The sequence below is a fragment of the Pleurodeles waltl genome, chromosome 1_1, assembly GCF_031143425.1.
Source record: "Pleurodeles waltl isolate 20211129_DDA chromosome 1_1, aPleWal1.hap1.20221129, whole genome shotgun sequence".
In the NCBI taxonomy this organism is placed as follows: Eukaryota; Metazoa; Chordata; class Amphibia; order Caudata; family Salamandridae; genus Pleurodeles; species Pleurodeles waltl.
In genome coordinates this window covers 839,261,223-840,414,655 of record NC_090436.1, presented here as the reverse complement: position 1 = coordinate 840,414,655, position 1,153,433 = coordinate 839,261,223, and the positions used below count along the sequence as shown (strand labels likewise).

The following is a 1,153,433-nucleotide window of genomic DNA, read 5'->3' as shown; positions in this document are numbered from 1 at the left end:
TTGATTATTCTTTCTTGACAAACCAAATTTAAAATACACACAGAAATTCTACAGTTGTAATTATACATTAAATGTATAAATTACGCACCACCTTTAGATTTATATATCCTTATTTATTCTTTAATTACAAAAGTTAAGGTAAACACATTTAAAACGTATCTTTAATTTATAATTTATGCAACACCTTCAAATTATTATAACTCCCACACCTCCATACACAATGTATTTAACTATGCAACCACACTACTTTATGATGTGAGGAGTTCTCTGCCATGACTGCGGAGTCTCCAGAGCCATAAAGGTACGATTAAATTGTAGTTTGTGAATACCAAACACATAAATAAATAAATAAAATATATAAACGTACGCAAAAGTGTAAGTTTACTTTTGTGGATCAGGTCCACAGTGTGTGTAGGGAAAATGTTAATTATCCTGAAACCATCTGGTCATACTGTTTAGTGCTGTAGATTTAGATGCTCTGCATAATCCTGCCATCTAGTGTTGGGCTTGGATGTTTGCAACTTGTCTTTCTTTCAAGAGATTTGAGTCACAAGACCTTCTATGGTTCCACCCTTGGTCCAGAATGCACAAAGACACAGGCTACACTTCAAATTGTTTTCAGCTCAGTGGGCAAGCAGAGTAAATGGTGAGCAATGCTGAAGACAGAGCATGCTCTGCACTGTAAAGGGAAAGATTGAGAAAAAACCCTCTGTGGTCATCACTGACTTCCAGAGAGGTGAACAATATATGCTAGCAGTTCTTAAACCTGGGTCTGCAACACCTACAGAGGACCTCATTAAGAGTCTGGCAGTCCAAGAACCGCCACACTCGCAGTGACCATTGGACCGCCGCTACTTTGGTGGTCCAACTGCCACATTACAGCACTGGTGGTGAGACCACCGTCCCCACCAGGAACATGGTTCACAGCAGCATGACGGCGGTCTGAGTTGTACTCAGTCAGGACAGCTCTGAACTCAATGCTGCCTGGCTGATTAGAACTCCCCTTACCTCCAGCTTTTCGATGGTCTGACCACCATGGAAAGGCTGGCGGTAAGGGTGTGCTGGGGACCACAGACCGGTGGGAACATTGTAATTGGGCAGGGTGGTTCCACCAGTATGATGGTGGCATCCTCCCTGCGGCATTGGCTGTCGGCTGGTCCAACCACCAATGTCATGATTAGGCCAAGAGCAATAAGCAAATTAAATATGAGCAGATTAATAAAGTGCATGCACATAAAAAAAGCAAAATTAAATGCCAAACATCTAAGATGTTCTGTAAATGTGAAGGAATATCAACTGAAGGCTAAAAATTAGGCTGGCATCCTTACCTTGATTCGGAGAAGCAACACAAGTACAGGAAATGACATCTAGAATGGATGGTATACACTGACAAAAAGAGAGCATGCATGAGAAGCAAAAAAAGACAGTGTTCTGCAAGAGCCTAGCAAATCTCTTCTTCTAAAAAGAAAACTAAATTTTGAAAAGCTGCACTTAAATGTCATTTAACATCTCCTGTGGAGTGTAATATATGAGGTCAAGAATGGTGCCCAGCGGGTCACAAATGTGTTTTTTTTTTTTAGTCAAAGTTTGAGGTTTGGAAGCGATTCTGGGTAAGAGAATCTGGTGAGAGTCATACAAGTCACACCACCCTGGATTCTCCCAGGTGTCTAGGTTTGAAAAATGTGCAGGTTTGCTAGGTTTTGCTAGGGTCCTTTAGGTGTCTGCTGAGCTAGGGCACAACTACCCACATTGAAAGTTTTCAGTGAAAAAAATGTGATATGTTCATGTTGTGGTTTGGGCCCTTTCCTATTGAAGGCTGTTGTATATACACGTTTTGTATGTAATTTGCGCATGCCTCAGCGGGCGCCTTCTGTACGTTTTCACGAGGCTCAATCCTTAACTATTCCAGTCTTTATAAACATTCCCATTTAGAATATGTTGCCTTTCAAAGTGTTGTCGCATTTCGAATATTATGTGTTTAGGTTTAAGTAAAACTTACCTCTAATGATATTAGCATCGGTTAAGGCAGTTTCCTCTGACTCTCCGATGCACCAGTCATGCTTTTTGTAAGCTCTGTTTCTTTCCAACTTAAATAAAGATCTGCACATCAGTTCAGTGACTTTGAAGATTTTTTTATTTGGAAGAAATACTCTTGCAACACAGGCATGAGGCCTACCCACACAAGTGAGGTACAACTTTCATCAGGAGACATGCAAGAATAAAGAACAGCAGAACATCTGGTATTACTAACTATATTTTGCTGCATTTGTACCTTCCAAATGTAAGCCAGTGTATAAGAAAGATGTTTTGAAAAATGCCCTTTGAATCACATGCTAGTACGGATAACCACAAATTCAGAGATGCACAAATAAACACTGCTCCTAAACTATATATCTGGTGTCCATTTCAGAAATGCATAAGTTTTCTTGATGCCCATTATTCACTCTTTATATTTTAGCATATGAATTGCACAATTCATTACACAATTACACAATGAAAGAACACAATGAAAAAACATTGTAAGGTGCAGCTCAGTTGTTGGCCCCAAGTACCTGGAAAACCTACAAACCCTATATGACCCTGCAACCAGAAGAGTCTAGTGGGCGTAATCGTATACTGCTTTTGTAAATTGCCCATTGTTACATGAAATTACAAAATGAAAACGTCAGAAATGGCCATTTTTTCCACTCATTTGCAATATTTGTTTTTATTTCAACAGTTAGTTTCTTTGAGAAAACCTTGAGGGGTCTACACAAATCACCCTTTGCTGAATTCAGAAATTGTATCTACATTTCAGAAATCAATAGCCTTCCAGGTGCACCCATGGGTTTCTCACCGTTTCCACCAAAAACTGGAAGCAGGCTGAAAGCACAATAATTGGGAAACAGAAGCTACCTCTTTGAAAAATGTTAAAACTGAGGTAAACAAATATAGATATTTTGCACCCACCTGGAAGGCTGTGGGCCCACCCCCCGGCAGAAAGACATCACCACATCTGGGGAAGCATATATATCCATCATTAATGCCTCGCCAACATGGATAGCACAGCAGCCCCCCCTCCCAATGCATGCATGCCACAGCACTAAGAAGCCTGCACACTCAACCAATAGTCACCAGCGCTACGCTCCACTGTGCCATTCCCCTCCCCTTGCCCCCCCCCTCTCCCCCTCCCTAAGCTCCTCTGACCCCCCCGCCCTCGACGGGTGGCGATGCGGGCCCCTGTCACCAGTGGCAATAGAACCACATTGAAATTGAACTTATGCGGCGGCAACTTCGGAAGTGATGGGCAGAATAAACATACCGGGTAGTGCACACAAGTTCTTAGGAGTTTTGTTATATATATCGTTCTTAATACGGGAAAGCCAGACGGCAAACTGTAACCAATGACAAATCGTTATTAATGTCTGTATATGCAAGAAATGTATGGCTTTTGTTTTGAAAAATCAATAAAAATATATTTTAAAAAAACAATATCAATATTTTTGATTCAGCTCTGTATGGTCCTAAAAGGTGGAAAGATGGTGACTTTAGCGTGGAAAACATTTTGTTGATGCAATTTTTAAGAACAAAAACAGACACTTTCTTTGTGGAGCACTTCTGTCCCATGTTTTCCCCAAAAACAAAATGTTAGCTATCTCTTATATATTTTGGAAATTAGAACATAAATTTTACAGATACCTTGTGTGTAAGAAAAGTTATGGAGGCCTAAGCACAAACTACCCCAAATAGATAAAACGTCATATAATACCACCATACTAGCCTCACGCCCCTTAAATGAATAAGAATATACTTTCTTCTGACCAAATGTCATCAGAAGTGTCAGAGCAAGTCTGGTTACAGACACAATTAAAAGAGACATAAATGCATAGCCTACAGTGAGCAAGCAGGAAGGGCCATAAAAAGGAATTAAAGGTTTCCTCCGGATAACTTTGAGAACATGTCATCACAAAATGTCAGTGCACATTTTGTTGCGTGCAGTGTCAATGAGAAACAAACAAATAGTTTGAGTGCTCCAAGAAAAAAAATTAAGTCAGGGCTCAGTTGAGGCCTGTTTGCCAGGAGAACATAGTTCTCTGCTTCACCGCATTATTGCTTTAATTGCAAAAGAGTCATGTTAATGGGCAAATATGTCTTATCAAAAAATAGCTACAACACTCTCAAACATGAGTCATCAAATTCCAGCAGAGGTTCAGCATTTTTCACAGGGTAAAATCACTTAATAACTTTAGGATTAGTATGATACCACAAACAACTGATTTATATTGTGAAAGAAATGTTATTACCACGTATGTGTGCTCCTTTTTGTGACCCACAAACACAGGCTTGCACTACAATGAGTTTCAATGGGGACCATTTCTCCAAGTCCTGTAACAACTACTGCAACATGTCCATGCTGGAGTTAGCCAATCAAGTTAGGGGACCCATTGGGGAGTCCTCCGCCCACCAACAAATTCTCCTTGAGGTCAATGTGTGCTCACTTGTCTCCCTTATATTGGTTATTAATTCAATTTCAGAATGAAGGGACCATATCCTAGCATCGTGTAATGGCTGCCACAACATATTTTTCAGGTGTTAGCCAGCCAATCACAATTGATTAGACCCCTTTAAAGTGGCCAATCAGACCATATCTGAACACCACGAGTCCATAATTGCCTATTTCTTAACCCTTTCAAGCCCACCCTGAGCAGCACCTCTTTAAAAACAAATTTCTCAAAAATGACTGAATGTATTTACACCAAATCATAAAAAGCACATTTTACGAGTAAAGTTCTACCTTTTTTGCCAAAATTGGTGTAATTCAGTGCAGACATTATTTTCTGTAGCTGCAATAGAATTTTACTATGAGAGTTAACATGGGAAATCAACATTTTGGGGCCTTCCTTGATTGGTCGGCACACAATTTTCCAGGGAGGAGTAGTGGTGGATGGACTTTTTTATTTCTAAAGCTTCATGCAGATTCTTCACAATGCACAAAGTTATTAGGAAAATAAAATATGTTCCGTTTCCCATCGAAACTCTTACCTAACTATAACTACACAGTGATGACCACCCTGAGTAATTATTATATATATATATACATATATATATAAATATATATAAATATATATACACACACACACACACACACTTACACTTTTTTAAATGGGTTTAACACACTTATTTATATCAATGTTTTTAGGTATGACATTAGCCAAGACCATTTGATTTTTTTAAATATATGTACAACATACTTATTTAAAGGAGTTTTCAGACAGAGTTTCTTATCTGTTGGTGTGTCATTCACATTTTGCTACTGCCCTCTCCAGCATAAAGCATGGTGCAGGGGGTCAGCCTACTTCAACCACTGAATAACTTCACTTTGAGTGATTGCATTTTGCTCTTTCACAAGGAGAACATCTGCACAGAAGCTAGTTCCCTTTTGTGTAAATTGTTTGTCAATGTATTATTTTGATGTTGTGTTTGTGTTTATAGTCAAATGTGACAGCAGTATGCTTTATACCACATGTGAGCACAGGCCTCATTCCAAGCTTTATTACTTCCCTTCTCTTATCAATGCGGTTGTAAATTCATTTTGGAATGTGCTTTGTTTACTGTTTCACTGTTGCTATGTCACAGCATAACAGATTGTATCCATTTGAAACTGTTGTGTATTAAGTTATTGGAAGCTTCAATATTATGCCTGTGAATTCGTAAGCGGACAATGCTTCAGAACACATTTATTCTAGACTCAGTTTCACCAATGTTTCTTTAAAAAAAATCCTTTGCCCCGGAAGAAAAACAGCCTTTATTGTGTTTAATTTGCAGCACTTGTAACACCTTTTTTATTGGCTTTTGTTTTGTTCTGTCTTAATTTCTTTACAGCCTTCTTTCTTGCTTTCCCTCATTCTTTTATCAATTTTTTTATTCATTCTTACTTTCCATTATTTTATTAATTCTTTACTTTTTTCTTTCATTTACCTTTTCTTGCTTTTCTTTCTTTCCTTCCTTCACTCTTGCCTGTCTTCCTTCTTTCTTGCTTCCATTTTTTTGTCTTTGTTATTTTCATTCCTGCTTATTTCTTGTTTTGATTCCTTCTTGCTTTGTGTCTTTCTGTGTGTGCACTATACCACAAGTGAAGGCATAGCTGCATGAGCAATTTGCCCCTACAGTGTCTAAGTCCTTTCTTAGACACTATAAGTGCAGTGTGGCCATAAAAAGTATGTGGGCTGGGAGTTTGTCATTACGAACTCCATAGCTCCATAATAGCTTCACCAAAGACTGGGAAGATTAGTCAAACGTCCCAGCACAATAAACCCACACTGATGTCAGTGTTGGATTTATTGAAAAATGCACCCAGTGGGCATCTTAGAGATGCCCACTTTATTTTAGCCAAACTTCTAGTGCAGGACTGACCAGTCCCTGCCAGCCTGCCACTTCCAGACGAGTTCCTGAACACATGGGGTGAGAGTCTTTGTGCTCTCGGAGGCCAGAAACAAAGCCTGCACTGGGTGGAAGTGCTTCACACCTCCCACTGCCAGGAACTGTAACACCTGGTGGTGAGCCTCAAAGGCTCAGGCATCTTGTTACAGTGCTCCAGGGCACTCCAGCCACTGGAGATGCCCGCCCCCGGACAGAGCCCCACTTTTGGCAGTAAGTGCAGCAGAAAAATTAAGGAAAACAAGGAGTGACCACTTCAGCTGGAACCACCCCTAAGGTATCAAGAGCTAAAGAGACCCCCCTACTTGCAAAGTCCTCCATCTTGGTTTGGAGGACAGGGACTAATATGGTTAGGTCTGTGACCCCCTCCCCAAAGAAAGTGGACAATGGAAGGGTGTAGTCACCCTCAGGGACAGTAGCCATTGACTACTGCCCTCTGACCCCTGTAAGACCCTAATCCAGGATTTAAGGGCTCCCCTGAATTTAGCTCATCAGATTCCTGGTGACATCCAGAAGAAGAAAGAAGAAAAGACGAAGGAATAGCCTGCCCCTTTCACTGCGTCAAATAACGACTCATTTCTCCTTTAGGAAAAGTCTCAAAACCTGGCTCTTCGCTAATTAGATTCTTTGGGTAGCTTGTATTCCTTTTTCCTGTATCTCTGGTCTGACTAGCACTTCAATGCTTTTGCCGGAATGCTCTCTACAAATAACTCAATACAATACAATACAATACAAGGACTGATAAGCCTGTAGTGGATCCTATTTAGTTTTAACGGGAATCAGGAGATAGCTTAGCCTTTAGGCTTGCAGGCCTGTGCCCCCGTCACCTAGTAACTTTTAGCCTACTTAGCCTGCTCGGTTTTAGCACATTTATTTAATTATTTCTTCTGAAATGGCTGCTATGTTTAGCGTTAGAAAGATGTTTTAATTTCACGTTATCAGTGCCACTCTGTGAAGGCGTCACTATCAGCGTCAAAGATAAGTGATATACGTAGGTATTCACATCATGTACTTCCCCACTTCCGTGTGATAATAACATCATGTACCTTTTCAGGGAATTGTTTATATAATTGCCGCCACAAGCATGTCTTCTTATCTACGGTTTTGAACATACCTGCATCAGGGGTCCTACAAGATCAGTATACGCACATCTCATGCAGACAGGGTTATCAGAGGGATTCCTACCACATGCAATCAATGCTATCTATGCTACATGTCACCTTGATGCAGATCCAGCCTTCATGTCCCCACAGTGTCTGAGCCAGAGACCTCATTCCAAGGTAACGAGGATTGGGGGAGCTGTTCTCATGGACATGGTATGGCAGATTAGGTTGAACATACCTAGCTCTCTTTACGTTAGAGAGTAGGTTCATCATGCTAGGGTATTAGGGCCTATGTCATATTTTATGTTATTGCAAAATGGTGAAGGTCTTCGTATTCATGACTCTCGTTTTTACAATTCGGTTTCTTGCATTGTTCATTATCATATTCATTGCAGCCCATGCAATTTATGATAGATTGCAGTCTTGTTAATAAAACCTATTGAAAACGTTACTGCATCTCCTTCCTTGCCTGTGTGTGACTGAGACGTGTTGCTCATGTGAGAAAAGGGTAATCTCCATTAAACCACAACTCCTCTGAGATGTCACTCTCGAGTCCATGCGTGAAGGCTGCCACAAATCACCTCTTACTATTTTGGGTTTTTGGTGAGGTACTGCTTGTGAGCTGGAAGGGTTGGGACGACAGTTGCGACTTGTAGGATAGGCATAGTTGCCTACAAACATAAGTACTGTCATCCTTAAACCAGCAGTCTTGCCCAGAGAAAAAGTCCAAATTACGACAATACACACACATATACAATACAAAATTCACACAGCACAGCACTAATTAACAAAATAGTACGTAAAAAAATATAACACAACCTTGGATATCTCTATTGTTTTTTTCTGCCAAAACTATTGATCCTGAGGCATTGTCCTATGTGGATCACATCTATCTCACTCATGACGACCTCAACATTCATCTTGCCAGGGTCAATCGATTCTTCTGGGATTCGCAGCCCTTGGATACAAATGAAATTTTAGGAAAACTAAAGTAGCCTTTCTCATTGTATTGTTCCTGGGATATGAGCTATCAATCGAGGGCAAGAGCCTGGCCCCTCACTGTTTAGAGAAGTGTGCTCAACTCCAGCCACCAAATACTATTAAGAAACTACAGTCTTTACCAGGTTTCTTCAACTTTGGCAGAACATACATTCCTGACTATGCACAACGCATCAAACCACTTTATGACTTAATACACCAAGATTTTTCTATCAGACACTGGACAGTAGAACACACATGCATCCTTAGAGGATTGCAACAGGACATGCTAGAAGCTAAGCACTTACACACCCGTGTTAACAAAACAAATTTGGTCATCAGAATAATTGCTGGTGCAATTGGGATCACTTTTAGCAAAGGCAGCACAGTACCCATAGCATATGAATCACATTTATATTCCAATGCAGAACAACGCTTAGCCCCCTCAGAAAAAAATCGAACTGCAGTACAGTAGGCTGTCATTAAGGAGAGGTCACTTGCCCAAGGGAAATGCTTTATTGTCATTACCTGGTACCAGCCTTAGAGGCCATCACCAAAGCTAGCGTTCCTAACGCTAAAGCATTACATCCACATTGGATTCAGTGGGAAACCTACCTGATTGCCACCAATGTTGATTACATCTTTGATCCAAAACTTAAAACACAAGAATTCCTCCAATATGAACAGGAATACCCGACACCTCTAGACATCTTGCCGCTTGACAGATACCATACTGCCTTTTACACTGATGGGTCAGCATAACCAGCTGTAGGTACTAAACATCAGTATTCAGCCGCTTGCACAGCTGTGAGCGAGAGATGAAGGATGGTATATTCCACCCTCACAATACCTACACGCAAACCCTTGGGGACTGTACAGCTCAGCTGGCTGAACTGAAAGCCCTTATTCTAGCGCTAGAATGTACGGATCCAAGACAACTCATGTTGATCCACTGTGATTCGTACTACTGTGTCCAGTCTTACAGTGATTATCTTAGTCATTGGCGAATGAACGGGTTCAGCGACTCAAAGGGGAACATCATAAAACACATAACTCTGTGGGGAGGGTGGCTGTATTAGCTACTGAGTGCTTAGTGCCACCAATGTGTAGGAGTACACATTATTGGCAGCACTGGCTGATGAAGCAGTCAAATCTGCAGTAACTACGGCTTCTGTGGCTGCACTCACTCGTTCCCAGACAAGACTGGATAATTCCATTTTGGCTACCTTGAAATCTTCGGCAGAAGGCAAGCCTCTCCTAAAAGCATACTCTACAAAATACTCTTACCACATCATTGAACAGAATGGTGCCTATGCTGCACTTCCTGGGGTTGGCGATCAAGTGATCCCCAACCAAGACCAGAGATTAGAGTTATTCAAAGCAGTGCATGAGGGTATCGCTGATGCACATGCTGGTGCTGGTGTTGCAGTCACAATAACATTCTTACATAAACACTTCTGGTGGCCAGGTCTATACAAACAGTCCAAGCAATATGTCCTTTGCTCTGACATTTGCCAGCAGATAAAGGACTCAAACATCAAACACCCACCGCAGACATCCCTCTTAGTGTCCAGTAGGCTACTACAATGTATGTGCCTGGACCATTGTGGTCCTCTACAACCTGATGGTGCATAAAAATACATCTTAGTCACTGCAGATTCATGTTCTAGATTCCTGTGGGTATGGCCTCAGTGGTTGGCTGGAGTTCAAACTGTTATAAAAGACTTGATCTATATCTGTACATATGTGGTTGCAGCATTCCATTCGGACCAGGGCCCTGCCTTTATCTCTAAGGCAATCAGGGACTAGGTGTTGAACTCCATTACTCCTCACCATACCATCCTGAGGCAGAAATTTGGTTGTGGAGAGGAGGAATTGAGATCTAAAGCAGTCCGTAACAGCTAGAGTATTAGGTTCTGGCTGCCGCTGGCTTCATCACCTATATGAGGCCCAGAGAGCTCTGAATAATCTGCCAAGATGGTCCTTAGGAGGACACACTCCTGATGAGGTTCTCTTTGGGATACCTATGTATTTCCCAGATCTAGATGGCCCTGGTTTGATGGCAGCAGATACCCCTTTTGACATAAATGAACGTCTCACTGTCTTAAGGAGCTTCAGCAATTTTGTGATGATAAATCATCTGCCAGTGCTGCCACTTTAGGAATAAGGGATTTGCCAACAACTTCTACTGGCTGGATCGGGGATCTGGTTTGTGAGAAGATTGCTGTGAAGAAAGAATTCAGCCCATCCTACAGAGCACCGTTCCAAGTCCTGGGAATACAAGGTACCAGAACTGTCATCATACCACCGCTGCCTGGTTCCAAAGTGAACAGATGTGTCTTCATTGACAACATCAAACTACATCATGTGGCCAATCATGCACAGTAGACCCAGCGGTTCCTTGGGTAGCTCCTGGTCCCCTCTCACTACCCAACAGAACATCCTTCTTCAAAGAAGAAAGAACACTTCTGACTACAACAGCATGCACAACAATCCTACTAATGCCTTCTTGAGCATGGGGAGGGCAGAAAATGAGCCTCTGCTGATTCTTGTTGCCACCTCAATGACAACACCTGTTCAAGATGTGCCTGTCTTCTACTTCAGCTCAAAACAAACAGACAATATAGTCTATTAGGAACTCCAGGCGAAGTGGATCCATCTACCAGTAATGCACCAGCTCCTGTGTTGCAGAGTCTGCTTTTGGTTATTTCATCAACTTTGACTTTTCCCCGACTTCATCCACATCTGCAACTGCAACTGAAACTGTTTCAAAGACACGTAAGCTGTACATGTGTCTTAAAAATAACTATCTAATTTATCCATGGAACTATCTGTGGATATTTCTGACATTGCTTGCCTTTCTATTATGGATTGGTTTTGTGACTGTTGCTTTTCTCCATATAATGAAAATGTCACTTACCCAGTGTACATCTGTTCGTGGCATCAGTCGCTGGAGATTCACATGTTCTGCATAGCTCGCCATCTGGTGTTGGGTCGGAGTGTTACAAGTTGTTTTTCTTCGAAGAAGTCTTTCGAGTCACGGGACCGAGTGACTCCTCCTTCTGTCTCCATTGCGCATGGGCGTCGACTCCATCTTCGATTGTTTTCCCCGCAGAGGGTGAGGTAGGAGTTGTGTTGTAGTAATAGTGCCCATGCAATGGAGTGACTAAGTATGTACCTATTTAAGGTGAAAATAATATATACAAATGTACAAAGTTGAAGCTAACTTCCGAACTGCTACAGGCTCCCGGGGAGGCGGGTGGGCACATGTGAATCTCCAGCGACTGATGCCACGAACAGATGTACACTGGGTAAGTGTCATTTTCAGTTCGATGGCATCTGTCGCTGTAGATACACATGTTCTGCATAGACTAGTAAGCAGTTATCTCCCCATAAGCGGTGGCTCAGCCTGTAGGAATGGAAGTGGTCTGAAATAATGTTCTTAACACGGCTTGACCTACTGTGGATTGCTGTGCAGATAGCACGTCTACACAGTAGTGCTTGGTGAACGTGTGTGGCGTAGACCATGCGGCTGCCTTACATATTTCTTGCATTGGGATGTTCCCTAGAAAGGCCATGGTAGCACCTTTTTTTCTGGTTGAGTGTGCCCTTGGTGTAATGGGCAGTTGTCGTTTTGCTTTAAGGTAGCAGATTTGGATGCATTTAACTATCCATCTGGCTATACCTTGTTTTGATATTGGGTTTCCTGCATGAGGTTTTTGGAATGCAATAAATAGTTGTTTAGTCCTTCTGATGTTCTTCGTTCTGTCAATGTAGTACATTAATGCTCTTTTGACATCTAAGGTATGTAGTGCCCTCTCAGCTACGGAATCTGGCTGTGGGAAGAACACTGGTAGTTCCACTGTTTGATTTAGGTGGAACGGTGAAATAACCTTTGGTAAAAATTTAGGATTAGTCCTTAGGACGACTTTATTTTTGTGTAGTTGTATAAAAGGTTCTTGTATTTTAAACGCCTGAATTTCGCTTACTCTTCTTAGAGATGTAATGGCGATGAGAAATGCAACCTTCCAGGTTAGGAACTGTATTTCGCAAGAGTGCATGGGTTCAAAAGGTGGACCCATGAGTCTTGTTAAGACAACATTTAAGTTCCATGAAGGAACAGGTGGTGTTCTTGGTGGTATAATTCTTTTAAGGCCTTCCATGAATGCTTTAATGACTGGTATCCTATATAGGGAAGTTGAATAGGTAGTCTGCAGGTATGCAGATATTGCTGCAAGGTGTATTTTAATGGAAGAGAAGGCTAGGTTAGATTTTTGTAAGTGAAGCAAGTAACCCACTACATCCTTTGGAGTTGCGTGTAAAGGTTGGATCTGATTATGATGGCAGTAGCAAACAAACCTCTTCCATTTACTTGCATAGCAGTGCCTAGTGGACGGCCTTCTGGCTTGCTTTATGACTTCCATACATTCTTGGGTAAGATGTAAGTGTCCGAATTCTAGGATTTCAGGAGCCAGATTGCTAGATTCAGCGATGCTGGATCTGGATGTCTGATGTGTTGGTTGTGTTGTGTTAACAGATCCGGCCTGTTGGGCAATTTGATGTGGGGTACTACTGATAGGTCTAGCAGTGTTGTGTACCAGGGTTGCCTTGCCCAAGTTGGTGCTATTAATATGAGTTTGAGTTTGTTTTGACTCAATTTGTTTACCAGAAAAGGAAGGAGAGGGAGAGGAGGAAAAGCGTAGGCAAATATCCCTGACCAGTTCATCCATAGGGCATTGCCTTGGGACTGCCTGTGTGGGTATCTGGACGCGAAGTTTTGGCATTTTGCGTTCTCTTTTGTTGCAAACAAGTCTATTTGAGGTGTCCCCCAGAGCCTGAAGTAAGTGTTTAGAATTTGGGGGTGAATTTCCCATTCGTGGACCTGTTGGTGATCTCAAGAGAGATTGTCTGCAAGTTGATTCTGGATCCCTGGAATAAACTGTGCTATTAGGCGAATGTGGTTGTGAATTGCCCATCGCCATATCTTTTGTGCCAGCAGGCTCAACTGCGTGGAGTGTGTCCCCCCTTGTTTGTTTAGATAATACATTGTTGTCATGTTGTCTGTTTTGACAAGAATGTATTTGTGAGTTATAATTGGTTGGAAAGCCCTTAATGCTTGAAAAACTGCTAGCATTTCTAGGTGATTGATATGCAGTTTTGTTTGATGTACGTTCCATTGTCCTTGTATGCTGTGTTGATCGAGGTGTGCTCCCCACCCTGTCATGGAAGCATCTGTTATTACGTATTGTGGCACTGGGTCTTGGAAAGGCTGCCCTTTGTTTAAATTTATATTGTTCCACCATAGAAGCGAGAGGTATGTTAGGCGGTCTATCAACCCCAGATCTAGAAGGTGACCCTGTGCTTGTGACCATTGTGATGCTAGGCACTGTTGTAAGGGCCTCATGTGCAGTCTTGCGTTCGGGCAATGGCTATGCATGAGGACATCATGCCTAGGAGTTGTAATATCATCTTTGCTTGTATTGTTTGTGTTGGATACATGCGTTGTATGATCTTGTTGAAATTTTGAATTCTTTGTGGACTTGGAGCGGCTACTCCTTTTGTTGTGTCTATTATGGCTCCCAGGTATTGTTGTACCTTGCACGGTAAAATGTTGGATTTTGCAAAGTTGACGGTGAAACCTAGTTTGTAGAGGGTTTGTATGATTTGATTTGTGTGGTGTAAGCACTTTGTTAGTGAATTGGTTTTGATTAGCCAGTCGTCTAGATACGGGAATACATGTATTTGCTGCCTTCTGATGTGTGCAGCCACTACTGCTAGACATTTGGTAAAGACTCTTGGTGCGGTTGTTAAACCAAAAGGCAATACCTTGAATTGGTAATGTATTCCTTTGAATACGAACCGTAGGTATTTTCTGTGCGATGGATGTATTGGTATATGGAAATACGCGTCTTTGAGGTCTAGGGTTGTCATGTAGTCCTGTAGTTTTAGCAATGGTAACACTTCTTGTAGCGTGACCATGTGAAAGTGGTCTGATTTGATGTAGGTGTTTAGTATTCTGAGGTCTAGGATTGGTCTCAGTGTTTTGTCCTTTTTTGGTATTAAGAAGTACAGTGAATAGACTCCTGTGTTTGTTTGTGTGTTTGGTACCAATTCGATTGCATTCTTTTGCAATAGTGCTTGAACTTCTATTTCCAGAAGTTCGGAATGTTGTTTTGATAAATTCTGTGCTTTTGGTGGTATATTTGGAGGGAATTTTAGGAATTCTATGCAATAACCATGTTGGATAATTGCTAAGACCCAAGTGTCTGTAGTTATTTCCTCCCATGCTTTGTAATAATGACCTATTCTTCCCCCCACTGGTGTTGTGTGGAGGGGGTGAGTGACATCTGAGTCACTGCTTGGTTGTAGGGGTTTTGGGGCTTTGAAATTTTCCTCTATTCCTAGGGAATTGCCCTCCTCTGTATTGACCCCGAAAGCCTCCCCTGTACTGTCCCTGGTAGCTGGACAGTGTTGCCTGCGAGGTGCTGGCTTGTGTGGCCTGACCCCGAAACCCCCCTCTAAAGGGTGTCTTGCGGAAGGTGCTGTAGGTTCCTCTGCTCTGCGGGGAGTAGAGTGCGCCCATGGCTTTAGCAGTGTCAGTGTCTTTTTTTAGTTTTTCGATTGCCGTGTCCACTTCTGGTCCGAACAGTTGTTTTTCGTTGAATGGCATATTAAGCACTGCCTGCTGTATCTCTGGTTTGAACCCAGACGTTCTTAGCCATGCGTGCCTTCTAATGGTCACAGATGTATTAATTGTTCTTGCAGCTGTGTCTGCTGCGTCCATAGAGGACCGTATCTGGTTATTTGATATGTTCTGACCTTCCTCAACCACCTGCTTTGCCCTCTTTTGTAGTTCCTTGGGTAGATGCTCGATGAGGTGTTGCATCTCATCCCAATGGGCTCTGTCATAGCGCGCAAGTAGTGCTTGAGAGTTAGCGATGCGCCACTGGTTTGCAGCTTGTGCTGCGACTCTTTTCCCAGCTGCATCGAACTTGCGGCTCTCTTTATCTGGGGGCGGTGCATCCCCAGATGTGTGGGAGTTGGGTCTTTTCCGAGCTGCTCCTACTACGACGGAATCTGGTGGCAGCTGTGTGGTGATGAAAACAGGGTCTGTAGGAGGTGCCTTATATTTCTTTTCCACCCTTGGCGTTATTGCCCTACTTTTGACCGCCTCCTTGAAGATTTCCTTTGCGTGCCGAAGCATACCTGGCAGCATAGGCAGGCTTTGGTAGGAGCTGTGGGTGGAGGAGAGGGTGTTGAATAAAAAGTCATCCTCGACTTGTTCTGAGTGGAGGTTTACGTTGTGGAATTGTGCCGCTCTAGCCACCACTTGAGAATATGCTGTGCTGTCTTCTGGTGGTGAGGGCTTTGTTGGATATGCCTCCGGACTGTTGTCCGACACTGGGGCGTCATATAAGTCCCAAGCGTCTTGATCCTGGTCACCTTGGCTCATGGTGGTGTGAGCCGGGGAATGTGACGGAGTTTGTGCTGGTGAGACCTTAATTACAGGTGGAGGAGAGGGTGGCGGAGTCACCTTTTTCACCATCTTGGTTTGTGGCGCCTGGTCTGTTTGAAACTCCAGTCTCCTTTTTCTCCTAATAGGGGGAAGGGTGCTTATTTTTCCTGTTCCCTGCTGTAACGAAATGGCTCCCTGTTGCAGTTACCCCCCACTTTTTGCCTGATACTGATGCTGACTTGACTGAGAAGTGTGCTGGGACCCTGCTAACCAGGCCCCAGCACCAGTGTTCCTTCACCTAAAATGTACCATTGTATCCACAATTGGCACACCCTGGCCTTCAGATAAGTCCCTTGTAACTGGTACTACTAGTACCAAGGGCCCTGATGCCAAGGAAGGTCTCTAAGGGCTGCAGCATGTCTTATGCCACCCTAGAGACCCCTCACTCAGCACAGACACACTGCTTACCAGCTTGTGTGTGCTAGTGAGAACAAAATGAGTAAGTCGACATGGCACTCCCCTCAGGGTGCCATGCCAGCCTCTCACTGCCTATGCAGTATAGGTAAGACACCCCTCTAGCAGGCCTTACAGCCCTAAGGCAGGGTGCACTATACCATAGGTGAGGGTACCAGTGCATGAGCACTGTGCCCCTACAGTGTCTAAGCAAAACCTTAGACATTGTAAGTGCAGGGTAGCCATAAGAGTATATGGTCTGGGAGTCTGTTTTACACGAACTCCACAGCACCATAATGGCTACACTGAAAACTGAGAAGTTTGGTATCAAACTTCTGAGCACAATAAATGCACACTGATGCCAGTGTACATTTTATTGTAAAATACACCCCAGAGGGCACCTTAGAGGTGCCCCCTGAAACTTAACCGACTATCTGTGTAGGCTGACTAGTTTTAGCAGCCTGCCACAAACCGAGACATGTTGCTGGCCCCATGGGGAGAGTGCCTTTGTCACTCTGAGGCCAGTAACAAAGCCTGCACTGGGTGGAGATGCTAACACCTCCCCCAGGCAGGAATTGTCACACCTGGCGGTGAGCCTCAAAGGCTCACCTCCTTTGTGCCAACCCAGCAGGACACTCCAGCTTGTGGAGTTGCCCGCCCCCTCCGGCCAGGCCCCACTTTTGGCGGCAAGGCCGGAGAAAATAATGAGAAAAACAAGGAGGAGTCACTGGCCAGTCAGGACAGCCCCTAAGGTGTCCTGAGCTGAAGTGACTCTAACTTTTAGAAATCCTCCATCTTGCAGATGGAGGATTCCCCCAATAGGGTTAGGATTGTGACCCCCTCCCCTTGGGAGGAGGCACAAAGAGGGTGTACCCACCCTCAGGGCTAGTAGCCATTGGCTACTAACCCCCCAGACCTAAACACGCCCTTAAATTTAGTATTTAAGGGCTACCCTGAACCCTAGAAAATCAGATTCCTGCAACTACAAGAAGAAGGACTGCCCAGCTGAAAACCCCTGCAGCGGAAGACCAGAAGACGACAACTGCCTTGGCTCCAGAAACTCACCGGCCTGTCTCCTGCCTTCCAAAGATCCTGCTCCAGCGACGCCTTCCGAAGGGACCAGCGACCTCGACCTCCTCTGAGGACTGCCCCTGCTTCGAAAAGACAAGAAACTCCCGAGGACAGCGGACCTGCTCCAAGAAAGGCTGCAACTTTGTTTCCAGCAGCTTTAAAGAACCCTGCAAGCTCCCCGCAAGAAGCGTGAGACTTGCAACACTGCACCCGGCGACCCCGACTCGGCTGGTGGAGATCCGACACCTCAGGAGGGACCCCAGGACTACTCTGATACTGTGAGTACCAAAACCTGTCCCCCCTGAGCCCCCACAGCGCCGCCTGCAGAGGGAATCCCGAGGCTTCCCCTGACCGCGACTCTTTGAACCTAAAGTCCCGACGCCTGGGAGAGACCCTGCACCCGCAGCCCCCAGGACCTGAAGGACCGGACTTTCACTGGAGAAGTGACCCCCAGGAGTCCCTCTCCCTTGCCCAAGTGGAGGTTTCCCCGAGGAACCCCCCCCTGGCCTGCCTGCAGCGCTGAAGAGATCCCGAGATCTCTCATAGACTAACATTGCGAACCCGACGCTTGTTTCGACACTGCACCCGGCCGCCCCCGCGCTGCTGAGGGTGAAATTTCTGTGTGGACTTGTGTCCCCCCCCGGTGCCCTACAAAACCCCCCTGGCCTGCCCTCCGAAGACGCGGGTACTTACCTGCAAGCAGACCGGAACCGGGGCACCCCCTTCTCTCCATTCTAGCCTATGTGTTTTGGGCACCACTTTGAACTCTGCACCTGACCGGCCCTGAGCTGCTGGTGTGGTGACTTTGGGGTTGCTCTGAACCCCCAACGGTGGGCTACCTTGGACCAAGAACTAAGCCCTGTAAGTGTCTTACTTACCTGGTTAACCTAACAAATACTTACCTCCCCTAGGAACTGTGAAAATTGCACTGTGTCCACTTTTAAAACAGCTATTTGTGAATATCTTGAAAAGTATACATGCAATTTTGATGATTTGAAGTTCCTAAAGTACTTACCTGCAATACCTTTCGAATGAGATATCACATGTAGAATTTGAACCTGTGGTTCTTAAAATAAACTAAGAAAAGATATTTTTCTATAACAAAACCTATTGGCTGGATTTGTCTCTGAGTGTGTGTACCTCATTTATTGTCTATGTGTATGTACAACAAATGCTTAACACTACTCCTTGGATAAGCCTACTGCTCGACCACACTACCACAAAATAGAGCATTAGTATTATCTATTTTTACCACTATTTTACCTCTAAGGGGAACCCTTGGACTCTGTGCATGCTATTCCTTACTTTGAAATAGCACATACAGAGCCAACTTCCTACACCTGCTGTATGAAAATACATTTTTGCGTATGGTCCACTTCGGTGGATTGCAGCTCTTCCTCAAACCTATGCTTTCGCATCTGAGAGGACAGTGATTGCTCCTCTGTATAAGAGCCTGGACCTGGGTCGGTTACGGGTTGTTTCGGCACCGAAACCCTGTCTGTATGTTTCTTCGGCTCCGAGGTGGCTTTTTTCTTTTTTGGAGTCGAAACCTCTCGGCGTCGATCTTCGTCGGTGCTGCTGTCTCGGCGTCGAGCCGTTTCTACACCGCTATCTCGGTGTCGTTGCTTTTCTCCAGCACTTTCTCGATCCAGAGAAGGCTGCGTGCCGGTGTCTCGACCGGAGTCGGACAATCTCTGCACTGTTTGGGCCTTTTTCGGTGCCGATGGTCGGTCACCGAATTTATGGGTGGAGCCATGGCCTGGTGGCAGTGGCGTCCCCTGGGCCTTGTCACTTTTCTCATGTGTTGTTTTCGACGTCTTACTCACGGTTCTTTGATCGTCGAATTCCTCGGAGTCCGATTCGTGGATCGAAAAGGTTTCTTCTTCCTCTTGTTCCTCGAACTCTCGGTGCGCTGTCGGCGTGGACGCCATCTGAAGTCTCCTGGCTCGACGGTCACGGAGTGTCTTTCGGGACCGGAACGCGCGACAGGCCTCGCAAGTCTCCTCACTGTGCTCAGGTGACAGGCACAGGTTACAGACCAAATGTTGGTCTGTATACGGGTATTTGTTGTGGCATTTGGGACAAAAACGGAACGGGGTCCGTTCCATCGGCGTTGTTCTACACGTGGTCGGGCCGACCAGGCCCCGACGGGGGATCGAAAGCTACCCCGAAGGGCACCGGAGCGTGTCGACCTTCGATGCGGTGTTGAATCTAACTATGCCGATCCCGAACGCAACAATACCGACGAAAATCTTCCAAAATTTACTAACTTTCCGTTCCGAAACTCGGAGCGACAGGAACACGTCCGAACCCGATGGCAGAAAGAAAACAAATCGAAGATGGAGTCGACGCCCATGCGCAATGGAGACAGAAGGAGGAGTCACTCGGTCCCGTGACTCGAAAGACTTCTTCGAAGAAAAACAACTTGTAACACTCCGACCCAACACCAGATGGCGAGCTATGCAGAACATGTGTATCTACAGCGACAGATGCCATCGAACATGGTCATTATTTTCCTGAACGCTCTTCTGTTGAGCCTGTGGATGAAATCTTTCCTCACATAAGGTCCGAAGAGACTTGTCGTGTGTGAACATTTCAGCAGTACCAATTCCTGATGGGTTTGTTTGGGATAAAGTTCCATTTGATATATATGGTCCTACTGAGTTCATTCAAATTCCATAGTTAGTCTTGACAGCCTCAGGGTGGTCATCCAACTTTTTGCCTGCCTCCCTCCACTTTTCTGACACAGTTTTTGCTGGTTTTAGGACTCTGCAAACTTTACCAGTGCTAAAGTGCATAGGCTCTACCCAATTGGCATATTTGATCTATTTGGAAGTCCCTAGTAAAGTGTACTACATGGGCCCAGGGCCTGTAGATTGAATGCTGCTAGTGGGTCTGCAGCACTGGTTGTGCAACCCATGTAAGTAGCCCCATAACCATGTTCCAGCCCTCCATTGCAACACCTGTGTATACAGTTTCACTACCACTTCGACTTGCCATTTAAAAGTACTTGATTTAAACTCCCCTTTTTCTACATATGTCACCCCTAAACTAAGCCATAGGGCAGGTTGCTATGTAGGTAAAAGGCAGGACATGCAGGACTTGTGTTTTATATGTCCAGGCAGTGGAAAACTCCTAAATTTGTTTTCCACTACTGTGAGGTATGCTCCTTTCATAGTATAACATTAGGGCTACCCTCATACACTGTTTGAGTGGTTCTGATCAGAAAGGGGTAATCAGGTCATATTTAGTATGGCCAGAATGGTAATAGAAAAATCCTGCTCATTAGTGAAGTTGGATTTTATATTACTATTTTAGAAATGCCATACCTCCACCCTCATAAGAGACCTACACTGGATGCCTATCGACAAGAGAATCTCCTTCAAGCTCTTGACCCACGCCTACAAGGCCCTACACAACACCGAACCAGCCTACCTCAACCACAGACTCTCCTTCTACACTCCCACCAGACAACTCTGCTCCACCGACCAGACCCTCGCCAAGGTCCACCCCATCCGAAAAGCCACAGCCGGAGGTAGACCCTTCTCCCACATCACCACCAAGACCTGGAACACCCTCCCCATCCACCTTATGCAATCTCCCACCCTGTCTCAGTTCAGGAAGGACCTCAAGACCTGGCTCTTCGACTGATCCTCATTACCCCCTCTTTCCTCTCCAGCACCTTGAGACCCTCAAGGGTAAATAGCTGTGCTCTTCAAGCCCTTGATTGATTGATTGAACCAGGTATTTTGTGCAAACAAGAGACAACTGTTGATTTTTAAGATCTAAGACTTTTTAAACTTGCAAAAGTGATATCTCAACTTGTGCTTATTGAATCTTGATCATTTTGACCTTAGGTTTAGAAAAATATAAGATATTTATCTGGTTAAACTGTGTGGTGTATTTTTGCGGTGTTTTCACTGTGTGATTGCATGATATAGTGCACAAATACTTTACACATTCCCATCTAAGTTAAGCCTGGCTGCTCTGTGCCAAGCTACCAGAGGGTGGGCACAGGATAATTTGGATTGTGTGACTGACTGACTAGGATTGTGGTCCCTATTTGGACAAAGGTGAATAGCTCTGCCAACTAGAGATCCCACTTCTAACACGTTTCAAATGTTCAATAACTGATGTAATTACACTTGGTATTGTTTCCGATGACTGGGATGTTGAAACAGTTGATTCCATGCTAGCTGAATTGAAGGGCTATACTCTATTTGAAAGTGATGATGTGTGCACTAACACAAAGAATTATGGGGGGATATTCTGTTATAATAACTGAGGACATTTCTACCTGCACTGTGCAACTAGACACAGATCAGTATTTAATTACACACATTGGGAACACTGTCCAACTCTACCTGTGGGGAGCCAAAAGCATTATTCAGATTCACATATTTTTCTGGGCATGACATTAAGACTGCAGACTCATACTATCACCTTCTAAAATTAGGAAAGATTTGCCAACAAACAAAATTGATTTATTCAGATTCCTTTGTTTCCCGACTTGCAGTTGAAGGATACAAATACTACAAGACACTATGGGCCTGATTCTAACTTTGGAGGACGGTGTTAAACCGTCCCAAAAGTGGCGGATATACCACCTACCGTATTACGAGTCCATTATATCCTATGGAACTCGTAATACGGTAGGTGTTATATCCGCCACTTTTGGGACGGTTTAACACCGTCCTCCAAAGTTAGAATCAGGCCCTATTGATGTAAAGAGTATATGATGAACACAAGATTAGCAAATCCAGGGTAGGGAAGCTTTATTTAGTGTGCGCCTTATTCCTATCCAAATTATCTTTTTTTGAATGACAATACAACAGACATCTTGTCTGGGGTTAGCAAAAATAAAAGAAATGAATGCGCCCAGAATCCCCACACCGGTGAAATTCAATAATTTGTAGTCCTTCCTGAACGTAACAGAGGAAGAAATAGATGCAAAGGTTCAGGCTGGTACCTATAATTCTTCACTTTCCAGTCCCGGCGTGTGGTTATTGTGGCCAGTAGACACAAATGGGCGTCAAGCCTGTTTTATGAATTCCCCAGGGGGTTAAACAATTAGCTGGTCGGACCCTCACTTTGTCTCGGGTCAACACTCAGGTATAGTTACTACATACAGTGTGACTACACTGTGCCCACAAATGGTTGCAGACTAACACCTTAGCAGCAGTTAAAGCTTATCTCTGCCATATACAATGACATCTGGGAGCTTTCTCAAATGGAAGCAGCAGCAGCTGTGTGTTTAAGGCAGATAGATAAAGAAAATTTGGAAAAGGCTTTAGCTGGTGTCGATAATGGCATGAACTCTCTGTCCAACAGGATATACTCCTTTAATAACATACTGTCATCTGCAATTGACATCATTCAGAATGACATGTCATTTTTACACCATGAACAAGGTCAACTGCGTTCCATAATGCCATTGGGATGGACACTACAGATTTTGAAAAATGGCTGCGTTCCATGGAAATACATTAACAGCAGTGATCCGTTTGCTGCTTTTAATTTATCTAGGTAACCACAGACAATGGCTAAAAAGGAAGGGAGCGTCACCATGCTTCATAGAGAAAAGTTAGAAAAGTTGCCTTTCACAGTCACAGAAAGTCCATCAAGAGTATGTCTTGTGCATGGCATTATAAATCTGTCCATTCCCACCTTTTGTTTTTTGAAATGCTTGAAACATCTTGCCATGGGCACATACGAGTGGCTAGGCGATAGCTATATTAAAGAGTTCTGAGTTGCCCTTTGAATATAAATGTCTGAACGATGAAAGAGGTTTTTTTCAGCAGAAGCGAATGTGAGACTACTGTTAGTCATTCAATGATTTGGAAACAGGTGTCCCTTCATGGCCTTTGCAATGCAGGAGTAGCGAAGTTGGCCAGTTTTCTGACGGGTACTCCCGTCCCTTTGATTCGTCCAGCATTTTATAAAATGGAAAGTATGTCGTCCTGAACAAAAAAAGCTTTTGCGGTATGAGACCAGGAATTGCCTACGTAATTTTAGTCTCTAAGATTGTAACGTGTTGCGGACAGGTTTAATTCCACCACACAGAAGAGATAAGAGTAGCAGAAATGTGGCCTCACAATGATACTACTAATGTAAATTATGACAAGCTGAGCAGACTAAAGGCGCTACTGTTCCAAAAACAAGTTTCGCTGACATTGGCTAGAGAGACGTTGCTTTCCAGATAGTAAGATCATCAGCCGAGATACAATCCTTATTAAATACAAACTTCCCCCAAGCACTTTGGAGAGCTGGAATATTCAACGCTTCGAGCACTACAGGGATTGCGCACTTCTTTTAAGGCTGTCAGGACTGGATTAAGGTCCATCTTCCAGACTATCTTCGGAATCATTCCTTCAGCCATCCACTCGTTTCAAGTGTGTTTGGCTCCTTTCCTGTGACTTTGGCATTGATCAGCTCAATACTGCTGCTGCTGTTCCTGATATGCAGTGGTTGTGCCTTCCCAGCTAAGCAGAGTAATGGAGCTACTACCAGCGACCCAGCTGTGCTGTGATCGCATGGTGCAGTTCTTTGGTGCTTCGTTGCTGGAAGAACTGGAGCTTGATTGGTCACTATCATTCCGACCAGTCTTATGGTGTGTGCATCCAGTCTTCCATTGCACCTGGTACCTCTTTGAACATCTACCTTCGGTGTGTCTTGCTGTACTGCCAGTGCCTCCTATGTGCAAAGAACTGTTCATTCACGGTCGTGCCCCAATAGACTGCGGCTGATTCGTGAGGCCACTTACGAGCTGCCCTTGGTGGACTATCTGGCTCCTTTAGGCACTTTGGATGGTGCTGCCCTCACGGGTAATCCTGCGCCTGAAGCTGCTGAGCATTACTGCTCTGTGGATCTGTTTGCCAATCCTGTCATCGATCTAACATCTGACAATGTTGTTTCCATCCTGAAGGCCCTTCCTTTTGATGGCTTCGAAGACATTCTTCAAGATCATGACTACTATTAAGTGAATTTGAAGATTGGCATATTCTAAAGTTTCAAAGTTTTGCCAACATTGTCTTTAACTTTTTGTGTTTGTCATGATCGACATTTGTCTCTTTGTATGTTTTAGCTATTTTTAACACGTTTTAATTGGATTTTAGTTATATTTTAATATGCTTTTAGCTTGTTTTAGTCCAGAGCATTTTAGTTTGGGTTCATTCACTTTCTCTGGTGTCAACAATATGGAGTCATTCTTGTTTCAGCAACGGGGAGTGTGTAGTGGATCTTATTTAGTTTTAATGGGAATCAGGAGATAGCTTAGCCTTTCGGCTTTCAGGCCTGTGCCCCCATCACCTAGTGACTTTTAACCTACTTAGTCTGCTTTGTTTTAGCACATTTATTTATTTTTATAATTAGGAAGACGATTTCACGGTGATAGTGCCACTCTGTGAAGGCGTCACTATCCGCGTCAAAGATAAGTGATATTGAAAATGTCACTTACCCAGTGTACATCTGTTCGTGGCATCAGTCGCAGTAGATTCGCATGTTCTGCAATAGCTCGCCATCTGGTGTTGGGCCGGAGTGTTACAAGTTGTTTTTCTTCGAAGAAGTCTTTCGAGTCACGGGACCGAGTGACTCCTCCTTTTGTCTCCATTGCGCATGGGCGTCGACTCCATCTTCGATTGTTTTTCCCCCGCAGAGGGTGAGGTAGGAGTTGAATTGTAGTAATAGTGCCCATGCAATGGAGTGACTAAGTATGCACTTATTTAAGGTTGAGATGATACATATAGAAATAATTGAAGGTAACTTCCAAACTGCTACAGGCTCCCGGGGAGGCGGGTGGGCACATGCGAATCTACTGCGACTGATGCCACGAACAGATGTACACTGGGTAAGTGACATTTTCAGTTCGATGGCATCTGTCGCTGTAGATACGCATGTTCTGCATAGACTAGTAAGCAGTTATTTCCCCAAAAGCGGTGGATCAGCCTGTAGGAGTGGAAGTAGTCTGAAATAATGTCCTTAATACGGCTTGACCTACTGTGGCTTGTTGTGCGGATAACACGTCTACACAGTAGTGCTTGGTGAATGTGTGAGGCGTAGACCATGTGGCTGCCTTACATATTTCTTGCATTGGGATGTTTCCTAGAAAGGCCATGGTAGCACCTTTCTTTCTGGTTGAGTGTGCCCTTGGTGTAATGGGCAGCTGTCGTTTAGCTTTAAGGTAGCAGATTTGGATGCATTTAACTATCCATCTGGCTATACCTTGTTTTGATATTGGGTTTCCTGCATGAGGTTTTTGAAATGCAATAAAGAGTTGTTTAGTCTTTCTGATGTTTTTTGTTCTGTCAATGTAATACATTAATGCTCTTTTGACATCTAATGTATGTAGTGCCCTTTCAGCTACGGTATCTGGCTGTGGAAAGAACACTGGAAGTTCCACTGTTTGATTTAGATGGAACGGTGAAATAACCTTTGGCAAAAATTTAGGATTGGTCCTTAGGACGACTTTATTTTTGTGTAGTTGTATAAAAGGTTCCTGTATAGTAAACACCTGAATCTCGCTTACTCTTCTCAGGGAAGTAATGGCGATGAGAAATGCCACCTTCCAGGTTAGGAACTGTATGTCGCAGGAGTGCATGGGTTCAAAAGGTGGACCCATAAGTCTAGTTAGGACAACATTTAGGTTCCATGAAGGAACAGGTGGTGTTCTTGGTGGTATAATTCTCCTAAGGCCCTCCATGAATGCTTTAATGACTGGTATTTTATATAGGGAAGTTGAATAGGTAGTCTGCAGGTATGCAGATATTGCTGCAAGGTGAATCTTAATGGAAGAGAAAGCTAGGTTAGATTTTTGTAAGTGAAGCAAGTAACCCACTACATGTTCTGGAGTTGTGTGTAATGGTTGTATTTGATTAATATGGCAGTAGCAAACAAACCTCTTCCATTTACTTGCATAGCAGTGCCTGGTGGATGGCCTTCTTGCTTGTTTTATGACTTCCATACATTCTTGGGTAAGTTGTAAGTGCCCGAATTCTAGGATTTCAGGAGCCAGATTGCTAGATTCAGCGATGCTGGATCTGGGTGTCTGATCTTTTGGTTGTGCTGTGTCAACAGATCTGGCCTGTTGGGCAATTTGATGCAGGGTACCACTGATAGGTCTAGCAGCGTTGTGTACCAGGGTTGCCTTGCCCAAGTTGGTGCTATCAATATGAGTTTGAGTTTGCTTTGACTGAGTTTGTTTACCAGGTAAGGAAGGAGAGGGAGAGGAGGAAAAGCGTAAGCAAATATCCCTGACCAGTTCATCCATAGGGCATTGCCTTGGGATTGTTTGTGTGGGTACCTGGATGCGAAGTTTTGGCATTTTGCGTTCTCCCTTGTCGCAAACAAGTCTATCTGAGGTGTTCCCCAGAGTTTGAAATAAGTGTTCAGAATTTGGGGGTGAATTTCCCATTCGCGGACCTGTTGGTGATCTCGAGAGAGATTGTCTGCGAGTTGATTTTGTATCCCTGGTATAAACTGTGCAATTAGGCGAATTTGGTTGTGAATTGCCCAATGCCAAATTTTTTGTGCTAGCAGGCTTAACTGCGTGGAGTGCGTCCCTCCCTGCTTGTTTAGATAATACATTGTTGTCATGTTGTCTGTTTTGACGAGAATGTATTTGTGAACTATTATTGGTTGGAAAGCTTTTAGTGCTTGAAAAACTGCTAGAAGTTCTAGGTGATTGATATGCAGTTTTGTTTGATGTACGTTCCATTGTCCTTGTATGCTGTGTTGATCGAGGTGTGCTCCCCACCCTGTCATGGAAGCATCTGTTGTTATTACGTATTGTGGCACTGGGTCTTGGAAAGGCCGCCCCTTGTTTAAATTTATGTTGTTCCACCACAGAAGCGAGAGGTAAGTTTGGCGGTCTATTAACACCAGATCTAGAAGGTGACCCTGTGCTTGAGACCACTGTGATGCTAGGCATTGTTGTAAGGGCCTCATGTGCAGTCTTGCGTTTGGGACAATGGCTATGCATGATGACATCATGCCTAGGAGTTGTAATACCATCTTTGCCTGTATCTTTTGTGTTGGATACATGCGTTGTATGATGGTGTTGAAATTTTGAATTCTTTGTGGACTTGGAGTGGCTACTCCCTTTGATGTGTCTATTATGGCTCCCAGGTATTGTTGTACCTTGCGTGGCAGAATTTTGGATTTTGTGAAATTGACGGTGAACCCGAGTTTGAAGAGGGTTTGTATGATCTGATTTGTGTGATTTGAGCACTGTATGAACGAATGGGCCTTGATTAGCCAGTCGTCCAAATATGGGAACACATGTATTTGCTGCCTTCTTATGTGTGCAGCGACTACCGCTAGACATTTGGTAAAGACTCTTGGTGCGGTTGTTAATCCGAAAGGCAGTACCTTGAATTGGTAATGTATTCCTTTGAATACAAACCTTAGGTATTTCCTGTGAGATGGGTGTATTGGTATATGGAAATAAGCATCCTTGAGGTCTAAAGTTGCCATGTAGTCGTGTAGTTTTAGCAATGGCAATACTTCTTGTAGTGTGACCATGTGGAAGTGGTCTGATTTGATGAAAGTGTTCACTACTCTGAGGTCTAGGATTGGTCTCAGCGTTTTGTCCTTCTTTGGTATCAGAAAGTACAGTGAGTAAACTCCTGTGTTTATTTGTGTGTTTGGCACTAATTCGATTGCATTCTTTTGCAATAGTGCCTGCACTTCTATCTCCAGGAGATTGGAATGGTGTGTTGTTAAATTTTGTGCTTTTGGTGGTATGTTTGGAGGGAATTGTAGAAATTCTATGCAATAACCATGTTGGATAATTGCTAGAACCCAAGTGTCTGTAGTGATTTCCTCCCATGCTTTGTAATAATGACCTATTCTTCCCCCCACTGGTGTTGTGTGGAGGGGGTGAGTGACATGTGAGTCATTGTTTAGTAGTAGGGGTTTTGGGGCTTTGAAATCTCCCTCTATTTCTAGGGAATTGCCCTCCTCTATATTGTCCCCGAAAACCTCCTCTATACTGTCCCTGGTAAGTGGACGGTGTTGCTTGTGAGGTGCTGGCTTGTGTGCTTTGACCCCGAAACCCCCCTCGAAAGGGCGTTTTACGGAATGTGCTGTAATTCCCTCTGCTCTGCGGGGAGTAGAGTGCGCCCATGGCTTTGGCAGTGTCCGTATCTTTTTTGAGTTTCTCAATCGCTGTGTCCACTTCCGGACCGAACAGTTCTTTTTCATTAAAAGGCATATTGAGAACTGCTTGTTGAATCTCTGGTTTAAATCCAGACGTTCGGAGCCATGCATGCCGTCTGATAGTTACAGATGTATTAATTGTCCGTGCAGCTGTATCTGCAGCGTCCATGGAGGAACGTATCTGGTTGTTGGAGATGGTCTGTCCCTCCTCAACCACTTGTTTCGCCCTATTTTGGAAGTCCTTGGGCAGATGTTCAATGAGATGTTGCATCTCGTCCCAGTGGGCTCTGTCATAGCGCGCAAGTAGTGCCTGGGAGTTCGCGATGCGCCACTGGTTTGCAGCTTGTGCTGCGACTCTTTTACCAGCTGCATCGAACTTGCGGCTTTCTTTATCTGGGGGTGGTGCATCTCCAGATGTGAGAGAGTTGGCCCTTTTCCTAGCTGCTCCTACAACAACAGAGTCTGGTGGCAGCTGTGTAGTGATGAAAACCGGGTCCGTAGGAGGCGGCTTATACTTCTTTTCCACCCTTGGTGTGATTGCCCTACTTTTGACCGGCTCCTTAAATATGTCTTTTGCGTGCCGGAGCATACCAGGGAGCATAGGCAGGCTTTGGTAGGAGCTGTGGGTGGAGGAGAGTGTGTTGAACAAGAAATCATCCTCGACCTGTTCTGAGTGGAGGCTTACGTTATGAAATTGTGCTGCTCTAGCCACCACCTGAGAGTACGCGGTGCTGTCTTCTGGTGGAGATGGCTTTGTAGGGTAGGCCTCCGGGCTGTTATCTGACACTGGGGCGTCGTATAGGTCCCATGCGTCCTGATCTTGGTCACCCTGGCTCATGGTGGTGTGAGCTGGGGAGTGAGATGGAGTTTGTGCTGGTGAAACGTTAATCACGGGCGGAGGAGAGGGTGGTGGTGTAATTCTTTTAACCACTTTTGGTTGTGGTGCTTGTTCCGTCTGGAACTCCAACCTTCTCTTTCTCCTAATGGGGGGAAGGGTGCTTATTTTTCCTGTCCCCTGCTGAATGAAGATACGCTTTTGCGTATGGTCCACATCAGTTGCTTGTAGCTCTTCCTCAAACCTATGCTTTTGCATTTGGGAGGTTAGCGAGTGCTCTTCTGTATAAGAGCCTGAAGCTGGGTCGCTTGCAGTTTGTTTCGGCGTTGAAACTTTGTCTGCGTGTTTTTTCGGCTCCGAGGTGACTTTTTTCCTTTTCGGGGCCGAAACCTCTCGGCGTCGATCTGTTTCGGTGCCGCTGTCTCGGCGTCGAGCCGTGTCCACACCGGCATCTCGGTGTCGAGGCTTGTCTCCAGCACTTTCTCGGTCCCGAGAAGGCTGCGTGCCGGTGTCTCGACCGGAGTCGGACGATCTCGGCACTGTTTTGGCCTTTTTCGGTGCCGACGGTCGGTCACCGAATTTATGGGTCGAGCCATGGCCTGGTGGCAGTGGCGTCCCCTGGGCCTTGTAAATGTTTCTCTGTGTGGTTTTCGACGTCTTACTCACGGTTTGTGTATCGTCGAATCCTTCGGAGTCTGAGTCTTGGATCGAGAAGGTACCTTCTTCTTCCTGTTCCTCGAACTCCCGTTGGGCTGTCGGTGCGGACGCCATTTGAAGTCTTCTGGCTCGACGGTCTCGGAGTGTTTTTCGGGACCGGAACGCACGACAGGCCTCGCAGGTGTCTTCGCTGTGCTCAGGTGACAGGCACAGGTTGCAGACCAAGTGTTGGTCTGTGTAGGGGTATTTATTGTGGCATTTGGGGCAGAAACGAAACGGGGTCCGTTCCATCGGCGTTCTTCAGCACGCGGTCGGGCCGACCAGGCCCCGACGGAGGATCGAAAAACTACCCCGAAGGGCACCGGAGCTCTTCGATCTTCGATGCGGTGTGGAATCTAAGTACGCCGATCCCGAACGCAACAATACCGACGAAAATCTTCCGAAATTAGCTAATTTTCCGTTCCGAAACTCGGAGCGACAGGAACACGTCCGAACCCGATGGCGGAAAAAAAACAATCGAAGATGGAGTCGACGCCCATGCGCAATGGAGACAAAAGGAGGAGTCACTCGGTCCCGTGACTCGAAAGACTTCTTCGAAGAAAAACAACTTGTAACACTCCGGCCCAACACCAGATGGCGAGCTATTGCAGAACATGCGTATCTACAGCGACAGATGCCATCGAACACATAGGTATTCACATCATGTACTTTGCCACTTATGTGCAACAGTAACATAATGTACCTTTTCAGGGAATTGTTTATATAATTCCGCCCGAAGCATGCCTTCTTATCTATTGTTTGGAAACATACCTGCATCAGGGGTCCTACAAGAACTGTATAAATACATTTCACACAGACAGGGTTATCAGAGGGATTTCTACCAGATGCTTCTTAAAAGCCTCAAGAGGACCAATATCTCCCATGGGCAGTGGACCTGTCCGGAAGGAAACACCAGTAAAGGACTGCAGAACTGCCCCGGATCCACAAGTCCTGCCCACTCTGCACCCAACGCCCAAGGCCTGTGCCCAGGTGGCCCAACTAATTAGCTGGTTCCCAGGTGATTCTGATCTAGTGTCCACCCTGGGTTTCTTCCACCAGAACTGTTTCTGAAAATTGCACTGTCAACTTATAAAACATATTATTGCTATTTATTAAAAAAACATATAACTTGCCAATTTGAAACAAAGTAGTATTGATACATATGTTGGATACTTACTTGCACATGTACTTAACTGCAAACTGAGTCTTGTGGTTCTAGAAATAAAGTAATAAAATATATTTTTGCTATATAAAAACCTATATAAAAACCATTGGCCTGGAGTTAGTCATTGAGTGTATGTTGTTAGATAATCTTCACGCAGAGAGTGGTTGAATCTTCTTTATTTGTAAGTATTCATTCAGTAGGCCAACACATCTGCTCACTCACTGGCAACGACCTGTCTTTCAAGTCATAACATTCTAAAACAGCAGCAACCTTTCCTATTATCTCATCACGTTTTACATGACACAATTACCTTCTAATAACAAGCAGGAATTTAGTTATAGACATAAGTGCTTCATGTATTGCCTGTGTGTGTACAACAAATGCTTTGCACTACCCTCTAATAAGACTAACTGCTCGACCACACTACAACAAAAAAAGAGCATTAGTATTATCTACTTTAGCCTCTGTTAAGCCTCTGGAGAATCCCTGGACTCTGTGCACACTATCTCATTTTGATATAATATATACAGAGCCAGCTTCCTAAAGACATTGTTACTTATAAGGGGTTTCAGCCGCACTTCATCCATTTGTCCGTGGTTTCGGCATTCATATTTTTCGGCAACCCAGTCGACGCGGATCAAGGGGCAATGTGAAACCTCACTACAACAATCATTTGTTGACTTCGCTAGGAGTTATGGCATCTTTAATTTTTTTTTTTACTTTCAGAATTCATTATCCACCTTCCTCATTATGCACCATTAGAAACAAATAGATTATTTACTAATAGGATTAGTTTAGCAGAATGAAGATTTTCTGGATTCACATGCTGTGCAATATTGCATCATTTCGAGATTGGGACCAGAAGTATTGTTCTTTTCCCTTTTGATCTTTTTTCCTTTCAACCAAAAGGTTGGTATAGCCATCCCCTTCTAACCTCGTATGAAGGCTAACATGACTCTCCTTTTTCTAGGCAAGTGGGTGTTTGGGTGTGGTGCCATCCCTGCCACTCTTTAGCATATTTGAAAGGTCTGCACTATCCATCTTGTGATGGTCCCCTTTCTGACTAGCTAACTTGAATTTGCTAATTCAAGGTAGACGAAGAATTGCCCCCTTTCGGAACATGTTTCCTGCAGATAATAAATTACTGCTCATGTGACCTAGTGTGTGGAGGACCATTTTTGCTAGTGTTTTGGTTGTTGGAAAAGGCTAATAATTATATTGCTGAATCATTGTGGAAATGTCAACTGTGGTAGGAAAATGTAGATTTGTTGTCCTGACCACCCTGCCTTTGGGTATATGTAGATTAGGTTACTTTGCTGGGAGTACTTTTTATTGACATACTCTTCTCAGGGATGTGATGGCAATCAAAAATGCCAGCTTCATTGTTAGGAATTTGAGTGCTGCTTCAGTCATGGGCTCAAATGGTGCTCTCATTAGCTGTTATTACCAGGTTAAGATTTCACACTGGCATTGAAATAACCTTCGCAGGCCTCCAAGAATCTTTTGATGACTGGAGTGCTATGGAAGTTCTAACGTTGCCTCTTGTATGTGAAATTAGAGCTAATCAGCATTCCTGGATTGATGCGTATGATAGCCTTTTTTGTTCTGTTAGGCAGCTGATTATGGTTGTGTCCCTGTTGGATTTAGTTATTCTTTCTCTTTTGCAACAGTGGACAGATCTCTCCTACTTTATTGTGCAACATCTGCATGTTTATGGTCTCCTACCCTTCGTCAGGACTTCCACTCATCTTTTAAGTAGTCTCAGGTGCCCAAATTCTAGCTACGTAGAAGCCAAGCTACCAGACTGAGGCTGGCTGGCTTCAGACAAATGCTTCCCGCTTTTATATTGTGATCATCTCCTGCAAGGCAGGAGGATTTTAACCATTGTGCTATGTTTGTCTGGACAGCTGTAAGGCGATCATTAAGGATGGTTGTTTGCATTGATTTTCTAGTGGAACTGATGGAAAAGCCTACTCAAACCTCCGTGACCAGTAAATCAATAGGAAATTCTGTTGGGAAAGGTGAACATGGATTCTTCCCATTTTGTATTTACATGTGCTGCAAACAAGTCTATTTGTGAGTTGCCCTCTTTCTGGCATAACCAGTCTGCTTCAACTTTTTGAACACATCACAGGTATATGGCTATTAATGTTATTTTTCTTTGTACTGACTATTTCCATATTTCTTGTACTACTTTGGATACAGGATCTCATCACTCCTCATTTGTTAAGGTAGAACATTGTTGTTGTGTTGTCTGTTTGTAACTCAATTGTTTTTACTTTATATGTATGTGGAAGGCAATTAATGCCAGGAAGACTGTCCTGAATTCTGGCACATTTGTTCCACTCCTACCTGAGAGTTGCATTGGCTTCTGATGCTGAATTTCCCCTTGTTTGCAGCAGGTAGCTTGTGGAATGCATCTGTTCTGAGACACAGGATGCGACTGCTCTTTAAAATGGCCTGCCTATTGTGTTGTTTACTTCCTTCTACCTTTGTATCTCTAGATATTTGTTTTAATCACTAGATTATTTTAGTCCCCCATGGTCCTTGACCATTGTCAGAAGCCTTTCTTGGATTTGTCTCGTGGAGTCTGGCAAGTGGGATTCATGATGCAATCATACCCAAAGATTTGAGCACAGTTCTCAATGTCAGACTTCCTTTCTGGCACAGACAAGCTGGCTCTGTCAATGCAAAGACACCCTTTTGCGTAGGGAAGGCTGCTGCAGGGGCACCCCAGATTGTTTGCCTTCTGTAACTGAAACCATATTTGTTTACACTAGGACACTACAAACTTTAATCCTGCTACCGAGTGGTCATATGCTTGTGCTTACCCTTCCAAACATGGTAAAATTGGCTGTATACCAATTTGCACATTTAATTTACTTTTAAGTCTCTGACAGAGTACTACATGTCCTCAGGGCCTGTAAATTAAATACTACTAGTGGACTGCAGCATTCGTGCCACCTACTAAAGTAGCACTGTAAAATGTTGCAGGCCTACCACTGCATCCTGTTGTGCGGTTTTAAAACTGCCATTTTAATTTGGCAAAATGTTGAGAGCAGCTCATAGAGAAGGGTGTAGAGTATTTAAAACATACAACATGTGCTCTTAAGATTTTCATGTTTTGACAGCAGAAAAACCTCCAAAGTTGTTTTGTGTGTGGCAATGCTAACCCTCACCAGAATAAAGTAACTACCTTATTACATTTGATAAGAGATAACTTCCGTATAGCAATACCTTGAGTAATACTTATTGCACACATTTGAATTGAAGATTGAACTATTTTTTTATAGGAAAGATTTAGAATTTCTATTTTGTACATACCAATTTTAGAAAGATTGCCTTTTTCTCTCTAAACCAAGTGTGTCTTTCTTCCAGTGTCCCATGACTGTTAATTGCTCTCCTGTGGTGTGATGTGTATTCCTTCTAGACACAGGTTCATGGGTGTAGAGGGAGTGGGTATTCCTGACAAGATGGCTAGAGAGGAGGAATACCCTGGCCCTGATTAAACATTACAAAAACGTGGCTACACACACAAAAAGAAACCCAACACCAGGCCTTTACAGTGTCTGTGTCTTTTTTTTTTAATCTTCAAGCACTGTGCCAACTTAAGGCCCAAAGAGGTCCTACCCATAGAATTGCAAGTTGATATGGTGCTGTTGCACCAGAGGCTTGAAATCGGACATGTGGAGCCAGAAAGGGTGCTGCAAGATGATGGAAGGTTGCACTCTCCTTACAGCATTATGAGCAGCACCTAAGGAACATTTAATGTTGGCGTAAGAGATTGCCTTGCTTCCTGTAGAAGAGTATTGTTGTGGGACGTGCAGCAAGAACCCCTTGTTCCTCCCAATGGGCCCTGCCATAAATACATACTACTGAATTAGTAATCCGGAAATGAGTAACTGGACCTACTGCTACTTGTGTCCATACAGCATCTATGCGCTTACTCTGGTCAGGATGTGAAGTGTCTCCAGTAACTTGGGCTGCTGCTCGATTCAAGCAGTGGCGACCACCAGGTAATAACAACAGACATGGCCCTGACGTACAGTGGGTTTAGGGAGCTGGCTTATATTTTTTCTCAATGTGTGGGGTAATCATGTGACATTTTACAGGCTCTTTAAAAATATAAGAAGCAGATTGTACCACTCCCTGGAGCAATGGGAGGTATTGCACAAAGAGCTCAGTCTTGGAGGGGGGCTCCAGGAGAGTCATCTTCTTCTGGGGCACTGTATAAGTCCATTGGAGCCCTTACTGGGATGTGCTCCAAGTCTGGGTCTGTGGGATTCCACATCTTAGTCCTCCCAAGGGTCAACAGAAATATCATGGCACGCAGGAGCAAAATCTTATGCTGGTGAATATGGGATTAGGTTACTGGTGTTGGAATAAGATTCTGGGGTCCTACGGTGGAGTGCACAGGAGTGGAGGTGAATATGGAAGAGGTGGCGATGATGAGGGTGGATAAGGAGGTTGGGAAGATCAAGAGGGGGTAGAAGGATACCACCTGGGCCATTTGGGAGGGTGATGAACATCCAGTCATTCAGCCTCCTTGGGAGCAGGGATGCATTTCTGAAGTAGAAGCAACTCAGAGGCTGCAATCTTTCCAGTGCATGGATAGATGACTATTCTGTGTCAGACGTCCATCTCCTCCTAAAATCTCTGGAGGCTTGGACATTCCTTGATGTCATGCATGTGAGCCTTCAATGCCGAAGGTGGTTTAAATGCCAACAATACTTTTGGTGCCTAGGTTGACTTTGATAGCAGATGGGGCTGGATCTGCTAGAGAATCATGGGCTTTAGCAGAGTCGATACTCAGCTCCAAGATCTGGCTTCAGGTGCGACCAGTGTCGAAGGGCAGTGGTGCAGGTCAAGATTTCAGTGGCAGTTGTCCGTTTCACTACTCCTGTAGTTTTGTCTTGACGCAGGCACCGAAACCCAACAAGGTAGATGGATCACCCTCAGTGGCATCATCTTCCCCCTCCAAGAAGGATTCTTCACCAAACACCAGTTTTGGGGGGTGGCGTGGTGGTAGGAGCTCTAGTGACTCACCAGTGTCCTGTTCCTGCTCTTCTTCAGCAGCTAGAGGGTGTGCCTCCCCAAAGACATCAGGTGTCTATAAAGTGGATGCAGCAGCTTTCATCATGGTCCAGCACGAGGCATAAAGTTGTACATGTCATGGAGGTTGGCTCAGGGATATATACAGTTGCACTGAGGGCATCTCTTGAAAGGTGTTGATTCTTCCACCTAGAAAATGTTGCCTTTTTCTGAAGGGAGGCCCAGGCACATGGTGGCTCAAAGGGCCCTGAGCAATGGGTGGCCCACATATATGTTGATGAGACAGACTTGCATGCAGGGAGTGGTGCCTTAAAGTTTGTATTCATTACATGGTGGAGGTAAGCAAGCTCAAGACCACAACAGGAACTGACAAGCTTGTCGAGAAAAAGCACATGTTCGAAACAGATGTTGGAGAACAAAATAAAACAATGGAGTAGTTGACCATACACGTCTACCCACAGAGGAGTCACCAAAACGTTGTGACTTAAATGACTTCCTCAAAGAAAAACAAATTGCAGCATACGCGCTCAACACTAGACTGTAGGCGTATGCATGCCATATGTATCTACAGTTACATATCGTGAAAACAGTTAGGCAGGCGAAACCAAACTTTTGTTGACACAAGGTAACGCACCCAGGAATGGGCTTGGTGTTATGTAACAGACTTTCTGCGGACTGCAAGTGGATGAGATTCTTACTAATTGGAACACAGACAAGACAAAAATCTTAATCAACAAGGAAAAGCATATCCTCTTGCAGTCCACCTTTTGGTCTCTTGATTTTTGTGTATGACCTTCTCAGCCACCAGTAGGAAGAGTTTAGGAGTCAAAGTGTACGTCCTGCTCCAGATGGATTGACAGTTTTGTGCCATTGCATCTTCTTGTACATCCCATCTCTGTCATCTTCGACCTCTACTCCCTACAATTATTATGACGGTAGATTGATTTGAATTGCGCCCATTATAGGCTCTTAATTAAGACTTCTGCAACAGCCAATATTTCCCATTAAAAACATCCTACAAACCAGGCTCCTTAGCGATACAAAATCATGCAGCTACAATGGTACTTGGCACTCTTTGCCATTGTCAAGCTAAAATGATTTTGAATAAATTAAGCTGCCGACCTGTGTGTAGCCAGTGGCAATTCATGACATTCTGTTTATCAACCTCTCTTTTCATGGCAAAGCACCTGTATACATGAAGAAGAAACACAACATATACTCCTATTAGGACCTTCTGGTCTGTATCATTTGTCTCCTTGATTATTCCTCATTTTCACGGATAACGATTGGGTGGCTGGGCCCTCTCTGCCCAAGCCACTTAACATCTAGAATCAGTTTCCTCGCAAACTGAAAACCACAACCAATTTCAGAAAATACTTTAAAACGTGGCTGTTTTCTTTGGCATCATACTTACCAACTACTTAGTCAGAACTAGCACCAGGAGACCTCTGGGTGGTAGTACAATATGTAAAACCAGATTATAATTCAATCTGAACAAAGTGATAAATGAGGTCAGGGAAACATTTGGTGAAATATATACAGCACTGCGGCCAAAATCAAAAAGTAATGTAAGAGTCTAAGAAAGCGCGACTGGTGAAGCCCCTTAAACCTTTCCAGAATGGATATTTTAAGTACTAAAATACTATGTACCCTGCAAAGGTGAAAAAAGGATGTATTTCTGTGCAATAGTGAGGCTTGAATCGTGTGGTCTGTGAAGTGGATATACACGCAGGTTTATCTGATGCGGGTGATAAATACATAAAGGGTACTGGGGCTTTTGCAGATTTTTGCTGGAAAAGGAGCACCTTCAAATGATGCGTTTAAGTGGAAAAATTAGTACAATGGTTTACAACAGTTTGGAATTATGACCCCGAGTGCTGCATTGCTTTATTTCAGTATTTTCCCTCCTTCACCTGAGTTTTTTTGCCATTGTATCTGTTTCCCTCACCCAGTGTGTGCTTCTCCTTGTGGAGGAAAATATGTTCTAATGTAGTAAACAGAGTATTATTTTGCTGGAGGCACAGTTTACCTGTGAGCGAAAAGTACAATCTTGCCTTGTTCACAAACTCAGTGTGTCATGTTTTACTCTCCAGAGGTATCGAACCGCCTACTGGCACCACTAAGAAGGGTGACGGTTCAGTCCCCAATTTTTCACCTACAATCAGTGATTTAAGGTTCATTAGTCTAACGAGTTCAAAGAAAAACGAAACAAGAGCACAACTCCCATAACGCGCTAGGCCTTCACACAAAAGTGCAGGAATGTAAACAGCATGCACTGGAAGGCCAGTGTTTTTTCCATATTGCATTTCTGTTTTTGTGAAGACGAAGATCAAAAGGCCAGTTGAAAATAAACCTAGTAATTTAGCAATCGGCAGCTACTATTAACTGTTTATATGGAAAATATTGTCATTGTAGGAGGGGGCTCTGCTTCAGATTGTTAATTCAACGTACAACTTGATTGCCAAGAAATACTGTAGTAAAAAAATATTTTGAGACGGCATAATCTTTATACAAACAATTGCTTTTACTTGTGAAAAAGTAACGAACAAGACTTCGTGAGAGAAATACTGTAAAAGTGGTTAATCATGATTTACTATAGCAGAATACGAACAGGTTTCATGATGCTGGGATTTTGCTCAATACGAGCTTTAACCTTGTGGTGGCAAGTTTCAGAGTGAACTACTTCGACTCATCACGACACGGGGAAAATCATGTGTGCGGGTCATAGAACAAATCCAATGCATCACCTCCATCTTTTGATGCTGGACAACATCGAATATTAGATCTATTCCCCTTAATGGCAAATATTTGCACCACAGGAGAAGAATGTGAAATCTAGTTGTCGGGTCCACAGAGTGCCAGCAGAATGAGTTCATAGTCGCCTTTGCATTTCTCCTCCTGCGTATCAAAAGAAAAATGTAAAATATTGTAAAAGAAATATCCATAATCTACTACAGGCAAGTAAAAAAATAAAAAAAAAAATACTCAAGATTACTGAAAGATGCTATCATAAAGGAAAGCGTAAATGTGTGTTTCTTGTAGTCTGGCACTAGTCATTTCGGCTGCCATGGGAGATTGACTGCCTTGTAAGAAGCATTTGTTGGTCACATAATTCAATATATTTGAAAACCTCCCACAAAGAGCATTTGTATGTCAAATGTAATGAGTGCGCCCCTCTTTCATAGGAACCCTTAGGGAAGGGGCAAGCACATTCCCCTGGGTCAACCCCGAGGCCCCTCCCCCTACCCTCACGACAAAGGTCTGCAGTCAAATACTGCGTACCTCTGCAGAGGAGAATGGTGGGGAGATGGTGTTCCAAAGCTTGACTGACCACCCTCGAATGGTTGGCCAGCGGTACCTGAAGTAAACCCCAAATTGTGTGGATGGGTGCTCGTTTGCTGGTGTTATGAGACACATAGTGGATGAAACATTATTTTATGCATATAACATGGAAAGTTGTCCTGGTCGATGCAAGGTGTACAATTCGTTAGAGTGCGAATTAGATCAGACAGGCACTGTGAGCCCATTTTTTTTTTTTTTTTTTTTTTTTTTTTTAAATATAAAGAAGGCAGCATGCATCTCCTTGGCCACACCAGCATTCGAGGATTACACTTAAATGGTGCAATATGTTTGTCAAGAAGAGGTTAACTATAAGTAGTTTACTAGTAATTTTGATAGTGGACTGCATCCCAACTACAACAATAAACTATTGAAACCTGATTGGAAGGCACTTTTCTTGGTTCCATGCCCAGTTAATTCTCCAATCTCTTCTGTCCCAGGCTCTTGTCAGATGTCACAGATCAGAACAATGTTTAAATATTCAAAGCCAAGAGTTACTTACTGCACTATGAAGACCCACTTATAATTTCTCTAAAGGATAGGTATCAATGCACTTGTAATAAGGTGGGAGGGATATCTGTCATGTTCGTGAATGAGTAGCAGTCTATCAAAGTCTAAATAAGGCCCATTGACTTCTATCTAGTGTGTTACATACCTTAATAGCTTGGTAGAGTGACTTGCCATACATTCGCTTGTAATGAACTTTGATCTCCGTTAAGTCAATCTCAGATCGAGAAACGAGGTTTCTAATCAGTGCTTTGTGGCGGGTTCCGGAGCCCTGTATGAACAAAGAACAAACTATTACAAGAGATCATAGCACAATGATATGCAGCTTTTAACCCATGTTCGGATTACCTATAAACTCCATCCCATACAGGTGCTCACAAAAACCTGGATTAACAATACACCAAAAAACTCCTGACATAAATACATTAATCTCTATGATATACTGAATTCAATAAAGTAAACTATCATTTGAAAAAAGTAGGCCTTTGCCATTTCGTTTTTTTTAAAGTGCATTTAATCTGAGCTCAAATACCTGTACTAAATGTTCCCAACCTTTGTGTGCCTACCTTTCAGCATTTACTTCAAGTAGGTAGTTTTAGAGTGCTTACACCAGGAAATGTCAGCGATTTCACATATTTTAGCAACACAAAAGTATGATTGATGGAGTGCTGAAAGTTATCAACTACTCACACCCAGATCTGGGTTTAATCCATTGTTCTTTTGATCACCACGCCACCCCCATTTGGACCCAGCCTTATGCAAATCAGTCTGGAACAGTCCAGCCTGAACTGCCAGGCCAGGTCCTCCCTGGACCGGAAATAAGCATCCTGGGACTGGTTTCAGGGTATCACCCTTCATCAGCCAGGCTAGCCTGAACGCAGTGGCACAGTGAGCAAGGGATCCACGCCTGGGCATACCCTTGCCACTTAAGGCAACTTTAGCAACACAAAAGGATGAAGGACGGAGTGCTGAAATTTTTCAAGCACTCACCCCCAGTCACAGAGCTTGGTTTAATCCATCATTCTTTTGCTCACCATGCCACCCCAGTTTGGACCCAGCCATATGCAGATCAGTCTTGACCCTGTTCCCCATGGAAACAGTCCTGCCCGAATTGCCAGACTAGCTCCTCCATGGACCAGAAATAAGCATCCTGGGACCGGTTTCAGGATATCACCCTTCATCAGCCAGGCTAGCTTGAATCCAGTGGCATTGTGAGCAAGGTCAAGACTGATTGGCATATGGCTGGGTCCAAACTGGGGTAACGTGGCAAGCAAAATAACAATGGATTAAACCCAGATCTGTGACTGGGGGTGAGTGGTTGAAACGTTTCAACACTCAGTCCATCATTTTATTTTTCTTCTTATTTTGTGATGTGTAAAGAAATGGCTCCCTGTTGCAGTTACCCCCCACTTTTTGCCTGATACTGATGCTGACTTGACTGAGAAGTGTGCTGGGACCCTGCTAACCAGGCCCCAGCACGTGTTCTTTCACCTAAAATGTACCATTGTTTCCACAATTGGCACAACCCTGGCACCCAGGTAAGTCCCTTGTAACTGGTACCCCTGGTACCCAGGGCCCTGATGCCAGGGAAGGTCTCTCAGGGCTGCAGCATGTCTTATGCCACCCTAGGGACCCCTCACTCAGCACAAACACACTGCTTGCCAGCTTGTGTGTGCTGGTGGGGAGAAAATGACTAAGTCGACATGGCATTCCCCTCAGGGTGCCATGCCAACCTCACACTGCCTGTGGCATAGGTAAGTCACCCCTCTAGCAGGCCTTACAGCCCTAAGGCAGGGTGCACTATACCACAGGTGAGGGCATAGGTGCATGAGCACTATGCCCCTACAGTGTCTAAGCAAAACCTTAGACATTGTAAGTGCAGGGTAGCCATAAGAGAATATGGTCTGGGAGTCTGTCAAAAACGAACTCCACAGCTCCATAATGGCTACACTGAATACTGGGAAGTTTAGTATCAAACTTCTCAGAACAATAAACCCACACTGATGCCAGTGTTGGATTTATAAAAAAGGCACACAGAGGGCATCTTAGAGATACCCCCTGTATTTTACCCAATTGTTCAGTGCAGGACTGACTGGTCTGTGCCAGCCTGCTGCTGAGAGACGAGTTTCTGACCCCATGTGGTGAGAGCCTTTGTGCTCTCTGGGGACAGAAACAAAAGCCTGCTCTGGGTGGAGGTGCTTCACACCTCCCCCCTGCAGGAACTGCAACACCTAGCAGTGAGCCTCAAAGGCTCAGGCTTTGTGTTACAATGCCCCAGGGCACTCCAGCTAGTGGAGATACCCGCCCCCTGGACACAGCCCCCACTTTTGGCGGCAAGTCCAGGAGAGATAATGAGAAAAACAAGGAGGAGTCACTGACCAGTCAGGACAGCCCCTAAGGCAACCTGAGCTGAAGTGACTCTGACTTTTAGGAATACTCCATCTTGCAGATGGAGGATCCCCCCCAATAGGGATAGGAATGTGACCCCCTCCCCTTGGGAGGAGGCACAAAGAGGGTGTAGCCACACTCAGGGCTAGTAGCCATTGGCTACTGCCCTCCCTGACCTAAACACACCCCTAAATTCTGTATTTAGGGGCTCCCCTGAACCTAGGAACTCAGATTCCTGCAACTTACAAGAAGAAGAGGACTGCTGAGCTGAAAAACCCCTACAGACGAAGAAGAAAGAAGACACCAACTGCTTTGGCCCCAGTCTTACCGGCCTGTCTCCTACCTTCTAAAGAAACCTGCTCCAGCAACGCTTTCCCCAGGACCAGCGACCTCTGAATCCTCAGAGGACTGCCCTGCATCAAGAAAGACCAAGAAACTCCCGAGAACAGCGGCCCTGTTCAACAAAGACTGCAACTTTGTTCCCAGAGGAGCAGATTTAAAGACCCCTGCAATCCCCGCCAGAAGTGTGAGACTTCCAACACTGCACCCAGCGACCCCGACTCGACTGGTGGAGAAATAATGCTACAGGGAGGACCCCCCGGCGACTCCAAGACTGAGTAACCAAAGTGGTCTCCCCTGAGCCCCCACAGCGACGCCTGCAGAGGGAATCCCGAGGCTCCCCCTGACCGCGACTGTCTGACTCTGAAATCCCAACGCCTGGAGGAGACCCTGCACCCGCAGCCCCCAGGACCGGAACTCCAGTGCAGGAGTGACCCCCAGGAGGCCCTCTCCCTTGCCCAGGTGGTGGCTACCCAGAGGAGCCCCCCCCTTACCTGCCTGCACCGCTGAAGAGACCCCTTGGTCTCTCATTGAAAACCATTACAAACCTGACGCGTGTTTGCACACTGCACCCGGCCGCCCCCGTGCTGCTGTGGGTGTACTTTTTGTGCTGACTTGTGTCCCCCCCGGTGCCCTACAAAACCCCCCTGGTCTGCCCTCCGAAGACGCGGGTACTTACCTGCTGGCAGACTGGAACCGGGGCACCCCCTTCTCCATTGAAGCCTATGCGTTTTGGGCACCACTTTGACCTCTGCACCTGACCGGCCCTGAGCTGCTGGTGTGGTAACTTTGGGGTTGCTCTGAACCCCCAACGGTGGGCTACCTTGGACCCCAATTTGAACCCCATAGGTGGTTTACTTACCTGCAAGAATGAAAATGTCACTTACCCAGTGTACATCTGTTCGTGGCATCAGTCGCTGAGATTCACATGGTATGCATGAGCTCGCCATCTGGTGTTGGGTCGGAGTGTTACAAGTTGTTTTTCTTCGAAGAAGTGTTTTCGAGTCACGGGACCGAGTGACTCCTCCCTCTGTGCTCATTGCGCATGGGCGTCGACTCCATCTTCGATTGTTTTCCCCGCAGAGGGTGAGGTAGGAGTTGTACTATAGTAATAGTGCCCGCGCAATGAAAAATGTAAGTATGTACCTATTAAAGGATTAAATAATATATATACAAATGTACAAAATTGAAGGTAACTTCTGAACTGCTACAGGCTTCCGGGGAGGTGGGTGGGTCCATGTGAATCTCAGCGACTGATGCCACGAACAGATGTACACTGGGTAAGTGACATTTTCAGTTCGATGGCATCTGTCGCTGTAGATACACATGGTATGCATAGACTAGTAAGCAGTTAGTTCCCCATAAGCGGTGGTTTAGCCTGTAGGAGTAGAAGTTGTGTGAAATAGAGTTCTTAATACAGCTTGACCTACTGTAGCTTGTTGTGCGGATAGCACATCTATACAGTAGTGTTTGGTGAATGTGTGAGGCGTAGACCAAGTGGCTGCCTTACATATTTCCTGCATTGGGATGTTTCCTAAAAAGGCCATTGAAGCACCTTTTTTCCTTGTTGAATGTGCCCTGGGAGTAATGGGCAGTTGTCTTTTTGCTTTAAGGTAGCAGATTTGGATGCATTTAACTATCCATCTGGCTATACCTTGTTTTGATATTGGGTTACCTACATGAGGTTTTTGGAATGCAATAAATAGCTGTTTAGTTTTTCTGATGTTTTTTGTTCTATCAATGTAGTACATTAATGCTCTTTTGACATCTAATGTATGTAGTGCTCTTTCAGCCACAGAATCTGGCTGTGGGAAAAAAACTGGTAGTTCTACCGTTTGATTTAGATGGAATGGTGAAATAACTTTTGGATTAGGTCGTAGGACGACCTTATTTTTATGTATTTGTATAAAAGGCTCTTGTGTTGTGAACGCTTGAATTTCACTTACTCTTCTTAGAGATGTAATGGCGATGAGAAAGGCAACTTTCCATGTTAGGAATTGTATTCCGCAAGAGTGCATGGGTTCGAAAGGTGGGCCCATGAGTCTTGTTAGAACCACGTTTAGGTTCCATGAAGGAACAGGTGGTGTTCTTGGTGGTATAATTCTTTTAAGCCCTTCTATAAATGCTTTGATAACTGGTATTTTATACAAGGAAGTTGAATAGGTAGTTTGCAGGTATGCAGATATTGCTGCAAGGTGTATTTTAATAGAAGAGAATGAAAATGTCACTTACCCAGTGTACATCTGTTCGTGGCATTAGTCGCTGCAGATTCACATGTTTGGCACAGTCCGCTGCCTGGTGTTGGGCTCGGAGTATTACAAGTTGTTTTTCTTCGAAGAAGTCTTTTTGGTCACGGGACCGAAGGACTCCTCCCTCCTCGGCTCCATTGCGCATGGGCGTCGACTCCATCTTAGATTGTTTTCCCCGCAGAGGGTGAGGATGGAGTTGCTTGGTATAAATAGTGCCCATGCAATGGAGTGAATATGTATGTACGTTAAGAGTTTCTAATAATTATTTACAAATGTTCAGATGTTTAAGATTTATGATCTACTTCTAAACGGCTACAGGCTTCCCGGGGAGGTGGGAGGGTACATGTGAATCTGCAGCGACTAATGCCACGAACAGATGTACACTGGGTAAGTGACATTTTCAGTTCGATGGCATATGTTGCTGCAGATACACATGTTTGGCATAGACTATAAAGCAGTTACCTCCCCTAAAAGCGGTGGTTTAGCCTGTAGGAGTTGAAGTAGTTTGGAATAATGTTCTTAGTACAGCTTGGCCCACTGTAGCTTGTTGTGCATTTAGTACGTCTACACAGTAGTGTTTAGTAAACGTATGAGGCGTAGACCAGGTTGCAGCCTTACATATTTCGCTCATAGGAATGTTTCCTAGAAAGGCCATTGTAGCACCTTTCTTTCTGGTTGAGTGTGCCTTTGGTGTAATAGGCAATTCTCTTTTGGCTTTAAGATAGCATGTTTGAATGCATCTGACTATCCATCTAGCAATGCCTTGTTTAGAGATTGGATTTCCTATGTGTGGTTTTTGAAAAGCTATGAACAGTTGTTTTGTTTTCCTGATTAGCTTTGTTCTGTCAATGTAATACATTAGTGCTCTTTTGATGTCTAATGTATGTAGTGCCCTTTCAGCCACAGAATTTGGTTGTGGGAAGAACACTGGCAATTCTACTGTTTGATTTAAATGGAATGGTGAGATTACTTTTGGCAGAAATTTTGGATTTGTTCTTAGAACTATTTTATTGTTGTGTATTTGAATAAATGGTTCTTGTATGGTAAATGCCTGTATTTCACTTACTCTTCTGAGGGATGTGATTGCAATGAGAAATGCGACCTTCCAGGTTAGATATTGCATTTCACAGGAATGCATGGGTTCGAAAGGTGGACCCATGAGTCTTGTTAAGACGATGTTAAGATTCCATGAAGGAACTGGTGGTGTTCTTGGTGGTATAATTCTTTTTAGCCCTTCCATGAATGCTTTAATAACTGATATTCTAAATAGAGACGATGAATGAGTAGTTTGTAGGTAAGCAGATATTGCTGCGAGGTGTATTTTTATAGATGAAAAAGCGAGATTTGCTTTTTGCAAATGTAGTAAGAATCCTACTATGTCTTTAGTAGAGGCATGTAATGGTTGAATTTGATTGGCATGGCAGTAGTAAACAAATCTTTTCCACTTAGATGCATAGCAGTGTCTAGTGGAAGGTTTTCTAGCTTGTTTTATGACCTCCATGCATTCTTGTGTGAGGTCTAAGTGTCAGAATTCTAGGATTTCAGGAGCCAAATTGCCAGATTCAATGATGCTGGGTTTGGATGCCTGATCTGTTGTTTGTGTTGTGTTAACAGATCTGGCCTGTTGGGTAGTTTGACATGCGGTACTAGTGAAAGGTCTAGTAGAGTTGTATACCAAGGTTGTCTTGCCCATGTGGGTGCTATCAGTATGAGTTTGAGTTGGTTTTGACTCAACTTGTTTACTAGATATGGAAGGAGAGGGAGAGGGGGGAAAAGCGTACGCAAATATCCCTGACCAACTCATCCATAGAGCATTGCCTTGTGATTCGCGGTGTGGGTACCTGGATGCGAAGTTTTGGCATTTTGAGTTTTCTTTTGTTGCGAACAAATCTATCTGGGGTGTTCCCCAAATTTGAAAGTACTTGTTCAGAACTTGGGGGTGAATTTCCCATTCGTGGACTTGTTGGTGGTCTCGCGAAAGGTTGTCTGCTAGTTGGTTTTGTATTCCTGGAATAAATTGTGCTATTAGGCGAATGTTGTTGTGAATCGCCCACTGCCAAATTTTTTGTGTTAGGAGGCACAATTGTGTTGAGTGTGTTCCTCCTTGTTTGTTTAAATAATACATTGTTGTCATGTTGTCTGTTTTGACAAGAATGTATTTGTGTGTTATTATGGGTTGGAAGGCTTTTAACGCTAGAAATACTGCTAACAGTTCTAGGTAATTGATATGAAATTTTGTTTCGTGTATATCCCATTGTCCTTGAATGCTGTGGTGATTGAGGTGTGCTCCCCACCCTGTCATGGATGCATCTGTTGTTATAACGTATTGAGGCACTGGGTCCTGAAATGTCCGCCCTTTGTTTAAATTTTTGCTGTTCCACCATAGAAGCGAGAGGTATGTTTGGCGGTCTACCAACACCAGATTTTGAAGTTGACCCTGTGCCTGTGACCATTGTGATGCTAGACACTGTTGTAAGGGTCGCATGTGTAGTCTTGCGTTTGGGACAATGGCTATGCATGATGACATCATGCCTAGAAGTTTTAGCACATGTTTTGCTTGTATCTTTTGGTTTGGAAACATAGCACTTATTACCTTGTGGAATGCCTGCACTCTTTGTGGACTTGGAGTGGCAATTCCTTTTGATGTGTTGATGGTTGCTCCTAGATATTGTTGTGTTTGACACGGTTCTAGGTGTGATTTTGTATAGTTGATGGAAAACCCCAGTTTGTGAAGGGTTTGTATGACAAATGTGGTGTCGTTTGCGCATTTTTTTACTGTGTTGGTCTTGATTAGCCAATCGTCTAGGTAAGGGAACACATGTATCTGTTGTCTCCTGATGTGTGCTGCTACTACTGCTAGACATTTTGTGAACACTCTTGGTGCAGTTGTTATTCCGAATGGCAACACCTTGAATTGGTATTGTATTCCTTTGAATACGAACCGTAGGTACTTTCTGTGAGAAGGGTGTATTGGTATATGAAAGTACGCATCCTTTAGGTCTAATGTGGTCATGTAATCTTGCTGTTTGAGCAGTGGAATGATGTCTTGTAGTGTGACCATGTGAAAATGGTCCGATATGATGTAGGTATTTAGTGTCCTGAGATCTAATATTGGTCTTAATGTTTTGCCTTTTTTTTGGAATTAGAAAGTACAGGGAGTAAACTCCTGTGTTTTTTTGTTGTACTGGTACTAACTCTATTGCATCTTTTTGCAGTAGTGCTTGAACTTCTAGTCCTAAAAGTTCTAAATGTTGTGGTGACATTTTGCGTGTTTTGGGGGGGATGTTTGGTGGGAAGTTGTGGAATTCTATGCAATAGCCATGTTGGATTATTGCTAATACCCAATTGTCTGTTGTAATCTGTTGCCAAGTTTGGTAGAATTGGCTTAGTCTTTCCCCCCACTGGTGTTGAGTGAAGGGGTTGCGTGACTTGAAAGTCACTGTTTAGGTGGAGGTGTTTTTGGAGTCTGGAATCTTCCCCTACTCCTTGGGAATTGACCCCCCCCGATATCCCCTGAAACCTCCCCTTTGGAAGGAACCCTGATATGGTGTGGTTCTTGTTTGTTGGCTGGTGGTGTCTGTGGGTTGGCCACGAAACCCCCCTCTAAATGGAGTTTTTCTGAAAGAGCCTCTGCTCTGCGGGGAGTAGAGTGCGCCCATGGCCTTGGCCGTGTCTGTGTCCTTTTTAATTTTTTCAATGGCTGTATCCACTTCAGAGCCAAAAAGTTGTTTCTCGTTGAAGGGCATATTAAGGACAGCCTGCTGGATTTCAGGTTTGAAGCCTGAAGTGCGTAGCCAAGCGTGTCTCCTTATGGTGACAGCAGTGTTGACTGTTCTTGCTGCAGTATCGGCTGCGTCTAGTGAAGAGCGGATTTGATTGTTTGAGATCGTTTGTCCCTCTTCCACTATTTGCTGCACCCTTTTTTGGTATTCCTGGGGAAGATGGTCTACGAGAAGTTGCATCTCGTCCCAGTGTGCGCGGTCATATCTGGCCAGCAGCGCTTGTGAATTTGCGATGCGCCACTGGTTGGCTGCCTGTGATGCTACTCTTTTCCCTGCCGCATCAAATTTTCGGCTTTCTTTGTCCGGAGGTGGGGCGTCGCCAGATGTATGTGAATTTGCTCTCTTGCGAGCTGCCCCTACTACCACGGAGTCAGGTGGTAACTGCGAAGTAATAAACACTGGGTCTGTGGGTGGTGGTTTGTATTTCTTATCCACCCTTGGGGTGATGGCTCTTGATTTTACGGGCTCTTCAAAAATTTGTTTTGCGTGCCGTAACATCCCTGGTAGCATTGGGAGACATTGATATTGGCTGTGTGTAGCCGAGAGGGTGTTAAATAAAAAATCATCCTCTATAGGATCGGAATGCAGTTGGACATTGTGGAATTCTGCTGCCCTAGCCACCAGTTGCGAGTATGAGGTACTGTCCTCTGGCGGTGACGGCTTTGTGGGGTATGACTCGGGATCATTGTCCGGCACTGGGGTGTCATACAGGTCCCAAGCGTCTTGATCCTGATCGTCATGACTTATGGTAGTTTGCGCTGGTGAGTGCATTTGTGGCGGTGTTTGTGCCGGCGATGCCTGTGGTGGAGAGGGCGGAGGCGTGACTTTTTTAACCACTTTGGCTTGTGGTTGTGCGTCATCCTTTGGAAGTCCGATCCTTCTTTTCCTCATGATTGGGGGAAGGGTTGATATCTTCCCTGTGTCGTGCTGGATGTACAGTCTCTTTTGTGTGTAGTCCGATTCTACACTTTGGAGCTCTTGTCCAAATCTGTGCATTTGGCCACTTATTCCTTGTTCCTCTGAGTAGGATGAAGGTGTGGTATTTTTCGGCGCCGAGAGAGAATCTTTTTTCGGTTTCGGCACCGATAGAATTTTTGTTCCTTTCGGCATGCATTCTCGGTGCCGATGTTTTTCGGTGCCGGTATCTTGTTTTTGTCTCTCGGAGCCGCTTTCTTGGCTCCGAGGTTGCTCCATGGCGGTCCCTCGACCGGAGTCGGGTGTCTTCGCTATGGGCGTGCCCTTTTTCGGCGCCTTCGACGGGTCACCTGTTTTATGGGTCGAGCCATGGCCTGTTGGCAGTGGCGTCCCCTGGGCTTTCGGTTTGTTGATGGATTTACTTTTCGACGTCTTACTCACAGTTTGTTGCTGTTGTTCGACGTCGGAGTCTCCGGATTCTGATTCCGGAACCGAGAATGTTTCCTCTTCCTCGTCGAAACGTTGTTTTGTCGACGTGGACGCCATTTGTTGACGCCTGGCTCTTCGGTCCCGGAGTGTTTTTCTGGACCGGAAGGCTCGACAGGCTTCACAGGTATCCTCCTTGTGCTCGGGGGACAAGCACAAGTTACAGACCAAGTGCTGATCTGTATAAGGATACTTACTGTGACATTTTGGGCAGAAACGAAACGGGGTCCGTTCCATCGGCTTCGATGTCGCACGCGGTCGGGCCGACCAGGCCCCGATGGGGGATCGAAACTACCCCAAAGTCTTCCGATAATCGGTGTCGATGTACCTAACTATCCCGATACCGAACGGAACAATACCGACGCTTTCTTCCGAGATTCTGACTAACTTTCCGAACCGAAACACGGAGCGAAAAGGAATACGTCCGAACCCGACAGCGGAAAAAAACAATCTAAGATGGAGTCGACGCCCATGCGCAATGGAGCCGAGGAGGGAGGAGTCCTTCGGTCCCGTGACCAAAAAGACTTCTTCGAAGAAAAACAACTTGTAATACTCCGAGCCCAACACCAGGCAGCGGACTGTGCCAAACATGTGTATCTGCAGCAACATATGCCATCGAACGGCTAGCTTCGCTTTTTGTAAATGGATCAAGTAATTTACTATATGTTTTGGAGTTGCGTCTAGTGGTTGTATCTGATTATGATGGCAGTACCAAACAAATCTTTTCCACTTACTTGGGTAGCAGTGTCTAGTGGATGGCCTTCTGGCCTGCTTTATGACTTCCATACACTCTTGGCTAAGTTGTAAGTGTCCGAATTCTAGGATTTCAGGAGCCAGATTGCTAGATTCAGCGATGCTGGGTCCGGGTGTCTGATCTGTTGGTTGTGTTGCGTTAACAGATCTGGTTTGTTGGGCAGTTTGATGTGTGGTACTACAGACAGATCTAGCAGTGTTGTGTACCAGGGTTGTCTTGCCCAAGTTGGTGCTATTAAAATGAGTTTGAGTTTGTTTTGACTCAATTTGTTTACTAGGTAAGGAAGGAGAGGGAGAGGAGGAAAAGCGTAAGCAAATATTACTGACCAGTTCATCCATAGGGCATTGCCTTGGGATTGCTTGTGTGGGTATCTGGACGCGAAGTTTTGGCATTTTGCGTTCTCTTTTGTTGCAAATAAGTCTATTTGTGGTGTTCCCCAGAGTGTGAAGTAGGTGTTCAGAATCTGTGGGTGGATTTCCCATTCGTGGACTTGCTGGTGATCTCGAGAGAGATTGTCTGCCAGCTGATTCTGGATCCCCGGAATAAACTGTGCTATTAGACCAATTTGATGGTGGATTGCCCACTTCCATATTTTTTGAGCTAACAAGCTTAACTGCGTTGAATGTGTTCCTCCTTGTTTGTTTAGATAATACATCGTTGTCATGTTGTCCGTTTTGACAAGGATGTATTTGTGGGTTACGATTGGTTGGAAAGCTTTTAGTGCTTGAAAAACTGCTAATAATTCTAGATGATTTATATGCAGTTTTGTTTGATGTATGTTCCATTGTCCTCTTATGTTGTGTTGATTGAGATGTGCTCCCCACCCTGTCATGGAAGCATCTGTTGTTATTACGTACTGTGGCACTGGGTCTTGGAAAGGCCGCCCTATGTTTAAATTTATACTGTTCCACCATAGAAGCGAGAGGTAAGTTTGGCGGTTTAGCAACACCAGATCTAGAAGGTGACCCTGTGCTTGAGACCACTGTGAGGCTAGGCACTGTTGTAAGGGCCTCATGTGCAGTCTTGCGTTTGGGACAATGGCTATGCATGAGGACATCATGCCTAGGAGCTGTAGTATTGTTCTTGCTTGTATTGTTTGGTTTGGAGACATGTGTTGAATGACTGTTGAAATTGTGGATCCTTTGTGGAGTTGGCGTTGCTACTCCTTTTGTCGTGTCTATTATGGCTCCTAGATATTGCTGTACTTTGCTTGGCAGAATGTTTGATTTTGCAAAGTTGACGGTGAACCCTAGTTTGTAGAGGGTTTGTATGACTTGATTTGTGTGGTTTGAGCATTGTGTGAGCGAACTGGTTTTGATTAGCCAGTCGTCTAGATACGGGAACACATGTATTTGCTGCCTTCTGATGTGTGCAGCGACTACTGCTAGGCATTTTGTGAATACTCTTGGAGCGGTTGTTAAACCAAAAGGCAATACTTTGAATTGGTAATGTATTCCTTTGAATACAAACCTTAGATATTTCCTGTGTGATTGATGTATTGGTATATGGAAATATGCGTCCTTGAGGTCTAGGGTTGTCATGTAGTTGTGTTTTTTGAGCAATGGTAACACTTCTTGTAGTGTGACCATGTGAAAGTGGTCTGATTTGATGAATGTGTTTACTACTCTGAGGTCTAGAATTGGTCTCAGTGTTTCGTCCTTTTTTGGTATCAAGAAGTACAGTGAATAAACTCCTGTGTTTATTTGTGTGCTTGGTACTAATTCTATTGCATTTTTTTGCAGTAGTGCTTGAACTTCTATCTCTAGAAGCTGTGAATGGTATTTTGATAAATTTTGTGATTTTGGTGGTATGTCTGGAGGGAATTGCAGGAATTCTATGCAATAACCATGTTGGATAATTGCTAGGACCCATGTGTCTGTAGTTATTTTGTCCCATGCTTCGTAATATTGACGTATCCTCCCCCCCACTGGTGTTGTGTGGGAGGGGTGAGTGACGTGTGAGTCACTGCTTGTTGGTAGTGGTTTTGGGGCTTTGAAATCTTCCTCTATTCCTAGGGAATTGCCCCCCTCTATACTGGCCCCGAAAACCTCCCCTGTACTGTCCCTGGTAGGTGGGCGGTGCGGACTGTGAGGTGCTAGCTTGTGTGGCCTGACCCCGAAACCCTCCTCTAAAAGGTGTTTTGCGGAAGGTGTTATAAGATCCTCTGCTCTGCGGGGAGTAGAGTGCGCCCATGGCCTTGGCAGTGTCAGTGTCCTTCTTGAGCTTTTCTATGGCTGTGTCGACCTCCGGACCGAACAGAAGTTTTTCGTTTACTGGCATGTTAAGCACTGCCTGCTGAATTTCTGCCTTGAATCCAGACGTTCTGAGCCATGCGTGCCTACGGATGGTAACCGACGTATTAATGGTCCTTGCGGCCGTGTCTGCTGCATCCATGGAGGAGCGTATTTGATTGTTGGAAATGTTTTGACCCTCCTCAACAACCTGTTTTGCTCTTTTTTGCAGATCTTTTGGGAGATGTTCAATGAGATGCTGCATCTCATCCCAGTGGGCTCTGTCGTATCGCGCTAGCAGCGCTTGTGAATTTGCGATGCGCCACTGGTTTGCTGCTTGGACAGCAACCCTCTTCCCGGCTGCATCGAACTTCCTGCTTTCTTTATCTGGGGGAGGTGCATCCCCAGAAGTGTGTGAATTTGCCCGTTTTCTGGCAGCCCCTACCACCACAGAATCTGGTGGCAACTGAGAGGTGATGAATACAGGGTCCGTAGGAGGCGCCTTATACTTTTTGTCCACCCTAGGCGTCACTGCCCTACTTTTAACTGGCTCCTTGAAAATGTCCTTTGCATGGCGTAGCATGCCTGGGAGCATCGTCAGGCTTTGGTAGGAGCTGTGGGTTGAAGAGAGGGTGTTAAATAAAAAATCATCCTCTACTTGTTCCGAGTGTAGTTCCACATTATGGAATAGTGCTGCTCTAGCCACCACTTGTGAGTAGGCTGTGCTGTCTTCCGGTGGTGATGGCCTAGTTGGGTATGTGTCTGGGCTGTTATCAGACACTGGTGCGTCGTACAAGTCCCACGCATCCTGATCTTGGTCATCGTGGCTCATGGCGGTGTGAGCTGGCGAATGTGACGGGGTGTAAGTTGGCGAAGCAGGAGTTACAGGTGGAGGCGAGGGAGGAGGTGTTACCTTTTGTGCTGTTTGTTGCTGAGGAGTAAACTGAAGTGTTCTCTTTCGTTTGACAGGTGGAAGGGTACTGATCTTCCCAGTCCCCTGCTGAATAAAGATACGCTTTTGCGTGTGATCCACGTCAGTGGATTGCAGTTCTTGTTCAAATCTATGTTTCTTCATTTGTGAAGACATAGAATGCTCTTCAGTATAGGAGTCTGAAACAGGGTCTGATGTCGCTTTTTTCGGCTCCGAAAACCCTGTTGATTGTTTTTTCGGCTCCGAGGTAACCTTCCTCTTTTTCTGGGCCGAAAATTCTTGGCCTCTATGGTCTTCGGCGCCACTGTCTCGGCGTCGATCCGTGTCGACACCGAACTCTCGGTGTCGATGCTTCTGTTTAGCACTCTCTCGGTCCCGAGGAGGCTGCGTGCCGGTGTCTCGACCGAAGTCGGACGATCTCGACACTGAATGGGCCTTTTTCGGTGCCGATTGTTGGTCACCGAGAATTTGGGTGGAGCCATGGCCGGTTGGCAGTGGCGTCCCCTGGGCCTTCTTTCCTTTTTTAAGTTCTGATCTCGACGTCTTACTCACAGTTTTTGTAGAGTCTAGCTCGTCGGAGTCTGAATCCTGGATGGAAAAGGATTCCTCCTGTTCCTCTTCTGTCTCGAACTGTCGACGCTCCTTTGGCGTGGACGCCATCTGCAGTCTCCTCGCTCGACGGTCGCGCAGAGTTTTTCGGGACCGGAACGCCCGACAGGCCTCACAGGATTCTTCGCTGTGCTCGGGTGACAGGCACAGGTTACAGACCGAGTGTAGGTCCGTATAAGGATATTTGTTGTGGCATTCGGGGCAGAATCGAAACGGGGTCCGTTCCATCGGCGTTGTTCTCCACGCGGTCGGGCCGACTAGGCCCCAACGGGGTGCCGAAATCTACCCCGAAGGGCACCGAAGCGCTTCGATGTTCAACGCGTCGTCGTATGTGTCTATCTCGAACCGGATCGCAACGATACCGTCGAAAATCTTCCATTTTCAGCTATCTTTCCGTTCCGAAACCCGGAGCGACAGGAACACGTCCGAACCCGATGGCGGAAAGAAAACAATCGAAGATGGAGTCGACGCCCATGCGCAATGAGCACAGAAGGAGGAGTCACTCGGTCCCGTGACTCGAAAACACTTCTTCGAAGAAAAACAACTTGTAACACTCCGACCCAACACCAGATGGCGAGCTCATGCATACCATGTGTATCTACAGCGACAGATGCCATCGAACCTAACATTACTTTACCTCCCCCAGGAACTGTTGAAAATTGCAGTGTCCACTTTTAAAATAGCTATATGTGTTTTATGTAACAAGTATATATGCTATTGTGATTATTCAAAGTTCCTAAAGTACTTACCTGCAATACCTTTCAAATGAGATATTACATGTAGAATTTGAACCTGTGGTTCTTAAAATAAACTAAGAAAATATATTTTTCTATACAAAAACCTATTGGCTGGAATTGTCTCGGAGTGTGTGTTTCTCATTTATTGCCTGCGTGTATGTACAACAAATGCTTAACACTACTCCTTTAATAAGCCTACTGCTCGACCACACTACCACAAAATAGAGCATTAGTATTATCTCTTTTTGCCACTATCTTACCTCTAAGGGGAACCCTTGGACTCTGTGCATACAGAGCCAACTTCCTACATGATGTTGCCCAGAAATTTCACAAATGCATAACAGTCTTACATAAGCAATTTCCTGGTATGTAAGCGTTAATATATTCAGAGATGAGCATCAGTGAAGAATTAAGAGTTCTGTGGTTTCTTTTCTATCTGCGAGTTAAGTGCCTTTTGTAAAAACACAGTTAGTGCATAAAGCATCAACCACAACAAACACTGGCAAAGTTAATAAGTCTCGCCTCTCAGTGCCATCTGCCAAACTGGTGTACACCAGCAAAATGGATGACAATGCAAATTTATCATCACATTTGCACACACGTGGATCATAATGATATACTGGCAAGTGGAAACAAACATTTAGCAGAAGTATACTGCTGCACATTTGTTTTTAAAGTTAGGACTATTTAAGCAGCAAGTTACAGCTGCCACACTCTCCAAAATATAAAAATAAAATTTAGAAGAAAATAAGAATGTGGCTGGTTGCAACACTGGATGGGGGCAGGGGAGGAGTAATAAAGTGGTTTATTCAATAAAACAGAAAGAAAATTCAAGTATGAGAGAGTGGTGGAGGAAAGCAGTGAGAAAGGACCTCATTCCCAGTTTGGCAGAGGGGATTACTCCGTTACAAATGTAATGGATACCCATCCGCCATATTACAAGTTGCATTATATCCTATGGAACTTGCAATACAGCAGGTGGGATATCCGTTACGTTCGTGACACAGTAATCCCCTCCACCAAACTTGTAATGAGGCCCAACGTTTGGAGGGCTAAAGGAATAACAGCAAAGAGGTAGGAATGCAAGGTGAAAGTTGTACACTGCCGAGGGATCAAGTAGAGATAGGCAGAGAATGGTGGATCGTGTCCTGCAGAGGAAGGAATTTTTTCTCCAGAAATTCTATTTTTAGGTTCCAGCCTGCGAGTGCATGCGCCGAGTGTCTCGTATGCGAGGCACTGTTGTGTTCAGTAAAGGGCTTGGATTCTGATCACCATTTGTTGGTTTGCGTGGCTTTTTTTTTTTTTTTTTTTTTTTTTAACAGCCTCGTAATCCACAGAGGCATGTACAGCATCATTTTTGTTCCTCTGTGTGGAGCAGGGATCAAGCACTAATTGATTTAAATTTAATTAGTGGCCGTCTGCTGCTCCCCACTTCATTGAGGTATTATTTTGTTTTAACTTCCAGTGCCACGCCAACAGGCCGCTTGTGATTGTCCTGCTGGGCATGTTTTTGCCAAACAAAATTGCAATGTTTTATTTTTTAAAGCTAACTTTATTTTGTTAAGTCGTCTTTGTTTGCAGTTTTTTTTGTTTAGTTTTTTTGCTTATGGGTGCTGTTGTCAAAAGATGATAACTTGTTCGAAATATGCGAGACCTATTGCCCTGCAAATGCTTGTTCCAAGTGAAAGGAACTAGAAGCGATTTGTCTGGCTTTGATAGGGTTCTTCTTTCATTTGGTAGGCAAGACAGTACTCATCTGAAAAAGCAATAAGACTGCACAACCCTAAATAAACAAGACTAACACCTTCAAATGTTCCTCAAGATTTCTGGCCTGTGGCCTCTAGATCTCCAGTTTGCATTGCCATCGCTCTCTCCAATTTTAACATTCATGATTCAAGTGAGAAAGCATCTGATACTCTGCCTGCTCTGGCATAACCCCACTCATCCGGATATCCTCTCCAAATTTTTGTAAAGTCATGCCCAGATACAGTGCCTCCTTCAGTCCCTTCTCTTCTCAAGATTACTGGTTCTTCAGCAAACATTGAAATGTCGCCAATAGCAGCTTGCGGAGGGAACTAGTGGGTTTGATGAGAAAAGGTCTAAGACATAGGCTTTGGGGTGCAGGCTTCCAGACAAGTTCTACTTTGAATTATTACTCACATAATTGGAACGCGTTCAGGATTACACGTGAAAGAAAGGAGGTACATTCTGTGAAAGAAATAACATTCACATTTAGATTTTTCAACAGGAAAATTTCTATTTAGCTTCCCTCAGACAGGGTTCAATGGACTGTCTTAAAAACCTTTAAAAAATAATGGAGTAATAATCTAGATGGCGACTCTTTGGTGAATCGTTTTTTAAACTTCGTCAAGAGAACAGGGATGGTAAAACCTTCAACCAAGACTATGTGGCTGGATTAGATCTTTGATCTCCTTACCATATCAGGAGTGCTTTGTTCTCAGAGAATTCAAATGAGATCCACAAGAGGAATGCCAGCTGCTTGAGTGGAAACTTTTTCAGAAATGTGTGGGCAGCTACCTGGGCAACTATTTTGTAATTATGAATCTACCAGACGGTTTTGGTCTTTTGGTTCAAAAGTTCTCTCACCAATGCTCGAATGTGTAAAATAGGATGTTTGCTTAATTATATGACATGTTGGGCATTGTTCTACAGGTCATCCTGTTTTAGCTTAAGTATGCCTCACATGTAAGGACTTAAACGACTAACTAGATGTTAATTATTAACCAGTAATTTCAATACGGAGTCTAATATTCCTTGTTATATTCATTACACTCTCCCTCCATGCTGCGGTTTGAGGCAAACTTGAGGTTGAAACGATTATGATTCATCTTTTAGCTTGTCTAAAACAGGACGAGGAGGGAAAGAGAGGTTTCTAATTGAATCTGTTTGGAGTAGAAGTCTGTGGGGGCAAGTCATGTCTGGGAAGAGGCAGACAGGCCTTGCATGTAATGAAAGAAAAAAGGATAATTGGGCTCAGAGTTGATAGGATTACCAGTAAATAATTTAAACATTGTAGATTGGTGACTGGGCATTACAACCACTTAGAGGATACTTGGTGGGAACCCCACGGACTTTCCTCAGGTAACGCTCACTCGAATGAGGCTATCTGGAGGTTCCTCAAGTTACAGCTTTGTGACAAACCATTTTCTGTACACCAGATGCCTCAAGGATATTTATGGAGAGATTAAATGATTGTACATGTGTAGGTGGGTACACTGCTGACCCTCCAAACATGGTAGTAATTGAGGGAGTGGTCCATCATATTTTCAAATCGGACCGGAGCGGACAACATTCTTAGAAGCAGGCACTTGCCTTGCCTCTTAGTGGTGTTGACTGTCAGGCCAACAAATATGCATAATTCACTCATGCAAGGTCTGCGACTGCTGAAGTTCATCCTTGGGCATAGTTCAGATTGTGAGCAAGCTGAAATAGGGAAAAAGAGGAACAGCAAAAGACACTTTCAGGTTACCAACTGTGGCCAGTTTCATAACACTGCTTACAGAAAGGGGATGGACATTACTGGTGGTAAAAGGCACATAAAAAGCTTTTTGACTTGCCTCAAATTTCAGCTTGACTCTTAAAATCCTTCATTTTCCCTAACATTAATTTGAAGGGAAAAAAAAAACCTTTGTTCTGTTAAACAAAGCCACCTTAAAGATGTACAAACACAAATAAATGAAAATGTGAATGCAATACCTTCATAGCTAAATGGAATCTTTCAGCAAAGTAGGCTGGTTTGGAGTTGGCAACACTCACTGTATGGGAATTGAGAGAGAAAATTGTAATATGTATTAGTAATTCACATCACAATTATGTGTGAACAAATATAGGGACAATGGACAAATTTCATTTAAGACTTTTCATAAGCATGGCCAGTCATAAAAGGCTTGCGTGGTGGTTATTTACAAACATTACTGTCCTTCCAAGTTGTAAAACGCTCAAGGAGCAAAATCGCCAGTAACTGCAGCAATTTTTGAGTGAGCTCTAGCCTCATGTCCAAGTTTCCGAAGAAACTTTTAAATTATGATAAGTACAAAGGTGCACAACATTAATCATGTTGAGCACCGCAATACAATGCTTTCAACTGAAAATGCAACATGTCAAATCTCCTTGCTACACGAGTATGCAGTGTTTATCGGTTACGAATAAGATTACTTACCAAGAGACATTAGGCATTTTTCAATATCGCCCTTAAGTTCTAGATCGATGGCCTTGTTCATATCATTCTTGCTGTATTTGCTGTATTTCTGAAAAACTAAACAGATAACAAATATGCTACAATGTCATTTTTGTACCAATACATTACCAAGACAGAGCAGCCAATTCATCCAAACGGACCTCCCCCTTGTCCAAACTATTTAATAGCATTGTGCTCCCAACCAAAGTAACAGCCGCTCTAAAGGTGCAACCCAAAAGTCCCAAGTCTATAGAACACAAAAATTACAAATTCTTTTGTAAAAGAAATTAGGCACTGCAAATAACCACTTAAGTATCCAGCCTTTGGGAAAAGTTTACTGCTAGGTTTACGCAATCTGAGGTTTAAGCAATCTAGTCAGAACTTAAGTTTCATACCAAACTGAGTGTGATCAAAAGTTGTTTTTTGCCTTAATGAAACATGTTTGTATGCATCTAACAATCCAGCTTGCTAACCCTTGTTTAGAGATAGGATTGCCTTTATGTGGTTGTTGAAAAGCAACGAGAAGTTCTTTTGTTTTTCTAAAATCTTTAGTTCTAGCTATATAGTACAAAAGAGCTCTTGCGATCTAGGGCATGGGTACTCACAAATATTTTTCCAGGGGCCACAAAGTTTGATCTGTGGTGTGACCGAGGGCCGCACTGATGCTAGCAGCGTAGCGATCAAAGGTAGGGGAGGGCTGTGGATTGGGGGGTGGGTGGGGTGGATGGTTGTGGTGTTATGGTGAGTGTAGGTGGCAGCAAGGCATATAGATCTAGTGGCTGAATCACTCAATGTGAAACCGGAAAACATGGCATTAATCCCAGCTTCCCCACTTTACCAAATTGTGTGATCCTAGGCAATTGTTTTATTTCACGTTGCCTTCATTTTCTTCATTATTGTATCTAGGAGGACTTCACAATGCATGACTTCAGGACGTGCGCTGTGCGAACCCTTCTCCTGTGTTTGATTTAATAAACTATGAAGTTGTTCATGTGTAATACCAAATCAGGCCAATCAAAGAGTGCAGATAACGCAATTGCCTCTTAATTCACATTGGCATCGTTATCAAGGTGGGGGTAGGAATGAATGTTTCTGAATTTATGTTTGAAATCTATTGTTCCTAAAAGGAAATACTTCTCCATGCACTGATATAATCTGATGTAGTAAAATGAAATGGACCTTCGTGTAAATGAAATACACTTTAATTTTTAAGAACCTTTATCATAGTTGCAGACATTTGCTGCAAGCTTTATTAAAAATGAAAGTGTTCCTGCAGTTAAGCCGTTCAGGACAAATTCCTTTCTTTATCTTCAATAGTGTTTAAATAAAGTATTGCCTGTTAAGTCGAATAAACAGCAGCCTAGTCCTACTGCTGCCCTGGGGGCCACATGTAAAGGTCAAAGGGCCGCACTTTGAGTATCACTGATCTAGAGTATGAAGAGCTCTTTTGGCAACTGAGTCAGGCTATGGAAAGAAGACCGGCAATTCCACTGTTTGGTTGATGTGAAAAGGAGATACGACTTTTGGGAGAAATTTAGGATTTGTTCAAAGTACAACTTTATGTTTGTGTACTTGGAAAAAAGGTTCCTCAAGAGTAAATTCTAGTATTTCACTAACTCTTCGTGATGAAGTGATAATACGAGGATGGCAACCTTCCATGTTAAAAATTGAATTTGACAAGAGTGCATGGGTTCAAAAGGTGGGCCCATGAGTCTGGTAAGTACGATATTTAGATTCCAAGAAGGGAAAGGTGGTGTTCTAGGTTGTAGGAAGTTGGCTCTGTATGTGCTATTTCAAAGTAAGGAATAGCATGCACAGAGTCCAAGGGTTCCCCTTAGAGGTAAAATAGTGGTAAAAATAGATAATACTAATGCTCTATTTTGTGGTAGTGTGGTCGAGCAGTAGGCTTATCCAAGGAGTAGTGTTAAGCATTTGTTGTACATACACATAGACAATAAATGAGGTACACACACTCAGAGACAAATCCAGCCAATAGGTTTTTATATAGAAAAATATCTTTTCTTAGTTTATTTTAAGAACCACAGGTTCAAATTCTACATGTAATATCTCATTCGAAAGGTATTGCAGGTAAGTACTTTAGGAACTTCAAATCATCAAAATTGCATGTATACTTTTCAAGTTATTCACAAATAGCTGTTTTAAAAGTGGACACTTAGTGCAATTTTCACAGTTCCTAGGGGAGGTAAGTATTTGTTAGGTTAACCAGGTAAGTAAGACACTTACAGGGCTTAGTTCTTGGTCCAAGATAGCCCACCGTTGGGGGTTCAGAGCAACCCCAAAGTCACCACACCAGCAGCTCAGGGCCGGTCAGGTGCAGAGTTCAAAGTGGTGCCCAAAACACATAGGCTAGAATGGAGAGAAGGGGGTGCCCCGGTTCCGGTCTGCTTGCAGGTAAGTACCCGCGTCTTCGGAGGGCAGACCAGGGGGGTTTTGTAGGGCACCGGGGGGGACACAAGCCCACACAGAAATTTCACCCTCAGCAGCGCGGGGGCGGCCGGGTGCAGTGTAGAAACAAGCGTCGGGTTTGTAATGGAAGTCAATGGGAGATCTAGGGATCTCTTCAGCGCTGCAGGCAGGCAAGGGGGGGGTTCCTCGGGGAAACCTCCACTTGGTCAAGGGAGAGGGACTCCTGGGGGTCACTGCTCCAGTGAAAGTCCGGTCCTTCAGGTCCTGGGGGCTGCGGGTGCAGGGTCTCTCCCAGGTGTCGGGACTTAGGATTCAAAGAGTCGCGGTCAGGGGAAGCCTCGGGATTCCCTCTGCAGGCGGCGCTGTGGGGTCAGGGGGGACAGGTTTTGGTACTCACAGTATCAGAGTAGTCCTGGGGTCCCTCCTGAGGTGTTGGATCTCCACCAGCCGAGTCGCGGTCGCCGGGTGCAGTGTTGCAAGTCTCACGCTTCTTGCGGGGAGCTTGCAGGGTTCTTTCAAGGCTGCTGGAAACAAAGTTGCAGCCTTTCTTGGAGCAGGTCCGCTGTCCTCGGGAGTTTCTTGTCTTTTCGAAGCAGGGGCAGTCCTCAGAGGATGTCGAGGTCGCTGGTCCCTTTGGAAGGCGTCGCTGGAGCAGGATCTTTGGAAGGCAGGAGACAGGCCGGTGAGTTTCTGGAGCCAAGGCAGTTGTCGTCTTCTGGTCTTCCTCTGCAGGGGTTTTCAGCTAGGCAGTCCTTCTTCTTGTAGTTGCAGGAATCTAATTTTCTAGGGTTCAGGGTAGCCCTTAAATACTAAATTTAAGGGCGTGTTTAGGTCTGGGGGGTTAGTAGCCAATGGCTACTAGCCCTGAGGGTGGGTACACCCTCTTTGTGCCTCCTCCCAAGGGGAGGGGGTCACAATCCTAACCCTATTGGGGGAATCCTCCATCTGCAAGATGGAGGATTTCTAAAAGTCAGAGTCACCTCAGCTCAGGACACCTTAGGGGCTGTCCTGACTGGCCAGTGACTCCTCCTTGTTTTTCTCATTATTTTCTCCGCCAAAAGTGGGGCCTGGCCGGAGGGGGCGGGCAACTCCACTAGCTGGAGTGTCCTGCTGGGTTGGCACAAAGGAGGTGAGCCTTTGAGGCTCACCGCCAGGTGTGACAATTCCTGCCTGGGGGAGGTGTTAGCATCTCCACCCAGTGCAGGCTTTGTTACTGGCCTCAGAGTGACAAAGGCACTCTCCCCATGGGGCCAGCAACATGTCTCGGTTTGTGGCAGGCTGCTAAAACTAGTCAGCCTACACAGACAGTCGGTTAAGTTTCAGGGGGCACCTCTAAGGTGCCCTCTGGGGTGTATTTTACAATAAAATGTACACTGGCATCAGTGTGCATTTATTGTGCTGAGAAGTTTGATACCAAACTTCCCAGTTTTCAGTGTAGCCATTATGGTGCTGTGGAGTTCGTGTTTGACAAACTCCCAGACCATATACTCTTATGGCTACCCTGCACTTACAATGTCTAAGGTTTTGTTTAGACACTGTAGGGGTACCATGCTCATGCACTGGTACCCTCACCTATGGTATAGTGCACCCTGCCTTAGGGCTGTAAGGCCTGCTAGAGGGGTGTCTTACCTATACTGCCTAGGCAGTGAGAGGCTGGCATGGCACCCTGAGGGGAGTGCCATGTCGACTTACTCGTTTTGTCCTCACTAGCACACACAAGCTGGCAAGCAGTGTGTCTGTGCTGAGTGAGAGGTCTCCCGGGTGGCATAAGACATGCTGCAGCCCTTAGAGACCTTCCTTGGCATCAGGGCCCTTGGTACTAGAAGTACCAGTTACAAGGGACTTATCTGGATGCCAGGGTCTGCCAATTGTGGATACAAAAGTACAGGTTAGGGAAAGAACACTGGTGCTGGGGCCTGGTTAGCAGGCCTCAGCACACTTTCAATTGTAAACATAGCATCAGCAAAGGCAAAAAGTCAGGGGGCAACCATGCCAAGGAGGCATTTCCTTACACAACCCCCCCCCCCAAACGAAAGAGGATGAGACTAACCTTTCCCAAGAGAGTCTTCATTTTCTAAGTGGAAGAACCTGGAAAGGCCATCTGCATTGGCATGGGCAGTCCCAGGTCTGTGTTCCACTATAAAGTCCATTCCCTGTAGGGAGATGGACCACCTCAACAGTTTAGGATTTTCACCTTTCATTTGCATCAGCCATTTGAGAGGTCTGTGGTCAGTTTGAACTAGGAAGTGAGTCCCAAAGAGGTATGGTCTCAGCTTCTTCAGGGACCAAACCACAGCAAAGGCCTCCCTCTCAATGGCACTCCAACGCTGCTCCCTGGGGAGTAACCTCCTGCTAATGAAAGCAACAGGCTGGTCAAGGCCATCATCATTTGTTTGGGACAAAACTGCCCCTATCCCATGTTCAGAGGCATCAGTCTGCACAATGAACTGCTTAGAATAATCTGGAGCTTTGAGAACTGGTGCTGAGCACATTGCTTGTTTCAGGGTGTCAAAGGCCTGTTGGCATTCCACAGTCCAGTTCACTTTCTTGGGCATTGTCTTGGAGGTGAGTTCAGTGAGGGCTGTCACAATGGATCCATATCCCTTCACAAACCTCCTGTAATACCCAGTCAAGCCAAGGAATGCCCTGACTTGAGTCTGGGTTTTTGGAGCTACCCAGTCCAGAATAGTCTGGATCTTGGGTTGGAGTGGCTGAACTTGGCCTCCACCTACAAGGTGGCCCAAGTAAACCACAGTTCCCTGCCCTATCTGGCATTTGGATGCCTTGATAGAGAGGCCTGCAGATTGCAGAGCCTTCAAAACCTTCTTCAGGTGGACCAGGTGATCCTGCCAGGTGGAGCTAAAGACAGCAATATCATCAAGATAAGCTGTGCTAAAGGACTCCAAGCCAGCAAGGACTTGATTCACCAACCTTTGGAAGGTGGCAGGGGCATTCTTTAAACCAAAGGGCATAACAGTAAACTGATAATGCCCATCAGGTGTGGAGAATGCTGTCTTTTCTTTTGCTCCAGGTGCCATTTTTATTTGCCAGTACCCTGCTGTCAAGTCAAAGGTACTTAGAAATTTGGCAGCACCTAATTTATCAATGAGCTCATCAGCTCTTGGAATTGGATGGGCATCTGTCTTGGTGACAGAATTGAGCCCTCTGTAGTCCACACAAAACCTCATCTCTTTCTTTCCATCTTTGGTGTGAGGTTTGGGGACTAAGACCACTGGGCTAGCCCAGGGGCTGTCAGAGCGCTCAATTACTCCCAATTCCAGCATCTTGTGGACTTCCACCTTGATGCTTTCCTTAACATGGTCAGACTGTCTAAAGATTTTGTTTTTGACAGGCATGCTGTCTCCTGTGTCCACATCATGGGTACACAGGTGTGTCTGACCAGGGGTTAAGGAGAAGAGTTCAGGAAACTGTTGTAGGACTCTCCTACAATCAGCTTGCTGTTGGCCAGAGAGGGTGTCTGAGTAGATCACTCCATCTACTGTGCCATCTTTTGGGTCTGATGACAGAAGATCAGGGAGAGGTTCACTCTCTGCCTCCTGATCCTCATCTGTTACCATCAACAGATTCACATCAGCCCTGTCATGGAAGAGCTTAAGGCGGTTCACATGGATCACCCTCTTGGGGCTCCTGCTTGTGCCCAGGTCCACCAGGTAGGTGACCTGACTCTTCCTTTCTAGCACTGGGTAAGGGCCACTCCATTTGTCCTGGAGTGCCCTGGGAGCCACAGGCTCCAGAACCCAGACTTTCTGCCCTGGTTGGAACTCAACCAGTGCAGCCTTTTGGTCATACCAAAACTTCTGGAGCTGTTGGCTGGCCTCAAGGTTTTTGGTTGCCTTTTCCATGTACTCTGCCATTCTAGAGCGAAGGCCAAGTACATAGTCCACTATGTCTTGTTTAGGCTCATGGAGAGGTCTCTCCCAGCCTTCTTTAACAAGGGCAAGTGGTCCCCTTACAGGATGACCAAACAGAAGTTCAAAGGGTGAGAACCCTACTCCCTTCTGTGGTACCTCCCTGTAAGCGAAAAGCAGACATGGCAGGAGGACATCCCATCTCCTTTTGAGTTTTTCTGGGAGCCCCATGATCATGCCCTTTAATGTCTTGTTGAATCTCTCAACTAAGCCATTAGTTTGTGAATGGTAAGGTGTAGTGAATTTATAAGTCACTCCACACTCATTCCACATATGTTTCAGGTATGCTGACATGAAGTTGGTACCTCTGTCAGACACCACCTCCTTAGGAAAACCCACTCTGGTAAAGATACCAATGAGGGCCTTGGCTACTGCAGGGGCAGTAGTCGACCTAAGGGGAATAGCTTCAGGATACCTGGTAGCATGATCCACTACTACCAGGATATACATATTTCCTGAGGCTGTGGGAGGTTCTAGTGGACCAACTATGTCCACACCCACTCTTTCAAAGGGGACCCCCACCACTGGAAGTGGAATGAGGGGGGCCTTTGGGTGCCCACCTGTCTTACCACTGGCTTGACAGGTGGGGCAGGAGAGGCAAAACTCCTTAACCATGTTGGACATATTGGGCCAGTAGAAGTGGTTGACTAGCCTCTCCCACGTCTTGGTTTGTCCCAAATGTCCAGCAAGGGGAATGTCATGGGCCAATGTTAGGATGAACTCTCTGAACAGCTGAGGCACTACCACTCTCCTAGTGGCACCAGGTTTGGGGTCTCTGGCCTCAGTGTACAGGAGTCCATCTTCCCAATAGACCCTATGTGTTCCATTTTTCTTGCCCTTGGACTCTTCAGCAGCTTGCTGCCTAAGGCCTTCAAGAGAGGGACAGGTTTCTTGTCCCTTACACAGCTCCTCCCTTGAGGGTCCCCCTGGGCCTAAGAGCTCAACCTGATAAGGTTCAAGCTCCAAAGGCTCAGTTCCCTCAGAGGGCAGAACTCCTTCCTGAGAAGAGAGGTTCCCTTTCTTTTGCTGTGTTGCAGTTGGTTTCCCAACTGACTTTCCTGTTCTCTTGGTAGGCTGGGCCATTTTTCCAGACTCCAGCTCTACTTTTTCACCCTGTGCCTTGCACTGTGCTCTTGTTTTCACACACACCAGTTCAGGGATACCCAGCATTGCTGCATGGGTTTTTAGTTCTACCTCAGCCCACGCTGAGGACTCCAGGTCATTTCCAAGCAGACAGTCCACTGGGATATTTGAGGAGACCACCACCTGCTTCAGGCCATTGACCCCTACCCATTCTAAAGTAACCATTGCCATGGGATGTACTTTTCTCTGATTGTCAGCGTTGGTGACTGTGTAAGTTTTTCCAGTCAGGTATTGGCCAGGGGAAACCAGTTTCTCTGTCACCATGGTGACACTGGCACCTGTATCCCTCAGGCCCTCTATTCTAGTCCCATTAATTAAGAGTTGTTGTCTGTATTTTTGCATGTTAGGCGGCCAGACAGCTAGTGTGGCTAAATCCACCCCACCCTCAGAAACTAGAGTAGCTTCAGTGTGGACCCTGATTTGCTCTGGGCACACTGTTGATCCCACTTGGAGACTAGCCATACCAGTGTTACCTGGATGGGAGTTTGGAGTGGAACCTTTCTTGGGACAGGCCTTGTCTCCAGTTTGGTGTCCATGCTGTTTACAGCTATGACACCAGGCCTTTTTGGGATCAAAGTTTTTACCCTTGTACCCAGGATTGGTTTGTGAAGAGGCTCTGGGCCCACCCTCCTGTGCAGGTTTTTGGGGGCCTGTAGAAGACTCTTTACTATTTTTAGTTTTGGTTGTCTCATCACCCTTCCCCTGGGGAGTCTTTGTGACCCCTTTCTTTTGGTCACCCCCTGTTGAAGTCTTGGACACCCTTGTCTTGACCCAATGGTCCGCCTTCTTTCCCAATTCTTGGGGAGAAATTGGTCCTAAGTCTACCAGATGCTGATGCAGTTTATCATTGAAACAATTACTTAACAGGTGTTCTTTCACAAATAAATTGTACAGCCCATCATAATTACTTACACCACTGCCTTGAATCCAACCATCTAGTGTTTTCACTGAGTAGTCTACAAAGTCAACCCAGGTCTGGCTCGAGGATTTTTGAGCCCCCCTGAATCTAATCCTATACTCCTCAGTGGAGAATCCAAAGCCCTCAATCAGGGTACCCTTCATGAGGTCATAGGATTCTGCATCTTGTCCAGAGAGTGTGAGGAGTCTATCCCTACACTTTCCTGTGAACATTTCCCAAAGGAGAGCACCCCAGTGAGATTTGTTCACTTTTCTGGTTACACAAGCCCTCTCAAAAGCTGTGAACCATTTGGTGATGTCATCACCATCTTCATATTTAGTTACAATCCCTTTGGGGATTTTCAACATGTCAGGAGAATCTCTGACCCTATTTATGTTGCTGCCACCATTGATGGGTCCTAGGCCCATCTCTTGTCTTTCCCTCTCTATGGCTAGGAGCTGTCTTTCCAAAGCCAATCTTTTGGCCATCCTGGCTAACTGGATGTCCTCTTCACTGGGGTTATCCTCAGTGATTTCAGAGGTGTTGGTCTCTCCTGTGAGGGAACCAGCATCTCTGACTATTATTTTTGGAGTCAGGGTTTGAGGGACCCTGTTCTCCCTAGATAGGACTGGTAGGGGGGAATTTTCCTCCTGGTCACTATCCTCTTCCTCTGAGTTGCCACCCTCAGAGGGGTTGGCCTTTTCAAACTCTGCCAAAAGCTCCTGGAGCTGTATTTTGGTAGGTTTGGGGCCCATTGTTATTTTCTTTATTTTACAGAGTGACCTTAGCTCCCTCATCTTAAGATGGAGGTAAGGTGTGGTGTCGAGTTCCACCACAGTCACATCTGTGCTAGACATTTTGCTTCTAAAAGTTGGAATACTTTTTAAGAATCTACAACTGGTTCTAGAATCTAATTCAAACTTTTACAAACTTTTAAACTCTAAAAGAAATGCTAAACAGGATCTAACACAAGGCCCTAGCAGGTCTTTTAAGAATTTAGAAAACTTTTCAAATTGCAAAAATCAATTTCTAATGACAATTTTGGAATTTGTCGTGTGATCAGGTATTGGCAGAGTAGTCCAGCAAATGCAAAGTCTTGTACCCCACCGCTGATCCACCAATGTAGGAAGTTGGCTCTGTATGTGCTATTTCAAAGTAAGGAATAGCATGCACAGAGTCCAAGGGTTCCCCTTAGAGGTAAAATAGTGGTAAAAATAGATAATACTAATGCTCTATTTTGTGGTAGTGTGGTCGAGCAGTAGGCTTATCCAAGGAGTAGTGTTAAGCATTTGTTGTACATACACATAGACAATAAATGAGGTACACACACTCAGAGACAAATCCAGCCAATAGGTTTTTATATAGAAAAATATCTTTTCTTAGTTTATTTTAAGAACCACAGGTTCAAATTCTACATGTAATATCTCATTCGAAAGGTATTGCAGGTAAGTACTTTAGGAACTTCAAATCATCAAAATTGCATGTATACTTTTCAAGTTATTCACAAATAGCTGTTTTAAAAGTGGACACTTAGTGCAATTTTCACAGTTCCTAGGGGAGGTAAGTATTTGTTAGGTTAACCAGGTAAGTAAGACACTTACAGGGCTTAGTTCTTGGTCCAAGGTAGCCCACCGTTGGGGGTTCAGAGCAACCCCAAAGTCACCACACCAGCAGCTCAGGGCCAGTCAGGTGCAGAGTTCAAAGTGGTGCCCAAAACACATAGGCTAGAATGGAGAGAAGGGGGTGCCCCGGTTCCGGTCTGCTTGCAGGTAAGTACCCGCGTCTTCGGAGGGCAGACCAGGGGGGTTTTGTAGGGCACTGGGGGGGACACAAGCCCACACAGAAATTTCACCCTCAGCAGCGCGGGGGCGGCCGGGTGCAGTGTAGAAACAAGCGTCGGGTTTGTAACGGAAGTCAATGGGAGATCTAGGGATCTCTTCAGCGCTGCAGGCAGGCAAGGGGGGGGTTCCTCGGGGAAACCTCCACTTGGTCAAGGGAGAGGGACTCCTGGGGGTCACTCCTCCAGTGAAAGTCCGGTCCTTCAGGTCCTGGGGGCTGCGGGTGCAGGGTCTCTCCCAGGTGTCGGGACTTAGGATTCAAAGAGTCGCGGTCAGGGGAAGCCTCGGGATTCCCTCTGCAGGCGGCGCTGTGGGGTCAGGGGGGACAGGTTTTGGTACTCACAGTATCAGAGTAGTCCTGGGGTCCCTCCTGAGGTGTTGGATCTCCACCAGCCGAGTCGCGGTCGCCGGGTGCAGTGTTGCAAGTCTCACGCTTCTTGCGGGGAGCTTGCAGGGTTCTTTCAAGGCTGCTGGAAACAAAGTTGCAGCCTTTCTTGGAGCAGGTCCGCTGTCCTCGGGAGTTTCTTGTCTTTTCGAAGCAGGGGCAGTCCTCAGAGGATGTCGAGGTCGCTGGTCCCTTTGGAAGGCGTCGCTGGAGCAGGATCTTTGGAAGGCAGGAGACAGGCCGGTGAGTTTCTGGAGCCAAGGCAGTTGTCGTCTTCTGGTCTTCCTCTGCAGGGGTTTTCAGCTAGGCAGTCCTTCTTCTTGTAGTTGCAGGAATCTAATTTTCTAGGGTTCAGGGTAGCCCTTAAATACTAAATTTAAGGGCGTGTTTAGGTCTGGGGGGTTAGTAGCCAATGGCTACTAGCCCTGAGGGTGGGTACACCCTCTTTGTGCCTCCTCCCAAGGGGAGGGGGTCACAATCCTAACCCTATTGGGGGAATCCTCCATCTGCAAGATGGAGGATTTCTAAAAGTCAGAGTCACCTCAGCTCAGGACACCTTAGGGGCTGTCCTGACTGGCCAGTGACTCCTCCTTGTTTTTCTCATTATTTTCTCCGGCCTTGCCGCCAAAAGTGGGGCCTGGCCGGAGGGGGCGGGCAACTCCACTAGCTGGAGTGTCCTGCTGGGTTGGCACAAAGGAGGTGAGCCTTTGAGGCTCACCGCCAGGTGTGACAATTCCTGCCTGGGGAAGGTGTTAGCATCTCCACCCAGTGCAGGCTTTGTTACTGGCCTCAGAGTGACAAAGGCACTCTCCCCATGGGGCCAGCAACATGTCTCGGTTTGTGGCAGGCTGCTAAAACTAGTCAGCCTACACAGACAGTCGGTTAAGTTTCAGGGGGCACCTCTAAGGTGCCCTCTGGGGTGTATTTTACAATAAAATGTACACTGGCATCAGTGTGCATTTATTGTGCTGAGAAGTTTGATACCAAACTTCCCAGTTTTCAGTGTAGCCATTATGGTGCTGTGGAGTTCGTGTTTGACAAACTCCCAGACCATATACTCTTATGGCTACCCTGCACTTACAATGTCTAAGGTTTTGTTTAGACACTGTAGGGGTACCATGCTCATGCACTGGTACCCTCACCTATGGTATAGTGCACCCTGCCTTAGGGCTGTAAGGCCTGCTAGAGGGGTGTCTTACCTATACTGCCTAGGCAGTGAGAGGCTGGCATGGCACCCTGAGGGGAGTGCCATGTCGACTTACTCGTTTTGTCCTCACTAGCACACACAAGCTGGCAAGCAGTGTGTCTGTGCTGAGTGAGAGGTCTCCCGGGTGGCATAAGACATGCTGCAGCCCTTAGAGACCTTCCTTGGCATCAGGGCCCTTGGTACTAGAAGTACCAGTTACAAGGGACTTATCTGGATGCCAGGGTCTGCCAATTGTGGATACAAAAGTACAGGTTAGGGAAAGAACACTGGTGCTGGGGCCTGGTTAGCAGGCCTCAGCACACTTTCAATTGTAAACATAGCATCAGCAAAGGCAAAAAGTCAGGGGGCAACCATGCCAAGGAGGCATTTCCTTACATAGGTGGAATATTGCATTTTAATCCTTCTGTGAAGGATATACTAACAGGAACTCTCAATAGAGAAGTGTGCTGAATAGTCTAAGTATGCAGATACTACAGTAAGGTGAATTTTGATGGATGAAAAAGCCAAATTAGATTTTTGCAAATGAAGTGCGTAGCATACAATATCTTGTATTGATGCTGTAAGTGGATCAGTGTTTTTAGATTGACAGTAGTAAACAAATCTTTTCCATTTGTTAGCATAGCATTGTCTGGTAGTAGGTTTATGTGACTGCTTAAGCACTTCCATACATTCTGAGGGAAGTTTTAGGTAACCAAATTTGATGACTTCAGGAGCCAAAACGCTAAATTGAGAGCACTGCGGTGTGGGTGCCTGATTTGACTTTTGTTTTGTGTTAACAAATTGGTCTGTTTGGGAGTTAGAATGAGATACTACAGACAAGTCTAGGAGTGTTGTGTACCAATGTTGTCGTGCCCACGTTGATGCTATGAGTATCATGGTGAGAGAAGTCTGACGTGGTTTGTTGACCAGAAAGGGTAGGACTGGTAGAGGGGGGAAAAAGAGTAAGCAAATATCCCTGACCAATTGATCCAAAGATTATTGCCCTTGGATAAGGGATGTGGGTGTATGGATGTTTTTGCATTTTGAGTTTGCTTGTTGCAAATAGGTCTATTTTTGGTGTTCCCCATTTTTGAAAGTACCTTTGAAGGACTTGGAAGTGAATCTCCCATTCGTGTGTTTGTTGTTGATTTCAGCTTAGGAGATCTGCCAGCTGGTTGTGTAATCCTGGAATATATTCTGCTAACAGATTAATGTGACTGTGAATTGCCCATTTTCTTATGGTCTAGGCTAATAGGGACAGTTGAGATGAATGTACCCCGCCTTGTTTTTTGAGGTAATACATGGTCGTCATGTTGTCTGTTTTTATCAGAACAATCTTGTGTTTGAGAAGCGGTTAAAATGCTTTTAGGGCAGGAAACACAGCTAATATTTCTAAATGGTTTATGTGAAATTCTTTCTGATTAGAATCCCATTCCCCTTGAATGGTATGGTTGTCGAGATGGGCTCCACAACCTATTATTGATGCATGTGTTATTGTGGTCTGAGGCACAGGGTCTTGAAATGACCGCCCCTTCATTAGACTGCTGAGATTCCACCATTGAAGGGACATGTGCGTTTGGCGGTCTACCAACACTAGATCTTGCAACTGACTGTGTGCCTGAGACCATTGTTGTGAGAGTAATTTTTGTAAAGGCCTCATGTGGAGTCTTGCATGTGGTACTATTCCTATGCAGGATGCCATCATTCCTTGGATCTTAGAGATGCCCCCTGTATTTTACCCAATTGTTCAGTGCAGGACTGACTGGTCTGTGCCAGCCTGCCTGCTGCTGAGAAGAGTTTCTGACCCCATGTGGTGAGGGCCTTTGTGCTCTCTGAGGACAGAAACAAAAGCCTGCTCTGGGTGGAGGTGCTTCACACCTCCCCCCTGCAGGAACTGTAACACCTAGCAGTGAGCCTCAAAGGCTCAGGCTTCGTGTTACAATGCTCCAGGGCACTCCAGCTAGTGGAGATACCCGCCCCCTGGACACAGCCCCCACTTTTGCCGGCAAGTCCAGGAGAGATAATGAGAAAAACAAGGAGGAGTCACTGGCCAGTCAGGACTGAGCCGAGGTGACTCTGACTTTTAGAAATCCTCCATCTTGCAGAGGGAGGATTCCCCCAATAGGATTAGGGATGTTCCCCCCTCCCCTCAGGGAGGAGACACAAAGAGTGTGTAGCCACCCTCAAGGACAGTAGCCATTGGCTACTGCCCTCCCAGACCTAAACACACCCTTAAATTTAGTATTTAAGGGCTCCCCAGAACCTAGGAAACTAGATTTCTGCAACCTAAGAAGAGGACTATTAAGCTGAAAAACCCTGCAGGAGAAGACGGAGACACCAACTGCTTTGGCCCCAGCTCTACCGGCCTGTCTCCCCACTTCTAAAGACACTGCTCCAGCAACGCTTTCCACAGGGACCAGCGACCTCTGAAGCCTCAGAGGACTGCCCTGCATCTAGAAGGACCAAGAACTCCTGAGGACAGCAGCTCTGTTCACCAAAGACTGCAACTTTGCAACAAAGAAGCAACTTTGAAACAACACGCGTTTCCCGCCGGAAGCGTGAGACTTGGCACTCTGCACCCGACGCCCCCGGCTCGACTTGTGGAGAACAATCACTTCAGGGAGGACTCCCCGGCGACTGCGAGAAGCCAGAGTTGACCCCCCTAAGCCTCCACAGCGACGCCTTCAGAGGGAATCCCGAGGCTCCCCCTGACCGCGACTGCCTGCTTCAAAGACCCAACACCTGGTAAAGGCACAGCATCCGCAGCCCCCAGGACCTGAAGGATCAGACCTCCAGTGCAGGAGCGACCCCCAGGTGGCCCTCTCCCTTGCCCAGGTGGTGGCTACCCCAAGGAGCCCCCCCCCCCTTGCGTGCCTGCATCGCTGAAGGGACCCCTTGGTCTCCCATTGAAAACCCGACCCTTGTTTGCACACTGCACCCAGGCGCCCCTGTGCCGCTGATGGTGTACTTTCTGGCATCAGTGTGGGTTTATTATTCTGAGAAGTTTGATTCTAAACTTCCCAGTATTCAGTGTAGCCATTATGGAGCTGTGGAGTTAGTTTTTGACAGACTCCCAGACTCTTATGGCTACCCTGCACTTACAATGTCTAAGGTTTTGCTTAGACACTGTAGGGGCATAGTGCTCATGCACCTATGCCCACACCTGTGGTATAGTGCACCCTGCCTTAGGGCTGTAAGGCCTGTTAGAGGGGTGACTTACCTATGCCATAGGCAGTGTGAGTTTGGCATGGCACCCTGAGGGGAATGCCATGTTGACTTAGTCATTTTCTCCCCACCAGCACACACAAGCTGGCAAGCAGTGGGTCTGTGCTGAGTGAGGGGTCCCTAGGGTAGCATAAGACATGCTGCAGCCCTTAGAGACCTTCCCTGGCATCAGGGTCCTTGGTACCAGGGGTATCAGTTACAAGGGACTTACCTGGGTGCCAGGGTTGTGCCAATTGTGGAGACAATGGTACATTTTAGGTGAAAGAACACTGGTGCTGGGGCCTGGTTAGCAGGGTCCCAGCACACTTCTCAGTCAAGTCAGCATCAGTATCAGGCAAAAAGTGGGGGGTAATTGCAACAGGGAGCCATTTCGTTACAAAGACCCAAAGATGAAGAATTTTTAAACTCCATTTCTTATTATTTTATTTTTTTACAGTATTATCAAGTTACCCAAACTTGCATGAGTCAGGACAAATACTGAATCTTTTATGGACTCAGAAAAACAACATGGAGACCCTTTCCATTCTAAATGTGTCTGGTCTGATCACTCTTATTTGTTCATTCTCCCTAATGCTGTGAAATTTAATAAGCATGTTATCCATATTAAGAAATCACACAAAATCAAACAAATTTTATCAGGCACTGGCATTGAAAACACTATCTGACACACTATGTGAGCCTCCCACCTCATTTCATGATAGACATACGCTATTTTCTAAATGGATCCAGCATGCAGTAAGCCAGTAATTCATTCCATAATCTCAGACAATTCAAAGCTAAGAGAAAACCTGCTCTCTGGTTTAATGTGGAGCTTTCCTCTGCCTAATTGCAACTCCGTCGCTTGGAAAGGAAGTAGTATTAGGCATTACTTGAAAGAGCATTAATGATTATTTAAAGGCTCTCAGACTATAAACTCAAAGAATAAAGCAGAATGTATAGCAAGATCACTAGTGCCGTGATCATTCAGAAGAAGGTGTTCAAAACTGTACATGAATTATCCTCTATAGAATGCGTCACAGTGAATATTCCTTCATCACAAGATCTCCGCTATGAGCTGAATTATTGTTGAAAAGATCAGGGGTTATCTAGGCAGACATTGATAGGGCAACTTGTGTTTTGGTGGCTTCCTGGATTATTCCTAATGATCTGACTTTAGAGATTTCCACTTTAGGATCAGAAAACCTCTGCCAAAATTAAGCCCCAATTCCTTCTTAACACCACCCTCCCCACCCCCAGTGCTGAGCCCTTTTTTGGCTATTTGCGATAGTTTGTGCTTAGGCCTCCATAAGAGTGTCAACAGAAGGTATCCACAGCAAATGTATGTACTTTTTTTTCACCCAACTTTCTGGGAATTCTAAAATTATCTAGGGGTTGTCAATTTTACTGGAGGGGCCTGAGGAAATAGCCAAAATATTGTTACATTTTTAATTTATTTGGAAAAAGTGTTTGATCAAAGTTTCTTTTTTTCCAGGAACATGCAGAGCTGAATCAAGGAACCTATTTTCTTTTATTAATCACAGTGTTGGTATTTTTCGAAGAGGCAGCCTGGTTTTATTTTTTTTGTGCTTTCAACCTACTACCGGATAATGGTGGTGTAAACAAGTGTGATATAACCATAGATAACCCAGGAAAGCTTAATATTTCTGAAAAGAGGACAAAATTCCAATTTCGGCAAGGGGTCATATGTGCCGATCCGTTACGTTTTTTCCAAAGAAACTGCCGAAATAAATATTGGCAACTGTGTGAAAAAAACAAAAAAAACTAAAAACAAAAAAGAAAAAAGAAAAAAAGCAGCCGTTAGGGACGTTTTCTTCTTTAACTTTTTGTCACAATAGGTGACTTACAAAAGCAAAGTATTGTTACGTTTGCCAGACACTTTTGGTTGTGGGGACATATAGGTTTGTGGTTTCTCCAAGAACCGGAGATACGCAGAGCCAACAAATGAGCTGCACCGTACAATGGTTTTTTCATTGTGTACTACGTATAGACCAATTCATATGGTGAAATATGCAGATTGAAAAATAAGTATCAAGATAACCTATGTATTTCTGAAATGGGCACAAGATATGGAACTTAGGAGCAGTGGTTATTTGTACATCTCTGAATTTGAGGGTACCCTTAAGGGCACATGGTTTAGAGTGTATTTACCAAAATGTCTTCTTTCTTACACAATGGCCTACATTTGGAAGGCACAAATGCAGCAAAACCCAATTGGTAATAAAATATATCCCACTATACTATGCTTCCACATGTGTATAGGCCTAACGCCCACAACAGGAAACGGCCCAAAACACAACACTGGCACATCACAGTTTTCCCAATCAAAACTGACCAGTTTTTTTGCAAATTGAGTAGCTGTGTATTTTGGGTCCTAACTAACTCAGAACATAGGGAAACCTAAAAAAGCTGCACATTTTTAAAAACTAGACCCCTAGGTGAATCCAGGATAGATCTTAAGATGTTTTTTCCTACCCACAAGGCCCTGCAAACCTCAAACTTAACCTGAAATCACACATTTTCTTTACATTTCTGTGAATCTTCCAGAGCTCACAGGAATCCATAAAATTCCTACCACCCAGCATTACCCCACGTGTGCCAATAAAAATGCTGCCCCACTTTTGTGGCTGGCCTAGTGCCCATGACAGGAACAGATCAAATGTACAACAATGGGTGCCTTGCATGGGGACTCCCACTGACCTCTGATTGATCTGTTGTTCCTGCCCCCCAGTGTGGTGCTAAAAGACTGTTTAACTTTAATTAGGGGTGGGTAGGGGGCATGGCTGTTGTCATTCTAGGAAGCCTCCACCCCTCTCTTATGAAAATGATAAAACTGCCCTCATCCGCACCCCAGGCAAGGGGATGGATGTTGGTCTGGGGTGGCAGAAAGCCTCATATGAAAACAATTGTGGCAATCCCCAGGCAGGAGTCCACTGGAAAGAGGTGCCATTAGAAAGGGGTGGTTGAGGTATATATCTTCATCCCCCCCCCCCAGCCCGGGGCACTGATTCAGGGATCATTTTACTTTCACTTTTGTATGAAATAACATCATTGTGCTCCATGCGTTGATCGTCATTTCATACATTTAAAAAAACATAATTCTCAGGCTGCTCTGGAAGCTCTTCCCCAACTTGTGCCTTAACTAGAACACGCGCCCCTGCCATGCACAGTTTTCTCATCAACAATGTTATCGCCAATGTTGCAGTGATATTATCAATGTATCAATGATGTCATGACTGATGTGATATGTGGAGTAATTAGAAGTGCATGGTGAGGGTGTGAGTTATAGTTACCTAAGGACACAAGTTATAGTTTCTTACCCCAGCCAGCTTCATGCATGGTGTGGGAGCCAGCATTGCTCTCACCCAGAGAGAGCAGCTATTCATACTGCCTTCCTTCAGGCGGGAGCAATCTGTTGATGTTTCCCTAGATGCATCAGTGCAGATAGGGAAACAGATCGCACGTCTGCTCCCAGCTGGCGGGAGAATGTTTAAACTCACACCCACTGGGAGCAGACTTTCTCTTTGTTCATGTTTGGTGTCCTGTAATGGCTGCCAGCAATACTTTTCTGAGGTTGCTGGCAGCCAATCAGAGCATTTGCTCCGGCAGGAGTGACTCTTGGAGGTGCAAGACTGCCCAAGGGAAAAAAGCTCTTACGGCTACTCAGAACTCGGTTTTCAAAATTGAGTCGGAGACTGTTGGAGAGACCCTCAAACCCAACCATACAGATTTACAATTACTTTTTAACCTTAATTTCTCAAAAACTGACAGGATGGACACCAAATCATATAAGGCATGCTGGGTGTCCCAGAAGATCTAGACGTCCACACGACGAAAATCCTCCTTTGCCATCTGGGGCTTGTAGTGGCCATGTGAGACTTGGCATGTCACTGGGATGCGCCCGAGGTCTTGACTCGGGGAGAATGGAGAAATGGGATGGACCTATATATGGCAGCAAAGAAGGTCACATAACAGTACAGTGCCAACACAAATTTTACAAGGACTGGGTCTGATGGTGAAGATATTGTTACTTAAACCTCCCAATGGATGTTGCTGCGCCCTCAACATGAACTACCATTCCTATGGGTACCGTGGGGCTGTCCTAGTTTCATCCAGTCCAGCGATGCACCTTGTGGCTACATGTTTGATCCATGCCAGCGGAGGTGTATATTCATGCCTCCTCTAATGTTCTGAATCTGTTTTGCATGCAGGTTCGCACCCTAATGAACAAGTAACTTACCGTTGATAATGATTTATCTGGTAGAGACATATTCTAGTTGCAGATTCCTTACCTTAGAATCCCCCCCCGGCGTCAGACTGGATCCAAAGATTTTTCTTCGAGCAGTACCCTTCGGGCAGTCATGTGGCGTCGGTCAACTCTGCGTGCGTCATTGGCTTCGTGGTCAACGCAATGATGTTGCGGTCGTATATAGGTGCCAACCCGGCACGTGGACGTCACTTTTTCATGACTTTCCACGTCAGTAGTGAGAAGCCAAGAAGAACACTGAGAATGGTGAGCAAGAACTAGGGTCCTGAAAAGGGAATCCCTGTCCCTAGAAAATCAGTTTGCAGAGTGGGGAGGATGGGTGGGTCGGTATGGAATCTGCAACTAGAATATGCCTCCAGATAAATCGCTACCAAAAGTAAGTAACTTGTTCATCTCATAGAGACTTCTAGTTGCAGATTTCCTATCTTAGATTAGATACTCAAGTAATACCATCCACTGTGGTGGGCTGCGAACCAAGATCATACTAGAAAGTCCTGCAGGGCAGTCTCTGCGGACCAGACTGTCCGGGCAGTAATGTTTAATGAACATGTGAAAGGATGCCCACACTGCTGCCTGATATATCCAGGACAGAAACTCTGCGTGCTACCTCTGTGCTGGCAACAATTGCTCTGGTGAAGTGCTTCTTTGTCAAAGCGTAGCACATTTTGATACAGAGCTGTACCCATCTAGAGATGGCTCGCTTCTGCACCGCCTTCCCTTTCTTCGTACCCACATAGCCAAAGAGTTGATCATCCACCCAGAAATCATTAGTACAATGGAGGTAGAACGTCAACACTCTTTTTGAATCTAGACAGTGGAGTCTCCTCTTCATGAGAGGAATGTGGAGGTGTGTAACAAGAAGGCAAAGTGATGGATTGGCCTATGTGAAAAAGCGCAACAACCTTAGGAAGGAAGGAGGCCCTTGTACAGAGCATCATTTTGCCAGGGTGGACAGACAAAAATGGTGGATTGGAAGTAAGAGCTTGAAGCTCACGTACTCTCCGAACAGAGGTGATGGCAACAAGAAAAGCAGTCTTGATTTTAAAGCGCTGCAGGGAACAATTGTGAAGCAGCTCAAAAGGGGCACACATAAGGTAAGTTAGGACCAGGTTCAAGTCCCACGGGGGCATAATGAACGGGGTCGGAGGGAACAAATGGGCGAGTCCCTTAAGGGACCTTCCAACAATGGGAGACGTTAAGGAAGGTTGATGTGGCAATCTAAGAAAGGCTGAAATAGCTGATAAGTAACCTTTAAGAGTGTCCAAAGCAGAGCCCTGCTGGCCCAAAGAAAGAATGAACAAGAGAATCTCAGAAAAAGGCGCAGAAAGGGGATCAATAGACTTGTTGGCACACCATGCCACAATTTTATGCCAACAGGTGTATACTGTTTTGGTGGAACACCTGTCTGCCAGACTAACATCACAGACTTTGGGCTGAAGGTCGAACGCTGTCAACTGCGAACGCTCAATCTACACAAACACACACAAAGGCGGAGACTGGACAGGTTCGGGTGGAGAACCGTCCCCTGCTGCTGTGACAGAAGATCCTCCAAAGGGGCAGTCTGATTGGAGGATCCATAGCCATGCTCAGTGGCTCTGGATACCATAATCTTCATGCCCAGTCTAGACAGAAGTGATATAGGCGGGAAGGCGTAAAGGAGGCCTGAGATCTACTCGAGATTGGAAACTCGAATGTGCAAAACAGCTGACATTGCGTGTTCTCTGTGGAGGTGAACATATCTAACTAAGGCTCTTCCCACTGCTTTAAGAGGCCTTGCGCCACCTCGGGATGGAGATGCCATTCATGATTGACTATGCATAGACAGCTGAGTTAGTCTGCTCTGGAGTTCCGAGAGCCCGCCAGATGTTAAACCACCAGGATTATGCCCTGATGTACCAGCCAGGTCCGGGGGTACAGAGCCCACAACCCCACTCCGCTCATTGCAGTACCACATGGCAGTAGAGTTGTCTGAACACTTGCACCACTTTCCCTGTTAGAGAGGGAACGAATGCTTTCAATGCAAGCTTGATCGCCCAGAGCTCCCAAAGAATTATGTAGAGTTCGGACTCCGCAGGAGACTGAAGACCTCTGATCTATGCCTTTCCCATGTGGCCACCCCATCCCAGGAGTGACACATCTGTCACTACTGTAAGGCCTGGTTGGGGAAGGGAGAGGGATCTGCCCTGGACCAAATTGTGATTTGAAAGCCACCACTACAGGTCTTTCGCAGTTCCCTCCAAGATCTGGACCACGTTGGGGAAATTTCCCCGATGCCGAGCCCCCTGGAACTTCAGGCCTCACTGCAGAGCCTGCATATGCCATTTGGCATGTGCCACCAGCAGGATACAGGAGGCCATGAGGCCCAGCAGCCTCAAAGTTAGTCATTCTCACCAAAACCCAGGATAGAGGCTAAAACATCAGAATCATAGCCTGAATATCGTCAACTCTCTTTTCGGGAGGATAGGGCCGAAACTGCACTGTGTCCAGAACAACTCAGATAAAAAGGAGTGTCTGAGAAGGAATAAGGTGTGACTTTGACATGTTTATAGTGAACCTCAGTGAGTGCAGAAGGTTTGTCGTAGTCTGAAGGTGGGAGATGACTTTCTGGGGCGTGTTCGCATTCAACAGCCAGTTGTCGATGTAGGGGAAGACAAACACCTAACCTGTGCAGATGAGCTCCAACCACCGCCATGACTTTTGTGAACACCTGAGGGGTGCTGGTAAGGCTGGAGGGAAGCACGATAAATTGAAAGTGTTTGTGACATACCACGAATCGCAAGTAGCGCCTGTGGCCAGACAAGACGGGTATTTGGAAGTAAGTGTTCTGAAATTCCATTCTCCTCGGTCCAATAAAGACAGAACCTGAGCCAGAGTGAGCATTTTGAACTACTTCTTGAGGAAGGGATTAAGGTCCTGAAGACCTAGGAAAGGATATAGGCCCTTGTCCTTTTTGGGCACCAAAATGTAGCGGGAATAACAACCACAACCTACTTCTGGCGTAGGGATCCTCTCTTTATGGCTCCCTTAGCCAAAAGAACTCCAACTTCATTACAAAGAACTGCTAGATGATCCCCCCCGGTAAGTGGCCATAAGCTGGCGGCATGGCTGGAGGGGCAGTCTTGAAGGGGCGGGAGTAGCCCCTTTCTGACTATCTGCAAAAACCCACCTGTCCGGTGTGATGGATTCCCAGTGGGACAGGTGATGGTGGATTCTGTCCTCACCTGATTGGAGACAGTGGGATGGACTAGGAGGGTTTGGAGGATGCAGCAGGGGTGGACTGGGCAGATCTCTGGGGACCTCTCCCACAAGCCCCTGGGATTCTGCATCCCGGGCCGCGTAGTGGCAGAGTAGCATGCGCAGCTTAGTAACTGGGAGGGAAAGGTTGCGACAGGGAGCCCCTTCCGTGACCACTGAAGGGGTAAAAAGTAGACTGTGTTGGGTGAGGGGCAGCCGTGAGCCCAAGGGACTGTGCCGTAGGCTGAGACTCCTTTAACTTCTTGAGCGCAGAGTCTGCTTTGTTTCTGAGGAGACGGGTGCCATTGAAGATCATGTCCATGAGAGACTGTTAAGACATCCCCCGAAAAACCAGGTGACCTCAAACAGGAGTGGCGCCTCAAGGCCACAGTAAACGCAACCGATCTGCCCAGTGAGTCAGTCGTGTCCAGCCTATGTTATGTTATAGGTATTTATATAGCGCATTACTGCCCAAGGGCCTCGCAGCGCTCAACAAATCGTGAACTTAGCCACATCCCTCCCATCAGCAACAGCTTTGGAGATGATGGCCCGGACCTCCTCTGGGACCTGCTGCAATACCTGTGCGACCATATCCCATAATGAATGGGTGTAGCATCCCAAAATGCACGTGGTATTCAAGGACTGCAACGCCAGACTGAAGAAGAAACTATTTTCTTCCCAAGTTGAAGAAGTCTTTTTTGTTTTCCTATCCGGGGAGGCGGCTGGGAATGCGCCAGAGGAAAAAGGCGGCTTTCAGGTGTATGGTGTTGGGGCAGGAATTTAGGGTAGTTCAGCGCAGGCCGATGACAGTGGGCGACTGTCCTATTCACAGGAGCCCACGTGCTATGTCTGGACCAGGTACCCAGAAGGACATCCGTGAGGGCTTCGTTGAAGGATAAAAGAGGGTCCAAAGCAGAAGCCACAGGCTGAAACACCTCAGTCCTGACCCCCACTGAAGGAAGCTCAAGGCCTAGGACTTTGGCTACCCTACTGATCACCACAGAATATGACACTGCCTCCACCATAGCCACAGTAAGGGAAGAAAGCATGCCAATACCTGGAAAAGGATCCAGACCACAAGCCTTTCCCAATTCCTGTGTCCAGTCCACGTCTAGGTGGTCAATCTGGTATTCCAGAGGGTCCAGCAACCCCTCTAAACCTTCCCCGTATTCATACCCAAAGTAAAACTGGTCAGAATCCAGCCTGGGTTGGGAAGACCCCATAGAAGTCTGATCTGGTGCTGAGCGACGTTGTTCTGGCTCAACCGTGGATAACGATTGGGTCAACGGCCATTGTAGGCCCAACTGGCGTCTGGACCATAGGCGTCTTTGCCAATGCTGAGGAGGGTCTCGTTGGCACGGATCCGACAATGGACCCATAGTGACCGGAGCCAAAGTCTCTGGCACTGAACCCAAGGGGCTCCTATTCGATCCCCCAGGCCCTAAGATGAAGCGCATGGCCTTGTAAAACTCTTGTAGCTGGGCAGAGGTGGCTCCGGCTCCTAGGAATTCAGGGAGGCGCTGAGCAGACACAGAAGTAGGCTTCGCTGACAGAGGCCTGGAGCGTAATCGCTCTTCCTGCGTCGAATCGGTCGAGTGACGGGTTATCGACTTCTTCCTATGACCAGAGTGTCCAAAAGATTTAGAATGGGACGACAAAGTGATGATGACTCCGCGGGCAGTCTCAAGACCTTCCTCTTGAACAAGACCAGGAGCGATGCAGAGTCAAGCGCCAGGCCACCATGAGCTTCAGGGACAGCTCCCTTGAAGGGAAAAAAAAAGACTAAGGGTAGCTCTTGTTAGGATCTGCATGTGGCGTGGAAAGAAAAGAACAGACATCAGTGCCGAATATATACAACTGTGACATCATCACGGCAACCACAACACCAACAATGAACGTGGAGTCGATCCACGCAACCCGACACTGCTCAAGGGTACTGCTCAAAGAAAAATCTCTGGATCCAGTCAGATGCCTGGGGGAAGTTCTAAGGTAAGGAATCCACAACCAGAAGACTGTATCAGATTTGCAAGTTTGATGAAATTTAAAATGTTAAGAAAACGAAATAAAGCTATTTAAAAAAAAGAAAAACAAAAAGAAAAGAAAAACACCCCACAAAAAGCATGGTCTGCGACCCAATGTCTAGCTTCCTGCCAAATTTGGTTTAATCTACTTAAGCAGTGTTTGGGGTAGTGCTTCTTAAAGAAGTCTTTAGAAAATGCATGAGGATTGTGTGTTTTGGGACTCCCTTTTTTCCCCCTCAGGCCCCAGCTTGATGGATCAGTCTCAAAAGTTTCCACATACAAACTAGACACAAAACAACAAAAAAATCTAAAGTTTTGTGGAGATTCTGTAAGCGGTGGCAAAGTTATTAGCAACACAACATATTAATTTCCAATGAAAATGCTGACCTAACTATAATTATCCAGTGGTGCTTCTCTAATGACAAAAGCTTTAAGAAAAACTTAATTCAACATAATGAAGAAACTAATAATTAACACTGCAAGAACGCAATTAGTAAATTCACTTCCAATGACCATCTTAACAGTATTCTCAATCCACTGTACTGAATAAAATGATTAAAACTGTAAACGGGACTAGTGCAAGAAATGAGAACGCTACAGCCCCTAAAACTTTAGGAAGACTAGGGGCAGCTTTAATTTTACATCCCACAAGAGAAAGCTATGAACCCCAAGCCAGCAAAGGCAAGATTGCAAATGCACTTGGGTAGATGTGAGACCTGCATATTATGTAGTGACTGAAGCCAATCTGCCAGGTAGCGAAGTACAGAAAGCCCCCCTCCCAGTTTTACTGCAAGCTTCAAAACTGAAGTAACTACATTGAATTGAACTGTGCTACACCAAAATAAATTTCATCGCCTTCTGGACAATCCCAACTGTCTAGAGGATGCCAACACAAGCAATTACGAACTACAGATAGAAAATATGGTGGTCACAAATTAAAAAAATATATAATCACAGCCTCCGAATAACTATTGCAAAAACATAGCTGCAATGATGCACGCACGAAACCTGGAGTTAAGAACAATTTAGAATGAGATTCGATAGAAAACATATCTGACAATTTATGCACTGCAATATATGTAAGTCCCACGCAACAAATATATCAAGACATCAAAGAAATGGATCTGTTGGCGTTACTTGAAACCCTAGACAAGTTTGGTTTCACCTTGAAAACTTGAGCAAGAGGGGTGTAGGGAGTGAATCCAAAAAGCATGCGTCTTGTTAGAAAAATGCCATACCACCATTAGACAAATGTTTTGCACGCGATGTAATCAGGAGACCAAGATCACTGCTGAGCATATCTCCTTCAGTTGCATATCTAGGTTTATCCCTAAAATATGTTGGAATCAGACTAATCACATGAGTGATGCCTCCAGGTTAAATCAGAATACATTTTTGACTGATAACGTGTTTGCATATTATTATTCTTGTTGTTAATGGCATCATGATATCATTTGCGTAGTGAGAGTCCAACAATGAAACAGAAGCATACGTTTTGGTGTAGAAACTAAATCAAAACTGTTTCACACTACTGTATCTTTACATAAACCTGCAAAACTATTACAGTAGAGTTAAGTCTGAACTGACATTTCTGATACCTCTACAAAAATCTCCCTTCACCAAGGGTTTTGATGCTGACGTAAGGTATTGTCCCAAGATGTATTTACACAGCCAACTTGTGTCCTGTAACATTGTAAACTAAGTCATGTGGACGGTTGTCCGTAGAGAAGTGCACTAGGGAAAATATGATTTTCTTCTTGGGTTACATCGCAAAATGTATTACAGCATTCAATTAGATCTAAGATGGCAATCACTGACTGATTTCCATAAAAGATAAAAGCATTCTTCAGGGAGTCGACCATATGCACTGAACAACCATAACCACTAAAAAAGGACACACATTAAAGAAATTAGTTTCTGCAGAACTACAACCTACCCGCCCGAAGATGTGGGAAACTTCTTGTAGTGAGAATGTTAATGAACGCGGACACATCTGTTCCTTTTCTCTTCTCTCCAGCTTCGTACAAGGCCTAATAAGAGAAGCAACAATGAATAGTAGGATAAATATCCAGACATTCTTTTAAGCCATATTCATTACCACACCATATTTTATGTAGACAAATGACCAAGACAACTTGTGTTTTAGTTCAGACTTGACCCACATCATATGGCTTTCAACAAACGTTTTTCCATTTCCGGAACTATCAGCACCTGAAGGACTCGGAGGAAAGTGCGTAGTGTGTGCTTATCAACCAAATACAGTACCTGGACCTTTCCAGGTCATGTGCCTACAGATGCTGTAAACATGACTTGGTACATAACTGTATAGAAAAGGTTTAAACAATCTGTTCGCCCAGTCAAAAAGGACAATTCAACATTTTCATTGGGTTACCTGAATTTCAAACGCAGTGCTTCCGAACTGAAAGAAAGCCCTACAATGCAATTCACAAATTTGTCAGGATGTCTAAAAAGTATTGAGATTTCCTAAGAGGCTGCATTTCATTTATTGACAGGGCTTTATGTTCTTGCCGCCACACACCCAACAATGTGGTAAATACAATTGTGAAAGTAAATCAAGGCCAAATTGAATTACTAGATCAGTCTCTCAGATCTGCATTCTCAACATACAATTTGTGTGAGTGTTTGCATGTTAGGTCAGATGTTGTCCGCACTGCTTGGAACCGCTGCACCTGCCGACTCAATTTCTTTTGGCAAAGCCTGTTCAGTACCCCAATCTATGCTAGAGATTCTGAAGCTATGCTAAGTTCTCTAAGTTTGAGGAATATGAGGTGGTTTGCAAAAGAACTAGTCGAAGGAGATAATCCAAGTAGAAATTGAAGAGATGTACACCTGTACTGGGGCACTGCCAGGAAACTTGGAGGCTGAAGAAGAATCTATTAATAGCTTTTATCAGTGGTGAAATGGCTTGTTTTTTGTTTAAAACATAAAATTGTTATTGACATTGTAGCTATGCTTTATAACGTTTCGAAGTGTTTTAAAGAAATATTTTATAGTAGTAACTTTATATTGTAGTCCTAAAACTGTAAAAATCATAACCTGCATACTATTGTGCACAGTATATTCACTGACCCTATATTACTATATCAACACCAATAATACTGTAACATTGATGAGAAGAACACGGGTGTGTGAAGAGAATATAGACTACCAGGTCACTTTGTTAAAGGTGTGGTTTCATGGCAAGCCCTGCCCCCGAAATGTGTCTGGGGTCAGGCGCAGCCCCGCCCACTGAACACACCTAAGAAGTCTGTGTAATATGGGGTGTAAGGATATTGTGATGCAGATTAGTCGTAATTAGAGTTGCCCACCACTATGGTTTTTTTGGAGGGTGGCATTCTTCCAATGATACGAGTCTGGACCTGGGGCAGATATATCTGACCATCACAGAGTAAGGACTGCAAATGTGGCGGTCATCTGGCTCTTCTTCATTTAAGGATGCCTTAAATCTGGCAGAGCCTACAAGTGCGCCAAAGATCCCACCAATGCGTCTGGAAAATTTAACAATAGTGTCATGTGGCTCCAGGTCCCAGGTGTATTTAGGTTTGCAGTTTTCTTGGATTTCCCTTTGGATACATAGCCTTGCCCTCATGGTTAGATGTATTTCTTGTCCAATGCACTATGGTTGGAATTCACTTTCTGTGCCAAGTTTTCATTTCCATAGGCATGCTTAAAAAAGAAAACAGACCTGTAAGAGTTGTCTTTGCATTGCAACAGTGCTTTGTTCTGGACTGCCTCAGGGAAAAGCAAAAAGTATCAGGAGACAGAAGTGTGGCCGGCCTGCTTTGAATATTCTTTACTCCACCATCCCACCATACCCCACTGCATTTTTAGATACCTCACAGAACCCAATGCACAGCAGCGCAATGGGTGACGGCCTGCTGCTTCGCTGTGCTTGAACCAGGCTGAAAAAGGCGTGCTCACAATCTGCCTTTCCTGAGTGTTGGACACAGGCATTCTATACGTTTATATTTTCTACAACTAAGACAATACATGCATATGAACGAAGTCTGGTAGTTCGGACAAAGCTTACCCTTGCATCGTTATCAGCAAGATCATCAGTGACAGGAGCAGATTCGTTCCTTTCACCCTACAGAAGCAAAACATTATACACATTTATAAATCAAAGAAAATCTTGGCAAGGAACTCTTCATTTTATTAACCAGTGAAAAGCTCATTTTAGATGGTTATTTTCCACTACTCTTATGAACACTATCATACACTGCATTAGATTAAATACTGTTATTAAAATTTCTTTGTTATCAAGATAAATGAATTTGCCATTTTGAAAGCAATACTAAAGAGGAAAGAAGAAATAACCAATAACCATTCTGAAGCATGTAGATATCATTCACTGGTTACTGACTGAAAATAATTCAGTTTTTTTTTACCATAGCATCAACTACAAGCAAATCCACTTCCTACATCAACAGGATGTCCACAAATTGTGCTTCAATAGACTACTAGCGGAGTGCTTATTTTTAACAATTTACAGCGTTTACAAAGTTAAATATAAATGAGGAATATCCAATTATCCACAAGCGTTACTTTTATAGCATGCGGCTGGATTAACCAGTGTAATTAAGCGAATTTAAAAACTATTAAACCATTTCCAACTACAACCAATTCATGCACAAGGGCATAAACGAGAAGCTACATAAATTCATAATCTCCTTTTGCCCAATTTAGTTACTAACGAGTACATTTCAATTGTCATCAAAAAATGTTGTACAGGGTTTCTTACTTTCATGAAGCAGTTACAGTTTAATGAATTTTTAAAGCACGTGTAATGAATGTTGTAGGAAATAAGTTTTTAAGGCTGGTCACCCTCACTTTTTCATCCGGTATTAGACCCTAGATTCTTTTTGATTTTAGAACCCTGTGTACCTTTCTCCTGCTAACCAGTAGTAAGTGCCCATGCTCCCTCTTGAAACACAGTCAAATCAGCACATTCCTAATTGGACTTATACTAGGGATCTATAGTGAGCTAAATATACCTAAGTATACCCAGGGACAAAGTTAAAAGTCACTAATGGACTGCAACACCTAGTGTGCCATCCACTACAGCAATTGTACACAATCAAACTGAACCCCTTTGACAGGTCAAAACTATCCTTTCAAATATTAATGTCACCCCTATGGAGGCCGGTTATCCACAAGGCAGGGTGCAATGTATTTAAAAGTAGGGGATAGAAAGTTAATGTTAACACATCTTACAGCGACCAGCATCCCTACAACCCCCTCCCCCCACACTCTGGCAGACCTAGCATTCCACTGTAGAAAACCAGGGTACAGATTTAAATCCTAGTACTATATCTTGGAAATGGGACTAGCTAGAAAAATAAATAACTATTGTTTTTAATAGTTATGAAACATCGAATTCAATAGTGAAGTTGGATTTTAATAATTATTAGGTAAAAGAAACTTTGAGAACATTACCTTTTACTTACCAAAGCTCCTGAAGGCTAGATTTGCATTTGTTCTTCCACTTCTGCAAGCCAGTAATGATTATTTGAATAGTGTCTTGGAAATATTACTGATTATATTGTGCAGCTATTTATGTAAAGCTAGGATTCCGGTTTGTGAGTATCAAGTCCATACAGACTAATCAAAAGAATAGTTGTGCAAAAACCATATGGTCCAAGTTTGTTATAATAAACCAATGGTACTTTGAACTGAGAAAGAACACATTATTGTGGACAATATCTGTAATAGTGATTGGAACTGTGCAGTAGACAGCATTGTACTTTTCTTTCCCCCACGGGTAAGAATCAGCATTATACTGAGCACCTTGTATTGTGATCATTATTACTACAGTGACACATCCGTAAGCTAGGTTGCCTAATCTGGATCCCATCCAGGATTTCCCCCTCACCGTAACCCCCTTAAAACACATCTGCTCATCTGGCCACTCAGAACTTCTATTTTCTTGATACAGAACCTGAGCTGCTGGAAGGTGGGAATATTAAGGGTACTGCTCCAGAGTAACCAATGGCTCCCCAATAGAATTACGAGCCTGTACAATTATGTTCCTCTCAATGTCTTCCTTAGATCATTTGTTTAAAATATACTGACAGCAATGTAAAAATATACGGCTGTGGTGTGGATGGAAACAGCCTAGTTGGACTGTCCAGTAGCTCATCTACAGACAACTGGCAGGTGGTCATGAGACGCCAGTGCACTTTCTACCCATACAGACTTCCAGGAACCCATCTACTCCTATTATATCAGTGACTGTCCCAACACCAGTACCCGTAAGTACCTCCAGAGTGCTTCCGTGGAGCTCTGTCCCATGTCCAGACCTTTCTCACACAAGTGAAATCGCACTTCATGTTCCGCCCCACTGCCTTCCTTGATGCACAGTCAATAATCGCCTTTTTAATTTCTTAAATTAGTGGGGAGACTGCCATGTGGGTGATGAGATTTGGTAATTCAGATGATTGTTTACTACATAACTGGAGAAATTTCAAGGAAGAATTTGAGAAAACTTTTGATAGATGTGCCATCACAAGATCAGCTGGCTAAATTATTGGAACTTAAACAGGGTAACAAAGACCTGGTGCATTATCTCATGTAGTTCAATCGATTAACTGCAGAAACTAATTGGCCTAGAGACAAAAGAGAAGCCCTTTATTATCAAGGGGTAAAGGACAAAATGAAAGATCTCATAGCACAGGCTGATCTGAATATATGATGGAACCACGCATGCCAACAAGGTTGTAACAACGACCACATTGTTACCAAGAATGCCTTTACTGCGCATGCCTTAACAATGATTTTTTGTTGTAAAGCCATGCCTAGTAAAGGCATGTGAGACGGCCTGAATGGTTCTAGCATGCGACTTCCCACCTGCCCTAACACCCAGAAGTACCCCACCCCTCAAACTAAAACAACCCGAACCCTCACCCCTAAAAACTAAAACCCCAACTCCACCCCTAAAACTACTCTGACTCTCCACCCCACCCCTAAAACTAAAACCACAACCCCTCACCCCCCCCATAAAAACTAAAACAACCCCCAACCCTACCCCTAAAACCAAACTGCCCCCATCCCTGCCCCACTTCCCCGACCGCGTCCTCTCCCAATGCGGACTCCCTTTTTCTGTGCCTTAACCACGCATGTGCGTTGTTCAGCCCATGTGTGGTTAAGGCACAGAAAAACTAAGTCATTGTTCACGCAAGCGTGGTTCTGCTAGCGCTGTTCACAAATTTGTTGTTCCAGAGTCGTGCTCTCGGGTGTTTCCCGACTGATCAACATCCGGACACTTGTGAAGACGTCACAGGTCTTACCTTGCACATAGACCACAGTCTGTCATATTGTAAGGGTGACCGAAAAAGACAGTAGACCCACCTTTGTAGTCATGATAGCGAACCAATGGAAATAAGTGGTGTTAGGAGACCACTCACGCAAGAAGAAAAGGATCAGAGACACAAGAATGGCCAGGGCCTGTAATGCAGCAAAAAAGGCCACTATGTACAAAAATTCTGACTCACCAAAAAGACTGTAGGTCCAAGTCAGTACAAAACAGCAAACACACAGGCAGAAATCTCAAGAGACTAACAGGAGAACCCTTTGAGCTTAAACATGTGGCTGTTGACCAATCTATCACAAAAACTCTGCAGAAATCATCTCCACCCCTCTCTCTCCATGCTCAGATATCAGTAGGTATTGCTCTAAGTTGAACATCCCCCATTCAAAAGAAAGGGGAGCCTGAAGCATTAAGAGCTGTGGATGGGACAATGTTCTCTGGTCTGGTAACACATCACACAGTTAATGTGGAATTAACCTGGACCAAGCTTCAGAGACACACAGAGAACTAATAGGTTTTGATATTATAGATGCTTCCCAATTCAGAATTATCATGGGTTTGCCCTAACTAAAGGAGCACAAATCGCGAATCGACTGGGCACGAAAAAAGCTTACAGTTTGTTGTAGAGAGATGTGCCCAAATGTGCTTGGTACCCAGATCTCAAATGTTCAGAACAGACTACCATACACTAAACTGCCAGGGCAGCTGGGCAAGACAACTACCAAAACAGTATAAAGCATTTCAAGATGTGTTTAATGCTCAAAAGCAGAAACCTTAACACCACATAAAGAGTATGACTGCCAAATCGAGCTTATACCTAGTCCTAAAATATCATGCAGGAAAATTTACACTCTGAGTACGAAAATCAACACTTACAAGACTACTTGGAAAAATACTCAAAAAATGTACTTATTAAACTTTAATGTCTCCAGCTGGGACACCACTCTTTTGTGCCCAAAGCAATAGTAAATTGCGCACATGTATTGGTTATAGGGCCTTGAACAATATTTCCACAAATAAACGTTACCCACTGCTGCTCATTCCGGTCCTGCTCAACCAAGTGAGAACAGCAAATTAGATCTTAGAGGTGCATACCACCTGGCACGCATTTGAGCAGGAGATGAACATTGCTATCTGCACCAGCCTTGGCATGTTTGAGTAGAACATAATGCCTTTCAGGTTGTGCAATACCCATGCGCCATTTTAATTCCTGGTGAATGACTTCCTCCATGAATACACAGGTTTGTCTTGGTTTACACTGGCAATATTCTCATTTACTCAACATCCATGGAAGAACACGTGGAACACGTCAAAATCACCTTAAATGCTCTACGCCAAAACAGATTGTTTTGCAAACTGTCTAAATGTGTTTTCACGCTACTGAGGTGGAATTCCTAGGTTTCATGCTTACACCTCAGGACACAAAAATAGCAGAATGTAAAATCCTGGCAATCACTGACTGGCCAAGCCTCCTAAATATCAAGGACATACAACGCTTTCAGTTCTTAGAAAATTTTACCGGAGGTTAATAGAACATTTTTCCTTCAAGGGGAACCCACTGACTAAACTCCTCCACAAGGGTGTACCATTTCAGTGGAGTCAAGAAACTGATCAATCATTACTCAAGCTTAAGAATGCATTTACCACTGCACCAGTCCTGAAACACTCCAACACCGAACAACCATTTATTGTTGAGGTGGATGCCTCTGATACTGCCATAGGTGTCTTTCTACCTCACATAAATGAAGATAAAATCTTTGCTATATTGGTCCACATAGCTCCCAGAAATTTAGTGACAGCAGTAACCAAGACATAATGGGTGTCTGATCTAATAATCCAGAGAGCTATAGCAGTCTTGTGGACACCCAGCAGTCTGCAGGCAGGAGCAAGCCACTTCCTGCGAGGAATTGGCTGAGCAGAACAGACAAATAATAATACAGGGGGCAGATTTACAATAGGGGCATTACAAGCTTGACAGACAGCAGTCCCATCAGATGACCAACTCAGTTTAGTTTTGGAGGTATTGATCTCCAGTCCCCGAGAAAGACAGAACTCCTCAAATCACTTTAGGAGTTTCTGTAGACCACTCGGGTCTTGGAGATCAAGAGTGTCATCCGCAAAAAACAATACATGGACTTTACAGGCACCTATACATGGTGCGTCTGCTTCCACCCTGGGCAAAAAAATAAAAAATAAAGGGAGAATATCATTGATTGACACTGAAAATAAAGTTAAAGCAAGGACGCATTCTTGTTGTACTCTCCTTTGCACTGGGATTTGATCAGTAAGCTGCCCCTGATCACCCCACCTGACACGTGCCTAGGTGTCCTCATGAAGGTGCACTAGTAAGGAAACAATGTGGGGAGGCATTGCCAAGTCAGAAAGAACTTCTGAAAACGCTTTGCGAGGTACTAAGTCAAATGCAGATTTTAAATCCACAAAAGCAACAAAGATTTCCTTTGCCAATTAAGACCATTTTCCAATATAGAAGCAAGAATCTAAAAACGTAATCGGTAGTGGAAATCTTTATACGAAAACCAGCTTGCAGTGGGCTAAGAATGTCATGTTCAGATATACAATCCTGGATCTTTCCCAAGAGACAGTGGCAGAAAATGTTTTGTACACAGTCTAATAAGCTGATAGATCCTTGCCCTGTAACTATAGGTCTATCGCCCTTTTTATGAGTGGTATAACAGCACCCTTCCATGAATTGGGAATTGCTGCTCCGCCCTTATTACATTAGCTATAATAAGGATGCCTCTAGACCAGGCATCTATGCCAGTCAAAAACAAGTCAGCTGGAATTTCGGCCTGGCCAAACACCCTACCACACTTAAGTGTGCCCAATGAGTGAACAACAGAGAGTGAACAGTTGTGAAGTTGGAAAGTTGGCCGTTTGATCAGTAATAGCATGAAGAGCCCAGGTATGCTCATACATCACACTAAGGCAATCAGTGGAGTATAATTAATCCACTCTGATGGGGGAATGCTTGTTTTTACACACAATTCACCATTATTGGGGCCGCGTGCTGCCAAGGCCCAAAATTTTACACTTATCAGATGCAGCTTCATTCAGTGCAGACCACCATTTCTCATCTTGGATGCGCTTGGCTTTACAGCTAGCAGCCTTGTAAGACTTCCTGTCTATTCAACTAAGAGGCAATATCCTTGATTTTGATAGCTTTAAGCAGTAATTTGTTTGAAGCCCGACGGTCCTTATTATACCAAGGATGTTTCCCTTTGAGTCATTTACCACCAAAATTACCACCTACCATGAAACAGGCCACAATGCTTTCAAAACATAGAATGAGATGCAATCAGTTGCGCATTATTGGTTAAGGAGCCCAACTCTAGTTGTGCCAACAAAGATCTCAAAACAGCGTTGACAGAACTTAATATATCAGGCTGGGCTCCTAGTTGATGCCACTTCAAATGTGTTTTGTTGTTGGTCTTACTGATATCAGTTAACGGTATAGTGGGAATGCTAGACATAGACAATTGATTATATAGGCATTAATTTGAACAGAAAGTGGGGTATGATCAATCTCCATCCTCTCAATAACTCATGTCAACAACCAGAGACCACAATCACAAATCAACTAAGTAGTAGTCAATTCTGCTTGTGTGATTGATTTTATTATATGTATGACAGCCCGTAGCAGCTGATTTAGTTCTGCCAGTAAGTGCTCTAAGCCCAAACTCCATAGTCAAGGCTTTCAACTGCACAGCTACTTGCGACCATCTATTGATGGGAATGATGTCTAAGGATGGAACAGACCACATTTGATCCTCCTCATACGTGGAGCCAAGATCGTCCCAGTCTAAAGGCTCGAAAGTGACACTGTATTTGCCTGCTACAATGATTTTGAAATACTGAGGACACTGCCTAAGAAACGCTTCCAACACGAAGAGCGTACCGGGGGACAGGCCCCTTCCCACAACTCCTCTTGCATAAATATTAATAATGATTCCTCTGGACTTCCACCAAAATGATTACTGAATATTGTTTATTACAGTCACCCATTGACTGTCCTGACATATTATTCAGTTTACTGATGCTCTGACCCATGTAGTTAATCCACCGGAGGGTCTACCACTCTTGCTAGGAAGTGCTGGATTATAAAAATTAAGAAAAACAGACCAAAAAAACAGACCCACTGCCCAGGTTTCCTGGAAGAGGAAGATATCATAACCCTCAAACTGATCAAAAGCTGGCAAGGAGGCAGTGTATCTTAAACCTGCCACACTCCCAAGAGGCGAGACGTACCCCATCATTATATGATGCCGGGTGCAATGTAGATGTGATAGTGGCACCATTGGGTGGGCAATTAACTAACTGCTTTTGAAATACCTGGCAAGAGCTGTCAGAGGTAGAAGAACTAATAGACTCAGGGACAGGAGCAGGGAAACACTAATGCCAGAACCAGCTACATCATGCAAAGCAGGAACCAATGGTGAATAAGCTAAAAAGATCTCAGATGATGCACTGAGTCAGTCATTATCATTTAAACCTGATTAACTACCCCCTGGGCAAGGGAGAGGTCCAGCATTATGGTGCATAGAGAACCCAGGGTATTTGAACTGATTACAGAAATGTTCTAGCATCTAAAGCCACCAGGATTATCTACCATACCCTTCTTCCTGAATGTCAACTCAATCATGTCAGAGTGTAGAAAGATCTGGTCTCCTGACTGCTCTAATTATGTCCTCACGGATCACAGAATGACAACCTCTCCTCCTGTGACGTATCCAATGAATTGCCTTGTTTTTAATGGCTTCTCCGCCCTCCCTAGATGCAGCAGGATGTAGCTTGGATACCAGACAATATTGGTAGATTTAGGCCTGTCAGCAACAGAGTCTCCCACACATTTATAGGTACCATTATCCACAGGCTTAAAAGGTTGACAATAGACTCTTGGTTCCTTGACTACACCCGTACCACTGTAACTGGAAACCTGGCAAAGATTCCCTAACCTCCCATCTGCTGGCTATTGGCCAGCACATAGAGCCAGGCTAGCCATCACGTACAGGACACCCAGGATGTGCCGAAACAACAGAATTGACTAGTAGACACTTCTGGTGGCCCACTGGGAGATCAACCCGTAATGGCAGTGGAGACCTCTTTTCCAGCACCCAAACACACTTTACTTCAAACCGGAGTTTTTTTTTTTTTTCTTCGCTTTAACCTGTTCAATGAATAGGTATCCAAAAAATCATAGTGAGCTTTATTATTAATTATCTTGTACATTCATTCTTCAAGAATTCTTCAAAACTCTTAAGACAACTAGAATATTTAATGCTGAAAAGAGATCAAAGTTTGCACTCAACTATATTAATCCAGTATCATAGAGCAAAACAAAAAAATCCTGGAGGGTGATTTATTGCTTTAAGACCAATTCTGTTCAAATCTAACAATTCATGGAGAAATGGTCTTAGATTTTGAACAAATGCTCTTAGTTGAAAGCAATACTGCTTCAGACCGGCCATCAATTCATAGTAAAGTACCACCAAGGGCAGATCCATGAAGGTATGATGTCTCCCAGAAACCTGTGAAACTGGCATTTTTAGCCATCAGTCCTGCAGCCAACAGTCAACCCGAAAAAGCACAAGGAAAAAAACAGAAGTCAAGTCAAAAGAAAAAGAAAAAGAAAAAAATGGACCTGCATAGCAAGAAGAATTAGTCATGGATATATCATCTGTACGTTTAACTCTGTGTGTGCCAAAGTACCGGAGTAACATAACAGGATGTGAGATATTTTTTTTAAGTTCATGAGAACCTTTGATTGAAATATTTTTTCAGCATCATTGAACTAGCAATACAAACACATCATGCCTCCTGTTTTGTATAATACCTTGGATTCGTTTGAAAGGCCTGTGAAAAATAACATGAAACGGTTGAATTTTAAATGCAAGAGTCCTACTGAACCTATCACTCAATGAATGGAGCACTTTATGGTCACTGGTAAATAATTCCAGGATATTGTTACAATATGCTGATAAAGGGAGGCATTAGTGATGATGGATACTGAATACTACGTGGAAAAAGTTACTACTCATGTCAACTACATCAATGTTTATATTCCATTAGATTCAGATCCCATAGAAAAGTTTTAAGTGATCCTGAAGGAGATTCTTCTCAAACAAGTTGACATGGATCAGATCAGCGAACGCATTACGGCTTACCTGTTCACTAAATACCTGAGGAGATGCAAACTGTATGTGCGCCGAAGATACATAAAAATCTTCATGATCCACCATTCAGACCGATTGTTTTAGCATGTGGATCAATCATGAATCCACAGGGTGTTATTTAGATCATTTTCTTCAGCCTTTTGTACAATGGCAAACTTACATTAAGGACACCACAGCTTTTTTTAAACATGATCATGCATTTACCCACACAACATTTTTGATTGGTGGCTATGTACTATTGACGGCAATACATTATATGAGTCCATACCATTATATACGCCCATTCAGTGGAGCTAGCACAACTGGATGTAGTGGAGCGGGCTCTACTGTAACTGGATGAAATTGGAGCCAATAATTTTTAGGTCAAGCCTAAGCGTTTGATCTTGTGTATACTTTTAGTATACCTCTTATGGCTTAAAGGGATTCCATTTGTTGGTTGCAGTGTCCTTTAAAAATTCTTGCTCGCTAATGGTCAGTTCTGCCGTCAAAGCAGTGACTAACTGCTATATTATTCCACTTTGGTTTCTTTATCTGTTGCTGTGACAGACTGTAAGGAAATGCCTCTTTGGCATGGTTATCACCTAACGTTTTGCCTTTGCTGATGCTAAGTTTTGATTGAAAGTGTTCTGGGACCCTGCTAACCAGGCCCCAGCACCAGTGTTCTTTCCCTAAACTGTACCGTTGCTTCCCCAATTGGCACAGCCCTGGCCCTCAGATAAGTTCCTTGTAACTGGTATCCCTGGTACCAAGAGCCCTGATGACAGGTAATGTCTCTAAGGGCTGCAGCATGCCTTATGCCACCCAGGGGACCCCTCACGCCGCACATGCACACTGCCTCATAGCTTGTGTGTGCTGGTGGAGAGAAAATGACTAAGTCGACATGGCACTCCCCTCAGGGTGCCATGCCAACCTCACACTGCCTGTGGCATAGGTAAGTCACCCCTCTAGCAGGCCTTACAGCCGTAAGGCAGGGTGCACTATACCACAGGTGAGGGCATATGCGCATGAGCACTATGCCCCTACAGTGCCTAAGCAAAACCTTAGACATTGTAAGTGCAGGGTAGCCATAAGAGTATATGGTCTGGGAGTTTGTCAAACACGAACTCCATAGTTCCATAATGGCTACACTGAAATAGGGGACGTTTGGTATCAAACTTCTCAGCACAATAAATGCACACGGATGCCAGTGTGCAATTTTTTCTATCATGCACCCAGAGGGCATCTTAGAGATGCCACTTGAATACCAATCCGACTTCTAGTGTGGCACTGACCAGTTTCTGCCAGCCTGCCACAACCAGACGAGTTGCTGGCAACATGGGGAGAGTGCCTTGGTCACTCCGTGTCCAGGAGTGAAGCCTGCACTGGGTGCTTCACACCTCCCCCTGCAGGAACAGCACCCCCTTTGTTACAGCACCCCAGGGCATCCCAGCTAGTGGAGATGCCCGCCCCTCCAGCCACTGCCCCCACTTTTGGTGGCAAGGCTGGAGGAGATAATTAAAACAAAAAAAAACAAGGAGTAATCACCCACCAGTCAGGACAGCCCCTAAGGTGCCCTGAGCTGAGTGACCCCTGCCTTTAGAAATCCTCCATCTTAGTTTTCGAGGATTCCCCCCCAATAGGATTAGGGATGTGCCCTCATCCCCACAGGGAGGAAGCCGAAAGAGGGTGTAGCCACCCTCCAGGACAGTAGCCATTGGCTACTGCCCTCCAGACCTAAACACACCCCTAAATCTAGTATTTAGGGGCACCCCAGATCCCAGGAAATAAGATTCCTGCAACCTGAATAAACAAGAAGGACTGCTGACCTACAAGCCATGCAGAGAAGACAACTGCTTTGGCCCCAGCCCTACCGTCCTGTCTCCGGACTCGAAAACCTACAACCAGTGACGCATCAGACAGGGACCGGCAACCTCTGAAGCCTCAGAGGACTTCCCTGGACTAAAGGACCAAGAAACTCCAGTGAGCAACAGCTCTGCTCAATTTCAACCACAACTCTGCAACTTTAAAGAACTTTACCCTTCCCGCCGGAAGCGTGAGACTTCACACTCTGCACCAGACGCCACCGGCTCAAGATCCAGAGAACCAACACCACAGGGAGGACTCCCCAGGGACTGCAACCATGTGGGTAGCCCGAGCCGACCCCCCTGGACCATCCCCTTGGACCCCCACAGCGATGCCTGCAGAGAGAATCTAGAGGCTATCCCCTGACTGCGACTGCCTGTAACAAGGAACCCGACACCTGGACCAAGCACTGCACCCGCAGGACCTTTAGGAACCGAACCTCAGTGCAGGAGTGAACCCCAGGTGACCCTCTGCCTAGGCCAGGTGGTGTCTGTCCCAAGAAGCCCCCCTCCCCATGCCTGCCTGCACCTGGTGAGTGACCCCCGGATCCTTCCATTGTTTCCTATCTAAAACCCGATGCCTGCTTTGCACACTGCACCCGGCCGCCCCTGTGCCGCTGAGGGTGTGTTTTGTGTGCCTACTTGTGTCCCCCCCCCTGTACTCTCCAAAACCACCTTGGTCTGCCCCCTGAGCACGCGGGTACTTACCTGCTGGCAGACTGGAACTGGAGCACCCCTGTTCTCCATAGGTGCCTATGTGTTTTGGGCACCTCTTTGACCTCTGCACCTGACCGGCCCTGAGCTGCTGGTGTGCTAACTTTAGGTCTACATTGAACCCCCAATGGTGGGCTGCCTATGCCCAGGAACTGAGACTTGTAAGTGTTTTACTTACCTCACAATCTAACCTTTACTTACCTCCCCAGGAACTGTTGACTTTTGCACTATGTCCACTTTTAAAATAGCTTATTGCCATTTTATCAAAGACTGTATATGTTATTGCTCCAATTCAAAGTTCCTAACTTACCTGTGTGGAGTACCCTTGCATTTTATGCATTTACTTCAAATCTTGAACCTGTGGTTCTTAAAATAAACTAAGAAATGATAATTTCTATATAAAACATATTGGCATGGAGTAATTCTGAGTTTGTGCTCCTCATTTATTGCCTGTGTGTGTACAACGATTGCTTAACACAACCCTTTGATAAGCCTACTGCTCAACCACACTACCACAGAATAGAGCATTAGAATGATCTAATTTTGCCACTATCTTACCTCTAAGGGGGAACCCTTGGACTCTGTGCACACTATTTCTTACTTTGAAATAGTATATACAGAGCCAACTTCCTACACAGACTATTTGTGTTACTCTTTTGGTGCTCCCCTTTCACTGTGGATGTTGTAGGCAAATAGCTACCTGCGTTTTAATGCAGCATTCCGTTCCTCCCATCTACTCCTATGTCATTGACATTTCTTTTGCCTTTTTCCAGTGCAGTCCTCGTTTACCTCTCAGGTAAGTTTGCATTGTTCAGCACTCCATCCATCATCCTTTTGTGTTGCTAAAGTTGCTGTAAGTGGGAAGTGAATGCCCAGACGTGGGTCCCTTGCTCACTGTGCCACTTGAGTCAAGCTAGCCTGACTGATGAAGGGTGATACCCTGAAACCAGTCCCAGGATGCTTGTTTCTGGTCCAGGGAGGACCTGGCTTGGCAGTTCAGGCTGGACCGTTGCCATGAGGAACAGGGTCAAAATTGATTTGCCTATGTCTGGGTCCAAACTGGGGTGGTATTGTGAGCAAAAGAACAATGGATTAAACTCAGATCTATGACTGGTGTTCGCATTGTTCAACACTCTGTCCATCATCCTTTTGTGTTGCTAAAGTTTACATATATGTCCATATAGTCTATAATAAATGTGTTTAGTTTTCTCAAATAGGTTGATTGAGCCTGTATTTTAGTAGGTTGTCTAGACCTACACTAAATAAACAATCACTTTTGCAAAATCAAATTTTTATGTATGCATGTATCAAGATCCCACATTTAATGCATTGTTGGGAAAATTAGGGAGCGAAATACTTTAGTTTCCATCAATATTTTTTGTGGGTTTAATGGTATTTTAATATGTCAGGCATGTTGTATCACTACAAGGGAAAATACAGTGCATCACAAAACAATGATATTATACACAAACTCACAAGCATTAAACCCATTTGTACCTTAGCAAGAGCGAGTAGGACTTTTTGAAAATCTCCAGAGGTATCAGATGCAATATCCTTAGCCAACTCCTTTTTAAATGCTGAAATGAAAAGAAATATTGTTATGTGGAATACATACAGGATTAATAAATGTGTGTAAACAATAAAGGCTTCATACGTAATTATTGCATAGGAGCAATTGAAACAGTGTTTTTTTTCTTGTTTTTAACTAGTACACTGACCTCTCTGGGGAATTTGTGCCATTTGGTCTGTAATAAAATTAAATATTTGGGTTTGGACAAAGAAAAGCCGCCAACTTCCCAAAAAGATGCTTGTCTTGTCAAGGACATTTGCATCTCTTTCCTCTGACCCTTCTCTAGATGACAGAGTTGAAAATGTAACCTCAATAAAAGTTGGAAGCAGAGTACACACAAAAAGGCATTTTCAGGTATCCATTTTCTATATTGAAAGAAAGCACCTCAATACTCGATTAGATTAAGAAAAATAGACATTGACGCAGGCAGACTTGGGCAAGCCGATGTATATTAAACTACTGACATAAAACCCTTTCCTTCGTCCAGCTGGTTGGCGACTATTCAGATTTACAATCAGTGTTTTCAGTGGGATTAAGAACTGAATAAATCTATTAGTATGTAGGTTTTCTTTTAACACAATAGGCAAGTGTAGAACACAAGAAGGTGCGGCTCATCTGTTTGTCACAAGTTAAAACGGCAATGCCCTTTTATATTGAGTGTGGTCAGTACTTCCTTCCTGGTGCCTTTTCAACAAGCATTCGTAGGGTCTGCAGAGGTAATTTTAATACATAGCTTTTAGCCACTATTGAGTTTTAACAACGGATTGAAATGTTTTTAGAAAACTTTTTCCTAAAAGCAGTCAAGGTTGTTGTAACTTGGACATTAGTCATCCAATATATGTGTCAGATTGAGGAACTTCAGCCGCAGATTTGTGGCTACATATATTTTTCTTCGGACTGTCTCAAAAAATACAAAGGAGATACAACATCCTGGACTACCATCATTGTCAAAATTCAATAATCAAATAGACAAACTCAGAATACAATTGTAGTGCACTTTTAGACCGGGAAAAGCAGTTTTTTTTTTTTTAAACAACCTAAGAAATAAGAAGCAGAAATGAAAATGTCACTTACCCAGTGTACATCTGTTCGTGGCATCAGTCGCTGGAGATTCACATGTTCTGCATAGCTCGCCATCTGGTGTTGGGTCGGAGTGTTACAAGTTGTTTTTCTTCGAAGAAGTCTTTCGAGTCACGGGACCGAGTGGTGACTCCTTCTGTCTCCATTGCGCATGGGCGTCGACTCCATCTTCGATTGTTTTCCCCGCAGAGGGTGAGGTAGGAGTTGTGTTGTAGTAATAGTGCCCATGCAATGGAGTGACTAAGTATGTACCTATTTAAGGTTAAAATAATATATATACAAATGTACAAAGTTGAAGCTAACTTCCAAACTGCTACAGGCTCCCGGGGAGGTGGGTGGGCACATGTGAATCTCCAGCGACTGATGCCACGAACAGATGTACACTGGGTAAGTGACATTTTCAGTTCGATGGCATCTGTCGCTGTAGATACACATGTTCTGCATAGACTAGTAAGCAGTTATCTCCCCAAAAGCGGTGGCTCAGCCTGTAGGAATGGAAGTGGTTTGAAATAATGTTCTTAACACGGCTTGACCTACTGTGGCTTGCTGTGCGGATAACACGTCTACACAGTAGTGCTTGGTGAACGTGTGTGGCGTAGACCATGTGGCTGCCTTACATATTTCTTGCATTGGGATGTTTCCTAGAAAGGCCATGGTAGCACCTTTTTTCTGGTTGAGTGTGCCCTGGGTGTAATGGGCAGTTGTCGTTTTGCTTTAAGGTAGCATATTTGGATGCATTTAACTATCCATCTGGCTATACCTTGTTTTGATATTGGGTTTCCTGCATGAGGTTTTTGGAATGCAATAAATAGTTGTTTAGTCTTTCTCATGTTTTTCGTTCTGTCAATGTAGTACATTAATGCTCTTTTGACATCTAATGTATGTAGTGCCCTCTCAGCTACGGAATCTGGCTGTGGGAAGAACACTGGTAGTTCCACTGTTTGATTTAGGTGGAACGGTGAAATAACCTTTGGTAAAAATTTAGGATTAGTCCTTAGGACGACTTTATTTTTGTGTAGTTGTATAAAAGGTTCTTGTATTGTAAACGCCTGAATTTCGCTTACTCTTCTTAGAGATGTAATGGCGATGAGAAATGCAACCTTCCAGGTTAGGAACTGTATTTCGCAAGAGTGCATGGGTTCAAAAGGTGGACCCATGAGTCTTGTTAAGACAACATTCAAGTTCCATGAAGGAACAGGTGGTGTTCTTGGTGGTATAATTTTTTTAAGGCCTTTCATGAATGCTTTAATGACTGGTATCCTATATAGGGAAGTTGAATAGGTAGTCTGCAGGTATGCAGATATTGCCGCAAGGTGTATTTTAATGGAAAAGAAGGCTAGGTTAGATTTTTGTAAGTGAAGCAAGTAACCCACTACGTCCTTTGGAGTTGCGTGTAAAGGTTGGATCTGATTATGATGGCAGTAGCAGACAAACCTCTTCCATTTACTTGCATAGCAGTGCCTAGTGGACGGCCTTCTGGCTTGCTTTATGACGTCCATACATTCTTGGGTAAGTTGTAAGTGTCCGAATTCTAGGATTTCAGGAGCCAGATTGCTAGATTCAGCGATGCTGGATCTGGATGTCTGATCTGTTGGTTGTGTTGTGTTAACAGATCCGGCCTGTTGGGCAATTTGATGTGGGGTACTACTGATAGGTCTAGCAGTGTTGTGTACCAGGGTTGCCTTGCCCAAGTTGGTGCTATTAAAATGAGTTTGAGTTTGTTTTGACTCAATTTGTTTACCAGATAAGGAAGGAGAGGGAGAGGAGGAAAAGCGTAGGCAAATATCCCTGACCAGTTCATCCATAGGGCATTGCCTTGGGACTGCCTGTGTGGGTATCTGGATGCGAAGTTTTGTCATTTTGCGTTCTCTCTTGTTGCAAACAAGTCTATTTGAGGTGTTCCCCAGAGTCTGAAGTAAGTGTTTAGAATTTGGGGGTGAATTTCCCATTCGTGGACCTGTTGGTGATCGAGAGAGATTGTCTGCAAGTTGATTCTGGATCCCTGGAATAAACTGCGCTATTAGGCGAATGTGGTTGTGAATTGCCCATCGCCATATCTTCTGTGCTAGAAGGCTCAACTGCGTTGAGTGTGTCCCCCCCCTGTTTGTTTAGATAATACATTGTTGTCATGTTGTCCGTTTTGACAAGAATGTATTTGTGAGTTATAATTGGTTGGAAAGCCCTTAATGCTTGAAAAACTGCTAGCATTTCTAGGTGATTTATATGCAGTTTTGTTTGATGTACGTTCCATTGTCCTTGTATGCTGTGTTGATCGAGGTGTGCTCCCCACCCTGTCATGGAAGCATCTGTTGTTATTACGCATTGTGGCACTGGGTCTTGGAATGGCCGCCCTTTGTTTAAATTTATACTGTTCCACCATAGAAGCGAGAGGTAAGTTTGGCGGTCTATTAACACCAGATCTAGAAGGTGACCCTGTGCTTGTGACCATTGTGATGCTAGGCACTGTTGTAAGGGCCTCATGTGTAGTCTTGCGTTCGGGACAATGGCTATGCATGAAGACATCATGCCTAGGAGTTGTAATATCATCTTTGCTTGTATTGTTTGTGTTGGATACATGCGTTGTATGATCTTGTTGAAATTTTGAATTCTTTGTGGACTTGGAGTGGCTACTCCTTTTGTTGTGTCTATTATGGCTCCCAGGTATTGTTGTACTTTGCACGGCAAAATGGTGGATTTTGCAAAGTTGACGGTGAACCCTAGTTTGTAGAGGGTTTGTATGATTTGATTTGTGTGTTGTAAGCACTTTGTTAGTGAATTGGTTTTGATTAGCCAGTTGTCTAGATACGGGAATACATGTATTTTCTGCCTTCTGATGTGTGCAGCCACTACTGCTAGACATTTTGTAAAGACTCTTGGTGCGGTTGTTAAACCAAAAGGCAATACTTTGAATTGGTAATGTATTCCTTTGAATACGAACCGTAGGAATTTCCTGTGCGACGGATGTATTGGTGTATGGAAATACGCGTCTTTGAGGTCTAAGGTTGTCATGTAGTCCTGTAGTTTTAGCAATGGTAACACTTCTTGTAGCGTGACCATGTGAAAGTGGTCTGATTTGATGTAGGTGTTTAGTATTCTGAGGTCTAGGATTGGTCTCAGTGTTTTGTCCTTTTTTGGTATTAAGAAGTACAGTGAATAGACTCCTGTTTTTGTTTGTGTGTTTGGTACTAATTCGATTGCATTCTTTTGCAATAGTGCTTGAACTTCTATTTCCAGAAGTTCGGAATGTTGTTTTGATAAATTCTGTGCTTTTGGTGGTATGTTTGGAGGGAATTGTAGGAATTCTATGCAATAACCATGTTGGATAATTGCTAAGACCCAAGTGTCTGTAGTTATTTCCTCCCATGATTTGTAATAATGACCTATTCTTCCCCCCACTGGTGTTGTGTGGAGGGGGTGAGTGACATCTGAGTCACTGCTTGGTTGTAGGGGTTTTGGGGCTTTGAAATTTTCCTCTATTCCTAGGGAATTGCCCTCCTCTGTATTGGCCCCGAAAGCCTCCCCTGTACTGTCCCTGGTAGCTGGACGGTGTTGCCTGCGAGGTGCTGGCTTGTGTGGCCTGACCCCGAAACCCCCCTCTAAAGGGTGTCTTGCAGAAGGTGCTGTAGGTTCCTCTGCTCTGCGGGGAGTAGAGTGCGCCCATGGCTTTAGCAGTGTCAGTGTCTTTTTTTAGTTTTTCGATTGCCGTGTCCACTTCTGGTCCGAACAGTTGTTTTTCGTTGAATGGCATATTGAGCACTGCCTGCTGTATCTCTGGTTTGAACCCAGACGTTCTTAGCCATGCGTGCCTTCCAATGGTCACAGATGTATTAATTGTTCTTGCAGCGGTGTCTGCTGCATCCATAGAAGATCGTATCTGGTTATTTGATACGTTCTGTCCTTCCTCAACCACCTGCTTTGCCCTCTTTTGTAATTCCTTGGGAAGATGCTCGATGAGGTGTTGCATCTCATCCCAATGGGCTCGGTCATAGCGCGCAAGTAGTGCTTGAGAGTTAGCGATGCGACTCTTTTTCCAGCTGCATCGAACTTGCGGCTCTCTTTATCTGGGGGTGGTGCATCCCCAGATGTGTGGGAGTTGGCTCTTTTTCGAGCTGCTCCTACTACGACGGAATCCGGTGGCAGCTGTGTGGTGATGAAAACAGGGTCTGTAGGAGGTGCCTTATACTTCTTTTCCACCCTTGGCGTTATTGCCCTACTTTTGACCGGCTCCTTGAATATTTCCTTTGCGTTCCGAAGCATACCTGGCAGCATAGGCAGGCTTTGGTAGGAGCTGTGGGTGGAGGAGAGGGTGTTGAATAAAAAGTCATCCGCGACTTGTTCTGAGTGGAGGTTTACGTTGTGGAATTGTGCTGCTCTAGCCACCACTTGAGAGTATGCTGAGCTGTCTTCTGGTGGTGAGGGCTTTGTTGGATATGCCTCCGGACTGTTGTCCGACACTGGGGCGTCATATAAGTCCCGAGCGTCTTGATCCTGGTCACCTTGGCTCATGGTGGTGTGAGCCGGGGAATGTGACGGAGTTTGCGCTGGTGAGACGTTAATTACAGGTGGAGGAGAGGGTGGCGGAGTCACCTTTTTCACCATTTTTGTTTGTGGCGCCTGGTCTGTTTGAAACTCCAGTCTCCTTTTTCTCCTAATAGGGGGAAGGGTGCTTATTCTTCCCGTTCCCTGCTGTATGAAAATACGTTTTTGCGTTTGGTCCACTTCGGTGGATTGCAGCTCTTCCTCAAACCTATGCTTTCGCATCTGAGAGGACAGTGATTGTTCCTCTGTATAAGAGCCTGGACCTGGGTCGGTTCCGGGTTGTTTCGGCACCGAAACCCTGCCTGTATCTCTTTTCGGCTCAGAGGTGGCTTTTTTCTTTTTTGGAGTCGAAACCTCTCGGCGTCGATCTTCGTCGGTGCCACTGTCTCGGCGTCGAGCCGCTTCTACACCGCTATCTCGGTGTTGTTGCTTTTCTCCAGCACTTTCTCGATCCCGAAAAGGCTGCGTGCCGGTGTCTCGACCGGAGTCGGACGATCTCGGCACTGTTTTGGCCTTTTTCGGTGCCGATGGTCGGTCACCGAATTTATGGGTGGAGCCATGGCCTGGTGGCAGTGGCGTCCCCTGGGCCTTGTCACTTTTCTTCTGTGTTGTTTTCGACGTCTTACTCACGGTTCTTTGATCGTCGAATTCCTCGGAGTCCGATTCGTGGATCGAAAAGGTTCCTTCTTCCTCTTGTTCCTCGAACTCTCGGGGCGCTGTCGGCGTGGACGCCATCTGAAGTCTCCTGGCTCGACGGTCACGGAGTGTCTTTCGGGAACAGAACGCACGACAGGCCTCGCAAGTCTCTTCACTGTGCTCAGGTGACAGGCACAGGTAACAGACCAAATGTTGGTCTGTATACGGGTATTTGTTGTGGCATTTGGGACAAAAACCGAACGGGGTCCGTTCCATCGATGTTGTTCGACACGCGGTCGGGCCGACCAGGCCCCGACGGGGGATCGAAAACTACCCCGAAGGGCACCGGAGCGCGTCGATCTTCGATGCAGTGTTGAATCTAACTACGCCGATCCCGAACGCAACAATACCGACGAAAATCTTCCGATATTAACTAACTTTCCGTTCCGAAACTCGGAGCGACAGGAACACGTCCGAACCCGATGGCGGAAAGAAAGCAATCGAAGATGGAGTCGACGCCCATGCGCAATGGAGACAGAAGGAGGAGTCACTCGGTCCCGTGACTCGAAAGACTTCTTCGAAGAAAAACAACTTGTAACACTCCGACCCAACACCAGATGGCGAGCTATGCAGAACATGTGTATCTACAGCGACAGATGCCATCGAACACACATTTATCATAAAAATAATATTGGGGACTGCAGTAATTTTACCACAGGGCACGTTACAGATCGGATTAGAATTTATAGGTAAAACGTGATCAAAGTAAATATGAAAACCATTACTACATAACAGAACTTGATGTTATTTACAATCCTGGGCAAGTAGAGAAAAAAAATGGTTGCTAAAAGGGCAAATGACTGCAATTGTTTAGTGAAAAGCGGATTTCGGCAGAACACCTATGGCTTAGAGTTTGGTGGACATAATATTTTATGAAAAGGTGGCGATATTCCATCTGATGTATTACAAGTGTGACAGCTACAATGTACTTCTAGTGCAGCCACCACATTTGTGACAGACTACCCAGTCCTCCAAAATCCAAATAAGGACAGAGTTTTATTGGAGTAGTAATGTGTATATAAGAAATAAAGTACACCCTACTGTACATTACAATGATACTGCAAGCCAGTCACCGAGGAGTTGAATAACCATACAGAGGAACAAAGCTTAAGGTTGAGTTCTTTTATAAAGTTACGGAACTCAACTGTGACCTGCAATTTCCTCATCATGCATGGCAGGGGTACGTTATCCCATATAACAATACATGGTCACACCATCATCTTTCCTAAAACACACTTACAAACTTGGCACGTAGCCCTTTCATGTGAAAGAGCATGTTTGCAAACATGAATAAAAATAGAACCTCAAGTGCAAAATCGAAAAAAGGATATTAGAAAGTTCAATACAAGTCAGTATCATATATATATATATATATATATATATATATATATATATATATATATATATATATATCATTGAAGTAGTTTGGCATGTGAAGAAACATTCAGAAAGATTTTAGCTTTTCTAAAATTATCTAAGGAATGCAACAAATAAACATGTTCTCTATGCTTGTCGCTGTAAGCTACAATAATAGTAAAGGAAGAAAAACAACATTTCATTTTTGTTGCTTTGAACAGCTGCTCTGTGGCCTCACTTGCTTTTTCACATCAGCCACTGGCTCTGGCAGCAGACATGGTGATGTCAGAACCAGACTAGAACGTGTTACATTTGAGCTTGGACTCCTTTTCTTTATAGTTGGCTACGGAGTGCGCCACAAGTCGGCAATTATATAAGGAATAAAGTACCCTTTGCTGTACGTTAGAAAAATACTGCAAATAACCGAAGAGTTTGATGGCCATATACGGAACAAGCCCTTTGTAAGATTGTCGCACTCCAAGATGAGTTACAATATCCCAACAGGGGGTTAAGTTGTCAATTATAATACAAGGTCACACCATCACTTGTCCACAAACTATATAAATCATTGGTGTGTTTTTTCACATGAAAGAGAAAAGCATGTTTGCAAACACGAAAAATAAAATTAGGATAACTAGTGCAAAAATAATCAAATAAAGTTGTTAGCAGTTGGATAAAATTCCTTTTTTAAGTGCTGCAGAAACCTGCAGACTAACTTATTTATAATTTCCTAAGGTGTGCAAAAATAAACATGTTTCTACAAATATCTTTCTACTTGACACTGCAGAGTTACATCGGCAACATGCATCACAAGTCACCAATTATAAAGAAATTAGACACACTTGTATACAGGGATTGTACAATCCCATATACTATAGGTAGAGTTGTCAACTACCACACATGGAATGAAATCAAGCGTCATTCACTTGTTCAAATAAATTACTCCTCTGCAATCACCTGCCTGTACTGCAGTGACGGGATAAAAATAGTTTATATTCTAGAAGTATAAAAATCTTTAGAACAAGTGCAGAATAAATGGTTCCTGAATCATGTACTGTTTGGACGGAAACGTCTTCCACATGGTACGAGACATGAACCCCTGCCCATCCAGCTGTACTGTTGTCAGGATCCCCAGTGCTGATTTTTTTGGCACAAGCTAACACTGATCATGCATCTGCATCATGAAATAGGCCTGTCTCACGGACTGCGGTCTTGTTGGACCAGGAGGGGTGCCCAAAGTGCTACCCTAATAGTAGTGTACGGCTATTATCTTCACTAAGATTGATGCAGCATGAGCACAATAGTGGCAGCTTACTGGTAGTGATCATTAGTAGTGATAAGGACCTTTTTACCCTATATCACTGAAGTGAGACCTACAGGCTCACTCACCTTTTTAAAAGTTCAGCTGCTGTATGCTTAACTCATCCGTGGTCAACATTTGGCAAATGTGGAGTGCTCCACAGTGCTAGAGTAGTGACTGCGTGATTGTATGTGTGCCTGGAAAGGACAGTGTAGGACTAGAGCAGTACATGTGAGATTGGTGCATGTGCAGAGCATACGTATGCATGTGGGGAATACAGGACACAAAAGATGCAGTGATGTGCTGTGCATGTGCAATAAAAGCATGTACTAGGGGTATGTGTACTTGAGTGAGGTACAATACTTGAAAGGAAGTGTTGTGCAGCAGACATTTGCCGAGTGTGTGCTAATGGAACGCATGTTTTAAAATAAGCACAACCTGTTTGAATGAAAGAAAGCTTCAGTACTGGACAGTATTCCCAGACAATGTGTGTGCTGAATGTATGTGTGCATCCAAAAGTACAATGCATACAAAATTTGTGCTGGACATTAGGCTTGCTGTGGGTGTACACGGAGTACATATTCTTGCAAGGATGCATTATATAGAAGACCCTGGGTTCCATTTTGAGAAGCCCAGACCTGCCAGGTGAAGGCATGGATAGGAGATGAATCCTGTCCAGACATTTGTTGATTGGTGCATTATTGTGAGCTGTGAGGCACACAATGAAGGAAAGGGGGAAGTTCCTTTGCACTCCAAGAGATTGCTCTTTGGTTCAGTGATGGATAACAAGGAAGGAGCCTAGACACATCTCAGGAAGGGAGATGGGGCTGATAAGGGAATCCGTATGGCTGGTAGCCGGATATTAATCTTTGGATACACATCACTGTGGCTGACATCCAGCTGTGAAATCTGGTCACTCCCATGACTTGTGCTGTCAAATCAAGTCACTTTTGGAGTCATACGTGCTGTGCCAGACAACTTTCATAGGAAAATACAGAGAGAAGTGTCCTCATCAAAAAGAAGCACCACCACAACATAAAACTTCAAAGACTCAGACCCTAAATAACATTTGGAAGAAGACTGAGAAGGGGAGGATGAGTCCCCAAATATTTGTCATATACCAAGGAGCCGGATGAGTGTATGAGAAAGTGAAGCGCTGCAAGATTCATCCTGTGAACAGGACTGGGGGAACAAGGCCTGCTAGTCTCCATGCAGGGTAAGGGCACATCACTCCGGGAAATGAAGACCATCTGCCATGGGGCCTGGAACAGTAGCACCTGGCTGCTTGCCAAGCCCAGAGGAGTGTGTGGGGGGTAAAGAAAAAAAAAAAAAAAAAAGGACCGAGGTCGAGGAGGGAGCCACACTGTGAGGACTCCCTGTGTGAGTATTTGCCTCTGCACTAATTGGTCTGTCGCCCACACTGCCTTGTAGCATTGATCCCGTATGGTACTGAATTTGTATGACCAGGGTGCCAGGACTTGTAAATGCCTAAATGGTGACCCAGTGTGCCAGGAGGTGCTGCAGGGAACAAGTCAAAGACTTTTAGATGTCCTCCTGAGCTGGAGTGAAGATATGACTAGTGGGTCTAGCTGTACCAAAGGATCTTCCCTGACGATGACGCACCCTTGTGAGACTCCATTCTGGAGCTAAAGGGCTGAATTTCCCCTGCAGAGGAGAACTTGACTTACCGCACCTATGAGAGTTGGAAGGTGCTCAGCTCACTGCGAAGTGCTGCCCTGGATAGGGAGCCTCCACCCGCAAGACACTGCCGCGTGTAGCCCTAGCAGCATGACTTCTCCAAGAAGGATCTGGTCTCACAAGTGTCTGTGCTAAGGGCACCTGCTGTAACGCCCAACACTTCCATTCTGCAGGAGCAGATAAGACTTGAACTAGGGCCTGTGGGCCCCAGGGGATTTGCTGCTGAAGGTGCTGCAGCACCACAGATACTTTAGAGTAAATTCCTGAAGAGTCAAAAGGAACTCTTGAGTACACTCTAAATAGTGTGCATTCTTTGGATGAAGCCACCAATAAATGGGGGAAAACCCATACACGTTGCACGAAGGAGGGCGATACAGGTATTTGCCTGACAACTACCAGAGCCCTGAGCTCAAGCGGGATTGTGTTGTATTTCTTTGGATGTGTAGAGTTAGAAATAAAATGCTACTTGTTCTGATAAAAGCAACTATTTAGCTGAATATTGATTTATTGTTGTACTGTTTGCACTTTGAGTTAGGAATAGTGTTTACTGACCTGTATTGACAATCTCAAAGTATTACAGAACAACTATTGTGCTGAAAGAATATCTTGAAATACTCATGCTGAAACAGGACCACATCATAACATAGCTAGACCGGTAGAGGACATTCATAAACACTTAAATCCTCATCTTGGCAGAGGCATGTTTGCACAAAGAGGGATGTCACATTTCAGCCACAATTCATGTTCCACTTTGGCAAGATGGCCAGGGGGGAGGGGACTCATGAGACTAGAACACAAAAAAGCAACCATCTGGTTATTTCAACACTATGTATGTGCCTCTTAAAATAAAAACTTCTGTTGCAGATGTTTATTTTTCTCCCCTCCAGCAAAATGTTCCTGATGGAGAAACCCCTTCGTCTGAATGTATGTACATTTGGCATGTGTCCCCTTTCTAGTGAGATCCTACAAATACTCCCACTCCAGACTTTCTTCCAAATACATTTAAAACTGAGTGGATATTGCAGTATAAAATGTATGCTTCATTTTCAACATCATGGATAATCTATGCATTTTACATTACTAACACTCCTTTCCCGCCACAAGACAAACTGCTGCTAATTTTGTCAATTAAAGAACTAGCAAGAAATTACAACTGTAGATGGCAATATGGAACATAAATTACATTTGAGCAAAAACGGATTGTTAATCCAAAATCTTTAGGACTACTAATATAACAATCCAAATTATGGTTGTATACAACCACTGATTTTATCAGCAAGCATATTATTTTGTGATGCAAGCAATATGTTACAATTCAGAAAGGATAAAATAGTTGGTAGTTCAATAGAAGAGTACAGATTTAAGAAAGACAATTCTGAACACAACCCAATTTATAAGTGTATGCAATCCATGTTATTAAGCCATGGTCGGGAATATTATTCATTTAGCATGTTAGCTACAACACTCTACGATAAGAACCAAAACAATTAATGCTGTGCACGAAATCTGCAAATTATGTGAACAAAACATCTTAACCATACATGAGCAATAACCAAACCCCCCCAAAAAACTATAAATCTTTGCTTTACTGTTAATAACTGAAGTGTGAATCAAATATCAAGTTTAGGTGTCCTTCAATATTGTAATTTTATTTATATAGGCTTACTACCCCTGATGAGGCATCAAAGTGCTTTTCGGCAAGTAACATGCTACTTTGGAACGCAAAATGATTAGTGGTGGATTAGTACAGAGGAATAAGAGTATACTATTAATACAGGGAGGTATGATTTAATTTGAGCAGAGGACATGTGAGTCTGTCAGCTGTCTTGATTAGAATAATGGAGGGGTAGAGGAGGGAAGAATCCTGAAGTGTTAATTGGGAGATTTTAGTAGTAAGATGAGGTTTGGGATGAGTAAAATGAGAGATGGAGGACGGAAGAGTCTGTAGAATGGGACTGGGAGATCATAGTAGTAAAATGGGGTTTGGAATGAGTTAAAGGAGAAAGAAATGAGGGGGAATTTAGTAGTGTTGTTTGGGAGATCATAGAAGACTGAGGTTTGGGGTGAGCCAGAATGGGTAGAGGAGGGAAGAATATAGGAAGGGTTATTTTGGGGATCACAGTAATAGTATGGGTTTGGGATGAGTCAAGAGTGGAGAGAGAGGATATAAGACTGATAGAGGTATAGGGTGATGGTGAGACATGGTAAAGCTTTCAAGAGAGTAGTTTGTTCCACTTGTACAGTAGGTCTAAAGTAATAAATACATGCTTACATAGAAAGGTAATATATGTCTAAGGAACATAATATATTGAGTTCTAAGGTGTATAAACAGCCTTTCAAGAGTTGCACTATTTGAAGTTAATTTGTGTACTTTTACAACATTTTATCTTGCCTCAATATTGAACGTGTAGGTAAAAAGTTAATATGAATATTTATTTATGGCGATAGATAAAAACAGACTCTTAAGCATCTAATCAAACAACTTATATAGAAATTATGCAATAACATTAAGATGTTAAGCATAGAATACACACATACAGTCATACATACACCTATACAGATATATACATTTGACCATAAGTAAAATATACATCTGTAAAAAAAAAAAAAAAAAAAAAAAGAAGAAGGTTTAAGGAATATGCGTATATTTTAAGATCAGGTAGTTATTATACCATTTTGTCCAAAAAAACACATCTAGAGATATATATATATATAAGAAAAAAAAAATTATAAATGTTTACTTACACAGGGATATGCAGTCCATTACTGTTTGAGTGTGTTGGTTATGTTAGGAAAGAGTAGCCTTCTGATAAGATAGTTATCCGTAGATCTTATATCTGGGGGTAATGAACTCCATGGTTTGGCTGCTTGAACAGAGAAAGATGTACCACCTATTGTCTTTTTCCTTTATGGTGCTGTTTTGAGGCGGGGTGCCAATATTTAGCAGCGATTGCTTTGCGGATTTTATTTTGAGATTTTATTCATGATGAAAAGCGGTCCTGTTGCATGTATTGCTGTGTGGGCGATAGAAAGCAGCTTCAAGATGGATCTTCTGGCAACCGGTAACCAATGCATGGGGGATGGGGGATGTGGGATGTGGGCTTGTGGCTTTACATGTAGAAGTAGTTTGGCAGCAGAGTTCTGAATGCAGTGCAGTTTTATAGTAGATGGAGATGATCCATGGTAGAGGCCTTTGGCGTAATCCAGTTTAGATAGTACAAGAGAAACTGTAGCCTGCACCTTGTGAGGGAAGATTTTTCATGGTGATGAAGCTTGATCTTGTTAATTTGTCCACTTGAGCTTTCATTGTTAACTTGGAATCCATCATAATTCCATTGTTTCTTACTTCCTTAGATACTTTAGGGGTGGGCCCAGATCTTCGGGCAAGGGACGGAGTGGGCTATCAATTTTCCCATCGCCACTTGCAAGTATTTCCATTTTGGAAGCATTTCTGAGATGGCTCCATGTCATCCACTGATCAACAGCTCTGAGGCAACTGAATACTTGAGTTTCCAGTTTCTTTGGGGCATTCCAGTTTAAGGAGAATTTGCGTCATCTGCATAGTTGTAGCATGCAAGTTGAAATGCATTTATCATTGTCTGTAAGGACATCATGTAAATGTTGAGAAGCATCGATGAGATGATGAAGCCATGAGGGACACCTGCTTTTGTGAACAATGGAGAATGGATGACTTGTTCTGCTTTGAAGGTAGGATGTGGTCCAGTTGAAACCAGTCCCCTCTATGCCGACTTCGTAGAGTTGTTGTATTAGGGTGTCATGGTCATCTCTGTCAAAGGCAAAGGAGAGGTCCAGGAGAAGTAGTGCAGAAACTACATTGTGGTTTGTGTTTTTAAGATCATCCCAGATGGCAATGAGGACAGATCCAGTGCCCCATTCTGGGTGAAATCCAGTTTGGTAGTCTGAAAGTATGGAGTTATCGTCAATGAATTGTGACATTTGGGAAAAAGCTGCTTCTTCTATCAGTTTGCCTACGAAAAAGGTCCATTTGTAATTTTTGGGGTCATGCAGGTCCAGGTTGGTTTTCTTCAATAATGGGCACATGTATGCCTTTTTAACGTCTTCAGGAAAGATTCCTGTAGTGAAAGAATTATTGATGATGATGATTCCTTTTGATGTGACTGCAGAGGTAGATAAAAGAATGTTCTTGAAGGTGTGTGGTGGACAAGGGTCAGAAGGCAGCAGGAGGACATGCATGCTGTGACAAGATATAGAAATTCACTTAGTGATTTGTTTTTGAAGGAGTGGAGAGGCAGGGTAGGCTTATTGTTGGAGGATTTTTGGAAACTGGCTGGTGGTGATACTTTGTTTTAAATAGGGTTCCAATGTGCTTGCCTTGGTTGTGTAACAATTAGCCAGTTTGTCCATAAATTCTCGAGAAATGGGATGAGCTCTTTTCACGCATTTAGCTTTTCTAAATTTGATGGGAATTTTAGAAAAATTCTCCATTTGCGGGTATAGCATTTTGAATTTTGTCCGAGTAGTACTTTTTTTTTTTTTTTTTTTTAAGATTTTCGGATTGATGTTTGTATATTTTCTTAAGTTGCATAGAGGAATCTGGTCTTGAATGTTTGTTTTCAGCTAGGTTTGTTGCAGCCTTCTGATTTGTTATATCTTTTTCAGTTCTGTATTTCTCCAAGCTGCTTGTTTTCTTTTGTCCTATTTTGTTTTTCTGAGTTGTATTAGAATATCAAAAGCTTCCTGTAGACACCCGTAAATAATTTATTTTGTCTAGATCTGTGTTGGTTGTCAGTTGTGTTTCTAAGTATTCAAAGTTGAGTTTGTTCCATGGTCGAAAGGTGGATGTATGTAAGGTGGTCTTGGGTGTAGTGATTTGTGTTTGATGAGGCATACTGGATTTGTCAAACCAAATGTTTCAGTCGTCAAGAATGCACCAGTTTTGTCTGTTAGAAATGGGGTTTTTAGTTGGCAGTGGTTTGCACACTGTCCAAGCAGGGACCCGCACTCTAGTCAGGGAATCACACAGCTAAGATAACCGCTGCTCACCACCTCTTCGTAGCTTGGCATGAGCAGTCAGTTTACACATTACCTCTGAGATAAGCCTATCTGTGTACACACACACACACACAAACAGTGAAACACTTACAGTGAAACACCACAAAAGTACTCCACACCAGTTTAGAACAATAGCAAACATTTATCTGAGTAAAACAAGACCAAAACAACAACAAAAATGCAATGTTTGCAAGCAAAGATATCACTTTTAAAAGATTAAATGAAATTGTAGTTCCATGAAATCAATGAAGCACTTGACTGAGGCAAAGTACCGGAGATGCGTAAAAAACAATGACTATGCGTGCCGCAGGGGAGATGATGCATCGAAAGAGCCAGAGATACATTGGTTCCTTACTGTCGCAGGGGAGGTGACACATCAGTTCCTTACTACCAGACAGGGAAGGTGATGCATTGGTTGGTTGCTTACTGCAGTGTTGAAGAAAATGGGGTCCAGGAATGAACGATGCATTGGTGATGCCGCATAAGTCAAGCTGTGATGCATTAGTCTCACAGCGATGAAGCAGGTGCTGCTTCGGAGTCAGGGCGGTGATTCACATACTTCAGTGATGCAAAACTCATGGAGCAGTAGTTCTTTTAACGGGCTGTGTTGGAAAGCTGGGGCCTGCACTAAAAACTGATTGTTGCGTCAAGCTGGGTCCACACTATGGTGTAGACAGCAGCGCCGCGTCAAATCCTTCCAGTGATGCATATGGTGCACTATATGAAGGGTTTACTAGTAAATCAAATATGCCAATCATGAATAAACCAATCACTAATACAATTCAGGCACATAGCATTTGCACTTTAGCACTGGCCAGCAGTGGTGAAGTGCCAAGAGTCCTAAAGCCAACTAAAAGAGGTCAGAAAACAATGGGAGGAAAAAGGCAAAAGGTTTAGGGATAACCCTGCGAAAAGAGCCAGGACCAACAGTGTCCATCCATTGTGATTATAATTCTTAAATGTGTAACACATACATTGTTACTTTTGCCCTTGAATTATTATGCATATGGCTGTATTAAGGAAATACTATTTTGAGAACCATAACTTAGCTCATAGCATTACTCATACTCAGCATTACCAAGTCAGTGTCGTCTACCATGGAGAAATCCTATCAATATAGACAGGTTTGGCAAAAGAGGTGTGCAGTGCAAATTAAAAAAAAAAAAATTAAAAAAAAAAAAAAATGGAAATCACTGCCAGCACCAATGCATACTATTAAAAAGCAACAAAAATTGTATGCGCTCATTTCCACTGCATTAATGAATTCCAACATAGTTCCAAATTCGACTGAGGTCTGGAAAAAGTATTGTTTAGTCCCACTGAACATTGCGTGCTGTACCAAAAAAATTTAGAATAGTAAAATCATTGTTTCATATATTTTAATGAAGGGTATATAGTAAGATTTATTAGAACGTGAATACTGTACCTTCTTTGTATACTTTGTTGATTTCCCGCATCTCTTTGTTGTCTCTTGAGACCATGATCTCAATTAAGGTATCTTCATCTGTTCCAAGCCCCTTATTACAAGGTAAGCAGAATGCATTTGATAAATGAACACACTAATACATAAAAATGCAATACAAGTCGTGCACAATTTGTTATTGTATGGGGGTGCATTCCCATTCATTCAGCAAGGAACAAGAGCATAATTGGTACTATAACCATATGTATAATAACGTGCTAGGGATTGAACACTTGCTTGGGGGGTGAGACCAGTTTGTTAACTTACAAGATTATGATCAGTAATGGTAGAACAATCATATGCCAGGAGAATGGGAGAGAGTTTTACTAGCTTTATTTTTAGTGCAGTTTTAAAAGGAAAACAAAGTAGCAAACATTTTGCAGAAAAGCATCATAATTTCATTCTTATGTCATGGTCAAGATGTGGCACAAATGGAACTGTTTCTAGCTACATTTCAGCTCTGAATAAGTTCTTTGAACAAAAAGGTTTCCAGAGGTGCTACTGATCTTGGAGCCCTTGGCTCCACAATACTTTCCTGTTAGCTCTTCTCCATGCAGGCAGCAGCTACAAAATGGTGAAAATATTCATTTTTTGAGCCCCAAGGTCTATTTACCATGGTACTAGGCAACCTCGGCTTTCAGGAGCTGTGAAAATACCATCAGCAGCTCTTCTGGTTTCTGAACACAGATGAGCCAGATAACCAGCATAAAGCAGATCACAGGGGTGAGGATGGCATGAAAGACTGGAGAACAATTTAAGCATCAACACCTGCATGCCCAGTGAACGTTTGTACATTGCTCTGATGCTCTTCTACTGCCAGACTCTTCTGTAAGAGACAAGAAGACCAGCCTGTCAACCTGCGTAGCCACATCTTCTCTCCTTCCTGACAAATGACTGATGGAGCACACCGCAGTTCGGCATTAACTGAATTGGGTTTCAAGGGATATCCATTCTGCAAATTAAAAACTACTGAGGGACATACGGATATATCCATCTTCCAACCACCAACCCTGTAGTTTAGAAACAAAAGAAAATGTGCTCACATAATGTAACGTAGGCTTGTTTATCTCCCTTCACTGAGAGCTGTGGAGTTCACAAAATCGGATTTACGCCTGCATCGATAACACAGCCTACATGCCCCTTACCTGGTGTCCCTATTTTATTTATATAACGAATCATAAAACAAATGACAACTGAGTCATAAAAGACGTAAATAATTTACATTAAAATTCAATTATATATTTTTAAAAAACTTGATTTGTGAATAACTTCTAAACCAAAGACCCATATTCATTCCATGTTTCTGCATATTGAGTAAGGTAGTTTTCAATATGAAACTGGGTGATTAATTTACCTTTGTGGAGCTTTTCAGTTCCTCAGCATCAAAAAGAGCAGGAGTTTTTAACAAAGCCAAAACAACCTCTTCAAGATGACTTGAGAGTGCCTTCTTCAGAGCAGCATCCAGGGGCTGCAAAAACAACAAGGAAACAGTAAGAACTTTACTTATCGCAACCTTGGTACTCCTTTTGTCCTTATAGTATCAAAATTGAAAAAAACATTATCAGTCACAGCAGCACAGTAAACATATCACAATGGATGCCTTGTTCAGTTAGAATCAGGAGTGAGGCCAGGAGTCAGCAGAGGACTGTAAAGTAACCACATACTAGTTAGGGAATGGGGAACGAGCCACAACTGGAGTGTTTTAGACTGAATATCAGTTCCCTTTTTGGGGATAAGTAAAAATAATGTTCGGTGGTTGTGCAGCTTTAACAATTAGTGTGTGATAACGTACTGAGAAGATCTTATTTTGGAAAACGTCATGCTTCACATGATTTCACTATTGTGGGTTACTGGATCCTTGAAAGCTACAATTATTAGTGCTTTTGGATCACCGATGTCTTTAACAGTATTATCCCTCCAAGGTACTAACTAAGGCCCATGAATCAAATATGGCGGCCAAGAGAAAGGTATTCGGCTTGTTTGGTGTGACTGATAAAATTGATGTTATTTCAGTCTTTGACTATCTAAAGAGTACTTCAAAATCTGGTCAACATAATGTAATATTTTTAAGCAGCCACTGAACTCAATCAACATCAGTGCTTTTGCCAACCCTGCATTAATATTAAGTAGATTGACATATGGAGTAATACATTATATTTCTTTTTAAAATCATGTCACCTAATTTGTAAGTATTACTGAATCGAGGAGAAGCTAAAGAAAATGTTTGAGCTATTCCTTTAAAAGGAAAGACTTTTGAAAAAGATGGTCCCTTTCTTTTTGTTTGTCTGTGTGTCAACCTTCGCTTGTTTTAATTCATGTCATGGTAAGATTAGGTTTTGATTATGGATACTCTAGTTGTCTGTGCACAATATTAGAACTGAATACAAACTTAAGCAATCTAGCTGTCCTGATGAAGCAACAGAAATAATTATCTAAAGTTGCAAAACATGTTAGCGTGTCTTGGTCATTTAAAGTTTACATAATTTTTCCTCAGTACTCTTCTTTTGAAATGCTATACTTCGTACAATTTATATTATACAATATCAGTGATTTGCAAAAATGTTTTCGCAGGATTCACATGACAATATTCTTTATGGCCGATTTGTGCTTTGGGGCTCAGGAGAAGCTAGACCTCTGCCTCAGCCATTGGCCTTCTCTCCCCTTAATTCTCTGGCTTGACAATCTCCAATAATACATATTCACTTGCCAGGTATACATGGGCAATCTGGCAAAAGATCAGTACTGCACCATTGTCCAACAGCCAAAAGCAGCTCACAATTCAGACTATGAACTTTCATTTCATGAAACAACTCACAGACTATGTAATCATTTTTGTCCAATTAAATCAATCTTGTCTTCGGTGAGATGATATTTAAAAATGTTCTCTCTGTAAATGCCAGATTTACTTACCTTCCCAGTCAGCGATTGGTAGGCAGCTTTGATTTCTTGGCGCTGTGCATTGTTTCTTTTAGTCAGGATATCAATGATGGTTGCTTCATCAACTCCTGAAAGGCAGAACAACAACATTGAAAATTATTTAGAGTTCTGATTTCGGAAAGCAATAATCTTTCCCTGTAGATTAAAAAACAAGCTTTTGTCATTACAAGCAGAACAAATTCACTTTATGGTACTTCGGGCACTTCAAAAACCTGTCCCCTACACACCTTCACAGGGCCGAATCTGGTTGTAAGTGAGGCCATAATGGAAGCCTTCCTGCGAAAGATGAAACCCGAACAAAGGAACCCCCACTATGCACAACTCTGCATGTTCCCATGTGTGAGCTTGCAAACATCGTAAATAATTCATTACCTTGTAGAAGAATTCTAAATTGCATCCCAAATGGTAAAGGAATGCTTATGAAACGGTTGTGCAAAAGGCAGGGCAAGCACAAATGGTACAGGTACATCAAACTCACCATGAAGGTACACCATATATTTTTTTTATTTTCTCTGTAGTATTCTTGCCTCATTATCAAATAGGTGGTCAGAGTGTATTGTCAAAACACGGTGGCGCTAAACAAATATACAGGCCAAAAATAATGGTCATCCTGGCCAAATACAGCACAAGACACAAACTTTCCAGACCTAATTTTTTTTTTAAAAAGCAAACACCTGATACTATACCAAGGAAGGCTTTTAACCTGTTTATATACTCATGCTGTAAGTGTAGCGGGTCATTTATATAAGTCAGATAAAGGGTTTGTATCAAAAACGTCATGATGTCCATCAGCAACCATGTAAATAACTATAGCTTGTTGCTGTACTGCCTTGAGGGCAAAATATGTATAAATGTGGAGGAGCAGGGTCTCAATTACGAAACAGATGGCACTCCGACCCCGGCACGTAAAAACGTAAACTAGTTTACCCCCTTAACATAGACAGGTGTAATTTGCTAAAGGAGATCATGGTAAACACACGTCTGTGTACTAATACATGACATAATCCTTTACATAAACTTACAAATTGTTTTGGTCACACTGAAGCATTTATAAAAAAATATATAATTAAAAAATTATAATAATAACAACAAATAAAAAACACAATAGTGCAATAGTAGAGGAACATTAAATATGGTTAAGTGCTATCACATGTCAAATGAAAAACAGAAAGACACTATCAGCACATTATCATAATTACAATATTTCTTGGGGGCAAAGCCGACCCAAAGCAGAATTGCCAAGCGTTTAAGGATATGCATTTTTCAGTACTTAGCCTGGTTCCAGAGAATATATTATTTTAGGATTATTCCAAAAAGCGTACCTGGCAGAGTTCAGCAACAGCCTTTTGGTACAAAGTAATTATGAAAGCTCGGACTACTCAATGGAATAAACATAATGGTCCACCTTTATGTTGGTGTTTCAACCCTTAAAATCAGTGTGTGCAGCTGTGGAGGGGTCGTTATCAGGATTGATGTCCTGCAGTTTTAGAGGTATTTGTGGCTAGGTACTAATCCAGGGTACATGGTGTTCAATCTAACCGACAGACATGGAGACTGAATTAGAGGTCCCAGGAAGCGAAGGCATTATAATAGCGGTCCATGTTGCTCTAAGGTCAGCCTCTTTGTGGGTTGATTGAAACCATAGATCACCAGCACACTTGGCGGTGTGCATGGCATGACAGCAGGATTCAACAATTTCACAGCCACCTGCTTAAGGCCACTAGTGTTGGTCAAATGCTTCGGGAGGCAGACATGTTACTGTTCTTGTAACAGAGGGTATGACAGGCATTCAGCAAACATTCTAGAGCAGCTGAGCCTGCCAAGCATTCTTTCTTCACAGTAGGATACAAAAGGGTGTGATAGGTTCTCACTTTGGAGTCTGGCCCCTTTACGGCTTCTGCAAGGATGCAGGCTATTAACCTCTATGTGTAATGTATAAAAGATTGCTATTCAATACCAATCAATGATATATTTTACAGCATCTTGAACAGACTAATAAAACAAAACCCATATTAATAAATATCTACGGCAATCTTTAATGCCAGCCACGACCAAAAGGACTACTCAGTGGGAAAAAAGGGCTGAAGTACAAGCTAGATAAATCAAAATTTAGGAGTCAGCAATTGGGCTCGGCCAGGCTTGAGTGGCTTAGAGCCAGATGCGTAGACTGGAAAACAGCAAAGTAAATGTCAAATATATGTCGGAAGACAGAGGTACTCCCCTTTTGGGTGGGATACGTCCTTTTGGAATACCTCTAGGTACGCCTCCTACTCCAGTATCAAAAGTGAGGAATCAAGATCCTCTCTTACTGAGCAGACAAATCAATTAACGCTGTCCTATTTACTCACTCTAAGAACAGGGAAAATAATTCTCCCTTTCTTACCTCTTGATTTGCAGAAAACAAGTCATCATTTCTCTGGTTCTCTCAAAGGGGGACTATTGCAATGGCTTATACACTGGGGCACACTTAGGCATTCTACAGATCTTCAATGACTCCAAAATGCTGCAGTCCAGCTCCTTATGAACATTAGGAAGTTTCAATCAGTTTTGAATGTGAGAGAAGTTTTACACTTGCTCCCTAAGAATAAGAGAGTGGCTTTTAAAGTTTTCTGCAGTGCATAGAAAAGCGCTCTTCTACTCCGGTCTCTCTTAAAAACAAAACTGCATGGTACATTCCACATAAAAACCTTCACTTAGCCACAGCTAAGAAGCTGATGGATCCAAAAAAAAATCCCCAAATGTTTTAAAGCTTCCTGGGGTGGCAGAAGTATCTCTTATACCACTTGTCGGCTCTGGAATCACATGCCATGGCTTTTGGGGAACCAGCCTAACCTATGGATGGATCTTTAGGAAACATCTTAAAACCTGGCTACTCTTCCCATTGTTTCTCTGAACTAAGTCGGTTTCTTATCCTCCACTTAGATGGCAGCGCCAAGTAGCCTATGGGCATATGTTGCGCTTTACAAACATAATATAATAAAAAAAATATTTATGATTGTATTGTCGGCATAATTCAATGACACGTCGTGAGCTGACACACCGAGCCGTACAGAGATTTTCAGGGCAATAGTTAAGGGTGAAGTAGTCTTAAAAACCAGAGGTTCAAAGTCATAACACGCCATTTTCCTGCTTGGAGGGAACATTTTGTGCAAACATGCAACTGATTTATATTCTATAGTTTTTACATCCACAAAAACATGTATAGGTATACCAAAAAAAAAAAAAAAAAGATAGTGATCATATGAATGTATTAACTCTCCTGTAGCAGATGGACAAGCCATACAAGTTGTTAAAATCAAACTGAGACACTAAAAGTAGTAATGGATTAAATACACGTTAATCTAGCTCAACTCAACTCTTTTGGTGCGCAAAAGCTATTTCCCTGGGTGGCAAACCTCTTAATTGGAGAATTAATCAATTCTACATAGATTTGAGATCTTTTCGTCTAAAAGGCTGAGGAGTTTGTTCCTTCACTGGAGAATATGCACTCTTGAGTCACAAGACAAAGGTCGCTGCCAATGTCAATGACAGGTTTTAATGTGTGATTACTTAAAATCATTGCAAGATTTGCGAGGCTACAAAGTATCATAAAAAGTAGTTTCGTTGAAGGTGTCAAGTGATATAAAAAGAAATGAAGAGTGCTGGCACATGCAGATAAGTGATTCGTGAGCAGTTGCTAGCAGAAGTGAAATTTTTCCAATTTTGTAAGAGTCCGAATGTGAGAGTCCGGAAACAAGTTGTTGGTAAAAATAATCTGTTAAAAATATACGTGTGTGTCTAGTAAAGCACTGGAGGTGATATGAGGTTGGGATAATATTGGTTAAGGGCTTGCACGGGATGGGAGCATCGAATTTGCGATTGAAGAATGGGGGCAAAAATTACATTTACTAGTAGGTGTTAAAATAAAAAAAATAAAAAAACACAAGCATTTGCAATGCAATGAGTCTCCTGCTTGCTCGCGTTCGAGATATTAGCATTGTCAATTCCTAATTGGCCTTTTCTTGCCACAAACTGAAAATGAAAAGTAAAACAGTTGACATAAGCAAGCCAATTCAAAATGCCACAGCCGCCGTGAGCGAGAAGAAGATACACAAAGGAAAAACAAGTTCACTCACAGTCTAACGTAGCAGCAAACATGCAATTATCCATGTAACAGCGTCAGTGGCCAAGGTGGTAACAAAATTGCCCAAAGGAGGAACAAACGTAAAGCACTTACAAATGATAAAGGATTTTTAGAAGGCAAGCCCGTGAACGAATGATAGTGATGGGCATGAGGTGAACGCGGTTAAAGCCCACAGGCAGATAACACGTCAAATCGCTTGAGCACTAAACATAATTTTTTTTTTTTTTTTTTTTTTAAAGCCACAGTAGAACACGATGAGCATGTAGCACCACCGGGCAACAAAGAAGTAGATGTGCAAGGGATTCCCCTTCTACAGTTACACAAATGGCTGTGGGTGGTCCTTTCAAGGGACCTCCAGGTTGGATGAAGTTATTTTATTGGTAGCGGCAGTAGTCTTGCTTGGGATAAAATTTGACTTGGTGCGTATTTGCCCAATACCTGGTTCCGATGAGGCTTAGCTGGATTACACAGCTGTGGTGCAATTACTGTCTAACGTGGGGCCTTGGCTTGGAGCACTTCCATATGCAATTCTTGTGAGCGGTATTGCAATTGTTTATTGCTGATTTGATGCTTGTGTAGCTGATCGTGTTTGTATCTGTTACCCACCACTGTTTGCAAGTTTTCCTTGACTGTGATATGTGGCCTAGAAGTTATTGGCACTTGTGAATATAGTTTTTATTAGGGGCTTCAATGAGTTAGCAGGTTCAGCCACAGCCTGAAAGAAATATTTAGCGAGAGCTGCCATGTTTTCAAGTTTTTGATTAACGAGCCCAAATTCGGACCTAATTAGTGAATTCCTTGTGTAAGGTGGGAGATGGAATAATTTCTTGTAGGCTGCGCACAGTATTGTTTCTAGGTCACTCGTCAACATACCTGGGAAAGACAGCTGTGCGTAATTAACGTCTGGGAGCAGTTTGCCACGAGCCACCCTTCATATTGCATTGATGTTGGGCTGTCGAGGGTAGCATTTGGTTTGCCACGGCATAGGTAACCATCCTTGCTTTGAATTTTTTGACTATGCACTGTAAGTTTGCCTGTTTCACATACCCATACTCCCAGGTAGTTGTAATGACGTGCACACTCTAGCCTCTGTGTCCCCAGCCACAATCTTGTGGATCTCTTCTTTTGGTGTGTGCTGAAGATCACTACCTTTGTTTTAATCCCGTTGGCTACTAACTCATTCCTCAGGTTGTACTTGTTCAGGGCATAGAGGGTTTTGGCAAGCCAATTTTCGTGTGGTCTAGCAGCACTAAGTAGTCTGCATTTTGCAGGAGTTGGATTCTCTTGTCACCAATTCTTAAAGTGAGTAAAGTTGCACCAGATAGGGCTGGGCCCAAATCTGCTTTATGGAGATTAAACAGAAGCGGGGCCAGCACGCAGCCCTGTTTTAGTCCACAATCAGTGTAGATCTTAGTGGTGGCTGTGTCCTCGGTGCACTTAATCTTACCCAGGTCCTGGTGTACAGGGACATAATAGCTCACAGCAGTTTGGGACAAATGTTCTATCTCGCAAGCTTCTGCCACAGGATATTCCACACAACTCCCATGAAAGTGGCTGAGAAGTTGATAAAACAGGCAAAGACTGGGAGAGACCTGCAAGTTGTTGCTTTTTCGGCCAGGTCTGAGATGATGATGATGATGATGATGATGATGATGATGATGTCCACGTGGACCCTCCTGCGTGGAACCCTGCTTGACAGAAGGGGAGTAGACCTTCTAATCCAGCCCATTACACAATCTCCTGGAGCAGGATGGTGGCGAAGGGTTTGATATCAATGTCCAATAAAGCTATTAGGCGATCATTTCTTGGGTCAGTATTCAGGCCCTTCGTATAGATAGGCTTGAGAGGTGATCCCCTTCATGAATCTGGGACATCTTCGAGGAACCTACATTCGGAGTAAACAGAGCCAGCGTCGAGGCCAACTAGTGACCAAGGAAAGCCATTAGGGCCCGGGGCACCATCCTTTCTGATTCTCTTGAATACTTTGCAGATTCACTCAGTGCAGGTTATCCCTTGATTGATTTGTCTCTCCTTTTTTGGTGAATGAATTGGCAGGGCCAAGTTTGTCCTGATGTTCACAGTACAGGGGGGACGGTGTTTCCTCTAGTGTTGGCTCCATTTAATATGGTGTTGAGATATTGCCAGAACTGCTATTGTTTGTTTGCGGTTATTAGGTCAAAGATTTCAGACCACTTTGGATCCTGTTCTTTCCTCCTGTGCTCTCTTACCAGGTGTTTGTGTTTTCTGGCTGCTGATCTAAGCTGCTCCTTTGAGTGATGTATATTCAAAGACTTGCGCGGTCTTTGTTTGGCCCTTAACTGTGGTCTGCTTTTTTTTTTTTTACCTCTGTGATTAGGCATGGCATGTAAGTGGTATTGTTGGATGCAAATGTCATACGTTTCCCTGAAGTTGTGTGCACAGATTGGAAGACAGACTGGCCTGGCGCTCAATTATTGCAGAGTTTTGGGGCCTAATAGGCCATCCGCCACAAACTGATTTCCAAGCGTCAATCTTCTCTTTGGTCACAGCAGACCATTTGATCCTCTGTGCAAGTTTATAATGTTCTTCACCTTTGGTGTTCTCTAGTGGGTGTAGGTGGCGGCGGTGCTGGCTGAAGCATCTAAGCCAACCAGCAGGGTAGTGTGGTCACTCTCATGCCTTTGTATTACCTCAAGGGATGCCCCTTCCCTCCCAAGTGTTGCGAGCAGCCCAACTGTGCTGAAGCTCATACTACAACCCACAAAAGCTCTCTGTAATCAACTCTGTGGATTGCTCAGTGACAACCCGATAGAAGCAACTTCTCCCTGGTTTTAAATCGAGAACTGAACTGCAGTGATGGCTGAAACCAAACATTCAGCCAAACAATGCTTTCAAGCTGTTAACCACAGACTAGTACTTTGTAACCATAACATCATTAAACATTAAAACTAGTCTGATTTGATAATAGCCACTCTTTTTGCTAAGTCTTGAGATTCATTACTCAGTAGACAATGTTTTCAAAGTAACTATTATCCATCTGCTACTGATAAAAAATGCTATACCACAAACCTATGAAACTACTAACCTATATTTGCTACTTTTTCCAATTTTTGTTTTTTATTAAAATACATCATGCATCAGGCACCTTTTCAGAAAGGAGCAAAGTCACTTCACCCGGCTCAAAAAGAGCTAGGGGCACAACAGGATATGGAGACTGCCGTGGTCACCATCTTAGAGGACACTTAATTCAGTCAGTATTGAGTGCCTTAAGGTCCGCTGCAGTCTCATTATTTAATGCAACTCCTCCTCCCACTATACCAGGATGAAGAGCCCCACTCCCCTCCTGGCTGCTGTATAGTCAAAAAGGTACAATAAGAGCCTTATGAAATGGAGTTACTGGGAAGCTCAAACGGTAATAAGAAAAGCTGCCTGCTCACACTACTTTCTCCTGAAGTATTGTATTAGCTGGTGTCCCATTAACAAACAGTACATATAGTTGTTGAAATAAATTTATTTATAAATAGGCTATGGAAACCCGAAGTCAATATTATAAATAACCACACTTTACTGTGCCAAAAGAAATTAAAGCACAATTTCACATTATTTATTTAAAAAAAAAAAAAAAACACACACCACACTCCTGCGCCACAAGAACACTAAAAAATGATAGTTTTTAACCTACTTTTAGTCAACTGTAATTAAATGATCAATTTGTATAGTTCAAATTTGTTAAATGTTTAAGCTGGGAAATAATTACACAAACTTGTACCTGCACCCAAAGTCAGACAAGGGCAATAATGCTTTTCCCCTTAACCACCTCTCTTCATTGTTTGGGAATTAAGCTGGTCCTTGTGCTTTTTTTTTTGGGAAAGGTTATGTTGTAAACAGTCATCCCACTTCCTCTCAAGTACCTGAGGCACGTAAGCTCCCTTCTTTCCATGGATAAAAACGATTAGGAAGGGATGCACTTAATTTCATAGTTCTGCTCTGGTCTACCAATAATAGAACTAATTCCTTCAATGCCAATATCTGTCAAATGCTATACAACCAATCTTGCATATCTGGTAATCTACACGTCTGCCCCAGAGCTTTCTTTGCCCAACACAGTGTTAGTGACAAGTTACCTTTCGTGGGGTATAGCAGGTATGTTTGTCTTTTGGCGAAACCAAGAATAACATATGCTGGGAGTCATGGCATTGTGGTTTGAAGCATCAACTGTGTCAAGAAATTATTTGCACTAGGTTGTAGTTTTCTGCACTGCCACAGTATATGTATTAAAAAGGCTTCACTGTGGCAGTAACCAAGCACTTTCTAGGGTTTCCTTCTTGTGTCTTATTCCAATCTCTTCTCCGACATTTGGCACACGTAACACGCTATTTAACTTAGGTAGGACGGGCATGGAGGCGAGCTGATCCCTCAAGCTGTCTCTGGGCCCGAGGTACAAGCTGAGAGGAGCATGACCCGAGACAAACTGGTAGCGCTGCGGCCTGGTACGAGCCGCAAACAGTACCTGTGTGGTACTTGTGTCCTCCCGAGAACAACCTGGACTCGGAGGCCACCTCTACACAGAATCCCTGCCTCAGGTGCCCTGCAGGCATCGGAGACACGTGACGGCTTCAAACAGCTCTGCTCTGGACCTTCCAGTAGGGCTGACAGTGGAAGGCTGTCTCCGCTGAGTAGGGGCCCGGGATCCAGAGGGCTAATAGCACATTACCGACTGGCAGCGAATCACCTGGGAGGGCCCACCTGGGAGATGTACAACCACAGAGATCCATTTGGCCCCCTCTCGAGCTAGACAGCTAGAGTGAGCCAAATCTCTGGTCTACCCTGCTTAGAGGCACAAATGAACTGTACTCACCAGGGTCAGACCATACCCGGCTGGAGGCCTCAAGGATAACCCTCTGGCAGTCCAAGCTCAGTGCTTGCCTTAGATCACCTAGCTCCAGGGAAGGTCCCGGAGGTCAGACTCTGGAATCGCTGGAGATGCAGCCACTTCTCAGTGTACGGTCGGGCACCAATGGATGGGCCAGCTAGGAGCAACCGGGCCCTACATACCTCAAATGGCGTGGATCCTGCCACCCCCAGCCATGAGCTGAGACACCACCTTCGCCCATCAACTCGCTTTTGCAGTGGGAGGGGCTTAAGCCCACACACAGCAGTGATTCTGCACTCCGCAAAGTCTTCTCTTGATATCTGGTGCTCCCACCACAAAGTGGGGCCCCTGCAACGCGACGGGGTGTTTTGCCGCAGCTTGACAGGGTGAGTTCTACTAGCCACAAAACCAGAGAACCCCACGAGCTGGTGACTACAAAGCAGCAGTTTTGTAGCTGTACATCCAACCGACCATATCAGGCCTCCTCCTTGGTAGAGGCCCTATAGGACTGGAAGTTTTGGCAGACTTAACCCTCTCGACCAGTGCTGCATTGACACTGGGAACTAAGGCCACCGGAAGTGGGAAGAAAGACTGCACGCTTAAAGTCAGACTCATTAATATCCCAACACCTTTTGGATCGGGCCAGCGATAGACAACCAGGAAGCAGATGCCCCAGTGACCCGTCCCTTCTTGGAGACACGCTTTGCTTCTCTACGGATATTCAGATCCTTAAAGATCTCTTCAATAAACCTAAGGAGATCCACCAGGACCACGAGAACCTGGGGGCTAGAGTACCCCCACTAGAGGACCACGAAACAAGCCGCAATGAGGAGATCAAACAGCTGCAGCAAGAACTCATTTGACCCTGGGACCAACAGCTTGATCTGCAAGCTCACGTGGAGACTTAGGAAATCGCTTGAGGCTGTATGTATTAAAGAATACTTTCGGGAGCGGAAGACACTGATGTTGTCCTGTTTGTCACAGAATACTTTTGTTTGATCCTGGAGGCCCCACCAGAGATTGACATTAGGCTTGCCATAGCACAGAATGGATCTAGGAGACCAGACTCTGTTCCACTGGCAGACATATTTGTGTGAGCCCATGATTTCCTGCTGAAGGAACATATCTTCCGTGTAGCAAGAGACCAACACCCAATACAGTTCAAAGGTTAAAAGCTGATGCTTACTAAGATCTAGCTGCTTCTACCCTCCAGAAACGCAGGGCATTCCATCCAGTTAGTTCCCACCTCAGAACGACGCATATCCTATTTGTTGGGGCACCCCTTTTGGATTGTCTTCCACCTGAATGGCAAACTTCATCAACTCTGATCCCTGAATAATACCTGCAGGCTGCTTAGCATTGATGGTGCCCCAACAGGGCTACGGCCCTGACCTGGAGATTATGGCCAAAGAACAGCAGGTGATATTAGAGACGCTCTCCGGAGACTCTGCTGATGCAGAAACGGCTTGAACCCGTCAATGATGCATATTCTTTACCATTTAGGGTGGTTGAACTGGGTGGAGGGCAGGGGGAGGACAACAACCCCTGAGCCACTATACACTCCAACATTTTCCTCACATTTAGGTCCTTGACCATTGACATGGAGTCTAATGGATGATGTTTCACTGGTTGATAATTTTGTTTCCTTTTTTTGTTCGATATGTTTATGGTGGAACTTGCAGACAATTGTCTCATTGTATTAATTCAACATGTCCGTTTCTTGCCTTCCCATATTTCACACCGCAGGACACACAATCGTTTGTCCTTTATTTCAAAGCAACCCTAAAGATAGCTCTCCACTCCATGCACCACAACCTACAGAGCCTTACACTTAATGTGAAGGGTCTTACCAGTCCTGTCAAACGCCGGGCGATATTATCTTACTTGGAACACTATGGAGCACATATCTGCCTGGTCCAAGAAACACGTATAATCACTAGTGACTGGCACAGACTGTGCTAACAGGCCTTTCCACATCAATTCTTCTCATCCAACTCCTCTAAAAAGTGATGATTCTGGTGTCCAGTTCCTTTCGAGGCAAGATAGGCCCTAAACAGGCTGAAATTAGATGTTAATTACTAGCTCTTTCAGTGATTTTGGGCAACTACACTTTCACACTGGGGATTATATACACTCCTAATAAGTAACAGAAACACTTCCTACATCGCACAGTGGCGGAGGTTGTGATTACGTAAAGTTGACAGGTGCTTTTAAATCTCATTTTTAAAAATGGCCTGGACAGATTGGCCCACTGCCAATGACAAACGGATGCCCTCTCGGGAAGGCGCACTCTGATTGGGGCAGATGGATTTTGGGGGCATCTGACTTACTCTACACCCACATACACTCGACTACACATTTTACTCTAACACACTTAAAATATATGCCCGCATAGATCATTTCTTAGGAACCTCAGCTAGGCTTGGCGACATAGCCCGATTCCTTGTCAGACCACCCAGTGGTGTCCCTCACCCTGACTTTTCCACTGATACAGACTCCATCCAGAGTGTGGCGGATGGAAGAAACCCTTCTGTATCGACCGGAGGTCATTAAAACATATTAAAGCGATAGTTTATTTCCTTGCAATAAATGACACAGCAGAAGTTTCTATCTCTACATCGTGGGAAACTCTGAAAGCAGTTATTGGAGACAAATTAATCACTATATCTGCAGCAGACAACAAGCTTTGCAGACATGAGAGAGATCATCTGATCTATCGGGTTCAGGAACTTGTGTATCCTCAAATGACCCAGAGCTGGCTGAAGGTCAATTTCAAGTTCTTCACTGACATTTCGGCAGCCTGCTTAGACCCTCTCCTATCAAACCTCTTTGGCCCAGATCAGGTGGGTATTGTTCCCATCGCCAATGTAGCGATAACACGAAAATAATTAAACACTTAACTGACAAAGCACAGAGTTCAAACCAAGAACAAATGCTCTTGGCTGTAGTAACTGAGAAAGCCTTTGATCAGGTCCTCTGGCCCTACCTAAAGGCTACACTTAAAACACTTCAGACTAGGGGAGAGGTTCTGCTCTTAGGTGCACAGTAATTTTTGCCATCTATTTGCAACCGTTTGGGTGAACAGGCAGACATCAGCCCCATTCTCCATATGTAGAGGGGCTTGCCAGGGGTCTCCCCTCTCACTCATGCTCTTGCGCTCTAAATTGAGTCCTTGGCATAGTGAATATGCACAAACCTGGCATTAAAGGGATCCCTTTTTGGGGGGTATAGAAGGCAGGAGAAGAGCATGACATTAGTGTTTACACACATGGAGGAGCCATCCACTTCTCTCCCAGACTTTTTGAACAAACTAGAGACCTTTGGCCAGGTGGCAGAATTCCAAGTAAATGTGCATAAATCTCAAGCCATCAACCCCCTTCTCGCACACACCTCACGGGCGGCCCATTTCCCCTCCGCCCCAGAGTAGCCATTGTTCAAATTCAGTTAGGGCTCTACTAGCAAAGGGTTTAATTGTGGTGTTTATCACCCAGCGTCGGACTCTATACCTAGATGTTTCAATCTCCAGGATATCAGAATGTTGCTGATGTCGGAGTTGTCTCAGTTCATTTTTACAGAAAAGGTCTCCTGTTTTCTTGAACGCCTTCTGGCATCACATCTCCAATCACTGGTCCTAAATGACAGGTGTGAAGTCAGTTTCCTCACTGGGGGGATTTAAGGAGTGTTGTAGAGGGGACTTCCCCCTATTCTCTACTTTACATAACACTCCCAGCATAACTTGTGACGGGGAAAGAACAGCCTCCATGCTCGGTTTCCTTCAGAGACAGGGAATTTGGCCTATGTAAACCCCCCATGCATGTATATGCATAAAGGCACGAATGGCCCTCTGTTTCCGAAGGAAGCTGTTCTTCTTGAGAATATTTTCATATGCTGGGGAAATTCCCTAACCACGTCTCCCCACCCCACTCCATCTGCCATTCCTTTGCCATCCCCCGACCCGGCTTTTGCATTACATTCTTAGACATAACCCATACACTCCTCATAGAAAATAATCTATTTGTCTCTGCAGTTTGTTTTATACTGTAACTGATACAAGGAGGGCCGGGAATAAATGCAAAATTTGCAGAACACCAGAGTCATTTTTATAGCTATTATAAATCCACTCTACAACAGCACCTCTGTATACCGTGACTGTGATTCACAACTGACCGTGGGTATCAGTATGTTATAGCTAGTTTATTTTGTTAATTTTAAATGTGAAGGCTAACTGGTCTCCTAAACATGTGATTGTGCGGTTAGACTGTTTGAATGGGAATCTTCCATAAAGAAGTACTATTTGTCCTGGCTGTGTCAGAACTCTGTTCAGAAGGGAATGGGCAAGCAGGGGCTACTGGGCCCTACTGTGGTGGATGAGGACTAATACTCCTGATGTCCAAGAACCCAACCTTCTATGGATTCTAAGCAACTGGGCCAAATACCCTTGCTGCAGTGGACTCTCAGTTGTAACTTGGTCAAGCAGTCCACGTCTCCCTCAGGGGTGAGGTGAAGGGGTCAACACAGGCTCACAACTCAACACATGGGACACAGCAGCAGCCAAGCCAAATACACTAACACCAAAAAGTAAAATACAGCATTCACAACTAAACTGTTCTCCTGAGGTCAGGGCCATCGTGTTTCTTATGCAGTTCCCAGAGTCCCACACCATCCTGGCGATAGCAGTTCATTCCCCATAAGCAACATCGAAGGTAAGCCCCACTAATATATAGAGTTAAGGGGGACCCTTAAGAGTCATACTATGTCAGTGTTCCAGTGCCACTACGATATCTCGGAAGTTAATTCCCCCAGTGCTGACCATCCCAAAACCATTTTTCCCCACATCTACAGACTCACAATGACCAGAGTTGCTAAGTGCACCCCTTCCAGTGCCACTGAGCAAGAGGCAGCTGTTTCGGGCGGGTGGGGAGCACTCAGTGGTCAGAGTGTTCCTCGCATGCTGTCACGCCACTGCAGCGACCATGCAGGACAAGTCTCTGGTTCATCCCATGGTGGCAACTTGTGGTGCGAAAATCAAGATGTGAATACTTCTTCCCTGTGTAGGTGCACAGGGGTCCCCACAGTGGCCTCACTCTTCCAGCAAGGAGTTCGACCATGTCAGTTGTCTTGCTGGTCCTGGTGACCCCCACCTGGTGTATAGGGGGGGCACTGTATTCTCACCTCCCACAGGCTCCAGCCCCATCAGCACAATAATCTCCTTGGCAGGGTCCACCCCTTGCCTATAGGTTCACAGATCTGCACCGTACAAGGGTGCCGGCCCTCCCAGAACAACAATCTTCTCATGGGGACCCTCCTGACATACAGGGTTGCCAGCTCCTCAATGCACAAGGGCTCTTGCCCAATCGGTGCAGCAGTGTACGTGCCCCACTTCATGATGGCCTACCCCTGGCACACAAGAGTCATCAACCTTGTTCTGTACACAGTCCATGACCCAATCAGTGAAACAGCTGTCACCCAACACCTCACAAAGGGAATCCATTTGGCAGGGCTCCCCACTGGACCTCGTTTCCTCAAACACTATCCTCACCCTTACATGGAACATGGATCTTGGCAAGCAAGCAGGCAGGCGACTGTTCTTCAGGGCAGGTGGTCTTGGATTCCCTAGATGATGTCGCTCACCCAGCTGAGAGACTAATAGGTGATGTCCCACAGTTCTGGTCACAGACGATCCGCAGACTTTCCCCTCCTCACATAGTCCATCTGGCTACTAGTTAGTTAACAAGTTTTAGGGTCTCAGTCTCCCTTTCTTATAGTCCATTTCCAGAAACCAAATGTGATTTAGGGTCTGGGTCTTTAAGATTTATGGTGGGGGTAACGCTTCTTTTGAAGTGTACATATTTCTCTCTCTTATTTGCTCTTGAAAGTGTGTCTGTCCCATCAGGAGAGACCCCAAAGCTGATTATCTCGTAGCACAGGCCATGGCAGGGACTAGCGTTCACACCTAGATGTCAGCCAGAGAGAAATGGGTATCAAAAAGTTTGCCTCACGTCTCAGCCCCACTCTTTATGATTCTGTTATCAGCCCCATTTCCTTCTTGAGATGTGTCTAGGCCCTTTCCTTGTGACCTCTCTGCAACAAAGAGCAATCTTTGAAGTGTACAGAGGGGAAGCCATTCTGTCCCATCCAGCTTACAGGAATGTAGCAATACACTTATCTGTCTGGGGAGATTCCTCTACCTCCTCTTCTTACGTTTCACTATGCAGTCCTGAGACTCACAAAGTAGAACCCAGGGTCCTCCATGCAGCGTACTACTTGAAGGCACACAAGCATCCAGTACATGTACAAAATCTACACAGGCTGTCCAGTGATGTGCTACCTCAGTATTGTACCACCAACAGGCACACACACACACACACCCAATGCATACATATACCATACAAGCACCTCACAGCATTACATCCTTCTTATATTCTACCACTCTCAAGCACACGTACACCCAATATATGCACTGCATAGTACTGCATTATCCCTATACTGTACCTATCAAAAGCACATCTGCACCTAGCACATGTAAACCGTATATGCGCTGCACAGCACTACAGACCAAACCGATATAGGCCAAAGGTGAGTTAAGCATACAGCAGTAGAATTTAAAAATGAGTGTGCCTGCAGGCTTCACACCAGTTGCATAGGTTAAACAAACCTGTTCACGTCTACTGATCACTACACAGTGTGCTGCCACCCCCGCACTTGTGCTTCATCATTCCTCATGAAGACAGTAGCCTTAAACCAATTTGAGAGTAGCAATTAGGGTGCCTCTCATGGTCCAACAAGGTAACAATCTGCGAGACAGGCCTATATCACAACGCACACACGATCAGTGTGTGTCTATGACAGCAAATCTCAGCATAAGGGATCCAGGGATCAGTGCAGGTGGGACACGAAAGGCCAGGGTGCACATCAATCACTATGCAAAGGACTTCTCCGTCTAAACAGGGGGGATTGGGATGTTTAATCTTTTTGATATGACAGTTTATTTCAAATCCTGGTACTCGGCCATATTGCTCCAACTCCCTCAGCACAGCTGGGATCAAGTTCACTGGGCTTGTCACTGTTACCACTGTATCATCAGCGTAAATTGCCATTAAATGCATGGGCTGACTCATCTCAACCTCATGTATTTTTCTGTTGCTTCAAATGATTCCCCCTAGTGATGCTAATTAAAAATGCAAAAAGCAAGAGGATGAGCAGGCAGCCTTACCCGGTTCCTCTCCCTATCTAATTTGTTCAAAGGAGCAGCTGTTCATTCAAACTCAGTCCTTTACAGCTTCTGGTAACCCAGCTCCTAAACTTAGCCCCTGAACTAAAGGCTTTCATTGTTTCATCTCAAAATGACCAACTTTTTCTGTATCTAGTGAGACAATCACAGACTCTTTCTGGTTCTATGGCTATTGCCTATTAAGCGAAATGATCATTTACTATGGTCAATGTGTTTCCTCCCCAGCACAAAGCTGGACGGATCTCGATCAATTAGGGTTTGAATAACTCTGCTTAGCCTATTTTGCAATAATGAGTTTAGTAAATAAAAGCTCAAGACAGACAGATTTGTATGAGCTTGTTTATTTTCCCTGGTTTACGAAGAATGAAATCAAGGTTTGGGGCATTCATTCAGCAATTGCTCTGTTTTCTGTGAAGAAGTGAAACCAGTGGGTTGATATTGGGGACAGCTGCAGAGAAAAAAAAAAAAAAAAAAACTTTTGTAAAACAAGCAATGGCAAAGCCAATAGGTTTCACCTGCGTAAGATCCATTGTCTTTGTCAATGCTTGTATTACTACTGTTTTAGAGTATAGGGGTGGTTGGTTAACACAGCTAATGGATAGGGAAGGCAGAGCTTCCAAACTTGGAACTGGGGAACCAGATTTGCTTCTTAGTGTTGGCTCAATATCCTGTGATCCGGGGCAAATCCATTGGAGGACGCTATGGGGGAATAGACTGGGTTCTCTGGCAACTTCCAGAGAAGTGACTGGAAACTGGTAAGTGGCTGGCAGCGATCCACATGCAGCCATTAATCATATACAGCCTACTGCTGTCCTGTGAAATTGGATACACACAGTAGGTTGCAGTAAGTGCGCTGTAGAAAAGCATATATCACTGTTGATTCATGCCCACTTTTCATAAATCTTATATCCTGTGAGGAGTGAAAAGCATAAATCTGTCATGCGACTTTACAGGGTAAAAAAAAACAAAAAAAAAACACTGCAGTTTTATCCATATATTTGCTAAATCTTTGCATGAAAAACTTCGGGCTGGAGAACTTTAAGTAACATGAATACTATTGGTATGGAACAGAACTACACACCTGTCAAAGCATTATTTGTTTTTATAATATGTTAAGATGCATGGTGTGCCATATACCACTAAACATTACTATAAAATGTGGGCCCCAGAGGCAAGAAACCCACGTTGTACAATGATCCCAAGTTCACAAGAATCAATAAGTCTTATTTGTGAAACTAAGAACAATAGGAAATAATTTTGCAAACAGGTGAGATTAAGCAAAACATTTTTAAACATTCCTGGCATCAAGATATGGTATGGTTATCAGGCTCTGACGGTGTCAAGGGAAAGAAACTGTTACTGAACAGTTCATAATTCTGATCAATAACGATCTATTACATTCCATTCAATATGGGACAGCATGTCTCCAGACATACCTTTGCTATCACAAAGTGTTAAGCAAAGCCCCGACTATAACCAACATATTAAAGGTAATTTGCTTCAGCAGAGTAATCTTTCATGCGACATAACAGTACACGCATATTCCAGTAACCTGCAAAGAGTGCAATAAATACATGTGTACAAAAACAAGTTTATTTCGAGCAATTTTAGAAAACAATATTTTATTCTTCCTGAATCCGATGGCGAAGACCAAAACACATCTGTGTGCCTCATGCCAGAGTTGCTTGAACTTACAGGTCATGCGTGTTTGTGCACATCATATGAGGCCCATGGCAAATAAAGTTTAACAGACTCGGGCGGTAATCGTATCCCAAGGAAATGGTAGGGATGCCAAGATCCCGGCTCGCTTTTATTTTGCCGCAGGGCTTCACTTGCAGTAATGCTGTCCAAACCTTAAACAACTCCAGTTGCGACACAAAGTTGCACACAATAATTTTGTGAGCATTTCTGCAAACAATGTTTACATTAACCAGAAAATTAAATCCAATTTCTTTGTATATGGAGGTGAAAGACTAGACTTAGAGGAGCATTGAAATATCTAAAAACACTGCCATAGATGCACAATATCCTGAATGTTTTGAGAGCCACGTTGCAGACAAACTCGTTAACTACATTACGGAGCAATGCAAATCCTTTGGTTAACTGCACAGCTACTAAAATGGAGTCGACTGTGTCATCGCACAGTGGTCCAGCAATTATATTGGTGGGGTGACAGGTTAACACGCTGGGGAGAAGACTGCTTATATAAAAAATAGAAGCAATATAAGAAGTGAGGGACACATGGACGGCTTAACATATCGTAATGTTATGTAATTCACACGGTGTACGGCCCCTTCACTCTCGAGACTTTAGCAACTGTTGGAGCACAAGATAAGATCCTGTCACTTTAAAAAGCCAGCCAGCCAGTAACAGTATTTCAAGAATGGCTGCGTTTTCTTTTTTTACTTTCTTGTGTAAAGCAAGTGATTTAGCCGAAGTGCATTTATGGTTAAAAAAATAAATTGGCTAAAATCACTGTATGGGAATCCCTTAAGTTGAAAATGACTCCAGCTTCAGTTTAGAAACAACAAAGCTACACAGGTAACATGCATGCAGTCACCAAACACACACAAAATACAGAGACAAAATCACTCTGCTAGAAAATAATTAACTTGAAAATGACTCAAGCTTTGGTTCAGAAAACAACCGAGCTACACAAATAACATGTGTGCAGTCGTCTAACATGCTTAATCACAAAGAAAAAAGTGGTTCCAAAAGAGAAGGAGTAAAAGTTAAAGGAAGGAGCACTTGCTCCAAACTCCACTCATAAGAAAAAACACACAGGGAAAGATGAACACAATAGGAAATAGCATGCTGCAACGAATAGAAAACAGAGTAAACAAAGTGACAAGCATACAAACAAATGCCAAGTGAAGGCAGACTTTAAACCCCTTTTAAGAATTTTTTTTAAATACAAAAGACTTTGCAAGTTCAGTGCAAGTGCTGTGCAGGCGAAATCTAAAGAGGGCTATGAAACCATGTGAGCTGGGTGATTTATTTGCTTGAGTCTGCATACGGCAGAGGACCTCTTAGGCCACTATGAGCATCTCCATGGCCTCCAACTGTGTGCACGTGAGGTTTGATACGGGGACACTCAATTTCTTCTGTGGACAACTTTTCTAGTGCAGACAAGTCGTAAAACTATTTGAAATGTCCCTGGTTTGTAACTATTCACCTTTGTTTTTAATGGCTGCAATTCTACAGTCAGATATTCTCGCCCTCAGCTTGGAGGCCAGCAGTTTACTCATTTTATTACTAATGTTACAATCTTGTAACTTCATCTGTGAATAATATTTAGCTTTGGGTCGGGCGATTTAACTAATGTCTTGGCAGCTGGGAGTTAGTGCCACATTTTCTGGGAGCCTTTGTGATTGCATATACTTTCAAATTACATGGTATCCGAGTTCTTCTAGTTAGTCTCTTCTCTAATTCAAATGAGCAGCGATTGCGATACAGTTTCCCCAAGTAACTGCTTTTAGTGTTGCAAAGCCTCCTAATCACTGTTTTGTAGAAGAGTGTAGTAATCAATCTAAATGTTTTCTGAAAACGAAGACAAAATTATATTTTGGAAATCATATGCATCTCTTCACAGCACCAGCGTACCTCGTATATATAATACAAACTCAGAACTGCAAATTGCAGTGTTTATTTTCAGGTCAGTGACATGTTTCAGCTACACAGTCTTTCTCTTGTTTCTAGCCCTACGATTATTTTGTCTTATAATCCAATGGATTCTAGGTGTTATACATAGTCTTGATGAGGTCCATGTAAGTAATTAGACTAATACGCATAAGGACCATAAATAAGCAATGATCCAGGTTGAGGTTGTCACCCTACCAACAAGAAGCTTCTATGCCTGGATAACTGCTAAAAATCAAGGGGACACACTTTAAAGCACAGAAAACAAAAGTGAATCAAGTCAACAATCTGGCAAATCTAAACATCCATAGGAAAAAAGTAAATATACAGAACCACCTAATCCCTTGCAAGGGCAAGATGAAACTAGATCCCAGAGCTAACATGTTTGGAATTTCTTCCCTTTATGATTGAACTGTAAAAGCAGCAAACAGTTCTGTTTCATTGCCCAGTTTCCTGACCTGCGAGACCGGACATGTCATTATATACAAGGACAATCTACTCTTATTTTATTAACTATCTCACAAGTCTAAAAAGCCAGGCAGTAAAAACAGGCTTGTCTATGGATTTCAGATTTGTATTATTCTGAATGTAAGTAACATATAAAGGGCAAGTGGACAAAGATTGGTACAATGAAATAAGAGTGCAAGGTAGTTCAAGAAGATAAGCTCTTACGTATCTTAAAAAACAATATTTTAAAGTTTTTGTGACTGATCAAAACATGGCCTTAAAAAAAAGCATAAATTCAAGATGCATTCAAAATTCTTACCTTTAACTTTGATGGCTTTGTCAAGCTCTGCTGCATCTGAAGAAGGATTGAAGCCACTGTGCGCCTGCAAAGTGGGTCCATGCTCCTAGAATGACAGAATTAATTTGAAATCAGGATTATGAAAAATAAAGACAGTGTGAAGGTTTGTAAAGTAACTTCTGCCAGAGCCACTGAAAAAAAACTTTTTTCCTACCAGGAACAAACTACAAAGTCGCATTTTCCAAAATGTCCTCAAATCCACTGCTAGCATATGAAGCATAAAAGCAAAAGTTGTGGTACACACGTTATTTATTCAACAAAGTTATTCAATGATATTAGAAAGGTATCTCGGAACGCTTCCTTTGGACCACAGCAGGCAACGTTATATGCATTTGCTAACAGTGGCGCAAAGAACTTAAAAAGGTCACTTTCTCAAGTAAGGTTCTTCAAGCATGCCCATGTGGTAACTGGCTAACCTATAAAAATAGTTGGCTTTATTGTGATTTGCAATTACCTTTCCAGTCTACATTACCTTTAAGCACCACTGTACTTGCAGTTTCCAAAGCCAGTTGCCTGGGTCGTTGTAGGGAATGCACTACCTAACCATCTAAGGGGTCTCTTTAACTGAGTCAAGACACCTCCCATTTAACTGACTTAAGACTACAAATTGTTTGGGGCAAGACCGTATTTATTCTACTCATTCTCATGAAGTTTTAAGGCCCTCAACTTGCCTTGATCTTCTGGATTACTAAAATTAAGCCTTAAAAAAGTCTGTAGGGTTTAGATGTTCTGGTCATTTTGGATGAAACAAGTTTACATTGTACTACTGTGACTGTTCTAATAAAGGTTCCAATAAAATAAAAACTCCAGAAACTTACATGTGGCAACTGTTTGAACTGTAGGCATGTGCAGTTTATTACTAGATGTGCTTCTGTTCTAAGATCAGTTTGTTTGATGAGCTGTCCATACATTTGTTTCACACCTCACCTGCACAAGCCAACACCCTTAAGCAGCAGACAGTGGGTCTTTCACAGTTTGATACCCCTTACGAAGAATTACCAACTTTGACAGATTGTCAGTATTCTCTCTTCTAAATGTTCCCAAAGTGACAAAATCTCCTACAGCCACTTTATAATTAATGCATGAAAACATGATATACAAAAATAGGATTTAAATGAATGCAGTTGGTAAAAATGAACACTTACTGAAAAGCCACAAGTCCTTTTCTCCTTCATATCCAAAATTTTAGGGTGCCCAATATAAAACACTGGGAAATAGTTGGGGCCCAAAACTGCCACTGAATGATGCAGCGCTGCATTCCTAAGTAAGGTGCTCAGCATCAGGATTATGTTGATGCACCAGAAAATTCCAGTACCAGGTGGTGGTGGTGAAAGGTGAATGGAGCATACTGGGGACCTCATCAGGAGTCTGGCAGTCCATGGACCGCCAGACTCATAGTGGCACTTGAACCGCTGCCAACAGGGTTGGTTCAAACACTATATTATGACTGTGGCGGAGTCGCCACCGTCTGACTGCCGGCCGCACCAGCTTGCCACCAGCCGATGGCCTGGCAGTGCCAGCAGTCTCCGGATTACGACAAGCGTTTCCTCCAGCCTTTGCATGGTGGTCTCACCGCCATGCAAAGGCTGGCAGAAAGAGGGTGCAGGGGGCCCCCTGCACTGCCAATGCAGTTGGCATGGGCAGGGCAGGTGCCCCCATGGACAGCCCTGTCACACTTTTCACTGCCTGAATTACGGGCAGCAAAAAGCATGACCGGTGCTGTGACACCTGACGCACAGCAACACTGCTGCTGGCTCAATTACGAGCCCGCGTCAATGTTGTGGTGTTTCCCGCTGGACCACCGGGCAGAAAGGCAGTTTCCACCCACTGGCCCAGCAGGAAACTCTTAATAGGTACCGCGGAGGACAGCTGCGTATGCAGTCATTCCGACCCAGGACTTTGGTGGGTGGCCTCTGCCGCCTGCCAAAGTCACAAAGAGGGCCTGGATGTATCAAGTACAGGTAGAATAAGGAAGATCCAGTTAGAGACAAACTGGATCATCTGGGACATTGTAGGAGCATATAATGATCATCAGATGGAGAAGGGGCACAGGAGCAATGCACGGTCTCAAACTTCTTGCTTTCTCCATGCACATTTCCTAAGCTCTACTCTGGTGTTTCTTCCAAATCCTTGATAATCAAATAAATCTAGGGTGGATTTAGTGAATGTGGAGCTAATTACAATAAAAGGGCAGACTCTTAAGAATACGCATTCATTTTAAACAGAATGGGTTCAATTCACAAAGGAAAGTATACTTTTGTAAATCTGCTCATGCGTAGATCTACTCCAACACCTAGGCTTAAATCATAACTTCTTGAAAATGAGCAGCAAAGGGTAGATGTACAACTTTGGGGCAGTTTTAAGCATCTCCACCCCCTCAAATGAGGGGATGGAGACTCCTTGAAGAATAAAGTTACTGTAAGTAACTTTCCACCTTTGTAGTGAACTCCATCACCAGAGTTGAGCTATCACTAAAAGCAAAAGTGAATTTTAAAAGTTTATTACTTTAATTTCAAGCAAAATAAACATGTAAAATCATACTAACCTAGGACTACTTAATGAAAAATGTACTGCACACTATGTACGAAATTCAACTTTACATTAAATTATACATTAATTTACATAAATTACTTTAAAAAAAAAAAAAAAGACATTAAAGGTGATATCACAACTATGGTTATTTGTTTTAACTAACGAGAATTTTCGTTGATTATTTTAAACTACTTAGAAATGTTAATTTAAAAAGTATTTGCCAATTGTTACAAAATTGTGAAAACTACATAAATGTTAAAAAAAAGCATAATTAATGTTTTTTTTAAATTTAAATATATATTAAATGTATTATTCATGTTACATTATTTTCTGTAGGGCGTCAGGGGTTATAGCCTGCCTCCATTTATTTCTATGAGTGTTTTGGAGTACCAGTGGCTGGCCATGTGTGGCTCTCGACTTACTCAAGGGGTGATTTTGGGTACATTTAAGACGTTTTCTAAACTATTAAGGATGTAGTAGAATTAGAGCTATATTTTGAGAACAACAATTGTCTTACTCTTATGTGGGTGCGTTTCGTTTTAGCTGGCCCCTCTACATTTCCTACTAAATTATATACTTCAGTTAGCAAATATCTCCACTACAAAGACCGAGCTCTCCTTATAAAACAGACAGAAGAGATGGAGATTTCTGGCAATTGGTTTGTGAATTGCATTTTGTACTACATGAAGTACTACTACAGAAATACTACTTCACATACTCCAAAAAGCTTTTTGTGAATCTAGCCTTATGTTGTTGCAGCTGCTCAAATATGAAGAAAATAAAATTAAAAATGGTGGTTTCCATCATGTATTTAGGAGCGGTTAATTAAAAAATATATATATAATAATAATAAATAATAATATCTAAACATCTTAACAAAAAGAAAAAAACATGCCAAAACCCAAAACTGTAATCCTTTGCACTAAAACATTTTGCTATGCACCAACTCACACATTTATCCATACAGCATTTACAACCTAAAGCAGTGCCGATGGTCAATAAACAGTAAAGTTTTCCTCCGTGAGATCCAACAAATGGCTGAAGGACCTTTGAGTTTGTAGGCAGCTGAACGATCCCCTATTACGTGCAATCCACAACGTCAATCATGACCATGTTAGGTGTAGAGAATCATATCTTTATCATGTGGAAGGAGGTGGTGACTGTCACACAACAGTACTAAAATGGTTTACCTGCAACTAATATAATCCCATCTCAGACACAGGAATGCTCTAGTGCACAGTCAAGGACTTGGAAAATATGCATTGCTTCCATGCCCTAAGATTAAATAAAAGAAGCCATGTTGGAATGGCAGAAGATTTTAATATAAAGGTGACACCATAAACCTCGTCACATAATTTAAGGTTTTTGATAATTTTTTATTTTATATAGGGTCTAGTAAATTTAGGTATTTTTCAAAATATTAAAAAGGTGGTCATTGAGATCCTGAAATGTTCAGATCAGTTTGAGAACTTCCAATTTAAAGAAGAAGATTCAATTTAATTATCTAGCTTCACCCTGGGGTGTGTTGTGGACTTGTTCCTCAGGTTGAGGAGTAAAATTAATGGCAGGGTTGAACAGCCTGTTTCGGTCTTGGTTTTATGCCTTCCACAGTCTATGCAACAGACGAAAACAAATGAACTAGGAGGGATACATGCAACCAATTTAACAATGAAAGAGCCCATACATAATAATGTCAGTTACTATCCACAAATGGTTGATGTGACCTGATTGAAAATGGGAATGTCACATTCAACATGCAACGGCTGAAGAGGGTTGACAGGATAACATCCCCCCTCCCCAAGATAATTTTTGACACAAAGTACGGGTACAGACCAAGCGGTTTTCAGTCCAAAACAGTGCGCTCAAAGGATGGCAGCAATTCAGCATAAAATATTACACCATGGTGAATGACTATCATCAACTTTTACAAAGGTTACTATGATCTGGTCATCATGTGGAAAACAGCACAATGTTCAAATTGTATTTTCTAATTCGAAAGCATACATTATTTTCATGCCCAAGAAAAACTCACAGTGCTCTTTAGGGTGTCTACGTCTTCTTCCTCAAACCTTGCATTTTGGAGAAATCTTTGCATCATCATGATGGAAATAGTTTCTGAAATAAACGTTGCAAAGACTGTTTAAATATAAAACATAATCAATGCGAGTGAAGCATGCCAATAGGGTTGAGACAGACATTTGTAGAGTAAAGGATGTAGCAACACATGTTTCTCTCTCTCCACACGCAACACCATCTCCACTTCCACAACTCAAGCTTACTTTTAGTTTAGTTTAGCTGATGTGTAGCAAGGAGGAGGAACTACCTGGGGAAAAAGGTTACCCGGGTTACCAAAATCAACATTTCAAAAATACCTTTGCGGCCCACCTCTTTGGGTGGGAAGTGGGGAGGCCTAACCCTGAAGTACACAGCCAAAAGATTTTAAAAGTCTATATTGATAAAATACCAAATTGGGAGATTCTGAGCCATGTTACAAGGCATAGAATAAAGGAGCCTATTTCAGCATGTATGGTGGCACTTTGGATGGTTCTATATTATCATGTCAGAAGGAGGAGTAGGCAAGGGCCACAGCCGCACCGCACCACCTGGCAGTTATTGCAAAGTTCCTACATCTAGCCTGGTGCTTGACAAAGATTTAAAACGTGAAGAAGCTATGACCAGAAGTATCCACCACAAATACTATCCATAAAATAGGGATACCGATATATGAGGGCGCAAGTTATCCACAATAACTTAAGCAATCAATGAATAATCACTATTGTGCATTGAGCATGGACAGAATGCAAAGCAAACAAACTACATTCTCAATACAAGACAAAATAGATTTTGTGCCTGGCATCAGGACAGTGATCCATCAAACTTTTTATGATATCTTGAAAAGGAAAAGGTGTGGAAAATGCCTTGGAAGCAAAGAGGGTGATTACTTTGTTCAGTAACGTACGAACCTCCTTGTTTGAGGGGATTCATTTATTGACTAGAGATTTCAAGCTGGTCCACAAAATGGCAAAGGATTTCTACGTGGCCATCAGAGGTGATTCAGGCAGATCAGTGTAGGTAAGAACTGCTATTGAGAAAGCCATATTGGAGGCAAATCTCAAACAAGGTATGAAGGTACAGCCCAACCATAAAGAAGGATAGTATTTGACAAAGTCAAGAATGTAAAATATGTGACAGAAAGACAGCAAGCAGATGTCTAGGGAGCACTCATGGGGTAAAGTTTGGAAAAGCACACATTAAAAAAGGAAAACAGAAACCACTACAGGGAGCTTGAACTAAGCTCTGCTGCTGGCAAATCAACAACTAACGTTTCATCGGTTTAGTAAGCTAAGACAGGGTCCTGAATAGAGCCTGGGGGTTACAAAGCTGATTGAAGGATTGGTCAACAAGAGAAGAGAAGAGACATGCTTGGCAACCCAATAAAACTATTTCAGTACACTAGATCACTCATGAGGGATATGTTTATGAGAGAATCTGTGGTGTGGAATAGGGCACAAGCATCAATTACCTGATTAAGCACTACAAGATCAGCTTGAGAATAGGATGGAGGCTGCCCAATTCAAATGGCAGAAGTCCACAGTTCCAAAACGCTCATCAGGAGCCCCCATGTTACAGCACAGGTTACATGTCTTAAAAAAAAAATCCGACAAGACTTCCCTAGCAATCGTCCGTCACCATTTTCCAAACTACCTTTCAATGATCTATGACTAAAAGGTGGCTACTCCTCTTTGTGCCTTGCAGGAACATAACGTGTGTGTGTGTTAGGATTCCACGATACCAGTGGAATCTACCCTGTGCCTTGCAGGGTTATGCAGGAACATAACGTGTGTGTGTGTTAGGATTCCACGATACCAGTGGAATCTACCCTGTGCCTTGCAGGGTTATGCAGGAACATAACGTGTGTGTGTTAGGATTCCACGAGACCTGTGGAATCTACCCTGAGATCATAAGCAGATGCACCATGTAGCACAAGCCAGTTCCAAGGCACAAGAAGCAATTACTAAGGTAGAGTTGACAAACAACAAACACACATTGGCAACAGTGTATTTCTACCAAAGGACACCAGTCATCATAAGGAGTCCCACTACCAGACTCAGTCTGTGTGTACCTGCCACCCATCCAAATTCATGAACACAGGAGAAATCTATGACAACTGGAGAGGGATATTCATGATCATCCAACACCTGGTCTTTCTTTTAATGTATTCTACTGACAAAACATGTGGTCCAGAGCAAGAAGCAGATAAAGGTCTTGTTTTGCTTTTCACTAATGACTGAGCTGACAAACACCTCTGGAATGCACTTAGTCCAAAGAATACATTTATTATTTCACTACACCAGGTTCCTAAAAGGAGATTAGCACGTTGAAAGCACACGTTTAAAAAAAATAGTCACAACAATGAAATGAAAACATAACAAAATGATTCTCCACTGCAATACATGCAGCAAATGTATCTATATTATTATAATACAAAGCAAATAATGAATTAAAAATGCATCACCACAGGGCCCGTCAGGTGCTTCATCTTTCTCATGCCATCAAGCCGATGACCCCGTTCGACAGAGAAAGAGAGATCCCACCCTCACGGGAAATCTATATCAGGCATCAGACTTCTGAGCCCTAATTGAGGCCACTCCATCTCTCACTGTCGCACTGGATCTTTTTATATCTTAAAAAACCCAAAAGGAGCTTTCTGAAAAAAAAAACCTCCTTTTGCGATTCAAACATTCTGGCTAGTTTAGGTATGCTTTGAAAATAACATGTTGGGATTTGGCCACAATTCCAAGATGTCAAGTCAAAACAAGGCCATTTCCTGCCATCTGAGTACATCCTTATCACCCAAATGCCTTGGTGAGGAAAAAGCACGAAAACAAGACAGAAAGCACAGTTTACAGTGTGGAAAATTACGGGCAGCCTTTAACATGGCAGTGTCTAATGCTACGATGGAGTCAAAAGGCAGAATGAATCTAAGGCTAAACTGAATACAAAATGGAGTCTGTAACTGGTGAACACTGGACAGCTAATTCAGGTGCAAAGTTGTGAAACACAAAGTCAGTGGTCAAAACACATTTCACTACAGGCCTACACCTGGCCATCCTTGGTGGACGCCACCAACCACCCCTTTCAGGAAAGGGACAATATATTCCTTTAAGAATGAGATATCAGTCAGCAATCTTCTCATACGTGTGCGTGACTTGGGTCCAATGGCTGATGATGCATGGATAAATGGACTTTACACAAGTTACATGTGGATATCCATTTGGCATGGATGAGAAACTCTTCTTTCCGTGCTGGAGGCCTCTCGCTTAATGTGTACTTTAAGATTAAATATAGCAGATGGATGAGAGTATAATCATTTAGGATTAGTCAGCAATTATTTTCTACTGGTTCAAACTATGTCACTAACACGAGCCACTCAGGGCACACACCTATTTTGATGGATGAGGTGATAGCTGCCTCTGAAGGAATGCAATGTGCCACTGAGATCCCAAATAAGTGAAAATAAGAAAAGACAAAATTCTCAGATCTTTTGCATAAAAAACCCTCACAAATCCAACAACTGCCTATACCGTTCTGCTACAGTACATCTAAGTACATATAGATATATTTACCTTTGAACAGCACTTCATCCCAGTTTGCTAACTAATGTAAATAGCCGGTGTTCTTATACAACGTTAATGGTACTCTTCTGGTTATCAATGTTTTAACAATGAAATCTGGATTGGCCTTGCCGAGATTCAAACTATGACCTGTATACAGGAGAGGTAAGCAGTGACTCACCACTACCTGCCATGGTTGCAATGATAACAGGGCTATTGGATGGCCCCCAACCACTCCTCCACCACTCTTTCAACATATGGACCAAGTAACAATATCTCATCTTAAAGACCTCCCTGTTGATAGGTCAGGTAAACATATATGTGATAACAGCATTTTCATGGAAACGGTCACAGTACCTTTGCTGAACATGCAAGTGTAACTGCCCCCAATAGCCACTAAACAATACACTCTTAAGCTCAAAGGTCCCTTATGAAATTGCTAATTTAAAGGCATTTTTTCGATCAAAACTTCCCACCATGTAGCACATGCATTAAGACAGCAATAGGAAAAGTGGGATACCAGCAGTGCCTCCTATCATCAACAAGGCAGGAAGATCACCAAACAACCTAAAGGCCTGGGGCAGGGCCCCCACGCCCTGGACCCCACAGGATCCCATTGAGGATACCACTCTAGAAGGTGTCAGTGTCTTTCAGTAATCTACAGATCAAACTCAACTTTACAGTAAAACACAAACCAAAATAAAATATATATATATATATAAAGAAAACAAGTCACAGGAAGAGGAGTACTAACTAGAGCTTCATCCCACGTGTTAAATAACATAACCCCTCATTCTGATATTCCATTGTTAGACAGATCCTCTACAAAGATGTACAAGCCAGCAAATGTGTTAAAGAAATTAGCAACAAAAAGAAAATCCTAGCAGTAGGAGTTTAAAACGTCGCAAGAGGAGTTGGTCTTTACCAGTATTTTAAAGCATTAAGTAGCACTTGCAATGCAGGGGATCTCATGCAAAAATTAATTTAAATTAGTTCTCCCACTAATAACCAGCAGGACATCCTCTCTTGGCTCCAGGCTTCAGAAATGGGGAAATCACAAACAGCTTGCACAGATCAAACAGGTGCACAGATCTTCTCAGCACTGGGTAGTAAGAGGCTAGTTTGGCTCTTCAGCCCATACACTGTCTGGCCCGTGCTGGCATCCATGAAGTCTAATTGGGAGTAAAACTAACTGCTTGAATACGTAGCAGCAGACTGCAAAAGACCTCGGCAGCCTTTAAGTCTAAAGCACCTTACCCACCCTTTCCACTGCAATAAAACAAATAAGAAAAAAAAAAAAAAAAACACAAGCCTGAGGCGAGGCACAACTCTCTTCCCTTCCCTCCAAACATACCCACCCACCTCCACCACAGCCTTATCTGGTTTCCTGGCTGTAACTCCATCATGAATTAAATCATCCGAAGCACCTCATCCTGACACTCGGAAGCATTCCTAAAGGTGGTCCAACTGGCTCCCATCACCAATCTTGGACCAACACTTGCTTGCACTCAATTCTGCATTGCGGCCCTGAACTCACACCATGTAGGCGCTGAAATGAAAGCAACAGCGTACTAAAAAAAAAGCTTGCTTTTAAATGCCCCGCTAGGTGAACTAGTTTTTCTTCACCACTGAGTGCCACCCCCAAAGCAGTGGTCATCTTTGCCACAGTCAATACTGGTAGCCATCTTGATGCATCTTACGAAATCCTAAAATCTTGGACCCAAAAATTCACTTATACCACCTTCAACAAGACAGAGCCACAGTATGAACAGCTCGTCTGATTTTACTCAAGCTTAAGAATTATTAACATCCCTTCATAATTCCACTACTAACTTATTTGATGAAGAAACTTTAAACAAAATCCCAAATAATGTTCTAGTATGGGCATCACTACAAAGGCACAGTTCACCACTAAAACAAGCAACCATTACAGTTTGCATACATGAATCACAATGGTACATCCCAGACAGAAGTAAATACTTTACACTCCTCCAAACAATCTCAAGCACTTATTTACCCTGCATGTTGCGCAAAGTCAGATCAGAAAATGGGTATCATTCTGAGACCTTCAGCTGCATCATCACTCCCAATTCAAATCTAATATGCATGATTGAACTCACAAACCTAATTCATAATGGACTCTTTCATATCTCAAACTTAATCGGGTCTCTGCGAAGAGCGCTTGCTAAAAGAATGAGTAACAATCATCCTTGGCAATGCTTTTCTACAAAGCAATACCAGCCAAGCAATCAATCTACGTGTTTGGTAGTATGCCAAAGTCTGTGGCCTTATAAACTTCGTACCATTCACAACTTAGGAAAAGAGATTACTATGTGCTGATTTCTGCTGTACTTGGATAAGGATAAGGTTAGAATTATGTGGTGGTACTCTTCTTGAGTTTTACAAGGTTCACCAATTAAGTGAAGATTGACTTGACTGATGTGCCCTGAAGAACTCTGTTATAAAACGAAACACGTGTTGTCTAGAACTGTGAAGCTATAAAAAATAAATAAATAAAAAACAAGTATCAATACCAGCGAAGAACTGGGACTACACTTTTGTATCGCTTGAGGGTTTCTGTTTTCATGTATGGATGAATTCCTGCTATAGGACGTTTGATGGTCACCCCATACCTCTAGGAGCACTGAATTACCTTTTGTGGACTAAATCACACCTTGTGAGGCTGTGTGCGTGCAGAGGAGTTTCCTGGCCCTCAGATCTGTAGAGCTGGCTAGCTAGAAAAGGTTCACACTGGATTCTGCCTTTATTTTGTTACTCAACCTCTTGCGCTGGTTTGTCCTAGATAAGCTAAAGTTCGTCCATCTACGCAGGACACTCAGATTTGGAGACCACTACTTTATGGACACAAATATTTTATCATTTGCAGATATGATCTTGGGCAAAGCATGGAACCAGCTATACTAAGCTCAGCCAGCAGTCTGTCAGAGGCAGTGCTGGCGCTTTAGAAGGTTAGCATGTTGAATACCCTTGCAGTGTAGTCTTGATTCCACCTCATGCTTCTCTAATCCACCACCAGGCACTCTATGTTCCTTTATTTCACTGTTCTAGATTTCAGCTTTGTACGGATTTTTTTTGTCTTTCTCTCGCTCCTTCTCCCCTTATGTTTTCACTCTCTAAGTCCTGGTTCAAAATCTGAGGAGGAAAAATAAGTGCACAGAAAATGTGCGCCGGTGGACCCCACCTGCGACCATCGGTTCAAATTAAGCACTATCCAGTAGTTCTTACTGACCATTCTTAACTTTGATATGAGACTAGCAGGCCACAAGACAGAAACAAAAGCTAATAAATAAAACTGCAAGTGATGGTCGAATAAAACATGGTTAGAGACATAGAATAAAAAAGTGCAAAGAAAAAATAAGCAAGCAGCAGATCGAATGAGAATCTGAGAGAATAATGCGGTTAAAGAAAGAAAGATGGAAAGAGGAAAAGAAGCAAGGAAGAACTGGAGCATTAATTCCTGCGGACCTTCCTTAAATGGTCAGGACTTCATGTTACTCAAACTCATGAAGCACAATATGGCTCAAAGTAGGGGCATGTTATTTTTCTGGCTATTGCCTTGGATAAGAAAGCCAAACCCACTGGATAAGTGTGGAAACCAAGTTAGATATGTACAGGACATCTATGATAATATGGATACGTGGTTTTCTTTGAATCTCACAGGATATCTGTGCTGTAACAACATTTAGCGTTTCAGTTTTACTTTCATAGTCTGTCTTGCATTTGTAGTTTTCGGTTTACTTTAGTTTACTTCTGCCTTATGACATTCACTGAAGGCTTCCTGGCCTGAGCAAAGCCCTTTAAGAATGACAGTTTTAGTGAGCGTAAATGAATAACATTGCTGAGATTTGCGCTCTCACACTTCTAACTCAACGTGTTAGAGTCAAGGACATCGAATGCCTTTTGGAGTACGAACGTTTCTCTGCAAAACAAAACTGTTGTGACTCTCTTCCTTCAAAGCTCAAATGTAAAAATATTGGATATCCTAAAAGCGGGGCTGCAGCTGGTGCGGTTTGGTGCGCACTACCATCAAGATATAAAGAAACATTTAAACAAAAGAGAGGCAACAGAAACGTACAAATGTAAAAACTCCATCCAAGATCCTGTTGGTATATTGATGCTTTAATTCAGGTTCTATATCCGGAAACATAAGTGCAGCCAACGCGTTTCTCCTCAACAAGAGGCTTCCTCGCGGCTGCAAACACACAAAAAGACATACACAAATCCACGCAATCGTGCTAAAGGCCCAAACGCCAATAAAACACCATTAAACATTTCCACACTTAAACAACAATCCCTGTACGATTAAAAAAACATTACACTCACAAAATATAGATATCCATACCCCACTCCCTCAAATATATAAACATTGGTCGAGAGACTTCTCCACATTCGTTTAAACAATTATTAAAAACCAAAGGCCCGTACGCATTAAGACGTTTGTTGCCTCGGTCTTTTGTTTTGAAATATTTCAAATGTACGTTCAAGGAGAAGCTGGCCTTTAGAGGTGGGCAACGGAGTGTGGTTACGTAGGGGTGACTTCTGGCAGGGCAACACTGGGTAGGTAGCTTGGCTGTCATTTCATGTTCAGTAAGATCCAAAGAAATACTGAATAAGAGGGAGTAGAGGTTCAGCGGGTGTGTAGCACAACAGACTGGCATCCAACAGAAAGAAGGTGATAATGATCCGCAGCCAGAATACAATGTATGCGTTCTACCATGACGACTGACCCATGAATCCATTATTGATGAATTGCTGTAGTAAAGGATTTGTTGTGCGTGCTTAACACAATGAAGATCTATTTCTTATGAGGGGAAGAGGGGGCATGTATTGTAACACGGGTTAGTGCGAGAAAGGTATGGTCTACAAAGTTAAACCCAGGGATGGGTTTTCAAAAGAGATCATGGCTGTACCAACAGCTAATATCGAGCATAAAAATGTTTTAACAGACCATACGAGAACATCTGGTCCCTCCCTGTGGCAATCAGGTTTGGAATTATGCACTTTCTTTTTAATGTGCCCCAAGTATTGATTTCAGAACACAGTTTTCCTAATATGGTTTCTTAAAGAAAAAAAAAAAAATATTGAATGCTATTTTCTTTAAGGGCGGTCTGCGGATCGCTCAGTCCTACTGAACCCGGTAAGATACAGATTAGTATTATTGTGAGGTGATCGAGTGGACATCTACACTATCCACGCAGAAGAGTGCAGTGTGCATCTCAAATTCGTGCAGGCACGCGGAGGATGAATTCACAGGCTTGTTGTAATAAGGGCTCTTTAGAAACCATCCAGGAGCAAAAGTGAGCTGCTCAGTAGGAATTCACTGGGTACAGTCATACACAGTATCTGTAGGGTCAGCAGTTACTGGAGAGTTGCCCATATGAATACAATAGCTACAAGCAGCCACCATAAATGCCTTACAAATGGTCTACAAAGAGAGGGATCATCTCTGGGCTTGAACTGGAAGCAGGCAGCCATCATAGCTGATCTATGTCACCTCTTCATTAGAGGTGAAAGGTAATGTATGTATGGAGATAGATGTTCAGCCAAAGCGGAGTCACTTTTTGAACAAAATATGCCCTGAAGGGACATCATTAGAGTCTAACTGTAGGAGGCTGGACTGGCTTGTAGTGAGTACCAAGGGGTACTTGCACCTTGCACCAGGCCCAGTTATCCCTTATTAGTGTATAGGGTGTCTAGCAGCTTAGGCTGATAGATAATGGTAGCTTAGCAAAGCAGCTCAGGCTGAACTAGGAGACGTGTGAAGCTACTACAGTACCACTTAGTGTCATATGCACAATATCATAAGAAAACACAATACACAGTTATACTAAAAATAAAGGTACTTTATTTTTATGACAATATGCCAAAGTATCTTAGAGTGTACCCTCAGTGAGAGGATAGGAAATATACACAAGATATATATACACAATAGCAAAAATATGCAGTATAGTCTTAGAAAACAGTGCAAACAATGTATAGTTACAATAGGATGCAATGGGGAAACATAGGGATAGGGGCAACACAAACCATATACTCCAAAAGTGGAATGTGAACCACGAATGGACCCCAAACCTATGTGACCTTGTAGAGGGTCGCTGGGACTATTAGAAAATAGTGAGAGTTAGAAAAATAACCCTCCCCAAGACCCTGAAAAGTGAGTGCAAAGTGCACCAAAGTTCCCCTAAGGACAAAATAGTCGTGTTAGAGGGAGAATGCAAGGAAAACACAAATCAGCAATGCAACAACGATGGATTCCTGTCTGAAGGTACCTGTGGAACAAGGGGACCAAGTCCAAAAGTCACAAGCAGCTCGGAGATGGGCAGATGCCCAAGAAATGCCAGCGGTTGGTGCAAAGAAGCTCTTTCTAGGCTGAAGAACTGTGAATACTGCAGGAACGACAAGGGCTAGAGACTTCCCCTTTGGAGGATGGATCCCCCACGCCTTGGAGAGTCGTGCAGAAGTGTTTTCCCGCCGGATGGACGCCAACAAGCCTTGCTACACGCAAATCGTGCGTTTGGCGTTTTTGGACGCTGCTGGGGCCCAGGAGGGACCAGAAGGTCGCAAATTGGACCTGCAGAGAGAGGGGACGTCGAGCAAGACAAAGAGCCCTCACTGAAGCAGGTAGCACCCGGAGAAGTGCCAGAAACAGGCACTACGAGGATGCGTGAAACGGTGCTCGCCGAAGTTGCACAAAGGAGTCCCACGTCGCCGGAGACCAACTTAGAAAGTCGTGCAATGCAGGTTAGAGTGCTGTGGACCCAGGCTTGGCTGTGCACACAGGATTTCCGCCGGAAGTGCACAGGGGCCGGAGAAGCTTGCAAAGTCGCGGTTCCCAGCAATGCAGCCCAGCGAGGTGAGGCAAGGACTTACCTCCACCAAACTTGGGCTGAAGAGTCACTGGACTGTGGGGGTCACTTGGACGGTGTCGCTGGATTCGAGGGACCTCGCTCGTCGTGCTGAGAGGAGACCCAAGGGACCGGAGATGCAGCTTTTTGGTGCCTGCGGTTGCAGGGGGAAGATTCCGTCGACCCACGGGAGATTTCTTCGGAGCTTCTGGTGCAGAGAGGAGGCAGACTACCCCCACAGCATGCACAAGCAGGAAAACAGTCGAGAAGGCGGCAGGATCAGCGTTACAGAGTTGCAGTAGTCGTCTTTGCTACTATGTTGCAGGTTTGCAGGCTTCCAGCGCGGTCAGCGGTCGATTCCTTATCAGAAGGTGAAGAGGGAGATGCAGAGGAACTCGGCTGAGCTCATGCATTCGTTATCTGAAGTTTCCCCAGAGACAGAGACCCTAAATAGCCAGAAAAGAGGGTTTGGCTACCTAGGAGAGAGGAAAGGCTACTAACACCTGAAGGAGCCTATCACAAGGAGTCTCTGACGTCACCTGGTGGCACTGGCCACTCAGAGCAGTCCAGTGTGCCAGCATCACCTCTGTTTCCAAGATGGCAGAGGTCTGGAGCACACTGGAGGAGCTCTGGACACCTCCCAGGGGAGGTGCAGGTCAGGGGAGTGGTCACTCCCCTTTCCTTTGTCCAGTTTCGCGCCAGAGCAGGGGCTAAGGGGTCCCTGAACCGGTGTAGACTGGCTTATGCAGAATTGGGCACCTCTGTGCCCAACAAAGCATTTCCAGAGGCTGGGGGAGGCTACTCCTCCCCTGCCTTCACACCATTTTCCAAAGGGAGAGGGTGTCACACCCTCTCTCAGAGGAAGTTCTTTGTTCTGCCATCCTGGGCCAGGCCTGGCTGGACCCCAGGAGGGCAGATGCCTGTCTGAGGGGTTGGCAGCAGCAGCAGCTGCAGAGAAACCCCAGGAAGGGCAGTGTGGCAGTACCAGGGTCTGTGCTACAGACCACTGGGATTATGGAATTGTACCAACAATGCCAGGATGGCATAGAGGGGGCAATTCCATGATCATAGACATGTTACATGGCCATATTCGGAGTTACCATGGTGAAGCTACATATAGGTAGTGACCTATATGTAGTGCACGCGTGTAATGGTGTCCCCGCACTCACAAAGTTCAGTGAATTGGCTCTGAACAATGTGGGGGCACCTTGGCTAGTGCTAGGGTGCCCTCACACTAAGTAACTTTGCACCTAACCTTTACCAGGTAAAGGTTAGACATATAGGTGACTTATAAGTTACTTAAGTGCAGTGTAAAATGGCTGTGAAATAACGTGGACGTTATTTCACTCAGGCTGCAGTGGCAGGCCTGTGTAAGAATTGTCAGAGCTCCCTATGGGTGGCAAAAGAAATGCTGCAGCCCATAGGGATCTCCTGGAACCCCAATACCCTGGGTACCTCAGTACCATATACTAGGGGATTATAAGGGTGTTCCAGTAAGCCAATGTAAATTGGTAAAAATGGTCACTAGCCTGTCAGTGACAATTTGGAAAGAAATGAGAGAGCATAACCACTGAGGTTCTGATTAGCAGAGCCTCAGTGAGACAGTTAGTCACTACACAGGTAACACATACAGGCACACTTATGAGCACTGGGGCCCTGGGTTACCAGGGTCCCAGTGACACATACAACTAAAACAACATATATACAGTGAAAAATGGGGGTAACATGCCAGGCAAGATGGTACTTTCCTACACAACCCCCCCCCAAACGAAGGACAATAAGACTAGCCATTACCTGATGAGTCTTCATTGTCTAAGTGGAAATATCTGGAGAGTCCATCTGCATTGGAGTGGCTACTCCCAGGTCTATGTTCCACTGTATAGTCCATTCCCTGTAGGGATATGGACCACCTCAACAATTTAGGATTTTCACCTTTCATTTGTTTTAGCCAAAGTAGAGGTTTGTGGTCTGTCTGAACAATGAAGTGAGTGCCAAACAGGTATGGCCTCAACTTCTTCAGAGCCCAGACCACAGCAAAGGCCTCCCTCTCAATGGCAGACCAACGCTTTTCTCTAGGGGTCAACCTTCTACTAATAAAAGCAACAGGTTGATCCTGGCCCTCAGAATTAAGTTGTGATAGGACTGCCCCTACTCCTAATTCAGATGCATCAGTTTGGACATAGAATTTTTTAGAGTAACAAGGGCTTTTCAGGACAGGTGCAGAGCACATGGCCTGCTTCAGCTCCTCAAAAGCTTTCTGACAGTTTGCTGTCCATAATACCTTTTTAGGCATTTTCTTGGATGTGAGGTCATTAAGAGGGGCTGCAATGGAGCCATAGTTCTTAATGAACCTCCTGTAATACCCAGTGAGGCCTAGGAAGGCTCTCACCTGAGTCTGAGTGGTAGGGGGAATCCAATCAATAATAGTTTGGATTTTCCCCTGAAGTGGTGCAATCTGTTCCCCACCAACAAGGTGTCCCAGATAAACCACTTTACCCTGCCCTATCTGGCACTTTGAAGCCTTGATAGTGAGGCCTGCCTTTTGCAGGGCCTCCAAAACTTTCCAAAGGTGGACCAGGTGATCATCCCAGCTGGAGCTAAAGACAGCTATATCATCCAAATATGCTGCACTGAAAGCTTCCAGCCCTTGCAGGACTGTGTTCACCAACCTCTGAAAAGTGGCAGGTGCATTTTTCAAACCAAAAGGCATTACAGTAAACTGGTAATGTCCTCCAATGGTAGAAAATGCAGTCTTAGGTTTAGCATCTTCTGACATTTTGATCTGCCAATACCCTGCAGTCAAATCAAAAGTGCTTAGATACTTGGCAGATGCCAGTGTATCTATTAGCTCATCTGCCCTGGGTATAGGGTGAGCATCTGTTTTGGTTACCAAGTTGAGACCTCTATAGTCTACACAAAACCTCATTTCCTTCTTTCCATCTTTAGAATTGGGTTTTGGTACCAGTACCACAGGAGAAGCCCATGGACTGTCAGAGTGCTCAACCACTCCTAGTTCCAACATCTTCTGAACTTCTTGCTTTATGCAGTCCCTGACATGGTCAGGCTGCCTATAGATCTTACTTTTGACAGGTAAACTGTCTCCAGTATCTATAGTGTGCTCACACCAAGAAGTGGTGCCTGGCACAATGGAGAAGAGTTCTGAAAATTGTCCTAGGAGATTTATGCAATTATCTTTCTGCTCAGCAGTAAGACAATCAGCCAAAACTACCCCTTCCACAAGAGCATCTTGTTCTGTGGAAGAGAAGAGATCAGGTAGAGGATCACTGTCTTCTTCCTGTCCCTCATCTGTTGCCATGAGCAGGGTGAGATCAGCCCTGTCATAGTAGGGTTTCAGGCGGTTGACATGGAGCACCCTAAGGGGACTCCTGGCAGTGCCTAAGTCAACCAAGTAGGTGACTTCACCCTTCTTTTCAACAATTGTGTGTGGACCACTCCATTTATCTTGGAGTGCTCTTGGGGCCACAGGCTCCAAGACCCACACTTTCTGCCCTGGTTGGTACTGAACCAAAACAGCCTTCTGATCATGCCATTGCCTCTGGAGCTCTTGGCTGGCCTGAAGGTTTTTACTGGCCTTTTTCATGTACTCAGCCATCCTTGATCTGAGGCCAAGTACATAGTCCACAATATCCTGCTTAGGAGCTTTTAAAGGTTGTTCCCAACCCTCCTTTACAAGTGTGAGTGGACCCCTAACAGGGTGTCCAAAAAGAAGTTCAAAGGGGCTGAAGCCCACTCCTTTCTGGGGTACCTCCCTGTAGGCAAAAAGGAGGCATGGTAGAAGGATATCCCATCTCCTGCGGAGTTTTTCAGGGAGTCCCATAATCATGCCTTTGAGAGTTTTATTAAATCTCTCCACCAGTCCATTTGTTTGTGGATGATAGGGTGTTGTGAACTTGTAAGTTACACCACACTCCTTCCACATGGCCTTTAAGTATGCAGACATGAAATTGCTTCCTCTGTCTGATACTACTTCCTTTGGGAAGCCCACCCTGGAAAATATTCCCAGGAGGGCCTTTGCCACTGCAGGAGCTGTAGTGGTCCTTAAAGGAATAGCTTCAGGATATCTTGTGGCATGGTCCACTACCACCAAGATAAACCTATTGCCTGAAGCAGTAGGAGGGTCAAGGGGGCCAACTATGTCAACCCCTACCCTTTCAAAGGGAACCCCAACCACAGGCAGTGGGATAAGGGGTGCCTTTGGAGTGCCACCTGTCTTGCCACTGGCTTGACAGGTTTCACAGGACTTACAAAAATCTTTTGTGTCCTCAGACATCCTAGGCCAATGAAACAGTGGTACCAATCTGTCCCAAGTTTTCATTTGACCCAGGTGCCCAGCTAAGGGAATGTCATGTGCCAGTGTTAGGAGGAACTTTCTGTACTCCTGAGGAATCACTAATCTCCTGGCAGCTCCAGGTTTAGGATCCCTTTGCTCAGTGTACAAGAGGTTGTCCTCCCAGTAAACTCTGTGTGAGTCACTGACATCCCCATTAGCCTGTTTGACAGCTTGCTGTCTGAGACCCTCTAATGTGGGACAGGTTTGCTGTGCCACACTCAGCTCCTCTCTGGCAGGCCCCCCTTCACCCAAAAGCTCAGCAGTGTCTGCTTCCAGCTCCTCTGGTGTAGGTTCTGCACAGGGAGGGAATTCTTCTTCCTCAGAAGTAGAATCCACTGTAGAGGGAGGGATAGTAGGAAGTGGTTTGCTTCTACTAGCCCTAGCTTTAGGGAGCACTTGGTCCATTGTTCCAGGATCCAAGCTTCCCTGTCCTTTTTGCTTTTTGGCCTGAGCCCTTGTCAAAGCAAAAATATGCCCTGGGATGCCCAGCATTGCTGCATGGGCCTCCAACTCCACATCTGACCAAGCTGATGTCTCCAAATCGTTCCCTAATAGACAGTCTACAGGTAAATCTGAAGCTACCACAACTTTCTTTGGACCAGATACCCCCCCCCAGTTGAGATTTACAACAGCCATGGGGTGGCTTTGTGTTATGTTGTGAGCATCGGTTACTTGGTACTGGTGTCCAAGTATGTGTTGTTCAGGGTGCACCAGTTTCTCAATCACCATTGTGACACTGGCACCTGTGTCCCTGTAGGCCTGGACCTCAACACCATTTATTAGGGTTAGTTGCTTGTACTTCTCCAAGTTATGGGGGCAAGCAACCAAAGTGGCTAAGTCAATAGCCCCTTCAGAGACTAAAGTAGCCTCTGTGGTCTCCCTAATCAGACCAACCCCAACTAAATTACCAAAAGTGAGCCCAGCTACTCCCTTGGATTGGCTATTAGTAGGTTTGCTCCCACCACCACTGCTATTAGTAGGGACACTAGGTGTAGCAGTAGGGGTTGTAGTGGTAGGAGCTGTGGTGCCTTTCTTTGGACAACTGGGATCTGTTGTCCAATGGCCTTTTATCTTACATAAATAGCACCATGGTTTCCTTTCCTTGTTCTGATTAGAGGAAGGTTTGGGCCCACCACCCCCACCAGAGTGTTTTTGTGGGCCTGATGAAGACTCATTTTTAGATTTGTCCCCACCCTTGTCAGAAGACTTACCATCCTTCTTTTTGTTGCCATCTTTGTCACCCCCTGTATGAACTTTTCTGTTCACTCTTGTTCTGACCCATTTGTCTGCCTTCTTTCCCAATTCTTGGGGAGAGGTCAGATCAGAGTCCACCAAGTACTGGTGCAACAAATCAGACACACAATTATTAAGAATATGCTCTCTCAGGATTAAGTTATACAGGCTGTCATAATCTGTAACTTTACTGCCATGTAACCACCCCTCCAAGGCCTTCACTGCCTGGTCAATGAAATCAACCCAGTCTTGTGAAGACTCCTTTTTGGTATCTCTGAACTTGATCCTGTACTGTTCAGTGGTTAAGCCATAACCATCCAGGAGTGCATTCTTAAGAACTTGGAAATTGTTAGCATCATTTTCTTTTACAGTAAGGAGCCTATCCCTACCTTTTCCAGTAAATGATAGCCATAGGATAGCAGCCCACTGCCTTTGAGGGACATCCTGTACAGCACAGGCCCTCTCAAGTGCAGCAAACCACTTGTTAATGTCATCCCCCTCCTTGTAAGGGGGAACTATCTTATGCAGATTCCTGGAATCATGCTCTTTTGCAGGATGACTATGGGGAATACTGCTGCTGCCACCATGGGTATCTAAACCCATCTTCTGTCTTTCCCTCTCTATTTCTAAAGACTGTCTATCCAAATCCAGCTGTTGCTTCTTGAGCTTCAGTCTGGTTTGCTCCACTCTCAATCTATTGAGCTCCCTTTCTAACAATCTGTCATCAGGGTGGGTGGGAGGGACATTTCTAGATACAGAGGTATGATGGGAATGAACAGAAGGAGACCTGTCCCTTACAGAGGGCACCCTAACAGCTTGGCTACCAGTATAATGTGAGAGCACATCATCAGTATGATGTGATTCAACCTCTGTACCAACTATGCTAGACTGTCTAGTAATGGGCAGGCTGAGAAGTTTCTTTCCTGAACCTTTTCCTGGGGGAGTCCCTGGATCAGATTGAGAACCATTAGCTACTTTTTCTACAGATTGGGCACTTATGGCCTTATCTTGTACTCTAAGCATATTAATTAACAGTTCTAAAGAAGGATTCTTCCCTACACTCAAACCTCTCTCTATGCAGAGACTCCTTGCTCCTTTCCAGCTAAGGTGATCATATGCAAGTTTGGACAGTTCAACTTTTTGGCCTGTGCCAGACATTTTTTAGAGAGAGTAAAAGTGATAGACAAAGAGAAAAAAGTTTTCCGAACTTTTTGGAAAGACAGAAAAAACTTTTTAAACTTTTTGAAAGTTTAGAAGTACTTTTCAGCACTTAGAAAAGAGTGAAAAGAGGAAATGCAAAACTTTTTGGCTATGTGTATATACACTGACCTTGTTTTGTATATTTTTCTCTTATGAAAAGTACAATGACAAGAGTGGTAAGTAGTCTCAAAGCACTTATCCCACCACTGCACAACCAATGTAGGAGGCTGGACTGGCTTGTAGTGAGTACCAAGGGGTACTTGCACCTTGCACCAGGCCCAGTTATCCCTTATTAGTGTATAGGGTGTCTAGCAGCTTAGGCTGATAGATAATGGTAGCTTAGCAAAGCAGCTCAGGCTGAACTAGGAGACGTGTGAAGCTACTACAGTACCACTTAGTGTCATATGCACAATATCATAAGAAAACACAATACACAGTTATACTAAAAATAAAGGTACTTTATTTTTATGACAATATGCCAAAGTATCTTAGAGTGTACCCTCAGTGAGAGGATAGGAAATATACACAAGATATATATACACAATAGCAAAAATATGCAGTATAGTCTTAGAAAACAGTGCAAACAATGTATAGTTACAATAGGATGCAATGGGGAAACATAGGGATAGGGGCAACACAAACCATATACTCCAAAAGTGGAATGTGAACCACGAATGGACCCCAAACCTATGTGACCTTGTAGAGGGTCGCTGGGACTATTAGAAAATAGTGAGAGTTAGAAAAATAACCCTCCCCAAGACCCTGAAAAGTGAGTGCAAAGTGCACCAAAGTTCCCCTAAGGACAAAATAGTCGTGTTAGAGGGAGAATGCAAGGAAAACACAAATCAGCAATGCAACAACGATGGATTCCTGTCTGAAGGTACCTGTGGAACAAGGGGACCAAGTCCAAAAGTCACAAGCAGCTCGGAGATGGGCAGATGCCCAAGAAATGCCAGCGGTTGGTGCAAAGAAGCTCTTTCTAGGCTGAAGAACTGTGAATACTGCAGGAACGACAAGGGCTAGAGACTTCCCCTTTGGAGGATGGATCCCCCACGCCTTGGAGAGTCGTGCAGAAGTGTTTTCCCGCCGGATGGACGCCAACAAGCCTTGCTACACGCAAATCGTGCGTTTGGCGTTTTTGGACGCTGCTGGGGCCCAGGAGGGACCAGAAGGTCGCAAATTGGACCTGCAGAGAGAGGGGACGTCGAGCAAGACAAAGAGCCCTCACTGAAGCAGGTAGCACCCGGAGAAGTGCCAGAAACAGGCACTACGAGGATGCGTGAAACGGTGCTCGCCGAAGTTGCACAAAGGAGTCCCACGTCGCCGGAGACCAACTTAGAAAGTCGTGCAATGCAGGTTAGAGTGCTGTGGACCCAGGCTTGGCTGTGCACACAGGATTTCCGCCGGAAGTGCACAGGGGCCGGAGAAGCTTGCAAAGTCGCGGTTCCCAGCAATGCAGCCCAGCGAGGTGAGGCAAGGACTTACCTCCACCAAACTTGGGCTGAAGAGTCACTGGACTGTGGGGGTCACTTGGACGGTGTCGCTGGATTCGAGGGACCTCGCTCGTCGTGCTGAGAGGAGACCCAAGGGACCGGAGATGCAGCTTTTTGGTGCCTGCGGTTGCAGGGGGAAGATTCCGTCGACCCACGGGAGATTTCTTCGGAGCTTCTGGTGCAGAGAGGAGGCAGACTACCCCCACAGCATGCACAAGCAGGAAAACAGTCGAGAAGGCGGCAGGATCAGCGTTACAGAGTTGCAGTAGTCGTCTTTGCTACTATGTTGCAGGTTTGCAGGCTTCCAGCGCGGTCAGCGGTCGATTCCTTATCAGAAGGTGAAGAGGGAGATGCAGAGGAACTCGGCTGAGCTCATGCATTCGTTATCTGAAGTTTCCCCAGAGACAGAGACCCTAAATAGCCAGAAAAGAGGGTTTGGCTACCTAGGAGAGAGGAAAGGCTACTAACACCTGAAGGAGCCTATCACAAGGAGTCTCTGACGTCACCTGGTGGCACTGGCCACTCAGAGCAGTCCAGTGTGCCAGCATCACCTCTGTTTCCAAGATGGCAGAGGTCTGGAGCACACTGGAGGAGCTCTGGACACCTCCCAGGGGAGGTGCAGGTCAGGGGAGTGGTCACTCCCCTTTCCTTTGTCCAGTTTCGCGCCAGAGCAGGGGCTAAGGGGTCCCTGAACCGGTGTAGACTGGCTTATGCAGAATTGGGCACCTCTGTGCCCAACAAAGCATTTCCAGAGGCTGGGGGAGGCTACTCCTCCCCTGCCTTCACACCATTTTCCAAAGGGAGAGGGTGTCACGCCCTCTCTCAGAGGAAGTTCTTTGTTCTGCCATCCTGGGCCAGGCCTGGCTGGACCCCAGGAGGGCAGATGCCTGTCTGAGGGGTTGGCAGCAGCAGCAGCTGCAGAGAAACCCCAGGAAGGGCAGTGTGGCAGTACCAGGGTCTGTGCTACAGACCACTGGGATTATGGAATTGTACCAACAATGCCAGGATGGCATAGAGGGGGCAATTCCATGATCATAGACATGTTACATGGCCATATTCGGAGTTACCATGGTGAAGCTACATATAGGTAGTGACCTATATGTAGTGCACGCGTGTAATGGTGTCCCCGCACTCACAAAGTTCAGTGAATTGGCTCTGAACAATGTGGGGGCACCTTGGCTAGTGCTAGGGTGCCCTCACACTAAGTAACTTTGCACCTAACCTTTACCAGGTAAAGGTTAGACATATAGGTGACTTATAAGTTACTTAAGTGCAGTGTAAAATGGCTGTGAAATAACGTGGACGTTATTTCACTCAGGCTGCAGTGGCAGGCCTGTGTAAGAATTGTCAGAGCTCCCTATGGGTGGCAAAAGAAATGCTGCAGCCCATAGGGATCTCCTGGAACCCCAATACCCTGGGTACCTCAGTACCATATACTAGGGGATTATAAGGGTGTTCCAGTAAGCCAATGTAAATTGGTAAAAATGGTCACTAGCCTGTCAGTGACAATTTGGAAAGAAATGAGAGAGCATAACCACTGAGGTTCTGATTAGCAGAGCCTCAGTGAGACAGTTAGTCACTACACAGGTAACACATACAGGCACACTTATGAGCACTGGGGCCCTGGGTTACCAGGGTCCCAGTGACACATACAACTAAAACAACATATATACAGTGAAAAATGGGGGTAACATGCCAGGCAAGATGGTACTTTCCTACACTAACCCAGAGTCATAAGGGGCAAGGAACAGGCAAGCACTGGTTATGGATAGTCAGGAGCCAATCTTATAGTTAGAGTAGAAACAGTGTAAATAAAACCAGTGTGTTCAGTTAGAGCAAATAGGATTTTGCCTGATGCTCATTCAAAAGACATCCACCGCTTTGCTATTGAGAATTTGCACATTACTGACAGTCTTTCCTTGCCATGGTCTAGCTGGGAGTGAAGGGTAAACAGCTCTGCATAGAGGCAGCGCTGATAAATGCCCTGTGGGTGTGATTTAAGAGTGACAGAGGAACATGGGTAATCACTGATTAGTCGCCTTGATAAATGCTTTTCCAAGGTCACCCATAAATGAAAATGGGATAAACCTACAGGCTACTGCTGCAGACTGCAGTCTAAAAAATAAACATGCCTAGCTAAGAATACATATACTTACAATGTATATATAATTGTACGGCAATTGCCTTTATATGGTTCCTTCTACCCCTGACAAGTTATTAAAGAGCTTTGTAGCAAGTGGCATGCTACTTCAAACCCCAAGGTTGGAGGTTATTGAAATGGATATTGAATTATTTATCAATTTTCGCCCAGTTTCTGCAGTGGACCATTTATAAACTGGAACCAGGGGGATTTTTCATACTGATCAAGGTGCTCATTAGGAGTTTGGTAGTCGGCTAGACGACTGCCAATCTCGTGGGGATGAGGTGGCTGTCAACCTGGCTGCCTCATTCCCTGTTGTATCAAGATGTTCCCAAAGGGCTGACCGGCAGGAACATCGTATTATGACGTTCCCGCCAGTTAGCCCCAGGGGAACAGTGCTAAGGTATTGGTCTTGGCTCCCTTAAGGGAGCTGAGGCCAACACCATAGCACACCAGGACCCTTGGAATGCGCACCATGTGCACTGCAGACAGTGCACATTCTGAGATTGCTAGGCAGGGGTGCCGCAGGGATCTGTGTGGTTCCGCCAGCCTTTTCATGGATGGGTCCCCACCATGAAAAGTTTGGTGGAAACTGGAAATATGATCAGCACTGAACTCGGCGCCACCATGGCTGACCAAGATTGACTGCAGTCAGCCCATCGGGAATCATGTTCCCAGTGGTCCAACCACCAGGGTTGCAATATGGCAGTCGGCCCAAGTGTTTGGCAATCCCTTATAACGTCTCTATTAAATTTAGTGCCTGAACTGCTCCAAATACTGTACCATTTTGTCACACTGCTGAGATGAATGTAATCTTCTCTATACAAAACATCAAGTTCTTTGTGCGTTATATAGGCTGGGGTTGACAGTGGGACTGTTAAAAGTCTACATAAAAAAGGTATTCTCCTGAATTTGGATACATTTACTGTTTGTCATGCCTCAAATTGATGCCCCATATAAAGCAACTGGGAAACGTTTGCTCGTATATAGTTTCACAATTTCTCTAATCAGTTTTGTTCCAATTGTATTGGCAGATCTAAAAACCGCATCAGAAGCCCTAATAAATTTTAAGTATGCAGTTTTTAGGTGAGGTCCCCAGTGCCCGTTCCTGTGAGAATAAACTATCCAGATAGCTAAAAATCTTTACCTGCTAAAGCTTTTGGCCTGTGACCTATCCTTCTTTCTTCCCTTGCCACATACTATGGTATAAGTTTTGGTTAAATTAAGCTTTAGATTTCTGCCCTCCATAAAGGATACACAATTATCAATTAAAATCTGAAGGCCATTCACTGTCCTGGATAGCAGTGCTGCATATAATTATATTGGGGTGACACAGGAATCTATTTCTGGTGCGTCTGCATTTAGCCTTTGAAAGAGGGCATTGACCCAGTTAATGTATAGTGAAAACAGGAGCGGGCCAAGACACAGCCCTGCTGGATGTCTTTTGTAACCCTAAACGTAAATAAACCAAGGACTGAACTGAATTGTTTGGATTAAAGTTCCAGGGGTGTGGGATTTAATAAAATATCTACTTGTACAGGGAACAGGTTGCTTCTTAAATTTACTTGTCCTGTAAAAAAAAAAAATCTACTTGTACTTTTGGTACCATGTAGTGTGGCGACAAATTACGGCAGTGGTGTCATTCTGTAAGAGCTCTGATAATAGCCTGGGTAAAAGAGAAACCTCAGTAGGGCTTGAATACTTGATGTTTCAATACCTACTATAGCAATTTTTTATTTTGCTACCTTTGCGCAGATCTAAGTACCTGGTCTAGAGGAAGCAGTAAGCAATAGTTCCAGGGCTGGAATGCCTTGGAGTCTGCAAATCTACTAACTTGGATGTTTTAATGATGTTCACTAGCTGTACTCTAATCTTTCCCCATATTGAAAAAGGTTGGAAATTTACTCCTGACAATAGCAGAAGTAGAAGTTCTTTCAGGCTTGTGGAAACAAAAAAAAAGTGGTTGCAGTCCACGTGAATTTGTAAACGCTCAATAGCTTTTCATATGAGCAAATCTACACATGCATAAGTGCTTGTACTAAAATACAGTTCACAGTTATTTTCTAGGAGTACGGTTTCCTTGTCTAACTGCTGTAAGTTCTTGTGAATTCATGAAAGCCACTAATTCAAAGACATTTAGCATGGGTGCGCTTTTGTGACTTTCTTTACGAATTGGGTCCCTAATTAGGTCTGGCATTGACCAGGACATTTTTGTTTCTATTTCTCTATCTATCTATCTATTGGCTGGCTTTACTAAGAGTAATCACATTCTGCTGTTTCACAAGGAGAATACTGGCACACAAAATAGTTTTTTTTCCCCAATGCCAGGGCCTGTGGCATAACATAACTGGAGGAGGCCCGTCTACTAAGAACCCCCTCCAGATTTCCACAGGGTAAGTGCTGTGCTGAGGGAGTGAGTCCCTTGGAGGGGTCTCCCTGCACCAAGGGGCCTGGTGGAATTTTGGTACACCACTAGTGGCAATGTGTGCTTTTTGAGACTAAAATAGTTTTTTTGTTGTTTTTTTTCCAGTGTTTGATACAATGGTGATGGCCTGGCAGCTCCCACAACAGTAAGGCGTTACAAAAGCCACGTCAAAACAAGACCTGCATTGACGAAACCAAAAAACTCACAACAACTGTTGGATCGGCTGGCTTTGCCAGTGCTGGTTTATCTTCATGCTTCCCATAATCTTGTTGAAAATGGTACAATGATTTTCCATTAGGAATATTTTTGGGAAATACTAGCATGCATTAACACATTTTACTAAAATGCCAATTCAAAGAAATAGCACCTAAAGTTTCATGGTAGCAATAGTTTTTTTTTTTTTTTTTTTTTTTTAAACTACCTGCATTTTTTTCCTGAACATTTTATTTTGAAAGCAAATATTCATCACTCTTGCTTGCAAGCTTCTGCAAACATCTGCATATAGTCAGACAGCATTCTGGAAGAATTAAACTTAGTCTCATATTGTCAAACTTTTCAGATGTGTGTATACTTTAAGTAGTGCAGTGTAACTTTACAAAGTTTTTTTTACAGCACTCACCCTAATAATAAAAGCTTTTCAATAATTAACCATAAATACAAGTTCAAACACCATTAACTTATAGACACCTCAACTGCAGACAGTCTCTTCTCTGTTAACTAGCAGCCGAAGGGTTTGTGCTGCAGGGGGTTGGGCCTACTTGTCCCAAAGACAAAATAAACAAACTTGTTGCCCTTGACCCCAAACAATATGTTTCTGGCGTCGGGCAATAGGAATTCCACATCCCTGAAATCCCACCAAAGTGAGCCTTCCATGCTTCAGGGGCAACTGAAAATGCCAGGGTAAGCATAAAGTTATCTTTAAGGAAAGGGGAATTAACGGTCTTCCAAAGCAAAAGGCAGTCGCTGCCCGCATTCCCTTCTCCCCAGCCTACTCCTGTAGTTCCTTTTTTCAGATGGATAGGGCTAATTTATAATTCCTTCTTAACTCTTGGCTACGGCCCCTATTTCTCAGGCATTTCTGTAGCTTTTTCCTTAACTGAGTGCTAGCACTAGTACAGTAATTATCAAACCAGTCATGGGCTTTGCTGAGTTTACTATGGTACTTTATTGGAACTCTCAATTTGTTTGCAACTGCAGTTACATTTTTATGAAATGCTGTTAGAAGCCTTTCATGATTCACTCCTCATTCAGTGCAGATATCAAAAGCATCCATAATTACACTTTCTAATAGCCCATTTCAGTTTATACCTGCTCATTTCAAGCTGACCCCGTTTTTACCCACTGATTTCATAGTAATTGCTTGTCTTGTAGCCCTCTGTCTTATGACTGATGATATTTAGTGTTAGTTTAAGCACAGAGTGATGACTAAGAACTGAAGGTTCCATCTTAAATGATCTGACCAAATTTAGTTCAGCTACCAAAATCGTGGTCTATAATGGAACATTGTCCATTTTCATGTAATGTAGGGAGCAACACTGTGTTTGGCTCTAGCTGAGTTATCTCCATATTTAGCTTGTACAACATTTTGTTTATAGACTCGCCATATGAGTCGTAAGGAAAATGAGATTGTTCTTTCCCATAACAGTCTGCATAGCCACAGGCTAAACTAACCGGAAATTGGCGTTTCCTCGTATAAAAATCCCAATCCAAACATGCACATAGTAGATTCCTCAAAATAACCTTTTTTTCAGCTCAATGGACAAGTGTGCAAGCTGGTAATAAGGGGAGCTATTAAATTGTTTTCTAATAGTAATAGGGGCTAAATTTGAAATGAGTGTTGCCAAACCTCTTTTTACTCTCCCACAACCCAATGGAGTAGCTGGGGTAAGTATGGAAACCTATCCGTTTAGACAGAAGCCTTCCTTAAAGCAGGTTTCGTGCAAGCAGATTACATGGGCAGTATCTATAACTTTCAGCCAGTCTGGGTTTCCCCATCCTACATAGGCTACATTCCAAGATTTGATTGCCATGTAATCTATGGTTTTGCTTACTTCCCCCAGTCTATCCTTTAAATGGCATTTTGTGTTCTGTTACTCTCTGGCCATACCACAGGTGCCTAGTCTATAGACTCCTCTTGTCAACCCAGTTTATCAAGGTGGGTTAGTGGGGAAAATCTATTTGATGTTATAAAACAATATCATGCAGCTACTCCAGTTTTTGTGGTAGAATAAATGAATAGGAGTTAGGTGTATCCATTTGAAGGGATCATGAGAGTTCACACAGAGGTCAGTGGGGAGAATAGCTAGCCCAAAAGAGAATAAGGATTTTAAGGTTGCACGGATGCAGTTACAAAGAAGATGTTATGATCTATGATATAAGATGTGGGCAATGTGCAGAAATACAATGATAGAGAACAGGGCAAACAGTCATGCGACTTGGAGTTGGCTCTCGAGGAGGCATGCGGAGGATGACAGGCAAGAGGAAGATCATTCGATATAAAAGGAGAGGGAAACAACAGTTTAAAGGAAAGGACAGATTTTATGGAGGGACTTCGGAGTACAAAAGAAGGAGGCTTTCTGATATAGTGTGGTACCTGTGGATAGCAAACTGTAGTATAAATCATAGTACATGAGCTGAAGAATGTATTGTAGCATTTGTATTAGGATTACTACCACCATGTAGGGTGCTGAAGCAAGTATTCACACTGAGCTGCTAAACCATGTGGAGTGTCGTCTTTGGCTGGGTTCCCTCCCGAAATCACTTGGTACCATTATTAGGAGCTACATAATGGAAGAGAAATTTCAACCAAATACTTTGCAGAATCAATGGAAAACAGTCAGCCCCCCATTAAAAAAAAGCAAAGCTGCACAGTAGGATACTTATAAAGCTACCATTCTATAACCTAACTATGTACTTGGGAAACTTCTGGAAAAACTAGTGACTACTGTCTTCCTCACTATATGGGATGAACACAAATGACCAATCTCAAATGGAAAGGTCTCCCTCCAATATGTGTTGTCACTGAAAACCGAAAGCTAACAGAAGAGATGGGCCTGCCACAAAATCTGAACAGTGGACTACTCCATCTTGATCCAGAGATTGATAGATACAGTGTATCTGAGCTGGTAGCCAACTGGTTCATCTCTGCTCTGTAAAATTACACACAAGCAGTGGCCTTGCATCTATTTTGGTCCAGCTAATACTTATCACATATGATTTCACCACACCACACCACTGGCATGCTGTTTGACATCAACGTGGCCACACCACTGAAGCTAATTAAACAGCATAGACTGCCATGCAGTGATCTACATCAATGAGGGATAGCTTGTGTTTTGGCAAGGCCAGGACACTACTACCTGCACAGCCTGTGCTCCAGGGCTATGTAAACATGAATGGGTCAGCTTCTAAAACAAAAAAAGAACACCCAGCTGGTTCTTTGACGATTTAAATCTCAAGATGCAGCACACAATCAGATTATTTTTCCTCACATAATGTTACAGACTATCTCCAGAGATATGCCCTGCTACAGATACAGAACAGTTCAGATATCCTTTGAAACATATGGTTCCTGATCTCTTTGGCATAAAACTGTCCCTTGTTGACAAAACGGTCAATAGGAGCTTCCTTTTTGGAATTGGAAGTGGGCACTCAGGATGTTGCTAGAGATTTTAATAGAAATATGCATTTAAATACTAACCTGTATGAGCGAATTATAGCCCTAAACAAACGCTGCATATTAAACGCTTATTTTGTCTTTTCTAAAGATTGCACATGCGCTTCACAGATGCCAATGTTGGTAAGTCTTTTTTACTACTTACATCTAACATGACAGTTCACATAATTTGTATGACACAAACCTCCTATGCTAACAAAGAAAATATTCTTCTTTCCTGCTTGACCTGCATTAAAGTTTCTAATTTGGTTGACTAATCTTAAAACCTGTTTCTTTATGAATAGGCCAGAATAGAAAAGACAAGATCTGTTTGCGCATAAAAATGTTCTGCCTTTCAGAAACCATGTGGACGAGAACTTTACTGAATGTTTGGAAGTTTTAAAAGTGTAGTCAAATGTATCTTGTTTTTAGAAGGCTCTTTGTTAGAACTTAACACTTCAAGTGCAACTGTCCTTGCCCCATGGAAGGTTTGCTTCCTATTTGGATGGAAGAGGAATTTTATCTGTTAAATTGCTGAAACTTTTGCATCATTGTATAATGTATAAAAAGTGTCTCTGGGAAAGAGAAGATTAGGCACTGGCCCCAGTCATTCGTATGTGCACTCTGAGCCAGGGACAGCCTTAGCAGCTAGACAGACTCTTAGGCACTTGTTCCATTTTTTTTCTGTTTTCAATTTCATTCTTGATAACATTCTGACTCCGATTATTCCGTTACTAAGCTTTCTAGGACTGTTATTGAAAGAGCTCTTCACAAGTTATTTCACTAAACAATTCTTTCTCTTAGAAATTAAACTAGGGATCAGATTTATGAGACAAGCTTACGCTATGTTCTGTTCTGTAATTCGTACTTAACTGATAACAAAAAGAGGTAAACAAGTTATTTAATCAAACTTTAAGCTGTAACTCACACTCTCATTAATGATGACTCCAGAAATTAAATGTAATTAAGAGTTGAAATTATGTATGCGTTTAAAATTTGAAACTTCCACTTCTCACTTATCTCCAAGGTCTGTCACTTTGGGGCCAAAGGGTTGCGGAGAATATTATTTGAGAATCTATAGGTCACTCCATGCTCCCAATGTCGTGGTCACGTTAGAACATATAATAAAGAAAATACAGAGTACCATCACGTCTGTATTTTCCTTCTTTGATGACTGCTCTTTAAGTGCGCAGTGGCCGGATTGCTGTATAGGTGTCCCTTATTCCTGCATCAGACTACTTGGCATTAACTTGCTTTGAAAATGTCAGCATGGTCATTTCTTTGGATGTCCCAGAACACACATCCAATTGACTACAGCAGAGCTATCTTCATAATCTGACACACAATATAATTACTAAAGTTTCACAATGCTGATGGCATGATTATCTTGCAAGCAAATTCCAAAGAAAATCTTATCCTTAAAAAAAGTAAGGTAGTAGTCTTTAAAGTCTGTCGTGCCACCTGCCATTAGGGTTCCAGGAGGATCATGCACACAGATTATAGCTCTCATGATAATGCATGCAGTTCACCAACAGGCAATCTGCCATTACATCAATGTGCACTCTACCGTTTTTTTCAGGTGCCCACATCTCCATTGAGCCATTTATTACAGCAGCATGTTTATTTGCCTTAAGCTGATAATGCATTTCCTAAAGAAATCACACACACTGTTTTTTCAAATATGCACTGTAGAATGCTAATTGAATCAATGTCGCTGGGTTAGGGGGAAAAGGATTTGACCAAATACTGCACAATTTTTTTTTTTTTTTAAAGGACACTTAACAGAAAACACTGTCACGTAACCCTGAGCAAGATTTCTGAAATAAAATGCATCTCTCAATAAATACGACCAGGACGATAATACATTTACTGAAGTATCTCCCTGGAAGACACACAAACAAGATGGGGACAATTTCACGATATCTAGTGTTAAACTAGGAAATAAAATATGTAGAAGTAACATTAACAGCACAGGCCCATCAGAGGAAATCTGAGTGTACACAAATGATGGATTTCCATAGAGGATATGAAGTTCTACAATGCCACAAGGCACTGTCAAAACTACACAACATTTGAGTGCCATCTAAACCAATTAAAATTCAACACACCTATGAAGTAGTAAAGGAAACAAAGTTCTGCAGCTTGTCATCTCAAATCAAATCAAATGTGAACCATCATGAGTTTTCAATTAGAAGTGGACATGGATTAAGAATCTCTCCGTGTTACTCCTTTGAAAAGATTATAGAAATCTTGCGGTGAGCTAAACAACAGCTCACCCGCCAACCCCAACTTGTGCAAACACACATCTTTTTAAAACATCCTTACCTTCTTTTATTTATAACAGCAAGAGATATAACTTATCAGTATGAAGTTTTACAGTTCAATCAGCACTATTTTGCACGTTTGATTTTCCTTAATAAGACAAAAGTGAGACCACTTTTCCCGATACTGCCCTGAAATAACTGCATGTCAGTCAAGTTGATTCCAGTTCTTACTAGTGTTCTATACTTCCAACACAGCAATTGCCCTTATGTTTAGAGAACCAAGCTTCATGGGGTGTGTGGGAAATTGGGTTGCTGGTTGACTGGGTGTGAGCCCTGATCAAGCAACAGCCACAGTCCCTTGCAGGGTTAACCATAAAAAGTCACTGAATTAACCTGTGCTTAACCCTGTAACCGAAGAGAGGCTGAAGGCACAAAGGGATAGTAAGGGCAGGAAAAGGACAATTTTTAAAATTGTAATTAAAAATCCAACTTTACCATTTAAGAGGGCTTATCATTACAATTCCATAGATACCAAGCATGTGATATCAACCTCTATTCAATTATGAATTACATCTTATTTTTAAAAAAAAGAATCCCCAATGTTAACCTAAGGGAGGGTTAAAGTTCACAGCAGTGGAATACAAATTTGGGAGTTTTTCCCTTAGCAGGTCATATAAAATTTTAAAGTACATGTCCAACCTTTTAATTACACAGCACCCTACCTTTTGGGCTACCTAGGGCCTACCTTAGGGGATAATGTATGTAATAAAAGTGGTGTTTAGGTTTTGGCAAGGTTTAAACACCAAGTCGTCATGGCAGTGTGATCCTGCATTCAGGTTGCAATGGCAGGCATGAGACAAGTTTTAAAGGGCTACGTTTGTGGTTGGCACAATAAGGGGTCCAGGGCCACTGGTGCAATTTAAATTTACAGACCCTGGGTATATGGAATACCACTCTACATGGGACTTGCAAGTAGATGAGATATGCAGAGTGGGTATAAGGCAATGTAAACATGTTTTAGGGAGAGAATACAAGCACTTTAGCACTGGTTAGCAGTGGTAAAGTGCATAGTCTTAAGGCCAACAAAAACAAATTCAGCACAAAGTTGACCGTAAAACACAAAACGATTGAAGAAGTCACTGCAAAGAAGGCCATTTTCAACAGGGTGTTGTTTGACAGCCTTCTACCCTGCCATGTTGTCCTCCTCAGTGCTGAAATTTTGGCTGAGATATTTCATCTGCCAATTTTATTTAGTGTAGTTTAATCACTGAATCTGCTCTCCTGTCTCACTGCCTCTCATAACTCCCAGCTCTGAGAGGAAAGTTTAAGCACCAGAATATTTTGCTTTATATATTACCTGCCCTGACCAAGATAAATTTGGTTGTCCGATTTGGGTCTCCCAAGGGCTAAACAAAAGCACCCATACTAATATCCCTAAACTTTATATAATGTTGTAGGGTATAGCAAATTTGCTACAGTTGTCTCAGAAAAATGGGTCTCTGTGTACAAGAAATGAGCAAACCTTAGGTCTACTGAAGGCTTTGCGGCAAAGCCTTAAAGGATTAGAAAGACTGTGGAAGCTCTTATCTAACATTTTCCAATTGGATTATCTGGAGTCAGCTGGTGGTTGAACTTAATTCAATGTCTAGCCTTAAACTGCTGCCGGGAAAACTTCACTAATGGAGAAATGCAGGCAAACAAGTGACTATAGCAAAGCGGACTAGAACAATAAAGGTTTCTTCAGAACGACAAGCTGTATCCCATCAACAAGTGTTTAAAGTGACTATGCATTATAAAGATAAGCCTCTGAACTCCCAAGATCATGAAATGGATTTTCAAGTAAACACGAGACATGTCACGTTGCACTATATTTAGGGGCTAGTGAGGATTTACGAGAAATCCACTGAAGTGGCTGACCACACACACATTGGATTACAACCATTTATATGGCACATAGGCCCTACTTTTATAAACAGCTTGAGAGATCATGCTAACCTATCCCCAGAGAGACAGAATGCTCTAGTCCTTTGTTGGAAGCTGAGGTACCAAAAAGATACATAGCAAGTACTGCCAAATTCATCAGATCATTCCTTTAGGAGACAGATTCTTGTAGATCAGCAGTGGCAATCTGCACACTTTAAAAAAAAAAAAAAAAAGTTTACTCTTTCAATGTGGATGACAGCTATGTTGCAAAGGAAGAGTTAAAAAAAACAAAAAAAAACAAAGTGGCATTCAGAGCGTTATGGTGCATGTAGGTGCCCATAGTAGTTATTTTACAATTAAACCATTAGCAAATGGCCATGTCCAGATGCCTGAACTATAGAAAGACTTCGAACATAACATTAATATGGCCCTGCAAAAATGGCCATGTCCGGATGCCTGAACTATAGAAAGACTTCGAACATAACATTAATATGGCCCTGCAAAGATGATCTGTGAACCATCTCCAACCAGGAACTGCTCACCAGATGCAAGAAAGCATAGACACCATCATTAAGTGATAACGGTGGACACACTTTTTAGAAGAGAAGACTCCATTGCAAAAACTGCTCTCCAGTGGACGCCAGAAGGTAATTGTAAGAGGGGCTGGCCAAAATATTTCTAGACACAAACTGTGGAAACAGAAATGAAGACCCTGAACCAAAGCTGAGGCACCGTACAGAAATGTGCCCAAGACAGACAGAAGTGGAGGTCCACTGTAGGCCTGTGAAAAATCATCAATTTCACCAGCAGAATCGCAGGAATTTTGTAATTCCTCATTACTCCCCTGTAGTGGAGAATTACCAATTAATGCCACCATTCTGCCTGGGGAATTAATCTTCATTGTTTGGTTTTAAAACTGGGCTGGAAGAGGGAGCAGTCTGTCAATGTTTAAAGTTTGATCTGCACTTAGTTTTAAACATAGAGGGACATCTCCCTCTTCTGCCCTTGTTTAGTAACCACTGTATGCATTTGAGGGGGTAGTGCATACCCTCATTGCCATTAAATAATCTCCAGTGATTACTGCAGAGTAAGGGCACCAATGGGTGTGCACTGCACTTGGTATTTGGCAGCGCTATTTCTTAGCGTAAAATACATCACTGCATTCATTTCTGAAGGCATGGCGCATTTTGCGCTAAGAAAATAGTGCCAAACCCCCACTCTGCCCAGTCACAGAATTCTGCAGAGTCTCATGTAATTATAATGTAATTTCGTAGAGTCAAATTCCAACTATCCTAGTCCTATGTTGCTGCCCTACAGGACAGTTGGCATAAAAGGCAGTAAGTAAGAAAGTAAACAAGCATATTCGAAAAAACACATATTCAATTCCCTTCCTAGAACTCCTTAACAGCCACTTCCTGCCTCGTTTCCTCTTATCATGCTCACCTTTCAAATCATCTAAACTTGAGCACTAGCAAAACCAACAGGTGAAAGATTAAATGTAGTAGTATATGACAGGTTTGTCAAAGGCAGCTTATGCCTCACAAAACAAAAGTTTTGACAGACAATGTTGAAGGCAGAATATGCCAGCAGCCACTCCCAAAAAGCAGTAGTTTTGGTTTTTAGAAGAGGGGGAGAGAAGAATTCAAACACTTGTAAAAGTTCCAGTAGCACCAAGTAGAGGCTCACAGGCTTTGCTAAAAATAAGTAAAAATGAAAATGGTTTTGGTATACTTTCATTTAATTACGATGCCAACACTGCCATCACATATAAAAGAAACACATCAGCCATTCTGGATGGTTAAACAGTAAAAAGGTATCCCAAAACCATTGAAATAAAAATGACCATCTGTAGAAGCAGTGTCCATGCAGGTCTTGGCGCACAGTAAGCAGCAGCATAGCAAATTAACAAACTGGCAATAGTGTGTGGAAAGCTGCTAGGCCTGCACAATAAGATTAAACCAAGGCAAAACCAAAAAAGTGTATATATATATATAAATAAATAAATAAATAAATAAATAAATAAATAAATAAAAGGAATAACTGGCCAGTTCTGGGAGTGAAGAGAACTACTTTTTTAAGAGAGTGCATGCACAAAATACCATGACTCACAGCGAATCGAACCAATGGCTTAAGTTAGTGGAGGCTAACCCGCTGGCTCCTTCTGTATGATGCTGAGGGCAGACTGCACTGAAAACCAAGTTCTGTAGATGCAGCATTCGCTCCTTTGAGAACTCCCTCAAGGGAGATTCAATTGCCTTGCCAGGTTATCAATATCTGCTATACACAGCAACTTGCCATCACAAACCTCATTATCTGCCTGATCATTTCCTACTTCAAAGAAGCAACCATTTAAGCTATGTTTGGCCTACATGCATACCAGCATAGTATTACCTATATGCAGTGTACTCTCACCATTTTTTGTTGTTCCACATGCCACCTTTGCAAAAGAGATTTTCCGCCAAAATTTGCAAAAATTACCAGACCATGTTCAGGATTTGCTAGAGTCAAGACACCAGAAAAAAGCCTTGCTGCATCTGAACCTGGAGCCGCACTATGACTTTAAGAAGAGGACTGAACTTTTGTTTCACGCTGTCACGGTTATTCTCTCCCCTCTGCTCTCAATTAGTCATACTGTAACCAGAGCACTTCATACAAGAAAAAAAGTAGAATAAATCTCAAGCCAAGGAACAGTCTCTATTGCCCCCACCGCCATACAGGTTAGTGGAATCTCACACATGAAAGTTAAGGTTTATTTTAAAACAATAACACGATGGACCAAAAGTATAAAATATGGCTGTTGAATGAGAAATCCAAAAAATCTGAAAACTTGTCACACCAGAACTCTTCACACAGTACTAAGGAAGGGAGTACTGTGGCATTGCTCTTTATGTGCAGTTCAACCAAGACGGAATTTCAATACATTTCATGGTGTTATAGAGCATGACGTTCACCAAAAGAAAAAATACCTATACTCCAATTGTTACTGTGGTTCAGTGATTCCAAGCCTATCTCTACTGCTAATCTTTACAGGCGGAATGGAGGATAGATAGATATATATATATATATATATATATATATATTGTCTCCATCTTTTGTTCAAGCCAAATAAGCATAAAGCATGTGAAGATTTCTCTAGCACTATTTAGGATCAGTCAATCTTACTCAATGACTGTGTAACCAAATGATAAGATAAAAAAAACACTATTTTAAGGTCTAACATTCACCAAGAGCTTTTCATTTTATTAAAACGAAATATATACATAACATATTTACTTATAGGGGGCTTTCCGTCAACTGTCTTCATCCATTGGTCTTTTATTGTGTCATTCATGTTTTTTAGGTCGAGCGCACAAGCGATTTGACCTGTTGTAAGTATTGTGGGCTTTTAACCACACCCACCTCACACCTATCACTTTCACTTGTTTGTAGGCTTGCCTTTCAAAGATCCTGTGTGATCATTGGTAGTTGCTTTATGTTTGTCCAGCCCTGAGGCTGTTTTTGTCACCTGTTGCATGGATTATTGTCGAATTTCCGATATGCTTAAGCGTGGGCAAACTACTTTTTTTGTCTCACCTTCGTACTGCATGGCGGCCATGCCGTTCACAGAGCAAACAGGCACAACAGGGTAAATTCGATCAGCGGTAGTGAGGAGCTGGTCATATTGTTCACAGTTACCTAATCAAAGTAATTTCTTGTGGCTCTCCCCTTAAAAGACTTGAAATTGGTAAACACTTTACATAAAACACAAATTCTCAAAGCAAAAGCGATCTCCTGGCACAGCAGGAGAGCAGATACTAGAATATTCACTGTGCTCAGGAAAACTCGACCCATAATGGTTTGCAAGCATTCTTTTTTACAATATTTTTGCCCATAAAACGTAGTCTGTGGTGGTCCTAGGACGGCAATGGGACCACCATAAAAAAGTTCAGTATGACTTGCGCTTTCTGCCCAAGTCATATTTGGGTCCCCACACTATTAGTTATTGCTACTTCGTGTGGTTATGCCCTTTAGGGGCTAACTATACAGTACATGACCATGTTTCTTACAAATTCTATTTTCATTGTGGTGTCCTCAAGGGGCTGTTCTAAGCATTACAGACATATCAACATATGAAAATACTCATGGCACAGAAACTTACCCCATAATGCTTTGCAAGGCAAGGCATTACTTTTACAAAACAATATTGATCATAACTCAGCCTGAGGTGGTCCTAGGCCAAAAGGATCACCTTCAAAACATTGACCAAAATGTGCTCTGTCTACATCATCTCTGGGTCCCCACATTATGTTAGTGGGGACTCCTAACTAATAACCCATCCCACCATACATCTTTTAACCTTTCCCATGGCTATAACTTTTATTTTACAGCAAGGAAACCTTTTGTTTTAGAGGTCTTGTATTAATATAATTGCAGTAGGCCTGCTACCATTAAAACACCCTCTAGGAGCTAATTATATTGTTAAACTGCATTACTTTCTCTTGTTTTTTTCATGGGGTTATGCTTTCTAGGGACTAACAATATGATTACATGACCATGTTTCTTACAAATGATATGTGTGTTACTAAATGGAAGTGCTTTAGCTATATGCAGGGCCACTGGAATTATATGGCAGAATAAGACGAAATTATGAGGCAGGGTTGACCAATTTATCTGCCAAGAAAAGTCCAGTTCTGAATTTACAATGCCAATAGCTCCAACTCAAGCAAATGCTAGACCTACTGCATTGCAAATGCTGGTCTTCTGTCCACTAGCAAACAGCACTGCTGGGTAAAGCAACAGGTCAGCCCACTTCAACCACTGGCTAACTTCACAGTGAGTCATGAGATTCTGATACCCAAGAAGAAAAGCCACACACACAGTGGTTTCCTTAAGAGCCAGATTCTACAATGGCAGTGCGTGCTTTCTGAGACAATAAAGTAGCTTTGAGTTAGGTCTTATTTTTTTTTTTAAAGAATTGTTTAAAGCATCTCCCAAACCATAAACATTTAAATAATTATGACCAGCACAGACAAAGCTAAAGGGCTGGTACAAAAGAGTCTTCTGCATGGTAAACAACGTGCACCCAGGCCCAGAGTACGCAACTGTACTGCTGTCTGGATCCCTAATGCCGATTCTTGTCATACACAAACACAGATCATGTGTGTGCACGATGACAAGGGCACAGTTTGTGGTCATATTGGACCAGAAGTGGTTCCCAAAGCATTACTCTTATAGTAGTGGGAAAGCTATTGCCCTCACCAAGATGTAAGGGGCACAAGTGCAGCTTGGTAACATACTGTGAAGTGAGCAAGTCCTTTTTACTCCATCATTGGAGTAAGGTCTACAGGCTCACTCACATTTTTAAAGATTCGCAAATGTGTGCTCAACTCACCCTTGGCCTACCATCAGGTAGATGTAGACGGCTGCGTAATGCAGGAGTAATGACTACACTGGTTGTATGCGTGCCTTGGAAGGTTACAGTACAGGGTAGTGCTGTGCAGTACAAACATGGTTAGGGCATGTTCTGAGTGCATGTATGCCTGCAAGGAATACATTACATGAGCAATGTAGGGCTGGGCTGGGCAGTGCATGTGCAATAAAAGCATGTGTGCTTGCGAATACATGAAGGGTGAAGTGTTATGCAGCTCGCGTATGTTATGGCATTGTAAGTATCTGCCAACTGCACACCAAGGCACAATACAGAAAGTTACACAACTGTGCACAGAGTACTATGTACTGGATACGTGTGCTCCGGGGAGGCACAATACATGAAGGGGACAGTATGTGTGCGGTATATGTACATTGAGTGCATTTGCACATGCAACAGTACATTACATGGAATACCATGACTTCTATTTTAGGGAGCCCAGGACTGCCTGTTGAAAACATGTGGAAGAGAGGAATCCCCCAGACAGATTTGTGGATTGCTACATTCCTGTGAGATGGGAGAGCTCATAAGGAAGCGGCCTGCATGCATCACAGAACACAATTGGGTGACCAGGGAATCAGAGTAGAGCTGGGAATCCATCCTTTTGATGCACATATCACTGAGGCTGACATCCATGTGTGACCTCGGTCACTCCCATGGCCTGTGTTGTGGGATTATCAGCTTTCAGGGCTGAGGTCGAGCTATTTTTAGTTTGCACTCCACCCTTCTGGCCAGTGGACCAAGAAGAGGTAGTCTGTTCAGTCAGAAACTGAATTAGCAATTAAGATGCCTTTAAATCTTATTCTTGTCACATCTGCTCTGTGTTCAGAGACCGAGGTCAAAAATCAGTTTGTCTTCTTGCAATTCAAATACTTCTCCTTGTGACTGCAGTGTTCCAGGATTTTGTAAAGTGAACTGTCAGATCTATGTGAAATGAAAGGCTTATGGTATCAGGTTTTTCATAACACACAACATTTATATAACTTAGTCAACTTTACAAACATTTCAAAATAGCTGTGCAAGACCAATTTTTTATACTTCTGTGTGATTAAAAAAAGAAGTCAGAACACTTTAACTGGTGATGTGCAAATGATAAATGTTTTCTGACACCTAATTTTCACAGATTATTGTTAATACACTATATATTTTTATCAGTAAAGCTGCAAGTTAGTGGGAAGGTTCTTGGAAATTTACTGTCTCTAAATGACAGTGCACTACCACATCATGCGTTAGTTATATATTTAATAATAAAGGTGAGTGTTTAAACAGAGAAACACTCCTGCCATGATGGGAAAGCGATTAGCAAACTTAAGAGGCAAGTCATGCATGGATTATGTGTACCCTATATGTGGGCTAGATTTATTATACATGGAGCAAATGTTTAGTGTATTTAAATCAAACAAAAGAGGATTTTTTTTATTTCTTTTTTTACACAGCGGAAATGCTGAACTCACATATTTTAAAGTTCACTCATGTGTGGGAATGAAGAAAAAGGAGACTGTAAAATACAATATTTGCCTAGGATCACATAATTTGAGACCTGTTTCCGGGTCAAGAACATTACAGTTATGTCGAGTAGATTATTCAAGCTACTCGATCTGCAGGTCTAGTAACATTTTTATGATTTTTCGAAGCCTGGCTTTGGAGTCTCTTCTGCTGAGATATACAGCCTTTCAAGAGCAACGAAGAGAGAAAATCATGTACACTTGAAAAGAAGCAGTACCCCCAACACAAAACTTCAAAGATCCAGACTGTAAATCACATTTGGTGTCTGGAAATGACCCCAAACTTTGCCTTCTGCCAAGCAGCCAGGAAGCTGTGCATGAAGGGGAAGCTCTACAAGACTTCTGCCTGTGACCAGGACTGGAAGCCAAGGCCTGCTAGTCTCCCTACTGGGATAAGGGACATAAGCCAGGGAAACCAACACCAGCTACCCAGCACACTAGCGCCCACCTGACAAGACCAGTGTGCCTTGTGAGGAAGAGGAAAGCTTTGAAAGTGCAAGATCCAAGAAGGAACCATACCAAGAGGCTATCCTGTGCGAGAATACAGCTGTGCATCAATCGGGTCATTGCCCATGTGTAGGGAGTGTTTCAGGATGCCAGGAGAGGGCCACCATGGACTGAGCTGTGCATCAAGCACCAAGCCCGTATTGCCTTGTATGCTAGAGCGGCCATCGCCGAAGAACTGTGCCATCAAGCATGCCAAGACTCACATGTGTCTTGGTGCCGACCCTATATACTAAGAGGGGACCCACAGTGCTGTGGGGGATTGCCCGGACGAGTCTGGGATTTGTTTGAAAGTACTGCATCGACCCTGTAAGCCAGGAGGGGCTGTTGGTACTTGTCTTCTAAAGTTCAGCCCGTTCCCCAGGAAAAACAGAGGTTGCGACCGGAAGGTCAGGTTTGCGCATTGAGATCTGCCTCTAAATGACAAGGAGGACTTTCGTCAAACGCAGAGGACATTGTGCTATTATCGGGCTCCAGTCGGGACATAAAGATAATTCCTCCACCACCATTTGGGGAAAATAGAAGTTTCTACGAAGCCTAGGAGCATCTCTTATTACTCAGGAAAGCCAGCAGTGCCACTCAGGAGAGAGTCTGCATCTGCTGCTGTTTGTACTGTGAGCAGCCTGATTTTTCTGAACAGAACAAGAACTTGTAGGTCAGGGCACCCGCTGAAACGCTAATTGGTTCGGTGCGGCATGAATTGGTAAGAATTGAAAAGGGCCTGTTGAGACCAAAGGAACTTGCTGCTGAAGGTGCTATGGCACCATAGACACTTCTGATGTATTCCTACGAGTCAAACGGGAACTCTTACATTAGGCCCACTACTAAACATTTCCTGGATGCAGCCACCAGAGAACGGGGAATAACCCCAATCTTGTTGCAAGGATGGTGGGACAGGCATTTGTCTGAAAAACACTAGAGCCCCGACCTGAAGGGGATTTTCTTTTGCTTAGGAATGTCTATGCCTTTGAATGTGTAGAGTTAGAAATAAAATCGTTTTTTTAATACAAAATCAAGTATTTTATTGGACATGGATTTACTGACACTGCCGACTACACTTTAAATAACAAGCTGTGTTCACCAACCTTTATCTACATTTCACCCCCCTTCCCCACACCCACCCCCAAGGGAACCTTGGCCTGCTCTTTCACAGAACCCACTTATAGTCAAGTTCAGAAGACGTACTTGACCTACTTGCTCAGGCTCCATAGTAGGTCGGTCTTCAGGACATTAGGAGTAAGAGGCCTCAACCACCACGGTTGGGACCAGTAGCCCCTGCATTCCCAGGGGCCTCTGAAATTGGTCCTGACAGCTGTCTTCCAAAGCCAGAACTGCTATGCTTATTTTTGTTTTCTATGGGCAGGCATCTTTGACCAGAGCACATTCTGGTATTTCCAACATGTGCCAGGCTAATGCCCGACTATAATTACCACATTGCTCCAGATCATCACATTTCAATCCTGACAGTTTATTAAACAAATACATATGTTCAAGGAGTCACGTGCACTCTGGGATTCGAAGTCACTTTAAATTTCATTTTGACCAAATAGACTCAACTTAGTAAAACAGATATTCTTTCTTTTTCACAAGGAAGATAGCATATTATGCTAATGTGACCGGAGGTACACTGCACTTACTTACAAATATTGGAGAAACAACTGATAAGTACTCTATTCTATAGAAGTTTATTTTTTTATGAATAAAAAACGATAGGAGCTAAAACACATCGCAATAACTGAAACTGAAACTCCCCACCCCAATCCACCACACTCCACTCCAACTCAGCCCACCCTATCCCAGTTCAGTCCACCGCACACCAAGCCACCTCAGACCAATCCTATCCACACTACCCTATCCCAGTTCAGTCCACCCTACTCCACTCCAATCCGTTCAGCTCACTTCAATCCACCCCATCTCCATGCAGTCCACCTCAATTCAATACACTGCAGTCCAATCCACTGCAATCCAATCCAACACGCCCTACCCCAATCCACCCAGCCCTATTACTCCAATCCAAACCACCCAGTCCAATCTACCCCAATCCCGTCCACCTCACCCCATTTCAGCCCACCCCACTCATGCCACCTTAATAGACCCCATTCTACTTCAATCCACCCCGCTACCTAAATCCACTCTAACCCACTCCACACTGCCACTCAATTCTACTCCCCTCTACGCACCTCTAAGACACTCTAAATCGTCCCACTCCAAAAATCCACTCTACAACACCTTACTTCTCCACTCAAACACTCCACTAACCTTTAGCCATGCTAAACAGGAACCACACTGGTGTACAACATGGCAAAACAAAGCCAATAAGTCTTGTGTAGAAGAAACCTATTGGTTTTGCCAACGCTTGTTGAAATAGTGAAATAGGGAGTTGGAATGGGGCATATTCTCCACAGCATACAAGAATAGTTAAGCTATACATTTGGCACTCAAGTGCTTTTGCCTAATCAAACCCTAAACGTGTCGATTTTTTGTACTTCGGGCAAGGACATAGTAGCCAACAAACGCACGCCCCATTTAATACGAAAATGTCATAACACAAAAACGCAGCACGATGCTTAAACGGACTGTCTGAAACACAGGTTTCACATATTTCCAAATCAGTTTTAAAATGGATTGCATCACTGGCCACACCTAATGCACGGGGTCTCTACCGTAACAGGCCCAAGTCCAGTAGCCTGAAAAACCGGTTCCCAGTAGAAGAAATGCCAGCCAGGTTGAAAGGCGTGGCATTTTTCCGCCCATCGAAGCTATGGCCCCCAAACTGGTCTAAACGTGAGGCGGGTAAAGGTTTCCTTCCAGCTATTACTGCGAAGTGCAAATTTAATCAGGCTACAAGAACTATTCCGATGCATTACATGTCCAAACTAGCAAAGGCAAAAAAAAACAGTCGCACTTCCGGCTTACAGATGACGCACCCGTTCCAGAAAGTGTAAACATTACTTTGGCACGGGACACAAAACCGCAAAAATTTAACATTTCCAAATAAGGAACAATGACTGCAATCTAGAGTGAGGCTGGAGGCAGCCCAACCCCCTTCCTTGTAAAGACTGTCTGCAATACCGTGTGACCGTGCACTAACTAATGAGCCCTGTGGCTCAGACCTGGTCTGCTATGCAGTCTTCTCGCCATAAATAATCCCCGAAATCGTGAATAACTTCTTCCGCCCCCTCTATCTGGCAACCGAAACTCCACCCGTTTCAATACTGCAACTAATGAAACGCTTCAGCGCCCCACATTGGAGTAGTAAGCGTTCTATAAAACACAAAACCTAGGGAAAAAAATCGCATTTTCGTACTAATTAAACGCCTCCTCTAAAACCACACGTCCCCGGAGATAAAGCAATGCAGGTACAAGATGTTTCCTGATGGCGGTTTGAAAGCAATCAAGTCGATGGAAACTATCGAGTGTAAGCAAAAAATAAAACTAAAAAAAAAAAAGCTGTAGAAGAGACGACTACAAAGTCTAACCAGGTATCACAAACTAAAGTAACGCACGATAATAAATCTATACCGACACTTACCACTTGCCTTTGCAAGCTGCAAGAAGTTACTGTCGAGGACGTAGAAAGCAAAAGAGCTGCTTTGAGATTTCCTTTTCTATAGTGCAGACGCGAAACCACACCTAGTAACTAAAGTCTACTTTTCTTGCTTCACTGATTGGCTGTAGTTTGCGAAGGGTTAATGAGGAAATGACTCACCCAGCCCACGCACAAAGAATGCTGCTCAGCCCTGTTTGCTAAATCCACTGTTCTGGAATATTCTTTGTTAAATAAGGTTTATGCACCAAGAACTTTATTACAATCGAAAGACAACGTACCGCTGCTGTAAGCAACATATGTAACTATGCAAGAAAGTATCAAATTCATTCTGCTAACAAACAGCAACAGAGGTGTCTGGTAACAAACCGTAGAAGTACATGTAGCAGTGGTTTTTAAACTTTTTTATGCCGTGCCCCCTCCAGTGGGGAACAAATTATCAGCCCCACCTTGGAATTTTTCACAGTAATTCTATTAAGTTGGCAATGTTTGAATATGTCTAGATTTATTTAATCACTGCAATTATGTTCTGTTACTTAAAAAAAAAAACCACAATATATGAATTTCTGCATAAATCACTGTATCTGCATAATACTTATTTTGGCCAGAGCCTGGTGATATCCCCCAACCTCTTGAGGCCCCTTTATGGGCGCCCGCCCCACAATTTGAGGACCCCTGACATATAGTATGTACATAAGTGTACCAGGCGCCGTGGTGTGAGGATCCCACCACAGCCATATTAGATTTTTAATTTAAAAGCCAGTGGAAAGTGCCTCAATTCCATCGCCTGCATTAGGACCCACAGAACCCTTGCTACGCAACTGTAAATACCCCCAAAGCAAATACATTACTTTAAATTATTTTTCGAATTTGTTATCCGAGAACCTGCTAATTTATGATGAGAGCAGTTTGCGAGAATATGTGTATGGTTTTAAAGGAACTGAAAATTTACACAGCGTGTTGTAAAGTTACAGATAATAAGTAGCCTACTTTCAGTGTTACACCTTAAGTCAGACATTGAATATTAACAAATGTCTCTTTAAATTGGCGCCTTTTCCCTAGCTGCGTGCTTAAAATTACTACTGAAAACTGGCGTAAACTTTAAAATTAAGTGGACAAATACAAAATTGTTGCCTAATAAAAACCATAACTGACTTTCCTTGACGCCATTTAGAATTTAAGCAGGAAGGGAAAGGCAACCGAATGACGTTATAACGTATACGTCAAGAGTGACATGTTATGTTATCTGGCATTTTTATAACATGCAGCTGCCATTCATTTTGCTTTGTAGCACTTTTAACTCTCCGGATGGATCATTGGACTATGGCATATATGGGCAGTTGGGTGTGGGTTAAGGTTTAGTCACATCACAGCAAATTTAACACTGCTAGACTGAATGCTCATGTCTAAAGAGTGTATGAGACTCATGTTTAAAGGGTATGTAAAAACATGATAGGTACTTCAGGCAGCATAATTCTACCTAAAATTGTTGAGGTGTCACCTTGGAGCTGCATTACCCTGTGCGTGTTAATTCAGTTTGAATAATATTTGCTTTGTAAAATGAATATTTTGCATTTGCAATGACGATGCTGTGATATGCAGAACTATGTTTTCTTGACACAGCAAATTAACCCTCAGTTTGGCCTCAACTCCATCTTAGATTTGGGAAAAGCCATGTTTTTATTTCCCATTGCCACCACACGAAGCAAAATGTTTACTGATGTTTTCTGTTGACACGCTGTTCTTGGAGAGCTTCAGAGAAAATTCATTAGTTATATTGTTGCTGTTTGTTAGAAATTGAGTCTTTAGTTGTCAGTAGTTTGCACTCTGTCCAAGTAGGAACCCTCACTCTAGTAATGGTAAGGCAGTTTTGCAGCTAAAATAATCCCTGCTCACCCCTTTGGTAGCTAGCCACGAGCAGTCAGGCCTATCTCAAATGTGTAAAGTATTTATACACACAACCAGTAACACACTGAAAACACCACAAAAGTACTCCACACCACTTTAGAAAAATAGTCATTATTTATCTGGTAAAATAAGACCAAAACAACAAATATTCAACACACACAAGCAAAGATATCACTTCTAAAAGATTAAATGTAATTGTAGTTCCTTGAATTCAATGAAGCGATTGACTAAGGCAAAGTACCTGAGGTGCATGTATATGCACCTCAGGTACTTTGCATGTATATATTTGCTGTTTATAGATTGAAGATATTTTATACATGGTCTTAGGTTGTTGTTGCACATTTTGTAAGTAAATTTTGTACTATTCAAACCTTCCTTCACGAACCTTGCAAAAAGCTATAATAAATGTCTTCTTCAGATTAAGAAGTGCATTCCAGAGAGTCTTTTCGACTCCTTTCAGGGTGTATATCTTGGCTCAGTCAAAAGTAAATTACATTATAGAGTGAAAATATGTTTGTCAGGAAGACTAAAGCATCTGCTTCTAAAGACGTGTGTGAAAAGAGTGTTTTTCAAATTCCTGGATGGTGCTGTGCACGTTATGATGAGTTAGCTAGTGAATTTTCACATTCAGCTGGTTTATCAGAAAGCTGGGACGAATGTTTGAATGAAGCAGAACCAGTTGATGTTCTGTCCTGCTTAAGGAAAGTACTGGTTGAAGGGAAGTATCTTTCAGTTCTTGGCAGACAAGGGTGGATACTTTTGTCTGCCTACAGAAAAATGCATGACAAATATAAACAGTTAGAAAAGGTAAATGAGCAGCTGGAAAAGCAGCTTGTGGATTCAAAGAATAATGTTACCATGTTGTCTTGACAAACTAAATTATTACAAGATAAGGCAGCCACGTATCAAACCAGTGCAGAACAAGCTGCGATCAAAATAGCTCAAAACAGATATCGTAAACGTAGAGGAAAGATAAATCAGAAAAAGGATCATTTAGTCATTGCTAATGCTGGTTTGGATTGGTGCCCAGATTCGTCTTGGACAGATAGTGTTTGGACAGGCAGTGAGCCGTCAAACTCTAGTGAAGGGGCGAGTGAAAAAGGTGGGGAACAGGGGACCCTACATGAACAATATGTGGTACGCGCGCAGCCTATTTTTAGACGACAACTGCAACACTCACCACAAGATCCAGCAGGAGCTGCATTACATGCTTTTGAAGATTACACTCAGCAAGAAGTAAATGACATTATGGATTGTTTTAAACAGAGAACAGGGCAGTACCTACTTGCTTGGCTTGTGAGGCTGTTTGAAACCGGTGCTTCCGGTGTTATGTTAGATATTGGTGACTCCCGCAAGTTCTGTACTCTAAGTTTTGATCCAGGAACAGTTCAGGGGTTTTCAAGGGAACCACCAGACTACTTTGTTACAACTGGTTGTTGAGGGATGTAATTTGAAGTACCCCACGGATGCAGAGTGGCCTCCCAAAGAGAAACCCTAGTATACATTACATGATGCAATGCAGAGAATTAAGGAAGAGGCAATGAAATCTGCTATTTACCTGGGCACTGCACACAAATTGTTAGATGGAAAGCTTACTGTGCCAATAAGAAACAAAATAATTCGCCTTGCTCCACCTGCCTATAAGCAAGTAATTATGACTTTATTAATTAACCAGACAGGGCAGGCTTTGAAAGATGTACTACAAGCAGTCAGGGAGTTAGGTGAATTAGGAATTTGGGATAAACCTGAGAGATCCCCAAGGCCTGAGGGTCACAAACGATAACAACCGAGTGTCCAGGAAAGACATGTTCATGGTGCTATGAAAAGATGGTGTCAAAAAAGAACAGATTGATAGGATAGATACCAAAAGCTTGTGGGAAATGTACAGTAAAAGGGGCTTAGATCGAAAGGAAAGCAGCAGAAAGATAAGCAAGCAAGATAACAAGCGTGAAACGCAGAGTCAGTCACAGATATCAAGGGAAGCAAAGGAAAGGGAGAAAAGTATTTCCTCATGAGAGAGTGAGGAAAACCTGGACAGTGACTGGTTAACTTCTGAGAACAGAGAAGGGGGCGAGCCTGCTCGCAAATATGAAAGCATATATCCAGATCACACTTGGGCAAAAGTTGACAGGTTTAAATCAGACTAGGAAACTGGCCAAGCTCTGGTACAATGTTGGGCTCATCGAGATAACAGACCTCAAGTTGATTTAGAAATACCCTTGAAACACAAAAATGGGAAAAACATTCAAGCCTTAGTTGATACTGGAGCGGAGGCCTCTTTGATTTACGGGAACCCTAAGAAGTTTAACTGACCGCATTACACCATCACAGGCTTGGGGAGAAGGCAGACCCCTGCTGTACAAACCACAGTACAAATGAAAATAGGGAGAACAGCAAAAAGAGAATATACTGTGCTGATTGTGCCTTTTTTAGAATACATACTTGGAATTGACATTTTGAAAGGAATGACCATATTTGGATGATGGTTGCTATCAGTTTGGAATAAAAAGATACATTTCAGTGGCTGCCATGAAAGTGGGCTGTTTACAAATTCCCCCAGTGAAGGTGCCCTTGGCAACTAAGATAATTCATTTGAAACAGTACCGCATTCCTGGAGGGCAGGATGAAATAAGTGAAACCATAATGGACATACTTGAGGCTGTTGTAATAGCTCCAACTACTACTGAATGGAACAATCCTCTATGCCCTGAACGCAAACCTGACAGGCGGTAAAGAATGACAGCTGATTACCATGAGCTGAAAAAATATACACCTCCTTTGACAGCCACGGTCCCAGATACCATCAACTTGATTTAACAGATCCCTAAGCATCCAGGGACATGGTACGCCACTATCGATGTCGCTAATGCGTTTTTCTCAATACCATTGGCGTCAGAATGCCAAGATCAATTTTTGTTTTCCCATGGTTGCAGACAATTTAAGATGTTATCTTTACCCATGGGGTACTTACACAGTCCCACTATCTGTCACAGGCTGGTGGCAGAGCCCCTGGATGAAGTGTCTGTCATTCCGGGTGTGCAACTGACCCTTTGCATTGAAGATGTGATGATTCAGGGAGGGACAGAAGAACAGGTGCAGATTCAGTTAGAGAGAGTAGTAGTACTCTTGCAGAGCAAGGGGTGGATGATTAATACAGATAAGACACAAGGACCATCTCAAAATGTGAAGTTTCTAGGCATTCAGTGGAATCAGGGACACAAAGAGGTGTTACACAAGCTAAACAAAAGACTTTTGAGTTTGCCACACCCCGCACTAAGCAGGAGACACAGAAATTCACTGGATTGTTTGGTGTTTGGAGACAGCACATTCCTCATATGAGTCAGATTTTGGCCCCTCTGTACAAAGGGACAAGAAAGAAACATGAGTTTGAATGGGGTGAAGAGAAGCAGCGTGCTTTTGATTTAGCAAAGGAAGCAATTCAACAGGCTTTAGACTTGTGGCCAGTGCAGGATGGAGACATTGAGTTACATGTAACTGTTTAGGGACAATATGCAAATTGGAGTATGTGGCAAAAACAGGGAAGGACGAGGGTGCCCCTGGGGTTTTGGACAAGAAAACGACCCGACTCTGGGGAGCGCTATGCTACTTTTGAAAAACAGCTTTGGCCTGTTATTGGGCTCTAGTGGGTACTGAGCAAATAACACTAGGTCATAATGTAATTCTAAGACCTGAGATACCAATTACGCAGTGGGTGATAAGTTCACCTAAATCTGATCGTATAGGACATGTACAAGAGGCTAGCATGTATATATTTTCTGTTTATAGATTGAAGATTTTTTATACATGGTCTTACGTTGTCGTTGCACATTTTTAAAGTACACTTTTTACTATTCAAACCTTCCTTCACGAACCTTGCAAAAAGCTATAATAAACGTCTTCTTCAGATTAAGAAGTGCATTCCAGAGAATCTTTTCAACTCCTTTCAGTGTGTATATCGTGGCTCAGTCAAAAGTAAAGCAAAACAGTCACGGACTTTGGGGATGTGATGCTTAAAACTCATGCAGCAGTTTTTCTTATGAAGAGCTGTGATGAAATGCTGGGGCCTGTGTTGAAAACTGTTGTTATTACGTAAAGTGTGGACCACACTCTGTTGCGGGCAGCAGCGATGCGTCTAATCCTTACATTGATGCATCAGTTCAAAATGACGCTGTGAGTTGATACATGGATTTTCTTCTTGTAGCACCAAAAACCTCCTTCAGGGGCCCAGACTGGATTTAACACTACTTGACAGGGCTGTCATCAGAGGAGCCTAGGTGCTGCAGATGAAGCCCTTGAAGTCCCTGAGACTTCGTAATAGGAGGCAAGCACAATTCAAGCCTTTGGAGACTCTTAGAAAGCAGGATGTAGAAAGCAAAGTCCAGTCCATTCACTCCCAGGCCAGAAGCAGCAAGCAGCAGGCCAGCACAACAAAACAACTGACATAGTGGCAGCCCCTCCTATAGCACCCAGTTCCTATTCCTGGCAGAATGTCCTCAGTACAGAAGTGTTCTAACTATGTGGGATCAGAGGTCAAGTACTTATACCCATTTCTGTCTTTGAAATAGGCAAACTTCAAAGAGAAGTCTTTGTAGTGCACAAGACCCTGTCTTTCCCTGCCCTGGCCCAAGACACACTCCAGGGGGTTGGAGACCTCTTGTGTAAGGACAGGGACAACCCTATTCAGGTGCAACTGTCAGCTCCTCCCACCACCTTAACTCAGGAAGACCCATCAGGATATGCAGACAGTCACACATCAGCTCCCTTTGTGTGACTGTCCAAAGTGAATTCACAAACAGCTCAAGAGTCATCCTGACCCAGACGTGCATTCCACAGACAGGCAGAGGCACAGAACGATTAAGCAAAAAATGCCCACTTTCTAAAAGTGGCATTTTAAAACTTAAAATTTCAAAACCAACGTCACCAAAAGATGTATCTCTAAATTGTGAGTTCAGAGACCACACACTCCATATCTCTATCTGCTCCGAATGGGAAATTACACTTAAAACATATCTCAAGGCAATCCCCATATTATCCTATGGGAGAGATAAGCCTTGCAGGAGTGAAAAACGAATTTAGCAGTATTTCACTAGCAAGACATGTAAATCACACCAGTACATGTCCTACTTTTTAAATACACTGCACCCTGCCCATAGGTCGGCCTTATGAAACACAAAATTGATTCCTGAGGGATTAAGCAAACAATATCATTTTAAACCAATAAAACATAAGTTAATATTGTCCTATATATAACTTATTTTATTATTTCTACGTACACTCTTTGCAGTATTAACCACTTCCCACTCTAACAACTCCTCTGAAACAATAACCTAAACATCTCAAATAATCTTTAAAAAACATTATATACAATACATCCCCGTTTGCATAATTTATTAGACGGCTGAAATCCACCTTCATTTCAAATATTACTAGTCCGTCTAACCAGGACTAAACCTAATTTCCACAGTCTAATGCTGTTATTTTCACTGTAGACCGGATAGTGGAATCCACTGCTATCCAAATATCAATAAGTAATATGGACTCCTGGTATAATGATGTTGATGCGTTTCGGCCCATTTATTTCTATCTTTGTTTATTTTATTTCTATCTTATCATGTCCCCTGAGATAGAGGCAACACCCTGTATTACGCCTTGTGGGTCACTTTGTGACTGACAGGTGTATTCTTCAAAAAGTTGAAGAGACAGATTTTTACAGCTGCCAGAAATCATGGTTGTTTTATAGTTTCCAACGGAGAAAGAGAGCCACAACATGCTGGCTTGGACTGAGAAAGAGCAAATTCTGAGTTAGATTTTGTTGAATTGTGGCACTTGTATCTGTAAGAATGTATTGGATTGGATGCTTTCCCTCTGCCAGTGATCTGAATTTTTTGTTGTAGGTATCAGCAACATAAGTATTGACAAAGCCTATATGTCTCGACTTTGAAGACCTGTTGGCTTTGCCAAATCTATTTTTGGAGATGCTGTTCAGCATTGGCAGAAGAAGCATGGTAATGCACACTTGTGTATGCAGCATCATGCATATGCGCATATCCGTCATGACACTTAGAGGCCCCGGTGTCCTCATACATGTACATGAATGCTTCATGATCCACTAGCCATTTTGTTTTATTCACCATTCAAAGATGACAGCTGTTATTTGTGAAAAGTTAAATAAAAAACGTAGAAAGTATGCCAAAGTGCCTTTTGTGTACAATTAATGGCCCAGAAGCAAAGTGCAGCTTTTTGCAGGATGCAGAGGGGTGGTGTTAGCTCATCTGACCTTATTTGGTTTCTTATTTTTAATTTATAAGGGGACGTGTTACAGGTTCGATGGACCTTTTGACTGCGCTCAGAGTAAATCCCACTACAAGACTTAATTCCAATACATATCATCAACAAATATCAATCAACAATATCAATAATCTTTAATAAGTCAGTAATCTCATGCACCATGACCCCTTTGGCCATGAATAACCATACCATTATGAAAAAGTTAGAATGTTTATTTCCCTATACTAGCAATGCTAATATCACAACTTAGTCTCAAAATCAAATGGTATACATACAAGAACAACACTGGTTGACCACATCTTCGAAAAAATCTCAATTTAACTAATGCATGGATCACTACGAACTCAAGAGTCACAGTACAGATCAATAGCAAGAACAACTGCGCAATAGAAATAGCATACATCTAGAGTCAGCAACTGAATAACATAATTTATTTATTTATAGCAACCTATTCGAATTTTAGGATTTCCTTTACTAACCCTCTGATTAGAATAGCATGTTTGGACTTCATTCAGTCAACATGAATTTGGAAAACATCTAACTATGGCTCTATCAAAATAGCGGTTGGTACCTAGAAACAAAAGACAAATTACAACAAGTACAATAGCATTTTGTTATACCTCTCCTCAGTATGGATCAGCAAGCTGCAATTATCTTCGTCAGTTGTTCGGTCAGCATCAGACCATGAAAGGGAATGGTTCAGAACCAGGGACTCTAAACCATCTGAACCATTTGGAAAACAATGTCTAAGGGATCAGCATTCAGCATCAGATGGTTAAGCAATAAGGTTAAAGATAGAAATAAAGTTATCAGGAACTGTTCAGCTCCTCAGAAAAAAATAGACAAGCTCCTCTCACGAGGAAATCAAAGTGGGAAAAAGCCTCTCTCAGTGCAGACAAGCGAAGTTAAAATCCCCTAAAACACTTCACACATTGCCATTGGTCAAAGAATCGTGTTATTACTTTAGTCCAATGAAGGTAGAACTTCAAATCTAAGATATAACTAAACTATTTTTCACATGTTGATGATTGGCTCCTCTTCTCCTGTTCCCATTGTCACGTAAATTTTTTGTATCTATCTGTCCGTCTGTCAGTGCAACCATTGTTAGCTCCTGGGAACATCGCTTTCTCATAAACTATACAATGTAACAGTAACTAATACAGCATATTCTAGCAAGCAGTTCTCATGAGAAAAGAACAATCTCTGCTATCGCTTGGTCAACTCAGTGGAAAACAATTCACATATTAATTTCTTCAAGCAAACATTTCTCACAGCACTATCTTAGCAGTACAGTTTAACATGAGGCTGTGCAAACTAGTCCGAAGATCTCGCTAACTTAAGGCCTACAATTTAATAAAGCAAATACATAATATGAAATCATTAAAATAACACACTACTATGTTCATCTAAATATAAGCATATCAATTAGTATTAGTAAGCATTTAATAAGGATACTTTGTGATTACTGATGGCCACTCAAGTGGGCACATTTTCCAAATCGCACATTATTTCCTAAATTAAGTAAAAATCTATGCAGATTCATAATTCAAACACATGAACATTGATTAGTAAAAATTCAGCTTTCACAGTGGGGCCTGAGGGAGCAGTAGATGTGGGGGTGTTTGGGCAGTGAGCAGAAACAGCAGTGGAGAGAGCATCTAATTACCCCGGTGAAAAAAGGGAATGTGGAATGGAAAAGGGCAGGACTAGCCAGGAGGGGTATTGAGGGACAACACAGATAGTGGTGGTGGAGGATGTATTTCATTGGAGAATCAGCACATGAGATAGAGAACAATGAAGCATGTTCACTTATTGCTTAAACAAAAAGAAAACAATTATTTTCCTGAAAGTAAAGCAGTGGAAGGACACACATTATTTAGTCAAAAAGGATGGTAAATACACTTTGAACCAGGGGAGGGGGGCAACACAAGAAGAGGAAGGAAAGTCATTGAAATTAAAGTAGTAGGCAATAGGCTGGCACAAAGCCTGCTGTAAATTTTGGTTTTGTCCACAACTAGTATTCTCTTTAAGCAAGACCTAAAATTAACAAAACAAAATATCTAGGAATCAGAGGGTATCCCTGAAGTTAAAAAACAAACAGGCTCCCTATGCAAAGATGAAGCCACATATATATATTGAGATGCACATGCCATTGAACATGACCTTGTGGAAAAAAAGAAAATCTGCAGGTGCAGAAACCTGAGTTCATGAGAAAGGCTGTTTGACTTTCAAATGTGATAAGAATATACTGTATAACTTTGTTTTTGGCTTAGAAAGGTAAATAATATTTATTCATCTTGTGAGACAAGATGTGAAGTTGAGGATCTAAAGTTTCATAGCCAAGCACATCTGCTCATGCACAGTTAGCATAGACTGGAAAACATAAATATGGTGGCTAAAGATACACTAATATGCATTTTCCAGTTAGACGTTTTCCCTTTCCACTATTTTATTCATGCAACTTAAGCCACTGATGTTCATCATCCGCATCTATTAACTTAGTGGAACATGTCATTTGTTAGGCCTCACCGAAAGACAACTTTTAGCTGTCTATTTGTGAAAGTCCACTTGTGGACCATACCAAATACTTACAACAGGCTTAAAACCCACTCATTGCTTATCATAGGTTGGTTTTATTTTCACTCTCATTGCTCACTTCTTATTAAATGACTAGCCTTCCTCTTTCTGTGTTGGTCCTTCCCCTAAAGCATAGCTTCTTCATCATCATTTTGATTAGTTGACATGTATCCTTCGCTGCTCACTTTTAGGCAACTTTTTTATCCTTTTTGATCATGAGAGTACATGTTTTCTTACTCTCTCTTGTGTGCAGTCTCTCCCTTCAAATTCCTGCCCCCCTTTTCTTCCCTATCACCCGACCTCAACCTTCTCCTTGGTTGCTCCACTACCCCTCATGGTCCTTGAAATTAATGTTTTAATTTAATTTTTATTTTTTGAACGGCACATTCCAAAAAGCACTTTCACATCTCTTCATTGCTCCCTTGCCTTGTCACCTCCCATTGCTTTTGCTCTCCATTTGCTCCTCCATTGCTTCTCCGCCCCTCGCAGGCATTTAATTTAGTAAATATTTTTTAATTTTGTTGGGGGCACAGCAGCTGCCATTTATTCAACTATCTGAAAAGCGCAAACACAATTATTTTTTGTATTTACTGATCTAAGGTGTCATCGGTCATCTTACATCGGTACATAAAAAAACAAAATATTACCATTCACACATTTGCTCACCTACAGACTGACCAGTCATATCATTGCTCCTTTTTGTGGTGGTGATACGAAGTAATAGGTAAACAAGAAAAGACCTGATGACTTTGACAATAGTTGTTACAAACAAACTTTCAAAGAATCATAGTCCTCATGATCATTGTCCTCACTATGGGGGTCATTACATCATTGGCGGTAAAAGCCGCTTACCACCGTGCAGAAGACCGCCAACACACCGCCGCGGCCGTGGAATTCCGCCACGGTAATTATGACCCACAGCTCGGAATCCACCAAAATCCAGACACCCACACAAGTCCGCCACACCAAAGGTCAGTGATAAACTGGCGATAACAAAACCTCCACCGTCACGCCAATAGGAATATGCCCACAATATCACAACCCACGAATCCACTTGGCGGTCTTTCAACCGCGGTATTCCATTGGCGGTACACACTGCTGCGCTCAAAATACACACACATTTACAAAACACATCCACATTGGACAATTCCAAATACACACACCTGATACACATACACACACCACTCCCACACATCCAATACAATATAAAACACACACCCACATCACCCACAAACCCTTACGACCACAATTGCAACTGAAGGCCAGAGAGAGACACCACCAGAAATAACACTAACATTCACAGGCACTCAACACCATCACGCACACAACATCCAAGCACCTCACACAACACACCTCTAAATATCACCCCACACATCACAACACACACCAGCCCACATATCACCCACACCACCCCATGGCCCCGCAAAGACACCCCAGGTTCTCTGAGGAGGAGCTCAGGATCACGGTGGAGGAAATCATCCGGGTAGAGCCACAGCTATTGGGATCACAGGTGCAGCACACCACCATAGCTAGGAAGATGGAGCTATGGCGAAGAATCGTGGAAAGAGTCAACGCAGTGGGACAGCACCCAAGAAGACGGGATGACATCAGGAAGACTCCACATCGCGGTTCAGAGAACTGCCGGCGGACCTCCACCTCCTCCCCCACAACTAACAACATGGGAGGAGCAGGTCTTGGCAATACTGCATCCTGAGGGCCTCGCAAGAGTAGCTGGAGGAATAGACTCTGGTAAGGCAAATCTTTAACTACTTTCACCCCCCCTACCTGCATGCCATCACATACCCACACCCTCGCCCTCACCCACATCACTCCAACTCCTCACAGGTGTCCCAATATCACAAACCACACATCCCAAACCCAAGCCCTGCATGCAACAACAAAGCATGGACACCCATCACCAAAGCATGACCACCGCACATACCCATACACCCCCCTAAACCATCATCACACAAGGTCCTACACAGGAATGCAAGCACTGGGGTACACGGTCACCCACCCATTGCACACCATGGCACACACAGATGCAATAATCATGCCTTTAGACCCCTGCGGACCCCTACCCAACGTCACCGGACAGGAGGGTCCAGATATGTCCACTCCACCCACAGAAGAGGCCCACAGTGATGACAGCAGCTCTGTCCAACTGGGTCAAGATGACCAGCCTGGCTCATCTGGGACCTCGGGACAGTCGGTTCCCCTCACACTGGCACAGGCCACTACAGAGCTTCCCCCCTCTGGAAACACCAGCACAGCACCCACCCAGCGGGCCCATACCTCTGTCCCCAGGACACGTCAATCAGCAGTGTGTCCACCACTACGAGAACCCAGGCTAACCCACCACCCCAATAACACCAGGGACCTGGGGGCAGTGGTAGTGGACACACAGTTCAGGGGACAGAGGCACAGGAACACAGGGGAACTGGGAGGGCTGCTGTGCGACAGGGGGAGGACAGGCCCAGGGAACCCACTCTCCACGAGGCCCTCTCCAACATCATGGGAGCCTACCACCATTCCCAGGAGACAATGGCAGCGGTACTGGCCAAGTTTCAGGACACCCAGTGGCTGCAGGAGGAAAAGTATTTGGGCTTCAGGGACTTGGGAGAGGGTTGGGTGAAATGGGTGGACTTGTTATATGCGTCCCCCCTGGCTAGGGTAAGGACAGGCAGGACAGTATCCGACACCTACCCAATTCACAGGGGCACTAGGCAAGGATGCCCCTTATCGCCACTATTATTTGCACTGGCCATCGAGCCGTTGGCAGCCCAACTGCGAAGGGATGGCAAGGGTAAAGGGATACACTGGGGTCAATCAGAGCATATTGTTTCCCTTTACGCGGATGATATACTTATCTACCTCAGGGACGGAGAGACGGGACTCTCCTGGGCTCTGGATGCTCTGGAGCACTTTGGGACCTTGTCGGGACTGCGTCTCAATAGAGGCAAAACATATGTTTTCCCCATGCTGACGGGTTGCAATCGGCCCGCTTTGTGCCCCGAGGACGTAGGTTGGGTGCCGAGGACATTTAAGTACCTGGGAATACAGGTGTTCCATGAGGTGGGGGACCTCCGTGACGGCAATCTTGGGAGGGCACTCCGCTCCCTACGTGCCTCAGTGAAGTTCTGGTGCTCCTTGAGGTTAACCATAATGGGCAGAGTTGCATTGTCTAAAATGATAGTTCTGCCCCGGTTACTTTATTACTTCGCGAATCTGCTGCTGCTGGTCACTTCGGCGTGGTTCCGCGAACTTAATACACTGATTAGGGAGCTTATATGGGGTGACTCTTTGTAGACCGACAAACCTGGGGGGCCTGGGAGTCCCTGACTTTGAGTTTTATTATTTAGCATCACAATTGCAGTGGATTGCTGCGTGGCTGGGAGGAAGGGGACAATTGGATAGATGCACCGCTCAGGGAGAGATTGGAATGGAACAAATCATTGCACAGATGGTAAATATGAAAAGGACCAAGCAGGCGGACAGTATGATGACGAGCGTAGCAGCAGCATGCTGGAAGAAAAGTAGGGGTAGGACAGCCATACTCCCCGGAGCTACCGCTCTCGGTACTAAGGGAAGGAACAGATGAGAGGAGCCTGGTGGGCTTGGGCCTGGGACCCTGGAAGAAAGCAGGCGTGGGGACAGTTGGGGTGCTGTTCCGAGAGGGGGTGCTGAGGTCTTTTTCGGATCTAACAGAAATGGGAGTCCCAAGGGGACAGTTTCTCCAGTATAGGAAACTAACACACACCCTTAGAGAACACTGGGGAACGATTAATGCAGAACCTCCCACCCACAGAGTACTACACTTACTACTAACGTCTGGTGGGGACTCTCACTTAATTGCTAAATCTACAGGTCCCAAAACGAGGAATCACTGGTTGCAGTGCAGCCCCAGAGAGACAAGTGGGAAAAGACAGTGAGCAGGGAATTAACAGATGCGGAGTGGGGCAGTGCGCTAGCATATCCCCGGACGGTATCCAGAAACACTCGGTTGAGGTATATACAGTACAACTATATACATAGAACATACCTCACCCCACATAGATTGACACAAATCTACGGGGAAACTCCAAAGACATGCCCTAGGTGTGGGAATGTAAGCGCAGACTTCGATCATATGGTGTGGAACTGCCCAGAGCTCCAGAGGGGCTGGGTTGCGGCGCTGGCTGACTTGGCACGAGTGATGGAGGTGGAGCTTGGCCTGTCCCCAGCTACATGCTTACTGGGTTTGGGAGCAGGTATCCCCGAGGGGGCGCTTTCTAGATCTAGCACTTGTTCTCTGTAGGAGGCAGATTACGATGGGCTAGCAATCCCCCAGGTGCCCATCAGCGAGTGAATGGAGACGGGACGTGTCAAGGTGGGCTCGAGCAGAACTACAAGTGTTGAAAAGCGAGGAGGCAAGGGGCATGCGCCAAACCCCCATCGCCCTGGTATGGGAAGAAATACTTCTGAGATGGGACAATTTGACCAGGGAAGGGGAAGTGGTTGAGGAAGGGCCAGAGTGACTAGTAGTGTAGGGCACGGGGCAGTGGGGCGGGCTGGAGAGTACAAAAGAGGGAAGGGGCAGGGAGGGGGAGACAGGGGCCACCTGGGGCAGACAGTGGAGGTGACAGTAAGGCTGAACCCCACGTGATAGGACATAGATAATCTCACCCCCAAAGCACATCTATCTCAGACGGAGGAGACAGGGATAATGATCAGAGGAAGATACTGGCTCGGCCTTAGTGGAGTGAGAGGGGGAAAAAAAGAAAAGAAACAAAGAATAACACCCACCTTGGCAGTAAAGGTCGCCTGTTTGCAATAGCGCCAGCAAGTTTAAATAATAGATAGTATTAGTGAAGACTGTTATGCAGACACACAGGTAATCCAGGTTACAGACAACCACAGGACAGGGATGAATACCCAAGTCACTGAAACAAGCTAGGCACACTGCAATCTTGAAGACACTAAACACTCCTAAGATAAAAAGAAATGTGGTGGGAGCTCTAGAGAATGCAGGAATCCGTTGTATTTTCAAAGATCAATAATGTGCATTAAATGGAAACCTGTTGATGATACCAATGGTATTGCAAATGTACCGCAGTGAAAAGTTAATAAAGATATATTTAATAAAAAACAGTCACACACAAAGGGAGCAGGGGTGAGCTGACACTCACACTTGAATACATCTCAAACCAGCCCGCAACTTCATCAGAACTGCTGCTGTACGACTCATCCTCAATGCAGGTCTTTATATTGCTTGCCTCTCCTCAATAGTGTCAAGAATGGTATTGACGAGAGGAAAGCAATCCAAAGACCTGCTTTGAGGATGAGTCCTACAGCAGCAGTAGATGTAGTGCTCCACATCTGAATCCCTAAACTTTCTCAGGAACCAGGTGGTGCATGACACATCTTTGTCGCAGGACTTCGCATTGGAAGAACCTTCTCGACAGCATCCTCAATGAAGATGCAGTGTTGTAGCTTCCCAGAACCATCCATATCCACACCTACGATTACACTGAGAACTCAGTATCAGATCTATTAGTTACATGGATTCACTCTGCCCAATTTTATTCAGTTTATGATTGATGACAAACCCTTTTCCATTGATATACAGAACAGTTCCTCTCTATCATTGTGAAATAGCAGTGAATTGTTTTATATCTTGTCTACAAGCCTAAGGCTAATTATGCTAATACACATGGATTAAGTCTACTTCTTCGATGAGGAAAAGGTCATACAGTTGCCCCTAGGGTAATGCTCTTTTCACACCAGACTTCGTTAAAGAGAGATGTGAAAGTGGATCAGGCTGTGAAAACACCCAAGCATGAAGCTTCACAAGTAGAAATGAGAGTCAGGGCAACTCCTCTACATTGTCGCATACACTCTTATTGTGATGCAAAGAAGAAGGATGGATCCATGGTTCTGTATACAAACCACATGCTCTCATCCACCTCTACACCTATTGTGATCATTTGGAGCCTGACACTGTGGAAATGGCTTGCGCAATTTTTTAAATTGTATTACAATCAAACCCATATACAGGTGGTGAAAGCTAGTGTTGCCACGCAACACATAAGGGTAATAATACATGAATGCACAGCAAACTTGGACTGAGACCATTTGCACATGCTTTGCCTCATTTCCCTACAAACGTGTGAGCTAGTTGCACAAACACAGTGCAAATGCAATTTGTGCTGGTTTTTTTTTGCACCTAATGTATACACTGCAGTCTAAATGAGTCCCCCAAGCTGTCTTTCCTCAAAGTTTGTAGCAAGTTGCCTTAATGGAATGTGTGATATGAAATTGGACCACAAAATATTGTGTACTCATAGTATCACAGACAAAATATCGAGAGACAGAATGTCGAAAGGTAAGTGCATATAAAGGAAGCATAAATGTACACTTTTTAACTGCATCTGCACACCTTGAAGATATATGTATCATCAAAGTATATGTGTGTAGATTTAAGCATAGAAAAACTGTACATACATACCTTTCAATACTTTGCCCCCTGATATTCTGTATATGATATTAAGGTCCCACAATATTTCCTACGTCCTTAATAGAATTGAAAATTCTTGATGCGAAAGCTAGAATTATTTTTATTCTATTTCAGGACCAGAGGCTCTAATTATGCTCGTTTAAAGCTGTTCAATTACAACTGAAGCAACATTTACAACAGGTTTATAATAAAATTTACGAAACGTATTTTCAGAAGACCAGTCAGCTGCTTTCATAATGTCCTCTAAACGAGATCCTAAAGAGTAAGATTTTGAAGCCATAGCTCTTCTGACAGAGTGAGCACCAAATTGACTGGTATCTATACCTGCTTCCTTCATTAACCATTTCACCCATCTTGAAAGAGTGGCTGAAGATACAGGTTTAAAAGGATTTTGTAAGGAAATTAATAATTTGCCATTAGCAAATTGCATGTATTCATCAGTGGCTACTTCATAATCCTTCAAACATTGAACCACACATCGTTTTGAATTATCCGGGTAAAGAGGATAAGTTACTGGCCTGCAATTAGTTTTTTTTCTTCTGGAAGTGTTGAAAGTAACACCTTCAGGGGAATACACCCTACCAGACAAGTCTAAAGCTTTGACATCTGAAACTCTCTTACAGGAAATTAAACATGGTAACATAGTCAGATTAGCTGAGAGTTGCTTACGAGACAAATATTTATTAGAATGCCATGCGTCTAAAAATTTTAAGACAATGGACAAATCCCATAATACAGAGTACCTGGTTTGAGGAGGATTAGAAAAACAAATATCCCTTAACAATTTGCAGACCAGAGGATGTTCACCTACCGGTTTACCACCAATATGAACATGACCAGCCGAAATAGCTGATCGGAAATTATTAACAGTTCTATATGCCAGACCTGATCCTGCCAATTCAGCTAGAAATTTACAACAAGTTCAACGTCCGACTCCACGGGATTAACACCCCTTCAATCACACCAACTATGCCATCTGCGCAATGCTGAGGAATATCGTTTATGTGAGCCTGATTACCAAGCCTGTTTGATTAACTCTGAAGCCTGTGACGAAAGGCCTGGGGAGTTCCATCTCTCCCGGAAACCAACCAGGCCATCAAAGTCAGTTTCCCTGATAGGATCAGTGGATGTTGATGCCCTTCCGGGCTCAGGAGAAGATCCTGATGAGAAGGAATGAGAAGTGGTCGAGCAAAGGCTAATTGTAGGGCAACTGGAAACCAAGGTTGAGCGCTCCAAAAAGGAGTCACGAAGACAATGTCTACTTTCTGTCTCCGCACCTGAGACAGTACCCTGGCAATCATCAGAAAAGGTGGGAAGGCATAACCCCAAAATAGAGACCAATCTTGAAGGAATGCATCCATCGCCAGAGCAAGAGGATCCGGATGTCAGCTGAAGAAGTTTACTAACTGAGAGTTGAGGCGAGATGCAAACAGGTCCACCTCGCAAGGGCCCCACTCTCTGAGTATCTGAAGAAAAATCACTGGGTTCATTTTCCAATCGCTGGAGTCCTTCAGAAACCTCGAATTCCAGTCTGCTACTGTGTTCTGATCTCCTGGGAGATATTCCGCTAGAAAAACCAGACGATATTTGAGGCAATAGTGCCAGAAATCCTTGGCAATCTCCGCCAATATTCTGGACTTCGTTCCCCCTAACTTGTTGACATACCTCACTGCTGAAATGTTGTCCATCCTCAGTAATATACAGCAGTCTGTCTTCTGAGGGGAAAGACTCTTTATCGCAAAAGATCCTGCCAGAAGTTCCAGACAATTGATGTGAAGAGTCTGTTCCTCCTTCAACCAACAACCCCCAGTGACAAGAGGCCCACAATGAGCTCCCCAACCCCAGCGACTGGCGTCGGATTTGATCACTACTTCTGGGTGATAACCAAAAATTGCTATGCCGTTCCATGCTTCCATGTGCTGGAGCCACCAAAGAATCTCCGATTTGACCTCCGGAGTTAAAGGAATTAGCTCTGAATAATTCAGGCCCCGTTGCAGGTGTCTGATCTTGAGCCTCTGTAAGGCACGGTAGTGAAGTGGGGCTGGAAAGATTGCCTGAATAGAAGAGGCCAAAAGACCCACTATTCTGGCATTATTCCTCAGAGAAATAGTTGGACTGGCTAAAACTGCTCTCAGCTCCCTCTTGATATTGCAAATCTTTTGCGAGGGAAGAATTAACAGAGTATGAACTCTATCACTTGTGTCGGAACCAGTAATGACTTCAGAACATTGATAAGGAAACCCAATTCTTGGAGCAGATTGATAGTCCAGTCTAAATGAGTCAGAAGAGATTGAGGGTCCTGGGCCATCAATAAAATATCGTCCAGGTAAATGATCAAACGAACCCCCTTGGGTCTCAACCATTCCATCACAGGTCTCAACAGTTTTTTGAAGCACCATGGGGCTGACGACAGACCGAAAGGGAGAGTATTGAATTCCAGACAACGCCCCTTCCATAGGAACTGAAGAAATCTTCTGTGTGGGGGAAACACCGGAATCGAGAGATACGCATCCTTTAGGTCCAGACAGATCATCCATTCTCCTTCCAAAATAATATCCCTTAACATGTGAGTCCTTTCTATTTTGAAATGCTTGTACAGGATCTCTTATGTTTAATACTAATTGATGACCCCCACCTTTCTTGTCTACCACAAAGATGGGACTGAGAAATCCTGAAGAATGGAGGACTGAAAAACGTACTGCCCCTTTGTCTAGCAAGGCTTGAACCTCTGTATCTATAAAAGTCTGCTCTGCGTGGGAAAAAATCATAGGAATCAGAGGAGTAAGCTGTGTCGGAGAGTCGATGAACTCCAGATGGAACCCAGCACTGTCTGAAGAATCCAAGGATCTCCAGAAAACTTATTTCCAGTTTTCTAGAAACAAACCCACTCGGCCTACCAGAATCACGTGAGAATGAGGGATAATGCTCACCTGAGTAACTTGCTTCTTGAATTGCTCCCCGCTGACCTCTATGGGGTCCTATGCGGAATCTGGTGCGACCTCCTCTGTAGCGAGTGGGATAGAAGGTGGTGTCCGTCTGGTCTCCATATCCACCACCTCTACTTCTGGGGTAGTAGTTCTGAGGACCTTAGAAAGCACCACGGCCGGACATTCGTCCTCCAAAACGACCGGCCCTGACCAAAAGGCCTTGTCCGAAGACTTTTTCAAGAGACTTTAGTGCCTTGTCCAGGGAAGAGAAGTTGGAGCAAAATTTTGCCAGTTCTTAAATGAAAGTGGGGCCAAAAAGAAGTCTATCAGCCGATGGACCAGCTTCAGAGGAAGATAAATCTGCTAACTTGGGGTCAATGCGCATAAGGACAGATCTTATGCGTTCAGAAGAAATAGCGCAATTAGTATTGCCCATAAGACAAATGGCACGTTGAGCCCATCCAATCAGAACATCGTTATCTATAGGTGAATTGGACTCCTTGGCCAAATAAGCCATATCTAAGATTTTGGTTAAAGGACCCAAAAGATCCAAACGCTTATCTTGGCATAAACGCCAAGACCTGTCCAAACCCTTCTTAGGGTCTTTAGCAAATTTTCTCATGAAAGTGACCATGGTGGGATCAATATCAGGAGTGTCAGTTACTTTGTGCTCCAAATCCGGTCGGGGACACTCCGCTCTGAGGCGAGAGCGTACCTCCTTGTCAAAACTTTTCCTGAGATTGTCGTGAACATACTGTGCAACTTCAGCTGAAGGAATCCAAGAGGAGGATCTCGGATGTACAATCTCGTTTGGATCGAAATTCAGAACTTGCAGAGGAGGGGACTGTTTCTTTGCTTTTTTACTTGGACCTTGATCTTCTGAGTCGTCAGAGTCTATGGAAGAGGAATTTTTGTCTGAGGAAGAGGGGGAATAACCTGTCAGGCCTTTAGAACTGTAATTATGTTCAGCATTTCACCTTTTGCGCAATTTTTTAAATGCATCAGCATGCAGTTCTCCAGAAGGAAACTCATTTACTTCTAATTTCTTTTTTTTAGACTTGGATTTAGTCTTAGTTACCTCAGAAGGAGGTTGTTGCCCATGCAGCCAGCCCTGGGAATGGGCGTAATCAAAAAGCTGCCCTGAAAAGGGTCCTAAGGCTCTCACCAGGGCGTCATTAACAGACTGCTGTACCCTGGTATCAAGGGCTTCCACTAAATTAACTTTAAGTTGATTACCAATATCTTCAGGGTAGTACCCTGCTTTTTGCTCACTCCAGTGAGTCATTGTACCGGTGGAAGTTTAACAGTTAATCCACACAAGGGAGAGTGTAAAGAAAAAATAAAAACCCTGTCAGGCCAGAGAAAAAATAATTATATGTAAGCATATAATTATGCCCAATAAAGTGTGGAGGGAGCAGCCTGGGTTACACTCTAGGCAAAGCCTCTGCTAATTTTACAACCCAATCGTTATTTTATACACGATGGGCATCAGGGAGCACCAAACTGTGTAACCGGGAAATACTGGGCTTTCCCTCCAGCGCTTCGCAGCTACGAGCCGATCTCCCATTCAAAAGAAAAAACGAAAGGATCGGCTCGTAACGCAACACGCGAACGAGGGCATAGACATAGAAAAGGGACTACGCGTGCATCGCGCGCACTATGCTCCCGCTCCCACTCCACCAAATAAGGGCAATAAAAGACAGCAGAAACCGAGTACAGAACACACACTAGAAACACCAAGGTTTAAAATTAAGTGAGCGGAATTGCTTCACTGGGCACTAACGTAAAAAAACAGGCTCTAAACATATCAATCTAACAACTTAGCAAGAAGAAGAAATAAAGGCACTTATCTGCTGCGGAGCAGCAAAGAAAAATAAAGTGACGTTGGGGAACATGAGATTTATGGACTGAGGTTATGACTGTTGATTGGAGCATGTAATACATGTATTAGCATCATGGGATATGTAGTTTTTCACTTTACTGTTAACTGATAGGCTGCTGTGTTTTGGGCAGTAAAGAAGGAGATAGCCTAATCGGAGCCTCCGGTCCTGAAATAGAATTCAGTATAGTGATGATGACAAAAGCCCACATCATTGTGTCATAATAGCAAAAATGTAGCTTGAGAAGGGATACCCAGCACCAGAAATACAAAACTTTATGATTGCATTTTTACACTTGTCTCTCCCTTCCTATCACTGGCCTCACTCCAGACCCATTAACTTGTGTGTGCTGTCTAAACAGTAAGATCATATGACTGCCTGAGAACAGCGAAAACTCTCCAACCATAACATAAACAGTTCTTAACAGCTGCTCCTGAGATTACCTGCTAGCATTCGGTTTCACAAATGTTTCTAAAACTATCTGCTTTTTGTGGTGTCTTGTTGCTTTACGAACTGCTGAAGTTTGGCAAATCGAATTCACATCACAGAATGGGTCGTGACTGCTCAAAACGGTAGATGCAATGTATGAAAGGGCTGTAAAACCCTGTTCGCAAAACAAGTTGGGGAAGCAAATCGAACAAGTAAGAGTTACACTAATTTTGTGGTTCCCTAATAGGGATTCCTTATTTGTGAATATATATATCTACATAACTAAAAGGCTTCCACGTGCCAATTACCAGCAAGTGGAATCATTTAGTAAAAAAGTTGTAATTACATAGAAACACCCAAAAAAGTGTGGCTATTCCCACATACTCGTGCCCTTTGTTCACTGCGCTTCCTTGCCTCCGGAAGATTTCAGGGCATTGTAAGAACAGTGCGAGGTATTTCCCAAAGAGCCTTTTCAAAGTGTTCCGTAGAGATTCTCTTGATTCAGCGTAGTCCACGACTTACAACCACATTTCCTTTCTTAATACACAACAGGAATTAAAACATACCAAGCATGATTTTTATCAGCTGCATATTTCCACAGCTTAATGTGTGGATGGGACACATGTACCCTTGTGTCCTCTCTCTGACACGCAACTTCTTTGTAGGAATCGTAAACATCACCCCTACGTGAACACTGAGATTATTTGTAATGCCCTAACCTGGTCACTGACCTTGTGTCTAGATATCCTGGGAGTTCACAGGATCCCATCCGTCTTGCCTGAGGAAACTTTCTTGACAGTTGCATATTAGGAAAGCCAGTCACATGAGCCTCACCATTTCATATATTTTTAAACTTTAATTGACAAGGCTTGCTTTACTGTTATTTGTGCCAGCGCATATGCTATATACCCCTGAATAGTTACTCCATACCTTACCCGGAGGAAAATGTTATAATACTGGACGGAGATGCACACTTGCAGTATTGGAATGTACCCTTTGCCTTTCAAAGAGCCGTCCCTTGTGCCTGCATCAAAGTGGAGGTGCCCTTCAGTATTTTATCACAACAGAATTCAAGATTGTTGTGTGTTGTACCAGTAGCACTGGAAGAAGTCTTGCAGCAGGCGCTATAGCACCCACAGGTAAACTGTAAATATTTTACCAGGAGAATGAGAAGTAAAAAGGCCTTTCAAGTTTCTTTTTCTTCAAGGATTTGGAAGACAGAGGTTAAATGGAACACAGTGGTAAATCAACTGCTATCAGACCTGTATTTGCTAGCTTCCGTTTACAGCTTCCATTTATATTAAAATGCAATCCAACTGATGCACGAATGCATGATGCACAAATACATGGGACTTAGTGACTCTAAGTGTTATGTGGTATTGTATTGTAGCATTTGTGTATAGCACATTCCTATCCCCAACAAGGCTTCAAAGCATGGTACGGTAAAGCATTTCTAAAATGGTCTGAAAAAAGCTAAGGCACTCTCAGGCATTTTATGATGCACACAGTACCAAAGCCACAGTGACTTTTAGCCATTTAGTACATATTGGCCCTAGCTACGAGTGTAGGTGCTGTTTAACGTAACTGATAAATAACAATACCACGGCGTACGTTATTCATCAAGAGTCATAAATAGGGCCATTTACAAGCTTGTGGGAATAAAAGGCCGATTTTGGTGTTTACCACATCAAAATCCGCATTGTCCGGTAAATACCATACACATTTTCTCATTTACATTTCGCCAGGTTTCGCCAGGTTTGACCTGCTGAAATGTAACAAAGTTTGAGGTGTTTAACATATTCGATAATTATCATATACATTATATATAACTTTTATCTTGTAATTCTGATCCATGTGTAAACATGAGTTTATGAATAGTCAGAATTAAACAACCCACTCTTAATCAGGGACATTGTCTTTTAGAACTGACATCGACAATTTATTTTAGGTATTTAAAATTGAGTGAATGATTCTCCAAACAACTGCAGTATTCTAGACAGAGAACATATTTATTGCAGCGGAAGCATCACAAACCCTATGTGAGAAATTAGGATACTGGTTGAGGAGGGTGAAACCCTTCTCAAGCAGCAACTGCAATCCTTGTCAATGTGAAGTTAAAAGCCAACTCCAAATTAACCTGTGCTCAACCCTCTGGTTGCATGGCACAGAGCAGTCAGGCTTAACTTAGAGGCAATGTGTAAAGTATGTATGCAGTAATAAAGTGATAACACAACACATCCAATTTAGGTCAGCTAACACAGTATCCTGGTTACAAAGAGATGCAGAGTCCTGCATTGAGGATGCTTCACTCAGCAGAGGTGATGCAAGGTCCGGGCGAGAAAAGCCATCTCACTGCAGTGTGTCTGGGGAGCTGCAAAGTGTGATGCAATATCCTTGTGTGGAAATGTGTTGCTTAGCCGCAGTTCTTATAAGCTGTGTTGGGGGAGATGATGTTCTTGAGTGAAGATGTGTCACGCTTCGGTGGAGATTCCAGTGTTGTGCAAGGGGTGATGCAATGTCCTTGTGTGTTGGAAGTCCCTGCAGCAGAGGTGATTTGCTAGTGCTGCACCATGGAGAAGATGCACTGGTTCTACGGAATCCAAAGATGGGTGGCAGAGAAGCTTCAGACCCACTTCCAAGGGTCCAGGACTGGGGTGGCACTACTTGGGTGGGGGAGACTCAGAAATGACCAGGTGCTGGGTTCAAAGTTGGAGCCAGTTCTGTTCATGAGGTTTCTGATCAGGAGGGTAGCCAACTAGCCCATGGAGTCACTCTGGGGTCTTGGATTTAGAGTTACAGATCAAGTCCTTCTCAACCAGGCAAGAGGGTAGCAGGTCAGCACAGTGGGACAGCAGTCCTCCCAGGCAGCAATCCAGCAGAGTGGCAGTCCTTCAAGCAGCATAGCAGTCCTTTCTGGTAGAGTCCACAGGTCCAGAAGTGCACTGAAGTGTTGGGTCTAAGGGTCCAATATGTATATTTGGTACCCACTTTGAAATAGAGGAAGCCTCAAAAGGTTTCTACCACCCTCAGGTGTGAGAGATCCCCTTCCACCCTGTCCTTGTCCTAGCTTCTCTTTTAGAAAGTTGGCATTTTCTTACTTTATCCACTTGATGCCTACTGCCTGTCTTCAATACACGTCTAGGGTGGGGTGACAGCTGGGCTTGTGCATCTCCTCTAGATAGCCACACACAAAGAGAACTGAGGTGTGACTGATGGGCCATCCACAGCCAGATGGGCCATCTTGGGAAGGATGGTAGGGAAGGGCTGACACACCTGAATAAGCAGTGTCCTGTCCCCACACAAAGGGCTGCATACTCCCCTGTAGTTAGTCTGGAGCAAAAAGGAGAAGGGAAGACCTATGTGCACTTCAAAGACCTTTCTTTGAAGTCTCTCCGACTTCAATGGCACAACTGGATATAAGTACTGGGTCTCTGACACCACCAACTCAGTACACTTCTGGACCTGTGGATACTCTGCCAGGAATAAGGACTGCTGTGCTGCTGCAAGGACTGCTCCTCTGCTGGACTACTACTCTAAAAGGAATTGCTGACCTGCTGTACTGACGTGCTGTCTGTCTGTCTCTGCTGCCCTCTTGCCTCAATAAATCAATCAATCAATCAATCAGTATTTGTAAAGCGCGGCTACTCACCCGTGTGGCTCTCAAGGCGCTGGGTTGGGGAGGAGCCTCGTCCAAAGAGCAACATCTTGAGGTTCTTCCTCAAGGTGGTGAGAGATGGGCTTTGTCTGAAGTGCAAGGGGAAGTTGTTCCAGCTGTTTGCTGGAGTGTAGGTGAAAGAGCATCCTCCGGCAGTGGTTTTGCGGATGCGAGGGATGGTGGCCAGGGCCATCTGGGCAGTGCGGAGGGATCTGGCGGGGGTGTGGAAGGAGATGCATTGTTTCAGGTAGGCTGGTCCTGCATTGTGTATGGCCTTGTATGTGTGGGTGAGATGCTTGAAGGTGATTCGCTTCTCGACCAGTAGCCAGTGGAGGGTCCTCAGATGTTGGGAGATGTGTTCCCGGCGAGATAGGTCCAGAATTAGTCTGGCGGCGGCGTTCTGGATGAAATTAAGTTTTTTGATGTTCGTAGTTGAGGTGCCGGCATAGGGTGCGTTGCCGTAGTCGAGCTTGCTAGTGACTAAGGCGTGGGTGACTGTCCTGCGACAATCTGCTGGGATCCATCTGAAGATCTTCCGAAGTTTGTGGAGTGTGTGCCAGCAGGAGCAGGCAACAGAGTTTACTTGGCAGGTCATGGATATGGAGGAGTCGAGCATGATTCCTAAGTCGCGGGCGTGCTCAGTCGGTGCGGGGGGGCGCTGATGGATGTGAGCCACCAGGAGTCATCTCAAGCTGGGGTGGCATTTCCGAAAATGATGAGCTATGTCTTGTCGGAGTTGAGCTTGAGGCAGCTTTCTCTCATCCATGTGGCAACGACTTCCATTCCTGAGTGAAAGTTCCTTTTGGCTGTGTCTGGGTCTTCGGTGAGGAAAATGATGAGTTGTGTGTCATCGGGATATGACACGATGTTCATACCGTGGCTTCTGACGATGGCAGGAAGAGGGGCCATGTATACGCTCAACAGTGTGAGACTCAGTGAGGATACTTGGGGGACACCGCAGTTGATTCCTGTGGGTCTCGACGTGTAGGGCGGGAGTCTGACCCTCTGTGTCCCCCCAGAGAGGAAGTAGTGGATCCATTCCAGAGCTCTTCTGCAGATTCCAATGTCGTGGAGTCTGGTGTGCAGAGTGCTGTGGGAGACGTTGATGAATGCTGCTGATAGGTCAAGGAATATGAGTGCTGCGGTGTGGCCGCAGTCTAGGAGTAATCGGATGTCTGTCGGTGGCTGCCAGGAGTGCTGTCTCTGTGCTGTGATTGCTGCGGAAGACGGACTGGGCGCTGTCCAGGGAGTTGTTGGCCTTGATGAAATTCCGTAGTTGTGCGTTGATTGCTTTCTCTAGTACTTTGGTGGGGTAAGTAGCAACAAGATGGGCTGGAAGTCCTTTAGTTCTGATGGGTCAGCTGAAGGTTTCTTCAGAAGAGGGCATATTTCGGCATGTTTCCAGTCCTCGGGGAAGGTGACTGTGCTAATGGAGCAGTTGATTATGTTACGGAGCTCGGGGCAATGGATGTGATGGCTCTGACCTATATGTGGTGCAGGCAGGGGCCCGAGGGGGCTCCCGGGTGGGTGCTATTCATGATGTAGACTGTTTCCTCTGTGGGGAGCGTGGACCAGCCGTGGATGGTCTGGGTGGGTTCTAAGACGGTGGGTTGGTCACAGGTTACAGTGCCAGGATTTTCCAGGAGGAAGCTGTCGTAGATGTCCTGGATCTTGTGGTGGAAAAAGGAGGCAAGTTTGTCACAGAGGTCCTGTGACGGGGGATGCTGTCGGCTTTGGAGGGGGGATCTGTGAACTCATTGATGACTGAGAAGAGTTCTTGATTTTTCATCGGTGGGCGGCAGTTGCGGCTCTGAATGAATTGAGGTCTTCGCTGGATTGGCTGATCCTCCATTTTTTCTTTAAACGTCTGCTGGTACGCTTTGATTCTTGGAGTTCGGTGGTGAATGAGCTGGCTTTCGTGGGTATGCTTTTGGTCGATGTCAGCCGGAGGGGTGGCTAGAGTGTTGGCGCATTCAGTGATCCATTCGTTGAGACTGCGCGCTGCTGGGTTGGTGTTGTCAGAGGGGGGAGGAAGGGATTTGGCAAGCGATGAGGTGAGTTGCTCGTTGGTGATTTTATTCCATTTCCTGTCGGGGTTGCTGGAGGTGCGGGTGCGGTTGCAGGATGCTGTGATTGTGAAGTGTATGCAGCAGTGGTCGGTCCAGTCTGGGGTGGAGATGGTCTCTATGGTGATCCGGTTGCTTGAGGTGAAGATGGGGTCCAGTGTGTGTCCTGCGATGTGTGTGGTGTGGAGACCAGCTGTCTGAGGCAGAGGGTGGCGAGGTTGTCGAGAAGAGCATTGGTGTGCCGGTAGGTGCTGTCCCTGAGGTGGACATTCAGGTCACCAAAGAGGAAGTAGTCGACTGACAACAGGGCCTGGGGGTAGCGATGTCTACGTTGTCGTCTATGAAAGCTGAGCGGGTGCCAGGGGGCCTGTATACCAGGGTGCCGCGGATGGAGAAGTTGTGGTTGGGGTGGACCAGGGAGTGAAGGTGTTCCATGGTGGTGCAGTGTTCTTCTGTGACGCCTTGTCATGTAGTGAGGCTGGTCCCTCCTTAGGATTCTGTAATCATCGGGAAAGCCAATGGCGATGTCTGGACCCGAGGTGGGGTTGGTCCAGGTCTCACTAAGTAAGGCAATGTCCGGTCGGGTGGTCTCGAACAGGTCCCAGAGTTAGGAAGTGTGTTTGTGGATGTTCAGGAGCAGGCAGTTGATGGGGTTGTGGAGGTTGTGACAGAGAGAAAGAAAAGAAAAGAAAAGGAAATACTTACTTGTGGTGGCCACTGGACCACCAGGGATGAGGTGCAGGGACGAGCCTGCGGGTGGAGGAGGGCCTCAAACTGAAAGTCAGGAGACTCTCAGTTCGTCCCGGCAGAGGCAGAAGTAGCAGCAGCCAGAGGGCCTGGGGAGGACAGTGCAGTTGCCTGAAAAGAAGAACTGGACCTGCACTTCATCTTAAATCCAGGACCCCAGAGTGACTCCAAAGGCTAGTCTGCTGGCCTTCGGATCTGAGCCATAGGGACATAACAGGCACCCTATAACTCCTGGACGAGTATTTAATGAGCTTCTGACCCTCAAGAGCCACATCTCAGGTCCTGTGCCCTGGCAAGTGTGTATTCTGCTCCTGAAAGCAAGCTTTGGGCTCTTTGTGAATGGACCCATTCGGTCTGGAATCTCGCTTTTTGCCTGAAGAGTCAGCACGAGCCACCACAAGTTCATCTCTTTGCAGTGTCTGCAACGCCCAGACAACTGTTTGTCCTCGCAGATGACCGCCAGTGACGGTTTCCTTGCTCCCAGTGAATTTCTTATCCCCCCCCCCAAATAGGACTCCATGCCAAGTTCTTGAGAAGGTAAAATTTCAGCAGGACTTTTCTGGGACTGTATCTGACCCACGCTCCATTGCGGTTGTCCTGAACTTTTGGATTTAACCCAGTCTTGCGTGACCAGATATCCCTAGTTGGCACTTTATGCTTTTAATCTTGAATTTTTGGGGGAAAAGTCGTAACTCAAATTACACTTCTTGAATTTTTGTTGTTTAGGCTCTAAAATTAAAATCTATTTTTCTAACCAGGTGTGGATTTTTTTGTGTGGTGTATTCACTGATTTACTGTTGAATGTGTTGCACAAATACTTTACACATTGCCTCTTAAGTTGAGCCTGACTGCTCTGTGCCAAGCCACCAGAGGGTAAGTACAGGCTAACCTAGGGTGTGTCTGTGGTTTACCCTGACAAGGATTGTGGTTCCTACATGGACAGGACGTATACCTCTGCCAACCAGAAACTCAATTTCTAACACAGGCCTACTAGTAACATGTAATTTAAAGGTCTTGGGCACATCTCGTACCACTTTGCTAGGGACCTACACATAAATCAAACAGTCGAATTGGGTGTAAGCCAATTCTACTGTTTTGAGGAGAGCAAAAGGTCTTTAGCACTAGTTAGCAGTTGTAAAATGTGCAGAGTCCTGTAGGAAGGTAGCCTCTTTCTAGCCTTGTTACCCCCACTTTTGGCCTGTTTGTGAGTATATGTCAGGGTGTTTTTACTGTCTCACTGGGATCCTGCTAGGTAGGGCCCAGTGCTCATAGTGAAAACTCTATGTTGTCAGTATGTCTAATATGTGTCACTGGGATCCTGCTAGCCAGGACCCCAGTGCTGATAGGTTTGTGGCCTATATGTGTTCTCTGTGTGGTGCCTAACTGTATCACTGAGGCTCTGCTAACCAGAACCTCAGTGTTTTTTTTTTTAAATATATTTATTGGTTTTATTTTCCAAAATATGATACAAATTGTACAATTTGCAACCACAGGATGAACCAAAACAATGGCTAATTATCTAAGTCATGTAAAAATTACACCCCCCCCCAATATGCACTTCACGGAACACTTCTAATCTTGCGGTATCAGAACCTCAGTGTTAATGCTCTCTCTGCTTTTAAAATTGTCACTGCAGGCTAGTGACTAATTTTACCAATTCTGATTGGCACACTGGAACACCATATAATTCCCTAGTATATGGTACCTAAGTACCCAGGGTATTGGGGTTCCAGGAGATCCCTATGGGCTGCAGCATTTCTTTTGCCACCCATAGGGAGCTCAGACAATTCTTACACAGGACTGCCACTGCAGCCTGAGTGAAATAACGTCCATATTATTTCACAGCCATTTTACACTGCACTTAAGTAACTTATAAGTCACCTATATGTCTAACTCTCACTCAGTGAAGGTTAGGTGCAAAGTTACTTAGTGTGAGGGCACCCTGGCACTAGCCAAGGTGCCCCCACATTGTTCAGGGCAATTTCCCCGGACTTTGTGAGTGCGGGGACACCATTACACGCGTGCCCTACATATAGGTCAATACCTATATGTAGCGTCACCATGGTAACTCCGAACATGGCCATGTAACATGTCTAGGATCATGGAATTGTCTTTCTCTGCAGCTACCGCTGCTGCCAACCATCAGACAGGTTTCTGCCCCCGCTGGGGCTTGGGCAGCCCAGTCCCAGAAAGGCAGAACAAAGGATTTCCTCTGAGAGAGGGTGTTACACCCTCTCCCTTTGGAAATAGGTGTGAAGGGCCAGAGAGGAGTAGCCTCTTTTGGCCTCTGGAAATGCTTTGAAGGGCATAGATGGTACCCTCCTTGCATAAGCCAGTCTACACCGGTTCAGGGATCCCCCCAGCCCTGCTCTGGCACGAAACTGGACAAAGGAAAGGGGAGTGACCACTCCCCTGACCAGCATCTCCCAGGGGAGGTGCCCAGAGCTCCTCCAGTGTGTCTCAGACCTCTGCCATCTTGGATGCAGAGGTGTGAGGGCACAATGGACAGCTCTGAGTGGCCAATGCCAGCAGGTGACGTCAGAGACCCCTCCTGATAGGTGCTTACCTTTCTCTGTAGCCAGTCCTCCTCTGAGGGCTATTTAGGGTCTCTCCTGTGGGTATCTCACCAGATAACGAATGCAAGAGCTCACCAGAGTTCCTCTGCACTTCCCTCTTTGACTTCTGCCAGGGATCAACCGCTGATTGCTCCAGGACACCTGCATAACCACAAAAAAGTAGCAAGAAGACTACCAGCAACATTGTAGCGCCTCATCCTGCTGGCTTTCTCGACTGTTTCCTGGTGCTGCATGCTCTGAAGGCTGTCTGCCTTCATCCTTCGCTAGAAGCCAAGAAGAAATCTCCGGTGGGTAGACGGAATCTTCCCCTGCCAACGCAGGCACCAAATGTCTACATCACCGGTCCTCTGGGTCCCCTCTCATCCTGACGAGCATGGTCCCTGGAACACAGGAGCTGGGTCCAAGTGTCTTCGACAGTCCAGTGGCCCTTCTGTCCAAATTTGGTGGAGGTAAGTCCTTGCCTCCCCACGCCAGACAGTAATCCTGGGGTCCATTCGTGGTTCACATTCCACTTTTGGAGTATATGGTTTGTGTTGCTCCAGGCCTATTTCTCACTATTGCATTCTATTGTGTTCTACAGTGTTTGCACTACTTTTCTAACTGTTACATACCTGGTTTTGGTTTGTGTATATATATTTTGTGTATATTACTTACCTCCTAAGGGAGTATATCCTCTGAGATACTTTTGGCATATTGTCACTAAAATAAAGTACCTTTATTTTTAGTAACTCTGAGTATTGTGTTTTCTTATGATATGGTGCTAATTGATATAAGTGCTATAGTAGGAGCTTTGCATGTCTCCTAGCTCAGCCTAAGCTGCTCTGCTATAGCTACCTCTATCAGCCTAAGCTGATAGAACACCTCTAATCTACTAATAAGGGATAACTGGACCTGGCAGAAGGTGTAAGTACCACAAGGTACCCACTATAAGCCAGGCCAGCCTCCTAAAAATCCTAAATGGCAGTAAAAGCAAAGTGAGCAAAGCAGGAGGGTTGGTTGAAGGCAAAGCATTACAGGAGGACAACACTAAGGATGCCAGGTCTAAAAAACAAAGTGATGTTTATAGAATAGTATTATGGGTGTAATTTAATCAGGGCAGTAATGTGCAGCACTGTATTTTTTGATTCATCCATTTGTTTTACACATATCTATATTTTTAGGTACATGACAGTAAGGTGATCTGCTCAGGAGAAAACAATGTTTGGTCACAAAACAAAATTGGGATTTGAGCACAGTGTTCCTCCAAAGGTAGCAATAAATTGAAGCTACTAAGCAAATCTCCCTACTATGTTACGTTACCAGTGTTGCAGTAGATATTCATCAAAAGTTTTAGCCTTTTCCTCTAAGTTATTCTTGCCTGTGCATAAGGCACACAAACCATCTGTAACCTGAAACATTTATTATACACTTAATTGCTTATTAGCTTTCTGCTGCTGGTCCTCACATCCTCAATACTCTTAGATACAAACTTGCTAACAATATTTTTTTAGATGTCCTAATTTAGTTTAAGAAGTAGGAAACACATATCACACTCCACATACTTTCAGCAACTACAAAACTAAAAACAAATTAGTTCCTGCGGTCAAATTCTTAATTTAACCGCATTGGTTAAATACCAATTATTATATGATCACAACTTGCCAACTTTAGAATAAATAATATTAAATGCTGATAGGGGTTCACCTATATATTTCTCATAAATCACCCAACTTTGATTAAGTACTGTGAATAGGGGTGATCATAGCGTTTCCTGGGTTGTGAATGGTCAGGCTAGGTTCTAATCTTTTCCCCAATAGCTGCTTGCTTGCTACTAGTCTAAAAAAACGCTGTAGAATTCGCAAGCACCACTGGACAAGAGGCAACCTGTCAAGTTATTTGCTTCGTAAGGGTTCTAATCTATAAGGGCTTTGAATACTGAAGGTGGTTTTGTCCTTAAATAACTATACAAGAACATTTGAAGAGACAAAGGGCGCAAGCTTTGCTAGTTAGCTCTGGCCCATCTCTGCCAATAGGGAGGGAGCAAGCCACAACCTTAAGCCCTGTTCACAGTGACTCAAGGTCCTTTGAAGAGCAGAGCTATATCTGTGTGTTTTCCTCACAAAGATTCTGGGGAACAAAGATATTACAAAAAGAGCTCGGAATGATCCTATGTTATCAACAGAAAGACTCTGGACAAGTGCTGAGCAAGTCTATTGTTATCAGAATCAGATATTTGAGTGTGACCTGGATATGATGAAGACCATTTTCTGGCTGATACAATTGCGTAAGGAAGGCTGAGAGCAGATATATGTATTAAGAAAGTTTCATACCGACATTTGACATTATCTGGTGCACCGATCTCAATGTTTTTTTCATAACAGAGCTCGGAATGAGCATCTGTTTTATGAACAGAACCTTTGAGTGTAATTCGTTATTAAGATAAATTTACATTATTTAATCAAAACATAGTAAAAGCATGTCACACGCTGACTTCACAATGGGTGGCTTTTTTATCTGAGGCTACAGAAACAAACGGCCATAATCTTAACAAAACATTCCAGCCTTAAGTCTTACAGCACTGGTTCAAGGAAGCAAGAATAGCCCATTTACGTGCATGGTGCAAGTGTTATTATATGTTTGTATTTATTTCAGGGGATAACTTTGATGAGGAATTATTAAAAGATACAATATCCCGAGGCCAATGTCTATGGCCCAGTAAATGTTGAGTGTGTAATTGCCCCTATAGTCAAGGGGCTTTGTTCCACAGCACAGTATTCTGTGGGATAGTATTCCATAGTAGTGTATTACTTAGACCATTGTTTCTATTGGATACACAGTATTTTAGAGGGGTATATTCTTCCTGCCACAGTTATGCCTATGACGTTTTTTGAGCATAACAGTATTTTAATGCTCTTTGTGTCATCTGGAATGGTATTTGTGATGACAATTCCTTGAGCCATGGCATACGTCAAGTCAGGCTTATTGCCTGATTAATTAAAATAATTACAATCATAAGAAACAAGTTAATAAAATGATCTCATAAACAGTACACATGTATAATTATTTAAGTTAATGGATAATCAAATCATTCTTAAAACATGTGCAAAAGGATGTGTAATGCTATTTGTATTTAACTACCTATTCCATCTTGACCACTGACTCCGTTTTGTGCTTAGCTTAGCTTCACATGCCATCACATCGGTGGCACAGGTATTTTTCCACACACAGCTTGTTAACATGTTTTCTATTCTATCACTAGGTAAGGGAACACAATATGGGGGATGCAACACTGATAAGAGTGTACAAGGATGATAATGATTATAGCAGAGAATGGTATGGTTCGGTCTTGGAAATACATCTTGGTATCTCTCCAATCTCTTTGCGTGTTTTACAACACTGACCCAGTACAGCCAGTGGTTGAATTTCACAACTTACTCGAAGGGAGGGGGGTTACTAGAACCTTTCTCTTAAGTTTTGTTTAAAGTATATAAGGTGGGAAAGCTTGGCACTGAGGCAGAAGGAACTCATTCCTGAGGGTGGATGCACTGCTCAGGAAAATCAGAGTCTCACTGGGGAATTTCCTCGTGTCTCAGCTGTCCCAGCTTCCATAACTTGACGTTGGCAAAAGACAAGGATGGTGTTGGATTCGATCCCCATGGTGATGCATTTTTAATTCTTAATTATTTAGCTTTACTGTATGCCTGGTGCCTGTATATATATATATATATATATATATATATATATATATATATATATATATTATTATTATTATTTTTAACTGCATACATATTCATAGTTGATATATTGCATTTTCTCTGATTATTATTATCCCACTGTTGTGACTATTTTAGGAGCTGCACATGTTTTGCTGCATTCAAATTAAATGTTCATGTTAATATTTTCATATAATCATTTTTGATCTCTGGAAAGTGCCTTAATAAATTCATTACTCAGACTAAGAGTGCTGCATTCTTTGCATTCTTTAGCCTTGTTCCCTCTTAGTTTGAAGCAAAGCAGAACAGGATGCTAAAGTGCTTAATAGTGATTGCCTGGCCTTTATTCTCTTGTCAGTGTGATGCTGCTGCATGCTCATTGCTGTATATTGCTCAGATTGTACAGCACATTCACTCAGACATGAATTACCACTCAAAGCAAAGCAAATACAGATCGTTCACCGGCTATTGAGGAGGAATCAAAGTGCTTACCATCATAACTCAATCACTGCTTTCTAATTAAGATTGCATAGCTTATAAAATGGGTTGGCATTAATAATGTTAATATTCCATAACTAAACATTATTACAAAATGTGCACAACCTGCTCATTACGTACCATTGTCTATTATTTGATTGATTAAAATCTTTGCAATCATAAAACAAATTAATAAAATAATCTTGTAACAACTACCCATATATAATAATTAAAAATCAAGCCCGCACAATCATTCTCAAACCAGTGCGAGATGATGCTAAAGTGCTTAGAAGAGATTGTCTGAACTTTAGGCTCTTAGCCACTGGTGTGTGATTCTCGGTATGAGTAGCGCAAATCTGTCCGAAATGAATTGCCAATCAAAGTAAGCAGATACAAATCATTCACCGGCTATTGAAAAATAATTAAAGTGCTTAACGGTTATGACTCAGCCCTACCTTCTTATTAGGAATTGGATTAATAGGCAGTGTTTATGTTCCATTAATGAAACATTATAAGGAAATGTGCACCACCTGCTCACCACCGGAAGTTCCAACCAGAGCTAATACCAAAAGTAAAGAGACTTTATAATTCACCTGTGGGTCACCTAGGTTAATCATGCTGCTAGAGCTTCCTAGCATAACTGTGTGGCTCTGTCATTGAGGCTGCCCTTCAAGAGTTATGGGCAAAGTTGAAGAAGTTGTGGTCAGCACTAATTCCCAAAAATTTAGAAATTTACAATTTAACTGTGGGTCACCTGGGTTGAGACATGCTACTAGGGCTTCCCTGCATGACCAAATGGTTCTGTCATAGAAGCTTCTCTTCAGGAATTGCTGCCTGAGGTTCCACAACTGAGGGCAAATGCAAACAATATGAATAAGATCTTCCTTCTGTTCATTGCAATGCCTGCACAGCGTTGAGCCCAGGTGCTTCCATTCTGGTACGTTCGCTAAGGTCAGCCATTAATCTATGTTTCATGTGCACTGAGAACGCATTGAAAGATAGGCAGCCGGAGCCAATGTGGTGTAATGCTTTATGACAAACATTGCATGCAAGGATGTGCTAAATTAGATTTTATCTTCAATAAAGGACATTCATTGTGTTGCCCTATTTGTTCTATTTTTTAAGAAGTAGTATGTCACACCAGCCTCCCATAGTTGGTTCAGACTCAGTTCATTAATGGAAGTGTACAAGTAAATATTGTACGCCTATTGCCAGTCATTTAGGAGGGCTGTCCAGAGGGTGCTATTCAAGATATCTTGGGTACGACTGATCTTGTACCAAGTCTTAATCGCCAATTGCTGGTCGTTTTGGAGGGCTGTCCAGAGTGCACTATTCAAGATGTCTTGGGCATTACTAATCTTGTACCAAGGTCTTAATCGATGCAGCTCTTCTGGCCAGATCTTGCCTCATTAAACCAAAATCTAGGTGAAGTTGGGCTGGAAATGTATGTCAAAAAGATGTGCCTGAATGTATTAATCTGGATTTTGTCTACTGTTGAGGCATCTAAGCCTCGCCTTGCCACACTGCCACAGGTGAGAGTTGGTAGTAGTTTTGAGGCAGTGACTACTAGAAGCGGATGGGGAGGAGGCCCCTTTCAATTTCCTTTCCAGGGTGGTAAAAGCATGTATTAGAGCTGAGCCCTTCTTTCTGATGTACTGTTTTTGCTGCTTGAAACTTCCTTGACTGTCAAAATATATGCCCAAATATATGCAGTACAGTAACGATTCCAGCTGGGTGTCATTTAAATACAGCTTCGAAGCATGCCTTGATCAAGTGCCAAATAGCACTTTTTTGTCTTGGTCACACTGTTCTCCAAGTGATTTGATATTGTGTCGCTGGCAAGTGCATTGAGCAGATTTTTGAAGGCTGACCTTGGTTTGGCTAAATAGCACAATGTGGTCAGCATATACTAAATGGGTGAGTTGGAGAGGGCCCAGATGCTGTGGGTGAGAGTTTTCTGCATCCAAGATCGGCGTGAGGTCTGCCATAAAAATGCTAAATAGTTGTGTGGCTAACCCAAAGCCCTGTTTTAGACCTTGATATGTTGGAATTTTTCAGGCCAGCTTTGTGCCATCTCCAATTTTTATTTGGACCCACATGTCTGCGTACAGCAAGGTTCTCGCTTTCAGTAGTGGGTCCAGTAGCCCTCAGTGCTTCAGTATGCTCCAAAGCAGTTCTCTATTGACATAATCAAAAACGTCTTTGAAATTGTTGGAGCCAAGGTGCTGATTCTTCTTCCGCCATGTGCACTGATCAGCCAAGAAGGTGGTGACTAAAACATTTGTTGTTGTGCCCGCCCACTCCTTTTCTAAAGCCTGTTTGGTTTGAAGGGATGATGTTTTTTTGTTGGACTAATCTGTTAAATCAACTAGAAGCAGGAATGCATAATATTTAGACTCCGAGTCAAGGAGGACTATAAGCCTGTAGTTGGCTTGTTTTGCCTTGTCCCAACCTTCGTATATTGGATTTATGATACAACCTCACCAGCTTAAAGAATGGCACCTCTTAACTAAATTTCCTGGCACCCCTGCCCAGGTCTTGGGGAGAGATATTCTGTGGCAGCGTCTTTACTTCAGCAGTGTTCCAGGATGTAAGTCATAGGACAATGTAGTTGTACTTTTTTACTCATGCAGAGTGTTGTGCATTTAGGGCTGAGGGGGTCAGTCCCATCAAGCTTCAGCTATGCTTGGGCAAAGGGTGCTAAAATTGTGGTCTTCTAGGTCACCACAGATATCGTCTTTTGCGCCCTTCAGCACCAGTTTAACCAGCCTAACTGGCAAAGGGATTGGGCAGCTTTGTTGCAACACTGGGTATGGATACCTGGGTATCTGGGGTCTGTTTAGCATGATCCTCCAACTTTCAAAGACTATTGCATAATGTTTACATGGACACAGATTCAGTGTCACACAAGCCTTTTCCTAAGTGTGTTCAGAGATCCAGATGGACACAAACTGGAATTGAAGGGCATATGAGAGGTCTCTGGAGCTCCAGAGGGTTATTACATGTGGGCAGTTGAAAATTGTGAAGTATTGAATGCATTTGAACTATATCAATTATATATATCTTTCAAGAGACCAACAATAATTGTGGTAAGCAATTAATCCCTGCTCCTTTTCTGGTAAGTGAAGGCTAGCCCCCAGTGGCTGTTTGTGGTGGTTTATTGGCACCCACATTCCACTGCATTTGAGAATATGCTCTCTACAAGTTACCATAGGATATTGTGACCCATTCCATATATTTAGGAATATGGTTCTTAAATGCAGCACTGGAACCTATTTATAAATGATGTCTTGAGAGAGGTATCCTACACTCTAGATGGGAGGGCTTAGCTCATTCACGGTAGTCGCTCGTTCAATAACTCTATTTTCAAATTTCCTATAATTGAGACGAGGACCTCTTGGATCTGAATTGGTTACCCTGTTTTGAGCTTCATTTTAGATTTCATATTTTATTTGTTTTAGCTAAGCTGCTTGTGGCAATGACATTTAGTTGCATTTCTTGCATGATATTTGTAGGAGGCTGGCCTGGCTTATAGTGGGTACCTTGTGGTACTTACACCTTGTGCCAGGTCCAGTTATTCTTTATTAGTAGACTAGAAGTGTTCTAGCAGCTTAGGCCGATAGAGGTAGCTATAGCAGAGCAGTTTAGGCTGAACTAGGAGACATGCAAAGCTCCTACCATACCACTTATATCACTTAGCACTATATCATAAGAAACACAACTCAGAGTTACTAAAGATAAAGGTACTTTATTTTAGTGACAATATGCCAAACGTATCTCAGAGGATATACTCCCTTAGGAGGTAAGTAATATACACAAAATATCCACACACAAAAAAATCAGGTAAGTAAACAGTTAGAAAAGTAGTGCAAACACTGTAGAACACAATATAATGCAATAGGAGACAATAGGCCTAGGGGCAACACAAACCATATACTCCAAAAGTGGAATGCGAACCACGAATGGACCCGAGGCCTAGTGTAGTGTGTAGAGGGTAACTGGGAATGTAAGAACACACTAAGGGTGTCCAAGATACCCCACCCCAAGACAATGAAAAGTAGGAGTAAAGGTACCCTACTACCCCAGAAAGACAGTAAAGCCGGGATAGGGAATTCTGCAAAGACAACAACTGACTGCAAAGCACTGAAGATGGATTCCTGGACTTGAGGATCTGCAAAGGAAGGGGACCAAGTCCAAGAGTCACGCAAGTGTCCAGGGGGGCAGGAGCCCACTAAACCCCGGATGAAGGTGCAAAAGGGTTGCCTCTAGGTGTAAGAAGCTGAAGATTCTGCAACAACGGAAAGTGCCAGGAACTTCTCCTTTGGTCAGAAGATGTCCCACTGTGTGCTGGAGGATGCAGAGTTGTTTCCACACAGAAAGACCGCAAACAAGCCTTGCTAGCTGCAAGAGTCGTCGTTGAAGGTTTTGGGTGCTGCCAACGCCCAGGAAGGACCACGATGTAGCCCCTTAGAGGAAGAGACAGAGGGGGCACTCAGCAACACAGAGAGCCCATGCATTCGTTATCTGGTGAGATACCCACAGTATATACCCTAAATAGCCATCAGAGGAGGATTGGCTACAGAGAAAGGTAAGCACCTATCAGGAGGGGTCTCTGACGTCACCTGCTGGCACTGGCCACTCAGAGGTCTCCATTGTGCCCTCACACCTCTGCATTCAAGATGTCAGAGGTCTGGGACAAACTGGAGGAGCTCTGGGCACCTTCCCTTAGGAGGTGCTGGTCAGGGGAGTGGTCACTCCCCTTTCCTTTGTCCAGTTTCGCACCAGAGCAGGGCTGGGGGGATCCCTGAACCGGTGTAGACTGGCTTATGCAAGGGGGGCACCATCTGTGCCCTTCAAAGCATTTCCAGGGACCAGGAGAGGGTGCTCCTCTCAGGCCCTTCACACCTATTTCCAAAGATAGAGGGTGTAACACCCTCTCTCAGAGGAAATCCTTTGTTCTGCCTTCCTGGGACTGGGCTGCCCAGGCCCCAGGGGGGCAGAAACCTGTCTCAGGGGAACAATTCCATGATCCTAGACATGTTACATGGCCATGTTCGGAGTTACCATTGTGACGCTACATATAGGTATTGACCTATATGTAGTGCAAGTGTGTAATGGTGTCCCCGCACTCACAAAGTCCGGGGAATTTGCCCCGAACAATGTGGGGGCACCTTGGCTAGTGCCAGGGTACCCTCACACTAAGACGGTCATTACAACATTGGCGGTAAAAGCTACTTACCGCCGTGCAGAAGACGGCGAACACACCGCCGCGGCCGCGGAATTCCGCCACAGCTATTATGACCCACAGCACGGAATCTGCCAAAATTCAGACACCCACACAAGTACGCCACACCAAAGGTCAGTGATAAACTGGCGAAAACAAATCCTCCACTGTCAAGGCAACAGAAATGCGCCCACACTATCAAGACACACGAAGCCACGCAGCGGTCTTTCAACCGCAGTATTCCATTGGCGGTACACACCGCCACGCTCAAAATACACACACCTTTACAAAACACAGCGACATTGGACAATTCAAAATACACACACCTGATACACATACACCACTCCCACACACCCAATACAATATAAAACACACACCCACATCACCCACAAACCCCTACGACCACAATTACAGAGAGAAGGCCAGAGAGAGACACCACAAACAACTACCAAGCATCCACAGGCACACAATACCATCACCCACAGAACTTCCACGCATCTCACACAACACACCACTACATATCACCACACTTATCACTACACACACCACCCCACACATCACCCACACCACCCCATGGCACGGCAAAGACACCCCAGGTTCTCTGAGGAGGAGCTCAGGGTCATGGTGGAGGAAATTGTCCGGGTAGAGCCACAGCTATTCGGATCACAGGTGCAGCACACCTCCATAGCTAGGAAGATGGAGCTATGGCAAAGAATAGTGGACAGGGTCAATGCAGTGGGACAACACCCAAGAAATAGGGATGACATCAGGAAGAGGTGGAACGACCTACGGGGGAAGGTGCGTTCCATGGTCTCAAGACACCACCTTGCGGTTCAGCGGACTGGCGGCGGAACCCCACCTCCTCCCCCACAACTGACAACATGGGAGGAGCAAGTCTTGGCGATTCTGCATCCTGAGGGCCTCGCAGGAGTAGATGGAAAAATGGACTCTGGTAAGTCAAAGCTTTACTATTACATCCCCCACCCTACCTGCATGCCATCACATAACCCCGCCCTCACCCCCATCACTCCTAGTCCTCACAAATGTCCCACTATCACAACCCTCCCATCCCAACACCAAGCCCTGCATGCAACAACAAAGCATGGACACCCATCACCAATGCATGGCCACTGCACATACCCATACACCCCCCTAAACCACCATCACACAAGGTCCCACACAGGAATGCAAGCACTAGGGTACACGGTCACCCACCCATTGCACAGCATGCCACACACAGATGTAATAAACATCCATTTATACCCCTGCAGGACCCCTACCCAACGTCACCAGACAGGAGGGTCCACACCACCAACAGAAGAGGCCCACAGTGATGACAGCAGCTCTGTCCAACTGGATCTAGATGACCAGCCCGGCCCATCGGGGACCTCGGGACTGTCGGTTCCCCTCACACAGTCACAGGCCACTACAGACCTTCCCCCCTCTGGAAACACCAGCACAGCACCCACCCAGCGGGCCCATACCTCTGTCTCCAGGACACGTCAAGCAGCAGTGTGTCCACCACTACAGGGAACCCAGGCTCACCCACCACCCCAACAACAACAGGGACCTGGGGGCAGTGGTAGTGGGCACACGGTCCAGGGGACGGAGGACCAGGAACACAGGGGAACTGGGAGGGCTGCTGTGCGACAGGGGGAGGACAGGCCAAGGGAACCCACTCTCCACAAGGCCCTCGCCTCCATCATGGGAGCCTACCACCACTCCCAGGAGACGATGGCAACCGTACTGGCCAAGTTTCAGGAGACTCAGCGCCGGCAGGAGGAACAGTATTTGGGCTTCAGGGAGGAACTCAGAACCATCAATTCCACCCTACCCACCATCCTAGGGGTGCTGAAGGAAGTACTCAACACCAGGAGGGACACTGTGGCACAACAAGGGGCCCCTGACACTAGCATGGACGGTGTACTGCCCACCACCTCCGTCAGTGCTAGTGGACAGGAGGCACCGCCACAGGACCACCACACCAGCACCCCACCCCTTGCAGAGGTAGAACCACCCCGCAAACGGTCCCTGAGATCCAGGACAAAGACAGAGAACGATGCCAAGACCGCCGCCAAGAAATGAGACCACCCTTAATGTCATCTTTCTGTCCCACTTCGTCACCCTGTCCATCCTCAAACTGCCCAGCTCCACTTCCTATGCCCATTTGGGCAATGCACCTGTGAGACTAATAGACTGGACTCTGCCATGGACATTCCCCCACCATCACCCCTCACCATTTTACAACACCCTCCAATTTTGAGCACTTAAATAAACACCCTTGAAGCACAAAACAATCTGGAGTCTGTCTGTGATTTCGAAGTAGAGTATTAGCAATTACAATGACAAAATGCTCTTTCAATTGTAATGTCAATATACCTATGTCACACAGCTCTAGTCCATGAGGAAACAAAGCAGATGTCACACAGTGGGACCCACATCTGTGAAATCGTAAGGGAAAATGACAACTCAGTGACCATACACTGGGTGAAAACGACAGTCAGTAGAGAGGTAGTAGTGTTAAAGTACATGTAGTAGGCAGGTCTGTATTCTTACCTGTGTCTCACTGGAAATATTGCAGGATCACCGAGTTCCTGTTGTCCATGTCCTCTTCTTCTGCTTCCTCGTCTTCACTGTCCACAGGCTCCACAGCTGTAACAACACCGCCATCTGGACCATCCTCCTGCAGAAAAGGCACCTGTCGTCGCAAAGCTAAGTTGTGAAGCATACTACAGGCCACGATGATCTGGCACACCTTCTTTGGTGAGTAGAATAGGGATCCATCTGTCATATGGAGGCACCTGAACCTGGCCTTCAGGAGGCCGAACGTCCGCTCAGTAATCGCCGGATTGCCTGGTTGTCTTAAAGCCGTAACAGCTGCCAGTGCTAGTTTTGGGGAATGTAAAAGCATAATGATGGGACATCCGCAAACTGTTATTAAACCTCATTCAGTAGAAGTTTTGCTTAGCAGCACAAAAACACAGCACATGACCAGCACAAGGTTGACTAAGTGTGAGCAGCAAATACATGCTGCTGATAACCTCACTGTGAGGCGATGCCAGATTTTAAATCCGATTATCCTCATGCCTCTGCCAGAAGGTGAGGCCTCAGATTAAATTGAACATGACTGTCGTGATGTCAGAGATTTATGCATCAAGCCAAGACCTGATATAAAGAATGAGCCATTAATAAGTTCTCATTATGTCCTTCTTGTAGAGGGGTTATGCTTAAGGACAAACGAAGGTTCCCCTGGGAGTAACATATGCAGTTTGGACCATTCAAATAATAGTAGAAGCTTCGTGACTTCAAAGAGTTTCCTCAGCACTTGTTGCGGAATTGATTACTCTTACTAGAGCTTGCAACTTGACAGTCCAAATCAGAGTGACTATATTTACATATGGTCAGTATGTCTTTGGTGTAGTCCTTGACATTGGACAGTTTATTTCGCAAAGTGGGTTCATGACCTTGTCAGGGTGCCCGATTAGAAACAGGGAGCAGGTGAGGCGATTGCTTGAAGCTTTACAATTTTCAACTGAAATTGCGGTTATTAGATGTGCAGCACACAGGACTGACAATGGTTATGTCACGGTCCACAATAGGTATGTGGACGAAGTGGTACTCTATTGTGCAGTTGTGGCATATACATTTAATGAAACATTCAAAGATGAATCTCAAGAAGACGCTACCTATTCCATGCTGATGACAGTAGCTGACACTTGGGAGTTTTTAAAAGCCATGCAGCAAATGTGTCTCAAACAGAGAAACAGAGTTGGATTAGGGCTGGATATGGAAAAGATGAAAATGAGACTTGAATTTCGATAGATGGAAGACCAATATTATCAGACAGTTTATTGTCCCAAATGACGAGACATTTCCATTGGCCTTTACATTTAGGCAGGGATGCTATCATCAGGCCATTTAGGCAGAATTGGATTAATCCCAAATTAGAGCCCATGCAGAAGAATTGTGTCACCAATGTGTAACATGTAAACAAATGAATGTACGGAAACAAATTCCAGCTACAATGATTCATGTAGGAAGAACAGGCGGAGCCTTCAACCCAATGCAGATGGATTTTATTGAAATGCCCATTTGTAATGGACTGAGATATGTCCTGTTTATGATGTGCATTTTTTTCTAAATGGGTGAAAGCCTACCAAGTTGCTATCAAGAGAGTTAGGACCAGATGAATGAAAAAGTTTTGCACTCGCAAACGGTGCGAATCAGTAAATTCGGCCGTGTGCGAGTGCAAAACAGTTGTCCGCAATGCATGAAAGGCATTCGCAGACCACAAATAAGAAATTGATAAAATTGCGATTTCTGGCGTGGCGACCTGGAAATTGCGAGTCGCAATTTGCGATTCGTAAATTCCAGGTCGCAAGGAAATGCTGCAAAAAATCGCAAATTGCAATTTTTCGCAGAATGGCATTTTGTACATGCAAAATACCATGAACTGCAACCAGGTAGTAACCTGGTGCAAAATGTAAAAATTTATTTAAAATGCATTTTTAAATTGAACATGTAAAGCACACATGCACTTTTGGCATGTGTGTACCTTACATGTCCCCCAAAACATTTTTGGGGTGCAGCACAGGGGGCCATAGGCCCCCAGCACCCTGGGGATTTGCATTTCCAAAATTGCGATTTCTGGTTCAGAAATCGCAATTTTGGAAATGCAAAAAATTTGCAGCTATGGGCCAACAGGCCCATAGCTGCGAATGGGGCCGGTATGGCAATTTGCTATTCGGTAATAGCATTTGCGATTTTTAAGAAATTGCTATTACCGAATCGCAAATGTGATACATGGCACTTTGCGAGTCGGTAATAGCTATTTCTTAAAAATCACTATTACAGAACCGCAAAGGGCCGTGATGATACATCTGGCCCTTAGTATCAAGGTATGGCATACCAGTTTCTATGGAGTCAGATTAAGGAACTCACTTCAAAAGTGAGATGATACAAATGTTATATGCTGTATACAAGTTGAACAGAAGCTACACTGCAGTTATTGACCAAACATTTCTGGGATTGTTGAGAAGATCAATAGAACCATTAAATCCTGATTGACAAACGTTTGTGCTTCAACTTAATTGAAATGGCCTGATGCTTTATCTTTTATGTTAATGAATCTGTGAAGTATACCTGAAAGAAAGACTGGTTTATCTCCACACAAAATACTTATGGGAGAGCAACTAGGTTACCTGCTGTTCCTGCGAATGTACGTATAGACATAACACATGACATGATACTTGATTACTGCAAAGGAATAAGCTGATGTGGTGTGTTCTGTCTCTCGAAAGGTTGAAGTTGTCACTGTAAATCCACATCAAAAGCAGTGTCATGACCTCAGGCTAAGCAACTGGGTCCTCATCAATAAACATGTGAAAGCCAAAGTGGAAAGGCCTCTACCAGGTAATCCTGATCACAAATACAGCTGTTAAGTGTGCTCGAGTGGCAAACTCGTTGCATGCTTTTGATACCCAGAGAACAAGAGAGCCTTATGAAGGAATAGCATTCTATGAAACAGAATCAAGAACACAGATGAATGTACCACCACAAGTTTTACCAAGGTGATTAAAGAGGATTAGAGTTTCTGATTAGAGTCAGCAAAAAGATAGGGGTGAAGATCTGCAGACAGGTGAAAAAATATAATTGCTGGATGTCTCAAAGAGTGCCAGTGGAGATCTTGATATAGAAGGTGGAGAAATAGAAACTCAAACTGAAGTGACAGTTGAAATACCTGCAGAACAACAAGAAAATCCAGGAGAAGTAACAAGTTGTTCATCAAGGACAAAAGAAGCACTCACAATGGTAAATGGCCAAAGTATTGCACTCAAAAGAAGTTGAAATCAAGTGTGTCGATTGGATCCATACCACCAACAAGTGATGAAGAAACAGAATCAGTGGTATAAGTGACACAGAAGAATATCAACAAACCCTCAGAAGATCTAGAAGAGCTAATGTACCTCATCAAACATATTCGGCACCTGAATGGACATACTATGTGAGCCAAGTGTTAAACATCCCAATCTCAAAATTTCTCAACTGGAATAAAGAGTTGCCTGAACCTCCTTGAAAGTTCCTCAAAACATAAATTTAGTTGTGATCAAATCATTAAATGAACTGTTTGAAATAAAGATTTTGATAAAGTTACTAAAAGAAGAAAAGAAGAGCACCTAGGTCGGATCCAGCAGAAGAACAGTAGGGATAACATTTTAAAAGAACACGGAGTAGGGTTAAGGAAGACTATACGAAGACTGCTGTAACTAAAGCTGCAAGAAGAATAATAAGAAGATAATCAAGAATTGTTGCATATTGAAATAAAGACATGAACCTTGCTGTTACAAACCTTCTGTTTTTATGAGATCTGACCTTAGATAAATATGTGTGACCTAAACAGAAATAGATGTAAGATTATTATTATATGGATTTGTGAGAAAACAGGGTTGATTGCAGAGCCCCTCTGTGCTGCCATTTGTCTCTTTTTGCTGGTGTTTTCCTGACTCTGATGGTGTCCTGGGCACTGCTAACTAGTCCCATGGCATGTGCACTGTATAAAAGGGGTTAGGCTAATTATAATTGGCTATGTCAACATACATTTAAGTCCCTAGTATATGGTAGGGCATCTAGGTTTAGGTACGCCAGCATAGGTAGTGCACCCATGAGGTTCCCAGTGCCATTCTGATGGCAGGCCTGCTTTACTGGCTGCTTTTAAACTACAGTTATATGCAAATTCAACTTTGAAATTAAAAGTACTTCCAAAGTCTTAAATTACCGTATTTTTACATATAAGTCACCCCTAAGGTGTGCCCTATGTGTCCCTAGGGTTGGGTGTCATGTAACTATAAGCAGAGACATTATAAAAATTGTTTTCTAACCCCTGGTGAGGTAAAATAGCTGCATTTGTTTTTCCCTCACTGTAGTGAAGGGCCTCCATAGGCTAACATGAGGAGACTTTATTTTAATTAACAAAGTCCCCATAAGAGACAGATACACTGAGTTTGGTATCAAATTAATAGTTATAATAAAACCTACAACTTTCCATTGTTGGATTTAATATAACTAGTTCAGATAAAGAGTTTTAAAAAGCTACCTGAAAGTCGCCAACTTCAGCTCTGTAGTGTCCTTCTCTGATTGGCCTGCTTCTGGCAGCCTGGCCAGGCTGCCTTGACGAGGTGCGAAGTGTCCTGGGCTGAACACAAAGGATGTGCCTGGGGGAGGAGATCTACCTCAGCAGATGGTGAAACAGGATGGGGGGGGGAGAGCAGCCAAACTGGTCTTCAAAGGCAGGAAATGACATTTGGAGCCACTCATGACCTCCCTCATTTCCTGCAACCCCAGACAATTAGGTGCCCTCTTGATTAGATTAAGAGAGGGCAGGAAAGGGGTGTGTTTAGGATTTTTAGCCACACCAATGGGTGGGCTCAGCCAGATCTAACCTCCAAAAATCACTTTCAGCCATGTTGGATTTTTGAAGAATGTTGCTACCTGGAATTGATTTTTGCCACACTTCCCAAGAAGCGGCCATGAAAGGAGGAAGGAGCCTGTCTGTGATTGAACAACCAGGACTCTCTTGCTTTCCACCCCAGGGGCAAGGATAGATATGACAGAGCTGCACCCACACCTCACATCTCTACAAAGAACAAGACAAAGAAGAAGAAGGACTACCCTGCTGGGCCCCTGACCTGCACCATTTGGAGATGTTTGGAGCAACTCCATAAGTTGAAGAGGTGTACTGTTGGTGTTGTAGTCCCAGACCCCAAAAGGTAAACCAGAGCCTCTGAACACTTGATTGGTACTGTGGACCACTTTCCGGAATCAAGAAACATTTCTGAAAGTAAGTGTAACTGTGTTACCTCGTGGGTGGCCTGAACTCTGGACTTCGTCCCTGTCCAGTGTGACCTTTTTTAAGCCTTTGAATGCTAGTTGCTTCTATGAACTAGAACACAGTAATTCTTTCAAAAGTAAGATCTCCGATTCCCCTCATCTGACTTTAATAGTTTTGGTGTAATTTTTTTTGTGTTCAAAGAGTTTTATTGCATTTAAAAAAAACTAAAACATTATAAATCAAGATTAAGTGATACATACAAAGTTGACAATGTAAATAATAAAACAATTGGAAAATATGCTTATGTCGAAAGTATTGCGAAATCTAAGTAAGTTGATTAAATTATGAGTCTATATATAATTCATATTGCTACTGCATATCTAAAAAATGTATTGCCAGAAACACAGTGGAAAACACAGTGGGACCCAATAACCTAATTAAAAGGGAAAGAACAGGGGAAAGGAAGGAGATCTTGAGTGAGAGGTCTAAACAACCAAATGGAAGTTGTATAGATTATGTACCTATAAGTGTTGTAGAGAGCAATGAAGAAGAGGATTGTATCTCATGTGTATCAGAGCCTTCCATGTGTTTATCTAGGGAACACCAAATTGTATGTGATATATGAGGCGAGGATGGAATTTTATATTGAAGATATGAGACCCATGCCCACCAGGTATGTTAAGAGAGGGACTTAAATGATTTCCATTCAGAAAGTATGACCTTAATTGCTATAGAAAGTAAAAGGTCCAGTAATGCCATATCATTGAAATTGAGAATAAAAGTGTTTCCAGCAGCTCATGGTCCTAGTGTCACTATTAGAAAAGTGAGGATTATATTTGTATTGAAAATGTCAATCTCCAATATGACTCTAAACGCATGCATTCAAAGAACATATGTTCACGAGAACCAGCCTTTAGATTCCAATTCCAATAGACATCACTATCACGTAAGTGTAATTTGTAAAGTCTCAGTGGAGTCCAATGTAATAGATGAACAGTAAAAAATTTGGACTGAGCTAAAGCTGGAGACATTTTATTTGATAATGATCATTTACCAATAATCTGCCAATCATCATCAGAAATATTGTTAAACGCATCTGTGTTCAAATGTTTAGATCAATTGGTTATTAATACAGAGATTTGTAGAGTTTGTGATTCTGAAAGATATTTGTAAATTTGTGAAGCAATATGACCTGAGTAATGCCATACCTGAAGTCTAGCTGGTAAGGAAGGATGAATATGTAAATGGGACTTTGACAGTTTAACCTTGAGTTTAGAAAACTATAAAAATCTAAATTCACTAATTCATGTGTATCAGCTAATGTTGAAAAAGTAAGGGGATCCCCAACATTATTAAATAGGTCCTTGACTAGTCGAATACCTTTGGAAGCCCGTTCCATTATAGCTTGTGTGGTACAGTCTATCTTGAGTTTAATATTATTCCAAAGAGATGCCCATCTAGATATCCTTATCATCACTGGAAGCTTTTTAGCTAAACTTTTAAGAGCATTAATTGTGTCAAGGAATATCCATTGAGAAGGAAAATATGGGATTTTTGTCATTGTGATAAGAGCTACGGACTGAAGGGAAAAAAAATCTCCTGTTCAATCTCTTACCATCTGGGAGTATTTAAACTTGGTGGTAATGGCCAAACAACCCCTTGTGCCGCTAAAAAGGCCATTTGATAGAATTCCCAATTTCAGAAGTTACAACCACCCTGTGAGAATGACTTCCTAAGCAGTTTATATGAGGTATTTGCTCTCTTGCCACTTTAAAGAAACGTAGGTGTTATATTGTCAATTTCATTGAAAAAATATTGCAAAAGATTTAGTGGCAACATAGAGAAAATGAAGTTGATTAATGGAGTAATCATCATTTTAAGAGTTTGTACTCTACACCACCAGGTATTTTGTTGACCACCCTGATAACAAGTCTTTGATTTTTTAAAGTGTCTGTATTTCATTAAATTGTACTCTTTTTGCAAAATCTTTACAGAACCAAATACCTAGGTATTTTAAATGTGTGGGTTGCCATGTTAATCATGAGGATCCCAAATGTGAAGAAAACACACAGATTATTTAGTGGAAAGACCAAGGCTACGGCCAAAACGCGCTGGAGGAGAAATTATTTCTTCTGAATAAATTCCATATGTAATTATGGCACTTCGGAGGTGTCCTGGCTGTCCTTAAATAAAGAGGAATATTTGTGTATTTTATGGGTTTTCCCGAACCCGACCGGGACCGCTGCGACACAGCTTCCGCGTTCCGGACCTTGCCCGTGAATTCTAAACAACTAATAAACCATTAAAAAAAATAAACATGTTGTAGCCGGCTGTCCGATCACCCGGCTCCAGACGTCCCTGAATCGGAAACAATACCCCGATTTTATGTCGGGGACGAGGCTTTGCCCCAGTGTCACGGCAACGCTGATGGCGGAAACTGCCTAGGGAACCCGGATATCCGGGTTCCCGAGAGTATTTAAAGAGAGGACGGACTTTGCGCATGGGGTGCAAAGGAAAAGCAAGACGCCGACGGGGACGAGGAGGAGGAAGGAACAAACGACCGGGGCAACGCGGAGAACAGCGAGGATATCCTGGAAGAAAACGGCCTACCTAAGGCCGGAAAGGGAGCCGAAGGACACAAACTCTGCCACGTCCCCGGAGGGACGTGGCTTACAAAGGTACGGTCCTTCCTAAAGAACAAAGTCTTATCGAAGGGGAAGGATAACGACGGGAGAGGGGAGGGTGGAGGCTGGGAGACGGGAGGGGAGAGTCTGGAGAGGGCAGGGAGAATTGTGAAGGAGGAAAGTACTCTGGGAAATGTAAGAACATCCTAAACAAAAGGAGATAATCACAGATAAGAAAGACCACTATTTAGTAATTCTTAGAGAGCACACAAAAGAGATGTCTGAGAGAACACGAAGAGGTGACGGTTTCTGCACCCACTACTTTCCAACTCAACACACTTTCCAAAGGGGCACACGCTCTCTCTCTCTCTCTCTCTCTCTCTCTCTCTCTCTCTCTCTCTCTCTCTCTCTCCCTCTCTCCTATACTACTACTAAAGACCTCTACTTCTATAGCATCCCGACTTACCTTTCTCCGTTCCTCTTTTCCAGTCCGCCTGGGAGCCCAAGAAGAAATCTGCGCCAGTCAAGAGGGGAGCTGGGAAAAGAAAGAGAGAAGAGACATTCTATTAGGAAGAGCACGCCATCCATATCTTCGTGAACTAATCACATATCCATAAAGAACCATAAATAAAATCCTTGATTCTCACACACCCAAGCCTCATAGTCCTTATTATCACCAACCCACTGCCACAATGGTGTCAGAAGTGGGATTTTGAACGGTGATAAAAGGATAAAGGGAAAAGAAGAGACAATTGGGGACAAACCCACTCTGGAGGACATGATACAGCAGCTAGCTGAAGGGCAACAACACCTTCAGCTAGTATGGGAGGCCCATCAAAGGGAGGCTAAGGAGGACCGAGAGGCACTTCAGAGTGCGCTAAAAAGCCAGGCCACCATCATGGCTAATAATCAATTAGTGCATGAGATGGCCCTCCAAAAGCTCACGGATACCATTGCAGCAAGCAAGGTCCATCCCAATGTACCTAGCTCAGTTCTCCAGAAGTACCCAGACAGAGAGGATCCCGACGCTTTTTTACTAACTATGGAAGGGTGGCCTTCTGTGCCCAATGGCCAGAAGACCGGTGGGGGCAATATATAGCACCCTTGTTGACCGGTATCCTCCAAACGGCTTATCAGGCCGCTAATCCGGATGGCACCACACCCTACAAAGACGTTAAAAGGAGCATATTAGAGATGGTAGGTCATGACTCTGAGTACTATCGTCTACGATTCCGGAAGATTTAATGGGGACAGACAGAGGATCCCCGGACATTCTCTTGTAAAGTCAAGGACCTGGGGTTGAAATGGCTGGGACCTATGGGTACAGAGAGGGAGGACATTATAAAGGCAGTAATCTTAGAACAATATTTGGAATCTCTTCCTCCCCTCCACTCGGAGCTGGATAAGACAGCACCCAAATGTCAATACTGATATGGCCGTGGACTTATCTTGTGCTTACCACAGGTCAATCTATTTCAAGAACCTAAGCCCTAAGACATCACCGAGACCCCCCACCTGTGCCGTTAAGGAACTTTTCTCGGAAACCCATAGAAGAAGCCGGACATCCCAGACTCTGAGAAAATCCACCTATGCAGCAACCACAGTGTTATAGCTGTGGCGAGTCGGGCCATATAGCGCGAATATGCCCCCGGAAAAGGGAAAACCCTGAACCCATGGAGATCGGGGTTACTAGAGGAAGAGTCTTGTGTACCGGTGGGGGTGATCCTAAATACAAACAAACCGTTAAGATAAATGGGAGAACGCTCCGGGCTCTTATAGACTCGGGGTGTAGTCAATCTGTGGTTAGAGCTGATGTGCTACACCCCTCAGGAAAAAACACCAACCAATGGGTATCGATCTGTTGTATACACGGGGACAAAAACAACTACCCCCTGTCCCTCGTAAGCATAGAGTGGGAAGATAACCATGACTTACTTTCAGTAGGGGTTATGGACCGCTTAGTGGAAGACTGTATATTGGGTACGGACTATATACGGTTCCCCGAGCTGTTGAACCGGGTGAGATCGCAAACTAGGCCATAGACCTGGTGGGCACAAGCCCCATTTCATGATAGTCATATTGAAGAAAAACCATATCGTCCAAAACCTACCAGACGGGAAAAGAGACAAATAAAGCAACAATATTGGACTACTAGAAAGGGGAAGAACATAGAGAAGGTAGTGGCCAACCTTACAGTCCCTCCACCGCCACCCTTCAGAGTCAGTCAACGAGAAGATCCATCACTATGTAATGCTTGGAGAACAGCGAAATCTGAGTCTACTAATGAGGTACCCACCTCACTACTTCATTATACATAAAAATCTTCTTTATAGGGTCGTAAAACATAATAACATTGAGAAAAGACAACTAGTAGTACCTGAACCCTATCGCTTACAGGTACTCTTTTTGGCCCACAACCAACCAGGAGGGGGACACTATGGTAGGGGAAAGACCGAAGAATATTTACTGAGGAGATTTTATTGGCCTGGGGTTTATGCACAACTTAGACAATACTGTACCCAGTGTCCCTGGTGTCAATTAATAGATCTGGGACTCCAAAGGAAAGCACCACTTCAACCCCTCCCTATCATTGAAGTCCCTTTCTCTCGGGTAGGTATGGACTTGGTAGGTCCTCTATTACCCTCGACAAAGGGACACACATATATTCTAGTGTTAGTAGATTATATTACAAGGTATCCTGAGGCCATACCCCTCTCTAGTATGACCTCTAAAACAGTAGCACAGGCGATGATCACTTTCTTTTCTAGAGTTGGGTTTCCTCAGGGAATCCTGACTGACCAGGGAACACCCTTTATGTCTTCACTTATGAATAATATCTGTAAGATCCTTGGGATCAAGCAAATCAAGACCTCCGTCTATCACCCCCAAATGGATGGGTTAGTTCAGTGGTATAACCGTACTATAAAAAGACTGTTACGGAAAACAGACTCTGAATCTGGGTGCGATTGGGATCAAAAACTCCCTCTAGTCCTATATGCCATAAGAACACATGAACAGGCTTCAACAGGACATAGCCCCTTCGAGCTGGTCTTCGGGAGACAACCCCGTAGTCTGTTAGACATGGCAGCAGAGTTATGGGAAGAAGAGGGAGAGGAGGAAAAACCTCTATTAGAATACATCCATAAACTTAAAACACACCTACAATCCGTGTGGGAAGACGTGCGGAAACATCTAGAAAAATCCCAAAGTATCCAAAAGAAGTATTACGATCAAGGAACAAAACAGCGGTATTTCCAACCAAACGATAAGGTTCTTATATTAAGACCTTGTTCCGATAATAAGCTCCTAGCTAGATGGCAGGGCCCGTACACCATCTTAAAAGTCATATCCCCTGTTACTTACCTGATAGAATTATCCAAGCACCCCAAAAGAACTCAGATTTACCATGTTAACCTGTTAAAAAAATGGGAAGAACCTACAATTGCACACAATCAAACAGCTACAGGTTTCCTAGTAACCCTTGAAGAACCACTAGACCTAGAATTGTATCCTACAGACACCAAGGATAAAATAGAGAATCCCCATATTAATTCCGACCTCACAGGAGACCAGAAGAACCAACTAGAGAACTTGTTAAACCATCATAAACAGTTTTTCTCGGGAATTCCAGGGAAAACCAATATAGTCCAACATCATATAAGAACCCCTGAGGGGAAAGTAATAAGGTTACGACCCTACCGTATTCCCGAAGCCCGTCAACATTTAATTGAAGAAGAAGTACAAACTATGCTAAAATTGAAAGTTATAGAACCGTCGACCAGTCCGTGGTGCTCCCCCGTTGTCATAGTGCCAAAACCCGATGGTTCAATACGATTCTGTATTGACTCCCGCAAACTAAACAAAATCTCCCTCTCCGACACATACCCCATACCCAGAGTGGATAACTTACTAGAAAAGTTGGGGAAAGCCCGCTATATGTCGACCCTAGATTTAACAAAGGGGTACTGGCAAATACCCCTCGTGCCAGCTGATAAGGAGAAAACTGCCTTCTCCACTCAGTCAGGCCTCTACAACTTTACGGTGCTTCCCTTCGGGCTCCACGGGGCCCCAGCCACATTCCAAAGACTAATGGACCACCTTTTGAAACCTTTTCAAAAATATGCTGCAGCATATTTAGATTATATTGTGGTATTCAGCAACACCTGGGAAGACCATCTTACCCACCTCCATGAGATATTTTGAGCATTACATAGGGCCGGTCTCACAGCCAACCCAAAGAAATGCAATCTGGGATATAACCACATCGCATACCTGGGGTATTATATAGGGAGGGGTCAGCTCCGACCACAGAAAAGCAAGATCGAGGCCATTCAGCAAGTTCCCATACCAGCTACTAAGCGAGAGCTTCGCTCCTTCCTAGGGTTGATTGGGTATTATTGTCGTTTTATACCACAATATTCTACCTTGGCCGCCCCTCACACTGATCTCCTCAAGAAAAACTGCCCTTCAAAGATACCTTCCCTATCTGACAAACAGTTGACTAGTTTCCGCCAATTGAAAGCATGTCTCACTACAGAACCGGTTTTACGATGTCCCGACTTTTCCAAGGTTTTCCATCTCCACATTGATGCCTTGGATGTGGGGTTAGGGGCAGTACTCTCCCAACCGGACGACAATGGGCAGGACCACCCCATTGTTTACATTAGTAGAAAGTTACTACCCCGAGAATGTAATTATCTGATTATTGAACGTGAGTGTTTGGCTATCAAATGGGCTGTGGACAATCTGAGATATTATTTACTGGGCCGCCCTTTCGTGCTGTTTACAGACCATGCTCCTTTGACTTGGTTAGCTTCCAATAAGGATTCCAACTCCTGAATACTTCGGTGGTTTATGGAACTTCAGCCCTTCTCTTTTCAGGTCCACCATATTCCGAGTTCTCTCCAGGGGCCTGCTGACTAACTGTCTCGTTTTCCGGATCCTTCGGCACTGTATCAGTCCCGATCCTGGGATGGGGTGTGTAGCCGGCTGCCGATCACCCAGCTCCAGACGTCCCTGAATTGGAAACAATACCCCGATTCTATGTCGGGGACAACGCCTTGCCCCGGTGTCAAGGCAACGCTGATGCCGGAAACTGCCTAGGGAACCCGGATATCCGGGTTCCCGAGAGTATTGAAAGAGAGGACGGACTTTGTGCGCGGGGCGCAAAGGAAAAGCAAGACGCCATGGAGACGAGGAGGAGGAAGGAACGAATGACCGGGGCAAAGCCGAGAACAACGAGGATATCCTGGAAGAAAACAGCCTACCTAAGGCCGGAAAGGGAGATGAAGGACACAAATTCCACCACATCCCCGGAGGGACATGGCTAACAAAGGTACAGTCCTTCCTAAAGGACAAAGTCTTATCGAAGGGGAAGGATAGCGACGGGAGAGGGGAGGGTGGAGGCTGGGAGACGGGAGAGGAGAGTCTGGAGAGGGCAGGGAGAAGAAGGGTATTGTGAAGGAGGAAAGTACTCTGGGAAATGTAAGAACATTCTAAACAAAAGGAGTTAATCACAGATAAGAAAGACCACTATTTAGTATCTTAGAGAGCACACAGAAGCAAAAGCAAAGTCTGAGAGAACACGAAGAGGTGACGGTTTCTGCACCCACTACTTTCCAACTCAACACACTTTCCAAAGGGGCACACGATCTCTCTCTCTCTCTCTCTCTCTCTCTCGCTCTCTCTCTCTCTCTCTCTCTATCTCCCTCTCTCCTATACTACCACTAAAGACCTCTACTTCTATACCATCCCAACTTACCTTTCTCCGTTCCTCTTTTCCGGTCCGCCTGGGAGCCCAAGAAGAAATCTGCGCCAGTCAAGAAGGGAGCTGGGAAAAGAAAGAGAAAAGAGACATTCTATTAGGAAGAGCACGCCATCCATATCTTTGTGAACTAATCACATATCCATAAAAAAACCATAAATAAAATCCTTGATTCTCACACACCCAAGCCTCATAGTCCTTATTATCACCAACCCACTGCCACACACGTACCTTAAAATTTGTTGTTCAGGCAATTTTTATTCAGGCAAAATCATTGTTTAGACAGTAGTTGTTCAGTACTTCGTTGTAGAGACTTTTTATTTGTTTAGCAGTAGTGGTTTAGTCTATCGTTGTTTAGGACCTAGTTGTTCTGTCACACAATCGCTGATACATGGTATACTCAGAAAAAGCTGACTTATTAAAGGCTGAAAAGTGAGTGTTTCGGACATCGGACATGTGTAGCCATCTCATCAATTAGTAAGTGATATAGAAAAAATTTCCTATGTCTGAAAAGAAAAAGAAAAATAATGCAGATCCAATGACATTTTTAAATATTAATTGTCATAAATACTTAAATTAGAATTAAGTCAATTATTATTGGCATTTAGCTATTAATATAACATTTAGGTGTAAAAAATTAATAAATTGTATATACTGAAAAACAGAACCTCCTTAAGGGCAAAAGTGAACTGTCAATAAGGCTAAATGGTGACTATTTACTCATTAATAATAATAACCAGGTCTCAAGTACAAGAGGATCCTGATGGCAGAGAGTTCATTGACATAGTTGGAAGTTGATCTGAATCCATATGTATCTTAGATTTATTGTGTAAAAAAATTGCCAAATGAGAGAGTTCTGAAAATATCTTAGTTTGACCTTTGAAGGAAATCTTGAATTTTGGCGGACCCACAAATGAAAAGGGGATCTTCATTTCTATAAGACGTTTCCTGAGATTTAGAAACCCTTTGCTCCTGGTCACTGTGTCTCGTGTTCTTAAATCTAAAGGTTGGCACTCTTTGGGTTCTTTCTATTTCAAAGTCCTTTTGGAAGGACATTTGCAGAGTTTCAGGAATCCAAGAGTTTCAGAAATCAGCTGGCAATTTTGCAGAGTTTTCTATTCCCTCAGGTAAGCCAAAAATACAAAGATTTGTCCTTTGACTACGCTCTTCTTGCTCAGTTAATTCTCTCTTTAGCGACGTGATAAAATGCTTGAGGAATTGTGGATGTTTGGTTTGTCCATTTGCAAAATCTTCTATAATACAAATTCTTGACTCTGCATTAGAACTCCGGATGGTTAAATATTTAAAATCATTCCTAATAGAAACCCTTTGCTCCTGGTCACTGTGTCTCTATTGTAATCCTTTTGTATAGAAATCTTATGATCATGCCAATTAATTATTCTAATCCTTCGCATATGTGCTAGTATTTGTTCAGTATGCTGACGTAACGGTTTGAAAATCATGGGTCTTGGATTACTCGTGTTCTTAAATCTAAAGGTTGGCACCCTTTGGGTTCTTTCTATTTCAAAGTCCTTTTGGAAGGACATTTGCAGAGTTTCAGGAATCCAAGAGTTTCATAAATCAGCTGGCAATTTTGCAGAGTTTTCTATTCCCTCAGGTAAGCCAAAAATACGAAGATTTGTCCTTTGACTACGCTCTTCTTGCTCAGTTAATTCTCTCTTTAGGGACGTGATAAAATGCTTGAGGAATTGTAGATGTTTGGTTTGTCCATTTGCAAAATCTTCAATAATACAAATTCTTGACTCTGCATTAGAACTCCGGATGGTTAAATATTTAAAATAATTCCTAATAGCAGCCATCTCCACTTGCAACAAGTCAGTATTAGTTTTGATGCCTTGTGCTATATCATGTACCGAATTAAGGGCCAGATGTACGTAGTGTTTTGTATGGCGCAAACTGTGAAATTCGCAGTTTGCGCCATGCAAAATGCGCATCGCGAAGCACAATCCCATTTTGCGAGTTGGTTCCGACTCGCAAAATGGGAATGCGATTCGCAAATAGGAAGGGGTGTTCCCTTCCTATTTGCGATTCGCACCGTGATGCAGAATTGCTTTGTGACCCAGAACGCGGTCCCAAAGCAATTCGCAGTTAGCACCCATGTCAAGTGGGTGCTAACTCATTCGCAAAAGGGAAGGGGTCCCCATGGGACCCCTTCTCCTTTGTGAATGTCGCCATAAATAGTTTTTCAGAGCAGGCAGTGGTCCAATGGACCACTGCCTACTCTGAAAAAACTAAACAAAATGGTTTCATTTTTCCTTGTGTATTGCAACTTGTTTTCCTTTTAGCAAAACGGGCTGCAATAAAAAAATAAAAAAACTGCTTTATTAAAAAAGCAGTCACAGACATAGAGGTCTGCTGTCTCCAGCAGGCCACCATCCCTGTGAGTGCAGGGAATTGCAAGGGGGTCGCAAATTGCGACCCACCTCATTAATATTAATGAGGTGGGTCTTTGCGACCCCCTTGCAATTCGCAGAAGGTGTCTGGGACACCATTCTGATTATGATTTTGCGACTTGGAAATTGCGAGTCACACCGACTCGCAATTTCCAAATCGCAAAATAATATCTTACTACATCTGGCCCTAAGATTGATAAGTATCACCTCAAGGGTGGAAGCCGGCTCAGGGCTACCCTTCCCTGGAGATTCAAGAATCGGAGGTGAGTGCTTAGACTGTTTCAGGTTGGCTTTAGTTTCTCTTTGTTTTGTACTGCTATCCTTGTTGTCTGCCATGTTGTGAGACTATTATTTGATATCTTAAAGAGACTTGGTTGGTTGGACTAAATATATTCCTTTAATTTATGTGCACCACCTAATATTTCTTTATATCAAAAGCCTGTTATTAAGTTATGGAGATTATAAGAAGCAAAAGCTGGCTGTCTGAAGTAACCTTTGACATACCTTTCACTAAGCCAGATCAGCTAATACCAATATCAAATTTTGCAAAATATAAGGAAATATCTTGTATATATGAAATCAAAAGTAACATATGGCTTCAGAGGGCTCACAAACAGCAATACACGCAGAGCTCAGAAGCAGATCAAAGAAAGTACATCTGTTAAATGGAATTGTCACTTTGAAAATAGAAAAACACTGCTACTGTTTCCAGTCATCTAAATTAGGACAAAAAAAATTACTCCCAGGCTCCAGAAGATAAAATTATTTACGCCTTGCTGTAATTCTTCCAGTGCACTGCCACCACCACAGCATCGAAATGATACGGAGGAGAAACAGAACGTCGCCATTTTAGAAGATGCAAGCACGGACCGAATATTGATTAAAAATGCTTTAAATTATTGTCACCAGCTCGCATCTTTACAGCAACCAAAGTATCCCACTTCCTGGCCGCCGAAAGAAAAGCCTAGGTCAGCCACCTGGGATCATAAGAACCGGCAAATAAGTTGTAGGCTATACGGAGCTTACGGAAGAGCCACCATTCTCCTGTGCGCGGAAGCCATGCCCCCGTTTTTGGTGTCATTTTAAAGATAAAAATATAATCTATTTTTATAAATTGGTGTTGGATTTTTATTGTGTGTTGTGTTTTACTTATTCACTGTTTTATGATTTTTAAATGCTTTACACACTTGTCTTCTAAGTTAAGCCTTGTTGCTTGTTGCCAAGCTACCTAGGATTGAGCTAGGTTTAATTTATTGAGGCTTAACTGGACCTAAGTGGAGGTTAGTGATCTATTGCTAAATGTAGGTACTTACCTGCCCTTACCAATAATATACTTTCCAACAGGATTATATTTTTATTAATAGTTTTATTAGCAGTTGCCATATTACTAGTAATACATTTTACAGCAGAGACCTCTGTCTCTCTGTAGGTACGTTCACTCACATCTAGACCAGATAATAATGTAGATGATTTAAAGGCATCTTTTGTAGATTACATAAAGAAAGATTATTCAAGAAATGTTTATTCTAAATTGGCAGAAGAATATACAAGACCTACTGATGCAAAGGACTGCTATGTATGAGCACATAGACCTTCTTCAGCTTACGAACAATTAGCTTATCATCACATTCCTCTTTCCTATGCTATATCATGCAGTATATTGCTTAGCTTAGTATATAGTCAGAGACACTTTGAGTACTTGGGGGCATATTTAAGAAACCCCTAGCTCCACCTTATGCCACATTTGCACCATTTTTAAAAATGCAAATGTGGCGCTAAGGTGGCATTTCTCCAGTGCCATATTTACAAAGTGGCGCAATGCTTGCATTGCGCCACTTTGTAAACCCTTTTGCCGCATTATCCCTGCGTCAGGCATAATATATGCAAGGGGGGCGTTCTGGCACTCGGAGGCCCAAAAAAAATGGCGCAGTGAAATTTAACAGATTTCACTGCACCATGTTTTCCTTAATTTTTAACGCCTGATTAGAACAGGCGTTAAAATGATGCACCCATTAAAATCAACAGGCCTCCTTGTACTTTACTACACTAACGTCAACATTTCCTATGCTAGTGTAGCAAAGTGCCACAATAGGGTCAAACATTTTGACGCTATTGTTCTAACGACCGCCATGGTGCACCATATTTTAAATACAGCACAACCATTGTGTCATTAGGTGCCGGTAGGGGGGCTGAGAAACTGTGGAGCATCAGAGCAGATGCACCACTTTTTCTCAAATATGGGCCACGTTTCCTAACTTTGACATGGTTCTTTCGAAAGTTTCACTCAAGCAAAAGAGGTGGAGACAGCTTGGTATTACTATAGACCTTATCTTCCTGTAAACACTGTTAAGCCACATGGAAATAACCTAACTTGCTTAATGAACCAACTAGAAAAACTTGTATTTTAATGCTGGAAGAGAGAAATGCACAATTTACAAGAAATACATGTAAACAGGAAGCTGTCCTGACAAATGCCTGGAGAAGAAAAGAAGATGAATATAGAAAGATAAAGTCAGTTCTGAGATTAAAATTAGATAAGAGAAACAAAGTGAAAGTATGTATGTTTAAAAGAATTATTCAATTATTCAGTACGGAATAATATTGGGAAACATGTTTTGGAATTGTCAGGGGGAAAATGGCAAATTTTGCAACAGGGTGATCCAGCTATACCTGGAGTATATTCTATTTGTAGAGAAAATGCTATTTCAGATTGTCAGCTGATTGGGAGGGAATTTGCTACTAAGGTTTGCTTTTTCCAAAGATGTATCATGTACAGAGTTTAGATGTTTTAAGAAAGACACCTGCACATAGATATTCATGTTGTGTTAATGATGGAACACAATTAGTGGTAGATATATTTGGAGCTATTATGCCAAGAGATTGAATAGCATTACTTGATGAAAAGGTTAGGAAGCTTTCAACAGTTGTAGACAAATTAGCAACTAATGCTTCCGGAGCTTTATTAGTTGAAAACGCAGAATTAGTAGGAATCAGATCAATTGTACTTCAAAACTGTTCTGCTTTAGATATTTTACTCATAGATAGGGCAGAGTCTGCAAAATGCTGAAAATTGAGAATTGTTGTACGTATATACCGGACAAAACCAAGAAGATTATGGATTGTTCAAAGAATATTTCTGACTTGACCCTTAATTTAGAACTTTAAAATCTAACAGCATAGTGCAAAGCTTTACTAAAGGAGATTCTTCAAAAGGTGATTGGATAAAAGCAGGAGGAGGAGGAATCCTTAAGGCTATCTTGGTTCCTGTACTAATAGTAGTTGTCTGTTTTCTATCTATACTAGCAATTTACAAGACAATAAAGATGTTGTTAATGAAGAAAAAAAATAGAGAAATCATTAAAAGAATGAAGAAAGATGTTGAATTGAGTGAGTGTATTAACAAAAAGTATAACAGACTATAAGAAAGAGTAAGGGTGTGATTGCGACCTTGGCGGATGGGATGCTCCATTACAAACGTGATGGATATCCCGCCCACCATTTTATAGTTTACATGGGATATAATGGAACTTGTAATTGGCGGACGGGATTTCTGTCACGTTTGTGACAGAGTATCCCATTCACCAAGGTCATAATCAGGCCCAAAATCTAAAAAGGAAAAGGAGAGGTTCTGCAGAAGAAGATGAGAGTGAACTCTGAATACATCTGTGAATGAAATTTTGCAATCATTCCAAACAATCAGATGGGTGAAGTGAGAGAGAGTCTTTGATTTACTAAAAACATTATATTATTAACCTGTATGAAAGGATTTTCTAGGCCCTAGATAAACATTGCATTTAAACATGAGTTTTGCGTTTGAAACTTGCACAACAACTTGGTTGAGCTGCTGACAAGGACAAATTCCTATTTCTGTCCTTTACCTCATTCTTTTTCTCTTTGTTAGTTTTGATCTATAGCCGTAAGTATAACATTTCATGACGCAAATGTTTCATGGTAACAAATAAATGAATAGAGAGAACGTTAGTGCTTTGTTTCATGACTATTAAAATATATAACAAGAATTACTGCAATGTTAAATTAAAGTTAAAACTGTTTCTTTATGAATAGGCTTTGTGAAAAAGATATGTGAGAATGGAAAAGAAGTCATTAAAAAAAAGTATCATGACCACCTAACAGTTTTTTCCCTCACAGACACTGACCGGTGGGAAGAAACTTTAGTGTTTCATTGTTATTTACGTAATAGTTATGTATTGTGTACTTAGAATTTTCTTTGTTAAAACTTGCTATGTCGACTGAAGCTGTCCTGTTCACATGAAGACTTCAAGTGCTGATTGGCTAAAGCCGAAAATTATCTACTTATGCTTTGTAACATGTTGCAATTTATAATGTTATTAAAATGTGTTCTCAGACTGAGATAGAGACTAGGGACTTTGGGTCTGATTTAGAGCTTGGAGGAAGGACTACTCTGTCACAAACTTGACAGATATCCCATTCGCCATTTTATGATTCCCATAGGATTTAATGGGATTGTAATACGTAGACAGGCTATCCGTCAGGTTTGTGATGGAGTACCACATCTGCAAAACCCTTAACTTGCCAATGTAGACCTTTTTGACTCTCAGCTCCTTCTACTCACTCTGACAGAGAGCACTCTGATGCTGACACTTTTTGCCCTATTCTCCTTGCTGATGGGTCTTGGATTCATTCTGAGACTAACACCATATTTCCTGAAACTATTGGTGAGAGGTTCTACTGAAAAATCTCAGGGCCTGATTTAGAGTTTGGTGGAGGGGGTTACTCAGTCACAAATGTGACAGATATCCTGTTGGCTTTTTTACAATTCCATTATTGCCTACGGAACTTGTAAAATGGTATCCATCAGTTTTGTGATGGAGTAGCCCCTCTGCCAACCTCTAAATCAGGCCCTCAGTGAGATCCGTTATTAGAAATACATGCTTTCAAATCTGCGATGCGAACTTTTTATGGGCTCCAGTGAACTTTATTATTCTTAAAGTAGGCTACATAAGGGGTTAGATTTTATGGGACATGCTATATGCTTGTTTTGTAATTTTCATTGAGATTAAAAGATTTGCTGCTAAAGATATTGATGAGCTAATGTTTTGATAAAATCTGAAAACAGAACTCAGCTCTTATTATTGACTTTAATCATATTGAATTGAGTGTATTATATTTGAAGCGCGGTTCTTACTAATATGCTTTATCTACCTCAGAAATCATCCCTCTAAGGCTCAGCAGAGGTGTGGTTCCTTTATATCCTGAGGGCTAACAATAGTTCTCAGATGAATTCTTCTCAAAATGACATTGCAACAATATCCACGATGCCATGGTTGCATCAAGTGCCTACATTCTGTATTTATTACAAAAGTGAGGCCCACCTGAACGTCAGCTTGATTGAGTCAAAGATGTAAAACACAAATCATCTCCTATGCAAGATATTGCATTAAATAAAAAAATGTGGGGGTTCGTTTGTCATAGAAATTATGGTTAGTACTTCAAAAAGCTACAATGAGGACATATTTTCTGTGATATCTCAAATATATCCCTAATCAATGCCAATAAATCATTGCAATATACAGACTGAAACATGTGCTGTCAACACCAGCAACAGTCTGTCAGTAACCTTCCTAATGAACAGGTGGAACTTCACCATAGTTCTAAAGGACACATAGTTTATGTATTTATAACAAAAGTGTGGAACACCTGAATGCCACTTTGATAGAATCAAAGTTGGAAACTGAAAGATATTTCCTACATTAGATACTGCAGTAAAATAACAAAATTAGGGTTTTTTGTCATATAAAGTATGATTAGTGCTCTAGAAAACTAAAATGAGGCCACATTTTCTATGAGTTCTGAAATGTCATCCCTTCTCCATTTCAGCAAAATATTCTGACATGCAATGTGAAAATTCTACTTTCAACATCAGCACTAGCCTGTCAGTCAACTCCCTAGGGATCAACTGAAAGGGCCCCACAGAGTTCAAATTAACAACTAGAGCAAGTTTGTATTCAAGAAAAAATAGATGGTAACTTCAGAACGCTGGTTAGAATAGGTAATGTTTAATTTAAAGCCTTTTGTGAGGGGCAAGCTGAAGTAAATGAGATGTTAATGTAGTTATGAAACCAGTGGGTTAAAATGTGAGGCAAGGTGTGGGTTTGTAGTCATTTGAGGCATAATGTATTTCTAAAAGGCCTAAATATATTTAAAGCGAGGGATGTCTGCATAAGTACAGCATCCCCTTTATACATTGGTTTATTCAGCATACCCACCTTCTCAGTCACTTAACCCCTCCCTATTTTTAATATAGTAACATTTTGATAGACAAATATATATATATATATATATATATATATATATATATATATATATATATATATATATATATATACACACATATATATATATATATATATATATATATATATATATACACACACACACACATTTGATGAAATACAAGGGTTGAAGTTATGTTATAGATAGGATAGTTGCTAAGACCTTATGTTAAAAATCATCACGGTTAAAGTGAAAAAACAATGGTTAAAGTGACGTTATATTTAGGGGTTAGGATGAGAGAAAAGCGTGTGTTAAAAAGCCTAAAAAGCACTGAAATACGCCAGTTATAGTTTAGTGAAATAACTGCAACTTGCACCCCATTGTGCACTGCACATGCCCTGATGTGGCTTCAGAGGATGTTAAATGACATCCTTCATAACATCACTCATGACATCTTAGTCTTAGTCTCTGACCAGACCCAGGATTTAATCCACATCAGGACTATGCCTATGCTCAAGGAAGACTCTGCAAACCACACTCTGCATGCATCAAACCTCATCTGCACACAATCTTCATCCATACTTAGGGAATGTTTGACAGAGGACGTAGCTTGTAGCCAAGGTTTGGATCCACCCCCTTCACAACTGACCAACCCCCACTATGCATACACTTTGGATATACATAGTGGATGTTGTTTGCAAGGCCTGGTGTCACACCAGACCATGCTTCCTCCTTACAGTAGGGGTTGGATAGTGGGTTTGCCCTATGGCCAGTTCCTGCTCCCAACCATCCACATGTGGTCAATCTCCACTGCACACAGTCTTTGGCCTTCAGCAGTGGATTGTTGACTGCAGTGTCTCACCTGTGGCTAGGCCCTGCATCCACCTCTTCCATGACCAAGTAACACTTTACATCCTCAGCCTTCAGCCCTTCACAATGAAAGTGACCAAAGGGTCAATTGTTTAATGATGTTCAGCAGCCAGCTTTAGCTTTCTGCAAGTGACCTCCCCCAGTGTACCTGTTCTTTGGGTGAATACAAGTAAAAAGACAATGACTTCCATCAAAAGTGCTGCACTTCTGATAATCCAGTTTATTTTGCATCCTTCAAAAGATTACATACAAATATGTGCGTCCAAGCATCAGTTTAGTTTGTTGTATTATTCCTCATTCACAAAGCCCATAGCACACCATCATAAACATTGGTTGATCACTGTTATTATTTCTTTTAATATATTCAGTGATGTCATCAATGTTGTCATTTAACATGTCATGAGTGATGTAAAATGTGAGGCAATAGGCAGTATGAGGCATGAGTGCAACTTGTAGTTAACTCAGTAAAATATAACTAGAAAACTTCGGTGTGTTTTTAACCTGAACTGAACTCGCAAAATGTGCCAATAAGGTGTGAAGACCCTGTGGCCATTCTGTGCTACGTGAGAGCACATAACCAAAGGAAGTATACTTTATCCATAGTAATGTCATCCATAATAATACCAACGGTAAGGTGATATGCAAAATCACTAGTGATGTATTCAAAGTCATTTCTAATGTAATCTGTTTCATATTAATTGAGCTCATGACCAGTGCATTTATTTGATGGGCAAGTTCTCGATTTCCTGTTGGGGCCGTTACATGGGTTTGCTCAGCTAGCCACAATGACCTTAACTAGCGAATTTCAGGGCTTTTGGTTTTATTTCATTACCTTATAGTCGACTTAAGAATGTTTTAAAGGGGAATTTCAGGTCTTGTGGTTTAATATGTTCAGAAATGGAGGTATTGTAACTTCATTCGAATCATGTTTTTAGTACATATATTTCCAGCAGCTAAATTTGAATGTTGAATGGGAGTTAGGGTTGGAAATGTGTTTGCGGTCGCTTCACCATAAAAAGTTAAGAAACACCCAAGTGCTACTTTCACCTCATACTACCTTCTCAACTTATTTATATTCATGGTGACGCCTCTATAAATATATTTGTCAACCTAAATCCCTTTCATCTTTAATTATTCAGGGACGTTCTTGTTTCATTCGGATAAAATGTCATAAAATATACCTTTAGCTTGATGCACAACCGTGCTAATGTAAGTGGACTTTCAATTTCAACTTGGTAATTATTTTAGAAAGCTTAACATCAGGTAACCATTGATTATATGTTTGTGAGCAGATGCCTAGTGATTCGACCAAGCTTGATGAGTGACCCTGAAATGCATAGGTAAATGCTTTTTCTGAGGGTGTCTGATGATCAATGTGTTGATGGCAACACTGTGGGTGTATGAACCTGCATGGAGAGGAATTGGATAATGAGTACCGGGATACATGTTGGTGAATGTGGGTGTATGAGTGCAGGTCCATGGTTGTCTGATATGTTGTATGGTGTGTGTATATATATATATAATGGTGTGTGTGCTGTGGTTCTTGTTGATATGATGGTGTAAGTATGGAGTACGTTGGTGTGTGAGAGTATATAAGATGTGGCTTTGTCCTTGTCTGACTGATGTGAATAGGCATTTATTGGTCGTTGTGAGGACCTGTAGTGATGGGTGTAAGACATAAATGTTAATGACTGGATGGTCATATGAAAGTCAGTGTGTTAGCTTATGATATTAGTGTGTGAGTTTATAATTTAGGAATATATGATGTTTTGGGTGTTGGCATATGATTATAGTTGTGTGGACATATGATGATCGACGTGTTTGCATATGATTTTAGTTGTGTGAACATATGATTATCGATGTGTTGGCTTAGTGTGGTGTACATGTTGGCCTATTATGTTTTCTCTGGAACTTTCAAGTTTTTTGTGTTGAAGTATGATGTAGTGTGGTTGTTGTAGATGTAGCCTGTGTGAATGTATGAAGGTGGCTGCATTGGCATATGATGATAGGTTTTCTTAGCACATCTATTGATGTATGATGGTGGGGTTGTTGGCATAAGATGGTGGGTGTGTTGGTTTATGATACTGGTTGTGTTTAAATACATTAGGGAATTAGTTGGTGTATGATGTGCTTTCTCTTTACATACAATATGTATATGTTGGTGTCGGACCCCGTTCCGCAGCCACAGGGTAGTCATGGGATACTTGGCCCCACCTTTAGTGTTTCAAGTCATCTTCTCCTGGTGTCTTTTGGTCCAGAAATTGGAGATGTTGGGTGACTGGTGTATGAGCCATGGGCACACATCAACCACAATCCATGTCAGGGTGAGGCACAAGCCAACTCCAAATTAGTCTGTACTCAACCCTCTTGTAGCTTGGCACAGAGCAGTCAGGCTTAACTTAGAGGTAGTATGCAAAGTATTTATGCAACACTTCAAACATTAATAAAGTGAAATATCACACAAAAACAATCCCACACAAGCTTGGAAAAATAGAGTTATTTTTAATAAATAAAACAAGACCAAAGTGAAAAAATGCAATCAGTAAAACCAGAGATATGCAATTTTACATAGTGTAGTGAAAATAGTGCCAAAAAGCACAATGTACCTACTGTGGATTTCTGGACAGGCCAGACCAGGATAAAGTTAGAAGTTAAGGCTGACAGCAATGGAGTGTATGATGGCCATGGGGACCCAGTTAGGCCAGCTGAACAAAGTACTTCAAAGTGTGGTTTGCAGAGTGTTGTGAGGATCCACGTTGAAGATGCGTCAAGCAGCCAGAGCGATGCGTCAGTTCTGAAGTGCGGTGAGGCTGCATGCAAAATCTGTTGCATAGTTCTGAGGCACTGCGAGGCTGTAATACGGAGTCCGGTATCATCATTGATGCTGCTGTTGACAAGAGATGCAAATGCCTGCCCTGAGGATGTGTGGTTCTGAAGAGGGTGCTGGCTGCAGAGGCAATGTGTGTCTTTGTGATAGGTCAAACCCCCACAACCAGTGGCTGGCAGCTTTGGGAGGGGGGCGGACGGGGCACACACACACACACACACACACACACTCATTCTTTCACACACAGACACAGACACGCACGCACGCACGCTCATCCATTAACAACACTCATTCCATTCAAACATGCACGCACGCACCAAACATTCATTTTACAAGATCACACACATTCATTCTTTCACACACGCACGCACGCACATCCATTAACAACACTCATTCCATTCAAACATGCACGCACGCACCAAACATTCATTTTACAAGATCACAAACATTCATTCTTTCACACACACACACGCACGCACGCACATCCATTAACAACACTCATAACACTCAAACAGGCACGCACGCACCAAACATTCAATGCAAAACATAACACACATACATACAAACACCCACACACACACACTTACCTTTAGCCTCCAGGTCGCAGGAGGGTTGAGACTGCTGCCTTCCCTTGAGGGAAGGCAGCAGTCCCAGCCTCGTCACAGAGTGGGATGGGGTCAGTGAGACTGCTGACCCCACCCCACTCTGTGACGAAGTGTCACTGATTGACACTCGCCCTGGACGCTTCAGGGCTTAAACCTGAAGCGCCCAGGGAGAGTGTCAATTGGTGACGATTTCCTCGTCACCCAGGGGAGGACCTCGAGGCACCTTTGCTGGGCCGAGGAGGTCACGCCCATAGGAGCTGTGATCTCCTCAGCCCAGCAAAGTTCAGCTCAGGCTGCCAGGAGTCTGCGCAAATCGCGCATGTCTGCTCCTGGCTGCCTGACCTGAACATGAAGAGTATCTGTCAGGCTGACCTTTGTTCAGCCTGACAGACACTCTTCATGGGGTGGGTGGCGTTGCCCCTCCGCCCTAAAGGACGGGCCGCCACTGCCCACAACAATGATGATGCATCAGTTCTGCGTGGGGCTGCATCGCGCAGCAGGAGAGATGCGTTGTTTCCACTGGATACACAGAGGCTGACAAAGCCACTTAGGACTGCTTCTAAAGGTTCAGGACTGGGGTGAAACCAGACCTGCAAACTCACATGGTGGAACGTGTGTCAAACGATATCGGCTTACTTCACATGGTCTCCCAGCAAAGAGCAGATATTCACAGTTTGGGAGATTTCCTGTACAAATGAGCTACATTTTTCTCATTTGGCAGGACTGGTTGCCACAGGTTCACTGGCAGGATTTAAAGTGTGTAACAAACACTTTGGGTGCCAAAAGCATTCCAGAGGGAGGGTCACATGTGTCCCTGCCTCAGCGTATTTTAAGGTGGAAATGAGCACCAACCAATGACAGTGCATGTTTTGCCAGTTCTTCCATGCAGAACTCTTCTAGAAGCTTTGAGTGGGACCAATGAGTGCGTCCTTCACACGCAGGACCACCCCTGAGCATCGTGCACAGTGCACGCCTCTAGTCAGTCAAAGACAGAGGAAAAACAAGCAGCAGCTTGTCTTGCACTGCAACAGTGAGTAGCACTCTGCGCAGGCCTCAGCCAGCTCGCTAACACTAGTAAGGAATTTTAAAAAGTATTTTAAAACAAACATTTGTTTAAATGTAAATCGCTCTCCACTGCCTGACACATATAAACAAATGTGAAATACACCTGACCTTGCATATGATTTTAAATCAATTCTGTGTTCGGGGTTTTGACTGGTACGGACATGTGTATTTATTGCCTCACTGTGTTTGTAAATCCCGTCCCCGTTTGGGAGTGAGTGGTATGGATATGGGTGCTCTTTTCATTTTTTTTTTTTGCTGCCGCTCTGGGGAAATATTTTTGGAGGGAGTAGTTTAGTCCATGCGGCTAGGATTGAAATCTGCATCATCTGAGACAGAAAGTCTCTATTTAGGTGCTGCGCTGCACACACCAGCACTAGCAGTGGCTGTATAGGAGTGGCACAGAGCCCAGTTAGGCACAATGGGGTCCATATGCCCATTCATCATGGCATTGGAGGGCCAAGTGTGAATGTTCTACTGCAGCTGAGACACACCGGAGCGAGCAGCACTGCACAGCTCCATCCTAGCTTAGAGCTCAGTCACTAAGGAGGGCCTGCTGAGAGTGCGGGCAAAGCATTCAAACAGATTCTGGCAGAGACTTGACAGGAGTGGCATAGAGCCCAGTCAGGCACAATGGTCTATTTGAATGTTTTTGCACCCTCAGCAGGCCCAATGTCCCCTCATCAACTGTGCTCGAAGTGTCTTGGGCGAGTGACTGGAAATGTAATTTGGTACCCATCCCGCTCCCCTCCTGTCACTCTTTTGCTCTTCATCCCCTGTTCTCTGGGAAAGAGGACACTACCTTTGAGAAGAACCTATGTGCAGCATGCAGCTAGGCTGAGGAGAAGAGAAGAGGTGCCAAGAGGATCACAAATCTACACAAATGAATTCTAAACCCATGCCTCTTGGCAGATGTGTGGGTGAATATTGCATTTGTAAGTTGAGAGCCATGCTAGCCAAGCTTGTTGCCAAGTCCCCACTGCTGGACTAATGGCAGCACTGTGGAAGAAAAAATGCAGTGTAAATTTGTCACACTTCTAAGGATTGAATGTTCCTAGAAGTTCAACAAATGCTGTATATGTGCCACTCTGTGCATTAATTAGTCTTGCTGCATACCAGCGCCAGGTACAGGAATCAGGTTCACCATATTATTGGTGGAACCTGGGTAAGATGAGTGGAAGTGTGATGACATGTGTGCCACGCAGGATGTTTTTACTCACATGCATGATGGTCCATGAAAAAGACCCTAGATCAAAAAAAATTACAGTAAGTCTAGAACAATAAATAGGAAACTTATTTATTAATTTTGTGTAGCACCAACCTGAACTACAATATACAGTGCATATTTTCACATATAAATCACAAACACAGATCTCAGAGGTTTATGATCATGTTTGGTGTCTGGAAGAGACCCCCTAACTGTCAGAACACTTTAAAAAAATAAGATATTATCCCATATAAAAACGTGAAAAGAACATTTAGGTTATTTTACAAATGCAAACCACTTGCGGAATGGGCACTGATCCCGCTGTGCCTAAACTGGGATCTATGCCACTCCAGTACAGACGCTGCCAGAGCAGCCTCAAGAGAGAGACTTTCTGTCTTGTGCTTATAGCACTGGTCATTAATCTAAGGCCCTCTCACTCACCATAGGTTCTTCCCTGATGCTTGTTCCTACAACATATTTTCAATGGCATTATGAGGCATGATCAACAACAATTCTTTTTAATGTCATCCTTTTATATTGAATACAAGAATCTCAAAAATCATGTAAACAAACTCCTTGCTGAGCATCAACACAGCAGCATTATTTTGTTCAGTTGTTTTGTAGTTTCTCCACTAGGGCAGTAAATCAATAATATCCACTGAGGCAGCAAGGAACATGCTTTCAATACTGTTTTTATCAATGTTTTATACAACACAACAAAAGGGCCACTTTAGCAATAGGCATCTGGTGTCAGTGGATTCACCCGTGCAGGAGTGGAAATTTTAAGAATGATTTTTATTAATCAATAATGTACTGATCATTGATGAACTAATATGTGAAAAACGGGTGACTTCTGTAAATAGTCACCATAATTCATTTTGTTCTCTATTTAGACAAACTTCAGCTAAAATCGCAGTTATTTTCCATTGCTTAATGCTTACCTTAAAAAAGTGTGATTATTAGCTCATAGATGTGTAGACAGCTGAACCTAGTGGGTTTTTACATTATGTCTTACAAGGTCAGATGTATTAGGTTATTATTCAAGTTTGACTGTTTTATTGTTTGAAATTGTCACTAACATGTGGTTTCTTCCTCGAGGATGTAAGTAGATGTTACTTTGTGAGACGTTTCTACCTGAGAAGTGAAGTTTTGATGAGATGGAACAATGGAGCCACATACGAGACGGAAGAGAAGAAAAAATTTTTTATAATTGTGTTTAGTTAATGATGTCGTCAATTAACTTTTAGTTATCTAACAGTAGTTTTGTTGGCTGAATGTGCAACACCCCATGTACTGACCAATCGTGAGTTTTACAAAAAATTATGTAATATTCTGTCATCTGTTTTTGGGGTTCTTCTTTATTTTTTCTGTTCTGTTCCGGAGTTTCGGTTTGAGGGAGTTCTTAGTGGAGGTTCTTCTTGGGAAAGAGTCGTATTAGTGATGTGGGTTTCGCTGTCGATGTAGACCCGACCCTATGAGACTTTCCTGATGGTGTCACCTTGCTGAATTAGACTGCATGTTGTTGTTCTATGGGTAATGTATGAAATATTATTGTTATATGTGTCATTTGTTTTAGAGGTACCAGCTGCAACTTATAATTAATTGCTGCATAATGATAATAATTTTTTATTATAACCTGAGCTAGTATGGTTTTCTAAATTTGTGTTTTTTAAATTCCTTTTTACATGAATCCCAACATGTTAATGCTAATTAGTGATTAGTGGTGAAATATGACTTTACATGCTCATGATTCATATTGACATTCTTTGATCTTTTGCTCAAATGTATACCATTTCACTGCTGCAAATATTGATGTTACTAAGTTGTGTTATAATACTTGAGATAATTTGCTTACTTGAATTGATTAAACTCAGATATCTAAGATGTTCTAATCAGCCATTATTGATTCTATATGCTCATCATTTATGTTTAAGAGTTATTTTTGTGACTTAAGCATTGTTAATACAGGAAAATGCATTTATAATCCTTCTTAATACACTGGTGTGGTTATGGCATAGTGATTAGATTATTGATTCCTTCTTTATGAGCATTTTTATGACATTTATCCTTGACATGCCCTCAAATCTATGTTGTGTCGATCCATTGGCCTATGGCGCGAAATCCACTATTTAGTTTGAGGTAATAGCTAGGATTTCTTGGCGCTGGAGCACTCGTAAAATGACAAAGTAAAAAGGTTATTCTACACAGTGCAGCAGAGATAGCATTTCCTTTACAGCCACTGTAAAATTCATCACTGCTGCTGGAGGAAGGGGGAAGAGCCCCTTTAACTTTGTAGATGTGGTCCCGCTTCACGGGAAGCGCATCGATGCTGCTGGAGGAAGGGGGCAGGGCCGGAGAGCCCCTTTAACTTTGTGGATGTGCTCCTGACTTGCGGGACGCGCGGGCGGTGCCCAGGCAAAGCCCGGGCCAAGGGAGGGCCTGTCCTTTGCCCGTCAGCGCCTGGAAGAGGCTGGGCTGGGACCTCTCCCTGATATTTCCTCTGTGACTATTGGACTTGGCTATCAGGTTTCTAAGCAGGTACTCTTTATCAGATTTTTTATCGCAGGGTGTTTAATTTTGTATTATTTATAGGCAACCCTACAAAACAGACTCTTTGCATCATGAGAAGGCTACTTCTATTTTTATCCCTGCACTGTCATAGTTATACAGAGATTGTCTTAGTTATGCTAGTTCTTTCAATCTCATTTATTAGCAAGGAGCGTTTTAGAGCATCATTGGTTGAACTTTTCTAGGATTAAAAAATGAGTAAGAATGGGTAAAAGGAAGCAACTTAGCGCAAAAGATACTACTTCTCAGAAAGATCATTCCTCAATATTAAAACGTATCGCAGGAGCCATGGGGGCTATTGATAAACAGATTACTAATGTCGAGGAAAAGATACTAATTCAGAAGGGCCCGCCGGGACCTTCTAATAATCCTTTCCCGCCAGCAATAACCTCTCCAAAATCGACCAAGTTCTTGGAAAGCGGAATCCAAACTAAAGGTATAAATGGATGTATCCAAGATACAAATGATTCTATGTCAGACGTTGACGAGCATTCACCCTCACCTAAACGTATAAGGAAACCTAAACTAGTTAGGAAGGACAGAGTTTTCAGTCAAGAGCCACCTGACAATATTAGACACAGCACTTCTGGAGCTCAACATATGGAACCCACGAAACGAACACAAATAGTTTGTGATGACATAAAATCTGGTCAGAAGAATAAGCAATCTATAGTGAAAGTGGAAACCAATCCCCTAGATACTACTAATGCCTTGGAACATCTAGTAAGGTAATCTTTTGACCTAATGATAAAACGTTTAACCCAATTGGAGGAAAATGTGGAGCTAATGCTCAATTTAATGAAGGCACAGTTTGCAAGCTCAACAGCTGCAATTCTTCAACATTGTGGTGACACAGACCCAACCGGTAACTATAATTCCCCCAAAGAGCATCAACAGCCACCAATCATTCCTCAGACTACCCAAAGATACGTAGACTCTTGTACACCGTCAACTAGCATCAGAAGTCTCCAACATCTAAAAGCGAAGACAAATAGATGGGAATTACCGAACATATTGAAACCTCCTTGGGATTTTTTGCCACCATCAATGGATATATTCGATCTTCCTCCCGTGGTAACTCCCTATGTGATAGTCCTCGCAAACGTTCCTACCCTACCTGTGGATAACAGAGAATTATGGACAGCTTTGAGAAACAAATCCCTGAACTGGATAGGAACTCGTATGAAACCTGGCATGAGAGATTCACTTTTTGAAGATATTAAGATGGTTAGAAGGGTAAAATGGGTGGGCAGGAACCACAAGACATTTAGGGCTGACGGTGTGGTACTCTCGTTTAAAACTCCAAAATTGGTCGAAGACATTCTGAGAAACTTAAGTCCTCGGCAGATCATGGATCACTGCATTGAACTGCTCCCTCTAGGTTTTTTTTATAACTGTAATCTAGGTCATGACTGATTTGGTCCTAGTCCTGAAAAAGTATCAAGTAGGTCTGAGAGAAATTACATGATTCCTACTAAGAACAGATTCCATGCACTTTGCTTGGAAGAAAATGATTGACTACCATTAGATCAGGGAGTGGGTAGGATTAAGCCTATTATGACAAGCCCAGTCCCTGATCTATTGAAGGGTGGCGATGGCCTGGTGGAGAGCATCAGAGACGAACGAATGGACATGGAATTATCACTGAGACAAAATGTCAATGATGAAGCGCTAAGTGGACTTCCCGCCCAATCGGTCTTCTCTGTACCAACTTCCAACCTTCACAAAGTGAGTAAAATCTTCCCACTAAAACATAAAGTAATAAAACATTCTCCTGTGGGACAGGGTATTAATACTCGGAGAGAGGATTTTTTATTTTGGAATGAGGCGGGCCTGCACGCTAAAATCAAGAATGAGGACTAACTAGAATACATTTGATCTTTTTCCTGGGTGTGTTTACAAGAGACTTGGTCTCTGGATCCTATTCACATAAATGGTTTCAGGACATTTCATACCCCTGCAGTTCCTTGTTCACGGGGTAGGGCGAAAGGTGGACTGTTTACTTTTATCTCTAATAAGTTTGATTCAACCAAGGATATTAGTTTAATTTCTAATACGTTTTATCAATTGATTATATGTGAACTAAAAAACATAGCACAACTGGTGATTATTAATTTCTACAATAATGCCCCTCAAAAAATAGTTTTATCTGTACTTAAGCTTTTGCAGGAAAACGTGGACTGAGCATGTAATTCATTGCATAAAGAGACTTTTATTGTGTGGGGTGGTGATTTTAATACACATCTGTGCCCTCAAACTGTTGGGAAATCCTGCTCTTTCGGCACAGGTGGAGATGATGATTTATTTAGTTTTATACATAATTATTATGGTAACCTGTTGAATGAAGCACTATTTAAATTCGACTTCCTTTTTTGTAATAGTTTAAATTATACTAAATCACAGCTAAACCTACTTTTAACGGCAGGCATGCCAACACAATAATTGATTTTATATTAGTATCTAATAATTCTCTCTTTTATGTATCTGAGTATAAAATTCAACACATTATGTTTAGTGACCATTATCCTCAAAGTCTAAACCTTGTTTTGCCACAAGCTACAATCAAACATAAGGAATTAGCAGAGAAGGTAGTGAATATTGAACTGGGAGCAAGAAATGGTACACTATTCGGTGGTCACAGATCGAACCTATAGGTTTTATGAAACAATTAATGAGCAAATTTACTAATGAGTTTGAAACCTGCCTCTGACAAAATCAGCCCACAGGACTGTATTAAAGCTTTCACTGCAATCGCCACCAGAATAAAACAGTCTCTCACAGTAAGTTTTGGCAAACCTAGACCTTAGGTAGGCAAAGGATGGTTTGATAGCGAATGTACACAAGCCCATAAGAATCTAAAACAGTATTTACAAAATCAAAATCCTGACAAACATGGAACAAGTCTTCTGAGGAAGGAGTATAAAAAGGCTATAAAAAAAGGAAACAGAATTTAAAAAATGAGGCATGGCACTCTCTTCATGATGCAAGTCTCCAGAATGACAACGTCAAATTCTGGAAAATAGTGAACTCTCCCCTCTTATGTGATGGAACGTCACCAACCATTGAAATAGCCATCACGGAAGAGGATTGGGTCACATTTTATTCCGGAATATACTCCTTAAAAAACTTGGCCTTGGACTTAAATCCCCTGAGATTAGATTTTTACCCCATTACTCCACCATTTAGTTTAAATGAGGTTACTGACGCTATTAACACCAGTAAAAGTGGGAAAGCACCAGGCCCAGATGGAGTCCCAATTGATATTTATAAGTCTAATGTTTCATTATGGGGACCGATATTGACACAGGTTTTACGCGCCTGTTGTGCGACAGCCTTTATTCCGACCTGGGCTGAGTCCATTATTGTTCCAATTTTTAAAAAAGGAGACCGTCATAGCCCTGCATGTTATCACCCAATCTCTCTGCTTGATACTCTCGCAAAGATTGCTGGACGCATTGTTTTAAATAGGTTGCGAGAATGGACAGAAGATAACAATATTCTTTCGGATTTGCAATATGGCTTTAGGGCTGGGATAGGGACCATGGAGCAGGCCCTGAATTTAGACATTATGGGGGTCATTTTGACCCTGGCGGTCCGAGACCGCCAGGGCTAAAAGGATGGAAACACCACCAACAGGCTGGCGGTGCTTCCAACCCTATTACGACCGTGGCGGAAGCGCCGCGGTCGCACCGCCGGGGCCGGCGGTTTCCCGCCGTTTTAGCCCCGGCGGTGATAATCCACCAGGGCAGCGCTGCAAGCAGCGCTGCCCTGGGGATTATGACACCCCTACTGCCAGCCTGTTTCTGGCGGTTTACACCACCAGGAAGAGGCTGGCGGTAAGGGGTGTCCTTGGGCCCCTGGGGGCCCCTGCACTGCCCATGCCACCTGCACTGCCCATGCCACTGGCATGGGCAGTGCAGGGGCCCCCTAACAGGGCCCCGGCCAGCTTTTTACTGTCTGCATAGCAGAGAGTGAAAAGCGCGACGGGTGCAACTGCACCCGTCGCACGGCCTGCAACACCGCCGGCTCCATTAGGAGCCGGCTCCTATGTTGCGGCCTCATCCCCGCCGGCCCAGAGGGAATGTCATAATGGGGGCCGCATGAGTGCGGCCGCATTGGCGGCTGCACGGCGGTTACCAAGGTCGTAATGACCCCCTATACTTGGTAAATATACAAAGGCCAAGGTAGGAGCCTTATATCTTGTGTTTGTCGACCTGACTTCAGGGTTTGACTGTGTGATTCACAACAAATTGTGGCCTATCTTACTGGACATGGGGGTAGATACCACAATAGTCCATTTCATTAGGGAATTATACGCTGGAGCTAATGCTAGGGTGCATTATGGGCCTCAGGGGGAATGTACCTCAGCTTTTTCTATTGAGCGGGGGGGTACGTCAAGGCTGCGTTTTAGCTCCCTTATTGTTTGTGTTATACATTAACAAATTAGAGGAGGTGTTATCTAATGCTTGCAGTGATCTCCCACAAGTTGGTTCCAGTAAGATCCCAGCACTCATGTACGTGGATGACACCGTTTTGATGGCCCGCACTCCAGTAGCTTTGCAGCGGTCACTACCAACTTTTGACAATTACATGGAAGCTTTAGGCCTTAGAATTATCCACTCTAAAACCTTCTCAATGACATGTGGTATAAAATCCACAAAAAACCCAGATCATGTTAAAAGGTGCGAAACTAGATGACACAGGAACCTTTTCATAGTTAGGTATCATGTTTGATAATAAAGGTACATGGTCACAAGCCATGAAATCCAGGAAATTGTCATTTACAAAAACTATTATGGCTATAAAAAAAAATCCTAAAAAGGTTGGTAGAGCGACCCCCAAGGACATGATGAGACTGTACAACGCAAAATGTGTTTCCGTTGCTTTGTACGGGGCAGGACTCTGGGGATATAGGAATTGTAATATCTTACAGTTAGCTGGAAATGATTTTTTAAAGGCCATTTTAAGTATTCCAAAATCTACCTCAACATTGGTATGCCATACAGAAATGGGGGTAACATACCTCACAGACTTAATACGCATTCAACCAATTTTACTCTGGCATAAAGTATGGACCTCTGACTCTGCTAGGCTGAACAGGGCCATTATAGAAGATGCCCTGGCATTAACTAATTCGCCGAAAATCCCATGGCTGAATTACATAAATAATTTTCTTACGGAGTTAGGTCATTCTGAGCTATATTTTATTCCAGATAAAATGGAAACAATCTCTAGGAAAGACTTGAAAAATACCTGCCTTACTCACCTGGCCGATTTGAGATGGGCTACTGAGGTAAAAAAATCCAGCGTAAGAGGAACCTTTTGTTGCAACAAATAGATGACATGGAACCATCTTTAAAAAAAAATATTGAATTTGAGGCATCGGTATGTCCTTACGTGCTTAAGACTAGAGAATTGTCATCGTCTTGTTAGCTTTCCACTTACTAATGACTGGACTCTAGCTTTGGAATAATGTCCTTGCGATTCAGTGTCCGATCAAAGTACAATGCACATACTCTTTTTTTGTAAATTTTATTCTGATTTTAGGAAAGTGTTTGTGATCCCATTTTTAAAATCCATGCATTTTAAACAATGTTGCCCAGCTTTTATTTACCTCTTGTCCCTCCCATCAATTATGATCTGTAATGGATTAGCTTTATATCTATGCGCAGTGATTAAGGCTAGATCACATTATTAGGTAATTCAGCAAGGTCTTTTAACTTTCACAAGTATTTTAGCTAAGCTAATAGCTTCTGTTTTAAATACACTGTTTTATTGATTTTATATTGCTTCTCATGAGAATTCATTTAACTTCCTGCAGTGTAACCTGTTATATGGCATTATTTTATTTTTTCTTTTTTCTTGTTTGGTTTGATTTACCTTGTGCTTCCTTTCCTTTATGATTGTTGACCGATGTTATCAGTATGTACTATCTGCTTTTATGATTGTGGAATACAATCGAATAAAGTATTTTGATGATGATGATGATGATGATACAGCCACTGTAGGGCTCAATGTATCTGCTCTTTTTCACAAGGGAGGTTGGTCAGTAGCACACATTAAGCGCAGCATTTCTTCCCTCGTGCTGTTTGATAGACAAAGTGCCACTTAACAAGGATAAGCAGGTTCCAGAGAGTTAATATAACACACTGTGAGGCTGAGCTGGTAGGATTGTATGTCTCTACAAAGCTTTTTTAATTCACTGAGAACATTTTGTGCATTTGGCAGAGATGTCCAGAGAGAGGCATCTCTTTAATAAATTATGTAATAAAGAGAAATGATGGCATTGAGGTCGTTTCCAAGTGTGTTCTCCATTTGTGTTCACTTGATTTGGTGTCAGGTAGATAAAGCAAACACAAACTACAATTACCACTACAATCAAGGGTGTATAGCAATGAGCTTTTGCTGTTCAGGAACTCAAGTTTGCTTCGTGGCCTGTGCAGTTGCATCAGAAAGGATTGTATTGTCAAGTTGGGACCTGCTGAAGGCCTTATCTACAATTAAGTTCTGTAGGTCAACCCAAAATTAGAGTGAAGAGCTTGGAGCAAATAGTCAGCTGTACTTTTTGGTCCCAACTGCCTGTGTTTTTTTCTATTATTTTTAGAGTTCCTATTGTAAGCATCAAGTGGAGGTTGCAGAACACTAGAAGACTATTTCACATGTATATAACACTGCTTAAGACTTTCACATGCCCTTCTGTGCAATGCTGCACAAGTACAGGCAGACTATTGCTTTCAGCTGTAATCATGCAATCTTCCTGATGTTGGCTTTGCTATGCAAGTGCACTCTTCTTAGGTCCCTAATTTGACAAGATTCAATGAGGCAACTCTTGTCTTGCCATAGGTGTAAGAGAACAGCCATCTCCAAAAGACCCTCCACTAGCAGCTGTGTTGCGTTGAAGATGGGGACACCTGTGAGCTGACGTTACCCTTTGAGGTCACAAAAATATGCCCAGTTGATGGGTAAATTGTAGTGAAATTGGAAAACCTGGGATCAATCCCACCTTCCCTGCTTAACTAATTTGTGTAGCCATAGACTCATAAATAATTTAATTGATTCTTCTTTTTATCCATTGGTATAAACAGGTAGGGAGCTAAAGCTGATAACGTCTATTTTCCTGAGATAGTCTCAGATGTATAGCCATTCATTGTCTTCACAGCTTTCCCAGAAAAATAACAGTGTGAAAGGACTGGCTGCAGTGAGTCCATCCACAGCAGTAGATTACACTTTGTGTTTCCTTTTTTCTCTATTTTAGAATATGTTTATGTTTTGCACTCCTTAGATAGAGAAAAGCTAAAATATTTTTCTATATGTTTCTATATGTTCCGAGCTACTACACATTTTTTTTTAAACAAACTTGTTTTGATGTCTTTCTAATATCTGTTTGCAACAATGATCTAGCAGGTTTTTGATGTGTTTATTTTGCACTAGAGGTTTTATTTTTATTCTTCATGCTCGGTCATTCATATGAAAGAGCTACACTCCAAGGTTTTAAGTGGTTTGTGGGAAAGATGATGGTGTGACCATGTATTATATGGGGTACCTGTGGCATATGTTTGGCCTCGTTCCGCTATATAGCTATGGAATTCCCCAGGCCCTTGAAATAGCCTTATAATGTACAGTAAAGGGTACACTATACCTTTTATAAAGTTAGAGTTACTTGTTGACAGTGAGTCTGCTTGCTTACATCATCTGCCATGTTTTCATTCATGGTGGGATATTTCTTTGAAGGATGTGTGTGTGGTAAACATTAAGCCATACTATGTATATTTTCAACTAGTACTGATAACCATGATAGATGGTTTCTTTCCATGGTTTTAGTACATCACAAACTTTGATAAACTCTCTTAATAAGCCCATATCAACCAAACAACCTATATTTTTGTTCACATTTTCCACAGCAAATTTGGCTTTCTGAGTTTCTGTGATCTAAATCTTTGAGAACAATTAATGCGGGTGGTTGCAGTGATCTGATCGTCTTCATTCTCATATGAAACTTTGTTTTGAAAAAGTAGTAATTAGCCAAACAAACACAATTACATAACACTACCATGAGAGATAATACTTACATTAGGCTAACACATTTGGGATTCCGAGCTTTCAAGAGTATACAGTACAATGTAACTAAGATGTGAAGCCGTATTTTAGCCTTTGCCTTATCACAAGCGGCCCTGAGTCCCGACCCTCACTTCCTGTTCAAGATTTGGAAATCAGGGAGGCCTCACAAATGGGAACCATACACCGGAAGAGAGGCATACTACAGTAAAAAAAGATATGCAAGTGCCACATCATGTGTTCCAAAATGCTCCTTTTCATGCCCCATCAATCCAAATCCCACCAACAGTCAACTGTAAATAAAACAAGATTATTCTTGTGAATGTAGTTTATTAGATGAAGTCTGAGTGTCAAGAGGCTATTAAACAGATAAGGGATTTAAAGAGAGGATGAATTTTGGAGTGTTACCAATATATTTTTTACTTTATTGCAGTTTGACGCAGAATGTCAGTAGCAGAGAGTGCTGAAGGATATTTGTCCAGTTCTGAAACCTTAATTGATGGTGAAGATGGGTGTCCTATGCCACAAAAGAGAAAGAGTAGCCAGGAAGGAAGCGATCAGGCTATTAAGACAAGGAGGTTCGATGGCGCAGCAAAATACAAAAACAAGTTCCAACCAGCTTGTAGTAAAGACTACGCTGTCTGTGGAGTGAATAATGATCCAATTTCATATAGGTGTCTTGCTCGCTTAAAAACAATGAAATGTGAACATCAGGGAGTTAGAGACATACAGATGCACTGTAGTAGGGGGGGTCACAGGAAGCAAGTAAATGCAATGAAATCACAGCAAACACTGCAATTTGGTGTGAGTGCAGCTGCTAATGAACTAGATAAAAAAGTACTTTGGGCTGAAGTAAAAGTTGCACAATTTTTGGTGCAGCATAATTTACTACTTGCAATCACAAACTATATTGGCCCTTTATTCAAATCAATCTTTCCAGATTTGCCAATTGCAAAGAAGTAGACATCATCACAAATAAAAGAAACTGAATTTTGAATTGTGCAATGGGCCCTGAATGCAAAAATGATTTGAGTGTCATAATAAACCCTTTAGCATGGGGATTGATAGCTCCAATGACACCGGTGTAGAGAAAATGAATGCAGTGGTTTTAAATGTACTTGATGTGAAAAGAGCACATGTTGTCACAAACCATTTTTAGGATATGTGCCTTAAATCTGGAAAAACATGGTGCAACTGCTGAATCCATATTTTCTGCATTGAAAGGCACGTTTCAGCATGATCAGATAGCCTTCACAAACTGTGTCTCTGTGAGTGTTGATAACACAGCTACTAATATTGGTTGCAAACATTCACTGTCTACCATGCTTGCAAACGAGTCTGGTAGTATCTTTATGACTGATGTCCCTGCTGCATTGCTCATATAGTGGCTTCTGAAGGCAATGATGGCTATGCATCTGTTACTGAGTAAAATATAAAGGATATGATGATAGATCTTTTTATTGGTTTGAAAAAAACTCTAAAAGAAAAGGTATATTACTAGACTTTATGGAATTTTGTGATTTAAATTATGTAACAACTTGATGGCTGTCACTGGCATGCTTTGTTGAAAGGGCACTAACAAAATATAAGAGTTCAAAGTCAGAATTCCCGTGAGGTAAGATTTCAGTATCTTCAAACATTGTAAGAAGATCCTTTAACAGAGGTCCACCTACTGTTTAATTCATCAGCACTACCAATTTTCATGTGGTTCAACACTCTTTTGCTTCGGCAAGAATCATGCATCGATATTTTACACAAAGCCATGCTGGATCTTAGCAAGAAGCTGGCACAGCATATCATACTGCCAAAAATACTCCATATACCTCCTCTGTGGGACATTGGTTTAAATGATGAAAACATTTACAGGTCACCAGAAGATGTTTTCCTAGGGTTGGCTACAAAAACTATTCTGCTTCAACTATTCAGTAAAGGAGGAATCTCAGAAGTGAAGTATAAGCACGTTTTTAAGGCAGCACAACAGTACTTAAGGTCTAGTGTTCAATATAGTAAGAAGACATTTCCACTTAATAGTTCTCTAATTGCCAATGAAAAATTGCTGTGGAAACATTATGCTTTTTTGTATTAGGTAGGAAAGTAATTTAGCGGACGGACCTCAACCATGGATATACATTTAGTGGAGGCAAAGTATAGAGTTTTACACTAAGAAAATACCACTTACCTTACAAGCTTTTGTAATATCAAGTCAAACCTGTTCACATACCTAGTGCAAAAAAATGGCAGACTACTTATCAAGATTTTCCATTTAAGGTTATTATGATTGTGTTGAAAATGATACATTTGAAGAGTCTCTAGTGGACCTGTGAACCTTTTTTAAAAACGTTTTTTATCAATTTTGATAAACCACATAAAACATACATAAACCCCCACAGTGAAGGTGACAATAAAGTATGGCATTGTACATTCAAGCAATCAGAAGGATCAGGGGAGCCTGGGCCCATGGCTAGCCCCAGAAGCAGGGCAAGGTGGTAAATGAGAACAGTTTAAAGGAAGAGGGGGAGGGCAGTGATCGAGGCAGGTACTTATGAGGGCAACATTACTCATGTAGGAAACGCAAATACATTAGGTGGCACCTACATATACCCAGTATCATCCCATTTCAAACCGAGGTTCCAGCATCAACAAGTTTGCACGGAGTCATTGCCAAATATCTTTAGGGCAGGAAGGTGGGGGCTGTACCATAGCATAGATCTTGCTGGTGGTATTGTAATGGGTCATGCTACGTAGCCAAGCACCAGTGGTTGGGGAACATTTGCTATCTCCTGTTTTGCTAATAGTGAAACAATAGCCGTGAATTTATGGAACCCTTTAGAAATATCTTTTATGTACCTTAGCAGGACCACGAGAGGGCCCGGATCTACTGTGGACCCTATCATTAAGGAGAGCAGAGACAATGCCAAAACCCCCGTATATAACTGCATGCCCATGTCAGGTGTGCAAAGTTGGCACCATCTGCGTGACACTTAGAGTAACTGGGAGGTCTTGTCCAGTGCACTAGATGTGGTATTTGTTTGATGACGATACTTATAGTGTAACAGTTTGTGTCTGTGATTTGCAGAGGCAAGCGGAGTTTGTGTGCAGTAGTAGTGCCAGATTGCACCATTCAGGGGACAATGCAGCTCCTGTGCTCAAGCCTCCCAGAGTTTCTAATCCCTCTTGGGCAGAAGGCCAATACTGGTGTGATATAGTTTGGAGACTAGGGGGGTCATTCTGACCCTGGCGGCCGGTGGCCGCCAGGGCCACCGACCACGGGAGCACCGCCAACAGGCTGGCGGTGCTCCCACGAGCATTCTGACCGCGGCGGTTCAGCCGCGGTCAGAAGCGGCAAGTCGGCGGGCTCCCGCCGACTTACCGCTGCTCGGGGGAATCCTTCATGGCGGCGGAGCGCGCTCCGCCGCCATGAGGATTCTGACCCCCCCTACCGCCATCCTGTTCATGGCGGGAAAGCCGCCATGAACAGGATGGCGGTAGGGGGGGTCGCGGGGCCCCTGGGGGCCCCTGCCGTGCCCATGCCAATGGCATGGGCACGGCAGCGGCCCCCGTAAGAGGGCCCCGCAAAGTATTTCAGTGTCTGCCTTGCAGACACTGAAATACGCGACGGGTGCCACTGCACCCGTCGCACCTTCCCACTCCGCCGGCTCGATTACGAGCCGGCATCCTCGTGGGAAGGGAGTTTTTCCCTGGGCTGGCGGGCGGTCTTTTGGAGACCGCCCGCCAGCCCAGGGAAAAACTCATAATACCCTCCGCGGTCTTCTGACCGCGGAGCGGTATAATGGGGGCGGAATTCTGGCGGGCGGCCTCCGCTGCCCGCCAGAATCAGAATCACCCCCTAGGTGTGTCTCCTTGCTATCTGTTATCACTAACATCAGTGGGGTGAACTCTTCCAGGGCCAATGGGTAGGAGGGAATCTGAGCCCATAGAGTGCTGTGTATACGCCACAAGACAAAAACATCCATGTAGGGGAGACTGGCAAACTATGATCGTCAGCTTGTGAGAGGGTGTGTCCATTGAAGAGCAGGTCGCCAAAGTTGTATAAGTCATACAGTGACAATTTGTGTTGAACTAGGTTCTCCTGAGTGATTGGGAGCCATTAGTTATCTGCCAGCGGCAGGGCTGGGGAATAGGGTAGCCCCCCTACCAAGAAGTGGGATGAGTCTCCTCCATGCCCAGCCAGTAGTCAAGAGGATTTGTATATCAACATTATCTAGTGGTAGTCCCTTTGGGAGAAGGGAGTGCAGGGGCAACGGATCTGCCTGATCTCTTTCTGGCTTGGCATACAGGAGATGCGCATCTGCATGGTACTAGTGATGTGAGCATTGACACTGCGCAACAAGGTAGTTGTTAGAAACGGGGTGTCTAGTTGGCAGAGGTATTCACCTTTGTCCAAATAGGGACCACAATCCTAGTCAGAGTAAATCACACACAATCCAAATAATCCTGTGCCCACCCTCTGGTAGCTTGGCACTGAGTAGTCAGGCTTAACTTAGAAGGCAATGTGTAAACTAGTTGTGCAATAAATCATACACTAACACAGTGAAAACACCGCAAAAATACACCACACAGGTTTAGAAAATATGGGATATTTATCTGGTTAAACTAAGGTGAAAACGATAAAGATTCAATAGGCACAAGTTGAGAAATCACTTTTGCAAGATTAAAAAGAGTCTTAAATCTTAGAAATCAATTGTTGTCTCTTGTTTGCACAAAGTACCTGGTTTGCATCAAAAATGAAACACACGAGGGTGTGCATCGAATTTTCTGACGCAGCACAGACGATGCGTTGGTTCTTTCCACGCTGCATGGGGCTTTGTGTCGATTTCTGGTGCGCAGTCTAGGTTCCTCACTGCAATGCGGGTATCTTTTTGATGCCCAGGGACGATTCATGGAATTCCTGGGCATGCAGGACAAAGTCAGAGGTGTTGCGTTGATCGGTATTGCGATGCGTAGAATTTTCTGTCACACAACAGACATTGATTCTTCATTTGGAAATCCAGCTGCATCGTTCCGGTTTGGCAGTTCTTCGATCTGGTTTGGCTGCGTGTGAAATTTCTGGCCACAAGGCAGGCTCTGTGTCAATTCTTCACTGGGAAGTTGGGCTGCGTCATTCCAGTTCAGCTGTGCTGTGTTTCTTTCCTCGCAAGGTAGGCTGTGCATCGTTTCCGGCAGGCTGTGTATCGATTTTTGGTGCACCAGGAGTTCCTTGAAGAGATTAAGGGGGTTATTCTAACTTTGGAGGAGTGTTAATCCGTCCCAAAAGTGACGGTAAAGTGACGGATATACCACCAGCCGTATTACGAGTTCCATAGGATATAATGGACTCGTAATACGGCTGTTGGTAAATCCGTCACTTTTCCGTCACTTTTGGGACGGATTAACACCTCCTCCAAAGTTAGAATAACCCCCTAAGTCTTTTTGGCCCTGAGACTCCAGAAAACAGGAGGCAAGCTCAATCCAAGCCCTTGGAGAGCACTTCTCAGCAAAATCAGAGGGCAGCAGAGCATCAGGGCAACAGCAGGGCAGCAGTCTTTTCAGTACAGGTCTGTCTGCCAGGGTCCCAGTAGGGGGTTTGGCAGTCCATTGTGTGAGCGCAGGCCACTAGCCTTTGAAATGTGTCAGGTCCTCCACCCTCCCAGCCCAAGAAGACCCATTCAGTATGCAGATGAGTGCAGGTGTGACTGAGTATCCTGTGTTTGTGGTTGTCTGGGTGAAATGCACAAGGTAGCTGTCAACCAGCCCAGCCAGACACGGATTGGAGACAGGCTGCAAGGCACAGATGGATTTTAAGTGCAGAAAAATGCTCACTTTCTAAAAGTGGCATTTCTAAAATAGTAATAAAAAAATCCAACTTCACCAATAAGCGTGATTTTCTGTTACAATCTGGGCATACTAAATATGACCTTCTTACTCCTTTCTGATCAGAATCTACCCTTCAAACAGTATATGAGGGTAGCCCTAATGAATAAAAGGAGCAGACCCCACAGTAGTGGAAAACCAATTTAGGAGTTTTCCACTACCAGGACATATAAACCACACAAGTACATGCCCTGCCTTTTAACTACATAGCACCCTGTCCTACAGGTTACCTAGGGCTTAGCTTAGGGGTGACTTATATGTAGAAAAAGGGGAGTTTAGAGCTTGGCAAGTGCTTTTAACTGCCAAGTCGAAGTGGCAGTGGAACTGCACACACAGGCTTTGAAATGGCAGGCCTGAAACATGATTAAGGGGCTACTTATGTGGGTGGCACAACCATTGCTGCAGGCCCACTAGTTGCATTTTACAATGCATGGACACATGTAGTTCGCTTTACTAGGGACTTACAAGGAAATCAAATATGCCAATTGGGTATGAACCCAATCTTACTATGTTTGTAGGGAGAGAGCATATGCTCTTTAGCACTGGTTAGCAGTAGTAAAGTGCGCAGAGTTCTAAAACCAGCAAAACCACTGTCAAAATGTAGAGGGAGGCAGGCAATAAATTGGGGGATGACTACTCTAAGACTGTCAGGTCTAACAGTAGTATAGTTGAAATTTGGGGATACCAAACCCACCATGTTTGTAGGGGAATACTAAGGTTGAGCAACCAATCCAAGGTCTGCAACCCGCCCAGAGAAGCTGTAATAGGAGGCTTCGCAGGGTAGTCAAAAATTGGTTTGTGAGTGGGATAGGGTTGTTGCCGGAGTTGTACAAGAATCAGTGAAGCACAACCATCTTGATTGTGGCTATCCAACCAGCCATGGGGAAAGGGAGACTAATCTACCACTCAACCTGTGTGGTTAGTCTATCAATAGCGGGACCATAGTTCAAGCGTAATTTCTCGTTCTTTCTCCCGATGGATTATAACACCCAGGTACTGAACCGAGCCATAACACCATGTCAGGGGGTAACCACAGGGGTAGTTGCATCTGTAAGCCGGAGCAATTCAGACTTGCTCCAGTTGATTGTAAGGCTAGAGAAGGGGTTGAATCTGATTTCTCGTAGAAGTGGAGGCAGATTATATGCGTGGTGGCGGGCAAAAAGAAAAATGTCATTCCCACATAAGGACATTAGCAAAGGACCAGGCTTGGAATGTATGATTCGGTGGATGTGTTTCCCTTGTAAATGTCGGACAAGTGTATCCACCGCTATAATGTAAAGTAGTGGGAATAGTGGGCAGTCTCAGCTGATACCATGAGAATTAGGAAATGAGGGGGTGACAGAACCATTGGCCCAGATGTGGGCCACAGGTTGGGCACACAGTAGCATTACCAGTGAGAGGAACTCCAGCGGCAGTCGCAACTTGTATAGTGTGTAACAAAGGAATAACTACTCCAGGAAATCAAATGCCTTCTCGGTGCCAAATGGGCCCTTACAGCAGAAGCGCTTGGGGAGACTCTGTTAAGTACCAAAAACATGGCCCTTAGGTTTAGCAAGGTGGAGCGATGAGGATCAATGCTCGATTTCACAGGTGAGATTAGGTGTTCCATCAGCAGCGACAGTCGATTGGCAAGGACTTTGACGAGTACTTTGTTGTCAAAATTTAATAATGACAACAGGCCATATGAGGTGCAGCTCTGGGTGTCTTTGTTAGGCTTCAACAAAAGGATAATCACGCGTCCCTCAGTGTCAGGGTAAGAGTGCAGAGTCCAAGGACTAATAGGCAAGGCGCAGGGAGATGTTTATATGTTTTGTAAAAGTCCCCAGTGAGTCCGTGAAGGTTAGGTGCCTTGGACCCGTTGAGGGAATCGCCTGCACTATCTCATCACTCTAGAATGGCTCTCTAAGAAACTGTCTCTGGGCATCCATGATCCATAACATCACAAATTCTGAGAGGAAATCCGCTAGTGTGGTGTTATCTCAGGCCGTTCGGGAGGTGTATAGGTCCACGTAAGGCTTAAGGAGTTCTGTCAGGATTCTACTGTTTTCTGTCACCTGTGTCCCTTTTGGGGTGAGGAGCTCAGGCATGTAATTATTACCCCTGTGTGGGTGGGGAAGCCACACCAGTGTGTGGGTTTGCATATCCACCTCCCCATAGCGCCTGGCCCCAGCAAATTTACCCAGGTAGGAGACCTCACGCTCAGCTATTTCACAATATTACTTCAAATTTATGGAGTTGGGGCCTATGAATATTTTGGGCATCAGCACAGTCTATATCAGCTAGATCAGCCTCCACTCATGCTATATCAGTGCATATGTCTTGTAGCACCCCTGCATGTTTGGAGTTGCTTACCCCCTGTATATAGGCTTTAAGGTAGCCTGTGTCGACCTGAGTCTTCATTGAGCCTAAAGTACTCCACTATAGAGTTACGCTGCTGAAAATGGAACACTTGGTAATGAAGCCTGCTTCGTGGGAAGTGCCATTGATGCTGTAGGCCTCCACCGAAAGATATCTTCAAAACCAGTTGGACTGGGTAGTGGTCAAAGACTGCATTGGAAGTGAGTCACACTGTTCAACCATGGGGTCACAGTCATGGAGATGAGCCAAAAGTCTATATGAGTCCATGTTTGGTGGGGGGGGCTGAGAAAAATGTGAAGCCAGGAGTTGTGTCATGTAGGTGGTGGCAGGTATCTTTGAAAACATAAGTGTCACGGAGGCTGTCAAGCACCTGCAGTGAATGAGGCTTGCAGCTTGGCGCTGTGGCAGTTGAGTCTAGAGAGATATCTATTGTCATGTTAAAGTAACCCTCCAGGAATACGTGATCTGCGTCAGTGCAACCTAAAAGGGGCCAACATTTTTGGAAGAGCTCTGGGGAATCAGCATTTGGGTGTATCTATTAACCAGTAACAATCGCTGGCCCACCAGAATACCAGACACCACAAAATACCCGCCCTTGTCTTTGTGAAAGCTGGTGGTAATATGGAATGGGAGACTCTTATGTATTAACGTGCATACCCCCTAAAATAGGTGCTGTAGCTAGAAAAGTCTCTGTGGGTGCCCTAGGTGGAGGCAAAGGTGGGGGAAGGCTGTGGGGGTAAATGCGTATCCTAGAGGAACGCAATTTTTGTGCTGTACCGGGAAAGGTAATGCAGCACCTGCTTGCCTTTGCGCAGGTTGTTGAGGCCTCTGATGTTCCATGGTAGGAGCATGATTTCGGCTACTGGTCCCCTACCCCTACTGCTACATTCATGTGTCATCTGGGCCCCAGTGTGGAGTGTGTGAGCAATGGCCTCTGGTAATGGGTACTTCCTGCAGAATAAAGCGAGACTGAGAAAGAGGGAACAGTAGTACAAATACCCCCTCCCACACTGAGCACTGAACCACCCAGCGAATCCCTGAGGGAGCAAGGATACCCCAACACAACATCATCAACAATAACCCAACAGTTTCCAGGGTGGCGTACATCTCAGGGGGTGGGCAACAGAATGCCACACATGCCACATTTGCTGATATTCCTGAAACGCCGGGACTTAGAAATAGGTCACACAGTGAATCCTAAGTACGAAACAATTTTAAGAATGCAAAACATTATAGTACTGCTGCACCTCACAGCTGACACAGCTGGGAGGATAAAACTAAAAATGTGCTGAATGTGCTGAAAGCACAAGTCAAGTGTGGTTGTTAGTCCGGAGGGAAAGGTTCTGAGGTCGTTGGGGCATGCAGGGCTGGCAGAGATCATTCAGGTGTGTTGCATCGGGGAGAGGACCGCTCCATGGTGTACTGTTTGCAGAAGGCCAATGCATCCATTGCTGTTTCAAACAATCAGGCCTTCCCTTTGATGGCAACTTAGAGGCGGGTAGGGTAAAGCATATTGTACTTCAGACCCAATTCCATAGCATGGTCTTGGCATCTGCAAACTTGCACCATGCCTCCTGCACCGTCATTGTGAAGTCTGGGAAAAAGGAGGGAGTAGTGGCCTGGTAGTCCCAGTCTAAGTGTGTTGTCTCTGACTGGAACATTGAGGAGACAAGCAGTAATGGGGGGCAGTGGGGCCGTGGGATAAGGCCGAGGGCCAAGATACCGATGTGCATGCTCTACTACAAAGGTAGACTTGAAGTTCTGATGACCAAAGAGTTTGGTAAATAGGCGCTCGACAAATTGGTCTATATGCCCAGTGTCTGTGGATTCTCCTACACCCACTATTTAAAGGCAGCAGTTTTTAGTAAACTCTCAAGCCTTTTGTTAACAGTTGATGTGCCAACCTCCAAACCAGATGTTCTCTCCTCTGCGCCTTCCAATCTGGTGTTCTAGCAGTCAATGCGCTCCCCCATGCTGTCGAGGCTGGTAACCAGGGTGACAAAACGGGCTTAGATGGAGCTGAAGACCGCATGACGTCATATTGGCATCTGGGCGGTCACCGAGGGGGATGATGAGCCAGCCTCCTTCCCAGCCGGGAGCTCCAAGTGGTTGATGACTCAGGCCGTTCAAAGGGTAGCTTGCACTGCTTGGGGTCCCCATGAACCATGGCCCAAATAGCCCTGGATGCACCAACGTTATGGCGTGCCAAGTGGGGGACGTCTTTGCGATTGTGAGGTACCTGGTCATTTGTGCACCTCCATGCAAACTCCTGTGGGTTGAGGAGCGTGTGTGACAGGACCCAGATGGGCTGGCGAGGCCTGCAGGCAGTGTCAAGGGTCCCTGTTGCAAAGGAGTCAATGCGGCACCATAGAGGACAAAAGATCTTCTGCCTGGATCCCGTAGGGGGTTGTGTAGCAGTACCTCACATGGGAATAGTTTATTTACTGGTGGGCCGAGAACACGTCCGGGCGCTCTTACTCAAGTGGAAGGTGAAGCACCACATGTGCATAGAGGCGAGGGAAGGTCAGGCCGCAGACAACAGGCTGGAGTCAAGAGTGTTGTGGCTGAAGATGGTGCAAGGCTGGTGGCCAATTGAGGGGAAGAGTGTGTGCCTTACGTGAGTCTTAAGTAGCCGGCAGGATGTGTCTCCTCCGGGCAGGGTGAGACACTGTGGCTCCATGGTGATGCAACCTGTATTCAGCCCATGAAGCAGTCACCCAACACCCAGACAGGGGGAGGGACCTCAAGCAGGTGGTATTGTCATGGACAGCCCAGTGGCCCTCGGCAGCCCAGTGCCTCATGATCACCTGCAGCCCCTGTCGCTTGGGGGCCTCTGAGGTGGGTGGCAGTTCAACATGCCACAGGCTGGATCATTGTTCCACCGGCACCGTTAGGTCAGGTCTCCAAGCGTGCAAGAAACCCAGCTGGGACTCAACCACCTGGCAGGTGAGCCGTGGACTATACACACTATGTATGCAGATGTATGCATGAAACAGCAGGAGGCAGCAAGCAGCTCATGACTGGTTTGGGAATGTGGTGCATGCCTCACCACCAGGCCCTGTTTGTGCTGCGGGTGTTGCCCAGGGAGGGGCATGGTTACTGTGGTGCCAAGATGGCGCTGTTGCTATCATCCCTGGAGTGGTTGCGTGCCACCAGGGCGCCATCAGGAGGACAGTGCTTAACAGGCAGCCTGGCCGGACTCAGGAGCCCCATGCCTCAGGCTCACCCACGGCACCTGTCGCCACAGGGCCTCTGCGGCAGGTGCTGGGCTGCAACATGTGCGGGCTGATCAGTGACTCCTCCGCCGCTGCAGGCCCAAAATGCACAGCATACCGCGCAGCGCACAGGGGCAGTTGGAGATGCATTCTGAATGGTCTACGATTCCACAAGGGGCCCAAATCCTGTTGTTTTGGGCCGTATGTGTCAGAGCTCCACTACCGTGTGGTCATCTTGGTCACGGCATGGCCGCACCCTCCTAGTGGGGCTGTGAACCTTAAAAGTATCACTACATGTCCCAAGCAGTAGTAGGGTAAGACAGCAGAACAAAGTGAAGTGTTAAAACAAGTGGTTGTTTTGTCAAAAAAAAGAGTATCTTAAAGAAAGGAGTCTGGATGTGAGCTTGAAATCCTAAGTGAAATTAGCTCATGAGCTTTCTGTTGAAAATGGTATTTTAATACAGATTGGCAGTCTGGTTCTTCTGGATGGTTTAAAGCTTAAGATTTGCAAGTGTTCTAATGAAGGGCACCTGAGATGCATCATGATCAAACACTGTGACTGTACAACATATGGGTGGCTAGGGATAGACAGAGAGATAGAGGAGTATTTCAAGGGGATTGTATACAGTCCATCTAACGAGAAAAGCCTTAAGATGAGCACTCCACCATTACATAAAATTACCGATGAGTCCAGGGAACAAAATTGGCATTGATATGATTAGTCCATTCATTTCATTACCTGCTCAGTATATATTTTCTTTCTTCTTCATCAACTATTATACTTCATGGCCTGAAGTTACGTTTTCGGTAGAGCGCACAAGGCTGTACAGTTTTTGAAGAATGTGTTTATAAGAAAATTGTTCCTGGTAGCAGACAGTGGGTGTCAAATGTCAACTGCTTTTAGAATGAGTTGGGGTTAAAAAATTTAAAAGTTCCCTGTATCATACAAAGTCGAATGAGCAAGTAGAACATACACAGAGTTCTGAATGAATGTATTCAGTGAGATGCATGCAAATGGGTGTGATGAAGCTGTAGGATTCATTCTTTGGTTCTACAGAACCACACCTTACACAGACACTAATGTTTCTCAATTTGAACTATCACATCCTCTAAAGTGTTTCCCACATGAAAAGGAAAATAGACAAAACAATGGTGTCCTTGATGAAGTTGGATAGCATTGTAGGAGAGTTCAAGAACCTGAGTTTATGCAGAAGGAACTGTTTCATGAGAAGAAGGGTCTAAAGTAGTCTTCTTTTGTAGTGGGTAACTTAGTCAAAATGAAGTAAGGAGTCTGGAAGTTTGATAGACCTGTGATAATTGACAAGGTATGTGGAAATGCTTTGCAAGGTTTGGTAAATCAATGGTGGAATGCTAACAGGGTGGTGAAAGTATTGAAGCTGAAAGTTCCAACGGTGGTTGCTGAGAGATCCAATGTGAGATCTGAATTGGATCATTCTCGTCCATTTGTGTTACAAAGGAGCATTCACAGCCACAGGTTACCTACCAGATTTCATAATTTATTCCTGGTTATTCTAATTGTTTACTGTTATATTATTTTAAAGAATATGCTATATGTAGAATTCTCATGGTAAGGAGTAGTTTGTTCATTTCTGTAGGTGATATGTGTTTTACCTCTCTAAGTCACCACTTAGGGAAAATGTGTTCACTTTAGAACACTAGTGCGGTAAAACTCATCCTGACAGAAAGTATATCTGCGTGTAAGACCCAGTTGTTCAACCCTGTCCTTTTTGCACAGTCTACTCCAGAATTTTGCCTTCTGTTGTTGAACCACTTTAAGTTAGAGTTAGAACTCTGTGCACATTATCCCTGCTAACCAGTGGCAAAGTGCTTATGTTCTCTCCTTAAGACTTAATGCAATTAGTTTATACCTGATTGGTACATTTAATTTGCGTATAAGTCCATAGTATATGGTACAACCTGTACCCAGGGCCTGTAAATTAAATGCCACTAGCAGGCCTGCAGCAGTCATTGTGCTACCCACTAAAGTAGCACTTTACAATGTTTCGGAGCAGACCTATAGTGCAGTTTTAAATTGCTATTTAGACTTGGCAAAATGCACCTTTTGCCAGGCCTAAACCTTGCTTTTTAATTTTTATAAATCACTCATAATGTTGTTCTAGAGGGCGAGAGGGCAGTGCACATTCTATTTAAAAAGTAAGACATTTGTATTTAAAGTATTATGTGTCATTGTAGTGAAAACTCCTAAAGTCATTTTTCACTGTTGTTAGTCCTATCTCTTCCATTGACTAACACACGGTTAGCTAATTACATTTAATAAGTGATAGCTTTGGATTGGGAGCAGATAGAGATATGCTGTTTACACTCAAATGAAGTGCAATTTAAAACCCTCTTCAAAGGTGAAGTTAGATTTTAGGTTACAATTCTAAAGATGCCACTTTTAAGAATTTGGCATTTTCTTGTCCTAACCATCTGTGCCTTCTGCCAGTGTCCTGGGTCACATGACTGTGAGTGGCTGTACTGTTGGTGTTTGTGTATTCCTTTTAGTGACACAAAGGGGACTTAGCTGTGGACAGGATGAGCCATCCTGGCAGGATGACGAGGGAAGAGTTGCATCCAGCCCCACTAGCATTTCAAAGGACCTTGCCACACACACCCCCATACACAAAGGAATCAGACACCAAGCAACCCTGGACAGTTTGGATCCGTGGCAGGGAAATAACTTTCCGATACCAGATGGTGGGACACGACAGGGAGCCTTCCCACACAAAGGCTACCACCAGGTGTAAATGTGGGCCCTCACAGCCGCTCTTTAGAACATTCCTGGACCGCTGGAAGTTACAGAAGAAGAAATTGTTTGCTGCCAGAGGAATGCCCTGGTACTTAACAGATTGCCTTGCTCCCTGAGAAGGAAGACTGGACCTATTTGCCTTCATCCCAGACTACCCAAATTGACTCCAAGGGTCAGTTGGCTGATCAACTATGTGAGTTATAGGGACAGAACAAGCTTAAGAGACCTCTCTGCAACTGCCCAGCTGATCTACTGCAGATGGACCTGCCTCAGTTTACAACTGGACCTGCCTAACTCTGGCCCCTGCTGGAGTGATTCCTGATCCCCAAGTGGGTCTCTTCAGGACCTACAACCGTTGTTGGCATCAGAGAGAACATGTCCTTGCCTAACTGAAGGTTCCATGAAATGTGGTACGAAGGAACACAAAGTCTTGCTGCACAGCTGAAAGTTTCTTCTGAACCAATGCCGGGGCAGAAAAAGCCTTGCAGCACAACTCAAACCTCAACATAACTGACGCTAAATGAAGCAAAGCCTCGCAAAGCAATGCCACATAGGCCTCTTACCAAGGACATGTTACAACTCTCAGCGTGCCAAGCCTGGTCTTGTGTCTAACCTGTGCTCCATAGAGGTCAGCCTGAAATTGTGACTTTGTCAGGGTCTAGCGCAACCAGATACCAACAGTTGGCACTTTCTGCTTCTTTGAACTATTTTTATCTAAAATTTAAAAATTCAATATCTCCTGATAGGAATATTGTCTTTCTAGTATCATTTCATTTATGAAAAAATACTCTAATTTTCTAAATGGGCTAGGGATTTTTCCTGTGTTTTCACTTTTTTTCTGTTTGTGTGCTGCATAAATGCTTTGAACATTGCCTATAATTTAACCAAGATTGCTTTGGGGCAAGCTTCTAGAGGATTAAGCACAGGTTAATTTTGTGACTTTTGTTGCTCACCCTAACAAAGATTGTGGTTGTCATCTGAGTGGGGCTTCCATGCCCTCAACCAATAACCCAATTTCTTACATTGGGGTTTAGTGGTGGGATTAAGTACTTGTGTTTGTGCAGTGCCACTCAGTGATTTGTGTTATACTACAAATCCTACATAAATAAACTGATATCAGATTCAATCTCTTTTTAAATTCTCCTTGATTGGCTATTTTTATTTTCAAAATATTTTCCTGCCTCACATTTTATACATCTGTGACTTTTGCTTGCAAAGATGGATATGGATTTCTGCAACCTTGACAGCTACAGTATGGCAGCGCTTTAGAGGTTGTGCAGAGAAAGGGAGCTGAAGTAGGCCAATGGCCCACCAAGGTTTGCCTATGAAATAGCCCTCTGAGCCTTTTAGGAGGTCTCTATGCTTCAAGCTGCAGCCCAGGAGCAGGATGATGATGAGGAGGATTATACAATGGAGGAGGAGCTTGGAAAGTAGGATAACTTTGCAACCAGCTCCAGAGCTAGAAGGAGAGGCGAACCTGCTGTCCTCGACCCCAGAAGCATAGGAGAGAGGGAGAATGAGAGAGGTCCCTTACTTGGTCCAGCACAGGAAAGTGTGTGTCCTCCCACCCCCTGTCCCCTGGGGAACTGGAGGAGTGGAAAGCTGAAAGGGAGTTTTAGCTGCAGCTACCCCAGTTGAAACTAGCTGCAAGAGAGAAAAGGACCCTGAAAGAGAGAAAGCTAGCCCTGAGAAAAAGGAAACCTTGTGTGGCCTCATGAACTGAGTATAAAGAAACTGTATTTAAATATGTAGAAGATTTCGGAGTCTAGTAGTAATTGTGGCATCAACAACACTGTCTAATGGAGGCAAAGGAGCCACGTACCCAAAGATCTGGTGCCTGTCTTTGAGGCGATTGTTTAATTTGATAGGTGGCTAGCAGCCTTTGATGTAGCCCTTAGAATGCATAGGGTCCCAGAAGAGTTTTTTTAGGGGGTGGTCTATGGAAGCACTTGTCAAATACTGGAGGGACACACTGTTGCCTTTAGAGGTGGTGAACCATATCACAAAATGTAGTCTCACCCCAGAAGGATACCGCTCAAGGTTCAGGGACTGTCACAAACTGTCTGACCAGTCTTGGGTAGATTTTATTGACTTCTCCAGTAAGGCACTGAATGGGTGAAGGGCAGCAAGATAAGTAGATGAGTGGTCTGTACCAAGAGACCATCCACTGGTGGGAGCTCCACAAAGGTACCCAGTATGGCCTTAGGTGGATGTAATCCCCAGGAGCAGAGGGAGGAACATGCCCTTGTGTCCCATAGCTGAGAGCTGAACTCCAAGGGTGAAGGTGAACTTGTGATCCCTGACGTTTGAAGTTGTCACTTCCATCAGGTCACAGTTAATGGGATACTGTCACTCCCTTAAGGAATTCCTGTGGCAGTCAGACCATGGTGGCTGAAAGAAAGTTTTCTTCAGAGCAGTACACCAGAGAGATCAGTAAGATAAGTCAGACCCTTGGACAGGGCTTGTTCCACCCTATCGCTCTGGTGTACCTGGAATAGGGGTGGGAATCATCCCAGAGGAGGGTCATAGTTAGCCCCAGCTGCCCATTCTTGGAAATGCATTGCCAGCAGTATTAGAGAAGATTGAAGTGGAGGCCTCCTAGGAAGCCCTAAAAGCACAGGGTTCTGGGGGTACTAGTCCAAAAAAGTGAGTACTGAGGCCCAGATGGAGGAGCAGCAAAAGGTGGGGAGAGTCCACAGTGGTAGGACCAGAAGATCAGGGGTTGGCTGCTCCTAAACACTGCACCCCAAGACTAACTCTGGTGAGTCCACTTCTGACCTGAAGGTGCTGCCTGCGCTGTCACAGAGACAGAGGGACAGAAGCCTGCACCAGGCCTACACCTGCATAACACAGAGTATGTTACTCTTTAGGGGGGTGATGGCTCCCTCTTGAAGTCCTAGCTTGCCAGGCACCTGTTCAGCTTCATGGTACAGACCCTGAACTGAGATGCCTGTCTCAGGATATCACCCCTAGACTGGTGGGAAGGAGGAAGGATGTAGGCTGCCTAACAATCTGGGCTGCCCCCACACTCTGTGAAACCTCAGATGTCTGTGGAACACGAGGAACAATTAAGGAACCCTTGCCATCCCCAAGGCTAAAAGTGAGGCCTACTCAAGGCTCCCACTGAAAGCAATCACCTGCTAGTGGATGACCCAGCATGGTGCCTGATACTAACAACTTTCAGTGGGCTCTCTTGGTAGATGTCTTTATGGGTAGAGTATTCCCGGGTGGGAACAGAAGTCTCACCTAAGAGATGGAATAGACTAAATCACTTTGTTCGGGATGGTGGTACTGTCTACCTACTGAGATGTATCTGTGAGAAATTAAGGGTAGGAGCTTTACAGATGGGGTCCACAGACGAGGAGAAGGATTCCCCGTGGATTAGTGTAGTAACCCAAGAGGATAATGGCAGGTGTTGCTGTTCATTTTCTAGTTCCTAAGTGGGGAAGTTCCTCAAGGTATTGATTACTTCACCCTAGCTTTGTGCTGGAAATGGTCATGTTGGACCTGGTTCATTTTTCAGGGTCTTCCCCAGATTTTTACCTTCTGTTGCTGAACCTGTTTTCATTGGCATTAATTTTTCCAACTAACCATTGGTAAAGTGCTTGTGCTCTCGCCCTAAAACTTGGTACAATTGGTCTATACCTGATTGGTACATTAAATTTACTTGTAAGTCCATAGTATATGGTACTACCTGTGTCCAGGACTTGTACATTAAATGCTATTGGCTGGCCTATAGCACTCAGTGTGCAATCCACTAAAGCAGCACTTTGCAATATGTTTCAAGCATGCCACTGTAGCTTGTAGTGCAATTGTATACTGCCATGTCATCCTGGCAAAATACACCTTTTACCAGGCCTAAACCTTCCTTTTTAATACTTCTATTTCACCCCTAAGGTCAACCCTAAAGGCTCATAGGGCAGGATGCATAGTATTTAAAAAGTTGGACGTGTGTTTAAGCTTTACATGTCCTAGAAGTGAAAAACTCCTAAAGTAATTTTTCACTGTTGTAAGGCCTATCTCTCCTTTTGACTAACATAAGGTTACCTTATTACACTTAATAAGTGATAATTTTGGGTTAGGCACAGATACAGATATGTTGTTTGCACTCAGATGAATTGTAATTTTAAACCATCTTCAATGGTGATATCTTATTTTTGGTTACAAATCTAAAAATCCCACTTTTATAAACTTGGCATTTTATTGTCTTAACTACCTGTGCCTTCTGTCAGTTTCCTGGCTCATATGACTGTGAATAGCTCTGCAGGTGCGGTTTCAGTATTCCTTCCAGACAGTTTCACTAAGGGGACTTAGGTGTGGACAGGATGGACCATCCTGGAAGGATGAATGGGGAGAAGCTGCACCCAGCATAATGTGCACTTCAAAGGAATTTGACTCACACACGCACAAAGGAATCTGGCACCAGACCTATTCTGTTCTTTGTGACATAAAACAGGTTGGAGCCTTGAACCCAGAACCAGATGTGGGGATTGGACATGGAATCTATCCCTACCCCCAACCCTGCACACAAAGGCTGGCACCGGATATAAATATGGGCCCCCTAGAACCATTCCTCTTAACAATCCCAGACTTGTGGAAGTTACAGAAGGTGGACAGCCCTGCTGCCAGAAGATTTCCCTGCTGCCTGAAGGACTGCCTTGCTGTCTGAGAAGGAAGATTGGACCTGCTTGCTTTCATCCCAGGCTACCCAATGTAACTCCAAATGTCAGTTGACTGGCGTCCTGTGTGAGCTAGAGATACAGAACAAGCTTCAGAGGCCTCCCTGCAACTGCCCAGCTGACCTGCTGCAACTGGACCTGCCTGGATCTGCAACTGGATCTGCCTAAACCCTACTGCTGGCCCTTGCTGGAATGAGTACTTATCCCCAAGAAATTCTCTTCCATGTCTGAGACACTTGGCTGGCATCAAAGAGAACTCCTCTTTACCTAACTAAAGGTTCCATAAAATGCAGCATGGAGCAATGCAAAGCCACACAAAAGCTTGCTGCACAGCTGAAAGCTTTATAGGCAATGATGCCAATCAATGCTAAGTCTGGCAAAGCCTGGTCACAGCTCTAAAAGCCTCATCAGAAGCTGTGCTGAGCGACTTGAAGTCTCGCAAAGCAACACTGCGTGGATCTTGCACCAAGATCATAAGGTACAGCTCTTAGCGGGCCAAATTTAGACCTGTCCCTGGCCTGTGCTCCATTGTGGTCGGCCTGAACTTGTGACTTTGTCCTGGTACAGCGCAACCAGATGTCACAGCACTTTCTGCTTCTTTGATCCATTTTTACCCAAATCATTAAAATTCAAAAGCTCCCATCTAACTGATTGGATTTTTTTCATTCTGGTATAATTTTACTCATTAAAAATGACTCTAGGCTTTTACATTGGTTTGGGTTTTTTACTTGCATTTTCACTTTGTTACTGTTTGTGTACTGCAGAAATATGTTACACATTGCCTTTATGTTAAACCTGACTGCTTTGTGCCAAGCTACCAGAGGGTTAATCACAGGTTAATTTAGTGACTTTTGTGGATCACCCTAACAAAGACTGTGGCTGTTGCTTAAGTGGGGCTTCCACCACCCTCAAACAATAACCGAATTTCATACATCGATGATTAAGCATGCCACAAATTTTGGGTGAGGGCTTTTCTTTCAAAAGTAACAAAGTGTGTCCTTGGAGTGTCTAAAACATAAAGGCCCTCATTACAACCCTGGTGGTAAATGCCGCTTACCGCCATGCTGACGGCCACCAACATACTGGGACCACGGCAGTATACCAGGTTTTATGACCCACACTGAGAAATCTGCCACAATACAGACACCCACAGAAGTCCGCCAGAACAAATGCAGTGATAAATTGTCGGTAGCAAAACCCACACCGTTACGCCAGCAGGAATATTCCCACAGTATCAGGACCCATGAATCACTGCGGCGGTCTCTCAACCACGGTAAACCATTGTCAGTACACACCGCCACACTCAAAATACACACACACTTACAAAACAACACCACATTGGACAATTCAAACTACACACACCTGACACACATACACACACCACACCCACACACTCACACCACTATAAAACACACACCCACATTACCCACAACCCTTTCAAGGAAAAAAAGATTGTCAACAGAGAGAGAAACAAGCCAGGAGCACCCACTCAATCTGAGCCAGAGAACACCATCACCCATACACCATCCACGTACCTCACAGCACACACCACAACACATCACTCCACACATCACCCCACACATCCTCACACATATCACTCACACCACATCCATGGCACCCCAAAGACACCCCAGGTTTCAGAGGAGGAGCTAAGGGTCATTGTGGAGGAAATCATCCGGGTAGAGCCACAGCTAGTCGGATGATAGGTGTAGCAGAAGTCCATTGCTAGGAAGATGGAGCTATGGCGGAGAATCGTGGACAGGGTCAACGCTGTGGGACAGCATCCAGGAACAAGGGATGACATCAGGAAGAGGTGGAACGACCTATGGGGGAAGGTGCATTCCGTGGTTGCAAGACACCAGATAGCTGTACAGAGGACTGGCGGCGGACCCCGACCTCCTCCCCCACAACTAACAACATGGGAGGAGCAAGTCTTGGCAATAATGCATCCTGATGGCCTCCCAGGAGTAGCAGGAGGACTGGACTCTGGTAAGTCATATCTTTACTACTATATCTCCCACCCTACCTGCATGCCATCCCAAACTCCTACTCCTACCCCTACCCTCACCCCATCACTCCTCACATATACCCCACTATCACAACCCACCCATCCCAATACCAAGCCCTGCATGTAACACCAATCCATGGACCCCCAACACAGACCTGCATGGACACCCATCACCACAGCATGCCCATTAGAGAGAAGTACCTAGCCCACAAAATCACCACGCACACCAGGCAAAGCTGACAGTGCTATCCCAACCATAGAGGGAAACACACCCATGTACAAAATGGCACACGCAGATACAATAACACTGCATTTCATCCCCACAGGACCCCTACTCAACATCACTGAAGAGGAGTTGCCAGCAACATCCAGTCCCCCCCCCAGAGGAGGCCCACAGCGATGACAGCAGCTCTGCACGCTTGGATCACGATGACCAACCTGGCCCATCATGGAGCTCTGGACAGTCGGTTACCATGCCACATTCCCAACCCACCACAGAGCCTCCCACCTTAGGAAACACCAGCCAAGCACCCACCCAGCGGGTCCATGCCACTGTCCCCAGGACACATCAATCAGCAGTGTGTCCACCACTACAGGGACCCCAGGCAACCCCACAAACACAAGACAATCAGGGACCTGGGGTCAGTGGCAGTGGGCACACGGTTCAGGGGACAGAGGTACAGGACAACAGGGAAACTGGAAGGACTGCTGTTTGACAGGGGGAGGACAGATCCAGGGAACTGACTCTCCAGGAAGCCCTCACCAAATCCTGGGAGCATACCACCATTCCCAGGAGACCATGAGCCAGATACTGTACAAGTTGCAGGAGACCCAGCGGCTGCAGGAGGGACAGTACCTGGGAATCAGGGAGAACCTCAAAAACATCTACTCCATCTTGGTCACCATTGCAGGGGTGCTGGCTGACATGGGCAAGACGATGAGGGAGGCAGTGGCACAACAACGGGCCCCTGACACTAGCTACACCGAAGAACAGCCCTCCACCTCCACTGGGCTAGTGGACAGGGGACTCCGCCACAGGACCAACAGGCCAGCAGCACCCCACCCCCTGCAGAAGGAGAACCACCCCACAAACAGTCCCTGCGATCCAGGCAGAAGCTAGAGAACATTGCCAAGACCCCCGCCAGGAAATAGGACTCTCCTGATTGTCACCCTTCTGTCCCACTCTGTCACCCTGTCCACCTTGAACTGCCATTACTCCCCTTCCTATTCCTCATTGGACAATGCACCTGTGATACTGAGAGACTGGACTCTAACTGGACATTCCTCCACCATCACCCCAGCCCATTGCACATCCCCCACTATGTATCAGCACTTAAATAAACACCCTTGGAGCAAATACAAACCCTGTGCCTCTGGAGTTGGCCCATCACATATGAGATGGTGCTATTCCTCAAGATAAAGGCGTCATGCACAGAGCCAGGATGTTTGGCATTCACATGGGAGGTGTACTGGTCCGCCAAACACACCATCTGCACATTTATAGAGTGATAGCTTTTTCTATTCCTGAACACTTGTTCATTTCTCCGGGGGGGTGGGGGGGGGTGGCAAATGCTACATGTGTACCATCAATGGCACCAATGATGTTGGGGATATGTCCCAGGGCATAAAAGTCAGCTTTCCCTGTGGCCAAATCCTCCACCTGGGCGAATACGATGTAGCTGTGCATGTGTTTCAGCAGGGCTGACAACACTCTGGTCAACACGTTGGAGAACATTGGCTGAGACATCCCTGATGCCATGGCCACTGTTGTTTGGAAGGAACCACTTGCCAGGAAATGGAGCACTGAGGGGTGATACCTGTGGGCTGGCGGATAGCTGACATCAGGTCTGGCTCCAATTAGGCACACAGTTCTTGGATTGTGGCCCGATCAAGTCTGTATGTTAGTTTAATGTGTCTGTCCTCCATTGTCGCAAGGACCACTAGCGGTCTGTACACCAGAGGATGTCGCCATCTCATATTCATCCTCAGCGGTTGAAGCCTATGGAGGAAAACGGAGAGCAGAGGGTCATATTCACACATCAATTGAAATAATGATGCATCTTTTCCTTTACAGAACCTGTATGTGAATCCGAGAGTCAGTTGCTGTGCCAATGTCTATTGTGACGCGGTTAAGTGCCATGGCCTGTGCCCCCCTGAAATAGCAGCTGCCTGACCTGTGATGAGGGACAAGTGGAAATGAGGTAATTCCGCTGGCATTGTCCTCCGTTGCAGTAGATGGTCGACGACCGCCGCGCAACTTTGCATTGGTTATTATTGGGCCCTATGGGTTCCAGGAGCCAATGGCGATGTACCGCCATTTTCTATCTATTCACTCACTTGCTACCTGACCTTCAACAGGAGAGGACCTATACTGCAAATGCTGCTGTGACCTGTGTCTGAAGCGACAATGGCTCATGTGTCTGGGGAAAGGGCCCCTGCCTTCACTGCGGAAGAGTTGGAGAAACAGGTGGATTGGGTCCTCCCCCAGTACACGTTACTCTACGGTCCTCCAGACAAACAGGTGAGTTCAGTGTGAGCATGATGCGTGGGCCATGAATGTACGGATTCCTGTGTGTGTAAGCCACATGTGGGGGGGAGGAGGCGTCCTGGCCAGAGTTCTGCATGTATGGTGGTCAATCTATGTGCGTCAGGGGATGGGAGGGATCTGGTGGGCCATGAGTGTGACTGTCTGGATGGTCAACTAATTCCCTTTTCTGCTGTCTTTTCCATGCAGGTCAGCGGCCATCAGAAAAAGGGTATTTGGTGTGCCATGGCCAAGGATGTGTGGTCCCTGGGGGTCTTTGACAGGCGGAGCACCCACTACCGCAAACGGTGGGAGGACCGGCGCCGTGGGGCAAGGAAGACAGTGGAGGCCCAGCTGGGGCTGGCCTCCCAACGAGGAAGGGGTGCCTGTCATACCCTGACCTCCCTAATGTTCCACATCCTGGCGGTGGCCTATCCGGAGTTGGATGGGCGCTTGGAGGCATCACAGCAGTCACAAGGGGGTGAGTACAGATTGTGAATCATGACTGTGCGCGCATTAATGTTTACCTGGGTGGGGGATGTGGGCTGTGGGTGCCCCTAGGCCTGGGCGAACATGGCAGGGTAGGTCCCTTGTTGGGCAGGCTCTGAAGCACTCCAAACCCAATAGTGTTAGTGGATATCTACTGCTAGGCAGGGTCCTGTGGGTTTCAGGTGTGCAGCTAATGGCGTTAGGCATTGTACCCCATGGGATGGTGACTATCTTAGTAACTGGTAGTGCATGGCCTAGTGCATAGGGCTGCTCCCTGTGTGTTGTGTACGCCAACGGTAGTGGTGTTGCTGGCATTGACCAAGTGTATCCTCTGTCTCTCTCCCCCCCTTTTTGTGTTGTCACCCTGTCCTTGTGTGCATTAGCATCATCTGGCGGAGGAGCAGAGGAATCCCACATAGGCCTGGAGGCCAAATCCACCGATGGTGAGGGCACCAGTGGGACGGAGGGAGAGGGAGCACCCCAGCGGGGACAGGAGTGGATGCCACAGACAGCGACTCCTCCTCCGATGGAAGCTCCCTGGCGGTGGCAGACACCTCTATAGCCACCCCAGTAACAGGTACAGCCGCCAACCCCCTACCAGCACCGCCCTCCCAGCAGCCTCTCAGTGTGTTTCCTGTGCCCGCTCACCCAGGAGGGTGGGCATCTCCTTCGCCTCAGGCACCTCAGACCCTGCCCCAATCAGCCCTGCTGCCCTCAGTGAGGAGGCTATTGACCTCCTGAGAACACTCACTGTTGGGCAGTCAACCATTCTGAATGCCATCCAGGGTGTAGAGAGGCATTTGCAACAAACATATGCATACCTGGAGGGCATTTACTCTGGCTTGGCGGCTCAACAGAGAGCATTTTAGGCTCTGACCTCAGCACTGATGACAGCCATTGTCCCTGTGTCTACCCTACCCCCTCCAACATCCTCTACCCAGTCCCAATCCCCACAACCCCAGCCTATCCCAAGAACACCTTCAGACCAGCATTCACCCAAATCAACACACAAAAGTGGCTCAGGCAAACACAAGCACCACACTTCATCTCACAGCCACTCACACAAGCACCATCCCCATGCAGATACACCAACATCCACTGCCTCCACTGTGTCCTCCTCCTCGTCGTCATCCACCTCCCTCCCACTAGCGTCTCCACTCACACTTGCATGCACTACATCCTCATCCACTACCTCCATCACCAGCACGCCCATCACTACATACCCCTCACTGGCAGTCACCACCCCCACATCCATGCACACGTCCCCGGTGTCCTCTCCAAGTGTGTCTGTGACCACTCCTCCCAAAGTACACAAATGCAAGCACCCACCCACCAACCCACCCAACAGCCATCCACCTCACAACAGCATCCAGCCCATGCACCTGCACCTGCACCCAAACTCAGCAGACAGACACCTCCTACAACCACTCCCTCTTCCTCAACTCCCAAACCCTCTCCCAATTCCGACCCAAGTGTCCCTAAGAAGCTTTTCCTGGCAAACATTGACCTCTTCCCTACCCCTCCCCCGTCCTTCCCCTAGGGGCAGAATGGCCAGAACCCAGCCCAGCACATCAGCCACCAAGTCGACGTCCGCTGTGGTTCCTGAAGCTATCAGAGGCTCAAAGGGGGCACCCGTCAGGCCAGCCAGTGTGCCTCCAACCCCTGCCAAGGCCAAAACCATTTCACCACCTGGCAAGGTGAAGAGGGGGACAGTATCTAGCAAGGGGAAGGAGCCACAACCACCCAGCAAGGCCACATCAAAGACTCCAGCTGCCAGACCCAAGGTCACACCACCATCTGCCAAGAGGAGGGAGGGGCACAAAACACCAGGCAAGGCACTTAAGCCGTCTGAGGCTGCAGGTGAAGGCCTGGTGGCTACCAGCACAACTGCCAGCACTGCCCTCTGCACCGCAGCCAGCACTGCCAGCAGCCCCACTGCTAGCACCGCCGCAAGCACCACCACCTGCACTGCCACCTGCACCGCCTCAAGCACCACTACTGTCAGCAGCAGCAGCCCCAGTGGGCAGCCTTACTAGGCTGCAGGAGAAGGGCTGGAGCCTCCCTCCACCACTGGCAGCACCGCCACCTGCACCACGGCCAGCACCTGCACCACTGCTAGCACCGCTGCAGGCACCGCCGCGAGCACCACCACCTGAACCGCTGACAGTAGCACCACTACCAGCAGCAGCAGCCCCAATGGGCAGCCGCCCGAGGCTGCAGGAGAAGGGCTGGAGCATCCCTCCACCACTGGCAGCACCCCCACCCGCACCGGCACTACCGCCAGTTTGCAGCCGTAGCCGTCGCCGGATAGAGTCTAGCCCTGCCTCCATGGACTATCATGCAATCTTGTCCCTGAAAACCTTGTGCCTCAGTCACCCAGGTGAGGGACTGTGAACTACCACACCCCAAGTGTTGCATCACTGGGCACAAAGCCCCCTCCAGAACCAGTGGAAGAAGCCATCCTCTCACCCTATCCTTGGCAGGATGAAGCACACTGGCACAAAGCTCCCTCCAGAACCAGTGGAATAAGGCATCTACTCACCCTATCTTTGGCAGAATGAAGCACATGGGGCACAAAGCACCCTCTAGAACCAGTGGAAGAAGGCATCCACTCACCCTATCCTTGGCAGGATGAAGCACACTGGGCACAAAGCCCCCTCCAGAACCAGTGGAAGTAAGCATCCTCTCACCCTATCCTTGGCAGGATGAAGCACACTGGGCACAAAGCCCCCTCCAGAACCAGTGGAAGAAGGCATCCACTCACCCAATCCTTGGCAGGATGAAGCACACTGGGCACAAAGCCCCCTCCGGAACCAGTGGAAGAAGGCATCCACTCACCCTCTCCTTGGCAGGATGAAGCCCACTGGGCATAGAGCCCCCTCCAGAACCAGTGGAAGAAGGCATCCACTCACCCTGTCCTTGGCAGGATGAAGCACACTGGGCACAAAGCCCCCTCCAGAACCAGTGGAAGAAGGCATCCACTCACCCTATCCTTGGCAGGATGAAGCACACTGGGCACAAAGCCCCCTCCAGAACCAGTGGTGATATTCATCCACTTGAGAGACTGTGGCTTTGCACTCCCCAGAACCAAGCAGTGGGCAAACCACCCAATAGAGAGACTGTGGCCTTGCACTCCCCAGGCACAAGCAGTGGGCAAACCACTAACTTGAGAGACTGTGGCCTTGCACTCCCCAGGACCAAGCAGTGGGCAAACCACCCACTTGAGAGACTGTCACCTTGCTCTCCCCAGGACCAAGCAGTGGGCAAACCACCCACTTGACAGACTGTGGCCTTGCACTCCCCAGGACCAACCAGTGGGCAACCCACCCACTAGAAAGACTGTGGCTTTGCACTCCCCAGGACCAAGCAGTGGACAAAGCACCTACTTGAGAGACTGTGACCTTGCACTCCCCAGGACATCGCTGTGGGCATGGAGCCCCCTCCAGGAGCAGTGGTGTTACTCCATCTTCTAGGTGAGGTGCCACCCTTCTCCTTCTACCAGAGCTGCCTGTGTGTTTTCGACTTGATGCCCCTGCAGTGTTCTCTCCATATTGAGGCAGGAGTCAAGTGTGGGCTTGGCGTATGAGTTTTGTCCCAGTGGCCCACAGACATTTTGAGTGGACAATGTACCGACTTATGTACATATTGTATATTTTTGTAAATACTGTTTTTAAAATTATTACGTATATCTGACTATTTCTAAAATATCACTGATTTGACTCTATTCCTTTTTTCCTTGCCTTCTTCCAGGGGATTACAGGGTGTAAATGTAATGCTGATGTGGGTGTGTGTTAATGGTGGTGTGGGTGGGGGTGTTGCGTGTGTGTGGCACTCTCTTTTTCCTCCACCCGTGTGCTAGGCGCAGTACTCACTGTGGTCGCCGCCGCCGCTGTTCGTACTCCTGGTAGGTGAGGAGGTAGACCAGCATGGGGAGGACCTGCAGCTCGGGCTCCATGGAATCCTGGTTCTTCGTTGAGTGTCGAGAGGTGAGTGGTTTCCTTTCTGGGACTGTTTCCGCCGTGCTTTTAATGGCATTGGTACCGCCCCGGAAAAGCTAGTGGATGGGCGGGTTGTGATGGGGTGGGCGGTACATTGACTTCCGCCTGGCTGTTCGTGGTTACCGCTGCGGTGTTTGTTGCTACCACCATAGCGGTCAGAGTGTTAAAGTGGCTGTATGTGTTGGCGGTTTCTGCCGTGGTTGTGATCCCATTTTTTTTACCGCCGGCCTGTTAGCGGTATTACCGCCGCTTTAACACCAACCACCAGGGTTGTAATGAGGGCCATAGTACCTAAAAGTAGTTATAAGCTTATTATACTGTTTGTTTGGTATAGATTTCTAAGGGAAGTTGTAGTAGTAAGCTTTATCTCCCCTCTCCTCTCCCTGTTTAGATGTACAGTTGAGTATACCATAGCTCACAATTAAGGAGGCTTGCAATAAGCATTGAGATAAAACAATCGGTCTGTGAAGAGTTCACAATTTTGGGGGTTGGACCACAACTGATTTGTGCATAGCTTCTTCGTATCTGTTGTGGCACTGAGCCAAAAAAGATGGACTAAAATATGGCCAAGAGTAATTACCAGTGGTTGAGATTGATCCCAGCATTCCAACCAGCATCTTTTTGTTTTTCTATGTGAATGAGCGAGGCAGTTACAAGTGTGAAGCTCGAGTAGAACATGGATGCAGCTACAAGCATATCTTTTGGCACTGGATTCCAGAGGCAACAGTGTGCTATTGAGTTGCCTGAGTTGTTGAAGTGTACCAGAGAGAAAACTTGCATTAACATTTGTGAAGCATTCTCATTTGTGGAGGAAGCAAGGGGAGTATTTTAGTCAATATATCAATTCCAGCCCTTTCGCTGGTCTCTTGTGCAGGGACTGAAAAGGCCTTAAGCTAATTGTACTTACATTCTAAGGTTGATGAGGGTTTATTTCTTAGGTTACGCCACAAGGTTGTAGGTGCCGGGGCGGTGTCCCCATGTTACTCCATGGGAGAGATAGCCCTCCCAATTGTGAAAAATGAATTTGGCAGTATTTCACTATCAGGACATGAAAAAAACAACAGTAAAGGTCCTTCCTTTTAATTACACTGTACCCTGTCCATTGGGCTACCTATATTGTCACTCAATATATTGTCCAATATCTGAATGGATAAAGAACATTTCATGTTTGATAACATATCTCAAGGCTGAATGGATTACAGTACTTTTATTGTGGCTGAACACTGTAAGTTCGAATGAGTGAGATGATGATCACACTAAAGGACAAATACAGTTTCCATATTGACAAATGTCTGTCAAAGATTGGGCCTAGTACCCAGAGTAAATTTGCTGTTCAATAGGAGACAGCATCAATGTACCAAGTTTAATGCTACATGAACTTACTGCTCTTTACTCCATCCTTTTTTGTATGGATTTTATTGTGCGTTTTCCACTGACGATCGTGTGGGGTCAGCACTTACATCAGCTGAGTATATGGTAGAAATATACACTGTTAGACAGGCCTTTCGAATTTGAATAGCTGCATTTTCCATTTGCCATTTGTTCTTTGTAGAATAACTGTAAATAGGTTTCTAATATTTATTAAAAGTAACAAATAGGTGTGTGTTGTGTTGTACATAGGGATTAAAGCAAAAGTTTCAGTTAGGAAATATATTTCTATTTCATTCCATAGTTTGAAATATTTAGTTCCTAAAGTCTGAATAGATTTCTGGTCACATATTTATCTGTTTCTTTATTAAAGAAACACTTCCTAATGTTTGAGATACAGGCCATGACTGGAGGATAATACATTCAAAAACATTTTTTGTAAGTTATAAAAAGTATAAGCATGTTTCAGATTTTTTCACAGAATTTGACCGACTGTGTGGGGTAGTCAAAACAAAGTACATGAAAGTATAGACAGGATCACATTTTTGAGAAAACCACATAGTATAAAGATTGATTAACATGGAGTTTTAAATACTGAGATGCAGATATATTGGAAAAAAATTGTGATAGGAAAATATTATGGTGTCTCAATTTAACCTACTAATAGTAGTGGTGCTATGGCTAAGGAGACTCTATCTTATACGTATGAATACATTGCTAGGATTCTGGAAGGATCCTTCTTGTTAAGTGTTAGAAATGGGGTCTCTGGTTGACAGTCAGGTTACCCCCTGTTCAAGCAAGGACCCTCACTCTAGTCAGGGTAAAAGAGAATCACCCTCAGCTAACCCCTGCTTATCCCCTTGGTAGCTTGGCAGAGCAGTAGGCTTAACCTCAGAGTGCTAGGTGTAAAGTATTTGTACCAACACACACAGTAACTTAATGAAAACACTACAAAATGACACAACACCGGTTTGGAAAAATAGGAAATATTTATCTAAACAAAACAAGAACAAAACGACAAAAAACCGACATACACAAGTCAAGTTATGAATTTTTAAAGATTAAACTAAAAAATAGCGCTTAGAAACAAAAATGCTTCGATGAGATGTTAACACGGCATCGTGACAGAGTCGTTCCCAGCAAGCCGACACCAGCGGCGCCGGACACGGAGTCATGTAGACCCCCAAGTACAGTACCTTTGGTGAAGAGTGAAAACAAGCCGATGCGCGAAGTCGGGTATCGCGGCGTCTGTGCGAAACGTTGAATCCGTGCACTTCAAGCGGCGTCGGTCACGATGTGGTGCGGCGACTTCCACGGAGTCACGGACTTCAGCGGGGCTGCTGCGGCATCGGGCCTGCGAAGAGCGTCCCGTTCCAGCGAAGGTCACGGCGTCAGTTGCAGGCGGCATTACCGGATTCAGCAGCGGCGTCGGTCCGAAGTCGTCCGAAGTCGATTTCCTTGGATTTCCACCAGCTTTTCTTTCAAGGGCCCAGGAACTGGATAGGACACCACTTGTCAGAGCAGGAGTCTCTCCAGAGACTCCAGGTGCTGGTAGAGAGAAGTCTTTGCTGTCCCTGAGATTTCAAACAACAGGAGGCAAGCTCTAAATCAAGCCCTTGGAGATTTCTTCACAAGATGGAAGGCACACAAAGTCCAGTCTTTGCCCTCTTACTCTGGAAGAAGCAGCACTGCAGGAAAACTCCACAAAACACAGTCACAGGCAGGGCAGCACGTCTTCCTCAGCTATCAGCTCTTCTCCAGGCAGAGGTTCCTCTTGGTTTCAGAAGTGTTTCTAAAGTCTGTAGATTTGGGTGCCCTTATTATTATTAGTCTTTGAAGTCACCTTTCTTCAAAGGGGACTCACACCTACTTGTGAAATCCTGCCTTGCCCAGGCAAGGCATCAGACACATACCAGGGGGATGGAGCCGGCATTGTGAGAGGCAGGCACAGTCCTTTCAGATGAGAGTGACCACTCCACCCCTCCCTCCTATCAGAGATGGCTAATCAGGAAATGCAGGTTACACCCCAGCTCCCTTTGTGTCACTGTCTAGTGTGAGGTGAAAAACAACCCAACTGTCAAACTGACCCAGCCAGGGAATCCACAAACACGGTAGAGTCACAGAATGGTTTAAGCAAGAAAATGCTCACTTTCTAAAAGTGGCATTTTCAAACGCACAATCTCAAAATCAACTTTACTAAAAGATGTATTTTTAAATTGTGAGTTCAGGGACCTCAAACTCCACATGTCCATCTACTCTCTAGGGGAATCTACACTTTAATCATATTTAAAGGTGGCCCCCATGTTATCCTATGAGAGAGACAGGCCTTGAAAAACGAAGTTGGCAGTATTTCACTGTCAGGACATATAAACCACATTACTATATGTCCTACCTTATCCATACACTGCACCCTGCCTTTGGGGCTACCTAGGGCCTACCTTAGGGGTGCCTTACATGTAAGAAAAGGGAAGGTTTAGGCTTGGCAAGTTGGTACACTTGCCAAGTCGAATTTATTGTGTAAAAATACACACACAGACACTGCAGTGGCAGGTCTGAGACATGATTACAGGGTTACTTATGTGGGTGGCACAATCAGTGCTGCAGGCCCACTAGTAACATTTGATTTACAGGCCCTAGGCACATCTAGTGCACTTTACTAGGGACTTAACAGTAAAACAAATATGCCAATCATGGATAAACCAATTACATACAATTTACACAGAGAGCATATGCACTTTAGCACTGGTTAGCAGTGGTAAAGTGCTCAGAGTTCAAAAGCCAACAGCAACAGGTCAGAAAAAATAGGAGGCAGGAGGCCAAAAGATTGAGGATGAGCCTGCATAAGCAAAAAAGTCCAACATTAAGCAATACCTCGACTTCAAGTAATAACACTAACAGGTCTAACATTGATGAATTGGAGAGATTGAATAAAAAGGCAGAGAGAACAGAATTACATAGCATGTTATTTTCTGAGTACTTGAAAGCAGATGTGATCCTAGTAGGATTATAGGTTAGGAATGTCAGTGTAACATTTAAGCATAATAAATATTTTAAAAAGAACTTTAGCTTTATAGGTAATTTCTGTTCTGACACTGGGTGGTGTTGGGTACTGACATGGCCCTGAAGAAACTCAATCTATTGAAACATCAGATTAATGAATTAGTGGAGAAAATCTGCAACAGCACCGTTATTGAGAATGCGAAGACGGGTCTTGAAAATGTGCAGAAAACTATTGAAGAGTTTCACTCAATCCAGCTAGGCAGAAAAATAAATAAGATCCAGAGGGTCAAATTCTAACTTCAACATTGAACTAGTATAATCCTAGTTGAGACCTGATTTCTACAACCTCTCAGGTCAACACCCATAATATACAAAGGTCACTTATTCTGACTCATCTATCAATTCAGATGAGGAAAATCTTCCCGACCAAATTACAGGAGAAGGGTCAAGGAATCTCCCACACACAGAAGCCACTTCACCTGGATGTTTTGTAGGACAGGGACAGTGGAGACTGAGAGGAAGAAGTGGGGAGAGGCAGAGGGTGACGTGGACACAACTATCAGCCAGGGGAGAGACCAACCAGGAACCAAATTTACAGTTGGTAGACTCCCACAAGACTAGCACATCCTCCACTGTCAGTATTTCAGAATACACACTGTCCACAACTGAGAATGAATGGTTGAATAAAGGCTTGGACTTTGTTCTAACTGCCACAACCCGATTTCTTCCGATTGTGGTGTGAACTCATAGGTTTTGCAGGATGATTAGGAACATTGCTTTAGGAACAGACCAGAGATGGAGTGTAATGATGACAGAGGCTTACGTGTACGCCCACAGTTTGATCCCCCTTCCTATCTGATGAATGCAGAGATTTTTTCATTCGAAAATTTGATTTTAAAACAAGTGAAATACCTAGGGAACAAAATAGTTTATTCCATACAACATTAGTAAGGAAAAGACGATGCCTTAGTCCTTCTAGGCAAGAACACTGAGAACACTATCAAACCAGCAGATAAAGGTGGGGCTATTGTTATTCAGGATATGCAGAACTATGAAGCAGAGATTTCGAGACAGTTACAAAGACAGAACTGAGGTTAATTTGCATGTGGCTGAATAATCAAGGATTTACATTTTACTATGCGCCATAGTAAACAGGAAATAAATTATTTAGACCTGCTAGTGAGTCATAAGGATGGTAAACTGTACACTATCAACTATGAGAAGCCCACACCAATTCCCTCCTGCAGTATAATAGTCATCACCCCAAGGCCCTGAGGGATAACTTACCTTATGGACAGTTCCCTTGTATTCGCAGGAGCTACACATACAAAGCTGATTGATTCCATGAAGCAGAACTGTTGAAACTGAAACTACTAGACACTGATTACCCTAAGAGAAAACATTTCCATGACAAAAGAGCATGGCTTTGCCTACAGGAGGAACCATTGGAACCCAGAGTAAGAAATGAGAATTGTAAGAGAACGGTGATGGTTAGCACCTTTTCCCCTGTTAGCAATGTAGTCAAGAAGAGCATCTTGCGGAATTGACAAATTTTGATGGATATGTGTATTCAACCCCCACTGTTTGTGTTTAAGATAAATAAGAACATTAGAGACTAAGTAGTCAGAGCCTTTAGGTAACCTACTAAGAGAAAAAACATTGGTGCCCTGTGGGGTCACTTTAGATGTGGTCACTCTTCATTATGTGAATTTACAGGAGATACCAAAGACTGGAGAGCTAAGGATAGAGTGTACAGTTTAAAATCATTTTCTAACTGTAATACTTGTAACGTGATTTATATAATACAATGCCCTTGCATGCTTGTATATCTCGGCCAGACCTCACAGATGGTGAAACAATGCAACAACATAGGAGCTGCGTAAACTGTGAAGTTGAAGGAGCTCCACTGGTTAAACACTTCAAAGAGCAACAACATAACTCGGATGACATGTACTGGCAAGTCTTGGAAGTTATCAACCTGCCAATGAGGGGATGAGATATGGCGAATGTACTGGACATTAATGAGTGAAAATGGATAGACTGTAGACTGATTGAACAGTACCAACAATGGACTGGACGATGTAAACAACATGAGACGACTCTCTGTCATACGATTTTGCATCAATATTATGTAAACGTGTCCATACCACTTTTAAATGATGACCTCATTGTAACAGATTGTGACTGAATATGTTAGTTTCTGTAAGAGGATCCCTAAATGAGGGTTATGGCACTTGTACTTTGCACCTCTTGCAGTATACAACACTAGGTAGTAAGCAATGTGAAGTATGTCATTTCAGTAAATTCTTACAGGAATAATGTGAATTACTCAGACTTTAACCTCAGTATGGTGGGCTTATTGAGTGGTATTGGATTTGCCTAGAACATGACCAGTGTAGTTCAGGCGAGATCAGCCCAAGTAGGGGGATCAGACATGTGTTGGATTCCCAAGATACTATGGGACAAGTCAGAATAATGGTTCACACAGAGTTAAGGATAGTTTGTAGAAACCAGGAGTGAGGTAGGGGAACTGTGGCCTCTCAAATCATCATGGAGGTATGACACATGATAGCTACGGGCCTCACCTGTGTTTGGGCATATGTATGCTTTCAGTGCACACTGCCCCCCAGGAGCCTGTAACCCTCAGTGAGGTTTGGCCCATCCTAAGATGTTGACCGTGAGCATGCAGACTAGTTGTTGGGAAGCAACAGACAGATAATGGGTGTGCGTCTGCCAGGTCTTTTAGATGCTGTACAGACACGTTCAGTGAGAACAGTGAGTGGAATCGTTGCACCATTCCAGGTGAGTTTACTATATTAACTGCCCTTACATTTGGGACCTTTGATGTCCAATGTTTACTTGACTATTATACATATAATGATTATGGCTATGGTCTTACTCCTTCATAATGTTTTGGTGATGCAATTGTTATAACGCTCATCACAGGCTGTTGGCATGTAAGTGGTTACTTTTGTGTAAGTACCAACTTAGGACAATTAAAGCACATCTTTATGCTGCATCGGTAGGAACCTGGATTGAAATAATCCCTGTGATAATTTACAGTAAATGCACATTAAATGGTGGATAAGTTAGTTATCTGGGGCATTGGATGACCCAGTGCAGACATGTAAGATTTTGATTTTACCACATAGATTATGAATTGGGTGCATGTGGCATGATGTGTAACTATTGCTATCAAGTTGCTGTTACCAGGTTGCTATGCCCAGTTGGCTATGACACCACCTTTACCATAATGAAGGTTATGTGTTGAATTGTTTCTCATCTATTTTCAACACCATAGGTTGTCATTTGCATGCAGCACGTTGGAAATGGTTGACATGTGTACATGGTGATGCATATGCTACTCAAATCCACTGGATTTCCACATAATGTTAATTTCAGTACCATGGAGGAGAGTGATTACAAGGCTCCAGACACAGATATGGTTTTGTGATTGTGCATCATTTGCGTTTGTTTGATTTTGTAGGTATGTGAGGTGGGTGAAGGTGTCCTGAGGAGGCCCCTTGAGTTATTTAGTGTCAACATTTCGACAATATTCACCTTTATGGTAGTGGTCTTACTTAGGTGTGAGAGTTTAGCCTAATGCACAGGTTTCCCCTAGGAGCTATTTTTAGTAATGAATGCATTTGTGAATGTACAGCGTTCCATTTTTATTCTTTGTTTTACATGAGCACTGTTTCGTCTGCACTACCATTTCACCTTTCTCACACTTGATGTTTGGATTGTTTTTATATGAAATTATGAACCAGTGATAAAAATACACATGTGTAAATTTATCACGTGTCCAACACTAGCATGTGTACAAGAGCATTACTATGAATTTTGATATATGAGTACATCAATTAAATTCAGAAGTTGATTCCTGAGGTTTGCCGACTCTAGGGATTGCCAGCTCTGTGTGAGTGACTCCCATGTGACACTTGTTGTGATATTGGCAGAAATATCATTGACAAGAATGTCAATTGTTTTTAGGAGAGTATTATAATTTTCAAGCATATCTGTGTAGTTAATATTTTCTTCAATAATGTAATCTTTATGTGCTTTACTTCATATATTAGCGTTATATGATAAATAAGTGATTTTACATTTTAATTTAATTACTAATAGTAATTTCTAATGTTGTTAAAGGGTTGTGAAGTTTGTAGGAGTACAGGATAGGAAGTTATTTAAGTATAATTAATTAACAATTAATAATTTATTATTAATTAGTTAACTGATTATTTCTGATGTAAACTGTTCAATTATATTTTGAAAGTTATATCTTAGGTGTGGGTTGTTGAGTTTGTAGGCGTGTAGAGTGGAAAGTTAATTAGGTAACAAATGAATAACAATTATTTTTTAATTTATTGTTAATTATTTAATTGATTATTAATTATAAAAATTGTTTAATAATGATATTTTTATGTTATGTATTAGGTGCAGGCTGTTGTGTTTGTAGGAGCATAGGGTGGGAAGTTATTTAAGTAATAATTACATAACAATGAAATATTCATTTATTAATAATGATTTAATTGATTATTAAATATGCTAACTGTGTTATTATTTATATATTTTAGTTATATTTTAAGTATAGAATGACTGATTTATGGGAGTATAGTCTGAGGACTTAATTAAATAATGTATTATTAAGATTTTTAAATCATAATTGATTACTAACATTTTTAATAATCATGTACATTGTTTAATTGTCTTTTAAAGTGTTTTACATTTCTGGTCAACTAATAGAGCTACCTAAATATGCTATGTGTTTGAAGTGAAGTACGTTCTCTACTGCTGTACAGTCTGGAGTCTAACACTTTCCCCACTGTTGCATCGACTGGGGTGGAAATAGTAAATTTACCCTCCCCAAGTCCAAAGCTTTAACTACTGTTGCAGAGAATGGAATGGGAATTGTAAATTTAAGCCCTCCGAAGTCCAACATTTTCCCAACTGTTGCATAGACTGGAGTAGAAATAGTAAATGTAAACCCTTCCTAATTCTAATGTTTTCCCTACTGCTGCACAGACTAGAGTGGGAATAGTAAATTTAACCCCTCCAGAGTCCAACGTTTTTCCTGCTATTGTAGACGTTAGCTGGAATAGTAAATGTTACCTTTCTGAAGTCCAATGCGTTCCCTACTGTTGCACAGACTGGAGTGGGAGTAGTAAATGTAACCCCTCTGAAGTCCAACTCTTTTCCTAATGTTGCACAAACTGGAGTTGGAATAGTACATTTTACCTCTTCGAAGTCCCGCACTTTCCTTAGTGTTGCAAAGACTGGAGTAGGAATGGTAAATTGTACCCCTCTGAAGCCCAACACTTCCCCTACTGTTGAAAAGACTATAGTGAAAATAGTAAATTTAACCCCTCCAAAGTCCGACACTTTTCCTGCTGATGCACAGACTGAGTGGAGGGGGGGGAAATAGTACATTTAACCACTTTGAATTTGAACGCTTTTCCTATTGTTGCACAGACTGGAGTAGAAATAGTCAATTTAACCCCTCCAAAGTCCAGCGCATTTCCTGCTATTGTAGACGTTAGTTGGAATAGTAAATGTTACCTTTCTGAAGTCCAGTGCTTTCCCTACTGTTGCACAGACTGGAATGGGGTTAGTAAATGTAACCCTTCTGAAGACCTACACTTTCCCTACTGCTGCACAGACTGGAGTTGGAATAGTAAATTTAACCTCTCCAAAGTCTGACACTTTTCCTACTGATGCGCAGACTGAGTAGGGGAAGCGGGAAATAGTAAATCTTACCGCTTTGAATTTGAATGCTTTCCCTACTGTTGCACAGACTGGAGTGTGAATAGTAAATTTAACCCCTTTGGAGTCCAAAGCTTTTTCTACTGTTGCAAAGACTGGAGTGGGAATAGCAAATTGTACTCCTCTGTAGTCCAACTCTTTCCCTACTTTTGTAGACAGTGGAGTGGACAAGAGCATCTTCTATTTTCTGAATTAAATACTATTTTTTTTTAATTGTTCAACTATCTATTTCATTGATATTTGTTTGTTCTGTTTTATATTATTTGTTTATATATATATTTTTTAAATTCTGTAAAATTTTAATACATATCTTTTGGTAATATATTTTAATGTTTTATACTTGTGTTTTAATATTTTGTATTTCATTTATATATATTTATGCTTTTTATAGTAGTAAATGAAAAAATATAAAAATATAAAAATGGAATGTAAGTTAAAATATATATTTTTATTAATGTGTTACATTATATATATGCATAAACACACACACACATAAATATATATATATATATATATATATATATATATATATATATATATATATATATATATATATATATATATATCAATCATATATGGAAAATTGTGACAAGGCTTCTAACAAGCTAGCAGGTTCATATCCAATGCTTTAATTCCATTCCACACAGTAGCTTTCTCGGGCTGTCAAATCAAAAGATACAATACATTATAGAGTTATACGACTTATTAGAACAATATTATCAGATATATTATCAGTTATGTACTTATGAGGGTCTCCTATTAATCCAGTGTCATTGATTGATTCTACTTGAAATTTGAATAGGACCAAGGGGCATATATTTAGTTATGTGATCTTGTGGAGCTTGCCACTTAATTTTTGAGACAATGTGTAGAAGTATATATATTTTTACATGATGGTGTTATTGAGTCTCGATTGGGTTACAGGGTTAAAGGCAATCACATGCTGTTGTTATTTACGATGCCATCGAGACACCTTTCCAATTTATTACATATATTACCATATATGTATGATATCTATGTTGTTTTTTTATAAAACTGTTGATCTGTGAGTTTCACTAATATATTTTGATTGCAGTATGTATGGTTTAAGGTTTTATCAAAGTTTGGATTGGGTTATAAACAACTTTATATCTGTACCACCTATGATGTCCTGAGGATATGTTTTCTAAAATTAGTATAGCTTACCATGCATTTGCAATGGCTATGAAGCTATTCAAGCCCGTTTTTCGTTCTATTGGATAAAGTTGTCAATTTTAACTTTTGATGACATAATAAAATGGACTGGCAAGCTCTGAAATATGTCTGACATTAGTACATATACTTAATGCATTGAGTTGCACTGTTCTTTTATTAAGGATGGTGCAATTAGAATGAATGAAAAAAATAGTCTGATGTTTTCTTTCTTCCTTCTTTCTCTCTTCTTTTGATTTACATTTTAATGTGAACAATGTTTTTACTTAAATGTCGAGTATTAACTGAAGAAGGTTGCTTCTGTGCTCTTTGGAAGACTGTTTCTTTATGATTTATGTTATGACTAGTAGAACATGCAGTGGAGAGAATTGATTATTTTTGCTTGAGGGCTGAAAAGGTGCAAGGGAGACTGTGAAGCAGCGAGAACAGAAATACACTAAATGAGATACTCTTTCTTTAAACTGCCTCCAGGATCCTCATCAACCGTGAAAACTATGGTTGCTGGTCATGAAGCATATTCTACTCAAGAAGAAACAGGTACACACTATTGAACTCTAGTTAATGACTGCTTGTGATACTGCCATATAATATCATGTTGGTGGAGGTTAGAAAGAGGGCAACTGTAAAGTCTGAACACTGACTGCGCAAAAATTGCAGTGACAAATCGGCAACCTGGAGTTGCACACACTGATATACTGATTACACAACGCAAGTGCACAGCTGAAGCCCTGGCTCAACCACTGATGACCACAATCTTATAAACTGGGAAAAGTTAGGTTACCAAAATTAGCCCTTCAAGAGACTACATGTTAAAGTTCCAAAAATGCTGCAAAAAAATCAGTATACGTACATGAGAGCAACCTTCAATCAAGGAGATATCGACTAGCTCAGAGTAACTGGATGGATTCTAGAGGCAATAGAGAATACCAGAGAATTCATAGAAACCAAAGCAGACTAAAAGACCTAGCTGAGATACAGTAAAGGTCTCTCTACATTCTTTTCAATTAAAAGGGTGCAGGATGTCTAGACATGGTGCCCCCCTTGAGGGCTTGCACAGGCCGATTGCAGCACAATAATTACATTTCAAGGACTGGCAAGGTGCGTGGAAAGGGGAACAGCATCAAACAGAGAATAGCAAGGTGCTTATTATTCCAGAGATACCTCAGCTATCCAGCACCAAAGTGCGACTTTTGTTTAATAGGAGTAAAAAAAAATCCACACATTTGGCCCAAATTATGCATTACTTTCCCTTGTCAAGTTGGAAATTATGCAATGCCAACAGTCATATTTTTTCCACAAAGCCTACAGCAGCTTAGGACTGGGCAGAGCAGCAAAAGACTTTGAAGCAAAACTATCAGTGACTTGGAAATTCCCTGCAACAAAATGCACCCATGTTCACTGTTGGTACAGAAAGAATTCTTAGCTGCAACAAGACTTTGCCTGCACCCCAGAAACCGGGACAAGATTACAGCAAAGAAGCCCGGGAGGTGCTTATCAGCACCAGAACTCTTAAAAATGTCTAAGAATGACTCTACATCACCTCACAAGACTAGTAATGCAGAAGAACAGCTGAGGGTTACCCCACCAACTGCAGACAATTTGATATGGTCTCTAAAGTCACTATCAGTTGGTAAGAAAAGATCATGGGCAAAATAAGAACACATAGTGACCATGGAGTAACAGGTCATCCAACCCAAGTGACAATATCGACTGGGCAGAAAGGGGGGGTGCCGAAGAAGCTCACATTTCTCAGCACACCTAGCAGCCTGTTTTCACAATGTTGATCAGTCAAAAAAAACACAGAATTATGACATTTATGCTCATGTTCCTAGTTGTATGCTGGGAACGAAACATTCTGTGTACTTCCTGGAGATGGGATGGCACTCACTTCTAGTTTTTAAAACAAAGGATTATACATATGACAACGAAAGTGTGCAATGCAACATATATGATTGCGGGACATACAAGATGAATGAATAAAGTTCACTAAGTAGTTTTACGAGAGAAATGTATGGATATCTGTCTCATGAGACAACCATTACTAATAACATTAATGTCTAAAGTGGTAATAATGAAAATGAGGATAATATACATAAGGTGATGGAAGATTTGCAATTTTTTTGTAAACATTGATCACAATTGCATTCAATTTCTACACCTTATCTGTTGTGTATCTTTGATGCAAAAGCACCAATTAAAATGGTTTTTAAAAAGCACTCATTGATAATAAAGCATCCAAAATCTATTTCAGAGCATCACTGTTTTAGTTCTAGCTGCTTATATTTCACAACCCATCACAAGGGCAGAAAACCCGTAGACTCTCTCCTGACTTATTCACGGCATTGAACTAGAAATTCAAATGGGGTTGCTGGTATAGGTCAAGCAACACTTAGGGCCTTATTATGAGTTTGGCGGACGGGAATACCCATCTGCCAAACTCCAGACAGGGTCGCTGTCACCATAGTGGCGACCACCTGTCTGACCTATCACAATTTTCCTGCTAGGCTGATGGGGTAAACCGAGGTTTCTACCCGTCAGTCTAGCAGGAAACTGGCGGCAGCATTGTCTCAGGCTCAAAATCAAGCTGATGGCAATGCTGTCATCATAGGGGGCACCAGCACCCTCGCAATGTTCACGGTCTGCACAGACAGTGCTGGGCAGTGGGACCCTTGCACTGCCCATGCATAGTGGGGCTACGCAAAAGCAACAGGGTGATGAATAGGATGCTTGAATTAATATCAACCACTGGCAATCGCTCAGGGCCAAGTCCCAATCTATTGTTTTTTTGTCCACAATGCCATCTCAGTTTGGAACTAGCCTTTTGGAAATCAGTATGGACCGTGATCCTCATGAAAACAGTCCAACCCAAACTGCCAGGCCAAGTCTTCCCTGAACTGAATCACAAGCAACCTAGGACAGGTTTCACCCTAGTTAGGGCTCTTCAGCCAGGGAAAGCTTGGTTCCAGTGGCAGAGTGAGCACAGGACCCACGTCGGGGCATTCACAGCGCACTTAGGACGGCAAATGTTAAAACAAAAAGGTGATGGGTGGAATGCTTGAATTAATCTCAGCCACTGGCAATTACTCAGGGCCCAATCTAAGGTGGTCATTACAACCCTGGTGGACGGTGTTAAAGCGGCGGTAAGACCGCCAACAGGCCGGCTGTAAAAATTTTGGAATTGCGACCGTGGCGGAAACCGCCAACAAAGACAGCCACTTTAACACTCCGACCGCCTCGGCGATACAAACAAACAGCTTGGCGGTCACCGCCAACAGACAGGCGGCCGACAGTGTACCGCCCACACTATTATGACAGGCCAATCCGCCACCTTTTCCGGGGTGGATTCACCGCGGATAAAAACACGGTGGAAACAGGAATTTCGAAGGGAAAACACTCACCTCTACACACTCCACGAGGAAGGATGACACCATGGACCCGGAACTCCAAATCCTACCTCCGATAGTCTTCCTGCTCCTGTACCAGGAGCACCAACGCCGGCGGCGAAGACCACGGTGAGTACTGCACCTACGACACAGGGGAGGCAAAAAACAGTGACACACACACACGCAGCATGCAACACCACCACCCCCACCCTCACCCACTACAACACACACACTAATACATACCTATACATTATAGTTACACCCCCACAACCCCCCCCCCCCGGAAGAATGCAAAGACAAAAGGAAATGAGTGTAACCATTGTAATATATCAAAATGCAGTACGCAAAAATATACATATATACACTATTAACAAAATATACACCAAGAATAGTAGTCCAGGTACTGCACCACTCATAGTCCGTGGACCACTGGGCCCAAAATGCCTGGGCGAGGCCCACACTCGATACCAGATCAAAACAGAGAGAACACTGCAGGGGCATCAGATAGAAATACAACAGGCACCTCAGGGGGAAGGGAAGGGGGGCACCTCAGCCGGATGAGCGCACGACGCCAGATCAACGAGGGGGCTCCGTGCCCACTGATGTATCCCGGGGAGTGCAAAGCCACAGTCACTCAAGTCTATACAGTTGGCGGGTTGCCGACTACTGCATCCTGGGGAATGCAAAGCCACAGTCTCTCAAGTCTATACAGTGGGTGGGTTGCCCACTGCTGCATCCTGGGGAGTGCAAAGCCACAGTCTCTCAAGTCTATACAGTGGGTGGGTTGCCCACTGCTGCATCCTGGGGAGTGCAAAGCCACAGTCTCTCTAGTCTATACAGTGGGTGGGTTGCCCACTGCTGCATCCTGGGGAGTGCAAAGCCACAGTCTCTCAAGTCTATACAGTGGGTGGGTTGCCAACTGCTGCATCCTGGGGAGTGCAAAGCCCCAGTCTCTCAAGTGGATAACAGTCTCCACTGGTTCTGGAGGGGGACTGGTGCCCAGAGTGCTTCATCCTGTGAAGGACAGAGGTAGTGGATGCATGTCTCCACTGGTTCTGGAGGGGGACTGGTGCCCAGAGTGCTTCATCCTGTGAAGGACAGAGGAAGTGGATGCATGTCTCCACTGGTTCTGCTTCATCCTGTGAAGGACAGAGGTAGTAGATGCATGTCTCCACTGGTTCTGGAGGGGGACTGGTGCCCAGAGTGTATCACTCACCCTGTGACGGTCCCAGTTGCATCAGTGCCCCTGCCGCTCATGGGCTAGCGGTGCTTGAGTTGGCGGTGCCCTGTTCAGCGGTGCTTGATTTGGCGGTACCCTGTTCAGCGGTACTTGACTTGGCGGTGCCCTGTTCAGCGGTGCTTGCCCTGTTCAGCGGTGCCCTGTTCAGCGGTGCTTGATTTGGCGGTGCCCTGTTCAGCAGTGCTTGATTTGGCGGTGCCCTGTTCAGCGGTGCTTGCCCTGTTCAGCGGTGCTTGATTTGGCGGTACCCTGTTCAGCGGTGCTTGATTTGGCGGTGCCCTGTTCAATGGTGCTTGCCCTGTTCAGCGGTGACCCTTGCACTGCCCATGCATAGTGGGGCTACGCAAAAGCAACAGGGTGATGAATGGGATGCTTGAATTAATATCAACCACTGGCAATCGCTCAGGGCCAAGTCCCAATCTATTGTTTTTTTGTCCACGATGCCATCTCAGTTTGGAACTAGCCTTTTGGAAATCAGTATGGACCGTGATCCTCATGAAAACAGTCCAACCCAAACTGCCAGGCCAGGTCTTCCCTGAACTGAATCACAAGCAACCTAGGACAGGTTTCACCCTAGTTAGGGCTCTTCAGCCAGGGAAAGCTTGATTCCAGTGGCACAGTGAGCACAGGACCCACGTCGGGGCATTCACAGCGCACTTAGGACGGCAAATGTTAAAACAAAAAGGTGATGGGTGAAATGCTTGAATGAATCTCAGCCACTGGCAATTACTCAGGGCCCAATCTAAGGTGGTCATTACAACCCTGGTGGACGGTGTTAAAGCGGCGGTAAGAACGCCAACTGGACGGCGGTAAAAATTTTGGAATTACGATCGTGGCGGAAACCGCCAACAAAGACAGCCACTTTAACACTCCGACCGCCTCGGCGATACAAACAAACAGCTTGATGGTCACCGCCAACAGACAGGCGGCGGACAGTGTACCGCCCACACTATTATGACAGGCCAATCCGCCACCTTTTCCGGGGTGGATTCACCGCGGATAAAAACACGGTGGAAACAGGAATTTCGAAGGGAAAACACTCACCTCTACACACTCCACGAGGAAGGAGGACACCATGGACCCGGAACTCCAAATCCTACCTCTGATAGTCTTCCTGCTCCTGTACCAGGAGCACCAACGCCGGCGGCGAAGACCACGTGAGTACTGCACCTACAACACAGGGGAGGGGGGAGGCAAAAAACAGTGACACACACACACGCAGCACGCAACACCACCACCCCCACCCTCACCCACTACAACACACACACTGATACATATCTATACATTATAGTTACACCCCCACAACTCTCCCCGGAAGAATGCAAAGACAAAAGGAAATGAGTGTAACCATTGTAATATATCAAAATGCAGTACGCAAAAATATACATATATACACTATTAACAAAATATACACCAAGAATAGTAGTCCAGGTATTCCACCACTCATAGTCCGTGGACCACTGGGCCCAAAATGCATGGGCAAGGCCCACACTCGATACCAGATCAAAACAGAGAGAACACTGCAGGGGCATCAGATAGAAATACAACAGGCACCTCAGGGGGAAGGGAAGGGGGGCACCTCAGCCGGATGAGCGCACGACGCCAGATCAACGAGGGGGCTCCATGCCCACTGATGTATCCCGGGGAGTGCAAAGCCACAGTCTCTCAAGTGTATACAGTTGGTGGGTTGCCGACTGCTGCATCCTGGGGAGTGCAAAGCCACAGTCTCTCAAGTCTATACAGTGGGTGGGTTGCCCACTGCTGCATCCTGGGGAGTGCAAAGTCACAGTCTCTCAAGTCTATACAGTGGGTGGGTTGCCAACTGCTGCATCCTGGTGAGTGCAAAGCCACAGTCTCTCAAGTGGATAACAGTCTCCACTGGTTCTGGAGGGGGACTGGTGCCCAAAGTGCTTCATCCTGTGAAGGACAGAGGTAGTGGATGCACGTCTCCACTGGTTCTGGAGGGGGACTGGTGCCCAGAGTGCTTCATCCTTTGAAGGACAGAGGTAGTGGATGCATGTCTCCACTGGTTCTGCTTCATCCTGTGAAGGACAGAGGTAGTGGATGCATGTCTCCACAGGTTCTGGAGGGGGACTGGTGCCCAGAGTGTATCACTCACCCTGTGACAGTCCCAGTTGCATCAGTGCCCCTGCCGCTCATGGGCTAGCGGTGCTTGAGTTGGCGGTGCTCTGTTCAACGGTGCTTGATTTGGCGGTACCCTGTTCAGCGGTACTTGATTTGGCGGTGCCCTGTTCAGCGGTGCTTGCCCTGTTCAGCGGTGCTTGAATTGGCGGTGCCCTGTTCAGCGGTGCTTGATTTGGCGGTGCCCTGTTCAGCGGTGCTTGATTTGGCGGTGCCATGTTCAGCAGTGCTTGATTTGGCGGTGCCCTGTTCAGCGGTGCTTGCCCTGTTCAGCGGCGCTTGATTTGGCGGTGCCCTGTTCAGCGGTGCTTGATTTGGCGGTACCCTGTTCAGCGGTGCTTGATTTGGCGGTGACCTGTTCAGTGGTGCTTGCCCTGTTCAGAGGTGCTTGAGTTGGCGGTCCTTCATTGCCCAGCTGGGCTGGGGCTGGCGGTCCTTCATTGGTCAGCTGGGCTGTGGCTGGCGGGGCCCTCCTGGGCAGCTGGGCTGTGGCTGGCGGGGCCCTCCTGGGCAGCTGAGCTGTGGCTGGTGGTGCCCTCCTGGGCAGCTGGGCAGTGGTTGGCGGGGCCCTCCTGGGCAGCTGGGCTGTGGCTGGCGGGGTCCTCCTGGGCTGTGGCTGGTGGGGCCCTCCTAGGCAGCGAGGATGGGGCTGGCGGTGGCCTCCTGGGCAGCGAGGATGGGGCTGGCGGTGGCCTCCTGGGCAGCGAGGATGGGGCTTGCGGGGCCCTCCTGGGAAGCGGGGATGATGGCGGTCTTCTCCGGTGTGCTGCTCCTCCCAGACTTGCCAGGTTTCTTATGGCCCTTCCCCACCTTCGGAGGTGTCACAGCTGAGTCCACACTCCCACCTGGACCCCTGGGAGCGGCTTGGGTGGCTGGAGTCTTCCCCCTCTCCCGCTGGGCACTGGCCAACTTCTGGTGCTTCACAGGGGGGGACTGGCTGTGCTGTGGCTCCGTGACACACTGGCTGTCCTGGTGGCCGGTGCACTCCACATACCTGTGACTACAGACTCCACTGGTCCCGGAGATGTTGTGGCTGAGGTGCTAGTTCGGGACCTATGAGATGGACGGGGGGGAGATGTGGGAAAAAGGTCAAGGCTGGAGAGGAAAAGTTTTTGGGACATACTGGGAAGGGTAGCTGGAGGAGGTTTGGGAGTGGAGGAAGAGGTGGTGGTAGTAGTAGGTGTACGTTTGGTGACTTTGGGTGCAGGTGCATGGGCTGGAGGCTGTCGTGAGGTGGATGGCTGTTGGGTGGGTTTGTGCCTGTGTATCTTCGGAGGGGCGTCACAGACACACTGGGAGAGGACACGGGATGTGTGAATGGTAGTGGGGGTGGTGACTGCACGTGAGCGGGGTGTGCTGGTGGGTGTGCTGGTGAGGGACGTAGTGGCTGTAGAGGTAGTGCATGCAGGTGTGTGTGTAGACGAGACTGGGAGGGATGAGGGAGACGATGAGGAGGGGGACACAGTGGAGGCAGTGGATGTTGGTGTGTCTGCATGTCTGTGATGCTTGCGTGAGTGCCTGTGGGATGTGTGGTGCTTATGTTTGCCTGAGCTTCCCTTGTGTGCTAAGGTGTGTGCAGGCTGGTCTGATGGTGTGCTTGTGATAGGCAGAGGTACAGGGGATTGGGTCTGGGTGGAGGAAGTTGGAGGGGGGAGGCTAGACACAGGGACAATGGCTGCCATCAGTGCCGAGGCCAGAGTTTGAAAGGCTCAGTGAAGGGCCGCCTGACCAGAATGTATGCCCTCCAGGAATACATTTGTTTGTTGCAACTGCCTTTCTACACCCTGGATGGCATTCAAAATGGTAGACTGCCCAACACTGAGTTACCTGAGGAGGTCAATGGCCTCCTCACTGAGGGCAGCAGGGGTGACTTGGGCAGGGCCTGAGGTGCCTGGGGCGAAGGTGATGGCCACCCTCCTGGGTGAGCGGGCATGGGGCGAGGGCTGAGGGGCTGCTGGGAGGGCAGTGCTGGTAGGGGGGGTAGCGGCTGTACCTGTAGATGCGTGGGGCACAGATGTTGCCGCCACCACAAGGGAGCTCCCATCAGAGGACGAGTCCGTGTCGCTGGTCTCAGCTCCTGTCCCCGCCGTGGAGCTCCCCTCACCCTCCGTCCCACTGGTGAATTCTGAGTCCGTAGTGTGACCCTCCATGCAGCTCCCTTGTGCTCCGGTGCCACTGCTCCTCCGCCTGATGGTGCTAATGCACACAAGAACAGGGAGACCACAAAAAAGGGGGGGGGAAACAGAAGAAAGACATGTTAAGTGCATGGATTACCGCTACCGTTGGTGGAAAAGACAGACACAGAAGCCCCCTGCACTACGCCGCGCTCTTGGGCTCTACAGTGCAATTCCTGGGAAATGGCCTACAAGGCTATGGACGACATCTGTACACATAGATGACACAGGAGCATGAATAGCTGTACTTGACACTCTACAGAGGTGGGCTGGGGGCCACAGGGCCATGCCTTACGAAGGGGCCTAGCCTACGGAACTCGCCCTGGTCTAGGGAAACCCACAGCCCTCCTCCCCCACCCAGACACCTCCACTGCGCGCAGAGACAGCAGAATGATAGTGTACTCACCCCTTGTGTCTGCTGTGATGCCCTCAAGAGCCCATCCAACTCTGGGTAGGCCACCGCCAGGATCCTGAACATCAGGGGGGTCATGGTTCGACGGGCACCCCTCCCACGTTGGGAGGCCATCCCCAGCTGAGCCTCCGCCGTCTTCTTGCTCCAGCGGCGAATGTCCTCCCATCTTTTCCAGCAGTGGGTGCTCCGTCTGTGGTAGACCCCCAGGGTCCGGAAGTCCTTGGCGATGGCACACCAAATATTTTTCTTCTGGTGGGCGCTGACCTACATGAAATGTACAGGGGAAGAAGAGAAGTCATTACCAACTGCACCGTCAAAGTGAGTGGCCCCCATCCCTACCCTTGCCATGTGGCACATGCACCCACCGTCTTTCATGCACGCAGAACTCTGCCCCCTTCCTTCTTACAACAGCCCTCTCCACACAGGCATAGCCCATACAACATGCTCCCTGTGTACTTACCTGTTTGTCTGGAGGACTGTAGAGTAGCGTGTACTGGGGGAGGACCCCATAGATGAGCTTCTCCAACTGCTCCGATGTGAAGGCAGGGGCCTTTTCCCCAGACGCACGAGCCATTATCTCTTCCAGACCGAGGTCACAGCAGCACTTGCAGTGTAGGTCCTCTCCTGTCGAAGATCAGGTATCGAGTGATTCTACAGATATAAAATGGCGGTCACGTCCGCAGCGGTGCGTACCATCACCGCCGGCGTACATCGTCATTGGCTCCTGGGACCCATAGGGTCCAATGTTAACCAATGCAGCATTGCGCCGCGGTCTCCGACTGCCTACCGCGACGGTGTACAATGCCAGCGCAGTTACCTCACATCCCATTGTCACACTTTAGAGGTCAGGCAGCCGCCATTTCAGGGGCCCACATGGCCTAATTTCCAACTGCGTCACACATACCTAGGCCTAATCTAATCACACATACAGGCCACATTTTGTGTATGATTGGTGTTCTGTGTAAACTGTGGGTACATACCACTGAGTTGTTTAACCCTGTGGTCGCTATTGTCCTTCATAGGCACCGTCCGCTGGGACATGTGAAGAGATGGCGGAATCCTCTGGTGTACCGACCGCTGGTGGACCTGTCGACAATGGAGGAAAGAAATTTGATAATCACCTACAGGTTTGACCGTGCCACAATCCAGGAACTGTGTACCCAGCTGGAGCCAGACCTGATGTCAGCAATCCGCCATCCCACAGGAATCCCCCCTCAAGTGCAGGTGCTATCAGTGCTCCATTTCCTTGCAAGTGGGTCTTTTCAAACAACTGTGGCCATGGCATCAGGGATGTCCCAGCCTATGTTTTCCAACGTGTTGTCCAGAGTGTTGTCTGCCCTTCTGAAACACATGCGGAGCTACATCGTTTTCCCTCAGGTGGAGGACTTGCCTACAGTGAAAGGTGACTTCTATGCCCTTGGACACATCCCCAACATCATAGGTGCCATTGATGGAACCCATGTGGCTTTGGTCCTCCCCCACAGGAGTGAACAGGTGTAGAGAAACCGGAAGAGTTATCATTCCATGAATGTACATATGGTATGTTTGGCAAACCAGTACATCTCCCATGTGAATGTCATGTTCCCTGGCTCACTGCATGACGCTTACATCCTGCGGAATAGCAGCATCCCTTATCTGATGGCTCAACTCCAGAGGCACCGTGTGTGGCTATTAGGTGAGCCCCTGGAAGCAAGATAGTAGGAATGGTTGTCTGGGGTTATCCCTCCAGGTTAGTGTGTGTCTAACAGTTGTCCCTCGCCATTTGCAAGTGACTCTGGGTACCCCGACCTGTCATGGCTACTGACCCCAGTGAGGAATCCCAGGACCAGGGCAGAGGAACGCTACAATGAGGCCCATGGGCGAACTAGGAGGGTGATTGAGCGGACCTTCGGCCTTCTGAAGAACAGGTTCAGGTGCCTGCATATGACAGGTGGATCCCTATTCTACTCACCAAAGAAGGTGTGCCAGATCATCGTGGCCCGCTGTATGCTTCACAACTTTGCTTTGCGACGACAGGTGCCTTTTCTGCAGGAGGATGGTCCAGATGGCGGTGTTGTGGCAGCTGTGGAGCCTGTGGACAGTGATGAGGATGAAGCAGAGGAAGAAGACATGCAGAACAGGGACTCAGTGATCCTGCAATATTTCCAGTGAAACACAGGTGAGAATGCATTCCTGCCTACTACATGTACTTTTACACTACTACCTCTATCCTGTTTGTTGTTTTCACCCAGTGTATGGTCACTGAGTTGTCACTTTCCCTTACGGTTTCACAGATGTGGGTCCCAACATGTTTCATCTGCTTAGATTCCTCATGGACTAGAGCTGTGTGACTTAGGTATGTTGACATTACTATTTAATGAACATTTTGTCACTCTAATTGCAAATACACTATTTCGAAATCTCAGACAGACTCCAGATCTTTTTGTGCTTTAGGTGTGTTTATTTAAATGCAAAATATTGGAGGGGGAAGTTAAATGGTGAGGGGTGATGGCGGAGGATTGTCCATGGCAGAGTCCAGTCTATTAGTCTCACAGGTGCATTGCCCATATGGGCATAGGAAGTGGAGCTGGGGCAGTTTAAATATGGACAGGGTGACAAAGTGGGACAGTGGGATGACAATCAGGGTGGTCTCATTTCTTGGCGGGGGTCTTGGCATCATGCTCTGTCTTGTTCCTGGATCTCAGGGACCGTTTGCGGGGTGGTTCTCCCTCTGCAGGGGGTGGGCTGCTGGTGTGGTGGTCCTGTGGTGGGGCGTCCTGTCCACTAGCGCCGGCAGAGGTGGTGGGCAGTTCATCGTCCATGCTAGTGTCAGGGGCCCTTTGTAGTGCCACAGTGTCCCTCCTGGTGTTGAGTACTTCCTTCAGCACCCCTACGATGGTGCCCAGGGTGGAGCTGATGGTTCTGAGTTCCTCCCTGAAACCCAAATACTGCTCCTCCTGCAGGCGCTGGGTCTCCTGAAACTTGGCCAGGACCATTGCCATCGTCTCCTGGGAGTGGTGGTATGCTCCCATGATGGAGGAGAGGGCCTTGTGGAGAGTGGGTTCCCTTGGCCTGTCCGCCCCCTGTCGCACAGCAGCCCTCCCAGTTCCCCTGTGTTCCTGGGCCTCCGTCCCCTGGACCGTGTGCCCACTGCCACTGCCCCCAGGTCCCTGTTGTTGTTGGGGTGGTGGGTTATCCTGGGTTCCCTGTAGTGGTGGACCTACAGCTGATTGACGTGTCCTGGGGACAGAGGTATGGGTCCGCTGGGTGGGTGATGTGCTAGTGTTTCCAGAGTGGGGAGGCTCTGTTGTGGCTTGTGCCAGTGTGAGGGGAACCGACTGGCCCGAGGACCACGATGGTCCGGGCTGGTCATCTAGATCCAGTTGGACAGAGGTGCTGTCATCACTGTGGGCCTCTTCTGTGGGTGGAGTGGACATGTCTGGACCCTCCTGTCTGGTGACGTTGGGTAGTGGTCCTGCAGGGGTGGAAAGGCATGATTATTGCATCTGTGTGTTATGGTGTGCAATGGGTGGGTGACCGTGTACCCCAGTGCTAGCATTCCTGTGTGGGACCTTGTGTGATGATGGTTTAGGGGGGTGTATGGGTATGTGCAGTGGGCATGCTTTGGTGATGGGTGTCCATGCTTTGTTGTTGCATGCAGGGCTTGGTGTTAGGATGTGTGGTTTGTGATATTGGTACATTTGTGAGGAGTTGGAGTGGTAGGGGTGAGGGCAAAGGTGGGGGTATGTGATAGCATGCAGGTAGGGTGGGGGATGGAATAGTTAAAATTTGACTTACCAGAGTCCATTCCTCCACCAACTCCTGCGAGGCCCTCAGGAGGCAGAATCGCCAAGACCTGCTCCTCTCATGTTGTTAGTTGTGGGTGGGGAAGTGGGGGTCCGCCGCCAGTCCGCTGAACCACCTGGTGGTGTCTTGAGACCACAGAACGCACCTTCCCCCGTAGGTCGTTCCACCGTTTCCTGATGTCCTCCCTATTTCTTGGGTGTTGTCCCACTGCGTTGACCCTGTCGACTATTCTTCGCCATAGCTCCATCTTCCTTGCAATTGAGGTGTGCTGCACCTGTGATCCAAATAGCTGTGGCTCTACCCGGATGATTTCCTCCACCATGACCCTGAGCTCCTCCTCTGAGAACCTGGGCTGTCTTTGACGTGCCATGGGGTGGTGTAGGTGATGTGTGGGGTGGTGTGTGTGGTGATAAGTGTGGTGATATGTGGTGGTGTGTTGTGTGAGGTGAGTGGAAGTTATGTGGGTGATGGTGTTGTGTGCCTGTGGATGCTAGTTTTGTAGATGGTGGTGCGTCTCTCTGGCCTTCAGAGAGTATTTTGGTCGTAGGGGTTTGTGGGTGATGTGGGTGTGTGTTTTATATTGTATTGGGTGCGTGGGAGTGGTGTGTGTATGTGTATCAGGTGTGTGTATTTCAAATTGTCCAATGTGGCTGTATTTTGTAGGAGTGTGTGTGTTTTGAGCGCGGCGGTGTGTACCGCCAATGGAATACCGCGGTTGAAAGACCACTGTGTGGATTCGTGTGTCGTGATAGTGTGGGAGTATTTCTGTTGGCGTGACGGTGGAGGGTTTGTTTTTGCCAGTTTATCACTGACCTTTGGTGTGGCGGACTTGTGTGGGTGTCTGAATTTTGGCGGATTCCGAGCAGTGGGTCTTAATGACCGTGGCCGAATTCCGCGGCCGCGGCGGTGTGTTGGCGGTCTTCTGCACGGCAGTAAGCAGCTTTTACCGCCAATGTTGTAATGACCCCCTATATTTTTTTGCCTACCATACCACCTCAGTTCAAACATAGCCATATGCAAATCAGTCTTGTCCCTGCCAGGCCAAGTCCTCCCTGAACCAGAATACAAGCAACCTAGGACCACTTTTGCCATAATTAGGGCTCTTCAGCCCTGTGTAGCTGAATTCCAGCTGCACATTAAGTCTGGGACCCACACCTGGGCATACCAGGTACACTTAGGGTGCCAATGCAAAAACAAAAAGGTGATGGCAGTTTTGGCTGGACTGGTCCAATTGGAGCAGGGTGAAGACTGATTTCCATATAGTTGGGTCCAAACTGAGGTGGCTTGGTGTGTAAAATAACAATTTATTGGGATGTGGCCCGAGTGATTACAGTGGCTGAGATAAATTAAAGCTTTCCATCCATCACTGTTTTATATACTTACTAGTAGGACTGCAGCACTTATTGTGCCCTCTCCCCCCCTTAAGTTGCCTTCTAAAAGATGTCTTAGGCCTGCCATTGCAGCCTCTGTGCAGTTTAAACTGCCAATTAAACCTGGAAAAATAAAACATTTGCCAGACCTCAGCCTCCCTTTTTGATACCTATATGTCACCTATAGGTTAGCACCTAAACAGCTAGTAGTGCAGGGTGCATTGTATTCATTCAAGTAAATGTAGGCATGTACTTTTCAGTGTTACATGTCCTGGTAGTAAAAAACTCATGAATTATTTTTTCAATAACTTCAGGACTAACTTTTTGGGTGGGCACAGATAGAACTGTCATGTTTGATCTTGAATGAATTGTAATTTAAAATCCTGTTTAATGGAAAAATCAGATTTTAGGTCACAGTTCTGTAAATGCCACTTTTAGGAAGTAAACAAAAACAGATGATGGACTATGGATTAAACTCAGATCCTTGTGACTGGGGGTGAATATTTGCATTGTTCAGCATTCAGTCCATCATCTGTTTTTTTTGTTTTTGTCATCCTAAGTGGTAAGGGTATGCCCAGACGTGGACCACTTGCTTATTGGGCCACTAGATTTAAGTTAGCCTGGCTGATGAGGGGTCATACCCTGAAACTGGTCCCAGAATGTTTGTTTGCTGTTCAGGGAGGACCTTGCTTGACAGTTTGGGCTGGACTGTTCCAATGGGAAGCAGAGTCAAGACTGATTTGCATATAGCTGGGTCCAAACTGAGGTGGCGTGGTAGGCAAAAAAACAATAGATTAAACCTAGATCTTTCTGACTGTGGGTGAATATTTGCATTGTTCAGCATTCCATCCACCTTCTGTTCTTTTTACTTTTAGTTGACATTTTCTTGTCCTAACCTTTTGGTGGCTGCAGCATGTGCTCTGGGTCAGATGACAGGGCAGTTAGACTTCATCTCTTCCTCCCAGACAGTGAGACAAAGGGGGACTAGATGTTGCAGAATGTGTAACCCTGCCAGGATGTGTGAGTCAGAGCTGTTTCTAACCCCTCTTATACTTTAAAGGATGTTGACAATGTTAAAGGATGTGAACAGAATTTCTAATGCGTCAAGGATTTATTTTATGTTTATGTGGATACGTGGTGGCAGACATCAAACCGTATGTCAAGAAGATGCTTAGCCACTATGATAATTGAGCATGTGTCTTCTTACAGGCCCTAGGAGAGCATGCAGGCAGCAGGAGGTCGAAGGGCAGAATTTCACCCGTCCTCCTGATATTCAGGAAGTTCTGCTGACTTTTTTCCATACTGAGCTTTGTCAAAGCAGAGGCACTTTAGACTCTGCATAGTCACACACCCTTTGCTTCACTCACAACCAATGCCAATGGAAAAGGGTCGAATTTCACTCATTAATGTACAAAAGCTGCATTCCTTTAGTACTGGTTAATTCAAGGTATATTTACAAAGTTTTTTAAGTGAATTGGAAAGACAACAGAAAAGACCATTGGCCCTTTTCTATACACTTTGAAAGATAAACAAGGGAGTGCTTCGTTATCTACGTTAAACAGGCTGCTGGTGTATGGGTGGAATGACTCACCCTGATACAAGGTTTAAAAACTTTCCAGTAGGTGATGAAAACTTTGTGAGAATGGGCCGGAACAACTCTTGAGTTTCCCGGGACGTTTGCAGAAATCAAATTGTTGAAATTGATGGGGTGGGTTACAAAATATTGTCGAAACTGCTTATAAGGTGCAGTACGACTGACTTTCTAGAGCATGACAGTTGTATAGAGACATAATTAATTCTTTATAATGCTGTACTTCATATACATGAAAAACACATGGAAGCCTACCACAGTTGCATAGTAACTTGTCCATATGCTTCTTATTACATGCTGGTTTTGATATCACTATTCTGATTTCATAACACATTAATGACATCACTACTGTAATAATTTGTAATTAACTTACCAGCCATTGGACTTTTTCCCAGGTTTGATACGAAATGAGTTCAGTCTTCTCCTATAACTTTGTAAGAAAGGTACTCTCGAGTTTCTTTATTTGTTGTAGTGTAGAGTATGATATCCCGTCATTTTCTTGCATGTCCTTCACTTTGACCCCTTTGTAAACCCATTTGTCTTGAATCAGAATACCAGTCTGAAAACGTTATTACTAAAATAAGTATGAGTGAAGAGAGTAAGGAGTGGTTTTGCAAATACATTGCAGGTTTATAGAACCTTTGCTTTGTCAGAGCTGAAAGTCGACATGTAGTGCCTCAGTGTAACACCCTGAGAGAGTTAATGACCATTGCATCCTTCACAGACAAGTGCATTTATTGATATCTGTTTGTGCATTTTCTATTATTATTCTATTATTTTCTGTTGTTATTCTATTTATTATATATTTGGAAATATTAATGAGTTTAAAATGTGCAAACATGAATGTGTTTATTTTATTTTTAGGAAATTCCTAGCACTGCTAACACTGCAAGTGGTTCAACTCACATTTCTTCGGCGGCTGTCTGTTAGATAATGAAAGTCAGCCTTATGATCTGACAAATTTTGCATCCTCAATATCATTCCGCTGGTTGTAGATTTCCTATTATTAACTTAACTGTGGTGATATTATTGTAAAAACTGTGTTGGATATACTATTTATGCCAGACGCTATTCTGACTAGGACATTCTGATACCACAACTTTTGAGAGTTGCCCATTGGGAACTTCCGATAGAGTATTTTTACACCTATTCTGTATTTAGTGTACAGTGCAATAACATATACGGGCAATTTTGTCTTTTATCTTTGTTTTTATTGACACATTTTTGTTCCTTTAGTTCAACAGTAATTTTTAACGTATCATCACATGGTAACCCACCTATTTATGAAATATTGCATTCTCTTGTTAAACACGCCATACAAGACGAACCAATTCGCAGCACTCACGTTCTATGGAAGATATGGGAACTGATCACTGAAGAGTTTTAGGCGCTTTTCCCAGTGGCTCAAACTCTGTCGAAGCCTGTAACTTAAGGAATAGAACACAGCTTCTTCACAAAAGATATAATTAAAAAGCGACCTTTGAAAGCAGTTGATTACCGTGGCGTTATTAAAAAAAGTGGATATTAATTATTATTTCGCAGTTGAACTTGAAACTGTAGAAGCAGAGCTTTGTAAGTATAACCAACCAATTCTGAATCTTGTCTAAATACACCAAATACTCGCAAATGTCTCCAATGACAGAACTAGTAATCCAGTTGCAATAGCATTACCACCCCGCACAAAAAATGCCCTCAACCTCTTCCCCAACATCAGAATTCTCTAACCTAAAAACTGACCATCCACCTCCAACAAAAATTAGAACTAGACCCCACCTGTCGCTTAAAAGCAGGGATGATGATTGACCCCCTAATACTCAACACCACTAAAACAGAGATAATGACCTATAGACAATGGCAAAAATACCACCATATGGCCCAAAGAACGTGAGGCCCCTCTAATTACATCAGGAGAGGTACACAATCATTGATTCAGACCTAAACTTGATATCAAATATCAAGGTCACAAAAAGCACAATCTACACAAAGATACACATCGCAGCACATCTTCCCTTGCCATGGATACTCTTAGACCTGTTAGCCTTAGGGTGGTCTTCCCCCAAACATTTTGCCTTTGCTCTCCACTTTTTGCTGAAAATCTTTTTGTTGGTCTTAGGACTGCAAAACAGTGGCAAAGTGCTTGTGCGTTCTCCCCTAAACATGGTAAAATTGGCTTACAACTTATTGGCACTTTTAATTTACTTATAAGCCCCTTGTAGATTGGAATGCCATGCACCCAGGGTCTGTAAATTAAGTGCTACTAGTGAGCCTACAGCACTTATTAGGCCAGCCAGATCAGTAGCCTCCTAAAACGTGTCCCAGGTCTGCCATTGCTGCCTAAATGCAGTTTAAACTGCCCTTTCGACCTAGCAAATTAACCTCTTTGTCAAGCCTTAAACACCCCTTTTATTACATAGAGCTCACACCTAAGGTAGTCTCTAGATAGCTCAGAAGGCAAGGTGCATTGTAATTAAATGGTTGGACATGTACCTTAAAGTTTTACATGTTTTGGTAATGAAAAACTCCTAATTTCATTTCTCGCCCATAAAGAAAACATTGGTTGCCTTGGTATACTTAATAAGTGCTAACATTCAATTAGGGACAAGTAAGCATTTAATGTTAGTGTCCGAGAAATTGTAATTAAAAATCCTCTTCTAGGCAAAGTTGAATTTAAGTTGAAATTTGAAAATGCTACTTTTAGAAAGTTAGCATTTTTCATGCCATAAACATTTTGGTGCCAGCAGCCTATCCCTATTCACATAACTGGGCACAGTTGGCAGTTGGGCTTTGTTTATTCCTCCCTGACAGCCACACAATAGAGGGATTAGGTGTGCCTAAAAGGGCCATTAACTGGCAGGATGGGGGCAGAGCTAGGCACAGTCCCACTTACAACTGAAAAGGCTGTGCTCTACCTTCATACAAAGGACTTGTAACCCCTGTATTGTTCATGCAGCCAGCTTGTAGCCAGAGCAGGGTGTTAAGGAAACTTCAAGCACTTCAAAGGAGTTTCTCTAGAATCTTCTCCTACTTCAAAGAAGGCACAATGTATAAAAGGGGACCCTCAAACCCACTCTTTAGTATACCTCTGGACATGTAGAAGACTCAGAAGGACTGCTTTTCTGCTCTGCTGCAAGAAGGACGGCTACTCTGCTGCCTTGCTTCTCTACTTTCCTGCTGCCTGACTGAAGGATTGGACCTGCACCTTGAACCCAGGACCACCACAGTGACTTCAAGAGCCTTTTTGCTATCCTCCTAATCAGAGCCTCATGGACAGAACAGGTTCCAACAGCCTTGAATCCAGCAACTAGACTATACCAGCTGTGGGTCCTATACCCCCTGGTGGTGCCACCACAGCCCTGGACCCTTGTAAGTGGCCCTGAAGGTGCTCTGCTAGCCCATTTGTGGTCCCAGCAGAACTGACACATCAGGATGCACTGCCTCGCAAGACTGTGCATCGGAACTGTTGTGCAGCGCATCCCCATTCTAGATTTTCACATTGCAGCCTGCAGCCTCTCAGAACCATTACTTTGCAACGCATCTCCACACAAGGACCTCACATCACTTTGGCTGTATGACTTATCATCAATGCGGGACTTCTCATCATTCAGCAAACAGGAATTAGGGTACTTTTGTTCAGTGGGCCTAACTTGGTCCTTGTAGCTGGCCCATTGTCCATCTTGGTCAGCATGAACCTGTGACTTTGTCCCGTTCTGGTGTGACCAGACACCAACAGGTGGCACTTTTTGCATTTGGGTGCTGTTTTTTCTTAAAACTTTGAACTTTGAACCAGTTCTATAATTATATTTTTGTCATTTTGGTGTCAAATTATTTATTAAAATGTATTCTATTTTACTAAATTGGTGTGGGATTTTTCTTATGTTGTGCGTTCACTTTATTACTGTTTGTGCTGCACAAGTAGTTTACACATTACCTTTCAGTTAAGCCTGACTACTTTTGTTGCAAGCTACCAGAAGGTTGAGCACTGGTTAATTTAGTGGCTTTTGTGGTTCACCCTGACGGAGAATGTGGCTGATGCTTGAACAAGGGTCACACCCATTCAGCCAACAACCCAATTTCTCACAGATACCAATAAAGGCTGCAATCTATCCTGACACCCCCAAATCGACCATTGCAACAGCCTATACCTCGGCTTCCCCAGTTTCATCAAACTCATCATACTCAAAATACAATTAATACAAAGTGCTGTACCAAGACACCTTTCCTGCCTGCACGGCAGAGAATGCAGGAAACTTCTCCTGCAAGTACTCCATTGGCTACCTGTAGAAAAATGAACAATGTTCAAGGCACTTGTATCATCCACAGAGCCTCCTAAAGAAAAACACAACTATACCTACAAATTAAATGTAATCAATACAAACAAAAAAAAGGACGCTGCACTCTAGGCTTACACCGTAGCTCATCATATTGCCCCAATATGAGAGATCCATTGGAAGCAATATTTTCTTAATAATATAAGCCACTAAGCTCAGAACTCACTACCTGCCAAGATTTGATGCATTAGGGATCATTTATAGTTAAGAAGAAAGGAAATAATATGGCTGTTTTGAAGATAACTATAATAACCCATAACCCTGAAATAGAATCAGGTTTGGGCTGGCCTATAGGGCAACCAGGCAGTACCCAATGGGCTGGACTGAGACATCAGAGGGTGGACCATTGTTTTGGCTGTTTGTGTGCCTATTTTGTAGTCTGCTGGGCTGGGGTTTGCTGTTGATTTTCCTAATCTTAAAAGAAACATTGCCTCCAGCAAACTCAAATCCATGCAGGCTTCTATACCTTGCAAACCACTTATACAATTTACAGGTTCAACTCCCCCCCACCCAGTTTGCAAACATGAGCCATTTTTTACCTTTCTAACTCACTAGCAGAGTTCACTTTTATTTTGATGCCCCAGCCTATTCTCTCCCAGTCTCATCCTGGAAAGAACCCATAACAATAATCTCTTCTTCAAGGACATTGTAGAGTCTACAGTCCACAGTTATGGCAGAGCCTGGCCAACACACACATTTCTATGTCCAGGTAAGTTATGAGGGGCTGACCTCTGGTTAGCGTGGGTATTATATAGTACTGTAAATTCAAAGGCCCTCACTGATATTAAAACACTCAGCAGTTGTGTAGCTGATTGTAGTTCAAACAGGCTGCATAGTAATTCCCTCGTACTGCTTGGGCCTTTCACACCTGTATAAGACAGAACCTCTACAGACCATATCTATCACTCAGTAATGTACAAGTCTATAGCAAGAAACAACCCACCTTTAGCTGAACAGGCATATGGAGAACTCTTAATTTATCCACTACTACTTGTTTCAACTAACTACATATCAACTACTTCCTTCAAAATAGGGCCTGTTTGGGATCATGAACATAAATTAAATAATCTCAGAATTAACATCCGTATGCAGGAACCAGTTTTGTGAACTGTAGTCATAAGAAAGTCCATAAATGGATGTGTACATCTTACTGCAAACCATAAACTGCGCACCTGTTTCACATACGCCTTTATCCATCACAATGCTAAGCACTGTTCCCATAGCATGATGACCACACTTTGCTAGTCAGCACACAAGACAAGAAAACACTGGCCACATACGATCAAAACAAAGGCAATATACTTCTACCACACACTCTACTTGTTGTAGCACACTACTCATGTAGATAACTGTTCCGATGCCCCACACAATGGTAGTAAACGCTATTAAAATATCATAATACAATAGTATTACAGTTTGTATGAATGTGCCTAATGTTGCATGGTTACTCCCCATTTTTTGTGGACTGCCACTGCTGGAGTTTTACTCTGTGCACTGGGACTCTGCTAACTAGACCCCAGTATATCTGTTCTAACCCCTAAACATGCTGTACTTCTAATTGTCATATTTAATGTACCTATAAGTCCCCAGTATATGGTACCAAGTGTACAGAGGGCCTGTAAGTTAAATGTCACTATTGAACTGAAACACTCTTTGTGCCATCCCCTACAGTAGCAGTATAAATGTGGTTTCAGGCCTACAATTGTGGCCTGCCCTGGGCAGTTTCAAAAACTGCAATTCAACCCGTCAAAATAAACTTTTTTGACAGTTCTAAACCTTCCTTTTAAAAATTACTGAGTTAAAGGCAGGGTGTATGCCATTTAAAAGTATGACATTTAGAAAGTTAATATTAAACATTTCCTTGTAGGGACTAGCACCTAAAAGCTAGTTTCACTGCAGCAAGCCTAGCTGTTCTACAGAAACTAGTATGCACTATTACATTTAAAAATGCTATCTTCTGCTAGGAAACTGCTACAACTTTCATTCCTGGCCCTTTTTAATATTAATTAAACACTCAATTCACTGATGAAGGTGGATTTCTTTTAAAATATTAAGGAAAATGTACTTCTAGAAAATTATCTTTTGCCTGCCTAAAGCCTCTGGAGGCTAATTTGCATTAGCATCCAGCTGCAGCTCTCTGAGTGTTAAAGCCCTGTAGAAGGTGTGAAAGCTGCACCCAAAGCAGAGACAAAAACCTGAGTGTGAGGTGGTGTTTCTACTTCTCTTGCAGGATAGACATTTGGGAAGTGCCCAGGAGCTTGATTAACTTCTCCTGTCACAGATAAATTTTAACAGATGCCTGGACAGGCCCCCTTCTTTGTTCCTCCATATACTCAGGCTCCAGTCTCTGTGGGGAGGTAGCTGCCCTCAGAACTGGATTGAAGTAACCACAGAATAGGGGTTTCTCATTTCCCTGGGCACCTCTGTTTGGTGGACAAAATTCCATTGCACAAGGGGAGAACGATTTCACCCTCCTGGATTTAGGCAGAGGGGGCACTGTGGGTTTGTTTGCAGTAAAGCATAGAGGAAATGCTACAAAAGTGGTTAGGATAAACCCCAGGAACTTTTACCCAATTGACGGGCCAGGAGTCACTCCCAATAACAAGCTGGTGCCACACATAAATGTGGCATCCCCAGTACCCTCTTCATAACACTCTAGACCTACGGAAGAACAGAAAAATTACTACAACTGTACTTTGACCTGTGAGGGATCCTTAAGTGCTTGACCCACTCCCACGTGTACCCAAGACAAAGACGTAAACTTCAAGGGTCAGCTAGCTGACCTCCTGTTAAGTTACAGGGCTAAAACAAACTACTAGAAACCTTTTCCTGAAACGCCCAGCTGATCAGTTCCACTGAATCTGCCCTGTACCCAGTTGGTGGTATCTGCTGGAGTGAGCCTTGACCCCCAAGTTTTGTTCCTGGGCTCCTGGGACCTTTGGCTGTGTTAAGGTGTATTTTTCCAAGCATCCCTAAAAACTGAAGACTACAAGACATTTTGGTTATAAAAGATTTCTGATGGACTGGGACAAACTATCCAAGTTAATCTGACCAAGGTGTATTGCCACTGGGTTCAGGTTTCTTGTGTCCTGAACTTTTCCACAGCAGTAAATCCATTTCATCAGGACATCGGAGAGAAGGTATACAGCCTGCAGAGTTGCATTGCTGGAAGATTTTGACATCCAGAAAGAAGACTAAGGCCGGTGGTAAAACAGAACCTCCCTTCTACCGGGGCAGACCAGCCTAGTGCAGTGCACTCGTGCTGTAGCATGGTCAGAGTCAAATCATGCATAGGTCCCGATCCATTGCAAGCAGTTGACCCACACTGTCGGGTAAACCTTGTCGACTCTATTTTGTTTAAAACATTAATCTCTCCAATTTCCCTATTAGATTGTTGTCGCTTTTGTGTCTTTTTGTTCAATAAATTATTCTCTATTTTTGTAGATTGGAGCTGGATTCTTATTGTGCTGTGTTTTCACCTTAATAACTTTTTTAGTACTTCTAGGTGCTTTACACATTTTCTCAAGTTAAGTCTGTTGGCTCTGTGTCATAGCTACCAGGGGCTGCGTTCAGGTTTTAATTATTGAAGCCTTTACTGGACCTAACAAGATATTGACATTATTATTTGCAGAGTACTACTATCCACCACATAAACCACAGGGCTCTAAAACACTGATGACAATTCTACACAGGAACTGGTTTTAAAGCTGCTGGTTCTGCTATGAATAGAATGTCTCACAGCATGATTCGCTAGACATAAAGGGCACGTTTAATATATCAGGCTTGACTCACAAAAACGATTATTGCCATTAAAACGTGTTTCTTTTTATTTCCGGTAACACACAATCTAACACATAAACCGTAGTTTGTTTTTTCCATCAGGTTTAAAAAAAATCTATTCATAATATTATGCATTGGCTGCTGATAAAATGCCATTGGCCTAATTTCAGCCTTAGCTGTACAGGAGACAATATACTGTGCTTTTTAATATATACTGCCCTTTCAGAGTCTCTCAATGTGAATGATTTATGACCCTTAAAACAAAAGTTGCAGCATGAAAAAGACAACGGAAAGCAAGCTGCAGGCAACACGATCTCTTTTCAATAGCCAGCCGCACTTTCCACGTGAAATCGTATCCTGTTGACGGTGTAGACCGAGTTCTTTAATTTTTAATTTTTAAACTGCGTGCAAGAAAGACTCCTGTTCTAATGCTTCCTCGCACACGGGTTCCAACTCTGCAGGAAGGACAGATTGTAGGTGTGTGATCACCAGGTGACATGGAAGCAGGTAAATGTAAGGCGTGTGATTGAATCGCGGTATTTCTTTTTAAACGAGGGACTAAACGCTTTTAAAGTCTGTTCTAGCCCTGTGTGGTGTCTGCTTTGTGTAAAACCGGTTTGAGGACTGCGTGGCAGCACAGGAGTCAGAAAGAGGTATTAAGGCACGTAAGAGCTGTGTTTTTTAATAATATTGCTTGCCCATGTAGATTTTAGTCCCACCTGCATTGTTTGAGGTTCCTTATTTGCCTTGGTGTTTGGAGTAATTCCCGTAGAGTTTTAACACAGGCCCTATTGTCTCTGTACCCCAGGGTGCCCTAGTGCGCTCAAGACCTTTGTGTATCATCACCCAGCCTAAGCATAATTACATGGACTCTTTATCAAATTTTGCGGAGGGAGCGGGGGGAAGAGGGGGTATGAAAACCCGAATATATGCAGAAGCTGGTATTGATGTATATATAGATTTTGTACAAGTCTAGTTTGTGTACTGCGGGCCATTTCCTCAAATGCTCCACAGAGCACTACTTATTTAAATGTATTTTGAAATGGGTCTAATTTAAGCACTGATGTAAGTAGAGTAGGTGTATACCTCCTTAAATACTTAATTTTAACATCTTCGATTGTTTTTCAGCTTTTCTTGCAAGTACGTTTATTACAAACATTAAAACGCTCTTGACATGTATCTTTTAAATTCGGATGCTGATTACATTTTTGCTTCAGATTGAGCATGTAGAGAGCAGCAGATTTCAAATAATTGTGTTACTATGGGTTGCGAATTCTTATTTGCACGCTTGAAACGCTAATTTTCGGCATGCATAGGTGTTAGACTTTTCATCCTTGGCGTGGTCTCCCTTAACTTTTTGCCTCTGTTCCCCAGGTTGTTGATGTGTGCTGGACTCTGATTTTATTGTTTTTGTTACTCTGGGCACTTTACCACTGCTAACCAGTGCTAAAGTGCAAGTGCTCCTGTTTAAAATGTGTACGTAATTGGTTCTCCATGATTGGCATATTTGTTTTACTGTTAAGTCCCTAGTAAAGTGCACTAGAGGTGCCCAGGGCCTGTAAATCAAATGCTACTAGTGGGCCTGCAGCACTGGTTTTGCCACCCACATATGTAGCTCTGTAATCATGTCTCAGACCTGCCACTGCAGTGTCTGTGTGTGTATTTTTACACTGTAAATTCGACTTGGCAAGTGTACCCACTCGCCAGGCCTAAACCTTCCCTTTTCTTACATGTAAGGCACCCCTAAGGTAGGCCCTAGGTAGCCCCAAGGGCAGGGTGCAGTGTATGGATAAGGTAGGACATATAGTAATGTGGTTTATATGTCCTGACAGTGAAATACTGCCAATTTGGTTTTTCACTGTTGCAAAGCCTGTCTCTCTCATAGGATAATATGGGGGCTACCTTTAAATATGATTAAAGTGTAGATTCCCCTAGAGAGTAGATGGACATGTGGAGTTTGGGGTCCCTGAACTCACAATTTAAAAATACATCTTTTAGTAAAGTTGATTTTAAGATTGTGCGTTTGAAAATGCCACTTTTAGAAAGTGAGCATTTTCTTGCTTAAACCATTCTGTGACTCTGCCTTGTTTGTGGATTCCCTGTCTGGGTCAGTTTGACAGTTGGTTGTTTTTCACCTCACACCAGACAGTGACACAAAGGGAGCTGGGATGTAACCTGCATTTCCTGATTAGCCATCGCTGCTAGGAGGGAGGGGTGGAGTGGTCACTCTCATCTGAAAGGACTGTGCCTGCCTCTAACAATGCCGGCTCCAACCCCCTGGTGTGTGTCTGAGGCCTTGCCTGGGCAAGGCAGGATTTCACAAGTAGGTGTGAGTCCCCTTTGAAGAAAGGTGACTTCAAAGACTAAAATGGGTATAAGAAGGGCACCCAAATCTACAGACTGAAGAAACACTTCTGGAACCAAGAGGAACCTCTGCCTGGAGAAGAGCTGATAGCTGAGGAAGAAGTGCTGCCCTGCCTGTGACTGTGCTTTGTGGAGTTTTCCTGCAGTGCTGCTTCTGCCAGAGTAAGAGGGCAAAGACTGGACTTTGTGTGCCTTCCATCTTGTGAAGAAATCTCCAAGGGCTTGATTTAGAGCTTGCCTCCTGTTGTTTGAAGTCTCAGGGACAGCAAAGACTTCTCTCTGCCAGCACCTGGAGTCTCTGGAGAGACTCCTGCCCCGACAAGTGGTGCCCTATCCAGTCCCTGGGCCCTTGAAAGGAAAGCTGGTGGAATCCAAGGAAATCGACTTCGGACCGACGCCGCTGCTGAATCCGGTAACGCCGCCTGCACCTGACCCTGTGACCTTCTCTGGAACGCGAAGCTCTTCGCAGGCCCGACGCCGCAGTAGTCCTGCTGAAGTCTGCGACTCCGTGGAAGTCAACGCACCACGTCATGACCGACGCCGCTCGAAATGCACTGATTCAACGTTTCGCACAGACGCCGCGATTCCCGACTTCGCGCATCGGCTTGTTTTCACTCTTCACCAAAGGTTCTGTACTTGGGGGTCTACACGACTCCGTGTCCTGCACCGCTGGTGTCGGCTTGTTGGGAACGACTCCGTCACAACGCCGTGTTAACATCTCCTCGAAGCATTTTTGTTTCTAAGCGCTATTTTTTAGTTTAATCTCTAAAAATTCATAACTTGACTTGTGTATGTCAGATGTTTGTCGTTTTGGTCTTGTTTTGTTTAGATAAATATTTCCTATTTTTCTAAACCGGTGTTGTGTCATTTTGTAGTGTTTTCATTAAGTTACTGTGTGTGTTGGTACAAATACTTTACACCTAGCACTCTGAGGTTAAGCCTACTGCTCTGCCAAGCTACCAAGGGGGTAAGCAGGGGTTAGCTGAGGGTGATTCTCTTTTACCCTGACTAGAGTGAGGGTCCTTGCTTGAACAGGGGGTAACCTGACTGTCAACCAAAGACCCCATTTCTAACATTGGTGATCAGCGGTTGGGATTTGGACTTGTATTTGTACTTGACATACAGTGATTAAGTGTACACTACTGTTTTGAGTTCAGACCACTACGTGACCACATACTACTAGTCTTGTGATTTTTGTTTTTCTCTATTTGGACTGTTTTTGCTCTGCATTCAGTTTCCTTTTTCGCTGATCCGGTGATTGACTTTTCTGGAACTTCATTTGAGAACTTGCTTTTCTGCATTTGGAACTTTGCACTCTTTTAACCTTTTATCATGTCTCTACTTGGAGATGCACCAGTTGAAGCTGTTTTTGACCTGAAGCAATCGGATAGTTATAACAAGGCTCAGCTAAAGCAGTTTTGTAAAAATTTTGGTTGTCCCATTAAGAGCTCTTCCAAGAAGGATGAGCTGAAAAAGGCGCTGAGGGCCTGGGTGACAACCAGAAGCACTGGAGGGCACAGTGAGGATGAGGAGGAGGAGGAGGATGAGGAGGGAGAGCAATCAGTACATAATGGTATAGTGGGGGGGGCCTGTTATTCCCAGGGAAAGAGTCTCTAGGGCAAGTAGCAGTGTATCCTCCAAGGGTCTGACACCTGAAGAGTTACAGGACAGACAGGCAGAAAGGGAGTACCAATTGGAGCAGAGGAGGCTAGCCCTTGAGGAGAGGAAGTTAGCAATGGCTCATGAGCTTAGCTTGAAAGAGATGGATCATAGAAGCCAGTCCAGTAGAGATGGTGGCAGCAATCCTACAGTGCAGCCTGAGAGAAGGGTACACATCCCAAAAGACCTTGTGAGGGATTATAAGAGGGAGGATGATATCTACTTGTGGTTCAAGGGTTATGAGTCAGCTCTCCACATGAACCTGGTCCCTGAAGCTCATTGGGGGGCAGCCCTGTGGAAGCATTTTGAGGCAGAGGGGAGGGACACACTGACGGCCTTATGGGATGCTCAGAGTCTCACCTACCCTGTCATGAAGGAGGCCTTACTCAGCAGGTATGGTCTCACCCCTGAGCAGTACAAGGAGAAGTTTAGATCCTACAGGAGAAAGGAATCCCAAACATGGTTGAAATGTGTTGATTCTTTTTGCAGGTCACTGGATGGTTGGGTGAAGGGCAGTAAGGTAAACACGTATGAGGGGCTTTACAATTTAATTGCTTGGGAGCACTTGTACAGTTTATGTTTTCCAGAGCTGCGCCAGCACCTCATTGACAGTAAGCTGACTGACCCCAGGAAGCTTGCGCAGGAAGCAGACCGCTGGGAGAGCACCAGGGTCCAAAAGAGGTATGGGGGAGACCACGCCAAGGGTGGGCAGGGTCCCTCTCAGAAGAAAGGGGGGGGTAAGGGCAAACAGGGAGAGTTCTCTAAAGGGCCCCAAACTGATTCCCAGGGTAAGGATTCCCACCCCCCCAGTGAAAAGAAGCCATGGTTGTCCAAAGGGAAGCCAGTGGCAGGTGGTCCCCCACGTAAGTGCTATGCATGTGACCAGGTGGGTCATGTGAGGGGGGAACCCAAATGCCCCAAAAGTACACCGGCACCCACTGGTGCACCGTCCCAGGGTTTGGCCAGTGTAGCGCTTGGGGAGGAGTTGGTTTCAGGTGGGTGGGAACCAGCAGAAATGACCCTTGTCTCACTAGGGGACAGTGAGATGGTCCAGAGAAACCTAGTGCCTGATAACACTAAGAAGCACAGGCAATGGGTGACCATCAATGGACAGAGGGTGGAGGCTCTGAGAGACACAGGAGCCAGTGTGACTACAGTGAGGAGTCACCTGGTGTCTGAAGAGCAGATTGATCCCCGGGTACTTCACCAAGTAGTTGCGGTAGACAACTCTGAGCGCCTCTGCAGAGTGGCGCAGGTTCCCTTTGAATGGGGGGGGTCTCAGGTTCCTGGAAAGTAGCTGTGAGTCCAACCATGCCTGTTGATTGTTTGCTAGGTAACGACCTGGAGGATTCCCCTTGGAAGGAGGTGGAACACAGGTCTCACTTGGAGATGTTGGGTCTGCCTGGGTGGGTATGTGTATCCACCCGGTCTATGGCAGCCAATCAGGGTAGTCAAGAGCCCCTGGAGCCTGAAACAGTGGCCCAGGGGACCACCAAGAAGAGGAAGGGCAGGGGGCGCGGGAAACCAGCCCCGAGGTTCCCACGGTCCGGGAGGAGGCAGAGCCTGAGGGTGACGCCCCGGAACCTACAGGGGAGCAGGTGGCTGAACTGGGGGAGGTCCCTGGCTGTCGCAGTGGCAGCAGGAAGGGGGACCCACCAGGGAAGCATTCTGCACAGCGCAGAAGGAGTGCCCTACTCTTGAGGGGCTGCGGCAGCAGGCTGCAGCCCAGGCGGCTGGCGAGGTGCCAGGTACTCACCTGATTTATTGGGAGGATGGCCTCCTGTACAGTGAGCCTAAGGTTCCTGAGCCTGGGTCAGCTCGTATGCTGGTGGTACCCCAGTGCTTCAGGGCCTTCCTACTGGGTTTGGCTCATGATGTGCCTTTGGCAGGACATCTAGGGCAGGACAAGACCTATAAGAGGCTTGTCTCCCACTTTTAATGGCCCTTGATGCACAAGCAGTCAGCTGCTTATTGTAGGTCTTGTCAGACTTGTCAGGCAAGTGGCAAGAGTGGGGGGAAATGCAAAGCTCCCCTCCAACCTTTACCTGTAGTCAGTACTCCCTTTGAAAGGGTAGGAATTGACATTGTGGGGCCTCTGGATCCCAAGACAGCCATGGGCAACAGGTTCATCCTGGTCTTGGTGGACCATGCCACGCGGTACCCAGAAGCCATTCCTCTAAGGACAGTCACTGCCCCCGTGGTGGGACGTGCCTTGATGGGGGTTTTTACCTGCATGGGGTTCCCCAAGGAGGTGGTATCTGATAGAGGTACAAACTTCATATCCACTTATATGAAGTCTCTGTGGAAGGTGTGTGGGGTAACCTACAAGTTCACCACCCCTTACCACCCCCAAAGTAATGATCTGGTTGAGAGATTCAACCGCACCTTGAAAGGCATGATTCAGGGCCTGTCAGAGCCCTTGAGGCATAAGTGGGACGTCCTCTTGCCATGCCTTCTGTTCGCTTACAGGGAGGTGCCTCAAAAGGGACTTGGCTTTAGCCCCTTTGAGCTCATCTATGGCCACCCTGTGAGGGGACCGCTCAGTCTGGTGAAGGAGACTTTGGAGAAAGCTCCTAGTAAACCACCCCAGGATGTATTTAGCTACATGCTGGCACTAAGAAACCAGACTGCCCGCTTCAGGAGTCTCGCTCAGGAGAACCTGGAAGCTAGCCAGGAGGATATGAAACGGTGGTACGGCCAGAATGCCACTCTGGTTGAGTTTCAGCCTGGACAAAAAGTGTGGGTCATGGCACCAGTGGAGCCTAGGGCTCTCCAAGATAAGTGGACTGGGCCTTTTGAGGTGGTGGAAAGAAAGAGCGAGTTCACCTATCTGGTAGACTTGCAATCCCCCAGAAACCCTTTGAGGGTCCTACATGTCAACCGCCTCAAACCACACTTTGAGCGAACTGAGCTATCCATGCTCCTAGCGACAGATGACGGGGTGGAGGAAGAGAGTGAGCCTCTTCCTGACCTCCTGTCTGCAGGAGAGAAAGATGGGTCTGTGGAGGGAGTGATCCTCTCCCCCTCCCTGACTGAGGAACAGCAGAGGGACTGTCGCCACGTGCTGGGACAGTTCGCCTCGCTGTTTTCCCTGATCCAAGGAGTCACACACCTGTGCACACATGATGTGGACACTGGGGACAGTACACCTGTTAAACATAAGGTTTACAGGGTGACTGACAGGGTCAGGGCTTGCATTAAGGAGGAAGTCTCCAAAATGTTAACCCTAGGGGTTATTAAGCACTCCAGCAGTCCTTGGGCCAGCCCAGTGGTCTTGGTCCCAAAGGCTGCTGCTCCTGGTACCACTCCAGAACTTAGGTTCTGTGTGGACTACCGGGGTCTCAATGCGGTCATCAAGACTGACGCACACCCCATCCCCCGAGCTGATGAGCTCATTGATCGGTTAGGAGCTGCCAAGTACCTCAGTACGTTTGATTTAACATCTGGGTACTGGCAGATTGCCTTAACTGAGGGGGCAAAGGAGAGGTCAGCATTCTCTACCCCAGATGGGCACTTCCACTTCAATGTGATGCCCTTTGGGATGAAGAATGCCCCTGCCACCTTTCAGAGGTTGGTCAACCAGGTGTTGGCAGGACTGGATGAGTTCAGTGCCGCCTACCTGGATGACATTGCTGTGTTTAGTTCCACATGGGAGGAACACCTGCAACACCTCTGGAGAGTGTTAGAGGCCCTGCAGAAGGCAGGCCTCACTATTAAGGCGAGCAAGTGCCAAATAGGGCAGGGTTCTGTGGTGTACTTAGGACACCAGGTGGGGAGTGGCCAGGTGGCACCCCTACAACCTAAGATTGACATGATTCTGGCTTGGGAGCCTCCCAAGACCCAGACTGAAGTGAGGGCCTTTTTAGGTCTCACAGGATATTACCGGAGGTTTGTTAAGGGATATGGTACCATTGTTACCCCCTTAACTGAGTTGACTTCTAAGAAGCAACCCAAGAAAGTGATCTGGACAGAGGCTTGCCAGAACGCTTTTGATGCCCTGAAGGCTGCCATGTGCACAGCACCTGTGCTACAGGCACCTGACTACTCCAAGGAGTTTGTTGTGCAAACAGACGCCTAAGAGCATGGTATTGGAGCAGTACTCTCACAGCTTAATGAAGAGGGCCTAGATCAACCCGTAGCCTTCATTAGCAGGAGGTTACTACCCAGGGAACGTAGGTGGAGTGCCATAGAACGCGAAGCGTTTGCTGTGGTCTGGGCACTGAAGAAGCTAAGACCCTACTTGTTTGGGACTCACTTCCGAGTTCAGACCGACCACAGGCCCCTCAGATGGTTAATGCAGATGAGGGGGTAGAATCCAAAACTGTTGAGGTGGTCCATTTCCCTACAGGGGATGGACTTTACGGTGGAACATCGTCCTGGTACAGAGCACACCAATGCTGATGGTCTGTCCAGGTTCTTCCGCCTTAGTGATGAGAACTCCCATGAGGTTGGGTAGTTGCTCCCCACTTTTAGCTGGGGGGGACACGTGTTAGACTTTTCATCCTTGGCGTGGTCTCCCTTTACTTTTTGCCTCTGTTCCCCAGGTTGTTGATGTGTGCTGGACTCTGATTTTATTGTTTTTGTTACTCTGGGCACTTTACCACTGCTAACCAGTGCTAAAGTGCAAGTGCTCCTGTTTAAAATGTGTACGTAATTGGTTCTCCATGATTGGCATATTTGTTTTACTGTTAAGTCCCTAGTAAAGTGCACTAGAGGTGCCCAGGGCCTGTAAATCAAATGCTACTAGTGGGCCTGCAGCACTGGTTGTGCCACCCACATAAGTAGCTCTGTAATCATGTCTCAGACCTGCCACTGCAGTGTCTGTGTGTGTATTTTTACACTGTAAATTCGACTTGGCAAGTGTACCCACTCACCAGGCCTAAACCTTCCCTTTTCTTACATGTAAGGCACCCCTAAGGTAGGCCCTAGGTAGCCCCAAGGGCAGGGTGCAGTGTATGGATAAGGTAGGACATATAATAATGTGGTTTATATGTCCTGACAGTGAAATACTGCCAATTTGGTTTTTCACTGTTGCAAAGCCTGTCTCTCTCATAGGATAATATGGGGGCTACCTTTAAATATGATTAAAGTGTAGATTCCCCTAGAGAGTAGATGGACATGTGGAGTTTTGGGTCCCTGAACTCACAATTTAAAAATACATCTTTTAGTAAAGTTGATTTTAAGATTGTGCGTTTGAAAATGCCACTTTTAGAAAGTGAGCATTTTCTTGCTTAAACCATTCTGTGACTCTGCCTTGTTTGTGGATTCCCTGTCTGGGTCAGTTTGACAGTTGGTTGTTTTTCACCTCACACCAGACAGTGACACAAAGGGAGCTGGGGTGTAACCTGCATTTCCTGATTAGCCATCTCTGCTAGGAGGGAGGGGTGGAGTGGTCACTCTCATCTGAAAGGACTGTGCCTGCCTCTAACAATGCCGGCTCCAACCCCCTGGTGTGTGTCTGAGGCCTTGCCTGGGCAAGGCAGGATTTCACAAGTAGGTGTGAGTCCCCTTTGAAGAAAGGTGACTTCAAAGACTAAAATGGGTATAAGAAGGGCACCCAAATCTACAGACTGAAGAAACAATTCTGGAACCAAGAGGAACCTCTGCCTGGAGAAGAGCTGATAGCTGAGGAAGAAGTGCTGCCCTGCCTGTGACTGTGCTTTGTGGAGTTTTCCTGCAGTGCTGCTTCTGCCAGAGTAAGAGGGCAAAGACTGGACTTTGTGTGCCTTCCATCTTGTGAAGAAATCTCCAAGGGCTTGATTTAGAGCTTGCCTCCTGTTGTTTGAAGTCTCAGGGACAGCAAAGACTTCTCTCTGCCAGCACCTGCAGTCTCTGGAGAGACTCCTGCCCCGACAAGTGGTGCCCTATCCAGTCCCTGGGCCCTTGAAAGGAAAGCTGGTGGAATCCAAGGAAATCGACTTCGGACCGACGCCGCTGCTGAATCCGGTAACGCCGCCTGCACCTGACACCGTGACCTTCGCTGGAACGCAACGCTCTTTGCAGGCCCGACGCCGCAGTAGTCCCGCTGAAGTCTGCGACTCCGTGGAAGTCGACGCACCACGTCGTGACCGACGCCGCTCGAATTGCACGGATTCAACGTTTCGCACAGACGCCGCGATTCCCGACTTCGCGCATCGGCTTGTTTTCACTCTTCACCAAAGGTACTGTACTTGGGCGTCTACACGACTCCGTTGCCTGCACCGCTGGTGTCGGCTTGTTGGGAACGACTCCGTCACAACGCCGTGTTAACATCTCCTCGAAGCATTTTTGTTTCTAAGCGCTATTTTTGAGTTTAATCTCTAAAAATTCATAACTTGACTTGTGTATGTCGGATTTTTGTCGTTTTGGTCTTGTTTTGTTTAGATAAATATTTCCTATTTTTCTAAACCGGTGTTGTGTCATTTTGTAGTGTTTTCATTAAGTTACTGTGTGTGTTGGTACAAATACTTTACACCTAGCACTCTGAGGTTAAGCCTACTGCTCTGCCAAGCTACCAAGGGGGTAAGCAGGGGTTAGCTGAGGGTGATTCTCTTTTACCCTGACTAGAGTGAGGGTCCTTGCTTGAACAGGGGGTAACCTGACTGTCAACCAAAGACCCCATTTCTAACATTGGTGATCAGCGGTTGGGATTTGGACTTGTATTTGTACTTGACATACAGTGATTAAGTGTACACTACTGTTTTGAGTTCAGACCACTACGTGACCACATACTACTAGTCTTGTGATTTTTGTTTTTCTCTATTTGGACTGTTTTTGCTCTGCATTCAGTTTCCTTTTTCGCTGATCCGGTGATTGACTTTTCTGGAACTTCATTTGAGAACTTGCTTTTCTGCATTTGGAACTTTGCACTCTTTTAACCTTTTATCATGTCTCTACTTGGAGATGCACCAGTTGAAGCTGTTTTTGACCTGAAGCAATCGGATAGTTATAACAAGGCTCAGCTAAAGCAGTTTTGTAAAAATTTTGGTTGTCCCATTAAGAGCTCTTCCAAGAAGGATGAGCTGAAAAAGGCGCTGAGGGCCTGGGTGACAACCAGAAGCACTGGAGGGCACAGTGAGGATGAGGAGGAGGAGGAGGATGAGGAGGGAGAGCAATCAGTACATAATGGTATAGTGGGGGGGGCCTGTTATTCCCAGGGAAAGAGTCTCTAGGGCAAGTAGCAGTGTATCCTCCAAGGGTCTGACACCTGAAGAGTTACAGGACAGACAGGCAGAAAGGGAGTACCAATTGGAGCAGAGGAGGCTAGCCCTTGAGGAGAGGAAGTTAGCAATGGCTCATGAGCTTAGCTTGAAAGAGATGGATCATAGAAGCCAGTCCAGTAGAGATGGTGGCAGCAATCCTACAGTGCAGCCTGAGAGAAGGGTACACATCCCAAAAGACCTTGTGAGGGATTATAAGAGGGAGGATGATATCTACTTGTGGTTCAAGGGTTATGAGTCAGCTCTCCACATGAACCTGGTCCCTGAAGCTCATTGGGGGGCAGCCCTGTGGAAGCATTTTGAGGCAGAGGGGAGGGACACACTGACGGCCTTATGGGATGCTCAGAGTCTCACCTACCCTGTCATGAAGGAGGCCTTACTCAGCAGGTATGGTCTCACCCCTGAGCAGTACAAGGAGAAGTTTAGATCCTACAGGAGAAAGGAATCCCAAACATGGTTGAAATGTGTTGATTCTTTTTGCAGGTCACTGGATGGTTGGGTGAAGGGCAGTAAGGTAAACACGTATGAGGGGCTTTACAATTTAATTGCTTGGGAGCACTTGTACAGTTTATGTTTTCCAGAGCTGCGCCAGCACCTCATTGACAGTAAGCTGACTGACCCCAGGAAGCTTGCGCAGGAAGCAGACCGCTGGGAGAGCACCAGGGTCCAAAAGAGGTATGGGGGAGACCACGCCAAGGGTGGGCAGGGTCCCTCTCAGAAGAAAGGGGGGGGTAAGGGCAAACAGGGAGAGTTCTCTAAAGGGCCCCAAACTGATTCCCAGGGTAAGGATTCCCACCCCCCCAGTGAAAAGAAGCCATGGTTGTCCAAAGGGAAGCCAGTGGCAGGTGGTCCCCCACGTAAGTGCTATGCATGTGACCAGGTGGGTCATGTGAGGGGGGAACCCAAATGCCCCAAAAGTACACCGGCACCCACTGGTGCACCGTCCCAGGGTTTGGCCAGTGTAGCGCTTGGGGAGGAGTTGGTTTCAGGTGGGTGGGAACCAGCAGAAATGACCCTTGTCTCACTAGGGGACAGTGAGATGGTCCAGAGAAACCTAGTGCCTGATAACACTAAGAAGCACAGGCAATGGGTGACCATCAATGGACAGAGGGTGGAGGCTCTGAGAGACACAGGAGCCAGTGTGACTACAGTGAGGAGTCACCTGGTGTCTGAAGAGCAGATTGATCCCCGGGTACTTCACCAAGTAGTTGCGGTAGACAACTCTGAGCGCCTCTGCAGAGTGGCGCAGGTTCCCTTTGAATGGGGGGGGTCTCAGGTTCCTGGAAAGTAGCTGTGAGTCCAACCATGCCTGTTGATTGTTTGCTAGGTAACGACCTGGAGGATTCCCCTTGGAAGGAGGTGGAACACAGGTCTCACTTGGAGATGTTGGGTCTGCCTGGGTGGGTATGTGTATCCACCCGGTCTATGGCAGCCAATCAGGGTAGTCAAGAGCCCCTGGAGCCTGAAACAGTGGCCCAGGGGACCACCAAGAAGAGGAAGGGCAGGGGGCGCGGGAAACCAGCCCCGAGGTTCCCACGGTCCGGGAGGAGGCAGAGCCTGAGGGTGACGCCCCGGAACCTACAGGGGAGCAGGTGGCTGAACTGGGGGAGGTCCCTGGCTGTCGCAGTGGCAGCAGGAAGGGGGACCCACCAGGGAAGCATTCTGCACAGCGCAGAAGGAGTGCCCTACTCTTGAGGGGCTGCGGCAGCAGGCTGCAGCCCAGGCGGCTGGCGAGGTGCCAGGTACTCACCTGATTTATTGGGAGGATGGCCTCCTGTACAGTGAGCCTAAGGTTCCTGAGCCTGGGTCAGCTCGTATGCTGGTGGTACCCCAGTGCTTCAGGGCCTTCCTACTGGGTTTGGCTCATGATGTGCCTTTGGCAGGACATCTAGGGCAGGACAAGACCTATAAGAGGCTTGTCTCCCACTTTTAATGGCCCTTGATGCACAAGCAGTCAGCTGCTTATTGTAGGTCTTGTCAGACTTGTCAGGCAAGTGGCAAGAGTGGGGGGAAATGCAAAGCTCCCCTCCAACCTTTACCTGTAGTCAGTACTCCCTTTGAAAGGGTAGGAATTGACATTGTGGGGCCTCTGGATCCCAAGACAGCCATGGGCAACAGGTTCATCCTGGTCTTGGTGGACCATGCCACGCGGTACCCAGAAGCCATTCCTCTAAGGACAGTCACTGCCCCCGTGGTGGGACGTGCCTTGATGGGGGTTTTTACCTGCATGGGGTTCCCCAAGGAGGTGGTATCTGATAGAGGTACAAACTTCATATCCACTTATATGAAGTCTCTGTGGAAGGTGTGTGGGGTAACCTACAAGTTCACCACCCCTTACCACCCCCAAAGTAATGATCTGGTTGAGAGATTCAACCGCACCTTGAAAGGCATGATTCAGGGCCTGTCAGAGCCCTTGAGGCATAAGTGGGACGTCCTCTTGCCATGCCTTCTGTTCGCTTACAGGGAGGTGCCTCAAAAGGGACTTGGCTTTAGCCCCTTTGAGCTCATCTATGGCCACCCTGTGAGGGGACCGCTCAGTCTGGTGAAGGAGACTTTGGAGAAAGCTCCTAGTAAACCACCCCAGGATGTATTTAGCTACATGCTGGCACTAAGAAACCAGACTGCCCGCTTCAGGAGTCTCGCTCAGGAGAACCTGGAAGCTAGCCAGGAGGATATGAAACGGTGGTACGGCCAGAATGCCACTCTGGTTGAGTTTCAGCCTGGACAAAAAGTGTGGGTCATGGCACCAGTGGAGCCTAGGGCTCTCCAAGATAAGTGGACTGGGCCTTTTGAGGTGGTGGAAAGAAAGAGCGAGTTCACCTATCTGGTAGACTTGCAATCCCCCAGAAACCCTTTGAGGGTCCTACATGTCAACCGCCTCAAACCACACTTTGAGCGAACTGAGCTATCCATGCTCCTAGCGACAGATGACGGGGTGGAGGAAGAGAGTGAGCCTCTTCCTGACCTCCTGTCTGCAGGAGAGAAAGATGGGTCTGTGGAGGGAGTGATCCTCTCCCCCTCCCTGACTGAGGAACAGCAGAGGGACTGTCGCCACGTGCTGGGACAGTTCGCCTCGCTGTTTTCCCTGATCCAAGGAGTCACACACCTGTGCACACATGATGTGGACACTGGGGACAGTACACCTGTTAAACATAAGGTTTACAGGGTGACTGACAGGGTCAGGGCTTGCATTAAGGAGGAAGTCTCCAAAATGTTAACCCTAGGGGTTATTAAGCACTCCAGCAGTCCTTGGGCCAGCCCAGTGGTCTTGGTCCCAAAGGCTGCTGCTCCTGGTACCACTCCAGAACTTAGGTTCTGTGTGGACTACCGGGGTCTCAATGCGGTCATCAAGACTGACGCACACCCCATCCCCCGAGCTGATGAGCTCATTGATCGGTTAGGAGCTGCCAAGTACCTCAGTACGTTTGATTTAACATCTGGGTACTGGCAGATTGCCTTAACTGAGGGGGCAAAGGAGAGGTCAGCATTCTCTACCCCAGATGGGCACTTCCACTTCAATGTGATGCCCTTTGGGATGAAGAATGCCCCTGCCACCTTTCAGAGGTTGGTCAACCAGGTGTTGGCAGGACTGGATGAGTTCAGTGCCGCCTACCTGGATGACATTGCTGTGTTTAGTTCCACATGGGAGGAACACCTGCAACACCTCTGGAGAGTGTTAGAGGCCCTGCAGAAGGCAGGCCTCACTATTAAGGCGAGCAAGTGCCAAATAGGGCAGGGTTCTGTGGTGTACTTAGGACACCAGGTGGGGAGTGGCCAGGTGGCACCCCTACAACCTAAGATTGACATGATTCTGGCTTGGGAGCCTCCCAAGACCCAGACTGAAGTGAGGGCCTTTTTAGGTCTCACAGGATATTACCGGAGGTTTGTTAAGGGATATGGTACCATTGTTACCCCCTTAACTGAGTTGACTTCTAAGAAGCAACCCAAGAAAGTGATCTGGACAGAGGCTTGCCAGAACGCTTTTGATGCCCTGAAGGCTGCCATGTGCACAGCACCTGTGCTACAGGCACCTGACTACTCCAAGGAGTTTGTTGTGCAAACAGACGCCTAAGAGCATGGTATTGGAGCAGTACTCTCACAGCTTAATGAAGAGGGCCTAGATCAACCCGTAGCCTTCATTAGCAGGAGGTTACTACCCAGGGAACGTAGGTGGAGTGCCATAGAACGCGAAGCGTTTGCTGTGGTCTGGGCACTGAAGAAGCTAAGACCCTACTTGTTTGGGACTCACTTCCGAGTTCAGACCGACCACAGGCCCCTCAGATGGTTAATGCAGATGAGGGGGTAGAATCCAAAACTGTTGAGGTGGTCCATTTCCCTACAGGGGATGGACTTTACGGTGGAACATCGTCCTGGTACAGAGCACACCAATGCTGATGGTCTGTCCAGGTTCTTCCGCCTTAGTGATGAGAACTCCCATGAGGTTGGGTAGTTGCTCCCCACTTTTAGCTGGGGGGGACACGTGTTAGACTTTTCATCCTTGGCGTGGTCTCCCTTTACTTTTTGCCTCTGTTCCCCAGGTTGTTGATGTGTGCTGGACTCTGATTTTATTGTTTTTGTTACTCTGGGCACTTTACCACTGCTAACCAGTGCTAAAGTGCAAGTGCTCCTGTTTAAAATGTGTACGTAATTGGTTCTCCATGATTGGCATATTTGTTTTACTGTTAAGTCCCTAGTAAAGTGCACTAGAGGTGCCCAGGGCCTGTAAATCAAATGCTACTAGTGGGCCTGCAGCACTGGTTGTGCCACCCACATAAGTAGCTCTGTAATCATGTCTCAGACCTGCCACTGCAGTGTCTGTGTGTGTATTTTTACACTGTAAATTCGACTTGGCAAGTGTACCCACTCACCAGGCCTAAACCTTCCCTTTTCTTACATGTAAGGCACCCCTAAGGTAGGCCCTAGGTAGCCCCAAGGGCAGGGTGCAGTGTATGGATAAGGTAGGACATATAATAATGTGGTTTATATGTCCTGACAGTGAAATACTGCCAATTTGGTTTTTCACTGTTGCAAAGCCTGTCTCTCTCATAGGATAATATGGGGGCTACCTTTAAATATGATTAAAGTGTAGATTCCCCTAGAGAGTAGATGGACATGTGGAGTTTTGGGTCCCTGAACTCACAATTTAAAAATACATCTTTTAGTAAAGTTGATTTTAAGATTGTGCGTTTGAAAATGCCACTTTTAGAAAGTGAGCATTTTCTTGCTTAAACCATTCTGTGACTCTGCCTTGTTTGTGGATTCCCTGTCTGGGTCAGTTTGACAGTTGGTTGTTTTTCACCTCACACCAGACAGTGACACAAAGGGAGCTGGGGTGTAACCTGCATTTCCTGATTAGCCATCTCTGCTAGGAGGGAGGGGTGGAGTGGTCACTCTCATCTGAAAGGACTGTGCCTGCCTCTAACAATGCCGGCTCCAACCCCCTGGTGTGTGTCTGAGGCCTTGCCTGGGCAAGGCAGGATTTCACAAGTAGGTGTGAGTCCCCTTTGAAGAAAGGTGACTTCAAAGACTAAAATGGGTATAAGAAGGGCACCCAAATCTACAGACTGAAGAAACAATTCTGGAACCAAGAGGAACCTCTGCCTGGAGAAGAGCTGATAGCTGAGGAAGAAGTGCTGCCCTGCCTGTGACTGTGCTTTGTGGAGTTTTCCTGCAGTGCTGCTTCTGCCAGAGTAAGAGGGCAAAGACTGGACTTTGTGTGCCTTCCATCTTGTGAAGAAATCTCCAAGGGCTTGATTTAGAGCTTGCCTCCTGTTGTTTGAAGTCTCAGGGACAGCAAAGACTTCTCTCTGCCAGCACCTGCAGTCTCTGGAGAGACTCCTGCCCCGACAAGTGGTGCCCTATCCAGTCCCTGGGCCCTTGAAAGGAAAGCTGGTGGAATCCAAGGAAATCGACTTCGGACCGACGCCGCTGCTGAATCCGGTAACGCCGCCTGCACCTGACACCGTGACCTTCGCTGGAACGCAACGCTCTTTGCAGGCCCGACGCCGCAGTAGTCCCGCTGAAGTCTGCGACTCCGTGGAAGTCGACGCACCACGTCGTGACCGACGCCGCTCGAATTGCACGGATTCAACGTTTCGCACAGACGCCGCGATTCCCGACTTCGCGCATCGGCTTGTTTTCACTCTTCACCAAAGGTACTGTACTTGGGCGTCTACACGACTCCGTTGCCTGCACCGCTGGTGTCGGCTTGTTGGGAACGACTCCGTCACAACGCCGTGTTAACATCTCCTCGAAGCATTTTTGTTTCTAAGCGCTATTTTTGAGTTTAATCTCTAAAAATTCATAACTTGACTTGTGTATGTCGGATTTTTGTCGTTTTGGTCTTGTTTTGTTTAGATAAATATTTCCTATTTTTCTAAACCGGTGTTGTGTCATTTTGTAGTGTTTTCATTAAGTTACTGTGTGTGTTGGTACAAATACTTTACACCTAGCACTCTGAGGTTAAGCCTACTGCTCTGCCAAGCTACCAAGGGGGTAAGCAGGGGTTAGCTGAGGGTGATTCTCTTTTACCCTGACTAGAGTGAGGGTCCTTGCTTGAACAGGGGGTAACCTGACTGTCAACCCAAGACCCCATTTCTAACAATAGGTATATGAAAGAACGCCTATTTCTTTTTCAGCGGTACGCACAATAAACACTGAAACATTCATTATATATATACTTTCTGAATTAAAGCTCCTTTGTTTCCTGTGCTTACTCGCTTTATACAAGTGAAGTTCTGTGCAGTTAAAACCAGTTCTTGACTAATTTTTGGAGACTTTAGTTACCGATTTCAGTTGTGACCTTCAAGCGGGCCTATTACCAGAGTGCCTATTCACCTGGTAGAAGTTATATAGTACTTCAGTTGAAATATGGGTGCTGTTACATCTTCCTCCCCATGCTCTCTTGACCGTTATTAAGGATCCAAAGGCCGTTGGTCAGTTCAAAATCTTTTGGCCAAAAGGCATTGTTGGACCCCTACTTAACTCCTTACTGCCATGTAACCTCCACAGGGGGACATCAGGGAGGAAAGCGGGCACCTCAGGGATGATCTGGGGGCAAGGGAGAGGGGTGGGGGCTTGGGCTTTGGAGGGTGGGTTTGGTTTGGGCTTGGGAGGGGGTAGCTTTCTTGGGAGGGGTGGGCTTCTTCTTAGCAAGGCAGGGGCATTGGTGCTTTCAGGGGACAGGGGAGGCCTCGGAGGTGGAAGGGATGGCCTTTGGGAGGGAAACAGTCCTTTTGAGGGTGGTACGGGGGTCAAACAAGGGTATGTTCAAGTTCACAAAGAAAAACCTCCGTAGACACACACGGACGGTCATCGGAAAAGAGTTGGGATTTGGAGGTTGAGGGAGTGGTTGTCTGACATGCAGGTGTGGATGTTTTGGGTGCATGTTTTGCATGTAGGTGTGTCTGTTGTGGTGTCTGCGGGTGTGGTGACTGGGGTGGATGTCTGAGGGTCTGCTGGGGTGGTTTCTGCAGGTATGATGGTTGTGATGCCTTTATCAGTGACTGTTGATGTGGTGAATGTAGGTGTGCCAGATATCGTGTGTGTGATGCTCTGGGTGAGTGGGGGTGAGTGTCAGGGCTAGTCACGACTTACTATGTCTACAGGTGGATATTTTTCTGTGCGTGCCGATGTGTCTTGTGGTGCATGTGTGCGCTACCCTTTTCTGTTGAGGTGGATGCATGGGAGTCTGTCTGTTTGCTTTGGCTGCGTCGGAAGGGGGAATTTGGACTGGAAAGAGGAAGGTGGAGAGGGGACGGAAGACAAGGGGTGACTGGCTGCTGCCATTGTGGAGGCCAGAGCCTGAAAAGATCTCTGTAGGCTAGCCATTGCACCATGAGTGCCCTCCAGGAACACATTGCTGTGCTGGACTTGGCTTGTCAGTCCTTGGATGGCATTCATGTTGGTGGACTGACCCACAGACATCGACCACTGGTCAATTGCCTCCTCACTGAGGGAAGCAGGGGTAACAGGGGCTGTGGCAGAGGTGCCTACGGCAAATGAGACACCCACCCTCATGGGTGAGCGGGCACAGCCAACTGGTGGGGAGCAACAGGGAGCATGGTGATTGAATGGGGGTGGTGGACAAAGATGGTACTGGGGGGTCCCCGGTGGGCCCGCTACCACTAGGGAGTGGCCACTGGAGGGGGAATCCGAGGATGTAGATGCAGATCTGGTCTCCCCCAAACCAATAACCAACAATTGGATCCAATTGTAAGGTACCCACCAATTACATAGACACAAGCCTATGCACACATATAACTTGCATTGATGTAATGTTTCAACAACAAAATATGTTGCTAAGGAAATGCAGACAACACTGGTACAAACATGCTGTACCTGGTTTAGGTGACATGGAAACATCCATGTCACTAGGGACACATCCCAGCAATGTGCAGTTCTACAAGTGATACCTGCCCAAAATGAGTCAAAGAGGTAGTAGTGTCGCGTAGGCTCTCATTCTAATGAGACTACTGGATTTAAGCAGCAGAATCGCCTGCGGTGTAGGAGACTGAGTCTTAACCCACTACAGGTGACACCTGTCGCCCGAATCCAGGTTTTGCTCCGGCTAACTGGCAGTGCCTCATCTCTACCCAAGAGCAGGGATGATTGGGCAGCCAAGCGCATGACACAATTGATTTCTCAGGGAAATCGTGGTCACTCAGGTTTCATCCGTTTCTCTCAGTTACATTAGTCCCATATACACAATGACAAACAGAGGCAGCATATGTTTCAAAAAGGTTTTAATGAAGCGACTGCATCTTAGATAGCAAAGTATGTACTACAATAACCAGGACGATACAGCATGACAAAATTAGAAAGGAGAGTGAAGCATAGAAATAACACTACCATATTGTCACTAGAGTCAATAGACTGGTTCCTACCTAGGCTATAATACAGCACAGCATGTTAAGCTATAATTCTGCCTTTCATGTTCCCCTGAAAAGACATCATCACCTATACCTGAGAAAAGGCCTGAAGTCTACATAAGCAGCTGTAGCGAAGCATTCAGCAATCAGCATACAGTCGTGGTCCTCTGGCTGAAATCCCCCTCTAATATGTACGGGACAGGGAAGTGTTTATGTAATAAAACAGCTGATGTTCTGAGAAAATGTCTCTAAGTAAGGATGTGTGTTTTTCTATGAAGACAAAACGTTTACCACATTCACCGGTAACCTATCTTACTGCAGCCTTGAAAGAAGCACAGAGTGAACAAGAATGTCTTGTTTGAGAATATAGTGCTGGCCCAAGCAGAAACAGCTAGATAGAGAGAAATAAAACAAGACCACAAAGGGGATATTGTTAAAATAATAAACTAAGCTGAATAAAATATATCTAGGTTAAAGTGCACAACAGCAGGCCTACTGTGCTAAAACAACGTGCATGAAGAGATAACTAAAATGGCTACACAACACCCTGCCCTTGTCAGTTGAAGGTGGTTCAAAAGCCTAGATATGTATAAAAGCTACTAAAGCTCAACCTAAGCTATATATGTAAAGGATGTCAATAATGACAAGTTAAAAGGACACATGAGCATATATAAAAGGACAATTTACAATGTTAACATGTGGTGGAAAAAGGGCCGAATTTCAAGAGTCAGAGTCATTTTGAAAGTTGCCAATCAAATCCGGGACAATGGAGGACAGGAAATCTTCCACTTTGGCAGGTGTTAAAGTTGGAAAGGCATCGCCGAGAAGGACCAAGGTGCAGTTGTGTTCCATAGCCTGAGGCTCAGCCAAGGCAGCACCATTCTGTGGTGTGTCCAGTAATGAGTTTAGAGCCGCATCCTCCAGGAAGAGCAACTTATATCCAGCTCCCCGTAGCAAACACACCCTCAACGCGCATGTACGGTCATGAACCATCAGTGAGAACATCAACAGATCAGCGTCCAATGAAAGCAAGCGCTGCGTAAAAAGACAAACTTTCAGTGCATGTTCAAACGAGCACCAGAGGCACGGAAACACGGGCTGCACACAATGCAAAACCGGTCTGAAAGACAGAGACCAGTCACACTCCAATTCCTCCAGGAGTGTTGCTGCAAAGTACTGCATCATGCGTTCACGACACAGCTGCGCTGGTGGGAGCGCTGTCATTCCTCCTTGTTGCGGCGGGACAGACATTGTGCATGAAAAGTAGCAACAGCAAAATGCCAACTATTGTAGCCAAAGTTATTGGAAATCCGCCGAAAATACTGGAGAATATTGAGTGGATGGCTCATAGTATTATACCGAACATAGAAGAGAAGGTGTGAACGAAACCAGAACCAACAGCCTTAAAGAAATGTGCAATTCCAGTAGTACTGGATGCATTAAATATTCGTCCCACAAGTTCACCAAAATGTCTTGGAAAGTTAGTACTTAAAAGGGACTGTATCTCTGCTGACAACCTTGCCACCTGAAGTGCGTAGATCTTGCGTGCAGATGTAAGGGCCACACGTTTTTGAAACAATAAAGCTTTGAGTCTGCTCAACTCTACAAAATTCACATTAGAAGTAGCAATATGGGGCCAGATGTCAGCTACATCTTTTAGTCTAGTGGGAGGAAAAAGTACGTTCCTCTAGCATCTTAGAGACCGAAACAACATAAACTATTCCGGCTCGCGTCCCACAGCCGTCTTCACCATTGAGGAGAACATAGCTGCCATTTGAAAGCACCTAGAACGCAGCTCTAATCAAGGGGACTGGAACTCCCTTCAGATGACAAGCCAAGTTTGCTACAGATGCGTTACATGCCCCCGTGCAAGTGCAGCTGTTTACAAACCATTGAATGGCTGACAGAAGTCTCGCATTCACTACCGCTAAGAAAGACCTCTTTCATGCCACTCAGACATTTGTACCAGAAGGGCAGATCCCACACCTCATGGATGTAACTATCTCCCAGCCTTTCATATCTGCTTACCGGGATGTGTTTTAAACAAGACGTGAATTTAGTGTGGAAATAGGCTGATTAATTACCCAGTGTATCAACCATTCAGCAGATGGTATTTCAGTCACAGTAAAGTGCAACTTTTCTAACTTTTCGATGTTGAGCATGACATAAGTTGCTTCTTTCTTAGCCATTAGTTGTTGTTGTTGCGTTGAATTAAATGTAGAAAATATATCCCTTGTGCTAATGTGTTGCCAGGAAATGCGACCCGCCTTCAGTGTTTGAAGTGTCCAACCCAACTGCATAATGGACCTTAGTTGACTCTGTCCATGGTGTAACGAGGACATATCAGTTTGTATTATATCTATTGCAGAAGAGACAACATTATTTAGGGTGTATATCTGGTCAGGCAGGGTATTAATCCCATTATCTACAACAGCTAATGCCTTCTGTAAATTTTCCTGGTCTATTTGCCTTAACCGGGAAGCAGCTTCTTGTTGGGAAAGCTTCCACATTTCATTATACACTTCATATAAGAAGCGCTTTCTGCGTTGTTTTCTGGGGCCTAACAGAAAGTCTCTAACCACATCTAGTGAGGAACTCTTCAACCATTGCTGGCATAGTTTCCCTACACTGTATGTTGTTACTATACCCGCATGTTCGGATGATAAATTGCGAGAATCCGGCCAACTAGTTCTAAACCCCCGTGGAGTTTATAAAACGTTTATGTTACCCATTGGTTTCTATTGGCCACAATAAACACCTGCCAGGGCATGACAGTGAAGCATTGAACATGCCATTCTGGACACATTCATCGAGCTGATCTTCAGTTGCAATGATATACTTTTGCCATTTATGAAATTTTGCAGGGGCAAGAATACTGGACACATTCTATTCCTTAATCTTTGCTAAGCCTAAATAACTTGTTTGTTGTACAGTTTCATTTGAAAATATCATTTGAACAGGTATCAGGCATGCTCTAAAAAAAGCTTCCATCTCCCGTATTTGCCAATGTTTAGTTCCCCGCACACTTTTTAAGTCAATCGATTTCAGCTAATATTCATAGCCTTCTATGTCAACGGGGAAACAAAGGAATCCGAATAAATACATTTCGTATTTGTCTATCCATGGCAATTTAAAATAATATGACTCAGCATTTTTAACATGTTGCCCAGAAAAATATGCAAACTTTTCCGAGTATGTTTTAGAACTCCCTTGTGGTGGAGTCGAACAATGTTCCCATTGTGTGTAATTCAAAACACTCTTTGGGGTACTTGCTCTGTGGATGAAATGGTGCCCATAATAATGATAGCAAAACATATCACCATAATTATCTTTAGATCTTTAGATTGTTAAACATCTTTGTTTTCAAATACAGTGTAATACTGCAATTCAGTTATCATAGAATCAACTGTTTTCACATCCCAATCATCAGAAACAACTCCGGGTAATATTATATCGTTCACTGAAAGTTTAAAAACATATGGCATTTGAATGACCTCTGTAGAATCATATATATCAAATATTACTTTATCCCAAACAAGCCCATCAGGAATTGGTATAGCGGAAATGTCCACACAGAAAAATGTGGTTTTAGGACCTCATCCACCAGTTCAACTGTTGATCTTTCAGGAAGAGAATGACCATGTATTAATAAAAAGAATGTTACAACAAACCCAATCCAAAGCAGGAAAGCCAGTACAGTCAAAGAAAGCCACAGATAGTTCGATGGAAAAATAAAGTAAGTTGTTTTAAGCCAGTTCATCAGCTTACGTGTTTTGACAATTCATGTGTAGAAGAGGCGAATGAGTCCGAAACGTTGTCGTTGATATCGGCAAAGTATCCAGAATCAGTTCGCTGGAGCCGTGTTTGTAGGTGGAGAACTTGTGGATGTTTCCCATGGTGGTTCAGAATAAATTACGCAATCTGTCTGTGTTGAAGTTGTATCAAATCGATCAATTATTTCTGTATTATTTGATGTCAGTGGAACTAATGCAAGATCATTTTCCACCCTCCCCAAGCTAGGAGAGGTGTCAGTGGTGCTGCTTACAACTTGTAGAGGATCTTCTTGACCAGTAGTGAGAGGGATTCGGGAACTACTGGCTGTTCCTTTTGTTTGGCTGTGCAGGATCGGCCACGTGGTGTAACTTGACATTGTTGATAGATACAAAGCGGTTTTCTTTAGCACCAGCAATGGTGGTAGAATGACAGTTATGGTACCGGGTATTCCAAAAGCTGGGACTGGTGCACAATAAGAAGGATCAAACTATTTTTTCACAGCAACGTTTTCGCATATCAGATCCCCAATTTTAGGAATCCAGCCTATAGGCATTACAGGTACATCCTTAATTCCTGTGGAGACAGCACTGGCAGAAGCGTTGTCGTCACGGACATGTTTTAATTCCTGTAAGACAGTGACACGTACATTTATGTCAAAAGGTGTTTCTGCCGCCTCCACACCAGGACCATCAAGATCTGGAACATACATTCGGGTTCCGAACAGGCACTCATATAAAGTACGACCCCCCCAGGGACCTTCTAGGCAGATTGTTAAGTGCTTTCTGGACTCCATATAGGTGATTAAGCCAATTATGACCCGTACCTAAGACTCTGGCTGTTAAGAACTGCTTTAAGTCACGGTTTAATCACTCCACAATACTATTTCCCTCGGGATGAATTGGAGACGAGTACTGGAGTTGGCTCCCTAACAAAGCCATGGCATTCCTGAATGCCCTTGAGGCAAAAGCAGGGCCCTGGCCCGAGTGGAAAGCTGCAACTGCATATGTACAGAGAACGACTCGCAAATCTTTTATAACAGTCCGAGCATCAGCCGAGCGTTGTGGCCACACCCATAGAAATCTGAAGCAGGATTCAACAGCAACTAAAATGTATTTGTATGCACTGTCCGGTGTTAGGGGACCACAATGGTCCAAGTACACACATTGTAATGGTTTGTTTGAAATAAGAAGGGGTGTCTGCAGTGGGCGTTTAGCAGTGGAAACTTTAATTTGTTGTCAGATGTCACAAAAAAAGGACATATTGCTTGGCCTCTTTGTACAGGCCTGGCCACCAAACATGGGCTTGTAACAATGACATTGTAGCCGCCACACCAGTATGCGCAGATGCTGCCCCTTCATGCGCTGCTTTAATCAACTCTGGTTTTATGTCTTTGTTTGGAATTTCTCTAACCCCTGCCCTGGTATCTGAACCTCAGCGTTTAGGCAGCCTCCCATTCAGTAGGAATATTTAGCAGTAAATGCTGCTGGATATGGCATGCCTTCAGCAGTAGCTTTCACCGCAGCCTATATGTATGTCTTCGTCCGGTTTCGCCCAAAAGCAGGTTACTGCAGCCACAGTGACCCTGACCTCTGCTGACTTTGCGGCTTCATCAGCCAGTGTATTTCCAGCAACATGTATCCCAATGCGCTGGTGACCAAATGTATGTACAACATGGACATTTGGTAGCGTTTTTTTCATATCCGCTACTTTCCCCAGCAGAAGTCTGTGTTTAATGGTGTTACCTTTAGAATCTCTGAACCCATTTTGGCGCCAGTTATGCAGGTATTCATTGAAGGACTGGTCAAAATAGAACGAATCACAAACAATAAGTGTTAGCTGTGCAGGATCCGTATGTTCGAGTCCCATCACCAGAGCCTTTAGCTCTGCTATTTGTGCTGTGTAATTCCCTAGGGTTTGTGTGAACGTATGCTGGGGACAAAATGTATTATCCTCCATATAGCCACTTACAACTGCTCAAGCAGCGTAGTATTGATGCTTAGTGACAATTGCAGGTTGCGCTGAGCCATTGGTGTACATGACTCTTTGATATTGATCAGTAGGCAGCGTGTTTGCTGGAACTGGGTATTCTAGTTCATATTGTAAAAATTCTTGAGTTTGTAGTTTTGGGTAAAAAATGTAGTCTACATCAGTGGCTGTCAAAGACGTGGCCCATTGTATCCAACGAGAATGCTTACTTTGGTGACAGCCTCAAGGGCTGGAATTGGAGAAACAACAATAATGCATTTGCCCTGGGCTAGAGGTCTTTCTTCAATGACAGCCATCTGTACAGCAGTGAGAATTTTCTCAGTGGAAGCAAAGCGTTGTTCTGCTGCTGAGTACAAATGTGATTTTTATGCAATCAGGACTGTCTCACCCTCATTGAAAGTAACATAGGTGAAACCAATGGCACCAGCATTAGTTTGATGACCAAATGTGTTTTATTGTCCCTTGTGTGTAAATGTTGTGCTGCAAGCATGTCTGTTTGCAAATTTCTGAGGATGCGTGAGTGTTCGACTGTCCAATATTTACTCGAAAAGTCAGGACGTATTAAGTCATATATGTGTTTTATGCGTGATGCATAATCGGGAATGTAAGTACTTCCACAATTTAGGAAACCCAATAGAGATTGGAGTTTTTTAATGGTATTTCGAGGTTGTAATTGTGAACATTTTTCCAAGAATTGTTGTGCTAGGCTCTTCCCTTCACTCAATAGCTCATATCCTAGAAACACGATGCTAAGGAAGGCTATTTTTTTTTTTTTTTTTTTAATTGAATTTGTAGCTGAAATCAGCAAATCCTACAACAATGCGGGCTACCCATCTTAAATGTTGCAGCAATTTATCTTTCATGCAATAGATATCATCTACATAGGACAATGCTTCAGGGTCAATGTCGTGCAAGACTGAAGTCACACGAACCGCAAACAGTCCTGGACTGTTCTTGTACCCCTGTGGTAAACTACTGACATTTTTCTGGGAGACTAGCGCGCTGAAACTTGTTAAGTCTCTACTTTTAGGTGCTATATTTTGGCAGAAGAAGCCATTGGAAATATCCAGCGTTGTTTTGTATTTTTTACGCACTATGTTGTTCATAAGTGCTGTGCTATGTGAGTTTTGTATAGCATATGTGCGTGTATGACTATTTAAGTGTCTGTAGTCTAAGACTATTCTGTATGAATGGTCTGATTTAGCTACTGGGAATAAAGGATTACTCATTGGTGAGACGCAGGGTTCGGTTACGCGCCGGTACTCCAGTTGTGTGAGGATTTCCCTCACGGATGCTTTAGCTTCATGTTTCATAGGATATTGGATTAGAGGTTGGGGTTGATTTTTAATCGGAATTACATGGTAGGGGGAATCTTTGTCTCATCCTACGTGGTTGCGGTATAGCGCGGGTGCCTGCGCCAATGCCCAATCGATGGCGTAGGATTCTGCGAGCTCCTCGGGAACAACGGGCGAGAAAGAAGGTTTAATAACATCTTCCCCATATGGACAGGTACGGACAAATTCAGGTGGCCAATCGTGTTCGGCCAACAAAATATCATATATGTTTACCAAGCGATCCCAAAAGATTGCATCTATTGTGCGTTCAATATCTCCTTCTAACTGTAACGTTACTTTGTACACCCTGTCAGACATGGAGACACGCATGCCCGCAGTTTACACTTGTAGGAAGTCATCAGTTGCTTTCATCTCCAGATGCTCTAGAAGATTCTGGCAAAAATTGTGACCTCTGCCGCACTGTTTAGTAGTGCTAGTGCCCACTCTTTGTTCTTCAAGAGAACCCTCTTCTTTAGTGGCATGTTGAACCGCAACTGCTGCAACCTTTTTCTTTTTAAATTGGGGTTTTTGTTGATGAGTTTTCTCTTCCTTTTTAACAGAAAGCTCTGTTGAGCGTTGTGATTCCTGTCTCGGTTTCACATACTCAGTTCTTCGTTCTGACCGCCCACCTCTTCCACTGCGTTTTTCTGATGAGTCCTGAAAGGAACGAGATTGGCGGGTATCAATATATTAATATCTGTCAGCCATTTTTATAATATCTCTATTTCTGAGAATATATCTATTCAGTGGGGTCTCCGGGTGTGGAGGTTCTCCCCTTTCTTTTTTAGGAGTTTGTTGTTTTTTTCCCCAGAGTTTCCTATTGCCCTCAGGAGCTTGCTTCGTAAAATCTGTATTAGATTTACCTTGGAGTTGTGGTTTTGTTGGTCTGGCCCGAGACTATCTCGACCAATGCTAGAGTAGGTCTCTGCGGTAATCTTTGACAGCTCGTGTTCCTGATCCTGTGGAAGAACGTCCAGGAGTGTGACTGTTTCCCCTTTAAGATTACTTAATATAATTGCAGATACCGTGGCAAAGTGCCTATTAATTGCATCCCTAAGTACAGGGCAGGGGCAGCCCCGTATTCGTCGTGAATTTGTTTCAACACTTCCAGTAGCTTGGCAAGTGTCGGTGTACCGTGTGCGTGGCAAATACCGTGCCCCATGTATTACAGTTATCTATTGTGGGAACCGTCCCAAACGTCAAGCATGTTGTTAATATTCAGTGTTCATCCTGAGGTCCCGTATGGGGAAATACAGCTTCCAGTGCATTTATTTTTTGAGATAACCAAAACTGAATTTCTTCTCATTTGGCGGGTACTTTACCCTTAATCAAATGTACAGTCGCAGGATTAATGCCTGGTATCACTACATGTGGTTGCGCTGAAGCAGCACGTGCTAGGTTTATGTTAAATGTTTGCATTGCAAACTGAACTAACCAACTGCATATTGCCGTCAAATCAGTATACAAGCGATGGACTTCAGCTACCGTTAAATTCGCTGCAGCCGGGTGAGGTGTTTAACTGGCCAATAAAGGCCAGGTAGGATGGTCATTACTTAGAGGGCCTAACCTAACAGGTAAAATCATGTGGGGTAGGGCGCCATCAAGCCAATTTTTATGTTTTTGATAAGAGAATGGTATTTCTAAATATGCATATGCTCTGTATTGTCCAGGAATATTTGCAGGTGTATAGTGGTGAAATGTATTTGAGTTCCCATCAACTGATGGAAATGTGACCCAAGAATAGAAAAGTTCTGTTCTATAAGCTGCGTCTTCATCAACAACAAATGTGACTGGACCCCTCTGGGCTGTTAGGCCATGTGCCAGTAAATGTGCAGTTAGGGGTGGTCTCATATTGACTGCAATTGCTATCTGTTGCAGATTCGCCATGTTGAATGGTAAATTTGTTCAGAGATAAGCACACCAAATGGAGATTATCCTTTTAGAGTTCAAACTTGAACAACGTCCAGCGTCAGATAGGTGTGCCCTACTTGGAGGAAATCCTCAATACCATGGACGTCTCCGTATATAGTACTGAGGTGTCTTTGTATATAGTGAGACAGAGATACTCAGGAGGACCCGAAAATTATAGCCTGACCAAATATTGGTGGCGCCATGTCATGTAGGCTCTCATTATTCTAATGAGACTACTGGATGTGAGCGGCCGAATCACCTGCAATATGGAAGACTGAGTCTGAACCCATGACAGGTGACACCAGTCACCCAAATCCGGGTTTTTCTTCGGCTAACTAGTAGTGCCTCATATCTACCCAAGAGTAGGGATTATTGGGCAGCTAAGCGCATTACACAATTGATTTCTCAGGGAAATTGTGATCACTTAGGTTTCATCCGTTTCTCTCAGTTACATTAGTCTCATATACACAATGACAAACAGAGGCAGTCTATGTTTAAATAAGGTTTTAATGAAACGACTGCATCTTAGATAGCAAAGTATGTACTGCAATAACCAGAGACACTACAGCATGACAAAATTAGAATTGTGACAAGGAGAGTGAAGCATAGAAATAACGCTACCATATTGTCACTAGAGTCAATAGACTGGTTCCTACCTAGGCTATAATGGAGCACAGCATGTGAAGCTCTAATTCTGCGCTTAAGGTTGCCCTGGGAAGATATCATCCCCAATACCTGAGAAAAGGCCTGAAGTCTGCATAAGCAGCTGTAGCAAAGCGTTCAGCAATCAGCATACAGTCGCGGTCCTCTGGCTGAAATCTCCCTCTAACGTGTACAGGACAGAAAGTGTTTATGTAATAAAACAGCTCATGTTCTGAGAAAATGTCCCTACGTAAGGATGGGTGTTCTTCTATGAATACCAGAGACAAAACCTTTACCACGTTCAACGGCAACCTATCTTACTGCAGCCTTGAAAGAAGTACAGAGTGAACAAGAATGTCTTGTTTGAGAAAGTAGTGCTGGCCTAAGCATAAACAGCTAGATAGAGAGAAATAAAACAAGACCGCAAAGTGGCTATTGTTAAAATAATAAACAAAGCTGAATAAAACATATCTAGGTTAAAGTGCACAGCGGCAGGCCTAGTGTGCTAAATTAACATGCATGAAGCTATAGCTAAAATGGCTACAGAACAGTAGCAAGGTCACCCAAACGTGCCCCACATGTGGTGTTGCAAGGAACAACAATGAAGTCAGGTCCTAACCATCATGGAGAGGTGTCTCCAGAATACACGAAAGATTGGTCCTGTAAGGCCCGGGATAGCCCCGACCAATGTCTCACACCCATTTCCATATCTACCTTTGAGTGTGTTTGTAGTAGACAACAGTACTGTACAGGCAGGAGGGACACAGATCTTGCAATCACTAACAGAAGGACACCAAATTGTTGTGTAATGGGAAGCAGTATCACCCTCCCATATCTCAGGCATGGCAAGCATGGCATCTGTCTGAGGATGAATCCCCGACCACAAACACGTGATGCAAACATGATGCATGTAAGTCAATTCATGATGCATCCCAACCGGGAGGGCACAATTCCCAATCAACTCACGTTCTGTGCACCTAAAACCAACATTCCACATCAAGGGTACAAACGATCACACACACCCTGGCCCTACCTGTCATGTCCATCATAGCTACTGCAGTTACACATGGCTAATGACATACTATGAGGCATGAATGTTTCTGTCTGACAACATATGATGGTGACAGTCCAATCTGGGGCATCACAATAAATGGACAATTATTGCAGATATGCCATAACGACAACAGGATCCCATGGACATACAGGGAGTGCAGAATTATTAGGCAAATGAGTATTTTGACCACATCATCCTCTTTATGCATGTTGTCTTACTCCAAGCTGTATAGGCTCGAAAGCCTACTACTAATTAAGCATATTAGGTGATGTGCATCTCTGTAATGAGAAGGGGTGTGGGCTAATGACATCAACACCCTATATCAGGTGTGCATAATTATTAGGCAACTTCCTTTCCTTTGGCAAAATGGGTCAAAAGAAGGACTTGACAGGCTCAGAAAAGTCAAAAATAGTGAGATATCTTGCAGAGGGATGCAGCACTCTTAAAATTGCAAAGCTTCTGAAGCGTGATCATCGAACAATCAAGCGTTTCATTCAAAATAGTCAACAGGGTCGCAAGAAGCGTGTGGAAAAACCAAGGCGCAAAATAACTGCCCATGAACTGAGAAAAGTCAAGCGTGCAGCTGCCACGATGCCACTTGCCACCAGTTTGGCCATATTTCAGAGCTGCAACATCACTGGAGTGCCCAAAAGCACAAGGTGTGCAATACTCAGAGACATGGCCAAGGTAAGAAAGGCTGAAAGACGACCACCACTGAACAAGACACACAAGCTGAAACGTCAAGACTGGGCCAAGAAATATCTCAAGACTGATTTTTCTAAGGTTTTATGGACTGATGAAATGAGAGTGAGTCTTGATGGGCCAGATGGATGGGCCCGTGGCTGGATTGGTAAAGGGCAGAGAGCTCCAGTCCGACTCAGACGCCAGCAAGGTGGAGGTGGAGTACTGGTTTTGGCTGGTATCATCAAAGATGAGCTTGTGGGGCCTTTTCGGGTTGAGGATGGAGTCAAGCTCAACTCCCAGTCCTACTGCCAGTTCCTGGAAGACACCTTCTTCAAGCAGTGGTACAGGAAGAAGTCTGCATCCTTCAAGAAAAACATGATTTTCATGCAGGACAATGCTCCATCACACGCGTCCAAGTACTCCACAGCGTGGCTGGCAAGAAAGGGTATAAAAGAAGGAAATCTAATGACATGGCCTCCTTGTTCACCTGATCTGAACCCCATTGAGAACCTGTGGTCCATCATCAAATGTGAGATTTACAAGGAGGGAAAACAGTACACCTCTCTGAACAGTGTCTGGGAGGCTGTGGTTGCTGCTGCACGCAATGTTGATGGTGAACAGATCAAAACACTGACAGAATCCATGGATGGCAGGCTTTTGAGTGTCCTTGCAAAGAAAGGTGGCTATATTGGTCACTGATTTGTTTTTGTTTTGTTTTTGAATGTCAGAAATGTATATTTGTGAATGTTGAGATGTTATATTGGTTTCACTGGTAATGATAAATAATAGAAATGGGTATATATATTTTTTTGTTAAGTTGCCTAATAATTATGCACAGTGATAGTCACCTGCACACACAGATTTCCCCCTAACATAGCTAAAACTAAAAACAAACTAAAAACTACTTCCAAAAATATTCAGTTTTGATATTAATGAGTTTTTTGGGTTCATTGAGAACATGGTTGTTGTTCAGTAATAAAATTAATCCTCAAAAATACAACTTGCCTAATAATTCTGCACTCCCTGTATATATGAGAGATTCTAGACATTATTCCATCTGCATGGCAAGCACATGCCTACATCTAATGCATAGATATGAACCCTAGTGGGGATGGAGCACATGCAGACATGTAGGCAGAAGGAGTGTTAGCTACACTGGTGAAACATCACCCATGACAATGCACATTCTCCACTTACGAAGAGAAAGTAGTTTGTTACAGCTACCAAGATTTTGCCGTGTAAGTCATGTCACACGTATGATGGCCACCCATGCATCACAGACTGCTATGAGGCACCAGCACCCAACATACTGTGGAGAAAACTTGTCAATGCGTTGCAGATGGCAACCTACACATGTCCCCAGACACATGGCACAGGACAGCGAGCCATATCCTACCTACCTTTGTACTGTGACATCTGGGAGGTGTGATTTCTTGGTGGAAACTAACACCCACAAGAGTAGGTAAAGCAGAAAATGTGTACTCTAAACACAGTCATACATGCTCTCTGCCATGCAATTGGACTGATGGTTCTCCACAATTTAGTCCTAGGTCCCAGCTCCAAAAGGATGAGCACACCAGTTGGAAACACATTGCCTGTCTACATCAATTTGATCCCAAATGATCTGTGACACATGACACATCCCACAATGTTAGGGGGAGCAGTCTGTCCCTCACTCAATCCCATGGCAAAGGGTAAAGCATGAACTTGCCTTGGACTCACCCCCTTGTGGCTGCGGTGCTGCCCTCAAATGCCCATCCAAGGTCAGGTAGGCCAAAATGCGGGCAATTAGCGGGGGGATTGGCACACCGTCCTCGTTGGGAGGATAGTCCCAGCAGGGCCTATGCGATCTTCTGGGCCCATCATCTCAGGTACCCCCACCTCTTTCGATAGTGGGCGCTCTGCTGTCTGTGGACCCCCAGGGTCCGCTCCTTCAAGTCAATGGCTCTCCAGATCCCCTCCTTCTGACAAGTGTTGACCTACATGGATCAAATGACAAGACAGCATATTATGTCCACAATTCCCTTACAAAATGGCTGAGTCACATACATGTCAGTGCACCAAGCTAATAACATCCTGTCTTGACCATCCTGTCCACCTGTGGCACATAGCAGTCATTCGACACAGGGACGTGACTACAAACACTCCCCAATAGGGGGCCCTCCACACCCTCTAGCTCAGGCCCCGCACTGACCAGGTAGGCCAACTATGACTTTTGTGAGACATGAGCTAGCCACATGACATTGACCAGGAAAACAATGGAACACAGCACACAAAGTGGCAAGTGACAGGTAAACCACCCAGCAAACAATGCACACAAACATACACTACCTATGAATGACACCCGCTGCATGCATTTCCTACAGGTCACAGCCAACCTACAAACTGACCCATTGTGCCTGGATCACAATGAAGGGGGTGACATGTGGATCACACAAAGAGTCAAGCCTGTCCATGTGTGGACATCTGCAGATACAGATGCACGCTCCTGCTACTTCAGGGGGTGGGGATCTGTGTGTCAAATCAACATTACAATACATACATCAACACATGTGTGTTCACTAAACCTAGAGTACCTTGAGATAAACCTGGCCATGCATTCTATATGTCCTGCTGTATGCCCAAACCACAGAGTCCAATATCATGACACATCAGTTAACAACACTCTGCAGATGTGCAATACCCAAAATGCAAGTACGTCTGCACAGGACACATCAGATTTGGATGAAAAAGACAACATAGCTGTGGGATCAAGGGACCTGTCAAGGCTATGTGACAAACATTGTCAGAGTTGATAAGAGCACATCAGTCACAGATCACTGCCCTGCCCCCAAAGCAGTTCCATAGTAATCAGTGGACAGAGGCTCAGGAAGCTGCATACTGGCAGTGAGGCATGATTTGGCAACATCACATGCTGTGCAGGGATGCAGGGTGTGGGCACAGTATCACACTTGCATTTCAAAAGAGAATCAATACCAGTCCAGATTTGGACTTTTGCTGCGAGTAAGGATAGACAGGCCTTGATATCTTCAGGTTGAGCAGACAGACCTACACAAAACACCATTTCTGACAAATCACATGCATCACAGTACATCATCTAGCTTACAGCCAATTGACAGTGGGTGTCTATGTGCAGAGCTGAGGGGCATAGTGAGTCAATACCTGGCTTCAGAACAACAGTCCAACAAGGCCAGATGTGACCAGAGTTCACTGTGCAAACACAGAAAGAGCTCAAATAACGATCAACCGATGCATACAACATGCATTCACCCCTCCTTCTATCACGCAATCACATGTGACCACACATTAAAACATCCTCTAGGCAAGAGTTGCCTGGGGATGGCTGTCATGACACCTCACTTAGTAATGTGCATCTAACACAATTTGGGTCAGGGAACACTCAATACACACTCACCGCATTGTCTCAGGACCCCAAACCTGTCTCTTGACATAGACACATGTCCATTGACTCAACCATTAAGGCACACTGACAGCACCTACAGGGCTTTGAGGACACAATCTGACAAAATGGGCCTAAGTCTAGGCTAACTAAAGCTAAGATAAGTAGAGGTAGAGAGCACATGGGACACTTACCTGCTTCTCTAGTGCACCAGAGAGCTGTTCGTATAGGGGTAGGACCTCCTCCACAAGCTTCTCCAGCTCTTCTGGTGAGAAGGCACAGGTCCTATCACCTGTTGGATGAGGCATGATTGCTCCCAGAGGTAGTACACAGCAGCAAAGGTATTGAAGGTCTTGCTGGCAGCAGTATCAGGGATTAAGCAAAAGATGACGGCTGCCACTTATGCGACCGTCACTGCTGGCAGACACTGCTTTTGTCCCAAGACCGCCACATGCAGCAAAGTCCGTCGCAGTAGCATCTGCCTACCACCATGATGACTTTCGCCGGCGGTCGCGGGCGGGTGCTAATGTCCAGTGGAGTAGGTCAGGAACCCAACATTTTAGAGACATACAATATACTTAAATTCTGTTTTTGATGTGTCACAATTTGCAAAATGTTGTCCTGGCGGATCTTGAGTGCTGGACTTGTCATGTAGGCCAATCGTTTTAGTATTCATATTGGCATGTGGTCCAACACATATGACAACATAATTGGAGGCACAGCCATTACCCGCTCCCCTATGGGGATTCCAGAATTTGATGGATTGAATCAAGGTCAGAGTTGCAAGTCAAATGCACAGTCAGAGTTGGAAGTTAGATGCATATATTAGATGCTGTCGAGATGGATGATGTGTACACATATGTTGAAAAGCAAGGGGGTAACGTGCTACAAATGTGTAATTGTTAGTCTTGATGTGTGCTGTGTATCATGTTTTCAGTGACTCACATGACACAGTTCGTATATGACATATATTATGTAAATTGCAAGGGACACAATGAATGATGGCCATATGTTCCTTTTGTCCCACGTTGTTACCCTGGAAGGAGAGGGATCATACAACCTCATTCGTACCACCCACTAGCATACTTTCAGATCATGGAGGACAGACATGCAATCCAGAAATACCGCCTGGCTAGGCAGACAATTGTGGATCTTTGTCATCAGCTGGAACCAGATGTGATGCCAGCCATCCGTCATCCAAGTAGCATACCACCCACTGAACAAGTGATGTCATTGTTGCACTTCCTGGCCACAGGGTTCTTCCAAAATACAGTGGCCCTAACTGCCTATGCTCAGTCTGTTTTTGAAGGATGTTCTCTCAGCAATGGTGAAACTCCTGGACAGCTACATTCAGGTTCCTCAACATGAGGACTTTGCCCATGTGAAGGCGGAGTTCTGTGGTTCATGTAGTGGAAGCCATTGATGGTACTTATGTAGCCTTGGTTCCAACGCATGGCAATGAACAGGTCTATCGGAACAGAAAACTTCCATTTCATCAATGTCCAAGTAGTTTGTTTGGCAGACCTCTACATTTCCCAAGTCTGTGCCCCGTACCTGGGTTCAGTCCATGATGCCTTCATCATGTAGAACAGCACCATTCCACAGCTGATGACATGATGTACCAGAGAGGGCCTGGCTGGTTGGTAAGTAACACGTGTATTTGTATGCTATGTCTGCTGCTAGTAAAACAATGCTTTAGACTCATGGTTGTATACATGTTGCATTTCCTTACTGGGGACTCTGCATACCCAAACCGTGCCTATTTGTTGACACCAGGGAGGAATCTAACTATGCCAGGGGAAGTCTGCTTCAACGATGCACATGGAAGGACATGGAAGGAAATGGCGTGTCATGGAGGTGGCTTTTGGGCTCCTGAAGGCAAGATTCCGCAGCATTGACAAGACATGTGGAGCCCTCCTGTACTCACCTGCAAAAGTGTGTAAGATCATCGTGGCCTGCTGCATGCTTCACAACCTTGCCCTGAGGAGAAACATCCCGTACATCCCAGATGAAGGGGAGCTGGCAGTGCCACTGGTTGAGCCTCTGGAAATGCCAAGTGAGGATGACAGTGATGAGGATGAAGGTGGAGACATATGGGCAGATCTCATCACTCAGTACTTCACTTGAGTATAAGTATGTGATGTTCTGTGATTACTGTGACTGCATGGGGTACTGTAAGGGTCAGGAATTGTTGAGAAGGGTATCTCTGCCACCATGAGACAGGGCATCTCATGCTATCCATCATACAGCCAAAGTGTGCTGGCTACATCAGACTTGAAGATGTGACAATTCTTCAGGATCTCCTTTGTTTGGGGCAGTCACATTGCACTGTCAGTGAAACAACTGAAGTTTGAAATGAGGTTTGTGTCTATATTATGTATCACTTTAGCTGGCTAAACTCGTTGTGTGTTCCTCATTCCTTCAGGTCTCTTCGCCATGCCATCCTCATGTGGGACTTTCAGAGTTGTGTCATTGGCAGGTAGCTGTTGCTGGTCTGACATGTGAAGTGGGCATGGATTGATCCAGGTACCGTCTGTCACAGATTTGGGGTGTAGGAGTCCTATGCCCAAGCTGACTGGACAGTGGGAAGCCAGGAATATGAGCTAGAAAATAGACCTGTTTGCCGTGGTTTGTTGGTCCAATAGTTTTGCGTGTGATCCTGTGGCCTTGTAACATGCCATCCTGTGCAATCCATTCCTTCTACCTTCATACTGTGTTTACATTGATTCTGTATGACCTATTAGTAGCTGTCAATGTGTTTCCTCATTGCGGGCCAGTGTGCCTGTGTCACAACAAGAAAACAGGTTTGTGACATTCCACCAGATGCCTGCTCATTGTTATGGGAAGAGCCTGAGCTTAGGCTCTGTTGTACTGCCATCTGTCTGTGCCATGGTGTATGTTAAGTTGGCAGGCCTGCTTTTAGTATGTGGTAATGGTCAAACCGGAGACAACATCCCATACACTTTTTGCCTAATGTATGGGACATGGTCTTACCAGCCCTTTCAAATGTGGTCTGGTGCATGTTAGTAATAGGATATCTGGCTTGACTCCTTATGGTTAGGACGTTCTTAGCAATAACTGTGCAGACCTTCTTAACACTTTATGTGCAATACAGTACAATACAACATTTGATGTGACCGAACACTTGTGACATTGTGTTGCTTGTCATCCTCAGCATGACACTATATGAGACATTTCCCTCCATCCATTGTCTTCTAATGTTTTAAGCATGTATATTACATGTGATGATTAGCATTCAACAATCCAGACAGATAAAAAAAGAGGTAGTAGGCTGTGTTTTAGTCATGGGGTGGTTATTTACATTACAACAAAAATCAATAGTGATACTGGATACGAAAGATACATAAGGTGAAGGGATTAGTCATGGTGGATACTCAATAGAGTGGAGGCCACAACATTTGTGGTCCAGTGTCCTACTACAATGGAAAATGGAAAGGGGTTAAGGACCAGTCACACAAAGGAATGACATCAGGAAGTGGTCACTTGCTGGCAGTGGTTGATGTCTTGCCACCTGCCCCTCCTAGATGCTTGGTTGATGTCCCCACTTGTGGGATGGAGGCTCAGTAACTACAGAGGCAAGCGTGTCTGAGGCATGTTTTTCCCCTGGCAGGGCCTCCCTTCCAGTGGATGGCACCGATACAGGACCTGGTGTGGATTTGCAAAAGGAAGGGTTCTGATGTTGTTGCCTATCCCTGCTCAGGGTACTGTTAATGTCCCTCAGCACCCATGTTAGGGAGGCTGTGTTGGAATTATGGGCCTCCCTCTGTTCCTGCATCCCACAATGGAAATCCCTCTGTAGCTCCTTGATTTCCCTGAGTTCGGTCAGTACCTGGCCCATTACGCCTTGGGAAAGTTGGTAGGCACACAAAACCTGGCTGATGGTATCCTGGCCGCTAGGCCATGCCATCCCTCCCATGCACCGTACCCCTATGTGCCTGCGCCTTTGGTGCAAACCTGTCCCCTTCCACTGATTCCAGATCCATCATTGTCAGGTTGTGACTCAGGAACCTGCACTGGGGGGGCACAAGATGTTGGAGAGTGTTGTAGGGATGCAAGTCTGGGGGTGACTGGTTACCTGAGATATTTAGGCCATGGGGCTAGGAGGAGTCAATGTGGTCAGGCTGAAGCCGACCAGTGCCATCTGGCCATGTTGCCTGGATGGGTCAGAACCGTCCTCAATGTTCAGCGGTCCAGGAGTGTTTGTTTCACTGAGGGCTTCGTCCCTGGAGGTAGGGGCAGTCTCCTCTGTGGTGTCTCTAGTTGCAGTACCAGTTGCAGTGGCAGCACATCCTGTCGATGTGGAAAGACAATGTTAGTGGTTGTATGGTGAAATCTACCTCGAATAGTTGACAGTGACATTGGGTTAGGGCCATGTTCACTTTATATTTGCAGATTTCCCTTATGTTACAGGGACACATATTGTCATTTGTAGTGAGCTGACATTGTAGCCACATACCAATTCCTGTCAGTGACCTAGCTGCAGACTGTCTGGAATCCTTAGCTATGTCTTGCCAGCAGTGCAGGCAGGGCATTGGCTGGACAGGATGTTGTTTGAGTCATCTTGAAAGCTATGTGTTTGTCATGCAGGCATTGTCAGAACCTTGGATGATTTGTGATAGTTGTCATCCTGTGGTCAGTGCATTGTGGATGTGACTGCTGCTAATGCCATACTGCAGACACATTTTGGGGGCTTTGATCTGTGTAGGAAGTTATTTCCAACCAATTGGAGCTGTCCTTCCTGTGTACACTATTCTCATCTTGGCATGTCAGCTCTAGATGGATCTGAGTGTATTGCCACATCACAGGGTTTACCATGACCAGTATCCTTGTCCCACCCAGGCGTATCATGTTCATTGTGGGTTCAGAGACCGTGGCACAATATCATATGGACAGCAGTCTGGTATTTGGGGTTGCATGCCCTGGTCCTCCTAGAATTTATTCAGACATTAGTCTTATCACAACTCACAGTTCACATTGTCTGTCCTCTGAGGTAAGTGTACTTTCATAACAAGCATATCAACGGGGATATTTGACCATATGCAGAGTGGACTGGGTAATTGGATTGGGTAGACAGAGCCTTCTGGCCTCAGCAGTCATGTGACTTCCTGTACCACATAGAGGTTTTCAATTTGACTCTCCCAGGTGTGCACACGTCATAAGGGTGTTCCAGGTTAAGGTATTTTGGCAGGTGCACAGTGTACTGTTGCTTGGAGTAGGGGGTTCCTCCTATGTGTACTAACCATTTCACTCTCTGCATTCCACACACTGCAGAGTTGTCCTCCTATCAGTTGAATACAGGTGAAAAGGCTAAGTAGAGGGAGGATGGTCATAGTAGCAGAGAACACAGTTGTGGCTCAATGTAGTGAGAGTCCCAGTGCGTCCTGGCCTTAGCATTCCAGTCATTGCCTGTCCTACCCACACACTATACAGTTGAGATCCCCTCAGGTGAGTAGAGTTGAATGGCTGATTAGAGGGAGAATGGTCATAGTAGCAGTGAACACAGTTGTGGCTGAGTGTAGTGAGAGTCCCAGTGCCTCCTGGCCTTACCATTCCTGTCATTGCCTGTCCTACCCACACACTATAAAGTTGAAATCCCCTCAGGTGAGTACAGTTGAATGCCGATTAGAGGGAGAATTACCATCGTAGCAGGGAACACAGTTGTGGCTGAGTGTAGTGAGAGTCCCAGTGCCTCCTGGCCTTAGCATTCCTGTCATTGCCTGTCTTACCCACACATACAGTTGAGATCCCCTCACGTGGGTATACTCTAATGGGGAGTTGACAAACAAGGTAATTTTTTTATGATACACTATTCTGGTTTTAGTGACAGTAAAACAGTGCCTGCTGGGACATGCAGTGCTGTCAATTCCTGCACTACACCCACTGTACAAAAATGTTGTTCCCCAGGTGAGTCTACTTGGTTGGAGGCCAGAGAGGGGTCAATGGACAGGTGGACACTGGGCTATTGAGTGGGGTGACATTGTAGGCAGCAAGAGGTGATCAGTGAGCATGCATGCCAATACATATTGGTTCCATTTTTGCTGTTGTGACTTACCTGACTCCACTCCTCTACGTATTCCTTTAAAGCCATCAGGATCCAGGATGGCCAAGACCTTTTCCTCCCATGATGTTAGTTGTAGGGGAGGAGGTGGGGGACCATCGCCTGTCTTCAGGACCACACGCTGGTGCCTGGATGCCATGGAATGAACCTTCCACCTGTGGTCGTTCCACCTCTTCCTGATGTCGTCCCTTTTGCTCAGGTAGCTGTCTACAGAATTCACTGTTGACTCTCCTTTGCCACATTTTCATTTTCTGAGTGAAAGTAGTATGCTGTACTTGAGCTCTAAATAGTTGTGGCTCTACTCTAATAATTTCATCCACCATGACTCTTAGCTCGTCATCTGTGAAACAGGATTTTTCTGTTGTGTCATGGTTGTGGAAAACAAGAACAAAATATAATGGTTAGGTGCTGTGTATTGCCGAGGTGAGGGAGTACATGGAGTGTAGAGGTGCAAATATATGTGGTAGGGATGTGTTGAGGGTGTGGCATAAGTTATGTAAGTTAGAGGGGTGCCTAATCTATGGTTGGTGAAGTTTTTGGCCAGTGCTCTGGCTTGTGTTCTGAGTGGAGATGCAAAGAAGGTGTGTGAAGAGGCGTGCTTTATATTGTGGTTTGTAGGTGTGTCAAATGTGTGAATGTGTTTCAGCTGCATTGTTTTCAAATGCATCCAATGTGGTGTGTATTACTGTGGTGACCACTGACTGCAGCGGTTCGCACCTCAATTGGAAGACCGCCATGGCAATACCGCTGTCGCTATTTTCAACTTTTAATAGGTTTGGTGGTTGGTTGACAGGCTGGCAGTGCTGGTGGTTGGACTGCCTATTTCCTGCCCTCCACAGTCCTGGTGGGGTCGGATTTCTGGCTGGCTTTTGGCGGGCCTGCCTGTGTAACTCGTAATACAGCAGTATGAGTCTGAGAGACTGCCAATATGGTGGTCTTTTGGTGGCTGCCACCATGGCTGTCAGGAGGTCCGACCGCCAAACTTGTATTGAGGACCTATGTATACTGCAATAATTTTCCTTTAACCCCTAAGGTGCTGTGGGCGAGCTGGTCTCGTCCAGGCACACGGTTCCCGTGTGCCTGGGACGAGGCCAGCTCGTCCTGCACCCAACCCATGGGGGAGTGCTAGCGCTTCCCCGGTGGACCTCCCTCCCACACCCACCAGTCGGGGATGGAAGGGGAACGCTTCCCCTTCCACCTCTGAACCCACAACCCCCAGTGATGTCTGATGATGTCAGCGTACAGATCACACGCTGACATCATCAGAGGTCACCTCGGATTGCGCTGGAAGAGAAATGCAAAAGCATGGTGGGGCGGGAGAGGCATGAAAGTTAAGGAAAGACCTTTCCTTTCCTTTCATGTCACGATCGGGCAGCAGAAATGCCCACTAGACACCAGGGATTTTCTTTTTTAGGTATTTTCAATAAAGAGAGAGGCCCCTTGGGCAAGGGTCGCTCCTTAGGGAGCCATATTATTTTTAGGCCATTTCTGTCTAATATAATTAGACAAATCTGCCATCGGGGGGCAGAAAACCCCTAGACACCAGGGCTAATTTCTTTTTTTGTTTCTTTTTTATTTTTGTGTGTGGGGAGCGACCCCTTAGGCAAGAGTCACTCCCCAGGGGGCCAAATTATTTTTAGGCCATTTCTGCCCCCCCAGGGGCAGAAACCACTAGACACCAGGGAATTTTCTTTGTTATCATGCTGACACATAAGGGGAGCGGCCCCTTAGGCAAGTGTCGCTCCCTAGGGGGCCATAATATTTTTAGGCCATTTGGGCAAGGGCCGCTCCCCAAGGGGGGGGGCAAAATATTTTTAGGCCATTTATACCCCCCGGGGCAGAAAACCCCTAGATACCAGGGGTAATTTTTTTTGTTCATTTTTTATTTTATATGTGGGGAGCGACTCCTTAGGCAAGGGTCACTCCCTGGGGGGCCAAATTATTTTTAGGCCATTTATGCTCCCTGTGAGGGCAGATCGGTTTAATGTAATTAGACTGTTCAAACCACTAGACACCATGGAATTTTTATTGTTTTTATACTTACGCAAGAGGGGAGCGGCCCCTTGGGCAAGGGCCGCTCCCCAGGGGGGCAAAATATTTTTAGGCCTTTTCTTCCCCCTCTGGAGGCAGATCGGCCTAATATAATTATTATAATCCCCCCTCCAGGGGAGGCAGAAACCTCTAGACACCAGGTATATATATATATTTTTATTTACTTTATGTTTTTATGTATCGGGAGTGATCCCTTAGGCAAGGGTCGCTCTCCTGGGGGGCAAATTGTATTTAGGCGTGTGTTTTGTTTATGGGGCAGCCCCTTGGGCAAGGGTTGCTCCCCATGGGGGCACATTACTGTTGGCCATATCTGTCCCCCCTCGGGGCAGAAAGCCCACTAGAGACCAAAGAAGATTTGTTTTTCAAAATAAGAGGGTGGGAGTACGGCCATACCCCCACCCCAAATAAATGGGGTCAAAGTTGTTCTGCCCACCAGTGAGCAGATTGGGCAATTACCCGAAATCCACACCCAGGGGGCAGAAAGTCTACTAGATGCCAGGGAATAAAAAAAATAATAATAGTTCGGTGGTGGTTACCAACCAGTATGCCCCCACCCCAACTGAAGGGGGTAACAGTTTTTCAGGTCTCCCCCGCACACTAAAACAGCTTATCCCACAGCAAGCAAGAGGACATTTGATTACTTGGGGTCTTACCTTTGGGCCATGAGTAGCTCTCAAAATCGTCCCACTTGGAATGGTGAGGGCTGTACTTTTTGGACTTTGGGAAGTTGCCATGTAGGAAAATCCACAAGTCCTAGACACATCTGAAAACTAAACATCTGGTTGATTCCAGGGTGGTGTGCTACACATGCACTCCGCAACATTTTCTTACCCAAAATGCCCTGCAAACCTCCAACTTTGCTGGAAATCACAATTTTTTTCCACATTTTTGTGATGTAACCTTCCGGAATCTGCAGGAATCCACAAAATTCCTACCACCCAACATTTTCTCATCTATACCAACAAAAATTCTGCTGCACTTGTCAGCCTAAAAATGTTTTTTTCAAACTACCCTTTTGGTCCCGCTTTGGTTCCCCCTCAATTTTGAAATGTTTTTGGCTCTTCCCTGTCTCAGGCACTTAGCCCACCTACACAAGGTAGGTATAATTTTTACCGGGAGACCGAGGGGAACATTGGGTGGTAGGACATTTGTCCCGGTGCGGTGATTCTACACAGAAATGTGATTTTCTTTTAGCTAAATTTGAGGTTTGCTGAGGATTCGGGGTAAGAAGACATTGGGGGATCCACCCAAGTCACACCTCTCTGGATTCCCTCAGATGTGTAGTTTTCAGAAATGTCTAGGTTTCGTAGGTTTCTCTAGATGTCTGCTGAGCCCAGGACCAAAAATGCATGTGCCCCCGCAAAAACAGGTAGTTTTGTATTTGATAATTTTGATGTGTCCAGCTAGTGTTTTGGGGCATTTCCTGAGCGAACACTAAGCCTACCCAGACAAGTGAGGTACCATTTTTATCGGGAGACTTGGGGGAACGCTAGGTTCAGGCAGGCAGGTCGCTCCCTGCTCCGCCTTTTCTGCGTTCCATCCTGTTTCTGCTTTTTTCCCGCTGCTGCGTCCCCTGCGGCCCCTCCCGCCTCCCCCCTCCTCCTCACCGCTTGCTTTAGCTTGTTTTTCCCGCCGCTGCGTCCCCTGCGGGCCCTCCCGCCTCCCCCCTCCTCCTCACCACTTGCTTTGCCTTGTTTTTCCCGCCGCTGCGTCCGCTCCGACCCCTCCCGCCTCCCCCCTCCCCCCTCCTCCTCACCGCTTGCTTTGCCTTGTTTTTCCCGCCGCTGCGTCCCGTGCGGCCCCTCCCGCCTCCCCCCTCCTCGTCATCGCTTGCTTTGACCTGTTTTTCCTGCCGCTGCTTCCCCTGCGGCCCCTCCCGCCTCCCCCTCCTCCTCACTGCTTGCTTTGCCTTGTTTTTCCCACCGCAGCGTCCCCTGCGGCCCCTCCCCCCACCCTCCCATTGGACAGGCCCTCCCGCCTCCCAGCTGCCACTCCCACCCTCCCCTCCTCTTATGCCAGCCGCGGTGCGGGCGCGCCAAAGGCAAGCCCGTCTGCGCCTGTCCGCACCTGGACCACGCCCAGCGCCACCCCCCTGGTCCGCGAGACCCCTGCACCTCCAGACGCCGCTACACGGCCGACCAACTCAACGCCATCAACCCCGGCCGCATCACAGCATGCTCCCAGTCCTCACCAAGGAACACCCACGGACCCTTCGCATGCCGCACTTGCAGATTCACCTGCGACAGAACAACGAAACCAACAAAGGCCGAAACTAACCACCTCCACTGCATATTGCTCAACATCCGCTCCGCACGCAAGCACGCCATCGAGCTCTGGGACCTGCTTGACTCCACCGCCCCAGACGTAGCCTTCCTTACCGAAACCTGGTGGAATGACTCCTCGGCACTTGACATCGCAATAGCCATCCCGGCCGGCTACAAGATCATCTGCAGGGACCGCAAAAACGGAATCGGAGGAGGCATAGCCATCGCCCACAAATCCTCCCTCACGGTCGACAACCACACTGACGACTCCCTCAAGTGCGCTGAACACCTACACTTCCGCATCCACACCGACCCCAACACCACTCTCAGAGGAACACTCATCTACAGACCCCCGGACCACAAGCACCATTCAGCGAATCCCTCACAGACCTCACCAGCACCCACGCACTCACTTCAACAGATTACATCCTCCAAATTTCCACCTGGAGAACAACAATGACACCATCTCCACTACCCTGATCGACAACCTCACCAACCACGGCCTCAGACAACTCGTCAACACACCAACCCACATCGCCGGCCACATGCTTTATCCCATCTTCTCCTCAAGCGCCCACGTCACCTTCAACCATACCACCGTACTCCACTGGACCGACCACCACTGCATCCACTTCACCTACAAGAAACCTACCGAGCACCACCGCACCCAACAACCACCCCGCCGATGCTGGAGCAAAGTTACGGAAGACCAGCTTACCAACACCCTCGCCCAGAACCCACCCCCCGACTCCACTGACCCAGACACCGCCGACAAAAACCTCACCCTGTGGATCAACGACTGTGCCAACACCCTCGCGCCACTCAAAAAACCCACCAACAACCAAGCCAGAAGAAAAGCCGCCTGGTTCACTGCCGAGCTCCTAAATTCCAAACGCGACTGTCGGAAGCTAAAAAAGGAATGGCTCCTCAAACGTACACCTAACAGCCTCACAGCCCACAAGGACGCCACCCGCAAGCACCACCAACTCATCAGACAAGCCAAACGATCCCACTTCAAAGACCGCCTGGACAACAACGCACACAACAGCAAAGAGCTCTTCAGCATCGTGAAAGAACTCTCCAACCCCAGCGCCAACATCAACGACATCCCTCCATCCCAAGAACTCTGCAACGCACTGTTCACCTTATTCCACCAGAAGATCACCGACATCCATGACAGCTTTGACACCACTCCCACGCCAGACCCCACCCCTGAACACTCCACCTGTGCAAACCACCTGACCTCCTGGACCAACGTGAACGACACAGAGACACGCAAGATCATGAACTCCATCCACTCAGGTTCTCCGTCAGACCCCTGCCCCCACCACGTATACAACAAAGCCGACTCCACAATCGCCCCCCAACTACAGAAGGTCATCAACATCTCCTTCGAAACAGTGACATTCCCTGAAAAATGGAAACGCGCTGAAATCCGCACCCTCCTCAAGAAGCCCAAAGCGGACCCCAACGACCTCAAGAACTTCCGACCCATCTCCCTGCTCTCTTTCCCAGCAAAGGTGATTAAAAAAAATCGTCAACACACAACTAACCAGCCACCTCGAAGACAACGGCATCCTAGACCCCTCCAGGTCCGGCTTCAGACGAAACCACAGCACCGAAACCGCCCTTCTCGCCGCCACAGACGACATCAGACGCCAAATGGAAAACGGCGAAACATCAGCCCTCATCCTCCTGGACCTATCTGCCGCCTTCAACACAGTCTGCCTCCGCACCCTGAAATCACGCCTTCACAAAACCGTAATTCAAGATAAAACCCTCGACTGGATCGTCTCATTCCTCTCCGGCAGAACCCAGAGAGTCCGCCTCCCCCCCTTCCGCTCCGAAGCCACCTACATCATCTGCGGCATCCCCCAAGGCTCATCCCTCAGCCCGACGCTGTTCAACATCTACATGGCCCCCCTCGCTCAAGTGGCCCGACAACACAACCTCAACATTCTCACCTACGACGACGACACCCAGCTCATCCTCTCACTCACCAAAGACACCACACCGCCAAAACCAACCTCCATGAGGGAATGAAATCCATCGCCGAATGGATGAAAAACAGCCGTCTGAATCTAAACTCGGACAAGACGGAGGTCCTCATCCTCGGACCCACCCCCTCTGCCTGGGACGACTCCTGGTGGCCCACCGTACTAGGAACCCCGCCGACACCGTCCGACCACGCTCACAACCTGGGCTTCATCCTCGACTCCTCCCTCACCTTGTCTAAACAGGTCAACGCAGTTTCCTCCTCCTGATACAACACTCTCCGCATGCTCCGCAGAATCTACAAGTGGATCCCGACAGAAACTAGAAGAACAGTGACACAGGCCCTCGTCAGCAGCAGGCTGGACTACGGCAACGCACTCTATACAGGCGTCCCAGCAAAAGACCTACTACGCCTCCAACGTATCCAAAACGCCTCCGCCCGGCTGATCCTCAACGTACCCCGCCACAGCCACATCTCCCACCACCTGAGAAACCTTCACTGGTTCCCCGTGGACAAAAGGATCACTTTCAAGCTTCTAACCCACGCTCACAATGCGCTCCACGACACTGGACCAGCCTACCTAAACAAAAGACTCAACTTCTACACCCCCACCCGTCAGCTCCGCTCCACTAACCTCGCCCTCGCCGTCATCCCACGCATCCGAAGAAAGACCTCCTGCGGCAGATCCTTCTCATACCTCACCGCCAAAACCTGGAACACCCTCCCCACCAACCTGCGACAGACTCAAGACCTACTCACCTTCAGAAGACTCCTCAAGACCTGGCTCTTCGACCAGTAATACCAGCTCCCCCCAGCACCTTGAAACCCTCACGGGTACGTAGCGCACTTTATAAATTCAATGATTGATTGATTGATTGATAGGTGGAAGGGAATTTGTGGCTCCTCTCAGATTCCAGAACTTTCTGCCACCGAAATGTGGGGAAAAAGTGTTTTTTTGGCCATATTTTGAGGTTTGCAAAGCATTCTGGGTAACAGAACCTGGTGAGAGACCCACCATTCACCCCATCTTGGATTCCCCTAGGTCTCTATTTTACAAAAATGCACGGGTTTGGTAGATTTCCCTAGGTTCCGGCTGAGCTAGAGGCCAAAATCCACAGCTAGGCACTTTGAAAAAAACAGGTCTGTTTTCTTTGGGAAAATGTGATGTGTCCACTTGTGTTTTGGGGCATTTCCAGATGCAGGCATTAGGCCTACCCACACACGTGAGGTACCATTTTTATCGGGAGACTTGCAGGAATGCTGGGTGGAAGGACATTTGTGGCTCCTCTCAGATTCCAGAACTTTCTGTCACTGAAATGTGAGGAAAACATGTTTTTTTGCCAAATAGTGAGGTTTGCAAAGGATTCTGGGTAACAGAACCTGGTGAGAGCCCCACAAGTTACCCCATCTTGGATTCCCTAAGTGTCTAGTTTTCAAAAATGCACAGGTTTGCTAGATTTCCCTAGGTGCCAGCTGACCTAGAGGCCAAAATCCACAGCTAGGCACTTTGTAAAAAAACAGGTCTGTTTTCTTTGGGAAAATGTGATGTGTCCACGTTGTGTTTTGGGGCATTTCCTGACGCTGGCACTAGGCCTACCCACACAAGTGAGGTACCATTTTTATCGGGAGACTTGGGGGAAGGGAGGGTGTTAGGAAATTTGTGGCTCCTCTCACATTCCAGAACTTTCTGTCACCGAAATGCGAGGAAAAAGTGCTTTTTGTCCAATTTTTGAGGTTTGCAAAGGATTCTGGGTAACAGAACATGGTGAGAGTCCCACAAGTCACCCCATCTTGGATTCCCCTAGGTGTCTAGTTGTAAAAAATGCGCAGGTTTGGTAGGTTTCCTTAGGTGCCGGCTGAGCTAGAGGCCAAAATCTACAGCTAGGCACTTTGCAAAATACACGTCAGATTTCAATGTAAAAATGTGATGTGCCCATGTTGCATTTCCTGTCGCAAGCATTAGGCCTACCCATGCAAGTGAGGTACCATTTTTATCAGGAGACTTGGGGAACACAGAAGAGCAAAACAAGTGTTATTACCCTTTGTCTTTTTCTACATTTTTTCCTTCCAAATGTAAGACATTGTGTAAAAAAGACGTCCATTTGAGAAATGCCCTGTAATTCACATGCTAGTATGGGCACCCCGGAGTTCAGAGATGTGCAAATAACCACTGCTTCTCAACACCTTATTTTGTGCCCATTTTGGAAATACAAAGGCTTTCTTGATACCTATTCTTCACTCTTTATATTTCATAAAATAAATTGCTGTGTACCCGGTATAGAGTGAAAACCAATTGCAAGGTGCAGCTCATTTATTGGCTCTGGGTACCTAGGGTTCTTGATGAACCTACAAGCCCTATATAGCCTCACAACCAGAAGAGTCCAGCAGATGCAGGAAAATGTTGAGAAAAATGGCTGTTTTTTTACCTCAATTTCAATATTTTTTCATTTCAGCTGTTATTTTCTGTTGGAAACCCTTGTAGGATCTACACAAATTACCCCTTGCTGAATTCAGACTTTTGTCTACTTTTCAGAAATGTTTAGCTTTCCGAGATCCAGAATTGGTTTCATACCCATTTCTGTCACTAAATGGAAGGAGGCTGAAAGCACACAAAAATAGTACAAATGGGGTATGCCCCAGTAAAATGCCAAAATTGTGTTGAAAAGTTGGTTTTTCTGATTCAAGTCTGCCTGTTCCTGAAAGCTGGGAAGATGGTGATTTTAGCACTACAAACCCTTTGCTGATGCCATTTTCAGGGAAAAAATCACAAGCCTTCTTCTGCAGCCCTTTTTCCCCTTTTTTTTAAAAAAAACAACATCTTCACTGTATTTTGGCTACTTTTTGGCCTCCTTCAGGGGAACCCACAAACTCTGTGTACCTCTAGAATTCCTAGGATGTTGGAAAAAAAGGACGCACATTTGGCATGAGTAGCTTATGTGGACATAAAGTTATGAGGGCCTAAGCGCGAGCGGCCCAAATAGCCAAAAAAAGGCCTGGCACCTGAGGGAGAAAAGGCATGGCAGCGAATGGGTTAAATTAAATAAGTGCTTTATTTTATTATATATTATTTTTTATAATTCACTAATAATATTTGTATATAATTACATCATATTTATATATAATGTCAATGTGTTCAAACATTATAAAATGTAAATTACATGTGTGTTAAATTAATTGCGTACTTTGTACATATATATATATATATATATATATATATATATATATATATATATATATATATATATATATATATGTATATATATATATATATACATATATATACATTTATACATTTCATTCTGCAAGTCTCTAATTGTGATTTCCAATGATTCGCAATTAGAGACTCACAAAATGAAATGGTCGTACATCTGGCCTACAATGAATAATGAATATGCACACAATGTTAACCATTGAAAAAAACAAAGGTTACAGGGACGTTATAGATAGGCTCACATTTTAAACGTACAAAACCATAGAAATTCACCTGTTATTGTTAGTTATCACAAGCAACTATAAATCGTGCCGTAAGGTAACTATAGCTTGCACCCTCTTAAGGAGCTGAGGCCAATATCCTAACAGTATTTCTGCCAGGCAGCCTTGCGGGAATGCATATTGGTGTGTTCCTGCTGGTCAGCCCGGCGGGAACATTGTAATGCGCTCTGGGACGATGTCACCACCATGGTGGTGGCGTCCTCCCTGTGAGTTTGGCGGTCCCGTGGTAGGACTGCCAAACTCATAATGAGGCCCTAAGTGATGGTAGCTACTACTTGTGATCTTCCCAAAACTTATTGCAGGGTTTCTGAAAAGTGCCTTTTTAATGGTGGTGTTATTAGTTTTCTTGGGCTTATAGGGACGATATTAACGTGAAATCACACTCCCATCTACTCCAATTGAGCTGAACTCCAACTGTAGGATTATTCAGAAAGATTCTCCATCAAATGCAACTAGACTGAAGGAAGACACAGAGTTTTGTTATGTTATGTTAATTTAACTTTCTATAGCTCACAAATTGACCCTGAAGAAGTATATTTTCGCTGAAGAGAAGTGCAGGCCAGCAGAGCACCAACATTTCAAAAGGAGCTGTTTTAAGTAATTTTCTGAAGTTATCTGGGCAAGTGCAGGCGTGAAGAGACAGGTTATTTACAGTAAAATGGTGCCAAGTAGGTGAAGGACCTTTTGCCGCATCTTGTGATTAGTGGGTTATCAAAGACTTAGACCAGACCACAATGACCAAATAACTCATATTACAAAAACAAGCAGTAGTAACTTGTAAGCAACCTGGGGAGCAAGTAACTAATTAATGTAAGAAAGTAAAAATAACATACAAAATCCTCAAGTCAGGAGTCATGACTCAGGAGAAGGTTTGGTTATTCCATGTTGCATAAATGCTGTAAGTAACATAGGGCTTAATTTGCAAAGGTAAATTTATACTTTTTGTTAGTTTATTGGTTCTTGCAGTGTAAATTTACAACTGGTAGTTTTTCCATCAATAGCTTTCTGAGTAGTAACTTTACGAGTAGCAAGTAATCCCTATAACTACAAAAGGAATTACTATTACTGCTAGATAGTTACTATTTATAAGGTTGTTACTAATATTACACCCCACTAGTTGAATCAAAATAACTCTGAGGGGGGCTGCCTGGATCTTGGCCCTAATAGTTGAATACTTTATTATGGATAGGACTAAATTAGCTGAGGAACTGTTTGATAGCTTGGCCAGTGGGGGCACAGTGCAAAACACGTTACCTAATAATTCGCATTTACAGAAAGAAGGCTTAAAAAGTAAATTTATTAGACTGGAGAAAATGAAAAAGAGTGAATTATCTAAGTGGTGGGACGGGGCAACATTGAAACAATACAAAAAATTGAACCGTATCCCCCGTGGTTTGAGATCTCAGATTTTTCCTACCTACGACGACTTAGACCCAGATTTGTTGATTTTATGGGACAATCAGTTAACTGCTAGCTCAATGAAACTTATGGATATTTTAATCACAAATGCTGAGAGGAAAGTAAGTCAATTACAAGCTGAGATTGGGGTTCTAGAAAAGGAAATTGAGGATCTAAACCTAAAGGAAGCTACCGACAAAAACTATAAAATTTTAGAAGAAGTATTACTTGAATTCCAGGAAGAAATTACGCAGAGGAAAGCGCGAAAATTGAAATGGGATGAGAAAGACTACCTGACAGGTAGAGTGTTTACTTTTTCTAGTAAATACGATCATTTAATTCACACTAATGAGCTTCCTAGGAGGTCAAGTGTATCTAATGTCTCGGACTCGACATCTATTAGTACCTCGATCACAAGTGATAGTGAGGTGGAGGGCGGTGCGAGTACTTCTGCCCAAGGGTGTGACACTTCGGGTGGTAATGCTTTTTTACAAGAACTAAGGAGGATGAAACGAGGCAAATATGTTCAAAACAGAGGAATATCATTTACAACAAAAAACCAGGAGGGGTAGGAGAGGAGCAGGTGGTCAAGGCAAAAGATCAAGATGGTGTCAAAACGAGATCTCGGGACAAGAGAATATAGGGGTGGATGGTTCATCATCCATTAAGGTGATTAATCTTTCTAAGGTTGAATTGACATCAGGGGTTAGGAGTCTCCTGGCTAAAGGTCTTAATTTTTGTCCTAAAACTTTTGGTGATCCCTGCGGATCTAAAATTGATTTATTTAGGTTTGTTTGTAAACTTAAATTAAAAAAATATTTTCAACTGAATCCATTTGACAGTTTGATTCCGGATGAAGCTACATCTTCTTTGAGTACATTGTCTATTATAGAAGTGTATGATACAGCACTTCTATTATCTATAGCTGAACGAGACGAAGATCCTGATATTCTTTCAAGGGTACTACATGATTTGGATGTAGTATCCAGCAGAAGTATCTCTAGTGGCTTAAAAAGAAAATCGTGTTGGACTCCGATATCTGTAGGCATGAATTCTTTTGATAAGTTCTTTGACCTGGTTTGTCAAGACTACGACAATTATTTAACTAAGAACAAATATAGGCAATTTACAAAGAATATGAGTTCAGAAGAATTAGCTGCACTGGAAAAACTCAGACATGACCAAGACATTATTATTAGGCAAGCGGACAAAGGGGGGAATGTTGTCCTCATGAATAAGATAGACTATGACAATAAGATTTTGTCACAATTGAATGATAGGACATGTTATGAAAAGATCACTGGCAATCCCATTCCCAACCTTATGCACACAATTAACAAGAGGTTATTTGCTTGGCAACAACAGGGGCTACTTAGCAAGGAGGAATATCTCTATCTGAAGGTAGACCATCCTAAATATCCTTGTCTCTATACACTACCTAAAGTACACAAAGGATTATCTTTCCCACCGGGTAGACCAATTGTTTCTGGTATACTAGGTCCCACTGAGAAACTATCGGAATTTGTGGACTGTTTTTTGCAACCTTTGGTTCAAAATCTCCCATCTTTTATTAAAGACACTACACATATTCTCAGTATTTTGAATGATGTGGAGTGGGAGAGTAATATGTTATTAGTTACATTGGACGTGGTATCTTTATATACCTGCATCAATCATGAATTAGGACAGGGAGCTATTCAATATTTTCTAAATAAAAGATCAGCAAGTCTTTGGGAACATACCACAATGGTAATTGAGATGATGAATTTGATTCTCACCAATAATTTTTTTCTGTTCAATAATGATTGGTTTCGACAAAAACGGGGTGTCGCGATGGGCTCCAAATTCTCTCCCTCCTATGCGAATCTTTTCATGGGGTAGTTTGAACACACATGGGTTTGGGGTCCTGAATCTACTCAAAGGCAAACTCATATATTATTTTGGGGTCGCTACATAGGCGATTGTTTTTTGATTTGGACCAGTGGGAGCAGAAATTGGTGGAATTTTGTACTTTTTAAAATTCAAATTCCATGAATGTTGAATTCACGTATCAATTTAGTTCGGTTAGTATTGAATTTCTGGATGTAGAACTTTTCATTGCGGATGGTAGAATTCAAAGTAGACTCTTCCGTAAAGCTACAGCTTGTAACTCTATTCCTCATGCTGAGAGTGCACACCCCAGACATCAAATAGTTTCAATTCCCTTTGGAGAACTTACAAGAGCACAACGTAACTGTAGTTTGGATGATGAGTTTTTAGACCATGTTGTTGATATGGATAGGAGATTTAAAGCACAAGGTTACTCCAACAAGGTAATTAAGAGGGCACAGCTGAGAGCCAAACAATTGGATAGAAGTGACACCTTGAGAACTAAAGATCGAAGTGTGGGAAAGGAGAAATCCAACAAGGTTCGATTTATAACAGATTATAATGACGCTTCTCTGATTTTAAAAAGATTTATGATTAAACATTGGAATATATTACTCCAAGACGAATCAATGAAAAATCTAATATCAGAAAGAATACCTACATCGTATTGGAAAGGTAGAATTTAAAGAATATTTTGAGTCCTAGTTTTACTACTATTTCTCCCAGCAAAACTTGGCTATCCACATGAGGAACAGGTTTTTTTAAATGTGGCTGCTGTGGGGTATGTCGTTGTGCATGCCACAATACGAAGGAATTTTCTATTGGTGGGAGAGTTTTCACAATTGGTTCAACAATTGACTGTAACACTACTCATGTAATATATATAATACGTTGCAAATGTACCCGAATTTATGTGGGGAGCACTATACGCCCACTTAAGGTTAGAATTGGAGAACATGTTAGAGTGCTCAAAAATTGGAGTTCTTTTTGAGAGATTGAAATTTAGATTATATTTATATACAAGGTGTATTTTCATATGTTAAACTTATTTGAACTTATATTGATGTGATGCTGTTTACTTTATGAAATGTTATTACTTTGCTAACCTGGAAACCTCATTATAAACTACTGTAGTTGGTAACCAAGATTCTCAAACACAAATTAATGCAATTTCAATAATATAGGTCCATAATATCCTCGGGTCGAAATTTTAATCTAAATTGGTCAATTTGGTTATTTGCAGAGTTTTGATTTGGGGGTTCTGTAATAATTTGTGGTTGGAAACATGGATTTAGGAAAATAGATACCTCTTGTAGAAATATTTGAATTTTAGATTGTTACATTGGCTGAGGATCGTAATGTGACCAATGGGGGTCATTATTTGGATATTTACTGATTGCATGTAGGATGTCCCACACTTTTCCTGAATAATGGGAGTTTTTATTTGAGTTTTTATGAGTATAAATTTGATTGTTTATATAATATGGGTTTCATCAATCTTTGCACGAAAAAAGAAGAAGAGGAACAAAGAATAAAGGATTACTCGAACCGGACTGTAGACTTATAAGGTTTTCTATACTTAATATAGAACCTTGGATCCTACTTACATGTCAGCGGACGCTTGTCCGTTTTCACTATCTGTAGCACTAATTTGTACTGTGACCCCGGAAGTCTTTTTATAAGCTTCCGGGGTCATGAACGAGAGTAGCGTACTCGCAGTTCGGCGTTCCAACATGAGGATGCCGATTTTCTGATTAATGAGCCCAGTAATTTGGTGAGTGCTCGTGGGTGACGGGCTTCCTTTAGTGTGTTTTTCACGTTCTTTAAGGGAATAGGCTATGGATTAGAAACTCCCGACGAACAGGGAAGTATTATATTCATTATTCGTCTTTATTTTGTAGATTACGAACGGAAGTGATATGAACTTTGTATTACCATTTGTTACTACTGGGCCATGAATTTAAGGTATTTGTCAGTTCAGGAGTCACATTTTGGGTGGTGGATATATTATATTTATGTAGGATATCTTTAGCAATCTATTTATATATTCATTTGGCTTTCTGTTTGACTAGACTTTGACAACTTTGATTGATTGTTATACTATTGGCAACGGTTATAGACGGACAGGATTATCCATTTGCAGTGGATTTCGATTTGATAATAAGGTATTGTTATGAGCTATGTGGAGTTTGTTGGACACAAGTTTGGGATTAGAACTGTCAATTCACTGTGTGTGCATGTTTAATCTGTATAGAACATTATTTCTCATCAAATACTAATTTGCATCTTAATATTAATCCAACCAGTGTGACACAAAGGGTGTGCACTTAGATTCAAATGATTATGACTTGACACTATACAACTAGGTGAACTGATGAAAATTAGTGCTTTCTTTTGGTGACTAGCTAGCTTTTCATTATTGTTCATTTTCCATTGAGTGATGATTAGAGTTTTTATTTTAATTATAACAGTATAGTTTTCCTCTCACGCGTCTTTGGGCTGTAGACTTTGGTGTTATTTGGGCTATTGTACACAACACTTAACTGTGGAGTTTGAGCATTTTGGTTTCTAACTCATATGATATTGTTTATAATTTCTAGCCCTGAAGAAGTCGTTTGGGACGAAAGAATCTCCCATGACGAAACACGTGTTGGCTTGAAATGTTTTTCTATGGATGAATTACTGCGTGATTTGAAGATATGACGCAATAAATCATTGGATTGGACCGGACGTTGTGGAATTTTGTTAAATTTGAATGATTTGTTTCTTCAATAGTACTCAATAGAGTCAACGCATATCTTTGATTGGTGGGATTGAAAAAAAATTCTGGTAGTTCATTTAAACTGCAAGAGTGAATTTATACTAAAAAAAAAAAACTTTTGTGAATCAGGCCAGATAGTTCACACTAGTAGTACCTTTTGTGTGACATACATTATTCTGACTCTGCACTATGATGATGTTATCTATTTCATGCCTGTATGGGTAAGTGGAGCTCGCATTGGCTGTTGTTGAGGTAAGAAGACCCCGCAATGAGATGGTGTCACTTTTACCACATCGGCCCCACCAAGTGTGTGATCTATATAAGGAGTACATTTATAAGTCACACGTTAATATATCACACAGCCTGGGGAAAGAGCTTTAGGCATATGAGGAACAGATGGGAATGAGGATTTGGGGGGATGTGGGTCACAGACACACTGATCAGGTTGATAAGAAACATATCATAATCACATCTGTTCTAGGAGGAAATGAAGGAATGAGATAGTTTGGTTAATACAAGCATTGTGAATAGTCTTTCAGCCCTAGAATCCCAAGTTATCTAATTATTTTGTCACCTAGGTTTGAAAAATACAAATTAGAGAGGACCCAGATAGTTCTAAGAAATGTGATTGTTAAAAAAATACAAATAATACTGAATAGAAATGCTGAAATGGACAGTACATCTGAATTCTTCTTTTCACAATGTCCATCTTGGGTGCAGGACGGAACAGTCTGGTAATTAAGCAGGAGTGCTATGGTGCATTCGTGAAGAAAAAGCCAAGGCCTGTGGATTGCACAATAGTAAATGCTGTAGATATTGTAGAGTCAAAGACAAGGTAAGCTTCATGGTGGATGAGACCTAAGAGAGAAGAGCAATAGCATAGGCTAGTTCAGTCATGTGTGATTAACTGAAAAGTGAGAACAATTTTACAACCAACCCCAGACAAATAGCTGCACGTACCTGGCTGATCAATTTTACAACTGTCATAAGAGCCGTGTGCGTCCATCATGTGACGTGTCTACAGTTACAGTCCCCCAGACCACAACCACTTAATTAGAGGAGTTTGACATTCGAGCCAGAACACCAATTGGCATTTCCCAAATCTTTGCACCTCTCTCCAGTCCACAGGACAGAGTTGGCCTCTTATAGTCATGTTGCGTCCCATTGAAGTGGATAGGCACTGTTCCTAACTTCCTTCTTCTGGCTATTGGGGTAGTTCTGTGACTGACTCCGAGTCCTGAATGAGATTGAAAGAAATAGACCTGGAGTGCTATTAATAAACAAGAGGAGCAAAAGAAATATGGAATTTTAGCATTTTTGTATAGTTTTGTTAATTAAAGTGACTGGTCTGGTCTATGAAGAGCCAGAAAAAAAGAAGTGGACTATGTAAGTAATTTGTGACCAGGGGCAATCATTCAGGAAGAATGACTCATCAGGCAACAAGTACTGCAAATCAAGTTTACAAATCAGTTGAACAACACCTTCCCTGCCACCACACAAATCATCATCACTCACTCAATATATCACTCATGGAAAAGCAATAATTAGTTACCTGTTCCAACAAGCATGGTAGTGCACATTTGTCTATTATATCTCTTCTTTTCCCATAGAAGTAACAAACAATGGCAGTCTTGTAAATTAAAGGTCTTTAATGGCACCCAGCCAGGGAATAAAGAAAAGAAGAATAGGGATGCCCTTTAAGCAAATGGGGAAGCTTCCTCTGTGCACACTGGTCCAACGCCACTAGATTTCATACATATGAATAAATATGGGGCTGCATAAGTCAGACACCAAATATATAAATGTCCCCCCATATCCTTTTTTTGCAAAGCATTTGGACAATGAATGTTCTATTGTGGCCTACTCAGTCAGAGTTAATCCTTAAACACAGGGGGCTTGCCCAGAAGTTAATCAGCCAACACACTGCAGTCTGACCAATTACCCTCATCCTCTCCTGTGCTGTTTCCGGGACAGCGTACTGTTTTGGTGTGAAGTGTTGCTTTATTTTAATCATGGTCAATCTCTCCACATTTTGAGGCAAGAAACTGCTCCTTATGACTGAGTCTACTGCACCTGCTGCACTAAGCAAATGTTCAGAAGACACACTGGCTTCCAGATAAGCAGATACATCATTGCCAGTCTGCTGAGCTCAGGCAATTGGTGCATCTTACCATACTGACATACCAATGGGGTTTGACCCAGGTAGACATTTTCTGCGTCATCAAGTTAGTCTTGGGCCCTCCTCTGGATAGTCATTGGTGCTCCCACTTGCTCAACTTCTGTTGCCTTCACCTCTGCACTTGACTTAAGCCCTACCACTTGAAATCGGACCATTGCAGAGGTTGGGTCCAATTCTGTTGGTGTTGTTGCTGGTGTTGGCTACTGTGAGACAGCATTGTCCTCTCTGGCGGTTCACGGCTGCACGTTAGAACCTTTGCCTGGGCCTCTAACATCCAGATGTTCTTCTTCCAGGTGTCTCCCTAGATCAACAATCCAAGTAATATATTGTGAAATATCCCTTTCTGAAAAAGGAATTAAAGTGAACAGTATATTTTTGTACCATGGATCAGGATTGTAGCACAGATATACTCTTTAGAGGACACAATCTCTCTTTGCAGCCTTGTTGTAGCAGCCAAGCGAAGGATTAAGCTCTGAACCGACTCAAAAGGTTCTTCATTCATACTGACAAAAGTGTGAAACACCTTTTTTAACTGGTCCTGTAGCAGATGTAACAACGGGATTGCTTAGCTCATCGTTCTGTCCTCCTTGCTGACGTCCCATGTGAAAATCAGAAAAGGAAGTAGCATTTGAGTCAGGCATATGACTAGTCACCATTTGTCCATCTCCATGGTCATGCGTTTCCCAGATGGAACCCCTCCTCTTTGAAGGATTTATTGTGATTAGTCTATATTGCTCAAACAGATATTGCAACATGCACTAGGTTGAGTTCTAACATGTGGGCACTGCCTATATTAGGGCTTTAACTGGTACTCTATTAGCACGCTGAATGATCCTCAGCTGCTTCTGGGGTTTAAAGGAATGACTGAAATTAATGGAAATTCATCTGCAGGTGGCAAATATATTGTTGACTATGTCATCTTTTTTTAGAAAGTCTTGCATAATCAGGTTGATGCAATGTGCCAAACACAGGACCCTGAAGTATGCACCATCTGCCATGGCCTTGACTATATTACTGCCATTGTTAGTAGTAACAAATCCAATTCTGAGACCTTTGGGTCGAAGCCATTCGAACACCCTGCTGTTAAAGTCTTCCAAGATTTTGCAGCTGTATGGGATTTCTCCTTGAACACCCTTAAAATATTCTTTAGTGCTGAGAACGGCAGATAGTTGTTGCCTAAACCACACAAAAGAGATCTAGGCCCATATTTATACTTTTTGAAGCACATCTGCGCCAACGCAGTTGTGCGCCAAAATTATTAACGCCGGCTAACGCCATTCCAAAGCGCCATGCGGGCGCCTTATTTATTGAATGACGTTAGCCGGCGCTGCGGACTGGTGTGCGTCAAAAAAAATGACTCACACCAGGCAGCGCCGGCGTAGGGGAAAATGGAGCTTGGGCGTCAAAAAATGGGGCAAGTCAGGCTGAGGCAAAATTTTCGCCTCAACCCGATTTGCGCCATTTTTTATGACGCCCAACCTCCATTGAAATGACTCCTGTCTTAGCAAAGACAGGAGTCATGCCCCCTTGCCTAATGGCCATGCCCAGGGGACTTATGTCCCCTGGGCATGGTCATTGGGGATAGTGGCATGTAGGGGGGCATAAATCAGGCCCCCCTATGCCACAAAAAAAAATACGAAAAAAAACACTTACCTGAACTTACGTTTTCTTCCCTGGGATGGGTCCCTCCATCCTTGGGTGTCCTCCTGGGGTGGGCAAGGGTGGCAGGGGGTGTCCCTGGGGGCTTGGGAGGGCACCTCTGGGCTCCTTCTGAGCCCACAGGTCCCTTAATGCCTGCCCTGACCCAGGCGTTAAAAAACGGCGCCCATCAGGCTGGGTGCCATTTTTTAAGGCCTACCCCCTCCTGTGCGTCAAAATGACATCACAGTATAAATATGGGGCACAGGCCTTAAAGTCATTTTTTAGAAGGGAACGCCTACCTTGCATATAATTAACGCAAGGCAGGTTCCCCCTTCTAAAAAATGGCGCACATGGTGGAACTTTGACACCCGCTGCGTCGGACGTCAAAGTATAAATATGGGGCAGTGTTTGCGCCGAATGTGCGTCAAAATTTTTGACGCACATTCGGCGCAAACAGAGTATAAATATGCCCCCTAGTGTGCATTAATACACATGTCATCAGTTGCTTGATAATGGGTAAATTTTTCTGTTGTGCAGTGGGAAGTGTGAATAGCTCTGCTGAATAGCCTGGCCAACCAAATGCAACACATCATGATGGAGCACTGGAATAGCAAAATAGGTCCGGCTGGGAGCCTTCCATTTCCAGCAGATGCCCACAACAAATTCTAAAAATCCAAGTCCTTCCACAAAAGAAAAAAGGAGGAGGTCCAGTGCTAACATTTCAACCAGCTTCCTGTTGTTCAAATGTGCCATTGGGTGGTTGTGTTCGAATGGCCTTTCTGCCTAAATATGCCTGTAATAGTAGCTTGGATTTTTTTCTTCTGTAATGCCACTGATACAGGGGACTTCCAGAGAGAACCAGGAGGTGGTAGACTCAATGTGTGTCTTGATGCAATCACTGTATGCAGTAGTGTCTGCATCTGAGTCTTGTGCCATTTGTAGATTGCTGATGCAGGTGATGCTGGTACACTGCAAAGCTGTCATCCTCTTCTTCCTCATCAACCTCCTTCTATTACTGTGATCACAGCCGCTTCCACTTTCTCATCCCCACCACCACCACCATCAACTACCTTTTTAAAGTGCTCCTACCACCTTATTGCTTGATGTTTTTTCATATGGGACCTTTGGCCTCTACTACTGTGGTGCAAACCTCCATGAACATTCATTTGGCAAATATAATGTATTATAATGTTATCCCCCTGCTTGCTTATCGTAAAGAAGTCCAAAACTGGGGAGCACTTTTTTGGTGTGCCACTGCCAATACCTGAGGAAGTGGAATAGGTGGGTCTGTTGTTTGCCTCTCTGCAGTGCATACTTCGACTGAGGTAATGGTGGATGCAAGTCTCAGCAGTGTCCTTACAAATATGGAAACTGGCAATGGTGGTGGTGGTGGAACAAATGTCATATTCCTCTGACCAGTTTGAATAGGACGGGACATATCACTGTCCTCTGAGCCACCACTGGCTTGTCCTCAATACTGTCATATCTTTGTTGTTTCTATATTTCTAAAGCTTTCAGGAACTTTCTTTTTTCCCTTGTATTTTGTGGCCGGTCTGAGGCTCGGCTGGGGTCCAATCCATTTCCAGATGATCAGGAGTGGGGTTTAGATATGATGGTGGAGTAACTTTTATTTTTCTCGTTGGAGCCAATGGTTCAAATAGCTACATCTTGCTCTGCAGGAAACTCAGCCTCCCATTCTGCTCCTATTTTGGAACCAACTGTTACTGCCTGCAGTTCCTGTTGTCCACTTTGCTCAGTTTCCTGCAATGATTGGGTACTTGTGGCTGAGACAAGTCCAATTCAAACTTGCTGCTCATCTCCATGAATTTAGTGGCTGCCTCGGTGAGGGACCTGGGCTTGACTTAGGTTGGGGTGGTGCCATTGTTAATGCAGGCGTGTTGCTCCCAGCTTACCGCCTGGAAGATGATGTAGCAGGCACACCATGTTTCCTGAAAAGGGTTGTAGGGCGACACACCAGTTGTGGCGGTCTGCTTTTCCTCCTCCTCACTGGCCATTTTCTTGGCAGGAACATCTTTCTTTGGGGCTATCTTCAAGCTGTGTCAGTTGGTACTTAGCTGCAGAAACAGAGAAGGACTCAGATAGTGTGATGTCACTTTGTGCTAGCCTTCTGTTTGGCAGTACTTTCAATTATGTCTCTTGTGTACCCAAAAAGTAAACAAACAAAAAAAATCAGTGAAATGTGGCATTTTTGCAGTCTGAACATTTATAAAGACACTAAAATTTAGTTATTTCAAATAATTAACAATATTGTATCCTTTCCAAGCCAAACCATAACATAATATTTCAGATACAATATGCAAATTGAAATTTAAATGTTTACTATGTGTGCCTCGTTAGGCCTATGAGATACCTGGGGCAGGCAGGGGGTGCAGGAGAAAATTGAATATTCCTTAAAAAATGAATGCTGGTGTGCGCCTATGGCAGGCAAGGGATTCAGGGGAAAAGGGAGTCATTTAAAAGAAAAAAATAAAGCTGGTGATGTGTGTCTATGGCAGGAAGGGAGTGCAGGGGATAATGAAATACTCCTCAAAAAATGAATGCTATTGTGCATCATTGGCAGGCAGAGGGTCAAGGGGACAATGCAATAATCCTTAAAAAATAATGTTTGTGTGCTCTTATGCCATGTAGGGTTAATTGGAATAATTCTTAAAAACATGAATGCTGGCGGTGGGTGCCTATGGAAGGGAGGGACTGCAGGGGGAATAGAAAAATCCTTGGAAAAATTAATGCTGGTGTGCGCCTATGGTAGGCAGGGGCTGCACGGGAAAATAGACTAATCCTTAAAACATTAATTCTGGTGTGCACCTATTACAGTCAGTGGGTGTGGGGGAAATTTAAATAATCCTTAAAACAACAAATGCTGGTGTTTGCTTGTGGCCTAAGAGACCTATGTCAGGGAGAGAGTGCAGGGAAACATTAAATAATCTTTCAAATGAATGCTGGTTCGCGCCTATGGCAGGCAGGGTAGGAGAAAGAAAATGGAATAATCCCTAAAAAATTAATGCTGGTGTGTGCCTATCACAGGCAGAGGGTGCAGGGGGAAATGAAATAATCCTTAGAAAACTAATGTTGGTATGTGCCTATGGCCCAACAGACCTATGCAGACAGGAAGTGCAGGGAAAAATGGAATAATTCTTAAAAAGTTAATGCTGATGTACGTCTATGACTTAAGAGACCTATGGCTGGCAGTGGTTTCCACAATGGCTGCTCTGAACCTGATTGCAAAGAGGATGTGAATACTTGCTGCCCAGCAGAGAAGGAGGCAGAGACAAGAAAGTGGAGAGAGATATATGTCATATGAGAGATAATTACCCTCTTACAGCCACATCTAGCAGGACACAGCGCACACCTATTGGCCTCTGGCATTTTCCAGGGTGTGATTGCTGTAGCATAAGGGGTGTCTCAAAGTGCACTTTCATGTTTCTTCCGTGCAATCTTAGATGACATGTTGCTTTATATTCACTGCTACATATAGCTTATGCAGGAATGCACAGGAATGCAAAGTACAAAATTGCGCTTTTACAGAATTGCCAATTTTCCCCATGTCCTAGAGTGTGTAGATGGGACACGTGTGTCTAAATGTCCCCCATCCCATCTGGAATCTCTTTTTAGGAACAGTAAAAGTATACATTCCCTCAATAACCAAGTGGTCTGTGATACCCAAAATATGATTACTAATATTGAGTCGCAATATCCTGGAACCACCCATGACTCCTTCATGTTTAGGCACAGCAAAATATACAGATGGTTGGAAAGGGGGGAGTTTGATGATGGATATCTATTAAGTACAGAAAAGAAATGTACATACAGGTATGTGTTTGTTGTCGCCTAATCTAATTACTATGTAGCCTCACACCAATATCTGTTTTGAAGATAGGATAGTGTGTATGCCCTACGTCCATGGGTCCTCACACCATAACTTGCCCTACCCACCCACCTAAAATAAACGTAATGTTATAATACACATCATCGTACCAGAAGAGTGATTGAAGGAATGTTTGGCCTACTGAAAGCTTGTTTCTGGTGCCTACAGAAGAGTGGGGTTGCCTCACAATATGCTCTAGATACTGCTTGGAAGATAGTTGCAGCATGTGACATCCTACACAGTATTGCCACCAGGAGAGGCCTAAATATCTATGTGTTAGCCTCAAATTCCAAAGATGATGATCATGTGCCACCAGTGCTGCAGCCTAGAGATGAAAGCAGAGGAGTGGAGAGGATAAGGTCAAGGACCACACATTACTTTGGGAGGTAGGTCGACACTAAAAATACATTGTTCAAATAACACAAAACTAGGTTGGTGCTTCTAACCAAAATTATCTTTAATGTCCGGTATGCATTGTGGTGTGAAACAAAACAAACAGTTGAGCATGAAATATTGCTCAGCTGGTAACGTCATCAGATATGAGTAACCTTAAAGATTACAAAATAAATACCAATGCTTTTCGTGGCTACAGGCTGACAGTGAACCTTCTGGGTGTGTGGCAGCATGTGTCCGGCTGCTGATGTGCCTAATTGACCTGGCATCTGTAGTGGACACACTGCTAATGCTCGATTGATCCTTGCTCTCCTGCCCTTCTGTGGCAGAGACACCTGCAATGCAGTCAATGTGCATTGCCTCCACTGCAGATGTAATTTGTTGCAACCCAATTAAAGTGGCCCATTTGAACTTGTAGATTTACAGTCCTTCTCCCAAGGGTGGATGTTGCATGTGCTAGGTATCCGATGGAATGGTAGAATGTCCATTCTTGCTATACTGTGTCTTTCTGTCCGTTTTTGACTGGAGTTACTGTCTGCAAGTTGGAAACATAACTTCTCCAGGGCAGCCATAATGCTTTACATCTTGTGGTCTATTTGTTGTTGGTTCTCGGCCATCAGACTGGCAGCATTTTCAAAACCCATTATTGATATATTGTCTTGCTTGCTCTGCAACTTGGGATTCATTATTTTAATTTGTTTGTGTTGTAGGCATTGAATATGTAACATTGACGTTTCCAGCCCCAGAAACCTGTGTGTCCTCTCTTGATTGTTGGTTTGATGGAAGTGTTTGTGGCACAGGTCTTGCCCTACGTCTTGGACTGCCATGTCCCAGAATATGCGACTAGTGTTGTCTCACTATGAGAGTAACTGCAGGGTTCAATTGTGCTGGCCCTCATCCTCCTCAAGTGATGCTGACTGAAGTGAAAAACAGCAAGTACAGTGTGGCTATGTGATGTGGAGGCTCCACCATTGGTGTCAATTGGGTCTTCCTCATCACTCATGTGACTTGCCTCACCTCCCTCTGAATCTGCCCCTTCTGTGTACTGTGCAGATTCCTCTGTGGTACAGAAAACTATTCAAATTAGTTTCTGTTTATATAGTTGTGAACCACCTAACATATCTTTGTTGTTTTGTCACATTAAAGTTATAAAAAAATAAAGCCACGGGTATGGTTGCAGTCAGGGCTACCTTTACATGTGTGTAGATTTACAATAATGGGTAATAAGGACAATGTACATCCTCCAGTTACTTGGGGTCCTGAGGCCGGGGTGTCTATTTGTCCAAATCAAACTACTGCTTCTGGCTCAAAGGTGCCTTTCACCAGTGTTTCAATTCCTGTAGGTAGGAGTACTACAGAAGGTCCACCCCATGTAGCATGACTCTAGTCAGACTCGTGGCCACTTTTCTTGGTCCATGACATGAGGTTGAACCATATTTTGTGGATTTCCTTCACAGAGAGCTGTGTAACCCCTACTGGACGTATTGTGGGCTGCATGCCTTTTTGTGCCTGAGGGACACTCAATGAGGCCTTCCTAAAGAGGAAATTATGGTGGATGCAATATTCCTCAAATAGGTCCTCAATCTCCTTTTCAGAGAATTTGATTTTTTTTCCTGCCCCCTGCCCCCGGCTCCTTATCTCCTTCCTGGCTTGCCATGTTTTTTTTTTGGCGGCGGGGGTTGGAGTGGTTGTTCAATGCACAACAAGTAGTTGTTCTCCAAAACAAGTTGCTGCTCCTCCTCTCTGTTTCTTTCTCTCAGCTTTACTGGCAGCCAATGAGAAACACTCCCTAGTTTAGGTGTTTGAGCCTCAGGTTGTAACACTTAGATCAGGAAGTGTTTCTCTTTTTAAATTTGCATTTGCAATTTGTGACCGCAGTTGCAATTTAGTTAATCACAAATTTTGATTTCCAAAAATGCAACTTGCATGAATTGCAGGTAGCAAACAGAATCAACTTTCACTACAGACATGCTGAATAGCACTCACCTCATTGTGATTTGCAAAACATCAGTATTAGGTACTCTCAGTGTGTATGTGTGGCCTTGTGCTCTTAATATTGTCAATAATGTGTTTTAGGGGTTGCTTGCATGTTGCATGCTTCAAATGATATTGAATGCTGAAAATGATACATGGCACATATGTTGCAAGATTCAGGGTGTAAACTATCTCAATTAGGGTAAAAGGCTCTATTTGGATTTTGTTATGAACATTTATGGAGTTATTGCAAGAATAACCAGTGTCTACTGCATGTTCTTCAGGAAGGGGAAAAGGCGGGGATTACTTGAATGTGGTCCTAGTGAGCTATGCAGCCCTAGAGATGTACCTAAAATTTAAAGCGGCAGCTTCTATCCGCCTTCTCTAGATTCAGTGTTTCAACAGATTGAGCTTTCTTTTTGTCACATAGGCATGGAATTTGGGCAAGGTTAAGGCTGGGTAAATGAGAATGTAGCTTGGAGGACATTATGTAGAGGAATGAATCATGGTTTGTAATCACCATTTTTGTAAATTACCAGCCCATATTCGACTTGCTAATGGCAAATATAAAAATTATAACTTTTTGGCTGTCATATAAGGTACTCTCCAGAGTAGGAAGGAAGGGCTACTTGAGATGAATCACGTGTAACACAGTTTGTATAATTTAATAAATTGAGGAGCAAGATTGGCAATAACATAGCTTTGAAATGTGTAGGAGTAGGTGTATATTTTTTACTACCCGCAGTAGAATACATTTTGTAAACCTGCACAGACTTTGTCATTTATTGTATTCAAGTTTTCTTGGAAGTGTACCCTGTGTACATATGAACACATTTTGAACAGTGGTTCTGTAGGATACGTCCTACGTGTTTTAAAAGTGTAGGTGAGTTCAGTTCATTACAGATTACGAGTAGGTATGAGTTTGTTCTATTTTAGGTGGAAACAATTGAACAGGCTAGAGTGTCAAATTGTGACTCCAAACACCAGAATGCATCTGGGCACATGCCAAAATACGCTGGGCTCACATCTCGAATAAGTTGTTGCTCACTGCCTAAGAAGTTGAGCTTCCAAAGCCGTAGTCTAACTTCGTGCTTCTAGGTACTTTATCATGTTTGAAATATGAAGCTGAGTTAGAGCCATGACAATATCAACATGCTTTTAAGAGTTGTGGGGATGAGAAACATATGCAGCTGACCTTATCAAAACAGAATGGTGAAAAAAGGTTGCAATATAACAGACACCAAATATCAGCATGCATCTTAGACAGGAAAGACACGTACTGTAGAATTAAATTGCTTGGGGTCTAGATCCTTCCATCTTTATAAACCGTTGCCAATACTTTCAAGGCTTAATCAGGAACCTATTATTTTCATTCTTTCCAAGGTTTGCAGCAGTGGCAGACGGTAATTTTTGGAGGGAGGGGGGTGGGCAGCACACTCACACTCATGCATTTACACATGCACACACATCCATTCACAACACTCATCAACATTCAAACATACACGCACCATTCATTAAAAAAACACACACATTTACCTTCACACACACACACACACAATTACCTTCGGTCTCGGAGGTCCCAGAGGGTTGGGACTGCTGCCTTCCGTCAATGAGGGAAGGCAGCAGTTCCAGCCTCGTCAGTGAGTCTGCTGACCCCTCCTCACTCTGTGATGAGGTGTCACTAATTGACACTCACCCTGGGTGGTTCAGGGCTTAAACCTGAAGCCCCTAGGTTGAAGTCAATGGGTGACACTTCTCCTCGTCACCGAGGGGAAGGGCCTCAAGGCACCTTTGCCAAGCTGAGGAGGTCACGCCCATAGGAGCTGTGACCTCTTCAGCCCAGCAAAGTTCAGCTCAGACAGCCAGTAGTCTGCGCAAAACGCGCATGTCTCACTCCTGGCTGCCTGAGCTGAATATGAAGAGTGTCTGTCAGGCTGACCTTTGCTCAGCCTGACAGACACTCTTCATGAGGGGTAAAAGGTGGGGGGGGGTGCCCTCCGCCCTAAAGGACGGGCCACGGCTGGTTTGCAGTGAACATTTTTTTCGAGTATCACTTGGGTTATAGATCAGGACTCTTGTTCAGTCTCCAGTTCAGCACAAGGAGTGTTTGTACTTGCAACACTGATGAGTCTCCAGAGAGTTTAGGGTGTATAAACAAACAAAACGAAATACTACAAAGGAAAATAGAGAAACCCAGCTGGTTTCACTTCAATACACACACACATGCAATAAAGAAATCTTAAAACATTGTCTTGGTTGAGTAACCTATGTGGTTGTTTTTTTTTCAAATGGGAAATGTTAGTTTCTTTTGAAGCTCCACTTTGACAGCCCCATGCAATAGCTATAGCGATTAACTCTGGAATGTTTGTTCAGGTGTTCAAGCTTTATCTGAAAACCAAATATAGGTCACTATGGCAGAGATTTAAGAGGGCTTAGCGCCTCCATGTGCCACATTAGTGTAATTTTATTTTATACTAATGTGGCCCAGCGAGGCCAAAATCATCACGCCAGATTTACAAAGTGGCGCAATGCTTGCATTGTGCACTTTGTATCCCCTTGCGCCACATTATGCATGCACCAGGCATAATGTATTCAATGGGGGTATTCCCCCATCAGGGGACCGTAAAAACAGTGCAAACAAATCTTAAAGATTTCTTTGCACCATTTTTTGAGGCATTTTTTAAGGCCTGCACATTATTTATAATGGGCCTTAATGTGCTTTGCAGGATTAGCGTCAACATTTTTGATGCTAATCCTTCAGAGTGCCAAACCAGCATCATAAATTTTGAAGCTAGTTCCCTAACTAGCACCATGGTGCACTGTAAAATAAATACAGCACACACACGGTGGCATTAAGAGGGCACTAAGGGGTGCATGAAAAGTGGCACTGCAGTGGATTCAACACAATTTTATTTAATTTAGGCCCACTGTTTTTTGCTTTGTACTCCTTGTTTTAATGCTATGCTTCCTACTTCTGCTCTGGGAGGTGTATCACTTTCAGGTGATTTCTGTCCGCATCAGATTTCAGCCGTTGTACACATCTTTTGACATAAATTCTGTTTTATTTTTTTTAATTCCATCAGATGGCAGCAATGAAATGCTTCTTATTCTCAAGGTGAAGTTTGATCATTCGGATAAAAAACTAAACACAGCTTTGGTGGTGCTTGTAGTCTGTTCAGTGTATCAGAGCATGCACTTATTGTGACTTATTTACCACCCAGCATCCAAAAACAACCTAAATTGGGAGCACTGCTTATTATGCATATTGCCTCAATTGAAAAATAACAAAAATAGTGCAGCCCAACAATGCTGTTTGCCGTTCCTGCAGTATATCTTTACACCAAACCCACAACCTCATATGCGAATTTGCACCAAGGTGGGGAAGCTTTTTGCTTCTCTAGAGGAGGTACTGCGAGCCTCTGTCACTGACCTCTTGGTCAGTGTTAGGTAAGAGCATTCACTCTACAGTCTTGAAAAAAGCGCTAGGAACTAGCCGGGTAGTTGCTCTACAGATTTCAGACAAGGGAACCCCATTTGATTCTACCCAAGAAGCAGGCAGCCCTCTTCTTGACCTCCATTTAATAACTGCAGGAAGAGGATGATCTGCTATTGATTAGGCTAAGGCAGTTGTCGATCTGACCCAGCTACTCACTGACATTGGGGAATTTTTTTTTCTTGTCTGGCCACACCAAATGAAGTTCTCTCTAGATAAACCAGGAAAGCCCTTCTGATGTCCAGCAGGTAAAGTCTATCCTGTCTCGGAAAAGTAGGTGATAGGGGAAAAAGATGGCAAGACTACATGTGCTTTCCTGTTCACTGACATGGAAATCTTAAGGAGAAAGTTTGGGTCAGTTTCAAGAACCACTTCATCCTCATAAACAAAGAGAAAATGGAGCATGACATATCAAAGCTCCTGACTCACCAACTCTCCTGGCTGAAGTCATGGACACCGAAAAGGTAATCTTCACCTTGCAACGTTTATATCAATTAAACCAATCTGTTCAAAAGGGGTTTTGAAGTGCTTGAAGCACATTGCAGGTGTAAGACCTCTATAACTAAAATGGGAAATGTCAAAACATCCCAAAAGTTGTTAGGCCAACTTTTCATATTTGCCCAATTTTCCTCAGTGCTCCCTATAGGCTTTAATTGGTCCATTGGGATCTCAGGGTGGAGACAGCAAGACTCTTGGAAAACCCTTCCTACAGGAATTGAAGGAGAATCAAATGGCAGAGCTGCTAAACCATGACCATCACACCACTTCTGGAAAAGGTTCAGGTCTTTTACATAAGCCTTCAATGTTGAAGGCCTGTGATACTTTTTAATGGCTTCCCCTAAGTGACCCAGAAGGCCTTGACTCTGCAGCCCTTCCCTCTCATTCTCCACACTCACAGATGAAGATGGTCTGATATTTAGAGAGCACACTGTCTCAATAGAAAGGGATGTAGAGGCAGATGCCAGAGTGGAGCTAGGGCCAAGGACTGAAATGTTCTCATCAGCCAATATGTAAATACCACAATGACTATTTAGGAACCCCTCCTGATTTCCTACTGCAGCATGGATGTCAAAGGGGAATAGAGGAAAGTCATGAAGGAGTTCCTGAAGCCAATCTGGCAATAGTGCACCCGGCTGTCAGCTTCCTTCTGTGGAAATTAGGAACAATATTTCTCAACCTGTCTGTTAGACAGAAAGAGTTAGAAAAACAAAGTACTGAATCATCTTCAAAACGCTTAAAAAATCTGCGATAGAAGTGCCATTTTTTTAGATAAGGGAAAATAATTACTCAATTTGTCAGCTTTGACATTGCCTATACCCCTTATGTATGTTGCTATAAATAATTTTTCTCCTCTCATGAGCAAACCTCCCTGGCAGTCTTCCCCAACCGCTTGGTCTTTGTCCCTCTGATGGTTTACGTGAGAGACAGTCACCAGGTTGTCTGACTGGAACACCACATGCTGATTCTAAATAATAGTCTGGAATATTCTTAAGGCTTTGCACATCACCATTATTTTGTTCTGGTTGGATGAGTGAAGTGATTAGACAAAAGACCAATGAACTTGAACAGTATAGTCCATCAAATTGGCTTCTCACTGAAAGGACTTGCAACTGTTGTGATGATCCATGTATCCTTCAGTGAAAGAGGAAACCCCAACTTGATTTGAAGGGAAAAGCCACCACTGAAGGTTCTGTTTCATCTCTTCTGAAAATAGAATTGGATATTCAAAGTTCTGGGGCCTCGGAGGTCAATAGGTTTGCAGATCAAGTAAATGAAATATAAATGAAGAACATTCCAGGGCATCAGAAATATACAGGACGCCCTGAGTCGCTGATATTTCAACACAATGTTTGAAAAAAAGCAGACACAAGCTTTTGTAATGATTTTGCTCTGTTGTCCCGTAGAAAGACCATACCCAATTGCATTTCAAGCGTCCTCTCAGTGAGGATCAGATTTTGTGATGTGAGAGGTTGGCATTTCTGTCAATTCATTAGAAATCTGTGCTCCCTTAAACACTTTTATTGCTCTCATTCGTTCTATGGCCTGGGAGTTCAAAAGAAAAGGAAGGAGCCAGTCATTGAGATATGGAAACACACTCCATCTCTAGAGATGAAGAAGAGTGATCAAGTGTGCCACCATTTTTAGTCTGATTTCAGACCAAATGGTAGCACTTTGAACTGACAGTAGAGATTTTGTCTACAGAACCTCAGGTAGTTCTGATGTTGAGGAGATAAGAAGACATGGAAGTAGGCACCCTATAAATAGACATCGGCAATTTTTTAAAGACACTCTTTGCCTTAATGGTTATTAGTTTTACCCAAAGGCTCAGAAGCGTCAGATGATCACCACCCTGAACCCTTTAAACACTTTCATCCCAGAAAAGTCATTGAATAAATTCCTTTCCCTCTCTCTGGACCACAGTAACTGCATTTCTCTCTGGAAATCGAGGATTGGTTCTAATAAATGCTACCCTCTTTTCCTGAGGTTTGGCTATGGGGTTTTCTAGACCCCTGAATCCTGAGATAGAAATAAAGTTTATGTGTTATCCTGTCCCGATCTCCTGCAGAACTGAGGTGTATGAGGTAAACTTCTCCCAATTTTGTACAAACTTCTGAATTTCCCCACCACCGGTAGGGCAGGGGTAAGACCGGCATAATCAGGATCTATTTTTCTTGTTTGAAGATCCTCAATTCTGGCTCTGCTGGCCCTTATTTAGAAAATCCTTTCATTGCTTACAATAGAGGAATTCATTAAACCGATTTCTTGAAGTTTGTTGGAATGTTCCTTGATGACTGCTGGAATGTGTTTTTCCTAGACACACCTGAAGCAAAAAAGCTGTACATACTGCTGTCCAAAGGAAGAGTGTTTTTTCCCTTAAGTAATGTCACCTTCCCTCTAATTCTGGTCCAAAACATTTCACCCTCTGAAAAGCCATATGTAAAGCTGCTGCTTTCTGAGATGATTCATTAAGCCAGTTTTTCAAGAGCAGGTTTGTTCTTGCAGAAATAATTGTGCTACCTTGCAGCCAAGACTGCTGACCTTATAACTTCAAAAGACACATCCAAATGAAATTCTATTTGGCTTTCCATTCCATCCAAGAAGGTTGATCACTCAGACCCTTCTTCAATTACTTTAAATAAAGTATAAAAACAAAGACTGGCCAGCATATGACCCGTGTGCTCCAGCACTTAATGTAATGTGAGTACCCCAATATGCGGGGCTTGGCTTACAGCGTTTCCTTTTTTTTTCCGGTCTGGAAAAAATACTTGCCTCGTAAGTAATGGGGACGCATGATGTACATGTAATGTTTGTGTATATGTAGAAACTAAGGATAGCTGCAGCTGCAATTACAAACACTCTGATACTGCTATTCAATTTAAAGCCCAAAATGCAAGCATCAACAAAAAGGTGTCAGCTAATCCCAAAATGTAATGTACAACTCAGCAAGCTAATGGCTGAAAGGGGCTTGCTTAAGCAAGGAAATAATTGAATGGACCTGAACCAAAACCATTTCCAGATGTTAAAGCTTTGAGGGCACTACCCCTAATGCATCTGGCCTTCAGCGACATGCAGTGGAGATTGACAGGAGCGTGTGCCTGTAGGCCAGACCTTGTTTCCACTCTTTCACGATCAACCCCTGATCCATATGGCTGTAGTCTGCTTTCCTTTCTTATATTTAATTCTTTTTTTTTAACTTTTTTTGGTTCAGAGTCTTATGTCGATATCACTATGGAGGATATCATCAATAATATCATCACTGATGGCATCAGTGATGTAATTTGTGATGTTTTCAGCGATATCAATGATGTCAATAACATGTCCTCAGTGATGTCATATATAAGGTCAAGCTGTGCTTCACTGGAATGAGAGCTATGGTTATTTACCCAATCATAACTGGCAAATTCCAGTTGGTTTTAGGTTTTGTTTTTCAAAACGTAAATCATTTTAATATTTCTTTCTGTACCTTCACTTTAACCTTTGTTTTTTTCAGTGTTTTTTTTCAGGCTTTGTGCCCACCCTGTACTGGGCACTGACCCTCACTTAGTAATGGTTGGCAGCAGAGCTTGGCCTAAGCACAAGTGTTGCACCCAACCTGCAGTGGGTACCCAGACCTCGCTTCCCGTAAGCCTCAATCATAGACACTGAGGTTGGTTACAGGGCCTGGCCTAGCCCACTAAATGCTCCCGGGCAACCCCTGCTGCACGTGGCCAAAGCCATTGCAAGTGTTGGCCATGCACAAAATTTATATTTTGTTTCAGGTTTAGCAAGTCCTGTGCCAGATTTCTTAATCTTGAGACCCTATGAAACTCCGTGGGAACCAAGAGGTATCTGAAATTCGGCAATTTGGCAAATAATTATTTCAATATTTATTTTAATGGCAGAGGGGGTCCCTGTGGGTTTATCATGCCCCCTTTTGCCGTTTTTCTTTTTGTTTATCCTAACATGATGCTCAGTGCATCCATCGTGTTTGGTATTTGTGGACGCAAAAAAACGTTTTTGGTGACAGCAAGCCAATCAGAGTGCAGTGGATTTGCAAATCATCAGCTGGCCCTGGAAACCCGCATTGGACTAAGGGAGAAAAAGCTTCCTCGTCTAAGAATGTGCCTTTAGAGTTTCTAATTGAATTCACAACTCTGTGATGATTCACTCACAAGCAGTCAAGATAGCTCTAGTATATAAATGTTATTAAACTTTTCATGCATACTCTTAAACACTTTGTAAATGCTAATTTCTCCAAAACGACTAAATTGATTTGTACCAAGCCAAACAAATGTATTTCTTTGGGTAACGTTTTGCTTCCATCATAAGTTTGCTGTGAGTTTATTCAGCTGTCTTCTTTGTTTTGAGGGGTCAAAAGCCCTTTGAAAGTTAGAATTGAATCAGTCACGTTTGGGGCCGCCCTATTTCTTGGGCCTCTTTTGATCGGTCTGCATAAAGATTAACATGAATAACCGTTTTTTTTTTAAACAATTACTGAAGAGCCACCAAACTGAAATGCCTTTCAAATAGAAAGCTGACTTAATCATAACTACACACGTGGTATGGCATATAGGGCCATCACCAATCTTTCACATTTCTTAAAATGCCTGAAAGCATACTTGCTGTTCTAGGGCATAGCCCATTCTTCGCTATTAGTTTATAGGAGATTTCTATTTAAGCGCCACAGTTCTCTAGGGGATAGCTATTCATGATCTAGAAACATAGAAATTATTATTAATATATAAATAAATATACATTCACTAAAAATGACACAGGTTAAAGGCTGTCCTTTGATGGGAAATCAACCAACCAGAGGGATAGGTTATATGAACCAGACGGGCTATGAGTTACCTTAATATGTTTTGTATTCCTCCTTTGATGATGTTTTTGAAAAGTGTTCACTATAAAGACAAATTTGAGGCAGAATTGATTTTAGCAGCACTTGGCTTTTTTTGAGAAATAGTTTAGGGATTACGTCACAGATCTCCTTGTCTTTCCTCGCAACTCACAAGTCAGATAGGACTTTTTTTCAAAATAGCAGTTCTCATGTGGCCTTAGACATCCCTTGTGTTGGACTCTGCCCTTCCTGAAGGGTCAACCCAAATATTTTGCCTTCACTTCTCCTATTTTTGCTGAATTCTTTTTTGTTGGCCTTACGACTCTGCATACTTAACGACTTCTTACCTCTGCTAAATTGCTTGTGTTCTCTCCTTGAAACATATTACATTGCCTTATACCTAAGTGGCATTTTTAATTTAATTTTAAGTCTCTAGTAAGGTTGCACTATCTATGTCCACGGCCTTTAAATTAAATGGTACAAGTGGGCCTGAAGCACTGATTGTGACACCCACTTAAGTAGCACTTCAAATGGGTCTCAGACCTGCCATTTCAGCCTCTATTTGTGCAGTTTCAAAGTGACATTTCGATCTGGCAAAATAAACCGTTTGCCAGGTCCAAACCTTCCTTTTTTATACATAGAAGCCACCCCTAAGGTAGGCCCTGTCCAGCCCAAAGGGCAGCGTGCAGTGGGTGCAGTGTATTTCAATGTAAGATAGGTATTTTGATGTTTATTGTCCTGGTAGTGAAAAAGTCTTAAATTCATTTTTCATTCCTGCAAGGCCTATCTTTTCCATAGGATAACATTGAAGTTACCCTATTACAGTTTATGAGTTTAGTTTCCAAATGTGAATAGATAACCAGCTCATGTTTGGTGCCCCTGGAATCACAATTTAAAATTGTGACTTATGAAGTTGGATTTTAAATTGCAATTCTGAAGCCTTGTCGCATTATGGAACCAATGCATTGCTTCAGCTGTGCAATGCATTTTTGATGCGGATCCTCGCTATGCTCCGCAAACCAGGATTTAAGGCACTTTGTTCAAGTGGCCTAACTGGGTCCCTTTAGCTGGCCTGTGCACCACTGCGGTCAGACTGAACTTGTGACTTTGTCTCGGTCCGGCGTGACCAGATATCCACAGTTGGAACTTTGTGCTTTTAAGATGTCATTTTTACTGAAACCTTTAAAATTGAATATGTTCGGTTCTACTGATTGTATTTTTGTCATTTTGGACGTGATTCATCTATTTAAAAAAGTGCAATTATTCTAATATGGGGTGGGATCCTTTTTTGTGTGGTGTTTTCACTTTATTACTGTTGGAAGGGTTGCACAAGTACTTTACACATTGCCTCTAAGTTAAGCCTGACTGTTGTTTACCAAGCTAATAGAGGGTTGAGTACGTTAATTTATGGTTGGCTTGTTCCTCACCGTGACAAGGATTGTCGTTTCTACTTGACCAAGGCTCACACCCCCTGAACAACCCAATTTTCACTTCCCACTTTCTCACATCTTGAGATATGAGCACACAGTTCAAAATGCAGATTCCAGAATGCTCAATGCAGCACACACCACACACGTTTAGTTCAGTAAACAAGCTCACTAAAGGGCATAAACTGTGGGAGATGACTTATCCTGTCCAAGACTTTATTAACTAACCCTTCACCAGCAGGACTGACTGCTAATGTAGTAACTCTAATGACCAGCAGTTTGTTTGTCACTCCCCATAGCAGAGGCCACAAATATAGATTTCCAAACTGAAAAATCAGGACACAAATGAACATTTCTACAGGTATGAATACAGTTTAAACTTTTTGGGAATTGTTAGAAATGGGGTCTTTGGTTGGAAGTCAGGCAAACCACTCCCCCCTTCAGGTCAGAGTTTACCCCCCTGCACCTAATCCTCCAGTCCAGGGTCTATACCCTCAGACTGGACCACTGCCTGGCAACCCAGGACTTCCTGGGGGGCACTCCTACCCCCCACCAGGTCAGAGTTTAATCCCTGAACCTGGTCATCCAACCCAGAGTCACCACCCTGCGGTTGAACTCCTGCCTGGCGCACCTGGACTTCCTTGGGAGCATACCTTCTCCCCATCAGGTCAGAGTTTACCCCCTGAACCTGATCATTCAACCAAGAGTCACCACCCTGCGGTTGAACCATTGCCTGGCACACCAGGACTTCCTGGGGGCACACCTACCCCCCACAAGGTAAACACCTTCCCCAAGGGCCACACAAGAGACTAGATGGCGCAGGTCTCCTGACCCCTGCCCATCTGGCAGAGTCTGGATTCCCCCCAACCCAGAAATGGTCTCACCCAGGTCATTCTTGGGGGACCCTGCCCTCAGAGCTGACCCCTGACCCTCCAGGTTCTCCACTGGGGTCCGCAACCTCCTCTAAACCCTTTGTATGGACTGCTGCGAGAGGTACTGCCAGACACCAGAACTGGTGGGACGCTGGCTACAGCCGCCCCCTGGTTCTCCTGACACTGTGGGGTCTCCCTCAGCAGATGGCCCTACGGTACAGGCTAGGCTCCCCTCCTGGTGTTCCCTCATGGACCCCTCCAGGACCTGGGACTGTATCTCGGGCACCCTGGGCCTCAGCCCATCCCTATTCATTCTCCTCTGAGATTGGACATGGGATCCCTCACCCATCTCACTACACTGGGACCTTCCTGGGACACTGCAATCCTCCCCCACCCCCTCTGGTTGGGGAATAACTAGACCACTCCCTTTAGGAGCACCCCCAAATGCCTCTTCTGACTCTCTGGTACTCACCCAGAGGTCTGCCTCCAGTGTAAGTTCAATGGGGTCAGAGAACTCACACTCTACCTGGTGTTGGTGTAGCTCTGGAAAATAAGGTCTAGACATGTGCTCTCCAGCAATTACATCGCTCAGTCCCTCACATGAATTAGCCAAACTACCCTTCACCCAGCCATCCAGTGACTCAGCCTTGAAAAAGTACCCCACATCACCCTCCTGAGACTGGTGAGACAGTACCTGACTGTCCCTGACACTCAACCCACACTCTTCTGGGATGTCTTCACACTCCATAACCAGGACTTCTACCTGAGGGAACCCTTCGCCCTGTCACTCTCACCTAGAGTCAGTAGAGTGTCCCCCCCATCACTAGGAATGTGACTCCCATGCCAGTTCCCAATCCACCTCAGGACCCTGTGCATCACTGGAGCTACCTCATGCCCCTGAATCTCCTGGTGTGTGTTAACCCCCTCCGTCAAGTAGGGCACCATGTCTCTGGGCATGTGCACTTCTTCAGCAGCACTGGATATAGAATTGTTGCTGCCACCATTCCAGCTGGACTCAGCCGTTATGACTTCCAGCTCTTTCAGTTTTAGCTCATAAGCCCAAATCATCTTTTTTATCTCTAAGTCCCTCCTCATCTCTTCTAATTTCTTTTGCATCCTCAACTCTTCTTCCTTCAACCGGTGAGCATTCTCTGCCTATCTGTCCTGTAACTCTTCAGGAGTCAGACCCTTGGATGACACCCTGTTACCCCTCCTGGGGACCCTCCCCCAGGTGTAACAGGTACCTCCACTACACCACTGTGTATCCTCTGCACTTCCCCATCCACATTCTCCTCCGCTGTGTGCCCCCCAACCTCCTTGACTGTCACCCGGGCCCTCAGTGCCTTTTGCAGCTCCCCCTTCCTGGTGGGACAGGCAAAATCTTTATAAAACAGTTTCAATTGAGCAACTGAGTACCTTTTCAGTTTCCCTGATTCAAAGACAGCTACAGCTGGTGCATCTTCAGATTAACAAGTGCAAAGTTCCAAAGGCAGAAACAATTTCCTAATTAAGTTAAAAGAAAAGTAAATCAAGGGATCAGCAAAACATGGAAGTAGAACAAAAGGAGTCTACTGAGAAAAAAAACAAAAATCACAAGACAAGTAGTATGTGGTCACGTAGTGGTCTGCAATCAAAATAGTAGTGTACACATAATCACTGTATGTCAAGTACAAATACAAGTCCAATCCCACCGCTGCCACCAATGTTAGAAATGGGGTCTTTGGTTGGTAGTCAGGTTGCCCCCTGTCCAAGCAAAGACCCTCTCTCTAGTCAGGGTAAAAGAGAATCACCCTCAGGTAACCCCCGATAACCCCCTTGGTAGCTTGGCACAAGCAGGCAGGCTTAACTTCAGAGTCTAGGTGTAAAGTATTTGTACTAACACACAGAGTAACTCAGTGAAAACACTACAAAATGACACAACACAGGTTTTAGAAAAATAGGAAATATTTATCTAAACAAAACAAGACCAAAACGACAAAAATCCAACATACACAAGTCAAGTTATTAATTTAAATGCAAACCAGTTTTAAATCCACTTGTAAACAGTAAAAACACTGTCAGCCTTGAAAAGTACCTGGGTAGCGTCAAAAAAGACATGCACAGGCGAATGTGCGTCGAAAAAGGTTAGCGATGCGTCAATTTCTTACCCACAAGCGAGGCTGTGAGTTGTTTCTCTCTCCCTGGTCGCGTCAGCGTGCGTCGGTTTTCCTTTCGGCAGAAGAGCAATGCGTCGATCCGGGCAAGCACTCGGGTCCAGGCAGGCGTAGTGCAGTTTTTCTGCACACAGCAAGGTTTGCGCCGAAAATCCTGCCGCACGGTATCAGCAAAACCGCACTGTGTGGGTTGCGATGTTACTAGCTTCCATTAGCGGTGTGGCACGTTGTTTCTCCAACCGCGTGCATCGATCTTCCAACCGCGCTGCAGGTGGTGTGTCGATTTCAGCCACAGAGCCAGTGGCGAGTCATTTCTTCAGCCTCGTCTCGGAGGTTGCGTCAGAAATTTCCCAGCACGGTGGTCTGTGCGTGGATTTTCAAGCTTGGTCTGCCAGCTTCACCTGGCAGGGGAAGTCTTTGATGGCCCTGAGACTTCAACAACAGGAGGCAAGCTCAGGACAAGCCCTTGCAGATTTCTTCACAAGCAGGAATACACAACAAAGTCCAGTCTTTGTCCCCTTTCACCAGGCAGAAGCAGCAACTGCAGGATAGCTCCACGAAGCACAGTCACAGTCACAGGCAGGGCAGCACTTCTCCTCACCTCTTCAGCTCTTCTCCAGGCAGAGGTTCCTCTTGATGTCCAGACGTGATTTAAAGTCTGTGGTTTTGGGTGCCCTTCTCATACCCATTTTGGCCTTTGAAGTAGGCTTACTTCAACGGAAAGCCTCTCTTGTTTGTGAAATCCTGCCTTGCCCAGGCCAGGCCCCAGACACACACCAAGGGGTTGGAGACTGCATTGTGTGAGGGCAGGCACAGCCCTTTCAGATTTGAGTGACCACTCCTCCCCTCACTTCTTGCACAGATGGCTCATCAGGATATGCAGGCTACACCCTAGCTCCCTTTGTCTCACTGTCTAGAGAGAGGTGCAAACAGCCCAACTGTCAAACTGACCCAGACAGGGAATCCACAAACAGGCAGAGTCACAGAATGGTTTAAGCAAGAAAATGCTCACTTTCTAAAAGTTTCATTTTCAAACACACAATCTTAAAATCAACTTTACTAAAAGATGTATTTTTAAATTGTGAGCTCAGAGACCCCGAACTCCACATGTCTATCTGCTCCCGAATGGAATCTACGCTTTACTCATATTTAAAGGCAGCCCCCATGTAAACCTATGAGAGGGATAGGTCTTGCAACAGTGAAACCCGGATTTAGCAGTATTTCACTGTTAGGACATATAAAACACATTAGTATATTTCCTACCTTAAAAATACACTGCACCCTGCCCATGGGGCTACCTAGGGCCTACCTTAGGGTTGTCTTACATGTAAGAAAAGCGAAGGTTTAGGCCTGGCAAATGGGTCCACTTGCCAAATCGAATTGGCAAGTTAAAACTGCACACACAGATACTGCAGTGTCAGGTCTGAGACATGATTACAGGGCTATTAACGTGGGTGGCACAAGCAGTGCTTAGGGCCCCTAGTAGCATTTGATCTACAGGCCCTGGGCACCTCTAGTGCACTGTACTAGGGACTTACCAGCAAATCATATATGCCAGTCATGGATAAACCAATCAACAATACAATTTACACAGAGAGCATATGCACTTTAGCACTGGTTAGCAGAGGTAAAGGGCTCAGAGTTCAAAATCCAACAAAAACAGGTCCGAAAAAATAGGAGGCAGGAGGCAAAAAGATTGGGGATGACCCTGCATAAGGGAAAAAGTCCAACAGGAGTCATTAGTAGTGCCAAGCTGATGGTGCTGAGAATTACACTTAGTGGATTTATCTGAATTACAAGTTTTGGTGTTTGGTGAAGAAAACAGCGAAAACCTACAACATTTCTTTCTGGATGGTCCATTGACTTCTATATTTAGTCCTACATGCTTTCAGATATTCCTCCATGGCCTTAGAGCAGAACTGTACTCCGTTATCCTAAAGAAGACTCTTGGAATAGCTCATATCTGAACCTCGTTTTAAAAAATGTGATAATGGCATCAGTGGTGATGTCTGTTACAATGGAAACCTCAACCCTTTGGAATGCAAATCGATGAGGGCAATCAACTATGGGGTGGCATGTTCTACTTCCCCACATATAGACCTCACAAAATTCATCTTCACCTTTTCCCACAGGTAGTCTGGAAGATCTTGCCACCCCAAAAGCATCTGTCTCATTTTCAAACCATTACAACTTTTGTTGCACTGTATACAGTCATTGAAGATTTATTCTGCAGGTTTGGCCAGCACAGGGCACTAAAGGTCACCACAGTCTCTCTCTTCCATTTTCATTTGCCCCATATGCCCTTTGTATCAATGTCAACAATGTTCCCTGCACACCCTCTAGCAATACCAACCTAGTACCGCACAACAGAATGCCATTATCAAAACCCATTCCTTCCTCACCATCCAACATAGACTTCCTAGATCATGTGCTTGTCGTTTAATCAGCCCACCATCCTTCAGAAAATGCATTATCTTAATGAGGATCTTGTCATTCTTAATCTTCAAAACAAATTGATCATAAATTATCTTCTCAGTAGTCCCACCACATTTTCAACTTGGCACTAACTTTGCCAAGCTTCTAACATAATCTTTTCGAGGCTATCATTTTTCCCTCCAATGTCTGGCTAAAGTAGCACCTCAATAAAATCATACTTAACTGAGACAAATAATGAAGGTCTAATTTCGAAATGGCAATTTCGAATTTATTGGACAGCACTTCTTCCTCCACACTCCAATAGCAGGAGCGGCTCGCAGGGCTTTGAAGGGGTGGGACGGGACACGCGGGAGGGGGGTGTAAACATTAAAATAAATTAAACTTAAAAAAACAAACACTTACCTCGCTCCTTGCCGCGCCGCTCCTCTCCTCCGTTTCGCTGCAGGAACAGGCTCCCAGCCTGCCCTGTGGCCAATCCTAATGCTGCTCAAACTCAAAGAGGCGTCAGGATTGGCTAGGAGCGCCCAGCAAGAGTGCTCCCAGGCAGACTGGGAGCCTATGCAGGCTCTCTCCAGCCCGGCAGCTGTGTTGTGGGGCTGGAGAGAGCACACTGTGCGTGTACGTTTGGCTGGCCCGAGACGGCTGGCAAAACATATATGCGCAGTGAAGAGGAGTGCTGTTCACTCCCCCTCACTGCTCGTCACCCCCGTAGCCCTCCCCTTTAAAAGGAAAGGATAATGAACAAAGTTCATTATCCTTTTCTTTTAAAGGTTTTGCAGGTGCCGCTGCTGGCAGAGGGCGTGGCTCCTCCACCCTAATGGAGGAGCCACCCCTGGCAAATAGTCTAACACGTCTTGCCATTATACCGCCAAACAATGGAGCAAGCATGCATGCTTTCTCTCTGCACTGACATTTGTCCCACACATCCTGCATAATTAATAAATTCCTTATTCTATTTGTTCCTACATATATCTGGTTTCCCAGAAGAAGGCAGAGAAAATAGGTGAGAGGTGACATTCTGCATCTCTAATATACTCCACTTGCTTCCGACAACGCCTCAGGTAAAACAAGAGTTAACCAGAGATGGACTCTAGTGCAAGTGATTTTGTGGGTGACTTTAATGTTTTCCTTCCAACCCACAATCACAAACTGAAATCGCCTTATGCCCGGAAGCGAACTCAACTGCATACGTGTCAATAGCAAAACCCCAAGACTTAGATCCTTTTGGTATGCCTGTCACTGTAGGCACATCTGTGTTTGCGTCAGCATGCCACATGGACTCAGTTTATAGTTATGTTGTGTATGACTCTGTAAAACAGTTTATAAAATGATGTGACAAAGTATCTAGAACTATAACTTTAAGGACAGGTTTGTGACACTTGCAATGCAATTTGCGATGCTGAATCCAATTTTCCTTTCTTTTTTCTATTACGAGTAGGTTACAACAGTGTCCAAAGGAGAGCTTGTCAGCATGGCAACAGGCTTGAATAACATACTCATGAAATCAACACGAGCAGCACACACCCTCTGCGATTCACAATTTAGTCTGCCTGTTACCCTCTTATCAGACCGGATGAGCTGATGTGGCACGCTTCTTGCAAAAGCTACGAAGCAGTTGCCCGAAGTCAGGCCTCTTCTCAGTTCTCCAAAAAGCAGCTGCATCTTCATCCAAGTCAAGCAGGTGTAGCAGTGCTTAATTTGTAAATAAAAACGTGCCCTCCTCTTAAACACGGGATGCTGCAATTAAATGTGCGAACACGGAATACTGAGGCAGCGTAATCCTGAAGCCACCTCTGGCCTCTTCAATTCATTTAAAGCCACTCCTTGCCCCTTCTGCTCACTCTTGCATCTTTCTACGTTCTCTCTTTGTGACGCTTTTTGATTTTTCCCTCCCTCCATCTTTCACATATGCGCCTTTTGCTCGCACCAAATCCTTGAGGCAGAAGAATAAGGGCCGGCCCTCAAAAATAGGTTCCGGTGCTCAGTACCGGAAACCACAAGCACAAATTAAGCACTGAGTTCTAGCTTCCCAGAATGGCCAAAACACCTGACCTCAGCACTATATTGTTGGCATCCTTCCATTCGCTGATCGAGCTTCTTTTCACGACAATAAAACAATCCATTGTGTTCCACACCATAATGAATCCCTCCTCCTGTGTCAATTGAAAGTAGTTTTATGCACATATGGCTGGAAATCCTCTGTAATATCGTCTCTCTGCCTTTTCCCTTTGCCAGTTAGAGTAATGGTTCATCAGTTGGAATGCACACATTTTCTTATGCATTTCACAATGTTACTTGTAGCTGAACAGTAGGCAGCACCCATGTTGCTTGAAGACACCACTCCCCTTGAAGCAGGCTACTCTAGTGACGTTCAGAGTCCCAATATGGTCTAATTTGACGTCTACCTTTTGAGATGAGCCTGGCCTAAAACTCATCTCAACAGCTCTGTATGCCGCCAATGCCTGCCGTAAACAGTTGACCATGAGTTTAGGGAAATGCAGAAAAAGTCTTAGAGTCTGTAATGGGCTTGATTACTTTGTATAATTCAAAACAGCATACCGATCGCCACTCTTCCTTGATCACACTTCACATTCTTCTGGAAGTCGTTGCCTAGATTCTCGTCCCTCCTCCTCAGACAAGTTTAGTAGGGACAGCCCTGCTCCCTATGTTGAGGTGTAATCCCCATCTTGGTGCTCGTTGCCAGTGTGGAAGAGTAGAACTTTCCCCTATAAAGACAAAGGAAGCCCAAATTAGGGAAGTACCATTTACTGTGCATCCGTCCACAGCCCAAGGCAGCAACCATCACTAATATTAGGTATGAGATGTTTAAATTGTTTTTAATATATCAATAGTAGTTCTGTTAATAATACATATAGCTGACATTTCATTTAACATGTGAGAAATAATGGTATATGAATAAAAACAGACAGAGAGGGTTAACTCCGTAGAAATAATTTTGATTGTGCTGAGCAACCCTAAACACACTTTTCTGTGTTTCATTGTGGTTGTTGGAGTACCTACAAACTAAGGGCCTGATTTAGAATTTGGCAGACGTGTTACTCTGTTGCAAATGTGAGAAATATAATGTTCACCTATTTACAAGTGCATTACATCCTATACCATATTTAATAACTCAGACAGGATATCCGTCATATTTGTGACCCAGTAACCCATTCCCCACAATTTAAATCAGACCCTTAACTCTTTTGACCAATAATATTTGCAAAATGTGAAACTAAAGTTGTAGAACACCATAAGAAATATATTCTCTTTTTTTAAAACATTTAAGGCCTCAAGTTTAGAAATATTGATATGTTTGTATCCATTTTGGTCGTACAGACACATCAGAAGCATTAGTGCAGGTGTATATTCTGAGAACAATCATGTCAGAGCTGAAAGCAGGAGGGTGGTAGCACGAAAATGGAAATTAAATTCATAGAAATGTCCAGGACGATTCCAATGAAAAGGAAGACTGACAACTCCACACAGTTCATTTCGTGTATTTGACAGATTTAATGGAGCTAAGTGCCAAAAGACTGTCAAAGGTCTGGCAGAAACTTTTGTGACAAGGGAGGCACAAGAAAGGAATATTGGTTACAGATCTGCCAAATATAACACATAAGGCCAGAGGGCGAGAGGGATCCCAGAAGAAGCTCTGCACAGAGTAACAAAGCAAGCCAAAGCTTTCACTGACCAAGCACTTAAAGTAATCTGGTATTCAAAATAGCTAACATACAGGGCATTCAAGACATACAGATAACACTACTAGTTATAACGGGAATGTGGAGTAAAGTGATCAGAAGCTCCATATTGTAAGGCTGAAGCTCAGTAAGGTCCTCACCTATAAATGATGTACAGATAATGTCTGCAAAATATCTCCTTGTAGGTCAGCACTGAAAGGCATGGTCTGTGGTCCTGATAACTTGGGCCACAGGTAACAGTAAGGAAATATATTGGAAGAGAATCATTGCCTAAGTTGTAAGCTGTGCCCGTGAATCCTGATAACCACACAGTAGCAGTAAGTGGGGAACTCAAAACACAGCCACAATTCACATGGATCTAGAGAGGAATAGTTCTTAACTGGAAAAAATGAAAAACAGATAACTCTGGGCGAAAACCAAGCAAACATATCAAACTAAGAAGTTGAAAACTAACGCAACAAAGATGGGAAGGCAGAAAATAAGCACCAGGAACTTAGGAAGCAGTGTAAGGAAGGAAAAGGCTGATAAAAGGAGAACTAGCAATAGGAGTGAATTTCCAGAAATTCTATTGCACTGAAATAGTGCCTGCTCAGGAAACAAGAAAAAAAATTCAGACCACTCTTTGTCGAGGAACAAGGATATAGTGCTGAACAGTGTTAGTTCAAGAAACAAGGATACACTGCTTCAAGGCGCAGGTTCAGAATACAAAGATTTTCTATTGCACAAGAATCAGAAATCTCCGGAAGCAGGAACACTGCAACAATGACCACTTCTGGACGGAAGCAAACAGAAGCTTACAAATGGCTAACGGTCACATGCCTTATGTGAGATCAAGCAAGCACAAGCCAGCCTCACGTATGCTGATTTCTGTCTCTATTCTTGGTCTGCAAGGTAAAAAAATACAGTGAGCAATGGATACTAGGTAATTCAGGGATTGACAGGAAAGCACAGAGGCTGTCACACAACCCCACCAGGATCTAACATACAAGTCATGTCCTGAAAATTTTACAGGAAGCTAGAAATCAGTAGTGGAATATGCCACCAGGTCAGGTTTTCTGGCAAATGTAGTGTTTGAAAGAAAAAACTTTACGGCTATTACAGAACACAAAGTGGATCCAAAATGAAAGTAAATTCAGAATAATTTTTATGAGGCTGGAAGTGCATAGGTATAGCAAAAAGGATGGGAGTTTAGTACAAAACTGAAAAGTCCCCGGATGGTGGTCACAAGAGTTTATGAATCATCTTCATGCTGAGATACTCATTTGTTATAGAGCGGTTGTGTTTGCCTGAATCACACTGAGCAACAAAGTTTCAAAACTGGAGATTCAAAACATGATAAAAAACCGCATGGATTAACAGCTTGCAAAGTCGCAACATGAAACATGTTACTACTTGCGGTTTGCTTGCTCTCCTATTCGTCAAGTAAACTCTATGCCTGTGGGGCTCGTGGAAACCACAAAGCAACGCCCATGTAGGACATCGGTCATCAGTTGACAATCTAACTGTGGCAGTAACTGCAAAATGTAACTGCATCCTTGCAGAGGTAATTCAGAACAAGCCATTATTAAAGGACTAGACAAATTATGGGATCCGTTTTAAATAACCATGGACCATTTTCTAAAAGACATGTTATCATAATTTGCTGAGAGTGGTCTAATAACATGTAGAAGCTTCAGTTTCAGAAATCATGCCATTTGTTTATTTTCATACCATAAATACCTTACTATGGAAAGGTGCCATTTTCTTGTATTTGTATCTCTGGGAACAGGCACTGCCTGGATATTTTGAAAGACATTTAGAAATCTATTAAAGACATCATACACTGAAAACCGTTTACACCAATCATAATCTAATGTGGAATTAGTTATTTCTTCTCACTTTCATGCTTGACTCTACTGTGACTTGCTCCAGTACTAGATAGATCATCTGATTACCTTTTCTCTAAGTAAGTATCTACAAGCTCAGTATGTTTTTTTGTTATATGGATATGAACCTTCTTTACTCAAGACCTACTTGCATCAGTAGAGGAAAGAACAAGCATTGGTAAAGCAAAGTGGTAGTACATCCAAACAGCATTTGTAAAATTGTGTGTTTGCATACATAAGTACATGAAAGCCAAACTCTAACAAATTAAATTACTATTTGGGGTGAGTGTCTATCCAGCTCAATGAATACTCACAACCCTTGTAAGTAATAACACTCAAGCACCAAGAAACATAAAGTGAAAATGAAAGTTCATGGTTGTGTTAGACCGGAAACTCTGTGCAATTTGATGCTGACCACAATGTAGCGCTGGTCGGATACTAGATTCACCCTGGACAAATATTTTACCTTCTGACTTTGGCTTTTTAGGTCCCAATCCACCACATGAGTACACTTAAGCATCCTCCTAGAACCTCAAGGGAGGCAATTAGCAACTAAGAAGCTGTCTGGCAGAGTACAACAGCAGGGTCCACTCCAGTTCTAGTTGTCTCTGATTATCTGGGAAGTTGATGGAAAGGTATCTTGAAGCTTGTTGTATTCCTGTAACTAGAACAGAAGGTCAGCATTTTGCCGCTTGGAGTTACCTTCTTTTCCTGGGTACAAGAAAGAACAGGGTCATTCCTCCAGTGCTCCACTCAAGTTGCAAACAGTAGGCTCAGTTCACTGATGATCATCCTCAGGTCTATGAGTATTGTGAAAAAGGTGCCTGGAGATGCGACATTTATGCTTGGCATGAGCTAGTGGGGGGCAATAACTCCTGGCCAGGCCCCAACCAATGGGATAAACATTCCCTGGGTTAACCATACCTACTTTTGGCATTTTTAAGATCACAGAAGTCTTCAGACACATTACGCTTGGGGTCTGTGGACAGGGGGAGTGTGTGGATGTTTCTATAGTAATTCTAGTGTCCTCCCACATCTAACACTAAAATCTAGTTTAGGGATCTCACCGTGCCCCAAGTAAACCTAGAGACGGATGTATGCTAGAGTAAAGCAGGGTTTCTAGCAACTGGACATTGGATACACAACAATTGTTTTGACATCCTGCCTTCCTTACTTCAAGTGTGCTCCCAGTGTTATATGTATAAACCCAGAGATAGCAGTCTGGTGGGACAAAGCAGGTTCTTCAGCAACCAGAAAGTTGATACACAAGAATTGTTTTGGTATACTGTACCCCTTCCTTTCAAGTGCTCTGCAGTGTTATATGTAAAGCCCAGCAGGCCTCTCAGCCACGATTTGACACTCAAGGAGTATTTTATGCTGTAATGTAAAAACGAATGCTCATATCCTGTCAGTTGGCATACAATTTGTATTTATGTAGCATATTTCACTTCAGGTGAGAAACTCTTTATTTATTGATTTACAATTGTAACAAAACATAACTGTCAATAAGTAAAGATGGGATTTTTGATTTCTATAGAGTCCACTACTTCAAGTTTAGAGTTGCTTCTTCCTTGCTTCCAAGGTACTTAACTTCTTTCCCTTTATCTCTAGGCCTCTTCAGCTTTTCTACCAACCAGCACCCTAAAAATAAGAAAAATACAGGTATGTTCCTTTTATGTATCCTATTATAGTCTTTCTTGCCTCTTGTTTTAATTCTGTAACTTATCTTCACACTATATTCAACAAGGTTTTCGTAATATCTTTGGGTATACCCTGTCTTTCATTATTCATCTTTCTCTAGGTGTCCTTTTCCATTTTGATTGCAAATTATTCCCTTATCTATATTACTTTCTTCTCCTATTAATTCAGTCTCTTTCTATCTTCAGTAACTGCCCTTTGTGTGGGCTTTTTTCTCCCTATGATGAATTAAAACAAATGAAAAGAAATGAAAATGAAATAAAAGAAAAGAAAATCAAAGCTTTGTGGGTCATGCTTTTTAAAAAAAAACGTATAACTCAACAAAGCGATATTTGATTTACTTGAATAAGAGCTTTCTTTGAGTAACCTTGGAAAGGAAATGTTGTCAAAGAAAGGTATTTGCAATCTGCAGACCTCTAAAGCATCACCTGCTCAGTGGTTATATCACTTGTTAGTAATAGATCCTCCCTACACCCTGTTCTTACTTCCCTTCCCCTGCCAACTCGTTCACCGACTGGGAGAGCTACTCTCCTCCTACAGCATGGCGGGACGTCTTCTGAAGCCGGCAGGTCTTTCTGCAGATCACTGGGTCAAGCTTGGCAGCCTGGACCTCTGGCTGGGATTCGTCCTCTCTGCCCTCTTTTGTGCAGCACCAGTTCCTTGGACTACTCACCCTTGGCTCTGACCAGCCCTCTGCACCAGAGGTTTCCCACCTCAGCAAATCTCTTTGCCGCTGCAGTTTCCTTCTCTTTAGTGGATTCTGCATTTCCTTTGGCATCTCCAACTCAGTCTTCATCGCATTCCTTCTTCTCTCTTGATGCTTTGTGTCTTCTTCTATCCGTCTTCTATGTCTACTTCCTCTTCCTTCATTTTCTGTAGAAACAAAAGTCTGTTTTCTTTTATCTGTACGTGCAGATGTCGGGGAAGACCAGCAACGGACTTCAAGTAAGTCGTTTGTGTTTTCCCTCTCACTCAGGACCAACGCCTGACACATTCCAACCCTGCATGTTCTGTCAGGCTCCAGGTGTCATCTCTGCCCATTTAGGGCAGCCTATTGTTTGCTCCTGAAAAGCATGTCACACCTTTTTCACAAATGCTTATTAATAACTGGAAGAAGTGGGACAGCAAACGCAAATTTAGTCTCCAGGAACAGACAGGGAAAAGGTAACATTCTAAAACCTACTTTTCCTAAATATTTATAAATATTTGACTCCACCATTGAATTGGATTTTAAAAAACGATTTGTCATAGTCTTGCTTAATTATTTTTCTAGCTAGTCCCACTCCTAAGATACAGCACTAGGATTTTTAATCACTACTCTGGGTTTCTGCATAGGACAGCGAGGCTTGACACACTGAAAAATAGCTTTGGGTGTTTGTCACTGTAAAGACATGTTAACATTTACATTTCTACATGTTCTTCTTTTAAATACCATGCATCCTACATTGTGGGCAAAAGGACCTGCAAAGGGTGGGTTATTAGTATTTACCTGTCAAAAGAAGTTATTTTAACAGTTCAAATTTTATTCCGGCTAAAATTGTAGCCCTGAAGCCATGTTTTACACTATTGCTAAAGTGGATGGCACATTAGGTGCTGCAGTCGCACTAGTGGCATTTAACTTAAAAGCCCTGGGTATATTTTGTACCATAAACTAGGAACTTATATGTAAGTTAAATATACCAATTAGGAATATGCTAATTCAACCATGTTTAAAGGGAGGGGGGGGACATATGCACTTTATCACTGTTTAAAAAGGCTAAAGTTCACTGAGGTCTACCACCAGCAAATACATAGGGTCCAGCAAAAGGGGAAAATTCTGGAGTGACCACACAGAAAAGGCAGAATTCCTACAGTCTACCTCTGCCAAGAGCTATGGTAGACTAATCTATCCATTAATGGGCTTCTCTGCTGAGGTGATTGAACTGGGAGAATTTGCCTCTTCTGCAGTGGCATTTGTCTTTTCTATGCCCCTCTCATCTTACCTGAACTCCTCGGTCAACATATGCCCCAGCTACGAAACTTGTCCAGGGGGAATCCTTTTCTTAACCTGCAGAACCCACCTGTGAAGCAGCTAAACCTAGTTTGGTCACAGATGCATCCCAGTAAGTGGTCAGTATCACCATGACCAACAAAGTTACCTGGCTTATTTTGCATCCTTTCTCAGACTTCTGCTCCCAACTCAGCACTGGTTCAGCCCAAAAGGTTAACAAGCAAGAGAAGCCACTGACAGCTGTCAGTGTCATATAACAGGCTCCTAGCCATCCACTGCCAGGTGGAGGCTTTAATCTGTGCCTTTGGACAGGTCTCACTTCCAGCCATGGGGCTGATGAGGAGCCCCTCACTTGCTCCTGAGGTCTCTCTAGCTTCATAGGTTTCTCAGAATGGGAGAGGAGTATACCCTCAGACACTAAACACCCTCCATTCACTCTTTCTTTGGCCATCCCAGGGGTGGCATACTGTGGATAACGTTTCAGGCCAGGATACTGTACCCTGAGACTGAACAGCGACTGCCAGTCCAGAACTCCCAAGGAGGGCACAGTTTCCCTCAAGGGCAACACACTGTTTGTGTCATGTAGGGACCTGCCTGGCGCAGGTCTCCTTTCGTCTGTTTCGGTGACAGCATAGGCTGGACTTCCTGGTCAGAAGTGGCCTCACCAGGGTCAATCTAAGGATGTTTTCCCCTCAAATTAGGGAATCACTGATCCATTGGTCAACCACAGTGGGTGGCATCTACCTCTTGTCCCTTATTCTTCATCTGGGCCACTGTACCCTCCCTTTAGGGACAGTAACCCTAAAAATCTGTGTTTTTGGGGTGCCCAGATCACCACCCTTCCCAGCTCTTTTCTCTCCAGTAGATGGCTAAACGGGGAACACGGGCACTTTGCCACTGGCTGGTAGAGTTAAAAAGCACAGAGGTCTGATATCTACAAATATAGAGGGTTCAGCATAAGGTGAAACATCCATGGTTACCATACAGAAAGGGAGGATTTCCTACACAAACCTATTGGCTTTGTTTACCATGAAGATCTATGCACACTCTTCCGTCACAGCATCAAATCTCGAAAAGGGCTGACATGAACATTCATTACTTTTCTACCAACAGGTAAATACTACTTAGTTGACTAAATGTATCCTATAATATAACAGCCATTACAAACAGGATACATTATTTTTGTGGTCCTGTCTACAAATAAATATCACTGACATAATTATCAATTTTAAATAGAGTAAGAGCTATAATGACTATTGACACTATTCTAAATGAGAAGCTTTGTAAATATACATTTAATCACTACCAATGGTAAAAACACTAATAATAATAATAATAGTTGTCATTATCATATTTGAAAAAAAATTAAATCGAAGTTTTAAGCCCTTATGCTAATGCATGAGAAAAAAATATGCTATCAGATTTTGCAGACAAAATACCTAAAAGACTAATTTGTGTGTACTATCCATAATATCAATAAGGAAAATAAATAACATCCAAATGCTAATACTCCAGAGGAAAAAAAATGCATTAATGGAGGGTTGGCAGTTCAGGTCCTTTTCACATCATCAAAGTCTTCCATTCTTTGAAGAGGGAAACCTTGTTAGCACCTTTTACATTGACCAGCAACCACCTTAAGCCATAACCATTTACAAACATCACAACCATAATATCAGCAAAGGCATTCTACTCATGTACCACAAACAAACCTCATACAGATTTCAATGTCCCAACACTCAATACAAAACCCCACAAACTACACCTATACACTGTTCTACCCAAACTACCACATCATGGCACCTTCATTCTCACACAAAACACAACTCTGTCCTATAAAACTAACAAATCCACACATCATCAACACAAAACAAAGCCATATTAGACATAACTTTAATGCATCCATACACACACACACCATGTCCATTCAATACACCAGCTCCATTCTCTACTTTCTCCCATCAGACCCCTTTTTATTACAACAAAACCTATACTCAACCTTCCATCATATCATCTACCAACACCCTCCTCCTCTTTTTAACAAAAGCACGCAACCAAACAATCCTTACACTCCACTCCATCAAACATATTACCTCTTCCATTGTATTTTACATACAAATCTTTCTTGGAAAAACCACTACATTAATATCTCATCTCACTACTCCACAAAAAAACAACATCTACACACTAGCACATCAAAACCCCACACACTATTATAATACTTCAGTCCCAAATTAAAAACACCCCCACCCCCTCTCTTATGACTACACAGATACCACACGTCCTAAAACTTTTATATCTTCACGAAGATTAAAAAGAAATACACCAAAACAACAACTCGCATTCACCTTCCTATCCTCCATTGCACAATTTAGAGCCTTAGAATGTGACCCACATGCTCCACTACCACCCTAACTCATACTCCTGCCACCCTAAACAGACACAAGAAAAATAAACAACATGCCACTCTTCACAACCTGACATCCTCATGCCTATTGCACAACAAGCTTAGAAACATAACTCACCATCTTGGTCTCAACCACCATCTCTACCACCAACACATGCAGACTCAACAAAGTGCCTTCTAAGCCTGCTTAGGTTGAGGAACACAATATAAAAAAACAATACTATTGCGACTTTCATATAGTTCTAATCCCAGACCGGCTTCAAGTTCAAGATACATTCCTCACTCTTTTACAAAACAAAGTTACACCCCCACCAAAACACAGTCTCTAAACTGCCTACTGATAGATGCTTCATCAGTCTCTAAAAACAAGCACCACATCAACGCCCTACTCACTGACACATGTCGTGACTTATTCTTCATAACTTAATAATGGTTGGGAGATGACATGGCTCTGGTGTTGCATGTAGCCGTTCCTCCAGGCTGTCAAATTATCACACAAAATCATATAGACAAAAGAGGAGGTTGACTAGCTGTTATATTCAAGCAAACAATACATCTCACAAACACTGGTGACATTTCCATACAAGGTTGTGAGACCCTCATCACCAGATGCAACCCTACACCAACTTCCCCCTTTAACTTCCTCCTCCTTTACAGACTACCACATAGTAATGGAACATTCTCAGATATGTTTCTGCACACAGTTTTAAGCCTTATAACACTATACTCCAACCTATACATTCTTGGGGACCTAAAGGGTGACAAATTCAATATGCCCCATCCAAAACTATCATCACTGACTTAGTCACATTGAACTTACATCAGGTAGTACACAAACCCACACACATCGCTGAACGCATCTTAGATGTCATTTTTGCAAGTCCAGAACTAGCTACCTTTCAAAAGATTACTCTAGTCATATTGTCAGACCACCATTTGGTAGCTTTTCAACACATAACCACAAATCAACACATCTAAGACCACCTTATATGCATCCACTTATCGACCATGGAACAAACTCATTTGTGAATATTTAGAAACTCAGGAGGATCGAAAAAGGATTGTCTGCACGAATTTAGTGACATCCTTAAGCTTGTTCTCCTATGGAGCCCTTCCTAGAATAAGGGATGGGCGACCCTAACATGTTTAGATGACTAGACGGACAGTACGCTTTATTGTAAGTGACTGCAAAGTTTGGTTTGGTTTATGAGACCTTTTTTTATATTACACTATGATGCTTTAATTATTGTGATACAGGAGAAGTATCTTTTTGATGTATGGTCCTGAAGAAGCGTCAGTGGATCTGTTAGACCGGAAGACGCGAAACATGTTGACCGTTGTTTGGGTGGCATCAAGATAATTTCTCGCCCCCATCACTCTCTGAAAGTGTTTGAGCATCATTTCAATTTCATTTTCAATCTTTTTTTAATCTTGGTCCTATCCTCTCTCTGTTCATTAAATGAGAATTGCTTGTTAGGATAGAGAACCAATTTTATCCTCTCCTGCTCTTGAATAAGCACCTGCCTGTAGGTTTTAGTCCACCACGGCAGCTCTTCTATAAAAGATCTCCGGCAAAGAGCCCCCTTATGGAGAGTCATCAGACATTGCAGCGCCAGTCTGACGAGGAGCACCCCAATGATGAAGCATGACATCCGAAGGGATGTGTGAGGGCTCCTGCTCCTGAACCACACGGTTTCCCTTTCTCCTTTCCTTAGGAACAGTGTATTAATTTTGTCTACTATTTAGAAACACACCTAACAGCCAAATCTAGACACAATACATTCTGTTCAAAAGCTTTAAGAGTGGCTACAGGAAATTCAATATCCTAATACCACTAAGAACAACAAAACAGGACAAAAGAAAGCAAGCACTTTGGAGACATGTAGAACTAAAAAAAGATAAAACAACAAATCAGAAGGCTGCAATTAACCTGTCTCAAAAAGCAATCAAGAGAAACTTCACCTATGCAAACTTAATACAATAAACAAATCAACAATCAAAAGCGCTAAAAACGGTACTATTCAGACAGAATTCAAAATGTGAAATCTGCAAATAAAGACTTTTTTTTAAATTCTCACCAAATTTTGTAAACCTAAATGCAAAGAAGGAACTCATCCCATTACTCAAGAATTCACAGACAAACTGGCAAAACATTACACAACCATAGCATAGACACTGGACTCCTATTTAAAACAAGGAAACCCATTAGCACCAGCTGATTTCTAAAAATCCCCTCTAAGGTTAAGCAACCCCAGCCTCTGCATTGCTTCAAACAAATATCACAAAGAGAATTTACAGATCTGGTCAAAATAAGCAGGCCTTCCCTCTGCCCTTCTGACTCTTGTCCACCACACATTTTCAAGAACATTCTTTTATCTAGCTCTGCTGCCACACCAGTAAGAAGAATCATCAATAATTCTTTCGCTGTGAGAAATTATCCAAAGGCCTAAAAAAGGTATACAAATGCTCATAATTACAGAAAACAAACCTGGACCCACATGACCCGAACAATTACAGACCGATTACAAATGGACTTATTCTGGGCAAACAGATAGAAACAGCAGCTTTCACCCAGATGTCACAATTCATTGAAGATAATTCCATACTTTCAGGCTACCAAACTGCATTTCTCCCAGGAAGAGTCACAGAATCTGCCCCTCACCTTATAAACAGAGCATAACCACAATGGAGGTGCTGTACTACTTCTCTTGAATCTCTCAGCTACCTTTGACACAGTTGACTGTGACCCCCTACTACAAAGACTCTGTGAAGCCGGCATAGAGGGGACTGCTCTTGACTGGATCATATCCTACCTTCAAAACAGAACAAATTACATCCATATGCCCCCTTTCTCATCCAAACCGTACTTCACAAAAGCAGGAGTTTCTCAAGGCTCAATCATTTCATCCATGCTTTTCAACATTTACATGAAGTCATTGCCAGCAATGATCAATTGATTTCAGCTCACATGCTACAACTATGTAGGTGACACACAAATACTCCATAAACTAGAAAGCCCCAAAGACATTAGAAACTCTCACATCTTCAGTTGCCTCTACGCCAGTGATCAGTGGATAGCATGGAACTATCTGAAAATGGATGCTTACAAAACAGAAATACTAACATATGGTATTGGAAAATTATGACCCTCTCTGCTCATGGCCTGATGATCGGGGACCACCTCCTAAAGTATCTAAGGCAGTAAGAAACCTTGGAATTTCCATGGACTCCAGGTTATCAATGAATGCCCAAGTGGACAAATTAGCAAGATCAATCTTCATCACCATGAAAACCCTGGTACGCATCTCTGTCTAATATGAAAAAACAACAGATTCAAAACTCTGCTGCCAAACTACTCCTACATGGAAAGCCACAGGCCTACATCTCCCCAGCCATGAGAGCCCTATGTTTGGTACCTGTTGCCAGAAGTTCCACCTTCAAACAGCTTTGCATCACTCACAAAGGAATATATGGAACAAGTCAGTTTTTCATCAGCAATGCAATCACCAAATACCTTCAACTTAGGAACCTCTGCTCAATGTTGGCACAATGCATCAAAACCCCACCATAATCAACAAAGATAATAGGTGGTACATCTTTCTCTGTTCAAGTGGCCAAACTCTGGAATCCATTTCCCTCCAAATAGACGATCCACTGAAAAATATCTTATCTTCAGAAGACTACTCAAGGGTTGTCTCTTTCCTACATAACCAGATCATAACAAATCTTTAGGCCTACTTAACAATTGTGTATATATATATATATATATATATATATATATATATATAAATACACACACACACATATTATTCTATGCTTAACATGTTCATAGATCATTGTATACTTTCTAGATAAGTTGTTTGATTAGATGCTTATGAGTATCTTTTTTATTTATCTGTCACAATAGGTAAATATTATCTTAACTAATTATCTACAAGCATTTCACTATTGACAAATTGAGGAAAAGAAAAAAAGGAATGTTATAAAAAGTACACAAATTACCTTCAAATACTGCAACACTTGAAAGTCTGTGTTTATACAATACAACTTTTAATCTCAATATATTATCTTCCTTATACATATATTCTCTTTCTATGTAATCATGTATGTTTATATTTATTACTTTACTCCTACTGTACAAGGTAAATAAATCACTCTCTCCAATGCACTACTCTGTCTCCCCCTATACTTCTCTCAATGTATCCTCTATCTCCACTCTCGGACTCGTTCCAAACCTCATTCTATTATGATCTCCAAAATAACCTTTCCTTGACTCTTCCCTCCTGGTTCACCTCAAACCTCAGTTTACTACTATGATCTTTCAAACAACCCTACTGAATTTTCCTTCATGGATCTTTCCTTTTGCTCATCCCAAACCCCATTTTACTACTATGATCTCCCACTTAATTCTTTCTAGATTCTTCCATTTCTATCCGCCCATTATTCGATTCAGTCAAACTAAAAGAATCACATGTCCACCACTCAAATTAACTAATATTTCCCTACAGTAATACTAGTACTATACTCATAGTTCCCTAGACTAATCAGCCACTGATCATTTTGGGTTCCGGAGTAGCTTGCTACTCACCAAAAAATGATTCAACTCCTCATCAGCGGTAGTAAGTGCTATAAAAATGCAATTACAATTATATTTAGGAGAGGTATCAAGAGAACTCTTACTGATGTTAGGAAATCAAATACCATGATCAACAAAACAAATATTGTTACGGCTAATAGGAAATCACTTCATGGAACTCTTACCAAACATAACATGAAAACGCCTCAGCTTTGTACATGGTATTACCCATCAAGGTAGACGTGCATGGCTATGCCAATGATTTAAAGAACATTTTGATTCAGATTTAATATATCTGCCTTTTCAGATATTTTTCAAGTGTATGAGAGTAGTTTACAACTGTGTGATTTCACAACTTTTTTTGGAATGGATTTCAAAATCCACTCCTTTGTATTCTAATGTGTGAATAATAAATACTTCAGGAAGTCTTAGTCGAGAAGAAAAATAGATACCCATATTCAGAGTTGTTAATTGCCATCAGGTTTGGTAGTGGCTATTTATTAGCCTGATGCCTGGTAAATAGTGAATTTCCTCTGTTATTTACATGGCTGCTGGCTATATAGTACAGATATTGCATTACTTGATTGGTGGGCATGTAAATAGTTGCACATTTCATTATTTACTTGTCCATTAACTAGTAGCATAGATCATTTACTAGTTGGAGGGTGGACATGCAAACAGCAAACTTTTTGCATGGCTGCTGAGTAGATAGCAGAGATCATATACTGTTTGGGCTGCTAGCTAGATGGCAGTGATCATGAACTATTTGGCCAATGACTTTGCAAACAACAAAGAGACTTTGCCATTTATCTAGTTGCCGACTAAAATAATAGACTATTTTACCAGCAACCATGCATACAGCGAAGAATCTGCACAATTTTCCTGGCGTCTAAATAGATATCAGAGATTATGTATTATGTACTATTTGCGGGTAGCCGTACAGATAGTAAAGAAACACCACTGTTTACCCAGTCACTGACTAAACGGCAGACATGATGTACAATTTTGCCAATGGTTGTGCAGATAGCAACAAATCTTCACTATTTATCCGGCCACTGAGTGGATAGCAGAGTTCATGTACCATTTGACCAGCGATAGTGCAAACAGTAAGGAAAATTCACTGTTTACCTGGCCGCTTTCTAAAAGGCAGATATCATATAATTGTCAGCTAGCAGCCATGCAAACTGCAAAGAATCTTCACTATTTACTCAGCCACTGAATAGATAGCAGAGATCATGTACTATTTGGCCAGCAGTCATGCAAATAGCAAATAATATTCACTATTTTCCTGGGAGCCGACTAAATGGCAGAGATCATATATTATTCGGCCAGGAGCCAGGCAAAGAGTAAAGATTCTTCTCTATTTACCTGCTCACTGACAAAAAAGCAGAGCTTAAGTACCATTGAGTGAAGGAACCTTACAATTTATGCAGTTGTCCATTAAATAGCAGACACTCTTAACTAGTAAGCCTGCTGCCAGACAACGACTGAAGGTTTGCTGTAGATTAGGTGCATTTGTTGACTATGGCAGTAGAAAGTAGGGGGAGGAAAAATTTTGTGGAATTGTTATGGGCTCCCACAGTTATGGTTCTTAACACGCTGGGAGCATGATGCACTTAACTGGCAGCTGTGGCCTCTTTGTTCCAGTTTGCATCTCTGCTCTTTCTCTTCAAGTCTCTGTCTGCCTCTGCTTCCATCAGCCTCTGCCCATTTCTGTATATCTTTGTGGTATCTCAGTCTCTCTCTCAGACAGCCTTTTGTTTCTGTTTCACGTAGTTGTGGACTCCCTCCGGATCCATAGCATCTCAGACCCACCTCCTCTCCTTTTCAGTTTTGTGATTGTTCCAGATTGTACCTGGTCTCATACCTCATACTTGGAGTCCCAGTCTTTATGGTGAAAGTGAGTGCCTAGCACAGGATACGACTGTCACTGCAGGCCAACTGATGGTCAAAAAAGCTGATTCATCATTTCATTCTTAGCAGATTGTTTTATTGAGCTTGATAATAACACTGGCTATGTGAATTAGGTAGTGGCTATTTAGCGGCCACTGGGTATATAGTGATTTTTCTCTCCTATTTACTATTTGGCTGGCAGTTTTGAAAATAACATAGGAACTTTGCTGTTTACCTGACTGCTCGCTAAATAATAGAGAATGTACACTGTGTGGCTGGTGGCTGTGCATATAATGGAAAAATGTCATTATTTACACGATCACTTCATAAATAGAAGATATTCTGATCTATTTGGTCAGCAGCTATGCAAATAACAAGGAAACTCCACTATTTGCTTGACCACCATTACTTAGCAAAGGTTTATGTATTATGTGACCAGCAGGCAGGCAAGCAGCAAAGACATTTCTTCATTACCTGGCTGCTGGCAAAAAACAGACATTATTTATACTTTAACCATCAGCCAAGTAAATAGCAAGTAAACTTATTTTCCTGGCTGTTGGTTAAGTAGCAGATATTATTTACTAGTTCTCTGGTAGCCCAGCAAATAGCAAAAAACTCAATATTTACCTGACTGCAGAAATGAAGTAGTGTTTGGCCAGTGGCCTTGCAAACAGAAAAGTCTTTATTCACCTGGTGGCTTGCTAAATAGCAAACAGTGTGTACAACTTGGCCAGTAGCCATGTAAATATCAGAAGAAATGTATTATTCATCCGTCTGGTTTCCAAACAGCTTACATTTTGTGTTATTTTGCCTTATTCAGATTTCAACAAGTACTTACTATACGATAGAACTGCAAACAAGGAATTAATATAATTGGCATCCATCTCCTTCTGAAAGTTAGGGTCCTAGGCCCTCATTATGACATTGGCGGTAAGTACCGCTTACCGCCATGCTGACTGCTGCCAACATACCGCCGCCACAGCGGATTACCGCCACCCACATCATGACCCACACATAGCAATCCGTCACTATGTAGCCACACACACAAGTCTGCCAGACCAAAGGTCAGTGATAAACTGGTGGTAGCCAAACCCACACTGTTACGCCAACAGAACTACACCCACAGCATTATAACCCACAAATCACCACGGCGGACATTCAGTGGTGCTAAACCATTGGCGGTACATACCGCCACGCTCAAAATACACACAACCTAACAAAACTACACCACATTGGACAATTCAAACTACACTTAACTGACACACATACACACACCACACCCACACACCCACACCACTATAAAACACACACCCACATTACCCACAACCCTTTACCAATACAAACAAGTGCCACAAGAGAGATAGCAAGACCACAGACAAGACCACAGACACACACCACCATCACCAATACACCATCCACGCACCCTACATGACACACCTCAACACAGCACCCCCACACACCCTCACCCACACCACTCACAAAACACCCATGGCACCTCAACAACACCCCAGATTCTTTGAGGAGGACCTAAGGGTCATGGTGGAGGAAATCATCCAGGTAGAGCCACAGCTATTCGAATCACAAGTGCAGCAGATGTCCATTGCTAGGAAGATGGAGTTCTGGCGGAGAATCGTGGACAGGGTCAACGCTGTGGGATAGCACCCCAGAACAAGGAATGACATCAGGAAGAGGTGGAACGACCTACGGGGAGGGTACATTCCACAGCATCAAGACACCAGATAGCTGAACAGAGGACTGGCGGTGGACCCCCACCTCCTCTCCCACAACTACCAACATGGGAGGAGTAAGTCTTGGCAGTCATGCATCCTGAGGGCCTGGCAGGAGTAGGAGGAGGAATGGACTCTGATAAGTCAAATCTCTATTAATATCACCCCCCTACCAGCATGCCATCACAAACCCCCACCCTTACCCTCACATACCCCACCATCACAATCCACTCATCCCAATACCTCCCAACGAGGAAGGGGTGCCCGTCAAACCCTGACCCCTCTGATGGCCTGCATACTGGCAGTGGCCTATCCGGAGCTGGATGGGTGATTGGGGGCATCACAGCAGCCACAAAGGAGTGAGTACAGTGCCCCAGTTTGCGCGTGGTAGGATGGCATCTGGGTGGGGGATGTTGGCCTGTGGGTGCCCCTAGACCAGGCTGCCAGTGCAGGGTAGGGCCCATGTTGGGCAGGGTCTGATGTCAACCTCCTCCAAACAAGCTCGTAGGCCCCCACTACTGGGCAGGGGTCTGTGGGTCTCAGGTATGCTGCAATTGGAGTTAGGTATCCCTGTCCATGGGCTGATGACTAGCATTGTGACTGGTAGTGCATTGCCTAGTGCGTAGGGCCGTTCCCTGTGTGTGACTGTGTTGTGTATGCCAACGGAGATGTTGTTGCTGCCACTGACCAAGGGTATCCTTTGTCTCGTCCCCACCCCATTTTTGTTTTGTCACCCTGTCCTTATGTGCATAAGCATCATCTGGCGGAGGAGCAGAGGCACCAGCGACGGGGAAGGCCCCAGTGGGACGGAGCGCGAGAGGAGCACCACGGCAGAGACTGGAGGGGACAGTTCTGACAGTGATACCTCTTCCGATGGAAGCTCCCTGGTGGTGGCAGACACCTCTGTGCCCACCCCAACTACGGGTACAGCCGCCACCCCCGTCACAGCACCGCCCTCCCAGCAGCCCCTCAGCGTGTTTCACTCAGGTGTGTGGGCATCTCCTTAGCCTCAGGCACCTCAGGCCCTGCCCCAGTTAGCCCTGCTGCCCTGAGTGAGGAGGCTATTGACCTCCTGTGATCCATCTCTGTTGGGCAGTCAACCATTGTGATTGCCATCTAGGACCTGGCAGCCCATTTGCAACAAACAACCTCCTCTGCCCAATCTCATTCCCCTCATCCCCAACCTATCCCAAGCACACAGGCAGACCAGCATGCACCCAGGACAACAAGCAGGAGTGGTTCAGGCAAACACAAGCACCACACAGGCACTCACAAAAACACCATCCAGATGCAGATATACCAATATCCATTGCCTCCACTGTGTCCCTTCCTCCTCCTCGTCCACCTCCCTCCCAGTAGCGTCTACAGTCACACCTGCATGCACTAAATCCTCATCCACTACCACCATCACGCCTATCACTACACGCCCCTCACTGGCAGTCACCAACCCCACTATCATGCACACGTCCCCTGTGTCCTCTCCCACTGTGTCTGTGCCCCCTCCTCCCAAGTTACCCAAACACAAGCACTCAGACACCCAACAGCCATCCACCTTACAACAGCATCCAGCCCATGCACCTGCACCCAAACACAGCAGACAGACACCTCCTGCAACCACTTCCTCTTCCTCCACTTCCAGACCTTCACCCTCTTCCCGCCCCAATGTCCCTAAGAAGCTTTTCCTCTCCACCACTGACCTCTTCCCTGTCCCTCCTCCCCCTGTCCTTCACGTCAGGCCAGGGTGAAGAAAACCCAGGCAAGCACCTCAGCAACCCTGTCCAGGGGCACAGTAGTGTCGACAGCTACTGCAGGTGGGAGAGGATCCCGGGCACCAGGCAGCAACACTGACCGGGTGCCTGTACCAGGTGCATCAAGGAAGGGCAAGGAGGCATCACCAGCTGCGACTAGGAAGAGCAAGGAGGCACCACCAGCCTCAGATGTGAAGGGCAATGGGCCATCCCTGGCTGCTGACAGGATGGTTTCAGGCAGGAAGGACAGGAGGCCTGGTGCTGGCACTCACTTTCACCATAAAGACTGGGACTCCAAGTATGAGGTATGAGACCAGGTACAATCTGGAACAATCACAAAACTGAAAAGGAGAGGAGGTGGGTCTGAGATGCTATGGATCCGGAGGGAGTCCACAACTACGTGAAACAGAAACAAAAGGCTGTCTAAGAGAGAGACTGAGATACCACAAAGATATACAGATATGGGCAGAGGCTGACGGAAGCAGAGGCAGACAGAGGCTTGAAGAGAAAGAGCAGAGATGCAAACTGGAACAAAGAGGCCACAGCTGCCAGTTAAGTGCATCATGCTCCCAGCGTGTTAAGAACCATAACTGTGGGAGCCCATAACAATTCCACAACATTTTTCCTCCCCCTACTTTCTACTGCCATAGTCAACAAATGCACCTAATCTACAGCAAACCTTCAGTCGTTGTCTGGCAGCAGGCTTACTAGTTAAGAGTGTCTGCTATTTAATTGACAACTGCATAAATTGTAAGGTTCCTTTACTCAATGGTACTTAAGTTCTGCTTTTTTGTCAGTGAGCAGGTAAATAGAGAAGAATCTTTACTCTTTGCCTGGCTCCTGGCCGAATAATATATGATCTCTGCCATTTAGTCGGCTCCCAGGAAAATAGTGAATATTATTTGCTATTTGCATGACTGCTGGCCAAATAGTACATGATCTCTGCTATCTATTCAGTGGCTGAGTAAATAGTGAAGATTCTTTGCAGTTTGCATGGCTGCTAGCTGACAATTATATGATATCTGCCTTTTAGCAAGCGGCTAGGTAAACAGTGAATTTTCCTTACTGTTTGCACTATCGCTGGTCAAATGGTACATGAACTCTGCTACCCAGTCAGTGGCCGGATAAATAGTGAAGATTTGTTGCTATCTGCACAACCATTGGCAAAATTGTACATCATGTCTGCCGTTTAGTCAGTGACTGGGTAAACAGTGGTGTTTCTTTACTATCTGTACGGCTACCCGCAAATAGCACATAATACGTAATCTCTGATATCTATTTAGACGCCAGGAAAATTGTGCAGATTCTTCGCTGTATGCATGGTTGCTGGTAAAATAGTCTATTATTTTAGTCGGCAACTAGATAAATGGCAAAGTCTCTTTGTTGTTTTCAAAGTCATTGGCCAAATAGTTCATGATCACTGCCATCTAGCTAGCAGCCCAAACAGTATATGATCTCTGCTATCTACTCAGCAGCCATGCAAAAAGTTTGCTGTTTGCATGTCCACCGTCCAACTAGTAAATGATCTATGCTACTAGTTAATGGACAAGTAAATAATGAAATGTGCAACTATTTACATGCCCACCAATCAAGTAATGCAATATCTGTACTATATAGCCAGCAGCCATGTAAATAACAGAGGAAATTCACTATTTACCAGGCATCAGGCTAATAAATAGCCACTACCAAACCTGATGGCAATTAACAACTCTGAATATGGGTATCTATTTTTCTTCTCGACTAAGACTTCCTGAAGTATTTATTATTCACACATTAGAATACAAAGGAGTGGATTTTGAAATCCATTCCAAAAAAAGTTGTGAAATCACACAGTTGTAAACTACTCTCATACACTTGAAAAATATCTGAAAAGGCAGATATATTAAATCTGAATCAAAATGTTCTTTAAATCATTGGCATAGCCATGCACGTCTACCTTGATGGGTAATACCATGTACAAAGCTGAGGCGTTTTCATGTCATGTTTGGTAAGAGTTCCATGAATTGATTTCCTATTAGCCGTAACAATATTTGTTTCTGTTGATCATGGTATTTGATTTCCTAACATCAGTAAGAGTTCTCTTGATACCTCTCCTAAATATAATTGTAATTGCATTTTTATAGCACTTACTACCGCTGATGAGGAGCCATGGTGGTTCAGCCATCCAAGGCTGCATGGGATGGGCTGGAGCCTCCCCACCACTGCCAGCACCGCCACCAGCACCACCGTCAGCAGCAGCAGCTCCAAGGCAGTCGTCCGAGGCTGCAGGGGATGGGCTGGTGTCTCCCCCCACCACTGCCAGCACCGCCACCAGCATCTCCACCAGCACCACTGCCAGCATCAGAAGCCCCAGTGGGCAGCCGTCTGGGGCTGCAGGGGATGGACTGGAGCCTCCCTCCACCACTGCCAGCACCGCCACCAGCAGCAGCAGCCCCAGTGGGCAGCCATCCAAGGCTGCAGGGGATGGGCTGGAGCCTCCCCCCACCACTGCCAGCACCTCCACCAACACCACTGCCAGAAGCAGCAGCCCCGGTGGGCAGCCATACGAGACTGCAGGGGATGGGCTGGAGCCTCCCCCCACCACTGCTAGCACCGCCATCAGCACCGCCACCAGCACCACTGCCAGCAGCAGCAGCACCAGTGGGCAGCCATCCGAGGCTGCAGGGGATGGGCTGGAGCCTCCCCCCACCACTGCCAGCCCCGCCCCTGCCACCACTGAGCAGCCGTCACCACTGGTGGACAGTGTGTAGTCCTGCCTCCATGGACTGTTGTGCATCCTGGCCTCTGCAAATCCAGTGGGTCTGACACCCAGGTGAGAGACTGTGACCTTGCACTCTCCAAGATCTGCATCACAGGTCAAAGTGCCCCCGCCAGAATCAGTGGAAGAAGCCATCCACTCACCGCATCCTTCCCAGGATGAAGCACGCTGGGCTCAATGCCCCCTCCAGAACCAGTGGAAGAAGCCATCCACTCACCACATCCTTCCCAGGATGAAGCACACTGGGCACAATACCCCTTCCAGAACCAGTGGAGGAAGCCATCCACTCACCCCATCCTTCCCAGGATGAAGCACACTGGGCAAAATGCCTCCTCCAGAACCAGTGGAAGAAGCCATCCACTCACCCCATCCTTCCCAGGATGAAGCACACTGGGCACAATGCCTCCCCAGAACCAGTGGAGAAGCCATCCACTCACTCCATCCTGGGAAGGATGGAGCACACTGGGAACAATGCCCCCTCCAGAACCAGTGGAGAAGCCATCCACTACAGAGACTGTGGCTTTACACTCCCCAGGACCAAGCAGTGGGCAAACCACCCACTTGAGAGACTGTGGCCTTGCACTCCCCAGGACATCGCACAGGGCATGTAGCCCCCTCCAGGACCAGTGGTGTTGTACCATATTCTGGCTGAGGTGCCCCCCCCAATTCCCCATCCCCCTGAGGTGCCTGTTTATTTTTGACCTGATGCCCCTGCAGTGTTCTCTACGTGTTGTTGCAGGAGTAAGGTGGGGCCTTGGCCTATGTGTTGTGGCCCTGTGGCCCACAGACATTGAGGACTGGGCAGTGTCCCTCCATTTGTAAATAACTATATACATTTGTAATTTAATGCACTTATTCATGTTCTTAAATTGTAATACACTCACTTTCTTCCAATCAGTTTGTCCTTGTATTATTCCTGAGGGGTACGGGGTGGATATGTAATGTTAGTGCATCTGGTTGTGTGTATGGTGTTTGGAGTGAGGGTGTTGCGTGTTGCATGTGTGTGTCACCCTCTTTTTTCTCCCCCCTCCCTTGTGTGCTAGGCGGCAGTACTCACTGTGGTCATCTTCGCCGGTGTTGGTGTTCGTAATGCTGGAAAAGGTAGACAAGCATGGGAAATATGTGCAACTCAGGCTCCATGGCGTCGTGGTTGTTCGCTGTGTCTTCAGAGATGAGTCCTTTGACGTCTGTGCTCTGTTTCCGCCATGCTTTTGATGTCGTTGGTACCGCCCTGGAAAAGCTGGCGGATAGGCTGGTCATAATGCAGTGGGCGGTACATTGTTTTCCCCCTGGCTGTTGGTGGTTACCGCTGTGGTGCTTGTTGCTACCGCCGTGGCTGTCAGTGTGTTGAAGTGGCTGCCTGTCTGAGCGGTTTCCATCGTGGTCATATTTTCATTTTTGTTCCAGCCGGGTTGTTGGCGGTATTACCGCCACTTTATCACCGACCACCAGGGTTGTAATGAGGTCCTTGATGTTTTATTATTTTATTTGCAAAATGTTGTCTCAAATTGCACACATAGCTTTTGCAAATGGAATCGAATTTTATCAACTGGAATATGAACTATTAGGTCTGTTCACAAAATTCTTAATTACACGGGGATCTAGAATGATCTTCTGAATTAATATTCTTTAGGTAAGTGATAATTAGTGACCCTCCGTGATTGCTTTCTTTCCCAGGAATGGTGGCTTGCAAAGGTAAGCCCACCACCACCACTTAACTGCATACCAAAATAAAAAACTCCTGTTTTAAAGCAGCCAGTCTCCTTAAACAAACCGGTTCTGCTTAAAAAAAAAAAAAATCATTTTGGAAAATGTCTTCCCCTTGAAGCTGTCAACATAAAGCCAAAGAGAAATGCCTCCTAAGGGTACCACTTCCCCACTGCAAATTAGTTACCACCCCATCTCTGGGTCATGATCTCATCAGTGGTTGGTGACAGAAATTGCAGTCATTCACTATCAATGAATATCATTCCGAATGAGAAAGGGGAGGAGGGGAACCCCCTTTTGTAAAAGGGACTTTGTGCATAATAATAAGCACGATTGTGGTCACAAACGAGGTGATTTTGCGACATGAGTCCCTTAGTGCTAAAACTGGCTTAGATGCAGGCACTAACATACAGGTAGGCCTGGGTGAAGTTTTAACTCAGCGGGAGAAATCGGAGTAATTTTGGTCATTCTACAATACTCTTGTAATGCAAAATTACCAAAAACTACATGATTATGCCCACTTGCATAATTAAGAGTAATTTGGGGCAAAAATCCTACTGCAAGAGCAGAAGAACAACAAACTTCGTGAGTGCGAACAGCTCCTGTCTGCAGCTGTTCCTGTTTTTTTGTATTTAGCACTATTTTTTTAGCACAAAATGCATCCTCGTGTCAATTTTGGATACAAGGGTGCATTTTGCACTAAGAAAATATCTCTAAATATTGTGCTATGTTTCTCACATAATTATGCTGCAATTCTATGTAATTACACTGTAGCAAATTACACAAAATATGCCCACCCCTATTTATAGGTCAAGAGTTTCCAAATGGTTTCAAGTTATTGTAACAGACATGGCACAGAATACCAATCTATTGCACAAGGAGCCAAGATACCCCAACCTAAGAGGACCTTTATTGAGCCATCTTGTGCTCCACATATGCTGCTATTCTTTTATGTTTACCTGCAGAGGTGGCTAATGATAAAGATGTTTGGAGCCTTTGCAAGACTAGCTGAAGCTGCTTACGTTTCTACAGTTAAATTCATAAAGGCAAAGGAATTACCAAGGGCAGTTATAGGATTACCAAAAGACTCCATGTTATTGAACAACTATTGTTCTGCAGATCAGTGAATTCTGGATTTATTAACACTAGTTCAGTTCAATTAAACAAATCAGACTAAAATACCTGCAAAGAATGATGAGTAAAAGCAAAGGCCAGAACAGGAAATGCTGAATCCCAGTGACATAGTGCCATCTGATAATTAGGGTGATATTATCAAAATAGAAACAATTGCAAAGACCCCCTTTTGAATTCAGCAACACAGTATGATTGAGAGGCCTAATTACAATATCATGATGGAAGTAAGAAAAACTATGAGCCTGATTTTGAGTTTATGGAACGGGGTTAACTCCATCAGTACTTCAGCCATCCTGAGGGTCCTGTGCCCACCAAATTTAGAGCTATCTACTAGCCCTTTGGGCAATTCTCTACATAGACAAAAGTTACTGTCATAGCAGTTACTATTTATGCAGGAAAAGTTTGATGGACAATATTGTCAGACATGATGGCTGGCCTGCAAAAATTTCAAAATGTTAAAACATTTTTGTTTTTAAAAAAAAGCACGAATGGCCTCCGCACGCTGAAAGTTTTCTCTAATATAATTTTCCCAGTCTCTTACAGACAGGTTTTAGGCAACATAGGATGGATTGTAAAAAGTCCATCCTCCAATGACACCCTACTGTGTCAGGCCAAAAGAATTATTTCATTGAGGAGTCATGAGCAAAGAAATGGGAACATAGTTAATTGTACTGAATGTCATGGGAATATGAATGAGTATTCCCAGAGAAAGACATACATGGCCTGAAGTAAACAAACTTGCAGAGATATTTTATTCATTTATCTTATTACAAATATTGTAAGAAACATTCTGTTACCCCCTTTCTTGTGACCTACAAATCAATTATTTCCCTGTTTCACATGCATACTATTTTCCAGACAGGGGAAGTGTATCCACTGTTGAGGTTTCAGAACTGATTTGGGGTTGTTCTCTTTTAAATCTCATTTTCTGGCTGTAACTCATACACAGCCTTTGTGGTAGGTGTTGGCTTTCACAGAGGTAGCAATAGTGCTGGCTCCGAGCAGGAGTATCCAGAACAAGGACACAATGAAGTGTGAGATATTAGAACATGTCTGTCTTCGGCCTTCCTGAGTAGTCATCAAGCACAGACATAAGGGCAGCCCTTCTAAGAAACGTTGCAATGTTTAACCTCTGACCTATCCCTAACTTCTAACATGTACCCTATGTCGTCACTGAAGACAAATTAAGCAACAGGCCTTTGCTATCATGGGCTTCACAGAATTTCTGTGGGTAGCCTTTTATCCAACCTCCCTCACTTCAATGTTTAGGTCTCAATCCTCCAGCCATAAACATTTAGTCAATGCACTTCACTATCTCGGGAAGCTGTATCTACTCTTCATCACACCATGCAAAATACTTTCCGCTGGTCCATACACCTAGACTTTTACCAAACAAGGTATCTTACTGCTACACACTTGCTACCTATTCACTGCACATAGATGCATATGGAATGCCAACTCAAATATTTTGGAGTCACACAGACTATGCTACCATTTTTAGCACTCATTACCTTTTTGCTGGCCTTCCAGACACTTCTGCTATTTATGTATCTCCACACCCATCATCTAGCCCTTCGAGTTATACAGCCCACTGGTCTGGGGCTTAAGCTAATACTGCTGGCCTTGGTTGCCAGTGCTATCACAGCTGGCATTCAGAGCCCTTTTCTACTCAGAATCCCTTTATGCTATACGAGACGCTCTATCTGGAGCCTCCCTCACCCTTTCTTCTAATCCTCTTAGGATCTATGATCCTGAACCCACTTTACTGATTGTGATAGCCCTAAAACCCATTTTTGCTTACTTCTACAATGTCAGTTTCTCAAACCCTTTCTGCTATTATTCATACACCACACTCCTGTTCACCCATCTACCTTTAGACCCCTCAGCTAAGTTTCTGTCCCTCTGCTTTCAGATCCACCCTCAGACCACTGTGCCAGGATCCAATAGCGTCTGTTATCACTCAGAGGGGTTTTATATTCCTTTTGCATGTTCTGATTTTTCAACAAATAATTACCATTTCTACAGGTGGACTAAAAAAGTTGGAGTTTTCAGTAGGTTGACAGCATAAGCATGAATAAGAACCATTGAACAAAAGGGATATCCTAATATATGTGGAACAGAACCACATAGGTGTCCTCCTGCTCCCAGTCTCCTTCCTTGTCCTCCAGGCCCTTTTGTGCCTTCTGGTGATGGCCCTCCTCTTTGTCCTGTTCCAAACTTTCTTTTCTGGGTTGTTTTGGTCCCCCTGATCCTCATGCAAGCCTTGGCCTAACTTGTACTTGTCTCACAGATGCTAGTTTTCAGAATCGGGCGTTCCTCGTTCTAGTCCTTTCTGACCCTCATCTTCCTGGCTCTACTCCTGGCTCTTTCTTGTCTTGTGCCCTCCGGATCCTGATACTACTAATAATCTTCACCTAACCATGTTGTCCTGGTTCTCCTAGATCTGGCACTCCTTGTGTTCCTGGTTTGGGTCATCCTGATTCTCTTTTCCCTGCTCAATGTTTTCATGGTCCAACTGGTATTGCATCCACGGGCCCTAGTCCTACTTATAAGGTCTTATTGCACTTGCCCTGTTTATTTAGGTTCTGGTCTGGTCCAGTTGGTCCTCTTGTTACTCATTGTTCTGGTCCTTTGTTCCTTGCCAGCCTGCTCTTGATACCCCAACTCACGGTATATCTGCTCTACCTGCTACTTTAGGCCATGATCCTCTTGGTTGTGACCCCTCTGGCCCTCCCAGTCCTGTTCCTGCTTATTCTGATCCTTCTAGTCCACTTAGTCCTGCCCAATGTGGACCCTGGTCCTAATAGCCCTAGTCCACATGCATTTGCTCTGTCTAGTTCTCTCGGTCTTCTTCCAACTTGTAGCGATACTCTGCTTATTTTCATCTTTCTGCACTTAGTTGTCTACTTAGTTTTGATCTTCCTTGTTCAGGTCATCCTGTTCATGGTCACCCTGCTTTGCCATCCTGGACATCCTTATCTTGGTATGCCAGGTCCTGATGCTCCAGGCCCTCTCCGATTTTCCCCTTGGTTGTGGTCCCACTGGTCCTCATTGCCATGGTACTCTTAACTATTGTCCTGCTGGCACTGGTTTCACAGCCATATGCATCTAATTCTCATGTTAACCAGATTATGCTCTCGCAGTCTTCCTCACGCTCAGGTTGTTCTGCCTATCACTGGTCTTCCTATTCCTGGTCCTCATAGTTAGTGTCTTCTTCCTGGTTTTGTGTCCACAAGACTTGATTTTTTAATTTATGGTACTCCTTGTTGGGGTCTTTGTATGCCTAATCCTCACTTTCCCCTTTTCCTAGCTCTTCATTTTCTTTTATGATCCTCTTGACCCTGGTCCACTTGACCTGGTTATTCTAATGCTTGTCATCTGATTCCTAGTTCATAAGGCCTGGTCCTGCTGGTCCCCCTGGCCTCTTGTTTCCTGGTCCTCAAAGGCCTTACCCTCTATGCCCTTGTGTTTCCGGTCAGGATCATTCTGATCCTCCTAGCCCTTACTCTCATGGTCCTTCTGGTGCTGCACCCAGTAGTTTGGCCCTCTTGTGACTGGTTATTGTTTGTCTGGGTCATTCTGAGCCTCATCATTTTGGTCCTCGTATTTCTGGAAATCCAGATCCAGTCCTTTATTCTTAGTCACTCTGGCTGTTCTGGTCCTCCTGATCTTTGTCATCCTGGTTCTGGCAAACCCCAGGTCCTGGTCTTTCTGCTTCACATGATCCTGCTAACTCCTGGCCCCATGTCATTGTCCCCTGGCAATACTAGGCCCGTTCCTGGTGGCCCGTTCCTCGTTCTCATAGTGCAGATCCTGATCCTGATCTCCCTAGCCTGATCCTCATTTTCCCCCTCACCTTGGTCCTCCTAGTCCAGGTACTGAAGGTCCTGATCCTCTTTTACCTGATCTTCTTTGCCACCCTAGTCATTTGCTTTCTGTTTCTTTTAGAACTTTTCTTTCTGGTTGTGGATGCCTCTGTCTCTGTTCTCACCTCTGAGGTACTCCTGGCCATGGTCATGCAATTTTTGTTTGTCATAGTCGTTGCAGTCTTAAGATTATGGGCCTCATTATGACCCTGGCGGCTGGCTGTAAACTGTCGATAACACCGCCAACAAGCACTGCTGCCCTGGGGATTATGAGTCCCCGACTGCCAGCCTGGCCACGGCGGTAAACACCGCCATGGAAAGGCTGGCAGTAAGGGGGACTTGGGGTGCTCCTGGGGGCCCCTGCACTGGCTATGTAGTTGGCATGGGCAGTGCAGGGGCCCCTAGGCATAGACACATTGCGCATTTCACTGCCCGAATTTTGGGCTGTTAAATGTGCGACGGGTGCTACCCCACCCGCTGCACATCAGCATTGACGCCGGCTCTATTACGAGCCGGCAGCAATGTTGATGTGACTTTTCGGCTGGGCCAGCTGATGGTAAGACTGTTACCGTCTGCTGGCCCAGCGGAAAAGTCGGTTGTAACACTGTCACCATCCGCTGGCCCAGCGGAAAAGTTGAAATAGGGATCCAGAAATACCACCAGCACTGATGTTATTCTGACTCGGGCAGCCTTGCGGTATTCCGAGAAGACCGCCGAGGTTGTAATTAGGGCCTATGTGCCTATTGGCCCTGATCCACGTCACCCAGGTCCTTAGTGTTTGGTTTCTCCTAGATCTAGTTCTCATGGACCTGGTCCCCTAAGCATCCTAGACTTGGTGTTCTTGGTCCTCGGTCTTCTTGTCATATTTTGCTTGGTATCATAAACCGTGGATTTTGGCAATCCGGGCCCCCTCATCCTCCAGTTTGTCCCATCTGGCTCTGTTCCTTTCTAGTGATCTTGGCCACGATCACCTTGTCCTCGTTTATCTCACCCTGAACCTCTGAGCCTTGGTACCACAGGTCCTGATCCATCTGGCTTCTTGTGTCCTGGCCCCTATATCTTTATCTTCCTGGTTTGGTGTGACCTAGTCATCCTGGATCTGTTTCATTAATCATGTCTATCTTTATATAGTGTTTCCTTGTTCGGGTCCTCCCAACCCTGGTCATTTTGGTCCTGATCCTTCTGGCCACCACTGTCTAGTCCCCTTGGTAATGCAAGGCCTGGTCCCCTAGGTTCTGATCTTCTGGCTGACAGTCCTGTATATTTCCACAACTTGTCCTTTGTATCCTCTTTCACAGGTTCCCAGTCCTGGTTCTTTTTACCCCTCCCCCTAATTCTTGCCCATGAGTTTTCCTGGTCTTGCTCCAATGGTTCATCTGTTTCCCTAGTTTGTTTGTTCATAATCCGCGTGATTCTGGATTTCATTTTACATGTAGTCCCGGTCTTAGTTTGTGTAATCTGTAGGAAACTGGGTTTTTGATTGAGGAGATGAAGAACCTCCTCAAGCAAAAACCACAATACCTGTCTTGGTGAACCACAAAAGTCACTATATTAACCTGTGCTAAGCCCTCTCCGGTAGATTAGCACAAAAGCAGTCAGGCTTAACTTAGAGGCAATGTGTTAAGTATTTTTAAGTAATATTAGCTTACTCCAATTGGCTTGCTTAATGTTTAGGTTAGGCCACAGGATGATGTGCCATAAATGTTATGTGTCATATGTTGCTGCAGTATAAATATAGAAGCCCACAGGTGTGACTTTAAACATATAACTTCCTTCACTGCAACCCTGACTGCAGTGAGGAAGGCTACAGTAGAAATATATCTGTGGAACCATGTGTGTCATTTTTAATAGCATACATTTGACAAGAGATAAGTTATCTATAAGTAGCTCACTGAATCTCATGGTCTGTGTGCACAATGTGTTGAAAAGAAGGGCATTCATAATAAGTTGTTGAATATGTCCCTGCAGTGACAGGATTTTAAAATGTCTTAAACAGATTCTTTAACAAATCCATATTTGTAGACAAATATCAAAATTTCCTTAAGTCCGGCAAGGAAATATTAGTAGAAAGCACCCGTCCAGCAAAAGCAATAGTTAATAAAAATCTAATTAAATGTTGAAAATGTATTTTATTTTCAGATTATACACCAAAGATAATTTCATTTAATCTTTCTTTTCTCTGCTAAATTGAGTTACTAACCTTGAAATAGTGCAATCAAGATTTGTTAACCTACATTAACACATTAGATCACTTGGCTGTTGAAACGTGTTGAACTTGTTGGACAGAAGAGAAAACAGCATCCTATTCCATCAAGGATTACAAAGTGATTTGTGAGATGGCTTGACACAAACGATAAATCACCCCACTAAGTTTACTGAGCTTATTTATCTAATTGTTCAGTTAGATTGCCTATATGAACATTGTTTTTAGAATTATGGGTCCAACCTAAGTTAGAGGAGAATAAAGTCATAAAAACCTCGGAACCAAAGCAATTAGGCAACATAAAAGGCCTTATTTCTAAAGAAGAGAGAAAAGGAAGATGTGCACAGATTCTGTGTTTATATTGGGAAAGGTCAGGTAATTTTTTATTGAAGTTTTAGAAATAAACATAGATCATACAAGAATCAAGTATCATTAACATTTCTCACTGAGAGGCAGTAGCTGGTAGAAACTCAATTCTTTGACAATGCAGGTAACTGCATTGTCTGAAAAGGTAATGAATGAAAACTGCATTCTGAACTAAAGGCTTGATTTTGAACTCAGTGGATGGGTTACTCCATCAAAACCGTGATGGATATCCCATCTGCCGAAATCTAAATCCCAGTATAGTATAGATTTTGCCACACAGGGTATCTGGCACCGTTGTGCTGGAGTAACCGATCCACTGAGTTCTAAATCATGCATTGCAGCTAGTATTTAATGAGCATAATCCCAAGACTCTTCCCACCAGACATAATTAATTGTATTTCAGTGGACAAGCTATATTCATTCCTATAAAGGACTGCAGTTTAATTTGGTGCATATGTATAATGATTCATCACTTTCATGCCATAAAGTAGTCAAATGGCATTGGAGCTTGAACTGCTTTTGCAGTGTTGTTGTGATGCTTCTCAAGATGACTGGTTTTGGACCTCTTCCTTCCAACCACAATCTGATTTTTCTCATAAAAATGTGACTCCTAGTGATGGGTCATTTTGGATACTCTAAGGGGGGCCACAAACCCCAGAAGCTCCCTCCACCACTTAATACCTGGGAGAGGACCTACATCATGCTGAATAGCTCTGCCTGACTACTGCAGTGTGGGACATTTTGGAGACATTGGTGGGATACTACAAGCCCCAGAAGCTCCCTGCAGTGCCTAGCAACCATGAGAGGAGGGCCCTTCATCACGCTGAAAAGTGCCACCTGACTCCCATAGCTCCGGACATTTTGCAGACTCTGGTCGGGGACTACTTCGCACTGAAAAGTGTTTCCTGACTGTTGCAGCATGAGGCACACCCGGCTGTGGCCCGGGCAAAGACCATGCCAAAAGCAGGCCAGTCTGCATCCATCAGAGCCTGGAAATGGCACAGAATTGGAAGGTACATTTTTGTCTTACTACATGGAAGAAGTCCTTGTGGAAAAACAGATGAGGCAAAACGATTAGCACTCGCAGTCTCCATAGCACCTTACCGTACTACTGTGATCGGACTGTCATCAGAAACAGGAAGGATTGAAGAGTGGCTTTCTGTTCAGAGAGAGCTACATGGGGGTCTTCTAAAAGGGGGTGAGTGGGGAATTGATACAGTTAATGGACACTCTAGAAATGATTCCCTCACCCTGCTAGTTGTGACTGAGACTGGTAATAATGGGAGAGAGGATCAGCATACGCAAAAACAGAATTCATATGTTTTGAGAGTCACAAGTGTGCATTGAGGAAACTAAGTACCCATAATATCCTCTCTATGCAAAATGAAAAGGACAGAGGGAATGGAGGGGGGAGCCAGGAGGAAGATGGCTACAGATCACGGGACTAATAGGAAATCCAATGAATTTCTGGATCCCCATTTCTGTAATTAAGTCCTTGAATTTGAACAAGTTGGAGCACAAACAATAAGTATTTTCATGCAATTGTTTGAGAAACTGGGGTCTTTATTAATGAAGGTTTTTTCTTAGTTGCAGGAATAAAATGAATCCAGGGGGAGTCTCAGATTGTGAAGATGTAGCAATTGAATCTAATAATGATTTGTCCCCCCCAGATTAGCCTCCCTAGCACTACAATTTTATCAAGTGTTCCGCCAATGCCCAATTCTAATGGATTACATCCCTCAGCTAGTACAGCTTGAGCTGGAGCTCGTCAGGGCCTGTCAGAATGTAAATGTCTCTTCGGTCCATCATGTAACAAGACAGTCAGATGTTACTTCAGACCGTTTGCGACCAAAGAAGGCCAATATTTAATCTCTACAACATCCCCCTGAATGCGCACTCTTTGTGATAGTCTAAGAGAATGTTTCTGTATTCCAAAAGATCGGCATGGTGGGTGGAAGGAGCTGGGAAACAAGGCAGCACATTGGCTCAAACAGATTTCTAGGTGGCAAAAGGACATTTATGACAATATAATCATGGTAGGAAGGATCCCATGGGTTGGCCCTAGCCGGAAAGCTAATCCAGGTGATTACATAGGTATCAATTTGAAAAATCCAATAGTGGTAGAAAGGTTATTGTGCATCTGAGGCACACTGCACAAGGAAAGATCAGAGCCATGCTACTTGGTTATTTTTATAAATCACCACAGAGGCCTTCAATTTTTGTTCATGGTGGAGTATGGCCAACATAGAAAATTAGGTTCACAATGGATCCTTTTAATGTCCCTGTCAGACGTTCGTTTGGCCCACTTCAAGGTATGAATGATATTAACTAACTACATTTAGCAACTGATGTACCCATCGACGATCCATTGTCAGAAGCTATTATTGCATAAGTACTTAAACAATCTAATGATAATGCTAAATGTTGATCGGTGGCTGAACACTCATTAGGTGATTCTGAGGGTATTAGAATGTACCATGTGGCATCATGGAGTATAGCAGGTGTACATGTTTAATTGAAGAATCAAGACTGGCTTTCTTTTATGTATAAGTTGCCATGTAACCTGGCTTACTGATGATTCCAGCATTAATGGCTTTCATCTATTTATACCCATGCTGTTCAATGTAATATGGTAAGACCTATACAGGGGTTTGGGGTTTTTAGTTTCAGTAAATTGTATTAATTTTACTGTGAAGGTTTTGTTTGTCACTCCTTATATCAAAGGAGTTTGTTAAGAATTGAGAACATCCGTCAGGTTTTGCTAGTCATTTAGTATTATGATATTTTTGACCTTGCAAACATCTCAGTTTTAGAATTGGAACATAATTTGGACAATTACTTTAGAAAATGTCCATCTCCCCTTTCAATAGCTTGGGTGACTTAAATATCATGCTGTGCATACATTATAGCAAAAGAGTCTGTGGATTTTTGTATACAAATGTGGAGGGTCCCCTCAATTTTTAATACAAATTATAAATATGTATGTTTTTGGCTTTTAGCATCTTATACAACAAGCTTGAACACAATGGCGGCAAGAGCCATATGCAATAGTATAAATCACATATGCCATGTAATGCCTTAGATGCAAATTCATGCAGACTACAGCCAGGTCACCACTTCCTGAAGTACGAAATTACCCCAGCCCACTAGGACACAATTGGGATTGATAAGAGGTGGGCAGTAAATAGACTCCAAATGTCCTTCGGTCTTGAGGGCCGTGGAAGTTCCTCAGCATATAGTTCCAGCTGGTCTCATTAGTATACCATGTCATTAACCACTGGTTGATTTTTAGCACTGCCTTTTGCCCCAGTGTATAATCACCCTACTTTTTGCCAATAGTGAGAGCCACTGCCACCAGTTTATGATTGGATGGTTGCAAAAACTTTACAAGGCCAAACAAACACATCTGGGGGTGCACTCCACCACCTCCATCATCATATCTGTGAACGCTTTCACTGCTTGCTCCCAGAATGGTCAGATAGGAGCGTGTAACCAGACTAGGTGTATGAAGGTCACCTCCAAAGCCCCACATCGCACACAGTTCATATCTGCTCTGTGCCTGAATTAAAAAAGTTTGGCAGGAATATAATATTTGTTGAGCCATTTTAGCGATGCCTCTGGGTACGTTAATTTAGCAGCTAGGCCTGCTGTTTATGCCCTTTAGCCTAGTAACATTTTATTCCATTTCATTTAATTCTCTTAGAATTTGCCACATTTGTGTTGGTGTTTTATTTTCTTTATCTTGTTGTCCTTTCACCTAGGAAAGCATTACATTTCTTAGTTTGACATTCACTCTGTGCTTTCCTCAATGTTGCAGCACCTTAGGTTGTCTGCACATGTGGTACACTGCAGCTGTAACATTCACAGAAACACATATATTTTTATGTAGGGACACTTTCTCAAAATGTCAGTTGTTTTATTATAAAAACATTACCCTGTCCTATGCACGTTAGTGCGAGGTTCCAGCCATGGCCACAACCGCATGCTGTCTGACTCCGTTACACTTTCCTTGTAGTATGCTTCATCATTCTAATTATTGCATTCCATGCCATCGTATCCAAGACACAGCTGATTCAACAAATCGTATTGAACCATTGAACCATTTCCTGCCCCTGTTTGTCTTTGAATGTGTGAGACTAATGTAACTGAGAAAAAAGGATGAGATCTGATCTACCACTATTCCCTTGAGAAGTTACAATGTAATGCGCATGGTTGGCACAAATCATCCCTGCTCTTGGGCTGAGATGAGGCACTGTTAGCTGGCTAGAAACAGATCAGGCTGACAGTTGTCGCATGGTGCTGGATTGGACTCAGTTCCCCACAATTCAGGTAATGCTGCTGTCCAAATCCAGCAGCCGCATTGGTACAATGAGAGCCAAGCGACATGGCGCCGCCAATGTTTGGCCAGGCACTGATTTTCAGATCCTCCTCAGTATCTCTGTCTCACAACGTGCTAAAGGCACCTCAAGACTATGTACGGAGATGTCCGTGGTATTGAGGATATTCCTACTCAGCTAGATAGGTAGTACCTATTTCATGCTATAGGTTGTTCAAGCTTGAACATTAAAAGGATCAATCCCCATTTTGGTGTCCTTATCTCTGGTATATCTTCCATGGAAAACCCACAATGGGTGGTAATTACAGTAAACATGCAACCTCCCCTCACTTCTAATTTGTTAGCTAACGGCCTTACAGCCCAAGGGTGTCCTGTATCATTTGTGGTTGAGGCTCATTCAGACTATAGAACAGAAATGTTTTGTTTCTGGGTCAAGTTTCCAGGAGTCGATGAGGACACTAAGGCATTTCATCATTATACACCTGCTAATATACCAGCACGATACAGAGCATACACATACTTAGAGATACCTCTGTCTTTTCAATACCATAATCACTGGCTTGATGGTGCCCTACCTCACACAATACTACACATTAGATTAGGTCCTCTGAGCAATGATGGTCATACCTGGCCTTTATTGGTCACAATACACTGCATCCTGATGCAGCCACCTTGGAGGTGGCTGAGGTTCGCCGCTTATATATTGAACTTACAGCAATATATAGACTCTTAGTACAGTTTGGAAGGCAAAGATTAAATACCAACACAGTACGAGTTGCCCCAGCGCAACTGCATGCAGTCACACCAGCCATTAACCCTGAGGCTGTACATTCGATCAGGAGTAATGTACCCGCCAAACTGAGAGAAATTCCATTTTGGTTAGCTCAAAAAATAAATGCGCTGGAAGCAGTATTTCCCCATACAGGACCTCAAGATAATCATAGAATTCTCACTATGTGCTTTCCATTTGGGATGGTTCCCACATTAGATAACTACAATACTTGGGACACGATATTTGCCACACTCTATACCACTGCACACAGTACCGCAACACATGCCTATCTTCTGGAAGTGTTAAAAAATTAAAGATAAATACAGGGCTGCCCCAGGCCTAGATTTGGGGATGAAATTAATAGCCAATTTTGCCACTGAATCTTCAATAATATTAAGTAATCTTAAAGGGGAAGCAGTAGGACTAGCAGTGCGCATGCGAGTGCGGGGTGTTCCTGTACAGGATAAAAAATGTGAGCTGCCAAGGATTATCACCGAGACCTACTCTAGTATTGGTCAAAATAATCTGGGAGCCAGACCTAGCACCCCACAACTACAGGGTAAATCCAATAAGGATTCTACCAAGCAAGCACCCGATGGTTCTAAAAAATGCTGGGACAAACAAAATCAAACACCTAAGAAAGAAAGGGGAGAGTCTCCACATTTGGAGACCCCACAAAACCTTTATAATCTTAGAAATATGGATAATATACGAACCCCTGACAGATATAAATTTACTGACACACACCAATCTCATTCCTTTTAGGACTCACTGGATTAACGCACTGAGTTAGGTGGGTAGTCAGAACAGCGAACTGAGTATGTGAAACCAAGAAAGGAGTCACAACACTCATGAAAAGTTTCTGTTGAGAAAGAAGAGAAACTTCCCCAACAAAAACCTCAATTCAAAAAGAAAAAGGTGGCAGTGATTTCTATACGAAAGGTCACTCAGGATGAGAGCTATTATGAAGAACAGGAAGTGGGCACTGGCCCTGTTGGACAGCGTGGCAGAGGTCACAATAGTTGCCGGAATTTTCAATAGCATCTGGAGGTGAAAGCAACTAACGACTGTTTACAAGTCAAGACTGCGGACATGTGCATCTCCACACCCGATCGGGTGTATGAACTAAAAATTCAATTAGAAGGAGACGTTGATCACACAATAGACACTATCTTTTGGGATCGCGTAACCACCATTTATGATATTTTATTGGCCAAAAAGGAATGGCCACCAGAATTTGTTCACAATCTCCCATGGCGAAGAGGCAATTGATCCCTCTTTCTCACCCCTTGTTCCAAGAGAGCTCAGGGAGGTTTGCGCTATTGATTCGGTTTTGGCGTATTTACCTGCGTTATATTGCAAAAGTGTAGAGTGGGATAAAGCTTTCCTTACCATATAATATCAATTAGATCCCAAACACAACCTCAACCCCAATATCCAATAAAGCATGAAGCTAGAATATATTGGCGGGAAATCTTCACACAGCTAGAGTACCAGGCCGTAATTGAACCCTGTGTCTCACCAATGAACAACCTGTTGTTCCCTGTAGCTAAACAAGACCATTGATTTAGAATAATCTTAGACTACAGACATTTAAATAGTAACACACGCACATTTGCCATGTAAGATGCACACAGTACAACACTTATTAATAATATAGTGCAAAATAAATACAAAACAACCAATGGATATTTCCAATGTTTTTTTTCTGCCAAAATATAGCGCCTGAAAGTAAGAATTTAACAAGTTTTACTGGTTTAGGCTCACAGATAAAATGTTTGCTGACTCCCACAAGGGTATAAAATCAGTCCAGGATTGTTTTCAGCTCGTGTTACTTCAATTTTAAACGACATTGACTCTGAGGCATTGTCCTAAAAGACAATATCTACCTAAAGGATGATGATCTCATTCAACATATAAGACAGGTGAGCTGCATTATTGTTTCTGAATTAGGCTACAAATTTAATTTCAGTAAATAAAAATAGCCTTCATTTGTGTCCTATTTTGTGATACAAACTGTCAGATGAAGGCAAGAGCCTAGTGCCCCAATTTTAGAAAAATGTGCACAATTGCAACAACCAAACACCATCAAAAAGCTCAAATCATTGTTAGGGTTGTTAAATTTTGTCAGAACTTACTTTCCAGACTATGCACAATGGCTGCAGGCAAGCCGATGCCAAAGGCATTTCCTGATAAGTATTCCTACTGCATATCTAGCCTAAATACTGCCTTAGTAACAATACCAGGGGTGGGTGATTGTGTGATCTTCAATTGAGATCAAATACCTGAGTTGATTGAAGCAGCGCATGTGGGTGTTCCTTCTGCCAATGCTGGTGTGGAGGCTACTATTTCACTATTACAAGTACATTACTTGTGGCAAGGTCTGTACAAACAGACCAAGCAGTATGTCCTTTGTTGTGACATCTGTAAGCAAATAAAAGGGTCCACTGTCAAACGCCCACTGCAGACACCCCTCCTAATTTCTAACAAACCTCTACAATGTGTGTACCTGAACCATTGTGGTCCCTTGACACCTGATGGTGCATACAAATACATCCTAGTCACTGTTGACTCATGATCCAGATATCTATGGGTATTGCCACAGCGCTTGGCTGGTGCTCAAACTGTTATTAAAGATTTGCAAGTCTTTATTGGCACATATACAGTTGCTGCTTTCCACTTGGGCCAGGGTCCCGCTTTTGCCTCAAGGGCATTCAGGGACCCCATGGCTTCATTGGGGTTCAGCTATATTATTTGTCTCTGTATCATCCCAGGTGAAACAGTGTTGTGGAGTGAAGAAACCAGGACTTAAAGCAATCCTTAATAGCTAGAGTATTAGGCACGGGTCGTAGTTGGCTTAATCACCTGAAAGGAGTGTAGAGAGGACTTAATAATCTGCTCAGATGGTCCCTTGGAGGGTTTACCCCATATGAATGCCTGTTTGGGACACAACTGTATGTTCCATATCTTGATATTCCTGGCGCGGTAGCGGCAGATACACCTTTTGACATAAATGAACGTGTCACTGTCTTGCAGGACCAACAACAGTTCTGTGATGACAACACATATGCCAGTGCCACCTCCTTGGAAATAAGGGCTGTACCAATAACACCAACCGGCTGGATTACAAAAGTTGGAGGATCTAGTGCGTGAAAAGATTGCTGTAAAAAAACAGTTTGGTCCTTCTTATCATGTACTGGTTCCAGTCCTGGGAACAGTACCAGAACTGTTATTCTAACATTGCTGCCTGGTTCTAAAGAAAACTGCTTTGTCTCAATTGACAATGTTAAGCTATACCATACGACTGATCCTTCACAGCAGACCTAGAGGACTCCTGGGTAATACCGACTCCCTCTCACTACAGACCAGGATGTTCCTCTACAGGTTTTGAGCAGCAACGCTGACACCTCTCTGAGCTTGGCGAGGGTGAAAAATGATCTTCCATCAGTCCCACAAACCCCTTTTGTGACAAGTGATGTCAACAATATTGAGCGATTTTACTCAAATTCAACTCAAAAAGATGGAATAGTCTACTATGAACCACCAAGGGAGACTTCCACCAGTTCTCCTCTTCCAAACATGGCTCAGATTTTTGCACTAAATGCTCCTGGATATTTTGCCAACATCAATGACTCTTTCTCCAACTCATCTGCCTCTTTTACAACAAGACTGTCAAGAGCAGGCTCAAAATGAACTATTTTATTCTTCCATGGAACTATCTGTGGCTCTTATTAACTGTACTTACCTTCCTTCTTTGAATTGCGTTTGTCATCATCTTTTTCTTATTAATACATGGTCATTACCTTCCTGATCCTTCTACAGTTGAATTGGTGGATGAGATCCTAAAACCACAATTTTCCTCCAATGAGCTCTGCAGAGACTGTCCCTAGTGAATATTTCAGCTATACCAATTCCTGATGGGATTGTTTGGGATAAAGTATATTTTGATACATATGTCCAGATGGAGGTTATTCAAATTGCATATGTACTTAAACTTTCAATGAATGATGTAATCACACATCGAATTGTTTCTGATGCTTGGGATGTAAAACAGTTGATTCTATGTTATCTAAATTAGAATATTTTACTGTATTTGAAAGTGAAAATGTTTATCAATTGAAAGAAAATTATGGAGATATGTTCTGTTATAATTATTATGGACATCATTACACTCATAGAGCAAGTTCCCCAAAGACTATTTTTAATTATACTCAATGGGAACATTGTCAAATTCCGCCAATGGGGAATTTGAAAATATACTCTGAAAAGTTTGCATATTTTTCTGGGCACAATGTTAAAAATGCTGGGTCGTATTATTTTAATTTGCCCATAATGGAAATGCGCCATGCCTTATTAACTGATACAAAATTGATTTAATCTTTATTTAGAGCATGCCTGATACCTGTTCAAACGATATTCTTAAATGAAACTGTACAACAGATACATTGTTTAGGCTTGGCAAGCACTAAGGATTTGAATGTGCCCAGTATCCGTGCCCCTGCTAAACTTTAGAAATGGCAAAAATGTATTAATTCAACTGAAGATCAACTTGATGGGTGAGTCCAAAATGGAACACTTAACACATCACTTTCATGTCCTGGCGGGTGGTTATTGTGTCCAGTGGGCACATATGGTTGTCATGCTCATTTTGAAAAGTCTGCAGAGGTTTTTAGAATGAATAGACCAGACCCTCGCTGTGTGTCAACAAAACATTCGGTTATAGTAATAACATGCAGTGCAGGGAAATTATGCCAGCAATGGTTAAAAAGTTTCTTACTAAATGCTGGTAAAGAACACCTCAGTCTCCTGTCTCATAACACAGACTTGCAGGATTTCCTGTTAGGCCCCAGAAGACAATGTAAAAAATGCTTCTAATATGCAGTTTATAATGACATTTTGAATCTTTCTCAACAAGAAGCTGCTGTCTGGTTAAAGCAAATAGATCAGGAAAATTTACAGAAGGCATTAGCCGTTGCAGATAACAGGATTAACACCTTGTCAGACCACATATAAACTTTAAACAACATAATTTAATCTGCAATACACATTCTACAAAGTGACACATCATTTTTACATCATGGAGAGAGCCAGCTAAGTATCAATATGGAGCTGGATTGGACACTACAGACACTGAAATCTGATCACATTACCTGGCAACAGGTCAGCACAAGGGATATATTTTATCTGACATGACAGCATCAAATAATGACTAAGGAGGAAGCAACTTACATTATGTTAAGCATTGAGAAATTAGAAAAATTGCCTTTTACTGTGGCTGAAACAACATCTACTGAATTGGTAATACACAGGTTTATTAATCTGCCTGTTCCAACTTTGCAATTCACATCCTGCTTAAAACACATTCCAGTAGGAAGACACGAAAGGCTAGGGTATAGTTACCTTCATTAGGTGTGAGAGCTTCCCTTTTCAAACAAATGTCTAAATGACATGAAAGAGGTCTTTCTTAGCAGCAGTGAATGCAAGACTTCTGTGAGCCATTCAATGGTTTGTAGGCAGCTGTCCTTGCACAGGATGTATAATTCTTTGGCAGCAAATTTAGCTTGCCATCTGAAGGGAGTTCTAGCCCACTTGATTAGACCTGCGTTCCATGTGCTCACTAATAGAAGCTATGTGCTTCTTAATAGTGAAAACTATTGTGGAATGCAAGCCGGAATAGCTTACGCTGTTTCAGTCTCCCAAATTGTCACCTGTTGCAGGAATGTTCTTTGTCCCCCTACACAACAGACAAAAGTAGCAGATATTTGGCCTCACCTTGCTACATCAAATGTGAATTTTGATAAGTTAAGCAGTCTAAAGGCTTTATTGTTTCAAAAACACATGGCGCTGACATCCGCACGCGAGAACTATGCGCTCCAAGTGGTGAGGTCTTCTGCAGAAATACAGTCCCTTTTAAATACAATTTTCCGAGACACTTTGGTGAACTCGTGGGACGAATTTTGGATGTGTCTAGTACTACTGGGAATGTACATTTCTTTAAGACTGTTGGTTCTTGTTTCGTTAACACCTTCTCTATATTTTTCTTGATACCTTCAGCCATACACTCAATATTTTAGAGTATTTTTAGGGATTTCCAGTTACTTTGGCTATAATAGGTAGCATCTTGTTGTTGCTGTTTTTTATTTGCAATGGCTGTCCATTTGCAACAAGGAGGACTGAAAGTGCTTCCACCGGCGCAACTGTGTCATGAACGCATGATACAGTATTTCGAAACACCACTCCTGGAATAACTGGAGGGCAACTTGTCTCCGTCATTCAGACCAGTTTTAGATTTTATGCAGCCCAGGTTTCAATGCCTCTGGTGCTTTTTTGAATGTGCACTGAAAGTTTGTCTTTCTACGTGGCGCTTACTTTCATTGGATGCTGACCTGTTGATGTTCTTGCTGACGGCAGATTACCAGACATGCGTGTTGAGGGTGCATTTGCTACAGGAAGCCATCTATGAGCTGCCCTTCGTGGATCAAGTAACTCTTGACTCAACATCGGGCAAAACATGGAATGCTGCTGCCTCAGCTGGAGCTCAGGCTTAGGCTTTAGAACATGAGTGCTCTTTGGTTTTCTTTGGCACCAATTTGGTCACGTTACCACCTGCCGAAGTGGAACATTTCCTTGCTTCAGGTGTCTCAGCTATAGTTGGAGATTTTAAAAAGGACAATGAAGACAGTTTCATTGGTGCCACTGCTAAACTTCTAAATTGACCTCTTCTCACATCTCCTTTATATTCACGTGCTCAAGTGTGTTTTAACTTGTCATAATTGACATTTATGTATATATGTTTTAAAGCATTGCATTTGAGTTACTTTTAGTTAGGAATTAGGCTGCTTTACCACTTCTGAAACCACAAGGGGAGGGTGTTTTGTAGAGCTATTTTAGCAATGCCTTTGGGCGTGTTATTTTAGCAACTAGTCCTGCTGTTTGTGCCCTTTAGCCTAGTAACATTTTATTCTATTTCATTATATTCTTTTAGAATCAGCCACCTTTGTAGTGGTGTTTTATTTTCTTTATCTTGTTTTCCTTTCACCTAGTAAAGCATATATTTCTTATTATGACATTCTTTCACTCTGTGCTTTCCTCAATGCTGCAGCAAGATAGAGTTGTCGGCACAAGTGGCAGAACCCTCTTGTCTCTAACATTCACAGAAACACACACATTTTAAGTAGGGACACTTTTTCAGACCATCAGTTGTTTTATTATAAAAACATTTTCCTGTCTCATGCACGCTAGAGAGAGGTTCCAGTCAGATGACCACAATTGCATGCTGTCTGACTGTTACAGCTGCTCGCTGAGACCACCAGTTCCCTGGGCTACATGGGGATGGTGTTTCTATATATAACAGCCTTCTTCAGTATTGTCATTCTCAGGTATGGGGGATGATGATTTACCAGAGGGGAATCCAGAAGGGCGGATTAGGGCTTATCCTGCTGTGCTCTAACATAGCTTAGGTAGGAATTGCAGATATTGTGCATAGTGACAATATGGTGGGACTTTTCCTGTGTTTTACTTTGCGCGTCACCATTTTGCTTCTAGTATGTTTCATCATTCTAATTATTGCATTTCATGCTATCTTATCTAAGACGTAGCTGATTTAATAAATCTTATTGAACCATTTTAGGCCTCTGTTTGTCTTTGCATGACTAATGTAAGTGGGAGAAAAAGGTGATATCTAATCTATCACAATTCCCCTAGAAGGGCACAATGCCATGCACCCTGTTGGCATAAATTGTCCCTGCTCTTGGGCAGAGATGAGGTGCTGCTAGCTGGTCAGAAATGGATTAGACCAACAGTTGTCACATGGTGTGAGTTTGGACTCAGTTCCCCACAATTCAGGTGATGCTGCCACCCAAATCCAGCAGCCTCACTGGTACAATGAGAGCCAACACAACATAATACATTTGCTGCAAATATTTGAAATGTATAATGCAGGCTGCAATTGGATGTGAGCATACCTGTCAGTGCACAACAAACTCCCCAATCTGCCAGGCTCAAAGGTGTATCAAATATGGCATTTCACTTGTCTAAGGTTGTGTTCTGGGCTACCGTCCTGTCACTCTGTGATGCGTTATACAATTTAGTAATCAGGTTCCTATGAGTAGTGCTAGTGAGCAAGGTCTGGCGTGCCCCGAGGGCAGGAGGTTCAGGAGGAAACTGGGGGTAAAGCACCTGAACAGCATCCCAGAGGCAGTATTTCATGAAGGTGAACTACGTGGTTTGGTGTTGCGTTTGCAGCACATCAGCCCAGGCACTGGAGCTCCTTCCAGGATACACACCCCCTATTGTCTTCAACCCCGCCTCCCCAAGTATATCAAATGCTCCAGACTCATGTGTGACCAATATGGCCAGATGATACAACAGTGAGGGCACAGGTGCATATAAAGGGATCTTGGTGGCATGCATGCCCAGTGCCTGGTAGTGGAAATGGTGGATTTGATCTCCTCCCTTGGTGTGTCTAGGTGAATGTGTGCCAAAATAGAGTTGATGGCTATGGGTTATGCATCATTGCTTTCTATCTCCAGATCAGGTCTGTAGGGGGATAGTACAGTAATGGGCAAACTGCACCTCTGCGCCCAGAAAGTACAGGTACAGGTTTGTGGCACCAAAGCCCCCTTGGTCGTAGAGAAGTATGAGCATGACCCAACTAATTCTAGGCTGATTCCCCACCCAAGCTACAGGTATCATGTGGGATCTGAGTATTTTGAATAAGGCCTGTGTCAGATTAATTGGTATATTAATAAATAAGTAGAAAAATGTGGGCAGCACTATCATTTTCATGACTGACACTACATCTGTCAGCAGCAAGGGTAGCTGAGACCAAGGTGTCACTTGGGCCTCAAGTTTCAAAATTGCCCTACCATAATGTTAGCAAATAACGAATTCTGGATTTCCATGTACCCAAATTCCTAAGTACTTGATAGGATCTGTGCTCCACTCCAGTCCAATGAATATAACACAGTATCTGGGGCCAGAGGAAAGACAGTCGATTTTGACCTGATAATGTTTAATCCTGAATAACGTTCATATCAAATTTACTTTGTTGTGGAGAGCTCTGTGGGTGTAAAACGCTGTGTTGTATCCACAGAGCTCTCAACAACAAAGGTCCCCGCTCTTACAAACCCTTGCTTCTTTCCGCACTCCTGCTAGGCACCTTAGGTCCTCCGCGGCAGCCCTTGCCGCAATCCCTTTAACAAAAAAGGCCAAATGGGATAGAAGATCAATGGCCTTCCTTGGTGCTAAGTTGTGGAACTCACTGCCGATGAGCGTATGACAAACTAGCCACAAACTTTCCTTTCGTCGCCTACTTAAGACTTAGCTATTTTGGTCCTCGTCTGTAGCCTGTGTTTTGAAGTCTTTCGTTTCAGCACTGGGAGGCCTTTGGGTAGCCATGCGCTATATAAGACCTTATAACATAACATAATATAAGATAATATAACATAACATACTCTCAAATCACCGATGTTGGGTGTGTGGCCTGGTTGCGGACATACACCACCATGTCATCCACGAATAGCGATATGGCTAGCAGTCGCAGGCAGAATCGTAATGCAGGGTGCCAGAACCAGTGCAAATAATATGGGTGACAAAGGGCACCCCTGCCATGTGCCCTCACATATATGTAATATTTCAAATGTGTTATCATTCATCCTCATTGATGCCAATGGACTAGTGTGCAATAGTCATAACGATCACAGAAAGGTCTGGGGGATCCCATGCAATGTAGGACTGTGAACATGTAAGTCCACTCACTGAACTCAAAGGACTTAGCAGCATCCAATAAGACCACCAATGCCTCCATGGAGACATCTAGTTCGTGTAGTAGTGCAAAAATAGTGTACAGATCTTTTGCTGTGGAACAGGTAGGCATAAAGCCTGACTTGTATGGTAGGACCAGATTGGTGAGCAGCATTTGGAGCCTGGTGGCTAATAACTTAGCCAGGATTTTTGCATGTGTATTAATTATGGAAAGTGGTTTATAAGACTCGCTATGCTTAGACTGCTTGTCAGGTTTTAGCAATAATAAAAATGAGGGCTTCCCTTTGTAATGGGGACAGTATCTGTTTAACATTCACCTCCTCATACACTACATGAAGGTGCAGAGCCAGTATCTCGACAAACTCCTCATAAAATTTGTCATAGGACCATTTATGCCTGGGGACTTGCCCTTTGGAAGCAAGTGTATAGCTTTCTTGATCTCATCCACTGAAATGGGCTAGTCTCAGGCTTCATACAGATGAGTGTAGAAGTACACAAATGCAGACAGATTGGCAGGCATGTCATAACAGGTCACATCGTCAAAGACGTTATGCTACAATATGTGCATGTGCCCAGGGCTCTTTTAACTTGGTAGCCAAACTGAGAAATGAGCTACCTCCCACTCCATATGCCCTTGTGATGCTGCGGTGTGCCTGGTGGCACATTTCCTGCTCACCATGTCAATGTAATGTGTGATCTGTTCTCTTATGGTGGCAAGCTGGATGGGACTGGGAGTGGATTCATAATCATGCTCTAGGTTCTGCAAGTTGTGTTCTGTAGTCTGCAACTGGGAATGTATATCCCTCAAAACAACTTCCTGCGTTCCTATACAAATACCTCGGATGGTAACTTGCCTCCCACAGGGTGTCCGCCCCTGTCACAGATCCCACATTTTTCTCAAAATGCTCAGGGATTGCCACGTGTAATCCCTCCCAGAACACTGGATCTAACAGGACTCTGGCATGAAACTTCCATTGGAAATGTGCGAGGGTGCTTGTAGGGATTGAAACCACCAGCTGCACTGGCACATGGTCAGACAGCATTTTGTTCATAAGTTGTATTTCCACTGCCTAAATGCTCACTTTTCTGGTCCCTAGCTAGTAGTCCAACCTCAACCACAAGGTATGCACTAAAGAAGTAAAGGTACCCTCGCATCGCGTAGGTTTCTGCAGTTGCCATATGTTGACCAGGCCATAATCTTTCATCCCTGGCAGAGAGCTTGGGCAGGGTATTTGCCATGCCAGTCCACGGTGGCATACCTGTCTAGTGCTGGGTCTAAATATGTCTTTGGATCTCCTCCCCATATGTTGGCAGAAGGCTCAATAGTATGCAGTTAGAGCTAGAGCTGGGTGTAGAATTCAGGGTCATCAATATTAGGCACGTAAGAGTTCACAATGGTCACCAAGGTACCACACAGTCTGTCCTTCACTATCACATAATGGCCCTGATCAGCGGCCTCAATGGGTGGCAGAAAAATTGCACTTCATTTTCAACCAATACAAGTGCCCCCCTGGAATATGAAGAGGAGAATGAGGCCACTCTCACTCCCACCCAGTGAGCACCAATAGCACTCACTGTGTGGCATGTAGGATGTGTAAGAAATAGAGTTTAGGGATTTGTTACAAACATAAGCTCAAAGTCAGGTGGACTATTCGCAGAACCAAATTATAAAGATAGATAATCACCAAGGGTTGCCCAAGGCAATAAAATGAAGTCAGGCGAACTAAAATTAACAAAACTAAGCATTGAAGAAGCATAATATTAAAAGAAATATCTGAGATACAGAAAGCAAACTTTGTTTGGGGTTAGCAATCATCAGTCAATTCAAACTCAGCAGAGTCATATTTTAAACTGGGCAGTGGAAAATCCTACAACTAACCAAATCAGGGAATACATGTGTGGGGTGAAACTAATGCGGGCAAAATACAGAAAGGATAAAAAGGGCAAAAGTAATGTGGGAAAAAATGATCTCTGACTGTAAACTAATAACAAAGGTGGGTAGAAGATAGGTAAAAAGAAAAAACGTCAGCATATCAGAAGCTTGTTCAAGAGTCTTCTGAAGGGGATTAGTTAAAGATTTCTAAATCTCAAAGGGCGGCTCAAGGGGAATAAGCAGAGAGGAAGATATCTCTCCAAGGAGCTAGGCATTCATGGAATCTTCATCAGCAAAGCATCAGGGGTCAGCAGGGCATCTGCAAGCAACAGGGAACTCTGACCAAAGTCCAACTGGGCACTGCCATATCAAAAGTCATAAAGCAGTCGGATTCGCCAAAGATATCAGTCCATGTCACTTTGAAGGGGCATCATCCAATAATAATCGATTGCACAACTCCAAGCTGAAACATACTCTTCCTTTCACAACCTTTCCATGAGAACATCTTACATCTGTGAGACTCCACACAAGTTTGAAACAATTGTGTGCAATGTCAGTCCATGTTCAACAATGTGCTACCTTCAAGGGAACTACACTACATTCTCTCTGGGTCTAATCAGTAGGGTCTATTTCTAACTTCTAGTCTTCTAATGGGAAAACAGTCTGAAAGAAAAACTCATGTTATGAAATTAAATCAGCATTTCCTGCACAGTCATGAAATACAATCTTCAACAGGCCTCACTCACGCTAACACAAGAGAATATTAGCAATGCATCTAATGTGTTTTAATAAAACACATGCAATATGCAGACTTATGAATTCAACATTAATAATACTCCATTAATTCAAATGATACATTTCATTCTCAACAAAAAAACGTTGTTACATGTGGCAGGGAAGTACATTTTTCTCACTTTTGCACACATTTTTAATTCATTTATCATTAGAAATGTAATATTGTTTTTATATGCAGTTAGTCCAGACTCTAAATTACATTAAGACATCAGTTTTACCCATCTAACATGTAATTTAATTCAAATACCACATAAGTCGAACTCTGCAATACAAACACATGCACATTTAAATTTTGTGTCAGTGCAGCTTCTACTTTGAACTATTAATACTTTGATTAACATAAAATCTAAGGATCACATTTTGATGACTTTTGTGACACGAGGTTTAGACTACATCAGGTATCTTGAAATTTGGTGGGCATTCTTCTGCCACTGAAACTGAGGCAGTGGATTCTGCTGACCTGAGGGGCCTAAAGGCCACCTGCCGCAATAAAAATGATGCACTCACTCATTTATTTGGCAACATGTTCAAAAGATTTATGGATTAAATGAGAATAATTATTTTAATGCCGTTGGCTTGGTTTTAGACACTACTCCATCCCTTCATTAGTTTTGCCTGCAGTTGAACAAAAGCAATGACCAGACCCTACAACACCCAAATTAAACTGTGTCAAAATTTTGATTCAGAATTGCTTTTCTTATTTTTGACATTGGACTATGGTCACAAATACAAGCACATGTTTAAACCAACCAATAAAACGTTAAAAAAACAGACATTACTACACCTAGTTATTTGGAGGAGGCTGAGGGACCTAGAAGAATAATGTGGCTGAACTACTTCCTCAAATCGTCCCAGTAACTTACCAATAGTCTAGAATTTGCAATATTTGCTTTGTAGAATTTCATAAATGTGTTCCTACAAACAACTGTAATTACATGGTATCTTTCTGTCTCATATCACTGTTTGTCACACTATTAGTCCCTGTCAATTGATTTAAATTCATAATGTAATCATAACTTGTATATCATATTGATTTTATATATTATTGCTAAATGCAGTGCTACTCAAGTGCATCAATCTACGAATCTTCAAAAGCCAAGTGGATCTTGCTACAAAGTGAGTTAGTGACCTCAGTAATTTAAGTTAAATAAAATGGCTCAAATGAAGTTGTGTGTGTTCACATTATAACCTAAAGCAAAATCTATCCAATAGTCAACAAAAATCACATTTTTGTTTATCATATGATGTTGTTTACAATTTTGTCTCCAATGTCAAAAGTCAGGTAGAAAGCCCTGAGACTGAGGTGATGGCATTTAATTTCAATCAATACAGTCAATGGCAATTGCCAATATGGTAAATACTTAATGCAGATGTATGACTATTGTCCACTCATAGGTACAAATACCCTTTTTTCGAAACTTGTCCCCTACAATGCCCCTTACACATGTTACTGAATACAGGGAATGACATCTCTTCAGGCTTGTCTGTCTATTTCAAAGCTGCACCTTTATTTATGATGGCCATCTGTTAATAGTGTTGGTGCCAATCCCCGACTGTGTAGCTATTACATGGCTCAGTAGACCACATATCACTCTCTGACAACACTGGTGGTTAAAGACATGCAAACCAGTATGTCATATTTGTCCTTAGATGATTTCTCTATTTTGCAATGAAGTACTTGTGTTCAAGAAGAGGTATTAAAGTATCAGATAATTATACATGTCTGAAAGAATTCCTCCAATTGGCTGGCATAGGGTGGCCCAGCCTTGCTCTATAAAGCCTGGCTCCATACCTGATTTCCATGATAGCTCATAGGGCACATTTACAAACAATTATTCTAAATGAGAATCGACTATATAGATAGGGTTTGCCTTGAAAATCAGGGAGGACCGTCACAGACGACCAACAGACACCTTCTCACTTCTACAAACAGAAGCAAGATCGTTTGGAGCACCCGATCTGATGAGCAGGTTGGTAGCAGAAAAATCTGTTCTAGAGAAGAATGGAAGAGGATTAATAAGAGGATCAGTGGTGAAGGTGTTCAGAAGGAGATGTAGAAATAGTTAAGGAAACTGTTGGGTTAATTAGCATCTGAATGTCATTTTAGAGATTTGTAGAAACACCAAAGTGTAAAGCTCACAATGTTGTTTATATTTTATACAATGTCAAAGTGCCTGTCAGACACCTGCCTGTGAACAGGGCCTGCTTATTGTAGGAGGCTGGTCTGGTTTGTAGTGGGTACCTTGGGTACTTACACTTTATACCAGGTCCAGGTATCCCTTATTAGTGAAATGTAGTAGTGTTCTAGTAGCTTAGGCTGATAGAGGTAGCTATGGCCGAGCAGCTTAGGCTGAACTAGGAGACATGCAAAGCTCCTGCAATACCACTTATAGTTACACTGTACTTATACACCAGTAAAGACAATACTCAGTGTTACCAAACATAAAGGTAGTTTATTTAGGTGACACAAGGCCAAAAATATCTTAGAGGCAATACTCCTTCTGGAGGTAAGTATTATACACAATATATACACTAGACACCAAAATAAGGTAAGTAATTAGACATAGTATAGTGCAAACAATAGGAAATGCTATAGAATGCAATGGGAGAAAATAGGTCGAGGGGCAACACAAACCATATACTAAGAAAGTGGAATGCGAATCATAAATTCCCCCCTAGACAAGTGTAGTGTTTAGAGAATCGCTGGGAGAGTAAGAAAACCACAAAGGTGATTAAAATACCACACCCCAGAGCCCACGAAAGTAGGAGTAAAGTACTGCGAGTTTCCCTAGGACACACTACAAGTCGTGATTAGAGTTATTGCAAGAACCAAGCAAGACTGCAAACAACAACTGGTGGATTCCTGAACCTGAAGACCTGCAAAGAGAGGAGACCAAGTGCAGAAGTCAGAAGAAGTTCCAGGAAGGACAGGAGCCCCTGCCAACCTAGAAGAGGGTACAAAAGAAGAGTCCCCGGTTGGATGAAGACAGCAGAAATGCACCAAAGGAAGATGGCTGCAGGTTCCTGCATGATGCAATGGATGTCCCACGAAGAGATGTTGGGTGCAGGAGAGTTTCAGCGCTGGATTAGTCCAACAAGCCTTGGTTCAAGCAAAGTCGCATTTTGCATCAAAGTGGCGCTGCCTGCACCCAGGAGGGACCTGAGGAGGCTCAACTCAGACTGAGGAGGCAGAGGGGGCTTCCAACACTGGAGGGAACCCACAGATGACCTGGCAGCACCCACGGAGGTCCCAGGACACAGGGACAAAGAAGGTGCAAATTGCGGTTGGTGCAGCACTACAAAAGAAGGTCCCACGCCGCCGAAGGTCAACTCAGCGAGTTAAGCATCAGAGGATCGAGTTCTGGGGACCTGGGCCAGGCTGTGCACAAAGGATTTTTGCAAATAGTGCGCAGAGGCCTCAAGAGGTGAAGATGAAACGTGCACAGGGGTACTTTCGCAAACGGGGAAAGCAAGCTCTTACCTCCTCCAAATTTGGACAGCAGGACCTTAGGGCAGTCTGTGTCGAAGGGGCCCACTACCTGTGTTCCAAGGAGCACGCTCGTCACCAGGGGAGGAGTCCAAGAGAACTGGTTATCGACTTAGAAGTGCCTGCAAGAGATAGGGAAGTGACTCTGTCACTCCACAGGAGATTTCTTTGGTCCTTCTGGTGCAGGGCATAGACAAGGAGTCCCCACACTGTGGAAACTGTTGCAGTTGCTGGCTGGAGCTGAAGTTGCAGAGGAAACATAGCCCTTCTGGATACTTTGTTGCTGTTACAGCGGTTCCTGGAGCAGTCTGCGGTCGATCTGAGGTCAGAGGATGAAGTAGTAGTTGCAGAGGATTCCTGCTGGAAACTTGCAAGTAGAATCTGAAGAGAAACCCAAAGGAGAGACCCTAAATAGCCCTGAGAAGGGGATTGGCTACCTTATCAGGTATGGACCTATCAGGGGGTCTCTGACATCACCTGCTGGCACTGGCCACTCAGAGGCCTCCAGAGTGTCCCCACACCTTGTAAAACAAGATGGCTGAAGTCTGGGACACACTAGAGTAGCTCTGGGCACAACCCCTAGGGTGGTGATGGTCACTCCCCTTTCTTTTGTCCAGTTTCATTCCAGAGCAGGGACTGGGGGTCCCTGAACCAGTGTAGACTGGCTTATGCAAGGAGGGCACCATCTGTGCCCTTCAAAGCATTTCCAGAGGCTGGGGGAGGCTACCCTTCCCCAGCCTGTAACACCTATTTCCAAAGGGAGAGGTCGTAACACCCTGCTCCCAAACAAAATGCTTTGTTCTGCTTTCCTGGGACTGAGCTGCTCAGACCCAAGGAGGGCCGAACCCTGTCTGTGAGGTGGCAGCAGCTGTAGCTGCATTGCAAGCCTCAGAGAGCTGGTTTTGCAGTACTGGGGGTCCATGGTGGAGCCCCCAGGATGCATGGGATTGGCTCCCTATACCAAATTTGGAATGGGGGGACAAATCCATGATCTTAGAACCTTACATGGCCATATTCGGGGTTACCATTGTGAAACTACAGATAGGTATTGACCTATATGTAGTGCACCTGTGTAATGGCGCCCTCGCACTCACAAAGTTCGGGGTATTGGCCCTAGACTGTGTGGGGGCATCTTTGCTAGTGCAATGGTGCCCTCACACTTAGTAACTTTGCACCTAGCCTTCAGTAAATGAAGGTTAGGCATATAGGTGACTTATAAGTGACCTAAGTGCAGTGAAAATGGCTGTGAAATAATGTGTGCACTATTTCACACAGGCTGCAGTGGCAGTCCTGCGAAAGGGTTTGTCTGAGCTCCTTATGGGTGGCGAAAGAAATGCTGCAGCCCATAAGGATCTCCTGGATCCCCAATGCCCTGGGTACCTAGGTACCATACACTAGGGACTTATAAGGGGGTTCCAGTACGCTAATTGAAATTGGCAAATAAAGTCACTAGCCTATAGTGCCAAATTTAAAAGCAGAGAGAGCCTCAGTGACACAGTTAAGCACTATTCACAACACACACATTAGGCCACAAACTATGAGCACTGGGGTCCTGACAAGCAGGATCCCAGTGATACAGGCAAAAACATACTGACATACAGGTAACAATTGAGGTAACATGCAAAGAAAGATGGTACTTTCCTACACTTACAATTTACCATTCGCTCTCCTTGTGATAATTAACACACTGTGAAAAAAAACTTTATTTTTTAAACATACTTTATTGTTTTGTTTTAGCTCTGTCCTTCGCATTATTTGAAGAAACTTTTCCACTGACTACGAGGTCTTGGATGTTAAAGAAGAAAAGAAATGCAGTATCACCAGCAGCTCAATCTCTAAGCAAACATGGTCAGTCAAAACGTTGCACTTCTTTGAAAACTATAACTTTTGCAGTTTTTCTCAAACAACTTCAAATAGTTTGCAATCATTTCCATGTAATTGGAAAAGAGGAAAACCCGGTCAGCTCCTCTTCTAATTGTTATACATAGATGTCATTTTAGTTCCAATTTACAAACAGCCATCTCAGTTTGATGGGATTCACTTTGAACCATGATGGATTTTCTCTGGGTGGGGGCGCATGGATGGTAAGATGTGCCAAAGGCGTTCCTTGCTGTACCTCCCTAGATGGACAGGATAAAGGAGGAACTTATTTTGGTGCTGGCATGCAAGTTACAGTGGACTGGTCTAACTCAGGAAGTGCTTCAGCTGAGAGGATCACTATGAATGAGTAAGGGAAATTTTGAGCAGCAGGTGGAGCAGGTAATGCAGAGTACAGCAGATCAAGAATCACCTCAGGTAGCATCACTCACACAATCTGTATCCTACCATTGGGCAAGAACTAGCATTGTACGTCCTACAAAAAACGAATTGAAGTTGATTTGGAAAGAGTGCAGTATGGTGGGGTGCACATGAGGGCGAGGAGAACATTGCCAATTTTAGCTCCTCAGCAGTATGGGAAGTTATTACAAAAGTGTTTTTAGATATCCTATGTAAGGATTATCCATTGTACAGATTTTCTAATAGCAACCATGTTGAACTAACCACAGCTGGCCTAGGTGTGACAGAAGCAGTATGCTATTCCCAATTTGCGTCAAATATAAGACATATCGAGACTCCAAATCTTAGAAACCCTGAACTTCAAAAATCACATGAGGTCTTATTTTCTCCCTCTGACCTTTCAGGGGAGGAAGGTCTTTCTTGTGCTACAGATGTAGAGATTGAAGCAGACATAATGGAGAAAGGGTCTTCCATGGGAAAATTTAAGAAGATGAAGAGGAGTAAAAAAGCTCAAATCTTTGGGTGATAAGATGGATACATCCTCTACAAGATGCCTACCAGGAGAACGGAATAGAGGGAAGTAACAGTGAGTTGTAGTGGCACCACGGTGGGGCTCACCTTACCCCTGTCAATGAACTTGTGAATTTCACTATCATGGAAAAATCTATTTGAAACAAAACAGTTACCCACAATGATAATCTGAGTGAAATGTATCGCCTTGGAGCCTTCTTTCTATTTGATATGTACTTAACTACAATCTGGAAGAATTCATTTGAAAAATGTCACAACTTAAAATACATTTTGTCTTAAGATAATTGTCTCAGTCCTATGGAATAATGGACTACCATTCTAGCAACGTACATCAATTTGGGGAATACTGTGCAAAAAACACAGACACAACAACAAAATCAGCAGATTAAGGACGTGGGGCCTGATTTAGATATTGGTGGACGGGTTACTCCCTTCACAACAGTGATGAATATCCTGCCCCCAATATCTAAATCCCATAGGATATAATGGCCTTTAGATATTGGTGGACGGGATATCGGTTGCCGTTGTGACAGAGTAACTCGCCTGCCAAGATCTAAATCAGGCCCTTAGTCTTCAAGATGGAAGACCTAGAGAATAGGATGTGGTGCAATGATAATTTTGTGAATTCAGTGTAAGTCTTTTTCAGCAGGCCTTTCCCCAATTTACAGAATGGGATTTTAATTATCAAGTACAATGCGCTCATCACTTTCCATTTTAGAAATCTGGTACAAATAAGGGCAATTAATAATAAGGGTTTTTTGCTACCAGTAGCAATTTTTCTTGTTTCCCACAGCTATTTTATGATGCTGCATGTTCTCACAAGCCAGTACATCCGGTGGAATTAGATTTTTCATCCGAACCAACTTTTGGCAACTTCATCAGTTAATCCCTTCAATTCAATAAGATGGAGCATCAGTGTTCTTATTGGAGCCTGCCAACCTAAACATTCTTTACAAACAGTAAATAGCCTATGTTTCAGATTTGAGAAAGGTCAAATAATTACTGGAGGAGTGGTCCTGGACAAAAAGCAAACTTTTTGAATGCTATCTTTTTTTTCTTGTGGGGGAGTAATGGGATTTTTTGCACTTTATAAAATATGGTCTTTTTTGCTCTTTTGTTTTTTTTCGTTTCCATAAATCAGCTTGGTTACTTCCCTCCCGGTTGCAACTTTTGATGCAACTGTGCCGCTTCCACATTTTCTGTAGGCTAAAGTAGTGTGCATATATGTTGTCAATCTATTCAGGATTACAGGATGGGGAAAGTGGTTTTCTAGGTGGAGCGTTGGGAAAGCAGGGTTGTGTTTAGGGTGGGGGAAGGACACTGGCTCTTGAGAGGGAAGTTTGTTTGAATACCATCTCAACTAGGAGGGAAATAAAAAAAAAGGAAAATGTTTTTATTTTCATAGCAGCAATCTATTATCAACTGATAATCTAAGTTAATGTCTACTGTTGTTAATCATAGATCAAGTAGCAAAGGAATTTATGTTCTCATATGGAATATAAATGGCAAGTGATCCCCAGCCAAGATGAAATACATTTGGGAGAAACTAAAACAGTACGACTGCAAACTGTCTGTCTCCAGGAGGCTCATCTCCTAATAAACAAAAGAGATAAGTTAAAAGGTCTGGGTTAGAAGGTACATCTTGTAACCTGATCAGAGGGACTGAGTCAGAGGGATTGCGCTATTATTGAAGGATTGGGACTATAAGGATACTATAGTAAAAGGTGATCCTTATGGGAGATGGCTAATTTCAAGGATTTGAAAAGGCATTGGCACTATCAGCGTATATTCTGTGTATGCTACCAATACACACAAACTAGTCGTTTTTTCATCATTGCTTGCTGAATTCAACCAGTGGCCGAGCCTTTGGTGACTTATGGAATTTCAGTCGACCTCTGAAACAGTTGTTTGTTTTTATTGGGACATACTCCACATCTCAGGTGCAACAGCCCACAGAAGTATTATTGCAGATCCTACTGTCTCAAACCCCAATGGGCCTGCAAACTCTACTAGATAAATTCAGTGAGTATTGCAGCTTGAAGGGGTTAGAAATAAATGCAAACAAGACTAAATACTTAACTGTTAACCCTCACAAAGCACTCAAGAGAAACATTTGGATTAGAGGGCAGGCACTGGAACGAGTTAAAAATTTCAACTACCTAGGGATACTGCTTGATGCCAAATTGTCATGGGCGCCGCACATCAACAAAGCTGCTATCTCCTTAACTCATATCTCCATGGCAATTAGTAAAAATTACAAATGTTCAAGGTCGAGTACTGTGTCACCAGTATTCGAGATCCATAGGTGCAAAGCACAGGCCGCTGCTCTGTATGGCGCAGAACTCTGGGGATTCACAAAACTAACTCCATTGGCCACTCAGGAAAATAATTTCATGAGGGGGGTATTGGACCTCCCTCCATCGACTCCACTGATTCCCTTAGCCCATGACACTAATATGAAACAAATAGGCAAATTGGCAGCCCTGAGGCCCCTGCTCTACTGGTGTAGACTTTGGACAACCCCTGAACTGATCCAATACAGGCAAGCCTTAATTGAGATCATGGGCTTGGACAAGACTATTTCCCTCCCGTGGCTTTATTATATCAGGCAAAGCTTTTACAATTTAGGGCTGAAAATCTACTGGGATGAACCGCATATACTCACATCCCAATCAAAGATCCGACTAAAGCAAGTATTTTGGGACTTCATCTTTAATAGCCCTTTTCATAGCAAGGATTCAGGTAGACTAACCTTAAGTTTTCTGGATTTTAAACCACTACCGAGCGCTGAGGAATGGATTGATACTATTCAACCTAGACGAGCAAAAGCTTTATTTATGAAGTATCGATATGGGATTCTCCAGGTCAAGGCTTTTACCTTTAAATGGGGTCTCCTGAATGGGAGTAATCATGAGGCGACCTGCGAGCTATGTAATATGGAGACACCAGAAACGACGGATCATGTCCTTTTAAATTGCATTGCCTACGATAAACTAAGGAAGAAATGGATCCGACCCATCTGCAGGAACGTTGGAATCAGGAACTACAATGAAGCTGCCAGATTTTTGAGATCCAGCTCGATACCATATGTTGTTTTTGGTCTAAGCCGGTTCTTAATAGCAATTTCATTCATCAAGACAAGGGGGGCCTGAGGTTGTAGGCGCTCCAATTCAGGCAAAACTCCCAAAGTCAACCTATGGGCCTGAAATCGATAACTGGGAGTCACCCTCTGCAATTCAATGGCCTTGGGACCTATAATCGGACAAGGATATATCTAGCTCAGGGGACACTGTCTATGCCCGGGAGGACCATAGCTACTGGGAGGTTGATTAAGTTACCTAGAATGGTCATTGTCACCTATGAAACTTGTCCTGATATTTATTTATTTTTATCCCAAAAAATCTCCTCCTAGTTAGGCAAACAAGTGCCTGATGGCACGGGAGGCAAATTTTATGGGTTTTACAAATGAAATACTGTAATCGATTTTTACTTACTGTTTTTAAGATCAATATCAGATAACTTGTTTCTAGTAGATAAGTGAATATTTGCTGCTGCTAGAACAATGTGCCTTTTTGCATTACTCGATCGTATATGACCTCTAAGCAATATAGGCACGTAAGAAAGAAAGGAATCGTTGGGCCTTAGGGATTGTTAATCACTTCTTAAAAATTTGTCAAATAACCCCTCACGTGATGATGGTATCTATATTGCTAAGATTGTAGAGGCAACTTGAACCTACTGGAGGCAAATAATCATTCAAAAGCATATATCCTACTTTCATAATGGTTACTTTTTGAGCTAGTCCATAGTTAATGATACTACTAGCAAGATAGCAATTTTAACTGTTTTTTGTATTAAGGCTTATACTTTAGGGGTATTTTATAAAATGTTATAATATTTATATGGCGATCTGCATGATGATGTGTACTGTATATTTTATAGTGTTTTATTGATTGTTGATTTTTAATAACATTTATACCCATAACTTGCCTATTTGTATTGTATGGCCCTGAGGGAGCTTTGGTCTCGATCAGTTTTTAGTGTTTCTTTGTCTTTTTTCTTTTAAAAAGTGTCTTTGTTCCTTTTAGAAATGTAAGAATTTTGTCAGTATGCTTTTATGGTATTGTTTTACCGAAATAAAGCTGTAAAGTAAAGTATTATTGCAGATCCTAAATACTTACGCATTGACAGGTGCTTGGCGATGTTGTCTACCAATCAATTTGGGTTATACATTCTGGGCCTGATTACAACTTTGGAGGAGGTGTTAATCCGTCCCAAATGTGACGGATATACCACCAGCCGTATTACGAGTTCCATAGGATATACCGTCACTTTTGAGACGGATTAACACCTTCTCCAAAGTTGTAATCAGGCCCTCTATTCTTTTCCAAGCAGAACCTTTTAAAGAATTGATATGTTTTTTGTAAATCTTAGTTTAGTACCCTTATTTTCAGTTAAATTAAATCCAAATATTTTTCTCGGATCAAAATGCTATTTCGCCTTTTATATTCAAACACTGCAATAATTCTTTGGAGTGTGGACATCAGTGAACATCGGACTGTAAATTATTAGTTAAAACTAGTAGATAAGTACAAAAATCACTTGACAAAGACCATTAGGAAATTTAGAGAGGTTACTGAAGGAGTCACTTCCATTGTGGCTGTTTGGGATACATTAACCCCATAACTGCTGAGGGTTTTCCACTTCCAGTTTTGAACCTTTTTTGCTATTTTGAATACCTTGTGCTCATGCCTCCATATCTTTTTACGATATAAGGTACCCTCATCAAATTTGTGTTATTTTCTCCAACATCCTGTGGATTCTAAAGGTCTCCAGGGTTTGTGAATTCCCCTTGAGGGGACCCAGAAAATAGCTAAACTATAGCTAAATGTAAACCTTCCTTGGGAAATATGAGAAAAAATGCTTCACAAAAAACTGTCTGGTTTCCAAAAATAGCATCAACAAAAGGTTTGTTGTGCTAAAATCACCATCTTCCCAGCTTTTATGAGCATGAAGAGCTGTGTGGAATTTTACCACTTTCTTGTACTTTTGTAAGAGTTAGTTAATTTTTCTGATATTTTGTGCTTTCAGCCTTCCTCCAGTGTTGGTGACAACAGCTATGAAACCCACTGGTGAAGCTGAAAAGCTATACCTTTCTAAAGTATAGGCAAAATTCTGAATTGCATAAGGAAAATGTTTTGTAGCTCCATCGGGGTTTTCAGTTATTTGTGGACTGTTATGCTGGTAAGGAAATATAAAGATTGTAGGATCTCCAAGAACTCAGGGTACCCAGAGTCAACAACTTAGCTGCACCTTACAGTGTTTTGTAATTGTGTACCGTCTGTACAGCAATTTATATGGTAAAATATAACTAGTGCAAAAATGTATTTCTGAAATGTACACCAGTTTAGAAGCAGTTGGTATTTGTATATCTCTGAATTTGTGGGTATGCATACTAGCATGTAATTCAGAGGGAATTTTTCTAAATGTCATCTTTCTTACACACTGGCTTACATTTGGAGAGCGCAAAAGCAGAAAAGTCAAATTGGTAATAACAAATGTGTGACTATTTTGTGTTCTTACATGTCTCCAGAAACAAATGGTGCCTCATTTGTGTGGGTAGATTTAGTGCCCGCACTAGGAAAGGTAAAAAATCATGACATGGACATATCATATTTTTCTACTGCAACCTGACCCTTTTGTTCCCTTGTGCGTAGCTGTGGATTTTGGGCCTTTGATCAGCTGCCACCTCGGGAAAAACACACATTTTCCTCACATTTCTGTGAGGAAAGCTTGTGGCATTTGGGGGGAGCCACACATTTTCTACCACCCTTTGTTTTCCCAATAAAAGTAGTACCTCTCTTGTGTGGGGAGTCCTACTGTCTGCGACAAGAAAGGGTCCGAAACACAACATGGACACATCTCATTTTCCTGCTGAAAAATGTTGCTTTTTTACCATTTTGGTAGTTCTGGGTTTTGGGCTGTAGGTTAGCTGGAATGTAGAGAAATATAGAAAATCTGCACATTTTTTACAACTACACATCCTGGCGCACTCCAAGATTGGCTGGCTTGCGTTGCCCTTCTCAGGTTTTGTTATCCAGAAACACTTGCAAACTTCAAACTTTAGCTAAAACACACAATTTCCCAACATTTCTGTGAGGAAAATGTCAGAAATCTGTGGTGAGTCACAAATATCCTGCTACTCAGTGTTTCCCAATAGAAATCATAGCTCACTTGTGTGGGCAGGCTAAGCTATCCTAACAGTAAAGGCCCAAAATGCAACATGGACACATCACATTTTTCCATTGAACAATTACCTTTTTTTCTTCAATGTCGGTAGCTGTGGATGATGGGCCCTAGCTCAGCTGGCACCTACGGAAACCCACCAAACGTGTACTTTTTTGAAAAACTAAACACCCCAGGATTCCAAGATGGAGTGACTTGTGTGGCTATCCCCAGGTTTTCTTACCCAAAAGCCTCTGCAAACCTCATACTTTGGCTAAAAGCACACATTTTCCTCACATTCTGGGAGAAAAACTCCTGGAATCTGCAGGCAGTCACAGATTTCCCCAAGCTGCCTGATAAAAATGGTACCTCATTTCTGTGAGTGGGCCTATTGCCTGCTACAGGAAAGGGACCAAAACACAATGTGGAGACAACAGCATTTCCTTTCACAAACATGCTAGCCCACAGATGCTGCACCAAGACAGGCCCCTGGGCAGAAGTGTGATCGTGCCCAAGAGTGAAGACAATGGCCTGGATGGGAAGGAGGTCACGCCTCCATCCCTCCCTCCCAGGAAGTCTAGTGTAGTGGCATATTAGGGTGGTGAGCTTCAAAGTACACACCGCCTCTGATATACAAGCAGGCTGCCCCCCAGTGAAGGATAAAGCCATCCCTCTGTCCCCAGGCACATTTGCACCTGGGCAGGTGGGGAAATTAATCAGGCGGTGTACACCCCCAGAAGGTTAGCCACACCTCAAGGGTGGGCTGCCTGGTCTGTACAGCCAGGGAAGATTTCTGCCATCTTGAAAAGTGTCAAAATTCATGGTTCAGAGTAGTGAAGGTGCCACAACCTACAATATGTTGTCACCTCAGGGGTGAATTAACTGCCAGGGCTAGTAGTCCATTGGCTACTTCCACCCACACCCCTAAAGCCCCTTAAACCAGGATTTAAGGGGCTCCTCTGGCACCAGATCATCAAATCTCTAACAACTTGCGAAAATAGGACAAGTGACCCACATTGATGACGATAGGAAATGGCACTAACAAAAGGAGTGATACCTTGAACCTGTGGCAACCCTCCTGGAACTACTCAACTGTGGCTCATCCTGGACCGAAGTCTGCTTCTTCCAGCAAGAGTAAACACTTTGGGGGTCATTATGACCCTGGCGGTTGACGGAGAAGTGGCGGTTTTACCGCCAACAGGCTGGCGGTAAACAAATTTGAATTATGACCATGGCGGTTACCGCCATGGTCATCCGCCACTTCTCCGATCAGACCGCCATGGCGGAGACGACCCCTGGGCTGGAGACTTGGGTCTCCAGCCTGGCGGCCGTCACAAGACATCCGGCGGTATCATGACCCAGCTTACCGCAATGGACTTCATGGGGTTTGGAACCGCCATGAAATCCATGGCGGTATGCACTATCAGTGCATGGGAACTGCTTCCCTGGCACTGATAGGGGTCTCCACCACCCCCTCCCCCGAGTTTGTCCCCAGCAGCCCCCACCCTCCTGCCACCCCCCAAAGGTGGTAGGACCCCCCTCCCCACCCCTACCCCGACATCACAACATAGACACACACCCGACACGCATGAAGACACCACCAACACACATTCCCGCACACACATGAACAAACATGCCAACAGACACACACACAGTCATACACGCACACCCATATTCAGACATACATGCACACATCCATACTGACATACATACAGACAGACACGCACAGAGTTCCATTCACACTACACCCCGCATGCATACACGCACTCACACACCCCCTCTACATACTCACAAGCACACCCCCATGCACCCACACATCACACAACACCCCCCCAACCCCATCCCCTAACGGACGATGAACTTACCTTGTCCGTTGATCTTCCGGGAGGGGACGGGATCCATGGGGGCTGCTCCGCCACCACCACACTGTCAACAGAACACCGCCACGCCGAATCACAGAATGTGATTCGGTGGGCAGTGTTCTGTTGACGTGGTGGTGGAGGTGGAGCAACCTCCACTTCCCCGACGCCCGCCAGTATGGCTGCTGGCGGCTCTCCATCCGGAAAAGGACGGAGGGCTGCCAGCTGTCATAATACGCCAAGCGGAAAACCGCCACCACTGGCGGTCTTCAGCACAGCGGTCCGAAATGACCCTCTTTGTGAGCCAAGGGCAAGACCATACTCCCTTGGACTATCTGCCCACTGCAGGTAAAAAGCACCTACAAGAACCGAAGAAGAGCTGGCCTTCGGGCCCTCCAATGGATCACCCAAAGTCAGGTGGTCCAGTGCACTGTGGCAAATGTAGTCCAGCTCTCCTCCAAGCTTCACCTGGCTACTATTTTCCACTGGACCTCTGGAAGGAGAGGTAGCTTCTCCTCCACATTACCACTGCCAAGGCATTTTGGTTGCCTTTACAGTCATCACCACCTTTGCTTGACACTGCAACTCAATGGCATATCAGAACACCTTCATCCAACATCATCAGTGGCTGTGGTGTCGAGTTTTTGCATATGTTTCCTCGCCTGCACCATTCCAGTTGTAAAGCCTTGGCACTCAAGACACCAAAGCTGGGGTAAAGTTGTTTTGCCTGGTGCATCCTGGTCCAGGGGCCCACACAAGTTTAACCCCAAGTGGGCTCCCACACACTTGACATGCAAGTGACTCAGGTGCTCATTTCGACTTAGGTGGCCTTTTCGTGAGACTGCCGAAGCTGTGGGAACCAAAAGACGCCAAATTATGACATTTTGCTGATTTCCACCTGATTTTGGGCTGAAATACGATACCATTGGCCTGGCCAATGTCGTAATAGAGGCGATTTCCACTGCCAGCACCATCACACCAACAGAACTCCGCCTGCGATATTAAGGCCCATAATACGGCAAAGCGGTTTCCTGTATGGTGGTGCGGTGCTGGCTGTGGAAAGCAATGGGACCCATCCCCTGAAAAGGGGGGGCGGGAGGGTGAGGAGTGTTGTGTGAATGTGAGTGGTGTCTGCGTTTCTGTATGAATGTGGGGAGAGAAGGGAGTGTATGTGTGTGTGTCAGTGCGTGTATGCCGAGAGGGGTGTTTTGTGTATGTGAGTGCGTGTATGTTTGTGTGAATGCGGGGGAAGAGGGTGTATGTCTGAGTGCATGCAGGCAAGTGGATGTGTATGTCTGAATGCGTGCATGCGAGTGAATGTGTATGTCTGAGTGGTAGCATGTGAGTTTTGTGTTTGAGTGCATGTGTGCAAGTGAATGGGTGTATCTGAGTGAGTGTTTGAGTGTGAGTGTGTGGGGATGTTTGTAAGTGAATGTGTGGTTGAGTGGGGGTGCATGAATGTAGGTGTATGGTCATGTGGGGGGGTGTCTGCTGGTAACAGGAACGGTGATTCCTGTCGCCGATTTCATGACCGCCATCATTTTCGTGGTGGTGCAGCCACCACAAAAATGCTGCTGGTCTGCCGAGTCATAATGCCGATGGCGGTATTGTGGCTACTGCTGGCCCGGAGGTACTGACCTCTGGCTCGGCGGTCCCACTGCCCTGGCTTAGGCCAAACCACCAAAGTCGTAATATGGTGGTCTTTACCGCCAGCCTGGCGGCAGTAAGTCCACCACCACGAGTCTGGCCATCCTTAGACCGCCAGACTCGAAATGAGGGCCTGAGTGTCACAAATATCTTTATTTAGCACTTGCTCCTCCTGTGTTCACCACCAAGGACAGGCAGGACACATCTGCACCCATGCCCCTCAAGCCAGGTAAAATTGGTCTGACTGTTGCAGCTTGGCCCTGGAAATCGCACAACCTTTACCACGAGTGGGTTCCTCTGAACTCAGCCTGCAAGTGACTGAGGGCCTCATTATGGCTTTGGCGCTCTTAGGACACCCATGTCAGCAGCTGCGAACGTACCGCCAACAGACTGGCAGAGAAGACTGCCAAATCATGACCCTGGCAGAATTCACAACAAAATACAGCCAAAGCACCGACGACGGTAGCCCCCATGCAGGCCAGCGGAGACCATATTTCCGCCTGACAGATTACAAGGTTGCACACCACCAAGGTTTGTGCTGCAGTCACACCAACATGGAAACCCAGGCCCCACCTAGGATGCATGCTTCATCATCGAGCTTTGCAACATAAAACATCCCACTATAACAAAAAAACAGTTGATTTAATTCTATGTTGCAGCCAGAATAATGAAAAAGTAATATTATTGCATGATACTGCACAAATTAGACAAACACTAACCCAATGCCCTAAATGGCTTATGGCTTATGAATGGTGCTTATAGAACATATTCATATCCATTTTACCAGCTGTACATGATTCACAGACAATTGCAAAAAAACAGCATACATATATTCCCTCTTACCAAACAAAGAAAACACATCCTACTCTGACCTACACTAACACAATAAAAGAAAAGAATGTAAAGATTACTCTCCAAATACAATTCATATAGAGTTTAAATTTGCAATAATACACTTAACACCAAAATTGTATCCAATCAGGAAAATACAAAGTGTTATTTGCCTTATGACAGAGTATATGGCATACCCTGAAAAACTAGAAGCATTGAAGATTTTACAAGCAGCACATTTAAATTCCAAAGAAAAAAACTAGTTGTGTTACCAAAAGATGTAAGCAGATATTCTGACCTTTACTAGACTCCAAAATTAAATCTACTCCTAGTCTATTTTTAGGACATCTATGTTGGACATCTACACTGCTGAGGACACAACCTGCTCACGCTGACCACCAAGTGAAGTCAGTCTCTGACTTCTGCTTCTACACACTCAAGATGCTCCAGAAGATTTTCAATTGCCTTCCCTTAGACATTCATAAAACCAGCACTTAGGCCCTTATCACTAGCAATCTGGACTACTGAAATGCATGCTACGTAGGAACTAATGCACCAGAAGCCTCCTACCTACCCAGAATTCTCTGCCAGACTCTTACTCAGACTACGCCCCTCACTTTGAGCGCCTCTCCCCTGGCTCCCCATCTACAAGCCGGCACTCTTCAAATTCCTGACGCACACATAAAAAGTATTGCGCAGCACCTGCCTACCTGCTTTAACATTCACATTATCTTCTGCAAACCTTTTCTCAGCCAGAGTCCTACTCATGCACATCCCTCACATATGCAGAACCAGATCCAGTGGTCGTGCCTTCTCCTTCCTCACTTCAAAAGCCAGTTCTTGAATTTCACAAGAAAATTGACGACTTGGGGCCTCATTACGAGGCTGTCGGTCTTGAGACTGATAGCCTTGCGGCGGTGGTCGGCCCCGCACTTCTGGTGGTCCGACCGCCACATTACAACCCTGGCAGTCAAGCCGCGGTCACTGCCAGGAACATAGATCCTGATGGGCTGACAGCAGTTGGACTCGTGGTCAGGCATGACGGTGCTGCATAAAACACCACTGTGCTGATCACGAGTCCCCTTTCTGCAAGCGTTTTCATGCCGGTTTAACTGCCATGAAGACACTGGTAGAAAGGAAGTGCTGGTGGATACATGGGGGCCTCTGTCGTGAGCATTGCAGGGCCCCCCCTGCCCAGCACCCTCAGAATGCAACCTGTCTGCTTTATAGACGGTGTGCATTCCGAGGGTGCTGTTGTGCTACAGTATTGGCCACGACTCTCTTAAGGGAGCCGAGACCAATACTGTAGAACTCTTCCCGCCAGGATAACGAGGGGAATGACATTATATGATGGTCCAACCTGTCAGCCTGGTGGGAACATCATAATATGACTGGAGTATGGCTGCTGGGTTGATGGCTGCCTCATCCCTGCAAGTTTGGGGGTCGGCTCATCCGACCGCCAAACTCATAATCAGGACCTTGGTCTTCACTGAGTCTCAGATGTGCCTTAGATCAGCAGCTCTTGCTTTTAGCACCAGGGTACCCTCCCCGGTGAGATGAAAGCTATAACAAAACACATACCATTACATAACAACATAACATAGCATAATATAACATGAAGTAAGTTAAGATAACATAACACAACATAACATATTGCAACATTAAACATATACATATATTTCAATTAAACATAAAGTACATATAGTTATACTTCACTGTAAGGCTATCACTCAAAACCCTAACTACATTCATTTGTGAAAGACAATATTCATAACATTCACCTCAAAGGAAAAAGGGACAACAATGTTCCTAAAGTATAAAACACAAAAGACAAGAAAGAACCACTGCTTGAGTTTAATACATGAATTTTTTTTTTACAAAAATGAAGAATTGTGTGTAAAATTTTGATATTTGTTTCTATTAAAAAAGTGTTAGTGATAGTTTCTATCTTATCAAAATAAAACACATTAAAATAAAGTGCAAAATTAAATGTTATTGTATTGCACCAAAAAGGGGACAACTCAAGCTATTAAATAATGTAATGATGAAACAACATCGAGGAAAGGATTGGACTCTGGTGGGTTCAGATTTGCTATTTTCGTCAAAATAAAGAACATTGTGGAACATATTTACTATTCACACACCAAACCTAACCACAATGGGGAGAGTGTTGGACTCTTTGGGTATAGGTGTACTATTACTACTCCATAATTAACATTTTAAAAGTATTGAACCCTTAGAGTTCAAATATACTATTTCTACTCCCCACTTAATAACACTGGGGAAAGTGTTGGAATCTGGGGGGTTCAAATTTACCATTAGAACTCCAAACATAGCCACATTGGGGAAAGTGTTGGACCTCTGGAGAGTTTGTGTTTACCTCTCCCACCCCAAACTTAGCCACAGTAGGAAAGTGTTGGACACTAGGGGGTTAGATTTACTATTCCTACTCTCAACCTAGCCACAGTGGGAGTGTTCAAATTAAAATTCACACGAAAGGTAAAATCAAGCTAATTAGAACAAATATTTTAAAACCATGAAATGTAACTATCATAATTAAACACATTAAAAAACTTAGAATATGGAAAGTATATACATTATGCAAATGTTGATTATACATCTTTAAAACACCTATATTTACTAAAGTGTTTAGAAAGTTTAAATGGATAATTAAAGATATATTTTATTTAATCTTAAACTATTAAAAATAAAATAATTGTATACGTCTTCACCTATTCAAAATTTTTACAAATTGATAATAATAAACATATAATACTTTTTATTTTTCATTTCTATAATAATTTCTAATCAATAATTATAATAGCAAGTAAGGGTACATTGAACACATTTTATCTGAAATGTAAGTAAAAGCTAATATAAAACAGAACAAATACATATCTAAGTTTTATCAACATTAAAAATAAGAACATACCTTTTGAAAAATGTACTAAAACAGAAAAGATAAACACACAAAATGCAATAACTATATGACACATATCTAAATGTGTTACAATGTAACTAGATTATTAAATTCAACAATTCTGTTTTTATTACATGATAGTTACTACTTTTTCTCTTTCCATTTGAATCAGTAACTAAAACAAACCACTCCAAAAAAATATTTGTTTGCCAAATTACAAATTGTATACCAATATATTTAAATATTTGTTAAAAAATTCTAGCACACCACGGAACAATATATAAGTCCCCCCAAAAAGAACTAATATTATAAAAATATTTCAAACAAATAATAAGTTAAATATTTTGAAATTTTTAGAAATAATATTATTAATTCATACATATTAGTTTACAAATTAGCCTCCCATATCCCTAATAAAAATGGAAACTTCCAAAATAGCCCAATACTTTGAAGAAATCCTAAAATCTAAAGAAATTTTTAAATAGCAAGGTAGTGCAAGCGATGAACACACTTCACAGCTCCAGCCCATGATACTCCTATGATCTTCCCCAAATTTAGTCCTACTTCTGTCGGCATCCCCTCACCTCACAAACTGTCTGTTCTTGGTTTGCACACTAGTCCATGCCCATCCTCCACGCCTCCAGTGAGGGGCACTCTGGAGACTTCCATCTGTGTACAATGTCCTGCTTGGCCACTAGCGTAGTCACCCCGATAAAAATGTGCTCCATCCTCCTCCCCTCACCCGCCTCCGGGTGGCCCGGCAGCAGTGTGAGTATGTCTGAGCAATCTAGGATAGCTCTCTTCCCATCCCTTCTCAATAGTGAACCAAGGCCGGCAGGACCAAACCATGTGAAAAAAATCTGCTTGCTTCAAGAAGCATTGTTCACGGTGACCAGTCATCATCATCGAGTTCTCCCATCTCAGGCAGAGATCCACAAAGCGATCCGGTGCATTGATAATCAAAAAGGGATATATTGTGGAGTTGGCCCCTTTGCCTACCTCCCCTTTAGAATTTTTGCTTCAAGGGGATTGTATTCAGGGATGAGAGTCCCAGAGGGTATGTATTCTATTAAGGCTTGTCTCATTTGCAGATAACAGAAGAATTGTGTATGGGAGAGCTGATATTGTTCCCGCAGCTCCTGAAATGTTAGCAAGGTATACCCTTGCCAGACATTCTGCAGGTGAGTACTCCCTACCCTGTTCTATTGCACAAAGCCTTGTAGTTTTGTTGTATGGTTCAGTCATGTACCTCGCCACAGTGGGGAGTCAGTCCAGTAATTTTACAATCCCATTTGATAGAGCTGAGTGCTGCCCCATAACAGAATAGGGCCACTTGAGTACATTAGTACATTAAGAGTGTGATGTAGGAATGGGGGCCCCATGTAGCCTGTTTAACAGGCTGTCTAGGCCCAAGAGAGTTCATTCTGCCCAGTAGGTTCCTACCTATCATCCCATCCCCCATTGAGACAGTCATTTACAGTTACATTCTGGACAGCCAGACAATAGGCATAAATATCTACTAATCCCATCTGTCATAAGACCTATCATAGAGTGAATGTTGGCTATTTACAAAGGCCACCCAATAGCCCCCCACCCAGAGAACCATCGTCTAGGAATAGGATGGGGCAAGTTCACAAAGATATATAAGAGACTTTGGAACCCCTTCATTTTGAACACTGTGGAATGTTCCAGAGGATTTAAGGTAGTCAATTCCTTTTTTGCAGATCCATGTGCAGCCCTGTCAAGAGGGGCTGAACATTAACATTCCAGAGCATTAATACCTGGGTACACTGCTCTGCAAGAGTCATGGTATGTTGAATATCATAAAATAGGAGTTTATAGTGACAATGAAGTTTCTATGAGAAACGCAACAGCTCCTGCCAACGTTCAAGTATGGTGAGCGTGTGACAAACATTGATCCTTTCAAACTTGATAAAAAATGTAGGCAATACATATGACAGCTCCCACAAGCATCGACACGCTGCTGTGCTCCAGCCAAGAATAACAGTAAACATTCTGCATACACCTGTATGCGTTCCAACACTACGTCACCGAGAAAGCAAGTCTGCTTGGTTAACGTAATCAGGAAATAAATATCCAGCTCCCAAGCATGTGCTAAAAATAATGTAGAAATGAAAGCAAGTCCCCAACCAAACTCAACCAAACTCACTTTTTCCAAGCATCATCTCAGTGGGGAGTTTCGAGTTCTAGGAGCAGTAGGCAGGGTTTTGGTGCCTTTCTCTTTGTGCAGCAGGACTTCTGTTCTCGGACCTTGGATCTTCTTTGTTCCTGTTCTTCTTATGTCTGTCGAATCCGATCTGTAGGTCTAGGGATGCTCACTAAATACTGTATTTAGTAGGTGCTGGGGGGGATACCTACTAGTGGCTATTGAGCCACCTACCTTAGGGTGGCTACCTCCACTATGTGATCACTTCCTGTGGGAAGGGGTCACATCCCTAACCCTTGTTGGCTATTTTCCTACCATCCAAGATGGAGGAAAATTAAATAGAGTAGGCACCTCGCCTGCCACACCTGAGAGGTGGTGCAGACTGAGGGGGGGTCACTCCTCCTACTCTGGCTAAGTTTTCCTGCCAGTTTTCCCTCTAAAAGTGGGGGGGGGGCTGCTGGGTGGCCCTCTGCTGCTAGCAGCACAGACGGTAGTCAGATTTCAAAGGTGGTAAAGTCTTTGAAGCTGACTGCTGGTGCAAGATGCCTGCCTGGGGGAGAAGGTGTAACATCTCCACCTAGGAAAGGCTGTGTGTTCTGGCTACTGAGAGCAGAGGCTCTCACCCCAGGAGTCCAGCGTAATGTCTGGTGGTGGCAGGCTGGCTAAGACCAGTCAGCAACCATGCCAGGGCTGTTAGGTTTTGCAGGGGGCACTCTAAGGTGCACTGTGGGTACTTAAAAAAAAAAAATAAGTACAACACTGGCATCTGTATGGGTTTATTTTTCTGAGTTGTTTAATACCAAACAACCCAATATTCAGAGAGGCCATCACATAGCTGGGGAACTTGTAATGACCAGTGTCCAGCACATATATTTGCTATGTCTTCCCTGTACAATTAATATGTCTTAAGGTTTTGCAAAGACACAGTATGGGCATATTTGCTTGTGCACACATGTTCCCTCACATGAATTATAGTGCACCCTGCCTTAGTTTTATAAGGCCTGCCAGAGGGGTGACCTCCCTATATTGCGTACAGTGTTAGTGGACATGGCACTCTTGGTGAGTGGCATGTCAAGTTTGCAGCTTTTAAATACATCTTGTCATTCACTTGCAATGGCAATCTGCATGAGGCTGGGCTGGTGTGGGGCCTTTTAGTGAGGCACAACTGGTGCTGGAGCTAAGGGGGGCCTCTTCAGTACCATTTACTAGGGACTTACAAAGGTGGGTGAAGTGGCAAATACAGTACAGTTTTGGGGAAAGAGATCTGGCACAGGGCACGTAGAGTTGAACCACATCCTTTTCCAGGTAAAAAGAGGGGGCTACCATGTCAAAACAGGCATTTTCTCCCACCTGAACCTAGGCCATTGATCTGACATAGAGGAGTCCCACAAGTTTACGAAACAGGACCTCAAAGCCCACCCTCTGTAGCATTGTTTCCAAGAAGACCCATGCCACAGTGTCAAACATTTCTCAAAGTCTGCCAGGAGCAAAGCCATATGGCCTTTAGTGTGGTGTGCCTGGGCAAAGCGAATTGGACTCTGCAGATGCAGTGACGGGTGTTCCAAAGGACATACATCTCTTTGGTCCGGATGCATCAGATGTGGGAGGGCAAGACCAAGAAGGAGAGCTAGGATATTTGCATATACTTTAATATCAGCATTGATAAGGGAAATGGGCTTGTATGTGGAGCATTTGTCAGGTGGTTGGCCTGCTTTCGTTATTACCATGACAGTGACATTGTCCAAGTCTGGTGGACATGCCCCTCGGTCTGCCACCTCTGTGTTAAGCGCCAGGAGATAGGGAATCATTAAGGACCAACAACTTTTAAGGACCTCAACTGGGAACCCATCAGGTCCCGGAGTCCAGGCTGAGGCCAGATCTGATAAGGCCATTTCAATTTCTTCAGCCATGATTGGTCGGCCTAAATCATGGGCCAAGGAGGAGGGCTTGAGGGCAATGGGTTCTCTGCATTCATTGGTGCCTCAAGTTCTCATTCTGAAGTTGGGGTCACCATGTATAATGTCTGATAGTAGTCTGCGGAGACCTATGCCACTTCTATGATACATTCATGGCTGTGACTAGCCGCGTCTCGGATGGACGGCACAGCACTCAACGGTGTGACCCTTGTTGCCATCCAGTAGAGGAGCATTCCAGCTTTGTTGCCTTGCTCATACACACACTGGGTTAATGTCTTCCAGCAATGTCTGGCTTCTTCTAAGGAGGTGTGTTTCAATTGGGCTCTTGTCATGGCTAATTTGTGGGTCAGACTGGTCAGCTCCTGGTGACGTAATTGCTGCTTCAAGGAAAGGATCTGTGCCTCCAAGTACGTCATGTGCTTCAACTCATCTTTTTCTTTACCCCTAATGTAGCTTTTAATCATGGCCCAGAAGGAGGGCTTGCAGGATGCCCACAGGGTCACATTGGAGGTCACTGTGTGGCAGTTGAGTTCAAAGAAGGCCTTGATTAACTCCTCCACACAGGCAGTGCACTATGGGTCCATCAGACACCATGCACTGAGTCACCATATGGGTCTTCAACGCCCCTGCGGGGGTCCCATTTCAAGAAGAAGGGGAGCATGATCTGAAATGCCTCTGGGGAGAACCTGGGTACCTGTCAAGTGCATTACAACAGAGGCTGATAGGCAGTGCAGGACAGCGCTTTATAGGCGGCTGATGCATGGCTATACTCTACCTGAGTAGGGTGCCAGGTTCTCCATGCGTCACAGAGACCCAGGGCATCCGCCCAGAGAGAGAGCTGAGTTGAGCAGGTGCTCCAACCCGGCCTGGGAGGAGGAGGACATCTGAACATTTTAAATCATTAGCAACTCTTTTCCCTATAAAACCCAAGAACCCAAGAAAAATTACAAAACTAAAAAAATATTAAATTATCAAAACAATTTTGTAACAAATACGAAACCCCCCTATAAAAATTAACAAATAAAAACTAGCATATATGTTTAACAAATGCTAAAACACAGTTTAAAGCAGTAAAAACAATTTATAAAAACGATATTTAAACAGTACATGATAAAACTCCTAAAACAGGATTGTTAAATGATGTGGTTACCAACAGTATTACATTTCTCGATATACTGCTTCCAACAATATTCTAACTTCAATATTTATTCATAAATATAAAGGATCCACAACATCAGGAGACATTCTTGAATGGATTGGGAATTCTCTAAACCCACCAGATTTTAAAATCTGACAGATAGCAAGGTCTGCTTGAGTGCAGGGCTTTGAACATGATGCAGCAGAGTTTGAATTTGATTTCACCTTCTGAGGAAAGCCATTGGGGAGATGTGATAAATAGCATCTACCCCATGGGTCACTCATAACCAGACCCTTTGCAAAACTATGGCATATCCTGTCCATCCTAGGTGAAGTGTATACCCATTTTGATTGCTTTCCCATAATTTAAAAAATAGTACTGGTTTCTTTTGATTTGTGCTGTGAGCAGCTTCAAGAGGTAGGTAACATCATTGGATTTCCTGGCTTCCAAAGATGAGGCAGACTGATGCTTGAGTGATGGCTTTTTTGGGTGTGAGTCTGCGGCTGTGCAAAGCAAGGAACACATTGTATTTGGAAATCAAACCATCACAGGTGATAAGCTGCACCATACAAATATACATAACATAACAATTCACCAAAAGTCAAAGGTTTGAACAGCTTATCGGAAGCTAGAAGTTGGGAACATGGTTTCCATTTCATGGAAGAGTAGGCGTTTGAAAGAGAGTGGTTTTGGGACACTGGACCTGTACTTGTTGAAGGTGAGTGGATGAAGCATAAAACCAACAGACTTGTACTATCAGGAACAAAGGTCTGAGTAAGGAGTAGGTGGGTAATGTGGGTGATTCTGGTTTAATCAGAAAATGTTGCTTCATTGGTGGAGTGAGAAAAAGTATGTATTTGTATGGTTTAATTTAAGGAATTTCAAAGGATATTTCAAAGTTTAATATTGTTCAGGACCTACTTAATGGTATTAATGTAATTATCGGAGGTGATATTCATGAATGAAATTGCACCTTCTACATAGTGGTGAACTGAGGCTGCTACTATGGCACTTAGACGCTTTAGCACAGCAACTTCCAAAAGAAGACAGAAAAAAATAATTATCTAATTCTGTACCCAAAGTACAGGCAAAATAAATAGTTGGTATTTTAGCTAATATTACATTTATAGCAAATTGAAAAAAAATACCCCTTGAACCACCTTTGGGCTGCTCACACAATGGTTTTTTATTTGCCAGTTCCACATCCCGGCCATGGTTTGTAGACACTGACGACATCAACTGCACACTGGAAAAATGTCATAGCGTAATTTCATCTTGTGAGCAAGCAGTGACAGAACCATGTTCAAGACAAGGAAATTCAGTTGTTCAAAGACCAGAAAAAAGCCTGCTGCTCTCTACTGATGAGGAGCGAAACCCAGAAACGTGCCTAGAGATATACAACACTAGCTGCACCCACTAAGGTGAAAAACTACAGACTACAAATGAAATAAGTAAACATTTGTACTACCTTTACCATAATGCAATGAGGCAAATTGCATGCTGACATGTGAGGCTGTGTGCTCCCAACTGTTTCCTGTTCAAAGAGTAGGCATCAACACAAATAATTACAAATTCAGTATACATACATTGCTATTTTTCTAACTCTCATGAATGGTCTAATCTCTTACGAGTAATCCTATGTAAAAGTATCTTAGTTGGTAGCTGTCATGATTTTGACATGCATTTTTATAGCGATTCATAGTGTTTAAGGTTACCAAAATGCATGTGCTTATATCACATTTTCAGTGGGGGCTTGAGAAAAAGAGAACTTCAATGCATCTTTTCTGGACTCTAAGGCCCGATTCACAATGGGACTTATGGCTTGTAAAGTTATGAGTGCAGATTTGTGGCAGAATCGCCAGGGGCGTAGTTTGGTCCGTAAGATTGGGTTGGTGAGCTTCAGATATTCTGACAACCAGGTTGACATATAGGCCGTCATTACGACCCTGGTGGCCTGCAGTAGTGGTAGTCTGACCACCACCAAAGTGGTGTACCGACCTCTTTGGTAGCAGTCAAATCGCCACATTATGACCATGGCAGTTCGGCCATGGTCAGACCACCAGCACCTCCAGTTTCCCTCCAGTGGCAGGACTGGCTGTGCTGGCAGTCCTAATCCGTGAGGGCAGCCCTGCATGCAGCACTGCCCTGGGGATTATGATCCCCCTCTCGGCCAGGATTTACATGGTGGTTAGACCGCCATGTAAAAGCTGTTGGAGACCGGTTGCAGGTGCATACTTGGCATGGGCAGTACAGGGGCCCCCATGGACAGCCCCATTGCGCTTTTCACTGTCTGCAATGCAAACAGTGAAAAGTGTGATGGGTGCTGTTGCCCCCCAAGCACTGCAACATTGCTGCCGGCTCAATGTTGGGGGATGACCCAGCAGGGAACTTGTAATGGGGCCCATGGGAAGGTGGCCACACTGGTGGCAACCTGACCATGCGAGTTTGGCAGGCGGCCTACTCTTAATGACCCCCATATTGTTTATATACATTAAAGGACAACGCAAGGCACAGGAGTGGTGCCTAAGGGGCAGTGGAAAGGGACAATGCAGTTTGGTGCGGGTACTAAGAGAGAAAACACAATAATCTGTAAAATAACCAATATTTTTTAGAACTTGCACACAGATTGGTTGTGCGTTTTTTGTCTATGAGTATGTAAAAATGCCTGCTGAAATCCAACTGATATCTCACAATACCGAACTGAAATCACCTGTACCCAACTATTTATAAGAAAATACATTTATTAGTGAGGTGAAACACTTCAAACAACCCCCTGAAGTTGCGCCCCTGACAATCGCTGCATCGGGCTCGGAATTTCTGTACTGCAGTGCTCAGTGCAGAGATTCACACGTGTGGAAATTCTGCCTCTAGTGCAGAGAATCTGCACTCGTGACTTTATGAGTCATAAGTCCCTTTGTGAATTGGGCCCTATGTGTCTGCTATTAATTCAGCTAGCTGTCAGTAAATATGAAGTTTGTTTAGTGTGTGCACATTTAATGTAAGGTAAAGCTGTTTTACCATTAAAACCTGAACTAATAGCAAACCCACGTTTGTTCTGCTGAATATGGAATATTTTTGTAGCTTTTGCATAACAAATGTGTGAGAAAATAGCTGCTTGCGTGGCAGGTAAAGTCATTTACTTGGTGTGTTCAGCTGTGGCTCTTTCTGAAGTCAGCACAATGCAAACAAGCATTAGCTTATTAACAATGGGTTGATGGACTTGTTTCTACAGAACGGCGACTTCCCTTCGAAGGCCTTCCTGGCTAAATATACACGACATAGTTATTGCTGAGTAGTGGCCGCGTTATTTTCCATCTGTTTAAAATTCATCCAGGATTTGAGGAAGCTAATACAGAACTATAATAAAAAGGAAAGGTGAGGACTCTCCGAAGCTTATATTCTACTTCATGGAGAACGCTGAAGTATAGACATATTTGGATTATTATAATATATTCCCCTTATTTTATTATTATACTATATTTAAGTGTGGTGAATCGGAGTGAAAGTAGGAAATGAATGTAATGCAGTAAAATTATTTGTGTGTTTGGAAGAAGCCTTGAACAGAAAACGAATTAGTTCATGAAGCTGTTGGGAATGTACACTGGGGAACGTGTCGGGTAGATTTAACGTGTCTCCTTTTTCTTCAAAAACATAATTTATCATTTAGATAAGCTGAAGAATATTTTTTCAGATTGATGTAAATGAGTGTGACACTTGTAAAATGAACTTCATAAGGACACGACAGAGTGAATGATTCTGTCTGACAACCCGTGGCAATAGAAATATGGAATGCATATACTGAAAAGGGGTTCTGTAAAAATAAAGGGATGTTTGATCATATGAGGACAAATCTTCATTAACTGTTGCCTTGCAGTGATGGGCACTTGAATGATCTGAAGGAATTAGTGGGACCTCAACCGATGCCCAGAATATAACCGCATGGCTGAGTAGAGGTAAATGGAACAATCCTGAACAAAGTATTTATACAATAAATTTGAAGAGATAATAATAAATTAACATAAAAATTTTGATAGGAGTAAAGTTTGATTACAGACCCGTTTCGTGATACCAGGGCTGGCATCTCAAGAGATGCGCTAACGCATAATTTTTAGGGCATCAACACTTGTTACCACTAAAAAGTAAGAAGAGTCCCCAAATATAGTCTGTTTCTTAGTAAATGGGCCATGCCCAACCCAAATGCTGTTTTGTCACGAAGGTCTAACATCCTTGGTTCATTACTTCCTGTTACAGAAGCAGGAGGCATTTTATATAGTGCTACTACTAATGCGTGGGGTCTTTAACATGTACTGAGTAAAAGGGGCACAAATGTATTAACCAAGACTATTGTTTTATCAAGTACAGCAACAGCTACAAAGTCATTATTTTCTTTAACGTAAGTCATACAGGCACAGGTAATCATTTATAAAGGTTGATTTTTTTTGGAGTAGCACTCCATTTGTGCTTGTGTGTCCCAGTGGTGGGCAACAGCGCTTCTTACAGGGAACTGTGACATTTGCTAGTTGGCACCACATGCAGTCCCAATCCTCAATAAATCATATTGGGCCAGATGTATCAAACTATTTTGCATTTGCAAACCATGTGAATCTCAAAATTCCATCGTTTGAAAATGCAAAAAAGCCTTCTACAATGTATGAAAGGCATTCACAGTGCATTCTTAAGGAATCGCTAAAATAGCGATTCTCTAAAAATGCGACTAGGTTTAGCGAATCGCAAATTGCGTTTTGCAAATAAGGAATCGCAAATCCAGTGTATGAAGCAGTCGCAAATAGCGAGTAGTCGCAAAATGGGGATTCTCGGTGTGCAATTTACCACCAAATGAAATCAGGTGGTAAATAGGTGCAACCTATAAAAAGAGGCCCAGAATGCACCAGCCCAGTCATGGCGAGGAGGATGAGGATCCTGGCAGGTTTGAGGAGAGGGAGGAGGAGACAGGAGCGCCTTTTCAGAGTGCGCATTACCCTTTTTGACCAGACTGAGATGGAAATATATGAGAAGTACAGGTTGAACTCAGCCATGATACTTGACTTGATAGCTGTGCTACAACCCATACGGCTGCCTACAACACACAGGACCAGTAGCATACCCACCCATGTGCAGGTATTATGCTCCCTGCGCCTACTTACCTCAGGGAGCTATCAAGGGGTCATACCAGCAGCTGGAGAGGTATCACAGAGCGCCCTCTCTAGATTTTTCAATGCATTTCTAAACACCATGCTGAGTAGGAAACACCAGTACATTAGATTCCCCCACACCCCACAGGAAATACAGCAGACAAAAATAGATTTCTACCAGATAGCACAGTTCTTCTACGTCCTAGGTGCCATAGATGGAACACATGTTGCAATCTGTCCACCATCGGCCACAGAGTATGTGTACTGCAACCGTAAATACCAACATTCAATGAATAAACAGGTGATATGCAGTGCCTCCTACATCATAACTGATCTCGTGGCCAGGTACCCGGGGAGCACACATGATTTGTACATCTTTCGCCACAGCGGGATTCACACAAGACTGCTAGCTGGGGAATTTGGTGAAGGATATCTACTAGGTATTTTCCCTCTGTACACTGGTGCATTGAAGACAGTGTGACGTCAGATGGCTCAGCTACTCATTATACCATCTGTTCCTTCCAGGAGACAGTGCCTACGCAGTGCGCACCTACATGATGACACCCTATCTAAATCCTGCAACACCAGCAGAGCGGAGATACAAATCAGCACATAGGGCAACCCGCAATGTGGTGGAGCGCACCATTGGCCTGCTGAAGAGTCACTTTCGGTGCATCCACAAAAGTGGAGGGGCACTACAGTGCAATCCCGGACACGACCTGTAGAATAGTGGCCACATGTGCAATCTTGCAAAATATAGCTACCACCAGGGGCATATCTGTGGAAATATCAGATCCAGACTCAGATGAGGATGATGATCCCATACCACCCCTACAGCCAGCAGACAGGACCAGTGCAGCAGAGGTCAGGCAAAGGAGTGCTGACATCATGCACAACCATTTCAGATGTAAGTAATAACAACACAACTTCACTGACATGTGTTCTGGTAGTTAGTACCTTTATTACCTTGACTTCTGGTAACATACGTGTCACTAGGAAAAAAAATAAACACATGTGTCATAAATGAGCCATTTACAGTGTCGCACTATTGTTTTCATAGTTTACTGTAAATGAACATGTACAGTCTGTCCCCTGTGGCCATCAAAGTCACTTTTTACGGCCACGCATTCCACTCGAGTGCGCAGTGGCCTCGCCGGCACCTCTTGTATCTGCCTCAGTGGCAGTGCTGTGCCTGGCACTGCGACGCCCAGGTTCTGTCGTTGGCACTGCAAGGCTGCTGATGCTAGATGACTCCTCAGTATCCCCTAAGCCAAGTTCACTGGGTGTAGCACTGCGATTAGCCAGCATAGTATTCAGAACGTTTGTAATCTGGACCAGTCAATGGGCTACATCCCGACTGCTGTGTGCTGCCTCCACCTGTGCGGCCACAGCACGCCGTGATATGAGGGCAGTAGATGTCGCAAGGCGATTGACTGATCAACAAAAGCCACTAAACATCCCCATGAATCGCCTTTCATGCCTGCGGTGGCTGACTCTCTCAAGCCTGATCTCTGTACAGAGTTCCTTCACTGCATTGGTCAGTTCCCTGGTGTTCTCCGCAGCTGTAACCTGTCCCTCATGCAGCTTGCAAATGTTTGTATTTAGGCACTCCAACTGCTTCTGCAGCCCCCCCATGTTAGCATTGTGTGCCTGCATCTGCCTGTGCATTGCCCTCATGTTCTTGTTTTGCAGGCGCTGCACTTTAAGCCACCAAAGAATGATGGGCCCTCACCTACTTCCACGTGCTGTGTGCCTGCATCGTGAGGCCTCCTGCGGAGTGTTGAGTGACGCTGTGGCAGGGACTTCTGCCTTACGGTGGATCTGGCTTCTGGGGATGGAGTGTGGCCTTCTTTCCACATGTCATCCACGTCCATGCTCAAATCGGGGAGAGGTACAACCCTTGACCTGCGTCTGATTGGCACAATACTCACTGACTCGCTTGTATTGGAGTCTGATGGAGGCTGTGTTTCAGCATCCCCCACAATGGCACAATCTGCTGCTGCTGGGCCTGGGCCATCTGCAACGACAATGTGTAGCATGTCATTTATGTATGTATCACCAAATGTTGCACAATGGTAATAAATGTACAGTTACATCTTATCACTATGTAGTGGGTGTTGTGTTCTTCTGGGTGTCGCTCTACTTAATTACATTCTATGTGCTAATTTCAGCTCTGGGTTGTGGACTACCACTCCCATAAGGCATTGTTGTGCCGCATCTAAGATGTGGAATGTAGTACTTATCACAATGGTTTGCACTACTTGCTATTTCCTAAGGGGCATTTGTACATACACATATGGGTTTACATTTCATTATTGAACTTACCGTTACTGGTGCTGGGTGTGCCGGACATGTCTATGTCAGTGACCCCACTGACAACTTCTAGGAGCAGCGTCGACTCCACCAGGTCTTCCATGGGGGTGGAGGGTGTCTGGGTGGATGGTACAGCTCCTGTGCCCCTTGCCTCCTGTAGTCTGCTGGCCACCCTCTCCTTGCCACGGGAACGCAGGTCGTACCACCTCTTTGTTATCTCCTCCACTGAGCGCTGTGCAAACCCCACTGTGCAGATTTTGGTCTGTATGTCAGCCCAGAGTTTGCGCTTCTCACTCTCTGGGACTTGGAGTGAGCTCTTCCCAAAAAGCCGGTCATGGCTCCTCACCACCTCCTCAGTGAGCACCTCCAGTTCCTGCTCACTGAATTTCAGTTTTCTCTTCCTCTCTCCCTTCTCCTTCCCCTTAGCAGCACAGGCCATGGTGATGTGAAGTCCTGTCTTGCTCACAGACTTGCTACCTGGGGCTGGGCTGTGTCTCTCTAACTGCTCCTTTAGGTGTGGCACCTGGAAACAGCCTGGGCTGACTCACTTCCTGCTTGTGATGTCATCAGGCTGTGCCAGGTGTGCGTTTTCACAATTTGCGATTTCCGAATCACAATTTTGTTACATTGCATTTTGCCACTCAGAAATAGCGATTTCTTAAAAATCGCTATTTGCGATTAGGTAAGGTTTTTTTTCATGCATCTGACACTTAGGGGGTCATTCTGACTTTGGCGGGCGGCGGGTGCCGCCCGCCAAAGTTACCCCGTCGAAAGACCGTGGGATCATTTCGACTTTCCCGCTGGGCCGGCGGGCGACCGCCAAAAGATCGCCCGCCGGCCCAGCGGGAAAGGCCCTGCAACAATGAAGCCGCCTCCGAATGGAGCCGGCGGAGTTGCAGGGGTGCGATGGGTGCAGTTGCACCCGTCGCGATTTTCACTGTCTGCAATGCAGACAGTGAAAATCCTTGTGGGGCCCTGTTAGGGGGCCCCTGCACTGCCCATGCCAGTGGCATGGGCAGTGCAGGGGCCCCCAGGGGCCCCACGACACCCATTCCCGCCATCCAGTTTCTGGCGGTGAAAACCGCCAGAAACAGGCTGGCGGGAAGGGGGTCGGAATCCCCATGGCGGCGCTGCAAGCAGCGCCGCCATGGAGGATTCCCCCAGGGTCAGAATGAGGCCCTATATTCTTTCATGGATGGCACATTCTTCCACCAATGTATGTTTAAAAAATGACAGGACATAAAAGTTATATACATTATATACATTGTCACCAAAAACGTGGTGCCTGAAATGTATGCTGCACAATGTATTATACTATATCATACAGGATGAAAAGAGCTAACAAATATTTGATTGTCTCTACTCTTTCGGTTCTCATGAGTTCCCCCCAATGTCCACACCACACATTCCATCCTAATTTATTCCTCACTTTTAATTACTGAAATGGCCCCGGGAGATGGGGCTCCCTAGGGCATTATCAAGGCTCGGGGAGGTGGCTGCACGGTCGACCTTCCCTACTATTGTACATTTTGGACCTGGGGGATGTGGTTGCCGGGCCCTAAAAAGGATCCATGAGTGGGCCGCCTGTCCACCCTGCCTTTTTGTTTTTTACCACAGCCCTGGGGGATGGGGTCTCCGGGACTGCTCAGAGACTCCATGAAGGGTGCCACGTGCCCCCCTCCCCAAAATAAATACTACTGTTGCCTCCCAGTTCCTGGCCCACTCCAGGGTTTTCTTTTTCAAAAGACATGTGGGATTCCACACTTATTTAGATTTTGTGGTGGATTTATGGATCCTGCGCAAACTACTAACAACATTTTTAAAAAACAATATTTTTGGCCCTAGGCAGGGTCCCTCTGGGACCCCATCCCCAGGCCTTGGGGTGGCAGGGAGTTCCTAATATGGCCCCTTATGTCTTTTTTTGCATATTTATTTTCTAAGAACTTGGGACTGAATCCAAAGTGCTAAGATGGCTGCCGCCACGTCTTTGTTGATGTTGTGGCAGCCAATCAGATCTCAGCAGAAAACATGTTTTGAGCCCACCTCCCCTCTATTTTTCTCGCCTCCTGCTTCACTGATCCCTCCAAATCTTTCCAGGTAGCCAGTTAGGAGCTGAGGTAAGTTTTATGAAGTTTTGTGAAGATTCATCAAACATAGCCAAAGAAATAAACAAACCAAGAAATTTATTTCCTACTGAAACAAGATCCTAACAAAAAAATGAATTATTTATATATATATATATATATATATATATATATATATATATATGTATATATCTATACATATATATATAGATATATATTCACATAATATGGCGGTCTGAAGACCGCCATATTACGAGTGCATTAGGATTTCCGCCAGTTTACAGGTGGAAATCTGACACCGTTGGCCTGGCTGATGGCAGAAGAGAGGCGTTTCCACCACCAGCCATCCGAAAGGAGGTGGAAGTGTGCATGTGTGTGGTGTGTACCTGTATGTGTAGCAGAATGGGTGTTTGTGAGTGCGTGTTTGTATGTATGAGTACATGGAGGGTGTTTGTGTCTGCATGTATGTGGAGGGGAGGTGTGTGTTGGGGTGCGACTGAGTATATGTGTGTGTATTGAGATGCATGCAAGTGGGGTGCATGTGTGCAAGCCTGTGAGTGAGTGGGGGTGTCTGTGTGGATGTGTGCGGATGAGGGTGGTGCATGTGTGCAACTCTGCGAGTGAGTGGGGGTGTCTGTGTGGATGCGTGCGGATGAGGGGGTGCACGTGTGCAAGTCTGCTAGTGAGTGGGGGTGTCTGCATGGATGCGTGCAGATGAGGGGGTTGCATGCGTGCAAGTCTGTGAGTGAGTGGTGGTGTCTGTGTGCGGATGAGGGGGGTGCATGTGTGCAAGTCTGCGAGTGAGTAGGAGTGTCTATGTAGATGCAAGTGTGCGGATGTGGGGCTGTGTGTGCAAGTGTGCGGATGTGGGGCTGTGTTTGCAAATGTGCGGATGTGGTGGGGTGTGTGCAAGTGTGCAGATGTGGGGTGTGTATGCAAGTGTGCGGATGTGGAGGGGTCTGTGTGCAAGTGTGTGGATGAGGGTGTGTGTGCAAGTGACAGAAATGGATATTACTGTCACCATGTGCACTACCGCCAGAGTTTTTGTGGTGGTGTGACTGCCACATAAATCCTGGTGGTTTGCCGACTCAAAATATCGCCGGCTGTCTTACGGCTGCCGCCGGCCGGAGGTGCTCACCTCCGGCCTAGCATCTGACCGCCCTGGTGGTACTGGCGGTGTTGTGGCAGTTTGACTTCAGACAAACCAACAATGTCATAATACGGCGGTCTTTACTGCGGCGAGACCTCCATGACGGACCTGTGTTTACATAGAAAAAGTGTGCCAGAGAATCTTGATGTGCATGGGAAGTTTTGGGTGCCTCATCTAGCAGGAGCCGAGAAAAATAGCATTTCCCATTTTAATTTGCATGGAGATTTTGGAGAGGACTATAGCTCAAACTGCTGGACGTAAATACACCAAATTTGGAAGAAAGATAGCTGTTGATCCAGAAAGAGTGCTTTTTGTTATTTGGTGTAAATCCATTGAGTAGTGTTTGAGATATTAAAAGAAAACCAAGTATAGATATCTGGATGTGCGAAGGCTTTGTGAATACTCCTGATCTCGTGTAGAGCTCTGATTGGCTGCCAACACTTCAACCCGGGAAGCATTGCCAGACATTTTGAGACTCAGCTTCAGCTGAGTCTAAAAAGAAAAAAGAAAAAAGAAAAAAGTGAAAAGGGGGTAGGGTACTGTCACCCTGCCTCTCTAGCCTTTGTGCAGGGGTTCCCTCAGAAGCCCCTCAAGGCTTAAATATATTTTTTAAATCATGGCAGATCTGCAAATTTCACTGTGATTTCTTAAAAAAACTAAAAAAACAGGCGCAGTCTTCTGTGCCTGCTTTTATGTTTGCCCCGGGTGGGCCAGGTCCCGGGGGCATTGGGGGGGTACAGAAAAGAAGGGGGCACAAAGGAGCCTCTTCCTAGGGCTTTTCATAGCACCGGAGACCGCCACCTCCCAGGGCCATTATAAAATAAGTGTGTGGGGCCCCAAACTCTGGGGACCACCATCTCCTCGAGGCAAAATTATGTTTGTAATGGACAAGCCCTGTATGGCCTCCCCCAATTCCCCAGGGGACTGCTACCTTCTTACCTAATTAAGGGGGTATGTCGAAGACCTCTGGCCCTGGGAACCTTAAAAGTTGGAGCCAATAATGACCTTGGGGTCTACCACTTCCCCAGAGCTAGTTCCTTCTATGGAATCCCCCACCCCAGGACATAGCTTTTTGTTCTGACTTGGCAGGAGCTTTGACAGCTCCTGCAAGTCAGAGCAAACACTCTTCTTCCAGCGGGTGAGAGCGGTTAAAGTGCTTTCTTCTGCTGGAAGATGAGGTTTCATCTCTTTCCCTGCCCACAGGCAAGCAGGGAAAGAGTTGAAACAATTGATCTTGCACACAATGCTGGCTCCCGCAGGAGGCAGGAAGTCAGCTGAGACCATGGGGGCCTTGAGGCTCCCGCCATGGTCCAATTGCACGCTGGCTGCCCTGAAGGGCATCCAGGAGATATGGATTGACCCTGGGGGATGGGTCCCTGGGGCCGAAATCTTCCCAGAAGGGAGGCCATGCAGTCACCCTCCAACCTTTATTTATGGCTGGACCCTGAGGGATAGGGTCCCAGGGGCTGAAATCAGCCAGGGGAGGGGGACCCTCTTCCCCCATTGAATTGGCCCCACTCCATCCACCTTAGTAGCATGCAAAGTGCTTCCCACCTTTTGCCATGATGTTGGACAGCTTACCAAAGGGCCCTCCATGCATTTCCCAATGATTTTGGTAGAATGTTTTTGATGCCGAGGAATATGAGGACATCCCCACCAAACAAGAAAGCACTTACATCATTTAGGTAAGATGATTGACCCTGGCTTGGTGGATATTTACGTCCTTGTTGTCGCATTGGCCTCTTTATAGGGGGCTTCATGTTATCACAGAGTTCTGAAGAAAGATGCATGAGGATCAATCACATTGCCAAATTAGCACAAGGTCGCTGGACACATTTCCTTGTGGTCTATGACGAATCCGTACACACAGGCTATTTACCCAATGAGGTAACTTGTACAAACTAACCAGTAGAAATACTTCAGCTGGGTAGCCATTTGTCAAAACTACGACTCTTCCTGGATAAAAGGATAGGTGTGGTTCCTTTGAGGCCAAGTCACACAGCTATTGACACACCCAACCTATGGGTCCCAGGAGCCAATGACAATGTACGCCGGGGGTGACAGTACCCACCGCCGCGGACGTGACCGCCATTTTCTATCTGTTCAATCACTCGATACCTGATCTTCGACAGGAGAGGACCTACACTGCAAGTGCTGCTGTGACCTCAGTTTGGAAGATACAATGGCTCATGCGTCTGGGGAAAGAGCCCCTGCTTTCACATCGCTGGAATTTGGAGAAACTCGTGGATGGGGTCCTCCCCAGTACACACAACTCTACGGTCCCCCAGACAAACAGGTAAGTACACTGGGAGCATGCTGTACGGGCTATGCCTGTGTGGAGTGTGGTTGATGAAAGATAGGGGGGGGGAGAATGAGGCGTGCATGAAATGACAGTGAGTGCATGTGCCACATGGCAAGGGTAGGGATGCGGGCCAATGACTGTGACGGTGCAGTTGGAAATAACTTATCTTTTTCCCCTGTACAGTTCCTGTAGGTCAGCGCCCACCAGAAGAAAGATATTTGGCGTGCCATCGCCAAGGACGTCCGGACCCTGGGGGTCTATCACAGACAGAGCACCCACTGCTGTAAGAGATGGGAGGACATTCGCCACTGGAGCAAGAAGACAGCGGAGGCCCAGCTGGGGATGGCCTCCCAACGTGGGAGGGGTGCCCGTCGCACCATGACCCCCCTGATGTTCAGGATCCTGGCGGTGGCGTACCCAGAGTTGGATGGGCACTTGAGGGCATCACAGCAGCAACAAGGGGGTGAGTACACTCTCATTCTGCTGATTCAGCGTGCAGTGGAGGTGTCTGGGTGGGGGAGGTGGGCTGTAGCTTCCCCTAGGCCAGGGCCAGTATGCTAGTTAGGTCTCCTTTTTCAGGAAGGCCCTGTGGCACCCCACCCCACCTGGGTACAGTGCCAACTACACCTAGTTAGGCTCCTGTGACATCCATGTGTGCAGATGTCGGCCATAGCCTTGTAGGCCATGTCCCAGGGATTGAATAGTGGACACCAAGTGCGTGGCGTAGTGCAGGGGGCTTCTGTGTCTGTCATGTCCGCCAACGGTAGCAGTAATGCATGCCCTAACATATCTTTCTTCTGTCGTCCCCCCCCTTTTTGTGTTCTCCCTGTTCTTGTGTACACTAGCATCATCAGGTGGAGGAGCAGTGTCACCGGAGCAGGAGGGAGCTGCATCCCACATGGCCCAGGAGGGCGACACTACGGAGTCGGATTTCACCAGTGGGACGGAGGGCGAGGGGAGCTCCACGGCGGGGACAGGAGCGGAGACCAGTGATACGGACTCGTCCTCTGATGGGAGCTCCCTTGTGGTGGTGGGCCCATCTGTGCCCCCCCTCTACAGGTACAGCTGCCACCCCCCATCCAGCACCACCCTCCCAGCAGCCCCTCAGCGTTTGCCCCGTGTCCGCTCACCCAGGAGGGTGGGCATCACCTTCTCCCCAGGCACCTCAGCCCCTGCCCCAGTCACTCCTGCTGCCCTCAGTGAAGAGGCCATTGACCTCCTCAGGTCCCTCCCTGTTGGACAGTCTACCATTTTGAATTCCATCCAGGGTGTAGAGAAGCAGTTTCAACAGACAAATGCATTCCTGAAGGGCATTCATTCTGGTCAGGCAGCCCTTCAGCGAGCTTTTCAGACTCTGGCCTCAGCACTGATGGCAGCCATTGTCCCTCTCTCTAGCCTCCCCCCTCCAACTTCCTCTAGCCAGACCCCCACCCCTGTACCTCAGCCTACCCTAAGCACACCATCAGACCAGCATGCACACACCCCAACACACAAAGGAAGCTCAGGCAAACATAAGCACCACACATCCCACATGCATTCACGCAAACATCACACACATGCAGACATAGCAACATCCACTGCCTCCACTGTGTCCCCCTCCTCCTCGTCTCCCTCCCTGTCTCGTCTCCACTCACACCTGCATGCACTACATCTACAGCCACTACTTCCATCACCAGCACACCCACCACCACACCCCGCTCACGTGCAGTCACCACCCCACTACCATTCACATATACCCTGTGTCCTCTTCCAGTGGGTCTGTGACGCCACCTCCCAAGGTACACAACGCAGGCACACACCCACCCAACAGCCATCCACCTCACGACAGCCTCCAGCACATGCACCTTCACCCAAAGTCACCAAACGTACACCTCCTACAACCACAACCTCTTCCTCCACTCCAAACCTCCTCCAGCTACCCGTCCCAGTGTTCCTAAGAAACTTTCCTGTCCACCCTTGACCTCTTTCCCTCATCTCCCCCACCCGTCAGTCCCCTAGGGCCCGACTCTCCAGGTCCCAACCTAGCACCTCAGCCACGACATCAGCGGGATCAGTGGTGCCAGTAGTCACAGGATTCTGGAGTGCACCAGGCAGCCAGTGTGGTAAGGAGCCACAGCATGGACAGTCCCCCACCTGTCAAGCATCAAAAGTTGGGCAGTGCCCGGCAGGAGACGGGGAAGACACCAGCCAACAAAGCAGCTCCCAGGGGTACAGGTGGGAGTGTGGAGTCAGCTGCGACACCTTCCAAGGTGGCGAAGGGGCACAAGAAACCCGGCAAGTCTGGGAAGATCAGCACGGCGGAGAAGATCGCCATCAGCCCCGCTGCCCAGGAGGCGACCACCATCAGCCCCCCCTGCCCAGGAGGGGACCGCCATCAGCCCCGCTGCCCAGGAGGCGACCGCCAGCACCAGCCCCACTGCCCAGGAGGTGACCGCCAGCACCAGCCCTGCTGCCCAGGAGGTGACCGCCAGCACCAGCCCCGCTGGCCCAGACAGGACTGCCAGCACCAGCCCCGCAGGCCCAGACAGAACCGCCAGCACCAGCCCCGCTGGCCCAGACAGGACCGCCAGCACCAGCCGTGCAGGCCCAGACAGGACCGCCAGCAGCTGAGTCGCAGGCCCAGACAGGACCGCCAGCAGCTGAGTCGCTGCCAAGGACACCGCCGCCAAAGGCACCGCTGCCAAGGACACCGCCGCCACATGCACCGCTGCCAAGGACACCGCCGCCACAAGCACCGCTGCCAAGGACACCGCCGCCACATGCACCGCTGCCAAGGACACCGCCGCCACAAGCACCGCTGCAATGGACACCGCCGCTACAAGCACCGCTGGCCCATGAGCGCCAAGAGCACTGACGCTACTGAGTCCGCCACGAGCAGGATGAAGCACTCTGGGCACAAAGCCCCCTCCAGAACCAGTGGAGAATGACATCCACTACCTCTGTCCTTGGCAGGATGAAGCACTCTGGGCACAAAGCCCCCTCCAGAACCAGTGGAGATTTACATCCACTACCTCTGTCCTTGGCAGGATGAAGCACTCTGGGAACAAATCCCACTCCAGAACCAGTGGAGAATGACATCCACTACCTCTGTCCTTGGCAGGATGAAGCACTCTGGGCACAAAGCCCCCTGCAGAACCAGTGGAGAATGACATCCATTTACATCCACTACCTCAGTCCTTGGCAGGATGAAGCACTCTGGGCACAAAGCCCCCTCCAGAACCAGTGGAGACTGTTATCCACTTGAGAGACTGTGGCTTTGCACTCCCTAGGATTGAACAGTGGGCAAACCACCCACTGTAGAGACTTGAGAGACTGTGGCTTTGTACTCCCCAGGATTGAACAGTGGGCAAACCACCCACTGTAGAGACTTGAGAGACTGTGGCTTTGCACTCCCCAGGATTGAACAGTGGGCATGTGGCCCCCTCATGGATTTGGCGTCGTGCACTCATCCGGCTGAGGTGCCCCCCCTTTCCCTTTCCCCTGAGGTGACTGTTTTATTTCTATCTGATGCCCCTGCAGTGTTCTCTCCGTCATGTTCGGGTACCTTGTGTGGGCCTCGCCCATGCAGTGTGGGCCCAGTGTTCCACGGACTTAAATGGAGCAATACCTGGACTTCTATTCTTGGTGTATATATTTGTTAATAGTGTATATATATTTTTGCGTACTGGATTTTAATAGATTACAATGGTTACACTAATTTCCTTTTGTCTTTGCATTCTTCCGGGTGGGTTGGGGGGGTCACTGTGATGTATCAATATGTATTAGTGTGTGTTTTGTCGTGGGTGAGGGTGGGGGTGGGGGTGTTGCGTGTTGCGTGTGTGTGTCCCTGTTTTTTCCCTCCCCCCTCCCCTGTGTCGTAGGTGCAGTACTCACCGTGGTCTTCGCCGCCAGCGTTCGTGCTCCTGGTAGAGGAGCAAGAAGATGAAAGCTAGGAAAATATGAACCTCGGGTTCCATGGCGTCCTGGTTCCTCGTAGGGTGTGTAGAGGTGAGTGTTTTCCCTTCGAAGTCCTGTTTCCGCCGTGTTTTTGTTCACAGTGAATCCTCCCCAGAAAAGGTGGCGGATTGGTAGGTTGAGAAACTGTGGGCGATACATTGTCTTCCGTCTGTCTGTTGGTGGTGACCGCCGCGCTGTTTGTTTGTACTGCCGTGGCGGTCGGAGTCTTAAAGTGTCTGTCTATGTTGGTGGTTTCCGCCACGGTCATAGTTCCATTTTTTTTACCGCCTATTGGCGGTCTTACCGCCGCTTTAACACCGACCGCCAGGGTTGTAATGACCACCTATATGTAGGTTATAGGGAGTATGGTATTTGCTTTAAAGGTTTTTACTTCTGCACTTTGAGAGCCTCAATTACTGTGTTTTGGCACAGTGTAGTGTTGAAAACCTTTTGGCTGTGCTGCCCTGCATCAAAAGAAAAGGTTAGTAATGTATTGCATCTAGAAAGCATGAGGCTTTGTGTAGCCATTTTAGTTATAGCACCATGCACATTATTTTAGCACTCTAGTATTGACGCTGTGCTCTTTAACCCAGTTATATTTTATTCAGCTTCGTGTATTATTTTAACAATAGCCACATTTGTGGTCTTGTTTTATTTCTCTCTATCTAGCTGTTCTTTGCTTAGGCCAGCACTGTGTTTTTAAACAAGCACTCTGTGCTTCACTCAAGGCTGCAGTAAGATAGGTTGCCAGTAAATGTAAATGTGGTAACATTTTATCTCTGGTATTCAGAGAAACACACATCCTTACTTAAAGACATTTTCTCAGAACATCAGCTGTTTTATTATAAAAACAATTCCCTGTCCCATACACGTTAGAGAGAGATTCCAGCCAGATGACCACAATTGTCTGCTGATCGCTGAACGCTTCGCTACAGCTGCTTATGCAGACTTTAGGCCTTTGCTTAGGTATGGGGGATGCTGTCTTCCCAAGGGAACCTGAAGGGCAGAACTAGAGCTTAACATGCTGTGCTCTAATGTAGCCTAGGCAGGAATTAGTCTATTGATTCTAGTGACAATATGGTAGCATTATTTCTATGCTTTACTCTCCTTGTCACAATTTTAATCCTGTCACGTTTCATTGTCCTGGTTATTGGAGTACACACTTTATTATCTAAGATGCAGTTGCTTCATTAAAGCCTTATTGAAACATATACTGCCTCTATTTGTCATTGTATGTGTGAGACTAATGTAACAGAGAGAAACGGATGAGATCTGACGGACCACGATTTCCCTGAGGAGTCAATTGTGTCATGTGCTCGGCTGCCCAATCATCCCTGCTCTTGGGTAGAGATGAGGCACTGCTAGTTGACCGGAGAAAACCCCGTATTGGGGTGACAGGTGTCACCTGTAGTGGGTTAGACTCAGTCTCCAACACCGCAGGCGATTCTGCCGTTCAAATCAAGTTGTCTCATTAGAATAATGAGAGCCTACGCAACAACGCATTCCTGTCCTTGTCCACTGCTCTTGTACACAAATTGCAGCCGTGTACCAATGTAGACACCCTTCTCCCATAGCATAAGGGTACCTATGTTGCAAAGATAAGTGTTTATTTGCAAGAAGGATACTTTCCTGCACATGAACAATAATTAATAGTGTTTTGATTAATCTATGTGAACTGAAGAATGCACCACACATGAAAGAGAAACAACAGGGAGGTATAATGTTACTTGTCCTTGGACTTACAGTTTAACAACACACATGAGGTGGTGAAGGAATCTGACACATTTCCAACTTTGTAAATGTGGGAATGAATCAAATTCCATCATGTTGCATGGGTGTTGCATGGGAACCCCCATCGAACACCCTTTTCATGCAGTATTATGCGTGAAAGGGAGCATTGTTTATCATGCCTTTAAAAGCCACTAAAGGTGGGTTTTTGTGCCCTTGTAAATTGGCAGCAACACTATTCCATTGGAGTGTAAAAGAAATGATGCTTCGGTGGCACAGTGTGCCTCTAGTGCCTCATAAAAGGCCGTTACTTCAATATGGTGTATAATAGGTCCAGTATATCATCTATATTGTGTGTCAGAAACCTGTTCTGTAAAGCTTAGTGTTTCTCACCCACCCAGTCAAAAATAAGTTTAGGAAGTTATACATTTGAGAACATACACACAGAGCAAAACCAGGCACACATTCATGCATATTCACATGCTTCTATGGATAAAATATGCACCCACATTTAGAGCACACACTGGTGAGTCTGTGCTGTCTTTCATAGAACAGTACGTAACATGATGTACCATAACAAAACACACTGGTGAGTCTCAGAGAATAAGTTTTGCATTTCCAAACACATAGATGTGGAAAGTTCTGCTGTCATAAATACAGATTCAAAGGAAAATGTTATGCAAGATGTAGATTTGGATTTCCAAGACCTGTCTTCAGTCAGACATACACTGACACAGAAATCCAACATATAACCTAAAACGAACAGAAGCTTTGAAATATATTAATGACTATCACCCTGTGATTTTGAAAATGTTGAATGCTAATATGGACATACAATTTGTTGCAGACAACTCCATCGCTGTGACTCGGTATGCCATGTCATACATTACAAAATCTGAAAAGACAGAGATGAAGGAGACGTGGGAGGAGATTTCTGCAGAGATGACACTTAACCCCGTGGGCAGGGCGACCCCCTGTAGGGGCAATATTTTTTTTTAGTTGTTGTAGGGTTTCCCTGGGGGCCATTTTGGCCCCCAAGGAAACCATACAACTACTAAAAAAATATAGATCTATATATATATATAGATATATCTATCTACATAGATGTATCTATAGATAGATCTATATATATTTATATATATATAGATCTATTTATAGATATATCCATGTAGATAGATATATTTAGAGATAGATCTATATATATATATATATATATATATATATGTATTTATATATATATATATATATATATATATATATATATATATACATATATATAGATCACTTTTGTCAATACATGTGTGGTTTCCCTGGGGGCTGCGAACGGCCCCCAGGAAAACCAGACCCACATATAAAAGTGATCTATATATTTATATATATATATATATATATATATATATATATATATATATATATATATATATATATATATATATATATATATTTGCCACCAGTTGTCTTGCGTCTTCAAAGCAATGCACATACTTCAACTGACGCATTTCAACTGTAGCTTTTAGGCAGCAATAGAAAAGTCAAGTAAGTATTGTGATTATGTTTCTGCTACAAAAGGATCAGACTTTTGTCTCGTGGCAGTTTTAGTGCCATAAAGAAGCGCAGAAGGTTTATATGCCTACTGCAAAGAACAAATCTGTATTTTATGTAAATAGCTGAGTATATTAGTAAAGTCAGCCATTACCTGCGCTATAATACAAATGAAATGTAGGTGCGGGGTGGGGGGCGGCTATGGAGAGATGAAGGGCACTTTTGCTGGGTGGTAATAAGGGAATCCGAGGAGGAAGGAGTGGGAGCACCAATAATGATTGTTGGACTGGGCGCAGGAGGTGCTAAAGACTGTGACGAATGGTATGTGACAAGGTGTTTTTTGAGTGTCTTGAAAGAACGTGCTGATTGAGGGAAGAAGCACAGGTAAGGTGGCCTCTACTGTTGCACGTATCTCACATACACCATCGATTTTGTGACTGCCTATGTAAGCTAGTGTTTTAGAGCAACAGTTTAGCCAAAAGCAGAGATGGCATCTTGATGGATGACTGCTGCCGTCACTCTGGTTATAGAGGACAGCTCTGACACAGGATCAGAGACTGAGACATCAGATACTGAGACAGCATCTGAGGGATAGGACAATTGTGCAGACTCTGGGAGTGATTTTTCAGTCAGAGGAGTCCCATTCGATAACTCCTCTTCCAGTAAATTATGAGGGAGGTGATGAGGACAGTCCTGCTGTCCCTTCGGAAGCACAGTCTGCGCAACAGGGTAATAGTGGGTTAGCCCAACCCAGAGAGTAGGTGAATGCGGCGGCAAGCAGAGAGAGAGAGTGCTCTCTTGGGAGCTCCCCAATTTAGTTCAGCCCCAAATTCCACTGCCCAAATCGTATTGTGGAGACATAAAAATTATCTATCACAAAACAAACTAGTTTTATAAGGCAGGCACCTGTGTTTTTGGTCCTGGGTTCAGCGGCCATATAGAGAAACATACTAAACCCAAACATTTCTGGAAACCAGACATTCGGGGGAGTCCAGAGAGGTGTGACTTGTGTGGATTCCCCAAAGTTTTCTTACCCAGAATACCCTGCAAAGCTGAAATGTTGAATAAAAACTCAATTTTTCTCGCATTTCTGTCACACAAACTAAAGGAATATGCTGGGATCCACAAAATTCCTACCACCCAGTGATTCCTCACCTGTCCTGATAAAAACACTACCCCACTTGAGTGCCTATACCTAGTGCCTGCGTCAGGAATGGATCACCCCAGGGTCAACAGCTGCCTTGTGTAAAGACCAACATTGACCGTTGTGTGATCTATTCCTGTTGCGGGCCCAAGGCCTACCCACACAAGTGAGGTACCATTTTTATCGGGAGACTTGGGGGAATGCTGGGTGGAAGGAAATCTGTGGCTCTTCTCAGATTCCAGAACTTTCTGTCACCGAAATGTGAGGAAAAAGTGTTTTTTTGGCCACATTTTGAGGTTTGCAAAGGATTCTGGGTAGCAGAACCTGGTCAGAGCCCCACAAGTCACCCCATCTTGGAGTCCCCTAGATGTCTAGTTTTCAAAAATGCCAAGGTTTGCTAGATTTCCGTAGGTGCTGGCTGAGCTAGAGGCCAAAATCTACAGCTATGCACTTTGCAAAAAACAGGTCTGTTTTCTTTGGAAAATGTGATGTGTCCACGTTGTGTTTTGGGGCATTTCCTGTTGCGGGCGCTAGGCCTACCCACACAAGTGAGGTATCAATTTTATCGGGAGACTTGGGGGAACGCTGGGTGGAAGGGAATTTGTGGCTCCTCTCAGATTCCAGAACTTTCTGTCACCGAAATTTGAGGAAAATTTGTTTTTTTAGCCAAATTTTGAGGTTTGCAAAGGATTCTGGGTAACGGAACCTGGTCAGAGCCCCACAAGTCACCCCATCTTGGAGTCCCCTAGATGTCTAGTTTTCAAAAATGCCAAGGTTTGCTAGGTTTCCCTAGGTGCCGGCTGAGCTAGAGGCCAAAATCTACAGCTAGGCACTTTGCAAAAAACAGGTCTGTTTTCTTTGGGAAAATGTGATGTGCCCACGTTGTGTTTTGGGGCATTTCCTGTCGCGGGCGCTAGGCCTACCCACACAAGTGAGGTATCAATTTTATCGGGAGACTTGGGGGAACGCTGGGTGGAAGGAAATTTGTGGCTCTTCTCAGATTACAGAACTTTCTGTCACCGAAATGTGAGGAAAAAGTGTTTTTTTGACTAAATATTGAGGTTTGCAAAGGATTCTGGGTAACAGAACCTGGTGAGAGCCCCACAAGTCACACCATCCTGGATTCCCCAAAGTGTCTAGTTTTAAAAAATGCACAGGTTTGGTAGGCTTCCCTAGGTGCCGGCTGAGCTAGAGGCCAAAACCTACAGCTAGGCACTTTGCAAAAAACACGTCAGATTTCAATGTAAAAATGTGATGTGCCTATGTTGCGTTTCCTGTCGCGAGCATTAGGCCTACCCACGCAAGTGAGGTGCCATTTCTATCGGGAGACTTGGGGGAATACAGAATAGCAAAACAAGTGTTATTGCCTGTTGTCTTTCTCTACATTTTTTCCTTCCAAATGTAAGACAGTGTGTAAAAAAGACGTCTATTTGAGAAATGGCCTGTAATTCACATGCTAGTATGGGCACCCCGGAATTCAGAGATGTGCAAATAACCACTGCTTCTCAACACCTTATCTTATGCCCATTGTGGAAATACTAAGGTTTTCTTGATACCTATTTTTCACTCTTTATATTTCAGCAAATGAATTGCTGTATACCCGGTATAGAATGAAAACCCATTGCAAGGTGGACCTCATTTATTGGCTCTGGGTACCTAGGGATCTTGATGAACCTACAAGCCCTATATATCCGCGCAACTGGAAGAGTCCAGCACATGTAACGGTATATTGCTTAAAAAAATCTGACATTGCAGGAATAAGTTACAGAGTAAAATGTGGAGAAAAATGGCTGTTTTTTTCAGCTCACTTTCAATATTTTTTTATTTCAGCTGTTATTTTCTGTAGGAAAACCTTGTAGGATCTACACAAATGACCCCTTGCTGAATTCACAATTTTGTCTACTGAAATGTTTAGCTTTCCGGGATCCAGCATTGGTTTCACAACCATTCCTGTCACTAACTGGAAGGAGGCTGAAAGCACCAAAAATAGTAAAAATGGGGTATGTCCCAGTAAAATGCCAAAATTGTGTTGAAAAATGTGGTTTTCTGATTCAAGTCTGCCCGTTCCTGAAAGGTAGGAAGATGGTGATTTTAGCACCAGAAACCCTTTGTTGATGCCGTTTTCAGGGGAAAAACCACAAGCCTTCTTCGGCAGCCCTTTTTTCCCATTTGTTTTTAAAAAACTAATTTTTCACTGTATTTTGGCTAATTTCTTGGTCTCCCCCAGGGGAAACCACAAACTCTGGGTACCATTAGAATCCCTAGGATGTTGGAAAAAAAGGACGCCAATTTGGCGTGGATAGCTTATGTGGACAAAAAGTTATGAAGGCCTAAGCGTGAACTACCCCAAATAGCCAAAAAAAGGGCTCAGTACGGGGGGGGAAGGCCCAGCAGCTAAGAGGTTAACAAGAAATTGTACTCTTTTCGCTTGAAAATGCTTTCCCATAGGGAAATGTGATCCTATGAAGCCTGTGGTAGGTTGAGTTCGGCAAAAATGTTCTCACAATCAAAAGGAATTGTCTGGGTAATTCTTGGTCTGGCTAGTAAACGAAACAGTGTGTTAAAGTCTTTCCCAGAAATTAAATACCTATCAGGGTTTGAACCACAAACTACAGACATTGTGAAATGTAATATGTTGGATATATTCAATCCAAGAAGAAGTCAACATTTAGAACACAAGTGCCTTTAAGAAATTCTGAAAAAATATAGATATAGAAGAAATGCAAGTGAAAACGCAGAAGAAGAGAAATATGCAGTACCTGGATGTGATGGTTGTTTAGTCAAATATGCGAAAGAAAATCTAATTAACCACTGACAACTTAGCTGCCAAACTACTGACAAATGATTTTTTTATTTATTTAGTTTTTCTTCAACTATTCAAGTCTTGGCGTAATGAATTGGAATGACTTGTAAACTATCACTGCTACCAAGATTCTTTGAGTGCTGTCAAAGATACTTTTCAGTCTTCTATTTTCACAAATTATTTACACATGTTAAATTATGAGATACAACAAGAAGAAATGATTGCTGCTGAGGTAGCTAAGGATAGTGCTCAAAGCAGCCAAAGTTCAGCACCACTAAGTCAAGTTTCTCTCGCACATCCTAATATTGAAAATGATGCTGCAATGCCTATGAACGAAGTGGAAAGTGCAATGGAACAAGTGAGAAAGGAATCTGTAGATCTAGAACAGTTAATCGCACAACTCAACAATGAACAAAAGGATATTTATATTGAAGTAAAAGACAAAATAGAACGTGAATTTCTTCACAAGAAGAAAGAATGCAATTGCTCATCATTCAAGACAATGGAGGTCATTATGACCCCAGCGGTAAAAACTGCCTTCCTCCGTGGCGACGGCTGCCAAAATATGACCACAGCCGGATTTCCACCAGAAGGATGGTGTCAATCCAGCTGTGGCCATGCCGACAGATGGTGGTAAGGTGGCGCTGCTGCTGGACCACCGCCAGTCATAGTATGAGAATAATACGGCCTGGCGGGGTTCTGCTGGCAGTCTCTGCTGCTGGCAGCAGCGCCCCATCCCGTCTCCTGCCGGGGTACCCCCTGGATCCAGGTAAGTGGGTGCGCTGACAGGGGAGGGGGTGGAGGGTGTTGTGTGTGTGGGGGTGTGTGTGAATATTTATGTGTGCGTGGATGCGGGTGTGTGTTGTGTATTGTATGTGTGTGCATGTTTGGGGGTGTGAGTGCATGTATGTTGAGTAGTGTGAATGCGTGTCTGCGTGTATGCATGTAAGTATGTGTGGATGTGTGTGTGAGTGGTTGCATGCATGCATGGATGAATGTGGGAATGGGTGTTTGTATGCATGTGTGCATGTATGAAGGAAGGGGCGTGTATGAAGGTGGGTCTCGAGAGGAAGGGGGTGGGGGGAACCTGTGGAGGGGAGGGGGAGACCCCTATCAGTGACAGGGAATTCCCTGTCACTGATAGTGTCTACCGCCATGGTTTTTGTGGCGTGGCGATAGGCGGGGTCATAATCCCGCAGGCGGGCAAGTGACGGCTGGCGGGCTGGAGATTGAAGTCTCCAGCCCGATATCCGTTCCCGCCATGGCAGTTGGTATGTCATTATATGGAGGAAAGTGCCGCCAGCCTGTTGGCAGTACATTCCTCCATATTTCCGCCGACCGCCAGGGTCATAATGACCCTCTATATTTTTATATATCAGTGACCAAGCTGGAGTTGGTAAAAACTTTTCAATTAAAGTTCTCTCAACTTTTCTACACAAAACTACATAATCAAATTTATTGTGTGTAATAACAGCACCAACAGGATTAGCTGCACACAATATCAAAGGAATAACTTTACATAGATTGCTAATGCTACCAGTAGAGCATGATAATAAACTGGAATACCAGAAGTTATCTGGTGAAGCTTATCATGAGGTGGCATGAGTGCTGAAGAAAATTAAGCTTTTAATTATTGATGAGGTAAGCATGGTTTCAAATCTAATGCGTGCCTTTTTTCACTTGAGAATGCAACAGATTTTAAAACCTGAATACAACATCTTGTTTGGAGGAAAGCATTTCATTGTTTTTGGTAATCTTCTATAACTTACTCCTGTAAAAGCACAACCTGTTTTCAAAGCTCTTTCAATGAAGAAACTCAGAACTCTTTGGGAAATATTGGTAATATAAACATTTGGCAGTATTCAAATACAAGGAACTTATGAAAAATATGCATCAGGTCTCTGACACACAATATTGAAACATTTGAAAGGATGTTAGGGTAGGAGTTCTAACAGAGGAGGGAAAACATATGTTGGAAATTAGGCTTATTGAGAAACTCTTTTCTTATAAGAGCACTGCAGCAGATCTAATGTCTGAGTTTTGTAAAGAAAGTAAATCCATTGCTTCTTTACTGCCTATACTTCAAGAGTGTGCTGAATTTGAATGTGGACATTTTGGAGATGGCTGCTATCGACAAAATGGAACACCAAGAAGTAATTGTCTTACTCAGTGAAAAAGTACCAGATAAATTGAACTCTTTGGAGAAATCTGCATCCAGGATTGCTGGACTAGGGGTTTTTACATGTCTGCAAAAACTGTAGAGTAATTACAAGATGTAAGTTAAGTGTTGAAGAAGGATTAGTAAATGGTACGATGAGTAAAGTTATAGATTTTAAGTACACTAACTATGATAAGATTGAATTCTTAGTTATAAAGTTTTATCAGGTTGATGGTGTAAAGCAAATATGACTATGGGGGTGATTCCAACTCTGGCGGGCGGGGAGACCGCCATTTGGCCGCCACGCGGGCAAAATTCCGCAGCCCCCATTCTGACATTCGCGGTGGGCCGACGGGCGCTAACCAAGTTAGCGCCGACGGCCCAGCGGGAATGAGGCCGCAACACAGGAGCCGGCTCCGAATGGAGCCGGCGGTGTTGCGGCGGTGTTGCGGCGGTGCGACGGGTGCAGTTGCACCCGTCGCGCTTTTCACTGTCTGCCAGTGGCATGGGCAGTGCAGAGCCCCCCAGGGGCCCCAGGACACCCGTTACCGCCAGCCTCTTCCTGGCGGTGAAAACCACCAGAAACAGGCTGGCGGTACGGGGGTCAGAATCCCCAGGGCAGCGCTGCTCGCAGCGCTGCCCTGGCGGATTCTCCCAGCCGTGGCAAAAACGGCGGATGACCGCCGGCCCCGGCAATCCGACCGCCGCTTTACCGCCGCAGTCGGAATGGGGATTGAAGCACCGCCAGGCTGTTGGCGGTGCTTCCGTCATTCGTGGCCCTGGCGGTCTTGGACCGCCAGGGTCAGAATGACCCCCTATGTGTTGTACACTTTTTGCTTGTCTTATGTATGCTGTAACTAGCCACAAGTCTCAAGGTTTAAGTGTTGATGCTGCATTTATTAATATTGGAAGTATAGTTTTTAAAGAAGTAATGTAGTATGTAACATTGTCATGTGTTCGAACATTGTCTGGTTTGTTTCAGATTGATTTTGATGAGAAGAAGCTTAGTGCAGATGCAAGTTGTGTGAGAGAGTACAACAGATTAAGAAGTAAATATGCTCCTCATTTAGGACAGTATTCTATTGATGAAAAATGGGTATTATGTCGTAATCAGAAAGAGACAACAGAATCAATGGAAATTACAGAAAAGACCAAGACCAAGGCTAAACAAAAATGTGTCAAAAAAGGAAAGTGGAAAAATATAGAGATACTGCAGATTCCCAGTTGGATAACACTAATGGTGTAAACTGCAATGCTAATGTTGTTCTAAATGTTCTCTTTCATCTACCACATGTTGTAAATGCAGGTCAAGAGAGACCACAGAACACATTGTGCGCAGCATTGTTTCATTGCCTTCAACGGTTATCTCCTGACAGAAGTATAATACATTCTTCCTCAGGCATTCAAGAACTAGTAGATAAATATAGTGAATCTGTAGTATTTACTCCAAGCGCTCAACAAGATGCACAGGAATTTATTATGGTGATCACTGGAGTTTTAGAAGAAGAAGATGTAAATATTGGTGAGATATTTGGACTGTTTTATTCAGTGTGAAGATTGCTCTTTCTCATCTACCACTGAAATCCAATCTGAGCGATTTCTGTACTCAACTCTGCTGGAATCTAAAAGTGTGTCTTTTGATAAGCTAATAAAAAGAAGTGACCAAAATATGACCTGTCCAAGTTGTAAATCAAATGTTATGTCTACATTGCTTATACAGAGAAGTGGGAAATATATTATAGCAATGTTTCAACTATGCAGAGCAGATGGAACAAAATTGGACACTGAGATTATGAACTTTAAAGCTGGACAGAAATCAATTTCTGGTAGAACATACTGTATCTTCCATAACGGCTTTAATATTACATCTGGACATTATACTGTATATTTACCACTCACACAGCTTATCACTCACCCATACAATTGCTCATGCACCTACTCACTCTCCCATACAATCATTGACACATCCTATCACTCACCCATACAGACACTCATGGACCCAGTCACTCACCCATATAGCTACTCATGCACCAATGCACTCATTTATACAACCACTCAGGTACCCTATTACTCATGCATACAATCGCTCATAAGTTTACTCACTCACACATGCTGCCACTCATTCACCCTGTCACTCACCCATACACAACTAATCCACCCACTTACCCACCCATAAAGCCACTCATACAACCACTCACTCACCAATACAGCTACTCATACACCCACTCACTTACCTATAGAGTCATGCACACACTCACTCACACGTACAGCCAGTCACACATGCACTCACTCACCCATACAAACACTCACAAGTACTCTTAATTACTCATACAGACACTCATGCACCAACTCACTTACTTATATAGCCACTCTTGCACTCACTCACACACACAGACATTCACACACTCACCAACCCATACACACACATGCACCCACTCAAACCGAATGGGCGGAGTGCAATGACAGTTGTCTCTAAATCCAACAAAAACTACCTTTCAAACTTCCTAATTCTTACCTGTTATTTCTTCAGCTAAAGTTCAAAGAAGGATTTGTTGAGCAAAAGATGAGATACAGTCTTCTATGTTGATTATTACTAATTAATATATCATTCACTATACCAGGGGTGATGTTTTAGAAATTAAGTTTAAATGAAATGCTATCAAATAATTTTTGCTAAAAAATGTATGGTTTTCTCTCCACATAGATTATCACTGTTTAAGACATTATTGGGCCTATCAGGGGGTAATGTCAACAAAAGGATGTCAAAAACAACGTGTGGATGAAATATCTTCATAGGATTTCTGAAAGAAAATTTATATATGGTCTTCTCACTATGTGGATCTTCATTGTGTAAAACATCATTCTGCCTATCAGGGGTGATGTCTACAAAAAGAGTTGGAAAATTCAAGTGTGCATTATATTTGTTCGTACTTTTGTACCAGGTATAATAATAAGCAAAATGTTAACATATGGTTTTTTGGTTACTATAGTAAGCATTACTGAATGTAATATTTTAAATAATTCAAAAATTATAATGAGTGCAATTCAAAGTATCACTTATTTGTAGTGAAATACTGTGGAGTTATGTATTTTGTTCTATGATCTATACGATTGTTTTTCCCCACTGTTCCATGATGATTCTACGGTACTCTGTTTCTATGTACTAGTATAAAGGCTGAGAACAGGAAAGAGGGAAAATAAAATGTTTTACTAAAATCTCATGTACTGCTACAGCATAATGTATATTGTTTTGTTTCAGATGTCGTCTAACCTGAAAACAAACTTATGTTTTTGTTCCTCTTTTTTTCAGCAGTGATTGGAGGCGTATGCCATGAAATCTGTGAAGATAGTAGTAGTGGCAGAGATATATTTCTTTCAGATACCTATGGAAACAGTATTAATACATAGGCCCTCATTCCAACCCTGGCGGTCTCTGACCGCCAGGGTGGAGGGCAGCGGAAGCACCGCCAACAGGCTGGCGGTGCTTCCAGGGCTATTCTGACCACGGCGGTAAAGCCGCGGTCAGAAAAGGGGAACCGGTGGTTTCCCGGCGGTTTTCCCCTGGCCCAGGGAATCCTCCATGGCGGCGCTGCTTGCAGCGCCGCCATGGGGATTCCGACCCCCTTCCTGCCAGCCTGTTTCTGGCGGTTTTCACCGCCAGAACCAGGATGGCGGGAACGGGTGTTGTGGGGCCTCTGGTGGCCCCTGCACTGCCAATGCCAGTGGCATGGGCAGTGCAGGGGCCCCCTAACAGGGCCCCATACAGATTTTCACTGTCTGCTTTGCAGACAGTGAAAATCGCAACGGGTGCCACTGCACCCGTCGCACCCCTGCAACTCCGCCGGCTCCATTCGGAGCCGGCTTCCTCGTTGCAGGGGCTTTCCCGCTGGCCCGGCGGGCGGCCTTTTGGCGGTCGCCCGCCGGCCCAGCAGGAAAGCCAGAATGGCCGCCGCGGTCTCCTAACCGCGGAGCGGTCATTCGGCGGTAACCGCATGGTGGGCGGCAACCGCCGCCCGCCGCGGTCAGAATGACCGCCATAGATATTATTTCATATGTGTTGCCACTAGTTTGTTTTCTTGTCACTAACCTATACAGTACCTGACACACACACTCAGTCACTTTATTATGTAAACACTCACAAAACTGTCCATCCACCACTTATACATTCCCTCACTCACTCACTCATTAAGTCAATCATTGACACAGATGTGCCTTCACTAACTGACACATACTGCATACAGTCATTAAGTCATCCATAGATCACTAGTATACTAACTCATCCATATACCACTCATGCATTCACTCACTCAAACATAGATCAATTCATGCACCCACTTTCTTACCCATCAAAAACTCATACAACCTCTCACTCACCCATACAATCACTCATACACCCACTCATACCACCACTCAAGCACTCTATCTTTCACCCATACATCCAGTCAGTCACCCATACAGCCACTCATGCACTCACACACCTATACAACCACTCATACACTCATTCACCCATACACACCCATTCACTCATCTATACAATTACTCCTGCACACTATCACTCACCAATACAGCCAGTCATGTATTTAGTCAGTCACCCATATAGTTAGTCATGCACTTAATCATACATCCAGGTATCCACCAACTCACTCACCTATACAACCACTTACACATTGTCTCACTCACCTATACACCCACTCATCCACCCACTGTCTCATACAACTAGTCATGCACCTCCTCACTCACCCACTCATGCACCCACTTACTCACACATATAAACACTCATGCATCCTGTCACTTACCCATACAGTCACTGACAGAACCACTCACTCACCCAAACAAAACCTACATTTTCACCTCACTCACTAATACAGCCACTCATGCACTCAGTCACTTCCACATATATTTACTTATGCACCCTCATACTCACCCACACACTTACTCATGCACCATTTACTCACACATACATTCACTCATGCACCCTCTCACACACTGATACAGCAACTCATACACCCATTCACTCATACATTCAAACACTCATATACCCAGTCACTTGCCCATACAATCACTTATATACCTAGTCATTCACCCATACAAGCACTCATGCACCCATTTACTCATCTATACAGCTGCTTGTGTACCCTATCACTTACTATGCAGCCACTATTGTACTCAATCACTCACCCATACAATCACTCATGTACTCACTAACCCATATAGGCACTCATGCACCCAGTCACTCATTTGTATAGCCACTCACACACCCAGTCATTCATCCATATACCCACTCACATACTCACTCAACCATCCAGCCACTCATACACCCATTCACTCACCCATACAACCACTCAAGCAGCTTATCACTCACCCATAAAATTACTCATGCACCTACTCATTCACTCGTACAATCACTGACATGCCCTATCACTCACCCATACAGGCACTCATGCACCCAGTCACTCACCCATACAGCTACTCATGATCCCATTCACTCATGTATGCAACCACTGTCATCCTAGTACTCATCCATACAATCACTCCCAAGCCAACTCACTCACACATACTGCCCCTCATGCACCCTGTCACTCACCCATATTCCGACTAATCCACCCACTCACTCACCCATACAGCCACTCATATACCCACTCACTCACCCATACAATCACTCACACACTCACACATATGGCCAGTCATACATGCACTCAGTCATCCATACAAACACTCACACACCCTCTCAACTATTCACACAGTCGCTCCTGGACCAACTTACTCACTCATATAGCCACTCATACAGCCAATCACCCATACATCCACTCACACACTTACTGACCCATGTAGCCACCCAGTCACCCATACATACACTTATATATCCTCTAAGTCACCCACACACCCACTCATTCACCCACTCATCAGTGATGTCATCAGTGACGTCACTGACCATGACATGAGTGATGTAATTTGTGAGGTCATAAGCAGTGTATTGCAGGAGCACAAGTTAGAGTTAGCTCACATAACTATACCTGCAGATTTTCTACGGTTTTCTACATGTCAAATTTTAGTCTAACTATAACGTCCCTGTAAACTTTGATTTTTTCAGTGAATTTCTGCGTTTTTTAATTCAATTTCCCAACTATAATGTCCCTGTAACCTTTGGTTTTCTGGATTTCTCAGTGAATATATATATATATATATATATATATATATATATATATACATATATATATATATATATATTGATATATATTATGTTGTAGTTAGGTTCTGAATTTACATGTACAAAACCATAGAAATTCACCTGTTATAGTTAAAGTTCTATCAAGTAACTATAATTTATGCCCTAGGGTAACTATAACTTATGCCCCCGCCAGGCGCAGTTTTCTCCTCAATAATTTTATTGCAAATGTTTCAGTGATAATATCAATGATTCCATAGAAGATATCATGAATGATATAATATATTGGGTAATTAGCTGTAAATGGTGAGGGTGAGTTATAATTACCCCAGGGAATGAGTTATAGTTACTTAATCTAACTCTAACTATATCATCTGAATTTCTATGGTTTTGTGTGTGTAAATTCAGAACCTAACTATAATGTCCCTGTAAAGTTTATTTTTTTCAGTGAAATTCTAAGGTTTTTTAAATACTAAACCCTATAACATCTATGTTAACTTTGTTTTTTTCTGTGAATTTCTATTTTTTTATGCACCAGGGTAGGGCATGCATCTAGCCCCATGTCACGCAGGCCTTCGCCCAACCCCCTCTTGCTGCCAACTCCACACAACGCACGGCCTTTAGCTTGTGACCAGGCCCTGTGGCCAAACCCCTGCATGCCTCAAGTCCCACACTGCGCACAGCCTTTAGCTGAGTGCAGCGCAGGCTTAGCCACAGGGCCTGGCCTGAAGCCCGGCGCTGCAACCACCCTCCCTGAGTGCTGCAAACCCCAGTGGTTGGGTGTATTTTTTTCATTGGCCTTCCGATCCACGGATGTGCAGCAGATGTACAAGAGGGGTCTGGGCTGAGTCCCACAATGGGTTCACAGATCTTGCACATGGCATTTTCTTGGCCAATATACAAACTTTTGCCACATATATAACAGGCATTAGGGAAGCTCTACCTTGACCGATTCATTTAGTTTACATGCTACTTTTCAGCCACTGGGACGTTTCCCAATACATCAAATGGCATCTGTAACTTTTCTCTCATGTTGTAGCCAGCCAGTCAGGGTCTTGCTTTGGAGGGGGGATCTGTGGTGCCACAGCGGGTGGATCCTCAGAGGGTCCACACCTCTAGATATACAATTTTTGTTCCTGCCTAATAATTAAAAAAACTTCTGAAAAGATTTACACCAATTAACAAAAAACATGCTTCTTGGGCCAAAAGCTACCTTTCTGCCAAATTTGTTGTAATTCTGCTCAGTGGTTTGGCCTGTAGTTGTGTTCAAAATCCCTATTAAAAACTTCATTGGGAAAATGAGTGGGACCCCCTTTTTCCCAGCCCCCCCATGACGAATCACCCCAAAACTTTTAAGCCAGCACTTGAAGTGAGTGGCAAAGTAGTTTTGAAAATTTCATGTAGATTCGTCAATCGGAGCCGAAGTTATTAAGAAAAGAAAAATGCTTTTCCTATGGAAACTAGGTCCTAACTATAGCTACCTACTGGCAACTCATGCCTTAATGTAACTATAACTTGTGCCCCCACAGTGCACTGTTTTTTATAGAATAATTTTGCTGCAAATGTTACAGTGGTATTATCAATGATCTTATAAAAGATATCGGCGGTCATTCTGCCGCCAGGGCAGAGTGCCGCGGAAGCACCGCCAACAGGCTGGGGGTGCTTCTGGGGCTATTCTGACCGCAGCGGTAAAGCTGCGGTCAGAAAAGGGAAGCCGGCGGTTTCCCGCCGGTTTCCCGCCGGTTTCCCGCTGCCCCAGGGAATCCTCCACGGCGGCGCTGCAAGCAGCGCCGCCATGGGGATTCCGACCCCCTTCCCGCCAGCCTGGTTCTGGCGGTTTTCACCGCCAGAACCAGGCTGGCGGGAACAGGTGTTGTGGGGCCCCCTAACAGGGCCCCACGTTGATTTTCAGTGTCTGCTTGGCAGACACTGAAAATCGCGACGGGTGCAACTGCACCCGTCGCACACCAGCAACTCCGCCGGCTCCATTCGGAGCCGGCTTCCTCGTTGCTGGTGCTTTCCCGCTGGGCGGGCCGGCGGCCTTTTGGCGGTTGCCCGCCAGCCCAGCGGGAAAGTCTGAATGACCGCCGCAGTCTTTTGACCGCGGTACGGTCTTCTGGCGGTTCCCGCCAGACGGGCGGCGACCGCCGCTGGCGGGGGTCAGAATGACCCCCATCATGTGTGCTGTAATATCTGGGGTAATTAGCAGTACATGGTGAGGCGCACAAGTTACAGTTACCTTAAGGCAGGAGTTATAGTAACTTGACATAACTCTAACTGTAACAGGTGAATTTCTATGATTTTGTACATTTAAAATGTGAGCCCAACTATAACGCCCCTGTAACCTATTGTTTTTAAGCAAATTTCGATTTTTTTTTTACGTAAAGGAATTTAAATGACTGTACGTTAATCCTATCACTGCCACGCAAGGCCTTCAGCCGTGTGTGGTAAAGGTTGGCTGCAGGGAAGGCCCTTTGGCCAGTCCCTTATAACCACCCAATCCTGCACCACATATGGTCTTCAGCCATGTGTGGCTTTGTTTTGCTGCTGGGCCTGTGGCCAGGCCCTCCACCCAACCCCCTTATAACTACGCAACCCCACACCACCCACATCCTTTGTACATGTGCGATGGGGGTTGGCCGCAGGGTCCGGCCACAGTCCAGGCTTTGCGGCCAATCCCCTTATACTCACCCAATCCCATGCCACACAAGCCTTTGGCTGTGCACAGCAGGGTTTGGCAGCAGGGCCTGGCCTGCGGTCAATCCTCTTTAAGCTCCAACCCTGAGCCACACACAGCCGAAGGGGTTTGAAGCTTAAAGGGGGCAACATTAAATATATATATTTGGGGGGGCCAAAGGTTCCTCTCAAGCCCTGGGGACCACCACCTTCCTGGTGGCTACCTTATACAAATGTTTGGGTGGCCATGTGGACCCCCTCAGGCACCAGGGACCACCACCTCTCTAGGTCAACAATAAACATGTAGAAGGCGGCACTGACCCCTCAGGGCCTGGAGACCACTACCTCCCTGGGCTCCATAAAAGACCTAAGGGGGGTCTGTACAGACCCCCTTGGCCCCAGGGCCCAGTAACTCTACTGGGCTATTTTAATATTTTTAAGGGGGGCATGTGGACCCCTCAGGCCCTTGGGACCACCACCTCCCTGGGGTTCTTTTTAAGTTATTAATTGGGGGCTGCAAGGCCCCCCTACCCCAGGGACCACCACCTCCCCTGGGTCATTTATGTGGGGGGGCACATGGACCCCCCAGGGACCACCACCTCCCTGGGTCTCTTTTTTATTATTTATTAAGGACACACAATGATCCCCAGGGTCCTGAAGACCATCACATCCCCAGGGCTATTTTTAAATAAGTATGGGGTGGTCACAAAGACCACCAGAGCCATGGAGACCACCATGTCTCTGGGGCTACATATTAAAACAATTAGGGGGGTCCCAGTGACCCTCCTAGGCCCCAGGGGACCACCACCTTCCTCGGGCCATTTCAATTTTTTTTTTAGAGGTGACTGCTAGGACCTCCCCCCTGGGCCCCAGCGACCATCACCTCTCTGGAGCCAAATACTTATTTTAAAAGGGAGAGGGACATGTGGCCCCTCTCTTTAGGCTATTCTTGGCCCCAAGGACCCCATCTCCCAGGGCCTGGCCACATATTTATGGGTGCCCCAGCTCCACCGAGGGCACCCTGCACACAGTCTCACCGTCTCCCGTCTTATATGGGAGCAGCTGCTACAAATAGCACTGCTGAAAAAATGTAGTAAAATTATGTGAGCTGATTACATGGTCTTGAATGTTTACAAACTACCCAAACATGTTCTATTGGTACGTCTATTCCTTCTATAGAGAGTGATGAGGCACAGTAGAATGTCTATCTCTGATGCTATAAGATCTAGGTGTACACGAAGTCAGCCTGCTGATTTAGAGGTGAATATGTTTGTGACTGAGCTTGAGAGGCCTACTTCCAGCAAGCAAAGAAAGAGACATTCAATGTATGTTTTTTGAAATTTAAAAGATACATTTAGGTGGTAATTCTGAGTTTGGAGGTCATAACCGAAGACTACTGTGCAAATGCCCCCCGAAACACCGCCAGCGATGGCGGAGTGAAGACCGCTGCATTACGAGTAACCCACACAACACCGCCAAAAAAAGACCAAAAACACCACACTGTCGGCACACACGATGGTGTGAAGGAGGTGCACCACTACCACCACCACCGCCGAGAATATACCGCCCACCAAATAACGAGTCACAAATCAGCATTGCAGTTCCCAACACGTCGGCAATCCATTTGCGGCCCAAACCGCTGGGGGGGGAAAAAAAGCACCACTGCATTAACACTGCACCAGATTGGACAATACCAATACCCAACACCTGAGACACATACATACACCTGTCCACAGCACTACAAAACACACCCCCACACATGCCCAGAACCCATTGCAGCTAGAAACTGTGACAGAGCGAGAGAAGAGCACACTGAAAGGAGGTACTGCACCTAGATACCACAGGCCCCATCATACTGAGCACGCATCACACAACACACCACTGCTCACAAACACCACAGAGCACACGCACATACCACTACACACATTCACAACTACAAACAGCACACCCAGAATCCCTGCACACCATACACCCATACCCACAACACAACCACCATGGCACCACAAAAACAAAACAAATTCACAGAATAGGAGCTCAGGGTAATGGTGGAAGACATTTTCAAAGTAAAGGCACAGGTCCAGCAGACATGCATAGCCCAGAAGAATGACTTACGGCAGAGGATAGTCAACAGGGTGAATACAGTGAGGAGTCATCCTTGGACGAGGGAGGACAGAAGGAAGAGGTGGAATGACCTTAGGGGGAAGGTACGGGCCATGGCTTCCAGGCTTCAAGTAGCTGTCATGAGGACTGGTGGAGGACCCCCACCTCCTCCCCCAGAAATGTCACAGTGGAAGGAAATTGTTCTGGCTCTACTACACCCAGATGAGCTGACAGGAATAGCTACTGGACTGGACACTAGTAAGTCTGCTGTACTCACCTGCCATCATGTCCAGTGCACAGCATGTACCCCCACCACCTTCTCACCTCCTAACACCACCCTAATGTGTACAAACCCACCATGGACCCTATACCCACCCTTACATGTCACAGCTCCCTACTGACACTATTCCCTCACAGCCCCACCTAGTGCATCTATGCCTCACACAGCAGCAAGTACCACAACGGCCACAATGCAACCCTCCCTACCCTTGCCTGACTGCTACATCCAGATCACATCTCTGCAATTACACAATAAACCATGTCAATCCCTATCACCAATAAGTAGTAGGAATGCACATCAGTACAAGGCAATGACAGTAGCAAGACAAATATTAAATGTACTCCAAAAAAGGCCAATTGCAACTTTCCACTGATGGTAACAGAAGCCGTGGACTGGTCACTGCCAATGCCATTACTGCTGTGCAAATACTGGTAATGATGGCATACAATCATGTGTGTCACTGCTACAATACCATCATCTGACACAATACCTCTCATTACACAAGGTCTCCCAAGTACTGACACACAGCAGAGGAGCCCAGTGACAGAAAGCCCAGGCCTGGAAGCAGGTCCAATAGGGTAGGACACCCCTGGAAGTCTGGATTCGGACTACGAACCTGGCCCATCAGGCATGAGTGGTCAGACCACCACCACCAGCCTGACCCTGCCCAAAACTCAAACCACCTCTCCTGTGGTAGCCAGAGCACAGCAGAGCCCACCTTCCCATACCTGTGTCCAAAGGTCACATCAATCATCAGTGTGCCCCACAGGACATGGGCAGGACTCAACAGTGCAAACCCAAGACAATTACGGTCCTGGTGTCAGTCGGAGGGGGCACAGGCACAGGGGGCAAGGGCCAGTGGGAGGCCAATAGTGAGCCCAGGGGTGAGGCAGGTACAGGACACGACTGGCCAGGAGACCATTCTCCAGTATCCTGGGAGCCTACCTGCAAACCCAGGACAAGATGGGCCAGATACTCACAACCTTGCAGGACACCCAAAGGCTTCAGGGGGAATACCGCCAGGAATCCAGGCAGCAGTGGCAGGGACACAATGTCACGATGGCCTCTACATTAAGGGAGTTCAAGGAACTCAATAACATCCTGCGGACATTCTCCACCCAACAGCATGCCCGATCCAGTAGTCACTCAACCCCACTGCCCTCAACATCAGCACCTGCTACTGGAATGGAGGTCCAGCAGGAGGACCCACAGGCCACCAGCACCCCTTCCCCTGCAGCTGAGGAACCCCTGCAAAAGAGGTCGCCCATCCAGACATCCTGCAGGACCTCAGGCCAAGACCAGTTCCCCCACCAGCAAGTGATTCCCCTTCCGAACTGTCACACTTGTGTGGCACTGTTAAACCCTGTTGGCTGTCCAATACCAAGGTCACATCTTTCCGAGTCACATGGATAAAGGACCTGTGAACCAAACAGCTGTACCACCCACTCTGATCATTACCCAGAGCATTACCCACTCCTCAGGACTGTGATAATCAACACTTAATAAACACCAACTATCACAAGTCATGGTGCATGTATCTTCATTGTTTGTATTGGCAATTGTGTTACAGACAACAAAAGAATACACATGTCTACACAACAATAATGTCAAAGTTACAGATGTAGTGGGATACTCCAGCAGGTGTGTGAGTACATCCATATTGTTGTAACATCCACTGTCAACTATGCCAACTAGCAACTCAGCAGATTGCAAACAGAGATGTCACCTGAAGAAGGGAAAATAAATGGAATGAGGTACAATGTTGTAAGGAATGTAATCCACAGCCATACGTCTATAGCAGTTGCTCACAAGCACAGGATGAGTGTCCCAGCAGCTATGATACACCATGTGTAAGAGCCTGCATAGGCATTCACACATGTGTGGGACAGGAAAGATGTAACATAGGTAATATACTCTGTTGTACACCTCCCGGAGTAGTGAGGAACATGTACTTACCACACAGCAATGACAATGCAGCATGACATGCCTACGCAGCAGGACAAGACTGATAAGTCCCCCTAACATATCCCCACACAGGCAGACTGAGGACCCTAAACCTTTAGTACAACCATAAGGCTGTACCGCAATGGCACCAGCGTTTCCACACATGTACTTAGCAGCTGTGCATTTTCACTACCTCTCATGATAAGTCACCTACCCTTCAAGGTTGTTAACCAACATGTAAGGCTCTAGTCCCCACACAAACCTTGATGCATGCAAATACTGGCTACAGATTGGCTTCAGCAATACATCTCCAATGTGCAGATGATATGCAATGCAGGCATACCTGTACATCAATGAAAGTAATGACGAATCAGGTCAGTCCTGTTGTCATGTGCCTCACCCTCGTCAGCCTTCCCCTCAGCATCCGAGTCACCGGCCACAAACACTGCTCCAGCATTAATGTCACCGTCCTCCAACAGTGGGATGTGTCTTCTGACGGACAGATTATGGAGCATGCAGCATGCAACAATGATCTTGCAGACTTTCCCTGGTTTGTACTGGAGGGCACCACAAGACACATGAAGACAATGAAATCTTGCTTTCAAAAGACAGAAGGTCCACTCAATCACACACCTCGTCTGGCCTTGTGCCTCGTTGTACCTGTTCTCCCCTAATGTAGTTGGATGTCTCACAGGTATAAGGAGCCAGGGTAGGTTGGGATATCCGGAGTCACCTGTGCGGAAAAGGGAACATGACCATAGGTAACAATGCTAGGCGGAGTGCTGACTGTGTTATGACGAGTAAAAATATCTTACATGGAGAGCAGTACACATACCTATGAGCCAGCCCCTTTCTCCCTGTAGCTGTGACATCATTGCAGGGACACTGCTCTTCCTTAGGATGTAGGAATCATATACTGATCCAGGTAATTTAGCGTTCAAATGTGTAATGTATTCGTCTGCAAGACACACCACTTGTACATTGAGCGAATATGTACTCTTCTGGTTTCTGCACACCTGTTCATTGATCCTCGGAGGTACCAAGGCAATGTGTGCCCCATCAATGGCCCCAATTACATGTGGAACATGTGATATATTGTAGCAGGCTGCTTTTACAGTGGGATGGGAAATTCTGGAGTTAGTGGGAACCTAATGTACCTGTGTGCATGCTTGAGTAGGGCATCCCGCACATCCTGCAGCACCTTACAGAACTGGGGCTGTGAAAACCCTGCAGCCAGTCCCACTGTGACCTGACAAGAGCCCCTCACCAGGAAATGCAGGAATGACAACACCTGGACTGTTTGAGGAATGGTATGGGGATTCCTCAGACCCGGCAGGAGGTCTGGGTTCAACTGGGCGACCAGTTTCTTGATGTACAAACGGTTTAGTCAATAGGTGATGATGATGTGGCGCTCTTCCATTGTTTCAAGATCTACGAGTGGCTGGTAAATTGGCGCATTCCTCATCACTCCATTGTGGCAATATCTGTGCGGGGACACAAACAACACTTTGTGAACCTCCCACAATGTAGGTTACCAAGTATGACACACGATAGTCATGAGGTTTTAGTCATGCAAGTTGCTGTCATGTTGTGGGAATACACATTACTCCACCCTCCATTCCTAACCAGACGATGGCACATGATTCCTGTGGGAATGGACGTATACAGGACATGTACACGTATACCTTCCATGTTTCCACTATACTGATCATATATGCTGACAAATGTTGTGACAAGTGTGTTAATGTCACCAGACACGCACTACATGTGTCAATATCCACAATGTCTGACCTAAAGTATGTATTTGTGATGACATGCAGGTAGTTATGCCATGCAAACTCAGGACATTAATGTCACAGACTAATATGGCATCTGTGTGTCCGGCATGCATTGGACAGCTGGAAGGGACTTTGTTCCACCGGTGGAAGTTGTCATGACGGAGGACGTTCTGAACCGCCGTGCAACTCCTAATTGGTTAACATTGATGTCTATGGGAGACTGGGACCAATGACGATCACTGTGACGGTCAGGACTGCTCCTGTCGTAACTGTCATTTTGTGTGGGCCAGCTCACTTGACTCCTTGCATTCGGTCAAGACAGACCCCCACTTTGTGTGCTGCTGTGTCCTGTCTCTTAGAGCAATGATGGCATGCACTGCAGGGGAAAGGACCCCAGAGGAACTAGAGAAACTGGTGGAAGGGGTCCAGTTGTACGGTGCTCCAGGGCAACAGGTCAGTACAACCTCTGTCGGACATGTTGGGTGGTGTATGATGATTTATGTGTGAGCACATTGACATGTCATGACTGATCAGGTGTGTAGCATTGTATTGTATTGTAATCGTATTTATATAGCGCTTACTACCCCTGACGAGGCGTCAAAGCGCTTTTCGATGAGTAGCACGCTACTCTGGAACCCAACAAGAATTAGTGATGGATTAGTATTGGGAAATAATGAGTACAGTTTTAGTATTATTATGAGTTAATTTGAGCCGCGGATATGAGAGTTTGTTAGTTAGATTGACTGGAGTAATGGAGGGGTGGAGGAGGAAAGAAATCCAGAAGTGTTAATTGGGAGTATATCCTTTATTTACTCAACCCAAAGGCTTGGGATGAGTAAAGGGGGGTGGAGGAGGGAAGAGTATGTGGAAGGGTTAGGGAGAGCATACTGCTTACAAATGTACATGATATGTGTGGGATATTGGCAGTGTGCATGGTCCGTGTTTTTTGTGTGTCACCAAAGCTTACTGCTGTATTGGTATTATTTACATCATGTCCCCCCATTTCTCAATGTTTCCCATGCAGGTCACCGCCCACAAGAAGAAAGGGTTATGTTGAGCCATCACTAAGGTAGTGCGGACCCTGGAGGTGCATTGCTGGAGGAGCACCCACTGCAGGAAGCAGTGGGAGGACCTGCGATGCTGGGCCCGGAAGACCGTAGAGGCCCAGCTGGGGATGGCCTCTCCCCAATTGCCCACATACTGGCAGTGGCATACCCTGAGTTGGATGGGCACTTGAAGGTAGCACAGCAGCCACAAGGGGGTAAGTGTTGAATACTGCATGGTTGTGCACTGTCACCCTCCTTGGACTTGGAAATAATGTAGTCAGATGTGATTTAGGGAATGTACAATCCTGGTTGTCACACCCATCAAGTAGGAGTGTGTGACGGTCGCTATGTTGAGCCATGCAGGATAAGAAGTGGTGGTACTGTGACACGCATTCACTTGTAAGTATGGGTCTCTCAGGTATGCTATCATGTCACTGGATGCATCCTCCATCTCTGTGTGTACTGTAGTAGTATGAGGTGGTCATATTGGCACTGTATACGGGTAATGACAGGCACGTTATGTGAAGATTAAAACAGCTTCACTTCCTTCATTAATGGACCTCTGTATCACATGTACTCCACACATTCCTGTCAGTTAGTTAGTATTCTCAGTCCCTTTTTGCTAAGATTTGTATCATCCTGTAATGGATGACATGTGTTTGGGTATGTTCCTGGGCTGTATTTTTGGATTAGTCATTTTGCCAGTTGATAGGCAGATAGTTGTCTTCATTCAGGTGTTTAGGCTGCAGGGTTGAGATGAGTTTGGACATTGCTTGCATGACTTTATTTGGAAATGATTGCTAAATGGTCTCTTGTTTCGCAAACTGTTATCTGCATTGTTTGGATGTGAAGTGGATGTGTGGGTTCTCATCATTTCCTCCCTTTCTGTTTCTCCCACCCTCCTTGTCTCTCTCCTCCTCTGTCTATGCGTGCATTAGCATCATCATGGTGAAGGAGGAAGGGCACCAGTGAGTGGGGATGCAGCAGCCCACGGGACACAGGAGGCGGACACCAGTGAAGCCGAGGGGACCATTGGGAAAGAGGGTGAGGGGAGCACCACGGGGAGACTGGAACTACCAACACATATGATTCAGATTCCTCCTCCAATGGCGGCTCCCTGGCAGCAGTGGACCATTCTGGGACCACACCAACACCATCCTTGTCTGCCGCACCTTTACCAGCACCGCCCACCCTGTAGCACCCTAACCAGTTGCACGTGCCTGCTCACCCAGGAGGGCGGGCGTCTCCTTCGACGCAGGCACCTCTGCCTCTGCCCTAGTCAGCCCTGCTGACCTCAATGAGGAGGCCATTGACCTCCTGAGGTCCATCTCTGTGGGGCAGCCAATGATCATGAATGCCATCCAGGGACTGGCATCCCAGATGCAGCACACAGATAAGTTCCTGAAAGGTATTCACGGTGCCCTGTCTGGCCTCCAGAGATCGTTTCAGGCTCTGGCCTCCTCATTGACAGCAGCCAGTGTCCCTTCACCTTCTGTTCCCAATCCACAACCCCTCTCCCCACACCCGTCCAAAGCACACCTACAGACCAGCATACACCCACTACAAGAGACAAGGTGCGCAAAGACAGTCATAGGCATCTCAAACGTTCACACAGGCATGCACACATACAACACACATTTGCAGACACAACAACAGACACTTCCCCCACCACCTCCTCCCTTGCAGTCACATCTTCATTCACACCTGCCAGCCCTGCATCATCACACACTGGTCCAACTATCATTCCTGTCATACCCTCAATCACAACAACAGCAGACTCACAGACACACACCCCACACACCACATCTGCACACACAACAAATCCACATCTACCTCACTTGCAAACACCACCACAACATTCACTCACACATCTCCCATTCCCTCTCCCTGTATTTCTGCCCCTCCTCCTAAAAAATGCATACGTACCCACTCACCTACCCAACATTCAGTCACCACACATACAGACATTGCACACACCAGCATCCATGTACAGCACACAGACATGTCAGACAAGCACTCCCTCTACCTCCACTCCCAACCCTCAATCATGTGACCGCCCCTGTGTACCTAAGAAAGTTTTCCTTGCCGCTCTTGACCTCTTCCCTACTCCTCTCCCACCCTGTCTCCCCATAAGCGGCATATCCCCCTGCCATTCTCAGGCCCTTTCACCTCCCATTCCTTGGGTGCCCCCTCTGGTGTTTCCCCTGCTCCTCCACCCAGCAAGGATTCCAGCCCTCCCAGTGCCAAAGTCATACCTCCCAAGCCCAAACTGAAACATGCCCCTTCCACACCCAAGCCCCCCCCCACTGCTCCCTCACCCCTGCGGTGCCTACCTGTCCCATTGCTTCCCCTATGACGTGGAGGCCTATTTGCACTAAGGAGTCAAGTTGGGCCCATGTTTGATGGTCAATGTTTCCTGCAGTTGTGGACATTGGACTTGCCATTGGCACATTTTGTATATAGTGTCTTTCTTTTGTTGTTTAATACAACTGCCCACATTGCTGTGGTTGGCAAAATGAGATGCTTGTCCTGGTTTCCTTCTACATGGTGGTGCGCCATCTGTATGCATAGGTGTGTGAGGTCTGTGTGTGGATTGTATCTGTGTTGTCGCATGCGCTGGGTAGATCGTTTTTACATGGGATGTTGTGATGTGTGTGACTGCTTGCTTTTGTGATTGTATGGGGTGTTGTGTGCATCCGTGTGTATAGTGCTGCATGTGTGGATTTCCTTGTATGTTGGTTGGAAGTGCTGTGTCACCTGTATCATCGTTTGGATGTGTGTACACAGCTATTGATTGTGTGTCACTGCTACATGGAGTTCATGGTGTGTGTGTATGTGTGGTGTTGCACAATGTGCCTGTCTATGCCAGTGTTGAGATGTTTGTGGTCTAGTTGTCGTTGTTTGGTAATGGGGTGTGATGGTGGTATTGGTGTGTGTTGCGCTGTATGTTTGGCACATATCTGCTAGGCTTTGTGTGTGTACTGGGTACTTGGCATTGACGTTTATTGTGTGTGCCTGAGTGTGGCCTTCGCTGTCTGCTTGAGGTATGTGTGTTCTGTGTGGGAGTGTATCACTGCCATTTCCTCACCTCTGTGCTAGGTATACTTATGGTTGACTTCTTCTTCGTTGTTGGTGGTCCTGAAGGTGTATTGCGAGTTGCAACGCTGGGAAGCCTAGCAGATTGTTTGCCATGGCAGCCACAGAAGCGTCTCTGCCTGGAGGTGGGCGTTTTCTTTTATACTTTCTGTTTCTGCCAGGTTTGTCATGGCGGCAATGCAGCACAGGATATCCTGGCGGAGTGGTTACTCAGAATATGGAGGGCAGGACATTGGCTTCCACCTGCATGAAACTGGCTTCCACCACCAGATGCTGCTCGTTGGCTGTGGCGGTGCTGGCAGTGGGTTGTTTGTGTTGTGCTGGGTTCACCGCCTTACTCGTTATATGGTGGTCTGCACCACCACCCTGCCAGCGGTCACAAGACCGTCGTCAGTGTGGCGGTTCAGTTACAGCCAAACTTGGAATCACCACCTTAGCTTGTTACAGTAATGTGTTTAAAAATTTTGTGAAAAAAACCCAAAAACAACTACACATTCCTTGTAAATCTTTATAATTTGTGTGAAGAAATATACAAATAAAAATTACTTTTCTGCATTTTTACTGAGACTTCTTCATTATACATTACATGGTTTATTTGAACGACACTTACCTTAGCTTAGGAGTCATTGTTTGTAATGTAACTGGTTCTCCCCCTTTCATCTCCTGCTCTGCTTGCATTTTGGGATGTGTTTGGTGGGAAGGTCTCCCTTTTGATCAGAGTCATCTTGCTCAGGCTGTATTGGATGTCCCTTAAATGTTGCTGCATAGCACACACTTCCACAATCTTGCATGCCGTTGGAGATGCGTAATGACAGACCGTCAATCTTAAGAAGGCAGCAAAACATTGCCTTAAGCAGGCCAAAAGTGTTCTCTGTAACTGCTCGTCTGCTTGTGGGCAATATTGCAGCAGCGTTCACTCCTTGCACTTGGGTTTAGGTATGGTGTTAAAAATCCAATAATGTAATGCATAAGCACTGTCACCCAACACAAATGAAAAATAGAAATAAAAACACTCCTATATAGTATGGAATTATTACATTTAAATATGAAATGTAGAAAGACCTGAAGGATAATAAACACCAGAGTTTCCTTCTGCAAGCTGGTTGTATAGGGCAAAGTTTCAAAATGTATAGGATTCATTGTGTGGAATCTGGAAATTCAATATCAGTAATTAAACCGTCTGAATTGGAAACTATTTGCATGTTTAAGGATTGCTGGGTCTTTTGATTCATGTACAAAAAACTCACCAGTACTAGAATGGCAAATGAAGTTGTGTCCCTTCAACACAGCCTATAACCAGTGGGAAATGTGCCCCACCAAAAAATAATTTTGTCTAATTCTAGTCTTGTGGTGAGTTCGGAAAAATATCTTTAAATATTTAGGACCATAGCATGTAAAACATTGTGAAAAAATCGAAAGACCTGTGGCAACAACCCTCAATAGCCTCTTGAAGCTATAAGGTGTAGGCTGTAAAGTACCTGAATGTGGATTGGTATGGAAATACTCCTGTGTATGCCCCTATACAACACAGGGTTTAACCCAACTATTGAATCCAAAATAACAATGCTGCTGATCCTACATTTGCTAGATATATTCCCCTCAGTCTGCTGAAACAAAGTCACCCTGACTCTAAAAATGCACTCCTGCAGTGGTGTGGAGCAAACAGCCTCACCCTGCTCACTATAGCATACAGAGCAGACACAGTAGAAAAAAAGTTAAAACCTTCCACCCCTTTTATAATTTGCACCAGATTATCACCTGTTCACACTTGATGCTAATTTGTGAGTGCTACAACCTGTTTTAGAGTCAGATCACAATTTGAAAATTAGTTGTTCATTCAAAAATAAGAAACAGAAATTGGTACTCTGTATTAGGCAATCACAAATTCATGTCATAAAAAATACCAAAGGTTAAGATTGGGTGTTATGTTACCTTGTGCCAATCACAGGAATTGTTGTGAAGTTCTGTGATATTTTGGGTTTGTTATTTCTTCAAAATAAATCGAAAATGATGATCATCATAATTGCAATGAGGATTTTATATACTATATATATATATATATTCATGGTGGTTGCAGGTATTGTTGTGGAGTTCTGTGATAATTGGGTTTGTTGTTTTATCAAAATAAATTGATAATGATGATCATCATAATTGCAGTGACAGCTAATTAAAGAACTTCTGAGGGTTTTACACAAAACATAATTTACCAAAATTTCATGGCACAATATTGTGTCAAAAATATTGAGTTTACATACATTGACCCAAAATATCATGGAACACAATATCAGGTAAACTTATTGTAAATATATATATATATCTATATATCTATCTATCTATACATATATATAGATATTCACTAAAAAAGGTTACAGGGACCTTATATTTAGATTTGAAATTTACTCGTACAAAACCATAGAAATTCAGCAGTTATAGCCATGCCTTGCATCCAAGAACTTATACCACCCTCCCCTCCTCCATGCACGGCCTTTGGGCACAGGATCTGTCTCTCTCAGTGGATCTGTGAGTGGGTGCGTTAGCATCTGAGTGGGTCTGAAAGTGGGTGTGTAGATTTAGGAGTGGGTCTGAGTGGGAGCATGAGTCTCTAAATGCATGTATGACTGAATAAATTAGTGTATGCATGAGTCTGTGGTTTCTCTTTTAACTTTTTTCACATTCATAAATATTATGCGTATAATTTATGGAATGCATGAAAATTCAAACATTTTCACTAATATCATGTTTGGTAATGCAAAATTATTTAAAACCCAGAATTTGCCCCTCAAACACACCTATATAACACCCCTGGGGTCAGGGTACCTTCAACCTGACCCCTTATTCTACTTTCAATCAGGATTTTCACCCCTGAAGACCGTGTCCCGTGAAATAAAATGGCAGCCACAACTTTCTTGTCAGGTTGTGGTCAGCCAATTACAGTGCTTCTTTTCGCATGCATATTCACGAAGGATCTGCTTCCCTAGATATGCAAATTAATTTTCCCATTAATATCTCAAAAACTACTGAATGGATCTACACCAGATAAGTGAAAGCATGATCTGCGTACTGAAAGCTAGCCTTCTGCCAAATTTAGGGGGTTATTACAGCTTTGGAGGAGGTGTTAATCCGTCCCAAAAGTGATGGTAAAGTGACGGATATACCACCAGCCGTATTACGAGTTCCATAGTATATAATGGACTCGTAATACGGCTGGTGGTATATCCGTCACTTTACCGTCACTTTTGGGACGGATTAACACCTCCTCCAAAGTTGTAATAACCCCCTTAGTGTCATTCTGTTCAGCAGTTTATGCTGTAGTCGTGTCTAAAACACCCATCTAAATTAACATGGGAAATACAATGTTTTATTAGCCCCCTTTTTTCTCGGGCCAAGCTTGTTGCGCTTCCCACTTTTTTGAGAAAATTTCGTGAAGATTCGTCAAACGGTGCCTAAGACATAGACAAGTCAAAACAAGTTTTTTCTATGGCCACATGGTCCTAACTATAACTACCTATTGGCGACTGCTAGTAAGTAATACATATATAACATAATGTATATATATCGACATGTAATTTATTAGAAACATTCAAATAAAAAATATTAATATTAGTAACGTTTTAATTATTAATATGAATAAATATGTAACAATGTAAACAATTATGTTAAATAGAATAATATAACAAAAACATTAAAGTTAATAGAAAGTTCATTCAATATCAAAGTCTAATTATTCATATTATTAATTATATATATAAATATACATTTTGCTGTATCATACATACATTAACAAATTGAAAAACAATATTGAAACCATTTTGAAAATAGATTACAAAAAGTAAACAAATAAATAACTAAGGGCCAGATGTATCAAAGGATTTTACCCATTCTGTGTATATGGGAAAACGCTTTAGTACATATGGCCCTAAATCCTATGTTTAAAATAAAATGAATATAAAACATTAATTAAATATAAATCTAAAACAATTGAAATAATTTAAATAAAAAGTAAAAAAATAATAACAAAAATAACAACAACTCAAAATAAACGAAAACAATCAAAAGTGTTGGATTTTCAAAGAGTCATATTTACTATTCTATCTCTAATGTAAACAAAATTAGAGAAAGTGTTGGACTTAGAAGGAGCTAGATTTATTATTATCACTTCAATCTAATCAACAGTGTGGAAAGTGAAGTATGATTATAAGTGCTAGTCCCACTCCAACATAAGCAAAAGCAGAGGGGTTGTTGAGCTTTGAAGGGTATACAATTACACAGGTCAATAGTATAACTGTTTTTCAAATGGGTAGTATTAATTCAGCAACACATACAACAGTGGACAGTCAGGTCTAAAAAGCAAAACGGTTCTTCTGTTCCTACTAGCACTGAACTCCCAGTGATGCTCTGCAGTGGAGACTGCCTGTCCCATATACTGCCCTGGGCCACTGAAGACGTGGGCCAAGGGTCTGACTTCATTGAGGGAGTGCTTTTGAGTACAGCCACCTTCCTGCTGCGTGGGACGCTCCATAGGACCTTGTTGCTGGGGCCTACCTGCCCATTACTGCCCTGGACCAATGAGGAGGAGGGCCCAGAGTCTGTATCCATCGAGGGAGAGCTTTTAAGTTCAGCCATCTTCCCACAGCATGATACGCTCTGCAGGGCCTTATAGCTGGGGACTACCTGTACCATACTGGCCTGGACCACTGAGATGGAGGGCCCAGGGTCGGATTTGTTGAGAGAGCACTTTTTAACACAGCCACCTTCCCGCAGCTTAGGATACTCTGCAGGACTTCTCGTAATGGACTACCTGTGCCATACTGTCCTGAGCCTTTGAGGAGGAAGGCTCAGAGTCTGACTTCACTGAGAGAGCAGTTTTAAGTGCAACCACCTTCCCGCAGTGTGGGACATGCACCAGATGTGACCGGGAAAAGCCCAGGCCAAGGGCAGGCCCATCTGAGCATCTCAGTGACTGGAAGAGGCTGAGCTGGATCACCCCCCTTGGTCCTGTGGCTGAAGGTATTATTTTAATTTAGTTTTGGACTGCAAACTTTTACAAGACTTTCAAATGCTAGTACTGTTGATTGGTTCGATATCTGAGTGCTTAAACAAAAACACTCCTCACTAAACATATTGGTTTTCACTTTAGTAAAAAGCCAACAGGATATAAATAGTGTTTTCCAAGCTAAGGACCCACCAAAGACTGGTGACACAGAATTCATAGGACTGCCCCCTACCTCATTGTTTTAGCCTAGTTCTTCTTTCAGGGGCAGCAACCTGTCTGCTTAGGTATCAACGGCTGTCCAACTGCTATCAATTATTGTTTTGTTCTGGCAACAGTTCGCCTTTCTCCTAGCTTGTAGCCACTACCTTGCTATATTGCTTTTTAGATGCAACTGTGTTTTTACATTCTTTATTGTTATTTGCTTTTCTTGTGATTATTTGTTTTCTGTGACATGGGTAAATGCAAAGCCATGAACCTGCTCAAGGAGCTTCTAATCAATGTAAGGTGAAAAATACATTGATGAAATGCACCCTAAATTAAATTGACTTATTGATAGATGAAGCTGAATCCATTTTCACCAATAAAAGCCCACTTAAAGGGGTTTCGGAGACAGTGAGTAAGAAAGAAAAACATGCCCCCCCACACCCTCCCTGATATATTGAAGAAGAAAATACTACACAATTCACTAGCTAGGGAAACATTTGTGCCCAGTGCCACTCTGCGTGCTCCTAATGAAGATGATCACAAATGTTTAGATGCATCCATGAACCCCTGCTAGAGCCTGCCATAGTCTGTAACAGTCACTTCCTGCCTCTCAAAGCACCTACAGACACCTTAGATGGCACTGAGGTCCCAGTAGAGACAGGTGACCATAGGGCCATTGTAGAGATGCCCAAACTTACTTCAGAATATGCTCTTAACCAATAAAAGGGTTTGGGGCCAAGATAGGGGGGCATAAGACCACATATTGAATTTAACTGACATGGTGAAATATTTGACTGTAGCTGTTGCTGAGCCTATAAGGCTGGAGCATGCAGATGTGGAGAGAAGACTTCTGGCAATTACCTAAAGTCCTACAATCCACCTACGTATCCTAGAATATGTAAGGAACCCCTTAGACGCCCTAGAAGAGAACATTCCCGCTTGGATTGTCTCGAACTATGTAATTAACAGGGACCTGGGGAAACTAGATGTGACTGAAGGACTCATTACGACATTGGCAGTCATAAAACTCCAAAAGCCAAAGCCACGGGGAGGAGGCAGCCATCATACTAGCTGCCTCCTACCGGTTGTATCACGATGTTCCCACTGGGCTGACAGCAGCACCCTCAGAACACGCAAAGGAGACAGTGTGCATTCCGAGGGTGGTGGGCATGGAGGCCCCTGCACTGCCCATGCCCGTGCAGCACAGGGTCCCCCGTCGCCCTGTACTGCATTTCACCCAGCCTTTCCATGCCGGGGATCCCACCATGGAAAGTTGGGCAGAAACAGGAGTCATGATCAGTATGGTGTCTGCCCACCATCAGCTCATTGGGATCCTTGTTCCTGGTGGTGACAGCAGTCCCCTGGTGGTCCAACCGCCAGGGACATAATGTGGCGGTCAGACTGTCATTGCAGGGCTGGCTGTCTCAAGATTTCCAGCCTTGTAATGACGGCCTAAGACTTCATCTTGCTATAGTCTAAATTCTGTCTCTTGCAACTCTAGAGCTGAGATGGTGCGAGAGCCAGCACTTGGCCCCTGCTGGTTGATGAAGCTCGAAGCAGAGGCTGTAATCCTAGACCATTTAAAAATACACTTTCACTAGTTGCAAATCCACCACCCCACATGCATACAAGTGGACTTCGCCTTCACCTTGGCAGACCTATATGTTCACTGTTCCTCAGCTTTCTTCCGCTTCCAGATACGTGGATGAGGACTCCCTAAAAATCAAGATTGTCCAATGGATACAGCATATAAGGGACTGTGGAACAGTGATCAGGGAAGACGTCTCTTGTGTCAAAAGAAAGTCTGTTAAGAGTGGTGATTTTAATTGCATTGAGCTGACATTTGTAGATAGAAGATTAGCTGACAATATGGTGACTATCAATGGCAGGACTTATCCTCCAAATGATTCCTGTATCCTATTTAAATAATGTCAAACAGAAACACACATGATTAATGCTAACCTAAGGCTACAACCCCATCATGATTTTGACTCTGTTTTTGGGGGGATCTTGATTGACTGCCTCATATGGAACATTTTTCCCTAGCCACTCAATGTGTAATGCTTAGTTGTAGGCCAAAGCCTCCTATCAGAGGAATATTTAGTACATTGGTGCAGAAAAAACTATCCCTCATTTCCACCTCTAATGGGAGGACCCCTCAGTCTACCAATAACATGCCACAAACTGCCCTGTCAAGAATCACCTCTACAAACAACCCGATAATAACTGTTGATACTACTAATTCAATAAATTACTTAAATAATAATGCAACTGAGAGGTTAGCAGTGATTTCGTGGAAGGTGGCAGGCTTAAATTCCAAATTTCAACTAGAAGACTGGAATGATTTAATTGAAAAATTTGACATCTGCATATTTCAGAAAACATGGAGCACAGACTCTGGGGGTCATTCCGAGTTTGGCGGGCGGCGGTTGCCGCCTGCCAAACTTCCCCCGTCGAAAGACCGCGGGGGCCATTTCAACTTTCCCGCTGGGCCGGCGGGCGACCGCCAAAAGAGCGCCCGCCGGCCCAGCGGGAAAGGCCCTGCAACATTGAAGCCGGCTCCGAATGGAGCCGGCGGTGTTGCAGGGGTGCGACGGATGCAGTTGCACCCGTCGCAATTTTCACTGTCTGCAAAGCAGACAGTGAAAATCCTGCTGGGGCCCTGTTAGGGGGCCCCTGCACTGCCCATGCCAGTGGCATGGGCAGTGCAGGGGCCCCCAGGGGCCCCACGACACCCGTTCCCGCCAGCCTGTTTCTGGCGGTGAAAACCGCCAGAAACAGGCTGGCGGGAAGGGGGTCAGAATCCCCATGGCGGCGCTGCAAGCAGCGCCGCCATGGAGGATTCTCCCAGCCGGGGGAAATCCGGCGGGAAACTGCCGGACCCGGCTGGGCGGCCGCGGCTTTACAGCCACAGTCGGAATAGCAAAGGAAGCACCGCCAGCCTGTTGGCGATGCTTCCGTGGTCGTCGACCCTGGCGGTCCAGGGTCAGAATGACCCCCCCTCTGTGTTTAGAGCTGGTTACATTAATTATTGCATCCTGGCCTGTGGGTGACCATCTGGAGGTTTATCAGTATGGTTCAGAATATCATTTAAATGCACAATACACTATTTAGAAATTGATTCTCCTGATACCCTGGAAATTCAGCTCAGGACAAACGGGGATCTCAACATCAAAATCCACAACATTTATGCTAGAAGGATGAAGGGCAGTAAACTGTCAAAAATGCTTCACATGCTAGAGACTTATTGGGAGCAGATGAAAAAATATACAATCCGTCATATTGGCCAAGGATTTCAACAATATGCTTGAACCCCTGAACTGAGATGCCATTGGTTTAACTTGAGAAGGCAAGTGCTGAGATATAACCCAGCTCGATTTACCTCCCATAAAAAAGTTAACCCAAGCGGCGGTGGGATTGAATGCCCTGACTCCAGAATGTGGGCTCAGGGCAATCCACAGCAGAACAAAATCTGACAACACAGGGACCGTGACCTAATAATCCCAACCATGGGCTCGATTCACAAATGTAAACTTAGACCAAACGTCTAAGTTTGGTCCAAAAGTGTAAAGTTAGACCAAAAGTCTAACTTTACCAGTAGTAAACTTAGACCTAAAGTAAAGTTAGACTTTAGGTCTAAACTTTGACTTTTGGTCTAAACTTAGGGCCTCATGAGACCGCAAAACTTGTGGTGGTGGTTGCACCACTGCGGCTTTGGCAGTCAAACCCCCAAATTATGATTTTGCCAGTTGGACTGCCAAAGAACCACCGTCCCTGCCGGGAACATGGTTCCTGACAGCATGTTGGCGGTTGGTCTTGCAACCAGCCCTGGCCCTGAACTCAGTGGCGTCTGGCTGATTACAACCCTTCTTTCCGCCAGCCCTTTCATTGTGGTGAGCCCACCCTGAAAAGGTTGGTGGAAATGAAATGCTGGGGGCCATAGGGGGCCTTGACCTTCCAATGAGCATGTCAAGGGTAGTGCAGGGACCCCACTGCCCAGCATGGTTGGAATGCGCACTGTCTGCTTTGCAGACAGTATGCATTACAAGGGTGTTGGAGGATAGTGGCATGGGCTACCTTAAAGGGAACACTGTTCCCGCTGGTCAGTCCGGCTGGAACGCGTATTACAATGTTCCGTCCAGTCAGCCTGGCAGGAACACTGTAATACGCTCAGGGGGAACATCACTTCTATGGGGGTGGTGGCCTCCCTGTGAGTTTGGTGTCCCGTGGTGGGACCGCCAAACTCGTAATGTGGCCCTTAGACTTTTGTCTAAGTTTACTTTTGTGAAGCAGGCCCCAGAAGAGTTGTAGTGACTATACAGCTTGGTATAACCATTTTAAGGCTCCATATTCTAATGATTCCCAAGCCTCCAACTGTGACGCCCTTCTAACCTACGATACTCCACAGGATGATTTGGCATTTGATTTAGGCAACAATAGAAATGCCCTAGATGTCATCTCTTGTGGTAAAAAACCTGGACCTGATATTTTACCAGGAGACATCTACATCAGTGATAAGGCTAATCGGTCCAAATACATACTAGCACTTTCCAACGCAATTGTAAGGGGTGCACTTATCCATTGCTCCTGGAAAGGAGCCAATGTTGTTTCTATTTACAAAAAAGAAGACAGAAACTGGCCTATAAATTAAAGATCTATAAGTCTTATATACACCATTTAAAAGTTTTTTTGCTGGGCGGTATAGGATACATCGTTGGATTGATAATAACAATAAACTCTTCACATTGCAGGCTGGATTCAGGAAAAAACCTAGAACTATAGATCAGGAGTTTCATTTCTTGTAACTGTATTGGAAGATGGCTTTAATCGGCAATGGGCACTTATATGTGGCCTTTGTTGATTTGAAATCTGTCTTCGAACTGATACTCTGACTTGGGGATACCCACCAACATCCTTACCATTCTTGTTCATTTCCATGAGGATAGTTTTGCCAGAGTAAGGTGGGGCAATCAGGGACAGCTCACAAATTCCATTCCGATTAGCAAGGGCATTGACCAGGGCTGTGCACTTGCACCCACCTTGTTCTGACTATCGCCGAACAAGGTAATTCACTTTCTGTCAGCGTACCCTAATGATGTTCCATCCCTGGCGAGAATGAAAATACCTACCTTACTTTTTGCTGACTGCTCTTTGCTAGTGCCTCAAACCCTGTGTGGAGTGCAGTGTTTACTAAACTGATTAAAAAAAAATTCTCCTTGAACGACCTGCATGTAAACACTGCGAAAATAAAATACATGACCATTAACCAATATATGTCTTTTAAAGGGAGGATGGTTTTGGGAGGTACTGAGTTTGAATAAGTAGACAGTTTTGACTACCTAGGAATCAGGCTGTCCTCCAACATTTAGTGGAAAACACATATTGAGAAGGCTTCTTTAAAACACAAAGAAACAGTAGATACTCTAATGAAAGAACATTGTGCTTCATACAGCAAGCCAATTGATCCAGCTCTATAGGTCTATGGTGCTATGGCAGTGGGTGCAGTGGGTGCTTCCCTTTATGGGACAGAGCTCTGGGGCTTCCATAACTTAGCAGACATGCCCAGAATTGAAAACAAGTTCCTGAGGAACTTAGCCATGCTGCCTGCTGACTCCCCGCTATACCCGTTAAAACCTGATATGGAGAGTAGACTGACACTAGACAAAGCAAGAATTAGTTTTGGAGGAGGCTGGAAGCTACACCAGAATTAGCCCTCCCTGTTGGAGTTCTGCATGAGATAATGGTGCTGCATAGATTCCACAAAACGGAGTGCCTCAATCTAAACCAAGAAATTGCTGAGCTCGGTGGGTTCCTAGGAGTTGTGGGATTTTGTTAGTACTGATCGCTTTCCTTCTAAAGAGAAAATTTAAGACTTATACTGGTCTTGGATAGCTCAGGATGATACTAGTAACATAAATAGGGGCATTTTGTCTAATTAATTTGCTATGTTTAAGACCTACAATGCTTTCAAAACCTACCTCAATTTTATCACTGATCCTGCAGACAGGAAATTATACATCCAATTAAGGCTGGGCACACTACCTCTTGATACACTTACGGTCAAATAAAGAACTTCACCCACGCTATTGCTAACATGCCCAGTTTGTAATACTTTTGATGAAACAGTAGCTCATGTCCTCCTTGCCTGTCCATTCTCATCCGATATTGTCCTGGATTAAACCAGCCTGCTTACAGATAGGCACATACAGCCATTCTGATGATGCCTTATGAATATTAAGATCAGACTCAAGACCAACCTACACCTGCGATGTAGAAATTTAGGTTTATTAAAATGAACTTCAAAATGTCCAAGGCCTTTGGCCAGTCCATACTTAATGGGCAATGTACATCATTGTGCCCACACTTGACCCCTAACTGCCAGGGAACCTCAATAGGAAGAGGCATCAAGTGGGCAGGCAGGCACTTCAGGGATCATCCTTTGGGGAGGGGGAGGTCGGATTTGGAAGGGGGGTTTGGTCTTTGGTCTGGGAGGGGTGGTGTTCAGTTTGGGAGGGGAGGGCTTCTTCTTGGGGTGGAGAGGTATGGGCGCTTACAGGGGAGGCAGAGGAAGCCTTGGAGATGGAAGGGAGGGGCTAGGAGGTGGGTGGGTGCCTCTTGGGTTTGGGAGGGGGTAGAGGGATCAGGGTAAAGGTTAAGGTCAAACATAAAAACTTTCTTAGGGACACGGGGACGGTCAGCAGAAGGAAGTGGGGATTTGGAGGTCGAGGGAGTGGTTGCCTGCTGTGTAGGTGTGGATGTCATGGGTACGTGCTTCTGGGAGGTATGCTTGTGTTTTGTTGGTGTCTGTTGGGTGGGTGAGTGAATGCATTTGTGTGGCTTGGGGGGTCTTGGAGGTGCTGGGGATGGGGTGGTGCCTATGGGTATCCTGGATGTGGTGGATGTCTGTCTGTGTGGTGTCTGTGTGTATGGTGCTTGTGGTAGATATCTTGGTCTCTGTTGGGGTAGTGTCTGTGGATATGCTTGGTGTGCGGGGTATGTCACTGACTGTTGGTGTGGTGCCTGTGGGTAAGCTTGATGTTGTGTGGGTAATCCTGGTGGGGGTGGTGGTAGGAGTGTCTGAGGAAGTGGTGACTGTTGTGTCTGTGGGAGTCTGTTATTTGCTTGCGTGCCAGTATGTTTTGTGGTGCACATGTCTGTGTGTGCTGCTCTTGTGTGTTGAGGTGGATGCGTGCAAATCTGTCTGTGTGCTTTGGGTAGATATGAGAAGGGGGTTTATATTGGGAAGAGGGAGGTGGCAGAGGAACGGAAGTTTGGGATGACTGGATGCCGTTAGTGAGGAGGCCAGAACCTGAAAAGATCTCTGTAGGCCAGCCATTACACTATGAATGTCTTCCAGCGATGCATTTGTATGTTGGAGTTGGGTTGCCAATCCATGGATGGCCTTCACAATTGCTGACTGACCCACAGAGATACTTCTCAGGAGGTCAATAGCCTCCTCACTGAGGGCAGCAGGGGTAACAGAGTTTGTGACAGAGGTGCTGCGGCAAAGGAGACGCTATCTCTCTTGGGTGAGTGGGCACGGCCAACTGGGTGGGGAGCAATAGGGAGAGCGGTGTTAGAATAGGGGGTGGTGGACAAAGATGGTACATGGGGAAGCCCTGATGGGTTACTCACCACCAGGGAGAGTCCACTGGAGAAAGAATCCTATGATGAAGAGGATGTTCCAGTCTCCCCTGTGGCACTCTACTCACCCTCCAGGCCACAGGGTCCCTCTGTGTCGGTGATTTCTTGACCCGAGGTCCCATGGCCACATTCTTCCCCACTCAACTGTGCCCCATTTCCTTCACTTGCATTTGCTGATGCTGCAAATACAAAGAGAAATAGGGTCATCACATGTCTATCAACAGTTGCCCACAGGAATATCAGGATCTCAGACAATTACAATTGCATGGCTGAAGTTGTGCAATCACAATAGCCATTCAACACTTAGGAGATCCCATCACCCTCAAAGCTTTGTACCATGGAGCAGACCTCATTTACCTGTTTCCATACAATAATGCCACATGCACTCCCACACATCCCACACAAGGTCATGCAAACATCTATTTGTCACAAACATAATCAACCAAAAATATGAAACTGATGTTCCAAAATCCTACCATGTTGCTGACAAATGTACAGTAGCCTGGAGAAGGTGACATGGAAATTTATCATGTCTCACTGGAAGTAGTTCCACTGTGCACATTTCACCAACTGATATTTGTCCCAATAGAGTCATGCAGATAATGTTAATTTTGCTCAGATAGGCCACACATGGGGCATGGAAATGGAAACTGTAGACATCATGTGCAATATATAATGGAGAGATGTCTCCAAAATCCACAACACAATGACTCAGCAAGCCCCAGGCTAATCACCACTAATGTCTGGAACCCCTTACAATGACATACTCTGAGTGTATCAGTAGACACCATTAGCCCCTTGGATGTTGGAGAGGCCTGGAGATTTTCAAGTACTTGTAGAAGGCCCTCAACATTTTGCCCAATTGGAATCTATATCATTGTCTCCATTATGGTCATGCGGACCCAGATGTCTGTCTGTGGATTAATGCCTGTACCCAAACACATGTGATTCCAACATATCTGCAAGTCACTCCATGATGCTGGCAGTCAGGTCACAAACCTAACCCATTACACATGTGCAGTGCACTTTCCCACATGATGCCACATCAAGGGCATAGATTTTCACATTGTGGCTCAAAACTCTAGGCTTACCTGTCATGTCCCTCGTTGGTACTGCAGTTGTACATGCCAAATTACATGCTCTGATGCATGAGGGAATGTGTCAGCCAATAAACAATGGTGGCACACTGCTGTCTGTGGTACAACATGAAATGTACCACCATTGCAAATGTCTCATTCCACACATAGTTTGCCAGGCACATATATGTGAGGGAAAACAGACATCATCCCATCAACATAGGTAGACTCTGCATGAAACAGCAGCTTACAAATGTTTCTCAAAAGAGAAAGGGATACATGCTGACATATAGGCACCAGGAATGTTGAAAACAGTTATGGCATATAATTCATGTCAATGGATATTCCCTACTTACCAAGAGAAAGTATTGATCTATAGCTGACCCAAAGAACAATGATTTAAGAGCAACTTGCACCACGTTAGTGCTGTCATAGCCTCATGTTTTTGATGCAGAGGCAGCGCTGAGGTAGCCATTACCCCTCACCATATTTACAAAGTGGTGCAATGCATATATTGTGCCACTTTGTAACCCCTTGCACAACATTATGTCTGCGCCAGGCATAATGTATGCAAGGGGAGCATTCTCCCGTTCGGTGGACCACAAAAATGGTGCAGTGGAATATAAGAGATTCTACTGTGCCATTTTTTGCAGCTACTTTTAACGTCTGCAGAGATCAGGCATTAAAAAGAGGCACACCATTGCTTTCAATGGGCCTCAATGTGCGTTGCAGGATTAGCGCCAAAATCTTTTATGCTAATCCTGCAAAGCTCCAAACTAGCATCAAACATTTTGACACTAGTTCCCTACCTACTGCCATGGTGCGCCGTATCTTAAATATGGTGCACACATGGTGACATTAGGGGGGCATTAAGGAGCGCAAGAAAAGTGGTGCTGTCAGAACCTAACTCATTCATGTGGCAATGTGACAGGCAGGAATATGCCCTGCACTCACCCCCTTGTGGCTGCTGAGCTGCCCTCGAATGCCCATCATGTTCTGGATAGGCCACCACCAGAATGCGGGCCATTGGGGGGTCATTGTCCGATGGGCACCCCATACACTTTGGGAGGGCATCCCCAGCTGGACCTCAGCGATCTTCTAAGCCCAGCCTCTCAGGTCCTCCCACCTTTTCCTGTAGTGGGTTCTCCACCAGCTGTGGACCACCAGGGTCCACACTTTCTGGGTGATGGCTCTCCATAATCCTTTCTTTTCATGGGCATTGACCTGCATGGATGCAAAAGACAAATCAAGAAACTGTGATCACATGCTTCATCACAAATGGTTGAGTCACATACATATCAGTAACATCAAGCTAGGACTTTCCAATTTTAAAATACTCCCCAAGTGTGACACACACAAGCCACTAATTACAGGGACATGATTAGAGACATACATGTTTCCATCTGCAGACTAACCCACTACCCTGTTCAGGGCCTACAATGACTAAGCAAGCTCATTGACATCGGGTAGCCAGTGCTAAAGCAACCTGTACTGTGATGTGAGCCACTATGAAACACATCACACATATGTGGCTTCTGAAGGATAAACTCCGTAGGCATGAATGGATCAAAACACATTCACACTCAGTGAGAATGACTCAGTGCATACAGCCCCTACAGGCAACTACCAGAGTACAAACTCAAACACTACACATGAGTAACAATGAAGGGACAGGCATGGTGGTTACAAAAAGTGTCTATCCTGTCCATAATGTCGACATGTGCAATAACAATGCAGACTCACGTCACTCCAGGGGGTGGGCTCTGTGATATGCACTCCTTTGGACATATGTGTCCATCCTAGAGAGATGGCATCCAAAAAACAAAGGCATGGGGTGTATAGTTTCTGCTATGTGACCAGGCTACTGAGTCACATATCATGCCCTTACAGGAATCAACACACAGTCTGTACTGTTTGACTGTCATTTCTGCATTAAGTCTGTACAGGACAAGTATGACTTGTGGGAAGGTGACAACACAGCTATAGAAGTTAGGGACCTGTCATGAGTCAAACACACATTAACAATGGTTTAAATGCACGTATGGCTTAGATTAATGACATACCTCTGTACCCATTCCTACTCTACTCAAAGGAATGAGATATTCTGGGCAGGATTTTATCATCAGAGCCTCATATTTGCCACATGACAGGATCTGTGGGGGCACAGGGAGTGGGCACAGTGACACAGTTCCATAGCCACAGTGACACTACCCCAGCCTAGACTAAGGGGGTCATTCTGACCCTGGCGGTCATTGACCGCCAGGGTCAACGACCGCGAGAGCACCGCCAATAGGCTGGCGGTGCTCTCAAGGGCATTCTGACCGCGGCGGTTTGGCCGCGGTCAGAAAGGGAAAACCGGCGGTCTCCCGCCGGTTTTCCGCTGCCATACGGACTCCTCCATGGCGGCGCAGCTTACTGCGCTGTCATGGGGATTCCGATACCCCATACCGCCATCCTGTTCCTGGCGGTTCGGCCGCCAGGAACAGGATGGCGGTATGGGGTGTCGTGGGGCCCCTGGGGGCCCCACAAAGAATTTCAGTGTCTGCTTAGCAGACACTGAAATTCGCGACGGGTGCAACTGCACCCGTCACACCCTTCCCACTCCGCCGGCTACATTCGGAGCCGGCTTCCTCGTGGGAAGGGGTTTCCCGCTGGGCTGGTGGGCGGCCTTCTGGCGGTCGCCCGCCAGCCCAGCGGGAAAGCCAGAATGGCCTCTGCGGTCTTTCGACCGCGGAGCGGCCATTTGGCGGTTCCCGCCACGCGGGCGGCGACCGCCGCCCGCCGGCCTCAGAATGAGGCCCTAAGTCCCATACTGGGAGATACATGTGACAGGCCCTGATCTCTGCAAGCTGAGCTGACAGACTCTACATGACCATCCATTTCCATTGCTTCTATTTGTGACGGTACATCATGTAGCCAATAGCAATTTGGCATGTGGTATGTGTGGCAACCTGAAGGTCAGAGAGAGCCGTGATGTGCCTTCCACACATCAGTTTAGCAAGGGCAGATGTGTTCAGAAATCTGTGGCACCAGACACATTGCTCACATTACTCTCAACTGACTCATCCGACATGCATACTCAGGTCATGCTGTCATGCACATACGTGTTGTCGGACATTTACAACAATCAAGAGGAAAGAGATGTCAGTAGATGGCAGTAATGTGTCCTCACCTAGTTATGTACAACCAACAAAAGGAGGATCTAGGAGCCCAAAAGCCTCACACAACCCAATATGACTGAACTTAACAATGGCACTGGCCACCAATACCTGCACATTGTCCCTCCCATTGATGCCACACAGACTGCAACAGCAGGCACATGGGTAGTCTAACTGCCACAAATGTTCACTTTCTAGCTAGTGAGGAGGAAAAGGATAATTAAGTACATAGAAAATTGTGCACATGGGGTACTTACCTTCTCTGGTGAACCATAGAGCTGTCCATACAGGAGTCGGACCTCAATCACTAGCTTCTCCAGCTCCTCTGGAGAGAAGATAGGGGCCCTATCACCTGCTGGATGTGGCACGATAGCTCTCAGAGTCGGTATACAGCTGCTCAGGTCGTGGAGGTCTTGCTAGCAGCAGCAACAGAAGTCAAGTGAATGAATCTGCAGAACATGGTGGTTACGTTTGCTTAGTACAAGGTCGTCTCCGTTGGCGAACACAGCCATTGGCCCGTGAACTCCACTGGCAAAAATGTTAGCCCATGGCTGTGTCTGCTACTGTTGCAACTGCCTACAACCATGATGACTTCTGCCAGCGGGCGGTTCCTAATGTCCAGTGCAGTAAATCAGGCATCTCCCATTTGGCACCCTGAAATGCTGTAGTGGATTTTAAAAACCGTGTCACACCTCAAAAAATGTATTTTTAACTACACAGATATGCTTATCTTGTCTTTTCATGTAGGTCTTACTACTCAACCACCATTGCAGTATGTGCAGGGTACAGATGGCCTTTAACAGTGCAGCACTGTCCACCACTGCCGACGTTGTTTTTGGCAGTAGGGGTATCGAGTCACATTTTGAGGGGCAATTGTGTTGCACATCTTTGTGTTCGGTCCATACACATGTTGTGGATACTTGTGGAAAACCATGGAGGTGATATGTGATCTTTGTGTTATTTGCAGGTGTGATGTGTACTTGCCGCCATGTCTATCCATTCATAAATGCCTTGCCACATATCATTGACATGTCTAATGTATGTTGCTGTAGACACATTGACTAATGTTAGAAATCATGTCTTGTCATACATCTGTACCATGGGGAGGGAGAATGTGACAACCTCCTGTCTACCGTCCACTGTCTGATATTCAGGCCATAAAAGAATGCCACATTATCCTACTTTACCATTTGAATAGGCAAACAGTATTGGACTTATGTTGTCAGTTGGAGCCAGATCTGATGCAAGGTATTAGTTACCCAGCCAGCATACCACATATTGTACAAGTCATGTCAGTATTGCACTTCCTGTCAACAGGGTCCTTCCAACATACAGTGTCCCTATCAGCTGGCATGCCCCAACCTTTGTTCAGTCTGATGTTGAAGGATATTCTCTAAGCAATGTTGAAACACCTGGACAGTTATATCCATTTTCCCCGGAGTGAGGATTTAGCATATGTGAAGCCAGACTTTTATGGGTTTGCACGCATCCCACATGTTGTTGGGGCCATTGATGGCACACCTGTTGGCTTGGTCCCACTGCATGCCAATGAACAAGTAAACCGTAACATAAAGAACTTCGATTTCAATAATGTGCGAATTATATGTTTCACAAATCTCTACATTTCACAGGTCTGTGCCCGTTATCTGGGTTCAGCCCATCATTCCTTCATAATGCAGAACAGCACCATACCCCAGCTGATGTCACAACTGTAACCAGAGAAGGCCTGGCTAGTTGGTAAGTCACATCTGTCCTGAGTGTGTGTGTTCAATGCCTGGTGCTACAGTTATGAACCGAGTGACTCATTGTTGCACATGTGTCCCATGCCTTAACAGGAGGCTCCGCATATCCAAACCGCCCTTGGTTGTTGATGCCAATAAGGAATCCAACTACACCAGGGCAAGTCTGCTTGAATGAGGCCCATGGAAGAACAAGTAGTGGAGTGGGCTTTTGCGCTTCTGAGGATCAGATTCTTCTGTCTTGACTGGACTGGTGGGGCCCTCCTCTACTCAACTAGAAAAGTATGTCAGATCACTGTGGCATACTGCATGCTGCATGCTGCACAACATCACCCTCCCAGAGGAATATCCCATACGTCCCAGAGGAGGAGGAGCCTGTAGTGCCATTGGGTGAGAGTCCTGAAATGGCAACTGAGGATGACAGTGGTGAAGAGGAAGGAGCTGACTTGTGGGAAGATCTCATCAAAAGCTACTTTTCATGAGTGTAAGTATGTCATGTGATGTCATGACTGTGACTGTACAATATACTGCAGGTCTGAGAATGTGTGGAGTTCAGTGTTTTGGCAACAACTAGGGAGCTGATATTCTGCAAAATTCAGCAAACGGGTGCTTGATGAGTTAGCCTTTGTCATCCCCACCTTGATGATGCTGGTTTGTTTGTGACAGTCTCCTTGTAAAGTTATTCCATTTCCAGATGCTTGTTATGTGATGTGTGTAATAGGTATGTTTTCAAGATCATACTCCTTTGTTTTGTCTTTGCACAGGTACCTTCACAGTGACATCCTCATGTGGGCATTTTAAAGTTGTGACATTGGCGGTATCTGAGGCACTTCTGGCATAGGAAGTGGACGTGGATTGTTCCAGGTAATATAGGTCAAATATAGGATTTGGGGTGTATGAGACCTGTGTCAAGGCAGCTTGAACAGTGTTTGATGATATGAAGTGCATATTATACTTGTTTAGTGTGCTGTATTGGTCTAATTACATCATGTGCACCATCATGTGGGAATGAAATCTGTAGTCATCAATTGCGAGCAAGGCATTCACCCTTCACATTGGCTAAACTCTCTTCTTGTGTGACTTGTATGTAGCTGTAGATGTGTTTCATCATAGCATGGCACAGCGCCTGTGCCACAACACTAACATATGTTTGTGCCATACCACCAGATGCATGGTCATTGGATAATGAAGGGCCTGTGGTCAGGGAATGTTGTACTGCCCTCTGTCTGTACCTTGGTTTATGTGATGGTCGATTACTCTGGTGTGGTATGTGATAAGGCTCAAGCTGGTGACCCCATCCACTTTTCTGTTTGCCTATTCTACGGAACAATGTCTGACAGGACCCTTCCTTCCATGGTGTACCTTGATTCAATATGAGTCAGCATTCTTGTCTATGACAGTCCAGACACTTCAACAGCCTACGTGTTGTATAGTGCAACAATACGTTTGGTGTGACCAGACACTTGTTGCAATATGTTTGTGTTTGTTGGTAACAATACTTAGCAGGACATTGTACCTATACCACATCCCTCCTTGCATTAGTATCTTGTGTCTTCCTCATTTGCTTCACATGGTCTTATGTCTCCAAATAGCAAAACATGGGACAGAAGCAAACAGACAATGACTTTTTGATAAGTGACTTTATTGGAAATGTGTGCAAAATATTAATTGGGGCATGATGGAACAGAAAAGTGAAGGGTTCAGTCATGTTGGTTGAAATCATTGGAATACATGCCACATCACTGGAAGTCCAGAATCTAATGTACTTCTTCAATTAGAAATGAAAGGTGGTTTAAGAACAGTTAACTGAGTGAATATGTGACACAGAAAGAAGGTAATTTTGGAAGAGATCACTTGCTGGCAGTGGTGGGTGACTTGCCATCTGCACCTCCTGGGTTCTTAGCTGGACGTCCCTGCTTGTGTGATGGGATCTGCTGCTGCTACAGAGGCAGGGGTGTCTGGGTTGGGTTCTTTACCTGACAGGGCCTCCCTTCCAGTGGCTGGCACAAATGAAGAATGGCATGGTGTATATGTGCCAAAGGAAAGGGTAGAGTGTTGGTGATCCCTGCTCAGGGTGGTGTTAATGTCCCTCAGAACCCCTATTACGGAAGCTGTGTTGATACTGTGAGCCTTCCACTGCTCATGTATTTCCTGATAGAAGCCCTTCAGCAGCTGCTTCATTTCCCGGTTTTCTGAAAGTACATGGCTCATCATGCCTTAGTGCTCCTGATAGACCCCAAAGACTTGGCTGATGGTGCCCTGGCCATGAGCAGCCCCAGTGACCTCAGCCCACTGACCCAGGGCATCCCTCCTGGCACCCTAACCCAAAGGCCCTGTCCCCTTGCCACAGGGTGCCCTCTTCCACTGGTCCCTGGACCATCATTGTCAGAGGTGGTGTGTTGCGATTGGGGGCAAGAGATGGTTGACACTGTGCTAGGGACACAGGTCTTGGGGTGCATGGTTGCCCATGATGTAGAGGCAACCAGGCTGGGAGGTGTTGATGTGGCCACAGTGAGGCTCACTGCTGGTGTCTGACCAGGTTGCCCAGACGGGCCAAAGCCATCCTCAAGGTCCAGATGTCCACGAGTGTCTTCATCACTGAGGGCTTCATCCACAGGGATAGTGGTAGTCTCTTCAGTGGCCTCTGTGTGACCAGTGGCAGCTCGACCTGTTGATGTGAAAGATACAATGTTACTGGTTGTATTGTGGCATCTATCTCCAAAACATTACAGTGGCATTTTGCAATGTCCTTGTACATGTTTAATTTGACAGGTGCACATGGTAATGGTTGTATTGACATGAGATTTTTGGAGCTTGCCAGATCTCCTTGCCTGAAACAGCTTCTGAGATGAGCAAAACTTTGTTCCTTGGGGGGGATGGCCTGAGATTGTAATCTTGCCACCAATGCAGGCTAAACAGTGGCTAGGCATGCTAGGTTTTTGGACCACTTTGAGGCCTATTTGAATGCGATGCAGGTAGACCCAGGAGTGTGTTGTGTAGGTGACAGGAGTCATCATGTGGTTACTGCAGTGCTAATGTGTCTGCTGCAAATACTATTCTGGTAATGCATCTTGAGGCCTTTGGGATAATGTTTTTGCACCCTGGGGAAGGTGTTTTTCCTGTCGTCAATAGTTACATCTTGGGATAGCAGGTCAAGATGCAGCTAGGTAACCAGCAACATCTCAGAGTTGGGCATGATCTGTATCCTGACCACTCCCAGGTCAGTAAACCTCAAATCTCACTTAGCAGCCAAGAGGTTTTGATTAAGTGAACACTGATGTTGTGTTTTGAGTTGGGGAAACAGTGCCTCCCAGGAGTTACAGTCATGCCACTGTCTCTACTGCACACTCTTCACAATTTTCATCCTCCCAGGTGTGTGAGTAGAGACAGATCATTTAGGAGTTCTCTACTAGATGGATTTAGGCAAGCGAAACAGGTTTTGGTGTTGGAGTTAGGAAAACAGGGCCAATTGGACTTTGCATTCCCTCTGCTTCCCACCATTTTCCATATGGTATCCTCCCTGGGGATGGACTTCAATTGGGATTTCACAAACATGGCTATTTGGGCATATGGACCCTAGGCTTGTGTCTGGAGTGAGGGATACAGAGCCTCCTGCCCTTCGCAGTCAAATCACTCCATCTACTACACCCATGTTACAAATGACATCCTCACATATGCTGAAACATACTTTGTGATTTGCCAAACTTGACTGTTTCATCTAATGTACACTATTCTGGTGGGTGTTTGGAGTCAGAGAAACAGTGCCTCCTGTGTGGTGCAGTCAGGTTATTCTATAGACTTCACACACTTGACCAATGTCATCCCCCCAGGTGAGTAACCTTTATTTGTGATTTGAGAAACAGGGGTATTTGGACAAGGGAACACTATGCTGGTGTTTGGGGTAATGGAAACAGTACGTCCTGGGAGTTGCAGTCATGTCACTTTCTCTGCAACATACACTATACATATGCCCCCGCCAGGTGAGTAAGCTTTATTTGGAAGTTACCAAACAAGGGTATTTTGAGAGGAGGACATTGTTCTGGTGGTTGGGGTACCAGGATCAGAGCCTCGTGGGATTTGCATTCATGTCAGTCCCTTTGCTACACAAAACATCCATATGTTGTTATCCCCGCAGGTGAGTACACTTCATTTGTGAGTTGAGAAACAATGGTATATGGACAAGTGAACACTGATCTGGTGTTTGGAGTTACAGAAACAGTACATATTGGGCTTTGTAGTCATGTCACTCTCTTTACTACAGACACTTGTCAAATAATATCCTCCCAAGTGAGTAAACTTCATTTGCGTGTTCACTAACAGGTGTATTTGGACAGGTGAACACTCGGCTGGTGTTTGGAGAAACAGGGGCTTCTGGGCTTTACAGTCATGTCACTCCCACTACTTCCCAACAGTTAGCCCATGGTATCCTCCCATGTGAGTACACTTCAATTGTGGGTTCACAAACAGGAGTATTTGGAGAAGAGGACAATGTGTTGGTGATTGGAGTCATGATAGCAGTGGCTTCTGGGAGTTGTAGTCATGTCAGTCCCTGTACTACACTCACTTGACAAATGTTATCCTTCCAGGTGAGTACACTTCAATTGGGAGTTAACAAACAAAGGTATTTGGTGAAGGAAACACTGGGATGGTGGTTTGGGTAACAGTAACAGTGCCTTTTGGAAACTGTATTCATGTCAGTCCCTGTACTACACACACTTGACATATTCTATCCCCCAGATGAGTACACTTCAATTGTGAGTTGCCAAACAGGGGTCTTTAGACAGGTGTACACAGGGATGGTAAGTGGAGTGACAGTAAAAGTAGCAAAAGGTGAGCTATGGGCATGCATGACAAGGCATTTTGGTGACATTTTTAGTGTTGTGACTTACCAGACTCCACTCCCCCACGTATTCCTGTCAAGCCCTCAGAATACAGGATGGCCAAGACCTTCTCCTCCCAGGGATAGAGTTGTAATTGGGGAGAGGGAGGGCCACCACCATTCTTCTTGGCCTGCAGCTGGTGCCTGGAGACCAAGGAACAGACTTTTCCACTGAGGTTGTTCCACCTCTTCCTAATGTCATCCTTTGTGCATGGGGTGGTGCAGACAGCATTCACTCTGTCGACTATCCTGTCCCACGTTTCCATTTTCCTACTGAGAGAAGTGTGATGGACTTGTGCTCCAAACAATTGTGGCTCTACTTTTATGATTTCATCCACCATTACTCTCATCTCATCCTCAGAAAATGTGGATTTTTTGAATGTGATATGGTAGAAAAGAAAAAAAGAGAAATGTGAAAGTGACTTACTAAAGAAGGGAGATGCAAAAGGGTGTGACTGGACAAAAGTGCTGGGTGTGTAAAGAGATGTTGAGAAAAAAAGTGGTGCCTAGTATCTGTGGTGTATAGTAAATAATTTGCTCTGGCTTCAGTGTGTTGCTGTGTAAATGCAAAGGCTTGTGGTGTGTGAAGGGGTGTTTTATAGTGTTCTTTGCAGGTGTGTCTAGTGGGGAATGTGTGTCAACTGTTATTTTCAGATTCATCCAATGTACTGTTGTGTACTTCTGTACTGACCGTGAACTGACATGGTTCGGACTGCCATTGGCTAACCATCGTGGGTGTCTGCCACTGCAACTTTGGCCTTGTAATATGGTCGGTGGTTGGTCACAGTGCTATTGGTGCTGGAGGCCGGACTGCCTATTTCTGGGACTCCGCACCGCTGCCAATCTGCCTTTTTTGGTTGGCAGTTGGCGGTCTTGCCTGTATAACTCGGAATCGGACGGTCTGAAAGAATGCCAACATGGTGGTCTGGGAGTCTCACCTCCAAATTCATAATGCGGGCCCAAGTCTCTATTGCACTAGGCATGTGATAATTAATTGAATTTTCAAACAGAAACATCTCTTTTAAATTCTTGTGTGAATCTCTGATTTATTTTGTTTGTATAGCAGTTTCCTGAAACTCTTATCCTGTTCAATTTAATTGCACACATTATTAGGCCTCGACTGTGTAAATCAACTAATTATTTGAAATCTCACTTTTGGTAGCAAACTCAAAAGGTTGATCTAGAAAGGAATGTAAATTACCTAGTTTTTGTTTAAAGTATTGTTTCTAGACGATAACTTCGTAACACCAAAATAAATCTCTTCCTTTTAACCTTTTTTTCTGAATTTCGAATTTGTCTATTCTGTTGCTATTTGCACGTAAAGTATTTTTCTTATGTTAAAATGGAAACCTTTTTTTACTCTTGTCTGAATTTTGGATCTATTTGTTATTACATGTATGTACAGCGTTTATTTTAAACAAAAATCTTAACTGTTATCACTAAATTGTTGCATCAGCTTTTATGGGATCAATGCAGAAGAAAATGTATTTAATTGGACTCCCACAATAGCCTAAACCCCGACACTTCAGTTCAGACAGATCAGAAAATGCCCCTGCCATATTTTGTGATTTAAAAAAAAACTGGAAAGCATATAGGCAGAAGTCAGTTTTTTCTGGGCTATAGATCACACCACTAGGGCCACAGAAACTAGCTATTTTTTGCTGGGACATATGCGTATTCACTTTCCAGACACTATATTGACCCTAAATTACAACTGACATCGGCTTCCTTCCTGCATGTTTCCTTTGAAAGCGGAATTATTTCGTGACCACAAAAGAAAAGGAATAGTTTGCCAAAATGAGTTTGAGCATGATGCTTACCAGGGTAAAATGCAGTGCAACAAGCACAGAAGAAAGACTCCTATACGGCATCCAGTGTCCAACCAAAGTGAACCATTTCGAATGTCTTTCTGAAATCCATTATCTGCAAAACATTTCTGTGGAATGCTGGATTGCTGGCTTGAAAGTCCTTGGGAAACAAGGTTTTCATAATCAGAGTACTTTTGAATACTGTTCCCTTTTGCAAAATGTATTCCTCCATCCTTTTTCCATTCACCTTATGTATTGTAGAATGGGTTCAGCGAGCCACCTAGCCGATAGGTAGGTCGCAAATGCACAAAATATCACTGTACTCGTCTTTCCATATTTCATTGTCCTTTAACGCTGACATCAAATCACCGTGAAGTACATGCAAACTGCTCTGCAGTCGTTTGTGTGTTGAAACTGCCCCGGGCTACCTCGCAAAATATGTGAATAATGCCACATCTCCTAACGAGAACTCCTGCAGCCGTTCACTTGGGTGTGACTCTCACAAGTCACCTTTGCAATTCTTCAGCAAGAATCACAACCTCATGCTGTGAGCCCTAAATTATACACTCGCCAGATTTACTTGACGTGGTGGTGACAATTTAAACACAATTTTTCAGGAAGAGAGGCAGTGAATATTATCTTCAGCTGTTGTAGGACCACATTCCACACACTGAGCAGAACAGACTTACCCATCCTATGTTCAAATCTGGCATTACTTAAAGATTAAAGACATCTAGACTATGCAAAGTCTTTTTAGGGTCGAGCACGCAAAGCGCTCTGTTCCCGTTGTAATCTCTCTATGTGCCTGTGTCTCGCCCATCAGTTTGGCTGGTTGGCTGGCTTGCCTTTTAAAATTCGCTTGATTTCATTAGTGAAAGGTCAAGCCTTTTCAGGTGTTTAGCCCTCCTCAAGCGCACCGGCCAACTACTGAAAACATACGAGGCTACATGTTTTCAGTATGGCTTCTGGACTACTTTTTCTCTTTCTTTCATAGGCAGCACGATCTTGCTGGGCAGTAGTCGAGCGCTTTGCATGACATCGATCATGTACATGGATAATTGCACTTTTGCCGCTTACAGGGAGAATTGCACTTTTGCGGTAACATGGGTAATTGCACTTTTGCCGATACATTTCACTGTGAGCGAACTTCTGTTTCCTTTTGTGTGTCTGCTTCACGCTCATGGCGACCGTTGGCTCGCTTATGGGAAACTGTTTTACTTTTAGTTTTCAGTTTATGTGGCAAGAAATGTCTGGTTACGAGTTTGTAGCACTAATAGCTCTAACTCGGGCAAACATGAGACCCATTGCATTGCAAATGCTTGTTTCTTACTCTTTTGCCACACCAAAGCCCAGATTGTCCTGCAACAGTATTCACTTTCCAGCTCATAATTTGTTCTCTGAAACCTTGTCCTTAAAGTAGTGCAAATTGCAGTTAGTACTTCTCTGCATCAAGAGGGGGTTCCATGGATGGTACTTGGGCATTCCAATGCTACCACCCATGTTTTTCTAAAGCAATGCCAGATGCACAAAGATTGTCAGACCTAGCTGTGTGTGAAAAAATATTGCCTTCGTGAGGGGCAAGTTAAGTCAGAGAATTCTACTTATTTCTACAATAATCTACCCTTCCCTTACAAAACCTATCCTAGACATCACACATATGGCACTAAGCAGCCTGTTTTATGCCTGCAAAGAGGAAAGGAAGCAGCAGCAAGCCATGTTTAATAAATATGGCTTGCTGCTTCTTACTGCCCCTTTCTCCCCAGCACAACAGCTTTGGTTGCTGTGCTCCTTTTCGCTAAATCTGATCCCAAATGTCTGATTCTGCCCCCCCATTGATTTTCATCAAATCCATTTTAGTAGATAATATGGTTTCAAATTTAGTGGCTCATAACGAGTTTGGCGGTCGGATGAGCCAACCGCCAAACTTCAGTGGATGAGGCGGCTGTCAACCCTGCTGCCTCACCACCCGCCGTATTACAATGATCCTACCAGGCTGACTGGCAGGAACATCATTTTACAATGTTCCCACCGGTCAGCCCGGCTGAACAGTACTACCGTTTTGGTCTCAGCACCCTTAAGGGAGCTGAGGCCAATATCGTAGCACATCAGCACCCTCGGAGTGTGCACTGTCTGCAAAGCAAATAGTGCACATTCCGAGGGAGCTGGGCAGGTGGGCCCCTGCACTGCCCATGTCATAGGCATGGGCAGTGCTGGGGCCCCCTTATCGCTCTCTGCACTGTGTTTCCACCAGCCTTTTCATGACAGCATCTCCTCCATGAAAAGGCTGGTGGAACCTGGACTCATGATCAGTGGGGTGCTGAGTCCTATTTGTTTGATCGTGACTCTGACCGCTGTCAGCCTGTCAGGACCCATGTTAGTAGCGGGAACAGTGTTCCCCTGGTGGTCTGACTGCCAGGGTTGTAAAGTGGCAGTCAGACTGCCTGGAGTGTGTGTCGTCCGACTGCCACCAAGAATCTGTTGGTCCTTAGACCGCCAGACTCGTAATGAGGCCCTAGGTGTTTGTAGTTCAATGTGATAGGTCAGCTGGATATTTATGCCTGAGGAAACAAACTTCATGTAAATAGGCTCTATTTCTTCTGCATTGTTAATTTAAAAGAGCTCTGAATAAACATAACACATAACAAGCATTGGCAAAGCCAATAGGTCTTGCCTTTGAGACCTATGGGCTTAGCCAATCATTTCTGGTGTAATGTGTGGCATCAGGATGCTGTGCAGCATTGTCAAAAAATACAAAAAGGTGGAATGACAGATATGTCTATCCACTTAACATATGTGCACCAGCAGAATGAGCTTGACATCACTGGTTTAATTTTTAATTTACTGATCCAAGATGGCAAACACCACTTGAACCATTACATAAAAAAAAAAAAAGATTTTTGAGCTCCAAAGTGGCAAATAAAAAAAAGGACTGTGGATGTTAGGGTGCAGCAGAGAACAGGTGGGGGGAAGCAGCACACAGAGGACAGAGTGCAGAAGCACAAGAGGGAGAGAACACCACATCAGCACATGGGCGGAAGCAGCAACATTGAGCATGTGTGCGGGAGAAGAACATGAACGAGAAACAGCAGCATAGGCCTGGAAGAAATACAGACACAGAGAGCATCACAGAGCACAAGAAGAGCACACAAGGGAAACAGCTGGAAAATGCATACACTTGTGGAATTCTTAATGAAAAAGAAGTGAACAACACAGGTAGAGAAAAGAAGATTGATGAAAAAGAGCAAGACAGCGATGCGGAGAAGCATACGATGGAGACAGTTAAAAGGACATTTCAATCTTGTGGGGTGCTTAAACAAAAAGAACAAAAGTAGTTTTTTTATAGTGAGCAGTGGAACACTACAAGTAAAGATAATATGATCCAGGGGAGGGACAAACACAAGATGGACAAGAAGTCCTCCTACTATTGGACACAGTCTCATATTATTTCCAGCCCTGTTCTTGAGCATGGTTATATGTTCTCCATGTTGCTATGAACAACTCAGTGCTCCCTAATCTGATATGGGGTTTATAAATACCAAGACATATGCAGAGTACATTAGAGTGCAAAATTATTGTATATGAAAATTAGAGTATACGAGAATTTGTGATGCCAGCAAACACTTGCCTACTGCATAATTACTGTCAAGTGCAGGGCTGACTTTAGGGCGGTGCGACTGGTGCACCCGCAGCTGGCTCTGATCTCGGGCCCAGTGTTCAGAAATAACTTATGGGGTTTAAAACACCTGCAGCTGAGTTCTGTGTGTGTCCAGCAGTATTGATGCAATAATAAAAACATCAAAAATGTCAAGATAACTCTGCTGATTAATATTCCTGCAGGAAAGATAGTGGAGTTTTGTCTAGTGGCAGTTTTGACTCATCATAAAGTTGTGCAGATGGTTAATATGCCTGTTGCAAGGAACTGCACTATGCAGATCGCATAATTTAATTTTATGTGAGTAGATCAGTGGGTTACTGCTTTTGTCACAGAGATCCTTTTTTTATTTGTAGGTTACAAGTCTAATATAGCACAGCAACCTATGAACTGTCGCCAAAGAGGTAGGTTAGAACACTATGCTTTTTCCCAAGTCTTTCATTATCCTAATGTTGCTAAAAGTCTTTGTTTGGGTAGAAATATATTCTTATTTGTAAACCCAATGAATACCACCATGGTATGTTTTAAATCCTGAGTTTGTGCTTCTCCGGACAAAACTCTGTTAAAATATATTACCTACTAGTATTTATTATGTGATGTAATCCTTGTTGTTTTAAGTACCATTTCCTATGTTTCATTGTCGCTGCATAATGTGTGTGTGATGTAAAGTTCTCTGACACCCTTGACTGGTACGAGTAGTGCTATAAAACAAATGAAATGCATGTGAGAAAAGAGCTTTGGAGAGAATGGGGTACTGATGGAGGGTAGTAGTGAGGGAATCTGTGAAGGAGGAGTTCATTTTGGTGGGGTGGGGGGTCTATAAAAAGAGTGTTGCAACAGACGCCACCAGCACTAAAGCTGGCCCTGGTCAATTCATTAGTTAACAGCAATGCTTGCAAAGTACGAAAACTCAGATAAAATGTAGAAACTAGAATAGCTTTGAATTTATTATACCTAACTCTTTGTTTGAAATGACTATTTCAAACAAACATGTTCCCTACTTCCCTTCTACTGCACAGCTGTCAAGGTTTCATATTGTTATGTGTGTCACATTTTCGAATTTTCAGTGTAATTATGAGTGACATTTCAACGACTATGAGTGACACCATCTTGCAAGCAAAATCAAGCCGTGAAGACGAGTGAACCATAAAAATATCGTAAAATATCGAGATTCTTATACCTCCCATTGAACACTAGTGCCACCTTGTGGCCTATGATAAGCACTACTCTGATTTTACTTAACAAGTAAGAAACTGAAACAAGAAGGTTTTACCGCACTTCAGGACTTTTGGGCAATCTCAGGCATTGGGGTCATGTGAGAAAATGATCGGAAATATGTTATTCTAAGGCAAGATGCCTAACACTTGGCAGTGCTGCTACTACGCTGAGTATAAATACACGCCCACCCAGCTTGTTAAGAATCATGGGCCATTTAGAATATTTGGACATTAACACATTACCCATCAGTGTATAAACCATTGTTTGGGTTCTGTGATGCTTAACACCAAAGAACAGCACTGGCGGCAACCAAACAGTCAAGCACATACATGAACCAATATGAAAGGAATTTTGACACAAAATAGTAGTGAAAGAACAAATTGTACAGAGTTATGGGATAAGGAGAGCTAGGGTTAAAAGGATAGAAAGCCGCCTAAAATATCAGATTGCTACCACTCCGGTACCAGAAATGCATAGATGCAAAGGCTGACGCCAAAACAAAATAGCTGCCAAGCTGCCCATGTCATGCGATACCTTCCTGCAGCTCTGGCCTTCTGGGTAACATCACTTTTCAAGACTTTGGGAGCACTCCGCCAAATGACACTGAACCGTTAGGGCGCTCCCTTTCTCTTAGCAATGTGGCTATTATTGAAGCCATTCGTTGTAAGCTGCTTCCACCGTCTCGTGGCCTGTCCGTCTGCAGCCATAGAACAGCTGCTCAGTGTTACCACAATGAACCATGTATTTTCATTTTTTAACAATTTACTGTGTGGTTTAAGGTACATTACAGAGAACACTGCATACATAACTTTACTTTCTCCTCTCATATACCCCCAAAACTCATTTTTCTCCTCCTGCCTCCCCTGATGCAAGCACAAGACTGAAATAGGCAGAATTAACATTGCAGCACCTCCCTTCCTGCTTCTCTTGGGGCAATCAAACAAATTATTTTTTACTAACCAAGCACAGTTTCCATATGGACTCCTTTAATTAATTGGCTTCTGGAGAGAAACAACCTTGTTAAACAGGGCAGTTCTGTATCCTCTGCTGATGTGCTCAAAGGCAGATCCTTATATTGTCTGAAACCTCTTTCGATAACTTTGGAAGATTTTGGAATCAGTTCTCGCGACACTGGAAGCAGCACTACGAGTCCCAGATTCCTACATGATGTTGGCTATAAATAAATTATTGTCTGAATGTGTCACCTAACAGAAGCACTGAGGCACCTGCAAGCAAACCTTGCGCTCAGCACAGACAATGCTGATGGGGGAAGTTGATGAAAAGGACTGAGTGGTCCATCTCATTGCTTTCTCATTTTACTAGAACATCCGAGCAGACAACAGTCTTTCAAAATAAAACTGCTCTAGAGCACAGTGTGCAAATATTAAGCTGACCCCCCATACAGCAACCGGATTCATGTAGCATAAACGTGGAATTTTAGCTCCTCTCTGAGTGAATTGCTTCTACTCAGCCAGAGAAGCTTCCCTGTTGTGTGCCCCAGGCAGTGTGAGCTTGGCAGAGGGTCAGGGAGAGGTGACTGGTTGCAATGGATGTCAGTCATTTCAGGCCGGGCATGGATTAATTACTTTGTACCTGCTTCCCTTCAGCCTAAGCTGCAAGACAGCACCTGACATTCAACCTTCGTCTTTGAATACTCGGCAAATGTGACAAGATAAGAACAAGATTTACAGGCCTGTTCATTACAGAAAAGAGCTTGTGCAACAATACTGTAACATTGCGTTCACATGGGGAGGGACCAACTGGGGCTGGGGAGCCAAAACCAAATAAAGTCAGCAAATGAAGACCCAGAAAACTTGTGTTAAAAACCACAAAGTCTAAAAACAAGCGACTGGCAGAATGAATTCCCAAGTCAACTTTCTGATACGCCACAAATATCTTTTGTATACCTAGGCAGCTGCACTGTCTGGTAGACTATGACTAAAAACTACCACAGGAACTAGTGAGCATATTTAGCTCTTTGAAGTATGTGGTAAATACTGTGCTGACATTTTCTTTTTATCAGCGCTGTTTTCATTAGTCACATTGTTTTCTATGTGTGCAATGTCCTATTAGACAAAAGATACCAGGAATTTGCAACACGGGGTAATTTATAGTTCGGAGAAGTGGTCCAATTACAATAAATTGTTGGTTCACCCAAAACACAAAATTTGGTAGGCATGCTCACCATTTTGAGATAGAGAAATCCAAGTGTGTGCTGGTAGAGCCTTTGCTGGCTCCACCAGCACTAATCCGTGAGATGGTAGATTATATCCCATTAGCCCTCAAGGCTATTGTGAGGGTTCCACACTGTATTGATGGTGAGTTGCCTGTCATTAGATCTATCTGCCCGGGACCACTGTGTGAGGCATAGAGGTCTTGGACTTGGAACTCAATCAATTAACCTGATGCATAGCTAAACATGTCCTGCCCATTAGGGCCAACCATTGATTGTTTTTCAAAACAAAAATACTAAATGGGGCCAAAATAACATGGTACCTGCTCACGATTCTCCTCAGGTTACAGTGGATGCCACCTGTACAGTGGCACCATTGTAGGCTTAGAGCATACTGAAGGGCAGGTGGGAATCACAAAATAAGGCTGTTAGTCCTCTTGTCAAAGACTAAATAAGGCCTAAGTCTTTATTTACTCCTCAAATGAAATGAGTATTAAATAATTATTAAGTGGTAAAATGGATCTGTTGAAATATTTTAAATTGTGTTTAATTATTTATTAAAGATTCAAATTTGAGTTCGTTTTTAAAAATTAAGGCCCTCATTACAACCTTGGCGGTAAATGGCACCTACCGCCGTGCTGACGGCAGCCAACATACCGTGACCGTGGCGGGCTACAGCTACAGATATTACGACCCACATAGAGAAATCCGCCACTGTACAGACACCCACAGAAGTCCGCCATGACCAAAGGTCAGTGATAAAAGGGTGGTACCAAAACCAACACCGGTACGCCAACAGGAATACGCCCACAGTATCAGAACCCACGAATCACTGCGGCGGTCTTTCAACCGCGGTAAACCATTGGCGGTACACACCACCGCGATCAAAATACACACACACTTACAAAACTACACTACAGTGGACAATTCAAAATACACACACCTGATACACATACACACACCACACCCACACACCCACACCACTATAAAACACACACCCACATTACCCACAGCCCTTTCAATGAAAAAAAAAGATTGCGAACAGAAAGAGAGAAAAGCCAGGTGCACCCACTCAATCTGAGCCCCAGAAACCCATCACCCCTACACCATACACGCACCTCACAGCTTACACCACAACACATTACCCCACACATCCTCACACATACCACTCACACCACATCCATGGCACCCCAAAGACACCCCAGATTTTCAGAGGAGGAGCTAAGGGTCATGGTGGAGGAAATTATCTGGGTAGAGCAACAGCTATTCGGATCACAGGTGCAGCAGACGTCCTTTGCAAGGAAGATGGAGCTATGGTGGAGAGTCTTGGACAGGGTCAACGCCTTGAGATAGCACCCAAGAACAAGGGATGACATCAGGAACAGGTGGAACGTTCTATGGGGGAAGGTGCGATCCGTGGTAGCAAGACACCAGGTAGCTGTACAGAGGACTGGCGGTGGACCCCCACCACCTCCCCCACAACTAACAACATGGGAGGAGCACGTCTTGGCAGTAATGAATCCTGAGGGCCTCGCAGGAGTAGCAGGAGGACTGGACTCTGGTAAGTCAAATCTTTACTACTATATCCCCCACACTACCTGCATGCCATCACAAACCCCTACAACTACCCTCACCTCCATCACTCCACTAACTCACAAATACCCCACTATCACAACCCACTCATCCCAATACGAAGCCCTGCATGTAACACCAATGCATGGACACCCATCACAGACCTGCAAAGACACCCATCACTAATGCATGCCCATTAGAGAGAATCACCTAGCCCACAAAATCACAATGCACACAAGGCAAAGCTGACAGGGCAATCAGAACCATACAGGGAAACACACCCATGCACAAGATGGCACACGCAGATACAATAACACTGCATTTTTATCCCCACAGGACCCCCACTCAACGACACAGGAGAGGAGGTGCCACCAACATCTAGTCCCCCCCACAGAAGAGGCCCATAGTGATGACAGCAGCTCTGCACTCCTGGATCACGATGACCAACCTGGCCCATCAGGGACCTCTGGTCAGTTGGTTACCCTGCCACAGTCCCATACCACCACAGAGCCTCCCCTCTCATGAAACACCACCACGGCCCCCACCCAGCGGACCCATACCACTGTCCCCAGGACACGTCAATCAGCAGTGTGTCCACCACTACAGGGACCTCAGGCAACCCCACAAACCCAAGAAAATCAGGGACCTGGGGTCAGTGGCAGTGGACACACAGAGGCACAGGACAACGGGGAAGCTGGGAGGACTGCTGTGCAACAGGGGGAGGACAGGCCCAGGGAACCGACTCTCCATAAGGCACTCAGCAACATCCTGGGAGCATACCAACATTCCCAGGAGACCATGGGCCAGATACTGGCCAAGTTGCAGGAGACCCAGCGGCTTCAGGAGGGACAGTACCAGGGGATCAGGGAGGACCTCAAAGACATCCACACCATCCTGGTCACCATTGCAGGGGTCCTGGCTGACATGGCCAACACCATGAGGGAGGCAGTGGCACAACAATGGGCCCTTGACACTAGCCACACCAATGAACAGCCCTCCGCCAGCACTAGTGGACAGGAGGCCCCGCCACTGCAACAACAGGCCATCAGCACCCCACCCCCTGCAGAAGGAGAACCACCTCGAAAACGATCCCTGCGATCCATGCAGAAGCCAGATAACATTGCCAAGACCCCCACCAGGAAATAAGACTCTCCTGAATGCCACTCTTCTGACCCACTCTGTCACCCTGTCCACCTTGTCATTGCTCCCCTTCCTATGCCCCATTGGACAATGCACCTGTGATACCAAGAGACTGGACTCTACCCTGGACTTTCCTCCACCATCACCCCAGCCCATTGTACATCCCAATCTACTTATTAGCACTTACATAAACACCCTTGGAACAAATACAAATCTGGAGTCTGTCAATTGATTGAAATATGTATTAGTACAACATTCAGAAAACATTGCAAATCTTATGTACAGTAATTTATACATTGGTATGACCTGTAGTGGGCAGCAGTAAACATACCAGGAGCCAGAGTGGGGTACAGAGATCTGACAATAGAGATGCCAAAGGATACAGTAAGTGGCCATTGACATAGGGAAAGCATGCTGCCATGTACAATGTCCAACAGAAAACTGAAAAGAAAAGTGAAGTTACAGTGTCTTACCTGTGTGTCACTGGAAGTACTGCTGTATGATATTACTTTTGTTGTTCACATCTTCTTCCTTTGCCTCCTCTTCCTCACTGTCCAGAGGCTCCACTGCTGTCACAAGACCATCTCCAGGCTCATCCTTCCGCCGAAAAGGCACCTGGTGTCACAAGGCCAGGTTGTGCAACATGCAACATGCAACGATGATCTGGCACACCTTCTTGGGTGAGTAGGACAGGACATCTGTCAGATGGAGGCACCGGAACCTGGCCTTCAGGAGGCCAAAGGTTCTCTCAATAATCCTCCTTGTTCGCCCATGTACCTCATTGTAGCGTTCCTCTGCCCTTGTCCTGGGATTAATCACTTGGGTCAGTAGCCATGAGAGGCTGGGGTTACCAGAGTCACTTGCAAATATCGAGGGATATTTGTTCCCTTATTTAGTTAGTCACACACTAACCCTTAGGGACAACCCCATACCCAGACACCAACATATACTGGGTGGGGACCTTGGGTTCACCTATTAGCCACACCCGGTGCCTCTGGAGTTGAGCCATCACATATGCGATGCTGCTATTCCTCAAGATAAAGGCGTCATGCACAGAGCCACGATACTTGGCATTCACATGAGAGATGTACTGGTCCGCCAAACACACTATCTGCACATTCAGAGAGTGATAGCTTTTTCTATTCCTGAATTCCTGTTCATTTCTCAAGGGGGGGGGAAGACAAATGCTACATGTGTACCATCAACGGCACCAATGATGTTGGGGATATGTCCCAGGGCATAAAAGTCAGCTTTCACTGCGGCCAAATCCTCCACCTGGGGGAATACGATGTAGCTTCACATGTGTTTCAGCAGGGCAGACAACACTCTGGTCAACACGTTGGACAACATTGGCTGAGACATCCCTGATGCCATGGCCACTGTTGTTTGGAAGGAACCACTTGCCAGGAAATGCAGCACTGACAGGACCTGTACTAAAGGGGGGATACCTGTGGGCTGGTGGATAGCTGACATCAGGTCTAGCTCTAATTGGGCACACAGTTCTTAGATTGTGGCCCGATCAAGTCTGTAGGTTAGGATAATGTGTCTGTCCTCCATTGTCGCAAGGTCCACCAGAGGTCTGTACACTGGAGGATGTCTCCATCTCAAGTTCATCCTCAGTGGTTGAAACCTAGGGAGGAAAAAGGTAAGCAGAGGGTCATATTCACACATCAATTGCAATAATGATGCATCTCTTCATTTATAGAACCAGTATGTGAATCCGAGAGACAGTTGATGTGCCAATGTCTGCTGTGACGCATTTAGGTGCCATGACCTGTGCCCCCTTGAAATGGCGGTTGCCTGACCTGTGAGGAGAGACAAGTGGAAGGAAATGAGGTAATTCCGCTGGCATTCTGCGCCATTGCAGTAGGCGGTCGATGACTGCTGCGCAACTTCACATTGGTTATCATTGGGCCCTATGGGTTCCAGGAGCCAATGGCGATGTACGCCGGCGGTGATGGTACTCACCGCCGCGGACATGACCACCATTTTCTTTCTGTTCACTCACTTGCTACCTGACCTTCAACAGCAGAGGACCTACACTGCAAGTGCTGATGTGACCTGTGTCTGGAAGCGTCTATGACTCATGTGTCTGGGGAAGGGCCCCTGCCTTCACTGCGGAGGAGTTGGAGAAACTGGTGGATGGGGTCCCACCCCAGTACCGTTTAATCTATAGTCCTCCAGACCAACAGGTAAGTACACTGTGAGCATGATGCATGGGGCATGAATGTATGGAGTGCTGTGTGCGTAAGTCTCATGTAAGTTGGGGTGGCTGAGGGGTCCTGGGAAGAGTGCTGCATGTATGGTGGTCAATGTATGTGCATTAGTGGATGAGACGGATATGGTGGGCCATGAGTGTGATGGTCCGGACGGTATTACTAATCCCTTTTCTGCTGTGTTTCTCCTGCAGGTCAGTGCCCATCAGAAAAAGGCTATTTGGCGTGCCATCGCCAAGGAGGTGTGGACCCTGCGGGTCTTTGACAGGCGAGCACCCACTGCCGCAAACAGTGGGAGGACCTGCACTGCTGGGCAATGAAGACAGTGGAGGCCTAGCTGGGGCTGGCCTCCCAACTAGACAGGGGTGCCCGTCGTACCCTGACCCCCTGATGTTCTGCATCCTGGCGGTGGCCTATCCGGAGTTGGATGGGCGCTTGAGGGCATCACAGCAACCATAATGGGGTGAGTACAAATTCAGATTCATGAGTTGGCGTGCGTTAAGGTTTTACCTGGGTGGGGGATGTGGTCTGTGGGTGCCCCTAGGCCAGGACGAACATGGCAGGGTAGGTCCCTTGTTGGGCAGGCTCTGAAGCACTCCAAACCCAATGGTGTTAGTGGGTATCTACTACGGGGCAGGGTCCTGTGGGTTTCAGGTGTGCAGCTGATGGTGTTATGCCATATCCCCCATGGGCTGGTGACTAGCATTGTAAATGGTAGTGCATGGCCTAGTGCATAGGGCAGCTCCCTGTGTGTTGTGTACTCCAACGGTAGTGTTGCCGCTGGCATTGACCAAGCATATCCTCTGTCTCTCCCCCTTTTTTGTTTTGTCACCCTGTCCTTGTGTGCATTAGCATCATCTGGCGGAGGACCAGAGGCACCGGCGACAGAGGGAGCTGCATCCCACATGGGCCTGGAGGCCGAATCCAACGAGGGTGAGGGTACTAGCGGGACGGAGGAGAGCAACACGAGGGAGACAGGAGGGGACACTACAGACAGTGACTGCTCCTCCGATGGAATCTCCCTGGCGGTGGCGGACATCTCTGTGCCCTCCCCAACAACAGGTATATCTGCCACCCCCCCTACCAGCACTGCCCTCCAGCAGCCCCTCAGCGTGTTTCCCGTGCCTACTCACCCAGGAGGGTGGGCATCTCCTTTGCCCCAGGCACCTCAGGCCCTGCCCCAGTCAGCCCTTCTGCCCTCAGTGAGGAGGCTATTGACCTCCTGAGATCCCTCACTGTTGGGCAGTCAACCATTCTGAATGCCATCCAGGGTGTCGAGAGGCATTTGCAACAAACAAATACATACCTGGAGGGCATTCACTCTGGCGTGGCGTCCCAACAAAGAGCATTTCAGGCTCTGGCCTCCGCACTGATGGCAGCCATTGTCCCTGTCTCTAGCCTCCCCCTTCAACTTCTCCTACCCAGTCCCAATCCCAATCCCCTCAACCCCAGCCTATCCCAAGCATACCTTCAGACCAGCAGTCACCCAAATCAACACAGAAAGGTGGCTCAGGCATGCACCACACCTCATCTCACAGGCACTCACACAAGCACCATCCCCATGCAGACACACCAACAGCCATTGCCTCCATTGTATCCCCCTCCTCCTCCTCGTCCACCTCCCTCCCAGTAGTGTCTCCACTCACACCTGCATGCACTACATCCTTCTCCACTACCTCGATCACCAGCACGCCCATCACTACACACCCCTCAGTGGCTGTCACAACCCCCACATCCATGCACACGTCCCCTGTTTCCTCTCCCACTGTGTCTGTGACCCCTCCTACCAAAGTACACAAACGCAAGCACACACCCACCCAACAGCCATCCACCTCACAACAGCATCCAGCTCATGCACCTTCATCCAAATACAGCAGACTGACACCTCCTACAACCACTCCCTCTTCCTCTACTCCCAAACCTTCAACCTCTTCATACCCCAATGTCCCTATTGACCTGTTTCCTACCCCATCCACCCCGTCCTTCCCCTTGGGCCAGGGTGTCCAAGACCCAGCCTAGCACCTCAGCCACCAAGTCCACGTCCGGTGAGGTTCCTGCAGCTGTCAAAGGGGGCACCTGTCAGGCCAGCCAGTGTGCCACCAACCCCTGCCAAGGCAAAGAACATTCCGCCACCTGGCAAGGTGAAGAAGGGGACAGCATCCAGTAAGGGGAAGGAGTCACAACCACCCAGCAAGGCCACCTCAAAGACTCCAGCTGTCAGACCCAAGGTGACACCACCATCTGCCAAGGGCAGGAAGGGGCACAGAACAGCAGCCAAGACACTTCAGCCATCCGAGCCTGCAGGTGAAGGCCTGGTGGCTACCAGCACAACCGCCAGCAATGTCACCTGCACCGCCGCAGCCCCCTCCAGGACCAGTGGAAAAAGGCATCCACTCACTGCATCCTTCCCAGGATGAAGCACAACCCCCCTCCAGAACCAGGGGTAGAATGGCATCCACTCACCGCATCCTTCCCATGATGTAGCACACTGGGCACAATGCCCCCTCCAGAACCAGTGGAGGAAGACATCCACTCACTGCATCCTTCCCAGGATGAATCACACTGGGCACAATTCCCCCTCCAGAAACAGTGGAGAAAGGCATCCACTCACCGCATCCTTCCCAGGATGAAGCACACTGGGCACATAACACCCTCCAGAACCTGTGGAGAAAGGCATCCACTCACCGCATCCTTCCCAGGATGAAGCACACTGGGCACAATGCCCCCTCCAGAACCAGTGGAGAAGCCACCCACTTGAGAGACTGTGGCCTTGCACTCCCCAAGACCAAACAGTGGGCAAACCACCCACTTGAGAGAGTGTGGCCTTGCACTCCCCAGGACGAGGCAGTGGGCAAACCACCCACTTGAGTGACTGTGGCCTTTCACTTCCCAGGACCAGGCAGTGGGCAAACCACCCACTTGAAAGACTGTGGCCTTACACTCCCCAAGACCAAGCAGTGGGCAAACCATCCACTAGAGAGACTGTGGCTTTGCACTTCCCAGGACCAGGCAGTGGGCAAATCACCCACTGGAGAGACTTGAGAGACTGTGGCCTTGCAGTCCCCTTGCACTCCTCCAGGAGCAGTGGCGTTGTACCATCTTCTGGCTGAGGTGCCCCCCTTCCCCGTCACCCTGAGGGGCCTGTGTGTTTTCAACCTGATACCCCTGCAGTGTTCTCTCGGTTTAGAGGCTGGAGTCAAGTGTAGGCTTCGCCTATGTGTTATGGCCCAGTGGGCCACAGACTATTTTTGTGTGGACATTGTCCCTCATTTTTTATATACTGTATATATTGTACATACTGTTTATTTATTTATTAACGTATTTCTCTAGAATTCTAATATTACACTAACTTGACTCAATTCCTTTTGTCCTTGCGTTATTCCAGAGGGTTAAGGGGTGTATATGTAATGTTGTTGCATGTGTTTGTGTGTATGGTGTTAGGGTGAGGGTGGGGATGTTGCGTGTTGCATGTGTGAGTCACTCTCTTTTTCCTCCCCCCACCCCTGTCTACTAGGTGCTGTACTCACCGTGGTCGTTGTCTCCGCCGTTGGTGCTCCTGATATATGAGAAGATACACCAGCATGGGCAGAACGTGCAGCTCGGCCTCCATGGCGTCCTGGTTCTTCGTTGAGTGTCGAGAGGTGAGTGGTTTCCCTTCCAAGTACTGTTCCGCCGTGCTTTTGATGGCATTGGTACTGCCCCAGAAAAGCTGGCGGATGGGCGTGTTGTAATGGGGTGGGCGGTACATTGTCTTCCACCTGTCTGTTGGCGGTGACCGCCGCAGTGTTTGTTGCTACCGCCGTGGCGGTCGGTGTGTTAAAGTGGCTGTATGTGTTGGCGGTTTCCTCCGTTTTCATGATCCCATTTTTATTACTGCCGGCCTGTTGGCGGTATTACCGCTGCTTTAACACCAACTGCCAGGGTTGTAATGAGGGCCAAAGTGTATTATTAAAATAGAAATAGTAAAAATATTTGAGGTATTTGGAATTGTTTAACACAAAAAAATGATTTCAAATATAGGCATACTTCAATTAATCTAACATTAGTGCCAATAGTGCATCATTTTATTTCCCTATCTTAATTGTTTTCTATTGCAATGTGTGGCAGCAATTGAGGGACAATGGGTAGTGCATAGCTTACTCCAAGGCTGTGTTGGAGTGCATTTGAGCTTGTTTTGGCATCTTTGGAGCTATAGTAACTTTAGAAGTGCAAACGGGCTTACTATTACCGGGGTATGTTTTGTATTAATATATTATTATGTCCCTCCTCAAGCTCCTCCTTAAATTTCCCTGTACCCCTCCCATTTAGCAGTAATTCGTTCTAATTCACCATCCAATCCCCCTTGTCCTTCTCACATTTACTACAAAAATGTATACCTACATGTTGGGATCTCCTCTACCTTGGCAAGTTAATAGTACAACTATAGAACTACTTTACATACTACAAAATGTAGTGTGTGAGCAGGGCCCTTAGGATTAATCTCTAAAAAGGCTTCTCACAAGTATGTCTTTTCAGAAAATAAGTGCAATTTAGATGCATGAAAATACCATCCATTGTCATAGATTTCAAGATCATGATTCACCGATGAACATTAGTTTAATGGAAAGCTTGCAACTTTACTTACTCGGAGCTAGGGGCCAGATGCATCATTATTACTAATAGCGATTACCAAATTGTGATTTTTTGCAAGGGCTCGCAAATGGACCTACCTCATTAATATTCATGAGGTAGGTCGCAATTTGCGACCTATTGCGAATGGCTACAATAACAGGGATGGTGGCCACCACATCTGTGATTGCTTTTACACAAAGCAATCTTTTTTTTAAATACAGCCTGTTTTCCTTAAAGGAAAACGGGATGTGTTTAAAAAAGAAAAATGAAAAGTTTTTATTTTCATTTTTTAAGAGAAGGCAGTGGCCCGTGGGACCACTGCCTGCTCTTAAAAAATATTTTCACATGCATTCCCAAAGACCCCTTCCCCTTTGCAAATGGGTTACCACCAATTCGAAATTAGTAGTAACTGTGATTGTTTTGCGACCACATTCACAAAACAATCATACATACCTCAGCGATCCTCGACACGCCCCTTCCTAATACCGAATCAGTATGTAGTCGTAAATCCAATTTTCAATAAGAAGTTACTGAATTGCAAATTTGATTTGATACATACCAAAAGGCATTTTTGCGGGCCGTTTGTGATCGCAAACTTTTTTGATATATCTGGCCCTAAATTTAGAAATGTAGTGCTACTGCAGGAAAGGGAATCTGGGGGATGTGGGATCACCGAGTCAGGCAGCCATTCAAAATGCATCAAACACTGAGAAACTTGTAGATTGAGTAAGTGTGTTTCCCAGTTGGAAATAGGAAGAGAGAATTCTCATAGTTTTTGGGAATGTAGGGCAAGGGATCTATTCATATGGTGGACTATCAATCCCTTGGAGGAAAAATATATGTTTTAGGAGAAAAGACTCAATTCCAGCATTCATAACTATGCAGGTATTCCACCTTGTAAATAACGAAAACGTGGTTAAAGAGCAACAGAAATACTGATCCCTAGAATCTACAAATTATGTAATTGTCAAATGTCAGTATTTTTGTTATTCCCCATAAACACAGAATTTTTCTCAATGCTCAGCAGTTCTACTACGAGTACATTTTCAAATGTCTGAAATGTATGTCTCACCCTCTTACCTCCATCACGGAGTTCTCCAAATGTATTTGCTGACTGACGAGAGACAAACATGTTACCACCGCAATTCTCAAATTTTTTATATTGTTCCTTTGCAAATTTTTTGAATCCATGATTAAGCTGTCAATTTTGTTGCAAACGCTTTTTTGTATAACAATACATTTTAAGGGAATACAGATTGCATATTAAAGTTCATACATTTCAATGAGGCATTTGCGATATACATCACCTAATGTGAATTATATCAGACTTTTTCCTATTAATATAGAAAAATATCTTATGTGTATATTAAAACAGAATTAACATTCCAGTTCTCTTGTTTGTGAGAAACCATGGAAAACCCTCTTTGTTCACAGAGTGGGCCAGAAAATGTGCATTTGCTGGTTATCATTTTCATATATTAACACTGTGGCGTTAGGGTTGTGGTTGTGGGAGATCATGAACGTAAATCCATCTATTTTAAATGATGAAGGGCTGGATGTAGAGGATGGTCCTCCAGTTCTTTTTTCGTAGGCTTTGAGGAATGGAAACTCCTTCGGTCAGCCACACTATTTGCCTGGGTGTAATACAGCAGGTTGCAGAGAGGAGGCCTTCTGAAAAGTGGCACCGCCTGGAACAAAGCTCACAGGCACAAAAATTGTCGGAGGTGCTTGCTTCCTTTTGTATGACAGATTGCAAAGCTGAGCTAAAGTTTTGTATTTGGATAAAAGCAGGACAGGGGCGGAGCTAAAACTGTCAGGCCCGAGGTAGTGCTGGAGTAGTCAGGACTGAAGCTGATTTGAACCTGACTGGACTGGAGTAGAGCAACATCTCTTTGGGCTGGAGCAGAAATGCAGCCTCTAAACCTAAAGCAGAGCTTAATATGGCAAGACTGGAGGAGAGCAGGTGCAGGAATGAAGAATCCAAGAGCAGGATCAAGACAGAGTACATGTGACCACTGGTACTCTGATCAATAGCTATTTGCATACTGGAGTCACAGGGAGCTACCTTACAGAAAGGGTCTTAACACAAAGCAGGAATCACCTTTTATTGAAGGGATTCTTCTCAGATTTGTGTTTGCTGACCCTATTAAAAATGAATCTCGTGAAAGTGGTTTTGAACTCTTCCCATTAGTGGTCTGGAAACATACCACATGTGAGCCGCTTGGGGATTTGATTGTTACAGCCTGAAATAGCTACCAATTTGTACATTGAGAAGGGTGATGAATGCAGTCACGGAAAAAATGTATTTTCACTAAGCTTCTTACCCATTTTGGAAACCTTAGTAGGTGTATTTGACTATTCTGTACCTACACTATCAGTGCACAACAACTGTACAGAGGGAGTAAAAGTTAAAATACCCATATGGGTGCAGCAAGGTTTTCTGCACCCAGATGTGGTACTTAAACTAATGCCCATGGGCTAGGAAGCAGCTATGGCACGCTATGCCCACCTATACTATCACCATGGCTCTGGGAAGCGAACAATGATAGCTGTGCAACTTTCCTGATGGTTATACCCTAAGGCCTCCGCTATTTAGGAACCATGGGCCAGATGTATGAAACTTTTTTGCACTCGCAAACGGTGCGAGTCGCAAAATTCGGCCATTTGCGAGTGCAAAAACTTGATCTGCGATGCATGAAAGGCATTTGCAGCCCAAAAATAAGAAATCGCAAAAATTTCGATTTTTTGAGTTGCGACCTGGTTTTGCGAGTTGCATTTTGCGATTCGGTATTTCCAGTAGGAAATTGCGAGGTGCAAATTGCGAGTTGCAAAATCCAAGTCGCAAAGAGATGCATCAAAAAATCGCAATGTGCGATTTTTCGCAGAATGGCATTCTGCACATGCAAAATACCACTAAGTGAAACCAGGTGGTAACCAGGTTCAACCTATATAAAGAGGCCGAGAATGCCTCAGACTCTTTTCCACAATGGCTGCACTCTACGTCATGGCGAGGAGGATGAGGATCTTGGCAGGTTTGAGGAGAGGGAGGAGGAGAAAGGAGCGCATTTTCAGAGTGCGCATTACACTTTTAAACCTGACAGAGGAGGAAATATATGAGAGGTATAGGTTGAACTCAGCCATGATACTTGATCTGATAGCTGAGCTACAACCCATACTGCAGCGCAGAACACTAAGAACTCACAGCATACCCACCCATGTGCAGGTATTATGCTCTCTCCTCCTACTCGCCTCAGGGAGCTATCAAGGGGTCATAGCAGCAGCTGGAGGGGTCTCACAGAGTACCCTCTCCAGATTTTTCAATGCATTTATCAACGCCATGCTGAGCAAACTACACCAGTACATCAGATTCCCCCACACCCCACAGGAAATACAGCAGACAAAAATTGAATTTTACCAGATAGCACAGTTCCCCCACGTCCTAGGCGCCATAGATGGGAGACATGTGGCAATCTGTCCACCATCAGCCACAGAGTATGTGTACCGCAACCAGAAATACCAACATTCAATGTATATACAGGTGATTTGCAATGCTTCCTACGTCATAACTGATCTCGTGGCCAGGTACCCAGGGAGCACACATGATTCGTACATCTTTCGCCACAGCGGCATACACACAAGACTGCTAGCTGGGGAGTTTGGTAAAGGATATCTACTAGTTATTGTCCCTCTATACAATGGCGCATTGATGGCATGCTGATGTCAGATGGCCCACTTCTTATCATACCCTCTGTCCCTTCCAGGAGACAGTGCCTATGCAGTGCGCACCTACATGATGACGCCCTACCTCAATCCAGCAACACCTGCTGAACGGAAATACAATGCAGCACACAGGGCAACCCGCAATGTGATGGAGCGCACATTTGGACTGCTGAAGAGTCGCTTCCGGTGCCTCCACAAAAGTGGAGGGGCACTACAGTACAGTCCAGAGACGACATGTAGAATAGTGTCTACTTGTGCTGTCTTGCACAATATAGCTACCACCAGGGGCATACCTGTAGAAATATGTGATACTGAATCTGATGAGGATGATGATCCAATACCACCCCTACAGCCAGCAGACAGGACCAGTGCAGCAGAGGGAAGGCAAAGGCATGCTGACATCACACACAACCATTTCAGACGTAAGTATGAATGACACAAATCCTCTGACAACTGTACCTGTAGTGAAATAAATTTATTACCTTTAGTCAGGTAATGTTCGTTTGATGAATTGCAAAAAAATGTTAAGTGAAAAACTAGAAACAATGAAGGACCTGAGTAATGCACTATTACGTCATAGTGAAAACATAAGTCCACTGGCAGCTACAGTCATTTTTTGCGGCCACGCACACCACTCGGGTGCCCAGTTAACTCACTGACACCTCTATTGTCCGCCTCAGTGGCAGTGCTGTGCCTGGCACTGCGCCGTTTGGTGTCTAATGCTGGTACAGCTACACTGCTCAGGCTGGAACTGTCCTCAGTGTCCCCCAGTGCAAGCTCACTAGGTGTGGCTGACCTCTGTCCCATTATGTTGTCGATCACATTGGTGATCTGTACCAGTCCGCTCGCAACATCCGTGCTGTCGTGTGCTGCCTCCACATGTGCAGCCACTGCACGACAGGCAATCAGTGATGTTGCATTTGCCACCCTGTTCACAGAACGACAGAAGCCGCCAAACATGTTCATAAATCTGCGCTCCTGTCTGCGATGGCTCACCCTCTCATGGCGCAGCTACTGGCATAGTTCACGGACAGCACTTGTGAGCTCTCCGGTGTCCTGTGATGCCTGCACCTGTCCCTCATGCAGCAGTTCTATGTTAGAATTGAGGGACTCAAGCTGGCGATGCAGGCCCCCCATGTTGGTGTTATGTTGGCGCAAATTCTTTTGTAATCCCAGGATCCTTTTATTTTGTAGGCGCTGCTGCTGCAACATAGCAGCTTCCAGCTCACCAAAGAAGGAAGGACCCTCACCTGCCTCATGCTGCTGTGCCCCGGAATTTGTCCCCATCCTGCGGGGTGCTGTGATCTGCTGACACCTGACCTCCTGCATCTGGCTGCGCCTGCCTGTTGGTGATGGGGAAATTGGCCCTTCCTGCTGCTCATCTGAGTCTTGGCTGAGCTCTGGCGGTGGCAGTGCCCTGGGCCTGCGTCGGACATGCGCAATGGTGAGAGACCCACTGGTGTTGGAATCAGAGGCCGGATGGGTGTCAGTCTCGCCTACGCGTGCTGATGCTGTGGCTGCTGGGCCTGGCCCACCTACAACGACAATATGCAGCATGTCAGTTATGTTTGTTACAATTATGGTCACACAATGGTAATAAAGTTACAGGTACTTTTCTACACTGTGTTGTGTGTGTTGTGTTCCTCTGGGTGTCGCTCTACTTCAATACATCGTATGTGCTACTTTCAGCTCTGGGTTGTGGACTGCCACTCCCACAATGCATTGTTGTGCTGCTTCTACGATGTGGACTGGACTACTTCTCACAATGTTTAACATTACTTGCTAATTCCTAAGGGGATTTTGTGCATACACATATGGGGTTACAAATCAATATTGTACTTACCTTGGCTGGTACTTTGTGTGCCGGAGGTGTCTATCTCTGTGACAGGGGACTCGACTAGGTCCTCTAATGGGGTGGATGGTGCCTCTGTGGGTGGACTGCCTTCTGTGCCCCTGACCTCCTGCAGTCTCCTTGCCACCCTCTCCTTCGCACGGGACCACAGGCCATACCACCTCTTCTTAATTTCTTCTACAGAGCGCTGTGCCACTGCAATTGCGCAGATTTTTTATTGGATATCTGCCCATAGTCTCCTTTTCTCACTCTCAGGCACCTGGAGTGAGCTTTTGCCAAAAAGGCGGTCATGGATCCTGACCACCTCCTCTGTCAGCACCTCAAGCTCTTGCTCGCTGAATTTGAGCTTCCTCTTTCTCTCTCCCTTCTCCTGTCCTTGGGCTGAGGTGTCCATCCTTGCTCAGGTGTCCTGCCTCCTTCAGAGTGCTGCTCTGTGTGGTTGGGCTGCTCTCTCTCTGGATGCTGGTTTGAGTGTGGCACCTGAAACTGCCTGGGATGACTCACTTCCTGCTTGTGATGTCATCAGGCTCCTACAGGTGTGCTTTCTCAAAACTTCTCGCAATTTGCGATTTTTTTACTGAATCAGTAAAAAATCGCAATTTGCGAAAATGCAAATTGCGATTCAGTAAATGGGCCTTTTTTTAAGAAATCGCTAATTCCGAATCGCAATTTTGTTACATGGCCAATTACGACTCGGAAATAGCGATTTCAAAAACGCTATTTGCGATTCACAAGGTCATTTTTTCATACATATGGCACCAAGAACCTACAATTAGATGAGTAATAAGTCACGCATGCAAGTTAGTCTTGCATGCCTTACTCTAATTGAATGATTGTGTTGCTGGGAAAAATGAAATACTGACCTGGACTAAAGAGGCCTTAACATAGGGGCTAAAAACATATTGGTGGTGAATTAGGGCCATAGGACCACAATATCTTTTCCCCCTTTTAGATAATGTTAACTCCTACCCAAACAAATAACTAATAAAGGGAAACCTAGGTTTGTTTGAGGTACTTATATCTATACTAGGTACCTGCATTATATTCAAAGTGCATACTGGAATATGGTCAAGCCCATCCTGGGTTTTAGGGACAAGGGTGAGACCTGATAGTGAAGCATGCCACTACTAGAGTGGGTGAGGGTTTAGAAAAAGATTTTGATAATATGAGACAAGGTATCTGATTAGGAAAGTATAACTTCCTGTATAGGCAAGGTATACCCCAGTTTGGCTAGTTGACTAAAGACATAGCCCTAGTGGTGAAATGTCAAATGAACCAGTCTTTAGCATTTAAATAATACATTTAGTGCATGATTTAGATCTTGGCAGAATCAATCCTGCCGTTGATTTTTCATCAGATTTCCTTCCTGCCACATTGTCTGTCTGCCCGCTCTATTTAGATGTTGGTGGTTCCATAGACGAAAGTCTGTTGAGGAACTGCCATCACTGCCAGGATTGTACACTGTAGCAAATTGCCAGTATTATGTGGTATGACTGGGGAGTCTCACCATGTAATACTAGCACTTTACCCAGAAGTAGACCTCGGGTTCACACTAGTAAACCTTAGCTCAGGCTGGTAGAGTGGCAAAGAGCAGTCAGGCTACATAGAGGAACATGTGTAAAGTATTTCAGAACACCGTCATGGATGATAAGTAATTGACATGACGCAAAAGAAATCCAATACCAATTTAGAAAAATAAAACAGATTTTCATCTTAATTTAGACACCACAACAAACTTTGGGGGTCATTACAACCTTGGCGGGCGGCTGAAGCCGCCCGCCAAGGTTTGACCGCTGGGCGGCCGCCAATGCAGCTGCACTTGCACCACGGCCATTATGAGATTCCCTCTGGGCCGGCGGGTGAAAACCTGGTTTCCGCCCGCCGGCCCAGCGGGTATCTCGGCCGCAACACAGGAGCCGGCTCTAAATGGAGCTGGCGGTGTTGCGGCTGTGCGATGGGTGCAGTTGCACCCGTCGCGCTTTTCACTGTCTGCATAGCAGACAGAGAAAAGCTGCACCGCCCGTGGCAGGGGGCCCCTGCACTGCCCATGCCAGTGGCATGGGCAGTGGCGGTGCCCCCAGGGGTCCCACGACTCCCCCTTCCTTTTCATGGCGGTGCAACCCTGCATGAAAAGGCTGGCGGGAAGGAGACTCGTAAGCAAGCAGCGCTGCCCTGGAGGATTACTCCCGCCGGGACAAAGGTGGCGAGAAACCGCCGGTCCTGGCGGTGTGACCGCGAATCTTCAGCTGCTTTCGTAATCCCCAGGATTTCACCGCCAGCCTGTTGGTGGTGAAATCTGTCAAAACAACCCTGGTGGTCAAAGACCGTCAGGGTTGTAATGACCCCCTTTGTGTTCTACTCACAACAGAAGTTGTGAATTTTTAAAGCTTTGAAAAATAGAGTACTTTTAAAGGTCAAACAACTACCATTGAAGTCAATGGGGAAAACCATAGTGTGAAATCGGTCACTTGAGGGGTGAGCTCCAAGGAACCCACTTGTAGATAAGGTCTTGTGGGTCCCTAGACCAAGCCTCAACAGTCAGCTTCTAGTTACCTTGCCCAGAGAGTCCAGGTGTAGAGGAGCTCTGGCTGATCTTGTTGCTGACGGGATCCACGTGCGCTGTCAAAATTGCAGCACTTAACAAAAGCACACTTTGGGGTGGACTCACAATGGACCCTTGGAAAGTAGAGGTATTTTGGGTCCCAGGACCTCAATTCCACAGCTGGAACTTTCCACCATGTCTGACGGCTCCGGATGCAGAGGTGGCTTTACAGCTGTCAATTAGGGGTCTTGGCGTGCCAAAGATGCTTTGCTGCTCCTCTCAAAGTCGCCTCCTTCAGGATCTCAGGAGTGGGGTTGTTTCTGACTTCGGTCACTATGCTGGGAACTGTTTTACAGTCTAGGATGTCTGAGAAGCTGTTGGATACCAGGCTGGCGACAGACAAGCCTTGGCAGCAGCAAAAATAGTCCACAGTTACTGCGTTGGCTGGAGGTCGTCCAGAAGGGGGTAGTGGCTCGTAACTTGATGTGGGCCCCACTACCACTCCCTGTGTACAGGGCACTGACTTTCTTTGGGCTCACACAAGAGGGGCCCGATGGGTAGCACTTCTTATGACCCAGCACAATGATTCTTCTGCAAGTTGCAGGTGAGTGGTTCCACCAGACATGGGAGTCTGCTTTAGTTTCTTACATCCACTAGAGTCCCTTTTCACCATGGACACACGTTGATCACACAATTCTAATATATGGTCTCCTCAGGGCAATTAAGTGTCCTCTCTTTGCCCGGTGGTTGAATTCCAAGTCCTGTTGTCGGTGATGGCGTCTTCTTTGTGCCCCTTCTTGTATTCAAAGTCAGAACTGAAGTTCTGGTGCCAGGGGAGTCCATTGAATCCTAGTTTAGGGGGCATTAAGAGTGTGTGGGACAGTGGCCAATGGGCTACTTGTCCCTGTGGCTAGTCTGCCTCTGAGGTGAAGTCTTTCTGTGGGAGTATGTTACTTTTCTACCTAGAATTCTCTAATTTCAAGGTTTTCCAACATGGTAGAACCTTCCCTCGGCTGTACAGACCTCCTAGCCCACCCTAAAGGTATGACTAGCCTTTTGTAGATGTACATCTCCTGAATGACTAAGGGCTTTGTCCTTGAGTGGGGGCCAAAAGATTACACATCACGGATGGTGAAAGCCTTTGAGGCTCACCACCATGATTACTGTAAACACTAGCCATCCTGGGAGGGAGGAGATGTGACCTCCTTTCTGCCCAGATCCTTTGTCTCCATCCTGAGGGAAGAGTTAGTATGACCAGCAGGAGGGCAGATACTTGCCTTGATGGCAAATGGCTCAGGACAGCCCGCCAAGAAAATAGAAAGCTGGTATCTTGGTGGGCATTCTCTTAGGACGCCACAAGGGTACATGCGAGCTAATCCTGGGCATAGTAATTCTACTCAGGGTTAAAAAGAACAGTGTTTGATACCGAACATGGGAGAAGTCGACTGGGCCATCAAGGGTCTGGACATCTGGGAACTGCCTAGTTGCCAGCCCATGCTATCTCATGGACCACCAGTGACTTGTGATAGCATTAGAGTTTAAATGCAATCATAGGGCCACATATCTTGTGCATATATGTCCACACTCATAAAACAGTGCACCCTGCCTCCTGGGTGATAGGAGGCCTGCCTTATGGGTGAATAACCTGTACTATGGGCAATGAAGGGACTCTGCCTGTACCTGGTATAGGCAGAGTCGAACTCAAGCAGACAAGCTGCTCATGCAGGCTGACATAGCAGCTCTGCAGACTGTTTTTATTAGGGTCACATAGGGTGGTACCATCAGTGTTGCAGCCTTGGTGACCCCTTTACCATACCTACCCTGGGTACCACTGGTACCATTTACTAGGGCCTTGCAGGGATGGTAAAGTCCTTGACAATTGGGTTCTGCAAAATCTCAATACAATTTAAGGGAAAGAGCACTGGTACTGGGGTCTGGATAGCAGGCCTCAGTACACTTTCAGGTCAAAGGCAGCAGCATCTAGTAGCAAAAAGTGGTAGGTGACCATCCAAAAGGGGGATTTTACAACATGACCCCCCCCAGACAAAAGGGGATGAGCACAAACCTCCCTCCTGGTAGTCCTCATCCTCTACGTGGAAGAACCTGGAAAGGCCAACTGCATTTGCATGGACAGTCCCTGGTATGTGTTCCACTAGAAAGTATATCCCCTGTAGGGAAATGGACCACCTCAACAATTTGGGTTCCGTCCTCTCATCTGCATCAAACACTTGAGAGACCTGTGGTTGGTTTGAACTTTGAAGTAAGTCCCAAACATATAGGGTGTCAGCGTTTTCAGGGACCAAACCACAGCAAAGGCTTCCCTCTAAATGGCACTCCAACGCTGTTCTCTGGGGAGAAGGTGCCTGCTGATATAAGTTACTGGCTGATCTTGACCCTCATCATTGGTTTATGACAACACTGCCCCAGTCCCATGCCCAGAAGCCTCTGTCTGGACAATGAACTGTTTCCCATAGTCTGGTTCTTTATGAACAGGTGCAGAGCACGTCTATTTTCAAGATTTCAAAGACATTTCGACAAGCTGTAGCCTAAATGACTTTCTTTGGCTGCTTCTTTAAGGTTACTCAGTGAGAGGGGCCACAATGGTAACATACTCTTTCACAAACCTCCTATAGTACCCTGTCAAGCCCAGAAAGGCCCTGACTTGGGTCTGTGTTTTGGGAGGCTCCCAATCCAGAATGGTCTGGATTTTGTTTTGCAGAGGTCTAACTTGGCCTCCACCGGCCAGGTGGCCCAAGTAGACTACATAACCATTCCCTATCTGGCATTTGCTGGCCTTGATAGTGAGGCCTGCCTTTTACAGGGCCTACAAAACGTCTCTTATGTGGACCAGGTGATCCTCCCAGATGGAGCTAAGGACAGCCATATTGTCCTGAGATGCTGCACTAAAGTCTTCCAAACCTGACAGAACTCGATTCTCCAACCTTTGAAAAGTGGCATGTACACTCTTTAATCCAAAGGGCACCACCTGTAGAATCTTCTTGATGTTAGTCTTGATGTGTTCCTTGACTTGAACAGATAGTCTATAGAATGTATTCTTCATAAAGAGGTTCTCACTTCTGTCCACATCATGGGTACACCAAGTTGTTTGACCAGGGGTCAAATAAAAGAGCTATGATTGAGAACCTGCCTGCAGTTAGCCTGCTGTTGTACAGTGAGTGTCAGAGAGTTCAACACCCTCCAGTGTACCATCTTTACTTGTCATTTGCCCTTTGGGGGGAGTATTGGGAGAAATCGTCCGTTGCTCACCCTCACCTGCTCACAATTGGACGAGATGCCGTCATTCTCCTGTGTTCCACACAGGGCTTTCATAATGGCTTTCCTGCTGTCCTACACATTGATGATGCTCGAGATCTCATGACATCTTGGGCTGCTGCAACATCTGGTTTGTAACTGTGGACGTGGTTTACAAAGACCACGTCCATCTTATCTATCTCTGCTTGGCTTACTGCTGTGTCAGAGGTGTTTTCTATTGTGATCTGGGCTATCCACCCTGTTTGTCAGGCTCCCACTCCTTTTCCTCATTACAGTTTTTTCCCTTTGCAGTATTTCGTCCTTCCAGCTCCTTCAGCCCACACACCCAGCTCTGGTTTAATCTTTTCTTTCCACCCTTTTCTGTGAGTAAGATGTCTAAGGCATGCCTTTTCTGCAAACCATTGATCTAATAGCAACTAACTCAATGTTTTATACTAGTAAAACTCCAGAGGTACTAGTTGTGAATTTGTCTACTACTGTTTAAAGCTTTAGAATCTTCTCATTACCCTACTGCTGGAATAATAGCTCCAAATATGTCTCCAACTAATTGTGTTCATTTGCAGTATGTGTGTATTTGTGTGCAGGTGCCATTGCTAAATTATTAAAGACCTGTACATGGTAGATCTGGAAAAAGTAAATTTAAGTGGCAAATTCCCTCCCATTCACCTGGTAATCTAAAGTAAGCATTCTCTCCATGCACAAAATACACTCCAGGTATAGTTGGATTATCTCCCTGCAGAATTTGCAAAGGTCCTCCTGACAATTCAAATGTATGCTCACAACTACTTTTTCATACAGATCTCTTTCCCCCTTGGATTCTTCTTTTAAAAACACACACATTCTCTTTATGTTTTTTCACTGATCTTTAGTCTTGTATAGGACATTTTCTTTCTAAAGTCGTCCTCTTCCTTTTTCCAAACATTCTACAAAGCATTCTCTTTTCTATTACTACTGTGTGCATAGTGTGCTCTCCTCTCTTCTAACATCATAATAAAGTTTTCTTCTAAAGGCTTCATTAAACAGGTTAGATTCTCCTCACATGTTTTACAGTGTCCATAGGAAAGAAAGGTCTAAAGTAATGCCACGTTGTCTCCATCTCTTTTGTTTGTGGATGTAAGTTCACGTTTTTATGTAAAGGTACTTTTGAAAGAATCAAGTAATAATTAGAGTAATAATATTCAAAGTGCTGTTGCCTATAAACAAAACTAAGTAAAATACAGCATGAAGTAGCATATGAAAGAGGAATGTGATGGTATGCACCTTATCATCAGCCGATGAAGGTAAGTGAACACACACATAACAGCCCTTTTCATCTATAGTTCATGTATACCCTTGAACTAATCTAGAATAAACATTTGTTGAGTAATCTTCTTTCATGTAGTCTATAAAGGAGGCCTTCAACTCATCCTCATCTATGTCAGGAATAGATGTTGTGTTAGTGAATGAAAATACAGATTTCTCTGTCTCTGGTGTAAAATGTATCAATAATAATATGGCTATATCTAATAATACCACTAATAAGAATGCAATGTCTACAATAACCTTACTTCTGATTCTGCTTAAGACACACGTGTTTGTCCAAACACAAAGCCAGATATAATAAATGGAAAATATATATCAACAGCAATGTTAATATTTTTCTGTAATGGGGGTGTGGCCAAGCAACATGGCTGACTGGATGCGCTCCTAGTGAGCTCTCGCTTCCCGGCTGAAACCTGCGATGAGCCTGAGGCAAACTGTGCCCCCGCTGTGTGAAGGCATGCTGAGTGTCCAGTGCGGCTCGGTCCCCCATTTGGAGGCCGAGGAGGCAAGAGTTGAGCCCGTATCTGCAGGCCTCTCCTGGGGCACGCACGAGGCAGCTGCTGGGCTACGAGGCCTTGTGTGGTGGTGGCATGCAGGTGGCACCGGCCGCGCTGCTGGTCTGGTGGGTCTGCTAGTCGCGTGGCCCCTGACGCATGGCGGAGGTCTCCGGGGACTAGAATCAGGCGGCAGCATTGTAGTGTGGTTAGTTTTACGTACTCATTACGCTTTAGCTTCAGGCTTTAGGCCTTTGTGCACTTTGCCCTGAATATATTTTATTCATTTGCTGACAGCTTAGAGCCTCTGTGCACTTTGCTCTACATGCTTTTTATTAGGCTTCGTACTGTTATTTTTCAAATAGCCAGTTCTACGGTGTTGTTTTTTATTTCATATCAGACTGTTTTGCCTACTTCAGCACTGGAGTTCTCCATAACATATTTACTCTGTGCTTCAGTCAAGGATACAGTCTGGTACATTGCCGATAGACGAGGTAGGAGTTTAGACTTGGCATTCCTGCGTAGGGACATTTTGTGATCACGATGACATGCAAGTTATAAAATCACTTCCTTGTCCCAATACATGCAAGAGGGAGATTCCGACCAGGGAACCACAACTAGACGCTGACTGCCTCGTTGCAGATGCTGAACCAAGATCACAGGTCTTTGCTCAGGTATGAGGGCTGATGTCTCCACAGTGATTCTAATAGGCAAGCTAGAAGCTTAACATGCTGTGCTCTAAATAGAACAAGCAGAGGGAGAGTAGAAACTGTTAGACAATATGATAGCTTTGTTCTTATGTTTTACTCTCCTGGTGACTATTTCAATCCTACTGTGTTGTATCGTTCTGGTTATTGCGGCTCACGCCTTAATATCTAAAATACAGTCGTTTTATTAAAACATTATATAAAACTTATACTGTCTTTGTCATTTTTATATGAGATCATATTGGAAATAAGAGAGTTGGTTTGGATCTGAGCAACCACGACTTCCCTGAGAAGTTCTAAAGATGTCATGCGCTCGGCTGCCAAATCATTCCTTCCACATGGGAGAAATGAGGCACTGCTAGTTAGCTGGAGCAAAAACCGGATTTAGGGTGACAGAGTTCTTTACACGTGGGTCAGACTCAGTCCCCCACACCGTTATAGATCCTGCTACCTAGAAATCCAGTAGTCTCATTTAGAATAATGAGAGCCCACGCGACAGCATCCTGAAGAGGCTGTGGTGGGATTGGTTGGGCTCTGGAGAGCCGTGCCAAAGCCTGATTGGGTGAGGCTACTGGATGGGGCACACTGGAGCGGGTGCACGTGTGGCTGCCCTCATGGGACCAGTTTTTTGACTCTCTAGTCCTTTTGGATCTTGGCATTGGACTCATCAAGAGTGGTCATCTCTTACTGGGGGCACCTAAGACCCCTGTTTTGACAACACCGCGGAGTAGCAGTGTGCAGTGGTGTAATACAGTGGGAGGAGCAGCGGAACCTGTCCTGGCGGTGCCTTGTGCTCCGGACACATTTGCATCACATTGCAACAGCCGAAACTGTGACATAGGTTTGATCTGGAAAAGCAGTGACATGGGGCGGCATAGGCGGACAGACGCATCACAGGGTAACACCATGGAGCAGTATACCACTCTGGTGTCCTTGCCTCAGCGTCAGGCCAGATTGGAGGGGAGTGAAGACGTCTTGGGCACGCTGGCGAATTCGGAGGAGCCCTTGCGTGCAGAGCTTCTTGCCGCCAGGGTTCTAGGGTGGCCCTGGAGGGCAAGATAGAAACCGTGGCAGTGGAAGTCAACCTATCTCGGACGGAACTTAGGAAAGTGTCTGACAAGGTTAAAGTGGCAGAGGACTCTATTTTGGAGCTGCAAATGGAGGTGGGGGTCCTGCGGAACCAAACGGTGCAGGCCAATGCCACGGTCGGACAGCTGGAGGTGAGGTTGGAAGACGCAGAGGGGAGGTCCTGGCGGAATAATGGTAGACTGCTGGGTTTCACAGAGCGGGCAGAGGGGTCCCCAACTGAAACCTTTGTGGAGAACTGGATTAGAGATGTACTGCAGCCAACTGGGCTTTCCAGGGTATTTGTAGTGCAGCGTGCCGAGACGGCCCTTGCTACACCTCCCCAGCCAGGAGCTCCCCCAAGTGCTATCATTGCCTGTCTTCTGAACTATAAAGACATAGGGGGTCATTACAACCTCAGCGGTCTTTTAACAAGGTCGCTGAGGGACCGCCGTGTGGAAGACCGCCAGTAGTGACGGTTTGCCGCTCGGCGTATTATGACTGTTGGCTGCTCTCCGTTCTTTTTAGGACCGAGAGCCGCCAACAGCCATACTGGTGGGCGGTGGGGATGTGGAGGTTGCTCCACCTCCACCGCCACGCCAACAGAACACCGCCTAGCGAATCACATCCTGTGATTCGGCGCGGCGGTGTTCTGTTGGCGGTGTGGTGTCGGCGGAGCAGTCCCCATGGCTCCTGTCCCCTCCCGGAGGATCGACGGAACAGGTAAGTCGATCGTCCGTTAGGGTAGGGTGGTGGGGGGGTGTTGTGTGGGTGCATGGGGGTGTGCGTGTGTGTATGTAGAGGTGTTGTGTGAGTGCGTGTATGCTTGCGGGGGTGTTGCGTGTTTTGGGAATGAGTGCGTGTATGTCTGTATGTATGTCTGTATGGATGTGTGCGTGTATGTCTGTGCATGGGTGTGCGTGTCTGACTGTGTGTGTGGATGTAGGCATGTATGTCGGTGTGTGTGCGTGTGTGTGTTGGTGGTGCCTGCGTGCGTGTCATGTGTGTGTGAGTTATGTGATGTTAGGGGTCGGGGTGGGGAGGGGGGCCCTGCCACCTTTGGGGGGTGGCAGGGGTGGTGGGGGGTGTAGGGGAGGGAGTTGGGGTGGGGGTGGGGGAGACCCCTATCAGTGCCAGGGAAGGAGTTCCCTGGCACTGATAGTACTTACCGCCATGGATTTCATGGCGGTTCCTACCGCTGGAAATCCACGGCGGCAAGCCGGGTCAAAATACCGGCGACGGTATTGTGACGGCCGCCGGGCTGGAGACCCAGGTCTCCAGCCCAGCGGTCATCTCTGCCCTGGCGGGCGGAATGGAGAAGCAGCGGATGACCATGGCGGTAACCGCCATGGTCATAATACTGAAAAAAAGACCGCCAGCCAGTTGGCGGTCTTACTGCCACTTTAACACCGTCCGCCAGGGTTGTAATGACCCCCATAGACTTTGTGTTGCGGGCTGCCCGCGAAACCGCATGGCAATATTTGAGAACTACAAAATATCCATCTATCCTGATTACATGAACAATGTGCAAAGTTCTGGAAAGGGATTCATGGAGGTCAATGCGAAGCTTCGTGCCATGAACATCAGATTTAACCTCCTGTATCCGGCGCGCTTAAAGGTGCTTTCCGGTGGGAGGTCACACTTCTTCTAACGTCTGGAGGAGGTTTGGCGATGGCTGGAAATGTAGGATAAGGTGGCTCCGGGGAGACCAGAAAGGATTGGAGGGGTCTCCCCTCAGGCCTCTGGAGTGGATGGTCCGGATTGGAGGTCTCGTGATGATGGCCAGTTGGAGGATATTGGGGCTTGCAGGTCAGCTACAGACTCTACTCGTAGAGTCGAGATACAACAAGATGGGACAATAGCGGTGGTCCCTACTGGATTTGCTGGGGGTCTGCCTGTGGAGCTGGAGCAGGGAGCTGAGAGGGGCTCCTCACAAGTCTGATGCTGTCCTTAATGATCTAGGATGGCTGGTGCGCCCTTGTTTGTGGAGCGTGTGACAAGGAGGGAGTACCTCTCTGGAGGAGAGATGGGACTAGACTATGGATAAGGTCCTGATGGGATCCCACCTACATGTTGGAATATTTTTAACATCGGGGGGCTTATGACAATAGTGAGCTACGTTGGTGTGGAATTCAGGCAATTTGTAGATTGATGCCGGGGTGGGGGATGGTCACTCCACAACTGTGGTAGGACTTTAGATCTGGGTAGTTTGGGTTTAGGCTGTTGTCCTGGCAGCATCTGTAGCATGGATTCACAGTATGGTTTGTTACAGTTGGTTTACTGTATATCCGGGGTGGGGATTGGGGGTTAGAGGGGTTTGATTGGCAAAGTTCGTCAATATGTGAAGTTGTTTCAACAGTGCAGCAATGATGGCAAGATATGCAATGTGTACTTTCCTTGTCTTCCCATGGTGGGGTGGGAGATAGGGGGTGGGGACATAGTGGGAGGGATTGCAGCTTAGTGCTAATATGGGTAGACAGATTAATATATTGACGTGGAAAGTCACGGGGTTGAAGAGTTACACCAAGCTCTATAGTGTACACTCCTTTTTAAAGAGACATAAGGTTCATATTGCCTGTCTTCAGTAAAAGGCACATGACTGAGAAGGAAGCACAAAAACTATCTAACAAGTGGCGGGGTCAGACGTTCTCATCCTCCTTTTCTTCCTATGGGAGGGGTGTCACTGTTTGAGTGGCTCCAGGGGTTCCATTCACCCACGTAAATAGTGAAGTGGATGTCGAGGGTAGATATGTACTGGTTGAGGGTATGTTGGACAGATCACCTATCACTATCCTTAACACTTATGCACCTAATACAGATGATCACTCCTTTTATACCAAAATACCAGAGATTTTGGGGGAAAGTGTGGATAAGCCTATTGTCTGGGTGGGGGATTACAACTGTATATTGAATGGGGAATTGGATCGCCTCCTGCCAAGCTGGGGACTAAGCCTCTGATGGTAAAATATCTCACGGAAGTGATGTCTCACTTAGGGTTGAGGGACAGTTGGAGGGAGCTGCATCCCGAGGGTAGGGAATATACTTGTCATTTCAGAACACATAATACACATACCCGATTGGATAGGTTTCTGCTGGGTGGTCTTAATAGCTCGCAGGTGCTGGATGTTACACATCTGGGTAGGTTTTTGTCTGATCATGCCCCAGTACTGATGCAATTACAATGGGGGACAGTGGCCACCAGTTTAGCACTTAGTTGGCATTTACCTGCGGATTTCCTCACTGATGTGGGGTGTCGGGAGAGGGTGGGTGAGCCCATTAAAGGGTACATGGATTTGAACTGGAACACAACAACGTCTAGCGGTCTGGAGTGGGAGGCTATGAAGGCAATGGTACGGGGGTATGCATAGGCACGGCGTGTGGGGTACACAGACAAATGGATTAGGAACTTACGTGTCTGGAGTAGAAGTTAGGGGATTTGCAGGAGAATGGCTGAAATGGTGGAACTCAGGTTATACAAAGAGGTTAACAGTTGTTGTTATACCCTGGGCCGGGTCACACTTAGAGCATACAGGCAGCGATTGCACCGGGAGGGGGATAAATCTGGCAAACCTTTGGCATGGATACTGAAATGGGAGGTGGAGGCTCCTCCTATTGTGCACATTAGGAATAATAGTGGTGAAACGCTCACAAAGCGCTCGGATATTCTGCAGGTTTTGGCGGAACATCTGCAAGAGGTGTCAAGGGCTGGTGCTGCACCCCCAGAGGACAGGGTGCGGGGTTTCTGAAGCGGATGCGGCTCCGCAATTGGAATTAGAGAGTAGGGATGCCTTGGAGACTGCGATTACTGTGGAGGAGGTGAGCGAGGCAGTTGCTGCAATGACGAAGTCTAAGTCCCTGGGTCGTGATGGTTTTCCTGTTGAGTTGTATCAAACGTTTTCCTTGTCTCTGAGGGAGAGGCTCCTGGAGGTGTTCGAGGAAGCCCGAGTGCGTGGCAAGTTGCCAAACACTATGTGTAAGGATATTGTGTGCTTGATGCTCAAGCCGGGAGGAAATCCGAGTGACCCCTCCTCGTATCGCCCGCTTACCATGTTAAATAGCGATGTATAGATCCTTTGTAAGATTTTGGCCACTCGGCTCCGAGAGGTGATTTAGGATTTGGTGCACAAGGATCAATGTTGGTTTATCCCTGGTAGTAGCACATCCAACAACTTGCGTCATTTGGCACATGTTTTGCACAAGTCTGAAGACGAAGATACTGAATTGGCGCTAGTCTCCTTGGATCTGGAAAAGCCTTTGACACGGTTGAGTGGGGCTATCTATTAGAGGTGTTGAAGGGCATGGGGTTTGCCCCCGGTTGCTGTGTCTGGGTGCGGTTACTGTATACTGGCCCCATTGCACAAGTATGGGTGGGTGGAGGGAGAGCTACCGGACTCCTGGGACATTGTTAAGGGCATGAGACAGGGATGCCCGCTTTCGCCTCTCCTTTTCGCACTGGCAGTGGGGCCACTAGCGATATGGCTTCGAGAGGAGCTGAGACCGTGGGGTATTCAGTTGGGGTAGACCAAACATGTGCTCTCTCTGTATGCGGATGATGCATTGGTTTATCTTCAGGAACCCCGCTTCTCGGTGCCAATGCTGCTACAGAGGTTGGATGTTTTTGGGGTCGGCTCTGGTCTCAGGGTAAATAGGAAAAAATCACTCCTGTTCCCCTTGGGGTCCCTTAGCGGTGTTTCACAGGTTGATTTACCTAGGACAGGACTTAGGTGGGAAGTGGAGAGTTTTCGGTACCTGGGCATATGGGTTACTCATTCCTTGGCTGTGCATGGTATGCATAATGTAGAGCGAGTAGTTGTCGGCCTGGAACGTTCGGTATCGTTCTGGAATAGATTGCCTCTTTCTGTGATGGGCAGGGCCGCTGTGGGAAAGATGGTGTTCTTGCCGCAGTGTCTATATCCAGTCCAGAACTCCCCATATCTGCTGGCTGCTCGGCTTTTCCGTCATCTGCATAGTCTGCTGATCTCTTTGGTATGCGCTGGACGGTGTAGCAGGGTGGCTCTGCTGGTGTTACAGAGGGATCTTGAGGAGGGAGGGCTGGCGGTTCCTAATATTAGAGAATATTATTACGCAGCTGTAGGAAAGGACAATCTTCCTTGGCATGTTACCCCCAATCATACCTGTATGTCAGTATGTTTTTGCCTGTCTCACTGGGATCCTGCTGGTTAGGACCCCAGTGCTCATAGTTTATGGCCTAATGTGTGTGTCTGTATAGTGCTTGACTGTGTCACTGAGGCTCTGCTAACCAGAACCTCAGTGCTTATGCTTGCTCTGCTTTTAAATTGGTCACTGTAAGCTAGTGATTTCATTTACCAATTTCAATTGGCACACTGGACCCCCCCCCCCTTATAAGTCCCTAGTATATGGTACCTACGTACCCAGGGCATTGGGGTTCCAGTAGATCCATATCAGCTGCAGCATTTCTTTTGCCACCCATAGGGTGCTCAGACAAGCCCTTGAACAGGCCTGCCATTGCAGCCTGCATGAAATAATGCACACATTATTTCACTGCCATTTTCACTGCACTTAAGTAACTTATAAGTCACCTATATGTCTAACCTTCACTTTCTGAAGGTTAGGTGCAAAGTTACTGAGTGTGAGGGCACCCTTGCACTAGCAAAGGTGCCCCCACATAGTTCAGGGCCTTTTCCTGGGACTTGTGAGTGCGGGGACGCCATTACACGCGTGCACTTCATATAGGTCAATACCTATATGTAGCTTCACAATGGTAACTCTGAATATGGCCATGTAACATGTCTAAGATCATGGAATTGTCCCCCCATTCCAAATCTGGCATTGGGGAGCCAATTGAATGCATCCTCGGGGCTCCACCATAGACCCGCATTACTGCCAAACCAGCTCTCTGAGGCTTGCAGTGAACCTACAGCTGCTGCCACCTCACAGACAGGGATCTGCCCTCCTGGGGTCTGAGCAGCTCAGACCCAGGAAGGCAGAACAAAGCATTTCCTCTGAGAGCAGGGTGTTACACTTTCTCCCTTTGGAAATAGGTGTTACAGGCTGGGGAGAGCTAGCCTCCCCCAGCCCTGGAAATGGTTTGAAGGGCACAGATGGTGTCCTCCTTGCATAAGCAAAGCAAAACACAAACGATGGACGGAATGCGGAACCAATCAAACATTCACCCCCAGTCACAGATCTGGGTTTAATCCATTGTTCTTTTGTTCACCATGCCACCCCAGTTTAGACCCAGCCATATGCACATCAGTCTTGACCCTGTTCCTCATGGGAACAGTCCAGCCCGAACTGCCAGGCCAGGTCCTCCCTGGACTGGAAACAGGCATCCTGGGACCACTTTCAGGGTTTCACCCTTCATCAGCCAGGCTAGCTTGATTCCAGTGACATAGTAAGCCCAGGACCCACGTCTGGGCATACCCGGCGCACTTATTGCAGCAAAAGCAAAGCAAAACACAAATGATGGACGGAATGTGAAACCAATCAAAAATTCACCCCCAGTCACAGATCTGGGTTTAATCCATTGTTCTTTTGCTCACCATGCCACTCCAGTTTGGACCCAACCATATGTAAATCAGTCTGCTCCCATGAGGAACAGGATCAAGACTGATTTTCATACAACTGGGTCTAAACTGGGGTGGCATGGTGAGCAAAAGAACAATGGATTAAACCCATATCTGTGACTGGGGGTGAATATTTGATTCGTTCTGCATTCCGTCCATCATTTGTGTTTTGCTTTGCCCTCCTTGCATAAGCCAGTCTACACCGGTTCAGAGACCTCTTGTCCCCTGATCTGGCACAAAACTGGACAAATGAAAGGGGAGTGACCACTCCCCTGTCCATCACCACCCTAGGGGTGGTGCCCAGAGCTCCTCCAGTGTGTCCCAAACTTCAGCCATCTTGCTTTGCAAGGAGTGGGGGCACTCTGGTGGGCTCTGACTGGCCAGTGCCAGCAGGTGATGTCAGAGACCCCTCCTGATAGGTCCATACCTGATAAGATAGCCAATCCCCTTCTGAGGGCTATTTAGGGTCTCTCCTGTGGGTTCTCTCCAGATTCTGCTTGCAAGTTTCCTTGAGGAATCCTCTGCAACTACTACTTCATCCTCTGACCTCGGATCAACCGCAGCCTGCTCCAGGAGCTGCTGTAGCAGCAACAAAGTATCCACAAGGGATACTTTTCCTCTGCAACTTCAGCTCCAGCCAGCAACTGCAACAGTTTCCACAGTGTGCACGCTCTGGGGACTCCCTGTCTTCATCCTGCACCAGAAGGACCGAGGAAATCTCTCATGGGGTGACGGAGTCACTCCCCTGCTCCAGCAGGCACCTTCTAAGACGAAGACCGGTACCCTTGGACTCCTCTCACAGAGACAAGCGTGCTCCTAAGGACAAAGAGGTTGGACCCCATTGACATAGACTGTCCCGAGGTCCTGCTGACACAATTTGGAGGAGGTAAGACCTTGCCTTTTCTGAGAGCGATGGTACCCCTGTGTACTGCGTCTTCTTCACTTCCTGAGGCCCTGTGCACTATTTGCAGAATTCCTTCATGCACCGCCTGGCCCAGGTCCCCAGCACTCCTTCCTGCAATGCTCAACTCACTGAGTTATTCTCCGGCAGTGTGGGACCTTCCTTTGTTGTGCTGCACCATCGCATTTTGCACCTCCTTTGTCCCTGTGTCCTGGGACCCCTGAGTTCTGTCTGGCATCCTGAGGGCTCTCTAAACTGCTGAGAGCCCCCTCTTCCTCCTCACACAGAGTTAAAGCCCCTGGGTCCCTCCTGGGTCCAGCCAGTGCCATTTTGACACAAAATGCACTTTTGTCGTAACCAAGGCTTGTTGGTGACTTCCAACACGAAATCACATCTACATACATCTTCACATCGTGGGACATCCTTTGTATTATGCAGGAACCCGCTGGCATCTTCCTAGGGTGCATTCCTGAAGTCTTTGTTTAACCAGGGACTCTTCTTTTGCACCCTCTTCTAGGTTGGCAGGGACTCCTGTCCTTCCTGGAACTTCTTTTGACTTCTGGACTTGGTCCCCTTCTTTTGCAGGTCTTCAGGTCCAGGAATCCAGCAGCTGTTGTTTGCAGACTTGGTTGGTTACTGCAATATCCCAATCACGAGGTGTAGTGTGTCCTAAGGAAACTTGCAGTACTTGCTTTTCTAGGCTTTAGGGTGGGGTAATTTACTTACCTTTACTGTATTCTTACTCTCCTAGTGATTCTGCACACACTACACTTGTCTGGGGGGGAATTTGTGACTCACATTCCACTTTCTTAGTATATGGTTTGTGTTACCCCTAGACCTATTTTCTCCCATTCCAATCTATAGCATTTCCTATTGTTTGCATTGTACTATGACTATTTACTTGTCCAATTTTGGTATCTAGTGTATATATTGTGTATAATACTTACCTCCAGAAGGAGTATTGTCTCTAAAATATTTTTGGTACTGTGTCACCCAAATAAATACCTTTATTTTTGGTAGCACTGAGTTTTGTCTTTACTTGTGTATAAGTACTGTGTAACTATAAGTGGTATTGCATGAGCTTTGCATGTCTCCTCGTTCAACCTAAGCTGCTCTGCTATAGCTATCTTCACCAGCCTAAGCTGCTAGAACACTACTATATTTCACTAATAAGGTATAACTGGACCTGGTATAAGGTGTAAGTACGCAAGGTACCCATTACAAACCAGGCCAGCCTCCTACAGCAGCGCATTTGCAATATGCTGCCAAGTGGATGACGGATACTGATAACTGGGAGAAGAGACTGTTTGCAGGAATGTTGGATGGGTGGACATTGGTGCATATCTTGATGTCCGGGGGTCGATCTGACCCCTCCGCTCCCTAATTGATCAAGGCCACAGCTGGGATCTTGGAGCAGGCAGTTAAACATGTACTCCGATGGGCCCCTTTTGAGAGAGAGCTGAGAATATGGGATTTGACACCCTTTCGGGACATAGAAAAGTTGATGACTGTGGAGGCTTGGAGATTGGGAGGATGTGAGGTGGCCGGGGATCTCTACCCCAACAGTGAGTTCATTTCTTTCACTGAAGCTAAGGATTTGTTTGGTCTGGGCCAGGTCAATTCTTGCAATATGCGAAAATGGAAAGTGTGGCACGTGAGATTTGGAGTGGTTTTCCGGTAGGCCCTAGTGCCTCTGCGGTGCTGAATGGCTTGATTAACTGGGGTGAGGGGACGCACTTGATTACCTGGTTTTATAATGCCCTTAGGGAGGATCAACGAGGTTTAATAAGTGTGGGGCGCAGAGCATGGGAGTTTGACCTGGGGGAACCCATAACAGATGCTGATTGGGATCTGGCTTTGTCTCTGGTGCGTACGGTGTCATGTAATAATAGGGTTAAATTGTTACACTTTAACTTTGTGCACAGAACATATCTTACACCCAGTTGACTAAACAAGATTGACCTAAGACGAAGAGCGGGATGTTCTAGGTGTGACACACTTGGTGCTTCCTTCCAGCATTTGGTTTGGACTTGCAGGACGGTATATGACTTCTGGCAGGCAGGGTCAGCGATTTTGAGGAGGTTACGGCACTGGGGTTGGAGGTAACGCCGATGACCTGTCTCTTGGGAGTGGTGCAGAAACCACGTGGCCGGAGTATTCCCTCTAAATTGGCACAGCTAGTGTTGGTATTGGCTAGGCGCAGGGTAGCAATTGGTTGGATGTACACCCGGAATCTGTTGATTTCCATTGGATACGGGACTTGATGGAATGGGGTACAGCCGAGGAACAGCATATGCATCTGACACGAAGGGATAAGAGGGCACTCAATGATGTGGCGGCTTCGGGAACCTTACTGTAATGATTTACTGGGGTGGAGGACTTAAGCTCTGTAGGTAGTATGGAGGATGAGGGGGGTGAGGACACACTTTGAACCTCCTGAGCAGGTGCCGGCCAACTATGGGTTCAACATGTTTCTGCTTTTCACAAGCTATATAATGTCTGGTCTCAAGTGGATGGGAGTGGGAGGGCAATTGTATTGCAGTGGTAGCGACTGTCCCTTGGCTTGGACTTTGTTGCATAATATCCTTTGGTACTGTGATATACTGATACTGTCATATCTTGCAATAACCTGCACTGCATTGTATGTTTATTGTTGATTATAAATTTAAAACTCAATAAAAACAGTTAAAAAAAATATCTTTTTTTTTTCTGTAATACAATTACTTTCTTGCTTTATTTTAGTGGTGTGCAGGGAGCTCTGCTCTACTGGCGGAGCTAACGTAGTTTTGGAACTCCACGCTCCACTTCGAGCACAGAGTTATCCAAAAAACTCAGCTATCCCCACCAGCGGAGCGGAGCCCACCTGGTGCATGGTGCAGCACAGTATGGGCCACACAGCACAAGCGCATACAGTCTGCTCTTGTGCTGTGCAGGCCATAACTGGATTGTAGCGCGCACCTGAGCACAGGAGGAGCCACTGGATGGGACTCGTCATTGCCGTCGAACGAGGAGGAGATGAGGACCCCTGGAAGACCCAGGTAAATCCTTGTCTGTTTCTTTGTTTTGTCATTGTTTGTGCACACTGGAGCACAAACAAGGACTGAAATGGTAGCTTTCACTGCCTACAGCCCTGGCCTGAATTCAAGCCAGGGACGAAAGCAGTGAAATCTGCAGTTTGAGGCCTGTGGCCCTGGCCTGAACTCAGACCAGGGCAGTAGGCAGTGAAATAAAGATGCCATTTCAGGCCTCTTGTGCACTAGCTTTCTCTGTGTGCACTGCACCCTGGACAGGCCGGTGCACAAGAAGCATGAAAATGAAGTTTTCACTTCCTACAGCCCTCCTGAATGTTCCCATCTCAGAATCGCTGACCAGGCCCGACACTGCTTAGCGCTTCCAAGGCGGCCGCATTCAGGAGTTCTCCATGAAGCACGGAACTCCAGCTTTGTGGAATTCCGTGGAGTTTTTTTGAACTCCACAGAATTCCTCAAAGCCGGACTTCGTTCACTCCGCCCAGGGCTACTTTATTTACAGCACTCTTTGTATAGCCTCCCTTAACCCTACTCTTTGTTCTTCTAAAATTTTAACCCTACTCCTTTACTGCTGTCTCGAGTCTAGGTACTCTTCTTAATTCTTTTTGCTTAGCAACATATCAACTTTTAACTTTCATCTCTAGTACAGTTCATTCAATGATTTTCATCCACAACTGACTCTTGATTTAAACAATCTTCAAGGAGGTTAGAGCAATTCTTTATTCCAGTCAATCAAATCTGATGTTGGGGTTTTTAATACTTGGCTCAACTAATAAGTCCATTCAGGTGCTGAATACTTCAGACAAGTCACTCGTTTCTTTTGGATCTTCTGAGCATTTTTTCATCTTCTTCTATGTCACTTACAGTGATTAATTCTGTTTATTCATCAATTGCTTGTGGTATGGATCCAACTGACACACTTGATCTTAATTTCTTCCGACTATAGCTTTTTTGGTATTAAGCATTGTGGACGTATCTTCTTAATCTTCATCTAGAACTCGTTCCTTTTCCTGCATCTTCCAATTGTTCTGAAAGGGTCTCAACTGTCACTTCAGCTTGAGTTTGTGCTTCTCCAATTTCAGTACCAAGATTTACGTCACTCGGTGAGATATCTGACAGTTGCATTTCTTCACCTGCATGTAGTTTTCACCTCTTTCTTTTTGATGTCTCACTTAGGAACTTGTAGAACTTGTATAACTTGCAGTGTTGCCTTCACTAGTGTTCATAGAACACATTGTTTCATAAGTATCTCTTGTTATCTGAGTATGCAAAGAATGCACCCAGTTTGGTACTCCAGCACTTTGAACAGCTGTGTTGATGATTAGGATTATTTTATAGGGGTCTTTCCACCTCAGCTCCAGACAGGACTTCCTCACATGCTGCTTGAGGAGTACCCAATCTATTGCACATAACTCATGTCACTGCTCTTGATGTGGATTTGCAGTGACAGCTTCACACTGTGCAGTAATCGAGTACCAGGTCATCTATTATGTTCACAAGCCACAGCAGTTAATCTTACTGCTCTCCCCATAAGGTTCTCAAGTGAGGATAAACCTGTCTTTCTGTCAGGTGTACTCCGAAGATTCATCAGTACCAAAGGTCAAGCATCAGGTCATTTCAATGATGTCGATGCACACAAGTTTGCCAATCTGCACTAGATCGTATTATGACTTTGCACAACAATGCCAGAAGCTTGCCAGAAGCTTCAGGTCAATAACTTCAGTATAACTTCTGTTCTACTTGCAATGGTGCACACAACATCTTTATGACCTCACTGTTAAATCGAGTAGCTCTGTCTGAGTCCAGAGAATCAGTTATTTCATACCTCTGGAGTTGCTCTCTTAACACCAGTTTGGCTATAGTGAGATTGCCCTTCCTCGTTGTTGGGTAGGCTTGAACTCATCCAAATAAAATACATACTGTAACCAAGACATATCTCAGCCCATTACAAATGGGCATTTTAATAAAATCAATTTGCATTCTTTTAAAGGGACCACCTGCTCTCCCTACATGACTCAGTGTAACTGGTGTTCATTTTCCTAAAGTCATCTGTTGACATGTCACACAACAATGACACAAATCCTCTGCATGGGCTCTAAATCTGGGATTGAACCAATTTTGCTCACGTAGCCAAATCACAGAATCCCTGCTTAATGTGTAGGACCATGAAAATGTCTGATCATTTGTGATAACCAGCTATCTTCCATCTGCTGAAACCCATATGTCATTTTCATCCTTCTAAACATACTCCTCTAATCCACCTCTTCGTTTCTGCTACAGTTATATTCTCTTAAATGGCTTTTAGATCCTTCCATGTGTCAGCCACAATCATCAACATTGAAAAGACATTGTCCTCTTGAAACTCAACTGTGAATGATTCACTAAATGTACAGATCACTATTGCACAATAGTTTTTCACTTCATCTGCATATCTATTACAGACTGTGACATAACCATTGTCACTCCTGTGAGCTACATATTTCACAAAAGCAATTTCTGTTGGGCGCTGCAAAGCTGTCAACAACATTCTCACATGTTTGTCATTTTGTATTGACGATCCAGAAGATGTCACACACCCTCTCTGTGATCACAACCGACCGAAGTCATGGACCACACCAAAACCATACTGACTATCCATAAAAATAGTAATTCTCATTTGGGCTGTTAAGCTGCAAGCTCTAGTAAGAACAGTTAATTCTGCAACTTATGCGTAAATACCTGGAAGCCATGAAGTTCAATAATTTCTTGAATTGTGCATAAGCTGTTCTCAATGAATCATCATCTGTTATTAAGCAAGAACCATCTACAAAAAGGGCATAATAAGGACTTACTAGTGCCTCATCCTTTATGTCTGGTCTTGGCTTGGTGAATAGGTCCGTAATATCAAGGCAGTCATGCTCATATGAATCAAGTGCATCACTTCCAGGATACAGGAGCTGTACTAGGGTTCAAAGTCTGACATCTCTTTAATGTTATATTCTTAGCAGCGAGAATCTGCTGCTCATATTTGGTCAATCTCGTATTTGTTATATGCTGAGTTTTGGTTCTGGTAAGCAAATCTGCAATTGAGTGAGGGACATAACAGTGATAGGATGTGCCATCACTATGGTTTCACATTGCTCTAGGCTTGCTCTCAGGGCTGCCACAGATTTTTCGGCAACCAGGCAGTCCTTCAAAGACAGGAACAAGAGTAATTGAGAAATATTTCACTGGCCTCTTTGCTTCACCGTGCAACTGTGCAAACACCGAGAGAGCTCAGCCTTCTCTCCTACTGCAAAACAATGTAAATTGTTTTGAATAATCAGGCATTCTGAGTCCTGGGGCACGGTAGAGGCTATCTCTCTAGCTCTAGGAAGGCTTTCATGTATTCATTATCTCATGGAATCGGATCAGGTTCAGTGTGTCAGACTCAGCAAAGGCTTTGCCACCAAGAAAAAGTTGGGTATCCACTGTCTATAGTAGCCAACCATTCCTAAAAACATTCTGACTTCTCTTAGCATTTTCAGAGTACCCATTCTTAGAATGTCTTTAATCCTTTCACGTGACACTTCCCTTGTTCCATTTTAATATTGTATCCTAAATATTGGACATCCTTCTGAGAGTACTGCAATTTGCTTGGGGCACTTGATGTCAATTCTCAGCTAAGGGATTTAACAAAGCAATGGTGTCTTGTTTACAGAACTCTTTTGTGTGTGATGCCAGAAGTTGGTCTTCAACGTACTGCACAAGTACTGAATTGCATGGCATTTTTAATGTCTCCAAACTTTTTTTTAGAATCTGATTGAAAAGTGAAGGACTCTCAGTATACCCTTGTAAGACCCTTGTGGCACCATGTCAAGAACTTCTCTCAAAACACAAATGAGAATAACTAATGGCTATCCTCATGCAAAGGAACCGAGAAGAAAGTCTGACAAATGCCTACCATTCTGCTGTATATGGAATTTGATAAAGAATGGTGGCTGGATTCTATGCAGGACAATATGGAATTACTGTGTCATTAACCCTTCATAAGTCTTGGACTATCCTAAATTTCCCATTAGGCTTCTATAATCCCAGTATTGGTGAATTGCATGGACTCCCAATGATCTCCCTCAAGGTGTCCTCTTGCAAAATAGCCTCTATTTGTTGGTCTTATTCCTGTTATTACTTCTGGACTCACATGATAAGGTGGTGTTGTAGGGAAAATTGTGTTTTGTGTAACTGTGATTTGGGCTGGTTGCACACCTTTAATTAGTCTGATATGTTTCCCTGTGAAAACCCACACTTCTGGATTAGTTGTTTCTCTGAAGTCAGAGGATAATTCCTCTACTATTCTCATTAGGTACAATCCTACTGCACCTTGTTGAATCAATTTAAACTCTATGACCTCATTATGTGTTTGGAACTCAACCCCATTTGGAGAACAATTAATTGTGCAATTTAACATGCACAATAAATCTCTTTCCAACAGATTTACAGGACTTGAATCACACACAACAAACTGATGATTTTCTTCAAATGAACCTATTTTTAAAGGGACTTCATGGGAAACTGGATTTGTAATCTGTTTGTTTGAAACACCTACAACTTGGATCTTCTTTCCCGAGAGGGTCAGGTCTGGTACTTCTACTATTCTAACAGTGGAATAGGTAGCAACAGTATCAATAAGAAATTACACTTGGTGGTCATTTACCTCAACTTCTACTAATGGTCCACTCTGGTCTACCTTTAAGATTGCAGCAACCATGCAATCTGCCTCCCGTCTCAGGCACCATTCTGTATCTGAAATGTGCTTTTATTAACTTGGGGCATTTGAATTTGTTCACTTTAGGGTTACCAGTACTCTGTTGAATTATAGGAGCTTGCAGAATTGGCATCATTTGAACTCTGTTTGGTACTGGCAGCTGTATCTGCTGTATAAGGACATTTTGGGCTTGCGTTTGATTTCCACCCTGCATCTGAATATTGCTTATCCTACCTGGATTGCGCCTACCCTTATGCTTCAAATGGCTCACCTTGTTAGAAAAGTGACAAGGAGTCGCTTTCTTCAATATTGCCACATCAACACTTGTATTAGGATCCACCAGTGTCCCTCGACCTTCACTTCCTTACACACCTGGTGATCCAACTTGAAACCCAACTCTTTGAATGCCATTCTGAAACTGACACCTTGCATTGCACCAACATTTCCTGCAAATGACTGATTCTGAACACTCTTCTGAACCATCTTCATTTGTGCCAGCATAAACTTTTCCTTTAGCTTCTGCTGCTTCATCTCTTGTTCTTTGCTTTAGTACGGAGCATACAACAAGATCTCATCCAGTGACTTTGCCGCCAACATATCACATTCTGTTGTAGATGCTGACTGATTTCTGTTTTCAAACTGATATCAAATTGTGAAGTAAAGAAACCCATATGATTCAGCTAGAGATGTGTTTGACCTGTTTGCTGCTGGAATGCTTTTAGCGATTTTTTGTAATATTCATGCACAGATTCCTTTAGCTGTTGCTGTGTTCTGTTCAGTTTAACACAGTCCAAATCCTTTGGAGGAACTCAGCCTTTCAGGAAAGTAATCACCGCATTATATTTTCCCATCACAGATGGTGAAGGTGAACCTGTTTGAGAATCTCTTGGCAGTTCTGTATCTGGCCAATGAACAGGTGTTTTATACTTAGACCACAGAACACTCAGAACCACAATGTCAAAGAATGTATTTGAATCAATCCGCACCTCCTTCAAAATGTTCCCAAACCTTTCAACTTGTGTATAACAATGCATAGGACTTTCCCTTATTTTCTGAAAATTGTTCATAAATAATGCACGGTTTCCCCTATTCCAGGGTACACATACGTACCCACCACCTGGTATTTCTCTTAAAGGACAAGCCAAAGTTTCTTCATCATCTGGGGGACCTAAAGGTGGCTTTCTATTGACCTCAGCCTCCTTTGTCATTTTCTTTTTCTTTTCATGTTTCTTTGCCCATTTAATAAATAATTTCTCACACTTACTCCATCTGCGAACACATTTTACTAATTCAACAAGGTGCAGTCACATTCCTGAAGAATGTATCATTTGCATTGATTCATCATCTAACTGTGTCCTAAGACTTTTCTGAAATGGAACGCTTTTTGAAAGATTGACCTCTTATTTGCTTGCTAATTCAGTTAATTTCTCATCTATTATGCAGCTCGTCTTTTAATTGTTTTTTAAAAATAAATTAATAATTTTCTTGATACTGATTTATATGTTCTAGATCAAAACATCCCATGATTATCTTTTCTAATTCTACTTTCAGTTTTCAAAAATCCAATTGTCTTTCTCTTTCTGCATTTTTGGGCTAGTACCTGGACTCTCTATCGCTCCTGTTTTAGCAACCTCCCTAACAGCCTCATTCTGTTCCGGTATCACAGTCCCACGCTCACACATGTTTGTGCCATCTTGCATTGATTGTGTTGTAAAGACAACCCTCCCTCCTTCTCTATAGAATTGAATTGTCTGTGGGGGTGTCCATACAATAATCTGCATATTTTGCAGTCAGAATGAATCCACTCACTGTTGCTCTTTCAGCAGTTCTCCGGATTACTTCATTTGTGGGAATAGAAGTGCATACCCCTACTGGTTGTGCTGTTACAACCCTAGTAACAGGTGCCGGTACTGTCACTATAGAAGCAAAAACACCTGTAGGGATCACTCCTTGTACAGTCTAAACTTAGGCTGGTATGTTAGTAGATATTACAGGCTGTACACCTGGCTTTGTCATTGGAGGCTGTACTGCACCAGAGTGAGTCTCAAATGGCTGTGTTTTCTGCACTGTTCTTTCAATTTGATAAGCAATTGGATAAACTGGAGCTGTAGCTACTGTTGTCGTTTCACCTGTACTTGACCCAGCTATATCTTTCCAGGTCCCACATAAGGTGGTGGACATGCAGATAATAATTAATCTAAAATGTCATCACCTGAATCCATGTCATTATCTAATTTAGTCTCATTCTTTGTGTCTGATTCCTCTTTTAAATTTTCTTTTTACCCTTTTCTGTCTTTTTGATTTGCTCAATTTTCTCATTTTTAATTGCCGGATCTAGCCTAGCTCCCTCAACTACATTTTTTCCCCACCTTTGTTGGTGATCATCCCAAATTTAATCTGCAAAATTTCTCATAGCTCTTTTTAGGGTTGAGCCTGCGTTGCATGCGCTCGAGCATGCGTATCGCAGCGAGACGCTTTAGTTATTAGAAAAGGGCTCGGAGCCCTGTCGACGTCAAGTCAGTGTTTTTCATTGGTCCGTGGGCTTGCCAAGTAAAATCTGCTTGCTTTCATTAGTGAAAGGCATGTACACGCATGCCTTTTCCGGTGGCTAGCCCTCCTCAAGCGCATCGACCAAGTACAGAAAACATGCGAGGCTCTCTGTTTTCTGTCGGATCGTGGACTACTTTTTCTCTATTTTCCTAGCGCGATTTCACTTGGCAGAAGTCGAGCGCTTTACACAGTTAATTTCACTTTTTCGGGTTACATACATAAAAGCACTTTTGCCGATAGGTGAAAAGTCGGGTTAGGAGTTTACAACGCGATCAGCTCTAACATGAGCAAACGCGAGACCCGTTGCATTGCAAATGCTTGTTGTTCATTTCTGATGTCTCCGTTACAAGCCATCTTCTCCCAAGAACTTGGGGGCATATTTATACTCTGTTTGCGCTGGATTTGTGTCAATTTTTGCACAACCTCCAGTTTTCCCCACACCTCCCCTACCCAGTTAGTGTAATTTATTTTTACGCTAACCGGGCCTTAGCGCCGGCTTGCGCCATTCCTTAAATATGGTGCCCGGCTGGCATCCTGGAATGGCGCTGGCCAGCGCTATACTTTTTGACACAAACCTGCGCTAATGTAGGTTTGCGTCAACAAGTATAAATATGGGCCTTGGTGCTTCAAATTGTGTGGTTACAGGAGGAAGCTTCATTTCACAAAAGGTTTCTAATAATATGTCAATAATTCCTAATTAAATGCACCCCACTCAACTCAATGGACCATCATTTTCAGTGACTTTGCACCACTGATGAACCCATACACAAGTATGTAACCCTTCCTCAACCATTATGTGATATGTAGGCGTTCCTTCAGGTGGTGCCTTTTTGCACTCCTGAACATGAATAGTCACGCCACATCTCATTGAAGTTCTAATAGCTTTGAAAAATGTCATGATTCTGAATAAAATCAACAATTGGCAAAGAACGAAATGCAATTTTTTTGTTTTGTACAGTATTTTGGTTTGGTTCTGTATATGTCAAATTTCAATCAGCCCTTTCCCCGATATCAGTGCGTCTCTGAAAACAATTCAAACTGTCACTATGCGACTCTTCAGTCAACTCAACCTATCACAGAGTGGATTTCACATCAACCGACCAGTACCAGTGCAGCACAAAATGATGCAACAACATGCTCCTTGCAGTGGCTCACCCCCCTTTACAATTTCTTTATTTTTACACAAAGTTTAAATTCTACTATTTTATACAAAATAAAATAACAACCTTTGTCTGCTTCTTCTAAAGAAAACAATACAACCATTCAACAATCTGAATATTTAGGTTTTTACATCTTCTTGATTTTTTTTCAAACAAAAGAAAGAAGGAAATCACTCAATCAATGCAGTGTCATGTTTGCACATTAGGTTCCACAAACAATGATCAATATTAGTACAATCACAACAAGTTGTTACTTTCCCTGTCTCAAATGTGCAGTCGACGATCTCTTACAACCTGCACCACAAATCAATTATCAGACAAGAATACCATAAATGAACTCATATTTATCTACCTCCAGATCTTAGACTACATCTTAGTCCGACAACCTCTTTATCATCTGTGACAAAAGCACAAAAAGCATAATCAGTTCACAAGCACAAATGCATAAACTTAATTAATTTATTTAGCACACACACTCCACAATATAAATGCTTGATCAAAACCACAATAATCAATTTTCAACAATTGATTTTTGACAAACGCTATTGAAACTCACACCTCCAAATCTGCAACAGCTCTAGAAAACCGCAAGATGCAGGCGTGGGGCATTGGGACACAAGCATTTATCTATCTCCCAGCACTTTTTAATCTTTGCAGTTTCTCTCTTCAACTACTTAACCATCAATCTGCTACCAACTTTCTGTCAGTGGTGACTATTGGGAACCCATGCTGTTCCTAGAACATACATCTCTCACACCCCTTATGGGCCTCAGTGGTGAGGTCTTTCTTTATAGTTGGAGGAAAAGAAACTGCAACTCAAATACCTTGTCAAAGTTCAAATAACGTTTTCCCCTTGTAATGGAGTCAATAATAAAGCTTGATCTCATTTCAATTCTTTATTTTCTTGAATTGTGAAAGATGTTTATTGGCACATCATTAGAATCATAGAACAATTACAGAACATAGTATAATGTGTATTTCATAAAATCTATCTCTACTCTTAGGCTAAGGAAAGGAACATTTTGTCTGAAAACATAAGCAGTTCTGACCTGAATCATTCTTAGAGTGAATCTAAAAGTATCAGCAAAGAATTTAAGTCAGAATTTGTCTAGTCAAGTGCTCTCAAGAAAGTCTGAAACAGATTCTCTAGTAATCTCAAAAGGGGCACAATGGGAAAAACTCACAGCAAAAGGAGGAAACCGCCAATGGAAGTGAAAGGAGCCCTCCTATCCAGCCTAGGAACATGCTTGTACACATTTTCAAAATGGAACAATCTGCAAGTCTTCTAGAGATAACTTCTGGTCTCAGCCAATAGGATGCGAATGTCTTAATGAAAACAGGACAGTTTCCTTTGGTGTATTAAGTCTAACAAAGAGCGACCTAAACACATGTTATGTTTAACTACATTCTATGACACAATGGTTATTCTACTGTTTTCACTTATGAAGTGATTCTTAGAAAGAAAAACAAGTCAAAGTAAGTACAGCACATTCTATAATAAAGTCATTCCCTTTTCCATATGCTTTTTGTAGAAAGCATATTCATGAGTAAGCAACTTTATAAGATTAATCTAACATTTTAGTTGTTTTACATAGGTCAAGTAGTTAGAGAGTTAGAAATGTAAATCCTTCTATTCATTCTATTGTGTCATTAAAGCATTTGCCCGATTAAAAGGATATGCTTATGTCCATGACACAGGTCAAGAGAAGGCAAAGAGAAAAAAGTAAGTTATAATAAAAAAAAACATGCAAGCAAACAAATTGTATTAAATGGGCATTTCAGTTGCAAGCTTCAAATGTGGGCCATGCTAATTGCAGTGTTATGTTTCTAGGCCTAAAACCTCTTGTTCAGGTTAATGACCAGTAAATTCAGATTTTGTAAAAATGCTCTTACACTGCTGGGCATCAAAACGTAAGTATATTATTTGAACCAAACATTTTGCTATTGTGAGGATTTAAAGTCACTCTATGGAAAGACCATTGCATTAACAATCTCTCTCTCTCGCTCTCTTGACAGTGAGATAGAGAGAAAGAGACAAAGACAGAGACAGAGGTTTATTTAGGCATTGACGAATGATATACTTAAAATGAAATATTTTAGGACAGGTTTAAAAAATGTATTTGTCAATTAAAAATAGATCACCTTTCAGTATGTAACATAAATAGTTGTTGAAAAGTAGTTAGAGCAGTGAAATGACCACTAAACCACCTAAACTTGAGCCTTCAATCTTCAGAGACCCTAACCACTAAGCCACAAGTTACTCTTTCTTTGCTGTGTGCTCTGCTAAAATTTTCTTCTTAAACAATAACGGTCCCTTTTGTAAATCACATGAACTACAATTTAAATGTTGAAAGTATCACTTAAAGAAATTGCTACTGTCTGAGGACTATTGTTCAAGAGATGATATGACGGAGGAGTAGTTCTGTTCCCAGAGATGGATCAGAAACTGATTGGATGGCTTGAGGAGAAAAGAGAAACATGCTGCAACAATCGTAATTTTTTACATTGATTAATGTGCGTGTTCCTAGACTAGACAGAGAGAGAAACAAGACAGACTGAACTAGAGCGGCCCCAGACAGAGGCTGATAGGTTGATGCAGCTACTTTGTTTTTCTGAGACTCTACTGAGTTTCTTAAACTTTTCTTTGTGAGAAGTTTTTCTGTCTTTGAGTATCTTACTAGCCTGCTAATAATTGAACTCAAATTTAATTTTTATGCTTAAGCTTTATGCTCCATCTCCTACCTCTTTAATTAGGACTCATTATGGGTTCTAGCTGATACTCTATTGAATTCTATTTTGGATAGAATAGGGAACTTAATTCCTTTATGGAACATTCTACTATTGCTTTAAGCACTTATTTTGGTGATTGCACTTATCTGCTCAAACTAACAAATTTTTCTTTTTTCGGTCACTTCAGAACACAGATCAATAACCAAATACAAGATTAGATTAATAAAGGTTTTGAAACTTTACCTAATTCTCATCATTGACTACTATAGATAGAGATTCATAAATGTGTTGAACGTATTGTGATGATTGTTGATGTACAGTTCCTTATTCATCTCATCTATGACAAAGGCCCATTCGCCTCAGTAAATTGAAAACAACACAGCATGGGACTTGACCCTGAAGAAAGTTAAAATTGGTATTTGTGTAAACTGATTCAGCTAAACTGAGATCCCTGTGTTACAGCAAATTATTTGGTCTCAGAGGATGGTTTACATAATGAGAAAGAGGAACTGTGGTTAAATGCATCAACTTAAATAGAGCCCCAAGATAGAGCCCATGTCCAAAGCCTGAATCCTGAGGACTGATAGAGTGCAGTTTCAAGAGCATTGCCATATCAGCGGTGTTAGTATCAATATTAACATGCGTCTCGATTAATGATTATTGACTACGCTGATTATGTGCTATTATTAATTGTACATTGATGAATTGGTGATGTTGTTCCTGAGATTTTGTTAAGAAGTTGAAGGATTATCAGACTAAGAAGAAGTCCAAAGTCCCGGCATAGATTATTAAGATTTGGTTTAAGGTTCTTGTCTGTAGACGTTTTGTGGTGCAATCATGAGGTACCAGCAGCTGCACAATTGAGAAATGAGCAATAAAGATTTGTTGTGGTTGTATTAATTTCAATTGATGTCAGTGAAACCTGGTGATTTCCCGCTAGTTTTCATTTGTGTGTATGAAGTTCTCTTTAATTGAGAAAAGTCTAAAGGTGAAAAAGCCTAAGTACTCTGGTTGTCGAATTGCCTTTTGGTTTCCCTTTAGAAAACGGACAAGACTTGTTTATTTTGTATTGTAAAAGAGAAATATGTGTTTGAGAAATTTGTAAAGAAGGATGAGCCACACTGGCATTGGTCAATTGGTGTGAAACACCACACAGTGATTAGGTGCTCTCTAATAAAAAGAAGCTGAGTGATTGGCTGAATTGTTGAGATTAGGAGACAGGATGCTGATGCATAAGGAAAAAAATGAAAACGTCGAAAGTTGAATTACATTTTTTTCTGGTTGAATTTAAGTTGAAATCATCACATTTTTAAAGCGCTCAAGAGTTTGGTGAGAGGACATGTGACTATCCTAATATGGGATACTAAAAAGGCACCTCCTGAGCGTACCCCTGCATATCACATGATGACAGATGTGGGATTAAATACATGTGTATGGCTTTGTCAGTGGTGCAAGATCACAAAGGAAGAGGGTTCCCTAGGTTTTCCAAGACAGGTACATTTGAATTGAGAAAGATAAACATGTTGAGAGAAAAGTTTTTTTAAATGAAGCTTTCCTAAACCTACAGAATTTGAAGCATTAAGGGCCAGATGTACAAAGCAGTTTTCAAGTTGCAAAAGGCAAATCGGCTTGTTTGCGACTTGAAAAATGCTGGGATGTACAAAGCCCAAACTGCGATTCCAGCAGGCCACCATCCCTGTGGGGGCGGCCATTTCCAATGGGGTCGCAAATTGCGACCTACCCCATGAATATTCATGAGGTAGGTCATTTACGACCCCATTGGGAATCGCAAACAGTGTAATTGACACTGTTGTACATCAGGTTTAGCGACTCGCAATTTGCGAGTCGCAAAACCTGATTTTTGTACATGTGGCCCTAAAATGCTCGGGAGAAAATGGCTTGAACTAGAGAGAGAGAGAGAAATTACAGAGGAGAGCAAAACAAGCAATGCAGAATTATGCAGATGAGTTATGGGATGAGCAGCAACAGAAGAAGGTGAAATGTATACTTGAAGGTGTTAGATTATATCCAGCAATTATTAGTGAAAAGCCTGAAAAGCAGAAAAAGAAGAAAGTGAAGGAAGTTATTGAAGATTAAGATGAAAAGAAATCATACACTGTCAGTGATTCACAAGATGATGTGTTGGATGAAATGCTAGCTGAACGTCCCCATCTTATGTAGCTACAATGACACAAGATGAAGGAATACAGACCTCACAGTGGCTACTGCTACTGTTGATGCATAAATCTTGCCCATTTCCCCCAATACGCCGGACATTGCTGCCAGGCCAAAGGACTATGTGCTACATACAACACCGTGGCAGGAGCTGCATGTCACTACAACATCTCTCCAGCCAGCGCATAAATCTGGGCCACTTCCCACACTGCACAGGACATTACTGACAGGCCCAGGGACTACGGATCCCATACAACACCGTGGCAGGAGCGTCACGTCGCTCTGACATTGGACCAGCCAGCGCATAAATCTGGGCTAATTCCCCCACTGTGTGGGACATTGCTAACAGGCCCAAGGACTACAGGCCCCATACAATATCACGGCAGGTGCCGCACGTCACACTGAGATCACTCCAGCTGGGGCATAAATCTGGGCCACTTACCTGATGCATGGGACATTGCTGACAGGCCCAAGGACTGCAGGCCGATACAACACCACGGCAGGAGCTGCACATTGCTCTGACATTGTGCCAGCTGGTGCATAAATCTTGTCTACTTCCCACAATGTACAGGAAAGTTCAGAAAGGCCCATGGACTACAGACCCCATACAACACTTTGGCAGAAGCTGCACGTCTCTCTGACATTGTGCCAACTGGCGCCTAAATCTGGGCTACTTACCCCACTGTGTGGGTCATTGCTGATGGACCCAAGGACTGTGGGCCCCATACAACACTACGGAAGGAGCCGCATGTTGCTCTGACATCGTGCCAGCCAGCACATAAAACTGGGCCACTTGTCCTGCTACACAGGATGCTCCCAGGCCATAAATGGGAGAAGCCAGGGCTAAGGGCAGGCCCATCTGCACCCTTTGGAGACTTGGGCCATCCCTTTTTCATTTTGTCTGGGGTACTTTCTAGGATTTTGTTATTCTGTGGACATGGTAAGCGCAAGGCTCCAGTAACTCTAACGGGGGGTGGTCAGGGTCAACACGTGATGTGTTTTTAAAAAGGGCAGTCTGGGCTATTGATGAAGAAATTCAGCGTGCTGAGTGCTGGTTGTCACTATCTTCAACTCCACTGCCTACAAGCCCTGCCCCACCTACAATGAAGGCTGCAATGGAGGTTGTAAATGTAGCATTGAATGGTCATAAGACACTCTATATAGCAGAGAAGGGCTTGAGACTCGCTGAATTATTTGACCTAGCTGGTATTTCCATCCCACTGATCGTAGAAGCAGGGGAAATGAGCTCACCCATATTTAGTAGTGCCAAACCCAGAGGACAGGCAAGGAAAATAAAGAAGGTTGACGCAGGGTTATAGTTTAAGATGACATTCACACTTAATCTCGGTACACAACCTGCCCAGCAGAAAGGCATGGACACATTCGCTGGGGGCTCTATTTTTACCCAGATAAAGATTATTGGCAATGACCTTAAGACGTTCTTCGAGGGAAAGTTTGGTTTGATCTTTCGTGTAGAATTAATATAATTGGTGAGTGAATTTCTGTGAGTGGTATTCAGGTGGTTCAGTAGGGATATTTATATAGGCCTAGAGCCGGATCTGGTATCAATCTGTCTACATAAAAAAACCAGCCAAATAGGAGCAAACCATTGTTTGCAGTCCCAATACATGATTCCTTTGCTTCTTTAGCCACTTTGGATGATCTGGACTGACACCATTATCATATGCCATCTATTACAGGGTCAGAGGGTGAAGAGGGTGCAGAGAAGAGGGAACAAAACTACAATGTTTTGATGGAAGGGGTTGTGGTCTTCAGGTCCACCAAAGTTAGAGTCATTAATGCTAACATAAGCTGCATGGCAGGTAGGCAATTGCCAGGTATTGGACCAAAGAGTCATTGAAGGGAATCTACCGAGCCCTCCTTGTCCATGGTTACTAGGAAGTTAGAAATTATTTCTTGGGATTTGGCTGGCATCAAGTCTAAGCTTAATTGTGAGAGTTGGGGGAACCTTATGGATGGCTTTGATGAATGCCTCTTCCAAGAGATATGGGCTACAGGATTGGCTCATAAGGAGGGGTACACAAATGTTAGTATTGAAGCAACTCCTTCACCAATAGGACGGCTAGAGGGGGCCTAATTATATGGATCAATGTTAACTTACAATGTACCCTAAATAAAATAGATGTTAGTTCTAGAGATTTGCTGGTAGCCTAACTAAAAAATACACAGGGAACAAAATCTGCTATTTTTGTGAATATGTACAATAGATTCCCGACACAGCATCAGGAATGCCCCCACAGTATCAGCCTTAAATGATTTTGTGGATGGGGTTGACGGATATGGTTTATCAATGGTGGTAGGAGATCTAAACCCAACTTATGAACCTTCTGAGCTGTTGGCCAATGTTTCTGAGGAGGAAGACGAGGAGTGGGGAATTCCCCGGTTGGATCATGCGAGTCCAGCTTGGCACAAAAAAGTTGTTTTTTAGATTGCTTCTTTAACGTCCAAGGATGACTTGAAAGCTTGTAATGGGCACTCAAATTCAGAGAAGCAGTGAAAGCACTTGTTCAAGAGGGCCAGCTGTCGCTCAAGAATTGATTACATCCTATTAGATCTACCATTGTGGCAATAGATGAGTGATAAGAAATTGTTCAATGAGCATGATAATGATCATAACGCTCTGGCTGTAGATTTAGATCACTTGTTTATTGAGTCGAAAACAACCCAGTGAGCATGGTAACATACCCAATAGTTACAACTAACAACAGAAGAAGGATCAAATAGCCCACGATTGAGGGGAGTAAAGATGTTCAATCAATCGATCAATCAATCTATCGGTGCTTGTAAAGCGCAGCTACTTACCCGTTAGGATCTCAAGGCGCTTGGGGGGGGCAAGTGTAGCATATACCAGTGAGGTGGTTTAAAAAAAACATGTCTTCAGTTCCTTTGTGAAGCTGAGGAGGAAGGAGGTTTGTCTGATGTGGATAGGTAGGGCGTTCCAGGCGGTGGCTGTGAGGTAGGAGAAGGAGCGTCCTCCTGTTCTGGTTTTCCTGATGCGGGGTACTTCTGCAAGAGAGAGCTGGGCTGAGCGTAGGGCCCTGTGGGGTAAGTGAAAGTTGAGTCTCTGGTTCAGGTAGGCTGATCCGGTGCTGTGGAGTGCTTTGTGTGCGTGGGTGAGTATCTTGAAAGTGATTCTTTTCTCTATGGGGAGCCAGTGCAGTGTACATAGGTGTTGTGAGATGTGGCAGTGTCGGGGTAGGTCGAGGACCAGTCTGGCATGGCTTTCTGGATATTTCGCAATTTGCAGGTGAGTTTTTTGTTGATTCCGGCGTAGAGTGCATTGCCATAGTCTAGTCTGCTGGTGATGAGGGTGTGTGGGGATCCATTTGAAGGACTTGCGTAGGAGGCAGAGGGTGCAGAAGCAGGTGAGATGACTGAGTTGATTTGATGGTTCATGATGAGGCCTTGTCGGGTTCATTGGAGAGGATGAGTTGGGTGCAATCAGCGTAAGAGATGATGTTTATTCTGTAGCTTCTGACGAGGGTGGCTAGTGGGGCCATGTAGAGGTTGAACAGCATGGGGCTGAGGGAGGATACCTGGGGCACTCCGCAGGTGGTGGGTGTGGGATCTGCGAGGAAGTGGGTGAGTCTCACTCGTTGCGTTCTGACGGAAAGGAAGGATTGGATCCAGTCGAGGGCCTTGTCTCTGATGCCAGCTCTTTGGAGTCTTCTTATCAGGGTGTGATGGAAGACTGTGTCAAAAGCCACAGAGAGTTCTAGTAGGATGAGTGCCGCCATCTCTCCCTTGTCCAGTAGGGAGCGGATGTCATCTGTTGTGGCCAGGAGGGCTATTTTGGTGCTGTGGTTTGTCCTGAATCCGGATTGGGAGATGTTGAGGATGTTGTGGTCTTCTATAAACATGGTGAGTTGGCTGTTGACTGCTTTTTCAATGACTTTCGCAGGAAATGGAAGTAGGGAGATGGGCCTGAAGTTTTTGAGGTCGGTGGGGTCTGCTAAGGGTTTCTTGAGGAGGGGATTGATCTCTGCGTGTTTCCAGTCATCGGGGAAGGTGGCGGCAGTTAGTGAGTGGTTGATGGTGAGGCGGAGCTTGGGGGCGATGGTGTCTGCAGCACTGTTGAAGATGTGACGGGGACATGCATCCTTGGGAGCCCTGGAGTATATGGACTTCAGTGCTTTCAGTGTACCTTCGGTGGTGAGGGGTGTCCAGGTGGAGATTGTTGGTTTGTTGGTTTCAGGGTTTGGTAGAGGGGGTTCTGCGTGTAAGTTGACCGTGCTGAAACTGTTGTAGATGGTCTTGATTTTGTGCTGGACGTAGGTGTTGAGTTTGTCACAAAGGTCCCGTGATGGTGGGATGTCAGTTGTTTCACTGTCGGATTGTGCGAACTCCTTGATGATTTTGAAGAGTTCCTTGCTGTTGTGTGCTTGTGAGGAGATTCTGTCCTGTATAGCTTTTTTTCTGGTGTTTCTGATGAGTTGGTGGTGTGCGGTGGTGGCGGCTCTGAAGTTTCTGTGGGCTTCTGGGGATTTTGTGTTTCTCCAGATTTTCTCGAGGCTGTGACAAGTGCGTCTCGATTTTCAGAGTTCGTGAGTGAACCAGCTGGCTCTCTTTGCATGGGTTTTGCTGTTCGTTTTGAGGGGGGCTATGGTGTTGGTGCAGTCGACGATCCATTTGTGGAAGGTGCGTGCTGCAGTGTTTGGTCGTCGTTGTGTGCAGTGGTGGGGTGGTGATGGCAAGGGCGGCAGTGAGCTGATCATCAGTTATTCTTGTCCAGTTTCTATGCGATTGTTGGAGTTGAAGTCTGATGACGGTGGGTGTGTTGAAGGTGAAGTGGATGTTATGGCTGGGATATATGAAAAAGTGTTGCATGCACTCATAGCTCGAAAGCAAACCTTGAAGGTGAGATGCAGCACACTTTAAATATCTACTCTAAGCTAATGGAATATATTAAACCTTTCTTTTATGAAGAAGTGAAGAGCACTGCTAAATACACTAAAAATATGCATGGTTCAATGAATCTTGTAAAGTAGCAGGGGAAGAATTTAGGGGAACTCTGAAATCAGGATTCAGAATAGCAGTGGCTTATAAAAGGAAGCTTTATATAAAAGCTCAAAAAGAGGCCAAGAGGGACTGGGAGAAATGCCAATGGAGATACCTACTCACTGCAGTTAAAAGCAGAAACAGTAAACTGTTCTGGCATATTGTGGAAAAGGGCACCATGGGACAGACCATAGAAGAAGACTTTCATATTTAACCCAGTCACGGGAAAGCCATTACAGTAGCTTTTATACTGGTGAGAGACCCACGATTATGGAGCCGGTTGAATTATTAGGTCTGGACACTCAGAAGGCAATAGGGAAAGTCGAACCTACTGCTTTCAGTTTAGAGGAAACCAAGTTAGCCCTCTCCACATTACAGAGTGGTAGGGAGCCTGGTCTAGATAAAATTCCAGGCAATCTGTACCTCTCCAAAAGGGGAGAATTATCATCAATCATTTTTTTATGCTTTTCTAAAACAAGTGCAGATCCCTGAGTCATGGTTAGGGGAGGAGGTGATCCCTGTATACAAAAAGGGAGACAAAATGATCCTATGAACTATAGGCATATTAGCCTTATAGACATAACTAACAAATTCTGCAGACATTTGATGGGAAGACTACTGGATTGGATCAATGGGAATGAGGTTCTCTTGCCCCTTCAGTCTAGGTTCAGGGAAAACATAGGCACAATAGATCAGTTACTTAGGTTTGAGGTAATACAATAGAAATATATAGTGAATAAAAAAGAACATGTGTATGTTCTTTTTTGTGGATTTACGGGCCACTTTCGATCTTATCTCCAGGTGGAAATTGTGGGAAGCATCCTGAACTACCTTTTACATATGATTATTAGGCTCCACCAGAGGAACTATGCACAGATAAGATGGAGTCAAAATGGGGAGCTTACCAAACATGTCAAGGTGGATAAGGGGTTGAGGCACGGGTGTGTTCTGGCCCCAACCCAGTTAAATTGAGTCCTTGTATGATTGCAGCGGGGATCCACCTAAGAGCGATGGCTGTCCTGTGGCATCATTACTTTTCACAGATGATACATTACTTCTATCTAGAACACCGATGAGGCTTCAACATTTGCTGACTAGATTTTCGGGTGCATGTAAAAAATCTTTGGTTAGAAATTTGTGTTTATAAAAAAAAATGTATGGCATTTAATCCACTCAAATCATTTAGGGCTAGATGTATCAAAGTTTTTTGCATTCGCAAATGGGGCAAATCGCAAAATTAGACTGTTTGGGAATGCAAAAATGCCTTTCAAGATTTATGAAAGGCATTTTCAGTGCAATTTCAAGGAATCGCTAAAACAGCTATTCACTGAAATTGCGACCCCATTTAGGGAACCACAAATTGCGATTCTCTAAATAGGAAATCACAAATAGGGAATTTAAATTTACGATTTCCAAAGCACATGTATCATGCATTTCCTAAATGCGAGTTGGGCATTTCGGAAATGCAATTATCACCAAATTCAATTCAATCATGTGCAATTTAAAAAATGTATCATACACATGCCCCTATGTGTGCGCTTCACATGTCCACTGATATTTTTTTGTGGTACATCAAAGGGGACCTCAGGCCCCCAACACCCTGGAATTTGCATCACCTAATTTGTGAATTCCTGTTACGAATAGCGATTGCGACTTTTAAGAAATTGCTCTTACCGAATCGCAATTTCAATGTATCCCATTTTGCATTTCTTAAATAGTGATTTCTTAAAAGTCGCTATTTAGTAAATACAAACCAGGATAATGATATATCTAGTCTTTAGTGGCAAGGTGAAGCTAGGAGATATCTATTTAGAACAAGTCAAAGAATTTGGCTATTTAAGGGTAAAGCTCTCTAACACACTAGCTTGGACCCCAGATATTACCAAAAGCCAGCTTACCCTACAACACATTAGCTTTGCTTCATTAAGGAAATCAAAAACATTAATGTTCAGGCCAGTTGCCCTGTTATTGAAATGTATTGGGCAAAAGGGGTTAGTGCCGCACTTTATGGTGCACATAACCTAAGAGTGTTGGAAAAGCAGGGACTATTTTCATGAGATTGATCCTGCGATTACCCTGAAGTGTGCCCTTAACCCTGTTACGCTTGGATCTTGGTCTGCAAAACATAGCTTGTGTGGCAGCATTCAGACCAGTTGCTTACTGGATACAGGTCTAGTATCATAAATCCCCACTCCCCAAGAGGGAGTCATTGTCTGAAATAATGGCACTCGCTCTCAAAGGTAGTATCCTTTGGATGAAACACATTAAAATATGGTTAACTACTCTTGACATGTGCGAACTGTGGACCAATCCCCATAGCATCAATAAAAACTCTCTGACGGCCCTAAAGAAGGGATATTGGATTCATATACATGGCTTATGGTTGAATCAGGGTAGCACTGGAGACTTGAAATGTAGGCTCCTGGAATTTAAAGATAATTTGCACTATGAGGATTTTATGAACCAGATTGAACTTCCTCAGGGCAAGTCCTTGTACTTGCAATTTAGATTTGGTATCCTGACACTTAACGGTTTCCACTAGAGATGGAATGGCCTAAACACTTGCCCATTATGTCCATTTTGTCAAGATACGTGAGAAAAAGAAAACATTTTTTTTTTTTTTGCCCTAGATACGTTGAGAAGAGGAAATCTTGGCTCATACTGATCAACCGTGCACTGGCATCAAGACAGTTGAGGCTTATCATATAAATCCTTAGAAGTGATGCCACTGTATGGCTCATTTTTGCTTTATCTAGATATTTGTTACCCGCAGAGCGAGTCAGATGTAAGTATACGTCAGCGCACCAAAGTCACACTCCAGTCCATTACTGATGCTGATACACTTAGAAAAGTTGTTCAGGTCTCTGAATCAAATGTAATGGTGATAAAAATTCCACCTGTATCTGAGCTCTTTTTTGTATTGCAGATACTTATTATGTATTAACTGTATACTTGATTTTAAGTCGCACATACTTGACAATGTGTATTATTGAAGGCATGGATTTTCAAAAGGGTCACCCAATTATGGGAAGTCTTTAATGTGCTTATTATTCTTTATTTTTAATCTTTATTTATATTTTATCTTAGGAAAATGTACATAATTCTATATGTTTATTTAATATGCTTTTATGGTTTCATGTAGCCGAATAAAGATACTTCTTCTAAAGCTCCTGTTGAACCCATTGCAGCACAGGTTGAAAGACCATTACTGTTGGCACAACTAGCACATCCTGTAATTACAAACATAGCACCTGCACAAATTAAAACTACCCCCAGCAATGATTCCTCAGTAAGTAACTGCACCTATTGTAACCGTATCTACAATTGCCCCGGAGCCATTACAGCTCAACCCTAACAGGTTTGAACTATAACTGCATCAGGAAATATGATCCCAACTCATGTACTTCAAGGAGTAATTGGAAGTACATTTGCGACAGAGTTTATACACACATCACAGAATTCACAGATTGTTCCATGCACTCACCCACAAACTATTCAGTCATTGAGAGAGAGAAGGAGATTTGACTTTACAAAAGCCACGTCCCAGGGTGACTACCAATTTATTTGAAAATGCCGTTTTCCCGTTTTCCCGTTCTCCCACCATGATTTCAGGAAGCTACAACAAGCACAAAATATGCAGAAGATCAGTTGCTGAAACAGGGAGTTGAAAAAGAGAGACCATTAGATGTCCCTCTACTAAACGTCAAGTTAGAAGAAGTAATTAAGGGATGTTTGGATTTAGACCACTTGTGTCAGTTACAAGAAAAGACTTTGTTTTATTTGAGTAAAGATATCACCAGAAGAGCAGCCACTTCTTGAGAAATTAGAGAATTTGGTCAGTAAATATGAAGATGAATTTTTGAGAAGGATTCCTTTGCAACGACGTTTCAGGACATAGCTAAGTGATATGGCCATTGAAACAATGCGTCCTTGAGGAATATGGTTGCACATTACAGAGCTGGTTAAATCCATTAAGAAATGTAAACATGAGAATAAATGGTTAAACAAACAGGAAAAGGAAAAGAAGCCAAGTAATAGGGCAGGGACTTAAAGTAAACCACCGCCAAGTACAACAGATGAGGACGAGTAGTCAGCTTATTCTTTATGAGAAATTCCAGGAAAAGGGTATGTTGATGTAGCCTGGAGTAGGGGAGATCTTGCAGCATTTACAAACAATTTTCCAAAATTGGGAAAGAAGCCAACACAGTGGTTTACACAAGTTGAGAGGTTTGTTAACATTTCTAAGGTGTTGTGGACTGATTTTGAATATGTTCTTTATCATTGTGGTTCCAAATGACTTGTGGGCTGAGTGCAAGATTGCTGTACATTGGCCAGATGCAGAGCTAACTCAAGATACTTGCACTAATGCACCATCTCCTGGAGTGATTGAGAAATATATTGAGGTAATTACTTTTCTGAAAGGCAGAGTTCCTTACAAGGATTTGAATTATGTGAGGCTGAACTAGATTCAGCCTGAGATGAAAGAATTACTGCATGATTATTATGAGCGGTTGTTGAAAGCTTTTCAGCATCATTTAATTTAATGCATCTTGAGCCGAATGACATGGGTTTCTTTATTTTGCAGTTTTTCATTGGATTGAACCTGAGACAAGTCAGCACATACAGTAGAGTGTGATTTTTTGGCAATGTCATTGAATGAGATTCTGAAATATGCAAAACATTGCAGTGATGAGCAACAGGTGAAGCAGAGGACACTTTAAGAAAAGTTTATTGGCACAGAAGGGTTTTCAGAATCAGTCATTTGCAGGGAATACTATTGCAATGCAAGTGTTTGGAGAACAGAATGGATGGCAAAGAATTCAAGGTGGTATGGTTGTTTCACAAGGTAGAGGTCGAGGAGTTCCGATTGATTTGAGTTCTGGTACTGATGTTGCAATGTTGAAGAAGTCAAAACCTTGTCATTATTGTAATAAAATTGGGCATTGGAAGAGAGAGTGTAGACAGAAACCTAACCAAATGAATATTGGTGTCTAAATGCAGGAAGGAAATCACATGCAAATGCAAAATGTACCTGTTCAACAAGTGCAAATGCCAATACAGCCTCAAGTCACAATGATGCTGGTTCCCCAACCCCTAATGCCTCACAGAATCTGAAAACACCTACATTTAGTATGAATCAACTGTCCAAGGCAAATGCAAACATATTTCAGAATCAGGTCCAAATCGCAATTCAACAAATCCCCATGATTGTAAATGATGATTTTGACTCTGATATCTCACAATGATGGTGCTTTACAAGGAGGAGGGTTTCATATTTAGTGCAATCTTAAAGGTAGACCAGAGTGGACCATTTATAGAAGATGTGGTAAATGGACTTTGCATGTCATTTCTTATTGACACTGGTGATGCCTGTTCCACTGTTATAACAGTGGAGGTCCCAGACCTACCTCTCTCGAGAAAGAATATCCAAGTTGTAGGAGATACAAACAGACATATCCTAAACCTGATCTCCAAAAAAGAACCTGTTAAAATAGGTTCATTTTAAGAAAGACATGAGTTTTTGTGTGTGATTCGAGCCTTGTAAATGTGCTAGGGAGAGATTTATTGTGCAAGTTAAATTGTACAATTCACCGTACTCTGGAAGGAGTGGAATGTCAAACTCAGGATGAGGATGTCAAATTTAGGACAGACCAACCAAAAAAACACAATTAGATTGTACCCTATGATCACAGTTAAGGATTTACCATCAGATTCGATAGAAATTGTGAACCCAGAAGTACGGGATTTTAATCTAAAAACAGAAAGGTTAACAACGTAGTTATCCTATTTTGTCCAGTGCTCCCAAATTCAGCCACCATTCATTTTCCAGTTCTGTGCACAGCCGAATGGTTATGGTTGTGGATCTTTGTCAAGCTTTCTTTTCTATCCTATTACATGAGAACAGCCAGTTTCTGGTCTTTATTTTTGAAGGGAAAGTTTTGGCCTGGTGCCGAGTCCACAGGGGTATACTGAGAGTCCCTCCATCTTTACCCAGATCTTGAAGGACAATCTCGAGTACTTACAAATGCCTGCCATTTCAGTCCTGGTCCAATATGTTGATGGCCTGCTTGTGGCTTTGAGTACTCAAGAAGCTTTCAAACATGATTCAATTCCTCTTTGAATGTCCTTGCAAAGAACAAACACAAGGTGTCCCCAACTAAATTGCAGTACTGTCAGAAAGAAGTTCAATATTTGGCACATATAATTTAAAAGGGAATGAGAAAGGTAACCCAAGAGAGGATACAAGCTATATTGCAAATAAACCCACCCAGAACTCAAAGAGAAATCAGATTGTTTCTAGGGATGATCCACTATTGAAGACAGTGATGTAGCGTCCTCCCAGCCTGGATTCTTGGCAAAGACTATGCCACACATGGAGTTGTAAATCACACATATTTATTCTTCTGTGTTTACCTGTGAGCCTGTGAGCGATTACATTGCACTGCTACGGAGTCTGTTTGGACCCAAAAAGGTTCCACCATAAAACCTGCAAGACACTACATTTCCCCCATTAAACGAAAATTTCAATTTTTACAAAATCAGTAAACATACATATATACATATAGAAACATGTACAATTATATATTTTCAATCAATATTTGTGGTGCTTTTATCATTCAACCCGATCTGGTTACTGGAAACTGAAAGCTGTCATGTTCAGTGTCAGAGATTTTTAACAATGGTGAAAAGGTAAGAGCAGCCACTGAGCTTTCAGGTTCATTGTTTCTTTCACCATTATCAGTTGAATACCAGTGAATCACAGGCCTAAAGTAAAAATAGTCTCTGGTAACAGACTTCCCAAGGTGCTGCACAGTCACTATGTGTCCATTGGTAGGTTATCACTTGAAGCGGTTCAGCATCATATGGAACATCAGATTTTCTTTTGCACAGCTGTTGGTCAATCACCAAATCCCCTCTTCTAAGTGAAATGTATTTTGCATGTTGCCTTTTGTCTGCATAAGCTTTAATTTTCTACTTGTTAACCAAGTCCCAGGTGTGAATCATGTTCTCATTTTTGTCTCTCTTGGTGGTCCAATGAGGTAACTTGGTTGTCATTGCTCTCCCAAACATCAAAGTCGCAGGACTTTTGACTTTGCTCGAGTGGGGTTTTGAATGATAAGCTTGTAGAGTAGAATTTAGTACTATTTTCAAGCTGAGCTTCTCAAGAGTTGCATGCTCTATTGCTTTCTTTAGTGTACTCATAAAACGCTCAACAAGTCCACTGGCCTGTGGCCACAAAGGTACACTCTTTTGATGCTTTATGTTCAGATGCTCTATGATTCAAGTGTAATTATGTCTTTTAACTCATCATGTCACTATCATGGCTTGTGGCAGTGATTATCTGCGCTAACAAAATATCAGCTGGTGTATTTGACTTGAAGATGAAATTGATGTAGGCTTCAGACATCTTGGCTGGAATACCATGACCGTGTATAGGCACTCTTGGAAAGTAGACAGCAGGATTCTGATCCTTTCCCGGTCAATGCACAATTGTATAATCGTACTTTACGATTGGAGTTTCTGTCGCTCATTGCAGGAAGCAATCTTGGCATTTGGATTGGCAAGTTTGTCATTAAAGCTTGATGATCAGTTACCAGCATAAAAGGCTTTACATACAGGAATAGATAGAAAGGTTCTCAAGCCCATACCATGGCTAAACTTTCTTTCTCAGGTTGTGAGTAAGCACGTTCTGTTTGGAACAAACATGTTCTAGCACAGGAAACAATATGCCGTTGAGCATTTGGATGTTCATTGTTCTGTGCAAGGATAGGGCGTAACCCAACTGGGTTAGCATCAATGACAACCTCTGTATGAAGTTTTAGACTGAAGTATGCCATTTCAGCAGTATTTTCAAAGATGTATTTGATTCTCCTGAAACTTCTCTCACATTCTTGTGACCATAAAAGGAAACATTTTTCTTTGTCAACTCTTGTGATGGAGCATTAACAGTGGCAAAGTCTTGTATGTACTGCTGACGCAAATATGCTAATTAGAAATTATTAAGTAATGTTTATGTGTTTTGACAATTAAAAGTTTGTAGAGAAATTAATTGGAGAGAAAATAAAGTACATATTTGAAATTGTGACAAGAGGGAGTGGCAGCCATTGATACGAAGTTATGCTAAAATAACTAAAGATGTGTAAAATAATGAAAATGTGAAAGAATAATGTAGTAATATGTTATATTGAGATGTACAACCTATGTTTTGCATTAATGTATAGAAGTTAACTGAGCTGAAGTAAGACCTGGTCTTTTCCAGGCCTCGCACAAGGAGCTGATATTCTAACGCACTGCAGGGAAGCTGGAGCATGACCTGTCCTTAAGCCACCCGATGTTAAAGTTGCTTAGCTAGAATTTTTTGCAATGTACCGACAGACAGGAGATGATTAAGTCAACTTGATACATTTATGTGTAGAGTAGGCTAAATCTACTTTCCCAGGACTTGAACAATGAGAGCACTGACTGAAGAGGAACATGCAACATTTTCGTTACCTGAAGAGCCGGATGATGAGGACATCGTATAGTGGACCAATCCATGTGCTGTGAAAGGACTAATATTATAATTCATAGATTTGAACAATTAATAATATAGGTTAGAGTCATATCTGCTGACTGACTGACCAATTGGAAATTATAGGATGGACTGTAAAACTCTAATAAAAAGTCAAGACAAGGGGCTAAAACAGAAGATGCGAGGGGAGACGTTGATGAGGTCAGGAGACGCTGTTCAAGATTCTGTCGTTGGGCTCATACTCTTGAGAGCCTGATGTGCTGCTGATCAATTGATGATCTGAAGACGAAGACTGACTTTGTTGCTGATCCATTCCATGGATAGGTAGCTATGACAATGTGACCTATTAACTTGTGCCTTTTCTTCTAGGTATCAACTGCGCTGTTTTATAGTTTTTCTCGTAGTGAGATGTTTTTCCCAAATTACGTTTTCTACATTGTTTTAGCAGAAACCCCACATGCTGATGCCAATCTGGGTTAGGTAGGTTTCCATGGGTGACGTTGACAGTGACAAATGATTGACGGACACATTGCTGAACTCTGCTATTAAGGTTGTTATATTCATTTGTTGGCTCACGCTAAGGCTCTTGATCATATGTTTTCTTAAGCTCCAATTAGATTGTGTTATTAGTGGTTGTTAATAAATTAATTCTGAACTGATTAAATAAAGTTGAGTTAACCAAATGCATTAGAATTGCAATTAATAGGGAAATAAAAATTGTTCAATATTTAATTGAGTTGTGGTTATTCATGAAATGATGGCTAAATTGTTTTGGTGACTAATGATTCTCTTAGTGGTTATTGATTGATTAATATTAATTATTGATGCCATTGGTCACTACGTGATTAGGATACTCCATGCGATCCAAAAGGTTCATCTGCCTGTACGCGTCCCTTTGTTAGATTACTTATTAAGGACCAGGCGCGCAAACAGTACCTTGAACAGTAACCAGCCATGCCAGGAAAGGAACGTACCATTGAAAAATCTTGTGGAAGGACAGCATTTGATAGAGCTTGCACTTTTGCAGGATCAGGTGTTCTACCCCCATCAGAAAAGATATGGCTAAAGAATTTTAGTTTTGTCTTTTTGAACTCACGTTTGTCTGCATTTAAAATCAAACTTGCATTCTGAGTAGACAACATACTTGTGTGAGAGCTTTATCATGCTCCTTCTGTGTAGCTCTGAAAACTAATATGTAATCGCTATAATTGAACACATTCACAGCAGGCTGTATGTTATGTCGAAAATTTCTGCAGCCGATGATACACCAAAATAAAGTATTTTGTATCAAAACAAACCAACATGTATAGAAAAAGTTTGTCATGTACCTGTAACATTGTTCAAGTTCCAACTGATGATAACTTTATTTAAATAAAGGTGAGAAAATACCTTTGCACCATTCAATTGCATTATTGTGTCAGCGATGTGTGGACCTGGATGTCGTTCTTGTTCATTTGTCTTGTTTGCCTGACTCATGTCAACACAGATGCATACAGCTCTTTCACTGTCCTTTTTGGGCACTGCTACAATGGGAGAAATTCATGGTGTTAGACCAGTGGAATGCTTAATAATGTCATGCTTAAGTAATGATTCATGTTCTTCTTCAACAGCTTCTTGTAAATAAAAAGCAATATGTCTTTGTCCCTGAGCAACAAGAAAGGACATCCTCATTAATATGCAGTTTTACATTCATAGTCTTATGCTTTTCTAAACCAAGAAACAACGAAGAGAACTGACTTACTAATTTGTGATGAGTATTCATGTTGTAATTCACAGAGATCAGTCCCATATCAGCAGCTGTATTGAATCTGATTAAGGAGACACTTGATGTTGTACCTTGAAGCATGTAGATTGGTTCTTGTACCTTCATTTTTTATGTTCTACTGTCGCTACAAATACACTTTGAATCTTTATGGGTATTGATGCAGCCGATGGATACTCTTTGGTTCTCAATGGCTGTGATGGTATCTGTATTTTACCCCTTGCTCCATCTTGATAACTGACTCCATTTTGTGCTTAGATTAGCTTCGCACACCGTGAGGTGATTTTCCGCCCACAGATTGTGCAATGTGTTTTCTCTCTATCTCACTGAAGGATGAGTACATGACATAGGAGAGTGAAGAGCACAGATGATAAAATGTACCAAGATAAGAATGGTTACGATCAGTGGAGGCCGGCAGCTTTAGGAGGGGGGGCGGGCGGGGAGCACACACACACTCATTCTTTCACACACAGACATGCACGCATGCACACCCATTAACAACACTCATACCATTCAAACATGCACGCACACAACAAACATTAATTTCAAAACATCACACACACACTCATTCTTTCACACATGCACGCACGCACATCCATTAACACTCATAACATTCAAACATGCACGCATGCACTAAACATTCATTTTAAAAGTTCACACACACTCATTCTTTCACACACAGACACGCACGCACATCCATTATCAACACTCATAACACTCAAACATGCATGCGTGCACCAAACATTCAATTTAGAACATCACACACACACACACACTTACCTTCAGCCTCCAGGTCCCAGGACGGTTGGGACTGCTGCTTTCCCTCATTGGCTGACCTTACATCAGCCAATGAGGGAAGGCAGCAGTCCCAGCTTCGTCACAGAGTGGGATGGGGTCAGAGAGACTGCTGACCCCACTCTGTGACGAAGTGTCACTCATTGACACTCAGTCAGGGCTTAAACCTGAAGGGCCAAGGTTGAAGTCAATGGGTGACGCTTTCCTCGTCACCCAGGGGAGGGCCTCGAGGCACCCTTGCTGAGAGAGGAGGTCACGCCGATAGAAGCGGTGACCTCCTCAGCCCAGCAAAGTTCAGCTCAGGCAGCCAGGAGTCTGCGCAAATCGCGCATGTCTCACTCCTGGCTGTCTGAGCTGAAAATGAAAAGTGTCTGTCAGGATGGCCTTTGTTCAGCCTGACAGACACTCTTCACGAGGGGCAAAAGGTGGGGGGTTGTGGCCCCTCTGCCCTAAAGGATGGGCCGCCACTGTTTACGATGAGACAGCGAACAACTTGGTCTTGGAAAAACACCTTAAGACTTGGCCAACCTCTAGAGTGTTCTTTTCAACACTGAGCTGGTGCAATTTTAATTCTTATTTTTTAGCTTTGCATTGTGTGTGCATGTATATGTAGGATATGTATGTATATTAGTCATTGTTGACTTCTGTGATCAGTAGTATTTCATTGCTGTGATCATTTTCAGAGTTGCTCAGGTGTTTTCATATTCCTTACTTAGACTAAGAGTACCGGCCTTTGGCATTTCTTTTACTTTGTCTTCTCTTAGTCTGCAGCAGAGCAGAACAATGGCGTAAGCTACGGTAATGGAGATAGTTTATTGTATTTCTTTTCAGGCATTATGTTTATTGATGCACCACTGTGGACAATCAAAGGTATCGAACAACCATTTATTTTTAAATGTAATCTTTAGACAGTGTTTGTATGATTTTCTGCTTTGGCATGTCAACTTTTCTTTGACTGACATTTTTCTTCCCATGCGATTAGTCCAACACACCCACCTTTCCCTGAGGTAAACAGTGACTTGGCCAATCACTTTTTTTACTTCTTGATATTGAGATAGAAGAACTGCTTGAGGATGATTTAGATGATTATCAACTTCGTTTAGCATCAATTTGCCTCAACTGATGATGTCTCTTGGCCTAATGGGCATGCGTCGAGTCTTGCTTTCGGAACACTCTGGCAGCCATTTTGTTTTCGCACCGTGACACACTTAGGTGGTCATTATGTAATTGGTGGTGAGTGATAAAGTGGCAGAAATACCACCAACAGGCTGGCGGTAATTACCACCAAATTATGACCATGGTGGTGAGAACTCCCATAGACAGTCAATGTACCACACCATCGGCCTGGTCGTTAACACCACTCACCATAGCGGTAGCCATCAAAAGCCAGGTGGAAGACAAGGTACCGCCCACCATATCATGACCTTGCAATCCTCCACGATTCCCAGGGAGGAACCAACGCCATTAAAAGCCTGGTAGAAACACTGCACAGAAGACCAAAGACTCACTATCAGAGACACAGAGAAGAACAATGCCGCCATGCAACAGGAACTGCAAGTCTTCCTGATGCTCTTCTATGCCATGCTCCACCTGTAACACCAATGCAGATGAAGACGATGATGGTGAGTACAGCCGCCTAGCACACAAGGGAGGGAGGGAGGAAAAGGACAGTGATACACACATGCACAACACACACCATACACACAACCAGCTGCAGATGTAAACCAACGGCACACAACACACAGCATAATAATACAAGGACTAGAGGTCGGAAGTACGGAAAATGTATTAGCAAGGCAAAAGCCACCCCATGAACCAGATATGTACAATTGTCCACAAAGGGCCGCCAATGCCCAGTCCAAAGTACTAAGGGCTCACATGGCAACAGGACACAATCCAAGGCCCAACTCGTTTCCTGACAACATCCTTACAGAACTGTGCAGGGGCATCATTAGTGAAGTGAGCAGGCACCTCAGGGCAAAGGGGGGTGGGGGGCACCTCAGCCAAAGTCGGGAACTCACCCACTGGTTCTGGAGGGGGCTCTATGCCCATTTCCCAATGCTGGCGAGTGCAAGGTCACAGTCTCTGAGGTGGGGACCTTGCCCACTTGTTCTGGAGGGGGCCCCATGCCCCTTTCCCAATGCTGGGGAGTGCAAGGTCACAGTCTCTGAGGTGGGGAACTTGCCCACTACTTCTGGAGGGGGCTCCTTGTACAGCAGTCCCTGGAGGGTGGCCTACATGTCTGCTGCTGGAGGTGAGTGCTGCACCGTCTCAGCTGGAGGTGAGCGCTCCGTGGCCACTGGTGGTGGTGGAGGTGGTACCCTGCCAGCCTCTGCTGGAGGTGAGGGCTGCTGTGCCTCAGCTGTGGAAGGTGCCTCCTGGGCAGCCTCCATTGGAGGTGAGGGCTGCTGTGTCTCAGCTGTGGAAGGTGCCTCCTGGGCAACCTCTGTTGGATGTGAGGGCTGCTGTGTCTCTGCTGTGTAAGGTGCCCCCTAGGCAGCGTCCGTTGAAGTCAAGGGCTGCTGTGTGGCAGCTGGAGATGAGGGCTTCTTCACTTTCATGGCAGGAGGTGAGGGCTTCTTCCCTGTCCTGGCTGTTGGAGTGGGATCCCTCCCCTTCCTGGCTGTTGGAGTGGGGTCCTTCCCCTTCCTGGCTGGTGGAGTGGGATCTTTCCCCTTCCTGGCTGTTGGAGTTGGATCCTTCCCCTTCCTGCTGGTTGAGTGGGATCCTTCCTCTTCCTGGCTGGTGGAGTGGGATCCTTCTCCTTCCTGGCTGGTGGAGTAGGATCTTTCATTGTCTTGCCTCCACGACTAGGAGGTCCCTCCAATGTCCCTCTGGACTGTTTGGCTGAGGTGCTGGGCTGGGCCATTGGGACACTGCTCTTACAGGCAAGACAGGAGGGTGGAGGGGGAGGGAAGAGGTCAAGTTGGGCAAGGGAAAGCTTTTTAGGGACAGTGTGGCGGGATGAGGGAGGAGGAATGGGAGTGGAGGTTGAGGGAGTGGTTGTTGGAGAAGTACGTCTGCTGGACTTGGGTGTACATGCATGGGGATTGTGCTGATGTGAGGTGGATGGCTGTTGAGTGTCTGAGTGCCTGCGTTTGTGTCCTTTAGGGGATTCAGACAGGGTGGGAGAGGACACAAGGGATGCGTGGATGGATGTTGCGGAGGTGTCTGCAAGTGAGGTATGTGTGCTGCATGGTGTGGTGATGATGGTGGTGGATGTTGAAGCATTGCATGCAGGTGAGAGTGTGGACGTGACTGAGAGGGAGGTAGAGGAGGAGGAGGGGGAGACAGTGGAGGCAGTGGATGTGGTTGTGTCTGCAACTGTCTTGTGTTTGCGTGAGTGCTTGTTCGCTGAAGTGTGGTGCCTGTTTTGACTGTGCCACTCTTGTGTGTTGTCTTGTGTGCATGCTCGTCAGTATGTGTGCATGGGATGGGTTGAGGTTGAGGAGACTGGTACTGGGAAGCAGTAGTTGGAGGGGGGATGGTAGGAACAGGGACAATGGCTGCATCAGAGAGGAGGCCAGAGCCTGAATCGATATCTGTTGGTCTGCCAATCCAACGTGGATGCTGTCCAGGAATGCATTGGATTGCTGCATCTAGGATTCCATCCCCTGGATGACACTCACAATGGTTGACTGCCCTACAGAGATGGATCTCAGGAGGTCAATAGCCTCCTCACTCAGGGCAGCGGGGCTCACGAGGGCAGGGCCTGAGGTGCCTAGGGCGAAGGAGATGCCCACCCTCTGGGTGAGTGAGCACGGGGAACTCGCTGAGGGGCTACTGGGAGGGCAGTGCTGGTACAGGAGTGGTGGCTGTACCTGCTGTTGGGGTGGTCACAGAGGTGTTCGCCACCACCAGGGAGCTTCCATCGGAGGAGGTATCTGAATCAGTGTTGTCACGTCCTGTCTCTGCCGTGGTGCCGTGGTGTTCGCCTTGCCCTCCGTCCCACTGGTTCCCTCGGTGTTGCTGGACTCTGCCTCCTGGGTCCTGTGGCATGCAGCTCCCTCTGTCACCTGTGCCCCTGCTCCTCCGCCATATGATGCTAATGCACACATGGACAGGATTGCAGAAGGAAAAAGGGGGTGAGAGAGATAAAGGGAACACTGGGTCAATTACAGCACCAACACCACAGTTGGCATACATAGCACCGTCACACACAAGGATCAGGATTGAGCACTATGCATTGCACTGCCATTGATTTGGGTAGATGCCACAGCAAGATGAGGGCCAGACACTGCCAACTGAACCCCTCCTGGGACCCACCAAGCCCTGACTGACATGGAATGCAAACAAGCTAGGTTACCTACATTTGTCATACACCCATTACCCTTGAGCTGGATCACGCTGCAATGTCTAGCCTGGCATTAGGGGGCACCCACTAACAAACCTGCAGCACCCAAATCCCATGCCACTTACCAATTATTGCATTAATGCCCACTGCACTCACCCACTTGTGGCTGCTGTGATGCCCTCAAGCGCCCATCCATCTCTGGGTAGGCCACTGCCAGTATGCGGGCCATCAAGGGGGTCAGGTTCCTACGGGCACCCCTTCCTCATTGGGAGGCCATCCCCAGCTGGGCCTCTGTGATTTTGTGTGTCCAGCTTCTCAGGACCTCCCACCGTTTCCTGCAGTGGATGCTCTGCCTGCTGTTGACCGCATGTCCTTGGCGATGGCACGCCACAATCCCTTCTTTTGATGGGCGTTGACCTGCAGAGGGAATGCAGACAAAAGGACACCATTACACATATAATCCAGCCTGTCACACATATGGCCCAGTAATCCCATTTCCATCACCAGTGGCACACATATCGTCCGGCGCCCACCATGTACACTACCAACAGACATCACCCAGATGACACGATGCTTGCACACAAACCCCCATGCATCCTTCCCACAGGCATTTTGATCATGCTGTATTCACCTGTTGGTCTGGCGGCCCATACACCAGTCCATTCTGAGGTAGGACACCATCCACCAGTCGCTCCAACTCCTCCGAAGTGAAGGCAGGGGCCCTTCCCCCGGTCACACGGGCCATGGTAGGTTCTAAACACAAGTCACAGCAGCACATGCAGTGTAGGTGTCGTCCTGTGAAAAGTGAGGAAACAAGTGAGGATTTGGATAGAAAATAGCAGTCACATCTGCAGTGGTGTATACTATCACCACCAGTGCTGATCCCCATTGGCCACTGTACTCCATAGAGTCCCATATTAGCCAATGAAGAATTGCACAACGGTGCAAGACTGCCTTCCGCCATGACGCCTAACGTTGGCGGAGTTACCTCACTTCCACCTGTCCCAAGATACAGGACAGGCAGTCACCATTTCATGGTGGTGGACAATGATAAGATAAACCATAACGGCGTCATTGCCTAAAATAGCACATACATTGCCATTCTCACTGTCCCATCACATTGATGCTCTATGTACACTGAGGTGGTGGTTCCATTGTTCAAATTGTGACATCCTATTCATTCATGGGTCCCTTAGATATCTACTGCTGCGGATAAATAGGAGGTGGAGACAAACCCCTGTGTACAGACCCCTTGTGTGCCCAATTGGAACCTGACCTGATATCAGCCATCCGTCATCCAACTGGGATCCCCCCTTTTGTGCATGTGCTATCAGTTCTTTCCGAGAGACAGTGTGCTTGGCAGCCGGAATGTCACAGCCAATGTTCTCAATCATGCTGGCAAGGGTTCTGTCTGACCTGGTGAAGCACACGTGCAGATACATTTTTTGCCCCAGATGGAAGATTTGGCCACTGTTAAGGCAGGATTCTATGCAATGAGGCATATCCCCAATATTATTGGGGTAATTGACTCTACAGATATTGTGTTAGTCCCCCCCACCAGAATTAACAGGTGTTCAGGAATCGGAAGAGTTTCCACTCGCTTAATGTGCAAATGGTGTACCTGGCTGACCAATACATCTCCCACATCACTGCCAAGTATTCTGGGACAGTGCATGATGCCTTTGTCCTGAGGAATAGCAGCATCCCAAATGTGATGGACCAACTACATAGGCACAGGGTGTGGCTAATAGGTGAGCCAGATTCCCCACCCACTGTATGTCAGTGTCTGCCTTAAAGTGTTATCCCCATAGTATTGTGTATGGCTAAAATGTGTCCCTCACTATGTGTAGGTGACACTGGCTACCCAAACCTATCGTGGCTTCTGACCTCTGTGAGAAATGCCAGGACAGGGGCTAAGAACCGTTATAATGATGCACATGGGCAAACCAGGAGAACCAGGAGAATAATCAAGAGGACCTTCGGCCTCCTTAAGGCCAGGTAGAGATGCCTGCAGCTGACAGGTGGATCCCTGTGCTGCTCACCCGGGAAGGTCTGTCAGATAGTAGTGGCATGCCGAATGTTGCACAACACGGCCCTCAGACGGTATGTGCCTTTTCTGCAGGAGGAGGAGAGTGGAGATGTCCCTGTGGCAGCAGTGGACCCTAAGGACGGTGAGGATGAGGAGGCAGAGGATGAGGATGTGGAAAACAGACCATCAGTTATACATCAATACTTCCAATGATACACAGGTGAGACAGTGGAACTGATCATTGCTCTGAATATTGATTTCATCTGTGTGACTGTGGCATGATGGCATTTGCTTCCTTTCCATCAAAACTTACTGTCACCTATGGCTTGTCATTTTACAGATGTTGGTGACATTACAACATTGTCCTCGTGTGATTACTACAGACAGCTCCAGGTCATTAATTGTATGCTATCACAGTGTCCATATCATTCGCATCAGATGTGACTGTTCCCCTAAATGCACATTTTCAACACATAAAATACTATCAGTCAAGTTGTGTTCAAATGTGTTTATTGTGGTCCTATAAAATTGAGGGTAAAGTGCAATGGACTGGGGTGATGGTAGGAGAAAGTCTGGGTTATTGTTCTAGTCTGTTTGTAGCACAGGTGCAGTATCCAAGGGGCCATAGGAAGGGGAGCAAAGGCCTTTCAAAGTGGACAAGGTGACAGGGTGGGACACAAGGGGGGCAATCAGGAGAGTCTAATTTCCTGGCGGTGGTCTTGGCAAGTGTCTCTGGCTTCTGTCTGGGTCACAGGGAACGTTTGTGGGGTGGTTTACCTTCTGCAGGGGAGGGGTGCTGGTGGCCTGTGGGTCCTGTGGCAGGGCCTCCTGCCCACTAGCTGCAGCAGAGATGCTGGACTGGTCAATAGACTGGCTAGTGGTAGTGGCCCTCTGGTGTGCTGTCGATTCCCTCATGAGGTTGGCCATGTCTGCCAGCACCCCTGCTGTGGAGATCATGGTGGTGTTGAGAGCCTGCAAGTCCTCCCTGATCTCCTGATGGTGTTCCGCCTGCAGCCGCTTGCTCTCCTGCATATTGTAAAGGATATGGCCCATCGTGTCCTGGGATTGTTCGTAGGACCCCTAAAGAGTCGGTTCCCTGGTCCTCTCCTCCCCCTGGTGCACAACGGTCCTACCAGTGTCCCTTTTCCCCTGTGCCTCTGTCCCCTGAGCAGTGTGCCCACTGCCACTGACCCTAGGTCCCTGATTTTCTTGGGGGTGAGGTGTGGCCTGGGGTGCCTGTACAGGTGGGCACACTGCTGATTGACTTGTCCTGGGGACAGAGGTGTGGGGACGCTGGGTGGGTGCCGTGGTGTTGGATACTTATGGGGAGGCTCTGTGGTGGGCTGTGAGTGGGCTGGGGTGACCGACTGTCCAGTGTTCTCTGATGGGCCGGGTTGTTGATCCAGATCCTGAAGTCCAGAGTTACTGTCATCATTGGGGGCATCATCTGTTGGGGGACTGGATAGTCGTGGCACCTCCTCTGATAACATTCCCTGGGGCACCTGTGGGGATGTAAGTGATATATTATGCTCCATGCCTGTGATATATTGTACATCCATAGCTTCCCCTCTATCGTTGCTGTTTATGATGCTAATTACCTTGACTGCCGCCATGGTGAGCCGTATTTTCAATACGGCGCACACATAGTGGCATTAGGGGGCGCTAGGTGCAGTGCTACTTTTCATAAATCTGCCCCCAAGACATGAACCATTATCCTTCAGAGTAACAGTCCTAAGCCTGAGCAATCACACCACAAGTAACTGGTTACTCTGTTGCATCACAAAATAACTATGACATACAACCAAAACTTTTTGATTTTAAAATAGTTAAATGATTTTTCTCTATGAATGATTAACAATTGAAACCCAGTAAATAAACAAATGGCCACTTAGAAACTAAAAGTTGAACCGTTTACCTTCACAGTGAGAATCCACAACTTAAACCACTAGGCCACAAGTGATACTTACCAAAAACACATAACCATAATATTTCATCCAAAAAATTAGAGCAAGGAAGAGAGAGACAGCGAGAGAGAGAGAGAGAGACAGAGAGAGAGAGAGAGAGAGAAAGAAAAAGAGAGACAGAGGGAAAAAGTGAGAAGGAGAGAGAGAGAGAAGACAGAGAGAGTTTGTTAGGCCTTGACAAATTATTTACTTAAAAAGAGATATTTTTGGACAAATTGGAAAGAGAAGCGTGAGATCACCTTTCAGTATGCAACAAAATTTCAAATTAAAGCAGGAAAATGACCACTGAGACACCCAGGCTTGAATCCTCAATCTTTAGCGTGAGAACCTAAGTGACTCCTAACTTTGTTGTATCAAGACATAACTATGACATTCGACCCAAAGACTTTGATGTGAAAAAGACTTAAATTATCATTCACCACGCATGCTTAAAATTCTCAATTCTAGTAAATAAACAGAAATACAACCATGAGATACCAGAATGTAAACCCTCAATGTACTGAGTGAGAATCCAAGAGCTAAACTACCAGGCCAGAAGTGACCCTGTGCTAGGGTTAATTAAAAAATAACTATAACATGCAAACCGTACATTTTGCTAATTTCACAGTTTGATGTCATTGTATGGAAAGACTATTGCATTGACAATTTCTCCCTCTAAGAATGATATATTTAAAATGAGAAATTGTTAGACAAATTGAAATGAAAAATGTTGGCCCGTCTCCAGGTCTAAGATGGCGGCCTAAGTTGAAGCTCCAAAATCAGGGGCTCCTTTCCACTTGATTCAATATGATTTGGTGCAGAGTTGTGTTACTCAAGTGGCTGTGTTCTGTGAGGGGAACTTTTGAGGTATTGACTGATATGCTTTGCAGACGGGAGCAGTGTGTGCAGAGTATTGCCCCTCCTCCTATTCTTCATGTGGATCTTGGTGTCCTGGACTGATTCTGGAGGAATGCTCATGGCCCCAGGGGATGGAAGAATGGAGACAAGGACAGCGCTTGCAGGGAGAGTGACAATTGGAGCACTGGTTGGCCTTGGATGTCGCTGGGCACCCTGAAATGGAGGACTCTGGTCTACCTCCCGAAACCCCGATAGGAAGAGCAGGGGACTGTACGACGAAACAACAACTGCAAAAAAAACTACTGCCTTAACAACGAGGTCGGAACACCAACCTTGTTGCTACTACTAAGGATTTTACCACGAATGCCTTAACAACGATATTTCGTTGTAAAGGCATTCCTGATAAAATCATTAGCAATAGGCACCATTCACCCTACATCCCTCACCCCACCCCCCCAACCCCACCCCAAAACCTAAAACCCCCTGACCCCCCACCCACTCCCCAAAACCAAAAACGCCCCACCCCCCCAACCCCACCCTAAAACCTAAAACCCCCTGACCCCCCACCCACTCCCCAAAAACGTCCCACCCCCCAACCCCACCCCAAAACCTAAAACCCCCGACCCCCACCCACTCCCCAAAAACAAAAACGCCCCACGCCCCCAACCCCACCCCAAAACCTAAACCCCCTGACCCCCCACCCCCTCCCCAAAACCTAAACCCACACTTACCTTCGCCAAGTCCCTTCTTTGTACCTTAACCACGCATGTTCGTTGTTCAGAACATACGTAGTTAAGGCACAAAAAACCGAAGTCGTGGTTAAAAAAAGCGTTGTTGCGCTTTCGTTAACCACGACCTTCGGAAAAAAAAAGTCGTAAAAAAGGATGTTTCCCAGAGCAGGGTACTGTCATCTTGCAGTGCTACCCAACCTGAGATACAACAGACATCAGGACATGTAAGGGGTGCAGGATATCTTGTAGTACTGACAGAGTTGTGGCCCCTTATTTTGCTGTTCACCGTTCAGCATATATTTACCTTGCTCCTGGATTAACCTAGCTTCCTTTGGCATATGGAGACCAAGGATTGGAGATGAAATTTTGGGCCCAGGCAGTTCTCTGATTTCTTAGTCCTTGTTACTGTCCCTATACTATCCCCGTATAATATACGCCTGGGGAGGGGCAGCTGTTGGGGTACAATCATTAATTACTTGGCAGCATGTGGAGTGACACGCTCCCTGCAGAAGAATTATACAGTTACCCTGCGGTGGTCTGCTGTGTGGGCATTCAGTGAGAGGTGCTGAATGTGTTCCACTTGAGGTGTTGTTCAATACCTCCCCATTGACTCCCACAAGGCTTGGAATACACAATACTTGGGAGGATTGTATCACCCATTGAGAACAGGGAACCGGGGCAGGGTGTGGAGCTAGATATCTGCTGGCTCTGGTTACCCTAAACACTACCCCTTAAGCCACGACTACCTTCCCTGCAGTATGAGGAGCTGAGGGGGAATGGTATGCGCTTGAGAGCTATTTGAGGGATCAAACCGTTTCAAGCCCAATTTGTGATTTGGAAGAGTAGGATACAGTTGGTCCAGTTGGTGTCTGGCCCGACTGGAAGGTGCTTAGCCATTTTATGGATCATGGGAGTGTGACGGTGGGAGCAATTGTCAGTGGAGTAAACACTCTCCAGCTGATTTAATTGACGATGCTGGCATGCGTTAACAAGCTGTGTATCACTGAAAGTGCATGACCCTTCCATGTCACTGTGCTTGATAGTCTCTCTCTGAGGGGGTTGTCTTCTTCACTTGCGACAAAGCTGACTAGTATAACTGTATTGGGGTACATCAGCATCTGGAATGGATCTGTCTTACAAGGCATGTCTCTCTGGGGCTGATTCTTGGAGAATATGGTTTTAGCGGCTACCTGTGAAGAGAGTATTTAATCATTCTTGGGTCATAGTTCCAGAAGGCTGAATGTCATTGATGAGGACTATAATTTCTGAGTCTTTTTTGTAGTTAAACTTTTTAGGTACCCATGAAGGGTAAACTCTACTGCTTAGTTGATTGTTAATTTTTCATCCATTGGTGTTATTCTTTCTTTTTATTTCTGGCTCCAGAATAATACATAAGATAACATACGCTTCCTCTGTGGTGGTAATATGGTAGAGGGAATTCAGATGTCTCCTGAGGCCGTACCAGACACATTGGCCTCAATTCTTAGGGAGGTTACTTCAATTAGTTCTAAGATTTCCACCGTTGATGCCACTTTGTCTAAAATGGCCACAGATATTAAGTCACTGAAACTGGACCTGACCACTATGCACACACCAGTGCATAGGGGACACCTATAAGAGACTTAGCAAGATGGATCAGGCTTATGGGCAAAAACCAGGCTGGGGTACAGATATTGCCAGATTTCAATCTAAAATCACTGACTTAGAAGACAGGACAAGGAGGAGTAACGTTGGAACATATGGGGTACCTGAGGCTCGAGAAGGGTATGATACAGAGGTTTTCCTGCAGACCTTTTTCCCAGACATTCTCCAGGTCCTGTTTGAGGGCCCCTTCAAATTTCAGAGAGCTCACAGACTTCGATCATACACTACTTCACGTCAGACATAGACCCTGTATGTTTATTATGATTTATTCTACAGACTGCCAAAAAGAAAAGCAGTCCTTTTACATATGAGAGACACACCCATTCACATTTCAGAAGACCTTTTACATGAAACTAGTGGTCTAGAGGAAGACATTTTTGTCATTACGCCCCCATCTTCGTATGGCAAAAAATAGATATGGCTTGTGAGAGCCTACCACAATCATAATTTCTGTAGAGGGAACAATGAAGGAAGTTTCTGAGCCAGATTCCCTGAGTGATGTCATGGTTCTTAGGGAAACTACTACCATGGAGATTTAGCCATCTCAGTCATTGGAAGATTAACCCCCTTACTTGCATGTGACCCTTTTCCCAGAAAGGCTCACAAATGTTCTTCTCACCAGGGGTCTAATCGCCGCAACTGGTTAGGTGGGACTGTGAGGGGCTGGGTAAAGTCGCTGATGTCCTGTCCTCAGAGCAGGTTAGGGAAAAATCGAGATCTCTGTTAAAAGATCACCCGGTTGGGACCCCGGGTCCGCTAGATAAATAAATGATTCATGGTATATTTCTATATAATCTGCTCATATAGGGGTACCACGCCGGATATCATTTTGGTATGCTTTGGTTAGAAATTATGACTAGCGGGGCATGAGACTGCACTGTGGGAGAGATGGCAGAAAATGAACTAGAAAAGTGAGACGGGGGCTGAACACAAGTGTTACTTAATAGGAATGTCGAACGATTGAGGAATACGTTCAGCCATTTTTTCACCTTGTTATTGACACAGTGTAAAGCAATTGTAAAACACCAGAGAGGAGGCCTATTGTGGTGATGGAGGCCAGAACTTCCTTTCTCTGTTGTTGAGGTGGTGGGTTCACACATGCCACTGTCGCAGTGCTGCTTTATTAATGTCTCTATTACTTTTGACTACAGGATCTGGATCCCCGGGTGCCAAACTTCAAGGGGGCTTTAAAGGTCACTTGGGTACTTCCTATCGGTGCGAGTCAAGTGGTTTTCTGACTTGTTACTGTATCTGTTTGGTGTGTTTCTCTTGTCCTTTTCCTATCCTCCTTCTTTCACTTCACTTAGAAGCTGTATCACTCATAGAAAAGACTTAGAGTGCATGGGCAGATGGTTTAGACAGACTGCAGCCACCCACCCTACACCACCCGCTCCAGATTGTGTCTTTGAATGTAAACGGTATGACAAATTATATGAAGAGGAAAAAATCCTAGTTTCTCTTCATCATCACCATACTGATATTGCTTTTCTGTAAGCAAGAATTGCACTTGCCTATGGTAGAGATAGACAAACTAAAGAGAGAGTGGGTCTGTAAGGTAATAGGGAGTAGTCACAATAGGAGTTCAGAAGTTGTAGCCATTACCAACCGTGCTGGTGCCACTGTACACCAGAAATCGGGAGTTGAAATTTTGTTACATAAGAGGCTGTCCTATAAATTGCTTAGGTCTTGGTTCGATGCCGAAGGTTGCTATATGTTTATAAAGATTATTTATAAAGATTAAGATTGGTGAACCCAATTATTAGAATACATTTATGCTCCAACTTTTTCCAAGTCAGACACTTTTTTATTACGCTTTGTTGTTTATTGCTTGAATTTCGCAGGACCAAAGTGTTGATTGGGGGTGGCTGGAATATTGCACCAGATCCCATTTTGGATAGAACTCGACCCTCGGATAGGCACAATGTTGCTGACAGGGCACACCGAAAGAAATTTTTTAAGGATCATGGTTTTGTAGAGGCGTGGAGACAGAAAGTCGCTGAACCACTTATCTACCATAATGCATTTGTTGTGGGCTTCCATGTATGGAGAGGATGACAGAGTGACAGTCTCCTGTGTAGCGTCTGACAGAGTGGAAGGGTGTTGCTTTTTTAGGACTATGGATTGTTTTGAGCTTGAGACTGATTTAATTGACAAGGTAAAGTCGGTTTACTGCTCACAAAATGTGCAAGTCATTTGCGGGTGGTACCTTTTTCGTGAAATTCACATTTAATGGGAGAATAGGCAGGGCTGTCCATGGTCCCCATCCCTTTTCTTATTGGCATCATTGGAACCACTGTCTTTAGCCTTTAGTAGAAAAGCCTACCAGATCAGAGGGATTTCCACTGGCATTGGAGCAATTAAACCCTTTTTATATGCAGATGACATTCTACTAACATTATCTGACCCACAAAACTCTGTTCAGCGTGTGATGTCCTTATTAGATCATTTCCAGGTTTTCTTGGGCTACAAAATCAATTGGGAGAAGTATGAGGTTATGCTCATATCATTGGCAACAACCCAGGAATGTCTGCGTGGTCTCTGTCTTTGTCCTGGGTCGCTAAAGGCATCTCGTGGATATGGCTTCATAGAGGCCTGACAGATATTATCTCAGCTATCTTGCAGCCGCTAATAACATCTATGAAACTTAACTTTGGTAAATGAGAAGGATTCCAGCTTTCTATGTGGGGTCGGATTCAGGCTAATAAAATGGTATTAGCGCCTTGGCTTAACTGTGTTTTGGCATGCTTCCATTTCAGATACCATATTCCCTCTTGCAGAGCATTGACAGTATGATTAAAATGTTTGTGTGTAGCCCACTTCGGCCAAAGATTTGTATGTCCGAACTATGCACACACGGAGTCGTGAGGGTTGTGGCTCCTGTATATTTTCTCATGCTATATTGCTAATCACCTGTTGCAGATGATTTATTGGTCAGAAGGGGTTAAGGATCCACCAATGTGACTAGAAATTAAGGCCCGGGAGGTACCGTGTGATCCTACAATCCATGTGTTTTACGTCAATAAAGGATCTATAGGAAAAGTTGATAATCCGATTATTGCACAGATGATGATGATTTGGGGCTTGGCACATTGATGGCTGGGGTGCATCCATGGATACATGCCCCAGCATCCATGTGGAACAATGCTAGTATTCAGATAAAAGGGGGAGCCATTATTTGGAGTCCTGAAGAAATTATGGCACCCTAATGGTGGATCAGTTGATAACAGACAATAATATTTATAAATCCTTTACTGATTTTCGTAGGGAAATACCATAAGATTCAAAATTGTCTACAAAACTAAATAGGCAGAGAGCCTCGGATGCTTCCACAATCTTCAATTTTGCTGTACCTTAAGGGAGAACTGTGAGGGATTCCATTATTGGACTATAGAATATACTTATTCAAACTGCTTTCTCTGATCCTAACTGAGATTTCTCGAGATCTTTTTGAGAACCAATAGTATGACATACATATACACCTAAGTAAAGGTTCAAGCTCCTAGACTCACACAGCACTCTTCTAAAAGAACCCTGTTTGAAATTATCATATTTTAGAACACTCCAAAAACATTTAAACTCTTTAAGGCCCATTTTGTACCAGACTCCAACCACTAGAGATGTTCTAGGGATTGAGGTGACATGGTTCATGTCCTTTGGAGTTGCCCTAAACTTGCCTCTTTCTTGTCAGATGTATGGAAGACATTGGGTACGCATGGGGACGAAGGAATCACCCACTCTATGCAAATAGGCATTAATGCATGATATGCCCATGTTGGAAAATGGGTTATTGGTAAGGGCAGGTAAGTACCTACACTTAGCAATAGGCCACCAACCTCCACTTAGGTCCAGTTAGGTCTCAGTAAATTAAACCCAGCTGAACCCTTGGTAGCTTGGCAACGAGCGACTCGGCTTCACTTAGGAGACAAAGCGTAAAGCATTCAAACATCACAAAACAGTAATTAAATAAAACACAGGAAACAGTTTAAAAATCCAAAATCAATTTATAGAAATAGATTCTATTTGTATCTTTAAAATGTCACCAAAACGAATAAAATCGGATAAGGAGAACCGGAGATATGAATTTTTTAAGAATTAATGCTTTCTAGCGCATAGAAGAAACTAGCGCTCAAAGGGTTAATAAAAAAAAGGTCACACTGAAAAAGAACAAAGTCCAGAGTTCAGGCCACCCATGAGGTAACGCTGTCACACTTGTTGTGAAGTTCTGGTTTGCCTCTTGGGGGCTGGGACTTCAACTCCCACAAAGCACCTCTTCAACTTATGTAGGAGCTACAAACGTCTCCAAACTTCTGGATCTTCTTCCAGAGGTCCTTTTTGGGTCCTTGAAGTAGCTCTGAGTTGATCCTTGGAGGTTGGAACTACAATTCCCAGAACGCACCTGGTCAGAATCCTCAAATGGCCACTTGACGCTGGTCAGCTGGGCTCTGCTTGGAGGACTTGATACAGGGGACTCTGGGCACCTCCTTAGTACTTGGAGCAAACAGGGAATCCCTTCTTGAAGCAGTAGAAGACAGGTAAAGTCCTTTTAGTGGTGAAGCCCAAGTGTGCAGCTGGTGCAGTCCTCTAGAGGGCAGTGTCCAGGTACAGGACAGGGGTCCATCAGGTCAGTCCTTCTTCTCCTGCAGTTCTTCCTTGTTGGAATCTGATAGGGATCTGAGGTGTGGATGCAGGTCTGCCAGTTTTACCCTTGCACCTGGGTGAAAAACAGGGCAGGGTCCTTCCCCCAGTTATGACCACTTCCTGTGAAGTGTGGCAAGAATCAACCCCAGGGAACAACATTCCTCAAAAATCCATCATGGCTGAAAGTGATTTTTGGTGGTTACATCTGGCTGAGCCCACCCACTGGTGTGGCTAAAAATCCTAAACACACCCCTCGAACCGAACTGGATCTCCAACTGCGCAGACAACCTTGCTCCCCTCAGACGCACGCATCAACAGGCCATCACCAAAAAACCTCTCTGGTTCTCTGACACCCTTAAAGAATCGAAGAAAACATGTCGCGCCCTCGAGAAGGCCTGGCGCAAGGACCACACCGCCGACAACATGACCGCCCTCAAAAACGCAACCCGCGAACACCACCACCTGATCCGCTCAGCCAAAAGGAACTTTTTCACCGACAGACTGGACAAAAACAGCCACAACAGCAGAGAACTTTTCAGCATCGAGTTCTCCAACCCCAACGCCAACGCCGTCACGCCCTCACAAGACTTGTGCAACTCCCTCGCCACCTTCTTCCATCGCAAGATCAGCGACCTCCACAACAGCTTCGGACACCAGACCCAACCAAGCATCCCCGAACCCACACCCCCGGCCATCACCCTCAACGCCTGGACCCACATCAACACTGAAGAAACCAAAACCACCATGAACTCTATCCACTCCGGCGCCCCATCGGACCCCTGCCCTCACTTCATCTTCAATAAAGCCGATGACATCATCGCCCCGCACCTCCAGGCCGTCATCAACTCTTCATTTTCTTCTGCTACCTTCCCCGAAAGCTGGAAACACGCCGAAGTCAACGCCCTACTAAAGAAACCTACGGCTGACCCTAGCTACCTGAAAAACTTCCGCCCCATCTCGCTCCTCCCCTTCCCTGCCAAGGTAATAGAGAAGACCGTCAACAAACAGCTTACCACCTTCCTGGAAGACAATAACCTGCTCGACCCTTCACAAACCGGATTCCGAACCAACCACAGCACTGAAACCGTCCTCATCTCAGTCACAGACGACATCAGAACCCTGATGGACAACGGTGAAACAGTCGCCCTCATCCTCCTCGACCTCTCGGCGGCCTTCGACACCGTCTGTCACCGCACCCTAATAACCCGCCTCCGCTCCACCGGGATCCAAGGCCAGGCCCTGGACTGGATCGCCTCCTTCCTCTCAAACCGCTCTCAAAGAGTTTACCTCCCACCGTTTCACTCAGACCCCACCGAGATCATCTGCGGCGTACCTCAAGGCTCATCACTCAGCCCAACACTCTTCAATGTCTACATGAGCCCCCTCGCCGACATCGTACGCAAGCACGACATCATCATCACCTCCTACGCCGACGACACCCAACTAATACTCTCCCTCACCAAGGACCCCGCCAGCACCAAGACCAACCTACAAGAGGGCATGAAGGACGTCGCAGATTGGATGAGGCTCAGCCGCCTAAAGCTGAACTCTGACAAAACGGAAGTCCTCATCCTCGGCAACACCCCGTCCGCTTGGGACGACTCCTGGTGGCCCACGGCCCTTGGTACCGCACCGACCCCCTCAGACCACGCCCGCAACCTCGGCTTCATCTTGGACCCTCTTCTCACCATGACCAAGCAAGTCAACGCCGTGTCCTCCGCCTGCTTCCTCACCCTCCGCATGCTCCACAAGATCTTCCGCTGGATCCCCGCTGACACTAGAAAAACCGTGACCCACGCCCTCGTCACGAGCCGCCTGGAATACGTCAACACCCTCTATGCTGGGACCACCGCTAAACTCCAAAAACGCATGCAACGTATTCAAAACGCCTCGGCCCGCCTCATCCTTGACGTACCCCGCAACAACCACATCTCTGCACACCTGAGACACCTGCATTGGCTACCAGTCAGCAAAAGGATCACCTTCCGACTTCTCACCCACGCACACAAAGCCCTCCACAACAAGGGACTGGAATACCTCAACCGTCGCCTCAGCTTCTACGCCCCCACCCGTCTCCTCCGTTCCTCTGGCCTCGCACTCGCTGCCGTCCCTCGCATCCGCCGCTCCACGGCGGGTGGGAGGTCCTTCTCCTTCCTGAAAGCCAAGACCTGGAACATCCTCCCCACCAGCCTCAGGACCACCCAGGACCACTCCGCATTCCGGAGACTCCTCAAGACCTGGCTTTTCGAGCAGCAGTAACTCCCCCTTCTCCCTAGCGCCTTGAGACCCGCACGGGTGAGTAGCGCGCTTTATAAATGTTAATGATTTGATTTGATTTGATTTGACTCTCCTGCCCTCTCCTTATCTAATCAAGGGGGCGCCTAATTGTCTGGGTTTGCAGGATGTGAGGGTGTTGCTGGGTTGCTCCAAATGTCCTTCTCTGCATTTGAAGACCAGTTTGGCAGCCCTCCCCCTTCCTGCTTCCTCATCTGCTGAGGGGAGATCTCCTTCCCCAGGCACATCTCTTTGTGCTGAGCCAGGCCACTTCACACCTCACCAAGGCAGCCTGGCCAGGCTGCCAGAGGCTGGCCAATCAGAGCACAGCAGCAAAAACACTGCAGGACTGAAGTTGGCAATTTTTCAGGTGAAGTTTAAAACTCTTTACCTGAACAAGTTATATTAAATCCCACAACTGGAAGTTGTGGGATTTATTATAACAATTAATTTGATACCAAACTTCTGGTATCTGATACATAAGGGGATTTTTAAAATTAAAATAAAGTCACCCCATTCTAGCCTATAGAGGCCATTCACTACAATGAGGGAAAAACGAATTTGGCTGTTTTACCTCACCAAGGATTATAAAACTATTTTTATAAAGTCCCTGCTTATAGTTACATGGCACCCAGCCCTAGAGGCACATAAGGCACACCTTAGGGGTGACTTATATGTAAAAATAAGGTAGTTTAAGACTTTGGAGCTACTTTTGATTCCAAAGTCGAATTTGCATGTGACTTTAGTTTAAAAGCAGCCAGCAAGGCAGGCCTGCCTTCAAAGTGACACTGGTCACCTCAGCAGTGCACCTATGGGTGCACTACCTATGCTAAGGTCCCTGACCCTACATGCCCTACTATATACTAGGGACTTATAGGTAGGTTGACTTAGCAAATTATAATTAGCCTAATTTGCATACTGATTTTACACAGACCACAGGCCCTGGGACTGGTTAGCGGTACCCAGGGCACCATCAGAGTCAGGAAAACACCAGCAAAAAGTGGAAAATGGGGACAAAAAGTTAGGGGGCCTCTGCAATCAGCCCTGTTCTCTCACAGACTGGATGCAAAGTTACTTTTAAGCATAGGAGGAAGTGGGTCGCAAGAACTCTCACAACGGCAAAGCTCTGCATCCTCGGACATTGGAGAATGCCTATGGTGCATACAAGCATGAAATGGGTGTCAGAGATTTCCAGAATTGCTGATTGTGAATGCATCATTTATAAACGGAATTATTAAATGGACATATATGGCCATGTCCGAGAATCTTTTGTTCATCCACGAGTTGGTGTAGTGTGAGTGGAAGGATACTGTGGGTACTTCTGGGCAATGGCTTATCTTGATAGCACTTTTTCCCATCTATTTTACCTACCCTAGTCTCATGTTTTGGGCTTTATCCTATTTCTTTAGTTATTTTTTTTTCTACTGAAAATGTTGAGTTAGAAGGGGAGAGTGGTTGGGGGATGGGTAAGTAGAAGGATATATACCCGTATTTATACTTTTTTTAGCGCCGCAAAAAACGACGCAAATACGGCGCAAAAAAAGTATAAATACGGGCCATACTGTTTAGAATGGTTGCAGATACTATTTGTATACAAAGGTAAATTTGATGTACCTGCCGGTTTAATTCTTTTTGTACACCAAAATGGTACATATACTCTTGTTTTACTCTTTATGCCAATTTACGTGGTGGGAACATTTGAGAAATAAAGGAATTTAAAAATAAAATGTAAAGAAAAATGCATTGCCAATGCAAAAGAATGAGAATACTTTTCAGCATATAACTTATATATTTGAAGTCAATCAGAAATAAAGAGTAGGGAATATGAGCATTGAGCCACCAAGACTTGAACCCTTAGCCTTCAGAGTAAAAGTCTCAAAAGGTAGTACTTAAACCACAAGTGACTGGTTAGTGTGCTGTATCACAACATAACTTTGACATTAAATCAAACCATTTTGATGTTAAATAAACTAAATGCTCTTTCTCTATGATGTTTAACTACTGAAATCCTAGTAGGGAAACAGATACATGTCCATTCATAGAACATAACTAGAAACATTAACCTGCAGAGTGAGAGTCTAAGACCTAACTTAGAAGGATGTAAGTGGCTTTTTCTAGTGCTGCATCACTATACCATTTGAAACAGAACAATTTTCATTTTTGACATTTTGAAGTCCTTGTATGGAGAGACTATTGTTGCATCAACAATCTTTGCCTCTCTCCTCCATCACATCATGAGATGCAAGAGAGAGAGAGAGATTAAGGGAGAGGGAAAGAGGGAAAGAGGGAAAGAGGGAGAGAGAGAGAGAGAGAGATGTTTTTAGGCTTTGATGAATGATATACTTAAAATGGGATATTTTTGACCAATTGAAAGACAAATGTATTTGTCAGTTGAAAGGACTGAGATCACCTTTCATTATGTAACTTAAACACTTGAAATTTAAAAGGAATTAGGTCTGCGAAATGATCATGGACACATCTAGACTTGAACCCTTATTTTTCAGAGTGAGAGTCTGACCCCTTAACCACTAGTCTCCAAGTGACTCTTTTCACATTGCGGGTCCATGGAGATCCCAGACAAACTGAATCAGTCTGCACAATGTCATAGGTTTTACCTTTTTCTCCTCCAGTGATGCAGAAGTCAGAAAAACAGATCTTTGATTACAGCAAATGAGAATAAATATTGAAACTGTACCTGAGCAGTCGATACATTTCTATATATTGGGAGTCCATAACGAGAGCTTAAGAAGTTTTCCAAATCTTTTTTAATCTAATCTTTTCTTTGGTTATTGATCTTTATTCTCAGATTACAGAAAATAGAGTAGAAGATAGAGTTCTATCAAATAAATGCAAATAGTAATCAACAAGAAATGACAGTGTGCGCCATGAAGGAAAGTTCATTACTCTATCCAAGCATTAAACAGAACTCATAAAGGGTGCTGATTAAAAGGAAATGAAGAAAAGCATAAAGCACGAAGCTTCAGCATTCAAAAGACGTAATTCGAATATGAGAATCTTCTAAGAAAATCGAAAATCTCAGTACCTCCCCTGAAGAGAAAAGGAAATAATAGAACTGAGAATCTTTAGAAAAAGAATCAACAGCAAAAAGGACATTTGTCCCCGAAAGTGTCTGGCTGTCAAAGGGAAAATGCTCTATGCTGAGTACTCAGGAATGTTTATGTGAATGGAGCGCTTCTTCCTAGTCTTGGAACACACTTTCTTTCTTCTACTTCTTGAACCGTCCAAACAGCGTCCAACCCATTCCTGGAAACAGGATTCTCCTTCCGTCAATTCATCACTGAACAATGAACCTCAGACAGAACTCCTTTTATAGAGTTGCAAACATCGGATTTCCCTTTCCATCCATTTGCCTAAACTTTTAAACCACGTTTTAAATGCATTCAACTTATTGAAACATTTGCTTCATTCATAAATAACCTTTATGCAGGCTATTAACAATTTAATGCAAATAAGAATACATTAAGTATATGAGAAAGCTAAGATCCATTAATTATCATTGAGCTGAAGCATTCTTCATGTCAGCTAGTTAAAATTTCTAACTATTCAGCAATTATGACCCAGGTCAATTTCAGCTTTAATAGGTAATCTCAGCTTTTAAGGCCACATATGTGTAAATGTGCCAGCCTACTGTTACAGCAATTTCAGTTTTTAGCTTAGCTTAACTACATGAAATTCATGTTAATGTTTTGCTAATTTTAATTTTCTTAAGAACACTTCCATATCTATTGTGTCAAGACATAACTAAGACATTTAACCCTCTCTCTCTTTCTCTCTCTCTCTTGCTCTCGCTCTCTCTTTCTAGGAGAGAGGCAGAGCGAGAGAGAGAGAGAGGTTTTTAGGCTTTGATGAATGATATACTTGAAAAAAAAATGTATTTGTCAATTAAAAACTGTGAGATCACCTTTTAGTATGCAATGTTAACATTTGTAGTTGACAAGAAATTAGAGGAGAAAAACAGTCACTGAGAGGCTTACAAGTGAACCATTAACCTTCAGAATAAGGATATAAGATTTTAACCACAAGAATACAAGTGATCCATGGCCTAACTGTGTCAAAACATAACTATGGCATTCAACCCAAACATTTTCATGTTAAACAGGTTTAAATGCCAGTTCACTATCAATGTTTAACTTAAATAAACAGACACACTGCCATGAGAGACAGGACTCAAAGCCTTCAGGTACTGAGAGTCCAAGAACTAAGGGGCATATTTATATTTTTTGATGCAAAACTGCGCTAACGCAGTTTTGCACCAAAAGGTTTAGCACCGGCTTGCGCCATTCCTGAGCACCAGCCAGTCGCCATATTTATGGAATGGTGCAAGCCAGTGCAAAGGGTGGGCTAGCATAAAAAATAAATTACGTTAGCCGGGTGGGGCTGGCGGTATAGGAGAAGGGGTATTTGCACCAAAAAATGATGTTAGGCTGGTTAGAGTAAAAAAAGATGACTCTAACCAGCCTAGCGTAATTTTCTGATGCAAAACCATCCATACCACATGACTCCTGTCTTAGAAAAGACAGGAGTCATGCCCACCACCCCAATGGCCAGCACAGGGGCCCAGTGTCCCCTGGGCATGGCCATTGCATCCTGCAGGGCGCCCCAAGTTGGGCCCCCGATGACACTTTAATTACAAAACAAATTACTTACCTATCCCCAACTTCCCTGGGATAGGGTCCCCCATCCTCCGGTGTCCCTCTGGTGTGGTTCAGGGTGTTCCTAGGGCTTGAGGAGGGCACCTGTGGACCCATTCCATGGTGCTTAACCATGGAAATGGGTCCACAGGTCCCTTAACGCCTGGTATGACCCAGGCATTAAATAATGGTGCAAAGCAAGCTGAAGGTTGATACCCTGAAACCGATCCTAGGATGCTTGTTTCTGGTCCAGGGCAGACCTGGCCTGGCAGTTCGGGCTGGATTGCTCCCATGGGGGAACAGGGTTAAGACTGATTTGCATATGGCTGGGTCCAAACTGGGGTGGCATGGTGAGCAAAAGAGCGATGGATTAAACCAAGATCTGTGACTAGGGGTGAGTGTTTGAAAAGTTTCAGCACTCCGTCCATCATCCTTTTGTGTTGCTAAAGAAGGTCAGGGGGGCCATTAAGGAGTATGTGGACAGTTATCTGGTCACAAAAGCAGTCTCAAGTCCAGGTCCACACTTTAGACCAATACCACCATAGACTCCAATGGAGTGGTCCTGATACAGGGAATGCAGGATTGTGAGGAAGCTAAAAGATGCTCTAGGTGTTGTGTGGTCCACATGGTGCCCTTGCAGTTATTCCTTAGACCACTGTGAGACAACTTTGGCCACAGGATTTGGGGGCAGATTCATACTTTTTGCCGCAAACCTGCGTTAGCGCAAGTTTGCGGCAAAAAGTATAGCCCCGGCTGACACCATTCCTAGAAGCCGGCCGGGCACCATTTTTAAGGAATGGCGCTAAGGCTCTGTTAGCGTCTTTTGAAAGGATGCTAACAGGGCCTGGGAGGCGTAGGTAGAACCGGGGCTTGTGCGCCAAATTATGGTGCTACACTGTTTAGAGGCAAAAAAATTGCCTCTAAGCAGTGTAGTGCCATTTCCTGGCACACAAGCCCCATGGACATGGCTCCTGTCTTAGTAAAGACAGGAGCCATGCCCACCACCCCAATGGCCATGCCCAGGGGACAGATGTCCCCTGGGCATGGCCATTGGGGCCAGCCCTGTGCAGGCGGGCCCAAAGTCAGGGCCCGAGCGGCGTTGGACAGAAAAAAAAAACAACCTACCCAGACTTACCTTCGGATGGGTCTCCCATCCGTGGGTGACCTCCTGGTGTGGGTGGGGGTGTCCCTGGAGCCTGGGGAGGGCACTTGTGGACTCATTCCATGGTGTTCCACCATGTAAATGAGCCTACAGGTCCCCTAATGCCTGCCCTGATCCAAGCGTTAAATAATGTTGCTAAGCAGGCTTAGCGCCATTATTTAAGGCCCTCCTGTGCATGATTTTTTCACGGGAGGATAAAGAAGGCGCTAGAGCCTTTGAGGCATTTTTTGCCTAAGAATGCCTACCTTTCATCTCATTGACGCAAGGTAGTTTTCCACAGGCAAAAAATTATGTTAACTCCAATATTTTGGCGCTAGAAATGTCTAGTGCCAAAATATAAATATGGAGTTACGTTTGAGCCAGATTTGTGTTAAAAGAAATTACGCAAATCCGATGCAAACAGAGTATAAATATGGGCCTTGGTGTCCCTCGAAGTGGTCTGTGAGCCAGTAAAAGGCCAGCTGAACTCCTGATATGTGTACACAGCGGGTCCAGCCTCATCATTTGGTGAAGGCTAGTGTCACTCTTTGGCAACCAATCTGGACTCAGTTGACGCTCCCCGAATGAGCAGACTAGGGTGAAACGTTTGGCCATTGAGGATCGGCCATTTGGGTTACCTAGTGGCGGTCAGCAGCAATTCAAGTAAAGTGGCTACTGATTTGCAGGAATGAGCTTCTGCTTTGATGGTGCTGGTTCAAGGAGGTTGATAGACTGATCCTTGGAGTCAATTCTTTGGTCTGGGGCTTGGGAGTGACTTTTCCACAAGCCAGGAGCCACAGACGATGTACTTTCTTTTCTAGCCCAGGTTGCAGCATGTACAGTCCAGTAGTTGGTGCTACCTCTCCTGCTCGGGGTCAGCAGAACAGTCTTTCTTTGGTTCTTTCTCCAATTCCATTGTGATCTGAGGTTTCAGGTGCCTGGAGTACCATATTTGTTCTCAGAAAGTGTCCCTGGGGGATGATGAGGTCACTAGCCAATGGGCTACCAGGATCCCTTCCACCATGTGATGACTTCTGGCTTTTTGTGGTATCTTGCAATCCCTGAATGCACCATTCTGCCCACTTTCAAGATGTCTGAACCCTTCTGTGAATGTTAGGAGCTTGGTAGCCCACCCTAGACATGTGTTTACTTGTGGCTACATGCCCATGGGGAAACCAGTTTGGGCATTGGTCTCCCCACTGGTCTTTCTGCTGCCAGTCAGTCTAACTGAACAAAGGGGCAACCCTTCAAGAGTGCGATAGCCATTTGCTCAACAAAAGAAGCCTTAGAAGCTCGCCTTTTCACCCAACACCCTGAGTGGTTTCCTGCAATAGGGAGGTAACACCTCTTCCTGCAGCAGACTTCCATTGTTCCTGAGCCTGGGAGTCATTCACACAACTCCCCAAGACGGCAGAAGGCTGACTGGTGACCAGCAACTGTGTGAGGCCACTGGACAAAATGAACAACAGAGAGGCAAATTTGTAAAAGTTATCTTTCCTTTAAAGTGACATTTAGTTCATTTTGGGCATCAAGTCGGGTTTAATGGGTCTACTTTAGTAGTCCCATTCAGAAGTTAGCCGGACTGAGAGGTCAGCCGGTAACTCTGTGTTGTTAACTTTTTCACAGCAAAGATGACAAGGTGGTGCTGCAGGTAAAGGAGGTGGGCACATAGAACTTGGCCCACCAGCAGATGACATTGATCCAATTTGCCAGACCACATGTAATAGCTGTGTTTGTGATGAACAGGATCTGAGGTGACCTACACCATTGAGGCAGTGGTATGATTTTCCTGTGGTTCACTTGAATGTAGACCCACTGAGCCGGGTGGAGGGAATGGCAGGCCTCAGTCGGACACACAGATAAGGTGACTTTCACTTGAGAACAGAAACTGTAAATCAAGTATATAAGCTTTCTGCATCATTTAAAGACAGCATCATAATTTAACTCTGAATGCAACTTGGCAGAAGAAACAGGGAATTTGAAGGGAGCGTCATGGGTCAGCCTATGACTATTTTATACAGGCTTAATTTTGTCTTCTGAGAATGAATCACATGTGTGGCCCACAGGGCTATTGGCAGAACATCAGGCCATTTGAACTGTGTCGCCAAGGATATCTTTGCTACCTTGTTCTTAGGGGTCCCATTCTTTTCTACTTTGCCCACAGACTCAAGGTGATAGGCACAATGAAAATGCTAGTTGTAGGAAAGTACCATCTTGCCTGGCATGTTACCCCCATTTTTACTTGTATGTATGATTGTTTTGCCGGTGTCACTGGGATCCTGCTAGCCAGGACCCCAGTGCTCATAAAGTGTGCCCTGTCTGTGTTCCCTGTGTGGTGCCTAACTGTATCACTGAGGCTCTGCTAACCAGAACCTCAGTGTTTATACTCTCTCTGGTTTTAAAATTGTCACTGAAGGCTAGTGACTAATTTTACCAATTCTGATTGGCATACTGGAACACCCTTATAATTCCCTAATATATGGTACCTAGGTACCCATGGTTTTGGGGTTCCAGGAGATACCTATGGCTGCAGCATTTCTTTTGCCACCCATAGGAGCTCAGACAATTCTCTTGGACTTGGTACCCTTCCTTTGCAGGACCTCAGGTCCAGGAATCCGTCTTCAGTGCTTTGCAGTCAGTTGTTGTCTTTGCAGAATCCCCTATCTCAACTTTACTGTCTTTCTGGGGTAGTAGGGTAACTTTACTCCTACTTTTCAGGGTCTTGGTGTGGGGTATCTTGGATACCCTTAGTGTTTTCTTACACTCCCAGCGACCCTCTGCACACTACACTAGGCCTGGGGTCCATTTGTGGTTCGCATTCCACTTTTGGAGTATATGGTTTGTGTTGCCCCTAGGCCTATTGTCTCCTATGTGGTTCTAAAAATTCTGGACCCATGTAATTTACTTTGCCACAGCAGTACGATTTTAGTATCAAAAGACCGATAATGACTAGTACACTAAGCATGAGCATTTTCGCTCAATTCCAGCAGCGTTTTCACCTCGAAATCGCCATTTTCGTCCTGCACCCGTGGCTCCCATTTTATACACGGCAGCCATTTTTAAAAGTTGCCCTCACATAGGCTTATAATACAGTCAGATTTGATTCCAAGGACACGTACACCTTGATTGACTTTTCTCTGACCTGGGCAAGCTGGAACCATTGCCTCAGGCCAAACCTGTTTGGTCAGTCCCTCTCCCAGTGGCCGAATCAGATAGCATCAAGGCACACCAGGCCATAAAACCCTTATTATCGCTCACACACCCTGCCTAACTTGCTCACACCTGCACCTGCTCTTTTCTTCTTCTTACTTTAGGAGGGGGAGGTGCCCGTTTTTATTAGGGGTCCACACTTATCTGATGTAAAATACTAGGCCTTGCCGGGTAATTTATTATGGGTTGGATGACATGAAATATGAGGTTTCATCATGACACTGTTTTTTCCTTTGTAGTGAAAACATGTGAATGACCAACCAAAATGTCAAGAATGTTTGCCTGAAGCTTAAAAAACTGTATATAAGGAAACCTGACTTTGCATTGAAACACAGTCTCCTGAGACCATACAAATCCTGCTGTTGTACTTCTAGGACACTTGTCAATTGGTTGCAGCCAATAAATTCGATCTTTGACTTCACCTAGAAGACTCTGAGTTTCTGTAGTCTGAATCAGGAAAGTACCCGAGGTCTTTGGGTGTACCCTGGCACCGCTGGGTTACCGGAGCAGTACCGGTTCTGAAAAACCCAGTACCTCACCTATTGCATTCTATTGTGTTCTACAGTGTTTCAACTACTTTTCTAACTGTTTACTTACCTGATTTTGGTTTGTGTGTATATTTTGTGTATATTACTTACCTCCTAAGGGAGTATAACCTCTGAGATACTTTTGGCATATTGTCACTAAAATAAAGTACCTTTATTTTTTGTAACTATTGTGTTTTCTTGTGATATAGTGCTATATGATATAAGTGGTATAGTAGGAGCTTTGCATGTCTCCTAGTTCAGCCTAAGCTGCTCTGCTATAGCTACCTCTATCAGCCTAAGCTGCTAGAACACTACTAATCTACTAATAAGGGATAACTGGACCTGGCACAATGTGTAGGTACCACAAGGTACCCACTATAAGCCAGGCCAGCCTCCTTCACTAGTCTACCCCTAGGTCTTTACAAACTGCTTGCAATATTGCTGAACCAAAATGTGATCCTTGTTGATCACTAATTTGGCTTGACAACCAAAACCGGGTGATAAAAATCTCTGAGTAACTGCTTGCGACTGTAATGGCGCCTGCACGGGCACAGGGGTACACTTACACCTATCCTGAAAACATACATACAGCAACAAGAATGTAGAAATAATTTGCATATTTGCTCATCAGAATAAAGTCTCTCTGTATTTGCACAAACGGGCTCCAAGAGGGAGGGTGAACAGCATGTGGGGGACTAATCCCTGTTCCGGCATTGTGTCACAGGCATATGGCACAGAACTGGCATAGCTTTGGGATATAGAGAAAAAGAAGGGTGTATACTAATATTTTGCAGAAGCACATATAATGCCATCCATACCAACTGAGACTGCTCCATGGTAGAACTTGGTGAAATTGAGGAGTAGTGATTTTGGTATGGCGATACATCCTGTGCTGTGTATTCACACCCTTTAGGATCTCTTTTACATTGCTGCTTTATCCAGAGCTGTTTTTCATTTTCAGAGGCTTGTTCCTGGAATTGAGTCAAATTCGTTGAAGTTGGTATAGGAAACAGATTGGTTCTTATATTATGCATAGCAGCATCAACTTTTTTTGACTTTGCAGCATTCTTAGCAGCTGAATCAGCATGGGCATTGACCCTTGAAACATCATCATGAGGGTTCTCGTGAGCAGGGCACTTCACCACTACCATCTTTTATGGTGCCTGCAAGGCATTTAAATGGTTCAGTACATATTGTCCTTTCTAAATAGAGAGAACCTGTCAAGTTCAAGAAAATTCTTCAAATCCAGAGGATCCCAAAGTTATGTGTCACTCCAAATGTGTTATTTGAGTCTGTGTAGACAGCAACAGTCTTTTCTTTGGCTAGAATACATGCCCGAGTGACAGCAATGACCTCTGTGACTTGAACTCATTGGACAGGGAGTAAATTACAGATTTAAACAATTTAGTATATAATGCAGACAGCATGAGCAGCGAGTAGGGTACCTCCATTGTTCCTGAGACATGATCCAACTACAAAATACCATAATTCAATCTCATTGAAGGGCCTATCATTCAAATAAATGTGAGGTCTGTTAACTTGAACAGTGGCCAGAACACAGTAGTTGGGATGTCCATCTTCAATAGAGGGCATAGCAAGTAAGCAAGACTCAAGGTGGGACAGTGGATCAAAGTAGTATGATAGTCAAACAGCAATAGTATTTCATGGTGAGACAATGTAGATGTGAAGACATGCTGAGTTTAAGTAGTCAGGAGGAGCTCAACCACAGAATGGTGCACAGCAGAAGTTAGCAAGGAACTCAACACAATAATTTCAGAAGTTTCAACAACATACACAGCAGTTGTCAGGGTGGCTTTAGGGTGGTGCGAGCTGTACGACTGCACCGGGTGCTGACCTCAGCGGGGACACTGTCTTTAGCAATAACTTAGAAGCTTGCAATTTAAAAGCACCTCTTGAAAAGTTTCTTGTGCGTCCAGCCTTCAGGAAGCAGTTTTGTTCTGTGGCAGCTTTGACTCACCATATAGTAGTGTAGAAGGTTAATATGCAGCGGGTTAATATGCCAGCTGCAAAGAACAGAACTATGGCCCTCATTATGAACATGGCGGTCCGTTCCACACCGCCGGCGGTGGCGGAAGAAACCGCCAACAGAGGAGCGGTCCGGACTGACAAATAATGAACCAAACGAAACTCATGCATCCCGCGCACCACCCACCGCAAGGAAAGGAGTCCTGCTGACGACGGCAGACACCGCCCACAGGCCGTCACAAAGGCCCAACCCGCCCATCAAATAATGAACCACCATTCCGCCGCCAGTTCCGGGGCGGGAACTACCGCCACACAAAGCCAGGCGGAAAAGAAACAAATAGAAGGAAACACTCACCGGAGCTCAACAAAACGTGCAGCGGCAGCCATGAACAGAGAGCTGCAGATCATGCCAGCCTTGCTCCTTGCCATATACCTACTCGACTGAGACCGCCGACGAAGACGGTAAGTACGGCAACCTACAACACAAGGGAGGAAAGGGCAAAGTTATATACCCACCCCTCAAAGCCCCCCCAACCCTTCCCAGCAGCAATAGTCAGACACTCCACACCTAGAGGGACATACCCGACCGAAGGCCACTGCAACTTGGCCATAGGACATACAATAGCACCACAGCCATAAATTATTTAAACAAACACCTGGGTGGAACTGCATGCGGCCCAAACACAGGCCACACAGAAACTTTATTCAGTAGCTCACTGAGCTAAATGATGAAAACAGGGCCAATGACCAGTCCATAAAAAGTTAATTTTCCTTGGCCACACATGGCCACGCCTGACTCCCACAAGTGCTGGGTACTCCACTCAACAGGGCACCATAGGGGGATCCAGGCACCTCACGGAATGGGGACGGGGTTGGTATTTATGACGGGGGTGGGACTTTGACTTGCGTGAGGAGGTTGGAGGGCGGGTGGGCTTCTCTTTTGAAGGGGGTGGGGGCTGTTTGGCTCGGGCGGAGCAGGATTCCTTAGGCTCTGAGCGGGTCTTCTTCTTAACTGGAGAAGGGGCACGGTAATGGGAAGGCTGGACAGGGGTGGGCTGCGATGTGGAAGGAGCGGAAAGGGCAAGGAGGTGGGCACATTTCGGGACAAGACGGGGTGGGCCAGTGGGTTCGAACAGGTCTACACGGGATAGGAAAAGTTTATTGGGAGCAATTGGGGTGGGTGTGGATGAGGGTGTGGGAGTGGAGGCAGAGGGAGTTGATGTATGGGGTGTAGGTGTGCCGGTGACTGCTCAGTAGGCTGTGGTGTGGTGGATGTCTGATGGGTGGGTGTCTTGGTGCGTTTGAGAATTTTGGGAGGTGGGGGTGGACCCAGTGGGAGAAGACAGACAGCTAGTGTGGATGTATGTTGGGTGGGTGTCTGCAAATCGGGTGAGTGTGCTGCATGTGTCAACTACAGTGGAGGTGGTTAGTGCTGGTGTGGTGTATGGGGTGCATGTATGTGCGTCTGCTATTGTGGTGAGTGCAGGAAGAGGAGCAGTAACAGTAAGTGAAGGTGCAGTGCATGAGGGTGTGCATGTAGAGGGACAGGCAGGGATGCAGAAGAGGCGGGCACACTGGGGGAAGTGGACGTTGTTGTGTATGCAGGTGTCTGTTGGCTGCGTGAATGCTTGTGGTGGGAGGTGTGGTGCTTGTGTTCGGAAGTGTGTTTTTTGTGTGTTGATGTGCTTGACTGCGTGTCTGAATGTGTGCCTTGGACGGGTGAAGGGAGTGGGGTGCTGGAAGTGGTAGAGGAGGTTTGAGGGGGGACAGAATGGCCAGGGAAACTGGCTGCCATCCAAGAGGAGGCCAGAGCCTGAAAAGATCTTTGTAGGGCAGACACGGCACCATGAATGCCATCCAGATAGGCATTAGTCTGCTGCACCTCTGATGCTAGCCCCTGGATGGCATTGACGATGGTTGTCTGCCCTACAGAGATGGTTCTCAGGAGGTCAATAGCCTCCTCTGTGAAGGCAGCAGGGCTGACTGGGACAGGGGAGGAGGTGCCGGGGCGAAGGAGACACCCACCTTTCTGGGTGGGTGGGCACAGCCAACTCAGTGGGGAGCAGAAGGGAGGGCGCTGATGGTATGGGTGGTGGCGGAAGATCTCACGGTCGTGATTTGTCCACTAGTGTCTGCCACTGCCGGAGGACCCCCATCGGAGGACGTTTCAGAGTCACCACCCCCTGTGGTAGTACCCTCCCCCATGGAAGTCCCCTCGCCCTTCCACCCACTGGGCCCCTGGGCGTCCGGTGTCTCTGCCTCCGAGGATCCGTAGGCCGCTGTCTCCCCACTAGCTGGTGCCTCAGCTCCCTCGCCTGATGTTGATGCTGTACCAGACACACAAAAGAGAACAGGGATGGGGAGACAAAACGGGAGAGACACTTGTAAGTAGCTGAATGCTGATACACAATGGCCAGACATACACCTACTCAGCAGACACACCCAACAGGCAGCACCGTGCACTAGTCCCATGACCATGGCCCTGACTTCTGGGCAGTATAGTGACCTACACCCATATCCTGTCATTGCATTGAATCTGAGGTAGGTAAAACCTGACAGGGACACCCCTACACCCTTTGGGGAGCAGACAGTAGCTGGACACCAGTCAAAAACCCTGCTCCATGAGCCCTATCGCACACACACTCATCCTTCCAGGCTGAAGTATGGGCTGTGAGTACTCACCCCCTTGTGACTGCTGTGCAGCCTTCAAGCGCCCATCCAGGTCTGTGTACGTCACCACCAGAATCTTTCGCATGAAGGCGGTCAGTGCCCGACGGGCACCCCTACCACGTTGGGAGGACTTCCCCTGCTGGGCCTCACTGATCTTCCACGCCCAGCGCCGCAGGTCCTCCCACCTCTTACGACAGTGGGTGCTCTGCCGGTTGTAGACCCCCAGGGTCCGTACCTCCTTCGCGATGACATGCCACTGTGCCCTCTTCTGGTGGGTGCTGACCTAGTAGGAAGACACAGAGAAGAAACACAGAGGTCAGGCACCTGCACAATGGCAATAGTTGGCTGATTGTTAGACATAGGACAGACAGTACTCTCAGACATGTAGGACAGTAGACGAGCATTCCATGCACCAAACCCCATCCTGGATCACAGGAGTGTACATCAGAGCAATCCACTCCATCCATTGCACACACAGTGTCCCACAAACCCGGACTCACCTGTACCTCTGGCCGGCCGTAGAGTCTGCTGTACAGGGGCAGGACCCCTTCCACCAGTTTCTCCAGTTCTTCCTGGGTGAAGGCCGGGGCCCTTTCCTCTGCACCACGTGCAACATCCATAGCCAGAGACAGGCCACAGCAGTACACAGAGTGGAGTACTTGTCCGCATGGGATCAGGGAGTCAAGTGATCAAACGATGACGAACACGTGTATGTTCAGCGGCGGAATGCACCGTCACCGCCGGCGGCGATCATGATATGCCAGGATTCCCCAATGGCATCCATGTTAGCCAATGAGGGTGCGAACAGCGGTCAACACCGCCGTACTCTGTGATGTCAACGAATAGCGGTCTTAGGTCACTTCCACAACAAAGGGGCAGAACTACATTGGGCAGACATTTTGCCATCACCTACGCATCTTGAAATTCAATTTACTCACAATACTGGGCATACTAGCCATATGAAGCACCTATGTCTCTATCCATAGAATATATAAGCACACATCATTTACTCCGTTCCCTCTTAGTAAGGTCATTGTACATCTGTCAGGTTGCAGTTATTGTACAGACCCTACTATGAAGAATGCAGTGACGGTGTTTAGCAAACATGTCAGTGTATGTGTGCACATGACTCCTTGTTCCTAACCCTCACAGGTACCGACCCTTGTGGCGATGAAGGGCACCATCTGCGTACAGACCACTTGTGGACATGGGACCATGGTGGAGCGTCAGATCATCATCACTTACAGACTCCCACGTGCAACTATTCAGGACTGGATCCTGCACTGACTCCCGGAAATCGTAATCAGCATGCCATTCCAACTGAGGTGCAGGTGCTCTCCGCACTCCATTTCCTGGCCACAGGCTCATTTCAAGTGACAGTGGGCATGGGTGCTGGTTTCTCACAGCCAGTGTTCAGCCAGGTACTTACAAGATTTCTGAATGCATTTGTACAACATCTGCAGTCCTATGTGTGATTACCCCAAAGGGCCGAGCTCCCTGCCATCAAGTCAGACTTCTATGCCTTTGCAAACATTCCCCATGTTATTGGTGCCATCGATGGAACCCACCTAACCATCATCCCCCCAAGAGTGAGTGAACAGGTGTACAGAAACAGGAAGAACTTTCACTCCATGAACATCCAATTGCTATGTACAGCAGACCAGTACATATCCCATGTGATAGCCATGTTTCCGGGTTCAGTCCATGATTCATTTGTTTTGAGAAACAGTAGTGTGCCACAAAAGATGGAACAACTCCAAGAGGACAGAGGGTGGATCATAGGTAAGTGTGTCTGTCACTAACTGACACATTGCAGAAAAACAGCCTGTCAGACTAAGGACATTCCAATGACGACTCTGTATTGACCATTTCTCTAGGTGATTCTGGCTATCCAAACTTGCGTTGGCTCCTAACACCGCTGAGGAATCCCAGGACGGATGCAGAGAGGAAATACAATGAGGCCCATGGATGTACTAGAAGGGTGATAGAGCATACTATAGGTCTCCTGAAGGCTAGATTCCGGTGCCTACATATCTCTGGGGGTTCCCTGGCCTATGGGCCTGATGAGGTGTGTAGGATAGTGGTGGCATGCTGCATGCTGCACAATGTGGCAGTGAGACATTCAATCCCCCTTTTGGAGGTGGAGGGTGCTATAGGTCCTGATCTGTTACCTCAGAGAGGTAAGGAGAGTGATGGTGAGGATAAGGACGGGGAAGATGTCAATTCCAGAAACCAACTGATACAACTCTACTTCCAATAACTGTCTGTGACTTCAGCCTGTATATGTGGTTAGTGACTGATACTGTAAGTGTGCCATGTCAACTAGGGGGAATTGGTCATGACATGCGAGTCATGGACCTCTTCAGCATGGTACAGACAGACAATATAAGCATTCCCTTCTTGACTATTTTGAAACACACTATACCACCAGCATGCACAATTTGACAATAATGTTTATCCCTGCCTATTGCATCATTACTCTACTTTGTTCAACATTGAAGACAGGGGACAGTGTTACAGGTGAGATATGTTGTTTATTGGTGGAATACAGTGAAATGTGCTATGTACAGTGATGGAAGTCGTTATGGTTGGGTGTCCTCAAAACTGACTTGATGGCAGGCCTGTTTGATATCATAGGTGGGTCCTATTTGTAGTTTAGTACATTATTTAGCCCTCAGCTAAGTGCAGTTGGTGAATGGGTGGGGGGATGGTTGCTTGGCAGTAATAGCAGTGTCAATTGTTGGAAGGAGGCTTGTTCTTAGCTGGGTTTCCAGTGCCATATCTTGGCCTGAGACTACGTTTGGGCGCCTGCTGTGGAGCTACTTGGGGTGACATGGTTGGCCCTTGTGATTCCTGGGAGGGTATTTCCTGTGCTGTTTCAGCTGCTTGGGACAACTGTTGCTGGTTGTCCAGGGCTGTTGTGGGGGCCTCTTGTCCGGTGTGGGTGTCTGAGGGTTTGTTGACCAAATGCAGCAGTGCTCCAGCAATGGTGGCCATTGTGGCATTGTGTTCTTTCCACTACTCCATTGCCTGTTGGTGGTGTTCCAGGTGCATCCTCTGACTTTGCTCCAGGATGGTTACAATCTGTGCCAACCTGTCTTGGGTATGTTGGTATGCCCCCAATACCTCTGCAATGACGTCCTGGGCTGCTGCATCTATCCGGTGCCCTACCCCCTGACCCACTGGGGCACTTGTGTCCCCTGTGCAGGTCTTGACGTGCCACTAGTACTGGGCCCTCGTCTTCCTGCATGTTGGGGGTGGGAGACTGTGGCCTCTGTTGCTATGTTCCACCTGTTTGTGCCATGGGTCCACTGGTGTGGGCACGCCTCCCCTGGACTGCTGGTCTTGACTGGGTGTTAGGGGTGACAGTGTTGTCCTGTGTGGGGCTGCTGCATGGTGAGCATCCAGGGCTGTGTGAGGGGCCTGCCTGCTCATCAGTGTCCAGGGATCCTTCACCAGTGTCCTGTGATATGCCTCTGTCTCCCTGGAATGCTGTGGCACTCCTTGTCCCCTCCATTAGGGTTGCATGGGTGGTGTTACCTGTTGGGGGACATAGAAATGTTTGTTACATATGCAGGCGGGTTTGAGGTGGGCTGTATTGTGCAATTTAGTGCTGGTGTGCCTTTCAGTGGCCTTCAGGGGTGCCTTTGTGAGGTGAACATTCCATTTAGTGGCAGTGGTGGGATCACATTGTGGCGGGGGTTATTATTCCATTGTGGGTACGTGCAGGGGTGGGTGGCTGTGCACAGCAGGAGTGATGTGGGCCTGGTAGTGAGTTGTGGGCAATGCGAGTGGTGGATGTGGTGGGTAATGGCTGGGAGGGGTGTGGGTCTGGGTGGGTGTGGGTGGGGTGGGGTAGTGCATGCATTACAGGTATGGTGTATATGGGATAAATGTAGACGACTTACCCGCGTCCATTCCTCCAGTGAATCCAGTGAGTCCCTCTGGGTGCAGGATGGTGAGTACCTTTTCCTCCCAGTCGGTGTAGTCAGTTGGTGTTGGTGGCAGTCCTCCCCCAGTCTTCTGCACTGCGATGTGGTGCCTGGATGCCATGGCCCGGACCGTCCCCTGAGGTCGTTCCATCTCTTGCTGATGTCGTCCCTGGTGCGTGGATGGTGTCCCACTGCATTCACCCTGTTGACAATGGTCTGCCACAGCTCCATTTTCCGGGCGATGGGTGTGTGCTGCACCTCGGAACTGAATATTTGTGGCTCTACTTTTAGGATCTCGTCCACCATGGTCCTTAGCTCCCTTTCGGTGAAGTGTGGATTTTTGGGGGGACATGGTGAGGGTGGTGGATGGCGTCGGGACTGGGGACGGTGTTTGGGTGCTCCTGCGTGGGTCGCTATGCGTGTCCTGTCTGCTGGCGTTCTCTGTCTGGCTCTGGTGCTCTCTGTCTTCTGGTCCTGGTCTCCTTGCAAGGGATTGTGGGGTGTGTCTGGGGATGTTTTATGGTGTTCTGGATGTGTATCAGGTGTGTGGGTGCTAAGCCTATCCAATGTGTGCACTGGTTGCTGTTGGGCCCACTTGTCACCCGTGGCGGTTGCAGCTGCCAATGGTCGTCCGGCCCCCACTGTCTGCTGAGGTGATTTGTGCATCATTATTTGAAGGGCGAGATGTGGGTGTGCTTGGCGGTGGCGGGGTGGGGTGGGCCGGGATTCGCACCGACACGGTCCTGGCGAGGAGTGGTGGTGTGGGAATGTTTGGCGGGGTTAGGTTTTTTATTCATTATATTGCGGGTTTCCATTCGCCGCCGCCGGCGGGATAGTGTTTACCGCCGCCACGGCTGTTGGCGGTCTGTCCCGCCATATTCATAATGACGCCTATATTCTGAGTGGATTAGCTGAGTGGATTAGTAAAGCCAGCCTTTTAAAACAAATGAATATGTGAAAGGGGGGCTATTGAGAGATGAGGGGCACATTTGCTGGGTGGTAGTGAGAGAATCCGAGGAGGTGATCATGGGGTGGGAGGCACCAAAAAAGACCGTCGCACAGGGTGCCATCAGAGCTATAGCCGGCCCTGGCAGTTGTCACAGACTGCAAATGGTGGGAGCCCAGCCACAACAGGGTCCAAAACTGAGGAGTAATAAGCAATGGGCTTTTTTAGCTCCACATGATTTGAATCCATTTTGTTCATGAGAGTACAAAGTGAAAGACTTAGCATAATCAGAGTGGACACACAATGCTTATTTTATTTGTACAAATGCATTTTCAGCCTCAACAGACTACTGTTATGCTCAGTGGTTGTGCTGAGTGTAAGATTTCCCACAAGACAATAAAGGGCATATTTATACTTTTTGGTGCAAACGCAGTTTTGCACCAAAAGGTTTAGCACCAGCTTACGCAATTCGTGAGCACCAGCCGGGCACCATATTTATGGAATGGTGCACGCCATGCAAAGGGTGGGGTAGCGTAAAAAGAAAAATTATGTTAGCCGGGTGGGGTTGGCGGTATGGGAGAAGTGGGTTTCGCAAAAAAAAAATGATGTTAGGCTGGTTAGAGTAAAAAAAGATTACTCTAACCAGCCTAGCGTCACTTTCTGACGCAAAACCATCTATACCACATGACTCCTGTCTTAGAAAAGACAAGAGTCATGCCCACCACCCCAATGGCCAGCACAGGGGATCTGTGTCCCCGGGGCACGGCCATTGCACCCTGTGACATGCAGGGGCCCAACTTGGGCCTCTGATGGTACTTTAATTAAAAAAGAAATTACTTACCTATACTTACCTGCTTACCTGGGATGGGGTCCCCCATCCTCCGATGTCCCTCTGTTGTGGGTGTTCTTGGGGCTTGAGGAGGGCACCTGTGGACCCATTCCATCGTGTTTAACCATGGAAATGGGTCCACAGGTCCCTTAATTCCTGATCTAACCCAGGCGGTAAATAAGCAAGCATTGCACCATTATTTAGCCCCTCCTCCCACCCTGTGTCATTTTAGCACGGAGGTAAATATGGGGCTATGGGGTTTGCACCATTTTTTAGATGGGAATGCCTACCTTGCATCTCGTTGACACAAGGTAGGATCACACATCTAAAAAATGGTGCAAACTCCAATATTTTGACATTAGACGAGTTTAACATCAAAATATAAATATGGAGTTAGTTTTGCGCTGAATTTGCTAAAAAAATTACACAAATTTGGCGCAAATGGGGTATAAATATGCCCCTAAGTGCCATATGAGCTCTTTTTTAATCAGAGGCAAACAGTTTCTGCCCTATCAAAATCTATGGTCTGGGCAACAGCCATTTTCAGCTGAGCTAAGCCATTTTCTGTGGTGCTTATTAAAGCTCTTTTTCTGTTGGTCACATAAGGTCTGGCAACAGCTGCGCTGTCAAGCCAGACATTAAAATGGGGCAAGACTCTGCTTTGATTATTAGAAAAATGCCAGGATACATGTGCATTTAAATCTTACAAACCCTTTCTTTTTTGTTTTAATCTGGGTTCATCAAATCCTATTTTATCAATTTTCTAAATCAATGCAACTCTACTTTTAAGGGTTCACTTTCTAAGCAGGACGCTACAGCTGAATTTTCGTTAGTAATTCCTGTCTGTCGTTAAATAGTAGCCAGGTGCAAAATATACGGGGTGCTCTGTAGGTACTATTTCTCCTATAATTAAGTCTCAACTCTCCACTACGCCAAAGCTGAGCTCATAAGTGTACTTCACAGTGAGGGCTCATACAACCAGAGTTCAGTCTGTATAATAGCTTTTCAACCAGTTAACAAAAGTTATTGGGTATATTCCTGATATACAGCATGAGTGAACTGCTCGTGAAGCACGACCTTGGCAATCCTATAGTAAATTATACAATATCATACCTCTTTTCATATGAATAAAATGGGAACACTAGGCGGTTCAATGAAGGAATTAATGCTTTGATTTTTCGCAGTATAAGCACACTTCACTGGTATCCTGGAAGCATGAATGGTCCTGGTAATTCGGGACACACGTGCCTTCCCCAATGTCAGGTCCGGAAACACATAGGGGGTTATTCTAACTTTGGAGGAGGTGTTAATCCGTCCCAAAAGTGACGGAAAAGTGACGGATTTACCACCAGCCGTATTACAAGTCCATTATATCCTATGGAACTCGTAATACGGCTGGTGGTATATCCGTCACTTTACCGTCACTTTTGGGACGGATTAACACTCCTCCAAAGTTAGAATAACCCCCATAATGGCCACAGCTTTGGATGGGAAATCCAGCTGGTTTGATAACTCCAGCCCCATTGCTACACCTCCAATTGTCTATTGACTTGTAATTGGCCCAAAGTGATGTACGAAGACAGGACACCATGTTCTACAAGAAACCTTTTCATAGGAAAATATCAGCTGTTCCTCCTTGTTTTCAATATTGCAGGAAAGTGTTGGAGCCAACCATTTAAAAAATACTACTAGCACAAGAAAAAGAAACTTTAGAAATTCATATGACTGATTTGGTGCCTCACATTAAATATTAGCGTTGTGAATCAGACAAGAGAGAAGCCAAACATTCTGTAATCAGTGTAACCTACAATATATGGTTCTTTCCTGGCACAATACTTCTTTTTAATACTGGTATACCTAACCAGAGAGCTTCTCCATCTAATGTCCAGAAATAGGTAAATCTCGGAAGAGAGCTATGTGGGTCAACACTAGTTGGGCACTCAAAGGAGTAAATGAAATACATTTTATGGTGAGGCAATATGAGTTTTTAGCAATAACAAATGGCGAATTATTTTGATCAGAAAACCAAATTAAACCTGGGCCCTGTATGTAACCAGTATAGTATCCTTCATAGTCAATAGTATGACCATGATGCTGTCTTTTAAAAGTTGTATTATCTTCACCATCTTCAAAAAGTAGTCACAGTACTGCAATATTTCAAAGTCAGTTTGGGAAGGTTGGTAGGTAACGTGGACATTAGATACACAATCACTGCAACAAGTACTATTTTACTTTCCGCCATCTTTCTTTAACAACAAGCATATGGCAGACCCTCGTATGAGGACATAGCCCACTTTCTTTATTAACTGGAAGAATTTAGAGATGAAAATCAACAACAATACAAATTTAACAACATTCTTTTGAATGTATCCACAAAACGTAAAGATTTCAGTAGGAATCTGAAGTATACACAAAGACATTGAGCTAGGCAGACCAATCCTTATCAATAAAGTAATCAGCTGGGTTACTGAAATATTTTCTTTTTGACTTGGACTAGCAAGTTTATCTTGAAGGTGTCAGATAGTTGTCAGATGTGGGTGTGCATAATACTAAAGAGGTGCATATTTTTTCGTATGCAATTCCTCTTTCTGAATTTTGCTTCTGATGTTCATGTAATGTCATTTGGATGAAAACGGTAGTCACAAGACCATGCTGTTATAAAATACAAAATTTATTGAAGTTGTAAACTTAAAAGTTGTGTCGATACTTTCTACTCGTATGTCCATAATTTTTAAAATTTATGAAGTTCTTTTTATTTTTTCTCCCCACTTTTTGGCAACGTAAAAAATCTCAACCTTCAACAAAATTCTAGCTGTAACAGGGTTTTGCATGCCTGTCATATTCATTTGGTCATCCGCACAGCTCATTACATGCCACATTGATTAATAATGACACATAATAACATTATTTTATGCATTATTTGTATAACTTAAAATAAATAGTTAATCCACAAGAACAATGTGTAAAAACCAATCCATTACAATGAAAACAATACTATCATACATCGTTAATGGAATTGTCACTAAAATTGTCATAAATGTAAATACTTTCTATATTTGAATAGACCATTCATTCTAAGCAGCACTAGTGGTCATCTTTTCCTGTCTACCTTTGCTAAAGACTACAATAGGAGCACATTGTTCTTTCCCGGCATAAATTATCACAGGCACAGACTTCTAATCACATTTGTGGAGCTACGTCAAAAAGAACTTAATACAATTGTAGGTAGGACACCCAACTTTGAATAGTGGGCACATGATTCAAATGAGAGGACTGGTAGCCAGTGATAAATAGGGCTCAACATCAATTTTTCAGGTAAAAACACAAAGACATCTACTGTGAAGGACGTCCCCCAACTCGCTTGTTGAAATGAGGCAGAAGATGCCATGCTGCCAATTTAGGATGACTCCTCATCAAGGACCTACTTTTACCCTTCTGTAGGCTCATAAGCCTGCTACGTTGTGCTTTGTAAAAGGCTATGAGAAGTAGTAATCATTTTAGATGATGAAATGATTAGCCAAGTGTTTATTTCCAATCTGTTCACTCCATGGTGAAAATAAACAGCCAAGCTCCCAGGCGCCTCCCTCAGGGGCAGCTTAAGGGCTCTGTGACCAAAAATCTACCCAAAATGACCCAGTCTGCACTACCAAAATTGAGAAGAAATCCATAAAAAGCTGGTAGATTCAATGACATGAATGTTATACACAATGCTGACCTAATCCTTGCTATATGTGGAAAACGTTCCTTTCATGTATGAAATCCATTTCTCCTACTGATGATTGACAGAGACGACACAGGCTTTATCCGTACTCACATATGCCCCAATACTCTAAGATTATACTGGGACTTGAGATATGCTACGGAGGTATATTCTGGTACTCCACATCAGAAAGGGGGAGGCATAGAGAGGGTCATTTGTACATTATGTAAACTGTGCTGCACTCTATCTTCTGTACCTCACAGAATGGGTCAGGTAACTGTTCGGAGAATTACAGTTATTTACCAGGAGATCATGAGAAAATGATATTGTCTGAAGACAAAATCAAGTGAGTCAGTTTTCTGCTTCCAGGTTAGAGGAAGAACAAGGTCTACAGAGCATCAGATTCAAGAAGGACCCACTAAATAAACATTGTCATGCAAAAACTGAAATACACCCGAGCAATGTCTGTACCTGGCCTAGGCCACATTTGTATTTAAAGTTGAGTGTTGCAGTACGCATCTATTTTTTAGTAGTGGCTGAACATACCATCGTGGTCTGCTACATAATGTTACGTCTCTAGAAATGGGTTACTTTCATCAGCACCTAGCACTCTGAACCACCACCATTTTATCAAAGCAGTCTTTTACCTCCAAGAGGTGGTAGGGTAAAACACGACTAGGAATGATGGTCACGTTCAGTAACCCATTAGCAATCCTTCAGTGACAACTGCCTTAGACGCACCGTCCAATTCATCCTTTGCCAAACATACGTATGCATGTGTGCGCACACACACATACCCACACACATACACACTTCTATTAAAAAACATAATTAAAATGAAGCTATTGCTATGAAACAAAACTAGAAAAAACAATGACATTGGCTAATTATGGTGTTCTGGGCAAACCATAATCCATAACCCTGAAATGCACTACTCACAAACTCATACATATCTCAGATGACATCTCAAATGACATAAGGGGTGATGTTACTTCATAGATCAGATGTGACTTCACCAATGAATCATTGCTGGCATCCCTGCCTGAAAAAGTGAAATGTGTGATGCCTTCACTACTACTTTGGTAGCACTCGCCGCTTTCAGTTCCATTCTAGTTTGTACGTTTTAAACTCATTTGACTGTTTTGCTTTCAGTTGCCTCCTCATTTTTTTGTTCCAAATGAACATAATACTATCTGCCCTTAGATCAAAACATGTTGGCACAGCTTAAAAGTCATATTTCATGCATTCATTTTCCATCAGGAGAACGAAATTATTCCCAGGTACTCCTATTGTCTCTCTTTCTCCAACAGCTCTAAGCCGTATATAACAATGGGTTCTTTTGCTGGTCTTACCTGTGATGCAGCAGCTCATTCCACCTTTCCGTCCCTGTAGCCTCTGATACCCTGAGCTGTCTCCTTTTCACCAATTCTCTCTCTCCGACCTCCACTAGCATCTAGGTGGAAGTCCGTTCACTCCGCAGAACGACCTCTCTCTTACGCTGTTTGCATAGTTTTAAAGGCAAGACTTCCTGCTGAGTTCACAGATTTGTGATGGGAATCTGTGTAATTTATGTGTCTTTGCAATGGTTGACTTCACAGCAGACACGTTAAGCACCAATTTGACCTGTGGCAACTTCCATCCAGGTGTTTTAATGTACAATTAGTATAGTCATGTAAACCCTGTGTTTGTGGATGCCAATCAATGCTCATTGACTCTAAACAGAGAGGTGATTATCTTGATCAACAATATGACTCCCTCTTTCTCTGCTTCTTAGTCCTAGAGCCAGTATAAGGCCCTAGTCAGAGGACAACAATGCTTATGTTCTTTCGCTATAGATCAGCCTTTATAATATTCATGCACCTCAAGAAAGCACAACGTCACTTAAATGCTACCCCCTATGGCCCAAATGAAACGCAGCAGTGCTTCACGGCAGCAACATCATTCCGAATGGAAAGGGAATTAACAAGATTAAGATTTGGTTAATTGGATGTGGGAGAGATCAGACAACAATGGATGTACGCACGTCAATGGCCAAACTTCTGTTTTTGTCAATATTGGAACGAAATACTGCCTCATATTATCTGCTGTTGCCAAGGGTTAAACCCCGAGCGATCAAGATTGCTTCAAACCAACAGCTATGCTTCTCTCAAGTAGGTTTATACACATTTTTAAGGCGCTGTTATTGGAGACATTGTATGAGGACCTGCCAGTATGCGGTACAGTTAAGTGATAATTTAAGTATTTACATGTACTCTGCCAAAAGGATCATTGCAATGAGTGCTCTTGGTCTCCACGACTAGTCCTGGATAAACAGGACTTAGTGGCCCAGGAAGGAAGCAAATGTCTCCTCCTATTAGCAAACTGTCGCTCCCTGGTAGCACATAAATTAGATATATATCTCTTCCTTAAACATCTCTCACCTATGGTCTTGTTTTTGAAGGGCTGGAGACAGCTATTATTCACCTGGATCGCAGCGCTGCATTTGATACAGTTGACCTTCCTATATTACTTGGTACGATCCCAGATACTGGAATATCAAGGTCTGCCTTAGAACGGATTACATCCTTTATTAAGGATAGATCTTACCAGGTCCTAGACAGATGATACTTTTCAAAACATGTCAAGAACAATTGTGGAGTTCCGCGTTATATAACATATACATGTCACCTCTGGCAGAAATTGTCAAGCCTTTTGGGCTGTCCCTGGTATCACATGCAGGCGATACACAGTTAGTAGTATCCCTATCTAAAGATCCCACTGCTAATGGGTCAGTGCTTGGTCCATGCCTCCAAGCCAACTCAAACTTAATGATAATAAGACGGAAGTGATGATACTTGGTCACCATTCACGGCTTCATTCCAATCCCTCTATTATGGAAGGTCTGGGATACCTCCCACCCCCTAATTGACTCATCAAGAGCCTTGGCGTTTGGTTTGTTCCTCAACTTTCTATAGCCCATCAAGCCAATAAAGTTTCAGCTACTTCGTTTGGCCTGCTTAGGCTTCTAGGGAGGGTTTTTACAAATGTAACTTTTGTAGCCAAAAGACTTATTGTACAGGCTTTGATTGGTTCTTGACTAGACTATGTAAATGCCCTATATATTGGAGCGCCCGGATTTGTGATCAAAAAGTTGCAGGTGATACAGAATGCCTAGGCCCGTCTGCTTCTGAATATACCCAGGCATGAATCAGTAAAAGCAGGAATCTCTACCCTACAAAGGCATCCCGTGGCTAAACGGATAGAATTTAAGACTCTGTGCCACGTTCATAGAGCATTGCACATTAGAGGTTCTGCTGTGCTCAGGTCATTGGCCTCCTTCTACTTGCCTACCAGACCGATTAGGTCCTCCACAGCATTCCTAGCGGTGACCCCCAGAGTAAAGAAGACAAGATGGAGTGGAAGATCCTTGGCTTATCAGGGGGTCAAGTTATGGAATTCTTTACCACTTGCCCTGCGTATGACCAGCCGTGAATTAACCTTCAGGAAAATGTTAAAAACATGGTTGTTCAAAGCATAATTCTCTTTTTTCAGGATATAAAATCTTATGTGTCCCGCTTTAAGCGCTGGGAGGCCTTTGGGTAGCTATGCACTATACAAATCTGCATAACATAACATAACATAACATAACATAACACTCTACCTGCCTTGGTATATTGTTCTTAGGTATAGATTAATTTTTAATTTATACTGCTAACTTATTCCACTAATTCTGAAGCATTTTCAAACAGATGTAACTGGAAAGTATATGTATACATTTTTTATGTTGATAGTAATGGATTCAGTGGAGTTACCGGTCTGCGCTATGGTCAGGTATGGACCAGCACTTGGTCACTTTATGTGCCCAAAGCACTGGCTCCTCAGCATTGTTAATTACGCATGCAAAATGTTTGAATGTGTTTTCTTATATATGTGTTTGATAGGGGTTTTAATTAACCATGCAAAAAAAGATTAAGGAATTAATTCATACTTGTCACTCCTCATTTCGTTACTTACTATATTCATCATAGTATGTACAGCTAGAAAACACATTGGGCCAGATTTACAAGGCCCTAGCGCCTCCTAGCGCCACACTAGTGTCATTTTTTTACGCTAATGTGACATTAAGGAGGCCATTCTCCACCATATTTACAAAGTGGCACAATGCTTGCATTGCGCCACTTTGTAACCCCTTGTGCCACATTATGCCTGTGCCAGGTATAACGTATGCAAGGTGGACGTTCCCGTGCAGGGAGACCAGTAAAAAAAGATTTGCGTCATTTTTCATACCCGCTCAGAGCAGGTGTTAAAATGACATGCCCGTTACTTTCAATGGATCTTCCTTTACTATGCAGGGTTAGCACCACAATTTATGGTGGTAATCCTCCAAAGTATCAAAATAGTATCATAAATTATGATGCTATTGTCCTACAATGTGCAAGGGTGCACCGTATTTGAAATGCGGTGCACAAATGGTGTTGTTAGGGGGGCACAAGAAAAGTGGCACATCACAGCTGATGCATCACTTTCTTGTAAAACTAGCCCTTTGTGCTTTAAAATCTGTCTTACTAATGAATTTGATACATCATAGGTCTATAAAAATGGATACTTGGGGCCTCATTTACAAGGCCCGTTGTGGAGGGCTGTGCAGCAAGTGCCTTGCTGTGCCACCCTGCACCACAGAGAAAAGGGAAGAAATGTGCGGTATCTACAAAATACAGCACATTTCTGTCCTCCCCCTGTCATTGCTGCATGTGCTAATACAAACTCCCTTGAACTATGGTGCAAGGGTGCTTGCATTGTGGGGATGATCGTTTTTGTGCAGGAAGGGGCACCTTCCTGCACAAAAACAACCACAAGAGGTGTTTTCCTCTTTCTATGTGTGCCTAAGAATAAATAAAATAAAGATATTTCTCCCTGCTTCATCACTGTTATGCCACCCCTGAGGTGGGGTTGGAATATGAGGCATTACAAGATATGTAAACCTGGGAATGTGTAAGATTCCTTTGGGTTCCATGGGTATTGTGTGGGAACACCACAAGCAACACCCATGGAATGTCCCTTTTGCACGTTTGTGCGTGAAAGGAGTCCATATGTACAAGGCCATGAAAAGCCCCGCAAGGTAACTTGCGTGGCCTTGTAAATATGGGCTGGCACACTGCGTCACAGGATCATCAAAAAATGGTACCTCAGTGGCCCAGTGTGCCACTAGGGCCTCGTAATTGTGACCCCTGGTATGTATAGTGACATATAACTGCTGTGCATTGGCAAACTCCAAGCAGCAGGAGTTGACAGTCGACACAGAGGCTAGTTGCAGCTGGGCTAGGTGAAGAAGGGGTTGGCTGCAAGGACAGGCGGACAACCCCTGGTGGTACTCTGGTTGTGTGTGTGTGGTGACTGAGCACAGCAGTAGCTGCACACATTCCCACAGGTGGATAACTGCCACTTTGCACAACCCTGTTCATTGAAGACCTTGACCATGTTGTTGCAAGATTTTCTTTTAAAAAATATCTTTGGTTCTGCAGGCCTGAATTAGAGTACACAGAGCCAAGGACACAACTGATGGACACAGATATTCAAATGGGTTCTTGTGTCTGTGAACCATACTTGAGGGCCATGGACTTCATGATTAATGCAGTGACTTTGTGCCTTTTTAATGGAACAAGGTCAATTTGGGTCCCCCACACAGCCATGAGGATCAGGAGGTGTACACCCACTGCCTATATGAGCTGTTTCATTTTTATTTTAGCAAGCACAGGCAATGCCCTATGTCACATAGTGGCAGCCTCAAGAAAAATGTTTGTGTTGAGGCTAGCGAGGTGGTGCATGTGAATCCACAGAATCCTAGGTGGGTCAAAGGATTTTCCACTCCTTCACCAACCACTGGCTGATAGAGGCAGTCCTTGTGTGTGCACACAATTCTTCAGAATTATTTGTCTGCACACCCCATCCAGGGCTGCAAAATATCTGCTAATTAGTAGCCAAGTTGTACTGAAGGTCCTGGGTAATTAACCATTGAACCCCTGCTGGACACTTTTTGTTATGCACAGAGAAAGCTATAAACAAATAGTCCCAGAACAAGATAGCCTATGTTTATAAATTAGGGAATTCAAACTGTAAAATCTCAAACAAATATTCCGGCTGATGTACCCTCCCCTTCAGTAGGAAACAATAATCATGCTTAACGAATGGGGACACTATGGCTAAGTGTGATAAGTAGAACCAATACTGTAGAAATGACAATTTTACCCAAATATGTATTTCTGTTTGATGTGCTTCTGATTAATGTGGCAAGCAATGAATTTATTAGAAAGCCCAGAATAGAACAATAATAAACTGCAAATAAATCATAAACCAGATTCTTTATGCTATGGTGCCTCATTGTTAGGTCTGGGTGTGCTATGCATAAATAAAGTATAGATGCACCCTACATTAATAAATAAGAAATAAGGTTGTTCAGAACCTATGCATGACATGGGTGACTAATGTTAATCAAATTAACTTTTAAAACTTGTTATGTATAAACTATTATTAAATCCCCAGTGTCAGAAATCACTAACCTTCCACTATGGATCAAAAAGGGGCAATGCACTCTTCCAGCTCTTCTTTGCCTTCACCTTTCACCACATACACAATAATATGAGGGCCAGTGGTAGAAAAGAGGATAAAGGAATGGGACAGGAGAACTAAACAGAGACACTGGACACCAGTATCCTGGCTTGTCACTGTTCTCTGCGGGATGTAATTGGTGTCTAAGAGGAAAGATACATCTTTAGTAGCCAACACTGTCTAGTTTGATGAGGAATTTGTCACTTAGTCATAGGCATATATATCTAACATTAGCATCATAGTCCTGACTTAAGAATTCTTCCTGTTCCATCACAGTATAAACCTCAAGTGCAATGTGACAATCCTACAGTCTTTAGAAAAGTTAATTTTAAATGTTCAATATATTTCAAAATGTCTGACAGAAACTGACTTTCAGAACATGTCTCTGTATTCCTAATGTCCTACAAATAACTACAAAGAAAGTAACTGTTTTTGTAAAGGAAGTCTTAGATCCATGTAAAAAGGGCCTGGCTGCAGAAACATTTATCACGATTGCCTAGAAAGGGCCTTGAGGGAAGTTAGACAGAGATATCCTGACTAGCCACCATTTCTTGAAACTAAGTGAGAGTTTAAGAGCTGCTGGGAAACGTAGTCATGGCACTGTCACTCACGGTGTTCTCCATACAAAAGAAGGGTTTCTCCAGAAATGGCTGCCACTCTGCAAGAACCACCAGTCTTTGCTTCCCTGAGGTGCACTCAGCACAAGTGGATTTGAGTTATGATTTCCCATGTATACCGACTCTTAAGTGAGAAGCCATGCTTCCTGACTGAGCTCCCCACCATGAAAAGCCACCACCTTGAAAATAGAGCTCCCGGTCAGAATGCTTTACATAAAGTCACAGCAAGCATACAGCATTAAGCTTAGAACTGGGCTCCCATGATTGCTCCTTAAAACTATTCCAGTACGCCCAACTATTGCAACTTTTGTATGACGGTTCTTGCATCTAACTTCACATGTACATAATATTAACTTTCAGCCTTCACTTGAACTGGCATAGGATGTAAGGCGGACATGTTTTATGCTTGACAGAATCTTAACAAAGATGCAACGGAAACCAGGTGGGTTTTGATAGGTAGGACAATTTCAATTGTACTTCAACTGTATTCATAATCAGTTAGGGATTTCAACCATACATATACAAGAAGGTGACATTCAAATAGAAGAGTGTTCAGTGTATTATGTGTTGTAACTCAAGGCTTGATACCTCAAATACTGTTTAACACACTAATGTAATCTTTCATTTTGTCTGTACACCTTATGGTAGTAATTCATTGACAGATGAGGTTCCATATCTAGCTCTTTGCACAAGGCATACTAGAATAGTGCACTAAATTAAAACCCTCTTTCAGTAATCAGAAACTGTAGAACATCATGCAATCAAATAAGGTGTTGTGAAAAAAAACAGTACTAACTCTTTACAAGTGAGCACCACAGGCAGGGATATGAAATGCTACCACATCAAATTGTCCACAACCTCTGGAATGTGTGGTCAACCTTGGTTTTTGGGCATTTCTATCCTAGTAGCTCAAACAAAATATTTATTGATCTTAATGAAAATGGATGATCTTGCAATCATTGAAGAACTGCGTTAACATGTGACTTGTGAATTTCCAGGGAGCCTCAATAGATCCAACGCCACCTAAAGAAAATAAAGAGCACATCAAAAAACTCTCAATATCTCATCAATAAAATATATGACCTGGCATTTGAACAACCCAAATTAAGAGCAGAATTCTGCTTTCCATTCATTTCATTCTGGCTAGATGGTAAACTTATTTGATCTCCAGCTTCGTAAATGTGTTTGTGTTTTGAATCTGATCTAACAGAACAGATTTTAATGGCAAAGGCTAAAAAATATTCACTGTGATTCTATTGAGGGCTATGAAGCGTGTTCGCTTTCTCAACCAACCCTTTGTCAGGAATAAAAAATAATGGAGATGAAGCAAAAAATTTCGAGGGGCCTAAGAAACCAATTTGCTGCACTGTCATTTAAGTATTGTCTGAAATATTGCGTTATTGATCTAGTGTTGACTACATACACTCAAGTACACGGTAATTTTGTGCCAGGTTCAAAATTGATCATACAATCATAACTTCTGTATGGAGGTAATACATTTGCCTTTTTCTTCTTACATACATTTCTAAATTCTTCATAACAGGAGGGTAGTGAGATGGCCCTACAAATATCTTATGAAATATCCATTCCTGCAAACACATTAGAAGGATCACTGCTTTTGTTTTTACATAGGACCAATATTTCTACCAATATTTATAAAATGACCTGACTTTCCACAATACCGGCATTAACTTTGTAATGTCTTATATTCTCTCTTCTTTTGACTTGGGTCCTCATATACGACCTAACTGCACAGGCTCAGAAGTCCCAATATTTGCTAACTAAGGCAAGAAAACTAATACTTTCGTAAAATCTGAATGATGATCCTGATAAGTAAAGATCCAACTGCACCACGTACTCTATGAACCTACCGCACATAGTAGACTGTTTCACCATTTATGCAAAGATACCCTTCAATTTGCTTCATAGCCCTCGATGGAAAGCTTTTTCTCCTAGACCAACCAAGCTCAAATACCATGAGAATAATGGCCTTATTTAGAGGTTGGCAGACAAGGTACTACATCATGATGGACTATCCTGTCCACCAAGCCCTTGGTCTGCCTGCTCAATTTTGAACCAGAGTGTACCATCAGTTTTCTCATGATGGTGCCTACTGGCTCGCTGTTGGAAATGTAGGTCCTGATTTAGAGTTTGGCAGACAGGGTACTCTGTTACAAATATGATGGAGTACCATGCTTGCCAGCCAAATGCTCTGTACACCTGCCTATTTAAAAAAAGGGTGACACTTAAAGATACAATCAAAGGAGCCCCTCTTAGCTCCATTGACGGAATCATTTTTCAGATGAGTCAACAGAGTGGAGGCCCTTTGAAGGAATGACAGTACACTGCATGCACGATTTAGGTTGTGTGATGCAGTGTCTTTTTTTCCTGTCCATCACTGCAAGGGAAATCCTGGCAGTTAGGCACAGGTCTGGCTACTTGTTATTTGTTTTTTCAGAAACACATTCCGGCTTTGGGAGTTTGGTTCTGAGAAACAAAAATATTTGGTGTGCAGCCTCTTAAAAGAAAGTGGCAGCTTATCGAAACTTTATTTGTCTTCAAAGGAACCTCTGTGGCTGAGGCTCTTGTGAAGGCACAGAGGTAACTGCAGGGCAGGCAATGATCTCCGCTACAAATAACTCCAAAGAAAGCAACTAGGTTTTGCAAAGGAAATTCTAGACCCACAATGAAAAGGCCCCTCTGCAGCAATAATAGATTGCAATAGGATAGGAAACACACTATGGGATATTAGCGAAGTTCTACCCAGATAGCCATGATGGCTGCCACATGTTCAAACTATTTGAGTATTCAGTGTCCATGGTCTTCTGGGAATTGTAATTCAACACCAGGGTACTGTTGTGTAGTGTGTTCTCCATACACACAGGGCCTAACATTGGGACTGCCAGATTTCCCTTCCCTAAGGTGAACTCAGTGCATGTTTGAAGTATCACACCTCACGCTCACTGAGTCTTAAGCAATATTTCCAGCCATCCTTCCTAACATCTATGGGATACCACACAATTTTTCAAATAGGTGCAGTTGGGAGTGAAAGCTAATTAGAGGTAAATGTGAAAGGAATGTTATAATATCTATACTAATCCTTTTACTGTTTATTGCAGTTTACTATGGCAGTATAACCACTGGGAAGATTAGAGCACCAACAAGGGAAGAACAGCCAAAGTGGGTTAATACTTACCATTTTTCATCTAGGTTTTTGCTATATGAATACCACATACATAGATGCCTGCCATTATAATCTATAACGCATGCTCAGAATTACATTGTAATCCATTGTTTTTTAATACACATTTAGATTTGCTCCATTGGTTATGAATCTTTACTGCATGTGTCTGCTGTGATGATGCTTGCCAGTGCTCCTTCCAAGCCATGCACTGAGTCCTTTACATTAGCCACCAAAGCTAGTAGAAACCATAAGGCACATACAATCACAGGTGCTCCACAGTGTGGTTTAACACTGATGCACAGAAGCAGAAGCTCTGGACAAACCTGATGCCACTGAAGCAGCTATCATTGACTGGGAATTATATGCTGCTTTAACCTGCATGTTACAGTGGCACTCATCCAATGCTTGACAAAAACCACGTACAAAGAAAACAAGCACTAAAAGTAGGACTTTCTTGAAAACCAGAGAATTGATAAAAATATTTCAGAATGTATATTTCTAAGAATAAGTATATATAATGAAATGTGAAATCATGTTGTTAAGCCAGTTACTTACCAAAAGGCCATTTGCCATTGCATGATGACTAAGCCTTTTGAGACAATCTTGAAACAAGGCCATTTACCTATTTTGTAGTTTTACATATATTTATGTTGCGTGCATTACACAGAAATAATAGATGCACAAACATGTAGAGGATGCAGGATACATAGGAGTGACAACAGACTTAACTGGATCTCAATTGGGCAAATACATTTTTTTAATCGTTTGCGGATAGATCATGATTAACCAGGTGCAAGTGAAAGAGGTATGTTTTTACTCACTTCCTGGACATCACAATGGTGGGTGAAGTTCAGATCCCTGCATGGAGGAAATTCCAGAGAGTTGTGGTGGCACTGGAGAATTTGTGGTTCACCACTTGAGAGGTTTTGAATTTAGCTGTTTTGAGAGGTAGAGTAATTATGATTTCCAGACATCTTAAGTCTCCTGAGATGTTGAAAAGATTGCAAAGATATGGGTGATGATTTAGATGAAGGGTGGTGTATGCTAAAGAGATGATTTAACATATTCTAGCTTCAATGGGGAGCGAGTCCAGTTACCTGATAGTGGGTGTGATGTGGCTAAAATGTTGTCAAGGAGGACAAGTAATGAGTGGTGAACTGAATACCTGCTTTGATGAGTGAGGATTCTGGATGCCAGTTAGAAAATCATTTCCAGGATCCAGATGACAGAGGACTAGAGGATGAGCTGTGGTTTGTAGCTGGTCTGGTGACACTAGTGTTTTTGATCTTCTCTAAGTGGCGCAGTTGACTGTTAGCTGATCCGGTGACTGTTGTTATGTCTGAGATGCAGTGGCGGCTGCCACTGAACGGGGGTTGCAGGACGGGGCGTGACAGGATGGACAGGTAAAAGAAATAAAAATAACAAAAATAACAAAACCCTTACCTTCGAGGTAAGATATGTTTGTCTCCCCTCCGTCCTCATTTTTGTTCCCGGGTGCATACAGCCTCCCAGCACAACACTGCTGTCACCAGCATGACAGCAGCGTCATGATTGGGAGTGGGAGCCTGTGTATGTTCTCCACTTGGCTGTTCAATACAGCAGGGTAGAGAACATGTAAAGTGCGGATGTCTATTTGGCTGGCCCTACACGGCCGGTCAAACAGACATGCACAATTGTGGTGCATAGCCCTCCTCTGGCCTCCTCCCTCCAACCCAGCCCCGCCCTGTTCCTTCTCTTACTACAAGGAAAATTAAAATTATATTAAGGTAGCATGCATTATTATCATTTTACTTTACCTTTTTTGAAAATCCAGCAGGGCACCGCTGCTCCGCCTTAGCGGAGGAGCGGCCCCTGGTGACATGAAGGATAAAGTAGAGTCAAACATGAATCCCAAAGATTTTGCAAAGGAACTCAGAAAAGGGTTGTGAACATCTGTGTAGAATTTTTACCTCTAATTTGTTTCTTCATTTGTGGAGAAAAAAATATATAAATTCAACTTGAAAGGATTTAGCTGCAGTACATTTTCCATTGTTTGGGCTCAGTAATAGTCAGTGATTGTGTATGCCAAGCATAGAGAGTTGTAATTATGAGTTGGTAAAATTGTTGCTTTCATCCTTTATAATGTATATTTTCTTTTCAAGCAGGTGTTGTGGGTTGAAGTATATTTAGCAAAGTCTATACATCAATAACTCTCCTACATTCAAATACGAGTCTCTGCATGTTACTTCATCAGTCACTGAAGAGGCAAACAAAACAAAAAGAGTTATGCAGGTTTAGGTGTACACATACTATGTGTCATTGGTTTTTCAACTGTAGTGTCCTTAGCTTTGGAGAACAAGTATATACTGTACCTGAGCTGGTATTTAAAGTCGTGCATGAAATTCCTGAGCACCTTTTCTGAAAGTGTTTTCCCATGCAATTGAAATCTCTGTTCACACCAAACAAAAAAGAGTATTTATTACAATTTTTCCAGATGTGCATTAGAAATGTGCCTGACGTCTTTAGAACAATACAGAAAAAACACTTTACACGTAGCCCACGTATTTTTGCTGTCAAGGGTATAATTAGTCAGGAAGTCACGAGTTTCCTGCAATTGTGCAAACGTAGCACCGTATCGAGTATATCAGCACTGTGATGCAAAGCCAAACGCAGGATATTTCTACATGCAAATGCTGTTGCTTAATGATGCTCACATTATATATCCCACAAACAAATACAAATCAGCTGTTTATCCATTTTCAGATGCCTGGAAAGAAACTGCAAATCCTTCAAGCTCGCAGATCTCAGATATTTCGCCTACAAGCAAAATGGAGCCCAATTCACCATCCAGATCTGCGACTATCCTTCCGGGCAGCATCACAGACTTCCTGGATGAAATACAAGCCCAACCTCAGTGTGTTATGAAAACTATTGCCATTGATGAAGAATCCTTAGAGGGTAACTAATCATTGTTAGTGATTGTCGTACACGATCATTTCAGTGTGTGCTTGCTAAGTTGTGGTTTCTAACATTTGTATTACATATTTTTTTCGTGATAAAAAATACATGAAACACATGACAAGACAACACCTTACATACAACACACATGCACACACATATGTTCACACTACATTTTTGCCGATAACAACTTACGAATATGGGGCCAGATGTACAAAGCATTTTTCTGGTCGAAAACAACCCGATTCGCAGAATCAGGCCGTTTGCCAACAGAAACATGTTTTTTCTAATGTACTAATTGCAAAATGCGATTCAGTCACTTTTTTGCATTTGTGATTCGGTATTTGGAAGGGCGTGTTTTGGTCGTCCCTTCCAAATATCAAATCAGTATGGTATGCATTGCTGTTTTGTGACCGAATTCCGGTCGCGAAACAGTAATACAGCCCATTCACAAAGGAAAAGGGTCCCTTGGAGGCCCCTTCCCCTTTGAGAATGTTAAAAAAATGAAACTTCAAAGTTTCATTTTTTTTAAGTGCATCCCTTTTTGAAGGAAAATGGGATGCATTTAAAAAAAAGATTGCTTCATTAAAAGCAATCATAGATGTGGTCCCTATGATGGCTGCAATACTTATTGGGTTGCAAAATGCGACCTACCTTATTAATAGGCATGACATATGTCAATTTGCAACCCACTAGGAATCGCTAATGAAACTCAAAAGAGTTTCATACATTATCAATACTGATTTCCTAATTGTAATTTGGAGAGAAACCCAATTAGGAAATCGGTATTATTAATTTTAGTACATCTGGACCATGGTCCTATAAAAACCTGTTTTTGGAACAAATGTAATAATAAATGTGTATTTCTACATTTATAACGGCAGTGTAAAGGTCACGTGTTGTGCTATTTCTACACCTCGGCCTAAGAAACTTGAAAACTCACTCCACCCAACTTTGAGATCCCAAAACCCAAAAAGAAAAGACAGTGCAAACGACATTCTCCTACTAAGCTCCAAGGATGTGAAATCAACTATCTAAGAACCCAGGAGTTTACACTGTTGTGCTGGACCTAAAATCCCACCTTACTGAAAGCATGTGTGGAAAACATGTTTATAGTTGCCATACTAAACACTGTTATTAATGATTGTTTCTGAGTTTATTTTCTGAAATGTAGAAGTACTCCTCTGGTCATCTCAGTGCTTAATTTGTGCTTATTGTATCTGGTGCTGAGCACCGGCACTTATTTGTGAGGGCCGGGGCTTATTCTTCTGCCTCAAGCTTTTGCTGCGAGCAAAAGACACATATGAGAGAGACGGAGGAAGAGAAAAACGAAAAAGCTTCACATAGGGAGAAAGCAAAAAACTGTCAGAGTGAGCTGAGGGGGCAGGGAATGGCTTTATATAAATTGAACAGGCCCGAGATGGATCCAGGATTACGCCGCCTCAGTATTCCGTGTTCCCACATTTAATTGCATCAGCCGCGTGTTCAACAGGAGGGCTTTGAGCACCGGCACCTTTTTATTTACAAATTAAGCACTGGGTCATCTGTTTGCCTTCTCTCTATAAAAAAAAAAAGAAAGAAAGAACAAAAGGAAAACGTATCAAAATGAATGTCATGTAATTCGCCAACAGCCACCCACCAAGAGATTATGAATCTTCCTGGATGTCCGCCATTATATGCTCTTACAAAAGCCAGTTTTCAGAAACTGAGTTAGACAACAACAGTGAATTTATGTAAGTAGTACATGCAATCTTTGGTTGCATCATCTGAATGAGACTCTTGTGGGAAGACCTAAGAAAAGGAAAAGATGAAGTTGATATAGATTGAAAGTTTTATTTACAAAGCTAACTTAAACTGGTAAGTAAGTTCCATCTGTAGGTTTATTCTTACACATTTGAATATTTTTACTACTTTTGGCTATTCACCATGTATAAGTATAAAGTTACTCAAAAATACAGGCTTACATTTCTCCATCCTCTAGTAGAGCAAGTGGAGCCAAATTTATGAGTGTACATTATTACTGTTGATGTAGCATTTTCATCCTTTGCAGGAATCAATGCCCAACGAGATGGATAAATCTTTGGACCCTGCAACAGGGTGTTGTAGAACCATTAACACAATTTCAATACAAACCAATTAGATTACACACCATGACCAACATGGCCAAGGAATGAAAACTTCAATCAAAAATATAATTAAGGGAATCATTATAAGCTCAAGCTCAGCATCATATGAGCATTTCGCAAGACCAAATTATGAAAGTACAGAAGCACCAAGGGTTGCTCAAGATGACAAAATAAATTTAAGCAAACTAATAATAATAAAACTAGGCATTCGATAAGGAAAACACAAAACATCAATATTATCAACTGAGATACAGAAAGTAAACATTGCTCAGACCTAACAAGCATCAGTGAGTTTCAAATTATTTAAGGTATAATTTCAGCTGAGCAAAAGGGGAAAAAAAATCCCTATCATGGCCATGTTAAGGATTAACATGTGTGAGGCAAAACACATGCGGACAAAAGACAAAAAAGGCAAAAAGGGCAAAAGAAATTTGGAAAAAGAAAACCTCGGACAATAAAGTACTAACTAAAGTGGGGAAAAGATAGGCAAAAAAGGAAAGTGTCAGCATATCAGAAGCTCAATCAAGAGTCTTCTGTAAGAGGATAGGAAAAATCTCTAAATCTCAATGGGACAACCCAAAGAGCAAACAGAAAGATATCTATCCAGGGGGGCTCAGCAGATGGGATCTTCATCAGTAAAAGGCTCTAGTATCTGGACATTTGGAATCTGCAAAGCATCTGAAAATCTGAAGAACTGACCAAAGTCCAAGTGGTCAATGATAAATTAAAGTTCTTAAAGCAATTTGATTTGTCCAAAAATCACTCCATATTACGTTGAAGGGGCATCATCCAATAATAATTGATCACACAACTCCAGGTTGAAACTTTTACTTCCATTCCCAGGTCTGGCCATGAGAACCTCATCCATCCATGTTGCTCCACACAGGAATGAAACATTTGTATATTTTTTAGTCCATCTACTTAGGATGTTCTTATTCCAAGGACACTTCTACATTTCTCTCTATGTCTAAACAATCGGGCCTATTACCAATGCTAGTCTTCTCATGGGAACAAAATGTGAAATAAGGCTCACGTTATGAAAAAATGAATCAGCAGCACGAGTTACAAATTTTAACTGGCCTCACTTAGGCTAACGCAAGTGAATTAAAGCAATACATTTAATGAATATGTTTTAATAAGAACACGTTTAATATACAACTTGTAAATTCAATTATATGCATGTTTCATTCATTCTAAATGAAAAAGAATGTTGTTAATACATTTCAATAGGTATGATGAAGAAGTATATTTCTTTCATTTTTGCACCCATTTTAAATCATTAATCATTCGAAATTCAGAATTGTTCCAATACATTCTGTTAGTCTAAGGCCTAAGTTTTAACATCATATCATTCAAATCTTGCGAACGCTTAATTTAATTCAAGTACTACCTATGCCAAACTCTAGTGTAAATGAATGCACATTTATAAAGACGTGTCAGTGCAATTTCTATGTTTAAACCATTTTTGCTTTTGATTAACATAATGCATATACTGCCACATATTGATGACTTTTATGACTTGAGGGATAGTACTAAAATTTAGACTACATATCTGCCAAGCTAAAACAGAGCAGTATTAGAACATTGGAATGCTGAGAGCTCCATTGAAGACAGTGGAGTGACAGTGGCATATATAAACTGATATAGGCCCGCTGATCTCAACATTTCAATGTTCTAATACGCAGCTTTTGCCGTTCTCTTTTGCCACTTCAAATATAAGAGTAGGTAAGGGAAAGTGAAAAGGCGAGGTTGTGCTGCAGGGCACACCGTAGCATTTGCCCTCCTCCCATAGGTCACAGAATCACTTGAGCCATTGAAGGAGGGAGCAGGAATGCTGCCCAGCTCCTGGATCTCCCTGGCCTGGCTGAACAAGAAAAAACAGTTCAGCTCAGCCATGGGAGAACCAGGGGATGACTTCAGCCCCTTTTCACAGCTCTTGCTTTGAATGTTTGAATGCTAACAGCCATGGCCCTGTGCACGCTGTTAGCTATAGAGCATTCACAGCAATAGCTGTGAAACAAAGGCCTCGGGCCTGAGGGGGATTTCAACCTCCTTAGGCTCTGAGGAACCGTTGTTTTTTTTAATTAGAATATTCTGCCCTCATGGAGCGGAATATTCCAATAGCCTTATAGCCCTCTGTAGTGGGCTATCCCAGCCATTAAAAGCCCTCTCCCTCCGACTCAAACCTCTAAACACTGGAGCGGGCCTTTAATTTTTAATGGGCAGTGCAGCCTGCTACGGTGGGCTATAAGGCTATAGTAATTCCGGGACCGTAGATGGCCAACTCACGATACTGCAACACAATCCCTTTGAAAATAATTGATGCAGGGACTTAAAAAAATAATGATATGTGTGTGTGTGTGTGTATATACATATAAAAGTAATGTACAAAAACTGGATACAATTTAATACTTTTTCAATTTATAAATGAATAATTTTTTTTTTATAATAATTTAATTATCCTAAATCAATTCTTTGCATAACTTCTTGTAATTTGTACACCTTAAAAAATAAATATAAATATTTTCTTTTCAGTATGTGTGATTTTTTTTAAATAAACCTTGAACGTTGTTAATTTATTTTAATATTTTGAAATTAATTACATATTGAGTTAAAAAATGTTAATAGTGCTGTAATTTTTTTTTATTTTGTTCCACATTGAAATTAAATTATAACATTAATTTACGTTAAGCTTCAGGAAAACACTCCCTGTTGTAATGTTTGAGGAAAATGTACATTTTCCACAGCCTGTTGGGCAGAATATCTGGATTTTATTAAAGGCATGGAGGCTAAGATTATGCAATGCTGCTTTCATTGCCCGTTCACAGCAGAAACAAAAGAGAGAATTTAGAACTTTAAAAAAATTACAATAGGATATAAGGTCCAGCAAAGCAGCTATCTTTCTTGTCCAAATGCTGTGAACAAGATAAGTAATAAAAACTCAAAACCAGAATTCCAAATCAAAAAGGTCCTTTTCTGTCAATACCCCAGCTTTTCTTCTCTGAAGTCTTCTTACTCTGAATGGAATCAGAACACTGTTGTGGGATAATCTTAGCCTCTATGTTTATGCCAGTACACAGAGGCTAATATTTTGCAAGTTTAAAGTGAATTTAAAACATTATTAATTGAATTCAATACCGGTTTAAAGTAGCAACTTCTAAACATGTTCTCAATTGACCAATCTGCAGCTCTTAAAATGTCTTGCAGTCCAAAATCCAAACCAAATGCTTCTGGTACAGATGCACCCCTCAGTGAATGTGCTCCAAATCAACTTACATCCACACCTGCCTCTCTCACCACCTCTTTTACCCACTTTGCCAAAGTTGGTGGGGAAACCGCCCAATGAGTAACTGTGCAACATTATTCCTCAAACTCTCAGTCCTTCTTTTGCACTCTTTTAAACATTTTGCTATGCACAGTCTTTCATTTGACTCAAATTATAGGTAGAAACTAGCCTTTGATAATGTTTTTGTTTTCCTTTTACTGTAAAAAAATCACCTTCTGACTGATAAGCCCTACGTGTAACATCAAGAGCATTCACACATGAAGTACTCCAAAATGATTCCAAACAAAATAGAAGCATCAGTTTCCTAGAGAATAGTCTTAGAGTCTGGTTTTAATTATCACATTAACTCATAAATACCTCTAACACATGTCTTACATCCCATAACAAAGTATATTTCTCCATAGGTGGGTTCAACATCCTCATAGTACACATTATCTTCTTAGTAAATTCTGACCGACACATACATCATTCATTAAACAATGACTTGCTACTATAGCCGACCTATAGACATTCACTGTTCTGTATGATAATTCAGTTCCAAATAGTTCTGTTAAATAATTGACCACATGAACTATATTTGTTGGACTGGATCATAATCCCGTCATGTACACCAACAAACCCATTTCTACCAATCCAGTTTATATGCATTTCTGGTTCATGATGCTTAGGACTCTGATATAAGTCTGAAAGCCTCTTCCAAAAGTCCAACATTTTCCACTGACTCCTGAAATCCTCCATGCCATCAAGTCTAGAAGCCCCTGTTTTACCAGATGGGGATACTCTCCGCCTGGTCCTAGAATTACTTCTCTGAATGTTGTTATCTACATCTATCTACATATATTGACATTTCCATCATGACTGGGAACCAAGCTTGTGACCTCCAAACTGTAGTTATAACCACTATTGTTTCCTGCATCTGCGTATCTGCAGCAGTACTATCGGTAGCATTGCAAATGGAGGAAAAGAATAAGTTATTAATCCCCACCAATCTTCCAGGAAAGCATCCTATCCCCAAGCTTCTGTATCAGGTCTCCAGCTGAAAAACCTTTCCAACTGTGCATTCAGCCTGTTTGCAAAAAGATCTACACCTAAAGGTCACCATTTCTCCTGAATTTCCAGAAATATTTCTCTGTTTAATCTTCAATTGCTCAAATCTTTAAAATTCCTTGTAAACCAATCTGCTACACCAGTGCATAGACCAAGAATATGTCATGCCACAACTGAAATTCCCTGGCTCAAAACAGTATTCCCATAAACCTTTTGCTAAATGTTCTAGGCCCTTTGATAATGGGCTGCCCATCTTGTTAATGTATCTCACTGTCGACATGTTGTCAATTATAAGCATTACAAAATGTTGTATTATTCCCTGAGTAAAACAACATATTCAAATGAAGCTGATAACAATTCCAAACAATTGATATCTAACTTCTTCTCTTGAACTGCCCAATGTACACTCATGGATGAATTCTCACATCTTGCTCCCCATCCTTCCAAACTCGCACCTGTCTCTATCACAATCTCCAGGTCCTACCTGAAAATAGCCCTGCCATGCCATGCTTCCACATTCCGGAGTAATATCACAGACCTGGTCAGTGCACTGCTCTGCCACCCTGTAAGTAGAGTCCTTTCCCTTGCTTCTCTGAACTCCTGACACCTGTCAGGAGTTTGAGGCCGTACTCCACCTGCAGGCTTCTGCCTGCCCCTCATCCCTGGTGTCTAGTGGGAGAGCTCTGCTTTCCTACTAGGCTACCTTCTGCCTCTCTCTCTCTTCCTTTTGCTTTGCTTTGCTCTCTGCTCTGCTTCACTACTGTCTCTTAGTGCTCCTTTTCCTCATTTCTCTCTCACTCGGCTCTCTCTCTCTCACTTTCGCTCTCCCCCTCTCTATCTCCCCCACCGCTGCTGCCCCCGTGGCCCTGCCCTCTTTTTCGGCTCTGCCCCTTTTTCACACCATATTTCGGCCCCCTCCCGCCTCACAGCTGTCCTCCCCAAGCCCCCACCTCCCTACTTAATCGCGGCCGCTGCATGGTCGTGCAGCGGATGCACCACTGGCGCACCAAACGCAAGCCCGTCTGCACGCGTCCTCGTCTGGACTGAACCCAGCGTCAGAACCGCTGGCTCCTGTCCCCCCACCGCCATCACACACGTCTTCACTATGACGCCGCCACCCTCCACGCCCTCAACACCGGCCGCTCTCCAGCCTGCCTTCAAGCCTCCCCCAGACCACCCGCAGACCCTTATCCTGCCGGAACTGCACCTTCACCAGCTTCCATGCCAGCGACCTACCCACCAAGGCAGGACACAACCATCTCAGATGTATCCTCCTCAACACCCGCTCCGTCCTCAAGCACAAAGTAGAGCTATGGAATCTACTCGACTCAGCCTCCCCAGACGTCGCCTTCCTGACTGGGACCTGGATTAACCCCTCCTCAGCGCCTGACATCACCATAGCCATCCCAGATGGCTACAAGATCTCCCGCAGGGACTGCTCCAACAAACCAGGAGGAGGCATTGCCATCTTCCACAAGAAAACACTCAGGATCTCGCCCAAAACCGAAGACACCCTCAGCACCGCTGAACACCTGCACTTCCAAATCATCATCAGCACGCACGCCCTCACATCCACTGACTACATACTCCTCAGGGACTTAAACTTCCACCTCGAGAAAACCAACTACAACAACACCGCCACCCTGCTCGACAATTTCTCCAACCTCGGCCTCAAACAGATCGTCACAACACCAACCCACTTCGCAGGACACACACTCAGCCCTATTGTCTCTTTCAGCCACACAACCGAACTCCGCTGGACAGACCACCGCTGCATCCACTTCTCTTTCAAGAAACCCACAACACACCACCACCCACAACGGATCGCCCACCGCAGTTGGAACAATGTCACCGAAGACCAACTTATCGCAACCCTCTCCCAGAACCTACCCATCTGCACCACAAAACTGATGCCGCTGCCCCCAACTTCAGGCAATGGGTCAACACCTGTGCCAATACTCTCGCCCCAATCAAGAATCCCTCCAAAAGATGCACCGACAGAAAGGCCTTCTGGTTTACCGCCGACCTCCATGAATCTAAGCAAAGCAGCCGAAGATTCAAAAGAAAGTGGCGCCAGGATCAGACTCTGGACAATCTCACAGCCTTCAAAAACACCATCCACAGACACCACCAACTCATCCGAGCTGCCAAGAGAACCACCTTCAAATACCAAATCAACAACAATGCACACAGCCACAAGGAGCTCTTCAACGCCATGAAGGAACTCTCCAACGCCAACGACATCCCGCCATCCCAAGACCTCTGTGACTCCCTAACCTCCTACTTTCACCACAAGATTGCAAACATCCACGACAGCTTCAGCACCCAGGGCCCCCCCTGCAACCACCAACACCACAGATTCACCTCTGACCAAGAACTTCCGGACTATCTCTCCGCTCCCCTTTCCGGCAAAAGTCATTGAGAAGGCTGTCAACAGACAACTAACCCACTTCCTCGAGAAGAACCGCACCCTGAACCCTTCCCAATCCAGATTCGCAGCAACCACAACACCGAAACCGCCCTCATAGAGACCACAGATGACATCAGAACCATAGTGAACAGCACCAAAACCGCGACCCTCATCCTCCTGGACCTCCCGGCCGCGTTCGACACCATCTGCCACCGCAACCTACGCTCACGTCTCAGCAATGCTGGAATCTGCAACAGAGCCCTGGACTGGGTCACCTCCATTCTCACCGGCAGAACACAGAGAGTCCGCCTCCCCCAATTCCACTCAGAGGCCACCAAAATAATCTGTGGTGTACTCCAGGGTTCGTCCCTCAGCCCAACCTTCTTCAACGTCTACATGGCCCCCCTCGTTAACATCGCCCGATCCCACAACCTCAACATCATCTCATATGTCGACGACACCCAGCTGATCCTCTCCCTCACCAAGGACTCCACCAAGACTTACCTCCATGAAGGAATGAAGGCCATCACCGAATGGATGAGGAGCAGCTGCCTCAAACTCAATTCCAACAAGACTGAAGTCCTCATCATCTGCTCCACCCCCTCCACATGGGATGACTCCTGGTGGCCTGCCACTCTCAGAACTCCTCTGACTCCCACCGACCACACACGCAACCTACGGTTCATCTTGGACCCCTCACTATCCATGACTCAGCAAGTCAAGGCCATCTCCTCCTCCTCCTGCTTGAAAATCCTCTGCATGCTCCGAAAGATCTACAAATGGATACCCGCCTGTTAGAAATGGGGTCTTTGGTTGACAGTCAGGTTACCCCCTGTTCAAGCAAGGACCTTCACTCTAGTCAGGTTAAAAGAGAATCACCCTCAGCTAACCCCTGCTTACCAACTTGGTAGCTTGGCAGAGCAGTAGGCTTAACTTCAGAGTGCTAGGTGTAAAGTATTTGTACCAACACACACAGTAACTTAATGAAACCACTACAAAATGACACAACACCAGTTTAGAGAAATAGGAAATATTTATCTAAACAAAACAAGACCAAAACGACAAAAATCCACCATACACAAGTCAAGTTATCAATAAAAATAAGAGTCTTTAAGTAGTTTTAAACACACACCAGCGCTGCTAGAGTGAAAATGTACCTGGTGCGCATCAAAAATAAGCCCGCACGGGCGGGTGTGCATCAAAAATAACTCCGCACCGCGGTATGTGAGTCGAAAACCCAGCTGCACGATGATCCGAAAATTCCGCAGCGCAGATTGTGATCTCCCAGCCTCCGTGAGCGATGCTGCTCGTCGTTTCTCCTGCGCCGTGCGTTGATTCTTCGGTCAAGTTTCCTGCGAGCGTTGTTTCTCAGCTGCGGAGTCGTTTTTTCAGCCGCAGATTGGATTTGCGTCAATCTTTTCCCCTCACAGCGCTCTGTGCGTGGATTTTCTTGTCTTTAGGCTGCCAGCTTCTCCTTTCAGGGTCCCAGGAACTGGATGGGCACCACAGGGCAGAGTAGGAGTCTCTCCAGAGACTCCAGGTGCTGGCAGAGAGAAGTCTTTGCTGTCCCTGAGACTTCAAACAACAGGAGGCAAGCTCTAGATCAAGCCATTGGAGATATCTAGTCAAGATGGAAAGCAAACAAAGTCCAGACTTTGCCCTCTTACTCTGGCAGAAGCAGCAACTGCAGGATAGCTCCACAAAGCACAGGCAGGGCAGCTCTTCTTCCTCAGCTATTCAGCTCTTCTCCAGGCAGAGGTTCCTCTTGGTTCCAGAAGTGTTTCTTAAAGTCTGTGGTTTTGAGTGCCCTTCTTATACCCAATTTCTTCTTTGTGAATGTGAAATCCTGCCTTGCCCAGGCCAGGCCCCAGACACTCACCAGGGGGTCGGAGACTGCATTGTGTGAGGACAGGCACAGCCCTTTCAGGTGTAAGTGACCAATCCTCCCCTCCGTCCTAGCACAGATGGCTCATCAGGAAATGCAGACTACACCCCAGCTCCTTTTGTGTCACTTTCTAGTGTGAGGTGCAACCAGCCCAACTGTCAAACTGACCCAGACAGGGAATCCACAAACAGGCAGAGTCACAGAAATGGTATAAGCAAGAAAATGCTCACTTTCTAAAAGTGGCATTTTCAAACACACTATCTTAAAATCAACTTTACTAAAAGATGTATTTTTAAATTGTGAGCTCAGAGACCCCAAACTCCCAAAGGGAATCTACACTTTAATCAGATTTAAAGGTAGTCCCCATGTTAACCGATGAGAGGGACAGGCATTGCAACAGTGAAACGAATTTAGCAATATTTTACTGTCAGGACATATAAAACACATTACTATGGTGGTCATTCTGACCTCGGCGGTAAAAGGCGCCTACCGCCGGTCAGAAATCCTCCATAATCCCGCCGCGGTCGCGGAAACCCGCCACGGTCATTCTGACCCGCAGAAGGCTAACCTCCGAAAATCCGACAGCCACAACAGACCGCCAGACCAGCGGTCGGCGGAAAAGTGGAGGTGACAAAACCTCCACCGTCACGCCAACAGAAATACGCCCATGCCATTACGACCCACGAATCCACGCGGCGGTCTTTCAAACGTGGTATTCCATTGGCGGGACACACCGCCGCGGTCAGAATACACACAAACAAACAAAACTCAGCCACATTGGCCGATTTGAATTCCACACACCTGATACACATACACACACCACTCCCACACACACAATACAATATAAAACACACACCCACATCACCCACAAACCCCTACGACCAAAAATTCTGAAAGAAGGCCAGAGCGAGACACCACCATCCACAAACTAGCAGCCACAGCCACTCAACACCATCACCCACACACTATCCACACACAAAACAACACACACCACCACACTCAACACACTTAACTACACATACTCCACCCCACACATCATACACACCACCCCATGGCACCCCAAAGACACCCCCGCTTCTCAGACGAAGAACTCAGGGTCATGGTGGAGGAAATCGTTCGGGTAGAGCCCCAGCTGTTCGGCACACAGATCCAATACACCAGCATTGCCCGGAGGACGGAGCTATGGCAGAGGATTGTCGACAGGGTCAACGCTGTGGGACAGCACCCCAGAAATCGGGAAGACATCAGGAAGCGATGGAACGACCTACGGGGGAAGGTGCGTTCCATGGTATCCAGGCACAACATCGCCGTGCAGAAGACTGGCGGAGGACCCCACCTCAACCCCCACAATTTACAACATGGGAGGAGGAAGTCTTGAACATCCTGCATCCTGACGGCCTCGCAGGAGTCGGCGGAGGAATGGATACTGGTAAGTTGAAGCTTCACTACTGCTTCCCCCCCACCTGCATGCCAAATCATACCCCAACCCTCACCACCATCCTCGAACCCCACCCTCACCCCCACCCCCATCCTCACCCCCACCCTCACCCCCACCACCATCCTCACCCCTACCACCATCCTCACCCCCACCCCCAGCACACCTATTCCCTGCCAATGTCTCACCATCACAACCCACACATCCCAAAACCTAGGCCTGCATGCGTCCACTAAGCATGGACACCCATCACCAAAGCATGCCCAATGCATATCCACATCCCCCCCACAAGCCACCCTCACCAAAGCCCCCACACACGAATGCCAGCACTTGGGGACACGGGAACCCACAGATACACCCATATGCCACACATTGAAACTATAACCATACCTCTATACCCCTGCAGGACCCGACCGTCAACACACCGCCGCGGAGGGCCCAGAATTCTCCACACCCCCCACCCAAGAGGCCGTCAGCGATGACAGCAGCTCTGTCGACCTGGACACCGATGACCAGCCCGGACCATCGGGGACCTCTGGACAGTCGGTTCCCCTCACACAGGCCCAGGCCACTACAGACCCAAACCCCTCTGGGAACACCAGCACAGCTCCCACCCAGCGGGCCCATGCCTCTGTCTCCAGGGCGCGTCAATCTGCGGTGTGTCTACCACTACAGGGCACCCAGGATAACCCACCACCCCAACAACAACAGGGACCTGGGGGCAGTGGTAGTGGGCACACCGGCCAGGGGCCCAGGGAAACAGGGCAACTCGGAGGGCAGCTGTGCGACAGGGGGGGGACGGGCCCAGGGAACCCACTCTCCACGAGGCCCTCACCACCATCATGGGAGCATACAACCGCTCCCAGGAGACGATGGCGACGGTACTGGCCTGGTTCCAGGAGATCCAGGTACTGCAGGAGGAACACTATCGGGGGTACAGGGAGGACATCAGAGCCCTCACCTCCACCCTGGTTACCATGGTAGGGCTGCTGCAGGACCTCATCAACACCAGGACGGACACTCAACAACACCAAAGGGCCCCTGCCACTAGCCTGGACCAAGAACAGCCAACCACCTCCGCCGGCGCTAGTGGACAGGAGGCCCCCGCACAGCAGCAGCCCACCAGACCCCCACCTCCTGCAGGAGAAGAACCACCCCGCAAGAGGGCCCTGAGATCTCGCAAGAAGACAGAGTAGGATGTCAAGACCCCTGCCAGCAAAGGATACCACCTGATGTCATCCCACTGTCCCACATTGTCACCCTGTCCATCCTTGAACTGCCCATGCTCCATCTCTCCACAGGCCTCTGGACAATGCACCTGTGTGACTGTTACTCTGGACTCTGCCATGGACATTCCTTCACCATAGCCCCCACCCACTTGAAACCACCCATCCCATTTTGAGCACTTAAATAAACACCTATTTTGCACAAAACTATCTGTAGTCTGGCTGTGATTTTAAAATATTGTAATTGACATGACAGTGCAAATATGTCCTTGTACATAGTGAAGTCAACAAACAGCTGCCACAAAGCTGTAGTCCATGGGGAAACGAAGCACAGGACTCGTAGTGGGGACCCCAGATCTGAAATAGGGAGGGAAAAGCCACAACTCAGTCATCATACACTGGGGCAAATAGACAGGCAGCAGAGATGCAGGAGAGTAGTTCACATTTACTAAATTATCTTTGAATTGTTACCTGTGTCCTATTGGAAGTACTGTTCAATGATTCTGTCCCTGTTGTCTGTTTCAGCCCCGTCGTCTTCCTCCTCGTCACTCTCCTCAGGTTCCACCGCTGCCACAACACCACCGTCTCAACCATCCTCCTGCAGGAAAGGCACCTGGCGGCGCAAAGCCAGGTTGTGAAGCATGCAGCAGGCCACGATGATGTGACACACCTTCTTAGGTGAGTACATTAGGGATCCACCTGTCATATGCAGGCACCGAAACCTGGCCTTTAGGAGGCCAAAGGTGCGTTCGATCACCCTCCTAGTACGCCCATGGGCCTCATTGTACCGTTCCTCTGCCCTGGTCCGGGGATTCCTTACTGGGGTCAGTAGCCACGACAGGTTGGGGTACCCAGAGTCCCCCAATAGCCATACACGGTGTCTCTCTAGCTGTTCCATCACGTAAGGGATGCTGCTATTCCTCAGGATGTAGGCGTCATGCACTGACCCTGGGAATTCGGCATTTACATGCGAGATGTACTGGTCAGCCAAACACACCACCTGGATGTTCATTGAATGGTAACTTTTTCTGTTCCTGTACACCTGCTCCCTGTCTCTTGGGGGAACCAAAGCCACATGGGTCCCATCAATGGCACCAATGACGTTGGGAATATGTCCAAGGGCATAGAAATCACCTTTCACTGCAGCCAATTCGCCCACCTCAGGGAAAATGATGTAGCTCCTCACGTATTTCATCAGGGCAGACAACACTCTGGATAACACCTTCGAAAACATGGGCTGAGACATCCCAGAAGCAATTCCCACTGTTGTCTGAAATGAACCACTTGCCAAGAAATGGAGTACTGACAGGACCTGCACCAGAGGGGGAATCCCTGTGGGTTGGCGGATGGGGGACATCAGGTCGGGCTCCAGATGGGCACACAGTTCATGTATAGTGGCACGGTTAAGACGGTAGGTCAGGATAATGTGGCGTTCTTCCATTGTCGACAGGTCCACCAGCGGTCGGTACACGGGAGGATTCATCCGTCTCCTCGCCAAACCCAGTGGACGGTGCCTAGGAAGGACAACATGGAGCACACAGTCAAGCAACCCACAGGTACGTACTCACAGCTAGCACAGTAAACGATTCTCTATGCAGTGAATGGCGTGTCTGAGTGGCTATGCAAGGCCTAGGCGTGTGTGACGCAGTTGAAATTGAGCCATGTGGACCCTCGAAATGGCGGCTGCCTGACCTGTGAAGTGTGACAATGGGATGTGAGGTCAATGCGCTGGCGTGGCACACCGCGGTGGGCGGCGGGCGAAGACCGCGGCGCGAAGCCGCATTGGTTAACATTGAAGCCTATGGGTTTCAGGAGCCAATGGCGAAGGGCGCCGGCGGTGGCGGTACGCACCGCCGCGGTACGCACCGCCGCGGACGTGACCGCCATTTTCTATCTACTTATCCACTTGCGATTTGAACTTTCACAGGAGAGGACCTATACTGCAAGTGTTGCTGTGACCTCGGTCTGGAAGGGACAATGGCTGCTGCACCTGGGGAAAGGGCCCCTGCCTTCACTGGAGAGGAGTTGGAGAAACTTGTGGATGGGGTCCTCCCCCAGTATGCGCTACTCTACGGTCCTCCAGACCAACAAGTGAGTTTAATTCAATCTGGATTTGGGGCCACTGGCTGGCTTGGGGGCCTGGCGGGGGGCCTGGCGGGGATGGGGGGGCATGTTGGGGCTGGCGGGGGGCCTGGCGGGGATGGGGGGCATGTTGGGCCTGGCGGGGGGCCTGGCGGGGATGGGGGGGCATGTTGGGGCTGGCGGGGGGCCTGGCGGGGATGGGGGGCATGTTGGGCCTGGTGGGGGGCATGGCGGGGGGCCTGGCGGGGATGGGGGGGCATGTTGGGGCTGGCGGGGGGCCTGGCGGGGATGGGGGGCATGTTGGGCCTGGCGGGGGGCATGGCGGGGGGCCTGGCGGGGATGGGGGGGCATGTTGGGGCTGGCGAGGGGCCTGGCGGGGATGGGGGGGCATGTTGGGGCTGGCGGGGGGCCTGGCGGGGATGGGGGGCATGTTGGGGCTGGCGGGGGGCCTGGCGGGGATGGGGGGCGTTGGGCCACTGGCAACGGAAATGCAGACAAACTTGAACGTGGTATTTCTCCCTCCCTGTACGTGTCACATAGGTCCGCGCCCATGAGAAGATCGGGATTTGGCGTGCCATCGCCAAGGAAGTCCGGACCCTGGGGGTCCACCATCGACGGGGCACCCACTGCCGCAAGAGGTGGGAGGACATCCGCCGCGGGACCAAGAAGACCGCCGAGTCTCTGCTGGGGATGGCCTCCCAACGTAGGCGGGGTGCCTGCCGTCAACTGACCCCCCTGATGTTCCGGATCCTGGCGGTGGCCTACCCTGATTTGGATGGGCGCGTGAGGGCAGCACAGCAGACACAAGGGGGTGAGTACAAGCATTATCTACTCTGTTGTCGCGCAGTGGAGGTGTCTGGGTGGGGGAGGAGGGCTGTGGGTCCCCCTAGGCCAGGGCGATATCTGTAGGCTGGGCACCCCCGTAAGCCCCTGTGTCCCCAGCCACCACCCTCAGTAGTTTGTCAGTACAGCCATCCCTGGGCCGTGTCATCCATGGGTGCAGTTGTCAACTCTAGGCGTGTAGGGCATGTTCCACGGAATGCGTAGCGGACTTCAAGTGCGCAACTTAGTGCAGGGGGCATCTGTGTCTGTCATGTCCGCTAACTGTACCGGAGATCCATGTACTCAATATCCCTTTATTTCTCTCTCCCCCCCCCTTTTTGTTTGTCTTCCTGTGCTTGTGTGCATCAGCATCATCAGGCGGAGGAGAAGTGGCATCGGGGCAGGAGGGAGCTGCATCTCACATGGCCCAGGAGGGCCATGCCACAGAGTCTGACTGGACCAGTGAGACGGAGGGCGAGGGGAGCTCCACAACGGGGACGACTGGACCCTGCAGCGACACGGACACGTCCTCGGAAGGGAGCTCCCTTGCGGGGGTGGCACCATCCGTGCCCCCCGCCATTACAGGTACAGCCGCCACCCAGCGCACCATCTCCGCCCTCCCAGCAGCCCCTCAGCGTTCGCCCCGTGCCCGCTCTGCCAGGAAGCCGGGCATCTCCTTCGCCCCAGGCACCTCAGGCCCTGCCCCTGTTACCCCCGCTGCCCTCAGTGAGGAGGTCATTGACCTCCTCTGAACGCTCATTGTTGGGCAGACTACCCTTTTGAATGCTATCCAGGGGGTGGAGAGGGAGGTTCATCGCAGCAATGCGTACCTGGAGGGCATTCATTCGGGTCAGGCTGCCCATCAGCGATCGTTCCAGGCTCTGGCCTCAGCACTGACGGCAGCCATTGTCCCTGTCTCCTGCCTCCCTCTACTAACTCCCTCCTCCCAGTCTCCTGTTCCTCTGCCTGTCCCACCCACACCATCAGACCAGCCTGCACACACCTCAACACCCAAGAGAAGCTCATCCAAACATAAGCACCACAGATCACGCAGACATTCACACACGCAACATTCCGATGCAGACATGCCAACAGTCACTACCACCTCTGTGACCCCCACCTCCTCGTCTCCCTCCTCCCTCCCTGTGACGTCTACACTCACACCTCCATTCACCTCACCATCAGCCAGTGTTTCCATCACCAGCACACCCTCCAGTCCAGTCCGCACACGTGCAGTCACCACCCCCACTGCCATTTACACGTCCCCTGTGTCCTCTCCCACTGTGTCTGTCACCCCCTCTTCCACACCACACAAACGCAGCCACCCACCCACCCAACAGCCATCCACCTCACGACAGCCTATCCCTCCTGCACCTGCACCCAAAGACAGCAAACGTGACTCACCTACAACCACATCCTCTCCCTCCACTCCCATTCCCACTGTACCTACCACTCTCCATTGTCCCAAGAAACTCTTCCTCGCCACTGCTAACTTATTTCCTGACCCTGAGCCCCCCCCTCCTTCTCGTCGGGGTAAGAAGAGCACCTCAGCCACCACCAGCCCTGCAGCCCCCTTGACAAGGGTGCAGGGGTATTGGAGCCCACCAGCCCGCATGTCTGGATCTTCGCCCAGCAGCAAGGGGACAGCCAGCCCACCCCCTGGGAAGAGGAGCAGAAGGCGGAAGGGGCGCCGCAGGAGCCCGGCTTCTACATCCCCCCCGGACACCACCCAGACACAGTCACCAGCCACAGCTCCAAAGGGAGGAAAGGGCCACAGACTCCCGACTAAGGAGGGCAAGGGCAGCAAGTCGGAGAGGTCAGGCTGCAGGCCTGCTGCCCAGGAGGAGCCCACCACCCCCATAGCCGCTGCCCAGGGAGGACCCAGCCCAGCTGGCCAGGAGGGCCCCACCACCCACAGCCCAGGTGGGCATTGAAGGAGCACCATCCCCGCTGCCCAGGAGGGCACCACCAGGCAATGAGCAGTTGGCCATAGACCGGCCTCCGTCTCAAGCACCGCTGAACTGGGCCCCGCCGTCTCCAGCACCGCTCCACTGGGCCCCGCCGTCTCAAGCACCGCTGAACTGGGCCCCGCCGTCTCCAGCACCGCTCCGCTGGGGACCGCCGTCTCAAGAACCGCTGAACTGGGCCCCGCCGTCTCCAGCACCGCTCCGCTGGGGACCGCCGTCTCAAGAACCGCTGAACTGGGCCCCGCCGTCTCAAGAACCGCTGAACTGGGCCCCGCCGTCTCCAGCACCGCTCCGCTGGGGACCGCCGTCTCAAGAACCGCTGAACTGGGCCCCGCTGTCTCCAGCACCGCTCCGCTGGGGACCGCCGTCTCAAGAACCGCTGAACTGGGCCCCGCCGTCTCAAGAACCGCTGAACTGGGCCCCGCCGTCTCCAGCACTGCTCCGCTGGGGACCGCCGTCTCAAGAACCGCTGAACTGGGCCCCGCCGTCTCCAGCACCGCTCCGCTGGGGACCGCCGTCTCAAGCACCGCTGAACTGGGCCCCGCCGTCTCAAGAACCGCTGAACTGGGCCCCGCCGTCTCAAGCACCGCTGAACTGGGCCCCGCCGTCTCCAGCACCGCTCCGCTGGGGACCGCCGTCTCAAGAACCGCTGAACTGGGCCCCGCCATCTCCAGCACCGCTCCGCTGGGGACCGCCGTCTCAAGAACCGCTGAACTGGGCCCCGCCGTCTCAAGAACCGCTGAACTGGGCCCCGCCGTCTCAAGCACCGCTGAACTGGGCCCCGCCGTCTCCAGCACCGCTCCGCTGGGGACCGCCGTCTCAAGAACCGCTGAACTGGGCCCCGCCGTCTCCAGCACCGCTCCGCTGGGGACCGCCGTCTCAAGAACCGCTGAACTGGGCCCCGCCGTCTCAAGCACCGCTGAACTGGGCCCCGCCGTCTCCAGCACCGCTCCGCTGGGGACCGCCGTCTCAAGAACCGCTGAACTGGGCCCCGCCGTCTCAAGAACCGCTGAACTGGGCCCCGCCGTCTCAAGCACCGCTGAACTGGGCCCCGCCGTCTCCAGCACCGCTCCGCTGGGGACCGCCGTCTCAAGAACCGCTGAACTGGGCCCGCCGTCTCCAGCACCGCTCCGCTGGGGACCGCCGTCTCAAGAACCGCTGAACTGGGCCCCGCCGTCTCAAGCACCACTGAACTGGGCCCCGCCGTCTCCAGCACCGCTCCGCTGGGGACCGCCGTCTCAAGAACCGCTGAACTGGGCCCCGCCGTCTCCAGCACCGCTCCGCTGGGGACCGCCGTCTCAAGAACCGCTGAACTGGGCCCCGCCGTCTCAAGAACCGCTGAACTGGGCCCCGCCGTCTCAAGAACCGCTGAACTGGGCCCCGCCGTCTCAAGCACCGCTGAACTGGGCCCCGCCGTCTCAAGAACCGCTGAACTGGGCCCTTCAAGGCAAGACCCGCTGAACTGGGCCCTTCAAGGCAAGAAGCGCTGAACTGGGCCCTTCAAGGCAAGAAGCGCTGAACTGGGCCCTTCCAGGCAAGAACCGCTGGCCCTTTGGCAGACGTGGCAGGGCAGGATCTGTCTCGGGCAGGGCTGCAGGATGTCCTCTGGCCAACATGCCTCCTCCAGTGGCAGTGGAGTCTGTTATGGACTGTTTGGACTGTGGCTTTGCTCTCCCCAGGATGGCCCAGTGGGCAGGCCACCCACTGTATGGACTGTATGGACTGTGGCTTTGCACTCCCCAGGATGGCCCAGTGGGCAGGCCACCCACTGTATGGACTGTATGGACTGTGGCTTTGCACTCCCCAGGATGGCCCAGTGGGCAGGCCACCCACTGTATGGACTGTATGGACTGTGGCTTTGCACTCCCCAGGATGGCCCAGTGGGCAGGCCACCCACTGTATGGACTGTATGGACTGTGGCTTTGCACTCCCCAGGATGGCCCAGTGGGCAGGCCACCCACTGTATGGACTGTATGGACTGTGGCTTTGCACTCCCCAGGATGGCCCAGTGGGCAGGCCACCCACTGTATGGACTGTATGGACTGTGGCTTTGCACTCCCCAGGATGGCCCAGTGGTCATGGAGTCCCCTCGTGGATCTGGCGTCGTGTACTCAAGTGGCTGAGGTGCCCCCCCTTCCCTTCCCCCTGAGGTGCCTGTCCTATTTTCTTTCTGATGCCCCTGCAGTGTTCTCTCCGTGGAGTTCTTGTCGTGGGACTGGGCCTTGCCCCTTTGCACAGGACCCCTGTGGTCCACGGACAGTGGTTGGACTACATTTAGTAGCTGTATATATTTTGTACATAGTTTATTTATTTATTGGGATTACTGGTGTCCATATTTCAATATATCTGCCCGTTTATGATCTCTTCTTTTGGTCTTTGCATTATTTCGGAGGGGGGGGTTTGTGGGTTGTGACAGTGATCTGTGGGAATGCATTGATGTGTGTGTTGTAGTGGGTATGGGTGGGTGGGTGTGTGCCGGTAATCTTTTCCCTCCCCTGTGTCGTAGGTGCAGTACTCACCGATGTCTTCCGCGCCGCCGGGCGTGCTCCTGGTACAGGAGCAGGTATAGGAGTGCGGGGATGACCTGCAACTCGGGTTCCATACTGCCGGAATCTCGCGTGGAGTGCGTAGAGGTGAGCGTTTTCCCGTTCGTAGTCTGTTTCCGCCGTGTTTTTATCGGCGGTGCTCCCGCCCCGGAAAAGGTGGCGGATTGGTGGGTCGTGATAGGGTGGGCGGTACATTGTCTGCCGCCTGGCTGTTGGCGGGGACCGCCGCGCTGTTTGTTTGTTCCGCCGTGGCGGGCGGAGTCTTAATGCGGCGGGCTGTGTTGGCGGTTCCCGCCAGGGTCAGAATTGCATATTTTGGACCGCCGGCCTGTTGGCGGCTTGGCCGCCGCATTATCACCGACCGCCAGGGTCAGAATGAGGGCCTATATGTCGTACCTTAACCATACACTGCACCCTGCCCTTGGGGCTACCCAGGGCCTACCTTAGGGGTGTCTGACATGTAGGAAAAGGGAAGTTTTAGGCCTGGCAAGTGGGTACACTTGCCAAGTCGAACTTACAGTTAAAACTGCACACACAGACACTGCAATGGTAGGTCTGAGGCATGATTACAGAGCTACTTATGTGGGTGGCACAACCAGTGCTGCAGGCCCAATAGTAGCATTTGGTTTACAGGTCCTGGCACCTCTAGTGCACTTTACTAGGGACTTAGTAGTAAACCAAACATACCAATCATGGATAAACCACTTACATACACATTTTGTAAAGGAGCACTTGCTCTTTAGCACTGGTTAGCAGTGGTAAAGGGCCCAGAGTAACAAAAACAGTAAAATCAGAGTCCAGCACATATCAACAACCTGGGGAACAAAGGCAAAAAGTTAAGGGAGACCACGCCAAGGATGAAAAGTCTAACACCACCGAAACCAGAAGATCAGTCAGCAACCCCTCGCAAGCAACAAGCTGGACTATGGCAATGTCCTGTACGCAGGAGCCACGGCCAAACTCCAGTAGAGGCTGCAACACATCCAGAATGCGGTGCCTCATTCTGGACATCCTCCGCCACTGCCACATCACAGACCACCTGAAAAACCTGCACTGGCTCCAAGTCAACAAGAGAATCACCTTCAAACTCCTCACCAATGCTCGCAAAGCACTGCACAACACCGGACCAGAATACCTCAACAGAAGACTCTCCTTCTACACCCTGACCCATAATTTCCGCTCCGCCGACCTCGCCCTCGCAACCATCCCATGCGTCCACAGAACTACATACGGTGGTAGATCATTTTTGCACCTCGCCGCCAAAATGTGGAACCTCTTCCCACCCACCTGCGCCAGACCAAAGACCTCCTTACCTTCAGGAAACTTCTCAAGACCTGGCTGTTCGAGCTGTAGCAGCACCTTTCCCCCCTTCTCCCCCTTCCACTCCTCAGCGCCTTGAGACCCTCACGGGTGAGTAGTGCACTTCACAAAAAAATCCTGATTGATTCTTGAGCCATCATTCTATCTCCTTCTTCAACTCCTGATCTAGTGCTATTATTTGGGAATATGACCAACGGATTTGCAAGCTCCTCATTTTCACTATCTTCAGGGCCCAATAGTACAGTGGTCCAGGGAATATTGCCGGAATCGTTGAGCAAAGCAGGTCTAGAATCCTTGCCATGACCCTCAAAGGTATCACCTCCATTCCTAACACCTTCTTTAACTCCTTTCGTAGCTTCTTCAGCTTCTTCCTCAGTAACTTCATTTCTACCTGAATCGTGTTCACAACAAAATCCAGAAACTGAGTTTTCCGACTTGAAATCAAAGAAGATTTATTTTTGTATCCCACAAAGCCCAAAATCTCTGGCAACTCCATAGCCATCGCTGACCCATTATGAAAATATTGTCCAGATACATAATTCACCTTATTCCTCTCATTAGTAGCCATGCTGCTACTGGATGAAACACCTTCATAAAGTGCCAAGGTGCTGAGGATAGTCCAAATGGGAGACTTCTGAATTGCAATAACTTCCCCATCCATCTAAACTGAAGGTATCTTGGATGTGGTTCTCAGATCGGGGCAGTCAAATATGTACCCTTCATATCTAACCTTGTTAGCCAGTCTCCTTTGCTTGATGCATTTCTTCACAGATGAATCCATCTTGAAGTGGTGATATACAACCCATTTGTGCACCGCGTTTAAGTTTATCACCAGTTGTACACCTTGGTCTTTTTTCTCAACCAAAAATATATTGATGATGAACCCTAGAATACCATCTGTGACTTCTATGGCTTTCTTCACTAGCAAATCCTCTACCTCTTGTGTAGCCAACTTCATTTCTGCCTCTGAGAATTGTATTTTCTGTGGTGTCCACCTCATCTTCACAGGTGTACTTATAAATTCCAGTTTGTATCTTTTGACAGTCTCTAGAACCCAGGGGTCCTGTGTCACCAACTTCCATTTCCCACAAATCTGGGTCAACCTGCCACCCACCATTATTATAGTATTGCAGTGGCCTTTTGAAATTCTTAACTGCTGCCATTCCTCATTATATCCCATCTCCCCTAGATGATCTGCCTTGAAACCTCTGTTTTTGGGGATAAAATCCCTGATCCACACGCCATCTGAGTGAATCTTGCAACACGCCACAAATAGGGTCTTGATCCAGTTTGTCCTTGGCTGGGGAACTGACCCCTCATTCTCCTAGCCCAACCAAAAACTCTGTCAGCAAAAATCTTTTTGATATCTTTTTGGGATTTCTGTAGTGAACTGAAAACCCCAACATATTTTGCCAAGTCTCTTATAAAAGTCATCCCCAAAAAGGTAACCCTCGTAGGATGGACCCTCTTCCTCGCTTGCCAGTTCAATTAATTTAGGGTACATAATTAAGAGTATACTCTTCCTCCTCTCATTTGAAAGTGCTGTATTGGCATTGCCCAAAAGACAAATGGCTCCTTGAACATACTGGCTTAATTCACTTGAATCCACTGGATTCTTATTGATGTAAGCACCTTCAGCCATTTCAAATACCTTTGTCAGGGGCCAAATTACATCCAAGAGGCAAACCTGACAGTGCCAGTGCACTCTCAAGATTGCCACCTTCTTGAAAAACTCCACCAACCGCAGTGTGGCTGAGTTTTTTTAATGTGCACAGCTCAGCAATATTAAGTTGACAAGCAAGAAAATGAAGCGCCAGACTGCCTCGTGGTGAGGTTTCTTAACGTAGGCGGTCGTGGCAAGTTGCAACCGATCATGTTGAGAAATCTGCTGCTCATGTAGAAAATCTACTCAAGTGGCAGAAAGAAGTAGCACTTTCTGGCTCACCGCATGGTGTTAATCATGCTGATTGTACAGCATGAAATAAGCTCCTGGCCCTAAAATTAAGGCCCATATTTATACTTTTTTAGCCCTGCATTTACATCGTTTTTTGATGCAAAATCGACGCAAACTTACAAAATACAATTGCATTTTGTAAGGTTGCGCTGTTCTTGCGTCACAAAAATTATGCAAATGCGGCGCTAAAAAAGTATAAATATGGGCCTAAGTGTGAGCAGTGCAACATACCGAATTATGCCACTCACGGAACCCTGCAGAATCTTGCAGAGTTTTTAGTCACTCTGTGGAATTCTGCCAAGTGAAACTCCGCGACTTCCTCCCCCCTAATCTCCACAAGCAAATGATGGTAGAGCCCCTGAAGAGTTGTCCAGCTCTGCAGCATGAGCTAGCTCTGCCGTGAGCACGTCTTTGTGGACGCGTAGAGCTGAGGTACCTCAACATGCCTGTGGTACTCATATTATACTGAATATTTCTACTTCCCAGCTGAACTCCTTTTTGCAAAGTTTACAGAGGGCTTACTTTGCAGAAATTTGTTTCCCACCTGGCCTCATGTCGAAGAACTGCCTCCCTAAGGATTCCTTGGGAGGCAGAGATGGCTGAGCTGGTGCAACTGCCCCAGGCTGCTTCTCAGAATCTGATGAAGACATCTTTGTGTTGGAAGGCAAACAGAGAAAAACTTCAAGCCCAAAACATTATTCCCTCACCAAAATCCAATAGGAAAATAAAGCAAAAAGAATGGAGTTTTATTTTCCTAAATAAAGATATCCATACAAACAAATCACAATCCTTCCTTCCTTCCTCTCCTGCACCTCTCATAAGTGTCTTGCAAGACCGTAAAAGAATACTTGCTTCATATTTTCACTAGACCAATACATATTCAATTGCTCCGACTTAATCAACATCTCTAATGTTTTACTTTCTTCAAAATTACAGGAAAACCCTGTTATTAACTTAATTCTAATTGTACGATCTCGTGAGTGCTTCATGTGAGTCAACCAGGAAGTATATCCCCCTCACAGTCAATACAGGAGATTGTGTGTCTGGCTCCCACAAGCGTCTCCGGAGAGCCATCACTTTTCTAATTAAAAAAAACATAAATATTCAACCATCTCTTAATGACTATTCTACTATAGATTAGTATTAAATAATAACTGAAAACATGATTAAGAGCTGTATGCAGTAGATTGCAATGAAATTTAAAACTGTAGGATCTTGTGATTGTCCCACAGACCTCTCGTAATAGTAATGACACAAAAATAGATTGCTCATAACATGTCTCAATATTAGAGTTACAAGAATAGAGGAAATACACAATCTGAACTGAAATATTGCTAAATTCATCTTTTTAATACTCACACATTTTTACAAGCATTTTGCAAACTGTAAACCATTTCCTGTTATGTTACAATAAATAAAAACATTCCTATTCAAAACAATCTGTGCACATATGAGTTTTTACAGTCATTCCACCATATATATTCTCACAAAATAAATTAATTTACTTTAAAAAAACCCTAGAAGTTCACGGAAGAAAGTAAAGCTTAAGGTAATGGTATAGTTAGGTATTATAAAAAGATTTGTTTAATTTTAAACAACCTTAGAAGTTCACTGAAAAAAACAAAGGTTAAAGTAACGTTCTAGTTTGGTGAATTTCTCAGTGACAACATTAATGTTTTGAACTAAAAAAAAAACAGAATATCAGCAGTTATAGTTAGCAGCACTAACTATAACATGCACCCTCGCCATGCATTGCTTACGACCTCTCATATGACATCACTCATGACATGTTCTATGATATCACTTATGACATCACTGATGACATTTCAAATGAGAGATGAGAGAGTGCACCGCCCTATTTACAAAGATCTCTCATCATCACTCTCTGTTTCCATATGTGATCATGGTTCCCCTTACTATAAAGAAAATTAGAACTCTTGAGAAGAAAACATATTTTTTAATTATTTGCTCTGTAACATGGAGTTTGACGTTCATGTGTTAATGCAAGAGACAAGCCTTTTTTAAATATTTGCTCAGTTGTAAACAAACTCATATGCAAACTGCATCCTGCATCCTGCATCCTGCAGCCTGTTATTTTCTCCATGTTAACCACTGACAAACCTGAAGGGAACACTTTTATTCCAGATTAAACCCTTTAGCACAAACTCAATGACAAAATCACTAGACTTCTAATTCAGTTCCCTTAAGCAACGCACACCTCACTGTTGGGGCAGTTTATCCACTCTTCAACACACTGTGAATTAATTCACAACAACTGCTCCCAGCCCTCACAGTCTTTAGTCAGAAATCAGGACCAGAAGTCAGGATCAGTCTTTGGCACCATATCTCTGATTATGAGGCAAAGGCAGTGGCAGCTGGTGGAACTTATAAGAAGTGGGACGCCTCTTGTATCGTTTTAACACGTGGGAGCTTTTCACTTTAGTACATCAGTTTATATCACTGTAGTGAGAGGCATTTATTGAATATTCTTTTCACTATAGTGATATTAGCTGATGTACTAAAGTACAATGCTCCTGTATGTTAAAGGTTTACAAGAGACTAGACCACTTTTGTTCAGGATACATGCATCTTCAACATGCAGGAGCATTTCACTTTGGTACTCAGGCTATGCCTTTATATTGAGAGGTGTTAATTATAACTGTTAATAAATGCTTTTTAATATAGTGATATACCAAAGTGAAATGCTCCTGCATGTTTGACACAGTCTCACACGACACACTATGCACCCACCTCCACGACGCCGGCATCCTAGACTCAGCACTACAATTGCTCTCCTCGTTCCTCACCGGCAGAACACAGAGGGTCCAACTCCCCCCTTTCTCTTGGAAGCCACCAAGATCAGCTGCAGCATTCCCCAAGGATCCTCGCTGAGTCCCACCCTCTTCAACCTCTACATGACCCCACTAGCCGCCATCGTCAGAAGCCATGCATTAAAAATTGTCTCTGACAACGACGAGACCCAACTGATAGTCTCCCTCACCAACAACCAACCACCGCCAAAATCAATTTCCATGAAGGAATGAAAGCAGTCACCACTTGGATGAAAGATAGTTGCCTCAAACTGAACTCGGACAAAACAGAAGTCCTCATCCTCGGCCCTACACCCTCTGCCTGGAACGAGTCCTGGTTGCCCACCGCCCTCGGAAACGCCCCCACCCCTATCAACCACACCTGCAACCTCTGCCTCCTCTTAGACACATCACTCTCATTGGACAGACAGGTGAGCACAGTCTCATCAGGGTGCTTCCACACCCAGAGCATGCGTCAAAAAATCTACAAGTGGATCCCCACCGAACCCAGAAGGACAGTCACCAGGCCCTTGTCAGCAGCTGGCTCGACTACAGCAATGCTCTCTACGCCAGAACCACCGTCAAGACCTGGAAAAAACTACAACGCATCCAGAACGCCTCTGCTCGTCTCATCAAGAAAGCCCCATGACACAGCCACACCTCCGCCTTCCTAAGAGACCTACACTAGCTGCCTATCAACAAGAGAATCACCTTCAAGCTCCAGACCCACGACTACAAAGCCCTACACAATGCTGGACCAGCCTACCTCAACCACAAACTCTCCTTCTACACTCCAGCCAGACAACTTCGCTCCGCCAACCAGGCCCTCGCCAAGGTCCCCCGCATCCGGAAAACCACAGCCGGAGGAAGATGCTTCTCCGACATCGCCGTCAAGACCTGGAACCCCCTCCCCGTCCACCTCAGGCAATCTCCCACCATGTCTCAGTTCAGGAAAAACCTCAAGACCTGGCTCTTTGACTGATCCTCAGCAACCCCCCTTCTTCCTCCCCCAGCACCTTGAGACTCTCACGGATAAGTAGCCGTGCTCTACAAATCCCTAATTGATTGACTGATTGATTGCATGTTAAAGGCATACAAGAGACTAGGGCAATTTTAAATATATCACTTCAGGATGCACACATCCTGAGGAGCTCACATATTTAAAAGTGCTCTCTGGTATGCTTTTAACATGCCTGTGCCTTTTAATTTAGTACATCAGTTTATATCACTATATTGAGAGGCAATTATTAACAGTTTTGTTAAATGCCTCTCAATATAGTGATATAAACTAATGTAATAAAGTAAAACAGACCCATATGATAAAAGCACACAAAAGGAACACTTTTAAATACATGAGTTCCGGATGTGTGCTCTGCTGTGCTAGCCTGTGGTTTGTTTTATTTATTTCTAAAACAGTAAAAACGAACTACAGGCTGGCAGGCACGTAGAAGGCCTCCATCCTTCATCCCACTTCCCTGACAAATCCTGCTCTGGAACACGCATGGTAACCTGCAACAGGATATGCTGCTGCTATTCCAGTCTAGGATGGGAGGATGGAGCGTGCCAAGCGTGCCCTCTCGGCCTCTGCTGCAAAAGCATGCATGTGGCTTGAGGTCACAGAGTCTCATGACTCTGTGACCTAGAGTCACATACCGGCAGTCATCACATGCTACAAGCAGCACCCTTTCCGAACACGTCATAGGTGACGAGTTGGGAAAGGGGGTAGCTTACAGCCTGTGAGAGTGATTGACAGGCAGTCTGGGGGATACAGGGCTTATGCCCTAGACGCCCAGGACTGCATGTAAATATGACGCTGCTGCAGTCATGAATGGTCAGTCTCTTCAGACCCCCAAACATTGCAGGCCAGGGGTGGCACTAGGTCAGCCATTAGCCTGCATAGGCTTTTTTTCAAAGGAAAATGCCTGAGGGACACATGCTCATTAGAGCATGTGTCCCACTCGAAAGTGTCTTGCTGCCTGGCTCTCATGTAGCAAGTACAAGAGGCAGCCAGGCACTTAAGCAGCACCCCAGGGACTCAAAACCTTTATTTAATTTAAAAAATAACTTATGTCAATGGTAATTGCTCTTTGCAAATACTAGCTGCATCACTTTACCCTTACCCTCTAGTGGCAGCAGCTGCTGTACAAAGGGGATGTAGGAGGGAGAGGGTAATTAAATAAAGGAACACATATGTTTGTAAGAGTTGTGAAATGGTAGTGGTGTGGTATAATTTACCACTGGTGGTGTAACTAGGCATTGTCAGATTCTAGATTCCAGAGTTGCCTATACCCATGCTTGGTCATTGTTATAACAAAGTGCCTTCTGCACTGCCCAATCTGGTTACTTGTACTTTCCAACAGACCGATTACATTACAGAAGGCATTTCATGGGCTAGGTTGTCCAAATTCCTCCATGAGGTGCTGTCCGGTCTGAAAAATATGCAACAGTAAATGATGTTTAGGATAATGTTCAGAAATGATAACATGTTGCATAGCAGTTATAAGCTGTGGGATTCATGTAGGTAGGATGGTGCACTTGATTGTACACTGGCCACAGCTGTGCCACTCATGCAGCAATCCCTTAATTGTTACTGAGGGGCTGGATGAAGTGCATATTGCACATTTCAGCCATGGAACTCCTTCCACCTTGGCCAGTCACTGCCTGGTGCCACATGCCACAACATTCAAAGCAGAAGCCAGCAGAGCATATGACCTAGCCCTTTGAGTGCACTCAAAATTTGAAAGGAGTGAGCCCTCTCTTGTCACATGCACCCTTTTGGAAGTGAATTTAACTTTCCAGCCACCTCGCTGCTACGTTGGTGGTGGAAAACAAACCCCAGTTTTAACTGTCGCTCTCGATTCGAGGTATGGAGGCCCCTGCAGTGAGGAGCATGAGTTCCAGGAGGCCCCTCAGCACAATACACTGTCCACAGGTGGCAGGCCCCTGACTGGGTCCAGGGGTGTGGGGGACCCTACAGGTACTTTGCAGGGAGGCCCCCTTAAGTTTCACTATGCCACAAAATCTAGGAGTCTTCTTTTGCACCAAGTTACCCCTGCCCTGGGACTCACAGCCCATGTGTATTCACACTACTAAAGTGAAGACACGCACAGTGTGGTATAGTGCGCCCAAAGTACTCCTACCATGGACCACTCCAGTTGACATACTGTGTCTCAAGATCAACCCCGACAAAATGATGATGCAGTTACTTGAGGTACCTGAAGCAGTGCCCCCACATGCTGCAGGTGCTCCACTCCACCTGGTGGCCAGCCGATTATCTCCACTTAGTGAACCAGCTGACCCCGTGATAGCAGCAGCTTGCTGGAAGACATGGGTCAACAGATTCATAAATTATTTTGGCACAACTCACAAAACTAATCCATTGGTCATACACTCTCTGCTGCATCATTGTGTGAGGGAAGAAACCTTCAAACTATTTAAGAATCTCCCATACACTGGGGGTAAATAAAACTATGATCCAGCAGTTACAGTGGTCAATGCATACTTTGACCTGAAAGTATATCCCAACTTTGAGCATTTCTAGCTTTGACAAGAACAGCAGAGAGAGGTCCGTGGCCAAATCATACAAGGCTACAAATTGAGCGTTATGCAATGGCTAATCCTGAGGGAGCCTGAAATGAAAGTGGAAGATATCCTAGTGCTGGTTCTGGCCTGTGAACTGTCACACAGCAGAGTTTAAAGAATGGAAGTAGCTCTAGCAAAAGTAAGAGTAGCTCAATCACCTGAACATGGAGTCAGTGTGAAAACTGAAATGAACAACCAAGTAAGAAGAGCACAATCTACTGGTGCACCACCAAAACCAGCCAGGCAGGTACCCAAACAATGGTCTGTGCCCCGTTTTGGGAACTGATGCAGAAGACCATTTCCAGACCCTAACACATGCCAACAGAATCTGACTGACAGGATGCAGATGTGGAAAGTGATGGCGAGGTCTTACTCCTCTCCTACATAACAGACAAGATGTTATCCAAGAGACCACAGCCAGCTTGTAAATTTCAAATAAGTGGCCAATCCATTCCAGCACTGATTGACACAGGAGCCGCAGTCGATACAATGGCATGGGACCAATATCGATGTCTAGCAGAAAGGCCACCAAAGACTAGAAGTTTCATGTATGGGAGCAACTCCCCTATCACAGTGGCAGGGATACAGTGACAGGAAAATAGATGCCACGTTTCATGTCACCATAAAGTCTGGCAACATGCTGATTAGATGCCAAATGGCAGAGGAGCTAGAGCTGATAGCATTTGCCAATGAGGTACACAACCACCAGTTGGAACTCCTCCCGCATGAATTCAAGCATGTCTTTGCAGAGCTAAATGGTCATCACTCCAAAGTCCAGACTGCCTGGAGCTCTTTTAAACTGCATAGACATGAAACTCCTGAACCAGGCCATCAAGCATGAGTGCCACATCATGCCGACAAAGGATGACATCATCGCCGACCTTAGCAGCACCAAATAGTTCTCCTGGGTTGACTTGAACTCAGGTCATAACCAACTGCTCCTGGACTCGAGGAGTAGTTACATCACAACCTTTTCCACACATATTCGACTTTGGTGATACAAGAAGCAAAATTTTGGAATCTTGTCCACTGCAAATGTATTTCAAAATGCTACGGAAGAGACCTTGTCTAGGATACAAGGAATGATTTATATCAGGGATTATGCACTCATAAAATCCATAATGAGGGAGAAACTCTGACACTATGGGGGTCATTACAAGGTTGCGGGAGCCAGAATACCGCCAGTGCTGGCGGTATGGCTGGCTCCGTATTTTGACTTTTCCGCTGGGCCAGCGTCTGCTGGCCCAGCGGAAAAGTCACATCAACATTGCTGCCGGCTCGTAATTGAGCCAGCGGCAATGCTGATGTGCAGCGGATGCAGTAGCACCCGTTGCGCATTTCACTTTCCGAAATTCGGCCAGTGAAATGCGTGATAGGGCTCTACCTGGGGGCCCCTGCACTGCCCATGCCAAGTGCATGGTCAGTGCAGGGGCCCCCAGGGGCCCCCTGAGCCCCCTTACCACCAGCCTCTTCCTGGCGGTGCAAACCGCCAGAAACAGGCTGGCGGTAGGGGAGTCATGCGCTGCCCTGGCGGATTATCACAGCCGGGGCTATAATGGAGGAATACCGCCGGCGGGCAAAATATGGGTTTTCATACCGCCAGCCTGTTGGTGGTAAGAACGCCACTTTAACCCTGGCGGTCACCGATCGTCAGGGTTGTAATGACCCCCTATGTCTGTGGCATTCTCCAGAGGTTTTTAAACAGCAATCTAACTCTGAAATGCTCCTTTTTTAATCGACAAGTAGATCAGAGGAAATCTGAAGATATCAAGAATACTCCTGCCCATCACTCACCGAAGTAAGAAGCTTTCTGGGCATGGCAAACTGTTTTGGCTAGTTTATCCCCAACCTGGCCACTCTCAAAAGCCCACTAAAAGCAATGATGAAGGCATGCCTGATAGGAATGTGGAGAGACCCAGCAGACTGTTTTTCAAAATAATAGAGAGGAACTCCTTCATGATGTAACAATGTCCTCTTTTGCCCCCCCCACTCAAAGATAGAGATGCCATATCAGTGTGGCTAGGATCAATCCCTGTACAGCAACAAAAAATAGAATAGTGGACACATGTAGCCTGTGCAAGTTGACTATTGTCAGATGTTGAAACAAGGTATGCCCAAATTTAATATGAGGACTTGGCTATCAACTGGGGCTGCAACCATTTTCATCTGTACCTCATATGTCAACACATCATTGCTTCAAAATTATCGCAGACTACAAACCATTAGTGATCGTCTTTCAAGGCACATCCAGACATTTTCCTCCTTGGATCGAAAAGTGTGCCATCCAGCTACAACCATCTCAGTCCATTGTCAACTACTGACCAGGAGCTGAGAATCCAGTGGACTTTCTGTCCAGCCACCCGGGCACAGGGCTGACAGTGCACTTATTCAGACACATGCAACAGAGCAGTCTTCTCCCGGATCTGCATCCCCATGAACTATCTTTGGTCAAACCCGCTCATGCCTCATGGCAAGATAGCTGACTGGAGCTGAGCCAAGAAGCCATCCAACAAAGCAAGTGGGTGACACTCTGAGTGAACCCCCACACACTTGACTGAACAGTGGAATACATACAACAAATTGGGAATGTACATGCATAAGTCAGAGTTACTAGTGATGGTCTAGTCTTTTAAGAATGGAGAATTATAGTATAAAAAGCAATATAAGAACTGTGGTGACACTGGCACACCAGAGACACCAGGGAATGGTAAAGACTAAGCACAGCTCCAGAAGAAGCTGTTGTTTCCTGGCATGGATGTGAAGGTTGATGAATTAGTGTCTCAATGTGTCCCCTGCCAGCTCAGTAAGGAAACAGACTGACCAGCTCCCATAATCACAGAAGGATACAGCACAACACCATGGACACTGGTAAGTGCTGACTCTGGAAGCTTCCAGATGGCTCTAGTATTTATGGATACATATTCAAAGTTTCCATTAGTAGAGCTGGTCCAATCTATGGAGTTCTAACACAGAAATGGATTGGCGAGGTCGGACATTGAACTACTATTTCAGGGTCATGAGTTCTGTGAATATCTAGAGAATCTCAACATCAGGCACAGATGCATCACAATGAGGTGGCCTCAAGCCAGTGGAGATGTCAAGAGGTGCACCATGACCAAAGCACTCCGGATCAACATTGACCAGCGGCACAAACCAGAATAGGCCCTACACAGCTTTCTAGGAGCATTCTGTTTGAGGCAATGTACCACAAAATCCCTGATGGCTGGAAGAGGAGAGAGTGACATACTCCTCACAGTGGCCAGTTGGAAGCCAACAAAATTACAGCCTGGGAGCAGTCAGCAAAGTCAACCCCTCACCAACAATAATGCCACCATGGTCCGACAAGCTAAAGAGGGTTGGAATAAGAAAGGTCACCTTGTCGTTCTTCGAGATGGTACCCTGGATGAAAATACCAGACCCCATAAGTGCGAGGAGCCTCGACTGTTGCCACCGACATGTGAACCATGGTTACGGCCACAAAAGGGAGTGAAGTCATAACACAGAACATATCATGGTTTCAAAAAGTATACCCTGCCAAAACATCAGAGGGTGAGGAAAGAAGTCACTCTCAAAACTAGGGAGAGACTTCTAACGAAGTCAGGATGACTTGTCCTTCATCATCTGCAGTCAACTCAGGAGATGTGCCTTTAAATGGCCACAATAAGAATGAAAACTCCCCAGTGCAAAGCTGGGAGAGACTTCAGGAAACCAGGAGAGACACAGTCAGCATTATCTCTTGTGACCACACCCATGCATCAGCATGAGGTTGAATGACTTTGGGCTTAATTTAGAGTTTGGCGGAGGGGGATACTCCATCAAAAACATTACAGATATCCCTTCTGCCATATTATAATTCCATTATAGCCTATGGAAATTGTAATACAGCTTACGGGACATCCGTCTAGTTTGTGATAGAGTAACCCCTCTGCCAAACTCTAAATGAAGCCCTAAGTTTGGAGTGCTATTGTTGCAGTAGCAGAGTTGAAGTTGAGGCTAGACAATGGGGACGAAGGCGTATTAGGTGGGAGGGAGTGTACTGTTCCAGCTTTTCAGGAGTACATCAGATGCTCCTGACGATGCACACATCTGGAGCTCAGGCGCACCTCCAGGAACAAATAAAGGGCTGTTGAACTGCTCAGTGTGGAGTCTATACAGCAGAGCCAGTTTGTGGTCTTGTGTGTTTGCTGCTCACCACTGGGGCCTACTAGCCAATTCCGCTCCAGTACAGCATCAACTGCAACAACAGCAAGATGATGGGTAAAATGCTTAAATTAATCTTGGCCAAAAGTACTCTTGGGTTGTTTGCGTTATGGTTTAGAAAGGACTTTGGTTGACAGTTCAGGCTGAAATATTGTTATTGGAGCAGTACCAATGCTGATTTGCATATGTCTGTGTTAAATCTAAGGTAGCATAGTAGGCAAAAAAGATGAACATGGATGATGCTCTAAGTAATTATCAGTGACTTAAAATTGCTAAAATTAATTTGAGCATTCCATCCATCACCTTTCTGTATTCCTTATTGTGATGCTCTAAGGGTGACAGGTATGCCTAGATACAGGTTCTATGCTCACTGTGCCTCTGGAGCCAAACTATACTCGACTGTCTAACTAGGGAAAAACTAGTCTTTGGCTACTTGTGTTCCAGTTGAGAGAGGACCTGGCTTGAAAAGTTGGGTTGGATCAATCCTATTGAAGGAGTGCCAGGGCTGATTTGGACATGGATAGGTTTAATCTGATGTGGCATAGAGTGCAAAGAAATGATGGACTGGAAAGTGAGCTAAGTAATTACAAGTGGCTGGGATTAAATCAAGCATTCCTTCCATCACTTTTTATATACTTCAGTGAAATGTCTGGTGGCAGTTCCTCTGTACAAATGGTCCACTTACAATATTATCTGACACAAATCAGTAGCTTATTCATTTGGACCTCTTTGTAGCTGTATGCTGAGTCTGAAGTTTGGCACGCCCAGCCATGCAGACATGAAATATCCATTTGCTGAAATTCTGTTGTTCTGTGCTAAGTACAGCTATGGAGATAGTATATTAAGGAAAAATGTGTTGCAAATGATGCTCCAAAAGTGTAAAAATATTTTCCTTTATTTTGTGTTTGATGTGCAGTTCATTTCAAAGTGATTCACTGAATTTGAATTTACATGATATGGATTGCTCTTTCTTTTTTGTACAGATGTACTTGTGCATTTTTTGAGTATTCATTCCTCTACTTTTTGGTGGAACTGAATTCATGCAGATAGTCTACAGCTATTTCAATTTGGGTACATGTTTTAATTATTTTTATTAGGTTATATAATGTGTTTCTTTTTATCATGGATTTGAAAAATGTTAAATGTGTGGCTATATAAGATGCTGTTTTTAATTTTTTTATAAAATGTATATTTTAAACATTTCTTGAAAAATGTTTGGAGATAGTCTTATTAACAGAAACTGAATTATCAATTTTGGAAGGAGTGACTTCTAACAACCTGATAACAAGTGTTGGTTAATGCTAAAACTCTGTTTCTAGAAAATCTATGCTCAACTCCAGGTAGCAGTGCACAAGCAGCAAGTAGTCTTCAGAGAAATGCATTACGTGTGAGCAGAAGCAACAATATTAAAGTATAGGAAACAACACAATAAACCAAACCAAATTAGAAACACAGGGAAATAAGTAATGAGCAAAACACATCGAAATCATTAAAATCAGATAAAAGGAGCCAGAGATATTTCATTTCAAACTTTTACATCAATGTATCTAGAATAAGTAATGTGTCTTTGAAAAATAAAAGATTGCAATTTTCCAGTATTAAAGTGTCATATCAACAAATACTACAACCCTATGTTTGTATATTATAATATATAATTTTGAAATACCCCGAACAATTTTGTCTTTTCTGAATTTGTTTTTGTTGGCTTTGGATATCTGCAATCTTTAAAACTGCTAATCAGCGATAAAGTGCTTACGCTCTCACCCTAAAACATGGTAAAATGGGCCTACACCTCATTGGAACATTTAGTTTACTTATAAGTCCCTAGTATATGATACTACATGTACTCAGGGCCTATAAAATGAATGCTACTAGTGGACCTGCAGCACTCATTGTGCCTCCCACTAAATTAGCTCTCATGGTGCAGTGGCTTGCCAACACAGCCTGATATACAGTTTTAAACTGCCATCTCTCCATGGCAAAATAAACCTTTTGCAAGACGTAAACCTTCCTTTTTCAAACATATAAGTCATCCCTAAGGTAGGACTATACAGCCCATAGGACAGGGTGCATTGTATTTAAATTGTATAACATGTGTTTTCAAGTTTTAAAAGTCCTGGCAGTGAAAAACTACTACATTTGATTTTTTACTACTGAAAGGTCTACCTCTCCCATAGTATGACATTGGGTTACTTTATTACATTTAATAAATGTAAGGTTTTGATTGGGAGCAGGTAGAAATGTCATGTTTTGACTCAAATGAACTGTAATTTTAAATCATCGTTAACAGCAAAGTCTGATTTTGGATTACAATTTTGAAAATTACACTTTTAGAAAGTTGCCATTTTTCAGCACAAAAGCTTTTAAGGCCCTCAAGGAGATCCCAGCTGCTTGGGCCTGATAATGGCTCCCCCATTATGTTGTGGGTACACTAGCAGATCTAAAGGCTCGATTACAGTAAGACGCTGTTGCTTGCAACATTCAGACATATTTGGGTATATTCATTACATCCTTGAATATCAAGTTTGCAATAACCAATGCTTGTTAAATGTCTCATTTACTATAACCAATGCTTGTTCATTCTGCACATTGTATTCCACCTGCTCCAGCTTTAACTGCTAAAACATCTGTTCTTCACAATGTGATTTCTACTGAACATGTACCACAATCAGGAGCATAATTGCTAATTTTCTTAACAAGTATCCAAATGCCTTTCCACCTGCTCCAACTATAACTGCCAAAACATGAGCTCTTCACAATGTGAACTGTATTGAACATGTGTCACAATCAGGAAGATAATTGCTAATTCTCTTAACAAGCAATCAACTGCCAAAATGCACATGTGCACATTTGACTATTTCAGGATGCTTGTGAGTCTAAGGCCTTGCTTGGCTTCGTACCTATTGCTCTGCTCACCTGTTTCCAGTCAAGTCAAGTTCCTTTTCCTTCAGCCTGCCTTTAGTCGAGTTCCATTGTAAGTCAAGTTCCTTGTTCTCCAGCCTGCCTCCAGTCGAGTTCCAGTGTCCCTCGTTCTCCGACAAGCTTCCAGTCGAGTGCCAGCATTTCTCGTCCTCCAGACAGCGTCCAGTCGAGTTCCAGAGACCCTCGCCCTCCGGCTGGCTTCCTGTGGAGACCTGGCTCTCCTCTTATGTCTTCTGCTGATGATCCCGTATTTCCTGTAAAATAGAGAAAATAAGAAAGGTGAAGAAAGCCTGTTTGGGTTCTTTTGAAATTTTCAACCAAGTAACTTAATTTCAAGGTAAAGAGAGATTATTCCCTTAAATGAAACAAAACAGAGCTCTGTCTTTCAAATCATTTATGACAATAAGAACTAGAGTGATTTATCATTTGAGTGGGAATCCGAGATACCGCTAAACAGACATTAAGGAAAGACGTATTTCGTGTAACAAATGCTCCCCTGAGAATGAGGAGATTGGAAATAGAGAAAGTTTATCAAAACTATTATTGGCAAGAGAATACGCCAGAACACAAAGAAGCCCTTTAGTCAAGTTGATTGTTTTTGAGTTTGGACATTGCTTCAGAGACTCTGAAAATATTGTAAAAAGAGGAAGAGACTTGTTCAGCCTTATAGAAATGTATGCAAAATGTGTCAACAATAACTGACATTATGCAATGTGCAATAGTTTATGAAAGTTCAATGTATTAATGAAGTATTTATTTTGCAACACAGAATCCTAAAAACCAAGAACCCAGCTTTTGCGAACTCAGAAGTCCTGACGCCCACCGTGGCAAGCAGTCCAGAGTCCGGCAGTCTGATTCTGCAGTCCACTAAGCAGAAGCTGGTATTTCTCTTTTTTTCTTTTCAAAACCCCCTTACCCTTGAGGACTTGCGAGAGGGCAATGTACTGTTCATCACGGTCACATTAGTCCTCTCTGGGATTGGGGAATCGTCATCACCCCATCGAACGTCTGGAATTCAGGTGAGTGGCTCAGGATCGAACACATTAAGAATGCGTGTTGGATCCAGACAGAGAACAATAGGGATTTAGGTGTGGCCAGGATGAGTCATCCTGACATGATTAGTGGATGCAGATCTTTCCTCTGCTCTACTTGCACTGCAATGGAAGCTGCCTCCACCACACACAAAGAAACCTAATACCGTTCTTTTGTCACCATAAACGTCTTGGATCCTTGGCAAGGGAAGGAAGAAATTGTCCAAAAACACATGTGGAGAAGCCTTGAAGTTCCCCCATTTCAAAGGTTGGTACCAGCAATAAATGTTGGCCCTCAGAACACATTTGAAGTACACCTCTGGACCTGCAGACATTACAGAAGACGGAGTGCCTTGTTTCACAGAGGACTACCCTGCTGCTATAGGTCAGTTTTGTTACCCAGAGGATTTCCCTGCTGCTTGATCCCTTCATGGTTCCTCGTAGGACTGCTCTGCTGCTACAAGAAGACTATTGAAATGCTTGAGCCTGTCTTGGTCCCCAGAAGACTACCCTGATTGTTTTGTTATTAGAATGTTATTGTACAGCATAGAAAAACAAAACCAATTAGAACATACACAAGCTAAAAACCATATTATTACAATACAGTGGTACTGATATGGCACCATCAGTCTCAGGGATACCAGAGCAGACAGAACAGTTCTGATATGGGCTTATATAGTTTGTGAGTCTGTTAAGGTGAGCCTGAGATAGCTAACAAATATGCAGTACAGGGCCCCAAAATATTTTTGGGACATGATGGTTTAGGTAGTTCCTCAGCATATGTCTCTAATTGTTCTTTTCAGTAGACCAAATCTGAGATGCTTTGTTGGTTTATGGGTGTTTTACCCCAACAAATTGTTACCTGCCTTTTTGCGAGGAGTAATGCCACTGTTGCCAATTTATGTACCCTTTGGCATAGAGCCTTCACAAAATCAAGTAGGCATACATGTGGCTGCATTTCTAAACGTCCCGGGATTATATCTGAGTGTGTGTTAGTTATCTGCATCCAGTGTTGATATACTGGAGAGCAGCCCCACACCAAGAGCCTCCACAGTCATGGTAGAGCCTCCTCAGTCAATACGGAGTTTCCACATTCAGGGTGAAATCTCCACAATGAGAAACTGCAGTACAGAGATTCCACGCAGCTGCAGATCCTCTGCAATGACTACAGAGGCTCTTGTGAGCCTCAGTCTATGGAATCTGCTTATGATGTTTTATATCTCTCACAACATGCACCTTCTCACAGCCCACATCAATATAGTTTATCAGGGGTAAAGTTCATTTGATGCAGGTATTTTAAATGTATTATGCAAACGTTACCATTAGAGGTTAGCATACTTGTTTGGATGCTGTAGAACACCCAATCAGTCAGCACAAGTGGTGGGTCTAGTATCACATTCCAATTGATCAGTGCCGTATCAGGTGCTATTATCTTGTCATTCTGCATAGAGGTGTATAATTCAGTGATGAGACCTTTTTTGTAGTGATGGAAAGTAGTGTATGTAGTACATTTAAGGTTGGGGGCTCAGTCAGAGATTGGGAAAATATTACCCTCATGGCAGCTCAGAGCCGACAATATAACAAAGCCACGAGAGGGGTGTGGTTTTGCGCTCTAGGTATGAAGTCTAGTGTAATGAATTTCCATCCTGTATAGATGTCTTTCATGCTCTTAAAATGAGCTTTCTTGAGGATTTTGAGTGCCATTGGTTCCCATGTTACTGATATCATTGGGTAGTATGAGTTCTGGTTTGTAAATCAGTTCATTACAAGCACGCCGAGCTGCCGTACTGCAATGGACAGTGTTGAATTCTGTCCTCGTAGCGTTATCATGATTGTGTGTAAAGATAGTGTGTAATAGGGTCAGGTTTGCAATGTCATTTTCTACTGCTCTATGTGGTATGAAGGTATGTGAGTCATACCAATAGTGTGTGCACACAAATAGTTGCATATGGAAGGATGAACAACCTGCATTTTAGCCTGAGTTGTTTCCTCACCCATGCCAAGTTTATTAGCTGAGTGATAAGAATTTCTTTTAAAGTAGTGTGGGAGGGCAATGGGGATATTGACAAAGTGGTAAAGAAATTTGACTAAAATCACCATTTTCATCAAAGCTATTCTGTCCACAAGAGACAATGGCAGCCTGGACCATCTGTGATCCTGGTCCTCAAGATGTGAGATAGCCATGACATAGCCATTTTTAACAGCAGGTCAGGGTCTCCATATATCCAGATTCTCTGTGATCTCATGACTGGAGGTGGTACAGCCAGTGTTTCATAGTTCAGTATAAAAGTCAGTCTCTCAGTATGAAGCAGTGGATTCATGTTCTGCACCATTTGGAGATGTTCGTTTGAGGATATATGCATGTGCCCAAGGTGTCATTGGTTGGATAGCTAAGTATCTTCCTGGCCAGCTGCCCTCATCATATGCCTGTGCTACTGATCGTCTAGTCATGTGGTGCAGTCCTTGTTCAGCTGTGTCCTCATACTTTGTGAACTGTTCCATGATTGCAGCTAGAACATTAGGATCCAAGCTGGATTTATATCTACACTTGAACGGTTTGGATTTTCTGTTCTATGGTGCGTAATCATCTCTTCAGTGCTTTTAAAAGGGCTGCTTGCTTGCTAATACATAGCTCCCCAACAGTGGCTTTAAAAACCTCTCAAAGTGTGCCAGCACTATCTACCAAGCCCATGTTATCTTTAAAGTATGTAAAGATACTTGATCAGAACTCCTCTGAGAATATCGAGTCCAGTAAGGCTACTGACAAGAACTGCCTTGCAAATGGTGCAGGGGTGTAAGGAGGGAGTTTTATCTCAAGTAGGATTGTTACATGGTCAGATAAGGTCTTGGGCAAATGTGCAGTGCTTTGTACCCAAGCACTGATACCTTGTGTTGACAACCAACAATCAGGTCAGGACCAATAGTCTTGTATAGAGGAAATAAACATGCCCTTCTGCTGGGTAGGGCTTTTATTTCTACAAAGATCCACCAGCCTGTGTATTTCTGTACTGGTCCTAATGACTCTAGTAGATTGTTTACTATGAAAGTCTGTGGTCTCCAATCTGTCTTGTAATGGGGCTAGATATGTGTTAAGGCCCCCCTTAGTATACTTTTCATTATCATTGTGAGAGTGATGTGTAAAGCTCCGGGTTGTATGTATTCAGACGATACATATTAATTAAGGTGATGTGGGTATCATATAGCGTGCCCTGTGCAATTATGTATTGGCCCTGATTGTTAATGTTGTGGGAGCGTGATCTGAGAGGGGATGCCCTTGATTAGAATCGTGATGCCTTGTGAGTAGGAAGACTAGAATGACGTGTAACTGTGCAAGGCCTATCTGGTGCATATCTTATTTTCAGTGGTACAAATGAAATATGTCTACTGAAAGAGGGCAATGGCTATATTGTGGCAGTCTAAATTGGCTAATAGTTTTGATTTCCGCTGGTTGTTTAATATCCTCATGTTCCACAATTATAGCGTTGTACATCCACTAACTGTATCATTCAGCATAATTAAACAGAATTCAGTGTATAATCATATCTACCTGTGGGGCAACATCCATGTGTAGAACAGTGTGGATCGTAACAATGATGTAGTACAGCAAACAGTTGTTTCTCTTCTAACCTTTCTCCTATATCAGCATCCCAAACATGCCAACATTGTTTCCTTTTTCACAATAAAACATAATAAAAGTCTAATATGAGTTTGGGTCAAGTCGAACGTTCACTCCTCCAGCATCAGTTATTGAGTAGGCCTGGGCAGAGTTCGCGGAGTTATGCTACATGGAACTCCAAGAAGTGTTGAAAAACCTCTGCCACACTTCGTGCAGTTCCATGAGCAATAGAGAAAGGTTAGTCACACTGCCCGCACTGATTTTTAGCACCAGCAGCTTGTCCCGCACTGTAAAATCAGTGTGAACAGCACGACGTGCGATGAAAGTGTGCTGCTTCTTTCTGCTGGTCGAGTAGGTTTTCTACTCGAGCTGCAGCTTCCTCAACAGGAGCGACAGACCTGCTGCAGCTCCTCACATGAGAAATCTCACTGGGAGGTGGTCTAGCATATGATTTTTCTCACTGGAGCTCACCATCCTACCATTGGTGAGCCCGGACAGAGGAAAAACTCTGCTACACCCCGCTCAACTTAGTGTTTCTGAACGCTGTGCTTCCTTATGGAGCGCAGAGTGGGCAAAACTCTGCGAACTTTGCCAGCAGAGTGCAATTCATCACCCACCCCTATTTTTGATAAGGTTATTTCAATAGAAATGCTCCAGAGTCCCAGTTACTACCGCAGGAGGCCAGGGAGTATAGATGATAGTCTGGCTGTGTCCTCATAGCGACAGTTTTGACTGGGGGTGTAGGGTGTACATATTTTATTGTGGCTATGGCCATTTGTGATGACCGGTTTTGGCATCTGAATGAAGCGTCCAAAAGCAGGGTTCCTCTGTAGCTGTCTTCAGTCATGGGTCTTCTTCCATTGTCCTGTATGCCATTGCATTGTTTGGAAAGTGTGTATAGATACTTTGATGCTGTTTGGGGAGTCGTGCATATCTTCTGTTGCCACAGTGGTCAATGCGGAGGCACGCAGTGTATATCACAGAGTATGGAATTCCTGCCATTTGCAGATGTCACTTGATAGGGAGGTATTTTCTGCATGCCGCCTGCACTGCCACCATGAAGTCAGAGAAAAAAGCAACATTGTTCCCTTGGTAGTTTAGGTCTTTCTTTTCCCTAGATAGTCTAAGCAATGAATCTCTGTCTCTAGTATTAAAAAACGTCACTATTGTTGTGTACAAAGGGGCCCCGGGGAGTGGTTGTGCCATCACAGACTGATGAGTTCGCTCCACCTCTAACAGCTGCAAGAGATTATCTGCCCCAAAAGAGAGATGTCTACATTGTTTCAACATACTGCTCAATTCTGCCAGTGGTTGTAGATTTTGGAATCCCCGTGATTTACAAGTTGTTACGGCATAAGTGTGCTTCGAGATCTTCACTTTTGGCTTGGCTTGGCTCGGCTCAGCTTGGACACAAGGGAATTGAAAGCAAGAAGTTGACAATAGAGTCAGTATTTAGCAGGTACAATGCTCAGTGACTGCACTTGCTTCATCACTAGCTATGATGGCTCTATCACCCAGCAACTTCAGAACGCTTGTGCTGTTAATTGGGTGTTTGCACTGTAGATATCTCTGAGGTGGAGCTCCTCAATCTAGCCCAGCTCTGGGAGCCAGGTGATGTCCCCTGCTTCCCGCTAGCTGACAGGTTCTGGTGACGGTGGATGTCTCATATTATTAATTGTGTTGTGTTTCACATTATCACTATTTTTGTGCTGCATAAATACTTAACACAGCACCTTAAGTTAAGCCTGTGCTTTTGTGGCAAGCTACTAGACGGTTAAGCATAAGTTAATATATTAACTTTTCCTTAGTGGGAATGGATTGCAGTTGTTGCCTAAGTGGGGCTTCCACCCACTCAACCAATATCCTTTTTCTCACAACTTTTCATTAATTCAAATATATTAAATTAAATAGCAATTATTTTTCTGAGTTTTAAATTAAAAAATGGACTCCCCCCTATATATATTCTAAATAACATGTAATCTGACAATAATTTATAAATTAAAAAAAGATTGTTACGGCATTTCATAATTAAATATTGAATATGTTTTATTTTTTTATTTTTTCTATTCGCTATATTTTTTACATTTTACGCTACATTTTATTAACCTATATTTTTTAACTAGTTGAATTTCATTTAACATTACTTTCTATTGAATTTTAATCTAAGTCCCTACCTCCATTTTTTAATGTGAGGTTGTAGCAGTATTAGTGGTTGGCCATGTGTGGTGCTTGACTTACTATTGTTTGTTTTTGGCAGTAGTAATTGACACTCATATATTTGTCCCCACTCCCTTTTCAGGAGATGGAGATGTGAAGGTCTACCTTTTTGAGTAACTTTACACTCAGATTTTGTGGCTAGCCAAAAGTAATAAAGTTACTCAGCAATGTAAGGGTAAAATACATGTGTGAGTTAGTAACATGTGTACATTCCCTTTGTGAATAGCCCATCTTATTGAAATTAGGATCAAACTCCTTTTAAGGACAAGGTCAAAAACGAAGGTAAGTCAAAGTACCATGAAGTTACATAGGTAATTGTCGAGCTCAGGCTAGAACTGTTAGGTGTGGTGTAAAAAGGTCAGAGCGTGGCACAGATAAATATTGTAGCCACCAAAGAATATTGCAGGATGGATTTACCATCATTCTTAGTGACTTTTTTAGTTCTCAAAATCTTTGGTAGGGCAAGTCTGGAAGCTGTAGCTGAGCAGTTCTCCATGAAGTCACAAACCTTTTCTATGAGGTCATGCATACCACATTTTCTGCCCAGCAAAAAGCTGTGAGTGTGACAAATCTGATCTGATCTGAAACACCCTCTCTTGCCATGCAGAATTGCTTTTCCTATCTTTACTGAAGTTAATGGGAGGAGCGTTCAAACTTAACTTGCTGGGGGATTATCCGCTTTCCCTCCACTGGAGATATGAATAGTAGACCAAGCTGTTACACTGAACAGTTACTTCATTATTCAAAACAGGTATGAGAGTGTGAACAATGTTTAAAAGTCTAATTAGGCTTTTCTTTAGGTTCCAAGTTTAGCTTAGTAAATAAAAGATATGAAGGTGTGGTTGATCTTAAGCTAAGCAGCCAATATGCTAGAATTGTTTAGCTGTTCATATTGCTTGTAAACATTGCTGCTAACATTCTTTTTGTCTTATAGTTACAATTCATATCTTGTGCACCAGGATAGGATTTTAATTTTGAAATAAATCTGTAAAATGTATTAGTTTTTTCTAGTGTTCTTTGCTGTACCTTTCTATCATGAAAGAATGTTTGACCTCAATTAATCACCCGTCATATTTCACAGAATGTATTGTTACCTTAATCATATTTCACTCAAATACTACTATGCATGTTGTGGGGTGGTTGCAGTCTTTCAGTCTTTCTCTCCCAGATTGGCACATTGACAAAGTCCTTAGTGCCACTGGTTTTAGAAAGCCTAATTTATTGGCCTGTATCTAGAAAATGCATTGGTCCTTTGCACTAGCCAGTGACTGGAGAATCTTCATTACTCCACCCTGGCTGCTTTCTCAAACCATGGCCACTTGTGCTTGTAAAACTTCCTTTTTGTTTTACTTTAAAATTTAAAATTCCCAGAAGTCCTAAATTCCTAATGGTGAAACCATTCTTCCCTCTGGGAAAGATTCAGGCAGGCTCCTAATAGCTACAATATTTAGATGAGTGCACCTCATCTCTGTCAAGATTTAAACTATTTCTCTCTCGTGCTGCGAAACGAGCCAATGGTTCCAGGTGGTGTCTGGTAATTAATATGAGCAGACCCTGTCAGCTCCTTTTTGGATTAGCAAGACAAAGAACAAATATTATGGCTGTCCTTTGTTCTGCCAACTGTTCGGGACCCTCCAGATGGCTCATCCCATCGACAAACCTAGTTTTGAGACCACAACTACCTTCCTGGATCCAGCAGTATACAAAAAAGCGATGGATGGTATGCTTGAATTATTTTCTTACAATGGTAATTATCCGCGTCCATTATTTTTTGCCCACAATGCCACCTCAGATTAGACCTAACCATATGCAAATCAGCCTTGAGCCTGCTTCAGTAGGAACAGTCCAGCCCAAACTGCCAATCATTGTCCAGTCCGAACCAGAACACAAGCAACCCAAGAGCGGGTTTGCCATAACCGGGGCTCATCAGTCAGGTGCAGCTTAGTTCCAGTGATAAAATGAGCATTGGATACATGAGGGCACATCTGTCACACTGAGGACATTGCACTGAGGTATACAAAAAAGAGATATTTGGGATGCTTGAAATCATTTTAGCCACTAGTAATTAGCTGGGCCTGCATCCCAGTCCATTGTTTTTTTGCTCACAGTGCAACCTCAGAACAGTCCAAGCAGAGAAAGAACACAAGCAATCCAAGGCTGATTTTGCCATAGTTGGAGGCTCGTCAGCTGGGTGAACCTTGGTTCTAGTACCTCAGGGAGCACAGGATCAATGTCTGGGTATACCTGTAGGACTTTGGGTCTCACACTGAAGTATACAAGAAAGTAAATTGGGGGATGCTTGAATTAATCTCAGCCAAAGTTAACTACTTAAGGCCACATCCCACTCCATCCTTTTTTGCCTACAACGCCACCTCAGATTACCCAACCATGTGCAATCATCTTTCAGGGCATTAGATTTTATATAATTTTCTGTAGCTGTGGTTCAGCTGTATCAATTTATTCATAACATTAAGCCAACCTTCACCAGGATTTTTTCATCTATGTTTTAATGTCTGATTGAAACCAGTTCACCAGGACATTTCATGTATGCTCTCTCCAGATACCCAAACTACTGCACAGCTTGCTGACATTAGTGCTAAGTTTGACTTCTATAGTTTTTATAAGTGTTCCAGCATCTTATTTGCATTGTGGTTTCTTCCATAGTGTGACATGTCTTGAATGGTGAAGCCTTCACCATGATCAAGCTAATTTAGGGTCTGATTTTGAGATTCATGGACAGAGTACTCTGCTACAACTGTACCTTGCCCTTCAAACCAATGATCCATCCATTGTATTTAGAGTCGGTTAGAGTTCTGCTGGCTTTGACTCCACCGACTTGCCAAGACGAAACCCTGGACCAATAGGACCACTGAGCGCTGGCCAATGTTGTAGGTGAATCAGACTGCCTGACCTACTTAAAGACAATTGTTTTTTGTACTTTCACTTTGGGACCACTAGGGAATCTCCAAGAGTGTCAGGGTCATTAGTTTGTCTCTTTCAAATGCAAACGCCAACTTTAGGAATTTGGTTTTGGGTTAAAGCTTCTGCTTTAAACATTTAGGAGCTGATTAACAAAGGTAGACTTACACTTTTGTAAAAAAATAAAGGCTTGTCCCATCTTTTCATGTGCAGAGTTCTCCACCACAACTGTGAAATGTTCATAGCCATAAACTTTCTATACACTTGTAGTTTATGACTAGACACAAAAGTGTATGTTTACCCTTGTGAATCAGGCCCGCACACCACCCAGAAAACTCTTAGGGGGTGATTCTGACCCCGGCGGTCCTTGACCGCCGGGACCAGGGTCGGCGGGAGCACCGCCAACAGGCTGGCGGTGCCCCGCAGGGCATTCTGACCGCGGCGGTTTGGCCGCGGTCAGAACAGGAAAACCGGCGGTCTCCCGCCGGTTTTCCGCTGCCCTGCTGAATCCTCCATGGCGGCGCAGCTTGCTGCGCCGCCATGGGGATTCAGACACCCCATACCGCCATCCAGGATGGCGGTATGGGGTGTCGTGGGGCCCCTGGGGGCCCCTGCAGTGCCCATGCCAATGGCATGGGCACTGCAGGGGCCCCCATAAGAGGGCCCCACAAAGAATTTCAGTGTCTGCTCAGCAGACACTGAAATTCGCGACGGGTGCAACTGCACCCGTCGCACCTTCCCACTCCGCCGGCTCCATTCGGAGCCGGCTTCCTCGTGGGAAGGGGGTTTCCTGCTGGGCTGGCGGGCGGCCTTCTGGTGGTCGCCCGCCAGCCCAGCGGGAAACACAGAATAACCGCAGCGGTCTTCTGACCGCGGTGCGGTATTCTGGAGGGGGGAACTCTGGCGGGCAGACTCCGCCGCCCGCCAGAGTTAGAATGACCCCCTTATTGCCTTCAGAAGAGCCACCATAACGGCAGCTCCTTTGAAGGTGCAGAGACCTGTGCAGGGATGGTAGAGCTCTCTAAATATGGTGGGTGGCAGGCCAGCAGGGCCTACCGCCAAACTCAAATTCAGGCCTTTAATGTTGTGCACCACATAGAGCCCGATTCTGCTTCTGAGCCAGTCTCCACAATTACTGTGTGTTTTTTTTCTACCTTCAGAAGTATGTACAGGTTTGCTGGCACCAAAGAAGCTGCCCTTTTCTAGTTGTGAACCATTTGCAAGCATTCCAAAGGGTAGCCCCTGCAGGAATATTATATATGACTGGGCATAACAAGTCAGTAGAGTCCACTTAAAATTAACTAAAGGTCATACATCCATATAGAACTTCTGATCTTATGCTTACAGATGACTTGGGGGGCATTATTGCACACAATGACTAACTGTTGCAAGTGTCTATTGGGTGCAGATGTGTTACTATTGATATGGCATGGCTTTTTACAGGCTCACACATACCAGGAGTGCAAAACACAAAGGTGGAATGGGGAAAAAGATGAAACAGTGGGAGCAGGGGTAGGTGAAATATTGGGTATTAGTGGAACAGAGAGCATAGGGAAAGAGTGTGGCAGGAGCATCAGGGAAGATATGAACATAGGGGACAGGGGAAAAAATGGAGATGGGGAACAAGAGAGGCAGGGAGACGCATACAAGGTGATGATTTGGAGACAAGATACCTTATCTTTTTGTGGCTATCTGGCCCTACCATCTTGCTCCTAGCAATAGTCACTCCATGTACAATTTGGGGATGGACAGTTGTCATGAACAACTACGCTTGGGGGTAAATTGAAAATTAGATCTGGGCTCCCAACCAGGCAATGCATCTCCCAATATATGATGATACCTCCTGTTTTTCATAGTGATTTTTTTCTTTCCATTTTCCCCTGAATTCCCAATTGTGTGCTGCACCACTTCATGACATTCACCATGTAAATGAAATGCAACCACATGGCTTGAACCTCTACAGCTTAGAGGTTTAGAAGAGGCAGACTGAAGAAATCACTCTGATGTCCCACAACATATTGAAAAACACTGTGTTCCGCCTTCTCTGTAAAATCCTATTTTCACTTTGATATTGAGTTCTGTCATGGTGGGAATTTTTATTCTCTTTAAACAAACGTGTAAATGAACGAAAGGACATTTTTATGACATGAATTAGAAAAGGTGTTCTGGTGTTAGGAAATGGAAGATCCAGTAGCGTGAACACTCAGCCTAAAATGCGGTATTGAAGAGCCAAAGCTTGAAGGTCATTCAGCAATGAAGGTGATTATGAATTGCATGATGCAGTGCAGAATTCCAGATCATTGCTGTTTGATGATAAAAGACTCTTCCCCTCAGCCCGGTGCTGGAATCAGTAATAAGTGCTCAGATTTCCTGTTATATGTTCGCGCTATCCAAGTCTAAGAACTAGACATGCAGCTACATTCTGAATGATAAAATAGCTGGTGCACTTTTGGGAAAGCCATACTTTGAGGGCATTCCACATAATTAAGATGAGAAGTAATCAGTACCTGTTTTACAGTTTTGTGGCAGCACTGAGGTGACAATCAGATAATGAAGAACCTTTAAGATTAGCAAGCAAGAAAAGAAAAGTCATTGAGCTTGAGTTAGAATTTTGGTGGAGGGTAGTGTGGGTGTGTGACCGCCTAATATTAGGCTAAGGTGTCATGTAATGTGGGTGTGTGACCTCCTAATATTAGGCTAAGGTGACATGTAATAGGGTAGTGACATCTACTACCCTTAGAGGTCGACTCAAATCTTTTGACTCAGACAGGAGTAATGAGATCATCCAGTCAAACAATGAGAACCAATACAATCAACAATAACACTATGCAATAATGAGTCAGTAATGTATACACACCATGAATCATCACATCAACTTATTAAAGTTTAAATATGTATTGCCCTTAAATTGACAATACTAAGGTCACATAAATTATGCGCAAAACCAAAGGATAGAAATACAAAAACAACACAAACTGTCCAAAGCATCTGAAGGATCTCAAACTTGTAAGTACACTCACCAGTAAACACTCCAAAAGAATTATGCAGGATAACAAAAGAATTGATTGGAAAATCGCAACAGAATTCATGTGTTGTGCAATTGAATCAATCACAAACAATTAGCAAACATTTAAATTAATTGTCGTATCTGACATCCTAACTAGCAAAATCTAATTTGAGAAGCATGTGAGGGCTGGGCTTTGTCACATGCAAAAATTAAAAATAAGACAAACATTAATTTGGAAAAACATCTAACTATAGCGCTAACAAAAATATGTGGTTGAATTTCTAAAGGGAAATACCTGCAAAGGAAAAACAAATGCACATTGGTTATACATCTCGTAAATGAGACAGCAGCTTGCAGAGTCTTCATCAGCTGAGCACAGGAGCAGTAGATCTTCAGAGATCAGCATCAGGAATATGCAAAGGGAAAAATAGTTCATTAATGTTGGACCTAATGTAACTGAACTATTAAAATCATAAGTAGCCAAAAATAAGAGCTGTAAAGAACTGACACCTGAACAGAATCTAAACTGACTGAACAGACCGGAATGAACAACTAAACTGACTTGCATCACTTAAAGCTTTGCTAAATTAAAGTCCCAAAAGTCACTAGCTAGGCTTTTATTGGACAAGACTATGAGGCTGGTTAGTGCACAGCCAAAGAACTCCATTTGGGCTTCAGTTGCATCTTTCTTCATTCTTCTTACACTCCCCTCCAGATGGCAGTTTCCGTGTAATGATTACATTTTTTTAAAACAGCAGTAGAAAAGACATTCAGCTATGTTTCTTAATTCCAAAAACTAAGGCTCTAGGTTAACTTGCAACATTTATCACAAGGAAGTACAATACAAGAAGGATAGAGAAAACGGTAGCTTTCCACTGTGAGCTTTAATAAGCAATGTTTGCAAAAGCATTTCAGTAAAATCAGCATAACATTTTAATAATGTGCTTCTGACAAAATATTAAAACATGGGCCTTTTTACTAATAAAAATACATGAAGAATAAAATATTTCTAATAATTTCAAACCATTTGTTTTCTAGGACATTAATATTATTCAAGTTTTGTCAGTACATGTAGTTATAATTAATCAAAATACATTTTTACAAAACATTTATTAATTCACATAGAGCTCGAAGTGGCTTACACCATATCAGCCACATTTACACATGCATCTTTTATCTATTCTCTATTTAGCCCTTATAGTACACTTTAAACATTTCATTTTGGTTACACATGTTAATTAATAATGTTTGCTCTCTACAATCATCTCTACAATCCCTCCTCTGATGGCTATATGTGCTGTCACAAAAGAATACTACATTAATTCATTAATTAATCAACTTAAAACTTATGTTGTTTAGTATATCTACAGTTAGGCTTTCACAAATTTTCAAAATTTCTCAAATCCATTTCTATTTCTTTCCTCCTCCATTCATTTTTGATCCTTTGTAATTATATGAATCTGTACAGTTTATAAAGTCTGATTATACAAATAGACACACAACCACTATTAATATTATTCATGTTTTATCAGCACATGTAGTTAAAATTAATCAAACTATATTTTCACAAACATTTATATATTCACTTAGAGCTCTAGGTGGCTGACACCATGTGAGCCACATTTAAACATTAATGTTTTATATTTCAGAAGTTTCTCTATTTAAGCCTTTTAGAACACGTTAAACATTTCATTTTGTTTCGACATTTTTATTAATAATGTTTGTTCTCTAACAAGGGTTACGCAGTCACAAACATGACGGATATCCTGTCTGCCATATATCCTATGGCAATCGTAATACGGAGGACGGGATATTCATCACGTTTGTGATGGAGTAACCCGTCCGCAAACTCTAAATCACGCCCTAAGTAGTTTGAATGTAGCTGCTAGTCAAAACTAATCTGAGACTGTGGGCCTGTGTTAATGGGACAGATGTGGTGTCAATAGAGTATGGCAGCCAAGTATTTGCCCAGAGAGAACTGGATCCTATAAAAGGCTGGAGCATTGGTCTTTTTGGTGTTAGGGTTTAAGTGCTTGAACTTCATACAGTTGGAGACACTAACACAGCAACTCCTGAATGTATATTAAATACCTGACATGGCAGATGATTGACTAAGAATAACTATAAACTGTGTGTCAGTGCACCACAGAAAAGTGAAAATAATGCAATCTAACTAAATGCATCACAGGAGTTATATGCACATTGACAATGGCCAAATCTGAAGAAAAAGCCTGGAGTAGTTTACAAGGAAAAACCAGAGAGGAGGAAATGTTTAAAATGAAAGAACTGCCTGTTACCAGTCACTCAAAAGATGCAAACCAGGCCAAATCAATTTTAACCACCTTAATCTCTGATAGTCAGAATGGGAAAATAGTGTGAGAAATATGGTTGAACACATTGGAAAAGTCAAGGAGGACTAGAGACAGGGGTTCATTAGAATCACAGAACATGTGATGTGTTTTATTTATATATTATTTATGACGTAGTGTAGCAACCACCTGATTCCAGGTGGTGGACAACAACAGAGGACACAGATAGATTGCAGATTTTGTTGACTACAGGAGTGATGAGGTTAGGTGATAGTCTCATGTTTTACATGGCCAAAGGGTGCAGAGCTTAACCAACTCTAAGAGAAATAATTTAAGCAAGCAGAGTGTATTATCAAAAGAATGAAAGCAGAACTACCAGGTCCTATAGAACTTGGGAAGGGAAGAGCAGAACAATAGTCTAAGGAAGAAATTATGTAGAGTGAAAAATGGCCAGTTTTGGAAGTACAAATGTGTCCCAATTCTTCTCTGAGATATAAGTACTACAACATAAGCGCTAGCTAAATTAAATGTTATTTTGAAATCTTGCTAGGAGCCCTTGAGTGCATTGGGAATATTGTCTCAAAAAATTGTGAGATGGTGCTTTGTGGAAGGCTAAATTGCAATTGTTTCTCAGGTTTGTGTGAAGGCCTTTTCAGGTAGTACAGTACATTTTGATCTTTTGATGCTTTGATTTTTACAAATATGTTTTACATTTATAAGTTTGTTGCTTAATCAATGTACACTGAGGTACAAAGTGTGGGAATTATTATTTTCAAAGGGGTAATTTATTCCAAACCCCAGTGAGCTAGCCATAGAAATCAGAGGCGGCAGCTGTGGGATTGGGTGGGAGCAAGGGGGGTTGAGTATAAAATTTTGCCAGATGGGTGGCAAAAGCACCCTCCACTTGAAAGAATTGGAGGCTTCAGCTTTAATGAAAGATTTGAAGAAACATCAAAGAGTGTATTATCATAACCATAAAGGTGATCTACAGTGTGACATATGAAATGCAGCCAATGCCCATATTCCTGGCTGGTCCTCATTTTGTGAACCAGAATATATCACTTGCACCAGCAGCTGGCAATTTCTATGCACTTATGGAGAACTTAAATTACAAAAGTGTTGTGAATGATGACACAAAGTGCATGAGGATAATTTTGGAAAATGTCAGGTTGCCACTATATTTTCCATTGTTTAGAAAAGGGAGCCTTAGGACCTGCTTCAATAAAGCGTTATAATGTATAGTCTGTTATCAGTAATCTAGAAACTTGCACTGGCATCAGGTATGCACTGAAGTACTAGGACACTGTGTGTTTTATTCACCTTAGTGCTAGAGGATGGGGACACCTGCCCCAAGAGATTGAATTGTATTACTGTAGGAGGCTGGCCTGGTTGTAGTGGGTACCTAAAATACTTACCTATAATAAAAAATGTGTACACTGTTCCAAGGCAAGAATATTGTCAATGAGGACGAAAAGTAGACTGAAAGAAAACGTTGTAGGAGTGCCCTCAAGCATCATAATAGGATGCTAGGCATCAACATCGGGCTAACTCCTCGCCAGACCGGCACTGCAACGTCTGACGGGCCACCACGCAAGAGGTGGTGGCTCTTCAACCGGAAAACGATTCTGCAGATCAATTTAGGTCTGCAGGACGTGCTGACAGAGGAAGAAAGGAGAGTGAAAGGTATATAAAATTGGCTCTGAACACCTAATGACTAGATTTAATGTTTATAGTAAGGGTCAGGCCAAGATTAAAAATAAATGAAGGAGTATCAAGGGAAATAATGTCTCCTATACTCCTAAAAAGGGAAGGAGGAGAGAGTATTCACTCCTAACACTGGGTCACAGAAGGAGAGCCGTCTGTTGAGGTATTCTGGTCCAGTGTTTTGCAGTGCCTTGTGAGCGTGGGTAGGAGTTTGAAGGTGATTCTCTTGTTGACTGGGAGTCAGTGCAGGTTTCTCAGGTGGTCTGTGAAGTGGCAGTGGCGGAGGATGTCCAGGATCAGGCATGCGGAGGCGTTCTGAATGCGTTGCAGCCTCTTCTTGAGTTTGGCCATGGTTCCTGCGTAGAGGGCATTGCCGTAGTCCAGTTTTCTGATTAGCTCTTCCTGAACACTGCCAAAGGGTGATGGATGGGACTGCAGTTTCTGTTGTTCAAGGCAAGGAGGTTTCTGGGCCGGGCCTGCCTTTTTGTCAGTCGATCATTACTACTCCAGGAAGGCTGATGACACGAGGTGCAGAGACCTCTCACTTCTTTATGCTCATATGATAAGTGCTCCTGCTTGCAGACAGCCTGAATGCCACCTGCTGTGAGAAGAATGATGTTACACAAAAACTGTGTCTTGAGATTGATCTGAGAAGTTCACTTGAATGGAGAACCGCCCAAGCAGGGGTGTATTGCCTCCCCACTCCCAGTTTAAAAAAAAATATTTTGGAATCTTGTATGTAATTTCCGTTAAATTGTATAGTATTTATTTCTGTTGTGATATATACATTGCCTTATTGTGTCAGTGGGTTCGTGTTGAATTCTGAGCTTTTGTTTCCCAAATTACCTCACTGACAAGCCTGTGGCGGCTCGCCCTCGCTGTCCTGAAATTCAAGTGCAGAAAGGGCTGGTTCTGGCCCCATTTGCAAAACCATAGTAGTACGGAGACCCAGGACCGGAATGACAAATGTCTTCAACCATCGTAATTTAAAGCCCGTCTGCCTTCGGCCCACCAGAACGAGGTCTGTCACTCCACTCATATAAACGTTTTTTGGGGTGTGCTCTACTTGTTGACATTTCTTCACTTCTTAACAGGCACCACTGAGCAAGAAGATTCATGGTTAAGGAAACTTGGACTGAATACAAATAGGCTAGCATTTCTGAATCCATCCTCCAGAGGGAAAGATGACACCAGCAATGGAAAAAGAGGTATGAAATTGCAGAATTACGAAAATTAACAGTGCAATGTGAAGGAACAATATTGAGTAATATAAACGTGTCCCAATATACCTTAATGAAGTACTCATTTACGAAGAGCCTGGTGTCCTCACGAAAACACAAGTACATTTTCTCTCAATGATAGTTGTGATGGATAAGGGCCCTGTGCCAGTCGGCTGCGCAGAGATTCCTGGGCCTGTTAACCTTTAATGCTATTATAGCAAGTGCATTGTCTTCTGGTTTTGAAATCACTGATTCCCACAATTCCTTTGTGTGGAGGAAAACGTGCTTGTTGGTATCAGCAGGCCCACACGACTCTTTTGGCATAGATTATGGAGTGCATGTCTTTGGATAGGGCTTGGAGGGCCCATGAAGGTTAAAGTAAATTACTTTACTTCTACCTCTACTTCAGGAGTGAAAGGAAATCTCATAAACGTCCATTCAAGTCTATCTAGAAACTGAAACTTCTACCTGATGTGGTTTGCACTGTGGTGGTGCAGGCCTGGCAGTAGCTTTTGTGGGACCCGGTACAACTTTGAAAGTTCGGTCCTTAGACCAATTCTCATTATAGGCATTTTAGGAAAAAATATTAAGATAATGTGCGTCTCCAATAACCTACTGTCTACGAAATTCATAATATCCTAATTGCATGTGATTTCTCCTGTAGAGAGGACCTTTGGGTGAAAATAATGTTGACATGTTTAGTGACACAATAATGCTTTAAGTGCATATTGTGCTGGTGTCACTGAAACATGCAAGGTATTTAAAGATGACTTTCCAAGATGGGGTGATGCTTCTCAGGGATTATTTTGGAAAATGTTTGGCAAATGGGAATTATAAACCACAGTGCATCTAGAATACTAGCTAAAGGTGAATTGCTTTATTAGGCGTCAGTGGGGTATGGTTATTCATCAAAGGAATTTTGAACATTACAGTGTTATAGTTTGTTGAATGCCACCATGGACATTTTGGGTAAACCTTTTGAAATGGTGCATTTTACAGCATACTTTTACAGTAACATTGGTGAAAAGGTTTTTGTGCAATTCTTTGATTTATTGCAATTATACTCGTTATTGCATTTTGTCTGTATTTTGAAAATAATGTAATTTCCCCTCAAGATGGAAAAAAATAGTGAATAGGATTTAAGGACATCTTTAAGCTTGAACAGGGCAAAGTGTGGTTGAAGGTGGAATTATCACTTTTGGGCATTGTTTGGGGAGCAGTAGTGGGATATGTTGTTGGGTTTTTTTTGCACACAGCCTGGAATTGGAATAGCACTGCATCACTTTCAAAAGCCTGTGGATGACTTTACAAATATTTCTGGGGTTTATGTCGTAGACAGGAGTCTGATTCAGTTTGTGAATTTGTTCCATATTTCGATAGTCACTTTAAAGTATGTTTAGGTAGTGGTGTCAATAAAAAAATGAAATAGTTCCAGATACAATTGTAAAGAGGCCTTCAAATACAGAGCCAAATATATCTAAGCCGAGGAGGAATTTCAATTATAACAGCGTAATCAGGTGTAATTTCTAGCATTTTGCATTATACTTGTGTCAACGATCTATCCTTGTTCAACTAAAGAGGGACCACAAGCAGGAAACGGAGAATCGTGAATTGTTATGCTTGGTCAAGGTCATTAACAAAAACCTGCACAATAACGATTTTCCTTGTATCAGTATTTGTAGATTTATTAAAATAACAGGATCATTACAGAAAACAAAAGTCATTAAAGTCAACGGAATTACCATCAAACCAAAATCCTTTTGAATGCAAAATTGCAACTTGCCTTTAAAATGTAAACAAGCACATTACGTCGCAACCAATCAAATTAATAGCAGTAAACAGTGGGTATGCCCAAATAAAAAGAGGTCCAATAGCATCTAGCAAGCAGAGCATTCTGAAAGCCTAAGAAGAAGATATATCTAAAGTCGGGTTTTTTCTCAAAAAACACATCGTTTTTATTGATATGCTCAACGAAAACACACAAATTCATAACATGAATTTACGTAAATGCTACTTGTACGGCACCAGTCACATTCATTTCAAAATAAGAAGTCCTTGCGCATTATTTTTATTGGCTGTTAAACATGTTATTTTTTGCACAGAAAGAACCATACACGAAAGAACAAAGAGCTGCTTCTGTACTTTTATAATATCAGAGACTTAGTTTACAGCCTTGCAGTACAAGTTAATTCCTTCCAGAAGAAGCTAGAGATAGAGGCACAAGCCTTTTCAGTAAGACATATATGTCTTCCTTTCGTGATTTTCTCTATGATAAATTCTAGTTCACATGAATGACTACCATCTTCAATGCTCTATGCGATGAGCCCCACTAGTGACCCCAAACATCAGTGCCAATGCCTCTCTGTAGCTTCCCTGGTTATCATTAAGTATTATGTCGAATGCCAAACATTTTAGCCCCACATTTTCACTGACTGCATTAGCACAGAATACCTTGGCATCACCATATATTTTCTATATATGAATCATTATTATTAATAGGGTAGCATAGATCCCTATTCGTCTCACACTGCTAGACCAGAAAGACATTGATAATAAATGCAGGTAGTTTAACCACAGCATTTTAATGTGACTGATACTATCCCCGAATTCTGTCCCCACCTCACGTCAGGTTACTTATTTTATGGAATATTGTTAATCAGCGTCGTGCTGTCGCGTGGCGCAGTTGCCTCCCCGGTCTTCCCTTGCCTCGTTCAGTCTGCATGAGCTCTCTGTGTCCACAAACGGGGGACATCAAAGAGGTATTTTGTAGAGTTGTCGAATTAATCTTAGCCGCAGGTCATTACTCGGGCCACATTAGAGCCCCTCTCTTTTTAGCCTGCTATGTCGCTCTAGTCAGATCAGCCAAAAGCAAATCATTCTTGGGCGTGCTCCAACAGGAACATTCCAGCACAAACTTCAAGTCACGCCCTCGTTGATTAACACACGCAACCCCAGACCGGTTTTGCTCCTCGTCCGCTCTGGGCCCGAACAGACGTGTAGTGACAGAGAACTGTAGTCGGTCCTGGGAAGGAGCCAGCTCTTTGTTCTTGCATCGAGCGTGGAGAACGTAGCTTTATGAGGGGAGGAGGCAGAAGGGGCCGAGTGTGGCGGGAATGATCGCAGGGCATACGATATTGGCGTATTATACGTTTTGGGATAGCGTGGCGGGGTATATCACCGAGGGAATTGGAGAGGATGGTAAGAATGCCAGGCATTTAGCCCGTATTTATATTTTTTTTGCGCCGCATTTGCGTCGTTTTTTTGACGCAAAAACGGCGCAAACTTGCAAAATAGCATTGTATTTTGTAGGTTTGCGCCGTTTTGCGTCAAAAAGCGGCGCAAATGCGGCGCTAAAAAAAGTATAAATACGGGCCTTACTTTTTAAACACTTGGGAGAGAGGAGGGTTTAAACAGAGGCTTGCTTAGTACAGGGAGTTTTCCCCCCTTATACTCTCTTCTTAAGGTGGAATGCTTGACCAGAGGCTGGCGAGGGTAGGTGTCAGGGTCACAGGCCAGGTGCGTATTCGGTTTTCGATTCAGCCAGGTGGGCGGAGGCTGAAGGAGGTGAGGCTACCCTTGTGGCCAGATCGATGTGAACTAGGCTGTTCCCATATTTCCACTGCTAAGGAGGAAGGCCGGGGCTTGGGAGAGCATTCTGAAGGTATGAGGGTAGCTGTCAATTACATTGAATTTTCCTCTTTCGACTAGAATCATATACAACTCAGACTTTGGTCGTGTCTAAATTGTGTCACTTGGAGTCTTATGGTCTCTTATTGAGAGCTATCCATAAATAATTCTATAAATCTCACATGTACGATTGTTAGGAAAACAGGTCTCTATTTTTTATTTACAACGACTTCCTACTTAAAAAATAACTTGAGTTGTGGTTGTAGAGTAATTTCAGCTGGGTCAAATAGACAGTGTAAACTGCAGGTCGCCAACCATAATAATAGCCGCTTTCAGCTCCTTTGAACTATTCTCCACTTCAAAACTGCATCCCTTTTCTGATAGGTAATCATTTAAGGGAGGGTTTATATATTGCACGCCTGGAGTTCATTAGATGAAAGTGTAAGTATGACTGCATTTGACCACACATTCTGAGCTAACGTTGCTTTTGAAGGTCTTTATATTGTGGTACTTAAAGTGTATTTTGCAGCCAATTAGGAACTTCATCTTGAATCATTCATTGTTACAAGATAGATTCACATTTATTCCACATATTTGTAAAGTTAGTATGTGTTTCATAAGAAGCATCAAATACCAAGGATTTAAAACATAAAAGGGGATGTGATGGTGTGTCCATATATGGTAACCAGGACCACTGGAATTATGAAACTTTGAGGTCGTGATGTTTTCCGTATAATTATGGATTTGCCGGATATGCCACATAACCCATTATCTACTGCATAATGTGCGGTTCAAAACAAACAAAAAAATGTTTCTCGCTCAAGCTGATCAAAAGCTAACAAAAACACAGCTATACATATTACTTCACAGTGGAAGATGCTTTGCAAAGGCCGAAGATTTCCTAGTCCTCTTTCCTTTGCTTATTGCTACAGTCAGAAGTTATACTGGAACTAATGAGACAAATCCTTTTGCCCAGACAGTGCTAGCCAGTGTAGGAATGACAAAAGGCTGAAGTAATGCTATCACAAAATGTACCACATTACGTCACGTTTTGCTATTACTTGATGCATGATTCAGTAAACCCTGCTAAATCATTTGTTACTCACTGACCACATAATTCCAGTGGCCCTGAACATAACAAGTAAATTAACCCATATCATTTCATGTATGGATATTTCAAGTGACCTCTGCTCCAAATTCTGGGGCATATTTTTCATGGTTTTGCATCGCCCTTGTGCCACGCAAGGGGATGCAAGGTTGACGCAAAATCTCAGTCAGATTTATCAAGCCAGGCAAGGCCACCTTGAGTGGACCTGAGTGACTTGATAAATCTAGAGTAATGCAAGGCAGTGCAAATCTCTGCCTTGTATTCCTCTGCTGCAGGGAGGCATTCCATGGGTGGAGTGAGAGTGTGCCCAACACTAGTAGACCTCGGAAGGCGTCAAAATGCTACGTCTTCCGGGTGGGTGGGGGTGGGGATAGGGCACAATGAGGAGAAATCTCTTTATTTCTCCTTGTTGTTCCCTCTTTACAAATGTGCTGCATTCAGCAACACATTTAGAAAATGGAAAATGCCTCAGAGGATTGTTTTTGTGCAGGAAGGTGCCTTTTCCTGCACAAAAATCCTACCTGTAGCGCACTATGGTGCAAGGGTGCCTGTGTTGGCGCAAGGCAGCACATTGTGTGTCAGCACAAGGAAAGGACTGAAATGCAATATCTTGTTAAATACGGTGCATTTTTGCCTTTTACATTTCACTTGTTGTGCTGCGTGAAATAATGATAAATATGGCGCTCTGTTACTATATAAAAGAACTAGCTCTTCAACCCTGTTTCTCTGTATTGTTACAGAACTCCCCATTGACTTGTAATATCTGAATAACATACAGTGTGGGACGCTTTATTCTTTACATGAAAAAAGTGTAAGCAGTTTCTATGTATGATATGATACCTATGATTGTTTCCAATACAAGAAGCTCATTACTTCCAAATTCAAATTTAGTGTGTGGTAAATGACTGCACCAGTATTTATTCCTGTGCCCTGGCTCATTCCTAACAATTTCTGAAGTGTGTACCAGAATGAACCCAAGCCAGAGTGAAACAAAGATCTTGATAGTCTTTTCAAATACATAAGATTCAATTTTAATGAAATGCCGCCATCTACTGGATGAAATATGCAGTAATGGACTATGCAGTGGTATGGGATAGACAAAGACAAATCAGTTGGTCCGGTTGTTTAGTAGGAGAACACAAAGGGGTATATTTATCATTGAGATGCATCAACAGCTTGGGTGTTGTTCACTGGGAAAGCATTTTTGCAGTCACAAACGGCCTGATTTTACGACAGCAAAAATGTTTTGTATATATGGCCCTCGAAGTGTGAGGATGGTTTGCAATTTCTGTTGGTATCCGAGGTATGGGAGGATGCAACATAGTTTTTTCATTGTGTAAAAGGATGTCTGTTTTACGTTTTTAACATGTGGTATCAAACATAGATCTGACTCTATGGTTAACCCTAGGTTTCTGACTTCTCTTGATATTGTTGGAGGGGCCTCATGTTCCTTCAGCCATAGTGCAGTAGACTGATATTTTTGCCATTGTCTGCAGGTCATAAGCTCTGCATTTGCTGTATTTATCTTTAGATGGTTATTCATCACCCATGTGTTTATGACCCGAAATCAGACATCAAGGCCCGTATTTATACTTTGTTAGCGCCGCGTTTGCGGCATTTTTTGACGCAAAAGCGGCGCAAACGTACAAAATACAATGGTATTTTGTAAGTTTGCGCAGCATTTGCGTGAAAAAGCGGCACAAATGCAGCGCTAAAAAAGTATAAATACGGGCCCACGGGTTACATTTTTAGAGGTCTTCCAGATCATCCATTTTTGAAAGGTTTTGGGTGTTATCTGCATAGGTGTATCAGATGAGGTTGAATGGTTTAATCAGATTTGGTGAGGAGGTTAGGTAATAGCAAAGGGTATTTGATGGATGCCTGTGTGGGGCCACTGTGTTGTATGTAAGCAGCTGGTATAAAAGGTGTTATTAACACTAGTTCACTGTCACACTTGAGAGGCCAAGAATTTAATGGGCAGTAGCTGGATTCCTCTCCTTGAACAAAATATTGTGGAAACCATAATCAGGGCATCTGAGGCTCAAAGCATTTGGATCATAATTGACCTCTCTAAACATCTCCGCAGAACCTCGACTAACATTTTCAGATTTTTGCACATTGTACTTTAAGATCTGTGTAGTATGACTCTGCTTTTTAAAATGTATTGACTCCATTTAAATTCTGCTTTATTTTTATCAAATTTCTGGTCATAACAAATAAACTGCTGTTATGAGATCCCATGTAATTGTTGTACTAAATGCATAGTAAATGGCAAGGTAGCATTTTTATTGGGAGGAATGTGGGAATGTTGGGTGGTGTGAACTTTATTGATACTCACACATTCTTGAATTTTTCTTCACACAATCATGAGGAACATTTGTGATTTAGCCACATTTTGGTATATGCAGGGCATTCTGGGTAAGAGAAGGTACTCACATAAGCTACCCCACCCCAGGCTACATTAGGTAGCTTGGTTTCAGTAATGTCTGTGTCTAGCGGGTTTCCCTTGGTGCCAACCAAGCCCTGGCCTAAATAACACTGCTACCCACAAAGCCTGAATTGGTCAATTTGCAAGGAAAAAATCCTGATTTTTCCTTGTGTTTTATTGGCCTTAGGGAGCCTTTCCCTTTAGGGACTGTAGCTCATTTACACAAACGGGATACTATTATTACCAAGAGGAGAGTAGGAGAGCTGCGGGGTAGGACATTTGGAGATCCATGCAGATTCCATTAGCATGGTAAGCTCTTACCAGCGTGCTGAGCAATAGAGCAAAACAAAAAATCAGACCTGGGACTTGTGGGAAGCATTTCCCTCCCATGCTGACTTTGGCTTTGGAAAAGAAAATATTTCTGGTGTTTTTAACCAAAAACACTTCATTTTCCAGTACTGCAAAAGACCTGTTGAAGCACACTATACTTTGAAAGTAGTGTGTGATGTTAACAGATCGTCCTCTGCCCTCACGCAGTTAAATTCCACTAAAACCATGCAGGCTCATGTCCTGTCCAACAGGAATTGACAGCAAGCTGGAGGAATGTGAGGGACACACTACACTAACTTCTTTGTTCCATGATTGTTGGGGAATTCTCCAGTTCCAGGACGTCCCCTGGATGGTTTGTTTCTGGGATTAGGTAGCAGTTAAAAATTCAGTGGTCAAAGAAAGATGGCAGGTGCTGGTAATGGCCACGCACAGCCAAGAGAAAGTTTCAATTGCTAAACATTGTATATGTAGAAGAGGGCTAGAGAGAGAGAATGAACAATGTTGAGAAGTACAAAGAAGATAGAAGAGAAGATAGAGAGAAGATGTTATAGATAAGGATAGGAGATTGGGAGAAAAAAGGGATCAATTAGAAGAAGACAAACAATAGCAGGAGAAACAGAACTGGGAAGATAGATACAGCAGCAGCAAATAGAAAGGGATAGTGGGTATAAGGTTTGTAGTAGAAATGGGGGCAGAAATTTGGAGACTGTGGAAGAATAGAAAAAGTAAGAGTGCGCCTAAAGGAATAAAATGAGAGCTAGTTACACAGAGAATTGGTGACTGGGGATTTTCTTAAGTGGAAGTTATAGCTTATCGTGGTTTGACAATCATGTGGTCCAATGTGATTTCAAAGGAAAATTAGTTTTGCACTTCTTTTTTTTCTAAAAAGGATCTTTGTGTAAGATCCAAAAATCACCTTACATAGTTGTCTTCAAAAGCCTAATAAGGTCTAACCATTGTTCATTGATCCACATTTCATTTTGGAAATTGCTTAACAGTGGCGCCACCTTATTATTTATTACTATATGTTCTTGGTGAGAAATGCTAACATCTTCTCTTTTAATGCCTATTAGCCATTTCTATGCTAGTATAGGTTCTAGAAAGTACAGTCTGCTTGCTGAGAAGTCCAAATTCTATTGAAGGTGTGATTTGGCTTTCTAGTGTATATTTAAACATGGCAGTCTCCTATGTGTTTCCTACCATGAACTTTTACTTTTATCTGCACTTGTAGGAATGCGAAACAATCCCCCTGTGTTAGAAATGGGGTTTTTGGTTGGCAGATAGGTTGCCCTCTGTCCAAGCAAGAACCCTCACTCTAGTCAGGGTAAGTCACACACAATCCAAAATCAGCCTGTGCTCACCCTCCGGTAGCTTGGCACGAGCAGTCAGGCTTAACTTAGAAGGCAATGTGTAAAGCATTTGTGCAATAAATCATACAACACCATAGTATAACACCACAAAAATACACCACACAGTGTTTAGAAAAATATAGAATATTTATCTGGATAATTGTAGGTCAAAACGATCAAAGTTGCAATACGAATTTGTAAAGATATCACTGAAAAGTGATATTAAGAGTCTTTAAGTCTTTAAAAAGCAATAAAGTGTCTTTCAAGCACAGAGTACCTGGTTTCTGGTGGGAAATCTCCTCAGAGGGCCACAGGAGAAGAGATGCGTGGAAAAAGGGGTGTGTGCGTCGTTTTCCGCTCAGCACACACAGACTTGCGTCGTTCTTTTCCACGCGGGGAAGTCGGGCGTCGTTTTCCGGCGCGCAGACAGTCTCTTTTTGTGGATCGCGAGGATTACCAGATGTCCCGGGTCTGTGCGTGGATTCTCCTGCTTATTTTCCGGCTGCGCGTCGTTCTGCGGGGCTGCGCGTCGAAGTTTCGATCTCACGGTAGGCGTCGCGTCGATTTCTCCTTGGAAGTCGGGCGGCGTTGTCCTTGCGAGGCCGTGCGTCGACATTTTGGTCTCACGGCAGGCGTCGCGTCGATTTCTCCTTGGAAGTCGGGCGGCGTTGTCCTTGCGAGGCCGTGCGTCAAAGTTTCGCACTCACGGTAGGCGTCGCGTCGATTTCTCCTTGGAAGTTGGGCGGCTTTGTCCTTGCGAGGTTGTGCGTCGAAGTCTCGATCGTCCCGAGGGCGTCGCGTTGATCAGCGTCGGTGTGCGGCGTTTTTCTCGCCGCGAAACAAGCTGTGCGTCGAAATTTTCGGCGCACGGAGCGTCCACATGAAAGGAAGAAGTCTTTTTGGTCCTGAGACTTCAAGGAACAGGAGGCAAGCTCTATCCAAGCCCTTGGAGAGCACTTTCACAGCCAGACAAGAGTTCAGCAAGGCAGCAGGGCAACAGCAAGACAGCAGTCCTTTGGAGAAAGCAGACAGGTGAGTCCTTTGAGCAGCCAGGCAGTTCTTCTTGGCAGGATGTAGTTTCTGGTTCAGGTTTCTTCTCCAGCAAGTGTCTAGTGAGGTAGGGTAGAGGCCCTGTTTTATACTAAGTTGTGCCTTTGAAGTGGGGGTGACTTCAAAGAGTCTCTAAGAAATGCACCAAGTTCCCTTTCAGCTCAATCCTGTCTGCCAGAGTCCCAGTAGGGGGTGTGGCAGTCCTTTGTGTGAGGGCAGGCCCTCCACCCTCCCAGCCCAGGAAGACCCATTCAAAATGCAGATGTATGCAAGTGAGGCTGAGTACCCTGTGTTTGGGGTGTGTCTGAGTGAATGCACAAGGAGCTGTCAACTAAACCTAGCCAGACGTGGATTGAAGGGCACAACAAGATTTTAGTGCAAAGAAATGCTCACTTTCTAAAAGTGGCATTTCTAGAATAGTAATATTAAATCCGACTTCACCAGTCAGCAGGATTTTGTATTACCATTCTGGCCATACTAAATATGACCTTCCTGCTCCTTTCAGATCAGCAGCTGCCACTTCAACAGTGTATGAGGGCAGCCCCAATGTTAGCCTATGAAGGGAGCAGGCCTCACAGTAGTGTAAAAACGAATTTAGGAGTTTTACACTACCAGGACATATAACTACACAGGTACATGTCCTGCCTTTTACCTACACAGCACCCTGCTCTAGGGGATACCTAGGGCACACATTAGGGATGACTTATATGTAGAAAAAGGGGAGTTCTAGGCTTGGCAAGTACTTTTAAATGCCAAGTCGAAGTGGCAGTGAAACTGCACACACAGGCCTTGCAATGGCAGGCCTGAGACAAGGTTAAGGGGCTACTGAGGTGGGTGGCACAACCAGTGCTGCCGGCCCACTAGTAGCATTTAATCTACATGCCCTAGGCACATGTAGTGCACTCTACTAGGGACTTACAGGTTAATTAAATAGTCAATCATGGATAAACCAATCAATGTACAATTTACACAGAGAGCATATGCACTTTAGCACTGGTTAGCAGTGGTAAAGTGCTCAGAGGTCAAAAGCCAACAACAACAGGTCAGAAAAAATAGGAGGAAGGAGGCAAAAAGTTTGGGGATGTCCCTGTCAAAAAGCCAGGTCCAACATGACCCCCCACCAGCCTAAAGCCAGGGGAGAACAATCACTATCCTGATGTACTTCCCTGTTTGAGGCGACAGAACAAGGACCCAGGCCCACAACAGCAGGGGCATGCTCCAGTTCTTCGCCTTCCTGACTCCAATTGGATCCCTCTGTCCATACTCTCATGGCCCACTAAGCCCATCCATGGGGAACCTTTCTCCTTTCCTGTGGATCCCATCTGTGCAGCACCTAACCTGACATTGCTCACAGATGTATCCCAGGAGCAGGATAGTACCACCAGGACCAACACAGTGGTGTTACCCATTCTATCCCCGGGGTGTGACACTTGTCCCCTCCCCAGGGATAACTCTGTCCACCCGGACAGCAAGCCACTGTGGTTACTGACAGTTGTCAGGGATGAGAGCCAGGCCCCAGGCCTCTCAAAGCTCTCCCACCACTGTGGCTGTGGAGAGTGGGGGGCGGTAGCCCCAGGTGCTGGGCACCCTTTAACCACTCTCCCTTCCACCAGGTCAGGGATGACAGCCTGAACCTGGTCCTCCCCTCTGGGGCTCTGTACCCTCCCTCCTGGAGCGGTACCCCCAGAGTCCACCATGGTCAGGGTGCTTATAGAAGTCGCCCTGTACCATTCCTCCACCAGTGCAGGGCTGTTAACCTGCAACTGGCCCTCCAACCTGGGGTCTGTACCTTCAGGTTGGACTAGGGCCCGGGGTGAGGCTTCCCTCCCCCTGCCCTCCCTTCTGGGGTCCAGCACTCTCCAACTAGGAGTGGCCTCCTCAGAAGACAATAGGGTAGGGGCACTGTTATCAGTAGCCCCTCTCTCCAGGTCCGGGGGGACACCCTGAACCTGGTCTTCCAGCCCAGGGTCTGTACCCTCAGACTGGATCACTGCCTGGCAAACCAGGACTTTCTGGGGGGCACACCTACCCCCCACCAGGTCAGAGTTTAACCTCTGCACCTGACCATTCAACTCAGAGTCGCCACCCTGAAGTTGAACAATTGCCTGGCACGCCAGGACTTCCTGGAGGGCACACTGACCCTCCACCAGGTCAGAGTTTAACCTCTGAACTGGGCCATTCAACTCAGAGTCACCACCCTGAAGTTGAACAATTGCCTGGCGCACCAGGGCTTTCTGGGAGGCACACCTACCTCCCACCAGGTCAGAGTTTAACCTCTGAGCCTGGTTCTCCAACCCAGGGTCACCACCCTGAGGTTGGGCCATTGCCTGGCACGCCAGGACTTTCTGGGGGGCACACCTACCCCCCACCAGGTCAGAGTTTAACCTCTGAACCTGGTCATCCAACCCAGAGTCAACACCCTGAGGTTGGACAATTGCCTGGCACAGCAGGGCTTCTTGGGAGGCACACCTACCCCCCACCAGGTCAGAGTTTAACCTCTGAACCTGGGTATCCAACCCAGAGTCACCACCCTGAGGTTGAACAATTGCCTGGCACGCCAGGACTTTCTGGGGGGCACACCTACCCCCCACCAGGTCAGAGTTTAACCTCTGAACCTGGATATCCAACCCAGAGTCACCACCCTGAGGTTGAACCATTGCCTGGCAGGCCAGGACTTTCAGGGAGGCACACCTACCTCCCACCAGGTCAGAGTTTAACCTCTGAGCCTGGTTCTCCAACCCAGGGTCACCACCCTGAGGTTGAACCATTGCCTGGTATACCAGGACTTTCTGGGGGGCAAACCTACCCCCCACCAGGTCAGAGTTTGACCTCTGAACCGGGTTAGCCAACCCAGAGTCACCACCCTGAGGTTGGGCAATTGCCTGGCATCCCAGGACTTTCTGGGAGGCACACCTACCTCCCACCAGGTCAGAGTTTAACCTCTGAACCTGGCCATCCAACCCAGAGTCGACACCCTGAGGTTGGACAACTGCCTGGCACGCCAGGACTTTCTGGGGGGCACACCTACCCCCCACCAGGTCAGAGTTTGACCTCTTCACCTGGTAAGCCAACCCAGAGTCACCACCCTGAGGTTGAGCCATTGCCTGGCATTCCAGGACTTTCTGGGGGGCACATCTACCCCCCACCAGGTCAAAGTTTAACCTCTGAACCCGGTTATCCAACCCAGAGTCACCACCCTGAGGTTGAATCTTTGCCTGGCATGCCAGGACTTCCTGGGGGGCACTCTCACCCCCCACAAGGGACACGCCGTCCCCAAGGGCCACACAAGAGTCTGGTTGGCGCAGGTCTCCCGACCTCTGCCCATCCGGCAGAGTCTGGGTTTCCCCCAAACCAGAAACGGTCTCACCTGGGTCATTCCTGGGGGGCTCTGCTCTCAGCGCTGACCCCTGACTTTCAAGATCCTCCACTGGGGTCTGCCACCCCCTCTCAACCCTATGTCTGGACTTCTGCACCCCCTCACTAGGAGTGGTACTGCCAGACACCAGAACTGTTGGGATGCTGTCTACAGTCATCCCCCCAAGTTCTTCTGACACTGCGGGGCTTCCCTCAAAAGGTGGCCCTACGGTACAGGTTAGGCTCTGAGACCTACCTGGGACACTACAATCCTCTCCCACCTCACTTGGTCGGGAACCACCTAGACCACTCCCTTCAGGAGCACCCCCAAATGCCTCTTCAGACTCTCTGGTACTCACCCAAAAGTCTGCCTCCACTGTAAGTTCCCTTGGGTCAGAGAACTCACACTCCACCTGGTGTTGGCGTAGCTCTGGAAAATAAGGACTAGACATATGCTCTCCAGCAATTACATCACTCTGCCCTTCACATGTATTAACCACAGTACCCTTCACCCAACCACCCAGTAACTCAGCCTTGGAAAAGCACTCTATGTCACCCTCTTGAGACTGGTGAGACAGTATCTGCCTGTCCCTGACACTCAACCCATACTCTTCTGGGATGTCTCTACACTCTATATCCAGGACGTCCACCAGGGGGGAACCCTTTTCTCTGTCACTCTCTGCTAGAGTCAGTAAAGTGTCCCTCCCCCCAGTAGGAATATGACTCCCTGTGCCAGTTCCCCAATCCTTCTCAGGGACCCTGTGCATAACGGGAACTACCTCATACCCTTGAACTACCTGGGGTGTGTCAACTCCCTTCTTCAAGTTGGGCACCACATCTCTGGGCTTGTGCCCTTCTTCAGCAGTACTAGATGCAAGATTTTTGCTGCCACCATCTGAACTGGACTCAGCCCTTCCGGCCTCCAGTTTCAGCTCTTTACCGCTCAGCTCTTGAGCTGCAATCTTTTCTTCTTCCAGGGCTAAAAGTCTTTTTGCCTCAACCTCTGCAAGATACTCCTCTAATTGTTGCTCCTGTCGCCTTTGACTTCGGAGCCATTCATCTATTTCTGGGTCACTGTCCAACTCTGAGTAGCCCTCCTCCTCATCTGAGTAGTCTTCCTCCTCATCTGAGGGGTACTTAGTCATTTGGTTTCTTGCTGCCTCTCTCTCTGCCCATCTTTCCTCCCCCCAGACTATGTAGTGATGGAGCATCTCCGCTTTAGTAGATCTCCTTGCTACAGGAAGGCCCCATTGTCTGCAAAGCTTCCTTAGGTCAGCCTTAGTGAGGTGGTCAGTACGAACAAAGCATGAGTTGGTAAGCAATCCCATTCTGATAAGATCTTATCAGCAAAAACCAAAATCCAAAGTCCAAAATATCACTAGTATATCCAGGAGGACATCAGAGAACAAAAAGCCAAAAAAGATGAAAAATCAAGTTGACCTTCAACTGTGGGTAGGTAGTGAAATACTTAGCTACTGTATGTCACTGCACAAACACAAGTCCTATCCTCACCGCTGATCACCAATGTTAGAAATGGGGTTTTTGGTTGGCAGATAGGTTGCCCTCTGTCCAAGCAAGAACCCTCACTCTAGTCAGGGTAAGTCACACACAATCCAAAATCAGCCTGTGCTCACCCTCCGGTAGCTTGGCACGAGCAGTCAGGCTTAACTTAGAAGGCAATGTGTAAAGCATTTGTGCAATAAATCATACAACACCATAGTATAACACCACAAAAATACACCACACAGTGTTTAGAAAAATATAGAATATTTATCTGGATAATTGTAGGTCAAAACGATCAAAGTTGCAATACGAATTTGTAAAGATATCACTGAAAAGTGATATTAAGAGTCTTTAAGTCTTTAAAAAGCAATAAAGTGTCTTTCAAGCACAGAGTACCTGGTTTCTGGTGGGAAATCTCCTCAGAGGGCCACAGGAGAAGAGATGCGTGGAAAAAGGGGTGTGTGCGTCGTTTTACGCTCAGCACACACAGACTTGCGTCGTTCTTTTCCACGCGGGGAAGTCGGGCGTCGTTTTCCGGCGCGCAGACAGTCTCTTTTTGTGGATCGCGAGGATTACCAGATGTCCCGGGTCTGTGCGTGGATTCTCCTGCTTATTTTCCGGCTGCGCGTCGTTCTGCGGGGCTGCGCGTCGAAGTTTCGATCTCACGGTAGGCGTCGCGTCGATTTCTCCTTGGAAGTCGGGCGGCGTTGTCCTTGCGAGGCCGTGCGTCGAAATTTTGGTCTCACGGCAGGCGTCGCGTCGATTTCTCCTTGGAAGTCGGGCGGCGTTGTCCTTGCGAGGCCGTGCGTCAAAGTTTCGCACTCACGGTAGGCGTCGCGTCGATTTCTCCTTGGAAGTCGGGCGGCTTTGTCCTTGCGAGGTTGTGCGTCGAAGTCTCGATCGTCCCGAGGGCGTCGCGTTGATCAGCGTCGGTGTGCGGCGTTTTTCTCGCCGCGAAACAAGCTGTGCGTCGAAATTTTCGGCGCACGGAGCGTCCACGTGAAAGGAAGAAGTCTTTTTGGTCCTGAGACTTCAAGGAACAGGAGGCAAGCTCTATCCAAGCCCTTGGAGAGCACTTTCACAGCCAGACAAGAGTTCAGCAAGGCAGCAGGGCAACAGCAAGACAGCAGTCCTTTGGAGAAAGCAGACAGGTGAGTCCTTTGAGCAGCCAGGCAGTTCTTCTTGGCAGGATGTAGTTTCTGGTTCAGGTTTCTTCTCCAGCAAGTGTCTAGTGAGGTAGGGCAGAGGCCCTGTTTTATACTAAGTTGTGCCTTTGAAGTGGGGGTGACTTCAAAGAGTCTCTAAGAAATGCACCAAGTTCCCTTTCAGCTCAATCCTGTCTGCCAGAGTCCCAGTAGGGGGTGTGGCAGTCCTTTGTGTGAGGGCAGGCCCTCCACCCTCCCAGCCCAGGAAGACCCATTCAAAATGCAGATGTATGCAAGTGAGGCTGAGTACCCTGTGTTTGGGGTGTGTCTGAGTGAATGCACAAGGAGCTGTCAACTAAACCTAGCCAGACGTGGATTGAAGGGCACAACAAGATTTTAGTGCAAAGAAATGCTCACTTTCTAAAAGTGGCATTTCTAGAATAGTAATATTAAATCCGACTTCACCAGTCAGCAGGATTTTGTATTACCATTCTGGCCATACTAAATATGACCTTCCTGCTCCTTTCAGATCAGCAGCTGCCACTTCAACAGTGTATGAGGGCAGCCCCAATGTTAGCCTATGAAGGGAGCAGGCCTCACAGTAGTGTAAAAACGAATTTAGGAGTTTTACACTACCAGGACATATAACTACACAGGTACATGTCCTGCCTTTTACCTACACAGCACCCTGCTCTAGGGGATACCTAGGGCACACATTAGGGATGACTTATATGTAGAAAAAGGGGAGTTCTAGGCTTGGCAAGTACTTTTAAATGCCAAGTCGAAGTGGCAGTGAAACTGCACACACAGGCCTTGCAATGGCAGGCCTGAGACAAGGTTAAGGGGCTACTGAGGTGGGTGGCACAACCAGTGCTGCCGGCCCACTAGTAGCATTTAATCTACATGCCCTAGGCACATGTAGTGCACTCTACTAGGGACTTACAGGTTAATTAAATAGTCAATCATGGATAAACCAATCAATGTACAATTTACACAGAGAGCATATGCACTTTAGCACTGGTTAGCAGTGGTAAAGTGCTCAGAGGTCAAAAGCCAACAACAACAGGTCAGAAAAAATAGGAGGAAGGAGGCAAAAAGTTTGGGGATGTCCCTGTCAAAAAGCCAGGTCCAACACCCTGCAAGTAAGTACTTTCCATTTCTATTACACAAGGTAGGCTGCTGTGCCTTCTTAATTCACCACTCAGGAAAGTACATGCTCACCCAAACAATGATAGCAACAGAGAGGGTGCCACCTTGAGGGTCCTATGCAAGCCCTCTGCTGCATTTGAAAGAGTAGAGAATGTCCATAATTTTGGAATTCAAGTACTCTGTAGAATCAAAATGGGAGGTAGCATCCAAGCAGCATAAAAAAAAGATGTTATCACAGCGCAGGATTCTAGATACAACCATGAAGCCACCACTAAGATCATTAGAGATAGAACTGGTGCCTGTCTGTCCATGGCTTCTCTAACTGGAGATGGAACTAGTGTCCTATGCCAGGCCACAGGCCTTAAAAAGACCCATCCTGGGCTCACATGATCACCTATACTTTACCATTCCTATCTCCCTTGCTGGTCAATGTCTAGCAAAGAGCTCCTTTTGTATAGCACATTTTGCACAACTTGCTTGTAACTATAAGGGGTATATGTCAATGTCGGAGCCTCCTTCACGTCCTTGCAGTTTTGACTGGTACTTTTGATGAAATGTAATTGAACTCACCATCTTTTTTCACAACCTTATACTGAAATTCATTGTGGGACCTTCCCAACTTCCCCTGTAAAATGGCATTTAAATTCTATTTAGCTTTCACCATTGTTGCATTCTTAAAATATTTAGAACACACTGTTTGCCACTGATTTCTCAAAATGTTGTAGATGGATTTGCTCCAATCTCTCTGTAAAGTTATTTCAAATTAGTGATGAGTTAAATTAAATTATGAAGTGTGTTGGTATTAGGAAACTCCACAAAAGCAGATGAAGATTTCCTAAACTTACCTGAGATAAGGTTCATCCTTTTGGGCTCTCTAGGTGTTATGGTTTCCTTATGCAAATGCTCCAGGTAGGACATCCTCCAGCAAAAGCATTTTGAGTGTTGAGGCTGAACATCCACCACCTGAGGTAAGAGGTCTGGGAGGAATGGCTCTGAGCTGAGGTCATCTTTTTTTAGTTTTTTCTTTAAAAAAAAACAAATTAAGAAGCTTGCCATTGCACAAAGTTTGAATATTTTTTAAAATACACAGAGTTGAAAGTCAGTTTGCTTTACAACTTTGCATCCTTGTACTTTAATTCCACCTAATTCATAGGATTTAAAGTTGGGTTGTGAAAAGTTGTATGAGTGTGCTTTAATATGTACCTTAAAAAATCCACATATTCCTTCACAACGAACCACATGGTGTGCACCTGAATATCAATACCAGAATATTGATGACACAGAATATAGAGGACAGAATATTGAATCCAAAATATTGATAGTTAAGTAAGTATAGTTTATCTATACCTTACACCACATATACTTACCTATACTATGTATATATGTGTGTGTATATATATATATATATATATATATATATATATATATATATATATATATATATATATATATATACATATATATATATGTACATATATATATATGTACATATATATGTACATATATATATATATACACACACACATGCATGTATATACTGTATATATATATATATATATATATATATATATATATATATATATATGTGTGCTTCCGTATATGCACATGCCTTTCAATATTCTGTCCTCAGTATCCTTATGCCACAATATTCCCAGGGTTTCAAGCACAGATTTATTGTTTGGTCATAGCTGAAGGCCATGCCCCTTAAAAACACTCCTCTGGCTACGGACTTGTTGTAGGCATTGATCTGGGTGTAGATCTAAGCCTGCAACTGTGTGAATTCCATCTTTTTGTACCTGAAGTAGTAATAAAGGACTACTAATACTTAAATGTATAAACACTTTTGCACCACCCACTGAAGATCTTATTTTGAAAGGAAAGGTACAATGTAATGTATGGTGATATGAAGGTAAAATTACTTACCTGTACGACATAGTGGATGTGGATGTAACAGACACAATATGATTTTCGGTCAATATTATCAATCTTGATTTTGGTAAATATAACCCAAGTCCACACTTAGGAGTTTTGTTCTTGTAATATAAAAATTAGAAAAATAGAAAAATATGAAGAGTAAGACTCCAAGACATTATGGACTGCCAAGCAGCCTTATTCTTTGAGCATGCTCCTGCCACATTATTGACTGCACTAGTGTGCAAAATGGGCCCTTCAAGCAATTCCCGATCTGTCTTAGTAAATTATGCCCTACCAAGTTTGTGTCACTAGTCATTGTATTGGTGATAAATGGCTGTGCGAAGGGCAGCTCTTGACTATCATCTCCCCAGGGAAATTGGCATTTATCATTTGTACCGAGATTGTTTGTGTTCTATGTCGTCCATTGGCACAAAAGGAAAATTGTTAACATGCCTCACAAATCTGTGGGACACAAGAACAGTAGGCAAGTAATTGTTTCTTGAGAGTAAGAAGAATGTGCATGAAATTATCAGAAAAATTAGACTCTGTGAGGAAGATGAGAGGGAGGGTGTTTGCAGAAATCAAGGCAAGTCTGCAGTGTTGCTCCAGCGCGGGGGTATCATGATAATGTAGTGAGTCACAATAGCTGCACTGAATTAGTGCAATTCTTTACTGTCCGGTGGAAGAAAATGAGAAAATGGCATATTTCATTTTGCATCATACACCTTTTTTGACCATTTAATTTGTTGAAAGGTGCCCTTCTTTGAGACTCTACAGGCAGCATTGGACTGGGTGGATGCGCTGGGCCTCACACGGGGGGAGCATTTTTCTGGTTGGAGAGAACCTAAGCCAGGGGAAGGCACGTTCCTCTCAGACGTCTGAAAGCCAAGACCACCACAGGCTGAGGTTAACAGAATACTGCTAAGAGAGGATGGAACACCCCGCACTGAAAATGACATCAACATGACCCCAAATCTCTTCCTCCCTTTGACTCACCTTTCAGACACTCAAAATAAGGATCGTTTGTCTGAATAAGCAACATGGAAAAGGAGGAGACTTAAACTTACCTGACTCCTCTTCTACCTGGGATCGCTCACCTTTTTTTCTTATGAGGATGATGAAAAAGAGAGACCATGGGATGGGGTTAAACTGTTTGGTATAATATAATTAGCTTTTCAGACATTCTTTCGTGATACATACACAAGGGTGGCTGGGGGACAACATACTAAAAGTTTGAGGCAGGACAGTTCAGGACCAGAGTGCCCCAGAGCTGCTGAGCTCTGGTTGGGCTCTCGACGAAAGGACACTAGTGGTCTCAGACAGCTTCTACAATAACACACTTTTTATTACCTAGTTACTGTTCAGGTTTACGGGAGGGATATTTTGGTTGGGGTTTCTGATCCTCTTAGTAATTTTACACCAAGTGGGTTCTGCAGCTACTGCCTGTGGGTGGAGGGATTTTGGGACAGGAAGGGAGTTCTTCTTCTTCAGGGTTGTTAAGGGCTTATGCTGCTCTTCCTTAACAGCTGCAGGATGGTTCCTGTTGTTGCTACCCAACCAGATATAGCACTGCAGTGCGTCCATTGGGGGGAGACTATCCTTTGGAGAACTTTGAACCCTTTCCTCCTCCCTGCAAACCCTCTGCAGGGGTGGGACACCTCTCTGTTAATTAAGTACACATGGCAAACATAGGGCCAGATGTACCAAATGATTTTGCAATCGCAAACTGCGAAATCGGCCGCTTGCGAGTGCAAAATCGTGGTCTGCAATGCATCAAAGGCATTCACAGACCACAAAATGAAAATCGCAAAAATTGCGATTTTCTGCGTTGCGACCTGGATTTTGCGAATCGCAAATTGCAATTCGCAAAATCCAGGTCGCAACGCAGAAAATCGCAATTTTTGCGATTGTAGGGCCAGATGTATGAAAGCTGGGGTCTGCGAATCGCAAAACGCGAATTTTAAGAAATCGCAATTTCCGAGTCGCAATTGGCCATGTAACAAAATTGCGATTCGGAATTAGCGATTTCTTAAAAATCGCTATTTGTGGTTTGCGAGGCCCATTTTCCGAATCGCAATTTGCATTCTCGCAATTTGTGATTTTTTTGCGATTCGGTAAAAAAACGCAAAATGTGAGAAAGTTCGAGAATGCACACCTGGAGGAGCCTGATGACTCATCAGCAGGAAATGAGTCATCCCAGGCAGGTACAAGAGCCACACCCAAGCCAGCATCCAGAGTGAGAGCAGCCCAGCCACTGTGAGGAGCACTGTGAAGGAGCAGCATCATCTGAGCCACAATGGAGCCCCAAGGTCCAGGATCTGAGAAGCAGGAGAGGAAGCGCAAGCTCAAGTTCAGTGAGCAGGAGCTGGAGATCTTAACAGAGGAGGTGGTGAGGAGCCATGATCACCTGTTTGGCAAATCATCCCTCCAGGTGCCAGAGAGTGAGAAGAGGAGACTCTGGCTGGAGATCCAAAGCAAGATTTGCGCCATTGGCGTGGCCCAGCGCTCCATTGATGAAATCAAGAAGCGCTGGTATGACCTGCGGTCCCGGGCAAAGGAGAGGGTGGCAAGGTGACTTGAAGAGGTCAGTAGCACAGGAGGTGGACCACCAACCGAGCCACCTGCCACACCGCTGGAGGACCTGGTGGAATCAACCCTCCTACCGGAAGCAGTGACAGGGGTCACTGACATAGACACCTCGGCCCAACCAAGTACCAGCCAAGGTAAGTGCAAATTTTGTTGTGTGAACACTGTATGTGCATGCATAAAAGCCCCTTAGGAATTAGCATGTAATGTGAAGTAGTGTGTGAAGTAGTCCACTCCACATCTCAGTAGCAGCACAAAAATGCATTATGGGAGTCGTGGTCCACAAGCTAGTACAGACAGTGGCATGATAATGTAAGCAAGCATAGTGACACCCAAGGTAACACAACACACACTACACCATGTACAGCAGTATCTATATTTTTATTGCCATTTCTGGACAGATAATGTAACATACAGAACTGACATGCTGCATATTGTTGTTGCAGGTGGGCCTGGCACAGCAGCCACAGCAATGACGGGTGTAGCGGACACGGACACACAGCTGCCCTCTGACAACAACACCAGTGGGTCCAGCAATCTCCCAACTGTGCGCCGCAGGCCTAGGCCATTGCCACTACCAGACCTCAGTGGTGACTCTGATGTGCAGCAGAGGAGAGTTCAGGCACACCATCTGCATCCGGGATGCGCAGCCAGGTACCGGAGGACGGGTCCTGCAGTGCGTCATCCAAGTGCCCCAGTGTCACTACAGCAACTGCAGGAGGCAGCTGAGGGTACATCCCTGTTTGGTGGACTTGAGGCTGCTATGTTGCAGCAACAGCGCCTGCAAAATAGAAGGATCCAAAGTTTGAACAGGAGCCTTAGAGTCCACAATAGGAATACGGTTGGACTGCATCGGAGACTGGACACCCTGAATGATAACATCAACCAGCTGCGTGAGGGACAGGTACAGGCCTCCCAGGACACTAGGGAGCTGACCACTGCAGTGCGTGACCTGTGCGAGGAGCTGAGACAAGAAAGACTGAGTAGACGCAGACATGAGCACCTTTTTCGCACCATGTTTGCGACATACTGCAGGTCCTCCAATTGCATGGCCAACTCCACCGCCCTCATCGCCCGTTGTGCTGTGGCGGCCCAGGTAGAGGCTGCACACACCAGTAGGGATGTGGTCCAGGCCCTTGTCCAGATCACCACTGTGATCGAACAAGTAATGGGACAGAGGTCGGCCACTCCCAGTGAGGTTGCCTTGGGGGACACGGAGGACACCTCAAGCCTCAGCAGTGTGCACGTACCAGCTCCAGACCATAGACGGCGCAGTGCCAGGCGCACCACTGCCACAGAGCCTGACATTCAGGGTGCCAGTGATTCAACTGGGCACCCCAGTGGTGTGCGAGGGAGGAGGAAGTGACTTCTACCTCATTGACTCTGGTGTCCCCACTATGAAGTAATAGTGTGGGATTCAGTTCATTTGTTTATTTTCATTTTGACAATCCCCCTTTTACTTTATTCATCACAATTCATAACCTACCGTAAAGGAATAAATATTTTTTTCTCACTATAGCTACAGTAGTCAGTAGAGTTTGATTGTACATACTCACATCTGAAATGGTTGTGTGTGATGTCAGCACGCCTTTGCCATCACTCTGGTGCACTGGTCCTGTCTGCTAGCTGTAGAGGTGGTATGGGATCGTCATCCTCATCTGATTCAGTGTCACTGATTTCTATAGTTATGCCCCTGGTTGTAGCTATATTGTGCAAGATTGCACAAGTAGCCACTATTCTACATGTGGTTTCTGGACTGTACTGTAGTGCCCCTCCACTCTTGTGGTGCAACGGAAGCGACTCTTCAGGAGGCCAAATGTGCGCTCCACCACGTTGCGGGTTGCCCTGTGTGCTGCATTGTATCTCCGTTCTGCCGGTGTGGTGGGATTGAGGTAGGGCGTCATCATGTAGGTGCGCACTGCATAAGCACTGTCTCCTGAAAGGAACAGAAGGTTTGTTGGGTACCTCAGCCATCTGACATGGGTTTGTTACCTATGCGCCAGTGGTAAGAGTGACATTACCTAGTAGATATCCTTCACCAAACTCCCCAGCTAGCAGTCTTGTGTGAATGCCGCTGTGACGAAAGATGTATGAATCATGTGTGCTCCCTGGGTACCTGGCCACGAGATCAATTATGATGTAGGTGGCATTGCATATCACCTGTATATTCATGGAATGTTGGTGTTTACGATTTCAGTACACATACTCTGTGACTGATGGTGGACATATTGCCACATTTGTGCCATCTATGGCACCTAGGACGTGGGGGAACTGTGCTATCTGATAAAAGTCAATTTTTGTCTGCTGTATTTCCTGTGGGGTGTGGGGGAATCTGATGTACTGTTGGAGTTTGCTTAGCATGGCGTTGATAAATGCCTTGAAAAATCTGGAGAGGGTGCTCTGTGTGACCCCCCCAGCCGCTGCTATAACCCCTTGATAGCTCCCTGAGGCGAGTAGGTGTAAGGAGCATAATACCTGCACATGGGTGGGTATGCTATGGGTCCTTAGTGTTCTGCGCTGCAGTATGGGTTGTAGCTCAGCTATCAGAACAAGAATCATGGCTGAGTTCAACCTATACCTCTCATATATTACCTCCTCTGTCAGGTCAAACAGTGTAATGCGCACTCTGAAAATGCGCTCCTGTCTCCTCCCTCTCCTCAAACCTGCCAGGATCCTCACCCTCCTCGCCATGACGTAGAGTGCAGCCATTGTGGTAGGGAGTCTGAGGCATTCTGGGCCTCTTTATATAGGTTGCACCCGGTTACCACCTGCTTTCACTTAGTGGTATTTTGCATGTGCAAAATCCCATTCTGCGAAAAATCGCTAATTGCAATTTTTTGATGCATCTCTTTGCGAATCGGATTTTGCGATTCGCATTTTGCTCCTCGCAATTTCCTACTGGAAATACCGAATCGCAAAATGCGACTCTCAAAACCAGGTCGCAATGCAAAAAATCAAATTTTTTTCGATTTCTTGTTTTTGGTCTGCAAATGCCTTTCATGCATCGCAGGCCACGTTTTTGCACTCGCAAACGGCCGATTTTTGCGATTCGCACTGTTTGCGAGTGCAAAAACTTTTCATACATCTGGCCCCAAATTCCAATACATTTGATGCAGATACACATTCTCATACTGTCATAGCACATGCAAAATACCATTGTCTGCAACCAGGTGGTAACCTGGTACAAAATTTAAAAATGCAGTAAAACTGCATTTTTACATTTAATATGTAAAGCACACATGCCCTTTTGGCATGTGTGTACTTTACAAGTAAAAAAAAAATATGGGGTGCAGGAGAGGGGGCCTTAGGCCCCCAGCACCCTGGCCTTTTGCATTTCCCAAATTGCGATTTCTGTTTCTGCCCCATTCGCAGATATGGGGCCAGTATTGCAATTTGCGATTCGGTAATTGCATTTGCGATTTTTAAGAAATCGCAATTACCAAATCGCAAATGTGATACATGGCCCTTTGCGAGTCGGTAATTGCGATTTCTTAAAAGTCGCAATTACCGAATCGCAATGGGCCAGATTCATATATCTGGCCCCTAGGGAATAGCTATAAAATCTTGACATGGAATGTGCAAGGTCTTAATAACCCCACAAAGCGACGTGGGATCTATGCCTTTCTGAGGTGATATAGGGTGGCTATAGACCTCTTACAAGAGACATACCTCTGGGGAGACTGTCTTAAATACTTGCAGAGACGATGAGACCAAGAGTTTTGCCACATCATATTCCAGATGTACGAGAGGAGCCCTTATATGGGTCGCATCTGGAATCCCCTTTAAGCCATGCAGGTCGCTGTTGGATGAGGGGGCAGTGTGTCATACTGGAAGGATCGTTAGATGCTCATCATATATGCATTGCTAAAGTTTATGGTCCAAATACTGATGATGAGGAATCTTTGTGCTCACTGTTAGGGATAGCCCAGATTCCGTCCTCAACTGGGGCGGGCGATTTTAACTCTGTACTAAACGGCAATATGGACTGACCACCCCCCTAAAACTAATACTAAGCCTCACCTGACTGCCTCACTTAGCCAGGTCCTTCACACACTCGGATTGATAGATAGATGTGTGGTGCCAACATCACCTGCACACGAGAGCCTACGCATGCTTTCCCCCCCAACTATGACATCAAGTTGTCTCGATTACCTATATATTTCTATGAAATCCACCCATTCCATAACACATGTACATTATCTTCCGAGATACCTCTCTGACCACCTCCCACTTCTTGCTACCTATACACTGAAGAGCCTGCCCTTAGAGTGCTCCTATGGCGTTTACAATCTGAAATGCTAAGAGACCAAGCCTTCTGAGCAACAGCCCTAGAGATATTAACACAATATTTCACCGAGAATAGACATACCACTGGGAGTTGAGCAATTGAGTGGGATACTATGAAGGCAGTCCTTAGGGGGGTTTGTATAGCTACCTTGATGGGTGTGTGTCATATGCTTGAAAGAGAATGGGAACTCGAAAAGCTAGGGATGAAGCTTCTAGAGGACCCTGGGCTTAGGGTGGAATGAGAGCACCTGAAGCGTACATTGAATAAACTGTGGCTTCAACTGGATAAACATAGTAAAAAAGCTGCCCGTAGAAGGTAGGACCTATAGGGAGATAAGTTGGGGAGAATGTTGACCCATTTAATCCAAGCTGAAGAGGCATCCCGAACCAATACTGACGTTGCGAGACCGGGAGGGCTGAGAAGTTTCTACTCAACAGGCCATTAACGGTGACTTTCTGGAACACCTAAGGGGGGTATATACCCAACCGTATTCAAACTCTAATGAGGCATCCAGGCAAGCCTACTTGCACACCCTGCTTCTGAAAACTGTCACAGTGGCGAACAATGAATGCCTAGGAGTCCCAGTAGTAAACCAGAAATCTTAGAGGCTATCAGAGCACTAGTCAGCTAAAGATCCCAGGAGCGATGGCCTGCCATCTGAGTTTTATAAAGCCTTCCTGGGAGTCTTGGCGGAGCGACTATTGGAAGTATTGGATGAGGCGTATGAAACTAGACGTCTTCCCCATTCTATGATGAAGGCCCTAATTACAGTAATACCCAAACACAGAAAGGATCGGTTGGATGCTGGTTCCTACTGATCCATATCAATTCTAAACATTGACGTTAAGATTCTAAGCAGTATACTGGCAGCCGGTCTGCTTCTGTACCTCCTAACCCTTATACACGAGGATCAATTTGGGTTGATCCCACATATAAACACCCTCCATAACATACGCCGCCTGGCGCATGTGCTACTTGACCCGCAGCTCAGACATCACCAATACCCCTTAACATTTTTAGATATTGAAAATGCCTTTGACTCCCTCAACTGGACAATGTCTGGTCTTTGTTTGAAAAATATGCCATTGAGCCATCGATTTATTCAATGGATCAAATTGCTGTATACTCAGCCCAGAGCTAGGGTTTGTACAGGCTGCTATGTTTCAGACAAAATTATATTACAGAGAGGCTCCTGGCAAGGGTGTCCCCTGTCTCCCTTAAAATTTGCAATATCAATGGAACCTCTGGTGTGTAGACTCCGCCAAGTTCTAAAGGGATGGGATATTCGAGTGGGCCTTAAGGAGCATATAGTTTCCATGTACAATGATGATATTCTGAACTATCTCTGATGTCCCGATATATCGGTCCCCATCAAGCTGAATTTTATGGACACATTTGGGGTTGTGTCTGGCCTACAGGTCAACACAAAGATGCCAACCTTGTTCCCGCTTGGACTACTGACAAATAAACCCCTCAAAAGTCTCCTCAAAACTGACCTACAATGAGTGATAGACAACGTAAAGTACTTAGGCCTGTATATAACGCAAGGCCAGGAGCTGTTCTATGCCAAAAATATGGTGAGAGTCGTGTCTGAATTGCGATCTTCCATAAGCTTTTGGAACACCCTTTGGCTTTCCCTGATGGGGAAATTAGCCCTTGGGAAGATGGTAATCTTACCCAGATATTTAAACATAATGCATGGCTCCTACTATGAAATCCCAAATGAAGTGTTCTGAGAGCTGAATATGCTCTTGGTGGAAGGGTAAAAGATGCTGGGTCAATTTAACCACCCTAAGGATAGAGTGGGCTATGGGTGGCTTAGACATCCCGGATCTAGAGCTGTTCTACTTTACGGCCCTGCTCCAACATGCTATCTCCAGGCTTGATCGGGAGTGGAATAGGGAGAGACATCTTTTAAGAGGGTGAACCCACTGATGATGGGAGCAGGAATACCCAAACACTTCCCGTATTTAATAGGCCTAATGGGTGGATGTGGTAGAGAATGGTAAAAACAGTCCAGAGGCAAGCCCCCTTTGCCTTAGATTTAGATATCTGGATAATCTCTCATTTCAGACACATAGCCCAAGAGATGGCAATGGATAAATGGCAAAAGAGGGAATGCACAGTGCTAGCCGATCTTTATCATCATGGCTGCTTAATATCATTGCAGGAGGCATAGACAACCTTTCACTTAGGCGGGGACAATTCCTCCAATATACCAAAATATCTGCCATGGCACTTCAGTTATGGCCTATATTCCCTGATGTACCAGACTTTACCCACACTATGGTCACTCTCTTAGCTATGGCAGAGGGGCAGTGATTCATTACACATTTATATCCTGCACTTCAGGCGGACCGGCACCAGCAGCCGCTAAAGGTTGAAGATATATGGCAACGGTACAGTGTAGAACAGATTACTCCTCGAGATTGGACTAAAATACATGAGTGGGGTCCATAGGACAGCCACATCTGTTAGATTTAAATAGATTCAGTATAATGTTATTCATATGAGATGTATCTCCCCAGGGTCTCCGCCACATTTACTAGATCTGGGTCCTGTCCTAGATGTAGGGCACCTGGAGCGAACTTTGTCCACATGATGTGGTATTGCCTAAAAATATCTGAGTTTTGGACCAAGACGCTAGCACAATTAAAGTTAATAACGGGATGTGACATTCCATTAACTATAAAAAATTGTTTGTTGGGCCACCTGCCGGATAACCCGCAAAAAATCTCACTAGACGATATACGATCCTAGGTCCACTGGTGGCTAAAAGATGCTTTACCATACATTGGCTCAGCCCTCATCCCCTGATGGGCACATGGACTACAGAACTGATCTCCTGGAGTGGGCGAGTGAGGAGGAGGCACACCTGAGGAAAACTAAAACTGATGCGAAAGCAGAAGAGGCATTGATGGCCTGGGCGACCATGACCCAGGTACTATTACATACCAACCCACATGGTTAAGACACCAAATTGTGATTGGCATCAGTCAGTGATTAAACTACTGAGGATGTATAGCTAAATTTACATTTGCTCGGCTTACTCCTACTCAGTAATAAAGACATTCGGTGGGGAGGGTGGTAGTTGCATCTCCTAAGACACTAAGGCCCTCATTACAAACCTGCCGGTTGGTGTTAAAGTGGCAGTAATACCGCCAACAGGCTGGCGATAACTACCGCCAAATGATGACCATGGCCAAAGATCTCCGAAAGACAGCCAATGTAGCACACCGATTGCCAGGGCGGAAACAACAGCCACCACTGTGTTAGCCGCATACAGCCAGGCAACATTCCGCCCACCATATTAAGACCCTGGAAACCGCCAAATTTTCCAGGGCAGTACCAACGACATCAAAAGCCTGGCGGAAACTGAGCTCAGAAGTGAAAGACTCACCATTGGAGACACAGGGAAGAACCACGCTGCCATGGAGCCTGAACTACATGTTGTCCCCATAATCTTCTATGTTTTGCTCCACCATGAACACCAAAGACGGTGACGGTGGGTACAGCCGCCTAGCACACAAGGGAGGGAGGGAGGAAAACAAGAGTGACACAAACACGCACCCCCCCACACACACCATACACACAATCAGCTGCATTACAAAAACAATTTAACTCCGTAACTCGGATGAATAATGCAAGGACGAAATGATTTTGAAAAAGTGAATGAAAGGAAATCAACACAGCATGAAAAATAAGTTAGGTAAGATAATAGATATACACATATGTACAGAAAAAGGGACACAGCCCAGTCTACAATGTTCGTAGGCCACATGGCTACAGACCAAAGTTTACAGCCACACGTCACCTGCATCAACACAAAGAGAACACTGTAGGAGCATCAGATGGTAAATAGGCAGGCACCTCAGGGGGACGGGGGACGAGGGACAGGGGGTGGGGGGGCACCTCAGCCCGGAGATGTAACAAGACCACTGGTTCTGGAGGGGGCAACATGCCCTTTGCTCCTGGGGAGTGCAAGGCCACAGTCTCTTCAGTGGGTGACTTGCCCACTGGTTCTGGAGGGGGCAACATGCCCTGTGCTCTTGATCCTGGGAGTGTTGGGCATGTAGATGTCTTACCCACTGGTTTTGGAGGGGGCCTCATGCCCTGTGCTCTTGATCCTGGGGAGTGTTGGGCATGTGGGTGTCTTACCCACTGGTTCTGGAGGGGGCCTTGTGCCCTGTGCTCTTGATCCTGGGGAGTGTTGGGCATGTAGGTGACTTGCCCACTGGTTCTGGTGGGGGCAACATGCCCTGTGCTTGATCCTGGGGAGTGCAAGGCCACAGTCTCTGGAGTGGGTGACTTGCCCATTGGTTCTGGATGGGGCAACATGCCCTGTGCTCTTGATCCTGGTGAGTGTTGGGCATGTGGGTGTCTTACCCACTGGTTCTGGAGGGGGCCTCATGCCCTGTGCTCCTGATCCTCGGGAGAGTTGGGCATGTGGGTGACTTCCCCACTGGTTCTGGACGGGGCAACATGCCCTGTGCTTGGTCCTGGGGAGTGCAAGGTCACAGTCTCTCAGGTGGGTGTCATACCCACTGGTGCTGGAGTGGACAGGCCGCACAGCAGCCCATGGAGGCAGGATTACATACCGTCCGCCGGTGGTGATGGCTGCTCCGTGGAGGTGTGGTGCTGCTGGTAGGGGGAGACTCCTGCCCATTCCCTGCAAACTTGGACGGCTGTTCAGTGGAGGGGGTGGTGCTGCTGGGGGGGGGGGGCTCTTGCCCATCCCCTGCAACCTCAGACGGCTGCTCAGTGGAGGTGGTGGTGCTGCTGGGGGAGGAGGCTCCTGCCCATCTCCTGCAACCTCGGATGGCTGCACAACCATGGTTGATGGTGGGGCCCCCGTCACAGTTCCTGCCCCATGCCCCTTGGTCTTCCTGCCTGCTGGTGAAGGCTCCTTGGTCTTCCTGGCAGCTGGGCCAGGCTCCTTTCCCTTCTTGCCTGCTGGGGCAGGCTCATTGGTCTTCCTGGCAGCTGGGGCAGGCTCCTTTACCTTCTTGCCTGCTGGTGCAGACTCCTTTGCCTTCCTGGCAGCTGGAGCAGCCTCCCTTCTTGCCTGCTAGGGCAGGGTCCTTGCTCTATCTGGCAGCTGTGGCAGGCTCCTTTCCCTTGAGGCTGCCTGGTGCAGGCTCCTTCACCTTCAGGACATGTGGGCCGGATCCTTTTCCATCACAAGTGGGTGTGATGACAACTGGGCCCGTGGACTGGGAGGCTGAGGTGCTTGGCTGGGTTCTTCCAAACCTGCCAATATGTGCAGGATGGGGGAGGGGGAGGTAAGAGGTCAATGGTGGATAGGAACAGTTTCTTAGGGACATTGGGGCGGGAAGAGGGAGAAGGAATGGGAGTGGAGGAAGATGGAGTGGTTTTTAGAAGTGTCTGTCTGCTGCTTTTGGGTGCAGGTGCATGGGCTGTATGCTGTTGTGAGGTGGATGGCTATTGGGTGTGTGAGTTCTTGCGTTTGTGTACCTTAGGAGGGGGGACAGACACAGTGGTAGAGGACACAGGGCACATGTGTATGGCTGTTGTGGAGGTGTCTGTCAGTGAGGTATGTGTTCTACTTGGTGTGGTGATGATGCTGGTAGTGGATGATGATGTAGTGCATGCAGGTGTGAGTGTAGACGGAACTGGGAGGGAGGTGGAGGAGGAGGAGGAAGGGGAGACAGTGGAAATAGAGGATGTTGGTGTGTCTGCATCTGGATGGTGTTTGTGTGAGTGCCTGTGGGATGAAGTGTGGTGCTTGTGTTTGTCTGTACCACTCTTGTGTGTTGTCTTGTGTGCATGCTCGTCTGCTTGTGTGCTTGGGATGGGTTGGGGTTGAGGAGAATGGGACTGGGCACTGGAAGTTGGAGGGGGGACAGTAGAAACAGGGAAAATGGCTGCCATCAGAGAGGAGGCCAGAGCCTGGGTTGATCTATGTTGGGCCACCAATCCGGTGTGAATGCCCTCCAGGAATGCATTAGTCTGTTGCATCTGGGCTGCTAGCCCCCGGATGGCATTCACAATGGTTGACTGCCCTACAGAGATGGATCTCAGGAGGTCAATAGCCTCCTCACTCAGGGCAGCAGGGCTCACTGGGGCAGGGCCTGAGGTGCCTGGGGTGAAGGAGATGCCCACCCTCCTGGGTGAGCGGGCATGGGCAACTCGATGAGGGGCTGCTGGGAGGGTGGTGCTGGTACGGGGGTGGCGGCTGTACCTGTAGGTGGGGTGGTCACAGAAGTGTCGGCCACCACCAGGGAACTTCCATCGGAGGAGGTATATGTGTCAGAACTGTCCCTTCCAGTCTCCGCTGTCGTGCTCCCCTTGCCCTCTGTCCCACTGGTGCCCTCAGTGTCGGTGGACTCTGCCTCCTGGGTACTGTGGGATGCAGCTCCCTCCGTCGCCGGTGCTACTACTCCTCTGCCAGTTGATGCTAATGCACAAAAGGATAGGATGACAAAACAAAAAGGGAGGGGATGGGACAAAGGATACACTGGGTCAATGGCAGCACCAGCGCCACTGTTGGCGTACACAGCACCCTCACACACAGGGAACAGGCCTAGTCAATATGCCATAGCACTAGCAGAGAAAAAGCTTGCCACCAAGGCATGGGGAGGTGCACACACTGCCAAATGCAGCACACCTGGGACCCAAGCAGCCCTGACCAGTAGTGGATGCCTACGAGTTAGGTAGCAGGATTATCCCTTCAGAACCCTAACCACCAGGGGATCTACGCTGCAATGTCAGGCCCGGCCTATGGGCACCCACTGACACACATCCCCCACCCGGATACCACCCTACCATGTGTAAGTTGTAATGATGGGCACTGTACTCACCCCCTTGTGGCTGCTGTGATGCCATCAAACACCCGTCCAGTTCAGCTGACCTGGAGAGGCAATACGCCCAGGAAAATAGAATTAGACAAACAGTCCTGCCTGTAAAACATATGGCCCACCATACCCATTTCCATCACCATTTACATACATGGCCCAGCACACAACTTTTACGCCGCCCAGAGGACATCCACCCACCCCCCCTTACAAGAGGCCTTCACACACACACCACTCCATGCATTCCTGCCACTTGCATTGTGCCCACAGTGTACTCACCTGTAGGTCTGGAGGCCCATACAGCAGTCCGTACTGGGGTAGGACCCCATCCACCAGTCTCTCCAGCTCCACTGAAGTGAAGGCTGAGACCCTTTCCCCAGTCACACTGGCCATGGTAGGTTACAGACACAGGTCAAAGCAGCACATGCAGTGTAGGTCCTCTCCTGTGGAAGATCAGGTAGCAAGTGAGGGATCAGATAGAAAATGGCAGGCACGTCCGCGGCGGTGCATTCCATCACCGCCGCCGTAGATCACCATTGGCTACTGTAACCCATAGGGCCTAATGTTAACCAATGATGAGTTGCACAGTGGTTCCCGACCGCCTGCCGCAACGGTGCACATCAGTGGAATTACTTCACTTTAACCTGTCCCTCCACACAGGACAGGTGGACGCCATTTCAGGGGGGGGCAGGCCCTGAAAATGGCTGTGTCACTGGTGAAATTAGGAGATACTGGACACATCATACTGACAAGTTAAAAGCATGCAAAGTTCTGCTGTAGCTTCATTGTTCAGTTTGTGACCGTCTCCTCACTCTTTTGCCCAATAGATACCTACCACTGCGGATGAAAAGGAGATGGAGACACACCCCCATGTACAGACCACTGGTGGACTTGGCAACACTGGAGGACAGGCACATAATACTCACCTATAGATTTGACAGGGCCACAGTCACAGAGCTGTGTGCCCAATTGGAGCTTGACCTGATATCTGCTATCCGTCATTCCACTGGGACCCCCCCTCTTGTGCAAGTTCTATCAGTGCTCCATTTCCTGGCAACTGGTTCTTTCCAAGTGACAGTGGGCTTGGCAGCAGGAATGCCATTGCCAATGTTTTCAATCGTGTTGGCAAGAGTGTTGTTTGCCCTGATAAAGCACGTGCAGCTACATTGCTTTCCCCCAGGTGGAAGATCTGGCCACTGTGAAGGCCAGATTCTATGCAATAGGACATATCCCCAATATTATTGGGGCCATTGATGGGACACATGTTGCGTTTGTCCCCCCGCCAGAATGAACAGGTGTACAGGAATCGTAAGAGTTTCCAATCACTGAATGTGCAGATGGTGTGCCTAGCGGACCAGTACATCTCCTACATCAATGCTAAGTATCCTGGGTCAGTGTATGATGCCTTTGTCCTGAGGAATAGCAGCATCCCAAATGTGATGGCCCAGCTACAGAGGCACAGTGTATGGTTAATAGGTGAGCTTTTGTCCCAACCACTGTATGAGAGTTTATGCCTCTGGTGTTGACCCCATATGATTGTGTGTGGCTAAAAGTTGTCCATCAATACCTGCAGGTGACTCTGGCTACCCAAACGTATCGTAGCTGCTGACCCCTGTGAGGAATGCCAGGACAAGGGTTGAAGAATGGTATAATGAGATCATCTAGAGGACCTTCGGCCTCCTGAAGGCCAGGTTCCTGTGCCTCCATCTGACAGGTGGATCCCTGTGCTACTTACACAAGGTCTGCCAGATAGTACTGGCATGCTGCGTGTTGCACAGCCTGGCCCTCAGACGCCATGTACCCTTTCTGCAGGAGGAGGAGGCAGGAGATGCCTCTGTGGCAGCTGTAGTCGTCGATAACAGTGAGGATGAAGAGTTTGAGGATGAGGATGAGGACAACAGTACATCAGTTATCCATCAGTACTTCCAGCGTTGTGCCCACTGCCACTGACCCCAGGTCCCTGATTGTCCCTGGGGGCATCTTCTGTTGGGGGACTGGATAGTCAGGCACCTCCTCTCCACTGAGATTGGCTGGGGCACCTGTGGGTATTTAAGAGATGTATTATGCTTCATGCCTGTGACATATTGTACATCCCTATCCTCCCCTATATTTTTGATTTTGCCCTGCCACCTTTGATTGTGTATGGTGATGTATTGTGGGACTGTTAGTTTCCCTATGCTGCACATGCGTTGGTGATGAGTGTCCATGCAGGGCTGGGAGGGATGTCCATGCATTGGTATAGCATGCGGGGCTTGTCATTGGGGTTAGTCATCTGCGTTGGTGCAGTGTGTGGGATGGAGTGAAGTGATGGAAGTGAGGATGAGGGTGTGAGACGGCACACAAGTATGTGGATGATAAGTGGTAATTATTGAATTACCAGTATTCAGCCCTCAGGATGCAGTATTGCCAAGACTTGCTCCTCCCATGCTGTGAGCTGTGGGGGAGGAGGTAGGGGGTCCACTGTCAGTCCTCTGTATGGCGAGCTGGTGCCTTGATGCTATGGAGCACACCTTCCCCCATAGGTCAATGCACCTCTTCCTGATGTTGTCCCTTCTTTTTGGGTACTGTCCCACGGCATTCACCTTGTCCACGATTCTCCGCCATAGCTCCATCTTCCTTGCAATGGATATTTGCTGTACCTGAGCTCCAAACAGCTGTGATTATACCCTGACAATTTCCTCCACCATGACCCTTAACTCCTCCTCAGTGAAACAGCGGAGACTTTGTGGGGACATGGGTGTTGTGTGGTGTGTGTTGGTGAGAGTGTGTTGAGTAATGTGGTGGGGTGTGTAATATGGGGTGCGTGAGGGATGTATGGGTGTAAGTAGTGTGTGTCTAGTTGTCTAAGTGGTCCTGGTGTCAGTCTGGTGGCAATGATTTGTAATCATAAAGGTTTGTCGGTAATGTGGGTGCGTGTTTTATAGTGGTGTAGGTGGGTGTGTGTGGTGTATATATGAGTGTCAGGTGTGTGTTTTTCGATTTGGCCAATGTAGTATTGTTTTGTTTGTAGGTGTCCATTCTGAGCGTGGCGGTATGTACCGCCAATGGTTTAAAACTGTTGAATGTCTGCCGTTGTGATTCATGAGTCATAATGTGTAAGAAAGTACCATCTTGCCTGGCATGTTACCCCCATTTTTCACATGTATGTAAGTTTGTTTTTCCCTGTCTCACTGGGATCCTGCTAGCCAGGACCCCAGTGCTCATTGTTTGTGGCCTGACTATGTGTATCTGTGTAGTGACTAACTGTGTCACTGAGGCTCTGCTAACCAGAACCTCAGTGCTAATGCTCTCTCTACCTTTAAAATTGTCACTATAGGCTAGTGACCATTTTCACCAATTCTAATTGGCACACTGGAACACCCTTATAATTCCCTAGTACATGGTACCTAGGTACCCAGGGTATTGGGGTTCCAGGAGATCCCTATAGGCCGCAGCATTTCTTTTGCCACCGATAGGGAGCTCAGACAGATCTTACATAGGACCGCCACTGCAGCCTGAGTGAAATAACGCACACGTTATTTCACAGCCATTTTACACTGCACTTAAGTACTTTATAAGTCACCTACATGTCTAACCTTCACTTGGTGAAGGTTAGGTGCAAAGTTACTAAGTGTGGAGCACCCTGGCACTAGCCAAGTTGCCCCCACATAGTTCAGGGCAATTTCCCCGGACTTTGTGAGTGCGAGGACACCATTACACGTGTGCACCACATATAGGTCAATACCTATGTGTGTCTTCACAATGGTAACTCCTAATATGGCCATGCAACATGTCTAAGATCATAGAATTGTCCCCCAAATCTGTTATTGGGGTGCCAATCCCATGCATCTCTGGGACTCCACTATGGACCCGGGTACTGCCAAACCAGCTCTCTGGGGTTTTCTCTGCAGCTACCGCTGCTGCCATCCCACAGACAGGGTTCTGTGGAAGCCCAGTCCAGGGAAGGCAGAACAAAGAATTTCCTCTGAGATAGGGTGTTACAACCTCTCCCTTTGGAAATAGGTGTTAAGGGCTGGGGAAGAGTAGCCTCCCACAGCCTCTGGAAATGCTTTGAAGGGCACAGATGGTGCCCTCCTTGCATAAGCTAGTCTACACCGGTTCAGGGAACCGCCAGTCCCTGCTCTGGTGCAAAACTGGACAAAGGAAAGGGTAGTGTCCACTCCCCTGTCAATCACCACCCCAGGGGTGGTGCCCAGAGCTCCTCCAGTGTGTCTCAGACCTCCGCCATCGGGAATCCAGAGGTGTGAGGGTACACTGGAGGCCTCTGAGTGGCCAGTGCCAGCAGGTGAAGTCAGAGACCCCTCCTGATAGGTGCTTACCTGACTAGGTGGCCAATCCTCCTCTGAGGGCTATTTAAGGTCTCTCCAGTGGGCTTTTCCTCAGATAACGACTTGCAAGAATTCACCAGAGTTCCTCTGCATCTCACTCTTCGACTTCTGCCAAGGATCAACCGCTGACAACTCCAGGACACCTTCAAAACTGCAACAAAGTAGCAAGAAGACTACCAGCAACATTGTAGCGCCTAATCCTGCTGGCTTTCTCAACTGTTTCCTGGTGGTGCATGCTTTGGGGGCTGTCTGCCTTCACCCTGTACCGGAAGCCACAAATAAATCTCCTGTGGTTCGACGGAATCTTCCCCCTGCTCTAGCAGGCACCAAACTTCAGCGTCACTGGTACTATGGGACTCCTCTCATCCTGACAGGCATGGCCCCTGGAACACAGGTGGTAGACTCAAGTGACCCAGACTGTCCAGTGGTCCAACTGTCCAAATTTGGGGGAGGTAAGTCCTTGCCTCTCCTCTCCAGACAGTAATCCTGTGAACTGCGTGAACTTCAGCTGCTAGGGCTTCTGTGCACTTTTGCAAGGAATCCTTCGTGCATAACCTAGCCCAGGTCCCCAGCGCTCCCCAGCGCTCCGTCCTGCTGAGTTGACCACCGGCTTCGTGGGACCCTCTTTTGTAGTATTGAGACGACTGCCATGCTCAGTTTTCTTGAACCTGTGTTCAAGTACTTCTGCAGGTGCTGCCTTCTTGTGCATGGGCTCTGTGTATTGCTGAGGATCCCCTCTGTCTCCTCTTCCAAGTGGCGACCTCCTGGTTTTTCCTGGTCCCAGGCAGCACCCTTTTTCTGTAACTGAGACCTTTGCAGCTAGCAAGGCTTGTTTGCGGTCTTTCTCCGAAGAAACAATGCTGCATCCTTCAGCACTCCGTGGGACATCTTCTGCACAAAGAAGAAGTTCCTGGCACCTTTCATTGTTGCAGTATCTTCAGCTTCTTCCATCTGGAGGCAGCCATTTTGCACCTTCATCTTGGGTTTAGTGGGATTCTGTCCCCCCGGACACTTTTGTGACTCTTGGACTTGGTCCCCTTCCTTTACAGGTCCTCAGGTCCAGGAATCCATCTTCAGTGCTTTGCAGGCTGTTGTGGTCTTTGCAGAATCTCCTATCACTACTTTAGTGTGTTTCTGGGGAAGAAGTATCACTTTACTCCTACTTTTCAAGGTCTTAGGGTGGGGTATCTTGGACACTCTTAGTGTTTTCTTACACTCCCAGTGACCCTCTACACACTACACTAGGCCAGGTGTCCCTAAGTGGTTCGCATTCCACTTTCTTAGTATATGGTTTGTGTTGCCCCTAGGCCTATTGCATCCTATTGTGTTCTACAGTGTTTGCGCTACTTTTCTAACTGTTCACTTATCTGATTTTGGTTTGTGTGTATATTTTGTGTATTTTACTTACATTCTAAGGGAGTATATCCTCTGAGATATTTTTGGCACATTGTCCCTAAAATAAAGTACCTTTATTTTTAGTAACTCTGAGTATTGTGTTTCTTGTGATATAGTACCTATATGATATAAGTGGTATAGTAGGAGCTTTGCATGTTTCCTATTTCAGCCTAAGCTGCACTGCTATAGCTACCTCTATCAGCCTAAGTTGCTAGAACACTACTAATCTACTAATAAGGGATAACTGGACCTGGCACAAGGTGTAAGTACCATCAGGTACCCACTATAAGCCAGGCCAGCCTCCTACACAATGTGGTGGGCGTTGTTCTGTTGGCGTAATGGTATGGGTGTTGGGACCACCACTCTAGCACTGACCTTTGGGCTGGTGGATTTGTGTATGTTACAGTATTCTGTCGGATTGGTGTTTGTGTGTCATAATATGGCAAACGGCTCTTCTCCACTGCTGTGGTATGTTGGCGGCTGTCAGCATGGTGGTAAGCAGCATTTACCGCCAATGTCATAATGAGGGCCTATATGTACTGAAATTCTAAATGACAATAAATATTTTTTTTTTAAAGTGTGTAAAAGGGAGGAGGCTAATGAAAGGGAATGAGTGGATGAGGTGTGAAAGTGAATGTATGAGATAGTGAGTAAGAGAGAGTGAGCCCAAATGAAGATGAGTGTGAATGCGAGAGTGCAGAAGAGGGAGTGCATGAGAGAGTGGATGAGAGGGCAAGTGAGAATATGAGTGAGAACCTGAGTGGAAGGGAGTGAGTAAATAGTGAGTGAGAGTGAGACAAAGTGAGCAAAAACTAAGGGAGCCAGTGAGAGAAAGGGTAAGTGGGTTAAAATTATGGATTGAGAGTGAGTGAGTGAAATTGAAGGGAGCTTTGAGAGAGAGTGAGTAAAAATAAGGGCCAGTAATTGAAAGGATAATTGAGTGTAATTGAGATAGTGATTGTGAAAGTAACAGAGTGAGTGAGAGTGAGTAAAAGTGAAAGAGAGTACACTAAGACAGAGTGCATGAGAGACTGAGTGAGTGAGTGGGAAAGTCAGTGAAAGACTAAGGAAGACTGGTGAATAAAAAGTGAGCATAAGTGAGTGAGAGAGAGAAAACGCAAGGGAATCAGTGAGTGGAAATAATTAATTGAATGAGAGGGAAAGAAGGAATACATTTGAAAGTGAAACAAAGAGAGTGAGTGAGCAAGTAAGTAGAAGTGAAGGAGGGCCTGAGGAAGGTCGTGATGGAGAGAGAGTGCATGAAACCAGTGAACGAGAAAGCAAGTGAGAGGAAGTACAACTAAGGGAGTCCGTGAATGAAAGGGTGTGTGACTAAAATGACAGATTAAATGACAAGGGCAAATGAGTGGGAGAGGATACGTGAGTATATTAGAGAGACTGAAAGAAAAGAAATGAGGGAGTAGGTGAGGCAGAGAGATAATGAAAGTGTGTATGTGTCTATCTATCTGACTGTTTGAACAGAAATAGATGTCTTTTAATGTATGTGGTAATACATCCACAAAGTATTTGCTTTCCTGGGATTTTATTACCAAGCTGTACCCTTTACTCAGATCTGACTTTGTTCTTTCTTCTGCAGAATGTTTTTGAAGTGTTCTAATGCAACCCTTAGTAAGCACATTGAACCATAGGTGTCTCCTTCTCTCTCTGAGCAGGACTCAGACCCATTATGTTATGCTACACTCATATGAATATTCTGGGTCAGGCAATAATGTCCAATTAGAAATGGGCAATTTTACCTTACAGTATGTGTTTAGTTTCTGGTCAAGTCAAACGTTCACCATTCATGCCTTCTGTCAGGCCCTGAACCCAACCTGCCATAGACTGCCAACCTCTGTTTCAGGTGTGGGCAGTTAATAATGGTAGCTACAGTTACAGCTACAGTTGTTGTTATGCATTTTTGTTACAAGGTAGCCACTTACGTCCTATCTTTGCATACTAGTCACTTGTTGGTGAGAAGCTAAAATACAACACTATGCCAGGATTTTGACACTGTGGGCATTTCTTCTTTGAATAATTCTGTGAGCTGTTGTTACCTATGAGAAAATGGTTGTTGCCACTCAGCTCACTTTCATTTAATTTCCAGAGAAAGCAGAGAGAATGTGTAGTCCACTAGTGCCTGCAGGCTGTAATGTAATGTACCTATAGTGAATAGCTAAAGGTGACTTGTACTGCCATTTTCTAATTGCAAGCGAACTCTGATCCCACCACAATGAACAAATAAGTGACTGGATTTTTTTAGGAAGATTGAACCCTTCCATTCATTAGTATTGCTGCCTTTTACCACAACAACACCAATAACAACACATCAGACTCAAAACCTAACAATTAGGAAACACCCTTTTTTGAAAATCATTCCATATTTTGGGTGGTTTGTGCACATTACAGACTTGATCAGTCAGACATTTGAACCATGCCACACTATAATGTTGCATGCCAATTGAAAGGATTGAACGTCATTGTTTGCTTAGTTGTCAAGGCTCCACAGATACGTCCTAATTGATGGAAGGACTTGGTTGGTAGCTAAGATTCGTCTGTTTCCCTGTAGCTCACTTTCCATGTCCACAGTACCCGAGAGACGCTTTACAAGAACTGTAGGAACATAGTCACTTGAAGTGAGAATAAGTGATTTCCAATGTTTCACTGAACAATATAGAGTTATAGGTGCTGCTTATATTGTACAATTTCAAGTGCTGAGTGGCCGAAACAACCTGTCCTGATTTTTGATCTTTAAAATGTTGTATTTTACTATACAATGTGTACATTTGAATAGTTGTGTGTGTACATGTATGGAGAACCTTCAAATGCCATAATTTTATTTTATAGCAGATCTCCACAATAATTTCAGTATTTCTTTGAATGGTGTTCCGGACCATATTTCCCTGAAGAAGTGTGTGATTAAGGAAGACGAGGCCTATATTCCATACAAGCTAGCCAAACTTTATATCACCAAGGTAAGAATGGGAAATGCTTTGCAACAATCTTGTATCTTAAGATGACCACCATTTTAATAAAAGCTATAATATATATTGAATGTATTACTGATCACCTTCCTTCACCTGGTCCAGTTTGAAATAATTCTATAAGAAAGAACCATGTATATGTATTATACATCTGCAATGATGCCAACACAAATTGCAGTATGTATGCATACTATAGACATTATTAATACATAATATATGTGACAACTATTTTAGAAACAAAATACTACTAAGAAAATGAAGACTACTCACAGTCTTATTTAAAAGGGGGCATTGACAGAGCATATGCCAGAAAAGCAGATGCCCCTTTCGCTCTCCTCTGCAGATTGTTGCTTCATTTAGAGCACATCGGTATACTGTGTTCTTGATGGCCAAGCCACCTCTGGTACTGCCGTTGGAAAAACCCTTTTGCTGGGCTTATGGCTGAAGTAAATGGCATCAGGTGAGCCAGACACTTTGGCCCTCATTATGGCTTCGGCGGACGGATTAGCCCGTTCGACGAAGTCCAGGCGGGTAGGTTGCCACCAGTATGACAGCCTCCCCGCCGGGGCCATTACGAGTTTCATGCTGGGACAGCGGAGTTTCTGCCTGCTGGCCCAGTAGGAAACAGCCTATAGCATTGTCTCTGGCTCATAATAGAGCCTGCAGCAATTCTGTGGTGCGTAGGGTGCACCAGCACCTATCGCAGTGTTCACTGTTTACAAAGCAGACAGTGAACATTGCGACAACCTGGTGCCCCCTGCACCCCGTTTCCGCCATCCTTTTCATGGCAGTGCTACTCTGTCAGATTAGGACCTCCAGAACCGCCAGACTGACATGAAGTAGTAATTTGGCAGTGCTGGCAGTCCGCCCACCACCACAAACAGGGCGGCCATTTGACTCTCAGGGTCGTAATGGGGCCCTTTATCCCTTCTGTGGGATTCCCATTGAAACTATGGTTGCCTGCACACAAATATGTTATAATGCCCCCCCATCACACCCTGTAGAGCCATTTGTCATATGAGTTCTGGAAATGTAACTTGACTTGGTGGGCGTATCAATAGTACTCACATTTGTATTTTCAGTCTCGACATGTAACCTTGTCAGAGTAGAGGTGCCAGTCTCTTTTTTCCCCAGAGAGAGCTCCTAACTTGGAGGCATGAGTTATTTTGGGGAAAATGGCCGTCACAATGCCAGACAACTTTAAATGTGCCCCAAAAACCAAATTGAGTACCTTCTTAGAAGTATGCAGTGGGAGAGCCCCACTATACATTGACTATTGTATGAGAGATAGTTTTAATATTTACTTGTCATGTATTGAAATTTTGCTAAGAAAGACAATGGCAATAGAATTATCGACAAAAAAGAATATAAACCTGGTGTTGAAAAACACAGTTTTTTCCATTGGATAATTTAAACATGTAGTCAGTCATTGGCAACGACAATGGGCAATACTGATAAGGTCGAGAGGGTCATAAATGTGCTGAGCTGGAATCGCCATGATCAGCAAACATACCTTGAAGGAAAATATGAGTGCATGACTTTCAATAATAGAAATCTACAATGTGTAGCCTGATGTTTGTGTACCCAGGTAGGACTACTATCTTCTTACAGTGAGAACACTCCAAGTTTGGCGAGAAATTATTAAATTAATTCATTTCAAAATGTTTGAGAAATAGTGAGTATGCCAACAGCTACACAATAACCGTTCCAACTGTGTACAACAAGTCACTGAGATACTCATCCCTCGTTGAGATTTCGTCGGCCAGGCACCACAAAGAACTCTTATTTAGGCTTGGAGGCAGATATACTAGGAATCATTTCACTTCTCATTTACTGTGCTATATGTTTACAGTTCCACTGTGTATGAATACAATGCAATTCTTAATAGCCATTTAATTTTGCAATAATTACACTTGTAATCCCTAATGCACATGGCTCCTCTCCAAGTGGTGAGACAGATATACTGTGGGCATGGGGAACTGCTGAAATCTTACACCCCAAAAAGACACCACAGCAACAAGCCCACAGGTGGATGAATCAGAACGGTGTTAAAACTCAGTTTCATGAGGGCATGTGTCTCAAGATAAGGCACAAGACAGCAGATCAAAAACACAAGCAATTAAGGACAGACCCATAGGTGAATTTAACATTGGAGTTATACATTTAAAAAGATTTAATCCAAAATATAGAAGGGTACAATACAGAAATTGTAAAGAGTAGATGCATAAAGCCAGCACCATGAATGCAATCAGCAATGGGGCAATACAGAATTATGGGCAAAATAAAAAATATTCTAAGAACCAATGATCAGCAAAATGAGTAAGAAATCGGGCAACATCCCTAATAGCATTGGACATTTCTCATTAGATTTCTGGATTGCCCCTGAATATGGGGGTTTACAAAGGAAATCTTCTAATGACTAATGGAATAGACTAAAAGAGCAGATTAATCATGGTGTGAGCAAGCAAATACAATTTCAGCAATTCAGAGCACAGGAATTTAGAGTATCATTGTGGAAAATTGGGCTGTTATTTGACTGGGATGTGAACTCTGTTTAAGCAGCAACCACAATAATTTTCTAGGTGAGGCACAAGCCAGTCCTAAATTAACCTGTGCTCAATCATCTGGTAGCTTGGCACAGAGCAGTCAGACTTAACTTGGAGGCAATGTGTAAAGTATTTGTGCAACACTTCAACCAGTAACGAGGTGAAACCACCACACAAAAAGGATCCCACACCACGTTAGAAAAATAGAACTTTCTTTCATAAATAAAACAAGGGCATAACAACAAAAATCCAATCAGTGGAATGTAAGATATGCAAAATTGAAAGGTTTTAGTGAAAATAATGCCAAAAGCACAAAGCTCTATCTGTGGATATCTGGTAGTGCCAGACCGGGACAAAGTCACAAGTTCAGACCGACCGTGATGGAGCACGGGTTGTGTCCAAGGACCCAGTTAGGCCTGCTGAACACAGTATAACTTAAGTCCTGGTTTGTGGAGCATTGTGAGGATCTGTGTCAAAGATGTGTTGCACAGCCAAAGTGATGAATCATTTCACAGATGTGGCAAAGCTGCAATGTGAGGGCCTGCACCATCATTGAGGATCCAGTTGTCGAGGCATGCAAAGTCAAATGTGGCATCAAGGGTGCAGCGCACACCTGTAGTGATGCATCTGTTCTGAGGTTGTTGTTGAGGCTTCTGTCAACGAGAGATGGGATGGCCTATGTGGAATATGCGTTGCACAGTGACGTTTCCAAAGGAAATGCAGGCTGCAGTGGCTGTGCTGATATTTGCGATGGGTCGGATCCACTTAGCAGCGTAGATGTGTCGGTTTCGCTCAGGTTATGTCACGCAACAGAGGAGATGAATCAGTTCCACTAAATCAGAGGATGGCAGAGCACCTTAAGCCCACTTCCAAGGGTCCAGGACTAGTATGGAAACAATTGGCAGGGTAGACTTACTGATGTCAGATTCCACGTGCAAGGTTGCTGGAAGCCTCTTATGTGCCTGAGGCTTTGGCTCAGGAGGCCAACTAACTAGCTCTTGGAGCCACTCTGGGTTCAAGAGCTGCAGGTCCAGTCCTTCTCACCCAGGTAAGAGGGCAGCAGGCAGCATGTCAGCACAGAATTTAAATCCTATTATATCCTAAGGGATTTAGATTTCGGTAGATGGGGCATCCGTCACTGCTTTGACAGAGTAACCCATCCGCCGAGTTATAAATCAAGCCCTTTGTCTTTTATTCCATTCAAGCTTAGGCTACCCAACCTATTAATTCATACAATTCTCATTTGTAATAAACATGTTGCTCTGTCTCCTCCTTAAGCCATATGTGGTGCTGTTTACAGTACTTGAAACTGTAATTGAGGCACACGGCTGCCCAATTTGTGGAAGTGAAGTAAAACTCCTGTATTTCTTAATAGTTATTTTCCTAATAGTGATTTTAGGTTATGATTAAACTGTTATGCAGGTTTTAATTTTCCTCTCAGTTTCACCTGCATAACCTAGTCCAGATTGATGCAATCTTTTGATGAGGTACACACAAAGGGAAGTCTCACATGTTGCATTAATCTTAATTTTGATCTTCTAACCTATAAGTGGATGAATAAGTGGCCCCTCAATGATGGTATTGCAGTTTCTACACTTGTAACATGCTAGAGTACCTTTCTCTGTGTTGCTTGGGTTAGGAGTTTTCCTAATAGTGCATATTTCTTTCATACTCCTACTTCTGGTGTATTCTATCATAGGGCCCGCAATGACAAGCTCAGTTAGTGTCAATTTCAACTACTTTTCAGTGTATCAAGATGTTGTGTTGGATCTTTTGCTTTGCTGAGACAAATTATTATTGTCCTGTTGGACCTGGCCCTTTTTACAGGGTCATCCCCAAACTTTTTGCCTTCCTCCTTCTATTTTGTCTGAGCCTTTTTGTTGACATTAAGGGCCAGATGTAGGAAACTCCCAAATTGCGACTTGCAATTTGCGAGTCCCTGCGACTCGCAAATTGCAAGTCGCAATTTGGGATGCAGAAAGGTGTCTCAGACACCTTCTGCGAGTCGCTATGGGGTCGCAAAGACCCACCTCATTAATATTAATGAGGTGGGTCGCAATTTGCAACCCTATAGCGACTCAGGGCACTCACGGGGATGGAGGCCTGCTGGGAACAGCAGACCTCCATGTCCGTGACTGCTTTTAAATAAAGCAGTTTCTTTTTTTCAAAGTGTAGCCCGTTTTCCTTAAAGGAAAACGAGCTGCACTTAGAAAAAAAAAACTAAACCTTTTGTTTCGGATTTTTTCAGGGCAGATAGTGGTCCCTTGGACCACTGCCTGCTCTGAAAAAATATTTTTGGGTCCAGTCACAAAGGGGAATAGTAATATTGACATACACCTAATTGGCACATTTAATTTACCTGTAAGTCCCTTGTACAGTGGTATCCCTATACGCAGGACATGTAAATTAAATGCTACTAGTGGGCCTGCAGCACAGCTTGCGCCACCCACAAAAGCAGCCTTTTAAACCTGTCTCAGGCCTGCCACCACAGAGCCTGCATGCGCAGTTTACTGCCACAGGGATCTGGCATCTAAATTTACTTGCCAGACCTGGCACTCCCCTTTTACTACATATGAGTCACCCCTAAGGTAGGCCCTAGTTAGCCCTAGGGGCAGTGTGCTGTGCATGTAAAAGGTAGGACATGTGTCTTTATGTACTACATGTCCTAGTAGTGACAAACAGCCTATTTGGTTCCTCACTACATTGAACGCTGTTCCTCTCATAGGATTGCACTGGAAATGCCCTAACATATGTCCAAGTGGTATAGTCTGATCTATGAGGGGTGGTGTAGGCATGTTTAGTATGGTTATATTGGTAGTGAGAAATGCTGCTTATTGGTGTAGATGAATTTGAATTACAAATATAATATTTGCTACTTTTAGAAAGTGTCTCACTTAAAAATGCTCATAGAGGAATTGTTTGGATTTAATTTGAGTACATATGATCCAGTCTTTTATTAATGAATAAGACAGCTCCATTCTGTTCAAATCCAATATATTACTCAATAGGATTCCGGAAGTTAAAAAAAATATACAACAAATACAACGAATGACAATGTCATAAACAACAACACTTTATATAACCCCCCTAGATCACACGATTTAATCTCAGCAGAAGATCCAGGAACACGTTATAACCCTCCTCTTGACACAGCCCTGCAAAATAATTGCCTGTTAATAGTCTTTCAGGGCTGGGAGAGGAAAGGAGGAGCACACCTACATTTGTGAAGGCTGTGCCCTGGCTTCACACAAAGGTCTTGTTTTCCTCGCTGATGTCTGGAGCCAGTGCTGGTGGAGAAAGGGGAAATTCCTAGAACCGGTTAGGGATGGTTGGAACTCCTTCTTCCTCCTTTATGGAGGCTGCCCAAAATGAGTATAAGTCCAGGGGGTTGTCCCTATTGTTAGAGTAATTTTTGGACTGGAGACCGAACCTCTGCCAGAGGGACTTCCTGACCACATAAAGAACTCATCGGGGCTGCTCTTCTTTTGTTAGTCTGATGCCTGGTGTTTGCTGAGTGGCCGAAAAGACTCATCTAGATTGCTTTTTTGCATGTTGCCCTGCTGCCAGCCTTTCCTCTGACTCTGGACTGGCAAGGTTTGGTGGGATTACCAGGAGGAACCTCTTTTTGTGTGCTGGCCTGCCTGCCCCATTGGGTTCCTTCTAGTGCCCCCAGAATCCCAGGGCGTCTGGAGTGAGTGTGAGTAGAGTGCTTCCTGCTTTGTTTTCAATAGCGTGTGTTGAGCGCTACCCTGAATGCTATTGCTAGGTGAGAGCTGCTGCTTTCCCCCTCTTGTCTGCGGAGGGGCCAGAGAAAGACGAAGAGGCATGTAGAAGCTCCGGGTGGTCCTCAGACTAAGTGTGCTTTTCGTGGTGCCCTGGGGGCACCTACTGGGATTCACCTTTGGGGCCTTCACCACTGTGACCGTTGGGAGGAGATGCTCCTTGAGGGCTTGCAGAGTGCCCTGAATCATAAGTGCAGCCGTGCCATGTGGTCACGAACGTCTGCACCTTCCCACTGACTACAAAGGGGAAGAGGCAGCGAGAAGTCTCTCCGTTCCCTGGAGAGGTGAGCTGCCTTTCTGGCCCTCTCCCACCCCTGACCGCAGCAGGGGTGCTGGTGACTGGGAAGGGTGGGGAGATTTGGTCATTGAGGGTGAGACCCTCCTGATCTTCTCCTTTTCTTGGATGATGCATGAAGCAGTCCAGGGGCGGGGGCGACCCTCAACGGAGGTCCCCAGCCCTGCCACGATTATTCAGGTGACCGCCTTTGGGATATTAGGAGCGTGGGATCTTCTGTCCTGAAAGGTTGAGTTCGGCCTCACTCTCCCATTGCAAGTTGACACTTTGGTAGGTCCACGGAGGACTTCCCTGACTGCCCCCACTGCCAGGGGCATTTGTGGGGCCAATAACCCGATGCGGGACAGATGAAAACCTAAATGGAGGTCCCATTCCCTCTCGGAGTAAGGAATCACTGTATTCCCTGTAATATGAGCCCAGGGGCGCTGGGCCTGTACGTTTCTCGTGACAGATGAACCTCTCTTTTTTTTCTTAAACACATGCTGCATGTTGTGCCTCATGGAATGTGCAATCCTGATGCTGTCTTGGCATTCAGGACCTGATGTTTTCTCCTGCTATGTCCATCTTTGGTGATAATGACAACCTGACTACTGCTTATTCTGGCAGACTACTAGTAACCTGTGTAATGCTCAGACATCTGCTTGTGTAGCAGGGTATTACTGATACATGTTGTGTTTGGGTCTAATGGTGTTTTATGCAATACAATTTATTTTTACATAACTTGTTGTTGTGTTTCTTATGTGGTGTTTTTATTGTTTTACACATTGCCTCTAGGTTAAGCCTGAATGCTTGTGCCAAGCTGCCAAGTGGGTGAGCAGGGGTTATCTTGGATGTGTAACTCCTTCTCCCTAACTAGAGTGGTGGGTTCTGCCTGGCTTAGGTTTATACCCTAGCCAACCAGAAACCCCATTTCTAACAACTCCCAACTGTTAATAATCATAAGGATCACGCCCTAGGTTGAAACATTCAAAAGCAAAAATTCTAAAGTAACAAACTAGTTCCGAAAAAGGGGGTACGCTATGAAGCATTTGAAAAAGCATGAACGAGAATTGATAAAATGGACAAAAAGTATTGACTACAAGATAAAGCAAAAATCCGTCCTATAAACTAAATCATCTTTCAAACTCCAGGGGCAGAATGACTGACAATGAAGCATATCGTTCTTGTTAGTGGGTTTGTTAGAGTTCGGTGTGCCATTTGTTAGCTCCATTAAATGATGCTCACATTATCAACTTTGTGAGTGATTTGATATACTCTTCATAATAACCGAGTTTTCCAGTATTCGTGAGCAACTCTTTTTCAGTTTTTAGGAAAATTGACAAAAAATCTAAGATATTTTTTTGAGACCCTCTGACCTTTGTTTGCTTGACAAGATGCAATCAAATTCAAATCTGTACATACAGATGTTTACGTTTGATGGTGCTCCTGTTTGTGTTGCATAATAAACATTAAATTGACACTATATTCTTCTCTTGCCTTTTCTCCCTTTTTCTTTCCTTCCCTTCTTCTGTTTTCCAGATTGAGAAAGATATGCAACAAATGAAAATGAATCACATGAAAAATCTGAAAGATTTGCAGTTTATTTCAGAAGAAATTCAGGTAGTGGTCTGTGAGAATTTATATTTTATGTACATTCTCTTGAAACCACTGTTTACAATGCTAACAATAGTGCTTAGCTACTGCATTCGATAAATATAACTTTGTTACACATAAAACCAGTTGGTAGATGTGGCAACCAAACACAACCAGAATAGTTTAGGTAAAACAAAAATCACATCAATTGTTGGAGACTCAAAGGGGCATATTTATACTCCGTTTGCGCCGAATTTGCGTCGTTTTTTTCGACGCAAATTCGACACAAAACTAACTCCATATTTATACTTTGGCGTTAGACGCGTCTAGCGCCAAAGTTCATGGAGTTAGCGTCATTTTTTTGCGTGAACACCTTCCTTGCGTTAATGATATGCAAGGTAGGCGTTCCCGTCTTAAAAAATGACTGCGATGCATACGCGTCGTATTTATACTCTCGGGCAAAAATGACACCCGGGAGTGGGCGGGTCTAAAAAACCCGCATTTGCGCCGGATTTTAGCGCCTGGGTCAGGGCAGGCGTTAAGGGACCTGTGGGCTCAGAATGAGCCCAGAGGTGCCCTCCCCTGCCCCCAGGGACACCCCCTGCCACCCTTGCCCACCCCAGGAGGACACCCAAGGATGGAGGGACCCACCCCAGGGACATTAAGGTAAGTCCAGGTAAGTATTTTTTTAAAAAAAAAATTGTGGCATAGGGGGGCCTGATTTGTGCCCCCCTACATGCCACTATGCCCAATGACCATGCCCAGGGGACAGAAGTCCCCTGGGCATGGCCATTGGGCAAGGGGGCATGACTCCTGTCTTTGCTAAGACAGGAGTAATTTCAATGGGGGATGGGCGTCGTAAAAAAATGGCGCAAATCGGGTTGTGGCGATTTTTTTGCCTCAGCCTGACTTGCACCATACGCCATTTTCCCCCTACGCCGGCGCTGCCTGGTGTACGTTGTTTTTTTTTAACGCACACCAGACAGCGCCGCCGGCTAACGCCGGCTAACGTCATTGAATATATACTGCGCCCGCATGGCGCTTCAGAATGGCGTTAGCCGGCGCTAATTTTTTTTGGCGCAAAACTGCGTTAGCGCAGTTTTGTGTCAAAAAGTATAAATATGGGCCAAAGTCCATAGTAGGAAACTATCAGAAAAGTATATCTCCTGCTGTCCTTTGCACGCTTTGTGGGCTGTCTTTATCAATAGACAAAAAGAGAGCATTTAGCAATTCTTTTTAATTAGGCTACAAAAGGATTTTACCTATAAAATATAACGATTTTGTGGACAAAGAAGGCTAATCTCCACTCTAACTGTATGCATAACAAACGTCCACGGCGGATATTTTAATACTTGTGTGTAAAAGTGACATCAAAACACTGAGAGAAAATGTAGTTGTAAATATACGATAGTCAATATCTTATATTTGTGAAGCCAACATATTCAGTGAGACTTTTATAGCTTGATATCTTACTTGTATTTGGAAATAATACTCTAATCTTGTAGTTCTTTTGACGACTTTTATGTAGTCATTTATTTAAAAAAGGCCTTGTAGAAATGGGATTGATTAACTAGGACAGAGTAAGAGAGGCACAGTCTTTAAGCAAGTTGTGGATGAACCCACACAAAGTCAAAATAATATAGTTCCAAAACCCTAATTAGGAGCTTGTGATTAGATTCTAGCTTACCCTCGATATTTCACTACAAACAGCAATGCTTTCCTCAGAGAAAACTGAATGTGACGGATGAACTGCAATGCCAGCACAATACTGCAGTTAAGCAATAGCAAATTAAAATTGCAAAATTTATTTATATAAAATAACAAAAAGGAAACATTCAAAATGACACCCACACGAAGTAACTCTGTGAAGAAATCAGCAGTGACTACAACAATGAATCTTGATTATTCTTTGAATTGAAAATTGGTGAAATGAAAGAAATGAAACATTATGCTAACTTCATATCTCAAAACTCCCCAGACAAAGGAGAGATGATTTCTTTGGGCAGTTGACTATGTCTAGTTTCCAAAGTTCTGCTGTTTTACTTCAAGGTGAATGAAACTTTCTCTGACTTCAGGACCTTCCACACTTTTCCAACTCAGGGCCTGATTTAGATTTTGGCAGACTGGTTACTCTGTCACAGCAGTCATGGGTATCCCGTCTTCCAAAATATAAATCCTATTATTTTCTATGGGATTTATATTTCGGCAGACAGGATATCCGTCAATGTTGTGACGGAGTAACCTGTCCACTGAAATCTATATCAGGCCCTTAGTAGAGAAATTCTAACAGGAAGCATGCACCCCTCATCTAGACCTTGACCACATGTGTCCATGTGTGCCAGCAGAACAATGGCTTCGTTATTTATTGAAGCAGCTTTTAGTTCCATGGACTTAGGATAAAGTTCCATGGACTCAGGATAAAGTTGACAACATTCTCTCTTCAGGGCATCACCAAACAGATGGCAATACGTCCAGGAAACAACTAGTCGTCTCTTCTTCTGTGTTCTAACAGCTCTCTCCCCATGGTGAAGTTGCAGCTTTTTTAAGGCTGACCTCACCTGTGATTTGCAGGAATTACTGAATGACTCAATTTAGATTTTCTGCACATCTCCAGACTACATTTGACAACGGTGTAGCCCCAGTTGCTGTCCCACAAAGGTGCCAGGAAAACAAACCCTACAGTGCCTTTTGCAACAGTTTCAGAAAACAGAAGCGCTAAGACTTGCTTAGAGTTTCCTTACATTCTTTCACCCACCCTACCAAATGCCAGCCCACTGCTACTACCAGAGGATCATAGATCAATTCCAGCCCTCTTAAATACATCTTCTTTCTCCCATGAGGAAAATGGCTCCTCTGAGTCTGAAAGGCCCATTCATAAAAAAGGAGAAATGTATCATCGAGTCAGTTCACAGAGTTGTGTGGCATAGGAGGAAACTAACTTAACAGCAAGGCTATTGTTTTCAGAAAGCATCGAAGCCTGAAAGTTGAGTTCTTCAACCTCAGAGATGATGAAGTGTAAAACCACCTACATATAATTATCTATGAGCCTCGCCTCAGGAGACTTAGCTAGAGGTGTAAGACATTTGGTTTCTTTCGAGAGGGGTGAGAGGCCCACACAAATAATAAACACAAACCATGTCAAAGTGAACCACAAAATTCACTAAATAATCATGTGCTCAACCCTCTGCCACAAAAGCAGGCTGGCTTAACTTATAGGCAATGTGTAAAGTATTTATGCAGCACTCGAACATTAATAAAGTGAAAACATAACACAAGGAAAATCCCAAACCAAAATGGAAACTAGAGAAAATGTTACTAAATATATTGACCCCAAAATGACAAAAAAACAAAAAGTAGAACCAGATTTATGATTTTTTTAAGTTTTAGGCAAAAATAGCACCAAGAACCATAAAGCACCCCATGCGATTATCTGGTTGAGCTGGACTGGGTCAAAGTCAAAAGTTCAGGCTGGGTGCAATGGAGCACAGGTAGCTACAGGGACCATGTTTTTTCCAATAGAATGTTTTACCTTCTAACTTAGTTCAGTTCTCCCAAATGAGCCTCAGTCGAAGGAGATTGTTATTGGCATGAAGAGCTGGTCAGGCTGTTGTTGCTGAAACGAAGAACACCATGTGGGTGAAGTCCAGAGTCTATAGCCTGGAAGGTTGCATCAGCAGGTGGATGCAGGCCTCGGAAAGGTCTACTGACAGTCACAAAGAGACCGGGAATAAATCTTTTCGATGCACAGAGTCCAGAACCTCTTGATTTTTCTCCTGGTTTCTAGGTCATGCAATTTCTAGTTTGGAGGAGTAGACTATGACAACAGAACAGGGGCCAGGACCTGGGGGGGGGGTACCTATTAGGTTTCAGACTTCACTCCAGCAGAGGCCAGCAGCAGTGTTGAGGCCGGTCCTGTTGGCACTGGTCAGCTGGGTAGTTGCAGATAAGGCTTCTGGAAGGTTGTTGTGTCCCTGAAGGTCAAACAGGAGGCCAGCCAACTAACCCCTGATGTCACTTCTGGGATCCTCAGTTCAAGCGATGCAAGTTCAGTCTCCCTTCAGGCTTCAGACGGCAAGCCAATCCCTCTTCTGAGTCTCCACACCTCTAGAAGTGCTCTAATGAGAGATTTTGAGGGTGCCGTTTTATACCCAGTGTTAGCTTGTGTTTAGGGGTCACCCCTTTATCTAACCTTTAACTGTTTCTGGTGAGTTATTTTCCTTTTCATAGGTTTGGCTCCAATCTGTCTAGTGGGACAAAGGAGTGGCAGGCCCACTTGGTGAGCTGCATTTGCAAGTGAAGTCAAGAAGTGGGTGGACACATCCCCCAGGCTACCCTCTGAAGTTCAGTACATCCCCTTAGGCATTCTGCTCAGGTGAGGAACACCGTTCTACAAACGCAAGACCCTTTTCTCCTCTGTTTGGTAGGAATACAGATCACACCACTGGAGAGACATTAACAGTCATGGAGCTCTGGACACCTGCATGAAGGAACATGTGGAATAGGGAGAACAATCACAACATTCTAAATGTGGCATTTTCAGAATAGTGAGTTAAAATCTGACTTTCCCACTGAGAAATTGTTAAATTGTATTTCAAATGAGTGGAATAAGTATTTATCTCTGCTCTCAAAGTCATGTTACCATTTATTTATTGTAATAAGGTAACCCAGTGTTTTCTATGGGAGATCTAGCCTAGCCACAGTGAAAAATGACTTTGGGACCTTTCACTGACAGGGCATGTTAAACTTAAAGTTAAAGTACCATGCACACTGCCCTATGAGCCTTTAGGACCTACCTTATAGATGACTTATAAGTATTAAAAGGATGGTTTGGGCCTGGCAAAAGCTTTATTGTGCCAGGTGGAAATTCAAATTTAGAACTGCAGTACAGGCAGAGACATGTTTTACAAGACTACTTTAGTGGGTGTCAGAATAAACGCTGCCGCCCACTAGTAGCATTTAATTTACAGACCTTGGGTACATGTAGTAGCATGAACTAGGGACTTTTTAGTAGATTAAATGAACCAATCAGGTGTATACAAATTTTACCACATTTAGAAGGGTGAAGAACAAGCACTTTACCATTGGACAAAAGGAGCGGTTGTACAGTCCTAAAAACCATCAAACATGGTCACACAAAGGCAGGCAAACATATTGGGTGACCCTGTAGAAAAGGCCAGGTCCAACAGTAAGCCAATAATTCACCAGCTCAGACTGGTCAAAAGTTTCGGCTGTGTGAGAAGATGGGTGTGCTGTATGGTAAGGTTGGGGCCTTATCGTGCAGTACACTCACATTTATCTCCTTCGGTTCAGTCAAAGTTATGTACTTAACCTTCAGCTCAACCCATTGGTAAGGCTTAGCAAAGGAACAATGTGTAGAGCATTTAAGAACACCAAGCAACAAAACAAGAGAGTCACCAAACAAGAAAGAGACACAACAACAATTTATAAGAAAGAGAGCATATTATTATGAATTTTTAGAGTCCTTGATGACTAACCTCCACCAGAAGGTTCCAGAAGTATGATTTTTAAAGCATTTAAAAACGTTAACATCAAGCGCAAACAAGCATTGGCAAGTCAAACCTTTACAAACTTTTGAAAACGTTGTAAAAATTTGAAACACTGAAATCCAACAGGATTAGAGTTTAGGTGTCTTAAGGGAAAACTTTGGACAGTTACCTTGCCACCAGAAAGTTCTCAAAGTGAGTTCCAAACTTTACAGGGCAACAACCATTGGCTTTCATGTGGTGGTCCTGATGCTGAAGGATGCAGGCTTAAAAATGCTCAATGGATGATCTAGATGCTATGCGGTCTACCTGAGTGAAGTCTGGTGGAGTCCTTGGTCCACAGGTGAGTGGTGGAAACTCCGGTCACTGATCTTGGGGTCCAAAAAGATCTTCTATTCAGGGGCTTAAGGGCTGCAGATGCAGACCTTTAGTTCTTGAACACAGCAGTTCTGGTGCACACCTCTGGTGGGGGCTAGTATCCCTTAGGGTGGATGAATCTGGTCACAACCAACACCCAAGTGTACAGCACACATGGGTGCAATGTCTGGCTATTTCCAAATTGTCTGTCCAAGCTCTTCAAACTTTAGCCCAGTGCTGCTCTGGGGTGCCAGACAACTTACCCTTGTAGTCTCTGCTTCGGATTGTGGCTGGAAGTCATTTGGAACAGGGTCCAAACCTCGCTAGCCCAAAGTGCAGCAGGTGCAGTCACTCCAACATCATAGCCTTTCTTTGTGCGCTTCCAATGGGTGCAAAGTGGTCTTCTTCTTGTCCTTGGTCCAAGTCTGCTGGGTTAAGAAGTCTCAGGTGCCAGGGGTGCCCATTATATCCCAGTATAGCGACCTGAGGGGACAACGCAGTCACTAGCTAATGGTCTAGTAGGTACCCTCCTACCTAGTGACAAAGTTGATATGTGGCATCTGGCTGTCCCAGAGTGCATTTGCATGCCACAACCAACATGTATGAAGTCTTACTTGAGTGTGAGGACCTTGGTAGCCAACTCCTGGGGGTGTGGCTACTATTGATGTGAAACCAGGTTTTCCTTCCTTGGCCCTGGCTCTACCCTGTCTAGGGGAAACAAAAGGCTTCCTGTGCGGGAGTGTTGTCACAGCACTGTGGCAAAAGCCTTTGTTCTAGAAGTCATTCACACCTCGCTCCAGGTGGGCATGAACCTGTGTCAGTCCCTGTGACTATGCAAAGTCACTGGACTAGGTGGGTGAAAGAATGGCAACTCTCACAAAAGTGTCAAGCAATAAATTGGACATAAATATTGACTCCACCATTGAGTCGTATTTGATGTCCCATTTAATGTGATACCTTACATGACATAGTTAGGTAGCTTCGGTCAGAAGTTAGGTACATTGGAGTGACAAGCATTAACTCTGCTGATATCTTATAAGCCTACTTAACTGTCCTCAGCAAACACCAATTTAGAAAACAGGTCTCTAGTTGGCAGAAGTATGCAGCCTTTCCAGGTAGGAACCACAATCCTAGTCAGGCTAAGTCAGATACACAACCAAATTAAGCTGCATAGAGCAGTCAGGCTTAACTTAAGAGACGATGTGTAAAGTATTTAAGCAACACTTATATTACAGCAACACAGAAAAAAACACCACAAAAAGAAAAAGACTCTACACCAGTTTAGGAAAATAGATAATATATATCTGAAGAAAACAAGACCAAAGCAACATAAATGCACCAACTAGAAGTCAAGATATGAATTTTTAAAGAATAAACTGAAATGTAGTGCTTAAAAGTCAATAGTGCTGAATAGTTGCATGACATCGTGCTATACCGTGGGATATCCAAAGTTCAGGCCCGCCGTGATGGAGGGTAGGCTGGCTACAGGACCCACACATGGTGTGGAGCAAGCGTTGGCATTAAAGACACAATGCTTAGATTGTGACCCGTGCAATGGGTAGATGCATCTACTGAACCTTGCAGATAGGTAGAGGCAACGTTGTTGAGTCGCACAGTGATGTCCTCGGATCGGTGCTGTGCCATTGTTGAACCTTGCAGTTGAATCCTGCATCGACATCTGCGTTGGCATCGAAGGACACTGCAGCGGTTCAGTGCGGCACAACGGCTTCAGTGCATCGGTTCTTGATGAACAACAACTGCAGAACCCACTTCTGAGGCCCAGGACTTGACTGGTACCTCGGCCAAGGGAGGACTCACCGTTGGCAGAGGCCAGCAGCAGAAGTATAGTTGGAGGATGGCTTTGATGGTCTTGAGACTTCCAGAGCAGGAGGCAAGCCAGCAAGTCTTTGGAGTCACTTGGTTGGGCAGAAGATGTAGAGAGCAAAGTCTAATGCTTCTCACTCTCAGGCAAGAGGCAGCAGGTAGCAGACAGCAGCCCAACAAAGCAATGCAGTTGAGCAGAGTGGCAGACCATCCTGGCACCACAACAGTCCTTCTTCCTGGCAGAATGTCCTTCAGATCCCGAAGGGTACTGATTTTGGTGGGGTTGGGTCCAGCAGTTATACCCAGTTGATCCTTAGAAGTGGGGGGGGACTTGAAAGAGAAGCATTCGAAGTGCACAAGGTCCCTCCCCTTCCTTCCCTGGCTTCAGACACTCTGCAGGGGGTTATGCAGCTCTATGTGTGGGGAGAGGTACAGCCCTATTCAGGCGTAAGTGTCAGCTCCTCCCTCCACATCTAGCCCAGGAGGACCCATCAGCCTGGTTATGGGCCATCAAGATGCAAATGTCACACTCCAGCTCCCTTTGTGTGTGACTGTCTAGAGGAAATGCAGAAAGGCCAGCTGTCACCAACCCCAGACATGTATTCAGAGACAGGCAAAGGCACAGCATAGTTAAAGTAAGTAAATGCCAGCTTTCTAAAAGTGGCATTTTCAGACATACAATTTAAAATCCAACTTCACCATAAGTTGTGATTTTGAATTGTGAGCCCATAGACACCAAACTCCAAATTTGTATCTTTTCCCAACTGGAAGTTGCACTTAAAGACTGTTTCAAGGTAACCCCAATGTTAACCTATTGGAAAGATAGGCCTTGCGGTAGTGAAAAATGAATTTCATAGTTTTTCACTACCAGGACATATAAGAATTTAAAAGTACATGTCCATCTTTTTAAATATACTGAAACCTGCCCTCAGGGCTAAGCAGGGCATACCTTAGAGGTGACTTATATGAATTCAAAAGGAAGGTTTGAGCCTGGCAAACAGTTTATTTTGCCAGGTCGAAAGGGCAGTTTAAACTGCTCACAGACAGACTGCAGTGGCAGGCCAGAGAAATGTTTAAAGTGCTACTTAAGTGGGTTGCACAATCAGTGCTGCAGGTCCACTAGTAGCATTTAATTTACAGGCCCTGGGCACATATAGTCCACTTTACTAGGGACTTACAAGTAAATTAAATATGCCAATTGTGGATAAGCCAATATCACCACATTTGAGCGTACAAAGCACCTGCACTTTAGCACTGGTTAGCAGTGGTAAAGTGCTTAGAATCCTAAAGCCCTCTAAAATGAAGTCATTAAAACAGAAGGTCAGAAGACAAAAAGTTGTGGGAAATCACATCAAGGATGCCAGGTCTAAGACTGACATTTTTTGGCTTTCCTGCATACATATATCATAATATATATCTGTCTTGACAATATACAGCTCCTTTCCTTAGGGCTTCAAAGGCATGCCCTAGAGTAGAATAATATATTTATAGTTAAGGAGACAGGTGGACTTTACATTAGTGGTAATAGCAAAGTCATGTGTGCAGTGCATGTACAGCCTCTTCAGTCTGCAATGGCAGCTGAAAGTCGTGTTTTCACTTTATCACATATAGCATGGCATAGCCAGTGCTGAAACTCTGGTGTGCACCGCAGGCCTTACATGCCCTTGGCACCTGGGCACCATAAACTAGGGAATTATAAGTAAGTCAGCACGTGCCAATTGGGGGTACCTGTTGGAAATTGGGTCTTTGGTTGGAAGTCAGGTTACCCCTGTCCAAGCAAGGAGCCTCACTCTAGTCAGGGTAAAAGAGAATCACCCTCAGCTAACCCCTGCTTACCCCCATGGTAGCTTGGCACAAGCAGTAGGCTTACCTTCAGAGTGCTAGGTGTAAAGTATTTGTACCAACACACACAGTAACTTAATGAAAACACTACAAAATGACACAACACAGGTTTAGAAAAATAGAGGATATTTATCTAAACAAAACAAGATGAAAACGACAAAAATCCACAATACACAACTCAAGTTATCAAGTAAAAAGCAAAAAGAGCCTTCATGTAGTTTTAAACACACACTAACACTGTTAGCGTGAAAATGTACCTTGCTGCGTAAAAAATAACCCAGCATGCGTGAGTGTGCGTCAAAAAAGGCTTGCGATGCTTCGATTTCACTCACGAGCGAGACCTTGCTTCATTTCTCCTTTCGTTGGGTCGTGCGCATCGTTTCTTGTCTCCGCAGGAGAGCGATGCGTTGATCCGGTCAGCACTCTGGGTCCAGGCAGGCCTTGCGTTGTTCTTACACGCCCAGCGGTATTTGCGTCGAAACTCCATCCGCAGGATGATCCGAAAACCACGCAGCACGGGTTGCGATCTCACCAGCCTCCATCAGCGATGTTGCGCGTCATTTCTCCAGCTCCATGCATCGATTTTGATTCAGAGCAACACCTGATACATGTTTAAAGGTTTATAGTAGTGGGTGACACAATCAGTGCTGTAGGTCCACTAGTAACATTTAATTTACAGGCCCTGGGCACATATAGTGCACTTTACTATGGACTTACAATTAAATTAAATATGCCACTTGTGGATAAGCCAATATCACCACGTTTGAGCGTACAAAGCACCTGCACTATAGCACTGGTTAGCAGTGGTAAAGTGCTTAGAATCCTAAAGCCCTCTAAAATGAAGTCAGAAAAACAGGAGGTCAGAAGACAAAAAGTTGTGGGAAATCACATCAAGGATGCCAGGTCTAACACTGACAATTTTTGGCTTTCCTGCATACATGTATCAAAATATATGTCTGTCTTGACAATATACAGCTCCTTGCCTTAGATCTTCAAAGGCATGCCCTAGAGGAGAATAATATATTTATAGTTAAGGAGACAGGTGGACTTTACATTAGTGGTAATAGCAAAGTCATGTGTGCAGTGCATGTACAGCCTTTTCAGTGTGCAATGGCAGCTGAAAGTTGTGTTTTCACTTTATCACATATAGCATGGCATAGACAGTGCTGAAACTCTGGTGTGCACCGCAGGCCTTACATGCCCTTGGTACCTGGGCACCATAAACTAGGGACTTATAAGTAAGTCAGCACGTGCCAATTGGGGGTACCTGTTGGAAATTGGGTCTTTGGTTGGAAGTCAGGTTACCCCTGTCCAAGCAAGGACCCTCACTCTAGTCAGGGTAAAAGAGAATCACCCTCAGCTAACCCCTGCTTACCCCCTTGGTAGCTTGGCACAAGCAGTAGGCTTACCTTCAGAGTGCTAGGTGTAAAGTATTTGTACCAACACACACAGTAACTTAATGAAAACACTACAAAATGACACAACACAGGTTTAGAAAAATAGAGTATATTTATCTAAACAAAACAAGATGAAAACGACAAAAATCCACAATACACAACTCAAGTTATCAAGTAAAAAGCAAAAAGAGTCTTCATTTAGTTTTAAACACAAACTAACAATGTTAGCGTGAAAATGTACCTTGGTGCGTAAAAAATAACCCAGCACGGGTGAGTGTGCGTCAAAAAGGGCTTGCGATGCTTCGATTTCACTCACGAGCGAGACCTTGCTTCATTTCTCCTTTCGTTGGGTTGTGCGCATCGTTTCTTCTCTCTGCAGGAGAGCGATGCGTTCATCCGGTCAGCACTCTGGATCCAGGGAGGCCTTGCGTTGTTCTTACACGCCCAGCTGTACTTGTGTCGAAAATCCAGCCGCAGGATGATCCGAAAACCACGCAGCACGGGTTGCGATTTCACCAGTCTCCATCAGCGATGTTGCGCGTCGTTTCTCCAGTGCCGTGCATCGATGTTCAGCCACGAAGCCGGCGGCGCGTCGATTTTTCAGCCGCACATCGGAGTTGCGTCGATCTTTTCACCACAAGGCATTCTGTATGTGGATTTCTTCCTCTTAGGCTGCCAGCTTCTCCTTTCAGGGTCCCAGGAACTGGATGGGCACCACTTGGCAGAGTAGGAGTCTCTCCAGAGATTACAGGTGCTGGCAGAGAGAAGTCTTTGCTGTCCCTGAGACTTCAAGCAACAGGAGGTAAACTCTAAACCAAGCCCTTGTAGATCTTCATAAGATGGAAGGCACACAAAGTCCAGTCTTTGCCCTCTTGCTCTGGCAGAAGCAACAACTTCAGGATAGCTCCACAAAGCACAGTCACAGGCAGGGCAGCTCTTCTTCCTCAGCTCCTCAGCTCTTCTCCAGATTCCTCTTGGTTTCCAGAAGTGTTGTAAAGTCTGTGGTTTTGGGTGCCCTTCTTATATCTATTTTCTCCTTTGGCGTAGGCCTACTTCAAAGCAAAGTATCTCTTGATTGTGAAATCCTGCCTTGCCTAGGCCAGGCCCCAGACACTCACCAGGGGGTATAGACTGCATTGTGTGAGGGCAGGCACAGCCATTTCAGGTGTAAATGACAACTCCTCCCCTCCTTCCTAGCACAGATGGCTCATCAGGAAATGCAGACTACACCCCAGCCCCCTTTGTGTCACTGTCTAGTGTGAGGTGCAACCAGCCCAACTGTCAAACTGACACAGACAGGGAATCCACAAACAGGCAGAGTCACAGAAATGGTATAAGCAAGAAAATCCTCACTTTCTAAAAGTGGAATTTTCAAACACACAATCTTAAAATCAACTATACTAAAAGATGTATTTTTAAATTGTGAGCTCAGAGACCCCAAACTCTACATGTCTATCCGCTCCCAAACGGAATCTACAATTTTGTCATATTTAAAGGTAGCCCCCATGTTAGCCTATGAGAGGGACAGGTCTTGCAACAGTGAAAAACGAATTTAGCAATATTTCACTGTCAGGACATATAAAACACATTACTATATGTCCTACCATAACCATACACTGCACCCTGTCCTTGGGGCTTCCTAGGGCCTACCTTAGGGGTGCCTTACATTTAAGAAAAGGGAAGGTTTAGGCCTGGCAAGTGGGAACACTTGCCAAGTCGAACTTACAGTTAAACCTGCACACACAGACACTGCATTGGCAGGTCTGGGACATGATTGCAGGGCTACTAAGGTGGGTGGCACAACCAGTGCTGCAGGCCCACTAGTAGCATTTGGTTTGCAGGCCCTGGGCACCTCTAGTGTACTTTACTAGGGACTTACTAGTAAATCAAATATGCCCATCATAGATAAACCAATTAACCATACAATTTACACAGAGAGCATATGCACTTTAGCACTGGTTAGCAGTGGTAAAGTGCTCAGAGTTCAAAAGCCAACAGCAACAGGTCAGAAAATTAGGAGGCCTGAGGCAAAAAGATTGGGGATGACCCTGCAAAAGGGCAAATGTCCAACACGACCACCTACCAGCCTAAAGTCAGGGGACAACTATCAATACATTGATGTACTTTCCTGATTGGGGCGATAGAACAGGGACCCAGGCCCACAACAGCAGGGTCATGTTCCAGTTCTACGCCTTCCCGACTCCAGTTGGATCCCTCTGTCCGTACTCTCAGGGTCCACTAAGCTAACCCATGGGGAACCCTTCTCCACATCTGCAGATACCATCTGTGCAGCACCTAACTTCACTTTGCTCACAAATGTATCACAATGGGCAGATAGTACCACCAGGGCCAACACAGTGGGTTTGCCCACTGCACCACCGGGGTGTGACTCTCGTTCCCCCCAGAAGCAACTCTGTCCACCAGGACAGCAAGCCACAGTGGCCCTTGACAGCTGTCAGGAATGAGAGCCAGACCTCAGGCCTCTCCAACCACTGTGACTGTGGAGAGTGGGGGGCGGTAGTTCCAGATACCTGGTACCCTTTGACCACTCTCCCTTCCACCAGGTCAGGGATGACAGCCTGACCATGGTCCTCCCCTCAGGGGCTCTGTACCCTCTCTCATGGAGCTGCACCCTCAGAGTCAAAAATTCTCAGGGTGCATGTAGAAGCAGTCTTGCACAATTCTTCCACCAGTGCAGGGATGTTAACCTGCAGCTGGTCCTCCAACCTGGGGTCTGTACTTTCAGGTTGGACCAGAGCCAGGGGTGAGGCTTCCAAACACTGCCCTCCCTTCTGGGGTCCTGCACCCCCCCAACTAGGAGTGGTCCCCCCAGAAGACAACATGGTAGGGGCACTGTTAGCAGTAGCCCCTTACTCCAGGTCAGGGGGGATACCCTGAACCCGGGCTTCCAATCCAGGGTCTATACTCTTACATTGCATGGGGGTCAGGGGTGAATCTCTCCCTCCCCTTCCCCTACTCTCAATGTCCTGCACCCCCCTCAGGGAGAGTACCCCTGGAAATCACACTGCGGGGTGATTGGGCAAACCGCCCCCCTTCAGGCCAGAGTTTACCCCCTGCACCTGATCCTCCAGTCCAGGGTCTGTACCATCAGACTGGACCACTGCCTGGCAACCCAGGACTTCCTAGGGGACACATCTACCCCCCACCAGGTCAGAGTTTACCCTCTGACCCTGATCATTCAACCCAGAGTTACCACCCTGCGGTTGAACCATTGCCTGGCACACCAGGACTTCCTAGGGGGCACACTGACCCCCCACAAGGGACACACCGTCCCCAAGGGCCACACAAGAGTCTGGCTGGCACAGGTCTCCTGACCCCTGCCCATATGGCAGATTCTGGATTCCCCCTAACCCAGAAATGTTCTTACCAAGGCTATTCCTGGGGCCTCTGCTTTCAGAGCTGACCCCTGACCCTCCAGGTTCACCACTGGGAACCGCAACCCCCTCTCAACCCTCTGTCTGGACTTCTGCACCCCCTCACTAGGAGTGGTACTGCCAGACACCAGAACTGGTGGGACGCTGGCTGCAGCCACCCCCCCAAGTTCTCCTGACACTGTGGGGCCTCCCTCAGCAGATGGCCCTACAGTACAGGCTAGGCTCCCGTCTTGGTGTTCCCTTCCCTCATGGAACCCTCCAGGACCTGGGACTGGATCTCGGGCACCTTGGGCCTCAGCCCATCCTTATTTCCTCTCCTCTGAGACTGGACATGGGGTCCCTCACCCATCCCACTACACTGGGACCTACCTGGGACACTGCAATCCTTCCCTACCTCACCTGGTTGGGAAATGCCTAGACCACTCCCCTCAGGAGCACCCCCAAATGCCTCTTCAGACTCTCTGGTACTCACCCAGAAGTCTGCCTCCAGTGTAAGTTCCCTAGGGTCAGAGAACTCACACCCCACCTAGTGTTGGCGTAGCTCTGGAAAATAAGGACTAGACATATGCTCTCTAGGAATTACATCAAACAGCCCCTCACATGAATTTACCAAACTACCCTTCACACAACCATCCAGGGACTCAGCCTTCAAAAAGCACCCCACATCACCCTCCTGAGAATGGTGAGACAGCACCTGACTGTCCCTGACACTCAACCCACACTCTTCTGGGATGTCTTCACTCTCCATAACCAGGACTTCTACCTGGGGGGAACCCCTCTACCTTTCACTCTCACCTAGAGTCAGTAGAGTGTCCCTCCCACCAGTAGGAATATGACTCCCCATACCAGTTCCGCAATCCTCCTCAGGGACCCTGTCCATTACTGGAGCTACCTTATACCCCTGAACCTCCTGATGTGTGTCAATTCCCTCCTTCAAGTAGGGCACCACGTCTCTGGGCATGTGCACTTCTTCAGCAGAACTGGATATAAAATTGTTGCTGTCACCATTCCAGGTGGACTGACCCATCATGACTTCCAGCTCCTTCAGTTTTAGCTCATAAGCCAAAATCATTTCTTTTATCTCTAAGTCCCTCATCCACTCATTGAACTCCTTTTGCATCCTCAACTTTTTTTACTTCAACCAGCGAGCCCTTTCTGCCTGTCTTTCCTGCAACTTTTCTGGAGTCAGACCCTTAGAGGACCTACTGCTACCACTCCTGGAGATCCTCCCCCCAGGTGTAACAGGTACATCCACTACACCACTGTGTAGACTCTGCACTTCCCCATCCATATCCTCTGTGTGCCCCCAGCTTCCTTGGCTGTCACCCAGGCCCTCAGTGCCTCTTGCAGCTCCCCCTTCCTGGTGGAGCTCTTAACGGGACAGGCAAGATCTTTACAGAACTGTTTCAATTGAGCAACTGAGCACCTTTCCAGTTTCCCTAATTCAAAAACAGCTCCAGCTGTTGCATCTCCAGATTGAGACATGATGGCAACAAGTGCAAAGTTCCAAAGGCAGAAAATAAGTTCCCGATGAATTAAGAAGAATCAGTCAAGGGATCAGCAAAATCATGGAAGTAGAACAAAAAGGAGTCCCAAACAGAAAAAGCTAAATCACAAGACAAGTAGTATGTGGTCACGTAATGGTCTGATCTCAAACAGTAGTGTACACTTAATTACTGTATGTCAAGTACAAATACATGACCAATCCAATCCGCTGATCACCAATGTTGGAAATGGGGTCTTTGGTTGGCAGTCAGGTTACACCCTGTCCAAGCAAGGACCCTCACTCTAGTCAGGATAAAAGAGAATCACCCTCAGCTAACCCTTGCTTACCCTCTTTGTAGCTTGGCACAAGCTGTAGGCTTAACTTCAGAGTGCTCGGTGTAAAGTATTTGTACCAGCACACACAGTAACTTAATGAAAACACTACAAAATGACACAACACAGTTTTAGAAAAATAGAGCATATTTATCTAAACAAAACAAGACCAAAACAACAAAAATCCACAATACACAAGTCAAGTTACCAAGTAAAAAGCAAGAAGAGTCTTCATGTAGTTTTAAACACACACTAACACTGTTAGTGTGAAAATGTACCTTGGGTGTGTCAAGAATAACCCCGCATGGGCGAGTGTGCATCAAAAAGGCCTTGCGGTGCATCAATTTCACTCACGAGCTAGACCTTGAGTCGTTTCTCCTTTCGTCGGGTCGTGCGCGTCATTTCTTCTCTCCGCAGGAGAGCGATGCGTCGATCCGGTCAGCACTCTCAGGTCCGGGCAGGCTTTGCGTTGTTTTTACACACCCAGCTGTACTTGCGTCGGGAATCCAGCCGCACAATGACCCGAAAACCACGCAACGCTTGTTGTGATCTCACCAGCCTCCGTCAGCAAAGCTGCACATAGTTTCTCCTGCTCCATGTGTCAATTTTCAGCCGTAAAGCTGGCGGCACGTAAATGTTTCAGCTGCAGATCAGAGTCTAGTCGATCTTTTCCCTGCACGGCGTTCTGTGTGCGGATGTCTTCTTCTTAGGTTGCCAGCTTCTCCTTTTAGGGTCCCAGGAACTGGATGGGAACCACTTGGCAGAGTAGGAGTCTCTTTCCCCAGAGACTCCAGGTGCTGGCAGAGAGAAGTATTTGCTGTCCCTGAGACTTTAAACAACAGGAGGCAAGCTCTAAATCAAGCCCTTAGAGATCTTCACAAGATGGAAGGCACACAAAGTCCATTCTTTGCCCTCTTACTCTGGCAGAAGCAGCAACTGCAGTATATCTCCACCAAGCACAGTCATAGGCAGGGCAGCTCTTCTTCCTCAGCTCTTCAGCTCTTCTCCGGGCAGAGGTTCCTCTTGGTTTCCAGAAGTGTTCTAAAGTCTGTAGTTTTGGGTGCCCTTCTTATACCCATTTTCTCCTTTGAAGTAGGCCTACTTCAAAGCAAAGTATCTCTTGATTGTGAAATCCTGCCTTGCCCAGGCCAGGCCCCAGACACTCACCAGGGGGTTGGAGACTACATTGTGTGAGGGCAGGCACAGCCTTTTCAGGTTTAAGTGACCACTCCTCCCCTTCTTCCTGGCACAGATGGAAATGCAGACTACACCCCAGCTCCCTTTGTGTCACTGGCTAGTGTGAGGTGCAACCAGCCCAACTGTCAAACTGACCCAGACAGGGAATCCACAAACAGGCAGAGTCACAGAAATAGCATAAGCAAGAAAATGCTCACTTTCTAAAAGTGGCATTTTCAAACACACAGTCTTAAAATCGACTTTACTAAAAGATGTATTTTTAAATTGTGAGCTCGGAGACCCAAACTCCACATGCATATCCGCTCCCAAAGGGAATCTACACTTTAATCATAGTTAAAGGTAGCCCCCATGTTAACCTATGAGAAGGACAGGCCTTGCAACAGTGAAAAACTAATTTAGCAATATTTCACTGTTAGGACATATAAAACACATTACTATGGCCCTCATTCTGACCTTGGCGGTCGGCGGAGAGGCGGCGGTCGGACCGCGAACAGACCGGCGGTCCAAAAAATGGCATTCTGACCGCGGCGGTCACCGCCGCGATCGACCGCCACTTTCCCACTCCGACCGCCACGGCGGTCATGAACGACGGGCTGGAGTTTGCGCACTCCGGCCCGGCGGTCGACCCAAGACCGCCAACCGTATCATGACCCTGCTTACCGCCGCGGTTTTTGGCGGTCGGGAACCGCCATGCGAACCATGGCGGTAGGCACTATCGGGGCCAGGGAATTCCTTCCCTGGCACTGATAGGGGTCTCCCACCCCCCCCACTACCCTCCACGAGTCCTCCCCCCACACCCTCCACCCCCCCAGAGGTGGTACGAACCCCCTGCCCCCCCCACCCCGACATGCACATACACGCACCCCGACATGCACGCACCCCCAACATGCACATATGCACACCCCCTACACACACATACACAACGGGGGCACATACCCGCACACATACATGCCAACATGCGCACCCGCCGAACTACACACATTGCCCATAGGCACAGCAGCACCCCCCGCCCGCATGCATGCACTCACACACCCCCTCTACACACCCCCATGCACGCACACATCACACAACACCCCCCCACCCCCTCCCCTCACAGACGATCAACTTACCTTGTGCGTTGGTCCTCCGGGAGGCGACGGGAGCCATAGGGATGTGACCGCCAACAGAAGACCGCCAACAGAAGACCGCCACACAGAAATGTGGGTCGTAATTCTGGGGGCGGTGTTCTGCTGGCGTGGCGGTGGAGGTTGACCAGTCTCCACTTTCCCGCCGACCGCCAGTGTGGCTGCTGGCGGGTTTCCGGCAGAACGCTCCCAGCGGTCGGAATACGCGCAGCGGCATACCGCCGCGGTCGGCGGTCTTTACCGCGGCGGTAACTCGGCGGTCTTGCGAAAAGACCGCCAAGGTCAGAATGAGGGCCTATATGTCCTACCATAACCATACACTGCACCCTGGCCTTGGGGCTACCTAGGGCCTACCTTAGCGGTGCCTTACATGTAAGAAAAAGGAAAGTTTAGGCCTGGCAAGTGAGTACACTTGCCAAGGCGAATTTACAGTTAAACCTGCACACACAGACACTGCAGTGGCAGGTCTGAGACATGATTACAGGGCTACTAAGGTGGGTGGCACAACCAGTGCTGCAGGCCCACTAGTAGCATTTGGTTTACAGGCCCTGGGCACCTCTAGTGCACTTTACTAGGGACTTACTAGTAAATCAAATATGCCAACCATTGATAAACCAATTAACCATACAATTTACACAGAGAGCAAATGCACCTTAGCACTGGTTAGCAGTGGTAAAGTGCTCAGAGTTCAAAAGCCAACAGCAACAGGTCAGAAAAAATAGGAGGCAGGAAACAAAAAGATTGGGGATGACCCTGCAAAAGGGCAAAAGTCCAACAGTACCCAACTAAATAAATAATTTGAAAGGGGAAGAAGACTGTCAATGAGGACTGGGCAGCAGGCGTCAGTGCACTCTCAAAGTTAAAAACCAGCTGTCAGTAGTCTAAACTGGGGCAAATATTTGGGGGAATCCTGCAAAAAGCCTGTTTTCGTACAGGCGGGTTTTGTGAAAATGTTATAAAATCCATTATAGCAGTGTAGATAACAAAACTCTAACAATGACTATTGGTCATTTTATCATTATTTATAAACAGTGAAAATGTGGTTTGTATACTTTTCATAACTGAAGTTGGAGGAATAGGTTCTAAGGCAAATGGTTCCTTTAAAATGTACCAAACAAAGCTTCTGAATCCATGTAATTTTTCGGGCTGAAATGCGGGCAAACGTTTTACTTTGCATATTTACAACTAAGCAGCAGTGCATAGCTGTATTTCAAATGTGAACACACCTTTGTATTTTGTTTCCAAAACTCATGCATAAGCAGTGCTGACATGATTCAAACTTTAGAGGGCACAATACAAAAGTATCAAAAAGGTCATGAGAAAATATCCACTACTGGCATTGCTGCAGTCTGAATTTCAAATGAGATAGGACAGGGTTATCTTTTTATGCTTGAAGCCTCCTCCACGATTGCAGATTCTCTGTAGTAGGACAATTACTAATAGAAAAGTTAAACTTGTAATTGGTGAATACCAAATAAATAGTAAACTTACACAAAAGTATAAGTTTACCTTCGGGAATCAGGCCCAGAGTCTGTTAAGCCTCTGCATTACAGAAAAATAGCATGCATGGTAACAGGAATTTTGTGGAACATTTTGATTTACTTTTTCGTATTGTGGAAAACTTTTTTTTGTAGTGGTAATCAATTGTTAACACCTAATGTCACTATTCTAAGTGTCATTTGTAAATGTCGAAAAGTACAGTTCGCAGAATTTCCACATGCATCAGTGCATGCAAATTTGGCCATTTGAATAACCTGTCAGTGCTCCTGACATTCTCGATGTGTATGTCTAACTTACAAATGGAAACTAGTACATGAATCATCCTTGCATGTTCACATACTTTTAAAATAATCTGGAGAGAGTGAAACACTCTTTTCATTGATTTGACATTATCTCAAAGTGCTGATATTTGCATTTTTTGTGTTTTTTTGGTTAACTGTACAGATTAATATGAGACCATGATTCATTTCACCATAGCAGCCTGTACTCATGCGATCACTGAAGCAAACAGCTGTTCTATTTTCTATTATTTTTATTGAATATGTTCTGGTATCAACTGTTATGGGTTTCCAAACCATGCAGTTAGGGTCATAAACATCTCTTCCAAAATGGAAGATAAAATACCTACATTTTCTATTTACGGAATCCTACACATTTCTTTCACAATTCATTTGTAGTAGTTTAATTCTATGACATGATGTTTAATGTACTGATTATATTTTCACTTTAATTTCGTTTTTGAAGGAGCAAGCAATCATGACTTTAAAGAACCAACACCATATTAAAATGAATAATTTGAAATCCAGATTGCACACATATCAGCATGAAGTTGATAAGAAAAACAGCATTTATAAGAGTATGATTAAGGTAAGAGAAAGTGCAGATAGTGACTTCAATATACTGACAGTATATTGTATTGATTAGTGGTGGGCAGAACTTGCAGCGTTTCAGTCCGTGAAATTCCACGGAGTTACAAAAAACTGTGTGAGACTTTGCGAGCAGGCATAATTCGGGCACATTGGACTGCTGTGCTGATTTGTAACACCAGGACCTGTAAAATCAACGTGAAAGGAACCATGCTGTACGCCAGAGGGCAATGTTTATTTCAGCTGCTCAAGTAAACATTTTCTCACACCCCTAGTATTGATGAACTCTGTAAACCTAGGCCCTGATTTAAGAAAAGTGGTGCTGTACTAGGTGCAGCGTCACTTTTCTTTGCCCCTTAATTGCCCACCTAACGCCACCATGTGTGCGCCTTATCTATGGCTCACCATGGCGGTAGTTAGGGAAATTAGCATCAACATTTTTCACACTAGTTCGGAGCTTTGCACGATTAGCCGCAAAAATTTTGACGCTAATCCTGCAAAGCCCATTGAGGCCCATTGAAAACAATAGCATGACTCCTTTTAACGCCTGCTCTGAGCAGGCTTTAATAGTGCCAAAATAAATTACGCAAAACACCATTTCTTCTGCCCCACTAATGGGGGACCGCCCTATTTGCATAAATTATGCCTGGCACAGACATAATGTAGCGCCAAGGGTCACTAAGTGGAGCAATGCATGCATCTTAGCACTTAGTAGATTTGGCGTGGCGATTTTGGCCTCGTTGGGCCACATTAGCGTTTAAAAAATGATGCTAAAGTGGCACAAGGAGGCACTAGGCGCTCTTAAATCAGCCTCTTAGAGAGGTAAAAAGTTGAAGGGTAAGTTATTACTAAGGTTGATACTCAAAGCCATTTGTGACCGTGTATTCAAGATTGGTGCACAACTTAGCGTTTGCAATTCACAGAGGACCACATGTATCATTGGGCTGGTTGCAAATAGTGGGTACAAAGTGAGCACTGACATTTTGCAGTCTGCATGTTAAGATGTGAATTAGGTATTATTTAGTTTCATCTCAAAATATATAATTGTAGATGGTTTCAAAACCTCCTGTCTCATGAATATACATGAAACGTTGCATTTTGTACGAATGACTGTGAATGCAGTGATGGAGGCCATCAAAGGACAATGTCCTTCCCTGTGTTTACACTCCCACCATGTCAATATGCTTTTTGAAGCAACTTGTAGCAGCTGTAAAATCATGTTAAAATATGAGGAAGACGTTGAGGGGAGCATGCATTTGTAAAGGGATGGGACGACCATTCCGATGCATAAATGGCTTTTGTGCATAGCAAATAACTCTTTTACAGATGCAAAGTCTGTGTTTTTGCAATTTGCAGGTTTTGCAATCAAAGAGTGTTTCTACATGAAATGAAAAGTGTCTTCTGAACTGCTTTACTCACATGAAATAGTTCACCAGTTCCTATAATGTTAGATGGGAGTAATGTGCTCCTTGGGTGTGTGGAGTGGACATTCCAGAGTGGGCGATTTTGCACAGTGGGTGAACCCTCACATGTGCAAAACGCAATTCCCTAAGAGGTATACTGTTGTTTTGGGCTTTTCTATATGGACAAAAAATAAGATTGTTAATCTTCTCCAATGAGCTTCTTCACATAGGCATTTTGTAGTATGGAAAGAAGTATTCCTGTAGTACTCTTTTACTTAGTTTTATATGGCTTTGCAAATTGGCCCAAAACCTCTAAAATGAGAATAAAATAGGAATATTCAGGGAATATTCACACACAAATAGTACAAATAAAATAGACTGTGCCTTCTTTGGATTTTACTAATTGAGAGTTCGGTGTTTCAGGGCTTAGTCACAAAGGCACTTAAGAGTATATAAAAGAGTACAGTTGTAGTACAAATTCTCATATTCATACATGCTTTTTTATTTCACTTTTATATTGATGCAAACCAAGATTTCCAATGTTTTATAGACATAGGGCCTCATTACAAGTCTGGTGGTCTAAGGACCGGCATGATGGTGGTGTCCTTCTTGTGGCATTGACGATCCCGTGGTGGGACCGCCAATGTCGTAATAAGGCCCATAGGGCCAGATGTAGGTACAAAAAAATTAGCAACTCGCAATTTGCGAGCATGTGCGACTCGCAATTTGCGTGTCGCTAAGAGGAATGCAGGTACAATTTGCGGGGACAAATTGCGACTCACCGCAGATAGCGAGTCCGCTGTCTGTGAGGTCGCTTTTTGCGACCGCGCAAAAAACTGACTCTCTATTTGCGAGTGGGTGTCGCAAATTGCGATTTTCATGAAAATTAATTGCAGGTGCTGCAGAACACTCCAGAAACCACTCCAGAACACTCTGGAAACACTTCCTGGCACATGATGATGACATCACAGCCAGGAAGTTTACAAATACACCTGGGAGGAGGGAGGACCACCCCCTTTTTAACTGCTGCACAGCTAACAGAGCAACAGCAACCATGGCTGACACTCCCGAAAGAGGAAACTGAAATTTGCTGAGAAGGAGCTGGAGGTGCTCACAGAGGAATGCTGTCAGCACCATGATGAGCTATTTGGGAAGGCAGCCCTAAATGTGCCAGACTCTACCAAAAAAAGAATTCGGCAGGAAATTCAGGAGAAGGTGAACTCCCTGGGGGTCAGCCACAGGAGTGTCGATGAGATAAAGAAAAGGTGGTATGACCTCCGCTCCCGGACCAAGGAGAGGGTGTCAGAAAGGCTCCGGGAGATGAGAGGCACAGGAGGGGGACCATCATCCATACCACCACCCACACCCCTGGAGGAAAGGGTGGAGGAGACCCTGGAGCAGGAGGCTGTAACAGGATTCGGAGATCTGGACACCTCTGAGCCCAGAACATCAACCGGTGAGTACCATGTGATATGCCTGTACCCCCATCAATGCCATACCCCCACCCACCATGTACACAGGGGCATGCACAACCAAGATAGCTCCATTTCAGAGTTGCAGATACCAGCATGATGCATTATGGGCAATGTAGTCAAGTAGGCAGTTAATAGGCAAATGTTTATTAGGAAGTGTGCAACAGATAGTAGACACTGACAGTCTTTTCCCCATGTCCCACAGGTCTCCCACAAGACCCCACCACCAGCCACAGCAGCTAGGTGCCAACGGTCAGCCAGCCCCATGAGGAAACTACATGAGCAGCCACCACCCCCTCTATGACAACACCCGCTGCAACAGTGGTTTCGGAGGCTGCACCAGCAACAGCCAGGAGTGCCACAGCACATCTCACAGGGCATCCACCGCTGCACAGGCGACGCAGGATGAGGAGAGTAGGGCTGCAGGCAGAGTCAGGGCATCCGTCCACCACACTGACAGAGGCACAACTTCTACGTGGTCAGCGCCTGCAGAATCAAATGTTAGGGCGGATTAGTGGGGTTCTGCACCGCTTCGTAAGGAGCAATGAAAACAGCATGCAGCAGCTTCATGCACAACTGGACCTAATAGGCAACAACACTGGTGACCTTGCCCTATCCATGCGTGAACTGGTGGCTGAACTGCTGACACAGAGCGAGGGCGCGTGGCGCAGGGACCGCCAGCTGCTCCAAAGGCTGGACAGGATGGCCTCCTCAATTTGCAGACTGGCAGTGAACACTACTGGGCTGTCAAGGAGAACAGTCGGCCTCCAGGTGGAAAAGGGCCACTTTGCAGGTGATGTGGCAAGGGGCCTGGGCCGGATCACCCATGTGATCGACTTCATGGAGGCACAGCAGGTGTCAAGGGGTACAGGGGACACCCCACAAGACAGCGAGGAGGGCTCCACTGTGAGCAGTGTCTCTGCTGGTGACACCAGGGTGCTCCGGAGTGGGAGTACGAGGCAGAGCACTGCTGAGCAACCTGGGACCAGCCAGGCTGGCAGAGGCCACCGTAGGCAATAAACTAAACACTGTCCCTGATGTTGTGGCACATGATGGCAATGTACCCCATGCCAGGTTGGCTTTTTGAAGTCCCTGAACAGTTTTTCATTGTAAATAGTTCGGTTTCTGCACATATTAAATAATTTTTTTGTTCCACTTAACAAATGGAGTGTTTGTTCAATTGGTGAGTATGGTAGAAGTTGGCACGTACTTTCCAAAGTATTGTGTTGTGATGTGTTCCCGTCTCAGTCTGCCTTGATTGGCGATGCTCTTATCTCCATGATGGCGATGTGGTTGCTCTTGCTCTTCATCCTCAGAATCCAGTCTGCAGGGGTGAGAGGTAGCCCACGTAGTGTGGCAATGTTGTGCAGGATAGCGCATGCCACAACTATTTTAAATGCCGTTATGGGGGTATACTGGAGGGCACCTCCACTTCGGTGAAGGCACCTGAACCGTGCTTTCAGCAATCCAAAGGTTCGTTCAATCAGGTTCCTGGTCCTCTTATGTGCACTGTTGTATCGCCTCTCACATTCATTGCTGGGTGTTAAGTACAGAGTCATTATCCATGGCCGTAGTGCATATGCACTGTCACCTGTTGGGCACAAAAAGTACACTGTTAGAAAGTCCTGGTTGGTGTGCACATTGATCTGTGTGCATGTCTACAAGGTGTATGCAGCTCTACCTAGGAGGTATCCGTCTCCAAACTCCCCACGTTCCAGGCGTTGGTGTATTCCACTGTGCCTAAAAATGTAGGAGTCATGAGTACTGCCTGGAAATTTCGCTCCAATGTCAGTGATGACATAATGGGCGTCACATACAACCTGAATATTGAGTGAGTGGGTACACTTTCTGTTGCGGAACAGATATTCCAGGTTTGCAGGAGGGCATATTTGAATATGTGTCCCATTTACACACCCTATGACATGGGGAAAGTTGGCAATCCGGTAAATGTCCAGCTTGGTACTGTTAATTTCTGCCTCATTCCTGGGTAGGTATATGTATTGGGACATGTGTGTGAGTAAGGCATCTAGGAATGCCCTGAGGAACCTTGGTAGTGCACTTTGGGATACTCCACCTGCCACAGCAATGACCCCCTGATAGCTCCCCGAGGCCAAGAGGTGCAGTGAGCATAGCACTTGCACATGCGTAGGGATGGCGCAGCCGCGCAGAGTCTGGCGTTCTAGCTGTGGTTTGAGTAATTCAATTAAGTCTAGTATAGCTGCGCTGCTAAGTCTGTATTTATCATAGATTTCTTCCTCAGTTTGCTGGAAAAGAGTCTGCCTTGTTCTGTAAATCTTCTCCTGTCTCTGGCTCCTCCTCCTCCTCTGATGGGCTGCGTGGGCTCTCCTCCTCACTGCTATCAGGTATATCTCCGCCATCTTGAGTAACCCAGATGCCTTCTGGGTCTCCTTTTATACTTTGGTAATGGTTACCACCTGCTCTGAGTTAGTGGTAAATGGGACATGCAAACTGGGCTTTTTGCGACTAGTCGCAATTTGTGAGTTGCAATTGCATATGGTTTGCGACTCGCAAATTGCGACTTCCTATTTGCGGGTCGCAAAATGGGGTCGGAAATGGGATTTTTACATCCCATTTCCGATTTTGCCGAGTTGCAAATAGCGATTCGGGCCATTTGCGACTCGCAAACGTTTGCTACATCTGGCTCTTAGACTCTAAGGCCCGTATTTATACTTGACACAAAAGCAGCGCAAACTCACAAAATACAATTGTATTTTGTGAGTTTGCGATGCTTTTGCATTAAAACATGACGCAAATGCAGCGCTAAAAAAGTATAAATACGGGCCTAAATGTCATGTTTTGAGGATCGTATTTTTGTAAAGGAGATTTTGTATGGCGAAAGAAGAAGTCAAAAACAAGAGATGGGACCAGAAAGGCAATGGCAGCTCGAGCTGCTCGACATGAGTCAGGGAAAAGAACCCTGAATCTGGATGTTTCTTTTCTCCAGATTTTACACGATTTGTGTTTTGCTAAATAAATGCAAAATTAGCTGTGAAGCTGATCCCCACATTTTTCCTGACATTTGCCACTATAAAAGCAGAGAAACCTTGCAGTCAGTTAAAACCGTTGCATAGGTCAAGGAAATGTTCTATAGAACTGTCAACATATTGTCTATGTTGACTAATCTTGTGAGTCACTTAAAAAAAGAACTTAAATAATGAAACTTCACTTGTTATTTAAAAAGTATGTCGACAACTACAATGGTTTATATTTTTTGTCAATTATTCTATATAAACATTTTAATGTGTATGCTTCATCATATATATATATGTATATATATATATATATGTACACACACACAGATATATACACATATATTTGACAAAATGTTGAAAAAAGTCAATATATTTATATGTTTTTTTAACTCCACTTTATTGCCAATTTTAAAATTGTTTTTATTACAGCACCTTATAACTCATTTCAAGTAATTTGGCATACAATGAAAATTGTTTACATAAACCCTTACTCGTTACAACTCTCTTGTATACTGTAATTTTAATGCTGTCTGTGCCTAATTTAGAAAGAACATCTGCAACACAGCACAGCTATAGTAAGCACTATTTTTCTCTCTCTCTCTCTGTGCTGGTGCACTGTAGGCTGCTTTTCACTAGTTCACACATCCTTGCAACATAGTGTAAGACTGTGTGTGATGTGAAGCATAGGTTTTGTATTGGAATCAGGCCCTTCCAGTACAATATACTGTGACTTGACATATTTTACCACTTTTATAGCTTTGCATGTGTGATGTAGAGTACAGCATACAAGCATTTTAAATTAGAAAAGTTTGGGCGAAGTAAATATTTTTTCTAATGTTACACTTGCCTCAAGCAGGTGTATATTTTAGTCACAAATCTCCTGTCAACTTCAGTAGATAGATTTTGTGGTCAAAAACCTGTAGCTGGTTGCATGAGATTGCTCATGTACCACCCATTGTATGCCCCACTGATGCAAAGTACTGCTAAGTAGTGCAAAGAGTTACTTTGTGCTACTTTGACGCTACTTTACAGTGCAACACATTTTGGGCTGGAAAGTAAATTGCAAAATCAACATTTTGCCTGGTGTGCATTGCAAAAGGATTGCAAACTGATGTAAAGTATTGATAAATTTGCCCCCCTGCCATCATAGTTACCATCTCATCTTGTTCTTTAAATTGATGAAACAAGAGAGATACTTTTTTTTTGGTAGGAATAAGGTTGGAGCTCACAGCCATTCAGATGCTGCAGCTTTTCAAATTAAATAATTGTTGGGTCATTCTGTGTTTGTATTGTGTATACTTTATATGGAGTTGGTGGCATTTGGGGGTGTGTACTTTATCTGTTTGTGTTTACTGTCTCCTGCAGTGCATGGATGGAGGAGGCTTATCTACTTGTCGAAGGCAAGTGAAATTTCATATTAAAATGATTTCTGTTCTTCTCCTGGCCAGCTAAGCTACTGAGGGACCTTGGCCCACTGAAATATCTTCCAAACTCAAGCTCCAGTCAGCTGGGTATTGTGCATATATTCCCAAAATGACACGATCATTGTGCAGAAATTCCCAAAATCAAGTTGTCGTCTTCTGACAGGCATAGTCTAGCTCCTACTGCAAGCGATCATTTTCTCAAGTCATTGCAGCAGTTTCACAAAGGATTCCTGCACATCAGCCAGACAGGTTGGAAAGTAGCAACTCAGCAGGGCCATGATCTTACTGAAATATTCTTTCCTGCTCTGATGTAGAAGCCCCCTCATAGCACAGACATGAACAAAATAATGGCTTAAGTGTTAGTCTTCCTCTGGTAGCCAAAGTGCATCTCACAGTCATTGTACAGTTTTTCTTGGCTACAAAGTCTAGTGTCACAGGTCAAGGCAGTATTGACTGATCATGTTCGTTTGTGAATTATAGATCAAAAACAATTCTCCATTTGCTGCCATTTCCTAGAAGACCACAAATAATTCTGGAAGACAGGCTTGGGTGAGTTTCACTCAGGCAGTATGGTACCAGAATATTGCAACCAAATATTGTTGGATAGAAATATTGAAACCTAAGTATATTTTGCCATTCTACTGTCCCACTAGAGTTCACAATGAAGGATGTACACCTAATTGCACAATATGTTTGTAGGGGACTAAGAAACACTATTTATGTTTGATGATATTTTAGTAACAATATTATAACGCACCACTTACGGCAAAGCAACAGGCTAGTGACCTCACACAATTCTGCTGTTAGAGAAGGTTTGGAATGGCTGGCCTGTAAGTGAGTTGTGTCAGGCTGGAAATACCCAGCCTTCCCAAAGGATAGTCATCATCCATTGCACACAGTGTCAAAATGGAACCACAATGTTCCACACATCAACACACACCTTTCATATATGCCCACGCATGATGAAAGCAAACCAATCAGTGGGGACTTGATAGATCTTTAAGTAAACAATGTCAGTAGGCCTCCTCCACTTGAAGGTATAGAAAGAAAGGTTGTGACCTTCTACTACAAAACCACTACCATCAATTCCACTTACAAGATGGTTTGGGTTGAAGAGGCAGTAGCAACTTTAGAGGGGAGTACACATAGGGTGACTGACCACTTAAGAACTGCATGGATGGCAAGCAGCAACAAAAAAGATGTTGCTCTTCCAATGGGTTTGCATGATAGTTAGGTTTACTAGTGAACAATTAAGGGCTAGCTAGTGAAAAAATGGACACAGCACTAATGTACATCTTTTCTAAACTGTGCAACAGATTTTCATCCAAGTGCCTTTAGTTCTAAAATTGACAAGTTTTTGGCGGGTGGGAACAGATGCAGGAAGCCAAGTACATAGGTCTTTAGGGATGGCTTCTGGGCAGCAAGATGCCTTAATGGTCTTTTCAGATGGAGTAGCCCACTGAGTTATCCCAAAAGTAATAAAAAGATGAAAAACGATTACATTTTAATCACAGTATTTGCTACAAAAATGCTGCAATAACTACAATTGTGTGCCACAAAATGTCCATTTTTATGCTGCAAAATTCTTAATGCCTCAAAATCCTGGAGGGTCTATCTAGAGTTGCCTACAAGCATATGTGAGATGGTTGTGGAGGAGGTACCCATGAAAGCCGACTGAGGCAGTAAAAGCATTTGGGGCAAAGTAAAGTGCCGAGAGCTGAAGACAACTTTTGGCTAGAAAAAAAAGCCATCATTGGAAAAACTAAGATCCTGCAATGAAAACTGGGGAGCACTGTAGGGAGAAGAAATAAAAAATAGAACCACACACCTCATCTTCTTTTGTGGATTCTACTCGCCAGCAGTACAGGTTGCTGCACTTCTTCATGAACATGTCTCAGCCTCCACCTGATTAGCTTTCCTGGGTCAGCCACCTATTGTTAAGACAAGATGAAATAAATTATTCATGTGCATGGTGTTTGATCATCGGTAGACCCTGCTGCCAGCTGTAACATTGAACCAGACATCTTTTGTTTAAAAAAAATACACATAAAAGAAAAATTGTTGTACAAAACTATGTGGAACATGCTGTAAGGTGTGAGTGCTGTGTTACCAAATACATTTTATCTTCTGCTGAGCATTCCTTTGATCTAAAGTGATCGTTTCTGAAAAACATTTTCCTCCCACTCTTTATGGCTACTTGCCCCCAACCTTGATACTCCTTTCCTATCTTGTTTATTCCTGCTCCTTCCATCATATCCAGCTAACCATCTAATATGCAATAAACCTTTTTGGGACAGCTCTTTCTAGTCACAAGGCTCCTTCCTTGTTCCTATAAGCAGGGTCACTGGAATTATGCAGCAGTAGAGGACTAAATTATGTGGCGAGAAAAAGCAAATCATTTGGCACAATGCAACACATTTTGTTATAGTACTACTTCCTTATTTTATCATTTTTACACAGATTTACCCTGTCTGGACAAAGGTTCTCCTCACTAGTACCATTTTATCACACAGACATAGCAATATGCAAAAGAAAGGGGACAAGTCATCCTTTGCCAAGGGCCTTCCACTACTTGGAAACGTGTTCACTGCATTTTTAGTAACCATTTATTCATTTGAGCTGGAAGCAACATTGTTTGTTAACCTCTGCAGATTATATAGCAGGTGATATATTATGTGGAAAATGTGGCAAATCTACAGGTATGTGGAAAACACAGTGGCGGTAAAATAACATCATTTCAGTGGGCCTGTTTATAAGCAATTAACATTTATGGTAAAATGAACCACTGCATCTAAATCAGTAACTTGTCTTTGTTTAAAAGCTTACTATTTGTGGCTTAAACCAGGGATTGTTTGTAAGAGTAATTTTATTTAATTCTGAGTTGTTAGTGAAGTAGTAATATATATTTTAGGGGTTTGTGATGTCAACTATTGTATGTTAATAACTATTGTTGTGATATGTACCCTGGTGGTTAAGAGACTATGGGGGTCATTCTGACCCCGGCGGGTGCCGCCCGCCGGGCGGAAACCACCCAAACACCGCCCCGCGGTCAAATGACCGCAGGGACTATTCTAACTTTCCCGCTGGGCCGGCGGGCGATCTTCAAAAGATCGCCCGCCGGCCCAGCGGGAAAGCCCCAGCAAAGATGAAGCCGGCTCCGAATGGAGCCGGCGGATTTGCTGGGGTGCGACGGGTGCAGTTGCACCCGTCGCGATTTTCATTGTCTGCCAAGCAGACACTGAAAATCTTAATCTGGCCCTGTTAGGGGGCCCCACGACACCCGTTCCCTCCAGCCTCTTCCTGGCGGTGTAAACCGCCAGGAACAGGCTGGCGGGAAGGGGGTCGGAATCCCCATGGCGGCGCTGCTTGCAGCGCCGGCATGGAGGATTCCTTTGGCCAGGGGAAAACCGCCGGGAAACCGCCGGTTTCCCTTTTCTGACCGCGGCTTTACCGCCGCGGTCAGAATTGGCCAGGAAGCACCGCCAGCCTGTTGGCGGTGCTTCCGTGGTCATTGGCCCTGGCGGTCAATGACCGCCAGGGTCAGAATGACCCCCTATTCTTCCAATCAATGATCATGTGGGTGAGGGTCTTTCACTCTATGATTTGTATCTTCATGGTTGACTGGATGATAGTTGTGCTTTTTTGATACCTGGGTTGGCTGAATTTATGTGTTTTATGACTGATAGTGTCATAGATGTCCATGCTAGCCTAGCTTCCCAGACCTCCAGACAAAAAAAAAATGAATTGCTTACAATACCCTAGATTTTCTCACTCCCCAGATTAATGCATCCAGCTTTTCATGTAAAGCATATATGTTAGATCTGTGTATGGCAACAGCAAGCACTCAGAAGTAGTACAAAAGCTGAGCAAAATAATCAGCTTCATTGCAGCCACTCTGGCCATCCAGGAAATGCGGTCCATTTTGAACCTTGCTAGATGCCATAGAATGTTGCTCTTAATAAGGGGCTACTTGGCTCCTAAATGTTTGGCTAATGGGCCAATAAAAGTCATCCCAAAATTCCTAATCAATTGTCAAGCTGATCTAAATGGTAATGAAGACTGTAATCTTCACACTCGATTTTCCAGAAGGATGATTTAAGGCTCTCCGATTAATCGAGGTTGATTTTAAAGCCTGAGGCACCCTCAAACTGTTCTAAACCCCATATATATACTTTTTTAGCAGCGCATTTGTGTAATTTTTTGACGCAAAAGCGACACAGACTTACAAAATACAGTAAAAAAGCGGCGCAAATGGGGCGCTATAAAAGTACATATAAGGACCTAAGTGCGCATCTGCATCAGCATCTGCATTCAACACTGGTGCACAAATGGCAAATTAGCATTTGAAATCCACAAAAGCCCTAATGTATCATTAGGAAAGTCGTAAACAGTGGGTGCAAATTGAGTACTGACTTTATGCAACCTACCTGATTGCTACGATGTGACTAAAGTATTAATTAATCATGTTGCAAAAGGTATACTTGTACTTGGTTGCGAAACTTCCCTGCCTCATCAGCATAAATGAGACAAGCTGTACTGTGTGACCTTCTACGAATGACTGCTAATGCAGTGATTGATGCTGAAAGGGACAGCAAACGTCCCTCCCTGTGTTCACATCCCTATCATGTCGAATTGCTTTTTGAAGCAACTTGTGTATGTAGGAGCTGTAAAAAACATGTTGAAATATGGTGAAGACATTTAAGGGAGCATGCATTTGTAAAGGGTTGGGAAGACCGTTCTGATGCATAAATGGCCTTTGCCCATAGCAAATAACTCTATCACAAACGCAAAACCTGTGTTTTTGTAATTAGCAGGCTTTATGACAACAAAAGTGTTTTGTATGTGAGGCCCAAAATTCACTGCAAACCGATTAACTCTAATGGGATAGTGCACCATTTCCTGTAATGTTATGTGAGCGTTGTAACATCCTCTCCAGCCTGTGTACCCGCCATTAAATACGCCATACACAGAACAATGTATTACACGCCTTCCTTTCACTGCGTATAACCGCAAACTCAAGACTCTAAACCTGCATTCACTTCACCACATTCTAACAAATGCCACAGCTCTACTTAGTTCTTCAGGAGCAAAAGGGTTCCTTCATTCATACTCACACAACACTACATCTCCCCCTCTTTTAAATAAAAATCTTAATTTTTTGTACAAACATATACACAATCATAGCTCTTCTACAAGCCTTCTTGATGCTTTGATTGTTCATCCTAATCATGTCTTCAGGACCTGGGAATCATAAACAGGAGTGTTTATGATCTGCGTTGGCGATGTAGAAGCAACGGCAATATGGGGTTTTCCAATCATCGTTTCTGAACCAGTCTCTACGTTGAAATCTGTATATGACGAGTGACCTGTCTGAAATGTGATGAATCTCACGTTGAGCAGCCACCATGTGACCTTTGCTTCTTATGACATAGAAAGGCTCGGCATCAAATGGAACATGTGACATATTTTCTCGGCTGATGGACGAGCACTCAATCTCCTCTTGTGAAGAAGATGTCTGTTGCATGTTGTCTCTTGTTTGCATAGGCCTTCATTTTCTTTTTACAATCCAAATCTTTGTCCAGGTTTCTTCTTCAGTTCTCTGTCTTGTGTTGGCCCATTAGGTAACTTGGTTGTCACTGCTCTCCCAAACATCACCATTGCAGGGCTTTTATCTGCGGTCGAGTGAGGAGTCAAACGGTAAGCTTGTAGGGTAGAATTCAAGACAGTCTTGAGGTCGAGCTTTTCTAAGCTGTTATGTTGAACGTTTTGGTATTGGTCCCATAGTCCTACGACCAGCACAAGCTGAGTTATGGGCAAAAACACGAATCAAATGAAAGACCCCACAGTACATTATGGGACGAATTTCCTGATTGCAGTGAATATTGACATTGTCTCTCCTGCTGTGCTGGGGAGAGCCGCTCTGCGGTTTTCCCTTTGTTTTATCTTTTTAAAGGCCACCTCATACCATGTTTCCCCTTTGTATTTTTGAAAAGAGGGGCGCCAGATCCCATCCTGGCACCTGAGAGCTGGCTGTCATTGGAGGACAGCATGGGGAGCCCACACAGGACTGCCCTTGCTGGCTCCTCACACGGCCCACACTCCTGCATATGCCGGTGGGAGACGACAATCCTTCTTTGTGTCTGCCTTCTTCAGCGGGAAGATGGCCAGGTATGTGCAGGGTTGGCTTCCTCCCATGGGTCAGGGCCCTGGGCCCCTGCAGTTTCTGCAGTGCCAGGGCTCAGGGTCCTGGGCCTCTATGGTTTCTGCAGTGCCGCTATGCATTCTGTAGCGCTGGGGTCTGGGGATGGGATCCCAGGCCCTTTTTTCAGAAGTCCACCTGGGGTCCCTCGGCAATACGGGAACATGGGAAGGGGGCCCCACACACACCTTCTCCCCCAATGTGAGAAAGCAGCTTTCTTGTGCCCTGGTCCACCTCAGGGGAGATCAGTCACACAGCAGTGGAGCCCCACAAGCAAAGAGGGAAGAAATTAGGTCAAAGTTCACCAACATTTTAAATGCCATAACTCTGACCCTGTTCGGCCGATTTGGACAATCCTGGGTTCATTTTACTCTTGATCTCTATCCAGCAGGGGCAGTTGCAACAACTCCCCTCACCTCAAAAGTGGTGTAGACTTCCAAAAGCTGGTCTTTCTGGTTCCCTATGCCAGTTCTCTTTTGTAGATTTGTTGGCGGGTGCAGAAAAGTCCAGGGCTTCCCCCACCTGGTTCTCAAGGGGACTAAGGGAGCCAGCCTCACTGGCCCTTGGCGAGACCCTCCAGTCCTGGTGTCAACTGGACAGAGTCCTGGGACCTGAGTAGGATCAGGGGTTCCTACTTCCAGTTCTTCATGGCAGTCCCAGGATCCAGCAGCACAGTAGTTGGAAAATCCACAGGCAAGAGAGAGCCTTACCCTTGTGCAAGAGTTTATAAAGGGGAAAGGAAGGCACCCTTAGCCAATCTTGTGGTGCCACATAAACCTCTCCACCCCTGTCCCAACCCTCATGCACAGCATGTTGGGACAATCAAAGATGGTGTCATCAAGGAGCCACTGGTCTCATCAGTTCCTGGGGTCTCAGTTCCACCCCTCGCTGACATCACTGCCAGGGAATTGTACACTAGAATTCCAAAGGCGGCCCCCCCACTGGTTTGGCTCCAGTTATCTGGGTACTCTCCTTTGTTCAGTGGACTTGGGCAGGTCCATCCGTGGTGCAGTGTGACAGCTGGGTGATTGTTACAGAGCATTCTGCCCGTGCCCTTTCCTCCTCAGGAAAGTAGTAGTACTAATTGCTCCTTTTGTGTGGGGGGGGCCTTTGTTCCCATTGCTGGAGAAAATCTAATTAATGGACACAGCAGGGTGACAACAGGCCTGGGCTCTGATCCAGAGCTGAGCCAAGAAAATATGGAAGCTCTGAATGACCCACAAGATGTACAGTTATCATTTTGGAAGTCATATATTTGGTTTTCTAGCACAGGTTACACTCTAATTCACAACGTCATTGGTCTCAGGCCAAGGAAAAGGGATCCTACACTCTAAGGTAGTTCCCTCCCTATGTGTATAATGGAGTGTCACTATAGTTAAAACAGTAAAGCACACTGCCTTTCCCTAATAGTGTACGCTATCCTCATGAGGTCTATCCCAGGTGAATGCCTATGCCTGCAGAGTTCCCACTGCGCCAAGCTACCTGTGGCTGTAACCGGGCTGAGCACTACAGTATTCTCCCATGCGCAGCCTGCATATTTGTGCACATATGTGTGCACACGTGTTCATGTGTAACCAACCAAGTGCCACTTACCCTTGCTGCATCGCAGCGGCCTTATCTTGAAAGGCGGACACTGCTGGTGAACATGCGCAGTCCATTTACTGTGTGATTACCGTTGGTGAGACACGGTAATGAGGATCACCCATAGTAAAAAGTCCAAAAACCAGGTGTTAAAAAGGCAAAAAAGCTGGGCGTATTCCTGGGGCAGAATCTAGTGCAACATTGAGTTAGATGTTTCAGGGTTGTGTCAGAAAGGCTTGCATCAGTATATTAAAGAGGTCTCCTGTGGTACTAGTTCACACACTCTTAAATGCTTTTTATACAACTCTCATATGTTGATGGAATCTAAGAGTGTAGGTTTACAATGTTGTGAGGTTTACATTTCTGTAAAGTGGTCTTTTAAAGAAGTCAAGAACAGGAAATGGACCTAGAAAGGCAATGACAGGTTGAACTTTTCGGAATTAACCAAAGGATGAACCTGCATATGTTAGTGGGTAGCAAATTACCCATGAAGGCTAACCGAAGCAGAAAGGTCCCTGGAATCAAAGTAAAGTAAAAGGGAACAACCTGAAGACAGCTTTGGGCAAGAGAAAGCCCACTGGTGGGAAGGCAAATATCCAGCAAGGAAACCTGAGGAGCATGGTGGATCACAACCGCCTTTTCTTCTGTGGATTGTACTCACCAGAAGTACATTTGAGTACACCAATTTTATCAGGTTTTGGTGCTGATCACAATTCCAGATTGGTCTGACTCTACCAGCGATCAGGGGTATTTATCTAGCCTTGAAGCCAGTACCCTGGTAAAGATTTCGGCATCAATACTAATAGGAGCTATTGACCGATAAGGAACGTATTATTTGAGGTCCTTTCCATGCTTTTGAATCAGTGGGAGATCAGTCTCTGTCGTAGTGTAGGGCCCACATTGCCCCCCTAAAATATTGAACAAGGCTGTCGGTGACTCATTAAAAGATTTGCAAAGTTTCTGTTAAACCTGTGGGAAAAAACATCAGGAGATTTGTTAATCTTAAGGGAGTCTATAGCCTCCTTCACCTTGGCCTCCTAAATCCATCAATATCAACCCGTTGGTACTTTGCAAGGCTTGCAAGTCAGCTGACTTCTATGTTTTGCCCCCTCAATTTTGCTTTCCTCACCTTTGATAAAAGCCTCAAAATGCATCCAACTTACCTACCTCATCACGTCTAAGCCCTCCTCCTGCCCTTAACGTCTTCTGTATGTGTCCTATTTTGTAGGGGTACAGAAATGCCTGTTTACCTCATCACTCCCACTTTTTGCTGGATTTTATTGCTGGTGTATGGACTTTGACCACTAGGGCACTGCTGTTCTGTGCCCATTGTATGTGTTCTGATCCATAAAAAACATTTTGAATAGGCTAATTCCAGTCTTACATAATTAACTTACGAAAATGTATCTAGTACATAGTATAAGGTGTACCCATGCCTGTAAGTCAAATATTACTAGTGGACTGCAGCACCTATTTTGCCACTACTAAAGTGACAGTACAAAGCATGTCTTCAGTCCTGCTCCTGTTTCCTGAATGTGCAGATTCAAAACTGAAAATACTTATTTTGTCAGAGATGAACATAACTTTTTGAAACTTGTAAGTCACCCCTAAGGTAGGCCATAGATGCCCATAGTGCAGGTTGCATAGCATCTTAAAAGTAGGATTTGTGTACTTAAGTTTTACAAGTCCTGGCAATGAAAATCTCCAAAGTCGTTTTTCACTGTAGGAAAGTTGGCTGTCACATAGTAAAGTATTGGTTTACATTATAACACCTTATAGTGCATAACCTCAGTGACAATAGCTAGAGTAATGGTTCAGAGACCCTCAGCTGGTGTTAGAGTGTACTCTTTCCCCATGGACACTTAAAAACTTTTTTGTAAGTTTTTGCTACGAGAACCAGAGCCTACCAATGGACCGCTCTGAGTCACAGATGCTCACGTTGAACTGCCAGTGGGAGTCAACTTGCTGGTTTGCTCTGAAAGAATTCTGACTTACAAAAATGTTTCTAAGTCCGAATGTAGAGGGACGTCACCAGGACCAATGCAGAGTACCACCCCGATAATACCTTGTTGGGCCATGACTTTTGGATTTGACCCGCTCAGTTTTCATGCCTCCGACATCGAGAGCCTCAAACTTCCAAGGCTCACACTGAGGTCCTGTCATCGAGCCTCTCTTCAGATCCAGACTGCACCCTCACCCACCACCGACCTTGCTGGTGAGGACTCTGCTCCAGAAAAGCAACTAAGGGAAAGATTTAAGAGCCCCTAGCGCCTTCTTGTGCCACATTAGCGTTCTTTTTTTTTTACGTTAATGTGGCCCCAAGAGGCCACAATTGCAGTGCCAAACTTACAAAGTGGCACAATGCATGCATCACATCACTTTGTAATCCTTTGTGCTACATTATGCCTGCATCAGGAAGAATTATGCAAAGGGGGCGTTCCCCCATTGGGGGGGCGACAAAATGGTGCAAATTAATCTAAGAGATCTCTCTGCGTGATTTTGTTTCAGCACTTTTAACGCCTGCTCTGAGAAGGCATTAAAAGGAGGCACACCATTGTTTACAATGGGCCTGAATGGGCTTTGCAGGATTAGCATCAATATTTGTTTTTGGTTCGAAAAGATTTTTATTCTTTTAAATTTAACAAAAAAAAGGATTACAGCATTCTGTACATACATTGCTTGTCTTAGGCAATGTAAAAAAGTAAATAAATGTGATCAAAGTTCTGTATACATACATGTGTAATTTTGTATTAAATTGGGTATAGAAAAACAAAGAGAAGCTAACATAAAGGAGAGCTAGAAACATGAAGAGAGAAGATAAAGAAATAGAGTAGGATACGGCATGATGTTGCTGTGAGATATCGATTACTGAATGTGATAGAAGGGTTGAGGGTTTAATTCACTTGGGTGTCATTTGGAATAAGGTCTAGAAAATAGTTCATGGTGGTATGTTGGAAGCAAAAAATCTATCCATGGAGCCCCATATATTTTGTGAGTGTGTTTTCCACAGAGAATATTGGAGAGCAGTCCGCAGATTTGAATTATCCAGTTTAACCATGATGCAAAAACTGCTTTGTTTATAGATTTCCAATTAGCGGTAACAGATTTGATCGCTGCTGTGAGCAGAAGGTCAAAACATAGGCGGTCCGATTCAGTTTTGATATTAGGATCTAGAAAGCTGGTGATTAAGTATGAGAAACTGTTTTCTGGCTTAATATGGAATAGTTTGGAGATTAAAAAAAAGACTTCAGTCAGATGAGGTAGGTCTCCTTTCTTCTCCTGGCAGTTCCAACAAGTAGGTGTATCTGCTATGTGTATTGTGTGTAGGCGTGAAGGCGTCCAATAAGTATTATGTAATATTAAAAATTTGGTTTGCGAGAGTATAGGGGTAATATGTCACTGATCTCAAAATTTTTGTCCAATCTGGATCCGTAATTACAGATTTAGAGTGGTCGTTCCAGAATTTTAGAGTCTTTCTAAAATGATTTATAGCTTGTGGTTGAAAAAAAATGGTAAAATCTAGATACCTTGTGACCATGTCTGGAGATTTTTAAAAGTAAAGAAAGGACTGGAGGGTCATTGTGGAGAGAGTGAGACTTAGACAGTGCTACTTTAATTTTAAGGAAGTCATATAATTCCTGGTCCTCAATATGATATTTTTCTCATAGATTTGAAAAGGTAAAAGGATTGGAGAGCTTGCCTAATTGTTTGGGGTAGTAAATACCTTTGGTTATCCATGATTGCCAGTGAAGAGTCAGACCTTTATACTTCATATTTGGGTTGTGCCAAAGGGAAGCAAGGTTGGAGGATTTCAGTTTAGCCTGCAGTCAGTTATCAATTAAAAGTAGTGTGTGCTTGGTATTCATAAGGATATATTTAGAGTATGGTATGTGCTTGTCAGTAGATGTGAGTAGAGTTGCTGGGTCTAGATTTCCTAAAATTGCTTTTTCCACTTTAAGCCATATTGGAGTGTAGTTTATTGGGGGTGAGAGCCAATAGGTGCCTTGTTTGGCAAGAAAATCTGATTGGTAATTTTTAAAGTTAGGATGTTTGAGGCCACCCACGTTTTTGGGGAGTCTTAATTAGTGTAGGGCTATTCTAGGCCTTTTTCCTTGCCATACAAAGTTATTAATCATTTTATCTAGTTTATGGTGGAAGTCATCATATGAGTGATAAGGGGATCATACTTATTAGGTAGTTAACCACGGGGGACATCATCATTTTTATCGTTTCGATGCAACCCCATCAGGTGATACATTTTGGTGACAAACCAAATGTTAGATTTTTTGAAGGATTAGGTGCTTGTTATGATTCAGAGTGTCAATTAAATCCGACCCAAACTCTATTCTCAAGTACTTTATGTAGTTTGGTTGCCAGAGTAGTCCTGAATCTCCTATCAAGGTTTTAGAACCTTACAGGTTCAGTGATTTCACCTTGGATTTGTCTCTATTTAGTTGGTATCCTGAGACATGTGAATAGTGGCCATGAGCGCCTGTATGGATGAGTGAGGGTCGTCAGAAAGGATTAAAATGTCATCTGCGTAGGCTGCCAATTTGATTGTTTTTCCCTAAAACTTCATTCCTGATATTTGAGGGTGACTATTAGTGTGTAATAATAATGGTTTGAGTACTACTGTAGTAGAAAAAAGGAGGGCGAAAGTGGGCAACCCTTTATTGTGCCTTTTTCAAGGTTAAAAGGCATGGATACCAGGCCATTTATGGAGATAGGTGCTCTGGGGTTATTATACATGGCCATGATCATTTTTATGAAGTCATCTCCAAGGTTAAAAGATCTAAGGGACTGCTCTAAGAATGTCCAAGAGACTTTATCAAAAGCCTTCTTGGCGACCAAGGCTATAGCTACGGATGCTGAAGGTAAATTTCTGGCTCTTTCTATGACGTGGCATATTAGGCGAGTATTATCATTGGCCATCCTGTTCTTTAAACACCCTACCTGGGAATTACTAATTAACTTTGGTAGGTAAAGATTAAGGAGGTCTTTATGACCCCTGCGGTGAGTGTTAATGTGGCAGTAGTGGCCGCCACATTATGAGAATGGCGGGCTGGCTGCAGCAAACCTGCCACCTCTCCACTCATACCGCCATGGCTGTATCAGCCGCTGGGCCGGAGATGTCTATCTCCAGTCCGGCGGCCAGCACAGTACCGCCGGCAGCAAAATGAGCCTGCCTACCACCATGGTTTTTGTGGCGTTCATCACTGATATAAAACAGTTGAGTATGTGTATAATGTCTGCTTTTACAATAAATTAGATTAATCCAATAGTTGCTATGTATGTAGTGAACAAAACACCTACTGTTTATAGTCTTATGAGATGAATTCCTAGAAGTACTATGTTGGATGAAGTAGTGTAGGTCTAGTGTTAGAGTCGTATTTGTAACAACCCTACGCTGCCCAGCAAATAAGTGTGAACAAGAGAAAGGTGGAAGAGGAAAGAAGAAAGGAAGATGAATAATAAAAAACGAAAGAAGAAAAAATAATAACAACACCCTCCCTACCCCTACCCCTATGTTCTCCCCCCCCCAACATTCTTTAAACACCATGGAATGGGCGACAAAAGCAGAGCGGACATCCCTTGTGGCAACGCGGAATATACATTGTGATAAGCACTTCGTATGCCTCTATTGTAGATGCTTTTCAGAGGAAAGCTCACATAAGTTTATCTATATCTGAGTCTTGGAACGTTATCAAAAATTGGATACATGGATGGCACATGTGTTGGGAAGGATGTAGTATAACTAGCAAAACGTGGCAAAGTGGAACTATTGCTTATAACTTGTACAATACGTTATACAATCCAAATGTAAGCAAATCAAGCAGAATATATAGGCACATATACTGTCAATTAACAAGAGCATAACTATGGTAGACAATGAGTGAGTATGAACAAACCCTGACAGGCAATGTGATAAGAAAACCAGTAGGTGATTGAGTTTCACCAATTAAATCACAGACCAGACATTTCCTAATTATTTTAACAATTCACCTTTGTTGAATAGAAAAGGGAAGCAAACAGTACAACAAGTGAACTTTAAGTATGATCTTAGGGGAAAAAAAATATCCTTTTTAAGAGGAAACATTGTAAATAAGGAGGTACCCTACAGATTGCTAAAAGCATTCAAAGGCCTCAATGTCAATTAGATTAGCGCACTTTCTGGAAACAAGAGTTAGGTTTTCCTTTTGCATCACAGGGCGCTAGCAACGTCCATGTCTTGTCCCGTTAGCTCATCTAGATAAGATTTTAAAGCAGTGTGATCATCGAAGATTTGATGTTTTCCGTCCATGATGATTCAGAATTTTGCCAGACATGCAAAAGAAAATTACATTTTCATTTCTCGGAATCTATCACGTAGGGCCAAGAAACCTTTCCTTGTATCTACAGTCATTTTGGAAATGTCCTGTGAAATTTAGATATTAGATCCATTCCAGTTAATGTGATTATTTTTGTGTATGTAGCGCAAGACTGCTTTGGCATGTTAGAACCGCAGAGGTTTGCAAACTATTGGTCTGGGTTTGTTCAGAGATCCATAGGAGCGTTTAAATGTTGTGACCCTATGTGCTCTTTCCAGTTCAAATTTGTTGTCAAATTCGAGGCTTGTAACTAGAGGTAACCAATATTCAAGGAAGGAAATGCACTAGTTTGTGGGAAGTGGGCTCATTACTTTCGAATCCTTCAGGAACTCCAAAAATTCTCGGGATACCTCTCCTATTTCAGTCCTCCAAGTCCACAATGGCTTTTTACATAGATTTTGGTATTGATTGTAAGAAGAGAAGGTCCTTGGTAGATTTGTTTTTGATGTCTTCCAGGTCATTGATTCTTTGTTCTGCCTCTAATATTTTATTGTTGACAGTGTTAATATCCGCCCTGATGGCCGTTAACTCAAGCTGCGTAGAGTCCGTGTTTATTTTTGTAGATTTAACGAGGTCATGCACTTCCTTCAGCTTTTTGAGGATCACATCAATCGTACTGCTTATATCAGCCTTGCTTTTAATCAGTGAATCCGGAAAGGTTGGTTCCACTTTGGAACGTTTAACGTGCGGTTTAGGTTCCTTTGCAGCCATGTTAAGTTCCTCTATTTCAAAGTGAAGGAATGGATTACTGTGTCATTTTAGTAGAAAATAGCGAACACTTTTTGAAACTTGAATTTATTCAGTTATGACATTCCTTTTGCATCATAGGGCGCTAGCAACGTCCATGTCTTGTCCCGTTAGCTCATCTAGATAAGATTTTAAAGCAGTGTGATCATCGAAGATTTGATGTTTTCCGTCCATGATGATTCAGAATTTTGCCAGACATGCAAAAGAAAATTACATTTTCATTTCTCGGAATCTATCACGTAGGGCCAAGAAACCTTTCCTTGTATCTACAGTCATTTTGGAAATGTCCTGTGAAATTTAGATATTAGATCCATTCCAGTTAATGTGATTATTTTTGTGTATGTAGCGCAAGACTGCTTTGGCATGTTAGAACCGCAGAGGTTTGCAAACTATTGGTCTGGGTTTGTTCAGAGATCCATAGGAGCGTTTAAATGTTGTGACCCTATGTGCTCTTTCCAGTTCAAATTTGTTGTCAAATTCGAGGCTTGTAACTAGAGGTAACCAATATTCAAGGAAGGAAATGCACTAGTTTGTGGGAAGTGGGCTCATTACTTTCGAATCCTTCAGGAACTCCAAAAATTCTCGGGATACCTCTCTTATTTCAGTCCTCCAAGTCCACAATGGCTTTTTACATAGATTTTGGTATTGATTGTAAGAAGAGAAGGTCCTTGGTAGATTTGTTTTTGATGTCTTCCAGGTCATTGATTCTTTGTTCTGCCTCTAATATTTTATTGTTGACAGTGTTAATATCCGCCCTGATGGCCGTTAACTCAAGCTGCGTAGAGTCCGTGTTTATTTTTGTAGATTTAACGAGGTCATGCACTTCCTTCAGCTTTTTGAGGATCACATCAATCATACTGCTTATATCAGCCTTGCTTTTAATCAGTGAATCCGGAAAGGTTGGTTCCACTTTGGAACGTTTAACGTGCGGTTTAGGTTCCTTTGCAGCCATGTTAAGTTCCTCTATTTCAAAGTGAAGGAATGGATTACTGTGTCATTTTAGTAGAAAATAGCGAACACTTTTTGAAACTTTAATTTATTCCGTTATGACATTCAACAAAGGTTCCTGGCCTTGTATTGCATTCACAGCAGGTCTAGGGAAGAAGAGTTCTGAAGTTATAGGATTGCGAGATTAAGCTGTGATCACTCGTCTATTTAGACATGTTTATCAGGAGACAAGTTCACTGGAATGAGCAAAACGTTTATTTTATTCGCAGATGTTACACATCTTTTTGAAACTAGCAAACAGGAAAAATATTCTCAGTTACAGCATGGGCGCTCAGGCAAATAGAGTTTGGGTGAGCATTTTGTTTTCTTCACACATTCGTTGAAGCCTGCAAAACTTGTGAATAAACACATCCATTACTTGCCAGGAACAGCCCCAGTTTTGCAGCATTGTTCAAAAGATTTCAAGGGATTTCCCATTTCAGCGTGGGCGCCATTTTAAGGTCAGGCAGATCGAATTTGGGTGACCAATGTGTTTTCTTCACACATTCGGTGAAACATACAAAACTGGAGAGTAAGCACATCTACTTCTTGCCAAGATCAGTGCAAGCTAGTCAAACTTTGTTCAAAAGATTTCAGTTGAATCTGCTTTTCAGCATGGGTACCAATTGAAGGTCAGGAAAATTGAGTTTGAGTGACCAGGTTGTTGTCTTCATACATTCGGTGAAACTTGCAAAACCGGTAAATAAATGCATCCATTACTTGCCACGAACAGCACAGGTTGTACAAGCATTGTTCAAAAGATTTCAATTGATTTTCCATTTCAGCATTGGTGCCATTTTAAGGTCAGGCAGATCGGGTTTGAGTGAGCAATTTGTCTTCTTCACACATTCAGTAAAACTTGCAAAACTGGTGAGTAAATGCACCTATTTCTTGCCATGATCAGCGCAAGCTGTGCAAGCATAGATCCAAAGATTATACTCAGTTCAATTCAGTCCAACAGTGCGCCAAGCTCGGGAATGGGCCGCCGCCATTTTAGGAAGTGCATGTTGTTTAGAACGAAAGGAGACAAAAACAATTAAAACATTAGATTAGTTCTGACCTTATGTCTGATCATTACATGTGTGGCAGGAGTCTTTCCAAAATTGGAAAAATATATTTGTTGAGTGAGCAACAGAAATGATCGAAAGTTTCTCAGCATCGCCGGGAGAGACGGAGTCAGGCTCCCAATGCGCTTCTCCGTCCAAGCCACGACACTAGCATCAACATTTTTGATGGTAATCCCCCATATCTCTGAACTAGTGTCAAAAACGTTGACGCTAGTTCCCTAACTACCGCCATGGTGTGTTGTATCTTAGATACGGCACACACATGGTGGTGTTAGTGCGAGCTAAGGGGCGCAAGAAAAGTAGCGCTGCACTGGGTGCAGCACCACTTTTCTTAAATCAGGCCCTAAGTCAGAAGGTAAACTTTTTACTGGGACATACCTGGTCCCTGATGGCACCTTTACTCTATTGTGGTCAGCCTTAACATTTGACTTTGACCCGGTTTAGCATTATCCGATTTCTGCTGGTTGCTCTTTGTGCTTTTGTGCACTAGAATCACCAAAAATTTTGAACATCATATCTGTGGTTCCTTACATCAAATTTCTTTAATTTTTGCTATGTATTTGTTCATTCAACTTTACCCTATTGCTATAAATTGGAGCTGGATTTGTATTGTGTTGTGGTTTTTCTTTTTAGTTTTTAACTGTTTTGGTACTGATATGTTCTTTTTACATTTCTCCTAAGTTAAGTCTACTCTGGGCTCCAGCTACCAAAGGTTGAGCTCAGATTTAAATTGCTGAGACCTCACTTGACCTAGTATGAAATTGTGACATTTTTGCTTACGTAGAAGTGTATTTGCTCTGCCTTATCACTTTTTCATTGTTCTTATATTCTCTGCTGTTGTCAGCATTTTTATCCTTTTCTAATTCCTGGAATTTTAAAGGTTGTTGCTTGCAAACAGCTTACTTTTGCTGTTCATACATGCCTCCAATGAAATTAATGTACCTTATAGGAACACCTGGAGCACCATCAGCACTTCACAAGCAGTAACTATAGGCTTAGAACTAGCAACATGTTTATGTTGAAATTCTCAAACGTTGGTCTCGATTTCTAGCATATCCCCTTGATCTTTTAGGAAGTGTTTATTTAAGTGCCATCTAAACCCACATCCCTCTTAATCGTTATCTAACCATTCTAGAGCAATATGTGCATGGTCTGATAGTATCCAATTCACAACTCGAAACAAGCCTAGGGGTGTTCTACTTACAAATAAATAGGCAATATGAGGGTAATATCTGGACATGTGTGTAAGGTGAATGATCCCCCTGTTTTCTATGTAAGTCTGATAGACCCAAAAATCTCTTTGAGCTTCTCAACCGTTAACTGGCTGTCTAGTGGAGTTGATTTTTGGATTGGATCTATCAATTTCTCTGTTCAATATCATCTCATTCTTCAACATTCATCTAGTAAAGACATTACATCAAGCACATACATTTTCTGAGCTGTATTTGAAATGCGTTTATGTTAAGAAGTGCATCTTCTCTACCATCCAAGTCTTGTTGGACCAATAATATATTTTCTGTGCACCCTTCTTCATCAGCATATGTGTTATGGAATTGCTGTATTTTATGAAATGGGCATCCCTTACAGTCTTGGAGAATTGTGACTCAAAGGACAAAGCTGAATAAGCACTATACCATGTCCTTCTATATCCTCCTTCCTAGATTGTGGTTCATATGAGAATACTGCATTGTGTGTCTACACTTGAAGCTAGTGCCATCTTCTGTGACTGTTAATATGGCATTTAAGAAATCTTAAACTGGCAGATATTAAACTGAATTCGGCCAGTATGTTAAGACTATTACTGAGGATGAACTGTGTATCATGCTGTGTGAATTCAGGCATGTAAGTTGCCTTCTCTTCCACCTCAAATTTCCTCAAATATAAACCTTCTCTCAATCAAAAACATGAATCAGGGTATTAGAAAACACACGATGAACAGAGCACTTAAATGTGGGTATGGCATATGTACTCGCACTATGTGTGTGCCACTTGTAATGATTGACCACTATAGCATACAAATATTCCATTGTGCCACTGGCATCCCAGGATAGATAAATAGTGTGACAGTAAATCTTAGGCTCTCCCTCCATGATGGCCTCTTTGCATGGATTCACATGTCTATTCTTCCCAGAACAATCAACCAGTAATCTTATGCCCCCTGAAAGTTCTAGAAGGTGATGCTATGTGCACATTTCATTTCAGCTCCATGTCTTCAAGAATCTGACTTCTACATTCTGTCCACTTTAGTTGTCTTTAGACATCTGCCTATGATATTGTCCACAGTTTTCTTCCTCCACTGGGATAGCAAGCAGACACTTGGCTTCAGTAATGAATTTGACAGTCACAACTTTCTCTTTCCATTTGAAATATGGCACTTTAGGGATGAACACACATTCTTGCACATACTTGTTTCCAATTCCATCACAACAGCTCTCTACTGCTTCTTCTTCAGAAGTCTTTTTGCATAGATATTGCAAGAGTGACCACTGATTTCTTTTGTTTTTGTGATTTGGCTTTTCCATCACAACAGTTCTCTACTGTTTCCTCTTCAGAAGTGTGGATGCATAGGCTTGCAAGAGTGAGCACTGACTTCCTTTGTACGTTATTTGGCTTTTGGTTTTTCCAGTTTGCAAAACCTTTCCTTCATTTGAAAGAAGGGGGAGGGAGCACACTGCCTCTCATTCCAGCTCACCCCATTGCATTCTGGTAAATACATTGCACTTACCTCAAAGTTGGTGCGGGTAGTTCTGTTATCTTTAGATACGTGTTTCTGGGTTTAGCCCTTCATTGGTAGAAAGCAGAAGTAGTAGAGAGCAGGGAAAATTCCACTGGGGTTGCTGAAATGCTGTCCAAGTCTTCACAGGTCACAGTGCCACTCCACAGGTACACAGGTGCATCCCAGGTGAGCTTTTTAGCTTGTGCACTCAAGTGAGCCCATTAAGCACAAGGTTGAGGGAGCACATTGCCCCCAATCCCAGCACATCTCATGCCAGCACAGCTCACCCCATTGCACTAAATGCAGTATGCTTACTTCAAAGTTGCTGTAGTTTTCCACTAAAGTTGGTGCAGGTAGTGCTGTTATCTCTAGACACATGTTTCTGGGTTTAGCCCTTCATCGGTAGGGAGCTGATAGGTTGGCAACCTCACCACAATATCCTGTGGTCTGTCAATGGACTTACTGATATTTTTCCCACTCTTAACGCTCTCTTGATTCCAATAGGGTACACGTCACATTCACCAATTGCTTTACTGAAGAGGGACTGAATGCAAGTGAGAATGTCCTCTCCTAGCTTCATTTAAAAGACACACATAATATCTCTCCTTGTCTAGTCCTCTCCTAGATTAATTTAAATGACACACATAATATCTCTCTTTGTCTGGTTCTCTAAGTCCTCATATGTAACTTTGAGCACCTTCAGTGAGCTGCTTTGTCTCTATTCTTAACCCTAACTTCATTCTTCTTTCATCAGTTTAATTGTATTCCTTCTATTGTTTAACTTCAGCTTCTGAAGGCGCACCAACAAGTCACTTTTTGAGCTAGTTTTTCAGATCAGCTAGACAGGAGAATAGATCTTCTTTCATAAGGAAGCCTCACAATATAACACTAATGGCAGTGCTTTGTTCCGCTGCCCCTTTTGTAGTTGTCCAGGCTGCACAAAGGGGTAGTGCATACTAAGGGCCTAATTTAGATTTCGGAGGATGGGTTACTCCGTCACAATGGTGAGTACCTTTCAATCTCCTTTCATCGTTAGCAATGAAAAAAATATGTTTTAAGCTAATAGTATAATCTTTCCATGGTCAACAGTTTCTTTCCTACTCCTAGACACTTTCCCCTCTGACTCATGTCTAATCTCCTCCAGCACTTTCTCGTGCAAAATGAAAAAAGAAAAATAGATTTATAAAGCACATAAACCCAAGGGTATCTAAGCACTATGCCAGAAACTTGCTCAAACAAAGAAGACCTAGGAGAGTTTAGATGAAAAAGACAAGTTTTCTTAGATTTTTTAAGCAGGGCAAAAGAGACCAAATTGATAATATAGGTAGGTAGGAAAATCCAGAGCCTGGCAACACCAGAGAAAAACAGGCCGCCCCAATGAGCTTTTACAAATATAGGAATACTAACTATCCTACTAGAGAAGGATCTGAGTGACCTGCTGGGGATATACCAGTTAATCAGGGCTGAAGGATGTTTAGACCATTAGGAATGAAAGCTTGAAAGACTAAGCAAATAGCCTTATATGTGATGCTTAGGGATGCCAAGAATAATGTGAGCAGCAGCATTTTGAACCACTTGCAGTTTGTTCAATGAGGAAGCCTTGATATTCAAATAAAGGGCATTACAGTAGTCAAGTCTAGACAAACCTAAAGCAATGACCACCACATTGTGCAATTCAACAGAAATAAAAGGGAGCAGCTTCTTAAGAGTCTTATTAATGTAAAAACAGGTGCTAGTGGTAAGATTGACCTGCAAATCACAATTCAAAAAGGTATCGAACTTCATCACAAGATTGTTAGCTGAAATAAGTGGAGCAGGTATCAGGCTGCACTCCTTTAGCCACCAGCTTTCAGACCAGATGGATTCTTGAGTCCCCCCCCCCGAACACCAGCACTTCAGTTTTCTCCATATTTAGTTTAAGAAAATGTTCTTTCATCCAGATGTTTATTCTGGTCATACTGAGATTAGATCTGTTGGCCACTAGGAGCAGGTCATCGGAGACAGTTACTGTAATCTGTGTGTTGTTCGCATAGGAGAGTGCTTGAAAACCACAAAAAATCTATAAGCTTGGCGAGTGGAACAACATAGAGTGGGGCTTAGTGAGGACCCCTTAGGGACCCCCCAACAGAAGACTAAAAGCCTTAGATCTAAAGCCACCGCAACTGACCACTTGACCCTGTTGATGAGGAAGTAATGGAGAAGAACAAGGGCTTTCCCCCTAAAACCTGCCTGATGGAGATACTGTATTGGGCGGGCAGGTGTCAAAGGCCACAGAAAGATCCAGCAGCACAAGGACAGCCACCCCACCATGGTCATCCTGACATTTGATACTATCAGTAACGGCCACAAGCGCAGTTTCAGTGCTATCACCACTCATAAAGCCATTCAGTAAGGAATTAATAATGTCCCAGGTACCAATAAACGTTATTATTTTCTGATTAAGATATTTCTCCAGGATTTTTGCTGGTGCAGGCAAAAGCGAGATGGGGTGAAGACTCCTCATATCCTTAGCGGTAAACATTGGGTATTTTTGAAGGGGAATCACAGTGCCTTTTTTTCCAGAGTTGGGGAAAAATCATGCCACTCTGCTCATACTCCCTCAATCTCCCCCTCCAAGCAATTTACCAACCAAATCTTCTTTTCCCTTACTCAACCACTACTGTTCAAAAATGGCCCTCTCTGAAGGGTCACTCCAAACATTTTGCCTTCCTCTTCATCTTTTTCTGACTTAATCTGTGTTGTCTTTAGGACTTTGGGCCCTTTCCACTACTAACCAGTGCTAAAGTGCATGTGCACTCTCCCTAAAACATGGTAACAGTGACTCATACCCAAGTGACATATTTCATTTACTTGTAAGTCCCTAGTCAAGTGCAGTACATGTGCCTATGGGCTGTAAATTAAATGCTACTAGTGGGCCTGCTGCACTGATTGTGCCACCCACATAAGTAGCCCCTTAACCATGTCTCAGGCTTGCCATTGCAAGGCCTGTGTGTGCAGTTTCACTGCCACTTCGACTTGGCATTTAAAACTTTTTGACAAGCCTTAAACACCCCTTTTATTACAAATAAGTCACTCTGTCAGAGTCACCAGTTCCTCAGGGTCTGTGCACGTTCCCAACACGTCCACCACAAGACAGCTCCAATACTCTGATTAGAATGTCACAGAGTCTAAGACAGTCCAAGTGGGGAAAAGGGGATTAGGAAGGGAACAGCTGGGAAGATGACCTGTAGGAAGCAAAAGGTTAAAACACACAATATCAAGATTATATCATATTAATCATTACTAGGCTATGACATTAAGCATTGTCTTACTGGAAACATGGATAACTTAAGCATGGACTGAAATAACTAGGCCTCAAGATGACTGGATACCTGTGAGGGAATCAAGAAAGATTAATACAACTTTCCAATGAACCACTTAATGAAATGTTACACATGAATTAGAAACATCAGAACCTTCTAGAATTATGCTTTCAAATTTAAGTATAGTCTTTAGCATGAGGATCAGGAAATAATCTGAATCATTTCTATAACACCATATGAATGGTACTTGAGGGAATTATAATGCACATACAATATAACCCTTAGAATTCTAACACTTTAGTTTTCTTAAAATGCAGGAACATGAATTGCGCACATTGCAGATTTTCACAAAGGTTTGTAAATGCCAATGAAATGACTGTGGACAATTAATAACATGAGTTAGACTCGATAAAAGAATCACACGTCTTGCCGATTCGAAGGCCACCAAGTAAATGCCATGAAGTGGTAGCACCCAATGAACATCGTGATTTAAACTCAAAAAGTGAATCGCACATATTGCCGATTCGAGTACCACCAAATGAATGCCATGAAATGGTAGCGCACAATGAGTAGCATGGGTTCAACACAAGAAATGAATTGCGCGTTCTGCTGATTCGAATGTCACCACATAAATGCGATAAAATGGTAACTCACAATGCATATCATGAATTAGACACAAGAAATGAATCGCGCGTCTTGCCAATTCGAAGGCCACCATGTGAATGCCAAGGAATGGTAGCGCACACTGAATATCATGAACTAAGCACAAGAAATGAATTGTGCGTCTTGCTGATTCGAATGCTACCTAGTAAATGCCATAAAATAGTAGTGCACAATGAATAACATAAATTGTGCACAGGAAATGAATCGCGCTTCTTGCCGATTCGAATACCACCATATGAATGCCAAGAAATGGTAGTATACATGAATAACACGAATTAAGCACAGGAAATTAATCACGCGTCTTGCCGATTCGAATACCACCATATGAATGGCAAGAAATGGTAGCATACAATGAATAACACAAATTAAGCACAGGAAATGAATCGCGTGTCTTGCCGATTCGAATGCTACCTAGTAAATGACATAATATGGTAGCGCACAATGAATAACATGAATTGTGCACGAGTAAAGAAGCGCACATTTTGCCGATTCAAGTGTCAGCATCAAAATGCCATAAAAATCTGAGCGCACATTCACACACATAAGCGCAAAATTGTTTTATCTTGCCTTCAAGAATGGGATTGGGGGCCCAGCCCGACCTCCGTCTTACCGCCCTGATCAAGAATCACCGACAAAGAGAAAGGGCAAGGCCTGGAAGATCAAAGTAGGCCTCCAGAACAGGAGCTCAGGAAGTTGCTGCTGCTCTGCACCGGGACCTATGAATAGTGAGCACGTGGAGCTGGACAGGCTCCCTTTTATAGAGTGTTGGCCCAGCCCACAAACCACACCCAGGCATGCTGCAGGGAAAGCTTTGAGAAGGCCCTGGAAAGGGACCACACCCTGACACACTCTGAAAGCCTGCAGCAATACTTTGCAAATGAACAGTATTTATAAGCACCTTGAAAATAAGTCTTCAGGACTGAACGCTGCAATGCAAAAGGTTAAACAACAGCATATCAGCACAATGCATAAATTACGTTATCTTGAAAGTGCTGGGTTTTTGCATTCTAGTCGCCCGTAGAGTGCGCACTGCCCTGGTGTTGACACACTCCTAAAGTAGGCCCTAGGTAGCTCCACAGGGCAGGGTGTTATGTAAGTAAAAGACAGGACATGTACTTGTGAGTTTTATATGTCCTGGCAGTGAAAAACTCCCAAAGTCATTTTTTTGACTACTGTGAACCCTGCTCCTCTCATATCCCTGCATTGGAAATTCCCATATACACTTTTAAGTGGTCATTTCTGATGTAAGAGGAGAAGCCTTGTCAAGTTTGGTATGGTTGGACTGGTAGTGAGAAATCCTACTTACTGGTGAAGTTGCATTTTGCATTACTACTTTAGAAATGTCACTTTCAGAAAGTTGGCATTTCTCAGCTCAACTTGTGCATTCCACTCAGCCAGCCATAAACACAGAACACTCAGCTGCATCTGCATTCATCTGCATACTGATGGGTCTTCCTGAGCAGGAAGGGTGGAGGGACTCTCACTTACACTTCAAAGGCTAGTGGCCTCCCCTCACACAAAGGACTGATAAACCCCCACGGATCTCCTAGCAGACAGGACCGGGTTGAAAGGGGAACTGGTGCACTTCAAAACCACTCTTTTAAGTTTTCCTCCACTTTGAAGGCACATTTAGGTATATATACTGTGTCTGTGATCCCTCAAAATCAGACACTTCTGGACCTACACCTGGACTCTGTCAGAGGGACTGCTGTGCTGCCCAAATAACTCATCTGGACTACTTTTTCTTGAAGGACTGCTCTACTACTTGTTACCCTGCTGCCTATTGGCCCCTGGCTTTGCTGGAAGGACTCTACCTTCCCCTACCAGTTCTCTCCAGGGGCTTGGACTGAGTTTGCCTCCTGTTCTGAAGTCTGAGGGCCATCAAACACTTAACCAAAGAGAAGAAAATCCAGCACGTCAGCAAATCGACGCAACACGTGCAAAATGCCACGCAACACCTGCCGGATCAATGCAGCGCCTGTCTCAGGGCTGAAGAATCACCACATTGCCTGCCAGATTGATATAGCACATGTTGCCTCTTCACAATGTGTTGTGGATTTACCAAAAATTGGCAGTGGGCATCAAGATATCCCTGCATCGCAGTGAGAAACCAAGGCTGTGCTCCTGGAAACTGACGCATTACCTTGCCATGTGGAAAGAAATGATACACCACCTCCACCATGCAAGAAAAAGCGACACTTCGCTTTACTTTCAGACACATCTCCTCCTCTGGGATCCCCTACATAGTTATTTTGTCACACATCCCAGGTACTGTGTGTAAATGATACAACCACTGATTCATAAGGACTGAGACTCATCAAAACCTTTAAGATATCTTGGCTTGTGCATATTGGATTTTTGTTGTTTTGGTCTTATTTTATTCAGATAAATATTATCTATTTTTCTAAACTGGTATGGAGTGCTTTCTGTGGTGTTTTCACTGTGTTACTGTATGAGTTATTGCACAAATACTTTACACATTGCCTCCTAAGTTAAGCCTGCCTGCTTTGTGCCAAGCTGCTAGAGGGTGAGCACAGGATAATTTAAATTGTATTGTGACTTACCCTGACTACAATTGTGGTACAGGGTGCATGCCTCTGCCAACTAGAGTCCCATTTTCTAAGAACTGCCATGACCCAATCTCACCAATAATATTTTCTTACTTTCAGAGCTCACTAAATCTTTCAACCTAGCCCATTCATCAATAGAGCTCCTTCATCTTATTTCTTCTCAAGCAACTTGTCTCTCTCTCTTGTCCTCCTCTCTTGTCCCTTTTCTACTCTGCCCTCCCACCTCTCCCCTACTCACCCCACCACCTCCACCATTTCCTCTCCCCTAATCTCACCAGCCAGAATATCTGTTTACCCCTCCCAGGTGTGTTCTCTCTGAATTTCTAACAATCCACCTTCTCACATCCCTTGCCCCCTCACCCTTCCCCATTCCCCAAATTCCACCATCTCTCCCTCAATTAGCTGGTATTAATCAGCTAACCTCCTCCCCTCCTCGCAATCAACCCAGCAAATCTTTCCTTATTACCCTGTAGCTATTAAGCAGCCTCCCTTCCTCAACTTTCCTTCCACTTCACCCACCCTCCTCTTTTAAGCAAACACCCACTCACACACATCTCCCACTCCCCTGGTCCTTCCACCACTCTGGTCTCTTCCTGTCTTGCCCCATCAGTTTCCCTTCACTAATTCAAGACCTATTCAGGAAGCACAACACAGCCTGTACCCTCTGCTGAACGTCAAATGCCACCCACCAACTTACAGAACTCCTGTCCCCTTTTTCACATCTCATGATGAAAATGAGAAAAATCTAAATCCTTAAATGAGCATTCTATTACATACAATTCATAGATGTTGCCTACAAGAGTCTGAAACCCTTCTCAGAAACATAAACCACATCATTATCTCCAGGGACAATCCCTCCCCTCGACCCAAACAGTTGTATTTGATATGGGTGTGTGGGGAGCTCTGCTCTGCTGGTGGAGATAACAGAGTTTTTTGAAGATAGCCCAAAAACTCCGATAGCCCCGCCAGTGGAGCGTAGCTCAACTGGTGCGCACTGCATCCCAGTTATGGGCTGCACAGCAGAAGTGCAGACAGTCTGCACTTTTGGTGTGCAGCCCATAATTGGTCTGCAGGTTGCACCGGAGTCCGGGAGCAGAGGCCAGAGGGATGCAGCAGCTGCGGAATTGTCGCTGTCGGACCATAAGGAGAGAAGGACGCCCTTGAAGACCCAGGAAAGCCCTCGCCTCTTTCTTTTGTCATTGTTTGTGCACATTGTTGCACAAACAAGGACTGAAACTGCAGCTTTCGCTGCAGTGAAAGTTGGTGTTTCAGGCCTCTTGAGCACCGGCCTGCCCCATGTGCACTGCCGGTGCACAAGAAGCCTGAAACAGCAGCATTCACTGCCTACCGCCCTCCTGAATGCGCCCGATCTCAGAAGCACAAAGCAGGGTCGGGCCTGGCTAACTTAGTGCTTCTGAGATCTGGACTTTCAGGACTCCACATTTAGGACTCCACGGGTCATGGAACTCCGTGGAATTTCACAGACTTTTTATTCAACTCTGCGGAATTCTGCAAGTTGGACTCCGTGAACTCTGCCTAGGCCTAGTATTTTCCCCTCAATGATAAACACCTATGCTATCTCATGAAAAGTTACAAAAACACCAAAGCCATCCAACACCTATGGAGTCTCATTGAAAGTTACAAAAATTCCAAACCCTCTGACATTCAGCCACCTATCCAAACAGAACACTACCTACCATTTCCACCATTTACACTGACCCACATCACAATGTGATCAACTCAAAATCACTCAAACCTTTTTGAATCCCCATTGCAGCCCCTTGGGGGCTCTCCATTATCCCTCCAGATCTTTCCTCATCTACATGCTTCATATCTGCCATTCTGCAGTTAAACACTAAGGGGCTTATTTACAAGCTCCTTGTGCCACTGTTGCATCATTTGTTTCACTCAACGGTGGTGCAAAGCAGTCCACCACAGTATGCCACATTTGCAAACTGGCGCAATAGTAATATTGCAACAGTTTGTAAAGCCCTGTGCCACATTATAACTGTGTCAGGTATAATATATGCAAGGAAGTTGTTCCACAATTAGAAGCCACACAGAACTGGCTCAGTGAAATCTACAAGATTTCACTGTGTGTTTCCATGTCTTCACTACGTCAAAACTGTAATGCCTGTTCAGAGCAGATGGTAAAGTGGTGCAAGGCTTTAGATTGGGAGCCTTCCATGCATTGCTTGAGTAGTGTCATTTTTGTGATGCTAGTCAAGCAATGCGTCATTTTAGCGCCCTTATGTGTCAGAATTTCTGACACATCTGTTGACACTATGTGCCATGGAGCTTTCTGTATTAAATACAGCTGTATCATGGCATCATTAGAAGGGGGCAGTGCAGCACAAGAAATCTGACACATCAATGGCGATGTGTCAGATTCTTGTAAATAAGTCCCTGAGTTGAGATGACAGAAACAACCTCATTCTTGACATCATGTTTCTTTCTGAAGCCTAGCTTAGTGATCTCTTAAACATTGTTCTGTCCCTTCCACTCCCTCTATTCTACTACAGGCTCCTTCCCAAAAACTGCATTCAATCTTTGAGTGCATGTCCCTACAGATCTCCTCGCTCACTGATCCCAACCTCAGGGTGAACATTATTTATCACCCTCCAAGACAAAACTATCACTTTTGTCAAAGAATGCATGTTATTATTCAAATTTCAGTTATCCAGCTCCCACAACATCATCTCAGTTGGCGACTTCAATTCTCACTGGGTCACCACGGGCAAGAAATAAATTGACAGCTTCCACTCTTTTTAAGTGACATACTACAAAGGCTCCATTCTGGCATTGATAATATCCACAGCTTCTGAACCTAAAGTCCTTGATTCCAACCCAGCAGACTTGTTTGACCAAATTCAATCCTCTTAGCAGTATCCTTTACATACACTAAAACCTATGGTCAACCAAGGAAGGATACAATTTTTTCTTCTGGGAACTGTTGTGAAGTAGTGAAAATTGGGAGCTCTGTCTTGAAGCCAGTCATTCTGCAAAAAATATTGAGCTTCTCCGTGCGACTCTTAGAAACTCTGGGATCTTTTTTTACCAGCACCCCAATGGAACCGAATTCGAATTTAAAGTGGCATGCCTGGATGATATCACCCTCCAATCCTACAATGTGAAAAAAATTAATTAATAGAGTTTGTGAAAAATGGGGTTACTGTTTGATGGGGTGAAATCCTACTCAAGCTGCAACCACAGTTCCTGTCAGGGTGAGGCAGAAGCAAACCTCATATTAACCTGTGTTCAGCCCTCCGGTGGCTTGGCACAGAGCAGTGGGTCTTAACTGAGAGACAATGTATAAAGTATTTATGCAGCACTTCAAAGAGTAATAAAGTGAAAACACCACACAAAAAAATGACTGCTGGTTCAAGTCGTACTGAGTCTGTAATGTCCCTGTGGCTTTGAGGAGGAGGCCAGCAGCAAGTCCTTGAAGTCACTCTGTGAGTCCTGAGTTCAGGTGCAGGTCCAATGCCTCTGACTCAGGCAGAAGGGCAGCACAGCAGCAGGACAACAGGTCAGCAATTTATCAAGACACTAGTACAGCATGTCAGTATTCCAAAAAGGCAACAGTCCATCCTCATGGCAGTCTTTTCTGCAGCAAAGCTGCCCTTCTTACTGATCAAGTTCCACAGGTCCAGAAGTATACTGAAGACTTGGTGTTTGTGTCACAGTGTCCTTTCCTCAGGATCTGCACGTCGCTGAACAAAAGGTCCACATTCCGGTGTTACCAACTCAGAAAGCTATTGTAGCCCAGAGTTATGGTGAAGCCAGTCGGGGGGAGGGAATTATGGTGGGGAACAGCAGGGAGAGATATCTGAAAAGAAAACGGTTAAAACAAATATGCATTTATTCATTCATAGAAATGCAACTTATCAATAGACTCTTGACTAAATGCGTCTCCGATATATCAGATGGAGACCCCTTCTGAAATGAGGGCAAAGCCCCTTCTTTGAAACATGGAACAAGAATAAACTACGACCTCAGAAACAAGAGAATGGCAATAGATTTGGACTATGATTATACTCAGAATATCAATCCTGTAACATCTCTGAATTCACAACATAAAACTTTGATCATGACCTAGAAAATCTCAAAGAATTAAATATGCTTTTCACATCTTAAGCTTTTCAAAGAACAATGAAAACTATGATTTGCTTATCTCCAGAAATGCTTTCACATTCACAACATTAAATGCCAAAAAGTTTTACTCATTGAACTTGAAGCTCTTTACTTAAGAACACCAGGAAGCGCTTTTACTCAAGTAGCCTGAATCACTTAGATTGTTGTGCCAAGAACCTTTTATTCCTGTGAATTGAAGCACTTTGATTGTCGTGCCAAGAGTGCTTTAAACCTGAGGACTGAATCGCTTGAATTGCTACACCAAGAACGCTTTACATCTGTGAACTGAAGTGCTTGAATTGTTGTGCCAAGATCACTTTACACCTGTGAAATGAAGCGCCTGAATTGCCGTGCCAAGAGCGACTTACGTCTGTGAACTGAAGTGCTCGAATTGTCGTGCCAAGAGCGTTTTACCTCTGTGAACTGAAGTGCTTTACTTGCTGTGCCAGGAGCTCTTTACATCTATGAACTGAAGTGCCTGAATTGTCGTGCCAAGAGCGCTTTACATCTGTGAACAAAACCCTTTGAATTGTTGTGCAAAAGAGCGCTTTACATCTGTGAACGGAAACGCTTTGAATTGCTGTGCACAAAAGCGCTTTACATCTGTGAACTGAAACGCTTTGAATTGCTGTGCAAAAGAGCACTTTACATCTGTGATCTAAAATGCCTTTGATCATTGCGCCAAGGCCGCTGTACTCTAGAAACTGTAAACTCTCTGCTCGTTATGCTAAGGGGCGCTTTACCTTTTGGAAGTCATCACTTCCTGCAAACTTGGATTCAGCAAGGCCTTACCACTACGAGTACGACCTACTTGTTTTTTAATGCACCATGGGAACAAGGATACTTTGGTTGGACGACACTCTACCATTGAGGAAATCTGTTCTTCTCCAGAGAAACCCCCACGAGGTCTGGCTGCATTGAAGTCTTCAAAATAGTGAGCAACGTGCTTGGGTGTGGCTGGGCTTTATAGGCCGCCACACCCTAAGATGGCTGCTGCCTCTAAAAACATGGGAATTGTAGTCCCTTCATAGAATAGCACTGATAAGTGCATCTTGTCCACCAATGTCCTGAACCTGCAGCTCTGTGAGCTTTGCCAAAAGGCAGACGATGCTGATGGTCACCTTTGGAACAAGGGGGGATGACAAGTGGTGCGCATAAAGCGCTGCAGAGTCGCGCAGTGGAGTTTCGGGCGGGACCTGGACCGCGCCTGGCCTTATTCCTGACAGTTTGAGGACCAATAGTTGTGCCAGGTGCCTTCTTTGAATTGGGAGAAGCTTCTAGAGGTTTCCCATTGAGCTTCACAGGTTTCCTGTCTCCTCTGCCCTGGCTCCTGATTACTACAGGTGATTTGTAGCCCTTTGTGTGGAGGCAGGGCACAGCCTATTCAAGTGTAAGCATGGCTTTGCCCCTCTCTGCCCTCCCTTCCTGCCAGTGAGGTCTCACCCAGGCACACCTGAGCTCTCTATTGTATGTGCCAGTCTAGGAGAAATACACAAAACCAAACTGCCAATAACACCAACTCATGTGACACAGTGACAGGCTGCAGGAACCAAAGGCTAAGGCAGGAAAATGCCAACATTACAATTCCAAAGACCTCAAACATGAAGTGGTTACATGTTCCCATTGAGATGTTACAGCTTATTAAATGTAATGAGGTAACTCTAATGTTATCCTATGGGAAAGGTAGGCCTTGCAGTAGTGAAAAATAAATGTAAGAGTTTTTCACTACCAGGCATGTAAAATCTATACCTACATGTCCAACTTTTTAAGTACACTCCAACCTGCCCTCTGGGCTGTGCAGGGCCCATTCTAGGGGTGACGTAATTATTTAAAAGGAATATTTGAGCCTGACAAATTGTTTACTTTGCTGTGTCGAAACAGCAGTTTAAAACTGCACACACAGGCTGCAATGGCAGGCCTGAGACAGGTTGAAAGGGCTACTACAGTGGTTGTAACAATCAGTGCTACAGGCCCATTAGCAACATTTAATTTACAGGCCCTGGCACAGGTAGTGACACTTTACTAGGGACTTACAAATAAATGAAATATGCCAAATGGGTATAAGCCAATTCTACCATGTTAAGGAGAGAGTACAAGCACTTTAGAACTAGTTAGTGCAGAGAACTATGGTCAGTGAAAAAGAAGTCAGCAAAACAGGAGGGCTGAAGGCTAAAAGTTAGGGGGGAACAACACCAGTTATACCAGTTCTAACAGATATCAAATCACCACCTTAAGCTAAACCCTGCGAAAAACAGAAATTCTTTGTACATCAGAGAAGAAGGCCAATCTATCTGTACACAATTGGATGGAATTCCTCCCTGCCTTGCAATGCCAACCCTCCATTGTTCAGAATGCCAAGTGACTTGGTTTCACCCTTTATAGCTGACTCAACATCCAGAGTTATTTTGCAGCCATGGCCACTACCACCCAGTTCCAACTAGGGATGCTCTGTGGGATCTGGCAGCTCATCCCAGAACAGGAACTAAAATCATTTCTATATGCGTTGGTTCTCTCTAGGGTGACAGTGGGATCTCACTCCTTTTAGGTGTTCCCAAAGTTCAGTTAGGTTTGACCAGATCTGTTCTAGATGCTATGGCCTGCTTTATTACAGGGCACAAAAACGTTTACCATATCACTCCTATGCTGCTTTTTGTCCAATAGCTAACTATGTAGGCAAGAACCCAAGCTAAAACTGCTAGCACTATACACAAAGCACTGCACTCGCCTTCGTTCGTGTACCTAATTGAAAAAATGAAAATTTGTGGCACAAAAGAGGGCTCAAGAAACACTCAATCCCTTCTCCTGGAGCCCCCCACCATCAAATCAGAGTGATTCACGAACCAATCATTCTCGGGAAGTGCCACAAGTATTTGGAACTCCCGCCCTTCAGCCCTCCGTATTACTACTTGCCATTCGGCCCTCCAAAAAGATTTCAAAGCTCTTCAATTTAAAAGACACTTGGATTAACTCCTTCTTTTTCCACTCTCACTTGAATGTCTGCTTTTATTTTTTCTGTTGTATCTCAAAACCTCCTGGATTAATGATTTTGGAACTGTACCTATCTCTACAGCTGATTTCAGACTTTCTCTTGACTATCTGCTCTTAATTGTTCCTAAATTGTAACTTTAATGTACTCCTGCTGATTGTTTTATAACTGTACTCTTGTAAAGTGCTCTGTTGCCGCCATGCCTTATCCATGCTATACAATATCTAAAAGAATAGAGCTTAAACACAGCTCAAACACTTTCGCATTCATCAGACCGCCAACCACTTAGCCCCACAACATGATAACTTCATTGGTTATGACTTGGAAACACTTTCCACATAGTTGCAAAGCAAATACATCACCTTTCCAAATACACATTCCACATAGTGTAGTTTGCTTTCTGTGTAGGTGGGCACCTTATATAGGGGTGGTAAGTGGTATACAAATTCTACAATCAAATTCCTTACAACTTCGGTTAATCATGTGCTTGTATGACTTGAAAGTCTAATGACCTTTTCTACTCTGGTAAAAAAATACCTGGAGGATTGCTGATTTACAAAACAGAAGCAAAGTATTTCCATAAAAATGTGCCATTCATACAACACTTGCATCATACAAAAATGAAGTACACATTGTGGTATCCTGTTTGCCAGGTTACTCAATGATGTCAGAGAATGTCAGGGTCTTGAGGGTTCTCTGAAGGGCAATTGAGCCAGACAGACCAAGGCTGAGCATCTAACTATATCTGCCTCTGGTGGGGTCATTTATGTGTCCATATAATCTACAATAAACCCTCTTTTAAACCACTGGTGGTGTCTATATATTTCTACATGCGAACCTGAATTACAACAATGGCGATGAGATTGTAGAACTCATGCATGGAAGGTCCAGTGAACTATAAGGAAAAAAATGCTGCCAAGAAGAAAGCATAGGAGGATCAGCACTGGCTTGGAGGAACTGTGGACCCAATGAGTGCTCTTTGCAATTGGCAGCCCAGAAGTAATAGATGATGCGATTCTGTGATGGGGTTACAGCTGAGAAGAAGGTTTCAGCTTTTAAAGAAGGTATTTTATTAATTTATTATTAATAAGCAGCTACATCAAGATGGTATGAAAAAAAATAAATCAAAAGAGGAATTTGTCATAGATAGAGCAGAAAAAATAAGAAGACAGGAGAAGAAAAGCTCAACAGATTTCAAATTTACCCAGGATTACTGAGTGTTATTGATGGATGCTCTGTGAGGCAGCTCACATGCTTACAGTACTTTGGGAAGATGTGTAAGTCATAAAAATATTTCTTCAGGTAATATGGGGCCAGATGTATTAAAGGATTGCATTTGCAAACGGTGTGAATTGGTAAATTCCACCGTTTGCAAATGCAAATCGCCATTCACGATGTATGAAAGGTAATCACTGTGCAAATATAAGAAATCACTAAAATAGCGATTCCTTGCAACTGCAACGAGTAAATGTGAATCGCATACTGCGATTCACAAATATAGATGTGAATTTGCGAATCGCAGTCTGCGATTCGCAAATTCCGTCTTGCAATGCAATGTATCAGAAAATCACAATTTGTGATTATTCACAGAATGGCTTTTTGCACGTGCAAATTACCATGAAGTGAAATCAGGTGGTAAACAGGTGCAACCTATATAAAGAGGCCCAGAATGACTCAGCCTCTTTTCCACAATGGCTGCACTCTACGTGATGGCGAGGAGAATGAGGATCCTGGCAGGTTTGAGGAGAGGGAGGAGGAGACAGGAGTGCATTTTTAGAGTGTGCATTACCCTTTTTGACCAGACAGAGGAGGAGATATATGACAAGTACAGGTTAAGCTCAGCCATGATACTTGACCTGATAGCTGATCTACAACCCGTACTGCAGCGAAACACACACAGGACCAATAGCGTACCCACACATGTGCAGGTATTATGCTCTCTGCACCTCTTTGCCTCAGGGAGCTATCAAGGGGTCATAGCAGCAGCTGGAGGGGTCTCACAGAGTGCTCTCTCACACTTCTTCAATGCATTTCTCAGTGCCATGCTGAGCAAAATTCAACAGCACATAAGATTCCCCAACACCCCACAGGAATTGCTACAAAGTTCAATTTCTACCAGATTGCCCGATTCCCACATATAGTAGGCACCATTGATGGGATGCATGTAGCTATCTGTCCACCATCGGCCACAGAGTATGTTTATCAGAACCGTGAAAGTACACATTCCATGAACATACAAGTAATTAGCAATGCCTCCAACATTATAACGGATCTCGTGGCCAGATACCCAGGTAACTCCTACATCTTTCGGCACAGTGGAATATACACGAGACTACTTGCTGGGGAGTTTGGCGAAGGATACGTACTTGGTAATGTTATAGTTGACACTGTCGCCTTGATGTATATTTGATGTCACAGATAACAATTACTCATTTTACTCTCCTGTCATTCTAGGAGGCAGTGCCTATGCCGTGCGGTCCTTCATACTGACGCCATATCTGAATCCTGCAATGCCAGCCGAAAGGAGGTATAATGCTTCTCACAGGACAATTCGCAGCATTGTAGAGAGGACCTTCGGCCTGCTGAAGAGACGTTTCAGATGCCTACAGAAGAGTGGTGGTGCAGTACAACACAGCCCTGAAACCACATGCAAAACCATGACTACTTGTGCCATGCTGCATAACATTGCAACAACGAGGGGCATACCTGTGGAACCCACCGAGCCTGACTCAGATGAGGATGATGATCTCTTGCCACCCCTTCAGCCAGCAGACAGAGGCAGTGCAGCAGAGGGCAGACATAAACATGCTGAGATCACACACAACTACTTCTGATGTAAGTAATGAAAATACAACATCTAATTTTATGTATTGCTGTAGGTAGCATCTTTATTGCCTTGACTTCAGGCAATATATGTGGAATTAGGACATAGGTATGCACTATGCAGAAACAGGTGCTAGTAACAGTTTCACACTATTAGCATCATAACATAACTGCTTTGCTACATGATCTGCAAGTCCCCTGTACCTCTCAACATTGCTTCCTACACTTGAGTGCTAAGTGGTCTCGGTGGCACCCCTTGTAGCGGGTTCCAAGACAGTACTGTATCTTGTACTGCGACACCTAGGATCCATCACAGGGGCTGTGAGACTGCTGGGGCTAGAGAGCTCCTCATTATCCCCACCACCCAGTTTGCTGTTTGTAGCACTCCGTGCTGTCTGCATTGTCTCCAAAACATTGGTGATTTGCACCAATCCTTGTGCAACGTCATGATACCAAAGAATTTGTGGTCATAAGCCCATTGACAGATCTGCAGAACCCATCCAACCTGCCTATCAATTGGTAACGGCACCTGTGGTGTGCTGCATTACAGTGCAGAGTTCCCTAATGGTGTGGGTCATCTCCTTTGCGTTTTCTGCTGCTGCTTGCTGTCCCTCATGCAGCTTGCACATGTTTTCATTGAGAGACTCGAACTGCTTGTGCGTTGATCCCATGTTTTCATTGAGAGACTCGAACTGCTTGTGCATTGATACCATGTTTTAATTGAGTGCATCCATCTGCTTGTGCATTGATCCCATGTTGTCATTGTGAGACTCAAACTGCCTGTGCATTGCTCCCATGTTATGATCGAATGACACCAACTGCTTGTGCATTGACCTCATGTGTTTACATTGCAGGTGCTGCACTTCCAGCATGGAAGCCTCAAGGCCACCAAACAGTGATGGGCCCTCACCTTCCTCTGTGCACCGTCTGCCTGCTTCACAATGCCTCCTGAGGGGAGTGGGCTGATGCTGGGGAAGGGACTGCTTTCTGTCAGTGCTTCTAGTCTCTGGGGGTGGTGTGGGTACTTCATCCAGCATTTCATCAGAGTCCAGGTTATACTCAGGGAGAGGTAGCACTCTTGCCCTGTGTCTAGTTGGTGCTTGTATGAAGGACTCACTGGTGTTTGAGTCAGACTGTGGTTACGTTTTGCTATTCCCCACATTTCCACCTTCTGCTGCGTCAGGGCCTGGAATATCTGCAACAACAATGTGCAGCATGTAATTTTGATTAGTACTCAAATAGTTGCATAATAGTATTAAATTTACACTCGCATAGTATCACTGAGAGTCTTTTGTGTTGTTTCTGTTTGGTTTTACACTATCTTGCTATTTATGTGGTAGATGCACTTTAGGGGTGTGGACTACCACTCCCATGAGGCATTGTTATGTGTGGCATGGACTACTTATCACACTGCATAGTGCCATTGTTATTTTCTAAGAGCCATTTGTACATGCACAGATGGGGAAACACATCATTACTGCCCTTACCTTTGCTGGTGCTGGGTGTGCCTCAGGTGTCAATGTCAGTGACACTACTGACAGCTTTAGGAAGCAGTGTGGACTCCACCATGTCTTCCATTGGTGTAGATGCTGTCTGGGTGGGTGGTCCTCCGCCGGTGATCATTGCCTCCTTCAGCCTGCTTGCTACCCTCTCTTTTGCATGGGAACGCAAGTCGTACCAGCGCTCGCGTATCTCCTCGACGGAGCGCTGCGCAACACCCACTGCGCATATTTTGGTCTGAATGTCTGACCACAGTTTCCTCTTCTCACTTTCAGGTACCTGTAGAGAGTTTTTTCCAAAAAGTTTGCTGTGATTCCTGACCACCTCCTCGGTGAGCACCTCCAATTCGTGCTCACTAAATTTGAGTTTGGGCTTCCTGTCACCTTTCTCCTGGGCTTTCTGTCACCTTTCTCCTTCACATTCAGCAGCCATAATCCTGTTTGGTCCTGGCTGACTCTCAAGGCTGCCTCCCTGGTGCTTGGCTGGGTCTCTCTGCCTGCTCCTGTGGGTGGGGCTTCTGGAAACAGCATGGACTGACTCACTTCATGGTTGTTATGTCATCAGGTTGTTCCAGGTTGCCGTTTTCGCAATTTGCGATTTGCTAACACCGATTCACTTTTTTTTGCAATTTGGTATTTGCAACTCGCAAATTGCGATTTTTAAGAAATCGCTATTACCGACAATTTTCATGCATCCCATTTTGCATTTAAAAAATAGCGATTTCTTAAAATTCGCTATTTAAAAAATGCAAACCTGGAGCTTGATACATCTGGCCCATGGTTTGGTGTGACACTTATATTGTTATCAGAACAAAGAAAGGAAATAATGCTATGATTGAGTACATACAGCAATCAGTTCACATTGTGATGAAAGACATAAACACTTGTTTAAATGGCAGGTTGGGGGGGTACCTAATCAGTTAGTACTGGTTGGTTACACTCCTATGTGCTTGTTTGACTATGTTTTCAATCCTCCAGTGTGTGCAGTGCCATTGAACCTCAATGGTTCATGCGCCATTGAATTTTGAATTTGTGTTCCGTTTGAGTACCTCTTGCAGCGCAACCCAACTGCAGTTTTCCACTTTAGCGCTTATGATCTCATTGATTCTCTGAAGGAATCACTGGGGTGCTTGCAGCTTCAAGTGTCAGGCAGGAAACCAGGGCTGGTAGCGCCCTGTGCAACAGTCTTTTTTGGCACCCCCACCACCAATGACCACCTCCTCGAGTTCACTCACTCACACCCGGGGCAAATGTGCCCCTCTTCTCTCCATAGCCCAGAGTCGTAACATAGGCCCCTGCAGCCCCTACTGTGTGGGGTGCCCACAGCTCCAGGCCCTCCCCCTCAGCACAGGGCATGGGCGGCAGGCCCCTGACTTGGTCCAGGGAGGAGGGGGATCCCTACAGGCACTTTGCAGGGGTGGGGAGGGGGTCCTTCAGTTTCATTAGGTCACTGCCATAGCCTCCCTTTCACATACATACAATTTTTTTAAAGCACCCTTGAAGGCTGGCTTTGCTAATAAACTCAGCTATCCACATAAAATATTATTCTGTTCTTTGCAGCAGGCATATTAACCCTCTACGCTACCTTATTGAGAATCAAAGCTGCACAAGACAAAACTCCCATCTCTCTCACTAGTAGGAACATTAATCACAAAAGGTATCTTGACATTTTAATTATTTCCTGAAGGCTGGCATTAAAAGGAGGCTTCCATTGGTTACAATGGGCCTCTGAATGTTTTGAGGATTAGCGTCAACCTTTTTGATGCTAATGCTGCAAAGTGCTGGACTAGCGTAAAAAATTCTGACCTTAGTCCCCTAACTACCGCTATGGTGCACCGTATTTTAAACATGATGCACACATGGTGGCCTTAAGGGGGCACTGAGAGGCGCAAGAAAAGTGGTGCAGCACTGTGTGCAGCCCTACTTTTTCAAATATGCCCCATAGGGCCATATTTAAGAGCCCCTAGTGCCATTCTAATGCCACATTAGTGTAATTTTTTTTTATGCTAATGTGGCATTAGAATGCATGCATTGTGCCACTTTGTAACCCTTTGCGCTACACTATGCCTGCGCAAGGCATAATGTATACAAAGGGGGCATCCCACCCTTAGGGGGGGCAAAAAAATGATGCAAAGAAATCTGTCAGATTTTTCCAGCACTTTTAACCCCTGCTCAGAGCAGGCATTAAAAAGGAGGCTTCCATTGGTTACAATGGGCCTTTGGGTGCTTTGCAGGATTAGCATCAACAATTTTAACGCTAATCCTGCAAAGCGCCGGACTAGCGTAAAAAATTCTGACGCTAGTCCCCTAACTACTGCCTTGGTGCGCCGTATTTTAAATACGACGCACACACGGTGACATTGGGGGGAAGGGCGCTAATGGGTGCAAGAAAGTGGCGCTGCACACAGAGTGCGGCACCATTTTTCTAAAATATGCCCCATAGTCCTGTTTTCTGCAGCAGGCATATTAACCCTCTATGCTAATTTAAGTTGAGTCAAAGCTGCCGCTAGGCAAAATTCCCATCTCTCTCCCTAGAAGGAACATTAATCACAAAAGGCATCTTGACATTTTAATTGTTTCCTGAAGGCTGGACACACAAGGAACTTTTCAGCAGGTGCTTTGAAATGGCAAATTTCGGAAGTTATTGCTAAACATAGCGGCCCCTGAGGTCAGTGCCCGGTGCGGCCGCACCGTTCGCACCGCCTAAAAGACGGCCCTGCAGGGAACCACCCTGAGCCTGCGCCATTACGTAATCATTTTTTGAAAGTGTACGAATGCATTCCATCAGCCCTTGAGCAGCCTAATACTGGAAGATATTATATTTCGTGACAGGCAATGATGATAAAGATGCTCATTATTATGTAGATATCATTATTTATCAAGAATATTTTATCTGGGAGCACAGGCCATGCGCATCTGAGGGCACAACATAATTATGCAATGCTAACGTTTGAAATGAAATATCGCGCTGGCGTTGACAGACAATTTTCACTGGCTTCACTATTTGACAAGTTGAACAAGAGAAATTATTATTTCGGTTTGTGACACTAGTAAAATATTGGGAACTATGCAGCACCTATATTTAGAAGGGTGACACTCCCAATTAGAAGGAAAAGAGAACATGTTTTCTTTCAACTTTAACAGCTTCTGGCGTGCTGAAGCCTAATTTAGTCATCTTAATGGTTCTTTTTTTTTTTTTTTTACAAAATAAAGTAAGTTCAAAAAATGAAGTCAGCTTCTGCTGACATTTTAAAGCTTTTGAATTTTCAAGTTCTACAGTTTTACAAAGCGCTAAATGTATATGATATTTGTGGACTTAGGGTCTAGAACATTGTATTTGCTGCAACTGGAACTGAATGAACTGCACTACTTAGGTGTCGTACAATTCAAAGGGGATGAGCATGTTGAAGGACATTCTTTGAGAAAGAACAAGAATCCCTTACAGAGAATGTGTTTGTGGGGTAAACGATACCCATTGTTAAAACACAAGATTACTTTACAGGAGATGAGAGTGTGGGGTGAAAATTACCCATTGCTTAACACAAAATGCCCTTAGAGGGAGGAGTGTGAGGAGTGAAAGATACCTATTGCAAACATACTAGATACCCATAAGTGTGTTGAGTGAAAAACTTCCATTGCTAAAACGCAAGATTCCCTTACAAGAGATGAGTGTGTGGAGTGAAAGCTACCAATTGCAAAACCACTAGATACTCTTACATGGGATAAGTGTGTGGAGTGAAAGATACCTGTTGCAAAAACACTAGATGCTCCTACATAACATGATGTGCAAGTTGAAAGATACCTATTGCCTAAACACTAGGGCCAATATTTATACTTTTTTTGTGCCGCATTTTCTTCATTTTTTGATGCAAAGCGGCGCCAACTTACAAAATACAATTGTATTTTGTAAGTTGGCGCCGCTTTTGCGTCAAAAAGCGACGCAAATGCGGTGCTAAAAAAGTATAAATATGGGCCTAGATCCCCTTACAGGGACTGAGTCCATGGAGTGAAAGATTCCCATTACTAAAAACAAGATGCCCTTTCATATAATAAGTGTGTGTTGAAATATATCTTTTGCAAGTGAGCACTGTGTGAATATTGAAAGGTTCCTGTTGCTATGTTTTTGTTGTGTCCTTGTTTGGGTGAGTGGTTGTGTCAGTGTTTGTTAGTGTGCATTGGAACTTAGTTGTTGGCATTCGGGCCTCATTGCAAGGCTGGCATTCTTCAGACTGCCAGCCTCGCGGTCCCGGTCAGAACGCCGCCAAATGCGCCATGGTCAGACCGCCGGAACTGCCACGTTTCCAACAGCCTGGTGGTGCCGGCAGTCTCAATCCACCAGGGCAGATCTGCAAGCAGCGCTTCCCTGGGGATTACGACTCTTCTCTCCGCTGATGTTCAGATGGCAGTTGCACTGCCATGTAAATTCTGGCAGAGATGGGGTGCCAGGGGCCCTAGGGCCCCCCCGCACAGCATATGCATTTGGCATGGGCAGTGCAGGGGCCCCCCTGGCCATCCGGACTGCACAAATCACTGATGTCTGCTTTGCAAACATTGATTTGCGTGACAGGTGCTGATGCACCCGGCACACAGCAACATTGCCGCTGGCCATATTATGAGCCGGGGTCAATGTTGTTGTGCGGTTCCTGCTGGCCCAGCGAGAAACTCATAATAGGGCCAGCAGGAAGGAGACCGTGCTGGCGGTCTCCTGAATGCGGGAGTTCGCCGGGCAGCCTTTTCCTCCCGGCAAACTCGTAATGAGGCCCTCTGTGTTCTACTACCTAATGAGTCTCGCCTGGCCAACTGGTGTAGTTTGCTGGTGGTCATCATAGTGGCATATATTTGAGATGTCCTTTTTACATACCTCATTTGGTGATGATGTGAAATGTTGCACAGTCTGGTGGTTTTGCAGTCTGTGTTTTCAATATGTTTCCTAGGTTGGGAAACATTTGTTCTTTTTGTTTTAAAAGGAGGGTGATGCGTGGTATCCTGCTTTCAGGTTACACAACAATGTCATGGAATGTCAGGGTCACGAGGGTTCTCTGTAGGGCAGTTGAGCCAGACTGACCAAGGCTGAGCACTTTACTATATCTGCTCTTGGTGGAGTCATTTCTGTATCCATATAACCTACAATAAACCCTCTTCTTGTCCACTGGCGATGTCTACGTATTTCTACGTGTCAACCTGCATTGCAGCAATCATATAGGGCAATTTCACAGGAAATGTGCTCTATTAAAGACAGCAACAGAGCTCCAGTGTTAGGAAAAAAACTGCACACATGCTTACAAACTGAAAGGTTAAAAATACGTTTTTGAATAAAACTAGAGAAAGAAAATATATTTATGATGCAGTAATGCCCAAAAGAGGAAATACAAATTAGACTTAAAAAAGTTAACAAAATTCCAGTTGTAAAATTATGCCACCATTGTTGTATTGTGATTGAATATTTTAAAATAACATAAATAATAATAATTATTATTATTGTTGTTGTTATTATTTATATTTTTTTTTTGCTCTCAGTCCAAAACGTGGTAAAGGATGTCAACTTCCAAAAAACAGAAATGAATAACCAAACTTGCACCTTTCTATTGTTTAGGACTGTTACTTCCAGATCAAGAATAGATTAGGTTTTATGTTAATTAATTAAATTGATTACACTTACTGCCTTCAATATAGCAGAGCAAGACTTATAGAAAATATACTTTAATACTTGATGTGATCCACACGCTAGTGGGTGCACCAAGTAAACTATAATTTATAACAGGCTACCACATGGTGGCGCTATCTGTCTTTCTTTTGATGACTGGGCACTGTCTTACAATTTACAATTGAAAAGGAATTATTTCGACAGATGTTTTTTATGATATACTGGCCTGCTGTAGTTATGTTTTTGCACTATTTTGTCATCCTGAAATGAGTTCCTGCATCAAAAACTGACCATAGGAAGCATTTAGGGCTAATAATAGCACAAGATGGTGTTTTTGCATTTTGCCGAATTATACATAATGCTGCTGAATTTCCCTGTAATTACATGAAAGCAAATTTCACACAAATTTGTAACCCTCAGATCATGAAGAAAGGGCAACACACATGATATTTACTTATCTATGCAAATATAATTGATATTGTAGCTATTTCGAGTTATTACCATTCAGATGCCATCCAGGAATCTACATTATCAGTGGCGGCTGGCAGTTCTAGGAGGGAGGGGGGTGAGCGGAAAGCACACTCACACTCATTCTTTCACACACACACACAGGCATGCACATCCATTAACAACACTCATCAACATTCAAACATACACGCACGCACCATTCAATTAAAAAGATCACACACACACACACAGACTTAGCTTCAGCCTTGGAGACCCCAGGAGGGTTGGGACTTCTGCCTTCCCTCGCTGGCTGACCTTAGGTCAGCCAATGAGGGAAGGCAGCAGTCCCAACTTTGTCAGTGAGTGGGATAGGGTCAGTGAGACTGCTGATCCCACCCCACTCTGTGATGAGGTGTCACTGACTGACACTCTCCCTGGATGCTTCAGGGCTTAAACCTGAAGTGTCTAGGTCGAAGTCAATGGATGACACTTCCCTCCTCACCCGAGGGAGGCCCTCATGGCACCTTTGCTGAGCCAAGGAGGTCACGCTCACAGGAGCTGTGACCACTTCAGCCCAGCAAAGTTCAGCTCAGGCAGCCAGGAGTCTGCGCAAATCACGCATGTCTCGCTCCTGGCTGCCTGGCCTGAACATGAAGAGTGTCTGTCAGGCTGACCTTTGTTCAGCCTGACCGCCACTCTTCATGAGGGGCAAAAAGTTGGAGGGGCGTGGCCTCCGCCCTAAAGGACAGGCCACGCCTGTACATAATGCAGGCATAATAATGCACCTCATCCAGCTGATGTTTAAAATGTTGATGCACACACACACACTCATGCACACACATGAGTGGGCTCGCACACGCACACACTCTCTCTCTTTTTCAGTAGTATGAATAGTGAATACAACATTATCTACTATTATGTAACCACAAGGGAGTAGTGAGAAAATTAAGCCCACCCCCAGGGCCAAAAATGCTTCCCCCCCCTTCCAGAGCCTGAAAAGGACCTGGGGAGCCCACCCCAGGGGCCGATTCATTTAAGAGAGGGTAGCCACGTGGCCCCTCTCCATGAGCCACCAATGGCGTCGGGGAGCCCACTCCTGGGGCTGGCTCAGCAGCTATATTCCAGTGTTGCCTAACACCAAGGCTGCTCCCAGCTGGCAGGAGCTTTAAAAATGCTCCCTCCCACTGGGAGCAGACTTCAGAATTGTTTTCTTACCCCCAGATCTAAACATTCCCCTGGCAGGGAGCCAGCAGGGGTTCAGGCACCTTGCGGTTCCCCCTGCGGCCCCCAGTGAGGATATGGTGGGTGCCCTGCATGGGCATCAGGGCACCTACCTTGTATTGAGCCGTTTCCTGGGGAATGGGGTCCCTGGGGCTGAAATTAGCCCGGGAAGGGGGGCCGAGTGCCCCCTCCCCCTTCAAAATACAGGAGGGCCCCACGGGAAAAGATCCTGCGGGCCAAAATCAGCATGATCTCCACCTGAAATTGACCCCAGTGGGCCACATCTGCCCCTCCCCTATCAATATATTGCCAGGCCACAGGGGATGGTGTCCCTGGTGCTACAATCAGCCAAGGAAGGGGAGCAATGTGCTTCTGTACCCACTGAATACAGGGCCAGGTCCTGAGGGATGCAGTCCTAGAGGCTGAAATCAGCTTGGGGGGGGCACATGTCCCCCTTTAAAATGCATCTGGGCCCTGGTGAAAGGGATCCCCAGGGCTGAAATTTGCCTATTGGGTGGGGCCATATGTCACCTCTCCCTTTACCATACTGTTGGGCCCTGGGACATGGGATCATTAAAGCTAAAATCAATTTGGAGAAGGGGCCACATGCCCCCTCCTTGTCAATAGAGTGCAGGGCACTGGGGGTGGAGGTCCCTGGGGTTAAAAAATGGCCCACGGATGGGGGCCGTGTGCTCCCCTTCCCGTTGAATATAGTGTCAGGGCCTGAGGTATGGGGCCACAGGGACCAAAATTGGGCAAGGCAGGGGTGCTGTATGCCCCCTCCCCTTCAAAATGCATCCAGGCCCTGGGAAATGTGCTCTCTGGGGCTGGAATCAGACAAGGAAGGGGGACTGTGTGCCACCTTTCTCCTTCAAAATGGTTATAGGCCCTGGGGGATGAGGTCCCAGGGCTGCAATTGGCACGGGCGGCATGCACCTTCCCCGTATAAATTGCACCAGGCCCAAGTGGATGGGGTCCCCTGGGCCAAAATTAGCTCAGGGAGGGGGTCCCCATGCCACTCTACCCCTACAAATATCGTTGGGCTGTATGGATGAGGTCCCAGGGGTCAAAACCGCTCCCTGGGACCACTAAACATAACAACAATAATGAAATAAATAATAAAACAATATTATATACAACAGTAATTTAAAAAAATGATATTTTTGCCAATGATATTAAACATTATACTTGAAACGATATTCTTGCCGTCTATATTTGTGTTCACAACATTTTTGACATCACAATATTGTTGACAAAATATTTTTTTTCCACAATATTTTTTATTCAATATATTGTTCAAATGACGTCTCTCCCAATGCTACAACACTCAGATTTATACCTGAGCAAGCTAAGTCACAACTTTCCATCCCACATGCCAAAAAGCTGTATACCTCTGTGTCACGGGCTTATGTTTTTCACAGATGTATTGAGCAGAAATGTTGTGACAATAACATCAAGGTTATCTCTTAGTTTCAAATTATTTTTACTATACATTTGTATGATATAATGCCCAATGAATCAGTCTTTATAATGTCAAAAAACACGACTTATTCAAACTCAGTAAACTTTCCATGTTTAAACTGTGGTCTGTTGGGGCAGTTGGGGCACTGGAAATCAGGAGCGGCTTGTGGCCAGTGACGGAGCGCCGGGGGGGCTGGAGAAAAATTAATAATACAGAAAAAAAACGTACCTGAATCCGCCACCACCACCACTCCGCTCCTCTTTCCTTCGCCTCAGGCACAGGCTCCCGAATCTGCCCTGCGGCCAATCTGAATGCTGCTGTCCCGTGCAGCACACATGCAAATTCAGAAAAGGAAGGAGAAATGAAAACATTTGGGAATGTCCATGTACCACCAATGTAATGCCCTTTAAGTGGTTTTTAAACATTACAAACCACCAGAGCAAAAAAGATCTTCCTGTTCTATCCATTGCCAAAGAATCATAATGATGACAATGATTATGATTTGAAGAAAAGCCTGATTTTGTATTTAAGTCTTGAAGGTAGTGAAGGTGATGTAGAAGAAGAAATGTATTGGTTAATGAATATTTAAGTGTCTTAGATTATGCAATAAAATTGTGTATTTGGGATGGACTGTTAATATTTTATGCATATTTTGCTTGTAATAGTGTAACTGTAACCTGCTTGCGTCATATTTTCTTGCTCATTCTAACAGTTCCCAGAGGAAGTGGTCATCTCTCATTCTGAACTTCACTCTGTTTACCATTTGAGACAAAAGGATGTGGATTAGATTAATCAGAGAAAAACAGTTTACATTTTTTGTTTTGTGAAGCACAACTTCAAATTATCCTGAGCTCAGCTAGGTAGCTGCTTGTAATCATTGTGAAAATTCAGGCATGTGATCAATGCTAAAAAACAGTGTGTGCTAGGGTATAATTTTAGGCTTGCCTTTACTCCAAGAGCTTATATCTACCAAGGATTTTGGGGAAGTGCCTGGTCAGCTAGCTCTGAAACTCCCATATTCTTTATTTCCCTCGTCAATACATGCTTTCAGGCTCAGCCAAAAACTGGAGTCAGGTTTTGTTCGACAGATAGCTGGATAAACAGATAACTGGGGCAATGGAAAGAAATACAATACTTCACCTACCAAAATGTTACATCTTGAAATATTAGTGCTTGGTGAAAACAGTATTGTTAATGGGAAATACCATTGAGGCATTGCTCTTTTATTCATTGTTTTTGTATCCCATTTTTTAAACTGTACATCATCTATTTGTATTTAGACTCTAGAAGAAGAAAATAGCAAGTTGATGCAAGAAAAGTCAGACCTTCAAAATCAAGTAAAAGATATGGAGGAAAAAAACAGAAATGAAAGGGTAATAGTATTGTGAATTATTGTTTGAAACAACATCTTTACTTGGAATCCATTATCAATGTTCTAGTACATTTATAACTGGGAAGTGTTTTCCTTTGTTTAGGGCAGCAGAACATTTCATCCCCTTCCAATATCTGAATACATGATTATATGTTTGGTCTCTATGACTGTCTCATGGGGGGCTTGAAACACAAATCAAGTGGTGGGCTACTCAGTGCACCACAGCACCTACACCCTTCTGAAACATGCTAATTCTGTCCAATTTAAAGTATGGTTCTACTACTCATAATTTTGTGTACTCTTCCCTTGTAAAATGTGGTGTAGGTACTGAGGGTGATGCCGCAAGCTAAAGGGTCATTGAGCAAAAAGAAAGCAAAATGCATTCTATATAGTGGTATTTCTGAAATCCCATCTGTGTTTCATGTTTCATTTGGTCAGTGGTCTCAGTCCTATTTCTGTCATTAGCAATGTTAGTCATAAATTAGTAGGTTCATGAGCTCATACCAAGTGTAGGACTACCTCCTTCAGATGGATTTACAAGAGGCCCTCAAGAAAGTACAGAGGTTTAAGAATTTGATTAAACAAATTCCTATGAACAGCATAGAACAGTTTGTGTGTTCATTGTATTGTATTATTATAAAATGAAATTAGATATTCATTGCATCTCCTGTCTCTTAGTGAACTGCATCCTTTCTTTGGTGCGTGTATGTCTTCCTATATGGTTTTCAATCCAGAATGCCTGGCTTCTAAATGTTCTCTTGGCTATGAGAATTTAAATACTTTCTTCCTCAGAATTTCTTCATAGCCAATTCAGCTCTGAATACCATCATGCAGTTCCTTTGTTGCTGTGTCCCTTGTACAAATGTCCTCTGCAGTAGAACCTGACAAGTTACCCAGCAATGTTAGCAGAAACAAGACCTGGTTACTTGAGGCCTAAATTCAACACTAAGGGGCCTATTTACAAAGCAGTGTGGAGTACATAAGTAGTGCTCATGTGGTACTCTTGTACATACTCCTATATGCCTTTGTGAAAAGCCCCAAAACATATACTGTAAATTGTGATAAAATAGAAATATTCAAGAAAGGACTGTGCCCCCTTTGTGCTTTTACTAATAGGGAGTTGATCATTTCATGGCCAAATTCACAGAAGCATTTAAGAGTACAAGTTCCTATACTCAGAATGCTTTTGCGAAACAGTCCTTTGCTTTTGTTTCATCCCAGTTGATTTGTGGTATCCTCAAAAACTGCCATATATCTTGCACACTAATTCCATTAGAGGTTATATACCATAATATTAATCCAATGGTAACAATATATGTTTGTTGTAAATTAGAACCAAAAGATTTACATGAAGTGCTATATAATAATCCTAAATAAATACAAATATATATCAATAAAACTTTAGTGCCTGATTGCGACCTTGGCGGATGGGATACTCTGTCACAAACGTGATGGATAGCCCGCCCGCCGCTTTACAAGCACCATAGGATATAAGGGAACTTGTGATACAGCTGGCGGGATATCCGTTACATTTATTTTGTGGTGCGCTGCTGTCCTCAAGTGCATCAATGGATAATTGAAATGGTTTACAATTTACCCTCACACAGTGCTGGCTAGACTTTCTGACATATATCACTGTTTTTAGAAGAGAAAAGTAATTGGTGATAAACATTTATTGTTCCCTCAAGTGATGAAAGTACATTGTTCCCCCAGGCAGTGTCTTCTTGCACAACTCCTTGTCTCTATTACACTATAATTACAGTGCTACTCCATTCAAGGAAGAAGCTATGGAGAAATGTAATAGAGTAACATCATCGGAAGAATAGTGTTCACATATCACTCATGAGCAAGTCATTAACAACTCTGAAAGGTCTCTCAATTTCAAAATTATTATTGAGGTTGAGGGTTAGTGCCTTTGGAATCCCACCCATTCAATGTGTTTAAAGTGTTATGAACGATCAGTAGGCAGAAGATCACAATTAAAGCTGCCAAAAAAGACTATAATAGCAAAATAATTAGGGAGGCCATTCACTATATAATGACCTGTTCCGCATATTGACAGAATCTAGTAAAGTGAACACTTGTCAATAGTCTAAAATTACAATCAAAGTGACTCCCTCTCAGATTCAAAGCAAGGTCACAAATATAAGGGAAATGATTAGCTCCAGTTGCCTTTTCATGTCCAGGGACCAAACAACATTTGGTACAGAGTAATAGCCTGTGTCATTTTTTTAAGCTAATGTGGCGTTAGGCTTCATAGATCGATGCGCCAGATTTACAAAGTAGCACAAGACATGTATTGTGCCACTTTGTAACCCCTTGCGCCATGTTATGCCTACACCAGGCATAATGTATGCGAGGGTGGATTTCCCCTGTCAGGGGGGCTGAAAAAATGGCACAAAGAAATCTAAAAGATATCTTTGCGCCTTTTTTGCAGAATTTTTACCACCTGCACAGACCAGGCATTAAAAGGAGGCACAACATTATTTATAATGGGCTTCAAGGGGCTTTGGAGGATTAGCGTCAACATTTTTGATGCTAATCCTGCAAAGCACCAAACTAGGATCAATAATTTTGACGCTAGTACCCTAACTACCACCATGGTGTGCCATATCTTAAATACGGCAGACACATGGTGGCATTAGGGTGCGCAAGAAAAGTGGCACTACATTGGATGCAGCTCCACTTTTCTTAAATCTGCCCCAAAATGTGGCACTTAGACGCAGTTTATCTGATTCAAGGCTTAATGAGAAACACCGAGAATGTCCCCAAAGTAATTCATATGTCTTCCAGTACTTCAACTCTCCAGTGTACTTCTCCAGTGTAGCTCCTCGTTTTGGTGTACAATTTTAATTTTAATACAGCACACTCCAGGCTTCAACCCAAAGACTGACAGATCACTGTGTTCTCTGTCCATTTCATATTTGTTGCCTTCCTTCTTGTATGCTTATGTCTTGCTTGACCTGTGTGTTTCTCCTTTGCTAGCTATTTGTACAGCTCCTGTCTGTTCTGGAAGTCCTTTGGCACATGTCCGTTGCTGCAACAACAATGAAATTCCTGGCTTAGATTTTACATGAGGAGAAATTTACAAAACCAGTAAAAATCTATCTTATAAATGTTAATTTGTGAATGTTATTTAACAAAACAAAGCAAGTATCATACCACACAACCTAGGTTATACAATCACCTAACTATTCTCCTCCTAGTGATATGAGAACCTTGCACTTATTAAAAGGCCCCTCAGCAACCAACCTACTTAGTAACATACTTCATCATAGTACAAGGTACTCATATCACTAGGAGGTGAATAGTTAGGTTGTTGTATCACCTAGGTTGTGTTGTATGGTACTCACTTTGCTTTGTTTATTCTTATAATATATAGGGAACGTAAGCAAGCAGATTTCTCACTCTCTGTTGTGTTGTTGTGTGTGTTAGTAGTTTGCAGCTGAGAGAGATGTGTGTTAAGCACAATAGTTATTCATTGTTTTCTTCGAGGGTAAGGTTAAAGACGTACCCCTCAATATTGAAAGGCAATATGACAGAAGATCAAGGCATAGCCTTCACAGTAGAGGATATCAATGAAATCCTCTCAGGCCCACCATTAATGACTGACCTTAATGTGGCTCAAACAATAACACAGGCCAAGAATTGGGACTCACTTACAGAACAGAAAAGGAATATTTTAATAGGGTAATAATGACAGATAACCTAAGATCTAATACTGCCCATGGGGTTTACTAGTGACCAATGCTCCTCTGAACTTCCTTGAAGATGCTTCTTTCTGCAAAGACTGGGCACAAATAGCTTGGCACTGCATGAGAGTGGCTAGTCCTGATTATAAAAATGGTGGAACACTTGTCAGAGGCAATGCTCATAGAAATACAAACCATTTCTAAATGACCTTGACCTTATACAAAAAGAAATTGGCTGAATATAAAGACCATTTAACTTAGTCAAAAATTCAGAGCTTTGAAAAAGATCTGAAAAAAATCTAGTTTGTTAAGGCCTAGGCCAATTTGGCACCCAATTAAAAAGACAGAGACTTGAATTCAACCGATGGGAGGTCCTCAGACACAGATAGTTGGCTGAGTTGGGAGAAGAAGACAGGCAGGCTAAGGAGTAGAAGTAGGAATAGAAACTGGGCAGAACCCTCACAGGGCTGCACTCCCTTTAGTAACCCAGTACGAGTACAAAAACAATACTACCTTCTGCCCCACTCACAATAGTTTTTTGGGTGAGGAGCCCCTTTCCTACAAGGTCTACCACCAAAATTTAGTTTGCATCTTTTATTACCATGGGGTGGCAGATGCAGGAGGAGAAAAAGAAAAGGAAATCAGGTCCACTGGGAGGACTAGACAACATGTCTACATACAAGGAGCATGTCAAAAGAACCAGTCCGGAGTACAAGCCAGGGTCAGACATTATAACCAACCTTTGAACCACATCGTTGACAGAACCACAGAAAATAATCCTGAACAAAGGGTTGGGATTCATTCACACAGCCCATTTGGACAGATTTAGGTTACACTGTGAGTTGGCTGAGTTCTTTAGGAAGCTAAAGTTAAAAGTCTTCTTTGAAAGGAATGAAATTCCTGAGACCATGGATAGAGGGGTGACAGGATTACAAATAAAATCTACCTTTTCTCTACCCACAAGCACAGCGCCCATTGAGATACTGACATTTGAACAGGCAGTGTTCAATAAAATAGAAGCCATAGGGGAAAAATCCAGTGAGATCATTTAGAATATGAGCAAATAAGAAACTAAGGCACTAAAAGAACTTAGGTTAGATGAGAGGATCAATTTAAAGCCTGAAGATAAGGGGGAGGAGTAGTCATTCAGAACAAGCAAGACTACGCCACTGTGTCAACATCTTTTGAGCAACAGAAAGAACCATAAAGTACTGCTATCAGACCCCACACAAAGTTAGGATTGGAGATAAAAAAAACTGGTCGAAAGGGCATAAACACATAATTTCATCTCTACAAAAGAAGCAGAACTTCTCCTTGTATATGCCATACATTTACACTCTTTCACTCGTCCATCCTGTAGAGGTGAAGGAACCACACAGGTTAATAACCATATTTTATATCTCTCAGGAGGTGTGTCCTAGTTGTCCCCATGGAAAACAATGGTATTAAGTACTAAGATTTGGAACCAATTGCTCCCCTAGATCTACAGCATAAAGGGTGCACGTAATTGAGTGTTTTTTGTCCTCTCAAGTTCTTCTTCTCTTATGTTTTTGTGCTAATATACAATTTAAAAAAAAGTATTGGTCCTGTCCCCCATGTACACCACACACCCACAATTCAAGTATATACTGTTGAGGACAGTGGAATGCTTCATGTACTAATGGTGAGCTGACTATTTAGTTGTGAATCGCTAGCTTAAAGGGAAGGGAGGGACACCTTCCTGCACAAAAACAATATCTCAAGGCATTATCCTTTTTCTATGTGTGCTGCAGACTGCATACTGCAGCAGAAATAGAAAATAACAAGGAGGAAAAAAAGAGTTTTCTCCTAGTTAAGCCACTCTCAGTGATACATAGCTATTTCACACTATTTACAGGTTTACAACCATTTGTAAATCTGGGATTGCATGAAATCCATGGGTGGATGCATGGGAATGCCCATGTTCCACTGATAGAATGCTTCCCAGAATAAAATGTAACGCAATGCAGTGCAAGCTGTTTCATTTATTTATTTGTGCAAGGCTTCCATGGCTTTGTAAATATCGACTAGCATCTTGCGTCATGTATGCACCACAAAACATGGTGCAACCATGATGCAAAATGTTAATAAATCTGGCTCCCAAGATTCAAGTAATTTGTTGGAATGGTGATCATGTATCCATGTGTAAAAAGGAATAAAATACCCTCGGACATACATTTTAAGGATTATGCAAGTCACCTCGGTAATCCATGACCTTATGAAGGAACTTGGCCTTCAGACTTGTTTCTCTGGTGGTCATGGAACTCCTCAGAGATTTGCAATAGTCTTATAATCTGTGGCAGAGGGTTGTTTATCTCATATTTTCAGTTGTTTCCACACTAAGGTGGTCATTACAACCCTGGCGGTCGGTGTTAAAGCTGCGGTAAAACCGACAACAGGGAGGCGAAAAAAAAAATTGAATTACGACCGTGGCGGAAACTCGCCAACATAGACAGCCACTTTAACACTCCGACCACCACGGCGGTACAAACAAACACCGTGGCGGTAACCGCTAACAGACAGGCGGAAGACAACGTACCGCCTACAGTATTACAACAGGCCAATCCACCACCTTTTCCGGGGCGGATTCACCGCGAACAAAAACGCAGCGGAAACAGGACTTGGAAGGGAAAACGCTCACCTCTACACACCCCACGAGGAACCAGGACGCCATGGAACCGGAACTTCAGATACTCCCAGTCTTTATCTTACTGCTCCTCTACCAGGAGCACGAACGCCATCGGCGAAGACCACGGTGAGTACTGCACCTATGACACAGGGGAAGGGGGAGGGAAATAACAGCGACACACACACACACACGCAATACGCAACACCCCCACCCTCACCCACTACAACACACACACAAATACAGCATGATACATTACAGTTACACCCCCAACCCCCACTGGAAGAATGCAAGGACAAGAGGAAATGAGTGGAATGATTGTAATATATTAAAATACCGTAATCAAACATATTTACATATATATACATTTACACTATAAACAATTATGTACACCAAGAACACAAGTCCAAGGGATTCCACCATCATAGTCAGTGGACCACTGGGCCCAAAAGGCATGGGCGAGGCCACACTCAATACCCGAACAAGACGGAGAGAACGCTGCTGGGGCATCAGATAGAAATAAATCAGGCACCTCAGGGGGAAGGGAAGGGGGGGCACCTCAGCCGGATGAGTGCACAATGCCAGATCCACGAGGGGGTTCCATGCCCACTGTTCAATCCTGGGGAGTGCAAAGCCACAGTCTCTCAAGTCTCTACAGTGGGTGGGTTGCCCACTGTTCAATCTTGGGGAGTGCAAAGCCACAGTCTCTCAAGTCTCTACAGTGGGTGGGTTGCCCACTGCTGCATCCTGGGGAGTGCAAAGCCACAGTCTCTCAAGTCTCTACAGTGGGTGGGTTGCCCACTGTTCAATCCTGGGGAGTGCAAAACCACAGTCTCTCAAGTCTCTACAGTGGGTGGGTTGCCCACTGCTGCATCCTGGGGAGTGCAAAGCTACAGTCTCTCAAGTCTCTACAGTGGGTGGGTTGCCCCCTGTTCAATCCTGTGGAGTGCAAAGCCACAGTCTCTCAAGTGGATAACAGTCTCCACTGGTTCTGGAGGGGGCCTTGTGCCCTGAGTGCTTCATCCTGCCAAGGACAGAGGTAGTGGATGTATCTCTCCACTGGTTCTGGAGGGGGCTTTGTGCCCAGAGTGCTTCATCCTGCCAAGGACAGAGGTAGTGGATGTGAATCTCCACTGGTTCTGGAGGGGGCTTGGTGCCCAGAGTGCTTCATCCTGCCAAGGACAGAGGTAGTGGAGGTATCTCTCCACTGGGTCTGGAGGGGGCTTTGTGCCCAGAGTGCTTCATCCTGCTCGTGGCGGCCTCAGTAGCATCGGAATCTTTGGCGCTCACTGGCCTGCGGTGCTTGTTGCGGCGGTGTCTTGGGCAGCAGTGCTTGTTGCGGCGGTGTCCTGATCAGTGGTGCTACTGGTGGCGGTCTTGTCCTGGGCAGCGGGGCTGATGGCGGTCTTGTCCTAGGCAGCGGGGCTGCTGGTGGCGGTCTTGTGGCGGTCTTGTCCTGGGCAGCGGGGCTGCTGGTGGCGGTCTTGTCCTGGTCAGCGGGACTGCTGGCGGTCTTGTCCTGGGCAGCAGGGCTGCTGGTGGCGGTCTTGTCCTGGGCAGCGGGGCTGCTGGCGGTCTTGTCCTGGGCAGCGGGGCTGCTGGTGGCGGTCTTGTCTTGGGCACCGGGGCTGCTGGTGGCGGTCTTGTCCTGGGCAGAGGGGCTGCTGGCGGTCTTGTCCTGGGCAGCGGTGCTGCTGGTGGTGGTCTTTTCCGCCGTGCTGATCTTCCCAGACTTTCCGGTTTTACTGTGCCCCTTCCCCACCTTGGATGGTGTCGCAGCTGTCTCCACACTCCCAACTGTTCCCCTGGGAGCTGGCACCACTGGTCCCGCCGATGTTGTGGCTGAGGTGCTAGGTTGGGACCTGGAGAGTCGGGCCTTAGGAGACTGAAGGGGTGGGGGAGGTGAGGGAAAGAGGTCATGGTTGGCCAGGAAAAGTTTCTTAGGAACACTGGGACGGGTAGCTGGAGGGGGTTTGGGAGTGGAGGAAGAGGTAGTGGTTGTAGGAGGTGTACGTTTGCTGACTTTGGGTGAAGGTGCATAGGCTGGAGGCTGTCGTGAGGTGGATGGCTGTTGGGTGGGTGTTTGGCTGCGTCTGTGTACCTTGGGAGGTGGCCTCACAGACACACTGGGAGAGTACACAGGGGACGTGTGAATGGTAGTGGGGGTGGTGACTGCACGTGAGTGGGGTGTGGTGGTGGGTGTGCTGGTGATGGACATAGTGGCTGAGGATGTAGTGCCTGCAGGTGTGAGTGGAGATGAGACAGGGAGGGAGGAGGGAGACGAGGAGGAGGGTGACACATTTGAGGCAGTGGATGTTGGTGTGTCTGCATGTGTCTGATGCTTGCGTGAGTGCCTGTGGGATGTGTGGTGCTCATGTTTGCCAGAGCTTCCCTTGTGTGTTGAGTTGAGTGCATGCTGGTCTGATGGTGTGCTTGGGATAGGCTGAGACACAGGGGTGTGGGTGGAGGAAGTTGGAGGGGGGGAGGCTAGAGACAGGGACAATGGCTGCCATCAGTGCTGAGGTCAGAGTCTGAAAATTTTGCTGCTGAAGGGCTGCCTGACCAGAGTGAATGCCCTCCAGGTATGCATTGGTTTGTTGCAACTGCCTCTCTACACCCTGGATGGCATTCAAAATAGTGACTGCCCAACAGTGAGGGACCTGAGGAAGTCAATGGCCTCCTCACTGAGGGCAGCAGGGGTGACTGGTGCAGGGCCTGAGGTGCCTGGGGCGAAGGTGATGCCCACCCTCCTGGGTGAGCGGGCACGGGGCAAACACTGAGGGGCTGCTGGGAGGGCGGTGCTGGTAGGGGGGGTGGTGGCTGTACCTGAAGATGCAGGGGGCACAGATGGGGCCGCCACCACAAGGGAGCTCCCATCAGAGGATGAGTCCGTATCGCCGGTGTCAGCTCCTGTCCCTGCCATGGAGCTCCCCTCGCCCTCCATCCCACTGGTGACTTCAGACTCCGTAGTGTCGCCCTCCCGGGCCATGTGGGATGCAGCTCCCTCCTGCTCCGGTGACACTGCTTCTCCGCCTGATGATGCTAATGCACACAAGAACAGGGAGACCACAAAAAGGCGGGGAGACAGAAGAAAGACATGTTGAGTGCATGCAATACCGCCCCCTGCACTACGCCGCACACTTGGAGTCCACTATTCAATCCCAGGGACATGGGTTACAAGGCTATGGCCGATTTCTGCACACATGGATGTCACAGGAGCCTGACTAGGTGTAGTTGGCACTGTACACAGGTGGGGAGGGGTGCCACAGGGCCTCCCTTAAGGAGGGTCCTTGCCTACTAAACTCACCCTGGCCTAGGGGAACCCACAGCCCACCACCCCCACCTAGAGACCTACTTTGCGCACTGAATCAGCAGAATGAGAGTGTACTCATCCCCTTGTTGCTGCTGTGATACCCTCAAGCGCCCATCCAACTCAGGTTACGCCACCACCAGGATCCTCAACATCAGGGGGGTCATGGTGCGACGGGCACCCCTCTCACGTTGGGAGGCCAACCGCAGCTGGGCTTCCGCCATCTTGTTGCTCCAGCGGCGAATATCCTCCCATCTTTTACGGCAGTGGGTGCTCCATCTGTGGTAGACCCCCAGGGTCCGGACTTCCTTGGCGATGGCACGCCAAATGTCCTTCTTCTGGTGGGCGCTGACCTACAGGAATTGTACAGAGGAAAAAGAGAAGTAACACCATCTGCACCGTCACAGTCATTGGCCCGCATCCCTACCCTTGCCATGACGCACATGCACTCACCATCGTTTCATGCACGCCTCATTCTCACCCCCCCTATCTTTCATCCACCCCACTCCACACAGGCATTACCCATACAGCATGGTCACACTGTACATACCTGTTTGTCTGGAGGACCGTAGAGCAGCATGTACTTGGGGAGGACCCCATCCACGAGTTTCTCCAACTCCTCCGTGCTGAAGGCAGGGGTCCTTTCCCCAGACACACAAGCCATTGTCTCTTCCAGACTGAGGTCACAGCAGCACTGCAGTGTAGGTCCTCTCCTGTCGAAGATCAGGTATCAAGTGATTGAACAGAGAGAAAATGGCGGTCAAGTCCGCAGCGGTGCATACCGTCACCGCCGGCGTACATCGTCATTGGCTCCTGGGACCCATAGGGTCCAATGTTAACCAATGCAGGATTGCGCCGCGGTTTTCGACCACCTACCGCGACGGTGTACAACGCCAGCGCAGTTACCTCATATCCCGTTGTCCACCTTACAGATCAGGCAGCAGCCATTTCAGGGGGCCACATGGCATTATTTTTGACTGCGTCACACATATCTAAGCCTTGCCTAAACACTCATACAGGCAAATTTCGAATTGCTAATGTTTTCAGAGTAAGCTGTGTTTACGTACCTCAGTGTTTGTTGACTCGCTGTTCTCCTCCATAGACACCGTCCGATTGGGCATGTGAGGAGATGGCAGCATCCTCCAGTGTACAGACCGCTGGTGGACCTGTCGACAATGGAGGAGCGACATGTGATCATCACCTACAGGCTTGACCGTGCCACAATCCAGGAACTGTTTGCCCAGTTGGAGCCAGACCAGATGTCAGCTATCCGCCATCCCACAGGAATCCCCCCTCAAGTGCAGGTGCTGTCAGTACTCCATTTCCTAGCAAATGGGTCTTTTCAAACTACAGTGGCCATTGCATCAGGGATGTCCCAGCCTATGTTTTCCAACGTGTTGTCCAGAGTGTTGTCTGCCCTGCTGAAACACATGCAGAGCTACATTGTTTTCCCTCAGGTGGAGGATTTGCCTACAGTGAAAGGTGATTTCTATGCCCTAGGACATATCACCAACATCATAGGTGCCATTGATGGGACACATGTGGCCTTGGTCCCCCCTGCAGGAGTGAACAGATGTACAGAAACCGGAAGAGTTACTATTCGATAAATGTGCAGATGGTATGTTTGGCAGACCAGTACATCTTCCATGTTAATGCACAATTCCCTGGCTCAGTGCATGATGCTTACATCCTGCGGAATAGCAGCATCCCTTATGTGATGGGGCAACTGCAGAGGCACTGGGTGTGGCTATTAGGTGAGCACATGGACCCAATACAGTGGGAATAGTTGTCTGGGTCTGTGGATGTCCCTATGAGTTAGTGTGTGTCTAACAGTTGTCCCTCGCCATTTGAAGGTGACTCTGGTTACCCCAACCTGTCATGGCTACTGACCCCAGTGAGGAATCCCAGAACAAGGGCAGAGGAATGCTACAATGAGGCACATGGGCGAACTTGGAGGATTATAGAGCAGACATTCGGCTTCCTGAAGGCCAGGTTCTGGTGCCTCCATATGACAGGTGGTTCCCTATTCTACTCACCAAAGAAGGTATGCCAGATCATCGGGGCCTGCTGCATGCTTCACAACTTGGCTTTGCGACAACAGGTGCCTTTTCTGTAGGAGGATGGGCCAGATGGATGTCTTGTGGCAGCTGTGGAGCCTGTGGACATTGAATATGAGGACGCAGGACAAGAGGACATCGACAACAGGAACACGGTGATCCTGCAATACTTCCAGTGAGACACAGGTAAGAAGACAACACTACCTGCTACATCTGATTTAAATCTACTACCTCTCTACTGCCTGTTATTTTCACCCAGTGTATGGTCACTGAGTTGCCACTTTCCCTTACAGTTTCACAGTTGTGGGTCCCACTGTGTGACATCTGCTTTGTTTCCTCATGGAATAGAGCTGTGTGACATAGGTATGTTGACATTACATTTGAAAGAGCATTTTGCCACTGTAATTTCTAACACACTATTTCGAAATCACAGACAGACTCCAGATTGTTTTGTGCTTTAAGGGTGTTTATTTATGTGCTCAATATTGGAGGGGGTTGTAAAATGGTGAGGCGTGATGGTGGAGGAATGTCCATGGCAGAGTCCAGTCTATTAGTCTCACAGGTGCATTGTCCAAAGGGGCATAGGAAGTGGAGCTGGGGCAGTTTATGGATGGACAGAGTGACAAGGTGGAACAAAAAGATGACAATCAGGGTGGTCTCATTTCTTGGCGGGGGTCTTGGCATCGTTCTCTGTCTTTGTCCTGGATCTCAGGGACCGTTTGCGGGGTGGTTTTTCCTCTGCAGGGGGAGGGGTGCTGGTGTGGTGGTCCTGTGGCGGTGCCTCCTGTCCACTAGCGCCGGCGGAAGTGGTGGGCAGTTCATCGTCCAGGCTAGTGTCAGGGGCCCCTTGTTGTGCCACAGTGTCCCTCCTGGTGTTGACGAGTTCTTTCAGTACCCCTACAATGGTGCCCAGAGTGGTATTGATGGATTTTAGTTCCTCCCTGAAGCCCAAATATTGTTCCTCCTGTAGCCGCTGGGTATCCTGAAACTTGGCTAGTACCGTTGCCATTGTCTCCTGGGAATGGTGGTAGGCTCCCATGATTTTGGAGAGGGCCTCTTGGAGAGTGGGTTCCCTGGGCCTGTCCTTCCCCTGTCGCACAGCAGCCCTCCCAGTTCCTCTGTGTTCCTGTGCCTCTGTCCCCTGAACCGTGTGCCCACTGACACTGCCCCCAGGTCCCTGTTGTTGTTGGGGTAGTGGGTTAGCCTGGGTTCCCTTTAGTGGTGGACACACTGCTGCTTGACGTGTCCTGGGGACAGAGGTATGGGCCCGCTGGGTGGGTGCTGTGCTGGTGTTTCCAGAGGGGGGAAGCTCTGTGGTGGCTTGTGCCAGTGTGAGGGGAACCGACTGTCCCGAGGTCCCAAATGGGCTGAGCTGGTCATCTAGATCCAGTGAGACAGAGCTGCTGTCATCACTGTGGGCCTCTTCTGTGGGTGGAGTGGACATATCTGGACCCTCCTGTCCGGTGACGTTGGGTAGGGGTCCTGCAGGGGTGTAAAAGCATGATTATTGCATCTGTGTGTGCCATGGTGTGCAATGGATGGGGGACAGTGTACGCCAGTGCTTGCATTCCTGTGTAGGACCTTGTGTGATGATGGGTTAGGGGGTGTATGGGTATGTGCAGTGGCCATGCTTTGGTGATGGGTGGCCATGCTTTGGTGTTGCATGCAGGGCTTGGGTTTGGAAAGTGTGATTTGTGATATTGGGACACGTGTGAGGAGTTGCAGTGATGGGGGTGAGGGCGAGGGTGGGGGTATGTGATGGCATGCAGGTTGGGTGGGGGATGACGTAGTAAAGATTTGACTTACCAGAGTCCATTGCTCCAGCTACTCCTGCAAGGCCCTCAGGATGCAGTATAGCCAAGACTTGTTCCTCCCATGTTGTTAGTTGTGGGGGAGGAGGTGGGAGTCCGCCGCCAGTCCTCTGAACCACGATGTGGTGTCTTGAGACCACCGAACGCACCTTCCCTCGTAGGTCATTCCACCTCTTCCTGATGTCATCCATTGTTCTTGGGTGCTGTCCCACTGCGTTGACCCTGTCACGATTCTTCGCCATAGCTCCATCTTCCTAGCTATGGAGGTGTGCTGCACCTGTGATCCGAATAGCTGTGGCTCTACCCGGATGATTTCCTACACCATGACCCTGAGCTCCTCCTCAGAGAACCTGGGGTGTCTTTGCGGTGCCATGGAGTGGTGTGGGTGATGTGTGGGGTGGTGTGGGTTGTGATGTGTGGGGTGATATTCAGAGGTGTGTTGTGTGAGGTGCATGGATGTTATGTGAGTGATGGTGTTGAGTGCCTGTGAATGCTAGTTTGTAGATGGTGGTGTCTCTCTCTGGCCTTCAGTCGCAATTGTGGTCATAGGGGTTTGTGGGTGATGTGGGTGTGTGTTTTATATTGTATTGAGTGTGTGGGAGTGGTGTGTGTATGTGTTTCAGGTGTGTGTATGTGGAATTGTCCAATGTGGTAGTGTTTTGTAACTATGTGTGTATTTTGAGCGCGGTGGTGTGTACCGCCAATGGAGTACTGCGGTTGAAAGACCGCCGCGTGGATTCGTAGGTCGTGATACTGTGGGCGTATTTCTGTTGGCGTGACGGTGGAGGTTTTGTTATCGCCAGTTTATCACTGACCTTTGGTGTGGCGGACTTTTGTGGGTTACTATAACTTGTTGGTCAATTCAGAAGTCACTACCCCAAACAAAAAATGAGTCGATTAAGCCTTTGATTTAAAAACACAGCAATTAAAATACAGAAAGGAAAACATGTCTGATACTCAGGATTCCTTCTGGACATTAGTTCATTTCGGAAACATTTTAAAAATATTACTTAATTACCAGGAGCTCATGCAGTACCTATGGCGGTGTCCCAGTTAAACCGCACATCTCCCACAAAATTTCATAAAGAAGTCTTATGCCCCTGGTAGCCTTTAAATGCTGGATTTTTGGGCAAACAATAACAGAAGTAAGCGTTTCAGTGGTTATGTCGCAAAGCTCAACCAAAGCATAAGTCAGAAAGAGACTGTCTATAATGCTAATACCGGATCACCTTTTCCTGCTAATTTTCTGTCAAGATTGGCATCAGAACCTAGGTCAGGTAGTGCCTCTAGTTGGAACAGGAACCAATACCCTGATGGATTATTTTCTTTTTTTGCAGACTGGAATCCTTGAAATATATGCTACGAAAATGGATATTTTTCATTGCCTTCAGGTTTCAAGTAAGTTTAGAGACATGACAATATTGATAAGGAAATGTTTTGGTGAACGTTCCTAAAAGACAATTCTACCCCTGAAGTTTTGTTTTGAAGAGTGCTCCCAGCAGAATCGGAGTTATGTTTCCGGCCTTCTGTTCTTATTGTTACTGTCTGGCCCAACCTGTGCATATCCTCTTGCATTCTGTTTCTCTGCTACATCCTGTGTCTACAAGTCTTCTGCTGCATGTCCTTTGGTGGTGTTACTTCTTTTCCACACTTGCCTCTGAAGTTTTGTTTGACCTTAAATTACTTCCTTTCCCCTGACTGCACCTACATCAGAGTCTCCATCTCCCTCTTGTATTATTTATATATGTAATGAAAAAAATACGGTAAAACCTGAGCTATCCCTTGGATCAAACATGATATTTGCAGTTTTGGTTTGCGGCGGAAACAGTAACTCGCACTGCTCCCTGAGTTTGACATAACACGACATCATTGATGACACTCTTGCTCGTGCACCTCATCATCTCAACTCAGACACAACTATAAATCAAGACAATCAACCGACACGTGGGCAACAATTCATTCTTGAGGCTCGATTCACAAGGTTCAAATTAGGTACACAAAAAGGTTTGCTTTTCATATGTAAATTCATATTGTGTGTTACGAAAATGTGAATGTACACTCACAAAATGATTTACTCCCACCTAATATCATACCATTGGGAAACCATCACAACTGGCAAGTGTGTAGGGAAGGGGTTTCTTTCCAAGGGTAAACATTTTACCTGCGGAGAAAAAAATGTAGTCGTGTAGTTTTTAGTGGACAACTGTTCCATCTCTGCATGTGTAAATGCCTTCATATTGGAGGAACTTGGAACTCAAATAAGAATGCCCAAACTACTCCTGGGTAAATGTGAGTGTGGTTGCTTTGTCGTACTACCCCTGGAATCCTCTGCGACGTTCACAAATGCTGGACACTTACAATCTGTTGCAGTAAATAGCGACATGCATTTGAGACTCGTCTCCTCTGTAGTTTATTGAATTCGAATCGCTTTCATGCAGGTTTCTTGACTGAAATAAGAAACATTAACAGCTCTTAACCAATCAAACCTGATCTATCTGATTACACTCTTTTGAGTGTCTTGTAGGAACGTATTCAACAGAATAATGCACCGACCACACCTCCCAGACCTTACGGAAGCGCTTAATGAACATGAGGTGTTCTCCATCGTTTAGCCAGGGAATCTACCATTGCTTCCAGTTTGCTCACAAAGCAATTTTAGTATTTTTTTTTATTAGTGATCAGCTGCAGTAGGAAACTAAGAAAGGGCAGAGTTTGTTAATTTTGTATTTTGAGGAATATGAAAGGTCAGTACTGCTCCTGATAAGTTTCCTAAAAAGGCCCACCCAATTAAATGGTGCATAACAAGCAGCAGCCCAACCTATACCAGACACTAACAAATTGGATCACATCAACGCTTGTCTTAATTGCTGTCTTGTGGTTTCACCGTTGACTAGTTGATCTACAAAGTCATCTAACTCACTTCCAAGAACAAACAATCTCAGGAGACACGGGGCACTGCAAAGCAATCAGGAACTATGGATAGAAATCTCAAACTTCAATAAACACCAAAACTTAAAGGAAACCTGATGTGATATCAAAGATTAGATTTTTGGAGGCACTGAAGCTGTGTTCTTGCACTTTGCTTAATATATTCTCGAAGTGGTTTAAGAAATAAATGATGTTTGTGGTTTGACCTAGGCAAAGTATCACCATGATGCCAGACCTCACCAGAATTGCCATTAAATCCCAGGTTTCTGAGAAGGTGTGTGCATAACCTGAATGCTTCTGCAAGACTATGGCCCTGATTTATACTTGTTGGTGCAAAACTGCACTAATGCAGTTTTGCACCAAACAGTTTAGCACCGGCTTGCACCATTTCTAGGCACCTGCCAGGCACCATATTTATGGAGTGGTGCAAGCCGGTGCAAAGGGTAGGCTAGTGTTATAAAAAAAAGACGTCAGTCGGGTGGGGCTGACGGTATGGAAGAAGGGGGTTTTGCACCAAAAAATGACGTTAAGCAGGTTAGAGTAAAGAAAAATGACTCTAACCTGCCTAGAGTCCTTTTCTGATGTAAAACCATCCCTAGCAATGGACTTCTGTCTTAGAAAAGACAGGAGTCATGCCCACACCCCAATGGCCAGCAAAGGGGACCAGGGTCCCCTGGTCATGGCCATCGCACCCAGTGCCATGTAGGGGGGCCAATTTCGGGGCCCCAAATGGCACTTTAAAAAAAAGAAAAAAATACTTACCTGGGATGGGGTCCCCCATACTCCGCTGTCCCTCTGCTGTGGGTGTGGGTGACCCTGGGGCCTGGGGAGGGCACCTGTGGGCTAATTCCATGGTATTCCACCATGTAAATAGGCACACAGGTCCCCTAATGCCTGCCCTAACCCAGGAGTTAAAAAATGGTGCAAAGTAAGCTGTTCACCATTTTTTGACCCCCCCCTCCTCTTGTGCGTGACTTTTGCATGGGAGGATAAATAAGGCGCTAGGGTCTTGGAGTAATTTTTTGCCCGGGAACGTCTACCTTGCATTTCATTGATGCAAGATAGTTTTCCGCAGGCAAAAAATGAGTTTAACTCCAATATTTTGGCACTAGACATGTCTAGTGCCAAAATATAAATATGGAATTAAGTTTGTCCAGGATCTGCGTAAGAAAAAATGACGTATATCCCTCACAGAGTATAAATATGCCCCTATGTACTCAGAGGTGTTCCACCATTTCTGAACAGCTCACTGAGCGTAAGTTGAATCTTGGGAATTGTATATTCTCTGCTCATTCATTTTCATTCATTGTCCTTCATTAATAAATACAAGTCATGAATGCAGGCACCATCCTATCAAAGCTACTACTTCGTGTGTAATTAGAGATGGTCTTACAATTTGCTCTCCCTTTGAATAGTGCTCCATCTCTATTTTATGATGAATGACTTAAGGTTTGACATATGTAAGAGGATTCATCACCCTGACATAAAGTGAAGAGCCACATCTCTTCAAGGTACGTTTAGTGAAGACAAGACTTTGACACATATATCTACAAAGAAACAATATTAGAAAGGCTTCAAGAAGAGAAATGGGATATTCTCCCATCTTCTATCTGGTACCCTCTTCGTCTTACCCCTAGACATCTTTTAAATATGATGATGAATATATGCCTTTATTTACAAAGGTTTTAATATGCCACTTTAATATGCCTCCTTTAGAGTTTAGACAGGGGTCAACTGTCAGTCTTTGTGCCAGAGATTTCTCCTCTGCCAAAATGCCAGAGGAAACTCTTTAAAATTTAGGGGCAGATTTATGAAAAGTGGTGCTGCACCTAGTGCAGCGCCACTTTTCTTGCACCCCTTGGTGCCCCCATAATGCCACCATGTGTGCACCATATTTAAAATACAACGCACCATGTCGGTAGTGAGAAGTACTAGCATCATAATTTTGTATGCCAGTCTGATGCTTTGCAGGATTAGCGTAAACAAATTGTGACGCTAATCCTGCAAAGCACCCAGAGGCCCATTGAAAACAATGGGAGCCTCCCTTTAATGCCTGTTCTTAGCAGGCGTTAAAAATACCAATAAAAATGACGCACAGAAATCTCTTATATTTCTTTGCTCCATTTTTTTGCCCCCATTAATACCTGAATGCCCATCTTGCATACATTATGCCTAGCGAAGGCATAAGGTGGCGCAAGGGGCTGCAAAGTGATGCAATGGTTACAAATATGGCGCAGCCTTTTTGTCCTTCCAATGCCACATTAGCGTCCAAAAATGATGCTAATCTTCCATTGGAAAGGCACTAGGCCCTCTTAAATCTGGGCCCAAGACTTGTGCTTGGGGGGGCGAGGGATTTCTCACCAATGTGTCCATATTTGCCAAAGGAATAGATCAATCTGGCTGGAAACCATACATCCTAAAATCAGTCATATACCAATGTTAGCTGGTCCAATATCTGCAACCAAAAGTGGGCACTGGAAATACACCTATAATCTATGCAGCATAGGCCTCATTTCTGTAACCTGCTCAGAGTGTTTCTGAGCACATTAGAGAACAATATTTATCTTTATGTGAAATTTTGCCACCCTTTCCATTGTAGTCTTTCATGGGGGTATCACTAGCCAAGATCAGGCACCTGATCCAACAACCAATAATAGAAAAATGTCATTTGCACATTGGTGGAAATAGAAAAGATTTTACTGGCTGAATGCTCATTTCTTGCCTAACTCTTAACATCATGAATATATTGCTGGAGGGTTAGCAGGTGAACTCCCTGGTTTCAGAGGAGATTCTTCATACCTTATAACCTCTGTGCATTTAAAAAAAGGAATCATTTGAATCAAAATAATCCCTTCGTTGAAAACTTGAAGTACATTTTTGGAATATTGACAACAGATTGTTGGGTATTAATTCACTTGGTGGCACAATAAACACGAGGACACTGATATATTCAATTATTTTCTATGTACTATATTTAGAATGAGTGATTATCCTTTTGAACATTCAAATGGTTCTTCTGTTTTAGCACTGAAAGAACTTCAACTGGCCAGAGAGGATCTCATAACAGCACAGAAACTCTTGAACCTTGACATCAGCCTTCTTCGAAACAAGGAAAGAGTACCAGTTACCTCAAGGAACAACTCAAGTTGCCTGAAAGAAGAGAATGAATACAGAGAGCAGGAGAGCACACATGCACAGGTAATTAAAGTATACCTATATAAAGTAAGTACACATTTTCAGTTCAATAGGATGTACTCGAAGAAAAACAAGTTTGTCAAATTAAACACGGTAATTCTATGCCTTCATTGCAGTGGTATCTGCATTACTGAAGTTATAGTTCAGTTTCTGGAAAAGAAATGGAATTCAATTAAGCTAAAAGGGAATATATGTGAGTTAGAGAAGATGCCAATGTGATTGATCATTATTTATGTTGGAATTTAGATTAAAATCATCATGAAATCAAATTTGGCACTGTGTCAATATACAGCTTCCAAAAGCTTTAGGAGAAAGCATAATTTTTTAAACGTCATGGCTGTTATAAAAGTAATCTGCATCTTTCTCATCACAATCTTTGTTACCAACATTACCATTTTTCTAGAGCTACTGTGTGGTTACATGATTCATTTAAGGGGTGAGGGTGTTAATCTTGATTTGCACTGGCTGGTTTTTCTATCAACAAAAAGGTCTCTAAAACTCATTTCAACTTTGTTTCTACTGGCCTTATGGCAATATCTTCCTCTTGCACAGGCTTCTGTATTATTACATTTTTGGAATGTCTGGCAGTGAATTATTGATCAGAGCAGATACCAGCTCCTTCTGCCATTCCATGCATTTCCGGTGTTCTGGCAGGTGGAATACACGTATAGATCATAAGGAGGAATAACAACGTAAAACAAGGCAGCTTGCAAATGCAAGATGATGTCAGGAGAGACCTTGAGCCTTATTAACAATGGTGCTACTTCAGAGCAATAGTGAATTGCAGCAATTTCCAAGCTCCAAGAACAATTACTTTTTAAAAGAGGGCAGCGATTTGTGCAGCCTTGTTTGTAATTTGAATTTTGTGAATGATAGGTGGGGTTCCTTCTGTTTCTGGGGGGGAGTCATTTCACAAGTAGTTCTGTGTGGTGGTTAGAATGTTAAGAGAGGGGGTCATAATGGGGGTAGAATGTAGGATAAGAATTATCAGTAGGTAGAACATTGTAATGGCAGTTACCAAAGGACGGTTGCCGATTCCTGTTGTGCTGGCAGTGCTCTGTATGTACTGGCCTATTCTGCAATAAAAGAGCCAGTCCTATACTAATATCTACATGGCCGATTCTTCACAATGGCGACAAGACAGGCAAGAGAAAGTTCAGTGAAGTTTTTCGCATTGTGACGCTGAAGGAAGTTGATGATAGAACTCGCAAGGAAACTGAAGTACAAGAATCAGATCATTGCAAGCCAAGTGCTGTGACTATTATGGCGCACACATTATATAATTGACAAGTACTATAATTTAATGGTTGATACTACGTATCCGTACTTACATTTAGTGCATGTGAAGACCGTTTTTCCACAAATGGTGCACGTGCAAAGGAGAGCACGTGAATACTGCACGTGTTTTGGCTCATTGCTTGCACATCTACAAAGGATTCTGTGTACAAACAAGCCCAATTTCCACAAAAATGTAATTCAACGACATACTGGTGGCCATCTTTACACATTAGGGAGAATATCATTAAAGTACCTAAAGACTACTTATAGTGTTTTGTCCTCACATATAACGTGGTGATAGACGCACCAGAATTGTGCAGAGTCAGTAGAACCACCTATTCAATGGGAGTTATAGCTAGACTTATTTAAGACATACATGGAAGTATTAGAAGATGGGAAGGTATTCCAGAAAGACATTTATCTTTACTTAAACATAGACTAGGTGCAATAGGTTTAAGAGAATTAAAAACCTACCTTCATTAGACAATGTTGGTGAGGCAGATGTATATTTATGTGCTCTCAAACAATTCTAAGGAAGGTATGGCAGGAAATTTAATGTGGTTAAGGAAAGATATGTTTCATTCTAGAAAACAAAAAGAAGATGAATCTATTGACCAGTATATAGCAGTGTTAAGAGGACTGGCTATAACATGTGCTTTTGAACATATAACGTATGACCAGGTTTTAAGGGACTAGTTATTAATGAAAACTAAATCTAAGAAAATACAGGAAAAAATGTGGTCTCCTGGTGTATAGTCCTTAAAGGCTGCAGTAGAAGTAGCAAGAAGTATTGAAGTAACCAAGAGATGTATTTAGGTGGTGAGAAAGGAAAATAAGGATGATGGTACGATATGTGCTATTGGTGGTGAAAATAATGGGAAGGGTAAAAAAAGTCATTAGTTATGCGTACTAATCATATGAGCAACAAAAACGATCCAAGTTATAATTCTAAGGGATTGCTATGTTATAAATGTGGTTTTGGTACTCATTTAGCAAATTCTAAAATATGTCTTGCAGTTGGTAAAATTTGCAATGCACAGAGAGGAAAACAAGGGGTTAAAATGTACAATTGCCAAAATGCTTGTTAAATATTGATGGGAAACAAGTGGAAGCAGTGGGTGGATTCTTGTGCATGGTACACCATAATGAGAAAAGGCATATTTGGCTAATTGTGGCCAGGTAGAGAGTTGGAAAACACAAGCAGAAATCCAAGTAGTTACTCAGGTCATAAAACTTCTAATGTGGGATAATGCAGGGTCAATTTGAATTTGCAGATGAAAGGTGCATGGGAGAGGTACTTATTGCTGAGATAGGTGCTATGATTTTGGGTTGGCCACACATGACAGAACTTGGAATAAAAGTGAATCCTAATGCTGATCCACCAGTCTATGTGGTGGATGGATGTAATATCCTGAGTAGAAATGATATAGTTTAATCTAACTTAAAGACTGAATTTACAAACGTTTTTAGTAGTCAATTAGGCAATATAAAAACTTTTATGAGACTAAAATTGAGGAATGTTCCATTTAATTACAGAGTGAAACTAAAAGAAATATTACATGACATGTGAAAAAGATATAATAGAACCCATTAAAAGTTCTGATTGGGTAGCTCCAATTGTAATTTCTTTGAAAACAAATATGATCTCTCATTGAAGCTATTTGTGTAAATGCTTTTCCATTGCCAAATTTGCAAGATGTGATGTTGTCTATTGGTGAAGCTAAGGTATTTTCGACAATTGACTTGGTGAATGCTTACCATCAAATACAGCTGAAACCTGAATCTAAATGTTATACAGCTTTTAAAACACCCGAAGGGATGGTCCAGTATAAGAGAATGTAATTTAGTTTAGCTAGTGCCTCAGCTGTATTTCAGAGGGAAATGTCCAGAGCATTGTCAGAGATAACTGGTGCAAAGGTGTTCCATGACGACATATTTATATTTGGGAAAGATAAGAATGAACATGATAGTGTATTGAGAAAAGTATTACAAGCGTTAATAGAGAACGAATTGACGGTAAAGAGCAAAAATGTAATTTTGGTAAACATTAAGTGGAATATATAGGACATGTTCTATCAAAGGATTGCATTCTTTCCAAAATTAGCCATGTTCCAGCTATCTGTGATGCGCCGGAGCCCAACTGTAAACAACAATTATATCTTTTTTAGGTTTGACAGAATTTTATTCGTGGATTGTGGAAAATTATGCATCTAAAGTGGAGAACCTACGAACATTAAAAAACAAGGAAAAACTCTAAAGTTTGCTGGAAACAGGAGTACAGTGAGAAATTTGCAGCTATAAAAAATAAATTGTTATTGCACCATCTTTAAAATCATTTGATGTAGGAGCTGACTGCACTATACCTGTTGATGATGGGTGGGTATGGAATTGGTGCTGTGCTCTCCCTACAAAAGAATGGAAATATGTGGGTGGTTGCATACACATCCAGCACTTGGACACTGGCAGAAAGGAATTATTCCGTAATAGAAAAGGAATTACTTGCTGCAACTTGGGGAGTGCAACAGTTTAGCATGTATGTATGGGGTCAGAAATTCAAAATATGTACAGACCATGAACCATTGGTAAGCATTTTAAAACCAGGAGGTTGTAAAAATCTTACTCCACAGTTAGCGAGATTGGCTTCAATATTACAAATGTACCATTATGATGTAATGCATGTTTCAGGGAAAACAAATTGTGTAGCTGGTGGGTTATCACGCCTGCCTTTATATAATGGAAATGTTAATGAGGTTGACGATAGTGAGTGTGATGTGGCATTCACATATGATGATGTGGTGTCTGTTGAGAGTTACAAAACAGAATTGGAGCTGTCCGAGGAATGGTGGAGAAAGGCAATGGAAAGAGATGATGTATTGTTAAGGATGAAGGAATTTCTCAAAAAAGGGTGGCGGTCTGAACGGCAGTTACAAGGTGAATATAGTACTTTTTGGAAATTCAAGGATGAATAATCTATTTGTAATGCCATTATTTTAAGAGGTGATCAAATTGTACCTCCCAAGGGGATGTGGAAAAGCATTGTCAAGTAAGGACATGAAGGCCATGAGGGTATGGCAAGTACCAGGAGAAACATTAAAGAACATTATTGGTGGCCAGGTCTCGATGGAATGATGGACTGTTGGGTGAGAGAGTGAAATGCATGTAAATCAAGTGACAAAATAGTACCTATAGTAGACCCTCTACAAATGGTTGAGTTGCCTGAGGGACCTTGGTGCAATGTAACTATTGGTTTCATGGGTCCGATCACCACATTGCCATCCAAGGAGGCGTATGCTATTGTTCACATTTACTATTTTTCTAAATTGCCAGAAGTTTGCATGGTTGGTAGTGTAACTACGGATGTGATTATTGATTTCCTGGAAGATGTGTTTGCCAGGGAAGGTATTCCAAAAACATTTGTATCTGATAATGGTGTACAACTCACATCTAGTAAAATGTAATCATTTAAAAAAAAACAAAGGGGTGTGAACCATGTAAAGGTGTCAATATATCATCCTGAAGGTAACGGTCAAGTAGAATGGTTTAATAAAGTGATTAAAGAGGCTATACAATTGGCATTGAAATCTAAGTTATCATGGAAGTAAGCTCTCCAAGGTATGTTATTATCTTACAGAATTACTCCCCATTCTGTAACAGGTAAAACACCATTTGAGTTGTTGAGCGGGAGGAAACAGTCTTCTAAATTAGTTCCATGGAGGTTGAAGAATAAGAAACAAGAGGAGATGTTGAGAGAAATTGATGGTCAAATAAGAAGGAGAGTAGAAAAATACCAAAGTCCAGTGTTGAATAAAATTCATAAAGGGAGAACTATGCACAATATTGTGGCAGGTCAATATGTGCATGTAGTAAGGAAACCTGGATTAGTGGCAAAAGGAGTGGTCTGTTGGTCTGATCCTGTGAAAATAGTAAATGTGTTGGATGGTGCTGTTAAACTTGATTATGGTAGGGTGCAACATTTGCGACATGTGAGTTTGTGTAAAGGTGTTAACATACAAGGGGATGATGATTGTGGTATGCAGGATTATATTAATGGTTATTTGATGGGGGAGTGTGCAGTGGATTCTAAGTTTCGATCAGATGTGTGTCTTGTTATGCATCCAGAAGCAGTAAGTGGTGGCAGTGATAACAATTTAGGGAATGGGGTGGTTAAAAGTAATAGTGTTCAGAATAATAGTTGTGTACCTCTTCCACAAAATTAGAGAGCAAATAAATTACCAGGGTATCTCAAAGAATTTGCGATGAAATAGAGATAATCTTTTCCATAATATCTGTGTATATTATAATTTTCTTATTAGAGTTTGTTATTAGAGATTAGGAATATTGTGTGTATTATCTTTTACTTGTTAAACTTTAGGGAACTAATTCAAAATGTTATATCCTTATTTTTGTATTTTTTTTATATTTTGGGAGAAAGGTGTGTGGTGGTTAGAATGTTAAGATGTGGGCCATAATGGGGGTAGAATGTAGGATAAGGATTAACAGTAGGTAGAACATTGTAACTGCAGTTACCTAGGGATGGTTGCCGATTTCTGTTGTGCTGGCATTGCTCTGTATGTACAGACCTATTTGGCATTAAAAGAGCTATTCCTGTACCAATTTCTGTGGGGCCTGTCTTTACATTCATACTCAGCATTATCTAAGTATTTACATATAAAACATTGCGAATGAGCTAATAGTGCCTCGCCTGGGAGGTGAAATATGCTTAGAGCATCCAAATGTAGGATAAATGAGAAGGATTTTGGGCACCTTCTTTTGACTCTAGTCTGGTTCAGTCAAAGACTGAATGTTTCTGTGCATCCATTTTGAAAAACAGGTCTTTTGTACACCTGTGCAGACACTGACAGGCACTGCCAGAAATCTGCCATCTTGCAGTGTTCAAGTCCAGGTGGTCAGGAGGGTCCACAACATGGGCAGGTGCAACCAGGCTGTGGTTGCACCTGCCCTTGTTGAAGCCTTCAAGACTCCCTTAAGAGTGGGTGGAGCCATCTACATACAAAACTCAGTCCAGCAGGTGAGCCATCAGTCTGCATTCCTTTGCCTTTTAGACTTCTATACATGTTCTAACTCTGAGTTTTTAACAGAGCACAAGGCCTTGGCCTGTATACAGCACAAATAAGATAGCTGGGTTTTATGAGGGAGCTGTTTAAGATGTTGTGAGATGCCATTTCAAGTATAGCTCCATGCACGTTAGTTTAACATACTAGGCTGCTGTGCACTTTGCCCTAGATAGATTTTATTCAGCTTCGCATTGTTATTTTACAATAACCAGTTTTTACGGTCTTGTTTTAATTTCTTCTATCGCACTGTTTAGCTTAGCTCAGCATTGTGTTCTCAAATAATGCATTCTTGATCGTCCTGTGCTTCAGTCAAGGATACAGTGTGGTACATTGCCGGTAAATGTGGTAGAAGTTTAGTCTCTGCATTTGTAGAAAATATACATCCTTACGTAGGGACAATTTCTTAGAACATCTGGGTGTTAATTATAAAAACACTTTCTAGTCCTAGTACACGTCAAGAGGGAGATTCCAGCCAGAGAACCACAACTGTATGCTGAATGCCCCGTTGCAGATGCTGATGCAGATCACAGGCCTTTGCTCAGGTATGAGGGTTGATGTGCTCCCAGGGGAACCTGAATGGCAGGCTTAGAGCTTAACATGCTGTGCTTGAAATATAATTTAGAGAGAGAATAATCTAGCGGCACTATGATAGCCTTATTCTTGTGCTTCACTGTCATTGTTACTATTTTAATATTATTGTGTTGTGTAGTTCTGGTTATTGCAGCTCACGCTTTGTTATCCAAAATGCAGTTGTTTTATTAAACTAATCTTTAAGACTTGTACTGCCTCTATTGTCATTTATATATGAGACCACTTTGTGTATGAGAGAACCGGTTGTGACCTGAGTGACCACGACTTCCCTGAGAAGTACTGCGATGTCATGTGCTCGGCTGCCCAATTGTCTCTACCATTTGGGAGAGATGAGGCACTGCTAGTTAGCCGGAGCAAAACCTGGATTTGGAGTGACAAGCGTAATCTACCGTGGGCCAGACTCAGTCCCCCACATCATGGACAATCTTGTTGCTCAAAATCCAGTAGTCTCACTAAGATAATGAGAGCCTACTCGACATGGCGCCGCCAACATTTGGTCAGGCTCAAATTTTCTGGTCCACCGGAATATCTCAGTCTCATTATATATAATGACACCTCAGTTCCGTATACGGAGACGTCTGTGGTGCTGAGGATTTCCACCACAGCCGCAGAGGTAATCCTATTTTAGCTGCTGGTTGTTCAACCTTGAACTTTACAAAGAAAAAAACCCATCTTGGTGTGCCTTCTCTGAACTCTTAGTGCTTCTATGATGGCGAATCCCCAGGTTGTACAAATAGCTCTTAACATGAGACAACCTCTCACGACACACTTACTAGCACATGGCCTTATGGCCCAGGGAGGTCCAGTCACGTTTGTGGTGGACGCCCATGCAGCCTATAGAACAGAGCTTTTTTATTCTTGGGTCACATTTCCAGCAGTTGATGGGAACACAAATACATTTCATACATATACAGTTGCGAACGTGCCTGGACAATATAGGCCCATGCATACTTAGAGATACCTCTATCTTATCAAGAACATAATAATTGGCTTGATGGTGCCCTACCCCATACAATATTACCAGTAAGGTTAGGTCCACTAAGTAATGACGTCCTACCTGGCCTCTATTGGCCACATATACACCACATCCTGCGGTTGCGAATTTGGCAGTAGCTGAGATTCGACGCTTATATATTGAGTTAACAGCAATATACAGATGATTAGTACAATTTGTGATGCAAACTTTAAATACAAACCCAGCGCGTGCTGCTCCAGTACAACCACATGCACCAGGTATAAATCCGGTGACTGTACATTCAATTATGGGTAAGGTCCCCACCAAACGAGAGGAGACTCAGTTTTGGCTATCCACAAAAAATGAATACGCTGGAGGCAGTATTTCCCCATACGGGACCTCAGGATAAACACAGAATATTAACTATGTGCTTGCCCTTTGGGATGGTCCCTACAGTTAAACACTGTAACACATGGGGCACGGTATTTGCCGCGCTCTATACAACGGCACACAGTACACTGACACTAGCCAACCTATCGGAAGTGCTTAAACAAATTCAAGATTAATACGGGGCTGCTCCGGCCCTAGATTTAGGAATGCAACTGATGGGCAATTTTGCCACAGTTTCTTCAATCATCCTAAGTAACCTTAAAGAGGAAGCAGTTGCACTCGCAGTGTGCATGCGGCTCCGTGACGTTCCGCAACAAGATTAGGAACGAGACCTGCCTAAAATAATAGCGGAAACTTATTCAAGTATCGGTCGAGATAGCCTAGGGGCTAGACCACAAAAACCTTAAATTCAGGGTAAAATTAATCAAGATAATACTAAACAGCTACCTGAGGGTGCTAAGAAACGCTGGGAGAAAAAAACAAAAAACACCTAAAAAAGAAAGGGGAGAATCTCCACGAGTGGAGACCCCACAGAACAGATATAATCTCAGGAATAGAGAGAATATAAAAACGCCTGATAGATATCAATATACTGATACACGCCAATATCGTTCCTTTCAGGAGTCATCGGAAAAGAGAAATGAGAGAGGTGGGCGATCAGAGTGGAGAACAGAGTACATGAAACCAAGACAGGAATCACAACGCTCTTCGAAGGTCTCTGTTAAAAAGGAAGAGAAACTTGTACAGCAAAAACAACAATTTAAAAAGAAAAAAGTGGCAGCAGTCTCAGTTCGATATGCCACTCAGGAAGAGGGTTCTCTTGAAGAACAAGAACTGAGCTCTAGCACTGCTAGACAGCGCGGCAGAGGTCACAATAGTTCGCCGGAATCCTCTAGAGCATCTGGACGTGAAAGCAACAGATGACTTTATACAAGTAGAAACAGCAGACATGCGTGTCTCCGAACCCAATAGGGTGTATAAAGTAACACTACAACTGGAAGGAGACATTGAACACACGATACACGCAATCTTTTGAGACCGTGTAGTCAAAGTATATGACATCTTGTTGGCCGAACAAAATTGCCGCCTGATTTTATCCGCACCTGACCATATGGAGAAGAGGTTATTAAACCTTCCTCCTCACCCCTTGTTCCAGAGGAACTCGCTGAGTCCTATTCTATAGAATGGGCTCTAGCACAAGCACCTGCGTTATATAGAAATCACGTAGGGTGGGATAGGGACTCTCCATACCATGTCATTCCCATTAAAAGTGAACCTCAGCCACAACCGCAGTATCCCATAAAACATGAAGCAAGGGCACCAGTGAGAGAGATACTCACGCAATTAGAATACCAGGGTGTGATTGAACCCTGTGTCTCACCGATGAATAACCCATTATTCCCTGTAGCTAAGCTGGACCATTCATACAGAATAGTCTTAGACTACAGACATTTAAACGGACATACACGTACATATGCTATACAAAACAAACATAGCACTGCACTAATGAGCAACATAGTGCGGAAAAAATACAAAACAATTTTGGATATCTCGAATGGGTTCTTCTGCCAGAATACAGCACCTGAAAGCAGGGATTTAACAAGGTTTAGCGCATTAGGCTCCCAGGAAAAAAATTCTGTTGTTTGCCCCAGGGGTATAAGAACAGCCCAGGACTATTTGCGGCTTGTGTGACTGCTATTTTACATGAGATAGACCCTGAAGCATTGTCATATATGGACAATATATATCTCACGGATGATGAGTTACTACAACATTTAAGACGGGTAGCCCGCATTGTTGTAGGGTTTGCCGAACTCGGCTACAAATTTAACTTGAAAAAGTCAAAAATTGCCTTCCTCAGCATCCTGTGTTTGGGATATGAGCTGTTGAGTGAAGGGAAGAGCCTAGCACCACAATTTTTAGAAACATTTACACAATTGCAACCACCAAATACGATTAAAAAACTTCAATCGTTGTTGGGCTTTCTAAAGTTTGGCAGAACATACATTCCTGATTATGCAACACGCAAAAAACCTTTATATGACTTAATACGTCCCGATTTCTCAAGTAAATTCTGGACGAGATTAACAGACAGATATGCTAGCAGCAAAACATTTACACACAAGGGACAATAAAACACATTTGGTCATCAGGGTAATAGATGGGGCCATCGGTTTCACTTATGTAACATTTCATGAAGGTGAGACAGTCCCAATAGCATACAAATCACACGTGTATTCAGCTGCTGAACAACGCTTTGCACCCACGGAGAAAATTCTCACTGCTGTGCAAATGGCTGTTATTAAAGAAAGAACTCTTCCCCAAGGAAAACGCATTATTGTAATTTCTCACATTCCAGCCCTAGAGGATGTTACAAAAGCTAGCGTTCCGAACGCGAAAGCACTTCATCCACAATGGATACAATGGGCTAAGTCTCTAACAGCCACTGATGTAGACTACATTTTTGACCCAAAATTACAAACTCAAGACTTTCTACAATATGAAGTAGAATATCCAGTTCCAGCAGACACTTTGCCTATGGATCAATATCACACAGTCACGTACACCGATGGCTCTGCGAAACCAGCAATTGGAACTAATCATCAATATTCTGCTGCATGCGCAGTCGTAAGCGGCTATCGGAGGGGGAGAAATTCTGTCCCCAACATACCTATACACAGACCTTAGGGTATTGTACAGCACAATTGGCTAAGCTAAAAGCTCTACTGATGGCACTAGAACACACGGATCCGACACAGTTTACACTGATTGTTTGTGATTCATATTATTGCGTCCAGTCTTTTAATGAATACCTGCATTACTGGCGTTTGAATGGGTTCAGAGATTCAAAAGGCAACACCATAAAACACAGACTCCTGTGGGGGAAGGTAGCAGACCTGAAAGAGACGCTACCCAAAGTCCATGTTGTACATACACTTGGACACCAGCGCGTTGGAATACAGGTTTCTGGAAATACTTTGGCTGATGAAGCCGCAAAGTCAGCAGTGACTTGTTCGAGTTCCAAACCAGACACAGACATTATGGCTGCCATAAAAGCTATGTTTGATGGTACGCTTTATCCTAAAGGATTTCCTAATAAATATTAATACTTGATGGGAGGTATGCTGAATGCTGAAGTTAAAATTCCAGGCGTAGGCGTACATGACATCCCCAATAAAGATGTAAGACCTCAATTGATTAAAGCAGCGCATGAGGGGGTGGCATCTGCACATGCTGTTGTGGCGGCTACAATGTCACGCTTACAGTGCCCATTATTGGTGGCCCGGTCTCTATAAAGAGACTAAGCAGTATGTCCTTTGTTGTGACATCTGTCAACAAATTAAAGTTTCCACGGCCAAGCGCCCGCCGCAGACACCTCTCTTAATTTACAATAGACCATTACAATGTGTGTACTTGGACCGTTGCAGTCCTTTAACACCTGATAGTGCATACAAATACATATTAGTTGCTGTTGATTCCTGCTCCAGATTTGTGTGGGTGTGGCCACAATGCTCGGCTGACGCTCGGACTGTTATTAAAGATTTGCGAGTCTTTATCGGTACATATGCAGTTGCGGCTTTCCATTCGGACCAGGGCCCTGCATTTGCCTCAAGGGCATTCAGGGACACCATGGCTTCATTGGGGGTCCAACTCCAGTACTTGTCTCCATTTCATCCCGAGGGAAATAGTGTTGTGGAGCGATTAAACCGCGATTTAAAGCAATCCTTAACGGCCAGAGTCTTAGGTATGGGTCGAAGTTGGCTAACCCACCTATATGGAGTTCAGAGAGCACTAAATAACCTGCCTAGAAGGTCCCTGGGGGGTCGTATTTCGTATAAGTGCCTGCTCGGAACACAAATGTTTGTTCCGGATCTTGATGGCCCTGGCGTGGAGGCAGCAGAAACACCTTTTGACATAAATTATCATGTCACTGTTTTACAGGAATTACAGCAGTTCCGTGAAGATAATTCTTCTAAAAGTGCTGCCTCCACATGAATTAAGGATGTGGCAGTAACATCTACCGGCTGGATTCCCAGGGTTGGGGATCTTGTACGTGAAAAGGTTGCAGTGAAAAAATAATTTGGCCCTTCTTATCGAGCACCAGTCCCTGTGTTGGGGATACAAGGTACCAGAACTGTTATTCTACCACCGTTGCCAGGTGCCAAAGAAAATAATTTTGCTTCCATTGACAACGTCAAACTACAACATGTGGCCGAATCTGCACAGCCGTCCAAGAGGAATGTCCAGTAGTTCCTGAATCCCTCTCACTACTGGAGAAGAAGTTCCGCTTCAAGTTGTTTATACCAACGCTGATACCTCTCCGAGCTTTGGGAGGGTGGATGATGATCTTGCATTAGTTCCACTAACAACAAGCAATTTAGAAACATTTGATCAAGTCACTACGACTACTAGCCAGATGGATGGTGCTGTTTATAGTGTACCACCACAGGAAACACCAACTCCACCGTTGGCCACGGCTACGCCATTTGCACGAACAGCCTCTGGTTAGTATGCTGACTACAACGACGGTCTGTCGGACTCGTTTGCCTCTTCGACAGCTGATTTGTCAGGTGCACGTAAGCTATTACATTGGCTTAAAGAAACATATTTCATTTTTCCTTGGAACTATTTATGGCTTTCTTTGACTGTCCTAGCCTTTCTGCTTTGGATTGGTTTTGTCATTACCTTTTTTCTTGTTAATACATGGTCATTTTCTTCCTGAGAGATCAGCGGTTGAACAGGCGGAGGAGGTGTTGAAACCACATTTTTTATCACATAAGATTTGAAGAGACTTGTCTTTTGAGAACATTTCTGCAGTACCAATTCCTGATGGGAATGTGTGGGACAAAGTAATGTTTGATATACATGGTCCCACTGAAATTATTCAAGTACTGTATGTGTTAAAATTATCCATGAACGATATAGTCATACCAGGCATTGTATCTGATGATTGAGATGTGAAAATAGTTGATTCTATGCTGACAGAATTTCAATATTATACTGTCTATGAAAACGAAGATGTTTACCAGTTTAATGAAAATTATAGTGTTATGTTTTGCTATAATTATTATGGGCACCACTTCATACATAGAGCGAGCAGTCCAAAAACGATATTTAATTACACGCAATGGGAACATTGTCCGACTCCCCCGAAAGGGAGTTTCAAAACTTATACTGAAAAGTTTGCGTATTTTTCTGGGCATCGTCAAAAAAATGCTGAGTCATATTATTTTAAGGTAACTCCTACTAGGGATATACATATGTTATTGACCAACACAAAATGTATATATTCGGACTCCTTTTTTTCCCGGTTATCAATTGAAGGTTATGAATATTGGTCAAAATATGTTGATTTGAAAAGCGTTTGGGGAACAAAAAATTGCCAGACCAAGGGTAGAGAAACATTGTTTAGAGCATGTCTCATCCCTGTTCAAATGATTTTTTTAAATGAAATGGTACAAAAAATAAGTTGTTTAGGCTTGGCCACAATTAGAGAATTAAACATGCCCAGTATACCTGCCCCTGCAAAATTTGAAAACTGCCAGAAGTACACGAATGCAACTATAAATGAGCTCAATGAGTGGGCCCAGAAAGGTACATTTAATGCTTCATTGACACGTCGAGGTGGGTGGTTATTGTGGCCAATATATACCAACGGATGTCATCAATGTTTTGACACCTCCTCGGGGGCTTTCCGAACGAGTAGGTCAGACCCTTGCTATATATCACCAGAACATGCCGACATAATTACTACATATAGTGTAGGAAAATTGTGCCAACATAGGCTAAAATCATCCTCACTAGACGCGGTTAAGACACACCTCAATCTCCTGTCTAACAGCACTGACTTACAAGATTTATTATCAGGCCCAAAGATACCACGTAGGAAGCGTTTCTTGTATGAGGTATACAATGAATAATTGAAACTTTCCCAACAAGAGGCTGCAGCCCGGTTAAGGCAGATAGATCAGGAAAATTTGAAAAAGTCATTAGCTGTTGTCCGACCGGATATATACTATTAACAACATTGTTTCTTCTGCTATACACATTATACGATCTGACATGTCTTCTTTATATCATGGACAGAGTCAGACCAGGTCCATTATGCAGTTGGGTTGGACACTTCAGACATTGAAGGCGGGTCGCTTTCCGTGGCAGCACATCAGTGCCAGGAAAATATTTTTTTCCTTTAATTTGACGCGACAACAACAACTAGTGGCTAAAAAGGAAGCGACTTATGTCATGCTTAACATTGAAAAGATAGAAAGACTGCCTTTTACCATGGCCGAGATTCCTTCGGCAGAATGGTTGATACACGGGTTTATTAATCTGCCTATTTCTACATTACAATTCACTTCTTGTTTGAAACACGTTCCGGTAGGCAGATATGAAAAGATGGGAGATAGTTACATCCATGAGGCGTGGGAGCTTCCCTTCTCGTACAAATGCCTCAATGGCATGAAAGAGGTTTTTCTTAGCGGTAGTGAATGCAAGACTTCAGTCAGCCACTCGATGATTTGTAAGCAGCTGTCCTTGCATGGGGTGTGTAATGCCTCGGTTGCGAACTTGGCTTGCTATCTGAAGGGAGTTCCAGTCTCCTTGATTAAACGCACATTCCAGGTGCTTTCAAACAGCAGCTACGTCCTTCTCAATAGTGAAGACATGCGGGCCGGAATAGTTTATATACTTTCAGTCTCTAAGGTCGTTACATGCTGCGGGAACGTGTTGTTTCCCCCCACTAAATTTAGGGTGGTAGCTGATATCTGGCCTCACATTGCTACTTTTAAGGTGAATTTTGACATGTTAAGTAGACTGAAGGCTTTATTGTTTCAGAAGCATGTGGCCCTTACATCTGCACGCAAGACCTATGCACTTCAAGTGGCAAGGTCTTTGGCAGAAATACAGTCCCTGTTAAATACGAACTTTCCGAGACACTTTGGTGAACTCATGGGATGTATATTTAATGCGTCCAGAACGCTGCATTAGCAAATTTTTTCAAAGCTTTTGGTATTGGTTTTGTTCACACCTTTTCCTCTATATTCGGTTTGATACCTTCTGCTATTCACTCAATTTTCGGAAGCATTTTTGGGGGATTTCCAATAACTTTGGCTTTATTAGCTGGCATTTTGCTGTTGCTGTTGTTCTTCTGCAATGGCTGTCCCGCCGCAACAAGGACAAATGAAGGCACTCCCATCAGTGCAGCTGTGCCGTGAACGCATGATGCAGCAGTTTGGAGCAACACTCCTGGAACATTTGGGGTGTGACTGGTCTCTATCATTCAGACCGGTTTTGGATTGTGTGCAGCCCGTGTTTCGGTGCCGTTGGTGCTCTTTTGAACATGCACTGGAAGTTTGTCTTTCACAGTAACGCCCCTCAGTGATTGATGCTGATCTGTTGATGCTCTTGTTGAGGGTTCATTACCAGACATGCGCGTTGCGGCTGCGTTTTCTCAGAGAAGCTGATTACGAGCTACCCTTCCTGGAGGAAGTTACCATTAACTCGTTAATAGGCACTGCACGGGATGCCACCTTGGTTGACACTGGGGCTATGGAACACACCTGCTCCTTAGTCATTTTTGGCGCAGATTTACCGGTTTTGTCATCTGCCGAAGTGGAGGATCTCCTGCTTTCCTGATGATTTGGAACTGTCTTAAATTGACGTTTTCCTTTGAATTCGGCTCTTGGCCGCATGCTCATTTTTTAAATTGCCGAGTACTATGCTTTTGTGTCCTCCTGACTTGTCAAAATTAAGTAGGGTTTTAGATATATTTTAGGTTAGGGCATTTTAGCTTTGGCTTGAACCACTTTCTACCGACAAGGGGAGGGTGTTGTGTAGCCATTTCAAGTATAGCTCCATGCACGTTAGTTTAACATACTAGCCCGCTGTGCACTTTGCCCTAGATAGATTTTATTCAGCTTCGCATTGTTATTTTATAATAACCAGTTTTTACAGTCTTGTTTTAATTTCTTCTATCACACTGTTTAGCTTAGCTCAGCACTGTGCTCTCAAATAATGCATTCTTGATCGTCCTGTGCTTCAATCAAGGCTACAGTCTGGTACATTACCGGTAAACGTTGTAGAAGTTTAGTCTCCAGCATTCGTAGAAAATACACATCCTTATGTAGGGACATTTTCTTAGAACATCTGGGTGTTAGTTATAAAAACACTTTCTAGTCCTAGTACACGTCAAGAGGTAGATTCCAGCCAGGGAACCACAACTGTATGCTGAATGCCCCATTGCAGAAGCTGATGCAGATCACAGGCCTTTGCTCAGGTACGAGGGTTGATGTCCTCCCGGGGGAACCTGAAAGGCAGGATGAGAGCTTAACATGCTGTGCTCGAAATATAATTTAGGGAGAGAATAATCTAGCGGCACTATGATAGCCTTATTCTTGTGCTTCACTATCATTGTTACTATTTTAATATTATTGTGTTGTGTAGTTCTGGTTATTGCATCTCACGCTTTGTTATATAAAATGCAGTCGTTTTATTAAACCAATCTTTAAAACTTGTACTGCCTCTATTGTTGTCATTTATATATGAGACCACACTGTGTATGAGAGAACCGGTTGTGACCTGAGTGACCACGACTTCCGTGAGAAGTACTGAGATATCATGCGCTTGGCTGCCCATTTGTCTCTACCATTTGGGAGAGATGAGGCACTGCCAGTTAGCCGGAGCAAAATCCGGATTTGGAGTGACAAGTGTCATCTACCGTGGGCCAGACTCAGTCCCCCACATCGTGGACGATCTTGTTGCTCAAAATCCAGTAGTCTCATTAAGATAATGAGAGCCTACGGGACAAAGAGATAAGTGGTAATAATATATCAACTGATTTCTGGTGGAAGTGCAATATTTGAAGCAGAATCCAGTGTGCAATTCTTTTCACAAGGATTTCTCGTTCTTTCAAAAATCTAAATAAGGACTGAGTCTTTTTGACATGTTACACTTACTTGTAAGTCCCTTGTACATACATACATACTCAGGGCTCATAAATTAAATACTACCAGTGAGCCTGCAGCACTTACTGTGCCACCCTCCCAAAACATGTCCCAGGCCTGCCATTGCAGCCTGAATGCCTTGTTACACTGCCATTTCGACCTGGTAAAATAAACTCACTGCCAGACTCAAACTTCTGTTTTAATACATATAAGTCACCCCTGGGTAGGCCCTGGACAGCATATAGTACTTTTAAGTTGTACTTTTCCTACTAGTGAAAAACTCTTAAATTCATTTTTCACTCCGGCAAGACCTATCTGTCCCATACAATAACATTGGAGCTGCTTTATTTTAAAAGGGTAATTTTCAAATGGGAACATATAACAGGTTCATGTATGGTGTCTCTGGAATTTGAATTTAAAATCCTAACTTATGGTGAAGTTGGAATTTTAAATTACAGTTCTGAAGATGTCATTATTAGAAAGTTGGCATTTTCTTACCATAATCATTTGGTGCCTGCGGCCTGGCTCTTGGCAGATGACTGGGTGTAGTTGGCCATTTGGCTTTGTGTATTCCTCCTAGACAGCCACACATAATGGGAGCTTAGGTTTGACTGGAAGTGCCATCAAGGGCAAGATAGCAGGGAGGAGCTGTGCCCAACATCACTTAAACCTGAATAAACTGTGTCTTATCTCCACATAAAGGGCCTAACGACCCTGCATTATCACATCAACCAGCTTGGAACCAGGGCAGGGGAGACAGGGAATTGCATGCACTTTAAAGCCACTGTCTAGAAGCTTTTCCCACCTTCAAGAGCACTAGTGTACAAAAGAATGATCTCAGACACCACCACTTTAGTACACTTCTAGAACAGCAGACACTCTGCCTGGAAAGACTGCTGAGCTGTTACAAGTACTGCCACTCTGCTGGATTGCTGCATTACATGGAACTGCTGCTCTGGTGTGCTGACCTCTTGCCTGAGGAAGAAATGGACCTGGAATCCATCTTGAACTCAGGATCCCAGAGTGATTCAAAGGGCTAGTCTGCTGGCCTCCTGATCGCACCCTCAGGAACATAACCAACTCACCCACAGCTCCTGCACCCGTCTTCAGCGAGTTCCTGACTGCCAAGAGGTTCCTCTTATGTTCTGGCCATTTGCGGTGGCTCTTGAGCACTTAATTCCAAGCTTTTTGTCTCTTTACAACTGTGAATGGGCCCGTTCATTCCATAATCACCCAGTTCACACAGAGAATCAGCTCAAGCCACTACCGGCCTATCTCTTCACCATGAAAGCGTCAATCACTGTTGAGGACCACCAACATGAGGTACCAGTCTGCCCATCTGTGACGCCCAGCCTGCTTCTCACTCCATTCCTATCACCACCAATGATGCTGTCCTTGCTCCCGGTGACCTTCTTCCATGCGAACGGGACTCAACACAAAAACTTGAGGCGGTAAACCATTAGCGGGACTAATCTTGGACTGTATCCGACCACCATCTCATTACAGCTAGCCTGCATTTTCACTTTGACCCAGTCCAGCACAACCAGATATCAATGGATGTCACTTTATGCTTGTAGGTGCTATTTCACAGTTTATTCTTTAAAAATTCATAACTCCAGTTCTACTGATTGGAGTTTTGTTATTTTGGTCTTGTTTTGCTTATTAAATTAAGCTCTGTTTGTCTAACCTGGTGTGGGATATTTTGTAAGATGTTTTCACTGTTTTACTGTCTAAAGTGTTGCACAATTACTTTACACAGTTCCTCTAAATTAAGCCTAATTCCTCCTTATCCTTATCAAGCAACCAGAGGGTAGAGCACAGGTTCATTTTGGGTTGTTCCTTACCCTGAGTAGAACTGTGGTTGCTGCTTGGCCAGGGCTCACACCCAAGTAAACCAGTAACCTAGATTCTAACATATACAAATCACAATTCTTTCAGAAAACCACTGGCATGGCAGTGAATGTATTTCACAACAGCCATTCTCAGTGTCTGATGCATTGTCTAAACAATCAGATGCAGTAGTACATATTAATGCACAGCATCTCTGCACTCTGATATGTATTTATCACTGGTGGTTTGTACACTGGAATGCGCTAATATTTAATGACATCCATTAACAAAAAATTAAATTCGCTTCTGGCATCATCACTTAGCACTCCTTACAAGTAAATAGGCCAGATGACACATCATGCTGATTTCCATAGTTCAAGACATACAATGTTATCCATGCATTAACTGAACAATGTAATATGTAAGCTTAAAAGGCAAATCTTATCCCACTAGCTTGATCCAGGGCATGCTAATGTTCCACATTATGCTATGTTTGTGACAGAAATTATTTCTTTGCATATATTGTTAGCTTCACATCTTCTGTGATTGAATGGCCCCTGTTGTCCTCACTAAGTCCCATCCATACAAATTAGGGAACATCATGCAAGCAGCAATTTGGTCCTCTGCAATCCATCGGTCAGATAAGTCAATGACATAAACACAAGTGCAGCTATTTACATTAATTTCTAACATTATAACATGGTTTCCTTTTATCTCCTCAAGACGATGAGTCTGACCATGATGCCTTACAAACCACATGCAAACGACATCATGGAGTCTAGGTAGAGGATCCTATGCTACTCCTAGCTGCCATGTTTGTTGTTACCACAGCTCAAGCATCTCAAGAGGAGAAAGGGGTAAATGTGTGTCCCACGTGGGATACAATCTCTAAAATACCTCAAGGCTGTCAGCAGCCTTCCTTTGAGGTGTCTTCTAGAGATTGCAAGTGCCCTGCAGCTACTCATACAATGGATGCTCATACCAGCTAAGCAGGACTCTCCTAGAGCCATGCCTCAGCCTACTAGTACCTCATTTGACTCCTTTGCTCCACCCTCCCAAACAGGTCCACCACTAGTACTTTTTCATTTTCTGAGAGAGAAGAAATCCCTGGTGATGCTGATTTTTCCTCCATTCAACAATCTCCATTCCTACACCTCTCAGACATCAACCTTTTACATAATGGACAACCTGCTGGTGTTGGTACATGGTCATGCATGTCAGGGTGGTTGGCGTTGGCAAATACTATACTCTGGGGGCATCTGTTTCCCAGCAAGTCTCATCTGTTCTGTGGAATATTCATCAAATGTGGGAGAGCCAACACAGCATTCTAACTTACAAGGAGAAAGTATTTAGGTTGATGGAGAGATAGATCAGTGTCTTGAAAAAGATTAAATCATCTCAACAAGACATGGTAAAGTGGAACCACAACCATATTTGCTTGTTGTGGGAATACGATGCAAGGCTAGAAATAGTTTCCTATATTGAAGGACACATTCCTAGTCATTCTCTTCATTTTCCTCAGAGACAAAGACCATTTGAACCTCCTCCCTCCCTCCACAGATGCAGGAATCTACAGGAATGGGACAGGACTGTATACTATTTAAGGATTTGGAGACTTTGGGGTAGGTTTAGGTATAGAGGTGGTAGACACTGTAGGTGAAGCAACAACACTGGCAGAATAGAGATGGGTCACAGTACATGTTTATATAAATGCAATCCACAATGAGAGGATGCATCCGAGTTCTTTCTGTTCTTCAGCATGCTTCCATTTTTGTGCCTCTGCTGTCACTTCTTGAAGGCCTAAGGAGAGCACTGTTGTCCAGCCTCAATTGGCTTCATGGCTTTCTGGAAGATAGCCATAGTCACATACTCAGGTGATGGGTAAGGTACACCAAGTAACACTTATCTACTGTTTTTCTGCGCAAGCACTTGCTGGAGGAAGAGGAGAAACATTGGGTGTAGCTGAAGGTCTCATTGTTGTGGGGGCCTCTTTATTGGAGGAGAGGATCACTTAAGGCTGCAAAAATAGAGAGGTCTACTCCTTGGACACCACAGATGGTATTTTTAGGTGGAGCCCTATTGCCTGCCTTCTCCTGGCATGTTGCATATCCTGCTTACGGAGTCTCTCAGCAGCAGGACAGTCTCTTGTGACTCTACTATGCATGCATGCTACCTATTGGTGGTTATGCTGTTGTTTTCGTCCTGTGCCTGCCAATCGGATGAGGTCCTTCTCTACACTACCCCTGATCCATTGTTCACCACTTGCTCGTTGGCTGCCTGCTGAAAAAGAAACAAAAATATATATATATATATTCATGAGTGACAATATCCACTTCTTAATGTAAATCAAACATTAATGTTTAATACAATCTTAATGAATGGAATAATGCATGACAATCTCACATAAGCACATTTCCTTTGCCATTCAAAGTTTCTAATATGAAACTGTGACTTTTAATAGTGACAGGGATCAGACCCTATGCCCAACCCGCAGCGTGTAGTCAACTCACGCAGCATAAGACTCTTGGCCATCTGCAGCAGGTGTTGGACATTGAGACTGGCCATTGGCTAGGTCTTTCAGTCAGTCCCACTGCACATGCCCTTTAGCCTGCAGCCTAGCCCTGCACAATTACTGCCATTGACAGACAACCCCTGCAGCATACAGACATATGCTATTTGCAGCAGGGATGGCTAAGCACAGCTGTAGCGTACCAAATAGTTTTTTTATTTTTATTAGGCCTAGGTGAAGCTTGCAGCGTTTCACTCTACAGAATTCCGTGGAGTTACAGAAAAACTCTGCGAGATTCCGCGGAGTTCTGCCAGTGTTCGGACCAGACACATCATGCTAGTTGGGCTGATTTTTAGCACCAGGTGCTTCTTCCTTTCTGTAAAATCCGCATGAATAGCCCCACATGGCACCAGAAGGTGCAGCTTCTGTCTGCCACTCAAGTAGTTTTTCTACTCAAATGGCACCTTTCTCAAAATGAACAGTTGTGAGCTCCTACAATGAGAATCTCACCAGAAGGTGACCTAGAACCTAAAAATCATACTAGGAGATGCATGTTCTCACCACATGTGAAAAAAAACTCCACCCCGGGGCATAATTTTTAAAGGGTATGCTCACCCTGTCACCTTGTGCACATTAGTATTTGTTTTTCTCAACACAGTGCTCAGTGCACCATGTTGAGTAACAGCAGGTGTAACAGAAATAACTCTGTGATGGACAGCTAATCAGAGCGCAGCCAGTTTTTTGAATCTGCAATGGATGGGGAGAAATTATGTTCCCTAATCCAGTGGTATACCTTTGTTTTTTTAACTGGATCCACAACTCCAGAGAGGACCAGCTAAGTAACAGGCCAAATAGCTTATAAATGTAACCTCTTCATACTCAGATGTAGCAGTTTTTAAATGGCATTTTCCCCAAAACTGTTGAATAGATTTATACCAAGGTGAGCAAAGACCCAGCTATGAGTAAAGTACTAGTTTCATGCATGTTTCATGTCATTATGTTCAGTTATTTTTTGTATCAGGGAGTAAAGAATCATCTGGGAGATAAAATGGTAAATGTCACTTTTGATCCTGGCTTGATAGATCCATATGAACCCTGCCATGAAGAATCAAATGTAGATGAACCTTTACCTTGGAAAGTTTCATGCACATTCCTATTCCTCAAATGCAGCCAAAGGTTTTAAGAAAACTAAAACTCTTCTTGCTTTTCTGGATGTGCAACAAGCACACAGATGCTCATTTATAATTATGGTCTAGCACTCAGAAGAAGATACATCTGCAGCAGTGAGAACACTTATAAATAACATATGCATATATCTATCTATCTATCTATCTATCTATCTATCTATCTATCTATCTATCTATCTATATATATGTATATATATATAGATATAGATATATATATTACAACATAAACTCTCCGCAAGAAGCCTAATCTCTTCCAGGGCGGCTTGGGCGCCACGGGGACGGAGACCCCACTGTAAATACTGAAGCCTGTTCTGAAAAACAGAAATGCGCTGTGATGCTTTGTTTGTAGCAAAAAGCTTGATTTTTCTGGAAATTGTGAATTAAAGTGCCTCTTTTTGCTACAAACAAGGCATCATGGCACATTTCTGTTTTTCAGAACAGGTTTCAAAATATATATATATATATATATATATATATGTATATATATATATATATTTAGTAGGTTCTGAATTAACACGCACAAAACCATTCAGCTGTTATAGTTAGAGTTATTTAAAGTAAGTATAACTCGTGCCCTAAGGTAACTATAACTCACACCCCTGCTTGCCGGGGGGCAGGAAAACAGATGAAAAGTCTGGTCCCAGCGAACAGGAACAGTTATCCTGCTCCTGTCCACTCGGAAAGGACTTGCAGTTTGCTCTTGCTTGGCAGGAGCTGTCACAGCTCCCACCATGCTAAAGTCAATGTCTATCTCCGAGAGTGGGGACCTCAAGAGATAGGGAGCCAGCACAGAGGGTTAGCGATCCCAGGGCCCATTAGTGGTTCCATGAGGGGGGTGCATGGCCCCCTCTTTTTGAGTGCACAGGCCAGCTCCGGGGAGGTGGTGGTCCATGGGTTGGTAAATGGTCCTCTCCCACTTTTAAGCTTGTATCAGGACCAGGGAAAGTGGTGGTTCCCGGAGCACAGTGGGTTGGGGGGTATAAACAATTCAATTAAGCCACCAGAGAGGTGGTGGTTCATGGGGCTCTAAAGAGCCACAGAAGGGAGGTCCATGCAGCGTCCCTCCATAATAGCGACCGAGCCCCAGGTAAGAGCCCATAGAGGCGATCCACACGCCACCCCTCCAATTTGTGAAGAAAAACCCCAGAGAGATGGTGGTCCCTGGGGCTCAAATCACCTGAGGAGGGGGCCACTATTTTTTTTTTATGCTGCATGCCCCCGGGACCGGGTCCACCTCGGTGTTAAACAGTGAACAAGCATGTGAGACTGTGCTTGCTTTTTTTAGTACTTTTTTGCCCTGGCTAGGGGGTTAGAGTACTGCTATCCTGCTCTCTTTTCCTTTTTTAACATTTGTTTTGGGGTTCCGCTGAGTCCAAGTCCCAAAATGGCTGTCAGCACTTCCTGGTTGAAGCCAATCAGATCCCAGCATGAGATCTCTAGGATTTGCGGAGGCTCCGCGCCCCTAGATTTACAAATGTGTTTTCCTTCAAATACTCCAAACTACTGAATGAATTTACACCAAATAACTAAAAAGCACACTTTTCTGGATCAAGAGCAAGCTTTCTGCCAAATCTGGTGTAATTCCATCTAGCTGTTAGGGCTGTAGTCGTATTCAAAATCCCTATGGGAAATTGAATGGAGAAAATGCATTTTGGGACCATCCCCATCATTCTCTTGGTCCAGAATCATTCGAAAACTTTCAAGTCAAAAGTTATTGGCAAAACAAAAAAACCCTTTCCTAAATATGACTAGCTACTGGAGACCGCTGGTAGGTGTTTATATATATATATATATATATATATATATATATATATATATATATATATATATATATGTATCCAAGCACAAGGCTCCACCAGGAAACCAAAAGGAGCACTCTCCGGATTTCAAGATATCCAGCATGATGCGTTTCGGCTTGAGCGCCTTCCTCAAATGCTGCTTTCAAAACGAGAGACATTTTCATATTGCTCTTTAAATAGATTGCATTCACATGGTGGTAGTTATCAAAGTAGGACTGTATTCTCACCAAACACAGTCCGTCTCAGCGCCGCCATAGTAGTGTATGTTAGCTCTTTTTACGATAATTCTCATCTCCAATATTTCCACCAAACACATGAGTAAATGTCACACGTTTGAAAACATTCCTAAATCCTTTTGTCAAACCACAAATTTGCCCCTCATTGCAAAATACAAGAAGGAGTCAGTCTAAGTGACTCATGTCAATCCATGAAGTCATCTCCTAATTAGTTTAGCTAGTATTTTCAAGTATTTGTGGGCTGCGGCGGTTCAGGCAGTACCAAGGTAATCCAGTTACAAATGCCACTTGGTGTTCTGACTGCCGAACTCTGGATTTCAAGATATCCAGCATGCAATCTATTTAAAGAGCAGTATGAAAATGTCTCTCGTTTTGAAATTAGCATTCGAGAAAGGCGCTGAAGCCGAAACCCGTCATGCTGGATATCTTGAAATCCGGAGAGTGCTCCTTTTAGTTTCCTAGTGGAGCCTTATGTATATATTTATATATATATATATATATATATATATATATATATATATATATATATATATATATCCATCAAAACACAAGAAGAAATGTGCCAAGCCAGGAAACAGTGCTATGAGGCACTTTATTATACGTTTCGGCTGACAGCACAGCCTTAATCATAGGTGTATCGATATCCAGGTTTGAAAATAACCACATGATGAAGTTAACCATCTTCTTATACTATGGCCTTAAAGTCATATTTCCACTGCAGTATGAGGCCCAAAAACGAAGAGTAGCAATAGTGTGTTGAGGAAATGTATATTCAAAGTTAAACATGAAGGAGTCTGTCGTTGGAAATGAGACTATGCAAATTAACTTTTGGCAACAGCAGCTAAGAACCATAATGCACTTTGAATAACAAGAACAATTATCACTTTGCTAAGGAAAGTAATTAAGTGCACTCATGCAGTGAAGAGACTTTGTGACTTTAAGGCCAAGCTGTTTCCTGGCTTGGCACATTTCTTCTTGTGGAGACGTTTTGATGGATTTTTTTACGAAGGTTCTCCGCCTTTGCAGTGCCGAGACCGGCCTAATTTTTGTGATCTTGCTCTGAGCAGAGAGAGTTTGGACAGCATATATATATATATATATATATATATATATATATATATATATATATATATTAATTACACACACACACACACACACACATATATATATATATATATATACATATATATATATAAAATCTAGTGGTGGGTAGTTATAGTTAGGACCATGTTTCCATAGGAAAAGCATATTTTGACTTGCTTATATCTTTGACAACATTTGATGAATCTTCGCTAAACTTCCCCAGAAAAAGTGCCCCAGTGATTCTTGTTGCACCTGGAAAGTTTCAGGGTGATCTATCAAGTGAGGACCGAGAAAAAGGGTGGGGTTAAAAAAAAACATGCATTTCCCATGTTAATTCCCATAGGACCTTTGCACATGACTATAGCCCCAACCGCTGGACGGAATTACATCAAATTTGGCAGAAAGCTAGCTTTTGCTTATTTGATGTAAATCTGTCCAGTAGTTTTGGAGATATTCAAGGGAAAACACAGTTGTATATCTAGGCCCACGGATCCTCCCCAAAGACTTTGAGACAAACTTGTGCAGAGAAATGCACAGCTCTCATTGGCTGCCAGCACTTCCACAAAGAAGTGTTAGCAGTCATCTTGCGGCTCAGCTTCAGTCGAGTCCCTCAAAAATAGTGAAAAGAAGAAAAGGGGCCAGGGTAGGAATACCCTGACCGCCCCCCCCCCCCCTAAGCCTTGTGTGTTATCTCCCAGAGGGACCCCAGCAAGGTAAAAAAGCATTCTTTATAATTTTTGCAGCAAATTCACAAAATTCATGGATTTGCAGCAAACAAATATTTTAAAAAGTGCGGGCTCCTGTGTTTGTTTTTTTTAAAGCCCCAGCGAGGGCCAGGTCCCGAGGCATACTAAAATATAAGAAGGGGGTGCAGGGGCCACCCTCCTGGCCTTATTGTTGCCCTGGGGACCGCCACCCCCACAGGGCAGAATATGTAAACAAAGTTGGGTGTCACCTACTCCCCAGGTGCCTCAGGGACCACCACCACCCAGGGGACGAATAGTAAATTGATGGGGGGTCCACGTCAAACAGCTGTCCCTCACTGTGAGTGGAGGTTTCCTCTGTTTCCCTGCCCACTGAGATGCAGGCAGGGAAACAGAAGAAACAATCCTCTCACAGAGAGGGAGCTGCTTTAGCAGCCCCCACTTTGTGACAGCAGTGTCAGCTCCCACAGTAGGTGGGGAGCTAGCCGGGACGGCAGGGGCCTTTGGGCTCCCTCTGCGGTCCCGAGCATTGTCACTGGGATCCCTTGGGGGGCAGCCAGGTCTAGTGGCTGGGCCCCAGGGGATGGCTGAGATCAGCCTGGGAAGGGGGGTTGCATGGCCTCCAGCCCCCAAAAAGTTAAATGTTTGGGCTGGGTCATGGCTGATGGGGTCCCCAGGGCGGATTGTGGCCTGGGGGGGGCTGCATGGCCCTCCTCCCCGCACAAATAAAATGTTTAGGCCAGGCCCCAGGGAATGGGGTCTCTGGGTCTGAAATCAGCTTGGGGAGAGGGGGTCACACAGCCCCCTCCTAAAAAAAATGAAATATTTAGGCCACGGTCTAGGGGATTGGGTACCCAGCGCTGAGATCGGCCCAGGGAAGAGGGCTGAGCTGCCACCCTCTCCAAAAAAGATTATGAAGGCTGGGCCCCAGGGGATGGGGTTCCTGGGTCTGAAATCAGCTGGGGGAATGGGGCCAATGGGTATGCACAGCGTGAGGTTGGGTAGATAGGGTTTGGCCGCAGGGGCTGGCCACGCACTGCAGTGGTTGGATTGACATATAGTAATGAAAATGGATTTACGTAAAATGAAAACATAGAAACTCACTGAAAAAGTGTGAGTCATGGTTACCTTAGGGAACGAGTTATAGTTACTTGAGATAATTCTAACTGCAACAGGTACAATTCTGTGGTTTTGTAGGTTTGTGAGCCTAACTATAACATCCCTGTAACCTTTGATTTTTCAGTAAATTTCTAGGGTTATTTTAACATTAAGTAAAACTCCCATCGCAGTGCACATTGGTAGACGGAGTTGGATGTAGCTTGCTACTCCTGCCCCCCTCCTTGCCATCCATTGTCCAAGTCCATGCCACTACTCCCTCATTACAGCCCTGTGTGGCCCTTGTTCTGTCACTACCCTTCCTGCCTTCCCTGGACAGTTAGTTTGCTGCCCCATCTACCTCATATTTACCCTTTGTTGTCTGAGTCCATGCACCAGCCCCCTCCCTTTTACCTTGCATGGTCGGATGCGCTGCCACTGCACTTCATTTAGCTTGATGTCCCTGCCCACTCCTCCTCCCCTGTGTTTCCCAATTCTATGCTCCATCATTGCCCTCCTGCTTAGCCTCTGTGCTTAGCTTGCTGCATATGTCTTCTTTCCCAGTGCCCTCCAGTGTCTGTGTACTTTCCCCTGCTCTCTCCTTTTTGCTCACCATGTTCAATGGACCTTTCACAGCCCCTCCTATCTACTCTGAGTGTTCTGTTGATCTGCCACTGCCCCTCTCACCTGCCTAGTATGGTCAGATGACTGCCATCTGGCCCTGCTACCCCCACCCTACCTGTCAGAGTTCAATGCCCCATCCCACCTGTCCACCATGGTCAATTTTACTGCCACTCCCTTCTGCCCTCCAGGTTCTCTTGCACTGCATCTGCTCCTCCTGCCTACCCTGCTTGGTCTTTTTTGAAGCTCCTTTCTTGCCCTCTCTTGTATGTGTCCAGCCCCTACCCATCCCTCTTGTCTTCCATGGTCCTTTGTGCGCACCCCTGCCTCCTCCGTCTTGCTCACTATGGCCGTTCTGCTGCCACTAACCCTCCCACTTGCCATGCATGTTCAGCTTGCTGTCCCTAACCCCCCCTCCCAGTTTCCCTCCTTTGTCTGTGTGTATGAATTATAGTCTTACTGTTGCCCGCTATGGTGTGTTGTGCTTTCAGTGCCCATCCCACCTGCCCTCCCTGGTCAGCTTGATGCCCCAGCACTACCCCCTTACCCCTGCCCTCTGTCTTCCATGTGCAGTCCCCTATCCCCTCCCTTCTTTTTTATTTGGTCTGTTGTTGTGCCCCTACCCCCTCCCTCCTGTTATGCTCTATCAGGCCCTTCTGTCTTTCTGGTATGGTATGGTCAGCTTGTTTTCCTTGCCTCTTCCCCCCTGCTCTCTGTTGTCCATGTGCATGGCCTGTCCCCTTCCTATTGCTTTTGATGGTCTGTTGTGTTGCACTGCCATTTCGCTTGCCCTGTGTGGTCCATTGTGCTGCTGCAACCCCTGATGCCTGCCCTGTAAGGTCGATTTGGTACCACTGCCCATCTCCCTCCTGCTCTCTGTTACCCGAGTCCATATCCCTACCCCATTCCCCATGCTCTCAGTGATCCAATGTACTACACTTGCCAACACTTTGGACATAATAATAGGGAGATTTTCCCCCTTGTCTTAAAATTAAGAATAAGAGATTTTAGGCAGGAATCATATAAAATAAAGCCCTTATGGGCTTAAAAACATTGGGAGCCTCCTGTCTGACTTGGTCTGTTGACATGTATGGTTGTACTGCCACTGCCTCTTCTTTCTGCCCTCAATGGTCTGCTATATTGCTCAGCCTCTCTTGGCTGACCTGCATGGTTGGTTTACTGCCCCTGCCCCCTTTCCCCTGACATCCACGGGCCCGTGTGCTGCCATTGCCCCTCCCACCTGCACCCTCCTCTCTGCCCCCAATTACCAGAGCCTGTGCCCCTGATGAACAACTAGATTGCTAACATTCTATATTTATTCCAAAAGTGTGGCACACCTGACGTCATCTTGATGTAATCAAAACCTAAAGCAATTCCTTTAGAAATTATAAAAATGAGAGGGTCTTATTCCCTTTGAAATTACCATAAGTGCTCTAAAATACTAAAATGAGGACATATTTTCAGAGATCTCAAATAGCAACAAAGCACTTTTAAATTATTTGCTATCTTGATTTTTTAAAACCAGTCGATCACTTAATTATATGCTGCACTTCGAGTTTCAGGGCCAGCTCAACATACTGTGATTCAGTGCAAATCACTTAATCTCCCCATGCCTAAAGCCCAAAGGGATGTGTTGTTGTGTAATGTAATTGATGCCGATGTAGAGTACTCCAATACCTTCGGGTCACGTGTGAGCTATATAAAACTGCTTCTTACACTTCTGTCATTGGGCTATACTTGGGCTATATTTGAGTGATATTTGTGCTATATTTGGGCTCTTTTTTCTCTGGTGGTCATCTTGGGAGATTTTTCTGTTATAAAGCTCCCTAATCTCGCCATTTTATGCCAAGGCACAGAGGACAATATTATGCACTACTCCTTTATTGCCCTTATACACAGCAGCAACAAAGAACTCAGAACTAGAATAGAACATCCTTAACACTCTAGACTCTTTAGAACATGCATAATGTCTTAGAACATGAAGCCGTCTTACTTTTTTTGTTGCTGCTCATACACAGATAAGAACTAATTTGGTTACTTTTTGGGTGTATGAGAATATACGTCTTGAAAGTTTAAATGAATTGTTTGTGGGATAAGATTTGAGAAACAGTTTTGAAGTTTGTTGAAATGGTTTGAGAATGTGGTTTTGTTAAATATAATTGTTATGTAAATCACTTTGTAGACTTCAAACACTGCAGCACTATTTCAGATAATAGTTTTGGAAACCGATAGATGACATTACAGTGTAGATGATAAGCTGTTCAAAGAAAGCTAGTTATAATCTTTTTATGTGAAGGAGTAAGAGTTTGGTTAAACAAAATGTTTTCCTCTTTGTCGTTTACATGGAGTTTTGGGTTTTGGTTTGACAATGCAATGTCATGAGGTTAACAGTTAAAATATCAGTTTGCTTCGCGAAACAGAACAGTTTGTGTTTAAAACCATTGAGGTAGGTGATTCGTTTGTTGTATGTGTCTGCAGTGGCAGTTGCATTTTCAAATAACACTTCTCCCAGTGTTGGAGTGTAGCTTTTATAATCAAAATTAACATGAACTGCTTGAAAAATAATGTGTAATGAAGCTGCATGGAAAACGTGACCGACTAATATAAACATACGCGTTTGAAATGTGCCCACGGGGAGTGGCCACAAATGTATATGATGATTAATAGAATTGGCTAATAATGAATTATTAATGTACTAATGTATGATTCTGTTTTAGCATTAGGAGTTATATGTTAAGGTTTTGTTGAATTAATCATTAGGCCTTAGTTAGCAAGGATCTGGGTCTAGCTGACTGGTCTCATATTAAATGTGTTTTTCTAACGTACAATGTGCTGCCTTCCTGAAGGACATGAAACTGTACTTTTCCAGAAACTAGAGATCTGTGTAACCGTAGTAAATTTGTTCTCATGAGACCTGACTTGCTCAAGGAGACATTCTTGCTGAATGCAACAGTGTAATTCGCAACAGGTACATGGTCGCCCAAACTGGTAAAGACAATGGAGCTACTGACTGAAACAAGGAGTGTAACTTTTCCATACCTGACATTCTACCCGGTGAAGACGTAAATCACAGGAGCCAATAAACTGCATGAGAACTGTTTAAGTAAAAATTCTAGTAAGGTGATCAACGGACTATTGGATAGAGATAATGATTCACCAAAGACTGACCAATTGGAAATTAGAGACTTGTCTGGCAAATTCAATTTAACGACGTGTCACAAGGAGAAATCAGCCAATTTTTCTATGAGCCATTGTGTGCCTTTTATCCCGCCACTCTGCCCTGCCTTGGGACTTTATTGCCTGATATCCTAAATAATCCTCATCTTCCCTTTGCTCTATAGCGTACTTCCTCTCCTATGAGGAAAGTGTTCCTTACTGCCCTGTCTTGCCGAGACTTTGCTGTCCTGTCCTGACTGATGGCAAATAGACTGCTGTCCTGAGGATGAAGACTAACTCTGTATGCTGACCCATTACGGAGGGTAACTATATGATAATGAAATTGTAATTGTCTGTTTGCCTTTTCTTTCTAGGTGCCAACTGCTCTTTTGACAGAGGCCATAGTTAGATGTTTTTCTAAATTTGTGCTACAAAATTGTTTTGCATGGAGCCCAACATGCTGATGCTAATTTGAGGTTAGTTAAGGAGTTCACTAATTCGAATGCAAATAGACAAATGACTGAATCTTTGCTTTGTTGAATAACGTGCAGATGATACTCTGCTAAAGTTAATTCATGTTGACGTCGTGCTTTGTTCAAATGTTCCTGATCTTTGCTTTGCTAAAGTCATATTCAAGTTGCCACATTGTGACATTGTTAATGTGTTTTCTAGTATTGAGACTAATAAACTTGTTAGTAGAGTGTAACTAATAGGGAATAAATCTCATAAATCTTACTAAATCGAGTGTGGTTATTCATGGCCGAAAGGTCATGTTGTGTTTAAATTCTTATTAATGCAATTAACTAATTTGATTGATTTGTTATTGTGAATATTGATGAGGTTATTGATCTAGTGATTGAAATGCGGAATAGATATCTCGTCTTAAGGTGCCTTCAATCAGGGTCAAAAGGTTCATTGGCCTAAAACGAATCCCCGTGCAAGTAAAGTACCTAGGTCGGGATGCGTTATCACCAGTGAGTAGCACGTGGGGGGAGGTGAGGACAGAGCACCATCCGTAAGCGCAAAGCGCAGTTGTGCATGTGAGGGGTGTGTGAGCTCAAGGCACGCTTGATCCATGAAAGGGCTCAAGTTCAAGTTGCTAAGATCAGAGCAACCTGCGAGTACAATTGAAGAGCTTTTGACAGGTTGGAGCCACCGTACATGTTGCGTGCTGCAGCTGTCTTATGAGTTTGGGCTTACCTGTAGGAAAAGAATTGTAGATTCAGGCAGCCATATTCAGGATGCTGATCGTCGGAGTAGATACCTGTCTTGTGAGATGGTAATTGAGTTCAGTCAGCTGTTAATTTGACAGTTTAATACGATCGGAAGATAATAGAAATATCAAGTTTTGATTTTTGAGAACAGTATAAAGGAAGTTCTTTAGAAGAGAAAATGAGGGAGGATATGGAAAAATTGTTTGGTGAGTTGGCAGAAAGGATGGAAAAGAAAATAGATGGTAGTGTTGAGAGGCATAAAAGGGAAAAAAAAGAATCTTTCTGCAGTTCGTTATGTCAACAAGTTGGGTGGTCCACTATCAAGGGGATTAGTGGAGTTGGCAAAGGAGTTCTGGAGTTGCTGCCTGGACAGGGAGATTATGCTACAGGCTCAGCATATTCCAGGGAACAGCAATGTAGAAGCAGTTTGGAAATCGATGAATTTGAAGGATGGAAGCAATTGGAGGTTGGACAGACTGCTGTTTTAGAGTCTGGACAAGAGATGGGCCCAATTAGAGGTGGATCTATTTGCAGACAGGATGAATGCACAGTTGAAGAAGTTTAATAGCTAGAGAGCAGATCAAGAGGGAGTTGGGATATATGCTTTCCTTCAGGACTAGGGGAAAGGGAGGTTGTATGTATTCCCTCCTTTTTTGATGATTCAGAGATCTGCTCCTGAAGGTGAGGAAAGAGAGGGTGGAGTTAGTGTTAATAACTCCATTTTTGCAATCACAGGTGTGATTCCCAGAAGTGATTAACTTATTGGTAGACAATCCAGTATTATTACCCAGCTTTCCATAGTTACTGTTGGATGCCCAGGGAAATGATCACAAATTGGTAACAAGAGGTCAGTTGGTTCTGATAGAATGGTTGATTTCAGGAGAGTATGACAGGTGTCTGGGTTATCAGCAGAGGTGTCAGAGCTTATTAAGGAATCATGGGCACCAGGAACATCAAAGGCATACAGGGTGGAATGGCAAAGATGGTATAGTTGGTGTGCTGCAAGGTCTTTGGATCCCGTATCCGAACCTGTGGTAGAAATGATTAATCATTTGTTGGAATTGCTTAAGAAAGGTTTAGCATACAACTAAGTGAACTCAAGCAGGTCAGCTATTTGCTGGCCATGAATTGGTGAATGAAGTTCTAGTTGGTAGAACTTGGTGAATTAGTGAATGAAGTTCTAGTTATTAGAACTTTGGTTAAAAGAATATTAAAAGGGCTGTGAGATGTTCCCGTTAAAGTGAAGTATACATCTTCATGGTATGTGTCACAGGTGTTAAAAGAAGTAAAATGATGAAGACGTAATGAGTTGAAGTTATTAAAGTTGTTGTCATTGAAAATGGCGATGTTGTTGTGTTTGGTATCCTTTCGGAGAGTTTGAGACATAAGAGCTTTAGAGGCAACTGCTGGAAGTTTTCAGTCTGAAGTTGTATGTTTTGAGTTATGAAAATGCACCAAAACTACGTCTAGAAAAAATTTCTGTCCTAGAATGGAAGGACAGGATCTACTGTGTGAGGTGTGGTGTCTCAAATAGTCTGAGGAAAGGACTGTGGGTTTCAGAGAGCAAGGATGTTCACGGTTGCTAATTCAAAAGCAGTATCTGCACTGACTTTGGCAAGGTGGGTAAAAGAGGTAAAGACATTGGCAGGAGTTGATGTGAGTGAATTTGGGGAACATTCGGCAAGAGGAGAGATGGCAAGTAAAGCTTTTGTATCAGGTAGCAGCCTACATAGTATTATGAAGGCAGCTGCTTGGTCAGGTGAGTCAATGTTAAAATGTTTCTGCTTTCAACCTGTGGAAAATGCTGTAAAGAGGGTAATGGATGAGCCTTAAACATGCATAATATTGGCCCCCATGCCTTGCCATAAAATGCACATTTTCCACAGTTTTAATGGTAAGAAAATCATGATTTTATTAAAGTCACAGAGGCTAATATTGTCCCTCCGATTTTGTGCCCAACCTTTTGGATGTGTTTAATTTATATATTGTTGTTTGGTTTCCAGGACAGAAATGAGTGGAAATCATTGGAGAGGAGTCGTGCCGACGAGGGAAACGTGTGTGGATTATGTTGAATGAAGTTAATGTTTTTGGAGTTTTGGGACTTTGGTTGATTCACACCGAATAAAGAAGGAAGATGGCTGCATGTTCAAGGATATTCTGCATGTTCTAAAGAGTTGTAGAGTTTTAAGAATGTTCTATTCTAATTCTAAGGGCCTAATTACGAGTGTGGCAGTCCAAGGACTGCAAATCTGTGGTGGCAGTGGACCACTGCATTACTGGGGGTCCGACCACCAGGTTTTGACCCCTGTGGTCGGACTGCCAGGGGATCGATGCCGCCACAAGGGTCATGGATCCTGATTGGTTGGCCGTCGGAGCCGTGGTCAGCCATGGCTGCGTTGAGTTCAGTGCTGACGTGCTGACCATGAGTCCTCTTTCCACCAACCTTTTCATGATGAGATCCCCACCATGAAAAGGCTGGTGGAAAGCTAGTGCTGGGGGCCATAGAGGGGCCCCTGCATTGCCCATGCTCATAACATGGGCAGCGCAGGGCCCCCCTGCCAGCCCCCTCGGAATGAGCACTGTCCTCTGTGCGGACAGTGCGCATTCTGCGGGTGCTGTTGTGCCATGGCCTTGGCCTTGGCTCCCTTAAGGGAGCTGAGACTAATGCTTTGGCACTGTTTCCACTGGTCTGCATGGCAGAAATGTTGCAATCCGATGTTTTCACTGGTCAGCCTGCAATACAACATCGTAATACGACTTGGGAGGAGGCTGCCAGTATAGCACCCCAATTCCATCAAGATGGCGGTCAGATGTACAACACTTTTGGCATAAATCAGAATATGCATCTTTCAGACTACGTGTCAGAATGTTTGAATGAAAGTCTATGTGTCAGAATGTTTGAATGAAATAGAAGACGAAGATATTTGAGAACTCATTTAGAATGTGTCCTAATTTTTCTTTCAACAGCACTCACCATAATTTGTATGACAAAATGAAACCCCTCATTTTCTTGCTTTCTAAATTAAATGTTTTAAGTTTTACCAGTTTGATTCAATCAAAATGGCTTCAGGAGTGCCACAATTTTGTCATAAGTAAGAATGTAGAACTCTAGTTGTCCTTTAGAACACTCTGGAAGGCTGTAGTTTAAAACAAGGGAATTAACATTAACTGACTGGCTGCTCCTGTTGAAGTACAACAGGAAGATATTTGAGAACTCACTTAAAACCTGTCCTAATTTTTTTTTTTGACAGCACTAACCATAATTTCTATGACAAAACGTCCCCTTCATTTTGTTCCTTTCTAAATTAAATGTTTTGAGTTTTAACAGTTTGATTCAATCAAGATGGTTTCAGGTGTGCCGCACTTTTGTCATACGTAAGACTGTTAGCACTCTAGTAGTTCTTTAGAACACTCTGGGAGACAGCAGTGGACACAATGGAATTCACTGACAGATTGCTCCTGTTGAAAGTACATGTTTACTAAGAATGTCAGCCTTCATTCTCATATGACTGAGAAAGATAGTGTGAATTTACAGAAAATGTGCTCTTATTTTACTTCTGGAGCACCTTCCATAACCTGTATGGGAAAATCCTGAGAAAACTGTTTTCTCTCAAACATGATTCATGAAATCCCAGCAGAAGGCTTTTTCATAGGGTAGACTCACATTAGTAACAAATTATTTATATTGTAGCTAAAATCTGTTAGCACCTTTTATATATTCTCGTTTTTGTGTCCTTCTCAAAACCTGCCAGTAACTATAATGCATTTCAATGAGTGCTATCCTGCATACTGCTCCCAAGACGGCTTCCATAATTTTCTGGTTGAAGTGCTGGCAGCCAATCAGCTCTCACCACGAGATCTGTGCGTAGGCTCCGCCCAGATACAACAACTTGGATTTCCTTTAATATCTCGAAAACTACTGAATGGATTAACATGAAATAACAAAAAGCACACTTTCTGGACTAAAAGCTACCTTTCTGACAAATTTTGTGTAATTCCGTCCAGCGTGTCGGGCTGTAGTTATATTCAAAATCCCAATGGGAATTAAAATGGAAACACACTTTTTTGACCCCCTCCTCTTTTTCTTGGCCCCTCTTGATGGATCACCCTGAAATGTTCCATGTACAACAAGACTCATGGGCACACTTTCTTGGGAAAATTTCAAACAGAATCATCAAACGACACCAAAGATATAGCCAAGTCAAAAAACAGGTTTTCATTGAAAACGAGGTCCTGACTACAACTACCTACTGACAACCGCCAGTAGGTAATATATTTACTGATCAAGAGAGTGGTTATGTAGGAAGCACAAGCACTGAAAAGGACATACCCACAGTAGGGGAGGAGTTGCATTATTTGCTCTTAGACAGCACCTTCAATCTAAGACCACGGCCATCGATGGAGAATGCACCACATGGCAGAGCAAGATGAAAAGGAAAAAGAGGCGCAGAAGAGCCTCAACCAAAACAGAAGCCACCTCACAAAGTGAAACAGGCAGACAGATGACCAAATAAATATGATGGATGCACTAATTATAATCAATTTATCGGAAATTGAACTCTCTGAGCAAGACAAGCAGATTTTGAGGCATGGTCTGACATTCTGACATTTTAATTATCAGTCATCTGTTCAGCTTTTGGAGCACTGATGATGGACACTCAATGAAGTTGGTAATAATTTTCAACACATTTTTCCATCCGTTTAAAGTCCCAGCTGGTACATATTATGTTGCATTAAAATGCATTGAACTAAATGAATTTGAATGAAGTGCATTGCCTAAAATATTATTGTACTAAGCATTTTAATTTTTGTATCGCTCATTTCCATGTTAATGAATATAGTGAGGTTTTGCAGCCAATGAAGGAAGTAACTCCTCAATGTTTATGATTTTGTTCATATCACGTGGTTTATAATGTGACTCTTTTTTAAGCTGTGCAACACTGGCATTCTGTGGATTTGAAAAAGGCTGAGAGGTTCACCCGAAACACGTTATAACAGCCTTGTGTTAAATAAAGTTGGTGAATTGAAGCCCCCAAGTATCGGAGCCTGCTTTGGAGAGCGTGTGGCTGCTACGAATATATATATTTATTTATATATATATATATATATATATATATATATATATATATATATATATGAATATATATGTATATAGCGTTATAGTTACCTTAGGGCACACGTTATAATTCCTTAAAATAACTAAAACTATAACAGATGAATTTTTCTGGTTTTGTACATTTAAAAAGTGAGCCTAACTATAACGTCCCTGTACCCTTTGTTTTTTTAAGTGAATTTCTATGTTTTTTAATTCTATTTCCTAACTATAACATCCCTGTGACCTTTGATTTTTTTCAGTGAATTTCTATTGTTTTTTCAACATAAAGTGATTTTCATTACTGTACGTTAATCCAACCACCGCCGGGCATGGCCTTTGGTGCGCAGGCCATTGGCCAACCCTCTATAACCACCCAACCTTGCACCACACACGGCCTCCGACCGGGCGAGGTGTGGTTTGCTGCAGGGCTTGGTGTGCTCCATGTCCCTGTGGCCAACCACGATACCCACCCAATCCTGATAGAGAGGGAGAGAGAGCAAGAGAGAGAAAGAGAGAGAGAGAGAGTTTTTTTTATATTTGATAAATTATATACTTAGAATGAGATATTTCCAGACAAATTGAAATGAAAAACGTTTTTGTCAATTAAAAAGAGCAAGATCACCTTTCAATATGTAACTTAAATATTTATAGTTGAAAAGAGACTAAAGCTGGGAAAGACCACAAACTCACCTTGACTGGAACCCTTAACCTTCAGTGTGCATGTCTGAGACCGTAAGCACTAGACCTGAGTTGACTCCTTTCTGTACAGTGTTGAGACTTAGCTATGACATTTAACCAACAGATTTTGAGGGGGAAAGGACTTCAATATTCCATCACTAGGAAAGTTGAATGGTCATAATCAACAGACACACTTTCATGAGATACTATGATTTGAACGTTCAACCTACTGACAATCCAAGAGCTTTATCATTAGGCTGAAGTGACCCTTGTCCACCGTGCATTAAAAGGTAATTATAACATTTGTGCCAAATATCTTGCTAGTTTGACACTTTGAAGCCATTGCGTGGAGTGACCACTACAATAACAATCTCTCTCTCTCTTCCATCCCCAGAGACAGAGAGAGAGAAAGAGTGACAGGACCATGGGGGCTTTAAATAGCAGCTTCCTGCTTGTGGGAACAATTTCTTCATCTGTTTCCCTGCACACATATTAGAATGTAGGTAAACAGATGAAACCTTCTCTTTCTGTAAGTGAGAGCAGTTTGACAGCTCTCACTTTCAGAAAGTGGACTGTTTGCTCTGACTTGGTGGGAGCGGCCAGAGTGGACACCCAGAGACATAGCTGAAGCCGGCCCTGGGGGGGGCGGTGGTTCCCAGGGCCATTATTGGCACCACGAGGGGGGCTGTGCAGCACCCCTCCAACATAAAATAGTTCTGGGGAGGTGGTGGTCCCCCGGCTGGGGGTCCACAACAGACCCCTTCATTATTTTAGTTCAGCCCCAGGGGGTGTTGGTCCCCATGGCTGAGGGGGGTCTGCATGGCACCCCCGCATTCTATATGATTTCGGCCTTTGTGAGGTGGTGGTCCCTGGGGTCACGTGACCCCCAGCAATCATATTTGATTTCAGCCCCAGGAAAGTGGCAGTCCCCAGGGTGGGCTGTGCACCCTCCGCATTCATTATAATTAAAGCCCTAGGGAGGTGGTGGTCTCCTGGGCTGCAGGGAGCTGCGAGACCCCCTCCATTCATTATGATTTAAGCCCAGGAAGATGGTGGTCCCTGGGCCATCCAAATGCCCTATGGGGGGCCACAGGCACCCCTCCCTTTTATGTCAACATGCCCCCGGGATCTGGCACATCCAGGAGCTTCATAAAAGCAAGGGCAAGAGCCAGCGCTTGCTTTTTTGTTAAATTTTTGCTGTGAATTTGTGGTGTTGTTTCAAATTTGCGGCAAAATGTTTTTTGTCCTGGAAGGGCCCTGGCAGGCATACAAAACCATAACTCATGCCCTAAGCTACTTGTAACTCACACCCTTGCCATGCATTGCGTTTACCCCCACAAATTACGACACTATTGACATCTTTGATGACATCACTGATAATATCAAAATAATACTTACAGTACATTTTTTTACGAAAAAATGTGCATGGTGGGGGTGCAAGTTATAGTTGCTTTAGGACACAGGTTATAGTTACTTGAGATAACTCTAAATATAACAGGTGAATCTCTATGGTTTTGTTCCTTTACAATGTGAGCCTAACTATGCCATCCCTATAACCTTTGATTTTTTCTGTGAATGTCTATGTTTTTATTCTATTTCCTAACTATAATGTCCCTGTAACCTTTGCTTTCTTTCAGTGAATTTCAATGTTTTTTTTAACGTATATTTATTTGTATTACTATACATTAACTCAGGCACTGCTGTGCACTGCCTTTGGCCATGGCAGTGGTTGGCTGCAGGGCCTCGCCAGGGACCCTCTACCGTAACATAAAATGGCGGACAGAACTTTCTGTTCAGATTTTGGCCAGCCAATTACAGCGCTTTTATTTGCACATGCATTCGCAAAAATGTGCGAATTATTTGCTACCTTACGTATACCAAGTTGGATTCTCCTTAATTTCTCATAAACTACTAAACACATTTACACCAAATAACCAAACGCACACTCTGCATACCAAACCCTAGCTTGCTACCAAATTTGGTGTAATTCCGTTCAGTGGTTCGGGCTGTCTCCTTGTTCAAAGGTCTTATGGGATTTAATATGGGAAACACAACTTTTGTGACCGCCCTTTTTCATGACCCCTGCTTGATGGATCACCCCGAAACATTCTGTGAACAACAAAAATCACCAGGGCACTTTTTTTAAAGAAAATTTTGGGAACATTCATCAAACGGTGTCAAAGATATAGGCAAGTCAAAAACTGCTTTTTCTATGGAAACATGGTCCTAACTATAACTACAACCGACACTAGGTGAAATATATATATATATATATATATATATATATATATATATATATATATATATATATATATATATCTTTGCAGTTACCAGGGAAGCTCTTATTTTGTATATGTTAAGCAGGGTATGTTATGGCTCCCTCTTTCTGTGGAACTGCATACAAAATGCTCGCAGATAACACAGTTAGGGAATGCGAGCTGGCAGAGAATACTTAAAATAGGCCAACATCATAGAGTCAGAAAGATACAAACAGCAAAAAATAAGCGTGAGAGAGAAAGGTTAGGAAGAAAAAGGATGAAAAGAGATGGGTCAATAAAAGGAAAAGAAAGGCGTAGGAAGGGATGGAGCCAGGAAGGAAGAAAATGTGAAAGGAAAGAAAGAAACGATGTGAAATGTAGACTGGAAGGGTAAAACGGAGAGATAGATGGAAAGGTGAATCGAAGGACAGACGAATGGACAGATGGAGAAGAGAAAATGGATGGATCAGTCAAAGAACGGACGGGTTGATACAATGGATGGATGGTGGGATAAAAAAAGATAATTGGGTAGAGATGGATGGGTTAATGGAAAGGTGAACAAATGGACAGATCGATGGATAAATAGATGAACGTTTGAATGGATGGATAGATGGATGAAAGTGGAGGAAAGATGAATATAAAGGAGGGTTGGGTTTACTTGTTTTTCATGCTTGGTGTGATTAGAAGTATGTTTCAACTGACGAATATTTTTGATTTTGGCTACTCCCTTCTTGGTGAGGAAATATCTCTCCTCATCCACTGTTTACAAATAGTCAATCCATTTTGTTCCACTTTTTCTTTTCCTGGTCACAATTACCTGCAAGTCTAAACAACACTGACTCCTATAATGCATTCAAACGGAGACAACCAAAGTAGCAACATTGACCTTTTCGTTTAGTTCGGGGAGGGGCGGGTGGAAGGGCTTCGGCGATCTTGGAACATTGAAAATAAGCATATTGTAATTTGGATTTAAAATTAATCTTAGATTTTATACGCTTTAGCTTGGAAACTATTCGAAAGTGGATGCAATTAATAAAATAGACACCATTAAGTCGAATATGGAAGTTTATTGCAGGTTTCTCGGCAAATGATGCATTGTAGTTTACAAAGATGGAACACGTTTCATTGATTTTAATGAAGTGTTTTAGTTTGAATCTTTTTTTACTGTAACATAAAGAATTATAAGGAGCAGTAAGTGTCATAAAAGCTCCTAAAATGTTATTTGTTATGCCTTTTGTTCATGCATCTAGCTGCATACGCGTCTACGTCTTGTTTTTTAAACGATATATCAAAGGTACTACAGAAAGTCGACAAAGGTTCAAGGCATGCACCACAACACAAAAACAGATATGCATCGTCCCACTAACCTTCCAGAACGTAGGCACTTGCGTCAGTAAATCAAACCAGTAAGGAACTGCGATCTTGGTCATGTCATCAAATAAAGTACATCGAGCGTTTAAAGAAACAAGAAATGGCTGAAAGGAGACATTTTGGTACCTAACAAAACAGTTAAAAATGATAATTGTACACATTCTTCAACCGATGTGCTCAGTTTGTCAACGACTACGTATTGTCATGTACAGTTCAATACGTAATTTTCAGTTACTCCGTATACTATTCTAGAAAACAATTTTTGGGAATAATAACATAATTATGAAGTTCAACATACAATGTCAACTGTAGTGGACCTGGAAAATAGACGAACGAAGAAGGGAGAATCAGTTTAAGGGCTGCATGTGACATAACACATTCAAGCGTGAAATTCGGTGTAAAAAGTATTAGTACCATAGATTGCAGGTGGATTAAGCATGTGTCAATAAATGGGACGTATCCATTCAAATTGAGGAGATATGGTATGTAGATGAGAAGAATCACTGAGCCTCACACCCGGTCTTCTTGCATGAAATTAAATATTTAGTGTTTGTTTGAAACAGAAAAAGTGTAATACACTCAATATTTTCAGAAAAAGGAAGACAAGGCAATACTGGAGAAGTTTGCAGCAGAAAGAAGAGCAACAGTCATAGTCCAGTCATCAGTACTACCAACATCAAGTGACGGCTCGAGAATTGTTGAGGTATGTCACTCGATAACAGTGGGTAAAAAGACAGTTTCAGTTTTCTCTGTTGAATATTCTCTCCTCTGCCCCTCTTAATATTGCCCAATTGCTTTCCTTCCTCACTGTGAGCTGCTATTTGCTTCTTCACTTTTCTCTGCTCACTTCACTATCGCCCGCAACTCCCCTCCATCTGCACCCATCTCCATTTTATATTCCTCTTCACTCCCCCTTGATTCTCTTTCTCATATTTTTACACTGTCACGTACACTTAATTTGTCCATTCACCTAATGTTTTCTGTCTCTCCTCACTGTCCGCTGCCCCCCTCTTGGCACGTAAGTTGTATTCTCTCCGTGGTCCAAGACTTTATACTGTATTGTTGGTCTTGTGAGCTTAGTCCAGGTCCTCCAACAACCAGCCACTTAGGGAATGTATTTTCTGCCATTCTCTGTCATTACCTCGTTTACTCTAGCAATAAGAGTCTCTGCCTTTCCTGAAGTCTAGTCAGGGAGTGAGCAGACCCCAAGGGACAGAAGGTGGGATTGGCCTCTCTATCTGGTACTTGTTAACTATGGAGTCATGGCAGTCACCTTCACTAATCCCTTTCATGTGAACTTTGACATTTCTTTCTGCACATGAGATTTCCACTCGTCCTACCTTCCCTTTGCTCTCTCCTTCCAACCGCCTTTATATCCTGCTCATCTCTTTGTATTTCCATTCTCCTCACATTCTCTTTTACCATCAGTGCCTTCTTCCTCTGATCTGTTTTCTCCTTTGATTACCCCTTATTTTCTACTTTCTGGCCCCATTGCCACTGCTGTCTCCCTGCTCAAACATAATTTCTGTCTCATATCCTCTGTTTGCTCCGTTCACTCTTCATTCTATGCTTCCTAGTTCTCCTTTTACTCCTCACTCCTCTTAACCCTTCCCTCCTATCTATCCCATATTCCTGTTTTTTCTCCACAAATAGCATTCACATTTTTACCTACCAGCTCTCTCTTCCATTGTTTTCTCTTCCTCTTCCTTGCCCCTCTTCTGTCCTTCTCCATCTTATCTTCTATCTTCCCCTCTCCTGCCAGTTCACTCACTCTTCCCTTTACCCTCTCCTCTTTATTTTTTCCTCGCTCACTTGCACTCTACTCTTTTCTCCAAAATAAAGATTTCAGTAAGGGACATATGCAACTAGCAGGCACTGACAAATACACCAAAAGCGAAACGTAATCTGGGTAATTGGAATAGGGCTAGATTTAACCCAAAGTGTAATGCCTCACCTGTCAATATTACCCTCATACAGTAGATAACTTTCTGTCCAATAAGGAGAAAAGACACACACGCAACAAACACAAAACACACACAACCACTCACACCCTAACCATAACAACAGACATACTAATAAAAATTGCACAAATCACACTTGCGCTGCTTTAAGGAGCCATGAAGTCATATTGCCAACTGGAAGAGAAAAAGAAAAACAGTTGTAGGCTATCAAAACAATTAATCTGGATTATGTTTCAAGGGTGGTTCATAAGGTATTGAATACCGGTGGCTATATTGTATAAATATTTTATTTGATGCCCTGTTGAAGCACATGCGAGACGTGGTTTTAAATCAATCAGATTGAATAATATATTAATCTTAATATTAAAGAAAACCACCAAATGGACAATATATTTGACACGACTGAATCTGTCCCAACCTGTATAAGAGCTCATATGGTAAATATGTGGCAAGTCGGCCAGTTTCTGCCAGTCTCTTGCATTTCCGTATTATAGAAGAAGCCAGTAAAACTCTTATTTATTATGTGATGTGCAGCCTACAAGCAGACACTCGTGCAGTGTTGAAATGCTGCTGATTTACAAGTGTGAGGTGTTCTACATCCAACATCAAGGTACACACAAGACCTAGACTAAGACTAAGACTAAGACTAAATAAGAATACGATTGCAGTGCACAGACAACAAAGGAATTGGAGTGAGATCAATGTCTCTGCCAACCTCACCCTAATCAACACACTTTGTTCAGATCATAGTTTCCTCATCAACATAGCCGAAGGCAACTTGTACAAAGCTACCATGGATGAAACGGTTAATAGAATTAAACCTCCTTTTAAGGATGTCATGTCTTGCATCAATACATTCACATACCCTCTTTTCCCTCAATCAGCTGTAAAGTGCTGTCACTCATCTGTCTCTCAAAAGTGATGCTTTTCATTTGAAAATGATTGTGAAAGCAGTCTCTACCCAGCTCTAGGATCTGATCCACAAGAATAATCTTCTTCGGGGTTACTAATCCAGTTTCAGGCCCTGCTTCAACACAGAGGTGATTACTCTTCAGCAACGAGAACAACCATTGCCTCCTGGTACCTCTTGACCACGCTGTAATCTTTAACGCACCCATGAAGTACTGATTCACATCCTTGAAACACGTATAGGGGTTCTCTAACGCAGCCCTCCAATGGTTCATCTCCTATCTTGACAATCACCACCTGCTTGCCCAGATGGGAAACTCAAGATTCCAGAAATTCAGCACCCCACGTGGGGTTCCCCAACGATCCATTCGCTTCCTTATCCATTTCAACATCAAAACATGTCAATTTCACTCTTACGTATCCCCATATTTGGTCTATTAATGATAATTAGAACATTGGAATGCTGGCAGCTCCATTGAAGACAATGGAGTGCTGCGGGCTTTTACTGGCCGGTAAAAGCCCGCAGCGCTAACATTCCAATGTTCACTTTGTTCACAGCAACAGCTGTGAACAAAGCCTCACGGAGCCCGAGGATTTTAATCCCCTCGGGCTCCGTGAACATTTTTTTTTTTAATAGAACATTCTGCCCTGAGTGGCAGAATGTTCTAATAGCCTTAGAACCCGGCGTAGCGGGCTCTACCGGCTATTAAAGTCCCTCTCCCTTGTTAAATGCCCTCGCCTTCGGCTCGGGCATTTAACGCGGAAAGCGGGCCTTTAATAGCCGTAGAGCCCGCTACGGCGGGTTCTAAGGCTATATTAATTACTCCAAAACTGCTTTAAGGTTCTTCAGAACTGAATGTCAAGCTCCTACCTAATTCTCAACACTACTAACACAGGCCTCTTCTTGTTCATCAACAGCACCACACAACCATATATGTAAGTTTAACTACCCAACATGAACTTAGATAGCTCTATCTTTAAGCTGACACCCAGAGCAAAATCACACCCACTGAAACACAGCAAAGACCCTTCCTTTCTTAGAACGTATGGGTAAAATACCAAGATAGTGTGGTCCTTGGTCTTCCTATCGAAAAAAGTGAAACCCTTGCTTCTAGATTCATAAGCTAGATCGCATTACAAATAATAAAGTGGTTACCCACCAGAGATAGTGCATCATTGTATTAACTGTGATTATAATTGTTTGAAATTACATTTTTAAATTGTTTTATCACCAAAGTCATGAAAGTGAACAATAACGGCACATACACTGTTTGAGATGTCTGCACAAAAGAACTTCAGCCAACATCTAAATCGGATTCAATACCGAAAGGTAGCACCTCCGTAAATCATTTACATAGGGACAGATTTCCATGCTAGAATAATGTACGCTGTATTAGAACATTGGAATGCTGGCAGCTCCATTGAAGACAATGGAGTGCTGCGGGCTTTTACTGGCCGGTAAAAGCCCGCAGCACCAACATTCCAATGTTCGCTTTGTTCACAGCAATAGCTGTGAACAAAGCCTCATGGAGCCCGAGGGGATTTTAATCCCCTCGGGCTCCGTGATTTTTTTTTTTTTAATAGAACATTTTGCCCTGAGTGGCAGAATGTTCTAATAGCCTTAGAACCCGCCGTAGCGGGCTCTACCGGCTATTAAAGTCCCTCTCCCTTGTTAAATACCCTCGCCTTTGGCTCGGGCATTTAACGCGGGCCTCGTCTTCGGCTCGGGCATTTAACGCGGGAGCGGGCCTTTAATAGCCAGTAGAGCCCGCTACGGCGGGTTCTAAGGCTATAGTAATTACCAACTTCACGGTTACAACCCATTTTTTAAACAAATCCCGTTAGGCCAAAATACATAAAACCGGATTGCACATAACCAGTACAAATAAAAGGTCCCAGTCGTTCAAATAAGTATCTTTGGGGACCACATTTGTTTGTTTCTCACACTAAGGGTGCTGTATATTTTTAAGGATGTTAATTTTCCACTGTTCTCAATAAAGCGAACAACTCAAGGGATTTTTCAACACATTATTCCTATTTTCCTAAATATTCCAAAAGCCCCTACATGAAAATGTTATTAGCCTTTCTGTGTACTCATAGTTGTTTGGTCATTATCCCTCCAAACATTTTGCTAGAGTTAGATCACCAATGAGCCAGTAGATGCCCTTTCTCAGTGCTTAATGTGGAAAATAATAAGTGCTGGGGCCAAAAGTATATTTGTGAAGTGCACTGTTGGCGCTACTGAAAGTCAATATTGATCCCACATCATGGCTGTTTTATCCACCTCTCCACATGCCCTGCTTCTTTATCTCAGTTCTTTTTCTTCCCATCTTTCTCCCTTTCACATTGTTTTCCTTTATTTCACTTCCTCATTCTTTCTGCCTTTTTCCCCTTATTCTCTTTTGCTCCGGGTCAATGTCTAATGATAAAAAATAAGTTCTGGTGGCCAAAAACGAGTGGTGTGATGGGTTCCATCTGCGATCACTAGCTCAAATTAAGCATTGTCTTTTCTAAACTAAGGGCCATATTTATACTTTTTTTGCATCGCATTTCCGTCATTTTGTGATGCAAAAGCGGTGCAAACTTACGAAATATAATTGTATTAAGTAAGTTTGCACCGCTTTTGTGTCAAAAAATGATTCAAATGCGGCGCAAAAAAGTATTAATATGGGCCTAAATCTACATTGGAGACACGCCAATATGCCACAGACACTTAAACCAAACTTGCATCTGATTAGAAATTGTGGGATGGCCTGCCTTAAATAAAACTATGTCTACCTGTAGCCGTTTCAATTGTATTCAGATTGTCATAAAAACTTACTAATGAAGGAGGAGATGCATAGAGCACAATTGATGACATCTTTACAATAAATGCTTTGAAAATAGACAATTTAGAGAGTCAGCTATAGTGATTACTAAAATTCCATATGTGATATCTAAATTAAAATGGTGTTTCAGATGACACCCAGCTTAAAAAAAGTGTGTGCCGCCTCAATATGTGCTTTTCATGCTTCAAACAAAATTGCACCTACATAAGCCAAACTTTATAATTTTAATTTTCTTCAAAGTCACCAGTAAGTTTTTATCATTAGTATAATTTGTATTATCGGCACAGCTGGCATGAACAGATCTTCAGCATACTGTGAAACAGAAATCTGCAGGTTACCTTTTTAGGGGTAAAGGACTAGAAGTGCACACGTTACGTGGGAGCTCATCAAGATATCAAGTAAATAAGGTTGGGCACAAGGGCTCAGCCTTGTTTTAAACTGTTCTTTGCTTCAAATTTAGCAGTAAATTGCTTATACTTGCCCATACAATCCTAACCTATGTATAAGAAAGCCAAACGTGCAATGTTTTTAAATGCTCACTATACATCCAGCGTAAACCATGACAATTTGTGACTAAGGCCCATGTTTATACTCTGTTTGCGCCAGATTTGCATCATTCTTTTTTTACGTAAATTTGGCGCAAACTCAACTCCATGTTTATACTTTGGAGCTAGAACCGTCCAGCGCCAAAGATATGGAGTTTGAGTCATTTTTTGTATGTGAAAACCTACCTTGCGTTAATGACATGCAAGGTAGGCGTTCCCGTGCAAAAAATGTCTCTAAGGCATGTGCGCCTTATTTATCCTCCCGCGTCATTTTGACGCACAGGAGGAGGCGGGCCTTAAAAAATGGCGCCCAGATGGATTTGCGCAGTTTTTTAATGCCTAGGTCAGGGCAGGTGTTAAGGGGCCTGTGGGCTAATTTCCATGGACTCCGATCATGGAAGCAGTCCACAGGTGCCCTTCCCTGCCCTCAGGGACACCCCTGCCACTCTTGACCACCCCTGGAGGACACCCATGGATGGGGGGGGGCTATCTACGGTAAGTAGAGGTAAGTATTTTTTTAAATTTTTTTTTTTAGGTGGCATAGGGGGGGCTAACTTGGGCCCCCCTACATGCCACTGTGCCCAATGGCCATGCCCAAGCGACAGAAATCCCCTGGGCACAGCCATTGGGCAGGGGGGCATGACTCCTGTCTTTGCTAAGAGTAATTTCCATGGGGGTTGTGCATCAAAAAATGACGCTAGTCAGGTTAGAGTCATTTTTTTTTTACTCTAACCTGACTTGCACCATTCTTTAATGCACAACCCCCAGTCTTCCCTATGCCTCTGCTGCCCGGTTAGAGTAATTTATTTTGATGCTAACCAGGTTGCAGCGCCAGATACCGTCATTCCTTAAATATGACGCCCGGCTGGCGCGTTGGAATGGCGGTAGCCGGCATTAAACTTTTTGACGCAAATCTGCTCTGGCGCAGGTTTGCATCAAAAAGTATAAATATGGGCCTAAGTGTATCAAATGCATCTGTACAGGCAACCATGGAGGCACAACGACTACTTCTGGATCCCAGGGATTTACTAGCTATGTGAATTCCCATCATAATAATATCCACCATAATTGACACCCAAAGGACAAAAATCCAATCACTAGAACCTTAGTTATTTATTTTTGCAGTTTTTTGTAAAAACAAATGCCTACAAAATCAAAAAATCAAAACACCAATCGTGGATATCTCGTCACACAAGATTGGGTCAAAGTCAAAACATATGTCTGACCTTGATTGTTGGGGACAAAAGGTGGATTAGGCCTCGCCAGCGCTTACTGTCGGACTTGAAAGAAAGTTTGAAGAAAAGGTTCTGAGAAGGTAAAGTTTAGAGAGGCAAAGCTGCAGGCAGTGTCAGAGGAGGGAGCATCATCGTCGGGGAGACCTGGCTGAAGCTGCAGTGAAGATTTCTATGTTTGGACTTAGTCACTTTTATGGAAGTTGAAAATCTCCAGTAGGACAATGCAGGAGGCTGTAGCTGACGAGAGCTCCAAGTACCCATTTGGCAAATACAATTGTTTGCAAACAATGCAGCAGATGTGCAAAACGTGAAGCAGCCTCTCCAACGAATCACAGTAGTGAGAGTCCTCTGACGTAGGAATGCTGGTCCAGCCTGAATTTTACTGTGGCATGCTCTGGACAGCTGGAAATATTGTTTTTTTTCTGAAAATAACCTCTGGGTCACTCACCTAACATTTGTCTGTCAGAAGTAAATTGCTATTAAAATGTTGCAAGGCTTTGGAAGTTGCCTTTAAGAGTTTTGTGTGTGGAATGTGGATGCAGGTGTTAGAATGAGAAGTGGTTCATGGGGTGTTAGGATGAGGAGCTTTGCAAGGAGTTGTTAGGATGAGGAGTGGTGTGTGGAGGTGTTAGTATGAGGAGTGCTGCATGGAGGTGGTAGGATGAGGAGTGGGGATTAGGGGCGCTATGGTAAGAAGAATGGACAGACCTGATGGGGAGGGGAAAAACTGACAAAGATATTTTGGGAGGAGGGGGTAAAGACACTAATGAGAGGCCAAAGGTAAATGTGGGTGCCATGTGAGAAGGGGCAGTGAAAAGGTGCCAGAAATAGGAATTAGCAAATTTAAATCAAGTAGATTATTTGGCTGAGGACCTGCCCAAATGTCAGATTACAAGCACAGGTTGGAGGCTTAGGGGTTTGAGCTTTTTCACCTTGCCACAGCTCCTCGAAGCAGCTCTAGTAGTTGTGGACACTGTAAACGTATTGTTGCGTTGGATGGTGTGTGTGGCCAGCTCCCAGGAAGAGCTGTTGCTGTTACCAGTAGCATTGAGTTGCCCATCACCCCTCCTTTGGTTCAGTTATGGCACTGTTCTTGAGCTGGACCCTCTATTCCTGCAGGGCACCTAATTTCCAGAATATAACTACCACTATTCCGGCCTAGTTAGGTGCCCCGGGGCTATTACCCTGTTCAGGTTTTTCACTTCATTTCTTGAGCATTTTCCATCCACTGAGCCCCTCTCCGAGCCTCTACCACTGTTACCCCTGTGACCTGGTTTTCCACAAATACAGAGTTGCATGTAAAGAGATGGGAGTTTCTTTTCTGTGTATGTTTGAGTTGATTTAGCTGGTTCGAGTTTTATAAGCACTTTTGTGACAGCCACTCAATTTCCATTCACCCTCACATTACTTACACCCGGCCATGTTTTCATTATGCACTGCCCCTCTTTAAATTGGCAGGCTGTCTGAATATCTGCTCTTTTGTAGGGTGTTTACGGACCCCGGTGGGCTAGGCAGCCATTTGTTGCAAAACAGACGAGAGGTAAAAGAAAGGGCACTGCTGACAAGTAGTACGGGAAGTGGTTATTGAACTTCACAAAGTGGGCAGAACTCTGCAAGAATCAAGCAGAGTTTTTATGTGACTCTGCAGATTCCATGGAGTACAACTCTATGAGTTTTGCCCACCCTTAGTTTTTACCCCAAAATGTTCTAAGTCCCAAATTTACAATTGTGGCTGCCTGGGCTTCTTTAGCACCACAGCCAAGCCTGGAGGTGCATCACTTGGTGGGGGGGGGGGGGGGGGGTTGGGTTTAGGACTCTCTCAGGCTGGTTCCAGGTGTGGATTCAAGATGGTGGGATCTTGTTATTTCCCTGTGGCTTCGAAGTAGAGGCCAGCAAACTAGCCCTTGGAGTCACTTTGGTAGTCGTGGGTTTAGGTGAAGAAGCAGGGATCAACAGCAGGGCTCACCTCTGAGGATTCAAGACCGGCTCCAGGCATCAAAGCAGTCCTTCCAGGTACCTCCTTTGAAGTTGGGAGACTTTTCTAGAGGTATCTCTTTAAATTTCTTGGCATTTCCCGACTCCTTTGCCCTTGCAATGCAGTTGTGACAAGCCCTTTGTGTGAAGGCAGAGAACAGCCTATTCTGTTGCAGGTGGGGATTGGGGAAGGAGATGGGCCCAGCCCCACTTACACTTGAATAGGCTGTCTCATGTCTCCAAACAAAGGGTTGCTTATCCCCTGTATCTAGTCTGAAGCCAGATCAGGAAGACAGTGCACTTGTTCACTTCCAAGGCATGCCTCTAGATGCTTCTCCCCACTCAAAGTCACAACTGAGCATATATCCTGGACCTCAGACACCACCACTTCACTGCAGACCTGTTGGTACTCTGCCAGAAAGGACTGCTGTGCTGGTACAAGGACTGCTGTTCTGCTGGACTGCTGCTCTGAAGGAACTGCTGCCCTCTTGTGCTGAACTGCTGCCTGTTGCCATCCTGACTGGGTGAGAAGGACTGGACTGGCATCTCTTGAACTCAGAACCCAGAGTGACCCCAAGGGCTAGTTGGCTAGCCTCCTGATCTGAAGCCTCAGGGACAAAACAGGCTTCCTACAAACTTGACCCTGCTCATGGACTCTGCAATCTATAAGCCTTCCCTGCCAAGTGATGCCACCCCAGGTCTTAACCCTTGGAAGTGGGCTTAAGGTGCTCTGCCAGCCTCTGTGGATCCAGCGGAACTGACGCATCTCCTCTGGTGCCCCATGCAAACCAAAGCAGAACTGATGCATTGCTGCTGCTTGTGGCTTGGATCTGTGGCAGAGATCTGCATTGCAGCTCTTTGGAACTGCTGCATTGCCCCTACAGCGTGATGCACCCACGGAGCAGGTTCTAGCATCCCTAAGCGACAGCAGCTTTGAGAACAACTCCAGAGGCTGCATTGCAGCTTCACAGCTCTTTGGAACTGCCCCATCACCTCAACTCCTTGCTGCATCCTTGATGCCAGACTTCGTATCGCTATCACCGCTGATGGGATCCTCAACAACAAAGGAGGCTCTCACATTGCAGCATATCCCCATCTTGGAACTGACGCCTCACTTCGGCTGCGAGATGGATCTTTGATGCAGACCTTTGCAACACTCTGCAAACCATAATTTAAGGTAGTCTGTTCAGTGGGCTTAACTAGGCCCCTGTAGTTGGCCCATGCTCCATCGTGGTTGGGCTGAACCTGTGACTACTTCTGAGTCTGGTGTGACCAGATAAACACAGTTGGCGTTTTGTGCCTTTTGGCACTATTTTTAGCCAAATCTTTAAGACTGAATATCTCCGGTTTTACTAATTGACATTTTGTCATTTTGATCTTGTTTCATTTATTAAAGACAGTTCTATTTTTCTAACTTGGTTTGGGACCCTTTTTGTGTGGTGTGTTCCCTTTGTTACTGATGGAAGTGCTACCCAGAAACTTTACACGTTGCCTCTAAGTTAAGCCTGACTTCTCTGAGGGTTCGGTACAGGTTAATTTAGGGTTGGTTTATGCCTCACCCTGACAAGGTTTGTGGTCGCTGCATGCCAGGAATCTCACTCAAATCAAACAGAACCCAAATTTGTAACAACAACAAAAAATTTACAGTCCCTGGGTATATGGTATGCCAGTCCACAAGGTACTTATAGAGAATTTATACATGCCAATCAGGTGTAAACCAATGTAAGCATGTTTAGGGGAGTGAGTACAAGCACATAGTGCTGGTTATCAGTGATAACGTGCACAAAGTCCTAAAGCCAACAAAGGCCAAAAAACTAATGTGAGCAAATCATTGAGGAAAACAATCAACAGGTTTGTGGAAAGTCAAAGGCTGACAGGTATAAACCTTCCAAAAACATCTAAAATATGTTGACCATTTCCAATCAACTCCTTTCATTGTTTCTTCACAAAATAGGGTTTGCTGTACTAATGTGTATCTTGTGTTCTTTTTTGCTGTTATTACTAACCTTACTAACAGACATGCAACCTAGTGCTAATTGCATTTTTAGCTAATGCCTGAGTCTAATCAACATTTCATCTTCTTTCATAAAAATAAAGAATAATCCACAATAATGTTATGTGGTGCTGCAGCAATGTACTCTCTGATCCACAACATTCCAGTAGAAACTGATTTTTGCTGTGTACCACACTTGGTTTGCAGACCTCCTGCAAACACACCTTTGAGACAGTCCCTAGTAAGACTGTCTACTAGTGACTGGTTCCCAGGTGTGTGCTCAGCAAGTCTGCAACCCAAGTGCAATGTGCAGCAATTATTGCAGTAATCTATGTGGAGCCATGGAGCATTAGACTGATTACGCTTTAGAGACATTCTTTTCCTATTTTAGACATAGATTTACAAGATAGGATTGACACGTCACCTGCCAATGCTTTCTGTTAAGTTATCTGATAAGGAACCCGATAAACTACATTTGTATAGTAATTTCCATGAGCTTTGATACATTTTTCTATTTTGCGGAATGCTATAAAAGTCCAGCTAATATTTATCTCTCTTATATCACCAATTAAATCTCCCACATAGGTAATGAAATAAGAGACCATATAAACCATTGTAAAGTAATCTGCCTCCTTTATTTGGTATGCTTCTTTCCACATTTTTAAAAGATTGGCGTACTTGTGTACTATTTTTAGTAAACACTCAACACAATGCTTGCTCAACAGGTTAGGTGCTGTACCAGCTAACAAGGAAAAGGCGACATATCAAATTTTCTCTAGTATGGATTTGGCCACTATCTAGTCTAAATTGGTATTCAATAACTAACAGATGATTTTCATCTGTTACCACAACATATTCCACAATCCCAAGCTGCAGCGAATTTAAGGTCAACCTCAGATCTACCTTTGAAAGAGCGCTGGGCTAACTTCTCATGTGTTTGATGACCATTCTGGGTATTTAGAAAGAAACTGAAGACTCATTTCTTCAAAGTACACTAAAAGTTGCACAATAGGAACTACATGTTATATACCTCTAGTGACCAATCAATCAATCAATCAATCATAGTATTTGTAGAGCACGCTACTCACCCGTGAAGGTCTCAAGGCCGCAACCGATGTTGAATCAGACCTCGAGCTCTCACTCTGTTCAGCACTCAATTACTCATAAGCTAGGTTTTCACTATAGATCTACCACTACTTAAATACATACATGGAAATAAGGACATACTGTTCTCTCTGAGCATCTTCCTAAAACAGAACATGCACATGGGCTATTAAACACTGAGGGATGCCAGGTGTTCACTTAATCTCTTGAGTGGTTTACTTTCTCAGACACGGAGGCTTTGAAACAGAGGTGCGAGGATCTCATGAACCCTCTCTGCCTTTCAGTGGGAGATCAGCGCAATGTCTTGTCACTCCCCTTGGATACATACCCCTTTCCATAAGCAGGCCAGTGGTTGCCATGAAAGTGGCAATGTAACTCTGCATCCAGAATTTTAGAGGGTGAGTGCAGGTCGGAGCCTAACCTCAGCGGACTCCAAGGGTCATTCAATAGCCAGAGACAGCACAGGCATATTTGAAAGTGCAGTAGGTGAGACCACTGTCTGTGCATGTGGTCCTCAATGTGATGCATGCAAGGACGGGAAATGTGGGCACAAAACGTAAACTATGTTGAAAACTGTTTAGTAAAACACTCCATAGTGTTGTGCTCTAGATGAATGGATTTTAATTGCCCAGAACTGAGTGGGAAGCCATGATTTAATGTGAGGTAGTTTGGTTCAATTGATTTCCCTTAATCATGTATGCCACGTTTACTAATAAAATGGATTGTGGTGACACAATACTGCGGTCTGGGAAAATGTTCAAAAGAACGTTTCCCTTTCTTTGTTTTATATTTACTTTTCACAATTATCTATGTTCATTTTATTCTCAGTCTGTCACCAGTACTTTCCCTCGGCATAGGACAACACAGAAATCTATACACTAACGTGAAAACGGGCGCAAACCACTTGCACATATTATGGTATTCACAATATTTTTCACATAATTGCAAATCAATCATGATCTGGAGCAACTGTATTTGCACCTAGGTGTAAATGACTTGGTTAATGGCTTGATGGCAAGCTGACTTGACTGTGCCAGTAGGTACCAATAACTATCATAAATATAACTGTATTAGCTATTGTACCCGTGTGCTGTATTACTCTCTCACTTTGTAGAGTTCTCAAATATGTTTTGCAACTTTATTGGAACATTTTCTATGATCTAATTCTGATATCAATGATCTTTGAGTTCTTTGAGTCCGTGCAGAGAATTTACCTAGAGCATCAGGTAACAATCAATACATATTACTGTACAGTGTAACTAATTTGGTCACAAAACGAAAACTCAATTGGAAAAAAAGTTAAAGGGTTTTATTACAAATTAACACTGAGGGTACTGTAAACAAATCTCAAAATCGTGCTGTAAATATCCAGAAGAACAATAGGATAACCAAATCTTCTGAAGAAGTTATTAGCATAAGAAAAACAAGAAGTTCTGTCACTCCAATACAAAACATCAAGAAAATAATTTGATGCTCAATAAACAAATGCTGGTGACCCTTTTACACATCCGTGAAAATTAAATCACCTAACTAAAATGACTAATGCTAATTTGGGAAATCCCTTTAAACCCTAATCTATAAAACTGAGAATTTAACAGAAGGTTTTAAGAGACAACGGATGAGAAGCAGAAGCAAAACAAAAATGGGTTCGAAAAATTCAAGGGAAGTTGCACATTTTTCAGAAACTCAGTCAAGAGTCTTCTTAGGGGGTTATGTGTAAGTTTTAGCATCTCTTAAAAACGGAAGGGGATATAAGGGTAAGTCAGAGGTCTTTTCCTCTCAAAGGCCAAAGGAATCGGCTCCACAATCAATCACTATAAGTCCTAATTAATACTAGAAAAAGATCAATTGGGTTCCACCTATTGATCACCCCATCAAGTGGCTCATTCTTCTCACATCTCACGATGGAACTTGCAACATCAGGATTAGGTTGCACTGTAGTTCTAAAAACAATGCTGTCCTTGGTCTCCTGAACATCATTTGCAACATGTATGAATAAGGCATCTCTCGGTGTGTTTGTGTACCTTTCAAAGTTGCTTTCTCAGACTCTGTATGAATTAGACAATAGCACATCTATTTCCAAACTAACATGAAAACACGTTACCAGAAAATGAAAAATAGTTTCTCACATTTAAGAAATTCAGGCCTAGTCAAGCTAACATTAAGATAATGCTCATTTAATTTCACACTATCTTTTGAAATGCAAATACATTCAAGTAGCATGAAGATGGTTCCTAAACTACATTCAGTGATATGCTTCATTAATAAGATTAAGAGCACTTGAGATACATTTTTCTCATAGCGCTACCATAAATGCACTTCATCATTGATTTCGAGTGCACCACTTCACATTAGTAGGATCTTAAACCGCACATTATTATGTGTCTTTGGTCACATATAGGTCATAATTGTTATGTCAGAGGCTACAGCAAATCTCTGCTGCACCAGTAGCAAAACTACAAAATAATGAAAGGAGGCAACGTGGGGACTAATCAACGTCTTAAAAATCACCAGTATAATGAAATAGTTTATCATCAAGCAATTTTATTTGATAGTTTATATACACAAGCGCTGAACCCGGTACTCTAGTTATTTATTACTTAAAGCACCGTGCTTTCGCATTATACATTGACATTAAAAATACACAGTTACATAGACAAAAGGACATGATTCAAAACATACATAATCAAAAAAGTAAAAAGACATATCTGCTGTCTTCCAATATTTTGTATAAGTGAGGCTTAAAATATTTTTTGGAGACAAAGCCCACAATCAGACGTAGCTTGAGTTAAAGTACACAAGTGGAAGGTCCTTTGCCTTCCATTACATTACTTGGTGTACTTAACAATTTCCAATAGTTTTAAACTTTATGTAGACTCCTCCAAAGAAAGCCAATGCATTTTGGCCCTCTTGATTATGGCCTCCTCAAGACCAAGGAAGAGAAACGAATGCCAAGTAAAATGCAAATGTATTAAAATCAGCTATTTTTACCTTTCGGGCGCATTGCATTACAACACACTTATGTGTAACATTTTCTCCAGATAAACACACCATTAGAGTGAATTAACTTGTTGATGCATGCTGACAAAGCTTGTGGGAAATATTCACAATGGCACCCACCTTACCAACCAAGGTCAGCACAGATAGAGAAGTAATGTTGCAACACCGCCACTGAACCACACCAGAATTAAAAGGGTTGTGAAAAGAGAGAGTCTTGCACCACCGAATGTCGTAGCCAAAGCAAACTGAGATGGCAATTAAAGCCTGTTAACCAAGTGTGCAAAAAAAACTAGGACCACTCCAACTACAAAAATCTGTACCTGTTAAATCGAATATCCGGGCACGACCGAGCTGTATGTTAGTGCCAAATGCAAAGCCTGTCTCAAAGTCATAAATCACAAACTGGCCATCTGAATTGCCTTCTTGTCCCCAGGCCAAAATCTGAAAATTAAAGCATGCTAATTATGCTACTCTAGGACTTTTATAAAATCACAGGGGGCACAGCAGTTGAGGATTACTTACTTCTATGTGCCTGGTGCATCCCATGTGCGCACACTGTCAGTGTTGCTCAATTGTAAGAAAGCCATCCTTGATTAAAGTGAGCAGCTAGTGGTCGTGTTTTGTCAAAGCAAGAGCCCGAAGGTGCTACTGAGTCACTGTACCGTGACATGAAGTAAAAAGGTCCCAATATCTCTCAGTGGATGCAGCTCTTTATGGTTAGCTAGCTAGCCGGTTCATGAGGGCAAAGGTTCAGAAGTGGGGCTTAAGGGGGCTGGAAACCAGGCGTGGAAGCTTTCTGGTTCTCGAATGGTGGAAGCTAGAATGTGTATCTATTGTTTACAGGGGCGAACCAGGTGAGTGGAAGGGAAAAGTGAAACAGCAAGGTCGAATGTGACACATGATTCGGACAATGTCACCTGACCAACTGTGTCCAATGGCCTTGTTCGGGTTAAGTCGGGTGAAGGAAATATCATAAACATTAATGTTGTCAATAAGATGGGTTGCCAGAAAGAACATCAGCCACAAAAGATAAATTATCCAGTGCACAGATAATCAATTAACTATACACATTCTGGGAATAAAAAGAAAACACCACCAAAATATGGGCTCATTGCATCAATCCCAATAATGCCCCCCAGTGCAAACAACTTAATACCATGGGAAAAATGTTGACCAGATGTGTAACATCATGTAAACAATACATGTGAAATAATGTTTTACAAAATCTTTGCACTGAACGCCGAATAGATCAAAACTCATACTCCTATATTTGCAAAGAAATGTAAATCTTCCAGAAAACCTGTAGTGTCCCATCCCACCCTCGTTATCAATTCATTCACAAAATAGGCCTAAAAATGGTGGAGATTGTCAAAATAAGGAGGCACAGGTTCATTGTAGACCACCTGATGTGTTGTCATCTACAGTCTGGGAACAGAAAGGGTGAGAGATACCAGTCTCAAGGAAGGATAGAAATGTTCAATCATAGTCCACATTTCATCAAGATCGTTAAGACCATGAGTCATAGTGCTATGCTTCCAATCATACGTGCTTCAATTTTGTTCAAGATATTTGCTATTTGAATTCCTTTATTTCTCTATATTACATATAGAACTGTCCACCTTAAATCATTTTCATTATGGGTATTGTCCTGATAGTGTTCAACTAAGGGGGCTCCTAACACTGCTAACAACTTATCTGTGATCCACGCTGTGATATTCTGGTTTTAATGGACTTAGTAGTTTGGCATATGTATGTCAATTCACATGCTCTTTGGATACAATTGATGATGTTTTTTGTATCACTGTTTGAAAATGTTGCTTGTTGATATGTTTTTCCATTAATGGTTTTACTATTGATAGTAAATTGACATGCTGTACAGCTATTGCACTTACAGAGTCCTGCTAATGACCAACCCTAGCATTTCTTTCAAAAGGGTTTTATTTTCTGTGGATCTTGTGACTCTGACCAAATTGCCATTTAAGTTCTTATCTTTCTTGAATGAAAACATCTATCAAGGGATCCCTAGGGGACTTAAGATTTTCCAGTACTTCTGGATTATGTTTTTGACTTTATTAGCTTTAGGATTGTATGTGAAAGTGGGCATCAAAGGAGTGGCTTCTTGACATACCTTAGGTGTTAATAGCATTTCTCTTGGTGTGAATCAAGCCTTCGTCTTGGCTGTCTTGACTATTTTTCTGAGATAAACTCTGTGTACTAATGCATTCATTAGAATCTTTCTTATTTCGAAATAATCTTCTTTGCATGAACAATACCGCCTGATGTGGAGGAGTTGTTGTACGGCAGATTTTCTTTTAAAGTACGCAGATCTCCACTTGGTAAATAGACTGACTTCAATCTGTCCTTCTCTGTAATTGATCCATAGGTCAAGGAAGTTGATTTTTTATGGTCACACGTCATGCTGAACTTTAAGTCTGGAGTCCTTGCGTTTAGCCAGTGTGGAAAAGAGTTTAAAACATGCCTATCTTCTCTCCATATCAACAGGATATCATCTATATATTGCAACCATTTAGTGATGTGTAGCTAGGAGAGATTAGTATCAGTATATAACCATTCTTTCTCAAAATGTGACATCACCAAGTTTGATCTCTCAGGGGAAAAGCTACATCCCATGGCTACTCCTTTGGTTTGTAGATATCAGTCCCTTTTGAATGCAAAGAAGTTGTTCTTAAGGCATAAGGTAGCAAGTTTGACCAAAAATTCAGGGGGAACCTGAACTGGTCTTGGTCTGGTATTAAGAATGTCCTTTAACACTGCAAGAGCCTCATCCTGTGGGATATTAGTGTACAAGGACTCACTGTCCAATGTTACTAATAGTTGTTCATTCTCATCAAAAGCAAAGCCTTCTATTTTATTAATAATGTCCATTGTGTCTCTTAGATAGGTCCGAGTGGTAAAGGTTTCAGAAAGGTGTCTACATAGTGAGCCAAAGGTTCTAAAATAGAGTCACATGTAAAGATAATTGGCCTTCCAGGTGGGTTTGTTAAATTTGTATGTATTATGGGTAGGATGGTAGCCCATAATCTTGTTTATTTAGGAATTTGAACTCCTTTTTATAAATCCAACCCTCTTCTAATGATTTTGAGGTTAAGTCAAGGATTTCGGCTGGGAACATTTCTGAAAGGTCTTCTTGAATTGAACGATGATGAGTAATATTCCTAAGTTGACGCACCAATAGCTAAAGGCAATCCTGACATTGTATGAAAATTGCCAATCTTTTTGGTTTTCACCATAAAACCGTCACTAACATGAGAAACTAAAAAATAAGTGTAAATAATTTGGGTTTTTCATATGGCATCAAACCGGATCTCAGTGAAAACCAGCATCAATGGGTCTGTTTTGTGTATAATTTAAAAATATAAGATGTAATGCTGTTATAAGCAACATAAGTGAATGTTGATTATCCCATGTGCCCGATGAGTTCACCATAGGTCCAGAAAGACAAAACTGATTCCAGATTTTCAGGGATAAAATACATTTACATATAATAAATTTAGATAAAACTTATTTACAAAACCTTTTGTAATTCAGAAATTCTGGCAACAATCCAGACTGCCTCTAGCCATGATGTACTTATCCGCTCTAGGCCATCTTTAGTGTTAGGTGTTCTGTAACCATGAGGACCGTTAAAGAGAGCTATGCTGTCCTATCGTGAAACACAGCGAAAACCAGAGTGGACTTCAGAATGAGTTTAACTACCTTAAATGCACGTGATATGAGATCTAACTCTGTGCTATAACCTTCTCTTATCATACCCATATACAAAGAATGGCTGCCACAAGAAAAGTCATATAGTGTCTGAAACATTATAAATATATTTGATGTGTGAATGACAAAGTAAATAAAAATGCGATTTTAGTGAAATGTATACATTTATCTGTCTATATTACTTTCATGATATCTTTAAGTATCTATGTTTTAGTGAGTTTCTTGTATTTAATGCCTTGTTTAGGTGAGTTTCTTGTATTTAATGCCTTGTTATTTAAAAGTTGCCCTTGTATTCATAATAGAGTTGTGCCCAATGATGGAAACAACAAACATGGATACCGACAAGTCTAACATTTATCAAATTAATTGCTGAGAGCTACACAATATTAAATGCATCTACAATGTTTATTGTCTTCAAATCTATCTAGAAAATTGATGACCAAAAGGGAAGAACTGCACTAAGGGAACTCCAAGCCACACTGGAAAGGGTGAACAAGACATTGCACCAAAAAGAAGAAGAGATCACAAATTTCCTTCAGATTGACAACAGTTTTACTTCATTTCAAATTACAATTACCACATTATTACACTTTTTGGTGAACAAGGTATGTTTTTCTAATGCTTGAACTAAATTGAAATTATCTACAAAGTGTTTTATTAGTGAGTACTAATAACAGCAACACATTAAACTCCATGCAAAAAGGCAAAAATGCTTACGGACACAAGTTCTGCTGAGCTTTTGCTCACATTTGTCCTAGTACTGTTAAGTACCTTATTATTCATTACATGAAATATACACATATGATAGTGACAGTGACCTGAATTGTACAGTCCATTTAGTTGCTTACCAAGTATCATGCAAAAAACTGGTTCAATCAATCAATCAAGTATTTGTGGAGCACACTACCACCCGTGAGGGTCTCAAGGCGGTGAGGGGAGGCAGGGAAGCTGCTACTGCTCGAATAGCCAGGTTTTGAGCCACTTCCTGAAGGTCAGCAGGTCTTCGGTCTGACGTAGGGGCAGAGGAAGGGTGTTCCAGGTCTTGGCGGCGAGGTGGGAGAAGGATCTGCCTCGGGTTGTCGCTCTCCGGATGCGGAGGACGGTGGCAAGAGCGAGGTCAAGGTGGGGTGTAGAAGGTGATTCGTCTCTTGTGGTAGACTGGACCAGTGTTGTGGAGCGCCTTGTGTGCGTGGGTGAGGAGTGTGAAGGTTATCCTTTTGCTGACAGGGAGCCAGTGTAGGTCTCTCAGGAGAGGTGTGGTGTGGCTGTGGCAGTGGGCATCGAGGATCAGGCGTGCAGAGGCGTTTTGTATGCGTTGCAGTTGTTTGAGGAGTTTGGCTGGGGCTCCTGCGTAGAGGGCGCTTCTGTAGTCAAGTCTGCTGCTGACAAGGACTTGGGTGACTGTTTTTCTTGTATCTATGGGGTTCCATCTGTAGATCTTGCGGAGCATGCAGAGGGTGTTGAAGCAGGATGAGGAGACAGCACTGATTTGCTTGGAAATGGAGAGTGTTGAGTCAAGGATGACACCCAGGTTGCATGTGTGGTCGGTGGGTGTTGGGGCTGCTCCCAGAGAGGTCGGCCACCAGGGGTCATCCCAGGGTATGGGGTTGGCGCTGAGGATGAGGGCCTCCATCTTGTCTGAGTTCAACTTCAGTCTGCTGTTTCTCATCCATTCTGTGACAGCCTTCATTCCTTCGTGAAGGTTGGATTTGGTGGTGAGGGGGTCCTTGGTGAAAGGATCAGTTGGGTGTCTTTGGCGTGGGAGATGATGTTGAAGTTGTGCAACCGGGCAACGTGGGCGAGAGGGGCGATGTAGATGTTGAATAGTGTAGGGATGAGGGATGATCCTTGGGGAACGCCGCAGATGATCTTGGATGCTTCCGAGCAGGAAGGGGGGAGGCGGACACTCTGGGTTCTGCCAGAGAGGAAGGAGGTGGTCCACTCCAGAGCTCTGTCCCGGATCCCTGCATTGTGGAGGCGTGTGCATAGGATGTGGTGGCAGATGGTATCGAAGGTGGCCGAGAGGTCCAGGAGGATGGGGGCTGCGGTTTTGCCGTTGTCAAGCAGGACCCTGATGTCGTCGGTGGCTGCGATGAGGGTGGTTTCGGTACTGTGGTTTCTGCGGAACCCTGACTGGGAAGGGTCCAGGATGTTGTTTTATTCGAGGAAGTGGGTCAGTTGTCTGTTAACGAGCTTCTTGATGACCTTGGATGGGAATGGGAGCAGGGAAATGGGACGGAAATTCTTGAGGTCTCTCGGGTCGGCCATGGGTTTCTTGAGTAGGGGTTTGATTTCAGCATGCTTCCAGCTCTTGGGGTAGGTCCCGGTCTTGAAGGAGATGTTGATGATTTTGCGGAGGTGGGGTGCAATGGTGGCGCTTGCTTTGTTAAAGATGTGGTGCGGGCATGCGTCTGACGGAGATCCAGAGTGGATAGTGCTCATGGTTTTGATTGTGTCGTTTGCGTTGGCCCAGACATGCAGGGGGTCGTGGTTGAAGGCTGGTGGAGAGTCAGCGGAGACGGTGAGTGGAGGCGAGGTCTGGCTGTAGAAGCTGTCATGTATGTTTGTGATATTGTGGTGGAAGAAGGTGGTGAGGGAGTTGCAGAGGTCTTGCGATGGCGGGATGTCGTTTGTGCTGGAGCTGGGGTTGGCAAGTTCCTTCATGATGTTGAAGAGCTCCTTGCTGTTGTGTGCGTTGTTGTCCAGGTGGTCTTTGAAGGAGGTTTTCTTGGCAGATCTGATGAGGTGATGGTGATTGCGGATGGCGTTCTTGAGGGCAGCATGGTTGTCCGGTGTCTGTTCGTGGAGTCACTTTCTGTCCAGTTCTTTCCACTTTTCAGCAGGTTTGCTTGGAGGCCCGAAAGTCCAAAGTGAACCAGCTTGCTCTCTTGTTGGCATCTCTGTTGGACGGCTTCTTTAGCGGGGTGAGGGTGTTGGTGCCGTCGTCGATCCAGTGCCAGAGGTTGTGGGCTGCGAGATCGGAATTGGTGGGTTCAGTGGGAGGTTCTCGGGCGAGGTTGGTGTTCAGCTGGTCTTGGCTGACTTTGATCCAGTTGCAGTGGGGGAACTGTTGGGTAAGGTGGTGTGTTGTGGGTTTCTGAAAGGAGAAGTGGATGCAGCGATGGTCAGTCCATGGGAGTTTGGTGGTGTGGCTGAAGGTGACATGGGGGCTAGCAGAGAAGACGGGGTCCAGCGTGTGGTTGGCGGAGTGTGTTGGAGTAGTGAAGAGTTGTCAGAGTCCGAGGGTGGCGAGGTTGTCGAATAGGGTGGTAGTGTTGGGGTCGTTGTTATTCTCCAGGTGAAAGTTCAGGTCGCCGAGGAGGATGTAGTCTGCGGAGGCTAGGGCATGCCTGCTGACGAGGTCGGCGATGGAGTCGCAGAACTGAGGTTGTGGTCCGGGGGGTCTGTAGACGAGTGTGCGTCTGAGGGTTGTGTTGGGGTTGGTGTGGATCTGGAAGTGCAGATGTTCGGCGGTGCTGAGGGGGTCATCATTACCGGTCGTGACCCTGATGGTGTTCTTGTGGACAATGGCTATTCCGCCCGACTCCGTTGGTGCGATCCCTGTGGGTGATCTTGCAGCCATCCGGAATGGCTATGGCGATGTCTAGGGCCGAGGAGGCGTTCATCCAAGTATCCGTCAAGAAGGCGACGTCTGGGGTGGAGGTGTTGAGCAGATCCCAGAGTTCGACTGCATGTTTGGGTGCGGAGCGGGTGTTCAGTAAGATGCATCAAAGGTAGTTGCAGTCTGGCTTGGAAGGAGGTTTGGTGATTTGGAGGCTGGTGAGGCTGCAGTTCCGGCAGGTGAAGGGTCCCTAGGTGTTCATAGGGGAGGCCAGGAAGCAGGCATGTGCTCGTCCGGTGTTGAGAGCGTGGAGGGTGCTGGCGGTGTAGAGGCGTTGGTTGCCGTGGCAGTCTTGGGGACCAGGGGCCCTGGCGCTGGGCGCAGTCTGGACACGAATGGGCACAGATGGGCTTGCCTTAGGCACGCCTTCGCGCACGAGCGGCACGACCGCGCATCGGCTGCCATATAAGGGGAGGTGGGAGGGACGGGCAGCAGGGGGGATGGAGCTGGGCAGCGAATATGGTGGGAGGGGGCGGGACCACAGGGATGCAGCAGCGGGAAAAGGCAATAAACAATGTGGAGGGAGGGGGATGGGGCTTCAGGGACACAGTGGTGGAAAAAGGCAAAAAACTATGTGGAGAGAGGGGGGGAGGGTCCGCAGGGACGCAGCGACGGAAAAAGGCAAAAAACGATGTGGAGGGAGGGGGATGGGGCCGCAGGGACACAGCGGTGGGGAACACCAAGGCGTGGAACACCAGACAGGACCAAACGGATAAGGAGCAGCAGAGGAAACCGGCATGCGGTGCGGGGGAGTGACCTGCCTGAAGCAATTCTATCTCGTAAATCTGGTCACACTAATAGTATGGCTTGTATCAGAACCTATTTGTAAATCACATTAGCACACATAGAGGCAAGAGATAGCCTCATAACACAACTTTTGTATTTCATGTTTTATTTCATATTTTGCATTGAAAATGTATCACAAGGGAGAAAGTATGGCTTGACTCAACCCAGGGTCAAGAAAAATAATGTAACTGTTTTCCTAGATTCCATCTTCCCAACCTTACTCAACAACCATGAAGCATCTTATAGAGTTTCAAAGGGAACACCAAATTCACTCTAAAACCTCAAGAAGTTGAGTACTCCAAGACTGATTATAGCACGTATCTCCACCACATTCAGGCCCAACATAACATTACAGCTGCCTAAAAACAGAACAGTCAGCTGATCCATTTCTCCTATAAGATATGTGTATCAGCTGACTAGTCATAGGACTCTAACACCAAAAGGAAAACGTTCCTGATGCTGCTTTCTTTGTCCAGAAAGTGAGACACTATGTAATAAATGCTAAAATCTCTAGAAATAGAAAGTTCAGCATTTGCTGAGAGCTACACGATCTTATAGCTCTCAGCAAATCACTTAGTTAAGTCAACACCTTTGTCTAATATTTATGAAATATCTAACCAATGTCATGTTTTGAACTCCATACCTCTATGGAAATTTCAAAACGATTTCCAAGTGTGAATAATCCTGAATTCATTGTAAATGTTTCCGGTCTTCTTTTTTCATTATTATTTTGATGACACCTTTGTTCAGAGAGATGCCATGTTGGTAAATCATTCTGTTATCATGGTGTACTAAAGTGAACAACTTACGGTTAAATCAACTTCTTTGGTATATCATAATTTAGTATGATCGCCTTCGCTTCTTTACTTCCAAGACACTGCTTCCATGTAAAGCACTCTGCCACCGATTCGGTCTAGAGCATGCTATTTAAACCAACCAAAGAATAAGTAAATACATATATAAACCAGTTACTTTAATTAACATTTTTTCTATTACAGATGCATTCGATATGCTGTGGCATTCCAGAGGCAGAAAAATGTGTGAAAGAGCTACTTGAAAAAAATGAAACCAAAAGGTTGGCTTGCAAGAAAAGTTTTCTGAAGTCTCAAGTTGATTTATTTTCATCTGAAAATCTTTGTGGTAATATGTCTTTGGATCATGAAAGGTCAGTAAAATAAAATAATGAGTTATTTTCAGGCTTATCACAAAAGCTTTGCTGGGAAAGTCTGCATGAAGCTGTTATTTTTATTCCTATTTCAAGTTCTACTTTCGGTATAAATTATTACTTAAGAAAACGTTATGCTTTGTATGATGCTAATTCACCTAAACAGTAAAGAAAGGTATATCTGTTTTATATTAAGAAATCAATATTATAGTCTAAAAAAACTGCATCAACGTTGGACACACCAGACATTAAAGGCTTGCTCTGGTGATGTTGGTCTAAGTTGATGGCATGAGCCATTAAGAAGATTCAATCACTTATACAGAATCCTCTCAAAGCCAGTAAGGTCACAAAATACCCCAGTTTGTCTTGGTGGTCCCTCACCTCTCCAATTGTTCATGAATGGTGTTTGTTTGCCACAGTCCTGCACACAGGAATTCTCAGCTCCACTGCAACTGATACTTATTGACTGTGGTAGTTGCAGAAGAAGCAAAGACAAAGCCTAAAACGAATTTGCTCCTCTAGTTTGACATGACAGAAGGAAAGCCATGGCCTGCTCGGTTTTCTTCTTCTTCCTGGCATGGCACTTGCTGTCTCTGTCTGGCATATCAGGCTGTTCAGAAATCTTGGGCCAGATGTATGTCTATTTATATTTGCTAGTCTCTAACTGTAACTTTTTGCAAGTCGCAATTAGAGGTTCGCAAATAGAAATGTAAAAATGTGTCGCAGATTCCCAATGGAGTTTCAAATGACCCACCTCTTTATTATTCATGAGGTAGGTCACATTTTGCGACCCTGTTGGGAATGGCCACTATCACAGGGATGATGGCCTGCTAGGGGCACCAGACCAGCATGTCTGTGATTGATTTGAAATAACGCAATCTTTTGTTTTTTAAATGCAGCACATTTTCCTTAAAGGAAAATGGGATGCGTTTATAAAAGAACAATGAAAAGTTTTCTTTTAATTTTTAAAGAGTAGGCAGTGGTCCCATGGGACACTGCCTGCTCTTAAAAAACGTTTTTGCTACCATTCTCAAAGGGGAAGGAGTCCTCTTCCCATTTGCGAATGGGTTACCATTAACTTAAAGTTGGAGGTAACTGAGAATATTTTGTGACAGCATTCACAGTCGCAAAACATTCATACATGGCCCTGCCACTTGCTATTAGGAAGGGACGCCCTTGGCACGCCCCTTTCTCATAGCTACTTGAACAAGTTACTGACTCACAAAAAAGGGATAGTACATGTCAAGAAGCCTTTTACTGGTTACAAACGGCCTCATGGGCCGTTTGCAACCGGCAAAACTGCTTCATACATTTGGTCCCTTGTTCCTTTTTTGCCAAAACCACATCCTTAGCTCCTGTGTTTGCTGTCAAATGAGAACAAAGGAACAGCGTCACCAGTAATCAATCCAGAACCTTACAATGTAGTCAGTCAATTTACTGTATTCGATCACATAAAAATGGATCATAAAAGAACCTATCATACAATACACAATAAAAAATAATAAATACAAAGTTACAAATAAAAAGTGAAGAACACATTGTAAAAATATATTAAATTGCTTCATAAGAAATTACCTTGATGCATAAGTGAGTACCAATGTCAAACCAAAAAAGCAACAGTAAACTCATATGAATTAGCCCCTCTAAGCAGCATAGTTAAAATAACATTGATTTCCGCAACCACACAGCACTTTAAAAAAAAGAATCAACTGCCTTGCATATCCATACCCCTTCGAGTTGCTGTAGAAAGATGAGCACCACTCTACATCTCCTTATCATTTGGTGTTATAACATGGAATTAGGTAACTGTCTACTTAGTAGAGAATACAACTTGCAAAAAAAATACAAAGTGCAGCAGTGACTGGGGGAAGACACGGTCACAGGAGCAAAATACAGTATTAGCAGATGCAAATTGCTCCAGTGGAAAACATGTCATCCATCTAATTAAGCCAGTATGAAACTGAGCTAATAGCACCCGTTCCCAGGAGTTCTTAACAAACACTAGGAAGAGGGCTACCTCCTCCACTGTTTGGACAAGGCAAATGTCACTGACAGATGATTTCAATAGCCCCACCCTTTTTTTGGCATTCCTTCCTATGGGCCAAGGAGCAGGCTTTCAACCACCCTTTGCCCATTTGTTTGTGATAGATGCAGGATTCTTAAAGATCCAAGGACACACCAGGGCCAAGGTAGTATCGCTGATGTAGTTGATCCATCGAATTCCAGAACCATGGTGACACAAAAGGCAATCAGAGATAATGCCATGATTTAGATCAGCCTTTTCATTTAGTCACACAGAAACACCATAGTAAACGAGGTACAAGGATAATTTGATCCTCATCATATTCAAGGTCAAGCTCCTGGTGAACTACAAAATGAAGAGTGTCCAGCAGCTATCGACAGACACTATTCTCTTCTGCTTGGACCCCTGTAATATCCCTGTAACCCCAAACACCAGAGCCATAGACTAAGGAGGGGAGGCACTTCCTCCTATAAGTGTCAAGAATAGGGATAATTGGATCCCCCCGAGGGTGGTGGCAAAGGAGAAAGTAGTCCTGACTGCATCAGAGTAACAAGTGACCCTACTTGAAAAACACAGGGTCCAAGAGCAAGCTGCATCAGACGTAACCCCCAAATAAGAGAACTGGCTCACTCTAACAATGGTTTTACCATTTGTACAAATGGGGCCTGTTTTGGTATTCTTGGGCTCACAAATCATAATGTGTGTCTTGGTAAGATTGGCCTGCAAGTACAGCTCCTCCATAAAATTGGCAAAAGACATGATCAATTGTTTTAAGCAGTTGGCAGTCCTGGTCAAAAGTATAGCATCGTCCACATAAAGAAGAGCTGGCATCAGTCTATTGCTCACAACTGGCACATTGTCCCCCACATTTCCTAAGACATGCTCCAGTCTATTAATGTAGAGTACAAATACAATCAGAGTAAGTACACACCCCTGATGAACCCCAAGCTTAACAGGAAAAATGGACCTGTGTTCATTATTATTTCCAAATCTGACAGCAGATTTCAAGTCCCAAAGGAGATGACAAAGGAAAGCAACCATGTCAGCCTCCACACGCAAAGATGCTAAAACACTTCATAGCTTTGCTTGGTTCACGCAGTCAAAAGCACTGGTTAGATCCATAAACGCCAGTTGAGGAGAGGAACCTTTGGCATTCTTGTACTTAGCTATTAGCAGATGAAGGTTTAAACATTGTTCAGTAGTTCCTAGGCCTTTTCTGAACCCAGACTGTGCTGCAGAGATTATGTTATTACTAGAGATTTAATACAACAAGCTGCCTGAGACAACCCACCCAATAATTATTGTAACAAAATCAAGACGGGAGATAGGCCAGGAAGAAGCAGGATCATTCCGGCTACCCTTTTTAAAAACGTGAACAATAACTGATTCCCACCAAGATTCAGGAATACCAACTTTGGCTGCAGAATTAAAGACATTTGTAATCAAGGGACCTCAATTCTCTGGATTTTCCTTAAATAGGTCCTTGGTGACCCCATCGGGGCCAGGGGGCTTATCGGCCGGACTATTCCGAATAGCAGTGAGAACCTCGTCCTCTGTAAATGTGATATACAAAGGCAAGGGTACATAAAGTAACCGTTCTCCATAACAACTAACATTAGATAAATAGATGTTGCTAAGTGATTAACCTATGATTCAGGGGTGATGTGGGCGGTTACCATATGAGGGCCCACCCCATCAAGGGTAGCCCTGACTGACTTCCAGAAGGCTTGAGTGTCTATAACTTGATAGGATAAGACCATGTTATTACATCTCTTATCCCGCAACACAGTCTTTCTGTTTTTTTGGTCAAATTTATACTACTTCCTGCAAACCCTGATAAGTCCCTGATCACTAGGGCTAGATTTTAGTACAAGGTGCAGCTTTGCTTGCTCTGTGGAGGCAAGACTTCTCGTTTCCCGCAGTCGAACGCAGAGGCTTACATAACATACTTCTTGTGTGTCCAATGAGAGTTTTTAAATTAGTAAGGATGATAGAGGCTCCAAGGACACCACTGAACAACACTTCATGAGCCAAGAGCGCTCCTTAAATAAGTGAGTCATCACTTTGAGCATACCAGTCAAGCACCAAACTATGTGCAAGACTTCATCCTTAGTAACCACGGGCAAATTAGTACTATTTTTTCTAGGAGTCTTATTACCAATACCAATTGAAAGGGCCAGGGGATTATGATCACCAATTAGGGTGTAAAGCACACTCCCATCAGCCACCAAGTGACTCATACTCTTAGATATAACAATGTGATCTATTACAGAGCCACCACCTTGCCCTGTAAATGTAGGAATACTGGCGGAAGTACAAGCTGGAATCTCACTAACCAGATTATAAGACAGTACGAAAGAGTATAAAATGCCATCTAGAGACCATGGCATTACCATACAGGTAATCAACTTTATCCGGGTCATGCCATGAAATTGGAAGAGCCGGGGCAATAGGTCATCTATCTTTGCATTAAAATCACCTTCCAAAATTATATTGAATAGGCCAGATGAATCTGCATGTTTGATCACCAAATCATCGATACAAGAGAACAGCCTGACCATTATTCAATTTTTCCTCCCGGAAAAATAATTATTGTGGAAATTAATCATGTAAATGACAGACTTACAGGCCCACCTTATCTGAAAAACTTGCGTGAACACCTCACCCAGAACTAAAGGGATAATTCTAAATGCAAGACCCAGCTTAAACGAGGCCACCAAGCCCCCCTTCGCTCTCCCACCATCAGATGGAGATGCAATAAGATTATACGAATATCCTCACATGCCCAGTCTCCTGGAGAAAAATAATGGCAAACCACTTGCTGAAGGATACCAAATCCACATCACTCAGTTTGGAATTAATACCCACAATATTCCAACTAAGAAATTTAAGTGGAGATCCCGCATCCTGTTCAGTGATACATGGAGGTGCCACATGCCCACTCTGGCTGGGACGCATGGTGTGCACATAGGGAGCTTGGATCAAATTTTCCCCAGCGTTTAGAGTTGCTCGGGAGGTAGGGCAACTATGGTTCACTACAAGGATGTTGAGCAAATCTGGTGCATTTAGTAGGAGGATGGCCGGTTTGAGAGGAGGTTGAATGCATGATGTAGAGGGAACCTCCTTATCCCACCATCAGTATAGGCCTCACATGAAGCAAATGTTGCCATCTTAACGTATTCAAGTCAGTCAGTATCTTCTAAACCTGCAAGGACACCATACCGATTCCATTGAAGGGGATTACTCATGTGGAGCGGTCTGAAAGATGGCTGCCAGGCACCCCTCTCCCTAGGTGAAGGTGCAATGTGTCTATAGAAGTATCCCAAGGGAAGAATCTTTATTTGGCCACTGTAAGACAAACGTAACCTTGTCTGACAAAAAATGTCATCTGCCACATTTGGTTTACAAGTGATTATAATAACGGAGTACCCCTGCAAGCACTGAGGCAATGGACCAATCCCCCCACTCTTAGCACAAAAATGACTTCCTCGTAGAGGTTACATATGTAATGTGTTGCCTTATTTTTTAGTTCCGGGGTATCCTCCTGCACGTTTCCTGTAACCGTGGGTATGTCGGCAGAGACCACCACATCTGGAGAGCAAGCTGGAGGTCGATTAATCACAGGGAGAGAGGGTCATCTTGAGTTCAGCCCTACATCCGTCGGTAGTCACCCAGCCTTCACATCAGCATCTTCTATACTCAAGGATGATCTGGGAGGATGACGGGGATTAGGGGGCTTCGTGATTGACAGCAGAGGCGAGGCTAACCCCATGCCGACAGCCACCTTACCCACATGATTTTGTTCACAAGTATTAGACATATTAATATTAACACAGGCTACACAGGTACAATGTAATAGATCTACAATGGGGACTCTAGATTGCTCCTTTGCCTAACCGGCGGACCACCAATTTAGTTTACTACATCCTAAGGATAATAAGGCCTCAACAGCAGTGAGGCGCTCATGTATTGGGCAAAGCTTAGCATCCAATAAATCACCCAACCACTGACAAATACTGTCCCAAGGATCTCCTGGGGCTGCCACTGAATCAAGGTCACCAACAGCTGAATAAGACTGTTTTTATTAATGTGAGGCACAGTAGATTTGGGGCAAGGCTTCTTAGCATTTCCCAGGCCGTTGTGTCTCTTGGCCTCACGGGGTTGGGGAGGTGATAACACATCAGAAGCCGGCCATGATAAAGAACCAACCTTATCATCCTTGAGAGGAACAGAGGGAGCATGGGTAAGTGCACCCCGTGAGGGAGATCCCTTAAGTGAACCTGGCCTAGAGGATCCACATGCAACATTTTTTATGGAGCGTTCAGCTGGACAAGTAACCTAAGACCGGTGGGAGGCCACCCAGCCCTTTCAAAGTCATGGAAAGTCTGCGTTCAGCCGGGCCAATTTTCTTAGATATGACATCCACCACCCTAACTAGAAAACTATCAATTGTGGTGTGGGCAGACGTGGTTATGCTGTGGGTTCATTTTACTACCCTGCTCAGGCACACATAATTTAGCTTAGCTTAGGCCTGCAGTCTGTGCCCTTTCACCTAGATAACTTGCTCTTTTCTCATTTATTCATTTTAGAATAGCTTGCTTTTCAGTGGGGATGTTTTATTTTTCTTAATCAGCTACTATTCTGTGAGAGTGTTGTTATTATTATTATTATTATGCACAACATTTCTCATTGTGTTCTTGATCCAAGGTTGACAAGGAACAGTATGAAAGCAACATGAGACAATGTTTGCCATTGCTGCCACAATAGCATGCACACGATCTAACACTTTGAAGAGAAGGTGCCTCTTTCCGAGTGTGTCAGTCTTCAGACTGCCACACTCCTGGTGGCAGTCAGGACCACCTCTATTGGGGCGGTTCAGCTGCAACATCAAATCCCTGATGGTCAGACTGCCGGGGATCCATGATCCCAGTGGCCTGATGGTGTTGGAGATCATAATCCTCCAGGGCAGCACTGCATACTGCGCTACCATGCCTGCCTTTTTATGGCAGTACCACCACCATGAATGGCTGGCAGAGAACAGGTGCAGAGGACCCCAGGGGTGCCCCTGCACTGCCCATGAACATGGCATAGGCAGTGTAGGGGCCTCGCTGCCCAGCACTGATGAAATGCTCACTATCTGCTTTGCAGACAGTGATCATTGCGAGGATGCTGGTGCATCCTGCGAGCTACAGCACTGTCACCGGCTCGATTACCAGCCAGAGACAATGCTGTAGCCTGTTTTCCTCTAGGCTGGCAGGCAGAAACTGAGGTTTCCGTCTGGCAACCTATTGGGAAACTCTTTGGGAAACTCTTAAAAACTCTTAAAAACTCCAGCGGGGCGGTCTCCACGAAGGCGGCGGACACCCTGTTGGGAGTTTTGAGGACAGGCTTTCCCATACACCCATACACCAAACTCGAAATGAGGCCCAAAGTCTCCTCCATTTACAAATGCCTCAAAAAAGCTGAGATACCCTGCTGATTTTTTACTGTGTCATAGGCACAAGTCTTCCACTCCAATGTGCCCCCGATTAGGTCTGGAGAAGGGGGAACACCAATATACCCTCTTCTCTTTTTCAGGCATATTAGTTTATCGACCCGCAGGACTGTGTATGAAGTTTGCGGAAACCCTATCCGAGATACTGGCTGGCCACGACCTGGAGAAAAATAATGTCACTGTACTAGGGGACTTTAATATTCACTTTGAAGAAAACAACAATTCTATGGCAATAAATATTCTACATAATTTAGAGGGTATGCTCTTAACTAAAAGGGTTGAGGAGCCTACCCATAACAAAGGCCATATTTTACACCCAGTATTTAGCAATGACACTCAGCTGAAAATTAGGTTTCTCCATCCACTGGCTTGGACTGACCATGCTTTGGTGTCTATCGCTGTGAAAGGCTCTGCTCCTTTAGTGGGTACCAAAGATCCACAGAGCCAAGGCAGAAGGTGGTCACAGCTTAATAAAGAAACCTAGATGTTCAGGATTGCTGCAACTAGACCTGAGCTAGTAAGTGACCATGAAGCAGAAATATCACATTAAACAAGTGGATGAATGATTTCCTCGAAGATTCAATTCCCATTTCTTCTTCTAGAAAGGGGAGGACAGATAAACTTGAACCATGGTTCAATAAACATCTACTTTCACTTAAAAGGGTGAAATAACTGGAGAGAGCTTAGAAACAAAGATATGGAGAAAGTGCAAAATGTACTTATCGGACAGCTATTGGACACTACCATCAAGAAATAAAAAAGGCTCAAGCTACATATCATGATGATTTACTGGGAAAGGCAGTTAATGCCCCCAGAAAGCTATTTAAATTATACACTCCTTTATTAACCTAAAAAATGAAAAATGTACTCCTGGATCCCTCAGAAGGACGCTGTAATAAACTATTGACCTTCTTTCAAGACAAAGCGCCTCGTTACGAGTTTGGCGATCTTGTGACTGCCATGTTGGCGGTCCGACCACCAATGGTCTGGTTGAGCGGACTGCGATACTATGAGTTTGGCGGTCGTACAAACAGATGACCAGGCAGCACAGACTGGCACTCATGGTCCCAATGAAGCATAAACAGGCTGGCGGAGACAGTGTTTCTGCCGGACACATTATGAGGTTGCATAAGACATGAGGGTCCAACCACCCTGTTCAGGCTAGTGGAAATGGACAGTATAAAGGGAGACACTCACCTGCAGGAAACCTCACACGTCTGGGGCCGCCATGGAGCCATTCTCAAACATCATGCTGCTGCTGCTGCTGCTGCTGCTTATCGAGAGACCATGAAATCAACGTCAACTTGGATGCCAACAACCATAAGTACACACACCCACGTGTATCATCAACATTTAAAAACAGCTTGTAGAACCAGCAAATACATTATAGGGAGGGACACCGCAGGCAGCAGGCAAATGTCTCATACAATACACACTCACTGACATACAACAACTCAGACACGTACACACACACAATACGCACACTTTGGCCAGCATACTCACACTGCACTGCAACACTACACAAATACACACGGCCACATAACCCAGGAACAGAGACACTGAAGGCTACATTGTCACACACAGCAACAACAACACACCTACAGCACATATACAAATACAGCTCACAAACCCACAGTCCACACTTGCAGGGACTGCCCAAACATACAATACACATACCTATCGATGTGGCATGCAGCACAAACAACACCACCAGTAAACAGCTCTGAAATGGACACACACATCCCAGCACAATAGAAGCACAATGGCATGCATAAAACAAAGAGACACAAATATACCAAGAACAACATAACACTACACTATAGGGATGGGGCCATCTGGGACACACAGGGAAGGAGACTGCACTGTGACATATAACACTTTGAACAGGGCCCTCAAACAACATCTCCACAGGAAATGGCCCTACATGTTTTTCTGGGACAAACAATGCCAAAACCAATTGTCAGGCACATCTAAACAATGGGGAAGAGAAAGTCAACAAAGCATACAACTCCCACTGCATGGGACATACCTTTACAGGAGCCATTTGTAAGGAACCCATACTGCAATGGACACATATGCAAACAAATGCAAATGCAGCTAGCACAATTCAACACACTCCAAGAATACATAGGCCAGATCAGGAGGATAAGTCTCACTCCATACATGCTCACACTGAAGATCACAATAGGAAATACTTACAATACCAAACAGTGCACAATGCTATCACAATACCAGTGCATTCACACACGCATACATATACACACAACATATACACTTCACCTGGGGGACAACAGCACTGCACACAAACTCACATACTGCTAACCTTAGCAACTGGAGCCACAAGCAGGCTCAAACACACACAACTTTAGACACACAACTAAACTCACTCAGAACAACAGAAAGCTAGAAAAGGAAGTGCAGGACAAAGGGATGCCCAAAACAAAACAACTGTTGGGTTTATTTTTGAACACTCTCAATATCATCCAAAGGCCACTGGCCAGTCCATAACAAATGCCAATAATGGCACACTGAGAACACAGGTAAGGCCAAGGTCACACAGGAAGAGTTTTTTGGAAACTTGGTGACAATCATCAGAAGGAGGATGGGATTTAGACGTTGAGGGAGTGGTTGTAGACTCTGTAGGAGTGGATATCTTGGATGCTTATGTGAGGTATGCTTGTGTGTGATAGGTGTCTGTTGGGTGGGTGAGTGAGGGTGTTTCTGTGCCTTAGGCTTAGGCCGGCCGGAGGTTCTGAGGGATGGCGTGGTGGGTGGGTGGGTGTTTGTTGGGGTGGCAACTGCAGGTATGGTAGATATGGTGGATGTAGGTGTGTAGGTAGTTGTGGTGTCTGTGGGTGTGGTGCTTGTGGTGGATGTCTGAGGGTCTGTTAGGATGGTGTCTGCGGGTAGGACAGATGTGGTGGCTGTGTCAGTGACTGTTGCGGTGGTGTCTCTAGGTAGGCTTGATACCATGGTGGTCATTACAACCGTGGCGGACGGTGTTAAAACGGCGGTAAGACCGCCAACAGGCCGGCGGTAAAAAAATAGCAATTACGACCGTGGCGGAAACCGCCAACAGAGACAGCCACTTTAACACTCCGACCGCCACGGCGGTACAAACAAACAGCGCGGCGGTCACCGCCAACAGACAGGCGGAAGACAATGTACCGCCCACACTGGTATGACAGGCCAATCCGCCACCTTTTCCAGGGCGGATACACCGCAGATAAAAACACGGCGGAAACAGGAATTTCGACGGGAAAACGCTCACCTCTACACACTCCACGAGGAACGAGGACACCATGGAACCGGAACTCCAAATCCTACCTGCGATAGTTTTCCTGCTCCTCTACCAGGAGCACGAACGCTGGCGGTGAAGACCACGGTGAGTACTGCACCTACAACACAGGGGAGGGGGGAGGCAAAAAACAGGGACACACACACGTAACACCCCCACCCCCACCCTCACCCACTACAACACACACACTAATGCATATCATTACATCACAGTTACACCCCTCAAACCCCCCCGGAAGAATGCAAAGACCAAAGAAAATGAGTGTAACCATCGGAATATATTACAAACAAGTAGGCAGAAATATATATATACAACATGTACAAAATATATACCAGGCATAGTACTCCAAGTTCTGCACAAATAAAGTCAGTGGAACACTGGGACCACACGGTATGGGCGAGGCCCACACAAGCTCCCCGACCATGACAGAGAGAACACTGCAGGGGCATCAAACAGCAAGAAAACAGGCACCTCAGGGGGAGGGAAAGGGGAGGCACCTCAGCCGCTTGAGTGCACAACACCAAATCCAAGAGGGGGCCACATGCCCACTGTTCAATCCTGGGGAGTGCAAAGCCACAGTCTCTCAAGTCTATACAGTGGGGGGGTTGCCCACTGTTCAATCCTGGGGAGTGCAAAGCCACAGTCTCTCAAGTCTATACAGTGGGTGGTTTGCCCACTGTTCAATCCTGGGGAGTGCAAAGCCACAGTCTCTCAAGTCTCTACAGTGGGTGGTTTGCCTACTGTTCAATTCTGGGGAGTGCAAAGCCACAGTCTCTCAAGTCTCTACAGTGGGTGGTTTGCCCACTGTTCAATTCTGGGGAGTGCAAAGCCACAGTCTCTCAAGTCTCTACAGTGGGTGGTTTGCCCACTGTTCAATTCTGGGGAGTGCAAAGCCACTGTCTCTCAAGTCTCTACAGTGGGTGGGTTGCCCACTGTTCAATCCTGGGGAGTGCAAAGCCACAGTCTCTCAAGTCTCTACAGTGGGTGGGTTGCCCACTGTACCATCCTGGGGAGTGCAAAGCCACAGTCTCTCAAGTGGATAACAGTCTCCACTGGTTCTGGAGGGGGACTGGTGCCCAGAGTGCTTTATCCTGTGTAGGACAGAGGTAGTGGATAACAGTCTCCACTGGTTCTGGAGGGGGCATGGTGCCCAGAGTGCTTCATCCTGTGTAGGACAGAGGTAGTGGATGGATGTCTCCACTGGTTCTGGAGGGGGACTGGTGCCCAGAGTGCTTCATCCTGTGAAGGACAGAGGTAGTGGATGGATGTCTCCTCTGGTTCTGGAGGGGGACTGGTGCCCAGAGTGCTTCATCCTGTGAAGGACAGAGGTAGTGGATGGATGTCCCCACTAGTTCTGGAGGGGGACTGGTGCCCAGAGTGCATCACTCACCCCGTGACGGACCCAGTTGCGTCAGTGCCCCTGCCGCTCATGGTCCTTCATGGATCAGCGGGGCTGGTGCTGGCGGTGGCCTCCTGGGCAGCCGGGCTGGGGCTGGCGGTGGCCTCCTGGGCAGCTGGGCTGGGGCTGGGGCTGGCGGTGGCTTCCTGGGCAGCTGGGCTGGGGCTGGCAGTGGCCTCCTGGGCAGCTGGGCTGGGGCTGGCAGTGTGCTCCTGGGAAGCTGGGCTGGGGCTGGTGGTGGCCTCCTGGGCAGCGGGGATGATGGCGGTCTTCTCCGCCATGCAGCTCTTCCCAGACTTGCCGGGTTTCTTGTGGCCCTTCCCCAGCTTGGAAGGTGTCACAGCTGACTCAACACTCCCAAGGGGACCGCTGGGAGCGGCTTTGGTGGCTGGAGTCTTCCCCCTCTCACTTCTGATGCTTCACAGGTGGGGGACTGTCTTTGCTGTGGCTCTGTGCCATACTGGCTGTCCTGGTGGCCGGTGCACTCCACATACTGGTGACTACAGGCACCACTGGTCCCGGAGATGTTGTGGCTGAGGTGCTACTTCGAGACCTATGAGATGGACAGGGTGGGGGAGGTGTGGGAAAAAGGTCAAGGCTGGACAGACTGGGACGGGTAGCTGGAGGGGGTTTGGGAGTGGAAGAAGAGGTGGTGGTAGTAGGAGGTGTACATTTGGTGACTTTGGGTGCAGGTGCATGCGCTGGAGGCTGTCGTGAGGTGGATGGCTGTTGGGTGTGTGTGTGCCTGCGTTTGTTTATCTTGGGAGGGGGCGTCACAGACACACTGGGAGAGGACACGGGACGTGTGAATGGTAGTGGGGGTGGTGACTGCACGTGAGCGGGGTGTGCTGGTGGGTGTACTGGTGAGGGACGTAGTGGCTGTAGAGGTAGTGCATGCAGGTGTGAGTGTAGACGAGACTGGGAGGGAGGAGGGAGACGACGAGGAGGGGGACACAGTGGAGGCAGTGGATGTTGGTGTGTCTGCATGTGTGTGTTGCTTGCGTGAGTGCCTGTGGGATGTGTGGTGCTTATGTTTGCCTGAGCTTCCCTTGTGTGTTGACGTGTGTGCAGGCTGGTCTGATGGTGTGCTTGGGATAGGCAGAGGTACAGGGGATTGGGTCTGGGTGGAGGAAGTTGGAGGGGGGAGGCTAGAGATGGGGACAATGGCTGCCATCAGTGCTGAGACCAGAGTTTGAAAAGCTCAGTGAAGGGCCGCCTGACCAGAATCAATGCCCTCCAGGAATGCATTAGTTTGTTGCAACTGCCTTTCTACACCATGGATGGCATTCAAAGTGGTAGACTGCCCAACAGTGAGGGACCTGAGGAGGTCAATGGCCTCCTCACTGAGGGCAGCAGGGGCGACTGGGGCAGGGCCTGAGGTACCTGGGGCGAAGGTGATGCCCACCCTCCTGGGTGAGCAGGCACGGGGCGAAGGCTGAAGGGCTGCTGGGAGGGCAGTGCTGGTAGGGGGTGTGGCGGCTGTACCTGTAGATGCGGGGGTCACAGATGTTGCCGTCACCACAAGGGAGCTCCCATAAGAGGACGAGTCCGTGTCGCTGGTGTCAGCTCCTTTCCCCGCCGTGAAGCTCCCCTCGCCCTCCGTCCCACTGGTGAATTCTGAGTCCGTAGTCTCGCCCTCCAGGGCCATGTGGGATGTAGCTCCCTCGTGCTCCGGTGCCACTGCTCCTCCGCCTGATTATGCTAATGCACACAAGAACAGGGAGACCACAAAAAGGGGGGGGACAGAAGAAAGACATGTTGAGTGCATGGATTACCGCTACTGTTGGCGGACAAGACAGACACAGAAGGCCCCTGTACTACGCCGCGCTCTTGGGCTCCACTGTTCAATTCCTGGAAAATGGCCTACAAGGCTATGGATGACATCTGCACACATAGATGACACAGGGGCATGAATAGCTGTATTTGGCACTCTACAGAGGTGGGATGGGGTGCCACATGGCCTGCCTTATGGAGGGGCCTTGCCTACGGAACTCGCCCTGGCCTACGGAAACCCACAGCCCTCCTCCCCCACCCAGACAACTCCACTGCGCACAAAGTCAGCAGAATGAGAGTGTACTCACCCCCTTGTGTCTGCTGTGATGCCCTCAAGTGCCCATCCAACTCCGGGTAGGCCACCGCCTGGATCCCGAATATCAGGGGGGTCACGGTGCGACGGGCACCCCTCCCACGTTGGGAGGCCATCCCCAGCTGAGACTCCGCTGTCTTCTTGCTCCAGCGGCTAATGTCCTCCCATCTTTTACGCCAGTGGGTGCTCCGTCTGTGGTAGACCCCCAGGGTCCGAACGTGCTTGGCGATGGCACACCAAACATCTTTCTTCTGGTGGGCGCTGACCTACATGTAATGTACAGGGGAAGAAGAGAAGTCATTACCAACTGCACCGTCAAAGTGATTGGCCCCCATCCCTACCCTTGCCATGTGGCACATGCATTCACCGTCTTTCATACACGCAACACTCTGCCCCCTTCCTTCTTCCATCCAGCCCTCTCCACACAGGCATAGCCCATACAACATGCTCCCTGTGTACTTACCTGTTTGTCTGGAGGACCGTAGAGTAGCGTGTACTGGGGGAGGACCCCATCCACAAGCTTCTCCAACTCCTCCGATGTGAAGGCAGGGGCCCTTTACCCAGACGCATGAGCCATTGTCTCTTCCAGACCGAGGTCACAGCAGCACTTGCTGTGTAGGTCCTCTCGAAGATCAGGTATCGAGTGATTGAACAGATAGAAAATGGCAGGCACGTCCACGGCAGAGTGTACTGTCACCGCCGGCGTACATCGTCATTGGCTCCTGGGACCCATAGGGTCCAATGTTAACCAATGCAGCATTGCGCCGCGGTCTTCAACCGCCTACCGCGACGGTGTACAACGCCAGCGCAGTTACCTCACATCCATTTTCCCACTTTACAGGTCAGGCAGCCGCCATTTCAGGGGCCCACATGGCTTTGTTTCCAACTGCGTCACACATACCTAGGCCTAGACTCAACACACATACAGGCCACCTTTTGTGTATGATTGGTGTTCTGGGTAAACTGTGGGTACGTACCTCTGAGTTGTTTGACTCTGTGCTTGCTGTTGTCCTTCATAGGCACCGTCCGCTGGGACATGTGAGGAGATGGCACCATCCTCCGGTGTACGGACCGTTGGTGGACCTGTTGACAATGGAGGAGCGACATTTGATAATCACCTACAGGCTTGACTGTGCCACAATCCAGGAACTGTGTACCCAGTTGGAGCCAGACCTGATGTCAGCAATCCCCCATCCCACAGGAATCCCCCCTCAAGTGCAGGTGCTGTCAGTGCTCCATTTCCTTGCAAGTGGCTCTTTTCAAACAACTGTGGCCATGGCATCAGGGATGTCCCAGCCTATGATTTACAACGTATTTTCCAGAGTGTTGTCTGCCCTTCTGAAACACATGCGGAGCTACATCGTTTTCCCTCAGGTGGAGGATTTGCCTACAGTGATAGGGGAGCTCTATGCCCAGGGACATATCCCCAACATCATAGGTGCCATTGATGGGACCCATGTGGCTTTGGTCCCCCCCACAGGAGTGAACAGGTGTACAGAAACCGGAAGAGTTATCATTCTATGAATGTACAGATGGTATGTTTGGCAGACCAGTACATCTCCCATGTGAATGCCATGTTCCCTGGCTCAGTGCATGATGCCTACATTCTGCGGAATAGCAGCATCCCTTATGTGATGGGTCAACTCCAGAGGCACTGTGTGTGGCTATTAGGTGAGCACCTAGAAGCAAGTCAGTGGGAATGGTTGTCTGGGTCTGGGGTTATCCCTCCAGGTTAGTGTGTGTCTGACAGTTGCCCCTCACCATTTGCAGGTGACTCTGGTTACCCCAACCTGTCATGGCTACTGACCCCAGTGAGGAATCCCACGACCTGGGCAGAGGAACGCTACAATGAGGCCCATGGGCGATCTAGGAGGGTGATCGAGCGGACCTTCGGCCTCCTGAAGGCAAGATTCAGGTGCCTCCATATGACAGATGGATCCCTATTCTACTCACCAAAGAAGGTGTGCCAGATCATCGTGGCTTGCTGTATGCTTCACAACTTGGCTTTGCGATGCCAGGTGCCTTTTCTGCAGCAGGATGGTCCCGATGGCGGTGTTGTTGCAGCTGTGGAGCCTGTGGACAGTGATGAGGAGGAAGCAGAGGAAGAAGACATGCACAACAGGGACTCAGTGATCCAGCAATATTTCCAGTGAGACACGGGTAAGAATACAATCCTGCCTACTACATGTACTTTAACACTACTACCTCTCTCCTGTCTGTCGTTTTCACCCAGTGTATGGTCACTGAGTTGTCACTTTCCCTTACGGTTTCACAGATGTGGGTCCCACTGTGTGACATCTGCTTAGATTCGTCATGGACTAGAGCTGTGTGACATAGGTATGTTGACATTACTATTTAAAAAACATTTTGTCACTGTAATTGCTAATAAACTATTTTGAAATCACAGACAGACTCCAGATCATTTTGTGCTTTCGGTGTGTTTATTTAAATGCTAAAAATTGGAGGGGGTAGTGAAATGGTGAGGGGTGATGGTGGAGGAGTGTCCATGGCAGAGTCCAGTCTATTAGTCTCACAGGTGCATTGCCCATATGGGCATAGGAAGTGGAGCTGGGGCAGTTTAATTATGGACAGGGTGACAAAGTGGGACAGTAGGATGACAATCAGGGTGGTCTCATTTCTTGGCGGGGTCTTGGCATTGTTCTCTGTCTTGTTTCTGCATCTCAGGGACCGTTTGCGGGGTGGTTCTCCCTCTGCAGGGGGTGGGGTGCTGGTTTGGTGGTCCTGTGGCGGGGCATCCTGTCCACTAGCGCCGGCGGAGGTGGTGGGCAGTTCATCGTCCATGCTAGTGTCAGGGGCCCCACAGTGTCCCTCCTGGTGTTGAGTAGTTCCTTCAGCACCCCTACGATGGTGCCCAGGGTGGAGCTGATGGTTCTGAGTTCCTCCCAGAAGCCCATATACTGTTCCTCCTGCATGCGCTGGGTCTCCTGAAACTTGGCCAGTACCGTTGCCATCGTCTCCTGGGAGTGATGGTAGGCTCCCATGATGGAGGAGAGGGCCTCCTGGAGAGTGGGTTCCCTTGGCCTGTCTGCCCCCTGTCGCACGGCAGCCCTCCCAGTTCCCCTGTGTTCCAATGCCTCCGTCCCCTGGACCGTGTGCCCACTACCACTGCCCCCAGGTCCTTGTTGTTGTTGGGTTGGTGGGTTATCCTGGGTTCCCTGTAGTGGTGGACACACAGCTGATTGACGTGTCCTGGGGACGGAGGTATGGGCCCGCTGGGTGGGTGCTGTGCTGGTGTTTCCAGAGGTGGGAAGGTCTGTGGTGGTCTGTGCCTTTGTGAGGGGAACCGACTGTCCAGAGGTCCCTGATGGTCCGGACTGGTCATCTAGATCCAGTTGGACAGAGGTGCTGTCATCACTGTGGGCCTCTTCTGTTGGTGGTGTGGACATGTGTGGACCCTCCTGTCCGGTGACGTTGGGTAGGGGTCCTGCAGGGGTATAAAAGGATGTTTATGAAATCTGTGTGTGTAATGGTGTGCAATGGGTGGGTGACCGTGTACCCCAGTGCTAGCATACCTGTGTGGGAGCTTGTGTGATGATGGTTTGGGGGGGTGTATGGGTATGTGCAGTGGCCTTGCTTTGGTGATGGGTGTCCATGCTTTGTTGATGCATGCAGGGCTTGGTGTTGGGATGTGTGGTTTGTGATGCTGGGACATTTGTGAGGAGTTGGGGTGCTGGGGGTGAGGGTGAGGGTGGGGGTATGTGATAGCATGCAGGTAGGGTGGGGATGTAATAGTAAAGCTTTGACTTACCAGAGTCCATACCTCCACCTACTCCTGCGAGGCCCTCAGGATGCAGAATTGCCAAGGCCTGCTCCTCCCAAGTTGTTAGTTGTGGGGGAGGAGGTGGGTGTCTGCCGCCAGTCCGCTGAACCGCCAGGTGGTGTCTTGAGACCACGAAACGCACCTTCCCCCGTAGGTCGTTCCACCTCTTCCTGATGTCCTCCCGATTTCTTGGGTGTTGTCCCACTGCGTTGACCCTGTCCACTATTCTTTGCCATAGCTCCATCTTCCTAGCTATGGAGTTTTGCTGCACCTGTGATCCGAATAGCTGTGGCTCTACCAGGACGATTTCCTCCACCATGACCCTGAGCTCCTCCTCCGAGAACCTGGGGTGTCTTTGCCGTGCCACGGGGTGGTGTAGGTGATGTGTGGGGTGGAGTGTGTGGTGATAAGTGTGGTGATATGTAGTGGTGTGTTGTGTGAGGTGTGTGGAAGTTGTGTGGGTGATGGTGTTGTGTGCCTGTGGATGCTGTTGTTCTTGCTGGTGGTGTCTCTCTCTGGCCTTCATGGTGTGTGTATGTGTCTCAGGTGTGTGTATTTTAAATTGGCCGATGTGGCTGTGTTTTGTAAGAGTGTGTGTATTTTGAGCGCGGCGGTGTGTACTGCCAATGGAATACCGCGGTTGAAAGACCGCCGCGTGGATTCGTGTGTGATGATAGTGTGGGCGTATTTCTGTTGGCGTGACGGTGGAGGTTTTGTTTTCGCCAGTTTACAACTGACCTTTGGTGTGGTGGACTTGTGTGGGTGTCTGACTTTTTGGCGGATTCCGAGATGTGGGTCATAATAGCTGTGGCGAATTCCGTGGCTGCTGTGGTGTGTTGGCGGTCTTCTGCACGGCGGTAAGCGCCTTTTACCGCCAATGTTGTAATGACCTCCCATGTGTGTAATGTTGGTGATGAGGATCTTAGGGGCAGCTGTGAGTGTTGCTATGTCTGTGGGCGGCTGCTGTTTGTTTGCATGCTGGTGTGTCTTGTGGTGCTTGTGTTTTTGTGTGTGCTACCTTTGTCTGTTGATGTGGATGCATGAGGAGCTGTTTGCATGCATTGGGTAGGTAGGAGAACTGGGGATTTGGATTGGGAAAAGGGAGGTGGAGGGGGAACAAAAGCTGGGGGTTGACTGGCTGCTCTCTGTGTGGAGGCCAGAGCCTGAAAAGATCTCTGTAGGCCAGACATTGCACTATGAATGCAGTCCAGGCATGGCCAACTGAATGGGACAGACAAGGATGGTTCTAGGGGGTGTCCCCGTTCGGTCCAACACCACTATGGCATGGCCACTGGAGGGGAAACCGATGATGAGGATGTTGATCCTATCTACCCCGTGGCACCCCCTTTGCCCTCTGGGCCACTGGGTCCCTCTGTGTCAGTGGAATCATGACCCAAAGACCAGTGGCCCGATGCTTCCCCACTCGGTTTTGCCCCATCTCCTTCACCTGCCTGTGATGATGCTGCAAAAAGAACGAGCTATAGGGTCAAAGCAAATACATGATAAACCTCAATCACAACTCTAATTGACAAACCATATCATCATGTCAAGTAGGCTCAATAAAAACATTTCATCCAAGTGACACTTTCAGGTACCATGCTATATGCATGCATGTCATCTGTAATTACCAAAGTTACCCACAAGCCAATCAAGATCCCATACAACTAGAAGCACATGGCTGAAGGCTTGCAACCACAATGACCATACAACAACTAGATGACCTCGCCATCCTCACAGCAGCAGACCTCAGTTCACTTGTAGCCTACAATATAATCCCTTGGTAAAGTAACTTCCTATATTTCACACACAGGTTTATGCATACATCTATTTTGCACATACATGAGGTACCAACATTTTGAGGTGATGCCAATGAAATCCAGATGTCGCTGATACAAAAGTGAAACATCCTGGAGTAGTTGACATGGAAATATCCATGTCACAATCAACACATTTCAACAATGTACAACTCATAAAGTGACACGTCAAGGAGTTAGTATCAATGCCACTTTGATAGGCTCCACATGTGTCCTTAAAACAAACAACATTGACGGCAGCTCCAACATGTTATGGAGACATGTCTCCAGATTACACACACCAATGATTCATGCCCTAGGATAGTCACCACTAATGTCTGACATCTATTAAAAGGACACCATCTGAGTGTGTCTGTGGTACACATCTGTACCCTACATGTTGGAGAGACACAAAACTGTCAAGGAAAAATAGAAGGGCCCCAACCTGTTGTCCAATGAGGAGCAAGATCCCTATCCACATCTTAGTCATGCCAATCCAGGTATCTGTCTGTGGATGGATGCCTGAACCCATGCAGCTCAATCCATGATGAATGACAACAGTCAGGAAACAATCCTCAATCATTCGACATGTGCAGTGCACTTTTCAACAAGATTCCACACCAAGCCCCCCTTGTGGCTGCTGTGCTGCCCTCAAATGCCTATCAGGCTACCACCAGAATGCAGGCCATTATGGGGGTCATTGTCCGACGGGCACTCCCACCCACACTGGGAGGACAGCCCCAGTTGGGCCTCCATGATCTTCTGGGTCCAGCATCTCAGGTCCTCCCACCTCTTTCCGCAGTGGGTTCCCTGCCAGCTGTGCACCCCCAAGGTCCGCACCTTCTTGACAATGGCTCTCCAAATCCCTTTCTTCTGATGGTCATTGACCTGCATGGGTGCAAAAGAGAAGACAGGAAATTACAGGGAGTGCAGAATTATTAGGCAAATGAGTATTTTGACCACATCATCCTCTTTATGCATGTTGTCTGACTCCAAGCTGTATAGGCTCGAAAGCCTACTACCAATTAAGCATATTAGGTGATGTGCATCTCTGTAATGAGAAGGGGTGTGGTCTAATGACATCAACACCCTATATCAGGTGTGCATAATTATTAGGCAACTTCCTTTCCTTTGGCAAAATGGGTCAAAAGAAGGACTTGACAGGCTCAGAAAAGTCAAAAATAGTGAGATATCTTGCAGAGGGATGCAGCACTCTTAAAATTGCAAAGCTTCTGAAGCGTGATCATCGAACAATCAAGCGTTTCATTCAAAATAGTCAACAGGGTCGCAAGAAGCGTGTGGAAAAACCAAGGCGCAAAATAACTGCCCATGAACTGAGAAAAGTCAAGCGTGCAGCTGCCACGATGCTACTTGCCACCAGTTTGGCCATATTTCAGAGCTGCAACATCAATGGAGTGCCCAAAAGCACAAGGTGTGCAATACTCAGAGACATGGCCAAGGTAAGAAAGGCTGAAAGACGACCACCACTGAACAAGACACACAAGCTGAAACGTCAAGACTGGGCCAAGAAATATCTCAAGACTGATTTTTCTAAGGTTTTATGGACTGATGAAATGAGAGTGAGTCTTGATGGGCCAGATGGATGGGCCCGTGGCTGGATTGGTAAAGGGCAGAGAGCTCCAGTCCGACTCAGACGCCAGCAAGGTGGAGGTGGAGTACTGGTTTGGGCTGGTATCATCAAAGATGAGCTTGTGGGGCCTTTTCGGGTTGAGGATGGAGTCAAGCTCAACTCCCAGTCCTACTGCCAGTTCCTGGAAGACACCTTCTTCAAGCAGTGGTACAGGAAGAAGTCTGCATCCTTCAAGAAAAACATGATTTTCATGCAGGACAATGCTCCATCACACGCGTCCAAGTACTCCACAGCGTGGCTGGCAAGAAAGGGTATAAAAGAAGGAAATCTAATGACATGGCCTCCTTGTTCACCTGATCTGAACCCCATTGAGAACCTGTGGTCCATCATCAAATGTGAGATTTACAAGGAGGGAAAACAGTACACCTCTCTGAACAGTGTCTGGGAGGCTGTGGTTGCTGCTGCACGCAATGTTGATGGTGAACAGATCAAAACACTGACAGAATCCATGGATGGCAGGCTTTTGAGTGTCCTTGCAAAGAAAGGTGGCTATATTGGTCACTGATTTGTTTTTGTTTTGTTTTTGAATGTCAGAAATTTATATTTGTGAATGTTGAGATGTTATATTGGTTTCACTGGTAATAATAAATAATTGAAATGGGTATATATTTTTTGTTTGTTAAGTTGCCTAATAATTATGCACAGTAATAGTCACCTGCACACACAGATATCCCCCTAACATAGCTAAAACTAAAAACAAACTAAAAACGACTTCCAAAAATATTCAGCTTTGATATTAATGAGTTTTTTGGGTTCATTGAGAACATGGTTGTTGTTCAATAATAAAATTAATCCTCAAAAATACAACTTGCCTAATAATTCTGCACTCCCTGTATGTCCATAAGTCCCATCCAAGATGGCAGAGTCACCCACATGTCAGTGCAAAAAGCAATGAACAACCTTTTTTAGGCTAAACTTCCCAAGTGTGCCACAAACCAGCAACTGAGTACAGGCACATGACTAAAAAGTTTCTAATCTGCAGACCTATCCACCACCCTGCTCAGACACTCCACTGGCCAGGTAGGCCAACTGACATCTTGTTGTACATGCTCTAGCAATCTGACTGAGAGCTGAGGAGCCATGGGATATATCACACCTCTGTGGCTTCTGAATGATATACTCCTTAGGCATTAAGGCATTAAAACACTCACACTCTGTGAGAAGGATTCCCTACATACAGTTCCTACAGGCTACTGCCAGACTACAAACTCACACATTACACATGGGTGACAATGAAGGGACTGGCATGATGGGTATAGAAGGTGTCCACCCTGTCCATGTGTGGACATGTGGAATGACAAATGCATACACATGCCAGCTAAGGAGGAGGAGGTTCTGTATCGTGTAAATGTGTCACAGAACATGCTTCTGAACATATGTGTCCAGCCTTAAGAGATGGCATCCAACAAACAAAGGCAAGCATTGTCCATCATCTGCTATGTGAGCAAACCAATGAGTCACATATCATGGGTTCCCAGGATTCACCACACTGTCATACGTGCAATAAGCCCGCACAGGACACATAAGACCAGTGTGATTCTGTCAACAGGACTGAGGTGTAAGGGACCTGTCAGGGGTCAGAGACACCCATCGACAGTGATGTAAGGTGCACATAATACACAGGTCATTGTCTGCCTACTAAAAGCATTTACATACTCATCAAGAAAATAACCTCAATAAGCTGAATTTTTCAACAGAGCCTATATTGGTTCACATGACAGGACATACTGGGATACAGGTAGTCGGCACAGTGTTACAGTTGCATAGTCCAAAAGACTCTACACCAGTCTAAACTTGGACCTATACTGGGAGATATAATTTTACAGGGCTGGGTCTCTGCAGGCTGAGTAGATAGAATATATATGTTGCTCCATTACCTTCACTTACATGCCTGCCAGTACATCATGTAGCCAAGTACTTATTGGCATGTGGTGTGTATGTGGTACCCTGAAGGGCAGCGTGATCTACGATGTGCCTTCAGTATAAAGAGTTTAGTAAGGTCAGATGTGGTTTGAAATCTCACAAGCAACATACACATAGCTCACTTGACACATACGTGACACATACAAAATGCATGCACAGCTTATGCTGTCATGCAAATACATGTTGTCGCACATTGACAACATCCACGTGTCAAGTGATGTATGGGGATGTCTATGATGTCACCTCACCCAGTTTTGTGCATCCAACATCAGGTACAAGCGGGTGCACACTAAACAGACACACACCAAAGTCTAAGGACCCAACATCTGGCACTTAGCACAGTTGCATGAACATTGACTCTCCCATTGATGCCACAATGACTCGACCTCAATGGCCTTGACTTTTCATCCTGACACACATGGGCAAAATCTAACCTGTGAGGAGGGGAAATGTGGTGAAGTACATTGTTAAGAAGTGGATGCAGTACTTATCTGCTCCTCTGGTGCACTATAGAGCTGTCCATACAAGGTTAGGACCTCCTCCACTTGCTTCTCAAGCTCCTTTGGGGAGCAGGCAGGGGCCCTATCACTTATTTGATGTGGCATGATTGCTCCCAGAGGTGGTAAACAGCAGCTTAGGTCATGGAGGTCTAGCTGGCAGCAGTGTCAGGAGTCAAGTGAGGGATATTTCAGAACATGGACGTCATATATGTGGCTGTCACCACTGGCTGAGACAGCCATTGGCCTATGACCACCAATGGCAACGTTTGCCTATGTCTGTGTCCACTCCGGTAGCAACTGGCTCCCTCAATGATGACTTCCGCAATTGCGGGCAGTTTATAATGTCCAGTGGAGTAGGTCAGGCATCCGCCATTTTAGAGGCATGAAATGCATTCTATGACTAATTATAATGTGCCTCAACTCCACAAATAATACCAATGATAAGTGCATATCCTGTCCTGTAATGTGGGATTTCGATTTGGACACCATATTTTGTACATTGCCTGACACATGTGGCAACTTGCTTTGTGACACATCCCCCCCAGGTAAATCAAATACTGGGACATCAAGTCACAGTCCGAGTGGCAATTATTATCACAAATCCTTGATGCCAAGATAAATGATGTGTACACATATTGGCAAAGTAAGAGGGAAACATGTTGATTTTGTGTCATTGGCAGTGTTGGTGTGTATCATGTCCTCAACTTATGACATGCCTCATCACAGTTTTTCATTGACATGCCTAATGTATGTTCAAGGGACCAATAGAGTGATAGCTGAATTCATTACTTCTCCTACATAGGTACCCTGGGAGGGGAAGGATCAAATATCTTCCTGTCTACTGTCCACTACCAGACCTTCAGGCCATGGAAGAAAAACACAATATCCAGATCTACGGCCTCAATCGGGGAACCATCATGAATCTCTGCTGTCAGTTGGAGCCAGATCTGATGCCTGCCATTCGTCATCCATACAGCATACCACGCATTACACAAGTCATGACAGTATTGCACTTCCTGGCAATAGGGTCCTTAGAAAATGCAGTGGCCCTATCTACTGGGAAGTCCCAGCCTATGTTCAGTCTATTATTGAAGGGGAAGTCCGCTTCAATGATGCCCATGGAAAAACACAGCATGTCATGGAGCGGGCCTTTTTGCTCTTGAAAGCCAGATTTCACATTCTGCAGAAGACAGGTGGAGCTCTCCTCTACTCAAACAAAAAAGTTTGTAAGATCATTGTGGCCTGCTGCATGCTCCGCAACATTGCCCTGAGGAGATCTATGCCATATATTTCAGAAGAGGGGGAGCTAGCAGTACCACAATGTGAGAATCCTAAAATGCTTAGTGAGGATCAAAGTGATGAAGAGGAAGGTGAAGACTTGCGGGCAGATCTCATCAATCACTATTTCACTTGAGTGTAAGTATGTCATGTTATGTGACTACTGTGACTGCATAGTGAACTGTAGGGGTCAGGATGTGTTGAGTAAATTATTTGTTTCCTATCAACAGGGAATGTGAAGCTAGGCAGTATGCAGCCAAGGTTTGCTTGCTAAGTCAGATTTGGAAATGTTGTAACTTTGATGATCACACATTGATGTTTGTGTCAGTCACCTTGCAATGTGAATGGATCTACTAAAGTTTGTAATGCAGTATGGGTCATATGTGTGATTTTTCATTCCTTGACAGCTTAGTTTTCTCCAGGTCTCTTCACCATGCCATCCTCATGTGGACATTTCAGAGTTGGGACCTTGGCAGGTAACTGTTGCTGTCTGACATATGAAGTGGACGTGGATTGATCCAGGTAATTTTGGTCACAGATATGGAGTGTATGAGCTCTATGCCAAAGCAGCTTGGACAGTGAGTGTATGGAATTCTGAAGTGCATAATACACTTGTTTGATGTGGTGAGTTGGTCCAATTGTCTCATGTGTGTGATCATTTGCCCTTGAGACATGTCTTCCAGTGCTATCCATGCATTCTCCCTTCACATTGTGCTGATAATGATCCTGTATTAACTTTAAGTAGCTGTTGATGTGTTTCCTCATTGTAGGCCACAGTGCCTGTCCCACAACACTGACATAGGTTTGTATATGCTACCAGATGCTTGCTCATTGTAATAGGATGGACCTATGGCCAGGGACTGTTGTTTGTCCATCTATCTGTGCCATGGCAAATTTTAAGTTGGCAGACATGGTTTTGGTATGTGATAAGGCTCAAGCTAGTGACAACATACACTGATCTGTTAGCCTATTTTACGGGGCAAGGTCTGACAAAGCCCTTCCTTCTGTGGTCTGGGGGATGCTAGCTTTGGGATATCTTGCCTGACTCAGGATGGTTGTGTCATTCTTGGTTATGACAGTCCAGACATTTTAACAGAGTATGTGCTGTACTGTGCAATAAAATGTTTGGTGTGACCAGACACTTGTGGAATTGTGTTGCTAATTCTCCTCAGCATGACACTACCTGGGACATATCCCTCCTTCCATTACCATCTTATGTATTCCTCATGTGCTTCACATGGGTTTCCAATACAACCTATCAATATGTCAAAAAATGGTAGTAGGTAGTGTTTTTGTGATAGGTGTGTCTATTTACATATGTACAGGAAATAATTGTGAGACAACAAAAAAGTAAAGTGAAGGGATAAGTCAAGGTGGATGAAATCAAATAAGAAGACAACACATCATTTGATGGTGTTGGTGGCCTCCCATTTTTCCAGAGACTCACAATGGTAGTCCTTCTGAAGCAGATTCATCTCCCAGAGTTCAGCAAGTACCCGGCCCATCACACCTTGGCATTGTTGGTAGGCTCCCAAGACTTGGCTGATGTGTCTGGGCCAGGGCCATCCCCAGCAGCCTTATGTCGCAGGGCCGCACCATCCCTCCCACATATCCTACCCTCATGTGCCTGCAGCCTTGGCACAACTTGCCCCCTACCACTGGTTCTATCATTGTCGGAGGTGTGTTGCTGTGACACAGGATCCTGGACCAGAGGGCACAAAATGGTAGTCACAGGTCTTGGGACACAAGTTTGGGGGTGACTGGCTACCCGAGATGTTGAAGCAATGGGGCTGGTTGTTTGGCGTTGAAGATGCAAAGTATTGTGGTTTGTGGTTTGTGAAGAGGTGTGTTTTATAGAGTGCTTTGCAGGTGTGTCAGGTGTGGGAATGTTTGTTAGCTGTGTTGTTTTCAAATCCATTCAATGTGGTGTTGTGTTTTACTTTGTTGACTGCGATCCACTGTAGGCCACCAGGTCTGTCCACCACTGCGACTTTGTACTTGTAATAGGTTCGGTTGTTGGTTGATGGGCTGTCAGTGCCAGTGGCCAGATCGCTTATTTCCCACCCTCAAAAGTACTAGTGGCATTGGATTTTTGGCAGACTTTTGTCGGTCCTGCCTGTGTGACTCATAATACGGCGGCCTGTGTGACCGCCAACATGGTGGTCTTTCGGCAGCCGTCGTTATGCTCATAACTCATAATCAGGCCTAAAGTGTCCTCCATTTACAAAGAAGTTCAAAAGAACAGGTTAGCCCCTGTTCGGCAAAGTGAAATCAGGTTCTCCCTTAGCTCCGGCTCCTCCACACATTCTCACACTTGGAGGCCAAGAAATCTTTCCTATCATTCACTCTCAATCTTTACAGGCTTAGGTCCCAGAGAATGGAAACATTTGGTGGTCAAACCTTTACTGAAGAAGTTGAATCTTGACCGTACCTGTCCTGGGAACTATGGACCTATTTCTCTGCATCCAGCATTGGGAAAAGTACTAAAGAAACACATTAATGGTCACCTATCTGCATATTTAGAAGAGACCTTACCCCTGGATGAAACTCAGAACACCTTCTGACCGAAACACAGTACAGAATCTGCATTGCTAGTGGTAACGGAGGAAGTGAGATCGATCTTCGATAAGGGTGGATCTGATGCCATTATTCTCCTTGACCTGAACTCAGCTTTCAGCACAGTCAATCGTGTGATTCTGGCATGTAGATTGAGGGGAACAGGGGTAAGGAACGGTGTCTTAAAATGGCTCGTGTTATTCTTAAAAGATAGATCTTTCAAAATTCCATTTCATCTTTTGTAATTGGGAGACACATGCAATGTCACATTTCTGGTGCACTGCAATACTAGTGACTCAGGTATTGTGGCTTGTGCATCAAGGGACAATGAGTAACTGTGTGATGCTCATGTGGGTTGATTTGCATTCAAGAATTATTGTGATTTCAGTGGTCCACAATAGGTGTGCCAGTGTTGTATGTAGGTTACATATGCCACATTGGCAGTCTACCCTGAGCCGTATATGCCCCCTATGACAACTAGATGGCAGGGATCCTGTGTGTTACTTGATGACAATGTTACGCTAAACATGGATTGACCACTATTCGGATTCAAAACAGCAAAAAGATGTATGCTGACAGTGTCTTAGTTGATCATCCTTGACAGAATGCATGGGCACAGGTGTAGTCATTGAACCTGAAATGTGTTACTTTGGGCCCTGTGGACCTATATCAGGTATTGTAAATCACACATTGCCAGAATATAATGACAAATGTGGAAGTATTTTTTTTTCACAACTGTGCTTAAATGTTTTGTTGACTTTGTCAATGGACAAACATAAATCCCAGGTCTTAACTAAAGAAATGTTGCTCTGAATATCTAGAGTACAATAATGGCAAATAAGCATATGTTTTTTCATGGAATGTAATATGCACAATCAATTATGTATCATTAGCGCAGATCAGAATATTGTGGCAGAATCAGTGTTTATGGTGCAATGTTCATTTAATGATTAATATAATACTCAATACTGTCTAGAAAGGGGGGGTGAACTACATGCAATGGCGGCGGTCATGCTCAGCTGAGCTCCTGCCGCCCAACGGACCCAGAGCAATCATCCTGATGAGAAATCCCCAGGCTGGACAATAAGATAAAGAGTGGGAGATGTGGCAATAGGCTGGGCCATGGTAAATGGCACATACAATTTTAGGAAACCCGAGGAAGCCACAGACGTAAAGATCGGCGGTGGCAGGGAGCAGCACATGAAATATCGCTCCCAAGAGCTGTGCTGAGAACAGTGTTGGTAAGAGCAAAACCACACACCTGAAGCGTGGAGGAAACATTAGCGGCTCCTGCTGCCTGAGGCACCTCTGACAGCAGCTACTGGGAGGGCCTCACAAAACCCAGATGAACTCCAACAGATGGGACAACTGTAGGACTGAAGGCCGAACCCAGCAGTGGGGAGTTGCACCCAGCATAGCATCCGCGGAGAAGTGTTAAAGAAAGCATGACTGCAGAAGGCAGGGCGACCTCCCAGACACAAACTGGGGCTACAGACTTGACCTCACCCACAGCAGGTGCTCATAAACAGGGCCCAGGGGGGCCTACTAATGAACTGTGACCAGAGGGAGGCAGGTGGAACGGAAGGCCTCCCAACTGAGGTTAGACACCCCCTGGCATCAAAATATTATCTTCAAAGGAGTGCGTAATAGCCCATTGTACATGCAGGAATACATGAAATTTTCTGAGATTGCATGGGCCAGTGAACACTAACAGCAGTATAGTGGACTAAGCCCGTTGCGACGCCCAGAGGAAAGTCGTGAATGTAGCAGTTACAGGAGGTGAGACAGACTACCAGAATCACACAGAGTTTGCTGATTTAATGTAATGAAGAAGACCCCGCAGCAGCACATACTGCTGCAGTACTGACAGCTATTAAGAACACCAAACAGATCGCATAGGCACAAATAGCAGCAGTGGTAAATGAAATAGGCATCCTAAGGGTTGATCACAAGAAACTAGTAGAAAGAGTACATGAGAAAAATAAAATTGGACACAACACACCTGGCAGTCAAGGACCTAACAAGGAATTGTGCACAACTGAAAAAAGGGATGGTGGCTTTGACGGACTGTCTGGGAGACGTAGAGGGGAGATCCAGGAGACACAATGAAAGACTAGTGGGGGACCCAGAAAGAGCGGCAGGCCAAAACCTTGAACTCTTTGTTGAGGATTGGCTGGACAAGACAGTACTCCAATGTAAACTATTACACTTTTTCTCAGTAGAGAGCGTGCATAGGATACCAGTGAGAACCCCGGCACAACTAACCCGACCAATCATTGCTCAACTAATGAATTTTAGAGATGGGACAACATACTCCAGTTATCCTGCAAACATGGCCCCAGGAGAAGAAGTGATTATATACCCTGATTATACAACAATGGTCCATTGGCAAAGAGCGTCATTTGTGCCGGTTAAGAAAATATTACGCCAACTGGGTCTCTAATATGCCCTCATATTCCCAGTGACATTAAGAGTAGTATACAAAGAAAAGGTACATTTTTTGCTCTAGGCACAAGAGGTATGGCGTTGGCTGGAACAGCAAGGACAATGGATGGATCAGGACAGCCCAATGGAAGCTGAACAGGAATGGTAAGGACAGAAATATAGAAAAAAAGAGGGATGCAGGCAGCACATCCTCCCTGATGAAAGCGGAACAAGTGAACGTTGTGGAGGAAATGAAGAACTGAAATGACATATAAGACAATAATAAAAGGAGAGCTATTGTGCCAGAAGGAGGAGAGAGTGAAACAGACCTGACAGGCTCCAGCACCGAAACTGAGGGGTAACATCTGCCAGTAATCACCCAATGACTTCAGATCACATTATCTAACTTTACCCTGCCACATCTACTGACAGACTGTACATACAGATATAGCTGGTACTTGCCTGAGAGATCAGGCGTGTGTAGAGATGGGCCCCTGAAGGGGGTCTGATGCATCTGATGAATATACTCTAGGTCCAGAGTGGAACTGGGGGTGGGACTGGCGAGACACTAAGAGACTTTGGTCACTTGACAACCTGCTAAAGTACATGCACGGCCCACTCCCACATTCATAGCACATAAAGCTATTTGAATTTAATGTTCACATGGTTAAAGGTACACACTTATCATGAAATGAAGGGGTGATCATGTTCCACATCACAGCACTATAAGGTAGGGCACAAGGGGAGGTGGGGGGTTTAGGGATAGTTACACTTGGTTAATACACATGGGCACACCATTGGACACACATGAGAAATGACACCCACTTTCTAGGACAAAAAATGCTCACATATGGCCTTATAAATGACTCAACTACAAAACGTAACTCTGGTCTCTTGGAATGTCAATAACCTGGATAATAAAATAAAAAGAGGACTGGTGACAAGGGCCCTGAATAGATATGGTGCAGATATTATACTCCTCCGGGAAACTCATCTAATGAATGTGCTGCATAACAGCCTTGGGCGAGGTAAATACAAGATGGCGCCCTATGTGCAACACCCCTTGGGCTAACGGGGTGTGACAACACTTCTCAGGAAGTCCCTTGTATTCCATATACTTCAGAAATGGCCAGGTAATGCAGGATGCTATGCAGCCCTCCTGGGGAAATGGGAGGGGGAAACTATGATCCTCCTCAATGTATATTCTCCATTGGGTTTTCAAATGCAGACACTACAAAAAGTGGGGCAGCTCCTAAAAAGTGGGGCAGCTCCTAACTGGGCTCCCAAAGACATTCACTACTGTGAGAGGGGACTTAAATCTGATGCATGATATACACCTGGACAGAATGAGCACCAAACTGAAAGGGGAGGTCACAGTTGGTAAATTAGAGGGTTTCAGGCAAGCAATGAGACTACTGGATATGTGGAGAGCTTTACACAGACAGGAGCAAGGGTTTTGCTTCTGTTCACATTCACACAACATGTCCTCTAGGCTGGTTTATATTTTCACACCTAACAACACAGTAGGGAAAATTGTGGAGGCCAAATATCTAGCAAGAGGGATATCTGATCATGCTCCCCTATAGGTAACTTTATTCACCACTAAAGATACAGAACCCCGAAGTTGGTGAATTAGCCAATAAGCAGTTAGTAAAAGTTGACATGGCTCCTAAATTCTACTTTCAAGAAAACAAAGGCACTGTAGTTAGTACATGCACTGTCAGGGGGGCGAACAAGGTTACAATAAGATGAATACTACTAGGGGGAAGCAAGGGATAAGAAAGAACATCTGCAATGCCTAATGACACTAGAACAGAAGATTGGAGAATTGGAAAGGGAAACACAACTCAACCCACAGCACCCCCAACAGAAATTGGAGCACACGCACACTGAGTACAGGGAGGTAGCACATCATGAACGGAAGTTATCCTATTTAGCAAAACAGAAACATATCTATGAAGCCGAAGATAAGAATGGTAAATTATTGGCCTGAATAGGCAATAGAGATCAGGAATCTAAGCTGATACGGGACCTCCAACTGGGCTTGGGAGAAATGGTTTGAGGTTGTTATCAAATTGTAGAAGCCTCGACCATCCAGTTAAAACCCTGAACCCTAAGCAATGGGAAACACTGCAAGCTGGCCTCACGGAGGCTGAAATAATGGTGGCCTTGTTCCAGATGCAGGCAGGGAAAACTAGGCCCAAATAGATTGTCAGAAGAATTCTTTCATAAGTTGACTAGAAGGGTAGTGAAACCCATGCTCTGAATGTATGGAGAAGCCTTCCGGGTGGGGCCATTACCAACTGACTTCTGCACAGCAGCAATTGTTCTCATCCCCAAGGAGGGGAAGTCTGCATAGAAATGTAACTCTTACAGATCAATCTTGTTGCTGAACATGGATGTCAAAATACTGGTGAAACCTCTTACCAAAAGACTCCACAGAGTGGTTGAAGACCTGGTCCATGAAGACCAGATAGGCTTTATCCCCTAACCCTCGACTGGGTTGAACTTCCCCCGACTCTATAATAATATGACACAACTCAATGCAGGGAAATTGTTTCTCTAGACACCAACAAGGCGTTTGACTCAATGGTGTGACCCTTCCTATTTTAACTCTTGCAACGTATGCGATTTGGACCCTGATACATATGATGGATTAGGCTATTATACCAAAACCCTAGTGCCAGTATGAGTTAGTGGATGGACTTCCAGAGAATTCAAAGTGGGAAGAGACACGCAGCAGGGATGTCCTCTTTCACTGATGCTCTTTGCGTTGGCGATAGAACTTTTGGTGACCAACATGAGGATAGATGCCAGGATCTGGGACTGGACTGGAGCCTCAGGCTATGAGGAAATAATATCACTATACGCAGGCTATATTATCCGGCCACGTTGATCAATATTTAAATCAAGGAAATATTTGGGAGGTTTCTGGGTTTGTCATTAACTGGGAAAAGTCACTCCTGTTCCCAATGGGGAAATAGGGACAAGAGACCACAATGCCCCTGCCACTGCAAATAGAGCTACACAGATTTAAATATCTAGGTATTGGGATTTCCAGGGATGCTGTCTTGTTTACTCATGCCAACCTTGTCCTGCTGCTACACAGACTGGAAAAGGATGTGCCACACTGGAATAAGTTACCATTATCACTGGTGGGCAAAGTGGCAATGTTTAAAAGGATTACCCTCCCCTACTGTTGTATGTTCTACAAAATGACCCTTATGAGCTCCCGAAGACATTTTTTAGAAAACCAGATGCTCATAAGGATGCTGTTCTGGGAGGGGGACAGCCCCATATAGCGATGCAGACCCTCCAACGTTCCAAGTTTGAGGGAGGTATAGTTCTCCCCAACATAAAGAAATACTATGAGGCGGCACAGATCAGCGTGGTGATCGATTGGATATATGCAGGCAGGGATGATCCAGTCTACCAAACAGAAACGAGGGGAATGGGAAGACATAGCTGCATGCATGCCCTGTATGGGGGTCATTTTAACAATGAGGCCTGCCCAGAAACAATGACAGTATGTAGAGTCTGGATCAGTCTACTCAGGGAAATTAAATGGGACACAAAACTTAAACTCCTTTTGTTCATGCTTCCTACTTCTTCTCATTTTCCTTCTTGATGAATCAATATTCTCTCATTATTTTCACATTCATATACGGACTTCGTCTTTAACTTTTTTATAATACGAGCACTGGGGCTCCCCCCTCTTTCCTTTTTCCTTTTTCCTTTCTCCTTTCACCTTTTTCCTTTTTCTTATGTCTATTCTTCTGCTCACTGAGGCATGTTTTTATAGGCACTTTTGGTTTATTATAATATGACACAAAAACTATCATTATTTCTCATAGACGTCACAAAATCAGCATGCTCACATTCTTGGCATGTACTAGGCCTCCTCATCTGTTCATGAATCTTTTTCTCTGTAGACAATGTATCACTTTCTCACACTAGCAACATCAGTGTTTGATATATTACATTTGTATATGTTCACAGCCTTGAAAAAGTCAACCCTGACGAAACACGTGTCGGCTGTTGTTTTTCTGAACATGAGATCTGTATTCACCGTCTGACATTGTGCCCAGGATGTCTGATTGGGCCAGACATCATTTGTTCACCTAAAGACATTATAGAGGAATAAAGTGGAACTTTTCATCTTTCTGAGATGTGCCGTGGTTTTCTCTCTTGCATCATACAACTGTGACCTCTCCTAGGCAACAGTTCACGCACTCTGTGGCTGGGTGCATTACCACTTGGGCACTCCCTCCTTCACAGTCTCATATCATCATGGACTCCGCAAAAATATGTTAGCTTACTTTTGGGAAGTGCACTCCCTTCTCTACACAGCCAAATTTTTTAACAAATATTTTTACTTTAGGTAGGAATTTAATTTTTTGAATATAAACTTCAGAAACATAATTTAAATTTAATATGTTTAAATAATGATTTAATTCAAAATTAGGTTAATTGTGCTGAATCATTTTGTCTTTGTTTTCCACATTTAAAAAGATACATAAATGAATTTCAAGTAATATTTACCACATTATAGTTTTACTAATTCATTATAAAGTTTAATAAGCTTTTTTCCATACTTTACCATGGAGGGATCTCCTTTCCCACTATGACTTCTCCCTTTGGTAAAGTATAGGGAAAAGTAAAAAGTTAGTTAACCTGTGAAAAATAATAAAAATGTTATTATATTAAATAATACTGTAAATTAATTTTAGATACATCTTCCATATTTGACAAGTGACTGTACAGCTGCTCTATAGGCTAGTTGAGCTACAGACCTATCATTACCCCCACTGCCCCTCATTTTAACAGTAACCACCTCTATTGTCTTCATTTAAGTTACCTCAAGTTTGAAGAGAATCCTTACTAATGTATGTATCCAGCTTGGCAAATCAGGGCTCCCTACATTAACTGCTTCTCTACATTCACAGGTACCCCTTGAAGATGATAGATCTCTAGTGGCTCCAGCAATCCTGCTTATGCTCAAGACTATTCTATTCTATTCACAGATATTTGTAGAGTACATGGTGAACCATCCAGGCCTTACAGTGCTAAGCCTACAGGAAACATTTCAATCTGACCACTTTAGCTGAGTAGAGCAGTTTTTGGAAGTTTTCTGAATTTTAGCTCTGACTCCATTTTCGTTATTTGCTGTGTGAGGGAATTTCAGAGTTTTGGGGTCAGAAATGCAAAGGAATGTCCTCCACCCCTCAATCTCTTTATCCTAGGTCTAATGAACAGTTGCTGGCTGGTGGAGTGCAGCGTTCATCTTGGGTCATAGGCTGTTAGTAGTTATTGTATCAGCTTTGAGCCCTTATTAAATGTTGCTTGGTGAGCGATGCATAGAATTTTAAAGTAAATTCTTTTAAGTACTGGCAGCCAATTCAAGTTTGCCAGAGCTGCAGTTACCAACTGATGTTTGAGAATTTTCAATAATATGTGAGCTATAACATCCTGAGTGACTTGAAACCTTTTTATGACTGACTTGGGGCTTCCCAAGTATAGGGAGTTTCCATAGTCAAGTCGTGAGTGGACTATACCTTGCACCACTACTCTACGTGATGGTTCAGGAAGCCATCTTAATAGCTTTCTCAAAGTCTTTAGAAGGATAAAACATGTTTCTGCTGGTTTTTGTTGTTTTTGCCTGTGTGCCATTGAGAGCTTGTTATCTAGCCAGAACCCTAGACTCTTGACCACCACTTTAGGTGTGGGTTGTTTGCCCATAAAATGTGGGCAATGGAGCCTCATCAACTTTGCAGAGATGTTTCCAACCACTATGACCTCTTTTTTCTCTTCATTTAGTTTAAGACAGCTTGCTACCTTCCAGTCTACCACATGTTTTAGACAGTTTTGAGCTGGTTGGAAGTTCTATCTGTTTGACAGGAGATGGAGAAGATGATTTGAGTGTCATCAGAGTAGGATACCGATGAGAGACGCTGTGCCTTTATGATCTCTGCCAATGTATGGACGTGCAAGTTAAACAATATAGGGCTTAATAAGGGTCCCTGTGGCACTCCATATTTAAGGAAGTGACTTTTGGAACGTGTGTTTTCTTCACAGACTTGGAAAGTTCTATTTTGGAGGAAGGAGGTGAGCCATTTTAGTGCTGTTCCTGCTATACGTGCCTATTCCAGCCTTGTTACTAGTACTGGGTGGAAGACGATGTCAAAATGCACACTCAGATCCAGCAGGATCAGGGCTGCTGTCTCCCCCTCATCCAGGGTGGCTCTAAGTTCTTCTGTGGCAGCAAGCAATGTTGTTTCAGTGTTTCAGGTACAAAGCCTGTCTGAGACAGATGTAAGATGTAATTTATCTCTAGATATCGAAAGAGGTTTCCGTTGACAAACCTTTCTAGAATTTTACTCAGTCCTGGGAGGAGGGAAATTGGGTGGTAGTTTTCTCACTTTAGGCGGTCTGCTGATGGCTTTTTAGTAACGGCTTGACAATAGCAAATCTGTTGAAATGTCACAAGGAATATTACGCAAGGGCCCAGGATCCTCTGCTAGACTACTGTCAACTATCCCAAACTGTTGACAGTTGCCCCCCTTGTTGTGTCTATCTTTATTAAATACTGGGAAGAAGACATTTCTAGAGTTCTTGGATAGATTAATTGATTTCTGGCTAGACTTAAAATCATTCCACATGGTTTTTGTTATTCAGCCTTCTTTATTTTTTGACTGTTGTTTACTGACTTAAGGTTGAAATTTCACTTCTGCTGCAATTGTATGTGACACCCCAGTTCTTGTGGACTCAACCAGTAATTTTGCAGTATCACTATCACAATTCTCAAAATGAACCAGCCTTTTTTAGTGAGTTGGAGCCAGTCCTGAGAGGGTGTCTTCATGAGAGATTTCCAGCATCTCTCGGTTGGTGTATCCAAGAAATTGACACATCAGCAGTGGTGTTAGCCAAATGCCAATTATCGATGCTGAGGGAGTAACCATGTCCTGAAAAAAGGAACACACTCGGAAAAAAGAAAATAGCTCAACTGGTGAATGCTGCAGAAGACTGACTATGTTGTCAAGCAATGTCAGGTTGCTCACATTTGAGTCAGTGGTTTAAAAAAATACATTGCCCTTTTTAAGTACTAAATAATTAGAGCGACATTTACTTAGCTCCTCTTTGATCGCTTTCAATAGGAATGTTTGCTCTGTTAATGTATTGGATTTCTGTCCAATAAATCCTGCCATTTTGCTGCGTGTTGCTGCGCTTGCTCCCATAGCCTGCAGGACTGGGTAGACCAGTGGCATACAGGAGTCATCTGGAATGGAGCGTAAGGCCACAATTACAATGCAGATCTGAGAGAAGGGGACCGTTAAGATCAGGAAGCTTCTTCGATATATCTGTATTATCCATAGAGCGTGCAAGTGAGTTATGTCAGTTATCTAATTTAGGACACTTATTTATTGGGGCTGTCAAGCCTGACTCATCCTTTGTCTTATTCTTTCCCTTGACTGTGGTATTCACTCTAAATAAAGAGGCTGTTTCTGACTTAATTATTGTGTGAGATTAATTTAGTTGGAGGACCACTGATTATGGCCACTGTTGTTATTGTTTTGGTAGGAACACAAGATTTTGATGGAACAATAGTAGAAATATTAAGGCCAGAGGCATTCACCTCTACATTAGAGACCAAGGCCCTCATTACAACCCTGGCAGTTGGTGTTAATACCATCAACAGGCCGGTGGTAATTACCGCTAAATTATGACCATGGCGGTGCTATCTTTGATAGACAGCCAATGTACCACACCGACCGCCAGGGCGGAAACAACAGCCACCACGGCGGTAGCTGCCTAAAGACAGGCGGAAGTCAATGATCCACCCACCATATTAAGACACACGATTCCGCCACCTTTTCCGGGGCGGTACCAATGATATCAAAAGCCTGGCAGAAACATGCACAGAAGTGAAAGGACTCACCATTGGAGACACAGGGAACAACCACGCCACCATGGAGCCCGAGCTGCATGTCTTCCCCATGATTTTCTACCTGCAGCTCCACCATGAACACCTACGCCGGTGAAGACGACGGCGGTAAGTAAAGACGCCTAGCACACAAGGGAGGGAGGGTGGAAAACAAAAGTGACATACACACGCACCACACCCCCAACACCATACACACATCACAGTCCACATGGCCAAAGGCCAAAATCCAAGGGCAAACATGGCACCTGCCTCAACACGGAGAGAACACTGCAGGGGCATCTGTTGGTAAATAGGCAGTCACCTCAGAGGGACGGGGGAACGGGGGGCACCTCAACCGGGAGATGGAACAACACCACTGGTTCTGGAGGGGGCAACATGCCGAGTGCTTGGTCCTGGGGAGTGCAAGGCCACAGTCTCTCAAGTGGGTGACTTGCCCATTGCTCTGGAGGGTGCAACATGCCCTGTGCTTGGTCCTGGGGAGTGCAAGGCCACAGTCTCTCAAGTGGGTGACTTGCCCACTTGCTCAGGAGGGGGTAACCTGCTCTGTGCTTGGTCCTGGGGAGTGCAAGGCCACAGTCTCTCAAGTGGGTGACTTGCCCACTTTTTCTTGAGGGGACAACATACCCTGTGCTTGGTCCTGGGTAGTGCAAGGCCACAGTCTCTAGAGTGGGTGACTTGCCCACTTGCTCTGGAGGGGGCAACCTGCCCTGTGCTTGGTCCTGGGGAGTGCAAGGCCACAGTCTCTAGATTGGGTGACTTGTCACTGGTTCTAGAGGGTGCAACAAGCCTTGTGCTCTTGATCCTGGTGAGTCTGGGGTAGGTGGGCACCTTACCCACTGTTTCTGGAGGGGGCATCGTGCCCTGTGCCCTTGATCCTGGGGGGTGTAAGGTCACAGTCCCTCAGGTGGGTGTCATATCCACTGGATTTGCAGGGGGAGGCTGCACAGCAGCCCATGGAGGAAGGATAACATACCACCGGCAGTGACAGCAGCTCACTGGAGGTGGTGGTGCTGCTGGGGGGGAGGCTCCTGACCATCCCCTGCAACCTCGGATGGCTGTTCACTGGAGGAGGTTGTAGTGATGCTCCTGGTAGGAGAAGGCTCCTGCCCATCCCCTGCACCCTCAGACAGCTGCACAACCAGGATGGTGGTGGGGGCACCAGCACAGTTCCTGCACCAGGCCCCTTGCTCTTCCTGCCTGCTGGTGCAGGCTCCTTAGTCTTCCTGGCAGCAGCTTGGGCAGGCTCCTTTCCCTTCTTGACAGCAGCTTGGACAGGCTCCTTTCCCTTCTTGGAAGCAGCTTGGGCAGGCTCCTTTCCCTTCTTAGCAGCAGCTTGGGCAGGGTCCTTTCCCTTTTTGGCAGCAGCTTGGGCAGTTTCCTTTCCCTTCTTGGCAGCAGCTTGGGCAGGCTCCTTTCCCTTCTTGGCATCAGCTTTGGCAAGCTTCTTCACCCTCAGGACATGTGCCCTGGATCCTATTCCACCATGAGTGGGTGTGGTGACGACTGGGCCCGTGGACTGGATGGCTGAGGTGCTTGGCTGGGTTCTTCCCACCCTGGCCAGATGTGCAGGACGGGGGGGCAGATCGGTAGGGAAGAGGTCAATGGTGGTTAGGAACAGTTTGTTAGGAACAGTGGGGCAGGAAGAGGGAGAAGGTTTGGGAGTGGAGGAAGAGGAAGTGGTTGCTGGAGGTATCTGTCTGCTGATTTTGGGTACAGGTGCATGAGCTGGATGCTGTTGTGAGGTGAATGGCTGTTGAGTGCTTGCGTTTGTGTACCTTAGGAGGGGGGGAACAGACACAGTGGAAGATGACACATGGGACATGTGCATGGCTGTTGTGGAGGTGTCTGTCATTGAGGTGTGTGTTCTGCTTGGTGTGGTGGTGATGTTGGTAGTGGATGATGATGTAGTGCATGCAGGTGTGAGTGTGGACGGAACTAGGAGGGAGGTGGAGGAGGAGGAGGCGGAGGTGGAGACAGTGGAAATAGTGGATGTTTGTATGTCTACATTTGGATGGTGTTTGTGTGAGTGCCTGTGAGATGAAGTGTGGTGCTTTTGTTTGCCTGTACCACTCTTGTGTGTTGTCTTGTGTGCGTGCTCGTCTGCCTGTGTGCTTGGGATGGGTTGGGGTTGAGGAGAATGGGACTGGGCACTGGAAGTTGGAGGGGGGAGGGTAGAAACAGGGACAATGGCTGCCATCAGAGAGGAGGCCAGAGCCTGGATCGATCTCTGTTGGGCTGCCAATCCAGTATAAATGTCCTCCAGGAATTAATTAGTCTATTGCATCTGGGCTGCCAGCCCCTGGATGGCATTCACAATAGTTGACTGCCCTACAGAAATGGATCTCATGAGGTCAATAGCCTCCTCACTCAGGGCAGCAGGGCTCACTGGGGCAGGGCCAGAGGTGCCTGGGGTGAAGGAGATGCCCACCCTCCTGTGTGAGCGGGCATGGGCAACTCGATGAGGGGCTGATGAGAGGGCGGAGCTAGTACGGGGGGTGGCAACTGTACCTGTAGCTGGGGTAGTCACAGAGGTGTCCACCACCACCAGGAAGCTTCCATCGGAGGAGGTATATGTGTCAGAACTGTCCCCTCCAGTCTCCACCGTGGTGCTCCCCTTGCCCTGCGTCCCACTGGTGCCCTCAGCATCGGTGGAATCTGCCTCTCGGGTCCAGTGGGATGCAGCTCCCTCCGTCGCCAGTGCATCTGCTCCTCCGCCAGATGATGCTAATGCACATAAGGACAGGATGACAAAACAAAATATTGGGAGGGACAAAGGATACACTTGGTCAATGGCTGCACCAACACCACCGTTGGCGTACACAGCATCCTCACACACAGGGAACAAGCCTACGCAATATGCCATAGCACTATCAGAGACAAAGTTAGCATCCAAGGCATGGGGAGGGGCACACACTGCCAAATGCTGCACACCTGGGACTCACGCAACCCTGACCAGTAGTGGATGCTTACAAGCTAGGTAGCAGGATTATCCCCTCAGAACCTTAGCCACCAGGGGATCTACACTACAAAGTCAGGCCTGGCCTAGGGACACCCAGTGACACACATCCCTCACCCGCATACCACCCTACTATGCGTAAGTTGTAATGATGGGCACTGTACTCACACCCTTGTGGCTGCTCTGATGCCCTGAAGTGCCCATCCAGCTCAGGATAGGGTACCGCCAGTATGCGGGCCATCAGGGGGGCTCAGGGTTCGACGGACCCCCCTTCCACTTTGGGAGGCCATTCCCAGCTGGGCATCCGCTGTTTTCCGCGCCCAGTGTCTCAGGTCCTCCCACAGTTTCCGACAGTGGGTGCTCCACCTACCATAGACCCCCAGGGTCCACACGTCCTTGGCGATGGCACGACATATACCCTTTTTTTGATGGGCGCTGACCTGCAGACGAAATACACACAGGAAAATAGTGTTAGTCAAACAGTCCTGCCTGTTACAGTTATGGCCAACCATACCCCTTCACATCACCATTTACACACACATGGCCCAGCACACAACCAATACACCGCCCAGAGAACATCCACCCACCCCCCTTACCCGAGGCCTTCACACACAACTCCATGCATTCATGTCAGATGCATTGTGCCCACAGTGTACTCACCTGCTGGTCTGGAGGCCCATACAGCAGTCCGTACTGGGGTAGAACCCCATCTACCAGTCTCTCCAATGCTGCCGAAGTGCAGGCAGAGGCCCTTTCCCAAGTCACACGGGCCATGACAGGTTCCAGACACAGGTCACAGCAGCATATACAGTGTAGGTCCTCTCCTGTGGATGATCAGGTAGCAAGTGAGGAATCAGATAGAAAATGGTGGTCACGTCAGCGGCGGTGCATATCGTTACTGCCGGCATAGATCACATTGGCCACTGTACCCCATAGGGCCCAATGTTAGCCAATGAGGAGTTGCACTGCGGTTCCTGCACAATGGCGCACAACATCAGCGGAATTACCTCACTTCCACCTGTCCCTCCACACAGGACAGACGGACGCCATTTCTAGGGGGGGTGCAGGCCCTGGATATTTGCTGCGTCACTGGTGAAATTTGGACGTACTACACAAATCACAATTACCCATTACAAGTTAACAGCATGCAAAGTTCTGTTGTAGCCCTATTGTTCAGTTTGTGACCGGCTCCTCACACTTTTACCCTATAGATTGCTACCACTGCAGATGAATAGGAGATGGAGAATACCCCTGTGTACAGACTACTGGTGGCAACAATGGAGGACAGGCACATCATCCTCACCTATATACTTGACAGGGCCACAATCACAGAGCTGTGTGCCCAATTAGAGCCTGACCTGATATCTGCCATCCGTCACCCCACTGGGATCCCCCCTCTTGTGCAAGTTCTATCAGTGCTCTATTTCCTGGAAACAGGTTTTTTCCAAGTGACAGTGGGTTTGGCAGCAGGAATGTCACAGCCAATGTTCTCAATAGTGCTGACCAGAGTGTTGTCTACCCTGATTAAACACATGTGCAGCTACATTGTTTTCCCCAGGTTGAAGATTTGGCCACAGTGAAGGCCGTGTTCTATGCAACGTGACATATCCCCAACATAATTGGGACGATTGATGGAACACATATTGCATTTGTCCCCCCCGTCAAAATGAACAGGTGTTCAGAAATTGTAAGAGTTTACACTCTATGAATGTACAGATGGTGTGCTTGGCAGACCGGTACATTTCCCACGTCAGTGCTAAGAATCCTGGGTCGCTGCATGATGCCTTTGACTCGAGGAAAAGCAGCATCCAAAATCTGATGGCCCAACTACAGAGGCACAGGGTGTGGCTAATAGGTGAGCCCTGGTCCCCATACAGTTTATGTTGGTGTATGGGTATGGTGTGGGCCGCATAGGATAGTGTGTGGATAAATGTTGTCCCTTAATATTGCAGGTTACCCCAACCTCTCATGGCTGCTGACCCCTGTGAGGAATGCCAGGACAAGGGCAGAAGAATATTATAATGAGGCACATGGGCAAACCAGAAGGATAATAGAAAGGCACAAACAAAGAAAAGAGGGACCGGGAGTATTCAGGTCCAGTGTACAGCCTCCCAATAGTAGTGATAGAAAAAGAGTACACTGTTCCAAACAAAAATACCAGGAGACCTGTGATCTCAGGAGCTAGAACCCTCAAGCATCACATTGGACGGCTAGCATCATCATTGGGAATTGCTCCTCACTAGGCTGGCGCTACAATGCCTAGTGGGCACTCCAGTATTAGGGTGCTCTCAGCCAAAATCACTTGATGCTCAAAGTCACCACCAAAAGTGTGCAAAAATAAGTTAAAATCGGTTATCCATCCATAAACCACCATCATTTATTCAGATTCAGATAACATGGGTGAAGACCAAGATTAAAAATGAAGTGTTGAAAGAAAAAATGAGGTTAATGCTCAAAGTCTTTCTAAGATGATCAAATCAAGGCTCATTAGAATTAAAAAGACCTTAATTCAACTGGTCGACATGTTTCGCGTCCATTGGTCCAGCAAGATCCATTGACGCTTCATCAGGACCTATACAATTCATTGGTAAAAGTAAATATCACGAACACGAATATGTTCAAAGATATGTAAGTTAACTTGAAATCAAGTCAACTGGTTGACACAGGTAACCTAGGAAACAAAGGAACAATAGACAAATGTCGGAATATCGAATGAGTTACATAAAGACTCAGCAAGGTACACCACACATCTGCGTATGCTTACCGATCCCTATTCGAGATCAGGATCCAATGGGTGGTGCGTTTCAAAGACTCTTGGTGACACTGTATGTGATTGATGACAACACAATGTTAAATGGGTAGCTATTACGAGGAAAATCACATATCACTATGTCAAAAAATGGTCAATCACATGGACAGTAAGTGGTTGATCTATTATGTACTACATGAGATGTAGCCCTCCAACCGGCATATATTCAGTAAAGAGCCCAATGGCTGAATGATCAAACTAAATTAGACGCCAGGAAGATCGTTTATGCTCAATGCTGAATTATGTCCTCCAATAGGATATATTAAATAGCCCAGGAAAGTCAAAGTGGTGGGAAGCTGATTGGGTGAAAAAACTGTTGAAACAGAGAACCAAAATTAATGAAAAGCCTCTCATTGATAACGCCCTGGAATAAAAAGTCATCAGGTGCACGGGGTATATATAAAGAACAGTAAGGGTTATGAAGGCGGTTAATAATGCAAGACAAGTCACCCCAAGAGAAGTTCTGTTAATCAGGAGGACGGTAAGTTACTCACATACTACTCCAAGGTTCGGCTTGTTGAACCTAATTCAGAAGACGCGCAACCGGGAAAACAACCGGGTCGGACGTTCTCCGGGTATTAAATGGAGTCGAGGAAGCCTACGTCCGAGTACGTAGCTGATTGAAAATAAACGACGGACAACTGAGGATCGCTTCCATATCAGCAATAGACAAAGGACTAATACAAGGGGACGTCAAGCAATGCTGGATCGGGCTGACTTTACGATGTACATGATGGGGGGGCACCCAGATCTACCACAAAGAGGTTTTTAACAGAAAAAGAACACCAGCGGAAAAAAGAATACAGATTACCTCTAAGCTAGTAAATATTCATTATTTGGTGGGTCCAAGGTCAATGAGCTGCCTCACCAAAATTACCAATAAAAAAGTTCTGAGGTGAACGAACGTGAAAACATCAAAAAATCAAAAAAATCAAGAAAATATCAACAAAATCTCTTGAGTGATATAGCGCAAACCATGCAATGTAATAGGCAGGTCATCATGAAAGAGGGCACTTCAGTAAGTTGTCAGTGGTGCTCTCCAGAAAGCTATAATGAGCGGGGCAGACTATCAATTGTCTAACTAGACAAAATCACGTGGTAAAAATATTGTAAATAATGTTGGGTAATATGACTGGGAAAAAAGAGAAAAAATTACAGTCTCATCAGATTAAAAGAACAGGTCACTATGAAAGATAGAGCAATACAAGACTAATGAATCACCTAAAATTCATGGTGATAAGGAGGTCCAAGGGATGTCATCGTTGAGACCCCTTAGATGTGTCCCTAATTTAAAAACCCATTTTTGTTCAATCTTAAACAATGCCCTCGGGTCGTCGGGGCGGGTTGTTGGTGCCTCAATAACCACTCACCATAGATCGTCAGGGGAGTGATTGGTCTCCAGGAAATGAGCACTAAGTTTTGTAGTGATCTTTTTACATCTAATGTTGCTTCTGTGTTCGTTGATACGTGTCTTGACTGATCTGGACGTCATGTCGATGTAGCGTAGATCACAAGGGCACGATATCATGTATATACAATTCTTGGTATTACAATTAGTATGTTTTTTAAGGTACCAAAGCCCGACGGAGTCAAAATCTAACTTAGTCAAGTGTCTAGTCAGTCAACATACATTACAATTCCCACAGGGATGGTGGCCCACCACAGGGGGAAGGCCCCAAAGTGTCGTCTGGTTAGTAAGATCACGTTGGATACGTGGGCGTGTATGGACCACAAGATCTTTTATATTGGAAGTCCGTTTGAAGGCATAGAGAGGTTTTGATAGGTTGTGTCTGCCACTCGTTAAAATAGACCACCTCTTGTTGATTAACTTTTTAATCGAGTTCGATAAGGGGGTATATGTGGAAACACAAGTGAGCCTTGATTGAGGGATTTTCTCTCTAGGGGCCAATAGGGCTTCTCTATTATTGTTCCTGGCTCTCTTTCGTGCCTGATTCACAATATTAGATGGATAGTGTCGATCAGAAAGTTTCCGCTGGAGAGATTCGGCTTGTAGGTCAAATTCACTGGGTAGGCTACAATTACGCCTCAGGCGTAGAAACTGGCCAAAGGGTAGATTGTCCCGTAAAGATTTTGGGTGGTGGCTCTCATAAAGTAGAAGAGAATTGCGGTCTGTAGGTTTGTGGTACACACTGGTCTGTAATCTGCCATCCTTGATAGTGATCATAAGATCCAAAAACGGTAATTGGTGGTCAGATATGGTAGCTGTGTATCTAAGAGAGGGATCAAGGGTGTTGACCCATGCTGTAAGTTCCCCGGCCTGGTCTAAAGATCCTTGCCAAATGATAAGTATATCGTCTATATAGCTCCGCCATAGTTTGATATAGCTGGCGTAAGGGTTAGTGTGGGACAGAATAAACTTTTTCTCAAAATCGTACATGTAGAGACACGCTAAGCTGGGAGCGAAGGTACTCCCCATCGATGTACCTTGGATTTGGTGATAAAATTGGTCCTCAAAAAGAAAAAAGTTTTCTGTTAGGGCCAGCTTGGCGCACTGCAAAATGAAGGACACAGGAGAAGACAAGTTGCCTGGTGATTCATGTAAAGCAGTCTCTATGACTGACAGCGTTGCTAGTTGGGGAAGGTTTGTATATAGAGCCTCAACATCTAATGTGATGATCGCCTGAGTAGTGTCAGAATCATTAATGGTTTCTATCAGGTTCAGCACATCTTTAGTGTCTTGAAGGTAAGTGGTGGAAGTTTTCACCAAAGGTTGTAAGAAGTGGTCACAGAAGAACGATAGTGGTTCCAGGATCGATCCGATACCTGAAACTATGGGGCGCCCAGGAGGTGGTATCTTCCCTTTATGAATTTTCGGCAGACAGTAGAAATAAGGGATGCGGGGGTAAGGAGTGTCCAATAAGTCTGCCTCCTTAGGTGTGATCCACTGATTGTTCTTTGCCTCTTCAATGAGCGTTCTAATCTGGGTCTGCAATCTACCAGTAGGATCTCGATGGATTTTGGAATAGTAAGTAGAATCACTAAGAAGGCGTAGACATTCATTTCTGTAGTCTGAGGAGTTCAAAATTACAATGGCTCCTCCCTTGTCAGCTGGTTTAATGGTTATCTCAGAATCTGATGCTAATGATGTGAGCGCTAACTTTTCTTTAGTAGGAATGTTGATATAAGCGTGTTTAGGATTAAGATTATTTAAATCAGTTAACACTGCTTTTTTTAAAAGCTAGAACTTCACTGGGCATCATTGTAGGCGGGGGAACGAAAGTGGAAGGTCTCTTGAGACCTGAGTCAGATGATTGGAAGTCATCTTCTTTGTCTTTGAAAAAGAAGTGTAGACGTATCTTCCGGAGAAAGTGGGCTAATTCAATGTGCAACTGGAAAAGATCATCCTGTGGGGTAGGGACAAAACCTAAACCTCTGTTAAGCACTGTTGTTTCGTCGTCAGAAAGAATTTTAGTCGAAAGGTTAACAACTAAGTTTTCATTGATGGATTCTTTAACTGACTTCTGGTCACCATCTGGGGTTCGTCTCTGGACCACTGTATGTGCCTTCCTCTTCCTCTCCTTCTGCCTCTGCCTCTGCCCCGGCCTCTGCCTAAAAAAGGAGCAAAAGGCACCATAGGTCGTGGTTGGAAGAAGGGAAAAGGAGGTTGCCACGGCATCGCCTGATGTACAGGGTATGTAGGGTAGTTGTAAAAGGATTGAGGTTGATTGTCGTCTGAACTCCAGCCATCAGACGAAGACCCACCAGTATAATTACGGAATTTTCTTGCAGGTGCGGAATACTCATCGGATGATTGGGAGCGGTTATCCCCCTCAAAGTCATCTTTTATGTAGGGATAGACCTTCTCACGGCTACATTTTGTGATGTCTTTCTGAAGTTTTGAAATTTTCTGGTGTGTCAAAAACTCCTTGGTCTCATTTAATTCAGTGGTAATTTCGGCTAGGCGACATTTAAATGCGCCCAAAGTAACTGTGGTCTTCAAGGTGTTCTCGATAGCATTGATCTGGATCAAGATGTCATCGGCTAGCTGTTTGGAAGTGTTGATGATTAATACAAGCCAGTCTCTGGTACACTTCCAGGCTATTTGAGCCCAGTCTTTTCTGAAAGCTAAATCTTGGAGGAAAATACGTGGTATGTTGGACACGAGGAGACCGTTTGGAGCAATGTTAGCACGTAAGTATTCCGTCATAATAGTCCCATGGAGGACTGTCTTGATAAGTTCACGTTTCAAAGTAGATAGTTTGTCCCATTCAGGTTTGAGACTACCTGAAGGGATAGCGCCATCATTGTCTAGGATAGAGGGTGATTGTAAGATGGCTGATACCATTTCATCGTCATAACTCAGACCCTGAAAATTATCCATTGCTCGGGTCAATACCACTATTGTGGGAGAGTCGTAAAAATAACAAAAATGAAAAAGGTCCCACAGCTAAGCAGCTGTACATAAGGCACAAACAAAGAAAAGAGGGACGTGGAGTATTCAGGTCCAGTGTACAGCCTCCCAATAGTAGTGATAGAAAAAGAGTACACTGTTCCAAACAAAAATACCAGGAGACCTGTGATCTCAGGAGCTAGAACCCTCAAGCATCACATTGGACGGCTAGCATCATCATTGGGAATTGCTCCTCACTAGGCTGGCGCTGCAATGCCTAGTGGGCACTCAAGTACTAGGGCGCTCTCAGCCAAAATTACGTGATGCTCAAAGTCACCACCAAAAGTGTGCAAAAATAAGTTAAAATTGGTTATCCATCCATAAGCCACCATCATTTATTCAGATTCAGATAACATGGGTGAAGACCAAGATTAAAAATGAAGTGTTGAAAGAAAAAATGAGGTTAATGCTCAAAGTCTTTCTAAGATGATCAAATCAAGGCTCATTAGAATTAAAAAGACCTTAATTCAACTGGTCGACATGTTTCGCGTCCATTGGTCCAGCCGGATCCATTGACGCTTCATCAGGACCTATACAATTCATTGGTAAAAGTAAATATCACGAACACGAATATGTTCAAAGATATGTAAGTTAACTTGAAATCAAGTCAACTGGTTGACACAGGTAACCTAGGAAACAAAGGAACAATAGACAAATGTCGGAATATCGAATGAGTTACATAAAGACTCAGCAAGGTACACCACACATCTGCATATGCTTACCGATCCCTATTCGAGATCAGGATCCAATGGGTGGTGCGTTTCAAAGACTCTTGGTGACGCTGTATGTGATTGATGACAACACAATGTTAAATGGGTAGCTATTACGAGGAAAATCACATATCACTATGTAAAAAAATGGTCAATCACATGGACAGTAAGTGGTTGATCTATTATGTACTACATGAGATGTAGCCCTCCAACCGGCATATATTCAGTAAAGAGCCCAATGGCTGAATGATCAAACTAAATTAGACGCCAGGAAGATCGTTTATGCTCAATGCTGAATTATGTCCTCCAATAGGATATATTAAATAGCCCAGGAAAGTCAAAGTGGTGGGAAGCTGATAGGGTGAAAAAACAGATGAAACAGAGAACCAAAATTAATGAAAAGCCTCTCGTTGATAACGCCCTGGAATAAAAAGTCGTCAGGTGCACTGGGTATATATAAAGAACAGTAAGGGTTATGAAGGCGGTTAATAATGCAAGACAAGTCACCCCAAGAGAAGTTCTGTTAATCAGGAGGACGGTAAGTTACTCACATACTACTCCAAGGTTCGGCTTGTTGAACCTAATTCAGAAGACGCGCAACCCGGAAAACAACCGGGTCGGACGTTCTCCGGGTATTAAATGGAGTCGAGGAAGCCTACGTCCGAGTACGTAGCTGATTGAAAATAAACGACGGACAACTGAGGATCGCTTCCATATCAGCAATAGACAAAGGACTAATACAAGGGGACGTCAAGCAATGCTGGATCGGGCTGACTTTACGATGTACATGATGGGGGGGCACCCAGATCTACCACAAAGAGGTTTTTAACAGAAAAAGAACACCAGCGGAAAAAAGAATACAGATTACCGCTAAGCTAGTAAATATTCATTATTTGGTGGGTCCAAGGTCAATGAGCTGCCTCACCAAAATTACCAATAAAAAAGTTCTGAGGTGAACGAACGTGAAAACATCAAAAAATCAAAAAAATCAAGAAAATATCAACAAAATCTCTTGAGTGATATAGCGCAAGCCATGCAATGTAATAGGCAGGTCATCATGAAAGAGGGCACTTCAGTAAGTTGTCAGTGGTGCTTTCCAGAAAGCTATAATGAGCGGGGCAGACTATCAATTGTCTAACTAGACAAAATCATGTGGTAAAAATATTGTAAATAATGTTGGGTAATATGACTGGGAAAAAAGAGAAAAAATTACAGTCTCATCAGATTAAAAGAACAGGTCACTATGAAAGATAGAGCAATACAAGACTAATGAATCACCTAAAATTCATGGTGATAAGGAGGTCCAAGGGATGTCATCGTTGAGACCCCTTAGATGTGTCCCTAATTTAAAAACCCATTTTTGTTCAATCTTAAACAATGCCCTCGGGTCGTCGGGGCGTGTTGTTGGTGCCTCAATAACCACCCACCATAGATCATCAGGGGAGTGATTGGTCTCCAGGAAATGAGCACTAAGTTTTGTAGTGATCTTTTTACATCTAATGTTGCTTCTGTGTTCGTTGATACGTGTCTTGACTGATCTGGATGTCATGCCGATGTAGCGTAGATCACAAGGGCACGATATCATGTATATACAATTCTTGGTATTACAATTAGTATGTTTTTTAAGGTACCAAGGCCCGACGGAGTCAAAATCTAACTTAGTCAAGTGTCTAGTCAGACAACATACATTACAATTCCCACAGGGATGGTGGCCCACCACAGGGGGAAGGCCCCAAAGTGTCGTCTGGTTAGTAAAATCACGTTGGATACGTGGGCGTGTATGGACCACAAGATCTTTTATATTGGAAGTCCGTTTGAAGGCATAGAGAGGTTTTGATAGGTTGTGTCCGCCACTCGTTAAAATAGACCACCTCTTGTTGATTAACTTTTTAATCGAGTTCGATAAGGGGAAATATGTGGAAACACAAGTGAGCCTTGATTGAGGGATTTTCTCTCTAGGGGCCAATAGGGCTTCTCTATTATTGTTCCTGGCTCTCTTTCGTGCCTGATTCACAATATTAGATGGATAGTGTCGATCAGAAAGTTTCAGCTGGAGAGATTCGGCTTGTAGGTCAAATTCACTGGGTAGGCTACAATTACGCCTCAGGCGTAGAAACTGGCCAAAGGGTAGATTGTCCCGTAAAGATTTTGGGTGGTGGCTCTCATAAAGTAGAAGAGAATTGCGGTCTGTAGGTTTGTGGTACACACTGGTCTGTAATCTGCCATCCTTGATAGTGATCATAAGATCCAAAAACGGTAATTGGTGGTCAGATATGGTAGCTGTGTATCTAAGAGAGGGATCATGGGTGTTGACCCATGCTGTAAGTTCCCCGGCCTGGTCTAAAGATCCTTGCCAAATGATAAGTATATCGTCTATATAGCGCCGCCATAGTTTGATATAGCTGGCGTAAGGGTTAGTGTGGGACAGAATAAACTTTTTCTCAAAATCGTACATGTAGAGACACGCTAAGCTGGGAGCGAAGGTACTCCCCATCGATGTACCTTGGATTTGGTGATAAAATTGGTCCTCAAAAAGAAAAAAGTTTTCTGTTAGGGCCAGCTTGGCGCACTGCAAAATGAAGGACACAGGAGAAGACAAGTTGCCTGGTGATTCATGTAAAGCAGTCTCTATGACTGACAGCGTTGCTAGTTGGGGAAGGTTTGTATATAGAGCCTCAACATCTAATGTGATGATCGCCTGAGTAGTGTCAGAATCATTAATGGTTTCTATCAGGTTCAGCACATCTTTAGTGTCTTGAAGGTAAGTGGTGGAAGTTTTCACCAAAGGTTGTAAGAAGTGGTCACAGAAGAACGATAGTGGTTCCAGGATCGATCCGATACCTGAAACTATGGGGCGCCCAGGAGGTGGTATCTTCCCTTTATGAATTTTCGGCAGACAGTAGAAATAAGGGATGCGGGGGTAAGGAGTGTCCAATAAGTCTGCCTCCTTAGGTGTGATCCACTGATTGTTCTTTGCCTCTTCAATGAGCGTTCTAATCTGGGTCTGCAATCTACCAGTAGGATCTCGATGGATTTTGGAATAGTAAGTAGAATCACTAAGAAGGCGTAGACATTCATTTCTGTAGTCTGAGGAGTTCAAAATTACAATGGCTCCTCCCTTGTCAGCTGGTTTAATGGTTATCTCAGAATCTGATGCTAATGATGTGAGCGCTAACTTTTCTTTAGTAGGAATGTTGATATAAGCGTGTTTAGGATTAAGATTATTTAAATCAGTTAACACTGCTTTTTTTAAAAGCTAGAACTTCACTGGGCATCATTGTAGGCGGGGGAACGAAAGTGGAAGGTCTCTTGAGACCTGAGTCAGATGATTGGAAGTCATCTTCTTTGTCTTTGAAAAAGAAGTGTAGACGTATCTTCCGGAGAAAGTGGGCTAATTCAATGTGCAACCGGAAAAGATCATCCTGTGGGGTAGGGACAAAACCTAAACCTCTGTTAAGCACTGTTGTTTCGTCGTCAGAAAGAATTTTAGTCGAAAGGTTAACAACTAAGTTTTCATTGATGGATTCTTTAACTGACTTCTGGTCACCATCTGGGGTTCGTCTCTGGACCACTGTATGTGCCTTCCTCTTCCTCTCCTTCTGCCTCTGCCTCTGCCCCGGCCTCTGCCTAAAAAAGGAGCAAAAGGCACCATAGGTCGTGGTTGGAAGAAGGGAAAAGGAGGTTGCCACGGCATCGCCTGATGTACAGGGTATGTAGGGTAGTTGTAAAAGGATTGAGGTTGATTGTCGTCTGAACTCCAGCCATCAGACGAAGACCCACCAGTATAATTACGGAATTTTCTTGCAGGTGCGGAAGACTCATCGGATGATTGGGAGCGGTTATCCCCCTCAAAGTCATCTTTTATGTAGGGATAGACCTTCTCACGGCTACATTTTGTGATGTCTTTCTGAAGTTTTGAAATTTTCTGGTGTGTCAAAAACTCCTTGGTCTCATTTAATTCAGTGGTAATTTCGGCTAGGCGACATTTAAATACGCCCAAAGTAACTGTGGTCTTCAAGGTGTTCTCGATAGCATTGATCTGGATCAAGATGTCATCGGCTAGCCGTTTGGAAGTGTTGATGATTAATACAAGCCAGTCTCTGGTACACTTCCAGGCTATTTGAGCCCAGTCTTTTCTGAAAGCTAAATCTTGGAGGAAAATACGTGGTATGTTGGACACGAGGAGACCGTTTGGAGCAATGTTAGCACGTAAGTATTCCGTCATAATAGTCCCATGGAGGACTGTCTTGATAAGTTCACGTTTCAAAGTAGATAGTTTGTCCCATTCAGGTTTGAGACTACCTGAAGGGATAGCGCCATCATTGTCTAGGATAGAGGGTGATTGTAAGATGGCTGATACCATTTCATCGTCATAACTCAGACCCTGAAAATTATCCATTGCTCGGGTCAATACCACTATTGTGGGAGAGTCGTAAAAATAACAAAAATGAAAAAGGTCCCACAGCTAAGCAGCTGTACATAAGGCACAAACAAAGAAAAGAGGGACGTGGAGTATTCAGGTCCAGTGTACAGCCTCCCAATAGTAGTGATAGAAAAAGAGTACACTGTTCCAAACAAAAATACCAGGAGACCTGTGATCTCAGGAGCTAGAACCCTCAAGCATCACATTGGACGGCTAGCATCATCATTGGGAATTGCTCCTCACTAGGCTGGCGCTGCAATGCCTAGTGGGCACTCAAGTACTAGGGCGCTCTCAGCCAAAATTACGTGATGCTCAAAGTCACCACCAAAAGTGTGCAAAAATAAGTTACAATTGGTTATCCATCCATAAACCACCATCATTTATTCAGATTCAGATAACATGGGTGAAGACCAAGATTAAAAATGAAGTGTTGAAAGAAAAAATGAGGTTAATGCTCAAAGTCTTTCTAAGATGATCAAATCAAGGCTCATTAGAATTAAAAAGACCTTAATTCAACTGGTCGACATGTTTCGCGTCCATTGGTCCAGCCGGATCCATTGACGCTTCATCAGGACCTATACAATTCATTGGTAAAAGTAAATATCACGAACACGAATATGTTCAAAGATATGTAAGTTAACTTGAAATCAAGTCAACTGGTTGACACAGGTAACCTATGAAACAAAGGAACAATAGACAAATGTCGGAATATCGAATGAGTTACATAAAGACTCAGCAAGGTACACCACACATCTGCATATGCTTACCGATCCCTATTCGAGATCAGGATCCAATGGGTGGTGCGTTTCAAAGACTCTTGGTGACGCTGTATGTGATTGATGACAACACAATGTTAAATGGGTAGCTATTACGAGGAAAATCTCATATCACTATGTCAAAAAATGGTCAATCACATGGACAGTAAGTGGTTGATCTATTATGTACTACATGAGATGTAGCCCTCCAACCGGCATATATTCAGTAAAGAGCCCAATGGCTGAATGATCAAACTAAATTAGACGCCAGGAAGATCGTTTATGCTCAATGCTGAATTATGTCCTCCAATAGGATATATTAAATAGCCCAGGAAAGTCAAAGTGGTGGGAAGCTGATAGGGTGAAAAAACATATGAAACAGAGAACCAAAATTAGTGAAAAGCCTCTCGTTGATAACGCCCTGGAATAAAAAGTCGTCAGGTGCACTGGGTATATATAAAGAACAGTAAGGGTTATGAAGGCGGTTAATAATGCAAGACAAGTCACCCCAAGAGAAGTTCTGTTAATCAGGAGGACGGTAAGTTACTCACATACTACTCCAAGGTTCGGCTTGTTGAACCTAATTCAGAAGACGCGCAACCCGGAAAACAACCGGGTCGGACGGTCTCCGGGTATTAAATGGAGTCGAGGAAGCCTACGTCCGAGTACGTAGCTGATTGAAAATAAACGACGGACAACTGAGGATCGCTTCCATATCAGCAATAGACAAAGGACTAATACAAGGGGACGTCAAGCAATGCTGGATCGGGCTGACTTTACGATGTACATCATGGGGGGGCACCCAGATCTACCACAAAGAGGTTTTTAACAGAAAAAGAACACCAGCGGAAAAAAGAATACAGATTAGCGCTAAGCTAGTAAATATTCATTATTTGGTGGGTCCAAGGTCAATGAGCTGCCTCACCAAAATTACCAATAAAAAAGTTCTGAGGTGAACGAACGTGAAAACATCAAAAAATCAAAAAAATCAAGAAAATATCAACAAAATCTCTTGAGTGATATAGCGCAAGCCATGCAATGTAATAGGCAGGTCATCATGAAAGAGGGCACTTCAGTAAGTTGTCAGTGGTGCTTTCCAGAAAGCTATAATGAGCGGGGCAGACTATCAATTGTCTAACTAGACAAAATCATGTGGTAAAAATATTGTAAATAATGTTGGGTAATATGACTGGGAAAAAAGAGAAAAAATTACAGTCTCATCAGATTAAAAGAACAGGTCACTATGAAAGATAGAGCAATACAAGACTAATGAATCACCTACAATTCATGGTGATAAGGAGGTCCAAGGGATGTCATCGTTGAGACCCCTTAGATGTGTCCCTAATTTAAAAACCCATTTTTGTTCAATCTTAAACAATGCCCTCGGGTCGTCGGGCGTGTTGTTGGTGCCTCAATAACCACCCACCATAGATCATCAGGGGAGTGATTGGTCTCCAGGAAATGAGCACTAAGTTTTGTAGTGATCTTTTTACATCTAATGTTGCTTCTGTGTTCGTTGATACGTGTCTTGACTGATCTGGATGTCATGCCGATGTAGCGTAGATCACAAGGGCACGATATCATGTATATACAATTCTTGGTATTACAATTAGTATGTTTTTTAAGGTACCAAGGCCCGACGGAGTCAAAATCTAACTTAGTCAAGTGTCTAGTCAGACAACATACATTAAAATTCCCACAGGGATGGTGGCCCACCACAGGGGGAAGGCCCCAAAGTGTCGTCTGGTTAGTAAGATCACATTGGATACGTGGGCGTGTATGGACCACAAGATCTTTTATATTGGAAGTCCGTTTGAAGGCATAGAGAGGTTTTGATAGGTTGTGTCCGCCACTCGTTAAAATAGACCACCTCTTGTTGATTAACTTTTTAATCGAGTTCGATAAGGGGAAATATGTGGAAACACAAGTGAGCCTTGATTGAGGGATTTTCTCTCTAGGGGCCAATAGGGCTTCTCTATTATTGTTCCTGGCTCTCTTTCGTGCCTGATTCACAATATTAGATGGATAGTGTCGATCAGAAAGTTTCAGCTGGAGAGATTCGGCTTGTAGGTCAAATTCACTGGGTAGGCTACAATTACGCCTCAGGCGTAGAAACTGGCCAAAGGGTAGATTGTCCCGTAAAGATTTTGGGTGGTGGCTCTCATAAAGTAGAAGAGAATTGCGGTCTGTAGGTTTGTGGTACACACTGGTCTGTAATCTGCCATCCTTGATAGTGATCATAAGATCCAAAAACGGTAATTGGTGGTCAGATATGGTAGCTGTGTATCTAAGAGAGGGATCAAGGGTGTTGACCCATGCTGTAAGTTCCCCGGCCTGGTCTAAAGATCCTTGCCAAATGATAAGTATATCGTCTATATAGCGCCGCCATAGTTTGATATAGCTGGCGTAAGGGTTAGTGTGGGACAGAATAAACTTTTTCTCAAAATCGTACATGTAGAGACACGCTAAGCTGGGAGCGAAGGTACTCCCCATCGATGTACCTTGGATTTGGTGATAAAATTGGTCCTCAAAAAGAAAAAAGTTTTCTGTTAGGGCCAGCTTGGCGCACTGCAAAATGAAGGACACAGGAGAAGACAAGTTGCCTGGTGATTCATGTAAAGCAGTCTCTATGACTGACAGCGTTGCTAGTTGGGGAAGGTTTGTATATAGAGCCTCAACATCTAATGTGATGATCGCCTGAGTAGTGTCAGAATCATTAATGGTTTCTATCAGGTTCAGCACATCTTTAGTGTCTTGAAGGTAAGTGGTGGAAGTTTTCACCAAAGGTTGTAAGAAGTGGTCACAGAAGAACGATAGTGGTTCCAGGATCGATCCGATACCTGAAACTATGGGGCGCCCAGGAGGTGGTATCTTCCCTTTATGAATTTTCGGCAGACAGTAGAAATAAGGGATGCGGGGGTAAGGAGTGTCCAATAAGTCTGCCTCCTTAGGTGTGATCCACTGATTGTTCTTTGCCTCTTCAATGAGCGTTCTAATCTGGGTCTGCAATCTACCAGTAGGATCTCGATGGATTTTGGAATAGTAAGTAGAATCACTAAGAAGGCGTAGACATTCATTTCTGTAGTCTGAGGAGTTCAAAATTACAATGGCTCCTCCCTTGTCAGCTGGTTTAATGGTTATCTCAGAATCTGATGCTAATGATGTGAGCGCTAACTTTTCTTTAGTAGGAATGTTGATATAAGCGTGTTTAGGATTAAGATTATTTAAATCAGTTAACACTGCTTTTTTTAAAAGCTAGAACTTCACTGGGCATCATTGTAGGCGGGGGAACGAAAGTGGAAGGTCTCTTGAGACCTGAGTCAGATGATTGGAAGTCATCTTCTTTGTCTTTGAAAAAGAAGTGTAGACGTATCTTCCGGAGAAAGTGGGCTAATTCAATGTGCAACCGGAAAAGATCATCCTGTGGGGTAGGGACAAAACCTAAACCTCTGTTAAGCACTGTTGTTTCGTCGTCAGAAAGAATTTTAGTCGAAAGGTTAACAACTAAGTTTTCATTGATGGATTCTTTAACTGACTTCTGGTCACCATCTGGGGTTCGTCTCTGGACCACTGTATGTGCCTTCCTCTTCCTCTCCTTCTGCCTCTGCCTCTGCCCCGGCCTCTGCCTAAAAAAGGAGCAAAAGGCACCATAGGTCGTGGTTGGAAGAAGGGAAAAGGAGGTTGCCACGGCATCGCCTGATGTACAGGGTATGTAGGGTAGTTGTAAAAGGATTGAGGTTGATTGTCGTCTGAACTCCAGCCATCAGACGAAGACCCACCAGTATAATTACGGAATTTTCTTGCAGGTGCGGAAGACTCATCGGATGATTGGGAGCGGTTATCCCCCTCAAAGTCATCTTTTATGTAGGGATAGACCTTCTCACGGCTACATTTTGTGATGTCTTTCTGAAGTTTTGAAATTTTCTGGTGTGTCAAAAACTCCTTGGTCTCATTTAATTCAGTGGTAATTTCGGCTAGGCGACATTTAAATGCGCCCAAAGTAACTGTGGTCTTCAAGGTGTTCTCGATAGCATTGATCTGGATCAAGATGTCATCGGCTAGCCGTTTGGAAGTGTTGATGATTAATACAAGCCAGTCTCTGGTACACTTCCAGGCTATTTGAGCCCAGTCTTTTCTGAAAGCTAAATCTTGGAGGAAAATACGTGGTATGTTGGACACGAGGAGACCGTTTGGAGCAATGTTAGCACGTAAGTATTCCGTCATAATAGTCCCATGGAGGACTGTCTTGATAAGTTCACGTTTCAAAGTAGATAGTTTGTCCCATTCAGGTTTGAGACTACCTGAAGGGATAGCGCCATCATTGTCTAGGATAGAGGGTGATTGTAAGATGGCTGATACCATTTCATCGTCATAACTCAGACCCTGAAAATTATCCATTGCTCGGGTCAATAACACTATTGTGGGAGAGTCGTAAAAATAACAAAAATGAAAAAGGTCCCACAGCTAAGCAGCTGTACATAAGGCACAAACAAAGAAAAGAGGGACGTGGAGTATTCAGGTCCAGTGTACAGCCTCCCAATAGTAGTGATAGAAAAAGAGTACACTGTTCCAAACAAAAATACCAGGAGACCTGTGATCTCAGGAGCTAGAACCCTCAAGCATCACATTGGACGGCTAGCATCATCATTGGGAATTGCTCCTCACTAGGCTGGCGCTGCAATGCCTAGTGGGCACTCAAGTACTAGGGCGCTCTCAGCCAAAATTACGTGATGCTCAAAGTCACCACCAAAAGTGTGCAAAAATAAGTTAAAATTGGTTATCCATCCATAAACCACCATCATTTATTCAGATTCAGATAACATGGGTGAAGACCAAGATTAAAAATGAAGTGTTGAAAGAAAAAATGAGGTTAATGCTCAAAGTCTTTCTAAGATGATCAAATCAAGGCTCATTAGAATTAAAAAGACCTTAATTCAACTGGTCGACATGTTTCGCGTCCATTGGTCCAGCCGGATCCATTGACGCTTCATCAGGACCTATACAATTCATTGGTAAAAGTAAATATCACGAACACGAATATGTTCAAAGATATGTAAGTTAACTTGAAATCAAGTCAACTGGTTGACACAGGTAACCTAGGAAACAAAGGAACAATAGACAAATGTCGGAATATCGAATGAGTTACATAAAGACTCAGCAAGGTACACCACACATCTGCATATGCTTACCGATCCCTATTCGAGATCAGGATCCAATGGGTGGTGCGTTTCAAAGACTCTTGGTGACGCTGTATGTGATTGATGACAATACAATGTTAAATGGGTAGCTATTACGAGGAAAATCACATATCACTATGTCAAAAAATGGTCAATCACATGGACAGTAAGTGGTTGATCTATTATGTACTACATGAGATGTAGCCCTCCAACCGGCATATATTCAGTAAAGAGCCCAATGGCTGAATGATAAAACTAAATTAGACGCCAGGAAGATCGTTTATGCTCAATGCTGAATTATGTCCTCCAATAGGATATATTAAATAGCCCAGGAAAGTCAAAGTGGTGGGAAGCTGATAGGGTGAAAAAACAGATGAAACAGAGAACCAAAATTAATGAAAAGCCTCTCGTTGATAACGCCCTGGAATAAAAAGTCGTCAGGTGCACTGGGTATATATAAAGAACAGTAAGGGTTATGAAGGCGGTTAATAATGCAAGACAAGTCACCCCAAGAGAAGTTCTGTTAATCAGGAGGACGGTAAGTTACTCACATACTACTCCAAGGTTCGGCTTGTTGAACCTAATTCAGAAGACGCGCAACCCGGAAAACAACCGGGTCGGACGTTCTCCGGGTATTAAATGGAGTCGAGGAAGCCTACGTCCGAGTACGTAGCTGATTGAAAATAAACGACGGACAACTGAGGATCGCTTCCATATCAGCAATAGACAAAGGACTAATACAAGGGGACGTCAAGCAATGCTGGATCGGGCTGACTTTACGATGTACATCATGGGGGGGCACCCAGATCTACCACAAAGAGGTTTTTAACAGAAAAAGAACACCAGCGGAAAAAAGAATACAGATTAGCGCTAAGCTAGTAAATATTCATTATTTGGTGGGTCCAAGGTCAATGAGCTGCCTCACCAAAATTACCAATAAAAAAGTTCTGAGGTGAACGAACGTGAAAACATCAAAAAATCAAAAAAATCAAGAAAATATCAACAAAATCTCTTGAGTGATATAGCGCAAGCCATGCAATGTAATAGGCAGGTCATCATGAAAGAGGGCACTTCAGTAAGTTGTCAGTGGTGCTTTCCAGAAAGCTATAATGAGCGGGGCAGACTATCAATTGTCTAACTAGACAAAATCATGTGGTAAAAATATTGTAAATAATGTTGGGTAATATGACTGGGAAAAAAGAGAAAAAATTACAGTCTCATCAGATTAAAAGAACAGGTCACTATGAAAGATAGAGCAATACAAGACTAATGAATCACCTAAAATTCATGGTGATAAGGAGGTCCAAGGGATGTCATCGTTGAGACCCCTTAGATGTGTCCCTAATTTAAAAACCCATTTTTGTTCAATCTTAAACAATGCCCTCGGGTCGTCGGGGCGTGTTGTTGGTGCCTCAATAACCACCCACCATAGATCATCAGGGGAGTGATTGTTCTCCAGGAAATGAGCACTAAGTTTTGTAGTGATCTTTTTACATCTAATGTTGCTTCTGTGTTCGTTGATACGTGTCTTGACTGATCTGGATGTCATGCCGATGTAGCGTAGATCACAAGGGCACGATATCATGTATATACAATTCTTGGTATTACAATTAGTATGTTTTTTAAGGTACCAAGGCCCGACGGAGTCAAAATCTAACTTAGTCAAGTGTCTAGTCAGACAACATACATTACAATTCCCACAGGGATGGTGGCCCACCACAGGGGGAAGGCCCCAAAGTGTCGTCTGGTTAGTAAGATCACGTTGGATACGTGGGCGTGTATGGACCACAAGATCTTTTATATTGGAAGTCCGTTTGAAGGCATAGAGAGGTTTTGATAGGTTGTGTCCGCCACTCGTTAAAATAGACCACCTCTTGATTTATTAACTTTTTAATCGAGTTCGATAAGGGGAAATATGTGGAAACACAAGTGAGCCTTGATTGAGGGATTTTCTCTCTAGGGGCCAATAGGGCTTCTCTATTATTGTTCCTGGCTCTCTTTCGTGCCTGATTCACAATATTAGATGGATAGTGTCGATCAGAAAGTTTCAGCTGGAGAGATTCGGCTTGTAGGTCAAATTCACTGGGTAGGCTACAATTACGCCTCAGGCGTAGAAACTGGCCAAAGGGTAGATTGTCCCGTAAAGATTTTGGGTGGTGGCTCTCATAAAGTAGAAGAGAATTGCGGTCTGTAGGTTTGTGGTACACACTGGTCTGTAGTCTGCCATCCTTGATAGTGATCATAAGATCCAAAAACGGTAATTGGTGGTCAGATATGGTAGCTGTGTATCTAAGAGAGGGATCAAGGGTGTTGACCCATGCTGTAAGTTCCCCGGCCTGGTCTAAAGATCCTTGCCAAATGATAAGTATATCGTCTATATAGCGCCGCCATAGTTTGATATAGCTGGCGTAAGGGTTAGTGTGGGACAGAATAAACTTTTTCTCAAAATCGTACATGTAGAGACACGCTAAGCTGGGAGCGAAGGTACTCCCCATCGATGTACCTTGGATTTGGTGATAAAATTGGTCCTCAAAAAGAAAAAAGTTTTCTGTTAGGGCCAGCTTGGCGCACTGCAAAATGAAGGACACAGGAGAAGTCAAGTTGCCTGGTGATTCATGTAAAGCAGTCTCTATGACTGACAGCGTTGCTAGTTGGGGAATGTTTGTATATAGAGCCTCAACATCTAATGTGATGATCGCCTGAGTAGTGTCAGAATCATTAATGGTTTCTATCAGGTTCAGCACGTCTTTAGTGTCTTGAAGGTAAGTGGTGGAAGTTTTCACCAAAGGTTGTAAGAAGTGGTCACAGAAGATCGATAGTGGTTCCAGGATCGTTCCGATACCTGAAACTATGGGGCGCCCAGGAGGTGGTATCTTCCCTTTATGAATATTCGGCAGACAGTAGAAATAAGGGATGCGGGGGTAAGGAGTGTCCAAAAATTCTGCCTCCTTAGGTGTGATCCACTGATTGTTCTTTGCCTCGTCAATGAGCGTTCTAATCTGGGTCTGCAATCTACCAGTAGGATCTCGATGGATTTTGGAATAGTAAGTAGAATCACTAAGAAGGCGTAGACATTCATTTCTGTAGTCTGAGGAGTTCAAAATGACAATGGCTCCTCCCTTGTCAGCTGGTTTAATGGTTATCTCAGAATCTGATGCTAATGATGTGAGCGCTAACTTTTCTTTAGTAGGAATGTTGACATAAGCGTGCTTAGGATTAAGATTATTTAAATCAGTTAACACTGCTTTTTCAAAAGCTAGAACTTCACTGGGCATCATTGTAGGCGGGGGAACGAAAGTGGAAGGTCTCTTGAGACCTGAGTCAGATGATTGGAAGTCATCTTCTTTGTCTTTGAAAAAGAAGTGTAGACGTATCTTCTGGAAAAAGTGGGCTAATTCAATGTGCAAATGGAAAAGATCATCCTGTGGGGTAGGGACAAAACCTAAACCTCTGTTAAGCACTTTTGTTTCGTCGTCAGAAAGAATTTTAGTCGAAAGGTTAACAACTAAGTTTTCATTGATGGATTCTTTAACTGACTTCTGGTCACCATCTGGGGTTCGTCTCTGGACCACTGTATGTGCCTTCCTCTTCCTCTCCTTCTGCCTCTGCCTCTGCCCCGGCCTCTGCCTAAAAAAGGAGCAAAAGGCACCATAAGTCGTGGTTGGAAGAAGGGAAAAGGAGGTTGCCACGGCATCGCCTGATGTACAGGGTATGTAGGGTAGTTGTAAAAGGATTGAGGTTGATTGTCGTCTGAACTCCAGCCATCAGACGAAGACCCACCAGTATAATTACGGAATTTTCTTGCAGGTGCGGAAGACTCCTCGGATGATTGGGAGCGGTTATCCCCTTCAAAGTCATCTTTTATGTAGGGATAGACCTTCTCACGGCTAAATTTTGTGATGTCTTTCTGAAGTTTTGAAATTTTCTGGTGTGTCAAAAACTCCTTGGTCTCATTTAATTCAGTGGTAATTTCGGCTAGGCGACATTTAAATGCGCCCAAAGTAACTGTGGTCTTCAAGGTGTTCTCGATAGCATTGATCTGGATCAAGATGTAATCGGCTAGCCGTTTGGGAGTGTTGATGATTAATACAAGCCAGTCTCTGGTACACTTCCAGGCTATTTGAGCCCAGTCTTTTCTGAAAGCTAAATCTTGGAGGAAAATACGTGGTATGTTGGACACGAGGAGACCGTTTGGAGCAATGTTAGCACGTAAGTATTCCGTCATAATAGTCCCATGGAGGACTGTCTTGATAAGTTCACGTTTCAAAGTAGATAGTTTGTCCCATTCAGGTTTGAGACTACCTGAAGGGATAGCGCCATCATTGTCTAGGATAGAGGGTGATTGTAAGATGGCTGATACCATTTCATCGTCATAACTCAGACCCTGAAAATTATCCATTGCTCGGGTCAATACCACTATTGTGGGAGAGTCGTAAAAATAACAAAAATGAAAAAGGTCCCACAGCTAAGCAGCTGTACATAAGGCACAAACAAAGAAAAGAGGGACGTGGAGTATTCAGGTCCAGTGTACAGCCTCCCAATAGTAGTGATAGAAAAAGAGTACACTGTTCCAAACATAAATACCAGGAGACCTGTGATCTCAGGAGCTAGAACCCTCAAGCATCACATTGGACGGCTAGCATCATCATTGGGAATTGCTCCTCACTAGGCTGGCGCTGCAATGCCTAGTGGGCACTCAAGTACTAGGGTGCTCTCAGCCAAAATCACGTGATGCTCAAAGTCACCACCAAAAGTGTGCAAAAATAAGTTAAAATTGGTTATCCATCCATAAACCACCATCATTTATTCAGATTCAGATAACATGGGTGAAGACCAAGATTAAAAATGAAGTGTTGAAAGAAAAAATGAGGTTAATGCTCAAAGTCTTTCTAAGATGATCAAATCAAGGCTCATTAGATTAAAAAGACCTTAATTCAACTGGTCGACATGTTTCGCGTCCATTGGTCCAGCCGGATCCATTGACGCTTCATCAGGACCTATACAATTCATTGGTAAAAGTAAATATCACGAACACGAATATGTTCAAAGATATGTAAGTTAACTTGAAATCAAGTCAACTGGTTGACACAGGTAACCTAGGAAACAAAGGAACAATAGACAAATGTCGGAATATCGAATGAGTTACATAAAGACTCAGCAAGGTACACCACACATCTGCATATGCTTACCGATCCCTATTCGAGATCAGGATCCAATGGGTGGTGCGTTTCAAAGACTCTTGGTGACGCTGTATGTGATTGATGACAATACAATGTTAAATGGGTAGCTATTACGAGGAAAATCACATATCACTATGTCAAAAAATGGTCAATCACATGGACAGTAAGTGGTTGATCTATTATGTACTACATGAGATGTAGCCCTCCAACCGGCATATATTCAGTAAAGAGCCCAATGGCTGAATGATAAAACTAAATTAGACGCCAGGAAGATCGTTTATGCTCAATGCTGAATTATGTCCTCCAATAGGATATATTAAATAGCCCAGGAAAGTCAAAGTGGTGGGAAGCTGATAGGGTGAAAAAACAGATGAAACAGAGAACCAAAATTAATGAAAAGCCTCTCGTTGATAACGCCCTGGAATAAAAAGTCGTCAGGTGCACTGGGTATATATAAAGAACAGTAAGGGTTATGAAGGCGGTTAATAATGCAAGACAAGTCACCCCAAGAGAAGTTCTGTTAATCAGGAGGACGGTAAGTTACTCACATACTACTCCAAGGTTCGGCTTGTTGAACCTAATTCAGAAGACGCGCAACCCGGAAAACAACCGGGTCGGACGTTCTCCGGGTATTAAATGGAGTCGAGGAAGCCTACGTCCGAGTACGTAGCTGATTGAAAATAAACGACGGACAACTGAGGATCGCTTCCATATCAGCAATAGACAAAGGACTAATACAAGGGGACGTCAAGCAATGCTGGATCGGGCTGACTTTACGATGTACATCATGGGGGGGCACCCAGATCTACCACAAAGAGGTTTTTAACAGAAAAAGAACACCAGCGGAAAAAAGAATACAGATTAGCGCTAAGCTAGTAAATATTCATTAGTTGGTGGGTCCAAGGTCAATGAGCTGCCTCACCAAAATTACCAATAAAAAAGTTCTGAGGTGAACGAACGTGAAAACATCAAAAAATCAAAAAAATCAAGAAAATATCAACAAAATCTCTTGAGTGATATAGCGCAAGCCATGCAATGTAATAGGCAGGTCATCATGAAAGAGGGCACTTCAGTAAGTTGTCAGTGGTGCTTTCCAGAAAGCTATAATGAGCGGGGCAGACTATCAATTGTCTAACTAGACAAAATCATGTGGTAAAAATATTGTAAATAATGTTGGGTAATATGACTGGGAAAAAAGAGAAAAAATTACAGTCTCATCAGATTAAAAGAACAGGTCACTATGAAAGATAGAGCAATACAAGACTAATGAATCACCTAAAATTCATGGTGATAAGGAGGTCCAAGGGATGTCATCGTTGAGACCCCTTAGATGTGTCCCTAATTTAAAAACCCATTTTTGTTCAATCTTAAACAATGCCCTCGGGTCGTCGGGGCGTGTTGTTGGTGCCTCAATAACCACCCACCATAGATCATCAGGGGAGTGATTGTTCTCCAGGAAATGAGCACTAAGTTTTGTAGTGATCTTTTTACATCTAATGTTGCTTCTGTGTTCGTTGATACGTGTCTTGACTGATCTGGATGTCATGCCGATGTAGCGTAGATCACAAGGGCACGATATCATGTATATACAATTCTTGGTATTACAATTAGTATGTTTTTTAAGGTACCAAGGCCCGACGGAGTCAAAATCTAACTTAGTCAAGTGTCTAGTCAGACAACATACATTACAATTCCCACAGGGATGGTGGCCCACCACAGGGGGAAGGCCCCAAAGTGTCGTCTGGTTAGTAAGATCACGTTGGATACGTGGGCGTGTATGGACCACAAGATCTTTTATATTGGAAGTCCGTTTGAAGGCATAGAGAGGTTTTGATAGGTTGTGTCCGCCACTCGTTAAAATAGACCACCTCTTGTTGATTAACTTTTTAATCGAGTTCGATAAGGGGAAATATGTGGAAACACAAGTGAGCCTTGATTGAGGGATTTTCTCTCTAGGGGCCAATAGGGCTTCTCTATTATTGTTCCTGGCTCTCTTTCGTGCCTGATTCACAATATTAGATGGATAGTGTCGATCAGAAAGTTTCAGCTGGAGAGATTCGGCTTGTAGGTCAAATTCACTGGGTAGGCTACAATTACGCCTCAGGCGTAGAAACTGGCCAAAGGGTAGATTGTCCCGTAAAGATTTTGGGTGGTGGCTCTCATAAAGTAGAAGAGAATTGCGGTCTGTAGGTTTGTGGTACACACTGGTCTGTAGTCTGCCATCCTTGATAGTGATCATAAGATCCAAAAACGGTAATTGGTGGTCAGATATGGTAGCTGTGTATCTAAGAGAGGGATCAAGGGTGTTGACCCATGCTGTAAGTTCCCCGGCCTGGTCTAAAGATCCTTGCCAAATGATAAGTATATCGTCTATATAGCGCCGCCATAGTTTGATATAGCTGGCGTAAGGGTTAGTGTGGGACAGAATAAACTTTTTCTCAAAATCGTACATGTAGAGACACGCTAAGCTGGGAGCGAAGGTACTCCCCATCGATGTACCTTGGATTTGGTGATAAAATTGGTCCTCAAAAAGAAAAAAGTTTTCTGTTAGGGCCAGCTTGGCGCACTGCAAAATGAAGGACACAGGAGAAGTCAAGTTGCCTGGTGATTCATGTAAAGCAGTCTCTATGACTGACAGCGTTGCTAGTTGGGGAATGTTTGTATATAGAGCCTCAACATCTAATGTGATGATCGCCTGAGTAGTGTCAGAATCATTAATGGTTTCTATCAGGTTCAGCACGTCTTTAGTGTCTTGAAGGTAAGTGGTGGAAGTTTTCACCAAAGGTTGTAAGAAGTGGTCACAGAAGATCGATAGTGGTTCCAGGATCGTTCCGATACCTGAAACTATGGGGCGCCCAGGAGGTGGTATCTTCCCTTTATGAATATTCGGCAGACAGTAGAAATAAGGGATGCGGGGGTAAGGAGTGTCCAAAAATTCTGCCTCCTTAGGTGTGATCCACTGATTGTTCTTTGCCTCGTCAATGAGCGTTCTAATCTGGGTCTGCAATCTACCAGTAGGATCTCGATGGATTTTGGAATAGTAAGTAGAATCACTAAGAAGGCGTAGACATTCATTTCTGTAGTCTGAGGAGTTCAAAATGACAATGGCTCCTCCCTTGTCAGCTGGTTTAATGGTTATCTCAGAATCTGATGCTAATGATGTGAGCGCTAACTTTTCTTTAGTAGGAATGTTGACATAAGCGTGCTTAGGATTAAGATTATTTAAATCAGTTAACACTGCTTTTTCAAAAGCTAGAACTTCACTGGGCATCATTGTAGGCGGGGGAACGAAAGTGGAAGGTCTCTTGAGACCTGAGTCAGATGATTGGAAGTCATCTTCTTTGTCTTTGAAAAAGAAGTGTAGACGTATCTTCTGGAAAAAGTGGGCTAATTCAATGTGCAAATGGAAAAGATCATCCTGTGGGGTAGGGACAAAACCTAAACCTCTGTTAAGCACTTTTGTTTCGTCGTCAGAAAGAATTTTAGTCGAAAGGTTAACAACTAAGTTTTCATTGATGGATTCTTTAACTGACTTCTGGTCACCATCTGGGGTTCGTCTCTGGACCACTGTATGTGCCTTCCTCTTCCTCTCCTTCTGCCTCTGCCTCTGCCCCGGCCTCTGCCTAAAAAAGGAGCAAAAGGCACCATAAGTCGTGGTTGGAAGAAGGGAAAAGGAGGTTGCCACGGCATCGCCTGATGTACAGGGTATGTAGGGTAGTTGTAAAAGGATTGAGGTTGATTGTCGTCTGAACTCCAGCCATCAGACGAAGACCCACCAGTATAATTACGGAATTTTCTTGCAGGTGCGGAAGACTCCTCGGATGATTGGGAGCGGTTATCCCCCTCAAAGTCATCTTTTATGTAGGGATAGACCTTCTCACGGCTAAATTTTGTGATGTCTTTCTGAAGTTTTGAAATTTTCTGGTGTGTCAAAAACTCCTTGGTCTCATTTAATTCAGTGGTAATTTCGGCTAGGCGACATTTAAATGCGCCCAAAGTAACTGTGGTCTTCAAGGTGTTCTCGATAGCATTGATCTGGATCAAGATGTAATCGGCTAGCCGTTTGGAAGTGTTGATGATTAATACAAGCCAGTCTCTGGTACACTTCCAGGCTATTTGAGCCCAGTCTTTTCTGAAAGCTAAATCTTGGAGGAAAATACGTGGTATGTTGGACACGAGGAGACCGTTTGGAGCAATGTTAGCACGTAAGTATTCCGTCATAATAGTCCCATGGAGGACTGTCTTGATAAGTTCACGTTTCAAAGTAGATAGTTTGTCCCATTCAGGTTTGAGACTACCTGAAGGGATAGCGCCATCATTGTCTAGGATAGAGGGTGATTGTAAGATGGCTGATACCATTTCATCGTCATAACTCAGACCCTGAAAATTATCCATTGCTCGGGTCAATACCACTATTGTGGGAGAGTCGTAAAAATAACAAAAATGAAAAAGGTCCCACAGCTAAGCAGCTGTACATAAGGCACAAACAAAGAAAAGAGGGACGTGGAGTATTCAGGTCCAGTGTACAGCCTCCCAATAGTAGTGATAGAAAAAGAGTACACTGTTCCAAACATAAATACCAGGAGACCTGTGATCTCAGGAGCTAGAACCCTCAAGCATCACATTGGACGGCTAGCATCATCATTGGGAATTGCTCCTCACTAGGCTGGCGCTGCAATGCCTAGTGGGCACTCAAGTACTAGGGTGCTCTCAGCCAAAATCACGTGATGCTCAAAGTCACCACCAAAAGTGTGCAAAAATAAGTTAAAATTGGTTATCCATCCATAAACCACCATCATTTATTCAGATTCAGATAACATGGGTGAAGACCAAGATTAAAAATGAAGTGTTGAAAGAAAAAATGAGGTTAATGCTCAAAGTCTTTCTAAGATGATCAAATCAAGGCTCATTAGATTAAAAAGACCTTAATTCAACTGGTCGACATGTTTCGCGTCCATTGGTCCAGCCGGATCCATTGACGCTTCATCAGGACCTATACAATTCATTGGTAAAAGTAAATATCACGAACACGAATATGTTCAAAGATATGTAAGTTAACTTGAAATCAAGTCAACTGGTTGACACAGGTAACCTAGGAAACAAAGGAACAATAGATAAATGTCGGAATATCGAATGAGTTACATAAAGACTCCGCAAGGTACACCACACATCTGCGTATGCTTACCGATCCCTATTCGAGATCAGGATCCAATGGGTGGTGCGTTTCAAAGACTCTTGGTGACGCTGTATGTGATTGATGACAACACAATGTTAAATGGGTAGCTATTACGAGGAAAATCACATATCACTATGTCAAAAAATGGTCAATCACATGGACAGTAAGTGGTTGATCTATTATGTACTACATGAGAAGTAGCCCTCCAACCGGCATATATTCAGTAAAGAGCCCAATGGCTGAATGATCAAACTAAATTAGACGCCAGGAAGATCGTTTATGCTCAATGCTGAATTATGTCCTCCAATAGGATATATTAAATAGCCCAGGAAAGTCAAAGTGGTGGGAAGCTGATAGGGTGAAAAAACAGTTGAAACAGAGAACCAAAATTAATGAAAAGCCTCTCGTTGATAACGCCCTGGAATAAAAAGTCGTCAGGTGCACGGGGTATATATAAAGAACAGTAAGGGTTATGAAGGCGGTTAATAATGCAAGACAAGTCACCCCAAGAGAAGTTCTGTTAATCAGGAGGACGGTAAGTTACTCACATACTACTCCAAGGTTCGGCTTGTTCAACCTAATTCAGAAGACGCGCAACCCGGAAAACAACCGGGTCGGACGTTCTCCGGGTATTAAATGGAGTCGAGGAAGCCTACGTCCGAGTACGTAGCTGATTGAAAATAAACGACGGACAACTGAGGATCGCTTCCATATCAGCAATAGACAAAGGACTAATACAAGGGGACGTCAAGCAATGCTGGATCGGGCTGACTTTACGATGTACATGATGGGGGGGCACCCAGATCTACCACAAAGAGGTTTTTAACAGAAAAAGAACACCAGCGGAAAAAAGAATACAGATTACCGCTAAGCTAGTAAATATTCATTATTTGGTGGGTCCAAGGTCAATGAGCTGCCTCACCAAAATTACCAATAAAAAAGTTCTGAGGTGAACGAACGTGAAAACATCAAAAAATCAAAAAAATCAAGAAAATATCAACAAAATCTCTTGAGTGATATAGCGCAAACCATGCAATGTAATAGGCAGGTCATCATGAAAGAGGGCACTTCAGTAAGTTGTCAGTGGTGCTCTCCAGAAAGCTATAATGAGCGGGGCAGACTATCAATTGTCTAACTAGACAAATCACGTGGTAAAAATATTGTAAATAATGTTGGGTAATATGACTGGGAAAAAAGAGAAAAAATTACAGTCTCATCAGATTAAAAGAACAGGTCACTATGAAAGATAGATCAATACAAGACTAATGAATCACCTAAAATTCATGGTGATAAGGAGGTCCAAGGGATGTCATCGTTGAGACCCCTTAGATGTGTCCCTAATTTAAAAACCCATTTTTGTTCAATCTTAAACAATGCCCTCGGGTCGTCGGGGCGTGTTGTTGGTGCCTCAATAACCACCCACCATAGATCGTCAGGGGAGTGATTGGTCTCCAGGAAATGAGCACTAAGTTTTGTAGTGATCTTTTTACATCTAATGTTGCTTCTGTGTTCGTTGATACGTGTCTTGACTGATCTGGATGTCATGCCGATGTAGCGTAGATCACAAGGGCACGATATCATGTATATACAATTCTTGGTATTACAATTAGTATGTTTTTTAAGGTACCAAGGCCCGACGGAGTCAAAATCTAACTTAGTCAAGTGTCTAGTCAGACAACATACATTACAATTCCCACAGGGATGGTGGCCCACCACAGGGGGAAGGCCCCAAAGTGTCGTCTGGTTAGTAAGATCACGTTGGATACGTGGGCGTGTATGGACCACAAGATCTTTTATATTGGAAGTCCGTTTGAAGGCATAGAGAGGTTTTGATAGGTTGTGTCCGCCACTCGTTAAAATAGACCACCTCTTGTTGATTAACTTTTTAATCGAGTTCGATAAGGGGAAATATGTGGAAACACAAGTGAGCCTTGATTGAGGGATTTTCTCTCTAGGGGCCAATAGGGCTTCTCTATTATTGTTCCTGGCTCTCTTTCGTGCCTGATTCACAATATTAGATGGATAGTGTCGATCAGAAAGTTTCCGCTGGAGAGATTCGGCTTGAAGGTCAAATTCACTGGGTAGGCTACAATTACGCCTCAGGCGTAGAAACTGGCCAAAGGGTAGATTGTCCCGTAAAGATTTTGGGTGGTGGCTCTCATAAAGTAGAAGAGAATTGCGGTCTGTAGGTTTGTGGTACACACTGGTCTGTAGTCTGCCATCCTTGATAGTGATCATAAGATCCAAAAACGGTAATTGGTGGTCAGATATGGTAGCTGTGAATCTAAGAGAGGGATCAAGGGTGTTGACCCATGCTGTAAGTTCCCCGGCCTGGTCTAAAGATCCTTGCCAAATGATAAGTATATCGTCTATATAGCGCCGCCATAGTTTGATATAGCTGGCGTAAGGGTTAGTGTGGGACAGAATAAACTTTTTCTCAAAATCGTACATGTAGAGACACGCTAAGCTGGGAGCGAAGGTACTCCCCATCGATGTACCTTGGATTTGGTGATAAAATTGGTCCTCAAAAAGAAAAAAGTTTTCTGTTAAGGCCAGCTTGGCGCACTGCAAAATGAAGGACACAGGAGAAGACAAGTTGCCTGGTGATTCATGTAAAGCAGTCTCTATGACTGACAGCGTTGCTAGTTGGGGAATGTTTGTATATAGAGCCTCAACATCTAATGTGATGATCGCCTGAGTAGTGTCAGAATCATTAATGGTTTCTATCAGGTTCAGCACGTCTTTAGTGTCTTGAAGGTAAGTGGTGGAAGTTTTCACCAAAGGTTGTAAGAAGTGGTCACAGAAGATCGATAGTGGTTCCAGGATCGTTCCGATACCTGAAACTATGGGGCGCCCAGGAGGTGGTATCTTCCCTTTATGAATTTTCGGCAGACAGTAGAAATAAGGGATGCAGGGGTAAGGAGTGTCCAAAAATTCTGCCTCCTTAGGTGTGATCCACTGATTGTTCTTTGCCTCGTCAATGAGCGTTCTAATCTGGGTCTGCAATCTACCAGTAGGATCTCGATGGATTTTGGAATAGTAAGTAGAATCACTAAGAAGGCGTAGACATTCATTTCTGTAGTCTGAGGAGTTCAAAATGACAATGGCTCCTCCCTTGTCAGCTGGTTTAATGGTTATCTCAGAATCTGATGCTAATGATGTGAGCGCTAACTTTTCTTTAGTAGGAATGTTGACATAAGCGTGCTTAGGATTAAGATTATTTAAATCAGTTAACACTGCTTTTTCAAAAGCTAGAACTTCACTGGGCATCATTGTAGGCGGGGGAACGAAAGTGGAAGGTCTCTTGAGACCTGAGTCAGATGATTGGAAGTCATCTTCTTTGTCTTTGAAAAAGAAGTGTAGACGTATCTTCTGGAAAAAGTGGGCTAATTCAATGTGCAACCGGAAAAGATCATCCTGTGGGGTAGGGACAAAACCTAAACCTCTGTTAAGCACTGTTGTTTCGTCGTCAGAAAGAATTTTAGTCGAAAGGTTAACAACTAAGTTTTCATTGATGGATTCTTTAACTGACTTCTGGTCACCATCTGGGGTTCGTCTCTGGACCACTGTATGTGCCTTCCTCTTCCTCTCCTTCTGCCTCTGCCTCTGCCCCGGCCTCTGCCTAAAAAAGGAGCAAAAGGCACCATAGGTCGTGGTTGGAAGAAGGGAAAAGGAGGTTGCCACGGCATCGCCTGATGTATAGGGTATGTAGGGTAGTTGTAAAAGGATTGAGGTTGATTGTCGTCTGAACTCCAGCCATCAGACGAAGACCCACCAGTATAATTACGGAATTTTCTTGCAGGTGCGGAAGACTCATCGGATGATTGGGAGCGGTTATCCCCCTCAAAGACATCTTTTATGTAGGGATAGACCTTCTCACGGCTACATTTTGTGATGTCTTTCTGAAGTTTTGAAATTTTCTGGTGTGTCAAAAACTCCTTGGTCTCATTTAATTCAGTGGTACTTTTGGCTAGGCGACATTTAAATGCGCCCAAAGTAACTGTGGTCTTCAAGGTGTTCTCGATAGCATTGATCTGGATCAAGATGTCATCGGCTAGCCGTTTGGAAGTGTTGATGATTAATACAAACCAGTCTCTGGTACACTTCCAGGCTATTTGAGCCCAGTCTTTTCTGAAAGCTAAATCTTGGAGGAAAATACGTGGTATGTTGGACACGAGGAGACCGTTTGGAGCAATGTTAGCACGTAAGTATTCCGTCATTATAGTCCCATGGAGGACTGTCTTGATAAGTTCACGTTTCAAAGTAGATAGTTTGTCCCATTCAGGTTTGAGACTACCTGAAGAGATAGCGCCATCATTGTCTAGGATAGAGGGTGATTGTAAGATGGCTGATACCATTTCATCGTCATAACTCAGACCCTGAAAATTATCCATTGCTCGGGTCAATACCACTATTGTGGGAGAGTCGTAAAAATAACAAAAATGAAAAAGGTCCCACAGCTAAGCAGCTGTACATAAGGCACAAACAAAGAAAAGAGGGACGTGGAGTATTCAGGTCCAGTGTACAGCCTCCCAATAGTAGTGATAGAAAAAGAGTACACTGTTCCAAACAAAAATACCAGGAGACCTGTGATCTCAGGAGCTAGAACCCTCAAGCATCACATTGGACAGCTAGCATCATCATTGGGAATTGCTCCTCACTAGGCTGGTGCTGCAATGCCTAGTGGCACTCCAGTACTAGGGTGCTCTCAGCCAAAATCACGTGATGCTCAAAGTCACCACCAAAAGTGTGCAAAAATAAGTTAAAATTGGTTATCCATCCATAAACCACCATCATTTATTCAGATTCAGATAACATGGGTGAAGACCAAGATTAAAAATGAAGTGTTGAAAGAAAAAATTAGGTTAATGCTCAAAGTCTTTCAAAGATGATCAAATCAAGGCTCATTAGAATTAAAAAGACCTTAATTCAACTGGTTGACATGTTTCGCGTCCATTGGTCCAGCCGGATCCATTGACGCTTCATCAGGACCTATACAATTCATTGGTAAAAGTAAATATCACGAACACGAATATGTTCAAAGATATGTAAGTTAACTTGAAATCAAGTCAACTGGTTGACACAGGTAACCTAGGAAACAAAGGAACAATAGACAAATGTCGGAATATCGAATGAGTTACATAAAGACTCAGCAAGGTACACCACACATCTGCGTATGCTTACCGATCCCTATTCGAGATCAGGATCCAATGGGTGGTGCGTTTCAAAGACTCTTGGTGATGCTGTATGTGATTGATGACAACACAATGTTAAATGGGTAGCTATTACGAGGAAAATCACATATCACTATGTCAAAAAATGGTCAATCACATGGACAGTAAGTGGTTGATCTATTATGTACTACATGAGATGTAGCCCTCCAACCGGCATATATTCAGTAAAGAGCCCAATGGCTGAATGATCAAACTAAATTAGACGCCAGGAAGATCGTTTATGCTCAATGCTGAATTATGTCCTCCAATAGGATATATTAAATAGCCCAGGAAAGTCAAAGTGGTGGGAAGCTGATAGGGTGAAAAAACAGTTGAAACAGAGAACCAAAATTAATGAAAAGCCTCTCATTGATAACGCCCTGGAATAAAAAGTCGCCAGGTGCACGGGGTATATATAAAGAACAGTAAGGGTTATGAAGGCGGTTAATAATGCAAGACAAGTCACCCCAAGAGAAGTTCTGTTAATCAGGAGGACGGTAAGTTACTCACATACTACTCCAAGGTTCGGCTTGTTGAACCTAATTCAGAAGAAGATTTTGGCTGAGAGCACCCTAGTACTGGAGTGCCCACTAGGCATTGCAGCGCCAGACTAGTGAGGAGCAATTCCCAATGATGATGCTAGCCGTCCAATGTGATGCTTGAGGGTTCTAGCTCCTGAGATCACAGGTCTCCGGATAATAGAAAGGACCTTTGGCCTTCTGAAGGCCAGGTTCGTGTGCCTCCATCTAACAGGTGGATTCCTGTGCTACTCACCCAAGAAGGTCTGGCAGACAATAGTGGCATGCTGCATGTTGCACCACCTTGCCCTGAGACGCCATGGTGGTCATTACAACCCTGGCGGTCGGTGTTAAAGCGGCGGTAAGACCGCCAACAGGCCGGCGGTAAAAAAATTTGAATCACGACCGTGGCGGAAACCGGCAAAATAGACAGTCACTTTAACACTCCGACCGACACAGCGGTACAAACAAACAGTGCAGCGGTCACCCCCAACAGACAGGCGGAGGACAATGTACCGCCCACACTGTTATGACAGGCCAATCCGCCACCTTTTCTGGGGCGGATTCACCGCGGATAAAAACACGGCGGAAACAGGAATCCCGAAGGGAAAACACTCACCTCTACACACTCCACGAGGAACGAGGACGCCATGGACCCGGAACTCCAAATTCTACCTGCAATAGTCTTCCTGCTCCTCTACCAGGAGCACGAACACCGGTGGCGAAGACCACGGTGAGTACTGCACCTACAACACAGGGGAGGGAGGAGGGAAAAAATAGGGACACACACACGCAACACCCCCACCCCCACCCACTACAGCACACACACTAATGCATATCAATACATCACAGTTACACCCCCCAAACGCTCCGGAAGAATGCAAAGACAATAGAAAAAGAGTGTAACTATTGGAATATATTAAAAGCAAGTAGGCAGAAATAGATATTTACACCATGTACATAATATATACCAAGCATAGTAGTCCAGGTAGTGTTCTAAGAAAGTCCGTGGAACACTGGGACCACACGGTATGGGAAAGGCCCACACAAGATCCCCGACCATGATGGAGAGAACACTGCAGGGGCATCAGACAGCAACTAAACAGGCACCTCAGGGGAAGGGAAAGGGGGGGGCACCTCAGCCGCTTGAGTACACGACGCCAAATCCACAAGGGGGCCACATGCCCACTGTTCCATCCTGGGGAGTGCAAAGCCACAGTCTCACAAGTCTCTACAGTGGGTGGTCTGGCCACTGTTCAATCCTGGGAAGTGCAAAGCCACAGTCTCTCAAGTCTCTACAGTGGGTGGTTTGCCCACTGTTCAATCCTGGGGAGTGCAAAGCCGCAGTCTCTCAAGTCTCTACAGTGGGTGGTTGGCCCACTCTTCAATCCTGGGGAGTGCAAAGCCACAGTCTCTCACATCTCTACAGTGGGTGGGTTGCCCACTGTACAATCCTGGCGAGTGCAAAGCCACAGTCTCTCAAGTCTCTACAGTGGGTGGCTTGCCCACTGTACAATCCTGGGGAGTGCAAAGCCACAGTCTCACAAGTGGATGCCTTTCTCCACTGGTTCTGGAGGGGACTTTGTGCCCAGAGTGCTTCATCCTGCCAAGGACAGAGGGAGTGGATGCCTTTCTCCACTGGTTCTGGAGGGGGCATGGTGCCCAGAGTGCTTCATCCTGCCAAGGACAGAGGGAGTGGATGCCTTTCTCCACTGGTTCTGGAGGGGGCATGGTGCCAAGAGTGCTTCATCCTGCCAAGGACAGAGGGAGTGGATGCCTTTCTCCACTGGTTCTGGAGGGGGCATGGTGCCCAGAGTGCATCATTCACCCCATGACGGACTCAGTTGCATCAGTGCCCTTGTCGCTCATGGGCCAGCGGTGCTTGAGATGGCGGTGCCCTGTGCAGCAGTGCTTGAGATGGCGGTGCCCTGTTCAGCGGTGCTTGAGATGGCGGTGCTCTGTTCAGTGGTGCTTGAGATGGCGGTGCCCTGTTCAGCGGTGCTTGAGATGGCAGTCTCCATTGCAGGGTCTCAGCTGCTGGCGGTCCTTCATGGCCCAATGGGGCTTTTGCTGGCGGTCCTTCATGGCCCAACGGAGCTTTTGCTGGCGGTCCTTCATGGCCCAACAGGGCTTTTGCTGGCAGTCCTTCATGGCCCAGCGGGGCTTTTGCTGGCGGTGGCCTCCTGGGAATCTGGGCTGGTGCTGGCGGTGGCCTCCTGGGCAGCTGGGCTGGTGCTGGCGGTGGCCTCCTGGGCAGCTGGGGTGGTGCTGGCAGTGGCCTCCTGGGCAGCTGGGGTGGTGCTGGCAGTGGCCTCCTGGACAGCAGGGATGATGGCGGTCTTCTCCGCTGTGCTGCTCTTCCCAGACTTGCCGGGTTTCTTGTGGCCCTTCCCTACCTTGGAAGGTGTCACAGCTGACTCCACACTCCCACCTGTACCCCTGAGAGCGGCTTTGGTGGCTGGAGCAAACTTCTGATGCTTCACAGGTGGGGGACTGTCTGTGCTGTGGCTCTGTGCCACACTGGCTGCCCTGGTGGCCGGTGCACTCCAGATTCCGGTGACTACAGGAACCACTGGTCCCGGAGATGTTGTGGCTGAGGTGCTAGTTCGGGACCTAGGAGACTGCTGGGTGGGTGTGTGCCTGTGTTTGTGTATCTTGGGAGGGGGTGTCACAGACACATTGGGAGAGGACACAGGGGATGTGTGAATGGTAGTGGGGGTGGTGACTGCACGTGAGCGGGGTATGGTGGTGGGTGTGCTTTAGAGGTTCGTTGTGGCTGTAGATGTAGGGCATGCAGGTGTGAGTGTAGACGAGACTGGGAGGGAGGATGGAGACGAGGAGGAGTGGGACACAGTGGAGGCAGTGGATGTTGCTGTGTCTGCATGTGTGTGATGCTTGCGTGAATGCCTGTGGGATGTGCAGTGCTTATGTTTGCCTGAGCTACCCTTGGGTGTTGACGTGTGTGCATGTTGGTCTGTAGGTGTGCTTGGGATAGGCTGAGGTACAGGGGATTGGGTCGGGGTGGAAGAAGTTGGAGGGGGAAGGCTAGAGACGGGACAATGGCTGCAATCAGTGCTGAAGCCATCCCCAGCTGAGCCTCAGCCATCTTCTTGCTCCAGCGGCGAATGTCCTCCCATCTTTTACGGCAGTGGGTGCTCCGTCTGTTGTAGACCCCCAGGGTCCGTACGTCCTTGGCGATGGCCAAATATCTTTTTTTTGGTGGGCGCTGACCTACATGAAATGTACAGGGGAAAAAGAGAAGTTATTACCAACTGCACCGTCAAAGTGATTGGCCCCCATCCCTACCCTTGCCATGTGGCACATGCATTCATCGTCTTTCATGCACGCAGCACTCTCCACCCTTCACTCTCCACCCTTCCTTCTTACATCCAGCCCTCTCCACACAGGCATAGCCCATACAACATGCTCCCTGTGTACATACCTGTTTGTCTGGAGGACCGTAGAGTAGCGTGTGCTGGGGTGAGGACCCCATCCACAAGCTTCTCCAACTCCTCCGATGTGAAGGCAGTGGCCCTTTCCCCAGACACTCAAGCCATTGTCTCTTCTAGACCAAGTTCACAGCAGCACTTGCAGTGTAGGTCGTCCCCTGTCAAAGATCAGGTATTGAGTGATTGAACAGACAGAAAATGGTGGTCACGTCTGCGGCGGTGCGTACCGTCACCGCCGGTGTACATCGTCATTGGCTCCTGGGACCCATAGGGTCCAATGTTAACCAATGCAGCATTGCGCTGCGGTCTTCAACCGCCTACGGCGACGGTGTACAAAGCCAGCGCAGTTACCTCACATCCCATTGTCCCACTTTAGAGGTCAGGCAGCCGCCATTTCAGGGGCCCACATGGCTTAATTTCCAACTGCGTCACACATACCTAGGCCTAGACTCAACACACATACAGGCCACCTTTTGTGTATGATTGGTGTTCTGGGTAAACTGTGGGTACATACCTCTGAGTTGTTTGACTCTGTGCTCGCTGTTGTCCTTCATAGGCACCATCCGCTGGGACATGTTAGGAGATGGCAGCATCCTCCGGTGTACCGACCGTTGGTGGGCCTGTCGACAATGGAGGAGCGACATGTCATAATCACATACAGGCTTGACAGTGCCACAATCCAGGAACTGTGTACCCTTTTGGAGCCAGACCTGATGTCAGCAATCCGCCATCCCACAGGAATCCCCCTTCAAGTGCAGGTGCTGTCAGTGCTCCATTTCCTTGCAAGTGGGTCATTTCAAACAACAGTGGCCATAGCATCAGGGATGTCCCAGCCTATGTTTTCCAACGTATTGTCCAGAGTGTTGTCTGCCCTTCTGAAACACATGCGGAGCTACATCGTTTTCCCTCAGGTGGAGGATTTGCCTACAGTGAAAGGTGATTTCTATGCCCTGGAACATATCCCCAACATCATAGGTGCCATTGATGGGACCCATGTGGCTTTGGTCCTCCCCCACAGGAGTGAACCGGTGTACAGAAACCGGAAGAGTTATCATTCTATGAATGTACAGATGGTATGTTTGGCCGACCAGTACATCTCCCATGTGAATGCCAAGTTCCCTGGCTCAGTGCATGACGCCTACATCCTGCGGAATAGCAGCATCCCTTATGTGATGGGGCAACTCCAGAGGCTCCGTGTGTGGCTATTAGGTGAGCACCTGGAGGCAAGTCAGTGGGAATGGTTGTCTGGGTCTGGGGTTACCCTACAGGTTAGTGTGTGTCTAACAGTTGTCCCTCGCCATTTGCAGGTGACTCTGGTTACCCCAACCTGTCATGGCTACTGACCCCAGTGAGGAATCCCAGGACAAGGGCAGAGGAACCCTACAATGAGGCCCATGGGCGAACTATGAGGGTGATCGAGCGGACTTTCGGCCTCCTGAAGGCCAGGTTCCGGTGCCTCCATATGACAGGTGGATCCCTATTCTACTCACCAAAGAAGGTGTGCCAGATCATCGTGGCCTGCTGTATGCTTCATAACTTGGCATTGCGACAACAGGTGCCTTTTCTGCAGGAGGATGGTCCAGATGGCGGTGTTGTTGCAGATGTGGAGCCTGTGGATAGTGAAGACGAGGAAGCAGAGGAAGAAGACATGAACAACAGGGACAGTGATCCAGCAATATTTCCAGTGAGACACAGGTAAGAGTACAGACCTGCCTACTACATATACTTAAACACTACTACCCCTCTTCTGTGTGTCGTTTTAACCCAGTGTATGGTCACTGAGTTGTCACTTTCCCTTATGATTTCACAGATGTGGGTCCCACTATGTGAGACATCTGCTTAGATTCCTCATGGTCTTGAGCTGTGTGACATAGGTATGTTGACATTACATTGGAAAGAGCATTTTGTCACTGTAATTGCTAATACACTATTTTGAAATCACAGACAGACTCCAGATTGTTTTGTGTTTTAAGTGTGTTTATTTAAGTGCTCAATATTGGAGGGGGTAGTTAAATGGTGAGGGGTGATGGCGGAGGAATGTCCATGGCAGAGTCCAGTCTATTAGTCTCACAGGTGCATGGCCCAAATGGGCATAGTAAATGGAGCTGGGGCAGTTAAAGTATGGACAGGGTGAGAAAGTGGGACAGTAGGATGACAATCAGGGTGGTCTCATTTCTTGGCTGGGGTCTTGGCATCGTGCTCTGTCTTTGTCCTGGATCTCAGGGACCGTTTGCGGGGTGGTTCTCCTTCTGCAGGGGGTGGGGTGCTGGTCCTGTGGCGGGGCGTCCTGTCCACTAGCGCCAGCGGAGGTGGTGGGCAGTTCATCGTCCATGTTAGTGTCAGGGGCCCCTTGTAGTGCCACAGTGCCCCTCCTGGTGTTGAGTACTTCCTTCAGCACCCCTACGATGGTGCCCAGGGTGCAGCTGATGGTTCTGAGTTCCTCCCTGAAGCCCATCTACGGTTCCTCCTGCAGGCGCTGGGTCTCCTGAAACTTGGCCAGTACCGTTGCCATAGTCTCCTGGGAGTGGTGGTAGGCTCCCATGATGGAGGAGAGGGCCTTGTGGAGAGTGTTTTCCCTTGGCCTGTCCACCCCCGGTCGCATAGCAGCCCTCCCAGTTCCCCTGTGTTCCTGGGCCTCCGTCCCCTGGACCGTGTGCCCACTACCACTTCCCCCAGGTCCCTGTTGTTGTTGGGGTGGTGGGTTATCCTGGGTTCCCTGTAGTGGTGGACTCACTTCTGATTGAAGTGTCCTGGGGACGGAGGTATGGGCCCGCTGGGTGGGTGCTGTGCTGGTGTTTCCAGAGGGGGGAAGGTCTGTGATGTCCTGTGCCAGTGTGAGGGGAACCGACTGTCCCGAGGTCCCCGATGGGCCGGGCTGGTCATCTAGATCCAGTTGGAGAGAGGTGCTGTCATCACTGTGGGCCTCTTCTGTTGGTGGTGTGGACATGTGTGGACCCTCCTGTCCGGTGACGTAGGTTAGGGGTCCTGCAGGGGTATAAAAGGATGGTTATTACATCTGTATGTGCCATGGTGTGCAAAGGGTGGGTGACCGTGTACCCCAGTGCTTGCATTCCTGTGTGGGAGCTTGTGTGATGGTGGTTTAGGGGGTTGTATGGGTATGTGCAGTGGGCATGCTTTAGTGATGTGTGTCCATGCTTTGTTGTTGCATGCAGGGCTTGGTGTTGGGATGGGTGGTTTGTGATATTGGGACATATGTGAGGAGTTGGGGTGCTGGGGTGAGGCTGGGGGTATGTGATAGCATGCAGGTAGGGTGGGGGATGTAATAGTTAAGATTTGACTTACCAGATTCCATTCCTCCAGCTACTCCTGCGAGGCCCTCATGATGCAGAATCGCCAAGACCTGCTCCTCCCATGTTGTTAGTTGTGGGGGAGGAGGTGGGGGTCCGCCGCCAGTCCACTGAACCGCCTGGTGGTGTCTTGAGAGCACGGAACACACCTTCCCCCGTAGGTCGTTCCACCTCTTCCTGATGTCCTCCCGATTTCTTGGGTGCTGTCCCACTGCGTTGACCCTGTCCACTATTCTTCACCATAGCTCCATCTTCCTTGCAATGGAGGTGTGCTGCACCTGTGATCCGAATAGCTGTGGCTATACCCGCAGGATTTCCTCCACCATGACCCTGAGCTCCTCCTCTGAGAACCTCGGGTGTCTTTGCCGAGCCATGGGGTGGTGTAGGTGATGTGTGGGGTGGATTGTGTGGTGATAAGTGTGCTGATATGTAATGGTGTGTTGTGTGAGGTGCGTGGAAGTTGTGTGGGTGATGGTGTTGTGTGCCTGTGGATGCTGTTGTTCTTGCTGGTGGTGTCTCTCTCTGGCCTTCTTTCGGAATTTTTTGTTGTGGGGGTTTGTGGGTGATGTGGGTGTGTGTTTTATATTGTAATGGGTGTGTGGGAGTGGTGTGTGTATGTGTATCAGGTGTGTGTATTTGGAATTGTCCAATGTGGCTGTGTTTTGTAGATGTGTGTGTATTTTGAGCGCGGCGGTGTGTACCGCCAATGGAATCCCGCGGTTGAAAGACCGCCCCATGGATTCATGTGTTGTGATAGTGTGGGCGTATTTCTGTTGGCGTGACGGTGGAGGTTTTGTTTTCGCCAGTTTATCTCTGACCTTTGGTGTGGCGGACTTGTGTGGGTGTCTGAGTTTTGGCCGATTCCGAAATGTGGGTCATAATAGCTGTGGTGGTTTTCCGCGGCCGCAGCAGTTTGTTGGTGGTCTTCTGCACGGCGGTAAGCGGCTTTTACCGTCAATGTTGTAATGAGGGCCCATGTTTCTTTTCTGCAGGAGTAGGAGGCTGGAGATGCCGTGTGGCAGCAGTGGACCCTGTGAACAGTGAGGATGAGGAGGCAGATGATGAGGATGCGGACAACAGAACATCAGTCATCAGACAATACTTCCAACGACACACAGGTAGGACAGTGTTACTTCACATTTCAATGACATTTGTTTGCATTTCTGTGGCACTGGCATGCTGATATTTAACACTTTTATGCCCACTTACTATTCCCTCTGGCACATCTTTTTGCAAATGTTGGTGACCTCACATACACTGCTGGTGTGATCACTGCAGCCAGCTACAGGTCATTAATCTATGCTCATTTTCTGTACAGTTGAATCGCAATGTGTGTACCTGTTTCAATGAATACATAATTGAAAAACATGACATACTTCATACTTCTTTTTTTTCCAAGGGTGTTTATTGAAGTGCTATAATATATAGGAACAAGTGCAATGGGGCTGGGGTGATGATGGAGGAAGGTTGAGGGTATTGTTCCAGTCTGTTAGTAGCACAGGTGCATTGTCTAAGGGGACATTGGAAAGGGAGCAATGGCAGTTCAAGGTGGACAGGGTGACAGGGTGGGACACAAGGGTGACAATCAGGAGAGCCTCGTTTCCTGGTGGGGTCTTGGCAAGTGTCTCTGGCTTTTGTCTGGTTCACAGGGAACGTTTGCGGGGTGGTTCACCTTCTTCAGGGGGAGGGGTGCTGGTCGCCTGTTGGTCCTGTGGCGGGGCCTCTTGGCCACTAGCGACAGTAGAGGTGGATGGCTGTTCAGATGACTGGCTAGTGGCAGGGGCCCGCTGTTGTGTGACTGCCTGCCTCATAATATTGTCCGTGTCTGCCAGCACCCTTGCTATGGAGACTAGGGTGTAGTTGATGGTATGCAAGTACTGTCCCTCCTGCAGCCGCCTGTTCTCCTGCACACTTTCCAGGATCTGGACCATCGTGTCCTGGGAACGTTGATATACTCCCATGATCTCTGCAAGTGGCTCCTGGAGAGTCAGTTCCCTGGGCCTGTTCTCCCCCTGGCGCACAGCAGTCCTCCCAGTGTCCCTGTTGGCCTGTGCCTCTGTCCCCAGAACTGTGTGCCCACTGACCCCAGGTCCCTGATTGTCTTCGGCATGAGGTGTGGCCTGGGGTCCCTGCAGAGGTGGACACACTGCTGATTACCGTGTCCTGGGGACAGAGGTAAGGGTATGCTGGGTGGGTGCTGTGGTGGTGTTTCCTGATGGGGGAGGCTCTGTGGTGGTGTGTGACTGGGCCTAGGTAGCCGCCAGGCCCTGATGGGCCAGGTTGGTCATCCAGGTTGGTCATCCAGATCCAGAAAACCAGAGTTGCTGTCATCACTGTGGGCCTCTTCTGTTGGGGGACTGGATATTGCTGGCACCTCCTCCCCGCTGACATTGGCTGGGGTACCTGTGGGGATGTAAATGATGTGTATTGTTTCTGTGTCTGATATATTATGCATCCGTGCCTTGCCCTCTTTGTTTGTAGTTGCCCTGGCAGCTTTCACTTGTGTAAGATGGTATATGGGGGGATAGCTGATTCTCTCTAGTGTACATGCTTTAGTGATAGGTGTCCATGCAGGGCTGTGAGTGGTGTCCATGCATTGGTATGGCATGCAGGGCTTGGCATTTGGATGAGTGGGATGTGATGTGGGGTGTGTGGGAGGTGGTGAGTGATGGGAGTGAGGGTGAGGGTGGGGGTATGTGACGGCATGCAGTTAGGGGGGTGATAGTTGTTGAGAGTTGACTTAACAGAGTCCAGTCCTCCTTCTACTCCGGCCAGGCCCTCAGGATGCATGATTGCCAAGACTTGTTCCTCCCATGTTGTTAGATGTGTGGGAGGAGGTGGGGGTCCACTGCCAGTCCTCTGTACAGCGAGTTGGTGTCTTGCTGCAATGGAGCGTACCTTCCCCTGTAGGTCGTTCCACCTCTTCCTGATGTCATCACTAGTTCTGGGGTGCTGTCCCAAGGCATTGACCCTGTCCACAATTGTCCACCATAGCTCCATCACCCTTGGAATGGATAGCTGCTGCATCTGTGCTTCAAATAGCTGTGGCTCTACCCAGATGATTTCCTCCACCATGTCCCTTTGATCCTTCTCTGTGAATCGGGGGTGTTTTTGTGGTGCCATGGTTGTTGTGTGAGGTGTGTAGGTGAGGGTGTGTTGTGTAACGTGTTGGAGTGTGTGATGTGGGGGGTGTGGGTGAGTGGTGTATAGGTGTAAGTGGTGTGTGGCTCTGGTTTTGCCTGTGGTCTTGGGGTCTGTCTCTTGGCTTTTCGTGTTTGTAAAGGGTTGTGGGTACTGTGGGTGTGTGTTTAATAGAGGTGTGGGTTTGTGGGTGTTGTGTGTGTATGGGTGTCAGGTGTGTGTTATTTAAATTGTCCAATGTGGTGTTGTTTTGTTTGTGTGTGTGTATTTTGAGCATGGCGGTATGTACGGCCAATGGTTTACCGCTGGGTCATAGTGGAAAGGGCGTTGTTCTGATGGCGTAATGGTGTGGGTTTTGATACCGCCAGTTTATCACTGACCTTTAGGCTGGCAGAATTGTGTTTGTGGCTGAATAGTGACGGATTGGTGTGGGTGTGTCATAATATTATGAACATATATCTATCATGGTGGCGGTAAGTTGGCGGCAGTCAGTGCGGCGGTAAGTGGGATTTACCGCCAATGTCATAATGAGGGCCTAAGTCCTCTAGGGACTGGGATTGGGTGATTTTGGGGATCTGCGTGGTACTCCCAGAACCTACTGACTGGGAGACATCAATTAAAAAGCACTCCTTAATAGATAGCTGTTTTGTCTGTTTCTGTATTGTTAATCGTGGTGATTCTTGATACAGACGTATGGAATCCTTTGAAGACTGAATTCCTGGTATAAAGTGGAAAGGACCAATATGGGAGTTTGAGGTTACAGTTGTGTTCTCCTGTATTGTAGATCCTGTGTTGGTGGCACTGGTGATGTCAGACATCACAAGCCAAAAGCTTTTATTAGCAATCAAAGCCTCCTTTTGAGAACTTTTGTTCATTTCCCGTACCCACTGTGTAGCAGTTTCCTGATGATTCTCCTGATTTGTCCCTGTTCCTGTATCAGCCTATATGCCAGTTTAAGTCAGCGCTAGTAAACACTAAAGGCACAGAGATCACAACCAGACTGCAGCTGACGTGTTGGGCAAAGCCTGGTGGCTTCAGGTATGCCTCCTACCTGCTAACCCCTGCCCCCAGGCTCATGTCACTGTAAACACCTGCACCACCCCCACAAAACCCCCTACGACTCCAACCCCAAAGATCCTTACAAACTCCTCCATGCATGCACTCCTTAAATTCCTCCTTTACTGAGTCCGGTGTAACAGGCATACATGTGGCCACACAGGGGGCTCCTAGAAATACAAATTTTGCTCCTTATATCCAAGCAACATTGACACGCCTTGGGACAGGTATTAATTGGCATTGAAATATTGTTGTTAGGGGGCTGGAGTGGGAAGCAAGAAAAACCCCAGACCACTTTCCTGTTCCCGTCAGCTACCAGCACCCACTTCCATGGACAAACCAAGAGCCATCTGCTAACTGGGGAAGTAGCTCAGTAGGCTTGTGATTGCTGCTGACCTACCATGGTGGGAGGGTAGGTGGGCAATTGGTGTGCTAGCAAAAGGGGAGGAGAAGTAAAAGGAGGAGTGGGTGAAGTGGCCAGAAGTAGGCTCACCGCTGAGGTTCAGGGCGGCTGGATACACCACCAAATGCTCAAGCACTCCAATGGTTGAGAGCATGCAACACTTGTGGCATGAGCACAGTAGAGGAAGTGTCTCTGAGCAAGCCATCAAGGACTGTCAGTAGCTTATGTGCTAGCTTAGAGTTTTTTTTTAGGTAATGTATGCACTGCAAATGGGGGGGAAAGCGCACAGACTTCATCAACTTTGGTGCTATGCAGAACACCAAATTACAATGCAAACCCTGTTGTCATGAAGTAATCATCTAATACTTCACATGGGTGGCACAAAGACTTACTGCCATTCACAGACACAGTGTGACCTCTCCCCACTGTACATTTACTCTCTTCAATGCTGTTATTAGGGCTGCTCCATGCATGTTTGCCAGTGTACCCCTTACATCAAGGGCTCTATATAAGGAGTTGTTACATCACAGGCACTACATTAGAAGTTAATACAGTTACATTGTTCAACAGCTACATGAGGATTCAAAACTTTGTATGGGAAATTAAACCACAGCTATGCATTCCAATAAATCCCTGTAGGCCATGTGCATCAGGGAATGGTTGCAACATGGTATGGGCCAGATGACAGGCTGTGTGTATTGGGAGGCATGCTACACATAAAAGAGTGGAATACCCTTGAAGGCAAAACTTGCTCAGAAAACTTTACAAAAAGAAAACTGTAGTCACCTCAGCTCTCTCCTGAAACGTTTCTGTGTGATCTCTTAAGCAGGGGCCAAGAGAAAGGGGTGTCCCACAGAGTGTTTTACCCATTCTTTTTTTCCATAGGAACCTTAGGCAGCTACAGCCCAAACTGCTGAACAGATTTACACCAAATCTGGCAGAGAGCTAGATCTTGGTCCAGAAAGAGTGTTTTTGTGATTTTCTGTAAATCTGTTCAGTAGATGTTGAACAACTGATGCTAAAAAACTTTGGGCCTGATTTAGATCTTGATGATGTTACCGCCAAGCTGCATCACCAGCGGACCCAGAAAGACCGTCAAGATGACGGTGTTCCACCCACAGTATTTAGATGTTACAGCTCTGCAAGTGGTGTACTGGTGACGGATTGCTGACAGAGGGAGACACAGCGGGATCCAATGGACTTTGGACAATGGCAGTGGCTATGGAATACAGATAAGTCACATGCACACATGCTGTCCCTTAGCCATATGTGTCCTCCTGCACTACACACTACACAACCCACCACATATACAATTCCAACACTACACAACTTGTACATGCCAAAAACACACATTGACATACATCCACAACACACACAAACCACTGACACTGCACCCACACATGACACATGACACACCCACAATAACCAACACAACTATACACATCCTCCTCACGACGACAACACTTACCTGAATGTGTTCACACTGCAATACAACATGCAAAACAACATCGATCTCACATGCAAGCGGCACACATACAGACACAACCACACTACCTACTCCAGCTCCCTCCACTTCAACCAGCCAATCTACACACACACACACACATATACATGTACTGACTCACATACACAACAGATAGCACAAACCTATCAGTATAGGCCCCCTTGCAATGCGCACATATGAACACCCTTGTCAAGTGTGATTGTATCATCATTGTGGTGCCAGCATTCATTTGGCAATTAATACTGGCACCACAATGACGTGTATATGTATGAATATGTGAGTTGTGCCAATGTTTACCTAGCCATGTGTAACAAAATTGTCTCCCCAACATATGCATGTCACAGTATTTTAAAAAATTACGGTGACATGTGTATGCTTGCATCTCTCCTGACCTCTGGTGCAGTGCCCACTCAACATACCCAGGCAATATGGCATCCCTACCTTTGAGTCCGGCAATGGGGAGGGGTTGTGTTTTCTCTGTGGGTCGGTGGCAACAGCGATGGCAGATGTTGTCTAGTCAGGTCCAGGTGAAAATGGAGGTGAAATCTAGGAGGAAGGTGAGTTTTCACCTCTTTTCCTCCCCAAGCCGCCATATCAGAAGTGGAGGTCGGACTGCCACCTTTTGCTTGGTGGGAAGGCACATCCAAATATGCACAGTGGGAAGTTAGCTGGAGTCCCGCCGGAAGCCACTTTTCCCTATCATTTTCCCTTTCCTATCCTATTAAGGTGTTTCTTGGCAGAGATGACTGTTTGAATGTGAGCTTTTGCGTATGGGACAGCCAACATCGATATACGGCAGGGGGACCGTCACTGCAGTGGATGGGTTTTCAGTTGAAAATTCAGTGGTGGTACTATTACTGCCAACATTTAAATCATTATTTTTAATGTTTTCGCAAATGTGTATAGGATCTGCAAATCTTTGGCAAAAGTAAAAAAAAAAAAAAAGTGCAGGCTCCAGTGTTTGAAATTAAACTCCCTCCCTTGGGAGGGGCACATGTGGCCCCCTCGCTGAGCCTCTGGGCTGCTACACGGCACTAGGTAGCCAATGAATAATAAGGGGGCATATAGCACACCATTTCATGACTCAAAAAGACCCTGGAGACTCCATCCCCAGTGCCTAAAGTTTTACAAAAGGGTAGGGGGCACATCTTCCCTCCTCCCTAGCCTTAATAGGCCAGAGGACTCCATCCCCAAGGATAGCTCACACACTTTGCACAGGCAGGGAAACAGAAGTCTGTTTCCATCTGACAGGAGCTTTGAAAATGCTCCCGCCAGATGGGAGCATACATCTGTTTCCCTGCCTGCGCTTCTGTGGACAGGCAAAGAAAGACACCCCCACAAAGGGAGCAATTAGGAACAGCTTCTCCCTCTGGGTGGGAGCAGTGTCGGCTTCTGCAGCACGCGGGTAGCCAACTGGGGTGGCTGGGGGAAGGGCAAGTACTGGTTTGAGGGTGCTATAGATAGGTTCCCAGTGCACCCACTTTTCATCCCCATGGAATGGATTCTTGGGCCATAAATGCTTGGGGACAGGGCAAGCCCCCTCCCTTTCATTTATAAGGTAGGCCCTATGGGATGGGGTGCCCAGGGCCCAAAGATGCTTGGGGAGGGGGCTGTGTGTCCTGTCCACTTTATTCATAAGAAAGGCCTCGTGGAAGGGGCTCTTGGGACCCAAGGAGGCTCGTGGAAGAGGGTGCATGCCCCTCTCCCCTTGTTAAAAAATAAAGGCTAAGGCAGATGGAGTCCCTAGGGCCCAAATTGGGTTGGGATGCCAGCTGCGGGCCCCTGCTTAAATAAAAAGAAAGACCCCAAGGAGGGGGTGGAGTTCACGGGGTCATAAGGGTTAGGGCATGGGGGATATTTGCCTCCCTACTCTAAATAGTTTTAAATGAAGGATGTCCTGGAAGAGCAGCATTTACATTTTATCTGCCATTTTCACCTCACTATAACGTCACTTTAATCTTTGTTTTTTTAACTGTAAAGTAAATTATAATTACCAGACTTAACTATAACATCACCTTAACCTTTCTTTTTTTCAATTAATTTCTAGACTTATTAATGTCAAGTATCAATATAAGGAGATGTCATTTTCAGTAAGGCAGACCTACTGGTTTTGTCAAAGGATCTGAACATCAAAATAGAAACAGCATACCTATTGGCTTTATCAAAAAGTCACCACAATAATTTATCAATAACCATATTTCAAAGTATTTCTCATAAATGCACATGGTGATGCATTATTATATTATAATTGTCACACAAAATATTTTAAAATAAATATTTTTTTCCAAACAAACATAAATATGCTTTTGAGTATTCCATAAAGACTATTGTGGCCACAAAATGCACCCATAGAACGAACCATAAGGTGTCTCTGCACTCCAGCTGAAGAGCATACAGCTTCAGCTTGGAATAATTTGGGTGGGTTGCTGTGCTCCATACAGCACTGTACAATACTTTTTAAAATTGTTAGTGGTGCCCCTGTGGCTCCTTGGGGCACCACAACAACTGTAATATAGAAAAACAAAGCTGATGCAGGGCATTACAGGGTGACCTGGGGGGAGAACAGTGAATGTAGAATGAGCAGCCTTGCATCTTTAATAGTAAGTGACAATGTGAGCTGGCTCAACTGCTATGTTCATGAGTTGCGGGAGCAGCTTATGGTTCTGCTCCCACCTGGTGGGAACACACCTATGTTCTCTGGCCACAAGAGCACAGGCTAGATTTAGGTTTGTGTTCCCCACCCATACTCCTGCTACCAGAGTGCAACATAGTGTTGCAGGGGATAGGGATCCCCGGGACACTGCTTGCCAGTGGACACTGGGGATTGGGTCCCTGGGGCCATTGATTAACTCAGGGAGGAGGGGTCCATGCCCAGGGGAAATTATAATTAAAAAGGTGGGAGTCCCCCTTTTTTTGTTTTTAACTTTTACTACTGCACTGTGTTACCACTAAAAGCTAAATCATTTTATGATAAATCAGGGTATCAGAATATTTCTCTGCTGCTTCTCGAAATTTTTTTTTTTTTTTTTCAGGGCTCAGGGACTGAATCGCTGAGTCCTAAAATAGCTCCCAAATACCTTTGTTGGTGTGAGACAGCTAATCACATTGTATCTTTTGAGCTGTGAAACTTGTTGTACTGCCACGTCTCTAAATAAGCATACATTTTAAAACTTAATGACTCAAATGGCACTGAATGAATTTACACCATTTTCAAAATGCACCCTTTTTGGATCAAGTTATAGCATTCTGCCAAATTTGGTACCTATCAGTAGGTGTCTATATATAAATATATATCATTACAAAACCAAGTTAAAATACATAAACCTTAGAAACTTTAAAGTGATAGTTGTAACTTACAGTTATAACCTGTGCACCATCTCAAAGTCCTATAACTAGCTCATCTCCATACACAAGACTTGTGACATGTCTATTGAAACTATTTATGAGAACACTGTGCATTGTAGACTGCCGAGTTGATGCTGTGTGGCTAGCTAGTGTAAAGCTAAGTGTAGAGAGGCGTTTAAGTTACAGTATGTTTTGGATGCCATAATATATATAGGAAATTGGGTTACTGGTTGAGGAGGGTGAAACCCTACTCAAACAGCAACCACAACTCTTGTCATGGTGAAACACAAGCAAACCTCGAAATGAACTTGTTCTTAACCCTCTGATAACTTGGCATAAAGCAGTCAGGCTTGACTAAAAGACAGAGGGGCAGATTTATGAAAAGAGGCACTGCACCTAGTGCAACGCCACTCTTCTTGCACCCGTTAGCGCCCCCATAACACCACCATGTGTGCACCGGATTTAAAATATGGCACACCATGGTGGCAATCAGGGGGACTAGTGTCATCATTTTTTACACTAATCCTGCAAAGCACTCAGAGGCCCATTGAAAACAATGGGATCCTCCCATTAATGCCTGCTCCTAGCACGTGTTAAAAATGCTGATTAAAATGATGCAAAGAAATCTCTGATATTTCTTCGCGAATTTTTTTTGCCCCCCTAGTGATGCTAATGTGGCGTAAGAATGTTGCTAGGCCCTCATAAATCTGGGCCAATGTGTAGAGTATTTCTGCAGCACTTTAACGAGTAATAAAAGCAAAACACAACACAAGAAAAATTCCACATCAATTTAGAAAAATAGTGGAAAATGTGAATTATTTGACACTAGTCAACAAAAATCCAATCAGTAAAACTGTAAAACTAGAGATATGAAATTTTAAAGATTTAAGTAGAAATAGTGCCTAGAAGCACAAAGCACTAAGGGGGTCATTCTGACCCTGGCGGTAAAATCCGCCAGGGCCAACGACCGCGGGAGCACCGCCAACAGGCTGGCGGTGCTCCCATGGCCATTCTTACCGCGGCGGTACAGCCGCGGTCAGAAACGGAAAACCGGCGGTGTACCGCCGGTTTCCCGCTTCCCTGGGGAATCCTCCATGGCGGCGCAGCTTGCTGCGCCGCAATGGGGATTCCGACCCCCATTACCGCCATCCTGTTCCTGGCGGTTGTGGCCGCCAGGAACAGGATGGCGGTAAGGGGTGTCGTGGGGCCCCTGGGGGCCCCTGCTGTGCCCATGCCAATGGCATGGGCACTGCAGGGGCCCCCGTAACAGGGCCCCACCAAGATTTTCAGTGTCTGCCATGCAGACACTGAAAATCGCGACGGGTGCAACTGCACCCGTCGCACCCCTTCCACTCCGCCGGCTCCATTCGGAGCCGGCATCCTCATGGAAGGGTGTTTCCCGCTGGGTGGGCGGGCGACCTTCTGGCGGTCGCCCGCCCGCCCAGCGGGAAACCCAGAATACCTGCGGCGGTCTTTTGACCGCGCAGCAGTATTCTGGCTGTTCCAGCCAGGCCGGCGGCTTCCGCCGCCGGCCGGGGTCAGAATGACCCCCTAAGTGTGGTTATCTGGTTGCACCGGACCAGGACAAAGTCATAAGTTCATACTGACTGCGATGGAGCGTGGGCTGAATAGAGGGACTAAGTTAGGCCTGGTGAACAAAGTTTTGAAAATCCTGTTTGAGGAGCATTGTGAAATCCTGCTTTGAGGATGTTAAGCACAGCAGCAGTTCCGAGGGTCTGAGGGGAACTAATGCTTGGTCCTGCGTAGAGGATGCATCACACAGTTGTGGTTCTGAGGAGCTCTGAGGTCCGGTTTTGGGGATGCATCACGCAGCGTCAGTTCTGACGCGGCATTCAAGGTGATGCATTTCACTGCGTCGGTTCAGCCCAAAGACCACAATGGGCTGACAGAGTACCTTCAGGGACACTTCCAAAGTTCAGGACTGGAGTGGCACCACTCGGCCCCCCTACAAAGCTCATAGCAGGCAGAGTCTTGGTTCGGGGTTCAAGGTGGTTAAGTCCTCTTCTGTCTCTCAGGCTCTGAATAGAAGGCCACCTAACTATCCCTTAGAGTCCCTCTGGTGATCTTGGGTTGAAGATGCAGGTCCAGTCCTTCTCACTTAGGCAATAGGGCAGCAGAGTAGCAGTCCTTCTTGGAGTGGAGCAGCACAACAGTCCTCTTTCTGAGTCTTCCACAGGTTCAGGAGTGTACTGAAGAGTTACGTCTGGAAGTTAAAAATGTATACTTGGTGCCAACCTTGAAGTAGGAGAAGTTTCTGGAGGTTTCCATCCTCCAGAAGTGTTTAGAAATGTCTGTCTTCCTGCACAACCCCAGCTTGTCTCGGGGCACAAAAGACTAGTGTGGAATCCTGTGCTGAGACAGAGCCTTTGTGATGTGTAAGTGTGGTAACGTGAATGCCGCAGAATTGAGAAAGCATGGCGCCAAGAGCCCTCAATGAGCAATTTCTCTGACTTCAAAATAACCATACGCAAACACCACCAACTCATCCGGACCACCAAACGGTCATTCTACAAAGAATCCATAGATAATACCTCACACAACAGCAAGGAAATCTTTACCATCGTCAAAGAGCTCACCAAACCCAAATCCAGGACCATCCACCCCCCTCACACCCAAAACCTTTGCAACTCCCTCTCCAACTACTTTCACCTAAATATTTTAGACATACACAACAGTTTCACAGCATCTGCACCCTCTGTCACCAGCACTGACACCACCAATGTGACCAACAGCACAACTCCCCCCCACATCAACCAACTACAGACCTGGACCCCAACCAACGATGAAGAAACTGAAAAAACCATGAACTCCATCCACTCAGGCTCCCCCACAGACCCCGGTCCCCACTACTTATTCAACAAGGCCAGCCAAATCATCGCTCCCCAGCTCTGCGCTGTAATCAACAGCTCCTTTGACACCGCAACCTTCCCAGACACCTAGAAGCACGCCGATATCAACGTGCTCCTCAAAAAACCCAAAGCAGACCCGGAAGACCTCACAACTACCGCCCTATCTCTCTTCTCCCCTTCCCCGCCAAGGTCGCTGAGAAGATAGTGAACGCCCGACTGTCTCACTTCCTAGAAGAAGACAATGCACTCGACGCCTCCCAGTCTGGATTCCGCAAGAACCACAGCACTGAGACCCCCCTCATCACCTGCACAGACAACATCAGAACCAGAGTGGACAAGGGCAAGACCGTTGCTCTCAGCCTTCTGGACCTCTCTGCAGCTTTTGACACTGTATGCCACCAAATCCTCCGCGCATGCCATTTTGACGCAGGAATCCGACACAAGGGCCTAGACTGGCTCACCTCCTTCCTCGCCGAAAGAACCCAAAGAGTTCGCCTCCCTCCCTTCCAGTCCCCAGCAACCAAGATCATCTGCGGGGTCCCCCAAGGATCCTCCCTCAGCCCTACCCTCTTCAACATATACATGGCCCGCTCACCAACATCCTCCGCCCCCACGGAATCACATTCATCTCATACGCAGACAACACCCAGCTCATCATCTCCCTCACCAGAACCCTTCCACTGCCAAGACAAACCTCCACGCCAGACTCCTCGACATCACCGAATGGATGACAGCAAGCCACCGAAAACTCAACTTCAACAAAACAGAAATCATCATCTTTGGCCCCAACAAGACAGTATGGGACGACTCCTGTTGGCCCACCACCCTAGGACCACCCCCAACACCCTCCACCCATGCACGCAACCTTGGCATCATCTTAGACTCATCTCTCTCCATGGCCCAGCAAATCAACACCATATCGTCCTCCTGTTTCAACACCCTTCGCATGCTACGGAAGGCCTTCAAATGGATTCTCTTAGAATTCCGAAAAACAGTCACCCATGCACTCATCAGCAGCAGATTGCACTACGGCAAAGCCCTATACGCTGGTACCACACCCAAGCTCCAGCAAAAACTCCAGCGAATCCAGAACGCTGCCGCACATCTCATCCTCAACCTCCCCCACCACAAACACATCTCCTCTCACCTCAGATCCCTTCACCTGCTGCCCATCAGCAAAATGATCATCTTCAAAGTCCTTATTCATGCTCACAAGTCCCTCCACAACTCTGGACCAGCCTACCTCAACGAACGAGTAAACTTCCACGCACCGTCTCGACTTCTCCGCTCCGCTGACCTTGCCCTCGCCACAGTCCCCTGCATCCAACGCACCACCTCCGGTGGCAGATCCTTCTCCCACCTCCCTTCCAAGACCTGGAACTCCCTCCCCACCAACCTACGCAAGACCCAGGACCTCCTAACTTTCAGAAAGCACCTCAAGACATGGCTTTTTGAGCAGTAAACGGAAACCCTTTCCCCCCTTTCCCACCGATAGCGCCTTGAGACCCTAACGGGTGAGTAGTGCACTTAATACATTTTTTGATTGATTGATTGATTGGTAGGTAGGTGACAGCTCACCCCATAAAGTCAGAGATTGTCCATCCTGCCAACACCTTTTCTGTCTTTGCCTCACTGTCTGAGAGCAATACAAAAAGAACAACTGCCAGCTATTCCTAGCCATGTGACGCAGGATACAGGCACCAAATGGTTAAGAGAAGAAATTGCCAACTTTCTAATAGTGGCATGTTCAGAATTGTGTCTTAAAATCCGACTTCACCATTAAAGAAGTTCTTTACTTCCCATTACCCAAACTCACATTCTGATAGATAAATAACTAGATAGATAGACAGATATGTAGATATATATACCAATATGTATACATGTGCATATTAAGTGCATATACATTTAAATGTAATATATATTTATATATATATATATATATATACACATAAATAGAGAGAGAAACTGTAAAAAATATATTTGTTTTTTGCATGGGCGTGTGGGAACAGTGTCTATGTTGTTATGGCTAAGTCAGTGTTTCCACTGAAAATGCGTTTTTTGTTTGTTTTAAATAACCTTAATAGTATGCAGCAAATCTGTATGAAAATTTAAAAAAGGAAAAGTTCCTCTGCTGTGGGTTTGGCATGGTAAGTTGTGTGCAGATCCTTCAAGGGGTGCGAAGATGTTCAAATACTGACTGTTTCATTTTAACCACTAAAGAATCTTTCGTCTCCTCTTTGGAAAAGCTTTACACTTGCCAAAGTAGTACTTTAAAATGAAGTTACTTTGCTTGGCACGGTGTGAAACTGGTCCGGCGTTTTGGATTAATTAGTACTTCAAAAATGTGTCGGCTGGTCTTAAAGGGCTTCAACAATCTGGAAAAATGTTGACCTCTGGTGTGTATATACTCTGCACACCTATACACCAAATAAATGCCCACCTCTTCACGCAGCTACTTCTGAAAGTCGATTGTTTAGAGGATGCAGTAAAGTGTTGGATTAGATTCTCATATCTGTAAATCAGCTCTTAAATAAAAAAAAACTATACCAAGATCTTGAATTCACATCCTCACTGAGGGAATGACAGATTTTTTTTGTCAACAGATAAAAAGTTCTTCACCAGCACATAACTAAAATTCTTTTTTGGTTGAGACCTAGAAAGGAGATAGGTATCACACTGCTTTGAGGAGAACACCCATCACCTGCAGGGTTAAAAAGAAGTCTCCGCTGAAAGTACGTGTCTATTTCTGTCTCACCAGATCATCATGGGATATTAAGCCTAGATGGATATGGGAACCTTCCTCAATGAGCTTCTCCTTCCCATTTGATGTGACTCAGTGAAGGACTGACGCATTTTAACATTTCACATTTTGACATAGTCAACAGCCATCACCTATGAGGCTTTCTTGGTGCTAAGTCCCCGCTTAGTTGCACATCATGCATGCCTATGGCAGCACAATCTACCTGGGAAAACACAAATTGGTAGCAAGTCTGAACCTAGTGTGGTGATTTATCATTCTTGTGGTGTGACTATGAAAAGGAACGAGCATACAAACTCAAACACACTACCTAAGACAGGAACCTTCAGGGCCATAGAAAAGATACAGATGTGCACTCATAAATTTACAAACGTGCACTCAACACATACTCAATAGTCTGCGTGTTGATACCCATCTCTATAATGCTGAGATCCAAATTAATCCTCGTGTTGATGTCCACTGACAGGGCATCTCTGCTCTGGACTGTGGCAAATTTAACAGTATGCACACAAGGGCCCCGACTTCTGATTTCTTTCATTGGGAATGTCGCCCGCCAGTGGGACAGTCACACTTGAAGAGGGATGCTCACAAGCATAAATTAAGTACTGTCACAAACATGCATGTTTGTGGGCATTCCCACATATCCAAAGAAAACTAAGCCCTGGAATGCCCACTCCCCACCACTTGAGGGTATTTTACTACTACAGATTTCTCTGCTTTCATGGCACTGATAGTCCTCACTAGTAATGCATTAGCCCTTGCCAGCAACCCCTTTCTCAGATCTTAGCAGCTGTAAAAAGTGTTACTTTTGACCCCAAACTTAACGTTACCCACCAAAAATATGCCACAATATGGTTTACTTTACAAAGCAAATAAAATACATATTGCTAATATACATTTAATTTTTTTTTTTTTATTGCAGGGAGCAGGAGGCATTGAAGCTTTCTCGAAATCTCGCCAACACCAAGAGTGAATTAGAAAATGCAGAGCTTGAGAAAATTGCATTGGAATGTATACACTTGGGGGAAATTCCAACATGGATCATTAAGAACAGCGTTTATTTACCCATCCCAGAACCGAAGCAATAATTCCTGCCCTGTCCATCAACCTCAACGATTCTTCCATCTACAAAAATGTAAATCATTATTTAAATAGAAAATCACGAAATGTTTTATACTGTATAAGTATAAAATTTCAAATCTGAATACATTGTAGACATCTTCTAAAAAGTGCTTCCTCGAGCTAAGGGTTTCTGTTTTGGGAAGAGAAGACATCTGGTTATGTAATGTCCGTATTTGTTTGTTGGTAAATATCTGTGAAGAGGCTTCTCAATTTTATTTTAGCACTTTATTAATGATACAACGATATTGTATTGGAACTATAGCCCAAAATATACAAAGCATTTTATGGCCACACTCATTCCAATGTGGAAGTTGTGACTGCAAAAAATGCTTTTTGAAATGCACTAAACCCCCAGGGGCCTATAACGTGTTTGACTCTTAAAATGAGTTTAGAAATCGATAAGGACGGTGCTCTAGGTGCCACTTGCAAATAGCGATTCCTGTACATAGGTACCAATGGTTTAGGACTCAATTAGCTGTCATAAACAATTGAAGAGTTACCGACCCCCAAGCTGAGCTGCTAACCATTCTCCAAAAGTGAAGAAAGCCTCCTTCGAGCTCATTACCCTTTGCAACTGTTAAATAAAACGTTTGTTGGGGAGTAGGCAATGGTGAACATGATTACTTCCAACTCTCATATAAACTTTTCTTTATAAATGCAGGACTGTTTCCTTTTAGGGAAAACTGGCTACATTTAAAAATAGTTTACTTTATTGAAAATTTATATTGTACATCAGTAGCTTGTAAAAATATTACCTGGTCCAAATTGTGACCAGTATTTTGCATTAGTTTATAGTACACCTGCCTCTGTTCCGACGTTTGTGTGCAGTGTCTTTTGCAGATGCCTTAGCAAAGTTTCAAGGTGTTCAAAGATTGACGTCTTCTGAATTTCTATCCCGAATTATTTTCTGGTGTTTTTTTCCCTGATAATTTGCAAATGCATGTCATCACTTTGTCTTTGCCTTCAGAGTTAGATACGTTTTTTACTATACAGTAGTTTGTTCTTTAGAAACATATGATACAAGCCAGTTGTGTAACTCTTGGAGGCTGGTGGAATGCTGTATGTTTTTATCACAGATTGTACACTAACTATGTTTCCCCCTGTTTCATTGGCTATAAAGAGAGATGTATTATGGCTTCCACTAACTAATTATCTCTCTCTAATCTCCACACCCTTTAGCAAAATTATTACTGTATCAGCTGAAACAAGAAAACCATCCTAAACAATTGTGTGTTTTTATGCTTTATATAGATACCGTCTTATGTTAAAATTGCATATTTAATGTTGATCATACTTAGCTTGTTTTAATGTTAACAGTTTTTTATGTATATTTTGTTAGATCCTTTCTACATGATTAGATATTTCCCCCTTTTCCTTAAATTCTGTTATTCTTCAGCATAGGTGCGATACATTTCTTTGCATATATTTAATTATATTTTTATTTCCCCTTATTATTTTCATTGTTTGATATTTTCTGCCCTATCAATTTTTGCATTTTATCCTATGTACTAAAATGGTTTTTCTTTTACTGTTTTACAATAAACCCACACTTAAAAAAAGAAACATATGATAAGGACATTATGCTGATATATGGTAAATAAATGCATAAGAAAAAATATGTCTAATTTATTACTTAAAGTGGCCAACACCCGCAGACTCACACCTAAACTTCTAATGAGTTCCTGTTCTTGCATGTTTAATGTCTATTGAATAGACCTATTCTAGAATAGCACAGTCCTAGTCCAGGGTATTGAAAGCACACTCTGGAAGGCTCAGTTGAAAGAACAGACCTATTCACTTAAAGTTCTTCAGGGGATTTCTTTACAGATTTTACTCAACCACCTCTATGTTTCCTAGGGCCAGACATGGACGTCAATTCACCGAAATGCAAGGGGTAGTGAAGGTGACATCACATGCCCCTTGACCTCCACTTTCGCACACACACACATACTTACACATATGCACAAATTAACACTTACGTAGACTCTCTCTCACATAAACACCCTCTCACTCACAAGCACACACACAACATACATTTAAAAGCAATTATTACTTACCTCAGCTGCCATAGTAGGGCATATTCCAGCTAACTCTGCTCCATGGTGAACCCCTAAGTGACGTCCATGGGGCTAGATGTATCAAGTTTTTTGACTGTTGCAAAGGGGTCGATTTACAGAATTTGCCCGTTTGCAACAGCAGAAACGCATTGAGGTATGTGGCAAACCCAAACTGTGATTCAATAGCACATTACTGAATTGCAATTCTGGTTAGAGACCAAAACCGATTTGGTATTTGGAAAGGGCGCACCTTCCAAAAATAATGAAACAGAATGTTATGTATTAGTGTTTTGGAAATGAATTGCCGACTACAGCAGTGGATGGCAAAATATACGCAAATGTGAAGGGGTCTTCGGGGACTCCTTCCACTATGTGAATATAAAAAAAAAAATATTGTTTCAGACGAGGCAGTGGTCTATAGGAACACTGTGTCTTCTTAAACAAACAAGAGAAAAACAAAGAAACTTTCCTTTTTAACTGCATCCCGTTTTCTGTTAGAAGAAATGGGTTGCATTAAAAATAAAGTTGAGGCACTCATTTTGACTTTGATGGTCGGTGGATGCCACCCACCAAAGTTCAGCGTAGGGATGACCGCATATGCGGCTGTCCCCCACGGTAACTATAAAGAGTTTCCTTCTGGGCCAGCGGGCAGAAACATTGTTTCCGGCCTCCAGCCCAGTGGGAAACAAACCACAACATTAACACCGGCTCGTAGTCGAGCTTCCGGCAATGTTGCGGTGCGTCGGGTGTGAGAACATCCGCCGCACTTTTCATGGCACGTAAATCAGGCAGTGAAAAGCGTAGCGGGCTGTCCATGTGTGCCCCTCCACTGCCCATGCAAAATGCATGGGCAGTGCAGGGGCCCCCAAGTGGCCCCTGGCTCACCATTTCTGGGGAAAGGGCAGAAGACGACTTGTAATCCGAAGGGAAGCCTGGCAGAGAAGCGCTGCCCTGGCGGAGTGAGACTGCCGGCACCACCAGGCTGTCGGCTGTCGGCAACCTAAAGATGCCAGCAGTCAAACCATGGTGGGTCTCCCACGGTCGTAATGTGGAGGCCGGACCACTGCTTTGGCGGCGGTCCAATCTCTACTGTGGCCCTGGCGGTCTCATGACCACCAGGGTCGTAATGAGGGTCCGAATATTTAATAGCAGTCACATGCATGGCTGTCTACTAATCTCTGTGATGGAGCTGATACCTAGTGGGTCGCAAATTGCAACTTACTGCATTAATATTCATTAGGTAGGTGATTTGCAACCCACTAGTAATCACTATTTAAAAAAATCAAAGTTTCATACATAGGTAACTGTGATTTAAAATTTGTGATTGGGCAATAATCGCAATTGGAAAATCGCAATTACTAATTTTGACACATATGACCCTTAGAGTTGCTTCTCCCTTGGCATGCAAAAACATAGCCTGATTGTCTGTCTGTTTGTTTTAAAACTGTAAGGCGCCTCACTCATGTTTTTTGCTCATGCTAACACATCCCAACATTGAGATGTGCTGCGTTTTGGCTTTTGAGGCATGAAGTTTTGAATTATCTTGCTTGGGTGAAAATGTTAAATTTTTTTAACACTTGGAGGATATTTCCCCAGTTCTCATGAGCTCAGGCATCTGCTTGCATTCTGTGCATGCATTCTGTGATGTGATCTAACGAAGAATCCTATATGTATAAGAGTATACATTTGAGTGTTGTTTGCACTTGAAAAGTGTGCCCCGACTACTGATTTCATGGTCTGCCCTGATCCATTAATTCTGTGAGTTAGAGATGTTTTTTTTCTTTTTAATTTGTCGATAAAAACTTTGGATTCATCCAAAACATGAAGCTAATCTTTCTCAACAAAATTAATATTAATTTTGTGAAATTTAATATTTATTACATTAATTAACTAAATAAATAGACATTTTCAATGTATTCTAAGTTTACTTTGCTAAGAAAGTATCATATGGAGACAGAATTCAAAGATAATACGCAGCTATTTATCATAAAGTACTCCAATTTTAAGACAAGGTTGACGTTACACATGGAAGGCAATTGGATTCAATTCATTACTACGATTTTCATACTTGCACAAATTGATGAGTATAATACACTCTTTGTATGAATTGATATCTTCAATTATGCCATGTAAGAATGTTCCAATGTCACATAAATGCTTTGAAGTGTTTGGTATTGCTTTTTAAGGTGGTGCAGTTTCTAGCTGAAATGTCTCCTTAAAAGTAAGGGGCATATTTATGAGAAAGTGGCACATCGGTCCAGATGAGCCAGTGCTCTGGCATCACCCTTTCCCCACCTAATGAAATGATGGTTGCACCGTAGTTACAATACTGCTCACCATGCCATCGTTGTCACAAAAGCGTCAGAATTTTTTACATTGTTGTGGCACTAGCTGCACTAGTGTCAAAACATTTGACGCCAGTGCAGCAAAGCACAGGAAGGCCCATTGATTTTAATGGGTGTGTCATTTTAATGCCTGCCTTGAGCAGACATTAAAAATGATGGAAGAAATGGTGCAGTGAAATCTAATAAATTTCACTGCTCCATGTTTACAGGCCTCCCTCTGTCAGAATGCCTCCTTGCATACAAAATGCCTTTCACAAGCACAATGTGGTGGAAAGGTTTGCAAAGTGTGCTATGCATATTTTGCCCCTCTTTGTAAATCTGACATGGGGAAAGGTCACCTTAGCAGCAAAAAACATGATGCTATGGCAGTGCTAAGGTGGCACGAGGGGCATGTAAATATGCCCCTAAATGTTAATAAAATAAAACCGATGGCTTTGCCAAAGTGACTTGTCTAAGAACATAGGGACTGATTTAGAACTTGGCAGAAAGATTACCCCGTCACAACAGTGACGGATATTCCATCTGCCAAAATTTAGAACCCATAGCACATAATGAGATTTAGATTTCTGCAGATGGGATATCCTTCACTGTTGTGACAGAGTAACCCACCTGCCAAGCTGTAAATCAGGCCCTTAGCTTCCATTGAACCTGGACTGGCTAATGATGATGGTGAGTGCTGTCATTTAATCTACTTCACATTGACTTCATTTCTGGTGGTTACTGGAAGAATTAGGCTGTAAGGATTCTAGATGTGGACCATCTTTCCAGAAAACTTCATAAAATATTTTTGTGGTTCCTCCTTTTTTACTTCTGTTACAGCAGCAGGGATGTCCACAGTAGGTCCAGAATGGATCGGTCAATCTGATATTTTCACAATAGCTGTACAAACAATGAATCTAAACGGAAGTTCTTTCCAAGATGAGTAGTTAGTATTCATTGAAAAAAAAAATGAGTTTTGAAGTGGATTTCAATAACAAAAAGAAAAAAGAGAAGTATCTTCCAGTCCTTACCACACCTTACCACCCACCTCATGCACCCATTACTTCACAGAGAAGCTGAGAGCCACGCAGACACAGCCCCTGGTGCAGTTGGCACACCATATCACCTCTGTTAGGTACAACCCTTAGCTATGTAGGTTGGTTCCTCCTGCTTGGTACTAGAGGTTGGTGAAACCCACAGAATTCTACTCTGCAAAATCCTGCAGAACCATATAAAACTCTGCTTGATTCCACAGAGTTTTGCCCTCCTTGTATAGTTCAGGTATTGGATGCAAGGTACTTCAAGGCTTACGTTCACAGTAGTGGAGGTAATGTTCCTCTGCTCACCCGGGGGTGGGTTTATTCATAGGGTGCTCATCATCATAGTGAGACTGCCGTGGGCCTCTCACCACTATTGCCTGTGGTGTGGTAGAGCAGCTGAAGGTTTAATCAGTCTTATCAGGCTGCCTGTCTCGCAAAGTCGCACTGGAACATGCATGCTGACTGATGATGGATCGGTTGTGGATTTCCCAAGACTCACAGCCGGGATGCAGATAGGAGCACTGCACTACTTGCACAGCTGGTTCATCAGCATAATCACTGACCATCCTGTCCTTGCTGCCAATGAAAAGTAGCATTTCCACATGGTGATAGGCCTTATGTTGTGCAGTAGAAGTGGAAGCATACAACCATTTACATTGCAAATGGCCCGTCCGGACCAATCCCATGAGGGGCCTTGACTGACCTGATGAGGCCAGTTTGATAGAAAAGTGAATGGGCAGTCCGAGTGCTGTAATCTGCTTTCAAAGGCAAGCAACCCACTCCCTTTGATATCTGCCTATCTTGCTTTGCAATGCAAGCAATCCCTGACATCCGGAGTGGATTCTAGGTGGAAATTATATCCATCTATAAAATGTGATTTGCAGATGTTACTTGCCAAAAGAGCACTTTGGGTTCACATTAAATCAACACGTTATTTTATCCGAAGTGCATAAGGCTGCCGAGAAGATTGGAAAAATGCTCATCTCTAAGAAAGATCTTCTCAAGTGCTAACAAGGTCATTGATAGACCAGGTGATCGGAGTCCTAATCCCAATTGCCACACATTGTGCGTGATACTGGGCACATCCTTTTTTTCTCTTTGCCTTGGTCCTCATATTTGTCACAGTTTGCAGTGCTTAGTATTAGCAACTGTATTTTTTCAAGGTCCTATTAATGCCAGAGCTTCCCTAACACCCACAAGGTGCTGCACACTGAAGGAGTTTCCCAAACACTCCAGTCAGTCACCTCATGCATTCACTCAAACATGTACCCTCTTGACCACCCTCCCAATCCCCTTTGTGCTATCACCAGGGCTCAGCAGAGAGGTCTCTACATCCTCAGAGCCAGAAAGCAGTGGAAAAAGAGCCTATGATAGAAAAGGAAACCTGGGAAGAGACAAGGCCACCTGGCATATAGTGGGTATTTAGAAATCAATGAGTGAAAGCAGTTTTCAAAATCTGCATGATTAATTAATGGATGAATAAACTGACTGTGGATTTTAGTAATTAAAATAATTTGCCCAAACAGCGTCAGATTAAGTAGACCTACAGGATGAACTGAAGGGGGTTTCTTGTGAAGCCAGGCCCGGGGCTCCTGTTCTGCTCTGTTAAATATCAATCTCTATATGCCCCTTGTCTCCTTGATTTTCATATGCCTGGCTGCCATTACAAGTTCCAACAACCGCAGAATGCATGATGGGAAGGGGCTGGTGCAGTGGAGATGGAGCGTAGTATAGAGCACCATACTCGCTTCACACCAAAGAGAGAAGAGCAGATAGAGCAGGCACGGATACAAAGGAACTCTGCAGTGTTTGCTGCACATAATCATTTTTAATAATATAACCTGGGTGGGAGGTGAACTTCACCATACAGTGGAGTTTTTCCCAAACTCCATACTGCAAGCGGAGCGTGGAGTGGCACAATTCTGTGAAATCCGCCACACTAGCAATCTCAGGGGCAGTTGAGGATTCCATTTCATGGTGAGGTCCCTCTTGGCTACAACCATTGCCAAAATGATCAGTGTTCGATCTCCTCTGGTCCATCCAAAGTTGTCCATGAGGTCTAGTAGAGCCAGTTTTAGCATCATGGTAATGAGCCTATCCAGGAATCTAATTAGGGAACATCCAATCTGTTCCCAGTAGTGCACAATTATGGGGCATGGCCATACCATGTAAAAGGAGCAGCAGGTACAAAAGGACTCAGAGAGAATGCCTGTGCACCAGAGCCTTTGTGGTGTCATGTAGGTTAAATGGAGTTGGTGTATCTAGGTCCTTCTTAGTTGTGCTGAGGTAGCAAGCACCTGAGGGGACATGCATGTCTCCCACCATTCTACATCCTCCAGGTCCCCCACCCATCATTCCCACTTACTCTGGAGCTGTCTCAGTGCCTCAGGGCCGTTACACATGAAATAGTGGTGGAATTGGGATATCCCTCCCTGGCCCACGGTGCCCATCAGCAATTTTGCTTCTAGGGGACTAAACTCGGGTACATCGGTTAAATGTGTTTTATAGGCACAACTGCATGTATTAGCTCCTGAAATGTATGGAATTGGGTGTGGAAAAGTCTAAAGTGGGTCTGTAATTCATGAAAGGAGTACATGTGGTAGCCAGTCCGTACGTTCCCCAGGGCTGTAATCTGAATCAAGTGCCAGCATCGGAATCTCTCTAGGCGTGTTACCTGTTTCAGTCATCGCCTCCTCCAGGGGGAAGTTTGTTAAGTCAGCTTCTTGTCCCATCCTTTAAATCTATTGGCCGCCAGAACCCAGGAAAACCACCCTAGTAATCTCAGGGAGACAGGGGAAGAGATAGACCCTCAAGGTATTGCATAATCCCATCCAGACCAAAGTGAGTTACCCGGAGTCTGTAGTCTGGGTCAGTCCAGTCTCCAGTTAGCCGGACATTAATTAGAAGGAGCTGGGGTGCCCAGTCGTATAGCCTGACATCCACTGCTCCCAGACCCCTGTTGTAAATGGACTGATGAGATTTGGCAAGCGATATACATGGGGTCAACCTCTCCTGAGAAACGACCAGAGCTTCACCGCAATCTCAACAAATGAGGTGATCTGCAAAGGGAAATATTGCAGAGCATATAGAAATTGAGGAAGTATAAAGTTTCATGAGTGTAACCCCTCCCAGGAAGATTAGCCAGTGCATTAAGGCTGGATTTAATTGCTGGGAGGAAAGGAGTGGGGTTCAGCCTCCGCATGATCTCTGGCACCAAAGCTTAGGTATTTGAAGCTGAGACGACGGATCAATTTATCGGAGTGCCACTCAAGCACCATGTTGTTTCCCCATAGGGAGACTAAAATTGATTTGCTACATTTGGATGATCAATGTGCATGGAACACATGATGTGCGGTAAGCAAGAGAAATAAGAGCATTGTCCTCATAGAGGGTGATTCTGTCCACTAATGTCTCGCTCCATCTCCATCTCCACATCTTGGCATCACATCCAGTGATACTAGCCAAAGGTTCTATGGCCAAGGCAAAGTGGAGCAATGAGAGAGGACATCCCTGTCTTGTCCCCTGTCTGACTGGAAACATACATGAGAGCGCTCCATTAATGAGCATCTGTGCGAAGGTCATGAGTAGAAGTGTTTAAACAAGTTGTAGTAGTTGGGACTTTATCCCATGTGGAGCAGCACCAAACTGAGATAGCCCCAGTCCACTGTATCAAAAACCTTTTCAAAGTCTACAAGTAGTAAGGCTAATGATTGTCCAGTGTCAGGGACGTGGGCTATGGCCAAATGGACCAGGCAAATACAGTGTCTAGTGGCATGGATAGGCATAAAACCACACTGACCTGGGTCAGCTTGAGTGGTAAGGACCTGTTGCATCCTATTCGCTAGAATCGTAGCATAGATTTTGATATTGGTATTGATCGAGCAGAAGGGTCAGTAGGAAGCACATTCCGTCGCTGGGTGGTCTGATTTGGGGATCACCACAATAGTTCCTGGTCAAGGTCTGGAGGAAAGGAACCACACTAATCTCGACATCCATGGTGGGATTTCCGCTGACATTTTGCCTCTAGGCCTCCTGTTTTGCAGACCTAGTTTTTGCTGGCTTTAGGACTCTGAGATCTTTACCACTATCAACCAGTGCTAAAGTGCATGTGCTCTCTGCTTAAAACATTGTATCATTGGCTTATAAGCAATCGGCATATTTAATTTACTTGTAGGTCCCTAGTAAGGTGCACTACTTGTGTCCAGGGCCTGCAAATCAAATGCTACTGTTGGGCTTGCAGCACTAATTGAGCCACCTACTTCAGTAGTCCTTCAAACATGACTCAGGTCTGCCATTGCAGAGCCTGTGTGTGCACGTTTAAATCCCCATGTCTACCTGGCAAGGTAACCCTCTTGCCAGGCTCAAACCTTCTTTTTAAATACGTATAGGTCATCCTTAAGTAAAAGCTGAGGTATATTTAAAAGGAAGGACAAGTGCTTTTAAGTTTTACATGTCCTATTAGAGAAAAACTCTTGCATTAATTTTTCACTACTGCAAGGCCTATCTCTTTCATGGAATGACACTGGGATTAGCTTATTACATTTTATATGTGTAACTTCTAATTGGGAAGAGATGGGTCCCCCAGTTTTGGTTGGTCCTGGAATCACAATTTAAAATCATAGTTTATGATGAAGTCGGATTTTAAATTGTAATTCTGAAAATGCCACTTTTAGAAAGTTGGCATTTTCTTGCCTTAACTATCCGGTGCCTTCTGCCTGTCTCTGAATACACTTCTGGGTGGCTAACAGAAGGGCATGTGCATTTCCTTCAGGCAGTCACACACAAATGTAGCTCAGGTGTGACTGATGGGTCAGCCTGGGCAGGTTGGGAGGGTGAAGCTGACCCCTACACCTGAATGGGCTATGTCCTGTCCCCAAACAAGGGCTACATACCCCACTGCAGTAAGTCTGTAGCCAGGGCAGGAAGGACATGGTCTCTGTGCACTTCAAAGGCCTTTCTTTGAAGTCTTCCCAACATCAAAGGCACAACTGGGTATACGTACTGGACCTCAGACACCACCAACTCATTACACTTCTCAACCCATGGATACTCTGCCAGGAAGAAGGACTGCTGTGCTGCTGAAAGTACTGCCACTCTGCTGGACTCACCTTGACTCCTTCTCTGCTGTGCTGACCTGCTGCCCTCCTTGCCTGGTACTGAGTCAGACTGGGCCTGGATCTCTCCAACCCAGAACCAAAATGACTCTAAGGGCTTGCTGGCTTGCCTCCTGTTTTCTAAGGTCTCAGGGACACAAAAGACTTCCGATACATCCCCTACAGCATCTGGACTCTGCCATCTGTGATTGTTGCCTTGCCAAGTGGTACCAATCCTGTCCTAGGCCCTTGGAAGTGTGTAGAAAGTGCTGCTCCAGTAGAAATCCACACATCAACGCCTTGCCTGGTACTGAGTCAGACTGGGCCTGGATCTCTCCAACCCAGAACCAAAATGACTCTAAGGGCTTGCTGGCTTGCCTCCTGTTTTCTAAGGTCTCAGGGACACAAAAGACTTCCGATACATCCCCTACAGCATCTGGACTCTGCCATCTGTGATTGTTGCCTTGCCGAGTGGTACCAATCCTGTCCTAGGCCCTTGGAAGTGGGTAGAAAGTGCTGCTCCAGTAGAAATCCACACATCAACGCCATTCTGGGAGTCCAAACTGGCACATTGACTCAGTTGTGGGAATCGGAACCGGAACATTGACTCCATTGCATGGTCCCAACCTGGTGCATACCATTAGGAACCAGCGCTTCACACTTGGAATTGACGTATCCTCTGCTAGGGAGCTGTAGCAGCATATTACATTCGGAACCAGTGTATCGCACTCTGAACCGACGCATCGCCACTGTTGCACAGAGCAGATTGACTCATCTTCTCAACTGTGTTACCTGACATCGACGCATCACTTCAGCTGTGCCTCAAATTTCTTCAATGGCGGTGCAACCCAAATCAAAGCACATTAGCCAAGACCGATCTCTGTACCTAACTCATGCTCCATCACAGTTGGCATGAACTTTTAACTTTGTCCCAGTCCAACGATGCCAGACATAGGTGCTTATTGCTCTAAGTGCTATTTTACAGTTCATTCTTTAAAATTAATATCTCAAGTTCTACTTATTGGATGTTTGTTGTTTTGGTATTGCTTTTTTCATTACACTAAGCTCTATTTTTCTAATCAGGTTGTGGTCTTGAATTGCATCCATTACTTCATATTCTGTAATGGCAGACTCCACACCTGCCCACTGGGCCTGGGTGAGAAGAGCCACATGGAGCTGAGGCAAATAGGGGATGGGTGAGTTTGAAGAGTGTCTCGGCTGCTGGGCAAAAAGTTGCTCATAGTAGTCTATGAATACACCTGAAGTCGCTTCTGGGGTATGAACTGTGTTTCCTATTGAGTCAGCAATTGAGGGGATCAGCCAAGAGCTTACACTCCTGGTGGCTAAGCAGTACAGGAGCTTACCACTCTTATCCCCAAGCTTGTAAACCCATTAAATGGAAAAGCACCAGCATTGGCAGGCCCTGTGAAATGCAAGTGGATGAACCAAAGTCCTGTCAGTTCAATTCAATTCAGCTTTATGAATATCATAAAAGCACATCTTACACAAGCAATGTTAATAAGGTCAAAAATGTAAAAGGACAACAATCGGATCCTCTACATGATAAAATGGCTCATCCAAGTTCATAAAAAACATCATGCATAAAATCTATAATAGAGGTAAAAATATAATATGTACAAAACCACAATGATTCAATATTAAAACCAAAGTACTGTCAATTACCAATTCCTGGCTAAGGGATTCAGTTGCATTTGTCACCATCTCAGACTCCAGGAAGAGTGTAAAGGACTCAAGCTCCATCATGTGATTGTACCTGTCACTCTCCATGTTTTTAATGTTTGTTTTGGCTACTCCTCAGATCGTATCCTTACTCGCTGGCCATGGGGTGCCTGTCTTTTAAACCATCCTTTCATTAAGTTTAAAGTAGAAGTGCAGTTCTTCTGATAAGTGATCGAGGAACTTATCATCTGTGAGGAACCAGGTGTTGAGGTGCCACATGGGTCTTCTGGGGCTCACTGGGGTCCCCACATGAAGCAGCAGGAGGAATGGTCTGAAATCCTGCAGTGGATAATATTATCAGCTGATTTGGACACAATGTCCTCAGCAGGGAGGAATATACAGTCAATATGCAACTTGGACTTCAAAGTGTGTATGCCGTCTCCCTTGGATGTCACACCTGCCAGACTTCACACAGCCTCAGGGAGATTGCCTATGAAGCAAGAACCTGGGATAGTTCCCTACAGCAACGAGAGGGGTGCAGAGACATCCATTCCAAGATCTAGGGTTGCATTAATATCCCCCCTAACAGTGCCAGTGTGAGAGGGATCGAAAGACATGGACCTTAAATAGCAATAACATCCCCCTAGAAGCAGCATCCCAAAGAGAAGCACAACAACCACGTCTGTGATCTCCCCAAGAGTTTCTTTGAACAGCTAAGGGGGAACATAGGCTCTCAGAATGTTGTAAGGCTTCCCTTTCAGTTTCCCAACCACCGCTACGTATTAGCCCTGCAGGTCTTGAATACCACCACTAAAATGAAGTGTCTGTAAAGAAATATCACTGCGTCCCTGGAGCCTCTACTGAAACCTAAGAGAAAAGCTCAATCATAACTGAATGGGTGTAAGAAGTGGCATAGAGACCCCATGAGATGGGATTCTTGCAGGAACGTGACTTGGGTTGGCGACGCTTGAGGAATTTGAGGACTGCTGTGCATTCGATACAGCTGAGGCCATTAACATACCAGGAGAGATTATTGAATTCGCCAAATGGTGTGGGTGAGGAGGGTCAATAAGGGCTGGGCATGTCTGCATCTGGGACTGTGGTAGGCAGCGCAAGGTGTATGTGGAAACAATCTCAACCAACAGCCAAATAATAAATGAAATATAAAACTGAAAAAACTCCCCCCAACAGTAACAAACCCCATCCCACACTTGCACCCCAGAAGCTTCTGTCACCCACCTTTCCCTCAACATAGTAAATAGAGTCAATAATGTGTTATTCAAGGTGGACCTCCTCCTATGTAGGATCTTATATTACTTATCAAGTCATGCCCTAGATTAAGGGCCAGTAGTCAAGTACAAGTTGCATCTCGTCTCTGTGGTTGGTCACGTCTAGGTTCTCTTTCTTCAGTCGTGTCCACTCTCACCCAGACGTCCCATCTGCAACATACAAGTGCATTCCCTTTGCATTTTGGGTGTCCCCAGCATCTGTGTCTGAGGAGACAGGAGAGCATCTCTGCTGACATTGTCTCCTCCAGGCTTTAGGGTGATGGCAGTCTTGAGCCTTGGCAGTAGCTGGGAGCATAGAATTATAATATACAAACTTAGCATGGATCTACCAGTCATGGACTTATTTTAGGCATTTTTGTACTAGAGCAATCAAGCATTAAGAGCGCAGCAAATTGGATTACGATTTCATTGACTGGACTTGAGCAGTACATCTTTGCTTTTCATCTTGTTGGATTTAATTTTCCAAATGCATTTTTTGGTACACGTCTACAGCCTACTTGTACTGATCTACATCCTTTGTACCAAATGAATAAAATCCACATGTGCAAATGTGAATCCTGATAGAACCTTCAAACAGTGTTCTGCATGTCATTTTTCTTCATAGGTTGCATCCTATGTGACAGTTAGATTAAGGTTTCTGCGATGATCTCAAGGCTGTCAGCGTGGTACATTTGATCTCAGAGCATATAACTTGAAAAAAGCAAGACTTTCATGTGATTCAAAGTGTGAAATCTCAGCACAAATCAACTACTGTATTCCAGTTCTACAATGTCCTCATCTCATCCAGGTGTCATGGATATTCTGAAATTAAATATTCTCCATTGAAAGAGATGGACGGCACATTTTTTAAGTGCGGCATTTGTTAGATAAAGTGTGTCTACCCAGAGATTTTGCAGATGAGTTGTCCTGCCAGGATTGGTGTTCTATGTGGTGAAATGTGCCCGTCATATGGTCTGATTGGTTATGCTGTATTTTTCATAAGTCCTGAACAGGACCTAAGGGTTCTCTAGAACCCACTATTGCAGATTCTGATAATTATCATACATTTAAAAAAAATCTTTGGAAGCAATCTTGCCACATTTGGGAAAATAGTGGGTTGTGTTGGTTTGGTGGGCAACATTTGCAAGGTTTCAAAGCTTCCACCATGATAATTCATTGCCCAATCAGGTGTGGCTGCTGGGCTGTCTGAGGAGATATGGATGTAATTGAAGCCTAGCAAGCCACATTGATGCTATCATATGGGCATGCGGAACCCTGTTGAACAACCCAAAGTCTTGATGGCAAATGTGTACATTCTGGGAATTCCCATAGGATTATCTTGTGTGGTCTGGTGAAGGAGTACAAAAAGAGACTCTTAACACTTCCAGAGTGCAGGAATCAAATGTCACATCTCTGTGCCAAGTTGAGTTCAGAGTTACAGCACATTGTGGTGAGGGACATGGCTTCTTAACTTCTCAATCTGGAACCATGCCACCTAGTGCCTCATTATTACCACTTTCGACAAACATAGGCCCTATGGATTTAGAAGATCAACCAGCCAATTTGTTTTTTCCCATAGATGTCCATTCTTGCCTTCCAAGTAGCCATGTTTTCCTTAGGTAATATGACAATTGTCCAGCTTCCCAATGCATTATAGTATGGTGCATGATGAATAATACAGAGTAGCTGCTGGCCTTATGAAGTCCAATACAATATAATAAATATAGTTACATATCTAAAACAGGCTTTTGTTACATCTGGTGATGTGAGCAGGACTAGGTTCTTCTTTGGCATTGCCAGATGTAGAAATGTTTTAAGCATTCACAGATCCTATAATGTGGTAAAACCATGTTTTCTAATGTTCTAGACCTATTTACTGATTCATAAAGGTTTTTTTTCTGAATCACTAAATGGGTTTAGGAATTGATACTGAATTGCAAATTGAAAGAGGTGTGTTTAGGGCGTCCCTTCCAAACTGCGATTCAGTACTGTGTTTGTCAATGGTTTGCAACCATAATTCCTGTTGCAAATCACTGGTAAGTTTCTGACTCCCAGGTTGCGAAGGTATCTAATTCATAAAGGAACCATCCATTGGATCCTTTCCCATTTGAAAATTAGGGTTGCAGCTTTAGAGGAGTAGACAGGGGACCACTGGCAAAACTCATGCAAGCATTTCAAAAGTGAAAACTTGTTTTTGTTAAAAGCAGCCCTGTTTTATTTAAATGAATTTGGCTGCTATTTTTTTTTTTACAAAAAAAGCTTTACTTCTGAAATGCACTAGCTTACATTGTTGTCTGGTGCCCTTTGCAGGCCACCATCCCCATCTTTGACATCAATCCAAATTGGGTCACAAATTGGAATTTGACCTTCATGCTGGGTCACACGCTATTTTTTGCTTTTTTGCTGGATCCTATTTTTGTTGGCTGTAGAACTCTGTGCACTTTACCTCTGCCAACCAGTGGTAAAGTGTGTGTGCACTCTTTAAACATGCTATAGGGACACAACAAGCTTTAGAGACCTCTCTCCCCGCATCTGCCCAGCTAACCAGTTGCACCTGAACCCTCCCGGGACCCTGCAGATTGTCTCTGTTAGAGTGATTCCTAACCCCCAAGGAGCACCCCCAAATTTTTGTCTGTTGTTAGAGTGTACTACTCCTGTCTCCAAACTGCAAGAAGTGTGATAAAGGAACTTTTGGTATCTTTATGCCTGGAGAACCAATGGGGAATGGGTCACTGCAGCAGTTGATGGTAAATCGCTAGATGTACTTGCCAGTTTGTCCTTCTGAAGAAGTTTCAACTTCCAGAAAAGCTTTTAAGTTCAAACACAGAGGGCTTCACTTGTCTGATTGATGTTTGAGACCGTCCTAGGCACTGACTTTGGACGTATACAGAAGTTTCCTGTATTTTCTGACAACCGTACCAGGACCCAGCCCTTTAGCATCCTGCCATCATTGAGCACCACTTCATATCCATCTAGCAGCTTGCTCTGGCAATGACTTGTCAACAACCACTTTTTTGCCCAAAAACTTTCTAAGTCAAAATGTAAACTTGCCCAGGACAAACCTGGTCCCTGTATCCTTCTGGCGATCCATTGCGATTGGCTTTAACTTTGACTTTGACCCGCTCTAGCGTGACCAGATACCTGTGGTAGGCATGTTTTTCTTTTTTGTGCTATTTTTTAATAAAACTTTAAAAATGTATATCTCTAGTTCTACTCATTGGATTTTTGATATCATTTTATTTATTAAATATTTTTCTAGGTTGGTTTAGGATTTTTCTTGAGTTGTGTTTTTATTTTATTACTGTTTGAGAGCTGAATAAGTACTTTATATATTACCTCCAATTTAAGCCTGACTGTTTTGTGTGAACTAGAGGATTATGCACATTTGTTTATTGATTTTAGTGGTTCACTCAGACAAGGATTGTGATTATTGTTTGAAGTGAGTTCTCACCCCCTTCAACTAATACTCCAATTGCTCACTTCATGACTAGTGTAAAACCAAAAACCCTTTGTATAATCTGACATTAAAGTCCATTTTTTTAAAAATGACATCTGTTTTTACAGGCCTATTTTTGATCATTCCTACCCTCGGATTTGTTTTTCTGCACCTGAGATTTTTGAGAATTGATGTGGACCTGAGCAACGTTGATAGCTTCACTGTTAAAGAGCTGAAGAAGCTGTGCAAGGATAGGGCCACAGAAGCTGGCAAATGAGCAAATAAAATGGAGTACCAGTTAGCCCTCAAAGTCTGGAAAGAGGCCTGCTTTCTGCAGGACCACTCAGAGGAGTAAGAGGAGAGTAGCCCGGAGGAGGAAGAATGGATGGAGGAATAGGAGGATGGCCCTGCAGAGGCTTCAGTGCAAGAAGAGGACTAGCCTACAAGAGCAAACTCAGCTGCTTTGTCCAGAGGAGGGAGCCTGCCTCCAGCTAACAAGGTGACCCAATCAGACATAGAGGACAGATAATTCGAGAGGACCCTGAATTTGCAACTGGATACTCTGGCTATAAATGAGAAAAAGATGGTCAATGAGGAGAAAAAGCTGTCCATGGAAGTGAGGAAGGCTGAGGCAGCAAGGCCAGGCACAGGAATGGATACCCTACTGACCTTAGACAAAGCTGCCTAGATGAGATATGCAACCATTAAGAGGCCCTTGTTTTCACGTTTAGTCTTACTCCATAGAAATACCGCTTAAAGTTCAGGCATAGCCAAATGTTGTCTCACCAGTCCTGGGCTGCCTATGTGGATTACTCCAGTAAGGCACTAGAGGGTTGGGTGAACAGCAACAATGTGAGGAACTACGAAGGCCTGTGCAATCTCTTTATGAGTGAGCACATGTTTGAACATTGCTTTACAGAATGGTGCAAACACCTTATTGACTCCAAGCTCACTGAGCTTGGAAAGGAACCAGACCTCTAGGTCAGTACCAGAGTGTTGAAAGAAGGTAGCCAGGAGTGACACCAGAGAGGGTTGTCCAGGTCTACCACAACAAAGTGAGAGGGGATGTTCAGACAAAGATCCGAAAGGGCACCAAAACAGTGTGGTGCGAATGGACTCCAGTGTCCCTTCTGAGAATAAGGAGGCGGTTCTAATGGGCGGAAGTACATTGCACTCTTTTTCTAAACCAAGTGCTTTGAGTAGCTCCATTTAAGGCACATGTGGGGCAACCCACAGGTGGACACTCCTCAGGGCTGGCCAGTGTGCCTTGGGGGAGATAATAACCTTGCTGTCTCTTATTTGGATGTTGCTTGAATGTGCCTTAAAGAAATGAAAGATAAGAGGCGTTTTGGGAAAACATGAACAGTTGGTTTAATTAAATGCAGTGGTTGGGAGAGTGCAGTACAGCGTCGAGGTCTGATGTCCATCTCTCAAAGTTACAGAGTTCTTAGTGCATGTATATACAATTCTTGAAGAGTTATAAAACAATTCTATACATTCTTTGCAGAAAGGAATCTATGCTTAGTGATGGAGTCATAAATCTGACCATCCGTTAAAGTGCTCAAGTGGGTCTTGCCCTTGCATGCACACAATACAGGCCAGTAGGTAACATATCCAGATGTCCAACATGAGGAGTATGTGATCACTAAGTGTTGTGTGTGTGTTGTGCTCTGATTAGCTAAGTGTTCCTAACTTCATGTGGCATCTAACGTTCATGGTGTTTTGGGAACATGTGCCCCTCTGGCCATATATGTTTTATTGGGGGCCAATCTCCTATGACTTTTGTGGTGTTGCTACCTATCTGAGGGATCAATTTGGGCTTTTCCTGTCCTAGCATTTGTCTACAGGCTATGTGTCACCCAACCGGTGATCTGTCAATCAGTTGCTTCAAGCCTAGGTCGCAGGGCTTGCCTGAGCATGTATTTCTGACTCAGGGTTGATGAAGAGGTTACTTTGGGTGGAATCGACAATAGTAATGTGAGTTCATTGTTATATGCACACATATAATGGGGTACATTGACATCATTTTGATCTCTATCAATATTCCTCCCTCTAGTTTAATTTTTAACTACATTATACACCCCATACTTCATGACAGTAACATTATGTGAGGTTTGACGCATTTCTGTTGTGTTCACTACTATTTCACTAGTTACTTGCATTTTACTTATTTGAGGATTGTGTTTTTCCAGTAGGAAACCCCACTTGTAGGAAACAACACACAAAGAGCACAAGAATGAGGATCAGAAGCAATGACATGCACAGGCTGGTCATCCAACGGGGTTTCCAGGAAAACCCCATCAAATAGACAGTCCTGCTCAGGGGCACCTGACTCCTTCTTAATATCAGCTTGTTGATGATGCAGTGCTTGGATGGCAGACATCAGTGTCCCATTGTTCAGGTTGTTACTGGGAATAAATGTACAATAGGATGCATCAAGCTTGGTGTATACGCAACCCTTCATTGTGGTCATCAAGTCCAAGACATACCAATGTTGCATCACCATGAGACGGATGGCTCTTGGTTCTTCCCTGACAGTGTTTAGGCCAAGCTCAGTATCAATGATCATTTTCAACATTGCCCACCTGGTTATCTGCAACCAGTGGGTGTTTGCTTTTGTCTGTCAGGTGAAGAAGGGCATGGACACTCCTGTGTCTATTTGAGCATCAATGAATGGTCTGAATTGTTCCGGAATGTCTTTGTTCTGAGCCCACCCAAAATAATCAGCAGTTCTTTTTCCTCGAGTCTAATGCAACAGCGTCGCTTTAATCTGCTGTGGATGTTGGAACAACTCAAACAGGTCTTCTGCAGGAATAACCTGGGTCAGGGTGTGTATGGTCACAAGGGAGCAGAGGCCCCACCATCAAAGGATGAGCTGAGCGTAGGCAAATTCTCTGCAATGCCAGTAGAAGTCCACCAGTGCATAGATGTCTCATATCATGTCTGGTAGTGCAGTATTGCTAGGAGTCGCTGTTGCAAATCTGAAGGGAGGAGTGGGGGCTGAAATTAGGGCATGGGGTAAATAAAGATAAACTTACCTGTTCTTATTCTGCCTACCGCCTCGCTCTCCTCTTCTAATGGTCTCTCAGCACAGGTTCCCCATGCAGTCCTGGCGCTGCTCTCATGATATACCTAGCATGAGATAAGTACCAGGATTGGTCTGAGCAGTTTGGTCTGCCACTCAGACACTGTGTTAGGGTCTGTTCAGTTTTTCCAACCTGGCTGTGTGACACAGCCGGGTTAGAGAAACCTAAGTGAGCATGTGGGTTTGGCAGGCCTAAGATGGCTGGCCAAACTAACATGCGCACTTAAGTGCATTCCACTCCCCCCTTACATGGCCCAGCCCCACCCTTCCCCTCCCTTCACACGCTGGCTCAGCTGAGCCAGCAGCTGAAAAATAAAATTGAATATAATTTTATTTTTCAGCTGCTGTCTCTTAGCCAGTGGGATGACACACCTCCGCCATTGCGGAGGAGACGCTGCTGAGCATTGCTTCACAATTCTCATTTGTGCAGAGCGGGATTGTCCTTTTGACTCTAAAACACAAGGAATACAGTGCAAGTTTCCATACAATTAGTGGTTGCCCCTTCCCCTCCAACCATGTGTACCAATCTATCTCAGCATCCCAGATTTCATGACATGGGGTATCTATGCTGGTATACAATCCTCCCCTGTGAGACTCATTTCCCTTGCATCATTAAGGTGGATGGCATTACAGGAGTTTCATGTCTGGAGTCCATTTGTTATTAAAGACGACTGCCTCAGACATGCTAAGGTCCACCCTGGGACCACAGACGAAGGAAGGAGCAGATGCCTAGGTGCTCTGGTATGGTGGTTTTGCTACCTCCAAGAGCCTCTTTTCTGCAAAGTCTCAGGGAAAAGGATTGCCCTCCTATACAGGACCTTGCCTGTGCATCCTGTCTAGCTCAGTTTGAATATTGCTAGGCTCGGTGTAAAGGTACAGTGCAGTGGCATTGGTCTTATATCATGTGATGTTTACTACCACCCTATGGAATTCTACTCTACTAGGTTGTAACTTGCCCTTATCCTACATAAGTACTGATGGATTAGGCCTTTTGTTATCTCGGGGGCTATCCTCTGTGATAAATAAATGCTATCTGTGCCTATGACATGCACAGACATAGCACAAACTGGCTGATGTCTGGGTGCTCACAGCGGGCATGTGCTGATACCATGTGTTGTGTAAGAGTGCTCTATGTAGTGCCTGTGGAATACTAACATTAGGTTCGGTGTAATTATAAGCAATGTGGGAAAGGCCACTACACAAGCACTGTAGACGTGTCAAGGTGGACCCTATGTGACTAGGCGGATTTTTGGCCTTGGATGGATGTGGCTATAACCACAGCAAACAGGGGGTGTTCAAGAGTTCTTCAAATCTCGGGCTGGCTGCCTGGGAAAACATCTGGTGATTGGGGATGGTTCTGCTCTGGCAAATGTAGTGGTTCTGGGGGTGTCTCTGGTTTTGGAAGAAGAGTTCGTAGAAGAATGTCTGTATAAATAGTCCAAAACAGTTTGTTGTCTTTGGCTTGTACACTTGTTCTTTGTTGGAGTTCTGGAAGTTGCTGCTGAAAAGGTGGAGGGCTGTTGTAAAGGTGGTGCACTCATAGTTCGGTTTCAGAGCTGTTGGATAAGAGGTGTAGTTTGTAGGTTAGCTTTTAGAAAAAACATACATCATTATTTAGTCTCAGTGATTCCTGTGCCTTTCTTATTACACATGTTCAGTGCATTTACTTAGGAGGTGACTCTAGTTGTGAGAACTTATTTTAGGGAAAGGTGAGTGTTTTAATTGTGGATCACCTTAGTTGGGTTTTGCGGGCCGTTTGGTCCTCCTCTCTCACCATGACAAAGAAGAGTGTTTCTGTGGTGTGATCTTCGTAGGATTATTCAATTTTCTCCCTAACAATATTTTCCTAATGTGTGTGTGTGTTACTGATGTGGTTGGAACCTTTTGATGTGTTCTGAGGACATGTGTATGCCCCTGTAGTTCCTGCATGTGGGGTGCAATGAGGTTCTCCCTAACAGAGTCAGGTGTCTTTGTTTGTGCTACTTTTTTGGGTACCTACCTAGTTCTTCATGCTGTACTGTATTTATTGCGGTATGCTGGGGAGAGCCGGAGAGGTGCTTTATGGCTCTTGTATGACATTTGATGCAACAATAACTGGGATCAGGCCTATTGCTTACTTGAACTGTGTGTGAGGCCTTATGTGATATGATCGGCAGGCCAGACGTGACGGTGAGTATGTCTATGCAACTCCCATGGGGTTGAGTTGATTATTTATGGAATCCCTTTCCCTCCTGGCACACCATCCCCCTTGGATCCAGGATGTATTTTGGGTCTGTTGCCCCAGCTGGGACCAAGGACTTCTACTCTGCGACACGCTACCCTCGCTGGCTTGGAGCGACATTGTCCGAGGTGAAGCCTTTGGGTGTTTGGAAGCCTTGTGGGGAGAGGAGGAGACAGATTATTTGCTTATGGTGGGTGACAGGTGTGCAGCCAGGACTCGATAAGATTTGCCCAATACAGTTAATGAACTGGGATGGCTGACTGCTCTGGTGAATTTCCCTACTGACTTGGTGCCATGTTATTGCTTCGTAACCTGTCAGATTTGCATGGACTTTGAAGTTTTATGGGGACATCATTATCCCAAATGCGCGGAGAACCTGGCTCCCAGCACTGGACCACTGCTTTGTTTTGAAACTAAAAGGGGGCGTTCATTAGCTTGAGGCCTGTCGGTTTCAGAGGTGCTACATTCAGCACTACGCACCAAGTGGGAACTTTGGTTCCAGGCTGGGTGCCCTTGGAAGGGCCAGCCATTGGGGATCTGGTTATTTGAACCTGTCCCAATTTTGACTTGGATTCGGGTACCTGGGTGGCAGTTTTTATGGATGTTTTGTGGGGGTGCCCTGTCCGCTCATCAGACTGCCCTACCCCAATAGTATGGCCAGCCAACCCCATCATGGGGACCAGCAGCGGAGTGGAGCCTAGTCCCCTGCAGGCACCCAAATGGTGGACTCTAGTGTAGATTTCTGATTGACAAAACATAGAGCAGCCTTGAGCTTTTACCGACCGCAAGTAAATGCATGGGTTCCTAAATTTTCACTATCTTCATATCTCAAGATGAGTTTTGAGATGGGTGTGATGTGAATGTAAACGTATTGGGGATTTCAGACCAATTGCATACTTGGATTTTATGGTTGTGTAAAGGCATTGCCTTCCCAGACAGTTTCCCCTCCCTGCGATGGCTGTGGCCCCGGTCCTTACTGGGCTAGTTTCTGTGTCCCTGTTGCTATTGCCACGTGTTTGGCTAGCTGCTTGCTCTCTGCTGTAGTGGTGTGGTATCTGTCTGATTTCCCTGAGGCTGAATGTAGGATGCATTTGGGTAGACCTTGGCTTGTTTCTGTTGATGGGGATTTTGGGTAACTGACCAAGGCTTATTGCTCTTTGCCCATGATATGCCTTTAGGTTGCATCAGTTGGCCATGTGGCCCCTTCTGTGGCAGTAGTAGCACTTTCTGAGGCCTGGATGCTGCCAACCTCTCTGACCTCTGTTGCTAGGAATGGATGGAAACCCTCTGTGTTGGAGCTCCCTTCAAGACGGGTGCCATTTGCATGCTTGCAGCCAACTCTGTTCCCTCCTGGGCAGTCTTTTTTAAGTTATGTTGGACCAGCTTTGCGGTTTCTCTCTGGGCTTGCTCCTGTTTTCCCCTTTCCAAGTGGACCGCTGCATTGGGGAGCATGGGTTGGTGCCTGCCCACCTCATTCTCCAGAACTCTCCCCATGTGGTCGGTGGTAGCACCTCCTTGAGGTGTTGTTTCATTTGCCAGGCATGCTGAGTCTCCAATAAGAGTCACTTGCTTGGGTACCGTATTCAGTAGTAGATATGGGGCTTCTGGCACAGGGAGTACACCACATAGTGTCAGGCAGCCTCTTCTGTGCCACTTCCCCACTTGTGGATGTGCTAGTGTGGCAACAGATGCTGGGCTTAGTAATGCCAAGGGTACATGCAGTCTGCCTGCTACTGCCAACATCCCTATGTGCCTTGGACCAGCTCCCCTCCTAACTCTGGGGGACTCAGTAGACATGTTCATATTGTGACCTTGGGTCTCTTGTTTCATGGCCACCTTATTAGTTGTTCTTTAGTGGTCCCTACTAAAAGGAAGCATGCGTGACATGCTCATTGCCAAGCTAATTCGCATAGTTCAAAGAAGCTTTCTGTATATCCCAGGATGATTTTCCTGAAAGGGGTTTGATTGACTGGGAACACCTTGGGTGGTGTCCATGTGGTGTGGGTTTGTCCCACTGGTTGGTGCTCTAGAAAGGGAGCTCCAGGAGAAGAGCAGCCTAACATCTCATTCTCTGCAAAACAGATAGACATTTTAAGGGTTGTCATTATATCCTGTCCTAATATATTAGTTGGGATGCAGGAAAATACAGTAACTGATCCCTCATCCCAATCTAAACTATCTCAATCTTAAGGTGTTCTGTGGAGGGGATCCTAGCCACCATACCCGGGACCCCTTGTATGATGGCAGTGTTTTTTAAGAATGGGACTGTTCCTTCTCCAAGGCATGTCCTTTTTTCCCCAGTGTCTAACAGAAAATTATAAGGTGTGTTGTTTACCATTAGCCTGACCATGGGGTTCCTTCCCAGGACAGCCTGGAGTGGACAATGGTGTGTGTGTGTCTTTGGGTGTTTTTGTGGTATCTGGGATAGGTTCCTAATTTTCCCCTTTATTTGGTGGGACCAGTCTGGCACTCTTACCCTCTCTGTCAGATCCTGGGGGACTGGGGCCCTCTTCCTCCCTACTGCTAATGATGTCACTGTCCAGGACCACTATGAGCCTCCCAGTCACCTGGAATCCCTGTATCGGATGGATTGGAGTATGTGCTTGCCATGCTGTTGCGGTTCAAACGACTGAATGCACTGGACAGGGGGTCAAATTTAGGGGAGCCTTAGTGCTGACCAGATTGTGGCTGGTTACAGGCTGGGGCCATGTCAAAGGTGGCCTAAAGTTCTAACAGCGCCTCTTTTTTAGCCTTCTTTCACCCAAAAATTTGGCCTGAATGTGTGTCCTTGTGTGTTTTATGATGTTGGTTTTAAAGGTTCCTCCCTTTTGCCAGTGGAATGTGTGTGCCTTGGTCTGTATATTCTCTGCAGAATTTATCTAGTTTTTAGTCTGTGTGGGGAATCCAGTATGTGGCTTAATGGCAACTCCATGATAAGTTGAGAACCTTTTTTAGAGGGACTGGTATAGCTCTAACTTTCTTGAGCTTTAAATAATGCTAAATTCTATTCTGACTGTGGGGAAATATGTACACACAATTATGCTGGCAAAAACTACTAGCTATGTGCTCAACTTCAGACTGCGATGCATCAAACAGATTTTCACAATATATAAAACAACACATATGAAGGGTCACAACCTGAAAGAAAGTGCAATGGGTAGTTCAAAACATTATAACCTGTTTTTAGCAGTGGAATAGCAGATATGGAATAACAGTGTGATAAAGATAACGACTTCTTCATGCACACATTAAACATTAAATGAGACATAGCATTTCAACATGAAAAATATAATTGCAATAGCTTATCAGCACCACAACATCAGCAACGCATCAATGGAAAACCACATTGGAAATCAAAGAGAAAAGAGAAAAAAGGGTAACAGAAATAAATGATGACTTTGTCAAAAACACCTTAGCCCCCTGCCATCACATGCTATCTGAATTCCAGGGGGGGCTCTGCGCAGTACACAGGACTAAGTGAGGCTGATAGTCTATCAATATTGGCTCAGGGACAACAATAGCAACAACTTACACAGAGAAGAAGGTACAACTTGACAACTACAGGCTCTCCTCTGCCAAGCTACACCTCATCTCTGAGGTCCAAATCTTTCCCTAACATCTGAATCGTACCCTGTTTCACAACCAGGGGCTTCATGTATCATCTGTGTCACACCCAGAAGTCCTAACGAATAACACCTCTCACTTATTTCCAACACCACCAGTGTTTATGAGACCGGTAGTGCTGAGAAAGCCTAAACAATAAGATTGATTTGCTGGCCCTGTATCACACCCAGGGCCTATGCATACCATCTGTGTCCCACCCTGTGGTCCAAGTGGTAAGACCTTGACCCTATATCACACTCAGGGATCAAGTGTACAATCTGTGTAACACCCAGCGGTCCAAGCAATACCCTGAATTACACCCAGGAGTTAAGCACACCATCTGTGTCATGCCCAGTGGTCCAAGCAACTAAACAAAATGTTCACGTCCCCTAGCCATGTGTCAACTATCATTAAAAGGTGATCTCTGCAGGACCCCCTCCGAGGCCACCTTGTGACTACTTAGTTTGGACACATGAAATGTACAAATGTCAGATTTCTGTCAGTGGTAGGGCGCTCAGGATAAATTTGTATACTTCTTCCTAGCTTTCCATTTGCCAAATGCTGGGACTAAGGATCAGATGTAGTCTCTTACCCGCTGATGGCACCTTCAGGATGAACCCCCCAGCAGACTCAGCAGAACTTTCAATCAATTGCAGCACCTGCTCACCTACTTTTATTGCGCAAATGTGAATCCTAATGGGTAGAGGCCTCTTCCATTGCCTGCAGTCTGGCTTGAAAAAACAGTCCCTCTTATCTGGCTTGCCAAAATTTTCCTCAAATGCAGACTTACCTTAAAAAAAGGGAAGAGAAGAGGTGTTTGGCCAAACAGGAACAGTTAGTTTATGTAAATGCAACAGCTGAGGGAGCGCAGCACAGAATCAGTGTCTGATGACTGTCTCTCAAAATTACAGAGTTCTGAGCACCTTTATATAGAGTTCTTGAAGGGTTATAAAACAATTACATACATTCTTTGCACAGAGGAATCCTGGCCTAGTCATGGAGTCACAAATCTGACCATCTGATAAAGTGCTCAGGTGGGTCTCGACCTTGCTTGGACAAAATGTGGGCCAGTATGTAACATGTCCAGATGTCTGGCATGTTGTGTGTGTGCTGTGTTCTGAGTGTGCCTAACTTCATGTGGCATCTAACTTTTATGGTGTTTTGGGACCAGTTGCCTATCCGGCCAAATGTGTTTTATTGGGGCTGATCTCCTATGACTATTTGGTGTCACTACCTATCTGAAGGATTGATCTGGGATTTTCCTGTTTGAAAATGTACCTGTGGGCTACATATCATCCCATCTGTGACCTTTTAATCAGTTGCTTCAGGCCTAGGCTGCAGGGCTTACCTGACCATGTATTTCTGACTCGGGGTTGATGAGGAGGTCACATCGGGTGGAATCTACAATAGTAATGCAAGTTTGTCGTTACAGTTTGTGTTTGTTTGTCGTACATTAACATCACTTTTATCTTTATCATTATGAGATGTGGAACCAGAGAAGGTGAGATACATCACTTCCATCAGATCACAGTGAATAGGGTACCTGTCACTGCTCTAAGGGATACCTGTGCCAGTCAGATCGCTATGGTGGAAACACTGGTTTTTCCAGAGCACTATCTGCCAGGACAGGTTGGCATGGTAACCAAGGTACATGAGCAACACTTTGTCTGCCCTAAAGCTGTGGGCTTCATGTAATAGGGGTCGGTGGGTCAGCAGAGAGAAGGGTCATTGTCAGTCCCCGTATACACATTGACTGCATCCTGGGAAATTAACTCTCACCAGTGATAATAGAATAGCTGGGTGTGGCAGCTGCAAAGTGCACTCTGAAAGCTCAGGTTTCTGGAAGCACTGCTCCCAAATGGAGAGTACGGAGGTCAAGAAGCTGGAAAGCAGGGGGTAGGAGGTAGAGGTAATCCACAGTAGGAGGATGAGCGGATTAGGATCAATGCACCCTAAGGAAAGAGCACCCCAAGACTGGCCTTGGTGAGGCCAGTGCTGACCTGAAGGTGCTGCATGTGCTGGCACAGAGCTAGAAGGTTGGAGATCTGCTCCAGCTAGCCCACAGCAAGACACAGGGGTTTAACCTTGCTGGGTGGAGTGGTTTCCCCTTTGAGGTCCTTGTCTGCCAGGGACATGTTCAGCCTCAGGGTACAGACCCTGGGCTGAGAGGCCAGTCAAGGGTATCATCCAGAGATAGTGGGAGGGAGAGTGGAATTAGGGTACCTGACAACTAACACTAATGTCCCTCACTCTGAGAAACCTAAGTGGCCAGAGAGACCTCAGGAGCATCTGGGAAATTCATTGCTAACTCCATGGTTGGAAGTGAGGCCTTCTTAAGGCCCCAGGATGCAGAACCGCCCCGACTGTAGATGGCCCGGGTCCTGGCTCTTGACACTGACAGCTGTCAGTGGCCTCTGTTGGTTGTTGTCCTTCTGAGCAGGATTTTCCCTGAGTTTAGAACAGAGGCCTGACTTATGGGGCAAAGTAGACCACACCCCCTTGCTGGCCATAGTGGTATTGCCTACCTACTGAGATCCATCTATGGACAATCAAAGATTAGGTGCTTTACAGAAGGCGTCTGTAGATGAGGGAAAAAAAAATTCCTTGGGACAGCCCACTGACCTAGGACAGTGGTGGCAATGAGGTACAGATAGGTTCGTGGAGGCATAGAACAGACAAGTGCCAGTGAAGAGGAGGCAAATTATCCTTGTTCTTTTGCCTGAGCATTAAAGTTTATCAAGATGTTGATTAGTCTTCCCTAACATTTGGCTGTGGGGATTGGTGGGGGAATGTATTGGAAATGTGCCCTTCTTGTATGGAAAACCATTTTTTCCACAAAGTTAGGAGGTAAACATTCCACCTGGTCCTTGTATCCTTCCAGCGATCAATCAGGGTCAGCTTTAACTTTTTCCTTTGAACCAGTGAAGTGTGACCAGATACCCATGATTGGTGCTTTGTGCCATATGGCGCTATTTTTACTTCAGACTTTAAATATTCATATCTGTGGTTCTGCTTTTTGCATTTATGAAATTTTAGTGTCATTTTACTTATTCAACTATTTTCTATTTTTCTGAGTTGTCTTGGGATGTATCTTCTGTGGTGTTTTTACTCTATCACTGTTTGAGTGCTGCATAAATGCTTTATACATCGCCTCTTACTTGAGGCTTACTTCTTTGTACCAAGCCACCAGGGAAATAAGCATAGGATTATTTAGTGATTTAGCTATTCTTCCTGACAAGCACTGCAATTATTATTTGAAGTGGGTTCTTATACCCTTCAAATAAAATACCAATTTCTTTCAACATTAATTCAGCAGATCGGTCTGCAACCCACTGTGATTCCATGTTTTGTGAATTGGCCTAATAATATATAGATCAGTTATCAAAATAAGATTACATTTGCAAAGAGTCTACATAATTTGTTTCTCATTTTTGGTGAATCTGATCTTAGCATATCCAGCTCTTAGTTTGTTAGTACTTCCACTGCCAATCGGGTCATTGAATTGTGGATTTTTGCTGCTATTGTTAATTCAGACTTTAAACATTCATATCTGAGGTTCTGCTTATTGCATTTATGTCATTTTAGTGTAATTTTATTTATTGAAATATTCTTTATTGTTCTAAGTTAGTTTGGGATTTTTCCTCTGTTGTGTTTTTACCCTATCACTGTTTGAGTACTAGATAAATACTTGCACATTGCCATTTACTTAGGCCTGACTGCTTTATACCAAGCCACCAGAGGAGTAAGTGGAGTAAGCACAGGGTTTCTTAGAGACTTCAGTAATTCTTGCTGAAAAGCACTGCAATCATTATTTGAAGTGGGTTCTCATCCCCTTCAAATGTTACACCACTTTCTTTCAACATTCATTTAGCAGGGCTCTTTGCAACCCACTGTGATTTCCTGTTTTGTGAACTGGCCGAATAATATATAGATCAGTTCTCAAAATCACATTTGATTCTGTGCATAATTTCTGCCTGATTCTGTACTGCAAACAGCAATAAAGTGAAAGGCCAACACAATAAAAATCCCACATAAATTTAGAAAAAGGAGCAAAATGTAATAACCAAATCAAATAGAACCGGAGACATTGTGGGGCATATTTATACTCCGTTTGCGCCGAATTTGCGTCGGTTTTTTCGACGCAAATTCGACGCAAAACTAACTCCATATTTATACTTTGGCGTTAGACGCGTCTAGCGCCAAAGTTCATGGAGTTAGCGTCATTTTTTTGCGTGAACACCTTCCTTGCGTTAATGATATGCAAGGTAGGCGTTCCCGTCTTAAAAAATGACTGCGATGCATATGCGTCGTATTTATACTCCCGGGCAAAAATGACGCCCGGGAGTGGGGGGGACTAAAAAACCCGCATTTGCGCCGGATTTTAGCGCCTGGGTCAGGGCAGGCGTTAAGGGACCTGTGGGCTCAGAATGAGCCCAGAGGTGCCCTCCCCTGCCCCCAGGGACACCCCCTGCCACCCTTGCCCACCCCAGGAGGACACCCAAGGATGGAGGGACCCACATCAGGGACATTGAGGTAAGTCCAGGTAAGTTTTTTTTTTTTTTTTTTTTGGCATAGGGGGGCCTGATTTGTGCCCCCCTACATGCCACTATGCCCAATGACCATGCCCAGGGGACAGAAGTCCCCTGGGCATGGCCATTGGGCAAGGGGCATGACTCCTGTCTTTGCTAAGACAGGAGTCATTTCAATGGGGGATGGGCGTCGTAAAAAAATGGCGCAAATCGGGTTGTGGCGATTTTTTTGCCTCAGCCTGACTTGCACCATTTCTGGACGCCCATACGCCATTTTCACCCTACGCCGGCGCTGCCTGGTGTACGTTGTTTTTTTTAACGCACACCAGACAGCGCCGGCGGCTAACCCCGGCTAACGTCATTCAATAAATACGGCGCCCGCATGGCGCTTCGGAATGGCGTTAGCCGGCGCTAAATTTTTTTACGCAAAACTGCGTTGGCGCAGTTTTGAGTCAAAAAGTATAAATATGGGCTGCAATTTTTAAGATTTAAGTGAAAATAGTACCAAAAAGCACAAAGTGCCAGCCGTGGACATCTAGTCGCACCTAAATGGGACAAAGTCACAAGTTTAGGTCAACCACAATGAAGTGCAGACCGGCTACAGAGACCCAGCTACCTCGCTGAAAAAAGTACCTTAAATCCTTGTTGGAGAGTGTTGAGAGTTTCCACTCAGAGGATGCATTATGCAGCCAAGGTGATGAGTTGTTTGGAGGAGCTACAAGGTTGCGATGTGAGGTCCTGAGCTGTCATTGAAGATCCCAAAGATGAGGGCTTGGGATGAAAAGTCCGGTGTGAAGGATGCATTGCACAGTCAAGGCAATGCGTCAGTTCCAAGGAGCTGTGAGTCTGCGATGCAAGAACCTGAGTCATCATTGAGGCTGCTAATGACAGGACATTTGCAAGGAAAGGGCATGCATTAGTGAAGCTTTGTACCATGGTGGTTTCAATTAGCCCCGGGCAGGAAACTCCACTCAGTTCATGGAGTTATTAGAATTTGTCCATTTCATGCTAGGCGTGGTAGCACAGTTTCAGAATTCTGCCATCCACCATGAAGTTATGCTTGCACGTGCAAAATTTCTGTTTGGTGCTTGCTCACGAGCGTCACAATATTCTCATGCTGCTAGTGAGTGCATGTGAGATTTTGGGCCGGCTCTCACAGCTTCTGGCCATGACAGTGCAAATATAGGGCCACTTGTGAGTGTGAATGCACCTCGAGTAGATCTTCAACTCGAGATGCAGCCAAAGCTACTGAACAATAGGTTTTAAGTGCTTTTTCTTCTCCAATGGACCATTCATGATGTTTTTAGTGCTTTTTTCACTTTATTTTCCCAACAGGAAGGAAGTGCCCCAGAAGCTCCAACTTCTTGTTCCTGTCTATCAGGCTCCTCCCAGTGCTTTGTCCATCTGCTGATCACTTTTAACTTGGATTTTGAGGTTGAAGTATTACTGTCTTTGTCTCCTGGATATACACCTTTGGATTTAAGGACCTCGTTTTTGTGATATCACACAAGTAATTAAAAAACGATTGTATAAGGGTGTTGTATGTTTGATATGACATGCTCCAGTATTTCTTTGTACTTTTATTTGATTCTTACATTTTACTGTGGTGGGTGGCCTTGAGTTTAAGTAGGGGCCTATTTTTTTTTTTTTGCATTTCATTGATTGTTTCCTCTTTTCTTCATGTCTGTTACATTTGCATTATTCATTTATTTTACTATGTGGCCCACCCTTCCAACAGGTCATGTAGCCAGTTGGCCCAGTACTAGTCATCAGTGCATGAAAAAAATATTTCTGTGGTATATGATTTTAAAATGTAATTAAAAGCAGGGATGGCATTTGAATAAGTTACATATGTTGCTATTGTTTGCATTATATTTTTTGTTGAAAAACTGTATATTGCTGAATTAATGTTAGTGTTTTCTTCAGTGATAGCAACATGCCACGTTTTTTATGGCCAGTGTGTAGGTGTTTGTGTGTGTCTATGTGTGTGTTTGTCATTGGCCACAATTTGCTTTTGTTCTCCATGCTATGTTGCCAGGGCTATTTTGTGTAGTCTATGTCTATAGGCCTGAAAGTGTTCTTTGTTCCCCATGCCTCCTTGCTCACTGTTGTGGTTTGACCATGTGGCTGGCAGCCATTTTGTGCATCCAGGCAGTGTATTTTTGCCATAGGCTTGCATGTTTTCTTCGTTCTCCATGCCTCCTTGTGCTCTGTTCTTGTTTGACCATGGAGCTAGTTGCAGTTTTGTGCATCCAGCCAGAGTGTTTTTGCCATAGGCTTGCATGTGTTCTTCGTTCCCCATGCCTCCTTGCTTGCCGGTGTTCTTTGACCATGTAGCTGGCACCCATTTAGTGCATTGAGCCACTGTACTCTTGCCATGGGCTTCCATGTGTTCGTTGTTCCCTGTGCATCTGACCATGTTGCTGGCAGCAATTTTGTGCATCCAGCCAGTGTGCCTTTGCCATAGGCTTGGATGGATGGATGTGATACCAGTTTAATAATATGCCTGAGGACCATTGTATTATATGTATACTAAAAATATGATTAGATGAACAATGCTTATATTATTACATGCTTTTTTTATTGTGCACCTTGTTACCTCACAATAGGTATCCTTCTTCTCATCCACCCATACAAACATCAGCAATTACTGATCAATCTTTTTTTTATTTTTTTTATTTCAAATGTATTGCTTACATGTTATATTTTAATTGTTTTATTTTAAATTTGTTTTTCATTTAAATTTTATTATTTATATTTTTTCACAATTTGTGTTTCTTATATTTTATCTTATATTGTAGATTTTTTTTGTTTTAAATGTATTTGTTTACTTTTATGCTTTATTGCATCCAATCATCCACCCATCTATCCATTCATCCATCCATCCATCTATCCATCTACCATAGCATAACAGCAGTGCTGCAGCATTCAGATTCTTTGGGTATAATTCAATTTCTTCCTGTACACCCTGGCTGTAGTGGACTGCAGACACATCAGCAGCATCAACCATTTTTAATGAGTATTCCATTTCCCATGGATCACCTTGCCTGACATAGGTTTTTTAAGAATTATTCCATTTACCCATGCCCGCCTCTGACTACCTCAGGTGTTTCCTTTAGAATAGATGGAGATAAAGGAAAGATCTATATCTGTATGTTGTGTTGCCTGATTTGAAATAACATTTTATGGTATGTTGGTGTAGTTTGACTTTACAATGTTTGGGTAAATTGTTACTTATTATGTAAGTAACCAACCACACTTAATATTGCATTTGTCTGTACTATTTCAACCTGCAACTACATGTTTGGTTTGTCTTGCTTGGTTGGTTGCTTTTAGGTGCACAAGAGAAGAACAGACATCACCTGCACTACTGCCAAACAGAAGGCCTGTCCTGTGAATTCAGTCCTTCAATCTCTTCAATTTTTACAGCTTAGTACCAATGCCAAATGAGAGCTCCCATGAAAATGGTCAACTAGAAGAAGCAGTTTTCCACAAGTGGCGTGCCGACTACAACCTTTTTCGGGATACGTGTGCCTGCCACACTAGCCTCAGAGGAGGAACCTGGGAGCAGCACTCTTGCATCAACAGCACCATCACATTCAAAGCCCAAGACCATGTCTGTCAGTGAGGCTGCCACTGCAATCCTGGCAATGATGAGGAGCAGTAATGTTGAATTGGATTTGTCCCTTTTGCAAATTAGTAAGTACCCAATCGTTTCAGGAAACAGAGCAAAGTGGACAGCAGCCATAGCCAGCAATAGTAGATCTTCTTCAAGATGGAGCAGAACAGGAGGTCATTCTTCCTTCCGAGCAAAAAGTTCCTCTTTTGGAATCGTTGGATCCCAGATCTCCAGTAAAGAAAAGAAAGGGTACTTCTCCACCATCTCCTCCAAGCACCGCTTCTTGACGATGAAGGAGATGTGGAGTGGACCCCGGTAGAGTCTGGGAGACACCAGGACAGGCAAGGGGAAAGAAAAGTTCCAAAAAGCCTTAGAATTATGGAAGGGGTGATGGGGAGGATGGTGATAATGAGCAAGTCATTGTGGAATCTGGCACAGAGGAGTCTGACATTACGATTCAACCTGCTCTGAAGGATGTGGCACAGGTAGCACCATCAGCTCCCATATTTGTAAAGCCCCAGCAGGGAACTAGACCAACCCCTACTTCAATAGAAGTATGCCCTTCAGAGAGTCAATCGATGTCACATCCACCTGCCTCCAGTTCTTCTATAGGCAGGGGCCCACTAAGAAAGTTCTTCTGCCCAGTTTGGGACCTTTTTACAATCAGCAAACAGAAAGAGAACGTTGCGATATGCTTCATTTGCCATGCAAGTGTTTGTCGAGGTAAGACTGGTTCACTTTATTTTACTGGAGGCCAAACGACCCATATGAAAAAACATTACACAATCCAGTGGAAGAAGTATTTTAAAAAGTATCGTTCGGTGGCATACAACAGTAGCCATGTTCGCCATCGAGAAATCACATACAGCTGAAAACATGTTGAACAAATTTAATATCAAGGAGTCTGAATGACTGTGACCCAGTAGTCTCCATATTGGATTTGTTGCCACAGACAGTGTCTGTAACATAGTCAAGGCCATGGTAGATGGTAGTTATTTCAGAGTCCTATGTTTGGTGCACTGCATCACCTGGTTGTGCAATATTTCTCAAAAAAGAATACAGAGTCAGCAACATACCGACCACCTGCTGATGAATTTGCACTCATTGCAGCCATTCTTTTAAAGCCCGGAAGCAGTTGTGGATTTTTCAGCATGCTAATAGAGTACCAGTTAAAGTCCTAATACAGCAAGTGCCAACACATCGGAACTTGACCTGTTATATGTTGAAAAGTCTTTTTGAGCAGTATAGATAGATCAATCACTATGTCATTCAAAGAGGAGGGGGCTGCAATTAGGAAAGCTATGACCATGGATGTGACTAAATTAGGCTTTATCAAATGCCTCACACATCTGCTACTTCCTTTTGAGGTTTTCACATGGGAAGGTAGCAAGGAGGATGATTCGTTGGGCCAAGCTATCCCATTGTTTCATCTGCTACAGGACCAGCTAAAGAAGGTGTCTGAAAGGTTCATACTGTGCGAACAAAAACCCAGAAGTGCATGCCTTGATTGAGAGCTTAAGCTATTGCTTGGCTTGTAGTGCAAGGCTGTGAAATTACATCATCTTATCCAAAGAGTACATCTGTGCCACCCTACTTGTTCCATGCTACAAAAGAAATCTGCCCACTTTAATTCCTTTTTCCGAAGGGGGAGTTTCCAAATAAAAGAAGTTGACTGTGAGCAAGCTGGACACCAGGAAGAAGAATGGCTGAAACTTAGAGTCCCACTCCACAGTTCTGGGGTGCCGCCTTCAACTTCCAGAGAGGGCAGTCTTCTCTCATCACAGCAGCCTACACCAGTAACAAGAACTATGACAACAACAGCAACAGAAGAATTGGACCCAACCTGTGCATTGGCTTGGTTTCAAGTGACAGGTCTTACATCCATTGCAGAGGCGAAGGCAAAAGAGATAAAGCAGGCAGCAGCACCAATGACCATTCAGAGAATGTTCCAGGAGCATCTGGATGAACCCAAAAAAGGTGTAGGTTGATCAAAACCTATTGGTGTATTGGTTTGAGAAGATCCGCCAAAGACCAGATCATAGTAGGCCAGCAATACATTATCAGGATTGTCCTGTAGCCAGTATGTCTGCTGAGCATGTGGTCAGTGCAGCTGGAACAGTTGTTACAGTGAGAAGGACAAATCTCTCTCCTCAAAACGTGGGGAGATTGACAATTGATAAAAAACAACATTTCATACCACCTGATTACACTGTTTTTGAAACACCGCAGTAGGAGGAGGAGCATTATTGATCAGAATCATGTGTGTTAGCTAATCAACTTCTGGGTGAACCACCTGAGCCTGAGGAACTTTTTAATTATTTCTAGATTAACTTCTTTTTTTTGCAAAAAAAGTAGCAAATGGAACATTATGTTTGTGTCAGATTTATGCTGCACCACCATTTCAGTCACATATATGGCTGCATTGGAATTGGACCAGTGTGCCATGAAGTAACCACCACATTCCCTTCAGAACATTAGAGATAATGCCTGCTTCCCTCAAATAACATTGCCGATCCTTTTTTGCATCACCCAGCAGTGTTATCTCAAAAGATCATTGATTAAAAGACTGCTAGCACCATTAACAAATTCCAATGTGTGACTAGCACCGTGCTTGGATTAGAAGAGGTAACTACTAACTATGAAACCAATGAGTGATGATATATTGAGTGATTGTGAGTGGTGACTGATGATAATGTATGTGGTGGCAGACAGTGAGGGAGGATGTTCAACAAATTTGTAAACTTGATTTCGATTATTTGCAATATTTGGGGGCTAATGGGTGAACATTTTTCCTGAAGCGGATTAACCTTTCAAACTTAGTGAACTTTACCTCCAGGTTCCACTCCTTTCTTCTGGTTCTTCAGACACGAGACTAGTCCCTTTAGATACCAAACAAAAATCTACACAAAATGCTCCAATTCTGTTTCTCTATTTGTTCTGCAACATCAGTGCACTACACATGTCTATTTCCTTCGAGTTGGGAGTGGGGTGGAGTTACTCGGAACCAAGAGGAGAAGGGTGAAAGGATTACCTCAACAGCTAGAAGAAGAAAGTTATCAACTTCATAGAGAAACCATGATGATGATGAAGACTCTTATGCCTTATACTCATTCAGCTCTGTGGACTTGAGAGCAGTGAGTTGATTTGGGAAATAGTGCTGAGTGTGCGTTTGTTGCATTGTTGGCTCAAACTTGAAATACTTCTTTATTTTCTTGATCTGCCTCTGAGTCTTCTTGGTACACACCTTACTTCTTATGAACCTAACCTTGCTTTTTTTCTTCCCTTCTCCTTGATTGTACAATACAGTTTCTGTTTATCAGTATGCAGACCTTATCCTCTCCTGCACGAAGGAGACTTGGTGAAAGCTCAACACTGCAGCTTACCTACCAGGCAGGTTACGCCAGACACCCAAGAGTGACGGACATTCTGAGACAAATGCAGAGCCACCACCCACTGTGCAATACATTATCATTTTTTTTAACAATCATACATTTTAGAACTGGGTAGGTTAACTTCAATCCTCCATAATTTGTATTTTTCAAACCTAGAAGACAGATTATTTAGAGATACATTATCTTGGGTCTCTCTTGGGCTAAAGGACTGTTTGCAATGTATTAAACTGAACTGTGTCATACTCATTCCTTCATTTCCTTCCACAACAGAATGATGATGGTGTGCTGCTTGGCGCCCGATGAATATTCTCATTGTTTCTTTTGTGTGGTGTTTGTCTTTGTCACACCTTTCCCTAAATACATTTTCCCATCCATTCATCGAACCACTAAACCTCTTCCCCCGGCCTGCATGATTTTTTATTGAGATGTGACTTAATTTTACACCATAAATGGGTCACACACTTGCTGAGGCAGATGAGGGGACAGCAACACCAACTCACTGAATGATCTTCTATTACCTGAGCAATATCCCACACTGGCCCCATTTACCCATGCATGCATTATTTGTCAACATCATCATTCAGGCCTAGTATAGTGTGTTGTTTAAATGCTTAACCTTCTCCACACCACTCACAACTCTGGGCCCTCTTCTCCTGATTTGAGGATTTCATTTCCTAAGTTTATTTTTTTAGGCATAATAGGCAATGGCAAAAACATAGTTACAGAGGGCAGTAGAGCAAGGATATAACTAACTGGCATTCACTTTTTTAAGCAGATTTAAAAAAACAGGCTGAAAGACAGCAGTGCAAACTAACACACCAAAATAAAGATTTGAAGCATAAATAAAGTAAAATATATTATTCCCTTTTCTTATTTACTATTATAAACCCCACTCTTTCTACCTACAACAGGCCCACTCCTCTCCCCACACAAATCTCCGTCTCCAGTGACAGTCCAATGACACTAAGTCCAATTAGTCCAAACCAAATGTACAAAGAGAAAAAACCCAGTCCCAACTTCCTTTCCCATGTCTCTACCCACAAGTGTCAAGTGTCCCTCTCATCCAAACAAAAAATGAAAAAAGGATTTCAAAGAGGGCATATTCCATGTAGCTCCATAGATCATTGAAGATTGTCTCTATCTGTTCCACCCGGTGTTCAAGGCACGCAAGGTGTTGGAGGACACTGGCGGTCATTTTGAACCTGGTGGTAATGACTGCACCACTGGCAGTGGTGGTAACTACAACCAACAGGCTGGCATTGCAGACCGCCAAATAATGAAGCATAGGAGAAACAGCCAGCGGCCCATCCTCCTACTGCCATCTTGGAAGCATCGCCGACGACAGCAGAGGCCAACTCAGGCCGGCGGAAGGGCCCAACCCGACCAGCATATTATGAACACGACACCAGCATCAGTTATGGGGTGGGAACCACTGCCACTCAAAGCCACATGAAAGGCAAAAACTCACCGGAAGCCCACGGAACAGGCTGACGCCTACATGGAGCGAGAGTTGGAAATAATGCCAGTGCTTCTCCTTGCCGTATTCCTCAAGGACCGTAGCCGCCGACGAAGACGACAATGGTAAGTCTCCCAGCATAGCACAAAAGGAAGGAAAGGGCACTATTACACAGCCACCCACCCCACCCACACCGCAACGCACACCCAACCCCTCCCACCACCCCAAGCAATACACACCCTAACAAAATGTACTTAGCAGACACAGGCCAACAAATACCTGCACCAATGCACACACCTGTGCACACCACAGCCCCACAGTGAAACTCTACACAACAGCTCAATTGGGCAGCACATTGTAATAAAAAAAAACTATTTACAAAAGGCCAGTGGCCAGTACAAAGTCCCGGTAGGGCAAAGATAGCCCACACTTGACCCCCACGATGTAAAGGAACACTCCACTGAGAAGGGGCATCAATGGGGCAGCCAGGCACCTCAAGGTTAAGGGGCATGGGGTGGTGGGGTGGGGACTCAGGTTTGGAAGGGGGGTCTTGGGCATAGGTTCTGGAGGTGGGGAGGGTTTGGGCTTGCCCTTGGGAGGAGTAGGAGGAGTTGTCCTGGACCGGGGGGTGGCAGAGGGACCAGGGGCAACACAAGCCTTCTTCTTCTCTGGGGAAGGAGCACAGGAATGGGTAGGGCAGACTGCGGAGGACTTGGATGAGGAAGGAGTGGGTTTCAGGAGGCCAAGGAAAAGTTTAGGGACAAGATGGGGTGAGCCAGTGGGATCAAACAGGTCAACATGGGAGAGGGAAAGCTTACGAAGTGCAGCTGGAGGGGTTTGGGAGACAGGTTTGGGAGTGGAGGATGAGGGGGGGGAATTATGAGGTGTATGTCTACTATGCTTGGATGCAGGTGCCTGTACTGTATGCCCATGTTTGGTGGATGTGTGTGGAGTGAGGCGTTTCTGTGTCCTGGGAGGATGGGGTTGGACACAGTGGGGGAGGTGCATGTTGCCGTGTCTGCCTTTGAATGTTGGGTGTGTGCCTGCATGTGGTGGGACATGTGGTGCTTGTGTTTTTCTGCATGCTTCTTGGGTGTTGATTTGGGTGCATGGCTGTCTGGATGTGTGCTTGGGATGGGAGAAGGGAGTGGAGTACTGGAAGGGGTAGAGGTTGTGGGAGGGGAGACGGGAAGACCAGGGACACTGGCTACCATCAAAGAGGAGGCCAGAGACTGAAAAGATTTCTGGAGGCCAGACATGGCTCAGTGAATGCCTTCCAGGAACGCATTGCATTGCTGCATCTGGGATGCCAGCCCCTGGATGACATTCACAATGGTTGTCTGACCAACAGAGATGCTTCTCAGGAGGTCAATAGCCTCCTCAATGAGGGCAGCACGGCTAACAGGGGCAGGAGATGAGGTGCCTAGGGTGAAGGAGATGCCCACCCTCCTGGCTGAGGGGCCACGGGCCACATGCTTGGGAACTACTGGGAGGACGGTGATGGTATGGGGTGTGGCGGAAGATGTTAATGAATGGCTGGGCCCAGTAGGCTCCGCCACCACCATGGAGCTGCCATTTGAGGAGGTGTCTGAGTCACTACCTCCAGTGGTAGTTGCCTCCCACATGGTACTCCCCTCGCTCTCCAACCCACGGGTCCCCTTGACATTGGTGGACACTGCCTCCTGGGAACCGTGGGCTCCCACGCCAGATGATGCTAAAGCACACAAGGACACAAGAGCACAGAAGGGTGAGGGGGACAAAACAAGAAAGATGTAGGTCAAATCTAGATCAAAAATACCTGTTGGCACACATACACCCCCTCCCATCTAATGCACTAACTCCCAGAAGACAGAATTCTTCACCTGAATGTGCCCCTGACTGCTAAGCAACATCCCACTACATGACCATCCTGGTCCTCTACTCTATAACAATTTGCAATGGGACACAATGAGAGAAGTTGGTAAGACAACAAACCTGGTAATCCATTGGGCTACATCTGAACCAATAGCCCAAACAGAGGACCCCACACAGGCCTACATTCCTAGCCATATGTACCTAAGGACACCATCCCACTGACGTAGAGGGGGGCAGGACTGCAGGGACACACCTGCCTATAGGCCTGCCACTACACTGCATGCTTCCCATGGCACCTAACTATACTCAGCATTGTAGCATCACATTAGTGTAGGTACTCACCCCCTTGTGGCTATTGTGCTGCCTTCAAGCACCCATCCAAATTGGAATAGGCCACCGCCAGTATGAGGGACATTAGGGGTGGGTCAGGATCCGATGGGCACCTCTCCCTTGTTGGGAGGCCATCCCCAGCTGGGCCTGTGCGGTCTTCCTGGCCCAATGCTGTAGGTCCTCCCACCCTTCCTGCAGTTGGTGCTCCATCGGTTGTAGACCCCCAGAGTCCGCACTTCCCTGGCGATGGCTTGCCACATTCCTTTCTTTTGATGGGCGCTGACCTGCATGGGACACAGAGTAAAGAAACAGACGTCAGTGTGGGCGCCCCATACACAAATGCTATGCCAGTTCTACCTCGCATTGCCCATGGAGACTCACATTTTGACAATAGCTGACAACTGCCAGACACATCGCAGGCAAGTATCCACACAGCCACCAACAATGCCTACAGGCATCTGCCACATTCACACACATACAAGGAGGTCTAATAGCAACTTACCTGAGCCTCTGGTCACCTATACAGCATCGTATACAGGGGTAAGACCCTGTCCACCAGCTTCTCAAGCTCCTCTGTGGTGAAGGCCTGGACCCGTTCCCCAGTAACACATGCCATTAGTAGGCCCAGAGTCAGGACACAGCAGCTCACGCAGTGAAGTTCCGTTCCTCTCAAGGTGTTTGAGTCAAGTGGCAAGAGCATAGCAGGAGGTGTGCACCGTCACCCAAGGCGGTGTCTGTGATTGGCCCTTCTTCCCCATAGATGCCAATGCTATCCAATGAAGAAGTGCACAGCGGTGAGCACCGCCTACCACCATGATGACTAATGCCAGCGGAATGTAGTCACTTCCTACACTACGCTACCTGTAGGTCAGGGGGCTGCCACTTTGCATACACCACACCTTCATAGTCCGTCCGGGATCCTAAACCATGGCTCCATTCCCTCTACCCTTCATCAAGTAATGGTATGATGTGTGATCCTCCTCATGTAATCATAGTGGGAAGAGTGCCTACACTGTGATGCAATGCAGAATACACACCACACCAGGTAATACCCAGACAAGATTACCAGGCTTTCTGCATCTGTGTGAGGGGCAATAGTGTTGTATGTTCAATTTGAATTGTGGAATATTGTGACTGAAGTGTATGCGGCAGACCCATGTGGCGAGGGAGGGCACCATCTGTTTACAGACCCCTGGTTCATCTGGCCACCATGGAGGAACGTCACATCATCCTGGAACTCTGTGCACAAATGGAGCCTGTGCTGATGCCAGCTAATAGGAATCCTTATGCCATCCCTACAACTGTGCAGGTACTATCTATACTACATTCTCTGGCCACGGGCACATTCCAAGTGACAGTGGGCATGGCAGCTGGTTTACCTCAGCCAACGTTCAGCCACGTCCTGTCAAAATGTTGGGATTCCTTTGTGCAGCACCTGCAGAGTTATGTCCATTTTCCACAAAGGGCAAATCTCACCTTTATCAAATCTGAATGTTATGCTTTTGCAAATATTCCCCATGTGATAGGTGCCATTGGTGGTACCCACATAGCCCTCATACCCCCAAGGGTAAATTAACAGGTGTTCAGAAATCATAAAAACTTTCACTCCATTAATGTCCAATTGGTGTGTACTGCTGATCAGTCCATTACTCATGTCAATGCAAGGTTCCCAGGATCAGCCCATGACTCCTTTGTCCTGAGAAACAGCAGTGTGCCACACATGATGGGACAACTACACGGAGACAGAGCTTGGCTCATAGGTGAGTATGTATGACACTGGATCAGTTACATAGCTGACAGGCAGGCTGTATGCAAGTAGATTTTGTTTGTTTCAACCCTATTTTGCCCACTTCTGCAGGGGATTCTGGCTACCCAAACATGCAATGGCTCCTGACACCTGGAGGAATCCCAGGACAGATGCAGAAATCCATTATAATGAGCACATGGTTGCACTAAGAGGGTTATTGAGAGAACCATATGACTCCTTACGGCAAGAGTCTGCTGCCTTCATCTCTCTGGAGGGTCCCAGTGCTATGTTCCTGTCAAGGTGGGTCAGATAGTAGTGGCCTCCTGCTTGATGCACAACTTGGCTCCAATGAAAGCTATTCCACTACTAGATGAGGTAGATGCTGTACAACCACCCCTGCCACCTCAGAAGATGGATGAATGTGATGGGGAAGAGGAGGGGGAAGACATCAACTCCAGGACCCAGCTAAACCAGCTATACTTCCAGTGACTCTCAGGTAGTGTTCCACGTTACCAATGGGTTTACTGCATTGTTTCAGGGTGACTTATGTGCAAAGTGCTGTGGTGTCCTCCACCAGTGATGTGTAGACTTAATGTGTGAAGAAGATGTGTGTTACAGGGATGGAATGTACAGTGTGACATACTTGGAACACTGCAGTCTGTTAGAACCCATCCTGCAATAAAACAGCATTAGGATGTAAACTGCCCACTATATTCACATTTGCATTTGTTTGCACATATAAATGAAGGACAGTTTTTTTTGAGTGCACAGGTGTTTTTTATTGAAACAAAACACATCCATGACTGATGGGATAGTGTAAGGGAGTGGGCACATGGTATACAAAATACTCAGGTACATTTCCACAGCTGTTGGTTGCACAGGGGCATAGTCCATGGGGCCATTGGAAGATGGTGAAATGGAAGTGGCATGTCGACAAGGTAGCTCAGTTGCACACAAGGGAGACAGTTCAGGGCAGAGTCACTTCCTGGCAGTGGGTTTGGTCTTGGCTGGTGTTTCACAGAGATGTCTGGGTCTAAGGACACGTTTGCGAGGGGGAAGCCGGGCTGCAGTGGAAGGGGTGCTGGTGTCCTGTGAGTCCTCTGGCAGTGCCATCAGTCCACTAGCAGCTGCTGATGTGGATGGCAGGGCATTGTCCTGGCTAGTGTAAGGGGCCTTCTGGTTGGTGGAGGACTCAGGATGACTGTTGTACTGGCGCTGCAGCACCCCTGCAATGGTGGCCATGGTAGTATTGAGGTGTTTCCATTGCCTCGTGACGGTGTGCTATCTGCAGCCTCTGATAGGCCAGGATATGGGCCATCCTGTCCTGGGAATGGTGGTATGCTCCCAGGACCTCAGCAATGGCCTCCTGGGAAGCACCATCCCTCCTTGGCCCAGTTCCCTGACCCACTGCTCCCATTCCACTGGCCCTAGCCCCCTGTTCCTGTGTCCCATGCACAGGTCTGGCAGTCCCATTTGCACTGGGCCCATCATCATTCTGCCTGGTGGTGGGCGGAGACTCTGGACTCTGTACTTGTGGGCAGCCAGTCTGTGGCCTGGATACACTGGTGTGGGGGCGTTGGGCCAGAGCTGATGTTGGTGGCTAAGTGGTAAGGATGTCAGTTGTGTCCTGGGTGGGGCTACTGGGGGTGAGTGTCCAGGGCTCTGGGATGGGCCAGAGATATCCTCTGTGTCCAGACATCCCTCTGCACTCTCCTGAGTGGGGCCTTCATATTCAGATGGAGTACTGGCATTCCTTGACGTCTCCGACCGGGTGGCATGGGTGGTGGTGCTACCTGTGAGTGTGAAAACAGAGATGTGGGTGTCCTGCACTTTCATGTCCCTTGCAGCTCTTCTTAGGAGTTATTGGTGGTTCCATTCCCATGTGGTGGCATGCAGGGTCCCTTGGCGTTCTTTTGGATGCATTTGGTAATAGGGGAGTGATGCATTCTGAGTGTTGTGGTGCTCCTGCCATTTCATGCATGGGTTAGGGGGCTAGATAGAGGTTTGTATGGGGGATGTAGGCATACAGGGGACATGGGTAGGTATGTGTGGGTGTTGTTGGCTGGATAGGGGATGGGGGGTGTTGGTAGTGAGAGGGATGGGATAATACATGCATTGCAGGTGTAGTTGACTTACCCGAGTCCAATCCTCTGCGAAGTCCAGTGAGGCCCTCCTTGTGAGGGATGGCCATGACACTCTCCTCCCAGTCAGTGTATTAAGGGGGAGGAGGTTGGGGACCACCGCCAGTCTTCTGTACGGCGATGTTGTATTGTGATGCCATGGAATGCACCTTCCCCCACAGGTCGTTCCATCTCTTCCTGATGTCATCCCTTGCGTGTGGATCGATTCCTACTGCGTCGACCTTGTTGACTATGCTCTGCCATAGCTTCATCTTCTTGACTATGGGCGTCTACTGCAACTGTACCCCAAATAGCTGCGGCTCGCCCCTGAGTATTTTGTCCACTATGGTCCTCAGCTCCCTGTCGGTGAAGTGTGGGTACTTAGGGGGTGCCATGGTGTGTGTTGTGGGTGGTGTGTTGTATATGTAACTTGTGTGGTGGTTGTTTGTATGTGTTTTGTGGTGTGGTTTTCTGTGGTGCTGTTGGCGTTGCAAAGGATTGTGGGTTGTGTGTGAGTGTGTTTCATAGTGTGGTGGATGTGTGTCTGCTGTGTGGTTTTAAAAATTTCCAATGTGTGCATTTGTTGTTGGCGGTTCCCATTTCTGAGTGCGGCGGTCATTACCACCAATGGCCGTTGGACATCCACTGTCCACCGTGCTGATTTGTGCATCATTATTCGGTGGGTGGGAGATTTCTAGGGATGGCGGTGGCAGGGTGCTGTGTCCTGTCTTTCCACTGTCGTTGGCCTCGGCGGTGAGTAGAGGTTGTAGATTTTTGGGCAGACTGTGTTTTTGGCATCATTATTCGGTGGCGTGCAGTCCACCGCCACTGGCGGTCTTTTGTTCACCGTCAGCGTGGCAGTCGGCGGTGATTACCGCCAGATTCATAATTAGGGCCACTGTGCTGAAAAATGCGGTCCAAATATGGGGGATGGTGCAGCAGTGGTGGGTCGTGGTGGGGCTGCTGACAACTGGCTGACAGCAGCGCTGATGGTGCTGCTGGGAGGCTGGAGGCACTGGTGGCTGGTTAGAGGAGCTCAGACCCACAGGCATGTTGGCAGCTGCCTGGGGATTGTTCTCCTCCTCCTGAAGAGCCACCAGCCACCGGTATTCTGTTCTGTGTAGATGGCCTCTTGCTTCTGCCACCACAGCTATGCTGCTATCTTCTGCCATGTAGGAGGATGTCCACGAGGATTAGCTATAGCAAGAAAGGAAAAGGAAAATGACAAATTGTAAAACAGTATTATGTGCAAACAATTATTTAAAAAGTACAGTGGCACAGCAGAAGTACATTGCTGGTCCCCTAGGGCCATTGGAATTTGATGTGGCTGATTAAGATTCACAGGGCCATTTATTTTTACCTCACACATGCCTCACTGTACCTGACAAATTTCAAAAGGGTAAATTTTGTACTGGTATGAATCCGTTATGGAAGCCATTAAACATAAATCACTTGTACCTAATTGTGGCACATGGCAAAAAGTTTTTTTTTGTTTTTTTTGGGTGGCTGTAAGTCGGGACTGAACTTTGGAAAGAATAAAGGACTGAAGTACTAGGAGGTGACAGCGTGGGCACTGGGAGGGAAGGTAAGCACACCTTGTTTTAACTTTGCATTACAATGACAACTTTGTAAATCCTGCATCAACTGAAGCAGATGCCTGCTGCACAGATAACACTATTGTACTGCTGAATTGAACCATGCTGCAGCTAAGTCATATTAGCATTGGTGACTAATAGGCAGGGAGGTATGATGATGGGTGGGAGGGTACATATCTACCTTGCTTAATAACTACAGTGAGTTAAAGGAGTATACAGAAAATTAAAGTACCTCCCACTTTCAACCAAAACTTTGATAACCAAGCAAACCAAGCGAAGTAGGTGTACAGACACGACCCTCTCCAGAAGAGCTCCCTTAGTTCTTGATCCAAGCAATTATCCATTTATCTTTACATTGTTCTATTCTAAGCTTACATTCTCTCTCATCTAGTCTTTCGCCATTCCAATCCATTGATCCATATAAACAACCATCCATCCTCACACTCACTTTTCCAGTATCCATCCTTTCAACCATTCTTTTACCCATCCATCCATTTACCCACACCGTTCATTACCTTTCACCCATCTTTTAACACCGCTGAGCTTTCTTTTACCCATCCACTCTTCACCCACCAAAGGATCCTTTCTTCCATATACCCTTTCATCTATCCTTTCACCCACCCATCTATCTCCCATCGCCCACCAATGCATCTTTTCACCCACCTTACACCCTTTCACTCATGAGGTGCAAAGACCGCCTCAACAGGCCAGGTGGTGGCATCGCCATACTACACAGTTACACCATCAAAGTCACCACCAGCTCCCAAGACACTATTGACAACACAGAACACATGCACTTCCTAATCCACATTAACAACAACTCCACCCTCAGAGGTACACTAATCTACAGACCACCAGGAGCACGCCCCGCCTTCTGCGACACCACCGCCGACACCATCAGCTTGCACGCCCTCACCTCCACAGACTACATCCTCCTCGGTGATTTCAACTTTCACTTGGAGAACCCTCAAGACCACAACTCCACATCCCTCATAGACAACCTCACCAACCTCTGACTCAAACAAATAGTCACCGCACCCACCCACTCAGCAGGACACACGCTCAATGCAATTTTTACCTCAAGCCAACACATAGCCTACACCCACACCACCGAACTCCTCTGGACTGACCACCACTGCGTCCACTTCTCCTTCACAAAACCCCTCACACGCCACCATCAACACACCACACCCTACCGCATGGGGGACACCTGAACTCACAACTGGCTCACAACCTCCCCCTCACACCAGCGACCCCAACGCAGGAGCACACAACCTCTCTAAATAGATCACTACCTGCGCAGACACACTAGCCCCCCTCAGAAAACACATTGCCACCCGCAACATTAAGAATGCCCCATGGTTCACCCCCGAACTCTAAGACTCCAAGCGCAATGGCCGCCAAGCGGAGAAAATATGGCGACAAGAACCCTCTACAACCAACTTCTTCACCCTCAAAGCCACCATTCGCACCCATCACCAACTCATACGCACAGCCAAAAGAGATCACTACAAGACACGGCTTGACAACAACTCTCAAAACAGCAAAGAACTCTTCACCATAATTCAAGAGCTAGCCGAACCCAAAGCCAGCAACATAGACCCCACACACACACAGCCCCTATGTGAAGCCCTCTCCAACCACTTCCACCACAAAATCCTGGACATCCACAACAGCTTCATACCACGCACACCCACCACACACACCCCTCACTCACCCAACTCAACCCCCAATCATGACCCCCTCACCACCTGGGCCTCCACCACACACGAAGAAACCGAAAAAAACATTAACTCCATCCACTCCGGATCCCCCTCCGACCCCTGTCCACATCGCATCTACAACAAAGCCAGTCCAACCATCGACCCATACTCCGTGACATAATCAACTCCTCTTTCGACTCCGCCACCTACCCAGGCCCCTGAAATCACTGCTTTCCTAAAAAAAGCCAAAGCCGACCTGGAGATCCTCTCCAACTATCATCCCTCCTCCTTTCCCCGCCAAGGTTGCTGAGAAACTAGTCAACGCCCGCCTATCCCACTTCCTCGAAGAAAACAACACTCTTGACTCCTCACAATACAGGTTCCGCAAGAACCACAGCACGGAAACTGCCCTCATCGCATGCACTGACGACATCAGGACCAAAGTTGACAAAGGCGAGACCGTCGCACTCATCCTCCTAGACCTCTCCGCAGCCTTTGACACTGCCACCATACACTACGCACACGCCTCCACAACATAGGAATTCACCACAAAGCCTTAGACTGCCTCACCTCCTTCCTTACCGACCGGACCCAGAGAGTTTGCCTTCCACCTTTCCACTCCACTGCTACCAAGATCATCTGCGGAGTCCCCCAAGGGTCCTACTTCAGCCCTGCACTCTTCAACATTTACATGATCCCCCTAGCCAACATCCTCCGACCACACGGAATCACTATCCTCTCCTACACAGATGATACCCAACTCATCCTCTCCCTCACCCGCAACCCCACCACCGCCAAAACTAACCCACACGCTGCTCTCCTCGACAACGCCAACTGGATGACAACTAACCATCTCAAGCTTAACTCCAACAAAACCAAGATCATCATCTTCGGCCCCAACAAAACCATATGGGACGATTCCTGGTGGCCCACCGCCATAGGCCCTGCACCCACCCCCGCAAACCACGCACGCAACCTCAGCATCATCCTGGACCCCTGCCTCTCCATGACACAGCAAATCAATGCACTAACCTCCTCCTGCTTCCACACACTCCGCACTCTAAAAAAATCCTTCAAATGGATTACACCAGAGACCAGGAAAACAGTCACCCATGCACTCATCAGAAGCAGACTTGACTACGTTAACACCCTATACGCCGGCACCACACTCAAACTCAAACGCAAACTCCAAAGAATCCAGAACACAGCCGCACGCCTCGTCCTTGGCCTCCCCCATCATGAACGAATCTCACCACACCTCAAATCTCTTCACTGGCTCCCCATAGACAAGAGAATCACTTTCAAGATCCTCATCCACACACACAAATCCCTCCACAACACCAGCCCTACCTACCTCAACCAAAGAGTGAACTTCCACACTCCCACCCGCAACCTCCGATCAGCCGACCTTGCACTAGCTACAGTCCCCCGCATCCACCAAACCACCACAGGAGGCAGTGCCTTCTCCTACCTCGCCCCCACAACCTGGAAATCCCTCCCCACAAACCTCCGCAAAACCAAAGACCTCCTACTCTTCAGAAAAAACCTCAAGACATGGCTGTTCGAACAGTAACCCCCCCTTACCCCCCTCTAGCACCTTGAGACCCTCACAGGTGAGTAGCATGCTCTATAACATTTTTTGATTGATTGATTGATGTACCATTTCACCCATCCTTTCTTTTATCCGTCCATCATTCGTTTCATTTTTCATCAATCCGGCATTTCCAGAGTCCGTCCATTATAAACTTTTGTCTGCTGATTTGCAGATAGAAGAGGCCATTAGGAACTCAACCCCCGCTGTAGCTGCTAAAGCAGGGGGTTTAGAAGCAATGCCCTTGAAGTGATATACTAATAACTGTGAATAAGCAAGAAACATGACTTACCAACACCTGTCCCTACTGCCACCAGTTCTCCTCTTCCAACCACTGCTGCATCTGGCACACTGTTGCTGCCGCTGCCCCTGCACTGGTGGTAAGTGTGGCTGGAAATACTTTACACAGTTTAGATGCCAAATACACCTCCCCTTGTTATTTTTTAAGAACTAATTCAACAAAATACAACCACAATAGATCACTAAAGTTCAAGCTTCCATCATCCACTTTAGAAATTTTGTTGGTTAGCTATGTTTGAAAAGCCAGGAAGTCAAGTCAACCACAAACGTTTTTTAATGGAGGGGCAGAACCACGTCACTGAAGTGCAATGAAGGGGTGGAATATTTGTTCAATCCTGGAGGACCTATGGTGACTTGGTGAGGTCTTGGTTGACAAATGCAATGGGACCATTGGCATACTACTTTCCAGTCATGCTGCAGTGTCACCAAAAGTGCTGTTATGATATGCTACTGTAGAATAATACATACACACAACATGGGCAGGCCACCATGACAATGGCCACTCGTTTGCTTTACTATATGAACATGAGGAAGGAAAAGAAAACCTTCACAAACATGCATAGATAGCTGACTTAGGATATGCAATCTTATTGGTACTCTTCCTAAAAATCTGTCCTATTAGTCTTACAGTACCAGTCCACAAGATATACAAGGGGAGAAAGGAAAACTAAGCCACATACTAGTACAGACAGGAGGGAGTCAGGTACAAACATAAAAAATAGAAGAATTCAGGGATAACAAGAATTTAATAAACCTTAGATAGAATAAAAGTAAGTAAAAAAATGTAGATGCACAGTGAAAAAAGAAGAAACATTATTCTAAATGAGGAGACATGAAAGTTGGTTAATAATATAGCAGGAAAACGTACTGGAGCTAGCAGGTCCACCAGCTGCCGCACTGTGGTGGCATTTGCACTGTTGTCTTCCGGACCCTCCTGAGATCCTGCACTCTTCTTCTCCTTTGATGCTGAGTTTAGAAATAAAAAAGATAAAACAAATAGATTAGTGGTATAATCCCAAACATATTTTGATAGGCAAAGGCAAACATAGCAACATCGTACTTTTCTAAATCAGACTGCGTATAGGGCTAGTATTAACCGGAGTTGACCTATTAATTTCCTACACCTAAGCCCAACTCCAAGATTCCTAAAACTAAACTACATTTGCAACTGCGTACCACTACCAGTGCTTTCATATTGCAAAAAATGATCTTTGCTTCTCAACCACCTTTGATGGGCCAACTCAGTCTCCCTTTTATTCCAATGCATATGTTCATACTACACGATTATACACCACTGGGAGATTTCAATCGGGAGGTGATTGCAGAAGCTACTTAAAGAAAGGCACAGAGAAGAGAATGCTAATTCACTGATATTACTTACTACTACCATTATCTTATTCTTGGTGACAGGAAGAGTCTCAGTCTGCATGGCTGCGTAAATATCACGCTCCATCGAGTACTAATAGGAAGCGTTGACCTAGCACATGGCTAGCCCAAACTGGATAACATAATGTTCTTTGTAATGTTAACTTAATTATCTCTGAGAGAATTAGGACTGCTATTAGAAACAATATAGCATTGTGGAACACATCGAACAAATAAATAACTCACAGAGCCCAGATACCTCAGTGCCCAGAAGGTCGAGCATGTCCCAATGGTGCGTCAACTGCTGTTGAGTGCACTGGACCACAGTGTCCTTGCTCATCCTCCCTCACAGCAGTCAACACTCCTAAAGAGCGCAACTGTTCCCAGTCCTGGCGCCTGCTGCCAGTATGGAGGGGAGGTCACGCTCACAAAGAACACAAGAGGTGCCACCTCCACCTTGGTAAAAATGGGTCGGATGCACTACTTGGAGGAGCCATGTCCACAAAATAAGTGGCTAGCAGCCGACCTGGCGGCGCCTCTCTCTCTGCTGCCCTGCTCTGCCATAGGGTTGAGTAGAAAAAAGAAACAGGAATTAATAGACGGAAGGAAGGAAGAAAGAAAAAAATAAAGAAGTATGGGGAAAGGCAAAAAACAATTAAAACAGTCAAAAAGAAATGACAGAAGCCTAAAATACATAGACACAAATGAAAGAGAAATGAGGGGGGGATAATTTAGAAAAGGGTGGGATTGAAAAGATTATGGGAGGATTAAAGTTAGGTCAAGCAACATGCTCAGAAAGACAGAGAAAACAAAATGGCTATGCACATTCGAACAACGTAGTGCCGTTCCTGCCATGTTTTCAAAGTGAGAACGTGCATCGCACTCCAGAACATGAAAAATATACCACGAACAGGCATGTCAAGCACTTTTGCCTGCTGGTGGAATTCTGCAGAGCTTGTGGAGTTTTTTAACCACTTCACGGAATTCTGGGTAGTGAAAATCTGCAAGCTCCACCCACCCATAGTTTTGATGCAGGCTGCAAGGTTGATGCAAAGTCCTTTTGCTGGGAGAACCCTTGCAGCAGAGATGATGCATTGGATATGCTTGGGATTGCATCTTGCAGCAGAGGTGATATGTTGGTTCTGACTAGGTTGTAGTCAGGAAGTCAGCCAACTAGCCCTTGGAGTGACTCTGGGGTCCAGTCCTTCCTAACCAGGCAGGAGGGCAGCAAGCAGCAGGTCAGCACAGCACGACAGCAGTCCTTCAGAGATGTTTCCAAGCAGAATAGCAGTCCTTTCAGCAGCACAGCAGTACTTCTTCATGGCCAGGTCCAGAATTGTACGGAAGAGTTGGTGTCTGATTTCCAGTATTTATACCTGGGCTATCCTTTGAAGTGGGAAAAGCCTCTAGAGGGTTTATTTTGAAGTCCAAAAGCATCCTGTCTTCCCTGTCCTGGCTACAGGGGCTTTGCAGTCCTTTGTCTGGTGCCAAGACACAGCCTATTCAAGTGTAAGTAGGGCCGTGCCTAGTTCTGTCCTGCCACCCTGCCAGTGATGGCTCATTGAGGCACACCTAAACTCTCTATTTTGTGTGACTGTCTAGGAGGAATACACTAGCTTAAATGTCAGCTACACTCAATCATGTGAGCCAGAAATAGGCTACACTAAATGGCTAACGCAGAAATATGTCAACTTTATAAAAGTAGAATTTTTAAAATTGTAATTTAAAATCCAGCTTCACAATGTGACAGGAATTTCCATTATAATTTAAATGACACCAAATGAGAATTGGTTAATTGCTCCCATTTGGAAATTACTACTTATTAAATGTATTATGGCAAGTCCAATGTTATCCTATGGGCAAGCAGACCTTGCCGTAATGAAAAACAAATTTGTGGGGTTTTACACTATCACAACATGTAAAAGTTAAAAGTACATGTCCTACTTTTAAAATACAGTGCACCCCCACCCTTTGTGCTGCCCAGAGCCTATCCCAGGGGTAACATATATAAATTTAAAAGGAAGGTTTGGGCCTGGCAAAAGGTTGCATTTGCAGACCTGAGACATGTTTAAAGTGCTATTTAAGTGAATGGCACAATCAGTGCTGCAGGCCCACTAGTAGCATTTAATTTACAGTCCATAGGCACAGGTAGTTCCACTTTACTAGAGATTCAGAAACAAATTAAATATGCCAATTGGGTAAAAGCTAATGCTACCATGTTTTAATGAGAGAACACAAGTTCTTTGCCACTGGTTAGCAGTAGTAAAGTGGTCAGAGTCCTAAAGCCAGCAAAACGAAGTCAGCAAAATAGGAGTGCTAAAGGCCAAAAGTAGGGGAGAAACTAGCTAAGGACGGTAGGTATAACAAGCAGGTATGTCAAGTTGAGTAAGAGAATGTACACACTGCAATTGTGGCTTAGGCCCCATGGTTGTGTCTTTTTTGAAGTGGAGAAACCACTAGCAACTTTCTTGGCAGGTCCTGTTTTTTTGAGACCTTGACAACTAGAGCAAGTCACTGGGCAGGATCAAGAAGAATCTCCTTCCTCTCATCCCTGCACACTGCAGGCAGTAAAAGGTACTGTATCAAATTGTGCTGCATATAATGCAATATATAACAAAATGCCAGAATATTACAAAATTGCATTTAAATGTATTTCTATCTGAAAAAATCTCAGACTTCTTTTCTGATCTATTTCATGCAAACATAGACAACAAGTAGAAAATACCTCATTTTCATATTCAACCAAACAGCCATGACAATGACTAGCCAATGGGTAGGTACAAAATACCACTTGACTAAAAGTTTGGACCACCCTTACCCAGGCTTCAAAACTCTTACATCCATAAAAAGCACTATATAAAATGCCCAAAGAACTTGAGAAATAAACCCCTGATAAATGGCTAAGATATGTTGTGTGCATTTACATAACCCCTCAATCCCCTAACACTATGATAAATATGGTACCATTCACTGCAACTAAAATGATACTGAATCTATTCTTAGATTTGGGTGACTCAGCCAAGAAGTCCAGTGATACTTGCTGCAGAGCAGTGCCCCTCCTCCCCGGAGGCGGGGTGGAATTTGTTGGAGCTGAATGCGAACACTTGCTATGACACTCGTGTCTCCAAAGGTTTTGGCATCTGTAGACAATGTGAAACACCAAGGGCCATATTTATACTTTTTGACGCAAAACTGCGCTAACGCAGTTTTGCGCCCAAAAAATTAGCGCCGGCTATTTATTGAATGGCGTTAGCCGACCGGCGCTGCCAGGTGTGCGTGAAAAAAAACGACGTACACCAGGCAGCGCCGGCGTAGGGAAAAATGGCGTTTGGGCGTCCCAAAATGGGGCAAGTCAGGCTGAGGCAAAAAAATCGTCTTAACCCGATTTGCGCCATTTTATTTGGGCGCCCAGACGCCATTAACATGACTCCTGTCTTAGCAAAGACAGGAGTCATGCCCCCTTGCCCAATGGCCATGCCCAGGTGACTTATGTCCCCTGGGCATGGTCATTGGGCATAGTGGCATGTAGGGGGGCACAAATCAGGCCCCCTTATGCCACAATTTTTTTTTTTTTAAATACTTACCACAACTTACCTTTTCTTCCCTGGGATGGGTCCCTCCATCCTTGGGTGTCCTCCTGGGGTGGGCTAGGGTGGCAGGGGGTGTCCCTGGGGGCAGGGGAGGGCACCTCTGGGCTCATTCTGAGCCCACAGGTCCCTTAACGCCTGCCCTGACCCAGGCGTTAAAAAGAGGCGCAAATGCGGGGTTTTTTGCCCCGCCCACTCCCGGGCGTCATTTTTGCTCGGGAGTATAAATACCACGCACATGCCTGGGAGTAATTTTTTAAGACGGGAACGCCTACCTTGCATCTCATTAACGCAAGGAAGGTGTTCACGCAAAAAAATGACGCTAACTCCATGAACTTTGGCGCTAGACGCGTCTAACGCCAAAGTATAAATATGGAGTTAGTTTTGCGTCGAATTTGCGTCGAAAAAAACGACGCAAATTCGGCGCAAACGGAGTATAAATATGCCCCCAAAACTCTTACTAGTGAGTGAAGTGTCTATGTCCTTATTAGGACCGTAACGGAGGAGTTTCCTCCATCACAAACGTGGCGGATATCCCATCCGCCGTATTATGATCCCATTATATTCAATGAGGATCGTAATACAATGGACGGGATATTCGCCACATTTGTGATGGAGGAAACTGCTCCCTCAAGGTTGGTTTAAGGCCCTTTGTCTCACAAGGATGACCTGCTAATGATGGCAAATGATAACCACTGCAGTGTCTTTTGCTGTTGTTCCTTGACAGACATAAAGTATCTCATTCATAGAACAGCCCACAGTGAACATTCTGATTTGACCTGACCCAGTTTTAAGGACTTAGGACCTCATTATGACATTGGTGGTAAATACCAAATACCGCTTCGCTGACTTTCGCCAGAATACCGCCGTGGAAGCAGACATCTGTCCACCAGAATATGACACATACATACAAAACTGACAGAAAACAGCCACAACCACAAATCTCCCGGACACACTGAACGTGATAAACTGTCGGTACTACCACCCATACTGTTACGCCACCAATACAACACCCTCCAAATAATGACCCACAAATCACCACAGCGGACATTCAATGGTGGTAAACCATTGGCGGTGCACACCGCTGCAGCGGAAATGGCCACTCAAATACAAAACAAGACAACACTAGCCAGAACAAAAAAAAACACACCTGACACAAATACACACACCTCACACACCCACCAACAGCACTATAACCCTCCATATCACCCAAAATCCTTTGCAAACACGAGAAGACAGCTACACTTTGCTACGCCAATCCTAAAGAGAACTGCACACACATATCACAACTACCTAATCATCTGTCATGCACCACACACCCCACCACTTCACACATAACACTCTGCACAACATACACACACCACACAACACCCATGTCCCCACAAAGGCACCCCTGGTTCACCAATGAGGAGTTACGGGTCATGGTGGAGGAAATAGGGTAGAGCAACAGTTGTTTGGAGCACAGGTCCAGCAGATATCCATTTTGAGGAAGACGGAGCTATGGCGGAGGATCGTGGACAGGGTGATGGCCGTGGGACTATATCCACTCATGAGGGACGAGATAAGGAAGAGGTGGAATGACCCACGGGGGAAGGTACGCTCCATTGCAGCAGGGCACCAGCTCACCATCCAGAGGACTGGCCGGTGGAACCCCACGTCCTCCCTCTGCAACTGACAGCATGGGAGGAGCAAGTCCTGGCAATCCTACATCCTGAGAGACTCACTGGAGTAGTTGGAGTACTGGACACTGGTGAGTCAATATTTACTACCTATCACCCCGCCATGCCTTCCAGCCATCTTGACCCCCCATCCTGACTCCCATCACCCACTCCATCCCACACAGTGCACCACCCCAATTAACAAATCTAAATGCTAAGCCCTGCATGCCATACCTACTGCATGCACATCCCTCCCAGCACTGCATGCACACCCACCACCAATGCATGCACAGCATAGAGAACTGACAATCCCACAATCCATTACCATACACAACCAAACTTGGGAAGACAATAGCAATCACATAGGGAAAGCTTGTAATGCTAAATATGTCACTGATATCTATCATAACCCATCACTTGCATCCCCACAGTTGCCCCAGCCAATGTCAGCAGCAAGGAGGTGCCATGGCTACCCAGTCTCCCACCAGAAGATTCCCCCAGTGACCACAGCAACTCAGGAGCTCTGGATCTGGATGAACTCCCTGGCCCATCTGGGACCACTGGTCAGTCGTCTACCCCATCCTACAGCCAGTCCACCACAGGGCCCCCCTCTTTCTGAATCTAACACTCCAGCAGCCAGTAAACGCCTCCACACCTCTGTCCCCAGGACACATCAATCAGTAGTGTGCCCACCTTTACAGGGACCCGTGTCCATACCACACAGGCACGACAATGAGGGTCCTTGTGTCAGTGGGAGTGGGCTCATCTTTCGAGGGACTCAGGCACAAGTGGCCAGGGACACTTGGAGGACAGCTACGCACCAGGGGGAGGACATGCCCTTGGAAACGACTGCCCAGGAGGCACTTACATATGTCCTGGGAGCATACCAACAATCCCAGGACAGGATGGGTCAGGTAATCACCATCATGCATGAGAACCAGCGGCTGTAGGGGTACACTACCAGGAGGTCATGCAGCAGTTACAGAGCATAAATGCCAACATGGTGTCCATTGTAGGGGTGATGGGTGACATTGCCAAAACCATACGGGAGGACAGAGCACACCAGCGGGCCACTTCCACTAGCCACTCCACCCAGCAGCCCTTCACATCTGCTGCAGCTAGTGGATAGGAGGCCCTGCCACAGGACCCACAGGCCACCAGCACCCCTCCCCCTGCAGAAAGTGAACCACCCTGCAAATGTTCCCTGCAACCCACACAGACACCAGAGATAGTTACCAAGACCAAAATCAAGACCAGGCAATGAGACCCTCCTGAATATCCCGCTTGTGTTCCACTGTGTCACCTTGTCCACTTTGAACTGCCATTGCTCCCCTCCTAAGGCCCCTTGGACACTGGACCTGTGCTCCAAACAGACTGGCCCACTACACTGGACTATTCCCAACCATCACCCCACTCCATTGCACTTTGCATAGTTTACCAAATTTTCAAATAAACACCCTTGGAAACAACTTGCGTAATATTACTTTATATGAAGGAAATGTACAATGCATTGCACTGTATTGAACTGCATGATCCTGAGCAAGTGTCCAGTGATATTTTGCTGATTACTACATATGTATCTCAGCAGTCTGTACACATCACAGCATTGTAATGTTGAAACCGCACCAAGATCTGCAATAAGGGAAGGAATAGGTGACAGTCAGGCAGGATGCAAAGTTAGTGACTGGCATTATGCTACAGCCAAAAAGCACACAACTTAAAGGTGTAATAGATAGTTTACCAGTCTTACCTGAGTGTCAGTGGAAGTATTGTAGTATCATATGTGTCCTGTTGTCCACATCCTCCTCCTCCTCCTCCTCCTCACTGTCCTCAGTGTATTTCTGATTCCATATTATTCTCGCTTTCTGTATCTGACCTCTTGAAACATGAGAAATGGATGACCGAAGCATCTTTCAGCAGATCAGGAATAGTCAGGTACCTACTCTGCCACTGAAGGACTTGACAATGTGGACCCAGTCCACCTTTGAGAAGTTTATTCAGATTGTGATAAGTCATCCCTTCCTTCCTGAAATGAAAGTACTGAGTTCACTTTGCTCCTCTTTCTCACTTTCTGCCTCCTGTAGGGCTGCCAAGGGAGTACTGTAGAATGAATGGATTGTGTTGTATTTGTTCTATTCATACCCCCTGGAATTGGAAATGTTCAAGGAACAAGTGTTTGCTTGGTCGTGGGTTTATGTTAGGGGGAAGGCATTTCTGCTGCTGCCTCTAGAGAGACTAATGGCGACGGCATAAAACAATTAAAGAAATACACAGATAAATGGAGCTAATCTACTGCACTTGCAAAAATCTACCAATGTACAGTTTGAAGTATTTTTTTAGGTGGAATTTAGGACGCAGAAAAGCACAATAATCAGACCCTGACAGTAAAATGTGATGCATTTTCAGGGAAGAATGCTGCCATTTACACAGAAAATATGCAGACACAGCACCGTCATGGTCCTGACACCAAATACCTGTTTGAAAATCATATAAATTACACTCCATGCATATTTTATGCAAATCTGTTAAAATTACAATAAGAACGTACACATTCAAGATGGGAGTGTTTCAATAAATTCCAACAAAGACAAATTAGTGAAGAGCACTTCAATATAGTTCAGTTTAAGTTTATTAATGTTTAGACAATTGTCTTTAAAACATTGAATACATACCATACACATAAAAATGTAACCCTCACCAGCCTGACGATTCCAAGATCCAAAACTCAATCTACTCACAGGACCTCACAAAGTCCACTATGCACAACAAAGCTAAAGAGTGCATGTATCAGTGTATGATAGTTCTACCATTCGATTCATTGAATGTGACTTCAGCTAATCTTAACAGTCTAAAATTAGCATTACTAACCCAAACCTATTTTTTAAAATTTTGATGGGGCACATGTGAAATAATTCCACCCCCCCCCAAAAGTACAAGTGTTTCCTCATTATTAGAAACGTTATATTTTATGATAATGTGGTTTTAAAATCAAACATTGAGTATTATAGAATATAAAAAAATGAACATTGAAATTTTGAAATCCTAATCTACACGTGTAATTGTTCTCAGCATCCAAAAGTGCATCAAGCTTCTCAAGCCTTAGATACAGAACATTCAAAGCAACCTGGAATTTTAATAATAATTGGCATAGCTGGGCATTTAGCAAAGCATTCAGGTATGGAAATGCCATCTGATTATTCCAGGATTCCATCATATAATTTAGTGAGGTTTTACTCTTTACATACCTTAAGTCAAACAATCTTGAAGCACTTCTACAGTCCTCTTTTAATTCCCCTTTGAGACGTGAGATGCCTCTGTCAACATGAAATTCTCAATTTGTAAAGCCACAGCAGTTTTTCTTAATCTATTCCTGACTTGCACCAAACTTCTTAGCTCACTCCTTACAATGTCATTTGAACAGAGAAGTATACCTTTTGGACCTCTGAGGACCAAAATGTATCTTAGAATCTAAGGGTTGATTCATAAGACAAAAAATTCCAAGACTGCAGATCCCCTTCCAATTTTATTGCCGGGCCCATTGCACTTTTTGATATTCCTAGCAATTTTTTAAACATTTTCCCTCAAGTGTTTCCCAACTTGCCTCCGTGCTTATGGACAGTAATTCAGCCCTCTATAGGCATTGAGAGGGGACCATTGCGTTATAGGCAGTTAGTAGTGGGGTCCAAGAGGAACCACCAAAATTATTCTTAAAATGCAGCAGTCCTCGTGTATATATATATATATATATATATATATATATATATATATACATATATATATATATGAATCTGCATGCATCTCCACAGTCTCTCTATGTAGAGCCCAGTGCAGCTATTTAGTTAATATCATTCCTAAAAAATTGTAAGAGGTTACCACCTCCACCATCCTTTACCAAATAACCACTTATACTGTTTCGTGTTTTCCCCAAAATCGATTATTTTTGTTTTTTTCCAGATTAACCTTGAGATTTTGGCCTCACAATAGATGTTAAATCTGTGCAATTTCCTCTGTAGGCCTAATTGAGTCAGATCTAGAATGACTAGGTTGTCTGCGTAAAGAAGGCATGAGATGTGTCTACCCCCAATTTTCAGCAAAAAGGATTTGGTAGTAGCAAGAGCTCTGGGGAGTCTGCAATAAACAAGAAAACAAACATGAGGTCCAGAACACAGCCATGCTTCATCTCATTTTCTAAGGATATTCTTTTCGATAAGGCCCCATTTGGGTTAAGCTCAACTTGGGCACAATTCTGTGAATGTAGTTCCTGAAGAATGCTAATAGGCTAGTGGGAATTGCCAGTTGCCATAGCTTTTCCTATAAAATACTATAATCCACAAGATCAAAGACGGACCTAAAGTCAACGAAACAACAAAATTGATTCCCTGTCATTTCCATCACTTTTTGCATGATAGTCCACAAGCTGAAACAGTGATCAACTGTTGAATGTCCTTGCTAGAAATCTCCTTGTTCTATTTGGAGAATATTACTGCACTCGGTCCAGTTCTTGAAAGAAATAAGAATGACCTTTGAGTACACTTTTGCACCAATGTCAAGGAAGTTCAAGAGGTTGAAATTACCTGGGTCATTTGTCTCCCTTTTTTAATGTTTAAGTTTAACAATTGCACCTTTCCAGCTTGGTAGAAATACCTTATCTTGTGATAGATACAAAAACCTTTGAGAAGAAAGGTGCCCAAACTTAGGATTGGACTTTATTATGATTGCCAGAAGATCATCTGACCAAGCTGCCTTGGTTAAATTTAGGGAGGCTATCAGTTCTACTAAGGCTTGTACTGAGAATGTATCCATAGACTCCTCGCCCCTTAATTGAAGCCTATTTCCTCTCACAGTTATCACTCTGCCTTGTAAATATTGCTTAAATAGGTGACCCAAGCTTTATTTGGAACCGTGCACCTTACAGGTGAATTCGACTTTGTGCTAGCTCCGAAAATGTTTTAATATCCTTCTCCTGGTGGGTGAAAATCATAAGGTCCCAATTTCCTATCACTCAACCACTCCTTAACAAACCAGGGCTGTTTCAAGAACCCACACGGCTTATCCTTTTTGGCCTCATGATTGCTCATCCTAACTATGGGGGTCAATTGCATGACTACCTCTGTGATGGTTTCAGAGTACAAGTCCAGAGATTTGAGGCTCACTTCCCCTCCGAGTGCCAGATCATTCGGCACTTGGTACTGAGTTAGTAGGGACATGTATCTTTCTTCAATTCTTGTATTCATTTATTTTGGGAAAGGTGCTTCCATTGATATCACCTGCTTCCTGTACATTGAAACAGCAAATAAAGCAGTTTTTGAGTCCCATTGGTTACTGCCCCTAACACCTCAAAGATGGTACAGATGTCAAAAAATATACCTGTATAAACATATAGGCCCTCATTATGACATTGCCGGTAAGTGCAGCTTACTGCCATGCTGACTGCTACCAACATACAGCAGCGGTATACCGCTACGCGTATTATGACCCACACATAGAAATCCGCCACTATACAGACTCACACACAAGTCCGCCAGCCCAAAGGTCAGTGATAAAATGGCAGTACCAAAACCAACACCATTACGCCAACAGAAATACGCCCACAACATCATGACCCACGAATCACCGCAGCAGACATTCAACCGCAGTAAACCATTGGCGGCACAACCGCCTCCCACAAAATACACACAACCTAACAAAACAACACCACATTGGACAATTCAAGCTACACACACCTGACACACATACACACACCACACCCACACACCCACACCAATATAAAACACACACCCACCCTACCCACAACCCTTTATGACAAAATAAATTGACAACTGAGAGAGATACAAGCCAGGAGCACCCACTGAATCAGAGCCACAAAACACCATCACCCATACACCATCCACACACCTCACAGCACACCCCCCAACACATCACCCCACACACACTCACACACACCACTCACACTACACCCACTGCACCACAAAGACACCCAAGGTTCTCAGAGGAGGAGCTAAGGGTCATGGTGGAGGAAATCATCCGGGTAGAGCCACAGCTATTCGGATCACAGGTGCAGCAGACGTCCATTGCTAGGAAGATGGAGATATGGCGGAGAGTCGTGGACAGGGTCACCTCTGTGGGACAGCACCCCAGAACAAGAGATGACATCAGGAAGAAGTAGAAGGATCTACGGGGAAGGTGCGTTCCGTGGTAGCAAGACACCAGACAGATGTAGAGAGGACTGGCGGTGGACCTCCACCTCCTCCTCCACAGCTAACAACATGGGAGGAGCAAGTCTTGGCGAGCATGTATCCTGAGGGCCTGGCAGGAGTAGGAGGAGGACTGGACTCTGTTAAGTCAAATCTTTACTACTTTATCCCCCCCACCTCCATGCCATCACAAACTCCTACCCCTACCCTCATCCCCATCACTCCACCACCTCACATACACCCCACAATCACAAGCCACCCATCCCAATACCAAGCCCTGCATGCTACAACAATGCATGGACCCCCATCACAGACCTGCATGGACACCCATCACCACAGCATGCACACTAGTGACAATCACTTAGCCAACCAAATCACAACTCACACAAGCCAAAGCTGCCTTGGTAATAACAACCATAGAGGGGAACATACCCTTGCACAAGACGTCACACACTGAAACAATAACACTGCATTTACATCCCCACAGGACCCCCACTACTTTTCCCCACACAATGTCACCGGAGAGGAGGTGCCAGCAACATCCAGTCCCCCCACAGAAGAGGCCACAGTGATGACAGCAGCTCTGCATACATGGATCTTGATGACCAACCTGGCCCATCAGGGACCTCTGGACAGTCGGTGACCCAGCCACACTCTCAAACCACCACAGAGCCTCCCCCTTAAGAAATCCCAGGACACGTCAATCAGCAGTGTGTCCACCACTACAGGGACCCCAGGCAACCCCACAAACACAGGACGATCAGGGACCTGGGGTTAGTGGCAGTGGGCACACGGTTCATGGGACAGAGGCACAGGACAATAGGGAAGCTTGGAGGACTGCTGTGCGACAGGGGGAGGACAGGACCAGGGAACCGACTCTCCACGAGGCACTCACCAACATCCTGGGAGAAACCCACCATTCCCAGGAGACTATGGGCCAGATACTGGCCAAGCTGCAGGAGACCCAGCGGTTGCAGGAGAGATAGTACATGGGGATCAGGGAGGACCTGAGAGACATCCACACCACCTTGGTCACCATTGCAGGGGTACTGGCAGACATGGCCAACACCAAGAGGGAGGCAGTGGCACACCAACTGGCTCCTGACACCAGCCACACAGATGAACAGCCCTCCACCTACGCTGACACTAGTGGACAGGAGGCCCTGCCATAGGAACAACAGGCCTCCAGCACCCCACCCCCTGCAGAAGGAGAACCACCACGCAAAAGGTCCCTGCGATCCAGGCAGAAGCCAGAGAACATTGCCAAGACCCCGCCAGGAAATAAGACTCCCCTGAATGTCACCTTTGTGTCCCACTCTGTCACCCTGTCCACCCTCAACTGCCATGGTTCCACTTCCTATGCTCCCGTGGACAATGCACCTGTGATACAAATAGACTGGAACTTTACCCTGGACATTCCTCCACCATCAACCCAGCCCATTGCAATACCCCCTACACTTATAATCACAGAAATAAACATCCTTGGAACTACTACAAGTATGGAGTCTGTCAATTGATTGAAAAATGTATTAGTTTAACAAGCTGTAAACATTGTAATTCAAATGTAGAGTTACATATACATACGTACAACTTGTAGTGGGCAACAGTAAACACACCAGGAGCCAGAGTGGGGCACAGATATCTGAAAATAGAGATGCCAAAGGGTACAGTAAGTGGCCATAGAAATCGGAAATTCAGGCTGTCATGTACAATGTCCAACACAAAACTGCAATGGAAGGTGAAGTTACAGTATCTTACTTGTGTGTCACTGGAAGTACTGTTGAATTATAGTAGTTCTGTTTTCCACATTATCTTCCTCTGCCTCCTCTTCATCACTGTCCACAGACTCCACCACGGCCACACGACCATCTCCAGCTGCATTCTCCTGCAGAAAAGGCACCTGGCATCTCAAGGCCAGGTTGTGCAACATGCAATATGCAACAATGATCCGGCACACTTTCTTGGGTGAGTAGTACAGGGATCCACCTGTCAGATGAAGGCACCGGAATCTGGCCTTCAGGAGGCCAAAAGTGCGCTCAATGATCCTCCTTGTTCGCCCATGTTCATCATTGTAATGTTCCTCTGCCCTTGTCCTGGCATTCCTCACTGGGGTCAGTAGCCATGAAAGGTGGGGGTAACTAGAGTCACCTGAAAATATCGAGGGATACCTCTATACTGAGGAACTAAATCTAACTTTTGTGCCTTCTCTCCCTGCTAAGGATTCTCTGAAGGCTACTTGTTCTATGCCCCTTGTCATAACTGCTTCCAGTGCCTTAAAGGCTGAGCATACGTTTAACAAGCTTGACCTGCTCCATGGCTACCACTTACCTGTTTTTTTTCCCTAACATGTCACATCCAAATACAGATATTTTGCTCTGGGGTCCCTACGGTATACGGGTGTCTACTCTTGGTCCAATTTATGACCAAATTGTCTAAACTTGTACTGTCTTGATATCCTACTCTCAAGACTCCTTCCTATGTACGTGGAGACAATATTCCCAGATCCCTGAGCCACATCTTCTGATCCTATAAGGACCTTAACTTTCTTCTTATTAAGTGGGTTCCTAATGCCTCTAATTAGGATCCAGAGGACCTGACTGAAATATAGTGGGGGCCTCCTTTACCATACCCTTGGCAATTTTCATCACACTCTTCTCCCTGAAGGAGCCTCCTCATCAAGCTCCAAAGTTTGGGAGGCTACCGGCCTTACCAGTGTAGCCATGCAAGAATTTGTTGACTTTAATTCCACTCATAGCACCACCAGCTAGCCTGCTTATATTCATGAGTTTTGTTACCTTAGTCTACTTGTTTACTCCAAGTTTGTAGTTTCTGTAAAGAATATGGAAGGTAATCATATTTTTATGTATATAATGTATAATATTATTTAGCTTAAAACAGTTGTAATAAATATCGATTTTTTAAATTAATTTATATATATGAGGTATAACATTATTTTAAGTATTAGTATTATTGTAATAATTGTATTTCATATAGTTTGTAAGTTTTATTACGTAATTAAAATATTTTCATATTTTATTGGCAATTTATAATTTAGCAGTAGGTTGTTAGGCTTGTAAGTGAACAGCTTGGGAAGTTTTTTAAATTATACTTTTTTCTTTTTAAATATATGTACGATGTTGAATAACGTTTTAACTGGTAATTAATTATGTATATTATTTTATTGATTACTTGTCAAATTAACAATGTGTATTTTTATTATTTTTTGCATTTTAATTTTTTATTGTATAATTGCTCATTTATAATTCTGTAGTGGGTTATTGGGTTTGTAAAGGTATGGGTTGAGAAATTATTTAAATTTAAAGTTATTTTGTCATGATTAAAAAATATTGAATTGGCAATTATTTATGTGAATTATTTAATTGATCAATTGTTTTTTATTTATGGTGTGTTTTAATTGATTTTGTATTCGTTATGATGTGTGCATGTATTATTTGTTTTCATTTTATACATTTTTTTCTTTACTATTTTAAGGTGATTAAGGTTTTATTGCTCATTTATTTAAAATTATTTTTATTGGTGTTTTTAGGTTACAAAGAAATTATGTGTATTTATTTTAAATGTGTTTATTTTGTTTTATGCTTGCTTAATTTCTATGTGTTAAGATTTGATGCTGTTAGGTATTTCACAGTTGTTAAAAAATATTCAGAATTGAAATGGTATATCTAAGCCTTCCAAAGTCCAATACTTTCCCTATTGTTGCCCAGATTGGAGTAGAAGTAGTAAATCTAACCCCACCAAGGTCCAAAACTTTCCATATTGTTGCTTAGATTGGAGTGGCAATAGTAAATCTAAGCCCTCCAGCATCCAAAACATTCCGAACTGTTGTTAGATTGGAGTTGGAATAGTAAATCGTACCCATTTGAAATCTAGCACTTTCCCTACTGTTGCTTAGACTGGAGTGAGAATAATAAATCTAACCCCTCTGAAGCCCAAAATGTTTCCAACCATTGTATAGATTGCAGTAGAAATAGTAAATTTAACACCTCTGAAGTACAACACTTTTCCTACTGTTGTTTAGACTAGGTTGGGAATAGTAAATCTAACACCTCCTAAGTCTAACACTTTGCCTACTATTGCTTATGCTGGAGTGGGAAAAGTAAATTGAATCCCTCCATTGTCCAACAGTTTCTTTACTTGTGAATCGGCGTGTTGCTCTTTTATTCAAGTGAGATGTACTCAACACACCTTAAATTTGGAGCTTCATTTAGGCTGCCACAGTGAGGCTCTGTTATATTTTAGTTTTTCTACTTTCTTCCATTAACTTGCTTGTAGATGCCTTTTGTATTTCTGAGATATATTCGTGTGGCTTGGCTATTCATAAACATGTTATTTTGCATGAGTAACCGCTGATTCAGTAATAAGGCCATGCTTGGATCAAGAATTTTGGGGTGCAACCACTGGATTCCTATGGGTCCAAGTGAACTATGGGGGTGAGTAGGAGATAAGTACCCTACAGAACGCACCGTGTCTTGCTGTACATTTAATCTCACCTGGCAAGTGTGCTGTTAAAACAGCAGTTTTTAACCACATGGTGAGTCAAAGGAATGGTGTAATAGTGGTAAATGTAATACAGCATGTGATATTAACTCGTTGATCAAGTTAATACAGCTTGTGCAGCCAGTGGGAGCCTGACTACAGCGCCTAGCATACATTGTGGCAGGAGCCATCCACATCGCTCCAAACATGCCAGAAAGCGCATAAACTGCAGGAGGGTGACCCACTGTGTGGGACATGCTCCGTCAATGCCCAGGTTGAGGGCAGGCCCATCTGCACCTGTCAGCAGCCGACAGAGGCTGGGCTAGGCCACCCCCCTTTGGTTTTCATTTGCAAAGATTCTCATGGGGTACTGCTGTTTTTTAAATGTTTTTATCACTCCCCTGGACTTCCATAGGTGTTTTTTAACTCCTGGATATGGGCAAAAGGATGGCCTCCCTCTCTGTTAGAGATGGCAACTCTCAATGGTTTTATACAGAGGGCAGTAAGAGCCCTTAATAAGGAGATTGAGAGCAATGAACATTATCTATCTGCTGCAGTAGCTCTGGCCTCTAACATTGAAATGCCCCCAGATCCCATTAATCTACCCGGTAATATTTGCCTCAGTAGTTTACAGCAAGATACTTTGGACCTTGCGTCTTGCTCAGTAGAACAGAGCTGTGAACAGGGGTTGGTCCAGAGCAATTCTCCTATAGCTTCTTTAGACAGATCCCTAGATGATGGTCCACCAACTAAATGGAAAATATGACAAGGTGCAAAAAAAGGCCTGTCCATCCCTCTGTCTCCATCAAATTCTGAGGATGCTAAGAATCAAGCTAGCATTGCTGCCTGTGGTAATCCCCTCCCTCCTGAGTCTTACACTGTCTCACAAAACTTGATTGATAAGCTCAGTGGGCTAATGATGAATTACTGAGACTGATTATAAAAAAGAAGTCCGATATTGAAGATTATTTGCACAGTAATAGGTCAGTTGGAGAGGTGGAAGGAGAGACTGGAGAGACATCTTTAGCCCAGGTTTTACATCTAACTGGTCAACCAATCAGTCCCGGGGAGGCCATTATATAAAATAATCTTTCTCTGGATCTCCTATAGTTAATCCAGACTATAGGGGACCAGTTACAGTACAGTCAGCCTACCCATATGTTTCTTGTGTAAACCCTGCTGACAGTGCATTGTTATCTTATCAACTAGGTCAACAGGCGATGAATATTTGGGTCTGCAGTCTCAATGTCCCCAGCTTGGTCAGCAGTCAACCACTTTTCCATTGATTTGTCAAGGGGATGATGATGTTGGAGTAATTAACTTGTTTCCAGCCTGTTGTTCCTATGTTGTAATCCACCCCTCCGAACCATAATGCCAGTGAAACCTTGGAGGAGTTAAAGAATAAAGTGGTTGCCTGGCTTAGTGTGAATTTTGTTCTACCAGCTTATACAGCTACTCAAATATTGATGCCGTGAAGAGTTGGTTGGATTGGCCTGTTAAAGGAAGACTTTGCTCTGGACTGTGTTATTATTAGCTTTAGGTATCCCAATTTGGCTGGTGAAGACTTAGCAGGATCAAAGGAAATGATCCCAATATTAAGGGGTGTGGTGTCACTCTTTATTACACTTGTATCGCCACCTACAAAAAAATGAACCATTAAACCATAGTAAGACCGGTCATGGGTCGTGACTACAAAGTAACCCTTTGTGTATTTTACCAATAACTATATCAAATAGGTTTCAGGCATTAAGCTTCTGGCAGGATAATGACTGAACAGCCCAAAGCAGGTGTTGTCCCCTCAAACGTGATGGGGAAAGATTTGGGGAGCCACTGATTACTGTCATAGTTAAGTCAAATAACAGCCATCTATTTTTGGTATTAAGGATGGGGAGTTAGTGAATACTAGGGTCATCAGAAATAATAATGTAGGCAAACCTAGTTACACCATTCAGTTACCCATGACCATTCCTGCGAGAAGCCATGGTAAGGAAGTTAGTGAATTGTTGAAGTTTGCCACATGGAACGTTTGTTGGTTACAGATTTGCATCTATAACTGAAATAGGATGCACTGTTCCAAATTAAAGGACTCCATTCCACCAATTAGAGTAGGGGGTCTTTTCAGCCACCATGTGCATTAGTCTTACAGGAACAGTAGCCCTCACTCACCAACGGGTGGGTGACATGCTTCATCATCAGGCCATGCTCCTCATCAGGCTGGCACTGCAATGCCTGACGGGACCTACTAAAGGGCTCTTTGCTGAACATCTTTCTAAAAAATAATGCCTGTAGTGAGTGGATGAGAGGGGCTGGGAAAATTGCTAAAATTCAAATCAATCAATCAATCAATCAGAGATTTGTGAAGCGCAGCTAATCACCCATGGGGTCTCAAGGCACTGTTGTGGGCATGCTGCTCAGCCAAGAAGCCAAGTCTTGAGGTCCTTTCTGAACTGCTTCAGTGATGTGATCTGCCTGAGCTTGAGAGGTAGTGTGTTCCATGTGTGGGCTGCCAGGTAGGAGAAGGATCTTCTCCTGCTGTGCTTTTCTGTGCCTTAGGGATGGCTGCAAGGGCGAGATGGGAGGTGCAGAGATGTCTGTTGGGTACCTTGAAGGCGAGGCGTTGGTTGAGGCATGCCAGTCCTATGTAGTGTCTGCTATGTTATGATGCGCTTGTTGACTGGGAGCCAGTTTAGGTCTCTGAGGTGGGGGAGATGTGGCTGTGTCCGGGTATGTCCAGGATGAGTCTAGCTGCTGCAGCATTTTGGAATCTTTGTAGTCTCAATTGTAGTTTCTTGGTGATGTCTGCATAGGGTATGTTGCCGTAGTCCAGTTTTCCGGTGACGAGTGCGTGGGTGTCTTTCTTGTGTCTGAGGTTATCCACTTGAAAATTTTCTGCAGGAGGCGGAGGGTGTGAAAACATGACGAAGAGACAGCGTTGACTTGGCGGGTCATGGAGAGAGAGGTGTCCAGGATGATACCCAGGGTGCGTGCCTGGTCCGTGAGGGCAGGGGCGTTTCCCAGAGCTGTCAGCCACCAGGAATTGTTCAAGGTGAAAGGGGTGGAGCTGATTACGAGGATCTCTGTCTTGTTCTTGTTGAGCTTGAGGTAGCTGGCCTCCTTCCACGCGGCAACTGCTCTCATCCCATTGTGGAAATTCCTCTTGGCCTTTACAAGTTCCTTGCACAGGGAGAAGATCAGTTGGGTGTGGTCAGCAAAAGAGACTATGGGCCTGATTCTAACTTTGGAGGACGGTGTTAAACCGTCCCAAAAGTGGCGGATATACCACCTACCGTATTACGAGTCCATTATATCCTATGGAACTCGTAATACGGTAGGTGGTATATCTGCCACTTTTGGGACGGTTTAACACCGTCCTCCAAAGTTAGAATCAGGCCCTATGTTTAGCCTGTGTTGATAGTGATCTTGGCAAGCGGGGCTACGCAGATGTTGAAAAGAGTCGGGCTGAGTGATGATCCTTGGGGCACTCCACAGCATGTCTTTTTGGGTAGTGACATGAAAGGCGGTAGTTTGACACTCTGCGCTCTTCCAATGAGGAAGGACCTCATCCAATCCAGTGCTTTATCTTGTATGCCAGTGTTGCATAGCCTGTCGCAGAAGGTGGAGTGGGACACAGTGTCAAATACAGAGGAGAGGTCGAGGATGATGAGTGCGGCCATGCCTCCGTGGTCCAGTATGATGCGCATGTTGTCGGTGGCTGCTAAGATAGCAGTTTCAGAGCTGTGGTTGCTTCTGAATCCAGACTGAGATGGGTCCAGAATATAGTGTGTTGTGAGGAATTTGGTGAGTTGCTGCTTGACTGTCTTCTACGTTACCTTGGCTGGAAAAGGGAGCAGGGAGATGGGTCTGTAGTTCTTCAGCTCCTATGGCACGGCAAGGGGTTTCTTGAGTAGTGGGACAATTTCAATGGGCTTCTAGTCTGAGGAGAAGGTGGCGGTCTCGAAGGAAGTTGATAGTTTGGCAGAGCGCCGGGTCCATGGTGGTGCTGGCCAGGTTGAAGATATGATGAGGGCACACATCCAAGGGTGTTCCCAAGTGGATGGAGTTCATCAGTCTTTGGGTGCCTTCTTTGGTGATGGGGGTCCAGGAGTTAAGTATCCGATGAGGTGCTAGATTTGTGGTTGTGGGGGATGCTGGTTGTTTTTGGTTTCTGAAGCCTTCGTAGATGTCCTACGGTCTTCGGAGGGAGGGGTGGATGAGGTGTCTGTCCCGGGGTTCGTGAACTCTTTGACTATGGTGAAGAGCTCTTTGCTGTTGTGAGTTCTGGTGTTGAGGCATGCTTGAAAGGAGGCTTTTTTGGTGGCTATGGTGTTCTGGTGGTATGTGGTGATGGCATTCTTGTAGGCTGTGTGGTCTTCGGTTGAATTGCTGATCCTCCATTTCTGTTCCAGTCGTCTGCAGGAGCGCTTTGATTCCTGTACGTCTGCTCTAAGCCATTTTGGTCATTTGCTCTGTTGATATCCTGCTGATTTCCTTAGGGGGGCTACATTGTCGTAGCACTTAGATAGCAAGTGGTGTAGATTGCATGCTGCTTCATTGGCGTCCACTGCATCCGGTCAGAGGGAGTGGTTGAGCATCTGGATGTGGATCTTCCTGGGTTGAGGGTGCGTAGAATGCTGGTGACGAACAGACGGACGGGACGAGAACCAGGGTTTGTGAGACAGGGTATGGTCCAGGCATGGATGGGCACAGACACTCTTGCCTTTGGTGTGCCTTCAACGCACTAGCAGCATGGCCGCAGCACACAGCTGACATTACAAAGGGGAAGGAGGTGGGAGGTCTGGTCAGCTGGGAGGCGGGAGGGCGTGAAAATCGTTTCATGGGGGAGGGGGTTAGGGCCGCAGAGGCAGCAGTGGCATGGGGAAAAACTCAGGAGAGTGAAGGAAAAGATACAAAAATGAAACAGACAGAAAATGAAAACAGAAGTAAAGGCAGAAGTAAAAGGCAGGAGTAAAGAGAGACAGAAGATACTTACTTACAGATGGCCACTAGGCCACAAGGGATAAGGCACAGTCGAGAGTCTGCGGTTGGAGGTGGGCCTTGAACTGAGAGTGGACCAGGCTCTCAGTTTGCCCAAGGCAGAGGCAGCAGCGACATGTGGAGCTGCCCTGGGGAGGGCAACAGATGCTGACCAGGAGGTCAGAGGAGTTGCCCTCTCACTGCGCAGTGGCCACCATTAAGAAGGGGAGGGAGGCCGGGGTCTGGTCAGCTGAGAGGTGGGAGGGCGGGAAAAGCACTTCATGGGGAATGGGGGCGGGCAGCAGGGGCATGGGGAAAAACTCAGGAGAGTGAAGGAAAAGAGACAAAAAATGAAAACAAACAGAAAATGAAGACAGAAGTATAGGCAAAAATAAAGGGCAGGAGTAAAGAGAGATAGAAGATAGTTTCTTGCAGATGGCCGCTAGGCCACCAGGGATGAGGTGCAGGTGGGAGCCTGAGGGTGGAGGTGGGCTCTGAACTGAGAGTCAAGCAGGCTCTCAGTACGCCCCTGGCAGAGGCAGAGGCAGCAGCAGCGACAGGTAGAGCTACACAGGGGAGGGTAACAGACACAGACCAGGAGGTCAGAGGAGTCGCTAAAGGTGTTCAAGAAAACTATCTTTAATACAACCTTGTACCCCTGCCAAGGTTAAAAACAAAAGAAAGGAGGAAGTACAGAAAACAATGATCTGGTTCCGTACCAACAACTAAATGTATGTCTACCACTCTAACAATAGATTTAGATATTATGGAACTGTGTGTGTGTTTTCCCTACACTACAGAAGTGCTAGTCATGGTCCACATGTTTCTCGCCTAATACAGTCACATGGATCAGGTGGCGATTCTTCAGGACCTGTTGTTGTGCCTAACCCTCACTAAGAGAGTACCATTTTATTAGGTTTTTTGATAGTATTTGTATGCAGGAAATGTGGTGCGTGAACCCATCTCATGTACATTGCTTCTCTTCACACTTCTTGGGGGCAGTTCATTTGGATGTGGGGCAGGCAAAAGGGGGTTTACAAGTTTTAATATCTAACAAGCTTACCATTACTGTCAAAAGGCATACCATTGTGGGCCCCCATGCTAGGCTTTTGTGGCTGGCCTCAAAGGGGTGCCCTGATGTAGTGCTGATTAATTTATAAAATAATGTTTTTGATAGCTCATGGAGTAAAGTAGTAACTGCCCTGTATTCGGGTTTAAAATCCTTTCTGCGCCCAATTTGCTCTAATCCTGTCCTGCTTTGGGCAGGAGATTTTAATATACATCAATGTTCCTTTTCTGGGAGTAGAATATGTGGCTATCCTAGGGCCATATGTACGAACACATTTTCCCATTGACACAGAATGGGAAAAACCCTTTGCTACATCTGGCCCCTAGTTTGGGGAGGAGGGTATTACGCATTTTTTCAATAATGAGTATGGGTCAGCTTTAAATATGGCAATATGTAAATAAAATTTCCTTATGTTGGATTATAAGCATGGCCCCAATGAGGAACAGATGCTGACATTTGTAGGAAGAAATGCCAATTGTAATATAGATCCTGGTTTGATATCAGTTTTAGGTCATGATTTGTTTGGCATTCCCAGCATTATTTCAACATTGCTTAGTGATCATTAACATATTATGCTGCCACTGTTTTTTTCAGTATGGCAGTTGTGAGGTATCTGCCACTGTTTTAAATATCACCCCAATTAGGCCTAATGGTGTAAGGGTAAAGTGGTCAGGAATTGAGTCTAATAGTATTCTGAAAGAACTTATAACTAAGAATTTGGCTGACGTTAAGTTTTGTCAGGGGAGGTGGTCGACCAGGGAAACCTATTGACAAGTTTTAATCAGGTTAAATGAAATCCCTGCTTACCAGGATCCCGAAGCCCACTAAAGGTAATAATTGTCAATGGTTTGACCACTCCTGTCTCCGGCCTCTCAGTTTCTGAGAGTAGCTTTACACAGCTCTCCGAGGGCTTTTGTGGCCATTAGGCAACTTCGTAAATCCTATAAACAGACCTTAGCAGCTAGAAAGAAGTTTTTACGGGATAAGGCCTGGGACAAATTGAAACAGGGTGTGGAAATGAAGGACTCTAAGTTATTTTTGGATACTGTTAACACCCCTTCCTTACAAATCTCTGCTTCTCTGGAGTTCAATTCCCTTATTTTATTTATTTATTTTTTTGTCCTCATTTTGCCACCCATGCTTTGGTTAAGAGGAAAAAGGCAAAAGCCGCAGCACTTATGGTATGAATCCAGGTGTGCGGTCCACAGCACTGCTGCGCCGCCCCACCTGTTCTATATATTGCACTTTTCCCAATCGACTGCCCTCGACCAAGTCCTACTGTTTTCTTCGAGACCTGATCATAACCAAAGCAGCACCCAATAAGGTGAGGGGAGTTCTAATCATTAGACTTAAATTCCAGGAGGAAGAGACCAAACAAAGAAACCACAAAACATGAGTTATATGACTGAAACTACTCCACATTTGTAAGCTACTGATAAACATTTTGCCAATCCACCCAAAAATTATCTCTTCTAGTAAGAGGACCGCATTGTTCCATTTTACACAATCGATTCACTGATGATTGCCAATCCTTAACAAGGGGGGGCAATGGATCCACCCATTTACGACATATTTCCCGTCTAGCCAAAAGCATTAATACAAACAACAAGTGCTCCTGTTGTACTGATAATTTCTGGTAATTTGTACCCGGTTCACAAACACCAAACACCACCATAAGAAGGTTTATTCTTAAGTTTACATCAAAAATTACATTCAGAATATTTCCTATATCTTTCCAATACTTAGTCAACATTGAGCATTGCCAAAACATGTGAACATCATCTGCATTGTCTTCCCCACACCGCGGACAATTTTTCTTGAATTTCCCAATAGCTGTTAATCTAGCAGGTGTCCAATAAACCCTGTGTAGTGTAAACAAATGGTTTTTCTTCAACCCCGCAGGTTTAGTAGTAAACCATAGTTCTGAACAAGACTTCTGCCACAAAGCTGTAACTTCTAGGGTTGGAAAGATCCTTCCCCATTTCAACAAAGGGAGGGAAGGGGCGTCGTCTACTGATTCCAACAGAGCATGATATCAAAAGGCAACTTCTTTTTTAATAGTTGTCTGGTTTAATTTCCCTTCCCATGAGCTTCTCCCTAATTCTCCTGCTCGTCGAGAATTAACCCAACTAGATAACTGAAGATACTTGAATTTAGAAGTTGTCCCTCTAGTACACTCCTGAAATGCAGACCAGGTTAACAAATCAGAACCTTCTATAATCTGACCCCATCTTACCATCTGCTAGTTCTCAAAGGAATTGATAGTTTATCGCTAAGACATTCAGGAGTACCGGGAGAGTCCCAGATAGGAGCGGAACTGCAATAATAAGGTATCCCTAGCACTTTCCGAAGATGAATCCAAACATTACAAGCCTGTCTGGGGAGCTTCAAACGCACCTTCTTGAAGTACTTTGGGTGACCAAATTTATATATGAAATAATCCGCTCCTTCCTCAAGATGTGCCGTCAGAGCTCTCCAGACCAATGAATACTCTGACTTCTTATTCAATAACATTCTGGTGTTTTTTAGTTGAAAGGCCAGATAGTATCTAAAATAATGTGGAGATGCAATACCCCCCCACTTTTTCTTTCTTCTCATCTTTTTCCAAGAAATCCTCACTCCCTTGGAAGCCCAAACAAACGAGGATAAATCTCCCTGTAATTTTTTAAACCAGCTCCCCTTAAACTCTAGTGGGATTGTGTTAAATAAAAAAGTAAACTTTGGAAGAATACACATCTTCAAAATATTAGATCTTCCAATTATAGAAAGTGGAAGAACAGCCCACGCCTTTAACAGTTTTTTAGTTTCCCCATAGGTTACGTCAAAATTTAACTTAGCTACATCATTTAGATCATTTGTAAACCGAATTCCCAAATATTTGATCTCTTGTTTAACTAAGGGAGAAACATAGGCCAAATTCCAACACATAATTTCTGTTTTTTCTGTATTTATACTATAACCTGAAAATCTACCAAATTGCTCCATCAATGTCTTGACAATAGGTAAAGTAGTCGTCACATCACTAGTGTATAGCATAAGATCGTCCGCATACAACGCTACTTTCTTTTCCCAATCCCCAATCTGAAACGGGGGAATGTCCTTACAAACCCGTAATAAAATTGCCAAAGGTTCAATATATAGATTAAAGAGCAAGGGAGATAAAGGACACCCCTGTCGCGTACCCCGAAAAATCCTAAATTCCTGTGATAACTGACCATTAACCAAGATTCTAGCCGAATGGCATCTATACAATTCCCTAACAGCCCTAATAAAAGGAGTTCCCAATCCCACTATTTCCAACGCGACCCCCAAGAAGCACCGGTTAACACGATCAAAAGCTTTCGCTGCATCAAAAGTCAGAATCGCTAATTGAACCTTTTTTTGTTCTGCTAGGTCTACTGCTGCAAATAACTCGTGAGTTAACTCGTAGAGTTGTCTACCCTTCATAAATCCCTTTTGATCCAAGTGAATCAAGTTACTCATAACTTTCCCCAGTCTCCTAGATAAGATCCCTGTATACAGTTTGTAATCCGAATTCAACAAGGAAATCGGTCTGTATGATGAACAAGACATTGAGTCCTTACCAGGTTTTAACAATAAACAAATTATAGCTTCTCTCCAGGAATTAGGTATCTGTGCCACTTCTACAAGCATGGAGTTGAATAATTCCAATAAAATCGGAATAAGTCCTTCCCCCAGTACCTTATATAACTCATTAGGTAAGTTATCTGGGCCAGCTGCTTTCCCTTTCTTCAAAGCTTTTATGGCATCAGCAAGCTCAGCCCCACTTATCTCCAAATTCAATACCAGCTTTGCTGATTCATCCAGAACTGGAAGATGCACTTTTTCCAAGAATGTTCCAATCGACTCCTCTGAAGTTACCAAACTTTCTGAATAAATTTCTTGAAAAAAGGATACAAATGCCCCCTCAATCTCATCTTGCTCCACACAAAACTGATTCGTAAGGTCTGATTTAACTGATAAAATATGCCTTTTAGAGACATCTGACTTAACCTTCCAAGCTAACAGTTTACTACAACCTTCTCCATATTCGAAATGTGCATATTGACTAGTTTCCCACTTTAACCTATTACGCTTCTCCAAAAAAGAATCTAGGTCGATCCGAACCTTATCCTCTTGGCGTATCAACTCAAGTAATTCTTCCTTCCCTTCTCTTCGTGCATTATGAATTAAAACTTGAAAAGTATTTAAAGATGATTCCATGCCCCCCAACTGCTTCCTTTCTTCGCGACGCTTGTATATTGCCAGGCTCACAAGCCTCCCTATGATATAAGCCTTATAAGCGTCCCAGACATGCCCTAAATTTGCTGTTCCTCGATTAAAATAGAAAAAATCTCTTGTGTCTTTCTTTAACACCTCTACTATCGAATCATTTAAGAGTAAAAGCGATTCATTGTACTCCTAATACCCTTACTTAAGACCCTGATATCCAAATGTAGTTTTACAGCTGAGTGGTCCGAAAGGTGTGCTGGATTGTGAGCTACCTTTATCACCTCTGAACATAAACTCTTATGTAGTAAAAAAAAATCTATTCTGGATCTATGTCCATATTTTTTATTGTGGAATGTGTATCTATCTCCTTCACCCCCTTTCCAGTGCCATATGTCTATCAATCCTAGATCCCGCATGGCTTGCTTCACCTGTGCCCTTGTTTTGGGTGAATTAACCGTACCCCGGGGGGTTGATTTATCAAGAACGGGATCTAACAGTATATTAAAATCCCCACCTAGTACCACTGGGTACCTAGCTAAAAGTAAAATGTTAAATAGGTCTTGAAATGGCGTCGGGTCATCTAAATTTGGACCATAATAACCTGCAACTGTTACCCAGTAGCCACATACACACACTTCTACCACTACCCATCTACCCCTGGAGTCTACTTGGACCTCTCCTATCTTAAACCTTATAGACTTTTTAAACAGAACTGCCACACCTTTAATCGCGCTAGATTGGAAAGAACATACACTAAATGAGACCCAATTCAGTCGTTTAAGCCAACTCTCCCACTCCTCTCGTTGAAGATGAGTTTCTTGCAGTATAATAATATCCTCCTCAGCCAATCTTAAATATTCAAAAATCTTCCTCCTCCTATGTAGCACCCTTAGCCCATTAACATTCCAAGAAAGGAATTTTAATCGTAAATTACCATACTTAGTCATTCCCAGAAGGAGAAAAAAAGGCTTGAACACAAAACCTCCCCCTCCTATCTAAGCAAGTTATAAGGACTTTCCTATTTTTATCATTTTCTAACCACCTAACCCAAACCCAACCCCCACACCCAGTGCCACCCTCACCCTCTACCAACACCAACACACACCCAAACCCCCCCCCCCCCCAAGGGAACCCTCCCTATTTCTCCTAGGATAGCCATCCTGTTATCCCTTATTTGAACTCTCCGTCGGACGGGAATTTCCCAGCTCTCACTAAGACGCCTTAATCTGTTCTATGAAAGCGCTAACCTCTCCCGGATCTCTCATATTATACATTTTGTTTTTCCCACATAATACGTAAAGCAGCCGGAAATCTTAATTGAACCGTAGCCCCAAGAGAGCGGAGCTCCCACATAAAATTTCCCAATTCCCACTGCCTATCTAATGTTGCTTTAGAGACATCCGATCTTATACGGAAGGACCAGTCTACCTTGGAGAAGGCTCCAACTTTAAGGGCTTCAGACAGGATTTTCTCTTTAGTTGTATATGTACTGAAATTTATCAAAATCCTCCTGGGGTTTTTCCTTCCGGGGTTCTTCTTGAACGGATCCCGATGGACTCTTTGGATATCTTCCTCTAAATTAAGCATTGCTATGCTTGGGATAGTCTCCTTGATTAGAGCAATCACGTATGTTTTGATATCCTCCCCTTCCAGTCCCTCAGGAACTCCCAAAAGCCTTATGTTGTTTTTCCTCATGTTATTTTCCAATGATTCAAGCTTATCCTGCAACATCTTTTCTCCGCGTTTTAACTGAGAAATATCCTTAGATTGTACTAACAACCTCTCCTCCTGATCCTCCACCACAGCCTCCAGCTTACCCAACCGATCTGATAACAAATTAATTTTGATTTCCAAAACTTCACAGGCTTCCCAGATTCTGGCTTGATTATTTTCTGAGATCTCAAATTTCTCCCTAATCTCTTTAGTAAGGGAAATTAATAAAACCTGTACATCTGTACTATGAGTCACTGAACCGCCAGGGGGGATACCCTCTGCTTCCGACAAGGTTAATGAAATGGAAGAATCCCCCCTCTGTCCTTTTAACTCCTTAACTGCTTGATCTGACATATTTTTATCCAACCTCGTGGCTTGTTTTAATGCTCTCAAATCGCCTAAAATGGGTTGAGCGTTTGCCATAACCTGCAGGGGGAAGGTTGTGTTCCGGAAATACCTTGTGATCAACGACTCACCCTTTCCCAGAGGCTCCCTTCGGACTTCCTCTAGGGGGAGTTGGGGCAGTTCCAATTGTGACTCTGTATGCTCAATCCCCCTTACTGAACCATCACCACAAGTTTCTAATCCTGTACTTGCGATAGCTGCTGCTATGGTCTCTGAAAGCTGGGGATTGATACTCGCCCCCCGGGGGCCAGGTTTACCTTTCTTCACACCTACCAAGTCATTTACCTCTGCCCGGACACCCCTGGGGCAACGCTTGACTGGCGACATACACCGTGAGGCTCCAACGTTGTTCCGTTCTCCTCTTATCAAACTTCCATTTAAATTCCTCCTAGTTGAAAACCCCAGAGTCTCTGGCAAGCCTCCACGAAGAGAACAGCGGGAGGTGTAGGATCTCCCGCGTCGCACACCCCTCACCGCCTCTGCCCAGATGTTGGAGACCGATACTTGCTTCCAGCCCACCACCTCACCACCTCTCGCTGGAGCACGTGACTCCCTCCGTTTCTTAGTGACCCAGCCTGGGCCGGGAAGACAGTACAAATTTTTTTTTTACAAAAAATTGATAGATAAGTGGTGAAATGCGACCTTTAAAATCCCCTATCCGCCATTATGCTCTCAAGTCCAACGGGGCTGTGGCACAAAAAAAAAAAAAGAACTGCCACAACTATTTCTTTTAATCCTTATACGTGCCAGTATATTCCGAAAAGAACCTTGTTAAATACGCCAAGAGTACATATGCGCACTTAGAAGCCTGGGACAATGCCACAATCCAGATCTAACAGACCTCTTGCATGTCTTTAGGAGGACGAGGACGCAGAATTTGAGAAGGATAACGTGTAACATATAGCCTATAGTTGGTGTTTGCTAAATTGCACCAAATCTAAACCCCCACCACTCAAAATGGGGAATAACCGGTTGAATATCACCTTTTTGAAAGTAAAAAATGGCTATGTAGCCTTGTTAGTGGCTACTCTCCGCTCTCTAAGTAACATAGGGGTGAAAACCTATGATATGGTCCTTAGGATAGACAGAGTTAATAGAAAAAATACACCAAGTTATTTGCTCTGAGTGTAATAGGTATAATATGTAGTATGAGCAAAGACGTAATTAAATTTCTTGAGTCTGCCCCAGCAAAAAAAACAATAAAACAGAGAGGAAAAAAAAGGAAAACAAAAAAAAACCCTACTCCCCCCGTGCACAGCATTACACCGCTTAAACCGTGGGAGCAGAGACAAACCTCCCCCTTGAGGAAAAACCACTCCGTACCGGGCCGCACGACGAGAGGAAAAGAACACCTGCAATTCTAGTCCTGCTCCGCTCCACGTTGTTTTCCATGAATGGAGCTCTCGGCCAAATCCATCCCCGTATCCCCTTATCTCCAAAAGCCTGCCGCTGCAGAGAAGCAGCAGCAGCGACCAGCGGCTTCACGAACGTCGGCCTGAGAGCTCAACGCTCCAGGCGCAATGCGGCGTTACGCTTTCCGGCGTCTCCGTCTCCCGTCCGACGAAGAGCTCGCGGCTCAGTCCGCTAGCTGGCCGCCATGTTCCCCTATCACACATCAATTCCCTTGTTTCTTGTGATGCATTGGTAGCTCATTTTTAAATCAGATCAGGCGCCCTGTAGTTCTACTGCATGTGTGGACCTCTCCCTTTGTTATCCTTTTCCTCTGAATATTATCATTGATGAGGTCCTTTTTTGCCCTGTAACAAAGTGTAGTTGATAGGGCCCCTGGCCCTGAAAGGGTCCCTGTTGATGCATTTATTGCAGCTAAGGATTTTTTGGCCCCCATCCTGACTAGGGTTTTTAGCGCAGCAGCAGAACACAAGTTTCCTGCATCCTGGGCAGAGTCAATCATTGTGCCGATATTTAAAAAGGGCGATAAGTCTGAACCCAAATGTTATCGCCCTATTACTCTCCTGGACTCTTCTATTAAGTTGGTGAGCAGGATTCATTTATTGAGGCTAGAAGAATGGGCACAGAATAGTTTTACTCTATCAGATGCCCAGTTTGGATTTAAGAAGGGACTAGGTACAGTAGACCGTGTTAACCTGGACTTACTGATCGAAAATACACCAGGACCAAACAGGGCTTTTTATATCTTTGCTTTGTTGATTTAAACAGTGCATTTGACCTGGTAGACCATTCCATTCTTTGGTCCACTTTGATTACCCTTGGTGCTCCAAGAGGGATCGTCTGTTTTTTGGCACGCTTATATGAGAATCTATCTTCCTGTGTGCGTTTTGGCTCTCAAGGGGAATGTTCCCCTTTTTGATAAGGTCGGTAGCAGTATCAGGCAGGGCTGTATATTAGCTCCATTTTTATTTTCATTGTTTATTAATTGTGTGGATGACATCTTAAGGGCCCTACCAGCCAATGCCCCCATCGTCGCCAGCTGTTCAATACTGGCAATACTGTATACTGATGACGCAGTGTCGTTGTTTAGGACCCCAATCGGCCTCCAAAAGTTGATTAACACATTCGGAGAGATCTGGCAACCAAAAAAATTGTAATAAATGCATCTAAAATGTATTCTATGATTGGTGGTACTAAGTCCAAAAAATTTACATTGTTTTACCTTGGCAATTCCCCCATTCTCAATACAAATTCCTTTTGTTACCTATGAATTGTATTTACTGGCAATGGTGTGTGGAAACAACAGATGTTAAACTCTAAATTCAAGATGAGAAGGTGTTGCCATGAGGTCTTCAGATTCCCTTACAAACAACGCACACCGTGTTAAGGAAATGGTTGAGATTTATAAAGCCATGGCACTGTGCACTGCTATATTTGGGGCTTGTTTGTGGGGTTACACTCATTGTAACCCCCTCAAAGTTAAGGAAAACAACTTTTTAAACCACCTTTTATGTTTTCCTATCTCAGTTTTATCCATGATAGTTCATAAGGAGGTTGACATGCTGTACTTGGAGGATCTGCTGCTTTTGAATCCTCTGCTACTTTGGCATTCCATAGGGCTCATAAAAGAGATACATTTTACAAAAAGGATTATTTTAAATTGTTTAGCGTTGTATTATGTTTCTTGCATTCCTTGGTTGACGTACATAAATTCAACTTTTAGTTATATTTTAAATATGACCATATGGCAAGAGCCAGCCAACGTCATATACTTGAACAAGAGCTATATTAAAGAAACTGTAACGGGAGCGCCATTACAGGGGTGCCGCTGGCAGAGCAAGTTACCGAGGCAACCGTAGACAGCGTCATCAGGAAGTGCCCCGTAGGCACTTTAAATAGAAGAGATCCGGCGACCTGGAGAGACTTCCGGGTGAGGAGGAGGAGCAGGAGAGAGACTGAATGGAAGAGGGGAGAGAGGACCCGAGCGAGGAGGAAGGTGTGGAGGAAAGCAAAGACACGGGGAGGCCACAGCAAGAGTCGAGCGGAGACCCCACTGAGGAAGGAGATGTGAAGGAGAGTGATGACAGAGAGGAGCAAAGCAGAAAGACAAGAGCAGAGGACGCCACACCTGGAGCAGAAATGGACCGGGAGCCAGAGAGAGAGGAGTACACCACAAGAAGACCATGCCACGTTCCTGGAGGAGCGTGGCTCCACAAGGTACAGGCATATATCAGCAAAAGAACACCTATTGGGGTTAGAGGACACAAGGGGAAAGTAAGGGAACACCTAGGGGGAATAGCTTTCTAGAGAAGGTGGGTCAGGTGGGGAAAGAGAACCCCATAAACCACTTATGCATGCAAGGCACGTGTGACGCACGTGATGTGATCCCTACCTCACGTCCACCACCCACTCCCCTCCCTGGTGAACCCCAGACTATACTTTATGATAAAACACTTACTTGATACCTGGTCTCCTTCTCTTCCTTCCGAGGCAAATCGGTCAGGTGCTTGACCGGGGCACCGCCAGTTCCCACATCAGGCCATCCAGAGACCGGAGGAACCAGCCTAGGAAAAGAGAAGAAGGAAGAAAGAACTGTTGTAGATTATAATATTTAGGTCTCTACAACCCTAAAGAAAAAAAATAAAACAAATACATTTTAAAATCCCCATCACAGACTGTGTTGCCCATAATTACTCACGGTATCAGCCTCCTACAAAAACCTTTCTTGAATTAAGGTCTGACATTTGGTGTGGATGACATCTTAAGGGCCCTACCAGCCAATGCCCCCATCGTCGCCAGCTGTTCAATACTGGCAATACTGTATGCTGATGACGCAGTGTCGTTGTTTAGGACCCCAATCGGCCTCCAAAAGTTGATTAACACATTCAGAGAGATCTGGCAACCAAAAAAATTGTAATAAATGCATCTAAAATGTATTCTATGATTGGTGGTACTAAGTCCAAAAAATTTACATTGTTTTACCTTGGCAATTCCCCCATTCTCAATACAAATTCCTTTTGTTACCTATGAATTGTATTTACTGGCAATGGTGTGTGGAAACAACAGATGTTAAACTCTAAATTCAAGATGAGAAGGTGTTGCCATGAGGTCTTCAGATTCCCTTACAAACAATGCACACCGTGTTAAGGAAATGGTTGAGATTTATAAAGCCATGGCACTGTGCACTGCTATATTTGGGGCTTGTTTGTGGGGTTACACTCATTGTAACCCCCTCAAAGTTAAGGAAAACAACTTTTTAAACCACCTTTTATGTTTACCTATCTCAGTTTTATCCATGATAGTTCATAAGGAGGTTGACATGCTGTACTTGGAGGATCTGCTGCTTTTGAATCCTCTGCTACTTTGGCACTCCATAGGGCTCATAAAAGAGATACATTTTACAAAAAGGATTATTTTAAATTGTTTAGCGTTGTATTATGTTTCTTGCATTCCTTGGTTGACGTACATAAATTCAACTCTTAGTTATATTTTAAATATGACCATATGGCAAGAGCCAGCCAACGTCATATACTTGAACAAGAGCTATATTAAAGAAACTGTAACGGGAGCGCCATTACAGGGTTGCCGCTGGCAGAGCAAGTTACCGAGGCAACCGTAGACAGCGTCTTCAGGAAGTGCCCCACAGGCACTTTAAATAGAAGAGATCCGGTGACCTAGAGAGACTTCCGGGTGAGGAGGAGGAGCAGGAGAGAGACTAAATGGAAGAGGGGAGAGAGGACCCGAGCGAGGAGGAAGGTGTGGAGGAAAGCAAAGACACGGGGAGGCCACAGCAAGAGTCGAGCGGAGACCCCACTGAGGAAGGAGATGTGAAGGAGAGTGATGACAGAGAGGAGCAGAGCAGAAAGACGAGAGCAGAGGACGCCACACCTGGAGCAGAAATGGACCGGGAGCCAGAGAGAGAGGAGTACCCCACAAGAAGACCATGCCACGTTCCTGGAGGAGCGTGGCTCCACAAGGTACAGGCATATATCAGCAAAAGAACACCTATTGGGGTAAGAGGACACAAGGGGAAAGTAAGAGAACACCTAGGGGGAATAGCTTTCTAGAGAAGGTGGGTCAGGTGGGGAAAGAGAACCCCATAAACCACTTATGCATGCAAGGCACGTGTGACGCACGTGATGTGATCCCTACCTCACGTCCGCCACCCACTCCCCTCCCTGGTGAACCCCAGACTATACTTTATGATAAAACACTTACTTGATACCTGGTCTCCCTCTCTTCCTTCCGAGGCAAATCGGTCAGGTGCTTGACCGGGGCACCGCCAGTTCCCACATCAGGCCATCGAGAGACTGGAGGAACCAGCCTAGGAAAAGAGAAGAAGGAAGAAAGAACTGTTGTAGATTATAATATTTAGGTCTCTACAACCCTAAAGAAAAAAAATAAAACAAATACATTTTAAAATCCCCATCACAGACTGTGTTGCCCATAATTACTCACGGTATCAGCCTCCTACAAAAACCTTTCTTGAATTAAGGTCTGACTACCGAATGAGTAATGAGGCACATAACTCCACAGTTACTTTTTATATGCCCTGCTATTCTATCGAGGGCCGTCAGTTTTATTTAACCTGTGTTAGCAATACTCAGCATCGCTATGTCTTGTTAAGATTTAGGCTAGGGTCACTTTATCATTTGGCTGCATTTCGAAATATGAAGAGCTGCCCCCCTGGGATGTTGCCAGGCCCCTGCGATGGGTTGTCTAAATAATGCACTATGCACTTTATGTTACATTGTGATTTTTAAAAGAGCCTCAGGTGTTTTTAAACCCCTTTTTCTCAAGTACAATATCAGGGAACATAATATACCACTGAACGTTTTATATGAACTTGGGGATTAAAGAGTTTGTTATAACATAGCTCTTTACATACTGAAGGCTGTAGGAGTATTATGCAGTATTATGTGCTAGGGATGGATTATATTGGATGATCTCATACATTTTTGTATTTATATCAGTATGTATTTTATCTATGTATTTCAATTGTTTTATGGTGTATTTTGTTTATAATTTTATGGCTGTTTATAAACTTGGTGAAATTAAGTTTTTAATCAAATCAAATCAAATTTGCCGATCCCGCAGGCACATCTACTTAGGAAAATCTGGTTATATTTGTCTGCACAAAAAAGCACTGAATTCAGGAATATTATGCAAAAAGAGGAGCTCTATGCAACACTTTCTACAATGTTTACTCCATTTAGTAGGTAAGCTCACAGGACCATTAGTAATATACTGTAATACTGGAATTGCACTATGAAACATAGATAATACAAAGAGCAGTACTAGTGCACAGCAATTGCCACAGGAATCATAATGTAGGGCTAATCTCATTACAGGCGTTTGTAATGCTAACAGGCATGGCTTTAAACAAATGTTCCTGGAGGCAGGAAGAGGAAGATTTAGGGCCTCATTACGAGTTTGGTAGTTGGACCTCTAGACCATCATGTTTGCAGTTTGGAAAAAAAACGCTATGTTGGCGGTCTTACAGACCGCTCTATTGCAATTTACAGGATCACCAAACAAAAAATTCAGACCACCAGCGGCACAGAGACCTGGAAATGGATGGTGTGACCTCCAGCGCAGACAGAACAGTGACCAACCACTGATCGAATTACAAGCACAAAGTTGCTGTGGCGGACACCCATGGTGGTCAGCCAATGGTGCTTCGAACCATGGTAGCAAAGTAATACACAACGGCACATTGGATGAATTTGAAAACAGCACATCTGACACACATTGCCATACTGGACACACCTGCAAAGGACACTATAAAACACACCCCTGCACACACCACAATCCTTTGCATTTTCACTGCATGACCCAGCAAAACAGAGCAAATGTACTAATCCACACACCATAAATTAGGAACTCATTTCTTTCAATATCCCATACAACATCCTGCACACACTTCACTTCATTCATACCGTATTGCACTACCCCTGTTTAGTAAGTCACTTTCAATGTTTTTAGAAGATGAGTTGAGAGTCATAGTGGATGAATTCATAAGAGTAGAGCCACAATTGTTCCAAGCCCAAGTCTTGCACACTCCCCTCAGCAGGAAAATGAAAATGTGGGACAGGATAGTTGACAGAATGAATGCTGGAGGCGCCACTCTGTGCACAAGGGAGGACATTAGGAAGAAATGAAATGACCTCAGGGGCAAAGTCCGTTCCATGTTCTCCAGGCACCAGCTGCAGGCCAAGAAAACTGGTGGTGGCCCTTCCAGTGCCCTAATTACAGCTCTTTTCCCTGGGAGGAGAAGGGCTTGACGATCCTGCATCCTGAGGGCTTGACTGGAACACCTGGGAGAGTGGAGTCTGGTCAGTTACCACACCAAAAATGTCACAAAAACGCTATGGCATGCATGCCCATTGCTCACCTTTTGCCATGTCTTCTGTCAATCGACTCACCAGTGTTCACCTGTCCAAAGACTCCTGTTTGTGAACTTGCAATTGCAAGTGTACTCACCTGTGTGGAGAACATTTGCCAAGTGTGTGTAGTACAAGACGTGACATGACTACAACTCCCAGGAGGCACTGTTACTGTTACTGTTACTAAAGCCACCAGCCCAGGGTTTCAGTCTCCAAGTACCCTTGTTTGTCGATTCACAAATTAAGTGTATTCACCTGGGAGGATACCATGGAATAACTGTTGGGAAATAGAGGGAGTGACATGACAGTAAAGCCCAATAGCCCCTGTTTCTCCAAAACTAAACACCAGGCCAGTGTACACTTGCCCACCTACCCCTGTTTGTCATCTCTCTAATGCCCTTCAGTCACCTGGGAGAATAACATTTCTCAAAGCTGTTAAGGAGAAGGAGTGACCTGACTGCAAAGCTAAGTAGGCACTGTCACTCCAAACCCCATCCCAGTGTTTCCTTCTCCAAATACCCTTGATTGTTAACTCCCAAATGAAGAGTACTCACTGGAGAGGGATTAACATTTGTATACGGTGTGTAGCACATGGACTGAAATGACTGCAACCCCCAGGGAGTACTGTTTTAATAACTTAAACCAGCAGCACAGTGTCCTCATTTCCAAATAGTCCTGTTTGTCAACTCAAAAATGAACTGTACTCACCTTGGGGGATAATGTTTGGATGGTGTGTGTAGTAAAGGGACTGACATGAATACAACTCCCTGGAGGCTTTGATACTGTTACCGTAACCACCAAGACAGTGTCCTCCTCTAAAAATACCCATGCTTGGTACTGAAGCTTACTCAGCTGGGGTGAAATATGTATAGTGTGTGTAGTAGAGAGAGTAATCTGAATGCAAAGCACAATAGGTCCTTTTCAGTAACTCCAAACACCAGCACAGTTTTCCCTTGTCCAAAGACCCGTGTTTGGCAACTCACAAATGAATTTTACTCTCCTGGGGAATGACACTGGTCAAGAGTGGGAAGTAGACAGAATAACTTAGGTGCAACTCAAAAGAGGCACTGTTTCTCTGATTCCAAACACTAGAACAGTGTACATTCAATCAGAGAGCCGGTTGTGCAAATCACAATGTAAGCATACTCAGATGTGAGGATACCATTTGTAAAGTGTGTGTAGTAGAGGGAGTGACCCAACTGCTAAGGCCAGGATGCTTTGTATCTCTCACTCCAGACACAAGCACAGGGTCCATTTGCCCTAATAGCCATGTTTGTGAAATACCAAATGAAATTAATTCACCTGGGAGGATCCCATATGAAACATGGTGGGAAGTAAATGGAGTGACCAGAATTCAAAGCCAAATTTGCCATTTTTCCTGATTCCAACAACCAAACCAGTTTCATTTGCCCAAATCCATCTAGTAGAGAAATCCCAAACAAACTCTACACTCCTGTGAGGATGAAATTTGTGAAGCATGTGCAGTTGAGACAGTGACATGACTTCAATTCCCAGGAGGCACTGTTTCCCCAACTGAAAACACCACACCAGTGGTCACTTGATCAAATACCCTTGCCTGCTAAATCAAATTTGAGGTTTACTCTTCTGGGAGTGACCAGGATACAGATCATGCGTAACTCTGCGATGTGTCTGGCTACCTAACTCCATCTTGACCTACTAACCCAAGATGAAACTATTGCAGACAGGAAAAACAGCTTACCCAGTTTGCAAAACAATGATGCCAAAGGCCTCAAGATGCATCACCAGAATGGTCTTGGCAGCAGACACATTCACAATGCGCTGACCACTTGATGACTCCTGTTACAGATGCTACAAACTCCTGGGTCTGCCTGCATCACATTCGACTAGGCCTCAAAATGAACCAAAAACCTAATTTGCCTAGCCACTGTTTATCCTGCGCTGATGGTAAGATGACATTCTCAGGCTATCCACCCAGGGGACAATGTCTTGCACATCCCAGCAGCTGTGTCAGGCAAGGAAATCTATCATGCTCCACAAATATCACTTCAATATAGCCAGTACCATGGGTACATTCAACAATAGGATTACCTGCAAACATTGTATCTTTCAAATCAATAGCTGCCACTGGACACACAGAGGCCACTGAAGAGTCTGCCACTACCTCCACAGATGAAGCCCTCAGTGATGAAGATACTCCTGGACATCTGGATGTGGAGGATAGTTCTGGCCCATCTGGGCAACCTGGTCAGACACCAACAGTGAGTCTCACTATACCCACTACATCACCTCCCAGCCTGGTTGCCTCCACATCATGGGCAACCATGTGCTCCCCCCAACCTGTGACCCTAGCACAGTGTTAACCATTGGGTGCCCCCCAGTCCAAGATCCTGAGTCACAGCACAACACCTCTGACAATAAAGGTCCAGAAACTAATGGGAGAGGGCACCCTGTGGCAAGGGGACAGGCCAGTGGGGTAGGGTATCTGGAAGGCATGCTGTGGGCCAGCAGGGCGAGACCACTGGGGCTGATCTTGGCCAGGACTCCATCATCCACTTCTTGGGGGTCTATACCAAGGTGTGATGGGCCAGGTAATTTCAGAACTCCAGGAAATTAAGCAGCTGCAGAGGGACTTCCATCTGGAAATGTGTTAACCGTGGGAGGCTCACAATACCAACATGGCCTCCTAAACAGGGGTACTGAGGGACATTAATACCACCCTGAGCAGGGATCAACAACACTCTACCCCTTCCAATGGCCATCTACACTAGGCCTTTCATCTGTACCAGCCACTGGAAAGAGGGCCCTGTCAGGGGAAGGACTTGCCCCAGACACCCCTGCCTCTGTATCAGCAGATCTGCTACCCACACAAGCGGGGGCATCCAACAAACAACAAAGAACCCAGGAGGTGCGGATGGCAAGACACCCACCACTGGCGCAAATGACCTCCAAAATGACCTTCTCTGTGTGCCACATATTCACTCTGTTGACTGTTCTTAAACCACCTTCCATTTCCAAGAGGAGAACACGGACTTTGGACTTCTAGTGTGTCATCCACTCCAATGATTTTATCCACCATGACGGAACCCTTCACTTTGTCTGTTCCATCCTGCCCCAATTTTTGTTTGCTCTGATTTTCAATAAATCCACTAATCACAAAGTTATAGGGGGTCATTACAACCCTGGCGGACGGTGTTAAAGCGGCGGTAAGACCGCAAACAGGCCGGCGGGAAAAAAAAGGGAATTATGACCGTGGCGGAAACCGCCAACAAAGACAGCCAGTTCAACACTCCGACCACCACGGCGGTACAGACAAGCAGCGCGGCGGTCACCGCCAACAGACAGGCGGAAGACAATGTACCGCCCACAGTATCACAACCCACCAATCCGCCACCTTTTCCGGGGCAGATTCACCGTGGATAAAAACACGGCAGAAACAGCTTTTGCAATGGGAAAACGCTCACCTAAACACACTCCACGAGGAAGGGGACCACCATGGAGCCCGAACTACAAATACTCCCTGCGCTTGTCTTCCTGCTCCTCTACGAACACCAGCAACGAAGGTGCCGAAGACAACGGTGAGTACTGCACCTACGATATAGGGGAGGGGGGAGGCAAAAGTCAGGGACACACACACTACACCCCCACCCCCAACCCGACCCTCACCCACTACAACACACACACCAATGCATTTCCAAACAGCACAGTAACAACCCACAACCCCCCCTGAAGAATGCAAAGACAAAAGGAAATCAGTTCAAACATTGTAATGTATCAAAATACAGTAACCAAATATATACAGATATATATAAACATTCGAAAATCATACATCATGATTAGTACTGCAGGTATTCACATATCAATGTCCGTGGACCACTGGGCCCACAATGCATGGGCGAGGCCCACACTAGATACCTGTCCACAAACAGAGAGAACACTGCAGGGGCATCACATAGAAATACAACAGGCACCTCAGATTAACCTTGAGATTTTGGCTCACAATAGATGTTAAATCTGAGCAATTTCCTCTGTAGGCCTAATTGAGTCAGATCTAGAATGACTAGGTTGTCTGTGTAAAGAAGGCATGAGATGTGTCTACCCCCAATTTTCAGCAAAAAGGATTTGGTAGTAGCAAGAGCTCTGGGGAGTCTGCAATAAACAAGAAAACAAACATGAGGTCCAGAACACAGCCATGCTTCATCTCATTTTCTAAGGATATTCTTTTCGATAAGGCCCCATTTGGGTTAAGCTCAACTTGGGCACAATTCTGTGAATGTAGTTCCTGAAGAATGCTAATAGGCTAGTGGGAATTGCCAGTTGCCGTAGCTTTTCCTATAAAATACTATAATCCACAAAATCAAAGACTGACCTAAAGTCAACGAAACAACAACATTGATTCCCTGTCATTTCCATCACTTTTTGCATGATAGTCCACAAGCTGAAACAGTGATCAACTGTTGAATGTCCTTGCTAGAAATCTCCTTGTCCTATTTGGAGAATATTACTGCACTCGGTCCAGTTCTTGAAAGAAATAAGAATGACCTTTGAGTACACTTTTGCACCAATGTCAAGGAAGTTCAAGAGGTTGAAATTACCTGGGTCATTCGTCTCCCTTTTTTAATGTTTAAGTTTAACAATTGCACATTTCCAGCTTGGCAGAAATACCTTATCTTGTTATAGATACAAAAACCTTTGAGAAGAAAGGTGCCCAAACTTAGGATTGTACTTTATTATGATTGCCAGAAGATCATCTGACCAAGCTGCCTTGGTGAAATTTAGGGAGGCTATCAGTTCTACTAAGGCTTGTACTGAGAATGTATCCATAGACTCCTCACCCCTTAATTTAAGCCTATTTCCTCTCACAGTTATCACTCTGCCTTGTAAATATTGCTTAAATAGGTGACCCAAGCTTTATTTGGAACCGTGCACCTTACAGGTGAATTCGACTTTGTGCTAGCTTCTAAAATGTTTTAATATCCTTCTCCTGGTGGGTGAAAATCATAAGGTCCCAATTTCCTATCACTCAACCACTCCTTAACAAACCAGGGCTGTTTCAAGAACCCACACGGCTTATCCTTTTTGGCCTCATGATTGCTCATCCTAACTATGGAAGTCAATCGCTTGACTACCTCTGTGATGGTTTCAGAGTACAAGTCCAGAGATTTGAGGCTCACTTCCCCTCCGAGTGCCAGATCATTCGGCACTTGGTACTGAGTTAGTAGGGACATGTATCTTTCTTCAATTCTTGTATTCATTTATTTTGGGAAAGGTGCTTCCATTGATATCACCTGCTTCCTGTACATTGAAACAGCAAATAAAGCAGTTTGTGAGTCCCATTGGTTACTGCCCCTAACACCTCAAATATGGTACAGATGTCAAAAAATATACCTGTATAAACATATAGGCCCTCATTATGACATTGCCGGTAAGTGCAGCTTACCGCCATGCTGACTGCCACCAACATACAGCGGCGGTATACCGCTACGCGTATTATGACCCACACATAGAAATCCGCCACTATACAGACTCACACACAAGTCCGCCAGCCCAAAGGTCAGTGATAAAATGGCAGTACCAAAACCAACACCATTACGCCAACAGAAATACGCCCACAACATCATGACCCACGAATCACCGCAGCGGACATTCAACCGCAGTAAACCATTGGCGGCACATACCACCTCCCACAAAATACACACAACCTAACAAAACAACACCACATTATACAATTCAAACTACACACACCTGACACACATACACACACCACACCCACACACCCACACCAATATAAAACACACACCCACCCTACCCACAACCCTTTATGACAAAATAAATTGACAACTGAGAGAGATACAAGCCAGGAGCACCCACTGAATCAGAGCCACAAAACACCATCACCCATTTACCATCCACTCACCTCACAGCACACACCCCAACACATCACCCCACACACACTCACACACACCACTCACACTACACCCACTGCACCACAAAGACACCCAAGGTTCTCAGAGGAGGAGCTAAGGGTCATGGTGGATGAAATCATCCGGGTAGAGCCACAGCTATTCGCATCACAGGTGCAGCAGACGTCCATTGCTAGGAAGATGGAGATATGGCGGAGAGTCGTGGACAGGGTCACCTCTGTGGGACAGCACCCCAGAACAAGAGATGACATCAGGAAGAAGTAGAAGGACCTACGGGGAAGGTGCGCTTCGTGGTAGCAAGACACCAGACAGCTGTAGAGAGGACTGGCGGTGGACCTCCACCTCCTCCTCCACAGCTAACAACATGGGAGGAGCAAGTCTTGGCGAGCATGCATCCTGAGGGCCTGGCAAGAGTAGGAGGAGGACTGGACTCTGGTAAGTCAAATCTTTACTACTTTATCCCCCCCACCTGCATGCCATCACAAACTCCTACCCCTACCCTCATCCCCATCACTCCACCACCTCACATACACCCCACCATCACAAGCCACCCATCCCAATACCAAGCCCTGCATGCTACACCAATGCATGGACCCCCATCACAGACCTGCATGGACACCCATCACCACGGCATGCACACTAGTGACAATCACTTAGCCAACCAAATCACAACTCACACGAGCCAAAGCTGCCTTGCTAATAATAACCATAGAGGGGAACATACCCTTGCAGAAGACGTCACACACTGAAACAATAACACTGCACTTACATCCCCACAGGACCCCCACACAATGTCACCGGAGAGGAGGTGCCAGCAACATCCAGTCCCCCCACAGAAGAGGCCACAGTGATGACAGCAGCTCTGCACGCATGGATCTTGATGACCAACCTGGCCCACCAGGGACCTCTGGACAGTCGGTGACCCAGCCACACTCTCAAACCACCACAGAGCCTTCCCCCTTAAGAAATACTCCCACAGCACCCACCTAGCAGGCCCATCCCTCTGTTCCCAGGACAAGTCAATCAGCAGTGTGTCCATCACTACGGGGACCCCAGGCAACCCCACAAACACAGGACGATCAGGGACCTGGGGTCAGTGGCAGTGGGCACACGGTTCATGGGACAGAGGCACAGGACAATAGGGAAGCTTGGAGGACTGCTGTGCGACAGGGGGAGGACAGGACCAGGGAACCGACTCTCCACAAGGCACTCACCAACATCCTGGGAGAAACCCACCATTCCCAGGAGACTATGGGCCAGATACTGGCCAAGCTGCAGGAGACCCAGCGGTTGCAGGAGGGATAGTACCTGGGGATCAGGGAGGACCTGAGAGACATCCACACCACCCTGGTCACCATTGCAGGGGTACTGGCAGACATGGCCAACACCAAGAGGGAGGTAGTGGCACACCAACTGGCTCCTGACACCAGCCACACAGATGAACAGCCCTCCACCTACGCTGACGCTAGTGGACAGGAGGCCCTGCCATAGGAACAACAGGCCTCCAGCACCCCACCCCCTGCAGAAGGAGAACCACCACGCAAAAGGTCCCTGCGATCCAGGCAGAAGCCAGAGAACATTGCCAAGACCCCCGCCAGGAAATAAGACTCCCCTGAATGTGACCTTTG

General features: G+C 44.6%; 2 protein-coding genes across 3 annotated transcripts; one reads left to right on the top strand and one right to left on the bottom strand.

The window, feature by feature from the left end:
• Window positions 1-38,883: 38,883 nt before the first annotated feature.
• LOC138287976 (annexin A1-like) lies at window positions 38,884-189,573 on the bottom strand. 2 transcript variants are annotated; one of them, XM_069229037.1, is made up of 13 exons: window positions 189,436-189,573; window positions 147,355-147,437; window positions 142,752-142,836; window positions 122,114-122,208; window positions 120,558-120,671; window positions 119,168-119,258; window positions 101,966-102,045; window positions 88,447-88,503; window positions 86,332-86,425; window positions 59,828-59,923; window positions 59,365-59,423; window positions 40,375-40,497; window positions 38,884-39,278 (listed from the first exon to the last, which is right to left on the bottom strand). In XM_069229037.1, exons 2-13 carry the CDS (start codon window positions 147,421-147,423, stop codon window positions 39,216-39,218), a joined length of 1,026 nt encoding a protein of 341 aa, XP_069085138.1. In that variant the 5' UTR covers window positions 147,424-147,437; window positions 189,436-189,573; the 3' UTR covers window positions 38,884-39,215. The 2 variants fall into 2 exon arrangements, with proteins under 2 accessions (XP_069085138.1, XP_069085147.1); XM_069229046.1 differs by having other exon boundaries at window positions 39,102-39,278; window positions 189,443-189,509.
• A 236,078-nt stretch (window positions 189,574-425,651) lies between these two features.
• On the top strand, window positions 425,652-956,063 carry LOC138302051 (myosin-6-like). Its single transcript, XM_069242473.1, has 14 exons — window positions 425,652-425,698; window positions 474,872-474,982; window positions 569,533-569,580; window positions 692,098-692,292; window positions 747,810-747,923; window positions 789,149-789,276; window positions 797,427-797,507; window positions 818,183-818,305; window positions 873,293-873,385; window positions 888,236-888,296; window positions 892,852-893,024; window positions 935,681-935,791; window positions 954,792-954,968; window positions 955,800-956,063. Exons 2-14 carry the CDS (start codon window positions 474,925-474,927, stop codon window positions 956,061-956,063), a joined length of 1,626 nt encoding a protein of 541 aa, XP_069098574.1. The 5' UTR covers window positions 425,652-425,698; window positions 474,872-474,924.
• Window positions 956,064-1,153,433: the final 197,370 nt, after the last annotated feature.

What these genes read in the sequence shown, in the direction of transcription:
- LOC138287976 (XM_069229037.1), bottom strand. Translation starts at nt 147,423, where the DNA reads ATGATGATGCAAAGATTTCTCCAAAATGCAAGGTTTGAGGAAGAAGAC. An exon ending in AAAATGCCTAATGTCTCTTG is followed by an intron (nt 59,424 to 59,827) that starts GTAAGTAATCTT and finishes ATTCCCATACAG; the next exon opens with TGAGTGTTGCCAACTCCAAA. An exon ending in GATTCCATTTAGCTATGAAG is followed by an intron (nt 40,498 to 59,364) that starts GTATTGCATTCA and finishes TTGTTCATACAG; the next exon opens with GGCTCCGGAACCCGCCACAA.
- LOC138302051 (XM_069242473.1), top strand. Translation starts at nt 474,925, where the DNA reads ATGTTAAAGAAGAAAAGAAATGCAGTATCACCAGCAGCTCAATCTCTA. An exon ending in TTTATAAGAGTATGATTAAG is followed by an intron (nt 818,306 to 873,292) that starts GTAAGAGAAAGT and finishes ATTTGTATTTAG; the next exon opens with ACTCTAGAAGAAGAAAATAG. An exon ending in AGGAGAGCACACATGCACAG is followed by an intron (nt 893,025 to 935,680) that starts GTAATTAAAGTA and finishes CAATATTTTCAG; the next exon opens with AAAAAGGAAGACAAGGCAAT.